The sequence below is a fragment of the Phasianus colchicus genome, chromosome 1, assembly GCF_987193195.1.
Source record: "Phasianus colchicus chromosome 1, bPhaCol1.hap1.1, whole genome shotgun sequence".
NCBI lineage: Eukaryota > Metazoa > Chordata > Aves > Galliformes > Phasianidae > Phasianus > Phasianus colchicus.
This window is the reverse complement of record NC_143436.1, coordinates 131,906,688-132,979,016: the sequence shown is the minus strand read 5'-3', so window position 1 is coordinate 132,979,016 and position 1,072,329 is coordinate 131,906,688. Positions and strand designations below refer to the sequence as shown.

General features: G+C 39.1%; 4 protein-coding genes and 4 long non-coding RNA genes across 19 annotated transcripts; 4 read left to right on the top strand and 4 right to left on the bottom strand.

Moving 5' to 3' along the window:
• Positions 1-219,058: 219,058 nt before the first annotated feature.
• Positions 219,059-328,166, bottom strand: GABRB3 (gamma-aminobutyric acid type A receptor subunit beta3). 6 transcript variants are annotated; one of them, XM_090126790.1, is made up of 9 exons: positions 327,982-328,166; positions 327,789-327,880; positions 327,646-327,713; positions 247,570-247,790; positions 242,311-242,393; positions 241,096-241,233; positions 234,317-234,469; positions 229,515-229,759; positions 219,059-219,484 (listed from the first exon to the last, which is right to left on the bottom strand). In XM_090126790.1, exons 1-9 carry the CDS (start codon positions 328,059-328,061, stop codon positions 219,134-219,136), a joined length of 1,431 nt encoding a protein of 476 aa, XP_089982916.1. In that variant the 5' UTR covers positions 328,062-328,166; the 3' UTR covers positions 219,059-219,133. The 6 variants fall into 6 exon arrangements, with proteins under 6 accessions (XP_089982916.1, XP_031461132.1, XP_089982957.1 ...); XM_031605272.2 differs by lacking the exons at positions 327,646-327,713; positions 327,789-327,880; positions 327,982-328,166 and adding exons at positions 253,012-253,119; positions 253,278-253,326; XM_090126831.1 differs by lacking the exons at positions 327,646-327,713; positions 327,789-327,880; positions 327,982-328,166 and adding an exon at positions 308,996-309,304.
• On the top strand, positions 253,489-263,219 carry LOC116236566 (uncharacterized). Its single transcript, XR_004168565.1, has 3 exons — positions 253,489-253,692; positions 259,964-260,090; positions 262,971-263,219. It is a non-coding gene; the product is annotated as an uncharacterized LOC116236566 (long non-coding RNA).
• Positions 328,167-328,341: 175 nt separating the features above from the next.
• On the top strand, positions 328,342-332,406 carry LOC149920038 (uncharacterized). Its single transcript, XR_016460441.1, has 3 exons — positions 328,342-328,566; positions 329,368-329,560; positions 332,283-332,406. It is a non-coding gene; the product is annotated as an uncharacterized LOC149920038 (long non-coding RNA).
• LOC149920037 (uncharacterized) lies at positions 332,289-356,045 on the bottom strand. The gene is made up of 4 exons (XR_016460442.1): positions 355,962-356,045; positions 355,138-355,212; positions 334,879-334,926; positions 332,289-332,396 (listed from the first exon to the last, which is right to left on the bottom strand). It is a non-coding gene; the product is annotated as an uncharacterized LOC149920037 (long non-coding RNA).
• A 1,797-nt stretch (positions 356,046-357,842) lies between these two features.
• Positions 357,843-411,716, top strand: GABRA5 (gamma-aminobutyric acid type A receptor subunit alpha5). Of its 6 annotated transcripts, none has more exons than XM_090126855.1 (11): positions 357,843-357,967; positions 358,363-358,417; positions 359,003-359,155; positions 366,721-366,842; positions 368,337-368,404; positions 368,518-368,738; positions 383,404-383,486; positions 401,972-402,115; positions 407,735-407,887; positions 409,582-409,793; positions 410,201-411,716. In XM_090126855.1, exons 3-11 carry the CDS (start codon positions 359,070-359,072, stop codon positions 410,504-410,506), a joined length of 1,395 nt encoding a protein of 464 aa, XP_089982981.1. In that variant the 5' UTR covers positions 357,843-357,967; positions 358,363-358,417; positions 359,003-359,069; the 3' UTR covers positions 410,507-411,716. The 6 variants fall into 6 exon arrangements, with proteins under 6 accessions (XP_089982981.1, XP_089982973.1, XP_089982969.1 ...); XM_090126847.1 differs by having other exon boundaries at positions 358,363-358,488; XM_090126843.1 differs by having other exon boundaries at positions 358,363-358,492; positions 410,201-411,715.
• Positions 411,717-416,687: 4,971 nt separating this feature from the next.
• GABRG3 (gamma-aminobutyric acid type A receptor subunit gamma3) lies at positions 416,688-713,822 on the top strand. 2 transcript variants are annotated; one of them, XM_031605274.2, is made up of 10 exons: positions 416,688-417,132; positions 419,740-419,888; positions 434,748-434,815; positions 575,970-576,190; positions 578,273-578,355; positions 670,623-670,760; positions 700,379-700,531; positions 707,529-707,725; positions 708,988-709,017; positions 711,637-713,822. In XM_031605274.2, the coding sequence occupies exons 1-10, from the start codon at positions 417,080-417,082 to the stop codon at positions 711,913-711,915; spliced, it is 1,371 nt and encodes a 456-aa protein (XP_031461134.1). In that variant the 5' UTR covers positions 416,688-417,079; the 3' UTR covers positions 711,916-713,822. The 2 variants fall into 2 exon arrangements, with proteins under 2 accessions (XP_031461134.1, XP_031461135.1); XM_031605275.2 differs by lacking the exon at positions 708,988-709,017.
• Positions 713,823-865,091: 151,269 nt separating this feature from the next.
• OCA2 (OCA2 melanosomal transmembrane protein) lies at positions 865,092-1,072,025 on the bottom strand. Its single transcript, XM_090126753.1, has 23 exons — positions 1,071,739-1,072,025; positions 1,049,671-1,049,769; positions 1,048,884-1,049,072; positions 1,045,387-1,045,444; positions 1,044,240-1,044,312; positions 1,036,203-1,036,360; positions 1,034,112-1,034,194; positions 1,033,624-1,033,777; positions 1,019,534-1,019,605; positions 1,018,750-1,018,815; positions 1,017,702-1,017,758; positions 1,016,580-1,016,704; positions 1,013,640-1,013,778; positions 1,006,361-1,006,493; positions 994,149-994,296; positions 992,342-992,399; positions 990,920-991,028; positions 978,240-978,367; positions 973,462-973,521; positions 972,791-972,895; positions 965,210-965,303; positions 951,905-951,998; positions 865,092-865,711 (listed from the first exon to the last, which is right to left on the bottom strand). The coding sequence occupies exons 1-23, from the start codon at positions 1,072,002-1,072,004 to the stop codon at positions 865,624-865,626; spliced, it is 2,556 nt and encodes an 851-aa protein (XP_089982879.1). The 5' UTR covers positions 1,072,005-1,072,025; the 3' UTR covers positions 865,092-865,623.
• Positions 879,217-883,770, bottom strand: LOC116236570 (uncharacterized). The gene is made up of 4 exons (XR_016460422.1): positions 883,470-883,770; positions 883,293-883,359; positions 883,033-883,129; positions 879,217-882,919 (listed from the first exon to the last, which is right to left on the bottom strand). It is a non-coding gene; the product is annotated as an uncharacterized LOC116236570 (long non-coding RNA).
• Positions 1,072,026-1,072,329: the final 304 nt, after the last annotated feature.

Sequence of the window (1,072,329 nt, the reverse complement as noted above, 5' to 3'; positions counted from 1 at the left end):
GATTTTTAGTCTCTGGTACTTTTTAACACTGAGGGCTTGGCAATGATTCTGCTCGTTACAGAAGCCGCCATAGGATTTCCTGTGCACATGCAGTCAAAACCTCACTTTCACATCACTTTAAGAAGATAATACAGGATATTGCTCCTCAATACTAAATTGAGTGTCATTTCAAATTAAGAGATATTTAATTACCCACTGCAGTTCCTTTTTGCTATGTCTAGATTTCTCAAAAGCCTTCTCCCCAAAAGGCCAATCAAAGCTGCTTCAGTGAGTTTTTGGAGGCAGTTTGTCTGTGGGAAGCGACATCTTCCCTGGAGAGGTAATGGGGAAGTTGGGGGCTCTTCTGCTCTCTGCTCGTTACTCAGGACTGCCAGAAGGGAAAGTTGTGCAAACCAATGTATTCTGACTAGTCACTGTGGTTAGAGAGTCCCCTCTGGATTTTGTAATGCTGCAGGGTGAAAACAAGGCTCCTATTGAGACCAGCTATGCTGGGCACATAGAGAGAAGAGGTGGCTGCAGGCTCCTTTTCCTCCTGGGAAAACAGTTTTTAGCCTGCTGCAGGTCCAGGCCGGCTTTGATTTATTGTCTTGTGCCCTAGTGCTGACTCAGAAGGGTCAGGCTTAGTGCAAAGTGGTGCAAATGGGCTGTAAAAAACAAGATTTGAAAAGAAAAGGAAGGAAAAAAAAAAACCCTAAATAGCAGGAGAACTAAAGGGTGACTTTCCTGCCTTTGGGGAATTCATCTTTAAGTAGAACTGATCAGAAAAAAAATTCTGGTTCATTGAGCCTGACTGCTGTGTCTGAAACTGAACAATCTGAAGGACTTCTGCTGCAAGGAAGACAGCAGTTCATGTGGGGTAGGCTGGGTTGTGGTGCTGTGTATGGGGAGGTTTCCCCACACATTCCGTTCTTCCACTCTCCTCGGGAGGCAGGGGTGTCCACAGGTCCCTGTCCCCAGCTCAGCAGTACTTCTGCCCCATAACTGAGGCCCTTCCAGCTATTCTGTCAGTTCCTTAGAGTCTTCTTAGAGTCTGCTCTGTCACATTCAGGATTTTGTTAACATGCATCCTGCAAAATACTCCCAAGAAAAGAAATGGTTTGGGACCAATTTAGACTATCTACGGAATGATAAACAACAAACTAGAATTTCCTTGTGATATTGGCAACTTGAACTCCTGACTTGTTCTCTTGATACCTGTGCCCAAATTCAGTGCTGGATGCTGAGGTCCATCCATACCAAAAGGCCATGTGCTAAAAGGCTGCATACCTTAAAAACACCACACTGTGGTATATGTTAAATTTATTGTCTGTGATTTTATTAGGTGCAACTGACCATAAGAAATAAATCCTCATGAACTTCAGCAGAGTTCTGCTTTTAATAGCAGTATCTAACCAAGTGTTTCTGCAATGTTAAGTAGAACAGGGATGGCCTCTGCTGAAGTTAAAGAGTTCTCATGAATTATCTAGAATTTCCCAATGATTTAAAAGCCTGTAAGGACTTGGGGACACTCATTATTTTTGGCTGGTGCAGTAGTGAAATTGGTGTTATCTATATACAGTGATTCATCTTAGTGTGCTTTCTAATTCAGCATTTACTAATACAATAAATAAAAGCTTGCACACCAATGAGTATATTAAAATGGGAGGGGAGGCTTTTTCTAATCAATCAGCTTTTCCTGGGTTTAGAAAACTTGAATGATGCCATCCTTCTGATGAGGAAGTAACTCTCAGTGGTGGAAAAGCTGGTTGCCTTCTTTTCCTCTGTTGTCTAGAAGACAAAATTTCCAGCCAACATATATACAATCTCTGCATAGTATAGAGAGATACAGAGATATGATACAGTGTATAGTAATATAATTGTAATCATTGAGGGATTTCATTTGATCATTGTTGCCTTAATTAAGTCAATCATATTCATTAAATCAAAGCAATAATTTCACACTGCAACTCAAGCTTCTGTATGCCTTGCAAGAAAAGCACTGGACCTGAAATAACTGATGTTTTAAATAAGTAATACATGGGAAACCAGAAGGAATGTCAGTGAAAGCATGGTGTAGTAACAGTAGATGAAAGAAATGTGTGGAACAGCCATTGTAATAAATTTAAAGGGTGGAGGAGAACTGCAGTGGCAAAACAATGTTCTGATCAAAATAAAGCAAATTTTACATATAATGAAGCACTGGCCCATGACTATTAAAGACTCATTTTCTGCCTGGGTACAACATGAAACAACTCCTCTCCTGCTCTCTGTCCCTCCTTGCCTGGGTCTGTGACTCTCTTAGAGCACAGACCTTGGCCAGATCAGCATGACAAACTGTTGCAAGGTATGTACATCAATCAGGAGGGTGATGAAGTGTGATCTGCAACCAGCGTAGCTGTGCCAGCAGAAACCCCTAGTATAGATTAAGAGGTATCAGCAAAAGTGCTCTTTTAGCAGGATGACTTTTTGTTTGTTTCTTGAGAGGGCTGCAACAAGCTATATCAGCAGAAGCAGAGTTTTCCTGGTCTAACCTGTAACTGGAATATGAACACTTAGCCAGAGCACAGCCTATCAATACTAACCTACCCCACACAGCACTACTAGCATAAATTTACCTTTTTCCACTCTGGAATCCAGTGTGAGTATCTCCTGGAGCCACGCCATGGCCTTGGGTCTCTTTCTGCCTCTTTCTTTGCTCATCATCCTACTTTGCCCTGTATCATTCCAACTCCGTATTTCACCTTAACACCATTTATTCTGTGTAGTTCAATCTCTACTGTAATCTTCTCCACACACTTTCTACTACTTCATGCCTGCCCTCAGAGAATTATCTTCCTGTTTCCTAGATATGAGCATTTTTGTATCAGACTGCTAATGCCAGGCATGTATAAATAATATTTTTTTTGTTCCCCAAGCTCCTCTAATGTGCAAAAGAAAAATAGTGCATTTGAGTCTTTTATTTGCCATCTGGTATACGAAATGTTGAGACTCACATTTTCAGGCAAAATTCCTCCTTTAGTTTTTATATTAAAACTGAGATTCTCAAATAATCACACAATCTGAGTACCTGGGGGTTTAAGGATTATTATTTTTTATCACTTGCTTTTTGCTGAACAAACTAGTTCAAGTCCTATTCAAGTCCTACTGTGTTTCTTTGTTCTCTGCCTAAAACTGGGAAAAGCAGCTTGTACCAGCAAGGGGAGAGGGTGCCAAAAGGAAGGACCTGTACCTGAGCTGCAGTTCTGCGGTGGGTGGCTGCTCACGTGGAAGCAATCAGCAAATTTGACAATGCCATTGAAGCCGAATAAGCATCCTTCAGCTTCAGTGCTAAGGGTCCAGTAACAACAAGGGAGCTGATTTTAGAAGATATTGCATCCTATCAAAGGAGTGGGGGAACTTATGGTTCCCCTGAGCATGAAGAATGACCTTTGGCAGATGGCACTTCAAAGAATCACAGAACCACAGGATGGCTGAGTCTGGCAGGGCCCTCTGGTTACAGCTGGCCCAATTCCTCTCCAACAGGGTCACCTAGAGCAGGGTGCCCAGGCCCACATCCAAGTGACTGCTGGAGATCTCTGAGGAGACTCCGAAACACCTTTAGGCACAGAAATGCTTTCTGATGTTCAGAGGGAACCCCTAGCATTCCAGTTTGTACCCGTTGCCTCTTGGCACTGGGCAGGTACCTCTTGTCCTAGCACTTGTGCTGGTATACCAAGGAATTAGCATTACTTTAGGGTGAATATCTAGAAATCCAGGAAGTAAGAGATGCTTCATGAAAGAAATCCAGATATTGCCATGATACAGAGATCACTGACTTCAAGGGGCTGAGATGACACCTTATAAAAAGCATGCATGATGCCTTAAGCATCTTCCTTCTGGGAGAAAGAAAACTTAGGAAGCCCTGGCTGATGTTCTGTCATGCAAACCAATTCTTGAATCACTTTGCAGATGGGATGTTCTTTGCAGCTCATTGACCATCATATGAAAAAGGCACTGCTATGCTTTCCTTTTACGTCATTGACAAGCTGATGGCACGGCTGGGAACTCTCATAATCCATCTTCTCTGGATATTTCTCTGTACTTTCTGCCCACTCTAAAACATCATATTTTTCTCCCCTAGTGGTGGTTTTAATCACATTATGTAAAATATCGGGAGGGATTTGTTAATTGCCCCACAAATTAAAGAGTCCAAAAGACCTCAGGAGAAGGGGAAAGCAATGCTTAGAGTTGGTATCCAATTAGCATTTATCAACAAACAGATTTGAAAGCTAATATTAGTACAAGCTTACTAATAAAAGGAAGTATTTGTGTAGTTTCTCTCCCACTCATTTTCACCTTGAAATGTTTTAGGAGATAATGACCTGGAAAAGTGAGCAAATGGTGAGTACAGCACAGACTGTGGGCAGTAGGAAAAATTGTTTGTCTAAATTCAGTGTTGTGACAACTCTGTGACAGAGACATCAGGCCCTGGCGTCCCTGGAGTGTAGGTGGGTGGGTGAGTCACTTATTGCTCTCCTTACGTGCCATAAGTAGGTGGTTATACTCAGTTGTCAGAGTAAGGCCCTTCCATTTTTATTCAGTGAGAGACACCACCATTTAAAAATGGATTTATTTTGGCTAGTACTAGAATATCCAGTGTCATTTTTTTTTTTTTTCATTCTGAGCAGTGAGCAGCTTAAAAACGATAAATTTAAACCTGTCCATGGCATTTACCAATCCCATAGACTCAAACCACCTTGATTTCTTTAACCTTCTTTAAGTTAAAGACTTTGAATGCAGAAGGTATGGCACAAAGTAAGAGGAGCAAAATTGCAGCCAAATTGTTCTGTGGATGTTTTTTATCACTGGTCATGCTACCTGTGACAGAAGCCATACGTAGAAAAAGGTGTAGGAAAAATGAGCAAGCAGCCCAACAGGCAACTCACTTATCTTATTCCAGACATCACTTCCTCAAAGGACTAAAAAAATGTGCCGATACAAAAAACTTGGTATTGCTGTTATCTAAATGGGAGTTTACCACTAGGTTCCCTGAGGATGATTTGGTTAACTGCAAAAATGTATCGGTATTATTAGCACACGATATTAAAGAGAAACTTCAGAGTTTCTCCAGAGGACACAGGGAGCAAACACTGCTGGCTAACAATGGCATGGCTGTGAGTATCATTCCAGGGCTATCCCAAAAGGGTTCATCTGCTGAAGGGCTTTGTTAGCATTACTAAAATTGAAACATTCATCCAAACCAGTCAGCTGCAGTTTGATAGTTAGAAGGGCCTGTGGTCAAGGTGAAAGATACTTGTTCGAAACTGTCATTCATTTTTCCAAGAGACCTCCCTCCTCGTTCTCTTATGGTCTTAGGAAACTGGGCTGAGACCCCCAAAGCAGCACCAATTCTGCAGTTCTAGCAAGCTTCAGGTTCAGAAACTGGTTAGCTGGGTTCAGGTTGATTTTTCTCCTCTTGGAGAAGGAAGAGCTTGTACTATATTTCCTTTTTCCTCTCTATTGTTTTCTGTAGAGAATTTTCCTTGGATATTCTGAGGCACAGACCCATTTTTGTACTTCACCCAACACAATCTTATTGGCCTTTATCCAAAAAGGAAGGGCCTTTTCTTGCTCTTTAGATATCCAGCTCCACTGTGTTGGTATCCTGACCCCCAACAGCTGCAGGCATGGCTGCTAGTTCTAAATGCCAAAGTGTCTTTTTTTTTTTTTCCTATTTATTTCAATTCTTCCTGACAGCTGTCTTGTTTAGCCTTCTACCACATTCACTTTACTCATCCTTATCAGTTCAACCCAATCCATGATTTGTTTGCTCCTTCCTGAAGGAACAAGTTGCCCAGACATGTGGTGGATGTCTCATTCTTGGAGACATGCCAGGTCAGACTGGCCGGAGCTCTGAGCAACCCAATCTAGCTAGAGGTATATCTGTTCATTGCAGGGCAATTGGACTAGATGGCCTTTAAGGGTTAATGATACTATGATATGAATCTCCTTCTCTCTCATGGTTGTTGTTTTTCTTGAACTCAGCGAGCTCGGTTGGTTCTCCCTGCCCTGATGAAAACATTCCCAACAGTTCGCATCTTTAAACATCTTCCTAACACAGCTATTTCAGATAAGAGTCTTCAAAGCCCCAGAACAAATGGTTCTGTCCTTAAAAGGTATGGACAAATTTGAGTTTGGAACAAGTAATCACAACACTACTAATGCTAATTGATTTATACCAGTGACAAAATTAGTCTGTTTTCTGCTTAAAGTAACTATTCAGAATAAAAGATGCATATTCTGTGCAGCTGTACAGTTCACTAATCCTCATTGGCTGTGTCTGTTGTGGTAGAGTGGCCAACTTTATTTTCTTTTTTAAGATTTTATCAATAAAAATCTTTCAATTTCTTCTAATATGCCTCTTTTTTTTTTTTTCAAGATTGGACAATTTAGCATATAACTTATAACTTTTTATAGGTTTTGGAGGATTAGCTCTTGTATACAGCATACTTATTTTAGTACAAGAAAGACTGGTCATGTATACTTGTAAAGTTACAGTCAAATTTACTGCTAGAAATAGATGCCTACAAATGCGAGTGAAAATGAATAGAGTTTGGAATGGAGTTAGCAAATGCTTTTGGACTAAGAAATGAATGTGCAGGTTCCTTATCTTTCTAGCAACCAGTTTGGCAGATGTCATAATAGAAATGCATCATTTTCTGAAGTTTCTTTTTCCATCATATCCTTCAGCTGAAAAATGCAGATGATTTTTAAAAGTCCATTTAGTGACCAGAGGTGAACTATATTCACATAATTAAAACAATTAAATCTATGCTTAATGTCAAGGAAAATTTTTGCAATCTGCGTGATTGCAAAGACAGGGGAATATAGCCTGGCTCTGGCCAAGAAATGGAGGCATTTGAGTCATGGTTGAACACCCATGGTCTACAAAGTTTCATGTAAGTCTGCTGTTAAGCTGTCCCCACTCTGTAGGTCAGATCCACGACAGTGGATGAGGATTTGTAGAACAGTTTACTAGAATGTTGTCTTTGCTTTCACCATGGGTAAATCCAAGGATGTATTTATTTATTCTGTCTCTAGCGACAAGGTCTAGCACAAGGCTGGATCGCCACCCACTGCCCACTTTACCAGGTTTCCTAATTAGCTCTTTAGGGATTGCCTGACATGGGAACCACCTCTCTCTGTGTGTCAGCATAACAGCGTTTTCTGCAAACGGCCCTTAATCTTCCTTGATCCTGCTGCAACAGTCAACACTTTCTAGTGCACTTGCTGATGGGGTGAAAATAGGAGAGTGCAGAAGCCTGCTGAGTACTCAGCAGAAGTCCACAGAGATTTGTAACACACATTGTGCTCCAGAGAAACAACTATAAATACTTTGGACAAAAAAGTTGGGTTTTTTTTCCCCCCTTTTTTTGCACCTCCTGCATGCCAGTGGACCACTGATTTCAAAGTGATATTGGTAGTAATGTAGTGGATTTGGGTTTAGTGAATAACAGTGACAAAAAAGAAAAGTGTGGCTGGGAAGGTCCAAGCAGAAACAGAGAGAAAGACATTCAGTAAGCTCCTTTGGTAGAGGAATACCACCAGAAGACATACAAATCTAATGAACTGGTGTGCGTGTACCCACAGAGCAAACAATTACACTGATGCATTGCCCAGGATCTGCCTTGGTAATAGAGGAATGTAGCAGGCTTTGTGCAAGATGTTGGCTGCAGCACAGAGGTATGCAAAAGACAATGAAGCATTTAAAATTCAACACTGTCTATGCAAGAAGCAATGAAGCAGGAATAGCCTCATTTGGAGCAGATTCCCTTTACAAGGTATGGGAGGACAAGCTGTCAGGCAGCTAATAACTACTTATAACCTTGCATTGACTTGAATTCATTGAGATTGGTATAAACAGCAGAATACTGACCATGCTGCTTTAAAAATAGGTCAGACGGGACATTATTAGAATTTCCCCTTCCTCCTACTGTTTTATACCTGCACCTGAAAAACTAAAGAGAAAAAAGTGCAATTCTGCTGAAATGACCTGCTGTAACTAAAAAGCCCTCAAGTCCTCATACTCTCACAGGGCATGGTAAGTGCAAATAGATCAGCATTTGCTTTTGTTTCTATAATTCCATCCTCCCCAACATACAGAAGCTACGGTGAAGCACACCTTTGTTTCTATCCAACACCTCTTCCAAAGTCAGTAAGTGCTTACACAGGCTATTTTGTTATCACTAAAGTCCACACAGCCTTGCCAGCTTGGCAATAGCCTGTGATTCAGTATGATAAGTAGGCCAAAGTGCCTTGATATTTCCAGCCTCAGCATAGTACCTATTTCCCTTTAATTACAAAATCGCTATGGCTACATTAAATCCCAGCTGCTTCTTGCTGTGTTCCAGTTCACTTCAGTGGGCACTTTGGCTAGGATGTCTTGATTGAAGCACTTTTTTCACTCTACCCTTTGTTTTCCAGCTCGGTACTTACTTGCAGCAGTCACACCTTTGTTATCTTTTAGCACTGTGGCTGTGATCTGCTGTGGAGCTGGCACTTGCTTCTCTCCATTCACAGCCTTGTCAAAAAGGGCACATCTGTGTGGGCCTTCGAGCAGCATGGTCAGTGAGCACAACATCCATGTCATGTCATGCAGTCATAGGAAGCTCAAGGGAAGACCAGCTGCTGTGTCCTTGTCCTTCTGCACGCCTTGGCTGGTTGATACTTAGTGTCAGGACAGATTACATGGATGTTTTCTGCCAAAAATACACAACCAAACAGCATGTTTTCCAAGTCAGTGCTAGCTAATGATAGCAACTTCGTGCTAGAAGTGTTGCAGTTCCTACAGGGAGCAGACACGGCTTCAGGGAGCAAGGACCTGTGGTGAGCATTTCCATCTCGCAGCTATTTCAGTTGCCCACAGTCCATAACTGTATTCTGAAGCCAGGAAAAATTTCTATCCTGTCTGTTTTTCACATTATGCGAATCTCGGTGGCAACCCAGAACTATCTTGATGGGTCCCTGGGGAGGTCAGGCTGACGAGGTCAGGAAATGATGAGCACTCATGTTTGTTGTTACTGTGATTTATTTCCCGTGCAAAATTCACTTACCTCCATAAAGATGTGCAGACTATTGTGGAGTCTACATAAACTGCTTCACATTCATCACTCAGATGCTTTTTTGGGGGCATGCTGAGGCTGTCGGTTCACTGGAACTAGCTCCATATTTAATTCCTGCTAATGTACACTATGAGATTGTGTCTAATTCAATTTGTAAAAACATAAAGTGCTGTTTAAGGGGAACTCATATGTGGTTATATGAATTTGTAACTCAGTTGCCTCTGTAATTCCTTTCGATGTCATTAATTTGATTTGCTGAATTACTATTTACAGACTCTAGTTCCATCTACAGCAGAATAAAACCTCAGCGATGGAACCACAGGAAGTGCTTTTTGGAATTTGCTGCTGTTCTGTGCAGTAACACGGGAGAATACAGATGGCTCTTCATATTTTATCTTCAGTCCCATAAATTCATTAATATCATGACATAGAAGCATCAAACATCCCAGCACTGGCAAATGAAAGATGAAACAACAAGAGGAATACTTTAAGAGCTTACTGATACTGCTTTTTTCTCTTAGGTACCACCACAGTCCAGCAAGTGTGGGAATCAGTAATAGTGAAGCCAAGGCAATTTAAGTCTCAATGTATCACAAGTATAACAGAAAACCACTACATCTATACTGTAGCTTGGCCTTCTGACAGCCTTTTTAGTTTAATTTTTTTTTTTTTTTTTTTTTTTTTTGGTAGCTGACCTCATGTGTAATCATCCAAGTTGCAGCAACCCGAAGCAGACAATAGAAACTATCTGCATTTTTTTGCAGTGAGTCAAACTGATGTACAGGAGGAGGGTCCTATACGCTTTGCATTTCCAAACATCAGAGATAACCTTGATTTTGAAAACTTTTTCTGGCATTTTGCTTTCTGTCAGAAGCAATGTCTCTGTAACCCTGCCAGCCTAACTAGTCCCATTCAGCTGGGTTATTCTCATATCTAACTGGTATTAGGAATCTTGAACTTGGAAAGCGACTTAGTCTCAAAAAAAGGGCTCAGGCAGAAGCACCCTCATGAGCAGCAAAGAAGTTGAATGAGCAGAGAAAAAAAAAAAAACTAAGAGTGCATTTATACTATTTAGAAACTCTGATGCAATAAAGAAACGCCTCTTGCAGATCTGGGGGCAATTTCTCCCCTCATGCTCAACAGTGCCCTGTTATCATTGAAAAAGGTGTTGAAGTGCATTTGATCCTAAGGAAGTGACGCTAATACAGAGCACATTCCTGGGAGTTTTTATGTTGGACTAATTTTAGCTTTGTCCCATGGTCTAAACGTCCATTAGGGGCCATAATGGTATTTCAGGAGAATCCTGACTGGTGAGGATGGCCGGGAGATTTGTTCCCAAAGCACACTTCTCTGAGCTGCAAGAATGGTGTGGGAGCAGCTGTGAGGCCCAGAAGCAAGATGCTGCCCAGACATTGAATCTTAGGCTGGGAGCTCAGCTGTAGCACTAGAGTTCCCCAGGGATTAAGAGCAGGGCAGATGCATCAGTTTGAAGTCTAGATATAAATATCAGACATGGCAAGCAGCTGGAGAACATGCAGGAGAACAGAAAAAGGCAGTAAAACAAGTCTTAGCTGAAAAGGGTGTAAATTACTCAGAAATAATTCAAAATGTGTGGGGAAAAGCTAAATGGAAAAGAAATATTTTCCTGAGCATTTAAATTTTCCCCTTCCAAAAAATGGTGCTGTTTTGTAAAAATCCTGCAGGAAGAAATTAAAAGGGAAAGGCTCCACCTATCTTTTATAAAGATATAACATTATTTTTTCTTTTCTCTTCCCCTTTCCCTCCCCCTCTTCCCCCTTGGATAGCTGAGTGCAGAATTCATAAACATAAATTACTTTGTACTTTTTTTTTTTTTTTTCTTTTTCTGGTTTGCCCCTCTTTAAAAGCTGTAAGTGCTGGGGAAAGAAATGAGCCTTATCTGGTTTCTGGTTTGCTACCTGCCTAACCATTATCAGCTGGCATCAGGTAAAGAAATGAGCCTGAAAGAGTGAGGGACAGGGTGCAGATGCTGGAAGCCAGAGAGGTCAAAGGAGTCACACTGATGAAAGAAATGAGAATTTTTCTTAATGCTTTGCTTTAAAATGAGCTTTTCCATCAGCGGGACAAGCACGAGTCCTACTTCACTCATGGATTTGCATCTCGTGGTTGGATTCTCAGGTGTCTAATAAAGGAGAGGTGATAATCAGAGGTGTACTGTGTTCAGTTTTGGGTCCCTTGCCACATGAAAGCCATTGAGGCCCTGAAGTGTGTCCAGAGAAGGGCAATGGAGTTATGAAGGGTCTGGAGCACAAGTTGTATGGGGAGCAGCTGAGGGTACTGGAATTATTCAGTCTAGAGAAGAGGAGGCTCAGGGGAAACCTTATCACTCTCTACTCTGAACTGAATGGAGGTTGTGGTGAGGATGGGGTCAGACTCTTTCTCTCAGGTAATGATGATAGGACGAGAGGAAATGGCCTTATGTTGCCCGAGAGGTTCAGTTTGGATATTAGAAAACATTTCTTCTCTGGAAGAATGGTGATGCAGTGGCACAGGCTGCCCAGGGAGGTGGTGCAGTCACCATCCCTGGAGGGGTTCAAGAGCCTTGTGGATGTGGCACTGAGGGACGTGGTCAGTGGGCATGGTGGGGGTGGGCTGATGGTTGGATTTGATGATCTGAGAGGTCTTTTCCAACCTTAATGATTCTATGACAGTGACTCTATCATGTGCAATTCTGTTGATTGAAGACGTGAGATAATGCTAGTGCCCTTCCCTCGGTGGGTGTATTTTTAATGATCTCTTTCAGTACTTGGTAGACTATTCTCATAAAGCTGCTTAGGTCTTAGTATCACAATGGTTTTGAACTTCATGTCAAATTTGATTGAAATTAAATAAATGATGCAAGAAATTTTGAAGAAGATGGGGACATGCAGGACCAAACTCTCAGGCACAGCAAGACTGCAGGAGTCTTGCATTCTGTCTGGAAAAACAAAATAAAAGAACAAGCTGTCACAGAACATTATTTCTATGTTCCTGACATTTTTTTCTCCTTCCTTTTGAGGTGTTTTTGTTTTTTTTTTTTTAGAGGTTGAATGAAGAATTAGGAGTACAGCCTAGGAAAAGTGCAGCTGCTGCGTGTCATCAGATTTGAGTGTTTTGCATCAAGCTGTTTATCCTGGAGTTTGATAAAGCAGCAGAGAATAAGTGCCTCCTCCTTAGGGTCCCCATAGAAATCTAAAGATACATCTTGTGAGGGTGTGTCTTAAACAAAAGAAAACAGAGGCGGCCACCATGGTGCTTGGAACCAAGGAAGAAAATAACTTGCTGGAGTGAGCTACCCTTTTCCTCCCGAGCAGGGTGAGACCAGTGCACTGAATCAAGCCCAGATGCCATGTGCAGTTGGAGATGGCTTCCTGCCAGTGAGTTTCCACAGCAAACAAGAAAAGGCAAACTTGTGGCGTGTGATGTGCAGCCACACAGAGAGGCAGTGAGCAGGGTGGTGCTTTCTAGTGTCGAGGAATTCTAAGGGCTGTAGTGCAATCCCATTTTAGCCTGAAAGAAAGGAGGCAATTTTCACAGAATCACAGAATTGCCAGGGTTGGAAGGGACCTCAAGGATCATGAATCTCCAACCCCCCTGCCACACGCAGGGCCACCAACCATCCCACCTAATGCTAGACCAGGCTGCCCAGGGCCCCATCCAATCTGGCCTTGAACACCTCCAGGGACGGGGCATCCACAACCTCCCTGGGCAGCCTGTTCCAGTACCTCACCACTCTCTCCGTAACTGTGATCTTAATTTTTGTGAACTTAACCAAGTCAGTAGCAGTAACATTTTGTCTGTTTTATGTAATTCCACGTTCATGCTTTTTTGTGAGCTATGTTTCCATGACTTAGGGAGGTTTCTAATCTTGCTAATCCAACACTGCAGTAGATCAGAAGCAATATCTATGAGGGTTGTTCTGAAAGTAGCAACTCTTATTTTTATCGTGTTGGCCCATGACATCAGAGACAGATGTTGGTGGGATGACAATAGAGGCTGGACCTTCCCACCAATATTCTGTTACATTTTGTTGTCATGCAACAGATGGCAGCAGAGGGGCATTCTGACAGAATGGCATCTGATATGAAAGTGTTTACGAAGCAAAGGTGTTGAATTCCTCCATGCAGAAAAAATGGCCTCCGTTGACATTCATGGATACTTGCTGAGTATTTATAGAGACCAAACAGTGTATTTGAGCACAGTGAGGTGGTGGGTGGTGTGTTTCAGCAGTGGCAACAGCGATGTGAAAGATAAGCCACATTCCAGACAGCCATGCAGATGTTTACGAGTACAGCATGCAGGCTCTTGTTCATTGCTGGCAAAAATGCATAGCTAATGGTGGCGGCTATATTGCAAAATAGTGTTTAATAGCTGAGAATAGTGTTATTGTGCTCTTTGTATCTGTTGTATTTTCCATGGAAATAGATAACAGAGATTACTTTTGGAGCAACCAACATAGATCAGACTTCAGTTGAGCCAAGCAGAGACAATTGCATTTGGCAATACATGACTAAATGTCTTTATCTGGCAATAACATTTGTCCTTATCACTTTCAGGAGTCTTTTAGAAACCTCAATAGTCATTCCAGATTTACTGCTTTTATTGGTTAGAGGAGAGCTGAATGCTCTTGTTCTGTTCTGGTTCCCACAGAAGCACCTGACCCCGAGTCCTTGGTTGGAAAGTTGCAGCCCTTGTTCATGGATGTACTGCTGGGGTTATAAGGAAAAACAAAGGAATGCATCAACCCTACAGCAATCCATCTGGGAAATTTCTACATGGGCTTGCATCTTCATAGGAATACTGTGGAGGATCACAGATTGAAAGCTATGGCTTCAGCTGGCTACAGCAGCACCCTGAGTAGCAGGAAACTTAGTATGGGATAACGGTTTGGATTTTGCATGTCATTCAGTCAGTGACCACAGCTGACTTCTTTACCCTGGCAAACAGTTGAGATAAAGAAATAATATAAAACATAGAAATGTAATGAGAAACAGATGCTGCTGCTGAGTTGGTGTGCAGTAGGAACTCAAATTATAGCAAATACTTCCATACTATTTCAGACACATTTTCTAAACAATAAATAATTATTAGTTCTCTGCTAGTCCAGAAGTTCAGGAACATAATCACAGGACTGAATGGTGCCCAAGGTGCAGATGTGAATGGCAAAGCATGCAATTAAAGCAACACCATGCTGCATATTTGACCTCAATTATTGCTGTGGAAAGGCTGTGTGCTACTTACTGCATATAGCAGCACTGCTCCTGCATATTGGGTACATATGGCTTTCCAGTGATTGTTCACCTTGACTGCATGGGAGAAGGGGCAACCCAGAGAGGTGCCATAAGAAACGTGGTCTGTTTCCCTGAGATAGGACCGAGATGCACAAGCTGAGTACCTGCGCATCTTCCAGAGGTGTGTGGGGTGAGTTGTGGGGATCAGAACACTACCACATTAAAGGAGGTTCCTCTTAAAGCCTCCAGCAAAGGGAACTGAGCAACGCAGTTCTGCAGAATGGTATTGGGGCATTTCACATTCTGTTGAGCCTCAACTTCCAGTTTGTGATTTTTTCCTTCCCTTAATCAGTGCCCAAAGAACGCTCCACTTCAAGTTAATGGCTTTTTGTTTGGACATTTGGTTTGTTTTTGCTAGATTTGATGTGTAGATTCTCATCATGTGCACAACAAAAACTGCCCGGTGTTTATTCATTCTTCCCACAAATTCTTCCCGGTGCATGTACATGAATACATATGCATTACCAGTACATATACAGACATAGCTACACTTTAAGCACTGTTTGAGAAACAGTTATTTCTGAAACCAAAAGTTGACACATCAGTTTGCCTCCAAATTACACATTTCACCTGCACGGCCATTGTTTCTTTACTTTGTTAAAATCAAAGAACAACACATAGATATTTTTGAACTACAGATGCTACTCATGTTTTTTGTTCCCACTTTTCTCCTAATGCCACATAGTACATAAAGTCTGAACTTGTGCACGTTGTTGCCACATGATCTCTGTATGGCTCATTTCTATATCTCTGTCTGCTTAGAGATTGCTTTTTTATGGTGCAGCACTTTAGAATGAGTTCTGTTACAATTCAAGATGAACTCATTTTAGACAGGGTACATATATATGGGAGTGTGTGTGTATTTGAAACAGCGTTGTCACTTTCCAGGAGTGGAAATATAGCCTGAGCACTGCAACTGTAGGCTCAGTGTATTTCTTTCAGCACAATTATCTGAAGATGCAGCGACCCGTTCTAGTCAAAAAGCAGCCACATAACATTTTAGGAGCCTAGTAGATTAAAGTATATTTCTGATTCATTTGTCACTTAAACAGCCCTGACTGCTCAGTGTGAACTGGGGATTTAACAGTGACTCCCAGCTGAAATGAATGGTGTTTGCTTGGCTGAGCATCTTAGTCAGCTTTGAAAATTTTAAACATGGATGTATCCCCAATGGCCTTTGGGGATCTCCAAGGAATAAACACAACTGTTCTCGCAAGACATTCCTGCTTGGGTGAAAGCAGACAGGTGATGGCACCTGGTGATCAAAGATGCTAATGTCATGAGGGAGCTCTATGGATACCACTTTGGTAGCTGATTCACAGACACAGCCAGGAGCAGATTGCAAGTCAGTGCCATCTGTGTAGTCTCAGAGATGTAAGCAGAGCTGAAGCCAACTAGATGAGAACATCTAGCTTTTATAATACATCACAGCCTTAACCACAATATGGAAGTTTGTGCAAGTCTGTCTTTGCCAGATTGTCAACCTCAAGTGACAGCTGTCCAAGCAAAGGCTTCCAGCACTGACTGACATGCTGCAAAGAATCCTATACTTCTCCATCCACTCACGTCAGCCAACAAAGAGGGAGGAGTCTAAACTCCAAATTTCTCTCTCAAAAAACATTCCTAGCACATTGAGAAACTCAGCAAACCTTTGCCTCATTTAGGCAAAGACTACTGGCAGAGTGGAGTAAGAGGAGGGAAAAAAAGGCCATCCCCCCTGCTCCTAAGTCCATCTCCTACATATAGCAGTCCCCACTCAGCTATCACTTGCCCTTCAGCAGCAGCTGGCTGACCTGCAATGAAGCTGGTATTGCCTCAGATAGGATATGGAATCATAGAATCACAGAATGGCTTGAATTGGATGTGGGCTCAAATTCCACCCAGCCCCAACTCCCTGCATGGGCAGGGCTGCCCCCCACCAGCTCAGGCTGCCCAGGGCCCCATCCAACCTGGCCTTGAGCACCTCCAGGGATGGGGCACCACAGCTTCTCTGGGCAGCTGTGCCAGTGCCTCACTGCCCTCTTAGTGAAGAAATTTTCTCTTAACATCTAACCTAAATCTCCCCTCTACCTACAAACCTTAAACTGAGCAGAACTGAGCAGTCTTTCCCTAAACCAGTGAGACTTTCTAGAGGGAGCATCAGAACAATCTCTCTCCCAGAACAGAGACACAGTAGGGCACAACAGAGACACAATAACATCTTGGCACAAGTAGATCTGAAAGAGTTTTGCTAAAAACAATGATCTTCCATATTTTGATGAAAGAAGAACGGAATTAGAGACAAGCTATGACTTGGCCAACATCTTGCAAGCTGATAAAACCAAGCAGAGCACCCAGACCCTTTCCATCAAGATGCAGTTATTCACTGAAGACCACATTGTCTCCATGAATCTTTGGTCCACTCTAAGCACTGAAGAATTGGTTATATTGGAAAACATCTGCATTTTTTAAATATTTCAAAGTTCTACTCACAAAAGAAAAAAAACAAAACCAAAAAGAATAGCACATGGTCTCCACAGTGGCCTCATAACAGCTCTGCAGGGTAAGTATAGCTGATACTATATGCATTTTGACACCCACAGTCTTTGTTCAGCTTCTTTGGATTCTGGGTGGTGAAGGAGCTGAGAGAAGGAACTTTGTGCAGCACGGAACTGTATAAAAATATCTGTTCTAGCCTGTAGTGAGAGCATCTGAGTTAGGCAGAAATGTGAGGGCATGTCTGACAGCAAGTGTACACTGTATAGTACCACAAGGAAAAGAGCAGTCCAAGTTTACCTCAAGTGATGTCTCTGACACAGCACAGGGCCGCACAAAAATCTTACTCTGTTCATGTTGGATGTGTTGTTCCTAAGGATCTCTGTTTTGGGCTGCACTGTGCAACAAAAGTGTACACAGAGCTACTAGCAGCCTCACGTACGCCTGTGGTGCCCATCTGTACACACATGCTCACCTGCAGCTGGGTCTCATCATTCATCATAGCCAAATCGTGTGACTTGCTCACACAATTGGTGAGGAGAAAGGCAGCCCTTGAAGTACATCTAGTCTGCCTCAGGAGAAGAGAAATTTCACTGGGCAGTTCACTAGAAAGAATTATCTTACAATGCTGGGAAGTAGGATGCAATTCCTTAAGTCTTAATAAGTCCATGGGCAAAGGAATCATCGGGTAGTTCTCTGAGAAAACTTGATGCTGAGAAAATCAGACCAAATTTCTTCTTTGTTTACAGCGATGGCACTGGTTTCTCATGAAGGGGCAGAGCGTTGATTTGAGGAGAACTTTGCTTTTGTGGGACAATAGGTCAGGATGTCACACAGCACTCTTCCTCTGCAGCCCAATGACAACAGCTGAGGAAGAGGAGATAGCTCTGCCTGTCAGCTCTCCAGCCCCCAAACAGTGAGATAGAAAGCGTGATTCCTTTTCAGCCTTTGAGTGGTTTGGAAGAGAAATTCCAACCTTTTCATTCTGTCCATAATTAATGTGAAGGATTGAAAAACAAGCAGTATTCTCCTGGGGAGTAGTTAAGGCAGCAAACAGGCAAAGTTATTGGGAAACTTTCAGGGAGTGAGCTCACACCATGGCTAAAGATGACCCAGGAAAGCTTTAAATATCCTACACCCATGGGCATGTTTTCTGTGCACACTGTTTGCTGTTAGTGGCATAATCAAACAGAGTTTTCCTGCTTCATTGAGGAACGTATGAGATACTTGCTGGGTATGTGCATCTGTAGGGTGCTGCTGGAGTTCGGTGTGTTCAGAGTGCTTTACCCTGCATTGAAATGCTTCTCAGCAGCCTCTACTTTCCCTGCCCAGAGCTTGGCCCAGCCTGTGTGTATGGGTGTAACGTAGATGGTGGTGGAGCCCTCATTTGGAACTAAACTTTGGAACCCTGTTGGGTTGTTACCATTTCTGAAGACACAGAAGTCCTTGCTGAGGTCACACCTCAGGCTCTTGGGTATCCATGGTTGGATTTAGTAGGGGTGGATTTGGCCAGAGCGTTTTAAATTGTTGCCCAGCAGATAGAGGAAGCTTATTTTTCCTTTAGAGAATGGTCTGAACCTTAGTTATGGATGCACGGGCCTCCAACACATAGTCAGAAGATGGCTTCTGTCCCTTTCATAGGGGCCTTGCAAACCTCACCATGACATACATAGCCAGTAAATGGGAGTCTCTATAACTGAAGAGAGGTGATAAACTTATCTGGCAGCCTGGGAAAGGAACAGGCAACACATTGCAGGCAAAAAAGCAATAATTTCTCTTTGGGTGACTGCATTGCTTCCTTTTCATCAGTTATGGGAACTCCATTTTGAACAAAGGAAATGCAAACTGGCAAAGAAACAAAGGGTATTTTGCTTTGCTCTTTGGCCTTTATAGTAGCAGCCATAAGATAATCCATGCCCTGTGCTGAACTTGCATGTATGAGAAAACCACAGCAGCTCACATGCCCATTGGCTTGCTTATCTCCTGAAGGAGGTTACTCGCCAAGTGACAGTTGTGATCTTTACGTGTACCAAGTGCAGTGCTGCTGCATGCTGTTGTAACGTCCATCTTTCCTTCTTATCCCTTCTTTCACTGCCCTCCAACATCATGCATCAGATTCTCTGGAAAGGGACCTCAGCCAACAGGACAAGAGTGAAGTGCCCAGCTCCATGTCCGCAGTCATACCCTAGGAAACCTAGAGCAAGTCAAATTGTCTGTGGGGAGAGACTAACACCTTTGGGAGTGGAGGATATTTCCACCAGTCTGAGACATCTGTCATAGAGGCATCTTTCTCCAGCAGTGCCTTATCTCTCCCTGCTGGCTGCAAAAGGGATGTCTGATTTAGAGAAGTCAGTAACTTTAAGAAGGATTCAAATAGAATCAATCTGCTCCTGAAAGTTCATGCTTGCATAGCTGTTGGCTGGCCCTTCTGTTTTAATCACTTCCTTCTCCCTTCTCTGGTTGAAGAGCACATGGCTCTCCCACTCCTTCTCAGTGGTTGCTCAGAGACTTTCCTCACACTGGGTGGCTGCTTGGGAAGTCATCAGCTGCCAGATGAGCAAAGAGGGAAGGTGACAGCTGCCTGGGGGAAGGAGCTGGCACATGGAGCAGAGCAAGGAAGTACAAGAGCCTTTCTTAAATGTTTATTTGTCTGAAGTCAGTGTACAAGCACAAGGCATGGCCATTGCCTTAAATTACAGACTATAATTAGGTAGTAATCTTCGTAATCTCTGAATGGAATATTTTACAACCATTTACTGTGGTTTATTCTTGTTGAGGATTTTTGAACTTTATTCTGGGGTAACCTGCTCAAGAAGCAATTAGCTTAATCACAAACATTGTCTTTATTTTAAACAAAACAATACCAGTGCAAGTATCCTACCAAGACAATTTTAGAGTTCCCAGAGTATTAATATACAAGTGCAAATGAAACCAGTAATCAGTACCAGGCAGAATTCATCTGGGTCTAGAGGCTGCACTTGCAGTAAGTAACAGCTGGATAAAATTATCAACAGTTCAAAGAACATTTTCAGTAGAAACCAAACAAAACCCCAATAAAATAATCAGTCCATACAGTGAGAAAGTATGAACTGCTTAATTGTCAAGGGTTTTAGTTAGGATATCAGGAGGGTGAACTGTTATGATAATCAGGTCCATTAGAGCTGCTGCTTTTAATATCCATTTTTTTTTAAAGCAATGAAGGAGTTGTTCTGCTCTGCCAGGCACCTGACATGAATCGCTTACGCAGAGCTGTGGATGCTTTGTTTAAAAGCATCTCCATGCATTCAAATAACAGGAAATAAAAGGCTCTGCAGAAGGGAGGACTCAGCTGAGCAGGGGCTGTGTTTTTGGAGAGAGGCCTTGCATCAGGATCTCAGCTGCTCTCAAGAAGCATTCCAACAGCTCCTTACAAGGCTGGAGTGACAGTGCTGTTCAGTAGTGCCATCCTCCATCCTCCCGTCATTACAGCTGCAGCCTGGTGTGGGTGAAGAACTGCTCTGCCTTCCCTACCCTGTTGTGTCTACATGCATTGCCCTGCTCAAGGGCAGTGCTGCTGTTGAGATTTCTTTATGAAACCTCTCTGACAAAAGTAAGGACAGTGCTGCGTGAAAAAGGCAGGCAAAAAGGAATTTTAAAGAGGAAATGGGACCCAATGCAGAATACAGAAGACAGGAGCAAATCTGTTGGCAAATGTTTCTTGGTACTGGCCAAGTTCTTTCAAACCTTGGCAAAATAAGCATATGCCAGCCTACTTATAGTCTGGTTTGTAAAAAGGTCTCTTCCACACATGCTCATGTATCTGAGAAACTTCATGCCTCTATGGAGCGCTCGTGAAACCACCTACCAACATAAGATGCCTTTAATGCCTTTAATGTGTATAGATTGGACCTTTTTATATTGCCAGTGTTATCTGCTGGGAAATCTTCATACCTTAGTTAGAGAAACTCAATCTCGCTTGCTCAATCAAGGCTTCATAGCAGCTGAAGCAATCTGCTGGCTTCACTCCAGCTCTTCTGTCCTGTTCTTTGTGCTAATGTGCTATAGAAGATTGTGATGTGGTCATAACTTACAAATGAAGTGCCCACTGCCTCTAAATTGACTAAGTGGTGACCAGGCAGAGAGGCACTGTTCAGACCCTGCTTCCAGCCCTGCTGATGAAATGGCTCCCACCTCACCATAGACATCCACCAAAATGATTGTGCCTGACCAGTCTGGTGGTCTCCTATGATGGAGTGACAACATCGGTGGACAAAGGAAGAGCAACTGATGTCATCTACATGGACCTGTGCAAGGCCTTTGACATAGTCCCATGCCACATCCTTATCTCTGAATTAGAGAGAGGTGGATTTGAAGGCTGGACTACTAGGTGGATAAGGAATTGGTTGGATAGTCATAGCCAGAGAACTATTGTCAATGGCTCTATGTCCAGGCACAGGCTGGTGACGAATGGTATTTCCCAGGGGTCCATCTTGGGACTGGTGCTTTTCAGCATCTTTATCAATGACATAGGCAGTATGTACCCTCAGCAGGTTTGCTGATGACACTAAGCTGAGCAGTGCAGTTGATACAACAGAAGGGAGGGACACCATCCAGAGGGACCTGGACATATTCTAAGAGTTGACACAAGTGAATCTAAAGAGATTTAACAAGACCGAGTGCAAGGTGTTGCAATTGGGTTGAGGCAATCCCGGATACTATGCGTATAGACTGGGAGAAGAACTCACTGAGAGCAGCCCTAAAGAGAAGGACTTGGGAAAAGCTGCATATGAACTAGCAGTGTGCTCTTGCAGCCCAGAAGGCAAACAGTATCCTGGGCTGCATCAAAAGAGGGGTGGCCAGCAGGGAGAGGGAGGTGATCGTCCCACTCTGCTCTCCCCTTGTGAGGCCCCATCTGGAGTATTGTGTCCAGACCTGGGGACCCCAGTACGAAAAGGATGTGGAGCTGTTGGAGTGGGTCCAGAGGAGGGCCACAAAGGTGATAAGAGGGCTGGAGCATTTCTCCTATGAGGAAAGGTTGAGCGAGCTGGGCTTGTTCAGTCTTGTCTAGGGGAGAGAAGGCTTCGGGGAGACCTCATTGTGGCCTTCCAGTACTTGAAGGGAGGCTTATATGTAGGAGGAGGACCAACATTTTCCATGGTCTGATTGTGACAGAACAAAGAATGGCTTTAAACTAAAAGAGGATAAAGAGGATAGGTCTGGGTTAGATGTTAGGATTTTTTTTTTTTTTACTCAGAGGGTGGTGAGGTGCTGGCACAGCTGCCCAGAGAAGCTGTGGTGCCCCATCCCTGGAGGCACTCAAGGCCAGGTTGGATGGGGCCCTGGGCAGCCTGAGGTGGTGGGGGGCAGCCCTGCCCATGGCAGGGGGTGGGGCTGGGTGGGCTGTGAGGTTCCTTCCAAACAAACCATTCTGTGATTCTATGATTCTAGGCACTCCTGTGGTGCTAACCTGAGACATTCAAGTCCTGATGCATGTCAAGTCATACAGATGCCCCAGGTATTAAGAATGAGCCCTAGAATTTACTTCAGGTGGTTGAATTAAATGAGTGGATAATTTCAGTGGAGTACTAAACCCTTATGGCAGTGAGTCATGCACAGCTTTATCCTGTAATACTTTTACAGCCAGTTTAGAGCTACTAAAAGCAGTTATGTAATTTCCATACCCCTCTAATAAATTTTCTGTCCCCCGTGGTTTTTATAGGGCAGAATACTCAGGTTTTCTTCCACGTTGATCTCTAGGTTTGTGTATTTCAGCAGGTTATTAAAAGGGGAAAATTTACCAAGAAAGCTGTTGTCTGGTGTGTGACCTGGGGTCCTCAGGTGAACAGGCCTGGGACTAAGAGTAACACTGCATCCTATGTGTAGCAAAGACTAAAACATCTGAGCAAATGGATTAAAGAAAAAAAGCCTAATCTGAAACACTATTCCATTATAAGGGTGACAGAGGGAGTTTCTGATGCAGTGTCCACCAGCTGCTTCATGTAGGTGGTTGCCCCTGTGATTGCTGTCTGTTCTAATGATCAAGCACTTATGGGCTAAGTGGTACAAATTTTATATTTTCAGATTTCTAATGCATCCAAAATGGTATTAGTAACATGGTATAATGCCATTTTTGGGGGTCGGAATGAAAAAAAATCTGTAATTAATTCTTAAACTATATATTTCTGGCTTAGCATAATTTAGATGAAACATTAATCTCTGACCATATTATGTAAAAGGCTTAGGCATCCCATAACAACTGAAATCCCTGGGCCCTGGCAATTCTTACATGATTAAGAAATACATTAAAGGGAGTATTTCAATGATGTTTGTGGCAGATGTACTTCTATACATGGAACTCCAGGTGTGTATGGTAGTTGGGTGCCACACTTTGGTGTGACTATTATCCAGTCACTAGCCTTACCCCTAGCGACCTTCAGTTGCTCCTCTCTTGTTAGGCAGAAAGAATACCATTTGTTTTTCCATATATTCTTTTCATGGCTGTAACTGTGGAAACTTATTTTTAGAAGAGTTTATTTCTTACAGCCAGAGACATGCATAGTGAGACTGTGTGAGATAACTACACATTTTGCTTGTTCAGAAACCTTAATTCAGTGAGAACCACGGACTCCTACATACTGACCTTTGCACTAAAAGTTGCATCATAACATTTAACTCAAGCAATGTCACTAAACAGAAAATGCCCTCAAGGCAGGGATATGGGCGACTTAGTCTATCTGATCTACAGATGAAAGGAATTTTGTTCAGGGAGATGTTATGTGCAGAGTCTTTTTTTTTTTTTTTTTTTTTAAACGTGATCTATGTTATTTCATTATCAATACATTAACAGTACATTCAGAACTGAAACAATTCTTTAAAAATGCAAAGGAGTCATTAAGAGTGATGAGGGTGTTTTATAGTGCTTTCCTATTTATTTCCAGCATCAGGCACGAACCCTGAACCTTGCTCAGAAATCTGCACATCTTTGTGCCCTATTACAACATAATGCCTAAGCATCAACGTTTCTAGAAATGTAAGAGAATGGCTGCCTCTTAGGGAGACACTTCCTTCATGTGTGCTCCCCAAGCATAGAGGATCAGGCAGGTTATTCCCCTCCCACAGTGAGGGCCAGGTTTTCCTTCTGAGTTGTCTGCTATTGCCTGGAGATGGGCTTTGGAGTTTTTTTAGTCAGAGGGAAGTTACTCCTTATATCAGATAAGAAAAGCATGCAGTTATGCATGCAGTAATTAAATATCCCTCTCACTGTGCAAGAGACAAACCATCACTTTAGATTAGTTTCCTGTTAGATGTTTTTCCACTTGCCATTAAAGTAATTTAACCTTATCTCTGCCTTAGAATTCTGTTGCACTCTATGCCAAGGGAGTAGTTATGTGTGTGCTTACTGAATATGTGTCATATGCCGTCCTGCCACAGAGCATTAGGTGAGCTATGCTTTTATAGAGACTCAGGCCCCATTTTGCTATTAAAAGGCAAAACGTGTGTACGTAGGATGAGGCAAAAAAGATATACGAATTATGAAAATCCCATATTTATGAAATGTGGTTTTACAGCTGTCAGAATACATGTAATGTTTGCAGTCTATTATTTCCATATACAAAATGCTTCCATAGCCTAAGGAAGAATAGACTTAAGCTACAGAAGAGCCCACATTAGTATTCATGCCCTTTCTACATCAGTGCTGCAGTTTAGAAAGTAGAGAGATTTCAGAGGATGAACACAGCTTCACAGAAAGTTGTCCAGGTGGGTGGTGCCAGTCAAATTAATCAAACCCAAACCAATTTACACTTGAGAAAAATGCCCAGATTTATCAGTCTGTATTTGGAAGGCCTTCTAGAGAAGACCAGATCCTGGTCCATTGGTGTTGTTGTGCATCCTGACAATAACAAACTTTGATTTTCACTTGTCTGACGTGAACATTAGAAGGTGAGACTGGAAAGAGGAGAAGGTATCAATTTCAAAATAAGGCTTTTTAATCCAGCAGCTCTGCTGATTAAATAACATGGTCATTGCCAAATGTCTTGATAGCAGCAACTCCTTCTTCTCAAGCATGCAGGGGGGGGAAAAAAGAAAAAGAGAAAAAAAGTGGAAGAAAGCATACAGTGAGATAGCCTTGTCAGGAATGTCAGGAACGACATTAACTTGGAAGTGATCTTAAAAAGCAGTTATTGACTCCTGAGAACATACAGCAATCAGTAAATGTAAACCACAAAGGTAATTAATTCTGATATGAAATGCTCCTTAACTGGATATAATCACATACTATTTCTCAGGCATCTTTCCTCTTTGTACCTGATACAATCCTACAGTCCTACAATCATTCAAACTCTACTGTGAGATTAAGCTCACCTCAAATAATACATTTCTATTTAGAATATTCTCATTAGCTGTTCACCTGTTGACACCCTTACATGTAAGATCCTAGTGAATTCTTGTTTCAGTAGTACAAAATTACTTTCTATTTTAAGTTACAATACATGAATCGTGCTTTTCAGCTTTTATACTTCCAGTTGTGATGATTTGTTACAAACTAGAGGTGGCCTCATCGATATTTTAGGCTTGGAAGTAATCTTTCTGCTTTGAGAACTCTTCTGGCAGAATGCTCTTGTTTGAGATGAAGCCAATGGTAAGCCTTAGGAAGTCTCTCTCAAACCAGTGGATGCTTTCTGCACAGGAGAAAGAAGAAACCCTCTAAGTTCAGCTGCTGTAATTCACTAAGTGCTAATCTCACACAACACATGTTGACAGTTCCTGACCACTTGTGAGTCCAGGTATCAATTGCTACAGAAAATTGTTGACAATTTAAGCTAATGAATAGATTTAAGGTCATGATCTTCTTAACTGCACTACTTGGAGAATGAATTTTCCTGAATACATAATTTTCTCAGCTTTACTGAAGAAGTGACATAGAAATTGAATTGCAATCCATCACCATAAGAGAAGAGAAACACAGGCTACTTAAAACCACAATCACTGAGGTCAGAGACCTGAAAAAGTTTCACCCCAGCCTCTCGCTAGATTTAAGATGAAAGATGTGAAACAGAAACTGGAACACAAGAGGTTCCACCTGATCATCAGGAAATACCTCTTTACTATGATATGGTGTGGATGATTGAGCACTGGCACAGGCTGCCCAGAAAGGCTGTGGAGTCTTCTTTCTTGGAGATCTCCAAAAGCTCCCTGGACTTGGCAATGAGCAACCTACTCTGAGTGGCCCTGCTTGAACAAGGGTTGGATCAGATGTTTCCAGCCTCAATCATTCTGTGATTCAGTAATGACAACATCAACCTTAAGAAAACAATTCTTGCTGAGAACCTCTATAGATTTCATTTTACTAATGAATCTAACCCAAACTCTAACCTGTGCACACACAGATGATCCTCCATTGGGTCAAATTATTCTTAAACCTACGTAGCATGCAAGCCTGTCAGGGAGAGCCGGTGATACTCATCTTTCAGTCCTGCAGCTAACCCATATGTCTTGCAGCTGAGCATTACGGTAACTTGAACTGGACTGAGTAAAGTGCATGGGCCCACCTGTCCTAGGTTATCCCAAACACCAAACCTATCCCACTTACATGTAATGAAGCTATACCGTAAAGCAGTTTTCTGTCTGTTATCTGTCTCAAAATCACAAACACATCTATGATGGGTCTGACCAGAAAAAGCCTATGTTGAAGTGAAACTGGTCTGGGTCTGTACTTCCTCACCAGTCATTCATCCAACCTTAATTTGTGTATTGTAGCTCACACACTTTAGTGTTGCTTAATAGATTGCGGTATTGCTCCCTGTAGTGGTCCTGAGATAGACAGGCTTTTTGTGGTGGAAGGGTCAGTCTGGAGTCCAGCCCTGTCCATGCTAGGAGCCAAACCATCCCGAAGCATCCAGAGTTAGCTGTGTCATCCCTGCATGTCTGAAACACATGCTTAGGTAGTGAATCAGAGGTTTGCTGCACTGGTGTGGAGCCTTTGCAGAAAAACTGTTGCTCACAGAATTAGCCAAGGCAGCAGAGAGATGCTAATGGCCATTTGTCCTGAAATAGCCTAAGGAAGGAACACAGCTGGGGAGATGTAGGTGACTGCTTTCATTCTCTTGCCTGAGGAGAACAGAAACCTGTGGTTGAAACCAGAGAACAAAGGCCAGGCCAGATGTGCACCTTGTGCTGCTGTCTGGATACTCTGTGGTAGGCTGACAGAAGGAATGCACTGGAGGAAGCAGGGCTCCCGGGTCAGCCATGGAGAACACAGACAGAGTTAACACAGTTCACAGCTGGGGACAGAGCTTACTGCTCTTGCTTCTGTAGGCCCTACCTTCAGTCAACCCCTACAGCCACATACATTTTCTAGACCAAAATAGTACTGCAGAACCCAGTCTGCCAAAGGCCAAATCTTGAATGAATGGATATGAGATGATGTAAGAAGCACTGTAGAGTCTACTTCTATTTGCTAACCCATCTCCCTTCCTTCTGTTCCATGGCTGTGTTCCTCATTTTTTCCAGGTATAAAATCCTTCCCTTTTTTCCTTTGGTTTGAACTTTCTTTTCATTAATATCTCATAATCTCTGCTTGCATTTGAACACTGCTAAGGTTATTTCTGAGAGTGGTAAATCAAGGACTGCAGAAAGCCCAGGACAGAAGAAGCTGCATCTGAATATAATAGGAAATGCAGGATACGCAATTAGTCTGTTATTGTTTGCTTTTCATTTCTGCACAGTTCAGTTATATCCATCAGCCACAACACAATAAATCAGTTAGCCAGGACTTCCTGAAACCTCAGTGGTACATGCTGGTACAGAGACAACCGGTCCCACTTGTTAGAATCCCACCTGCTGTTGTGGTTTAACACTAATACGTTGCCAAGCACCACCCAGCTGCAATCTCACTCCCCCCTCATCAGCACAAGATAGGAAATACTGTGAAAAAAGGTTGTGATAAGGAAAAACAGATCACTCACCAGTTACTGTCACGGGCAAAGCAGACTCAGCACAGGGAAGATTAATGTAATTTACTGTTTATTGCCAGCAGACCAGAGCAGTAAGAACTGAAAGTAAACTAAAGCCACCTTCCCCTATACACTCTCTTCTGCCTTGTTTTGGTTGTGCTGCTGCTTTATGGATGCAACCAGGTGAGATTCAAAGCTTCTGTTGCTACCCAGATGGAGGTTTTAATCTCACATTTTTTTCATTCTGCAGAAGTACGAGTGGTTAGTGAGCTTTGCCACCATTCAATGATGCTGTCTCTCAGGAAGTGTCTGACTCCTCAGAAAAGCTTTATTCCTAATTATAGCCCTTCCCATTCTACTCTCTGGTGTCAAATGTGTTTCTTATTAATTATTGAATGTAATGTTGCTGCTGTAATTTATCACTAATCCACATGAGTTTTCTGTAGTGGAGGCACAACTTTCCTATGTAGCTAACAGCACAGAGAACAGAAAATACTGGCTTTTTGGCACTGCTCACCTGTTTCCTCATCTTCTGCAGGATTCCTTATCACCACTATGTCTCTTCTGATCATGAGTTTCAACTCCCAGCCAAGTTCAAGGAAAACATAATGCAAAGTCATACATCTACTCACCACTGTCTACAGTAGCAATGGGTCCTGCTCCAGGAATGCCTGTTGTTTCTCTATTTCTCTGGAGATGTGTCATGTCCTAGACAGATTTGTCAGCTAAAGGGGTGGTGGGACACTGTCTTACAGGCACAGAAACCCTCTGTAGACATTGCCATCCTGCAGAAAAGGTGGGCAATCAGTTTCTTACAATTCATCTCCATATTCTCTTCCAATGCTCTCTTCCATCTAATTTCTCTTCATTCTTTGCCACTGTTACATAAATTTAAAGTAAATTCATCTCTTTTCTCTGCCAGGTGTAGACTAGGTACCATTTGCAGAAGATATCTTTGAAGTTATATCAGTGATCTATCATTTGTTCCACACCATTCAACACCCTATTGACCACAGCCTAAGAGTTCATATTGGAATGAATAGATAAGGGAACTTCTGGGATATATTATAGTGTCTTGTTCTTTCTGCGTTAATGTCCTCCTTCATCTTCCTCTGGTTTCAAATAAATGCTTATTTCTGCAGCTGTAGGAGCAGAAGATTCTTTTTTTCCTACTCAAAGTGTGATGAGAAGACCTAGGTTTTTTTAATCTTTTATCATTACAATATGCAGATAAACTGGAGCTTTTCTTTCCATCACTTGTCTTCCCCCTTTTTTTTTTTTTTTTTAATGGATAATAATGTCAAGGTTTTGAGATCTGCTTGCCCTCTATAGCAGTTTTTCTTTCAGATGGGATTGCAGTACTAAACAGATGGTTGGGGAAAAGGCTTACAGCTAATTGTAAAACAAGGATATTTGATGGGTCACACCAGTGTCTGAGGTAGAAAATCCAAATAATAGTGAGGTTACCTAGCAACAAAGGATGGTCATCACTGGCATACCCAATGTGGGTGAGAGTTATTATTATTATTAGGGGAACAGAGCCAGAGAAGGACCAGGTAGTGAGAGTGGGGATTGTTTAATAGGCACGTCAGCAGCCTTCCTGCCACAGCATCCCATTTTATAAAAGTAAAAAAAAAAATCCTAATGACCCTCTCCCATCTCTAGTGATAAACTCGAGAACATGGAAGATATTCTGGTAGTGTTCCTCTCCTCCTTCCATCTATGATCCAAAACCATAACAACATACTTCTAAGTATGGAATTCAGATAGTATGCAAAAATAATACAAGTAGAAAGGCAGAAGAAAGAGCTGAAAGAGCTGGTTATACAGTAGGATGATCTAAGTTGCCAAGACATGACAGAGATGTTCATTGGCATTTTATCTCTAATGACTTCTACCTTTTCTTGTCTTGGCTATAACTAATTGTTATCTGTGTGGAAATCTCTTCTTGGGATGTAGTTACATCATTATTTTTCTGCAAAAATACCCATATGATATGGGATGGGTATTCAAGAACTGTTTAGGTTATGGGAAAGTTTCTTCCAGCTGTTTGGAAATAGAGGAACTTACTATCTAACCATAGATACGAAGGACTTTTAACCATGGTAGCAAGGTTTTAATTGCCCATGCAAGAAATCAACATAAGGGATCTTATAGCAGTACAAGAGGTTTACATCAGTCATGTCGCTTTTTGAAGTTCTCTCTGTCACTCATTACAGAGGCAGTCCAGAGACTAGCTGTTTCTATTTCAGTGCCTAAAATTAGCTGGACTAAGCTCCCTTTGGATACTATCTGGATGATGCAATGCTGAATCAGTTTTTCTGAACTTTATTTGTTTTTCTCCTCCAGACCAATCTCATTGCTACTTCTCTTGCCCTTTTTTCCCTCTCTGTACTCTGCATGCAGGTAGATGTGCGTGTTTTATTCATATCCTGGTGCTACCCTTCTTCCAGAACCATTCTTCCCTTTTGTTTTTTTATTCCTGCCCTCAAATCAGTGTACAATACAAGTATGTTCGGTGTTTATTGATTTATGCGATGCTCAGAGCCCTCTCGACAGAAGCCTTTTACATGCAGGGAACACTTCATTTATAACTAAAATACTGGGACCTCTTGTCTGAAACACAACAGCCATATAATAGCACCAGTAACACAACTGAACAGCTTTCAGAGAGCAACTGAAGAACATCACATCTAATTGAAGCAACAAGGGATTTTTAACTACTGTGGGGAGGATGTAATTGCTTGTGCTGGAAGCTGGCCAGGATACTAGGGTTAACATTTCTTCTCTTACAAAACACATGCCGGAAATTTTAAAGGACTGCCACTAATTATAATTATCCCAAATAACATCGCTTAAACCACCTTTTACTATCACATAACACCGTCAACTTTATTATTATTAATGCATCCTTCAGACAGCTCTTTTTGCAGTCTGCTACACAACAAAGTGATTCACAGCATGCTAATAAAGCTACACCCAGATTGCTTTAAATTAGGCAGGAGAATGTCCAACATGAAGACAAGTTTCTGATTCAGGTAATTTTAATTTGTAATAAAGTATAAAACGATGAAATATTATAACTTGAAAAGAAAAATACACCTAGGGGGTAAGTGCATCTGGCTTGTGAATTCAGCTCTGCAGTGCTGAGTCTGTAAAGGAAGGAAGCAGAGACAAATCTCTCCCTTAATTTGTTGTACATAGGCTGAAAAGATTCTTGTAAGCCTTGGGCATGAGGCAGTGAACCTTCTATCCACCTGAGCTTTATCCATCAGTTCCCCAGGTCTTCCCACTGAGATCTGTGCTCTTCTTGGGAATGCAGATAACAAGAGAAGACTTTGCTCCTTAGCTTTTTGAGCCTCACAAATGCATTTAAACTTACATGGCCAATACAGCTGCAGTTTCATTAACCACCAGTCAGGTTCAGTTGAGGAAAATTTGACTCACTACATGTAAATTTGAAATGTAATTGCTAATGGCACACAGCAGATGCTTTTAAGTGCATTTTTTTTTCCCTATTTCTCCATTAAGCATCGTTTAATGGTATATTGCATAACTTTAGATTAAATTAAAAAAAAAAAAAATACAGCTCTGGAGGTCTAAAATCTCTCTCAGTTATTTTGAATAACAGCCCGTGTGGGGAATAGCTGCCCCGAAGCACAATCAATGCAGACAGACATGTCCAAGCACATAACATCACCACATTCAGTTCTACAACGTCCACGACTTTCCCTTAAAGCTTCAGTGGTCGATACATTTGGCTGTAGGCTCCAAGGAAGATGTCGTCGGGCTTCATCAAACCTGGGGAGGGAGGGCCAATGGTGGGTGCCTTGTGGGCTTCAGTGGTGCTGCTGACATACCTGAATTTCATGTTTCTGAAACCTGCTTAAGGAAGGAAGACGTAAGGGTGGTTTTTTTGTTTGTTTGTTTGTTTGTTTGTTTTAAGGATGTCTGTAAAGGCTTCTGCTAAACTATGGGGCTGAAAGTCAGGTGTTAGCAGCTCCTGTGGTGAACTCACCACAATACCTTTTTTACAAGTTGTTTCCCCCAGCCCAGTTCCTGTCCATAAGAGGAGTGCAGTAAGGCTCGCATTCCCTCACACGCTTGGATTTCCTAAGGATTTCCTAAGGATTCTGTGGGATCAAATCAGATAGTCTAAAAACAAGAGCTCTAACAAATTATATTCTCTCTTCATAGAATAGAATCATAGAATCAACTATCAAATTGGAAGGGACCCTTAAAGGCCATGTGGTTCAACTCCCTTTCAGTAGACAGAGACACACACAGCTCAGTTAGATTGCTCAGAGCCCCATCCAGCCTGACATTGGATGTTTCCAGGGACAGAACATCCATCACCTGTCTGGGGAACCTGTGCCACCATTATTATAAAAAACTTCTTCCTTATGACTTATCTAAATCTCCCTCTTTTGGTCTGAAAACATTTCCTCTTGTCCTGTCACAACAAACCCTGCTAAAGAGTATCTCCTTCCTTCTTTCTTTCTGGCTCCCTTTAGATTCTGAAAGGCTGCTCTCAGGTCTCCCTGAAGCCTTCTCCAGACTGAACAGCCCCTGCTTTCTAAGCCTGTCCTTGTAAGGGATGTGTTTCAATCCCTTGGATCATTTTTGTGGCCCTCCTCTGGACGTGTTTCAGTAGGTCTACATCTCTTCTGTACTGAAGACTCCACATCTTGACACAGTGCTCCAGATGAGGTCTCATTAGTACAGTATAAAAAGGCAGGATCACCTTCCTCCACCCACTGGCCATGCTTCATTTGATGCAGTCCAGAATACAGTTGGCTTTCTGGGCTGTGAGGGCACATTGCTGGCTCATGTCCAGCTTACCATCCACCAGTATCCCCAAGTCCTTTTCAGTAGGGTCGGTCCTTTCTCCCTACACAACTTGTCTCTCATGTCTTTAACTGGACATGGCTACAATACTGGAAATGCATCTCAAAAGTAATTTATACTTAGACTAAGGGAAATACAGACCTTCTCCCAGCTACATTAACAATATGCTAGCCAGAAGCATCAAGATGGGCAATTTGCATCTTTCCTGGTCAGGGCTCAGCCTGAGATCATAGAATTATAGAATCACAGAATGGCCTGGGTTGAAAAGGACCACAATGATCATCCAGTTTCAACCCCCCTGCTGTGTGCAGGGTCGCCAACCACCAGACCAGGCTGCCCAGAGCCACATCCAGCCTGGCCTTGAATGCCTCCAGGGATGGGGCATCCACAGCCTCCTTGAGCAACCTGTTCCAGTGTGTCACCACCTTCTGTGTGAAAAACTTCTTCCTAATATCTAACCTAAACCTCCCCTGTCTCAGTTTAAAACCATTCCCCCTTTCCTATCACTATCCGCCCTTGTAAACAGCCATTCCCCCTCCTGTTCATATGCTCCCTTCAAGTACTGGGAGGCCACAATGAGGTCTCCCCAGTCTTCTCTTTTCCAAGCTAAATAAGCCCAGTTCCCTCAACCTTTCCTCACGGGAGAAATGCTCCAGCCCTCTGATCATCTTTTGTGTCTCTCCTCTGGACCCATTCCAAGAGATCCATGTCTTTCTTGTGCTGGGGGCCCCAGGCCTGTACACAGTACTCCAAATGGGGCCTCACAATAATTGAGTAGAAGGGAACAATTACCTCCCTCTCCCTGCTGGCCACCCTTTTAATGCTGCCCAGAACACAGTTGACCTTCTGTGCTTCAAGAGCACACTGCTGGTTTATGTCCAGCTTCTCATCCACCAGGACCCCCAAGTCCTTCTGCACAGGGCTGCCTTCATGGAGATCTTCCTCCATTTTGTATAAATACCTGGGATTGCCCCAACCCAAGTGCAGCTCCCTGCACTTGGCCTTATTGAACCTCATGAGGTTAAAGGAGATTTTGCCTCATATACTCACAGACTTACTAAGATGTGGTCTTGCTTTCATGTGTGTGTTTTTGTAAATTATTTCCTTCATTTCTCCAGAGTTAAAGGAGCTCTATTTTGAATGATTGCACTGTATTTGCAGAATTTATATTACCAGCTTTTAGATCTGGGGTTCAGATGTTCCATTCTACTGAAGATTTTGAAATCTGATTTTCTTCTGAAGAAGAATGAACTTGAATGTTTTAAAGCTTCACAAAGTCTTTGTGAAAGAGGAACTTATGAATAAATGTTTTAGATAAATAGAGGGAATTCAACAGAGTGCAATATCTTATGTCAGTGCTTACTTGCTTTTCTGTATTAATATATATAAAAAAATATATATAAAAGGTAGACATAATTGGTGAAGAAATACATTTATGCATTTAATGAGGCATTTTTATTAATGAACGCAATAAACATGAATAAAATATAACATTGCCTAGTCCATGAATGTGTGGCCCCATCAGAGTTTCTTTATCCAAGTCTCTTAAGAAAGATATTTAAGCCAATAAGTAACTCAGCCTCAAATACACAGATATCCACCAGCCTGCCTCAGCTTGTGGAGCTGCGAGGTTGCTCAAAGCCTGGCCTTCTAGCTGCTGAGTTAAGCCTGACTTGGAATTCCCTGAGAGCCCGCAAATGTGGTGTCTCAGGGACATGGTGTCAAATGTGGCAGTCCCATCTTATCAGATTGTGTTTTGTATAATGAGGTGGTGGCTCTCCCGAAGCTGGCACAGCACTGGGTTGTGTAGTAGGAGCCATGGAGGTTGCTCTCCTGTCTACCACAAAACTCCTATCTTCTGTGACATGGGACCTTGTGGAGGATGCACATGAGAAGCCACGTAGCTTGTACTGTGTAATTCACCACCCCATCCCTGCATCCCAGAAAAGGGTGAGTTTTTTTGGCCACTGATCAGTACTGCTCCATGCGGTTCCAGTGCACATGCAGGGAGCTCAGCTCCAGTGCTGCAGTTACTCCAATGGCTCATTCACACTGCCTGGGCCGTTTGGACCTTATTTACCAATTGACACACTGATAATTTTATATTGAGTTTTGATCAGATTTGTTTGGCATTAGAAATTTATGCTAAAAATGCCTTTAAAAGCATGCTGCAAAGCTCCTACTGTACAACTAGGCTCATCCGGTATGCGAGGTAACCTGGTCTGGGTGCCTGAAGACTCTTGGAAGCAAGTTGTGGTCCTAGCAAACATCAGGCATTGCATGCTAAGTTAACACTGAGGTGTTAATTCCTCACTGTATGGTATAGATTTTATTTTGTCTGAATCTTTATCTAGAAAATATCAGAAATAACTTACGCCATAACAAAACCTTAGAAGGCATCAAGCAATTCCTACACACTAACACAATGAGAAAAAGGAAGAAGAAACACTGAAACTACCTATGTACTGTAAGTCACACAATGCAAAGCGTGTGATGTCTCTGTGTATTAACTAGGACGTTTAATTACAGACAGAGTAGCTTACACTCAACTACAAAAGTCATCAATACTTGTGCAGATAAATCCTGGCTTAGTTCAGTGCAATAACAGCTGTAGAAAAAAAGGAGATGAAACCCACCTGCATTATTAGATCTTTAAAAATTTTTCATCCAAGGTGGCTGTTTGTTATTCTAAATGAATCATTAACCTGACATCTTCACCAATACAAAATGTAAATGTGCAGAAGAACCTCATTTTTAAAAGCTATTTACAGCCTTAATTTCCTTTCAATTTCCAGGGGCTTTTGTCATCATTACAAAGTGCCGGACGGAGCGTGCATGCTCAAGAAGTGTGCAGAGCCAGGATGCTGTGCTGCAGGCACCGCTCCCCCTGGGGGATGCTTCTTCAAGCTGAGGAATCCCAGTAACTAGATTAATATAATCCAGCCATTCAGAAACCACAAGCTTTACCAGATTTTCCTCCCTTCCCCACCCCGTTTTTATATTTGAAGTTTTGCAGACAGGATATTTACTTTTCCAGCTGATTCCTGGTGTGGAGGTAATTTGGGCAGTGGGATAAATGATTACTCTGTCTGAAGAAATGTGTGCCTTAGAATGAGCCCACTATCTTCCCAGCAAAAGCCTACATGAAGGCAATTTCTTTACTGTGAGGAAAAACACATTTTGACCGGGCAGCTGTCTTGCTGTAAAACAGGAAGGGAACATATCACTGTGGGTCTGTATGATACGTGTAGTAGAAATCAGCCCCGCAAGTGAGGGCTGACTTTTTCTGACTGCACCTGGGCAGCCTGTCCCTGTGCCTCAGCATCACCATGATTTCATAATGGGACACCCAGCTTTGGTTAGCCCTCTCTGTATATGCTGTCATCTTTTCCGCTGGCCACGGTGTTGCACTGTAAATCTCTCATCCATAGCTTGTCTGTAGGCTTTCTTCTCTCACTTCTCCTTCATGGAAGAGTGATCTCCACGCTTTGCTGCTGCCTCCTGCACTCTGAAACTGGGCTGAGATTTTAAGGTTTTTTGGGTATGAGCTGTATTTCTTCCAGGCTTTCACTGGGAAGTCACCCAGCAAAGTTCTTTTTGCCAACCTACATTCAGCTGTTATTCATTCACCTTTTTGTTTTGCTGTTCCAAATAACACTGACGGTCAATACATATTTTGTAACACTGCCTCAGTGTCTGCGATTGGAGAATCAACAAAGGCTACAGACCACTTTAAAACAAATAGGTCCAGGAAACATTCTGCCAAAGGCACAGCAAGGAAAAATGCTCTGCAAAATTCTTTTGCTTACAACCCCACTGCCTGCAGACTATGCCAGCATTTGGGGTTGTCCAACCACCCAATGATCCAAGAGAGTCCAGAGATCTCCTTAGGTGCTTTGTGGGGATTTAGCAAGGAAGAGTACTCTTTGCAAGGAGCGTGGATGGACCCTGCAGTGACTCTGACAGATGTCTGGCTTTGGTGGTGTCCCTGAAGGGGAGTAGAAGTTATTGGGGCTGTGCAGAATATACCCACATGTCGCTGCTGACTTGAGACACAGAAGAGGTGTGGGCTCTTCCCTTTGCCATCATCACAGGGTGTCTCATTGCCATGGATAGGAGCTTGGAAAAGGACAACAAGGAGTGCTTGCAGCTTTATTCCCATAACTGTTCGAGAAAATGGGAAATGGTCATTGGGAACAAAAGGACTCCCCTGTTGTCTCACTTCACATTAGAGGAAAAACAGCCACTACACAGAACAAGGCTGGTAAGAAGCTCTGTTCCTCCAGTGAATTCCCCTCTGTGCCCTTGCTTCATGAATAAATTGATGTTGTAATGAAACCCATCTGTCTGTGTCATTGGTTCCTTATCCAAGCAGAAAACATATCACAAAGATCCAAATTCAGCTATTGTGTTTATACAGCAATAATGTGGCTGTATTTTTATATCCGAGGTTAGGCAGAGTGTGCCAATTAGCTCATGCTACATTTGGGTTGGGCTGGGATACACAAACATCTCTTGGGCAAAATTCCTGCAGAATTCCTTGGCAAGGATACTCCAGTGCTCTTAGTGAAAAGTGGGTGGCAGGCAACATGAATCTTGGTTTCTTTAGACAGCTAGAAAGGGCTGAGCTAACATACTGGTATCCATAAGACTAGGTAGTTTTAGCATAGCTATGTCAAAAATGACTTTATCTTTTCACAGCAGTTTTACTCTAGCTGGTGGCTGGAGTAAAAGGAACAGCTTTAAGGAACTGTAATTTCTGTCTAAATTGATCCTGTTTAATTACCTAGCTTGGACTACTAGTACACAAACATCTTTCCTACTCTTTCTTTCTCCTTCCTTCTTTCTTTCCTTCTTTCTTTCTTATTTTCCTTCTTTCTTTCAAGACCTATTAGGAAATCTACCCACTTATAATTAAGAAGTATTGACAGTATTTTTTTTCATCAGATCATAGATTCAGGATCTGAAAAGTACCAGTACTATTATCTAGCCTGGCTTTTAGTCATAGCACAAGTCAAAGTCAGATCCCTTTTTCTTATGAGACTCCAAGCATCTGTTGTATCCATAAGATGTTTTTTAGAAACAAATTAAAGATCACACATGATGAAGAATCCATCAGAGGACTTGTTAATTTGTTCTGTAGTTATTTTCCCTAATGCTTAATAATGTGCCTTATTTACAGCTTATCTAACTCCCATTTAAAGAGTTAGATATCAGCATCTTCTTTCCTCCTGCAGTATAGAGTAGTTGTCTACAGGAAATCTTGTAGATCATGAACAACATCTTTTTGGTCCCTTAAATAAACTTAATGAATAGAGCTCTCTGAACATCTCACTAAGCTTTATAGACAACAAATTACTTTAGCGGCCCTCTTCTGAGCCTTTTCCCATTTTTCAGCATTATCCTCCCAACACATATATCGAGTCCTGACATGTAGATTACAACTGTAGTAGTAAATTAAGCAGGAAATGCTCCTGGGCACTTGAACTTGGTTGTCCTACTGTCAGATTGTCAGTGCAGGCCCTGGTGTGATTATGGCCTGAGCCAATGAGGCAGATTGGCTTGGGCCACACATCTGAGTGTGGTTTAGGGCTAGTGCAAGCTAGCAGCCATTTCAAACAGGCAGCTTGTTGCAGCCATTATGGTGTAGAAATTAAGATAGATTACAGGTTTCTATATGGACCTTTTTGTAGTAGTCATTTTTGGTGCTAATGGGTATGCTCATGGTTTACGTGGTTTATGGTTTACTGGTAGAGACACAGACAGTCAGCCCTCTGTGTGACTCTGCTACACTGTATTTTGAGAGGGGGAATACCACCTTGCTGTTCTCCTTTGTTCATGCCTCCATATTTACCCTTTTTGCTATCCAGTCACCCTTGAAGCATGTGGTGATTTTGTTACCTACAACAGACTCCAAGTGATTCCACTGCCCAGGGATCTTAGGATATTGGATCTTACAATAGTATGTAGTGGGGATACATTTTGTATTTCTGAAGACATTGTTTTGGATTTGAATATGTATGATATTTCTGTGAACACCCTTTATGTGTGTGTTTTAAGTTTTCCTACACTGACATTCAGCTCTCATCACAATATATCACTTCACATTTTTAATGGGAAATTATTTTATAATTCCTTCCAGAAAGTAGTACTAATAAAAAAGATAATGAGAAACATTACACCAACAAATGATTATTCTGGTAACTCCTAGGAATCCTAAAATTTCTGTAGGGAATGGTTGCCCTTTGCAGTTAATGTTTGAGATGTACCAGATACCCTACTGTTAACCCATTCCTTTGGCTGCATCAGTGTTATATAAACTCTCAGTTTTAGATCCAAATATTCTCTTCTTCCACTACAAAGTCCTTGTCAAATTCTGTCTGATCAATCAAAATAGCAAAGCCTATGCTAGATGTGTCTACAAATTAACAGAGTCATAGAATATTCTGAGTTAGAAGGAACCCACAAGAATCACTGAGTCCAATTTGATCACTGGGACGAAGCTTTTAAAGAACGACTATCTGTTTTGGGAGGGTCATCTCACTCTCATGCATATCTAGTCTTAAGCAGAAGTATTTTTTTGGTAGTTTCAAGATTCAAGCTACATTTTTATCATTCATCATCGTCTGGAAAGTGCTAGTGTTGCAGCTTCGCACTATCCCATAACTAGTTCACTCAATGTATGTTTCACATAATCTCCTAAGAGTTTTCAAGCTGGGAGATAGGATCTTCTGAGGTTCTTAATGTCTGTAAGATTTGTTCACCTCAGCAATGAATTAGCTCAACAGTAGGTTATTACATCTCTGTTAATACTGGACCATAGAATGACCTGTGGGATCAAGATCAATGTGAGTATATCTAAGGACAAAACTGGCAGCTTAAATTAACCTATTTTTACTTCAAAGTTGTATTGCAGTAAGATTATGCAATTGACTAGCTGACAGGTAGCAGCTTTTAAAAATGTTAATCAATCACTGAATTGACTGCTTACAAACATATTATCGTACCAAAAAATATCTTTGTGCTATGTCTCAGTCTATATTTAATCTGAATTGCTGTTGACTTCAGAGGGTAAACATGTCTTAGTAAAGATTGCAGTGAAATTCCAATATAAAATATTTCTAGAACAGCACTGACACTATTGTTTTCATATGTTAGGTCACGACCAACTGAGGTGCATTTGGAGAGGTAAGTATTCAAAAAGCAAAGTTGCAAAGTGTAAAGAAGAGAATGATTTAGGTTGTATATCAGGGGAAGTTCCTTATAAAGAGGGTGGTGAGATTCTGGAATAGGATGCCCAGTGAGGCTGTGGATGCCCCATCCCTGGAGGTGTTCAACACCAGGTTAGATGGGGTCTGGGCAGCCTGATCTAGTATTAGAGTTTGGTGGCAGGGAGGTTGGAACTTGATGATCCTTGAGATCCCTTCCAACCCAAGCCATTCTATAATGCTATGATTTCCTATTCTGAAGACATGCAGCATCTGAAGTGCAAGAGATCACAGATCCTCACATTGCTCTTGCTGAGGGCAGAAGTCTTGTTTTTGCAGAATGGGGAAGGATTACACTGTTGATCAGAGAGATGGGATGGTCTGGATGGTCTGCTCTTAGAAGAGCTGAGCAAGTTGCAGGAAATGTCAAAAAGATCTTCAAAGTAGTGGAAGCCTAAGCTCACAAGGGTTTCAGAAGCCATGTCATAGATACCAAAGATGTATTTCTGCTTAGTAAATTATTTCTTCCACATATCCCAAAAAAAGAACGAATGAAACCATGTATGTAAATAAGTTTACAGATACTGGAAAACACCTGAAATTTTAGTACTTCATCAAAGCTCACCTGCAGGTTTCCTTTCTTCACCCTACAGGACTTCTCTATTCTCTTCCTTTTCTTCTGCTTCTTTCTTTTTCCCCCCTTGCAGGCTGGTAGGCTTTTGATTTTTTTATTTTATTTTATTTTTTTTTAATTATTATTTTTCTGTTCCTTCTCTTTCCCACCTATGCTTCCTACTCTCTCCTCCCTCTCCCTGAAGGAAAAACACAGAAGTAGATATGTGCCTTAGAGGCATGGGGCTTCATGGAAAGAAACTTGATGCTCTGACACTTCCAGGGACACGTGAAGTTCTGCTTTTCATGCCTGTGGTAGCTGAGGATTGTGCTCTGCAGCCGCCCAGGCTGGCGGCATCCCAAGGGCAAAATGAGGAGACCAGTGAGACTTCAGGAGATTGTTTTTGAGCTGATGGATCCCATGGAAGGAGCTGAAATGGGCAAGGTTTTCAAGCTACTTTGGGGGATTAAGGATTCAGGCACACACTAGAAGAACTGCAGAAGGAATTGAAATTGCCAGGTATATTTTCAAATCTGGAAGACCTATCTGAACTAGGCTCTTCCTCTTTTTTTGCTGACCTGCAATGCCTGATGGCGGCATATGAACAGTTAAATAGCACCATCTGCAGGCCCTGCACATCCCATGGACTACCCAGATGCAGCCAGGTGCAATGTGCTTCAGCTATGTGGACCCTGCAGGCCTGCAGAGAGGTTTGGGCAGCAGATAGGTGACAGAGAACTGGAATGAGCCAGAGGTGGCTTGCATTTTCTGTTGAGTGAGGGACAGCAATATCATGCTCAGTGCTGCAGTGCAGTCCTGGAGTCAAAAAATGGCCATTGGGGGGTGGGTGGATAAGCTCATGTCCATGTGGATCCATTAACCCATTCTGTTAATTGCCTTTTTTTATCCATTGTTTGAGGAACGGTCAGTTCTCTTGGTTTAAACCCTGGAAGCTTGCTCTGCTCTTCACACTGCTGTGTTGCATGAGCTTCTCCTTCCCAGAAAAATGCAGTACAGGGGGAAGAGGTGGGATTCGGCCCCTGGCTGGGAGCCTTCTCTCTCTCAGAATCGCTTTTCCATTAAAAGAAAAAAAAAAAAAAATCCTTCTTCAATTTGCAGGTGAGAGAGAACAAGAAAGAGAGAAAGCAAGTGAATGACAAACTGATGTTATAATGTTGATAACTTTCCCTTTAAATCACAAACTTCTTTTATTTTTAAGCCTTTTGCTGCTGGCACATTAAAATGTCTGCTATATCCCTGACTGCTCTTAAATCATCAGCACTACGTTGTGAACATTTTTCTGCTGATACTTTCCTTTTACTAATCTCTGCTGTCTTACAGGAATCCTGCTAAAAGAACCACAACTGTTTCCACTCCTTTTTTAATGCTGAAGGTCTACCTCTCTATTCTCCAAAGAGCATTTTCCTGAAATTCACTGTGGGAATTTTGACTGCTGCCCAGCTGCACCATTCTGACAAACAGGCAGAATGAAGGCAAGTTTAATGCGTCCTCCAGGAATAATGCTGATACTTACCTACAAAAAAATAAAAAAAATAAAAATCCCAAACCCAAGAAACATGAACGCTTTAAAAAAGTTGAGTGCTTGAGAAAAAACCTCTGCAGAAGAAGAGAAACACCTATGGCTGAAGGTTAAAGACACTCTGCTGCACCCTTGTCCCCTCCCTCTGCAGGGACACAGGACACCCACAGTGTCTTTGGTGGAAGTAATGCTTCTGCCTGCAGTGAGGCAGCTCCAGCTGAGCTCTCCAGACTCCTCATTGCCTCAGTGGCAGCAAACTTGTGACCAAAGTCATAACAGCCTGTGTCTTCCCTAGAAAGACAGCAGTAGTACGTGCCTCAAGGGTGGCATGGTGAACAGTGGGCAACTGAGTCTTGGCTGCTGTCTGGGCATTGCCTTGTATCTCAGGACCTCCTGGGATTTCTCTATTCTGTTATGCACAATTGCAGCCCTCCAATTCACATCAATACCTGAGCCACAGTTATCCTTCTCTGATACCCTGGGAGTTGTATGCTCCAAGGTTGCATTACAATTCAAATCTTCAACCTTGTACAGTCAGGCAAATCAGAATTATCATGGAATCATAGAATTGTAAAATGGCTTGGGTTGGAAGGGACCTTTAAGATCATTTAATTCCAACCCGCCCTGCTTTAGGACACCTCTCACTAGAGCAGGTTGCTCAAAGCCCCATCCAGCCTGGCCTTGAATGCCTCCTGGGAGAAGGCATCCATAACTTCCCTGGGCAACTTGTTCCAGTGTCTCACCACCCTCACAGTAAAAAATTTCTTTCTAATATCTTGTCTAAATTTACCCTCTTCCATTTTAAAACCATTTTGCCTTGTCCTGCCACTACCTGCCCTTCTAAAAAGACCCTGGGAACAGCCTTCCTGTAGGCCCACTTCAGGTACTGGAAGGCTGCTATTAGGTACCCTGAAACCTTCTCTTCTCTAGGCTGAAAAGCCTAAATCTCTCAGCCTGTCCTCATAGGAGAGGTACTCCAGCCCTCTGAATCATCTTTGTGGCCTTCCTCTGGACCCACTTCAACAGCTCCATGTCCTTCTTGTGTTGGGAGCTACAGAACTGCATTCAGAACTCCAGGTGGGGTCTCATGAGAGCAGAGTAGAGAGGCAGAATCACCTCCCTTGACCTGCTGGTAATGTTTTTCATGGATGCTTATGACTGTATATAATGAAAATATCTTAGAGAGAAAGCTCTGTCTCTGATGATCTTCTTTCATGAAATGCCTTGTAGAAAAAGCTGAAAAACGAGTTGCACACAATATTTGTATTCCAGTTTGGCTGGAGAGCAAAGGAAGTATTAATTCTATTGCAGAGGGCTCTGCTATGACCATCTGTGGGACATAGAATGCAACCACGGACATCGCAGCTCAATAAGGGAACTCCAGCAGAAATAAAAAGCCATGCGGGGGCTGACAGTGCTGCTGTGCTTGTGGGGAGGAAGCATGACCAGAGGAAAGCACAGTATCTGTGCTTTCACCATACAAAAAGGAAGAGGGAGGATAGGCTTGAAGACCATAAATAAATCAAGGCAGGTGAAAAGCTCTTGTTAAAACTAAAGGACAGTGTGTCATACAAACTAATGGGATTAAATTGGTCTTTATTAAGGTTTGAACTGGAAAAAATCAGCATGTTTCATCACAGGAGCAGTGGGATCCTTCTTGTCAGCAACCCAAAACCCTAGTTGCTCCTAAGGTGGTCCTAGGCAGCTGAGGGAGCAGCACAGGGGCTTTATACATGGTCTTTTGCAGCCCTGTATTCAGCCACCTCATAGAATCATTAAGGCTGGAAAAGGCCTCTCAGATCATCTAGTCCAACCATCAAACCATTCCCACCATCCCACTAACCATGTTCCTATGTGCCACATGTACACATTCCTTGAACACCTCCAGGGATGGTAATTCTACTACATCATCATCCAGGGCTGGGCAATCGCTTGCCTGCTAGCTCAGTGCTGACTCTAAGAGCCCTGTGGGGCTGAAGAAAATCCTCCTCAGCCGCCTGGGACTTCTGGCCATTAGTGTGACGACAGCTACAGATTGATGTGCTGTGCATGATCATGTGGTAGCATTCTCTTCCACAAGTTTTTTGTAGCCTAAATATACAAACTAAGAAGGAGTAAGTTTGATTTTACGTTGTTGAATGCAATGAAATTACACAGGGGATTCCAATGCTCCTTAGTGACTATCCGTCAGCTTTTGCAGGTCTGCAGCACTCCCCTGGTGGCTGTCTGCTTCTGCTGACAGGAGGGGATTCCTTCAGCCTCAGGATTCCCCACCATGCTGAGCTCAGTGCCTCTCCTGTTCAGAGCCCAGTCAGATTTCATCAGGGAACGTCCTTCTGGGACCAGCACTGGCTCTGGGGAGCAGCAAGCTCAGTGCAGGCAAGGCTGTTTGCCTGGGAAATTGCTGCTGCCTTCAGCCCTTCTTCTGGTTGCTGGCTTAGGCACAGACTGTGCAGACCAGACAAAGACAGCCTCAGTCTGCCTGCATCCATCCGTGCCTGTATCTAGCAGTCTCATACTTGTGTCACCCCTCTCCCCATAATGGATATGAGTTACAGAAAGGACTCACGCTGGAAAGTAGTCTCACTGGTGAAGCTAACCAACATTGCTAATGCAAGTCAGCAGAGTATGTTTTGTTCATCAAAAATTTGCACAAAACTTTGATGATTTCCTGTCAGGATCCTTCCCAATGTGCCCTAAACAGCTGAAAAGGAAAAGGTTTCCTCATCAGAAAGGAGTATTTTGTTGCTTGCAGCAACATTAAATGCTGCTGGAAAATACTGTCATCCATTTGGAGGTAAAAATATCATGACCAGAGTGTGATAGAAATGGAAATAGAAAGGTTGCAGAAGGGTTAAACCAAGATGAGGATTTTGCAATGTGCTGTTGCTGAAAACCAGCAAACTTTGCTTTTAGTTCTAGCACCCAAGATGATTAGAAGTGAAACAGAGCAGATATTTTTCAAGAGTGGACTGCAGTTTGTGCTGAATATTTAGAAAGCAAATCTGTGAAATTCAAGCACTTCCAAAGCATACGATCGGGTTCTGCCTTCAGAAATGCCAAATGGTGAATTCTTTTTCTTTTGCAGTTTACGGGCTGTGACAGTGTTTTAGAAATTGCCAAATCTAATATTGCAAGAGTGCAGAATCACATGTTCTATGACTTGAAAGACTGAAAAGGCTGAAAGCATTAGCATTTATTTCCTGTTGCACCTGAAGAAATACAAGCCTCTGCATTCATGGGGCTGGAACGGGAACAGGAAGAGACTCAAACCCCTGAACCCAACATGAGTTTTGGAAAAAAAAATACAAGAAGGCACAATTTCCATCCTTGATTTTTTCTCTTCTGCTCTTCAGAATTTCTCATTAGCTATGAATTAGATGGAAAAGAGAAGGCTGAAGTACTTGTAAAATGGTCAGTTTGCTGTAGGTCAGCCTCCACGCCTCAGCAGCCAAGGAGAGGTCTAAAGGTAATTACAGCTTTGGGTTTGCTTACACAGACATGGTGCAACCTGGGGCCCTTCACATGTCTCCTAATCTCCTGAAGAGCAGTACCTGGGGATGGAAGGGAAAGAGCTGTGAATTGCAGCTTCAGCTGCTGTATTTCCATTTCACATCAAATGAAAGGAAAACAGAAGCGTGGAAACATGGACCAACCCCAAGGCCTTCTCTTCCCACAGACATACTCTAGACAACTGAGAGATGGGTTGGCAGGGGCTGAAGAAGAGTCATGAGCCAGATTGCTCCTTCTTGGAGGGCTGTACCAGCCTCATTCTCCTCCCTCCTGGGCAGTCCTAAGGAGAATATGGTGAGCATGGTTTTGTTTGTATCTTGATTTTAAAGAAAATATGCTTATGCCTGCCCCAAGGCCTTGTTAAGCCCAAATCTCTCTGCAGCCTTCCTTCAGGAACCCAAGTCCCATAGAGAAGATGGCTTTTCAGATGCAGGTTCATGCTTGTATCATCTATTTGCAAGCTGAGCACATGGGATTTTGACTTGCTGGTTTCAGGTGCCTGCAAGCTTTAGTTCATGATGGTAACTGTGGGTCATCTCCACTGGTATGGATTATCACAAGTGTGGCACGCAGGCTCTTGTTCATTGCTGGTGAAAATGCATAGCTAATGGTGGTCACTACGTTGAAAAATAAGGTTTTGTACCTGAGAGTTTGTTCTATCAAATACTGTTATCGTGCTCTTTGCATTTGTTGTAGTTTCTATAGAAATAAACAGGAGTCATTACTTTTGGAGTAAGGTTACAAAAGGTGACATTGATAAATCCATTGTGGTAAGGTACATATGTATTGGAGAAGGGAAGACAGTGTTGCTGTCTGCCACAAAAGAAGCTCAGTAGGTAAGGTCTCAACGCACTGATGTATTTCAATTCATAACTATTTGAGTAATGTTGATTTTAACAGATGCAGGGGACTTTGCAGAAAGATGAAACTGATGTATTTCTAAGGATGTAGCCACAATCAGGATAAGTAATACACAAGCAAGAACAAAGACTGTATGTCACATGTAAGAGTGAAGAAAGATGTGATGCTTCACTAATGCAACACATGAGTCTGAAGCCCCACTGAATATATGCAGTTTTAAGCATATTTTGAAGGAGATGAAATTCAGGTACCTCTGAAGAAGCGAAGAAGTGACAGAGGTATCAGTTCCCACTTGACAGCTTTGCTTATGTGGGTGTACAGGGTCTTCTTTGCCTGCAGAACAAAGCCAGAAATCTGAAGGGGAGATTTGTTGTGGTTTTGTCAGTCTGTTAATAAGGGCTCTGGAGTGATTAAATACAGCTTCTACTGGCCTGCAAAGACTCTAGTACAAAAGTTCATGCTTTCATTAGAAGCGTAAAATGGAACTATTGCACTTGAAAGGCTCCAGCATGAAGTGCCATGAAATATGAGTGTGGTCTGTGCAGATAGATGCACTACTTCGGAGACAGGAGGTAAAATTAATGTATGCAGATGCTGCTCTGTGTTTCTAGCTATACCCTGAAGAAACACTGGCAGTGAGGGTGAAGGACAGTGAGCACGGTAAGGATACCAGAATCTGAGAGACACCATCTGGAAGCTGGCAAAACAGCAGCCACTGCTGAAAGGAGACTGTTAGGCAAGATGGACTGCCTATACGACAAAACACACACACACCCTCCTCCCCCTCCATAAAAAAAAAAGAAAGCAACAAAAAGGATCCCAAACATACCTATCAGTCAGGACAGTTCAACTCCCACGTAAGAAAGGCTCCTTTTCATTAGTTGCTACTGGCGACACAAAAAGCAGTCTCACTGGGAGAACAAGACAGGGGAGAGGGCTGCAGCTGGCTTCCTTGTGAATCCTGTCAGTACTGATTGCAAGGAAGGAACAAGAAGGACACTGAAAACAAACTTCTGGTGGAAGAAATGTCTCCTAGAAAGGCCTGAGGGGATGCAGAGAATGCAGGAAAGCAGGTGCCTGCACAAAGCTTGGTCTTTTTGGACCAATTTTGTGGGTCAGACACCTCCCGGACTGTTACTGATGAAAAGTTTTTCATCCGGTTTAGAAGTCATTCCTGTAAGTGTCTTCCAACCTAATAAATCAGGTTGCTTGTTCTTTTCAGCAAAGAATTCGGGGACTAGGATTTATGGATGGACATTTTATGCCAAGAGTAAGACACTCCATGGTCAGACCTCTGGCACGCTGTTAGATTCATACCAAGAGCATGGACTTCTGCAGCAGGGTCCTTGGATGGAATAATTCAATCTCTTTATCCTGGATTTTGTTTTTGTTGTTTTCAGAAGATTTGCTGAAAATCTGCATTTCTCAAATACAAAATTCTCTTCCACCAACATTTTTTAAGGTGCTGATGTCTGCCTTGCACAAGGGAGACTGCAAAATGCCTCATGGAAGGGCTGAGTCATAGAAATTCAAAACAGACCAAAATAAATCCTGTGTCTGTCTCCAAATCCCCTTAGTTCTTCAGAGAGGGTTCCTTCTGCTTCTCTAAATCATGTGGATGGGCCTTGGAAGACTAGCTCTTGCCCACAGGGCATTTCCCAGTCTGCTTTCCCAGCCAGGAGCCAATTCTGACACCATCCAAAAATTCAGGTATGATTGAGATGTTTAAAGCACAAATTTTCCCTGTCGGATGAAGTGTATTTAATCAGCACAAGGTCTTTCATCTTAGCTATGTTTCATAATGAAGCAGCGGTATGGGATGGCAGATTCTGGGGCACGTACATCAAACTAGGCTTGTTCTAGCTATGCTGTTGATATTGGCAAGCAGGGGAGGAACCATTAAAATATTTGGGTGGTGCAAGCATGCTGCTTTGAAGCTGTTTCTGTAGCATTTGTGGTACATTTAGTACAATTTGGGAAGCAGTGCGCTAAAAGAATGTTAAACAAAATTCTGTGCACAGCTAAGTCATGAATAGTTAATGCAGCTGGATGTAGAATGGCAATTCTGTCTCACGGAGGAGTTTGATATTTGTTTTTATTCACATTTGGAATCAAAATGAAACATCCTGCAATTCTCCACACAGTGTTAGAAGGAGGTTCTGGCTGCGCTGCACAACAAGCTGTTTGGGAAACATTGACCCTGATGGTCCTGCTGCCAGGAGATGCAAGATTTCCCATTCTGAGGACAGGCAATTTTCTTTTTGCCTGGCTGAAGTTCCAAGGCCTAGAAAAGGATGCCTTGTCCAAATAGCACCCAAGAGAGCCTCCACTTCTCTCTGGCATATCAGATCTTAAGATAGGCAGGGAATGTTATCCTGTTTATGATAAAGCTGATTTTCACTTCCACTGCGTGCTCTGTATTTTCAGAAGAAGCAAATACGCATTCCTTTGGCCCAGGAGTGCTCACTGAGCTCTACAAATCCTATTGGTTTCTTACCTGGTCCTATGCCAATGGGCAGCAAGAGTCTGTGCAGGGCTGTGCCTAGGCAAGAGTGGCTGCCATGATGCAGCCAGGATGCTGCTGAACCCTAGGCTGTGCGAGGGGGAGGCTCATGGAGGTCAGACATATGGGCATGCAGAAGCTGGCTTTTGGGCAGAGGGTGTGCATGACTCCAGAACAATGATGCTTAAACAGCTGATCTCCAAAAACGAGATGCTGAAGCTATTTCTAATCCCCACTGTGTGCTCTTTGGAGAAATACGATGAAGCAATTTTAACCACATGGACAACGAGCCAGCAAAGTCTCATTATGACTCAGAAATCTACATCAGAAGCAGCATAGATGTGCCAAAATCTTTACTGAGAATACAAAGAGAAAATGAGAAGTGATGCTCTATGGCTTTTTATCTTACCTCTTCACAACTGGTCCATTTTCCTACAACGGTTGGGTATACAAAAATAAAATTTGATTGTAGGAACAATCTGGCTGAAAGGAGAGAGGGGTTATTGAACTGCTTGTTAGTGCCTTTTTTCTTCTTGCCTGAACTGGATGTAAAAGTTAATCTGCGGCAGTAGGTCTCACAGCAGGAACACGTTTATGAAAATCAGTTGTACCAATTAATTACAGAAATTCTTGTTGCAACATAATTTTTCTGCTCTGAGTGAAAGAAGAAAAAGTGTTCCTACGTTCACCACAAACTCATACATATTTGGAAATGTGCTGGATTTTTCTGTTGTTTTTAAGTAAAACTATAATCAGCTTACTGCTATGAAATAAAGCAAATGCCATAAAAAAAGACAGCAATACAGGAAAGAGTATTCTGGACAATGAAATGGTATGCTTGCTAACAATTGTAAGGATCTATGACTAGGAAAAGTGTGTCAATAAAACAGTTCATTATTTTACCTCTGAGTTGACAGGGAAATCTTGATTAAATAACAATTCCCCATTTGAGCAAGCAAAAGAATGAATCAATACCATTGACAAATAATACCCTTTCTTTATCAGGAAGGAAAAAATGTGTCAGATGTTATCTCTAAGTACACTGCACAGTGCCCATACATCTGAAACAATAACCACAGCTGTAAAAGTAGACACATCTCTTTGGAAATGAGTTATTTTCCTGGGTGCCGACTGTTGTCTTTTTGAAGAGGCTAGATGGTTGCACACTGATTTAGGAGAGTTCATTAATGCACTGCCCTCATTCTTCTTCTTGTCAGCTTCTCCGCCACCATTGTTCTCTTTAAATTGAATGATACTCCAATGAATGTACCCTCTATGTGCAGTAGTATGCAATTGTACTTAAAGTACACAGCCAGGAGCAATATTTTGGTGGGCTAAAAGTCCTGCTGTATTTGCCTTTTGATGAATGTTTCAGTAGTGTTGGCTTAGGATATATACATGAAAGCATAATTCATTATTACTTGTAAAGCTGGGGAAAGTGATGGTTTCAGAAGTCCAAAGTGTGGGGGTTTCCTTTTGCTTTCTGTTGTTTTTCTGGGTATGGAAACCAATGGTGCCATTTTTCTTGTTTGTAACTGAATTTCTAGAAAAGATGGCTTAGCTACAATAAGTCTGATGCATAGACTGAAAGGAAGCTGGAAACTGGGGAGGACCCAGTTGGCAAATACCTGGGCCGGTGACCCAACTGGGGGGTTTCCAATTCCTTATCTTAACCAGGAAGACAGGAGATAGAGAGACAAGCAAAAAACTTGGCAGGACTCAGCACTAAGCTGGAAGGAAATGTCCCAGCAGAGTCTTTTCTGGGCGCTCAGTATTTAACCATCTCCCCACCTTCTTTGGAATGTATTTAGGAACCTCTGCTATTTCCTACACACAGAAAGAGTCTAGATTTCATACAGTGAAGTGAGATCAGCCCCCAGTGGCTCTTGAGATAGATAGAAAAGGAATGATGCAGCTGAGGAGGCATATATTAGAGACACATCAATGACATCATATACAATAAATCAGTGATGGAAAAAAATGATTTGCTGTATGTATTAGAAAAATTATAGAGACTGCATCTGAGATTTCAAGATAAAGTAATCTGAAAAGAAATCAATCTATATGTGATTTAATGGTGGCCTCTCACCTATAAAACTATAAATAGAAATATTAAAAAGGGAATGACAACAGAAGCCAGTGGAGCTTGCAGAAGCTCAAGGATCAGCAGTGTTGTGGGAGGGCGAAAACCCTTCAGTAATACCTCTGGGCACTATGGAAGACAATAGGATTTAGAAAATGTAAATGAGATTAAAAGAAAATGCTCAGCCACTTTCCTAGAAAAGAAGGCTCTCAAGGTTAAGTGTATACCTGCAAGGTTCTGTTCTTCTGAGGCTTTAAATCTCCCCCTCATGTGCTTCCCACTCCAGAGACTATAAACATTACAGATTGAGTGAGTTTTCACCATTTCCTTTAGGTGGTTTAACTCAGGCTAAACTTCAAGGCTGATCCTTCATGATGACACAGGGACCTCTAGAGACCCTTGATTGCTTACACTGCAGCAAATCAGCAGTGAGTACACTATTATTTTGTTTTGTCATTTCCTTTAAATTGATTAAAACAAAGCTCTTCCTTTTCTCCCCATTTCTTCCCCATTAGAATGATCCTCAAAGTCCCAGCCTTTTAAAAGAAAGACAGCTATTCTATCAATGGTTGTTCACCCTCTCTCTGAGTCTACATCTTAAACTCTTTTGTCTGTATTTTGTCTAAAACTCAGTATTTTATTGCAATAATAAAAATAATCATTAATAATACCAGTAATAATAATAATAAAAAAAAACAATACAGCAGTGAAATCATCACTAGCGCTATTTCTCAGAGCAGGGATACTTTAGGACAACGATGATCCTGCTTCCATCGAAACTGGTGGCAAGCCCACATCTTGTTGCTAATCTGGTCTGTGGAAACAAGATCTTACTTATTCATTCAGAAGAAGTAAGCGTGGCTACCGGGAAACCTCTGACAGCAGGAAAGGCTGTTTTACAGCACGTATTTTGTGGCAAATATTAACCAAGAAAGCAGGTAAATCTCCACTTTTAGTGATTTTTTAAATAATATCTGTTGCCAGAAGTAGTGACTGCGGAAAGTATTTGTCCCATCTCCTTTTGTTAAGTGTTCTCAGTGATTTTCAGTTCTTACAATAGATTAGCTGCTACGTGGACAAGACCAGACTGCTGTCTTTCACCCATTTGTTGAGGTGAGGTTGCAGAAAGTTTTCATTTCAATAGCAGAAACTGTCTAAAGTGGAAATGAAACTGAGGGATTCCTACACAGAGTGGCAGTGCACATCCATCCTTGTTAGATTCTTTCTAATTCATACTCCTTTCCTACTCCTTTGTCGTATGTTTCTCTTCTGATAAAAGAACTATGAAGGAGGAGCAGCAGAGTGACAAGGACTAGCTGTTCTATAAACTGAATGTATGTAAACTGAATTAGCAGAGGAGAAAAGAGGAAGATCATGCACTCTCCAGGTCTCAAAGCTGCACTCCATGTGGTGGCTTCATTTTGAAATGCATTTTTGTACACCTAATTGAAAGAGACATTCTATTAATTTCTGTCATTAGACGAAGATGCTATTGCTCCAGGATTACTAGGGAAAAAAGACATCTATAAGAGCTCAGAAAGGTATGGAATCATCGTAGAATCATAGAAACGTTTGGGTTGGAAGGGACCCCAAGGGTCATCAAGTTCCAACAACCCTCCCACTTCCAGATCTGGCACTAGAACAGGTTGCCTAGGGCCCCATCCAACCTGATCTTGAAGACTTCCAGAGACAGAGCATTCACAGCCTCTCAGAAGCAGCCTATTTCAGCACCTCACCACTCTCATAGTAAAGAACTTCCCCCTGACATCCAATCTAAACCTTCCCTCCTTGAGTTTAAAACCACTCCCCCTTGTCCTATCACTGTCTACCCTAGTAAAAAGTTGATTTGCCTCCTGTTTATAATCCCCTTTTAAACACTGGAAGGCCACAGTGAGGTGTCCTCACAGCCTTCTCTTCTCCAGGCTGAACGAGCCCAGCTCCTCAGCCTGTCTTTGTAGGGGAGGTGCTCCAGCCCTCTGATCATCTTTGTGGCTTTCTTATGGATCCTCTCCAACAGCTCCACATCTTTCCTGTACTGGGGCCCCAGACCTGGACACAGTACTCCAGATGGGGCCTCACGAGGGTACAGTGGAGAGGGGCAATCACCTCCCTGTCTCTGCAGACCACTCCTGTTCTGATGGAGCCCAGGATACCACTGGCCTTCTGAGTGCAAGAGCACACTGCTGGCTCATATTCAGTTTTATGTTCAGTTTTTCATACACCAGGACCCCAAGTCCTTCTCTGCAGGGCTGCTCTCAGGGAGTTCTTCTCCCAGTCTGTAGACATATCTGGGATTACTTTGACCCAAGTGTAAAACCTTGCACTTGGCTGTGCTGAACCTCATTAGGTTCACACAAGTCCACCTTTCAAGTTTGCCGAGGTTCCTCTGGATGGTATCTGTTCCTTCTAACGTGTCAACTGCACCGCTCAGGTGTTGTTGAGGGTGCATGTGAGTTTGTCATTGATGTCATTGATAAAGATGCTGAAGAGCACCAGTTCCAAGGCAAACCCCTGAGGGACACTGCTCATCACTGGCCTCCACCTGGACATAATGCCATTCACCAAAACCTGTCTGTGCCCTTCCAACCAATTTCTTATCCCCCAAATAGTTCACCCCTCAAATCCATATCTCTCCAATTTTGAGATAAGGATGTGGTGGGGGGGCATGTAAAAGGCCTTGCACAACTCCAGGTACATGACATCAGTCACCTTTCATTTGTCCAGTGATGTCATCATTCCATCATAGAAGGCCATCACATTGGTCAAGCCATGCTGGCTGTCTGAGATCACCTGCTTATCTCTCATATGCCTTCACATGTCTTCTAGGAGGATCTGTTCCATGATCTTCCCAGGCACAGAGGTGAGGCTCACTGGCAGGTACTTCCTCAGGCCTTCCTTCCTCCCTTCCTCGTAAATGGGAGTGACATTTCCTTTTCTCTAGTCCCTGGGGACTTTGCCTGACAGCCACAACTTTTCAAATATGATGGAGAGCAGTTCAATAACCACAGGAACAGCCAGCTCCTTTAGGACCCTGAGATGTATGTCATACGACCCTAGAGACTTATATACATTCAGTCTTATGAGGCAATCTTGAACTTGCTCTGCCCTTACAGTGGAGGGGACTTACTCCCCCAGTTCCCTCCCACCCAGAGGCCTGGGGATGTGAGCTTCAGGGATGTAAGAAATACGAGAATCCTGACTGCCAGTATACACCATATTCTTCAGAAATGTGGATTACAGAAATACTTATTCTCTTGGTTCTCCTTAATTATGATTTATATTTGTTATTCCTTGCTAGTACATGTGTACTATATATCTATACTAAGCTTAGTAATTACATCCTTGCACAAGAATATGTCAGCATTTATAGGAAAATCAATATCTGTTGCTGAAGAAAGAAAAAAGAAAACAGCAATTTTCTCAAATTTTCTAATAATATTGAGAAAAGAAATGACTCTGAAAGCAGCACACAGTGTCAACTTCCAAGTTTTCTTGAAGACTTATTTTTGTTTTAAAAGCAAATAAATTGTAAAATAACTTTGACAGAGCCTCTTCTTCAAAATCTTATTTTTCCAGAGGAGCTGATCAACTCCTTCATCTCTATAAACAAAATGAGGCCTCTCAGAAGCTTTTTTAGGCTTTTGCAATTCATTAGACACAGTTGCTTAACAGTACTGAAAAGCTACAAACCAGTGCTAAAGCAGATAACTTGAAAAGACATGAAAGGAGAAAAATAAAAGCAAGGGTAAAATAAATTAGAAATTAAAAAGCAAAACTCTAGAGAGGAACCTGTTACAGCACAGCCCTTGCAAGTTTTCCTTAGTGAGGGAACTTCAGGCCATAGGAAAGGGAAGTTGTGATCGATCATGTAACTTCACTCTGGCAGGGCTTTGCTAGTCCCCAGCTGCAATTGCACAGCCTGTGGACTGGTTCATTTACCTTAGCCTGGCTGTGGATGTAATGTCCATCATCCGGAGAGCCCTTGGAGAGCTGTGGTGGTGGAAGGCTGCAGGTGGAGGGCATGTGCGCATGCACTCTGCCTCACCCAGCATGTTTAGGCCCAGAGACATAGTAGCAAGGAGACTGTAGTTTATGATTCCCAGAGGCAGAAACCATAAACAGATCATGAGATGAGCATTCAGTTCAAACTAATTCCTGCACTTGGCCTCCCCTGAAATCAAAGGAAAGAAGCAAGCACCTTTGGAAGTATTCACACACCCCAGGAGAGGTGCCTAGCATAGGCCCAGGGGATCACTCTCTGAAAATGTCTGCTCTTCTGTGGCAAGATAAGATTTAGACTGGTGTGTAGGCATCAAAGAGAGATTAGATGTTTCTGCAGCTCTCCATGGATGGTCTTGTAGTCTGCCAGTGCTATTAAGTGAAAGAAAGATATGATCTAGATGAGCCATCACGCATCCTTGGCAAAGCTGGCCTGAAAACAGAGGTCTCAGCGTGGAGAACACTGGCTTCTTGCCACTGCCAAAACAGATACCAGGTACCCCAGCTGGGATCTGCTCTGGAACTGATTTCAATTACTGTTCCCCATAATACTTTAAAAGATGTGAGAAAAAGAAAGCAAGCTGGCAGACAACACCATATCAGGGGCTGCAGGGAGCGAGGAAGGGGGAATAGCAAACACGCCGGAGGTTTGAATCACACATCAGAGTGTTCTTGACAAACTGAACAATCGAACAAATTGGTCTGAAATAAATGAGATGCTGCTCAATAAGGAAAGGTGAAAAGTTCTGCACTTCAATAGGAATAATCAACTAACTGCCAAAATAGAAGACAAAGCACGACTGGCTACAGAAAAGGAAATGAGTTTTCATTGAAATGCTACCTGGGCGTGATTCTTACCGGAATTACACGCTGTGAAAAATGCAAACATTCTTCTGGCTATATAAGCAGACAATGTTATATGTAAAATAAGAGATGTGATTTTCCTTTGCTCCAGTCTTCCAGCTCTCTCAGAAAGTAGATTCTATCCAGCTTTTGTAGGGCTAAGAAAACTATGGATAAACAATTAAAAGAATTTGGAGGAAGATGAGGGATTAGGTTAAACAAGAGATAAATATGATGTTTGAAGAAGAAGGAATCTGAGTGTTTTTCACTCTGAGGAACTCTGATTGACTGGATATGTCAAAACTGCCTCCTCTCGTGGATGTAGCTGCAGAAAATGGAAGACATAGCTGTGGACTGCACAAAAAATAATTGGAGCTAAACATCAAGAAGGGACATTGATTTTAGAAATAAAACATATTCTAGTAATCATGCCAAAAAGTGTGCTTTTTAGGGAGATATAGATTGCCTGTCAAAGGGTATCTTAAAAAATAAATTAGATTAAGAACAGTCGGAAAAGATGCAGACAGCTCCAAATGTTAGTCAGGACAACTAATTGGAGCCTATTAATCCTCTACAAACTGTATAACAAACTGAGGGAGACTTGGCTCCTGTCCCAGGCACCTATGTTATGTGCTTAAACTTAGATACCAGAGTCCTTCCAATAACAGTAAAAACCTGAAAACCAGGAGAATTATGCAGGACAATGTTACATACTCAGTACTCTGCATTCTGAACAGAATGATTGTGTCAGAAATGTCTGCAGTGTTAGCTTTCTTCATTAATCTGGTGTAACAAGAACCAACCAAACAAACATACATAGAAGAGTGATGTGCAGGAAAGAGAATGCAAGCCTGAATCCACCAGCTGGAAAGCACTCTGGGTCTGGGAAGCAACTTGCACATGAAGCCAGAGTATCATGCCGTGCCTTTTCCCCAAGAGAGTCCAAGACTATCCCAGGTAATCCCAGGGATCACATTAAGTGGAACCCTCCAAGAAATAGTTCTATCACAATTTGTCTGCAGCCTTAAGTCACCTGATTCTATAATGATTTGCTTCTAGGCAAGCCTTTTGCTGCTATTTAGTCACTGAAGTTTTTCTACCCAGAGGATACCTATCAACTCCAGTAACTTGGCCACCATCACAGCTGTATCAGCACATAGTGTGGTGGATGATCAACCAGCAGTTTACATTAATGGAGCCCCTATCTCCTTGCTTGGATGGAAGAAATCATAGCAGCATAAAACAGACTTTCTCAGCATATTCCCTGATAAAATTTTCGCGAAGACAGCATGTGGTTCCTTGGTTCCAAGGATGTATTTGCTTTCATGGATCTGTGCCACGACCAAGTCATTAGTCAAAATAGGAAATGGTGGGAATGCATCTTAAATGCACTGCAGTGTGGACTGAGGGCTAAGCATCAGGTTTGCTCATCTCAGCTTGCCAGTCTTCATGTCTGGCTCTTGTATGCCTCAGCAGCTTCTCTGCACTATGTACAGTGTGGTGAACTTTAGCCAAATGATTCTCACCACAGCATTATTAGCACTCATCAAAAAACGAGTATTGTGATAAATCTTTCCTCCCTGGATAGCCTTTCTTCAGGTACTTTTGCTATTGATCCAGTCATACACAGGGGAGCTCAAAAAAGAGTGAAAGGGCATCCATTCCTTCTGTTTTTAGGAAACATTCAGGGTATTTTTGGCACGTTCAAAATGGATTTTATGAATCATCCATGGAATTTGGTGTGAAAGCATGTTCTCCCTCTTCTCTGCGACCTACACTTGCCTGAAAACTCTTGCTTTAAAATGAGAAAAGAGGGAAAAATATATTTCTCTTCGGGCATTTTATAAAATCCTTTCAAAAAAGTGCTTGCTGCAGGCATCCAGCCCTGATGGCAGCATCAGCTACAGCAGCCACCATGATTTCTGCTGGTGAGTGCAGCAAGCTGATGCTGCAGCAGTGTTTCATGATGATCCTGAGGTGTCACCTGGCCCCTCAGGCCAATGCATTGGTATTATTGGTGTTCATGGTACTGGGCACTGTGACATGCCGTGATTTGGTGTCTGTAGGATGGCCACTGTCTGTCCTCAGCTCTGCTTCAAGGTAGAAGTGCTGCATGGCTCCCAGTTCAGCCAGAAGGGCATGGACTTCACTCATGCCCTGGAGCCAATCCTCCTGATAGAACATTATTATATTGAAAAATAACCTCTAGCAGATTTTTACAGTCAGAATCATTCACTCTCGATGAGGCTTTGATTTGAACGATGTTTCCTCACAAACCTGGTGTGACATTACTAGGAGATAGTCACAGGACTTCCACCCAAGGAAGGCAGGACCATCGAGGTGATTTCTAATCTAAGAAGTGCTACAAATTTTGTCAGCATTGACATTCACTGCAGTATATTTACTGCTTTCTTGGGGGCAAAGACAATGGGAGATTACAAATATGAAAATTTAAAGATATGTTGTGGCGTATTTTTAGGATTGTCTGGAAAAACATCAATCTTTTCCCAGTGAATGTCTGCTGGGGAAATCTGCTGGCCTGGAACTGCAGCTGGGGACTGCCAGACCATGTGCTGCTCCATCCCTGGGCCAGTCCAGCTCTTTGTTGTACTACACTTACATTTCCAAGAGGTGCACTGTTTGTTTGAAGAGGGGCTGTTTTCAGTTTTCAGCAATGTGCCAGACCAGTGGAGCCTCAAGCCTGGTCTGCATGCCACCTGCATAGAAACATTTATGGTTGTTATCCTGGGATATGAAGATTTGTTGATGGTAGCCTATAAGTGCTCACACAAAAATGGCAATTTTCTTTCCCACCTACAGATAATATTTTAAAGTTATTTTACACAAATGATGCTAATTTGTTTATAAATGCACACTCTCTTTTATTTATAAAATGGGCATCAATTCCTCCAGAAGAGGTCTTCAAGTGTGGGCTGCTCCTGCTGTTTGTTGTTTCTGAATGATGAGAAAATGTGCAGTAATCTTATGCTTGCTTTTAAGAACTTCCATTTCGTTTCCATTTTAATTTTCTATTATTTTCTGCTATTTAATTCTGCTCCTGCTACTCAGAGCTGTCTAACAATGCGTAATGCAACAGTAGCTCACTAATATGCAGTAATGTTTAGAAAGTCTTTTGAAAATAATTAAATTTGCAAATTAACAAGTAGATAAACAAAAGGAAATGTGTAATCAGTCAAAAGGTGTGAGCAGATCATTTATGTTGTCATCCATGATTTGCTGTTTATGACAATGCTATGCATTCTAGCTGCTGTACTAAGGCAATTCTTCATGGTATATTCGCTAGTCCATGCGCTGTAGCTGGAAGAAATGATGCTATTAATAGAAGACTGCAGTACCTTCCATTAAATCTCAGCTGAGAGGTGGGGAGAGGCTGCCAACTTTTGTTGCAGATTATAAAGTGTGCAGTCTAGCAAGTGCGTATTAGCTAGATGCAAGTTCAAATATATTCCTAGCTACGCTGAGCCCATTAAAATGTACAGACATTTAATTTTTTTTGCTGCTTCTACTGCCATAACAGAGAAATAAACATGAGTCATTTGGTGAAGCCATAGCAATGGTTAAGACTTCAATCTGCACTGTCAACGTGATCTGCGGTAATAATTGTCACTAAACATACTCAGTTGAAGACTGCTGTCTTTGAGCAGCGGTAGCATTTTAAATATGCTTCAGCAAATGTTATAAATGAAGGCAGAGCATGACCAAATGGGCTCCTTTACAGAGCTAAATATCATGCAGGGGCAGGCTGCACTCCTGAGTCCCTGCACAGAGGTGGACAGGCCTGCCTGACACAGGTATCCTGGAGGTCACAGTGTGCTGCTGTAGGGCCACCACATGCCACCTCTCTGCCACCGGCCAGATGCTACTGCTTACAGGTGCCCTTGGCCATGCCTAGGGCTGTACCATAGGCTGGTCTCGTTTATCACCACTGTTCAGGGACTCAGTCATGCCATGGCAACTCACCTTGCAATCACCTCAAGAAGGTCTGAGCAAGATAAAGGCAGTTAAATGATTGCAAAACAGCCTTTCTCAGCTATTTTCTACCAAAACACAAAGACAAGAAAACCTTGGACAAACTATCTACAAAACCCCCAGATTTTATTAATGTATGTCTTTTGTTTTGCCATAAAATCTCATAGAAGACAAATAGCCTATTTTGCAAACAGCTTCTGTTTTCACGCATAAAAGTTGATTTAAGTAATCTGTAAAATACAGGTACACGTATATTCTTTTCCTGACTAAAATGCTAGATTTATTACTCGATATTGTTTTATGGGTTAATCCATTACCAGAATTGAAATGATTTGTTGTTTTAAATCCATCCTCTAGCAACGATTGTCACTTTGTTTTTACATGGGATATTCTACTCTTTCTGAAATAATGAAGCTGACAGCTGTCATCCTCTGTAGGTCTCAGCATTCAGGTCACTACTGTACAGTACCCCTCTCCTTCTCCCCGTGCACCAATCCCAGCCAGGCAATGATATCACGGATGCACCAGTCATTGGCAACTCTGAAGCAAGGCCACTCTGAAGTTGGCCCTGCTTTGAGCAGGGGTTGAATCAGATGACCTCCAGAAGCCCCTTGACTTGTGATCAATGGACTCCTATCTCCCTGGAAACAGTAAGCCTGTAATCATGGGCAGAGACCTCTAAGCTCTCACATTCACTACTGAGTTGACTTTTGCAGCTGTGCCTGTTGACTGCACTTATTTTTGACTGAGATCAGTCAGAAAGCTCACAGCACTGCTACTCATCCATCAGAAGTATCATCACCGATAAAGACAGGACTCTAGGAAACTTCCAGCTGGTATTTAAACATACAAAACAGCTCTACCCTTGGGACCAGCAAGGAGAGGACCTGGCTATCACCCACGCTAAGATGTTCAGTGACTGACTGTGGTAAGGGTCCCACTGAAACTCCTGGTGGAGGAGTATGCTGAAAAGCCCATTCAGAGGAATCTCCAGATGTATCTTCACTTTGTAGTCAGGGTATATACAAACACAAGTCAACAGATACAAAAAATCTTTTTTTTTTTTAAGGTTTTTTTTTTTTTTTTTTTTTTTTTTTTTTTTTTTCCAAAACTGCTGATTGCAACATTGTTTTAATACATGAACAGAATCTGTAAGGCTTTGGGCTTGATCACTTTGTGAAGCCTTTGAACCTCTGCCTCTGTGTGGAAGAATAAGAAAATTGTTGAGTACTCACAGCTCTGCAATTTTAAATAAGGTTCGTATTTTGCTAACTGCTTATTCCTAATCTTTGCATTCGAGAAAGGTTAATGGGATCATTGCAAGATCAAATGTTTATATGACTGTGGATTAACCTTTAGTACTAACTCAGTTTCTTGCAAATATAAACTGTTCAGTATGGATACCTGCTAACCATGCCGTAGCAATACGGACAACAGTTCAAGCATTCATTAACTGAGTGCTAAATTATAGTGATAATCATGTACTTTTCAATCATTTCAATCCCTCCTTATTGCTCATTACAACACAAGCATAAATGACGCATTCAACCTTCAAAAAACTTAAGTAAGAAATAAGAATTATCATTTAAACCCACTCTGTGAACTTGACCATGATATAATTTTATTCTGCTTTGTGCTAAGAGCATTATGACTATCTGGGGAGGCAAAGATTTTCAGCTTAAAAATATTATTTAGGTATGTCATCTTCATTTCTTATCTAGACTGGTCTTTTTCTTTAGATTGTCTTCTAAATATAAGCCTCAGGGCCAAGGATTGCTGGAGAATTTCCTACCTTTTTCCAGCTTCTGCCTAAATCTTAAGTATACTGTGGCAGCTTTATGTTTTCTCACTGCTGAAGTGTATTTCTTTAAAGGGACCAGCAAGCAAGATGTGGCTCATCTTATAGCTGAGGAGTACTCAGCATGGATGGAAAGCCCTTGGCAGGGCCACACCAGCAGAGAACTCAAATGTATTCAGCTCTCCTCTCTATTTCACAGAACTCCAATAGCAGCACTTGTCTTCTACAGTCATGGGGAACAAAGAAGCCTGAATGTGTTGATCTGGGCTTGAGGCTGCTCTCAGTTACGTTAGGCTTATGAGATTACAATCTTTTGATTCTTTGTCTATGTACTGCATGGTTATGGATTGTTCTTTTAGACAGTTCTGTTGGAAGATCAGCCCACTACTTTTCCCCATATTTTTGTTAAGATGTATACCTGGTTGAAAATTGAGGAGGAGAAGAAGAATAGGATTTAAAAGAGAAATATTTAAAGAATAATATTTTTTTCCACACTGCCACCTTCCAGTCTATATTTTGGACAGCCATGCTCAAAGTATTAACCCAGAACGTAGTCCCAGAGAGCAGATGTTGCTGTAGATGCAGTGGAATTAGACAGGAGGAATCTGTTTCCTTCGCTGTTTGAAAGGCATTTCTGGGGAGGCTAAACCAAAACACAGAAGTCACAAAATGGCTTGCATGCAGCATTGTCATTAATTGTTAAATAAAATGAAAATAAAATGATCCTGAGATGAAGGTGGACATGTTGGTCAGTGTCTGTTCATGGTCTTTTCATACTCCAGAAAAAAAGTATTTATTTCCTTCCTTTACATAAATAACATGAAGGAGAAAGAAAAAAAAAAGAATGTAGTTTTGTTTGCTTCTGAAAAAGTGGCCTGAGAAAGAAGACAATGGGGCAACATCAGTTGAAAAGTGATGCTCACCGCCATCAGAAATGCCATGTGGATTACCTCTTTGGCTAGAGCCTAGAAATAGAAAAGTAAGTACAAAACATGAAATTTTAAAACTGTTGTGCAACTTCAGTCAAGTACCATATTCTACAACTTCCAGTGTTATTCAAGAAGCCTTATTTCAGCTACATTTGTTCACTGCCAAGTGTTAAGACATATTTTTAGCAGATGAAAACTGTCACTGCATGAAGCACCTAGGGAACATGCCCAGGAGGATAAAGGGAAGAACCTGCATGCGTATTTAAGTAGTTCATCATTTTCGGCTCTGCATCTGATGTCAGGGCAAATATTTAGCTGTGGGTTGTAGTAACTGACAATACTGGGATTTCTCCAGAGGAAAAGTATTTCTTAGTGAAGATGCCAGAAACAGTTCATGAGTGAGCCTAGAGAAAACCTTGTCCTTGTGTCTCCTTAAAGTGCTTACAAGGCTGCATTTGCAAGAGACTTAGGGCTTAGGATCTTTTTTGGCTGCAGATTAGTTGCAACATTGAATAGGTTAAGTATCCACAGCAGAAGGCTAACTGAGGATTTTCCCAAGCTTTCCAGGGTTAACACATGGCCTCATTATCTCATAATAACCCAAGAAAATTTGCAGACACTCCAGAAATTATATTTTCAAAGAAATCTTTCAAGGAGAAGCTGATAAGAACGACCATGTTCCTTTGTTGCCCAAATTCTTTGTTTCCACTGTTTTGATCCCTGCAAAACTATTGTCTTTTGAGAGAATCCAGTCCATATTATTATTATGGTTGCTTTTAAGTCTTAAGAATGATCACAGATAATTCATTAGCCTTTCAGCTTGGATCTTCTCTACCATCTACTGAAACAGGTTTATAATCCTTCATTTAATATGGAATCTGTACTGGGAAGGCTATAAAGAAAATCTTCTTGAATGCTCTCCAAAGGATATTTGTGGGTACTTGACCACAGAACAAAGACTTTATCAGTAGATATTTCCTCACCTTAATTTTAGAAAACATAATGTCAAATATTACTTCAAATTTCATTAACTTTTGTAGACATTACATTACTCTGTATACAAGGGAATTTGCAGTGGGAAAAGTAATCTATTCTAGATGAATTTCTGCTTTTGGAATTTCTGATCCTAAAGCTCCTTCCTTCTTAACATGACCAAAAGAGAAAGATGGAAAACACTGAAAATACAAATATAGTAAAGAGACATAGTCTTAGCATATCTCTCTTCTATATATCTCCTTATTTACCAGTCTCTCTCCCACTTCTGATGGCATCCAGAGCAGAGACACACTGGACTTCCCTATCTGTCCCAGATGGATAAAATCTGTTTAAACCTGTTTTCTTCCATAATTCTTTTCATTCTTCTGATTTGGAAGAAGAAATTTGTGACCTGTTAGTTACCTGCCTTCTTGCAAGAGAAATATGAGGATTTTCAAACATTAAGATACCAGCCAAAAATTCCTTTTATCTGATTCTTTCACTTGGCCTTTTCTAGAGAAACAGCTGAATAAGTTTTTTCTTCAGTATTTCTTTCTGAGTGTTCCTTTTAAAAGTCCTTTTAAAGTTTTTTTTTTTTTTAATCATTATTATTTTTCACTTTTATTTTTGCAAAAATATTTCCTGATTGTTTTCCCCCCAAGATCTGCTTCAAACATTTTAAATGGACTTAGGTCAAGATGTAAAAGTATGAATTTTTAAAAGAGGCTAGAAACTTCCAGAATCTTCATAATTATGAATGGCTTGCTTCATAGCCCAGTGATGCTGAAACGTGCTGGACATCTCCCTCTCTGACTTGAAAACAAAGTGCCTCAAGTTGGAGCATTTCAGTTTTGATTGCACCCTCCTAGCCAGAGTACACATATGCATCCCTTCTGCTTACCCCCTAATGGGGAACCAAGCACTTGGCAGGGTGCAAGTTCCCCATGGAAGCTGGCATCGTACTGCACATCATGCACAGTCATTTCTTACTTTTTATATAAGGTACAGATATATGAAGATATTCCCCATTATATGAGTAAACCCCAGATGCTGTGCCCCAGCAACACTGGCTATAAGATTTCCTAACCACTGCAATTCCTTGTTTCTAGCTAGACTCGTAGAGAGTTGCTCATGCCTTGAGACAGTTCTGATACCTAAGAAACACAAAGTAGGATTTTCTTAGAGTTATAATGGAAGTCAGCGTTTAGCCTACAGGAATGAGATGTCAGTACATAAATTCCGTAAGTAACCAAAAATAGCCTGTGTTTGAGTTGCTTATAGAAGTGAGACCCATACAAAATGGATTCCTGACAGATAAGCACTTATATTGTTAACTCTCTACAAATGCACTGGTGGACTTTCTTGGCAAATTAGTTATCGATACAAAACTATTTTAGTTGAGGTCACACGCTTGCAGAGCTTCCCATGCTGCTTTGTATAATCCTTTTATCATAGTATATTACTGGGAAAATTAAAAAAAAAAGTGAGATGGCTGATGAAGTAAGCTTAATTGGCTCTATGAAAGATCTGCTGATTAAGTTCGTGTTGTTTTGCAGTTGACACGATTTGCCAGGATAGCAGCATTCTTGATTTTAATAGAAGCAACAGTAACTAATGGAAAGTGTTTAATATGATGGAAGTTTCAGGGCATGATAGTGAATAGGTTTGAAGTATCTCATTAGGAGAATAAGAATTCATGAGATAAAAGGAAGCCATTTCTTCACTAGAGATGGCCACAGAGAAGGGTTGAGGAAAACCGCCACTCACATGATTTTGGCAGTAGTCAGTAATTCCTGGGATCATAGAGTCATGTTGAAAATAACCTAGGGGAAAGCATCTGGTTTAGCCTCCTGCTCAAAGCAGGGTATGCTGTGGGATCATACCAGACTGCTCAGGGATTTGCCCAGCTGGGTTTTGAAAACCTCCAGGGAAGCAGACTGCACAGCCTTTCTGAACAGCCTGTCCCACTGCCTGAATAGCCTCACGGGAGAAAAGTTCTCCCTCATATCTGAAACTGCAGTTTCATTTATGCATATTTGTATCTTGTTCTCTCTCCCTGCGAGGAGATTGGTTCCACATTCTCAGTGATCCCTCACAGGCTCTATGGGAACTGTTAGTTGCACCTGAAGCCATCTCATCCCCAGGCTGACCCAACCCAACATCCCCAGCCTCTCAGCCTCTCCTCGTGAGCCCAGTGCCCCATCATTCTGGGGGCCCTCCAAGAGCTCCCTTCAGTTTGTAGTGTCTTTCCTGCATTGCAGTGCCTCAAATGGATGCAGTATCTAATGTCTGATGGTTGCCACAGAGAGAGTGAGACTCCTTTTCCTCCATCTAAGGATCATGCCCCTGTACTACACTCAGGAGCTGATGGCTGCTTTTTCTGCCATGGCAGATCATAGGATCATATTCCCCTTGCTGCCTGCCACCACTCCAGAGCCGTTTCTGCACAGCAGCTCCTCAGGCCCTCCATCTGCTTGGGGGACATGGCCTAGATGACTACCTTACATTAGACCCCTACCTTGCAGATGCTGATCTTCCCCATTGACTCGGATGAAACAGAAACTGTCATCCTAAGATGCACTCCTCATAAAGGTTAATTTAGTACCCTTGACTTCACTGGGATGACTCATGAGTCACGAGTTACTCATGTGCATAAATGTTTTCAAGATCACGCCTGGAGCATGTACCTGGGTTTGAAGGACTTTTGATTGACAAATTTATTCTGTTCTCTTTCCCTTAAATATTCATTTGTTAACTTAAAAATCTACTTATTCATACATTACTCATTAAAATATGAATAAAGTTAGTTATAAAAGGTCTAGCCTAAAAAAAACCCTACCCTCTTTTTTCTCAATTCCTTTGCAAGCTCTTAGGAAGAGTGTTACTCCCATTATGTTTAAGGGATGCTAATGATTAACAAGGTTCGTTATTAGTGGTGTGTGCTGATATTTTAGAACTTTGAAGATGAAAAATCTTGGCTTTTCATCAAAATGACTAAACTGTTATCTCTGTCCACTTAAAAATCCTTTACAAAAGATCATTTATTAGTAATAAGGAATTAAGCAGCCTGGGAAAGATGCAAGGACATCTTAATTTTGGTATTATTACAGCAAAGTGTGAATTCTCAGATTTCTATTTTTCACCTTGTTATTTTCTTATTCTTGAATTTCTATCAAGGTCTCTCTATAATTCATTTCAGCTTGTAGCTAATTCACCTCATTTTATTGCAACTTCACAAGTGCATCCTCCCCCTAAGCAGAGCAAAAGCTTAATATACTGGATCATCTTTGTGTGAACCTTTCAGAAGGTGATGATTTCTTGATTTATTGAAGCAAAATTTGCTGACAGAGAATGATTCCAGCTTTGAGATAAATTTACCCAGTGTATCTTTTCCAAAAGCAAAGAAAAATGATGGGACTTTCCTTTTTTTTCCTTTTTTTTTTTTTTTTCCAGATACTTACCTTTGGCTGGAGAAACATTTTACCTTTTAGAATGAAATGTAATTATAGGATGAGCTTCATTTTTGCTTGATATTTTACCTTCCCTTTTCTCTTCTCTTCCTCTTGTCGCAACTCAACTGAAAATGAGAAGATGCAGGAAATAAAGGGACTTGTACTGAATCCCTGAGCATGAAAACATGTCCAGTGGTAGCTCATCAGAGAAGTTAGCCAGAAGTAGGCAGTCTGCACAGTCTTCCTTCCCTTCCCTTCCCTTCCCTTCCCTTCCCTTCCCTTCCCTTCCCTTCCCTTCCCTTCCCTTCCCTTCCCTTCCCTTCCCTTCCCTTCCCTTCCCTTCCCTTCCCTTCCCTTCCCTTCCCTTCCCTTCCCTTCCCTTCCCTTCCCTTCCCTTCCCTTCCCTTCCCTTCCCTTCCCTTCCCTTCCCTTCCCTTCCCTTCCCTTCCCTTCCCTTCCCTTCCCTTCCCTTCCCTTCCCTTCCCATCCCATCCCATCCCATCCCATCCCTATGTATTGCTGTGCTATGCATGTTTCTTAGCCATGCACTGAACCAGTATCAGAGTTGGAATGGATCATTATTAAAAAAAAGAATGGAAAAAAATTATAGTTTCTATGTGTTTTACTGAAGAGATACAGAAGATGGTTTCCATGATTGCATGCCAATTAAATAATTGTATCTTACCCACCATTATCCAGTGAGAGATAATGTATAATCCATATTATAATTAAAATATAAATCTTTAGGACTTTTCTTATAGGTAGAGTGAAGTGCAGTGCAAAGAATGGTAGTGACAGAACCATGAAATCTATTTGCTTAGCTGGCTCTACAAACACCTGCCTGTCAGCAAAACTTCCACAGTGAGAACATAGATCACTAGCTGTGATGTCCTAGATGGGGTAGGTACAGCGTAGTTCACTAGAGCACTTAGATGTAAGGCATCTGATGTTTCTGTACATGGCAAAAATCAATTATTGACCTTCTCAGCCCTCTTCTGTTCGGGGAGGAGGGTGTGAGCAGAGAATTTTGCCTGTGAATCTGATACAGAGATACCTCATTGCACTTCATGTTTCTCCTCCACCTGTGTCTGGGCTGAAGAGTTGTGAAAGGCATCTCCTTTCCTGCTCTGCTCCTTTCCTAGCATTGCTTAGCATTTCCTTTTATCCACAGATATTTGGTTTTTTTGGATCAATCCCATTTCAACTACCTTGAGCCATCTACCTATAAAACCGAGGTTCCCACATCCCCTGTGGTGCTGCGGAAAGAAAGGTAAAATCTATATGGATTTTCACATGGGTTTTTCTGCTGTTGGAGGGCTTTTTGCTGGAATGAAAAACGCGGTCATTAAAATTTCATGATGCACTTCCAAGAAAAAATGTTCTCTGTTTAGTAAAATAATTAAAAGCCTGCATGGTCCCTGCAGTAACTGGCTATGGAGGGATGAATGGGAGTGCAGTAGAGGAAATGTGCTTGCTTTAATCAGCATTATATCAACAGAGTGGGATCCATGCAGGAGAAATGCTAGAAATCTATCATTCAATAGGGCTGCACCATTTTCAGACCCTTGGGGAAAGTTCAGTACTACTTTGCATTCCAGACACACTGTGATTGGGTCAGACCAGAGTAAATCTAAACCATATCCCTCCCCAGGGTGCTTATATCATTCTAAATAAATAAAAACTTCCTGCAACACAGCATAATACATCAGAATCTCCCCCACCTCCCCTTCCTTCAGCCTTCAAGGTATTTCTGTCACCCACTATGCTATTTTAAGCTCCTATATCGGTGACAATTGCTTGATTTGGCACTGAACCTCAGTGACACAAATGCAGCATTTTGGCAGCAATGCTGTAGAAAAGCAGCACATGCAGCTACAGCCCTCTATTCTTCCGTACAGAGAGAAGGATCTATTTTTAGAACATTTAGCCATCCTCCCCCTCTAGCTCTCCTGCTCCTTTGGATGCAAACAGGTTATAAGATTGTATGTAGTGAGAACAAAAATTATACTGACAGCCTTGAGAAAACTCATGATAGCAACAGGTGGAACCACAAATAATGCCTCAGAAGTGCCTAAAGGTGCACAAAACTGGAGGAAGGCTGTTGTCATCCAGATCCAAAGCTCCCAGAGGATTCTGGATATAGTTCTAGATATAGGGACATGAACCTATCTAGCTTTTGCTTTGACATACTGCAATCTTCAGCTGCCTGCTAGCTTTGCCTATTGCTATGTTCTAACTAATAACAGACAACATGTTCCAGAGCTTGTGTATCAAACTCTGCAATTACTCACCACATAAGCTGCTTCCAAATGTCTCATGGGTACTCTGTGATGGTATACAGCAGAATGAATTTTTCATACAAATCATGGTGCAACTTTAAAATGTGGATGTGGGGAAGGGAAACATAGAAGAAGCCAAAGTCCCAGCTGTGCCCTACTAGAAAAATAATCACTCCAGAAAACTGATCTGAGCTTCTATAAGAGGTGTTGCTTAACTTTCAGAAAATTTATGCCTTCTTTGTGCAGGATGGAAAATATTCTGCTCTTTTTGTAAGCACGCCCAGCCTGCCTGCAAATGGGACATGAACCTGCAAAGATTTTTGCTTCTGATCCAGTAATTGCTTTTAAGAAATCTAGTGCTTAAATTATAGTTCAACATAAGAGCACTCCTATTAAAGTACACATCCACATAAAGTAAAACTATTACTTAAGCATAACAGTGCTCAACACTTCTAATGCTACAGGCTTGGGACAGAGTGGCTGGAAAGCTGTGCACTGGAAAAGAATCTGGAAATGTTGGTGGATGCTTGGCTAAACATAGGCCAGCAGCGTGCCCAGGTGGCGAAGAAGGCCAGCAGTGTCCTGGCTTGTATCAGAAATAGTGCAGCCAGCAGGAGTAGGGAAGTGATTGTCCCTCTGTACTCAGCTCTGATGAGACTGCATCTTGAGTACTGTGTTCAGTTTTAGGCCCCTCACTGGAAGAAAGACATTGAGGCCCTGGAACATGTCCAGAGAAGGGCAACGAAGCTGTAAGGGGTCTGGAGCACAAGTCTTATGGGGAGTGGCTGAGGGAACTGGGATTGTTCAGTAGGGGAACAGGAGGCTCAGAGGAGACCTTATCACCCTCTACACTGAACTGAAAGGAGGTTGTAGTGAGGGGGGATCAGTCCGTTCTGCTAGGTAACTGCGATAAGACAAGAGGTGATGGCCTTAAGTTGCCCCAGAAGAGGTTCAGTTTGGATACTTAAAAAAAATTTATTCTCAGAAGAGTTGTGAGGCAGTAGCACAGGCTGCCCAGGGAGGTGGTGCAGTAACTGTCTCTGGAGGTGTTTTCAAGGACTGTGTGGATGTGGCACTGAGAGACATGGTCAGTGGGCATGTTGGGGGTGGGCTGGTGGCTGGATCTGAGAGATCTTTTCCAACCTTAATGATTCTATGATTCTATTATTGGGTTTCAGGCAGCTGATGGTTTGGCTTCCAGATAACAGGGTGGAAAAGGGTTTGGTATGTGTTTTTTTTGGGTGGAGGCATCTTTCTAGTTATGATTCTGAGTGCCAAGGCATGCTCTCTTCTGCATTTTCCTCAGTGCACTCTGCAAGGTTTACATTTCCTGAAAGAGCTTTTTTCCAGTCATGTTCTCCTGTCACATCCTACAATTTTTTTTTGTTCTGGGCTTAGGAGAAAAAAGCACAGTAATTGAACTGCAGCAGACAATGATGAAGATTTTAGGTCTGCTTAAACTCTCTGTCATGGAGAACTCTACCTAACCCAGCTTCAGCAATCTCAGTATCCCACACAGGTGCCTGGGCCTGTTGGAAGCTAATCACACATGCTGCTTTCCTGGCCCTCAGCAGGAGAGTCTAAAAAGGATCATCTATTCCAGCCATAGGCAGAGGCTGTGGGCGCTATATGGACTGCATAGTCACACCATTAATGCTTAAAGAAAGCTGCAGGGACAGACTCCAGGAGGAGATTTTTTCTTACAGGTTTTATAGCAAACTCTATAACTGCTGTGCGAATCTTGGTGTGCAGTGAACTGTTTGTCTGAAGGGAGAGGAAAATTTCCAGAAAATATGTTGGTATAGTATATGAGGCGCTTATTTATTATTAGCTATTGGGAACTTTACATTAGACAGCTATTTTCCATGCTGCCCCTGGCTATGTTCCCACTGCTGGCAGAAAAAACAGCTATAGCATAATGCCATCTCTCTTAGCGGTAGAGGAAAGTTAGTTGCTTGTATGCAGAGGAGAATTCAGCAGCTTTAGATGGAAAGTTCTTTTTCTTTCTTTTTCAAAAGTGCCACTTCTAATGGCTTTGCAGTACTTCAAGTAACTGGAGTGATAAGGCTCTTTTCTAATCTCAAGAACACACTTTTTCAAAACTTAGTTCTTAAGCAGAAGCTTTATGAATTCACAGGAATAACCTATTCATCCTAATAGTCTCATATGTGTGACCAAAGGTAACTGCATTTCTGTCTTCTCTGAAGCATCTCAAGACCAGGTACGAAGCCTGGTCAGAGACAGGAGAGCAGCTAGAAAGAGAATTTTAGATGATTACTGCATACGTGCTTCTAGAGAATTAATAAACATACAGAGATTTGGTAAATGTCAGTTGATTTTTGGACATACAAGCAGGTATCTTTCTTCACTCGCTTGCTCTGAACATTTCCCTTTACCTGAGATCCGTACAGAGCTATGGAGCTCCTTCAGCTACAAGAAATTCATAAAATTTCTTCCTTCTGGACAAACTATTATCGCAAGCTGTCTGTTGAGGAAGTAAAAAAATTTAAGTCCATGGCTAAAAAGACCTCAAACATTTGCTGGAGTTATGCTTTCCTCTGAGCCATCCTCCTTATCTCACTGCTTGATTCTCTTGACAGCCCTCTTGTACTCTTGCAGCGAACACTCTGTTATTTAGATCAAAATACAGTATTCATAAATTACTCCTGAGTAGCTTCAGTTCTGTATGTGTGTTTCTGCCTGATGCAGCCGAAAGCTCACAGATATACTCGAGACAGTGTTGTTCATGGCAGGAGCCTTGCTTATTATTCAGCCAACTCACGCTAGCCACGAGGTGTTATTTCAGTCAGTATTCCTAATCAGTGAGAAGTCTGAAATAAATTAACCAGTCTAAACTCATTAAAGACAGCAGTACCAGTCTTAGGAATATTTATGAATTCTTAAGATCTGCTTCTTTCCTCCAGATTTAATATCTGCTGTTTGCAAGTGCTCCCTGAAATTACCTTTGGCACAGGTATTTGGTTTGCTTTTGCTATGAAAACCATTATCTCATGCCACTAAAGGTAATTATGCAGGGAAGGGAGTACGTTCCTTAATCATCATTTGTTATTTCTTTTCCATTGTTCATCTTCATTTTTTTTAGCAATGGGGAGAGGTAATACAGCATTTATATCATGTAGTGCCCATTTAAGCATGTGAGCAATGAATAAAGTGTGCAGAAACATCAGGAGCCGATTGTTTTTACATAAACAATTTTGTATTTATAGAAATATTTGAATTGAATAGAAAAAATTAGCCTAATCTGCTATGTTTTATAAGTGCAATGTAAAGCTACGTGTTCCAGGAAAATGGTTGACAAAATTTCTTACTGCTTACGTTCTTTTTATCACTCTGAGACTTAAAATAGGTTTACATTTGAAGGGGACTGTGCTGGAAAGCAAATTGCTTCAGGTTCTTTACAGAAAATACAAAAGACTCATGTAACACTTGTGTAAGATTTATCACATTTTAGCTCTCCTGCCCAATCACTATGATACATCACAAACTTTAGGGGTTTTAGCTGGAATTTAATTTTAATAATTGCAAGTGACTCCAAAGGAAAAAGAGCACAAAGGCTGATAATTCTGTCTTCTTGTTGTGACCTTTCATTTTGTCTTAATTGCTTATCAGAAAGCAGTAAATATCCATAGTGTCTTCAAAGCATGACGTGCTAAAACATCTTTTTAGATCAAATAAGTCAATTCATGGATTAAAAAACAATATTTCTTTTTCTCTCTTTTTATGCCCATTGTGACCTCAGAATTATCCAGCTGAAAACTTCAAATTAAGGTCTTCCTATAAAAGTTTAAGTTCGGCTGAAACAGTATAAAGTCCTTTGTTAGAAATGTCCTATTATCTTTATTAAAACACCTGTGTGAGGAATATAACATCCTATGGTTTGTAGGTGATAAAGACAAAATGTTTGAAAGATGAAAATGAAAATTCAGAAGTCTGTGATTTTTCTTTCTGTAGCTTACTTAGAGACAGACAGTAATGGTATTTCTGATAGAATACATTTCTTCACAAGAATGATTAAAGGAAGCTAAAAAAATCTCTCTTTTGTCTTCATATTAGCCCTATCTTCCTCTTCTTTCCATTCATTGTTCGTATGTTGGACAAATTGAACCCTTTCTTTCCCCCCATCCCATCTAAAAATCCCCCTACTTCAGAAATTCATGGAGAATAGATAGTTTAAAGCTTATGAGATTATTATTAGTCAGATGATCTGAAACTTTCAGAGTATAGAGATATTTCCAGAGTATGAACAGTTTTACAAAAGTTTGCAAAAGCACTATGGAGAAGAATGAAAATTGTGCTTCATTTTCCTTTGGAATATAGATCATATGGAATGCTGCCATTTTTAAAAGACCAAAAAAAAAAAAAAAAAAAAAAAGTTATGTGAAAGTAAAGTAAGTGTATTGTCAGAGTCAAACAGTTCACTGATCTGGACATTAAAAATATCTATGTGCACATAAACTTGACAACTGATCAGGGGATATCACTGGCACACAACTCCCTGCATTTCAAGCACTATACAGCCATAGCTTTCTCTCACCTCCTGAAATGGCATTATTACGTAAATACATCATTACCTCTCAAGTGAAAGAACATTAGTGATGCACATCATTTCTGTCCTTCATTACTCATTCTGAACCTGGGTCATTGAGATGGGATGATTACAGAATATTATAGTTCCAGACTGACTTGACTGCCTGTTGTGGCTCTTATAAATTACTGGTCTAGTTTTTGTTTTTATCTGGCTTTTTGGGGGGTGGGGGTGGAGGGGGGGTGGAAGTGGAGTGTGGAGGTGGCAAGATAATTTTATTTCCAACCTTGTTTTATTTCAGATGATTGGTTTTATCTAATTTTGTCATCATGGCAACTGTAAGTGATGACAGAGACATACTGTATCGAAAAGACCAAGAAAAAAACCAAAAAACCACACTGTTAAAAAAGAACCACTTTCCCTTTGATCAGCAACCCATAGAAACCTGCCGACTTCTTTCAGACATTATAGCTCTTTTAATTAACTTACTACTGGCTTTGCTATTATACAGAGCTAAACCACTGCGAGAATGCTAAGGCGATAATAAACATCTCATTTAAATCCACTAAAGAGAGAAAAAAGTAATTTACAGCAAGGACTCCTGTCCTTAGTTTACCCTTTTGAGTCAGACGTTTGAGAACATTTGGGAACTGACACAGTTTTCCTTAGGACAGAAAGGATTCCCCCCGGAGGATGCAGGCTTGCTTATTGAGATGAGAAATCTCTGTTCTTTGCTGCCTAAAACCTTCTGCCTATCTAAGGAGATGGAATCAGTAGTAGTTTGCAACAGTTCATGACTTTTTTTGTGGTGTTCTTTCAGTAAAATCAAATCCCAGTTTTAGAATTACAGCAACATTTTACTGTTGTGGTTTAATTTCTCAGTTTTTTCATTATTTAAAACTCAACGCATCAATGTCTTTTAATGTGTGGATTAAAAAATAAATAAAGAAAAATGTGATATTGTCTCTATGGTACTGAGGAAAGAATAGTCTCATCACTCAAAGTTTAGTGTTTACCTTTTGGAAAAAAAAAGGGGAGGGGAGGGGAGTGTTAAGAGAAGGCATAAGAAAAAGCACTGAAAATAATCCAGAAATCTAGAAAGTCTTCTTGCCACAGAAAAGGAATTAAGAAATTATTATTTTCTGTTTTTTAAATAGTTTAAGTGATGACTGAAACCAGCTCAGTAAGTGCCCCCGCAAAGAAGCATTTATTAGTGTTGCAGAGATCTTTCATCTACCAAACCAATGGCAAAAAGCAGAAATGAATGAATAAGTGCTAAGAAATGTGAATTTCTGTAGCAAAATAGAAGCAGAGCTGATAAAATCCAGTTTGTATAATATGGATACAGTTCTCAAAAGTACACTCTTTGTCAGATTTTATAGCCATGATGCAGGCAGGTAAACTATTAGATGAGCCACTCACATTCTGACAATACCTCCCAACCACAGGACTGTCGCTCCAATTCAATTTTTCATTTCACATGTTAATATTTAAAATTAAACTGCATACTCAGAAGGAGCTTGATTGTCAAACATGACCTTCAAAGTGCAGTAGTTGATTTTTTTTTTCATAACTTCATTCTGATTTTTCAATGGTATTTCTATACTTTGGCAGGCTAAATTAAGGTTCATGTTCTATACTTAAACACTGGTTTGCAAGGGGGAGCTCAGAAACATCCTTAGATGCTCTAGTTAGGATGCAGTCATTGTGATTAGAGAACAGTACTGCAAGTACTGAAATGTGCTTACACAGTGTTTACTGTGTGACAGAAGCTGGTGACTTCCCTAAGAAGAAATGTTTTCCAGTGAATGGCAAAGGTTCTTTTGGGGCTGATGCTGCTAGATGGCTACAGAGACATAGCTCTTTGATTGCTTGAACACCTTCATGATTTTCTGTAAACCCTTCTCTTGATTATGACTCATGCTAATCCGCTGGGGAAACAAGAGCAATCCTACGTGATTTGGGACTTGTCTCAGCTAACCAAAGCAGTTTCAATTTCAGATTGAATCAGTCCAAAGAGGTCTGAAAAGACTTGCAACAAGATGTACCATGTAAATTCCAACAATGAATAAATCAGAAGTAATCGTGAGCTGTGTCTGGATATTCTGTGAAGAGGAAGAAGAAAAAATTAATCAAGTGCACTATTCATTGCAAAATTATTTTTTTCACTCTAATCATGAAGTATTGTATGGAGAGGAACTGTCTGCTTCTCAGCCTTTTGGTTCTTAATGCAAGTGGTTTTCCAAGAACAGGACAGGGTGTGGTTTCACCCTTAGCCCTCTGCTCCCATCCCAATAAACTAAGTGTACATCCACTGTGTTTCCCAGTGCTATCTTTGTAGACTTCACTGATACTAGCCTGAAAGGGAATGCTGTACTAAGTGCCTTCAGCTCTTCCATTTCACCTGTGATAGATCCTGACCACAAGCTACTTGCTTAGTGGAGAATTGACTGGGCTAATCCAGAATCTATGGCAAGACAAATACTTGGTTTCTACTGCTAAATATTTAGAATTCCTTCTTACGGTTTCAGAGAAAAATGAAACTTGATGTTGATAGTGGTTATGGGTTCTCGTCTGTTCAAGACTGTTGTTTTCCTGTCCAAAATTTAAAAGGAAGATTGTTGTTATCAAAACCTGATGAGGGTGTCTCATTATTTCAGTCCAATACTTTCATTCCATTGAAACAGTGATGAATATTTCAAAACATTGGCTCGTTGTCCTTCTTGCTTTAATACACGAACTCACAAATCATAAGAGTTTAATGCACCAGACAGTAAAGTGATTAATGAAGTGTCTTTGTGTCTGTAACCATTTACAATCATGAGAAAAATAGGAACAAAAAACCCAACAAAACAATTCAGTTGGAGCTTGGTAACATAATGGACCCCCATTAATGTCTCCAGTTCTGTCACTCTGGACAAACAAAACAGCTTCTAAATCCAAGTACCAACTGGTGCTTTCATCAGGCTGTCTTTCTCCTTTTCAGTGTATCATTTGCTTAGAATCATAGAATGGCTCAGATTGGAAGGAACCTCAAGGATCATCTAGCTCCAACACTCCTGGCAAACACTGGTTGCCAACCACTAAATCAGGCACTAGATCAGGTTGCCCAGGGCCTTATCCAGTCTGGCCTTGTGTGTCCCCATTCCACTCCAGGGATGGAGCAGCCTCAAACTCTCTGGGCAGCCTGTTCCAGTGCCTTACTACCACCTCAGGGAAAAAGTTTCCCTTTACAGATTCCCATCTAATCTGTATCTCCCCTCTTTTCATTTAAAGCCATTTCCCCTTGTCCTATCCCTAACTGCTCATGTAAAAAGTTGATTTCCCTTCTGTTTGTAAGCTTCCTTTAAGAACTGGAAGGCCACAATGGGGTCTCAGTGGAGCCTTCTCTTCTCCAAGCTAAACAGGCCCAGCTCCCTCAACCTGTCTTCACAGGAGAGGTGCTCTAGCCCGTTGATCATCCTCATGGCCTTCCTCTCAATCTTTTCCAACAGCTTCATATCATTCTCATGCAGGGCACAAGACCTTCCCAGACCTCGACGCAGGTCTGTACCCTTGTGAGATGGGGTCTCAAAGGGCAGATAGTGTCCCATAGAAAAAAGTTACGAAACCAAAAGTTTTAGTTTAGAAATTTGTTAGGAGAAAGTGGTACATGTTCTATTTCTGTGTAGGTAGCTTAATTTGTGCAGTATTCTAGCACTCCAATCCAGTTCATACTCCACTGAGTATGAAATAAAACGAGAAGAAAATAGGCATTTACTCTAACCTTTTCTGTTCAGAGGCCATTGGGGTATCCTGAATATCTCTGAGGACCCGGTAGTGCATTGAAAGGCCATTCATCACAGGCATGAAATCACTGAAGACTTCATACAGAACACTTCAGTACTATAGGAATTGTCTCTGCAGTATGTATTTCTTTGCTCTTCATGATTAAAGAGAGCACTGGAAAAACTGACTGTTGATTTTATGTGAGGGAAGCAAGAGCAGAAATGAGGAATATTAGGTTGCCTTTACTGCAACACGTTTGGTATTATTGGTCAGGATAAAGTCTGCAAGGAGACAGCCACAAGACATTTTCATGCAAAGAAAACCTCAGTTCTACAGGAGGGAGCCTTGTGTGCATAGAATAGAGCGTTTCCATTTCTCTTGGTTGGTTTCAATATTTTGTTTGGCTTGCTAAGGTGGAATATTTTTTCTTCAGATACTCTGGCAAAACAAATTGCAGGAGTCGCATCTGTGATGAACTGCCAGCCACTCCCCTGAAACAACCTGGATTAGTCTCACTGAGGGGGAGAGGATTTCAGCATTGGGATAGTTTTAGCATCCAGAGAGTAACAGAAATATCTGCTGGCAGTTAATATAGAATAAAAACAGGAGAGGAAGAACAAGAGCCATAACACAGAACATTCATCCAACAACAAGGAATCCATTTCTCTTCTATGCACCTTGTTATTTAGAACTTTGCATCCAGCTTGCTCATGGCAACTACAAAACACATAATAAAATTAATAACAGTTCATTGCCACCAGCTGCTCAAGAGAAACAGATGCAATTGTGGATCCATTTAGTCAGCATTTCTTCCTACCCAGTTATACCTCATCTTGAGCAGGATATATTTGAATAATGAATCGTGTATTGGACTATGAAGTAGGACAGATATAAATCAAATTGTTCTCCTTAATTATTATGGTTCACTAAGCACTAGGTCTACAGTTAAGCACAGGAAATTTGTAGGAACACATTCTGAGGAAAATTCAGTTTTAGCTTTCTTCATCTGGAGGTTTCCTCTCCATAGAATCCAGTGTGAGCTATGGGGTTGCATTTATTGGGTAGACAATCCTCTGCCCTGCTACAAAATAACTGCTTTGGCACTCTATTTTGGGGACTTTCCTAAATCTTTTGTTTGTCTTAACAGCAAGGAGATAACGGCACAACCAGTCCTGTGACCTCTCTGTCAGTGCTTCCCTCTTGAAATTTTCATTTGAAATATTGTGGATCCTCCTTTGCCTGAAATGTGATGTAACACTGGAATATTTTCTCTGCAGAAACATTTTCATGTTTCAGAATGAAAATGACATGGTTTTCTAAGTTTTTTAAAAGCATGATTTACAAGTCTCATTATGATTCAGATTTAAAAATGTCCCCTTGCCCAAAAAGCATACTGAGAAATGTAATGATGTCTGAATGCTGGAGTGGGTGAAGAAGGAATTTTTCCATTGGCCACTGACCTTCATGTAAGGATAATCAAGGCAGCTTAGTAGAGCAAGCTTTGGATAAACACTCAGAGACTTAAGGACTCATGTATGATGCAACTGACAGAAAATTGATAGTTTATTCAAATAGCGAATTAAATCTTAAATGAAAAACAAGTTGGAAACATTCATAATTTAAAAGAAACTCATAAATCCCATAAGAGAAGGGAGAAAATAGTTTAGTCACATTTTTTTTTATCTTCAAATTAGATAGTCATGTAGTGTCTAGAACTATGTCTGTAATATACATCTCAAAAATAAATAAATTATAAAATTAAAAAAATGGATGGTAATACTTTTGGACAGTCTTACTTAAAGAACCAGAGGCTTGGAAAAAAACAGTCAGAGATGAGCAAAGTCCAGGTAAAATATTATGGCAGTGAAGAAAAAGGAGACAGCAGGATAGGAGAGTTATAAGCACCAGTAGTGAAGGCTGCCCTTCTGCAAATCTCCATCCCATGGCCAGTCAAGGACATGCCTGAGAAAATATGAGGTTCAGCAGGTTGACGTCATGGCTCTCCCACAAAGGAATCCCCTTAAATTGAGTGTGGGGAAGGCCGTCCCCAACCCTGGTTCCTGCTGTCATTCTCTACATGAGGACCTCAGTGAATATCAGATGATGACCTGCTTTTGAGGCTTTTTGACCAGATCTATGTGAAATTGACCAAAAGGTTTAGACAATGTTCAGGAGGCAGGAGAGACAGGCACTCAGTCAGTGATCTAACATACCTAATTTCCTTAGGAATGCATGCAAAGAATGAATGCCCTAAGGAAGAATTTTGTTAATTTTTTTTTTTTTTAGTATGTACTCTGTAGTACTTTGAACTTCTCAATCTTGGTTAAGTTTCAAAGGGGAAGGAGGAGCAAAATATTACTCCTGTTCTCTGAAGTTTATTGAACTGAAAGGTTTCAGACTCCTGTATGCTGATGAAGGTGTTGAGCACTGCCACCTTTCATCACATTTCAATAATGAATTCCTGGGCATTAGAAGAATACTTTTGTGCAAAAATGTAGGCAGTAATTTATCTTTTTTTTTTTCATCTTTTCTTCATTCTTTTTTACATCCATTCTGGTTTCCTCAGGAAACAAAGATTATGCAGATGCATCGAAGCACATTTCCCTCATTCAAGAGAAAGATCCAGGTATCAAAAAGTTTCTACAGTTCTTATAAAAAGCTAGAGCCAAGAAAAACACATTTTTCCAAAATTTGCTAACTTCTGCTTTTGAAAAATTTCTGAGAATCTCACAGTTTACTGGGCAGGAGACACCCTACTCCACCTTGGAATAATGATTTCAGCAACTGGGAGAGAGTGACGTGGCAAGTCAGTGTTATATACTAGTCATGGCCAGATTTAGCATTAAGCTGAGAGATAAAGTGACTTGTTTATTTGGAAACACAAATTTGCAGCTATGGAATAATGGTGCAAGAAATACAGTGAAGTTACTAAATTTATTAGCATTAAGTAACTTGCTGCGCTGCTCCAACATTGCCACTGCTTTCTGGGTCAGCCCAAACCAGACTCTGTAACCTAGCCCAGGCTTGGCATGCTTTGAAGAGCGTCTGGAACCGGGTCCTGTCTGCTTCTGACTAAGGCTGAATGGTCAGGCCACAGTACACAAGATGCTGCACCTGGGATGGATTCTGGATGTGGGTACAGATCAGAGGCAAGTGGCTGGAGAGCAGCTCAGCAGGAAGGGACCTGGGGGTGCTGGTGACAGCAGCTCAGCATGAGCCAGCAGCATGCTCTGGCAGCCAAGGGGCAAACTGTATTTTGGGATGCATTAAGCACAGCAACACCAGCTGGACAAAAGAGGAGATTCTCTCTCTGTATTTAGTGTTGGCATGACCTCACCTTGATTATGGTGTGCAGTTCTGTGCTCCACAATATAAAAACAATGTTAAGCCCCTTGAAAGTACCCAGAGGAGGGCACCAAAGCTGGTAGCAGGGCTGAAGGCATGTCCTGTGAGGAAAGGCTGAGGGTACTGGGCTGTCCAATCTGAAGAGGATGACAAGAGGTGAGCTGACTGCTCCCTGCAGAGCCCTGAGGAGGAGAAGCAGAGGGAGGTGTGGGGCTTTGCTCCTAGGAGCTGATGGTGGGAGAGGAATGGCACAAAGCTGTGCTGGGGAGGGTCAGGCTGGGCCTGGAACATGGCCTTGGAACATGGGCCTTGGAAACATTTTGGGTGGTCAAACACTGGAACAGGCTTCTCAGAGAAGTGGTTAATGCCCCATGCCGGTCAGTGTTCAAGATGCATTTGGACAATGCCCTCAATAATATGCTTTAACTTTTGGCTAGCCCCGATGTGGTCAGGTGAACTTAACGATCTTTGAAGGTCCCTTCCAACTGAACTATTCAATTCTACGGGTTATTTGGATGGCACAGAATCCCCGTAGATTTTATGCAATATCATAGCACAGGTTAACCATTTGAAGCTACGTAGTTGTAGGTTTTTACTTAAAATGCAAATACACAGCACTGCTCTTCTGACTGATGAGAATACTTATGTACTTGTGGGCTTGGAGGGATGCAGACCCTTGGGTGTCTACATAACAGTATGTCTACTTGAGAAATGATTCTGCTCCTCGCTACAGTTTGAACAGGTCAGTATGACCAGGCTGATTCTCAATTGGATTTTAAGTGTATTTTTCAGGCATAGTAGCTGATAATTTGCTCCAAAACTGGCTAGAGAGGTTTAAACTGTAAAGCCTTTGAAAAATGTAGACGTTGCAAATTATAGTCTTATACAACCATATAAGTGGTAGCTATGAGTGTAGCTCATTACTAAATTCCTACAGGAAAACAAAATGAAACAACAACAAAACGATGACCACTGAATATATTTGTGCAAAATAGGGCATTTGGGGTGAAATTGTTTTCTAGGATAGGGGTATACTACAACACTGAGCATTAGCTGTTGACTCCCTTGGCTTATTATAACAGCTCTCATGTCATTGCTGGAATGCTGTGAAGGCGAAGATTTTAGGTACATGCACAGATAGGATATTATAGTGTAATTCATTTAAACAATCAATCGACTAGCTGACAGCTGAGTGATTATATATCAGAATTATAGAGAAACAGGTTTAGATTAACTCCTCTGCTAGCTGGTGTGCTCACTGGTTAGTGTAAGAGGTGAATGTCACGTTATCAGAATAGCTGAGTGTATATTTATATCTCTTGGAGTGAGCCTTTGAGGATATACAGGCATGTGGGTGCATATGTCTGTATCCCATGTATACTTCATTTTCAAGTAGGTGTTGAGATGCTCTGCCCAATCACAAGCACAGTATATCAAGCCATGCAAACCTTTGGTGTCCCTGGTCTTTCAAGTGTCTAAGCATACAAGCAGATTTTTCATGCATGCCAGTCTTAAATGTTGAGGGCATTTTTAGTCTCTATTTTTGCTAAACTTTTCATAATTAAATAAAAAAGTACAAGAAATTAAAGGTACAGTGTATGAATTCAAGCATTTCATCGAAATGAATGCAAGGATGTGCTTGAATGAGTGAACCTCCGTGAATATCCACTAATAGGATCTCAAAAAGAGTACAGTTAATTACTATCTGAATTAGCTATGTGAATGATGAATAATTATATCATTATAAATACCCACTGGCCAACATTAGCTTGGAGAATTGTCGCTGTGTGATGAAATGTGGATCAAACTCCTGCTGCTTGCAGCAACTTTGTGCATAGGCATATGGGGACACAGAATACAGCCTTCTTTGCTATGGAGCAAATCTATTTATTTATCATTAGGCTGATGGAAATGAAACCCTGGCAGATAGCTGGGCATCGCCTGTGCTGTGCTGTGAAAGGTGCAGCACTAAGTGAGTGCTTCCTCCTCATAGCACCTGTCCCTAGCACGACACCTGTCCCGAACAGCTCTGAGGCAGCACTGCAGAGCAGCACAGCTGCTAGCAGGCAGGCAGAGCTGACAGACCCAAACCAGCAGTTGTTTGATAAAAACGACCAATTCAACCCTCTTTTGAAGGACACCAGCCAAGTAAACTGTTGCTGTGAAATGCACTGGACCCATGCTTAGCACACACAGCACACTGCGGTGACTGTGTTGATTGGGCTTTCCAGCCCTGAGAACACAGGTGGGGTCTGGCAGTACAGTAACCATGCAGTTTTCATAAGTAGGCAAATAACAGTTTTATACACTTCACACAGTGGCATAGTGCATGCTTCCACTGAAAAAAAAAAAAAGAAAAGAGAAGTAGGAAATACAGATCTAGCACTACAGAAAAGCAGGAAGCCTAGTGAAACCGAAAACCAGTACTTTCTAAGCATTCCAAAATAACAAGATCCTATCACATGTCTTCTAGTGACATGCTGCAGGTCATTATAGTCTGCTAGGTGATCCTATGTGGCGTATCCATCTGTACTGGGCTCAGGTGGCAAGGTTTTCAGAGTGTGGGGCTGCCAGGGTGACCTCTGTGAGCAGAGCCCAGCAGTGCCCCATGTCAGAGCAGAGCTCTCCACAGAAGCAGATCTATCTTTCTTCAGCTGATTTGTTCGTTGGTGATTGTGTGGCAGAATAATTTACTTAGTTAAACTCAATCAAAGATGAAACAGCCCTTGAGAACTTGGTACAAATATAATTGTCTTCATATGTGTGCTTGCAGCCCAGAAGGCCAACTATGTTCTGGGCATTAAAAAAGGAGTGGCCAGCAGGGAGAGGGAGGTGATTGTTCCCCTCTACATGGCTCTTGTGAGGCCCCATCTGGAGTACATTGAGGCCTGGGGCTCCCAGTACTGGAAGGACGTGGAGCTCTTGGGCAGGTCCAGAGGAGGACCACTAAGATGATTAAAGGCTGGAGCACCTCTTCTATGAGGAAAGTGATTGTTTAGCTTGGAGAAGAGAAGGCTCTAGGGAGATCTCATTGCGGCTGTCCAGTACTTGAAGGAAGCATATGAACGGGAGGGGGAACGGCTGTTTATGAGGACGGATAGTGATAGGACAAGGGGAAATGGTCTTAAACTGAGACAGGGGAGGTTTAGGTTAGATATTAGGAGGAAGTTTTTCACACAGAAGGTGGTGACGCACTGGAACAGGTTGCCCAAGGAGGCTGTGGATGCTCCATCCTTGTTCCCTTTCATTTGCAGCTGCTCAGTGGATAGAGGACTGACTGGGCAGCTTGCTCAATGCTAGACATCAGTGCTGTTGCTTGGAGCAGTAATAGAGACCTTGAGAATTCCTATCCAGCACAGCCACTTCCTAGAAAACCAGCAGTATTGCACAGTTGTCAGTTGCAAACACGGCAGTGTGTGTGCATAGGCAGCACCAACATCCCTGGAGATACCAATGAGAAAATAGATTTAGAAAAAAATAAACCCCTTTGTTTTCATATTCTTCATTTTTATAAGACAGAGTTTATTTGTTTTCTTTTTTTTCTTGGTTTGTGTTTTCCCTGGAGTACCTTCTTTTTCTTTTGTCTTTGCAACAGAACATTTAGTTTTCAGTATTCTCCAGTATGTTTCTATGAATAGATGTTTTTACTCCCGATGACTGAAATATACCCAGCAACAAACCCATCAATTCTGCTTGTGCCTAACAAACTTCACGATACTGATTTCTCAGGGCATAAGTAGTTATTGTGAAAAGCAAATACTGCGTTTTTATTATTATTATTATTATTGTTATTATCTATGTCCAATTACAGCTTGTGGAAAAATGTTGGCATTTGTAGACTCATAACAATCCTGAGGAAACCAATCTTGAGAGAAGTTCAGAAAGAACATTGGTACAGCTCCTTCAGGCTTTGTTCTTGCACCCAGACTGTGGAAACACTGTAAAGGCTCAGCAGCTTTTGACTGCTTTCTGACACTGTCTTTACTATTCCTGTCAGGGAAGTACCTTTAGCATCCCTCTTCTCCTGCATGTTGTATGTATTTGCCAGCATTTTATCTATGCAAGTCTTGTTGGTACCTGCGAGAAGAGAGCAATTTGAAGACTGGTGCAGAAAGTACAGTTGTAAACGATGTTCATTCTTTCCATTAGGCTACTTTTACTTCTGTCAATAAACATCAGTTATGGAGGAAGGCAGCACACTTCCCAAAATTTACAAAAAGAGCTGTCTCAAGGTTACACCTTACTCTGCTGTTCCAGCAGGGAATGGTATGGGCAGTAGGGGCTTCTACCTGTGGCAGTGCATTGAGCTCTTCAGAAGAAACAAATTATTTTGCAAAACTGTAGGAGCACATGCTTCCTTCCTTTTTTTTTTTTTTTTTTTTTTTGTTTGTTTGTTTGTTTGTCTGTCTTGTTTTGTTTTGCTGTCTTGGGGTCTTTGCTCAGACTCAAAACTGGTTGTAATGATAAGTAACATGAATCCCAGGCTGTCTAATGGAAAAACAGAACGTCCCTTTGGCAGCCCCAGAGGGAATGGTACTGGAGGTGGCACTGATGAGGACAGTGCTGAACGCTGTGGAGCAGGGTGATTGTCTTCTCCCATTCCGATTCACATGGCAGCTGAACCCTGGGCACATCTTGTGCTGAAGATTTTCAGGGAATTGCTTCCAAAGGGCTGTGGACAGAAAAAGCACCTGTAGAGGTCTCTCTTCACTTGGTCTGAGGAGATATATGTGTTGCCAAGAGATTGCTCTGTGCTCTTCTCAAGTGAAGGAAAGCATAGCGATGAAGGTTTCGGAAATACCATTGTACAGATTTAGTTAATTCATCCAGAACCTTTACCATTCAATTTCTTCTGCCATTTTTGAAGTGATGAATTCAAAACATACAGCGCTAATTGTCAGGCAGCTACACCTAAACCCTGTAATAGCTAGATGCTCTACCGGGAATTGACGGCTGACACATATGGAAAGTATTACTTACCATGGCCTGAAATTGGGGGAATTATGTGACAAAATTAAATGCTTACACGCTTCCAGGCAGCAGCTCTTATTTTAGTGAAGAACCAAAAAAAAAATGCAGTTCCTGCACAAAGATTTACTGCAGATAAGTTTGAGCAGGATCTCATACCTACAATATACCACTTCAAATTATGTCACCAGGTATACACGGAAACTCATTCGCCTTGATGAATATCACAGCTTGCTTAATACAGCCAACAACACAATGCCTTACAGCAGTAGCATTTTGCAAAGAAACACAAACACCCACCTTTTGCATTCTTCTCACAGATAGCCATTTAAAAATACTTCTCTGTAAGATTAAGTTCAGTTAAGCCTACTGAATTCACTTAGCAGAACTTTTCTTCCATCATCGAGATTTTGAAAGATTTCATTACAATTATTTGTAATTCTTGATTATATCCTCTTTTTGCTTTTTTTTTTTTTCCTGTGAAAGTGTGAAAGTATTCAGTTTTTAGAGATTCTGCCTGACAGAATCTGCTGCACTGCTGTGCTCTGCTGAATAGCCAACATATTTTATAGGTAAAAAGGCCCGTTGCTTAAAAAGGGATTCCTGTGGGTGAACTCCACAGTAATTAAGCTGAGAAAGTGTAGGAATTCAGTATATATCAGTCTGGTTTGCTTTCCAAACTCTGGGTTAGTGAGGATTAGGTGCTGGCATGATGTTGTATGCATTCTCAAACTGTCTTTCCTGCAGGGGAATTACAGGAATTACAGGAATGATAGGACAATTATTTTCTGTTTTGTGTACAACAGAACAGTTCTATTTAACAAAAAACAAACACACACACACACACACACAAAAAACCCAAGCCCAAAAAACAACAACAATAAAAAAAGGCAAGAGGAAAAAGGCAAGCAAGCTGGTCTGAAGAGTTCCCATATCTGAGCAACTGTTAAATGGCTTTCCTGTTTGTAATCTGAATAAATGATGACTGTGAACACTTTTGAATTGCTTGCCAGATCACTGCCTGGGAAATGACTGGGGCAAGTATTCCTGAAACCATTCAGAGTAAATTATGGGTGAAAAAGTGAGACAGCATATGCATGATTTAGAAACTGGCCAGTGCTTGGCAGGCTGAAAACAATGCGAACAGTATCTGGAATTACTCTGGAGCATAGTTTTCCCTGAAGCAAATCAAGTCAAAAATAAGGTAACATGAAGCACAGCAATAAAAAAAAAGCTGCTGACTAAGCACCCTACAGCCTTTAAACAACAAATATAATTTCCCTTGTTAAAATAATTCACAGAATTATAGAAGTGTTGGGGTTGGAAGGGACCTCTGGAGATTGAGACCAACTCCCTGCTAAAGTAGGTTCTCTACAGTAGGTTGCACACGAAAGTGTCCAGGCTGGTCTTGAATTTCACATCCAGAAAAGGAGACTTAACCTCTCTGGGCAGCCTGTTTCTGTGCTCTTGTCACACTCACAGTAAAGAAGTTGTTCTTTGTATATGTGTGAAATTTTCTGTGTTCCAGTTTCTGCCTGTTGCCTCCATTGCTGCAAAAATAATCTGACCCCATTGACTTGACTCACCAGTCGTCAAGGGAAACCCAAAACCATATGCCCACTCCAAAGACATTTCTTGGAATTTTGAAAGGCAGATTGAACTTTCAGTCTCATCTAGACATTCAGAGCCTGCTCCCATGGGGCCAGCCTGGATCCCCTCTCTCCAAGGTGTCCCTAACATCACATCTTGCCTCCTGAGAAGCCTCAGCTGTGTAAGAGTGCTCTCCTACTTGTTTCTCTGAACTGAGGTAAGAGGTGAAGACTGGCTTGTCACTTAGGACAGAGAATCCATTGAATTCAGTCAGGAGATCTATCAGAGCTGTGCTATGGGATGTTCCTGCAAATGAGGAATGGGCAATCCTCACCTGCTGCCTGTGAAGGACATCTTCAGCTGATAGCAAGTGTCTTCCGGTCATGAACCTTGGTTTTTCCATCCCCAGCAGCTGCAAACCAGCAGCATTACTTTAAATCACATGGGCTTTAGCAAGTTGGCCTTTGCTCAGAGCAGGGGGGTGTAGGTGTAGCCTTTTGAATCCTTTCTGTTTGTCACCCAAGCCACAAACCTGGAAAATAAATAGGCTAATTCTTCTTGAAGTCCCAGATTCCAGCCTAAATTCATACTCCTCATGCACCTCTCTATTCAGTCCCTCATTTACCACAGTTCTTTCTTCACCCAGAGATTTCAGACTCATAGAAAGCAGTTTTTGCAGCATGCAAGCTGGAGTTCGTCCTTTTGCCCAAAGGCTGCTTTACCATTCCTATTATAAGTCAATTGAGGAGAGAAACATTTCCTATTTGATTGCAGAAAATTGCATTTAGAGATACAGAATCATTGTACAAAACAAAGTGCTGGTTAAGCCAATTAAAAGAGTCTAAATTAAAAGAAAGAAACAAGCTGTTGTCAATGTACCAATGTCAGTTCTCACCAGTGCTTTGAATTAACCAATAACCAGGCTTTTCAGGCAGTCCAGTCCCATATCCATTGAAGAAAATGGCAAAACTCCCAAAGATACTGTGGGAGCAAAATCTAGTAAATAATCTGCAAGCTGCTAGTTCAATAAAAGTCATAGTAATTATGCAGATGGCTATATAAAGAAGTTCAACTGAAAATCGTTTTTTGTTAAAACAAACAAACAAACAAACAAACAAAAAAAAAAACACAAAAAAAGAGAGACAAATATGGAAGAGAAATTCTGTTGTAGTAGAAAATTACCGAAGTCTTGGATTTCAGAGATAGCAAACAATAAATCACTTGACATTGTAAAGTGTGGTGGACAAACTGTAATAGATATCAAGATGGGATTGAAGGACAGGTCTATAAGAAGTTACACTTTTCTGAACTAAAATAGAATCTTGCAGATTTAGTTACATGCTGAGTTTTGCATCACTGGAAAAAACTGATACGCACTACTGTACTAGAGTATTAATTAGCATATTACTGATCTATTTAGATTTACATACCTTGAAATACGGCATTGGGTTCAAAAGAAAAGGAATAAAAAGAATGAAATATGTGTAGGTCTGTAGGCAAGGAGGAACCATTCTAAATTGCTACAGGGGAGTTTCAAGTTAAATGGAGAAACTGTTTCTGGAAGCTGCAAAAACTTTAGTAGTTGCAGTCTGTAAGGGTGGGTGTCAGATAAACATTCCCTTGGAATGCCAAAAGGAGAAACAGATTCTGACTTGGAAAGGAAAGGTGAACTAGAGAATCTCTTGAATCCTTTTTCTATGATTCTTTGGTTTTTATTTTTTTCAAAACGATGACTTTCTCGACTCTCAATTGGCTTCTGGTTTGGTTACAAAAGCATTATAAAATAAAGATTCCTTCACCACATTTATTACAGCAGTGCCTAATTTCTTACAAAAAAAGATTCCACTGCACTGAGTGTTACCGCAAGCAGGCACTAAAGGATCAGCCACTCTGTAGCTTTGGGACTAAAAATCTCTTAGTAGCTTGCTCAGGTGGGGAGCTGCCTTCGTACTGCATGCTGTATGCTATGTCTTTCTGCTTTATTTGGAGACTTCTGTTTCATTTCTTATTTTCTTCCTCTGAGAGTACTTACAGTACAGTAAAATCTGCACTTGCTGTGCTTTTGGTCATTGATGCAAGTGTGAGTCCATTCCATGATTATCTGCCACTGGAACTAAGATGCCTATACTGGAAGGGTCCATATTTCTTCTCTAGAGAGAGAGAAAAAGGGCAGGCAGTTTCAGGGGAAAGTTGAAATGTTATGTGGTCTGTGTTGCCTTGCAGAGGTGATTCCCTCTCTGCTGCCCAGTGGAGTAGGCAGGGAGCTTCAGATGTTGGAACAGTTAACAGTGTGGAGCTCTATCAAGGGAGGGTCAGGTTGGGGGTTAGGGAAAGGTTCTGCACCAGAGGGCAGTGGGTATGGAACAGGCTGCCCAGGTTAGTGGGCATGGCCCCAAGTGCTGGAGTTCAGGGAGCATTTAAACAATGCTCTCAGACACAGGGTTTGGATTTCTGGGTGGTTCTGTGTGGAGCCAGGGGTTGGATTTAATGATCCGTGTGCATTCCAGAAGATACTCTATGACTCAATCTAGTGTTCAACGTAGTATTATTTTTTTTAGCCTTTAATATTCCTCTTTACACTTTTTTTTTTTTTTTTCCTCCTTCAACATGTTCTCTGGCTTCTTTCTTCACAGGTAGTATTCTTACTGTCACTCTCAGCAGTGTCAACTGCACCTTTTGTTTGTACTGTGACTGTCACAAATACTCCACCAGCAGATGCTTCTGCAACAGCTACCTTGAATCATCACTTTTCCACTCACTGCCATTTACATTCACTCTTTGGGCAATCTTTTTTGGCCTGCAAAAATTATCAAGCTGGCAGGAGCACTGTACTTGAAACAGGACTCTGTACTGCCATGCACATGTAAAATGCCTAGAAGAGATTTTGCTGTCAGTGGGGCCTTACTCCCATGTTAATGCCAGCAGCGTACAATCAATTTGGAATTTTCTTAGACTATAAAAAAACTGTGATGATCTTCTGGCTTGGTTTTTGGTTTTTTTTTTCAATTATTCAGTTTTGATTTACTGTGGAAAATGATCCACTGATAACCCGGTATCTCTATCAAATTTGGTTGTGTACTTGGTTGTTTTCCTTTAACATTCATCCTCCAAAAAGAGGGTTCCCAGTCTAGGCTCACCTTTTCTGATGTTATCCATTTTCTCTCTTGTGTTCCAATACAGTGAAGCTCAATGTACAGTCTCACAGAAATTATTTTGCCATGAAACACAAGAGAACTACTTCATCTGCCATGAAGTAGTTGTCCATGACTCATGGACATCCTTCATGAGCCTTCAAAAATGCAAGCTGGTGGAAGAAGGATTGAACAGGGGCCATAGACAAGTAATAGCAGGTAAGGAATTGATTAGTGCATCCAACAGTTCACACATATATATATGTATATATTCATTTATTAACAGTTTCTGAAGATAACGATTTGGATAAAAACAGTAAAAATCTGGTGCTGCAAAATTTTATTTTCCTTGCTTCCAATTTATAAGTGCATTATGCATCACAGTACTGGTCAATCACTTGCAAATTGCTTGCAAATCAACCTGAGAAAATCAGGAGAAACATTTGGAAGCCAGAGTGCTCACAGTTTGCCACAACATTTGAAAAAACATTGTGGTCTCAAAGAAAATAAAATCAAGTCAAGAATGTTTTTTGTGGCGAAGTAGAGGTTGGCCTCTTCTCTCAAGAAACTAGCATTAGGACTAGAGGGAATGGCCTCATGTTGTGCTAGTTGGATATCAGGAAAAAAAAATTCTCTAAAATAATAGTCAGATACTGGAACAGACTGTGATGGTAGGTGGATAGTTGGACTGAATGATCTTGGAGGTCTTTTCCAACCTTGGTGATTCTATGATTCTATGAGAAGCAGTGGGAGCAAAATGGTCACAGCTAATCAGTTGTATTTAATAAATACCTGTATAACTGTAGTGAGCTTCTATTGCTAGTAATGTTCGTCTGGCCTAAACTTGGCTGATGTAGCATGTATTGATATGGTTTCACTGCTCTTAATTCCTGAGCTTGGAATAAACACATTGCAGTTATACCTATCCGTGCTGTAATTACACCCCCAAATGCACCGTAAAGCTTTCTAATGATAAAGATAACGAGCTGAAATAGAGCGGCTGGAAATTGTGATGCATCTTTTGTTGAAAGACTTTAAATGGAAGCTGAATAAAAAACTATCTGGAATGATGTAGTTACAGATGATCATGCCTTTGGGCAGATAGACGAAGTAATTGACCTCCTGACGTCCTGACCAGATGCATTTTTTTTTACTTTATAATCTTGATTTTCATTGGGCAACAAACTTCAATTTTTTGTGAGATTCTTATACTGCCTTACTGCAGTGTTGATACATCAGTCTTCAGAGTCACGTCTGAGCACTAGTAATGCCTACTATTAGGTTTGCTTGCAAAATTCATTTCTAAAATGACATTACTCTGAGATTGCTCTGAATGTAGCAAGTCACCTCACTTCTTGCTGCTGGGTTTTGTAGATCTGTGACTATACTTTGATCCAGAGAAAGCATTAAAATATGAAGAGCTATTGAAAATGATGACAGTTCTGTATTCTTCAAATTTAATGGAGGAAATGTATTTCTGCTGTATAGAACTTTGAAGACCAGTTAGGTGAGCAAACTGCATGCAGAGGATCTCTTGCTGTTTAAATTCTGCGTATCCCTCTCTCAAACCCACCTGTAGCATTTGCCTCAAAGCTTCATCTGGTTTTATAACAGGAGCAGAGGTTTAAGCTATCATTAGTGTATGAATCTAGCAGATTTAGCTTTACCAAGTTGTACAGTACTTTCTCAACTGGGTTTTTTAACAAAAAACTGTGTTTTTGGCTTGCAATCTGGAGAATACTTTCATAGGACAATTCAGACTAAATAAATCCATGGGATCTGCCTATACTGGGCTAAGCAACCAGTTTCTAGACCTTTACCTGGCAGTGAATTCCTGGAAAAGTGGCCAGCCTCAGATCACTGTGGGACAATGTTTTTAGAGCATCTTCCATAGCTCCAGAGAGAAAGGGATTGTCTGCATGGAATTTTACTCTTGGCAGTCAGACACAGGAGCCCCTCTGTGCATTTCTTTTCCTGTGAAGGTGTTCAACTAAACAGGTCTGAATTGAGGCTCAGTTTTATCTGCTTATTAGGCAAGGTATTTGTTAAACCATGCGTTTTAGATGTAGCCTTTGAATAGAGAAAATGTATTCCTATCTCAGACTTGCTCTTTCCTTGGGCATTTTAAATAACTGTTAATACACAGATTTTAAATTTAAGTTAATAGGGTATTTAGGATGTAACACTTCTTTGTGGTTTAACCTGTCATTATGTCTGATTATTCCACTACACTGTGAGCTTACTCAGAGTAGAAGAGAAAAACATCTTGTCTTCCTGACAAGGCAAAGAAGAAGAATATGATTACGTAAAGGAGAGAGTGGGTCCCGTTCTGCCTCTCTTGTACTGTATCTGCATCACTGCTATTCCAGGCATTTCAGCAAAGTTGTTCTGAATTTGCATCTGTGTCACTGAGGGCAGGATGTGGCCCACACTGTATAAAGGCTGCATCCTGTTGTCATGGCAATGAAAGTTCTAAAAATTGTAGAAGAACAGAACACTGGGTTGTTGTGATAAATGATGCATTAAAAGCTACTGCCTTCTTAAAGCTTCTTACTTTTAATTGATGCCTTTTTGTGTGGAATCTATTTTTATTGATGCATGCAATTAGCCAAGATGCTGCGGTAGTGGCTTTAATGTTCCAGTAGCCAAATATCATGTGGGAGATGACTGGGTTAGATTTTATAGTAAGATGAGTGATTGGTTTGCTTAAACTTATATGACAAACTTATGTTCTGTGCTTTCCAATTGATTTCTGCAATAGCTGTCACGCAGCAGCAGGAATCAACCTAAAGCTAATGTTACCACAGTGACAAGAAGGAAACCACATTTCTGACATCTGAATAATTCTGTATTCTGTAGCAGGTTTACAGGGAAAAGAAATGTTTCAGTGAATCCCATGCTTTTTTCCTTCAAAATTTTTTGCAGGGAGGCTATAACTTGCACAATGCTTTTTGATGATCTCTCTGGTCTGCACTGGGCTGAACTTTGTGGTCTATAAATCTATCCCCACCAGCCCTCTGAGTTTACAAATCATTGGGTTGGATGTGCTTGGTTAGCTCCATCAGCCCCTCCTTGACAAATGAGTCTGGCATCAGCCATGTCCTTGGAAGGAGAGACTTGACTCACTTCCTTCAGGAGAGCTACGGGTGTTGCTGATTAAGGAGTGAGCACAGAAAGGAAACACTGGGAAGCTAAAGGCAATAGTGAAAGAAAGGTGAATTCAAGTTTTAATGATGTATCACATCATGATGTATATAAAATGTGATGCATTCTTGTCCCAGTTTACAAGAACCTAATTTCATGTGTCTGCATATGGGTCTCCATGTGTCTAAGCTCCCAGCATAAACGCTGTTGTGGGATCTCTTTATCTAAATGGGGCACTTATTTCCATTTGAATATTCTGGGTTATCAAAGACATTTGGGATTTCAGAGAGGTCTGACCGCTTTTCAAGCAGTAGAACCATAGGTCTAAAATAGAGAGGAAGCTCTTTCTAGTTGCTAATTAGTGTGCATCACTCATATTTTGTATCTACAATACCGTTCTAGTGATTATAAGCAAAAGATATGATAGCTATGTGGGTGCCCCAGTAACACTAGTCTATAGATGAGTGGAAGTGGAAGGGAGATATGTCATCACAGATCAGCTCTGTGCTTACTGTCACCTGGAGAAACAACTGTAGAATGTTGACAGGAATTTCTATTAAAATCTTATAACACAAATATATAAATACAGAAATTAATAAACTAGATTTTCAGAGAAAGTCTCTGTCATGCTTTTGAGTACTAATGATTAGAAAAGGGACGCTAACATCCTGTGAGGTTGAGTGAAGTTTGGTGTTTGTGTCCTGCACGGAGTTTTATCAGCAAATTTCAGGATGCATACAGATCAGCAGGAAAGCAATACTCACTGAAGTTAAAATTCAATAGGATTCTTGAGCATACAAATTGTTTTTTACTGGAATTTCTCCTATACTAAAGTTTAGGCACTTGCTAAACAGCGGCTAGGTTCCTACAAACTGGAATTTGCAGCATGACCTATAATGTTGTTCTGCTTTTCAATTGCTCTACTTACTTCATTCCCTGGAATTCACAGTAAGAAATTGCTGATATAAAAGGGGTGTTAACTATAGCAGCTTTTTAATGAATCTTAGATGCCAACTATCTTGGTGGAAGTTTCTGCTTGGAGGTCAGGGTCTGAACATCCCTCAATAGGCTGTTGTGTTTGTGGCCACTCTCCAGGGACTCACATATGGAGCAGCCACCCCATCCGTGCCCTCATTGTCCTCCAGAAGTGAGTGCTGTGTTGGAGGAACTGCAGAAAGCGATGTATCCCAGCTCCTCAGCCCTGCAAGCTCCCAGCGTGGTCACTAAGACAGTGCTATCATGCTACCAGGGCAGATGGCTGGGAAAGACCATGGCAAGACCAGTGTGAGTGAGTAGAATCTGCAGTGGAGAGAGGAGAGCTGCAAAGAGGCTGCTAACAAATCCATCAGCCCCTTGGAGCTAAACTGTGTGATTTGCGCAGCTTTTCCCAGAGACAATGTGTGCATGCTCACATATTCAGCAAAATAACTCATGTCTTGGAAGGCAGCAAAATGAAAACTACACGGCAGTGAAAATAATAATGGCTGGGGGCTGCTATAGGATTATTATTTTTAGCTCTTAAATAGTGACAGTACTTTTCTATGCTGTATAGTGATGAAGGTAAAATGTAATTCCTGCTCAGATTAAGTTGCTGGGAAGAAAATATATAAATCCACAGCTTTAATGAAAAGAAACAGCAGAAGTGGGTGCAGTCAGAAAAGCACTTAAAGAGTCATTTTTATTTATTCAGGTCAAAATAGGATGTAGATTGCAGAAGGTAAATCTCACGGGAAGCAAGCACTGGCCTTTCCTACACTAAAGCTGCTTTCAGATTTGAAGAATAGGCCTGAGCTTATTTTTAACCCATGGAACTCCACAATGTACTAAAATTAAAACCCATAAAACACACACAAACTAGTGAAACAATCTGTTGTATGTTGCTCCCTCCTGCCCCCACACTAAGTTACACACATTCTGATAAATGTGAGGTAGCAAATTCACCTCTTGATATCTTAGTGAGAAGCAATTTAGTTTAGTACCTTAGTTTACTAGCTAAGGTGCCACAGGTGTAACTTGGGAAAGGAAACAGAGGAAAATGAGCAAGCCTGGACTTAGCTAAAACAGCATTCAGTGAGCCCCACGTCAGCAGCAGTTGTGCTGAAGTTTTGTTTTTCGAGAATCTTTGCTCTTAGGCAACAAGGAATCCCAGCAGTCTTGAGTGGTTAGAAAGGTCATAATGTTCCCTCCTCCTCTGGCAGACAGGCAGAGACGAGAGATGGACCTGGAATGAAGAGTGGACTTCAATGTTTCTTGTGTTTTCTGCATAATGGAAGGCACTGATCAGGGCAGCAGTGTGAAATACTACCTTTGGCACACAACACGAGCCTCTGAGCTGGTGAAGATCACTCTGCTGAGAGCACAGGGACAACTTCATTCATCAAATTGCATAGAAACGAATGAAGAGTATATATTATTTGCTTTTATGTTTGCAGAGCTGTTAAAAATTCATGGCCCTGTTCTCCAGGAAATTCATCAGGCATGAATGAAACTGAAAAGCGAGTTTTATGTTTCATATGTATATCTTGAGGAGAAGTAGAGAGTGGTTGTAACTCATGAACTAAAACTGAGTTTGATGTGGTCAGCACTCTATAACGCTGCGTACATTTCCACGGAAGTCTATGTGAAGATGAAACAAATAGATGGGCCTTTTTAAAAGCTCTTGTTTTTATGAAATCTCTGAGTATGTCACCAAGGAAGAGGTTTAGCAGACTTGTTGCTTCTCAGTTTGGGTTAGAGTTGCAGACCAGGCTGGGGGACTGAGGATGAAAGGTGGGGTGCACATTCGTTCTTTGCCTGTGGCTTATGGAGATGCACAAATGGGAAAGGAAACTAGAAGATTATTCAAAGGATCTACTAGAAGACCCTCAAAGGATGTCTGTGTACACTTACTGATGGGGACAGAAGCTGATATAATTTCCCTTGCGTTGCTAATATCTCATACTGTGGTACAGAAATCGGGGAATTAATTACAGCACATGATGTGGTGCTTTCCATAAGAAACCATGGTCATTTAGCAGTTAATCCCTGAAGCTATCAAAATACATAAAATCAGTCCATTATATATATTAAATGTGGCATTTCAAATTAGATTTATATTTCAAATAGACAAAATGGAACCTGTTTGCCTGAAAAACTAACATCTCCCCATGTCCTTCCCAAATAAGCCCAAAGAAATGCCACCGAGCAGAATGTCAGGTGTTACAAAAATAGCTGGAAATTGTATATTTTAGTTAGATATGTATTCTCCAGTAAATTTTGGTCAATGCAAATATTAAGAGCATTAAATATTAAAAATATTAAATATTAAAAATGTCAAGTCATATTAACGATGGATAGTTTTGCAAATAAATGTAGAAGCACAAATAATTTTGAAAATATGAGTAATGAGATGTAACTTCCAGTCATTTCAATGAAAACATTTAGGATAAGAATTTAATTTGCTTTATGCAGTGTTACCAACAACATAATCACATTTGAATGTGGCATATAGATGTTCCTTTGTTGAGTTTTGACTATTCTTTCTATTCATATTTTATTTATGAACTCTTTAGACTTTTCTGGTTGTGTTCTTTTCATTTGCAGTAAGATTTTTCTTGTTTTGTTTTGTTTTGTTTTGTTTTTTAATCAGAAACTGCTTCAGAATAGTTATTTTGCATAAATGTTCCTTAACTTTCTTTGTATTCCACATTAACTGCTTCTTCTTGATTTTCATAACCTACCTAGTGTCTGTTTTTCTAATATGGAAAGCATATCCTATCTCAGTATCCTCCAGTCTTCTGAAAAATGGACTTAAAATTCTTGAGGGAAGTGGGGTTTCACAGCAGCATGCCTGACTCTTCACTCGCAACTCATGTTTCTGAATGACTTTATTTGTAAGATGTTTGCCCCCAGGTCTCAAGATGAGGAACTTTTCCGCCTGACAGTCAGCATGCATCCCCCTGTTTGATGGGAAGAGAAACATGGCATTCCTCTGATCAGTTGTGTAGAAACAGAATGGCCATCCAGAGAGGAAGTATTCTGTATGACAACTATGTGTTACAGGAAATGTTAAGAAAGTCTCTGAATAACTTGATTACCAGTTAGCAATAAAGGCTATTTCCCTGGGATCTTCAATTTTAAGGATTTACTTGTTTGCTTAAGGTCTTGAAGACAGTGCTGTAGTAAGAGAGCCCAGCGTTTCCACCAAGAAGATCAATGTCCCTGTAGAGCAGCATCGTCTAGAATTTAAACTGGAAAGAGAGCAATGGAAGAGTGGCAATGAGATGTGATGTCACACAGGCAGAGGGGAGAAAAGGCTGAGGGAGCTCTGAAATCCACACCTGGCCCTACTTTAGCTGAATGTTGCTGCAGGGAGCTCCAAGCTGCCCCACGTACCCAGCTCTGCACCAGCAGGGACCCAGGCTGCCCTGTCACTGCTGTCTGAGGAGATAGGTGGTCCAAATGAGCACCCAAGAGTCTTTCTCTTACTTTTAGTCATTTTCAGGAGAAAAAAAAATGGGAATGCTGAAGGGAAAAATAGGCATGATGTGTTGTGGGGAGCTGAGTTCTCAAGAGGAGCCCTGGTGTAGATTGGGAAGCAGAAGTCTCTGGGTGGCTTTACCAAGAAGGTCCTCCAAAGATAAATTGCCTTCCACCTCCCGTTGCCATGGAGATGGGAAAAGCTCTTCTGCAGAGACTGCAGCATGCCGGAGACCGAGGGAGAAAGATGTGTGACGGCACCTCTTTCCCAGACACACCATACACTGCGTTAAAAGGGAGTGAGAAGTTTTGTTTCTGTGTATTCCTTAAACATGAGGTGAAAACGTTCTGAGAGCTGTTATGTTTCTCCTCCCGGATATCCATCCTGCTAATCAATAAATTCTACAGCTGGTGATGGGAGGATGATTTATGGCGTGGTGTGGTATCAGAGTTACGCCGCTTTGTTGATGTATTGATGCAATGCATTATGGAGGCAGTATCCTGCTGTGATACATTGATTCAAACCCTGCTTGTAACCAGCAGCAACACTATTGAACAGCCTTTTGTTCAGGAAAGCCTGTTTGCCTTTTATTCTTCCTTTTTTTTTTAAGCCTGTCAGATAAAAGCATTGGGGGTGCTGCCATTATGGCATTCCAGAAGAAAAGTTTCTCACTTTTTCAGCCGATGCACTGAAGGTGTTGGATGTGGAGCAACCAAATGGTGTAGAAGGGCTCTGGCCACCTCCTGCTTCCTGATGGCCCAGGCAGCATCTGCAGCCTGGTTAATGGAGGCTGCCTTAAAACAGTGGAAGCCACCTCAGCCATCCTGTTGTTTTGCCAGTGTGGTCTGTGTTTACTTGCTTCTCTCCCTGTCAGTGATCAGCGGTGTTTATTTTCAAGTGGTTTTGCTTTTGCCACATTCCCAGCGAGTGAAGCGCATTGCAGCCACTGGAGTATATTGAGCAGTAAGACTGCATTAAGAAAGCCTCCTAGGGAAGCTAGCGTACCGCGGTGTTGAAATTAGAAAACATATTGTACAACGCAGCCTTGGATATTCAGATGAACATTTTTCCTCGAGGTCCCGTAGGCATATCCAAGTTTGAGCAGTGAAGAGTACAAACAGCTGCAGCCCTCATGAGCCAGTGGGCACACTGCTGTCACCAGCTACTGAAGTGTAAGTCAGTGACATGGGCGCACCTTGAGGAAAAAACCCTGCTACCCAAACAAAACAGCAGTTCTCACCAGGGGGAGAGCGTGGTTGGAGGAGGTGCAGGGTCTGAATGCAGAGTGCCAAAAGGAGGTTTGCAGAAGGGAATTAAGCGTTCAGGTGTTTTACTTTAAATGCTTTTTTTTTTTTTTTTTTTCTTCTCACTATCCGCACAGATGTGCTGGCATGCTCTGGTGTCAACTACTGCCTGCTAAAAAAATTCTAACAACATTTTTTGGGGGGGAGAGAAAATAGCAATGAGTTATATGCAATAACTGTTCAAAGCTTGTCATAAATCCAGGGAGCCATCAAATAACTAGACTACACATACACCTAAATCCTCAGTGTGCCTCTCAGACACAGTGATTGCTTTGGAACAGATGGAAAACTGATGAGCCACCCAAAGCTAAAGGGAGCACCTGGCATCCTTTCCAGGTCCAACACAACCATGTGTCTTTGGACTGTATACTCATACCTTGCCAGAGAGCCTTACGAGGCACAGCTAATGGTGTTAATAAACTCCCTTCCTCATGAGGGCCTTCTTAAAAAGGAAGCCAAGAAAGCGGGTCTGCTAGAAATGTTGTTTACTGAGTAGGCCACAAAGCCCAAAATCAAAATGCAGTCCAGAGAAAACCCCATTCAGCCAGTTTACCAAGTGTGACTGGCAAGGGCTGCAAATCCTGTCATTCCCAGTGAGGACACTAAGAAATTTGTGCGACTCTAGGCTTTCAGGTCTCTAAAGCCCTAAGACTCCCACCTCAAAAAAGAGAAAGATCACCTGTTATCTTATTTTTTTCCACAAAATGAATCAAAGAACTCAATGCTTCCATCAAGGGTGATAAAAGTTCCTTAGTAGCCTGGATTGTTCAGGAAACACAGAAAAGAGATCAAAGTGGATGAATTAGATGTTATTAAGCACTTGAAATTCTCTTCACTCAGAAGTAGTTTACCATCCAGTTACCAAGCAGCAAACCATTTACAGTACTATTCAGTTGTTGGAGATTTTCAGAGTGGTTGAGAAATTCTGGTGCAGATGTCACTGTCTGTATCTATTTCTGGCTATGTTGCTGTGCAATTAAACTAGAACTTTTTCTCTGCTCATCTGAAGGGCAGAGAAGCAATAAAAGAACATAACTATCCAGTATTTACTTTTGTGTGGACATTAGCATTAGCAAAGCATTTCTTTGTTCAATCTATAATTTCATGTTAATTATTATCTTCTTAATTGGCACAAAGCTTAAATCAAGATTTTGATTTATGGCTAAAATTTCATATTATCACATTAAAAGCAGTGGCAGAATATGGCACATACCAGTGTATATCCTTCAAAATATGCCTTGATAGAAATTCCATATTGATTAGATACTTGGGCAAATGGCCAGTGCTTTCTGCTAAATGTAGGAGACAGAACATTCATTTTGTGATAGGCTTTTAAAAAGAATCCCGGCAACTTAAATTAGAAGATACTACTTGAGAGTTGGTCTGACTTGTGTTTTGGAAAAGAGAAACAAAGGAGGAACCAGTACTGATGCTTTAGATTCAGAAGACATGTATGTTCCGATACATTTTATTTTGATTTCTTCAGATTTCCAAACTAGAGAACAAGTAAGAATGTATTGCTTTTCTGAATGCTTCCATTCTCGGGAATGGTCCTTTGTGACAGAGCACAGAGAAGAAACATTGCTACAAATGTGTGCTGAAAACCATTTTTAACCAGACATGAAACCACTTAAAGGTTTCTTTTTATGCAGAGAAACTGTGTAACACTAAAGCTGCTGCTTATCTTGCCACATTTGTGTGAAGTAGATTTTTGTTTATACGCTTTTGCTTGTTTTGAATTATAATTCTCTGGGGCTCAATGTACTATGAATACTTTTTTCCACAGTAAATAATGCTTGAAGTGGAACAAGCAGATCCTCAGCTGCTAAAATTGAAGATTCTTGTTCATTCACTGCAGACTTTTTCTGGAGTCCTTGCTTCCTTTGAGCAAAGGCATGAAAAGCAGACTCTAAGTAACAAGGCTCACTGGTTAAACACTGATACAGCAAAATCTGCCCACACCTTCCACCAAATGGTGTGCCAGATCGTAGTGGTGAAGAGCAGCATCTTTTGCCAGGAAGGCAGTAGGCTGCTCACCAGGGAGGAATTCTGCCTTTATTACAGCTGTCTCCACCAAGATAGTCAACTAAAATAGACCATAAGACAATCCCAATTATGTCTCAGTCATCGACAGCCATAACAGCTTGTATATACTATTAAGTATTTTGTCACACATCACACTAGGCACTGAAAATATTGTGATAGATGCAGCTACTACTGTATATGGAGCTGTCAGAAAAATGGGAGATGTAGGGATTGTGCCTTCAAAAATAAGTTTCCAGAACTGTTACATCTAGGATGTGGGGTTTTTTTTTTCAGTCAAGAAGCAGCACAGTTCTTATGAAATTGTTTGGTATTCTTCTCCTTGTAGATATTTTCACTGTGTTTTTCCCCTGTCTTAAGAAGGTAAGAGTAATCTAGCTCAGCAAATTCACCTGTGTTTGTAAGAGCAAAAGTTCAGGTTTTCAGTAGTACGTAAATGGTTAAAGTAGGACCATGGGAAAGAAAGCTTCTTGAGTGGTGGACTACTGCAGAAGAGCACTGAGTTGTTGACTACAAGAAACGATATAGATTTAGGACAAAAGTTCTCTGCGGTAGAACTGTAGGATTTAACATTCCTAGGATGAACACTGGGGACTGATATAATCTATCCCCATTCTATCCCAAGATGGATCCCAAAAATGTATATACTGCTTCTGGTGGGTATTTGCTTAACTTACAAAAATAGAAAACGTACTGCCTCCACAGGTGTTCTATTCTACTGCTTTGCTGCTATCATGAGAAAATTGTTTCACAAGTCCGACTTGTATTACCACTTCTTAGCTCCCCAGACAAAGACCAAGGGGCCACTTAGCTAAGGAGACTCAAGCTTCTATGAAAGCCTGTGGATGAAAAAGTGAACATGAGCCAGCAGTGTGCTTTTGCAGCTCAGAAAGTCAATGATATCCTGGTCTCCATCAGAACAGAAGTGGCCAACAGGAAGAGGAACATGTTTGTCCCTCTCTACTCTGCCCTTGTGAGGCCCCATCTGGAGTACTGTGTTCAGGTCTGGGGCCCCAGTACAGGAAAGATGTGGAGCTGTTGAAGAGGGTCCAGAGGAGAGCCACAGAAATTATTAGGGGGCCGGAGCACCTCTCCTACAAAGACAGGCTGAGGGAGCTGGACTTGTTCAGCCTGGAGAAGAGAAGGCTGTGGGGTGGCCTCATTGCAGCCTTCCAGTATTTAAAAAGGGATTATAAACAGGAAGGGAATCAACTTTTTACAAGGGAAGATAGTGATAGGACAAGGGGGAGTGCTTTTAAGCTCATGGAGGGAAAGTTTAGATTGGATGTCAGGGGGAAGTTCTTTACTGTGAGACTGGCGAGGTGCTGGAACAGGTGCCCTAAGAGGTTGTGGGTACTCCATCCCTGTAGGCATTCAAGAGCAGGTTGGATGGGACCCTGGGCGTCCTGATCTATTACCAGATCTGGATACTGATGGCCCTGCCTGTGGCAGATTGGAACTTGATGATCCTTGGGGTCCCTTCCAACCCAAGCCATTCTATGATTCTATGATTCTATGATTCTATGATTCTATGATTCTATGATTCTATGATTCTATGATTCTATGAAAGCTCTGATTCTATGAAAACTCTGATTCAGGAGCACACAGCTGCTCCATAGTGGAGAAATGGTCTTGAGCACAGACAGCCCAAAGAAGTTACCCTGAGGATTCTGAGTGCCCAAATTTTTCCAGGTTATTATTTAGAAAACACAAATCTATTTAGCCAATAAAATGAAATTCATAATGCACTAATCAAAGAAATATAATTTTGAACATAGGAAGCTCCATACTAACACACAAAACTTCTTAATGGTAAGGGTGACAGAGCACTGGAACAGGCTGCCCAGAAAGGTTGTGGAGTCTCCTCTGGAGATATTCAAGACCCTTTTGGATGCCCCTTTCAACCCCTTCAATTCTGTGATTCTGTGATTTTGTATCTGACAGATTTCCTTGTATCTACGTTTTGGAAATTCATGGGCATTAGCCTTGGAAAGGTATGCATACTGATTATGCTTCTTCATATTTTACTTCTGAGAAGACCTGCCTCTTCTAGGCTGCCCTGTCCTGCTAAATGCTTACCATGTTGTAGGATGTGTGCATTTAACCCACAATTTCTCATTTTGGCAGAAGATAGATCAGTTCTTGAAGTACCATCTCTAAGTCTCAAGATATTTCCTCATTCCTTCCTCATTTAATTTCCTTTGTGAGTTCTTCCTTCATTGTACTGTGCTGCCTCCTCAAGCAATAAATTCATTTGTATGATGTCAGACTTATGTAGTATAAGATCATCTGGTGATCTTCAGAAGACACTAAACTATGCCTTCTCCAACAGACTAATGCCTTTGCAGCCGAATTTGGAAGAAGCATCAGTATTTCCAACTACTATCTTGTAGCATGAAAGATATTCTCAAACTTTCTACAAATACCTCATTCTTTAATTCAGAAAAATATTGTCTTGTGCTAAAATTATCCTTCATAAACTGCCTCTGAAAAAGCTCATCAATGATTCATTGCTATGCTCTTAACTGCAGTTATCCAGCTCCTCCATATGTAGTTGGTAGTGATTGGTGTCCAGAAAAGTTAGTGCTGAATCATACCCTTATTGATTGGAACCAGTACTATCAATTGACAGCCCCTTAACGGAATAATTTTGTGCTGTCATGTTTTGTGTCTGTAACTTAACAGAAACTGAAAAATACTCTGTCATTCAGAGGTAGATTACAAGAGTGAATCAAAATCTGGAAAAATGACCTGCAGTGAGACACTAAAAAAAGGCACTATGAGGCAGTATAACCACCTGCTGTAAATATCAGTGCTGGAACATAATATACTGCTGGTATATAATATACAACTCTTTAATCTAATAGAAAAGACATACTGAGAAAAAAAGACTTGTAGCTAATGCAATTCAAATGGATATGATTAAAAAGATGTACTACAATTAATAATAAAGCCATTTGCCAAGGGGTACAGTATATTCACTGTCTTTTGGAGATATTTTCTAATTCTAACTTGAGTTCCCTGGCTCTTTGTTGGACCTGTGAAACTGTATTTTCTAAGCAGTAAAAGACATCAGCTTTGGTGTCTTCTTCAACGGTTCTATTTTAGTCTGTTGGTCTTTAGCTTTTTTTTTTCCTTCAATGACAATATCTAAATTTTTGAGTACAGAGTAGTAACACTTCTGGATATTCATCCTTGCAGATTATTTTTTTCAATCAAGTGTCCATTTTACTTAAAAAAATAGGCAAGGTGATTTGTAACAGAGCTATTCTCACAGTAAAACCCTTTCACTACAGTCAGAAAATGATTGTGAAAAACACATGATGTATTTTAGACTTCTTCTAAGTCATAAGCAGAAGATAATTAGGTTATATATGGCTGCTAGCCCTCGTACTTTCCACAGCTGAAGTCAAATTAATTGCAACTATCAGTTGTTTCCATGCCTTTACATACCTATAAATTCAGTGTATATTAAGCCAAATTGCAGCAGAAATCTTTTAGAATCTTTTAGGAAAAAGCTCAGTAGTATCAATTTGTCCTTTCCTTGTATCTCTAAATTTTAGCCTACTTCCCAGTTCCTTCACATTATGCTAGACAGTTGCTATGTTTAATTAGGGACATTAATACGTTTCTCAGTGTGAATCACCCTTGTGACTTTTACATTAGACACAAATAAGTTGAATTTGATAGCAGGAAAAGGAAAACCCCAACCACTGACATCATTAAGGATTATAACCTAACCCAAGGTTTACAAAAGGAACTCCACACCTTAATTTGAATTGATTATCTAAATAGTTTCATTAAAGGATTTTAACTGAATCAAGCTCATTTTTTCGCAGTGACCCAGAGCAATGACTTTACTCCCATTTACAAAGGTAAAATGTCTGTACACTTTGAAACTGGCCTGTGAATTACATCACTTTGTTAGTTAATATTTGTTAGAGAAATGAGAAGCGTTGCTTGACTTGTGTTTAGTCTGAAAATTAAGTGGAGAGAAAATATAAACATACAAAATACTTAAAATTAAGATGCTAAAGAAAGAAAGAGTCCAAGGATATCAATATATCATCACAATGAAGAACAGAGCCTCAAGTCAATACATCTCTTCAAACGAATTCAATTTGATGTCAGTATACCACTCTTTGGCTTCAAAATTCCTGTAACTCTAGATTCAGTGCAGAATTCATTTTTGCAGTGGCAAGAAAAGGCAGGTACATGTAAAGATTCTTGAAACGTTGAGATCTTTTTACTCAAAAGTTAAAATAAATATTTCAAATGTCTTTATAATATAATTAATATTATTTTTCCTTTTTTTTTTTTTTTTTTTTCCTCAGTGAGGTGCACGCAGACATCTCCCACACACTTTTTGGTAAGGTCTGTCACAAGGGGAGGATAAAACTGTGGTTGGAACAGAGTACTCGTTGGATGCTCAGTTTATATCTCTGAACCCAGGATGAAGGTGTGGGAGCCTGGAAGGAGACGTAGGGCTCATGGTGTAAGAAGCTTCATGGTAGTAGTATGTGGTCCACCAGTATCCATAGGCTTCTGGGTTAATGCCCACGTACTCTGACACATCATAAGAAATTACTTAGCCACATGGATAAGACAGAAATTAAATTTACATGAGGAGAAGTCAGGTGAGGAGACATAGGTCTGGAGGAAGAAAGAGGGGAAAAGGTTATGGAAGTAATATGAGCTGAGAAGCAGGGTCACAGAAATCACTGACCATTCCTTGCATGAAGAAACCACTCCTTTTGTTGAGTATTTTTGAAAACCTGGGCAGGTCCTGTGCAATAGCTTGTTCAAGCTAGTGGGAAGGAGGGAGGTGTACAGGGGCAGGGAGGAAGTAATGGAGCATAAGGCAAAGTGATCCCCTGTGAGCATCGTGGCTGGTGCTGGAGATGCTGGGAGGAAGAGGGCTTGCTTTCTCTTTTCAGTGGCTTGTCCTTTCCTCAATGTATTTTGAGTACAGTCTTGAGACTCAAAACATTTGGAAATGTATAGGCACAAGTCAAAATTCAGTGGGTGTTGAAGGAAAATCACCATCAGAAAATCTCTAACGTTTTAGTTCTCAGGCTCTGAAATAGGAAGTTATATCGCTCCCTTAAAGCCATCCTCGTACAAAGAGTATCTAAATGATGCTCAACTCACTGGATTAAAAAAGATAAAAGCTTCTGATAGTCATTGCACTACATTGCAACAACTTCTTTCTTTTTGCAAAATTGAGACATGAAACCAAAAACACTTAAGAATCTACAGCAACCTCAGAACAACAGAATTTTTGTCTGCTTTAGATCATGTTAAACAATCTTCTTGAACTTATTTCCATTTGCGTCAAGAATACAACTGTCTGAAGAGTGACCTAGTCTGATTGCAATATTTGCTTTGCTTTTAATTATAGCAATTATATTGCCCCAATCACTGGCATAATACCCTGAATGTTGACTCTTTTTCTTAATTTTATTGTGATATAGATTACACATCCTGCCAGCACAGTGCCCTCTAATTATTCAGCTGAAGATGTTGCCTGTGCCACAGAGATTTTTGTGCAGAGGAACTCTGAAGATTTCTTGGGAGGCTGCTGTGCAGCAATGATCATGCATGGACTCCTTCAAGGGACAGGTTGAGGCACGTGTTTCTCCTAAAATATCCTCTTTTTTCTTATGTTGTTCTTTCCACCTTTTCCAAACTGCCTTCTTAACAAAGTGTAATGTATAATAAAGATAAAACAGCCTGGAAAGCAGAAAATAGTAGACAGCGTGTATAACACAGCATTTTTTTTTCCCCACTGTTTTAGACAGATGAGTTAGTAAGCTTTTTTTTTAAATTACAAGGTTATTGTATGTCTTTCTATTAACTACCTTGTTGACTAATTTCTGTCTTTATTAACTCATTCAACTTAGGGACTAATAAAGGATAATTATTATTATTTAATAACAGAACAATTTGTATGTGGTTGAAAAGATTAGGTAGGTAAACCAATCTGACTGTCATTAAAGTATGGTATGTAATACAAGAGAAAATAGCTGCATTATTCTTCTGCTCCACAAATTGATCCAATATTTCCTGTTTCACAGTAATGAGTATTTCGGCTTAGAAAGGCAGATAGCAGTAAACATTACTTTTGCCAAATCCATACTAAAGGTGGAAAAATATTCTTGCATTGCACCGCACAAATAAATCATGGGAGTGATTGCATGACTTGGTTGATGGCAAACTGTTTTAAGAATCTTCCTTTGGTTCAAAATGGTGTTATTATTGCATTTAAGTCCTTCCTTCATCTCTGTCTACAACTCGACTCTGTCCTGATTCCTTATTAGATCCTTAGAAGACTCATTCCAAAAACAGACCAAAGGCTATGTGCCTGGACGAGAACTATATCATGTACTGGTGTGGAAAGCCAGAGAGCTGCTGGCAAGGAATGGCACAGCCAGACACTTGTGATAGACTTGTTTTATTGTCCCTGTGCAAAGGAGACTTGATGTGACTGAAAAGTCTGTCTCTAGTTTAACAGAATTAGTGGATGAGAAATAGTTAATTGAGGATGCTTTTATATTCCAAAATGGAATTGAAGGATTGCTAAATGTATTATTGGAACTATATTGGAATTGCTGGTATCTCTACACTGTCTAATAATTACCATTACATGAACCAATACATAATTGCTCATGATGAAGAAATGTAAATTAGCTTACGGGATCTCTCTTTTGGAATAAACTGATGCATTCCCATTAATTAAACAAGCAAACAAACAAATCAGTTAACAAATGAAAGCGAAAAGCTGAGTTTGCTTCTGCAGGAAATCCAGCCCAGGGACATCTCCCAACAGGCAGGAAGTGTGGAAGGATCAGTCCCAGACTGGCTCCATCTGCATTTTTTCTTCAACACTACCATGGCAATTTTTGCACCTCCAAATACCCCCTGCCCTCATGCCAGATCTCAGGACATACACTGAGTACCCAGTATTTCATGCTGTAAAAATAAAATCCCAAAGGAATGAAGCACAGCTCATGTCACTTCAGAAATCTACATCTGAAATAAACTACACATGCACAAAAGTAATGGTAACTGATGGCTAAAAGTGCACCTCACACATCTGAGGGCTGTCGCAAAGCTTTGTGTTTTACAGGGTGGACCTGGATGCTATTACCTGGAGGGCACTCCAAGGCACTGTGCTCTGAATTGCTTCGCACTACTTGTCCAAGAGCTGGAGATTGTTTCTGAGAGACAACAAAATTTGCCATGCAGGCACAGCCATCAAGGAGTACCAGCTGTATTCCTGCCTTTGCGCCAGCTTTGATTCTTACACGAGATGAGCAGGATAATGCTTGCATAATGCTATTCTTGTTCTGGTCAACCCCTGAGACAGACCTCAGGTACACTAAAATACCTTGCTTGGGGACAGTGGTAGCCTAAAACTGCCAGGTCATGTCGTGCCCAATACGTCCTGATGCTCAATACCTGCAAGTGCTTCCTTAAAGGGATATCTGTGGCCTCCCTTACCCTTTTCCTACCTATGTCGAGGCTTTCAGAGGGAGGTGAAACGAGCAGTTCAGGTTAATATGAGTGTCTCACCAAGCCATCTGGTCTCATGTCTTGACAGACGTCTGCCCCCTCTCCGTTCCTTTCATTTTAGTTTGCTTTTATTGCTATAAATGAATGCATATTTGCCTACTTCAACATGCCTTGTGACATGTTTCCGTTCATCAGGGGAATGGCACAGCCAGTCCCTTGGTTTTTAAGTAGCAATGTTACATAATAAAGATTCAAATCCAATGAACATGACAGGAGGCTCATGACAGTTATAATTATATTCCACAAGGCACAAAGTTTTCATTGTGTTCTGTTCATGATAGTTTTTTAAACTGGAAAGGCAATTTATTCGGTTGATTTCATCCATTAAAAACTAAACAGATGTATTCCTTTGGGGGGGCTGTGAAAGTTTGACCATCTCTGCAGACATAAATAAGCTGTGGAAATTAATGGGGGATCGATTTTCTGTAAATAAAACAGTGCAAACACCTATTTAAAACAATGCTGTTCTTCACAAGGTGCCTATGTTGTGTCACAACACACCAGTACAAGATGGGGATAAAGTCTGTTTCTATTACAGCTTTCATTCCAGAAAGGAAAACAGAATCATTACAGATACAGGCCTCACAGTTACTTCTACATATTAAAAATCTTGTGAGGGTAATTGACTTAACAGAGCATCTTCCTGGTGTTAAATGTTAAAGTGTGCTGGAAAGCTAAATGATTGAATCTCTGTCTATACTCAAGAAATTGGTTTAGTTCAACAAGTGTCTGTGTGTGAATTATCTTTTGATTTAATGATGATTGCTCTTTCCTTTCTTAACCCATTTAAACATTATTGAAATAAACAATTCCCAGGACAGTACAAATATTTTATTTCAATTTCATTAATCCAGTCTAAATTTAGCTCATATCTGAATTATCACAGCTCTCATTTTGGACAATCCTTATATACTTAAGTGAGATAAGCCACTTTATTTATTTCCTTATTTATGTATATCATTTCATTTGCTATTAAAATTAAGTTATATTAGACAAGTACTGGTAGCCAAACATACTTGATAATATCATATAAGATGAGGGTATTTTGAAGAGAGTGGAATAGTTGTGATGCATTCAACTTGAACTATGGTTCAAATCTTTCACTCTAGGAACAGTGTTTTGTTGCAGATTTTGGTTTTTTTGCCCCTTTATGGGGAACATCACCACTGCTAGATTCTCTGTTCCTTGACTGTTTTTCTGCTTTGGGCTCACCTGGCTTTGATTTCTCTAAGTTCCTGTGGCTGGAAAACAAAGCAACTTTCTTCAAAACAATACATTATTTATTCAGGATCAGAGGAAGAAAAGAACAGTGTTGCTTTGCAATTCTTTGTAATACAGAGCATTCTGGGTTCAAACCCAATTTCCCCAACCCCAGTTAGGAATAGGTAAGAAACCCTGGAGCCTATGTCAATGTCTCTTCTTCGAAGATGCTACTTACTGCCCACACATGCATCTTCTATGGCAAAACTAGAAAATCTGACCCTCAGACGCTAGGCCTTGGCCTAGAGAGAGAAGACAACTTTGTTAGCCTTGGATGGACTAGTTTATCAGCTGACACTGAATGGCTATATTGTAAACAATAATTGATAACACCATCTCTGGTTTTACTTCATCTCTGATTTTATTTTACTTCCTTTTTTTCTCACTCTGCCAAGCTCTAAAAGGCTCCTTTTATTTCACTTTAAGCATCATACTTTTATAAAAGTAATAAGTCTCCCTCAGTTGGCTCAGGAGTTCTGACTGAACTGGTGAAAAAAAAAAAAAGAGGAAGGGATGAGAAATGGTACAGAGTCCTGAAAATCACTTGGGGACACTGGGCAACTTTAGCTTACCATGCAGTCAGAAAGAACAGCTCTTGATTGACATGACACCGAAAACCTAGAAAATAGTGAAGATTCTTAAGTGGTTTTCATAGGGAAAGTGGTACCTCCTGGAAATCTTTAGAGAGAGACAGCCCTAAAAATTGCTCTCCATATGTCTGTCTAACTTAATTTCAACAAGAGAACGGCCCAAGACAATTCAGAGAGGTTCAGAACATCTCTTTTCTTCCTCCTATTTTCTGAACTTTTAATGGATTCTCAAAAAAAGGAATTAAAATATGGGAAACTAGACAGGGAATGTTATTTTCCAAATGTATTAGAATGCTCTGTCTGTGTATTTCTTAGCTCTGGCTTGTTTTGTGACTGTGTTAGAGCAAACAGAATCATAGAATCATAGAATCATTAAGGTTGGAAAAGACCTCTAAGATCAACTGTCAACCTATCACCACCATGCCCATTAAACCATGTCCCTCAGTGCCATATCTCCACATTTCTTATACACCTCTAGGTTCTTGAACACCACTTCCCTGGCAGTACGTTCCAGTTTTTGACCACTCTTCCACTCTTTCAGACTTGGCATTTGTATATAAATATATATTCAAAAGTCATATAAATATTTTTCCAATATTTTTCCACATTCATTTCAGGTTACCAATTGATATGATGACCTTCTCCTTAGAAAAGAAACTGATGAAGAATTATGGCTTCCAGTAAGATTTGTGATAGAAATAAAGACTTAATTATGAGATTGCCATGAAAATGGCCCAGTCCACTGCAGGTTATTTGAAACTCATTATTTCTGTTTAGCTCTGTGCTGAAAACCATCCTCAAGTGTGCTTTGCAAACAGTATCAAAGATGAACCTTCTCTGTAGAACATTTCCATGAAGCGGTAAGTTTCATTTGGCATTTTATGGTCCTGCTATTCTTACTGTAAAGTGCAGCTGGAGAAAAGAGAGATAAAGATGTTTATCAGGGATGGCAATGATTTGAACCAAGTTCCTCAAGTTCCAGTGCTTCTTAAGAAAGCAAAGCACATATCCCAACAGGATGTTTATGAGCTGTCTCCCTAGTGCGTGCACTGATTTTCTACAGTCAGTAGCTGCTGGTAAAATATTGCTAAGTGAAGCACTATTCCTGTAATCCCACTTTTCCTAAAGCTCGGTGTTCGTAGATGGTTTGGAGAAATACAAATAATATGTAGCTAAAAAATCTATAATGGATATGGGTCGCTGTAAAATTTTTATTACAACTTTGAGATGCTTTCATTAGTCATTGCTGACATTTCTTACACCAGACAGTCTTTACAATCCTTCACATCACTATATAATGTTTACCCACAAAGATTTTCAGAACAGGCATTATAATCCACTAAAGCCAATTTTTCCTAATTCTTTTCTCTTTTTCATTTCTTACAGGCTTTGGAACTCTTACTGATACCAGTCAAGGGATGGCTACCACTATAGCATGAAGTTACTTCTGACAGTGATGAATGCAATGGCCATTTTCTGGGAAGAAAGGGCACTGTGCCTCTGATGGGAACGTACAGCGTAATGTAAATAACTCTTAACTAAAAATAAGAGCTTTTCTCTTTCTGGGTAGAGTTAGAAATAAGTCATGAAAAGTACATTTTTATGTGTGACTTTCTTCTCCCCATTCAAATTAATGGTATGTTTATTGAGATTGGTCAACTTTTACACTCTTCAAACCTCCTCATTACTTCTCATAGTAAATAAGGTGACAATATAACTGTTCGGGAAAATGTTAATTTTAAAGCTTTGAAGTACAGACACTGCAAAAGGAGGGGACTTCATCGTTAAACTGAAACAGGGGATTTAGATTAGATATTACGAGGAAGTTTTTCACACAGAGGCTGGTGACACACTGGAACAGGTTGCCCAAGGAGGTTGTGGATGCCCCATCCCTGAAGGCATTCAAGGCCAGGCTGGATGTGGCTCTGGGCAGCCTGGTCTGGTGGCTGGCGACCCTGCACATAGCAGGGGGTTGAAACCAGATGATCTTTGTGGTCCTTTTCAACCCAGGCCATTCTGTGATTCTATGGTGCTATGATTCTTTCTAGCAAAGTGATAAATACTAAGATTAGATTAGGAAGACAGAGTGATAGCTTTTCAGTTCACACCTCCTGCAGCCCACAACACTTGATCCAATTTGCTCTCATCACTAACTCTGTTTATAAATGAAGAAGCCTCACACCTTAATATTTATAGGTCAGAGCCGTGGGTCTATGTAGTGAACTATGAAGCAAATCAATTGTATAACAGTAGAACCAGAGATAACTTATTGTCAGGTAGCAAAGATCTCTTTTAGATTACTTTTATCTCTCATCTAAAATGGATTTGTTGAGAGGATGGGAAAAGTACTGTTGGCAGTCTCACGTGAAGGTTTTTGTGGGCCACCAGGAACTATGACATGAATTACTGTTGTGATTTTTTTTTTTTTTTCCTCTTTCTTTTCCTATCTGTCTAATATATCTGCCATGGAAATAAATTGTGCAATTTCATCCATTTTTGGTAGATTCAGAAAGAAAATGCAGCCCAAACAGCAGAAACATCAAGCACTCATGTTATGACAACTGCTTTTTGGACCAGTTTCTTGCAAGCTGCTTAACAGCTCCTGTTTTAGGCATACAGGTTTGCTCCAGCACTTTGCAGGTTCACCCAACAGCTACAGCAAAAGGAATAAAGTAATATTGATCTTCCTTTCCTCTGAACTGTGTGTACCCACTCACTCTGAGTTACAGAATCACTGGTAGTAGAATGAACTACCTGATTTGAAGGAAAGCTGGATTATCAAGCCGTTTTTTTTTCCTAGGATTCCTTTGAATTCAGCATTGCTCTTAACTCTGATTTCACATTTGTCTTCATGTGCCAGCATTCCCTGTCAGTAGCAGGGATAAAGCATTAACAGGAACAGCTATATGATACTTCATTCTGGGCATAGCATCGTCCCCAAAGCCTCTCACCACTTCACGAGCCTTCATGGATGGACACGTAGTAGCATACCTGTGTCTTGCTGGCAGGTGTTTGAAAGTGAGTACCTTGGAAAGGTCATCATTGTTTTTGCAGCAGCTGTATTGTATGTTTTAAGAACTGAGCTTGGTTCTATTTTTCTCTGTTCCCTTTAGAGCACTGCATTTAATTGTTCTGATCGAGGTAGTATTTATATCACCCTAGAGAGTAATAATTGTAGTTAGAAACCTATCATATCTGGAAAAGATAAAATGAGATAATTTGATTAAATGTTATTTATCCAAAAGACAATTAATTTTGGTGGATTTGGACACTACATTTTGGAATGCTAACAGCTGCTGGCCAGACTTTGTTTCAGAACATACTGAGGTCTGGGAACATTTGAACATCAGATTTGTTTATTGAATGGCAAAATCAAGCTGAAGGATGTCATGCTAATTGGTCACAGTGGATTCATGAGACATGATTTTCAAAAGGAAATTCAAAGTTGATTGAGTAGATGTAAGCCAGGAGGGCATGTACTGCCTTTGTTTAAATAAGCAATGTATAGAGCATTAAATATGAAGTACCGAATAGCCTTTAAGGAAAGGAGCCTTCTGTTTCAAAAGTGGAGCATGAATTTCACGATTAATTATATGTTAGTTATGGAAGAGACCCTTAAACTAAATTTCATGTCTGGCCAAAAACTGAAATTTGCTTATGTTCATTAAATACAGCATTAGAATAAGAGCAGCTGTATGGTTATAGCAGAACTTTGGTACACTCAGCTAGCACACTTGGAAGATCCTTGAACTTTTTTTTCAGGTCATGTCAGCAATGAGCCAGAAATATATCTTATGCTATTGAAGATCTTCATTCTTTATTCTTTGTATATTTCTACATCTCTTGGACACAGAGCAATATCTTGAATGCATTGGGATTTGAGTATCTATGTAAGTGAACATGGACTTGATGGTTAAAATAAAGGGAAAAATAAAATAATTAGAGTGATATATGAAGAAAGTCAGGAATACTTGCCTAATGAATAGGCAAGACAAAAAATATTCTAGCCTCGAGTTCTCCTAAACCACAGAACTTTCTCCAAATAAACCTGGAAAAGAACGACATTGCTGCAGGCATCCAGGCACCTAGGCTAGACTTCTGTATGTAAATGGCATAATGTCTCAAAGGTAGCTGTATATATTGTTAAGATACTTATACACACAGTGTTAATTCACATAGAAGGAACTATCTGACTATTAGACCTCTGAAAACAAAACTGGAAGATATCTGTGGCAGGAATTTAAAGCCAGTAAGTGCCTATTAACAGTAGTTAATGCTATGATTTCAAGAGTTGATAACCTCCATATGTGACTTATACTTTGGGAAGGAATGGAGTTAGTAAATGACACATCTCTGAGGGGAGAGTTTGATGTACTGGTGGGTAGAGTTGCCATTCACAGGAATCCCAACAGTCTGGAAGAGTGGTCTGAAGGAAGATATGAAATTCAACAAACTAAAATACAAAATCCTGCACTTGAGACAAGAAGAAATCTGTGTAAAAGTGAAGTAATTGTATACAGGATTATGGAGGTCTTTGATCAAAGAGATCCAGGGAATCTGAGTGTACAGCAGACTAAAAATAGGTCAGAATTATGACTACCACAGTCTGGGCTGTATTAGCAAGAATATAGCCAGCAAGTAAAAGTAAGAGTTTCTCTTTCCTACATGGCAGTTATGAAGGTGTGTCTAGGATATTGTCCAATTTTGGACACAAGAAAGACGTCAATAAGCAGAAGAGATTCTTTGGAGGAGCACTGTGGAAGTTCATGGGGATGAACAACGAACATGATGAATGGGATGAGAATGGGGAATCTGGTCTTGCTCAATCTAAAAAAAATGAGAAGAAAAAAGGTCTGACTGCTTACTGTTGAAAAGGGGGTGTATAGGAAGACAGACAGGCATTTTTCCAGGCACACAAGGACAAGAGGCAGTGGACACAAGCTGCGGTAAGGGAAAATACAATCAGATACGGGGAAAAAATTTCTTCCCATGGACATGAATCAACACTTCACAAGGTTGTCTCAGGATATTCTGGATCAGGTTGGAGACTTTCAGCACCTAAGAGGAGAAGGCCTTGCTCCATCTCACTTAACCTCGAAGCCAGTACACTTTGGAACAAGGGACTGGACAAAATGGCCTCCAGAACTTCCTTCCAACAGAAATTGCCCTGACTCTAGAAAAATCAGAATGACAAGTGATATTATTACAAGACAGATTGAGGATTCTGCAATAGTTAGAAATTAGCAGGTTTCTGCAAAAACGCTGGAATACTTAAAGAGACAGTGAGGAGAAATTGTAAATATGTACCAAATAATTATAGCCTAAGGAAAATGGATGAGGAGCTCATAACAAAAATAAAGACACTGAATGAAATATAGGGTGGTAAGCTCAAAACTGATAAAAGCTGAGTTTTCTGCATTACGAATTATTAGATAATGCCAAAGCTACAATTTTGAAAGACTGATACAGGTGTTTGGAGAGCATAGGGAAAAATAGATTAAGAAGGGCTTTATTAGCTAACAGTGCTAGAAAAGAGATTAGAAGACTGATAAAAGTCCACATTTTGGATTTTAAAAAGTTCTAACTGCAACTCACATGAGGCTTATGTCAGGAAAGCTAAGACCTCATTTTTCTGCTGTTGAGATTTGTCAACTGTCCCTGGCAAGAAATCCTATTTTAGGAAATTCAGAGTATTACTTCCCAAAGCAGTGGAAAGTCATGCAAGTTTTTGTAGAACATGAATGATCTCTTCCTGCAGAAGGAGATTATATTCAACTCTACAGAGTATATATTATCATAGACATCATCAAGGAAAAATCAGAGAAGTTTTTCTCTTATTGCTTTCCAACAGCTATGTTCAGAACTTTTCATTTTTTTTTTTTTTTAGTAAATAATTGATTTATCTGAATGACTGTAATCTTTCTGTTTCTCTTAATATGATGCTGAGACCTTTAAAATTTTCCCATGAAACATGAACCCAGGTGTTGCCAAACTACATCAAAATGTCATATGTAATGTTGTATTTCTTAGAAACATGGCTAGCAATGACACTCCAGCCTTTTGTCAGTGTGTGCTTTGCCTTTCCCCAAATGAGCTGAGTATCTTATCTGAGGAGAAACACTTCTACAGACTGCATCTGAGCTCTGGGGCCACTGGACACGAAAGGACGGGGGTTCTTGGCCACTGGACATGAAAGGTCTCAGATTCTGAGCTTGAACTTTCATTAGGTGGCATCTAGGTGTGTGGGCAAAGGACAGAGGCATTCTCCCATGGGTATTTCATTTTGCAGAACACTCCAAACCACCATCAAGGGATTGGTACCTGAAGCACATCTCCCTTGGAGTTAAGACCAGCCACTGTTAATGATTCCTTCCTCCAGTATAAAAAGTAGTGTTGTTTTTACTTAGTTTATCAGAGAATTTAAACATAGAAAAATTTACATTTGTGTTTAGAGCTGGAGGTAGCATGAGAACAATTTAAGTGCATAATAGAGCTATTCAGACAAGTGATTTACTATTGCATACGTGGCTATTTCTTCATTTGTTATACACAGAACTGTATGAAAACAATAGCAAAATAGAAACCAGTAACAAGCAAATAAATAAAAAATTACAGGCATATAAAAACTGGCAGGCAAATGTGCTGAATTCCAACTATATCTGGTGAAGAAGGCAGAGGGTTTTGTTCTTTTTATTTGCTACTACTATAAAAGGTGAACTGAAAAATGAAGTCATGCAGGCATTAGCCCCCCAGCACTGCTCTTCATAACTGGCTTTATAATGAGGCACCACAAACATCTTATTGAATTTCAAGTTATTTTCAAATATTCTACCATTATCTATTTATTGGTCTTACCTAAATCAACAGCCCTGGTCTGCTTAGCACACTTCTACTTCAGATGAAGTAAAAAATGAAATTATAGGAGCAGCAAATATCCAAATCAGTATAATAACTATGAGATTTAAAACTCACTAAGATACTGCAGTAAACTGTTTGCAGGATTCCTCATACTTGTTCTTTGAACTGGTGTCTGAAATAGTTAAGTAAAAAGTGATAGAGTTCAAAACTCCAATAATCTCACGTTTGTATGTAGACCTCTTGCTCTGATGGTTGGACATACTGTGCTGGTTTGATTAGCTATGTAGTAGTAATTTCCACACCTTTGGAAAAAAGAACCATTCACAAGAAACAGGTGAGAAGTTTACATATGCACTTACGAATTATTGTAAACGTGTCTAGAAATTAATCTGTGCACTTCCCATCTTGCCTACAAATAACTCTTCAGTCACACTATAATCTTGAGTGCTCTGTCATGAACCTTGCCACATACTTCACCTAAATAAATACATCTTTTCGTTAGTAGTATCTCATTAGAGAAAGTTTCCCACACATGCTGTTTTTAAATAGCAATTTCAGGGAAACACATAGCAGTACTTCAAGCAGAACAAAAATTTTCTGATTTTTTATTAGTTTTCCTCCTAGTACCAAAATATTTCTGGAAGAGAATGACTATAGCATCAACATTAGTTCTGCTGAAAGACAAGGCAGTACCTCAATTAATTTTATAGCAATTTTTTCAGCATTTTGCTTAACAGTCATGCAGAATCCCTTCTCTTCTAATTTCCCGTGCCCACCAAAACTAAAATCTGACATACGTTTGTTCCTTCTGTCATGTCCTCATTTGACTCTTCTCATTCTTTTTTGATTCTCATTGGCTCGTGAGACTTCTGATAAACTTCAAGATGCCAAAGGTTCCCAGTTTTTACTGAAGATGCTCTTACTTTTACAGTCTCTGCCCTTGTGGTGAGCATTCCCTGGAGAGAGATGTTTCGGGCAATTGGAAGGCTCAACGTTAGGACATGTAAATGTTTAAATTATGCCTTGCAGATCAATGACAAGAAATAGGACATCTATTTCTGGTAACATTGTGGATTTATAGTTATGAGTCAAGGCTAATGCAAGGTGAACTCCTCCCTTTATGATCACTGCCACAAATGCATTAGCTCATCCGTGAATTTAAAAATCGACCTCCAGACAGTTAGTTGGCAATTTGGCACCTTGCTTTGATTGTATACAATTTAACAAAAGAACATCCAGCACTAATTCAATAGTAATATTACTTCTGCCTTTCAGGAATGATTTATTCATTTGGATATGATATCCAAATCACATTTCCTTAAGGAGAGGGGTTTACTTTGTTTGTTTGCAGTTTATCATACTGCTTCTCAAGGACAAGAGTAAAATCGTTGCCACTGATATCAGGTTCAATGTAAGCATGCTATGAAGATGGTCCTCTGCACAGAAAATCCAGGTAGTAGATGGGTGGGAAGCAGGGTTCAAATACATAGTGGAGGGCATTTCAAAAAGAAATTGTTCTAGGAAGATTGTTACCTAATTTACTAAGGAATTCATGTAGCTAAAAGTCTAAGACATAAACATTTCTATAGCTGTGGATCTCTCATCTACTGAATATGTGTTCAGTTCTCCCAGCATCCCATGTTGGGAGATCTGGAACATATGGAACTGAAACAACCTCCTGTGGCTGAAGGTATACTTTAGGAGGAAGTATATTTTCTTGGATTTAGTTCTGTCCCTTCATTTCCAGGCCAGGCAGATAAGTAGCCCTATTAGTGAAACAAAACAAAACAAAACAAAACAAAAACAACAAACAAGATAACATGGCTATCTGACTCTACCAAATCAGCTGTCAGCATGGGGTGATATAAGGTGGCCAAGCAGGCATGTTGTCATTTACTCACAGAAAAGTGTTAAGGTTTTCCAGAATAGCTAACTGTGCTGCAGAGGTCTGCTGGGACTACCACTGTGATACATGAGTTGAGAGACCAAGCTATTCATAAATATGTCAACTAAACATATTTACACTCATTAAGTAAGCCTTGATCAATCAGAAATGGAGGTTAACAGACATCTGTGGCTGATGTCTTGTATTTTAGTGTCTGAAGAAGCTAAGGTTATCCAGCAATCACGTACATACAGTGTCAGTGATCTGAGGCTTTCCTTCCACTGACAGTCCACCTATGGGCTGCCTGTGCCAACCAGCATTTTTTTTTCTGGAGTCATGATGCATTTGATGGCAGGCTAGCTGGGAAGACAGTTCAGCTACCTACTTGGTGGGATAACTAGCCTAACAGTTGCAGACTGATGGGGGAAAATGTTTAACTGGAAATATGACAAAATGTCACTGCTCATACACGTGTGTTTGAATCTCAGCATGCTCAGTGATGCTCTTACTATGGGAAAAACTGAACACTGAAAGAATTTGAGTTTTGAGTTGGCTGGTATTTCTGATGTTCTCATAGGGCTGGTGCAGGTATCTGGTGAGAAGATATCTGAAAGGAAACTCCACCTGGGACAAGACAATTTCTGATTGGAAATTATACTGTTGCTGTACATATTCTCTTTTTCCAATGGTTGCGTGTGTGTAGAGAAAAACAAGAACATTTTAGCCAAGTAGTACTTTTGTTCCAGTGGTGCACTGATGAGCTCCTTTTCCACAAATGCTATTCATGTGACAACGTGGAGAATATCCCAGCAAGGAAAGTGATAATGTTTCATTTTGATCAGTTGAAGTCAAATTCAATTGTCTGATTTTAATCACAGGTAATAGTACCACTAACTGTCACCATATTCAATTATTCAGAGAAGGGTCATTACGACATTCTTTGGTTTGGTGCAAAGCTCTCTCCTTCCTTCTGTTTCTCTTGTTGTTTTTTTTTTTTTTGTTTTATTTATTTATTTATTTATTTATTTATTTATTTTCCCATTCAATTTTGTTCTTCACTTGCCTTTTCAGGAAATCAAAGGGATTTCCATCATGAAGCTAAGTAGCCCTGGGGATCCTTCTCTTGCCCCTTTCTGCTCCAAAGCATTTCTTGAAATATTTTCTTGCACTCTGTAAACTTCCAGTAAGATGGGAACTGAGATGCTTTGCCACAGAAGTGCATTTGTGAAGCCTTATCTTTGCCTTACAGTTCCACAGAAAATTAGCTGAAATGGGCAACAGTATTAGAGAATATACGATGAAATTAATGTCTTGATTCTCTCTTCGGCAGTTTTAAAGCTAGGACCAGAGTGAAAGAAAAATCGCCACTACAGCATTTCCATCTTTGCTTTTGCAGTAGATGTCTCTTCATTCCCACGCATTGTTCATATCAGGCTATGTCACTTCTCTATGTGTAGTATCAACTGCAAGTTTAAGAGTTTTTGCCTTCCTACAAACTCTTTAATAACAAGGCGATTGAAAGGGAGAACAGAGGAGCAACTGAAGTGGAAAATCCTCCTACTCTCAATTGAAGCAAATCTCATTTAAAAGCACATAGCAGCCTCCATAATAGGAAATAGATTAATTATAAGACTATAACATGAAACTACTGCAGTAAGAGCCCTTGTGCTAGGCACAAAGATAGCATTTCTATCCCGTCCACTCCCTAAACTGGAGACTTCTCTATGCTCCCTTTGGGTTCTGTCTTGAACAGGTATTAAGACCTGCCCAAAATTTCTCTGAGCTTCTTTCTGGCCTTTGGCCCACAGGACAACTGCTATGAATGCTGGTTGGTATCAGAAACTCATCTCAAAAGTATAAGAGGAGAGAGAATTGTGCAGAGAACTCTGTTTTTCAGAGAAAGGGAAGACAGGATGGTGAAATCGCAGACTTGACTTCGGACTTGAACTGCAAGTATGTGTTCATCAAGTTTATTATTGGCTTTGTGCCCTGAAGCTCAAATTAATGAAAAATTCCTTTGTCTGAAACTTGGAGAGGACCTTCAGCTGATTTCAAGAATAATAGCATATTATTCTCCAGAATAGCCTCACAACTAGGGATAATTCCACCTCCCAGATATTTGCTATGTGCCTACGATAATCTGAATTTCCTAGAATACAGCTTCTATTCTGAAAATTTGTTCATTTTTGTCTACTTGGCATGGATGTTAAATTTCCAGCCTCCATAATGAAGCATTTATTAGAATTGCAATTGAGTTATTTTAACTTCGAAAGGAATTTAGTAGACTGCAAAAATTGCCCTTCTCCTAAAGCAGGGCCAAAGATGGCACTGTCATTCATATTCAGGTATAATTCCTGCTGAAATTAAAGAGTGTTTTACTTGTGAAAGGACTAAAGTGTATGCACAGGCTCTGGCAAAATGACAGCATTGCAGGCTGTTGCTTTAAAAAAGTGAACTGCCTGAAAGGGAATTAAGAATAAAATCTCCATGCCCACACCTTACGTGGGATGCAAGTATGCTGTCCTGGTAACATTTTCTCCCCACAGTTTAGTTTTTATGGTCAGGTAACTCATCAAATAGCATTTTGTTATGAAATCACTTGACTTGTATTTCACTGAGGACTGCACTAATTATTAAATTGTAGTGGCTGCATTTTCACATTTGTCCAGATGCTACCAAGTCTTGTATTAGAAAAGCCTCTGGTGAAAATGATACCTATGTGTTGTTTTTTTCTAGAAACACTATGTTGACAAAACTTAACTTTCTATTTTGAAAAAAATCACGCTGAACAATTCAAACTCTCTCATTTCTTCAGAGTTCGTTCATGTGCTGCCATCAGTTCACTCTGAACATCACAGCTGCACTTGAAGATCCTGGCTGTCTTCTCAAGCATATTACATTTGGGAATCTCACTACTATTTATAAGTACTGGAGTAACATTAGAAGTTAAGTTGAATCTACTTCATGGATCAAATCGTTGCAATATGGAAAGTATTAGAATTATCTTTTTAATGACTTTTTTCTCTGTGGTGCTTGGATTGAGACTTCTTGTATAAGCAATACAAAGGGGTCAAGAACACAGAGCAATATGACCACTTCATATATACTGTCATGTGCTTTGTCATATTTTATAATTTTATCAGGTAATTTCATCATCTGTGCATAGTTTCATTTTTCTAACCTGCCATCTATAGTTATCACATGAGAACTGTAATGTATCACATGAGAAAGTAATGCCACCTGTTTTATTATGCTAGCTCACAATGACAGAGAAGCAGATGTTGGTAGGATGGCAGTAGAGGTTGAACCTTCCCACCAATATTGTTACATTTAGTTGCCATGTGACAGATGGCAGCAGAGGGACAATCTGATATAATGGCATCTGACATGGAAGAGTGTATGAAGCAAAGGTAAGGAATTGAATTCCTCCATGTAGAAAAAAATGGCACCCATTGACAATCATCAGGGCTTGTGAACATTTGTACATCAAACTGTAGATGTGAGCATAGAGATGTGATGGGGTGTACATTTCAGCACCAGTGACAGCAAGGACAATCCACATTCCAGACAACCATGCAGATTTTTACGTGTGGCATGCAGGCTTGTGTTCATTGCTGGTGAAAATACATAGCTAATGGTGGTGACAGTATTGAAAAATAGTATTTCATAGCTGGGAATTTGCTCTATCAAATAGTCAGGTGCTGGAATGGGCTGCACAGGGGGGTGGTGGAGTCACTGATCCTGGAGGTGTTCAAGGAATGTTTGGACGTTGTGTTGAGGGACATGGTTTAGTGAGAACTAGTGGTGATAGGTAGATGGTTGGACTGGATGATCTTGTAGATCTCTTCCTACCTTGGTGTTTCTATGATTCTATGATTATTTTGCTCTTTGTATCTGTTGTAGTTCCCACAGAAATAAGTAGGAAGCATTATTTTTGGAGCAACTTATGTACATAGATGGATATCAGAAAATATATATGGATATTATTGGCCTTTAATCCCAGCAGGTTGCACTCCTATTAAATCAAATGTCTTTTTAATCAGCTGACACTAATTAAACAATAGCTTTTAAAATCATATTGATTCAGCTTTACACTTCCTCCATCTTTACAAAAAGATGATGCTAAGCTTATTTTTTTTATATAACTACAGAAAAAAAAATCAACTACAAGAGCTACAATTAAATCAAAATAAGAAAATCCATGTAAGCCTTTTGTTCATTTTTGGAAGGCCACAGTTGTAATTACAGATGGAAAGGAACATTCACATTCTGTAATTCTTTACACTAATTGACTTTATGAACTTTTTTTTTCCCCAAAGGTGTTATATTCTGAATTAGCAAAAAAGAAAAGGGAAATGTCAAAGAGTATTTCTCCACAACCTTCAACTGTATAAATACAAATAACATATAAATGAACATTATATATGAAGCAATATGTAATCTACTGTACAGTATAACATAAAATATAAATATATAATTCATATTACAACTTATGTACTTAATGATGTACATCTTTTATCATATATCGTATGTCTTCTATCGTGTTCCATATGTTGTATGTTATACACATCCTACTGCTGTATCCTACATTTATATATGCTACAAGGAATCCTTCAGCAAGGCTTAGGACAAGACTCAACAAGACAAGAGCCATCATCTCAGTGTCCAAACAAGAGGAGGTGAATTTTTTTTCACTAGTATTTCCATTAAATGAAAAAGCTGGGAATAACTGATTTTGTTCTCAAAGAAAATATTGCAACAAGGATTAGCGAAATAAAGAATCAAACAAAGAAAACAAAACAGAAAATTATAGCAAGGAAAATATTGTAGCAAATTCATAAAATAAAGACACGGTGACATTCTGGTTAGGAGTGTTTAGGGTGAGGAGATCTTGTGAGTGTGTATTTTTGAGTCACACATGGAGCACCTGGACAGCAAGTCCCTTCATCTGCCTCAGGAGTGGAATCCTTCATCCGTGGAATATGGACACAAGTTGGTTTCCCTAAAGGTGAACCAAAGCAAGAGCTTGATATAGGTGATGTTTATTGCCCTCAGGAACAATGCCTGATTCTGCCCTCTGGAGGGGACTTACATGGGTTGTAGTCCATATGCAACCATATGCACCTGAAAACAAAGGAAGAGGGGATGAGCTTCCCATGTGTGCTTCACAAACTCCAGCTTGTGCCATGGCTCAACAGAGAGAGAGTTAGGTGCTTGAACCTAATGCACAGAAAATGCAATGCAGAGAGAGTCTATGAGTGGTGAAGAGAGGTGAGAAACACGTGTCATTCATGCTGAGCTGTGAGAACAGACTTGGCGCTGCTTGGAATAGACAATGTCAAGCCTCTTCCAAAGGTAGGTGCTTGTACTGACTGCCTTCCCTTGCACAAGAGCAGTCAGGCCTTTATTTTAAAAGCTGTGAAAATTTCCTTTGTACCTTTTTAAAGGAAATATTTCTTTTCACAGATTGCTTTTAAAATCAAAATTTACTGTATATTGGATATTTTAGTCCAAATTCAATTCATGCTTGAAGGCAGATGGATGTTTCAAGGAATATCCCAGTTTCCACTTACTAGCGTCTTGTAGAGTAAAAGGAACTCTCCTCCTTTTTTTAAATCTTTCTGATTAATACATTGTACTTACATGTTCATTAGATGAAGCCCAGAACACAAGCCCTCCCTTGTACAGAATTACTTTACCAATTAGCCTTCAAAGACCTCCTCTTGTTCTCACATGAGCATCATTCACTGGCAGGACACACACACTCACATGTATGCATCCATACCCGTTTGTCTCTGTCCCTTCCCTCCTTTAATGTATAATCCAAAATTTTCTTCCCCAGCATCCCATACTGAATCTTGTACTTGCATGCAGTCACCCTCCATCTATGTGTTGACCTTGGAACAGTCTTTCCCACTGACTCAACTTGATGTGTCTCACTCAGCCTATGAGGTCGTTGAATCTGATGGTATCCAGGAGCAGACTTCAGTGTGTCCCATAATCCCCCCCTGCCCCACCTCCAGATACACATCCGTGGGCATCCCTGCTCCTTTTCATGTCTAGAGATAAGTTTTTTATCACATAACTTGAAAAATTGATAGTGGAAACATACCATGGCCATGTCTATTTTTGGAGGTCTTCAAGGAGCTGCGTGCTTCACTGATACGCTCTCACTGGAAGCAGGCAAGCAGGGACATGGGAGCGGAGACCTCCTTCCCAGATTGGGAAACATTTTGTGTGTGCTAGTTACGTGTAGATATTTAAGTTAGACTTCAGCAGGTGCTTAGTTTGCTAAGGCTTCCATGCAAATTGGGGCTGGTTTGGGATCCTTCTGGGGGTGGGAATTGATGTAGCTCCATGGGGCCCAGGGCACCGCTTGGGATCAATTGAGGCTGTCAGTGGGAGAAAACAACTCTCCATAAGAAGGCAGTAAAAGCACTAAAAATAAGCATGCTTTTTTGTATAACCAAGAGGAAAAAAATTCCTTGGGCACTGCGAAAACCTGCTATCAGGAGACAGGCTTTGATAACCTTTCAGTATTGATTAATCTGTTGCTGCATTCATTTGAAACAAAGCCTACGGCTTGCTTAGGAAGTGGCAACACTGCAGCTTAGTAATGTCCAAAATACCATATCACTATCAAGGCTAATTTAACACTGATGAGATCAATAAGGTTCCCAGGGCTAGAAGTAGATGAGAAACATGGCTCATTACATGCTACTCTATTTCTCCACGGGAAAGAGAAAAATCACGCAGGAGGGCGAGAGGAGAGGGATGTAGAAACTTTACAGGAGACCACAAAACTAGGCAGGTACTTTTTGCTGCTTTACTGAATCACTTGAACTGACATCTCTCCAAAGCAGTGCAATGAAAATGGTTTCTTTCTGTCTCCGCTTACTTCGGTGTGTCCCTTGACTGGAACAGGATGAAAGGTAATGGCCTCAAATTTCACTATGGGAGGTTCAGACTGGATACTAAGAAAAAAATCTCAAAAGGAGTGATGAGGCACTGGAACAGTCTGCCTGGAGAAGTGGTAGAGTCACCGACCCTGGAGGTATTCAGGGATGGTGTGGATGTGGTACTGAGGGATGTGGCTAGTGGGCACAGTTAGAGTGGGCTGGTGGTTAGACTAGATAACCTGGGCACACTGATGGCTCATGTTCAGCTGAGTGTGGACCAGTATTCCCAGGTGTGTTCCTTCTACAGTCTTCCAGCCACTCTGCCCCAAGCCTATAGCATTGCCTGGGGTTGTTGTGGCCAAAGTGCAGGATCTGCACTTGGACTTGTTGAACTTCATTCCATTAGCCTCAGCCCAGTGATGCAGCCTGTCCAGATTCTTCTGTAGAGCCTTCCTACCCTTAGGCAGATCGATGCTTCTTCCTAACTTGATGTTATCTGCAAACTTACAGAGGGAGCACTCACTGCCCTCATCCAGGTCATCAAAAAAGATATTGATGAGGACAGGCCCCTGTACCAACCCCTGGGGAATGCCACTCATGACCGGTTGCCAGCTGGATTTAGCTCCATTCACCAACACTCTGGATCTGGCCCTCCAGCTAGTTCTTTACCCAGCAAAGAATGCCTGCCCAAGCCATGGGCTGCCAGCTTCTCCAGGAGAATACTGTGAGAGACAGTGTCAAAGGCTTGGTAAATGCAAAAAAAACCCCACACCTGCCCTCTTGAAAGTCAGATGTGATAATGCTTACCAACTGCAGTGCAATGCAGCCTCCCTGTCGGCATGCTGTTCTGTACCAGGGGAGAGACAGATTTTGGAAGATATAAAGGCAGCAAACTTCCTGCAGCTGACCTACAATCAACAAGACAAGTGGATAAGCAACAGGAAAATATGAGGAAAAAAATATGAAATCCTCATTCTCTCTGGGATGGAAAGGTCAGACACCTGAAGGCAGTGGCTATGTTTTCCTGTTCAAAGAACCAAACAAGGTTAAGGGAGAGTGCAAGGCTGATTCCTTTGGTTCTTCACAATTGAAAAAGGAAGGAGCCTCTGTTCATATACTAGTTTAACAACTGAACAAGCAATCTATATAGCAGCTGAATTCTCAGCTTGGGTGTGGGACTAATCAGAATCCTTTCTTCTGTGCTGAAAAGACGTCAGCATTATGTCCCAGCTGCCCAACACCACTGTGAGCATCACACTCCTGCATATTCTTTCTTCCTCCAACCTTGAATTCCTTCGTTGCAAGAGGCACTTCTGCAATAAGACAGATTGAGAATGATCTATACAGTCCGTACCCCATCTCACAATAGTGCATTATTGCAGGCCACTATCATCAGCTCTTTCTCTGGAGTGCGTTTTACTAGTGGAATCTGCTAATTTAATACATTTATCCTGGCACTCAGCTTCAATGGTTTTCATTTTGTAATAATAAAAATAATGATAGAAGTGATATTAAAATAATAAATAGATTTTAATAGGAAAGGAACAGTACAGTGACAAAGTCTGTATCTTTGTTGGACTCAGGTATGAACTAGGCATGAAACTGCTCAGACTTGTCAATGCATTTCTAAGACAAAGCAATTTAAACTTGAAGTGCTCATTTTTGGAAAGAAAAAGTAGATAGAATTCTAGCACTTTGTTGGTTAGATGAACAAAGATGACCAGAAGAACATCTTAGGGCTTCTAGTCCTTTTCAGAGGATGCAGGAAGTTTCTGCACATGTCCAAGTATATAAGTTGAAAAAAAGTTGAAAGAATATTCCCCTCTGAGTTGCAGGTTGACATCCAGCCTGTCATTGCAATGATGAAGAAGGAATTTCAGATGGTCACTGAGTGATTTATTTGGGAAGTGTTTATTTATACATTCCTATCTGGCACATACATCATTGCCACTCATATTTCATGGTGATGGGAAAGACACTGTGTGTAATTATCTCAGCCAGGCAGTCATTTCCTCCTTTTAGAGAAAAATGAAGCATTTTTAAATCAAAAGTATGGCATGTCCTCCTTTCCAGAAGTACTACTTCTTTCTATTGTAAAATTTTATGTAGTTCAGGTAAGAATCTTCCTGTCTGAGAAAGTTAGCTGAAAAATGCATTGTAGTCACAATTTGTTTTCATTGCCAAACACCCAAACACTCTAACAAGCAATGAGGAAATTCCAGGCAATAAAATATAATATGATATTTTTGTACCTTACTAGAGATTGTCTTTTTTTTTTTTTTTTCTTTTTTTTCCATCCATCCCATGTAATCAATCAGCAATATCACATTAGTACACTGGCCCAAAGACTAGGTGATCCCAGAGTAGTTCCAGCAAGTTAGATCTAACTGGCTGGAGATGTCAGCGGCACCAGAGCATTGCCTCCCCCATTAACCCTTGTCTCCTCACTTCTCCCAGAAGTTGTGGTGGTGGAGGTTGTGGAGGCTCTTTCACCAGCCTCATGCCAAAACAACCCCATGGTCTCTGAAATCTATGTCAGCACCTGAGAAGTTGCCCTTAGCTGAATTATACCTGCAAGCCAGCCCATACTTCCCATGATGCTGTGTCCCATTAGTGCCATCCTGTGGGATCCTTCGTTGCTTGTGACCCCTTGCTAAAAATGGGCTCAGCATCCCCATTCCCACCAGCTTGTGTACGTGACTGCTTTTTGCATTTTTCATCTTAAAAGCACAGACCACTTGCATAAATACAGTTTAGAAGAGAAGGGTCCTACAGACACCTGAGTCTTTCTGAACATTACAGCCATGGAATGATATCCTAAAAGAGAAAAAAATTCTCTGCAGAAGTCATCTCCAAATTGAATGCAGAGATGTATGTAGGAGCATAAGGTCTCATCCTCACAGTAATTTCCATGAGAGCTAACTTGCAGTCAAATAACACAGTCAAAGTTCAAGCCAGAGAAAATGAGCTCAAATAAAAAAATGAACAGAGCTCAGCTAAAACTAGAATCAATAAGGTAGCAAACTTAATGACCCGTTCATCTTACTATCAGGTAATTGAACCCAAATGATATTTAAGCAGAAAGAAAATTGGCCTTACTGTTTGTTAATAATTACTCATATTCCAGTAATAAGACTGGAGATAAGTAGAAGAATTCCCTTAAACACGTGATGTGGTAGCATTAGTAGCCAGCTCCAGGAAAGGGTATCTGATCAATGTCATCCATAAGAGAAGAACAAAATCTGAGTTAAATATTTAATAGTTTTAGCACATATGATGGAAGTAGACTTAGAAATTACAAAAAAAAAAAAAAAAAAAAAAAAAAAAAAGAATCTCCAAAATAAGGACAACTTAATTCATCAGCAACTTAGTTTACAGGTTTCCAGGGTCTCTTCATTTGGAGAGTTTCACAACAATGTTATATCCATTGGAGCATCTTGTCAGTCCACGTTTTTGAGCCAGTTTTCATGGAGCAAAAGTGTAGATAACATTAAATGAAGGTGCATTGTCCTTACACAGTACAGTTTGCATGCTTTCAGTCTGCTAATAATTTCATTTTAAGACTCGTGATAGCTTACTTGTAATTAGCTGGCAACACAGAATGATATAAAACACTTTATGAAGTTACAAAAGAGTATTTACTTTTTTTTAGTTGACAGTGATGAATGAATTCAGTGAAACTAAAATACTGTGTGAAATACATGGGACTGATTTGGAAAAGAAAAAAAAATATTTTTCAAGAAAACCTACACATCTGGCTGACATGACCTTTTTCTTGATGATGAGAAAGAAAAGAGAGCTTATTTCTCTCTTTGGAAGCTAGAAAGATAAAGCTGAATAAATATGCAGAGAATTAAGTTGGGGTGAGTTGAGACACGGACATATTTAGTTAGATTGTTAGGACCACAATGAAGCTTTCTGAGGTAAGCAATCCTTTGGATTGATTCCAAGGGGACATTTGCTAGAGTTTAATTCTGCAATTTCTTTGTGCCACTGATTGAGCTTTCTTTACCCTTTTGGAAGAGTAACCAAAGTCTTAGCATACTGAGATGTGCACAGTCTGAAGTAACCAAGATACCACCTCACATCTGGAAGACAATGTTCCTTAACTGAGATACAGTGCCCGGGCCTTCAAAACCCATTGGAAGATAATGTAAAATTAATTATTTAAATGAACAGTAGTCTTAATGGAACTGTTAGCGGAATATCAGTTTTTAGCCATCTGTGACATCCAATATTTTGCATTTTAAATCACATTAAAATTTCATAGCAAGAAAATAGATGTTGTGAGACTGTTTAAATCAACAGCAGAGGAAGCGAACTGTTTTTCTTTATACTGCTGAAGGTAAGGAAGATACCACATCCTAGCTGAGGAAAAAGGAATCTTCTTGCCAAAGAAGACAAGTTTTCCAGTAGTTTTAATTCAACTGTTTGAGCTCATGCAAAGATTCCCATATAAGAATATCAATATTTTCATTGCATTGTAGATCTCAACAATCAAACATTGCATTTGCAGTAAAACTTAGCTCTTTTAATCACACTTTCAAGGTCTCCTTTCTCTGTTTGCCATATAAATTAAATGTAATTAAATATAATTATAATTAAATATAATCAAAATATAATAAAATATAATAAAGCAAAACCAAGATGACTGCTGTTGTTTAAAACTGTTTTCATGAAACTCAGTGTATGAAGAACTGATTTAAAGGATATGCTATTATTTAACAGAGGAAGTATTATCAAATTTTCTGTTGCACATACCTTTTGGTATGCTGGAATTTTATACAGTGTCCATTTCAGAAGTCCTCACATTTCTGTAGATAATCTGACTCAAGCATGAGGAGAAGTTGTTTATTATATGAACAATTCTCCATCTAGAAGAAGCTTTGTTTATCTCTGCTGCATTTTATTATCCAGGATTTTATATCTCGTGTAAGAAGGGCAACATCCAACAAAAATATTTTACAGCATAGTTCTCAAATACAATCCTATCTCAATTGCGAGACTCTTCTGTTGTAACTTTGATTGTGGAAAATCAAAATAGGGGGGAAGTAGCGACGAACATTCGTACATGAAACCTAGAGGAAAAGCTACCAGCAAAATGGCTACTTTAATTTTTTTTTCTGACTGACTAGGTGGAAATGAATAAGAAACTACGAGGGCAGCTCCAAAGTAATGCTATTTTATTATATTGGTCCATGATATCAGAGGCAGAGGGCGGTGGTATGACATTCATCAGTGCTTGCTGAGAATTTATGGAGACCGAACAGTAGATGTGAGCACAGAGAAAGTTGGACTGTGTGGGCAAGATCTTCCTAGCAACAATGCCATTGTAAGAGCTGTGCATGATTTTCACTGGTGCTGATTTTTACTATCATGGTTCTTGTTCACTGTTGGTGAAAATGCATAGCTAATGGCTATGTTGTAGAATAGTGTTTTATAGCTGAGAATTTACTCTATCAAATAGTGTTTTCATGCTCTTTGTATCTGTTGTAGTTTATGTGGAAATAAGTAGGAGGCATTACTTTCAGAACAACGTAGGTATATGTGGTAGGCAATATAGCTAGACTGTGAGATGATGGATGTCATCACTGCCAGGAAAAGAACGTGTAAGGTCATTAGATAATGGTTAGAATAGTTCACACCTATTCTGAAGACATGCAGAGAATGGACTGTCAGATCGTGTATCTTTGATTTGTATCCTTGACAGAGGCTTTTCTTTCCTCTCTTGCCCAAAGACAGCAAAAGCATCTCCTTGTTTAAAGCTAGCTGCACTGGACTGAATAAAAAAAAAAAACAACAGTGTATTTTATTTGCATAATATGTTAGAAGTCTGCCATGGATTTTTTTTTTTCCAGTGGTGAGAATTTCTGGTGGGTAGTCTGATGATTAGGACTCTTCAGGAAATATATAAAATAATTGTTTTCAAGTTTTTCTTTTGTAATGGAATGAAATCTTTCAGTTTCTACACTGGGACTACTTTACTTTTTTAATCAAAATATTCCAGTGTTTTTTCATCATAAAGGACTCCAAAAAAACCTTTGACAACATTTTGTTCACTAACTGATATTTCTTTGAAAAGAATTTGTAAGTAAATCTATATTTGCTGGTGGAAAATATCTCATTTTTGAAAAATGTCCAGCTACAGCTATTGTCTGTAGACACTTCAGACATCTGCAATACCATCTGGAAATGGGCAGAAGCAGATTATTGTAGGGACTAGATCTTTCCCAAATGACCAGAACTTAATTTTAATATTTTTACTATGTAACCTACGTAGTTTCCAAATGCACAGGTGCTCCCATCAAGGATCCATGGTATGCAAAGGACAGAGCTTCCAAACAAAGTGTTTAAGCAAACTGACATGGTTTTAACCTCTAATTCTGTGTTGGAGCCTTGAATTGGCATTTACAAAATAAGCAACTGCAATGGGTTTATATATTACAGACATCTAAAAAAAGCTTCAGGGTGAACATTCTTTGGGCCATGTTGTGAAGAAGTTTGCTATATAAAAGTTACATGACATCAGAAATAAAATAATTGTGCTACGCAAACTCTTCCTGTGTTTCCAAGAATTGTTACCATAAAACTGATGCTTGTATAGATTGAAAGTCCACAGTCACCAAGACAGAAATTTCTGTTTTCTCCTGATGAGCTTAAGGTCCCCAGCCTCATCTATATAGGTCTGACCTATAAAATTTTCAGATTTCATTCTGTACTTTCTACATGAATTTGCTTTTTCAGAGACTGGATATAAATGCTGGATTTGTAACATAATCCAACCCAAATCATAAGAAATTTTGTCATAAACCAGGAAGGGTCCCATATTAGGAGCCCAAGGTTCATGTCACTGAATACCAAAATATTCAGCTATTTTATCTAGCTTAGTTTTTTAGTTGCACTGATCATCACAGTTTGTCACACTAACATTTCTCCAATGACTGGGAGGAATCGGACAAGTGGAAGACCGACAGAAGCTCTGTGTCTTGATAACCAGCATGCCTGTGGTTCTGAAAAATTCTAAAATTCTAATTTCCATCTAAATGGAAAAAATCTCTCCCATCTATGAACAAGAAGCAGGAAAATATTAAAAATGACAAAGGGAAGAACCAAAGATGCTTGGTCCTTGATTCGACAACTCATTTTTATTGAACAAATCATTGAGTCCAGTGGGACTAATGAATGCATTAGTGCTCTTTTGTGACCTGAATGAGATTGTTTTTGTACTTGAAAACAGAAGTAGGCTCTGCCAAGATGGAGTTGGATCTAGAGATCTGTCTCAGACTCAGCCCATAGCAAGGCAAGATATGCTTTTTTTTTTTTTTTTTTTCCTGCTTTTCTTCTGAAAATAGCAATGAAGTACTTTTGTTCATTTCCTCCATCATTTTTGTGGTTTTCACTTTCTGCAAGCTTTTCTCAGTTCTCTAATTGGTTGGGAATAAAGATATCAGTCTATTTTACTGATCAAAATAGAGTCATATTCTCCCTAGATTTCCATTTTTTCCTATCTAAACTGTCAAAGAAGTAGTCTATCTAATTAAATAGGAAAACATAGTACTATGGGTCAGAAGCCATCCCAAATTCCTTTGACAGAACCCAGAACGGTGAATTGTGGTCTGTGTCTTGGATTTTGAAATTGTCACATTGCAAACAGTGACAAAAAATTCCCTAAAACAAAAAAGGATGGATTTTGGAAAAACAAAGCAAAACAACATCGTCAATAACAAAACAAACAAAAAAAACCCTGCCACTCAACAGAATATCTAGTTTGTTCATAACACACACACAAATATTTCTATCCAGATCATTTACCACAGGCATAAATTAATGTCTAGCACTCTTGTCAGGGAGAGAAAACAAATTTACAGAAGCACTTTGATGTATTTGTTAACTGACCCCTTTCTTACTTCCTTTAATTAGAATTTCAGGTAAAATGTATCATTTGTTTCTGATTGCTACATCCTAACAGAGCAGGGAGCAAGTCATTTTAGAACAAGCTTTCACACTTGGTCCACATATAGTGGCACTACCTCATAGCAAGTTGGCAGAGTGGATTAAGGAAAAGATATATTACCGCACCATTTATTTGACTATAGCTAAAGCCTATATCCATAGTGGGATTGAATGAGAGAAATATAGGTCTAATTTATTTCTCATTCTGTTTTTTTTTCTTACATTGTTTCTCTAAAGATTTCTTGTCATCTTTACCCTATAAAGAAAATAGACAGGGAAATAGGATTCTTGTATACAGTCTTCTCTGGACACGGTTCTACAAAGGGACTGAACAGCCACATGAAAGGCATGGGCTCAACTTTGCTACTGCCTTAGTGAGAAAGTAAGTCAAAGAGATATTAATGTTGAAAGGCATCCTCCCTTTGTCCCACAGTGTTGTGCTCATATAAACCAGCTGCACAGGCCCCCCATAGCATCTGTCTTGCTTTTAAAGAGCTGAGGCACCCTCCTACCCATGCACTTCCTTTCAATAAAACCATTTAATAATGTATACTATTTCCTTTGGTTATTGATGTTTGCAGTCACATGCTACTTATGACCATAATGATTAGCCTCAGGTGTCTTACTCCTCACAAATGGCTGCTGCTTCTATTTTCCATAGTTTCCTGAATGCCCTGGGCTCTGCTTGTGGCAACTGAAACCCATCCCTCCTGGAAAAGGTGTAGAGAGGCTCAGAATACTTCAGCAGAGTATATATAAAGCCATTTCCTTATCACCTCCCATTATGCATAAAAAGCACAGCAGTGTCTCTGAAGGCTACTAGAAACCCAAGGAAAAAAGTTCAGGAGAACAGTTGCTATGAAGGGAACCATGCACTCACGGTGAGTACAGCAATGCAGGCTGTAAAAAACACAGTCCCAAACTATCTTACTGTCTCTTGTAAGTGAGTCAGCAAGGAAAAGATTAAGGATGACCTGTCAAAGACTTCATAAGTGCTCTTTACTACACACATTTCCTAAGAAATCTTTGCTGCCTTATCATTACCAGCTTTTACCACATCATAGTTGGATAATAAGGCCTACAGATTTCTGAGAACCTGTTCTAGAGCTTTTGTCAACAAAATGTGCCTCTCCACTTGAGGCACTCATTGTGTCTCTTTCTGGGTGCTGCTTGCATCACTTCACATTCCAACAAGCATTACTTAGATGTCATCAAAATATTTACTTAGAATGAATTGGACCATTCCAAGTACTGTGATATTTACCAGGGATGATGGCTCAGATGTACGAGACTCACTATCTGCATTTTCTAGGGAAAAAGGAATAGCTTGTGAATCATCTTCACAGTCTTCCTGCTCTGAGTTAAGAGAATGAATTTGTGAGGGGATACAGCAGAACTCTAAACCTCCTACAGAACACAGAGGGAAGGAGAAGAATTAATTTCACCTCTGAATAAATCTTCCCTCAGATTCTGGCACTTGACCAAGGAGCCAAAGTAACCAGACTCAGTGGAGGATACACCTCTGAAGGAGCTCATTTCATTGGAATGACTAAGGGCTTGGGATCATCACAGGTGAAACTAAATTAGATGTCCAACAGTAAGTGGATTGGGGAATCTGAGCCAAGGAGACTGAGAACAGAAATTTTATCATCAGTTGAGGGATGAAAAAGAAATATCATGTGAGAATTTGTAGAAAAGTCACCCTTATAAATTCATTAAAGGACAATGAATTTAGTTTGTAGATATGACAGTTTCTCTCTTTGAACCAATTCTCTGTTCGATATGGCATTTATGTGCCTCTTTGACCACCCTTAACACCTCAGTGTCCAGAAACTTCTATTCCAAGAGCTCAACTGATACAGATAAATTTCACAGTTTGATGATATCAGGAGAGTCATTATTTCTTATTGGTGAGTGCAAAAAGTACCTCAAGGAATGAAGCAACCCTGGAGACCACCCAATACCACCAAAAGGAAGTGGAGAAGCAAAACATTATAGTCTTCAATTCTCCCGTAAGGTACTGAGAAGATTTTGGAGGGGTCTGTCCTTCACTAACTTGAAATAAAGAAAAGGTTTTAGCCTAGGTAAAGAAAAGATAAATACCCCACTGAAACATCTTTATAGAAAGTCTATAAATGCTAGATAAGATATTCCACTTTTCAACCATGCACCTTCTCTGTCATATATTTTTTCCTTTCCATATTCCTTCTGTGGACTATTTCAAGCAAGCAATGCAATTAGATGCTGCAAAGACTTGTGTGAATGTGAATAGTACTGTATTCTCTACAGTACAAGGCATTTCCCAGAGCAGTTGAATTTAGTTATCAAGTGTCCCAGAAAGTACACCTACCATTTCTCACAGGAATACATGTCTCAGTCTAATAAACCTTCAGTAATAGGCAGGTTAACTTTTCTTGCTCTAGTGTTGTCCCCGTTTTTGGCTATAACCATTCATCACTTCACAAAATCCCTCTTCAGACTTGCTATCTATACACTGACTGTGATTACAACATAAAACATTGGTTTCTATGCATCTTCATATTTATGACAAGATTTTCTGAATAGTATCCATTAAGACTGGGTTTTGAAAGTGGAGACTAGTGCTCTTCTATGTGTTGAGTATGACATCAAGTGTTGTTTGGATCCCAGCACTTCGGTAGACACAGCATTCAGCCTTTGGTTATTAATTACTTTTAGGCAATCACATCACTTCAACTTACCCTCAACACATCTCACTGGACTGATACTCCAAAAGTGGACATAGGAGGTAAATCTTCTGCCAGGTGGAAACACAGGGTGAGAATGACTGTCATTTTAATGCTTTCGTGAATTTCTTTCTCTCTCCCACACTTATATCTCTCTATGGGAGAGAACTCAAATTTGAAATTATTACATACTTCTATCTGGAACAAAGTCTCTTGACCTGGTTGCTCTTTTTTTCTTTTCCAGAACTGACGTTTTCCATCTGGTAGAAGTTATTCATTACTTGAACACAGGTACAAAAAAGCCACTTCTCATTCATTTCCCATTTTCAAGTTCTGAGCATCAGAACTCTCACATATGTCTCTCCTGATTCTGTGATTTTTATACCAGAGTCAGAAAGGGAGAGTGCTTGAGATTATGACAGAAAAGGTGCTTAAGGCAACTTCAGATATACACACAAATGTAATGGACTCATCCATACTTGAATGCCCTTGAGAAAGAGAAAAGCTACAATTTTAACAGAAAATTTTCTTCTATAAAATCTTGGCAATTGAACAGTTAGAAGAAAAATATAGATGGGAAAATTAGAAGCTCTTAATACAAATAGATCTTTTTCTCTGTGAAAATCACTGTCTGGACAATCTCCTCCTGGGCTGAGGACAGGCAGAGTGAGGAAGGCAGAGAAAGGGACGAGACACTCAGTCAGAAGAGAGCTGTGAAATTCTCAGCATTGAGTATATTCAATTCCACCCTTGAATCAGTTCCACCAACTGGCACACTATTAAAGCATAATGTTAAAAAATAAGTTTGAAGAATGTAACTGAAAAGTTTTCTGCATTCTAGAAAAGAAAAAGGGAAGAAGGAAGGAAGGAAGGAAGGAAGGAAGGAAGGAAGGAAGGAAGGAAGGAAGGAAGGAAGGAAGGAAGGAAGGAAGGAAGGAAGGAAGGAAGGAAGGAAGGAAGGAAGGAAGGAAGGAAGGAAGGAAGGAAGGAAGTTTAGAAGCAATCTCAGTAGTTTTGCTCAAAATCATCTGCTGACATGAGATATTTTTAGGTCAGGAATCTGAAACTTCTAGTGAAAGTACTCTTCTATTCAAAGGTGATAGTCACAACTGGGAATGAGATATAGTGACAAAATCCTCTCTGCAACCACTAGCACCTTTTCTCTCTCTCTTTTTTTTTAAGCAGTCATTAGTGTATAAACAAGGATGAGATTGTTTTTCTCTGTGTCTAGAGATGAGATACTGTAAGGATCTATAGAATGAGTTTGGTAGATTGCTCAAGAAAGAGGAAAAATATGTCTATAAAAAGGCATTGGTGTCTTGCAAGTATCTGATCAATCTCCACAAAATTTCCCCCTCCCAGCCTTTAGGTGCCATAACAAGGAAACAACAAATTGCTTCACCCCTCTTCCCATCAGGTAGCTCAAGGGACCTGCTACTTGAAAGATGCCCTGCACACTCATGGACTTGGCTGCACCATGATGACAGCATCCTCCCACAAAGTGATGCCTTCGCCAGGCATTTGGCTTTTACATCTAGCTGGGGCCAACAGCCATTCTGACAGCATTGTCTGATATGGCCTTGATGGTTAATGGGCTGTGAAAGCCATCGGAGAGGTTTTAACCCAATCTTTGCAATTAGGCATCCCTTTTGCCATGTGCTCTGGGCCTTTTCTTTTCCTGTGACTTGTCAGGATGACATGTGATACTAACTGTCTGATACTACACAAATAAAGAAAGAGAACTGGGAGAGCATAATTTCCCAGGAAGCAGCCTGGGATGGCACTATTAACTTCCCATTATTAAACGCAAACAACAAGTACCTGTTGCCTAATAAAGCAGGGGCAAATATTCACAGCTGCTACAAGAAAAGGGCACTGCTTGCAATAAGAAAAAACAAGAGGCTGATGGGCTGTGTAATAGAATTACAAATCAGTACAGGAAAACAAGCCCTTACTCTGACAAGCTAGTGTAGGTACAGATGAGATAATTGTGACCAAATAAATACCACAACAATAAAAATTTACTGAGAGGGTAGTGATAGACAGAGGCAGGCCATGGTGCAGAACTAATGATCAAATCATAGCTAAAATTCTGCTCTCTCTAGCTCAAAATGGAGATTAATTTGCTTTGTTATAAGGTTATCAGCTATTAAAGGCCTCATGGACATACAAGTATATTGCAATGCAGAGATTGTGAAGAGAGATTTCTGTGTCAGATTTGTACTTCAATAATTATGCATGAGGCTTTTGTATATTATTTTTGAGAGGCTGAGATTATTAATGAGCAAGAATTATTTATGTATCTTTCAAAGTTACGTTCTCCCTTACAAAACTGATTAAGATGCACTTTCTGTCTTATTTTCTCCCTCTTTTCTCCTTCTGTCTCACTGTAGACATACCAATCAGTGGATAAATATTGTTTATTCCACTCATAAAGGTATCCAATTGCATTCTTAGAGAAGTGTAAAAATCATATCAATCTGCCAAACTTTTGAGATTGGCAAACCTCATTATCGGACCAGAACAAATCTATTTAGCTGTTATCAGGTGCTTAGAATCTTTTCAGAAACACTGAATGTATACTGTAGCAAGAAACTTGGCAATAAAGGATATGCCAAGTGGAATAGGAACATATTTCAACATCACATCACATCAAGATCACTTCACTTCCAAGAGCAAGGTCTTGCACTTGGGTTGGGCAATCCCAAGTGCAAATACACAGGTAGGTGAATGGCTGGAGAGCAGCCTGTGGGAACTGTTGGAGTGGGTCCAGAGGAGGGCCATGAGGATGGTCAGAGGGATGGAACACCTCTCCTACAAAGGCTGAGACAGTTGGGGTTGTTCAACCTGAAGAAGAGGACAAATGATAATGACTTTCATCTAAAAGAGGGTACTAGGCTGGCAGACCTGACCAGACAAGCGCTAAAATCACAAGAAAATTAAGTCTGGGAGGGAAACCTGAAGATGATCTACTCCAGCCACAAATCTGAGCAGGGCTCATTTCCATATTAGAGCAGGTATTTCAGCTAACAGTTATTTGCAGGACTTCCCAGATTAGCTGCAAGCCATCTGCCTCTGAATATTCTTTCCTGTCCAGCTAATCTTGAATACACAATTTGTTTAGCTTTCTTTCCTCACTCTTGATTTTATTTCACTGTACACCAGGGCTGAAGTCTCTTTTTGCTCTAGTAGGTCTAAGTCCACCTTGATGCCACCTCCTTCTTTCAAGACTTTCTCAGTATGCTGGCCACAGCTGCTGTGACCATTATTTCTCCTCCATTCCTTTGCTTTTCCTCTAGGCTCTTTTAGATAGGGAATAATTTGGGACATTGTCACATCCTAAAACCTCTGTAGACTGTCATAGAATATCATGGTACCATCCAACAACCCAGTAATAATGAGGATAATGACTTCTTTCATATCTGTCAAACTTACTTTGTCAAGAACTCCATTTTCAAAGACACAGAAAGTGAGATGTTTGTCTTGCCTTTCTGTCAAAAACATAAAATTTCAACTGAGTGTGAATTTCACTTATTATCATTATTTTCACTCATTTATGTAATAAATGTTCAAAAATGTTAGATATGCAAAAGCACATTAGATGACATGTCAGTTTATAACTGGATTCATACTGTTAAAAATAGTGATTTTTACAATGTCTAGATCTCATATTGTGGAGTCTTGCTAATACCTGCACTTACCCACATTAGCTTAATAGAAATGCCTGCTGTTTCATGACTTACCTGCTTTCTCTTTAAAAGATTTTTGTTCCTATCAATTTAAAAACAATGTGAAAAAATATTATGCTTCTTTTTTTTTTTTTTTCTGAAAGGGTTTTCTTTTCTTATCCATTCCAGGATAGTGTGTTGTCCCTAAGCCAATGTAGTTTTCTGGAGTGTTTAATCTTAGAAGTACGCTTGCAGAAATCTCTTTGGCTTCATGGATGTAATTTCATTGAACTTCATATGTTTTTTTCCATGTAAATGAGAAAATGATATGATCTGTAATACATATAAATAGAAAATAAGCTTGAAATAATGAGTAAGATAAAATGTTTACTACTCAAATAAGCTGGCAGTCCTCATAGCATTACTTTTAAAACTTGAAGAAAAAATTACAGCTGTAGTTCAAACATTTTATTTTATTTTTTAAGGACTATTTTGTAGAAAACAGGACGCAGTAACATCTGTCTGATAATTAAACATTCATCATTGTACAAAATACTAAGGAATAACTTCAGAAGTATATAAGCAATGGCTTGTTCCAGTAGATGAAAGTGGCTTTTGCTGTTTTCACATATCTGATTAGCCATAAAGCATCTTACATAAGAGGACGTAGATACATTTCATTCTTTCTTCTTCTATGATTAGACGCAGGATCATCTCATTATACAGCTGAGTGAAACCAGAAGAGGCTCTTCAGTTTGTTATACAACTCATAGTTGGAGCCTTTTTTTCCCCCCTCTTCTTTCCAAAAATAAGTGTAAGCTCATTGTAGAGACCTGGAAAAGCTCTCTGCAGTCCTCATACAGTAAAAATTGTAGAATCGTGGAATCACCAAGGTTGGAGAAGACCTCCAAGATCATCCAGTGCAGCCATTCACCTATCACCTCCTAAACCATGTACAGCATCTAAACTTTCCTTCAACACCTCCAGGGACAATCACTACACCCCCTCCCTGGACAGCCTGATCACTTTTTCAGAGACTAAATATTTCCTAACGTTCAACCTGAACCTTCCTTGGCGCAACTTGAGGCCATTCTCTCTAGCCCTGTCAATCACTAGTTATAAGAGAGAAGAGGCTGACCACCACCTCACTACAACCTCCCTTCAGGTCGTTGCAGAGAGCAATAAGGTCTCCTCTGAGCCTCCTCTTCTCCAGACTGGACAATCCCAGTTCCCTCAGCCGCTCCACATAAGAATTGTGCTTCAGGCCCTTCACAGCTTCATTGCCCTTCTCTGAACGCACTCCAGGGCCTCGATGTCTTTCTTGCAGTGAGGAGTTCAAAACTGAAAACAGTACTCAAGTTACATCAGAACCATCTGAAACAAATACTTGGCAAATCGCCAGTTTTTTTGCTCACGAGCAGTGTTAGAGTTGTATACATACAATGCGTTTGAAGTCCTTCAGCAATAAAAGTTGCAAGCAAACCTATTTTGGTATGACAAATTGAACATACTTATGGTCTCATCTGGCCTTAAATGTTTATTTTGTTTTCTTCATTGCTCAGGAATTGTGCTCATCATAATCCTTTTGCTTCATTAATTTGTGTGATTAGCCACATTAGTGAGCTTGGCTCAGTCCTCCCATGACGTTTAGGTGTCAGTTTCTAGGCAGGCTCCAAACCTCTGTGACTTCAGGAAAGTGAGGCTTCCAGATAAAGCTGGGGGTGGATGCTCTGATGCCTAATTTGGTGAGGGTCTGGAAATGGAAGTCATGACGTTTACTGGTGGAATGGAAAGAAGAGCACCCAAACACTTTACTGTCACTGGGCAACAAAGGTACATCTACATCAGCAGATTAACCAGTGCCAGAGACTATTGTCTGGTCCTGGAACAAGAATCCCTATGCTGTACTGCTCAGAGTTCTGGGCACAAATCACAGCATGCTAAGCAACCATTCCTTGAGGATGGTTTGCATGCAACCACAATGTTTGGGGCACAGAGTTACTAGTATATACTTGGGCTTTTCCATACCATTTGGACTCAGTGCTACATAGAGGTCTTTAAATCAGTATAGACACAGTCCAACAGGAATCTAATCAATTCATTTTGGCATCATTTCCTTCTCTTTAGCCTAGCTTCTTGATGGATTAACCAAAATTGAGTAATAACTTTCAACTTGCCTTTTCAACACTGGTTTCTTACCTGACTACCTAAATATTTTCTTTATGTTTTGCATGGCATAGTATATGAAGCATCAGTGCTTAAACCATAAACCAATCTAGAGCATCCTAACACCCTACTGTTTAAAAACGAAAAATGACCAAAGCTAGGCTGTGAACTCATCTCTCATAATTTTGTGAAATTGCTCACTGAAAGGTCCTCTTTGATTTCAGTGCAGAAAGTGATGGAGCAGTGACATATTAAAATAAAATTTTCAGACTTTGTATTCTTATCAAATATTTGTACATCTCCTGCATATTAATTAGAGCCTGTTCTAAACTAAAGATGAAATTGGCATTTTAATTAATAACAGTTATTTTGAAATGTGTATGGGTAGTATTATATATGACGTCTAGATACAAATGCTCTGTTCAAAAATTAAGAATTAAAGCCAGAAAAGTCAGACTTTTCCAGAAACGAAATAAAATCCTTTAATGAAAGAACACTTTGTATCTTTCAAAACCCCAGCACACTACTAGAGCTAGAATCTCCTGGGTGAAATTAAAAGCCCAGCAATCTCTACATACCAGGTTTGCAATTATTTTGTTTGCTGTGTGTCTAGAAAAGCTTCCACCACTTAGTTGCTAAGACTAATGATTTTTCAATATTCCACATCCTTTTGAAACTGAATTTCTGTGAGCTCCATCAGTCAACATGGACTGCTCTACCATTTATTGTGTTTACAAAAGCTGCTCTGGCAACTATCTCGTGTGGTAGCAGGAGGAGCAGCTTCTGCCTATAAATATCTTACTAGCTCACTTTTAAGATGTACATATTAATATATTATGATTTATGCTTCTGGATTGCACGGTGTAGTGCTCTTCAGTATGGAAAATAATTTATCAGCTTCAATAGCCACCTCCAGAATCTCAGCCCAGATGCGATCTGCACTATATTTACTTGTCATATAACTCACTTGTAACCACGCAATCAATCTGATCCAGCAGGAAAGCCTGAAGAAAAATCAAAGGCAATGCAAAGATTCTTCATATGATATTATATGCCCATTCTGTCCTAGAAGAGAACATGGAAAAAAAAAATTAAAAAAATTGCCCAGCCTTTCTTTGACTAGTTACTGTAGGACAGGCACTTTTGTCCTTAAAATGCCCTAAAATCTTGGGTGGTATAAATTTATAGCATTGTCTTCAGAAAGTTCTGGTCTGTGCTGCATCTTTAACTGCAGCAGATTAATTTTGCAAAAACTGTTAACTAATGTTTTACATTTCACCTCGATGGCCAAAAAGTTGAGCTTTGTGACTGCTTAAAAAAATTGATTTGTTTGGAGAAGTGCCTTTGTCTGCTCCAGTATTTCACCACCTCCTTCACCAAAGCCTTCATTCTGGATTTGCCTGGACTGTGGTTTCTTTGAAAACATTCTGTTACATAAACAAAATGTGTGTGGAAATTTGCCATTTTAAACCTAGGGTGTATATCCAACAATGGCTCCTGTGAATGCTTACCTCTAGTGAAGAAAAATCTAAGAAACAAACTTTTCAGTCCATTAGACCTTTTTTTCTTGCCATTGCTCTGGATACCACTCCTCCCTTACTGCTTTCTTACTGATTCTCAGTGCATTTGCGTTTTGCCGCTACTCACTAACAAAGAATTAGGCAATTTCAGTAAGTGTACAAGTTTTTCATCAGTACTGTAACATCAGTTTTCTAGAAAAGACACGTGCTTGAAAATAACTGCATGTAGTGTAAATTAATTGCATCTAGCTAGTGCCACGGCCCTGAATGGATGGCTGGATTAGTCCTGCTACTGATATCAACATGTGCTCACTTCTTTTCAGCATCCTGGAGAAGCAAGATAGTACCCACATTACAAAATGTCCTGCAATATCATACTGTAGATTGAACTCTCATCTTCTTTGTTCCTTCTGTGGTTACATTACTATAAATAAGAGTACTGGCAGATCTAGCGAGCAGGAATTTCCCAGTCTTTCTTAAACCTTAACATTTTTCCTTCCTATACAGATTGATCATTTGGATCAAATCTCTGATATATTTATCATTAAAAATATTTTCCATATTTCATAAGAAATACCTGAAAATTATAGAATATGTTGCACATATTTGGCTCATAGAATCATAGAATCACAGAGTGGCCAGGGTTGAAAAGGACAACAATGATCATCCAGTTTCAACTTCCCTGCTATGTGCAGGGTCGCCAACCACCAGACCAGGCTGCCCAGAGCCACATCCAGCCTGGCCTTGAATGCCTCCAGGGATGGGGCATCCACAGCCTCCTTGGGCGACCTGTTCCAGTGTGTCACAACCTCTTTGCCACTTCTTTAATTTAAGTTGGAAAATGCTCCTGGAAGTTACAAATCAGGAAACTAGAAAGTCACTTTATACATAATAGTGAGTTTTGAACTAATAATTCATCCATACATTGTATCCCAGAGATGCACCAGAAATTTTCTCTTATTATGATACAGGCCTCCTGGCAGAACAGCATAGTAGTTAGCTGAAAAATAATCTCTGCTTCATTTTGTTCAACCAAGGGAACTGCAGCAGAACCTCATTTAAGTATCGAGATCAGCCAGAAACCAAGTGTGCTTGACGTTCTTTCCATTCCCCTGAACAAAGTCACGACCAGCAGCACTGAAATGCCAGAAGAGTTCTTCACTTCCATTCAAAATAAAAGCTACAGTCAGAATTTTGTCAGCTGGATCAGTTTTCTTTTGTGGAGTTTGGTTGTAAGAGATAAAGATGATGGGCAACTCATTTGTATGTGTGTGAATTTAAGAGTATATAAATATAAAGAAAGAGCCACACTTGGCTGAATAGAATCAGTTTCCTCGGTCGTTGATCATGATGCTACACAGAAAATGCTATTCTCTTCTTTTAAAAGTGACAGGTGAATACTCACATACAATAAGACAATGGCCTAATACACATGATGTGTGTAAGTTGAAAGGATCCATAGACACTTACACTGCTCTCTACAGCTAGAGAAACGTTAATTTCCAGTATTAAAATTAATTTTTTTTTTCAATATAAATTTAAATTTAAATTTCTATTTCTGCTGGCAAGTAATAGTCTCTTCCCTTGAGACAAGGAACAATAATTCCTCTTTAGGATCAGCAAAATAGAAAAAAAAAAAAAGGATAATGGCACAGCACCATTTTGGTTTTAAGATTTAGAGTTTTTTTTTTGATTATTGAGCTACATATCTAGAAAGACGTTCACCTGATCTGTACACAGATTATGCCTTTTTAGCTCCCTTTTTCTTGTGTTGCCATATGGTTCCCTTGGGAATGCTGTGGTGACTGACACCAAGGAACTCAGAAATGGAACAGATGACAACTGGAGAAGTGGGAAATGTTGCAGTTAATTCTTGAGTCTCTGGGAGAGTTGTGCCTCTGTAATATTCCCTCCAACCTCTTTCATCTTCTAGAGAGAGTATAAATGAACAGCAACTATAAGGTTTATGAGAAAGAAGAATATTCAGGTTGCCTTAGTGTTGCTACATAAAGGGCAGTCTAGAAATAAATTACTGTTGAAACTGACTTTTAGTGTAATAAGATAAAAATATGATTTCATCAAATAGTGTACTTTGCATTTCTAGGGCTTGAACGTTCAGAGTTTACTCATACAGACTGTCTTTCACAAGTGTTATGGTGATCTGACAATTTTTATTTCAAGGTAGATGTTTGCTGAATTCAACTGGTAATTTTTATCATAGAATCATAGAATTGTAAAATCATTTGAGTTGAAAGGACATTTAAAGGCCATCTAATCAAAATGCCCACAGCTCTACTAGGCTGCTCAGAGCCCCATCCAGCCTGACCTTGAGTGTTTCCAGGGACGGGGTTCCACCACCTCTGTGGCAACTTATGCCAGTGCCTCACCATCCTTATTGCAAAAAACTTCTTCCTTATATTTGATCTAAATCTTGACAAGGAATCAAAGCGTATACAAGTAAGAGCGCAAGCATGATTCGGTGGCAGTACTGAAATATCTAAGTAAAATGGGTCTACCCTTAGCAAGAACTTCATAAAGAAATTAAAATCATCCTCACTTTTTATCTGCAGGTCTTGGGGAAGTGCACGAGGAGGTAATAATAGATCATCACACAGAATTTGTCTTGAGAAGGTCCTAACTGCTGCTGCCTTGAAGAAACAGGTAACTCAGGCAAGGACAGAGATGAGGTCATGAAGTCAAGCAAGGATATAGGGGTACAGCATCCTCTGGGAAACAACAGAAAGAGAATGATGAGAGAGTTGATTTAGATAAATGAAAGGCTTTCTTTTCTCTCATCAGTAGCTGGATAATTGTCTGTACTCATGATATATAGTGTATGAAATGTTCCCTGAGAATTAATTTTCTAAAACCGGATCATTACTGAGTGAGTAAATCCATGCAGGCAGTTCCAAGGGGACAAGGATTTTGCTATCACCCAAAAAAAAAAAGATGCTTGAAATGCAAGTAGTTTCTCAAGTCAGAGCCTACTGCACTTGTGAACCTTGTCGGCGCTGTTGGCAGATCCAGTCTCTCCCAGGGTGTTGCACTGCAACAGACAGCATCAGATAGATGTAGTAAAGCTTGAGGACAGAAAAAAGACAAATCAGTGCAGAGGAAGTTGCAGAACTACTACTGATGCACTAGCATTCTAAAAGGAAAACATGGATTCAGTGTAGTTTTTAATTGTGAGGAAGTACAGTTACTTTTTAATCATCTTTTAAAATACTGTAGAAGAAATATTGAGACTATAAAAACCTACAATAGACATACTACAGTATTTATGGCTACTCATGAATAACACTATAATGAATTTATCAGGCAAATGAGAAGGCCCAAAAAGCACAGCTTTAAAAGCTGAATGAGTTCAGTAATACATAGAGTAACAAATGTGCAAATTATATTCACAGTTGCTTCTGAGGCAATATTAGTTACGTGCTTTTGTTTTCACTGTGGGAAATCAGTGCCTGAAGATTTTATAATAACTAGACTGTAGCTGTAGGGTTTAATATTTTTCTCTGAATAGAATGGTGTTCTGGCATGCTCTGAAACACGTGAGGTGAGGTGTCATTGTCAATTTCGTGTTCTGTGTTTTGTTATTTTTTTCCTTGCAATGTCTGAGCTTTAAAGTCTATTGCAAAGCTTATCACTTTGCCTTTGGTTTGTAAAAATGATGAGATTTTCTTTTTTTTTTTTTTTCTTTTCTTTTCTCTCTTTTTTTTTTTTCGTCTCCAGAGCGTTTTAAAAGTGTATTTGAATGGATATTGCTATTTTATTTGTGCTGTTTCTTTGATCTGCCCGGAATAATAAATAGAAACTTTTTCAAACCAGTGTTCATCCAGATACTGAATAGATGTCTAAAGAGGGGATTAAAAAAAAAAAAAAAAACCCAAATTCTGCTTCACAGTCAACATGTGCTGGAAAAACTTTTGCTTAGAAGCAGTGGGAAGAGACACCACTCCATTCCATAAGCAATAACTTTGCCTTCTGACTGCTGAGGTGGCTGCAGAGGGCTGGGATGTGGGGCAGGGGAGGGGGGATATCTCTCCTGGAAGCTCTTGTCTCCTTATGGCAGCAAGGCTTCTGATCCTCACTTTCACTTCTTTGTTCAGTCTCCATCTTTGGTCACAGGTATCATAGCTTGTCATCTCTGGGACAGCAGTGCTCCATTTTTCTCACACTGTTGAGGCCTAGAGTTAGATCTGGATGAGGGACATCAATTTTAGTCCATTATCCACCTTTACCAAAACCTGCAGAGTAACAGCTCAACATCTGTTCTTACTGTAAAGCTCAGCTTATGAAGTTACTCTTATGAAAAAGAAAGCAAGATTTAAGCCAACAGTGATCTTATAGCTTCAGAACATGCTCAAAGGTGAAAGTCAGTGCAAACCATTACTGGGAAGAGACCATGAAAGAGAAGTAATGAAACAAAGATGTCCATTCTGCAGGAGAGTCGAACTGTGTGGTGGAACAGAGGATTCAGATGACATTAGAAAGCCAATTACAGGTATCCAGTCTCTGAAGCAAGCTGTGTGATTTTAATCAGATGGGGAAAGATGGGAAAGGGAAGGATATCATGCAGTCAAATAAAAGAAAAATTAAAAAGATTTATTTAAAAAAAGACACTAGGAAAAATATGCAGTGGGGCAGAATTACAATAGAACTGAATCACAAAAGACAGAAAATGAAAAGAGCTTTTTGAAAAAAGGTGTCTTAGCTGGTCTTTCTGAAGGGGGTGACCACAGAGAAGACAGAAAGAACTTTCCGCAGGGAAAACTTTGAAAAATACTTTAGAGCTCTTTGGTGTGCTTTATCTTAGAAATTGAACTGTTTATCTAGTGTACAGTTTAACGTAAGATATTCTCAGAGTTCATCTCATAGATTACTGTTTACTTGATGGAGTATTAAAACAACATACCAACAAGGACAGTGTCATAATCCGAATAGATGCACTCGATTTCAGCACCAGAAGTCTCTGTCCCTAATGTTACTCCAGGACAGAGGCATCTAAGCTGCTTCAGTGCTGGTGTCCCCACACCAGCCACATGCCACAGTCCCAGTTAGACATATTAGGGTAGGTGCTGGAAGCAGTGTATTTGTGCTTAAAGATAGTAATGCTAACTTACTTGATTAATTAATTGATCTTCTCAGCAGCATTAATCCTGCTTCCCAGCAGAGCTGTGGGTTTAGATTCTGAAGCTAACTTACTCAGGGTGCTGCAAGGTGCTGTGCCTACACATATGAGCAAGCACATTGGTCTCCTACTCCTCTGAACATTAATGTCTTCACTTCGAATTGTAAGTGTTAGAGAAGAGTCTTAGGACACCTGACACAAACATCTGGCCAGACTTGAGATTTCTAAACTCTAGATGTCTATTTTAGGGTAACTTTTTCTCAGAAGTGTAAAGAAGATTTCAGACAGTAAAGATGAGGAGGGAACTTCCTTTTCTACAGCAACCATATGAGACACGTAGGGCAAGAAGTTCAGTCATAGATCAACCATCAGATGCTTGAATTAGGACAGATGACTCATCACAACAAGTTCTTTCTATACTTAACAAGGAAAAGCTAGACATCTGCAGAAGGTAATTCACCCCACATCTCAGAAGGGTGTTTCTCTGTTCTAAAGATGAAAACAACAATGCAAAACTGCTCTAGAATATATATGTAAATTTCAGATAGCTAAAATTAGGTGACAAGAATCCTAAGGAAGTTAGACATATTCTTTTCTCCCTCTATGACTTCTATTTTGGGAATCTAAGATTTTTTTTTTGTGCGTGTTTCTCAGGATTGCTGATACAGCTTGAGTGCTGTGTTCAGTTTTGGACTCCTCACTGCAAGAAAGACATTGACCCTGGAGTGAGTCCAGAGAAGGCCAGTGAAGCTGAGAAGGGTCTGGAGCACAATTCTAATGGGGAACAGCTGAAGGAACAGGGATTATTCAGTCTGGAGGAGAGGAGGCTCTGGGGATACCTTACCTCTCTTTACAACTACCTGAATGGAGGCTGTGGTGAGGTGGGTTTGGCCTCTTCTCCCCAACAGTGATAGAATGAGAGGTAACGGCTTTAAATTGCACCAGAAGAGGTTCAGGTTGGATATTAGGAAGAATTTCTTCCCAGAAAGAGTGGTGAGGCATTGGAATAGGCTGTCCAGGAAGGTGGTGGGATCACCATCTTTGGAGGTTTTCAAGAAAAGGGTAGATGTTTCACTGTGTGACGTGTTCTTAGAGTGATCACGGACATTGGCTGATGGTTGGGTTGGATGATCTCAGCAGTCTTTTCAACCTTAATGATTCTATGATTTATAAAAATTGTGTGTTCAAACAAGCAGTTTTACAGTCTTATTACCAATGTGTAAGCTTTACCAAATATGAAGTGATTGTTACTTATTGCAGATGCTGACATGGTCATAAGCATTATGGCATAATATTACTCTCTGTTTTTACTTCATATCTTCTTATTCATCCACAATTTAAAATATAATTCTGAAATAGAGTGAGCAGTATAAACATAAGCTTCATCATAAATATTCTCTTTGTGAGTGTTCTAATGCTAAAAGATGGAATCTAGTAGTGGGCAGACATTTACATCCAGGTCTCTAATGCAATATGAGATAAATATCCTGTGTTTGGTGATGAGTATCCAGAGGATTCATGAAGCAAGGAAGAAACAGTCTTTTCATCTACTGAACCCTGACTGCTTTCTAACCAAATATCAAACTGCCGGAAAAGTGATGGCAAACTTGGGGGGTTTCAGAGAGGACTGGAAAGGGTGCTAAAGTGTTCAGTGCAGTGTGGTAGAACAACACAGGGAAGACAAAAGCAGTGATAAGATAAAGAAAGGAGTTGTAAATTGTATGATACCCATCTGGTCTATTATGAACAGACCTATCAAACACAGTTTTCCCTGTGGCCTTCTATTTGGAAAATGTAGCAGAACAAAAGTCTCTTTTAAGTATAGACAACCCTACCTGTGCTAATAACTACTGCTTTATCATTTACTGTCTAATATGATTTCTTCCTGTCAGTAAGGTAGCGGGTTTTATGGCTTTCTTATTTACTCTAGTGGAATTACTGGGTTGCATATACAACACAGGCATCCACAGCTGCATAACTCCTTGCTTGCTAGGAAATGGGTAGGATATGCCCATCTTTTAACAGTAACATGGTTAAAAATATACTCTTCTCTGTAAGGCATATATACAATCTGAATTATAAAGAACAGAGTAAAGCTTTTGGGATTTTTTTTCCAGTTGCCAGACTGAGTTCTCAAATTTCTCTTCAACAAAGACAAGAAACCTAAAATAACATGGGTATAAGTAAGTTGCACAGTTTAGTGATCTGAGGTCAATGCAGTGTATTCTAATTATCTGATTTGAAACTCTTGTTTTCATGGATAGACTACTGCTACTACAAGCATTCATTTTGGAATTTACAACCATTTTTTTCTAGAGTTGAAGAAGCTTGAGTGTCCTTCAGATTTAAAACCTGGGACTGACAATAGAAGAGGGGCTGGTAAGTACTAGGAGAAAAGTAAACAACCACTTTATGAGAAAAAAAAAAAAAAAGATGAGTTTCTAAGCACAGTCTCTCTCTCTCTCTCTCTTTTTTTTTTTTTTTTTTTTTTTTTGTTCAAATTAAACAAAATACTGGAAGCACTGAGTTTATTCACAAAAATGTATTTTAAAAAATTATATGAATCTAAGCAATCTGAAATCAATGGCTATTTTTTCAATATAGTGATATAGTATCCATGTAAGCATTTAAAATGCAGTGCATTAAGCTTTACATGTCACATCATTTATGCTGAGGTGTGAAACCAAGTCACATAAACCTAGGACCACAAAGTCAGTTTAAAAGTAGGAATAATGCAGAATTGATAAATTGCAGCAGTAAGAACAAGAAAAAGGAAAGAACTATCATAGAAACTTATGTACATAGATACTGATGAATATAATGGACCAAGAGAATCTGATTCATCATGATTAAATTTGCTGGCTGATTTTGAGCTGTCTTATTTCCTATTACTGCTGACAGAGATCTAGCAAACATAAGCATGAAGTATAAAGGTTTATTTACCTAATCAAAGCTTGGTGGCTATTTTAGGCTGCAGTAAGTTTCTTTCTACACTCTGTTGACTTATGTTGACTGGATCTCTTTTGATTAGAATAAAGCCCAGCAACTCATTCACATGAGGGTATTTGTACTGTAGCTAAAGAAGTCAAAGTGAGGTAAGCTTAGTCTCTAACCTGAGATACATTCTATGTTATATGTGGAATGAGTGCAGAGATAACACATAAATAAAATAAAATTATATATATATATATTTTTAAGGGAAAGGAAAAAGATGAGAATGTTCAATTATGAAAATTGGATGAGAGAATTAAAATCTGGGAAAAAATGCAGGAAATTAACTATACTGGTGGAAAATAAATACTGCTCTCAATTTGACACCTACCTGGAAAGCCATTTCCATTTTACCAGTTAAGTTTATTTCAATGGAGATGTGATTATACAACAATTTTTAAATTCAATTATACATTTATATAACATGCACAACTACATTTTATATTATTTTAATTATATATTTTTATGGTTTTTTATCATTGACCTTATTCTATTAAAATTGAAGTAGTACTACAGTTTCATAAGTCTCAGGAATTGTTTTTCTTTTTGATTTGTTTTTGCAGTAAGTATCACAACACATTAAGATATTATGGTTGTTTTTCTTTCTTTCTTTCTTTCTTTCTTTCTTTCTTTCTTTCTTTCTTTCTTTCTTTCTTTCTTTTTTTTTTTTTTTTTGGTATCTATTCAGAAAGGAAATAGAATCTTTGATGATTAATAAACTTAAATCAATCATAATTACACCATTAAGCTGCAAAGTAGACAAGTATCACAAAGCTATCTTCTAAAGTAATATTTACTTGGTATAGCTTGAAGTTTTGAAAAACAAATTCAAACATCCACAGGTAGCTGATTGATGAACAGTATTTTTTGCAAATTCTAAGGTTAAAACACATCTCTTATGCAATTAATGCATAATGTTTGATAACTTCGTCAGGAATTAGGAGGGAACACCTTTTGCCTTGGAAGGTGTTATGAGGGAGAGTGTTGGTGACTAATCTGTTACGTGGGTTTTGTACACAAGGGTTTTGTATACAAACACATAGAGCAAGGAGTGATTTTGCTGTTGAAAAGCATAACTGAACTCTCTGAAACTTTCTTTTGTTATTCGCAAGGAAATTAGAGCAGCCACAAGGCATGGATGTGAAAAGTGGTGAGGAGTGTTTCCTCCACTGTTGAACTCAAGCTGCATCTACATGCTGCAAGGATTTAAGGGGTGACTTCACTAAAATGTAAGAATCACTCAATGGGAAGATTGTGAGAATTGCTGAGAAACTCTCCAGCACTGGACTACCTGAAGTTTTTCCACTGAGATAAATAATATGAAAAACAAAAGCCTAGATCCTGAATGAAGGCTTAGGAATTAGCTAGTCTCAGCCACAATCAAATGTACAAATGTAGTACCATAAATAGTAGAGCATTTTTTACAACAAAGCTGCAAACTACTATAACTACTGTCCACCAGCTCTGTCTGCAGTAAAAATCAGGAATGTTTTGCCTGGAAAATGGGAAAATTTGTGTGACTGACAAAGCATGAGACCCATGCACACCATTTCCCAAATCTCCTTGCTGATAGGTTCACTGTTATATAAAATACATTATGCTTTTTTGAAAATGGTTTTATAGCTCTGTACTTCATATTTGCATCACCAACATCAGTGTCAGAATGTATTCTGTGTGTATATCAAACTGGGTATCATGGGATGACTTCAGGTAGCTGTTTACTTGGACAGTGCAAGAAGTGTATTGTCTTTTGGAAAGACAAAAATTTTGCCAGGGTTTAACTTATGCAAAACTAATTTCAAACTCACCTTTTCCCAAATGACTGTTTAATCTTATAAGATCCAAAGGCATACCATCTGGCCTTAGCAAATCATTACCGTGGTTTGATCAGCCTATGTCGGAGCTAGTGGTCAAAACTCATACTCAGGAATTGCTTCACAGATTCTATGAATAATGAAACATTTAGGAGAGCTCTCTTGCTGCTGCTATGTCAACAAGCAAGACTGAACTCCCTGAATTATCAAAGTTATATTCACAGATCTTATACGTAAAAAACTTAATTCTGCTGGAATTATTTCTCTTGCTAAGATATTTTTAAAGAAAAGTGCCCTTTACCCAGAGACTAATGCAGACAACCTCCCTGTTAATTTAATTTTACAATACTCATTTGCCAGGCTATCACTTGTTTTCATTTTCCTAGACAAGCAGCTACAGTTCACCAGCCCATGCACTTGAACTGCAGATTGTATCTGCATGAAACTCATAATTCATACCACAACAGCATGCAGGAGCCCATTTGGAAAATGATGCCCATCAGGAAGAGATTCATTTCTCTGCATGAATTTTTGGCAACACTCTATTCTTCATAATTTGTACTGCAACTGCTCGCACTTACTGGCACCACAGGTGTATCTTTGTGTGTTCATTTTTAACTGCAGGTGATTAAGGAAAGAATATCTGTCAATGATAAGTCATCTGCTTCATCTTTATCAAATTTCCTAGTACTTGACTTACAGCTTTTTCAGTCTGAATCAGTATGACTATGGTATTAATGAGAAAATCAAGCATCATCAACCCTAAATCTTGAACAGATCATCTGACTGACATTTGGATGAGGAATGAGTACTGTGAGTTACAACTAGATGTGACTAATCCAAGTACCACACCTTCACAGCACATATAATTCCTCCTATCTCCTCAGACAAGGCTTTTTAAAGAATTTTTGAAGGCTGATTTAGCCATACTTCATCACTGCTTTTACTCAGAGATTCCATATTTGAAAATGATAAACCATGAAATACCTTTTGTTTGCTTTTTATTCTGAGGAAAAATAATCCAAATGAAACCAAGTAAATAATCTTTACAATGGACTACCAGTCTCAAAAAGTAAAATTCAGAAGATGCACCAGTGTGCAAGAGGTCTGAGTTAGTCATAAGCACTGAGGTTAGGGTGTTGCACTGTTGAATTTGTTTCTATAGGCTCCAGCAAAGATAAGAGTCTTAAGTTGATAAAAATGTAGGCCGCTTCTTTCTCTGAAGGTCTTCTAATCATAAGATAGTCAAGTTTTTAGGCTTCTTTTGGTCCAGTTATTAGAAACACTTACAGTAAGGCAGCAAATAAGTCTTCGTGCATTCTCAGGACATGAATATACAAGTCTTGAGACCTACCATAGAATTATAGAATCATTTGAATTGGAGGGAACCATTAAAAGTCATCTGCCTTGCAATGAGCATGAACATCTACAGCCAGTTTGGCATGCTTAGAGCTCTGTTTAATCTGACCAGTACAATGAAAACTGGATATGGATGTAAAAGCGTTAACAAATGTGAATTAGTAAACAAATACTAGCACAGTTATACTGACTAGTTAAAGTTAGCATGGAAAAAAAATCACATCTTGCAAATAGATTATGTTCTTATGAATCCGAGGTACTTGCTGTTGAAAATCTTTGTTCACTTAATTGACTTCTCTCTTGAAAACTTCTGATGTTCTAGGTTAGTTCAGTAATACAAATGGGAGAACAAAACCCATAAAAGGAAGCCTGATTTTCAGAGAAGTGGAGGGTAGAAGAAAGTGGGAGAAAGATAATTTAGACCTGCATCCAAATTAAGATTTACCAGTCTTCTTTGGATTCCTCAGTTAAAGAAGAAGCTTCATTGCATCATATACTATTTGAATGTTCTCTTTAAATCTCATAAATTTTGTTTTTTGCATGTTAGAAAGGAAGTGGTAATCTTAGCATGAAATGGCTTTGATGGAAATAATGCATTGGAATGCCCTTCAGAAAAATAATTGTTATTTTGGTGAGATAAAGGGAAAAAGCATTTGTAAACAGTTGAATGCAATGATTTGTAATAGCTTAAAAGCATTTTAAGTCGGCACTCTTAAGGCTAAATCATAGGATATGTGAAGGAAGTTTGAGGGAAGCACCAGGAAATCTATCTGGATACATTTGGCTTGAAGAAGTCCCACTAAGTTGTTTTGAATCATAGTGGCACATGCTGATTTGAGGACCAGAGCTGACCTATCTGCATAACACTGCACTATGCATATTCCTTTTCTTGGAACAGCTCAAGAACTCCTGAAGAGATGCAGCACCAATACCACTTTCATATTTCCACAGCTATAATTCCTGATCAAGTTTTGAATGTGGTTAGATGCAGTGACAACAATAGAAGGTGGGATTAAGTTTCCTAGGTATTCATTCTACCTGCCTTATCATGCCAGGCCACCAGCAGGGCATTTGAGACACCCTGATGTGACTGTGACATCTGTGCTGGGCTGGCAGATCTAACACAGGAGATACTCAGCCTTTAGAATGGCAACTGGAGGTCAGAGGGTTATCCCACAGCAACAAAGCCACATTAAAGAACTATGGCAGTGTCCTGGAATCTTTCTCAAAGTGCAAAGTGCTCCTGTGCAGTGACTTGCTTTGAAATTTATCTAAGAACTAGTGGGAGAATGAGAGAAATAAAAGTACTATTAAGGTGCTCTTTTTATCTTGCAATTTTGTATTTCTGTCATTATTGTAAATTCTGGGAAATGACAATTTTTAAGAACATGTTGTTTTGTCCTTTTAAATTTGCCTTCTTAGGCAAAGACAGGTTTTATTTTAAAATACAAGACAGGTTTTATTTTAAAATATTGAGGAACAGAAAAAACAGCATTCATAAATTCAGGCTATGATTTGTGTTTTCTTTTACCACTCTTCCCTCATTAATCTTTTACTATTCCCTTCAAATAATCAGTGGAAGATAAGAGAAATCTCATTGTATGCTTTGGCCTCTTGCCCAATGGACGGGACAAGCCTGAGCGAAGCACTGCTCTTGTTTTTTCCACTTCATAATGAATTGCTCTAATGACTTGGCTATGGGAAGAAAGGGGATCTGTAGCCCCTGTAATTGAAAGCAGTGCAAGTCTCTCATGTCTTAAGAAAACTACTGGTAGCAGCCTGCTCTTAGGATGCAACTGGGGCTCCGGACTTTACATGAACAGTATCTAATAATCCTTATCAAGGATCCAAACTGTGAGATAGAGTTGTGCATGAAGGCTTTCCCTGAGAGTGCCAGCCTCAGGCATCAGTTCATCCCATGCACTCAGGTGGGAACATTAGCGTGCAGCACAGTCTGACAGCTGGAGCCTGAGCTAATGTGCAGTTGTACCTCCCTTTCATGTACTATACTGGACTGGCTCCAAATCTTCAGCAAAGGTTGGTCTTGTTCCCATTAAAATGAGTGAAAGTTTTCCCACTGAAATCAATATAATGAGAATCAGAGTCATTCTCATTAAGTACAATTCCCATAGATTTAAGAGCCTATCATTTTATACTGACTGTTGATCAGTCAGTATAAGAAATAGACTTCATTAAGAAAAAAAGCAAACCACAGCATTGAGCTTTGAATTTTCAAAGCATGGTTTAAGTATGAACGGATTAATTTCAAAGTTTTCACTTGATGCAGTAACAAATCATCACGGCAAACACATCAGTGCTAGTCATGAGTCTCACTAACTTGGTCCTTGTGCCTTAGAGTTAAGTCTATTAAAATATTTTAAAAGAACTGAACTTCTATAGTTACAGTTTACAAGGGAATGTGAATTGTTTGTGCAAACAAAAACAATGAAAGGATTTCATTCAGAAAGGTATTTACCGTTCTATACCTTGATGTTAAGCCCCAGAAAGTTTACATGCTTTATATGCTAAGAGAAATGAAGGGAATATGATAGTTTCTAAACAAATAAGCTCTTTTAAATTCTTCCATGACTACCAGCAATTTTTCTAACTGATATTTCATAGGGTGAAAAAAATGAAGGAATCTAGTTATCTCCAGACTTCAGAAGTTTTTTTTTTTTCTATTTGATTCTTCAACAATACTTCATGTTCTAAATGCCTTGCTTAGTGATTTCAAGAATGAAATTTCAGAATTTTTTGTGCATGTCTCCAAAATGTCACAGCCTTCTCTAATGTGGAATGAGCAGCCCTAGTCACTTCTTGCTTTTCTCAATGTTTTGGAAGCTGAATTAGCAAGAAATAACTCCAGTGAATTGAGAAAACCTAAGCGTAATAAACAAGAGCAAATATTTGAAAAGAAACATGTAACAATAAAAGTGAGCCAAGATTTTCATGGCTTTTCTTAAACTAAATTAAAATTGGTAGCCTATGTGGTGATTCCTGATGACTGGAAAAAATATCTGTCACAATCATCTTCGAGAAGAATGAGAAAGGTGGGGAAATGCACATCAGTCAGCCTCACCTCAGATCCTGGGAAGGTGATAGAGCAAATCCTCCTGGATGCCATTTGAAAGCCCTTGGAGGGTGAGGTGATAAAAAGAGCCAGGGCATATCATACTTGACCAACCTGGCTGAACTATGAGACACGGGCACTGGGAAAGCAGTAGATATAATTTCTGTTCTCTGTGGTGAGGTCTTTGACATGAACTCCCTCGGTATTTTTGTGGCCAAATTGGTGAGACGTGGCTTGGGTCCTGTGGACTATAAGATATGTGGAATATTGGACCACCGAGTTCAAAGGATTGCAATTAGCAGAACAAAACCCAACTGATTACTAGCTAATAATAGTGGCTGTCAAGAGTCAGCACTGTCCTGAGCAACATGGCACAACTGAACCTGTTTTGAGTGGAGTACTGGACTAGGTGACCACCAAGTTTTGCTGCTGTGAAAAAAGGACTGGAGCATGCCCTTTCTCTGACAACCATATTGGAGATAAACTCCAGTACCTAAGAGTTGAGCAGAACTAGATGTTAAGTTACAGTCTTAATAATTAATTTCCCTGACTTTTTGTGCTTGTTCTTGTTTGCTGACAATGAGGGTTCTTTTCTGAACAACATAGTTTGCAATCAAAAATATTTGTAGTTCTTCTGTGCCTCTAGCATCAGTTATTTCAGTTAGCTTTGTCCCTTTTTTTCTCTCCGTACATTCATTTTTTACTCTCCATAAGAATAAAAGATTTTCCCAAGATAAAATCTTCAGCTTTTGGTGTCTCTCTTTAGATCTTAAACTTCCAAATAATCTTCAAATTGGAAATGGACCTACCAAAGAAAGGTTTACATTTAACAAGGCATTTAACAAACACAGATGTTATTCCAGTGACAAGTTCTGAATGACACCCATGAAAGCAGGCTGACAGCCAGAAAGCATTCTTATTCCCCCAAAAAAGAATGATAATTCTATATTGAAGAGTAGAACAATCTGGAAAATGAGGGCTCCTTTATTTTACAGTTCAATATGGCTTTAAAAATGCTACAGAAAACCTGGAGCCACTTTTACTCTTTAAATTATAGCTTGCAAAGTCATTACTGTGAATATCTTAGTCTTTCTAAATAATATTCCCTCCTATGATATACCATCAAAATTGAAATTCAAGAGTAAATTTCTTAGCTGTGAAACATTTTCCTGCTGAATGTCATGATCTGCAGTCTGTATATGCACCATTTTCCTGCTTCTTTCTCTCTTGCAGATGTATAGGTGAACTGTTGTAAACTTTACTGTTCAAATAATGATGTTTCTACTTGCGAAACTTTTTTCTTTTTTTTGGTCCCCTCACACTTCCCAAAAGAATCTGGAAATAGTTTGTAAGTTTATAAAATTTGTCTGTGTCAGTTATTTATGAAACTTCAGAAATTTTGAAGTCTGGAGGTGCCACTACTCTTGCTCTGTCATCTTAGAGAGGCCGTTATATTCCATCCCATTTCCTGAGTAATGAATATAGTCTGCATTTTAACTAAATAATTTATTCCAAGAAGAAATGGATCTTTGCATTAAAAATAATAATAATAATTTTTGTTTTGAATGATTTTTTCCTCAATCTTTTCCAGTTCCTCATTTTCTTCGACACCAGAAGTAAAGGCTTGTTTCTTGTATTATTCACATTTGATGTTGAGACTACTTCTTCCATACTCTTGCTCATTTTTCCTTACGTATCTGTATGAAGATCACATTAATCCTTTATTCATATTTCACAGTAGCATTGCCTTTACTCTACCTGAAGATATTGAAGGATACCTGCTTTCTATATTATCATCCCCCCTTTCCTACACAGACTAATCTTTCACCTTAAATGCACACTCCAGGGGGACATTCACCTGACCAACTGCATTCTCCTGATCAAATCTTTATTTACAGTACAGATGCTCAAACCTGAAATACCACTTACAATACAAAGATACAGACATTTTGAATGCCCTGTTCTCATTTTAACTTATTTTGACAACAGCTAAAGTAAAAGTAAAATTGAATCAGGATTTCAAGGCATGCTTAGGAAAAGCTTTGCTGTAAATTTGTTGTTTAAGAGAAAGGAGAGCACAAGGGGTTTTTGTTATGAGTGCTCCTCCAAAAATAATGTCCCCCCGTTTATTATGTGGCCCCATGAAACCAGAGGTGAGTGGGTGGGTGTTGGTCGCGTGGCAATTGAAGTTGAAGCTTCCCTCCAATATGTCATTACAGGTTGTTTCCATGTGACAGATAGAAGTCAAGGAGCAGTCTGTCAAAATAGCATCTGACATGGAAGTGTAGATGAACCAGAGGTGTGTCATTGAATTCTTCCTTGAAAAAAAAAAAAAAAAAAAAAAGGCACTCACTGATATTCATTGATGCTTGATGAATATTGATGGAGACCAAACAATGGATATGAGCACAGTGAGGTGGTGTGTTTCAGTAATGTTACCATCACAGCAGCCATGAAACAGTGGATCACTTATGCTTGTGCAGATTTTTACAAGTATGGCATGCAGACTCTTGTTCATCACTGGAAAAATGTCTACCTAGTGAGGGTGACTATGTTAAGAACCAATTTTTATAGCTGGGAATCTGCTGTATCAAATAATATTATTATGCTCTTTGTATCTGTTGTAGTTACATGGAAATAAATAGGAGGCATTAAGTTGGAGTAATCTGTAATAATACTCAATTCATTAAAAGTCTATAGCAACAACAAAATCCATTAGTTGTGTTGCTATGCTTTCTTCCAGGTGAAGCATGAAGACATGAGTATATCAGTAATGTCATTGGGTCTTGACCATAGATATGTGGTAGCCACCAATTCATAGTGCAGCAGTGAATTTACCCCTCACCCTTCTCAAGCAAGTCTAGAAGAGTTACCTTATATCATGCTGAATATGTTTTGGACATGAAATTAAATCCACACCATCTAGAAATTCAAGCAAACTACTGTCTATATACAACTGTCAAGATGCATCTCCAAATAGATGCTACCAATGAATGCCACATATTATAATGGATTCGTTAGTCCCATCTCCTAATTATCCAACATCATTGCTGTACTCCATTACCCTCAAACTATGAAACAAGAATCTAGCAATTTGCAAGTCTACAATTCCTATATAAGCACAAAGAATAACTGATGTTATTTTAAATGGTGATTATTCTTTACATGTTTATGTTAGAGATTACTCTAAAACACACATCTTGTAAAGGACAGAGCTTAAGAAATCTGTCGTAGTAAATTTAGTGCTAGGAGAACAGGCTGTGTGTTTTTTAGTAAGTAATTGAGACTTCTATGACTGAGACTCTTATTTATGAGATACTGAGGGACAGTAGTGGATGTTTAGCTTGATGATTAGTTTGAATGTTTCTTACATTTTTCTGGTGTTCACATAGATCTCACTCAACTCTGGAGCGCCACTGGGACTTTTTTATTTGTTGAATCCTTCATGGTGATGATTTATATGAGCTGCAGTGAGTTGGATTCATTTCACTTAACTTTTTAAAGCCTTCAGTGTCAGTGTCCACACTTGGCTATGTCTTCCCAGGTCAGCTTAGAGTCACCGAGAGATAAAGACCTGATTCCCACAGTTTATTTAAAACATTCATATTAAGATGAATTAAGTCACACATCAAAAATTCTTCTCTCTGCTAATGACATGCGTTGGACATGAAAGGCTACAGCGCAGATCTGGGCATCTGGTCATGTGAGTCTCACACGACATGTGCCACGGCTATTGGAGCTGGCTGAAAGGCTTCTGTCAGTTCCCTGCCCTCAGTGGGATCTGGGATGGCAGGAAGAAAAATATAGGTTTTGCTTTGCTTTGAAATATTAACTAAATACAACAGCGAGTCAAAACAAACCAGCAAAGCCATTCTCAGTGAAAAATGTAAACTACTGAAATTCACAGCAAGTCTTCTCAGTTTCTTATAACGAAGGTTGCTCACTTTTCAGATTCAATGTAGAGGTAGTATTTTCAGCTAGAAGTTTTAATTCAGATAAGTCTACACTTATTTTTTGTTCAGAATAAATTTTTTCAACTGACTTATTTAGATGTTAACATTTAGAATCCAAATTCTTTAACTATGCAGGATGACTTCCATGTATTTCCAAAATAATCATTTTGGAATGATCTGAAAAACAGAACAGAGGAATTTTACAAGGTGGCAGTACAGCAGAAACAGGCTATTCAAGCATGAAGTATTTGTTTCAGTTCTAGGAGAAAAATATTTTTAAAACAATAAATATTAAATAAAAAAAAAATCACACAGTATTCACTAAAGTATAGTAGCTGAACCATCAAACATTTCTATTGCTTGGAAGCGAAAGATAATGTATGCCATTAGGCATGGTAGTGATCACATGGCTCCTGTTTCCCATGGCTAATGTCATAGACAACAATAGCAGGTAATAAGGAAATGTGACTGTAAATGATGCGTGTGTGTATGTGTGTGTGTGTCTAGCATCCTGATCACAGCAACATGGCAAAGAGAATCTAGCATAGGTTGCTGGAGTGAGTAGTAACGAGTCTCTGCTGCACAGAGTCTTTTGAAACAAAAGCATTGGTGTGAAAACAAGGGGAAAAAGCTTGGCACAAAGGGGAGAACCCCTGGATGTGATCAGTGACAAACTCAGCATCTCTGGGCAATGATGGACATGGAGTGCGGCCTACATCTGTGGTGGGGACTGTGTCAGTGCAGTGCTGGAGTTCCCAGGATCTCCTTATAGCAGGTCCTAAAGGGATTCTAAAGATTCCAAAGAGCATTTAGAAACTTGTGAATGATTATTAACATTTTGTAGCTGTTTAGTTTTGTGATTTATTTGTTACATTACCAATATCAATTCTGCATGTATGGTTCTTAGACTACAAGTCAGTGTTACGTCATTAATAAATCAATACACTGTTTGAATTGTGATCTAACCCAAACAGTTCAAAATGAGCAATCTTTCCTGGTGACATAAGAAGGTTTGTAAATAAACATCTTACCTTGTACTCTTATCTCTATAGTGTCTCTGTGAACTGTTCCAAAATACCCTCACTCTCAGCTCCACAGTAAATGAGATTTAAAAATAATAATAATAATTTATTTATTTTTTTTTTAATAAGACAAACAGTAGTGGGCTGCAGATCTTGGAAGAGTAAGCAAGCATGGGCATATTCAAGAGTAAATGGAAGAAGGTTGCTCTAATCTACTTTTCTGCCCTTTGCTTCTCTACTGGTTGGCAGGGAACACAATCAGTACAACCAACCAAACATAGTCCAGATTCCCAAGGACTCTAGGAGGTGTTTTCCCCAGGCACAACTGACAGCTCCTCGAGTAATTCCTTCAACCAAGGCTGGACTGCTACCGGAGAGCCTTTATGGTTATACTACCATTGCCCTTGTCTTCAATATGATTGTAGAATCATAGAATTGTTTGAGTCGGAAGGGACCATTAAAGGCCACCTAGTTCAATGCCCCTGCAATGAACAAGGACACCTACAGCTAGAACAGATTGCTCAGAGCCCTGTCCACCCTGTCCTTAAATGTCTTCTAAGATAGGGCATCCACCACCTCTCTGAGCAACCTTATAAAAAACAACTTCTTCCTTATATCCAATCTAAATCTTTCATCTTTTAGTTTGAAATCATTTCACCTTGTCCTATCAAACAAACGCTGCTAAAGAGTCTGTCCTTTTCTTTCTTGTTTCCCCTTCTGTATGATCTATGACCACAACAGAAAGTGGCTGATGGAAGCTTTATCTTACATCAGAAGAGCCTTGGAGGATACATGAGAATTTGGGGTGGTGAGGACCCAGACAGATAATGTTTCTGGTGTCTCTGTATAGCTGCAGCAGTCTAGTAGTGATGAGCATAGTCTCTTCCACTTTCAGCAAAACACCATTAACAGCCACAGTCACTCCTTTAATATCTTATTTATCAGTTTTTCTTTACACTCCAAGAATGGACATAGGTACCTAGCCAGCAGCCATTCCAGCATCTTGAGTCTACATTAACAGGTAGCAGTCTTTTGTATAAAATAGTTACTCTATTAAATCATCATCATCATCAGTGGAAATTTTATTTAATGATTTGTGGATTCCTTCCAACTCAGGACATTCTATGATTCTATGAAACTTAGGAAAATTTTAGCAGAAAATATAACTTAAACTTTGAGTCTTTTCTTGTATTTTCTGGTTAGATATGTCCTCTAAGACTATGTAAGTGCTGTTTTAGGAGATGTGATTTGGGACAATCAGTGCAATGGCCTCACATGGTAGCATTCTTGATCGAGTGTATCCCTGAAAGAAAACTTCAAATTCTCACAGCAGTATAGCTAGTGCACAGTCTCTCTGCATACACAATACTCATCAAAGAAGCAGTATAATCAGTAACTGGTCCCTGCATTTTGTCATCCAAATATAATCAGGAGTTTGCTTTTCAGTTCAGGTTACAATTCTTCCTCCTTCTCTCACATGCATTTTCATGTCTGTTGGAAGACCAAAGCTGCCCACTTCCTTTCACACATACAACCATCATGTCCCTATCCTCCCTTCTCCTGGAGATTTGTAGGTGAATGTAAATCAGGGTAGATTTCATTATAACGCAAGATTTTTTTAGTATCCTTCAGAATAAATGCATATATGTTTGATTCTGTATGTTCCCAGAGGAACAAGACTGTGTGTACAATGTGAAAGTCTGGGCAGCATATCATTTGCATGAACTCAGCAGGACCGATTCTGCTCTGACCAAAGCAAACAAACACTGCTGGTATCAGTGGCACAGACTGTCCTGACTAGGAATACATTGAATGACATAAGCACAGAATTTGTAGCAATGTTTGCTTTTGTGAATGCCTGGAGTTTCTATTTCAGGCAAATCTCGCAGACGATGAAATTCTGCTTTTCAAATCAGGGAGAATGACTTTGGGAAAGCTGATGGAGCTGCATTTCTACATCATGGAGAGCAGAAGGGCTAGGATGTGCAAAGTGGAGCACTGAAGTAAAGTAGGGCCCAGCTGCAGCCTGGCCATCCAGGACATGCCATGTTTAGTATTCAGATGCTATATTTCCAAGATGCCAGGCTCATCGGAAGAGATTAAGATGTCAAAGCCTGACAATCTAGACAATTGAAAGCTTCCAGTACTGGAGCCCATGAAGGAGAAAGGAGGTGTAGTTGAGGGGAGAAAAGGGAAGAGAAAGATTTAATGATTCCTTCAGGAAAACTAATTTCAATCATTAACTTTTGTATTTTTTTCCAATTTCCAGTTGACAAATGCATGCAGAAACCCCAGGAATTTTAGTAAGTGTTTATGACACCATTTTTTTGAATGAAGTTCATCTCATTAACCTCTCATGGGCCCTAGTAAAGGCTCTAAATCAGTAACCCTTTGTGAGTCTGTAAGGTAAAGTAGCAGCATGTGGAGGGGAAGAAAGAGCTTAATGCCTGATTTACATGACAGAAGTCACAGCACTGTGTAGCTTCTGCCAGCAGCTGTCCAACAAATATTTGCAAAACGCTTCCCCTTGAGATTCATATGCAGATATTCCAGTGCTGACTTAAAAAGAGGCAAGATATTACTAGATACTTCACCACATTCTAACCGTGAAAACTTTTTTCCTTCCTTGGTCAGTCTTTTCTTTGCCAACACAGATGTACTTTTGCTGTACTAATGTCAGGTTGGTGCTGCATTTGCTGAGTAAATTAATCTGAGTTTCACTGTTTGATGTATGAGGTTGCTGTTTCCCCCATGAAAGTCTGCAGTTCCTCTCTGGATGGCTCAGATCCTCCTCTCTGACCTCCTAGGAGAGCAAGCTCAGTGCCACAGTGCATTTTTTCCACCTCTGCTTGAGAATAATATAGAGAATAAGATAGAAAAGATAGAGAATAAAGCACTTGAACACCTCCAGGACCATTTACTTTTACTTATACCACGGCCAACCCCCAGCTGGCTGCCAAAGTCAACACTGTAGAGACAGACCCCCTCAGCCACACCATCTGAGCCCCTGAAAACTGCACATTTTGCATGTAGCTGAAGGGCTTCAGCAGAAGCAGAGAGCACGCTCCATGCTATGCTGTCTGAGAATAAGGATGGGATGTTAGCTTAGCAGGAAGGAAGGTTTATGCTTGGGAGGTTGAAGAATTCTAGCTGTGCTGAAGTTGTTCTCCTGGATCCCATTCCTCCTGGTGAATTACTTAACCTCTCAGACTGATGAAAAATTCACCACTTTGTTTTCAGGTAACTAACAAGGTGGTTTGGCTCCTCTGTTGCACTAATACTGACAAAGTCAAAAGTTGATTTGTTTTTTGCACATAATTTCAGCCTTTTTTTTTTTTTTTTCCCCCCACTACTCATTGCTAAGAAAACAGAAATAATAGAACAAGATCAAAATTCTCATCCAGTTTATAGTGAGAACCAACTCCCTGGGCAGCCTATTTCAGTGCCAAACCACTCGTTCAGAGAATAAATTTTCCTTACATCCAGCCTGAATCCCTGGCACAACTTGAGGCCATTCCCTATAGTCCAGACCACCAACTCCATTCAGGTATTTGTAGAGAGCTATAAGGTGTCCCTTGAGTCTTCTTCAGTCTGAACAATTCCAGTCATTTCAGCCTTCCAATACTTGAAGGATGCTTACAAGCAGGAAGAGGACTGACTTTTTACACAATCTGATAGTGATTGAACAAGGAGGAATAGCTTTATACTAAAAGAGGAGAGATTTAAGAAATTATTTACTCAGAGGCAGTGAGTCATTGGCACAGGCTGCTCAGAGAAGATGTGGTGCCCCATCCCTGGAGGCATTCCATGCCAGGTTGGATGGGATCCTGGGCAGCCTGATCTGGTGGTGGCAGTCCTGCTCATGGCAAGGAGTTGAAATTCAATGATCTCTAAGATCCTCTCCAACCTAAGCCAAATAAGATATAGCAGTAGAGTGAGAGAGTTTGTCATAGCAGAAAAATTTATATTGAATGATATTTTATAAAACTGTACTACTGATATGATAAGCAAAATAGTGGTAGCTGGCAGAGTTGAGCAAGGCTCTCATTTGAATTGCTGCAGTTGAGGGCAAATGTTACTCTGAAAACAAATGTTTATAAAATAAATTGAAAAAAAAAAGACATGGGTAAAAAAAACAGATTTAAATTTATCATCCTCCTACATGTGAACTTTGTGAAATGAAGCAAAACATAACTGCGAACTGTCAACAGTTAAATCCTAACAATCAAAGAAGTAGGTCACTGCGTTTTTATGTATGGACTCCTCCTACAATATATGAGTGGATTAGCTGATTTAAGAACAAGTATTACCCATTCATATAAGTCATAAGCCTGCAAGGGATCCATGTGTACTTGACTGATGCAGTGTCATAGCCATGTAAGACACATGCTTTGACTTTCACTGGCTCTGCTGAGGTACAGATGGAAAATAAGGGCTTGCAATATGTCAGACAGTGAGGCAACACACATTAGGAAGAAGGAAATGAAAATTTGGGTAGGTGGCTTGCAAGATTGCTTGTAGGAAGGCATCAGCTCTTAGGAATGCTCATGTCAGCATCATGAGAGCTCTAAAGCTAAGAAGAAATAAATAAAGAAAAAAATTATAAATAAATAAATAAATGAATAACCACAACATTATCCATTTTCAGTGCAAGAGCTGCTATTATTAGTATATTGCTAACGTTTCCAATTTACCTAAGTTATACGTGTAGCTCTTATTTTGAAACAGAAAGCTTTTTTTAAGACCCAGAAGTTTGGATTTTAAGTGTGACTGGGACTTCAGATCCCAGTGTATCATTTAATGTCTTCAACTAAGGATTAGGACCTTACCTAGGACCTAGGTAGTTTACAGAATCACATACTGCTTGAGATTTGAAGGGACCTCTGGTTCCTCCCCTGCTCAAGCATACTTACCTAATGCTGGTTGCCTAGGACCTTGTCCAGGTGGCTTCTGATTATGTCCAGGAATGGATTCCATAACCACTGTCAAACACTTAACTTTCACCTGAAACAAATCAAAATAATACAAACTGGAATCTCTGAGAACAATCACATCTAATCTGCATATATTATTAACTGTGAGACATTTTTTTTCCCCCAAATTGTTAAGATTCATTTGTTTTGTAAGTTGCCTTCAGTTGTTTGCCAAAGTCAACAGAAGTTGACAAGATGATGTGGGAGGTCAAAAATAAGACTAGAAATGTGAACATGCAGATCATTTTGGCTTCATACTGTCTCCATGGTATGTTTCATAATGTTGGAGTCTCTTTCTTTGGAGATATTCAAGACCCGTCTGGATGCCGACCCTGATGTAGAGAGCAACCTGATGTAGCCTGCTTTGGCAGGGGCTTTGGACTCAACGATCCCTGGAGATCCCTTCCAACCCTACAGTTCTGTGATTCTGAGATTCACATTTCTTCTCTAAGAAGTGAAATAGCAAATAAAACTTTCTTGAGACAGTTGTTAAAACTAGAGTATATATATTTATATAAAATTTATTTATAAACTCGTATATAAATAGAGCATGTGCTTTTGATTTAAGTTTTCTATATATAAATGTATAATACATATATATTTCTTTTTTTACATTGCAACATTGCTCATTGGATCTCATCATCAGCTTCTCTCAGTTCGACCTGAATGACAAGTTAAAGTCTCCTAACTGACTTCTAATGAAGAAGTTGATATTGTCAGACTAAAGACTGAATTTTTAATTGCAAAGAAATATCTTTAGTACTACACCACTTTGCTCGGTCAGTTTAGGTGCAGTTCCATTGGAGATGTCAAAGTCAGTTCTAATGATCATCAGGTATCCTTCAAAATCTTCCTTTTAAATTTCCATTTAGAAAAGGAAAGCACAGCAAAAAAATCATAGTCAGTGAGCAGCCTTCAGAAGGAGTGAAAGAAATGTGCTGACCTGTGCTGGCAGTCTGAACCTCTCACACTGTATCCTTCTGGCCAATCACCTTGGCTGAGCATTTTTGCCTCCTGATGAAGAAAGCCTCCTTCACAGCTTCTTTTTGAACACACAGCAAGGCTTATCATAGAATCATGGAATGGCCTGGGTTGAAAAGGAACCCAAAGATCATCTCATAGACCACTAGAACAGGCTGCCCAGAGCCACTTCCAGCCTGGTTTTGAATGCCTCCAGGGATGGGGCATCCACAACATCCTTGGGCAACCTGCTTCCTTCTTGCTTCCTTCTCTCCACTCTGGTGCTGTGTCTGCACAGTTGTCTGCACCTCCACAGCCCCTGGAAAGTCAGGCTTTTTTTTTTATTCTTCTTCTTTTTTTTTTTTTTTTTCTCATGATCAGAAAGCAGGAGGTAGAAACTGGAAGGCATGAAAATACCTTTGTAAAAACCTAAATTTCTTAACCCCCGAATTTACAAGAATGACGTGCAGTAGAGGCCATGTGGCCAGAATCTGATCTACTGTCATGTTAAAGCATATAGCTTTTACTCACTGTTTTTGTATTAATGAAGAGGGATTAACTTCACTGAAGAAAGTATTTAGTGATATTTAGAGACCTGTGGGAGCAGTCATGTACTGTTCTTGGCAGAATTCCTTCATAATCTAGTTAATAGCTTTAGTTTCCTACGCTGTTGACCCACAGATATCTTCAGAGGGAGATTGATGATGAAAATGTTTTTTTTTTAATATTTGATTAAACAGGACAATGACTTACTGGGACTGATACAGTTATAAAACCTGTTTGAGGAGAAGAGGCTGCAGGGAGGGACAGAGAATCTTTCAGTCACAAAGCTTTTTCTTATGTGTTGATAGTGAAACAGACTTCTCACTGTGGTAAATGGTTACCACAGGCTCTCCAGACTGAATGTCAGTTTCAAGACTGAGTTTAATCAATAAACTACTTTGTTCAAGAAGTACATCACAATTAATCTCGATAAGTAGATTCTAGCAGCTTTCTGGAGTTGATACAACCTTCTATAAGGAATTTCATGAAGTTTCATGGCAATATGACCATTTTCTATGTGCAATCTTCACTTTAGGTTGCCAGCTCTTAAGTTTGGAAGTGATGTAATTCTGCTCTAACTGAAATAGAAACAAAACCAAAAGCCACTGGACACATTTTTTGTGTTATAAATCCAAAAAATGTTCTTTGGAAAGTAATAAAAACAATGACACATTAGCATCTAGGATCATTTTACTTCTCTCTGTATAATATAAAAGTTCCTACACCACTGAGATATTAAATAGGGCACTATGCACAAACTCAGTGGTAGCAGTCCCATCCATTTCAAAGACTTTACTCTGAAAATTCATGTTAAATGAAGTGATTGTGTGCAGAGATCCAGGTGACTTTGATCTTGCCTTTGCTGTGTTCTAAAAAGCTGCTGAATGCAGAAACCTCTGCTTTGTATAGACAGTGTTGGCCTGTCGGGCATACTTAGGCAACAAATCTATCATAGAGAAGAGCTATAGGGGATCTTCTTGGAGAATTCTTGACCACTGATTTTTTTGTTTTGTTTTGAAATACTGAAGTTATTACATTTGCCCCCCTTCTCTTTGCAATATGAAGGAGAACTGAGAGGATGCTATAAAATGAATATTTATAATTTAAGTTTTCTAGGCCCAACCCTACAAATGTATATTCTTGATTACAGGATTTGTAATGCAGAAAAGCCCCACCAGATTGGAAGTAGTATAAATGATCAATTAGATTTTAATAACCCTCCAATTCTGCTTAGCACTAAAGATACCAATATTGATTCAGTTTCTGTGAGTCAGCACTTAAGTAAGCCACATAAAAATAGAGTATAAATCCTTCTCAAATACGCAGATCTTTCCAAAGCTAAAATGAAACAAATCTCAAAAATGTCGATGATTTCTGAAAGACTTGCAGTCTTCTATTAAAATTAGATTTATACAGTTGTTAGTCTCTGTAAACTTAAAAAAATGTAAAATAAAGGAAGATCTGTTTGAAAGTTATTGCAATTATTAGTATGTAGGTAATTTCTTATTTTATTTTGGCAATGGATTTCATCGTCACAACTATGTTCTCTTGTGCTCCTCAACGTATTTTCTAATTGAAAAGATCCAGATGAAATGTTTTGTATTATATCATCGTGCCTTTTCACTGCATTGTCTTACAGATAACATGAGGTTGGAACAAACTCTCTGTTAGTTTTATCAAGTGACAAGGATGTAAGCAAAGGATAAAATGAATTGCTTACGATTTCTTAAGAAGTCTCGTCTTTTTTACAAGTTTTCGGCCAAGACATCCTGAGATAGATGCATGGTATTCTTAAAACTGTCAAAATAACTTGTATGAGAAAACAATGGTCCATTTGCATGTATGATGTATGTCTTGTTTCATTTTGACCCTATTCTACTATTCTACCCTATTTTAAGGTTTTTAAAAGCAAAACAATGAACAGGGAATAACATCATTTGTTGGATTAACCCTGCATTAGCTATCTAAAAATATACAACTTCAAAAAATTTTGGGAAGCAATCTTGGATTTGTTCAGCAGACAACTGACCAGGTGTTTGAATGAAGCAGGGTAGCTGCTTATTTGAAAATTTTAAAACTGCATATTTTAATGTGTGACCAGCTATTAAAAATGAAACACAGAAGGTAGCTTGTGTAACGCAGAAATGTTTTAGGCATAGAGAAATGATGTGTGCCAATACTGTTAAACATTACACAGTCTCATTCACAGGGCTGAGCAACCCCCGTGTGATTCCAGACCTGGTCACTACCCTTAGGCATGGTCCTGGACACAGCACCATTGTCTGCTTGAGCACCTGTGGGCATACACTTGTTCCCACAACATCTGGCTTTGAGGGAACTCCTCAGGTAGCTTTTGTGTTCTTTTTATAATAGTGTAGAAGAGGATGTTTGGACAGCATAAGAATCTGCACCACATCAATGTGTATGCCCAACTTGCAGCAGAAAGTAGTTTAGGGAGAGGATAGATTGTAAGAGCTCCCACAGCACAACTCATTAATCAGTCTTTATGCGTGCTGCTCCACAGGTCACAGCATTTCTGCTGAGAAACTCAGGAAAGGGGCAAAACACACTGCTTGCTCCCTTTTCAAATAATGCACATTTTACACACAGCCCTTTCCCTTGCAAGCATTTCCTAGAAATCCTGTTAGCCAAAACAACATTCAATACATTTGTTCTTCTGTATGCTGCTCTTTGTTTTGCTGACAACCCTCACATTTTGTCAATGTTTGCAGCTCAGTACCTTAAAGAATACAGGTGACTTTGGCCATAGTTTTACAAGTCACATGGAACAACACTTGCATGTCCCTTGAATTGAGTAGGAGAGTTCTAAATGCTGTGTTGGATTTATTTTTTCATGAGTGCATTTTATTATATGTACCTATCCAGAAAAAGGCAACAATGGCAACAAATCTTACTTAAATTTCTTCTGAAAGTGTTTTACATCAGAGAATTGTCTGAAAATATTTTAAGCAAAATTGGCCAGAACATTTCCTTATGTTCAGAACCTTGCTCCTAGAATAAGTTCACAACTACAGAAAGAAAAGTTATTCCTCCTGAGACCATGGCAAGGAAATAATCATGCAAAAAGTCAGAGCATCATCTCAGTGTGCTGTTTGCTCACTTGCTTTCTTACAGAGTTTTGTGTTGTCACTTAAAGAACGTTACCAACATCAAAGTGAACAATGTCTATTTTCTTAGCTGATATTTGTAAGCTTTCTCATTCCCTGCTGTGTGTTCTTCTTAAATAGGCAGCATCATTGATATCAGCAGCTCCGAGGACAAGTTGTTTCATTTGAACACCGCAGGAAACTGAAGCTGGCAAGAAATGTTCCCTAGAACTAGGAAGCTATTCATCATCAATTAACAACATACTTTAATGGGTTTCTTAGGAACATCATTTAACATAAGCATACACCCCAAAGGGATGTTTTCTGTGTTGTCAGACAAGAAGAAAGTGAGAAAAACTATTGATCACTATCCTGTTGGGTTCCAAATTAGAACATATGAGACTAAGAGTGTCAAAATGACATTTGGACTCAAAACTCTAGGAGATTCCATTCAGAATGAAATATCCCTTCAGTTCCCCCAGTAAGATTAGCATCTAAGAGCATGATTCACTGAAGGGCTTCCAGTCACAAACTGTCAAAAATAAATCAAATCTCCAATCTTGAAGTTATAAAAACAAGATAAAACTGTAGTACCTGTTGGAGAAGAGAATGGAGACTCGAGTGGTTCTCAGAGCAAGGTAAAATCATTCAGAGTATTTTTAGGGAAAATACAGAAGTAATCTGTCAAGAGTCCATCTATTTCTAAAAGAAATTCAATTTTGGAGTACCTACAGTTCTGAGGAATAACTGTTTCCATGATGAAAAAATTTCTGTCAATGCTTTAATTAATTTTGCATCTAGTATTTGCCACCATATATTCCTTGTTAATCCACTTGGATGTGGGGCATCCCTAACTTCTCTGGGCAGCCTATGCAGTACCTCACTACTCTCTGAGTAAATAATTTCCTCTTAATATCACTCTGCCTATGTAAGAACTTAGTTTCTTGGAGTCCAGACGTCAATAGTTAGGCTCCTCACTTATTAAATTAATTTAGACTAATCTAGCTCTTGCAAACACAGTTCTTGAAAAGCATAACTATTTTCCAGTAGTTTTCGTCAATTCTCTATTTTCATCTTTTTTCTGAGATTCTGGAACAAGGTGTTAATGCAACATCCCTTCCATCCCTCTAACTCATCTATTCAAACAAGAATGTAGATGTCAAAAGCATGAAAAAAAAGTTTGAAGAAATGGAACAATCCATGAATCTGATTTCACTGAACATGCAGGTGTATCTACCCCTTACTTTGCCTTCAAGGAGTTGCATGGATAAATAAAACTGCAAATGCAAAATGAGATTGATCAGAAGAAAATCCTACATTGCATTTCCTTAATTAGATTCTCTATACTTTTATGTAGCCAGATCCTACTGCTCTTTTAAACAAATTGTAGCCAAATAGGAAGGGAGAAAGAATGACAGTTTGAAGAGTTCTTTTTATTCAGCACAAATGAAGGATAGTAACTGAAGGAGTAGACAGAATATCTTTACTGTGTCAGTCTCACCTCCTTCACTGACTCGACACATTAATAAATCTTGAAAATATGCAGCCATTTCATGTCATTTCTGTTAATGGGAAAAATAGTCATCAGCTACACTCACGGAACTCCACAGTGGAATCATTTGTTTTTCTCAGTATGGATGTCAATTTTATTTCATGTGACTAGCACAATTTTAGCAAATGTTGGTGAATAACTTATTTCACTCCTCAGTCTATTTGATAGTTACCATCTCAGTCCCTTCCCAGTGACCTTCCCTTTTCAATGGAGTCTCCCTGTTCCATTTTTCTGCAAGCTGAGATCCGTCCTAGAGCTTGCCACAAAGTTCCAGTTGCTCTTGTTAGTTTGTAGAATCTTAGAATCCTTAGATTTGGAAGGGACCTCTGAAGGCCATTTCTGGAGGCGTTCCAGCAGGTTGTCTCTCCTGTGCTGAGGACTCCACATCAGGACACAGTACTCCAGGTAAAGTCTCACCAGAGCAGGGCAGAGGGGTAGGGTCACCTCCCTCACCCTGCTGGTCACACATCATTTGATGCAGCCCAGGATATGGTTGGCTTTCTGGGCTGTGAGGGCACATTGTGTGAAGTCTTGATTTACCCAAATTCTGTCACTTTTAATGGATTATGGAGGGGAAAAAATCATGGTAAAAAATGCAAGATTCTTTTATTTTTGCATATTTTTTTACCTTCTTATTGCAGCTTAGCAAATCGTGTTTCAACATTTAAAAAAATTTAAAGAAAACTTCTTATGATTAAAATCTTCCAAATGTTGTTTTTCAAGAACATTTGTAGAGTTATTTTCCTTTTTTGAGGAGATTGGGTTATCCATCTCTCCACAAGTTCCATTATGAAATGGTTATATTTCCTAGGGAGAGAAAGAAAAACTTTCAACTGAGTCTGAAGAAAACTGGTCATATTCTTTCAGTTATGAATCATTCCAGAAAGTCATGAGGTTTTGAAATTTTGATTTCTGCCTCTTGTTTTGGATTTGTATTACTTCCAAAGTGAATCTATATTTCCCATTAGTAATCCAGAAGTCCCTGTAGCCCATGCATTTAAATTTTTAGAGGCTGTAGAGCAAGCACATCCCCAAGAGACAGAAGTCAGCATAGCTCCAGGAATGTGATTTAAGCCATATTGATTTATACCTGCTGAGGATACACCAGTGAATGAGACAGAAAAAGGAAATGTACTCCGTGACTGATAGAAAAATCCTGCTGTTTAAGAAGCTAGTTAAAGTTGCTAATTACCAACAAAGTGTTTTTCTATTCTATTAATAGGTAACAAGAATTTAAATCACAAAGTAAATACTACCCAGGGATATTAGAACTGTTTTCTCACTCTCGAGGTGTCGTATGTGCTTGCAAATATTTTAAATGATCCTTTGTGCTTATCTCTTGAGTATTGTTTTGCCTGATTAGAAAAGTCTTTAAGAGTCTATTTTCAGAAAGATAATTTCATAGCTTATATACCCCTAATCATTAAAAAAAATTAAAGATATTCAAAGGGCATCTCTAGACTCAAATTCTGCCTTCAGAAAATTGTAGCCATTCAGCTTTAATTGTGGACATAATCATCTTTCTCAGTGACACTGACAATGGGATTGAGTGTGCTTTCAGCAAGTTTGCAGTTGACACCAAGCTTTGTGGTGCAGTTGGCACACCAGAGGGATGGGATGCCATCCAGAGAGACCTAGACAGCTGAGGAGTGGGCCCAGGTGAACCTCATGAAGTTAAAACCAAGTGTAAGGTCTTGCAGCTGGGTTGTGGCAACTCCCACTATCAATACAAACTGAGGGATGTAAGAACAGAGCATAGTCCTGCCAAAAAGGACTTGCGGGTACTGGTGGATGGCAAGCTGGACGTGAGCCAGCAGTGTGCTCTCGCAGCCCAGAAAGTCAACTGTATCCTGGACTGCATCAAAAGAAGAATGGCCAGGGGGTGGAGGGAGGGGTCCTGCCTTTCTATTCTGTACTGATGAGACCTAACCTGGAATGCTGTGTCAAGATGTGGAGTTTTCAGAACCAGAGAGATGTGGACCTATTGAAACACATCCAGAGGAAGGCCACAAAAATGATTCAAGGCATGGAACACCTCCCTATGAGCACAGTCTGAGAGAGCTGGGGCTGTTCAGCCTGGAGAAGGCTCCAGAGAGAGCTAACAGTGGCTTTTCAGTATCTACAGGGGGGCTACGAGAAGGAAAGGACAGACTCTTTAGCAGTCTGCTGTGCCAGAAAAAGACAAAATGGTTTCAAAGATATAGAGGAAAGATTAAGAATGGATATAAGGAAGAAGTTTTTTACAATAAGGGTGGTGAGGCACTGGCAGAAGTTGCCCAGAGGGGTGGATGCCCTTTTCCTGGAGACATTCAAGATCAGGCTGGATAGGACTACAAATAGCCTGATCTAGCTGTGGGTGTCCCTGTTCATTGCAGATGAGTTGGACTAGGTGGCTTTTGAACATCCTTTCCAACTCAAACGAATCTATGATTCTGTGTTTCTAATAAGAGACTCTTAAGACCAAATTGCTGCTCCAAGAAGCTTCATGGAGAGAGAATGAAGACTGTGTCAATATGAAGGCATAGTAGAGCATACAAAGAGAAAACATAAGGCATTTCACAAGTTAAAAATGTGTGACAGAAAAAGCAGTACCACAAAAGGTTGAATTTAGCACTGAACCTCCCTCTCAGATGTCTACATTTCTTGAAGACAGTGAATATGAAGGTGAAGAGAACATGTCACAGCCTGCTCCTGATGGAAAGAAAAAGCTCACATCTGTTGCTGTAAATTGAATAGGGATTGAAGGAATTTAATTGATAATCAGCAAGCAATATAATCAAGATCAATATCAACACTAGAACAATTGAACTGTACTAGACAATTACAATTTTCTTATAAACACCTTCAAGCTTGTAAATGCCTTTCTGTAACTAATTCCTAGAAGTTTTAACACCCCATACATGTATACACAGCTCCATGCCCTCACCTCTCCACTCCTCGTAGTCATGTGGTCACCAGCACCGACTCCTCTGCCTTGGGCATTTGTTCCCTCTTTGCCCACTGCCCTGTAGCAGATGGGGATGCTCTGGTTCTCTGTGACACTCCACACCTCCCAGCAGCCCACAGAACCCTGCACTGGTGTGGAACAGGCACAGTGCGAAGTGTGGGTCCCTCCATGCTGTACCCACAGGGCCAACCCTCTTGGCTGCTAGGTGATAATGCGGACACAAGCCATGAGACTATCTTTCTGAAAATAAACCCTTTAACATGTTTCTAATCAGGCACAAATCTAAATAGGCTGGCTATATACTTCTTTTCAAGTCAAATTCTCCTTTTCTCTATAGTGTCTTTGTTGTCCTTTGGATACTGCTTATCCTGGCTGATGGCTGTCTTAAGGAAATCTGACACAAATTTAAGTAATTTCACCATGCCTGAAGCAGAGGGTTGGAGCAAGATGATCTTCGAGGTCTCTTCCAACCCGAGCCATTCTATGATTTTATCACACTCACTATTTGATTTCTCCTTAGTATTACTAGATTTGGAGCAAAATCCCTCTCAAACACCGTGGGGTATTATACTCACATGAGCTGTTTACATTCATGTGTGCATATTGTCAGCTGTTGTTCAACAAGACATGCTATCCAAAAGTAGGTGATTGTGGATTACCCCATACTTCCTTACCCAAAAATCTGTAATGTAGAGTTTTTAAGTCCAAACTGGGGAGAGCAACTGATGGGAATGCTCACAAAATGGTCTTGATCTTATGTATTAATTTCTATGAATCGGAAAATCAGAATCCCACATCCATTTAGCTATTTTTTACAGACTTTTTCATCAAATGTTTAACTGTTATCTTTTTCTCCAAAGCACACAGCAAACATTAAATATGAGAGAATAATACTGAAGACTTCTCTTAAAGTAAGGAATATGTACTGTCCTGCCAGATGTTTTCATGCACTAAACTTAAGTAGAGGCTCTTCATCCTTTATTGGAGGCAGCCAATAGATGGGAAGTTTTGTACTGTGTTGATTACTTTAAGCAGAGATTCTAATTTTCATATCCACTAAGTTATTCCTCTGACTTAATAGTTTCCTCATTTTTGCTAGTTATTGCCAAGCTCACACAATATGACATATGATAGTGTTTCCCTGCTATATATTTAAGTCAGATCTATATCCTCCCATATAAGATATGCCATATGATGATCAGTGCTGTCTGTCATGCATCAACCCAGGTAGAACAGCTGTGTTCATGGCCTGAAACACATCACTTGTTTACAAACAAGGGAAAGCCTCAGGGTACCCTGAAGCAATAACTCGCTGCCCAGTGCTTAGATTTCTTTCCACATGCTGTTCTCTGCTACATTTCTCCTGATAGCTTCACATTTTCCTCAGAAATATGGAAACAGCATCTGAAAGCTGCTCAGCATGTGAAAACAAAAGATGGTGGTGACAGGGTGAAAACTGGAGTACAGCTTCCTTGAAGTAGGTACCTGAGTGCTATTGAAATGTTTAAGGCTATCTGGCTGATGCTGTAGGATGCAAGAGTCTCCTCTAAGACAGATAATCTAGGAAGGCATAGTGTCCTGTCTGTCAGGTTTTTGTCCCTGTCTGGGATTTTATTCCCAAATGCCACAGGATTCCTTATGTCTCAGTGACAGCATCAAGCCCAAGTCAGTGCAGGCAGTGGAGTCTGGAGACCCATTCAGCTTCCACCGAAGTTAATGCTTACACCTAATTAGACACTTTGAGAAGTAACTCTAAGGTGAAGGCAGTGGGTTTACTCTGGTTTGAAAGAGCAAAAGACTTGAAGTATCATTAGATGTAAGAAGCAGTAAATACCTTATGATACTGAAAACACAATAAGTCTTTTTTAGACATTGTGTTGAGGGATATAATTTAATAGGAACTATTGATGACTGGTGGACAGTTGGACTGGATGATGTTGTAGGTCTTTTCCAACCTTGGTGATTCTATGATTCTATGATTTTGGGATTCAAATCATTCTGAGGAATAAAGAGAAATTTGTAAAACACATTCATTATTGCTGGAAGATCTATAGCTTCAGTGTGCCTTTCATTCCTTTTCATCTTGTTAAGTAAGCACTTCCGTTTGTTGGTGCACCTAAAATCTTGGTTCAGGAAGGAGTTGCATTTGATTACAACATACTTTATTTGCCCTAATTCAATATCCCTATTTCACATTGGAATATTTAATTCAAGTGGGCCAAATTCTCAGTGATGCAAACTGAGTTAATAAAAAAGTTGTTCTACATCAACTTTGACAGCCAAAAATCTAAGCTGGACACATATAATAAATACCTTTAGAGTTATTTCAAAGAAAAAAAAAAGAAAATCTCCTGCCAGAGATGACTCATCTTATCTTAAACTTGCTGTCCAAGACAGATCTAGTGCACCATCTCTGAAGGTGCCCATTTTTCTCTAATAACTGCAAAAGTATCCTGCTGTGTCTGGACCAGGTGCAGACATCTAACTTTGACACCTCTACAGTGGATGAAATCTTCTTGCCCTTGCTGAGCTTGTGGCATCTGATGGTGCCAATGTAGGTCAAAGAGGCAAAGCTGGAGAAATTGGGTTGCCAAGTAAGAAGAAATACCATGTTTGAATCCCTCATGCTGATTAACAGAATCGTGAGCCATACCACAGGTTCACAGCCGTTGTTTTGTCGGAGACACATCCGCTTTGGAAGCTGAATGTCTCTGAAATGTCACTCACTTCCACTCCAGTCTTCAGGTGTCTCACATAAAAGTTCCCTTCTAACTTTACAGGTTTACAGAACTGTGAGAGGAGAGGAAATTGTTGCCCAGGTTTCACCGTGGCTGGTATGTTAGTCCCAGACAGCAAGGACTGTCCAGTCTTGGCCTCTTGCTTTGTCAGTCCTGAAAAAAAGAATGCTTTAGTTTTGGGTATTTAGCTTTAGTTTTGGGTATTTAGCTCTGGTGTTCCAGCTTTCTATGTTGTCTTTATCTGTATGAAGTATTAACATTCCGGAAGTTTGCTTTGTTTACAAATACAAACAAGATTTATCTTAAATAAAAAGGAAGCCATAACTCTTCAATGAAATGTTTAAATCAATGAAGCATATTAAACGGAAAATATCATAGGATTTCGTTACAATTTCATAGGTTTTATTATTGCTTTGAAATTACTTAAGAATGGAAGCCTCAGTTAAGTTGTGAAGTCTCATTCAGTAAGAATCCCTTGCCAAATTACAGACGCTCAGAAGAGAGACTGCTGCCTCTATCTATTTAAGAGTAAATTTATACCTTAGTATCTAGATAAGCAGTTGTTTACAAAGCAAGCATTTACAGAGTCAAATGCCAGGATTTCATTCTACCTTCAGTGCACTGGAAGGAAACCCCTGTGAGACTGAGGAGGTAGCATGGGCTTGAAGAGCACACACACCTATTTCAGGATCTCCAGATTCATTTTCCCTTAGCAACAGGGTTCTACTCTTTTTTCAGGAGCTCTCCACATCTGTGTAGAAGGGCTAGATCCTCTCTGCAACATCTGGTCCCTTTGGAAGGAGAGCACAAGGAGAAAGCATTACAAGTTTGGACAAATGCTGAATATGTATCTCCACCAGTAAAAAACAGATACTCTACTATAGAGGACAGAGCACAGGGGAAAGCAGGAAGAAGTGCCTATAGCATGACTATTTTCTGAAGTTCAATGACAGCATAGTACTGAGCAGATCTTTTATTTATTTATATTGCATCTGGAAGAACACCTCACAAAGTGCTCTTATACGTGTCAGAGGGAGGCTTAGGCCTGAGGCAGGATGTACTCTAGGAAAGAGTGCTTAGTAGGTCATCTCAATTAGATTGTAAGAATTTTATAATCAATATTGAAATATACACAAATATATATATATACACACACAAAGGATGAAATAATTTATAAAAAAGATAGTTCTTTGTGTGGCAACTTGAAAGCTAATTTTGAAATGTCTCTTGATTGTTAGAAAGTTAACCTTAAATGGTAGTATTTACAGCTTTCACAACTGTAATTGTGTTAATAATGTGTAAGTTCAAGCCTACTATGACTGATATTTTAAATAAATTTTTTTGCTATTCACTAAATTATAGTATTCATTTTTTAAGACACTAACACTGAGGTAAGTTATTTTTCTAAACTTCAATGTACAATCGTATTAAAGTAAAATTTGAATGCTTTGATTCTCATCAGTGTTTAGTAAATACTTTGAGCCATTTTCTCTCTTTGGATTGGTTCTCTATGGAAATACCTTAGAGAAAGATGATGAGGAAAATCTTGGCCACTGTATTCAGCATTACCCCTCAGAAAATTTGGAGGTTCAGTGTAACTTCTTAGAAATACTATTATTTCAGAAAGATGGTAAAATGAAATGGAAATAACCATTTTCACCTCTTCTAGGATGAATAGAAGAAGAAAGAATCATAATATATTTGGAATTGTCTGGGGTCAACTGTTCTTGTTCTCCTCTATGTATATAATCCGTAAATGTCATTTTTAACTCCTCACCTCCTGCTCTGTGTCTTAATGGTCTCTTGGTGGCAGGGACTCTCTCAAGGGATCCCATGACCTCTTCAGATACATCACAAGAGAAGACTTATTTATTAAGTTCTCCTTCCAGGAGCAAATAAGGCACTATGCCCATACCTGTGTGGTCTTTTTTTTAGCCATGGCACAGCACAGCATGGAACTGAGCTTGCTGTGATATGTAGATTTCTCTAAATTATGGGTGCCTGTAGGAGCATGATCTGGATTAAGGTCCAGTTCTGCACATAAGCTTGTGCAGCATGTGGGTGGCTTGTGTCTCAGAATAAACTGAGAGCAATTGTCCAGGCTCTAAGGTGGATCACAAATCTTAGGCCTGAATTCTTGTCTAAACAATTCTTGTCTCAAAAAAAGACTCCATACACTTGCAGGCCTTCCTTCGACTAACATATCTAGCAATGGTGGTGTTGGTCAGGACTTCCAACCCTGTAAGGAGAAAGAGAAAGGATAAAAGTTGAGGCCTTTATCTGGAAGCTGTGGATCCACCCTTCTTTCTCCCATGTCAGCATTTCTCAGCTTCATTTTGGCCAACTCTACTGTCTAGCTTTTTTTTAAACTCGTCATTCAGTCATAGTGTTTCTTTTCTGGCTTCTCACATTCTGCCTATAGCTCAATACTTTTGATTCCTTCTGCCATGAGTTCCTTTACACATGATAACTCTCATCCAGGCTCCTGGTATCTAATATCTTTATTAGTACAAAATTGTTTTCATCTGCTTTGGCAAATCCATCCTGTTGCATATCCATTCAGAATGCTGCTGCAAAGTGCAGTTCTATGAGTCATTAATTTTGAGCATATTACTCTTGTCTGGGAAGCTTTTCACTGTCTTTTTTTTTACATACAGGCCACTTGTCATCTCTTCCAAGTATCTTCATATCTTTGCCTTTCCATTTCAGTTCTGTTCCCTATCAAAAAACTTCTTGAAAATTTTTCAGCCTGTAGCATCATTAGTATTTCCACGGTATTCCCTGGTCCCTCCTTCCCTTTCTCTATGAAGACAATATAGCCCTTGACAACATCTAGCTTGCTGATGCACCGGAGCCAACATATCCTATGTCTCCTGAGTACAGATGTTTACTTGATACGATAGCTGGTTTTTTTTTTTTTGCATGCAGTATATAAACTGTTTGGAAAAAAGTTTAGCTTCCAGTCTTGTGCTTATATTTGTCAGTCTTAGTCAATTTAGTCTTTTGTTACTGGACCTCCTACTCCCTGTGGATTACTGCCAGTTGGCCACATGGCTTTTTTAAAGCAACATATAGATAGATATGTTGACATAAGCCCAAATGAGAATACAACTACATTTGGTGTCAATGTGATTTGAACTAAAAAGCACTATTTTACTTTCTCTAACGGTATAAGCAATTCTGATATAAATACTTGACAGAGGTGAAATTGAGGCTTTTATTGCAGTTAATATCTCACAGATACAGAACTCCCTTATTTAGAAAACCTTTAGGTCTCTCTGCCTCATTTTGCTATCATATACCGTAAGGGTGGAAATGAAAATATACTGCTGTGAGATGCATCAATATTATGACAGTGAGGGCTAGAAAATATATAGATATTTTGTACACAAGATTATACAGGCAAGGTGTTGCATTTGGGTTGGGGCAATCCCAGGTATAAGTACAGTCTGAGAGAAGAACTCATTGAGAGCAGCTTTGTGGAGGACTTGAGGGAGTATGGCTTGTTGAGATGGGGAAAAGAGATGGCTTTGAGGAGACCTTGTTTATGCCTTTCAGTACTCGAAGGGAGCTTATAAACATTGTTTGGAGGGAAAGATAAAACCAACTGAGAGTCATGAGACTGCTCTCTTTGCTCTTTGCTCCCTGGCCATTTCACCTACAGCATTTGAGCAAAGACTTTGGTTTTGGAAACTCTCTCATTTTATTTAATTTATTAGTTTCAATTCCAATCAGGTATTATAGTGTATTATCTCACATCCTGCTATGATATTTAGTAAATTAAGTTTCTACTTATCTCGTTGCTGCTGTTATCTTTCATCCAGGCCCACCTCCTTACTTTTCCCCCCACCCCCTTTCCTGGGGCATGGATGTTTGGGTCACTTTACCCCTGTGTCACAGAACTAGACCAAACCAGGATGAACCATGATGGCCATTCTATGATATGATTCTATGATTCTGTGAACAAAGATGTTAAATTACTTGATAAGATTATTAATATTTTGAGGGAAACTCCAGAAATTTCACTGACCAAAACAAATAACCATTCATCTTGGTCAGTTGCCAAGTCTATGAAATCTTCTTTCTTACTTCCTCAGCACATGCATGGATTAATGACTCAGAGAAAAAAGAAAGTTAATACTTAGTCACATGAGCTCTTCTTCTTTTATGTTTTAATTATTTTTAGGGCTCTAACAGTTTTTCATCAATTCTCTCTCATCAGATTTTTCCCCCAAAGAAACATTCCCAACATGAATTCCTTAAGGCAACGTTACAGGTGCTCATGACACTTTGCTATGACAATGAAATGCTAAAACATTTTTCCTCGTAGTTACAGTAGGCTTAGGCTGCCAGGAATTAATTTAGTCTGTTTAATCATATGCCCATCCCTTAAAATTAATAAAATGGAATAACCCAATCAGACAGATCAGTTTAAAGAACTGGATTAAGTGTTGTGACTGGCAGGCTAGCAAAAGGAGGTACAACATTTTGATCTCCTCTAAACGCCCTAGTTGAAAATAGTGGAAACTTGACATGTCTGGGGATAAATCCCTTCACCATACATCAGTCTGTGAAACTGAACTGAGGCAGTAATAAGATTTCAAAAAAGTTCAGGTGAGGTGTAGAGCAAACGAAGGCAATGACAGAGCCTTCTTATTTGAGAAATAGGTGCTATAGGAAAAGATATCACAGAGGAATTAACTCACTCCTCCCGGTAATAGTTTGGGGAAGGGGATGAGCTGAGGAATGTGACCCTCTCCTGTTCGTACTGCCGTGCAGCAGCAGAGAAGGGTGGGGGAAGAAGGGGGACCCACACAGACTCAGATGGCATGGGAAGTATTGCGGAGACAGAAGGGGTGGCTCTAGACCCCCCCCACCCACTCAGGCACTCATGTACTCACATAGCTCACCCATTGTTTCAGGCTGTGACCTTGGAATTCCACAAGATGAGGGTACTCCTGTGAGTTTCTGCTTTCACCAGGAGATGTCTTCCCACACGTCCCTACACAGAAATATGGTGGGGACTATACACCCTTTGTATAACATAATGTAATCAAGAAGCTGAGGCCTTAATTGAGCAATTTCTCTCTGCTCCACTCAGCACATGTTCAAGTTACAGTCTTCTGTCTTTCTGTCTTTCTTTAGCCATGTCCTAATTAGTTACATGACAAGAAATAATATACAGCTGTGGTAAAGGAAGCTAAGAATTGTAGACTGTCATAGGCAGTGATTGATAAAACCCTCTGTAGGGGTTATGTCTGCCAGTGTAACGGAAAAATGATTGGAGTAAAATTCTATTTTCAGCAGCAGCTCCAAGCCCTCTAATTGCTCCAGCTCTAAAAGTGACATGCTTGCTAGAAAACTTGGACACATCACTGGAGAAGGAATTAAGCCTACAGAGGTGAATCCAGATCTTAGTTACATACTAGCCAGAGTACCACTTTCTCTGCATATGGGTATTGGCTGAGGCACACTGGCCCTGGATCCCAAGCCAGATTAGCATCTGTTTGGAGCATGGCATCATTTTTTTTCAGCCTAAGTAAGTATCTGGATTTCCTTTCCTTGGAAAAGTGACAAGCAGTTGGGCAGAAGGCTTGATGCACGCCAAGTCACACCTGCAGTGAATCCAGGACAAAAACACTGCTAAGATGCACAACTGCATAGAATTGAACCAACTTGAGCTCACCTCAGGCCAACATCATTCACTCTTCCTACTAGAAAGTAGGAAACACATGCCCCTGAATCTCACAGGGAGGGATGATGGAGTGATACCAACACATCAACCTATTCCAGACAGAAATATTATGATAGTCAAATAATGAATTACAACTGCCCACCCTTCTTTAATGTGGTAAAAAACGTGGGTTGTTTTTTTTTTTTTTTTTTTTTTTTTGACAACACTATATCATTTGTTGCCTTTTCAAAATACTGTCGCATAAATGCCACTTGCATTATGGCCATTCACAAGAAACGTCACTTCAGACAAGCAAGCTGATGGCTGTGGCTCTGTCATTTTCCATCCATTTTGCACAGTGAATCAGTGATAAAAGGAAACAGAAGGCAGACAAGTGAGGTAAGTGGGGAGGCAGTGTGCTGAGAAAGCTTGGCAGGATGGTTTTCTCTCAGCCTCAACCAAACTGTCAAATGCTAAGAGATTACCATTTACATGAACACCATACCATGATCAGCTTGCAAATAAAGATTTGGGATTCACGAACTGCCTCTGTCCATCAGCAACAATATTTATAAGGCTATGAAATATTGCGTTTTCGATGCAGCAACATTTCTGACACAACACATGGAGCTGACTGTGTTAAAAATGGTTGCCATTTCTACCAGCCAAAGGACACCAGAATTATTTTGTCACCAAAATTACATCCCTATTCAAGGCCACAGCCCCGACTCATCTCCTCCACACTGTCCACAGATCTTCCAGAGGGACTGGAGCTCCCAGAAATTACTGAACCCTGTTCTGGGAGCCAGATGTTCTGCTGAATGTGATGGAGATGTTTGGGTGCCAGCAAGATGAATCCAATACTGCCTTTCCAGGTGCCAGTAGCTAGTCTGAGTCTGGCTTCAGACCTAATTGATGAGCCCAACACAGGAGGGATTAGGCCCTATATGCAGCTAAATTAAAGGAATGAGAATTGAATGAAATAAAATGCACATCAAGTCTTCCCCAGCTTCCAGTAGCATAATTATAGTCTATATAAGAAATCTGAGAGAAACATGTATAGATAATTTTAGCTTATATGATACTCACCAAGACTGGTTAATCACTTGAGATTTCTTCAATGTTAGGAATTTGCTACCCATGTGGGTTAAGCAGACTTTCAGAGGCCATGTCAATCACACAACATCCAGTCAAACTTGCAGAATCCCCCCAGTTATATAAAACGTTACTGAATTTGTCCTTGCAGTTTCTTAATTCTCCAGATAAACTGGCTGGTGGATGGAATTTGGGGGCAGATGAATAATATATCATCAGTTTTAGCAAGAGTAGAAATTAAAATGCACGTTACATGAAATCCATTCTACCACCCCAACCCCTCACTGGATTGGTGTCTACAGGCAGATGGCTGATTCATCCTATAGGATGTTCCACTGAGTCACAGAGGCACAGTGATGCTGGAGATATTATATTAAACAGCCTGTCTCCCTTGTGGTAGGATAGGCTCAAAGACATCATTGGCACTGGTACACTCATCAGAATGGTAGAACATATCTAATGAACAGACTATTTCACCATCAGCAGCATCCTTGCACAACATGGCTTTCAGAAGGATGGGAACCTATACCTTCTTTCATACCAACAAACATATTCTGAGACTAATCAAGAGGGAAGTTTTACATTGCATCCTGCCTTCAAGGAACACAAGACATGCCTTCAAGGAACACAAGGCATACCTTCAGAAAATTGCATCTCTATGTGCATCAATATTATTTGTCGGCTTACTCCAGTCTTCACTAGGACTGCATCCATGCTACAGACTTCCCAGGCAATTTTTACAGACTTATTTAATCTCTTTTTTCTAACATTCCATTTGAAGACCGAGATTATGGTTTGTATTATTTTTATTATATTTATAATGGATGCTCTTCATAAAATAGTCTGTTGTTTTATTGCATATACTACCTGAAGTTAAACTGATAATAATATCATCAAAATTAATGCAATATGGTGTGCTATCACCATTTGTTTAAATTAAGTCATAAATTTATTCCCACTGGCAGTATCAACCTTGCTTTAATTATCTCTTGCATGAATAATTTGGGGGGGCAGCATCTGACCTCCACAACACTCAAAAATAAAATTTGAAACTAACAATTAATTGTGGCTTTTCTTCAAACTCATAAAAGCTACAAGATGTTGCAAGTTTAGAGTGGTGAATAAGATGCGGGCTTTGCCATGAGCATTCTCTGGGGGAACAGTACAGTAGCAGCCTATTACACTATTTGTTACCCAAGCAGAATTTATTCCAGGTGTGAGCATGATGACATTTCACTGGATGCACCCAACTTCACTGATCAGAAAATGAGGGCCCACAATAGTTAGGAAATAAGCCATGACAATTTTTGTTGCTGATGTAGAGATAATAGAGACCATCTGGAATTTGTAAGAAATATATGTTCTGTTTATCTCAGACTTTTAGCTTTCTCTATTAGAGATGGATATAAAAGAATGGTTTCACAAGTGGCTGTCATTCTGAAAAGTGTGCTTTATATCTCTGTAATAACTTTTCCTTATCTAAATTTAGAATCTAGCAGTATCTGCATGCTTAATTCAGTGAACTCTCCTAATCATGATATTTCCATGGGAGATTCAGCCTATTTAGGACATATATGATACACTCTGACCTTCAGGACATATACAGTACTACACAGCTTCTGAACAAATTAGGTACTCATCCAAAAGAACATTATTCCTAATGAAATCATGCCATTTTACCAAAATGGAGTAAGGGATATATTATCATGCAGTGTAGCTGAGTTCTGCCTGAAATACCATAAAAGTAAACAAAATATATATTGTTACTTTACAAAAAAAAAAAAAAAAAAAAAAAAAAAAAAAAAAAAAAAGGAAAGAAAGAAAGAAAGAAAGAAAGAAAGAAAGAAAGAAAAAAAGTGTGATTGCATTTGCTTTTACAGTTTAGTCAGTTTATTGTATAGCCTGTGTATCTTTAAGACAGGATGCAGCAAAGCTGGTTAATAAACATATTATGAAAATTTTCCTGAGTGTAGCTTACAAAACTACTTCATCTAAACAAAATACCTTAGGAGAAACTGATCACTGAATTTAGTTGGATTACTCATTATGAACAGCAAAATTAATGGTTGTGTAGGAATTTACTTTCAATGCCACAGAGTAGCTGCACCTTCACTGAAACTGCACACAACGTTGAGCCATTTTCAAAATAATTAAAACTTTCAATTTTTCATTCCTAAAGGAAAATGCCACTGTTGCAAACACAACCTTACATAAAGACCTCCACAAATGACTTGAAATAGCTCTCCTAAGGACAGACCCTGAACCCCACCAGGCCTTTCAGCTTGAATTGTGTTATAACAGGCATCTAGAGTTCATCCTAAACCTAGAAAGTCGAGTCCTAAAGTAAACTGCTAAGTAAATTCATGCCTTCTTGTAGCTGATTGAAGTGTTGTCACAAGAGGAAAACCATAGGCCAAAACCAGCTACAAGGTATTTTATAACTTCTTGGGGACAGGGAGGTATTCTTCATACTGTGTTTTGGAAGGATTTTCTAGTCTTGACTGGGAGCACAATAATGCAAGTTATCAGCAAAGGCAGGTGCTTAGTTTTGGCTTGGCTGTGTTTCTGCAGAGCCTACTTCCATAGCCTCTCTGTGCCTCACTGTCTGGCAAACCTTGCAGCAGAGAAATGCAAAATCAGGAAATCTGAATTTTCAGCTCTCAGTAAGAGACTGAAAAAGGGAAAAAGGGAAAAATGTGTGACATCAACTACGATATGTCCGTTAGACATTGAAGCAGAATTATTTTTGATCAGCGAGAGCGTAGGGGAACAGACATCAGAACATCAGGCTTACTTTGTGAGTATAAATACAACACATTATATTTTGGCCACGAGGCTCGTGAAAATAGCATGCAGTTATTATAGGCAAATAGCACTATGATGCGGCGCATCATGTTGGCCTGGGAAGATATGATAGCATGCACCAGTGTAACAAAGGCACATTTGACTCACAAATTAGCCTTCTGGTCCTCAACACAGAGAAGGCAGAACAAATTCCTATTTACGCTATAAAATAAAGTGACTGATTCTCTGCTCTGTAACCATAAATACCATGCTTTATTTACTCCTGTCTTTCTGCTCTCCCAAACCACTCACGCTTCTTTTTGTTAAAGTTGCAAATGTTGTGCTCACCAGAGAGTAAAGAGAGCCACAAGAAGACTGGTCTTGTGGATCTACAGCTCCATTGTGCAGTACTTTCTCCAAAAGTGAAGGGTTTTGAGGTGTGATCAAATGGACACATAATAACCTATTGGTCCTCAGGCTGCAGATATTCTACTGTAGCTCTGGCAAGAACAATTAAATGGCTGGTACTAGAAATAGTGCAGTCAGCAGGACAAGGGAGGGAGACTGCACCTCAAATGCTGTGTTCAGTTCTGGGTCCCTCATTAAAAGAAAGGTATCAGGGCCCTGTAGTATGTCCAGAGAAGGGCTGTGAAGCTGTGATGTGTCTGGAGCACAAGTCTTACCAGGGGCAGCTGAGGGAGATGGGATTGTTCAATATGGAGAAGAGGAGGCTCAGGGGAGACCTTATTGCTCTCTACAACTACCTGAAGGAAGGTTGTGGTGAGGTGGGTGTCAGCCCCTTCTCCCAGATAATAGAGATGATAGGGCAAGAGGTACTGGCCTGAAGTTGCCCCAGAGGAGGTTCAATTTGGATATTAGGAAAATATTCATTCTCAGTGAGAGCGATGAGACAGTGGCACAGGCTGCCCAGGGAGGTGGTGGAGTCCCTAGAGGTGTTCAAGAAATGTGTAAATGTGGCTCTGAGGGGTATAAATAGAAGGAATAAATAGTAGGAATGTGTTGATGACTGGACTACATGATCTTGAAGGACTTTTCCAACCTTAATGATTCTGGGATTCTATATACAAGACTCTCTTTAGGAGACAGATATAAACAATATCTCTACATACCTCAGCTCTCTCCTGCAGTCACACATTTATCATAGCATCAATTTGTACAAGTTATAAATAAATTCAAATGTGCAGTGCTTTAGAATGTTCTAATCCATTAAGCTCAAGCCCTTCAAATGTGGAAATGCTTCTAACAAATACTGAAACACTCCTGGAGGCTGCAGGATACACCACGGTATTTCAGTTAGTTCTGTCTCTGTGCTCTGAACAGCTTAAGCACAGGAATCCTGGAAAAGCAAATTTAGGGAAGACAGAACTAATTCCTAAATAATAAAAGATTATTTTGCTCCCCAAAGGAGATGGAAAACTTTATTAGTGAAAATCCTTGAGTTTGTTAGAGACACAGGCACCACTTCTTGCTCAGGATATCCCTTCACTCAGGGCTTTTTCAGAGCTGGTGGGGTCCTCTGGGGAGATACACCATCTCTACACCTTACTCTTTTGCCCTTGTCTACTCGTAGAGTAAACATCTTGGGCTTACTGGTGTTCGGGTTGAATCAGGATGTCTGTTTTTCCTTCAGTTTATGCTATGTCCATGATGACAAATATCTGCTGATGTTTGTGAGCAAAACAGTTTCATCCCTATGCTGTCTCCCCTCCAGACAGCAAGCACTGCTGTATATTAGCATTCCTTCTGCACTTCAATTTTCTAGGCCAAATTTAGTCCTGTCCTCTGGTGTCTGCCTAAGTTTTGCCATCATGAACACAACACCAGAAGTGCCACTCATGTCTGTTTTGTTTGGATGATGCAGTGAGCAGCAAGACAGCACAACATTCAGCAGATGGCTGGCCAGGCAGACACCATTACAAGCTAGCCGGGCAGATACTAGGATCCCAAGTTTCCCAGTCCTGCATGATTTGCATAAATACATATTCTGCCCCACTGCCTTACATGCTTACTAAGTAGATTCAAAGCATAGCTATGTATTTGGCATGCACACTCTCGCCAGTCTGTTTCTGACCATGAACCTCACATCCTTGTCATATTAGGAGATATTTTGACATATTATGACCCTGTGATTGAATCTGGAGGATACCTGAGCACTTTGGTGATGACAACAGGCTGCCTAGGGAGGAGGCGGAGTCACCATCCTTGGAGGTGTTTAAGAAATATATGGATGTGGCACTGACTGAAGTGGTTACTGGGTATGGTGGGGATATATTGGTGATTGGACTAGATGATCATCCTTAATGATCTTTTTGAAACATATTGACTCTATGATTATATGATTCTGTGATTCTAAGTATGCAAGAATTACTACATCTTTCTGCATTTACGACTTTTTTTCCACCTGTCTGTCCTCATAAGCATTCAATCAGTACAGCCACACCCATTCTAACCACATTGTTAGCATGCCTAAATTCTCTAAACAGGAAATCAGATAACGTACCTTAAGGTAAAAGACAGAAGCATGAGATCATGTGGTCTTTCTATTTTTCCTCAATATTCATCAATAGTTTACATGATAAAAATAATCATAAAAACTTATAACAACAAAAATCTTTCCCCATTAGTGGAGTTTTTAACAAGTGTTTTGGTACTAATGCATCACACCAAGGCTGCATTTCTTGAGAGAAGTATTCTTTACTGTTCTTCTTAGCCAAGGGAAGCTTGCTGGGAGTGGGGTCCACAGGTCTTTCTGTCTGGGCAAGTACAGGATATCATGGAAACAGTGATGGTGGAAACCCTTGTAAATCTCCTTGCAGCTCTCCAACAAAATTCTCAGTCAGTGCTTTGACCCCTTCACTTACAACTACGGTATACTTATGAGGCCTCAGGCATAAACTGAAGCACAAAGACTGACTCTCCCCCCCTCCCCCCCACTCAATTGCTAGAATTGCTTGACGTTAATCAGTCCCCCAGCAGACATGGTCCCAGGCAATTGCTACAGTTACCTGCCTCTAAACATGTCTCTCCTTCTGCCTCTTGACTTTTATTTTGTACCTTGCTGGCTCTTTGGCTTCCTCCAGACAAGATCTGAATGTGTTAGAAGCAATGGCAGAAAGTGCACCTGCTGCAACTGAACCAAAGTGTCACCTGTCATCTCCATTTCTACTTGTCAGTGTTCCCAGACAGCCACGGTAGCTATGAGTTCAACAATTAATGTTTCATGTTTCAAAAACAATTATGAGCAATTGGCAAGTTAATTCTTTATTCTCGACCCTACCTTCAAAGCTGTAGCAAAGCCTCTTCCAGGAGCTCAGTTGAGAATTGAAGTTGGATCATGGCGTATAAGTATTTCTGGCAAGGAGGAGATGCCTATGAAGATATGAAATGTTCAAGGTGTTTCTGCTTCATGATTTCAGATAAAACAATGTGTATCCCCAGTGCTCACACAGTTGCAGGCAGTGCTTTTGGCTGTTGTCCTAGCGTTGTCTAATTGCCTCGTGTCACATCAACATGTCAGGTACTATACCCCGTGCTCCCTGATGAGAAAGGCTGATTCAGTCAGTCAGAACAAACATGCCAGGGGACGTGTTTTTTGCTGGTTCAGAAGGGGCTCTGTTACTCTGGCTTTGGGCGTTTTGAGGGAAGGGGCAGATGTTGTACTACCCCCAGAGAATCAGGTATTTTGCTAGAAAAGGAGATCTAGGGTATGGAACCTTGTTTTCTTAATGTCAAAACAACACAGGACTCTTCTGGTCGTCAGTGCATGAACGTGCAAACTGGCATTCGGGGAGAAGGCAGTCAATTTAAATAAATATATTCTGAAGCTTTTGCTTAACTATTAGCTCATTCCCTAGCCCTGTTTTGACCTGCTTAGATTGGCTGTCTTCCAAATAAATTTTCTATAAGAGGAATATAAACTTCCCACTCAGTGATGGCACTAGCAGCCAGTCTTTGTCCAGAGCTTTGAAAGATCTACAGATGCAGCCAGAGCAAGCCAGGCTTTGATGCTACTTGCTCAGCACTACTTCCAGTAACAAGTGCAGGGAGCTCATAGAGACTGGTGGAGAGGAAAGAGAAGGAAGGGAGGCTGCTGTAGAGATAAAAGCACAGAGAACAGCACTTTGCATTGCACTTACAAGAGTGGCTGGGTCTCTGCATGCTACAGTGCTGCTAGTGGGTTGGAACAGATCACTGGCTGATTTTGCCACTCACAATAAGAAATGTTGGAAAAGTGAGACTTGTCATTCCTGGAAGTCAGATAGGAGGAGAATAAAGTCATTCTTAGAGGTAGATAATTTTTCCACATTTCCACAGATTTGTGGAAAAAAAAAAATACAACAGGCAAATAAACAAACAAACAAAAAAACCCACAAACTGAAAAAACAACTCTTTTAAACCTGATAGGAAACTGTAGTCTAACCTGGAACATAACTAAGAGAGAAGAGGTTAGGATCATAGATCCCTGATGAACAGAGTACAAGGTTGTTTGAAAAGAACTTTGCTGCATTCAGTAAGTTGGTGATGCTGTGAGGCATGTCCAGAGCTCTGCTGCAATTCAGGTTGCCTGTGAAACTCCCTGGTAGACCTTGCAGGTCAGCTTCAGACCAGCCACAGAAATTTCTGTGTGTCTCTGTGTACTCCAGAAACCACATAGATTTCTGAAAGATTTTCTTCAATCCTGACATGCTGTGAGGAAATCAGGAGTTAGTATAGATCTATAAACATGCTCAGAGGGAACAATTACTCCTAGCGTGTGAATGATAGGATCAATACATACACATTCTGAGTAGCCTGTGCTCCACCTGCTCGGTGTGAAGGGGAGATCATTTCTAGCAGTGTAAATTGTCTGCCAAGGTAGATTTTTCTACCTTTGCTACAGTTATGAGGACTGGGACAGGCCAGGGGAGAGACATCTGGTGGAGGGCAAAGCTTTCATTTAAGAGAGAAGGTTTGGACCAAGCTTGCAAAGCCAAAAGCTAGGTTAATTAAAATATTTCATCCTGTCATTCTGATGTTCACGGAAGCAAACCAAAATACTTAATAGTGCCCTTCAGGGTCAGACCACGCTTTGCTTCACTTCACTTTTAGTTGCCTCTCCCCGTCATTGTTAAGTGCAAGCCTCCAGTTCACAGGGTCGTCAATTTTATTAAGCAGAATTCACATGAGACCACACTATATGGCTCTGGGTCCAAGGCTCACCAGGTGGTTTCTGCTGAGCGCTAGCTCTGATACTTTAGTTTGATCATCCATTTTTGGGAATTCAGTGGAAACCTGTCATCTACAGTGATTTTGATAAGATGTCACCAAATGAGGTGCGTTACAAGCTAGATTTCATATTATCAGAAAGCATTTTTGGCTGAAAATCAAGTGCACTTGATTGGTGCACTGAGGAAGAAGAATGTTTTGAAACAAATCTTCCCAATGCCCTCAAGTGATCGTTAGGAGGTTGTGGTATGAATCTGTGCTAAGTTTCTGCAAAGCATTAATTCCTCTTAAGTAAGTCCTAAGAAAATTTCTGATTTAAAAAAAATTTATATCAAATCTTCCTAAAAAGTCAGACGTTAGAATGACAGAAGTTGAAGAATACATTTGTTGTGACTCAAGGCTGAAATCAGTACCACAGTTTCAGTGACATGAGAGAAGAGCAGAAAAGAAGCAAAAAAAAAGACTGACTCAAAAAAAAAAAAAAAAAAAGAGAGAAGGGAAAGAAAAAGAAAAAAATACATCATATTTGAGAAGGCAAGTATCTGAGAAAAAGACAAAAACAAGTCCTAAAACATTGTATATCACAGACACAGTGACTCGTTCAGGAATCCAGGTTGCTTCTCTGTGTTCCTCCTCAGGTTCTCCGTACTCTTCTGCCTTCATCCTGCTGCCATGGCATTGCTTCTCCTTAGGCCAGACAGTGCTATCAGCTGGAAACCCCCAGTACATTTGCTCACATTAAATGTGACCTCTGAGCCACTCTTGTTTTGATATTGCTGATAATGGGAAGTCTATTGTAGTTGGATACTCTCCAATTAGTGATAGTACCGGAGAGTCAGACACAGACGCATCAGTGAGCTGAGAAGTGTTTTACCATTCCCAAGTACCATCCCTGAAGAAAAATCATTAGAAGTGGATATATGTCACTCAAGGTTTATTTCTACAGTTTGAGGTGGAGATTACATCTTCCTGGAAAAATTTGAAGGATACATAGAAAAAAGAACTCCAAATGTCACAGATTAAAGAAGAGGTTAAAAACCCAAGGATAGATATAATCTCTAAAGGAGATGCTTCTTTGCTTCCTTTCTCTTCTGAGCCTCATGATTCTTGTTCTTTCATAGAGATCGACAGTAACTAGGTTAGTCCTGACCATATTCTGCCCTAAAATTCAAAATCCATCTCCGCTTATATCTGAAAGACGTAAGGAACCTCTGTCAGTGTCGACCTTATTCATCTTGATTCACTTCTTTGTCCTCTCCTACCTCAAAACCCTGTACTCCAGTGACTCTCTCCCAACCACCAACAATGTTAGGGCAGTACTTCAAGAAGGAACACCAGAACAGATCTTTTTTTTTTTAAAAGGAGGAAATGGGAATTTCAGAAACTTTGCTCCATTTGGTCCTCATCTCATTCTGTAATGACATGATGTAAATTCCTATTGTTCTCTTATTTTTGTCTTTGCTTACCCCCCTTGTAAAACTCAATTCTTCCTCAGAAAGTAATGGAGAAATGAAGCAACAGAGGGATGAGTTATAGTTCAGTTTCCTTAAGACTTCATGTCTTTCCAAGGAACAAAAGTCATCGTTACTCAGCTTTTCAGTGGGACAAACAACTGTCAGGGACACAACAAGTTCCTCCAAGACTTTGCAAATGCCACTGGAAATGAGATGGTAAGTTAATAAGATAAGATGTTGCTATTTTCTGATTTGGGGCTGGCATATGGAAAGACTCCTCCAAAGTCTGAGCATTCTCTACCTGTCAAGACAGAACTGTGAAATGCAACACAGAATGTGCTGCCTTACCAGATTTGGTGGATGGTCCCTGCAGAGGGGGACATGGCAATGCACGGCTGTGGGGGCCTCTGCCAGCCCCATGCAAAACAAGTAACAATTCCATCCCTGTGAGTAGCCCATATCCACGTTCGTAGGACAGTACCTAAAAGAGCCTTGAATTTTTCTGCTAAGTAGAACTGCTGTCATAAAGAGAAACACACCAAATGCAGAGAACACTGCTTGCAGTCTTAATGACACCAAAAGTAAGCTATGTCAGAAGAAGGTGCAAATCATGCTTAGATGACATACATACTCAGTGTTACCAGTGTTATCCGAAAAAGGACTTTCTCATAAGTAGAGGAGACATCTGGCAGTAGAGGAGGGCATTTAAATTCAAATTATATAGGCAAATTTTTAGTTTTCCCAGCTCTTGAATGCAATTTTTGGCAAAAATAGTGGTGTTATTTTAGCTCCATGTGCTCCGTATAAGCCAATGCCTAAGTTAATGAGAGACAGTAAACACTGAACTGCATAATGACATCTTTTTAACTGTAAGAGTTTGGAGCATTAATGCCCTTTAAAGAGTTTATAGATTTTGCTTACACTGGCGCTGTTTATTACTCAGTCTTGCATATGTTTGAATTTAAGCTCTACAAGTCTATGTATGTGGTGTGCATATTTATTCTAGTGTATGTGCCTAGATATATTGAGACATTGTTCCACCAGTTTACTCAGATGAACTAAAATGGAACAACATTTACTGTTCTGTATATAATATCTGTGAATGGGATATATATACCTATGCTAAAATATGCATATGCAGAGAGAAGGTATAGAGAAATTTCTCAAAAGATGTTGCTTTTGTATTCTGCTGATTGTATTGCTGTACACCAAGAATGCACGAATGTGCTCATGTTCTTTGTAACTAGGTAACTCACCCAATTTCCACAGCATTTTGACTTCTAGTAACCCTAATTGGTGTGCCATCAAGCACTGTGCTGGTTTCACTTCGAACAAACTCTTCCAGTATACATCATTAATGACTACATAGCACATAAAATCGTTCTGCACAAAGAAAGACAGATGGCTTCTTCATGTTTTTAATATTGGACCGCATTAAATCTTGCACATTCTTTTATTCAATAAAATCTTTTCTCTCCTCTGCACTAAGATGTATTCCACTCTTTATGGCCTCACAACTTATTAGATAAATAATTACTGAATTTCTATCTATCACAAAAAGCACAGATATGCTATGAATACAGATGGGACTGGAGTGTGTTTATGAAACTGATAGATCATGTTTAATCAGTGGTTTCCTGGAGTGATCTTCATAGGTAAAAACTGACACTGCCAGATGTCTGAGTCTGAAGCCTCCTGTGAAGATAACAGAGGTAGGAGGGGGCACATCCAGAGGGCAAATAAGTACAAAAATCATTAAGGCAATCAAAGTTGTTTTTTGAGGGGATTTGGTACGTTGCCTAGGTACTCACATCTAAATGGAGTCCCCATAAATACATGTTTTAACATCTGATAACATAACATAACATGTATCTTCTCCTGAACACAGGAAAGTATCAGAGGAGAGACTATCTTGGCAAGAACCTTGGTTATAAAAGATACACAGGGGATCCTGTGCTTCCCCTTCTGCTCAGGAGTTCAAGATCTCTCAAGCACTCCTTGAGTGTTTTTCTGTAGTCTGTAACATTAAGTAAACAAACAAACAAACAAACAAACAAACAAATAGTCTCAATGGGGAGGAGAGCAAAAACTCTGCTGTAAAATAGAGTGCTAGAATAAAATTCTAGGTGACTGGCTCCACACACATCTCTTGGAATTTTCATTTGGGCCTGCAACCCATGGCAGATATCACACAGAACGGTGTCTCCTTTCTTCGCAAAAGTATTTCATAAAAAATCTGCCATTTTGTGGTACTGAAATTGGAAGAGGCACATGTGCTTTTTCAACTCATGGTGACATTTTGAGATCAAGTAGACATTCGCTAGAGTGTTGAAGGTAGGACAGAACAAAGCATCACCTTCCCTCCCATCAATAAAAACACTAGCAAGAATGTAAAAGGTGGAACTTATTGGCACTGTGAGTGAGGAGTAGTTGAGGTAAATCACTGTTAGAAAATTCTGCTCCACCGAGAGCAGAAGAGCCCCCTTAGGGAACTGTTGTGCAGCCCCTCACTTGAGCAGTGGTTTTACTGTGGGACAAAGTCATTTATTCTTGAGGGAAAAATGCCTAAAAGACCAAATATTTTACATTGATATTTTCATCATGAATAGTCCAACGTTAGCCCTAACTAGTATTTGGGTTTTCTTGGTCACTGGGAATAAGGACGTCAAATGACTGGATCAAGGCTGGATGTGGCTCTGGGCAGCCTGGTCTGGTGGTTGGCAACCCTGCACACAGCAGGGGGGTTGAAACTAGATGATCTTTGAGGTCCTTTCCAACCCAGGCCTTCTATGATTCTGTGACATGATTCTATAATTTCCTCTAGATGCAAAAAACCTGTGATTCAAAACCAGGATCACTACTTTCTTTTGCAGTGGCATAACAAAGGCGTAAGACAGTTTTAAAATGTTGGAAAAGAGCATGAGAAATTCAAGCTGCTATTTTTGCAGTGGAGTCAGTTTTTATTTTTCTGTCATTTTTCAAATCCAGATGAAGAGGCAGCTCAGGCCATCTGTACGTTCAGGATAACCTGGACAACAGCTGTTTGTCTTACATCAGTGATGAACATTTTGTTCTCCTCTGTGATTTGTCATCTGTGTTTTGTTTGTCAGTTTCATGTTCTACTACTATATTCTTGCCCCAGTAGTGAGCCCAATGAAGTCAGTGGTGTTTTGCTGGCGTGGACATGTCATTTCCTCAGCGGAGAAGAAGACTTTGGGCATTGCTTCCCTATGCTGTCACACAGTCTTCTGTAACTGTGCAGAGATAAAGAAGATAGTGATTTTCTGAACCAGCAATTCTAATATTTACTTACAAAATATAGCCATATGGTTGTTTGCCTCTTAGTCCTAAGGGTCTATATAGCTTTGCATGTTTTCTCTCCAAGGTCACCACAGATGAAGAGCACTTTGGGGACAGAAAACAACAATAGCAACAGCAACATTCACTTCAGCTGGGTGGGAGCAGATTTGCTCTAATCTCACGGGACTGTTGGGATCTTCCGCTCACTGGGAGGTTTCTAATTTTTGAGTTATGTAAAAAGAAGAACATGTGTGTCAAAGGGAAAGAGATATACACAGGGGGAGAATTCTGTGCAATGCCTTTGTAAAATATGCATTAGCTGGAAACTGTGAAAAATGCTCTTTCACCTCAACTAGTATAAACTGTTTTGTCACCACCATTTTAAGCTGCATCTGTGTCTTTCTGTACAGCCGGGTAGAAGTGTAGGCATCATGGCTGCCGTTGATCAAGTGGACTACCTACATCCACCTTTATTTTTTTGGCTCATCCCATCTTTCTGTCATTCCTGGTTTACATTTGACTTTTCTTTAATTAAAGACATTCCTCTTTTTTAGATTTGACTTTTATTTAATTAGAGTACTTCTGGATTCCAGCAGGTTAAGGCAGGAGATCTGTGACTCTGCTACTTAAATCCAAACATTTTGGACTGCCTGTCAAATTGAAAATGAAGGTACGTAAAGATCTTAAAATTCAGGGAGGAAGATTAATGGTAGGTGGCATTCTGGATCATGCCTTCAAGTACTGCTGTGTGCATCTACAATCTTTATTATCTTTCAGTCACAAACAGAAGCTCACTATGCTGCTCCTATTCCTCACACCTACTTATAAAATGTATCTCAGGGCAATGCCTGATGGCTTTTCTCAGATACACAGCTAAAGAAATGGAACCTCTGGGGAAAAAAAAAAAAAAAAAAAAAAGCGCTTAACCATATTTAACCTTTTGAACTAGATACACAGAAGTCTTTGACCCGAAGGATGATCTCAGATAGATCCCAAATGAGATAAATATTCAGATAGGCTCTTGAAAATGTTGCTTTCCTGTAGCCCAGCCTCCTTGAATTTCCCTCCCAGCTCAGACTAGTTTGTGTCACATTTCATGCAAGCTATAATCTCCAAAGGGAAAAAAGCACTTAACCATGCTGTCAGGCTCTTACTTCAGGCTCTCAAAAATCTTCTGCTTCCTCTGAGCGCTAGTATATATGCATAAGACTTATAGATATTGTCTGACTAAACAAATCAAGCCACCAGCTGTCTCATGGGAACTCCTGTGGTGGCTTTACTCTCCCACTCTTCAGAATGTCAGCACATCTTTTAATATGATTGAAAGCTTGCTAGAAATGCCAACCAAAGTGTTGTAGTTTGCAAATAATCAAATTAATGTAGGTAAACAAATTTAATTCTTTTACCCTCATTACCCAGATTTTAGAAACAGTAAGTGGGAAAAGTCTCTATCTACATTTATGAAATAACATATGTAGACATATCTTGTGTAATATTGTATATTTATGAAATAGCATAGCAATGTTATATAATAACATGCATATAGTTTTCCTATTGCTATATAAGGAAAAGTTTTAGGAACCCTGAGAAATCTGGGAACTCTAAAGGAAGGCAAATATGGCCAAGAATATAATAAAGCTATCCAGAATCGTATTTGGAAAAACAGCAGTAAGATGCAATATCTCCTGCACTTTGGCCACAATAACCCCATGCAGTGCTATAGGTTTGAGGATGAGTGGCTGGATGACTGTGAAGAGGAAAGGGACCTGGGGGTGTTGGTTGATGCTCGGCTGAACATGAGCCAGCAGTGTGCCCAGGTGGCCAAGAGGGCCAACAGCATCCTGGCCTGCATTAGAAATAGTGTGGCCAGCAGAAGCAGGGAGGTAATCATCTCCCTGTATTCAGCATTGGTGAGGCTGCACCTTGAATACTGTGTTCAATTTTGGGCCCCTCACTACAAGAAACACATTGAGGCCCTGGAGTGTGTCCAGTGAAGAGCAACAAAACTGGTGAGGGGTCTGGAGCACAAGTTTTATGAGGAGCGGCTGAGGGAACTGGGATTGTTTAGTCTGGAGAAGAGGAGGCTCAAGGGAGCCCTTGTTGCACTCTACAACTTTCTGAAGGGAGGTTGTGATGAGAAGGGATTTGGCCTCTTCTCCCAGACAACAGGACCCAAGGAAATGGCAAGTTGTGCCAGAGGAGGTTTAGGTTAAACATGAGGAAGAACTTTTTCTCTCAGAGAGTAGTCAGGCACTGGAATGGCTGCCCAGGGAGGTGGTGGAGTTGGTGTCCCTGGCAGTGTTCAAGAGGAGTCTGGATGAGGAGCTAAGAGATATGGTTTGGTAGCTTGTGGTAGCAGTGGTAATGGGAGGACGGTTGGACTGGATGATCTTACAGGTCGTTTCCAACATTGTGATTCTATGATTCTATGATTCTATGATTCTATGATCTCAAAATAGTGTTAATCAGCATATGAATTAAAACATACCTTTCCACAAGAAAGCAGATTATCTGGAAAAGATGATTCACAGAATAGGTTATCTGAAAAACTGATGATACACTGATGGATGGTCCACAGCATGAATATGTTACCATATTAAAGAAAACAGGAATCTACTCTGAGAAGAACAATTAACCTTGTATGTAGACCACATAAATTAATCACATGAAGAGTCATCAAAGTAGACCATAGCTAATATCTTAGGTTGTGCGTACAAAACTCCACAGAGACACCACTGAGCCGTGTAGGTGTTGCTTTTCTACAGTTATGCAGAATGTCTACAGATTTGCAGAATTCCTTGCTCTTATATCCCATATGATAACACTGTTACACCAGATTTTGTTTAGTAATATTAAAAGAAACAGATTTCTATTGCTGGTGTTTTGTCCTGTGCACCACCTTTGAGATGTGTTAGCAATTTGGATGCAATAGCAGGATATCATAGAATCACAGAATGGCTTTTGTTGGAAAGGAACTCCAACTCCCTGCCATGGGCAGGGCTACCCCCCACCAGCTCAGGCTGCCCAGGGCCCCATCCAACCTGGCCTTGAGTGGATGGGCCCTGGCCTCCAGGGATGGGGCACCACAGCTTCTCTGGGCAGCTGTGCCAGCGCCTCACCAAGCTCTGAGTGAAGAATTTCCTCCTAACATCTAATCTAAATTTCTCGTCTTCTAGTTTAAGGCCACTCCCCCTTGTCCTATCACTACCAGACAATGTAAAAAGTCAGTCTCCCTCCTATTTATAAGCTCCCTTCAAGTACTGGAAGACTACAGTGAGGTCTTCCCAGAGCCTTCTGTTCCCCAGGTTGAATAAACCCAACTTCCTCAGCCACTCTTTGCTGGGGAGTTGCTCCAGCCCTCTGATCATCTTTATGGCCCTCCTCTGGGTGGCTCAAACAGCTCCACATCCTTCCTATGCAGGGGACCCCAGGCTTGGAGACAGTACTCCAGATGGGGCCTCATGAGGGCATAGCAGAGGGCGACAATCATCTCTCTCCCTGCTGGCTGGAGGGAGGTGATTGCCTCTGCATTCTTTCTGCAGTTTTTGCAGACCCTATGAAACCACACACAGTCCTACAGAAATATGAAATATTGATCTGTTACTGTTTCTTCCTTTCTTTTTTTTCACTTTCTTTGCTTCCACTCTTAGTTTTCTGGCCACTGCTGGGTTGCAGCTCACAGGAAGGCTCAGACAGCCTAACAGCTTGAGAACAAGCTCTTGATACAGTGCTCTTGTTCCAGACAACTCCACACTGGCAAACGTTTACAATTCCCCTTGGGTGTCTCTAATTATAATGTATGGTTCATTAAAAATGACAACAGAGTTCACCAAGCCTGCATTCTTCTGATTAATTGCGATGCTTTCCTAATCAGTTGTTGTTATTTATACCTCTGCCTTTATGCAACTGATTATACTGTACATTTGCACCATTCAGAGAGTAACGGAAGGGACGTGAGGGGCATGTTTACACGATGTAATGGAGCATGGTGTGGATCTGCCTGAACTAGAGGTGACCCAGGCTGTGTGCAGGCATGGCACCGAGCCTCACCGTGCTGGAGATACCACTCTGGGGCTCAACCTCAGAGCCACAGGGAAGTAATGCCAAGTGCATAAGCTCTGCCTTGCAGAAGGGTTTGTTTGGCTTTGTGAATAGCTTTTCGGCTTTCAGTTCCAGAGATGTCTCCAGTTGGTGAGCACTTGCAGGCAGCTCAAGGCAGGGATTTCTCAGAAGCTCTCTGTGAGTGTTTCTGCCTGAATCTGTCTGTACATATATATACAAGATATCAGATTTCAGGACCCAGAAGCTAAATCCTACTTTTAAGCTTCCTAAAAATATCTTTACAATTTCCTAGATCCGCTGAGAAAGCTCTGCTGAATATTGAAAAATCCATTGAACAAATTATAAAAAAAACCCTCTGAATATCAGCTCCTATCCAAAAGGAGGAACAAAAACAATGAGGGTGCCAAACTCCACCTTAAGTTGCCAGTGACCACCTTCAGTTTGTATTTGTGTGAATATAATTTATCATTTTTTTAATGATCTCAGCTAAGATGCTAAGAATTTGGGGGGCTTGATATTGAATATCACAAGCTAAGACAGACATCAGTAATCTAATTTTTTGAGAAACTGCAGAGCGGCTATCTCTGGGAGTAAGGTATTCCCTCTTTGGGAAAACTAGATGTGCATACAAAAATTGTGGCAGTGATGTGGCAACTCGTTTTTCAGGGGTTTTTTTGCAGGAAAGCTGCAGACTGCCGGTGTTCATGCGGACCTTTCCAATGTACTACTCTTCAGTTTGCTGTTTGCTACACATCTGCTCTGCAATTCTCCTTTTCCTCATTTTCAAGCTTTTGGTTGTAATCTAATGCTATTTACACAGCATTATCGCCTGGAGGCCCAAGTCAACTTTGGCAAGTCTCCTACTGGCATGTTATGCTAATAACTGATTGGTTTTGTTCTCTGCAAGAGCAATTTGTTCCAACAACTGGGATTCATCCAACTTGCTTAGCGAGCACACAGCTAAACTTGAGCACAAATATTAAAGACTAAGACCATTAGAAATAGAAAGGGAGGGAACATCAGCAGTACTACGTCCAATCCAATGGCTGCAGGCAACAACAGAGCAGCTGCTTATCCCAAACTGCACTTCCTCACCCAATCCTTACTAATCCAGTGAGTGGCAGCACTGCCCATGGCAGGGGGTTGGAACTGGATGGTCTTTGATGTCCCTTCCAACAAAAAACCGTTCTATGATTCCATGACCCCACAGTCATAGAGTCATTCGCAGATCCTAGGGGGAAATGTACATTTATTTAGGAATTTTAAGCTAAATAATTTTTAAAAGTTTGGCCCACAGTAGTATGTAAATGTTGAAGGAAATATCATACAAATGTGTGCCTGCAATTTGCTGTATGAATTCATATGCAGCAGTGGGAGCAAACATTGCAGAGAGAATGCTTCTCTGTGGTGTATTTGTTCTTCAGTATGTGCAAAGTATATCCCTAATGTTACAAGAATTTCTATTTGTCAATATGAGGATGCATGTCCAGAGTTTAAGCTAGGTATCTTAACTGCTTGATTTCCAAACTGGGAAGTTTTCAAAAGAACACCGCCAGTCAAACAAAAATCCTACTCACAGGCCATGAAAAATAGTTTGTGAGTTTCTCGTCACATGCAATTTGCATTTTTAAAATGTGTCTGTGAAATTTTACAGTCATTTGCATTTCAAGTCAGCAATTAGATTAAAAAAGCAAGCAACTGCAGCTGTGACAAGTACTGTTACGTGGAAAAACATAAACAATCCTCTTGTCCCCCGATAACGGCTCTGATGTGAATGAATTTTAGTGCAGCACTCAACTTTCGCCTCTTCAAGGTTGTTTTCATCCTCGATACAGTACAACTGGAAGCCCTAAAGGAATTGGAGTCTTGGAGAGACACGTATTTAATAAAACAAACTGCTCTTGGTCCTTTACTGAGCATCTTTACAGGGTGTTGTTGGAATCAGCTGTTGAGCAGCCTTAGAGTCACAGCAGGCACTTTCCCAGCACATATACCCAGAATTCTCCTTGGAGGGAGACAAAGGACAGATGATAGTCCCTGGGCACATAGTCCCATCACCACCCCAGAGCTAAGAGCTCCAGAGCAGGAAGGGTGATCAACACCAGACACTTTCTTCCCCATCATCCTTACCTGCCATGTTGATGGAAAGGGAGACTTAAAGGCTTTGTTTGGCAAAGAGAAACAAAACAGAACTTCAAATGAATATAATTCTTTTTTTTTCCAGCTTGCTCAGTTTCAAAACTGGCACTTTCTTTACTGACTTGCTTCTTACTCCTGACCAAGCGTTGTTGTCCCTCAAGCCCATGTGTAGCACTCATGGACTGACTGCAGAGCTGCTGCACAGCAAAGATCATCCCTGTCAAAATGCAAACTGCTGGGCCAGAAAGACCCAACCACGAGATGACTCCAGTGCAGATCTACACCATGGCTTGGAGCCAGAGGTGCTTCCTTCTTCCTGCAAATCATGAAGCAACAGGGGTGGCCCAGGTCTTTGCAGTCAGGGCAGACTCCTTTAAGAACTGGAAATTTGGTGTAGAGTGAACACTCACGTGATTACATGACATCAACAATCTAATTTTTCATAGATGCTCAAGGATTAGATCTCTATACTGAGACCTTTCTCTTCAGCTCTTCAGCTTCCCTCTGTCCCATCAAACCAAGTGTCTTCCCAGTTCATGTTGGAACCATCAGGTCATGACTGGCTGTAGGGTGGCAGCTTGTTCTGTGGCTTTAATTGCATATGACTTTTGACAGGGATGTTTGTGCAACATTGCAAGTGGAGTACCAAAAAGAAGAAAAGGGCAGTCAGTTTTAGTCATTTTAGAAAATGTCAGCTAGTATTTGATGGGTTTTAAAACATGTCTCTGCATCAGTGGGAAATCTTCTCTGGCACTCAGAAGCATGTCTGCTGCAGTGTGCTACCAGCTGTACCCACAGGGCATGACCTGCACAGGCAACTTGGTGGATGTGTAAGGCACAGATCCATGCAGTGCTGGGTTGCTGTCATCACCATTCTGCCCTTGGTGGATGTCAAGAACAATGTCTGTGAGCAGTTTTTTGCTTATCTGAGCTGGTGAGAATAGGTGTTTTGGTTCTAAGCCTCCTGGATACCATTTCCACAAGCACTGTGCTTCATGCATGGATGGTGGTCTTCGTTTCAGTAATTGGTTCCAAGGTAATTCAGTGTGCTGAGTCTCCCTGGCAGAGGAGGTACTGCCAGTGTGTGGAGTATAGCCCTGGCACAGCCTGCTGAAGAAGGGGAGAGGTCATGCACGACTGGAGGACAGGACACCAGTCCAGTAGCCATCCTCTGGTCAGTAACAGGATCTGCCTGTAGCTGTGCAGGCTGGATAAGGCCATAGCTATGCCTCTGACACCCCCTCACCTACCTATGTCTAACTGCGTGTGGCCTAGTACTCATGTCAAGGGCCTGAGCTCTGACTGGAAGATGTCAGGGAAAAGAGAAAATGCTGCCTTTGGCAAGAACACAGAGACCGTAAAATTGTGTGTTGATTAACGTATAAACAATCCCTCATGTTTTTGAGAACTGAAAACGAGGTCTTAAGGAACCAATGGAAGTTTCTCTGCTTTTTTGCAAAGTTGTGTTTTCTATATACCCTTGCGAGTATCTTAGTTTTTATACCTGGTAACAGTTAGTTCCCCTCCTCTCCCCCCTTGTTTATCACGACAAACCACATGTAAAAAGGCTATAAAATCAGGATGCTGGAAGACAGCTTTCAGAGCTCCCCTCAGCCAGCCTAAGACCCCCCAGCTTGCAGGCCTCCCTGTCTTTGGACCCCATCCCACAATGGATGTATCAAGACAGATCATATCACCTTTCCTATCCTGATTTGCCTTTCCTAGGAATTTGTATAACCTTACCCAATCAAATTTACCCTTGCCTACTCTAATTTACCTTCACCTCCTGGCCCCCAGAATACAGATTAGTCATAGGCTAATACATTGTTTGCTTAGAATACATGTGATTATAGATCATAAGTGCAAAAACTTGCTCAGAATACATTTAATATATTGTTTTGGTGCATCTGACCTGTGACAGTGAAGTGCGTCACAGTCATTCTCTTCCCACTGGACAAAACAAACCAGGGAATGGGGTGGGACACAATGTTAGTGCTCACACCATAAGATGTGTGTATTAGACCTGAGCCCTGGGACTCTGTGGGGAGAACATGGCCCCTTGGACAATACTTACCACCTGTAGACATCTGGATTTCTCTGCACTTCAAATCCTGTTCTCTTACCTCTCAGTGGAGCTCAATGAAAGATACAGAAGTCTTGGTCTCCGTTATTTACCAGTGAATAATACCCAAGAAGAAACAACCAGAAGGAATAAAGACGGTAGAAACGGTGCATAATAGTTTGGTCATTAGTGATCCAGAATTACTTTTTTTTCTTTAGTACATGAGAGACTAAGATAGGGATCAGAGGAGAGAAGAGCATGATATGTCTGAAAATAGCTGAACTTTTAGCCCAGCAAACTGGAGGTTAAGAAAGATGTGATTTTTACCTAGAAGGAGTAAATGCTAGATGGAGAATTGCTATTTGAGCTAAGGGGCAATTTTGGCACGAAAGCAAATGGGGGAAAATCAGCTGTAAATACACTCTGCCTGGAGGACTTTCTAACCATTAGAGCAGTAAGCACTCACAGAGTTGGTCAGTCTGGGTGATCTGCCTGGCTTGGGCAGCACAGTGGCTCTGTTCCTAATGCTAAGGTCTTGTTCTGGACAATGCCAACAAAATGAAAATGTGTGCAGGATATGGTGGCAGCCATTTAGTTAGCTAGGGCCACAAAGATGATCAGGGGACTGGAGCACCTCCCCTATGGAGACAGGCTGAGGGAGCTGGGCTTGTTCAGCCTGGAGAAAAGAAGGCTGCAGGGTGACCTCACTCCAGCATTTCAATACCTAAAGGGAGCCTACAGAGGCTCTTCAATCAACTCTCAATCAACTCTTTGAAAGGGTAGATAACTGCAGGATAAAGGGAAATGGTTTTAAGTTGAGGGAGGGGAGATTTAGGTTGGATGTCAGGGGAAAATTCTTTACAGAGAGAGTGGTGAGGGGCTGGAACAGGTTGCCCACATAGGCTGTGGATGCCCCATCCCTGGAAGTGTTCAAGGCCAGATTGGTTGGTGGCCCTGGGCAGCCTGGTCTAGCATTAAATGTGGAGGTTGGTGGCCCTGCATGTGGCAGGGGGGTTGGAGATTCATGATCCTTGAGGTCCCTTCCAACCCTGGCCATTCTGTGATTCTGTGAATAAAGTTAACTGCAGTGAAAATTTCCTATTTTTGTGGTTACACCCTTGGACTGTTGGGCCGAGTTAGTGGGCAGGAATAGCTCAGGACTCAGGCTGTGGTTTTACTTTTGTATACCTGAAAGCATTTTCTGGCCAAAAACTCTACTTTCTAGATCAGGACTATCTCATGCCCTATGCTACAGTTATCTGGTCACCTCTTTGATATGGCCCATGCATTTTTACATAATTATTAAATAACATAACAATTTTTACATAATTGTTAGATAATCATAGAATCATAGCATGATTTAGGTTGGAAGGGACCAGACCCATATAGTTCCAACCCCCCTGCTGTAGTCAGGGATAATATTCTAATACTATTAACACTATAATATCAACATTTCTATTATTAATGAATAATGATCTGTTACAAGGTAAAATTGCATTATCAGTGGAACAGTTGTGATTTCAGCTACAAACCTTCTACAAAGCCAGCACAGTTCCCAGCCAGAAACATAGCCACATTTTCCCTGAAAGCAGGTGCATGTCAGTGCTTTGCCCCTGACTGTTCCACTTTCAGTCAGGGAGAAAGTCGTTTGTTTTTTTTTTGTGTTTGTTTGTTTGTTTGAGGGCTTATCTTTTCTGTAAGGCCCTCTTTTGTGGACATCTGTAGAGAAAAACAATGCATCCTGGCCATTTGCCACTATAACAACTTCACTAAAATTTCAAAAATGTTTGTCCTTTCTGCCCATCAATTTCTGGTTTCAGACTCCTACCGTATCTTGAGCTTTCCCACAAATTCATTAATTTAATGAAGATCTGTTTTTTTTTTTTTTTAATTATCTTTAATATTTTGTAATCAATTAAGATGTAGTTTTTTCCATCATTCTAGCTAACATTAACTTCAGGTGGTATGCAAAGCCTGCTGAAACCTCTGAGAGCTTTTTGTTGACTATAATGGGCTTTGGATCGGGACTCTTAATAGCAGTCATTTGTTTGAATCTATTCTAGTTTAATGAGTGATTAGCAGATGTTTTTTCCACTCTTTATCCAACAGTTGATAAACCAGAGTCCATGAGGAGCTGTGTACTAAATAATAGTATGATTTTATAACCCTCAAATTGCTTTAGAAAATAGATTTATAAATCATGCACACATAAGTAAAGGATATTGACAAATTTCCTGCTATAAAAGAGGAGACTTGCTGTGCTTTATGTGAGTCTCTCAACAATAAAGTGTTACCTGCCTTGGGACACTGGGAAAAACTAGCAGATCTATCTTTGTGTCTTGGGTATCTATCTCTCTTTTCTGTTTTCTTTTATTTGAGACAATTTAAGATAGTTTACATGTCTTCAGTACTCCAGCTCAGATTCATGCATCTGTTAGGATGAGATGTTTAAACAAAGTCTCTCCATGCAAGAAGAGAGCTGTGCCAATAAAAAAGCCCTTGATTTCCCAATTACTTGTTATTCTTTAAGTCACCTTCCAATCCAAGCAGCATTTCTAGCACTGAAAGATACCGACTATCAGGATTTGTTCTACTCGACCTTTCATGATATTTAGGCATCTGGCTTTCCAGCTCAAGTAATCAAGATGATAATTAAACCTACATCTTTGTGAATGTCAAAACTGTCATCTGCATTCAGAATGTTACAGGTCTGCAAGAAATGATGATCAAGAGAAATTTAACATCAGTGAGGTCATTAGGAAATTGTTCTAGCACTGGCTTCACCAAAAACTGCCTTGTCAAAGCAAATGAGATACATGGATGTATGCTATATTCACTGCTTATATAGAATACCTAATCAGTGTCACTATTAACTAAGATTACTCTGTAAATGTAATTGCTAACAGTACTAGATAATGCTCAAACAATAGTAGTGAGTTATTGTTCTCCTTTAGATTGTTTCATTGTTAATACCATTATGTCCACTTCTATAAGCATTTATTACACAGATTAATTGCTTTCCTTTCCTGCTACAAATGGATATCACATCTTTAGTGAAAAAAAATAAAAAACTTCATTGCTTCACATTAGATAATGAGTTAATGATACAGTAGATTCCAACTTAGAATAAGGCAACATCAGGAGTGTGAAGTTCACATGAAAACATGCCTTGGAATTGTCCCCTTTTGCAAATGAAGTCATGCCAGTTTTCCAAATTCAATAAGCAATCAGAGGTTACTTCACAACAGCCAATACAGTCCTGAGCTTCCAAGCAAAACTGTAAGATTTGGGGGGAAGGTGAATGGGACAAAGTGTTGACCATGATATGGAATCACTCACATTGCAGGCTTTCTTTGTGAGCAACCTTTCAGCTTCAAGTGAAAGAGTTTAGTCTGAAATATTATTAACATAGGCAAGTGAAAGAATTACTTCCATCTCTTTGCCTTGCTTACATCTCTCTTGTGCGCCTGCCAGATGGAAGCATCAACCACAGCAACTCCAGCTGCAGAGCACTGTGCAGCAGTGCTGCCATGCACCCGGCTCCTTCTGTTGCTGCGTACAGTTTTCTCTGGAGGTTGGTTTTGCAGCTAATCAAAGAACTAATATTACAAATGTGCGCTTGGAACTCTGTGTGTGGGCTTTAAATAGCCCTCAGGTTGGCAGTTTTTCTTTCTGTTGGTTTTAGCCATGGTCTACAACAACTGAAGAAGCCTCAGATGAATGTGCCATATGAGATGGGACAAATTCAGCAGTGAGATGTCCTTTGCAGTGGCGGGGGAATGAGGCAGACAACTTTGAAGGGCAGAACAGAGCATCCGTTGTGGGACTGCCTAGGAAATACAACGCTTATGGAGAATCCAGCACCTTGGAGGCTACCTGGGATCTGAGGCCTTTCCATGATAGAAAATTCCCCTCCATCTCAGATGTAGTTGTATGCAGTGCTTTTGTTGGCTCTTTATGCCATAGGATGGTGCCTGAAGCATTTGCCTGAAGGATGTTCTCAGTATTGTCCTAGGGATTTCCATCCAAACTATCCTGCTGCTCAGCTATGAGGAGCCATTAGGAGCACAAGAGCTCTTGGGCTGCCTGCAGTGAAGATTCATAGAATCGCAAAATCATTAAAGTTGGAAGAGACCACTAAGATCACCTAGTCCCACTGTCAACCTCTCTTTCCTGTGTGCTGGTCCCTGCTTCCTCAATTGCTCATGTATTTTGCATCAGACATCCCCAGAAGAACAAATCCAGAAAGATTTCACCACTGACAATTTTAAATACTTTTGCACATACCTACATTACTGGTGTTTTGGACTGCAAATTTTTAAGAGTAGCCCTAGGCAGGAAGAATTCTGTACCAAATTAGTTCTGTCCCTGTGGATCAAATGTATAACCTGCAGCAAAATTCGATCCCAGTTGTGTGGAGGGAGATACTTAATTGCCTAACAGCCTGTGAATTCCCCTTTTTTATCTTATTTTTCAAAAGATGGGAAAATGGGGTCTCTAGTGGCAGTACTGGCATCTTAGACGGAGGGAGTGTGAAGCAGCAGTTAGTTGTTAGACTAATACAGCATCTTATCAGGGAAATAGTTTATAACAGGCAGAATGTGTTTCAGGTTTGTCTGTGGGTACAGATGAGCAAGTCATCACTTGGCAGCACACAGCTGTAGGTTGGAGCTCCTGGTACTCCAGCAGGTGCAGTCAGCCCAGTGCAAAGGCAATGCAAACCATGATCTCTGATACTGGTGAAGGAAGAGAAGATGCCCAGATGTTTTGAGCTCAACTGACTTAAAGTCTTTCAAAAAATCCCTATGCTCTGCCCCAGAATTCCAAGTATTATGCATATGGAAAGCATCAGCACCTGGAGAAAATAATGCAAACTCTAAGGTTAGAGTATAAACCGAAATGCATTTAAAAACCATATTAGAACAGATAACCTAAAGATTACTGTGATATATCACAGATTGAGTACACATGCTGTTTGCATCTGTGCCTCCTGCCAGCTAGGATAATAGCTATTTTATCTCCAGATATTTGCTGTGAGAGCAATAACGTCTGAAAGAAGCCAAGTGCTAGTGGTAAGTTGGGGGATAACTCACAGCATTTAGCCTAAGGCTCCCTCTGTAGTCAAAGGAGGAAGATCAGTGCCTCCAAAGGGGGACTCAAGGCAGAGACTTGAGCAGCTTTGAGGAAGTGTGTCAGGGGACACCAGGTGAAAACTTGCCCTGAGCAGTTGCTTTCTGTATTTTCCTGCTTTCAAGAGGGGAAAAAGTAATAAAAAATAAAAAATAAAATAAAAAAGGAAAACACTATACTGATTTAAATTAGTTTGCACTGGTGGGACAAATGTATTTAGCAGCAGTGCCTTGCAAAAGTTAGGTAAGCTCTCCAAACATATTATCCTTCAGAAATATTATGCTTGCTTAAGTATTACCTGAGTTTCAGTTACTATATGGCTGATTTTAGGGACTGTAGTTGTTCTTCTTGTATTGCTGCATATTCCACCTGTGTGGATTGAGTTTTCAAGCATAGCAAGTGATGTGGTGTGCAGGGTAAGCTGCTGAAGGACTTGACATGCATATGCCGGAGGAAGACATATGTCTGATTACACAGATCATGGCCTCACAGGTAGGAGAACCACAGAAATGAAACACTCAGAATCTGAAATCTTTTTGGAAAAGCTCAGACCCTGTATTTGCAGGACAGTTTGACACTACTTGTGAGAGTTTCTGCCTTTGTTATTAAAAAAAAAACCACAAATGAATCAGTGAAGCCTTGGGTTTCTCTCCACTTTCAGTTTAATTTTCAGCAGCCTGCCTCACTTCTTCCATCAGAAGGTAGTCCTTGCTGTTGTGACAGTTCTGCCTATGAAACCAACATCTTTGGAAGTAGTGTTATTAATGACCACATTAGTTCAGAGAAAACAGACTAACGTAACTAAGAAGTCCTTTAATAAAATAACTGGTACTTCATCAATCAGTACTGATATTAATTGGTAACATTTATCAGTACATCAGCTCTGAAATGCAGAATGAAGTATATCACTTCCCAGACAGCCCAATCACAAAGCTAAGGTCGGGACATCAGTAATTTTTTCTACTTTTATAGTATGTACCATAGTGAAATAGATGTTACTTGTGATCTGGGAAGAGTTGCTAGAACTGAGCAGGAAGTTGCTGAAGTCAGAGGGAGTTGACTTCGATGGCCTTGCAATCAAATTGGTAGTGTTGAATATTTCAGCTACTTCTTAAAAGCTGGGACATGTACCATTAGCTACTATGAAATTTAAGCAAGCTTTTGCTCCAATGCGAAGCATGGCAATCAGGTTTAAGAAAAATGTGCTTTCCAAATCTCCATTCATCCTCAGAGGGTTCTTCACAGAATTTTTGTTTTGAGGGAAGGGGTTGGTGAACTGCTAACAACATGACTCAAAAAAACCTTTTTGGAATCTGCCTGTTTCCTGACCCCTCTAAAATAGCTTACTAACAGCTAGCAATAACAAGTGTGAGGAACACAATTAACGTTCCTGATACAGTTCCCATAGCTGGAGATTTTTTTGGTTCCTTTTTGAAATATTAATGACTTGATTAATGAAGCAAATAAACAGGACACCAGTGTCTTCTTTTTTCTCCTGGACAGGTAGAGGTTACATGTAAAGCAGAGGACAAATTTTCTGCTCATACCAAGTAAACCTGAAGGTGGAAGAGAGGCTGGGTTGCCATTAAAGATCTTGCCAGGTCATGGCATTGGTTGTAGTTTTCCCCTCTTCCTTAATCTACCATAGAAAACACTAGGTGATGTCATAGTTAAAAGCACAGCAATTCTTTTTTTCTAATTGCATATGAATTTTTAAAAAATTTCATCTATTTTTTCTTTAAATTTGTGTAAGATTAACAGTTGCATGACATTTAAAACCTAATTAAACATTAAAATTTAGCCAAGCATAGTCATCAGACTCCCTCTATCCCCAGAAAAAAAAAAAAAAGTAAGCGATTAATCTTTAAATCCTTTTTAATAAATGAATATTCATTTATCAATATTTTCATAAAGCATCTCTTCATCATTCCATTTTACTATTCTTTTTTTTCCACTGCTGAAGAATACCAAAAATACATAGATGTGCCTTAAGCAAAAAAGACTGGATTTTAGTTTATCTTTACAATGGGATGAAATCAACTTAGAGTTAAATCACCATAATATTTCTGCTGCTTATTGACCCTTTGGACTACAACACAAATAGCTCCGGTTGTTTTTTTTTTTTTCCATTGCCTTTTACAAACAAATGATGTGTAAATGTTATTTATAATTAGTGTGAGTTAGAAATGAGTTCATTAGCTATGCAATGCATTTCTCTGGCGCAATTCGATTGGAATGATCATCTTTCAGTCTTAAAGCCACCTATGGTTAAAGTCATATACTGCAGCTAGCATAAAGTGACAACAGGCAGAAAATGTGAGGTCAAGGCAAACACTGTTCTTAACACACGGTTGTGTGTGTGTTTGTGTGTAAGAAGTGGTGCTGGGACTGGAAGAAGGGAATTGGCAAAAAAGGCACAAAAAATGTGTGTTAAGGATGAAGTGTTAACCTTAAGTGAGAATTTCCTGGCTTTTTTTTCAAGTCCAACCAAGACTTCAGTCCGTTCACAGTCCAAGCTGCTTGTGTCCCATGGAGCCTGGCTGGGCTGATGGATATGGAATCTCATGAAAACCTGAAATGTGCAACTGCTCACTTTTTGCAATGAGAGGGAAGGTGGGAAATACTGTTTCCTGAAGGGGGCTACAATTATACACTGCTCCCAGTTGTGCAAGGGGGAGGAGACTCAGAGACTCAGTTCTCTTGCCCATGTGGGGTGCTGAAAACACACATTTCCTCTTTTCTGAGACCAGTCATAATTTGTCCATCTACATAAAAATCCTGACTGAAGCCTCTGAAGCTTCTACAGAATGTGGAGCACATATTCACATCACAAATAAAAGCTCTTTTCTAGTTGTGATAGAGAGTGCCTGACCAGAGCCCTTCTAGGAGCTGGAGCTCAAAGAAAGGAGAGAACAGTGACTGAAAAACAGTGAGAGGGTGGGTCCACTCTCTTCTTGAATTCCATTTTTAAGAATAGTTGTTCAGGACTCTAACCAAAGGACTTGCTCAAAGATATTTCATTAGGGCAATTTTTCCAAAGCAGAGCCTATCATTTTTATGTTTTATTAATATCGTATTGTTTGTTTAATTATATTTTGCTATTAAGGTAAGAGCTTGGGAGATATTATCAATGAATTTACTAGATGTGTATTTGGGAAGGTGCTAATTGTTTTATTACTTTGACAATAAGGATGACAACACGCTTTACAATCCCTTCACAGTTGGAAGAAATATCAGACAGCTCATAATATGTTGCAGCTTACCAATGGGAACTCATACTGAGGAGCTGTTCAAAAACATGTTTTTCTACTCCGGCTACACGGTTTCCTTCAAAGCTTCTCATACCATACAGTTATTTGCAGCTGCAGTGCTTAAGAGCTGCAGTTACAGCCAGTTTGTGCTAGTGCCAAGGATGCAGCAGGGCTGCAGTGCAGTCCTGCAGGCAAGGGCAGGGCAATGGGGATCACACTGCGGCTCTACCTCAAGACAGCTGAAGGAGCCCGTTGCTGTTCAGTGAGCAGCAGCCCCCAGGATGAGACTGCAGCTCAGGCTTTGCACCCTGCCTATGCTGCAGTTCAGCCCAGAGCAAAGTTTCTCAGCTCAGTTGCAGAGTAAAGGGTGGAAACAGCAACAGAGTGTTGCTGCATGAGTGCTCTACTCATAGGTAATCCAAGTACCGGTGAGAACACTTGGCTAACAGAGCCAAGGCCTTCTCATCATCACCCCATCTTGGTGCTTTTATCTTGGTAGGTGCATATCCACATTTTTCTCCAATAGATGTCCCTAGCTAACATTCAAAGCTCTCTCTGACATAATTTCCTATTGATTTCCCCAGGAATTCTGCATATGGAGTACAGGCATGACTATGCCTAAATTCTTGTTTTAAATCTACTTATGCTACTGCACCGGTTGGTAGTTGTGAATGTACATGATAGAAACACTGCTTACAAAAAATATATCTTCTTTTCTTTAGAAAGGTTGCTCTGATAAGTAACAAATTAAGTTTACAGATCTGAAATCGGCATAACTTGGATGACTACAATCTACTAGACCGAAAAAGTTGGAAACCTGCTTAGGGAATGAATGTGAATGAAAACCAAAGTGCTCACATTTGCGTGAAAGGTGAGCCTGAACACAATCCTGAAACAAAACATACTTCTTGCTGTCTTTTGTGATCTGTGACTGCAGGACATGAGCTTCATAAGCGTACATGTATATACTTTAAGTATATAAATAAAATATGAAAATACTCCATTACTGAATCAAAGTATCAGAAGTGCTCTATTTGCTCAATTCTAAAGAATAAAAAGTTGTAACATCACAGAAACAAAAATATGACATAGCATGCAGTCACAATAGCAAGCACAGGAAAGAAAAACATTGAGAAAATATACTTATATGCATATTATGCAAATATATTTTACATTAACATACAATGTTATAAGAATGTTAAATAATGTGAATGCATATTTAAAAAATGCTACAGCTAGGTGGTTTCATGTTGAAGTAGCAAATAACCTGAGACATCTTCTATGCTTTCACTGGAATAACAATCTTTAAATCTACAGCAGATGTAGAACACGTTGACAGTAGTTGAAATCTCAGCTACTTTACACTAAAAATGTGCTGTTCTCTTTCAAAATGACATGGCAGCTGGAACCAGTCCAAGGGAAGGAAAATGTGCCGCACATTTACAGTACTTACAAAAGATTCTTTTCACTGTTGATGGACATTTAAAATGCTTGTTTGAAATATTATGAACATGTATACATCTCCAAAGACCTACAGCAATGCTCCTATGATCAGCTTGCTTACTGCAGAAGAGAAAGCAAGAGACCATTAAAAACAATGCCCATTAATGAGTGGGAAAAATGTGTTAGGTCATACAAAACCAAGAAATTTTAGCAAAGAGAAACAAGTTTGGCTTGATGAAATTGTTGTTCATGGTTCTGCAATACAAACGACTTACTTTAAACTTACCAGTGTAACTCTATCACTTTATGATTAGTGTGTATGGCAGCATTTACAAACAATGTTACTAAATACTGACTTTATACACCATTACAGCTGTTTGAAAATTTCTATGACCATCAAAGTTTTGAAGTGATAATATACAACACTTACGTTCCCAAGGCTTGCTTTGGACGACACCTGCCTTTCAAATTAAAAAGTTCCTCGGAAGTGCATTCTATGTTACATTGTCCATAACCTCAGAATGAATGCGTACACGTATGTGTGCATACATATACTTTTGCTCTTCAGCGTGTGCTCATACATACACACGATTCTTCGCTGTACGTATTCACACATACATGAGTATTCTCTACATTGTAAAAGTTCATATATATATATATTTTTACATATAAATATATATAAACTCTGCAGGCAAGTAGTACTTCACTTGTTATAATTGAAGTCCTTTAAAAAAGTTCAGTCACTCAGTTAACATAGTAGAGCCAGTAAATTAAGTTGAAAAGAGAAAATGTGAATGGAAACACCATTCTTGACCATCTGTCGATGGCATTCACATCTGTTAGATCAGGAATTTTTATCTTCAGTTGTGAAGACCTTCTTCGTAAATGGCCCCTCTTGCTGTGGGAGCCTGTTCTGTCTGATGAACGCCTTCCAAGGCTTTCGCGATGTGAGCTTTGTTTTCTGTACTGGATTCCTGAGTTATCAAAGGATATCGTTGAATTTCTGGCATCCGTAACGCTGGTTGTGACCTCGTTGCTTGCCACCTCGTTGTGAATTTCAAGAGATGTTAGCAGAATATTTCCATGGGTGTCCACCTACAGGACAAAAGTGGAAATTTACATTGTTTCAAAAGATTTTGACATATAAAGCAAAGTGTGGGTGTATTTACATCTCTAAAATCATAGATATTTTAAGAAAGCAATATTCATTTTAAGCATATGACAATATTAGAAAAAAAAGATCACAGAATCACAGAATCACAGAATGGCCAGGGTTGAAAGGGACCTCAAGGATCATGAATCTCCAACCCCCCTGCCATATGCAGGGCCACCAACCTCCTCATTTAATACTAGACCAGGCTGCCCAGGGCCACCAACTAATCTGGCCTTGAACACCTCCAGGGACAGGGCATCCACAACCTCTCTGGGCAACCTTTTTGCAGTACCTCACCACTGTCTCTGTAAAGAATTTTCCCCTGACGTCCAACCTAAATCTGCCCTCCCTCAACTCAAAACCATTTCCCCTTGTCCTGCAGTTATCTACCCTTTCAAAGAGTTGATTGAGAGTTGATTGAAGAGCCTCTGTAGGCTCCCTTTAGGTATTGAAATGCTGGAGTGAGGTCACCCTGCAGCCTTCTTTTCTCCAGGCTGAACAAGCCCAGCTCCCTCAGCCTGTCTCCATAGGGGAGGTGCTCCAGTCCCCTGATCATCTTCGTGGCCCCTCCTCTGGACCCTCTCCAACAGCTCCCTCTCTTTTTTGTACTGGGGGCTCCAGATCAGAAAGATCTGAATATTCAGTTGCTTAAACTGAGACAGGTACTTAGATACTGTTACAAACAGGGATATCATACTACCAACTTCTACTAGGCATATTTGGCAAAAGCAACCATTTTCCTATCCATTTAAATTAGCTGTGTTTTAAAGGATGAAGTATTTCAATGAAATCTCTGTATTACTGGCAGTGGGAAGAGAAGGTAAAGAAGGGAATCTCTCTCTGCGAGAGCAGAAATTAATTAAAACTAAAAAAGCTATTTTTTCATAGGAGCACCTCTCCAGTGAAGAAAGGTTGAAGGAACTGGGCTTGTTTAGCTTGGAGAAGTGAAGGCTACGGGGAGACCTCACTGGGGCCTTCCTGTACTTGAAGGGAGTGTATGAACAGGAAGGGGAATGGCTGTTTATGAGAGTGGATAGTGATAGGACAAAGGGCAATGGTCTTAAATTGAGACAGGGGAAGTTTAGGTTAGATATTAGGAAAAAGTTTTTCACACAGAGGGTGGTGACACCGTGGAACAGGTTGCCCAAGGAGGCTGTGGATGCCCCATCCCTGGAGGCATTCAAGGCCAGGCTGGATGCGGCTCTGTGCAGCCTGGTCTGGTGGTTGGCAACCCTGCACATAGCAGGGGGTTGAAACTGGATGATCGTTGTGGTCCTTTTCAACCCATTCTATGATTCTATGGTTCTATTCAGGCTTTAGAAAAAAAAGAATAAAGTGCAGGTGAAATCATAATATGCTCTGTCCTGCTGAATTCCTTGTATATTGGATTCACACACCTGTTTTACAGCTTTTCTCTTAAACTTTTCCTTCCACATACATTTTCCTGATTTTGTAATGATGGTAATGCATAATTATATATTTTTTCTAGTTGGATAAGTAAGTGATCTTAAATAGGAATAACGCTGTTAAACTGAGGAAACAAGTAGCACTCCTCCCTCTAGCCTCCATCTGCAGCAGGACGTGAGCACAGTGCTGAGCACAGCTGAGGAACGTGATGCCAATACAGGAAATGAGAAGAAGGTTCTGATCATTTTCTGGCCTTTGTAAACTCTGGACTTGATTCTGCAGCTCCCTCCAAGTAACAACAGAGTTGGGTATAGTTCCCTCTGTCCAGAAAACTTCAATTTCCCAGGAGTGGGACTGACAGAAAGTCCTGAGTGCCTGCCATCTCAGGCAGCATTTAGTTGCTTCAGTGGTGGGGCACTGCAACCTTTTGTGCCCCATGCCCTGCATGCTGGAGGATAGGCAGAGAACAAAGCTGCTGCAGGAGTCAGCTCCAACTTCCCACCAGCTTTTGGGAAAGGAAATAAGCTGCTCACTATAAGATAAATGCTCTGTGCTGGGTATTTTGAACTAGTTAACATTTGCGTGTCTGTTCAAATGAATGCAGTTTCCCTCCCATGTCAAGAAGAAATTGTTACACGTGGCATATACAGGATAATTTCCAAATCTATTTACACAATTTATTCAGCTACAATTCAGCCTGTGATTTCGTTCATTACTACCTTTTTCTAAATTGCCACCTGATTTAGCTAGATGAACTCTGTGGCACAGCTGAACATCTCATCCTGGAAACATAAGTAGCTGAGAAAACACAGTATGGTCATGACCTATTGAAGTTCATGCGGCCATCCGATACCAGGTCTGTTGGAAGCTTTGTGTGATGCAATAAAAGTATGCATTTGGTATGTGCCTGTCCCTGTGCATTTAGCTTCTTACAATCCTGTTCAATTTTTGGAAAATTGATATTTCTTTAATCAATTATAGATATACAGCTTATCTTTTCTCTGGGAAATATATTTATAGTCATATTTACATACAATAATACTTTGGCAAGCTTCTTGCAAATGGAAAAAAGAACACACAATACAATGAACGACACATAGGTAAGAAGAAAAAAAAATCTTAAGGAATCCAACACATCCTGCTGTTCTAGGCAACAGTACATAATGCTGATGAGTGCCTATAAATAAAAGTAAACAACGTGAAACAGAACTATGAAGTGCAAAAGCCTCAGTGGTGATTAAGAATTTATTTTTCCCCTGGCAGAAACCTGCTGGGTAGGAAAGTATGAGCTTGAGGTTTGTAGAAACGAGTACGTGCTATTGAGCAGCATCTGCAGCTGGGGAATATACACAGCTGTACAATACAACCATGGACACCATCACTGCTTAGAGTCTCTGAAAGTCACTGATTCAGTTTGCATTGCATTGTTTGTTTTTTTTTTTCCTATAGTCAGTACAAATTATGATCAGGATTTGTAATAGTGTTGTGCAAAACATCCCTACAATTTGTAACTTCCTTGTAAAGATTAAAATTACATCTCTCAGCCAAGCCCCCACTAAGTACATGTCACACCCTTTCCCATCTCCTCCCAGATTTTGAGAAATGTTACTTCAACTTCCTCAAAATGCCCCAGCAAGGAACATTTTACTGGGCCATACTCTGGATATACTGCTTTCTCTTTGCAGACTCTGTTCCCTTTTCTGTCTGCCACCTCCATATATGAAGACATTATCCAGTCCATAGGTACTTTGTCTTTCCATTGAGATCTGGACTGTTTTAAGTGAGGTGTCAGTTTGTACTCTGGAGGTTATATCTCCAGGCTTCTCCTACACAAGGAAAGTATTAATTTGATTCCACTTATTTCATTACACTTCATAGCCTGTTTCACCTTATCTGCCAATCCTGCATGAAACCCTAATGGAATTTCTGTCTCTGATCTCCCAGTGATACTGCCACTTTTCACTGTTAGTCACTGCATCTATAAATCAAACCAGAGAGGTGGTCAGGAAAGTAGCAATGCTGATGTAAAAGCTTTGTTTGAGTACACAGTTACACCCTACGAAGCTGCAGGACAACATATATTTTCTGAAAATGTCCAAAAAACATATTTGGAAACAGTTGTGAAGTGCATCTCTTTGTTAATAGACTGAGATTAGCAAGCCAAATTCAAGGAAGGAGCAAATGGAGAGGTTTGCAGAAACTGAAATCTGATATGCTTGAGACCTATTCCTGCAAACTGTATTGATTTCCTCTGAGGTTTTGGATAAACCTTCAAACTCTCAATAAAGTTACAGCACTATATCCTAATACTTTGCAACAATCTTAAGTGATCTCGCAAAGTAGGAACACGTAATATATGCAACACATTAAAAAGTATTTGCACACGAACATGACTTCTGAGTGATTTGAGTAATGATTTAAATGACTTTGACAAATGTACAGAAGCACTCTCAAGGAATTAAGAAGCACGGTGACAGGCTTATCCTGTGCAGGTTGACTCAGGTTTGTTCGAATTTACATGTAAGGAAAAGTCCCACGAGTTGCACAAGAGTATGGCACATTGGCTCAAAGAAAACCATTACTCTAGATACAGATACAGATTATGTAAAGCAGTTGAACTGATTACAGACAAGACTACTCATGACAAACAAGACTAACATCTTTCATGAAACCTCTGTTTTACTCCTTATGAGCCTTACTAGTTTTTATGGCCTGGCTCGGAACTGTCACAGCATGTGCACTGGAAATTCTCCTCGAAGTGTTTTCCGAAAAAGCCAAGCTTTGTTCTTGAATATTGTTACAAATTGGAGATGACAACATCTGGCCAATTTATCTTGCTTCGTATGATTCTATTTTAACCTAAACATTTCTCTTTCTTGTCCTCTCTGGAGTCCCTGGGTCTCCTGTGATCTCTTTTCTGCCTGAACCCACTCATTTCCCATTTCCCCATCTGCACTCCCGCATTCCCATCTCTTCCCTGACCGAACCCAGAGCTGGTTGTTCCCATTGTCTCTCAGTGAGCCCACAAAAGTAGACAAAAACAGCTGAGTGCCAAATCATTAATCAATTCCCTACTGAACAAGCATGGATCTAAGTACGCAAAACTGATGCTCTTATTAAACACCATTCCTCCCACCTTTGAACAATTACAGCTCCTGCACCAGAAGGTGAATGGCACTCACATGACTCCGTTTGGAAGCTGAGAAACTTGAAATGCAGTGAGACTTATCATATGCTGAAAAACAGATCATTTTTGTAGGTTCACCACTTCTTAGCAATGTGGCAGTAGGCCTCTTCACCCATGTAACCAGTGACAGGAAGGCAGGTAATGGTCTCAAGCTGCATCGGGGAAGGTTCAGGTTGGATATTAGGAAAAATTTATTCTCAGAAAGAGCAGCGATGCAGTAGCACAGGCTGCCCAGGAGGTGGTGCAGTCACCGTCCCTGGAGGTGTTCCAGAACCGTGTGGACGTGGCACTGAGGGATGTGGTCAGTGGGCATGGTGCAGATAGGCTGATGGCTGGACTGGGTGAGGTCTGAGAGGTCTTTTCCAATCTTAATGATTCTATGGTTCTGTGATTAAACTAAACAGATTACACGGCAGATTAAGAAAATCCAAAAAACTCTAACTGCCATATATCATCACAGAAGAATGAAGTAACTGAAGTTAAAAGAGGAAAATTAGCAGATGGCTCACAAAGAAACTGTGGTCTTACTCTTGCGTGAACTCTGCTTCACCAATAGACTCAACTAGGATAGCACATTGTAGATTTGAAACTTCTTTCATACCTGGAAACTCCACCATTTACTTCTTACCTCTAGGCAACAACATACTGGCTTGTTTAGATGTTAAATATTATGTTTTTAAATAGATGAATGAAAAGAGCTGCTATTAAATACCTTCCTCTAATTAAGATTCTTGGAAAACTTTAGTTTTAATGTCAGTTTGAAAACACTTGACTAGGGTCAGGAAACTACGAAACAGCTTGATTTACAGTAAGACAGTGTCTGAATTACTTTGGGTTCATTTAGTTCTCTGTTTAATATTCCATAAATTTTAAGGAGTACTTTACTCCTTCTGTTCTTCCTCATAAGTCTTTCACTCTACTATACAAAAATAAACAGTGGAAGCATTTTGCTTAAACCCATAGGTACATTTAGGAGTTCATCAATCCCAAATTTTTAAATGCTGTGTAAATATTTTCCACTATATGAAGTAATATAAATGCAAATAGCAGGTTTAAATAAGAGGAAGAAAAGCTGTCTCTTTATTAGTCTCGGGCTATTTTACATCAAAATTACTATTCAGTAACATTACCCCACACAATAGATCTCCTCTTATAACTATAAAATAGAAATTACTTTTGGTAGTAATTGTAATCTAGCTACCTGATTGTCACCTCGTCTGCCTGGTGAAAGCACAAGGGGTACACTACAGCTTTCAACTTCTTTAGTTATGTGTGAATGACTTTCTAACACGTCAGAGACCAGGCCTTGAGTGCTATCTGTTCTTCAAGCAACACTGATTGACTACCTTATGCCTGAGACATTTTAAAAATAATTTAAACTGCAAGCACAATAAAATTGATATTGTTGATTATTCTCACTGAGTCTAAAAGTTGATACCTTACTACTTTAATAAAATTGCTTATATTAATTAAGAGGATCAAAATAAATGAAAGAGACAGTTAAATTGCTGTCGACATAGTAGATGAAGCTAGGGTAGCCAGCAGAACTGGGAAGATGGAAAGATCTTGAAAATAAAAGAAAGTATGAAGAATAAGGAAAGCTAGAAAGTTGCAATCCAATATTACTGATAATCAAGTAAGGATGGAGTTTGACAGTCATCCTTGTTGTATCTGAACTAAGTTTGTACACACATGATCCCTCAGTGCACAATGAATGTCATAAACACTACAGAACTAGGGCTCTTCTCACAGGAACTGTGTTTCTCACCCTTGAGAGATATTTTTCAAAACTTGGCACCTACTCATCACACTCACGCTTCAGAAATATCCCACTCTTCAAAACAGCACCAAAAAAAAAACCATCCAGAAAAGATGAAGATGCACATGAGTATACTGCCAGTTTTGCTATTCTCATATTTCCCAATTTAGACAGAGTGATAATTCTACCATAGAAGCTAAGAAGCACTCATTCTAAGAAGAAAATCCCACTTGTGAGAACAGTTGCTACCATTCATGATGCTTTAAAAGCAATAAGTAGATGTAAAGTGGCCTCCATCCTCAGTAGTGGCTGGTGGGCAGCGTTGCCTTGGCCAACAATCAGAGTCTGAACTGGGAACCTCTGGAGCTAAAAAACCATGCAGCAACTGCTGGCTAGAAGGGCCTTTTTACAAAGGGTTTTGTATTATTTTGTTCAAAGGAAGCTATTCCCATATGTCTGAGAGCCACAGGGGGTTGAAGCTTGAATGAGCTTGTGTGATAGCTACCCTCTTGATTGATACCCAGAGGCTGAACTTTTGGACCCACCAAACTGAAAACATAAATTGCCACAGCATGAGCTAAGAAGAAGTATTTTTAGCAGGGGACTGTAACAAATCATAACCTCTATGGATTGGCCCAGAAGGAGCAATGTCCAAAACACATGCTCACCAGCTGATTATGCCAGTGGCCTCTATCACAAGAGAGAACAAAAAGTGAGAACTGGATTGCCTTAGAGCTATCTCATGCTGATTTAGTTGTAAATTAGGCTGTATTTGAGTCTTATTTAAAATAAACAACTTATGTAGTAAAACTGAAAATGCACAGACAGCTACAAATGAAGCCAGAATCTGCCAAAAGAAACAAGAGAAACAGAATTGATCCATAACAATAATGATCAATTTTCAAAGGAAAACAGGCTGCCTGTTTTTACAGGCCACCTATTCTTTGCTGTCAATTTTTCCACAAACAGAAGACTTTAATTTAGGCACTGATACCATAGGTAGAGGGAACTTTTAAGAAAAATCAAGACCCAGTTCTTCCCAGAGCTTGTTCTTATATATGAACCAACTGATTGAGGTTTCCAAGAAAGAGTTTTCAGAAGTCTACTACTAGACCATCATTTGTTTATTTCTGTGTTTGTTTGTTCGTTCGCTTTTTCCCAAGTGCCCTGAGCTAGGACTCTAAATCAATGGCAGAGAGCTCATGCATATGGTTCATTACAAGCAAATTCAATGACTAAACCAAAACAGAGAGGTCAACCCACAGTGGTAGTCTTAGAGACAAACTGAAAGTAATGTATTTTTCCAGTTTTATATCTAGAACCTTTTCAACCTCTGTTCACACATTTTTACAGTCACCAGATAGTAAGGGTTGTAACAAAAGTTGCTGACAGTCGAGCCCTTCCCAGGACATCCAGCCCAGCTATAAAGCAAGAAGCAAGTGCCAAGAAGCCATAATTTCCATCACACTCACCAATTTTCAAGACTCACTGAATTTGAAGTTTGCACTCAGTGCCTCTTCAGAGTCCCTTGAAGAGTTTGCAAAGCTTTCAGGTAGTCTTCCTTGGCAAACTCCAGCATGACCACCTGACTTGCCTACATTGTCGGATGCCTATACAGCATAGTATAGAGTGGGTGTAATCCAGAACTGTGGAGGGTGTGTTCCTGCTTCAGGGCTGTGATCTCTGACAATCCTGGTAATCTTTGTTCGATATATATTTTCCCTGAGCTGCACATCCCAAAAGCAATGGGATCTCTGATCTGCTCTGAGCAATCTCCTCTGCCTTGGATTTGCTAGTGTTTTATCAAATGAGAAATTAAGAGAAGACATTTGCTGAATGTGCATTTTCCATCTATTTCTTGTTCAAAAGGAAGACTTCTGATCAGATCTATTTCATGTAATTTCTGGTCATACATTGGCACTACATCTCTTAAGACACTGAATCCAGCAACTGCAGGAAAGCTTTGTGGACTTCACCAGCTGAAGCTGACCACACTTCATTATTTATCACTGATGTGTTTAAATAGCAAATATTCACAGACAGTATGAAGTAGAAGTATACAGATTTCCCTTTCACATCTGGAATTCCAAGTGACAAAGCAGCATTATGCTCTTTCAGTTCTGTCATACTGCTCATGTCTTATGTTCAGCTCATGCTTGACCAATATTAAACCAGCAGAACAGTGCACTGCATTTGCTTAGGATGGTCCAGAAAGAAAAGAAAAAAGTGAGGTAGAAAGGTTGATGTATAAGGTATAACCAGGTCTGGTATATAAAAATGATGCTATGTGGGTATTAAAATAACACCTTTTTATTCATTAAGGAACTTAGACTACTTCTGACAATACAGACTAATTGAACTCTTTATTGAAGAACAGTCAGGCATTGGATGGTATTGAGTAACTAATGAATTCTATAAATCATTTAAATGGATGAGATTCACTAGATGGTTTTCATTGGGAAAACAGAACCTTAGGGCATACATCTGCATTACCTGCTTGCAGCTAAAATCTTCTCTATTGCTTTCAGTTGTGATATTCTTTTTTTCTTCCATTTGCTTTCTTATTATTATCACTACTTATTTTTCCAGAAAAGGGAATTCAATCTTCCTGCTAGCTTAGTCCTAGGCAATGCTGCCAACTGTGATGAGATCTTGGTTCCATAATAGAATGGACAAAAATGAATTTATTGCTTCAAAAACTATTTCACATATATGACTGCCAATAATTATGTGGAGTTCTGCATTATAGTTATTATGGCAGACAGGATCACCGGAATAATAAAATACAGCTTGAAATGACTTTATGATACCAGTGTTTAATAAATAGGTAGTATTTTTGTCACAGCGAGCTCTTCTAATCTATAGCTAATAGAAAAAATAAACTACAGTCTTACTCAACTGAACTGAACGAAAAAGTCTCATTGGGAGCATTTTAGCCAAAATAATATGTTCTGTTGAAACTGACATAGTTTGCTAATATCATATAGCGTTGGATATCTTGACTTTTTATTTCAAATGAGCAAAAGGGATATTTTTTGCACAAAGTAATACTTAAGGGGAGGAAATAGGATGGAGTGCAATCAGCACTGACCATAGCAATGCTATGATTCAGAAAGCCATCTGAAAGTTTCTCTGGGAAGCATAATTTTCTGCTGGCCTTTGCTAGCAGTAGATGATTTTGCCACACACACAGCATTTCAGCTCTGCTGACCAATTAGTTAGCATGAGCAGATCTAATCCTTTATCTGGTTATTCCCATTCTAAATGCATCTGCTTGAAAGGAAGTGAGAAAAAGTATGCTCAGAAGCGGGATTCCCTTGCATGAATACAAATTAAACTGTACTTGATTTAAGCATATAAAGGCTTTTGTAGGTCTGGGCCTTTAGTTTCAAGCTAGCTGCATTAGTATTGTTTTCCTCTTACAGTTCCTTGTCATACAGATCATACTCACTTAGATTTCTGCATGCTTAACTATATATTCCTCTTTGCAGGTAATTGAATACAAAAATGCTGAAGAGATGTGGTTGGTGATGTTTTTACACAGATTTTTTTTTTGTTTATTCCATACAGTTAGCATTTGTAATAAAGGAAAGAAGAGACTATAAATAAAGAATCCTACCCGGCTGCCTTCGAACCTTGAGCGATCGTTGTTTGCCTTTGCTGTTTTTTCCGCAAGTTTCTTCTGCCTTTGAGGGCCTTTTCCGAAGAAAATGTAATTGACAAAGGCATATTCAAGTAAGGCCAAGAAGACGAATACAAAGCAGCCCATAAGATACATGTCAATGGCTTTAACATAGGGAATTTTAGGCAAAGTCTCTCGCAGATGTGTGTTGATTGTTGTCATAGTCAGCACAGTTGTAATTCCTAGACAAAGAAATAAAAGAGCACACGTCTTACATATCCTAAGTGGATAATGCTTCAATTTTGTTTTCCTTTTTGGCAAATTTCCCTTGTCAGTGCGAAGAAGCTTAAAAATTTGTGAAAGCAGTCTCTCAGGTGACAACACTACAAATAAAGGCAAAATTAAAGCTTGATGCATTACTCTTCTATTACAACATTTCCTTCTACAGCTAGGGGAAATAATCAACAAGGGTCCCTGTCGCCACCACAGTGAATTAATACAGCTTCAGAAAAGCCACTGTAGCTGTACTGAGAATATCTCTGGGATGAACAAATTGACCTGCAACAGGAGGGAAACATTCCGCAAAGCACTAAAATGTGTGCTCTTCCAGCTCTGCGTTAGCCACGAACACCACAGAGACAATTCTTTAAAGCAATAACAGAACTAATTAGGGATCTGGATAGACAAAACCATGTGAACAAATTAAGGCAGAGGGACTGTAAAGACATTTATCATCCAGAATTGAATTTCTAAGAGTTAAGCAGTTGGTTGAAGTCAGCCCTGTAGGGTCCCTTTGGAGTAGACAGAGAGAGAAAGGCACTGCCCTAGAGCAGTTCATCCTATCTACTTTAGACACCTATTTCAGTATCAGACAATGTAGTCAGCTCATGAAGAGGAATTTGAGAGCCCTAGTTTAGATCAGTAGTCTAATTTCTACCTGGCTAGACAGAAGTGAGATGAGCAGTGAGAGACAGACAGGTACATAGATTTGAGGAAAGAAAAAGTCAAGAAGGGAGAGAAGCATTTTTATAGTGATCTACTGGACATAAATGAAGTACCCAGAAGATCTATTAGGTATGTCAAATCCTCATTTATTTGAGGATGGACATAGCACCCAAAATATATTACCAGAGCACTGTTTTGAAAGCCTGGTAAGAACAGCAAATTTATTGTCAGCTCAAATTCACAAGAAATTGCAGGTTCTGTATCTGGAAATTTTATGGGAATCAAAAATCACAGAAGGCTGAAAACACTGATTTTTGGAATAAGTCTACATTGGTAAAAGAGGCAAACCATTTTAATAGGTCTCCCTCCTTTACTATTTTTTTTCTGATCTTATAATTATTCCTTTAGTTTGTAAGTAATCAATAAAATGCTGGCAGAAATAAACAACAACAAAGATACTGGCATATTACAAACCACAGTTTCTTTTAACAGAAGAGACAGAAATAAAGACAAATATAAACAAGACAAATATAACTCAAAATCAAGCTGCTGGTAAAAGCAGTGTTACCCCAAGGAATTGCAGTACCCTATGAGGTTCTATAACAGATATTTTTTATATTTAGTAGGTTAGCATCATGCACATTTTCCTCTAAACTGTGAAAAAAGTTTGTTTTGATGTATGATGTTTTGTTGCTTGAAATGCAGTGGATAAAGGGAGCTTACAAGCAGGATGAAGACTGACTTCTTATGTGGTCCAATAATGACAGGGCAAGGGGGTCAAGTTTTAAATTAAAAGGGGAGAGATTTAGTTTAGATATTAGGACAAAATTTTTCAGAGGGTGGTGAAGCACTGACAAAGGCTGCCCAGTGAGGTTGTGGATGCTTCATACCTGGAAGTGTTTAAGACCAGGCTGGATGGGCTTTGAGCAACCTGGTCTAGTGATACGTGTCCCTGCCCACAGCAGGGGTTGGAACTGGATAGGCATTGTGGTTCCTTCCAACCCAAACCATTCTATGATTCTATGATTGATTCTGTGATATGCAGCCCAGGCTTATTTAAAAATTGTATTGTGTGCAACACACCTAACTCACAGTAAAATGAAGACAGCATCTGATACATTGGGATTATTTTAGAAGAAATTTTACCAAGCTCTGTGGAAAAACCTCATTGCCAGCACATGGAATGGGTGAGAAGTCTAGAGGGTGGCTGCAAACACTATCGCATATTTGCAGCCCAAGGGATTGCTCTAGCCTGAATTACCTTCTTCCCTTGTAGGATTACATGCAATTGCTTCCCATAAGGATTCTGAAAATTACCTAAGACTGTATCTTATATCAGAAATCCCACAACTTCCTCTTTTAATACACTCTTGACATTGCACTGTCATCTCGCAAATGTTTACCAAAGCCTTGATCAACAAGCAACTCAGAAGCACACACAGATGAGTAATTAATACCCACATTTTTAGTGTCTGTTCCCAGCTGTTGTCTAGATTGCAGAAATAATTCCTTAACCACCGCATGGAGAGTTTTAGAAGCTCTTTGAGAGAGCCAGAAGATTAAGCGCACTGAATAGAAGGGTGATCACCACTAATTTAAAGGAAATACATCTCCCAGGATTACATCCTGGCACCCTGCAGGCAATACCAATAGTCATGTAGGATCAAAATCCCCCTTCTGAAGATCAACAATTTACTTTAAAACACAGCAGGAGGAGGAGCAGCTGAAAATCACCTACCCAAATAAGACAATCACGTGATTACAGCCTTTGTCAAGAGAGAACTCTTAAGATTACTTTGACTTCAATCAGAGGAATTAATTCAGGAACTTCTAAGGCTAAGTAGCAACAACTCAGAGTTTTGAGCACCAGTGCCCCAGATTTTATGGTTTTGAATATAGCTCTTGAGATCAGCTTGGGATCAGCCTCTATTTGCAGTGTCTATTGCCCATAGTCTGTGGAATGAACTATCCTTTCTTCTGTGCCTGGGTTTCTTTGTTGAGGAAATTTCTTGGTTCAGTACAGAACCAAGTTATGTATGTTCAAAGGTGCAAACACTGCCTTTAAACTTCAATATAATTTCTTCTCAGCTTCAAGCTCATAAAAATGGCTACACAAAAGAACAAAGGATTAGGCCCATGGTACTGAACTTTATTACTCAAATATCAGGTGATACAAGATATAATCATCAAGGCACTAATTGTGTTCTGAGAAAAATCTATTAGATGAATTGTCATTCTCTCAAAATTACTTTCTATCATTTGGAAATAGAACACCTGAGCTCTTGAGCTTGTTTTGAATGTATTCTCTGACTTTTGTTGAAATATTTCTGTTATCACAGTATATTACTTGATGAACCAGGGTCTCTTGTGCTACAGACAAATAGACCACATGAGACTGTCTTTTCCCTTATATGAGGAAAAAAAATGTGTAAACCTGTTATAGGAAAAAATGGAATGTCATTGGGTTTGGTAACTTCTGTCTAACCATTTGTTCATTGCAGTTCTGGCCAGCATTTAAAATCCAGATGCTGACTGATGTATTCAAGTGTTTTCCTAATTCTGTCATGATATCTCCAGGGTAAATCTTTGGTATCAGCAGTTCATTTATGAATACAACAGAGCTGTTTGGACCCTACACTACACCTCCCATGAAACTACTACTTAGCTGCAATATGCTGAACACGCATTGGCTCTTCAGTGGTAATGCCAGACTCTGTTGTGTATACTACACATGTATTCACCAACTAATCCACTTAATATGTAAAATTATTGTACCTATAGAGTAACTGCAGCTAGTATAATATATTTTCAGGCATAAAAGTTCAGATGCTAGGAAGTTATATGAGATACATATACATGGGTATAATTGCAGCTGCCCTCCTTCTGTATATTACATATTGGGTGATAAAGTATAGAGAGACAAGGTATCCTATGGATATGTCTTGGAGTATTGGTTTGCTGTGGTATATAAGAAAACAATGGAGCTAGGGAATATGCTCCAGTTTTAAGAAGAGAAGACAGTACAGGAGAAGTTATATAGCATGAGCTAAGAGTAAAGTTTTGAGTAAGAATGCATATGCCACTGGAAAACACAGTTGAAGACAGAATTTGGAGTGAGATAAGATGCAGGAGTTATCATAAGGATTATTTATGGATCCATTTTATCTTTCTTGTCTATAGTTATCTGTGAGTATGCTTCTGTAACAGATGAAATACTTCATGTGAAATATTTTGAAAATAGCCACTCTTATCTACAGGATACTTTGATCAGAAAAGGTCTTGGACTAGGATCATCACCCTGTGCTAAATCCATGTTTTTCTGCCATGAGGTAAATGGCACTATAAGCTGTCGTAAAAATGCACTCAGTGCACTATGCATTCTGAGGGTGAGACAGAACGTCATGGTCCATAGCTGATGTGTCCCTGTGCTCTGAACTAGCACATGGTTCTTGAGGTCCCTTCCTGCCACTATCAGTTAAAGCAGTCAGGACCTCAGGTGGAGGCTTGGAGCTACACTTGTCTTCCCACACTGGCCTGGACTAAAAGCCCACGCTGAAGCCCTTAGTGTATGATTCTGGAGCTGGTCCCCTTGATAAAGTTACTGACAACAACATTAAATTTGGTGAAAACAAGTCTGGGATCCATATGAACAGCTCATGTCAGAGAGTTAATGGTAGATACATTCTTGCATGCAGGGGAAAACTTATCACTTTTGAGGCAATACTGAATGACATGATTTTGACGTAAATGATTTTGGAATATCAAAACACTGACAACATGTTGCAGTCTTTAACAACTTCCAAAGGCTACATTCAGTCTGACATTTTAATATCCCACTCAATCTCAGCACATACCAAGGGCAACTCTTGCTGCTGATGCATCATAATTGATCCAGAATGACACCCATGATAAAATGGTAATCAGTATGGAGGGCATGTAGGTTTGAAGAATAAAGTATCCAATATTTCTCTTCAACCTGAAGCTTAGTGAGAGTCTTGGATAGGCACCTAAGAGAAAGGAAGGAAAAATAGTGTTATTTATGCTGAAGCAAAGACACTTGCAGATACTTCAGTTTCCGTAGAAACTAAAGCATTTTATGGGGTACTATGACATCTGCAGAACAGTAGGGAAAATGCCTTCACTGTATTACTGGTTGGTATTAAAAGAAAACTTGCAGAGAATATAGTGATACCCAAGCAATTTGTATTTGGGAAGAAAAGAGAGTAAGTTATTCTAAATTACTGAACAGATGGATAAGCACTGGTGAGTTTTCAAAGACAGATGCTTAGGTCGCCATGTAAAATGCTTATCTAACTGTACAATTTCAAGTCTTAAATGTGCATAGTTTGGTATTTATGTGGAAGAGTTGTTCTTGATATCATACCCCTTAATTACATCTGAACTATGAGAAACATGCTACCTGTAGTGTTGAAAATATAATGAATCCAAGTGAATGAAAACCTTTAGATCACCTCCAAAGGTCTCTCAAATCATTAAGGCTGAACAGAATTTTTCTTCAAAAAATATTTTAATAAAAAAATTGAAAAATGCATATGTATATGTACATAATATACACAGGATTTATGTATTATAGAATCAATGTATATTGTTTCAACCAGAACAAATGATGAAATAATGAATAATCTCAATGCCAGTTTTTAAAAAACAAACATTATATTATTTAAGCTTCAAATTTGTGCACTTTAAAATTAGTTGCAATCTAACTGAATACAGTTAATATACTTACAAAGACATTAAAAAAAACAGTGACTTCTTGTACCAAATGCAAACAGGATAAAAACTGAGTGCAGTTGTACAAGAAAAAGATATGTGAATGCACACAACACCAGTTCCACGTCTTCAGTGTTTCTGTTACTAGTCTTAAATATGATACTTCTAATAGCTCACCTAAAAGCTCTAGTTAAAACCAACAGTGCAGAAAAGCATTTCTGAACATACCCTGTTCTTATCCTTAGAACAAATTCCACCCATGCTGCTGCAAACGTATGCAAGATGTGACAGAAATAAATCAGAATTTACAAACATCTTAAAATTAATATTAGCTTAAAATTATGTTCATATTTTTGCATCTGGGAAACATTTGGCCATGTATACACAAATGGCCAGCAGGGCAAGGGAGATAATTGTCCCCCTCTACTCGGCCCTTGTGAGGCCCCATCTGGAGTACTGTGACCAGGTCTGTCAGCCCCAGTGCAAGGAGGATGTGGAACTGTTGGAGAGAGTCCAGAGGAGAGCCATGAAGATGATCAGAGGGCTGGAGCACCTCTTCTGTGAAGAAAGGTCGAAGGAGTTGCACTTGTTCAGGCTGCAGAAAACTGGGGAGACCTCACTGTGGAGTTTCAGTATTTAAATGCAGCTTATAATCAAGATGGAGACTGACTGATAATGATAGGACAAGGAGGAGTGGTTTTAAAGTAAAAGAACGGAGCTTTAATTTGGATGTTAAGAGGAAATTCTTGGAGGGTGCTGAGGCACTGGCAAAGGTTGCCCAGAGAAGTTGTGGTGCCCGACCCCTGGAGGTGTTCAAGGCCAGCTTGGATGGGACTTGGAGCAACCTTTTCTAGAGGGACATGTCCCTGCCATGGCAAGGTCTTTAAGGTCCCTTCCAACCCAAATCTTACTGTGAATATAAGAACTATGGATTTCTTGAGAAGGAAAGCAAAAGAAGGAATAGAAAACTTCAGATTTCTCTTCTCCACATTATTGATGGGTAAGCTTTGGGTCATGCAACAGAAAGAATACTATGGAGTTTCGAGGCAGTGGAAGCATTCAAAGAGTGTCAAACTTTGCATTTGGTGGATACAACATCGCCCCATCTTCTTGATCAGCAGGTAGGAATTAAGAAGGCTGCTCAGTTCTATTTCAAAAAACAGTTGATTAAGTAAATGATTTGAGCTGCATATATGTGAGCTAGGTGTCTAAGGTTCAATTACATTTACAGGAGAGCCAGTTCATCTAGTCAATCTAGTAAATGAAACCTAAAGAATTAGTTCACTGACTCCTGAAATAAGCTCCTACTGGGGGACTGATTTTGTCTCCAGAGTCTACAGACTGTATTCCCATTGATTAGATTCCCATCAACTGTAATAGAAGTTTAGACATCTAATTCAAATGCAGACACTGAAATTAATTATATTCACCTTAAACCATATCAAAAAGAATCCCGGTCTCGCAAGTTTCAGAGTAGGTTCAAGGCAGTTTGTGGCTCCTGGGTAGTCTAATCAACAGTCTTGCTGGCATCACAGTTACTTATTGGAGTTGACACTTTCCTCCATTTCCAGAGGTAAATAGAGCGTCATGCTGTTTTGTGATGCTTTTCCAGGCTCAAAATTTACTGTGAGGTCTGGATCTCAGGAACTTTCAGAATGATTTGATCTTTGTGTAGTTCAAGTTGAAACTGAAATATGAGCTGGTAGCCTAATTTTTAGATACCATGCAGGCAAGGTTCTCCATTATGTAGCCCTCCCAGAGACTATGGAAGTTTGTATTACTTTAATTTCTCTTACGCCTTCACAGATGATCTACTGGCCCTACCTCCAGACTGCCATCCCTAGTATCCTATCTCACTTCCAGCAAACAATCCACAGGAAAGGAGTCTGTGGAGAAACAAACAAACAAACAAAACCCTAAAAGAAGGAACACTGCTGTGAAGCTGTTTATTTACCCCTCTTTACAAGAAGGCTAAAGCTCACTGAACAGGATGGGTCATAACCTACATGAAACAAAAATTGCAAGCCAGATCTTTACCTATCTAAAAAGGAATCATCTGGTACATAGGTCACACCTGGAGTAATGTCTCCTATTTATTTCTATAGAAACTGCAACACATACAAAGAGCACAATAACACTATTTGACAGAGCAAATTCTCAGCTACGAAACATCATTTTTCATCATAGTCACCACCGCTAGCTATGCATCTTCATCAGCAATGAACAAAAGCCTGAAAGCCATGCTTGTAAAAATCTCCACCAGCAGAGGTGACAGCTCTGCATGGCCATCTGGAACGTCACTTATCTTTCGCATTGCTGCTGCCACTGCTGAAAGGCATTACCCACTGATTCACTGTGCTCACATCCACTGTTTGGTCTCCATAAACGTTCAGCAAGTGTCAGTGACTTCCATGTCAGATGTCATTGTGCCAGACTGCCCCTCTGCTGCTATCTGTTACACGGCAACAACATGTAATGGAATATTGGTGGGATGGTTCAACCTCTACTGTTATACCACCAACATCTGCCTCTGATTTTGTGGACCAACACAATAAAACAGGAAGCATTACTTTCAGAGCAGCCCTTGTATAGTCTATTTAATAAAAATGGATTTCTTGGTTGTAAGCTCAACAATTACACACTGATATCTGCCTGATTATGCTTGGATAATGATTTGTCAGTTAAGGCCCTGTACATGTAGAGATTAATTAACAGGAAATTCTAGTTGCCAACGCTGCACACTTTTTTTTTTTTTTTCCTCAAAAATGTTTTGCTGCTGTTCAGGGACAAGATTTTTACCTTTCTTTCCATCTCATGTAACTTGTTGCTGCCATGTGCTAATTTAAATATTAGAGAGATAACAGAATTTGGCCTAAAGTATTTAAATCTAAAAACCTACTGGAAACAAAGATGTGAAAACAAATACTTAATAACTGAAGTCAAAGGTTTCTCCTTCATACATTTGAGCACTTGGTAAAAAGTGATCACTTATTCCTATTTCAATTTCATTAAACACTAGTGAGCTGAAATATCTAGCTCCAGGACTAGATTAGCCCCCTGCTGTTTTATGCAGGTATGAAACAAGATAAGAGAGCTGGTCAGTTACAGAATTCTTATATTAATCTGCTCTTCCGAGAACGTTCTTCAGTTCACTGGAAATGTACTCTGCAGATTGATCCTTCAGAATATGCCAAATAATTAATTTTCAAACGTTTAAGACTACCTTCCTCCTAACAACAGGTTGCTCATCTGGCTTGGACTGCTATGCATTTTGAAGCTTTCAAGAGGCATGTTATATATCCCCATTCCTGTTTGGTTTCTTAGCATTCCTTGATAACATATATTTAGGAGGAGGATTCAGTCCACAGATTAGACACTACATTTCAGGTGCTTTCATGTGGATATCTACATACAGATGGTGCATAAACTCTTGGTATAAATCACACAGAAGTAGATGTAATAGCCATCAGATTCTAAGGGGATGGTTCATCAGCTTGCATAGAGATGTCTAATGTCATCTGAGATGTCTCCTATGACATTCAGCTCTATGACATGAGTCTCTATGGCATTCAGCAGATATTGGTCAAGCCAGACTTTTCTGCTTCACAGTAATTTAAATACTACTTCCTCTTAATTTCATCACGGATAAAGAGAATATGTTATTCCTTCTGTCTTCATAGGTGTTTTCTAGACACATAAAGACTTCAATTTCTATTATGTGTTCTCTTTCTTTTTTAAAATTCCTGACCATATCTGGATCTCCTGTAATCTCACATATTAGATTTTCTACACTTCTAGTCATTCTTATGAATCTCCCCCAGGCTTCTGTTGTACCACAGCTTTCTTGAAGAACTCTATCAAAAACAGTCAGCTCAAGCAATGCATGTCAGACACCACATAAGGATGTTTTTGGGTTTTTTTTCTCCGCCAAAAAGATCTTATTGGTTCATGTTCAGTCTGAGATCAGCAGTAGACCCTAGACTTCCAAGCAGATAACTCTAGTCTCACCAGGTATTTCCTAGCCTGAATTTGGATAGAAAGAATTAGTTGCACAGGTGTTGTATCTCAAAGCCAAAACATCCCAAGCCTAACAGATTTTCCACAAAAATATACAAATCAGAACATAGGAATTTTGGTCTTGAGAAGAAATTCAAAAGTGTGCTGACTTTATCGGTCAGATTCACTGGAATGTTTTAGATTTAGTATCAGATTTAGTATCAGAATTAGGGACGAGGTTCTGAGAAACAAATGTGCTCATTCCTTTCAATGGAAATATTTGACATGAAAGTTCATAAAAGTTCATGATCAATGAAGTTTTTTCATAATGTCCAAAACCAAAACAACAGTAGATGTAGTATTCTATCTCCATCAATGACAAAAATTTTATGCTTCAGAAGATGGTACAAGAAACGGAGTAATCTGTTCTTCTTGATTGTCTCTTTTTACTCCCTAATGTCAAGCTGTCTTAAATTCTGAGACACGAGTTTTTTTTTTTTTATCTCCTCCACAAACTTGTTGAAAAGAACTGTTACAAGTCTGAATAACTGGTCAGTTACACAAAAGCCTGCCCATAGTTTTCATTCTCTCACACATTTTTCTCACAGCTCTTCAGAATTCTCTTTTTCATGAATTTAACAAATCTCTTTAATCTCTGAATTACTTAGTCATGTCATTACTGAAACATATCACAATGAACTGAAAGGTGGCTTCAGACTGAAGATTATAAAAACTTCCCAGATATATATTTCTCTGTATACTCATTGTTGTCCAAAAGAGACATTCTAGAAAAGCATATCCAGTCCTGGGGAAGGGCAGATAAACCCTAGCTGCCAAAGGTGACACTGGTTGCAAAAAAGAGTGATTTATGATCAGAGTATCTGTTTACCTTAAAAAAAAAAAAAGAAAGAAAAGAAAAGAAAAAAAAAAGCCATCAAAAAACAGCCTCCCATACACAATGAGAAACAAAACGAGCAGCAGTTAGGAAAACCATCATAATAATTTCGATCCCAGCAATGTGTACATTTTGTATGGAAATATAACTCATGTTTCTGTGTACTCAGATGCTGTGACCATAGAGTGGGTGAAGTGATGCTTACAAACATCACAGAACTATGCTTCACTTGTTCTACTGCACTGGGACAGACAGAAGAACACATTTCTATGGTCTGAAGAGGACAGAAAATCTGGAGGTCCCAGTAGTGCTCCCAAACTTGCTGAAGGCTTTCTGTGTTGCTTTAATCTTGTCACACACACATAGCAACATTTTCTCTGCTGGTACCGAACATTAAATGTCTAAATCAGTGTTGTACTTTGTCACCTGAAAACATCCAGTGCTGTGAGTTACCAGCAAACTGTATTCCACCTTCAAGGAAAAAAGAAGCAGGAAACCTAGGAATGACATTTTAGCATCTTAACAGATACCACAAAAGCATCAGCTATGTACACATTACCATATACTGATCAGTGCAAACAATGATTAAAAAAACCATGAATGTAAATTCTCTATACGACAGCAAAACAAACATGCACAGAAAAGCTGTAGGAAGGCACTCATCAAAACTGTGTTTTTTAAATCTAATATGCCACAACATACTTTGGTACGATCAGTAAACTTGTAGGCTACATCTTTTAAACTGATGATTCAGAGGTGAATGACTTCATATTTATTTAGATCATACACATTTAGGCGTATGGTTAAGTATGACACACATGCACACAAAAGAAAAAGAAAAATGAAACAAGGAATGCTATTTCATGGGCTCCTGCCTCCAGGCTTTATTGAGTCATTTCTTCAGCCACTCACACAACACAGTTCTAAGACTATATACAACAATGATTAATAAAACAGTAATTGTCATACAGAAGAAAATTAAATACTGAGTAGGCAAATGATAATACTTGCCTGTGGCAAAGACAACATTCTTGGACACCAGTCTGTATTCCACAATGGAGAACTGAGGAAGCTCAATCCTTTCAACGCCGGTGACTGCATTATCTCCACCTCTCCAGTAGAACTCTATGTCATCAGTCGTGTAGCCATCTGCAGGCCAGGCAGGAGAGCAAGTGAGAAACAACAGCAGACAGGAGAAGAGCTTCAAACACAGTACACATGGTCTGTCCTTTGAGGCAATGGAAAGAATCAGAACAGTTGGACCAGTGTATGAATTTTTGTTCTAAATCTCTCCTGAAGATGTGCTTGCATTACAGTCTGCACAGGAGTTTGAGGCAAAATAATGTTGTTTTTTTTTTTCCTTTCTTTCTATCATTCTTATATAATTCACACTAGGATTAATGGCCCCTATAAGACAGAAAATACCACTCATTACCACTTCCAGGGATTGCAAAATCACAGATCAGTCTGATTTAAGACATCATACACATCTAGACTGATAACAAGTGCATATTTATATCAGTAATCACCAGAAAAAATGTGGATTATTCTATAAATACAAACATAGCTGGGGCAGATATTTTCCATTCACACTGAAGGGTGTGAGTCACACTGTTTCCATTAGCTTCTGCAGTGGAGGACCCCAGCTGAATATATAGAGCATGTACTAGCACAGTCTCCAGCCAGTAGCAGAGATGGAGTAGGAACCCTTGAAGCAGAAACATATATCTGAATATTGCAGTTCTAGGACATGACTAGGTGGAAAAGTGAGTCTCGTTCTGTGTGGAACAGACCTACAAACCATAAATGGAGCTGATTTAAGAGCCCAGGGGGTCCTGCAGCAAGACTATCCATGCATAAAAGAAAACACGCTGAAAGAAAACAATATCATAGTGATCTCCTTCTTTAAAATGAATCTGATTAAAATATGAATGTTCATTCTCTTGTGTTTACAATAAGCATCCAGTCAGTGGCTCTGCTAACTCAGGCTGGAACAACAAACTGCAGCATTCTGTCCTGGACCTGTTTTCCTAGGATGGATCCTTCCGTAGAAACGTATGAATCTTTCTGTTTAAAAGGTCAAATAAATGAACAAAAGTACAGATGATAATTACTTGATTCACACCGTGCTTACAGACACCAGTGCAAATATTCTATATTTGTATAAATAAAAAACTACCCAACATCTGTGCCAAGTTTTACATGCATCTTTTCTCATGTACGTACAGCTTTCTATTTCGAGAGTACAGTTCTGCTCATCTAGCGGGTATCTTCTCAAGTCCATCATACAAGCTGCAGTGGTTGTGATTCTGAAATACAAACACCAAATAGAATTGCTATACAGCTTTTAATCCTTTTTTTTTTTTTCTTTTTTTTTTTTTCTCACAGGAGGACTCTTTGAAGAATAGCTTTACCATAATCAAAAATCTGGTCCATACTTTTACAACGATCAGCAGCTTACAACAACAGCAGATACACTGACCTCAACAGAAATACAGACTTACACTCATGTGACTAGCCCCTTTGGGGCTCAATGAACCTATCTGCATATGCAAATATTTCAAAAACCTTTGCTGAGATTAAAGAATATGACTCTATATCAGAAAACATGAGGCGATAAAAGTCTGCTACAAATGTCAAAATTATAAGAGCTGTGTGAATAACCCATTTATTGGTTCTGTGGCAGCTGGAGAAAAAAAGCCTGAAATGTTGAAAAAACATTGCAAGTCCAGCAAAACGCTTTGGTTTAAAGTACAGTTTATTTCTCCAGTTTTCAAAAGTAAATTAAAAGAGATTTTGCAATGAAATGTTATATTTTATTTTCAGTTTTCCCCCAACTCAGAATACAGTTTTGTTTTTTTATTTCCAGTGCTGGCAATATAGCACACTAATGATGAATTTTTAAACCATTTCACTACTGATGAATCTGCATTTTTAATCTAACTCTTCTATACCAAGAGTGTCAGCAACACGCACACGCACGACCAAAACAACTTATTAAGAGATTCACACAGCATCTGGCCTTTCTTTTGGAATTAATGGATTTACTTAATTTTACTAAGTTTTAGAAAGATACAGCTATGTGCACTAACTTGTGATTAACCTCCAGTGTATTTCAGAATATTGCTGAGTCATAGTCATCATCATAAATTTATGGATTATCTCTTATCAATCTCTTTTTAGTGCCCTTATATAAATTTCACATTATTTTCTGGGCCTCATTAGGTCCATTCTTTACTGATCCTTTTCTAATTTAAACAGGGCATGGACCCTGTACACAGTTAATTTTTGAACAAATAATATTCTGGTGATAATTTATGCTAATGACACAGAAGGGAAAATGCATTAAATGCTCCTTGAAAAGATAGGATGCTCAATGTTAAGTTTTGTCCATGTGCTTTCTCTGTTCAGAACTTTCTGTTTCATCCCTCAGGCTTTTGAAATGACAGTTTGGTAAACTGGTTTAAAATTCATGGGCAGCATTTACAGATGAGAGTAGTAGTTAGTTGTTTTTATTCAACTCTCATGCACATAAAAATAATAAAAAGCCCTTAGCAAATAGCTTATTTCAGGTAGATAACTTCACATAATATCCAAGGGAAGGGAGTTGCAATATCCCCTACAACCATCTCACAGTACAGTAGAAGTCACACCTCTATGACTGTGGAAGATGATTTTGTAAGAATGCATTCTAATTTCTTTGTATGGGGAGAGACAGTCGTATGGGCAGAAAGGCAATGGGTAGGTCAAGCAACAAAAAAAAACCTCAAGGATATATTTTCATTTGTGTCCCTACCAGCAGACAGTGAGAAAGGCACACATCGGATCATTGTCCCTCTCAGCCTAGGGCAGGATTATGCCTCTGCCACTGCTGTCCATTCTATGTGCCCTCAGATTGCCCTTATATTAAGTCCCATAAGCTTTCAGGTATCAGGTATTGTATTACAGGATGACTTCAGGTCGACCCACCTCCAGCTGTCTGCTGGGAGATGCCCTGGTTCTACACAAGAATCTGCACACTCCCACTCAAGCATCTTTTTACACTATAGCAGTATGTAAGATTTTAATTTCATAAATAACCAGTAAGAAACATACAAACAAAAATATACAGTTAGAAGGGAATAGGTTTAGCACATTTACTCAAAGTAACTTGAGTGCTTAGAGGTCCCTTCTGAATGAACTTTCAAGCAACCAAATTTAACTTGCACAAATGCTCAACAAAAGCAAATGCTAATTGCTCAAACTTGTGCATGCTACCAAGAAGAAAAGGTTTATTATTTATGGGATGGGAAGCTTCCTTACACAGCAGGACAACAAGATTTCAAGAAGTCATCACTACAGCAGTGACAGGAAAACAATTACAAGCCAGATAAAGATAAAGCTGAACACAGATACACATATATTTTGTTTGGAAGATATAAACATAATATATCTTTATTTGTTAAAATTCTCCATTCTGACTATCTGTCCTCTGGATATAGCTTCTCTTATCTTCCCTGTTACTTTATCATAGAATGGCCTGGGTTGAAAAGGACCACAACGATCATCCAGTTTCAACCCCCCTGCTATGTGCAGGCTCACCAACCACCAGACCAGGCTGCCCAGAGCCACATCCAGCCTGGCCTTGAATGCCTCCAGGGATGGGGCATCCACAGCCTCCTTGGCAACCTCCAGTGCATCATCACCCTCTGTGTGAAAAACTTCCTCCTAATATCTAACCTAAACCTCCCCTGTCTCAGTTTAAAACCATTCCCCCTCGTCCTATCACTATCCGCTCTCATAAACAGCCATTTCCCCTCCTGTTTATACGCTCTCTTCAAGTACTGGAAGGCCCCAGTGAGGTCTTCCCAGTCTTCTCTAAGTTAAACAAACCCAGTTCCCTCAACCTTTCTTCACTGCAGAGGTACTCCTTCCCTCTTATCATCTTAGTGGCCCTGAACTGATCACCTTTAATATATTGGTAGTTTGTGCAGGGACACCATCTCTGATGTTCTAGGAGGTGCTGCATAAACAACAGAAGAATGCTCTCTGTACCCCAAAAGTTTACAATATAAATCAGTCTATGTGATACAAATACTAACAGATAATTTGATCCTCTCTTTATCTTAATTCAGAAGTATATTCATCCAAAAAAGAACAAAGTCCAGCTGCAACATCTGACCAATCACAACTAACTTTTCCATCTTGTGAACATCTATCATGTTTTATGCTTGGGTGATAACTATGTGATGCCTTCCATATAAAATAAATGCATTCCTCCACTCCATTTGTTTATTAACACTGTATTACCTGAGAACAAGAAGTCTACATATGACAAATGTACAAGCAGTGGAAAAGACTGCTTTTAATTGTCAGTCTATAATGCCATTGTTTCTATTTTGATCTATTATGGAAAAAGCCACTGTACAGTCCTAAGTTTGTCTATTGTTCTGAACAAGGTGGGAAAAAATTAGTATGATGCTCAAAGAAATTCCCCATAAACAAGTTATACTCCAAAAGGCTAGAGATCCATTCCCTCATCTTCATAGACTTTTGCAGTAGTAGCAAACTGTGTTTTTCTGAAGTAGACATAAAACTTGGATAACTGAAGGTCAAGCATTTCAAAAGTATGATAAATTCTGCATTATTCAGAAGAGAACACAGAGCCCTCGCAGCCTACGGATCACTTCTGCTACATTTCTTTTGAGGAACTGCTTTGCTCTGTGGATATTCTATGATTGTTTGCAACTCTCCAAAATTTCCCCTATTATTTTCAATGACCCTATATTTTGTGGCACATAAAACTCCAGGTTCTGGTCTCAGCCCACAGGATGAATCACTGTCTCCAGACTGCACCTTGAAACCCAAGGCCACCAGGATGCTCTCAAACCACAGTGCAAGAAGAAAAGCTAGTGGTAGAGCAACATAAAACTGAGCTCTTTGGATTAGGAGAGCTAAGGGTTAGATATTTTCTTCCATCTGATCGAAGTGTTCTTTATTTTGCCAAGATTTCAGACAGTAATTCTTCATTAAGTAAATCAGCTGCTTCACACTCAGCAAAATCTGACCACAAATGCTGCATGTTGTTTGAGAGTTTGTAAAGAACGTTGCCACACATGAGACACTGTTGAAATCCCTGTCAAGAGAGTACAATCAAGTCAAATGTTTGGATATTTCCATTTTGCAGAACTGGAAGCTAGCCTATTCAAATATAGCTTAACAGAAAATCCTTATCTGGATGACTCCAAATATTTTTAGAACGTGGCAGAGATACTTTTATACATTATTATGACCACAAGGATTCTAAACTCCATTATTTTTTATTACTTTGCTTTTGGGGATGATTCTTGAGATGCAGTAATAAAAACAACAATATCTTGCATCTTTTTTTGATATTTAACTACCTGTGAAAAGAATCCTATGCTTGCAGTGTTCAATATTGCATATAAAGTACACAAAATGAAAAGCTCATTTTGCTTAATTTTAAAGACATTTTCTGAACATACTGAGCTTATTTGAAACTTCCTACTAGGTTGAGACTGTTTTTATTTTGTCTTGTTTCAATGCTGTCTATAGATGTATGGGCTATAATATAAAAGGAGTTAGAGGTGATTGACCAAGACCCAAGTCAGATAAAGAGCTCACCCACTGATAAAAAAGACAAAACAAAATAGGTAAAATGCTGATACTGTAAATCTAATCCATCTGCAGCACATTTCAAATCTCATTCATTTTTATACTTTGTCCCACAATTAAAAATGCAAGAAACTTCCTGTGATGGAAACAAAGCTTACATTGCCAAAGACTTGTTTTGCTGGTATTGTGCAAATCACCAGAGCATACAGAATTGACCTGTCCAAAGAAAGGAATTTTTTTATACCACTGAGTGTTCCATCAAGCTTTTTTGCTTGTTTAATTATGTACATTTATTAAGGCAGGAATTTTCTGGCGCTTTTATTCATAAAAGTTATGATAGATAACAAAGAAAACGCAGACCAATCCTAAAACAGTTAGAACACAGGATAATGTAAGGATGCTTTGTTGCTCTGGTTTGAAATATAAAACACTGTAGTGCTGATCTCTGTTTCAAAAAATTGCTGAAGGTACACAGAGGCATGGTCTTAACAGTGACTGAATCCATTTAACCAGAACTGTTTGCAGCTTTCTTTTTCTCTATAGAGAACATATGCACACACATTCAAACCTACTGCCTCTATTTTGAACAAAATGTTCAGGTTTACAATTAATATTTGCCTTTCTGCTTCATGTAGCCACTGGGCTTTCCAGATATGGCAGCTCTACATAAACAGATAAAACCTGACTGAGGATGCTTCTGGCAAAATTAAGAAACATTGACTGTGTCATTTATTTTCTATGGGCATCTTTCAGAGTTGCAGGGAAGGTTACATAATACGCTGCACACTGTTTGTAATAACCTTGTACCAGGAAACAAATATCAACAATACATAACAATGGCTGTGAAATCTTCATCACGAAAGTACAGACCTGAGGCCATAAAGCACCGTTCCATCTGGATGAAGGCGAATCATGCGGTTCTTCACAGTAACACCATGCACAAATGATTTCTTGTCATTTAAGAAGTAGGTGTCAGGCACCCAGAGTTGATCTGCCACTCGATTATCAAGCGTCAGGTTGAGAGGTATGCCAGCATATGCCAGTCTCTTATCTCTCCAGTACTGTTGAAAATACATAGTCAAAGTGTAATCCTGGTAAGAAGAAACAGAATTACAATAAATAGTCAATAATTCATGGCACGACTAGAAGAAATATATATTTTTCTGTCACTTGTTTACTTCACTACTGCTTTATTTTTTTTTTTATATGTCTATATATATAAAAGCTTAATCAAAATATTAAATATTCCTATCAGCTATTAAATGATTCTAATAATTCAGGTATCTTTCTGGTCTAAGAAAGATTTCCAAAACCTTACGAAATGCAGCTCTTACTGTTATCTTTTATCTTTTTCCTCCTTTTCTTTCCCAAAAATTACCTAAAAATGATGATGTATGTGAAATGATAAACAGTGTAACAGAAAAAATACTGCATTTTTCCCCATTTTCAAAACCAATAGATGAACTGAAAAACACTAGAAGTATTTGAAAACAATATTCAAAATCATATTCTAAAAGCTGGTTGCCAAGATGTTGCTTATGTATGTGCCTTTGTGAGAGACTGCATCTGGCAGGCACATAGAGCTTTTCTCACCAACAGCCGACATCTAATACATACTAATGTCAGTGCTTGGTTTTCATAACTTTCATAGAGTAGAGCTCTATGAGGTCAGCTGTAAGCTGTGATCACTAAGCTAACTTAATATCCAAAACATGGATATAGAAACCTAAAAGATTCAGCCTGAAAATATCAGGTTTTTTTCAGAATATGCTAAGTTGCTTAGGTCATGTCATGATAACGCTCTAAAAGTCTTAGACAATATGCCTCACTCATGCTACTATCAAAACGTATAAAGATGCAAGGGAATGCTTCCAAGTTCAGTGTCAGCAAAGATGAAAATCACTTGAAACAGCAAGATTTCCCGTTTGAAATGAAAAATCTTTGTTTTCTTTCCCACATAGTTTTCAAGGTGTGGAAGAACATTTTCATTTTTACATAGCCTTGTTTAAGCAAGAAATAAAAGAAATACACAACTAAACATAATACACTGTATATGGAAATGAATGTTTAAAATCAAAGAAATCACTGCTCTTAAGTCTAATAATATTTCTGTATTTAACAACGATAGAAGCGGGACAGTAAGTACAGGTCATCAAAACTCTGATTTTCAAATTAGAGAAGTGCTTTAAATGAAAAAACTCTTCCCAAAACACTGAGAAATTTATGCCATCTCCAAACACATTTAAATATTTAGCAGCAGGTGTGCAAACCACAGGATACCTGCATTTGCATCTGGTTCTACAAGCTGGTGATACAAAAGCCCTCAGGCTTGCTGCTTGTTTGGGAAAAGGCTGCTTGGGGTTTTTAAGTACAACTGTTGGGAACAGACCATTCCTGTAATGGGTCTCATGTGGAGACAACCCAACTTTAGGCAGTGATCCGACTCTGTTTCCCTCAGCCCCTAAAGCCTCTTCTTCAAAGCAAATGAAACTCCAGCACACCTTTCACTCTCAGAGACTTTGCAGTGTTTATTCGGTGATTCATTCTCTCTAATAAGGTAGCTGCTATAGCTTTAAGAAATCAATTTTAATTGCTTGGCAAATAAATCATTATGGTTATCAAGGGCAAGCTGTTCCTATTTTAACAAACCTCTGAAAAGAAAGGACCAGCGATGGGAGAAAGCAGCCCACATGGAACTGTGTGAATAGGAGCTCATCCTTTAAAACGCAGATCTGAGATGACTGCCCAGAAGTACGTGTGGCAGTGCCTGTTGGAGGCTCTCTGTGGTGGGACTCACTGTCAGTGCCCATCAACCAAGCAGCACTCATTGCGCCTGCCCTGCTCCGTTAGGAGGAGCTCAGTTCCATGCAACCAGCTTGTTGATGCTGATGTACTGGAATGAGCATCCTTCACCAGTTTCATTTGGGCTTAATTAAAGCTTGTTTCTATTAACATTTTGAATTTGCTGTGTGTTTGAGTTTTGTAACGTTTGCAGTAGACATAAAGCTCACTATGTATAAATGTACAAAATGCAAGGCAGAAATAAAGAAATAAGGTGTCCCTGTATGTTATTGAAAGGAGTGAACCTAGATGGCACTAAAATGTAACAGAAGCAGTACATTTGTACACAGGAGAGTTTTAGGCTAAGTTCCTTTTTCCTTTGAAAAAAAAAACAGTACATGCTAACAGGTAATGAATGGATCAATTAACTAATTAAAATATGTGCAATAATATAAGCAATGATATTCCCTCATTTTATTTATTTAACCAAAGTTTACCATGTCAGGGAACAACAGAGAAAGGAGTTTATGAATTGAATAAGAGCCATGCTTGTTCACCATCATTGTTGTTCTGATAGCTTATAGCTACAAAATCATCAGCAGCAAACATAGTAGAACAGCACTGAAACTATCTGGTTACACAAGCAAATATAAGTGAGCAGGCTGGCCCAGTTCTTTAGGGCAGCTCTACCAAAGGTACTACTGGAATCTAAGCATATTAAAACCTACAAGGATATCATTCTTTGACTAGCCAATTTACAAGGTTCTGTACCCATAAAGGAAATTTTCTCCTTTTTCTGCACTCCAGATGAAAATGATGAAATGTTTGAACATGGACTGAAAAAAAATGCAGGTAACATTTTTTCAGGTAAAATGAGAAAATGGATTTTTACTCCTAGGTAAGTAGCCTAAAAAGTTTATTTAGGATCACCTTCCTTCAGGGATGCTTATGATGACTACCCTTGATATAGTGGTCAAGAAGGTAGATGTCTAAAGCCAGAAGAGATTAATCCCACCACAGCTTCTGTCAAAGATGATACAGACCTTCCAGCTTTAGGAAATTCTAACTACTGCACAGAGCAGCAGTCAATTTCCTCAACTGCAAAGACCTTCATAAATCATATTTTTTTCCCTACAATACCATAACACGTTCAAGGTCCACCTTTCCCCCTCTCCAGTTCTTCATACTAATAGATAAATCAGGTCAAGAATGATACAAACAAACAACAAAAACAACAAAATAACATTCAAAGCCCTGACAGAAGAATGAACACGATGCTTCTGAAGTACATGAAAGATTTTAGTTTAGTTATTAGCAAGAAATTCTTTACCAACAGGGCAGTGAGGTGCTGGCACATCTGCCCAGAGAAGCTGTGGTGCCCCATCCCTGGAGGCGCTCAAGGCCAGGTTGGATGGGGCCCTGGGCAGCCTGAGCTGGTGGGGGGCAGCCCTGCCCATGGCAGGAGGTTGGGGCTGGGTGGGCTTTAAAGTCTCTTCCAGCTCAAACCATTCTGTGATTCTATGAAATGTCTTCAAAATGGGTAAAGCTTGACTGCACAAGCAACAAGAGATTTATTTTATGTATTCAAAGACCATGGACCGTTCTACTGCAGTAATGTCACTAATGTAAGGAAATACAGATACATTGTTGTTTTTTCAACACACTTTCCTTTGGGAAAAACAAAAGAAAAAACTCAAATAGCAGATAATACTTGGAAAAAAATTAGGTAAAATAGTAAAAAAATAGTAAAAGAGGCATCCAGCGCAATTTAAATAGATCATAATATAGCTATTTTTCATAAGCATTATCTATGATTTCCAAATATCTTAAGCAAGAATTATATACTCACAAATGTTATAAAAGTTAACTATGTTCAAATAAACGTTTAAGTCTTTCCTACATTATATTTGTCAGATCGAACTTGATACAAGTACAACTATGTCTTAACTCACTTCAGACAGGCAGAAACATTGCACTGCACTCCAGAACAGCACCTTACTGCACTAACCACTAATTAACTGTCAATACTAATAGAAAGCAATATTAAAAACAAACCTGTTTGTGTACTATTACAGTGTTGCCTACCTTTAGCTCTCTGTCCTCCACTCAACAGAAAGGAAAGAAAAAATTTAAATGTAGTTTGCTCATCAAAATAAAATTAAAAACATTTTAACAGAAATTGGGATCTAAAATTGATGATCACTGTTTACAGTTTGCTATGTATTGAGAATGTAAAAGTTATCCATTAGCTATAAAAACGTTTCTTCAAAATGACTGCTCAATAGAACACTACGATTAATAATTATAATGGAATACTATAAATATGTCAGTTAATCAAAATAAATTATTCATTCAAAATAAATGTATTGAAAATTACTAGAAACATAAAAAAGAGTTATCCAAAGAAAGAGTTATTCTATTTCTTGAGAATACAGTCCTGCATACACTTGATAATGCAAATTCCTGTCTTAGATTTGCATCTGGATATAAATTCACATCGTTGTTCTCTTGACCACCAGACACCGTAATTATTAACATCAGCTAATAGACAATTTTTTTTGGCTGCCCTAAATAAATACTCATTCAATGGATAAAAAGATGTAAGAAAATCCATGCTTTAGCTTCCATGTAAGTAAAAAATACCTTCCTTTACATTCCATATAATTCCAAAAATTAGATATGGCCACTGCAGTATAAGGAGCTATTTTAGAAGCACTGATGATTGAGTTACTTTCTTTCCAATAAGTCCGAAGTGAATTGCAAAGCCAAACTCATGAATCCTATGCATGACAAGACAGCTGTAAATCTGTTCCCCCACTATACACAGAAAAGACCTGAGAAATAGTTCATGCACACATTAATTCAGTTACAGTTAAACATGAATAATAAAGACATTCAGAATGGCTAGCCTTAAGAAGTCAGAACTTACCAGCAATACTATTCAAGTGTCTGAGCTCCACTTAAACATTTTTTCTGAGAATTCAAAATGTTCTAAAAGGTTCAAAAATATTCACGCTATAGAAAAAACATTATCCATTATATTTTACCCATTGTCAATTTGATTAAGTTCTTTACTATGAGAGTGGTGAGGTGCTGGAACAGGCTGCCCACAGAGGTTGTGGATGCCCCGTTCCTGGAGGTGTTCAAGGCCAGATTGGATGGGGCCCTGGGCAGCCTGGTCTAGTATTAAATGTGGAGGTTGGTGGCCCTGCATGTGGCAGGGACATTGAAGATTCATGATCCTTGAGGTCCCTTCCAACCCTGGCCATTCTGTGATTCTGTGATTTTCCCAATACAAACTGTATATTACTTTGTCAGTTGTCAGTGAATGCCTATTGCTTTGCAAAGCCTTTTACAAGAGAACTTTCTGGTCAGAACCTTGCATGAGACTGGTGTTAGTAGTTCACAAGCACTCGAGTGAAGGAGATGGACACATGCACACAGACACACGCTCACACACATATACCCTCTGTCGCCAAAACATCTTCTAACATTTTGTAGTCTCCCTGTTATATTAAAGATTTATCTCACCTATGAGATCCTGATTCAGACTTCTGTCCAACACCATTTGGAAACTCTACAATAATGACAGGTTGAAAACATGGCACGTTTTCTCTACCGTGTGGATAAAATATCCTTCTGTTAAGAAAGTACAGTGTTAAGGTATCTCAGTTACACTAATTTCACTTTGATCCTCTGTATATCCATGTTATCTTCATATCCTTTATACCGAGTGACCATTATTTTTTCCTACTTCTACTGAAGCACAGGGAGTTATAGATAGGTAAAGGAAATACTTAGCCTTGAAGAGCCCATTTGATGCTTCAAAATGTAGTTTTCCAAATAAATAAGTGATAGTCCGCATCACTCTTGTCCTCTCCCAGCCTTTGGCACAGGAGTTTCCATCTCCAAGGAACCGGTTCCCCCACTGAGCATCTCTTGGCGCTCTGAGGAGGTTGCCATACCAACCAGCACTGGGCTTTCTGCACACATAGTTGACATAGCAACCAGCCCCAGCAGCATTCTCCCCAGCTTTCTGGGGAGAAGTGGTGGTCACTATCAGAGAGGAGAAGCTTCTGGGTAGGAAGAAAGGGAGTAATCAGGCAGCGTTCACCTATGGCTGCCTCACAGCACGTTCCTGCTGCAGCCATGAGAGCTTACCCTTCAAAAGCTGGACATTGGCTTCTCCCCTCATGTGCAGCTCTACACATAGTAAGTTTATGGTGATGCCATCCTAGTCTTGGGATGCTCTAGAGCACACTAGCTGCCATGAGAGCAAGCACTTGGCTAGAACTTTGGCAGGCAAATATGGAGACAGAAATAAGGCTCTTGCAAATATTTCAGTCCAAGGACATAAGTCAGGACAAGAAGACAGTCTAGGTTATCTAATTCTTCACAGGTAGGGGGAAGAGTGCTTAGAATATTCTTTCTCTGATTCAGAGTATTGTAGGTCTCGACACCAGAGACTTTTAAGTAACCAGGAGCTTCCATTCCCAAAGGGCTGATCAAAGGAAAGCTAACATAAACAAAAAATTCACACATGGGTGATATAATGCCTTCTGATATACTGGCAGAAAGCTAGCTAAAAGAAGCATGCTATACCCTTCCAGAGCTGCCCAAAATTGTGTGGAAAACTGCAATCAAAACCCACTTGATAATGGACAGATGAAACGTAAAAATCACCATCTGATGGAGTTCTCAAAAAAAAAAAAAAAAAAAAAACAGAGGAAAAGAATAAAAATTTTTGAATGCTTATGTTATACACTCAAAAGGTAACAAAAAATGAGATTAATAATACATATACACTCTAAAAAAAAAAAAAAAGTCACTTATCAGAAAGAAAAAATAAAACTAGGCTTAGTGGAACACTGAACCTGTTACATGCAGAGCCAATTTATTTATTTTAGAGCTGACAGGACCTCAAGAAAACAGGTACGTTTAATTACACTAATTGAAATCCTGCTAACAACCTACAGGGAGGAAAAAAATCAACCTCTATTAGCTGTCAGCTGGTTCCCACGATTGAAGCAGCTGACCTTACAAAGATGGGAACTGACAGGTAATGGAGTGTTCCTCCTACACAGTCACGGGATGTGCCACCACTGAGTTACAGAACTGAGCTAGTGCCCTAAAATCTTAAAGCTATGGGATTTCTTGCCAGCTATGAGATAGGAGCAGAGATTAAAAATTTGGGATCTATTTGGTACTCATTTCAGAGAATGTCACACTTCTATGTTATTCTTTCCAGAAATACGTTGCATTATAGCCCTCTTTGACATTACCTGAAATATCAGTAAAAATCTGAAGGAAAAGTGAAATAAAGAGAGCTCTACACATTGACGCTACTTGTCATATTTCTTCACTGCTTTCTGTTGTACATCTAATCCCTTTAGTGTCTGTAAGGTGTCCCAGGGCAGCAGTGATGGAATTAGCAACTACTTCCATAGTTGTATGTACACAATTGCATTCATGGTCACAGTATTCAAAGCACATAACTGTGCCATTCTTATTTGCTGTCACTGAACATGAAAACCATCTAAAACCATCTTCAGTGAAAGCCATATTTCAGGCTGAAAATTCTGCAGTCTTTTTTCCACTACGGAATTGTCAAAAGACCTTTTTAAAGAAACTTCAGAACTTGTGTAATATTTTTTTAATCACCCAAGCGTTAAAAAATAAAACAACACTATATTTAGGAGCCGAGGGCTAAGGAAAACATGCACTTGAATGAAAACTGAAATACATGTCTGTTCTCATCCACACTTTTTGTTTTAAAAAAGGAATATTTACTCCAAAACATCTTAAATTTTCTCACCTTCAAATCTATTTATTTTCTGACTTGGGAACCAGCCAGTCTCACTGGTGCTAAAGCATCAAGGCTGATGCCCAAATTCCTACTTGCTGTCTGCGATTATCTGAGCCACCAAATATTCTTAAAGGAAATCCTGTTCAGGAAAGGCAACAAAATGCCATTTGAGAAAGTGAGTGAGAACCTACTGGCCATCAAATGGTTTTACAATGCATAACTTGAAACATTCTCCACGTACATATCAATACTGCAGCACATGCTGTGTGGCTGTGGTGGGCTCAGAGGGCACACACAGACCTCACTGTACCCAGCCTGCCCAGACCTCCATGTTGACCCAGGGCCACCAGCCTCTGCCCCAGGAAGGCCACAACAGGGCTGGGCTGCAACTCCTGAAGGCCTGTCCTGCCTGACCATGGCCTCAATCAGGGACCAGCCATGGTCTCACGTCCCATCCTGACCTTGGCCTGACTCTGTCTCCAGGGGCTGCTCAGTGCTCAGTGCTGAAGCTGCCCTGCTGCATTCAACTATCTGTTCCTGCTCATGGGGGTTGTGGGACAGGTCTTGGCTGCCAGGGCAGACAAGGGGTGCTCAGTCTCTGTCCATTCTGTCAGACTAATTACTTGCAATTCCAGCTTCCCTGACTTCATTATTTCACCCTATCAGTAATGTTAAGTCCAATTTCACATTCTGCAGCGATAAAATTGGGATGCATGGGAAGTCAAAAGGAAAACGATGCTTTTTCTAAAATCTCATTACTGCAGGTAGAGTAAACAGATCATGTGACAGCAGTACTCTTAAAACTTGTTAAAAAAATGCAAAATAAATTAGTTTAAAAAAGACAAATGCTGCATCCAAAAAGAAATACTGCAAGCATACGTGATATTCAACCCCCACACAAACTTCTTGCTTGTGAAAGAAGTGGAAAAGAAAGCGTCCCCTGCCAGTGCCCTTTAAAAAATTAGGCTGAGAGATTTTAAAGGAAAATGGCTTGCTGAGGGGATGTTTCCCCTCTTGCATGTGATCTGAACACTCTGCAAAGAGCTGCTAATAGCTTTTGTAATTAGGGAAGCAAGATGTATCATTGCAGAAATAAGTAAGGAGGGTTTCAAGCTATGCTGTTGCCCAAGTTCTGAAGCCACAAACAGTACAGTCTAAGCGATCAGCATGCAACGCATATTTAACAACTGATCTTCCAAATTTCCAGTTTTAATACCATGGCTTTTTAAAGCAGAATTCTCTGATGACAGCTGACGCTCCCAGGGGTTTGCATCTACTTTGAACACTTAGAGCAAAACTGATCCTGCTGTGGATTCTATGTTGGTTACTTTTCTCTTCATCTATCTACGGTAAATGTATTTTTCACAAGACTATTTTCTAACACTAGCACATATGTGCAATACAGGACATCTGCACAAAGGAACATTTGTGAATGCATTCTGCAGTGTTTACTTCAAGTGATCAAACGCAGAAAGCACTAGATGTGTACTGCAGCTTTTCTCTTAACATAGTACCAACTGGAAGGGCAGAAGTAGATATTTCTATTTTCCTGGCATCTTTGTGAAAATATTGAGAACTTTGTACTTAGTCTCTATATTTCACTGACACAAACAGTTTTTCTCTCACTATACAATTAATCTGCTATTTGTTAACACTTTTCCTACAGAACAATTACTTGCATTCACTTGAGCTAAGTGGATGTGCTGATTTCAGTGACAATCATTAAATGCAAAATAAGTCCAGTTATCGAACAGCTGGATTCTTCCTACCACAGATACAGCCTACAAACACTGTTCAGTTACCTACCTAATTCATACGCCATTGTCAGATCCTCAGACACAGCAAAGCACATTTAGGAGGCAAGAAATCATGTTCCCCATTAGGCATTTGGGTGACCAAAAGAAGTATTAGTAGTGTACATTATATGATGTTGGTTTCAGCCTGAGATTAGTATTCTGCAGAGCACTTCTGTTAGAATAGTCAGATAGCCTCCTTGAATACGACAATTATATTCTTGATCATCTATCTCTGCTCTTGTTTCAGCAGTGCTTTTTCATGCTGGCAGTAGAATCAGTCTCTCAGACATCAGTGTGAGGATGAAAGGTTTAGACACAACTTTTGGAACACGCTAAGTCTGTATAGCTAAACAAAGTTCAGATCAAGCTGCTGGGACTGTAAAATCGGAAGTCAAGAGAAGGGGGCTGAATTAAAATGCAGAAAAAAATCTAGCTTTGAGTGATGAATCATAAAGGGCTGAAATGATAAAATATTTATGTCCTTGAGATAGAAAGGAGATGGTAAAACTCATATAGGACAAAAGTTGAGCTTATCTTAAACTCAAAAATACTATTTAAATATAGCATAGAAAAATAAGCAACCAGCAGCTACTGAAATGGTACAGTAAAATGAAGGAACTAGGATAACTGGTTGGAAGCGCGAATACTGATGTAATATGAACATCAGAGATTTAATAGAAGCAAGCAATTAATTAGAACACAACACAAAGCAAACTATATAGGCAAGAAAAAGAAAGATATATTGATAAAGAAAACTTTGCACATATGATTTGTATGGATTAAAACTCCAGGCCTACAAAAATAATAGAAATAAATTACTGCTGCCTAATCAAGATGACAACGGTGTCACTGAGGTGCCAAGAGAGATCTAAGAGGCAGTGAAAAAACAAATTAGTAATGAAAAACTTCAGTCACCATCACATAGACTGGATAAGTGTCAGGTTGGAGTGTGATACAATGCTAAATGATACCACTGATGACTGATTCGTTGAAGAGTTTTTGGTGAAACTTGAAACAAAACAAGACTTGGTTGTGAGCAATGCATAAGTAACGTGTCAAAAAGCTGCTGGAGACTACTAATACCATAACCCTGATGGAATTAGGAAATAATCTTTTAAAACCAAGAGAAGTCTAAAGTTTTGTGAAAATAATATTTAATTTCAAAAAGTAAATCATATAAAAATTAAGAAACTTGTTTCCAAATTGAAGAAAAGGCTGTTTACAGTCATCATAACATGGGCTTCTGTATATAAAAAATTACTTTTGAGTAAAAAACAAAGAATGATTGAAATTTCACAGCGTAGTTGAGATTCAAAAGAACCTCTGCAGATCATCTAGTCCAGCCTCCACTCTCCAGGAGGGCCCTCTAGGTCACATATTTCTGAAGTCCAGGTAGACAACATCTACTGCTCTCTTCTCATCTGTACAGCCAGTTGTCCCACCACAGAAGGCAATGAGGTTGGTTAAACACGATTTCCTTTTGAGAATCTATGCTGAGTACTCCTGACCCCCTTCTTGTTTCCCACATGCTTAGGGATGGCCTCCAGGATTACTTGTTCCATCACCTTTCCAGAGATTGAGATGAGGCTGACTGGGTCTTCCTTCTTGCCCTTTTTTGAAGACTGGGCTGACATTTGCCTTCTTCTAGTCCTTAGGCACTCATCCTGATTGCCATGACCTTTCAAAGATGAGAGCAGCCTAGCAATGATGTCCAGCAGCTCTCTCAACACTCATGGATACATCCCACAAGAGCCATGGTCCTGTGGGTGTCAAGTTTGCCTAAACGATCTCTAATGCAATCCTCCTCAACCAGGGAAAGTCTTTCTCTCTCCAGACTTTCTCCCTGGTCTCTGGGGACAGGTTTTCTGAGGGCTGTCTTAGTAGGTGAAGATTGAAGCAAATACAACATTCAATATCTCTACCTTCTGTGCATCTGCTGCCACCAGGGTCCTTGCTCCATTCAATAGTGGGCCCCCATTTTCCCTAGTTTTCCTCTTTATATTGATGTATTTGAAGAAACTTTTCTTGTTATCCTTGACATCCCTAGCTAGATTTAATTCTAAATAGGCCTTGGCCTTCCTCATCACTTTGTCCGTTCCTACATTCACCCAAGCAGCCTATCTTTGATTCTACCTCCAGTATTTCAGTTAAATAATTTTATTATAAGGGAGAAATGCATTTAAAAATATGAAGTCACATCTAAACAAGAAGAAACAAATAAAAAGATAAGTAAAAACCAAACAAAATCCAAAAACAAGCCAAAACTACAGTAATGATCTGCTAAGGGCTTATAAAAAAATCATCAAATGGTCCCTGTAGAACAACAAAGCCATGAATTAATGACCAGACAAAATAGAAGAAACAAACATCAGAACCTAATAGTCAGTTTTCACAACAGCAGAGGTCAGAAGCAGACCTGAATGAGGTTCTGTTCAGGGCTCCATTCCAGTCATTATCCTCATAAAAAGCACAGACAGGGGATGCACATTAAACTATTTATATTTGCTACGGTATTTCTCAGAACAGTAAAAATGAAACATGCAGAAGGATAGCAGCATTCTGAATGCTTGGTAATTATAAAGATAAAATTCAATACTGATGGAAAGTGAAGGAAATAGTGAAAAAAGTAATCCTAATTACAAAAGGAGTAGTAGTTTCTGAGCTAACCAAGATCACTCCAGAAAAAAAAAAGTTGTGTTATCAATCAGCAGTTTTGTGAAGAGATCAGTTCTATATTCTGTGAATTCTGAATAAGCAAACAGATTATCAAGGCTGTTTGGAAAAGAAATTAAAAAAAAAAAAAAAAAAAAATCATTGTACCACAACTTTTTTGTGAATTTACATACTAAATACTGAATGCAGTTATGGTTCTCATCCCCAGCAGGGCAGAGCATAACAGTGTCCCAAGAACTGCCAGAAAGGATAATGAAAGGTTCAGAACATGTCCTACATAAAGACAGGACAAAACACAGAGGGACTTTTCTGCATGGAAATGAAGCAGCCAAGAGGTATATTGTAGATGTCTGTACAAATATCAATGTTGTGGAAGAGAACTGCAGAATCGCAGAATCACAGAATCACAGAATTTCAGGGGTTGGAAAAGATCTCAAGAGATCACTGAGTCCAACTCTCCCAAAACTTCCACATTTGTAAAAAAAACAGAGAGAAGCAGAAGGAATTACCAGATGTCGAGTTCAAAACACATGAAAGAATACTCTTTCTTTTCATACATATGCATACGGTTGCATGTGTTTAAACTGGGCAGCTCTTACCCACTACTTGACATCAGAAATATGCAGAGGTCTCAGAAACCCTTGAGCTGTTGTATAGTTTGATGCTGAGCAAATATCAAACATATACCATGATTTATTCTAGTCCTATTCTTCTACTCTTCTTAAGCCTTCACCATTGGCAAGAGTTGGAAATAACATGCCAGGATGAACTTTTGGTCCAAATCAACAACATGGCTCCTATGTCCTTATCTTCCTGAAGTACTCTATTGAGTCAGTTAGGATTCTGCTGTTTGTGAGCTGGTGTGATTATCCCACGGTGTTAATAAGCACTGCTGTCAGGGCTGACAACTTGCTATTCCAGGGTGAATGGAAGTAGAAACTGTGACCTGGAACACTTACACAATTCATTTTTCATTCAGCTGCATATGAAGATAGTTTTGTACATGAGATTTTTGCAAATAGCATAAATATGCCAATGCAGAATATTTAACTGCCTGTCAAAATTCAGAAATTATTAGAGTTGCTTCTTTAATGATGTTGAGTGATAGTTATGTTCATCTTAATTTGTCTAACATCTGCTCCTGGCAAATGTAAGCAGATGCATCTAATTATTACCTTTCGATACCCGCATATGCATAGCATAAATACGATCATGAAAAAATTAGATTTTGTGAAGTAGAGGTAAAATGCCTTTGAAGCAAATGACACGGTAATGAATCAGATAGCTAAAATATCTATTTTACAGTTGGGAAGTTAGCAAATAAACACAAGAGATACATTATTCAAAGTGAAAATACTGTTTGAAGATGTAGATATATTTAGTCTATGTGAAATTTAAATTAGTTGGGAGCTTGAAGCCAGAACTGTGTTCTTCCCAATTTATGTTGATTGATAAGGCTAATATTCTTGACCTTATTTTCCTACTGCAACACCATTCACATTTTATTTGAGTGATTTTTTTTAATTGGCTAAGACCCCAGCTAAACTGCATTTTCCCTTTTCAATACAACAAAACGAATACAGACAGAATTCTGGTCTCCTTCAGGAGATGGCAGTTTAGCTACGAATCCGCTGTGGCTCCCTTCTCCACATCTGTCTCCTTAAACTCCTCCAACCTTACAGCCCCTCATACAGCCCCTCCGCCATCCTCACCCATGTGTGCAGCCCCTGATTTAAAGTTGGCTGTTAGCAGCACAGCTCTTGGACTTGGCTGCCTTGCCACAGGACAATGCAGCACCCAGCTGGCTGCTGCTACCATGCAACTGCCCTGCAAGCCTCCAGGCAGACCACACTGTTTGCCTGACATGTAGGGTCTTGTTTCTGTTCAAGGGAGAAGCTTCTGGCTGTGTGTCCCTATTTCTGACAGATCCCCGCCTGTCTGATCCTGGTGACACTGCTGGGTTCTATGGGGTTATAAAATCTACTGCAGAAAGAGGGTGTGATGGGTTTCTAGGGAGATGCAATCAGGACAAAATGAATGCCAACAACTGTTGCAGGAGGAACATCATCTGAAGCAGATGAGGAAGTTGCATTATTTACACCGAGTGTAAAGTTGGTTGGGTTCTGAGCTAGTTTTATATCATCTCTTTTATGAGATAACACACCAGATTATGTCCAGCTTCATTTCACACTTCTTCATATTTTCATATTTCTTCTTATTTGGCCAGCTTTTATACATTATCCCCAACCCAGCAGCTGGCCTTCAGTGTAAGAGCTGCTGGAGGATGTTGAGTACATTAAAGCATCGGATGCTACACTGGGAAATACATTTTTTACTCCGACCCTACAGAAAGAAATGGATCTATTTGAAAAATATGGCTGATTGGTCGTCTTTTACAACTAGCTGTAACAAACACATTTGCACTAATAAAAGAATTGACTTTCTACGAATTCAGACCCTGTTCTCCAGTAGAGTGATTTATTTTATGCTTAGAAAAGGCCATTAGTAAGAAATATCGATGTATGTGTTGTGATTAGAATAACATGACTTGGCAGAAATATTACAAGTGGATACATAAAGTGGGTGCCTGATAACATAACTACACACACATAAATATAAATGATTTATTTTTCTTACCAGATACATCGATGATACCTGCATTTGTACGTGCAGGCATGCAGGCTTTAAATCCTGACTCTGTGCTAATGCACATGAGAGAAACATTCAGCAGCTTCCTGTCACACTAACTCATGTTTCCAGTAACCTCACCTAAGAGTTGAAAAAATCACTGTTTTACAGTTAACGTTACCATTTCAGAAAAGTAATTTGTTGCTCATTTACGAGCCACCTGAAATACATGAAGACTCAGTGACTGGAGCAACTTTTTCAAGATCTTTACCCGAAGCCATGAATTCTAGAAAACTTACTTAAAGTTGATTTGAAAAATATCAGTAGGTAATATTGCTTTTTTGGAATGCAAGAATTTATTTTAGATACTTTATATTATCAGAATTGACTGACTTTCCTTTGATTACAAAAAAAAAAAAAAAAAGAGGACTATGAAATGTGAGGTCATGTGGTGTTTCTAGTTATGACAGATACAAATTATAGCAAGAACTGTGAAAAATTAACCGCTGCTTTTTGTAAGGTTAGAACTGCATCAACTGTCATACATTCACAACGTATTCCAGTTACTTAAATTCTCTTTTTGGCAGATATGAACTTCCTGAAGAGGGTGAAGCAGTCTGGAGCAGAGCAGTGTGGAAGTAGCAGTGCCACTACATAAGATAACAGTTAAAATTTCAACTAAAATAAGCTATGGATACCTTTGCTCAAAAACTTCAATCGGGAGAGGTACAGAGAAGGGCCAGTGAAAGTCCAGGGGAAGATAGCTTGCTGGATGGATAAAACACTGGCCTGTTAAGCTCAGTGAAATGAAAAATGCAATAAACCATGACTTTCTTCCTGCACATTCGCTGATTTCTTTCAAACTGGGTAGTATGAGGGAGCGGGGATGTGTGCACTTATGTCTTAGCTCAACAAGCAGTCAGGATGTGTCTGGACTGTTTATCCTGCTTCTAGGGAAGGAAATAGTAAGTCTGCATGTTTGGATGTATTCCAAGTCAGTTTACAAGTGACTGCCTGGGGAACCACTCAGCCATGCTGCCTCATCATTCTGCACTAACCTTTTCCATGCAGACTTAAAATGAACTCCAATTCATATAAAAACAGGCAATGGGTGGGTTTTTTTTTCCAAAGGTGTCAAGGTGAAGTTACGATGTGGGCTCCTACATTACCTATGATCTTAAGCATTTTCCAAAAATCTCATCAAATAAATGGTTCAAATTTTAATGGGGCTTAATCATAATAAATTAATCAGATTTTTTTTCTAATTTATGGGAAGAAAAATGTATCAATTGCATTTGGAAGTATCAGTTTCGTACTTAATTCTGGTCTGATTCAACGGTTGCTGTCATTGATCGTCATGGATGAAAGATTCAAGGAGTTTATTTTAGATAATTTATAGTGCTAAAAGTAGAAACTGAACTAAATCTGAAGTTGTGGAACCTGTCCAAGTACACTTAGGGCTAACGCCACCAACTAGTTTACGTATCTCAGTTCTATTGAAGTGCATACTTTGCAATGCACGCATACACCAGTGTGAGCCTGGAAATTGAAGATGCACCTCAAGAGCATGTGAAACAATATGCACTGTGTCCAGTGGTACTGGAGAGGTGATAGTGCCAAGCTACAACTGTATGGTGTGTGGAGATACATGATGCCATCTGCTGATGGGCTGCCTCACCAAAAAGAAGTATGGAAGCCCATGAAAAAACATGGAAGCCCTTTTGACAAAGAAAGCACTAGGAGAAGAAGTACTGAGAAGACCTTCAAAAACAGTGACAGTGTGCAGTTTACATGTATCTGCAGTTAGTTGTGAGCATTTTCAGGGGCTTAATGCACCAGATCTATGACATATCGATGCCTGGATAAGTGTTCTCTAGAATAGAACCATAGGACAAAAGCTGCACAATTTCTGTTGAGCATTTCAGATTCTGGACTGAATTCAGACAATTTATAAATAATGGGCCAGGGTCAGCGAACATTATGCTACTACATATTTTGATGAAGTTGCACTCATGTAAAGGAGATGTCATTTTCTCCCAGTAAACAATAAAGTAATGATTTGTGTAAAATGCTCTGATGCACGACCGAATACAACCCAGAATTGAACATGTACACTTCCCTCCTTTCAGAGTGAGACTTTTCTCTCAGATTCAGTCAGAGTGAGCCTGCAAGATATCACCTTTTCCTTCTGTAAACTGAGTTAGTTCTCAGGCAAAATCTTAATTTATTGTTCTTTTAGTATTCCACCTACAGTCAGATATTATATAGTTTATGCCACTGGAGCTTCATCCTCTTTGCTGTATTTTTGTTGTTGAGTATATCTGATTTGGTCTGTGCTCTTAAATGCTTCCCATCTTCTACAGAAATCATACTTCTTCCTCCAGATGTATTCTTCCTTACTCGCTTCTGCCCTTATGCACCATTTAGATTACGCTTGTTGCCACAATATCATCAAATCAGATCTATAGATTTCTGCTTATTTTTCTAATGTGAACTTAAGAGTTCACACGGATGTAACAGCGCAGAAACTGAAAAACAACATTTCAAGGTGCTAGAATCAGACTTTTTTTCTGCAAGCTAGCATTTATGTTTACGTGACTATGTTTTAATAAGTATTTCTTCTCCTTACAAAAGTGCTGGGAATAACAAACATTCCTGCAGTTCTGCAGGGCTGGTCTTCAGAAATTTGCTGGTTGCTGTGTGTTGCCTCTTGTCATACTGCTGTGCATCAACTTCATTTACTGTTAGATGCAAGCAGTTTACACCTCACTAGCCTAAATCACTCCAAACATCTAATTAGTAAATTTAACTCCCTGCCTTGGAAAAAAATACAGATCATTGAAACCACCTAACATCTAATGCTTTTATCGATATGAACACATTTTCATGTGCTATCTGTTTCATCTAGGCTCAAATCTACCAGCTCACGAATTCAGCGAGCAGAAACAGAAGGAAGAGGAAAGTTTCCAAAGTTCAGCTAGAAACATTCTGATTATCCTGATTTACACATATGACAAAATGGGAGACCATGGGTCCCTTTCTTGCTGGTACTTTCCACGGACTGATCTTGCTATATGTTTTAGCATTGTGTTACAGAACAAAAGATATTCATAGAAGAGAGAAGCAGTTCATTCATGTCTAACCACATGGTTACTTAAAAATTAAGGAAACGCCACTTAGCCATTTGGAATTTCTTTGAATTACATAGGTTTCAAATCAGTTCCTCAAAAGCATCTAAAAATAACTGTTGGCAGTAATTAAAGTTATTTATTAGCAAGGAATGAGTCACAGTAGATTTCAACCAAACTATCCTGATGCAGTCATTCTATTTCCTTACTTGCTTCTCTCATACGTGGCACACATTATGTTTCTTCCAGGCTGCTCAAATTTCCTTCAGTTGTTTTAACCAAATTCTTTTTAAGAAATTTCCAAAATTTACTTCTAAACATCATTTTCCTATTCTGAATATTTCATCTTCACTGATTTTTTTATTCATTCATTCTTTATAGGCAGAAAAAAACCCTGACACTCTTAACTCAAAATACTTATTACTCAAAATATTCATTAATATTTTGGGGTATAATCACTTCTTCTCACTGATCACTACAACTGCGAAGTTAGAAAAAAATTTTAAGCAGAAAATCCTCAGCAATCTTAGTTCAGCAATATTATTCTCATTCTTAATGTTTTTACACTTGACTGAGTTAATTACAGAGTGCTTCACTGTTTTCTCCTCAGAAGAAAACATGAACAATGCTATCATAATACTGTACAGTCCTGACAGGTTTAAAAATTTACAAATGGGAATGAAGTTGTTAGCAAGGCCTCCAACTATAATGATGAAACCATATTCATTTGAGGCAGCTGTCACTACACAAGAAGAAAGCACTTCACACAGAAACATTGCAAGTGAGTTTTTAACCATTTGTATGGGTACAATTTAGTTTAAGTATTGGAAGAATCCATGCAGTGGAGATGAAGATGATCTGAAATGTTCTGCTGTGATGAAGTCTAATAGTGGTTTTGGAATTGTAGAATTGTTTAGGTGAGAAAAAATCTTCAAGATCACCAAGCCCAACCATCTACCTGATCTACTGACTCCCAATACCAGACCACATCCCTTAATGCCACACTCAAATCTCTTAAATACCTCCAAGGATAGTTACTTTACCACCTCCAATGGCAGCTACATCCAATGCCTGGCCATCTTGTCCATGAAGAAATTCTTTCTGATAGACAGTCTAAACATCCCCTGGTACAACCTGAGGCCATTTCCTCATATCTTTTCATATCACCTAAGAAAAAAGTCATTCACCTGCCTCACTGAAGCCTCCTGTCAAGTGGCTGTAGAGAGCGATGAGATCTCCCCTGAGCCTTCTCTTCTCCAGACTGAAGAGCACCAGCTCCCTCAACCATTCCTCATATGTCTTGTTTTCTAGTAACTTCACCAGCTTTACTGTTCTTTGCACATGCTCCAGTGTCAATATTAATATTAGTGTTAATATTAATAATAGTGTTAATATTAATCTGTCATTTCCCTTCATTGAAAGTAGAGGGGAGAAGAAAAGCAAAAAACCCTAACCCTAATGCACTATCCTAAGAATCTTGACAAGTACTCTGATCTAAAGGAGATGCAGTATTTGCATAGGTACATTTTCACTAGAGAACCTATACTTCTAATGAAAGGATGGAAATATTTCCAAAGCCAGAAAGAAAAAAATATATATTAAACAGCCCCTGGGGAAGACCACTCATTACTGGTCACCAGTTGGATTTAAATCAGAAGCTAGACTTTAATCTCTTTCTAAAGATCATAGAATCACAGAATTGTAGGGGCTGGAAGGGACCTCCAGAGATCATTGAGTCCAACCCCCCTGCAAAGCAGGCTCTCTACAGCAGGCTGCACAGGTAGGCGTCCAGGTGAGTCTTGAATATATCCAAAAAAGGAGACCTCACTACCTCTCTGGGCAGCCCATTCCAGTGCTCCATCACCCTCACTGTTAAGAAAAGATACATATCAAAGGATGAAAGTACCATAGTAAAGAGAAGAACTCTGTTTCCCTGGGAAAAGCCAAGACTCATCTTTTTTTGGGGGGGTAGAGTCAGTGCAATGACCGACGTTCTGCTGGATGCAAGAGAGATTCCTGTAGGTTGTGCACAAGAAAACAAGATTTTACACAGAGCCTTGACAGCGTGCATTTCTTTTGTAAACAAACAAAACTGGACAAAACAACAACAAACTCATTAACTTTCCTTTGTCTGTAATAAAGGTAACAAGATGCTATGTGTTATCAAACTGCAGGAGCTGTGGCAAAATACCGTACACAGCAACATGTGCTGTTACAGCTGTAATGATTAATTAATTAATATTCATAAAATCAACCTAGTTAGTATTTACAAATTTGATTCTGTATGAAATAAACATTAAGTACCAGATGAGTGCAAAAGCTGAAAAGAAACATGCTCAAAGGCAGCTTTAATATTGATATATTTTTATTATGCACAGAAAATATGCTTTAGTAAAAACTCTGTGTTTATCTTTAACTTTTGAGATTTGAGCCAGTGTTAATGTAAAAGTAATTGACACTCTGTGGATGTAGAACAAGGAAAGATAATGTTATTTATACTTACAATATGAAAAAGAGTAAACAAACGAATTCCTAATTGCCTCTGTATTGAACTCAGGGGCTGAATCAGCTCATTCCTAGAGCTGCAATCCCATTTCAGTTTCCAATTCAGGAAAACATCAGTGCCTAACTGACTAGAGTCTGTGGTTAAAATCCCAGCTTTGCTCATTTCTTGTTCATACAAGTGCCAGCGTACGCTAAAAACGTGAATGTTTAAAGATTTTATTACTATTATTTTTAGAAACAAAATGAATCTAGAAAATAGTCTGCTCAGAAACAGCAAACCTCTTCAGCTTAATGCGTTTGCTGGGGGTAGCAGGTGAAAACACCTCTTTCTTTCAGAATCACTGACTGCCATTTCAGACTGCAAAAAATAGAAAGCAGTAAAATGTCAGCTGACACAATGAATATCTGTATAAAGGCAATGATACAACTTGGCTAAAGCCAGGGAGATGTATGAGATAGCTGAGGGCAGTAGAGCTGTCAGACTGCTATGCAGATTTTATTGTATTTCTCATAAAAAAATAGTAACATTGTTTATATTATGCACTATTGATGCAATATTTTTGCATTTTTAATGCTCACCTTCCTATCAGCACTTTCACTTTGCCACTGACAAACATCGGCAGTATAAAAGCTGCAGAATGCAACAGGACACAATGACTTTGTTAACTGGTGTCTGCTTGCCTACTCGTTTAATTAAAGCAGTTCAATGAAAGTATCGAAGTAAACTTGATTAAAAAAAATAACTTTATTTAGATGTAAAAAAATTACATTAATCAAAATGAAGTGTTTGCCAAATTTCTATCTTGTCAGTTTTAATGTAGAAGCAACCCAAGACTACATAGGCAGGCACTCTGATGCTTCTGAGGACATCTGACGTACACGAGTGCACATTATTTGCATCCTCATAAACGTGGGATAAGCACAATTCTTTCACGCATCTGGCCTTTTTGGTAGTTTTGGACTATTATGTGATCTCTGTCTACTAATATAATCTGGCTGGAACTAATTCAAAGAGTGCATTCCTGCCAAATAGTTTTCCTTATGACAAAAAAGCATCACATTTTCCCTTCTGTACTCCCACACATTTTTGCGTCCATCTTTGATAGCCTGTAGGCTGTTGGTCCCTAGAAAACACTCAGAAAGTTTGCAGAAAATGAACTATTTTAGCTCCAGAAAAACGATTTAAGAACATTTTTGTTGTCTTAGAAAATATTCAAATATTCACAACATCCTTGGCTCTCAGTTTGCTGATGCTACTCTTGTTGGAAGTATATGTAATCCCAGGATCTCACAAAAAGCAGATGAGGATAAAAAGAGCCCTCGGAAGTAAAATAGATTTTGTAAAATGGGGCTGCCAATGAACAGCACAGTGAAATCAAAATACATTTCACTGGTATACAATGGTGATCTGACAGCAGATATGAACACTGAAACCACAATAAATTATGCAAATCCTTTCAAACTGATGCCAGTACAAGCTCTCCCTTTGTCTTTCATGAAATAAATGACAACTGATATAAACAGAGCAGAAAAATTAGTAACAGTGATTTTATTTCCTTTATGACTTCTAATGAAGAAAAAAATGCAAATGGAAATAAAAATTCTATCCCAAAGACACTGTTTACTTACAGCCTGTGCAATTCAACATAATTTTAGCTAAGCCTATATTCTTTGCATTGTTGCTTTGATGCTTGTGAGTACACATCATTTGAGAGAATACATTCATAAAAATAAAAGATTCTTTGAAATCTCTGAAGAAATCATGAAAGCCTGTTTGTTCTGAAGTATAAATATTACAAATATGAGAAAGCCTTTTCAAATCTAGTAATATAAGTACTGGTGATAATGAGATAAATTAACATAGACAGTGGCTAAGTATTTTTTTTTCTAGAGCTAACAAAATAAATAGTACTTACTGTACAAAGATTTCTTAGGGTTTTTTCACTGGCTTTTTATAAAATAATTCTAGTCCACAATATAGTATCTTTCAACACGTTACTTATAGCTCATTTAGTGCTCAAGGTTTTGTTTTTTCAGAGCTCTCAAAATCTGGCACTCAAACACCAGCTTGCGACCTTGCAATGCAGTAACCAATCTCCCATCTTTCAAAAAAAAAGAACATTTTCACTCTACTGGAGTCCTGACACAAGATGACTCATGAATTGTACGCTTAGTAACCGTAGGCAACCAGATTTAAAAAAAAACAACAACAAAAAAAACCCAACAAAACAAAGCAGAAGCAAACTCTTCTCTGAATCTTCTAGAAGGTTGTTGACTATATAGTATGAATTAAAATTTTCCCACTCTAAACCACTGTTTCCTTTTCCTTTACTCTTTACACTTACTCTTTTCCTTCCCTTCCCCTTTCAAAGAAGAGAGGGTCCAAAATTTTAGCCATTAGACTGTACAAGCAGTGTAAAGACACTCAAATGGATGGTGGACAACATCTGACTTCCCAGGAATGGGACCCCATGACAGTTTGTCCAAGGCACTCTGCTGGATTGTAGTCCTAGTGTATTGCATTCATAATGGAGTATTCAAGCCCTGGACCCCTCCTGAGTACACATCAGTGATGACTTGTAATGCAGGAAGATTCCAAATGCAGTTACAGCTTCCAAATTCTGAATGTTTGTGAGATAACTGAAAAAATCCTTTATAGCCAAAAATAAAAAAATACTGTTGGATTTTGAAGAGGCTTCCATGGAAATAAATACCACACACTAAAATAAACATCTGAACCATAGCCAGCCTTGCATTTTGTTGCATGGATAATGACTCTAAGTATGTGTTGTACGACTACCACATTTTATTTTTCATGAATGACATGAAAAGGAAAACATCTATTACTTGTTTAGAGAGCAAAAGTCCTTAGTCCCAGACTCATCCTGTTGAATATTAGACACGTATATGAGCGAGACACATAATTGCCCTAGGCCAGTGGGGAAACACAAGATGCTCTATAGGACCATTTAGACCTTAGGCAAGCTGAATCCCCTGGAGGTGCACTTCTCTTTCCATTAACTGTATATTCAACGTAAGACAAATACACTCATAATTCAGGCACTTCATGTGAACCTCCTGATTCAGTTTCTACAGGCAAGTTACTCAACTTGGACTAATTAGGGCTGAAATAAAGTCACCTCTGAGATAAAAACCTCAGAATGTTAAATGTCTATTGCAAATGTATTGCTGCTATTCCAATGTTCACCAAGTAACTGTAAGCAACACTTGACAACCATTTCAGCCCTTCCATATATTCATACAGCTAAAAAGCTGATATTTGTTTATAATGGGTTTAGAAAAAGTGCTGTGTTTACATTCTTGCTGCCTCCAAATGATCTGTAAATAGGATCACCTATGATTTACTTACCACTCAAGAAAGTATCTAAAGAGATTACTAGCCTACTGTACAGACTACATGCCTGTACAACATCTTCACTCAACACATTTGTCTGTAGAAATAAAGTAGGAAATAACATACTTCAGCTAGAACTGTTTCCAACAGTTAAGGCTGCCAGACATACTTGCAGACTGCAGGACAAGCATTTGTGTGATTCTGTCATCTTACACTCAACATTTTCATCCCAAGGTGGTAAATAATTTTTTTGTACTAACAATCTATTAGCTTCAAAATGAGCTTCATTTTGTTAGACCATCTGAAGCTATATTTTTATATTTATTAGAAACTTTCTTTTTTAATTTACAGCAGGGGAAAAAAGAATAAGTGAACAAACAGGTCAGTGATGAAATAATTCACATTATAGAACAAATTAAGATTCACGAGCAGATCATATGCCCAATCCAGGTTTCTTTCTATTTCCAGAGATAAATTAAATCTCTATCTGAGGATTTACTAATTGAAAAGACAAGCAAGTATGTTCATACTAGAGGGATAATTTTGAAAACACACCAACAAAAATCCTTCCTAATAAGCTATTCATTACAATAGGCGTTAATATGTTCAGGTGAATTGATTTCTGACACTAAAATTCATTTTCTTGGAGCTAGCATGTTTCTGCAGTCTGGTGTCTGTGGTCAAACTTGATGGATCTAATCTTACACTTCACCACACCTTGCCATAGAGCTTTTGGCTGTCTGGCTATGTTCCTTTGGTGCCTGTGGGCAATATTCAGTTATTAAGATACAGAAACCTACTACTGTTCTAAATCAAAGGCTGCCAGATAAGGGACTGGACCATCAGATGACCCACTCTCTTCCTGGTACTGTACCTGGAGGCCAGATGGATACAGGCAGGATCTAAAGGGATGCTAGATGTCTGTAATTGAGCACAGGGCTCCAACCTGTCCATCTATTACAAAATTAACACAGACTAGAGGAAAAAAAAAAAAAAGAAGAAGAAGAAGAAATAAAAGAGAGAAGCAAAAGTTGCAGATATATTAGGCTGAAATAACTGACTGAGTCACAAGTAGCAGGCAAAAACAGAGGACACAAATTTTGATGTCAAACAAATTTTATGTGTAACTTCTCCCACTTTCTGTTACATTTTGCCTACTTAGTCATAGAAAAAGACCCTGCTGTTTCTCTATCAAAGTTTCATTTTTTTTTTCTTTAAAAATGAGTCAAAAGAGAAATGAGATGAAAGATACCAGAAATACTTAACTGATTTGACTCCTTTTCATTCTTTCTCTGATGTTCACTTGCAATTTTCCCACCTAGATACCCCCCAAACAAGTTATCAGAATGGGAAATTCAGCTCCCAAAGCTGTAAATTTCAGATAACCACTCTTGACAATACATGCACTGACAGATATCGTTCACTCTCCCAAATAGCTCATTGTCAAAGTCTTCAGAGAGGTCAGGATTTTGCCTTGATTAGGTAGACCTATCAGTTTCTAATATCTCTATGATGTACAGTAAATGACCAGCTATAAATAATATCTTCACGAAGAATGAATCCTGCTGGCACAGAATTTTTCTTTTAGAATTATATGTCTGGCCTCTGTGCTTGTGCAACTGTGGACTTTCTGTTCAAGCATTAGTTTTTTCCAAGTGTGAAGAGTAATCAAAACATAAACATTACCATACTGTCATTATGTCTGGTACTTACATTGTGACTTAAAACTGATCAAAGGTATGAGTTTAAGTATTCAAGTATATGTAGATCTGGAAAATACAGGACCATTCACCTCTTGCATACAGAGGTAATCTTTGAAAAGTCCAAACACAGAGACAAAAAGTACAGCAGGGAAAGATTCAGTCATTCTAGTTAACTGCATACAGAATTAATTAAGCAAATTAATATCAGAAATCTATCTGTCAGATCACTGGTTTTACATAGTCATTAAAACCTGATGTGAGAAATTGGATGGGTAGCAGAATAGCTTTTAAACAGAAGGGCAAAATTATACTCTGTGAAAATTATTGTTCAACTAAGGCATTTTTAAGTATGATTTTTTTTTTCTTACAATAATTATTGAAGAGCCATTGAATGAACTTAGTATAAGGCAATATGATTTAATTCTGGGGCAAAGTATGGCCAATATTCTATAATCTCTATACATCCTCATGAGGAAGTTTAGTGAGGAAAGATAAAAAGAAGCAATCCTATTGGGAGTGACCTTTAGAAAGGAGGAAAAGCCACTACAGCCAGCTGTTCCCGAGTATGTTAGCCTGAGGGCATTTGCTCAGGATAAACATACTGGAAGAACTTCTTGCCTCTGCTATACAAGGCCAGTGTGAGAGCAGCCATCTATAGGTAAAGCTGCAGTACAGACTTTTCATGAGATCCTGGCTTGCAACAGATTGAGCTGTGAGCTAACTTCTTTCTGCTAGCGGCTGCCAGGAGAGGGAGGGAAGGACAGAAGGAAGGCAGGAACTTCAGTAAGATTCAGGACATTGTAGCCAAGGAAATCAGAAACCCCACATAGATTATTCCAGTGCAGGAGCTTAGAAAGTTGTTAGTAATTCAACTAGTGGGGATGCAGACTAATTCAGGTAACAAACTGAAAATAATGCTGTCGGTCTGATACTGCAGTATGAGTACAATTATAGTTGAACAACAGCCACAAATAGTTGCTCCTGCACAACACTACATATGCTTAATGCAACTAAGGGGAGCTTTCACCAGTGCCCTGGAGAGAAGAAATGCTTAAAGCCAATAGCTTCAGCTGAAAACAAGTTATGAATGGGTGTGCACACAGCACATACATCCGAGTACAGAGTAGTTCTTGAGGAATACCCAAAGAGAAGTGCCCCTGACCATCCTGTGTTTCTGACACCTGGTACAAGGCTCCCATGTTGTCTGCAGTGTGCAGAGCATGCTGGCAGAGAAGTGCATAACCCAGAACATTGCTATAAGACATGCTTTGCAGCAGAGCACCTACAGGCAAGAAGGACAGCTAGAAAACCAGAATCTGAATTGTACCTTTGTTTCCAACCTCACAAGGAAAATGAGGACCAGCCTAAATATGAGGAGATGAAGATAGGAGCTAAGACAATTTCACCTCTCTCTGAAAACAGGTTAACACAGGAAGGCTTGCTGCATTGATGCCAAGTGGGTTTTTGAAAAATCTCTAGATAAAACTGAAGGCTTCAGGCAAACCAAAGAGACAAATGCATGGCACTGTTCATCACTGACTGGTACCTAGTCCCAGGGAAAACCTAACCAGCCAACCAAACAAAAGCAAACAAACCTGGAGGCAGGATTTGCTATGTTTTATGCATTAACTGTGATTGCTACAATTTCTTTGAGGTCAGATATTCCAGCAGGGATGTAAGATAGAAGTAATACAGCTAATCAACACATAGATAGAACTGTGCAAAGCCTACAATCACAAACAGTACATTTGTAAGTAAAAATATAAATTTACTTACACAAACGTGATTTATAGACATGACTAAAGAATTTCGTAAATTTCTAAGGGAACATTTTTGTGTTAAGATTAGCCATGCTAAATGTAAAACAGTTCTGCCCTTTCTCCTTACTTCCTCTTTCACAATACACAATATCTCTTAATTCAGAAAAAAATGTGTGAGAAAAAGTATCTCACTTCTGCTGGGGGATATAAAAAGACAGCAGTGGTATTGACTGTTATTTTTATCAATTCAGCAAGAAAACTAAGAAACACCAACGCTTTGGAAATGTCAAGATGATACTTCAGAGCTCCACTTTGCCTTTTTCCACTGTTTATGTATAGGGTTAGCCCAGACTTAATTAACATTCACAGAATGCCAGAATGGCTGAGGCTGGAAGGAACCTTTGGCCCACCTGCTCCAGCCCCAGCTCCAGCAGGGCCACCCAGAGCAGGGTGCCCACAGCCACGTCCAGGTAGCTGCTGAAGGTCTGCAAGGAAAGGATCCACAACCTCTGGGCAGCCTGCCACTGCTCAGTCACCCACACAGCACAGGATTGCTTGCGGTGTTCAGAGGGAGCACTGTGTGCCAGTTTGTGTCCATGGCCTCCTGTCCTGGCACTGGGCACCACTGACAAAAGCCTGGCTCTGACTTCTCTGCATCCTCCCTTCAGGTATTTGTAGACATTTCTAACCTCCTCTTATCCAGGCTTTACAGTCCCAGCTCTCTCAGGTTCTCTTCATAGGATGTTCCAGTCCTCTGATCATTTCAGTGCCCCTGTGCTGGACTCTTTCCACTATGTTCAGATCTCTTGTACTGGGGGACCCAGAACTGGATATGGTTCTGCCAGTGTGGCCACACCAATGCTGAGTAGAAGGGAAGGATCACCTCCCTTTACCTGCTGACAATACTTTGCCTAACGTGGCCTAGGATACCGTTTACTTGCACTGCAGCAAGGGCGCATTGCTGGCTTGTGTTCACCTTTGCATCCACAGCAGCCCGAGCCCAGGTCCATTTCTGCAGAGCTGCTTTCCAGCTGTTGGGACCACAGCATGTCCTGGTGCCTGGGACTGTTCCTCCCGAGCCACAAGACTTTAAATTTGTCCTTGTTGAACTTCCTGAAATTTGTCTCATTACATTTCTTCAGCCTGTGAAGGTCCCTCTGAATGGTAGCACAACCCTCTGGAGCCTTTCCTCCCAGGTTCATGTCATCAGCAAACTTGCTGAGGGTTCATTCTGCCCCGTCATCTAGATTATTTATGAAAATGTTAAACAATACTGGACCCAATATTGACCCCTGGAGTACTGCTAGTAAACTGGCCTACAAGTACGCTTTGCACCACTGACCACTACCCTCTGGGCCCAGCCATTCAGCCAGCATTCAATATCCACTATCCACTCATCCAGACCACACAACAACACTTTATCTAACAGGATATTATGGGATCAGATAGGTTCTTTGCTGTGTATCACCCCCAAATGAGAAGAACAGTGATTTTCAGCAACACATGCTCTTCTGCAGATAGCTGCTTCTTGCTGCTTTTTTTAGTCTCATGGAAATGTTGGAATTAAACTTTCAACCACTTCTTCTTCCCCACCCAAACTTGCACAGAAGAAAGAGCCATTCAAATCTTGCTCTGCCTCTACCTCTGTTCCAGTACCAATATGTATGGGAGTCTGCCCATGCTAGCAGTAAACCAACACCAACAAGTTGCTTCTCCTGAAATTCCAACCTGGATTACTCGAACTATAAACTCGCAATTAGAGAGGATGCTGATGAGCTAATGTCATCTGCTACTTCAAACATTTTAAATCCAATTTAAGTAACAGAAGTAGAAAGCAAGACCTTGAAATACTACCAGTACAGGAAAGAAGGAAAACAATAGGAAAGGTGTTCATTTTTTATCCATTAAGATATCCAACAGGGATGATAGCTGGCTTTAGTTGTAGAAGTCTGAATTAAGATCTCTTGGACAAGTATCCTGACAGTGGTAATCTGAAGGGTATTTTGAAATACCTTTAAGTTGCTCCTATATTTAAAGCTTCTTGTTCTTTTACTAGATTTAATATATTCAAATACTCGTGCATCCATCGGGAAGTAAACGTGAAGTTAATTCTGTCACCAGATAATCAGGACATTCACCTACAAAACAAGCTTTTAGTCCTGCTCCAAGGAATGCTCAAGTGTTACCCACAAAGTACATCATCATCAAGTAGGAGAAACCAGCAGGAACCCACATGAGTAAGCTCACAGACAGGTCTTTGAAAAGGTAAATCAATCACATCCTATTTCAACAGAGAAATATTGCCTGTTTTTTTTCCAATGACACAAAATCATAGTAAATCCCAAGTATGAATCTTGCATAATCCTGAAGCTCATTCTCCCTCGATAATTTAAGATATAAGAGAAAAAAATCACCCTATTTACACAATAAGTAACTGAATTTTACAGCGTGAATGTAGGCTGTTTAATTTGTTTTAAATCACATGCCAAACACTGCCCTTCTCTCTAGCACCGTGAACCCCTAGATGGTCCAGTTAAATAAAGGGAAATGGAAGTCACCTTTTCCTGATTGTTCAAACAACTCTGAAATTGCTTACCATTTCCTATCAACCTGCTATGCATACCTTCACCTTGTCTTCCTGCTTTTTTGGCCAAAAATAGCAGCAAAATGTAATATAAGTTATTTAATAGTGATAGGGAGGTGAGGGAGTTGATGTGACTTGTACTGGGCTTGGAAGCAAGGAACATATTGAACTACAATGAAGAACATCAGAATCTTCGTTGTCATTTATTGCTATGCTTGTCTGTTTCTTCCTCATGTACTCGATTGTGAAGAACTCACCAAAGTGGATCATTTGTAACCATTTTCTCTTTCCTGACAAGACTAATTACTATCTGGAAATTTCAAGGAAAGGGTGTTCTTTTTTTAACACTTTATATAAAAAAGGTTCATATGGGAAATATCCTCATTATAGATGAGTTTTTAACATTTACACGATCTACATTTGTAATCATTTTTTATAATTCATTAAGAAAATGGGGGAAAATTTGATAATACACCACAGGAAAACAAAACAAAGCAAAACAATAATTTTAACAATTTTTGTACCTTGAAAATAATTTAGAGAGATTTAAGAATATAGCTTATAAATAAATGCATTGTAACCATTCAAAGCAACACTGGCCTGGGGAAGGACCTACATCACCTTGACATATTATTATAGGGCATGCAGTAGGACACTGACGTATAAAGAATCAAAGCAACCTGTATAAACGTTCATGTCTTGGCGTGTGGCAAGCAGCATATGGCAATCTTTGGTTGACAGCATCAAACCTGTACATTTAGATACAGAAAGGGCAACATGATTTTATGACAACTACATTACTCAGATACAGCAAATCTAAGTTTCTAAAGCCTTCAGGGCTCTACAGTATGTCAAACATAGTTACATTCTCCTGTTTAGTGGCCCTCAAATGTGTATCCTAATTATGTAAAAACCTACATTTTACATAAAACTCCTCAAGGACTACTGGCAGGAAAGGGGAAACACCTTTTGTATATGCAAAACCACAGAATGGGTACCACTCTTTCAGATCTTTCTAACCCAGGATGAGCTGGAGGAAGAGATGTAGTGATTGAGTTGCCATGAGCAGAAAAAGGAACTTCCACTGATACTTTTCACTCACAAGTTCAAATAGGGTATACATGTAACTTCTTGCATGACCCAGGAATCCAAGATGTTGCTGAAATTGCATCCAGTTCAGCCTAGATATAAATTAGCCACTGTACATTCAGTTATGAAAATGACTAAGCCAGCTGAGTATTATTTATGGCTGTGAAACCTGCTCTCAGCATTCACAGCTGATAAGCATATAGTGCATGGCCTTTTGGCTGTCTATATTTGTACCACTCTGCTTAGAAGGCTTTGCGTTTGCCTAGCATTGGTCAGATCATTACATCAGGCATCAGTGCTTCCCTGTGAAACAGAATGACTGCCTGGAGCAGTTTTAATCAGTTTGTAACTGGAAATGTTCCATACAGGTCAATGGCTATCAGCTGTTGGAGTGTGCATAATGTAATTAGCATGGGCTACAATTGCTATTTTTAACTTAAATGAGGGGCCTTTTTGCTCAAGTCCGGAGATTTATCTGAAAAGATACTGAAATATCTCTTAGATCTAAGCTGTAGTAGTAGCATAGTCCATGGAGGCTTAATTCTACGAACCATGAAATTCGAACTGTTTAAAGAAATCCATTATGCATAAATATTACTGAAGGGGATGCAGGAAAGGTTGTTGGTTTTTCTTCAAGTCAATATCCTGCTGCTCTTCCTCTGCAGAATTTAGGAGTTGCCTTTCTCTTGTTAATCAATATGAAACATTTATTGATTGATACATGTTGGACAGCATGAAAGATGTTGTTACTGCTAGGACATGCCCTGTAAAGCCCTCCACAGACTGTTCCCTACTGTGCTATGCATTATTCATAGGATAGCAATTTTGGATTATGAGCCTTCTGGACTTGGTCATCTTCTTTCAGCAGTCTTGGAAAAGTAGTTCCCAGGTTCTTAGGTGTCTACATCCCTAAAAAACTGTTTTTCCTGAGAATTAAAAGGGCATTGCCCTTCCTACAGCTCCTTCTAAGCCTCCTGCAAGATGCCACCAGCAGCTCCTCCTCAGCTAAAACGCTGGCTGCTTTCTTCTGTTTCTAGGTAGCTTAGTAATTGAATGGTGCTGGCTTTGAGAGGCAGGTCATGCAATTATTCTGAAGCAAACAGGACAACTTCTCCAGGCTACTGATAGCAGCTGATTACATATTTAAAGCCCAACTGCTTCTATTGCAAGGTAAAATTAGCACTGAAGCAGATAATTTTTAAAGCATCAGTTCATAATGTTAAACAGAGCAACTTTGAATTTGCATGCTAACATCCATCCCTACAATCTGGGCATTACTTGTTTTAAATGACAATGGGTGGAGAAAAAAGCCAGGGAGACAAAATAGCAGCAAGCAATAACAGTGAATTGAAAGGGCTTTTAGTGCTACCAGTTAGAAACAGTCTTCTTTTATTATTATTACAGTTAAGGTAGTAGTTGAAAGTATTGCTTTAGATTAGGCTGTACTTGGTAGCTACTGTCCAGAACAGACATGAATAAAATCTTCACCATGTAGAGCTTATGCTCTAAAGCACTGACATGCAAAAGGATTCTGGGAAGAAATACATATTCAGCTGATTCTACTGATACAGTCATATCTTTTTGTATGGAAATAATCGCCAACTGTTCTTCGGCCATCATCTTGTCAGTCCATCAAGCTCATCATTCATCTCCCTTGAAAGCATGAAAACCAGAAGTTGTTTCACTGGCATCCCAGAAAAAGTGACTCATGCACGGACTTACCTTGACAGTCTTACTGGTAACAGAACTACATTAAAAAAGGTGTGGGCATTTTTGTTTAAGTAGCAGAAGGGTAAGGCAGACAAGGATAGCTTCCTTTCTGGAAAGGTAGAAAGCAAACTGATACATAATACAAAAGCAAACCAGCCAGAAAAGATATAGCTGTTTCCAGAGGACGAAAGCTAATGTCATGAAATAGGCATAAGGGACTGTGGAGGGATTCCCAGTGTGAGAGTTTGAATTCAAAGTCAGTGGTAAAAAAAGTTCAGAGCATTTCCACTGAAAAAGAAAAGAAGAAAAAAAAAAAAAGAAGAAGAAGAAGAAAAAGAAAGGGAAAAAAACAGATAATGTGAAGAAAACCAGAAAAGGAAAGGCAATGGCACTGAAGGACACCAAAGTAAGCTTGGATCACACAAGGACACATTTTGGAAACATATTCTGGAGATGTATTACCAGTTACAAGCAGAAAGAGAAGTAAAATGAGCTGTAACCTTAAATGAACACAGAATTTAAATGCAAAGGCAAGCCTGGGGCAATATATTTATCTAAGCATTGTTCAGTGCTGATCAATGCAACCAAAACCTCAGGATCCAAATGACAGCAAGAATACAATAAAAATGTACTCACTATAGTCAGTGCTTGTTCAGACCTAGAAAAGAAAAATCCTGAGAGGGTTTAACTACCACACACACACTAATGGAAATATTTGATTATAATTATTATGGAAAGACAGAAATTCAGCCATAGTACCTTGTCTTAGTAGTAGCCACTGCTGAATACATCTGTCCGGTCAACCACGTTCTGTATAATTGGAACTTAGGGTGTATTTGTTGTTTTATAACTGTTGGTTCTCTGACATAATTATCATTTATTCAGTGTAGGTCTCTGTTGCAGAGAACTCTCAAGTCTGTTTCAGATGATGAGCTGCTGGAATTACAGGCCATTGCTAATTTTTTGTTCACCCCACTTCACTGCAACCTTGATCTACTTCCTTTCCATGATCTCTGCAAGCTCTTTGTCCTATTCCCATCCTGTTCTTGGCAGAGAAGTGGGTGGATATTTTGAAGGCCAAGAATGAAAGGAATTGAAAAAAACATCTTTCCAGTCCTTTTTCCCCCATGCTAAGCTAGGGGGACAGTTTTATGGCTCCTACTATGACTTATCTACATGCAGCTTAGGATATACTCTCTCATTTCTGGGAGCAGAGGGAAGGTAGACTTTTGTGTTGGTACCTGGTGCCTATTCTCCTTGTCTGTTTATAGACAAGGCTATTTGTACCAGCACAGCGAACTTAGGAAACATCTGCACTTCACAGGTCTAATGTCTTAGAGGCAAAAAAAAAAAAAAAAAAAGAGGCAGGGGGTGGAATCTGAATAGCATTTCTACCAAAATATGCCTACAGACATTTTTTGCAAGCTTAGATCTAAATGTAAACTTAAAAAAAAAAAAAAAAATCTAAACAAGCAAAACTTCACAGCAGGGAGGCTTCACAGGAGTAAGGACTGCACTTCCAAATATTGTTTATAACCAAGACCAAAATGCAAAGTTTCATAGCTGAAGTCTGTTTTATAAATTAAGTAGTTCATGGCGGCTTAATTTGTATTGAAATTATCTCATTACTATGTATATTTCTCAAACAAAAGGAATTTTGTCTACAAGTGCAGGGTATATTTATGTGTATAATTAGTATAATTGTAATAGCTGCAAATTGAAAACCTGTAGAAACACTCTAGAATAAACATGGAGCAACTGATAACGATCACCATTCCTATAGATGCAGTGTGCTAACTGGCTGAAGAACTTCCTACTAGTAACTTTTTATTGTGTTTAGTGTTAGGAAAAGCCTGAAAAATGAGCATCTCAGATCTTTCACATCGTGTGTCCTTTCTTTATATCCAGTGCAGGTTATAAGATAGAGATTCTCAGTAAACATGTGTCCAACCTGATATCTGTATGTTTTTGTTGCCTTCTTTTATGCTTTAATAAATAAATAAATAAATAAATAAATAAATAAAAGCTTTGTTACTTACATGCATTATCTATATTACATATTTGATATATGGCCCAAAACAATTCCTCCTCAATCAATATGACCAAGGAAAGCCAAAGAAGGTTAGACACTCATGTGAGTAACATATAAAGTGTGGCTTGATATATCTCATACAAAATATTTTGTTTTCCTTAGAAGGGAACATGACAAACAGAGTTAAGGCACCAGTGCTGAAAGATGCTTAAAAGCACTTTTTTTTTTTTTCTTTACAAAACTGGCTAAATAAATTCATATTGTCCAAAATATTTCAGTACATTGTTACTCCTGGGCAGAGGTCACACTGCAGTAAAGGGGACAACGTGCACACTCCAAGCCAAACACACACCTAAGTGCTTTGTGGAATCATGCCTAAATTACACCCTTGTGAGGAAGCTCAGCTGGGGGGCCAAAACCAAGGAGAATAAATTACCACTTCACCCTGGGACATGGCTTCCTTCTGACACAAACAGAATTATATCAGCAGGGGCTGTGGCAAATTTTGCATTGGTGAGAGGATAGGTGCGATTTTCTACACCATCTACAGAGAGTGATAATACGGCAAGCCCCTCTAATACATCCATTGGCACCCCAGGGGTCCCGGGCTGCTGAAATTAGTTCCTGAGCAGGTCTCAGCCTGATTCTTCATGCTCTGTGTAATTATACTGCTTTTCAGGATGCTGACGGCATGGTCTTTGAGCAAATTAAAACTTGAAAATCCATAGACGAAATGCTGATTGTTTGTTTTATTCAGGATTTGAAGGGTTGTTTCCTGAAATTGGAGCAATTGAGGGAGATAGAAGCTCTCTTAGGCAAGAAGGATAACCTCTGCTACTAAGGCCTTTGAAAACAGCCAGCATACAGGACATCTGTCTCAAGGTACAATTCAATCACTTTTGCTTGAGAGTGATGTCCTTAGCTTTAAGGTACATGGGAGAATGGCATGAGTTTTTGAATCTACCTGTTTTGTTATGAAGTATTGAATCAATGATATGATACGATTCAGTGTTGATCACTGAATCAATGATCAACAAATTAATGGAGATCATTTATAAATAAACAAGTTTTGGCCACAAAGTATTCTCAACTAACAATATTATATCACATCAGCAGCTGCAAAAAATATAAATAAATAAATAAACCATATTATTTCCTCAGAGACACACTGGAAGAAACAAAGAAATATTCCAGCAGACTTTATTGATCACACATACACGAGTTTTCTAACAGTGCACTTTCTAATATCAAAGGCATGGGGAATTCCCAATTCCCACAGCACTCCCGTGTCTTCACTATCCTTCCTTCCTCCCTGCAGGCCAGCTTCAGCCATCTCCAACATCCCAACAGCTTCCTCCCTCTCCATGCTTCCTTCCATTTGAATTCCCTTAGCTTGTTAAGAACCCTTCTTTTTCACGTGTTGTCAGTGGTTAATAAGGCTGGGGAAGCTCCATCCACCCCAAGCACTGCCTTGCGTGTCTGTTTCCAGATCTTCCTCAACACCTCCCTGTCAGTTTTGGCAGGGAATGGAGATATGCATCCTGCTCCAGCTTGAAGCTCAACTGCAAGATGGCCAGTCACAGGAATGCGTGGTCCTTTAGCAGCCTGGGCTTTTGCTTTCCCTTGGAATCAGGCTGTGAGCATGTGAGAAGCTGGAACAATTTTTCACTCAGAGCTTGTTCAGCAGCACCCATCTGAGACATAACATGATCAGCAAGCTTTTGGGGTTAATGGTTACCATGATCACAGTGGCAAGAGAAACATATACTGCTGGGCAACCAGGAGAAACCGTTTTCTGCTGTTGCTCCTTTTGGGCATTCTAGGTGACTTATAGAGGTCATCTTGGAGGGGAGGACTACCATGCAGCCAATATGCATACCTAGCAGCCCACCATACGACAACCTCATGATTAAGTGCCAATTACCCAAAGGGAGGGGCATGTGCAACGGACGTGCTGTTGCCCCTGATGAAGAAAACATAAGTAGCCCTGACAACTAAAGCAAAACCTGATGAACCAAACAGAAGTGCCCCTGACAACCAACTGCTGTCCCAGCAATCAGGATAAAAACCTGAAGAGTTCTGAAGTAGAATGTGTAAGCCCCTCCACCGAACTGCAGCCATGCTGGTCAACGAGACACTGCTGCCAAACTTGCTGCCCCCTATGGACCAACAAGATGCTTCTGGATCCAAGATGGTGACTATCCCCACTATATAAACCGTTTGCTAGGATTTCTCTCTTTACTATCGCTAACTTCCCCAGCTTCCTTAGTTGCTAAGAATTTGTAATACGTCAACTGGACAGCATTTGGCCTTGTTTGCTGCCTTAGTTTCACTTCGGGTACATATATTTTGAACCATCTCCTCCAATAATTGGAGTAAGACAGAAGCCATGTCCCATCCTGCTCATCCTAACCAGTGGCACAGGATGGACTGCTGTTACCTATCCTGGGCACAAGGAGAGAATGCCTTCCTTTGGGACTTGGAGTCTGCATCCTTTACAAGCAACAAACGCTGTACTATAAAGTTATACATATACATTCAAAAAGAAGATGACTTTATATTACTGATCAGTAGCTCATAGGTCAGCCCATATCTTTGATATCTAAGATGACAATATTCATATTTCTTTTGTCTCTGAGAACCAGAGTACAGAGTTACCCTAAGGAGTTCTAAATAATTTTCTGCATATCATATTACTGGAGTTATATTCTAGTAGAAAACAAAAGTCATTCCTTTTCTGGCACACTCCAACTCACAAGAGATCAAGCCCATTGTGTGAACAAGAATCCAGAGAAAAAAAAAAAGGAAGTCTGTCTGTTTGATATTATAATTAATTGACCATAACAAACAGGAAGAAAAAAGATTTGACAGGTGGAGATGGACTGAGCTGTGCTGTTAGCAGATTTTAGTTTACTCTCAGTAAGAGCATGTTCACTGCCTAGTAACCTTGAGTTCACTTTGCCAAAAAAACAGTTGAGAAACAGTCTGCCAGCTGCAATAGATGGAGCTGGCTATCTCTGGTTGGCCTGAAGTGCTCACTTCAAAGTGGTGAGCTGGCAAAGCTGCTTCCCATTCAGGGGAACAGGACCAGGCACCACAGTTGATATATATGCCTCTAGTCTGTGGGTTGTCCTCGATTCTTTCCACTGGGCACATAAAATGCTAAGCAGTAATAATCTAATTTTATCTGAGCATTTATGTTTAATGAGGTCTGTGTTGTTTCTTCCTGTACACAGAGATGTGCCATTTGCCAAAAAAATAAAAATGAAAATAAAAACATTTAATTGAAAAAAGAAACAGGAAGTGAGGGCTTAAGAGGGGAAGGACAACAAAGTAAAAATTTAAAGGAAAAAAACAAACAAAACAAAAAATATTATTTGACCACCTAAAAGAATGCCCCACCTGAGAATGCTTAGGTTTCCTACAGGCAGAGTTGCTCCCTTGCAAGTATTTTGTAAATCACAATTCTGCTGGCAAACAGTATGTAACCTGTTAAGCTCCTACAGATGTTATATCTACATCAGTAAAGAATAGCTCTATTTTTAGCCACAAACATGCTCTGGTTAAAGAAGAGCAAAGTAGAGCAATGGCAATTAAGCTTAATAGCTGTGCAGCTCTGTCAGGCTGCCTCTCCACAGGTGAATGGAAAATGCAGAGGGACTAAAAGCTCTGTAGCTGGAAGGAAGCACACAACTGGGGTGCTTATACTGCTTCTTAGGAGAAGAAGTTCTATATTTGTGATTTTCTTCTAATGGAAAATATCTCAGTAGAATTTTTTTCCTTCAATACTATACCATATTTGAGGAACTGGAAATACAGAGAGTTTCCATTTCTTAGAGCATGTCCTGCTACAAAGCAAAGGAACAAAAAGATGCAGTCATCCCCCCTTTGGCTCTTTGCTTTCCTTCTAGTGTTCTCAACTCCGCCTCTAGTCTTTAGATTCTCCAAAAGAACCCACACAGATGAGAAAAACAAACAAACAAACAAAAAAAAAACAACTACAACAAAACAAGCAAAAAAACTCTAACACAAAATGCTCTTGTTTCCTTTTCAGATATTGCAGATATTTCTCATTAGCAGACCTTGGGCCCAAAATTGAGAGTCGTTGGTAAAGCCACTTATAAGATATGAAGCTCAGGATAAATAGGTGTTAATTAAGTTTTGAAGAGTCTCTTAGCACTTTTTGCCGTGTTGAAACTCCAAAAATTGTCTGTTCCAGAAACTTCAAATAAACCTCATCTGAAGTGAGATGTAGTTGAAAATGGCCATCAGAAGGAGCAGAAAGGCATTCTGGGACAGTGTTTGTTGGTAATTAGGAAAGTATGAAGGATGTGAGATGACTAAATAAGACTTGGAATCCTAATTGTTATGCTTAACTACAGGCTAATGCAGCTTCAGATAGCACCTGAGAGTAACAGGATTCCTAAAATGGTAGAAATTAGCTCTTTCCCACGCAGTTGAGAGACAAAACATTCTCAAAGCAATATGAGAAAAGTTTTCCAGCCAGCAGGGCCACAAGATGACAACTTCAGGAGGACACTAGTGCCTGGATCAGCTTTCTTTAAGTCAGCAGTGAAAAAAATGGAAGCCCACTGAACTGGAAGAGAACTGACATGAGAACTGAACTGTGCATGTTAAGTCACACAACTCGTGCAGTACTGGGATGTATCACATCTGCCTCTTTCTTACATCTGAACAGACAGACCCAAGAGCTCTTTCAGGTGTTGTTCTGAAGGTAAGAACATAATCACAGTGTCACCAACCAGGCCCCTTCACAGGGACCAACATTCACTATGTTGGAGTCTTTTCTCTGAGAATAAGATATTACATTACTTCTGCTCACGAGCTGTGATAATGATCATATGTGTATAGAAAGAAATGGCTGATTAATGGCAAATCCATCTGAAATTGGGGCCTCTGTGTAAGCTTTTCCTTTGGGGGAAAGGAGAAACAGAAGCCTTCTGCCAAAACCATCCTTATGTATGGTTATAGACATGCTGAAACCAGATACTTACAAAGAGTGGCAAAAAGATTTCAAACAACAACTAACATAAATATATAATGCATACACATCGATATAGATCAAGATACGCACATTACTATTCCCTCTTAAAATAAAGAACCAATCTCTGGTTCTTTACGATCTCTGAACAAGCCTAGACTCTCATTTAGGCCTTTGAGACTCTCTGTACATTCTCTTCTGTATGCAGTCATCCCATTCCTATGCTTCAGCAATGGTGAGCCTTGTGGAACAAAACACCATTTCATATGATATTCTGTCTTAGCCAAATAGTTTGCTTCAAGATCAGTATCAAAAAGATTTCAATTTTTGTTTCTTCAGAGTGCATGCACTGCTACCCAATCACACCTTGAAACGAAAGTATCTCTTCATCTATAATAAAGGCGTATCACAACAGTGACATGTACAGATGCTGTGTTAATGAACAGCGAGGACCATAGCCTTATCTCCAGCAGCTTTGTATTTCTGAAGGTCTGCAAGATGAGAAAGAAGAAATCAATGCATGCAGACCATGGGGACACTAAGAAACTGCAGACGTGGACAGGTGCAACTGTCCAAAGGCTCAGGGAGAGGCAGCAAAAATGGAACACTGTGAGGTAGTTCAGAGAACCCACAGACCCATGAGAACCCATCTTTTAGGTGTTTTGTCCCAGTGTCTGGCACAGAAGATACATAAAATAAATTCCAAGAGGAAAAGTCTTTATTAAGCTAAAATATGTTCAGAACCAGTCACATTCAAATCTGATTTCAGTGACTAAAGGTAGTGCAAAAGATCGTATTTCAGTAACTAAAGGTAGTACAAAATGTTTCCCTTAGAGTCACATAATCATTAAAAGAAGAGGAAATTGAGTGTTAAATACAACTGGAATTCACAGATGCAAAAGCACTGAAAAGTGCATTATCCACACATCTATAGGTCTGTCCAGAAGCTAGCCATGTGGAACAGCAACACAAGCAATAATAACAAAAGAAGACCTCAGTCAGTAACTCATGAGATTATCCTTTCTCATTAGAATAGAATGGGTTCATTTACATCAGTGACAAGGAAAAAATAAAATTACTTACATTCATCTTCTAAATTTTTTATACCGTTAACATCTTCTGGGATTCAGAAAAAGTTCCAACAAAACTTGTAACCCATATCAACCAGACTAAGGATAGAAGACGGAAGCAAGAGTTCCAAATCTTTTGTTCCAAATCTTTTTTACTTAGAACTCTTCCATTATGTTACAGAGTTCAGCATATACTATAAAGGCACAGAGGTTACATGAAAGAAGTCTTCAGGTTTCTATGAAGTAGCAAGAGTAGAAAGAACCTGACCTTAAACTGTTAATTTAACAAAAATACAATTGTGCTCTTCAGCCTGAAGCCAGTATCTGAGGGAAAGTGTGCTTACATAAGTGCAATAATAGAGAAAAATGGTTTCCATGCAACATAGCTAGATAGTATATCTGAATGCTATTTTTAGTTTTCAAGAAAAATGATTTTTTTCAGATGAAAGCATCACTTTCGCTGTACTCAAAAATTACTTCTCATCAAACAGTCATAAGTATAATGTATACCACCTATTTACACATTTCACGTAGGATTCATACTTCATCTATTTCTTCAAAATCAGATTTTATCAGAATACATATAATTTGATCTTCAAAGTAGAATATTTATATTTAGATCCTATTAACATGAATAAACAGAAGATTTTCCTGGAAGACAACTGTGTTGTTATACATTGTGAATAAAAACCAGTGATTTTTCTGTGATATTAAATATAATTTAAAGGCATTTGTGTAATCATCTTGTAAACCAATTTCTCACAGTGCTGTACAATAGCACAATTAAGATTTTTTTTTTCAGTTTATCCTTTAAGGGCCTCACTTTGTCCATTTAAAAACTCCTTTGATACACTGAATGCATGGCACTTAAATGCAGTTCTCACAAGAGAATTCACAAGATGCTGTTATTTTCACTGATTCGTATTAGGACTGCACTGTAGGATTAATTGAAAACAAGAACCCCCACCAGAAGTCTCTGAGTCAGTTTCTAAGTCCAAATAATTCCTACACCAAGAAGATTTAAAGAAAAAAATCAGAGTAAATCAAAGAATGGTTTGGGTTGGAAGGGACATGGAAGCCCACCCAGCCCCACCCCCTGCCACAGGCAGGGCTGCCCCCCTACCAGTTCAGGCTGCCCAGGGCCCCATCCAACCTGGCCTTGAGCACCTTCAGGGATGCGGCACAGCTTCTCTGGGCAGCTGTGCCAGTGCCTCACTGCCCTATGGGTAAAGAATTTCTTGCTAATATCTAACCCAAATCTCCCCTTTCTTAGTTTAAAAACATTCCTTGATTACAGCAAGGTGTTTGACACTGACTCCCACAACATCCTTGTTATGAAACTTAGAAAATGTGGGAAAGATGAGTGGACAGTGAGGTGGTTCAAGGACTGGCTGACTGGCAGAACTCACAGGGTTGGTTATCAGTGGTTCAGAGTCTGGCTGGAGGCCTGTAACTAGCAGTGTTACCCAGGGATTGGTTCTGGGTCCAGTCACCTTCAGCATCTTCATCGATGACCTGGATGAAGGGATAGATTCTACCTTCAGCAAGTTTGCTGATGATACAAAGTTGGGAGGATTGGCTGACACACCAGAAGGCTGTGCTACCATTAAAGAAGACCTGGACAGACTAGAGAGTTGGGAGGAGAGGAACCTGATAAGGTTTAACAAGTGCAAGTGTAGAGTTTTGCACCTGGGGAAGAATAACTGCATGCACCAGTATAGGTTAGGGGGTGACCTGTGGAGAAGGACCTGTGGTTCTTGATGGACAGACAGCATGTTGGTCATGCACCATAGAGTACCCTTGTGGCCAAGAAAGCCAGTGGTATCCTGGGGTGCATTAAAAAGAATGTGGCCAGCAGGTCAAGGGAAGTTATTTATCCTTGACTTGATGATCTTGAAGGTCTTTTTTAACCTGATTCTATGATCCTCACCCTCCACTCTGCCCTAGTGAGGCCACATTTGGATTACTGTGTCCAGCATTCTGGGCTCCCAAGTTCAAAAAAAGCAGGGATCTCCTAGAAGGAATCCAGAGGAGAGCCACAAAGGTGATTAAGGGTCTGGGGTATCTCCCATGTGGGGAAAGGTCAAGTAACCTGGATCTGTTCTGCTTGGAGAAAAGAAGACTGAGAGGAGATTTAATAAATATTTATAAATATCTAAAGGGACATGGGAGGTAAATGGAGGAGGCCATGTTCTTCTCGGTGGCGTGTAGCAATCGGATAAGGAGTAATGGCCTAAAACTTGAACACAGGAAAACTTGAACATAGGAAGTTCTGTACTAATGTGGGAGAATTTCTTTTCAGTAAGGATAACAGAGCACTGGAAAAGGTTGCCTAGAGGGGTTGTGGAGTCTCCTTCAGTGGAGATATTCAAGACCCATCTGGACGCCTACCTGTGCAACCTATTGTAGGATACCTGCTTTGGCAAGGAGGCTGGACTCGATGACCTCTTCAAGTCCTTTCCAACCCCTGTGATTCTGTGATTCCACTTTGTCCTACCAGTGAATAGCACGACAGCCACAGAACTCTTGTTAATGTTACAGAGATAGCATCTACATCTAACACACACAGCAGTATGACAAAAACAAATAAACAAAAAAAAACCCCACAAACAACAAAACAGAGGAAGTTGCAAATGGAAGAGGAAGAGCACAAATAAGACATCCACAGTAGTTGGCTTATGGGTACCACTGATGTATGAAAGCTGATCACAAGAGGTGAAATTCCAATGATTTCAGATGTTACTCAGTAACTCAACAACAACTGCTCTCAGTCCAAACCACGGTGAAGCAAAGTAGTATAGAACCTCAAACCAAGTGGCTTTACCAACAAAGCTTACCCTACAGACACACAAGTAGGACTGTAGTGCAGCCATTTCACAGTAAGGTGCTGTGCAGCTCCTCCATTACAGCTCAGCATCCTCAGCAAGTGCAGTATAATGCTGGTTGCGTGTGCTAAGCCCACACCACCCCAAGCTCTTTTGTGTACCCTGGTGTCTAGACTTCAGCAAGAGCTAGGGATTGCACAGCGATTGTTCAGGTTTATGCTTCTCAGTGATGATCAGTCTGCATGCGTACCTTAGGAAGATCAAGGACTTAATTCATACATCTTCAGAGATAATACTAGAATCCAACAGTACTACACAACTTCTGTCAGGAAAGGAAGTTATTAGTGTGAACATTTTTCTTGCAGCCCAAAACAAACAATTAAAAATGCTGACTAAAAATATTCCAAAAGTAAAGCCCCTTCAAAAAAAGACAAAAATGGGGGCAATAAACAAACAAAATCAATTGCCCTAACAACACTACAATTCCAATGGGATTCAAAAGTGGAAATACTTCTAAAGGGAAAGTTTGTGAGAAGTGCTTGGGGGCATATGAGGGAGAAAATGGCAAAGCCAACTGTGTTAGGAGAAAACAGGGCTGATACTACCTCTCCAGCTCCCCACAGAAGTGAGTCCACTTGTTACTGAAACAAAACGTGAAGGCATCATCCTCAGTTTTTAAACATTACCAGGAATCCTGGCATTTCTTCACTAAGAAATAGTATGTCCAGCAGAGCAATATATATTAAATGGCCAGACTTTGGTCTCTGTTGAGTGGATTTCTAAGATAAATTACTATTTTCAAGCATTTTGATATCAAATACACAAATGAGGATGTTTTCCTTCCCTTATATTCATAGAATCCTTGGAGTTGGAAGGGATCTTTAAAGGTCGTCTAGTCCAACTCCCCCGCAATGAACAGGGAGATCCACATCTAGATCAGGTTGGCAAGACCCTGGTCCAGCTTGACCCTGAAAGTCTCCAGGGACTATGTATGTTCCTATATATGTTACAAAAAATCCTACCAAAGAAAGTATCACTCATGTAACAAACCACCACAACACTTTTAATGGCAGTATAGAAAAAAATCCAAGATAGACAAATTTTGAAGGAAAAGGAAGAATCAAAGTTAACAAAAATACAATCCTACTCATGAACCAGTAGGGAAGAAAAGGATAAGGTCACTTTTTAGAAAATAAATTTTACAAGATATTATTTAGAAGAACATATAAAATGTAGATTAAGTATGTAGAATACACACATTATTTCACCTGAAAAATACTGTCTCCATGGTGTTAGTTTTAGTCATCACTCTGGATGAAAGACAAGCTCAAAAAAGATACATAGCTCTGTCAACAAAGAATAGTTTAACTGTCAGCAAAGAGAGCAAGAGCCTCTGAATAAGCTCTTTGTGCATGTATAGGGAAATCTGTTTTTATGAGTCATGGTGCATTCAGAAGAAATCTTTCAGTGCCCAGTGCCTTTCTGTTCCTGAATGTGTAGTAAGGGAACTAGTGAACTGGTCTCCATTAAGATATGGTAACCTGGAAAAAAAAAGGCATTATCTTTTGGGAACCATACCCTGAGAGTCATTTTTAGAATTCATAGCAAACCACTGAGTTGGTCACTATTGTCCACCAGGTCTTTATTTTAGGGGTTCCTCTTCTGTTTATTTCTGGTTTGGTTGTTGTTGAGTTCAATTGCTATCATTTAGCTGTATTTCCATTGGATTCAGCTTCAACACTGCTTCAGCACTGCTGGCATAGTTTTTGACCAAATGTATTTGGACTGATTCAACTTGGTCATTTAATTTAATTAAATTTGTCCTCTCTTCTCCCCTTTTCATCATGTATAATTTAAGATGTGTGTAGAATCTCAAATTAATGCAGAATGGGAAAGCAAATCTTTTTATTGGCAATTTCTTTAAGCAAGTTAATAAAGCAGTACAGGGACAGAATGACAACAATATTATGTTTAGTAGTTTTTAAAATGTTGCACATTTAAGGACTACTAATAAAATTTACAGCTTGTATGTCAGTGCTGCTACTTTTTACCATATACTCTTCAACTGGCAAAATCTTCGAGCATATTGCTGATAAAGCACAACAGCAGAAATCATTATGCCACTAACACGATGTTGGACTACGCAAGCTTATTTCTATTATTAGCATTTGCCTCTTGATGCAAAATAATTTACTGCAAGAGAAAAAAAAAAAGCTAAAGTTTAATCTGTGGCAAAATTCCAGTGAATGTACAGGAGGAAGACTTTGGACCAATGTAATTCATCAACTAAATCTGTTATATTATGTATGTTCACTTAAGCGACAAAGACTTGATGGTAAAGAGTGCTGAAGCAGCATGAAATAAGCAAAAAATCTCTATACAGCAGAAATTGCAATTACCTGAGGTACTTCTTGAAGTTCCTACCAAGTCAATCGTCTTTAATTGCTTAGAGAGATTATCATGGAGAATTTTCTGATATTTTGCTCTTTGTTAATCAAGGGCACTTTTTTTTGGTTCTGAAGAATCATATGTTCTAAGCTAATATAATTCTCCAGTGCTATAGAAGCCTTATTTGTTGTTTTGCTGTCCTTTTGGCTTCCTACTTCAGTCTTAGAATAAATACATTTTCACGTTACCACCTTCCTGGACTGCAATACTGAGACAGGATTAAGGGCAGGTATGCATACCCATGCATTCCAATAAGAAGGGTCAAAGTTGCCTCCTTGCCTCCCATTTCAAAGAGTGAGAGTAAGCAGCATTCTGGCAAAATTTCACTGGAAGCCTATTGACTTCCCTGACAACCTAGCAATCAGTAACAAAATAAGCAGGTAGCACAGCCAAGGCTAAAAGGTTGTTCTTACAATCCATTTAATCCTTGGGTTCACATATGGCTAAGCCCAATCTACCTCTTATAAATAAAAAAGAAGAAAAGGATTAGTCAAATACTCGCACATGTGTATAACAGAAAAATAGGGAATGAATGTTGTGAGCAGTGAACACTAATTCCTAAAACACCGCTGGAACACTAAAAGTGTTTAATTACTATTCTATGTGTTAAACAACATGTATTAAGCAGCATCAATACACTGTGGACATTTCACGTCCAAAAGAAGAGAAAAGCCCCAAACAAGAAGAGCAAAATCTGATCATCCATGGTATGTAACACCCACAAAATTTTGTAGTAATATATGAAACTCCATTGCTCTATTGCTTTCAACAGAAATTTAGAAGAAATTCTATCTACCAGAGAGAAGATAACAATAATTAAACTTATTAAAGTGTCAGAAGTTTTTTGCTTTTCATGCTATTGATTAACTGCTGGCAAAAATTAGTTTACATGTCTTGGATTTTTAGCAGTGATCTAAGTCTACTGCCCTCTGGACAGTCTGGGTCTCTTAAATTACATCTACTCACTAAGAATTTTAATAACCATTTCAGTGATTGATACTTTCTGAATCATTAGAGGCTGAATGCAGAAAAAGCAGTACTTAAAAGTGTTTACTGTGAAAAACTGCATTAAAGTAAATTAAACATAAAAAGTAAAAAGAAACTCTCTGGGCAAAGAATTTTATTTTTCTACAAAACAGAAGTTTTCTAATGGGTTTTGAAAGCAGTCTTCACAGAGGAATACAGTCAGAACTGTTTTTGTGTCCAAAGGTATATGTGTAGGAAGGGAAGATGGGAATCTTGGTGTCGCCAAACACAAAGACTTTGCCATTTGTGTTGCCAAATTGTGTCACAGAATGTTCATATTACATTACACAAACTTGCTAAAGTTACAAAAGACAGTTAGATGGAAGGCTAGATACCAGTGTCTTCACACTGTTACTGTAAGCCAATCACTAACATATAAGAACTCCAAATATAAAATGATTCTGATCGCTACAAATATAATTCCTGATCAGTAAGGATAGGAATATCAGAACCTGACCTTAGACTCTCTCCTTCCACTGTGAAATCTCGCACGTCTTGAAAAAAAATGGAAGGAAATGTAAGAAAGTCACAGAAAAATGTTTTTTGAAAAACATACCAAAACTATTTGCAATTATTTAGATGTTAAACAACAATTCTCTTCAAGTTTTCTTTGATTTGTTGGCTTTTTTTTTTTTCTTTCAAATAAAGAATAATTTAATAACATTTTTTTTTTTTTTGCTAGATTTTTTGTTTGTTTGTTTGTTTTGTTTGTTTTTTAAATCTGCATGAGATGCTCTAGTAAAGTATTAGAAACAAAAGCACTGTACTATAGTTCACTGACTACTAACCTGGCTTCTTGGCCCCTAAGAAGTTCTGTTAGGTTGTGAGGAAAGCTACAGTAGACAGTCAATAACATAATAGAAATCAGACCATTTCAGCCACAATAAGCAGTCAGGGGAAGAGAAATAAGATCAGAGAGACAAGTTTTAATAGAGACTTCAATCAACACAGAGGGGCATTGATGGCAATGGCCATGTCAGATCACATTTTGACTATATAAACATGCAATGGATGGCACAGAGAACAGGAATTTTCACATCATAATGAAGCTTGAGAGGAGGAAAATCTGTGATCTACCAGTTTTGCTAGCTGATGTACAGATTAGAAAGGCCATTATACAAGATGAGCCAACATAAATAACAAAATCACAAAGAAGCAATACAGAGAGGTAACAAAAAGAACAAAGAGAGAAAAGTGGTTCATCAACATCAGGTGTACTGATCAGCAAAATACCCAACACAAATTCCAACATTTGCTTAGGAATGAGGCACTGTCAAAACTTTTGTTTCTATTTTGTAAATCTGTCTTAAATCTTGCAGCTGCTGAACTGGCATCAACCTCATCATCCTAGCTGGAATGAGATGACTGCATTGCCAAAGAGAATGATCTAAAAATTCTACCTCTTTTCTAGATAAACAGAAAGGATCCCCAGTGGCAAGCATGTTCTTGAGCAGGAGCTGTGTGCGAGATGAAGGACACGGCAACACACATCAGCTCGTGCATAGACTGGCATCATGAAATGTTCTGTAAAAACTGTTTATTACACATAAACCTGTACAGGTGTCTGCACATCTCATCAGCTTCACTCATTTACTGCCACCTGGGTACTGTCAACAGCAAGCAGTCATTAAACAAACATCTTTGTTTACAGTTCACCTAGTATATTTCCATCTGTGGATTGGCTGCAAACATCTAATAAAAGCTTTTGCTACTGAAAATTTGTTACACAAGTATTACAGATTAGACTGATAAGTGAAACAATCTTAGGAGAATTGCTTCTAGAATGGAAAACCATAATCTGTCCGAGAGTAATGCTTTAAAAAAACAAAAACTGCAGTTTCTCTTTGTGGTTCTGTGCATTAGGATAAACAACACATAATCTTTGAAGAAACCCGGGCTTAGTTATTTGAAGTTTGATAGACCACAGTTGCAGCTGCAGGACTTTCTGTCTAGGTTAGTTTACTGACATTTTTCCGTGAAGATATTTTCAGCATTTTGGAGTTCTGAGTTTTACTGGGGAAGGGAACACCTTTCATGACACAAGGCAATTAAGTAAGATTAGCAAACATTCAGAGAATTTAAGCCTATGTGCTTGTGTTCACAGCACTGTCCCTGAAGGTTAGACTTACTATTTACCTCTTTAGTGACCACATCATGTCAACTGTATTGCAAAGAGTGCATGCTGGAGTTTTTTACTCTGTAATTGAGTACATTACATTGCATATAAGTAAATCCACTAAAAAGTTAGAATAGAATAGAATAGAATAGAATAGAATAGAATAGAATAGAATAGAATAGGTCAGTTAGAAAGCACTAACAGAAATGCCATCAAAGTTATTGACTCCTATTCCCTGCAATGACAGGATTAGATGTAGTCATGACTGTTTCTACTGAGAGAACTAAGAGTAAATTACTAACCAAAAGGATTAGAAGGGTGAAAGCAGGATCTCAAACTAAGGTTCAGCCTAAGACTGGTAGAGCCTTTGTTTTCCTACTCTACTACTAATCACTATGTAAAAGGCATGACTTCCAGTTTGCAAGCTCAATGTTCTTAACATCAACACGCATATCTATGGGCAAAACATAAATTGCTTCACTGCTCATAAAAGGCACACACAACGAGGTATAAATATAAGCAGTGCCTGCTCAGTGCAGTGCAGCAGTGCTCTCTCTCCAAAATTTCAGGAATTTCTATTCTAATTTTCTTATCCCAGCATACCATCATCTTATGGAGAGTTATTTATTTAAATGGTATAGAAATAAAAATGGACAAATTAGCCACTGTCATTTCCAGAATCTAAGGCCTTACATACAATTTGAAATGTATGACATATATTGGATAGAGACATCTTTATCATCTTCAGTGTTAAAACTGCCCCAGAATAATCTCCTGATCACACACAAGGAAACTATATCTTTAATATCCATGTGCATTATCAGTGAAAACTGACAGATTAAATTTGGCAAATCAAGATCTACTTAATAAGGTTATTTTAGTGTTTATATGCCATGTTGTGCATTCTTGCATACTCGAATTACAGGTGATACTTGACAAGGTCTGCCTCTGAAAGTAAACAGATGGACTGAAAGAGAGAAATTCTTCAGAGAGAAATTCTTCAGACATTGCAGGTCTTTCTCAGACACAAGAACTCAGTACATTCAACAAATAGACCTGGCCAATAAGAATGGATAGTTAAAAAGTCCCACAGGTAGCTCTTGTGCTTATGGTGCCTGAAAGCTGCAAGTTCAGACTGCATCATCCCACAGCAATACCAGCTAAGTCCTGAGTCCTGAAAAAACAGCTGTATCAGGGTGGTGACACAATCACACCAGTAAGCTCAGCCATTGCATGTTTCGGTATGCCCTTGGAGGTGAAGATCCTGCTGAGATTATATACTTCATGGAAGAGTAGAAACTTTTTCCAACCAGTTTTGACTTCCACAACTTGAGAAAGTTCCTGCACGAAATTGGATGGCTGTAAATGTAGCACAAATCATCCACATATCAACTTTGTGTTTGTAATCCAGTTTTTGTTCTCTGCAAAATAGAGGATATATTGTTCTAAAACTTACCTTCCCATATCTATACTATTACTGTGTTGTTCGTTTGGAATGTTCTCTAAGCTAAAAGACATTATAAGTCCAATACAAGAAACTACAGAACTAAGTAGCCATATTTCAGGTGTGGAGGAAATTACTGGACATTTTATGATTGCATAAAGTTCAGAAAGCTTTGATATGTCTGATATTTTAAGAGAGTGGCTTTCAGATGGCACTGAGCCAAGAACTTCCAAGTTCTACTACAAATTTTTGATGATGCATTCAATTTCAGCAGGCATATTGCTTTAGCCCACATCATCCTGAATGGGATATTTAGGGCTGGGCACTTTTTATTTTTAAGAATTCTATTTTATATATAGTTGAGAATATATATAAATTGTCGATGCCTATCATCTGCAGTTATACATTGAGGTAAGTAAGAATTGTTAACTAAACACCAAAACTTTACTAAAGATTTCGAGAAGAAAACATTCTGGAATGTGATACAGCAGAAAAATGGAATGTATCTGCACCATTCTACAGTCCACTGTCAGCATTCTCAAAAAAAAAGCAGCCCAGACTGAGCATTTATGAAGGCAATCATTCAAAAGCTAATTATATTTTATGAGAACGCAAATGATGGCACCATATCTCAACATTACTGAAAGGAGTACAAACATCATCTGTATGATTCAAAACACAGAATCCACAGAATCCTTATTTTAAACACTCTTCTATGGAGGCAAAATAGGCGGAGAAGACATTTTCATTTTAACCAATCCTCATGCCAGCCTGGCATAATCAGGATAATTGAAAGCATTCCTTTCATGCAGTCATTCAGTAAAAACCTTCTATATGTTACAGTGGTATGAGGAAAGGCAGAAGTAGTTCTGTGCTAAAGACTCAGGTGAAATCTCTGCCACATTTAATCAAACATCATTATTAAAATCGTAAGATGTGACTGGTGCTATCATTAGACAAATCTTAAAGACAAAAATAATATTTTTATCAGCATTAACTGTTTGAGAACTCTGTAAGCAATGAGATTTTTTTTCCTTTACCTTCTAAAATATTTACCATTTCCAAAGTAAACAATTTTAATTTGCATTTACATTATACGCCTATACCATATGTATCCCTCATGCCATGGACAACAGCATACTAAATGCTAACCTCCATGTTTCTGTTTATTAGGAACTTCCCCTCAGGATGTTTGCTTTGCAGAACTTCCATGTTTTGCAATTGTGAGCACCAGTAATTCAAGCTGATGTTCACTAAAGTAGGTTTACTCACCCTGCCACGTGAAAATATGAAGTGGGATCTGTGATCTCACACTTGGAAATGTGCAGTAACAGTGACAGGATTTGTGAAAGAAGAGATGTACCGTATTTTAAAACTGGAGCATCCATAATGTTCCATGTTCTCTTTCCTAACTCCAGAAGCAGCTTTAGTCCCGTTCTCTGATCATTAACATCAACTTTCAGCAGAATCTCACTTTAAAATAGCTTTTTCTTATTCTTCAAATCAAAAACTGTGTCTCAAGTACAATCAATTATGCAGATTAAATATGCCAGAATATGTCAGACTATGAAGGTAGCTGAAACCTCTGAAAACACCAAGCGCAGTCTTTTCAAACTTTCCAACAGCTATCATTCCATCCATTATTTTTCAAACAAGTGGAGATGATGTCAAGAAAATGGTATGAAACAGTCTTGCTAAACTGTACACAAGCTTAAACTACATGAATCACTCTGAAATTAATGCCTTCTATTTATTTCCATGGAAACTACAACAGATACAAAGTGCACAATGACGCTATTTGATAGAGCAAATTCTCAGCTACAAAACTCTCTTTTTCAACATAGTCACCACCATTAGTGGTGACCCACTGTCATGGTTGCCAATGCAGAAAAGCACCATCCATCATCTGACTGCGCTCACAACCACTGTTTGGTCTCCATAAATGTTCGGCAAGTGTTGATGAATGTCAGTGGGTGTCATTTTTTTCCAAATGGAGGAATTTAGTGACACACCTTTGCTTCATTCACACTTCCACATCAGACGTCATTGTGTCAGATTGCCCCTCTGCTGCCATCTTTTGCATGGCAACAAAATGTACTGGAATACTGCTGGGAAGGTTCAACCTCTACTGCCATGCCACCAACATCCGCCTTTGATGTATAAAATAGGAGTCATTATTTTCAGAGCAGACTTCATAGTTTATAACCCAGGTCATTTCTCTTAAACAATTAATTATACAGGGAAGCTAAAAGTGTCTTGCAACCCTGATTCAATTTAATTATTCTTCATCTGTTAGCTAAGTAAGTTAAAATGAGTATTTTTATGACTGAGAAATATAGTAAGATTTCAGCTTTCAACAGTATGCAGTTTCACTGCATATTGTATCATTTCATATCCATTCGGTAAGTGCATATTTAACTGGTTAAATGACCAGCAGTTCACTGAGTGGTCAAACATTGAAATGTAAACACTGAATCTAAGTATGTAACACATGTAGACACATGACATGGACATTTATCAGTTCTTAATCTGGTTTCATTGTCTGAAAATGAGGGAGACAAATGCCCGCATAGAAATAAAATACTGAGTTATAACAAAAGATGTCTTCAAATCAAATATTCCACATTGTAACCAGATTTCAGGTAATAGTGATGTGATGCTATACTGACTATATTTTTGATAAACAACATGCAGACTTTACAACTCCCTAATGAAATGTAAAAAAAATAGGACAATTATTCATTTTATTTTCTCAGTAATATAAGGGTCAATGGATTTCAATGCAATCTGCCCTGATGCCATTATCTGCAAAGTGACTGAAAATTCAAATAAAATGTTTGAGCTTTAGTGCCATATGGCCAATGAAGTCAATGAATTGGAAGGAGGAATAATGAATCATTACAACTTTCAGATAATTTAGACCTCTTTCTTCTCCAAAACTTTCAGAGATATTTATTGTTAACGTACAGCTAGAAATACCTACAAGAGGTCCAGACATGCGGCTGGTAAGTAAAACTACTATAAAATTAAAGACTATACCCTTTTATAACCAAATACTCCCACTTTCTCCTCCACCAGCAAATGAGCTTTCTATTACACACAAAGGCCTGACATCAGACTAAAGAAATTAAGCAAATATTTACTTTACAGAACTGGCGCTACTTGCTACCTTCATCCATTTATGAACTATCCACATTATCCCAAATTCATGTCAAGATGGACTTCAGAGGGGCCTACATAAAGATGTTCTAAAGGAACAACCTAATGAGTCAACTCAAAGATAATGCCTGCTTCAAGGAAAATAGATCCTATCAAACTCCTGTAACTTTTACTTTTTTTTTTTTTCTATGTCATGAAACTTCTAACTTCACCCCTGCAATACCATTTCTCAATGCTGACTACCTACTTGATTTACTACCCCAACTACACACATATGGATGCCTAGTGTTCTTAACTATATGAGCGCTGTTCAGAGACACATAACTTTTGACAGAAACTCAGAATAAAAAGGAAAGATACAGTGGAGTCGCATAAAGTTTTTTAGAATTTTCTAGTCTTTGCAATTGGAGAAAATGTGAACTTTCACTGCTCAAACTTAATAAAACAATAAAACGCCCTGCTAATTATTTTTATATCTAGCAAGCACTAATACAATTCAGCTTTGCAATCAGTTTCAACTTGCAGTAGCCATCATTAGACTTCATATTTGGCCCATGGCCTTAAAGCAAAGCACAACCACACCTGACTGCACTGCGCCTTCTGCCAGATGACTCCTGTCCAGCCCAACTCACAGCTCCAGCACTGGTTCAGAATTTATGGGTGAACTATAGATTTTGCAATGCCCCAGTTCCAAGCTGCATTCCTGGAGGTTAAGATCATATCACCAAAATGATTCAGATCTTAAGTCAAAAGTTTATTGAAGACAACAAATATTGGAACAGGCAATGAAGAAGAAATATTGGAAGTCAAACTTTTCCATATGGATAATGATAGTATTGTAGAAATATGCTTTATTCAAATGAGATATATACATCCTGAATTACTTTAAAAAACTTAAACAAACTTAAAATTACTTAAACAAACTTTAAAAAGTGAGTTGGAAGAAACAAAATACTGAATATCCCAAAGTATTGCCATATGTTAGCACAGACCCCAAAAATGCTGTACAAACTATTTTCCCCAGAGCTCCCATTTACCTGAGTTCTCTGGCCCTGACACACTGACACAGCTCAGGACTGACCATCTTAAAGCTTCAGATCCCTCCAGAAGTTTCTTTTAAGTTGTCCACTGCTATTCATTTGATCTCATTCTAAATCTGAATAAGCAAGTGAAATTTACTGATGTCTCAACCTTGGAGACAGAGCCTGTCAGTGGTGCAGAACATGATGCCTCCACAGCAGCCTGCATGCACAAATCAGTCAAAGAGGAAAGAACAAAATCAAAGGAAGGTGCACAGAAAAAAAAAGGGCATGAGGTAGATGGTATTATACAGGCTGAAAGAACAAAAAAAGCACATAAAAAATCCTGCAGAACTAAGGGAGAATTCTTCTTGTTGTTTGCATACATACTGCAGAAAAGGCAAAATATCTTGAGTAATCCCACTAATCTGGTCATTTAACATTTTAAAATTGCTTCTCCATAAGCATGCATGTTGGTACACAATTTACAAATGGAGATTTACACTGCTTAACTGTAAATCTGCTCCAAAGCCTCCCATTGACAGCCTCTCCCTCACATTTGTTCTAAACCATCACCATACAGATTACTTATATGACATATTTATCTGTTACGTCTCCTTGAATGACACTGGATTGCTCTTTATCTTTTCAATATCTGTACACTGCAAGAAGAGATCATCTCAGGATTAGGGTGTTAATTTACAGTGTATCAGGTGGTCAGAGAAACTATTCTTGTGCTTGATCTGATGTCAGCTGAACCTTAAGTCAATCTGGTGTCGCTTCACTGAGCAGTAAACAATTTCTAATTAATTATTAGCAATTATTTCAACTGTATTTCTCATCTTCCCAGAGCATATTCACTTCTGGTTTTAAAACTGTAAATGGAAAAACACTGCGTGACATAAAACAAAGTGCCAGCTAGCACTGTACACAAGAGTGATGTTGCTCTCAAATGAGCAAATCATGAAAACAATGTAAGGCAAAAATAAGGCTTTACTCTTAAAGCATATATCCCTTTATCCTGAAATATAAATTCATGTATTAAATTGTATTTTTGAATGGACTGTGAACCTTGAAAATGTATCCAGTAAACTTTTCCACAAATAAATGCTTTAAAAAGAACCTTTTCCCCAATTACACCAAGGCAGAAAAGCATGTTTATTTATTTGCGTTTAGCAAGTCACTTAATATTAATAATGTGTTTAACTCTGTTGACCTCAGTATGCCTCACAGCAGTGCAGAATTTACGCCTTAAAATATCACTACCAGTTTTAACAATTCTGGCAAAGCTCTCCCCTTATTTTCCATTGATTTCTGTATTGCTGTACCATAATATCACCACAGATAAAGTAGAAGTATCTCCCAGAAAACTGTAACTAGAATGGGGCAGAATGCTGCCGTTATCTAGGTGTTTTTCCACAGATAAATCTGAAGGAAGTTCTCTTTGAAGAAGGTAGGAAAGGCAGAGCTGGTAGAAGGGAAAGGCACTCAAGGACCACAAGTTCTGCAGGATCCCACAGCCCAGCGACATCTTGGTGCAGGACAGCGCTCCTTGGCATCCCTTATGCCCACATCCACCAGTGCCATCATCTCCCAAGCCAGTTCCCAAAAGCATTAACTGAGAGCCTCAGATAACCTCAGTTTCGTAGAACAGAATCATAGAATGGCCCGGATTGAAAAGGACCTCAAAGATCATTTGGTTTCAATCCCCCTCCTATGTGTACGGTCGCCAACCACTAGATCAGAGCCACATCCAGCCTGGCATTGAGTGCCTCCAGGGATGGGGCATCTACAACCTCCTTGGGCAACCTGCTTCAGTGTGTCACTACCCTCTGAGAGGGTCACCCTCAGTTTGATTTAATCTAGTGGTTCTGAGGGACAGAAGAGATTTCTATATAAAAGCAGTGAAATTAGGACAGAAGAAAGAATACAATTTCTCTTCCTGACTCTCCATTTCTCTGCTTCTCTCTGTTATAGAAAATACTAAAGATTGCAAGATAAATTTATCTTTTAAAATAGCTTCTATTCCCAAACAGTGATGCCACATTTGCTCATATTTCCATTTAAGAACACGATAAAGACACTTAGCCAAAATGAAGAATTCTAGTCAGAAATCATCCTCACTTCTAAAAGATGACAACGAAGGGATTAGGAATTTATGACTACAATCGAGGCAGGTACTCTACATTAAAGAAATCATTTTAATTAACAGAGCAGAAAATCTACATAGAGCCTCCAGAATCTTTGGGTTGCTGTGGGACTTTGAAAGTCAGTCACAGCATATTTAGATGTTTTTCCTTTAGTGGTTGCCCGGAGGCATTATCATATGCACTGTGTATTACCACAGTACCAAAACTTGTAACGAACCCCACTGACACTAGCATCAGATATTTTTGTTGAGCTCTCAAAGTATAAAAGAACATTTCAAATAACTGAGAGAAGGAAGAAGGTTAGAATTGCTGGAACTTTTATCAGGGTACAGTAAAAATAATGAAAACGCATACATTAGAAGTTTAACCACGACATGCTAGCAAGTAGAGATCTACTGCAGGTTTTGAAAACTTTTGATACAGTAGTGAAACTGCAGGAAAGAGAAGACAAAATTTTCTCACTCCTCTGAAATTTGCTTGCATTCATCTAAATTGCTATTAAAAATATCCAGAAACACTAGTGCAGGAAACAGAAATCAAAATAAACGCTGAAAAGACTTTTTAAAAATCTTATAATCGTATGCAAGTATTTAGAAAAATGCTCGTGGTGGGAATGAAAACAGGAGTTAGCTTTACCAGCACCACAGGTCTAAAAGAAGGATACTCCTTAGTAATATTTAGTGAAGGCTCATCTTACTCCTCTCTGAGAACACAGAATTATCCATGATTTTCCCTTCTAAAATTCTAACTGGATATGAAGAACACTGAGTGCAATACAGAACTGGACTTTGGAGGCAAATGTCTACCTTACAAGGAGATAGTGTTTAGACTCTACCAAAATGCATATGAGATGTTCAAGCAGAAACAGGATCTGAACAAAAAGCAAATGTCGTGTTTAAAAATTCAATGATAGCAGGACAGGACGCACTTCTGTAAATTGTTCAAAGTCTTTGTTTATTCCCAAAATTATGAGATATCTTAAAGGAGAATCAAATGAAAGCTCAGATGACTCATGTTCTATTAAGCAATCAACAAGTTATAAATAATGATGAGCTTGTTTGAACATTGTTACATGAATAATTTTTACATTTATTTTACCCTTACATACACAGACTACTGGTAGTCTACAACATTAGTTAAGATCAAAATTACAAAAAAAAATTTTTGCTGTTGATATATTTTTAGTAGTCATGACATTTTTGAAGTTGAAATTTTTGCTTGCCTATCTTCTGGTATTTTGTGAAACAATTCCAAAACTTACAATCTTGTAAAATATTGGTCCTAAAATTGTTTTGCAGTTGTCACAGAACCATGGAATCAATTAGGTGGGAAAGGATTCTTCAGATCAAGTCCAACCGTCAGCAAACGCCACCAAGTCCACTTACAAACCACATCCCTTAGTGACACAACCACCCATTTCTTAAATACTTCCAGGCATGGGGACTCAATGGGCAGCCACTTTCAATGCTTGACCACCCTCTACGTGAAGAAATTCTTCCTGATATCCAGCCTGACTTTCCCTGGTGCAACCTGATGTCATTTCCTCACATCCTATCACTTGTCACCTGGGAAAAGAGATGGACACTGTCTTTGCTGCAGCCTTTTGTCAGGCAGTTGTAGAGTGTGATGAGGTCTCCACTCAGCCTCTCCTCCTCCACACTAAACAGTCCCACATCCCTCAGCCACACCTCATCTGTCTTGTTTCCCAATGCCTTCATCAGCTTCAGTGCTCTTCTCTGAACATATTCCAGCAACTCCATGTCCTTCTTGTAGCGAGAGGCTCAAAACTGAATACAGTGCTCTAGGTGCAACCTCCCCAGTGCCCGGTATGGAAGGACAATCACATCCCTGGTCCTGCTGCCCATTCTATTTCTAATGAAGGCCCAGATGCCGTTGGCCCTCTTGGCTACTTGTTCACACTCCTGGCTTGTGCTCAGCCAGCTCTCAACTAACACCCCCAGATTCTTTTCCATCGGGCAATTTTCTAGCCCCTCTTCCCTTATAGCACTGCATGGTTGACTCCAGTCAATTTAAACTGAGGAATTTTCCGGTATATGTAACTAACATAGATTAAGTGATGCCACTTAGACACCTGGTTATTTCATATAGAAATGAAGAAAACACAAAACTTGCCGAAAAGAATAATCTGAACAAAACCTGGGTGTCAGAGGAAGGAGTGATTAACTAGATATATAACTTTGTTCTGTGGCATTGAATCTAAACTGAGCTAGTGAAATGTAGCATAGCAGAATATGATTTTTTAATGAAAAAAAAAATTATATATGGCATCTTCAAAATACTAATTCCCAAATAACATGAAATGTTATTTCAGAACTAAGATATTCTGGACAGATGCACACATGTTAGGTCATGGAATTATTTCACCTATGAAACTACATGAGGTGCATGACAGAGGAAGCAGGACAAAGCCTGGGATGCATGTCAAGTGTTGGCACCACCAAGATGAAAAGCTTTGCAGCAATTCATGAGGATCTTGCAAGAAGTCATCTCATTGCTGTGTTCCTCTCTGCTGCTATAAGAAGCAGTCAAATTGGAAATCTCCACTGAATATACTGCAAGTTCGAGAAAGGCTTTCAATTTCAGTTACAATATTTACTTTCCACCTCACGATAATTGACTATTACATACGGCTACTTATGGTACTGAAGATATAGCATATATATTATATGTGGTGGTTAAAGCATAAAAAATCTTATTAAATAAATCTCTGGGAAAAAGAAATTGACAAATTACATATGAAACAGAAGATTAAGTCTATATTTTATGAGTAATTTCTAATTCTGACCTGTTGCTGCAGCAGCCATTATTCTGATGCAATGACATGGTCTTTACAAATGCCACATTACAGTATGCACATGGAGTTATTTTCCTAAGCTTGAACTGTAAGCAGGGGAATCTCAAAGAGTATAAAATTATCCCAGTATGGTCTATCCTGAGAGTCTAGGGCATTCTGTGATCATTGTGATATCTGTGGTCTTACCTAGGAATAAACAGCACAACATAAGCATGCATCAGTCAACAACTTTCAAAATCCCAATGTAGAAAAACACAGTCTGTTTCTGTTCAGTCCCCTTGTTGTGTATTTAAGAGCTTACTGGTACAAACTGCATCCACACTGCTGGCTGATATAACCAGTTTCATCCTAGGCTTCACCAGGCAAAAGGTGCTAACAGCCCTCCACATCTACCCCTGTCCAATGTGAAAAGGACCAAACATTGTCCCACATATTCTTAATACACTAATTCAGCTAAATTAAAAGAACAGATAGCAGTTACAAATTAGTTGGCTTTTGTTGAGTGGGGTGTAACCTAGAAAAAATCATAAAGGTGTCTGTAATTGGATAATGGGAATGGACTGTAAGTATATTTCCTCAGAGAAATTTTTGATAAGTATGTATGGTTTAGTTCTCTCTAAACTGCAACTGGATCACACTGTGAGAGACTGAACTGTTCCACAGTAGCCTCTTGAGGAAAAAAGGTAACCAATAAACAAACAAATAAGTAAGTATATTTATGCAATAAGTTGGTTTCAAGCAGAAATTTGCAAGACCATGAGATGAAATATGGTGACAAAGCACAGCTGCGATCATTATATGCTAAATTTCTGATGTTACCTTTGCTGTAACAATAAAAATATTAACAATCAAGCTCAGGCTTCAATATGCTTCTGCAGGCATGGAACTAGCTCTGCCATTGCTACTACATGGTATTGAGTAAATAAAGGCTATTCTGAGTTTCTATTTTCCAATTTGTTCTAAACAGATTCAGCAGGAACACCTATGCCAGTTTTTTGTTACATGAGCAACATCAATTTGCTTGAAGCACTTAGCACCATAATAAGTAGACTGCAATAATACTGTAGTTTCCTGTGCATCGATGGAAGTACTATGGCATCAAAATGACACTTTTTTGACACAATGTATTGATTTTTTTCTGTCATTCAGAAAGAAAAAAAAATTAAATATTTGAAGAAAAGCGCTGTTTTATTCAAACATTAGTGTGAATATTTCAGTGTGATTTCATATAAAATTAATCCTACTTCAAACAAAAAAAATGCAATGATAAAATCCCTTCTGACTGATCCCAAGGAAGATTTTAAAAATATTCTGTTGAAAATATTTAATTACTTTTTTTTTTTTTTTTTTTTTGGCTGATTCTAGGAAAAAACAAATAAAAGTGCCTTTAAATGGCAGTCTGGTTTCCTCATAACTCAGTTCAGTTCGTGTCTGGAAGCAGCCTCAAGAAAAGACTTTGTATGCCTGTTGTCCTTTTCTACACTCCAGCCATCTTTTGGAAGGTTTCTACAGTGATTCTTCATACCATGCAAGAGTAGGGACTCTAATTCTTTGACAGAAACCTTGTCTGCACCTCCGATACCAGCAGGAATCTGCACTGCAGTCTGGCAACATGGGGAACATTCCCTGCACAACTCCATCAGCAACTTTTGGCAAACTAGTCTTGGAATACCTTGAAATAATCCACCAGAGAAGAAATGGAGCAGCTCACAGCATCACCACAGAAAGAGAAAACTGCTGTGAGGATTAGCTTCTCCCTTTGCCTGCCTGCTCTCCATTCTCCACTTGCTCTTCATCTTAGGCTGCACTGACTGACTTGTCTGAAGAAATCTATACTGTTTCCAGTGAAGAAGGTGATGAGGTGAAGAATGTGAGGAAGCACATGCTGAGAAGTTAAGACTGCGAGTCAGTGAACAGCCTGCACGAGTAGTGCACATCATAAATGGTGTCTATGACACCTGTGATACCTGGGAACTCATGGCCAGCCCTTGGATAAGGGCACAAGTGCTCAAGTGCCCTACCTCAAGAATGTCTCGGACACAGGAATTATATCCTGTCTTCCACCTTTTTATGTTGCAAATAAAAATTATATCGTCCATCTCAGGAGATGTGATATTTAATCCTGATCTCTAATCGATTTCCTGCCCTAGATTTCATGATGACTTAGTTCTGAACCTTTGTCTTTTGAAAAGGAAGCAGTCACAAGTTCTTGAAAGAATATCACATCTTCTCTCAGTTCCCATTCTGTATTAAAAATACAGATTCCAACAGCTTTCAAAATGTATTACAGTTTCTTTTTTTAAAGTTTATTGAAGTCATCAGAAACTCTCATCTCAGGACTTACACAAACCTATACTGTATATTCCAGAATCCAGTATTGTAGGCAAAAGGAGCTTGAAGAAAAGCAGTCTCAGACATAAATTAATCCATGACTGAATATCCAAAGACATTCGGATTTTCTCTTCTCGAATTCACAATAACGTAATTTAAACATTGCTTCAGAAAGAATTTTGAGCACTAGAAGCAGCAGTCCATTTGCTTTAAACTGCACAAGATTTCTGAACTGCTATGGTTTAAAGGAGAGCTTACATTACTTTGCCTTTAAAGTCATAGACACACACACAGTATTTTACACTATCTTTAAATTAAAGTCTTCTAGCATTCACAGGAAACAGTTGATGAGAGCAAGAAACTTCCAGAAATGTGACGCAGTGATAGGACGAGGATTTTATTGCAATGTCAGTGATTGATACTGGACAGCTTTAGGAATTTAATGACTGCTACCAGCAACTATGGCAACGTGCTTAAAACATTATATTGTAAAAAGTACCACCTATAAGGACAAATGTGACTAGAACCTATACAGATATATAGATACCTTCACCTAGGTAATATTCCGTAGCTTAAATATTAAGAAAATAACTGTTATATATTCCTGAACTTAATCATAGAGGCTGGGAGATTTCGCTAGGGAAGTATCAATTTTCATGCTATTTTTTAAACATCTGATACTAGCCTCAATCAGAGACATGATATAGGGCAGAGATATTGGGTGAAGAGATATTTGGTGTGAGTCAAAATAGCAATTCATACATCTATTTACTCCTGCTTCTCATCAACAGCAGAGAAATGAGAATAAAGATGAAGGTAATGCTTTGGAGCAAGTTGCTAATTAAGTGATGACTAAACCTCAGAATTCATTTCAAAAACAGAAGTCAATTGGGGTTTGAGTTACCTACATTAGTGCTGAAGTCCTAATTGTGATTATCTTTCTGAAGTGAATCTTCTAGCCACTCTATCTTACCTTCCTTGGCTCATGCTGCAAAACTCCTCGACAGCATGAAAACTCCACTCCTTTTGGATGGCCCCAAACAAGAGATGCCCTCTGTGAGCACATATTAAGTTCCCACTGTAACTTGCTGTGCAGTGCACTGAACCAAATCAGAACTTCTACAACCAGGTAAACTGCCAGCAAAGGCATTTAATGCGGTCATAGGGCAACCAGCCTTACTCTGCAGACCTGCGCCTGCTGGGATGCACTGTAGTAGCCTTTGGCCAAAAACTGACCGGACCTCAGGAGAACAGGGATTGTCACTCATCTGCTGAGTGATGCAAGACTTGCTTCTTCTCTTGTTGATGGCCCCACACCATGAGAGCATTCAATTCCTGCATACAAAGCTTTCAGACCTACAAATGAAAAGCGATTTCAATGTTTATTTCAATTCATAGAATCATAGAATGGCTTGGGTTAGAAGGGACCTCAAAGCCAACCCAGTTTTACAACCTCCTGCCAAGGGCAGGGTTGTCACTCACTACATCAAGCTGCCCAGGGCCCCATCCAACCTGACCCTGAACAAATCCATAGTTAGTATTACATTCTGGTAATCCATTCGCTAACAGATTCAGGGCCTTGCACCTGGCTTTTGCTAACTATCTTTCCCAAGCATACATATCCCCTGCTGGGTCTCTCCCTGCAAAGAGAAGCATTTGGGTACATCTCAAACTGCACCAATCCCTGTTAGCAGCCCTAAGGCCAACTTATGGAGTGTGCTGGCAGGCTCTGCTGACTCTGTGTGGAGAACGCATTTTGCAGTGGAGATCCTACAGATTGCTTCTATAAACAGATGTCTCAGGTGGCTTCGTTTTTCACCATCGTGTTGCTAAAACAGACGGCTTATGACTTTTGCTCCGGGGAGACCTCACTGAGGCCTTCCAGTACTTGAAGGGAGCTTATAAATGGGGGGGGACTAACTTTTTACATGGGCAGATACTAATAGAACAGAAGGGAATGGATTTTAACTAGAAGAGGGGAGATTTAGGTTAGATGTTAGGAGGAAATATTTTACTCAGAAGGTGGTGAGGCTCTGGCAGAGGCTGCCCAGAAAAACTGTGGATGCCCAATCCAAACCGTTCTGTGAGTCAATGATTCTGTGATTTTTTTAACATACATTCTGCAAAATAATTCTACAAGGATTTAAAACAAGCAAACAAAAAACACCTTAGCCTCATTAGTATTCCATAAGTAAACTTTTTCCTATGTTACTTTTCTCATTCTACAGTGAGGCTGTTGCAGTGCCAAGGACAAGCAGCATGCAGGTGACAGACCCACAGAGCCAGCTAGCCACTGCAATCATGCAAGGACAACAGGCCACACAGCAGCAGCTACGAGCTCATGGTCCTGCATTTGCTTCAGAAAGAAAATCTCCAGGAAAAGCTGACCTGCAAACATTACTGCAGCCTTTTGCACAGGAAACTGGGGGATTTTTACTAGCTCTTGATTTAATTCCAACTGAGAATTCACCTTACTTCAGAAGTTCAACTGGCATGACTTAGTGGGGTGTTCAATGAGGCTCCACACAGCTGATACAAAGTTAAAAAAAAAAAAAAAAAGGTGGAATTTATTAGGCCTACAGGTCTTGATATACATTCTCAAAGAGCCTCTATGGCCAGGTCTCTACTAGTGAATTAAACATGACCAGAATACGAACCATGTTCCCTGGCACCAAGGCCATCTGACAAGAACACCTTGAGCCTGTAACTCTCTCCCCCTCCACAGAAGTGATGTTGCATGCTGCCTGCGTGCCAGCAGCAGTCTCTGGCCAGCATTAGCTCCTGGGCACTGCCTGGGACATGCTCAGGAGACCAAAGTCAAGTTCAAAAGCCCTCCAGTGGTTTAATGGCAGAGATTATTTCGGTCTCAATATTCAGGAACCATTTCCAAAGCCACTCAGTGTACCTGCATGGAGCAGTCTGTTCATTTGATTATCTGCACTGGGCTGTCCCATGCTATGCTAAAGAAATTTGAGGGAAAAGGAGAAGAAACTTCAGTCCACAGTCCAGGAAATTTGGTTACAGAGGATAATTTCTGCAGTCTGACAATAACAATTCAGCTGTAAAGCCTTTAATAAATTCTTTGGGATGTGCACTAACTCTGAATGACTCTGAGCCTCTAGAATTAGTGAATAATTAATAAAATAGTTTTCACCCCTTTTATCAGTGTCTAAGGCTATGATTTGTTTATTCCTATGGAGGAAAACCAAGGGGAAAAGAAACCAAAACAATGTTAGACCTGCTGGTAGATAAGAGACACTGCGCTACTGAATTTTTCTAATTTAGTTTCAGTATTTTTCTCCGAAAGCTTTGCTTTAAAAGCATAAGAAAAAAAACATTTTGAAAATGTATTGATTGGATCTTCACCAGCTAGAGCTTCCAGTCAAAACAGCTCAAGGGAAAAACAAGAAAAGTTGTCTTAAATCAATTTCTTGTTCTTCATCCCGAAGTGACCAGCTGGACAGCTCCTGGCGTGAACTCCACCAGAGTAAAGACCACAGAAATACAATCCTTCCTAGCCTCCTCCAAGTCAAGTGCACCATGTGGCATGACTGCTGGTCCTCATAATTGCCTCTCCATACCCTACTAGAGGGAAACAAAAATAAGCCAGAGTCTGACTCATATAGAGGGCCAAATTTTAAAGACGTCTGCACTTCAGGACTTCAGCCAATATTCTTGCAAAGTTAAGAGTGAAACAACACAATCCTTATCTGTATGAAGATGCTGAATGGAATAGTCAGCATTATTCAGATAAGTGTTTCTCTGCTTTTAGAAAGAAGGAGAGAGCAGAACTAGACCTAAAATTCACACAGGTCATGAAACAATCATAGAATAATGAAGGTTGGAAAAGACCACTAAGATCATCCAGTCCAACCATCAACCCATCACCACCGTGCCCGGTAACAAAGTACCTCAGCATCACATCTACAGGTTTCTTGAAAACTTCCAGTGATAATGGCAACAACTGAAAACAGTTCGATTAAAATAAATGAAAATTCAAACCATATTCAGGATTTAAGCTTGCAATTACATATCATTCTTCTGCTTCTAACAAGTTCACCAGTACTCACAATGCTGTGAATGCAAAATCCTTGTTTTGTAGGGAACTTGCATAGGACAGATTGCACGGCAACTTCAGAATACCTAAAAAAATTCAGCCTATGATACCTAACTGATTAAAAATTCCAATCTTGATGTTAAGATCAGTGTATATGCAGCTTTTGTGCAATCATATGGAGATGCAGTGGAATAACTTGTGGTAAAGACATCATCAGCATTAGTGCTGCATTGCTTTACTTCTGCCTTTTTGTGTGATGGTTGATAGATGTGGGGTACTACTGAAATTGCAACACTGTGGAATAGCCAAGCTTGACACTGTATTTTCTCTGAAAAGTAAAATGTGTTCCTCAGAAGTATGATATGATCTAAGATGCAAAAATAGTATCCTCTGGAGTTTTTTTCAGTCAATCAGTAAAATAAGTGTTTTGGAGGAATACTTAATAAACGTTTCTCATTATGGAGACTGTAGATCCTTCTAAATAACTGCCTATTTACCACTGTCTTTTGTGAAAAACACTAAACATACCCTGTCCCCGCTGAGCAATGATAACCAAATAAAATGGAACTTCCACTCAACTATAATCTTACAGCAATCTAAAAATTTAACAATTCCCTCTGCCTTCATTCCCTGTGTTCTCTAACTCTGTATTAGAAATAGTCACAGCTGACAGCATGGCATAATTCAGGAATTGCACAGGCATAAGTAAAACAGGATTTGTTTCACAAAAGTCTGGTCACCGTGGGCTTTTAAAGATATTTGTCCCTTTTTGTACTTACTGATATGACACACAACAGTTCATCAAGTCAACAACAACAAAAAAAGAAAACAAAACAACAACAACAACAAAAAAAACCACACAACCCAAACAAACAAGTAAGACAGAGAAAAACAGTAGCATTAAAAATGAGCACTTTCAATTTTTTTCAAAGAACTGAACAAGCCTGTAGTGATAGTAATGGCACACTGGTAGATAAGGAGACACAGGGAGACACAGGAAATGATCAGCAGCTGAGAGCTGGGCGATGGGAAAGGGAAGCCTCTCTGTAGGGTTGGGCATCCTGAAGAATACGGAAAAGCCTAAGTGTCAATGGGCTGGCTTTGCTGCAAGAGCTGATGAAAAAATACCACCATTCTGACAGAAAGATAACTAGGCAGTAACAGATACGACAATTCAGCAAGGGACAACAGGTTGAAAAGCATATAAACACAGTAGTAATCTCAGCAGAAGCAAGAGAACAGGGAGAAGAAGATGGAAATACAGTAGTAATCTCAGAAGAAGCTAAGACAAAATATGTTTGCTATGATATATGACTCCAATTCAATGACAGATTGAAAAGTAACCCTGACACTTTCATCCTTTGAATGCCTTCATCAACACCACATCTAGTCAATTCTTCAAACCCATTACTTCCATACATCTGAAGATTTATCACTCATCTTTGAAAGACAGTATTTTATTTTGTGTCCCCTGGAAGCAATTAACTAAATCCATCTTCTAAATCTTCAGCATTGTTACTGCATTACTGCTGTGTTTTAATAGAATTTATCAGAAGTGATCTGCTGTTATGTATAGATTCATTATAACATTTAGTTTCAGGTTTGCTTTGATTTCATTATCATGAAGGAGGTTACAATAATGTATTGATGTGTAAAGAGATGCACGGAATTCAGCAATCTTACACAGCAGTGTGCAGATGATGTTCAACATCATTCTGTAGATGTTATAGTCATACAGTTAATAGTGTTGCAAAAAAAAAATTGTACAACACATTTATTATTATGCTATGCAGTAGCAAGCATCAGATATTGTCAAGCTCAGAATAACTTCCTAATTGTGTGCCAGAAAATAGCACACTACATCTGTAGTTAGCTTAATTCAGCAGTGTTTCCAGGGAGTGGGGGAGATTTGTTTTTTACCACAGCCATTGTTATTTTTGTTTTTAGATTGGACACCTTAGGAAAAGAACTAGAAAAGTAACAACCAGAAAAATGCAGCCTCCTGCTTTAAATCACAGTAGCTGCAGATAAGAGTTGGGAGGGAAGAGAAAGAAAAACTGCAAAAGATCTGTACAGGAATCACCTGAGATTTGATCACATTCTTGACCTATTAAAAAAAATCATTCAGGGTATTTTAGAGAAAAGTAGTAATAAATGACTATGACTTCTGTCTTCAAGACAGCTGTTCAGTTAGTATCAGCAGTCAAAGGAATCCGAGTAGAATAATTCTTTTTTTTTTTTTTTTCAGTCACTTTGCTCATATATAAACCTCTGTGCCAGAAAGTGACTTGACATGATATATTTTTTGTCTGTGGGTAATTAGAGAAATATAAGGCAAGATCATCTATGAGATCCTCTTAAATGTTAATAATGAAGGAAGGGTACAGCAGGAACAGCATCACAAATGTTAGGGTTAGACTTCATTAGGAAGAGTAAGTAAAAGATAGGGGCTGAAGATAACTTGTTTAATGTAAAGAAAAAGAAACACGTCACTAATGGACAACAAGATTACTTTAGGCACACTTCTGATTTCCCTTTCAAAATTACAGCATCTGCATGCAATTCCAAAGGCAGCTCACAGCACATGAGCAGGTATGCTGGGAAGGATGTACAGTTTCAACCTTGACGCAGTACTTTACAGTCAGGTTAATAATATATGAGCATATGACTAAAGTGGGTCTACTGGAAAGATAAGCTGATCAACTTTCTTAAATGCATTTTCTAATTCACTGCCCATTTTTTTTCTTCATCTTTTTTTTTTTTTTTTTTTTTCCTGACCATTTAAGGAGAAGGCTTTATAAAAAGAATAGTAGGTAGCTAATCAACTTTTTAAAATAGCTAATCTATTTCCAAAGTAGCTCAACCATTTTTATGGGGGAAAAAAAAATGGAAGAAATGCCAAGGGAGACACCATTTCTTGATTAAAAGGAAATGAAATATTCCCTCTTCAAAATTGATTTCTCTTAATCACCCTTGTTCACCATATGAACACTCAGGTGCTGAAAAGCCACATCTCATAAGTCTTTATTGTCCAAGGCCAAGATGCTTTCTCTGCCACAAAAAGCCCAGGTAAGGCCCAATCCACCTCTTCCAGTCCACTAACTTGCACCAACATCCCTGATGCAACCTCTGCATTTCCTTTAGTCTGTATGAATGAAGTTAGGGCTCTGGAGGCCCTCCACAGAAATCCTGTATCTACCTGAGCTGATGTGAACACAGAACGGCTTAGGCTGGAAGGGACCTTAAAGATTACCCAGTTCCAACCCAGTGCCATGGGCAGGGCTGCCCCCCACCAGCTCAGTCAGCCCACGGCCCCATCCAACCTGGCCTTGAACACATCCAGAGATGGGGCACCACAGCTTCTCTGGGCATCTGTACCAGCGCCTCACTGCTCTCTAAGGAAAAAATTTCCTCCTAACATCTAACCTAAATCTCCCCTTTTTTAGTTTAAGGCCATTCCCCCTTGTCCTATCACTATGTGCCCATGTAAAAAGTCAGAGTCTCTCCTGCTTACAAACTCCCTTCAAATACTTGAAGGCTATAATATGGTCTCCCCAGAGCCTTCTTTCTGCTAGACTGAACAAGCTCAACTCCCTCAGCCTTTCTTCATAAGAGAAAGCCCTCTGATCACCCTCACAGCTCTCTTCTGGACCTGCTCCAAAAGCTCTGCATCCTTCTTGTGCTCCAGGCCTCAGGCCCAGACACAGTACTCCAGATGGGGCTTCACAATGGCAGAGTATAGGGGGACAATCACTGCTTTTACCCTGTTGGTCACCCCTTGGCTTTAATTGTGTGGTAGCCGCCCAGCATAGCTGGCTCCAATCCTGTCTCAAACTCCTTCACATTACCATTGCTCATTTTGGCCACATGATGCAGCTGAACACATTGTATTCTCTGGAAAAAAAAACAAAAAACAAAAAACAAAACCAAAACACTATGAAGAGGCAAAACCGAAAGAGAGATCATCCCTGAGAAACAAGTTTGTGACAATGGTTTCCTAACATGCAGAGTGCATGTACACATATGTTTATGAACACAATCTACAGGAGAAACAAAAAGCTCAGACAGTGTGGAAGCAAGAAGACACGCAGGTGGCTTCCAGAAATGTAACACAGACATCTGGCCTAAACCACGCTGCCTGTACAAAGAATGGGAAGATACAAGCTCTCCACACTAAGTTACCTTCTGATATAGGCACTGCCAGACAGACAGGATATGACTCCCTCCAGAGAACTGCTTCTCTTTGACTTCATGGGATGACTGGATTGTTGCAATCATGCAAAATTAATTGCACTTTTTGGATGCGTGTATCATACAGAGCAAAGTCAGCCAGGGTCCAAAGGAGAAGTGGCACAGTGTTGCACATCTTCTGTCTAAATGGGCTGACTGATTCACAGAACAAGTAGCAGCATCTATGCTGCCAGCTGGGAAAGGACCCAGCCTGCACTGACCTTTGGAGAATACCCAAGTATCAGGTGGGAAAACACCTGAATACCAATAATATGCTAGTGTTTTAACATATCACGAATACATGCCTGACCTCAAGCACTGACAGTCTTGAAATTATCAGGAGAGCGGTGACTCTTAAATCTAGCAGATATGTAGCTTATAGGATTCTTCCAGAATGGAAATTGAGGTCATAGCTATTCTGCAAGTCCAGCAAACATTTTGCTATGCAAAATGCCAATTGGTTTGGGATATGCTTCTGTTATCCAAAAGAAAAGCATATTTTACATGTTCAGAAAATGCTTAGAAAGGCTGTGTGTCACTACCTGAATAGCCAACGAGGTCAAAAGCTAAAGCAAGACACTGGTGGTACGGAGAAACATAGCTGTGTCACTGTGTTATGGTACAGGAAATGGCTTAAGCTTATCTTCTGCATCTCTAATGAAGAACAAGGCTTACTTTATTACTCAGGTTTCTCATATTGAGTTGGTGTTTTTTAAAATTCAGAATTTATGTGCATTTTGTCTCCTATCTTCAATTTCAAAATTTAAGTGCATTTTAAAAGTGGCAAAGAAACCATGACAAGACAGCAATCTTCATACAAAATACTTAAGAGAAAATAACCTGTGATTAAACTGAAATAGTTTCCTCTAGTTTACATTCTAGTATCCTAATTAGATTTTGTTTCTTGCTTTTCCAGATTCATTTCCCACTAAAAAATACAAGAGGGACATAGCTCCTGAAAAGGCTCTGCACCAGCCCAGTCCTACAGAGCAAAGGGCCCAGCCCAACAGGGCTCACACAGCAGATGAACTGCACTATACCTACAACATCAGATGTAACCAAAGCAATGAGCTCACCTGCTCAGCCCATGATGGATAAGTAAGCAGCTAAATGGGGGACGTTAAAACATTCCTGATGCAATCAGCACATAGCAACATGTGACTCCAGAATAAAGCCCTTCCTTTAAGTACTGTGAGAATCTGGTAGTGGGGCTATCCTACATCTCAATTAAGAGATCAAGGGATGAGCTGTTTTTAATCACTTGGATTTGAGCTTGCTTTTAAAGGTTATTTTCCGTGTCCTACATGTATTTCAGTTCAGGACTTGCACAGAGTTTACCTGAACTACCCCTGGTACTTTGAATCAGACACAGAATTTTACCTGTGTCCTAACTTGCTGGCAGCATTCCCTGGTGCTGCTGAAGATCAGCTGTGAACCAGTTTGGTACATTTTCTCACTCACCTTTGAAAAGGTCTGTGAAAGAGGAACAAGAGGTGGAACTCATTTCAACATTAACTAAACAGTAAGCACCCATCCTTGGATAACCTGCTATCATCTCCCACCCCATCTCCTTGTTAGTACTTTCAGGCACCTCTGTAGGGCTGGTCACCCCAGCTGTCTTCCACCTTCACCTCAGAACATAAAGCATTGCCTTATGTCCCCTCTGCTACAGAAGTTCTGATGGCTGCTGGATAATCCCTACCCAGACGTGTAAAAAAAAGCCCTATTCATGGACCTCACTCCCCCTGACACTTCTGCTCTATGCTGATGTAACCTCACAGATTCCAGAAACTGTACAAGCTGCACAAGACATACCTCTCTCTGCATCCCTGCAGAACACTGTGTTGTGCCATGGAGACATATCCATGAACTAATGAAAATTCAACATTCTTATTAGTATAAAGAAAAAAGTCATTAACTGCTATTGAACTGCCAATTACCCAGCGTAACTGCAGACCTCCCAGCACAGCTGTTTTACCTCCCCTCTCTGCTGCATGCAATATTACATTCACATTGCAGGCTACATTATCACAGCAACCTGTAACCGGCTCCTAACTGCTGAGAGAACAAATTATTTTGCCAAAATTATTGGTTCGAATCCATAATAGTGAATAATGAATTAGACATGCCTAGGCTTAGGGATTTCTTTCATTGCAATTTCTGTAGTTATAAGAAACTGTGAAATTCAATTACAAATTTTAAATGAACTCTCCTATTGAAACGATTCCTCTTCCAGCTATTTTTTTATGAGTCTGTGTCACAGAAGAGAAACAAGAAAGTTTGTCCTGGACAAGTTAAAACCTCTAATGGTAACAGAACATTACTCAACCTCTTTCACCAAAAGTTTTTATTATCCTTCAATATTAATAAATTGCACTTGATAGGTAGAGTTCATTATATAATCAAATTTCTATTTAAATAAAAATTGTGGGGAAAAGTGCATTGTTATTATATGACCATAATTCTCTGGTTACACTTAAACAAGCAGTACTTTCTCTGACTCAGGAAGTCTCATGTTACAAACTGTATTACAGAGAAGACTAATGCTTATTTTCTTTGTCCTATGCGTCCCTTATCAGTCAGTATCATATTTGGAATACTTGGCCAGATGGACCTACAGTCAGACATATCATGGATGGTCTTACGTTTGCACCTTCTGCTGAGCATGAGATTGTCTGCAGTGCCTTTGTGCCATTGCTGAGCTTTCGGTACAACTACTGTCAATAAATTATTTGGATAAGCACCCAATGCATGAATAGAAATCTTCATAAAAATATTGCTCTTTCCTTTCTTTCCCATCTTCTGTCTTCACAGCAATGGGAAAAAATGTTAGACATAGTGGGTATACATCTAGACAGCACTGTATATTTTAGAGAATACACATTCAACACCTGCTGTCATCAGTGTAAGGATATTGAGAACATGATGAAGCTATACATACACTGGTAACTAATGACACCTTAGTGGCCTGATGCATCCTTACAGCAGTGGCATATTTTACAAGGGACCTGTGGGAGACTCCTGATCTTTTGGAGCATCAGCATAAGATAAGCAAGGGTATCTGAAACTACATAAAGACAAGCTTGTGTGTGCATCTCAGTGTTGCCCACCGTGACAGAAGTAATTAAACCAGAGCACAGATACAGAAACACAGCACTGGAAAAGATCTCAAACTATCAGCTATGCCAGTCTTTCCAGAGACAAGAGCACTGAAGAGGAATTTTTCTACGCCTTCTTAAAGACTTACAACAAAGAAGATGGTACAACAAATGCAGCTAGATGAGAACTGATCTGAAATGCAATAATTAATTTTTTTAGGCTTTACTCCTATTAGTTCCAAAGAGCATTTGGTCATCATTCTCTCACCACCAGCTTTCTGCATACTAGGAAATGCATACTCTCCATCCTTTTTTCAGTTCTAAACAAACTCACTTTTCACCATTGCCAGAAATATATTGTTTTCTAATTATTTTAATAAAAAACATTTGTTTTTCCTCTCTTATGCCTTCTGTTATGTCTCCCTGAAAGCCAGTGCAACAATTCTGGACAGAGCATTCTTGCTCAGACTCCACTAATAGTGATGTCTTCTGAATGACACTCCTATTCATATGCATGAGAGTAAGAGGAATCTTTTTTTCAGTGCTATCTCACTAGCAACTTGAATTCACTTTCTCCACTTACTTTAGATTCTGGTACAGCAAAGTCTCCATCTCCTTTTTCTGTCTTGCAGCCTGGCCAATTCTTTCTCATTTTAAGTACTGGATTCTTCTTTTCCTACAAAATCTAGCACTTGCTTGCCTCAACTAATACCTTCTTTATTTAGAGACATTCCTTTTCTTTCTAAAGATCATTTTGAATTCTCTTTCTCTCCCCTGAAATGTCTGCAAGTATTCCAGGTTGATGTCGACACAGACTGCATCTATTTCATCATCATCCAGGTCAAGATGATTCAACACTGGCATCTGGATTTAGATTCTAAGAAGCCCTTGCCGGCCTCCAGCAACATGAACTACTTGTCTTTCCAAAAGCAGTGATTTCTTGCCTTCACAGCCAGATCCCTGTATAGCACAGCAGCCACTTTCCTCTGTGAATAAGCTTATAGTCAATTCTCCTGGCCAGACAGGAGTTACACTTCTATTGCTCTACAAGCACTTTCCTCTCCCTCTCAGCAGGGGCTGGGAAACATCACAGGAGTGGAGAGATGCAGAGGCCAGCTGGGCAAGTCCACGGACACTCCTGAAAAAGCAAAATGGATCCAGCCAAGACAAAGGATTAGAAAGAAGAATGCTCTTGTTGCCAGCTGGCAACCAAAGGGCAGGTAACCTGCTGAGATAGATGGTCCTCTACCAGCCGCACCATTTGCTACTGTCTCCTAGCTGCCTCGTTGGTTGCTGGGTCATCACCAGCAGAATGACACTGCTCTCTGCAGGGCTATGTTAGCCTCAGATGATGCTTCCCTGTTATGACAGATTTTTTTCCTTCTTTTTCCTTTTTTTCATGTATTATCTATCAAAGACATACCTAGATATATATGTGCCAAAACAATACCTATATATGATCTACCATATCTACTCAGTATGATCCAGTAGTGTCCCTATGTACATCAAAACAAAAATTTTCAAAAGTATACACAATTATATATTCTATTTTATACTTTTGTGATTTGTTGTAAGTATTACATGCATGACTTTTCATGTAGCTAGAAAATTTGGTTATAATAAAATGATTATGTAATCACTCTATTATTGCAACCCATTTAATTTCTCCATCCGAATAATCAAAACAAAATATGTCACAATCATTATCTCTCACAGAAGGTAACTTTCACATTCCATTGGCAAAGTACTTGAAAGTAGATGTTTATGTCAGGAAACATAGGCTACATTTGTGACAGAAAACAGAAGTTATGTTTCACAGCACCTAGCACTGCAGTTGTCCAAAGATTCAGTGCCTGTCTCTGTCTCCTAAGTCTTGAGCAAACCTGGATGATAAGCTTAAGGTATCCAGCCTAAGGGCTGGAATTCTCTAGTAAGAAAGAATTAACTTACCTAAATATGAGTGCCTGTTGCTGTTTTGGATGCCCTGGATTATGTAAAACACCTGCACAGGACTGGCAAGCACAACACAACATCTATAAGAGTACCCTTTGGAAGAGACAGTCAGAGACAAAAGGGATACTTTGGGGCACCTAATAAGTGCTATTTAAATGTCATCCTTACTTACAATAAATAGCTTTCTGGACTCTCTAAGCTGCATTGATAAGACTTAATTGTTCAAACTGTAGCAGCATATGATATCCAACACACTTGTACGGAGCATGTAGCCATGATGCAGAACTTAAGGACTGGAAATTGGAGGCCAAGTATGACACAAGAGCCAAAATGACAACAGACACATTTGCCTAAGCAGACAAATTCTGTCCTGCATCTACATTAACAATGGTCATAGAGCTTAGAAATCCAGCCTGCATTTAGATATCTAATTGCATGCATCTCAATGTACATGAACTGAATCATATCCCATTTTTCAGGCATCTAAAGTAAGACAAGACAAATCTCGTCAGTGGAAGCATGAAGGTCCTATGTCTCCAGTACTTTAGGTGAGGTATTAATCGATTTACCTCAGAATAATTCCTGATGCCACCCAAGAAAAGCAGACAAAACTTGTCCTATGTGAGTAAGAACTTTGGTTGACCTTACAGCACCAACTAAAACACAGTTTGTCAGTAAGATGTCAAAATCACACTGAAAAAATCAGCAGGCACCCAATGGAATCCATATGCATACCTGAAGTTTTATATTGGAACATATGCAAAAATAAAATAAAATTAAAAAATACAGTGTTAGCGTAGAACAGATTACATCTTTTTCAGAAACAACAGCTCATAAGCTTTATGGTCTGACTTTATGTCAAACTAATTTTCTTAGTACAGTATTCTCAAGAACAGCAGGATGACTATATAGCCAGTGACGCCTCCTGGGTTTTCCTGGTTTAATTTTATTGAAATTAGAGCCTTTCAAAAACCGTGGATCAACAGCTCATAAGTCCCTGTAAGCACAAAGAGAATGCAGAGAGCAGTTTAGAAAGCAGTGCCGTAAGATTCCTTGCTTACAAGAGATCAGACTATTCTCTGTAAAACATGATCTCCAAGGAGAAAAAAGTGTTTTGGTTTTTTTTGCATGGACCGCCTTGTTTTCTCTATCCACTCTACGGCTTTATCTCCCCCAAACTATAAACCACATCCTCAAATGATGGAAAATGAAAGCACAGCACCTTATTCTTCCAGCTGCAATGATGAGTTTAAAGAGGGAGTTGTCTGGAGAATCAATGTATTGATTATTTAACTTCTTAAGGACAAAATGCTACAGGAGTCTTTGGATGCTTGGAAATTATATGTCTGGAATTAAAGCACTTAATTCATAGGCCAAATGTTAAACAAAAAAAATCAGACTGTGAAAATTCAGTAATTATGTATTCTGTCCAACAGGAAAGAGGCTGACAGATCAGTAAAAAGCAGAACTCTCTATTTCAGCCTGCACCATCTAAGCAAAGCATATCTCCAAAATACAGAATGCACAGAACATGAGCAACAAAAATCATGCAAAATGATTTATTATAAAGCTAATCTATTGTTATCTGGCAGCTACGGTCTTCAGTACTCTTTTGAAAAGGTTTTGTAGTGTTTTCTAAGTATTATCTCTAATATTATCAATTAGTATTATATTTGGAGATGTGTATTAGTGTACACTTTCCATGCTCGTGCAGAAGTTTTAAATGCAGTTATTGTAGAGGTGCACAAAATAACGATGGTTAAATACCCAATTAAAAGGAAAGTTTGTGGAACAGTCAAATGACCATGTGAAGGCATTCACAAGTACAGCAAGGAAGTAATGCACTCGTGCATTCATGTGTGCACAGCTGCATTAGACTGCAGCTATTTTTTGAAAAATGCACTTTGCAATTCAAGTTAATTAATCCATTGTTGTTACCATATATGCAAACTCAAAGTATAAACTTGAAGGTGTATTATTTTGACTTCATAAATAGTACAGCAGAGTGACAATTTCAATAACGCTACCCAATGCCTTCAAGATGTTATGAGATGAAATAGAAACTGCTGATTTAAAACTTTTCAGAAAAACAATCTGATGCTGCACAGTCCTGACATTTGCATCAGTTCTCTTGATCCGGCTTAGCATTATAACATCAAAAATAAGAAAAACGTTAGCTTTCCTGTGTAACCTAAAGAAGATGCGCATCACTATTCAGTAAGTCTCTTCCAAAAACAGCTACAGCTAATCTCGACTTACAGAGGGTGAAGGACTTCTAATGATTTTCAAAAGAAAAATCAAAAGCGCACACATTTCAGAAATGCTGGAATGTCAAATGAACACCTCGTAACTGAGGATGTGCTGAGGAAGAAGGCTGCAATTTGAGTAAGAATAGAAAAGCGTATGACACAAACTATAATTCTTGTTACAAAGGATTGTCAACGTATCATCAAAAGCTACATTACGGGCTGCCTAGAAGGCAGTATGATAAAACTTGCTGTAATAACTTTTTATTTATATTCGTAAAATTGAAGAATATTAATTCCCTGGTTATTTTATTTTTAACATAGAGATGAATTTTAACAGGCTAATTTATAAAAGGTTACACCATTGTCTAGTGTTAAATCAAAGGAATTAATGTCCATACTAATACGGTTCAGAGATAGAAATTTGTGTCAGAGATGTCAATAGTTAGTGAGGCAAAAGGTCAATGCTAACAATATCTGCTTGGCATTTAATGGAAGAATACATCAAAAATTAAAAGTTTGGTTAGTAAGAAGTGTGAAGTTCAGCAGAGATGCCTCAGGTGTTCAAACTAACTTTACTTTTTTTTTTTTTTCTTCTGAAATGCTACCTTCGATGGTACACTTTGTAATTTTGAAAAGCTGTTTCTTTTCTTCCTCATTCACTGTTTCTCAATATTTACACCAGAATCTTTGCAGATGAGTATAAAGTTACCTGAGTAACCGAAACAAAGCAACTTGGGCAGTGCTGGAATGCAGCTGGGCTTACTCAGAGAAGACTCCTTTCCCAGGCAGAAAAGACAGGACCAACTGCAAATCCCACTGCAGCACGGTGCTCACCAATTAGAAGCCCTTTCTGAAGTTCATTTTTTTTCACAGGTAAATTGACACTGCTTTTGCAAGGACCACACTTCAGCACTTCCTTTATAGAAACTGATACTTGTTTCTGTTGCTACATCAGTGTCACCATTTTTCAGACCTTATGTTGCTCCACGAGAGAGCACCAAAACAAAAAAACAGAAACAACAAAAAAAAAACAAACCTCAAAAAACATTCTTCACTTCCACAGAGCTCTGGCTCTCGGAAGCAGTGGGCATGGACTTGTAGCCCAGCAAGAGCTAAAGGAATCATAGGGCTGGCTCACCTGCCCAGGAAAACCAGAGGGCATCCATCTTCTTGAGGCACTCTGGCCTCCTGTAAGATCTAATTACCCAGGCTAGGAGCACTGCAAGCAGTGTATTTATTTACTCTTCCTCACAGCCCTGCTATAGCATGTTGGATGGGTAGTTATTTAAATCTGAGAGGCTTTTCCAAAATTAGATCAAGACAACGACAACAAGGCTCCATATATCCATAGTTTTCTTTCCTGATCTCTTTCTGACATTTATTATGATGTGGCACTTCACACATAGACAGTGTTACATACAAATTCAATCCCCAGTGCGCTGCTTCGCTAAGTACAGAGCACAGCCAAAGGTGGGAAGGTGGTGGTAGGAAGAGTGAATCCAGAACTCAGAATTACTCTTCAAAGATTCCGCTTTCACTTCTTTGAGGAGCAATGCGACAGGTACAGAACATTCCATGGGATAAATGAGGTCTCTACTGCCTGAATTTGCAAGAAACCCAAAGCAAACTCTCACAGATGTGAACTGCCCCATTCACCCCTTCTGGATGAGGAGAAGGGCAGCTGCCGGTGGCACTGTAAGCAGGTACTGAGTGCCAGCGAGAGCCATCTGTAAAAGATCAGGAGCACAGCAAAAAGTTTTTATCTCCGAATTTTGGAGACGGCAGGTGAAGGAAGGGGTAGAATGAAAGAAAATTGTGCAGCTCGTGCATGAAGCCGGGCTCTGTCAGCTCGCAACGCTGCAACAGAGCACTGAGGTAGAGCTGATGTTAGCGTCCTATTTACTGAGACAGAGCTCAGGTTTTAAATGCGTAGAATGATTTCAATGCCACAAACGCAACTACCTGTGCATCAAGACCGCAAAAGCAACGCTAGAAAGAAGAACCAAATTGAGGAGAACGAGGAATTCGCTCAGAAACACAAAGAAAAACCCACCTCCCATTCAGGAGCAGGACAAAAAGAAAACCAAAATAGCAATTCCATCTCCTATCGCCAAACTACCAAACTGCATCGACTGGGGCCGAACTGCAGCACGCACCAGAGCCGCTCCTGAACCCGCTGAGCCCGGCAGCCCCTCCACGGCCGCTCGGAGAAGCCGAGGGTTCCCTCATTCCTCCAGAGAACCCCCGCGGCCGCGCTCGCTCCAGACCCCAGAACCGCGCGCCCTCTTTCCGCGCAGAGCTACCGTGCTGCTCTCCGCCTCCTCCCGGGGAGCCGGGGGCGAGAAGCGACGCCGAACGGGGGAGCAAAGTTTGCAACACGCAGCGAGGGAGCTCCGCTACTCACCATGTTGACTTCAGAGACCATGTCGATGCTGGCGATGTCGATGTTCATCCCCACGCAGACGGGCGGACCTGCGGGCACAGCGCGGTGTCAGGGCGGCGGGGCCGGCGGGCAGCAGCCCCGGGGCAGGGGGAGCGGGCACTCACCTCCGAAATCCGGGCGGAGGCGGATGTCGTAGCCCTTCAGCAATTTATCCACCGTTTCCTTCACGAAGGACATGTTACCGGGATCGTTCACACTGTGGGGGCGAGAGAGACGGGGGAGGCAGAGGGAGGTTGGGGAACGGGGAGGGGGGCAGAGCCATCAGAGCGGTTCCCGGCTCGGCACGCCGGCTCCTACCTCTGGGCGCAGCACACCACGGCCACCAGGACGGGAGCGGAGAAGATCCCGAAGATCCTGCCTCCCCCAAAGCCCCACATCCCTCCGCCCCGGGCTCCCTCCGCGCAGCAGCAGCAGCAGCAGCTGCTGCCGCCGCGATCCGGCTGCCCTGGCTGCCGCTGAGGAAGAGGCGGAGGCGACAGTCCCTGTTCTCCCCCCCCACCCCGCCCTACCCACCCCCCCCAAAAAAAGCCCCCACCCCCGCCCCAACGCCGCAACCGCGGCGACCGCCCGCGCACCCGGCTGCGCCCACCCCGCGGCCGGCCGTCACCGAGCCCCGGAGGAAGCCGCCCTCCGCCGGTGCCCGGCCGCCCGCCCGCCTCCCCGCCGGCCGGGAGGGGGGAGCGGGGCTCCGCGGGGCCGAGGATCGACAGCAGCGGGGGCGGCGGCTCTCCGCGTGCTTCCTCGCGGCTCGTTCGGTCCCTGAGGCAGCGGGTGTTTGCCGGCCGCTGGTCCCGCTCCCCTCACTGTGTTGCCCAGCTGCATCGGGGTGACTGCACCCATCTGTTCCTCAGTTTGTCCCAGGGCAGGGAGCTAGGCTGGGAGGTGGGTACTGGGAGAAGATGGTCCCCAGCTATGCTTGGGTGTGCATGTGTGGGTACCCAGATACTGCCGTCAGGGACTTCCAGCGTTGTATTCTAGCTGTGCTATCTACTGATGGCAAAATCTCCACTGGCCTCAAAGAGTATGCAGCCTGAGCTGATGATTTCAGGTTGGATATCAGGAATTGTTCTTCACTAGAAGGCTGTGGGCATAGAATAAGCTTCCCAGGGAAGCGGTCACAGCCCCAGGCTGCTGGAGTTCAAGGTGTGTTTGGACATTGCTCTCAGAAACAGGGTTTGGGTCTTGGGTGGTACTGTGTGGAACCAGGGGTTGGACTTGATGATCCTTGTGAGTCCCATCCAACTTGGGATATCCTATGATTCTGTGATGAAGGAAAACAGCTTTAGTGCCTGTGGGCTCTCTGCTGCGTTGCCTGTGAGCTTCTGGGTGCTCTTTGCCTTGTATAAAATATTGATTGGGTTGCAAACAGCACAGTTGTTATTATTGTTAACCTCCTTCCAGGTTAATGAGTCCTTTCAGCAGGACTAATTGGCATGGAAACAGAAGCATGCTGACTTGGCTATATTGCCTTTGGCTCTAGAGACAGCTCTTTGTCAATGCCAATTCAGAGCACTCTTCATCGTGCCCTGCCAACAGTGTAAGCACACAGCTAGCTGGCTTCTTGTGCTGGTCATGCTGCAATTGGTGGCCACCAGTCTCTGCCAATGCACATTTCACAAGTCAAAGGATTGGAAAGCAATGCCTGGTTTTGCACTTTTCTTACCACCTTTCTATGTATCTTAGCAAAACTATAGGAAAAGCATACAATGGCTTGGGTTGGAAGGGACCTCAATGCCCACCCAGCTCAGGCAGCCCAGGACCTCATCCAACCTGGCCTTGAACACCTCCAGAGATTGGGGACCACAGCTTCTCTGGGCATCTGTGCCAGCACCTCACAAAAGGATGGACATTTGAGGAATGCTGCTTTTGTATAAGGGTAAGAAAGCTTTTTGTGTCTTTCCAACAAATTCAAAGTATTAACTCTCTTCTATTAAGAAATAATATTTCTTATGAAGAATTTAATGTGATTAAAAATGTATTTAAACACTAATAACTTTTCTTAATTAGGCTGTCAATATTGTAACAGAAATACAATGCTTTAGAAAATGCTACTTTGATTAATGCACTATTCTGGTATTTCGAAAACACATCTGAGGTAAGAATGAATCAACAGCGCAGTAAAGTCTGACATAGTTTATCACTTCATTTAAGTATTTATCTTCCTGACTTTTTAGAGCAACCATTTCCACATAATTGCCTGTAATGTAAAGAACCTCCCCAGGTTTGAGCCAATGGGACAAGGAAATAGCTGGGGGGTTGTGCAGCATTTGGTTTTTGGACACTGACTTCACTTAGGCCAAGCAGAAACTGAAAGATGTTGGAAAGGAGAAATATACAATGAATTTCATGAAAGGTAAAAATCATCACGACTTCTCAGTATATGTGACATTTACTGTGAAAATGGCACTTTGTGTTTTGTGCACAGCAAAGATTCAGAACACAGTTTCTGCAGCACCGGTCTGGAAGTTAGGCTCAGAAAAGCTCTGAGTATTTAAGGAAATATTGGAAGCAAAGACTTTAGGGAACTGTTTAATGTGGTCAATAGGAAAAAAAGGGACACAGATAGATTCCTTGTCTTGCCCCAAAATTCACCACCCTAATTCTGGATACTTACTCCTAAACTTCACTTTTTAAAAAGCAAGCAGGTTATTTCTAAACTCAGCAGGAAGCAGTCTGGGCACTTTATTAAGTAAAAGCAACAAAGCACTCAGTCAGAGCACACAGGTTCTGAGACTGTGTCTCCTGAGGTCAGCCCAGGCTGCAGAATACCAAGGGAGGGTTTTCATTGCTGTTTGAGATGTTTCACTTTTCAGCAAGTAGTTTAATAGATGAGAGAGGGAAGGAGTTGACCTTGTGGCCCACTGGTTTGATTCTTATCTACAGAGTATTGTTGCTTCATAAATAATCAAGGAATTAATGAATTAATTACTTGATAAAATCAATCAACTTTCAGTGGCACAAGGAACAGAAAGAACCTGTTTGCTTCCCAATCCTTGCTCTCTCTTTTTCCAACACGCAGTCTTTCTGTCCCAACAAAACTACTGCAAAAGATGAGACTGAATGTTGTGGTTCAAGAACTGAAATTCGGAAAGGTTTCTAGTACACTGCTGGGCCAGTGAATGATTAAGATCTATTACTAGTCCAAATCTGATCAATACCGCAAGGAGAATAATACTGTTTTCTTCCTTGCCTTACTGCCCATATTGGTAAAGGCCACTTCAAGAATGGATATCTAGTCTTCAAAGGTAAGCATTATGTGCAGAGGGACAAAAAAAGTTCCCCTAGGTTGATGTAGTTACATGTGGAAGAACACACCTGCCACCTCCAGACATGACTGAAGTCCTTGGGATGAGAAGGGTTGCAGTGAGTTCATTGGCTCTGTTGGCATTAGCAACAACTGAGGCTGTTTTGCAGAGCAGAACAGGTGGTGTTGACCTGACATTTGCACCATACATTTGGGGTGTGCTTTCTTAGACAAAAATTCTAAATGCTCATTAGCAGTTAGACTGCATTCAGTGTGCTGCTGGAGTGCATTTTCCACCATAGTTTCATAGAAAAGAAACCCAGTTTATGTACCCTGGGACTACTCTGTGAAATGAACCAAAGCACAGTGAGTGGGAATGATCAAATGATTCACTTCACAAGCACAGCCCTGATTTGCTCTGAAATGCAATGTGGATGCACCCATCATCTCCTTTCAGAAGGAGGTAGAACAAGGGATGCAGCCTTAGTAGAAATTGGTGAAGGCAGTGAGAGCAGAATGTGGAGCCACTCAACATTCTGGAATAACTTCTTGCTTTCTCCATCCCTGTCAGTATCAGTGGAGGTAGAGAAGAGGGGGCAATGACAGGAAGGCTCAGAGAAGGAGAGAGGTCTGCATTCACTGATGCATTGGCAGTACTGCTGCTATCAGTCACCAGAAAGAGACTTTCTCCAGTAGGAAAGAGTCTGGCCTGAGAATCAGGGAAGAAGGATTTGATCACAGCACACAATGCATCACCGAGCTCTTACACTGGAAAGTGGTACTGAGGCTTTACCTGACAAAATGAACATAACCTAACGTACACACTGAGGTCAGAATCACTTATCAGAACATTTTCTTTTTCATTTTCCTCGCTAGCTCCTCTGTCATTTAACTGATGTTGACAAAGATCCAGTCTTATCCTGAAGCAAACTGCAATCACAGAGGGTTCAGAGACACAAAACAGAGACAGGCAGAAACTAAAAAAATGTAGGAAGAATTGTCGCTACAGTTGAAGTGGTGTCTTTTGAGGAAAACAGGACATTAATCTTACTAGGCTGAGACTCATGCTGCTGCTTACCTATTCTGCCTTGCAGCAATTTTAATAGCCTGCTGGTTTAACCTGCTGAGAAGGTGTAATTAATAAAACAGGCTGGAAAAAAAAAATCCACATGAAAATTTTCAAGTCTTTTTTTATTTTTTCCCCAGGCCTGACTTCTTCCTTTATTTAATCAAAAGTTGATGGCCATTTTTGCCAAAACACTCTTCAACAGAAACACAGTAGGGTTTTTTTTTTGCTTGTTTGTTTGTTTTTTTCTTTGCAGAAAGCTCAACTTTCTTATTTTCCTCTCAACAGTATCTCAGCAGAAGCAGAAGACTGGAGTGACAGCAGGATGCTGGGCAGTGGATGCTCAGCATCAGGGCTAAGGGAATGCTCTGCGCTTGGACAGTTTCATATGCTGTGCTCTGCCTGTTGGAGCAATGATGCATGATCATTGGGTACACTGCATGAAGAAAACAGTAGTATATTTATCTCTGTATTTATCAGAAAATGTATATAATATTTGGTGATGTTGATTTTACACCGAGATTGTACTCACTGTACCTTTTTCTGTCAGGCAGACTGCAAACAGTGTTGCATATCCATTTCCTTTGGCTGTATAATTTGCTGGTTTCATTTAATTATACTGAAATATTTATGTTGTTATCTCAACATTTCTGAGGTAGTAGAGATCTTAGTGTTTCAGTGGGCCGCATAAGAGTGAGATATTAATCAATATGAGTAATGGGAACTAAAATCTGCCCTTAATAAGAAGCTTGACCCACATTGTTTTGAGACGCTGTTTAATTTTCAAATGGTTATTTTTCTTCATATTCAAGAAAATAGAATGAAAATTTGCATTATCTGAAAAAGTAATCTGAAGGAATATTAATCTGTTCCATTCCTTTTGAGGCAAAATCTCTGGATTATGCACGTTATGAATCAGACACATCAAAATAAAAATCCATTGACACTTTGGCAGAGGAAGAAATAATCAAGGCTCTTTAAAACTCAGATTGTTTCATCATAAAGATTAATGATTTTGCACCAAAATAACACACATACATTAGAGAAGCCTTGATGTTTTAGAAGTAGTATTCTTTAAGTCTCTGTCCTGATGAAAACACAGTTTAGGAAAACAGCGGTAACTGAGTTTTTGGGGTTTTTTTTTTTTCTGTGATTTATTTTATTTTATAAAGGACTTCCTTAAGTGTTTCTACTTGCATGTTTTCAATTAAATCCCTTTGTCAGATGCACATTCCTCTTAAAACATATGTATATGCAGCAGTTATCTTTTTTTTTCTTTAATACTGGATTCAAGAGAATGTTAAAGCCCAGTTCTTTGTGTTTACATATTTGATTTGCTGTAAGTATTGCTCATACATTTATTTATTTATTTTTACACGACAGTGGCCAAATTTCCAAGTCAAAACCCAAGCCTTATTGTTCAGAGTAAGGGAGATCAGTGTGAGCTGCTTATTATATATTGCTTATATCTAATATTATGTATATTTAAAAGGAAGATCAAGCCAGGATTCAAGCTGATATATCTGTATAAGGACTGGTTAAAAGACTTAGGACTGGCTAAAAGAGTAAGAAATATGAGTTCCTGACACTTGCAACCAAAATTCCCATTGAATTATTTTAACAATGGAAAATCTGAAAGACAAAAAGAAACACTGGGGGAAAAAAAGAAAAAAGACATTTATACATGCAAATGCTCCTACATAAAACAGGATAAGTAGGGAGAAGGAAGTGCAGTGAAATGATTTGGCATCAATCCCGATTTGCTAAGATTAGGAAGAGTACTGGAAGTGGTAACACAGGGATAGCAAAGAAGCTATGGGCTGCATAAAGTGAAAATCTGATTGATGTATGCCTTGCTCCTCTCTAGGTAGTTTGTTGTTTGTTTATTTTAACTTATGTTAAGAAGGGGAAAGGAAGTGCTTCAGAGTGCAGAGTGTGGAGGTGTGTTTATGTGGAAGCCGCATCCTTGGCCATGCTCTGCCAAGGCACAGCACTGTGCCTGTGGCAGTGCCTCATTCTCTTTTAAATGCACCCCTTCCTCCCCAGGCTGTGCCAGTGAGCCCTCTCTCAGTCACAAAGCACTGGGATCAGAAGTAGCCTCAGTTAAGCTCATAATGCACAGAGCATTATTAGAATCATAGAATAATAGAATCACAGAATCATAGAATGGCCTGGGTTGGAAGGAACCTTAAGGATCAAGCTTCCACCACCCCATCACATGCAGGGCCACCAACCTCCCCATTTAATGCTAGACCAGGCTGCCCAGGGCCCCATCCAACCTGGCCTTGAACACCTCCAGGGACGGGGCATCCACAACCTCTCTGGGCAGCCTGTGCCAGCACCTCACCACTCTCTTGGTAAAATATTTCCCCCTGATATCCAACCTAAATCTTCCCTCCTTCAACTTAAAACCATTTCCCTTGTCCTGCCATTATCTATCCTTGTAAAGAGTTGGCTCTCCTCCAGTTTACAGGCTCCCTTTAGGTAGTAGAAGGCTGCAGTGAGGTCACCCTACAGCCTTCTCTTCTCCAGGCTGAACAAGCCAAGCTCCTTCAGCCTGTCTTTGCAGGGGAGATGCTCCAGCCCCCTGATCTTAGTGGCCCTCCTCTGGACCCTCTCTAACAGCTCTCTGTCTTTCTTGTACTGGGGGCCCCAGACTTGGATGCAGGTAGAAATTAAGTAGAAATAGAATTTTGTGCATAAGAATATAAAATATTTACTATTTTAAAGCTTTTTGGTATAAATATAAAGATTTTGTTGTGGCCAAAAAAAAAAAAAAAAAAGATTTTAATATACATATTAATAATATTTGGTAATGCTTTAAAGGGTTAACATTCCATTTACAAGCAATAATGACATTTTAAAAGCACTTTTTTTTACTCACCTTGTATCATAAATTGCATACAGTTTTTTGTTTTCTTCAACTGCATTCCTAAAAAGAGAGAAAGAGAGAATATAGATCTGTGACTGTTGCAGAGAAATAAAAACAGAAAGAAATAGTCACTGCTTTTTGTGCAAAACACAATACAACAATATGATTCTGATAGAGCTATATGAATAATTTTCAGGAAAAAAAAATTGCACTTGATTCAAGTGAACATTATCCAATTCCATTATTTTTTTTATTTTGGCTAGCTGAGCTAAAAAAGTATATGGAAGTCAAATGCACTGTAAAGTGAAATCGTTTACCTCTGAGTTTTTGGATATTTGAATATACATTTAAACACATGTGGTTCAGCTAGAAAAGGGGAAAACTGAAGACTTGAAGCTTACTTCTATACTTCTTTTTTCAACTAAAATACATTTGACTTTGCAGAACAAATTGGTATTTTTTGGCTGGAGAAAAGATTTTCTTTTCTCTCGGTTTTTGTTACCACTTATTCTGAAACAGTCAAACAAACAGCGCCACTGGTTTAAGGGGGAACACAAGAAGATGTCAGATAGAATGCGTTGGCTTTGCTGGGATCAGCAATAAAATATAAGTTTTAGCTAAGTAGTTTCTGAGAAGGCGTGATGAATGTAAGGAGCACTCCATAATAAGTATTGATTTGTATCTTACAATCTGATTTATGTCTCTGTGCATTACTTTACCTGTCTACTTAGATGTTAAAGAGAAGAAACTAAAAGCATGGCGTAAGTGATCCTGAATCTGAATGCATTAAGGATAACTCTTGGGTTTGGTCCCTGTTCCTGGAGTGATTAGGCATTTCACATTAAATGTGAACTGGATAAGGAATGTTAACTAGGGAATACTGTGGACACACAATTCCCTTGTACACTGTGCAGAGACGTGAGGCCTCTCTCATGTCATGGATCCCACTGTAGTAGCCAGTCATCTAAAACTGAACTGGTGAAACCAGTTAGGTCTCTGGTTAGATGCCACCATCTAGTCCATTCAGGATGCCCTGAGTGACTTGAGACACTGCATAGCGGCAGTCAAACATAACACAGGGCCTATAGGAGACCTACACTCTGCTGAAGAGATCATTGAAGTCCAAAGGCAATACCTAGGAACATCTCAGTGGTACATGATTACTGTGTAAGGGAACTAAGCTGAGATTCTCAGGTCTGATTCTAGACAAAACACAGATCTCCAGCTTACTCTGCGTAGGCTCAATTAGCTGTGTTGACTGGATCTCTGTTGACACAATGGGAATATCAAGTTTTCACGAAGACACCTACATCTAATCTGCAGATGAGTCCTACTCTTTGATAGTTCTTCCAATAGCTCTAGGCTAGTAGTTTTCACAAGCCACATTGCTCTAGATTTAAAGATCACAGTGTTGCATGCCTGAACCCACACCTGCTTTGTGATTTGACTGACATTCTCAAGGACAGTTTTGTCTGGAGTCCACATTTCTTTGGTTCACCATGACTCAGTATATGCTTGTAGTAATTTCTTGAGTGCAGCAAAGGACAGAGCTGGAGAGGGAGAACAGAGAAGGGGCATCTCAAGCTCCAACACTGACCCAAATATACATGACAGTTGTCAGTAGGTATCTGATATCAGCAATCATATGGTCAGTGCTGGGATAAGGTCTAAGCTCTTTCCCGATGTGTGCACTTATAACCATTAAGGCTGAAAGAGACCTCCAAGAATCATTCAGTCCAACCATCCATCTACCACTAGTATTTCCCCACTAAACCATGTCCCTTAGTATAAATATCCGAACACTTCTTGAACACCTCCAGAGATGGTGACTCCACCACCTCCCTGGGCAGCCCCTTTCAGCACCTGACCACCCTTTAAGAGAATAAATGTTTCCTAACATCCAACGCGAACCTCCCCTGGGTGCAACCTGAGGCCACTCCCTCTAGTCCTATTGCTAGTTACACGGCAGAAGAGGCCAAAACCCACTTCATCACAACCTCCTTTCAGGTAGATGTAGAGGGCAATGAGGTCTCCCTTGAGCATCCTCTTCTCCAGATTGAACAATGCCAGTTCCCTCAGCTGTTCCCCACAAGACTTTGTGCTCCAGATCCCCCACCAGCTTTGTTGCCCTTCTCTGGACACACTCTGGAGCATCAGTATCTTTCTTGTAGTGAGAAGCCCAAAACTGAACACAGTACTCAAGCTGTGGCCTCACCAGTGCTGACTACAGGGGGACAATCACTTCCCTGCTCCTGCTGGCTGCACAATTTCTGATACAAGCCAGGATGCCTAGCATCCTGCATTAGGTGGAATGGTGGTGGCCCTGCATGTGGCAGGGGGGTTGGAGATTCATGATCCTTGAGGTCCCTTCCAACCCTGGCAATTCTGTGATTCTGTGATATGCCACTGGCCTTCTTGACTACCTGGGCACGCTGCTGGCTCATGTTCAGCCAAGCTTCGACCAATACCCTCAGGTCAGTTTCTTCCACACAGTCTTCCAGCCACTCTAGACCAAGCCTGTAGAGCTGCCTAGGAGTTTTGTTGTAGCCAAAGTGCAGGACCCAGCACTCGGTCTTGGTGAACTGTGTCCCGCTGGCCTCAGCTCAATCATCCAGCCTGTCCACCTTGCTGCAAGGTATTGGAATAAATACTCTTAAATTTGAAGAGGCTGGAGCATGAAAGAGTCATAGAGCATGGTCAGCCTTAGTTTTCCTTTAGGATAATACTCCCCAGCGTAGCCAAATTACAATTCCCCTATATATGTGAAATATTTTCTGTGGCCACCTTGCATTTATGACTTCTGACATCCATCAGCAAAAATGCCAATGGCAGGATAGAATTAACTTAGTTTCTTTTTTTTGGAAGAAAAATGATAACAGAAAAGGAGATCAGGAAAATGATTAGGCAAATGTAACAGGAAAGAATCAAATGTCATATTTTAAATGTTGAAGTTTCACAATGGGCTTTTATTCAGACTGATAATGCACTTCATTTTTTTTCTCCTTGTACAAAAATGTAGACACATCTTGATGTTGAAATTCTCTTATTCAGCAGAGTGGTAAAATCCTTTGGTCCCTGCATCGAAAAATGCCTTCTTGTGAATGATGAGTAAATTGAGTTCATCTCTTACAGAAGTTTCCTACTGCTGCCTGCCTGGCACCAATAGAAGATGTGCTTCTGAAAGTATTACAGAAGTAATTCCCCCATCACAAAAGCACCACATTAAAAGTACTTATATTAAAAGCACTTTGTTGTATATGAATATTGTTATATAATTGATTATTCCCATTAAAATGCTTTGCATCCTTATCACAACTTTAACAAAAGAAAAAACTGCTTTGAATATTATACATGCTCTTGCCTAGAGCCACTATTAGCAGAGAGGTTCTGTGTGCAGCCAGGCAGTCGTTGATGGTAAATCAAATGGAGGGCATATGGTTTTAGTGTTGCTGCTGGTGGAGTATTTGTTGCTAGAAAGAGCTAATGCTTTGCATTTAGGATTATTAAACTAACAAAAATAGTAACTCATCTTTCTCTCCTTTTTCCTCCAGCTCCCTTGAAGTTTTACCCATTACAGTACAGAGAAAGATACCATGAGCAACCCATAAGGGAAGTTCGGAGTCTCCTAAACTATAAATTAACAACTTTGTGTTCTTTTTTTAAAGCCTGCACAACTTCTGGATGATACCTCAATTCAGAATGTCTCTTATTGGGATTCCTGCTTACAGATGTAAACATCAAAAATTAAATGTCTTTAAGCCAGTTTGATAGGTTACAGTAATAATCAACGAGGCAAATAATAAAGCTGAAAAAACCTAAAGAAGGGTAGATAAGTATAAGTAAGTGTATCATAAGAACACAGTAACTTTGATCGGAGCCTAAGCATAGCTAGATGCATAACTTCTGGGTATGTAAAATTGCACGAGACAAATAACATTCATGGTGGGAAGGAACAACAGATCTGTTCCATTACATCAAGCACACTGCCCATCCAATAGCTTATCAGAACAAGAAGTTTTACATGTTTATGTTGGAGCTCCAGGAGGAAGATCTCTGCTAATGGAAGTAAGACAGGCAACTGGAAAGCTTTTACATTAGTATTCTATTTCTGGAATTGCTAGCATGCTTTAACTAAATGTAAGTTAAGTTTTACACATAAATAATCACTTCGTGTCACACCTTTAAATCCTACAAGGTCCTGTGAAAGCAGAAATTAAGTTAAATATCATATTCATTTGAAAATAATCTTTAGGAAAGTGAAATGTAATAGCCCCTTCTGGATTGAGGCCAGGTCACAAAGCAATGCTGGTGAATCACAGAATGCTTAACAAGTAGTCTTGATGTTACGTATCTAACAAAATGAGTCAGCATAAAAATATAGGTATGAAGGCTAATAATAGGTAACATTAACAATAAGAAAGAGCTATTTCAGCTTCAGATTCTGAAAGCATCTGAACATGGACACCACTATTAAGAACAATATTTTTCTATTCCAAAAAAACCCTGCACACCTTCCACAAGTCTCATAGAAAGAAAAACAAAAGGGATGCTGAACTCCCTCTCCACAGACTCATAGAATGCACACTTCATTCTATTTGAGTTTTTGTCATTCTGAAATGAAGAAAACACTTTACTTTTGTTAACTGGCCCAGTGTACACAATTGAGTCCAAATTAAGCCTCTACTACATGGCTGTGTTGCAATAACTACCAATTTTAACAGCCAGGTGCAAAGCTTCAAGGTAGATCCTCTTGAGAACAGCTACTTCTAGACTTCTCCCCAAAGACTGCCCAGCACACCATGCCAACCCTCTCTCCAGATATCCAGAAGCAGTGAGGCACTCACTCCAATGAGTCATCAAAATTCAATTTCTCTTTTCAGCCCATGCTAACCGGGATGAGTATTTCAAGGCATCACTGCCACCAAACGTGACAGGCACTAGGGCACTAGTAAATTATTTTCAATATGTAGGAGCATAACAAGAAAAGTAAGTAAGTACAGACTGAAATGCCAGATGCAAAATGGGAAACCATGTTTAAGAATCCCAGGATATTATAGACATATTTATTGAATTACCACTGTAGATCTGCTGAAGCTTCAGAAGATGGAGATTTCTGCTATAAATATAAGATTCACATAGCTATCTCTTATTTTTTTTTAAGTATAAATTAAGTGGATGCAAGCCAAGTTTTCATAAATAATGCCAAAAATGTTTATGTATGAGAAGCTTAAACTATGTGGCTCTAGCTGAAATAAATGTTTCAGTGAACATGATGATTTAAAACATGATTTATTCAAATGTTATGTTAAGTAAGCATTCAATATGCTTTTATGTAATGCTGATGCCCAAGTTACATGTAATTATGGTGACACTATAGCATCCCTGATCTTTCATAACCTCTCTAGAAATTCATTTTTCCCAGCATCAAGCTTCACAAATACTGTGGAAGTGACAATGTCACATAATATAAACAGTTACTGGAACAATGCTTTTCAGGTCCAGTTCTGTGAGGGAATTCTTGTTCCCTTTGACATCAGCCAGAGCTGGGAAGCTTAGCATTGCTTGGAAACATGTCAATGAATTAGCAAGCCTACAGACCTGTTCATTGGCATTTAAAAGTAAGGTAGGAGGGATGAAGTGAGAACACAAGATGTAGACTCCTATTTACTCACATTTTAAATCACTAGTGTTTTGAAGGTGTATATTTCTAGTTCTATAGTTCTATTCCAGTAGATTCTGTACCATTTAGTCCACCATTTCTTTTTTTTTAATGTATTCGACTTCAATTATAAAAATGATAAATACAGGGACAGCTATCAAACTTCAGGCAACTTCAGCAGTGCACAAATTTGCCCTTGTCCTTACAGTAAAGATCCCAGAGCAACTACAGATGCCTCAAAGTCCCAGCAAAATGTTCAGCAGATGTAAAAAATGTAAACAAGTGCTAAGAGAAATCAGAGAATTAATAGAACAAAACAGGACTGGTGCAGTATTTTATACATCTGTGGTCTACCCACATCCTGTAAGCTTTGTGCAGCACTCTTCAAAGAGATTGAGAGATACATAAAGGTACAGGAATGAGCAACAGGAATGATTAGTTGTATGAAATGGCATTAGTAGGAAGAACGAGACTTAGGCTGAGACTGGGATCTGAAAGCAAATGAAGGAGGGGAGCCACAATAGATATATCTGAAGTCATAGACTGCATAAATGATTATTTATTATTGCTCATACTATAAAAAACAAAGAAGCACTCTGATGACCAAGAAGTGGGTTTAAAGCAAGCAGTACAAAGTCCTTTTCACACAATGCATAATTAAATTGTGGAGCTTGTTGCCAGAGGAAGCTGTGGAGGCCAAAGTTATAAATGGGCTCAAAAATCCATTAGACAAATGCATGAAAGGGAGCTCCATCAATGGCTATTAAAATCAACATTCTGAGTGCACCCTCTGGCTGAGGAAGTCCGTAAACCTTGGACTGCTTGAAACTGGAAGGTTACACATAGGAAAGAATTACCTTCTATCTGTCCTACTTCTTATTGGTTTTTCCAGAGCTACAGCCTATTTTCAGATGCAGGAGTCTCAACTAGAGGCAGCTCTGGCTTGATTTAGTATAGGAATTTTTTATGTCCTGTGTGATTAGAAATACATGTTCTTGGTTTACTGTGACCTAGCCCTGGAATAATTTTCAGGTCTTTGACTGTCCTGCTGTTGGGATTGCTACAATCTCCACAAATCAACCACTGTTTTTGTTTCTCTTTCTTTCTGTTAGTGGTCCTTCACCTCAGAAATTCATTCAGATACATATTTCAGATTTTTCTTCTCCCATCTCCTGAAGCACTTGCGTACATGCCAGGATGATCAGAAGTTCGATGGTGTCCTTTCTAACCCTCCTGAGCTACTAAAGTGCTGTCGTAAGATACATTATTTTAATAAAGAAAAATTTGGATGCATTTAGTGCTCATAAAATCTGGTAGTCAGTAAATAAATAAATAAATAAATAAATCTCTCTACACATTCACAAACCAGCATTATGTATCTGGCAAGTGTATTCTTATTACAAGAGGCATAAGATCTACTTCTTGGTACAAGGATTGTGCACCTTTGATGTGCACTGAAGTGCATTTTAACTTCGGAGACAGGAGGAATTCTGACTTAGAAACCCACTCTCTCAGCCTCTTCAATTTCTTTCTATTCTTTTCAACATTTTTTTTTCGCATCTTCAGAATCTGCATTTGTAATGTGATTAACAAAAAATCACGAAGAATGGTCGATGCTACTTCATTGATCATTCCTCGGATTTTTGGTTATCTATGGGAAACAAAACATTCTTTCCTTTTCTGTTGTTTTGTTTTAAAAAATAAGTTTTCCACGAAGTACCAAAGTATTTTATTTATTTGAAAAAGAAGTATAATGAGGAAGAATAATTAGAATTCCATTCTAAACTGCATTGTGAATGTACAAATTGTTTTACAGAAATACTTGTAACAGAGTTAGGAGAGCCCTGACACACAAACATTTGCAAACAAAACTAAACTCCAAATTGTGCGTGGGAAAAAATAAAATAAAACAAAACAAAATAAAATAAAATAAAATAAAATAGAATAGAATAAAAGAAGTTGAATATGTGTACAATCAGATGACATAATCAGTTGGATATATGAGTGAAGATACTTCCTTACAGATTGCTGCTGTTTGATAAGTACAGATCAAAACAAGGACTCCAAGTGATCGTTAGCTCTTTTGGTTATTTAGGTAAAAAGTCTTTATAAATTCAAAGGCTGTCAGCCCACAGTGTGTCAGGAAACTTGAATTTAAGAGCCCAGCCCTAACATTTACATTCCTAGGTTATCTTTCAGAGCTGGTTGTAGCTGTTAAGAATATTTCCTTTGGGACCTTTAAGTGCATTGTATCATAGCCTCAAGCTATACTTTCTTTTATCCACAAATCTTCTTTAAACATCAGAAGTTTTGATTTAAAAGAGAAACAAGCTGGTAACAGAGTGTATGCATCTCTTCCCAGCTTCACGTAAAGAGTGAGGGTGAGATAACTGTAAAGCTTAGCTAAATAGCTGTGGCAGTCTACAAAAAACTGCAAATGTTCCATGAACTGAAAAACATGGAAATTTGCTTTAAAATTAATGAAAAGAACTAACACCATTTTTATTTTACAGATTTTTCAGGTGTGCTAAATACACTTAAACTGTTCTGAATATACAGGGTCATCCCACCATCTGTTGCAGGAGTGCTAATTTAGCGTTCTTAATAGGACTCAGTAGAACTTCAGCAGCTAAAACTTTTGTTTAAAATGCCAAATGAGCCTCCAGTGACAATGGAATACTCTCAGTGTCCTCTTGTCTTTGATGGGAAAACATCGACTTTTTAAGAAGTAAAAGGTTGAGATATTTTTATGCGAGTGATGTTTCTAAATTGCTTCTATCTGTATTTTAAAACATAGTGAAGTGGTGCCTTATATGTAAAAAAGTCTGCTGATATCCAAAACACATTTTTTTCAATACCTCAGCTAATCAAGAATTTTATAAACAGTTCAAGTCTGAAATACATTTTTAGGCAGTAAACAAATGACAATAATAATAAAAATAAAAATCCATTAATACTCCTTTACTTAGTCATATTCATTCAATGTTAATTCACAGGAGTCTCCAATTGCCTTGCTTTGTCCATCATCTTTAGCAATTGTACTATGCACCCAAAATGGCTAAAAGGATTTAATGTAGTTTTAAACTACATTTAGTGTTTCTCTTTCAGTGTTCTCAAATGTTGATATACATATGTTAGACAGCATAATCCTGAGGTGTGTGAAACCTCAAAGAACAAAGTAGGTATTTGTCTCCAGTCAAAAACCTCACTCAAGGAGTAAGAGGCAAACACCTTGGAATTAAACCATTTGTTGATGCCATGCCATGAGTCCAGGTTGTAAGGTTTCCTTGGCAGATAAGGTGGAGAATATGCATCTCCTCAAATCCACTACTTCATTTTATCATCCAGTAGACATTGGTGGTATTTACCCCCCATGAAAGCAGCTTTGCGTCCAAGAATGCTTTCACCAAAATAAATCAATCAGACATCCATTTCAGAGTACTTCAGACATTCTGATGCTCTTCCTTTTGGCACACATAACTCTTTTTCATAGATGATTAAATATAGATGAACTTTGAGCTGAGATTTAGGAGCTACAAAGGAACTGACTTTCTACTGATAGTTGGGTGACCATGAAGTGGTCATCAGGCAAAGAAGACACCAATTTCTCTGCCCCCAGAGGGGCTGTCATTACTCCCAAACTACTGACCTCCTTTTTTCCTTCCAGCACACCCTGAGCCCCTTTGGCATGTGGATCCCTGGCACTGCAGGTTAGTCACTGGATAGGATACAGAGTGTTCCTCTCTTACTCGATTATAGCTGTACAGAGATTTGCCATTTCACTGGGTGTCTGTACATTTAGCAGCAGCTTTAAATCTTATCCAAATCTCTCAGTAGGAATGTCCATAATGAAAATAAGGCATAGTTCACTGAACTTTAGATCCAATTTCTTTTTTGCTTTAGAAATCATTGTCATATTACGCTTTATAAATTTTCTTGATTTTCATTCAGAACATACAATCTAATAACTTTCAGAAAGTTTAAAATCTCATTCTTTAAAATGGTAGCAAATTGAACAAAACGTCAACGTTTATTCCTTCCTTAATATGATCCCTTCGATATTAAGTGAAATTGCTACAGGTCCATTGCAATTGATGCTAGACTGAAAGAGGAACCTGTGGAGCTGACAGTTTCTACATTCCATTGTGCCATGTTCTGGTGTCTTTTCCAGTTTCCTTTCTGGAAAGATTAATTTAGCTAGCAATATGAATCAATATTTTTTAGACATATTTTCTTCCTAATCTGCTTTCATTGGCTCTTTCACATACAATTCACTTAGAGCAATAATTACAAAGCAGTAACTCTAAGAAAAAGAAAACACTGTTATGAGTAACAACTTTCTCTCTATTTTTCTGTTAAGATGGTTAAGTGGAACTATATGCCATATTGTGCCTTGCCTGAACATGCCTGCTCTGAACTTTGTGGTAGGCTGTGCAGCCCATGGGAATTCTGGAGCTCTGTCTCTCCCAGCAGATACGTCCTGGATGCTGCACTGTCCTGGTCTTGTTTCCCTGGAGAGCAGGCCAGGAGTGTAAAGGTGATACAAACAAACACAGCCCTCAGCAAAACACATAACTCAGCCTTGGAAGAAAGTGGGAGGATACACACATTCCTGTTGGAACTATGGCATGGCTTCCCTGCTGAAACCTGAATCAGATCTGGCACTGAGCCCTGAATTGCTGCCTGATATTTCAGTGATTAGAAGAGTGTATAGTTGGGAAGATACAGAAAACTCATGGAGTGATTGAGCATTCTGGCCATTCTTGTATTGGGAACTGCAGTGAGACAGGACTGGGAACTAGTGATAACCCAAGAGAAAAGAATCTGTGCAGACAGAATGGTCCAAAAAAATCTGCATGGGCCAAGACTTCATCAGGGTCACCATGGGAGGAGAGTGCAATGCTGGCTTAAGATGGGTGCTGTGGCTTAACAAGGGCTATTCTGCTAACAAATTCAGTGTATGGACAGATTTACCATGTTTCTCCTCTGGAAAGGACCCCACCATACTGTGGTACTGGATAACAGCATTCACAATCTGGAGTTGGTTAGTATGAACTGTGGGGAATCCCAATGACCTTTGAGACCTTGATGCACCATCAACTAGGGGACGGAGTCATTTTCCTTAGAACTAAATAACAGGAAAACTTTGTAATATGGTCAGCAAGAGATATTTTAAGGCTTCTATTTCATATCTTCATTAGCAGAAGTCAAAAGATTTACAAAGAGAAGCATTTCTTTAACACCTAGGGCAACTTAAATTTTTGGCCCCATCAAAACACTTTGCTAATATTTATCTTCTATGATATAGAAAGAATTTGCCATATCATTGAGTGCACTGAGGATTAATCCATTCATTTTTGTAATGTATTTATGTATTTCCATCTGCAGATATGCACAATTCTGTACTTGAGTTTGCTTTTTCCTTCTTCTGCTGCTCTGCTGTCCCTGTTATCTTTGTAGTGGTAGTATTAAAGAACATTTTGTTCAGGATAACTGACATTTTTATTAGAAGGATCTTAAATAGGGATTCGATAATTCAATTTTCAGCTAAGAAAAATAATAATAAATAAAAAATGCTGCAGCCATCTTCTTGTTCCTTCCTAATTGGAGGTTAATCATTAATCTTTCAGCCACCAGGAAAATACATGTAAGGAAAGACTGAGAGGAAAATGGAAAATAAAATAAAAGATTGAACTGAAATGACCCACAATGGCAAGTGTCCAAGCCAAAGTGACCAACATACGAGAGTGTCTACATGCAACAGAGAATGGCAGGGAAGACTTCTATTATTAATACAGGCATCTGAAGGCCTAGAAGCCATGCTACAGCACCTATACCCGTACAGGAAATCTGAATGGTTCAACCTTCTAATTAGGCACTTTGCTCAGCTTTCCACACTGGCACCTGAGTGTGTCCAGTCAACCTCAACTCTCTCATGCATCTCAGCAAAAACACAAGATATACAGCTTCAGCTCCTTGCTACCGTAACATCCTTACCTTAACTGTAATGTGTGCAGCTGGGTTAAATGAGAATGTCACTATTGCATAGCCACTGCTTGCCACTGCAGACTAAGCTGGGTTTAGACGCCGTTTTTTATTATAAGCATGCTTGCAGTACTTGCTCACAGCTTGACACTGCAACCAGACCGGGAGTGGTGATTTATGGTCCATCATTCCTCCATTCAGGTGTTTCTCTGGTCTCACTGTGACCTTTTCAAAGTACATTCAGCAATATGAAAGATGGCAGTGATCCCTCTTTCCCCTTAATCTCTTTCCCTGACACCAAGAAACAGACATCAGTGTTTCAAATTGTTTTTGATTGCAAGCATCAGGGTGGTGTTCCAGGAAGACATGAGTTTTATGTTTAATTCCAACTACAGCCAGGTTGCAATCATTTTGATATATCCTAGCTCTGAATTCCTTTTGCTTAGCATGGCCTTTGCTGAAATTTTGCTTATTGCAATCATCTTTGTCCCTTACTTCACAACAGCAGCAGTATTCCAGTGGCTCTGTTTTTCCTGGAAGATCATGATAAGAGGCTTTTTCCATTGAGCATCATGAGTGACTAAAGGGAATGGACATTTTCTGCTGTCATGTCAGAATCCACATGAAAATTCAAATTTGGATGATTCCTACTCTACTTACATTCCTCTGTTTTCTAATATCTAAGCGTTGCTGAAGATGCAGACTTAGCCAACAGAAAACACTAAACAGAAGATATTAAAAGAAATGTAGGCCATCAGGTTCTGTCAGACAGCAAAGCAAAGGCATATGTACCTCTGGCAGTCTTTCAATGAGTGGCAAGGCTGCTGCGTTCAGAGCAAGCTAGAGATTTCTTCACTGAAATCTCTTCTACAGTCAATCTTTTCATATGCAAACTATTCTTAAAATGTTTTCAGTTTGAGACAGCAGATGTTTAATTCGTAAGTGACAAGAGGTAACAGCCATCCCTGACACTAATTTTGTACCTGTTGTTTGTATCCTGCACATCGCTGGTAGCACCATTTGTAAAGTGGAAAGTAGGAACGTGAAGGGCAGTGTCGTAAACATCTTTCTAGCGAGTTAATCATAGCACTAACTTTGCATATGGGATCAGATGCAACAAATTGACATGCCCAGAAAGAATCGTGTGCACAGTCCATAAGATCAGGGCAGGTGAAAAGAGACATTTATGGAAAATATTTGCTCTAGAATATTTGGTCATGAAGACTCTCAGTGTAAGTAAGAAAGAAGAAATCCTTTAAAGATATCATTTTAAAGTGTTCTTTGAGGTCATATATTGTTTTATTTTATGTAGTATATTCCTATTATCTCAAATAGCTCTCAGATATTGCAGATAAGAATATCAAATGAATGTCTAGAAATATGTGGAGTTAGAATTCAATAAAACATGCTCCTTTATTAGACGCATTGAAAGGCTGTAGGTATTATGCAGCAGATGATTCCCCTTTATGTCAAGACTATTTCAGATAGCACAGTTCTAATTTGATAAGACTAAATTTTAAATCTAGCATCACCAAATGGGGCAGAGATAAGCCCAACAAATCTGTGCGAGTTCTGTCTTGGCATAGCTCAGATCGCCTCATGTATAGAAAAGTAAGCACAATTCTGACTATGCTCAAATGAACCCTGTCAGGGGAATGCTGCAATGACACATCGTATACACAAACACAAAACAGAGAATGACAATTCAGATCTCTGAACGATGTAATTGTGAAGGGACATTTGGCAGCTTGTTTTGTGTATTGCACATGCTTTTCACAGATGTGATAGCAATGGTCTAATAAGCAGTTAAATTGAAGGATAAACATGCTGAGACTACTCTAATAAAGTTTGACTCGAAGTGTTAGCAAACCATTGGTACAGTAGATTTCACTGCTTTCCTTGCTATTTTTAATAGCAAAAAAAAAAAAAATCAGTTTGTCAGAAGAGGAGCCCTTTGTATTCAAAGACAGAGCCACTGTGAGAAGAAATTTAATAGGTCGTCTATCCTGCAAGTGATCTGAGAACTCAGAAAAATGCAATATCAGAACAGAAGTGTGATTGTGTTATCAGAACAGACATTAAGAAGAAAGAAAAAAAAGGCAAATTTGTTTTTCCTGTTTTTTAGACAAAGATAATGGCACATGAAAAATGGATACATGTGCATAGCTGAAAACCTATTTCTGACCAAAGCACTTATGGCAAGGTGCAAGTTACAGACCTAATCGCATGCCTGTACAGCAGACATTTGCCTTAGAAGTATGTTGTGATGGCTGCCAAAATCAAGTGTTTTAATGTCAGAGAACACTGTAATATGAATGGACGATGAAATCCTAATTGTGCTTTCCTGTACATCAGTATTCAATTTTTTTTTTCCAAATGTTTTGTCCCCTGTTTAGTTTTTTTTCTTTTTCTTTTTCCTTTTTCTTTTTTCCAGAGAAGGCTTTATCATTCATTACACAGGATAAGTAAGCACTGATTACACAGCACCTACTAAATAAGCAGCTACTTAGAAGAGTAATCTTCACCAGCCAGTTAGTAGTGCCTTATTTGCTGCATACCCAAAGCTTGCAATAAACACAGAATTATTCATATTTTCCTGGTCTTTTCTGGGCCACTCATCACTGTAGTATTTGCATGCCTCAAGAACACAGATGAGTTTATTGAAAGATAGGAGACCACTATTATTCCCATTTTACAGCTGAAGAGATAGGCACTTGCCTGAAGCTACATGGTGAATTAGTGGCAGAGCAAGGATTAAAATTCATGGCTTGCAACCCTGTGCACATTGTTGGAAACTGCACTGCCTTTTTGCAGGAGGTGCTGAGAAACTGCAGCTCTCACTGACTTCATCTACCACAGCAAGTGCTTAGCTTTGCTCTATAAGCCTTGGGCAGCCCAAGCTGGTCATCCATGAAATAGGACACACAGTTAATAGTCAGCTGCCAGTATAACTGCCTTATCATACAATCATAGAATTGTTTGAGTTGCAAGGGACCCTTAAGGGTCAGTCTAGTCCAACTCTCCTGCAGTGAACAGGGACACCCACAGATAGATCAAGTTGCTCAGAGCCCCGTCCAACTGGACCTTGAATGTCTCCAAGGAGAGTGCTTTCACCACATCTCTGGGTAACCTGTTCCAGTGCCTCAGCATCATCACTGTAAAAAAAAATTGTTATGTCCAAACTACATCTCCCCTCATTTAGTTTGAAGCCATTTCCTCTTGTCCTGGCACAACACTGCTAAAAAAAAAGTCTGTCTCCTTCATTTTCATAGCCCCCCTTTACTGAAAAACTTTCTCAGGTCACCTTGCAGCCTTTTCTTCTCCAGCCTGAACAGCCCCAGCTCTCTCAGTTTGTCCTCATAGCAGAGGTGTTCCATTCTGTGGACCACTTTTGTGGTCCTCCTCTGGACATGCCCAACAGTTCTATGTCTCTCCTGTGCTGAAGACTCCACATCTGGAAATAGTACTCTAGGTGAGCTCTGATCAGTTGTCATGGTTCTGGCCCAGTTCAGCCTGGTCCCATGACTGCTGGGGTGGGGTGACCCACAGATTCACACCCTGGAAAGGGGAAGGGGGTAGGGAAAATATAGAGATGGGCCCAGAGGAGGAAAACAACAGCAGTAACAAGCTAAGGCAGAAAACTAATTTACTAAATATGATAACAGGTTGCAAGATAACACATCATAATACAATATAATTGAAGCTAATAAATCAAATAAAATGAGAGAGAGAGAGAATCCAAGCCAAAAGGCCTTACTCTAATGCTGAAGGCAAGATGGCTAGGGAGCACACAACTCAGAGATGAGCAGAAAAAGAAAGGGATAGCAGCCTCATCATTCCCAAACAGTTTTATCTTTCCCTCTGAATGGAAAATGGAAATGCAACAGCAAAGTCTTCTGGGAGCTGTAGTACATCTCTTCTGAGACTCCTAGCACATACATGATGTTATGATGTAGAATACCGATAACAAAAATCATAAAACCATGACACCAGTGCAGAGCAGAGGGGCAGGATCACATTCCTCACCCTATGGCTGGCCATGCTTCTTTTGATGCAGTTCAGGATTCAGTTGGCTTTCGGGGCTATGAGGGCACGTTGCTGGCTCATGTCCAGCTTGCCATCCACCAGTACCTCCACGCGCTTTTCAGCAGGTCTGTATTCCATCCTTACATCCCCCAGCTTGTACTGATTGCAGGGGTTGTCATGACCCGAGTGCATGACCCTGCACTTGGCTTTGTTGAACCTCCTGAGGTTCACGTGGGTCCTCTGCGCAGCCTGTCTAGGTCTCTCTGGATGGAGTCCCATCCCTTGGGTGTGTCAACTGCTTTACACAGCTTGGTGTCATCCAAAACTTGCTGAGGGTGCACTTGATCCCACTGTCAGCATTGCTGATGAAGATACTAAAAAGCGTTGGTCCCACTGCTGACCCCTTTGGGACACCAGTCATCACTGATGTCCACCTAGACATTGAGCCACCGACCACCACTCTCTGGGTACAATCTCACAACCAGATCATCAACCACCAAGCAGTCTATACATCAAATCCACATCTTTCCAATTTGGAGAGAAGGATGTTGTGGGGGACTGTGTCAATCATCACATTAAGAAGCAAGTACTTTAGTACAGTGTTAACAGAAGACTCTTGAAAACCATGTCAGCCACCTCTGGGTGAAGGCATTAGCTACTGGGGTTCTGACAGTGGCAGAGTGATGATTCACCTTCTTTTAGCATAGATGTTGGACCTCAAAAAGCTGTGATAAAAGAACCATAACTTGATTTTAACAAAATGGCACTTTATGGTGAAATACATTTAGAGTGGAAAACCCACTGACAAGCTAGAGAACTCTTTTATTAGATCATTCACCTGAAACTCATTCCCTCCTGCTGTCTTGAGCATGCCCAGAATTCCACCCCAATACTCTCTACATCAAAATCATTGATTCATTTTTGATAGTTCTTGTTTTGTGTATTTTTAGCTAACTGGAAAAGTACCAGTAGATCAAACTGCAATCATTCCAGCAGTTGTATTTTATTTAATTCACCTTTTTTATCTTTGAAGCTATTTTTTTGATCCTCTCCTATGCACTTGAGATGATTTGCTCATTTGATCGTTCCCATGTTTTGGCTGCTGTCGTGTGTACATACAGCTGTTAAAATTAATGTGGGTGTTAGCTCTCTGAACCCACAAGTGACGCTATTTAGACATGTAGGTTGAGTTCCTTGTGGACAACTGACCCGCAGTCTGCCATCCATTCAAATATGTAGATGGAAATTTGAAACTAATCCACTAATTTTCAGTTGGTGAAGGTGTGAAAAGCATGGTGATAAATCCAGCTTATCTTGCTTATGCAAGTAGTCCTGTTTCTCTGAAATTTGCAGTCAATGGAGTTGGTGTGGGTTTCAAAGCAGGATCAGACTTACATATATATCTCAATGCAGGGCTGGTGGGATGTACTTTTTTATGATCCTGAGGCCTATTTGTGCAGCCCTGTCCCTGTGCCACACTGTTCCTCCAGTCCCCATGCCTCTTTGCTTCTTTCAAAAACTACAGCAGTGGTGTTCAAGGCAAACACTCTGCATGTGGGACTGCGTGTCAATCTTCGATGACCTCTCTATACAACTTGGAGGTCAGGTGCTTCCTTTTCCTCCAGGTCAAACTGTCCTTGCAAGGGCTGGTATGGCAGGTCTACATTTTCACCAGACAGATGAACCCTGAACACTTCACGACTTCTGTAAAAGTGGAACATTTGCCAGGAAAGACCAAGGAAATCCATGCAATGTTTCCTATACAGTTCCCCATATCAAAGGGTTAATAAGTATTTAAGCATGGGTTGTATGCCACTTCCTCATAGCTATTAATAACTGCTTTTGTGACAACATCCTCCTTTTCCATCCCAAACATCCACTGAAGAGGGGGGGGTGAAGAGGGGTTTGGCCTCTTCTCGCAGGCAACAAACAGGACCCGGGGAAATGGCCACAAATTGTACCAGAGGAGGTTTAAGTTAGACATGAGGAAAAACTTTTTCTCTCAGAGAGTGGTCAGGCACTGGAATGGCTGCCCAGGGAGGTGGTGGAGTTGCTGTCCCTGGCAGTGTTCAAGAGGAGTCTGGATGAGGAGCTAAGAGATATGGTTTGGTAGCTTGTGGTAGCAGTGGTAATGGCAGGACGGTTGGACTGAATGATCTTACAGGTCGTTTCCAACATTGTGATTCTATGATTCTATTGACTCTTTTAGAAATATCAAACCCAAATGCAAATAGTTCCAGTGTTTTACTCTACTTTTCTTTTGGCTAACTCCATTGCCAAATTTTAGCCTGCTCTGCAGTTGTTTCTGTTGTTTTGTGAGCATGCCACCTACATTTTTAATTGAATACACCATTTGCCAGGAGAAAAAAAAAAAGTCCCTACTTATTATTCATGCAAATCTCATTCTTCAGACTCCAACAAACACTCGTGGACTGACTCATAATTACTGGGTCACACTCAAGGCATAACCTTTGCTGATGCATGGGCATAGTTCCACTGCCCTTCACTTATGCCAATTTATAGTACATGAAGGTCCAGCTAAGTGACTGATACATATAATATATGCTATTAATTGTTTCTTTCTGAATTTTAGTGCACTGGAACTGAGGAAAGGTTTTCATATGAAGTTCTACGACTGACATCACCCGGTATGGTATATGCTTGATATAGTTCAATCATTAATATTTATCTTCTTGATGTCTTATAGTAGATCACTCTGAAATCCCCACCAAAAACTTTTCCAAAACAAGGCATTTGGAGGTTAATTTGTCTTCTTTTTTTTTTTTTTTTTTTTTTAGGAGCTCTTTCCATTTTCTGTAAATGTTAATTCTAGATCGAACCATTTAACAGCTATTTTTTTCTTGAAATTTTATTAATTAGAGCACTTGAATCTATATAACAGAAGTCAGCTTTAATGGGATTTGGAACTGCTGACAACATTTATTCCCACCAAACCCCTGCCAGCAATTTCAGTCTGAAAAGCAGTATACTGCAAATCCTAAAATAAATGTAAGTTGTGTCTACATCTTTCCAAATGGTATGCATTAATGTATTTTTTGTAGTGGCAGCTAATTATTACTGTGAGTCATTAAAGGGTAACTTGAAAGCATTTGTAAAATTTTACAAGTGTGCAAACTAATGTTTGCTGGCATCATTGACAGATACCTGTGTTGATCACAAACAGAGATAATGAGTTCTGTCAATTTGCCCAGCGCACTTTTAAGCAACCCAGAGAAATGCAGTAAATATGGTAACTATAGCAGCCAAAAGAGATGCGAGTTCATCAAAACAACTTAAAACATGCTAATCCAATCTTATCTGAGCATTTACATAGCCAAAACCCAGATGACAGGTAGACTTGTTATGTACAAATATGTATCAATAGGCATAAATATTTATAGCGTATAACCTAAATATGAGAGATGTACATACATATGTATGTATAATAACATTGGCCATATTTAACCAATTTCTAAACTTCACATACTCTATCCTTAACATCACTAAGTACATTAGGCTGTCCATGAGACATTTGAATATATGCTTAATGAAGAATTTATCAAGATCAATCCATCGGTCTTAGTTCAATGATTTTTATGTTGTTACTTCGAAGATTTGTTCTCTCCTTCCTGCTGTGAAGGAATTACATGTATAGTATCATATGCATAAACCCAGGAATACTGATGTACAACTTGTATCCTCTGGTTTAAGCTTCATTAATCTTTCTTTATGAATCATATGTATGAGAGCAAATCATTGTGGTTATTCTCCATCAATCGCTTTCTTAAATGCTTAAGAATAGAGAGTGAGTTGTTTTTTGCTTAATACAATTAAAGGTGTACTCTGTCCTTTCAAGAAATGAAAGAGGCAGTGAGATACTGAAAAGATGGACTTGAACCACGAGATAAGAGGCTTTAATGGTCATACATAATGCTGCCCTAATGCCACATTATTTCTCAAGAACAGGTATAACTGCTGCTCCAGCCAGCTGAAACACTTACCAGCAAATTTAGCCATTCTGAAGAAATTAACTAAACATATTTTATCTATTATTGCATCGTAAAGCCTCAGCTCAGAAGTTTTCTTATTTGATGCCCACTTGTGCGCAATAAAAAATGTGCTAAGTGTACACAGAAAGCTGTAACATTTTAGATGTAAGCATATGTCACCAGTGTTTAGCATAATCATCGAATCACAGAATCACAGAATGGCTTGGATTGGAAGGGACCTTACAGATCACCTAGTTCCAACCCACTGCTGCAGACAGAGCTCACCAGATCAGGCCGTCCAGGGGCAGCTGAGCACCTCTAGTTGAACACATTAGTTAGAAGCATCATAGCTTCTAACTAATAGAATATAGAAGAACAGTTTTATATATAATATAGAAGAACACTTTTGCATTATTGTTGCTCTGTATGCAAAATGGTTCACATATTTCATGGCTAAAAGTTAAATTTTAGAGCAGTGGGAGATCCACAGAAAATTGCCTGGGAACTTCAGGATACATGAACTGCCACTGCTCAGTAAGCAGCCACACCGAGAGAATGCAAAATTCATTTCTGTTTGCTCTCTATGCACTTACTTCAGGCTTTCGAACTCACCTGACTCCCATAAGGGCTGCGCAGAAGCTTAAGTACCTCTTAAGTACAGCCATGCCCATGCTGTTTGCATAACACCTATGGTTACAAAGCAGAGAACCTGTAACTGGTCCACTCAGAGGTGAGTAAAATGTGACCTTCATCTCTCTATCCAAAGAGCCACTGAAGGAACTGGGGCCGTTTAGCCTGGGGAAAAGGAGGCTGAGGGGAGACCTTATTGCTCTCTTTCGGTATCTGAATGGTGATTACAGCAAGAGAGGGGTTGGTCTGTTCTCACTGGTGACAGGTGACAGGACGAGGGGAAATGGCCTCAAGTTGCACCAGGGTAAGTTTAGGGTGGATATCAGGAAACACTTCTTTACGGAAAGGGCTGTTAAGCACTGGAATAGGCTCCCCAGGGAGGTGCTTGAGTCACCATCCCTGGATGTGTTTAAAATCCGTTTGGATGTGGTGCTCAGGGACATGATCTAGCGGAGGGCTGTTGGAGTTAGAGTAGTATGGTTAGGTTGTGGTTGGATTCGATGATCTTCAAGGTCTTTTCCAACCTGCACAGTTCTATGATCCTATAATTCTGTCAATCTGCCCAGGCCTGGGCATCAGAGCAAAGCAGCGCTCAGGGTAACCCATCTCCCGCACTGGCTGTGCTCGCAGCGCCAGCCCCACCCGTCCCTCACCTGAGCCCTCTTCACGTTTCACATCCACACCTGGCAAAAAGTAAGAACGCCGCCTCAGTCCTTCCGTGGCAAACCGTCTGTGAGCACTACTCTCATCTAAAGTGCTGCACGAACCTCTAACACAAAGTAGCTCTTACTTGCAAGAAAGCTTACCGTCTAAAAAACAAACTGCGTTCTTGCAGAAGTACGTGAGCTTTGCCGCTGCCTGCAGAGCCCCACAGCACGCGGCGGGGCGACCCATGCGAAGACGGGATCGGGCAACAGCGCGCGGGCGCCCCCTCGCGGCCGTCTCCCAGCGGCGCACCCGTGGCTGGGTGGAGCCGCGCTGCCCCCCGGCGGCGGCGCGGGGAGAGAACGGCGCTGGGGCGGCCCGGGCCGGGCGGGGCTGGAGCGCTGCCGCGCGGTAAACACGCGTGTAGCGAACCTGCTGCCTGTCGGGCAAATCCTGTCCGGAGCTTTTTTGATTTTGTTTTGTGTGAGGCCCCGAAGAGCTGCGGGAGCGCTGGACAGGGCACGGCTCCCTTAGCGGCAGGGAGACCCAGAGCAGGAGTTCCTAAGGCTCGTTCGTCGGGTTAGGGAGAGAGAACACCGTTCTCACAACGTCACCTGTGTGGAGGTGTGAATAGTTGGAGACGGAAAGCAACTCGCTGTAAGAAATCTGGTATTTAAACACTCCTATGCAGTAACAGCGGGAAAAGCTCCCGTCGCTCCATGCTGCCTCTTTTTGGGCTCTGACAGGGTTCATTCACAACTCTGTATCCACCCGTGTAGCCTGCTGTAGGGATTCTGTCTTAGCAGAGGGGTTGGACTCGATGATCTCCAGAGCTTCCTTCCAACCTGACAGTTCTGTGATGCTGTGGTCACCAAGGAAAGAGGAGGGGACCAACGTGTGGCATTGGCTCTGCACCCCGGGGACAACCACATGTCATTCATTGCCTGAGAACAGCATCGAGCCACAAATAGAGGATTTGAACCCCGGGGAGCATCTTGCAGGGTAGGGAGCTGCTCGTCCCATCCTGCCTTCAGCGGTGGGATCCTTTCCTCGGAGGTTTTTGATCCGATGGTACACTGAGCTGCAGGGCTACCTGAAGGAGGGACATCACCTCATTGGAGCATTATTTCCAAGCACAGCCATGGTGCTGAGGCAGTGGCACAGGCTGCCCAGGGAGGTGGTGCAGTCACCTGGAGGTGTTCAACCATGTGGACGTGGCACTGAAGAATGTGGTCAGTGGGCATGGTGGGGGTGGGCTGATGGTTTGACTGGGTGATCTTTTCCAACCTTAATGATTCTATGATTCTGTGATATTTATCACAGGTAATGCAAAATGCTGAGTACACATCAGGGAACTTAGAGGAGTGAGGACTGTGCTGTAGCCACGGCACCCATCCCATCATCATAGAATCATAAAGTGTCTTGGGTTGAAAAGGACCACAATGATCATCCAGTTTCAACCCCCTGCTATGTGCAGGGTCACCAGTCACCAGACCAGGCTGCCCAGAGCCACATCCAGCCTGGCCTTGAATGCCTCCAAGGATGGGGCATCCACAGCCTCCTTGGGCAACCTGTTCCAGCGCATCACCACCCTCTGTGTGTATCGCCTGGTCAGCTGAACATTCGGATAGCCCAAAGCACACCTCCTACCCACACCACACGTGTGCCTGGCACCACACTTGCTGCAGAGCCCCGTGCACAAAGCGTTGGAGCAGTAACCCCTCCTTGCCCCGTTCAGCCACCACCACATCCCCGCATTGTATCCTGAAACCTAACCCAACGCTGCCGTCACACCGGTGCTGTCAACAGGCCTAGAGCGGCGTAACCCAGGTGCACTGCCTACAGAAGTCGAATACACACACGGTGTCTATGCCCATCCACACGCCCATACGGCCGCATCCAGGTGTGCGCGGGCGAACGAGGAGTCCCGCCCCGCCCACGCCTCCACTGTCCGCAGCCCCCGGGCCGGGCCGTGCCGAGACCCCCGGGGTCGGGCGCGCCCCGCGCACCCACCGCGCTCCCGCTGCCGGGCTGCGCGCGGGGGCGGCGCGGGCGCGGCGCTGCGGCGGGGCCGCGCCTGGCAGCGGCGGGAGAGGCAGCGGCGCCGCTCCCGCTCCGCGCCGCAACTTTCGGGCCGACGCCACCCCCTCGCCCTCGACCCTCGCGGGTAAGCGGCGGGATCCGAGTCCTGACCGGGAGAGGCGGACGGACCCTCACATGGCGGCCGCAAACTTTGGGAACGTGGGGAAGGGGTGCGGGATGCGGGCAGGTGCGGGCGGTCCGGGGCTGAGCGGCTGCGGGGAGCGGCTGTCCGGGACGCCGGTGCGGTGCGGTGCGGTGCGGAGGCAGCGGGACGCGGCGCGGGGCAGCGGCGCGGGGGCGGCTGTGCGTTCGGGCCGGGGGAGCAAGTTGTAGAGAGGGGGTATGGTATGGTATGGTGTGGGGAGCGGGTGGCAATGACATGCGGTTCCCTCCGGGCTTTAGTGGGGAGTAGGGGGTCTTTGGGTTTGGTTTTTATTTGTGTCTTTTTTTTTTTTTTTTTTTTTTTTTTTTAAATCGTAGGGCACAGAGGAAAACGGTAGCACACGATGCTGAGATCGGTGGTGTGGTGGCTGAGGCAGGTACCCGAGGAGCAGCAGGCACTGGAGCAGCTTCGGTGATAGCGGGAGGTTCCCGTGCCTTTGCAAGGAAGGTCACTTTTGACACCCCCTACCCCCCCTTCCCACCCCCCATTTTTTTGCGAAGCCGTGCATCAGCAGCGTGGATTCCAAGAAGCAGTAGGTGTTTCTTGGCATTTTCACTGGGATTTTGGAAAGGGAAGCCGGGTAGTTAATGGGAAAAGATTGCGACGGAGCACGGGGATGCGGAGGCTGCATACAGCCCTGGGTTTGCAGACGTGGGGAAGTTGTCGAGATGGGGAAAGGGTCGGAAGCGGCGCATGGAAAATGGTGACTATGCCTTCGGTGACGAACGAATGGAAAGGAAAAGTGGGCCACCAAGAATTTTCCCTGTTTTGCAGTTTGCTGTCAGCAGAAGGTAAAGCACGTCCTTGCCAGTATAGAATTTTACATAAACAGCTGATGTTTACATAAGCCTCCATAAGTTTGTGAGAAACACAGGGAGCAGAAGACGTGGTGTTGGCTGAGCCCGGCCGTCCTGCTGCTCCGACCTGTGATAATTTTTTCTTTTTGCATTGTTGCAGAGTGAGACCAAAGTGAGCAGCTGCACCTTCCCCCAAGCAACCACCTGCGTTACGCATCTCCTCTGGAATGGACAATGGAACGGTCTCTGGCTTTATCATGATCAAAAACTTCTTCCTCTTCTGCGTCTCCATGAGTTTAGCCGGCCGCTTCGGGTAAGTTGCCAATTACGTTTGGATTTTTGCTGTGGCTTTTGGAAGGAAATGAAAAGCTTTGGCTCCATGCGGTGTGGAGCAGCAGAACAAAACAAGCAAGCTTTGCATTTGATCTGAATGTAGCAGTGTTGGGAGAAGGGGGGTGGGTTGCTTTCCTGCTCCACCTCAGCATCTCATACTACTGCTGTAGGAGGGCTTGGGGGGATTGTGGAGAGCTTGGACGGAGCCTGAGTGATCTGAGCAGGGCACAGCACAGGCAGTGCTGCACAGCAGGATGCAGGGTGTGCTCTTGGCTGGGGCAGACTCCAGCACTGGGACAGCTTGGAGGGACAGCTGAGTTGGAAACTTGCTAGGATAACCAGAAATTGCATTTCTCAGAAGCATGTAACAAGGAATTCCGTTTCCTGATTTTGCCGTAGATGCTGTCTTGACGGTGACATTCAGAAAACTATATTGTGAAATACTCCTACGACTGTTCTTCAATAAACAGAAAAGCAGAAACCCCCTAGCTATCAATTTCCCCTAAACCTAGAGATCCTATGGACTTTTCAAAATAAGGATGTGCCACTGAGAAGCATTTAGCAAGTGCCCTGGAAACGTAGGTTGGTTCTTTTTTTTTTTTTTTTTTTTTTTTTTTGTGGAGGAGAACAATTATTTATGATTTCACTAGAAGAAAGAAATGAATCCTCCCCGTGTGCTGATTCACAAGCATGCCCATCAGTGCCTTGCTAGAAGAAGGTACAAAATGGAGATGCAAATCAGCTTCTGGTTTCAATTAAAATGTTTTTTTCCAGATTGGAACTGGAAGAAAGACCAGACTTTGAAAGATGTCTGTCTGTACTGTAAACAGGACTGAACCCCCTCTTCAGCGTGTGCCTTGTGCAGTCCCACAGTGAACACGGTGCTATGTCTGAGCAGCTGCAGCCCTGCACACCGCAGGGAGGGCAAAGAGCTGCAGTCCACTGTGGGCATCTTGGAAAAGCTGAAGCCTTCTTTCACTGCAGCCTAGGGCAAAACTCCCACTTGGCTTTCTAGTAGAAATGGAGAGGGCTAAGATGGTGTGGGACTGGTTGTCCCTTGGGCATGGCAGGGATTTAACAAAGTATTCTCACACTGAGAAAATTATATGGGCTGTAACCCTTCCTGACCTTCCTTCATCCCAGCAGAAGGTTTCAACTGTAGTAGTTTGGCAAGACCTTTTGGTGTGGGGTTTGTCTACCTTGTAACTGCATTACTCCTCTAAGGGAAGAACAGATATTCAGTACTGCAGAACAGAGGGCCTAACTCTTCCTTTCAACTCCCAGGTAAACACTGAATCCCAGCCCCAAGTAGGTATCCTTGTGGCCCATAACTTGCCAGAGAAGGACAGCTAGGGGAATCTAGGACACTTGTTTTTGTGAGTTATCCAAAAGCTGCTGTGCACTAAAATGAGATCATCACGTAACTGCCCTCCCACCCCCCAATTTCTGATCTCGTAATTTTAGTCAGGGCCTGCAGAGATAAGCAGCTCCAATTCACTGCACCACTCACACGCTGCCTTAGGGCTGAATTTTGACCCTGCTCAAAAGACAGAGGATGCTCCAGCGCTTCTGTTTCGGAGGCAGAAGCAGTTTCAGAGTGTAATTTGCTAAGTGCTTTGGGACTGACTCTTCAGGACAGAGCGGTACAATTTGCATGTAGGCTGCTTTATTAACTGCTATGATCCAGAATCTAATACTGATAATACTTGCTGTTGTTATCAGATTGTTTTTTATTAGCTTCATCCACGTATGAATTGCCCTGCTACATTTCAGTGCTTTTAGCAGTGTGCTAAACAAAAGTGATTGGTCAAATGGCCACAAATTAGACACAAAATACAGTAGGGCATTACAGATGAGGCCAGAGATTTGTCTACCGTTCTCCGTAGTCATTCCATGATTATATTAAATCATAAATACAGTGTTTGCTGACATAGCCAAAGCCACCTTTGGGGATTCTGATGCACAATGCCTAGTAAAATAAATAGAAATTATGTATCTCAGTCTCCTAGGCTACTTCAGAAATCTCAGCAAAAGTCTGTGATTAATGGTTAACATAAATGTGGAATGACTATTGAGTGCTATCCCCATCAGTAGGCTGTAGAGAAAGAAAGACTGTAGGCATGGTCGTAGAAATTATTTGAAGAAAAGTCACTGAATCAAACTTTCAAGACATAGGTTAAAGGAGAAGAGTATGCAACCCCCCCATTCTTGTTGCCTAACAATTTTATGACCCCACTCTGCATAACGAGTCCAGCACAGGTTGAGACTTTTTCAGGCTTCTGTGATTTCAGCCTGGAGTTGCATAATGCTGTAAGGAACTAAGATATGCTACTGAAGTATTTCACGATAGTTGTCTTGAAGGTAAATATTTGGAATAGAGTAGACCAGACTAAACTAGAGTATAATAGAATAGCTCAGATGGAAAGGACCTACAAAGATCATCAAGTCCTGCTGCCTGACCACTTCAGGGCTAACCAAAAGTTAAAGCATATAGCACTTAGGCAGTAATTTGAATCATTAGAAGTAAATTATAATTGTGAAGAATGTTTTCAGATGAGATGAGAATCTGATTTCTTCCATCTGTTTGACATGAAGGTTTGCATTGAATTCAGTCGAGTTTCATGTCTGCAAGGTCTACGGGATCACGCTGCCAATAGCAAGCAGGGGGTGGGTGCTCTCCTGCCATCAGGTCAGAGAAAAAACAGAATATTTGGATTTGAGTTTCTGCAAGATTACCATGGTGATGTGGTGATCCGTGGTGAGGCAGAGCACCTTGGGTTGAGCACCCCATGGGTAGGATCCTGTCCTGGCAGAGGGGTGCAGTGACACTCGCTGAGCACCCTGCCCTGTGTGGGCTGTCAGGATGGGTGACTGCTGTGGATGAGCAGGAAGATGTCCCACATGCCTGGCCCTGTGCCGGCCCTCCCTGCTGCACACTGTCTCTTCGTTGCCAGCCCCAGGCTGCCCATGGACATCCCTCTTGACGTGCTGGCAGCACACGCTCCCTGCGCATGCTTGCATTTTGTCATGCAGTTTCAGGAATCTGTCCGAGAGCTGAACCAGCAGGGACGGATGTTGTTGGTGTAACCACAGATCAGCTACCATCTGCTAATAATATTTGCAATTGTAGAAACACGGGAAGCAGAAGATTGCAATTAAACGTAGCTGTAGCCAACGCAACACGTCTCTGCTCATGGTGAGACTCTTGCTGTGGCAGCTTGGTGGTTTCACGTAGTTTCCCACTAGCTCACTGCCCTTATCACTGAGAACATAATCCTGCTATTTAGGCTAAGCATACCTCCCCTTCAGCCCGTGGCATTTACTTCACATTGGTCTCTGCAGCACTGAGCAGCTAGTTCTGCTGGGTTACGCCTTGCTGAGTAGTCACAGATGCTAGGGAGCTCTTCCTCATATTTTTAAGACTAATTTTCTGTAAATTGTCATACGCTTACATGGTCGTGCTTATCCATTTATGTTTTGTATCCTGCTTTTTCTGTCTTCAGTGGCTCCAGATAACTTTATGAACCCATCAGCCCAATTCAACAAATGGAAAAACAGGTTTGCTAGAAATGCTGAGAGGAGGCAGGTGGAGGTTCACCCTTCTGCCCAGCAGAAAGCTCCCTGTGAGCCTGCATTTTGGCAGCCTGGAAGCACAGGGGGTGTTGGGAGGTGCTGAAATGGATGTTAAGGGGGTGAAGGTGATAAGATGTTACCCCATGGGAAACAGGCTTTCATCACAATGCTCACAGAAGGCTTGTACTTAGAAGGCTGTGAAGTACAGCTCTTGGTGAATAAAAAAAATGACATTATTCTTAAAGAATCTCTAAGGACCATTGAAGTTTCATTATTTTCAGTCAGCCCTATCCCATATTGTGATCTTTTGTGGAAGAATTGAGTTTTTGGTGCACAAATTCACAAAACAATATCGGCGTTTTCAGATCTCAAGAATCAGTAACAAAGGGATGGTGAGATGCTCACTTGGAGAAATGAATGTATTTCCTTTGATATCTGGCCAGCTGACAGTATCCAGAAGTGTGCAAATGGATTCTCCACCATCTTCTACATAAATTGCTGATTTGTCTTGAGGCCTGGTATAATTCCTAATCCTATTGAAGCAAGTTCTTGGAAACTTTATTCTTAGAGAGAAAAAAATGCAGCTTTCAATTGCAAAGTACTCCTCAGTTATTTCTTCAGTGTCTCTCACTTAAAAAAAAATATTTTTGGAAAATTGTGAAGTATTTATAATCTGTTTTCCTCTTATTACAACAGAAGTATGAATAGAACATGACACGATTTTGACTAGATGGCAAAAAAGACAATGATTAAAATGGTAAGCGATGAACTCATCAGAAGAGGTAGCTGAGCATTTTTAGAGAGTTAGTGGATTTTACTCTGATGGCTCTTTCTGTAGCGTCTGATATTTTCAGTCACCCTGAAACTGCAATATTAAATAAATGTAATGAGAAGTATTCCTAGTTGGTTTAGTTTAAGTTCAATAATGAGCTTTAAATTTAATTATCTTTGAATTTTCTTAGCATCTTCTAAGGCTCTTTCCTAGGTTTATTTTTACTCCATAAATGAAAGCATCCCCTTAAAAACATTTTTGTCACAACAAGAAGATAATGTGCTTAGCTGCCAAATTTTTTGATAAAACCTAGTCTTCATGCATGTGGATATAATTGGTTTAAGATATCACCTGTGTTCTTGCTACTCATAATGCTATAGAATGTAATGTAAAACAACGTATGTAACTTTGCCAGTACCGTCTTAAAGCTCTTACATTGTAAAAGACAACCTCAGCATTTACACCAAAATGGGAATTGATATTTCATCAGCAATCTCAGGAATACACACAAAATGCTAACTTTTCTGTGAAATAAAAAGCAACATTTGCATTAATGGCAAACAGTAATCCATCTACAGACAGTACTTCACACAATACTGACATTTCTCTGAAAGTCAGCATCAGATGCTGTCTTTTTCGGGTAAAGTGATCTGCCAAATCTAATTTGGATTGCTGTTTTGCAGATGAAGTGCTGACTTTTTATGAGTCTTCATCCTCGTCACTTCCCCAGCTTTTTTATCTATTAATTAGCTTTTCTTACGAACTATACAAAACTATGCACGTATTTCAGTATTTAGGGTATGTATAGTGTTGTGGTGAAATGTCTATAGCCAAGACAGAATGAAGCACCATCAATTACTTGTATTACAGGAGAGGTTATGAGAGCTGGTTGTATTTTGTCCCATCCCTACAAAAATAGTTCAGTGGAAATCTTCTCTCTGAGCTCAACTGGTGTTGAATTCAGATGTGAGCACTAAAAATAACAAGCTTTTTCAAGAGCAGAGAAACTAGTGAAGCTTTGTATGCTACGTGCCTGGCACCGTACCTTTACAATAATCCCTGCTCCATATTTGCCATCCCTTGTTCCCATCGCCCATTGCACCACCTGTCTTTTACCTCTGCAGTCCATTTCTCTCTGTATCTTTCCTAATTGCCTGCAAATCTCCTCCGTATCTCTTAATTAGCAGAGAGGAGGTGGGCTGGTTTTGCTGAGGCTGTTTTTGAGCTACATACGTGCTGACTGGCCGAGTCAGCAAGCCAGAGGGAATAGATGGCTGCTGACCTCACATTTTTACTTAATGAGGCATTAATTTAGATCGCTCTCCCCTTGTCTAGTCACTGCTTCTCATGAAACTTGTGGAAATGAAATGAAGTTTGATCTCTCTGCCTCTCTGTTATGTGCATTGGAAAGTGGGAATGGATTCCTACGTTGATGTGGTGGAGCAGTCAGACAGCATGATGCACGTCTCTTTCTCGTGAAAAAAAGGCTAAAAAGGAATGAGAAAATTTTTAAATAGTGCTTTTACCAAAGCGTTAATTATGATAGCTGAAGAATCTGTGAAAATTTCGTCTCCTGTCCTTTTTTGTTAGAGTGCCGCTTGTAACACTCAGTAGTGAGCTCATTCGATCATGATTGACAAACAGTATAGTATTTGTCTTGAATGGCTTGGCATACCAGGCAGGATGTCTAATGTCTCTTTAATCATAGAATGATAGAATCATTAAGGTTGGGAAAGACCATTAAGATCATCTACTCCAACCATCAACCCATCCGTACCATGCCCACTGACCACATCCCTCAGTGCCACATCCACACGGTTCTTCAACACCTCCAGGAACAGTGACCATCACCTCCCTGTGCAGCCTGTGCCACTGCCTCACCGCTCTCTCTGAGAAGAAATTTTTCCTTAATAACCAGCCTGAACTTCCCCTGGTGCAACTTAAAGCCATTACCTCAGTGCCAACATCCCCTGTGCTATGAGGATCACTTTTGTTCGAGTGTTTCCTCATTTGGTGTTTTTAGGAATCATCCTAGCTCCTTGCTCCCCTTTCCTGAGAGGCTTTGCAATCCTTTCTTTTTTCAGCAGAAGCACAGAAGATGTATTGGGGGACAGATTCACAACTGGGTCTGACTGGGAGGGGCTATGTGACCACCAGCATGAAGCAGACCTTGTGTCCTCAAACAGTCTGCACCAAAAGTGTCTTGCATGGGTGTCAGCAAGGTCCTGTTAGTGTAAGCCTTGTGGAGGGAAAACCAGGTTTATAAGTCCTTTATTTTTCTTCTTATAAATCCAGTTTTGCTAGGTAAGTATAATGCATATTTTACAAATGTTCTGCAAGGCAGTGTGTTCAGAGGAGTGCTTTGAGAGTCTCTACTTAATTATAGGTTTATTTTCCTGCTGACTATTAGTAAATAAACACAGATTTTATTTAATCTCTGGGTCAGTCGGTCACAGTGAGTTCAGATTGTTTGAGTGTAAGTAATCTCTGTCCCTTGACAGGGTGCATAAGATGGGGTGTGGTTATCAGCAGTGCCCTTTGTAGTGGATGAAACATTTGTTGGTAATTTCAGTAGAGGCTTAAACTTGAATCAAACACTGAGTCTGAGCAAGCTTTCCATCTGAAGAGGTACTCATTGCTTGCTGCAGTTGAAGCATTTTTTATTGATAAACTTGAGGTAAGCAAAACCATTAGTAGCCACAGGATTCTCTTGAATGAAAATAAAATGGTCTTAGAAGTGCAAGTTCCAGTTGTGCTGTGGGAATCCTTGTAGGTGCTTTTCTGTAAGCCAGCTTCAGATCTGAGGCATGTGCACTTGAGCAGACAAATTTTGAATTAAACATGGTAATATTTTTCTGGCTTGAAGGTCTATATCTGAAATACTTCTTTCCATAACTCACTGAAATGAAGAGTTCAGATCAAGAGCAGAAGAAAACAAACCTGGCCGAACCCTTATGGAATGAGGCCCACTACATGCCGTTGTTATTTGCATACTACAAGGAGGGAAACTAATTAATACAGAGGAGAGATGAGGAATGAGGAGCTGTGGGTTTTGTTCTGCAGTATTCCTTTCAGGAAAAAACAAGGAGCAGGTGAAATGAGAGGGGAGGGGGTAGGCTCTTGTCATGAAGTTTTCACGAATCTGACGCCCCATGATGCCAACAGCTTTTGATGAGTCTCTTTTCTTTTGCATGAAACAGCTTATCTCAAACACCGACAGCACCAGGAAAAGAGGACACCAATGATAACATTACCATCTTCACCAGGATCTTGGATGGCCTGCTGGATGGCTATGACAACCGGCTGCGCCCAGGACTAGGAGGTAGCAGAGCTGGGTGGCTGTGGCAGTGAATGTGCAGGTGGTAGTCAGTGACCCTCTGCCACCCTCACACAGAATCACAGAATCATGGAATCACTGAGGTTGGAAAAGACCTCTTAGATCATCTAGTCAACTATCCCTGTACCAACTGTATTGCCCACAAAACCATGTCTCTAAGCAGGGCACCTGCTGTCAGCAGAGCCTTGATAAGAGGGATGGGTTTCATTAAACAAACAGGGCCCAGAAAGTAGACTTGTCTTCTGGCAAGCAGGGCCCCGTACAAGAGTAACTGAAGGCTTTTTCTTTTGGTTGTGTGAGTCATTTAAGTTGAATGAGAAGAGCATGTATGATGCCTGCTTTCTGCGACTGAATACAGTTTGGGTTTCTTTTCTCTCTCTTTTAAGGTGAGCAAGACAGGGTGCTATCAGGTTGCTGCAGGGTTCCCTAGCTGGTCAGCATGTATAAAATTATGCCAGTGACAAGAACCTCTGTTAAAAACAGAACCCCAGACCACCTGTATTTAGACAGCTACAGCAAAGCTCTATTGATACATCATTTCAATAACCTCTACAGCAGCTATTTTAAAGCTGTAACATGTGAGTAGTTACTTGCCATCCTAACCCTGTTGAGCCCTCCCTCAGCTCTCTTTCCTCCAGATTTCTCTCATCTTCTACTCATGTGTAAACCATCTGTTATGTTTCTTCCTGGCCCTTTTTTAATCCGACTACCCCCACCCCTTCCTCTTATGAGACCAACACATTGCTTTCATTCCTTTCTCTCCTTTTCCTCTCACTTTACACAGAGATGCTTGAAAATAGGGCTCAGTTCTCCCATCTTATGTAATGAACTTCTGACATTTCTAGGAAGCTATGCCTATAATCCTCTAGGTCTCCTTTTGTGCCTCTGCCCTGAGGACTCTTAGGCTGTCTCTTGGCATTCCTCTAGCAGCATGCTTGGCCTCAGAACCTAAAGATTTCTGTGTCAGTCTTGTGACTAGTAGGCCTTTTGGCCTTTAGTTTAGGCCTCCCTCTAGATCTCTGAGGCTCCAGGCCAGCCTCTAGGTGTGTTGGCCTCGAAGCCTCAAGGCACTCCTCTGGGCTTCAGTCTTGAGTCTTCAGAATCTGGGCAGTAGAACTAATTTCACCTAACTTTGAACAACTGTAATACTGATGTCTGCCATCAAGCAAACCAGCCTGGTAAGTGGAGGGAAACAGGCCTTTCCAAGGCATACTCACCCTATGGCCAATGTTGAAAGTGAGGTCAGGGGAGCTGCAACCTTGAAGGACATGTTTCTTTCCAGTGATCATAGGGAAAGAACCTGGACTCTCAACGGTTGATTTGCATTTGATCAGGGATGGAATGTCTCTTTAAACATTTTCTTAATTTCAAGCTTTTGGGGATTTTGGAGTGATTCAGAAGTTGTTAAAAGAGAAATGCATCAGAAGCACGAACTGCATCTTAAAGCAATTACTGACTCAGAGTCTATATTTGTTGCAGAGAGAATAACTCAGGTGAAAACAGACATCTATGTTACCAGTTTTGGCCCTGTGTCAGACACAGAGATGGTAAGTTCTAGCACATGGCTTCCGACTCGCTTGTGTTTACTGGGCTCAAGTCATTTTCAGAATCATCACTGCTGCTCTGACCCTCTGGTAACCTGCCTGTTTCTTTGTGCAAGGAATACACCATAGATGTATTTTTCCGACAAAGCTGGAAGGACGAAAGGCTTCGATTCAAAGGACCTATGCAGCGTCTCCCTCTCAACAACCTGCTCGCCAGCAAAATCTGGACACCAGACACTTTTTTCCACAATGGCAAGAAGTCTATTGCTCACAACATGACGACACCAAACAAACTTCTGCGCCTTGAGGATGACGGCACTCTGCTGTACACAATGAGGTAATACCTTGGATTCATTTATTCTTATGCAGTTTCCCAGCTAGATCTGCAAATTCAGGAGGGGAGAGTGGCACTTGCCCCACCCCCAGCAGAGCCATGCAACCAGTCATTCACACATATTGATACGAATATCAAGAAAAGAGGAGAATCACGTAATCACTGCCTACAAGTACCAATTAATTTGTAGCTTCTGAATACTGCTGGTGCTTAGATATTTCCTTTGATTAAGTGAAAAACATATTCTCAACAGATTCGATGATTCTGTACAGCTTTTTTAGTGCAGATCTGTTCCCTCTTACTGTTTGTGTTTGTAGCTGCAGTGCTAATTGCAGAACTGTCCCAAAGGCCACACAGACTGGCATCTTGTTCTGGGGCACTACAGTTTGAACCCCTGAAGCTTTTGTTATTACTTTCTCTATTTCACTAATTGTTCTAAAAGGCAAATCATCACAGAGATAAATGAAGTATGCTAGCAGCACTGAGGAGCTGTTTTAGCAAGTATTTTCCTGAAAACAAAGCTGGCAGTGCCAGCTCCAGAGGAGCAAATTGGCATCTGAGTTCTTCAGGGTTGTGCTCCTCATCTGATTAGAGGATACTGTCAGGCTTCATCATTGCATAACCTAGATATTATATATAATATCAGTGACATTAGAGGATTGTCTGAAGTTCTTCTCAGGCCAAATCCCATGTCAGTATATGGCTATTTGCTCATTAAAAGTAATTAGGCTGTAGTAATTAAGACTTCCATGTATCTTCAGGAAGGTTTTCTCTGAGAGTGTAGTCATACGGACAAGACTTGAAAAGAGATGAAAGAAAAAGCCTACTCTAAGCTTGTCTGATAGGAGCCTGTAGTGATGCATGAGACCCAGCAGAGTGGCTGGGGACCTGGCATTGGCTGCCTTGAAATGAGGATTTTGAGCACTTGCCCCCTGGTGAAGTTAAGCACTCCTATCCTGCTGTGGGGCTGGCATTTTAGGGCTAGTAGACATTTGGGGGGCTTTGAGTGGTTAATGTTTGTTTGGCTCAGGAATAACACTTCTGTATGGAGGCACCTAGAGCTTCTTAAGGTTTATTTCAGGTGTTCTGGTCCTCATTATTTACTTATTTGTTATTTGACCCTATTGTTAAATTCCTTCCCTTGAATGGAACAGAGGAAAAGAGATTTAGGAGATGTGAGGTATCCTTAAGTACATCCTTACAGCTTTAGATAATCACATTTGTAACTGCTCAACTGCTGAAAAAGCTAAGAGATGGTACAGGTCATGTTAAAAAGAAGGTAAAAAAAGCTCACTTTATTTTCTGCTATACGTATTGCTGTTTTTTCTCATGCTTTTTGCTGAATTAGTGATTGCTGCAATAGAATCGTAGGACCACTAAAGTTGGAAAAAACCTCTCAGATCATCTAGTCCCGGCACCAGCCCACCCCCACCATGCCCACTGACCATGGCCCTCAGTGCCACATCCACATGGTTCTTCAACACCTTCAAGGACGGTGCACCACCTCCCTGGGCAGCCTGTGCTACTGCCTCACTGCTCTTTCTGAGAAGAAATTTTCCCTAATATCCAACCTGAACCTCCCCTGGCACAAGTTGAGGCCATTACCTCTTTTCCTATCACTGTTACCTGGGAGAAGAACCAATCCCCACCTAGCCACAACCTCCTCTCAGGTCGCTGTTGAGAGCAATAAACTCCCGAATCTATGTGAGGATATGCATACATGTTTGGATTAATGAAAGTCAAAGTAACTATAAGAGAAACCTGTTTTTTTAAAAAAGTTGGTAACTCTTGCCTTAAAAGCAGCCCCACTGCAGCCAGGGCTACCTTTGTGCACCCCCAAAGATTGCCACTGATGCATTTCCTGATGACTTTTATGCAAGTAATGGAGAAACCTTAAGAAACAGAACAAGACCCGGGCAAGCTGCCGTTGCCTCTCAGCTGATCTGTGAAAGTGGCTTTGTCAGGGAGTGGTGAAACCCCTGTACATACAGGCTGTGTATGTACCAGAGGGAAGATTGCCCTGCTCCAGGAACATTTGAGCTTGGTTCAGATGTTCATGTTGTCGTGCTACGTGTCTTTACCAGGCAACCTTGTTTTATTGGCTCATAACCCAAGTGGCAGCAGAAGGGATGAGGATGCCTCAGGCAGTCTTACCCCTCTTCTGTGAAGATCCTGGGGAGTTGTGTTGCTGACACACTCAAAATGTTAGGTTAGGACTTCTTGGGATTTGTGGCTTTTGTAGGCTACAGGGAGATGCAGAATACTTTTGTAGCCTAAAAAACATGAAACAATATTTTTTTTCTTTTTGTGTAGAGTATTCAGTGTGGGTGTGCATGTGTATGGAAATACATTCCCACTAACCATGCTGTATGTGATAAGAAATGGAGCGCAAAGCTTTTTAAATAGCTTCCCTTCCACTATTGCAAGTAATAACTTTTTAAAAATAAAAGAGAGTACATCCTATTCTGTTCAAACTCATGCTGGGAGGCTGCTGTGATAAGATGCAGGGAGCTGTGCTGCCTTCAGGATCACGATCTGTCTTGATGGGCAGTTCATCAGAAGTAGTGGTGCTGTGCCAGGAGGCAGTGGAAGAATCTGACCTCACTGTGCAGCATGGCTGTGACCTGTGCTTAGCCCCTCAAGCAGATCTTGAATGAGATATGGCTGTTCAGAGCTGCCAGAATGGCATTTCCTGAGAAATTAGGCTGCTGGGCACAGGGCTTCTTGTCTCAACAGCAGTGCGCTGGTGGAGGATGCTGGACCTCAGCTGGGGCATGAGCCTTGTGTTCTGCAGGTCCCACCCCACTCACTTGGCTCACGGGATCTGGAGATGTGGAGACAGCCCTCCCTTAGCTCTTCATCCCCCTCATTTCCAAGGAGGAATTGTGAGCTTCCCAGACTGTACGTAGGAGTAATCTGTGCTGGGAGGATTGGACCCTCTGTCATTGACAAAGATGCCGGAATTGCTTTTGCAACCTTGCATCTGGCTGCCTGAATGAAGAGGAGGAAAGCAGCTGAGCAGACGCTGACCCTCCTCTTATTTGACTTCCAAATATACCGAGTTTGATCAGCTGAGCAAACTTCCAGCTTTAGCACTTGGCAGTACATATATTTTCGTGATAAATATGTTTACTTATAAAGTGAACTGAATTTTTTGCATGTTGCATTCCATGATTTGTAGTCTAGGTCAGGAGTTGGTAGGATATATTTTGCTGTAGAACTGCAATAAATATGCTTCTGTGACGTACAGTATAAAAACCTTTCTGCCTGAACATAAGAACACAATGTTCTCTTTAGATAGATTTCATAAACAGCAATATTATCTGCGGGGAATAGCTTAATAATTCTGATTGTCTTTGATTTGGTAGGCCTTATCTCTTATATTTTGTTGACGTGGTTTACAAATGAAACGCTGCTGAAGTGAGCATTGCAAATTCTTTTTCTGCCCCTAGAGGGGAGTGTTGTCTGCAGCTCCATTTTCAATTATCTATTTATTTATTTATTTTCCTTCCATAAGAGCGCTGTGGTAAAGGGCCCATATTTCTCTCACCTGTATAGAAAATGGCTTTGAGAAGGCAGGCAAAAATTTTATTCTTCTGTCCCTTCAAATGCTTGAAAAATATTTAGATTATCTGAGTCGGGAAATAAATGCTATTAAAAGCATAAAGCTCATTTGTTCCTTAAAACTGCTGTGTTTCAAGGACAATGATTTAAGCAGCCCTTTCAAGCTAAGAGAACTCAACTGTCTCAGTGAGCAGCTTCTCTGTACTCAATGGGGGATGACTGTAGAAACTGCAGCTTTGATAAACTTTGCTGTAGAACACTGGCAGAATGCTGTTAGTTTGCCTTCTTTTTTTTTTTTTTTTTTGGCCAAAAATTGTGTGAAGCAGATGATGTTTGCATTTGGAACATAACTGAGCTTTTGGCCAGCAGTTGATAGACAACTGAAGTTGATTTTTTTCAGCTTTTAGATGCTGAACATTCTTTTCATCTCATGGCCAGGGCTAAGCTCCTTGGAGTCCCATTCTTACCCTCAGTTTGAACAGAACCCGGCCACCTTTGCTATCTCTAGGTATCTAAACATCTGCCATAATTTGTCAATTAACTGTCACGTGGTCATGTGTGCAATGTGTGTGCAAATAGATTTCCTCTTTATTATTACAGCAAAAGAAGAGATTCTGGCTGTGGCTACATTTAAATCACAGAATAATGGAAACACAGAATATAGCTTGGGTTGAGGGAGACCTTAAAGCCCACTTAACTCCAACCCTGCCCTGGGCAGGGCTGGTCCCCACCAACTCAGGCTGCCCAGGACAGCCTGGCCTTGAGTGCATCCAGGAATCTGTTGCATTAAGCTGCATCTGCATAATTTACTGGCTTGAGAGTGCAGACATTTGTCTGTATGGTTAAGAAATTACCAAAATCTTTCGTATGGCTCCAAAATACATTTATCTTTACTGTTTGTGGAAGTCATTTAAAATTCAGTGTTGTGTAGATGGGCCATCCGCTTGATGGCAGCATCAGCACGCTGCTGGGCATTCTGAGTGGATGCATAGTTCACCTAGCTGGAAATGCTAATTCCTGTATTAGCACTCTGCATTAAAATTGCATGTGCAAGTTTACACGTTTTTTGGATGCGTGTTAGCACACAGTCTGCTCTTCTATGAAACACTTCCATAGCAAGCTGGCAATTTCATACCGTAGAGCTGTTGACTATAAGACCAACTAGGGAAGATGCAGTGCTGTTTTCAAGGCTACCATTGGGAAAGTCAGGTTTTCTTTGCTTGTTTTTATTTTTTATTTTTAGGGAAAAATAGTTACGTGAGAAATGTGTGGGTTTGCAAGCACTGGTGGTGCCAGGAAGCACCCTTTCCCAGATGCAGATTTGCTTGCATGGTCCTGAGTGAGGAGTGACCAAAAAATCTGTACTTTAAAAAGTGAATCTTCAATCAGTCAGCTGTCTAGATGAGAACATTTCTGTTCAAATTGTGCGTGTTGTTCTTACTTCAGAAGGAAGGTCTCGTTTATGCATGCATTTATATTTACAGAAAAGGATCTAACAATGCTTTAGGCATTGTATAAATATTACTAAACTAATTGGGAGCTATCAAACTGTACAAATGCACATTTCCTTTCAACATATTAAAGTCCTGCTGCCTCTACTTTCCTATTCAAACTTCAAAAAGCCTGAAGCTAGAAGAAAAAAAATAATTCCTTCACTTTGGGCTGAAGCTTACAGAGTTCTGAAAAACAGCTATGATGCCACGGACTCTCAGCTGCTTATCATCAATTCGGATTTTGACGGAGGAAGACAAAATTGGGATAAACAAAGTGAAAGACCCTCCCCTGAGGACAGTGTATCAGCAGGATTCTTGTTCTAACACCACGCATATCAGTTCTAGTTTCTCTGTTTTCAATGCACATTGCCCCATTTCTCAAAAATTGTCCTTCAAGGAACTGAGATTTTTTTGTTGCTTCAAAAAATCCGGAGGTGAAATTACCCACAGGGAGGAAAAGGCACAGGAGGAGGCTGTGGTGTAACATATTAAAAATGAGCATTATTATCTGCTCAAATATAGTCCCTATGAAGAGTGTATGACAGTAGCCTATTCTGCTGGTAATAGAAGTGGGCAGAGCCTTTCTGAGACCTTCATCACAGAGACACAAACTCTCACAGCAAGGGTAACATTGATTAAAAGACAAAACCCAAACTGGAGCCAGTCCATCTTTGGATAAGGGAGATGTGTGGCTGGACTTTGAGGAGTTACAAAAGATCTAGCTTCAGTATTAGCTCTGTACTGAGCACAGGAGCCATTCTGTCTTTCTGTTGGGGGCGGCAGGTACAGTTTCTGTCCAATTTTTTAAGAAGGAACCAGGACAAATATCAACTGTTTCTGCAGACGGGGCAACCTGAAACTATGTCTATGTGTGGAAAGGAGGGGATGACCTAACAGAGGAAGGAGTGGAGTCATGCCCTGATGGCTATCCTCCAAGTATTCTCAGCTTCATTTGTGACCCTGTCTTTGCCCAAATCATTGGACAGGTCACAGGTTCTGTGGGCAGAGCTTTGGGAGTACCTGGTAGGTGCAGAAGAGCTGCTTTGGCTACTCTTGTCTTTTTTATTACCAAGAGAGCAAAACATTGCAGTGAACTCTCTCATCATTTCACTTAAAATGAAATTAAAATCTTCATCTGCCAAATTGGAAATACCATCCCCTGAAGTACAGTTATGTTTGCACTGAACCTGCCAGTGAGCAATCTGTAACACACAGTGGCAGTGCATGGTTGGGATCCTCCTTAGCTAATTTCATTCATCTGTAATGTTGATGGCTGCAGCTGAGCCTCTTGGCTCAGAATTGCTCCCAGCACTAAGAAGGGAAATTTTAAAGAAGTTGGTTGCCTCCACTTTTGTAGATATCTCTTTCAGTGTGAAAGATGCTTATTTCTCTTCACTCTTTGAGGGGGTTTCTATTTTTTTCGCAGCTTCAAAAAAAGGATCCTGGGAATGCTACTGTTGATATTTATGATTAGTCACATGAATCCTGTCTTATCTGCTTATTTCCATTGGTGTTTTCCACCCCCACACTCATGTAGTCTGGAGGTTGGCAGTGTGCAAGCTGAGAAAAGCTATGGAATGTTCTGGGCAGCAGCTGGTCCTCTAGCTGTGTTGTGAAGAACTTACAGTTTCCTCATCATGCAACATAAAGCCAAAGGCTGTGCAAGTGCAGAACATGTGAGCACACTTAAATTGGGTTCACTCCTCCACTTTTGTCTAGGTGGGTGTAGGAGAGAATATATTGTACCTTAGGAAGAATAAAAGAAATCCCCATAAATTCCAATCCTGCCTTTGGTAGTTTAGATGAAGGGAAAAGACTTTGTATACATGATGAGAGATGGTGAGGAGAAGGCTATCTAGCAAGGGATGCCAGAGGTCTGTGCCTTAGCTAAGAACTGGTGATCAGTAAGATGCATTTGAGAATCTGTGTGTTGTATGGCTTTGGAGAAAATGAGGGTTGAAGGATTTTGAAAACGAGGATATTTGGTATTGATAGTCACTCAAAATGAATAGGAAATATTGCAAATTGAGATGGAAGCTTCTTAGGTCTAACATGCTTCAGAATGTTTTAGCAGATGAATGTGTTAGGGTGGAGGAAGTAGTGATTCCTGAAGCAACACTATTACTATGTAGGAAATTGATGGTAATTTGCCCTTCTCTGAAGACTTCATCAAATTACTAACAAATATAGCAGAATAAAGTCATGCTGTAGGCTAATTCCTTGTGTAATGTTTTGGAGCTCTAGATGGTTTGTTTGAACCATGGAAGATAATCAAAGATTTCAGCTTTGTGTTCAGGGCTGCCAAATGATAATCCCTCCTACCTATTTTACCATATGCATATCGGTCTAGATGTAAGAGAGTCCAAACACACTGGTACTGCCCATCTGGTCTACCTCATCCTTTATTACTTTCTAAATCTGGCTCATTTGTCTATATAGAAAATAGTGCCTGTATTTTTGTGCCTGTCTGTATAAATACAAGGGCTGTTTGATCTAGTAGGAAAGAACATAATGGTTGTGCATCCAGATGACCCTGATCCAAGAGAGGAATGTGTGCCATACTTACAGACAGAAATAGAAGAAATAAAGCCCCTTTGGCCAGTTAGAAAATCTGCACTGATCAAATTGTTTAATTGCCAGTATCAAAATTGGGGGGTGGGTGCACTGTGCCATGTCCATCTTAGTCCTTAGCCTCCATCTCCTCTGGCATGTTCCAGAGTTTTTTGTGCTCCCTTCCTACTCATGTACTTGGATCTTCTACTGAAGGAAGGGCCAGACAATCCCATGTGCAAACCAGGCACTGCTGTCCTTTGCTAGTTCTGTCACCAAATGGGATGATTTTCTATTGAGAGCTAGTGAGAAGCCAATACACAACACTACAAGAACAGTTGTATTTCTCTCAGTTAGCATTGGGCCCAACATGCCACTAAAGGGCTGTGCTGCTTAGATGATTGTGACTGAAATGTGTAAGGTGGACATGGGGCAATGTGTGGCATATCAAAATGAAGTATGGGTTCGTTGAGGTCTTGTTTCCCACTCTACCCACATCAACAATTGCATCAGCTTTTTGACATTGCTAGTACTAGTTAGATTTTTTGGTTTTAATTCAAGAATTAAGTAGAAATAGAAGCTACTGCAGTAGTGGAGAGATTTGAAGTCCTTCTTCATGGTGTTTAAAGGAGTATTCATCATGTATAAGGAACCAGAAGGGAAAGAAAGCTTGGCTGGACCAGGCGCTGAGCAACCTGATCTAGCTGTAGGTGTCCCTAAGCACTGTTGGTTGTTTCATTGCCTTTCTAAGTACCTCTTATACATAGAGTGTGAACATCTAACTCTGCACCTGTTTAGAAAGTGTGCTCTGGGCATACAAAGGTAATCCACATGCAGGGAGTGGTATAGCTTTTGAGATCAATTCCATCCACCTCTGATCATCTCAGGATAACCTAGTCTTCCAATAGTTAATCTAGACAATTAAAGACTTGTTCCCTCACTTCCACATAAGCTATGCTAAGGATTTGGTACAGTTAAAATGAGAGTTCTGCCAGTCTCACCATGCCTCTGAATTACTTACAGACAGTTCACAAAAACTTCAGTGACTGGAGTACTTATTATTCCACAGACCCTTCTCTGTGGCATTTTCAAAGTACATTTCAATGTGATGTGAAGATAATACATTTAAGCATCACAGAAAAGTTGGAAAAGGGTAGTATCTTGACTAAGAAGGAGAAATAGGTAAGGATTGAAATTTTGTTTCACTCCAGCTCCAAATTTTGAATTCCTGGGAATAACTACTTTTCTCCCTCTGAACTATGTTGCAGATACATCACTGAGTGAGGGGTTAAACTCAGGGTGACTTCTACAGTTATCAGTACCAGAACTGAATTTGTATCCATGTCCTGATGCTTCTTTATTGCGTTAGGTAACCCAGCATCAATCACATCCACAGTATTCCAAAGGACTGTATGGAAAGTCCTTCAGAATCATGGCAGGTCTTAATATATATGCATATAGATTTTCATATTAGCATATGCATACACTTAGGGAAAATAAGGAGGCACTAGTTAACACACTTTTTCTGCAGGATTTGAAACAAATTATTCCTTAAAACCCTTTAGCAGTTATGGTTTGGTTATAGGAATAATGGTTTGGTTATGAAAGTGTTCCCATCACAATGGGAGAATGGAGTGAGTAGCTGCATCCTGAGTCAAGGCTAAATGAGTAACTTCACAAACCTAGCATTTGCAGTTTGAAAAAATACAAAGGACTCCATTATTCTGCTATCCACGTGTGTGTACGAGGACTTGTACTGAAAATGCTGGTGCAGTATGAATTGTTCTGCTGAGGTTCTCTTGGAGTGAGTACCTGATCTGACACAGCAGTGAAGTCTCTCAGTTTGGGGGTATGGCCTGGTTGAGGCTGAATAAACCTAACTCTTTTTTGTCATGACTGGGATATGTTGAGATAGTTTGGAGATGAGTTTCAAGTTAACGTTTTGCCTTTTCTAAGGAAAATGGTGGTAGCTGGCCTCATACTGGAAAGGGCACTTCGAATCTTCACACCCATTCTGGCCTGAGCCCTACAGTAGTTATAAGCTGCCAGCACAGACAGGGCCAGAGCACACTGTTAAAATGCTCCTTTAATCAGAACAATGGCACAGAAACGAGGAACTCAGAAGGCTCAGCTGTTCTGTGGTCTAGGGCAGGTGGGAGAGCTTCATAACTGAGGTACTGATCCCAGTACCTTAGAGCCAACAAAACCTCCCATGCATCAGCTTCATCAGTACCTCCTCAGTTATTCAGCGCTTGAGTTAACCTCTCCTGAAAGCCTCTGTGACTTTTCCTTTTTGCTTTCTCCTTCTAAAGCTCTCTCTTTTTTCTTTCCTTTGTTTGCATACTGGAACTAATATCTGATAAGAAAAAACAGGTTGCTGTGGCTGTCTGCTTGCTCTCCAGGCAGGTGACTGCCCTCACCTTCCATCTGGCAGCTGTAGATAATACTCCAGAAAGTGTTTTTTGCACTTCCAATGCACCAAAGAGGTGATAACTTTGTTCAATCTCTCAGCACTTTTCCCAAGAGTAGTAGTAGATGATACTCCTTGCATCGAGAGAAGTACATGGTGGCATCCCTGAACATTCCCTGTCTTTCTCCTCCTCATCCCTTAAGCATCTGCACTGTGCCTTTCAGCCCTTCTTAGGCAACCAGGGGAACAGTGAGAGGCTCCTTGCGGAGCCCTGCAAAAGGGTCTTGGGGGACTGCCGATGAGCTCCTGTCTCTCCTTGCAGTACTTTCACTGTGTGTGACTGGGTCTCAAATGTCTCAATTTTATTCCCTTGCTACATCTTAGACTGTAACAACTCCTTCTTCCCACATCTGTCAAAAAGCAACAGCCTAATGGAAGAATTAGCATGCTCAATTCTTCAGGAGAAATGTTTGAAGGTGACTTTTACAAACTGAGGAAGCCTTGCCGTGAAGTCTTGCTTTATTTCTTATATGGATATTCATTTCATGCATCTGAAGTGCACCTCGTTGAAACAGAACACTGATAATCACTTTATGTTCTTAAAGTAAAGGCTAGACATAATATAAGTTTGATGAAACTTTAATGTGCAATTATGGGTAATATGTGAAATAATTTGTAGACAACTTTTTTCTCAAGTAGTTAAAGTATGCTGGGGGTTTTTGCTGGATGAACAACTTTTGAATGGTGTAAGCGTTCAGAGCTTTATGAAAGTGGAATTTTGTAGATATTAATAAATCACTGGGTGGAACCAAGATTTCTTACATACTTTGGATGAAACTGGGCCCGTTGAAGTCAGGGAGAATTTTACCTTTAACTTCAGTAAAATCAGAGTTTCATCCTCCCATTGTAACAGACCTTTAACAGCTACTTATAATCTTGTCAAAAACTCTGTTTGAGTGAAACTGATCCCATAGGGCTTTTATTAAGACAGAATGAGAGTGGAGGAGGGAAGCTTTTAAATATTTCTACTTGAAAGAGCTCTAGTGTGAACAGTGCTGGTGCTCTGACAGTATAACCCTGATGTGGAGTTGGTCTGTAGCTCAGGCGACTGCTACAGTGAGCACAGTCAGATTATTCTGTAGTGACCATATTAAAAGGCTGGTTTATATTTAAATACCAAGGCCTCCTTTCTCATCCTGCAATAACAGCAATCCAGGAGAAGCTGTGTTGTAATCAGCTGTAAAAAATGGAGTATGCAAGCTTTGACACGGTGCTTAAAACCAATGTGTGCAAATACCACTCCAGCTGATGTTTGAATGAGCAGACCCAGATATCACAGACCTTGAGCAATACACCAAAGAGAAATCTGTATGCAACAACCCATACTTCCAGCCCCGCAATCATAGGGGGTGGCTGCTGTCTGCTTTTTATCCCGTGTATTGTAGGAAATCCAGTCTCTATGAACCAAGAGTCAGATTTGTGGTACTGTTTTTCAGGTCCGCACATATTAATGAAAAACAACTACTGTGGGGTGCAGAGCTCTCTGCAGAAATTCAGGGTGATAAACTCTGTGCAGTCTATCAGGATTCATGGCTGTGTTGTGTGTTAGAAGATGTTGCACCCACATCAGGAAATGCATACCTGGTAAGAGGTAGCCAGGAGAGTGTTCACTGAGCATTTTAAAATTACAGAAGGGCCTCAGCCGGGTGCTTCTAAAATTAGAGTATAACAAAAAGGCATAGCCAGCTCACTTGCTCAAGACGGCCAGGTTAGAAATGGCCCTAGGATTGGAAAGGTGAGAAGAAAATGAACATACCAGTATCAAGAGGCAACTTGCAAAAGGAACTTCTTTCAGAGAACCCGTGCAGTGAAGAGGAAGGCTGCAATCTGGGTGCACTTGCAGCTGCTAAACTCTGTTCTCTTTGCACCCAGACCCAGGAGATAGCACCTGCAGCATCCTAAGGGACATGCTGCCTATTGCAGGATGAGGAATTCAGGGAGGGCACAGGAGTAGCCCTGGTACCTGAGACAGACTGCAGCTTCTAAGGCAAGTCTTGGCTGCACAGGACTCTCCAGCTATGTATGTTATCCTTACATTTATTGCAGGCAAAAATAGTTCTGGGGGTGGACTTAATTCCATTAGGTCACATTTTCTGTGTATCTTGTCTTCATTTCTATTCAGTGTCAGCTCAGGAACATCAACAGCCTTCCTCATTACACATAAGATATTTTTCCAGAGGCATGTTACAATTCATAGGACATTCAAGTGAACCAGAAGGTCTTACTTGTGATTCTGCATTGAATCTTCCTTCACTTAGCTTCCCAGCTGTTCTGGGTATGAGAAGGAACACGAGGATTCCTTCCTTGAGATTTACAGATGACCCGTGTAGAGTATTAAAGTGTTGTAGAGCTGCAGCCTTTCAAAAATTTTTTTGAACCACTGGTATACAAACAGGAAATGGACTGCAGTATAACGTCAGCTTTATGATGGCACTTCAAGCAAAGTTTCTTAACTCAAGAAAATTAAATTTGCAGTACTTAGCACAGGAGATATAACAATGCACTATAAGGATGGCAGGCTGGCTTTCAAGTGCCCATTAGAGTGATTTTTATGAAAAGCATGCAGGTTCTGGACAGGATGCTGCTAGCACCAGATTGTTAAATTCATCCATGTAGCTCTCTGTGACTGTGGCTTCGCTGGCTCTGGTGCCCAAGGGCAGTCTTTTCTGCAGACAACTCCATATTTTAGTGATTTTGAAATTTCTTTTACAAAAATAATGTCCAAGAGCAGTTTTGCCTAGGGCAGATATCTCAGTCTTTAGTCATTTATTTTCTGTATTGTAGATTTTCTGTCTATTCTCATAAAATGATACATTATCTCTGTTCTGAGTTGGACTTCTTTTTTTCTTTTTATGGTTTCTGATCATTATATCTTATATTGCTGATTACTGTTTGCCTTTTTCCCTTCCTCCCTTCCTGCTTCCCAGATCATCCTCATAATACCATCTCTAGCCAGCATTGTTATTGCATTTCTGTGTCCTTATTTTGCCATTTCCACATATTGATAGAGCTCCAGAATTTCTGTATGTTGGCAGCAAGTGGAGCTGTTTCCCCCAGTTTATTGTCCATGTAGCTTCAGTGCCCCAGTAAGGCATCATCATGTTGTATTGAATTGCTGAATGCTGTGCCATCTGTACCCGGACAGATTGTTACACTTTATGATCCTTTTGGATAGAAGTTCTCATAGCAAGAATACTCACTTTGATGTGGTAATATGAAGCATGGAGTATCAAAAGTGGGCAGTCTGGCTACACAAGGCTGCTGCAGCAAGAGAGGATACTTTGGCATCCTGGTGGCAGAGCATTGAGGCTTTACTTGCAGAATTTTGTCCCTCAAGGGAAGTAGCTTAGTGAGGAACCAGAGCTCCTCTCCTGCAGTGTCCTGTAGTACCCCAGCACAGGGTAGCCTTTGGTGCTTTGTGTGTCTCCACTCAGTTGTCTCTAAGACAGTAAAGTGGGAAAGGCATATGTGTATTCTTCATATAAAATGAGATTTGCATCCTCACCATCCCGAGCAAACCATTTGAGACATGCAGGTAGCAAAAACGGCCCAATTAAAAATAGATTTTCATTGTGCTATGTGCTGCATGCAGCTAGTAAAGTCAGCTTTGGCTCTGTTGATGTATTTTATATCAATAAAACTAATATATCATAGTGCTCAGAAATGTGCCTCAGGCTTTTATTTGCATTCATCTCGATCTGCCAGTCACACAGAACCTCCATAAGATGTCTGTCTTTTCTAAGGCTTTTTCTAGCTCAGGGATTCCCCAACAGTGGGGCAGAACTGTTTCCCCAAGCGATATGCCAGGCACAATGTCCCAGCCCTCTTTTCCTGACAGTAATTCACAATACGTAGGACCAAACTGGTCTGCCTGATTTGTTCAGAAACTAACTGTAGCACTATATGCTTAGCTTGGTGGGAGTTCCCAGAATATTCATTTTGTTGTGGCAATACAAGGCAGTAAGCATGGAGGCAGGCAGATGGTTTTTTTTCATTAAAAAATTACCTATTTGGAGATGCTGTCATAGTCTGTCCTGCCTGCAAATGTAGCATTACTTAATTCATGTACTTTTTATTTGTTCAAAAGTTATTTGCAGAAGGCAAGCATTGTTCCCCCTTTTGTATGCAGGGAATTTGGGGTAAAAAGGGTGAATGATCCTGTTAGACCTTTTTCAATAGCTAAGATAGGAGAAATCAGTACTTCTTTGCATCTGTAACAATGCTTTACTCAGAAGTCAGATTCCAGGTTTGGTTGCAGTATCTACAGAAAGCAGATAAGAATGAGATTGCAGCAGGAGCACCAGCACAGGCCTTTCTGCACATACAAATAAGAAAGAATGATGTTGCTGAAACTGCTTGCCATTGTGAAAGCCGTTGGTGTGGCTGAGCAGTAGATAAGACACAAGCACAGCTCTCCAGCTGCTTTATCTCCCACTCGGGCAGGGGCTGCTGTGACTATGGCTATGGCTCAGCAAAAGCCAGGAGCTGCCAGGAAAAGCTTGCTTGTGTTGGTGCTCAGGTATTACAGCGATGGGCCTTAATAGAAAGGCATTGACAGAAACTGATGGGTTTTCTTTTTACTCCCCCACAGACTGACCATCTCTGCTGAGTGTCCCATGCAGCTTGAAGATTTCCCCATGGACGCACATGCCTGCCCATTAAAATTTGGAAGCTGTAAGTTATCTTCTCAAGTGAGATCCAGAAAGTTCCCTGTCTGGCTTTTTGTGTTCAGTGGTGCTTTGTACAAGCCTTTTTGCACTTCTCTTACTCCTCTCCTTTTAATACCACATGTATTCTGTGTCCTTCCTGGTCAGCTGAGAGCAGATGGGTGGTGTGCAGCCATACCAAGGGGTGAAGCCAGCCTACACATCCAGTATTGGATGTGGACAGATAAGTTGATGACTGCAGTTTTGCTTTTGAAGAAAAATGGAATTTTCATTGGAAAATATCAGATTGTGCTGTTGTAGTATTCACACAAATCAGACTGCGGTGCAGTATGTGCATTGTGTATATTAACAGAGAACTAGAACACTGAAAGAGGAAATCTCTCTCCATTTGGTTTTAATAAATCCAGTCCTGTATCTTGTTCCATGATTTAGTGTACACCTATATTTGTGTATATGCACACATTATTCTAAATTGTATGCAGAACGATGATTTTTCTTCAGTTGCAAGCCTCTAATCCACCATACTGGTCCCTTGCCAGAAGCTTACTTTAAAAATAACCTCAGGGGATCAGATGGTTATATTTAAATACAAAGCTCTTAATTAAAGTACAGATGAGGCTACTAGAGTAGGCATTTTTTATTTCAGTAATCAAATCAGAGGTTCCAGGTGCAATCAGTGTCTCTAAAGACTTTTGAAAATAACCAGGCAAGGCAATTTGCTTGTCCCTAAAGCCACCTAGCTTCAGCATTTTTCAGTGTTTTTTCAGTCATATCAATTTAGAGTCACTAATCCTACCAAGATTAAGCTTTGTCTTTATCTTCTGTATCTGCACTGGTTTAATACTGGCTATGCATTGTCTTCTTTTGATCATACTAAGAAGTAAAAACACTGCTTACAGTAATGATTACCAAATTACCTAACTTAGGATGAATTGCTTTCCCCTCCCTCTTGGAATCCATATAAACTCAGTGCTGTCTAAACAGCCACCAGTATTTTGCAAGGTCACTGTCAGTTCAGGTGTGTCTCTTTACCTCGGCAGTGTTAACTTATTGAAAGGCCAATACAGATCTGGAGGTATAATACTCCTTTACATTCAACTTAAAAAAAAAAAATACAGGCAAACCATGTATTGCATTCTGAACTTGAAAATGGGAAAGAATCTCACAGGAAAGTGTGATTATTTGTATATAGGGTTAAACCAAAGCTACTTGGGGAAAAAAAAAAAAAAAAAAGAGAAGATATCCTTCCTGCTGTTACATGTTATGTACTGTACTAGTAATATTAACACATAGGAAAGACTGAATTTTTTTTTATTAGACATATGAAGGTTGACTATGATTTCAGTTCGTGCTACTTTCTGCACTCAGTATACAATCCAAGTTTATTTTATAAGCTACTGCAAGTTATCACTATGGTCTCTGCAGTAAGTACATAGGAACAGGCTATTGGTAGTCTTTCAGCCTTGGGAATGTCTGTGTTATTGATCTGACAGCTCAAGAGTACTTTATTGTAATGTGATATGCAGATGTTTGCACAAGTATCAGCCAAGAAATTAGAGCTTATTTGAATTAGCCCAGCTGTATTTGAGGAGAGTACAGTACTAATTTCCTATTTCCATCATTGCAGGTTTGCATTAAGTCATGTACAAAATAAACATGCAGGGATTTATTATACACAAGCACAGACCCTTTCTTCTTCAGCTTTTCTCCTTATTTTTCCCCAAAGGATTTGTTTTCAATGGTTTTCTTTCCAAGGAGGATTTTGAAAAGCTTCAATGGCTAGCATCAAAGCAAATGTTAAACACACTGTTGGCGAAGCCAGGAAGATGAAGAGAAGAGGAATGCTCACTGGTCAGTGGGTGGGAGTGCAGGGCAGCAGAATAAAGTGGCCGAGATAGGATGGATACACAGGGAAAGGAGTTTAAGGGAGTGTCAGTGTGTCAGCACAGGTGGGAACAGTTGCTATAATTCTGCAAGCAAAAAGGAAAAAGCCCCGACATTTCCTTCAATATTAAAGAGTAGAAGCGTTAATCTTCCTCACAGAAATAAAGGTAAATGTTGATTTCTTATATCCCATTTCACTGGGGTTTGCTGTATTAAAATACAGGAGATTTTATGGTCTGAAGCAGCATTATATGTGATGAGAATATTTTGCAGAAATAATTTAAAGCAAGGTCAAATACAGAAAAGGAGATATAATGGTATGTATGTGCACATACCCCCAACCTAGATAGCTGCTGGGCAGTTCACATACCAACTACAGAAGTAATACTCTACATGCTGTTTCAACTTGATGATCTTCAAGGTCTTTCCAACCTAGATCATTATATGATTCTATTCCCTGTGGAGTGTCATGAAATGGTATGCTTGCCAGAGGCCAGAAGTTCAAGGACAGCTACTAATGAACTGAATGGAGAAGATTTTAGATGTCTTCTGCTTTCTGTAGATTTCCCCAGTGCTTGAAGGTGGCCAGCTCAAGCCTGCAGTGTGGTATATGAGTGCTATTCCTCCAGACTTGTGCCCCTTCTACCTGTAAAGCCACCCTGTGGAATCTCATTTAGAGCTGGGGAGCTGGGGATGGTGTGTGAGGGCCAGAACTCTGCAAGGAAACCCCTCTGGCCCCTAGTCAGGATTCTGATGTGATGGCCATGGCAGTCTCTGTGTCACAGCAGCTTGGCATGGGTGCTAGTTTCTTCAAAATAAACTTCCCATGGTAATTTTACCACTGACCTGCACTCTGAATAAATTTGCAGGCCAAACAGGATCTAGTGGCACTTCCTGGCACCAGCCATGTTTTCACAAGCTGTGTCTTAGCCTGAAGAAATTCCTCCTTACCCCCAAGCTATTTTTGGTGTGAGAAGGAGGAATTAGGTAAGACAGAAAGGGCATTAAAGCTAGGAAGCTTTACTGTTTCACTTCTTCCACTGAGAGGCCTTAAGAGTACATTAAAAGTATCGTTGAGTGTGGTCTCTGAATGCCCATGTGTCACTGGGAAGGTAAGCATCATTATCTCCAGGGCAGCTGAGGCAGAGAAGTTAATTGACTTTCCGTAAGGCCACACAGCAAATCAATGTCAGAAAAAGGATTAGACTCAACTTCTTTGGTTGGAGGGACAGATGTCTAATCCACCAGACCATGAAGGCCTCTGCCCAGGCAACTGACTTAACTCCTAAATCTCATTTTACTCATGCGTTAATTATATCAGTTTTACCTAGCTTTCAGGGTTCCCCTGAAGATGAATTAGTTATTTGCTATTAGTGAATATTAACTGGTGATTTGACAATGTCAGATATTGGAAAGGATAATCTATTTATGGAAACGATATTTTGAAGGCACCCTGCCTGAGTACATAGATCTTGTACTGAGGAATGGATATATGCATGAATCCATTGTCGACTAGTCACTCAGTGGGGAAAAAAAAAAAAGTAAAAATTGTATTCTTTTTAGAGTAAGTGGAAATTCTAATGAATATTCTGAAAATAATGAGATTCCCCCTAGCTCACGAGTAGTGCTGTGGAAAAACAGGCCTGGCTTTTATTCCTGATGAATTTCATTTGGCTATGCAGATGGAGAAGATTGATCACTGTAGATTGCACTGAGAGTTTGCAGACTGTGAGAAAACAGTGCTAAGTAAAATTTATGGCTTCTGAAGAAAGACGTTAACACGGTTTATGTACATCTTCCCTTCTAACAGCTCAAACTGAGTCATGTTGTCTTCTGCAGCTTTTGGTAGGGGAAGGAGCATCGGCTATTTCTGTGGCAGAAAACACTCAAACTGTTTTTCTCTGAGGTGGCTGAAGTTGGAGTAATGGACAGAAACTTCACCATTACCCCAGGATTTTATTGTAGCAGTGAACTAGTGCTGTGAACTGTTCACAATCAGTCCATGTACCTACAGACACTGAGAAATTTCTCCAAAAAAGTTTTTTAAGGAACTTCCACCAGTGCTGAAGTTTCTCCATGATGCTCATAATAGCTCTGAGGTGGAAGCACCTGCAGGAAGTTTCTTGATTTTATGCTTCCTCAGATTGAAACTGTGAGACGGCAGGAGAACTGCACATGTGGAGGGACAACTCCAAAACAGATTGCAGGAAACAGACTCAAATCCCTTTTTAGTAAAACGTGACAGCAATGTATTCAGCTTCACAAAATCTGTGAATAATTAAATGCAGCTTGCTCAGGTAAAATCTCAGGTAAAGAGATTTAATTTTGCTTGTTTAGCTAATAAATCACAGTAATCAAGCCTAAACTGATTTTTCATACATCCCATAGAATTGATGGAGAACTTGGAGACCACCTAATAGAAATGGCTATTATTTGCCTCTAGATTCCTTGAAACTGTGGACACGTGACTCTTTTGGGGGCTGTGTTTTAAAAAATCAGAACGTTTTGATACACAAACTCACAGCTGAAGCATACTCACAAAATCATAGGGTACCACAAGAGCCACCAGGCTTCCCCAAATCTGCTGTGGCTCTTACCTGTTGCAGGACATAGAAATGCACTGCTCCAGAATGAGCAGAGTAGTTGATCTTGTATTGAAAGCTGTACATTGATAGCAGAGCCTTGTAAAATGGATGGGGTGGGTCTGTGACAATTTTAGCTAGACAATGACATGGCAGTTAGTTGTCTAGACTCCTTTTATGGCCACTGAAAGGAAGTAAGTACTTTGGTAGTGCAGCTCATTAGAACTATTTTTGATGACTCCCTAAGGATGAGATGAATCATATTTTAGAATTTCCTATTTCTCTACAATACTATCTCAGGTATAGATAAGAGACTTAGAAATCCATTCTTCTCTGCATAGCTAGCTCAGAAATAGATACATCTGTTGCACATTGTTCTGAAGAACTAGTTCCTATAGATTAGTTAGGTGTGGCATAAGTTCATGGTGAGCTCTTCTCTCTATTCTAGGTATGGGATAGCATTTTATGTTGGAAGGCCTATTCTTTCAAGGGAGTTGAAAATCAAAATTCAAAACTAAAAGCTCTTCTGTATAAAGATAACTTCACTATTTCTGCAAGTATCTTATTTGAGCTTTGTGTTTCTCCTACATTGAGGAGGTAGGTTATACCAGCAATTACTTCTGTATCCTCACAGGTGCCGCAGCACGACCTGTACTCAATTTAAATGTGCATCTGTAGCAACACAGTCACGTCCTCAGTTGGCATTTTGAGCAGTCCGTGCTGCCACAGCTTCACCCTTGTGTTCTGTCCCAAACTGCGTGAAGCAGTGCGGCCTGAAGCTCCCAAAGGGAAGGAGACTGAGGGAGCACGGTAAAATGGAAACACTGTAATATTTGTGTATTTCAGAAATCTGAGAAGCTTTTCTCAAGAGAAATCGGTGGAGAATTTAAAAACCTGGGCCTGGGCTGCATGATTCATGTTTCTGTGGCAGTTATTATTATGGGACCCCATAATGGAGCAAAACTTAACCAATAAAGATGTCCCTAACTTCTTACTTTTTTGGTAGGTTTCTCATCATAGAATCATAGAATCACAAAATCACAGAATGGCCTGGGTTGAAAAGGACCACAGTGATCATCTAGTTTCAACTCCCCTGCAGGGTGCCAACCACCAGACCAGGCTGCCCAGAGCTACATCCGACCTGGCCTTGAATGCCTCCAGGGATGGGGCATCCACAGCCTCCTTGGGCAGCCTGTTCCAGTGTGTCACCACCCTCTGTGTGAAAAACTTCTTCCTAATATCTAACCTAAACCTCCCCTGTCTCAGTTTAAAACCATTCCCCCTTGTCCTATCACTATCCCCCTCATGAACAGCCGTTCCCGCTCCTGATTATATGCTCCCTTCAAGTACTGGGAGGCCACAATGAGGTCTCCCTGGAGCCTTCTCTTCTCCAAGCTAAACAAGCACAGCTCCCTCAACCTTTCTTCATAGGAGAGGTGCTCCAGCCCTCTGATCATCTTAGCGGTGCTGAGTCATCAAAGTCATACCTTTTAGAGTGACAAAAATGAAAAAGGCCCTTTCTATAAGCTCCCTAAAATTATCAAGTCAGTCAGTTTTCCTCCACCTGTAGGATAGAGACTTTGCAGAAAATGCTGGAGAGACTGTGCTAGTTTCCTCCTAAGCAATTGCAGTCACCGTCATTAATTTGTTTTTCAGAGCCTTTGTCATATATACTCAGGTCTGCGCTGGGAGAATTTTAAAAATACATTAAAAATTCAGCATTTGCCACCATCCCGTCCTCTGGGTGCGATTGCTTTCCTGTGAAATACTGCCTGGTTTTGGATCAGTGACTTCCTATTCTTTGTGATCATCTGTTCAGAAGCCGGTAGCTTTTCCCCTTAGGTTCATAATAGAGTTGAAAAGGGAGGTCAGAAAGAACAATTGTCTGAAAAACCTATGGTCTTCCCACAAACACTGAGCTGCAGCAGCCATGGACTCGGATCCCTTCCAGCCCAGAGGGCCAGTAGGATCATTGTTAATAAAACTGGTTTTTGTATTGGTAAGGTGTGCTTCCCTGGGGCTCCTTTTTAGGAGGAAAAAGCTTTAGCAGCATTGGCTTTGAGCTCAAGGAATAAAAACTTCAGGCAGGGAAGCAGCTGGTGTGGAGATACACAGCAGCATTTTTATCTTGCCTGAAAGAGGTCTAGACACTGTTGTGGCGGAGCAGCATGGAGATCCAGGTGCTTTGCTGTTGGTACAAACATCAGCATGTACTTCCCGCTCTGGAGATTTCAGGCTAAATTTAAAGGCTGTGCAACTGCCTGATTACGGGAAAGCCGTGATTCAAATTGAGTTGTCAGCAGTAGAAAATAACATGCAGATACTCTCTGCTTCATTGGCTTAAGGCATCTGTAGCTCACAAATGATCCTTGGGTGCAAACCTGCTAAGATATTACGTAGCCCGTAATGTCCCAGAAAGCACACTGAGGGCTTACAGTTGCCGACTATGGATCACGGGTTTATGCCACTGGCAAATGGGATATTATTTGTAAATGGAACAAATGGGTAAATACTGCACTACTGCTTTACAAGACAGATTTTTAATGCCAGTTACTTTCCAAGATGGCCATTTCCATGGCTTGTAAATATTTCATAAATGCTTCCAAAGTCATTCTCACGGTACTGATGTGAGGCAGGTTGGTCTCCACTGCCTGCGTTTTGCAGGTGGGGATGGAGTAGGCAAAGAGCAATTACAGTCTCTTCTGAGCAAAGATAGAGTGGTTCATTACCTGCTTTTATTGCCTCTGTCGTTATGGGTCCCTGGGTTCAATTAGAGCCTCCCAGTGCTAGTGCACTACACTAATGACAAAATGACTTGCATACAGTTTTGGGGAAAGAAAGAGAAAAAGCTGCAAGACACTGCTGAAAATTTGGTTTCTGGCAGCTCTTTTCTGACATCTTGGTCTCTCATCAACCATCAGTCCTCCCTCCAAATTGCCGAGTCCATGTCAGCCTCATCCCCTGTACTGAAAGCTAGGTTAGCCCAGCCTGCAGTGTAGTGCAAGCTGCAGTTCAAGCTCAGCAAGTTTCTTTAAAAGAAGTTGTTTGTGCTGTGGTTGGTGAAGAAATTAAAGAGGGAACGCCTGAAGGGTTGGCACTTTTTGCCCATTCCCACACCACGTCCACTGGAAGTCCGCTCACGTCCAGCCTGTGCTACCAGCTAACTGCTTTGCTGAAGGCATCCAGTATTAAATCTGTCAGCGGAGATGGGATTCTTCTCTTCTAAATTTATATTTCTGCAGAGTAAATATATACAGCTGAGCTAACCACTCTCACCCTCTTATGGTCAGGGGAGAGGGGCAGATATTTTTAAGCTCAGGTTAATCTCCTCCTAAAGCAGATGACTAAAATAGGTCAGCTGATGGCTGTAGATAAGGAAATGTGCACTTGTGTACAGGGAAGACAAATAGCTAAGTGCCTTTGGGCCCAGGTCTCTGTGGGCAAGAGGAAAAGGTTCCCAAAGAAGGGACATTTTAGTGCAGTGACAGACAAAATGCAAAATGGCAGTTCCTCTGATAAGGACAGGCACCTGATGAAAAGGGCTTTTTTTACCCCTTTTACCACTGAGGCAGCTTGAACTGGTGGCCTCGAGCAGTTCTGTGCTCATTAACAAAATGCTCCTTTTGTACTCCATAAGAAGGGAAATGAAAAAGCCTCGGTGATACACAAGTGAGAGGTGCAGGGACAGAGAAGAAGAGAGAGCTTGCAGCAACCCCCTTCTCCTAAATGCGAGGCTACTCTCTGACACCCCCCACAGCAGCCTATATTCACAGGCTGAAAAGGATAAAGTCTCTTACAGAAGGTCAACCTCCATCTTAGTGTTAGGCACAGAAATAGAAGCTGTACTGCTCCCTCTGCACACCAGCATCCATTTTTGGGACTGCAGATATTATGTATTCTGCGCTACTGCCCTGAAGAGCCCTGGAGCAAACGCTGCTTTTCAGAGTAGCTTCATATGCCTGATGTTTTCAATCATACTTGCAGCATGGGATGGTATATAGAATAGCAATACGCTTTCTAAAGGGTCAACTCTCAGGACTCAGGAAAACCCAGCTAAGCTTGAGTCTGCAGGCTAGCAGCAGAGGATGGGAATGGGAGGATCTCTTTTCTGACGTCAGGGACTTGGGAGTTTTCCCACTTCTGAGATTTACGTGACTGCAGCATGGGCATAGGGAATAAGTTCTGGTGACTGTGATCTCTGAGCAGTGTTAAAGTGACTAAATAATAATATATCAACCTACTGCCTCTGCCTGCCTATTGATTATACATGCACACAGTGTTATCAGTGTAGCAGTACTTCTGAGAGTTGTAAATGTCTTCATTAAGGCTTCAGAAAAAAAGGGCGTATATTTAGTTCTGCAGGTAGTTCCAATTTTTCATGGTTGGTCTCAGGTCATACTGATGCATAAATGGTGATGTTCTCAATAGTAGATCAGTAGATGTGCTGCTTATGATGGGAGAGTCCTTGGTACCACTGATGGCGGTGGGAAGAACTTTCATTCATTGTGGTGAAGTCATGGTTTCACTCTGTGAAGTTAGATTTGGCCAAAACCACCATGTTCTTGAAAGCACCCTTCAAAACAAGATCAAATTGAATCTTCTCTAAAATTCACTCCGCTTTTCTCAAAGGAAACTTTGGTGATGCTCCTGGAGAGCTGATTGCATTATCTTTGCTGATATTAAGTGTCAGCTTGCAGAATGAGTGGACCACTGCGATAGAGATTGCTTACAGAGTAAGATACTGTGCAATGTGAGTAATGGTGTCAGTCACACTTTGGAGAATACTTTTATTTGCTTAGCAAAAAATAAATTAAATATCTAGCATCTTCCTCATGACTGTGCTGTTTTATCTAATGAAGCAGTTAATACAACTGCCTAATACCACGACTGCAAATTGCAGAGTTCATTAAGTGTTACTACAGCACTCAGAGTGGTTGGCCAATTTGGAATTACCATATGCCTGGCATACAAATACCTGTGTAGGGTCAGGAAGGTCCCAGGATATTTTAAATGTTTAATTGTCATCCCAGCACATGTTGCTGATCTGTTGCTGTAGTCTTCTTGCAATAGGTTTTTATATCAGCCAGGAGAAAAATAAAAGAATGCATCAGGGCCTTCTTTTGACCCCTTCTATATGAATGAGAGTTGTGCAGCCACCATTACTTGTGGTACAGAATGAATTGTTGGACTAGTTCTAGACTGAGACAGCTGCCAATAAATTCAAAAATAAAGGAAGATATTGTAAGTACTGAGGACAGTGAGAAGAAGAAACAGGGGTTGGAAAGGAATAGGCAAAAAAAGGAAGACATCACCTGCTCCAGATGAGAGCAGCCGCTTTGGGAAGATAACCTGGTGCCTCAGAGCAGCTGAGTGTACAGCAGCCCCACAGCAGTTCCTGTGTAGTCACCCCATTCAGCCCACCTATGGCAGCATCCCACAGCAAAGGATGGCAAGTTCCATTGTCCTAACCTGCCTGTCTGCTGCCTTTTGAGGTGCTCCAGGGCATCCCACCAGGAAAACTCTCTGTTTGCTCCTTTCTTTCTCTGATTGGAGCTGGAGGGCTAGTTCTCCCAGGGCACACAGCTCTGGTTGTTATGCTGTGCATGGTTTTTAGCCCAGGTACCTCCATTGTCAGATTTCACTACAAGGCATCTGTTCGCTCTTGCAGTCTCTGCTTGAGGAACATCTGCACGCTCAGACTGCTGCCCCATTGCTGTGTGGGCACGCAGAATGGGCAGTGAATCATCAGAGTTGCCAGTGGTGGTGGCAAATGTGCGCATCTCTCAGAGGGGCAGTGCTCCAATGGCCAAATTGTGCCTCCACAATGATCCGGGAGGGAAATTGTGTGCTGCTCTGCACAGCTCCTAGCTCATAGCTATTCTTAAGCTGTGTAATAGCATCCTGTGAGGGTACTGTGCCTAGTGAATTATCACTGCAACTGTTTGTTAGTATTCATATTACATTCATAATTGGTATGCCTGTGATTTAGTGTACCAGCTTGCAAATAGCTAATTCATTGTATTAAGGCAGTCACTAGCCTTGCCTCTGCTAATCATGAATCACACCCCCAAAATTACAAAGTTTCTTCCAGGCCAAAGTCATGAGGAATTTTTTTTTTTTCCTTTGCTTTATGATTTTGAGCTCTAAATAGGGTCATTTAGAGTTTTCCCCTCTGAACTGGAACTTCTAGAATTAAACAGGACCTTCCACCTGTCACTTGCTTTGAAAAGCTGAAGGCACATCATAAAACCTTCTGTCTCAAAATGAATTTCACAGTCATCTTCAGTTCTGTATTTCTCACCACCTTGTGGGTACAGTCAGTGTTTCCATTTAATTTCCAAGCCATAGACACTTCTGTCACATTCCTATTCCCACCTTTTCTAGAGGTGACTTATAAATTACATTCTGAAATAAAGTCTTTTCGATCTAACTTAGGGTCTTATGTTTTTAGTAATGATCAGTAAAGGTGTATTACTGTTTCTCAGTAATGAAGTCCCTTGAGACCTGTCTAGCACATTTCTGAAGACATCCTATTCTATTCCCCGTGGAATGGGAAAAGAAAATCAAATTAAACTTTGTATTGGGAAAACATATAAAATACTGCCCATATTATCAAATTAGATTTTTATTGTAAGTTCAGGAAAGACAGAAACAGTAATCATTTTAGTAAGGCTGAACTTCTTACAGCTGATAGTGTCCTATTACCTTTTCTCACCAGTTTCATACAAGAATTGCTTTAAGTCCATGACAGTAATTTTCTCCTTGGAGGTCCTCCGTTGTCCCATCTAGATGATACTGTGTCATTCAAAAAATATTTCATTCTGAGTTTCTCAGTTCTTCTTACATTTGGAACAGCTGTTCTGAGCTCCTGCTCTTTGTGGAATGAGTCAGGTGCAAGACCACAAATAAAGGCTAGAGCATCTTTCATATGGGGAGAGGCTGAGAAAGATGGAACTGAGAAAGCTGAGAAAACCTAGAGAGGAGAAGGCTGAGGGTGTTTATTCCATCTATGTAAATACATGATGGGAGGAAATGAAGGAGCACGGCTCTTCTTGGTGGTGCCCAGAAACAAGACGAGACAATGAGCACAAATTAGAATAGGTGGAATTCTATCAGAACACAAGAAAACTTATTTTTACTGTGATCATGGTCAAACAGTAGAACAAGCCACTCAGGAGGTTGTTAAGTCTCCGTCCTTGGAGACAGTCAAAAGTTGTGTGAACGTGGTCCTGGACAGCTGGCTGGAGGTGGCACTACTTGAGCAGAGGCTGGAGTGGATGATCTTGAGGTTTCTTCCAACCTCAACCATTCAGGGGTTCTATGTGATTCCAATTTATAATCCTTTGTGTTTATATATGTTATGTTTCTTGTCTGTGACACAGATTCAGATCATTCATGCTGTTAAGATGCTCATGGTAGTTTAAATAGTCAGTCTTAATTTTGATGATTTCAGGTCCCTAACTTAATTTCTCTGACCCTCAAATTCCTGTAAGAACAGTGGAATTTATCACCACACTATGAAAAATTCTTGATTTTAGGCTCTTAATCATTGAATATTTGAATACATATTTCTTAGTATATAAATTTATCTCAATAGCTTACTTTTTTAAAAAAAACCTATTTCTCCCAGACCCAGACCATGCATATTTAGCACTGTCATGCTGTTTTTATATTTAAAATTACATTTTTACTAGGTTTCTTCCTATAGAGTGTATGAAGTCCTCATTTGTACATCAATTCATTCTTATCAACTTAATGTAAATGGAAATTCCAATTACAGAGTTCAAATCTAGCCTCAGTTGTATAGACACAAGCACTGACAGATGCTGTATAATAAAGTAAAAAGTGTTCATGCTCAAGCCAGAAGAAACCCAGCCTGAATCTTAGAATTCAAGCTGATACATTATGGCTTATCAGCAGCACTGTTTTACTCCCTGCAGAAGTCATTGTGAGACTGTAAATCTGAATCTCTACCAAGTTATCTAAGAGTCTCTAAGGGAGTCTAATACTTAGACAGATCATAGAATCATAGAATGTCCTGGGTTGAAAAGGACCACAATGATCATCCAGTTTCAACCCCCCTGCTATGTGCAGGGTCGCCAACCAGCAGCCCAGGCTGCCCAGAGCCACATCCAGCCTGGCCTTGAATGCCTTCAGGGATGGGGCATCCACAGCCTCCTTGGGCAACCTGTTCCAGTGCATCACCACCCTCTGAGTGAAAAAATTCCTCCTAATATCTAACCTAAACCTCCCCTGTATCAGTTTAAAACCATTCCCCCTTGTCCTATCACTATCCCCCTCATGAACAGCCGTTCCCGCTCCTGATTATATGCTCCCTTCAAGTACTGGAAGGCCACAATGAGGTTTCCCTGGAGCCTTCTCTTCTCCAAGCTAAACCATCCCAGCTCCCTCAACCTTTCCTCATAGGAGAGGTGCTCCAGCCCTCTGATCTTGGTCTTAGTGGCTCTCCTCTGGACCTGCCCCAAGACAGATATTTGTATGTATATTGAGGTCATAACTAGAGTTTCTAAAAAACAATGTACACGCAACTTTCACAATAGGCTTTAACAAGGATTAGCAGTACTTCTAAAATCTGGCAGTCTGATGATCCTGAGGCGTGTCATCTGATGATGAAGGCTAAGAATGTGACAATGCAGTTGTAATGAGTTAAATAAAAAACAGAAAGATAGTGAGGAGTGTTTTTAGATTTTTTTTTCCTGACATATTTTCTGTCCTGTCATATGGCTATGAAAACTTCCTGGCAGACATCAGTGTGGGTTTTGTTTTTTTTCATGAGTGATGATGTCTTGAAAAAATAATTGAATAATTGCATCTGGGTCTCATAGATCTCAATTTTGCACTCAGACATCCATATTTAAGATATTAGGGTTTATTTGCCTTAAGAAGCTAAGAAGTAGTGTCCTGCATGGAGGGCTGTGGCAGGAGAAGTCTCCCTGTTCATGGGTTGCTCATTTAATGTATGGGAGGGTTCTGCTTCATTCATAGGAATGGGCATTGAACATTTCCTTTTTGTCCTCTTAGAATCCTTTCTGTAGTGTTTTACCAAAACTGTAGCAGAAAGACCTTGAAAGGAAACAATGAATCAACATGAGTAGTTGTCCCAAAGTGGCTTTTCCAGTTCATATATAATTAATCCAAGTGAAAACAAGGCAGCCTGCATTGCCAAGACAAATGGCAGGATTCTTCTAGTTCTTCCCAACTGGCTGCTTTGCTTTGTTAGGCTGGTTCCTCCCTTTGGTTGTGGTTGCTCACCTGCCCTCTGTTCACAGGTGTAAGAAGGACCAATTGCTGTTTGCCTTGCCAGACATGTGAGAGTAGGAAGATAGCAGAGTGTGTGAGAGTACAGGAAAGTAGGGCTTTATGGGTCTTATATTTCTGTTGGGCATTAGAGTGGAGAAAAATAGATCCACTCGTGAGTAAACAGATATGAGAAGAAATGACTTCATTTCATCTTTCTGTTAGGTGATAAGTCTGCAGCCATTTATCAAATGCCCACTAGAAATAAATGTCTCCTGCCATTTTCTTGCTTCTAATTATATCACACCTCAGTATATTTTCAGTTGTTCATCTAAACTGGTTCATTTTTGTCTTTTGAAAGAGTGAGCTTAGGCAAGAAAGAAAAATTGAATGAGGCATCTGACTTTATTTGGCAAGCCAGCAAAATAATGGTAAGGAACGCCAAATTAATAATTGGATTTATAATAACAGAAGAAGCACACTTGCTTAAATTAGAATGAAAGTTAAACAGCCTCACTTGTATTTTCAGTGGCTTTGAACTTGGGTTTGCTTTTACAACAACACCAGCAGTGTTCTTCCAGTTTTCTAACCCAAAGCATTTACCACACTTTTCTGTTACTGTCTGGGTGTCTCCTTGTTTCCTTGTGTCCACTATGTAAAGGTGGTGAGGACCTTATTCCCTGCTCAGCAGTAAACCTTTCTTGTAACCCTAGAAATCAGGAGCTGAGATTTGTCATGCTTTAGAGATTGAAAACCTACCAGAGCTTTACTTAAACAGGGGGAGGTTTTTACACAATTTGGTATGACAGTGAATAATGCCATCTCTCCATTAGCAACAGCTCTATTCCAAAAGCAAAATGACATTATTCGAGACTACTCCCACACATTCAGCTTTCAGTATGACTGTGCCTAATTATACTGCATGGGTTACCAGAAGCAGAGCTGGAGCTTCTGGTAGGCAAGTTTAGGATAACTAGAGTTTGAGGGGAAAATGTGGCAGAAGGTTTGAGGTAGGAAGACACATACCTAGTACAAGGACACAGGTACCCAAAGATTTATATAGATGATCCGAAAAGATATGATCAAGGTTCAGCTGCCATACCAAAGGATTTAGGGTAGCCTATTCCTGTCAAATCTATAAGTTTCTCACAAGGGTACTTATGGGCTGAGGGGGTGGCTGCATCTTTTTACATTCACATTCTTCTTTTGGCATTTTCTCAATTCTTCTTCTCACAAGGAAGCTCAGATTCTCATAGCCTGGCCCAGAATGAGGAAAGGAGGCGTTAAGCCAAAAATCCTATACTACAGCCTTTTAAAACACAGACTTTGTTTTCTTTACAGTTGCAAAGAAGATAGATGGAGAGGTCATGTATATGATCTTGTCTAACAGATTATCTATAGACAGCTTCCCTTTCCTGCTGTGATTTCAGAAGAAGGCAGCCTCACAGAGCATTGTGCATGGGGTCAGGACTGTCTGCATGCATTTGGGTGCCTCCTGGCTTCTGAATTATATATATAATTAGATATATATATATATATTTTTAAAGGAGGAAGAGCTGAGCTGCTCCAGGGCAGAAGCCTCCAGACCTGCACTCAGACATATGTAGCACCCAGTAAAGGCTGCAGGTTGAAGCAGAGACGCTGTTTTAGGACAGTCAAAGATAGGCAGAGCTAAGAAATAAAGCATCTGAATACTTTTTAAGCCTCACAAGCAACGTGGTCTTACTTTCGATGGAATTTGGTTACAGGGCTTTCACCAGGAAGTGTCTCATTGAGCTTGTGTGTCATTGGCAGAAAACTGGACAAATTTTCCCTGAGACACAGTAGCGGTGAATTCCTGATGTGAGATACATATGGATGATACCAGCAAAAAGTCCAGCATCCTTTTTTGCATGGGAAGTGATATAGTAAAAATAAAATTCTCTGGGAATCCCTGTCTGTCTACACAAATCCAACGTTCACAGGGGCTATCAACATATGACCAACATATACCAGATAAGCACTTAAAAATAAAGTATTCTGCAGCAGTTTCTTGAAGTGACCCATCCACTTGTACATCTCCAAAGCAACCTTTGGAATTATTTACAGAATGCTATGAACTTGTAATCATCTCTCAGATGGGGAGGGTATCTCATCTCTTAAGGGAAAGGTGAAATTCCATCACTTCTTGTTATGCAAATATTTTGCAGTAGGGAGGAAATTCCTTTGTAGCCTTTCAAAGCAGATCATGAGATATAATTACAGTAATTTTACTGCACAGCTACAAATACAAGTACATGAAAGGCGTGTGGGCAGTCCTGCATGGCTGCATGGCTAATAAGGATGGAGTATTCATAGATGTTCAGCTACCAAAGGTTGGATCAACTCCAGTCACGAACACAGCAGCAACAAGCTACTGTCAGAGATACGATGAAAAAGATCTCATCCCATCTTTATATTTCTAGTGACAGTAATCTATAATCTTGGAAGGTTATCCACTGTTTAAATCCCCCATCCCTCCCCCACCAGGAAACTGTGTCCTATTCTTTCAATGCCTGAATTTTTCTTTTCCTTTTGTCAGTAGTATGAGTTTTCCCTGTTCTTGGTTTCTTTTATGTGTACAAGAATCTATACTTGGCGATTGAATCACATCTCAGCCTCTTGTCAGTGAGCTAAATAAGTTGAGCTCCTTAAGCTTCAAATCTTAAGACTTGTTCCCAGGCCCTGGAGATACTTGTAACCCTCTTTTGAACTCTTTTTTTTTTTTTTGATGTCCTTATTATTTCCATATCTTTTGGAGGTGTGGATGAGAACTTGAGGTTAGGTGTGAAAGGTCAGACCAAAGATGTATCCAGACTAGTGTCCTTCCTCTGCTAGCACTTCCTAAAGATTGCTAGGGAAGATTACCAAATGGAAAAAAATTACCACATGGAAAAAATGCTTTCCTCCTTGCTACCTACTCCAGTATCCAAGTGATCTGCAGCTCATCATGCTGCGAATGCTCTTAGCTTGATTCAGGATCACTTCCTGTTTTCTATTTCATGTTCATAGCATCAGAGAGTGACTTGGATTGGAAGGGACCTCAGAGATCATCTAGGGAGATCAACTCCTTGCCGTGGGCAGGGCTGCCACCACCAGATCAGGCAGTGCAGGGCCCCATCCAACCTGGACTTGAATGTTTCCGTGGATGGTACATCTACAGCCTCTCTGGGCAGCCTGTGCTGGGGCCTCACTGCCCTCTCAATGGAGGGCAACATCTCCCAAACATCTAATCTAAATCTTCGCTCTTCTAGTTTAAAACTGTTCCCCCTTGTCCTATCACTATCAGACCATGTACAAAGTTGATTTCCCTCCTGTTTATAAGCTCTGGAGTTAAGTACTGGAAGATTGTATGAATCCAGGGACTGCCTTAGCATGTTTTTATTCCCATTACAGTGCATCAGTAGCTTATGTTAAACTGCTCTCTGGGAAAATTTTTTAGACCTTAAGGGAGTCACAGCTTTCTATGACAGCTTACTGACTCCAGCAACCAAAACTCACAGTGCTGGAGATGGGACTTAGTACACAAGACCCTTTTAAATAGTCACTTGCCCATGCCTTTCAGGTTCTTATCTGAAAAGCCACTGTGTGTTGTCTCCTACACAGGTTGTGTTGAACATGAGTTTTTCTAGAAAAAACATTCTGCACTCCCAGCTTATATTTGTATTGGACTTGAACTCCTTCCAACCCTGTCTGCATTTCAACTCCTTCTGGGAAAAAGTAATCCTTGCTTTCCAGAGAGGTCCATGCAGTGGGCTCCAGCCTTCTGTAATATGTCTGCAGCAAAGTTACCCGAGAGCTTTCAGTGATTATGGTGCTCTGAAAAGTGCCAGATCTACTTAATTAAATATAAGTATGTACTCAGGTCCTGTTTTTGTTTTTTTTTTTGAAACATAATCTGCGGAGAAGGCTTAAAAAGGAAAATAAAACAAAAAAACAGTTGACAGTATTTCTGAAAGAAAGCTGAAATTCTTTCATAACACCATAATTACTCCAGGTGTTAGGTCTTTAAAAATAACAGCACTACTACTGAGGAAGGAATGAGTTGGCAGTCCTAACGCTGCCTTTATTTCCAAGGACTTCCAAGTGAGTGAAATCTTGTCATGTTTGCATTTCCAGGAATGCAGGTGTACCCCCCCCCCATCACCAATCTACTTCTGCTCTCCTCCATGCCATCCCACTTCTACGTACTTTCTCTGGATTGCAGACATGCATGTAAACACACAGGGACACAAGCATGCATCCTAGCTTTTTTCATTCATAGCCAGACCCTAAGCACAGGACGTAGCACCTCCTCTGTATGTCCTTATCCCAAGCCAGCACACACAGCAGACCCTGTGCTTGCCCTGTCATAAAGTTCCCCCTTGTCCAGACCCTTTAGGTGCATGAGTGCTTTGGAGGGACAGCTTCAGCAAATGCCTTCTGCTGGGGTTTAGGAGCAGACAGCTAGCTGAGAATGGGTCTGAGCTGCTCTGAGCTGCTGGAGTGTTTGTGATGGATTATATTTATACCTCTACTGGTTCAGCCTTTGACAAACCATCCTATGCATCTGTAATATTAGAAGGCTTCAATCTAATATTTTTTGAGCTGGGCATATGGAAACATGATTATGTCATCTTTATTTGTTTTTCTCCATTCAGTCTCACTCCTCCATTCTTCCCTCTCCCCATCATCTATCATTTAAATATCCACTAAAACATTACATGATGGGCTTTACTCATCACTGTCTATTTTTCCCCTGTGCCAACAGACGCTTACCCCAATTCTGAAGTGATCTATGTGTGGACCAACAGCACCACAACCTCTGTGGTTGTGGCTGAAGACGGTTCCCGACTTAACCAGTACCACCTGATGGGACAAACTGTGGGAACTGAAAACATCAGCACCAGTACAGGTGGGCAAGATATTTCCGAGTACAATGGGGATGTGTTTGTAGAACATAGGATGCTGGGGAGAGTAGGATAGGTTCCTGGCTTCCTGGCAGTGGTGTTACAATGGAGAGGGCTGCATGCTGACTGTGAGGCCCTTCACCAGGTCGGAGAGCCCTATAGCTCCTGCTGTTTATGAGGAACACTGGGAATGCTGTATGCAGCCAGTTGGCAGCTGCCTTTGCCCAGTCTTGCCAGCACTATCGCTGGAGTGCTTCCCTGGGGGAGGAACCACCCAGAGGCAAACACCACCCACGCACTTGATCCGTTTCAATCATCGCTTTAGAACGATTTGCCTGATGAGGCCAATGCGGGGGGGAGAGGGAATGGAGGGCAGGTGGTGGCGGTGGCGTGGCCATGCTGCGTGTCTGGGGACCCCGTGGCAGCAGGAGGGGAGAGCCAACCCCGAGGATTCCCATTCCCTGCCCAGCTGAGTGTGGAGGCGCCAGATGTGGCAGCATTAGAGAGGCAAAGAAGGCTTAATCCTGGCCTGGGCACCCACGTGAGCTGCCCCCCTGCTTTGTAAGGCTCCCACGCAAGGGCAGCCCTGGGCCTGCATTGGTGGGGGGAGTCCTGGGGGAGCCGAGGCTGGAACAGGCATCACGTGGGCCTTGCAAGACGGAGGCTTAAACAAGTTACACAATGCATTCGTCTACTGCAAGATCTGGGGGGAGCGGAGGGCACCATGCAGCCAAGAGAAGTGCAGTTAGCATTGGGAAAGCCAGGTGTCTTCTGGAGATGCATCTGATCTCTGGTGGAAAATGGTGAGCTCTGAGTGAGGACAGGACTGTAGAGGATGAAGTGTAAATTAGATTAGGAACCCGTTACTGTCCATGGGAAATTTAGTTGTGAAAACAGGCAGGACTACATTCACACACAAAGTTAGTGGAACCGAAGCATCAAGGTGCATAACACTTTCTGCTCATAATGTCCCAATGTGCCCAATAAAGAGAGAGCAGCCAAGCTTGCAGCTTGCTTTTTGAGCACAAGACAAAGCTGAGGGAAGCTTCTCTCAGGCAGTGTGAAACAGAACCACCACGAAACAGAACCAACACCTCCATCTTTTAGAGCTTATTCCTTCCCTTTTCCCATTCAGAAGGCACAGAGGTGTTGCTAAAGCAGATTCCTACAGCCAAGAGACACGTGTAAGCAAAGTCAGGGCAGGCACCGCTATAGAAAAAGGACAAATAAATAATGCTATCTCCCAATAAAGAGCAAAGAAATACACATTTTTCCTTACCAGTTTACCATCATGGCTGCGTTGTTCTCTGGAATGAATGGCAGCTCCCCTCTTGCCTTCATCATGGCCAAGAAAAAGATCCAGAGGACGTAGCGGGGCATCTCCTACAAGCTTGTCCTGCTCCTCAGAGCAAGAAAACAACCCAGCCCCAGCAGTGCCTGCTCCAGTGTGTCAGCTCCAGGACCCCGCCAGCGCGCAGCTTTGCCTGCAGGAGCTCCCAGTACTCCGCAGCCCACGGGTATAGGGCACTCTTCAGACAAAGCCCAAAGTTTCTGCCTGGTAGCCTGTTCCCTCCTGTATCCTAAGATTTAGGCTAATAAATGCTTGTTTTCCGACGTCAAGATTTTATATTAATGTCCTGGGTTGCATCTGGGCTGACTGGATTCTGATTGCAGGGTGGATCACAAAGAGCAGGACACAGATTGTAACCGGGGATTAGCAAAATACAAAAATCCGATTTTGCACAGGGAAAGCATCAGTCAGCGGTGGATTTTCTGGACTTCATCAAGCTCGCGGTAGGCCAGTAATCAGGGTTACTTGTGAAGGGCTATCTAAGACATTTCTTCCATCTATTGCATTGTTGAACTTAAAAAACAAAATAGTTGCTGCAGAAATCTCACTGCTGGGATCTTTTATGGTGTTTTTTTGTTTTTGTTTGTTTGTTTTTTGATACCCAAGTCATAGCCTTAGCAATTGCATAGGTGAAATGTTCGTGTGTGTCACAAGATGTTTATGCTTTTCTGTCTAAAAGATTTCTTTTTAAATGGAAATGCTGCCCCTGCACAAGTCTGTTAGGACTGTGCTGATTTTGTACCCAAGCTGTTAAGGTTAGCTGTCTCCTCAGAAAAATATCTTTGCACTCCCAATTCACCAGCCAGTTTGGAAATCACGACCACGTTAGCCATGCAACAGAAAATGGCTCTGACATGTTCCACCTGTGTGGTGGTTTGTTGAGCTATCATCCCCAAATATTATTCCCCCTGAAGAGGATATTTGTCGGCTCACACTGCTTCCAGCAGTCCCAACATCTGCTGTGTCCTGCTGTTGCAGTGCTGAAAACACTCAGATACGGGCTCTGGGTCCATGTGGATCCTGCTGGTGTCTGCAAATGATTGCCCAGTTCTGTTCCCCAGATCCAGAATTTCTCATCACTCACTTAGATTCTGCAGTGCCATAAAACAAAACAAAAACCCACTCCTTTCTTTTCTGCCAGCTGGAGCCCAGGCTATGAAATATCCAAAGCCTAAACAATAAAAGAAGCATTCAGCCCTTCATTCTGCGCTGAACAGTTTGATTTTTCCTTGAGATGGAGGTTTCATGTGCAGCACTATCAAAACAGCACAGGCATCTCTTGTGGACCAAAATGTTCTGGATGTCAGTGTGGACAGGGACTGCTATGTCACAGACCTGATGTTGGGGTCATGCCAGAACAGTTGTTGGTACACCTGAGCCCAGGCAGATAAGGTAAACAAACAAGCCTAAGGGCTGGCCTATTCTCATTAAAAAAACCCCATTGAATTGCAGCACAGTGATGTTGGGAGAATGCAGGAAAGATCCTGAACGTTTGTAAGCACCATCTCCAAAACTCCATTGCCTGGATACTGAAAAACCATTGCAGCAGCTTTTAAGGGCAGCACAGTAGCAGAGCTCTGGGAAGAAATGCTCCATTCTTGACTTTTCATCGGTGCTAGATTTGTCATTAGAGTTCTTTTGGCAGTGGTGAATGGACTCTATCAGGAGCAGTATTTTCATCTAAACATGCTGCACAAACCTATAATAAAAAATTAGCTCTTGCTCAAGAAAGCTTATGGTCTAAGAATAAACTGCGGCCTTACAGAAGTAAGAGGGAGCTTTGCCACTCCAACAGAGCCAGGATTTTATTCTCTATAAACAAAAGGCCAACTCAGGCAGCTTCTAGCATTGCTTTAAGCAGTGGTCCCAGGACATAAAAAAATAAGCTGTGGGGTTTTTGCCAGCCCCAGGTCTGCTGGAGGAGACATCCTTCATGCAGGCATTTTAGAAAGAGACAGCATGGAAAATAGGAGAAGATGGCAGTTGGGAGAAGAGGAAACACAAAATCAGGTGATATCATTATTTCAGTGGAGACAAGAGCTCTGGTAGGTTAGAGAAAATGATAAGGTGAGAATCAGCCACAGAAGATGGTCAAAATGCAAGCACTTCTTTTCTGCATTTTTAAAAAGGAAAATATGAATCCCATTGCTCTGCTGAAGCTGTGTAGATTTACTTTATTCCAGCTTGGAAAGCATGCTGTCAAAATCAATAACGCACATCGTCACTCCTTAGCGAGCAGGGAGAATGGGACTCACACACATCACGGCGCAGCAGCAGCTCAAAAGCAGATTACCAACACGTAGATCCCGCTGCTCCTGGTATATTTTTTTGGTAATCCACAAACTGAATGCTCTTAAATAAAGAGCAAGTGGGGTTTCTCCTGAGACTGAGGTATGTTCAGCATCCCCGGTTCAAAATTACACTAAATGAAAGGGAATTAGACATCACTTCACGAGGATTTTCTCCTCAGTTTCACAGCATCCCCTGTCCATCTCCACATCCCTCATCAGGAAAACATTTCGCCAGAAAATCAGACTTCAGAAGAAAGCCATAAAGACAGAGGCAGGCTGTCAGGTAAGGCAGTCCTGTGCTATTCCAGTCTTTCAGCCTAAAATCCTCAGCATGAATGAGTCTGTAAACTTCATACAGAACAGATCTGAGCACCTCAGGCAGCTCTACCTGCAGAAAACCTCTCACTGTAGACCTATTGTCCATTAATTAGCCATATTGTCACTTAGCAGTAATCTGCCAAATCTAACCACTTAGCAGTGCTGGCTGCAACAACTCACTGCAATTCACTCTGCAGAATCAGTCTGTTATTTATTTTCCTATAGGGGCTGATCTATGGAGGATAACAGCCCATTCTTGCAACAAGAGGTTATAGCCAATCATTTAGCTCAAGTAGTTAAGGTCTGCATTCAGCTCGTTCTTTAGAAAATATGAGATACACACCCCAGAATTTCCAGGATCTGAAAAATTGGTAAGTCAAAAGGTTTTTTTTTTTCTTTTTTTTGTTTTACTCTCAGAATACAACATACATTTCGGTGTGGACATTCCTCTGATTTGTCAGTATCCAGCTGAAAAATGCATGCTTTTAGATTAATTTGGTGTCAGTATGAGTGGAGATCTGCTAGGGCCTGGAGGAGTTTGATTGGCTTTTTTGATTGGCTTTTATTCTTATATTTGATTTTAACTCTCATTTTTCCCAGGAAAAAAAAAAAAAAAAAGAAATAGTATCCTGCTCTCAGATAGCAAGATTTTGGCTTTGGGGAGCTGTTACCAGCAATGAAAAGCCTTCAGTAACAAATATATGGTTTCACAGGAACAGTCTGAAAGAACTGCTTGAGTTGTTGGTTTTTTTTTTCCTGAACCATAAGGGAAGGTGACAGCTGGTCTATCTGTTTCAGAGTGCATTTTTTGAGGATTGTATTGAAATTCAAAGGGCCTGACAAAAGCCCGATTAAGGCAATGCTGTGAATTTGGCATATAAAAAAGACATGGAATTTAGCGCTGCCTTAGCAGCTTTTAGTGAATTCCCCCCTGCAGTCAGTATAATATTAATTTCACAAGAGAACAAGACATGGCACAACATCTGTCCAGAAAGAGATTATCTTTCCAAGAGCTAAGGCATACCAAATTCCAGGAAAACTTCATGCACACGAGGGTTGTTTTTGTTTTTGTTTTTTTTTCTGGAGGAGTAGTTTGATGGCTTTGAAAATTCCAAGCGACAGTATCAGTATCAGTGAGCGAAGCACAGATTCTTGCAGCACTGACATTAGGACAGTCACACAGGCAGTAAAGTATGGGGCACAGGGAGTGTCAGAACTGAAGCGATGGATTGGCATTAACAGTTCCTTAATGAGGTTAAGTCCTGCTGCTAAATCAGGTTTCTAAGAGTAGGAGGCCTTAATCGTTCTGACAGGACAGTTTGTGGGACCAAGTCAAAGCAAGGCAAGAATGAGGCACTGTCAGCAATCCAGATTTGGCATGCCTATCAACACCAAGGCATGCCAGGTACCTGAAAATATGGCAGGTTTTTGGTGCAATAGTCATTAGTTGCTGTCTTCTGCTTTTGGGAACTGAATGTGAAGAGCAGCGGTATGTAGCAGCATCTCTGTCTCTTGTTATGGCACAGGACTGAAATCCAGGCATTTTTCATGCAGTTAAGACTGGCTGAATGGTAGCCTCACACTGGGAGAGAGGGGGAGCTGCTGAAAACCTCAAATCAGTAAGCCTGCTTTATTTTAGCATACATGCATTTTTCTTCCCCTAGGCGAATACACCATAATGACAGCACATTTTCATCTGAAAAGAAAAATTGGTTATTTTGTCATCCAGACATACCTTCCCTGCATTATGACTGTGATCTTATCACAAGTGTCGTTTTGGCTAAACAGAGAATCTGTCCCTGCTCGGACTGTCTTTGGTGAGTACCTCACCTTCTTGTAGCATGGGTAAGAAAGGGGCTTGTTTGTGGAAGTGATCTTCTGTAACAAACCCACAGTGCTTATTTTTGCGTGCAGTGTTGTAGGTGTTCCCATGTTCTCTTCCAGTTTAAAGTCAAAATCAATTTTAAAAAAAGTGTGGGCTTTTTGGTAAAATTGTGACAGAAATCGCGCTGTAATCAGTTCTGTGAAGGTTAAGGATGGAAGACGGAAGAAACAGATTGTTGTGATTTGTGGGTTCTTCTTTCCTACTCAGATAAAATATGTGATGGTTTAGAACAAAAAGCCATACATATTATGATAGTGCATACTCTAGTCTGAACAGATTTCACTTCAAAACATTTTGTTTATCTGTGTTTCAAGATGTTTATCCGGGAAAAACATGTAGAGGTTAATTAGTGACAATTATCGCTATTACTGTCAAATTAATATGATTTTGCATTTAGAAAATGTATATTTACTACAGACACTGTCATGGAAGAATCCTTTGAGGTCTCTTCCTTACCACTAGAAGGTTGCAAAAAATGAACAGAATCCTAGCTGAAGGTTTGTGACATACAGGATTCCCACTGGATGAGAAATGAGGGGAGTGGGAGCTGCAATGTATGTAGATCTTTGATCAAGTGTTCCTAAAAGAGCCGTTCATCTGTAGGAGCCTACTGGAATCAGCCAGCACCTTTGATCAGAAATCGGTTCAGCAACCTGTATGGGGAGAATACTGGTGCCAGCAGCTCATTGCTGGCTAGCAGTGCTGATTTTACTTACCTTCAAAAAGGTGTAACCGAGAGCTCATTCTCATCCTGCTGAGACACCCCTCCCCACATGGAAGCAGTGGCAGCTCTGTCATCTGCTGACTTCTGTGGAAGAGGGAGCTGCAGTCAAGGGAATAAATAACAACTGACAATTACATCCATACAATCTCCACGTGGGAAAACAGAAGCCATAATCCCACTTCTGTTGTGGCAGTTACTGCTGAATGGGTCGATCGCTGATTTTATAACGTACCAGTTAACAAGCAATGCTAAGCATATATACTATGCGTTGACAAAATACCAGTGAGATTTTGGGTTGTGTAACATTTGGATTTCTATTATCCTTAAAATTATATTTTTAAGTACACTGTAACTAGAGCTAACCAGAACATCACACGAGTAAACAGCTGAGGACCAACACTTATTTTCATTTCACCTGCAAAGTATATCATTCTTTCTGACCAAAATATGCAAGCATTGATTTCCTTCATGTGGCCTTCCTAATTCTCCTGCTGAATTGAGGCCCTCTCATTACTTATTAGGAATCTTTTAAGGCCTGTAAGCTTATAAATAGAAGGGGGAAAGATTGTTTACAAGGGTGGATAGTAATAGGACAAGGGAGAATGGTTTTAAACTAAGACAGGGGAGGTTTAGGTTAGATATTAGGAGGAAGTTTTTCACGCAGAAGGTGGTGACACACTGGAACAGGCTGCCCAAGGAGGCTGTGGATGCCCCATCCCTGGAGGCATTCAAGGCCAGGCTGGATGTGGCTCTGGGCAGCCTGGTCTGGTGGTTGGAGACCCTGCACATAGCAGGGGGGTTGAAACCAGATGATCGTTGTGGTCCTTTTCAACCCAGGACATTCTATGATTCTCTGATTCTACCAAGCTGATCTCTGACTCCTTTTTTTTCTTCCTTTACAGGGGTGACAACAGTCCTCACCATGACCACCTTAAGTATCAGTGCCCGCAACTCTTTGCCAAAAGTGGCCTATGCTACTGCCATGGACTGGTTTATAGCTGTCTGCTATGCCTTCGTATTTTCTGCATTGATTGAGTTTGCAACAGTCAACTATTTCACCAAGAGGAGTTGGGCATGGGATGGCAAAAAGGCCCTGGAAGCTGCTAAAATCAAGGTGCTTATCTTACATGTCTTAAGTACCTAAAAGAAAAAGCAGTTGCACAGTGTCATTCGCATAACCTATAGCATGGTTGTCACCTTCTCTCTGACAAAGGCATTTTAGCTGGCACTAGGACACAACCTCCTCAGCTGCAGGGCCCCGACAAAAGCAGCTGCTAATGTGCATGCCCCATGGGTCCAGGTCCAGCTGGCCTCCCTTCATTACCTCCAATGTCAGGAAAGTTCAGCTTGAGTAAGGGCTATGACATTGAGACAGAATCAGCTGTTTGGGACTCAAAGGCAGAGTAGCCCACAGACATTTGTTTTAGCATGATGGATTACAGTGCTTAGGTTTGGAAGTTTGCATCTTGAGAATGTTTCCACTTTCTGTTCCTGCAGTCTAACATTTTGGTCTTTTCACAGAAGAAAAAAGAGCGCCAGTTGCTGGGAAATAAATCAACAAATACGTACAGCACTGGGAAGATGACCCCTGCTCCAAACATGCCAAAGGACTCGGCCCCCTCCGTCATCTCAAACGCTGCTCCTGCTCCAGTGAAGTCTGTGGAAGAAAAGCCTGCCGAAAGCAAAAAGACTTACAACAGCATCAGTAAGATTGACAAAATGTCCCGGATAATTTTTCCAGTGCTGTTTGGAACTTTTAACTTAGTCTACTGGGCCACATATTTGAATAGGGAGCCTGTTATTAAAGGTGCCAACTCTCCAAAATAAACTGAAGGACTCTAAAGCCACACGTGAGCCATACTTCAAAGCAGATGCTACCAAGGAAAATTTGAGATCCAGACCACTTTCTACATTTGGGCAATATTCTTCAGGAAGTTTTTTGCATGTTTAATAATATGTACAAATAATATTGCCTTGATTGTTTCTACATGTAACCTCAGATGTTTTGGAGACGATTATATTACTTACAGCAACAGATCTTTATAAAAGATCAGAAGACATTGAACATGGCTTCTTTGCTGCTAAGTATCTTGCATTGATAGTTTACAAATAAAATAAGTTATATTTTTTAACTGTTCAAGTGTACTACATATCGTGGTTTTTATACTTCAGATGTACAGTCATACAATTGTAGGCTTAACCTCTATTTTACAGAAGAGCTCCACTGTTGTCATCTGATAGGTTACTATGAATAATGCCAGTTGTAAATGTGCCAAATTATTAAATGTAGGGCTATGTTTGAGCACCTTTACTGGTGATAGGTAGTGCATTACCACAGGAAAAAAAAAAGAAAAAAACCCGCTCAGCCCTGTTTTCATTAATAGAAATTGATATGATGCATTAAATCCTAATGGGGCTATGCTGATTTTCACTGCTTTTGAGCCTCTAGCTTGCAGTGAGGGAGCAAGATGCTACTCTTGTAAATAAAGATGGTGGAATCTTGCCCTTAAAATAAAATAATGTTTGGTTTTTGCATTCCAAGGGAATCTTCTCAAATGGTTTTCAGTATTTATTCCAAAAAATAGAGATATATTGCATGAAATTAACATAGATTAGGAACATATTTGTGCAAATAAAACTTTTGACAATGGCAGTAGACGGTTTTATTAAGGTAAAGTAACTCATGTTTGGAGGTTTTCCCAAGAAGATTGTGTTATATTGGCAGAGACAAACAGTAAAGAATTACAGTAATTCTGAAATAATTAATTGGTTCCCACAGTGAAAACCAATCAGACGATACTAAGGAGTGTGATCAGGGAAAAAAAAAGAAAAAAAAATGAAAGAAAGGATGTTGTTTCACGACAGCAAGGTATTTCAGTGGCAATTCTGACAGGAAGGTGTTTGTACTGTCCATCTGAAAATTTTCTATAAAATGCCTTGCTGCTGCCAATGTGTTTTGCTTTCACAATGAATGAGAAAATGCAACTTGAATTTTCAGCTCTTTCCTCCTTGGCATATTTCTTTGTTCCAAAAGCTTTTGTAATTTAATCTTAATGTTTAAATAAAAAAGGCGTTCAACACTTGATTGCAAAGTGTCATTCTTTTACCGATTATCATTTTAGAAACCAAAAGAATCACCACTGAAGCTAGAAGAAGGAAGCTAGAAGAAGGAAAGCACATATATGTGTAGTGAAGCAATGTGTGTGTACAGTACATCCTCACTGTTACTTGGAAAGGTACGTGCTGAGTGAGGACAGTGAACCAGGATGTTTCAGAACTAGGTGCTGTTTTGCTATGGAGCATCAGCCTTGTGTTCTGTTTGGAACGGAGAGGAGAACTTGGTGCCCTGCAGCATTCCTTTTGCATGTCACAGACACACAAGGTCTCTTCTTAAGGGTTGAGTTACTGAGTTTCTATTCTTGGGAGGAATGTCATATATAGATGCCCTGTGCCTCTTAGTTATCATGAACAACCTCCTCTTGGCTGCTTTCATAGAAAGTAAACTGTCCTGGCCAGACCCTTGTCCCAGCCCTGGCAGCTACTCTGCATGTGCCCTTCTGGAAGAGCAGGCTGCTGTGCAGGGACACCCAAGCAGCCCTTTAGGCCACACAGTACTTGTGGCAGTGGCACCCAAGTGCTTCTGGGACAATACAGGGGCTGTACTTACTATGTGGTTGAAACCTATAAGCAACCTGTGAATCTGCGGAGGACACTTTTTCCAGAGCCATTTTGTCTGCCTTGGAGGTTTCTTGATGCTTCTTGTTTTTGTTCACGCCCAACTCTGACTCTGACCCCACATGTTTCAGCATCACTTTCTGGTTTCCTTTGCTGGAGCTCTGAATCCAGCCAGTTTCATGTCCACATGGAGTCTCCTTGCCTCCACTGGCTACAGAACGACCTGCGGAGCTGCATGGTTGCAGGATCAGGCCCTATGCTTTAGTAAGCAATGTATTGACATTTTCCTGATGTATAACAGGACTGACAGTTGCCCGCCAAAGTTATGACACCACATAACATTTTATCACTTCCAGGGATAGATATCACTTCCATTTATGTTGACTATTGCTTTCTGTATTTGAAGGTAAAAGCAGAGAATAGCGGTCAGGGCTTGTTCTGTTACTGTGGATATGCCAAACCATGTTGAAAATTCCTGTAGAAGCTGTCTGCCTTTCATTTCCCAGATAATCACATGCATTCTGGTCCTTGCTGAGAACTGAAGTGACAGCAGCAATGGTCTCCCAGCGAGTGCTGCTGCCTGAGCAGTAGGAAATACCCCATAGCTTGGGAGGTATTCCACTGAGCCCATCAATTCCAGGCTGAAAACCCACGGCCTCATGTTGCCTAACACCCCACAACTGCAATGGAACACCAGGGTGGACTCAGCAGCGTCAGGAATTGCATTGGCCTGCTGGGCTGCTCCTGCACGGAACCCAGTGCTTCGGGCATGGCTCCCTCCCAGCTCAGTTACAGCCAAAGGGATTAATGAGCAGGGATTGCTTTATCGATGGGTTTTTCCTGTAATGAGTTCATGAGAAAGGGTTGAAGAGTGATTTGTCACAACAATCCAGCGCTGGAGTGTAAGTGCATGCAATCCTACTGCCAAATTTTCTCACTTCTACCTATGAAGAGTGAAAGAATAAGTCAAATACAATGGAAAAGGTTTCTATTTCAAATATTTGAGCTGTGCCAGATGACTCTGAGGATGAATTCAGGCAACAATGTGTTTTCAAATCGTAACCCTCCTCGGTTACCTTGAATTGCTTTCTGGTTTTTGTAAACGGAATATGCCCTCTATGGAATAACTAAATGAATTTGTACAAAGCTAAGAAAGAAACGATTTTATGAAATAATCCTGCCTCTCAAAAATTCTTGCTTAACATATAAATTAAACCTTCAAGGAAACTGAATGAAAGTCCTTTGTTACTCAGGCAAGATGAAGGCAGCATTTGAACAGCTATTTGTTTTTTTAAATCTGGAGATAATGGCTTTCGCAATAAGGATATGTTTCCCCTAACACCCTTGCTCCTCAGATTGGAACTGGCATTGCAACGTTCAGAGGAACTTATATTGTTTGAAAGCAGCGCTTGATCAAATTGCTTGAATTCTTTCTGGCTTTCTCTGTGGTTTTGTTTCACTACAAACACTGAAATATGGCCACTGCGGTGTAATGGTGTCTCAGACTGCATCCTCACCTTACTACTTTTGCATCTTCTGCTATTTGAACATTCTTCTCTATATGGACATTCCTTCAATTCTAAGTAAAACAGAAAGAAAAGAGGTTAGATGTTACAAAGCCCAAACAACTTAGAATCATAGCATAGCCTGGGTTGAAAAGGACCACAATGATCATCCAGTTTCAACCCCCCTGCTATGTGCAGGGTCGCCAACCACCAGACCAGGCTGCCCAGAGCCACATCCAGCCTGGCCCTGAATGCCTGAGGGATGGGGCATCCAGAGCCTCCTTGGGCAACCTGTTCCAGTGCATCACCACCCTCTGTGTGAAAAACTTCTTCCTAATATCTAACCTAAACCTCCCCTGTCTTAGTTTAAAACCATTTCCCCTCGTCCTATCACTATCCGCCCTCGTAAACAGCCGTTCCCCCTCCTGTTTATACACTCCCTTCAAGTACTGGAAGGCCACAATGGGGTCTCCCTGGAGTCCTTCCAAGCTAAACAAGCCCAGTTTCCTCAACCTTTCCTCATAGGAGAGGTGCTCCAGCCATCTGATCATCTTAGTGGCCCTCCTCTGGATCTGCTCCAAGAACTGCACATCCTTCCTGAGTGGGGCCCCCAGGCCTGGACGCAGTACTGCAGATGAGGCCTCACAGGAGCTGAGCAGAGGGGGACAATCACCTCCCTCTCCCTGCTGGCCACCCCTTCTTTAATGCAGCCCAGAACACAGTTGGCCTTCTGGGCTGCGAGCACACACTGCTTGCTCAAATCTAGCTTCTCGTCCACCGGGATCCCCAAGTCCTTCTGCACAGGGCTGCTCTCAAGGTGTTCTTCTCCCATTCTGTAACGAAGCGAAACTCCAGCTGCTCACAGCAGCTTTGGTCTCACAGGACCCTTGCTTAGCTCCTCGCTCAGCACAGGCTGCTGCAGCCCAGCTCTGGCCAGGGAGTGCTCAACCTGTGAGCCCCGTTCCCTCCATTCGCATTTCCCCCTTGATTATGGGAACCAGCTCCCTGCACAGTTGCTGTTGCGACAAGAAATACCACAAAGGGTTTAGCCTTCAGCATCCCTCGGGGTGAAAATACACTCACACAATGAAAAGTAAATTAAAATACGGATCCACTTCATTGTGCCGGAGAATATAAACATTTTAGTCTCATTACAGTGTGTAATAAAGTGTTCTTTTATTAAAACGCGTGCTGGGTAATTATAATCCTTGAATACGTAAGTCGAAAAGGCAAGAGCAAGGTTTAAAGATAAAAGGATGCGAGTAGAAAGGAAACCTTGGTCACCAACACGGTGCACCGAGGACAAGAGAAAGAAAGTCTTAAGCATCGCCGCCGCTCAGGCGGGAGGACAGCGGGTGGAGGCCGGGGAAACCCAGCAGGCAGCCGCTTCCCTCCACCGCTCTTCCCAGCGCCGCCACCAGAGGACCCCGCTGCCGCCGGGGGACGCGGCGGGGGCGGGGGCAGAGGCGGAGCCGCTCCGGGGAAGCCGCCCCCGGCCGAGCGCTGCGGGGGCCCGGCCCGGGAGGTTCTGTTGGAGCCGGGGTGCGGTGCTTCTTCTTCACCTCTTCCTCCCGCAACACCGCTGCTCCTGCGGGCCGCTCACATCGGCAAGCCCGGGGTGTGTGTAATGGGGCTGCGGGTACCCGCGGTTAACCCCGGGCAGAGGGAATAGCTGCTGTATCATCTGATAAAAAGAAGTTTTAGCTGAAAAAACGCCCTAGGGTGTAGGTCTGGGAATTGCCTGGCTCGCAGCGGATTTTCCCTAAGCTATCTCGTTCCTTCAATAAATAACTGCGGGAACAGAGATCGCTCCCCAGCGAGCATTTCTAGGCATCGTGCGGAAGCTGTGCTAAAAGCAAATCGCCTCCATCCAGCAGAACTTTTTGTTTAATGTAATATCATAATTAAAAGCAAATCCCCCGGAACTTGTAAATAATGCCTGACGGGGGAGGAAGCAAAAGCTGATGCCCCTGAGATTTCGAGTCCCAGTGAGCCGCCTGCTCGCAGCGCCGTAGCGGGGCTGTTTGTTCCCAGATCGCTGTAACCAGGCTGGATGTGGCTCTGGGCAGCCTGGTCTGGTGGTTGGTGATCCTGCACATAGCAGGGGGGTTGAAACTAGATGATCATTGCGGTCCTTTTCAACCCAGGCTATTCTATGATTCTGTGAACCCCGGTGGCACTTTGTCATCTCCCAGTTTGACAGCGAAGGGGAATATCTCATATTACCCCACACCCAGAGAGCTCAAGTCGCCAAAAATCGCATCCTCGTTGTTCGGAGCAGAGCAGAAAGACACAACATGTCCAGAACCAAACTATTTTTTGCCCTGAACACACTTCGCTGCAATCACAGCAGAAAATCCTCATTTATCCCAACGATTCCAATACAAATCCGCGCAGTCCGCTCTCCCGCAAGTCCGAGTGTACGTTCTATCTTACAAATACACGTCTGCGTGCATCTGTATCTCTGCATCTCACGGTGCGCGCAAACTTCTCCATACACACGTCCACACGGAGCCTTACACCAACGCGCTGCGCTGCGGCTCTGCCTGGGGAAGGCTGTGCGGGAGCCGCACCGCCCGCACGTCCCCGCCCCGCCCGGCGCAGCGGGATGCCCGCGGGGCCGGCTCATCTCCCCACGGCTTCCCCGGCACCCCGGGGACCGAGTGAGAGCGGGGGCACCGCGCGTTGCCGGGGCCGGGGCGGGAGGCGGCCCCGCTGCCGAGGAGGCAGGTACCTGTTGGGCAGGGCGGGGCGGGCTGCGGCCGCCGCTCGGTGACGGGGTGGCTGCGCCCCTTCCCCGCCCCAGCCCCGCGGCCCGGCGGGGCCCGGGCTCGGCAGCCCGGGGGGTACGGCCAGCGGCAGCCGGGCAGCGCGAGAGGCCGCCCCGCCGCCGGCTGCGGGAAGCGGCTCTTGGCGGAGCGCGGAGCTGCACCTGGCCCGGAGGGTCCCCGCCGGGGTTTCCCCTCAGCCCGCTTCTTTGCCTTTTTTTTTGTCTTTTTTTTTTTTTTTTTTTTTTTTTTACCTTCCCCCTCTCCTCCCTCCCTCCCCTCCCCTCCCGGAGCATTGCGAACGGGGGTATTTTCTTCGGGGTATAAAGCTGAGAATAGACGGGAGGAGAGCCTCAGAGCTTCACCTCGTTGCCTCATCCCCGTTCGCATGCGAACCTCCTGCAACATCTCCTTCCTCCTGCTCCTCTCACCTGGCCGCCTCTGCCCAGATCATGTCCGCTAAGCTCCTGCTGGTTTTCTTCCTCCTCTCAGTGTTCCACGCCCGGTAAGTCCGCGCTCCCTTCTCCTCCCGCACCCCTCCGGCTCCTTCCCTCTCCGCGCCCGCGGCTCTCCGGAGTTCTCCGGGCTCTCCTCGCTCCGCTCCCCCCTGCACCGCGGGCCGCCCGCCAGCGCTCCGTCCCGATCCGGCCCGGCACAAAGTTTTCCCTCCTCGAGCCGCTGCTCCCCGCTCCTCAGCCCCGGGGCCGGGATGAGGCGGGCGAGCCCCGTTGCTGGCTGGCCATTACCCGCCGCTCTCGGGGTTTTCCAGCTGTGCATCTCTGCGGCTTGCACTTCGCGGCTGGTGTCTCCTTACAGCACCAGAATTAGTGGTCCCTGAAGAGGAGAGTGCAGCTCTTCTCCCTTCCCAGCTGGGAATTGGTTCCCCATCATCCCGCGCTTCTTGCTGTGGGCAGTGGGAATGTGCAGGGAGTTTGGAGGTGCCCGTATGGCTACAGGGGACTTGTCAGCCTCAGATGCCGTCCAAGGAGCCTCGTGGGATGGAGGCAAAAGCAAGGGAAGTGGAACTTTTAAGCAGGAGCACCAAACACCGTGAAAAAAGCCTGTCTGAGGTCTTAGTCTGACTCACTGTGAAACCTCTCCCACCTGCAGCCTTAATCTATAGAGGAGGCAGGTAGGAATTTGCATCATTTGGAGGTGCTCTCTAGGAAGCCCCAGCACGAGGGGGTTTAAAAGCCCTGTTAGATGTCGGCTGTACTGGTGACAGGTTTTAATGGAGCTGCTCCCAGAAATGGGAATCGTGATCCAATGTGAACTCGGTTCTCATTTTCACATGCAGCCTGAATGCTTCCAGCAAAGTTGTGATGGGTGCAGCAGGCAAAAACAGATGATCCTGAGCTCCTTTCCTATCAGTAATTCAGCACCGCTGCGGTGTTTCAGCTGAAGAATATCAACCGTGTGTGCTAGGAGATGATGCCTCCTCTGAGAATGGTTCTGTAATTGCACTATTAAAACATATGGTTTGTCTTGAACCTGGGGGAGAAAGGAAAAAAATAAATAAATAAAGTGTCCTTTAGGGTCTGTCCATTGGGTGAGCAAATAAATGAGTGCTCATCTACTTAAAAATGTCCTCAAGTTTTCTGTACTTCTGGAACTTGATTACACGAGCTCTCTCTATAGGAAGTCCCTAGGGGCTAGATTTCAAAAATTATTTTTATATAGAAATTATACTTAGACCACCCGCAGTTTATGAAGTCACATTAGGTGATTCATGGCTAATCCTGCAAGGCACGTTGGCTGTAGAGCAGTTTCAATTAAAAGTTTCGTTAAAGGCTCAAATATAGTGGTCTATAGTGGCAATGTTGCAGGTTGATGATGCTCTGTGGTGCATTTGTTGGTCTTTCTTCCATTATTATAGGATGTCTATCAAATCTTCTCGACCTGAAGTATTGTAAAAGACAGTGGTGTTATTAAGGGGAGAGACTGAGGGAGAGAGAGAGAGAGAAAAGAGGTTGCTTTGATGGACATAGCACATCCCATTAATAAACAGTGCTGATACCTCTGATTCTGTGCTGCTTTGCACCTTGCATAATTACTGACATTGGTGTGAAAATGCTGCAAAATGATATCACGTTGCCAGGGCAATTGCAGGTCCAAGCAGTGGATGATTACTGCTGTGGGTTCCACCACCAAGGTTATCTTTTCTCCTGATAACTTCATCTCAGTTTAACTGTCATGGATTTCCTCCAGCAAGAGAGAGATCAAACAGATTTGGTTTCTAAGATACCAAAAGATACATCTCCAAATCAACATTTTACTGTTCATGCACAAAGAGCTGCTCAATGAAATTAATCTCATGTGAAAATAGCTCTAGCTGTGATTTCTGGGCAACTGTACTTTTACCATGTTTGCACTGCCGTACTCTGAAAATAAAAATAATCCACCTGTGAAGGAAAGGAGAGTCTCAGTGTTTGGTGTAGTGCTGTTCTTTTTTTAAAAAATATCATTAAAATCACAGGGAGACTCTGGAATTCCAATTAATTTATGAAATGTATTTGTGCACTTGTGATAATCCATCTTATGTACAAGGAGAAAGCTCTTAATTCTAAGCCTTGTAATACATTAAACTGAGTTTCGGGCACTGAGAATATAATAATTTATTAATAGGATAAAATGATCAGGAAGTATTAAAAGATCTGAATTTTTAATACTCTTATTAGCCTATGTGCAAGAGATGGATCCGTTTTCTTGATGGATTCATGAAGTAATACTGTGGCTGTTTGCTCTTTGAAAGAATACATTGTAAATGTACTGGGTAAATACGCAGTCAGGATAGGTTGGTGTAAAATGCTAAGGTACAAAATGCTAGAGAGTAAAAAACTATTCTGATAGCTGCAGTAACTCACGGGTAACAACTTCTTTGGAGTCTGGCAGAAGACCACAGCTAAATAATTCTCAGTTCTGACCCATCCTCAGATAGCTAGCAGATGTTGATGGGAATGTCCTGCTGCAAAAACAGCTTAAGGTGAGTATATAGACACAGTCGAGGGAGAGATCAAAACTTCTTAAGAAGACTGTTTAGATTTCCTCAGAATGTAAATTTAGATTTTTAGTTATGTAAAATAACATCCGTTTATTTGATTTATTATTGCAGTTCCAGAAAGGTTGAAGAGGATGAATATGAAGATGGAACAACCAACCAAAAATGGGTTTTAGCTCCAAAAACACAAGACACAGATGTGACCTTGATACTAAACAAGCTGTTGAGAGAGTATGACAAAAAACTACGGCCGGATATTGGATGTAAGTACTCTCTTCTACACACAGAGGAAAAGTATCTATAGAAAAGACACTGTATTACAGTTTGGTTATATATTTGGAAAGTGGAGATTAATTGTCTTTGGCTCAAGTTCATTTCCAAGTCAGCATTTTCTAAATGCTAGTTCTCGTGGGAAGATGTGGAGGTAATTTGGCATGCTAAACTCTATTTTGCATGTATAGTTTGTGCAGCGATATGGAAAGACTAGTTCGAGGTCTTTGGCAGGACTGCAAACATACTTTACTCTTCTGTCATCCAATACAGGTGTATGGAAAACTCAAGCCACAGGTTCTGAGGAGTGATTAAAAAAAAAAAAAAGCGTATTAAAAACCAAAAAGTAGGACATGGCAAGAGAATAATGTGCATCTACTCCCTGTAAAGTGTGATCACAAAAGTTATGTTCCTCAGTGCTTATAGGAAGGCACTAGGACTTGCTTTTGTAAAGAAGGCAACTCTAGATTTTTTTTTTTACCCTCCCAAACCAGAAAACACTCTGTCTCCAAATAAACCTGACAGAATGAAGTGCCTCATGGGCAACACTAATACATACAGGGATATATTTAGATATGAGGTAGTAGATACCTGCATAGATCAGAATGGCTTAAGCACAACTGCTGTTCCGTTTGATCACATACAGTTTGTATGACAGAAACCAGAGATAATTTACAATTTACGCTAATTGCACCTTTTTGCATACATTTCAGAATAAATGGAGAACAGAGAGTGATGAAAACAGCCACCTCAGATAATTTGCCATTGCTAATTTTTTACAAAGAGATTAGAGAGAATTTCCGCCGCTGATTAAAAGTGAAACCACTATTTGGTGATTGCACGTGTATTGATACACTTTCTAAGTCATCCCTTTGGGGGAGTTTAGATGGAAGTAAGAGCCTTCTGTAGATATTCCCCATTTGAATTATTTTTGCAAAAATTCCAGACAAAGAAAAAAAAACAAACCCCAAAATATGCCACGCTGTGAAAGAAAAAGGCTTAAATTTTCTTTCATAGCTATTACTTTATTTTCCTGTAGTATTTAAAAAGATCATATCTGACAGGTGTCTCTATTTCCAGACTGACATATATGTTTTTCATACTGGATCTTGAATATCCAGTGGAGAAGTGGTTTAATGCAGTTCCCCCACCCACATCAACATCTGGAAGACGTTCTCAGATAATTTTTTTCATTTTATTTTATTTTGTACGTTGTGTCCTCATATCACTGTCTTCAGGCAGAGTAAATTATGTTATGCCTATGTGGGACAAAGTAATCATTCAAAGTCCCCATGTCAGTTGCCATAAAATTATAGAGGTCAGACATATCCTGCAGCACTGGAAAATCGTTGTCACTGAAATAATTCCTTTTGTCTCTCCACAAAATTTCATAAATTCTGTTGTAGTGAAAAGAGTTAAATTACATAGCTCTTCATATATAGTACCAAACAGACTTCACAGTTCTTTACTACTTCCTATCTGTTTCGATTAAGGTATCAGTCCTATGCCATTTTTCTCTTTGACAGCAATCTGGCTATTTCAGAACTTGGGCTGAGCATTGCTCAGATGCTAGAGAAGTTACTTCACCTCCTGTCTTCCTTCCCTAGTCCCTCTTCCCTCCTCCTACCTTTTGATGCAGATAAACAACGTTGCCCTTTTGAAGCTAAGGAGCTGCCTCATTTGTCAAGGAGAACACCATGGGAATGTTAGAGAATCAGGCTTTATTCCCTGAATTGCCAGCTGGTTGCTCACACACAATCACATCTTCCTTTCTGTCTGAGAGAAGTTGTCCTCCAGGTTAGATGATAGTCTTGTCTTGGCAACAGAACCATGTCCATGCTGCAAAGATCCCAGTATCAATATATTGTAAGTTAAGGGGATATTAACAGAAGTAATAGGCACAGAGCATATAGTAAGAAAATGCATGTTTTTTGAATTGATAAAAAGCATGGAATAGACCAGTGGAGGAAGAGAAAAGTAACTTTCAGAATCAAACAGAAATGCAGCCTATAAAGGACACTGAGGGTTAAATCTTGGTCTAACATGCAATCAGCTACTCATTACAGGCAGCACTTGCATTGCAATTTAAGTCCATAAACAAATCTGCTGTCCCACAGGATAGAGAACTCACCATTTCATGCCACATTACTCTTCCCTCAGTTATCTGAGTGCACTGTTTCTGATATCGGTTCACTTTAGCAGGTCTTCTTTCTGAACGTAGCCAGAAAACCCTAGGAAATTATGCACTTCTCTGGACTTTCACAGTTCAGAATTGCAATTTTTAAGTGACTTGGGAATGCCCTTTTGCAAACCAAAGGCCATGGGGAGAGAAAGACTGTGACAAATGAAAATGCATGCTGGCCATGGCAGTGACTTCTCTACAGTCTTCCATCCTTCCCAGGGAAACAAATGCTTTGGCTAGCTCGGTTAAATCCAGGCATTACCTATCACTGTTCAGGACTATTATGAGTGCCCACTTGCCATACCATGGGCACAGAGTACATCAGTGTTATATTACCTTCAGGCCATTAGTGAATGGACTCCTTTGAACAGTCCCTCAGCCATTCTCCTTCCTCCTGCCCAACCCAGCCCATTTAAACCACTGTAAAGAGTGTGTAGGTCAATGCTGAGAAGCCAGAATAGAGCTTGCTCTCTCCTTTTCAGAAAAGGAATATCTTCCAATACGCTTGGCCTTGGTTTTCATGTCAATGAGTGCTGGTCAGAATATATGCAGAGATCTATGTTCAGCTGGTAGCACTGGGCAGTACAGACATCATCTTCAAACTTCCAGCACAGGATTTTGAAGGAGAGATTGAACAGCCCAAGTATTAGGTGAAGTAGTTTCACTGTGAAGGATATCAGCAATCTGACACATTAAACATATCTAGGTAAAAGGAGTCTTCAGTCTTCAGAAATGAAATTAGTTTTCCACCAGTAGGGGAATGTCTAACTGCATCCACCTTGGGAACACACATGTCAGAGTTCTCATCTTCATAACTATCAGAACTTAGGAAGGTTTTCATTATAAGAATAGCATCTGGTGGTATACTAATAAAACACAGAATGTATGTGGCTTTTGGGACTGAGGGGAAGGAAAGGGAAAACACCTCACACTGAAGAGATTATACTGGTATACTAATTAAAAAGAAGTATTTTTTATGGAGACAAAGCATCTTAGCATGATTCTCACCCACTTTTTACCAGTTATAATAGGGCTGACAGTTGTGGCTTTGTTGCATGGTATAAAAGGAACCAGACCCAGATAGCAGGTAATCCATTCTGAACAGTGAAGGTATTACCATTGCTTCCTTATGAAGATAATATGCAACTTTTTTTTTTTTTTCCTTCATTTATTGTGAAACTCACTTAACCTATCAAAAAAGTTGGCAGATAAGAGATTCTGCAAGTGACACTAGTAGGAAAAAAACCCTCACTCCAAACCAGGCTTAAGATGCAGTATTCAACTGGAGCATAAAGAGCATTATGTCTCAAGAGTTGCCTTTCAGTGGCTAGTTTGCTTAGCTCAGGAGAATGATCTTATTTCATTTGGTTCGCTAAGAGGCTATAAATAATGTTGTACAAAATTTATGTTATGACAAGTCAATAGTAATATTAACAGTAATTCATAACCTGAACTAAACTTTGAGCTCCCACCTTAACCTCAACCTGCTACTTTCTAAAGAACACAACCATTCCATAAGCATCTTTAGCAAGGAGTCACTTACTTCAGCACATTAATTTCAGTGAAAAGGATATTCTTAAACTAACCTGCAGTCTGACCAAGTGCTCTTCAGCCTTCTGGCAATTACCTGTGCTTTTCCCCAGCTTCTGAAATACCTTTCTGTCTTAGTTTCAGCTGAGATGGAATTTTTTTCTTTAAAGTGTCTGATATGATGCTATGTTTTGGTTCTAGGAGAAAAACAAGGTTGATAACACACTGATATTTATAGTTGCTGCTAAGCAGTGTTGTATAGAGACAAGGCCATTTCAGAGTCTCAAGTCACACTAACAAAGGACTGGGAGGGGACAGAATTAGGATGGCTGACTTAGACTGGCCAACAGGATATTCCGTGCCATTTGACATCATGTAGAAGGAGAATTTTGAAGTGGGTGGAAGTTCATCTCACTCTCTTCTGCTTGCTGGGGGGTAGTTGGGCATTGGTCGGTACTGATCAATTGCCTGTGCATCACTTGCTATATACTTCCACTTATATATATGTCATAATTATTATCCTTTTCCTTTTCTCTATCTTAGTAAATAGTTTTATCTCAACCTACAAGTTTTGTTCTTTTTTTAATTCTCTCCCCTATCAGACTGAGAAAGGATTAAACCACAACAATCATTTTGGTGCACAAAGTGGGTCACAAAGGGTTGAGATAACAGCAGATCTGACTGGAATGTGTTAACATGGAGTGTTAAGGTGGTTTGATAATTGCTGGTCATTATGCTAGTTTTTTTCACTATTAAGGAGCTTTTTGAGACAGCGAAGGACATTGTCCAGCAGTTCCTCAGCCTCCCTTTTTCTTTCACATTTATGTCTTTCTCTATACTAGTTACAATAGCTCTTGAGAATTTTGAATATCCAGTGTGCTTCTACTGTTATGTATCACGAATGTATTCCAGGTTATGTTTAAGATTAAACAATTATTTAAGAATATCACCCAAAGATCTGTCTCGAGGCAGGAGAGTTATGAGTGGCAGGGGGTATGGGTGGTACAGGCAGGTGACTGCAGCAATGGGCACCCCCACTGGTTTGGAACTTCACCTCTGAATAATTGCAGAATCTTGAAAAACTAGTGGAATAGTTGAAAAAGGTCTGCTGTAGCCCTGGTAATTCTAGAGAGGCACAATCACTGCAACGTACTGGGGCCTAGTCTCTGCCTACCCAGCTCAGTTTAAAACTATTCAGCAACCTCAAGGGGAAGAGAACACTTCTGGATCTGATGTCAATGCAATGGACCTTCCAACTCCTGTGATATGAACTAGCCCAAAGGCAAAGATTTTGGAAAATCTCCAGAAGAGGAGGTGACACATGCTGAAGAGGCTCCTTTATATAATAAAATGTCAGTAAATGAGAAGAAATATGCCTTGTTCAGTGATGAGTTCTGTCATGTTGTGGGAAAGCTTTGGAGGTGGAAGGCTGCTGTGTGGAGTCCTAGATGATGAGTTGCGGAAGCTATTGAAGAAAAATGTAAATCGAGCCAATTTGCAGAAGTGAAAGCCATCTAGCTGACTTCAGGCATTGCTGCATGAGAGAAGTGACCAGTGCTCTATTTCTACACTGACTCCTGGATGATGGAAAATGTCCTAAGGGTATACTTACAGCAATGGAAGCAGATCAAGTGGCAGCATAGAGGCAAATCGATGTGGGCCGCGGCACTGTGGAAAGATATTGCTGCCTGGTTGTAAAGGAACATCACAAAGATTCTCACGTACCCAAGAGTTGTGCCACTGAAGAACATCAGAACAACCAGCAGGTGGATCAGGCCACTGGAATTGAAGTGACTCAGGTAGATCTGGACTGGCAACATAAGGATGAAGTATTTCTAGCTCAATGGGCCTATGATACTTCAAGTCACCAAGGAAGAGATGTAGCGTATGGATGGGATTGGGATCAAGGGCTGGGCTTTACTATGGATGCTATTGCACGGGTTATTTGTTAATGTAAAACTTGCTGTTGCACATTCTGCAAGCCAACCTGATAAAACCTCTTTGTTATGGCGGATGGCTGAAATATAAATACGAGGAGGCCTGGCATGTGGATTGTATCACAATCCCACAGACTTGCCATGGGAAACGCCACGTGCTCACAATAGGTAATATTTAAGCCACAGCACTTTCCCAGAGCACAACAAGACTAGAATGAGTTACAGACAGTTGCCAGGTACAAACAGCTAGAACTGCTGTCCATTATCTTTCCCCATGGTGTTCCTATTGAGAGAAGCATTGTTAGGAAATTGGTAATTTCTCTTTTAGAGTTTAAAAAGCCTAAAAAATCAGTATAGATGTTATTTTCGCTGAGTTTTAGGCTGCCCCAATGGTCTTTACTTTTACTTATGCCAACGAAACTTACGTACTTTCAATTAGCTTCTGTATCAGAGACTGAGGTAAAATAATGCTGCTAAGAAAAAAGCCAACTAGAGGGGAATACTATCAAGTGTACTCACACTTTTCATGGCAACTGAAAGTAGAGTGTGATCACAAGTATTGGTAATAAAGCTGAAATAAGACAAAAACCCCAAATCAAGGAATATAAAGTTGAAAGACAGAACTTCCCATCCCTCTGAGTCACTTAGATGACATCTAGTCAGACATGAGGTAGAAAGACAAATGGGTGACAAAACAATAATGAATGATACTGATATTCACTTAAAGGGCAGAAGAGAGTAGCTTGCTTTTCCCTCCTTTTTTTTTTTTTTTTTTTTTTTTTGTTATGCTGCAGTAACTAAGATTCCTATGGAATTCTTCATGTACAAAGGCTGCTCTGAAAGTAATGCCTCCTGTTCTATTATATTGGCCCACAACAATAGAAGTGGATGTTTGTGGCATGACAGTACAGGTTGAACCTTCCTGCCGTTATTCCATTACATTCTGTCGCTGTGTGACAGGTGGCAGCAGAGAGGCATTCTGTGGAAATGGGATAGTGGGGATAGTGGCCACCCTCAGCAAGTTTGCTGATGATATGAAGTTGGGAGGATTGGCTGACATGCCTGAAAGCTGTGCTGCCATTCAGCGAGACCTGGACAGGCTGGAGAGCTGGGCAGTAAAAAACCAGATGAGGTTTAGCAAAAGCAAGTGTAGAGTCTTGCATCTGGGGAGGAATAATTGCATGCACTTGTACAGGTTGGGGGATGACCTGCTGGAGAGGAGCTCTGTGGAGAGGGACCTGGGTGTCCTGGTGGACGACAGGTTGGCCATGAGCCAGCCGTGTGCCCTTGTGGCCAAAAAGGCCAATGGCATTCTGGGGTGCATTAAAAAGAACGTGGCCAGCAGGTCGAGGGAGGTGATCCTCCCCCTCTACTCTGCCCTGGTAAGGCCTCATCTGGAGTACTGTGTCCAGTTCTGGGCTTCCCAATACAAAAAAGACAGGGATCTCTTGGAAAGAGTCCAGCGGAGGGCCACAAAGATGGTGAAGGGCCTGGAGCGTCTCCTATGAAGAAAGGCTAAGTGACCTGGGTCTGTTTAGCCTTGAGAAGAGAAGACTGAGAGGGGACCTGATCCAGGTCTATAAATATCTGAGGTGTGGGGGGCAGAGTGGCGAGGCCAGACTGTTTTCAGCAGTGTGTGGAGACAGGGCAAGGGGAAACGGCTGAAAACTGGAGCATAGGAAGTTCCGCACCAATGTGTGCAAGAACTTCTTTACGGTGAGGGTGACGGAGCACTGGAACAGGCTGCCCAGGGGGGTTGTGGAGTCTCCTTCTCTGGAGATATTCAAGACCCACCTGGATGTCTACTTGTGCTTCCTGGTGTAGGGAACCTGCTTTGGCAGGGGGGTTGGACTCGATGATCTCTGGAGGTCCTTTCCAACCCCTACGATTCTGTGATTCTGTGTGAAAAAATGACATTCACTGACACGTACTAATGCTTGCTGAATGTTTATGGAGCCCAAGCAGTAGATGTGAGCTCATTGAGGTGCAGTGGGTGGTGTGTATCAGCAGAGGTGATGGCAAGAGTGGGTCACCTTCTCTGGTGCAGATTTTTACGAGTGCAGCATGCAGACTTTTGTTCATAGCTGGCAAAAACTGTATAACTAATGGTGGTGACTATTGAAAAACAGTTTAAAAATAGTGTTTTTGTAGCTGAGAATTTGCTCTATCAGTGTTATTATACTCTTCGTATCTGTTGTAGTTTCTGTGGAAATAAATAGGAGGCATTACTTTTGGAGTGACCTATTTCAACCCTACAGTCTCTACTGTATTTATTGTCTATTTACAAGTCCAAATAAATTCACTTTACAACATGTTGGTATATATATTTTGCACACTGATATACCCCTCCTAGTTTAATACCTTTATCTTCTCACTTCACACTAACTAGCTGTATTGAGGGCCAGGGTGGTTTTATTTGCTTCCAGACTGTCTTTATAACTCTTACCCAAGTTTTTCAAGACAAGAGTGTTCTCACAAACAGCTGTGCAACTCTCAATACCTTGAATAGGTTTGTACAATTGCAGCTAGCAGAAATATGTAGGCTCATTTATGTTGGCAAACATAGAAAGGTTTACTGTGCTAGCTGGGCAGAGTTTAATAGCAGTTCTCAAGCAGTGAAAAGCATGCAAGGAGCAAATCTGTTGAGCAAGTGAATGCATCTTTTATTCTGTTGCTATATAAAGGCATGCATTTTCAAGTGCACCCTAAGTGACAACCTTGAGTTCTGAAGCTGAGAACTTTTTTTTTTTTTTTTTTTTTCCTTTCTGACCTGCCTTCCTAGTAGGCCTTGCAGAAATGCACCCTAAAGAGCACCTCAGATTATTACCACTGTGGCTGTCAAGCTGTTTTTGTTAGCTGCTGATTGCTGCACCTGATACTCTTTAAATTAGCTCCAGCAGGGTTTCCCCATATGTGGTGACAGAGGGTTGCTTATTGCCTCCTGGATCAAAATATTTTCTAGATCATAGTGCAGAGAAAGCTGTGCATTGTCATGCGAGGTGAAATTGCCACTTTCTGGTGCAATTCTTCTTTATGAGAGTTTTTAGGAAGTAGTGAGAGAGAGAGTTGTTTCAGACAGCTATGCCTGCAGGGCTAAACAGTGTGTAAAGGTACTACAGAATGAAGGTGAGAGGAAGTAACTTATGCTTGTGTTATGTTACCTCTCAGGAAGGAAAAGCCATAGCCCTGGCTTCAAGTTCTTTACTTTGATCACCGCAGAAGATTGTGGAGGCTAGTCTAATTTAAGCTTATGTTGAAGAAAGAAACTTGAATAAACTGTTAGCTGGGAATGCTTTGATCAGGACTAAAGTAGTGGTAAGACTGCTGAATCTAGTGAGAGCTCATGAAGTGAAAAAGAGCATAAGCAGAAATTAGGAATGTCTTAATTCCTATTGATGCTTTCTTTTCTCTTGGGAAAGGGAAATGAATTATCTTGATTCAGGAAACTTGGTTCAGTCACCAATCTGGAAATCCATTAGCTGCCCGTTTCCATTGGGTATGGAGTAAATAGGAAAACTATTTTAGTGCCCATGCATTATGTAAAAGCACACCTATCTGAAGAGAGGAATGTTCCTGAGAAAAGTGTTGCTATTCAATGCAGACGAGAGCAATCTCTATTCTGTGTGGGAGGGTAGAAGGGATTTCTCACTTGCCTGCAGCAGTTTTTAGTTCTCTAGCATCTTTAGTAATTGATACTTTCTTCTGCAAATTTACCATTGATATTTCTTGAATACTAATAACAAGGCTTATAAATGATGCGCAAAATGCTCTACTGTAACTCCAAAGCCCAAGTTTTGGATCTTGAAGACTAAAATCTGTGTATGAGTTTTAACAGATGATGTAAAAAATAGGTTAGTTGCATCTTGAACACATAGTCCTCATCTGGTGCCAATACAATCATCAAACATAGGCTCTTACAAAATCTTGCACGGGAACATTTCTGATTAGGATATGCTGTTGACAATGAACTTTTTCCGTGCTTACGTTCTGCTTTTCTAATTTTTTAGTTATTGAGATGAGTAAAAGAGAATTTCTGAGCTTAGTTGCTCACCTTATGTGGCTTACAGCTTCTCTTCTGTTCAGGGAAAAACCATGCATTTCACATCTCCTCTTGGGTAAAACTCTTGTGAGATGTACTAAAAAGATATCTAGAGAAGTTTTATTTATTGTGGTGACCCTGAAGCCCTCAAATGTAGTGTTTCTACTTAAAAAGAAAAAGGAATGTGTTCTTATTTATTTACTTACGCTTGTTATTGAAAAGTGTTGTTCTGGTTTTCTGGCAGATTACTTACTGAAATGGTTTGAAGCAAACTAACAAACTCATACTGAGTATTTTTCTTAAGAGGCACTGTGAGTAGGAAAGTTTGGTTGATAGTTAATGTTTGCCAAATTCTTCAGCTAACTGTCAGACCAAAAAGTATTTATAGCAGCTGCTTGTTCTAATTTTCTTAAATTCATCTAAGAAATCTGAGATGAGATTGGGAGAGTGGTATAAAGTCTCAGGAAAGCATCAGGAAAAATCTGGGAATTGCTAGATGAGAAAGTCCATTTTCAATCTCTCCTTACTTCTGTGATTACTCTGACAGGTAATCTGCTGGCTCTTCCAGGTGCGGAAGTACAGTTTGAAATGGATTTCTGATTGTTTATTTTTGCTTATCAAAGAGGCTTTCTAAGCAAGCATTTGTAAATTTGGCAGATGTACAGGGCTGTAGTTCCTGCTTCAGTGTTGTAGCACAAAGCAATAAATTATTCTGTCATCTTTAAAGAAGAAAAAATTTCTGCTTATATTATTTCAAAACATTGTTGCTCCTTTGCAACTGTTCCGGTGACTGCTGTTGTTTATCCAAACCTTGCTTTCTAGATTTTGCAGGAACAAATTTCATTCTTATGTGGTCTTCTGGTTTCACATAGGAACTATTCCCTATGGATATAAATAAAACCATAATGGAAGATTCAGGGACTGATTGCAAAACCAGCCTAATCATCTAAGATCTACAGTTTTGATTCCTAAACACCACAATACTAGAGGAATCACAAGCTGTGTATTAGGGAAGGATAGGTAGAAGATGAAAGAGGTAGTGATTGATAGATGGTGATGCGAAGATATGAAGAATAAAAGTTATTTCTTACTGATGGAGAGATTCTTTCTAGTGTATGCTGTCATTCACACTTCTGGTCAGAAAGGCACCTTACATGTGAATATAATACTTCTCAAAAGACTGTTCCCATCCTGATATTGCACTCATGCGTGCATTCTTTGAAGTCTACACCTAATTTTTAATATTCCTTTTGATTTTTATTTGCATTTCTCTTTAGATCTTAAATCATAGGGATTACAGTTGTAACAGAATTTCACTGACTGTAACAGGTGAAGGTCTTTGAGTTCTATTTGTTGTTCAATTCTGTTTTCTCTATGCAGAAAGAATGTGTTTTTTTTTTTTTTCCATTTTTCTTTGTTTTATTTTGTTTTTCCCCTCATTGATACTTTCCCATTACTATATCTTTCTTGAAGTGTGGTAGTTTTTCTTAAAACACAGAAGTTTTAGCTGACCACAACTATTTATGAGAAATGACTTCTCTTACAGAAACAAACAAGTAATTAGATGTCACCTGTTATATCATGCAGGAAAATATTAATTGTTATCATCACTAATGCAACGCAAGCATTAACACTGTAATCACTACTACCACTGTTACCAATAACTGTGTAATTATTTATTGCTGCTTATCCCAGTATAACAATAGCAGTTTATGTGCCAATGAAATAATGTAAAATATCACTGTATTTTCAAGAAATATCTCATTATTGTAGAGCCAATCTTGTTATTTTTTTGCATTCAGAAGTTCTTGTATCTGTTAGATGGTCATGTTCCTTAAATTGCTTTGCTTCAAGAAATAAGTGTATATTGATCCATAACCTTTTTACTACCAGTGTTTTGGTAAGAGCAGAACAATTCAGAATTAAGAGTTACTTGAACAATGTAAGAAAGGTTAACTCCCAACAAATGCTGATTTTAACTTTATTTTAGAATTTATGCTAGTCCTATTCATACTTACCTAAGCTAGTCCTTTTCATACTTAAATGAACTTACAATGAAAATACATTAGGCATTAAACTTTTAAAAATAATTCAAAATATTTATGATTTGTGCAGGAGCATGAATGTTATTTGGACAGACTTCAAATGTATACATCCAAGTCAGGACTACATAGAGCCCTATTAGTTGCTATATTTCACAGTTGCACAGACGTGCTTGACCTAGCTTTAGGCTAACTGGCTAAGTGTTCACCTGGCTACTTAAGTGAGCTTTGCAGACAGCACTGAGCTCACCACTCCTGTGGCTAGGCATCTCTTGAACTGTTTGACATTTGAAGACAAATTTCACTTGGATGTCACTGCAATGTGATCGTCACAAGGCTGACTGGAATATAAACACATCTGCCTCAAAGACGTGGCATTTGGATCAGATGGGGACTACTAGCTAAATATTGGCAAGACCTTAGTTTTGTTTGCAGATATTTTGATTGGCTAGAAAAATCCCCTTCTCAGTTAAAATCAGTGTGTTTGAAAATGGAATGATTGTGATGAGCAGTTAGCTAACCTTAAATAGCACTGTTTAGCAGCTTTACAGTGCAGTTGTTTGTAAGTACTTTCATTGTCTTTCAGGGAAAGTTAACTACTATATATTAAAAACCAATTCAGAGAACTTTGAGAATGTCAGTGCATTTGTTGACAACCTTTAATTCTCTCCAGCATGTGATATACATATGGCTCTATTAGTAATTTTTCTGAGCTTCTGACAGTTCTCCAGAACTATTCTGGACTGAAGCCAATATCAAAATGGTCCTAGAGCAAGGGATCCATCTGCAATCTTGCTGTTGCTTTTGGTGAGGTATTAACACTGTGGTTTGTCAAGCAAGACTGTGAGAACTGAATCAGTGAAAGAAAAAAGGCTCCATCTGCAGCTCTGCTACTCTGCATAGCTCAGGGCTTAATCAGCCCCTGCACTGAATGTTCAAAACTATATGTAGAATATAGAAAAATAGGCCTTGAAATAATTGATCATGTAATTATTTCTTTATTCCCATACAATTCAGTTTATTTTTGAAGGCTAGTACAGGAAGAGTTCCTTCTAGGCATAAATATGATTACTCTTAGACTCAGTTATTTTCTTAGTATGTTTTGAGTGAAGTAATCCTAAAATCTTTGCCTCATTACTGTTAGTATTTTGAATTAAAATCCCATCTAAGTGTAATGCTTGCACCTGATGGTTCTTCAACTATCTGTTTATATCCATGAGAGACTGTGTGCAACAAGAACTGTACTTTTCTTTCTGTTTCAGAATCTGGAGATGTACTTAACATGCAGTTATACTACAATTTTATTTTTCTGACTGACTAGGAAAACAAAACATAATTTAAAGAAACTTGCAATTTTTTTCTTGTTGTGGGAATATAATTTGAGTTTTTCTGGGCATTTTTGAGACTAGATGCTGATTTTGTTTGGGATAGGAAGTGGTTGCAGTTTAGTTTTCTTTTGCTTAGAGATTAGATTTTACTATACGTAAGACCAAAATTCTCTTTAGCATCAATGAATACTTTTTTTTTTTCCACCATTAGGACAATTTGGCCCAGCACGTTCAGGAGAAATTATCATTTCATAATCTGTTTATGTATTTAACTCTAGTGATTGAACAAAGATGGACTCTAAGCACTGTGTTCTGGTCCTTTATCCCTGATCCTACCAAGATCCAGTTGCATGCAAGTGTGCATCACTGCATCTAGTCTCATTAGTGTTTGTCAGGACTTCTTGGTGTTGAACTTCCATCTGGATGTATTCCTAAGTCCTAACAAGATCAGAGCCTTTTATTCAGTGTGTGTTATCTTGGTAAAAGAGCGAGCTACAGTTCCCTGCTATTACCAGTTCCTATGTAATGACATTTATTACTGCATTTTGAGGCAAGTCTCATTACCAGAAGCTGCTAGACTCCTATTTAGTTATTAGCTGGGTACAATTAGAATTGCATTAATCAGTTGTGCTTGTTCAGCTGAGTAGCTGAGTTCAGATTTCTTTTGCTGAAGGGAAGATCTGAGTTTATAAGCCAGTATTGCAGACAATTTTAAACCATGACCTTAAAACAGGTCCCTAATATCCTGTCAACATGCAGTCCACGACTTGTGCTTCATGAATTACAGAGAATGGTTGTCATCTGTGATGACTGTTTGTGCCCATTTTAAGTTTCTTTAAATTTATTTATTTTTAAAACATTAGATGTAGTCTTCACGAGGAGGGGAATACATCTCCAAGTCTTAAATGACAAGCCAGCTTGCCCATATATATGTTTTTTTTCAGAATCATGGATCTTTCTGGATACTTAAAACTCCTCAGCATCTCATTATTAGTCTGAAATTTGAGGATAGAGGCAAAAATTACTCATTTTTATATGTGGAATTCCCATCTGCCTTCAGCTTTGTGTCCAAGGCTTCATAAGCTTTAGACAAAGCAACTGTTCTGTTGGTATTTTGACACTAAAGATGCGGAAGGGAATCTAAATTCTCAAGGCCTAAGGTAAAGAGAGCTTGTCCTGACCTTTGTCTTTGAATTAAACTCTGGAAGTCTGAAAACATGGAATGCCTTGTGAAAAACATGAGTTGATTAAACCAAATGAAATTCAAAGAGCATTAGATGAATGAGTGCAAAGGCTATGTGAGCTGGCGGGAAAGAGTCTAAACTGAAGGGAGGAAAGTTGCTGAGGTTTAGTGAAATGGATTTTATTCAGAGCTAATGAGATGAGAAAATCTAGAAAGATTTTCTGTTGTGGAACAAGCATGCCAAAGTATGTGAATATTGAGGAGATGGAAGATGATGCATGACTGATGTGAAACTAGAAATAGTGCAGCATCTTGAATTTTGAGTTTGAGCCTCTGTGTTTGGCAATTAAAATTTTCTTTAACAGATTGCCACTGAGGTAGATTGTGATCATGATGATAATGTGCTGTGAGCTGTAACTTGTGGCAGTTTTTATTGGGGAGGAGGAAAAGAATGTTGTCTTCATTAAAAATACATAACCTCACTTCTCAGTAGTTCCTGATTTTAGCTGAAGAATAAACCTTATGTTTAAAGTGACTGTGATTGGCATGATGTTTTCTGATAAATAAAAATAATATTAAATGATCCTTTTTTTTTTTTTTTTCCTTCACAGTAAAACCAACAGTTATTGATGTTGACATTTATGTCAACAGCATTGGTCCTGTATCATCAATAAATATGGTAAGTGCCTTGCTAACAAAGGTTTTTATCTGGACTGTTTGTCTCGGCATCAGTGCTAGCTTTTGAAAAAGATAATAAATACTACTGGGATAAGTTGCACTGATTGCTGATTTAGTTCTGTTTTCAGCTGTAGCACTGTTTTTTCAGATGACTCTTTTGTATTTCTTTAAGGGACAAATCCTCAAGTTATGTTGTGCTTTGTGTTGTCTACCATAACATGCTGGTAGATCTTGATTGGTGAAGTAGTAGTCACAGGGAAAAATAAGTATAAAAGAAAGTTACTGTCAAGAAAATTCTTGTGTTGCTTTTTCAAGAGTCAGTCAGATATACAGAGCATCACAGTACAGCATTAGAAGAGTCACCATGTGTTATCAGTGTATTGATTTTAAATTCATCATTTCTTCAGTTGTCACTTTCTGTTCACTGAATTATCAACAATATTTTGCCTTACACTATAATTTTGAAGGAATTATCCATAGCTGTACTGCATGTGTAGAGACTGGAAAAACTGAAAAGTTTGCATAATACTGTGATGATGGTTGATCAATTATTGTGGTCTTATTAACTCCAAGACATTCCTAGTTCTACAGCAACACATTCAGATTTAGAAAGAAAGCTGAATGTTTATCTAGCTGTAGGGGTATGAGTTACTGTGAGTTCTCAATGCAATTTCTACTCGGAATTCAGTGCAGAAGTCTTTGTAAACTAGTTTGATTTTTATTTTGATAGAATTTGGAAATGGAGAATCAGAAAATATGCTTGTTTATGTCTTTACTTATTAGTAAGGCTCTTATACCAACTCATCAAAGCAGTGGCTTAGTGATGTCTGTGTTGATACCCAAAGGCTGGTGGGTAAAATGGTGATAGATGAATCCAATACTTGTGCTGCATGTACGTCTTGTATTTCTGGAACAAATGCTTCTGAATTTGAAGTTTGACCACTAAGGCTGATTGTTATTGTCTATGTGTATAGGAGAATGCAAATTTTTGCAGCATATCATTGGCTGGGGTAAGACTCCTCTTGCCTCTGGAAATGGGAAATCTGGCAAGTAAAGACAGAACAAATTATGTGCTGAGAACAACCTGAGCATGTATGCAAAGAGTAAGAAATATATTAGCCATATTTCTTTATGTGAAGCACTGAATGCCAAGCAGTGGGAGTACCTGTTTCATTCTTGAATTGGTAAATAGGTAACTATCTTGCCTTTCCCCAGCTGTGTACCAAAGTGAGTCCTCAAAAGAAAGACTTATGTGAAGAACAATTGTGTTTATGGCTTCCATTTGCTTGGATACTCAGTTCAAAAGCAATAGGGACAATGGCGAAGATGCTTGCAGTTTCTCTTTTGCTTATTTGAATTATCTTTTACCTAGTATTTCGTGGTGCTAGAAGTGAATGTGAAATATTAATTAAAATGGCATTTGATAGGAATTGCTCCAGGTAGGAAGATGGAAAAAGTAATAGAAACAACCAGTTGTTCTTGGAGGATGATTATGATGGCACAGGCAAAACATGAGTAGATTTTATCCATTGGCACCAAGATGAAAAAATGCAACAAAAAGTCAATTAAAGGAATGCAAATTGTATCTCTTTGATAGTCAGTGTTCTTAATGGGATAGTCAGTAACACTATAATGTTGGAATATTTCTTGGTTAAAACTGAAAAATGATAGTATAGCTGTAAGGGAAAGACAGTAAATAGAATAACGATGAATGAAAATAAAAAGCATTTTATAGTTTTAAGAATTCAAGTCTGCTTAAAGCTTGTATTTAAATTGAATGGAAATGTATAGAACTGTAGAAGTGGTCCTAGTTTGTGGACAGTAGATCTCACTGGAAATGAACGTGAACTAGCTAAGCACTTTTGAACTTCACTTCAATTGTCAAATCTAATTATTGATGAAGGAGCTTAATGTTAGGCACATAAATAAAGCAAACTTTTGTCCACAGGCTCAACTTGTACTCATTTTCTTCAGAGTTTATTGAAACTTAGATGAGAGAAATGAGCTCTGAGTCTCAAACTTATCATGAATATGGGAAATTATGTTCATAGATCTACAAGTTATGGTACTGAAAGATGACTTGTCTCTTCAGTGACAGAACTGCTCTGTGGAGCTACTCATCCTTACTCATCCTACAATTTCAACTGCTTGACTACAGTATGCCCCATAGTGCTATACTGGGGGAGGAAAAAAAAAAGACAAAAAAAGCCCACATGGTATTTGGAACTAAAAATAAAAATTTTCATTTATTTTTATCTAAAGCACTGTTTCATATAGCCTGTGAAACAGTGGATCATGGATACGCAAACAGCTGAACAGAAACAGTAGCTGATAATTACCTGCATCAGCAGAAGAGGAAGGAAGTGACCATCTTCAGTCTGATTCTTATCATGTATCTGAACTCTCAAAGGGAGAGGAATTCTATACGGAATTTAGAACAGTATTCAGGGAATGGGAAAAAAAAAAAAAAAAGAGAAACTATGTATAGACCTTCCTCTATATTTCTCAGCAGGACAGGAACTTTTTGCTTTTCTCCCCTAAATTGTTATTAAAAGTTGAGCTATTCTGTCAGAGTAACTCAGCACGTTGGTAGTTGATTGAGCAAAAAAAAAAAAAAAAAAAGATGATTACATTGATTTCCATCTCCTCTATTTCAAGAGTGAGATCATCAACATGTACAAGGAGGACTTCCCTGCTGTGTATGTACTTCCAAACTTAGCCCTTGGCTCTATCACTTTTTTCTTAATCTGCAGTACTTCTGAGGGAAAATCATGGGGAGCTTCTCCAGAGGTCTAACTCTGCAGGTGTATTTTCTTATCAATTTTCATCAGTACTTTTAATCCTGTGGGTGAAACCTAGGAAGTAAAATCATTTTCCTTAAGGCTATCCATTCAGTGTATGTTTGATTGAATGTTCAAGTCAGTTTTGTAGAGCAGACCTTTAAAGTTGCCAGTTATTTTGCTGTAATAACAATTAGACTTGGGTATGGATATTAATATATCACTATTTCTTTAATTGTCAGGAAAAGGATAGTTGATCCCAGACACTTAACTACAGCAAAATCACAGATAAATTGTACCTGAATGCTTATGTCCCTGACATAAAAGAAATCTTAGAGTGAGATCAGAAGTGCCGCAAGGGGAATAAATGTTAGGGATCACTTTAAAAAGGCTTGCAATCAAGGTAATGTTCTCTGTGCCAATGATGACATGGTCTGCAGGAATATACAGCTGACTCTGCTTTCTGGGGACTCAAAAGAGTATTTGCTGAGGGTTTACTCTGTTTTTCACAAAGGCCTCAACAGTGAGCAATTCTCCAGTTGCTTTCAAAAATAGCTTTTTAGAATCTCAAGTTCTCCAGGGGAAAAAAAAAAAACAACACAGAAAAACCAACTGATTGTAGCAAGTTAATGCAAGTGCTCTTCTACTAGAAACTCATAGTTTTTAATGTCTTTATGATGACAAAAGAAACTGTTTTTCTGAACAGATAGTGGACACTCTTATTTTGCCTGTGGCATGAAAGATTCCTCTGAGATGTTTGAATGTCCATTATAATTTTCGAGGTGGGTTTCTAACAGATAAAAGCCATCCACTGTTTAAATATCCCAACACCTGTCCTTATATATATATAAAATGTATTATATTTTATATACTATATATAATATATATATTTTAATATATTTATTAAAGAGTTTGGGCTGATTTGAAAGAAGCATAAACTGTTGATTGTTGTGAATGACACATGAATGTTTAAAGCCAATTCAGTCCTTCCCATGTTCATATTTTATCCCTTTATTTTGGTTTTCATCTCTTTTTAAAGTGAGTTACAGAAATCTGCTAGTTGTCATTTTGTATTATAATGTTGTTAGAGACAGAGATTTGTAGGATGCAATATTCATATCTATTGCGATCATTTACACTTTTTGGTATTTAAAAATACATCTGTAAATATAATGAATGTACTTCCACTGGTAATATGGATTTTCTAAGTCATGTTTTTAAACTTGAAAATTCATCTGAAATCTCCGTTTTCTTTTTTTCTCTATGCTTTATATTTTGAAACAAATGTATGAATTCAAGGTCACTCTATTTTTATACTTAATATCATTTTATTTAACACAGTATTATTTGGCACAATTCAAAATTATGTCCAGGAAGCATACGCTTTTAGATTAAAATTCACGCTCCAGTTCTTGTCAACAATCCAATTTTTGTCAACAACAGGAAGTGTTTTGGAAGTTGTTTCATAAAACTTAGATAGTAGCATTGCTCCCTGCAACTTTTTTTTTTTTTTTTTTTTCCTACAGAAGTAGGAACTGTTTGTGTGTAAAAGAAAAAGGAGAGAGACCATGTCAGTATACAAAGTGGGAATCGAATGCAAATGATGGGGAAAAGTAGTCCCTCATGAGTAGTTTTGTAGAACAGAAATGTAAACAAGCTCAGATTACACAGAGTATTCAATTTCAATAGGATGAAAATGTGTGTGTGCATACCAGTATTTTGGTTTATGTTTTTAACTGAGTAGCTACAGGAATCTGAAGCTGAAGCACAAGCTGGTGGTGAGGGAAGAAGCTTGATTTTTAGCAACTGGAACCTCATTTTAATGCTGCTGTAGAGAAAGTATGTTGAAGAAACATTATGAGAAACAAACTTAGCAACTGTATGTAGCTGTTGATAAGACTGTTAATTGCTTATCTGCTGGATATATGCCCATCTCTTTGGTCTCAGGTAATCTGAAGATGTAATTCTTAGATTTTTTCTTGCTTGTGTTTCATTATTTCATTCTTATTTCATTCTTTTGTGTCTGCCCTCTTACCTATGTCAGATATCTTTATGGATGCTTCCTTTTGTTCAGTGCTGAAAAAAAAAAAAAAAAAAAAAAAAAAAAAAGTAGCTTTATTAAGTGCTGTAGAATAAAGACAGTCCTTACTCTCTTTTGTCCCCTAATGTGTTGATAGAATTCTTTGAACATCAGAGTTCTCATATGCTCATTTTATTTCTCCACTAGGCATGACAGGTATTTAAAAGAATGTTCTTGAAATGGAGACTAGTCTAAAATAATTTCCAGAGCTTATAATGAAGTCTGAATTTCTTGCACATTTTTAGACTCTATTTATATGAGAATTAAAAGTAATTATTAGAGCATCTACAACTATAGAAACTTTAACCTGGTGAATCTTTCCATACTAAGGCAAAGCTAATTTAAACCCAAATTTAATCAATTATTCACCATCTTGTGCATCTCCTTCTATATAATGTTATTCTTTTTGCCTCTCAAAGATTATGCTAAACAGTATTTGAGCGCAGGCATGATATCCTGGTGTTCATTATTAACCTAGGGTGTCATTTTCTAATGTATCCCTCTGTCTTGGCTGATCTGTTTGTACAGCACTTGTGTTTGGAGAAAATTCCTGTTACTTTTGAGAGGTAAGTTTCCTAGCTAGTGATTTCACGTAATCTCTAGAATAAAGGAATGCCTCAAGATGTTTGTATCTTTTCCTGCAGATTTAACAAGCCTGGTTTTTAAAGCAGAACTAAAGTTCTACTTTAAAGTTTAGTTTTAATGGTTTTGTTCACTTAGGAGAACTACAGTACTAATGGTAAACTTAAGTATTTTGCTAGATTATAATCGGGTTACTATACTTATTTCTTAAGCATATTCATATACTATCATCAAGCTTGGAGCACTGCAGTTAAAAGGATATGAATTATGGGAGACTATAAAGCTGCATGAATTTTTGCTGATAAATCAAAATCACAGACTCATTTTTGTTGATTTAAGCTCAGTCAATGCATGGATATGGAAATGGATGTGGAAGGTAGGTACAGTAAACTGAAATAAATCTGTTTATGCCTTACCTTCCATCATGGAGTTTGTTTGAGGCTAATCCAGTCTCAAAAATAATACTTAGAATGGAAAGGAGGAAGCTGAAGGGAAAAAATGAGCAATGGATATAAATATATGTTTGTTCTGTATTATTTTTATCTATCACCTTCTACTTTTGGTCTTCTCTAATGCCCTAAAGTGATGGAGCAGTGTCATTGGCTGCCCAGAAGCTGTGGAGTCTCCTCTGTGGAGATCCCTAGCAGCTGCCTGGATGTGGGCCTGGGCACCCTGCTCTGGGTGGCCCTATTTGTGCAGGGGTTGGACCAGATGGACACAGAGGGCCTTGCCAATTTAAGCTATTCTAGGATTCTTTCCACATAACTTACAATGAATAAAACTCAGAAGAGCCTATATTTTTTTCCTCCTGTATGAGAGCTTGTTATCTAATTAGATATAATTTCCTTTTTTGCCTCATTGCTGAGAAATAAGGCTTGGAGAATTATATATCATTTCCTTCCAAGTCCATTGACTCTTGAGTACTCAAAGACATGCCTTTTCTAGTACAAATAAGGTATTTCTGCTGAGTGACTGACTACACAGAACATAAAAATTTTAAAAAGTAAGTTTCTGCAATTAGGAAAGTCTACAGGGTTCTGAAGATGTTTGTATCCAAAGATCTCCACACTTTTGCTAACGTCATACATTTTTCTCCTTATAAATCACTGTAATCTTCATTCATTACTTTCTTGACATGGGGAAGAGACTTTAATGTGGCCAAAACTGGTGACAGTTACAAGGTTCTGTATATGTTTTCATAGTTTTTTCCTCAAAGGAGTTGTGAGATTTTTAAACCAAAGAAACTACTGCCTCCCTTTCTGACTGTTTCTCGTGCTCACCGAGAAGCTGTGTGTTTTGAACTTACCTAGGAAACTGTGTTCCTTGGAAGACTTGGGAACAGATTCTTGCTGGTTCTGAGTTGCATTTGGCATGTTTTGCAAGGATAATAGGATTTTCAAAAATGCTTTAGGAACTTAGTCATGTACCTTTACCTGGGAGGTGTTAAATACATAGCTAGAGTAATCCACTGTAATTCTCATACATGTGATTTGTGAAGGACTATGTTCACAAAGGTAGGAAGGTATCAAGCTCTTCCCTGCAGTGGCCAAATACCAAAAAATCTTGATGGTTCTTAAATACTTATATCAGCCTGAGTTCCACTGATATTTTCCTTACATAGATAATGCATACTCAATATAGGTAAGAATAGAAATTTGGATGAAATCTGGAGAATACTTCATATTTCATGTAAGAATTCTTCCACAGAAATGCTTGTCGTGAAAAATGATATTGTAGTAATAGGGTTGTTGCACCTGTTGTGATTTGAGGTTTAGTAAAACGTGATTTAAAGGAAGGAAATTAGGTCAGCTGTTAAAGAGAAAATATATTTAGTAAAATGGAAAAGCTCTTGGTCATGCAAGTGCTTTATCATGTTTGACATAAGTGCAGTGAATATCAAGCTGCCATCTAATCCACTTCTGAATTAATATCCTTCTATGAAGCCAAAACTTCTTGTGAAGACTGTTTGGGAGAATCAGAACAAATGTGATGCATCATAGTGAACTGTAACATGAGGAAAGAAAAAAATGGTTGGAAACTATTTTGAGAACATTTTATAAGACAGTCATGTAATTTCAGACTTCCTGATCCTTATCCTTGAGAGAGATTTCTAAATATCTTTAGAACAAGAAGTAGTTTGGAAATGAAATTTCATTAATTCTGTTGAAATAAATAAAGCATAGGCTCAATGTTGGCATTGGTGTTATGTCTCAGTGCTGCTTATGTTCCTGCTAATCTCTGCAAGTGGTGATTATCTGTCACTCTTGTGACAGATAATCTTGTCTGTTGCACCTTTTTCTGATTCTGTTGTAAATACCAGTTGGCAAAAACAATATGTTAGATATAAGTTCTTTTCAACGGGCTTGAAGTTTTCAGTGTCCTTCTCAGACTAAGAAAAGGGCATGAGTGCCCAGGATTTTGTGCTCTTTTCTTTTTCTTTTTTTTCTTTTCTTTTTTTTTTTTTTTTCCTTTAGCAGTGTTGGTTACTGAATAAGAATAAATTAACTCTGTTTTCAGACCTCACCTCTCAAAATTATTTTTGAAAATAGCAGCTAGTAGACTCGGGATAGTTCATGTTTGGTAAGGTAACTGAGGCAAAGAAATAATGGCCATCTGCTTACATAGACTCCATACATCAGACTTGAGAGTTCAGTGCTTGCAAATTCCGGGTGCATATTTCATCAAGGTGAAGAATGAAAAGAGGCTCAGTATGACTTCTTTGTTACTTGAAGGGCCTGTAGTCTGAGGGTGAATCGCAAGGCAATCAGGAGTGTGAACTATAGAAAGGTATGGCCTTATCATTTTGATTTACAGAGGTTATTGTACAGTAATAAGGCAACTTTTTCTCTAATGATGTCAGTTACTTAATTTTCCTGCTTTTGGTGGTTGACAAATTGAGATCACCCAGGTATTGTTTGGTCTTTCCCACTGTAAATGGAAATTAAAAATTTCCTCTTGTTTTACTTTTCTGCTTCAGTCAAGATCTTCATTTCTCTGGGTGAAATTGTCACTTGATCACATGCTCACTAAACATCTGGCGATCTTTAAGGCAAAGCAGTTCCAATTTTCCTAAATTGGGCTTCATGCATTATGCAAACATTACTTCATTAGACATTGAGATGAGCTATCAAGCTATATTGTTTGGTCAAAATGATGTAGGCTTCTCATCTTGATGCTGGTTTGAAATCAGACAAACAATTTTGGATAAATTCAGTTCATGCAATCATTTTTGCTTGTGATTCAATTAAGGTATATGTAAAGATCTAGGTAAACACAGTTAATGATTTTGTCTCTGTTCCTGACTTATGCTGATACCTATACATAACATTTGAAATGGCATTAACAATAAAAGAGCTAAATTAGTCTCTCAGGAAGTGAATGGAATTATGCCAAACATAAATTTAATCCAAGTTCTAAAATATTCCACGTGGAAAGGCTCATAATAATGAGGTCCAAAGTAAACCCAAGTTTATTTTGGTAGTAGAACATGTTGGATCCTCACTGACTTCTGTCTTTTCATTTAATTTGCACTATTGGAAAAGGCAAAGACAAACACCAATACATTTCTACAGGGAATTTCTACTCTGTTGGATGGGCTGAATAAACATGACATACACTGCAGAGAAGGATCTGCCTGGTGCCTGAAGCTGTGTGCTTAATTCCACAGGGATACAGATTCTCACCTGATGTAAATGGCAGACTGCATCAACACAAATGGAAATGGGTCCATAAATGCTAGTCCACAGGCTGAAGCTTCTAGAATTTTAATTCGTCTAGTTACTTTTAATTCCAATTAAGCCATTAGGCACTGACTTAGTTTTTCATGCATAACACTGAAGTCTTTAATAAAATTCTTTTGTAGACCCTATTTAATAAAAAGCAAAACAAAAATAATAATGAGGAAATTGTCCAGTTGCAGTCACCTGAAAGCTACTAAATTTACCTTCATTATTTTTTCCACAATGTGTTCTCTAATTCTCTGGTATCTGAAATTGTATCTATGCAAATATGCCTGAGTATTTCTTTGCTGTCTGGATGATACCGTAAAAGTGATATAAACAAAGTGAAAGTAGAATGTAGAAAACCCAGGAGAACTCCTTACAAACATGAATGTAGATCTGTATTTTGGAACTCACCTAACTGGATTGTGGCACAGCTAGATTAATAAATTGCAAAGGGAAGGTGATTAAGGAATTACTTAGGAGTTGTTCTGGATTTCAAAATGTCTGCCTGAACTGGTAGTATTTGAATATTCTAGCTAGTGAGGACAAAGAAGGCGATGCATTGACTGGTCAGTTCGTGAACATTTTTCAGTTTAGCCCAGATTTATGCTCAGAACTTTTGCTGACATAGCAGTGTTTGGGACTGAGACTTCTTTCAAAATACATCACCAGAACAGTCAGCAGCTAAAATATGGAGTCAGTGTGATCTGTTAATAAAGCTGACTATGCTTGGAGAATCAGCAGTGGGGGTCCAACTGTTGAGTAGAAGTACCGTTACTGGCAGTCACATTTGCTAGCATTGCGCTGTATCATCTGTATTAAACTGCATAAAAAACTTGAGAGGGTATCTGAGAGGGTGGTGAGGCACTGGAACAGCGTCCTCAAGGAAGTGATCACAGCCCCAATCCTGTTAGTGTTCAAGATGTGTTTGGACTTACTGCTCTTAGATGCTTGGTTTGCCCCATGTGGAATCAGGAGTTAGACTTGATTCTTGCAGGTCCCTTCCAACTCAGGATATTCTACTATTCTGTGAACCCTATCAAGTAGGAAAAAATAAAAATAAAAATAGAAAAACCTTTGATTTACTTTTCAGACAAAAAACCTCCCTATTTTCTTAGTTTCCAATCCAAACTTGGAAATGCCTTTTCTGCTAATATGCCTTGCTCTGTATATATATGGAGGCTCTGACAGCATAGATAAGCATCTCTGAAATTTCAAACACTCCACGGATATGGAGTTACTAAGAGTCTTCATAAAACTGTTTAAATAAAATGACATACAATTCAGTGATCAGAACCTTCATTAAATTAAAATGTGACACATGTAAAAAATGTGTCAGTCTCTAAGTAAGTGATCTGATTTAAACTGAATATTGCATGGAAGCCAAAGTCAGTAACTTGGTTTGAAAGTGCTCCTTCATTATTTTTGTGTCTAATTGAACTTTGCATACTGATTTCCATTTTCATTCACACTCTGAAACCCTTCCATGGGTTAATTCACCAATTGCTTTTGTTTTGTATTTTTTGGAACGTGACCAAAATAAAGTCATTTTTATTTAGAAAACTATAGGCAATATTACAGTAGCTAGTAATTTGTTTCAGTTGATCTATCCTGAATTATAAAATTACAAGAAAATTTATATTTGTAAAATAGATGAGGATTATGCTAGAACTTCATTGAATGTCTATGTGGTATTTTTCTCTCTAAATACCAGTTTTCAGGTGAATATTTTGAAGATTCGATGTATGCCCCTTCCTAGTGGATAATTATCACAAAGCTTGCAGTTGTCAAGAGTGGTTGAGACAAAGTAGTTTGGCCATTTCTGAAAGGAAACCAGGAAGAAACATTTGTTTTTTCTCACTGAAAAATGAGCAACCCTCTCCTTGAGCTGTACTACCTCACACTCCTTAGAAAGGACATAAAATGTCAAGGCTTTGGAAAGGAGGAGGGAGAGAAAGATGTGTTTCCTGTATGTTGGGGATGCCTTCTGCTGTCACTGTGAAAATCTGCCTGCAAGTCTGTTTGCACATGCACCACAGAGAGAAAAAACTATTTTAGTATCTTAAATCCCTTGATTCCACCTGTGTTGCATATGTTTCATTCTGAAAGTGGGCCTGGAGAGCTTACATTTGAGCTACTACATCTGTTTGGAAAGAATGGCATTCTGTGCTGCTAGTGATTCTGCTGCACCAAGGCAACATGGAGGAGGGAATTCCCTGATGGCAGTGTACGTGGGATTGGAGATAGAGTCAGGTGCTGAAATGCACAAAGTAAATTGATTAGAACTGTCTGAGATGTGGCTATTTTGAACAAGGTAGAAGCTAGAATGAGAGACTGGCTGAGCGTAATGAGTAGGAATGGTCCGAAGAGTATTGAGAAATCAAAACTGAGGATAAAAAGAAAGAGCGGAGCAGGGCTGGGGGTGGAAGAGGGATACAGTAGGGAGAATGGATAGGAAAATCCATCAGAAGAGTCTTCAGGTGTCTCTAACATCAAAGAGGATTCTTGTTCTTCCTGATAGAGACAGGATTTGAATGCAGGACTTTATACCTCCTGGCTGGAGTGCTACTGAAGCTGAGTAATTAGCATGTTTTAAATTATTATTGCTTTCTATTCCAGTTATTTCCATAAGTACTTGGTATCCTTCTTATGAGGTTTGTTGCATATTCTCATAGATAATGGAAAATACATCTACTGAATAGGCATGGTATAAGCAAATCACTGTGATCAGTAAATTGGATGAGGAAAGTAATACAATCTATGTTTTGAAGGGAGAGGCTTACAGACAATGTATAATAATATAATAAATATATTTCCAGGTAACATATTATATGCTGTGACTGTGGAGAGGCAAAGAGTAACAGAAATCTTTCTGCTTTCTTTCTCTCTAAATATTCTGTTAGCCAAGGAAAACTGATTTAATAGAAAGGGTACCAGTTTAGGTAAAGATTCAGTGTATTTTGCTTGAAGTCATATGGTAAATTCTACATCTTGTTAGGAGAATACAAATGTTGCAGGTAAAGCTTCACAGATTTTTCTGGGTAAATTTATTTCCTGCTCACATGTTTACTTAAAACTAGTGCATTATGACATCAGCTTGTACTCTTTAATGTTACTCTTGTAAATGGTCAAACTCAGCCTACGGGTGCAGTCCTAAACTATTTCAGTATGAGAAATCCTGTAAAAAAGATTATAACAATGATTGATTCTAATACTAGCCATTATTTCTTGTTCCACTTTGAGTGGAACAAAGAAAGTTTTCCATCCAAAATAGATTGCTTACTCAACCTGTAGCTGAAAAGCAGGACCTGGAACATGGTCTGCTGCTTTTCCGATTATACTTTATAAAGCTTTTCAGCTGATCAGTGTTGTTTTTCCCTGCATCTCAATTTTACCCAACCTATTTTATTTTTTTTTTTCCTCTCAAAAATTTTGTGTATTTTTAGAAAGCCTCTGAAGTAAATATGACAATGTTGATATTTTGGGGTCTTGGGTTTTGTTTTGTACCACAGAGATATCTGTGGTAAATTTGCAGTCTCCTTCACTCATGGTTCCCTCTTTTTTTTCGTCTTCTTCTTTTTTTTTATTTCTTTTTTTAGCATGTCTTGTTTCAGTCTAGTGTTATTCATTATATTTTTGAGCTATTACATGTAAGCAACTGTTTATTTCCTCCTTTGCATTGATGACATGTTTTATTTTGTTTTGTTTTCCTTTCCTTTCTAGTCTCTGCTAATGGCTTTGAAGGCATATTTGGCTCTAAATACACAGAAAAGGTTGATGCAAAGAAATTATTGTGGTTGAAGAAAAGTTTTTAGATATGATAGCTGTCCTAAATTTTCAAGCCAGTGATTTCTCTTGATAAATACCTTCCCACAGACAAAATCTGTTAACACCAAAAACACCGATCAGTTCCCAAATTACAACTTCATACGATAAATTAACCTATTTCTTTAACGAGGAACCCAAATTCAAAGTGAGAACAAATGTTTTTAGATTTTGTCCTTGGCTGGGGAGGGCAGTGAAAGAACAAATTTCTAAGGTGAGACCATTCACTCCTCAACAAAAATCAAAATGCTATTTGATCAGGCTATTATAATTTGTATGCCATGCTAAGCTTGCTAAACAGGTTAACTGCTGAAAGCAGGAAGAGGGATCTGGTCGCTCAGAGGAATAGCTCCTCCTTTGCTCTTGATGTAGAATTTGAAATATTTTCTGAAGTTTGCAGGTTCTTTTGCAACTTGAGTGTTTGTTTTTTTTTTCTGATATGTTTCAACTGTGCTATACAGATGAATGGCTTAGATCCATATATTAATGCATTAAATGCATGGCAGGACGGCCCTTTCTGCCCCTTTTATGCTATAATTCCGTAAAGAACACAGACTCCAAGAGAGCCCTGCTGAAAGGATTTGTTCATTTGCCTGTAGATTCTGGAAGGAAATGACAGAATCACTTTGCACCTGCAATCTTCCATCTCTTGTGTTGTGATAAGCAATTTAGTGTTGCCAGTTATTCCCTTTATGGGCTGTGGCCATAAAATTTTGTCAGACCTTTTCTTCAGCAAAGAACCAGTGGGCACATTTAGACTATTCTTTTGCCAGGTATGCAAGACACAGTGCAATCTTTATAAGTCATTCAAACGAGGAGGGATATCTGCTGTTGTCCTACATGTTATGCAGGTAATGCTTCATAATGGAGCGAATAAAAGATGTACTGCAAAGGGAAGTGTTTCCATTTTTGTGGTTTTGCTAGATATGCCTTCAAGTTAAGGAGGTGTTTGCTTGCCTTGGTTACTCTGACACTCCCAGCTGGCTTTGTGACAGAAGAATATTTTTACACCATGTTCTTATAAACACTTTAAAGTTGTATTTACTTTAATTTATAGCTCACAGAAGCTGTCCTGACACTTGTTTTGCAGGCTGCAAAAATTCCAGTTGTTTGTTATGGCTGTATATTGATTGGCTAGGTCTTTGTTAGTGAACACTGAGTTGAAAATGTCTGTGTTTTTTGCAGTGCTAGCTACACAGGGAATACAGTCCCTGGCTGAGATTTCTTTGTACAAAAAGAATAAAAATACTCTGTTATGGGCAAAGAATAATGTAGTGCCTGAGAGGGAATGGTGAGTATGTAATGGCAGCAGCCAAAGCAAAGCTAGCAAAGGGGGAAAAAAGTTACCTCAATAATTATTAATCTTGAAAATTTTCTTAGGGAGCTGAATTGTAGACCAGACAAATGAATGGGTTTTATACAAACCTTAAAGCTGTGCTTGAATACACTTTCTTTATCTGGAGTAATAAAAACAAAAGTTATCTTGTATGTCACTGAACTGATTCATGGTTGTACAGCACGTCATGTAAGCTAGTGCTGTTCATTTATTCTTCTTTGGGCTTCTTACACCTAAACTCATTTTCCAGTTTTGTGGATTAGTTGACCAGATTTTTCAGTTTAGATCAGTCAGATGAAGTGAATAGCTTGTTCTCTTGCAGGTCTAGGGGAGAATCACATCATACACAGTATTGAATGTACAACTGCTTTTCCATATTTCTTACATTTCTTACATTACAGGAGAGCGTGAAATCTAGGCTGCCAAATCCTTTGTGCTGGATACAATAAATGAACAGAGAAAGAGATTATCTTGGCACAAAACAAGAGGTGAAGGGAAGCTGGAGAGAGAATTGATCACTATACTGAACTTCCACTTATACAGTCTGCTACTGGTAGAGGTGGAAAAAAAGCCACTGTCTGGCTAGTTGTGTTTTCTGTTGAGGGTTACTACTGCAAGGTGTTGACACTGTGTGGCTAAATGGAAATACGATTATACTTAACATAAGAGAAACATATAATGAGAACATTGTGTGGTAAGTGAATGGAAGAGCTACTGAAATCTGTTAATTGTAGCACATTAGAAAGGAAGGATTCTGCTCTCTATTTCTCTGATTTCTTTTCCCTAGGCAATTTAATTAACCTTTGCTCCATTTATTTCTTAATTTTACTCAATTTCTTTCTTACTCCTCTTTCCATCTTTTCTTCCATTTTTATATAGTTTTTCTGGTCATTACTTACCTTACTCCTTCCAGCAGAAGTGTGGCCCAGCTGGCTATGCTTCCATACCTATGCAAGATTTTGTTTCTTCTTTCTGTCCTTGTTCTGTCCTACCTAACAGTTCTTTAGGATATGAAACATAGAATGGCATGTCCTGATTTTGTCTGCGATAGAGTTAATTTTCTTCCTGGTAGCTGTCATGGCACTGTATTTTGGATTTAGGATGGGAATAATATTGATATCACACTGATGTTTCAGTAGTTGCTTAGCAGTGAGTGCACAGAGCCACAGCTTCTCATACTGTCGTGTCAGTGAGGAGACTGGGGCTGCAGAAGGAGGTGGTAGGGGACAGATCCAGGACACGGTCCTGCTGACACAGGCTGATCAAAAAGATGTCTCATACCACATGGCATCTTGTGGAACTATAGTACAGGAGGGAGTTGGCTGAGAGGGCTGCCGCTTCTTTGGGCTGGCTGGGCATTGGCTGGCAGTAACAATTGCTGAACACATCTAGTGATTGTGTAAGCATAACTTGTTTTATTTTTTTTTTTATTCTTTTACCATTATTGCTTTCTTTTCTGTCCTGTTTTTTTTTTACCTCAGCCCATGAGTTCTACCTTTTTTCCAATTCTCTCAAGTGTCCCACAGTGAGGGGAGGGAGAGAACTGGCTGTGTCATGCTGAGCTGCCTTCCAGGTTAAACACAACAACAGCGTATAGTAGGATTGTAGTAGATTTTACCCTTCATATAATTGCCATCTAATAAATATGAATAACGTTAAATGCGTACTTCTTGCCTAATATGCAGTCTGCATTGAAATGAAAAATATGAGGGATACTTGAATAAATGTCAGCTCTTACAGTTGTAACATTTTAAGATTGCAAATGTCAATGTATGCTATGTAATGCTATTTGCCTGTTTGTGAAGTACATTATAATCACTGATGGATGAATCTTAAAATTTTTTAAAGTTCACACAACTTTTTCAGTGCAAAATTTAGATGCTTTTAAAAACTACTGCTATTTTTCAGTTGCAAATCAAAGTGGATCAAGATAACTAAGAAGATACGGAAGCATTCAGAATGAAAATTCAAGCTCTAAGGAATTTGGGTGGTAAAGCATTGCTGAAGGTGTATGGTTGAAAATTTTCATCATTTTAGATATTCCTGATCTTGGAAAGAACTATTAGCAGAAGAGGCTTCTCATTCATTAAACATGCAATTGCAAAAATGGCATGGGAAAGAGGTCACTAATCAGTGAGCCAGCTGAAAAAAACTGAAGAAATTCAAGTTTCTCATATTAACCTGCTCAGCTTCTTTCTTCTTAAATGGAAACCTTTACATGGTGATTGCAAGAGCAGGGAGCGATCCTTTCCACAGGCAGTGATTTTCATTTTTTAATGTTGGGCTTCTCAAGTGATAAATAAAATATAAGAAAAATAAAATGCATACATTACTGGTGTTTTGCTTTTTTAAATTCATACGGAGCTATTAATCTGAAAAAAAAAAAAAAAAAAAAAAAAAAGTATTGTGTTCACGCTTAAAATCATGGAATAATTTATGTTAGAAGGGAATTCTGGAATGCTTGTCTTCTGGTCATCTAGTCTAATCCATACTCAGAACAGGTGCCATTAGAATAGGTTGCTCAGGGACTCAGCTAATGCAGTTTTGAGTCTCTGTGGTCTGTATTCCACAGCTTCTCTGTACAGTCTGTTTCAGTGTGGTTCACTTCAATGGATTAAAAATGAACTTACATATAACTGGAAATTCCTGTATTCTATCTGTGTTCATTGCCTCTTGTCCTGTCTCTGTGTTCTTTATCTCCTCACTAGATAAGCAATGAATTCTCCTTAGCCCTTTCCTTAAGCTGGACATATTTAGTTCATATTTAGGGTTAGGGTTAGTAATCTTTTTTCACATGTTGTGTTTTCCAGTCTCCTAGTGCTCTTGATAGTCCTCTGCTGGATTTGCTCCAGTATGTCAATGTCTTCTACTGAGGAGCTCCAAGCTGGCACGATGCTCCACTTGCAGTTTCATGAATGCTGAACAGGGCAAAATGTTCCTGTCCTTCAAGTCCCACTGTCCTCTTATCAGTGCAGCTCCCTGTGTGGTTGGCTTTTATCTCTGTGACAACATCCTGATGATATATGGCTAACTTGTTCACCTGGTTCCTTGAGTCCTTTCAAGCAGAGCTGTTTCCTAGCCTGTCAGCAGCCAGCCTGCCCTGTTTCTTGGAGTTATTTCACCCCAGATGCAAAACTTTGCATTTGTCTATGTTGAATTTCATGAAATTTCTGTCAGCCCACTTCTCCAGCCTATTGAAGTATTTCTGAGTTGCAACACAGTCCTCCTGCATGTTGCTCACTTCTCCCAGTTTGATCCACACTTTCTGAGAGTGCAGCATGTCCCATCACTCAAGTCATTCCTAATGACGTGAAAGAATATTGGATTGAAATGTGTTGATCCCTTTGTAGACTGATGACATCCACATGATCACTGTGATCCAGCCATTTTCTGTCCAATTTATACTCTGTTTATTGAATTCTCCTCTCACCAACTCATCTATAGGCATAGTACAGAAAGCCCATTCACATACCATTTCTATCTCATGATGCATCTTGAGTTTTGTTTTTCCATTCTAGGTTTTTCAAATTACTCTTAATCAGTGTTTAACTCTTCCTTCTGATCTAAGCAAGACTGATGTTCTGTAGGAAGCATGCATTTTTAATATTATAGTTGACTATGCATGGGTCAGGCAAACTGGTGATGAATTAAATGGTACAGTAGCAATGTGTTACTTATTATGGGGCCAGATTGACCGTAAAATAATAAAGAATTGATAGGGAACTTCATGATTGTTTATTCTCAGGCTCCATATACAGAAGCAAACAAATTGATGGGTATCTCTTTCTTTCTTGATATTTAGGACAGTGGCTGGTTGCTGTCATGGAAAGATGCATGTTATAATCAATATCCTAGAAAAGTTAATATGAGGGTGGGAAAGAGGATTGGGAAAGGGCTGCACATCAGGCTGTCAAAATCTCTCTTACTAGAGATTATTCAGGTTTCTTTTCAGTGGGTTCCTAATGCAGTAACTGATTCTGCTTGATAAATTGACTGTAGCAAAAGTGAAATGTTAACTGTGCAATGCCTTTATTGGTTGAACTAATATATGGATGAAAGAACACTTTCCCATTGGGGAAATAATGGTGTAGCTACCTGTAATTGCAATATTCTCTCAACCCCAGTTGATTTAATTTAGCAATCAGACAGAACAGCAAGGAACCTTCTACCCAGCCCTTCTGAGCTTTGATTTATCTTCATTTGGCTGACTCAAAGAATGCTGACTATCTAATCCACATGTAGAAGTTGCTCTATTTTTAAAAGTCTGGGTCACTTTGTGTCCAAGGCAACCGTTTGAAGCTCGGGAAATCCTGGTGTCTACAGAACTTTCTCTCCATGTATGCGTGAGTCCTGCAACAGCAGGCTGTCTCTTGCAGGCTGACAGTTCATCAACAGAAATATATGGCAATGCAGATGTCATTGGTTCATCTCCATGGGATTAAAGCTCACAACAGTTATGGGGGTTTAATAACTGCAGATGTTTAAACACAGAGAGCTGTTCTTTCCTTTTGCAATTATTTTTCACTTCCTTAAGAAAGGAATTGTTTTTTGTTTCCTGGGGTTTAGTTTTTATTAATAGATTAGCCATATTAATCACAGAGCTATTCCAAGCTTTTACAAACCATTATTGAGCAAACTGCAAATGCTTATGCATGTGTTCAGTCTAATTAGGTAAATCAGTTCTTTTTTTCTGATAACCCTGTTTTCATGACCATGACAAGATGTCAGTGAAGTGTCCTGAAGACATTTTGATACCAGAAAATTAGGGCAAGATGCACTCCATGAACTATTTAACAAACTCATTAAGAGTACTGTGAAGTGTATGCTATGAGTGTGGCAAGTGATTCTCAGGCAAGATAGTGTAGCTACTTATTCCTGCATTTTTTTCTACTTTTCTTAAAAAAAAAAAAAAAAAAGTGCAGCTCTATATATATGTTAATTAGGTGGGCAGCAGTTTTTCATTCTTATTCTTCTTAGAGATATGTATGTGAGGTCACAGAAAAAAACCTTCATGGCAGCAGGATACAAGACCGTCCTTCCCAAATCAAAACAGGAACACCTAGGATATAGACTAACATTTCTTTCCACTAATCTTTGCAGGTAGTAGGTAATCTCTCATTTCTCATTTTCTTTCTCTTACTAGTTGCTCGAAAATGCTAAGGAGATGAAGAAAAAGATCAAACTGTACCTTACTTAAAGCAAACAGCTAATTCTTACTGTTACATGTATTCGTATTTGTAAAGACTTGCTTTAGGTTAAAACTGTGAGTGCATGTTGTAATTAATATATCAGGAGATAAATGATGAGAGATTTAATTGCAGAAAGAGTCATGCAATTTTTCTCTTGTATTCAGAAGAACAGTGCAAAGTAACCACGTGTTGGGATGAAAAAGAAAAAAAAACAACAAAACCATTTCCTCTGTTACTTTCTGGATTGCTAAGCCTCTTTTTCAGATATTGGTAGTGGTTTCCAAAAAGGTGATGGAGCTTTACCTCTTTCTGTGGAGTCAGATCTATTCTGGAAGTGTTGGAAACCTCTTTGGAAGAAAGTGAGTTGTTCTTGTGGAAAGACTGGGCAAATTAATTCTGTAAACAGGGGAAGTAGAAGATCAAGAAGTGATGTGCTCAGCCTGTTCTGCATTTTTTTGTTCACCTAGCAAGTTGTTGAAGTTGATTCTTATTTTACTTCCTCTTTTGGATAATCATTTTTTTTGCACTTCTGCAAAAAGAAAGCATAATCTGGCATTTCCTTTTTTCATCATTAATGATAGTTTAGTGAAGAAAATATGAAACAAATCCCATTAATTACATTTCTCTTGCGCTGAATCCATAGGAAAAACAGTGGTGTGTGGCGTATTTGTGTTCTGTTGCCTCCTCTGGATTCTTGAAATACTTTATTCACAAGTATTATGGGTTTAGTTTCATGAATTAGTAATAAAAATAACGTTTAATAATCATCCTGTTATCTTTTGTACCAACTAGCATTTTTATTTATCTATATGCATTTATTTGTTTATTGTTTGTTTGTTGGCTTTTGTCTGGAGTTATGCCACTGCATCCTATTACTTGTTAGATCATGTTAGACGTTTTTTGTGATTCTTACTGGGTAAGCTGAATTCCTGGTTGAATTTTATATATATATATATTTATATATATATATTTACATTTATATATTTATATATATACTTATATTTATATATATAACAGTACTTCAATTTCAGAAAGGCAGTGGCAAGAAGGACTGAATTTAGATAGTCCTTGAAGTTTAACTGCCAAATACCAACAACTTTCTAAAGATGTTGGGGTCAAGCCTAGAACAACAAATGTATTTTTATAATGTCAGCAGTGATGTTCAAGCCAATGCCATACCAAACTACTTCTTTTTGTTAATGAGAAATATTGAATAAGGTATTAATCAAATAAAAATGCTTGAATTTGGCAAACACATCTTGAATTTAGTAACTTCTGATAATTCATGAAGATCTGACTCTCATTACCATGCAGTGATAGAAATGATTTCTTGAAAGATTAATTTCAGAATAGGGCCTAACAAAGGAAGTTTTGAGTGTACAAGAGTAGCATGAAAGGCTGACAAGGACTTCTGGATTTTATCTAAAATTCTTGAAACTAGCTGAAAGAAAGGCTTTTTAAAGTTGCAGGAAGTCTATTGCTGTTATTTTAAATATATGCTCAGCTTATTTATGTAGAATTTTCTGGGCTGCATTCCATTTTTGTAGTTTCCAGTGCCTGAGTTTGTTCTTGCTTAATATTGTCTTGCTTTTCTTAAAGCAACTTATTTTACAATTGCTTTATCCATCTTTCTGGAAAAATTGGTCTTGCCAGCTTTAGAAAAATCTGCAGGTCTAGTAAATATTGCTGTGATGTCTACAAGAGAAATTTCTTTAAATTAACAGAACAGAAATAAATTGAGCAGCTAACAAGCCACAAGATACTAAAAGCCAAACTATTTTTGTTTTTGAAAGTGGATTTTTGAGCCAGCTCTGATTTAAACAGAGTCTAAAGTTTGCAGATTAGCTTGCAAGCATAACTGTAATGTTTTAGGAAATTAATTAAGCATCCTTTAATATAGTAATGTTGGCTCATCTTCATAAGAATTAAAAAAAAAGAAAAAAAAAAGAGGTACTTTGTAAAGCATGAAACAGCCAAAATAGACTTGCTAGTACTATGGTATTTATACTTTTTCCTTACCATTTGCAAGTATTGATTTCTCAAAGCTTTTGATTGTAATCTTGACATGATTTAGGGAAACCAAAGAATGTTAATTTTAGTTCAAATTTTATCACACCAAATTGTGATGTGAAGGAGAGCATAGAATGCTGGGAAGGGATCTGGACCATTTTGATTCTTTTCCAGACTTGTTACCAAATTCTGGCAAATTAATTGTCATTCTCTCTACTGTTATATGTATACGTATTTATCTTTCCTCACAGATAAGTGGAGACAGTAGAGTGCAGTTGGCAAACTAGTTTCCTGTATATTTACCCAAATGCCAAGTCTATGACCTTATTAAATAGTTATGAAATCCTGCCATGCCTTTCACAAGACATTGTAATCTACATACTAATGCATCTTGCCATATTACTGTCTGGAAAATCCAGAGGATATTTTGCAGAAAAATAGAACATTTACATGTATTTTAATACTCTGCATGACAAAATATTAGGATATGTATGCTATGGCAGTTAAAAAGATTCATCCACTAGCAGAAAAACCTTTCTTCTCCCTAACTTGATCTGATCAGCAGTATTTCCAATGTATAATAATAATAAATAGTATAGTAACCCAAATCTTTAGTAAATTGTCCATTTTGATGTTCCGCATGCCAGCAGGAATGTATGTATTTTCTTTGGAATATTATAGTGCTAACTACTTCTGTTAGTGGGGAAAAATGACTTAAACTGAGAAGAGAAATGGAAGAAATCAGCAGATAAAGGAATTTATTTTGGATGCTTTTTTTTTTTTTTTTTTTTTTTTTTTTTGAAGAAGTGTTGTCTTAAGTATTTGGATGTCCAAGCTGTAGGACCTTGCATTTGTACCTGATGAAAACTTTTTTTTTCCCCTTTTTTTCTTGACCGAAGAGAGAATCGAGACCTAAAATGCAACTGAGAAAGTTTTGGATACAACACAAATTTGTGCAGTTGTCTCTCTCCCCCCTCCACCCCTTCCCAACCAAACCAAACCAAGCCAAAAACAACGTGAAAGACAGAATTTTGGACAGAGAGTGTAATGTGGGGAAATACGTGACCGCGAGGACAATGTTGAAGTATAAACAGAGTGGAGGAAGATATGAATATATTGGAAACAGGAGGATAAGCTGTCAAAACAGAAGCTGAGGCGAGAAATAAAGGTAAAAGAAGATGCGTGAAGGATTTTTCCTTCTACGACAAACATAACTGTTATAGTTTTCACAGGAAACTGTTCTGACTGTTAAAATAGAGACTTGAGTGATACACAAAATCTGTGAGTCCTAAAGCTGGCAATGGATAGCATGACAGAAAGATTCTTGTTCCAGGCCTTTTACGCTGAAATCTTACTACCTTTCATGGAGAAGCATGCTGACTGGCATCAGTGTCTTTCTGCAACAGCACCCATATTATCCAGAGCTTCTGGAAACAGACATTTTACAGATGAGAGATAATAATTGCCTGATTGTTATGTCGTCCTACTAAGGAAAGGTAGGTCAAGTTGCAGTACTGTTCTTAGCTGGCTACGGGCTATGCCATAAGAAAATTAGGGATGGAACAGGCTTGTTTTGAATTCCCTGTTACTTTTGCAAATAATTGGTTTGGGGAAAACCTTAACAAGAAATCTCAGTAGGTTTATATATAGTATAATGTAATATAGATAATAATTTGAAGAAACAATTTGAGCACGTAATTAATGTTAATACTTTTCATTTATGTAAAGAGAAGAAATTATGATCATGTGATTTCTTTCTTGAAACTTAGTTGCCAATCTCAATAAATTAGTTAAGATTTTTGTCTGTAGAAGAAATATTACCACTGATGTTAGAAATAATAATTACTCTTGGCTTTAAATATTTATTTTCTGACTTGTTCTGTCTTCAGTTGACCATCTTTTGCACCACTTTCTTATCAGTGTAGCATGTCATATTTAGTATGGTGCTTTACCCTTGCTGACTTACTGTGTAATTAAGATGTTAGCTTAAAAGAATTTTACTTTTTTACTGAAAAAGCCTGGTCACTTCAGGGCTTGTAATTTTCTCAGCTAATGTGTGAGGGTCAAAATAAAGTTCACTTACTCTTGGATATGATTGTAGTCTGACTTCATTGCTAAATAACTTCTGGGCCAAAACCCAGCTTTTGTTGCTGGGTTTTGTAAGTATCAATTTTTTTTTTTTTTTTAAATTTTTAATTTTTTATTTTTTTTAAATTTTTTTTTTTTGTTGGATTATGGGGTCACATGGCTGATTTATTTTAAAAATAATATTTTGAGAAATTAAGGTGAATTCTTTAATGAAATCAGATTGATTGCACAACTCCAGAAATTTAATGTTAAAGAGGCTTGCAGTTAGTTCAAAGTTCTAAATTGACTTTTATCTCAAGCAAAAGGAGGAGTAGGATGGAGGTGGAAGGGATAATGAAGGAGAGGGCTCCAGAAATAGGCAAAATGGAACTAGAAGTCAGCAAGGAGCTTATTAAGAATGGAAAGTGGATTAATCAGTGAAATACAGCACCTTTATCAAAAAATCTACAGATAAAGTATGGAATTCAAAAGATAAAGCCTCTGTAAAGAATGTTAAAACTCCTGGTACTTTAGCTGCCAGGTACAAACAGAATATGGAAAACTCCTATTACACACTGAGGAAGTGCTGTGATCCCCAAATTAAATGAATACTTGCTAAATTGAATTACGATGTTGTGCAAAGAAAGAATAACTGAAAGGAATAAAGAAGTAAAGATAGTGGGTGCAATCAGGTCAGGGAACTAGCAGCTCCCACCAGCATAGGGCTAGTGATAGGAGTTAGGAGGACACTTCAGCTGAAACTCTAAGATGATGTCAAGATGGAAGAGGTATGGCAAAGAGCTACTCAAACTTTACTTTCTAGGGAAAAAAAAAATCCCAAATTTAGACAAGCCATTTTGGGGGCAGTTGAGTGGGGTATGTATCGTGTTTGTGTTATCTAATCTGTTTCTGTCAAAAACCCTGCTGTGGAAAAATGCTTTAAGATAATTCTGACAGAACTGGGAACTGATATATGGTTATGCTACTTCAGCTGAAGAGGTAGATGATCTGAGGAAGATGATCTGAAAGTTTATATTCTGATAGTCTAACTTAGCTCAGCTCCACCAGAATAGTACATATCAATCAATAGTTTGACTTGTTAAGTAAAATGACATTTGATTGCTGGTTATACAAGAGGCTGGACACAAGTGATGAAGAAGTTAAAAGTCAATAGAAATAAGTTATAGATGTGCAATAATCCATAGTGGGCTAAAGGTAATATTTTGAACCATTAAAGCAGTGAAACTAAAACAGTAAAGGAGAAGTATATGAGTTTTGAGAGTGTGTTAATATTTTATTCTGTTGTCATTAGTGACAGCATAGGACTTCATTTGATGATCCAATTCCATCATTCCAGTTGTAGCGGAAATGCTAGGTCAAGGCTTGAACCAATGATTGAGCACCTGGTGGACAGGCAGGGCCAACCCAGGGGAGCTCAAGTGCATGCAATGCCTGAGTGACTGGAAGGGGGTGGAGCCAGGATCCACCCTTTCCCAGATCTCATTTAAGGGTTGACAGTGGAGGTAAGGGTATTTTGCTGGAGATCCATGCCTGTTTGAGGCCTTCTGAAGCTGAGTAGGTTTTTTCCTTTGTTTCTGTGTGGATGGCTACTGTGTTTGAGGGTATTCTTATTTGCTGCAACTTAGGACTTTGTTACCGTGCTGTCACTGCTGCTCTTTCCATCACATTACGTCACTCTGCCAGGTGACAAAAAACAAGCATAGAATTGACGAATTAGTAATAATTTTTACTAATGTTTAATCCATTTGGTGCTTCACTTCACTTCTTTATTTGCTTGCTGTACAGTTCCATTGTTTATTTCTAGATTTACAATGTGGTAATGTTCAATATAATGAAAAAAGGGTCTTTTAACTTCTGGCTGTTTCCAATTGAAAGATACAGCACTTTTCCTAAATCCCTCAGCCTATATGTTTTTTTAAAGTAGGTCTACAGTCATCTGGTTATAGAAGTGTTTTGAACAGGGTCTTTAATCTGCTTTCAGGAAAACCTGAATTTTGTTAGATGCTTTACAGATTCTTTAGAACATTCAGAGGCCTTCATTAAGGCTTTAGATAACACTGTGTTCCTTAGAACTTCTTTGGGATTTAGTTATATTGTTTTGGGAGTATAGATAAGTCTAAATTGATGTGATGGATATGGAAAAAGGTTTTCAATTTCATGTTGATCTCTAGGAATTTGTAGTGTAAAATATTTCAAAATAGTATCAGAATGATGATTTGTTTCCTCTACGTTTGAAGCCAGCAGTGCTCCTTTGACCACAAATAAATAATTCAAGAATGTACATTATATATTAACATTAAGTGTGATCAGTGAGGCTTAATTGACTCTCTTTGTATAAACTGAACTTTGAATTTCCCACTGCTATTTTTAGGTTGAAATTATGGAGACTTGTCACACAAATGCTATATCATGCAATCACTGAAATGTATTTATTTTGTGTGGGCTAGGATACTCAGGACGAAGATATAATCTAACATTTTGCCGCAATCAGGAGTGTGTATGGTGGTGAAAGGGGGTGGGTCATGCATGCTTTTTGTTCTATGCATAGGTAACAGGATAGAAATCTTAAGTGAATTCCAGTTCCATACATTTTGTCTGAATTATCTGGAAGTAGTGGAGAGTACAGTGTAGCAGATCAGTGAATACACAGAAGCGTGTATACAAATCAGTGTTTCTCCAATGGAAGCAATAAAATAACCTGTGAAAGTTGAATTCAGGACTTCAGACTGACAGTTGTAGCTGCTTCTGTTTGTTCCAAGTTACTCAGTTGTGCTTAAGCACTTACCATTTTTAGTGGAGCTGTTAATAGTTATTCTGATTATGCAACTGCCTTCATGATGCATTGTAGATTGCATAATGTCCTATTAGAGCTCTGGTTAGCCAGCAGATCTATCTTGAAGCCAGCTGTAGGAAAACATTTTCAGAAAAGTGCACTCCCAGTGGAAGTTATTCAGATTTTAATGAGCAGGATGTTTTATGATCTTTGCTAATAAAAATGTAGCTGAAAGAGAGCATTCTTTTGCCAGAATGTGTTCTTTTCCATATTGCCAGATATTGCAGACTATGCATAAACTGTAGTAATTCCAAACATATTCTGTCAAAGCATGCATACATATTATTCAGTTAAGTGGTATAGTGTGACCATATAAATGGTAGTAATGTGAACTGAAATGGGAAATCCCGTATTTTATAATAATAATTCCAACAACAGAATAGAATGCTAATGGATCTTAAACATTCAGTGACAAGTAGTGTCCTCCTTGCTCAGGCTCTCTTCAGACAAAAGACCTAAAACTGTGTTAGATTCTCCGCCTCTCTTTCTCAGCCCTCAGATTCCCAAAGGAACAGCATATGTTAAGAACTAACTGCCTGCAGCTTATGGGCTTACAAAATATCACTTCATTTCTTTTTTCTTCATGACAAAAGCTATTTGAAAGCATTAATTCAGTTATAAATAGAAAATGCCTGAACAGTTAATACTTCTTTTAAAATGTATTCCTGAATACACAATCTTAAACCAAATGCTGACATGAAATTTACTCTGGCTATTGGAAACTATATACAGCTAATAAATTTGAAGGTCTTATGCTCTCAAAAAGATGTCCTTAAAGTACTGCCAGCTCCGTTCTGTTCCTATGTCCCTAAGGACAATTTACCAGGAGGTCCCATCCAATAAATCCTTAAGCAGCCAAAGGTCTGCTCTTTTGAAGTTCAGGGTCCTGATTGCTCTTTGCCAGGCCCATCTTCCTCAAGATCACAAACTCCACCAGGGCTTGATTGCTGCAGCCCAGACTGCCTCCAGTCTCAATCTTTGTAATGAGCTCATATCTTCACAGGTGAGCACCAGATCAAGTAATGCTTCAGCTCTGGTTACTTAGACCAGGTATTTGTCTTCAGTGTGCTCCAGGAGTCCATGGGATTGTTTGGAGCCTGCTGTGTTGCTTTCCCAGCAATCATTGTAGGTGGTTGAAATCCCTCATCAGGATTAGAGTCTGTAAGTGCCATGTTTCTTGTAGCTGAAGCAAGAAGGTGTCATCAGCACACTGTTAAACCTTTATTTACTCCTGTTAAACATAGCGTGATATCATTCCTAGAAAGAACTTCAAGCAGTTGCTATTGTTCTTATTTCAATAATATGTTGAGTTTATTTTCCAATCTTATTTGACTGATTTATGACCTTCTATTATTGCAAGGCTTTTTGTGAAGTTTGACTTACACCAAGATTTTAATCTTAAAATACAGCATTTTGTACGTTCTGTGTTTAGCTTAGAACAGTTATCTGATTTAGTTTCTTCTGACATTATTTAGGAGGTATCAGATGCTTTCTAATAAGAAGAGTAAGACGACTTGACACGGTGGTTGAAGGATAGGTATATTTATGATGAGGCTACTCAAATCAAGTCTAAGGTGCAGATCATTTACATTTGTAAGTAGTGGAGAAACGAGCAACTGCACTTGTAGATAATGAGTTATATATGTTTTCATGGAGAAACTAGTTGGTTGTTCTGTATCCATATATGATATGTTGATGACTGGATAGGTTCTTTACATATTTATAAAAATACAGTTGTTTTACTGTGAATTGATTTTTTTTTGGTGTATTTTTTCTTAGTGAGTAACTGATTTTATTTCAATAATCTGTGTTGTTTATAACACAATCTATATTGTGTGATCTGGTACTGTGTTAAGTATAAACCACTTTGTGTTATAGCATGACATAGGCAGAGCTGCTTACTGGGCTGCAGGCATAAGACATTTTTCCTGAGGGCACCAGTGGTGTGGTGTGTTAGGTTAAAAGAAGTAATAAATATATGTATTTCCCTATTATTGTGCCTAAACTTCAAAGTGAGAACTGAAGGAGTCTAGCTAGTTAGAGAACCATCATGGTGTTAGGGTTTACCTCCAACAGTGAAGTGAATCTAAAGTTCCAATTTATTTCTGGATTTACAGTTGGAGTTCAGTTGGAGAAATCCCCAGTACTTATGGATTTTTTTTTTCTGTAGCAGATACATAGCATGTTGTTTCAAGATTATATAAAAAGAAACTTATATTCTCGCCCACAGTTTGCTTCCAAGAAACCAGAACTAAAAATAATGACAGAATAAGCTGATCAATAGTGATATCAAACTTCTGTCAGAAACACATCTAACTTTATAGCTTCATCATGATGTCTCTGGGGACTTCATTTCTTTCAAATGATTTATTACAACCTTCCTGTAGCATTTAGTGTTAAACAAAACTTGTAATAAAAATTGGAATAGTAGTTTGGCCCACAGTAATTTTTCCCAGAGTCTGTTCGGAGTTAGAAATTGTGAGATAGAGTTGTGAATAGAATGTCTTATTTCATCTCTTGGTTTGTTTTTTCTTTTTTCTGTACAAAAAAAACACTCTGCTTTCTAGTTGGGAACTTGGTTCTTTTGTTTAGATGTCTTCTCCAGGTCATTCTCAGGTGAATAATTTCAGTTGACTACAAATGTGCTGCTGTCTGTTCTTCTGAAATGGTATTGATCAAATTTTCTCTTTCCAGGGAAGAAGCCATTTTCAGCTCTTTTGCTCAAAATGCTCAGTTTGCAGGAATGCATACATATATCTGCAAATCACTTCCAGTTAATAAAATGACGACATCTGAGTTTAACACTAAGAAACGAGGGATCAAAAACATTTCACTGTAGACTTGAATCCTGCAATGGCAATTCTTATGTGAACCATCTGTTAACATTTGGTCAGGGGGAAGTTTTTCACTGAGTAGGTGGTAAGGTGCTGGAACAGGTTTGCCAGAGAGGTTGTGGATGCCCCATTCCTGGAAGTCTTCAAGGCTAGGTTGGATGTGGACCTTGGGTAGCTTGATTTAGTGCTTTATCTAGTGGTTGGCAACCCTGCCTGCAGCAGAAGGATTAGAACTAGATTATCTTCAAGGTCCCTTCCAACCCAAGTCATTTCTATGATTTGGGGGTAAAAATGTGTAGTGTGTTCAGCAGTGGTACATAGATTATGTGAGAGATCTTCAGTGCGACATATTAAATACTGTCAGTCAGGAACTGTGAACAACACAAGAAATAAGTATACCTGCCACTTAATTACTTTAAATTGAAATTACCTTTCTAATGGAAGCCTTTTAACAAAAGGAGTTCCTGTATGTATGAGGATAGAGTAGAGAGGAAGATAAGGAAGACTGATTGAGGACAAGAACAGTGGTATTTCCTAGGAAAAGAAGACAGAAGACAATATTATAAAAATGCAAAAGTCATGAAATGATGGCGATAATGATCATGGGAACTGGACAGAAGAGAGGAACTTTTCATGTTGAAGAAAAATCCAGTATAACGTGGTGACTATGTAAGGAGAAAGGAAACTGATTGAACAGTAAATGGCCTAATTTTCAGCAATAATAGTTAAATGCCTCTTTGGAGAGGAAAAAAATAGTAACAACAAACTACTTGGAGGACTCCATGGTCAAGAATTACTTGGGAAATTTATGTATTTTTCACTTTGTCTAGAGTTCTTTAAGCTACAGCAATAAAAATGAACAGTAGTTTGTGTGGAAAGCTCCAGCTAAATTTCACCTTACTTATTATATCTACTTCAGGTTTAATAGCAGTTTTGAACAGTCTTTCTAGAATTAGATGTCATTTGACCAAACATTGCCATTTATTTGAGAATTGAGAATGAGATGAGTTGCACCCTACAACTCATGGCTGGCTTTCAAGAAAGACATACTTTCAGTTCTGTGTCTGTCACTTTTTAGCAATTGTATGTCCGTCTGTGAAGAGTGAATTGTAAGCCTAGAGTAAGAATAGTAGGGGAAAAACTACTGACCAGTATAAAGGGAGAGGAGGTACTGAGAAATGAGAGAAACTAGCAGTTGGCCTGCTGATTTAAAGACTCATGGTTCCACAAGCTCATTTTCATCAGTTGACAATAGAACTTAACTGTGCCCTGAAAGTATATCAATTTTAGTTTGGCTTGATGTAACCAAGGAAAATATGAGAGCAGGTGCATTTCTGTTCTCAGGTTCACATTTTAAATCCATGTGTGTGCACCCACATGCACATGTTTCTAATAGAGAAGAAATCTGCCAGGCATATGACAAATTTTTATGCCCTCTTCTGAAGACCTGGTGCCCTGCACACCTGACTGTCCAAGCCAAGGATTTTATCAGATCACTTTGTGGCTCTTTTTCAGTTCAGTCACATTGTCTGAACTGCAGAAGACCAAGGAGTTGAGAATTGGTTTGTATTTGAGTCCTGCCCCAGTATGGAATCAGAAATTGCACCTGGATGTGGAGTTCAGAGATGTTCTTAGTCACCGTGATTTGAATGGTTAACTGGGTGGGTCAGTGAACACCAAATGATCTTAAAAGAGATAAATTGCAAATGTCCTTTATTTATTTTTTTCCTCAGGCCAGAATAGAAACCCTCATGTAATATTTTAGCAAAACTTTATTTACTATAACTTACATTGGATAAACAGTGTTCATTCTATTGTTCTTTCTTAAACTTCTAGTATGTATTTCAAGTGTTATGGGCTTTTAGAACACAGGGTGGTATAAATGGTTTCCCAAAATGATTATTTGTAGGTTCTTTGCAAGCAAGTTTGACATTCCATAATAACTACACTGAAGCCAGGGCCTCAGTGTACAGATCCTACTGAGCCAAATGAGAGTCTCATTGAAGGAAAAACTGAATTGCTGATTTAAAATCTAGCTGAATAGGAAAAAGTCAGAGTCCTTAGCTGAAAACAAGAATGTAAATACAGCAAAGGAATGTTGAAACGAAACAACTAGTAAGACCTTTAAGATTTAAACACTTATCATTGTAACAGTGCTCTGCAGGTATAGCCATGGCATAAACAGGCAGCAGAAGCTCAAAAGCAACTGTAACAAGCTTTTATAATAAATGAATAAGTGGAAGAGGTTTTTTTCTGTTTAAGTACTACACAAATAAGTGTCCTCTATTCCAGGGCAACTGAATCTTTCAGAAAATGAAAAGATATTCAAAAAAGCTTTCTAAAAAAAACAGTAAGTACAACAACAAAAAAACCTCAAGGCTAATAAACCTGTGGATATGATTGAGGTCAGGAGATGATACCCAATGAGGATGGCATATTTGGCTTATTCTCAGTGTACTAATCCTGAGATCGTGGTCAGATAACTTAATTCATAACAATCGGTGACTGCTTTTCCTTTGTAGAACACTTTGTAACATTTTGGAGGTCTCAAAGTGATCATAGGACTCTCGTATGGTTTGTGGAGAATGACAATTTATTGACTTCTTGGATTATTCATAGTAACTGAGTGGTCACCAAGCAGTAAAGTTCTACAATCTTGCAACTACAGCTGATAGCCCACAAACAGGAGCCTGAGATGACACAGGAGGAAGGGTTTCAAGTTTGAACTAGTTCCAAGTCAGCAGTAATTGCTTCTGGATTCAGTATAGCTGCATTTGTTTTAAATAGAAATGATGATGTATAACTTTATCTGCTAAAAGTGAGGATGAAGTAACACAGGCACAACTGAATCCTTCCTCCTAGAAGTTCAGCTCCTTCTCTTTAAACACAGTATTCCTAGTAATTTTTCTTTCTTTTATTCCTTCTTGCTTTCTGCTCTTGACTCTTTTATTTGCCAGATTTACTTTCAAGCCTATTCTTGTCACTTCTGGAGTAACCTGAGGCCCAGCTCATCAGTCCCTGTACTGAAGAGTAGACATCACTCTTGTACTTCAGTCAGCACTAATGTATTTTCACTGAAGCTTTCCAAAGAATTTCTTACCTAGCATTGTGTGTCATGGCTATTCAAAGGAACTATAGAAAAGGAAAGGGTGTTGATGTAGTCTACCTAGACTTCAGCAAAACCTTTGACACGGGCTCCCACAGTATTTTCCTGGGGAAACTGGCTGCCTGTGGCCTGGACCGGTGTACCCTTCTTTGGGTAAGGAACTGGCTAGAGGGCTGTGCCCAATGGGTAGTGGTTAATGGAGTTAAGTTCAGCTGGCGACCTGTTTCAAGTGGTGTCCCCCAGGAGTTGATACTGGGGCCTATCTTGTTTAATATCTTTACTGATGACGTAGAGATGAGGGGATTGAGTGTACCCTCAGTAAGTTTGCAGGTGGCACCAAGCTGGGAGGTGGTGTCAGTATGCCTGAGGGTAGGGAGGCCCTTCAGAGGGATCTAGATGAGCTGGATCACTGGACTGAGGTGAATGGGATGAGGTTCAACAAGGCCAAGTGCTGGGTCCTGCACTTTGGCCTACACTAACCCCATGGAGTGCTATAGGCTTGGGGATGAGTGGCTGGATGACTGTGAAGAGGAAAGGGACCTGGGGGTGTTGGTTGATGCTTGGCTGAACATGAGCCAACAGTGTACCAATGTGGCCAATGGCATCCTGGCCTGCACTGACACCCTGTAGTGTGTCTTGAGAAGGGCAATGAAACTGGTGAGGGGTCTGGAGCACAAGTCTTATAAGGAGCGGCTGAGGGAGCTGGATTGTTTAGTCTGGAGAAGAGGAGGCTCAGGGGAGACCTCATTGCACTCTACAACTTCCTGAAGGGAGGTTGTGATGAGGAGGGATTTGGCCGCTTCTCCAAGGTGACAAAAAGGGACCTGAGGAAATGGTGCCAAGTTGCACCAGGGGAGATTTAGATTAGACATAAGGAAAAACTTTTTCTCTGAGTGGTCAGGCACTGGAATGGTCTGCCCAGGGAGGTGGTGGAGTCACTGTCCTTGGCAGTGTTCAAGAGGCATCTGGATGAGGAGCTACAAGATACTATTTAGTGGATTGTGGTAGCAATGGTAATGGGAGGATGGTTGGACTAGATGATCTTTGTAGGTCCTTTCCAACCTTATGATTCTGTAGATCACACTTGATCTTCTCCTGCAGATCTGTCTCTCTCCCTATTGGCACAATCCTGTCATAGGTACTGGCCAGCAGCTTTATAGAACATTTTGTCTTGACTGTATTCTAACAGGCACTCAAAAACCTTGTACTATTTTGGATTCTCTTCTTATTACCTGTAGAAGACCATTCATGTACCAATGGCTCTGGACATTCTTCCTATAGTAGGAAGCTTGGGATAAATAGAAGTCTGATGAACCTTGAAACATTAACTTTGACCTTCATTGTATATGGTTAATTGAATTTAAGGAAACATGGCAGGAGCCATGTAAAGAGATGTAGCAGACACTGCTTGTTCTGCTGGGTCTGTCCTTGGGCATCTCTCTCATGTACTGAAATATCACTGCTTGAGTCATTAAACCATTGACTTTATGAACGTGTTAAACTGTTGGACCTGGAAACACTTCTGAGCTTGCCAGGTCTGGGTACAGTCCTAGACAGATTCTTATACCATAGCGAGGTAAAAGCCTAATGCATGGTGCTCCCCTTACGCACACCTTTCCTTTCAATGGAAGGATAAATTACGATGAATAATAGCATGCTCCAATCAGGTCTGAGGTCTGTATGACTAATGACTAGGTCTATGGAGAATGCCATGGTCTGCACTACTTTGTCTAGCAGAGAAATCTTGTTAAAGATTTACAACATGTGTATGGTCAGCTGACTTCCAGAGAGGAGAGTAGCACAGCATTAAGCATTCATTACACATGTACTATATTTAGCTAACTCTTATTGCATCACAGAAGATAGGATAAAACATGGTAATATTTAGTCATAGAAAAAGAGATTTTGTACACAGATGTGTTTAATACTCCAAGGTTTCAGCTACAGATGAACCAACATCTTTATTTCTGCCAGATAGCTTGATTATTTTATTCTTGCAGTTTGCAAGATACTTTTGAGACTAATGAAGCTAAGATTTTCTTGGGAGAGAATTTCTTTCATCCTCCTATCAAGGGGAAAACTGCTGGCTGCAATAATTCTGCCAAAGAAATAGAACTTATGAACAGGGAACAAAAAAGCTAGGAAAGCAAATATATGTATTTATTCTAGTTTTTTTTTTTTGGGGGGGAAGAAAAATCTTTGAAAAAAAGCTTATCTACTTTCTGAACATTCACAGTATTTTTCTAATGATCATATGGAGTGATACTCAAGTATGACAAATAGGAATTTCCAAAGGTCATGTAAAATTTTGAATTTACTGCTATTAGAAAGATTATCAGCATTAAGCTCCTTTAGAGCAAAATCTTGCATGTCCTTAAGGACAGAGTCCCTGAAAAACAAATTCAGCAATACAAGTTGGAGTGGCTTTCAGAAGAGATTTGTGTATAATTATTTAAAGGCATAATGGGTCAAATAAATAACAAAGAATTCCTTGACATATTCCTAAAGCAAGAAGGTCATAATAAAGCAAGTTATTAAACAACTTTTTGAAAAATCTGTTAACAAATCATAGTTTCTTTAAGCAGTTGATGTAAAGATGCATAAGTTACAAGAGCATCTCAGCCTCCATTACTGCAACATAAAGAACTCGGGGAAAAATGAGCCCAGGAAAGGGTTGGCTGGGGTTGTGATTGAGGCTGCATGAAACTATACAGGTCTTGCATTGTTCTAGTGACTGATTGTTTAAGTGAAGGAAGCAAAAAAAAAAAAAGAAAGAGATTGCCTAAACATTTTAAGGTGTAAGACATGAAAAGTTTGGGATGTTTTTCAAAGTTAAAAAATGCTTAGTAATATATTTAGAGACAGATGAGCATGACACTAGATGCTTGGCCAGTAGGTATTTTAACTCGTACCTGTTCGTGTTAGCCAGAAGCAGTGATGCTGTGGCTTGAGATCAACAATTAGATCTTTACATTTGAATGGGTGTTTAATTATAAGATAACAGATAAGAATTTGCTTAACCTTAAACATTTAGACCATGAATGAAAACATCAGTAAATGGTAGAGTTAATCTAACTGATATCAACAGTAAGCTCTATGGTCATTGGAAAACTGTAAATCTAAATGAGTTAGATTGAAAGTGTGATATGAGAGTCAAGTTGAATTTCTGAAACTCCAAGGAAGAACGTGTAGAATCAGAGTAGTGTTTCTTCCTTAAAATAGATTGTTCTATTAATAGCTTAAAGTTATACTTCCACACTGAGATGCTTTGGCTTCACATCAAATGTAATTTTGTCTGATACTTGAAGATGCGTCTCCAAATGATGGTAATGTTTGGACTGAGGATGCATTAGAAATTCTTTTAACTAGGATGCTTCTGATGCATTTTTGCTCTTGTTATCTATGGATCCAAAGAAAGCATATTATGTATGAAAGCATGAATAATAAGCAATGTTCTATACTAATATTTGTACTGTTTTTCTAGTACCAAGGATATGAAAATATGTAATGAGACAGGAAACTTCTATAGAACATGATTAATTAACTTGTATACTTACATTCACCTGTATGTAACAGCAATATGTAATTTTACATCTGAAAGCAAAAACAGCTGCATCTGGGTCTTTCTAAAAAGGTTACTGAAGAATTCTGCTGTGCTCATGATGGATGGTTTCCTCCACGAACAAAAATATGCTTTTCACTTTTTTTCCTTTTGCATTGACCTCTTCTTAAAGAGCCTTGAAAATATTACATTCTGCTTAGAAGTTACTGAGCTCTTTCTGTTACACTGCTGAAGCATTTTACAATAAGTCTTAAAATTCCTCAGCTTTAAGTGATGTATGCTGTTCCTACATTTCCCCCATTACTATCTATAATGAGGATATTTGCACATCTGTAGATTTCACTTTTACAACAATTCTCTTGCTACTCACTTATTTTTTCTCAGCACTATCATAAACTAATGTTCCAGGCATGGTTTTTTTTTGCCTTTCTACCTTCTGAGGTTTTCAACTAAACCTTTTTCATGATCACTGTATTGTTATCAGTCTAGGGCATGGATTGGTAAAGGCATCATTCGAGATATTATGTTATTACTGCTGTCTTGCAGTTCAAATATCTAGAGAACATAAGTATTTTGCCACTGAGGACTTGATTAAGTGGAATAAATTGAGGATTTTGTTTATTTTGTAGTCTTAGCAGTCAATAGTGAGATGAGAGAGAGAATAGTGTCAGAGCTGAAGATTGCTTAAAGAATACAAATGGTATGGTTTGATTCATTTCACTTCCAGTTTGCTATCACAGTCATTCTAAGGCTACAAAATTAGAAATGTAACCTTCTGCATCTCCTTATCTCCTGTGCATACGACATCACTTGTAAGAGAAGATCTGGACTCTGGCAATATTCACGGTATGTTTTCTTGTGATGTCAATAGAATGCCTGGAAAATCCTCACAAAGAGATCCTAATTACTACTTGCACCATGATAACTAGATTGTCAGAGAAGTCTTCTCTTGCTGAAGTTTGATGCAAATTCACATAGACTTATTTTTGGGCATTACTGAGCTGCTTTAGGAAACATGAGGAAAACTTGGCACTACGCTGCCTTTTGGACCTGCAGGGAAAGTGCTGTAGATTACAGTTAGAGTGAGGGCTCAGGTTCTTTACTGAGATGCCTATTACTGCTTGCATTGTAATTTATCCGTAAGTCTAGAAGTATTCCTTTCATCATTTTCTCTTCCTCTAGGAAGACACAGAATCACAGTATGAGGAGAGGAAATCGTGGTAAATAAGAGCTTTGCAGAGATAATACTATGTTGCTGAGGGTAGCAGGAGACACTAAGGCATCTGTTTTGTTTTGAGGTAGTCTTGTTCTGTGTTTGCTAGGAGCATTACTCCTTTGGTCACTTTGGTTCTTTACATTTTGATTAGGCAGTGCAGGTCACTTTACCATAACAGTGTAAGAGAGAACAGGTTTATTGCTAATGAAAAAGAAAAGAGATGAGACTTTTAAACCTTATAATCGCTACTGAGTAATTATGAAGAGTAAAGAGAATATAATCTTAGATCATATTTCATACTGCCTTCTTTGTGCTTCTTCCAGAAATCTTCACTCTATCAAAGTCTCTAACAGTGGAATCAAGTGGATCAAAGCTATTTTCCATTAACACCAGTAAGCTTTCAATCTGACCATGTTTATGTATCCATACCGCACTTTATGTAATGTGTGAAAGCAGTGTTATGTTTCTTTCTTAAAGCAGTGTAGTGGGAAATACTAATTACAGTTTGTATTAGTTAAATCTAGTTTCAGTTTGGAGCTTCCATGCAAGGAAGAGTCTACTTTCTGTTAGATTCTTTGATTACCCAGGATTCTAGTTTTGCAAGACACTGTTACTAAGTTTCTTGTATTTTTTTCTTTTCAGATTCTAAATCTTGTTGAACCTAGGTCTGTTATACTTTAAATCCCTGTACATTTTTCTCTTTATTTGAAGCAACACCTATGAAAAACTGTCTAAAAATATAGCCTGTAAACTTCTGTATTGATTGCAAGGATAAAACCAGATTATCTCACTCTTGTTTTGTGAGTCAAGTTTTTAAATATTACTTTTTTTTTTTTTTTTTTGTCTTCGGTTCTTTTGTTCAGGTTTCTCCACTTTGAATTCCCCATTTTTGAAGTTGGGGGCAGATCATTGACTAATCAGGCATTCTGTTGTGCTTGTTTCCATCTTCCAGGAATTCATAAATTATAAAGTATAGATCCCTTGGAATACGCACATACATGCAGTTAGTTGTCAATTATTTATCATCTCATGTAACAGTTCCCAAAGTCCCTTTGGGTAATCTTAAAGCCTCAGAGAAACTAGTAGTAGGAAAATGATTGACATCTCATTTTGGAATATTCCCAATACTAAATAGTAGCACTTGATAATGTTATTTCCTGGGTCTGTAACCATTTTATTTGTAGCATTCCTAGCCAGCATCCTCAGCGTTCAGGAAAATCAAGGCAATTCTGTGAGTCTGAAATTCTGAGAAGACTGGAGAAAGATGGTGGCTTTTTGTTTTGTATTTTCCTAATACTGAAAGGGATAAATAAATGTAAGTGATCTTCTTTGAAATGAAAGTCAATGCCATAGACTATTAGTCTGCCAATGGATTAGTTACTCATATTTGGTATGGAGGGTTGAGTACTGGTCATTATTGACACATTATGACCAAAATAGTCTCTTGCAAAAATAACCAATAGCCATAATTTGGCTCTGAATTGTGTAGCTTGCGGTTGTGAGATCAAAAAGCCCAAAACTTCATTGATAAAAGCTAGAGGTGCCTTGAAAGACTGAAACAAATAGCTCTACTTTCTTTCCCTTTAAAAACAAAATGTGCAAGCACACTGTATTTTAATGAAATATTGATGTACTGCGTAAACTGTTTTATTTTTGACTTTGAAATCAAAACATTGAAAAGGATTGCACAATCAAAATGAAATTCTGTCTGTTGGAACATTAAACTATGTCAGCAATGCAAATGTAGAATATAATACACAGAGCCGTTTTCAAATTATTGTTTTCTCAAGCACTGTTTTCTTTAGCTCATAATAGTTCTCAGAAAATCATTATCAGGTTAGAATTGAGCTGATGTTTTTTTAATTGTATAGGAATATCATCTTTTCTACTAATTATTATTCTTTTACATCAAATAAGAGATATTCTGAAACTAATACCTCCTATTTTGTTATGTTGGCCCACAATGTCAGAGGGGGATATTGGTGATGTGGCAGTAGAGGTTGAACCTTCCTAACAGTGTTCCCTTGCATTTGTTGTGATGTGACAGATGGCAGCAGAGGGGCAGTCTGATGAAATGGTCTCCGACAAAGAAGTGTATATGAAGCAAAGTTGTGTCACTCTTTGCTGAATTTGGTTGACCAAACCATGGACATGAGCACAGTGAGGTAGTGAGTGGTGCATATCAGCAGTGGGTTTCTCTATCAAGTAGGGTTTTTGTGCTCTCTGTGTCTGTTGTATTTTCCATGGAAATGAATAGGAGGCATTACTTTTGGAGTAGCCTACATGTTTGGTGGGTCTGACTTTTTGATTGGACTACCAAGATGCATGTGAATGTGCAGAGAAGAATCTAGTTATATATTCTTTGAAGTCTGTGAGGACTCAAGGCCTTCACTTTTCTGACTCCAGTACCACACGGCTTAATAGCAATTTTCAGATTTATTATTAGTAGTGAGTCAATATCTTCCCAGGGATATAAGAAGGAAAGAATGAGCAATAATAAAACACACAAAATAGTGTAGGATTGTATTTCTTGCTGATGCATGAAGGACATTACTTATTGATCAGTTTCAGACTTTAAACTGAGAGTGGTTAAATTTTCAGCTGACACACTACAGCTAAATGAAGCAATGTTAGGGATAATTCCCATAAAAAAACTTGCAATTTTAGCAAATGTTTGCTGTATCCTTTTTTTTTCTAGTGGAAAATAAAACATATCTGATAGGAGTGTGATATAAGAAATAATGGCACTGGAAAAACTATTTGAGCAATTTACAGAAGGGAAAACATCAAACTTAAAGATTATTGTTTTTCTTATATTGCTTCCTTCACTGAATGAAACTCAGTTTTCATGGTTGATGGAATTATACTTCTGTTTCAGATTAACTTTTCAAAACAGACTTCTAGTGACTGTCTCCAGGCATCTCCTGAACACATTTCTCCTTTAACCACAAATTTCAGGATAACTTTTTTTTTTAACTTTGTTTAAATAATGAGATAGAATAGTTAAAAGTAGGAACAGCTCCTAGCCAAATACCTGATCATTTAGCATGATTTATAGGCCACATTTAGTCATATTTTTGTGAAATGAATTGTTTTTTGTTCCCCCCCAGGTCCGTCTGCTCTCTCTTCCCCCCTCCCCCCCCTCCCCCCCCTCCCTTAAAACACACACACACACACACACACACACACACACACACACGTGTCTTTCTTGAATATGATTATAGCAATTCATGACTCATAGCTTTCTAGGACAGCAGTGATGCATACTGGGAAAGTCTAATGAAGAAGAGAAGGGAATGGTTCTGATCAGCCTAGTTCTCACCAGCAGGTAAAAATAGACATTCAAAGTAGAACAATGAGTATGAAGATGGGAGGATGAGAAACTTAAAACAAAACTATGCTCAAAAAAAAAACAACCTATGGACTTTATTCCAAGAATCCTAGGAATGTTTGAATCTAGAATGTCAGAATGAAACCACTGGAGAATCTCTAATTCACCAATTGTTAATGGTTTTCCTACTATAAATTGCATCATAAAGAGGGTTAGTCCCCAACTTCTCTTGATCTGGTAATGATTTCTAGGCAGTATCCAGCTGTGATACATGCTTGGGAGAAGAAAATTCCCCAGCCAACAGCAAATCTTCTGTGTAGAAGCTGGAGAGTCTAGTTAAAAGGAGAGATTACCCAACCCCATGAGGACTAGGGGGTGTGGTTCTGCGCACAGTTTCTTCAGTTTAGGTATGTGAAAATATTGGATTTTTTTGCCTTTTAAAGTTGTGTTTATTTATTTATTTTAAGGCTAATTGCTACAGGATTACCATACTCAGTGGAGACTTTATATAGGCTATGGATATGTAAGCAAAATTTTCTTGTATGAAGGAGATGTTAAGAAGTCTTCCTGAATAACTGAGTGAGGAAATTGATTAAATCAATGTGTTATTTCTTATTTCTTCATTACTGTTTTTAGTCCTCCAGAAGGCTCATATTTTTCTTGTAGCATAATTTAAAGAAATGAATATTAACAATTCCAGTATAGAGATAATTTTTCCTGTAGCAACACAGAAGAGTCTGACGGAGCTGGGATTGTTCAGTCTGGAGAGAACTTATCAACATTTCTAAATGTCAGAATGGAGGGTTTAAAAAGATAAAGCCAGATTCTCCCCAGTGGCAACCAGAGAGAGGACAAGAGGCAACAGGCAGAATAATGCGGAGAAACACCTTTGCATTTTTCTTTGTATAAGTGTTAGACTCTGTCTCTTTGTGTGTAAAAATTGATGCGTTTCTTGTTGTAGATATAGAAATTAAGGTGGACAGGATATAGTAACTAAACAAACCCAAATAATATCTGAAATACCATGTTCAGCTGGAAGATAATTTTCACTGAATATTAATTACTTTTGATTTTCTAGCTGACAGCAATATGCAGTATTGCTGCAGTTAAAAATCAGAGGTAATTGATGGTGTTTGTAGCAATTATGTCTTTCTGTTCTCAGAATACAAGCTTTTAATACTTCTCATTCAGAACCTAAATAGCTGAAAAGAAGCTCAAAGAAAGCTTTGGAAAAGTGTTTATAAAAGCATCCATTACACTCTACAAATGGCTTATCAAACATCTGACTTAAAGAACCTGTTCCTTTCAGAGTCTACCTGGCAATGTGTGAAAGCAAAAAAAAAAAAAAAAAAAAAAAAAACCAAAAACTACAATAAACAGAACAATATTTAAAACAGCAAAACAAAAACCCTTACCACACCTGCCCATTTCCAATTTAGTATTTAAGTAGTACTCTTGGAAAGGATTTTGTGCTATCATTTTGGTTTTATTTCCTCCATCTTTTTCTGATCATTTCAAAGGAATCTAAATCTTCCACAACCAGAAACTGTTCCAGGGACCTGAGGACAGAGAAGGGCATCATGGATGCGAGTGTGCCTGGCTTGAAGAACTTTTAAAGCAGGTGGCCAGATTGCTTGAGGAAATTACCTGGCAGGATAGTAGTCAAGAACAGGAGAGAGGTTAATGCATGATACTGCACAATGACACCAACAGAATGATAGCTCTGACTAGGATCTGGGTAGGAGGAGAATGGGTTGATTAGACTAATTGGCTGCATGTATGCATCATGTTTACAGGCTCTAATTCTGATGAGGGATTTCAACCACCTACTATGTCTGCTGGGAAAGCAACACAGCATTAAAGATAAATACCTGGTCTAAGTAACCAGAGCTGAAGTGTTACTTGATCTGGTGCTCACCTGTAAAGATATGAGCTCATTACAAAGATTGAGACTGGAGGCAGTCTGGGCTGCAGTAATCAAGCCCTGGTAGAGTTTGTGATTTTGAGGAAGATGGGCCTGGCAAAGAGCAATCAGGACCCTGAACTTCAGAAGAGCAGACCTTTGGCTGCTTAAGGATTTATTGGATGGGACCTGCTGGTAAACTGTCCTTAGGGACATAGGAACAGAACAGAGCTGGCAGTACTTTAAGGACATCTTTTTGAGAGCATAAGACTTTTCCATTCCCCAGCATGTGAAGCCAAGCAGAGGAGGGAGGAAACGGACATAGCTAAGCAAGGACATCCTGGTCAGAATGAGAGATAAGAGAGACATGTTCAGGCAATGGTAGCAGGGATGTCATCTGGGCATGCAGACTGAGCTTGGCAAGATACATGAAGAATAACAAGAAGGGATTCTACAGGTACACTGGTCCAGAGAGACAGGCCAAGGAGAGTTAAACCTCTCTGAAAAATGAGAAAGGAGAAACAGCAAGAACAGATGTGGAAAAGGCTGAGATATCCAACTAGTTCTTTGCCTTGGTCTTCACAGTCTGGCTTCCCTGAACCTCTAGACAGGGGTTGGATGAGCAAAGTCTATCCCACTGTAAGCAAAGGGCAAATTTGAGACTACCTGAAGAGACTGTATAAGTCTATGGGACTGGACAATATGCATCCCAGTATCCTGAAGGAAATGGCTGATGTGGTTATTAAGCCACTCTCCATCATATTTGGAAAAGTCTTAGCTGTCAGGTGAGGTCCTTACCTGTAGAGTTGGTTGGAGAGGATCCATATGTGGTTCAGCTAGGGTAAATGCAGAGTCCTACACATGCGGAGGAATTACCACACCCATCACTACAGTGCTTCACATGCTTCAAAGGAGGTTTGTGGAGAAGGACCTCGGTGACCTGGTGGACAACAGTTGACCGTGAATCAACAGTGTGCCCATGTGACCAAGAAGACCAATAGTATCTTGAAAAAAATGGTATCTGTGAGAAATAGCAAGGCCAGCAAGTCAAAGAAGGTAATCCTCTCCCTCTACTCTGCCCCAGTGAGAGCACGTTTAGAGTGTTGCGTCCAGTTCTTGACTCTCAAATCCAAGAAAGGCAGGGAACTTTCAGCAGAGGAATGGCTGAAAGACCTGGGTCTGTTCAGACTAGAGAAGAGGAGACTGAGAGGTGATCTTATAAATGCATATAAATATTTCAAGGGTGGCAGTCAAATGGATGAGGTCAGGCTTTTTTTAGTGGTGCCCAGTACAGAACAATGGGAAATGGGAGCAAACCGAAACATAGGAAGTTTCACAGGAGCATGAGAAAAAACTTCTTTACTCTGAGGATGGCAGAGGTCTGGAACAGGCTGCCCAGAGAGACTATGAAATCTTATTCTCTGGAGATATTCAAAACCTGCCTGACTTCAAAAACTTTCCTGACTTCTTAGGAACCAGTTGCATCAAAAAGAGGGGTGGCCAGAGGGGAGAGGGTGGTGATTGTCCCCCTCTACTCTGCCCTTGTGAGACCCCATCTTGGGTACTGCGTCTGTACCTGGGACTTGATGATCTTTAAGGTCTTTTCCAACCTGCTTGTAAATTAATTGTGTAAATTATTCTTAGGAACTTGTTGCATCAAAAGAGGGGTGGCCAGAAGGGAGAGGGTGGTGATTGTCCCCCTCTACTCTGCCCTTGTGAGGTACCAATCTTGAGTACTGCGTCCATACCTGGGGCCCCAAGCAGAAGATGGATGTGGAGCTATTGGAGTGAGTAAGGCTATGAGTATGATCAAAGGGCTGGACACCTGTCTAAGAAGAAAGACTGAGAGAGCTGTACTTGTTCATATTGGAAAAGAGAAGGCTCCTGGGATCTCATTGCAGCTTTTTGATATTTGAGGAGAACTTGTAAACAGGAGGGAAATGGACTTTTTACAGATAGTGGAAGGACAAGGGGAATGGTTTTAAACTAAAAGAGGGGAGATTTAGATTAGGTATCAGGGGAAACCTGTTTACTCAGAGAGTCATGAGGTACTGGAACAGGCTGCCCAGAGAGGTCATGGGTGCCCTGGTAATGGAGGTATTCAAGTCCAGGTTGAATGGGTCCCTGGGCAGCGTGGTCTAGTGGGTGACAAGCCTTCCATTAGCAGAGTGTTGGAATTAGATTATCTTTATGGTCCCTTGCAACCTAAACCATTCTGTGGTTCTATGATTGTAAAAGAATGATTACTGATTATTTGAATTTCCCTTTCTAGCTGCAAATTCACATAAAATAAATCTAATGTAATTCTCTTTATGGGGGAATATGAAAAGGTCTACTAATGTCCCTCAGGTATATCTATTGGAGGGCATTGTATAGGTCAACTTTATAACATTTTTTTTGAGAAAAATCATTCTGCTTTCTTTGCTGTAGTTTGAATTCCTGTTGGTTCATCAGGAAGATAAACTGAACATCTGTGACAAGTGTCAGGTCCAAAGAATGGCGACAAGGCTTGTGAAGGTCTTGGAGAATATGCCCTGTGAGGAGCAACTAAAGGAACTGGGGCTGTTTAGTCTGGGGAAGAGAAGGCTGAGGGGAGACCTTATTGTTCTCTTCAAATATAGCAACGGTGCTTAAGAGACAAGCACACTACTACTATAGGATATCATTACCTTTTAAGTCACAGATCCTTGCTCTGATATTTGGTAGGAAAGAATGAGTCTGTCACCGAAGCATGGCTATGCTCTGCAGGTTATGAACTATGCTTGTTAATGCTGTTGAAAACTGTTCTGGGTGGCAAGCTTGACCCAGCAGTAGGCCCCTTCCTACATGAGGGGAAAGTCTCTGTGAAATCCTGTATGATACTGACCTGTTGGGCTCGTTCACATATGTGTAGATACTGTTTCTGATGCATAAAAATTTTAGGGATGCTTTTCACTTTCTTCCCATGGAGGTGTGAAGTGGGTTCAGAATGCCTAATGCAAATATATCAATTGCTGTGATCATCAAGATGCCTCAGTTTCACTTTCTTCACGATGGAGGAGAGTCAAGCTCTTTCAAATTTTGTTCCACCAACCTGCTTGCAGAGGCATATGATGACTTGCAGTGTGATGCTACTGCTTTTTAGCAAGGAGAGACAAAGTCTTGCTCCTTCCTCAAAGTGCTCTTACTGTGAGCTGGCAATGCTAGTAATCAGCTCTGCTCAGTGGGTGTTTATTCATTAACTTTTATCGCAGTCCTTTGCATAGGACAAAGGGATTTGTTCAGCCATAACAGGGCATGCAAAGAAAATAATAAAACATGGTACTGAAAAAAGTATTGATGTTATTAAAAATTAAAAATGAACTTTAAGTATCTTATGAAAATAAAAGTGCATCTTCTAACACCACTTGTTAAAAACTGGTCATAGAAAAATGTTAATATTCTTTCTTATACATTTTTTTTTTTTTAAATTAGTTTAATTTGGTTTCGTTTTAAAAAATAGCATTAAAATTTCCTTAACTTTTTTTCTTTAATCAAAATGTTCTCTTTCTGGATTTAGCCATATGATCCTGTTAAGAAAAATCCGTTGTAGATTCCTAGTAGGAGTTCTGATATTGTGGTAGACTGACAAATGTGTAGACATACTGTTCTTTAATTATGAAACTTGAAGAGTTTCTAATCCTCCCTGGATTATAATCAAGAGATGTTGCATCAATTTCTGTTGTTCTGGTAATGTTACATGGGATTGTAATTTAAATTGGTAACGTCCCTCCGATCCCTTGAAAAAGAAGCTGGCAGCATAGTGATTAAATTCAGATTTCTATAAATTATTTTTATTGCTCATCTTTCATTCAGTAGCACCTTGATTTACTCAGGCAATATCCTGCAAGGCTTTGGGGATGTAGTTTTTAATCACTGTGAGTAGCCAAGAAATTTAATGACTTAATGACAAGTCCACCCATTTTAATGGGAACTGTGTGCTAATTAATTAGTAGAGGTAGTCTGTCAGCTTTTTAAAAAACATTGATAACTTGGCTGCATTTGCCCTTTGAGACTGTGACTAATTGACTAAGTTTAGCTTCCCAATCAGTTGAATTGGGAGAAGTGGAATAATCAGTACAGTTTAATAAAATTCTATAATTTTTCTTTTTAAGAAGACAAGACCCCTCAGAGTGTCTTGCTGTCTTGGAAAAAAAAATAACACCTCCATTTAGTCCCATCCAGAATACTTTATTTCTGCTATTCACTTAAAAATAGAACTGAAATAATGGAAAGCAAAGGTCTAAGTTTACTGCTTTGTTGTTACGTTTGTCTAATAACCAGAGAGGGTGGAAGCAAGGCTTACAGCAAAACCTTTCCAAGATTTGATTTTATTTTTTTTTGCAGGGGTAAGTGGAAAGATCAACCAACTTATGAGATAAAGAAAACTCTGGTCTCTGAACCTCTCTCAGAGGATTTAGAATAGTGGTTTCCAACAGACAAAAACAAAGTTGTGTTCCATCTTTTCAGTAGAAAAAAAAAAAAAATTTACATTTGTGCCTGTCCCTTCTAATTACGGATGAATATGGATATCTATAGTTCTATTACCAGAAAACAGTCATTAATTTTTTATTTTTTAGCAGTGTATGTAATTCTAGAAGATCCCAGACTGGAATTCTTTATATTAGCTAAGGTACAATTATTTGTTTCTTGAGAACTTTTTTGTCCTTCCTTCAAATCTTTTCAACTTCAGTTCTTGAATCAACAAAAATTGCTTTCCTTAGGGATTGCATGGTGTTTACCTACTGGGAGGGAGCTCATGATTTAAAAACAGGGTCTTGTGGGAATAAGAGGGTCCCAGAACTTGTTAGTGTGATAGGATTCTTAAGTGAGAGATCTTTTAAATTCACATTTTTAGGTCCTGATAGATTTTTCCAAGATATACATACTTCTGAAATTGTTGCTGTGCTTTTGCAATACTGACTTTATTGAAATTGAAATCAGTAGAAGAAAGCTCTTACAATCTAGAAAGATGTTGTAAGAGCAATAATTATTTTCAGTATAATGTTTAGCAGGAGCCTGAGAAGTTATAACCCAAAGTCATTTGTGCTGCTAGCTGATCCTCGGATTCTTCTGTTGGTAGCTCAGCTTGCTGCAGAGAAGTGTTTGCATCACTTATAAGTTGTCTTTGTACTTCATGCAAATTACATGTAAGAATAAAAATATTCACTGCTAGGCTTGCTTTTATAATGGTTTGTCATTCGTCTCTGCAACCAATGAAGATAGCTGTGGTGTAGCAAAATATAATCTCAAGTAATTATTCTTGGAACCTTCTCCTACAGTATTTATTAAATATTTACAAATGGCAGCTAGCTTTGTGGGTTTTCTGCTTGTTTTTTTTTTTTTTTTTTTTTTTTTTAGCAGAATGGGAAAACAGAGGGGAAAAGAGTCTGAAGGTTTTGCCAGTATTGAATGTGCATAATGTTTTTGATGGGCAGATGAAGCATATGTTGTTGAGAAGAATCTCCCAGTATTTACTAACATTTAAACCCATGGGAAAAAAAAATAAAGATAGTGCTCTTATAAGCATGTATATGAACTATAATAAGGTTTAAATTTTTTTTCCCAAGCACCCATGATTGTGTTACTTAAACAAAACAAGGGAAAGAGACTTCATTGGTCCTTGAACAGTCCCAGATTTTCTGAGCTTGGAAGTGTAAAGGTTCTACTGCTGTGGAATTGCTTGGTCAAGAAAAAACAAACAGCAAGAAGCCCCAAGAAAATGCTTTCTCTTCTGGTTGAAGAACCCTAATGATCTGCTGAGTGAAAATCACCTCTGTCTTGCAAGTCAGTTCTTGAATGCTTCACTTTTATGTACATTTTAGCACTTTTCCATTTTTCTAAAGTGCTGCTGCCATTCGTGCTCTTTGATTCTATTGCTGTCATTATTTTATTTTTTTAAGATGCTATCCTTTAGTTCAATTACTGAAGTGAGTAACTTGTTATGAAGTCAAAACATTAAAAAAAAAACCCAAACAAACAGTATTTTAGTATTTTCTACAAGCAATAGATAAATGTAGTCCTGAGCAATATCAGCAGCTTTTTTTTGAAATCCTCTAAAAACAAAATAGTCCAAATCACTTCTAGGGAAAAATGTAGGTCTTAACACTTTTTAAAAAATGTGCTTGGAAATTTTATTATTAATAACAATAATAATAAGGAGCAAAACCAGGAAACAACCAATGGCTGATTATTGTAGTTATTATTTCTGTCCTTTACATTCTCACTACTTTATGTGATGTTGGAACAATGCAGCTACATCAGACCAAGTAAGATAGCAGATCTGGTTTGACAGGTAATTATAGTTAAATTATTTAAATTTGCATGCTTTGAATCCTTTAGCATACAGGCAAAACTAAGTAGTGAGCAGACAGAAACGTGAAATTTCAGTACAGAGACTGTCTTTAATGTGTGGTAATGGTTAGTGATCTTGAATCACAGCTGGAGTTGTTTTCTTCATGTTAATCCCATCTCTGATACTGTCTCCATATCTGAGGACAAACTATTTTCCATTGAAGTTCCTCCAGTCTGATAGTGCTTCCTCATCCAACTCATAGGGCTTCAAAGAGCTATTTAGGCTGTGTACAAGCTTTATAGCAAGAAAAGATTAAGAAATAAAATACTACCATGACTTTCCTAGATTGTATTTTTTCCAGTCTCTTGCAGTCTCAATTTAAAAAGCAGTTTTTGAACTGGAAAATGAATAGCAAAGCAGCTGTGGGGTTCAGAAAATGAAGATGGGAACAGTTCTTTCCATGCAGTTGAATTTTGCCTCAAAGATACTTCGGTAATAGATCTTGTCTTTCACCTCAACAAATCAAATGCATCTATAAAATGTGATGCATATCTGCATAGCCTAAGGAGTGAATGGCGACCAGAAAGCTTTTGGGAGTTGTCTTTTGATGTCTGTGATTGTGAACTGCATGCAAGAAGAAAGTGTCAGTACTATTGGAGGCTGTGAAGACAGTGATGTGACATAGGAAGCGCATGGTGAAAACCATTCATTTCTTTACAGATTTCCTGTGTCTTTACTCTTATCTTCTGTGCTCAGGAGGCTGGTAAACCCCTTCAGCACTCATCCATGCAGCAGCAAATTAGAGAATTGTAAGAATGGAAATCAGAGATCAAGTCCATCTTCCTGCTAACGATATCAATAGTTGTTCTATTAGTTTTAAAAGTATAAGAATGGAGATTCCTCAGACTTCACATTCCACTGCTTCATACTTCATGCTTTTAGGAACCCAAATACCTCTTGCTGCTTTGGGTGCTGTAAATATGGAAAAAAATGACTATATTAACCTTTTATGTATTTAAAGATTATGAATTTTGTTGTGTCTCTTACTTTTTAAATTAACTTTTCTCATTTCTCAATTCAGACATTACTAGAAATTATAGATCTTTGGTTTCGGTGATTGTAGTCTTCGTTGCTTTTCACAGAATCATAGAATCACCCAAGGTTAAAAAACCTCAAAGATCATCCTGTACAACCATCCACCTACCACCAATATTTTCCCACTAAACTATGTCCCTCAGTACTACATCTAAATGTTTCTTGTACACCTTCAGAGATGATTACTCCACCTCCTCCCTGCGCAAACCATTCCAGTGCCTGAACACTCTTTTGGGGAATGATTTTTTTCTTAATGTTCAACCTGAATCTTTGCTGGCACAACTTGTGGCCATTCCCTCTAGTCCTATTACTAGTTAACTGCTGGAAGAGCTGAACCTCCACCTTGCTACAACCTCTTTTCAGGTATTTATAGAGAGTGGTAAAGTCTCCCCTGAGCCTCCTCTTCTCTAGACTAAACATTGCCAGTTCCCTCAGACACGTCATGGCTTTTTTGCCCCCCTCTGAGCATGCTCCAGGGCCTCAATGTCTTTTTTGTAATGAGGAGCCCAAAACTGAACACAGTAGTCAAGGAGCTGCTAGAACTGAATACGGAGGGGTGTTTGCTTCCCTGCTCCTGCTGGCAGCACTATTTCTGATACAAGCCAGGGTGCCATTGGCCTTCTTGGCCACCTGGGCACACTGCTGGCTCATGGTTAGCTGAACATCAACCAACACCCCCAGGTCCATTTCTTCTTCACAGTCTTCCTGTCACTCTGCTCCCAGCCTGTAGCATTGCCTGGGGGGTTGTTGCAGCCAAAGTGCAGGACCCAACAATTGGCCTTGTTGAACTTCATCCCGTTGGCTTTAGCCCAGCTCTCCTGCCTGTCCAGATCTCCCTGTAGGGCCTTCCTACTCCCAGGCAGATTGACACTTCCTTCCAGCTTGGTGTCACTTGCAAATTTAGTGAGGATGCACTCAATGCTCTCACCCACAGGTTATCAGTGAAGAACTTTGAACTTTATGACAGCCTGTGCCAGTCTTGGTTTCCTGCTTGAAAGTAGGTCTCAGTCTCATTTTATATTTGAGATCTTACTACTGTCATGCAGAGCAAAAGGATTTTTTCATCTGTGGTGTCCATTACATACACATGGAAATTTACATATGTTCTATCAAATTTCATTAGATTTTCCTTCTGTACATTCTTCAGTTTTTATTTTGAATTCTCATTCTGTCCTGTAGCTGTTTACAGCCACTTCCATGTGACCTTAGTATATATGTATGCATGAATGTATTTATTTATTTATTGTGGTGGTGTCTTTTTTTTTTTTTTGTATGGTTAATAAAACTGTTAGTTAATTCTGGACCAAGATTAGTCTTCAGTGCAACCTTACTTGATTCAGCTTTCCAGTTTATTTTATTCACAATCTATAATGAAGAAGTTTTTCATTACATTATTTTTTTTTAAACCACATTTGTATACCTCATCATCTACCTCAGTAGAGGAACTGTACATGTTTGAGGGAAGGAGGAATGGGTATCCTTGATAAGCAGTCTATTTTCTTCTTAATTAAAACCTTCATTATTGCCCTTTTTTCCAGTCTCCTGTATCTAATGGAAGATGTTTAACAGCAAAGCACAGCACATTTGCACAATCTATTGAAAGACTAGAGAAGTAAACTGAGGAAAATATTTTTTTGCTCTTTTCAACATGTTAAATCTATCTGGGAATTTTTTTTCCTATGAATGAATTTTACAGAATTTAAAAAATAAGTGTGTAAATTTGTTTTGAGATTTACTGAAAGGAAACTGAGCAGCAAAAATATTTTAGTGCAATTTCTTTTCTTTGAAAAGGATTTTCAGTTGGCTAACACTTCCACTTAAGTGGAAAAGTCAATCCAGTTTGGGCAAAGATATTTGAATGCCTAACTCAACTCATTAACTGTTGCTAATGAACATGACTGTAAGAGTTCTCCCTATCAGCAAACATGCTGCTTGTATAATTTTCTGAACTGTGCTTGAATCATTTCTATTCATGTCATTGTAGTGTGCCTATTGCCAAAAAGTCTGAGCTCCTTCCAGGAAAGTGACAGCAATATGATCTGCCATATGATGATTTTCTTGTTTTCTTTCTTTAATTCACAAAGAGAAACTTGCATGTCAGATACTTCTAAGGAAAAAAGAAAATGTATGGTGTGCTAAGTGAAAGAGCTTTGTGTCCTCAACAGGATCTGCTAATGGAGTCTAATGCAGTTACTACCTAGCTCATCTTGGTATAAGTCTGTACAATGTGTGAGGTCATTGTTGAGTATCAGTTTATAAAAAGTATGGTGTTCGGGATGAACAGAATTTGACATGGAACCTTCAAATTTAATCATAAAAAATTCCTTTTTACTTAATGTTAATTTCATATATGCTTCTCAGGTGCCATAACCGAAATCAGTCTTGGAGAAGATTCTCAGCAAGAAATTTTGTTGCCAAGCTAGCCCCTTGACATTTCCAACACTCAGATTCTTGTAAAAATCTACTTGTAATACATTTATCTCCTGCAGCTATACAATCTGTTTAATTCATCTTTCAACATGCTTCTTCAGTTAGTCTAACTAGTTATTTTTATGTAAAGTTTCCCATTCTAGCTGCTCTCTGTTGATAGAGGGAAGTAGTATATTAAATTTGCTTTCCATTAACAGTTTACCTGAGACAATCGGTCTTCTAATAGCACAGTATGATAAACCAATTAAGCTAAACCTCAAAAACACAGAGATAACAAATGCTTTTTCCTAATGCTTCTGTAGAAAGATTTTAACCAAGAGTCATTCTTCTCCCACCCATTTGCTAGGAAACAATGTGAGTTGCAACCTCACCATAATCTATTTTTGAAGCTCTTGTTTAGTGCCTTCAGGCTGTGTTGTGATAATGGTTATGCCCAGATTTATAGGACAGTGAGATTTAAATTAAAAAAAGACATGCAATCTGCCCTCAGATCTGAACATACTACCAAACTATAACCTTGTCTTTAAAATGGAAATAAAATCATGATATCTCTGCTGACCTTAGATCTGTTAGAAGGAAATATTCAGCAATTTATCAATCTCTTTCAGCACCAGTGGTGCCAAAGAGAAAGTTCTCAATGTCCTCTCAGCTGTAGGCTGTTTCTTAACGTAGGAGCAGATTTTTACATTTTTTCTTTCTGGTTTTGGGGAAATATGTTCAAGTAGACGACAGTAGTGGTCTTCTGCTGGCATGGCCTGATATCTGCCTCAAAATCATAGAATTGCAGAATAGTTTGGGTTGTAAAGAACCTCAAAGATCTAGTTCCAACCTCCCCTACCATTAGAAGGCATCTTCCACTAGACTGGGTTACCCAAAACCCCATCCAGCCTGGTCTTGAACACTTTCACGGATGGGGAACGCATTGCTTTTCTGGGCAGTCACTCTTACAGTGAGGAATTTATTCTTAAAATCTAATCTATATCTACCCTCTTTTAGTTTAAAACCATTACCTATTGTCCTATTGCTATGCTTTTGATAAAGATTTCATCCCCACCACTGAAACCTGCATGAAGTTACTGCATCATGCAACTCAAAATAGGATGTGTTTATTTCAAGCTGTTCTAGTTAAAGGCGGATTGCTGCTTGTATTGAGTACGTTTTAGTTTAGGACTGATATAGACTAGTATATGAGTGTGTGAAAGTTGGCTTAAATTTGTTTCTATATATTATCAGTATAAACTGTTCTTAAACTGAAGTAGGCCTGTTCTTTTTTATCACTTATCCATCATTTCCAAGCAGCTCATTTGAACTGTCTATGGGGTTGCTATGTTCTGGAGTGCTGGGAAGAAATCTTTGCTGGAGATTTTTCCACATCTTCGTGACAGGGAGAAGACAACATAAGACAAGGCAGGCTGTTCTTGTGCTACTTCATTAACAAGGGTATTTTGCCTGTAGGAGGCTTGCTATTGGTATGAACAGTCATTTTTAATGAGTGGTGTCAGAATCTATAGATGGCTAAGAGTTTTGTATCTGCTGAAAAGCCAAGGATGGTTTGGAGAATAACTTGCACTACATTTATGAAGTAAAGCCTCCACAGTGAGTCTGAACCAGCAAAATGTGCATATAGCAGGTTCCTGTTTCTTGTTGCTGTTGTTCACACTTGTTGCATTCTTGCCTGTAAACAGACCTTGAGCCATCTGTGATAGCAGGCATCTCCCTCAGTACTTTCTTGGTAAGGTCAGAGTCCTGACACTTTGGGTAGGTTCTCCTCACACAGGTGAGAGGATGATTTAAGAGTCAGTTCTTAGCAGCTTGTTTTATAATTGAATGAGAACTAAAGCTCCTTTCTTAAAATCCAGGAGTTGCTGTTGTCTGCCTGCAGGGAAGCAAGGACAGCCATATGTGGCTGCTGCATTCCAAGGAAAGGATAAAAAATACTTTCAAAACGCCCACTGCAACTGATTATTCTTGTTCTCCTCATTACATTTATCATCATAATGTGATGCCTTTACTCTTGCTTCCAACTAATAATCCATACTTACTGACAGAGGTTAAATGTGATTGTTGAAAGAAATAGGTTAAAAAGTAGCAGCCAGTAAGGTCCATACTGATGTAATAAAAGCAATTACACTTAAGAGTTTAGAAGTACTGAAATGGCAGCTGAAACAGTTCCAGTCTCTGGGGCTGAGGAGGAAGTTCAAATGCCCTGTTTTTGTTTTCATTTTGGATGAATTTTTCAGAGAAGTGAATTATAAATGGCTTCTACTGGGAGGGCAATTAGAATTAACTGGTCAAATAAATTGGAAATAATGACATAAGTATAAAGCTGACAAATTTTGTTACTGAATGGTCAGGCAGGAGATGAACAGTGGTTGACTGTGTCTATGGAAATAAAAGCAAAAGTAAAGCTGAACAGAAGCAAGAAATTTTACTGAGGCTTGCAGGTTCAAATGAGCTGTGCTTCCAGACTGAATGGAAATCAGTTGGGAAGTTCAAATGGTTTTATTTTTTATGCACATTGTTTGGTGGAAAATAGTCACTGATTTAGGGCCAAATTTTAAAGGTCTATGAGTTCAGAAATGTAGAGAAGCACCAAAGTAAAGGATTGAAAATGCCAACAGATTTCCAGTTCCTAGTGTTTCACTGACAGTTAGAGAAGACATAGCTTCTGAAAATCTTAGTAGGAATCCACTTTCATTTTTCAAGATCAAACAAATAGCAACAGAGAGACACTAGATCGGGATTACTTTTGTGATCACGTTAAAAGTCAGTGTGTGTGTTACCAAAACTACCCTACATTCATATAAAAACATATCTCAAAGCTTTAGAAAAAGCTATGAATGTGATAATGGTGCTGCAAACAAGCACCAGACTATGATTTCCTTATTAGTTCTATCATATATAGTATTCACAGTGCTTTGAATAGATGAAGATAGAAGCCATAAGACAGCGTGTCTTGACTCAGATACTCATCAGAAATCTGCACGTAAGTGAAGCTACAAAGGCAATTCCAAATCCAGCTTGTAAGCCTGGCATTGCCCCAGCATGAGTTCTTTCCTTTTGCATACTTCTGCTTTTCCAGACAAAAGAGGTTTTCAGCAGTGAAGTTACCAAGAAGTGGAAAAGGTTATTGTAAAGTGAATCCAGTAGACCATCCAAAAATTAGCATCTTAACACTCCCCTCTACTTGGTTTGGCAAGCTCCAGTGATTTGTGGCTCAGGCTGTGGAACATCTAGTTTCAAACACTGCCAATTGCAGTATGAATGAACATCAGCTGTTTGCATGCAAGGGAGATGAGGGTACTGTCAGAATTTGCTTCTGTTGTAGATTGGTTCTAAGCCCTACTAACATGAGCTTTATCTCCTCAATTTACCTGGTATGTTTTCCATGTCTTCTCCTAATCTTGCAATTTTGGCATATACAATTTTTTCTTTTTTCTTTTTTCTTTTTCTTTTAAGTCTAGTCCCTGTCGGTATTTCTAACCAACTACTAACTCAGAAGATAACTGTTAGACAAAATGAGAAAAGATTCTCAAATTTCTTCCTAGTGAGAAGAGAAACATAAGCACCTTGGAGATGCAGTGTCTCATCAAAGGTGTGACTGGCATCATAAGTGTGACAGGTTAAGTAGAAATGAATTTGTACATACTCCTCAAGGATCATTACTAGATGAGTCTTACTGTAAAAAATGTCACATGTAACAACAATGTTCATTGGAAACATCAGTTTTGTTTCACTCCAAGTAGAAATGTTCATGCATAACCTTCTAGAAAGACATGTACCAAAACAGAAAAGTGAGGTTATTTATTGTTCCTGATGCACATAGTTACAATATGATACTGGCTAGATTTCTATATTAAAAAAAACACAAGTGTTAAAAGCCAGGCAATATTGGTTTTGATGATATTGTCATGTAGTGCCTGCCTGTTGTGGTTTAACTCTGCAGATGGCTGAGCACCACACAGAGTTGGCTCACTCCCCTTCTTCACAGTGGGATGGATGGGAGAATTGAGGAAAAAGTAGAAGTTGTGGATTGAGATAAAAATATTTACTAACATAGAGAAAGGAAAAAAGAGAATGGTTATGAATATATGTATATATGTATGTGTATAACAAGTGATGCACAAGGAATTGTTCACCACTCCCTGACCAATGCCTAGCTGCCCCCCTCCACGCTACAAAATAGAGAGATAAACTCCCACCTCCTTCAGAACTCCTTCCACATGATGTCATATGATATGGAATATTCTCTTGGCCTGTTCAAGTCAAGTGTCCTAATTCTGTTCCCTCCCAGCTCCTTGGGCCCTTTGCTGAGTGTGGCCTTGGTTCTGTACAACACTGCTTAGCAGCAACTATAAATGTAAGTGTGTTATCAACCTTGTTTTTCTCTTAGAACCAAAACATTGCACCATACCAGGCACTCTGAAGAAAACAATTCCGTCCCAGCTGAAACTAAGACACCACCCTGGCAGAGATTATAGAATGGCCTGGGTTGAAAAGGACCACAGTGATCATCTGGTTTCAAACCCCTGCTATGTGCAGCGTCTCCAACCACCAGACCAGGCTGCCCAGAACCACATCCAGCCTGGCCTTGATGTAGATGTGGCGATGCTGACAAAAAGCAAGCTTTTTCTGTAATAGTATTAGTTTGCAGGGAGCTGGTAAAAGCCTTTTTCTACAGATCAGTAGATCAACAAATCCTCCGTATAGCTTTTAGGATTGCTAAGAATACTTCTGTTAGGTGGTTGTTGTTGTTGTTGTTGTTTGCTTTTGTTTGTTTGTTTGTTTGTTTTTTAGTCCAGGCATATTTTTTTTCTCAGTTTACACTAGACCTGAAGTGTGAAAACTTGGGGTACTCCTACAGAGCAGAGACCAGTGCAGAGAAACTCAGGATTCTGTCAGTATATTTTTGTACATCAGGGTGCCACAGTGAAACATCTAGTCCTCTCTGGAAGTATTTTCCTCAACTCTATGACTTCAGGAAGAATAGCTATATTGAACTAAAAATAGATCTATGCTTGAACATGTGCAGAATTGAAACTTAATGCTAATGTTCTATACAAGTAAATGCATCCAGTGAAACACTGCCTCTTTCTTTTCAAATGCATTCAGTCATCTCAGTAGGAGTATCTTCACCTTTATCTTAGGCAGTCCATTTTTAGAATTACTTTATCTAGCAAGAGATTTTCATAATATGATCATTTCTAGAGAATATGTGCTGATTAGAAATCTGTAATACTGCTTTTGGACTCTATTTTAATATATCTGTAAATTTCACTGAACCAAATCTATCCTGAGGCTTTTAAGTAGCAGTGAGATAGTTTTGGCAATGTCATTTGTTCATAAAAGACAAGGGGCTAAAATGTAGAATTCAGATGGTGATATTAAAGTTCAAAACTTCATGTTCATTCATACAGGGGAAGAATTTTGACAGTTCCTATATGTATTCGGTGAAACAGCAGCAGTAGTTCTGATTATAAAATTTGCTATTTCTTTTGTCATTCAAATTCCTATTCAGTTCTGATTTTTGTGTCCTCAGAAATACTTTCAGTGTCTGGGGAGATGCTTCTGCTCTTCTCCCAGTATTCCACTGAAGTCAAGTTAACATTTAATCTAATTTTTAGGGTCTTTATTAAATTCATGAATGTATGTTTGTTGTATCTAGAGATCTCTTCCAACAAACATTTGGAAAGTTTTTTTGTGTAGAGATAGTCTTTTTATTTCTGAAGGGACCTCATGTTTCCATGGCATCATGTTTGTTCTGCCTGGTTCTTTTGAACTGCTTGTATGATGATTGGTAAGTCACATTCACCCATTCACCTCAATATAACAGTAGTATCCTGTTATCTTCTCCTGTACCTTTGTAAAATATGCCTTTGGGAGCAAGGTCTTTTCTGATGCATATATTTAAGGAGAAATGAATGTCTGACTCCAATATTTCCCCAAACTTTGCCATGGATTTAGCACAGCTTCAGCATAAGAATGACAACTAAATGTACATACATAATTACCTTATTTCAGTCCTGGTTATTTGTACCAATGTAGACAAATACAAGATCTTCTTTATTATTATTATACTCTTTAATTTAAACATATATGTTTACCTGCTGGGTCCACTGTCATTTTCAATTGCAAAGCTATAGTAATCTGTTGTATTCAAGTTTGATGGACTTTCCCACTTTCTACCACCATCAAATATGCACACTCTTAAATTTGCAAGTTTACAGTGCTAAATTCTTTTTGAACCTAACTCAAAACTTTCCAAGGATCTTTTGAAAGGAGAGAAGTTGTATTATTTAATGAAGCTGTGTTTTGCTTTCTTTGTTTTCTGGAAGCATTTAAGCAGGAGTTCTCTAGTCCAACCTAGTGTCAGCTATGGGAGCAGACTGTATTGCTCAGGCCTTTCCAGTCACCTCTTGAAACATCCAAGGATGGAGATGAAACAACTTGTTTCATCTCCATTTACTTCATGGATTAACTGTCCTCACTGCTCCTTATATCTGGTTGGAACCACTTCTCTTTCAGATTATGCCTATTGTCTCTCATCCTCCTACTACCCACTACTGAAAGGCATATGGATGGATCGGAAATGCTGATAATTTCTCATAGATCCCGTGTTAGGTTCCCCTGAAGACATCTTTTCTCCAGGCTGAATAAGCCCTGTTCTTTTCAACCTTTTCTCAGAAGTCAAGTGCTTCAGACTCCTAAGAGTCTTGGTGGTCTGTTGTCAAACTATGATTTTTGTGTTTGGGGATCCAAAACTGAACACAGTATTCTAGATGCAGTTTAATAAATGCAAACTGAAGGAAGGTAATTGCTTTCCTCAGTGTACTGTCTGTGCTTCTGTTAGTACAGTCCAGGTTACTGTTGGCCTTATATACTGCTAGTGTCCTGTTGGCTCATGTTCAACTTATCTACCAAGACTTCCAAGTCCTTTCCCAGATTTTTCCCTCAGTCAGTCAGCCCCCTGAGTTGCTGAATTTTGTGTGGTTTCTGTTTGCTCACTCTTCCAGCTCCCTCTGGATAACAGTCCTTCTCTTGGAAATATCAAACGTTCCTCTTAGTTTGATTACATCTGGAAATCTGGTGAGAATTAACCTTGTCACGTGACCAAGATCCTTGATAAAGATGTTAAACAGGTTCTAGGATGTGGTAATCTTGTTGCTCATCTCCAGGTAGAGTATGTCCCGTTGGCATTCACATTCTGAGCCTAATCATCCAGCCAACTTTTTACTAATATATTTGCCCGCTGAATCAGTTCATAACATTTAACTTAGATACGAGAATACTGTGGAAGACGATGGTAAAATCCTTGCTAAAGTCAAGGTGAGTAATATTCCACTGTTCATTCCTCACCCAGATGTCCCATCATTTAATAATAAAAGGAAATAAAAGGTTTGTTAGGCATGGTGTATCCACGATAAATCCATGCTCACTGTTCCCAGTCACCTTCTCTTTCTTGTACCCAGAAGCGAAATGTACTCCGAGAGGACTTGCTCCATCATTTTTCCAAGAACCAAAGTAAACATGATGGGACCATAATTTTCTGAAGTGGCCTTTTTTGAAAATGAATAACAATCTTTGCCTTTTCCAAATTTTCACATCTGCCTCTTTATTTCTAATAAGTTGATGTAATCTGTGATTGTCAAACAAATGAAAGAATCAATCATTCTGTTTCCTACAACTTGTCCACAAGTCTCCATCCAGGCCTTTTGTGTATTTGGAGAACTGATACTAATACGGAAGTTTTACAGAACAACAAGGATCTAATACTTTGTTCAGTAGCAGTCTGAGGAAAGAGGCCCAAAGATTCTGTTCCTTCTCTTTTTTTTTTTCCTCTGTCAAAACCATTTATAGCTTTTTTTTAAATCGAGACTGCTTTCTAGTGCTCTGTTTTGATGTAGGCCTCTGCTGGACACAAATTCTTCCTTTGATTATGCAAACAAAATGTGTTTGCTTGAAATATAGCAGGAAGAGAAATATGGGACCGAAGAAATGAGAAACTTGTTTAAGCAAATAAGACGCGTCTGGCATAGTAATTCATCAGAGACTCCTGGGTCCCACAGGCAAATGCTAGGACTTGAGTCTTTTTGTGGCTGACCTGTTACATGTATGTCTTGTTAAGACTGAGTGGGAGTAAACATAAATGTAGATCACACTTTGACCAACCATATTTTTTTCTTCCTTAAGAACAGTGTTGAACGTCACTTTAAAAATACCTCCTAGTAAACCTGTATTTTATAAAACGCATTCTTCTGCAGTGCTGGGAGGAGGATATAGTACTTAGGTGGTTCTCTTGAAGAAGCAATGTCTCTGATGTATTCATTCTATAACAGAATGCCTTTCAAATCTATGCATATACCGATATCAGATAATTGCAATGGTGTAAAAGCTTTAAAGATTTGTTAGCTCTTATAAATTCCATACAAAATAATGAGGTATGGAGATGTGAGAGTCATTTTTAGCAGGGTAACTGTAAGACAAGAACTTAGCTACATTATTAGACACAAAGGAGTCCATAATGCAAATCATCAAAAACTTTATAACATGATGATCTGACATAAGAATCCATCCATAGCACACGTAGTTGTATAGAAAACCAGCCTTCATTAATTAGAACTATACATTGAGCTTTTCCTTTGTTGGCAATAAGCTTCATGGGGTGAATATTTTTTTTAGTAAAAGCCCCGATAGTCTTTTAGTACCAGACATCACCCTTTAAATTAGTTGTATACAAACATTCTTCGGAATGATTTGCCCCTAAGGAGACTTTAGAAAAGCAAAGATCTCCAATTTTTTTAGTGTATTTGCTGAGAGAATGACAATAGTATCTTTTCTGGAAAGCATTTGATTTTTCCCACCTCCTCTTAGTTGTAGAAGTTAATATAACTAATTAGAGAGAAAAACTAATGTGATGCAGATGATTACACTCACAGATAGCCATGAAGTATTATTCTTTTGATTAAAACTTCCAGTGTCTTCTCTTTGGTGCAGAGGCTGACTTGAAGTCAATATTTTAGGAAGACCAGATGTAGAAATCTTAGTGTTTGGCAAACATCTTCAAATAAGAAAAACAAATGAAATAAAGCTGTTCTTAGAGGGGGAAAAAGCTAAACTAATTCAATAAATAAGATTACAGTAGCACATGAAAAATGGTAGGTGAAGGTTGTTATGCAATTGTTTTCTTCATCAGTAATTCTGAAAGCAAGTCTCCAGGGATAATTCGTAAGTCTAGGTGTTAGCAGTTATTTGAACTCACAGAGACAGTCTCAGTAAAATATACAAAAGATCAGTCTGAATTCCATATGATCTGATTAGTTTAAGAATTGTCCTAGGAAATAAGAATCTTGAGAAACAACATTTTTCTCTATTCAACATCAAAGACTGATGATTAAGATTATAGAGGAGTGTTATAAAATGTATTTTATTGTCTCAACTTAGCTCATGTCAATTTTAGAAGCTTTATGGAGTCATTGTGACATTTGACATCATGAAAGGCATTTGAAACATCATAGTTTTCACTTGAGCCAGAAGATGAAAAGATTTTATAATTTTGTAATTGGCTTTCAAACTGGCCTAGAAACTTTAGTTTCCTTTCCTGAAAGGGAAGCTTGAATATTAGAGAGAACTTTGTAATTCAAAGTGCAGTGAAATTCTGAAAGAAACTCTCTGGGGAGGTAGTGGATTAATTATGACCAGTGATTTTGAATACTTGACTAGAATCTGAATGCATTAAAATGGGTGTGCTTGATCAAAACGTCTGTGCTGGAAGAGGCATCTTGAGGTCCTTTCTGTAAGATTATACATTTCCCATTCCTCACTTGTTCCATACATGTGTTTGTAACAACCAATCACAGCGGTGTTTATCCTGTGAATTGCCAGTACTCTATGTTTTCTGAAGTAGTACAAGACTCTCATACTGATGACAACAAAGTGGTATTATTTCTGTTTTACTTTACATCTGATTTTCTGCTTGGAACGAGAGAGATGTTGATAGGAGTAAACCATGGATGACAGCCAAGATTTTCTTTCATTTCTAGACAATCAGCTACCAACTGCTAGTCTTCCCTCTATACTAACAGTAGAAGTATTGTCAATGCAGATGTGATTTTAGGAAGTTAAAACAGAAACATAGAATGGTTTGGGTTGGAAGGGACCTTGAACATCATCTGGTTCCAGCCCTTTGCAATGGGCAGAGACGCAGATCAAGTTGTCCAGCATCGTCTTGAAAGCTTCTGGCATGGGACATGAACAATAATAACGTTTCTTGGGAATGAAATGTCAACAGGAAAAAAGAAGTCTGGAAATGATTTCTTTTTTCTTCTGGAAAGTAAAGAAAGAAGAAAAAATTCTTTATCAAGGTAAAATTTTTTAAATCCCATATTGTTGGAGTTGCTGAAGTAGGAGTGAACTCTATAACTCTTTCTGTTCTTTCTGTCTTAATATGTTTTATGGTTCTGTTATGGTTTACTCTTGTTTTAATGGATAATTCTCTTTGACAGATAAATGACAATGCAAAGTTCTTTAGGGCTAAGTCTTGTCTACGGATCTCACAGTTAAAACAAGGCTAATAGAATGATCTAAAATTGAGAGAGGATAGATAGTGAATAACATAATGACTGAGCTTTCTGGGATCGTACATTAATCTAGGTCTATATTCTGCAAATACCTCTTTGCTCACTGTCATCACTTAGGTTTTTATTGAAAACAGTTAGCTCCAATAAAAGAACAAGGGCTGAACTTCAATAATAAAGACAAGCCATGAAGGACTATCTAGTGCATAGCACTGTGAACTAATAAGTTTTATGGAAAACACTAGTTTATATTTCTGTGGCTAATATTAAAAAAATGTGAGTATCATAAATGTGAATATGAAAAAATGTGCTCTGATTAAGATCACAAATTTTTTAAAAAATAAAGTAGCTTTCACAGTTTCCAAAATGCAGGTTATATTCAAGATATTTGATTATGTCTTTCTTATTTTTTTGTGCAGACCAGTCTGAAATACTGGCTGCAGCCATTCCTTTTGACCCCAGTATCTCAGGAATTCATCTATCAGATATAATGAGTATTCTCAAAATCTTTTTAGAAGAGCCCCTAGTTATAAAGTATCTGGGGTTATTAAAAAGAATAAACTCTGGAACCAGTTATATAAAAGTTGTTTTCAAAGTTAGATGTATGACAACTGTTTTTTTTTGTGTGTTGACAATATATTATGTATTTTTCCACTTTATTTTCAATGAAATACAAACATGTTCTGTCATATTTTGCTAGTGAAGCAGAAAGAAACTATTTGCATATAATTATCTGAATCTACAAAATCAAACCACAATGACAACCTTGGGTAAACATTTGTAAGGCAAAGAATCATGAAAGCAAGAGGAAGAAGCTGACTTCTGTTGTAACAAGCAAAATTAAACTGTCCAAAATGCCCTCCAAATACGTTGCTTATTTATGTACGCGTTTCTCATGCAGATTTCAAATTTAGTAAAAGCTGAAATTTCCATCTTCAGTATGATAATTCTTTGTCCTATCTGAGCTAGAAAATCAAATTATTTTTGGAGTTCTCCCTTACAACTTATAAACATAGTCTGGGGACTTTTAAAATACTTTTGATCTCTGAACTGTGTGCTTACCAATACTTCTTATGTAGTCCGGTAAACCTGAGAAAGATTGTTTAAATCTTATGGTAGACTGGAAGCACAAATAAAAGTCATGAAAATAGTCTGCATTAAAAGTGAAGTGTTTGAAAATTAGTTTGAAGTGAGGACATGTTTTTGTCGGTATCTTCTAAAAGAGGAGTAGAAAAGTGCCTCAGCTTCGCGTCGACAATATAAAATCCATTGATGTGGAAAGCAGAAAAGGCAGAAAATTGAATGTGTCATACATTGTAACAGAGCGAAGTTCAAACAGCCTGTTTGGATAATAGACTACCATAAATATATCTGTGACACAAAAAGCATGCCAGGTGAAATTGTAGAAGATTTCTGTAGTCTGAGGAATACACATTCCACATTGTTTCTGGTCTAATGCTTTCTATTCCAGGAAGACTTGGTGAATTAAAAATATATTTGTAGTTCCTTCACAACTTTGATGTAGAACAGTTAGCATGGGATACTTGCTCTTTTCATACCCTATCATATCCTTTCTGTCTTTCTGTTCTCTTTTCCTGTTTTTATGTTCAACTGGCTCACACCCTTTTTGTTGTTGTTGTTTGTTTGATTTTAATCTTAAATGCTTTGAATAGGCGAATTTTAGAAGAGTTCTTGCATAGATGAAATAGAGCTATGCCTGTTAGTCTAAATGTCATAACATTCAGACCTGAACCTTTAAGTTCATTTTTGTCTGTAAGTTCAAATTATTTGTATTTGTCTGCATACAAAGATTCTCTTCCAAAATCAAAGATTGTCACTGACTTCATCAGCCATCACTGCTTTTACAAATGAGCCTTTCTTGTACCAATGAGAAAGAAAATAGATACGTTGGCACATGTCCATACAGCCTCTAATCTCGACACATCTTGTTCATATCTTTGCTCTTTCAGTATCATATTTAAAACATGGGGTCCAGAATCCTTGCAAAGGCATAGGTAGAGTAATATCCCATTTTTCGTTTTGCAATTAAACAATGGTAACGTAAGTCCCTTCAGGCATCCTGGATGCCTGTCTATTGCTTGCCCACCATGACTCAACATTCTTGTCAGAGACACTGTTTCCTGGGATAATGTACAACCTCATCATAAGACGTCCTATAATGTGTGAATGTAGGACTTTGCATTTGGTTGTGTGGAAATGTGTTTGAATGATCATACTGCTTGGTAATGATTCGTACACTCATTAGTTATCAGTTTTAACTGTAATCTTGAAATCTAAAGGATAGGTTATTGTAAACGTGAATGCAAAACTACTCTGATTCACATGGCTTGATGGGAGTCTATAAGAGGTTGCTTCTGCAATGTTTAATCAGCTAAATCAAGTGATTGTTTTTATTTTGTTGAAGTAATAAATCTGAGATGGCAAATTGTGCACTTTTAACTGGCTATATTATGTATTTTCTGCCACAGTGACTTTCATACCCAATACTCTCCAGATGCTCAGATGGGGTAGCAACAATTAAATATGTCACATGGAGCCTACTGAAAGATATATTTGTGATTTCTAATGGAAAGGGTTGTTAGAAGTAAATAACACAGCAATCACGAGTATTTTATTTTCATCCTTTATGTTTAAAGTGACAGCTGTTAAATTAGTTGCCGGGTCTTTAAAACAGTGTACTTTTTTAATTTAAATTTAATTTGCCTCTTTACTATAATAACTGATTTCATATAGCACAGATATTAGTGGTAAGATTTATTAGATTCCTAGCTAATTGTATCTTTGAGAAGCACAGGTTCTGTCTGCAGATTGCCACACTTGCAGATGCAGTGATATGTCATCTTCAGAAAAATTTTTATTAGTTTATCCTTTCAACAGCACTTTAACTGGAGGATGAGTGTATGACAATACAATCAAAGTACAACACTGACCAAATGAGATACACTGTTTTGTGTGCATGCCAGTGTAGTTTTGAATTTCTGTTGTTCACTGCAGCTTGTCCGCTGCCAGAAAGTGTCATCCCATGCATCATGCAGAACTCATCTGATGACTGCCAAGTGCAGGATGGCTGCTTTGCTTGTGCTGCCCTAGACATGATATCCTTTGACTGATGCTGTGTTGCAGGGGATCTACATACCTGCTCCAAGTTATGGGGGCCTCCAAACTATAGTTGTGGCTAGAGCTACCTTTCTCACCTAGTGGATTAAGCAGTGACAAATTAAAAGAAGTTACCAAAGTGAATAGCAATTCATTTTACTTTGAATATCAGCCCGACACACTTTGACAACTTTGTCACAAATGATTTGGTGGTAATGATTTCTGTACGTGTAACACCTGTCATCCAGAAGCATCTCAGTGTGCTCTATCACCTAATTTACTGATTACTCAGAAATGGCTTCATTCACTACTAAACTGTTACTTTGGAGGAAAAGTAGCAACCGTGTGCTGCAGCTCAAGATCTATTTGCCAAAGAGAGACAAGAAATGAAAGTAATTCATAGCTGAGCCAAAGGTGTATGCTGTGGTCCCAATGAATGAGAAATTAGCTACAGCTAAGCTTGCAATCGACAAATCTTTTGATTTGTAAAAGGAAAGGGGGACCTTTAAGGGGGTTTGTAGAGAGGGAAGACAAAGTTAGAGAAGATAAATTTCTGCATATCTGCATTTTGGAGTAGACAGCCAGGTCAGAAGCTCTGCTTTCTAACAGAGAAACATCCTAACAGGAAACATGGTATTTTCTCATGGAGGAAGTCTTACACTGCATTGCTATGTAGATTACTACACAAATAAATTGCAAATTGTTAGTTTGATAATTCAAGATTCAAAGGTGAGAATTATGCAACTTCTGTTGAAGACAAATGTAATAAATGCTTAACTTTACAGTCTTATTCTTGAGAAAAGAGTTGGAATTCAGACTTCTGTCCATCAGATTATGAGAGTGGGAAACAGTGAAAACAAGAAAACCCTGTACACAATAATGAAAAGTTTATATTTCTTTATGGACTGCTGGTTTTGAGAAAGAACAGAGTAGATTAGAAAAAGGAAAGAACTCTACACTGCAATTTTTTCTTGATCTGTTTTTAAATCAGGCTCATATTAAAAACTATACCTTAGAAGGGATTTGTGTACAGAGAGAATATGATCTCCTGTAGAATGTATGATATTATCGATTGTATATGATATTATTGATGTTTTGACATTGTAAAATAGTTTAAAGATAAAGATAGGACACTAGTTGATAGTGAAGACATTGGTACTGTGGTTACATAGCATATAATTTAAGCCTGAGATCTCATTATTTGTTAGGTTTGCATGCATTTCAACAAATAGATGAAGTATTAACAAGGTGTTTCAAAAACAGCAGCTAACCAGTGATGGTTAGGAGAGGGTGAGATATAAATTAATGATAAATCTACTTAATATCAGAGTCAAGGGAATGATTACATCTGAAAATCCTATATCTGAATGAAATCTGAATGTCAGAATGATCACATTTCTTTTCTGTGTTCTTAGCGCTCTTTAAAACATAACTACCAGCAGTTGTGGCTATTTTGATTGCTACAGAAAACAAACAGTGTGACTGGAGGTTTTGAGCATTGTGACTATTATCCTTGAAGGTATTTTTTACTTATTATTCTTCCTGTTCAGCCTAATCAGTTCTGTAAACTGTTGCTACAACTCCTTGGACAAGTCCTTTACATGGGGTCTCATAACAGCTTATTTACTAATTTATTTAGTGTTGACCGAGGTTTTCAAACTATGACATAAAAGGTAGACTTACTTAAAGAGAACACCAAACCCCCACACTATCTGGATGGAAAGGAATTTGTCAATTTCACTCTTCTAGAAGAATTGTTTCATTTTTTGCTGGGTATAAAGCCTCTCAAAACTTTCCCAGGGAGAAAAAGATCTCTCTAGAGAAATCAGTAGACATCATTTAGATATTTTAGTAGTTCTTATTGTTAAAAATTATCTATAGAATATTAACCTTTCCATAACATACCCTAAACTGGCAGGCTCCTGGTTTAGAACAGCTGAAGTTAAGAAGATTAAACATTATGCTGTTTTTTCATTATCATATTTTATGTGTTTTTTCCCCATCAAGAAGTACAAGTATATACAATCTGAAATATAATACTTCTGCATACAAAGACTGCAAGGAGTGAAGGTCTTACTTTTATTGTTAAGTAAAATTCCTTTAGAATTATTATGTAATAAACACGCCTCCTGACTTTCAAAGCAAACTTTTCTAATGCAATTTTCAGTAACATTTAAAAACTGGTTCTTTTTCCAAACGATGTAATAAAGAAGCTCATGCTACATGTTCTAGAACATGAATTTTAATAGCTCTGCAAAGGTTTGATGTTGCAGATTTGGTTCACACTTTGAACACAGGTTTTTTTTTTACCTTGTCTCAGAGGATGTTGTTACTCTGATGGGGACTTTTAACAGAAGTAACAGAAAGAAAGAGTGTGTGTTCAAGAGGAGAAAAAAGTTTTTTTTCATAACAGTGGTTTGTGAGAATCCTTTGCCATCTCAGCTGTGAAGGTATAATCTTGTATTATTTATTCTTCCTGTGAAAATTTATTTCATGAGATTCCAAGCTAGCATGATGCATGCACATGAATGCAGTATAGATCAAACACAGGAGAATTCCACAACTAAACTAAACCTGTAGCTCTAAAGTAATAACAATAAAAAAAACTCTCAGTGTGCCTTCACAGAGCCTCTGGAATCCATTAGGCAGTGTAAGATCATTCTTGACAGAAATGTTTGTACTTTGCATCGTGAGGGTTTACACTAAAACTTCCATAGGAACTGAGAAAGGACAGTAGGAGAATGGGCTGAAGATGTTGTTTGAAGCTCCTAGGGATGATGCCCTACAGGTATTGCTTTAAAAGAATACTTCCCCCCGCTTTCTCCACTCTCCATCCCTAAGACAGGAGATGCAAGCTAAATGAAGAAGCATGCTCTGAAACAAAAAACAAGCCCAAACCCAAATTGTTTTTTGAATGAGCCACAAATGGCAATAAAAGCATATGCTGAATAACTACCATTTAGAAGTTGCAATGTGTATTGGTTCTAACCTGTTCTCCTCACCATGCTATCCAACTGCTGTTAGCAATGACTAACATCTGTCACATATTCATTCTTTCTCTATGCTCCATGGGAAGAAATGTGTACAGTGAAATATTTTGCTTTTTTTTTTTTTTTTTTTAAATCTATACTGTATATATGTAGTATAAATATGTTATATGAAGCAAGGCCAGAGAAATTTTCTTTAAATTTGCGAGTTCAAAATGTTATTTCTTTTGCCCTTTGGAAGATGTCTGCATGGACTTGAAACAACCCTGGAGAAAGCCCATCTTTATGAAGGACAAAACTTTACCCTCAGACTCAACTGAATGTTTAAATTAAAATATCTGTTTGTATAAAATATTGTAATATTCAGTGAAATGATCAATAACACAAATGTTGTAACCAAGAGGATTAAAAAGGAAATATCACATAATAACTGTTTTGTATAAATGCAATTCCTGGTTAATACAAATGCAATATTACTAGATTCCATTCTAGTCTAAAAGAAAATGGGAGAAGGAAGGGGAAAAAAAAGCTAATGATTGAAAGACAGTCCTCTAAACATATTTCAGTATAATATTTCTTTCAATACTCCATAAAACCAAGGTTTTTATGAAGTTTTTTTGAACAGTATTTGATATTTAAAAGAAATATTTGTGTATCTAACTGTAAAATTTTCAGTACATGAATCCCTAAGTAAATCTGTAAACACCACTTCTAAATACCTAATTTCAATGCATGAGAAAGTAGATAAAAATAAATCATTGTAATGAGATTAAAAGTCTTAACCACCAGGAATGCTGTTTATAATGCGTGCTAGAATGAAGAGGAGGATTTCCTTAAAAGATTAGCATGTATTGTAATTTCTGTGAAATAGGGATATAGTGCTGGTAAATGTGTAAAATTCTGAAAGAGATAACAGCCTCTAACAAAGCAGCTAAGCAGACTGAAAGAGAGTAACATTTATGTTTCTACAGGCTTCATCAAACAAGTATTAAAACCATCTTAGTCTGGCAGCAGTGAAAAATGGTTACTGTTCATCAAATTCAAATAACTGAAGTCACATCTTCACAAACCCTTAAGAAAATAAAAGTTATGAAACTAAAAGGAAGTTTTCTTTTCATGACAACTCAAGGTATGCACAGCAATGATAGTGGATTGGTAGTCATGAAGAAAAGAGGGAGATTCCATTTAAATGTGCATGAAGTAGGATTTCTTGCTTGAAAAGGAATAAAGATTACTGGCAAACTAAGGTAATTGTGCTGTCGGTTCTCACTGAAATCTCAGCTCACTTTCAATCAGCCAGATATTAAAGAAGGATTGAACCCAAGGAGTTTCGTACCCAGACTCTAGTCTCGTGAAAACCTCAGTGTCATTTGATAGTCTCTGGAAAGTATTTAGTATACATACTCCAACTTTCAATAACTTTTTAATAAAAGAAGTGTACCAGGGGGGAGGAAAGCAAGGATTCAAGAAGCAATAAAGTCCCTTCCAACCATTTCCTTTCCATATTCACACAAAATATCTTCATTGCTTTTGTGATGGTGGAAAAAAATGACAGACAAGATAAGAGAGATTTCTAAACCTCAGTAAATCCTGCATTCAAACATGCCTCTTGCTGTAAGAAATACTTAACCCAAGCCCAGTAGCACTTGTTCTAGTGCTCTCTGAATGGAATCAAAGATCCAATGGATCATAAGAATCACAGGGGCTGTGCTATTAGACTTCTTGCAACTTCTTTTGGTCAGCTGGAAGCAAATGTAATCTGTTCTTAATGCTGTACAAAGCCTGCATTATGATATGCAAGCATCAAAATCATGCAGTTGTGAGGATGATTTTTAAATCAAAACGTGAACAATCTATGATTTTACTTTGTGATCTCAAGCTTTCAGGCATCCTCAGGCAATAAACACGACAATGCTTTTGGAGCATCAGACCACCTTTAATGTGTGTTCTTATGCTGCTGGGATCTGAAATGCTTGCTAACGCAGTACTTCCTGAGATTGCTAATAGCCACACTAGCACCTAGAGAGCAAGCAGGATATGGACAGAAATGGGGCAGAGGACAAGGTGATATGATACCTTTGTGATTCGACAAGGATTTGGGATTATTTCCATGAGATTACTGGTTGCTTCATCCTTTATTTGAGTTCTGTGTATGAACACCACCGTAATGTTATTACTGATGTTGGGGATGAATTGCAGGTGAATGGGATGAGCTTGGACTGGCTTTACCAGAAACTCCCACTTCAACTGGATGCAGATAATGGTCAGACCATTTGCTTGTGAGGCAATCCCTTTGTAGCTAATGGAGAAAAATAGGCACTTCTAAGAACATAAAGCACTCTGCAGTTTTCAGTTTTTCTATCAAACCAGAGATTCAGTCACAATCTTATGTTTAAGTACATGAGTTCATCTCTTATTGCTAGTGTCAATGTGCTATTACAGTCATATTTGAAGTTCGCCTCCTATCTGGTTATATTAATTATTCCCTTTCCTGCCAGTACCCAATCTGCTTAATTTCCTACTCCTGTTTTGCTGAATACATTAAGAAGCAATTCAAAAAAGCTCTTTCTTTGCTTTCAAAGGATTATTTTGAAACTGTATGATGGGTATGCTTTTAAGTTGTATACTTTGCACTTAAAAACACAGTTATAGAGTACCTAATCTTTATCTTTGCACCATTCAAGCTATCTATTGTTGTGGCATGCAGAAATAAGGCTGTCTTGAATGTGATGTTGTCTTAAGTTGTTAACCTCTGCTGCTAAATCTGTCTGTTTCCATAGCATAATACATAGAAAGCTGTGTGTCACAGAAGAGCTGCTGCATTTATCCTTCAAAACTGAACTGGTTTATCTTTGGAAAGGCCTAAGGATTATTTTTTTTTCTGAAAGTTTTCATCAGAGTTCTCTTGAAAGATCCCATTTTTTAATTATAATCATTAGAAATACGTAATAATAAATTATAATGTTGTATGGGAACTGCTGAATCACGTCCTGAACCTCTGATTGACCACCTGAGGCAAGCAATGAGTCAGCTACAGGAGCACAGGTGAAGGTAGTTCACCTCTGCTGCCGGAAGGGATGGAGCCTGGCTCCACCTCTCCTAGATCCCATTTAAGTGTTGACTGCCAGCGAGGATGGATCTCTTCATGGAGGTCACTTCTTATGGAGAGTATTGTGAGCCCACAACATTGGTAAGCATTTTCCATTTATTATCTTACTTAGCCTGACTTTCCTGTATATTTCTTAATAATAACATCTATATATTTGTTGATTTTACGCACATTAATTCCTGTAGCGTTCTCATCAGTGAGGAGTCTGAATATGAGGTTTTCATGAAGACAGACCTGTATCAATATGATTTTTTTGGTGCATCATTTGAAATGCTACAGCATGTCAATGCAATAAGAAAAGTTGATAAATAGTGAAAAACTATTTATTTCCATTTGTCCCACCCCAAAGTATTTCAGCTGTGAACTTGCTTAACAAATGCACCACAATATTTCTTCATTTTCCTTATTTAAAGTGGAATGAAACAGAAGAAAACAAGAACAACTTCTTTAATGTGATGATTGTTTGGACTGAGTAAACTGTTCTGCTGTAATGGAATGTTCAAGTCCAGGATAGACAAAAGCAAGTAGGACTAGATTCTTAACACAGTAGTTCTTCAACTAATACATCACCGGAAGAGTTGTCAACAAGAATGAACTCAATTTGAGAGAGGAATGGATAGAGATGTTTTTTTTTTTTTTTTTTTCTGAGCTGTTTTTGCCTTACAACAAATGTCTTCCCTCTAGACTGGGATCTGTGTTATCTGAATTTATTGTTTTTGATCTTATCACTGTCTCTTGATAGGCCATCAAGGGGAGCACAGGTGCCTACTGGCTTTACTGTCTAAAGAGCTCTTCTTTCTACTTCCCATCTGCTGGACAAACACCTTGTAACTGAGTGGTCTCATAGCAAGTATACTGACAATATCACTTCTAATACAATACAGCCTTAGATACCAAATAATACCAATCTTTCTGGATCCTGTAACTGTTTCTGTGTCTCCTGCACTAACTTTGTGCACTTCCCTCTGCAATGCTTCCAGCCTGCCTGAGTTCCTCTGTCCTGCAGGAGGAAGTAGAAACAAGGCCAAGCTTCTCCTCTCTCCCGTGCTGAGGGGTGCTCCTTCAGCTACAAAGCTCTTGTGGAAGGCTACAGAGCTTTAGTGTCTCTGTGCTTTGATCTCTGCAGCAGCAGAGCTTCCAAGTGGAAGGATTTCAGGAAAACTAAGGAGGTTTTCTGCACAAGTCTCACTATTGGTTTGGAGTCTTATTGCTGTTTTATGTAAGGAAGGAATTTCAAAGTTATTACAATTCCATTTAAAAGAGCTAGAGGGAAACAATCAACTTAGGACCACATGGAAGAAAATAATAAACTCATATTATGTTTATAGCTATGCACGTATTGTTTAGGAATTAGGAAGAGCATGCATGTCCAACTAGGACAAATTACACCACACACTGTGCAACACAACTTTTCAAAGTATGTTTTGTTTCCTTGTTTTTTCTCAATTAAATGCTGCCTTGCTGCATAATGTCAGAAACTGTGTGAGAGGTATAGGTAGAACTCACTGAGAAGAGAAATTATAGAACTGCTTTTATCACTAACCTCTGTTTATAGAATGAGAGGAAAACCCAATGTTGCTTAATGTTCCTAGGCATAGAAATGGAAACTTGTGTGATTGTTAAGACACTAGTATTAAAAACACTGTTTAAAGGCAGCAGTTGTGAGAAATAAAAAGACTCAATCCTGGAGGAACTTTTCATTTTTATTTTTTATTCCAGTCACCCATGAGAGTTGTAATGAGCTCTGCTGTGCTGTATCTTTTGAAATTGTTTTTAGAAGGAGGTTGTAATTTAAAGAGAATAAAGCAGCCAACAATTCTGATCCTATAGTTGCTGAATGCTATCAGTTACAGAGTCCCCTGATGTCTCTAGGCAGCCGTCTGAATTGATTCTGTTTGTCCGTGCTCTTTTGAAAGTAATGTTGTTGTCTACCTATGAACTGCACAGGAATTCATAGTTCATATCACATAAAGCCTGAACAAATAAGACTGAAGATGAGTGAGTGACTTACAACCTGATTCTATGAAGATTAGTGCATGTTCTTGAACTTTCAACCACAGTCAAAGTACTGCAAATGACTGACTTGCCTTTCTTTTGAAGTCGCATATTATGTCATCTCAGATCCCAACCTCAGCAAGAGATAATGAGTTGCCTGTTCTGCAGTCTTAAGGTCAAAAAAGGTGTGAGGAAGCAGGCTGAATGCTTTAGTTCCTTTGGCTGAAGATAGCTGTAAGTAGGGCTGGTGGCAGGGTGCTGATTTGCACAGTTGAGGCCTTCCAAGCAAATTTTGTCCTGACACTTTAAATTATATCACTGCTACTTGAGAGTGGTGGTTTTATATGTCATGACTTCTAATTTGGTGATTTTTCTTTTCTGGAGGTTGTTTAGTGCAGCTCATGCTTGCACATTTGTAAGGAAGATCCTAATGTATTTAGCAAATTGTAAAAGCAGAAGAAAGGGAACAGCTTGCAGTGTAAGAACTGCCTCTCTAATTGCCTGCTGAAAGAATGCAGTACTTGCTAATGTTACTATACTTTTGATAACATATATTTGTACATTATATATTTGAAAATTCAAAGTAAAACGGTGAACACAAACATAATCTAGTTCAGAAATACAAAATTTTAATTCCGTAACCAGGTTTCAGAGCCTCTTAACAAAAACAGCTGTGGCAGAACTTAGCTCTGGAAAGAAACTGATTCAGAAATAACTGCTTGAGCATTTGAACTAAACTATTCAAAACTAGTCTGTGTTCTAACAAAGTCAAAAGACTTTCCAGTTGCTTGAAGTGATAATTAAATTAAACCATGAAGGAGTATTTTCTGTGTTTAATGACCCCATTCGAAGTTAATTGTGACTAGATGTCTGGCTTTGTGCTCTGACTACAGCATTGAGTAGGAACTGAAATAAAGCCTGTTTTTTGTCTTGACATATTTTTTTCTAGCCAACATTTTCTTTCCTTTTTTTTTTATAGCAATGGGATGTGTTCTATTCAACGACATTTTGCTAGTGGTAGCATTTTATGAATGTGATACCCTGTCAGGCATCTCACACTAAGTATACTCTGCATGTGCTATGCACTTGAACTTAGGATCCTATCCTTCCCCTAAGGAATAATAAAAACAGAAAACAAAGAAAAACAACAATAAAAATCCTGCAGCCCACCTCTTGTTCTGAAAAACTCTCTTCAGGAAACTTGAAAGGCTTTTAATTCTGCATGGTTTTTTTTTTTCCCTGCTTTCTTCTCTTTTTTCACAGCCATCAATAACCACAGTGCTCCAATAACTATTTCTAAAAATAAAATGTGCAAATTACAGGCCTTGGTTTGCCACAGTGTTGCAAACTGTCATTAACAAACAGTCTTCAAAAGCCAGTGGATATGCAAGCCATGAAGTAGCTCAAGTCCATAGAATTGCATTGTTCTTTTCCAACTCTCCTGGAAATACACTCAGTGTATTTTAACTGTTTAAAAGTACTTAGTTGTTTGTGAAGGTTTTTGTCAGTAATTAATTCTGCCATCTCCTGTCTATTACTCCAATCATTTTCCCAGAAATATGACTTAAAAGATGAATAATCTTCAGATGCTCTGATTATAACCTCAGTGGAGTTTGGAATCTTATGCCTGCTGAGATTTTGTGGTTGTTCTCATACAGATTAACACAGTAGTGGTGTGTTATACTCTGTGCCTCACACCATGAAATCCAGAACAGAGAGAGGTTTTTTGTGTGTGCACCCTTTTTTCCCCACTCTGTATGTGATTTGCGTGCATCTTATGTGTAGGCTATTTTTCAAGACTTATCTGTGAAGTTGGCTGACACAGCTAATGTTGCTTATCTACTGTTGCTTATCTACATAAAACTATTAGAGAGCACCCAAAGAAGGGCTACAAAGATGGTGAAAGGTCTAGAGAACAAGAGCTATGAGAAGGGCTCAGGCTCCTTGTGCTCAGCGCAGAGCAGAGGAGCTGAGGGGAGGCCTGATGGTGGCTGCAGCTCCTCACAGGGAGCGGAGGGGCAGCGCTGAGCTCTGCTCTGTGTGACAGCGACAGGGCCCGAGGGAACGGCATGGAGCTGTCAGGGGAGGGCAGCTGGGGGTCAGGGAAAGGGGCTGCACCACAGGGCGGTGGGCATGGAAGATGCTGACTGGGTCTGTGGGGATGGCCCTGAGTGCTGGAGTTCAAGGGACGTTTGGACAACAGTCTCAAACACAGGGTCTGGAGGGTGGTGCTGTGTGGAGCTGGGAATTGAACTCACAGAATTGCAGGATGGCCAGGGTTGGAGGGGACCTCAAGGATCATGAATCTCCAACCCCCCTTCCACATGCAGGGCCACCAACCATCCCACCTAATGCTAGACCAAACTGCCCAGAGCCCCATCCAATCTGGCCTTGAACACCTCCAGGGATGGGGCATCCATAACCTCTCTCAGTGACCCATGTGAGTCCTTTCCAACTGTGGATATTCTATAACTCTGTTATTCTAAGTAAATTGTCGTATGACTCTTGGTGTACTTGAAGGTGCTGTTGGTTACTTCCGGATAAAAATGACATTTCCAAATTGCTTTCTAGTTGGGGATTAAGATTACACAGTCTCTTTTGGCAGACAACCTGATGAACTAGTTCTTGGACAGTGTTGTTGAAAGGTTCAACATCTGGTTTCAGAGTACCTATAGGAGCCCTTTGAATTTGAGAACATTCACAAGGTTTGTTTTGAACCACTGTTTCCACACCAAGTTGTACAGGTTGAAATCATAGACTCAGAGATTTGTTGCCTTTACGTTTCATCTGCTGTAACTTGTTAAAGACTAACAGAATATTCTTAAGAGATCTGAAGACAGATGGTTGAATGCTACTAATTGTACTGACCAGTGAAATTGGACATGGTATTGACACTCCTGCCCTGAGGACCGCTATCCTCCACTCACATTAAGTCCTATGATTTGCATTCTTTAACACCTTCTTTAAACACTGTCTTTTTAAACTGGAACTGCATTTTCTTCTGAGTTAAATTTTACACTTCTGCAGTTCTAGTCATTCTCCTCTCTTGCACAGAGGAAAGCAGGTTGTCCAGATAAGTTGTGGAAGCCTCATTACTGAGTGTGTTCATGGCCAGGTTGGATGGAGCCTTGGGCAGTCTGATCTAGTGGTTGGTAGCACTGCACATTGTCGAAGTATTGGAACTTGGATGATCTTTGATATCCCTTTCAACCCTAGCCATTCTATTAAAGCACATGGTGAAGATGAGATTACCTTCAGAATTAAATAATGATTAATATATAAGGCATTTGAGTATTAGATATTTAAACTGAAAACTTGGAACCCCCAAACTGATATTCAGTTGCTGCAAATTTGATGTGTCACTATGGTAAAATAAGAGTATGTGCTTTTTTTCCCCTAAAAGTCAATTCTTTCATTGAAAATATGTGGCTTTCTGTGGTTTGAGACCAGTTCCCTTATCCAAATGACTGCCTTAACTCCCAAGCTAGCAGGTCTACCTTCCCTACAACTTTTTTATATTATTTTAATTTTGTATTGCATATAAAACCTAATAGGCTAAAGTAGCATAAAATACTAATATCTCCTGTCTAGATCATTGCTTTTTCTCCTGAGACTGTATTGAAGCTGTCCAAGGGAGATAAGGCAATTATCTCAAGTCTATTAGATAAAGCAAGCTTTGATTGCAGGTATATAGAATACATTTTATGAGTGATTTCTGTTTTCCTTTCTACCGTGTTTGAAAAGAAATTGTGACCCTCGTAACCTCCTCACTAACTCTTGTTAGTTTGTTTTTAAATGAAAGGCTTTCAGGAGAAATTCAAGTCCTGAATAATTGAATGTGCCATTACAACTATATGAAATATTTTTGTTGTCGTTGTTTTGTGAAGAGTGAGGTTTAAAAGCTAGCCCTTCTTCTAACCTTTTCCACAGGCAATTGTCAGACAGCTAACAAGCCTCTTCTTGTGTTATAGGGAATGTAGGTATCAAATATGACTATTAAGTTACTGTCTATCAACTTAGCCTCTATTCAGTATTTTATTGATGAAGTCCCTTTGTGCATTTAGGCTTTCATCTCTAATAGGTCACAGCCAGCAAAAAATTAAAGGCAAATAGACATAGATTTTAAAATGCAAACTCTAACTTATACTTTCTAAACTCATTTTTATTGAATTACAAAGTTATTGTTTAATGAATATCATTTATTAGATTCTTATGAATCTTTCCTAATAAGGAAGATAGGATGAGTGATTAAATGTTTGAGTAGAAGTAGTTTTATATCTATATTTGTGAACATGTACAGTTTTTATAGGTAGTAGCTACATGGGGTTCCATTGAAATAATTAAATTTATATGGGTAGAATAATCACGTAGTCTTTGAAAGTAATGAATATGTGGTTCAATTATGTATATTTTAGTTGGTGTACATCTAATTCTGTGACTAGAACACCAAAATATTTAAGTTAAGATGAATTTTATAGTACAGGAAGCAATTTAGTTTGAATTAACATCTCTTAATGTAATATTTTTCTTCCAGTGAATCAATAAATTGAATATTTACTTCTTTATCATGAATGATTCTTGGCAAATTGCAGGAAATTTCACACTGAAATAATTAACGAACTTCAAAGGCAATGCTGCGATAGGAAAGATGACTTGAGCACATTTCTGATTAGACTGAAAAGATGTCTGAATGTTGATGACAAGTTTCACAGTAATGTCAGGAATGCAAACAAAGTAATTTGATCTTTCTGATATATTAAGCACCGCTTATATGGCAGTTGGAAGAAATAGAAATTGTGAAGCTTGAAATATCTATTAATTGAGTCATTTAGAGTAAAAAATGCAATTAGTTGATGCTGGAAAAAAAAAAATGCTCAAGATATTTTGTGTGTAGCAAGGTGTTACTGTTTAGAATGATTATAACACAAATGTACTGCTGGTGAGGAATTCTTAAGTTGGAGCAGGAGGTGGTGGAGATCTCACAAGAAGCAAATTGACAAATATTTTCTGGCATAATATTTCAGATACAAGACGGGTTTAGAAGTACAGGGTAAGCAATATTCCTCTAGCCATATATTTCTATGGCTGGAGGAATATTTCTGTCTTTCACATACTTTTATCCAGATAAAAGAAAGATTAAAAAGTATACTAACAAGACACTTGCATGATAAGGCTGATGTGCTGTGTCATGACAACTGTCAGAGTAGATGCATTTCCTTCATAGTTATTCAGGTCTTTAGACCTTATGTTTATCAGAAACTGATAGATATTCGTGTTATTACAAAGATTCTGTATGTTTGCTGCTCAAGTTGAGTATTTGAATATTTCCATTTAAATCAACTGAATTACTCATGGCAGTGAAGTTGCAAACAGGTACGAATTAACAGAAAGTGGCTAAAGTTTGAACTGCCAGAAGAAAAAGCTGCTGATAAATATTTTGACTGAGTAGAGACCAGTAAAGAGAAGTTCATCTGAAAGGCAGCAGCTGTCATTAACATGTCAGTGTGGGAAGAGCTTTATCCACAGTGATCTGTAATACAGCTCTTATGAGCTAAGCAACTGCTGCAAATTCTGCATAAATGAGATATGCTACTTCTTTTGGGAGTACTTTTGGTTTTGAGATGAGTGGTTGACAAAAAAAGCTCCTCTACTTTAAAAGTCCTGCAGGACAAGGCATGCCTTTCCCTCATCAGTACCTTGTGTATAGTAAGAAGAATGGATATTCTTCAGGAACAAATGAATGGTGATTATAGATAGTTCAGGCTGAAGTTTTGTCTTGAAGTAGTATGCAAACATCTATGTCTGAAGATGCTTACATGTGCATATACATGTATACTCTGCCCTGACTGCTTTCTTTCTCGTGTCTCTGGCTGTCATTTTAGCTATGTGATTCACATTTAAGTAAATGTCATTTCATAGGCAAGATTTGAAGTAGAAATGGAGACCCCAGAACGTATTTTGTGTATTTTTCATTAATGCATTTTATAACTTCTGACAAATGAACTAATTTTGGTCCTTTAATTTCAGTGTTTTTTTTTTTTTTTTTTACTTACAATGCTGTAAAGCTTTTTCTTGTTTCTCTTTCTAGTTTCTATTCCTTGAAACTTCTTCTAGTTTCCTTCCCCTTATCTTTCTCCTTTTCTTTGCATGGATATAGTGAAGATGTGGAAACTTAATTTTAGGAAAACCAACTTCCAGCTCTTCAGGGAGTTAGTCAACAAAACCCCCAGGGAATCTGTCCTCAGGGACAGGGAAAAGAAGCAGAGCTGGAAGGAAACTTGCCTTAAGACACGAGCAATCTGTCTCCAGGTGTAGGAAGTCAGGAAAGGAATGCAAGAGCCTGTCATGGCTGAACCCAGAGCTGCCGGTCAAACTGGAGAACAGGAAGAAACTGCACAGGCAGTGGAAGCAGAGACAGTTAACCTGGAATGAGTATAGTGATGCTGCCAGGCTGTGTGGGATGGGGTAAGAGTTGCCAAGGCCTAACTCGGACTGGACTCAACAAAGGGCACAAAGAAGGATAAGACTTCTACAGGTACATAAACTGGAAAAGGAAAGTCCAGTAGGGCGTACCCTCCATAGTGAGCAATACAGGCAGGCTGGTAACAACAGAAAATGAGAAGTCTGAGGGACTGTACAACTTTTTTGCCTCAATCTTCACTGGTGACTGCTCTACACAGAGCCGTCAAGCAGGTGGATTGGAAGGTGGGAACTTAGGAAGCGATGCCGCTCCCGCATGAAGATCAGAGGAGATCAGGTTTGCAACTGCCTGAGGAACCTGAACATCTGTAAGTCTATGGGTCATGATGAGATGCATCCCAGAGTCCTGAGGGAATTGGCTGATGTAGTCGCCAAGCCACTCTCAATAATAAGGCAGTGTTACACCTATTTTGAAGAAGAATAGAAAGTGTGACCCAGAGAACTATCAACCAGTCAGCCTCAACTCTGTGCTGGGGAAGACAATGGAGCAGATACTCCTGAAAACCAGGCTAAGGCACATGGAAGATATGGGGATAACATGGGGTAACCAGCATGGCTTCACAAAGGACAGGTCCTGCCTGACCAACCTTGTTGCTGTTTATGATGGCCTAACTACATCTGTAAACAAAAGAAGAGCCACTCATGTCATCTATCTATACTTCAGTAAGGCCTTTGACATGGTCATCCACAACATCCTCTCTAAATTGAAAAAAAAATATGGATTTGACAGGTTAACTGTTCAGTCGATGAGGAACTGGTTATGAGATCGTATCCATAGACTGGTGATCAGTGTCTCAATGTCCATATGGGGACTGATGCAGAGTGGTGTCCCACAGCTGTCAGTACTGGGACCGATGCTCTTTGTCATCTTCATTAATGACATCAACAGTGGGATTAATTGCACTCCCAGGAAGTTTGTGTGGTGCAGTCAACGTGCCTGAGGGACAGGATGCCATTCAGAGAGACCTAAACAGGCTGAGCAGTGGGCCTAGGTGAACCTCATGAGGTTCAATGAATCCAATTGCAAGGTCTTGCACCTGGGTCATGACAACTACTTCTATCAGTACAAGCTGGAGGTTATAAGGGTAGAACACAGACATGCTGAGAATGACTTGAGAGTGCTGGCAGATGGCAAGCTGAGTGTGAGCCAGCAGTGTGCTCTCACAGCCCAGAAAGCCAACTGTATCCTGGGCTTCATCAAAAGAAGTGTAGCCAGCAGCGTGAGGGAGGTGATCTTGCTTCTCTGCTTGGGAGACATCATCTGGACTACAGATGTAGAGTTCCCACTGCAGGAGAGACATGGACCTGTTAGAGCAAATCCAGAGGAAGGCTACAACAATGATCCAAGGGATGAAACACCTCCCCTGTGATGTCAGGCAGAGTGAGCTGAGGCTGTTCAGCCTGAAGAGGAGAAGGCTCTGAGGAGACCAGAGAGTGGTCTTTAAGTATCTAAAGGGGGGCAATAAGAAGGAAGGGGACAGACTCTTTAGCAGGGTCTACTGTGACAGGACAAAGGGAAATGATTTCAAACTGAAAGAGGATATAAAGAAGTAGTATTTTACAATACTGGTAGTGAAGCACTGGAACAGGTTGCCCAGAGAGGTGGTGGATACCCCATTCCTGGAGACGTTCAAGGTCAGACTGTATGGGACTCTGAGCAATATGATAGAGCTGTAGGTTCCTGTTCACTGCAGGGGAACTGTACAACCTTTAATGGTCCCTTCCAACTCAAACGAGTCTGTGAGACTATGATTCTATTTTAGAGATCTGCAAAAGTTTTCAGAAATAGTAATGGCAATAGGAACTGTCATTCTTATGATAGAAATTAGCCATATTGTTCCCTGCAACTACTGAGAGAGTTATGCTGGCATTTTAAAGAATCAAAATAGTCTTTAACATTTCTGCATTCAATATTCTATATTAAATACATGAACTGTATTAATTTCTGATCATTACAAAGCAAGGCTTGTGGCATATTTTTTTTAAAGGTTGCTTTTTTGGCATTACTTTTTAAATGTGTTCTTAGGTTTCAAAGTTGTTTACATTAGGTATACTTAGTGGTTTTAGTATGATTTGTTAACAAAGTAGTTGCAAAAATCAGACTTGCTTCTGATACAACAGAGCTCTGCTGGCTCTGTGCTTATGAAAAATACAAAATTTTTATTGAAGTCCTGCAATATTTTAGATACTGAAGGGTCTTTTTCCTGTTTACTTTTTCCATACCTCTACATGTGACCCACAAAGTTGTTTAATGTTTTTTGACAATGAACAAAAATGCAAGTGGCATAAGACTCTCAAGGAGCTCTGTTCAGCCTTACTTTTCTAAGACACAAGCATCATGAATAAATCAGATCTGGGGAGCTAGCATATAGATGGTTACGACTCTGACAATCCTGTTCAGACTGAAGTTCTTAGGGATACTGTCAATTCATTCTTAAAAACTCTCTATTGCAAGAAGGGTCTGAGAGTCTCCTTTTCTTCCCCTCTGTCAGTTTTGTTTGTTGCCTGAAGAATGGATATGTGCATGCTTCTGAACTTTTTGTTCTTCTTCTCCTTTCTTTATCAGCCACTCTGTCCACCTTGGTACATCATAAGACGTTCCCCGATGATTGGATTTTGGTTTTGTTTTTCAATGCTGTAAAAGTTCAGAGTGTGAAATGCTCTTGTCGAACTTTCAGCATCTAATGTGCTCTAAAGCCTGGAAAAAGGTAAATCTGAAGGTGTGGAAAGGAGCTCCTATACATTTTGCAGTCTGTCTTCCCTCACATAATCTTACTGGGAGAAGAGAGATTGTCACTTTTTACAAGCTTAAAGCAAATATTGCTAAGCTGCTTTGGGATTGGGATTGTATTAGCACTGCACACTTCCTTGCAGCTTGGTATGACTAGATTGATGTCCATAAGTCTTTCAGTGAAGTATCTGTCTATGTTTAGGGTACTTTTTTTTCCTGTAGAAATTGTTCCTATTGTGTGAATGAGTATTTTCAGCAGTTAAATGGGAGTCCTGGAAGGTTAATGCAGGTGTATTTTTTTTACCCTTTCCCTCTTTCCACACACACACAGCTTTCTTTTGAGAATGCCTTCAAAGACTAGTTGAAAGCACAAAACCACTTTGCTATAATGATCCATGACAGTTGCATGCTGCTTTTCTCAGCATTGTAGATGACTTTATAAATCTATCCTGCCTAGTCCTAGAGCAATTTCTTCTCTTTCATACCAGAACAACTTTCCTGTGTAGCAAAATCTTTTTTTTTTCTGTTGTTTTAGCTTCTGATCAAGGACAAAACAAAAAAAATCCCAAACTGTTTGTAATAGTGTTTTATATTTTATTACATAAACTGGAAAGGGGAATTTGTCCCAAACACTTCATTAATATAAAATGGTACTCTGATTTTCATTAAATATGCTTTCATTTTATTTGCTATACCAGTCATGTTGTTCAACAAATGCCAGCTGCACATATATTTAGGGTCAATTTGTTTAAACCATTTGAAATAAAACAACAATAGTGAAGTGTGTTTTTGTCTTAGTCAGTATTCAGACAGCAAAGTGAAGTTAGCTGCTACACAAATTTCACGTCAAAAATAGGTGAATTGTAAGTCTCTGTTATTTTCTCCTCTGAATGGGAATAAAACAGCATTCTCTGCTTCAGTCCTCTAGTATACTTTTTATAAAGTATTGAGTAATTTTATAAATGCAAATGTAATGCTATTATTCTCTGATACTGCCAGTGTGGTTCTGTTTAGAATATGAAAGAAGATCATACTGACTGTGCTCTTAGCCAAAAATGGATGGAAAATAGGGGGTGTAACTATGAAGTATACAAATAAATATGAAAGACTAGAAGGAGCGTTTTTCTTTGCTCAGTTTTAGTTTTTATATTGTTCAAGGGTTGCAAATGGAACTTATCAGCACAATGTTTTAATCTGACTGAGATTATTAGTATGTAGCGCTTTTTAAGATTTTACAGTCTTTTCTTTAAAAACAAAAAACAGTCTCAGAGTGCTGGAAAACCTAACAGTGCTTTGAGGGAGTGATACATTTCTGTTGTGGTTTTTTTTTTTTTACTTGAATATACCTGAAGCACTTGTAAGAGATTGCATAGTTGCACTCAAAATGTAAAATTTATCTTTTTCCAGAAATGCTGCAAGGGTTGTGAAACAATGTGTCATTAATTAAAAAGCATTGACCAGTCAAAACCACCTAGCACTTATTTTCAGAGGAAATAAAGTGAGCCTGCTCTATAAACTAAAACTGTCTGGGGAAATACACCAGTGCAGTGGGCACGTGCTGTACAATTTAAAGAGGTGAATTTATGAAACAATCGTAGTGTGAGCAATAGAACAAATTATTTGGAAAAACAGAGCACATGCATACTTTATAAGATCTATAACATTAAGAATTGATAGTTACTATTGTGAGATTAGAAAAACAGATAAATGTATTACAGAGCTTATTATCAAGACACTAACGTACAAAGGCTGCATCGTAGAAGAATGATGCAAACATTGTCTGTACCATAGGGATGACTCATTCTCACTATCAGCTGGAGTTTTGGATCCTTCATATTGCGAAAAATTCCATGTTCTTTTTTTCATGCAGAAACAGTAATGTTAACAAATTAGATATATGCGTATTTTTCCATTTCCCTTACTGTTAGAAATTCATTTCTGATTCTTTGTTCATTTCCCGTTCAGATTCACGTGATATCCTTAGTGTTTGGAGTATCCTGCTGATACTTGTCCTATTCACCAACCAGATGTCTGGGAAATGGCCTACTTTTCCAATTCAACATAAGGACAAAACCTTTTTTCAGCAGAAACTTAAGTTTGGACCTTAGCATATTGGGTGAAATATGACCTAAACAGGACAAGAGGGAGTAGTTTTAAACTGAGACAGGGGAGGTTTAGATTAGATGTTAAGAGGAAGTTTTTCACTCAGAGGGCGGTGACGCACTGGAACAGGTTGCCCAAGGAGGCTGTGGATGCCCCATCCCTGGAGGCATTCAAGGCCAGGCTGGATGTGGCTCTGGGCAGCCTGGTCTGGTGGCTGGTGACCCTGCACATAGCAGGGGGGTTGAAACTGGATGATTGTTGTGGTCCTTTTCAACCCATTCTATGATTTTTAAGGGCCGTATTTATCATTGTTAAATGTTGCAAGGGTAGACCATCTCATTAGACACAAGTTGTTCCTTGTTTCTCTAGTTATACTGACAGAAAATCAAATTTCTGCAAGTTTAGAATGACCTCAAAAAAAAAAGTCTGTGAATCAAGTGCTTGACGATCAATTGACTAATGTAGTGAGTAAGTAGGCTACCTTGATTGTAGCAGAAGTTGCCCTCAAATTTTCCACCCTATTCTCTGAAGGCTAAAATACCTGAGAAAGCTCAAAGCATGTTTAAGAAAATGGTTTGTTTGGAATGTGGAAATGACCAAACCAAGTGTAAGAGTCTATAAGCCAGATGCAACAAAGTTTAAAGGCTATTGTAAGTCATTATCAATAAACTAATACAAATGCTCTGTAGCGTCAGTATCAGGAGCTACTAAAGTAGGTATTTTGACATCCCTAAGTTATGCAGCATGTCTATCTCAGAATATAATATAATAACCTGTTTTTCTCTGAGGAATCCTAGGACCAGCTGTTGGCACGTGGACAGATTTTATGAACATGGTATATTGAGGAAGATAAATTGTATCTAAAATCTTTGCCTTAATGAGGGATCATTCTTACTGTTCTTCAGCTTTAGATCTGCCATCCACTTCTACTTTAAATCACTACTGTGCTTTTTTCTTTTATGACTTTCATCAACCTTGTTCTCTTTGTGCTTTCCTACTCATCCCCTCCTTCTGTATTACTTCTGTTTAATTTATTCTCTGGTGGCAGAGTGGCTCTTCATGTTCTCTTCCCCTCATTGCAAGGAGCTCTCTGATCTAAACTTCTGTTTCTGTGGCCATCTGCACGGCTGTCAGCCATAGCAAAGGAAGAGCAACAGACCTGTTTGTAAAGGCAAACAGCATCGTAGGTCTGGTACTGTAAACTGAGAAGTAATCTGCCCAACACATACAGAATCACAGAATCACTAAGGTTGGAAAAGACCTATAAGATCTATAAGATACCTCTGCACACCCTTTGGATTCTCTTGGAAACTAACAAACTTTGTGCTGTTTTGATGTTTATCTATTTTGCGTAAGAACATATATTGATAAATCGGAGACCAAGTCTGGTTCACCAGGAGGACACCTTGGTGAAGCATTTTCAAGGGGTATGGTTTGATACATGGAACTTCTTTCAAAAGGTACATAGATACTTAGTAATGCTATGCATTGATGAGATGTAATTGCTTGGAATAAGATTCTGTCCCACTTGTGCAAGAGGTTTTGTTCAGAGGCACTTTTAAACCTCACTGTGGTTACATACTGATAGTGGCTTTCAGCTGTTATCTGTGATTAAGTGCTGCTTTGGCTACGAAGGTGCACTAAACTGCAATCAGAGATATATGCTTTCATTGCTAAGAAGCAAAAGGAGTGTGGTGCTCAGTAAAATTTGAAGTGGGCAGTTAATAGCTTATCAGCCATTGGAGAGACATCATATATACTTTCCCAGCATAAAATTCTCTTCTGAGAATTTCTAGATTGTCTTTTACAGGCAAATATCTCCTAAAGAGATTTTTCAGGTGTACAAGTTTTATTGCTTTGTGTATAAATCAGCCAAGTACTTTTGTCAGAAATTGACAAGACCTTCATAGTTCTGTCTCAAAATATTCCAGCACAGCAAAGTGATTTTAATCAGGGCCTTTCCTTTTGTTTTGCTTAACTTTATACTTAAGAATTATATATTTTGTCAGTGTTAAATGGAAGTAATGACATGACTTTGTACTGCAAAGATTGTCTGTCATAGATTGTATCCTACTTTCACAAATAGTTTTGGGAGGGAAGAGAAGGAATCCAGAGATTTTTGGTCATTCTTCTGTAAGTGGATGATGATATCTTAAGAGATCTTTTTAAAAATTACCTGAGTGTGATCTGGTTGTTTTTGGCAATTCAAAACGATTAGTAGGCAACTATAAAAGCACTGTAAAACTTACCATTCCATAGTTTAATTAGGAAGTTCTCATCCTTTTTACTAGCAAGCTTTTGGCATATAACAATAGCATCAGTGTCAGTAGGCAGTTTTCCTGATTTCTTTTATGATTTCTCCAAGTTACTGTTATCAAATCAGAATACTTAGATTTGATCTGCGTGTCCTTATTTGATACTATAATACCATAAAATACTCATTTTCCTTTTTGTACTCATGTCTTGTAATGGAACCTAATTATGTCTGTAGGACTCTTCGTAAATTAACAAAATGGGTTGAATATTATCGACTTCCCATTATTTTTGCAGTGAATTTTAAGCAAATAATGTTGCTCTAGATATACTTTTTTTGTTTCTTTTTCTTAGGTTCTAGGAAACACTGTCAGCTCTGCGTCCACTCTTCAGTTTGCTTTTGTACGGTATCCTCACTTGCATTAGAGAAGTCCAAAATGGTCTTAGCATCTACAGAAGCAAATGCCAGTGAAGCTTTTTGCATATGAAAATTGGTTTTTGTGTAGAGCACAACCATCTTCAGCATCAAATGATGCACTTGAAAGAAGAACCAATATGTATATATTTGCAATTCATTATATATTTCTCATTTTTCTTTCCAGTTTCAGCAGCTGAGACTTTTATTTCAATGTCTCATGAAGACATTTGCTTAGCTAGTAATTTAGTCTTTGGAGGAACTTGCACACTCTTCTGATATTCCTTGGAATATCAAGTACACAAGCCTGCCTTACATGTCCCAAACATTTTATTTACCATAAAATGTGATACAGTGTAATTAAAAATACTACAGATTATTTGCCTCTTCGTAGAAGTACTAGACATTGTATTGAAATGACTTATCTCATTTAGGTTGACTGCTGATCTATGCGTGCTTGGATGTCAGATTTCATAAGGGACAGAGATGTTGGATTAGGCTTCTCATTTATTTCTTATTTATGCTACCTTCCTAAAAAGAGATTTGAAGTCAGAGGACGTTGTGTGAATTTTTCTTCTACAAGATTTTTTTAAAATAAATAGATAAAAAATCTCAGTAGGAGTTTGAGTTTTCTTACTGTCTTGAAGTGGGTCTAATTTATATTGCCATGATTTTCAGCTAATCGTGTTGTGATATATCACCACAACTTCAATTGTAATAGCAGTGATTCAGTTGTACAGTAAATGTCAAATGCAAATCACCCACTGTTAATGTTTTTAAACTCTTTTCTATCAGAAGTTTCACTGAATTGCAGCTACCAACCACTTCATAATTGCTTATGGAAGTTGAATTAAGGTTTGGGAAACATGTTCAGAAATTGTTCTGCCCATGCTATCACTTCTGTATTTTATAATTACACCTCATAACAGTTTAGGAAATATTCTTATGAAGGTGAAGAAATGGGTTAGGTACAAATACAGAATTAGAATATATTTCAAAGATAGCACAGTTTCACAATGCTCTTCTGCATGGCACTCAGTTTTCCCATCTCTAAGTTACCAGTAAACCAGTGTAATAAGTTTTGCATTTTGCAAATTGTATATAAGTAGTTCAGTAATCACAATTTCAGAAGTAAGTAAGGAAAGGGCTAGTGGCAAATATGAGACTTACAAGAGAGAATACTTATAGGGTATTTTATGTTCTGCTATTAGTCTGTCTTTAGTCTGTTTAGATTTTTTTAATTGACATTTGAAGGCTGCTTTTTTATCACTGAGCTTCTTTTGTTTTCTGTTTGTTTTGCATATTTTGTTTGTTGCCCTGGTTGGATATTCTCAATCAAATATCTATGTCTGCATTGATAGATTACAAGGGGCAGGGGATTTAGAACTAGATGATCTTTAAAGTCCCATCCAACTCAAGCCATTCTGTAATTCTATTAGAATTTTTAGATTGTTCAGAGGACCTCATGTGTCTCTGACCACAGAATCAGTTCTCCTTCTCCCAGTACTTAATTTAAAGAATTCATGCAGAGCATGCTAATTAAAATCTATGATATACACACCACTGGGGTTCTGAAAACAGCTTTCTTCCCTTCATTGCTAGATTCTCAAACCAACTCACCTGGAATGCTGGTCATATAGAAAGCTACAATTTAATCCCTCAGGATTAAAGATGGACTTAGTAGAGTAGATGCTCATAAATTTTTTAATGTAACATTAAAGAGTGCATAAAATATTAGTACCTGGAGTACTATAACTCTGCATCGCCTTGCCGCACTTCTGTCTGTATTTACTTATTTTCACAGCAACTAGGTGTAAAAAAAACATTCAGAGACATCTGCAGCACTAAAAGCACAGTGACAGCCCAAGAGACTTCTCCTCAAAATACAAAATATTTTCTTATAAATATTAATCCATAGATTGTAAAAATTGCCAAAATATTTCCAGTCCAACAGCAGCTGCTTGGGGAATTCATTTTGTTTTTTAGCAAGCAAAATAAAAGAAATGCAAGATGTTTTTATCTGCATATTTTTATATCATTTTAATCATATTTAAATACTATGACATTTGAAATAATCTTTACTAAATTTAATTTTTGACTTCTCTGAACAGCAGGCAGTGGTTTTATTGTTACTAATAACAAAACTATAATTTAGTCATTTCCTTTTCTTACAATGTTATTTGAGTATTTTCATTTCCTTCACATTACAGAGGATGTAGATAGATAGATACTATTCTACTGGATGGGGAAATAGGAACATATGATTTATTTCCACTTTCTAAGGCAGTATTAAGCTTAGTTCTCAGTTTGGTAGTTTAAGGTGTCTCATTATATATGAAGTCTACAGCCCTACTCTATCTACATAATTTTAAGAGTAAAATGACTGAAATCATTTACATATTGCAAACTTGAGAGTTTTGTATTTTTTCCTATTGTGAATAAAGGATTCCATTGCTAGCCACTGAAATTTCTGGCAAGACAAAATGTTTTCTATCCTCAAATGTGCTGGTGTGATTTTAAGTGGCTTTGATTTCTTCCTTTTGGATCCATTGTGTGCAACAGGATTAGATGAACAAAACGTTTAGAGTAGAGATTTCTCAAATCTCGTTATCTACTTTCTTGATAGTCTTTGTGGGAATTTGTCATAGAGCAGTATGACTATAAAATGCCTTTTACACTTAGAAAGCTTCTCCTCTTCTTTGAAAATTATTTTTAATTCTTGCTTGTGTTTGTGATTTTTCAGTGTCTCTGAAAACTCTAATATGGTTTGGCTATATGCTTGGCACAATGTATATCTTTAATAATATCCAGCCTCCTCTCTTCCTTTCTTTTTTCTCTACTCCCAAACAGAATGTACGATACCTAATTTTGAGTAGCTTCTAATATTCTAATTTCTAATATTCTAGTATTCTAATATTTAACTATTTATCTGTGCATCTGTATACTCAAAATCATAGTCATAAAATTTAGGTTGGAAGGGAAAGCTAAAGGTTATAAGACCAATATAAGAATGTATTTTATGCACTGAGCAAGAAGTTTGTTTTTGTGGGTTCCTTTAACTGCACTGAATTAAGTTTTCTCTGGAACAAAAATGCTATAAATTGTGAATATCAAGAAGTGCTTTCTAAAAAATGAAGGAGCTTTTAAGATTAAGCAACAGCACAGATGTACTGATAAGGCTAGTTTTGTCCCTTGGGACTATCAGTGCTTCAGTTTCTGTAGCAGCTTTTGGCAATGCTGCATTTTTTTCCTCAAGCAGCAGAGCAGCAGAAATCCATCTATTTACAGCAAATAGTATTGAATGATGAAGCTAGCTTTATTTTCAATGTATGAATAGTCTACTGTCAGCCACTTATTTCTTCCATGGAGTTGTTGATTATTTTGTATCTGTATCCTTTAGTATAGAGCCTTTTCACCTTATGCCTTACTCTGTGTCTGCTCTTGTTACCCAGCTGAGCTATCCCAGCAAGAGTTGTTTAGTTTCCTAGCTGCGTGACTCCTAAACCAGTGAAGAGATTCTAACTTGGCAATATGAACAATTTTGTCTGAATATTAAGTACTGTATTAAATCTTCACGGCTGTTTAACACTTTCCCTGAATCACAGAATTGTTTGAGTTTTAAGGGACCCTTGAAGTCCATCTGGCCCAACTGCCCTGCAATGAACAAGGATAGCTACAGCTACGTCAGATCACTCAGAGCTCTGTCTAACCTGGCCTTGAGTGTCTCCAGGGTTGGGGCAACCACCACCTCTCTGGGTGACCTGTTCCAGTGCTTTACTATGCTTATTGTAAACTAAGCTTTTTCCTTAGAAAGAGGGGAGATTTAAACTGGATGTGTTTTGAAACCATTTTTTTGTGTCCTAATACAACAGACCCCACTGGAGTCTGTTCCCTTCTTTCTTATAGCACCCATTTAGATACTGTAAGGATCTATTTGTATAAAACCACTCCCTGCCTGCAAATGGTATGGGAGCATATCTGAGATTTATCAAAATTTGGATGCAGCCAGAATGAGACTTGAGTGATAGCTGTATGGTGGAACTTAGATGGCTTGTCATCTCTCCTGGAAGATGTAGCATACTAGGCAGTGTGGATGCTGAGGAGAATGCTTTGTCATCTTGTTAAATCTCTTCTGGGTCATCCTGAAGAACACTAAGGATACTCCTTCTTTTACTGCATTATTACACTACTTTTAAGGGAGATTCCCTCTTTCCATTCAGCCTTCAAGATACCTAAAATTCATGTCAGTTTTGATGTAGTGTACTTTGAGATACAGTGTACCTGAAGAGAACAGTATTATCATCATAATCCTATTCATTTTCCAATGTAGCTTCAATAAACTTAAGTTATTTAAAAAAAAAAAGTGTCTTTTTTTTTAATTTAAAGACTGGAGAATTCCATCTGTGAGAAATGTGGTTGCTAATTCATATTCATCATGTGAATTTCTCTCATGTATTTGCACAGTCTACTTTCAAAACTATCTTGCAAATTATACATCATATAAAATAGTATATATCTACTATGATGGGCACTTGGCTGTCATTTTAGATGTTTTTTAAGCAATTACTGTGGGGAAAAAAAACTGACATTGAAATGTCTGTATTTCAAAAACGAATGTATTTGCTTTCAAACTATATGAATTAATTTGTACCAATTTACAAATATGAGTGGGTGCATTGCGTAAATGGAAAAAAAAACCAACAAAAAACATTCTTCACAGCTTCAGAGTATGAGTCCAGAAGAGATGAGATTTTTATGCTAAGTTACAATGTCTGTTTACTTCAAAAGATAACATGTTCAAGCTACCTGGCAAGTTTCTTTCCAAGATGTTTTTCTTAAAATTTATTTAAGTTGAATTTTGACATCTTTTAGAATCCTAGCTGAGCCTGGCTGAAACATAAGAAGATGGTACGAAGTAAGCATTAATAGTAGTTTTGATTAACTCTGCTTATTTAAAGGTTGTCTTTTTTCTTTCATGTTATGAAAGCCTATGTCTTGTCATGATTGAGGGAAAAAAAGATATTAGAACCTGCTTTTATTTCTATGTGGCTTAATATATTTCATAAACGTATATTGCTCAATCTTGAAATTAGTTAAATGTTTTTCTCCAGGAAGTCCTACTTGTATTTGGTTCAGAACGCTTACTGACAGTAAAGTCTGTGGAGACAGAAGCATTTTCAAAATCATATGAACAATAAGTCCATTTATTAAGTGTGTACTGCAAGCTGATTATTATGAATGATAGTTAAATCATACGACTAACCAGGGCTATGACTATGCACTGAGTTGCTCAACCAGTCTTATAATTGCTGGAACATCTGCAAAATATATGATAAACTTTATATAAATACTATCCTTCAAAGTGGTATTGTAATACTGAGTGCCAGATTCAGCTCTTACTATTAAACTGAGCTGATACATTTAGGCCTTAGACCATGTGCTCAATAATTGGACTAGGTCTTAGAATTTCTGTTTTTCAAAACAACTTCTATTATTTTTATTATTTACCTTTCCATTACTAACATTTATTGAAGTCTTCCCTTTTGTTCTGATCACTTCTTGTGGTCTTGTCCCTGCCTAAGAAAAATGCTGCTTTGATTCTTTTTTGACTGAACATTCAGGACAACTACATGTCTTTTATATCAGCATTCCTTCTACCATGAGATGAGGCAGAAAAGCCAAAGCCTCCTTTATCTTCTTCAAAGAAGCTGCAGCTTAGAAAACCTGCAGAGTGTAGATGAAAAGCTGTTTTTCTAGACTACTTGCAGTAGGAACAACTTTGAATTTTTAGACCTAATTTTACCCATACTGGTGCCATGATGTTCCTCAAAGAAAATTTTGCAGATTGGCCTGTCGAGACATGTTATGAGCCTAAGATTCTCGATTATTGCCAAACGCTAATCTAAGTCAAGAACCAGTAATGAGCTCTTTGGCTCATGGCTGCCTCTGCATCAAATTCTTTAAGCTTATCAGTATGTATCGGGGTCTATGCTTTTCAAGTCTTGAAGCTTGAAGTAACATCCTTTCATTTATATTAGCGTGAATTGGCTTACATACATAGTTCCCTGGCTACTTGGTATGATGAGGTCCAGTGGCTGTAGAGGTTGCCTTTGTGCTTAGCTTAAGCTAGGCAGAGTTTTTCATTCAAACTGTATTGTATTTCAGTCCAGTGATACAATCAGTGTATTATGGATTGGTACTCTACTTCCTCTTCCAGAAGTTAAGATGAACGATCTACCAACTGATATCCACTTACCCATTTGTCCATTGCTGTGTCTACGTTTATGTTAATTTTCTTTTTTAATATGTGTTAAAAACAGGAGGTGAACATTACATGTCCCTCCCAGCATCTTCCCGCTACACTTAATATGTAAAATTCAAATGAATATTGTAGGTTCCCAGAGGAGGACATGGAGAAGAACTGAAATCTAGACTCTCATAGTACTTCCATTAATACAGATATCTTCTTTCTGCAAGCATTTGCCGCTTAAAAATTGGTTTGTTTTGTGGGGATGGGTAAAGAGAATAGACAAAAAGTGATCATTTTCAGGGGTTGTGTGTTTTACTCAGTGCTTGGTTTTCTTTGGAAAGGTAACAGTGAATACCAGCTGTCCCTCTAAACAACTCCACATATAAATTTAGAACTTTTAATGTTTCATATGTTTCATTTGTCAATGAAATGACACACAATTCCATATAGAATATGTTCATACTGCATTAAATCTCTCTCTTTTTTTCCTGAAAAAAGGCATTGATATTTTTTAGGAGGCAATTTTACATCAGGGAAGTATTACCCTGTCCTTGACAGGTTTGTGTTTTCTTAGAAAAGAAAGTGCAAGGTGTTTAAAAATAGCTTGAAGAACACAGTAAATTATCATATAGTTATCTTCTGGCAGTATCTTTGTTCTCGAAAAGTAAAGATGCATGACTAGGTGATGCGTTTCCATCAGAGACTTGAAAAATCATAGAATCATGGAATTGTAGAATGACTTGGCTGGAAAAGACCTCAAGGATCATCAAGTTCCAACCTCCATGCCACAGGCAGAGTTACTAGCTGCTGGATGAAGTAGATGAGTAGTAGATGAGATTGCTCAGAACCCCATCCACCCTGGCCTTGAACACCTCCAGGTGGTAAAGGGGCACCCACAACCTATTTGGGCAACCTGTTCCAGCATCTCATTGCTCTCTCAGTAAAAATCTTCCTCCTGATATCTTATCTAAATCTCCCTTCCTTTAGTTTAAAACCATTGCCCCTTGTCCTATCTACCCTTGTAGAATGTTGATTTCCCTCAAGTTTGTAAAATCCTTTAAATATTGAAAGGCCACAATGAGGTCTCCCCTTAGCCTTCTCTTTTCCAGGCTGAACAACTCAGTTCCTTCAGTGTATTTTCATAGGAGAGGTGCTCCAGCCCTTGAATCATCTTTGTGGCCCTCCTGGACCCTCTCCAAAAGCTCCACTTCTTTCCTGTGTTGGAGGCCCCAGACTTGCATGCAGTACTCCAGACAGGGCCTCACAAGAGCAGAATAGATGTGGGTAATTACCTCCCTGTCCCTGCTGGTTACCCCTCTTTTGCTGGAACCTGGGATACTGTTGGCTCTCTGGGTTGCAAGCGCACACTGCCAAAACAAATACTTTAATACTAGAACCATTCTGGTTTTTGCATTCATAGTCCAAAAACCTGAAGTATCTTCATTTTCTCAGGTACTTTGGCCCCATTCAAGTTTAGTGGGAAATTTTGATATGACTTCTGTATGAAGTTATAAGGGAAGTTATCCCACATTAGATTTACCATAGACTGGCATATGGAAATAAACTTTGCATACGTGAATGAATCTGAAGGTATATTAAATGTAGAAATTAGCAGATGTAATAGATACCTTTTCAAAATAATTATAGGTTAACAGTGTACTACCTAGATAGAAGGTTACCCAGCTGTTGTGGTAGACTACTTTTTACACCTTCAATGAAAAATGTTCACTGCTGTTCTTTGGATTCATTTAGACTGCATATCACCATTTTGAAGATGGGTGACTTGCTATGATTGAGTCTTTTTCAGTTCTTGGTTTAGAAACATCGTGTTATGATTTGCATTACTGCTCTCGTTAGTTTGTAGAGTGCCCTTTGTACTTCTTGCTTCTGAAGCTTTGAAGCGAAGATTCAGGAATCCTTCAAGCACAATCATCATAAGGGTGTCCTGAGTTAGCGTTAAAAGATGTGGTTCCAAATGAAGGTAAAGAAGTATGTATTGGCTTATAAGAAAGTTGTGAGGTGATACTTCAGTTTCTCCTACTACAGAGAACAGCATATGACCTTGCTTAGAAATAAAATCAACTTGCATTTTTTTTTAGCTTAGCACCAAAAGAACAGAGACTCAAAGGACCTTGCTAGTTGCCAGTACACCTTCAGCAAAAGAAACCGAGACCTCCAAAAGAAAACTACCTGTACCCAGTCCAAAACTTTTACATACCCTAAATTAAACTTTATCACATAAAACTGATACCAAATGTTTTTCACGAGTGTCTACAAAATGTCACCATAGAGTTTGAACGTTACCCAGTTGCTCTTACGCTGACTGCACTCATGATCAAATGGCTTAGTAAGAGTTCTTCCCTTTTTCACATCTAGCATCTCCCTCAGTTCCCTTTCTTGCTTCAGATGCTTCTAACCGTGATACATTTCTGATGTTCTTGAGACTTTTTTACCTATTTTTTCCTTCCCTCCTTTTCACTTCCTGATGTTGTTTCTTTCAGTTGCCTGCTATGGAAAACTCTCCTTGTGCCTCATTTCTGAGCGGCAGCCTTGCATTACTCGTCATGTCTCTTTTGACTTGACAGATTTAAACAACAAAACCACATATTAAATTCATGTTGAGAAGGTAGAGCTTAAAACTAATTTGTCCAATGCACTCCTTGAAGACAGAGCTTTCACATTATCAGATAAAATTTATAAAGCAGTCTGAAGTGTATTTTAAAGCATTTTCACTATGAAAAGAGAGATTTTATAGCATTATAGCATTCTTTCTGGTATCAAAAACAGCATTCAAATAGTAAATAAACTGATTAGGATATACATGAAAATACACTGGGGTGGGAAGGCAGCAGTAATGTGAACCAGAGGATCCTCTTAACCCCTGAGGCTCCAAATAATCATTAAAAACTCCATTTCTTTCACAGCAGACTTTCTGCAGGAAACAAAATAGATTTTTAAGGTACAGTGAGTGTTCTCTTTTGGATGAAAGGGACTAGACAGCTGCTTTGTTTTGTTTAAATTTGTCCTTTAATCTTTCAGCTGCTCATGGTGGGGACCATTCTGGTGAAAAACATTAATTCACCTCCTGTTGAGCTTTCCTTTGGTTTCCTAAATGGGTCCTTCATCTGTTTCTCCGTCACAGAGATCAGTGACACATCATTCCAAAGGAAAGGCAGTCATTAAATGCATGCAAAGATTTTAACTTTTTCTCTTTCAGCCATCTCATTTCTATCTCTGCTTTTGCTTTTTCCAAAAAAGGGCAACATAAGATGCAAAGTAAATAATTTGTGTACTTTCTTTACTCAGCCACTCTCTTAGCTCCTCTTTAGCTCTGGAAATGTACAGATAAAATCAGGAAAGCCCAAGTGCAGATGGAACTGAACTTGGCAAGGGATGTGAAAAATAATAAGAAGGGATTGTACAGGTACATTCCTCAGAGAAGAGGGACTGAGGAAGGTACATTTCCATTTGATAAATGAGAAGGAAGAACTGGCTTCAACATAGATGGTACTCAACAAGTTCTTTGCCTCAGCCTTCATTGGCAGTTAGGTCTCCCATGCCTTTCACATCCCTGTACTTCTAAGCATGGATCAGGGGAGAAAAATTCTTCCCCCTGTAATAGAAGGGCAAGTCAGAGACCACCTTATGAGGTAGAATGTGTACAAGTCTATGGGACCAGATTTTATGCATCCCAGGACCCTGAAAGAACTGGTTGATGTGATTGCCAAGCCACTCTCCATCATACTTGAAAATTATTGAGCAGTTCCTCCTGGAAGCTATGTTAAGGCATGTTTGAGGTGAGCCAGCATGGGCCTAACCAAGGGCAGATTGTGCCTGACCAGTTTGGTGGTTTTCTCTGTTGGAGTGATGGTGTCAGACAAGAAAGGAAAGTCAATTGAGTCATCTATTTGTATTGGATCTTTGGTGTGGTCCCTGACCATGTTCTTATCTCTAAATTGGAGAGATATGGATTTGATGGTTGGATTATTTGATGGATAAAGAACTGGTTGTATGGTCATAGCCAGAGGATTTGGTTAATGGTTCTATGTCTAGGCGGAAGCCAGAGATGAGTGGTGTCCCCCAGAAGCTAGTGCTCTTCAATATCTTTATCAATGACATAGACAACAGGATTGAGTGCAGCTTCAGCAAATTTGCTGACACCACCAACTTGAGTGGTGTAGTTGATAAACCAGAAGGAAGTAATGCTATCTAGAGGGATCTGGACAGGCTACAGCAATGGGACCACAGGAACCTTCAATAAGGCCAAGTGCAAGTGTTCCACTTGAATCAAGGCAATCCTAGATAGAAGTGCAGGCTGGGAGAAGAACTTGCAAACAGCCTTGTGGAAAAGGACTTGGGGGTTCTGGTGGATGAAAAGCTGAACATGAGCCAACAGCATATGCTTGCAGCCTGGGAGGCCAACTATTTTTGAGGCTGCATCAACGGAGCAGTGGTCAGCAGGCAGAGGGAGGTGATTATCCCTCTCTATTCTGACCTGATGAGGCCCCATCTGAAGTACTGTGTCCAGGCTTGGGGTCCCTAACACAAGAAGGATGTGAAGCAGGTCCATAAGAGACCACAAAGATAATCAGAGAACACATGTCATAACACTTGGAAGACGCCTATGGAGTGGAGGTATAGAATCATAGGATATCCTGAGTTGGAAGAGACCCACAAGGATCATTGAGTGGAATCAGGAATTGGACTCAGGACCATGCAACATTCAAACCTTATGTCTCAGAGCAGTGTCCAAACACTCCTTGAAATCAGACACTTGGGGCTTTGCCCGCTCCCTGGGGAACCTGTTCCATGCCCACTATTGTCTGATGAAGAACCTTTTCCTAACACCCACCCTAACCCTTCCCTGATGTAACTCTACGCCGTTCCCTTGAGTCCTGTCGCTTTCACCAGAGAGCAAAGCTCAGCTCTGCCCCACCACTCCCCACATGAGGAGCTGCAGTTGTCATGAAGCCTCCCCTCAGCCTCCACTTCTCTGGGCTGAGAAAACCAAGAGACCTCAGCCCTTCTAATATGTCTTGTCCTTCCAGTCTCTTCACCACCTTCTGTAATAGTTTTATGTCCTTCTTATGTTGAGATGCTCAAAATTTTTCCCAGTGTTCAAGGTGAGGCTGTGGCAGAGCAGAGCTGGACAATCCCTTCCCTCACTCACCTGGCTGCGTTAGGCATGATGCACTTCAAGGTGTCATCCAGGTTTCCTTCCAAATAAATAGGAAACCATGAGAATATGATGTATAACTAGATCTCACTTCACTGCGTGATTGATATATGGCTAATGTGCTTACTAGCGACCAGACTCAGAAATATGCAATGGGTTATAATAACCTTTGTTGCATAAACTTTGTTGCTCTTGGTGAGGCTTGGTGAGGTTTTCTCACTTATTTTGGGTGCACAGCACTTATGGCTTGCACAGCACCCATCGCAAGAAAAGACAGAGATTACTCACAAGACTCCAGTTACCATCATCAGGCATTTCTGTCTTCTGTATACATACTCATTATGATATTTAGAAAGTTCTTTAATACAGTCCAGCTGGCTAGGAAATATCTGTCAGCACAAAAGCACTCTGGAGAGTTGCAGAATGTAAGGACCGTTAGTATTTACCATAGTTTGGGAAGAAACTCACCTTGGATATTATTACTTCATCACACATGTAAAAATTTCTTCTGGATTAATTTATATGAGATAATCAGTTTCAATTAAAAAAAGTGCCATTTTCCAATTTTTTATGTCCTAAACTGGTACAGGGAATGAAAATGGGGAATATTGTTCCATAAAGCGTTGCAGTAATCTCTCTGTGAAGAACAGACTTCTTGTCTTTTGGGTAGCAACAAAAGAGGTGTGTCCATTACCAATTGAAAGACATTTTCCCAGATGGCTATCAGATACAGATAACATAGAGGATGGGTGATGTCCATGGATAACTTCAGCTAAAAATATGTTGTAATTCTGAAATGTTCGTACCCTTGATGTTTAGCCAAGATTGCATCACAGAATCATAGGGGTTGGAAGGGGCCTCCAGAGATCACCAAGTTAAACCCTCCTGCCAAAGCAGGGTCCCTACACCAGGAAGCACAAGTAGGTGCCCAGGCGGGTCTTGAATATCTCCAGAGAAGGAGACTCCACAACCGCCCTGGGCAGCCTGTTCCAGTGCTCCGTCGCCCTCACCGTAAAGAAGTTCTTGCGCACATTTGTGCAGAACTTCCTATGCTCCAGTTTCTTGCCGTTTCCCCTTGTTCTGTCTCCACACACTGCTGAAAACAGTCTGGCCTTGCCACTCTGCCCCCCACACCTTAGATATTTATAGACCTGGATCAGGTCTCCTCTCAGTCTTCTCAAGGCTAAACAGACCCAGGTCACTTAGCCTTTCTTCACAGGGGAGATGCTCCAGGCCCTTCACCATCTTTGTGGCTCTCCGCTGGACTCTTTCCAAGAGGTCCCTGTCTTTTTTGTACTGGGGAGCCCAGAACTGGACACAGTACTCCAGATGAGGCCTTACCAGGGCAGAGTAGAGGGGGAAAATCACCTCCCTCGACCTGCTGGCCACGCTCTTTTTAATGCACCCCAGAATGCCATTGGCCCTCCTGGCCACAAGTGCACACTGCTGGCTCATGGCCAACCTGTCGTCCACCAGGACGCCCAGGTACCTCTCTGCAGAGCTCCTCTCCAGCAGGTCATCCCCCAACCTGTACTGGTGCACGCAATTATTCCTCTCCAGATGCAAGACTCTACACTTGCTTTTGCTAAACCTCATCTGGTTTCTTACTGCCCGGCTCTCCAGCCTGTCCAGGTCTTGCTGAATGGCAGCACAGCCTTCAGGTGTGCCAGCCAATCCTCCCAACTTCATATCATCAGCAAACTTGCTGAGAGTGGCCACTATCTCCTCATCAGGGTCACTGATGAGGATAATTTCTTTCATCACTTAAAGCTTTTTTTGTTTTAACCCAGAAATGAAGTTGTATCAAGAGAAGCTGAAGTTTCTTCCCAGATGCCTTTTCCTCCTCCATTTCTTGGTTACTCTCCTCCTTTTTGAGCAGTGGACAAACACTACAAGGTCTCATCCTAGTCTGTGGCTAGACTTCCATGCTAATACTTTTCCCCTAACCATTTCACTCTCCTGTTGACTAGGAATACTGTGCATTGTGTATCTGATACAGCTCCACTTTCAAACCTGTCTGAGTTGTATGTTACCCTGTATTCTATAGTCAAACAAACAAAATCATCCCATTCTCAAAAGGCTCTTTTGCTTTCCATATTCACTGTGAAATATTGAAATTTAGCTGCTTAGGAAGCATGTCTTAGAAATCTCCACCAATTTCCACCGTTTTTTTTTTGTGTGTGTGTGATAAACTCTATTCCCTTTTTTTTATTTTCCTTTGTTATATTCTCTGTGGTAAGAGAAGCACTGCTCTTAGCATCTCATTGCTATCCATTTTTATTCCTAAACAAAAACATATGGTGACACACACACAAAAAAAAAAACCACACAAGAGCACTACAAATATAACTATGTGTATAAGAATAAAACCAAGGAGTCTTGGAGAAATTAAAAACTTCAGCAAATTTACAGAGAGACCATATCTAACCAGAAGATGGAGTGGATTGAGAGAAGATCTTGAGGATGATCAGAGGGCTGGAGCACCTCTCCTGTGAAGGAAGAAAAGTTCAGGGAGCTTGGCTAATTCAGCTTGAAAAGAAGGCTCTGGGGAGACCTCATTGTGGCCTTCAGTACTTGTAGAGAGCTTATAAACAGGAGGAAGACCAACTTTCTTACATGGTCTGATAGTGATAGGACAACAGGTGTGGTTTTAAACTAAAAAAGAGATGGTTTAGACAGGAAAAAATTCTTTACTCAGAAGATTGTGAGGTGCTGGCACAGCTGCCCAAGAAGGTGTGGTGCCCCATCCCTGGAGGCTCTCAGGGCCAGGCTGGATGGGACTCTGGGCAGCCTGAGCTGGTGGGGGGCAGCACTGCACATGGCAGAGGGTCGAAACTAGATAATCCTTAATGTTCTTTTCAACCCAAGCTATTCTGTGATTCTGTGATCACACTTCTAGAGAGCCTGTAGAATTTAGTGTCTCCAGCAAGCTGTTCTGAGTCAGTATTATCACTGACACTACTAAAAATATTTAAAGAATGAAAAGCATGACTGTGAATCACTATTTTGAGTGAAACAAACTAGATTTAGTGAGTCTAGCTAACTAGCATGCCTGTAAACCCAGCTGATTTTGTAATGGCTGGGATAACATTATCTATATTGTGATAAGACAAATCATTCACATAATATTCTAAGCATTTTCTGAGTCTGTGCATTTGGTTATCCATGTAGGCTTAACAGATATTATTTACATAACTTATGAAGTAATGTGTAGTTCCACTATCCAGATGCATCCTAGCTTATAATCATTATCTAGTATTTCATCTTGTTTCCTTAGCTGGTGGAATCTTTCCTAGGCATCTGAGATCTGTTAAACTGAGACAGAATAACAAGATTGTTGTGGACTCAATGTGCAGGATTCTGAAGGGGTGAGTTTCCTATCCACATACCTATTCTTAATTCAAACAACAAAGAAAACTTTAAAGCTGCTAGTGACCAATTTTAATGGTGCAGATAAAGAGATGATCTATTAAAGACAAGACATTAATTTCTAGAGAGAAACCTTGAGCTGTAAAATGTGAAAAGTCCAGGAAAGAAAATCTAACAAAATAAAGACTAAGAACTCATCTAACACTGTGACAGAATCGGAGAAGTAAGGCTTTAAATAAGTGAATGGAAACACCTCAGAGATAAAGAAGAGAGAGAGAAAAAAGACAAACTTAGGGTTAGGAGGAAAAAAAAAAACAAAGAGCACACAACTTATAATCTCAACAAACAGTAGACTCAAAGACAAGAATAATTACCCCTTTCATCAGAATGATGAGCCTGTTGGTGTAAATGTGACACTGTACCCGTCTAGAAGTTCAGCACTGCCATGAAGCTGCCAAGGCAGCCAACTACCAAAATAAGTGAGTAATTTGGATCTAAAATTCTTCTTGAAATTCTGATGCTTACTTACATTTAGAGTTAGAAAGATTGTTCTGAAGTGATTGTTGCTCTGAAGGGATGTCTGAATGTGCAGAGATGAGATCTCACCCTTTTGGGAGCTAATAATAGCTGTAGGGATGAATGCTTTTCTGGGACCATGTTGGTTTCTGTACATCACATTCTTGCATATTCCACAACATGGTTACCTCTGTGCACAAAGTCTGATGTACCTTTATTAGTTAACACAGAGAAGTGTGTATGTTGCTGTGATTACCTTCTGCTATTTCTTCTGCTGCCTTGTGTTAGCAGTATCATGGTACTGCTAAGCATAGTTTTACCACATTTCAAATCCCTGACTATATGTTGGGTATAGCTGCTTAGGAAATGGGAGGAAAAGGAATAAGAATGTCAAGTCTTCATAAGCCAAGTCATAAGTCAAGTGGGTCCCATATATTGTAGTGGGCTTGGCTTTGCTAATGTGTTTGTGTCCTTTGTATAATGCAGCAGGAATGATTGTGTCTCAGTGACAGAAAGGAACTGGCACTGACGCTATGCTGAAGCAAGATACGCATGCTTATCAAGACAAACAGCAGAGGTAGGAGTCCTCCCACTTCTTGTCTTCTGAGGGAAAGTCATGATTTCTGCTGTAGTCTTTTCTCATTGTTCATGTCTGAAATAAACAGATGGAGTCAGCTTTAGAAACAATGCTTGCTGCACAATTACCAGTCTGCATGCTATAACACCTGCAGTTGTATTTGTTTTATTCCTCACCTGTATAACTAACTACCCAAATCACTTGCTACAGTTTTTCTCCTTCTCAAGTCATTTTCATTTCAATAGTGATAGCTAGTGCAGATCTGACAAGTCTATAAATCAAAGTTGTCTACTCACAGAACAGAAGGAAATGACTTGAGAGACATTCAGATCTTCTTTTGAGGGATCTGTCTGACCACAGAATAACATTTGTGCCTGTACCTGCAATTGTGTAAGCTGGAGAACATTCTATAAGTTCCCTTAAAACAAAGATAGGTATAGACTGTTTTTGAAATTCTTGCCAGATAAGAGAGGAGTCTGGAAGGTCATTAGATGCTTTGCTTATCTTATTCTCCAGTATATTAATGAAAATAAATCTATTTGCTAAGTAAATGGCTAATGTGTGCTTTTACATTTAATTGGATTTTTTGTCTCACCATACTGTTGTGGTTTAACCTGTCAGGAGGCTGAGCATCACACAGTTGTTTGCTCACTTCTCCCATTCCCAGTGGGATGGGGAAGAGAGTCAGAAAAATCATTGAACTCATGGGTTGAGATAAAACTATTTATGAAGATAGAGAAAAGGATAATAATATAGTCATATTATTATTATATTTTCTTATATATGATTATATATATATATGAATGTATATAACAAGTGTTGCACAACCAATTGCTCACACACCCTGACCAGTGCCCAGATGGCCCCTCCTGCAGGAAAAGAGAGAGAGATGAACCCCCACCTCCTTCCAAACTTCTTCCACATTATGTTATATGGTATGGAATATCCCTTTGGCCAGTTTATGTCTGCTGTCCTAATTCTGTCCCCAGCTCATTGGGCTCTTCTCTGAGAACGGCCTTGGCTCTGTACAACACTGCTTAGCAGCAACTATAAACATTGGTGTGTTATCAACATTGTTTTTCTCCTAGAGCCAGAACATAGCATCATACCAGACCCTCTGAAAAAAACAATTTTAAGAGAGGGATTGTGGTTTTTTTGTTTGCCCTGCAGGCATTTGAGAAGCACCTGGTGTTTCTTGGAGGCATAGAAGGACAAAGAACAGGATTCACTAAATTAAATAAATATCCCCTGTTCCCATTTTCTGCTGTTCATTATTGGAGGAGGCTGGACTCTTATCTGTTTAACCTTGCATCTCATAGCTCAGTTATACTCTTACTGTGTTGTCTAGAGGCCTTCAGAAATCTCTCTGGTGTTCTATGATCCATAATAATTATGAAAGCAGTGATAAAGAAATAGGTGTATACATTCAACAGAACAAACTACTTTGCAGCGTTCCTTTCCCAGGCTGTAGGTTTTATTTCTCAAATGTCTGTCTGTCAAATTCCTGCTGATGGGAAAGTTCAAAAGTTACAGGACTGAATTGCAAGGGTCTGATTATTTCTTTGCCCAGAGAGCCTTGTAAGAGAATAACACATTAACAATAACAAAAACAAAGCAGAAATTTGCCATCTTATAGAAAAAGAGATGAGCAATCAAAGAATTGCTCACTAGAAGCAAAGTAGCAGGAGGACACAACAAAGAAAAAATCATATTTTCTCTTCTCATTTAAAGGTGAGAGAAACATCAAAAGAGCACTTGAGTAGAAAGATATCCACAGTCATCCTCAGTAGGCTTACCACAGCAGTTGAAAAAAAAAAGCATTTTAAAAATCCACCTCCGTCATCTTTTTTCCCCGTTTTTATTAACTAAGCAAGTGAACCAGAATTATCTTCAGCCACCTTCATTATTTTGTTATGAGTTCTGTAAGTGGTTTAAGACAAGACAGATAAACGAATAATAGATTTTATGTAAATACTGCTTGTTAATGATGCTATCAAGAGACTGGAAAGAGGAAAATGGGAGGAGTTGATGAACAGGAGAGGTTAATTGAAAATGCCATACAAAGCTGCTTTCAGACATGGCTGCTAGGTGAAGGGACTTGTGTTCCTGCCTTTCATCCAGGCAATGAATAGATCTGATTATTTCATTGAAAGCTAATGGACTGCAGTGAAACACGAGGAATAGAGCATGATGAGGAAATACACTGCAGAAACACTTCTATTAACTGTGATTGAGGAAATTAATGGCCAAGGTAAACATACCCAAAGAGAGCATCTCTCTTTGTGTCAACCAGGTGACACCTAGGCTTTCTAGATGGGAAATCTGTAATGTCTTGTTCTTCCTCCATAGGAGCTCTTCCATACCCTATCGTATTTTATCATTTTCTTCATGTTCTCATTCTCCTTTAGTACCTAAAACTATATAAACAGGAGGGTAGTCAACTCTTTGAAAGGGTAGATAAAAGTAGGACGAGGGGAACTGGTTTTAAGTTGAAGGAGGGAAGATTTATGTTGGATGTCAGGAGGAAGTTCTTTACTATGAGAGTGGTGAGCCCTGAAACAGGCTGCCCAGAGAGGTTGTGGATGCCCCATCCCTGGAGGTGTTCAAGGCCAGGTTGGATGGGGCCCTGAGCAGCCTGGTCTAGTACTAGATATGGAGGTTGATGCCCTGCCTGTGGCAGGGGGTTTGAAGATTCATGATCCTTGAGATCCCTTCCAACCTGGGTCATTCTGTGATTCTGTGATTTTTCACATGAATGTGGGTAACGTTCTCTGAAACCCCAAACAAGAGTAAGTCTGGAGCAGAAGAGCATCTGACTAGGGCATATGTTACTGGGAATTCTTAGCAAGACATGACACACATGATCTAAATAATAGAGATACAGGATTAAAAAATATTTCAGACTAGGAACATGCTGTCTAAAAGCTGAGCTAAGATTTGGGAAGTGTTATTAAGTGCCTACTGTTGTATTTCATTGGCAATATGTGCGTAAAACGACTCCGAATTATTTGGTTTCATACCATAAAATGAGACTTCATTTACCAAAAGTAAGATTTCCATAAATACTGATATGATGATTGAAATGTGAGAAATGAGGAAGCTGAAAGAGATTGGGAGTGTTTGTGCTCTTTCATAGATATTTCTGTATTGGTCATAGACATCATTGTATCGTAGCTTCTACTGAACAAATGAATTATCTGTCAGCTAAAACTGCAAGGATTTTTGTTCTTTTATAGATTTTGTTTGTTTGTTTAGTTTTTACTGTTTTATTACTTTACTAATATATAAAGAAGAAAAGACATTTAGATATCTCAAGCTCAACCAATGTAGTGTTATTTGTTACCCCAGTATGACTTGTCATTTTTGCATATCGCTTATATCAGTAACAGATGTTGTCCTGGTGTAAACCATAAACAAGTGGAAAGAAAGGTCAGATCTGAAGAGTCTGAAAGCAAATCAAAAGGTACCGAGATAAAAAAAGCTCAGTGGAAATGCCTTACGAGTAAGACAGGTAGATTGTGTATTTTTATATACATTGAATAAAGAACACTTTAACTTCAGTGACTGAGCTCATTAGAAATAACTGAGTCTGGGTACCTTCATAATACAATTAGATGACCAGAAAAGTAGTAATGCCACTGAAACCCATCCCATGTTGAAGAAAGTTGCAGCTGAATTTCTAGAAGAAATGATACTGTCATCAGGCAGAGGAAGGTATAAAAGCAGTGGCTGTACTTTGGATATATATGTTTTTTACACATGCTCTTGCCTTTGAGGTGCAGCCAGTACTGCTCAGCAGACTGTTAGTCCAAGATGTGTTGGAAAATGGTCTACAGATGGCATCTATACGTTTGACTATGTTAGAGGAAGTATTATCTCCTACACTATTATATTGACTCTGTTGGTAACCTAGATATTAGCGCTATGTCAAAATGAGGGAAGATGTATTGAATGACTCCATAGTAGAGATGGTGGTGGTATCTGGTTCTGGTATACCGTAAATGTGATTTGTATTCATGTACATATTGGTTCTGAAAATAGATGGTCAAATACTATTAATGTAATTTTTTACATTTTATGTCTGGTTTCTAGGAAGTAATTCAACTCCTGGAACTCAACTCCTGGAACAGAATCTGCTGATGCTTATTAACTCTATTCATAAGAAAAGCTCAGCCTGTGTTCCACATTTGCCTCAACAAGCTGCTTGTTTTTGTATCCACGTTAGTGCACAGTTAGCCTCTGCTATTTAGCAGAATGGTGGAGACTGATATTTTCAACTAACATATTTGATTTTGCTCTGAAATAGGCTAGCAAAGCTACAACAGAGGGGTGGAGTGAGGAGCAGTTCCTACTGAACCTGAAGTTTCTTGCTTTGCAAGTTACTGTTCTAGCTCGCTACCTCCTAGTTTGTATCTGTGCTTGCCCCCAGTAATTATGATCCCTTCTCACTATTGCCTCCCAGCAGATCCCAGTTTGTGACCTGGAAGGTGAAGTAGCCTAGCAGTCAGCTAGTAACTGAGTATGGTGACATGAGGATGTCACCCAAGAAGCTAAACCCATCCAACCACACAGCGTCCTCCCCAAGCCCAGCTTTTATTTGCACGTTAATACGGGTTTTGAGGCTATGAGAACAGTGCCACTTAGTGGCAACTGCCAGAACTATAGCTGCAGGAGCGTAGCCTGTGTTTGCTTAGTAAGTTTACATGTTGTGAAATTGTAACATATCTAGTTGGCTGGCTCTCTGCAATTATTCAGAAAGGTTAACAGTAGCCATTCAGTTTGATTTTCCCGTGGATTAATTCATGTACTATCTAAACTTTGTGACAAATGATGGAAAAAGAAACAAATAAACAAAAAACCCAACCCAAATTCTAATCACAGTCACATTAATTAATGTAAATGTTAAGTGATGATGTTTGCATGAGTAAATGCCTTTCTCCTCTATATACTGTGATGAAAATTATTTGGTTTTAGTATTTGAAAAGTCACAAAGCCCTCATAGAGAAACCAGATTTAATTAATTCTAGATCCTTTCAAGTTCTTTCTTTACTATGTACTATTCTCATTGTTCTGCACTGCTGGCCTTCACCTGCCCTTTTTGCTCTTTACAACAAAAGTTGCTTACTTTCTTTCTGGATAAGATAATAGTTGGACAAGTGTATTTGACTAACTTGCATTTATGAAAATGGGAGGACAGACTTAGTACATGCCATCTTCCATTAGTCCCCTGACGACTTACATTTTTCTTTTCTCCTTTTCTTTGTAATTTTTCCTATCCACTTTTTCTTTGTGTTGCTGTTTTTCTGCATGTCTTAAAGCAGTGCCACTGCTGAGCATTTCAATTGCTCTCCTTTTGTAGGAGAACTGTTACCTGAAATTGATGTCAGCTGTGTATCTCAAATAAAGTATGCAGCTGTCCTTGGAAAGCTAGAAATATCCTTACCGTTGAGCGCAGATCAACTGAAAAAAAAGGGGGAATTACTTTGCACAGTATATTGCACACAAGGCAGTGTGGTCTAATGTGGTCTGTGTCATGTGCATTTATGGAGCATTGTCTCTTGCAATTGATCCATACCTAGATGGCTGAGGTTATAATGATGTGAAGGACAAGCTGGATGAGAATAAGATAGAGACTTTCCATTTGGTAGATAGCATTGCTAGCTGACTATACCGATTCTTATATTTGGTTTCTGCCATGGATGAGATAGAGTGAACAACCATAGTGGGTCTGGTACTATTCAGAAATTGTAAATGCACCATCTCTGGAGGCATTCAAGGCCAGGTTGAATGGGATCCTGGGCAGCCTGATCTAGTGGCTGGCAAGCCTGCCATGGCAGGGTGGTGTGGAAGAAGATGACCAGAGGGCTGTAGCGCCTCCCCTAGACAAGCCAAGAGTGTTGGGGTTGTACAGCATGGAGAAGAGAAAGCTCCAGGAGGATCTTATAGTGGCCCTCCAGTACCTGAGGAGAACCTACAAGAAAGCTGGGGAGGAACTTTTTATAAGGGCATGTAGGGACAAGATGAGAGGAAATGGTTTTAAACTGGAAGAAGGTAGATTTAGACCAGATATAAAGAAGGAATTCTTCACAGTGAAGGTGGTGAGACAGTAGAACAGGTTGACCAGAGAGGATTATATCTGATTGTCCCAATCACTTGTTCCCCTCTCAACACTGCATTCAATAAGTCTCAGCTTAGCCTCCACAGCAGGGAGATTGCTGCCAGTCTAGATAGGTGGGACAGAATGTTGTGTGAGTTCATTGTGTGCAGCTGCTTACATTTATCTGTCTCAGCTGTTAGTGGGCAAGGACTCCAGGTGTCCCTGTTACTTGCTCCTACGCACCTCTTTTTTCTCTAGACTCTTCCCACACTTCAGGGACCTTTCTTTCATAAAGTATTTTCACCTTTTGGGTCCTCTTCTTCAAACTGCCAGCCCCCAGTTTTCCCAGGATCACAAGACATGATCAGCTACCTAACCAGTGGTACTGTTTCATGTCTTTTTATTAAGTGGAACATTCAGGTTTTGGCACTTCAGACCCAGCGTTATCAAAATTTACAAACAGCCCATACAAGTTTCAAGTAGAAAGTTGAACACTTGTACATGAGAGTTCAAAAGTTCAATTTTGGATTATTACTTTCCCTCATACATCCAATTATCTGCCACTAATAAGCATTCACAATTTATGATGTTTTTATTCTATTGTTTGATTTGTTTTGCCTACAACAGTCTCACAGCACAATTTTCATTTTACTTAGAGATACACTACCCACTTGTCCTTTAGCTGCAAGTAACTCATTTCTTGCTAGATCTTTTTCAACTTTTCAAGCCTGGCGTTTGTTAGGTTCACAAGAACTTTTCTATAAACTTCATTTTATAGTTAGTCTGTACTTTGGTACTATTGGTTTGCATACACTCCTATCTTTTTCCTACAAATAGCTATCTGCAACAAATTTAGTTTCTCTACTGAAATTTTTGTGGCAGAGTTTGTTCTTCAAGGAGATCTCTTTCTTCTAGCTCTGCTATGCCTGAATGCACAATACTATGTGCATTATCATCTATTGGACCAGGCTTCCCAGAGAGGCTATGAAATCTTCCTTAGAGATACTCAAAGATCCATATCCTTATTTACCTGATCTACCTGCAGCTGCATTGAGCAGAGGGTTAAACCAGTGATCCCAGGAGTTCTCTGACAACCTCCAATACTGCGTGATTTGTTGAAATTCAAAATACTTAAGTTATTTTTCCAATGGATATGCTGACCTTCTAAGTGATCATTAGACTTTCTCAAAAAATTAAGGTGAGCATGTTTTGTTTTGCCTGTAATCAAGCTCTGTGGTCTGCACAACCACACAAGGTTCAGACTGTTTATGTATTTGAGTTCTGCATTTATGTTAAGACCTAGTCTTTCAAACTGTGGGACTTTCTTAATGTAGGTTTGTATGTTAAGGTGGTTATATCTGATCTTACCACAGTCTGTTTTAGTCTAGCCTTTAGTCTAGTCTTTAGATACTGTTTTAGTCTAGCCAAAACACAAGCATCCAAGATGTTATTACCCGTCACTAAATCCCCTTGCACAAAACTTTCTCTCATCAGAAATGAGCAAAGTATTTCAGAGTTTGTTGAATGGAGTAAGAAGAATTATGTAATTGGAGGAAAAATGCATTAAAATCAATGGCATCTCTAGGTGCCTCTTCTCATTCCAGCTATTCTGTGATTTCATGATCTTAGTTAATCTGTACAGTATGTAATGATAATTTTAGTTTCAATTCTTCTAATGCCTACCACAGCACTGGCAAACTTCTTAGGAAAAAAGTACTTTGGCAAAGATGTATGGTTTATTCCATTTATAGTTCAGGTTTAAGAAATCTGGACAATTGATATAGTACATTCATAAATACCCCTTTTTTTGTTATAGCACAAAATTACAAATTACACCAGAATCAGTATTTTATCTATTTTTACATACATTGTTTTCTTTGGGGAAAAAAAAAATCAACCTATGTTTTCAGGTCAAATAGAGAGTGAATCTCAGAATTGTGATTATTCATTCCCATTGCATTATCTTCAGTGTTCAGATATGCTTGGATAAATTCTTAGCTAAAGCCTGAAGAGGCCCAGTCAAATCTGATTACATTGTTTGGATTTTGTGACTTGTAGGGAGCAAAACAAGAATTAATTAATTTATACAAATTACTCATTACCACAGTCAATATTTCTCCAACTAGAACTCCATATAACACATTTAATAGCAGAGTCAAGGAATACTGCAAGGCAGGAGGGAGGATAACCATGTTTCATAATCTGCTTGACCAGGATTTTTATTTAAAAAACTGGCCTAATTTTTAGGTGATGATTTTCTTCATCTTTTCAGAAAATCAAAGTCTGCATTATCATAAGAATTTCAGTCTGGATGTGGCACAAATCACTAGTTACTTTGAAAAATGGTAGCTTTTAAATGAAATTAATTATTGCCTCAAATGAGTAGCAATCAAAGCAGCAGAGCAAGCTAAATGAGTTTTGAAGAAAGAGAATTCCATGGTGTTACATGTTTTTGTTGTAATAAAAAATGGTACATTTACATGGAATTTGGTATGAATGGAAACTAAGAAACAAGTTCCACACTATAAAGTAATGTCTTTTATTCTCCTATTGCTTGCTTTAAAGGAAACATGTTTAATTCATTTGGTCTGAAGTCAGCTTCAGTTGCAGTTGCTTCTGGATTACATCTGAGAACCGCATATTGTAGAATCACAAAATTACATATATTTGCTATTTCAGAATATTTCAAAAAATTATGAGTCTTGGAGGTGTAAAAGTATTGTAGTAGGAAATTATTCTTCATGCATTTTTTCCTCTTGGCTTTGTATTTATTTTTACAGAAGAATGAATGCAGTTAAATGATTCATCACCCCCCCCATACTTTTGATGCTGAGCTGTTTTACAAGACAAAATCTGAGAGCCAGTAAATGTTTTGAGTACTTGACCACAGAAGGATCGGTGTTAACATTCTTGCTGTTCAACAAAATAGCTCTGTTTTTCAGCTACAAACTTGGTATCAGTATTTTCAGTCTGTATTCTTTCACACTGAACAACACATTGCTTTCATTTTCAGGTACACCTGTAATTGTGCTTCCCAAGTGCAGTGCTACAGTTTGATGTGATTGCCTGTTATGCTCTCTGATTATGATGGAAGTATGTTTTCAGCTACATCACTCCATCACTTCTCAGTCAAATTTGATTTCACTTGGAAGCACCTCTGCCATACCCTGCCCATCATTTACTATTGTCCTTTCTCACTGAGTTCAACCTGTAGACGTTCAGTTTGCTGAAGGCATATAATCTGATTTTGAAAAGCCTCCATCTTGGTGAACACCTTGGGATATTTGCATTTCTATTTAGATTTAGGCATTGGAGTTTTAAATTGCTACTTTGGTCTTTATTAAAACAATTTGCAAAAAGAAAATGTCAGCATGCACAAACAGGTAATCAAAAATAGCACTGCCCAAGAACAAACATTTTTCTAGCAGATTTCCTTTGTTTCCTTTGGTTTTGTTTAAAAGCTCAGCATTACTATTATGTTACAGTTGATTTTTTTTTTTTTTTTACATAGTACAAATGTTAATCATGCAGCTTGGGTAGCTGTATAACGGTTGTTAACATATCCATTTGTGTGAGAACAAATAATCTACAGGAATTGTGGTACACACAAGAAGGAAATCCCAGGCAGGCGCCCATTAACCTCAGGAGTGTAGTTCCCAATAACTTATGAATGTTCCTTATTATTTTTCACCATAACTCCTTTATTCATTCCGTGCATATTCAGGTAATAATAGTGCAGCTTGGTCTCTGAGTGGTAAAATGCTCAATATTCAGCATCCTGTAGTCATAAAATATATTTATCCTTGTGTTAACAAACATAAATTTTTCAACTCTGGGTAACTGTATGGACTGCACATCTACTTATCTCAGTGTTTTCAGCCTTCTGAAGTCATTTATACCAGTGCAAATAGTTATGCATTATTTTATTGACTTAGCCTCATTTTGCCTTCCTTTTGCACCTGTGTAAATTTTATACAGGTGCAAGACATTCATTTTGCTTTAGTAAATTATCTTCAGGGAGCAGTATAGACAAAGTTCACAGGGAGCTTGGTGAATTGTCTGTGATAATGTAGGCTACATTTTCTTTGACAAACGTTTTAGTGAAGTAATCAATATTTTCAGCTTATAAAGTTTATTTTATAAAAAAAAAGAAACTATTCCAAAACATTATTAAAAATATAATCAATTAGGAACTATTCAGTAGATTTCATCGCTAGTCACTCTCAGGCTAGCATTTTCTTACTCTAACTAAATACATAATTGGCAGAATGTTATTAGTGAATAAAGGAAGGATTTCTATCAAATTTTGGTAGGCCATTTAACTTCTTTTATAGGTGGATGCAGATCTCCTGTAAAGAACTGCAGACACTTAAAGAACTCTTTGTTTCAGCTGGTGCAGTTCAGTTTTCTGTATTGTATTGAATGTTCTAAATCCACAACCTTCTCTTCCTTTCTTTTGTTCAAGTAAAGTCCGTGTCTTTCACTCAGTGCAGATGTATTTGCAAATAGCAACCACTTTGGTAGCAACTGGTCCATAATCTTACCTCCTAAAATATGTAGATATAGGCTGTTGCTCACCTGGGGTTACAAAATTAGGAGGGAGACTCAGGGCACCTAGATATTACTGTACTATGCAAAGCAATATCATAATTTAAAATAAAATTTCTTCAATTTTATTCTGCTACTAAGCCATTACTCATCTTGACTGCCCTTTGTATTATGCATGGAGACAGATTTAAGTTTTATATAAAGAGCATTAGCTTGGATTTCTTGTGTCCAGAAGTCTATGTTGTTTAATGATGTGTTAAGTCAATACCAGCTTCCATCTAAAAGGGTTTCATGGGTTTCATGTTGCTTTTTGTTTATGGTGTCTGTTACACAGCTTCTTGTGACGTATGTAAGTAGAGGTGTGCACGCAAACATACTGAACATGCAGGGAAAAAAAGGAAACCCCAGTCTTAAGTGAAGGCATTGAAAGCTTTTACAAAGGCAATATTCTCAAATACAGAAGTGGTTAAAGAGGAGTAAGAGGACAATATTTAAATGCAAATATATCTATTTCTACCAGCTAATAAAGAGAGTATTTTGCTTGCTTTATCTAATGGGAAAATAGAGCAAAAGAATTTCCTTTCACACCAGTTTCTATAGTGACAGTATCCTCAAAATCATCTCTATGTGATCAAAAATAATTTCATGGTACAAGGTAGAAATGGGGCTTAATCAGAGTTTTCTATCCTGCAGAAAACTGTTAATGATATTTAAAATGACAATTTAAATTGGATAGAACATTACATTCTTCTAGTTTATTGACTGAGCATTTGTTTGTTCCTGCTAATGAAGTGAGAGGTTAAAAGACTGTGCCAACCAGCCTTATAACCTGTTGAGTCCCCAGCTTTTGTGTTTGAGTCCACAGGTCTACATTTACTACTTACTAATTTCTTCAGGTGTAACTGACTTTTGTTGTTGTCCATGAGGTCTGTGGCATTCCTTCTCAGCACAGACATTAGGGAGGTGAACCTGATTCTGGGATGGACTAGGAGCAGCACAGCTCCCTTCGGCTCACACAAACCAACCTTCATGCTCCCACTCAGGATGGCATGTGTCTGGAAGTCCAGCCCTAGTATCTCTTCTCCTGTACCCTGCTGAATCCTGTCCTTGAGGTCAGGGGAGCTACTTAGCTTCCCTGTTCCTGAACATTTCAGCCCCATTTCCAGAAGAGGCCTTCAGGATTGGCACGGATCATTTCTCAGGGATCAGTAGGGTCATAGTGAAACAGCAATAACTGATGGAGCCTCGGTCCCGAAGTTAATTGTGTCAATGTTTAGATGAAAGATTTCTTCAATGACAGGCACTAGCTGAAGCACAAAATTTGAGAATTTTCCTCTGTCCTTGACAGTCTAAGAGACAGCCAAATCTCAGCAAAACACTGACTAGTCCAGTTGCTCTTTTGTGTCTGAACTCCCTCATTCTTTGTGACTGTATCACACACTCCAGGACACCCTGAAGCCTCTTCTGCAACTACCATCTCCTGCCAGTCAGCACCCCTTTCTTTCTTTCTCCTTGCTGCATTTGGTTTCTCTCTGCTCAGCCGCTCTCAAAATCAAATCAGCAATGAAAGCATGCCCCTTTTCTCACTATCTTGCCCTCAAATACCTTCTGTTTCTTTTTGTCAGCTCCCGCTCTTTAATTTATACTCTGTTTTCTACTTCGGGAATTTTCTGCCTCCCAATCCCATTTCCAAACTAGGACCAAATTGGGCTTACGTATTTATTTATTTATTTTTGTTTGACTTGAGTTCATCCAAACCCTAAATATTTCAGTTAACTTCTGTCTTTCATTATCTGTGGATTCATCTTCCAGACAGAGTGGGCAGTAATTTGCAAAGGACTTAGTTCATGGCTGATTCATTATACACTGAGACATTAAATATTGAGGAATTTTACATAATTAACCAGAATTCCTAAATTACATGCAAGCACGTTCCTCAGACAGTTACAGCTGATATATATGCTTCAGTTACTGATGAAAAGGAGCACTACAAAACAACAACAACAACAACAACAACAAAACAGCTTCTTCCCAGGATTGTTTTTATGGACAAGTTTTTCTGTCATGATGTAACTATTCCAACAGCATGCTTATTTAGCTGCTTAACTGATTTTACCCTCAGAGAGCAAGATACTGTTGGATGAATAGTTCACCTGTTTCCCACAAAGTTTAATTAAAAAGAATGACACCATTATATTTCATGTGTATCTATTCTGGTGTCCTCTTGCATTTCAGGTTTCATTACTCTTCATGATTACTGTTATTTGTTTTACAAACATGCAAGTCAAGAAATAATTAGGAATAATACAGATCACCCACAAGATCTGAGGGGGAGAAATGATCATAGTGTGGTTCTGTTCCTAGAAAATCAGTGAGCAGTTCTGGAGTGGTGAAAGCCTGCAAGGTGACATATGCTCACTTCTCAAAATTTGTAGCATGCCACTTGATGTTCAAAGGTTATGCATCACAAAGAGACCTTTGATGCATGAGTAGCTCTGGGAGGTTTGTCATCCAGGTGCAGTGTCCTCTGTGGCTGGAATCTGTCAGTGCAGAGCTGGCAAGTGATGCTTCATCCCTTGGTCTTTGTAGCTGCAGTGCTTCGTTTTGGGTCCTGGATGTCAGTGTTGCTGTTGATGGGACGGTGTTGATGGTTGTACCTTGGGAGAGCAAGGGCCTTGCTGAGTCTATGCCTCCCACCCCTATAACAGCATTGCAGTTGTGCATGTAGGTCTGCACTGAGGAATGTAAAACCCATCTTAAAGCTTTAAAAAAAAAAAAACAAAAAAACCCTTGGTGATGAAATACTTTGCTTATCCTAAAAGCACTGCTTTACTTCTGGCACAGCAGCTGCAGGAGGCTTCCTTGTGTTTTCATGGAGGTGAACACTGCATTTTACTGCAACTCTTCACCTGCTGGTGAAGTGCTGGTCTCCTGGGCTGCTCTTTCCACCTGAAGCAGCAGTGTGTGCCATTCACAACTGCTGCCACTCTCTTGTCCTTCAGTGTTATTGAACACATGGTATTTGCTGAGGGAGCCATTGCGAGTTATGGAAAGCAATTTAATGAACTCTGTTAATTCCACAAATTAGCATGAAATGTAATCACCTGCATCTGGACCTAAATCTTGGATTAATATTTGTTAGTAAGAGTCTAAAACAGTTTTTGTCTAATATAGTATTAGTATTAGTCTGAAAATAGGTAGGACAGTTTGAATCTGGTTGCTCGGGTTGTTTCTTTTGAACTTTGCCAGCTTATTGTGTCTTTTCAGAAACGTTGAACTTTAGAGCCTATCCTGGTGCCTAGCATGATACTGGTGTATCTTAAAATCAGAGATAAGTCAGTGGGATAAAAATAAACCAAACTGTTTTCTTGCTTTGGATATTGTATTCTTTTATATAATATGATTCCCTTTTCTCTTCTAGAAGCCTGCATTACCTATGACCCAAAGGCTTTTTTATTCATTAAAATAATTGGTTTTACCTTTCTATTCTTCTAAGGCCAGTGAATTTAAAATTCTATAATTTTGCCTAAATGAAAACATATATTATGCAGTAGAGAAAAAGATGCATATGTGATTAGTCTATGATTATCTTGCTGTTAAAATAAATCTAAACAAATGGGATTTTTATTTTTCCAGTGCAGACTATCTGGATGGTAAATTATTCTTAATTGGTCATAAGCCATAGGCCACTCAAGTTTTTTTCAGGGAGCATAGGCAAACGTGTAGCTCTCATTAAATATAGTTGTGGTTTTCTTTATTCTTGATGGCCATCTCTGATTATAGGCTATTAAGTGCAGCTATGTATTACTGCTTTGTGTACCTATTTTGTCAGCATGATATTCTTTAAAGCACAAATGATACAATTTGGTTTGAATTTTTAATAACTGAGCATCTTACAAAAGCCACTATAAGTAAATGAATGTTAAAATTAGCTAGTCATGTAAAATGGACTCGCTGTCAATTTGTCTTTGAACTCCAGAAGCCTGCTGTGAGAGGCATCCTGTGCATGACCACAGGATGAGTAAATTGTGTATAAAGCTGTAATGATGGAGAAAGGCTAGTGTATTTATATTTATACAGAGAGAGATTCACTATTTTGTTCAGAAGTGCCCAAGATGACTGTAGAGAATGTTATCTGGGGAAAAGAAGGGGAAGCAATGGAGATAGAGAGAAAAGAATTTCAGCCACCTGAGAAGGATCTGACACTGCTGCTGTTCCTTCCATTTTCTGCCATGTTTAGGCCTCACAAGATTCAGCTGAATCATAGAATGGTATGGAAGGGACCTCATAGCCCATCCAGCCCCAAACCCCTGCCATGGGCAGGGCTGCCCCCCACCAGCTCAGACTGCCCAGGGCCCCATCCAACCTGGCCTTGAATGCCACCAGGGATGGGGCACCACAGCTTCTCTGGGCAAACATTTCCAGGGCCTGCTCTTGCCCTGTTCCAGGCAAGATTCATGCATGGTGTCTGAGACTCGATGAGTGTGTGCTGGCTTAGAGTGAAAAAGGTCTCTATTGTTCCACATTACATTGCAGAAGCAGCAACTACTCCTCTGACAAACAGCTGAACTCAATGGATCCCCTTTACTCAGTTGGAAGGATAGCAGAAAAAGAAAATAATATTCTCCCTTCTTAAAAAGTTGATCTGACTTGCTCTGTGGTTACACAAATATCTCAGAAAGAGAAACAGCGTATCTGAGGATGTATGGGAAGAGTTTGCTGAAGAAGACAAGCCCAGATCTTTCAGGCATTAAATAAATTAACAATGTTGTTTACTCTAGTAACCAGTGCTAACTACTAGTTAGTAATTACTTACTTTGCATTTCTCCAATGTTATGATGTTTTTATTATCTAATGAGAAAAATTTAAGTATTTGTTTTACCTCTTTTTTAAATTTAAAAAGTATCAGGGAAAACTGGAAAAGCAGCATGTAGTGCTTATGCAGTGTCACACTGGAAGGAACTGTCTTGTGCAGTCTAAGAAGTTTGTTCAGTAAGTGCCTTAACATGCTCCTCTGCTTTCAGAGGGATAAGAATAAAGCAAAATAGTTTTCCTGGCTAGTAGAAAGTAATAACTGATGTTTTGCTATAGGATTAAAAAACTGATTGTTCAATCCTAAACCACCAAGTTTTGGAGTTATAGCTTAGTCCACCTAACAATGAGTAGAGGTGTTATCTGCTATCCAGTACTAGCATCACCTTGTGTCAGTATTCAAGGCTGTCAGATTTGACATAGTGATTTTACTAGGCCATATGTAAAGAGAGGTGATATTTTGTGCCAATATATGGAAGATGTCAGTGTTATTCTGTTCCCAGTTTCACCTTGAGTAATATTGTTAGTTTTCATTTATTGAACAAATAATTTAATGGCATTGCCTTCCACGGTCAGGGAAAAATAAACATGATACAAATATACTGGAAAGTGTTGATTCAACTAATTCAAGACCTCAGGAGGGAATATAAATTTTTAAAGAGATTTCAGCAGAACACCATTGAGATTTTCAATATTTTCTTTAGATTTTTAATGTATCAAAGTTAACAGATAAACTAGTTCTGAAAAAGCAGTTTTGAATATTTCACTTTTTGAAGAATTCTGATATTTTCATTTTTCTTACTGATTCATGGTGAATATAGAGTTTAATACCTTAGAGCGTTAAAAAACAGGAACGGTAATTTTGACCTAGCCCAGTCAATTAAGCAATGATATTTGATAGCAGAGCCACTGACATACGCACATACCAAATATAATTCTGAATGAAAGAGCTGAGGCTACTCCTAGTCTCATTTCCTAATTTAATGCATTTCCTTCATGGAATGAAACTGTTTCAATATGGAAGCTTCCATAAAACTATCCCATGGGGACAAATCCCCTTCAGTTTACTAGCTCCATGAAGTGATGATTTGTACTTAAAAATATATTCTTTCAATCATAACTCAGAGTCTGGTAAATCCTTACCTCAGGCTAATCAGAGATCAACAGAAATTGCTTATATATATATAAAAGTAGGCTAGGAGGAAGAAATATGAGGAAGGAATATTAGACCAAGCAAATGTACTGCCAGGATATTGCTCTGGAAAGGTGCTGGTGACTTTTAAAATGTGGTATAGCAATTCAGACCTGTATTGCTGCATATTGCTGCAGTCCCAGCAAGCAGAGTGAAATACTGTGTTACTCTCTAGGGAAGGGTTTCATGTAGGATCTCCTTTCCTTTGCCTTGAGGACCGCTGTGAACTTGGAAAAATGTCAGACTAAGCAACAATATATGACTGATGTCTCTGGCTGATGTTTCTTTATTTCAAGGACACATACTGGGGACTTGTCATGTGTTTGAATACACATTTTTTACACAAGCCATACTATCCTTCTATAGTGGATGACTCAGATAACACAAGAATGATCTTTTTTGTCCCTCCTGTTGTCCTGCAACAGGGAGGCTTCCATGGTCTTCCTTCTGCAGTAAATGCTCCTACTAGCATTGAATCTAGCTAAGAGTCACAGCATTCATGACTGTGAGCAGGATTTCTCCTGCCGTAGGTCAGTGGCAGCTGTCTGGGGATTCTTCTGCTTACTGCTGCCGTTCCATACAGCCTGCAGTTCCTCAGAGAGCAGGGGAGCTACTTTCTGGTTCAGTTTTATTTTCCTTCATGGAGTTCCCTGTGGAAAAGTTTAGTGTTTTGTTATCTGGCATTTTTCATGTAATATATTGCTAACTGTAAAGTGTATAGAGTTCTTTGCTATTTGTCAGTCCAGCTAAGACCTGCTATACAGGTAATAAAATGGCTGGCTGTTTTCTAGACTTCTCTACCTGCCAATAATCCAAATGGAGTAAAAACACCCTGAAATATATGCTCCATATAAAAATTGAAATGTCAGTACATTAGTTCATTATTACACAGAGTAAAAAGGTGTAAACCTGGGCACCCAGATTTTGACACTGTTGGATGGGGCTCTGAGCAATCTGATTGACGTGTAGGAGTCCCTGTTCATTGTAGGGGACCCTACAATGCCTTTAAGGGACGCATCCAACTCAAACAATTCAATAATGCTATGATCTTGTGATGTTTTTGCAAGCAAATGCATAGTCTGGTCTTGAAAAGTCTGCATCACCTGCTTATCGAGTGACTGCCTGTCCCACCAGCTATCAGCTTTACAAATCTGACAATCCACCTTCTTACACAGAGCAAAGAAATTGCTACAGGATCTACAGAGAGGCCACAAATCTTGAAACAGTGATTACAAATTTATACTTGAACATTTTCCTGGAAGCTTATGGGAAACAACATGCTTACATCAAACAAATGTATTATTCTATAAACATAATGGGAGAATATATGCATGCATTTAGTTAAGCAATTGTGTAAGGAAATGAAAATATAAGAATTGCAGTTTCAGTAAGTGTAGTATTTCAACAGTGTAGTATAATCACCTCTTTTTGCAGCTTTCATGCTATTTCCTGCCAATATAAAATATCAGATGGCTCTGTAGTATGAGTAGTTTTAGTAACTTTTCTATTCCTACCATATCAGCAGAATTTTTAAATCTTTATGATTGGAGATATGGAGATATACATATATATATATATATATATAAATCTTCTGTGGGAATTTTAACACTCTGGAGAAGTGTATTAAAAAATTTCCCCAAAACAGTACATCCTTTTAGGAAAAACAGGCATGTATGAAACAAGTCTTCTGGAAGAATTTTGGAGAAGAGGTGATTTTGTATAATTTAATTGCCACCTGTATATGCAGTTGGGTTGATGGTGCACATGGAAATTTTCAGTGGTGATACTTTAATATTAATTTGCATCATATCTGAACAGGTGAAATTCATATATTATCATTAAAGTAGGGGAAACAAGAACAAGGAGACCTTTGTTTTTGAACATATGAGAGCCTGTGATCCTAAAAGCAGGGATATTGTTGCATGTGGGGAAAAAAAAAAACATTGGGTGTGGGTCACAAAAATATTTTTAAAAGTAATTCTCTTGAATGGTACTTTTTTTTGCTAGAGAAAAAAATAATATGCTTTTGTTGGACATCTCAGAATGTTCAGCCTGGGCCTCAACATCATCTGTCCTGAACATCTGGCAGGTGGGGTGCTCAGGCACTCAGTGCTGTGAGGTGCCCTTCACCTGCAAACTTTGCAAGCTTTCTGCTACTGTTGAAAATGTTAGTCATGTACCAGCTGATATTTCAAGGGCTCAAAACTGAAAAAGGAGAACTAATACCGACTGTGTCAGTCTTATCCATTGTGTTAATTATGGTATGAAGGGAGTGCTTACAATGTTTTCCCAAATCATTCTAGAGAGCTCTGTAATAAAAATTGTGCTCTTCTTTAAATCCACAGAGGACCCATAGCTGCTACTTTGGAAGGACATTCTGGAGACTAGAGGATAAGCAGGCCTTTTATGTAATTAATTGATCAGTCTGATAACAGTCTTTTTGTCTGAGCTGGCACTTCTGCAACAGAGCAGTTCCAATTTGTGGCACTGAAGTGAATGCTTGGACAAGTGGCATCAAGAAAATGTGTCCAACATGAACTGCTTTAGAGCTAAAAGAGCTTTTGCAAATGCAGAGGTAGGCACCGCTTCAAGAACATGGTGAATTTCTCACAAGGTGAATCAATTCAGAATTGAGTCATGGGTGAATAAAGGACAGTCCAGTTCAATTCTGAGATATTTATTTTATACTTTAAGATGTTATTTAAGGCCTACCATAGCAATTCATTTTTTTTTTTCAAATGTACTAAGTGAGATGAAGATTTTAATGCCAGAAGTCATTATAAAGTAATTCTTCAAAATATTTTTACTTGCTGCATCAAATACATACAATATAAAGAAAAATCAGAAAAATTGTGTTTTGCTCTTATTTTGTACTGAACTACCCTGTGAGAAGAACTCACATTTTAAGTCCTTTTTATCAACTTTTGGTTGTCAGGGTAAATTACAGCATTCTATCATGTGAAATGTTTCACTAAGTTGATATGGTTATATCTTGATGTAGAGGGTCATGCTGAGAATGCACAGAACGTCTTTAAATCAGAGATGTGATGTGGTTAAGTTTGTTGTTTGTTTGTTTGTTTTTGCACAGCCCTACTACAAATATCTGCTTAACAGATAGTAAAGAAGCTCTATGACTCACTGCTTCGTTCAGGTGACTTCTTATGTGAAGGCCCCACTGCTGAAGTTTTACATGACTTCCTGTGATTTGATCATCTGGCTTGTTATTACTTTTGTGATACTAATATTAATGAAAATGTGCTGTTAATCATTAATCATTGTTGTGATTCAGAATACAAATCTTTGAGTCTTTCTTCTCATATCTCTGTCAGCATCCTTTTGTACCCACTAGGGCTCTCTGTCCTGATGTTCTGTGTTATACTTGCTTTGGCAATCTCTGCTCTTCACACCTCTCCACAACAAGTAATGAAAACCAGTCTGCATGGTTTATGCAACTTTCAGCCTCACCAAATTCTAATGGTACTGTGCTCCCCTAGAATTTGGTGAGGCTGAAAGTTGCACAAACCCTTTTCATGGACAGACCCATAGAAGAACACTTAGTTATCACTGAGCCAAAGCTTGATCTTTGCACAGAGGTACAACCATTCAAAATACAACATACCAACTTCTTGGTCTTCAATTGATACATTAAAAATATCTGCTTTTCACTCTGTAGCTTAAGCTTTAGCACTTCAGAGCAATAATTATAAGGAAATTTAGTTGGCAAACATTTACCAAGAATATAAAAACTATGATATACTTCCTTTTGTTTGTTTGCTAGTTTCTTTTTTTTTTTTTTTTTAATTTAGTTTCATTTAGATCACATGTTAGTCATGTTTTTAGCATAGAAAAAAGATATTTTCTAGCACAAAGCTACCCTTCTTGCAAGTTCTGTGTTTTTAATCCAAGTCAGAAGGACTTATAGTTTTCAAGATTTTTTTTGTAACTTTAAATAAGATGTTGCTGTTATAACCTCATACACAGAAATGGCTATACTTCTTTGATTGAAATAATTATTATGAAGTCATTCTGAGTAGCTTATCATCAAATCATAGAATTGCTTGAGAATTGTTTGAGTTGGAACAGACCATTAAAGGGCATCTAGTCCAAATCCCCTGCAATGAACAGAGGCAGCTAGAACACATTGCTCAGAGCCCTGTTCATCCTGACCTTGGATATCTCCAGGGACAGGATATCCACCAAAAATCCGGGCAACCTGATCCAGCACTTCACTACCTTTATTGTAAAATACTTCTTTCTTATATCCAATATAAATGTCCCCTCTTTTAGTTTGAAACCGTTTCCTCTTGTCCTGTCACAGTAGACCCTGCTAAAGACCCTTCCTTCTTACTGCCCCCCTTTAGATACTTAAAACCACTCTCTGGTCTCCCCGGAGCCTTCTCCTCTTCAGGCTGAACAGCCCCAGCTCACTCTGCCTGACCTCATAGGGGAGGTGTTTCATCCGTTGGATCATTGTTGTAGCCTTCCTCTGAATTTGCTCTAACAGGTCCATGTCTCTCCTGCAGTGGGAACTCCACATCTGCTGTCCAGATGATGTCTCCCAAGCACAGAGCAGAGGGCAAGATCACCTCCCTCACACTGCTGGCTACACTTCTTTTGATGCAGCCCAGGATACAGTTGGCTTTCTGGGTGGCAAGGGCACACCGCTGGCTCATGTTCAGCTTGCCATCCACCAATATCCCCAAGAACTTCTCAGCAGGGCTGTGCTCTATACTCACATCCCCCAGCTTGTAATGATAGAAGTAGTTGTCATGACCCAGGTGTAAGACACGGAATCACAGAATGGCCAGGGTTGGAAGGGACCTCACAGCTCATGAATCTCCAACCGCCCTGCCACATGCAGGGCCACAAACCTCCACATTTAATGCTAGACCAGGCTGCCCAGGGACCCATCCAACCTGGCCTTGAACACTTCCAGGGATGGGGCATCCACAACCTCTCTGGGCAGCCTGTTCCAGTACCTCACCACTCTCTCTGTAAAGAATTTCCCCCTGACGTCCAACCTAAATCTCCCCTCCCTCAACATAAAACCACTTCCCCTCGTCCTGCAGTTATCTACCCTTTCAAAGAGTTGATTCCCCTCCTGTTTGTAGGCTCCCTTTAGGTATTGAAAGGCTGCAATGAGGTCACCCCGCAGCCTTCTTTTCTCCAGGCTGAACAAGCCCAGCTCCCTCAGCCTGTCCTCATAGGGGAGGTGCTCCAGTCCCCTGATCATCTTCGTAGCCCTCCTCTGGACCCTCTCCAACAGTTCCCTGTCTTTTTTGTACTGGGGGCTCCAGACTTGGATGCAGTACTCCAGATGGGGCCTCACAAGAGCAGAGTAGAGGGGAACAATCACCTCCCTGTCCCTGCTGGCCACCCCTCTTTTGATGGAGCCCAGGATACCATTTGCCTTCCGAGCCGCAAGGGCACACTGCTGGCTCATGTTAAGTTTTTCATCTATCAAGACCCCCAGGTCCTTCTCCACAGGGCTGCTCTCAAGGACCGCTCCTTCCAGTCTGTAGGGATGCCTGGGATTCCTCCGGCCCAAGTGCAAAACTCTGCACTTTGCCGTGTTGAATCTCATCAGGTTCACCCAGGCCCACATTTCTAGCTTCTCAAGGTCCCTCTGAATGGCATCCCTTCCTTCAACCGTGTCGACCGCACCACTCAGCTTGGTGTCATCAGCAAACTTGCTGAGGGTGCCCTTGATTCCGTCATCGATGTCATTGAGAAAGATGTTAAAGAGCACCGGTCCCAAGACCTTGCAATTGGATTTATTGAACCTCATGAGGTTCACCTGGGCCCACTGCTCAGTCTGTTTAGGTCTGTCTGGATGACGTCCTGTCCCTCAGACATGTTGACTGTACCACACAGCTTGGCATCATCTGCATACTTGCTGAGAGTGCACTTGACCCTTCTGTCAGTGTCATTGATGAAGTTGCTAAAGAGCACCCATCCCAGTACTGACCCATGAGATACACTACTTGTCATCCATAGGTTTTTAACTTGCTAGTGACCATTATTCAGGGACAATTTTCTTGACACTGAGCTTTTGGTATATATATTGAAAACAAACTTCTTTAATGTGACAAGTCAGATACTCCTTAGACTAACAGAGCGATGCTCTGTTGCCCATGAAATCCCAACTGTTATAAGCCTTTCTTTATCCATCAATGTGTGGATACAAATCACTTTAGTGAAAATATTTCTGACAGAAGTGAGGGCTTGTTTTTGATTAATAGATTTAATATTTAAATTCCTAACAGGTATGGAGATGGTGCTTCAGGGTATTAATATACTTCCAACATAGAGACTGTTTGTGGCAGCAGGTGTTACACTTGATCATCTATTTCCATTTACTAGCTATTCATCTTGATCAGTTTAGGCTCTTTGCCATTTGATTATCTTTTGATCAACTTAAGAATGTTCTCACCCACGTATAGATGGATTCTAATGTCACATTAGCTTTGTGTCTTTATTTCTAATGTCTTTACTTTCTATGTATGAAATTCGATTGGACTGTATCTAATACCAAGTTTTATTCAGCTGGTGTGAATGGCTTTTGTATTTCAATCTTTGTTATGAAAAATAATTGATTTCTAAAACATTATGGAAACTTTGAATGAGTGGTGGAAACATACCCTTTTTTTGCTACATTTCTTGGTCTATTGTAATGCCTGTCAAATTGAAATGAGAGGTCTTTAAGGCTGTGGCATTCATCCCAGTCTTAAGCATTCATCACCTGTCCTTTGGTCTGTAGTCCATGTGCTTGACTGCATCCCTGTGCACCCAGACACTGGGTAATTTCTGAGATTCATTCTCATTTTAACATTTATAATGGACAATAATCTGAGTTCTGAGATACCTACATTAAAAAAAAAAAAAAAAAAAAAAGTACCTTTAATGGAGAATGGATGCTTTGATTCACTGACTTTTGTTTGACCTTTAACACTTCCATGAAACTGAAGAAAAGGCCAGAAGGGCCAGAAAGAAGTTTTTTGAACTAGGTTGGAGAACTCAGATAGACAGAAAGACAAAGTTTTAGCATGTTATTTTTCTTTTACATCCAGTAATGGTCTAACATGAAGTGCTCACTTTCTGCATTTCAGTAGACACTGTGTGAAGCAGTAGCCTGTGGTCAGACTTGCTGTTGTTCTTGTTTTCCTACCTCTGTGAAACTTAGCTTTCTAGTGACCTCTTCAGTGGCAAGAGTGAAACGTGTTGCCACCTAGAACATCCTTCTCCCTCAGCATGTCCCTCAAAATATTCTGCTCTTGGATGTGGAGGCTTGGGATTCAAACCTCTTTGGCTGTGGCCTACTTCGCTGTCATCCCAGCTAGCAAAGACTCTGCTGAGTTTTCCACATAGCATATCTTTAGGTGTTTAAGATACATGAAGTATCTGAACAAATCTGATAAGAACTGCCCTGAGTTGTTCTCCTTAACTTAAACTTCTGGATCGAGAGCAGCTAGAAGCATGACTTATGTACTTAAATGCTTTTGTAAATGTCCACCCATCTTTGTAGACTCTCATCTAGATAAAGATTGTCATGTTTTAGAGAAAGCCTGTCTCTTTACCTGTTGCTATGGCTGCCATGCCATCATTAGCCTTCCCATCTATTGCCTTCAATTTTATATGCTTCCCACAGTATTGCAATGAAAACTGTTCCAAGTTTGTCCCCTAATAACTTCTCTTTTAGTTTAGTAGAACTTTAAGCTTTTTTTTTTTTTTTTTTTTTTTGAACAATTAGTGTTGGCTTACTTTCAAAGGACTGCAAAATCAGGTGTGACTATTCCCATCTTTCCAGTTGTGATTGCTCAATCTCATTCATCTCTGAAGCACTCCTAAACCTTTATGTTGTAATAAGAATAAGATGAAACGAAGCTGAAATAAGGGTCCAGATGAGAAATTTCTTTGATTTAATGTTTGATCACTCGTTTATCCCAATCTGGTAATGCCACTTTTATTATGCAGGTCACTAAATTGAAATGAGCAAAGTTGCAGCAGGTGGCTGTTCTACAACTCTGATGAGTGTTCGTATGGATTTCCAGAAAGAGATAAATTGCATTAAGCTTTGTTCATTCTAATGACAGCTGGCTGTATTAATCATCTAGACCAGAAGGTTGCTTTTTAAGAAATACATAATTAAATATTCAGTAGTTCAATAACTCCTTTCAAGAATTTTTTCATTTGTTAGTTCATTTTTCACACAATTATTGCCCTCAGAACAATTCAACCATCTTTCTCATGGCTTTCATTCTACATCTTAAGAATGAGAAGTATCTACTTAGAACAATTTGTGCCTTGGGCCCTTTGTTTTTATTCTTCTTGTTATCTAAGTAAATTAAAAAGTAAAGATTCATGCAGGGTTCCATTAGCAAAAAGAATGTCCACTTCTTTCATGTTGTTCACAATGTACTAGTTGTTGGTACTGAATAACTTATCCCTTTCATAGGCAATTGAAATGTATATTATGAATTGTTTCATGAGAAATGTCTTTTAAAGCAGTACTCCACAGCTGGGCATTATAAAATATGTTTTAGACAATAACAGTGAAATAGAAAATTGCCATAGATAACAGATCTATTTTTCTGTACTGGGTTAAGTTGTTGAATTCGGGCTGAGTTTTTAACTCCTGCTACATCAGCTTCAAGTTTGGGGTTGTTCAAGTGAGGAAAACAATGTGGATGTATGTTGATACCAGGTAAAAGTAGAAATCTTTCTTAGCCCTTAGTCCAGACATGCCCAACCTGTAGCCCAGGACAGCACAGCTTGCAATTTGTCCGACTCCTGCTCTGTACCATCATGCAGGGCAGGGCTGGCCCTGGGTGCACAAACATCACTCAGCACCAACTGAACATCAGTGAGCCATTTAACTCTATCTGGGCTGAAACATGGGCATGGAGAGAGTGCTGTGTGTGTTAAGTTATGGCAAATAAGTTTAAGTATTTTGATATGTTATCTAAACACAATCCTGTGAACAGCAGAAGATATGCAGCCATGCTTTCCATTTTGATAAAGGAATTTGAGAATAGGTTCCAAGATTGCTGAAGAATTTTTAATTTTTTTACTTATTTGCAACTTCATTTTCAGTTGACACAAATACACTACCTGAGAATTTTCAAATGGAATGTGTAGAGTTGCAATCCAAAATCTGTTCATCTCTCTCTAGCAGACTTTCATAAGCCCTGTCTTACCAGAAAGAAATATCTCGTGCTTCACAGTCACCCCTCACTCTTGTCATTGCTCTTTGGCAGTGCATACATTTGTGAACAACTGTTTTCAAGGATGAAGCTCAGAAAGAGTAAAATTTCATCAAAAATCTCTTATTTTTGAGAGCTCACTATGTATTGTTACCACTGCCATCAAGCAAGACCGATGTGTTAGTTTCACAAAAACAAGGTCACATATCCTACTAGTCTTATGGTTTAGTTGCTCTATTTTTTTAATATACGTTTTAATTTAAAAAGAATTAAAAATTAAAATAAGTTTTGCCACTTATGTACACTAAACACGTATTTTATGAGAGCTGCTCTGAAAGTCATGCCTTCTGTTTTATGATGTTGGCTTATGACATCAGAGGCAGATGTTTGTATGGCATTAGATGTTGAACCTTCCCACCAGTATTCCATTAAATTTTGTTGTCATGTGACAGATGACAGCAGAGGGGCAGTCTGATACAGTGGTGTCTGATGTGGAATTGTGTATGAAGCAAAGGTGCATCACTGAATCCTTGCAGAAAAAAATGGCACCCACTGACATTCAATGATACTTGCTCAGTGTTGATAGGGACCAAACAGTGGATGTGAGCACAACGAGGCAGTGGCTGGTACACTTCAGCAGTTGCAGCAGCAACAGTGGGTCACTGCTGCTGGTGCAGATGTTAATGAGCGCAGCATACAGGCTCTTGTTCACTGTTGGCAAAAATGCATATCTAATGGTGGTGATTATGTTGAAAAATAGTGTTTTGTAGCTGAGAAGTTGCTCTAACAAAAAGTGTTATTGTGCTCTTTGTATAAGTTGCTATTTCCATGGAAATAATTAGGAGTCATTACTTTTGGAGCAACCTTCATATATGTGACCCTAGATAATTTCTCCTCATTCAGTGTGACCCAGGCAAGCCAAAAGATTGATTACTCATGCCTTAAACTTCCAGTTGCCTTCTTTCAGTACTTAAGTTCTGTGCTTCTTATGGTTCAGCTGTGGGATAGGTCATCGAAGATTTAGTGTGTTCCTCCAGTGAAGGGAGATTTAATAACCTGGAAACGTTTAAAGTGGCTTAGAAAAATTCAGAAAACATTATGCCTGAATGGTTGCAGTGGAATATGTTTGGGGCAGGAGAACCTTTTGCAGTAACGAATCTGGTAAGGATTGAGCTTTGTTTTCATGTTCTGTTTGTTAGAATTGGGAAAAAGAGAACCAGAATACAAATGAAAGTAAAATCCTTATTAGTTTAAAAAGAATACTTAGCAATGAAGTAATTCTGACATTAGTAGACCACAGCCAAAATATACAGACTTAGAGAAATGTGGCTGTGTCAATATTATTATTTCTCTTCCATCATTAAAGTAAACCAGACAAAATAATACAGGCAAAGTGTTTGTGCTAGAATTAATTGCTGATGACATTCGCTGATGGGCAAAAGACTGTCCTGAGTCTGTCCACCACAGAAAGGGACATAGAAGCATGCTGTCAACTTCATGCCTTTCTCCTGTAGGGTATCCCAGGATAATCACATCTAAATGGAGCAAGCAGCACCTCTGCAGCCTCTTCTGTCTGAGAGGGTGCCCGTCTTCTGTCTCCCTGCTCTAACCTTCCAGCTGCACAGTGTTGGTGTGCAGAAGCCTGGGTGGGTGTGGGGAGATGCAGAGCTGGGAGACGGAGGGCATTGACAAGCAGTTGCTGTAGCAACAGTGAGGGGACCAGCTCTGGGGATGGGGGCAGAGGTGGGAGGGTTTCCATGGCAACAGATGGAGTGTGTTCCCCACTTTGGTGGCATGCCGCTGTCCTTACTTCTAGTTACCCCCCTAGTGCTGGGCACAGAGCATCAGGTGTGACTCTGTTATCACCTGTGTGTGCTGCCAACTTCATTTCTAGTCAGGCCACACTGAGATGAAGTTTTTTTTTTTTTTTTTCTCTATAAGAGATGCACCCCTATTAATCTCCTTTTATTGGTGAGAGTATAACTACTTCACAAGTAGTAGCAGAATTACTGATTATTCTTTCAAATATGCTGTACAATTGTACTCTAGTGCCAGTTATTAATCCCGCAGCGCAAGAACAGATGTTCAGGTGGGAAGCAGGTTTGAATTGTGGAAAGGAGTGAGTTTATTTTACACATCATTACATTACTATGTGTCATTTTCCCTAATAAGATTTGCAAGATAGATCTTAACATTTTTTTTTAGATTTAGATTTTTTCACATTTTTTTCTGATAATATCAGGTATTGAAAATTTCTAGTAAACCTTTTTTGAATTTCTCCAAGTGGCTATTGTTAGATCTGGTGAGTATAAAGGGAATGTGCTCCTGTAAAACTGATAGGAACAGTCTGGACTCCTGAAATTGCTGTCATTCAGTGGCACAGTGAATGGCAATCAGCCATCTGCTGTTTCATCTGGTGTCACTTTTCTTCCCCAGACAAGCGACAATGAAGAATTACCAATGTCAATAACTGGTTTAATATGAGTATCAGAAAAGAGTGGACTGAAATGTAGGGGGAGTTGGAATTTGATCAAATTTTGCTTGAAATTAGGAGCTTAAATGGAGATAGAGCTATTCTGAGTATCAAACCACCTAATACAAGAGGGCTTGAAAGGAAGCATGATGTTGCTGAGTGGAGTGGTACATAAGTTCTTCAGATATGACACAGCCTCAGGACATACTCTAAAAATGACTCTGGAAGGAGACTGTTGGAACATGACAACTGATTTTGACACCTCTCTCTTCACAAAGTGCTCCTTATAAGTTCTTCTCTCACTTGTGGTTCTGCAAGAGAACTTCTCTGTACCTGTTTCACCAAGATGGATGTCTTTACATCACTGCCCTATCTCCCGTTCCTTTGCAGAAGGAACAGTACACATAAAAACATGTGACGAACAGTACACATAAAAACATTATACTGCTTTTCTTACTTGCCAATGGCAATAAAAGATATTTCAAAATGCTCTCCCACTTTCTTGGTCAAAAGGCCCGCTCTCCATCATTAAAACAAACAGATTTTAACAGAGACTACTTGCATAAAGTATTGTTTGCAGTCTCCGAGAGTACATTTATTTTCATGAACAGGGATGTTTAGTTTCTGTTTTGAATAAATTAACACTTCAAATCATAAGACTGTAATGTTGATACATCTGTTGTTGTAATATTTGAAAAATATTGAATATCTTTATAATTTGCTTTATGATTTTTTGGATATCAATTATACTCAGGAGACTTTAATATTGTACTTTATTATTTTAAGAGCAGTCATTAATGTTTATTCACAGATTAATCTTTTTTTTCTTTGTTTATTCTATTCAGTGATGATTTATTTTTATTTCTTTACTGTGTGCAGAAGTCAAGCTAGTCCATGTGCATTTGTATTACTAAATTCTCATTAGTTCAAAAGAAACCTTGGTTTCTTTCCACATAGAATTAAGCTTTTAGAATCTCTCTCTCTGTCTCTCTGTCTGCTCTTTTTGTAAAGCCTTAAATTACAAGTCAGAGTAGGCACAGTACTTTGTGAAATTCAATGATACTGTTTCTTCCAACAGCAGTTTCCTTAGGAGTGACAATTTGAATTACACTGACCACACATACAGTGACCAAAAGTCTTCTCTTGCCATCTATTACCCCACCTTTATTTCCTCTCTGTCTTCCTTGTATCTTTTGGATAGCTGTTATTCTAAATTAACCAGGTTTAAGTACAGCTGGTTCAGTTATCAAAGACAGGGCTTATCATCAGATCCTGCCTGCAACAGGTTATGAACCCTAGCCCTCTTCACACCCTCTGTGTAAGTGCAGCTGTAGAGATCATAGCAACCAGGATACTTTGGAAATGCTCTGTGAGAAAAAGAGATGAGCAGAAGAGTCCCAGAATGAAATGATCAGCAAGAATATTCAGCAAGAGTGTTGGCTCTTCCACTAAAAGTGAGGTGAAAAGAAAAGACCTACAACTGTTTTTTCTAAAACAAGTAGTATTTGTTCTAATGTCATGCTGTGTTTGTGATTGTTGCATGGTTGGTTGAACCACAAGTGATAATCCATCAGTGAATGAGGAGGAGGTAGGGAGGAATTTATGGAAATGGACCATGACAAGCATCTCCGGGTCTTCCTTCTACTGGGTGTCAGAAGTTACCTATAATACAGAGGATTGGAGCTAGGCCCCAGTGAGCCAGAATAGGTGCAGTGACACAGATAAGTGTTTCCTCAAGGAAAGGAAATGCTACATGATTTTTCTTAATTGTATTTTTTTCTTTTTACTGTGAGGTTAGCTGTCTTTCATCCTGTAGAATAGCAAGAAATCAATGAAGTAATGCTCTAAACCAGAGGGCAACACTAGAGTGAGAAAGGTGAGCTTCCATCCTCCTTGCTCCACGATGCCTGCTGAGGCTGTGATTTTATTATTATTTTTTGTACTCAGAGTGTTCAGCTATGGAGACGATTGTAACCACTTTATGAAATATTCTTCCAATGTTAATCTGAATAGTCCTTATATCCCTGGTGACAATCTGAACATTGACTTTGCTCCTTTCACTGCATATTCTCCATGTAACAATCATGCTTATCGCTTTATGAAAGTGTCAAAGCAAATTCTCCCACAGGAGCAAGTTATTCAAAGTATTTCTAACACAACAACAAAAAACAAAGTTTGGAAAGTTCTCAGAAGTACATATTTTGTAAAGCTAATCATTTTGGGTTTTTTGTTTTCGTTGTTTATATATTTATTTTGGGCATCTCTAGAAGGTGCAGCCTCAAGGCCGCTAGTAAAGCTAAACTTAGATTAAGAGAAAAGCTTAGAAGTAGGGAAGCATTTCCTGAGCTCTTCCACCTCTCAGAGCCTGTTAATGGTAAGAGGAAGAGTTGGTGTTGGAGTAAAAATAAAGAATTGAAATAGTAGGATGGTGGAGAATAGGAAGGTGAAATATCAAAAAGATAAATAAGAATTTTTAATACATGCTACCAATGAAATGTGCTTTTTATTTTACCTTATACATTTTCTTTATTTCAGGGAATATTTCTTCTTTCACTCACTTGCCACACAACTAAAGAGAAGGCTGAATTAGTCACATGAACCTTTGCAGGGTAATATTTGCCAATTCAGTTTATCTTTCAGTAATCAAATGGGCCAGACAAAATATTCTTTAATTGAAAATGGACTTCAAACCATAGAAAGACTGCCTTCTCCCAACATTCTTCAAGTGGACTTGAAGACAAATAGCAGACTAAATAAACAGACAGCATGGGTGTCACTTGAATGTCTGGTACATTTCCTATAGAACAAAGTATCTCAAAGCCTTGTTTTTGTACTTTTGTGGCAAGGGCATATAAAAAAATTCTCAAAGTGTTTGGTTGTGTGCTGTTTCTGAGTAAAGAGAGAGGGAAGCTCCCACCTTTCAAAGGTTTTGCTCTGCTCTGAGGCTGGTGTGGTCTGCAGGGAGGACAGCAGAGCCATGTTGTTGAATGAAAAAGAAACAAATTTCTGCTAAGGACAAGGACTCAGTGAGGAGTTCAGAGAACTGAGGCAGAAAATGACCTCGAATTATACACTGAGGCTACAGCTGTGAATGATCCAACCAGGCTGATCTAAAGAAGTGGAAATGACTGACAAAAGTTACAAGCATTCCCTGTCACAGCAGACTGAATTTGGTTTGTTCTGTCTGCTGTTTCTGTATTTTTAAACTGCTCTGTTTGTTTGAACTGTGAAGCTTCATTTCTCTCCTGCTTCCCTGAATAAACCTGTCTGTAATTTTCTGTATTGTTGCTTGAACATAGTGCTCTACCACTTGAGGTTTTTTTTTTAAACATACTTCATACAGAATAGTTCAAAATTAAATGAAAAAAAAAAAAGCTCAATAATTTACAGAACAATTTAAGTCTAACAAATAGGATCAGCCACTTTGGTGAAGTCAACCTTTTTGGTAACTAAAGGTGATTTTATCTTTTATACAGTTTATTGGGCTAATTTCAAGCCAATGGAATAGTGTGTGCAGTGTTTTGATATATTATACAAAGGGGATGGAGGGTACAAAATGATCATAATCTAAATTGGACTCTAATTATTTAGGCATTTTTAGCTGATTGCATACCAGCCTTGTAGAAATCTCAGTAATAGCTTTAATCAGACGTAATCCTTCAGCAAACAAAATATAGCCTCAACAATAAAAAACAAACAAAGCAACAAAAAAGTTTTGGAGGAATTAGAGAAAATATTATGAAGGGATCCATAAAAAAAAGCAATAGCTATGAAGCCAGAAGCAAATGAAATAATAAGCAAATTTAGTCTTGTGATGGTGGTGCATTTTCTGTCAGGCAGTAGTAAGAACCTGGAAAGCATCATGCAGGAAATTTTTATATGTCTTCCAAGAACGAGGCTCTTGACACTGTTCTTGTTACTGTCGTTAGAATTGTGAAAATACAGAAAATGAGAAGGCTGCAGCAGAAGCAACAAAGGCATACCATACTATTATCCATAGCCATCCAAATAGATCATCTGACTGTGACAGCCAATTAAATACTATTTTCGAGGATTAACCCACAGCTAAAATAATACATTTTGGTCAGAGAAAAGCTTCATTTAATGCCAACATACATTAGCTCCTCTTTTGACTGTGAAAACAATTGACAACTTGGTTGAAAACAAAGTATTTTTCTCTGTGACTACAGGTACCTCAAACCACAACACTTTCAAGATGTTTCCAATCATTAATCATTCCTGCACAGTTGGAGAGCAAATAATTTACTGCTGGCTTGATTTTAAGGGACTAATTAAACCATGCTAAAAATATTTGAAAATGTGAAAAAAAATGATAAAAACAAATAGATTGAACCCCGACTGTGTGTCACTATTTATGGCTGGTAATACTGCTGTTGCTTTTGGGTTATGTCACGCTTTGTAGACAAATCAGTAGAAAGAAAGAAAGAAAAATTGTCTCTAGCTTACTGCTCTGTTCTCCACAAAGCCAGAAAAACATACTCTAAATCATCGTATGATTTGGAAAAAACTCAGACTCTCTTTCTAATTATCTCATTAAGTCGTCTTTCTCAACAAAAGTTTCAGACTGAGAGGAGAGCTTATAAAGGACAGAAGGAGCACTTGAAATGACACAAATGTTCTCCATGAAATGATTGCTTGTATGCAATAAAGGTGAAAGGATCGTGTTTTCTTGGTTTTAGAGGTTACTTATGGAAGTTAAGTGAGTGTTGTTAAACACCTATGTTCAAATTCCATTTTCAAAGATAATCTTGTTGGGTGATAAGAGATTTTCATGCCAACATACATTGCTTTTAGATTGTAGATGTAGAATGTTTCTAAATAAGAGGAAAATTTGAAATTTCTTAAAATTTCTTGAAAATTTAAATATTCTTAAAAGGTCTAAAGTTGTGTATGTAGCAATTTGGCTGAGTATTTCTGTGTATCACTAGTTTTCTATTGGGAAATATTGTTATATTCTAGTTTCACCTTCTTCCAGTTTCTCTAATGTACATTGTGAACACAGCACAGAAAAGAAAATGCTTTCTGTACACTTGGACAGTTTGCGAAACTCTGCTTCAAACATATTCCATTTTTATGAAGTTTGTAAGTGTAAAAAATTTAAATTACACATGTAATGTGCTCTGCAAATCTACTTTCGATAAGCCAAACATAATGAAATCTATAAAAGCTGATAATGTCTTTTTCTATCAATGCTTTTAAGTTTATTTTGCATCAGAGAAATTTTCTTATTTCAGAAATAAATAAGAAATAAGATTTCCATAAAATTTTCCCTCATGTTAACATGTAGGTCCATTTTTCACTATAGAGTTGCCTCTTTTCAAGGCGGATGTCAGAAGTGTGTTCAGAAGTGTGGCTGCTATGCAGCATAGCTAATTATTATATCCAGATAAGTATGAGTACAACAGGAAAAATCTTGAGTCTGTTCTGGTGGCACGACAGAGTGCTTGGAAGACAAGAAAACATGGTGGCAGAACACTTTCCTGTATTTGAACCTAGCATCATTTTTTTGAAGAATGCAATTTCGCCTTTCTGCAACTGAGAGGATGAAAATATTTAATTTCTTCTTCTGTACATTGTAATAATCAGAGATGGCTACCAAATAATAATAATAATAAAAAAAAAAAAGGTAAAGAAAGAATCGGATATTAGCAACAGTTCTGGTGTCTTGGTAGAACATAAAGAATGTTGTTAGAACTTTAGGATGTAGCTTCAACTGAGGCATCTTTCCATTGAAAACTTGGTGTCTTGCCTGGATACTCAGTGCAACCATTGACTTTCATGAAGAACTTCCATTGACCATAGGCATTCGTCTAAATGGCAGGTATTATACAGCAAAGGAAAAGCATTATTTTGTATGTTCTATTCTATCCTGTCTTGTTTTATTATTAAGTTGTGTGTGAGACCAACAAAGGAACCTTTGTTCTGTCAGTTTCTGTTGGGCTCTATGTGTTTGAGATCACTGTACTAGCTTTGTGCAAAGCAGCATATAGAAGCTTTTGACTTCACTGAGAATTGAGTATCTATTTTCAGTGAAGATAAAGGTAATTTTGCTGAAGTGTGCATAGAGCTAACTCCATTAGAAGTAAAGAACTGAGTTTCAGCCGAGAAACTATCCTCAGTCTCTTCCTTGTAGAGTGAATATATGAATAGCATATCCCACTGTTTGCTCAGTTGAAAACTGAAGCAACTGCAAAGACTAGTATAAAGGATGTACTGATCCAACATCTCCTAAAAAGGATTAATGGAGAGAATATAAAGGATGAAATTGAAATTCAGATATTAGATGGAAACATGGGCTCATTTTTACTGAAAAATATTGTTTTGTAGGGGCAAAATTTCTGTTCATTCTGATTCAATGTTGTAAATATTTAAAAAAATAAAGTGTTGAAAAATTAAATGCTTTACTTTCAAATTTTCATTGGCTTTCCTTTTTAAAGCATCACTTTGCTTTTCATGACCTATGTTTTCAAAAAGTAAAGTATATTTTTAACAGACTAACTCACTCAGAAGATCTGTGAATCTTTTAATTTGAGCTGTAACATTTTTATTACAGTGAACAAAACTACAGTAGTTCCTTGAGGAGATATGTGGAAGAAGGGTCATTTCTGAGGTGTTCTAACTGCGATAATAAATGATGGAAAAGCAAAGTGGGAGCTAAAAAGTGGTGTTAGAGCAGCCCTGCTTCTAGGCTAACGTAATCTGTTTCTCAGACTGAGTACTGTACTTGGAAGGAATCCACAGAGTGGTACCTGCACTGCTTCTGGTGCCCAATGTGCTCAGATCAGATCTAGCTGCAGTACCTTCTCAGGACACTTCTCAAGGGCTTTCTTTCCTTCAGAGGGTGTGAAATCCTGAATACCCTAAATCCTAAAATTCAAAATTCCATTAAATATGTACAACTTACCAGCAGGGAATTATGGCTTCTTCTATATTTAGTAAACATTTGACAGTCAAAATAAAGCATTCATATAAAATAATATGAATATTATGCAAAAGCTTGTCCTGTGAAAAGACAGCATCATCATTAGCCAGCTGTATACAAATGATAGTTGATTCTATAAATATTGATTCCCACATGTGAGCTAAGAAAAGCTGTTCTACTCACTCAGCATTTGGAGAAACCCACAGACACGTCTGGCGTATGCCTTTCTGTAAAAGCTGAATGTGGCAAAGTAACTCTTGTCACTGGTCTTTCAAGGATAAAATGATAGAGAGTTCAGTGTAATAAAACAAGATCAGAATTCTGGGTACCAATAAAGATGCGCTCTGTATAGTATATTGCATCCTTTAGGTGTGTGAAGATATCATCTCATTGAGATGAAAGAAGAGTCTCTTCAGATTTAAATCTGTCAGCTTCACCAAGAAAATAAAGCTAATACAATGAAAAATAGCAGTGAGATAGGCTATGAAGAAAACTGGTCCTTAATTCCTTTGATGCCTTGCCTTTAATTCCTAAGGTGATCGATGGATAGATGCTAGCACCACTTCTTCACCTATTGATCATTTGCCATTTAGAGATGAGAGGCCTCAAGCATGTTTAGGACCAGGATTACAGTGTCAGTGAATTAGGTTACCTGGCATTACAGCATCAGCTCTGGAAGAATGGCCTGCCAAAAATTTAATAGAGCAGGGGAACCAGATGCTTTTAGCAAAAATGCTCTCCACAGTTCAGACTATAGGTTCTTCTCTCTATAAAAAATGTAGAATGCTGTCGGTGTAGTAGCATTTATTTTTACAGTAGGGAATCTATTAAATGAGAAACCTGGGAAGTGAAAAATGAAAAAGCAATAAAAACAAGTTCAGAGTGATCAAAAGCAAAGACGTATTAGAGAGCATAAATTCTCCACTGTTTAGATGTACCAAGAGTGCACGTACCACGAGTGACCTAAGGAGTTTACTTCCTCCGATCTACTCAGCCCTGCATTCACCTGCATGGCAGAGCACACGCTTTGTGTCCTATGAGCAAATGCCATCCCTGTTGTGAATGCAGCCCCCCTGCAACACTGAGAGGGCCTTTTATGGCATGACCAGATGTTTCCACAGGATTCACAGGTAGAGCAATCTGGAAGCAGGACAAGGAACGTAAGACAGACAAATGCAAACATGAGCTTTCCTGGCTCCAGATCACCAGAGGTCATGGTCCAAAAGCTGTTTTTAACACAGCTTATTCTATGGGGTATTAAATGCATATATCAGTGTGTTTCTGTGTTCACCTATATAGCTTTGCCTATACGTCTGTCTGTATTTTAATTTCTGCATTGTTATACCTATTGTGCTTACTAGAGTAACAAAACAGGAAACATGGAGTGAGAGAAAAGATGAGATTAATGTAAACAGTGCAATTAGTATACTCAAGGCAGAAAGTTAGTGACTACACAGCTCTTAGCACTTGAAGTACATGAGGTGTCTTTAATGAAAAAAACAATTTTGAATTCTTCTGTAAAAGTGTGGCTGAATAGTTGGGAAGAAAGAAAATTATTAATTTATTGAATTTGCCCACAAAACTAACTAACAAAAATTGTATTGCAAAAGTCATGGGAACTTGCCATTCCTCAGCTACTTGTGTTGTTCTTTTTTCACACTTTTCACCATTCTGACCTATGACAGAGATGTCTCTACAAATTGTATCTTGCAGTTGTCTTTTCAGATACAAGGGAGAAGAATGTGCTAGTGCCAAAATTATTACTGCACAGGTTCAAAGTAAGGAAGGTGTTTAGCCTGTCTTCAGAAGTAACCAGAGAAAAAATAAATAAATAGTATGAATAAGTCAATTGTTTCAGGGGGGGAAAAAAAAAAGAAAGAGAACATAGTTCCATTGGCCTGAATGTATTCTGCTCCACATCCAGATAGACTTTATCAAAGACCAAATGTATTGAGATGTATAGAACTGATTTCAATTTGCATATCATGCTTTCATTGCAGGAATATCAAATTGATATATTTTTTGCTCAGACGTGGACAGACAGCCGTCTTCGCTTCAACAGCACCATGAAAATACTGACTCTGAACAGCAACATGGTTGGTTTGATCTGGATCCCAGACACAATATTTCGGAACTCCAAAACAGCAGAAGCACACTGGATCACCACCCCAAACCAGCTGCTCCGGATATGGAATGACGGCAAGATCCTGTACACCCTCAGGTGAGCATTCAGCATGCTTCTTGCACTTTTGGATCTGGAGTAATTTCCTTGTTCTCCTCTGCTACTTCATTCCTGATGTTTACCTGACATTGCTTGACAAATAGTGAAATATTCCAGTATAAGCACTGCAAAGTTTAAGCAAAGTCTCATCTTTCTGAAAAAGAAACTGCGAGTCTAGGAAACAAGTCTATCTAAATTGTGGAACTCAGGTTTTTATTTTAGGATTTTTAATAAAACTGGAGGCATGTAGTTCCATAAAACCTGCCAGAAACCTTTCTGATCAGAGTTAGGTGCAGAACTAGATAAAATATTTCCAGATTCATGATAATGTCAGTACTTGATTCTTCAAATAAGTCACACTGAAAGATAGTCTGTCACATCTCATCAAAGGGTGAATCGCTGGAGGAAAAGCTTTTAGAATTTTTCTTATCTTCATAATACCATCAACTACATGGTATTAGAAATAATGTATATATTTGCATAAAAAGAGCCTGTGGAAATCAAAATATGTTTATTTATTGAAGAGATGAATTACTCAGAAGGGAGTTCTACCATAAGCCAAACTCCACAGGGCAGTTTTTCAGAAACGTGGCTTTCACGCTACATTTTCTGCACTGATTGTTCTCAGCACTGTGTTTGTTCTTCTGATTGCAGTTGGGCTCCAGTAGCAAGTCCTTCAGAAACAGTAGTGAATAAATTGAACAATTGGAAATGCTACTGACATTTTTAGTGCCTTTCCCTTCATAGAATTGCTCCATGGTGACAGAGCTCTTGCTTATTTCTGTTGACAACTTTAATCACCTCTTCTGTTTTTTTTTTTCTTTTTTCTTTTCTGTAGTCTTATTTCAGTTCTTCAGAGCAAGTTCTGTCTCTTAAATGTTTGTTAGACTTACATATTTACGTAAAAAACTGTCATACAAGCTACAAAATTTCCCTAAATCAGATAAAAAATGAATAATGTTTGACCAAATGGGTTGTGAGATTAGGTATTTTTTCAAGTGAGAAATTGTTAGAAAGATTATTGATCACTCTGTAATTAAGAAACAAGTAATTTGTCTGACTTTGGTGATCACACAGAATCAGCGTGGCATGGGACCAGTAACTGCATGTCTAGGTTCTGTGGTGTTCTGAAAAATATTCTGCATTCAGGAGAAGGTGCCATTCTGTGTAAAAGGCTCAGACAGGCTTCTTTCCTTTTCCTCCTCTTGCCTGCCTACTTTCAGGTGTTAATCTTTCTGTAACACTCTGAATTTTATTGTACAATCAGTTTAAAAACAGAAGTTCCACATAAGTGACCTTTTCCAGCACAGAAGTTTTCTCTGGGCCACTCCAAATCTCATATGCAATTTTTCCAAATCCAGCTTGTTAGCTTTTGAATATTAAATAACATTAGAAAATAAAAACAAAGCACCAAGAACTGAAAAGACCTGTCTCTCACACATGCATAACTTCTGGCATGCATGTAATGTCTTTTTCCTGAAAAACACTCAACAGTAAACGAGCACTTAAAACAATATGCTTATGTAAATAGATCCACTTCACAGTGTTTAAGATTGAAGACCATCCAACAGTCAGTTTTAAATCAAGACCACACATAGTGTCCTTTGTGCTAGGATATCTCGTAAAAAAAGCTTTCAAGTGGGGCTGTACAGAGATTTGTAGGTTTTTGAGAAGTATTCCAAAACAACTCAACAGATTTTAACTTCACACTGTAAGCAGATGAAGAGAGGATTCCCTATAAGATTCTTTATTAAATTTTAATTTTGTGGAATTATGTACACACACATCAGCAGTTTTGTTGCCAGCTGATTCCATCCCATTTTGTTTAGTGATCATCTCAAGAAAAACATATGCACAGATTTCTTTAGATCAGAAAACTCTTAATCACATTTTTGAATTATTTATGTTTTTTGATAGTTGCTATTGTTTTGGATTCAGCCTAAGGAGCCTTTGGATGGTCTACATTTTAGCTTTTCAGGCTTTATAGGTATCAAAGCTCTTGCATGTCCACCTGAAGCTGCTCAGCAGCCTCCTCTGTTCATACTGTTGAGGTGCAGTGACAGACACCTGGTTTCTCAACAGGCTTACCATCAATGCTGAGTGCCAGCTGCAGCTACATAATTTCCCAATGGATGAACACTCATGTCCACTGATATTCTCAAGCTGTAAGTACTGTTTTAACATTTCATTTCATTGTTGTTTATGAGCAACATGTAGAGGTATGAGATTGTTTTTTATTTCTGACAGCTTTTCCTACCATTCTGCAACAGGTACAAGAAGCTTAGGTTTGCTTAAACACTCAAGGGATTTCTTTTTCTCCCTAGTATTCCTGGTAGAGAGATTTATGCCATGAAGTTATCTATGGATTTAGTCTATTATTCTTTGCCAGAACCAGCCTTAATCAGTTGATTCTACAGTCACACTTTAAACAAGAGCAGATATTCATTCCAGTCATTGCTATGTTAAGCTACAAAATCATGTGAGGTGTAAATAAGAAGACAAATGGCAGTTTTCTTGAGGAAGCTTGGGGACCAGCTCAGTTAGTTATGAACATCTGAGTTTATAGCAAGTAGCATGGTAATACATCTTTTTCATAATCTAAATTAAGAGGTGTAGATACTGTAAATTCCATTTCACTTTTGTTGCTTAGTTGTCCTTTAGTCCCACTATTGTACTGTATCTAGCATTGGTATATTTTAAACTCAAGTAACGAACAAAACAAATACATTATTGAAATGGATGGAAAACAGAAGTCAAGTGAGTTTATCCTGAGATCTCATATTTCTGTCAGAGAAAGTTCTTTCCATGCTGATTCATTTGAAAAAGTTCAAGAGCTCAAAGATACACCTGCACGGTTTTGTAATCCAAAGTTATACGATAGAAATGTTTTACAAACACTTTTTAAAGGGTCTCCACTAAAGTTTTTTTCCTTAGAAAAACTCCATGTTTCAGGATTTGTGTTCTCTGGAAATAAATGGAAAAGTATTGTCTTTCTATTTAGAAAAAAAGTATTTTCTTTGACATCTCTTAAACAGCAATTGAAGGCTAGCACTGCCTAGTGTTTTTATGATAGATATATTGCTTTGATAGAAGTGTATCAATTTCCTTTTATGGACAATATGCAAACAGTGACCCTTAGTTAGCAGCTGGATCTGGATTTCACTGATCCAGGATGTATTCTTGTTCTTGTTTTTCCCCAGGAAAGCGTTTACAGAAAATCTGCCAGTGTAAACATCATCTTTCCCCAAACCCTTATCACTGTTTTGCTGGTTTGTGATCTACACTGATAAGTGAGCCTGGGTAAAAATACACAGTTGTGTGCTTAGTTTGGATGTGTGGAATGTATGCATACTCAACTGGGCAGGAGGCAAATACCTCCTGAATGAGCCTTCCTGCTAATAAATATTTGTCACTGATCTATGCATGCTTCAACTATGCCTAGTTACTGCATAAAGTTGCTCTTGCCTTGTGGCAAACTACTGCTGATTTGTTGCAATACTGGCAGAGGAGTCCCAGTCCAGAGATACTAATTAAATCTACCACATAAAATTGATAGGTCCTGTGTTAGCAATATCCAAAGAAGGTGGACACTAGTAGTGAAGGAAACCACTTCAGACCTCCATTAATAGCTAGGCAGTACTGAATGCTGGTAAGCTATGCTCCATGCTGTTCATTTAAAGAGATGGAGTATCAGTGCCAACTTCAGAAGGTTCAACTCCTTGGCAGTTTCAAATCACATCCTGATTTGAAGAGATTCCTCCTACAGATCAGAGCCCTTCTACCTCTGAAAACATACATGTGTTGCAAACTAAGAGATGGAGATTACACAGGATCAAGCAGAATCTGAATGTGTCCCAGTTCTATGTGCATTCCTTAGTTTCTTGTCAGATGGAATAACATATGGAAGTATTTAAAAATAATAACTTACAGTTTTCTCTATCTTTTGGTCATGTCAATAACAACAGTTTATTTTTTTAAGTTCATACTAAGTTTTGTTCCTTTTCTTGAATAAGTTTAGCACTACTATGGTTGTAGGACATCTCCAGTCTGAGCTTTTTTTTTTCTTTCCCTAAATCTGTTGTATTTTCAGAGTTATGTACATTCATAGCAGTCTCAAGATACGTGGTATGCAGTGGGACTTATGAAGCGAATGACTGAGTGAGTGCCTGAATGATTTATTACTGCCTGCTCTGACAAGTTTCTGAGCAGAGAAGCTTATTATGGATTCCAAGACATATGTCCTTGGATGAGATAGAAATGGTGCATAGTACTCCTTTCCCCTGCATTCCTTTTGTTCTTTCTCTGCAAATATTTGCAGCTTCCACAGTAGGTAAGCACAAAAAATGTTTTGGAAAATATTTCCCATGTGTCTACACAAACAAAAGCAAAGTTAACATCTGAATTTTTTTACCTTTTATATGAATTTCCCTTGATGGTTCAGAAATGTGAACAGCTAAACCCAGATTGTTTCTAGAGAATTTTCTTCTAGTGCCAGATAATTCACTTCTTAACCCTCACATTGCTCTGGGAACTGCTGGTATTCCTCAGGTGGGAATACAGAGCTCTACGTGGTCCATTTACCAGGATGAATAAAAAGAAAACAGCAGTTTATCAACAGGAGACCATCTCAGTGTGCTGAGAGGGCTTACCAAAACCTATCTACCCCCTTCCTATTGAAAATCTTGTGAAAGAGGGTGGTTTGGAACATACTTGCTGGCCTACTCTGAAGTGATTTTTGAATGTGTGTTTTTGGCTACGACTAGGAAACACCACCTTGGAAGGAACACCTCTGGGACGGACAATAATAATTTGGAGAGCATCTTTGCAGTAACAGCTAACCTGATCAGCCAGTCTTGCTCAAGAGCCATTCGTGGAGCACTCCAATCTCTTTGCTTACAGGAATTAGAAAGTATTGAAATAGTCTGAAGACTTTCTGTCATTACAGTTTTGAACGTTTCAGGTCAGACTATGAGATGAATAATCTGGCCTATTCAGACATATGTTAGGTGAGCATATGTTATTGCAGTCCTTACGTAGATGTGTGCAGCAGTATTATTCAGAGCTACTGTGCAGCATGACAGCTCTTTCACAGACTGTGTGCTGGACTGAACTGAACAGCCACACGAAGGGCAGGTTTTCTTAGTACAGAGATGCTGTGACATTGGCATAAATGTCATTGTGTGACATTAATTGTGTCATTAACGTATGTGAATGGGAATTAAAAATAAATTATATGACTCGATACCAGTGTAGCAAACATGGTAGCATTGGATCTAGGTGCTCCAGCTACTACTGCTTAAAAAATGTTCTATCAGAGTGGTTCTCCATTCGGGTTAATTTATCTTTCTGAGCTGTGGGAGACTGCTGTGCTACATTGGATACTCAACTACCTTGTTAAACTGTGTTGGTTATCTATATTCAGCACTGATTGGGCATTGTGTAAATGACCTAATTTTAGTATTCTGACAGAAAAAGTTGTTTATTAAGGTAGGTAGGATTCACGTGAACATTGATAAGGGAGAAGAGGTATTCTGTCTGAAGGACAAAGCACAAGAATAAACGAGTAAGACACAAGAAGCAAAATGCAGGCTGGAAATGAGAATTGTAATTCATTGTGGAACTCCTGCCATAGGATAGCATAGATACTAAAACTTTATAAAGATTCAAAACTGTTTGGGTAAATCATTGGGAGCATTGGTAGCTATTGAGCATAAAGAGTATTAGCGTATTAGTGGCTTCTATTTTGTTGTTGTTGTTCTGAGGGAATTAGAGAATTTCAGATTAAGTACTAGGCAGAAGAAAAGCTGAGGAGTTGATTGCAAAGCAGTCCACTGTCTATTCATTAGCCACTCCAAGTTCACAAATGCCTCCCTGACTGTATAGTCAAGCTATTCAAAGGACATCTTTTCCATTAGAGTTGCAATGCAACTAGTTGGCATCTATGGTTTTGATTTATCAGCAATTGCTGGGACTGTTGGATCTTCTTGAATTTCTTCCTTTTACTAGGCCCATTGCAGAATATCATGAGCATATTTGCACCCACATGTGCTCAACAATTGTTTGCGCTGGTCATTTTTCAGCCCAGCAACAAATCTTCAGCTCTTATCCCCATCCATGTGCTCAAGATTATCCTAGATTCTTGACACTCCTTCAGAATACAGAATATGACAGCCATACCAGATGCAGTTATACTGAGCTGCAGTGCAAGATGCAAGAATAGAAATAATCATACTGAGTTAGTTAATTGGGTTCTGTTGCTTTCTTTTTCTTGCTTGCAGTTCTGACACCACTGTTTGTTCTAAAAAGCATCTCTTATTTAGGCAATAGAATTGGAACTATTGTAGCAAATTTTATCTTTTCCTAAGTGAGAAAATCCGCAGCTCCCAGGTTGATATAACTGAAGGATTGGGGCCAGACAGGAAAAGGTGGGCATCACTGGAATGCCATTTCTACTGCAACCACTTGCACACAAATGTTCATGAACAATCCAAGTATTTTCAGTTCAGTTGAAAATAAGGGGAAGTAAATTTGCCAGCTACAGATGGTTTACGTGCTCAGTCAGGCCTTAAAGCCTTCAGTACCTTCCGTCTCCTGAAAGTTCAAGAATTTTTTTAAGTGATTTACAAAAGCATGTAAAATATTGCAGCAAAAAAATAGGGAAATATGAAAAGCATTACAAAAAAATCTAACACGGTTCTTGAAAAAAATGGTCCTTATTTTCTAAATATAAACACGGTTCAATCAAATGTTACCCCTTTGAACATGAAACCTTTTATGGATATGCAATTTAGATGATCAGGAAGTACTTTCAGCCTCATGTTATTAATCTGCCAGAAGAACTAGCTGTCATCAATGCTTTTAATATGTTTCTTTATTATTCCTCCTAGCCTAGAAAAATGCTGGTTTTGTGGTATAAGCTGTGCTTTGTTTCATCTCATGTGTCATCAGTAGAATCATTAATATAGTCTGAAGGCAGAATTTTCCTCCTGAAGAACAGGCCAGAAGGAACGCAGCTTAATGTTCACGTCTCAAGGGTAGTAGCATTAAAGATGCTGGGAAGGACTTGCGTTGTGCAGAAGGAGCTTTAATCCAAATGCGAACTTCCCATCTGTGCTCTCTGTCATGGGCTAAACCAGGTCGTGGGGCATCAATGGAATTCTTGATTCAGGTTTTGTGACGAGCATATTTTAGCTGTTGCAGTTTTTTATCTTCTAGAACAACTCAGTACGTTTCTTAAGGCATCATAGACACTGCACTAGATTCTTCTTGCTTTTTATGAGCCTTTATTTCCTAGTCAAGCCAAGACTCATAAAAGTTTGCATGATATTTGGAGTTTCTGCTAATTTGCATCTGATTACTCCAATTGGTTGTACTATACATCAATGAAATTGGCCAAATTATTCTTGTACATTCACTGTAAAGTTAGACTTTCTAAATCTAATTTATGGTATATTCATGTCAGACTAGTGTGTATCATAAATATCAGTGACGCTAATCTTTCTTTTAGCTTTCTGTCTCACTGTATGAAGTATATCAGAGACACCTTTCTAAACATTTATATCTGCATGCTTCTACGCTGATTCCAAATTTATACAATACATTTTAGCACAAGCATATCAGACTTAAAACAATCTGATATTAGCTCTGTATTTAGTCACCAATACACACACAACTTCTACTTAATAGGAAAGGCAGTGCAACTTCCCTGAACTTGAGGGGTGACCAGTGTCTCATAGAACAGGGAGAGTTGGTGGCAAGTGGCAATTCATATATTGTCCCTTGCTCTTCTGCGATGCCCAGCTCTGAGTTACCTTTAAAAAAGGAAACTGCAAGTCCCAAAAATCCCAGTTACAGTATATCTTCCCAAACATCCAATCTTCTTTCTCTAATTTTTTTTCATGAGTAAGAAATAGTGTATTTTTTTTTGCTTGTTTTCATTGTTTTTTTTTTCTGTTTGTGTGTTTTGTTTGTTTTTATTTTAAATCAGTACTGAAGCAAGTTTATAATAGAAAAAAAAAAAAAAAAACAAAAAAAACCTGCCAATGAGCAATTTTTTGCAAAATAGAAATAGCTGACTATGTCATATTTACAGTGTCAGGAAAAAATAAGATAAAAAATCTGAAGCAAGGCCAGGTGGCTGTTTGCATGTCTGACAGCTGAATGCATCAACTGAGGCACTGAATCTCTGTCATGTGAGAGGCATTATTAATTCCAATGATTTTTGTCACTGTTCTTATTATATTCATTATTTACTTGAAGCCAAAATCATTTTATTTGCCAGTGTGATTTTCCTTTCTGTTTCAGCAAAAATTTGATAGTGTGATACAAATGCACAAAACAAGTGATACAAATAGTGTAATACAAATGCAGAATGAAGAAAATATCTTTCATCTGGAAATGTAATACAACACCTATTACATTCTACATGTTTATATGATTGTTATTTACTTGTTTAGGAGTGTGGTATGTAGTTTGCAAATGAATCTGATCTGTATGGAGAGGCTGATCCAACACTTGTAAACTCTTAGCAACCCTACATTTGTAACTTTAGTCACAGAGAGATCACCTCTGTAATATATACAGCATCAGGAAACAGTCACACTTCCTCATGTCACATTTTTTACATAAGAAAGAATGACTGTTTTGGGCAGTTTGTAAGAAACAGTTGCATCACAGGAAGATGAGAACAATGTGGGAACATTCTGGAACAGTGGTCTGATTTGTCTCAGTTACAAAGACATAACAACACATTCTGTAAAAAAAAAAAATTTCCATAAGCAAGAAAACCATTGTGGGGGGTTTTATTTCAACATGAGAATGCAGACTGAATGACTAGTGTGGATTTGCTTGTACAGGCAATATTCAGAAGTGGATCAATAGTGAGAAGAGCCCAAACTCTCAACGATGCTGTGCCTAGTTCCTTCTTGTTTAGGTTATGGACAAATTTTGATTGTTAGTGTTTAACTTGTTCCTTGAAGAAACTTCCTAAGGCATCTTCCAAGACGCATGCTCCTTTCTGTACGCACAGATATGCTCATATGAAATTCCTTCATTCTGTAGTGTTAGACTTTTACAAATGCTGATACAGCCACAAGTATCTAGTCCTTGTAAACTTCCTTGATGTAGCTGAAATTCATTTCAAAAAATAAAACATGAAAATACAAATCAAGGTAACCTACCAACAGGCAACTTAAAAAAACACAAATCATATCTGTCTGCAATATTTCCCTTCTCCCCTCTTCTACACATTTCCAAAGGCAAGAGATGGGCTTAGAAGCAACCCAGGAAGCTGAAGTTATTTGGGGTCTCTAGTAGAATGCATAGTGTATTTTTGAAGAAGTGAAAGAGCATGTCATTTTCTATTTAGTTATGGTAATGAATGGATTTTTTTTCTTAATTGGTTGCATTGTTATGTTCTGGGGGCACTTCAGGGTCCATACTGAAGGTCATAGTGATGCATCTCCTAACAGTGAGAACTGTCTGCTCGAGTTCATTAGTATCTTAAGGGAAATAAAGAACTAGCACAGAATTATTTCCGGGGGAAGCCATTTGGCACTTTGAGAGGCAAGAAGTACTGCACAAGTGTCAGGAGAAGGACAGATACCAAGCAAAATCATTGAGGAGGTGAAAAAGAATAAGGAGAAACCAGAATGGGCTCAGCCAGATAACTTTCACCTACATCACTTTGGTTTAAAAAAAAGTGGGGACTATTGACTCTCTGATTAGATGCACTTAGCCAGAATCCAGTCAGTGGTTTTACTTTTGCTAGGTTTGATGAACTAATGATAATGGGGTTAGTAGAGTCTGTAGTGGATTCAATAAACAGGATGAAAACATCAGGTTCTCATTGCAGTAGTTCTTGTCAGTTGTTTACCTTTAACACAGCCTGGCCAAACAAAACAGCCTGGAAACATGAAAGTATTAAAAGAAAAGGCCCTCCCTTTTCTTGTTTATTGCTTCTGCTTCTTCAAAATTAACAGAAAAAGAAAAATCTATCACCAGGGAACACAGAGCTAAGAGAGAGGAAGAATTAATGCAATAGTGCAGCTTTGAAAGTGGTTTTGTTATTAGTGCTAGAGGACAAAATGGGAAATGTCATTTGTATCTGCTCCCATTAGAAGGACGCTGAGGTCTGTCTGTCTGCATCTCTTGCTATGAGGGGCAGGTCTGTCTCCTTAGAAAGTAATTAACTTTATGTAATGGGCATGCTACAGTACAGATAATAAAACTTCAGTCTTTTTTCATAGTTGGTTAATACACTGGGATTATGTTTCTTACCATGAAAGAACCCTGAAGATAGGGAAACAATAAATAAGATTTAGATGGGAGAAAGAAGTAACACCAATTGAGACAGCACATTTAATGTTAACTTCATTTTAAAATATTTTTATATTCTCCAATATGATTTAGATTTTTGATTGATTCTTCTAATTTTTCATGAAATGCTGTACTTTTGTATATCTAAGTGCAGAGATTACTTCTGTGTAATGGGAATTGTTATGATTTAATTTTTGAATTTGTCATGAATAGTATAAATTTATTATTTTTTCATACTGAGATTTGGCAATTTTACCACTAGTCTGTTACAGCTCAGGAACTATTGACTTTCTCACAAAACCTTTGCTCTAGTCATAAGAAAGAATGCATTTGTAGGCATGTTGATTGAACTAAAAGTTCCTGAGGCAAATTGCCAGATCAGAGACCTTGCAGAAAACACTGAGACTGCATTCCATTGTCTTCTACATTATTTTCTTTCCTAGGGAAACCAAGTCTTTGTGGAGAGGGCTGGTTTGTGCATTTCTTAAGATCTGATGGAAGTTAAGAGGTGTCTAGGGTGTGCATTTGCATCTAGGAGGTCAGAAATTCTCCTAGCTCCATCAGCTGCTATGTAACTGCAAGCAGACTGTTTCTTTTCATCTTTTGCTTTTGTTGCACTTGCATCATTGTCTTTTTATGACCCCAGGTGATCTACCTTAGCTGCAGCTCTTCCTACTCATTTCAGTCAGCATCAGTTTGGGAACATTCTGGTTAATGTCTGTTCTTTTCACTCTGGCAGCCTGATGGGACATCTCTGATTCTTTTCTGTGGAAATATACCATCAGGGAAAAAACAAGATTAAAATAAATGTGATTATCATTAAAATAAATGTAATTATCAAAAAGTGGAATGAATTGAATTTCAGAGTATTTAGGTACCCTCATTAATATCTTTCTATTTTCACTGTTAGCAATACAGGTTACTAGAAAACCACATCAGAGCTGTTCTATGCCTTACACATCCGTCATACAAAGAAAAGATGAGCAAAGTTTCTGCCTGAGTCTGTTAGTTAAGGCATTTTACACCATGTCTCATGATACATTGAAGCCTTCTAAATTCGTAATTGAAGATATGACTTCACTGGAACAGAAGAAAATCATGTATGTGTGAAAGTAGTCCTTGATTTGTGGATGAACATCTTATAAAAGAACATTCATCCTGATCTCACCGTCTGCTTCAGCTTAGTCTTTAGTAAAAAGCAATATAAGAACAACAACCTATAGAAAGAATCTCTTAATTTCTCTCACAGGTATGAATGATAGAGGATGAGAAAACAGATATATGATAGCTTTCAATCTTTTCATTACTCGCAGGTACTCAGCTACTCTGCTTAGAATAAAACAGGATGAAACAAAATAAGGAACAAATCCTATTGCAAATCCTTTGGCACACAAACTGACAACACTATAGCTTTTCTTAAGGTAATATAAAGTAAATATTCACTTGTGGACTTGAGACACTTAGATGTTGCTTCCTTTTATACTAACTGATGTGACATTTGAAAGCAAATTTCATATAATGAAATCTTATAAAAAAATCTGGGAATACAGTCTTGATTGGTTACCATGGTATAATCTGAATTCTTACTGCCATTTGAACTGATGAAGACTGAATATCAGAGCTTAGGAGAAATTTTCTTAAAAGAGTGCTTTTTGTTTTTTTTTTTTTCCTTTGGGAAAAAGTTGTTACTGTGAAATACAAACTTTTCTTTTTGAGGACACTATATTTTACCTTTTTGAAATATTTTAGGAACTCTCGGTCCTCAGCAGAAGGAAATATCTACTCTGTGACATCCTGTGGCACCCTAATACTGAATGAGTGATGCTTAGTTGCAGATCTTTTCTGGAAAGAACAGTGGAAAAAATATCACTTTTTAAATTTTGTTTGTAAGTGGCCTGATCAGATACTGGCTATTTTACATTTTTTTATCATCTCTAATTCTGATTTTTTCACTGCAGAATGTTTTATGTAAAATATATATGTGTAATTTGTTTCAAAATATAAGACCTAAGGGTAATATAGTAGCTACTTTGCACTTACAGTGCTTCTTACGCATTTGTCTGAAATGAAACAGAAATGCCACCTCATTTAGGAAAAAAGATTGGGAACCATTTGGGGGCAAATAGTCAGTGCCGTCCACTTTTTGATTCAGTAAACTTGACCTTTTCAAGTTAAAAAGAAAAGAAAGTAGCAAGAAATGCATGTTTCTACCTCACAGCTATTTTCTTCCTGTATTGATTGACTTCCAGTGAAGGTACTGGACCAGATGAGCATGGAGAAGTTTGTCTGATAGCAGTGATTTTAAACAAAAGATAACTTTGTGATCTGAATGGTGTATTTGTTCACAGCAGTTGTCTAAAAATCAACATTACAATAAAACAACGTTACTTGCCTCTGGCAGCCGGAGAAGGCAGCCACAAACTCTTGGATAAAAGTGCTATGATTAAAAGGAAAGGGAGATACTCAACAATTTCATAACATAGTTTTTCCTTTATTTTTATTCTCAGCACATTCCACCAGCATCCAGACTTGAAATCTTTAAAGCTTTGCTTGTCCAATCCAACCTATACAAAACCGCAGAAAGGAAGATAAAAGGCTGTTCCCAGCAACTTGCAAACGTTAAAGTTGTTTGGGGGATTTATACTGTAGTTTTACATTGATTTATGTGCAAAATACAGCAGTATTTATTATGTCAAGGCTCAGCAGAATTGGCAGCCAAAATCCTGGTCTGTGGCACTATCAGATTTAAGAAGTTAAGCAAGCTGAGACTATTCATTACTTCTATAGGAGTTCCAGAAGGAAAACTCTGGTGTTTCTGTGATTCAAATGAGAGTTACACGTTTATTTATAATCCTGTTCACTGTGATTCATTACAGTCACAAATGTGTATCTTCCTTAACGGCATATACCTAAATAACACTGGATCTGAATTCAGTGTCAATCCTGTCTTGAGCAGGAGATTGAACAAAAGACTTCCCAACGTGTCCAATCTGTGATCCTTTATGATACATCTTTTTCATGTTCAGAACAAGATTTATTTTAAAATATTAAATCTTCTTTATAAAGCTTTTTTTTTTTTTTCATTTAAAGTTATAAATCTACATTTGTGAAAACCATCTTTCCCTGTCAAATTTTAAAGAGAACAATTTTCAGTGTTGGCTTTCTTATGGAATCAAATAAGAGGGGGAAAAAATTGCAAATTGTAGCAACTTGCTATAATCAGTTTGTTTTTCTCGATGACGGTGTGTGTGTCCTTTTAGAAATGGTAAGGTTGTTTTTGTATATTTTAACTGTATGATGGTTATCACCACCAGCAGTCACTGGTATATTATTTGTAAATGAAACTTTTTGTTGATCAGAGACAGGGATTCATCCATAGACTTAATATAATCAAATAATATTAAAAGTCAAGCAAGTTATAGAATTTCCTTCAAATTTTCTAAGGCTCACTCCATTCTGTACAGATTCTTGGAATTGATTTTAACATCCTGGGTATACTGTTCATTTTTCCACCCATCGTCTGTTAGCATTCACACCTCGACAATATGTACAACAACTGACACCAAATCCAGCAGCTGTTTTCTCTCTGCTCAAATTAGACACTAATTCAGATCTTTTTGTGTGTTGGGTATATGAAATATGTCGGTGATCTTTTTTGGCTCCTAGGCAGCCCCACAGAATCACTTCCCAGCTTTCATCACTTTGTACATCTTCTAGACGTTTCTACCTTCTACATTATTTTTCGTTTTTTTCTCCCATTTTTCCTTATTCCCTCTCCCTGATTCTTTCTTCTCTTTTGCCCTTGTTCCTCTCCCTCTCTGCTTTTATGCCTTCATCTCATAACCTTTCACCCATTACTATTTTATCTCTCCACTTTCCCAAACTTTCTGAGCATTCTTACATTGACTGGCTTTGGTCAGAATTCCCATAGTCAGGGCTGGCAAGGAAAAATGTTGCTTCCAGTTTCTTTTTTCTCTGGGGAGGAACAGAAAGGCACTGAGAGTCTGAGATCCATCTGTATCATATGGGTTGACCTCAGAGAGTCTCCTGTTTGGAAGATCAGGGTGGCCTCTACATAGGAGCAGCAAATCTCAAGTGACACTTAACTGGGCAATTACAATAAGAGAGGGGGAATGAAAGAGCTGGAAGAAACCAGAAGGAAAAGTTTTAAAGACTTTGGAAATTTCTCATAACACACATGTTAATAGAGGGGGAAATGGAAAACTATCATGTGTTTAAAAAAACAAGTCCAGAAAATAGAAAACCTGGAGAAAAGCAGAAAATCCAGTAGTTATGAATGAATTTCTGGAAAACCTGGAGAAAAGCAGAAAATCCAGTAGTTATGAGTGAATTTCTGGATAAGAATTTCACAGTAACAAGAAGCCTGGAATTGGGAAGTGCAGAGAGAAAGTAGAAAGGAGACTCAAACAAAAACAAAGGAAATAAAAGGAGAAATAAAATGTATAATTACATGATTGTTCAGGGATTAAACATAAACAGAAAAAGCATCTATCACAGAATTCATATTTTGTTTAAACTTTTTTCTAAATTCTATTTCATAAGAGACAGTTCAAAAAAGTTACTGAAACAAACGGACCAGCTTTTGCAGTTCAGTAAAAAGCCTCAGCACTTATCTTCCCTGTTATTTTCTTATCATATACTTTTGACTTTTTTTTTCTTCATTTTGGTTGGAACTTGGAGAGGAAGTGCTAAAATACACTAAAAGCATTCTCTTGGTATTACTTAGATAAAGAATACAGAGGACATCAGAAATTTATCACTGAAGCTTTTACATCTATACGATTTCTGGACAGTGGTGATAACTGAATGTAAGACAGAAATATTGTTCAGATAGACATATACTTCTCAGTGATTATCAAGACAAAACCTTTTGAAATTCTGGAAAGAACTCATAATACAGATGACAAAATACACGAATGACTGCATTTCCAAATCAGTTTTATCATTTTCCTCTTAAAGTATTTGTCTAATCCATTAAGTGTCATTATTTGCAAGGTTGGTTTTTTTTTTCTTTTCTTTTTTTTTCCAAGAAGCGTTCTCTCCTTAAAGCATGACTTTCATTTCCAGCCCTGGTGGATCTTAAGACAGTCAGTATCACACTTACAGCAATTTTGCAACAGTCAAACTTGGTACAGTTGCAAGAACAAATTTATACCATTGCTGAATCATTGAGTTTATAGGATATACTGCAGTGATATTTGTACAGTTACATATGAAATGGGTATTGCTGATATGTCTCAATCAAGTTGTTTCTCACAAATTCTTATATTTAATTTTAACGTAAAGAGAGACATTTATTTTGTATGTAAAACTAGAAATTGAACAGTTGTTGTGACTTTCCACACATAGACATTAAATTTTTCAGGTGATGTGAGATATAAGTTTTGACATAGACCAGAGTTTGGTATCACTTTTTGAGTCTTTTTGTTTTTTTTTTTTTCTTTCCTACTTTCTTAGATGTTTTCTGTTCTTATACTACTGTGAATGTCATGTAGTGTTAAAAGTGCACAGACTTATTTATAAATACTGAGCAGAAATCTAACAAAATGCATATGAATGAATTGAGCTTTTATATATGTTGTTATCTGCTTTTTTAGTTTTAGTAAAGATAACTACATAAGCATTAACCTCAGTACATTTAGCTTTAATGAATACTTTATATTCTCAGAGTTTGTGCTGAAGTAAATAAACACCTGATGTCTTTGCTGGTGTTATAACACATCAGTGTTTTAGCTTGGGCAGCTGTGTTGCACTCTGTTAGTGTAAGACATCTACAAGTATCTGTTAACACATTGATGCACATTGATTCAGAGTCTTGGAGGAGGTAAGACTTATGTATCATAGTATGTTGCCAACCAACCCCAAATTCACATGCTGTGAGGATGTAGAGATGGATCTGAGGATGTTTAAAGCTGTGGATATCGTTTTAGTGGATGGCATGGGAGATCTGAAGATCTTTGAATGCCAAGCTGCTTGATTCATTAATATATGCAGGAGTGTCACCAAATACCTAGTGCTCGTAATGCTCAATGCTGTAGACAGTGACTGATTACTTTGCTGTGCATTGCCAACACCAAATGCAATTAAGTTAACCAGAGTGCTCAAATTATCAGATGAGAGGGGACATTCCAGAGAATTTCTGTTCTCAGTAAGTCTTATTTTCAGTTATCTGTCTGCATTGTGAGACTTGGAAATTTCACTTTAAAATACTAGCCTAGAAATGTGTACATTTTTGTTGTTTACAGTAGTCTTTAATTAGAATAGCAGATCTAACAAGCAACTGTATATATAGCATGTAACTGGATAGTAAAGATAAAGGACAGGACTTCTTCCATCATTGACTTTGGTATTTTAATTTCCTTAGTATATTGAGTTTTCTTTTATTAGGAAAGGGATGCTGCAATTTAGTCAGAAGAAAAACATCTCACACAATTAATGTTTCTGTGTTGTCCCAACCTGAGAATTCCCCTCAATTTCACTTCTTTCCACATGATATCTAAACTATCAAGTCATTGCCATGTACGTATGTTCCTACAAAAGTAATACCTCTCATTTATTCCCATGGAAATTACAACAGATACAAAGAACACAAGAACGCTACTTGATAGAGCAAATTCTGGATTACAAAACAGTATGTTTCAACATAGTCACCACCGTTAGCTACATTCACCAATGATGAACAAGTGCCTGCATGCCATACTTGTAAAAATCTGCACCAGCAGTGGAGACTCCCTGCTTCACAGCTGCTACAACAGTGCCATTGCTAGGAAAATATTGCCCACTGATGTACTGTCCATCTTCCATCAGTACAAACAGATGGAAATCAGAAGGCTCCAAATCCAAATTGTATGGTAGGTGTGTAGGAAAGTCCAGACAAGATTGGCAATGCACTCCATAGTCTTCAAACTGGCATGGGCCGGACATTATCATGCTGCAAGGGAAAGGTTGTCTTCTTCTCCTGTCTGACTCGGGAAGTCCGAGCCTTCAGGCTAGTCAGCATCTCTATATAGAAGTCAGAGTTGATGGTTTATCTAGATTCCAGGAAATTCAGAAGGATCACCCCTTTCCTATGCCAAAAGACTTTGTGCATCACTTTATCCTCTGAGGGCTACATCTTGAAGTTTTTCTTCAATGGGGAATTCACATGTGGCCACTCTGTGGACTGCCATTTTGATTCTAGCTCATTGTGATGACACCACATCTCGTTACAGGTAATGATGCAATCCAGGAAATTGTATCCTTGAGCCTTGTACCAGTTCAATAGCTCCTGACAAACTTGCATATGATGTTCTTTCTGTTCCTGTGTGAACATTTGTGGGGATCCACTTTGTGCAAACTTTGTGATATTGAAGCATCACCACCATCGTTTCCAATACACTGAAGATGATATTCAGCACTATACAGTCTCCTGGTCTTAATACTTAGATTCTTACAGATGAACTGATCAAGATGCTCTTCATTTCATGGTATGACAGCCCTGCATGGCTGTCCAGAATGTGTCTTGTCTTTTGTGTCACTGTCACTACTGCTAAAATATATTACCCACTGCTTCACTGTGCTCATATCCACTGACTGGTCTCCATCAACATTCAGAAAGTGTCAATGGATGCCATTTTTCCACATGGAGGAATTCAGTGACACACCTTTGCTTCATATGCACTTCCACATCAGACACAATTCTGTTAGACTGCCCTTCTGCTGCCATCTGTCACACAAAAACAAAATGCAGTGGAATATTGTCGGGAAGGTTCAAACTCTACTGCTCTACCATCAACATCTGATCATCAACATCAACCTCTGATATCATGGGCCAACATAACCAAGTAGGAGGCATTACTTTCAGAGCAGGCCTTGTATAACTGTATAACTTGATGTGAATTGCTGGCCTATTCGTTAAGGAACTGTCATGGGCTTGGCTGGGATAGAAGTGGTTTTCTTTGTAGAGGCTTGTATGGTGCTATATTTTCAGTTTTTGATGAAGGTGGTGGTGATAACAGAGTGATGTTGTAGTTGTCGTAGAGCAGTGCTTGCATAGGGTCAAGCACTTTTCCACTTCTTGTACTGTTCTGCCAGTAGGAAATGAGATTGTACAGGTAGCTGAAGGGGGACGCAAATCAGCTGACCTAGACTGACCAAAGAGATATCCCATATCATATGGTGTCATGATCAGCAGTAAAACCTGTGAGAAAGAAGGAGGAATGGGGGACATTTGGAATAACAACGTTTGTCTTCTCAAGAAACTATTATGTGTGATGGACCTGGCTGTTCTGGGAGTAGCTAAACAACTGCCTGCTACTGAGAAGTAGCAAATGTATTCCTTGTTCTGCTTTCATTTGCTTTGCTTGTGTGAGCAGCTTTTTTGCTTTACCTGATAAACTGTGTTTATCTCAACCCATGAGATACTTTTACCTTTCTGATTCCCTCCCCCATCCCACCTGGGGAGCAGCTGTCTGATACTGACCTCCCTGCTCAAGTTAAACCACAATGGGAACAACATTTATAAACTTGCTATTAAACATTTGAATGCTGGCAGTGGCTTGAAATAAATCTGGGGTCCTGACTGTAGGTCAAACCACTTGTGAATTGCTAAGGTAGAATAATTTAAGTACCAGAATAAATACCTTCTGAGAGTAAAACTGATAATCTTGGTCACTGTAATTTTATTGGGATTACAGGGACAGGATGAAACATCTTGCATGAGTGGAGCTCTGCAATGAATAGATACAGTTCTTTCAGGAAAGAATCTAGAAAGGTGAGGAGGAGAGGTTGCACTTCATATAAAGGAAACGATTAAAACGCATTAAAGTCTGCTTGGGAATGAGAGAGTTAAAGACAGTGAGGTTGAACTGGCTGTTAGAATCCTAAGAGAAGTGAGCAAGACAAATCACAACTCTGGCATTTCGGAAAGCAGATTTCAACTTTTACATAGAACTACTTGGTATGATCCCATGAGAGGCTGTCCTGGATGTCAAATGGGCTTAAGGAAGTTTAGTGACCCCCAAGGACAGCCTCTGCAGAGGTGATCAGTCAGTAAACCCCTAGAATGGAAGTAGGCTCATAGGAGATGAGTGATGAGCTCAGGTTAGGATGTAAGGAATGAAAACCAATTATCACAGAGAAAGTTGAAGTTATATTGACACAAAGAGGATTAGAGAATGACCTTTGTTTTGTATACATGGCTGTACAAGTGGGTCAGCGGGATGCAGTTTTGTAAACAGCCTTCCCAAAGATAATTATTGGAGAACAATGTTTTCCTGAGTTAGTCAGACCAGCTCAGGGGGTGGAGAAGTACATATGTGATTCAGCTCAACATAAACACTGAACAACTAACAAAATGTACATTTAATAGAGTAAAGGGCATGAGCTGATTTTAACCCATGCATTCTTTCTTGGTGGCTGGGGAAGCTCAGGACCATTATGAGCATAGACAGACTGACAACAGGAATCACAGTTATATACTGACTTAACTGTATATTGCATCTGCTATCTTGTGTTTGCGTTGGCATTTCAGTACATTCTTGTAGCACTCCTAATAATAAAAAAGCCTGCACAACATCAAATGCCTACAAATAAGTAAATTTGATATTAAATGTTAAACCTTATCATATGTAGTATCAAAAAAACCATATCAGAGATAGTGGACTCTTACCTAAGTGCAAAAGAACAGACTGCAGGAAGTCAAAAAAATGGGGCAGAAAGCCTTTATGTGTGAACAGGAAACTCCCAACCGAGAAAAAATGAAAAAAAAAAAAAAAAAGATGCCTGGGAGAAGTGTAGAGATACTGCTGAAGCATATAGAAATTGAGTAAGGAAAGCCAAAGAGCAAATAAACATGAAATGAGGAAATGATACAGTAGTGATAGGAGAAGTTTCTACAAGTACACTGGCAGCAAAATAAAGGCTAAGACAAATGTAAGCCTCCTGCTCAACAGGGGAATGTTACCTAGTGATAAAAGGATGCTAAAAGAATTGAGGTACTTAGTGCATTTTTTCCTCGTTTGTTGCTAATAAGGACTGTTCCCAGATCCCCAGGACTATTGGCAGGGTCTGAACTGTGAAAGATAGCACTAGGAAGCACTTACACTTGCTGGACATATATAATTCTTTGAGAAGGTGGAGTGAGGAGGACTTAATTGCAGCTTTCCAGTACTTAAAGGGAGCTTACAAACAAGAGACACAGGCCAACTTTTCACATGATCAGATAGGACAACGGGGAATAGCTTTAAACTAAAATAGAGAACATTTATGTTTGATGTTAGGAAGAAGTTCTTAACTCAGAAGGTGGTGAAAAATTAGAGCAGACTGCCCAGAGAAGCTGTGGTGTCCCATCCCTGGAGGTGCTCAAGGCCAGATTGATGGGGTCCTGGGCAGCCTGAGCTGGTGGGAGGCAGCCCTGCCAATGGAAAGGAATTGGAACCTGGTGGCCTTTAAGGTCCCTTCCAACCCAATCCATTTTATGATTCTATGATCAAAAGAGCTGAGGGAGCTTGCCAATCTAATTGCAAAGAAACTTTATGTCACCTTTTAAAGATTATGATAATTAACTGATGACTGTTAAAAGGCAACGTCACGCATATTTTCAAGAAGAATAATCCAGGTAACTATAGGCCAGTAAGTATAGCCTCGGTCTCTTGGAAAGTTGCAGATTCTCCTTGAAGAAGTTTCAAGCACAGGAAGGACAAGATGATTGGCCATATTCAGCATGGATTTATCAAGGGCAAACCATGCTTGACTAACCTGATAGATTTTTGCTGCAATGTGATGATTGGCTTTATGGGTAAGGAGAGAATATTGGATGTTGTATGAAACTTTGGCATGGTCTCCCATAGTATTCTTGTAGCCAAATTAGTGGAATATGGATTGGATAAAAAAAAATTGAAGTAGATTACTTAGAATATTATCTGGACTGCTAGCTCAACTAATCAGTTGTACAAAACTGATTGTCAGTTACCAGTGGCAATCCTCGAGGATCAGTATTGCTTTCTTTATTTATGCCTTTATTAATAATCTGGAAGGTAGAACAGAATGACTTCTCAGCAAGTCTGAGGTCATCCTCAAGCTGGTGTTCCTCATTCCAAACTTGGAGGGACTAAGAGGAGTGGATAGAAGTACACAAAGGAACCTTAGACAATTTAGAGAAATTGAATGACAGAAACCTTATGAAGTTTAATACAGAGAAATACAAATTTTTGTATCAGGGATGGACTAACCCCTTGTGACAGGGGATTACTGCCTGCAGGTTAACTAGCTAAAAAGCAGCCTTACTGTAAAGTTCCCAGGTGTCCTAGGGCACTTTCTGCAGAGGAGGAACAGCTCTGTAAAAATGCCACTTCTCAGTAAGAACACAGAGATGAAATAATTTACAAAACATAGTGGGGAGAGGAAGAACATAGGTCTCAGATTTATCTTCGTCTAAGGAAAAATTTATTAATAAACTAAAATCAAGCAATGATATTGAAAGTGCCAGCATATGAATGAAATGTTTGACAAGTATACCAGTGAAACAGGAAGGAGTGGACAATGCAATATTTTATTTTTTTTAAGTGGCAAAAGTAAGTGTAAATAAGTGTCCAGATTTATGTTCCTTTGCAATCAAATACTCTTCATGAAAGCACTCAATATTCAAAAGAAGATTGGAAATCCAGAAATTACTTCTTGATGTCTCTTTGGCTAGCTTGAATAAAGTACATCAAAAGGTTACATCAACTATTATTTGTATGGTCTCTATTGAAATTAGATTCCCTATATCTATTCAACAAATTCAGTCAACTATGCAGTCTTCATCAGTTGTGTTATCTTCCACCTCATTAACCAAACAAGAGTAAAGGAGCAAGTAGGAAAGAATATCTTTAAAAATTCTTTTGTGATTTCTACAGCAAAAGATATTCTTCATTTTTTCACTATTTCAGTGATGATAGTATTGAAAGAAACACTGAGAAAAATACCTGATTTAGCAAATACACAGGTGTCCAATTATTGGAGGAGATGGTTCACAAATATAAACCTGGAGAGAGTCTACAGTAGTAGAAGAGGCCAAATGCTGTCCAATTGATTTATTATAAATTCTTAGAAGCTAAGAATGTGGGGAAGATGGGAAAGTTAGAGATAATAAAGAGAGAAATTCTAGCAAACGGTTTGTAAAGTGGTGATAATTACCACCAGAGATCCAGCAACGTTTCTTTGGTCCTTAGAGGGGGCAGCAAGTAGGTCAGTGACATGTCATTGACCATCATGGCTGCAGTTCAGTGGAAGGGGTACCTGTTCTACCTTGAAACTCTTCAGGTTTTTATCCTCTTCTCAATGTTGTTTTGGTTGCTTGGGCAGTAGTTGGTTGTCAGGGGCACTTCAGTTTGGTTTGTCAGGTCTTGCTTTAGTTGTCAGGGCTACTTGTGTTTTGTTCATCAGAGGCAACGGTAGTTGTCAGGGGTATTTATGTTTTGTTCATTAGGGGCAACAGCATGTCCATAGCTAATGACCCTCCTGTTAGCTAATCAGCAGTTGATCAAGCAATTGTCGCATGGTGGGCTGCTAAGTAGGACTAACTGCATGGTGGCCCTCTCCTCTGAGACAACCTCCATAAGTCAGCTGGAATGCCCAAAGAGGGCAACAGCCAAAAAGGGTGGTTGCCCAGCATCATATGTTTCTCTTACTGCTATGATCATAGTAACCAATAATTCCAAAAGCTTGCTGAGCATGTTACATCTTGAATGGGTGCTGCTGAAGGAGCCTTGAGCCAAAAATTATTCCAGCTTCTCACAAACGGAGGTTGTCAATATACAAAAAAGTTTTTGCTTTAAGTTTAACATAGATTATGTATAATGTATTTTTTACCTCTTTGCTAAAAAGAGCATTCCAAAATGGCATATAACACAGATAATTAACAGGTAGATAAAAAGATGGGAATTTTAGGAAACAAAACCTAAGAAAAACTTGACAAAAATTTGATGTCTCTGGAAAAGTAAGGTGGAAATTTTTCCCCACTTCTGTCACTGGGGACATACTTTTGCTATCACAGTCTTATTGTTTACTCGTTAGGATCACAGCAACACCTATTTTTTCCTCTTTCTCGTTTTCCATTTGTCCTTTGTAATGCATTTCTCACCCTCTTTGATTATTACTATTGCTTTTCTTCCCCTCCTTTTTATTTTCTGAGTTACCTCAAGGTCAATTTGATATTATAAGATATTGCCTTCAGGCTGCTGCCTAGATATTCTTTTGCTATGCCACTTCTGTTCTTTTTCTCTCTGTGAAACCCTCTGTATACAAAATCAAAGTCAGCATAGGAAGCAAATTTGGATTCATGGTCTCATTGGCCTCCATAGTAATTGCCACCTGTTACCATGGAAGGAAGCATCTTTTGCCTTCCTACTGAATATGGTGTCACACACTGAATATGGTGTCAGAAGTTTTCTGTGATGAGGCACACACTGGTGACTTAGGACTGTCTATGTGTGTGATAAATATAGGCTTACAGTGCTACTTGTCTTTCTATAACAAAATTCTTAGGTATCTTGCACAGGTTCTTGCCCTAGACTGTAGTTATTTGTCACTGTCTTGTTTTGGTTTGGTTTGTTTTTGTTTTTTTTTTTTCCCAGAGCATTTTTCAAAACATTGTGTGCCTGAGTTAATTTTAGAAAGAGATCTCACAAATTCCTAATGTACTGTTTCTGGCTCTGGCAGTGTTTCAGACAAATAACAGTAAAGGTTATTTAATCTTCTCTAAGCCAAAAGTCAACATATCACAAAGCAGATGGCCAGGTAGTACAAGTCACTCAAGCACTGTATTGCCTAATGTAATCCTTGACTTCTGGCATATGTCACTACTCAGTATCACTTTCAATCAATCATCTTCTTTTTTAAAAAAATATTTTTACTATTATTTTTTTTTAGTTATGTTTTCTCTATTTGCCTTAATCAAGAACCCTAAGTTAGAACTAATGACAGGTACAGTCTTTGATGTAGCCTCTCTTCACTCAAAGAGGATGACATAGGCAATAGTTCTTGGCATATATATACTCCCATTTGTACAGTGTTCTTTTGAATAGCAATTAGAGGCAAATCTCTTTAAAAAATTATATATATAGGCTGGAGGACACAAAATAGAACAAGAGTTGTGTATCCATGTGTGCTCAGGAAGTTTCTTTTCCTTCCTTAAAGAAACCTTAAGAAAGTAAGTCAGAAGTTTTACAGGGGCAAGATAATCTTCCTAAGCACACATCTGGAATTCCACTTTTGTTGTATTTATCCTTAAAGAATTGCCATTTTCCATGAATATTTTCTATGAAATACATTATTTAATGTACAAAATGAATGCTTACCAAGTTAAAAAACAAAACTGTTAGTTCATTTGACTTTTAGAAGGAACTACAATTGGACAAATGCCATTAAGCTAGTGTTCAATTGCAGTGTTTCAGTTACCCTTCAACTCTTAGAGTCAACAAGCCCATAATGAAATGGATGGCTGCAATGAGGAGGACTTGCTAAGATTAATCAGCCAGTTGATTAACTGAATCAGCGTGATATTGACGAGGATTCCATGTGTCTACACCATTCTTAACATAGAAACTTTTTAGTATTTTAGAGTAGTTTCAATCCATGGGTATCCGTAGTTTCTGAACTCCAATTCATTGCACTGATTGAGTATTTAGAAGAAGAAAATTCTATTTTGATCAGAGTCACTGAATCACAGAATAGTTGCAGCTGGAAGGAAGCTCTGGAGATCATCTTCTCTGGTCCCCCCTGCTCAAGCAGAGCTTACAGAGCTTACTGTATCTGAAGTATCAATCTGTAATTTTCATGTTCACTGTGAATACGCTATACAAAATCTTGAAGTACCAATATGCTTCTTAGTATTAGTTGCAGTTTTTTGAGAAAGTTAATTTTACCATTAACTGATAAGCAGTATACATGAGATGGCCCTAACTTGAGTGAAATCACCCTTGCTGTGGTGAGAAGAAAAATCAGAATGAAGAAATCTCTGTTTTCTCCTGACAGACTCATCAGACAGATCAGTAACAGAAACCTGCTTTCCTTTCTTCTTCATGGATGTAAATGTTTTTTCACTGAAAGTACACTTACAATTTATATTTATTTAATATATGTTACATTGCTATATATTATATATTTGCATAAATTATGCATATGTGTACTGATTTGTGCTCTTTTTATGTGTCTTAAAATTGTTAAAACGAGCTTCTAGGAAAGAATGCATATCTACACCAATAATGTTGAATTTTGTTTGCGCTTCTGCCACCTTGAACACTGAAACTAGCCTTCTCTGGTTTAAGTTTTGTTGCTTTCCCAATTCATGTGTCATAACCTATGACAATAGTACTAAATTTTGCAAATATTTTAGGGAAATTCTCTCCTAAAATGCTTGAATGTGGAAATTTCCAAATGTTTTAATTTTCTTATTATTACTTTTTTTTTTTTTTTTTGCAAGATCTTATTTTAGTAAGCAAATCTTTGATCTAGTTTTACTTAATTTGCTTTTAGCAGGCACATAGCTGTCATTTTAATTTGTTTAATGGGAGACAGTAATTGAAAGATTTGAGTAGTAGAACTTTGTGCGCATTGTTTTGTGTAAAACATATGTGGTAGACTAAGCTAACTCTGGAGATTACTTTGTCCTCACCTGTTGTAAAGGTGTTGCTTTTAGAAGAGCACCTTCCCCACACACTTCCGAAAGTATGAAGTATCTGTCTTTCTCTTCAGAAAGCTGTGAGGAGTGAAAGATAATATTTATTTGGCTACATCTACATTTGGTGATAACAACTTGTGACAAAGAGGGACAACTCAGCCTCAGTCTCATAAACCTCATTTTATGGCAGTTTGTAGGCAGATAAACTAAAATAAGGCAGCCTTACTTTAATAAGGCTATAAGAGTATCAGGAAACTGTATATCTAGGTGAGAAATAGAAAAAACTTGCCCTATAAAATAGCACTTTTTTATAAAAAAACAACGGCAAGAACTAATGTATGTAGATTGTATTAGAGGTATTTGACTAGTATTCAACTGTTCATTAATAAAACTATCTCAAAAAATTATGTTTTTTCTTTTTTCTATTAAAATTAAATAAGGATTCCAGTTAGATATATGTTAGATATCAGCTAGCTGATTGCATCCTGGACATTGAAGGTAGGATTATCCTCTATAACCAGGTGCAATTTATATCAGAAATGTATTTTTTAAATATGCTGGTGGCCAAAGGATGTTATTAAGCTATACAGTGTCATCCTACACAGCATTGACCTATTAAGATTTCAGCATGGGGAGAAATCAGAAAAATTTTGGTCTTGCTGTGTTCTAATTAAAGTAAAGTGAATTTATCAGGTAATAAACATGCTTCTACTTTACTTAATGTACAGAAAATTATATACTATCAGGGTTTTTTTTCTCCTGTGGCTTTGCTCATTTTCTGAAGTCTATATTTTACAGATTTAGCAACTTAAATAACAGGGTTCTTTTAGATTATTTTTAACCTTTCCTTGGTCTCTCACTGCATTGTCCTTCCTTTCTATCAGTGAGATGTAAGATTTTCTGTATTCTGCATTCATAGAAGGACTGGAGAATTACCGACCTTCTTGAACAAGATGAAGAAAGCTCTGGAGTGAGCATGGCTGTTAAAACTTTCTTCTGCTCGGTTTGACTGGTGAATTTTCTGGAGTGAACTGCAATTTTTTCCTCTTCCACATCTAAACTATTATGTACATGCTTTAGACAGGGAACTTCAATTTTTGTCTGAGAGTTGCATACCTTTTAATGTCTGTAGGTATTCTGAATGGCACTGTCTGTGTTTGATACAAAGATCAGGCAAATTTTCAGAATGAAAAAAAAAAAAAATGGAAAGGGATTTCAAGCTCTTTTGTGTCCTCAGTGCTGTGTCTGTGAACTTTGTATCAAACTTCTGAAACTGCCTGAGTAAGGTCAAACTTTGCCAGGCACAAAGTCACTTACTTCTTTAAAAGGTTATATCAATACATCAGCATGTGGATTTTGAAAAGCTAATACATAGGAGAAAGGTGGTCTTGCTACAAATCAAAACACTGTTAGTCTATTCCCATTTAGCCATATGTCAGTATAGTGGGTTTTTTTTCTTCTTTTTTTTTCTTTTTTTTCTGTCTGTGGCTCTGTTTGATATCACCTTTGTATTGGAGACAAATTAAAATGGTATTTGATACGCCTTGAGCAGATTTTTATAATATGAATCTTAAGATTATTTTTTTTCCCTTTGCTGGTGCTTCAACTTCCAGTTATTCAGATTGGACCACTTGTCATTTAAGTATTTATGATTGGATTTTAGAATTTGAAGAAAAATTAAAAAAAAACCCCACATTTTATGAACTGTGTTTTGAAGAACATTGCCTGATTTTCAAACTGTCAGATGGTAATATTTTAATGCTTTTCTTCAGTCAGGGTCTATCTTCTAAAACATTCTCTTCTCTTTTCCAAGACTGCTTACTGCTTTTAGTTTCCTTTAAAATATTATCTTAACGTTGTTGTATGCCACTGATGTTATTTGCAAGGCATGCATTTTCTTATGATGCTACCCTCCTAACTCCATTTTGCTTAGTTTATGTCCTGTATATGTAGTGATGTTGTCTTTGTTCTCAAGTCAGGAACGATCCATGGCAAGTTCGCAGTTGCAGTGATTCTTCAGATGACCCACACAGCTCAAAAAGATAAGCAATACCATCCAAATGAAATGATAAAGCTAACTCTTCTTTTGCTACTCACGTATACCTGTCATATCATGCTGTGCCTTAACCATAGGCAAGAGCATGTATGTCCTTTGATGACTTCACTATTGATGACACTACCTCTGTGTTTTGAACAGAGGGACTTTTTTGTTAAACTCAAGTCACAATTTGAATTCCTAGAAAAAAAAAAGCAAGTGTTTAGTTAAAACAGGTCATCAGGATATTCCCAGATTGCTATATTGTAAGCTTTTTAATTTTGAAAGAGAGAGAGAGAGAGGTGGGGGCGAGGGATATGAAAGTTCTAAACTGTGAAGACTGTTTAGTCTTAGGGCAGAGAATACTGGAAAAAAGAACAGGTATTTTCCAGATTTTGGACAACATTTTAATCCAAATCTACCAATACTAAAGCTTTTTAGCTTTATAAAGATTTTTATTATAAGTCTCAGAGGTACTTCAGACTGAAAGAGTTTGTGGAATTGCAACTGCAGTGTAATGTAAATTTATGGGGAATTGCTTACCTGGTCACATACTGGAAGAGCAGCTTTGCTAGCCTGGCATACAGGTGAGACATTTGAGGTAGGAAAGTGATCTGTAGTATCATTTTTGTGAAAATCCAGAGTTCAAGAATCCCCTTTCTTGACTCATGGGTTAGCTTAGCAGTCCACTGATTGTTTCTCCCTGCATGAGAGGTGGATTATGGATCACCCTCCTCATTCCTTTTCCCAGCACAGAGCTTAAACAAATAGAGTCTACACTATCTGCTTTACTAGTTGCATAAATGATGATTTCAACTGGAAACAAGGAGCAAAGATTAATATTGTTAAAATTTAGTGAGAATGGAAAAAGCCATTACAAGCTATATTAAACTTAAATCCCACAGCAGTCCTTTAATTAAATTATAGCTTTCTTTCCTGTGTATCAGTGTGCTATGTTTGTTGTCTAATATTGTGTCTGGAAATTTGGTGACATCTAGAGTGAAAGGGGACAGTGGTATGTTCATTGGCTGCCTGAATTAAAGTTGGTCTAATTCGTTCAAGGTGTGACATTTTCACTATGATTTGTACAAATGACAACTCAGAATCTCTGAGTTTATTTCTAAGTTAAAAAATAAATGAATAGAGAATATTTTTCCCTTATTTGGAGGAATGAAATAGGTGAAGGCAATGTGAGGTTGAATTAATAAATTCCCACTGCATGATAGACCACAGCGTGTGTGGTGCAATGAAAACATTGGCCGTATGTACCTGAGAAAAATAAAGTACATTCAGCAGTGCATGAGTACTTGTGACCTGTGTCAAGAGTATTGCCACCAGTAACAGAAGATCATCTACTAAAAGTGAAACCAAACTGTTCCTGTTCTCAAATCTCTAAGATAACATTTCAGTTTTATTTACTTTCATTCCAACATCCACAAACATATCAATTACTACTGTGGCATTTTATGTCTCTGATGATGCTGTTTACTCAAAATGTTCAGGAGGAACTACAGGATCATAGGATGGCTGAGGCTGGAAATGCCACTGAGGATTGTCCAGTCCCACTCCCTGCTCAGGGGGTTAGCAGCAGCAAATTGCTCCACTCTGTGTCCAGTTGGGTCATGAATATCCATGGATGGATGCTCCACAGTTTTTCTGGACAACTTACTCAACGATGCCCACAGTGAGAGAAGTGTTTTCTTGAATTTAAATTGAACTTCCCGTATTTCAACATGTGTTGGTCGCTTCTTGTCTTTTCACTGGGCACCACTAATTGAAGCCTGGCTACACTTTATTACTCTTCCCTTCAGAATATAATGGTAAGGCTCCCCTGAACCTTCCTTTCTGCAATATTAACAAGCTTTCTCAGCTTCTTAGAAGTTGAAAATGTTAGAAAGCTGGTATGTTGTGTGGACAGAAATGAATTAATGTCCTTAAATACATGAAGGGAGGGTGCAAAGAAGTTGGAGCCAGGCTCTTTTCAGTGATGCCCAGTGCCAGGACAAGGACCATGAGCACAAACTGGCACACAGGAGCTCCCTCTGAACACCACGAACACTCCTGTGCTGTGCAGGTGACAGAGCAGTGGCACAGGCTGCCCAGAGAGGCTGTGGGGTCTTCTTCTTGGGGATCTCCAGCAGCTGCCTGGAGGTGATCCTGGGCACCCTGCTCTGGAAGGCCCTGATGGAGCAGGGCTGGGCCTGAGGGACCCTGAGGTCCCTGCCCACCTCAGCTATTCTGGGATTCTGTGAATCATTGGGTTGGAAACAGTATCAATGCCTTCAAGGTAAATGCATCACTGCAGAGATAACCACTCATCCACTGAGTCTGAGACGTCTGAACCTGAATTTGTCTTCTTACTTTTCCCCTTCTGGAACTGGCGTTTTTTAATTTTTCTGGGCAAAACTATGACAAATCCTACTTGTCTGATGCGTTTGGTAAGTCGTTTCTTTCACCCAATTAGAATCTGTGTCATGAGGATAATTTCAAAATTAGTTCATCTATGCTGCTATACTGTAGTTCCTCCAAAAGGATCATGTATGAGAGACACAAGAATTTGCAGTTTCCACTTTTCACAAGAGCTGTAGTCTCTACTCATCAGAAGGCCTGATATCCTGACATCTTGGTGACTGAAGCAGAGAAACAGATGGATTTCTACGTTGCCCTTTGGCCAGCTGATGCTGACAGTGGAATGAATCCTCCTTTGTAATTTTGAATCCCTGTCATTGCAGCGGCATATATTTTGTGGGTGCAGAAGGCTAAGGGAGAACATCCCTGAACGTCCAGTGTACCTCCAGAATGCCTTTATTACAAAGGTGCTCTCTGTTCAAACTTGGAACTAACACGCTTTTGTAGCTGCATAAGTAATTTGGAAGTGAATATTACCATTCAGTATTTCAACAATGCAGTAATAAATTGAGGAGAAGGAAGGAAATATGTTGCAGGAAAGCCTCCTTCCAGATCATGTAATGTCCATCATTTTATGGTATGCACATGACTCAGACTACCACTTGTCCCTATCACACATGCTTAGCTCTTCATTCCTATCTATATTCTTGGAACAAGGACTGAGCTTGATAAAACATAGAAGCAGAATCCATGAAAACGTTCAATCACATAATTTGCTTCCTTCATTAACCATTCTCTCTAATGTATAGGTTAATAAAAGTAGATGTTTAAAATAAGAGAGCTGTTGGAGAGGGTCCAGAGGAAAGCCACAAAGATGATCAGGGGACTGAAGCACCTCCCTTGCAAAGACAGAGGGAGCTGGGCTTGTTCAGCCTGGAGAAAAGAAGGCTGTGGGGTGACCTCACTGCAGCCTTTCAGTACCTAAAGGGAGCCTACAAACAGGAGGGGAATCAACTCTTTGAAAGGGTAGATAACAGCAGGACAAGGGGAAATGGTTTTAAGTTGAGGCAGGGAAGATTTAAGTTGGATGTCAGGGGGAAGTTCTTTACAGAGAGAGTGGTGAGGTACTGGAACAGGCTGCCCAGAGAGGCTGTGGATGCCCTGTCCCTGGAGGTGTTCAAGGCCAGATTGGATGGGGCCCTGGGCAACCTGGTCTAGCATTAAATGAGGAGGTTGGTGGCCCTGCCTGTGGCAGGGGGGTTGGAGATTCATGAGCCTTGAGGTCCCTTCCAACCCTGGCCATTCTGTGATTCTGTGATTCTGTGAAAATAATTTTTTTCATCCCTCAAATTAGAGAACCATGTGGTTAGAACAGGTGTGCAGGAATCACATCAGTATATATGAAGATACACCCTGTGAAGTAGAGAGCAACTAACTTTTTTAAGGAGTAGTAGTGGCCCTAGTAGAGGAAGCAAAGGGTCTTCTTACTCATGACAAATCTGAAGAAAAATAGTTGCTATTCTGAAGGCAATGGTAAATGCCCTTTGACTTAACATGATAAAAGAAGATTCTCTTTCCTGAAGTTCTCTGACATTTAGTAATGATGGAGAAAGAAAAAACATTGTAGCTCCATCTTTGTCCATTATTTGGATAGCATAAAGTGCCAGTTGTGTTCAAATTAGGAAGTTGTAAAGGCCTAAATGCACTATAACATGTAATGAATGAAGAAAATACAATTTTATGTCCATCTGAATCCAAATATATATGTTACAGGTCAGTTGCAACATTTGGTAGAACTGCACAGGAGCCAACTTGTCCTTTGAAGGAAATTTATGACCTATTTTCAGTTCTTGTAGCTGTGGAAATTGTTGTTTCTGCAGAAGTTCAGTTTCCTTACACAGACTTTCCAGACAGAGAAAGGTTCAGGTGGAAAATTTTCAGTGAATTCATGTGTTACCACTCACAGAGAGTGTCTTTATGAGCAAGACAAATCTTATTTTAGTCTGAAATCAATATTTTAGCTGTGTCTCGATTCCAGGGTAGGTGCTTTCTGTAATTTGACTTCTAATTGCATCCAGTCTGAGGGTACTTATTTATTTCATTCTCTGTGCACACAGGCATACTTCTTCCGTCTAATAGGCACAGACAGAGGTGTTGTCATCTTTGCTAGGCTGTGCAGCAGCATGAGGAAAGGGAAAAGTGTAAGTGCCTAGTTTACCTAGTTTACATTTGAGATTTACCTGTACTTGAATTATCTTACTGCATGTTAACTTCTACCAAGAATAACCAGGCAATCTGACAGGTGTTGCACCTATTTTTTCTGTTTCTTCTTAAGGAAAGAATGCGTTGTTCACTGGAAGTAGAACCATCATGTGAAGAAGTATGAATAATGTTTGAAATTTGAAACTATTTTCTGTATAACAGAGGCCTGATGCACATTTTATAGCTGGATATTTTCAATCTCATTTACTGGTATGTTTGAAATGCTGAAATTGCCTGTGGAAATTGGTACTTAAAGCAGTGACACTGGATATGTGAAGGCATTGGTGGCTTGACTTCTTTGGGAAGTTAGCAATCAAGTTCAGTCACTGTAGACTTACAAAGTGAATTCTTTGCAAAGACTGATTAAAGAGAGGAATTATAAGAAGGGATTCTTTGGCAGTCACAAGTGCTGTCATCTTCCGCACCAATTTAAAGACTAGATTCTTGATTTGTAGTTCTCTGAAGAAAAGACCTTTTTCAAATGATAGACACTGAAATGGTACAATAAAAGTAATATAGAAATTGATGCTCTCAAATTAGAGGATAATTTGTAGGAGTCTTCGGAAAAGATCAAAAAGAAATGTCAATTTCTAATCCTACAAAATTTCTCATCCAATTTTTTATGGTTTTCTCTTTAAGAAAGTATCTTCTAAGCTGTTCTGCTGTATATCCCAGCTTTGTATCTCTCACTCTGATAATGTTTTCAGTGCAAAATTCTCAATATAATTCAGTCATGACACTTTTAGTGATAGTTGTTTTTGTCTCCTTTTCATTATAATTCTTTATGAACAATCAAAAATGTGCTGAAAAGGAAGAAACTTCATTTCTCTGCTACAGTTCTTGAGAGTGATGGAGCAAATAGTCTCCCACTGCAAAAGCAGAAAGAACTGCCTCTACATTCATCAGGACCTTGACTTTGTTTTCAAACAAAAGTATATGTGCCTCTATAATACTCTGAGTACAATTAAATGACTTTTTTTGCCTTGTAACTTTAACCTAAGTATGTGGTTTTGTTGGTTTAAGCTTTGTATTGCTCAGTGTAGTCTCAACTAACTGAAGAACTGAAGACTAAGCATGTACCTGTTGCTGTAGAGACAATTACGCTGTGAAATTCTCTCTATTCAAAGTATTCAGTAAGACAGCAGAAAGTACTGGGCTGCCTGTTAAATAATTTGCAGTGGAAAGCCATGTTAAATTAATTCAAAGACTGTCTCTGTTACAGAATTATTTCATTTAGACTAATGCAGTGGAGCGTAATAGATAAGATAATATTACATTCAATAAATATAAGGCTACTACAGGTATATGGAAAATATTAGCAAAGGACAGAACACACTATGAGTAAAATTATTACAGAGATTCAAATACTGTTCAGATGATCTTGTTAGCTTGCCTAATTTGAACACATCATAGCAGTGAGAGGTCACAAAATTGCTGCTAATTTTCAATGTATATTGGTAACCTGAAATTTCTATTTTTCTGCTTATTTGAACATCAAAATACATGGCTTAAAGGATTATTTCTGCAACACTCTTCCATCTCATAATGTGTATGATACATTACATTATGTTTGTCCAAAAGATACTAATGTATTTGAATTTTGGATATGCTGCAATTCTTCCATACAAAATTCTCATTGGAGTCTATGAATCATGATTTAAAAAATGACAGACTTTGTTATGCTGCACTGGAAGTTTAAGTTGGATAAATATATGTATATATACAGTCTTAAATATTTGAATGCTATTTTCTGTTCCTTTGCTATGATATTTTGTAAGAAAAGGTAAAAAATGAGGAATCTTCTGAATCACTCGAGTCTCAAGATACTACTTTCAAAAGAAAACAAAGTACACAGTTTTACAAACAAAATTAGATACAAAATTTGCTACTTGAATAATGAATTAGAAATGTTTTAGAAACAGAAATGTCAGCATACTACGTGTATTTAAAAACAATCTGTAATAATAAAATTTGGGACATAATTTGTTATATATATATGAGAAAGGTAAATATTTTGTCTTTTCCTGAAATTCTTGTCTACATGAGAAAGTGGTTGTCTTGGAAGATAAATGCTTCTATGGACATTTAATACATTCTGATGAGTTTATTATTAGTTCAGATGGTAATAATTGTTATTGCTTCAGCATACCTTGTTGTCATAAAGTCCTCAAATATTATAGTCCTGCAAGTCATGGAGGATTAATTCAACATTTTGTTCATTTTGTCAGCCTTTACTCATACAGGGCTATGGATCAAAGTCTGTGTATCCTCCAGTCCCCAGAGTCCTGAGGATCTTGGTTGTTGTTAAACGATCTTAATTTAGAGCAATCTATAATAAATCTTGCTTGGAATATTCCCAGTATTTTAGTCTGACATTGTACTTCAGTTTTACATTGTTTTTTTTTGTTGTTGTTTGTTTTTTTTATGCTCCAAGGGAGCATAAAATGGGTCCTGAAAAGTTTCTGAGGAAATTTCAGATATAATGAGTAGTGATCCTGACAGTGTTTAAACGAAAGACAAAGGCCAGAGCAAGAAGATACATGGAAATTAAGAGGGAAATTTCACTGTGAATTCCAGAGAAGATAATTACATACTTTGACATTATATACTAAGCAATTATCTAATAAAAATGATAAAATATTATTTTGACAAGCTAAATGTCATTAAAAAGGAGCCAAGGTGTGTAGGAACTGCTGAATCATGGCCTGAACTTCTGATTGACCACCTGAGGTGAGCAATGAGTCAGTCCGGGGAGTACAGGTGAAGACAATTCTTTTGTGCTACTGGAAGGAGTGGAGCCTGGCTCCACCTCTCCTAGACCCCATTTAAGAGCTGACTACCACAAGGGAAGGATCTCTTTTGGAGTTTGTTCCTTTTGGAGTTTTCTTAGTGAGCCTAGGACAAGGGTAAGCTTTCTGTCTATTCTTCTTTAGCATAATAGCCCATTCGGCCTAACTTTCCTGTGTATTTTTTAATTATAACATCTGTATATTTATTGATTACACACAAGGAACACATGTTCCAGTATTTTCAAGCAAAACAAAAGTAAAAACTTCTTAATATGAATTTCTTAAAGAAATCAACCACAGCACTATATGTAGTGATAGAAGCTGCTCTTCTGGTGATCTTGAAAGTCTTTCCAATGGAGATGATTCTATGAATACCTGCTCTTTTGGGCTTTAACTTCCTTGCAATGAAAGACAATTCTTATACTGAGAGGTTCTTAAAAAGAATGATTAGATAAGCTAAAATGAATCAGGTACAGATACTACATTGCATTTCAAGTTTTGATTTCTGACTTTGGATTATCTTGGCTGAACTACTACCTGATTGTATATGCAGCACTTGTTAGCAGTGGAAATTAAACTGAATTATTTGTAGCATACAATCATTTTTAGCTCTTTCTAAAATAAAATAGCAAAAAAAAAAAAAAAAATTAAAAAGAGAGAATTAAAAATATTTGTACAACACAAGAACATCATTGCTGTATTTCAGAGCTGTGGACACTTTTCCGCCAGGAGTTAGAGGTGGTCTGGTTAGATGCATTAAACTTTCAGCAACTTCAAAGCCAAGTTTTTTCTTATAGTAAGGCTTATGGCAAACTTCGTCATAATCAGATTTTTAAGATATTCTTTTGTGAGTAAAGCAAAATATTTAATAAGAAAAGAATTGTAACATTGCCCACCAATTCAACCATGTATTACAAGCTATTAAGTTAATTAAGAGGGAATTAAGGCATGCCTATTTATAAATAGACAAATAAGTATATTCCCTAAATTGTAAAATTTCATTGGAACTTGCCTACTCACAACCTAATATTTTGAAGATTAGAAAAAGCACTCTAAGCATAACTATATATAATAAACAAGGATAAATCTATCTGGCTTTCTTTGTAACTGAGTATTTCGTAGACAAAGATAATGTAACTTGGAACATGTTGTTATTCTTAAATACAAAACTTATAACAAACGTGCACTAACCATATTACTATTGACCATATTAGTTTTGTGTAAAACATTTCATTCCTGCATAATTTTAGAAAATTTGAGAAACAGACAGAATTACTCCTAACATTATTTTAAGCTTTCAATGAAATGCGATTGAAATGCATTGGTAAGGGTTTATGCAATATTTAAATAGATTTAAAAAAATAATATGCTAACTTCTCCACAGCAACAATTCGGAAGTTTTGATAAAGGGGCACTGCATTATTTGTTCCTCATTCAAGCAGAAGTTTCAAAAATATGTTTCAGCCAAATTATTTTTAGGTAACCTTTAAAAACTTCTTTTTTTGAATTCAATAACATGATCCTGTAATTACAAAGTATTAACTAGAGCTGTCAGTAGATTTCTTAGGCTGCAGAATTATATTACCAATGAGCTCATGATCCAGACCTGTTGTGAAACTATTCTGAGCATATCTAGTCTTAGACAAAAAAAATGTGGTTTGTAATTTTTCCATGTAGAGTAGAATCTTGTATTTAGCTATATGTCTCTTTGGCTAATGTTAGTCTAAGCTCAGTTCAAACCTTTCCATTTGTAGTGGACTAAGTGAATAGGAAGAAAAAAAAGAATAGATCAATCTGACCTTAACTTCTATCTTCCCATGAAGTTTCATTTACACAGGCAAAAAAAAAAAAAAAAAAAAAAAAACTTTCTTGGTTAAGCACTTATTTAAATAAATGTATTTCTGATTGTAAGGGTAAAGATCTTTTGTTCCTAATTACATGGAATGTGTCCCTGTGTTTATGTCTTTCTTTTTTTAATGTATTTTGAATAGTATCTGATAGGTATTTACTATCCTCTTAGTGAATTTTCCTACGGAGTACAATATCAGTGCAATCCAAACATCCTTTGATATTTTATCATCTGACTCAGAAAGAATTGACATTCTACTTCTGTGAAATCTAATGTATGTTTTTTAAAAGGAGATTTTGAACTTCATATCTTATTGCTAGACAAATTCTAAGTTTCTGAAGCACACACATTGTTACTGCAAAATACTTTAATCAGATCCTTGAGTATTCTAATCATCAATCCATGCTTAGTGTACAAATTAGCAGAAAGACAATTAGATAACTAATTTCAATTCCTTTGCAAAAAGATGAACTAAATAAGCCTGAAGCAAATATTAAATGGAAAAGATTAACTTCTCATGAAGCTGAGCCTTAAGCAATTAAAACTCAGTGTAAGATTGTTGAATTTATACCACTAGTCTAATCGCTTACTCAAAAGTATGTCATCACTGTGACAAGGTGGTAGAACAAGAGTAAGTGTTGGATTACTTTCTGCTGCCTTAGTTTAACATATGTTCTAAAGTGGAAGTGTCTCCTCCATTGTATGTGGGCTGAGAATTCAGTAATGTAAGTATTGGTTGCAGGGCATTCGTACTGTGCTTAGTGCTTCATGTTGTGATATAACATTGTTTGGAACTCTATTCCTAAATCTACATGAAGGTGTTCTCTGAATGCAAAATCATCTGCTCAAAATGATAGATTTAAAAAGACTATGTTTCAAAGGCTGGGAAATAAAGCTGTTAAAAAATAATATATTAAAAATATTTGACAACCAGAAATGTTATCATTTCTGAATAACTGCAGTGCATGAGAGAGGTGTAGATTCTACCATAAGATTTTTTTACTGTGAATTTTGGAGATTACATAAATGAAGAATTTCTGAATTCAGCTTTCACAGTGCAGTCAGAATGACTAACTGCTGGTTGAGGAAGAGTGAAAGATGGCATCTCATCAAAGGGCCTTTATTGATGGCAAATAATTAAAAGCGCGCACATGACTTCACCATGAGGGTGTCAATAGTTTATGGGCTGGTTTGGTCCAGTTCCATGACTAGAGGGGCAAAGGGATTTTGCAAAATCCATGCCTCTGGAAAAGGGAAACAGGGGACGCCAAAATAATTAAAAACAGTGTTAACGATATGAGAAGAAACCAACTAATTTACTGAATATGGTATCGGAATGCAAGATAATGCACTGTAATACAATATAATTAGAATTGAAGCTAATAAATCAAATACAATGAGAGAATGTCCGAAAGGTGGATAGGCCTCACTGTAATGCTGAGGTGAGATGTGCAGTCCAGTTGAGCAGCAGGGAGATGGGAGGAGAGTGGATGAAGAATAGCCCATGAGGTGACCTTGCCAGGAGTTATATCTCCTCTCTGACTGCAAAGCCCCCTAGGGAATGTAGTTGTTCTTCACTTCTGGACAGGTACCCAGAACTTGAGCATTAACACTTTAAGTCCCAGTGCACTACATGATGTTATCATATGGAATACCAGTAATCAAAAAAAATCACAAAACCATGACAGCCCTCTAGCTGACTTGTGCTTTATTTATGCATTTTTATAGGAATATTGTGAAAGGGCATTGTTATCTGTATCCTGGTTTCTAGGGTCCTTTTCTCAGAGAACATTGGCAAAGGAAAAGCTATAGGAAAACTGACGGAGCACCAAATAAAAAGCCGAGATACTAAAAAATACAGTACTATGAATATAGCCTTTTTCTACAGTTATGTCATTTCTGTTCTCGTTGCCTCCTAAGAAAATTAGGAATCAGTTGGGTCAAATTCTGCCTGTCAGCTTCCATATGGCTCCTCTTGACCTCATAAAAGCCTTGTTATCACAGAGAGCTATAGAATCACAGAGTGGTTTAGGCTGGAATAGACCTCCTAGAATACCTAGTTCCAATGCCCTGACATAGGCAGGGCTGCCATCCACCAGATCAAGCTGCCCAAGGTCCCATGCAGTTTGGCCTTGTACACCTCCAGGGATGGGATGTCCCCTGGTGCTGTAACTCAGTGAAAGGTTCCTCATCTCATATAGAATAACAGTAAGCCGTTTGAAGTGGGTATCACACATTGGTAACATATGTGTGTGTGCAAGAGCTAACTCTGCTGTTGAGTTTTCCACAGTACGATGGTGCCTGTGTGGTGCATGTCAGTGCCACCCAGACCACATGCCTGCATGTATCTTGGTGATGAGATAGGCAAAACTTTGTAAGACCTTGAAGAAACAACCAGGGTAAAAATGTTGACATACAATTGAACTAAATTTTCCTTTAAATACAGTTTGATACAAACCACAAGTAAAATATGAAGTGAGCCCAGTAAACTGTTTGCATGAGCTTTGTGTTTAGTGTGCAAGGTCATAGGATACAGCAAAAGGGAATCTCTGCCAATGTATTCAGATTCTTGAAGTCAGTGGGTCAGAGTCAAATTCAGACTGGCTCCTGCAAACAGTGAGCAGAGAACAGCATAAGGAAGGATCTTTTTTTTTTTCTTTGTCCCATGTCTGCTGAACAAAAATCCCATCCAGATCTGGATATCTTACATGGTGGAGAATGACTGCTGGTTGGTCTCAGCCAGTCTGAAGAGCTTTGTCTTCAGCCAGACTCCATCGCCCACCCAGGCACACTGCTGTGATGGCTTTGGTAAAAGCTGTAGTGCACCTGGTTGTAAGCAGCAGGGGCAGCTTCTCTTGGTGTGGATGCAAAGAAGCTGTCCTTATGAGATTCATTTGAATGACTCTTGGTTTTACTAATCTCTGGAGAGTCGTCTTCTTTGAACTATAGTCGCTTGGAGTCAAATGGCAATGAGGCATTTCATTCACAGAACATGAAGGCACTTTACAAATTACATTTCCATAGAAACAGTGTCGATGGTTATACTATACTTAAATACTGTCATTAAAAAGAAGGAAACTTTAAGCATTCAGTATTTTTGCTTTTTATATTTTAAGTCCTTAGCTTTAATATTTGTTGAAAAGCAATGTTTAGTCTCCCAAGTATTGATCTGAAAGGGATGTTAGCGATAAATCATGACTGGTGTGTGAGCTCTTATGACTTCGTGTTTTCAGCATGTAGGAAGAGTGTTATGTCTTGACTTCAAGGATGCTTCTTATGTCTCTAGATGGGTTGTTTTGCATTTAAGTCTCCCAGGTGTTTTGGGAAGTTGAGGTTCATAACATGATAGTGTTTAAATGCTTGTGTGTTGCTCCCTGCAGAGTTCAAGTTTAGGAGTAAGTCATCAATAGTGAAGGAGCTGGGTATGGTCCACAGCAGTACCCCGTTCCTTTGAGGCAGAAGGGAAGAAAAAAAGAGCTTTTTTTATCCGTTGTTTTGATGGAAGGAAAACAAGGCCTTGGGGCTGTGTCATGCCTCAGCAGATTGGCACGTCCAGATGGGTGACACCTGTGTGCCTCATATCCAACATTCAAATCCTGCTGTCTTCTTCATTGCCTTCTCCAGTACTCAACCCACATACAGGCCTCAGAAAGGGGGGTATTTCTCTCTGATGTGTGAGGAATCACTGGTAACATCTGAAAGATCGCAAGAATAGCACTGTGGAGGCTTCACAGTATACTGGAGTGTGAAGTACCAATTCATTTTCTGTTACTGTTGCTGTCTTAAACTTGTGCCTTTCAGCAAAGAAATGACAAGAACAATCCATCAGTTTCTTCTTCTCTTCCTTTTTATTATAACAAGTTTGGCTTTTCTTTTAAAAGTTGTGACTTTTTTCAAGTACTTAAACTTGTAGAACAGATAAAGGAGCAACCCATTTCCAGTAAGTGACTCACCATGGCCCTGAGCAAGAAACTGCCATCTCCCAAGAGCCTCCATGGAGTGGCCACACTTCCTTCTAGATAAGAAACAAAATGAGAGGTAGAAACCTATCACAACACCCAGTTACCATAGAAAATGGAGGTGGAGGGAGCCTGCAGGGTCCAAAGCAAAGACTGCTGAGGTTTGTGGTCCCCATGAATACATCCCATACTTGTTCTTCAATTTCCAGCTATGGAGACTGAAACCAGCCTATGATCTGTACCTGTGTTTCACTGTTCTTACTGCTAGATTTTTGTTTGATCTTTTTTTTTCGGTAGCTGAATGAATTCATTTAGTGAAATTTAAGCCATTACTTTTTGTTCTGCTCATATGGGAGAAGTTGAGAATCACCTAGGTTTTTTTTGTCTTCCATAATCTTCTCTAATCTAAACAGACTTTTTTAGTTCATATATCTAGATCAATGATAAGTTTGTTTCCCTTTTTCTAGTTACTTTTCTAATCAGCTCTGAGTGAAACACAAAACTTACAAGTCCAGTGCCAAGTTTTCTTCCTACTGAACTACACCCTGTTATCCTCAAGACATTTTCTTTGTTTTCCCAGTTTGTTTTGTATTTGACACCATCCAGAAATTTCTCTTCTACTAGGAAAAATACTGAGAAATACTGAATTCAGAGCAGACTCTTGTGGAAACCTTGTTTTGTCATCAACTCTCTGATAAGCACCATTAAAAGATACAACGTGCTTAGGACTTGCATTCATTTTTCTTTTTGGTTAATCACATCACAGTTATTGGTTAAAACTAAATCCCAGAGCAAGTATCTTTTACTGTAGTGTCTGCTATTGTACCAGCTGTCCCTTTTTCAGCTGGGATAGAGTTGATTTTCTTCATATTTCATCAATATTTTAGTTGTTGCTGAGCAGGGCTGCATGCTGCCAAAGATTCTCAGCTTCTCATGCTGCCCTGACAGCAAGAAGATTAAAGGAGGCACAAGGAGCTGAATGGGATCACAGTGAAGATAGCTGACCCAAACTGGCCAGAAGGATGACATCATGCTGAACAATAAAACTGAGAGGAAGTTGGCTGGGACATTGCCATTGCTTGGGGAGTGATTGAACATCAGTCAACTGGTGATAAGTAATTGCATTGTTCATCACTCGTTTAGTTTTGTTGTTGGTTGTTTGGTTCCTCTTTTTTTTGTCTTATTAAACTTTTTATCTCAACCAATGAGTTTACATTTTTTTTTTCCCAATTCTCTTCCCCATTCTACTGGGCAGGGAGGGTGCCAAGGAGTAGTGAGTGAACAGGTACGTGGTGCTTAGCTGCCTGTCAGGTTAAACTACAACACCAACTCAAACTCCTGTTTGTTTAGTGTTCAGACACAGGATTTTTTTTACTGAAAGTAGATCAGAAAGAAATTAGAGAATACTACTCTGCAAATTTTTTAACAAGAAAAATTCTGAGCAAGACTTGATTTTTTTCATGACTGCTATGATAGATGAAAACATGCATGAGCTAAGACTAGAATTAATGTACTCATAATTAAGCTACTCTCAAAGCCATTAGATATTCTAAGCTGTTGTGCCATTTTTCTAGCCCATTAACTTTATTTAGACATAATTGCGTTTTTTAACATCTTATACCAGATAAGATCTTGGTTGTGTTTATACATATGCTTAAGTGCAAAGAACATATGGCTCAATGCTGTATCTTTATTCTGACTTTATCTTATGGTCCCAGATAGCTGCTGGATATTTTTGAAGGAGTGTGGGCAATGGGAGAAAAGATGCTTTGAGGTGGTTTTATGTATTTCTTTCATTTGATGTTTGCATTTTTCTCAGGAGTTCCTATATTCTTCATAAGGCTGTGTTTGCTTCTCTGATTGTTGTTCCTTTTTCTTTCATTACCACTGTAATTACACCCTAGTTCTTGTTTCACAGTTGGTATCCTATTTGCTGTAGATGATGGTCTATGTGGAACCATTCTAGAATAAGGCGAATCTCTATTTTACTGAGTTTGTGGAATTCTGTGAAATGTAGAGCTTCTGTTACTACTTTGCTTCTGATGGCTTGAAAAGTATTAACCAAAAAGAAATAAATTGGCCATCAATTTCTCCCTGCATGGAGGTAGGCCTCAAACATTCAGCCAGGAATGTCCTTGTTTGATGGATGGAGATTGATTGGTGGCTTTGAAATATTAGCTTCATATTTTAAGGAAAAGGAACATAGTTTGTCCATTGAGAAGTAATTAGGAGATCTCTGCCTGTGAACAGCAGTCTTTAAGGAAGATTAAGATACTATGTTTGCGGAGTTCTGGGTGGGTGAGATTCAGGGACACTTTCATTAATTTCCTTTTGCTTTGTGAACACTTTTGTTTGGGACAAAGGAGCATTCCTTGTTCTGATATTGATGCTGTGTTCTGTTATGTGATTATCTACCCATTAGTTAACATCTCATCTCAAATCATGAAGTCTGCATTAGATTCAGTGGTGAGCTCATAAGTTTAAAATGAGGCAGTTTATCTTTGCAGAGGAATTCAAAGCAAGGCAAGCAGTCTGGTCCCCCTTGGAGGGGGAAGTTCAGCACAGGCTGCTGGGATCCCCGAAGGCTGGTACTCAGGGACTGAAGCTGTTCAGAGGTAAATGTTAGACAAAGTGAAGACAGGGCTGTTTATTGACTGTTTCTTTCTCCAGCCTTTAGGCATCTTAGCAAGGCCTTCAGAAAACTGTTACTGAGACTGCTCTTGAGTCTCTCTTGGGTCTAAAGCGTTTAATATAGGGTTTGTGAAAATTGTATAGAACATTAATGTTTTCATCCCTATTGTATAACAGCTTTTGCACTATACCTGAGAGAACTGTTCAGTGCCTTTATCATCATCAAGGACTTTAAATCTCCCCGCACCGTACATATAATGCTGACAGTGGGAAAATACAAAAATAGATGCGGGAACAAAGACTAAGACTGTGCTAACCATAGGTCACGATATTGATTGATCCAGTGAATCTTGAATTACATTTGGCCTGCTCTTACCAGATGGCATGAAATCCTACTTCATCCACCCCTGTCTACAGCATGAGACACTCCTGTAAATTAATGGATCGTGCAGATTTGGATCACTGAAGACTGAGGGAGAAATTCTTTTAAATGTCTTATTTTAGGCTAATTTTTAGTGAATATCACCTCTTTATAGTCTCATCTAAGTGCAGAATGAATTTGACTGGTTCAGCTGTTCTCTTCTAGGTGCCATCTGAAAACGTCCACTGAAATCAGCTTGAAGAGTGGAGGAGTTCCCTTGTAGAGGTTTTGAGCTCTAATCAGGGTTAGGTCTCCTCAGTCTGAACCACCTTTTGGTCACATCCTGCCTCAAACATAGATGAAAGTCAAGTCAAGAAGTACCTTGTGAATTCAGTTGCTTCTTGTATTACAGAAGGAGAAGTAAAAGCTTTGTCGGGTTTTGAATTGGAACTGGTTGCAGTTCCATTCCCTCTTAAGACTTAGGATTTTTTTATCACAAAAGTGAAACAAATCATCTCAATTATAAGGATGCATAAAGAGATGAAACTCACTGCCAAAAGGGGGGGTAAGCTACAGTATTCAATTAATGGGTTTAATTACTGCATCTAATCATTGTTTAATTAATTACTATGTCTAATTAAGATTAGTTATGAATAAGCTTTGTTATTCTGGATGGAAAACCATCTCTCCACTACCAATCTCCCAGAGACAATCTGCCGTTACATATGGAACTGCCATATTCTTCCTCCCATATGAAGCAGAATTGTTCTTGGAGGGTGACCTGGGGCTTTAACTGGTGTTATTTAAGGCTTGTAATGCTTCATACCTTTGGCTCTCTTGTTTGTGAATTATAAATTCACTCAGCTACGACGATTTCACTGTTGGAATTCAAAGGCAGCTACATGCCTTTCTCAGAAGTAGAGTCAGAATTAAGTACTTGAGAGCAGGGTATTGTACACAAGAAAAGTACTCTTCAAATTTCAGTCACTTCAGTAATGCACAATCTTTTGCATTTCTTTTTTTGATCTCTCATTTTCCACAATGCGCTGCTGTGCGTCTAAGTACAAATAATATTTTCTGAAGGATCCTTTCCTTCCATATCAGCACTGAATAGGTCTGTGTTGCAGACCATCACAATCATATTTGTAGAGATTACAGTAGAGGATTTATGTTCCTTTACCTGGCTATGCATAGGACTATTGGAGGATTGCCAGGATGGAGTTAGAAGTCTGAAATGTGGAAAGGGACAAATCTGGTTTACATTTATCCATACTATCTGTTAGGAGAAGTTTCTAAAATGAATAAAATCCAGAAGAGTCCTGAATCTTCACCTCAGAGGATACTAGTAGCTTTACTTCAAAGGCATGTTTTGAGGTAAATACTTTATTCTGTGATTCCATGGTTCTATGATAAGGACAGTTGTGGGTCCAGGGAACAGGGGCTAACCAGAGAGCTTAGTTAACTGCCAGCAGATGCACCCAGAAATTGTCTGAAACTTCTGCTAATCACAGCGACTTCTTACTGGATATGGGTTCAGTTTCTTGCTTTCACAGGTATGTGTCACCAAGCAGCCAGCTTGCAAATAATCCAGCTGCACAATACGAAAGGCAGCAGCTCATTGTAAATTTGAGGGCTTGGACATACTGCTTAGGGAACCTTGATTCTTGAGATTTGCTTCTTTTTTTTTTTTGTCTCTCCGATGACATTTTTTGTGACACCACTTGTGTTTGTTCTTAAAACTGTGTGGTTTGATTTTTAGAGATGGCTGTTTTACACGTTTACCTTCTTTGAACCTACTTTGTGCATAAACAGATTCACCTGTATAACACCTCTTCTAGGTAAAAGATATGAATATATTTGCAACTTCCATACTCCAGCATCTGTGGAAGTATGTCTCCTTTACTGCTACACCTATATTGTTATAATGCTCATCTCCCCTTTTGAATCTCCAGAAGCACTATGAGACTCATCTGTACATGGAGCTTGGGCAAAGATGAAAGCATACATCTTTGTATTTTTTGTAATAAATGGGTAAGCTATCCTTTGACTCATTTTTCTGTAAGACTCAATTATAAATTCAGCTTCAGAAGACAAGGTCATTATTTTTCCCTTTTGTTCCTAGAAAACAAAGATTATGTCCAGTAGCAAGAAATAATTAGCTTCCAGAGGAAATGATCTTTTTTTTTTTTCTAGAATTTCACAAAGTTTTAAATACTGCCATATATTTTCAGAAGTTTCTGAAGGGAAAAACAGCTGCCTGAAGGAACTGGGGGTTATTTCAGAAAATTCTGTAGCTTTTTCAGTAGATTCTCTTACTCTGTTACTTGTTGTGAATATACAGCTGAGTAAATAATGTGAAGAAACTGAATGCTCAAAACCTGAATTTCTCTCAAGGGGAGAATACTCCCAGAGGAATTTTATGCTTTGAATAGAGTAGGTATGAATACTAAAAATGCCCTGCTTTGTTTGCTCATTACACCTAGCTTGTTTTTGAACAAAGGAAAAAGTCTAATAACTTAGATTAATTAAATTGGTCTTTCACTTAATTTATAATGACTTAAGTTTATATTTACAACCCTGTAAATATAAAGCCACTCTTTCAGTTAATACTATTGATTATAGTGTTTTATTTCTTTTCTAAATAGCAAAAGGATTTCTTATATTGAATCCTTAGGGAAATAAATGAACGGTGCCACTGATATACTACTCAGCTTTTCTTGGATTATTTGCATCCCAAACAAATGCAGAACTTCTTTCTGAAAGTGATTTGTAGGAACACCACGCACAAAGCATTCATTAAGAGTCACAGTAGTGACAGGAACCAAATTAGAACAAGAACATTGCCATTACAATGCATGTCCAAACTTGATGGGCAATGAGAATAAACACAAATGCAGATTCAGGAATACCTTTACTTGCAGAAAAACAGCTAAACTGCAGAAAACACATTTTATTCCCTTGTATTTACAGTCAGAGGGAATATTCCCTGTCTCTCAGCCTTTAAAGTCAATTGTGCTTTAAGGTGAATAGCCACAGATACCAGCTGCAACATAAGGTCAAGATATAGGTAAGGTTTTTCTCTTTCAAATGGACAGGAAGGATAAGAAGTGGCTTCTGGGGCACCCTCATTTGCTGGTTGTTGGAGGTGAGGGAGACAAAGAGCAGGCAAAGAACATAACCACCCAATCAGTACCACCACAGAAGGATCAGATAATCTCAGATGTGTATTTGGAGCTTGTGTCTTGTGCTTCTTCTCAGATCAACTGAATTTTCAGCTGAAGGCTTTGTTCATCATCAAGGCTGTGCAGAGACATGCCTAAGGATCTGGTCAATTAGATTTCAGGAAGATGTCCTAGAAATCTTGATGCAGAAATTAGATATGCATTCCTTTAAAATTTCCTTTTATTTACATTCTTTTGCAACTGGAAATTGCATGCAGTCTTCCTGTGACACCATGCTGGGCAGCTGAACTGCCCAAAACTCCTTCTCCCTCCTCCTCCTCAAGGGAAATGGGGAGAGAATACAATGGGATAAGGTAAGTGGTTGAGATAATGAGAAGGAGATCACTTGCCAATTACTTTCACAGGAAAAACAGACTTAATGTAGAGAGATTAGTATAATTTATTGCCAATTAATAAGAGATTTGAAAAATAAGAACTAAATACAATCTAAGAACACGTCTCACCCGTGGGAGCCCCCCCATCACGAGCCCATCTCCAAAGGTTGCAGCTCCAGACCTGGGTACCCACGGGCTGTGCCTTCTCCAGGCACCATCCACCGCTGCCCTGTGGGCTCCCCCATGGCCACCAAGGGAGATCTGCTCTATGTGGTGCCCATAGGCTGCAGGGGGACAGCCTGCTGCTCCATGAGCTTCCCCTGGGCTGCAGGGAGCCACTCCAGCCTGGAGCACCTCCTACCCTCCTTCTGCACCGACATCAGCAGCCTTTGTGTGATGTCTTATGTGTGAAAAACTATCTATTCTTTATTTGTTAGACAGAATAAATGGGTGCAGTTAGCATTTCTATTATATGCTGTTACTTGAAATCAGTTAATAATTATGGTTTAATTTATTTCAAGTAGAGATGTTCTGTTTTCAATTATTTTCTGTTACTTTCCAAAGGAAAGCTCTGTTTTGGTATTTATCCTTCAGCTGAAAGTTATGGTTACCATCCTTGGATCATTTATTGGCTGATGATGGTTCTTGCTGACTTGATGTAGAGATTGCCATGGAAAACTAATGTACTAGTCTTCCTGCTGTATTGAGGACTTCAAGTTATTTTTAATGGATGTAAGGGAGAGCAGGTTTTTTTATTGTTATTTCAGAATTTAGCAGAAATCAAAATGGAATCATTTGTTTTCTCCTGAAATTGGAAGCAACAACTCTTATAGAAAGTTAACGTAGAAAACAAAGCACAAAAATGTGCTGCATCCTGTTTCCCATTCTTGCTCCAAAAAAAATCAGACTAAATCCAATCTTCATTCACATACCAGCTGTGTAAGAAAGGTTATCTGAATATACCTAACTGAGATTTTATCTGCCACGTTTCATTATTGGGGGTACTGCCAGTCAAATAATGAGATATTATTTGATTGCTACATCAGCCTGGTGAATATATTGTTGCTTATTGGTTAATCTGTATAGTGAAGGAAACATGGAATACTTGAGCCATTTTGAGATGAAAATAAGTTAGAAAGGTAATTCCCATCATTTTTGCAAATTTGCATATAGTGGTTTTTTTTGTTTATTTCATTTTTCTGGACCTTATGTACTTTATACAGTAGTTTGATGTAATTATATACTGAACTGTTGCTTCCAGAATAGGTATCTATTCATCCAATTATCAGCATCACATATATGTGCATAGGGATATCCCTTTATCTTTTTGCAGTCCTATTTATATTGTTCTTAAATGACATTTCACATGAAAGCTTCAGAGCAGGCTGTGCCTAGCAGTTGCAGTGGATGAACCCTTCCCTTCTCGTTCAGTTCCACCTGCTATTTTTACCACTTTCCTCTCTGTATGCATTTGAGTGCATTAGTATTTTATTCAAAAAAAGAAAAATAAAAAGGTAACCTACCAGGAAAGAGATCGTTGGCTTTTAAATGGGGCCATTTTTCTCTTTTTTTTTTTTTTTTTTGGACACTTTCTCCATATTTGTTCTAATGGCTGCTAGGTAATTATGAGTGGATAACTTTTACATAATTTGACTTTTAGATTCCATTTTACAGAGCTGTGTGTTCTGCCTTCTCACTGCCAGAATTTCGGTGGTAGGGCTGTTACTGCTGGCTGGCACAGATTTTTCAATACAGCCCTGACAGCCTGACTGGTCTCAAATTCAGAGTCACAAGAGGAGCTGCCTAAAAGATATCGAGTGTTTAAATGGACTGCCAAAGAAACTCCTCATTTTTTCCATTCCATAGAACTGAAAGCATAAATAGTAAAGCTTTCTCTGTAGGATTTTCTTCATTTAGAAGTACTTGGCAATCACACAATCTGATGTAGACATCATGCAGGGGTAGAATTTGCAGATTAGTGATTCTTTTTTTTTTTTAACACTAAAACCATTTTTAAATACAAATATAATAATATATGTCTATACATGTGTCTGTTCTGGGGGTACCATCTGCCCCGGACATACCCTTGCTAGGTGGCTTTTTATGGGAATTAAAATAATATCTATCGTTATGTACACACCCCAGCTGCAAAGGCATCCGCTAGCTGATTCTAGAGCTTCTGAATACACGTAGTCTCTGTCTCCTTCATAATACATTAATCTTTTAGGTATAATTTAATGAAAGGCAATTGCTTGATTGCTGTTTGTCTCTATAGAATTCCTCAAGGATGTTAATCTGCAGTGTGATAATGAGCAAATATTTTTTAATGTCTGATATTAGTGTTCCACAGGGTAATACCACAAGAGGTGATTTCCAAGTAATATATTCCTGCTGAGCAACCAAAGTAGCAAGAGCCATAGAATTCACCAAATAGCTATGTTAAACTGATTTAAGGTTTTGTGTTATTGTTATGTTGTAGGGTTTTTGTTTATTTTCTTTTTTTCCTCTGAGCTAGAACTATACGCTATACCATTTTGCATTTTTGAAAAGCAAGGCTGACTTAGTACATATATTTGTGATATAGAATAGCTGTGGATGACTGCACTAGAAGCAGAGAGCATTTATTACTAGATTAGGTAAAGCATTAAAAAGCACTGATTCACTACTTATGTGGACAAGATCATACAGCAGTCCTGCTCGACTTCCCCCAGAAAGAATTACAGTCAATCAGGAGGGCTATGGGATCTTGCAGTGTCAAATGAGCATGTCTTCTCTAAGCCACTCTTTCAGTATGACTAATTCACTGACAAAAATGACTGCCATTTTTTTTTATGCCAAGTTACTTTTAGCTGGAACAGAAAATGTGTATCTAAATCCCTAGAGTTGCTTCTACTCTTAGAGAAATTGTATTGTGGTCCATGAAGTCCTATCCTGAAGTTAAGGGGAAATTAGAAAAAAAAAAAAAAGAAAAAAAAAATCATTTTAAACAGCAATCTATCATTCCCCTTAACAAATGTACTTGGGTTGCTAGTTATATTTAAGCAAGTGCCCATGCTGTTGAATTGCAGCCTGTTCTGACAGCTATGATAACAAATTGTTCCAATGAGACATAGAGCTAATAAAATCCTATTTCCAACACACTTTTCCCCAGCTGATGCTCCAAATCCTAGGTCATGCTTATCAGACAACAGGGAACACAGTCTTATTTTGTCTGTGTGCACAGGGCTCAGCCAACCACATAGCTGTAGCTGCTGCTGCTTCAAGAAGCCCCTGAAAACTTCCTATCTTTGAGATTTCTTCTCCGTTTTTTATATTTGATTGAAACTGGCCCATTGGTTCATATATCAGCAGGGAAGGAAATGACATGCAAACAGACAGTAGAATTGCTGATTTCTTTGGAAATCAAACTAAGAGAAGCCCCATAAAGGTCTCACATATTTTATTTCTCAGTAATGCCATACTCCTCATCCATAATTTTTAAGTAGAAAGACTGAGTTCTCCAATGCATTTTGTCATGTTTTGTGCTGCATTTGTTTCTCATTACAGTGCAGACATGAACACTGTTCTGCTGATTCTCATTCCAGCTTAATTGAAGTTCTGACCTGATATAGATTGCTTATCCACAAGTTTGGAAACTTCATCAAGGTGATTTGCTTTTTTTTAAACAACTGAGTAGCCCTGCCGACTCCAGTTGCAGATACTTTAGGAGCTTTTTGAAGAGGACCTTGCTGAAGGGATGAGCTGAAAATGATAGAAAATAAAAACAAAGAAAAGGAAAAAAAGACTGATGTGTGATGAAAAGGGGAGTTCTGCTGTGAAGGCAGCAGGGAATAATTACCTGCATGTTAGCTTCTTGGCTGATCTCAGATGAATTCTGAGGGTTTTGCCAAAGTGTGACATTTAAAATCAGAGTGTGGAAACCCTTACCAGCCACCCTGCTCCTCTGATGCCCAACTTTGGGAAACCCAATCCACTTGTGAATTGGCTCATGCACCACTGAACTTTTCAGCCGCATACACTAAGATTAATCTAAATCAGAGACAGGAGCAGCAACAGGAACATCAGAATGATTCAGATCTATGAGTTTTATTTTCTTTTTTATAACTGATGACTGCCACTCTTAGACTGCGATGGATTGGGCTTTCACTGCTAAACATATATCCCACTGCCTTTCATTTAAGTGCCTTGAAAGCCTAGCTGTCTTCAGTGGGTCTTCTTTTTTGAAACCAGCAGCAACATTAATCTCAGAGGAATGATTCACGGAGCAAAACACTACTCAGCATGAACAAGGTTGAGCATTAAGGGAAAGCTGATCCTACAAGGGAGTTAAACTTAGTTCCTTCTGTGATTAATCATCTGCCTCCCAGCTGCTGCTCTGATTCCTTTCAATGTTTTCCAAATGCAAACAAAGGCACAAATACACCTGGACTTCAAACCATCTCACTGCTTTCAAATATGTTGGTCCTTCTGGACCATCTTATTGCAACACTTACACATCTAAAATTAGAGGAGGAAAAAAGAGAGTTAAGTCAATGAAAAATAAAATAGTACTCTTATTTCAAGTTCCCACTCCCATTTTCTCTTCTATTTGTAGTATATGTTAGAAGAAAACTTCATGGATATTTTTAGATAAAAGAATCCAGTAGTGTTTCCTGGAAATCATTCCAGGGTTAAATCATTCCAGGGTTAAAGTATGGAGGAGAAACTAGATGCAGACAGAAATGTGGCCATTACTGAAGGCTAAGAAGTAGGAAATAAAATATTCTGTGAGGTCTCACAACAAGTGAGACAGGGTCTCACAAGCAGTTCCACTGCTCAACATACTCATAAATGACCTGGAAAAGTAGATGAAATGAGGTGAAAAAATTGTGTGTGCTACTAAATTATTTAAGCTTGAAGAAGAAAAAAATAGTGCAAAGTTCTAAAAAGATAGCATGACAGACTTGGATGGATAATGTAGTGTGTATTAAAGTATCAGTTACCCAGAGGAGGAGAAAAAAGAATGATTTATTTGTGTTTCTTAAAACATGAGAACTGAGGAACATCAGGTGAAGTGATTGGAAGTTTTCAATAAACAAATAGCTTTACTTTCCCTACATGCAATTTAATTTTTAAAGTTCCTTTCACAGGGGCTGAGGAGACAGAAAATATAAATGGTTCAAAAGATACTTAGCCATGCTTCTAAACACTAAGGAAAAACAAAAACAAACAAAGAAACAAAAAAAAAAAAACAGAAGTTATTAAACATCAAAATAAAAACAGAAAAATTGCTAGATGTAGTGAACTTATTCTGAATACAGAATTTGCCATACTGAATGAAGCTGCCCAAACTCAATGTTTAGGAAGTACAATTTATTAACACTCTTGTGTTTGAAGGACAAAAGCATTTCTTTAGTCTCTCAAATACCTAAAACTTGTAGCAAATATTTCAACCTTATCAAGTGCATTGTATTAGAGGTTCCACCAAGTATGAAATAAACCTGTCCTTTGTTACGGTCTGCAAAGCAAGCACTTTTCACATCAGCATTCACAGTAACTTCCTTGTCATAATTCAGCCAGATGAGAGGCCTTTGTTGTGCAGGGATGTATTGTATGCCTCCATTTCTAAACAAAATGCTTCTGTAGGGAGCATTACACACTTTCTGTTAAATGGTATAGCAGTTTTGGAAAAGATCACAGAATCACAGAATCGTAGGGGTTGGAAGGGACCTCCAGAGATCATCGAGTCCAACCCCCCTGCCAAAGCAGGTTCCCTACACCAGGTCGCACAAGTAGGCATCCAGGCGGGTCTTGAATATCTCCAGAGAAGGAGACTCCACAACCTCCCTGGGCAGCCTGTTCCAGTGCTCCGTCACCCTCACCGTAAAGAAGTTCTTGCGCACATTGGTGCGGAACTTCCTATGCTCCAGCTTCTGGCCATTTCCCCTTGTCCTGTCTCCACACACTGCTGAAAACAGTCTGGCCTCGCCACTCTGCCCCTCACACCTTAGATATTTATAGACCTGGATCAGGTCCCCTCTCAGTCTTCTCTTCTCAAGGCTAAACAGACCCAGGTCACTTAGCCTTTCTTCATAGGGGAGATGCTCCAGGCCCTTCACCATCATAGTCTTTCTAAGTCTAGAGAAACATCTTTGCTCACAGGGTTGCTTCTCCTCATTCTGGTAAGACCTCAGCCCTCAAACAAAGTGTTTTTCTTATATCAGAGAAAGCTGCCTAGTTTCAGAAGGACAAGACTGTAAATGCTTGTCTTCTTTGCAGGTTCTCTTGCTGTTTGACCTCTGTGATTCTCCACTCACTCTTACTTGATACTTCTGTCATTCTGCAACAGGAGCTAGGGCTGAATCCCCAGAGGTCCTCATGGAATATGGTTCTTATTACATTGACAAACATTTCTTTGTCAACTCAGGGCCTTTTTTTTTGTCTTGGTGGAAAGACTTTGAGACATTGAGGAAAAGTTTTTTCTCTCATCCCGTGGCTCTAAGTGAACCAAAACAAAATGCAGCCATTAGAGACTTATGGCAGAGAATTATTACAAAATCCAGGAGCCTTTTGAAACTCACCAGGTAATTGTTGTTTGAAAGTCTTCATACTAATGTGCTTGTGAAGATCATAGTGTCAGAAAGATCAACATACAGATTTTATTACTCATGTACAGCAAAAGTGTTAGCTTTTTAGATATTATTTGCATACAAAACAGAAAGACAATAATGGTTTTTTTTGTTTTTTTTTTTTTTAGATGGAGGGGCTTGAAGGCTTACTTTTAACTAAAATAGGCATATTTAGATATTGATATAGTTAAGAGGCTTATTAGAGTTCAGTAGAGAACCAAAGCATTTCCAAAAATATGCCTATATCTGTTCTAGGATACACTTTAAATACAAAGGACAGCCTATAGAAGAGAAGTTAAAAAGGCCAGATAGAGAGCTGAACACACAGTATCTTGTTAAAGGGTAAATATAAATTTGTTCAATATAATATGGAAGACAACAGTTCAGCATATAATACATTGTGATGATAAGTCTTTTCAGAAATACTGGTCTTACTGTTGGCACTCACTGAATTCTGTTCATTTTTGGTAACCTATAGCACAAGTGTGATTCAACACTAAAATCAGTTGCTGAGTGTAGTGTTATAGGAGGAAATCCAATAAATAGTACACAAAGTTTCAGTTGTAAATGAACTGTGTAACCAACAAGATCTACGCTCTTTTGGCATTGCAATGACATCCCTCAGACTTGTGGTAAAATTTCCTGCTGACTTGCAGCAAGTGGCTAGAGACACTGCTCCCCATTTTTCAAAAGAAGCTTTTTTATTGTATGTATTATTATCCAATTTATTGTATGACTTTTGTGACCCCATTTGAGGCCTGGAGTTGTTGATTTTGGTGCTCTTAAGATGCTGCATCTTCTGTGTTTAATCACTGTGGTAAGCACTTTTATCTTTCAGCTTAATTGCTCTGTTAGCTTTAAAAAAAAATGATTGCAGTGATTACTAGTTTCATCTGCATGCAATGACAGAACATTTTGTTTTAGTCTTTCAAACTGCAGATGACTTCCCCTCCAATATCTGGCTTAGCCTTTAAAATTTTCCTGCAAAAAAATGCAGTGCACACTCTGCATATGTGGGTCCTAGACTTCAAAACTTCCAAAAACTTCCTGTGAATTGTTAGCCTATTGTCATAGTTAATTCTCATCTTTCCAATATGTTTGATCACCAGTGACACTTTATCATTGATAAAGTATGTGTACTCCTGCTGTCTTGAATTTCTATTGCAAGGAGAACTGAGGGAATGTAGCTTGGAGAGATGAGGGAATGGTGCAGAGAGACAGACCAGCTCAAACATTGCAAGAGTAGAAATAATGAGATACAAACATGACAATGCTTTCAGAACATCCTTGAGAGTATGGTGACTTGCTGCAAGATCTTATAACTACAGTGGGAAGGTGAAATTCATTCACTAATTTGCTATTAATTATTCACTGAGTTCTCATCTTCACCTATGAAGAAACTGAGCTAAACTTAGTGACCTTTGGAACAATTTCATTAATGACTAACTGCTTTGCAAAATAGTTTCAGACCTGATTTACTGAAGTAATATTCTCTGTTTGTTTAAAGAGCGTCTCTGAGGTCTCTTTTTAATAAAAGGGTTACAGAGCTCTTGAAGATAAAACCAGAATGTTCAGTGTGTGAAGAACCTTCAAAGGGAGTACTTAGGGTAATAGCGTCATACAATTGCATTTATAGGATGCTGTCAGACAACTGCAGTGGTTTTCACAAGACTTTCATTTAGGATCTTTCTTGGGAAAGAGGAAAACCTGTCATTCATAGGTATGGGATTAGTCCACAGAGTTGGAAGTTCCTCTTCAAAGAGTATATGCAGTTGTAGTGGGTGCATTTCCATGAATTGCTTCCCCTATGTTATGGATTAGATATGTTTTGAAATAAATGTGCCCCACAAATTCAAATACAAAAGATAACAAGTGAATCTGGTACTTAACAAAACAGTTACAAGGCATAAAGGTGCATTTTGTCATCTCTATTACCACCCTGCAAAGTTAAATTGACAAGTAGATTAAGACTGTTATTTATAAGAATCAGCAAAATCCTAGATTTGTGCATCATACCCAACTGAGGCCTCTCTGCTTTGTCTTATTCCGGTTTTGTGTTGCTGTAAGGTAATTAAAATTAGCAGGGGTAAATTGGCCTTAAAGTTGAAACATCAGAATAGCTGTATGAATGTGGCCCCGAACAGATTTCTGGGAGTAAAATTTCTGTACTTATCCATATTTGTTCCGAAATTGTACAGCCTAAGTCTGCTTAATAATGACACTAAAGCTCAGCTAGACACCTCGCAGACAGTAACATCAACATGTTTACAAGACATGAAATACTTAACAAATGAGACCACTGTACCACTAAATACTGAAGATAACAAGGTAAATAGTTCCTGAGTTATTATTAGAGCTTTTGTTTATGTAGCTGGTGTTTTGCCACCAAGTTTTTCTGTTACCATGGCAACAGTGCCCAACTGTGAGAGCAGTATAAGGTATTGTTACTTCAGCAAACACAAAATCTGGTCAGCTGGTGGCATGGCGACTGGCACACCAGGGCACTCCATTGAGTGGCACAGCCTGAACATCCCTCCAGGAATTAGCCACTGGGAGTGGCACAAACCAACAGTCCTCGCCTTTGCTGCAATTACATCATGTCTCTTATGAAGCTGGAATCATCCCCCAGATGTTTTCTTCATGATAGAAAGGTTTCACTGCAAGGGATAGAGAGGAAAAAATTACTTCTTTAAAAAGTCATAACTTTCCGGAGCTTTGCCTATTGCAAATTTTTGTCATTTTAGTACTCAAGCAGTGAATGCCTCCCAAGAGCAGAAAAAAATATTAAAAACAAAAAGGCAGTGGTCTGGGTACTTATGAAAGGCAGAGAGATATTTACTTAACCTCAGTAATGAAGCTGATACAAATGCCCAAGATTTGCTGGCAGAAGAGAACTGCTGTGTTTCATGTCTATCTGCAGCAAACTGCATTGTCAGAACAGACTGATGCAGAAAAAATAGAGTAGGACATTCTAGCAGGTTATGGTTTTTATTTTTATTTTTTCCTGAATTGCCTGACAAAAGGATAGGCTTATACAAGAAGTTCCTAATTTACATCTAGCCAAGTCATCCTACTTTACAGAATGGAAGCAAAGAGCAGCTAAATCCCAGCGTGAGTGAGAAGTTCAGAAGTACTTTGGCAGACTAGTTGAATCCATTGGATTGAGATTCTTGATCCTGCATAATTTGGGTGCTCACATCACTAAACCATGGGATATTTCTCTTTAGAAAGCACTTTTATTTGTCATAAATAAAATAAAATACAGAGGGAATGCTAATGCTTTATGAAGTTCCTACACACACCCACCAAGATAGGATGTTAAGGCTAGTATGTAATAAGGATTTACATAATAAATAATACATAAGTGGTTAGTCTATCAGCAGTTATGTATTAAATAGGGTTTTCTGAAGTCAGTAGGAGGCTTAAAAGCAAAGTTTTGAATGAAGCAGATAAAATAACAAATCTGACCTGAGAAAAGGTTACACAATTTCAAAGATATAATCCCCAGGAGCAGAACAAATGTTCTGTTATTCTTGTAAAATAAGGCTAATTTTAAATGTAAAATTGACGAAGGCTTAAGGAATTTTTGATTCTTTAGTAAACATATAATACTAGGAGGGATTGTCATGTAATCCTCTAAACATTTGCAAACATAAATCAACTTACGTTTTTTTCAGAAAATCTTTGCTACTTCCAGCTCGCACTTCCTAAAACCAAACAAATCAATTCATTTTTCCACACTGAGTATTTATTTCTTTTGTGACTCTGTAATAGTAGATACTACATTTTTGTCAGAATTTTTCCTTAAGAATCTTTTCTTCATAAGCTTCATGACAGAAATAAGCATATACTAAAACAAGTAAATGATAATTGCACCCTGTTCAACAGGGAGAGGTACTACAGTGCTCTTCTTTGGTAACTCTGTTGTCCAGTAGTATGAATGGCTGTTTGAAGTAGGTGATTGACTCCCTAAAGGTGGAAGAAGATTCAGAGCAGAATATTCTATGCAGAATCTTAAGTCTCACAGATTTACTGTTTATGACATATAGATGATATTATATAGGATTGGCCATAAAATATGATGTACAAAGGCTTTGGACTATCTTTCTGAATAGTTTGTGCTCTATGATTACAGCTTTGTTTTTCCTATTCTCAATGCTGTGCTGTATTTAGCAACTCATATGTGGACAAACATAAGAGTGTACAGTCTACTATTCTAGCTCTGCAGCCCATTTCTAGCAGTAGCCAAGTGCAAATGCACAGAAAAGAACAAAAAAAGGAAATTTTATAATATTCTCCCTCTGTGCATTCTCCTGTCCTCTGTCTTCTGCACTAGAACATCTTGAGCTAAAGATGATATCTTTGTATTTAATAGCTTCAATGTATTTTACTTCCATACTTTTTCTTGTTGCTTTTTAAACTGTATATAACCTTTTTAGCATCTACAACATCCCATGCCAATGGATTTCATCATTAAACTGTATTTTGTGGAACAAATACCACCTTCTGTTGTTTTTTTGTTGTTTTTTTTTTTTTGTGGAACTGTCAATTACTAGTTCAATTTAAGAGCTCCTCATATATGTGTGTGAGATCTATGTGTGGGATGGCAATCAGATAAACAATCAGCAGTCACTCCAGCTGCTCTTAGAAGATACTTTGAAACCTTGCTGAATCTCATTGATGACTGAGTGCTTGAAGATGCTGTTGAAAAAGGGCATCTTGATTCTGTCAACACGTGTAAAGGAGCCTTTACCTACAATTTAGGGAAAAATGAGTCATGATGCAAAAGCAATGCTGCCCTGGTTCTTCCTGAAACAGAACTATTATAAGACAGCACAGACAGTTAACTGGTGAAGATAACTGCATTCAGACAATTCAGAAATACAATGGTTTAGACAAATATTTCTTGTGAATATTGTTGATGTTTTTTTAATCTGAGCCCTTCTAATTGCATATTTAAGCTAATAAATCCGACTTCCTTATGCTTCCCTGTTTCAGGTCTGGTAATAAACAGGAGAGAGTGGTATGGGCAGATGTGTGTAGGATTGTCTTCAGCTCCATCAGTATGATTCTCCATTAGATATCTCAGTATCTTTGGAGATCAGAGTTACAAGTTGACAAGATATTTCATGAAGAATGTCATTACTCAACCTATATAACCTATATAATATAACCATATTCCTATGGTCTTGGTTATCACTGGCTCTGTAAGATTCAGGGCTGTTCCCATTTTGGCTGGAACAGACTTAATTTTCTTCATAGTGGCTGGAATGGTGCCATGTATGGATTTAGGAAAATATAATTTTGGTAATACACTGATGTTTCAGTTGTTGCTCAGCAACAAAGTCAAGGACTTTATTCAATGGGATATTCCATAGCATATGACATTGTGTGGAACTATAAAACTGAGGGGGCAGTTGCTCCTCAGGGACTGACTGAGCATTGGTCAGCAGGTGGTGAGCAATTGTATTGTGCATCATTTGTTTTCTTTATTATTTTATTATAATAATTATTATTATGATTTATCCCTTCATTTTCTTTCCTATTATACTGTCTTTATCTCAGCCAATGTACCCTACCATTTTTCCAGTTTTCTCCCCTGTCCTGCAGTGAGAGAATGAGCGAACGGCTGTGTGGTGCTGAGCTGTCTTCTGAGTTAAACTATGATAAGGCTCCACAGTACATCTTACAGGACTTGCTTGCAGTTTAATTCCAGTTCAGTGCCTTGCACAGGAAGCACATTATTTAAACCTATTCTGAATCTGATGCTACATTGCAAGCTTAAGGGATTAGATCCATAGGTTGGGTACAGACTGATTCAGTTGCAGCTCTGCAGAGAAGGGCCTGGGTATCTTTGTGGACAGTAAATTGAACAAGTTCTCATTGCACTCTTCTGTTAACTTCACGCTGATCTGTATTAAGAAAAGCACAGACAACAGATTTTTTAAAAGTCATTATTCCCTCATCTTCCTTACTGGTGAGGCCAGTTCTGAGCGCCTCTGTACAAGGCAGATGTCAGCAAACTGGAACAGTCCAGCTGAGGGTCATTCGGCTGGTTGGTGAGAGACTGAGAGAGCCATGTTCATTCAGCGGGGAGAAGGGAAGGGTAAGGGGGAATGCAGCAGAAGGACGGAAAGCAATGCTTACAGGTTACAGCAGAGGAAATCCTGGGTAGGCATAAGTTAAAAAATAAAATACATCAGAGTAGCTAAATTTGGGAACAAGTGCCCAGAGAGGATGTGGAATCACCATCCTTGGAGATTTTAAAAACTCAGCTGGACGTAGCCTGATCTGGCTTTGAAGTTGTCCCAGCTTTGAATGGGAGCTTGAACTGAAAGACTTCCAGAGGTCCCTTCTAATATTAATTTTGTATGTTTCTATGAATATCAATTCTTTGAAGTCACAATTTCTTCTCACCATTGTATGGCCTGCGGTCAGGTTGCTCTATTAATATTTAAAGAAGTGAAATAAAAGAGAAGTAGTCATTAACACTTAAAGTATTCCACTGCAGTTAATGTGAGCTGAGGGAAAATTTCAGGATATCCTAGGTAAGGAATCGCACCAACAATATGGAAGACTTTTCAATATAAATACGGTACTCCTTTTAGTAAAAGTTTTGTGTTTGTTCATTGGCACGGTTTTTATTTGGTGGTGGTGATGGTTTTTTGTTAATTGGCTTCCAGTATTCTATAATGATATGACAAAGGAGAAAAGCAGTTGCAAGTAGAGCTCAAGTGAAAAGCAAGTAGCATATTCATTTTCTCTGTGTCTTTCTCTGAAATAAAGTCCTACTATCTCAAGAAGTTTTACTTTTTTTTCTTGGCAACCATTCTGAATACAAGTGTAAGAGAAAATAAGGTCTCTTCACAAGCAGTGTGCCTTCACTATGGCTTTCAATTATGTGAAGAAATACAGGAATCCATAATAAAAATGACATCTCTGTTATCAAATAAATGTTGGGAGTATGGTATAGCTCCTCAAAGGTATAAAGCTCGAAGAAAAATCTGTCTTCTTGTTTGTAGTTCATGTTAAAAGTGTTATTAACATACAGGTATGAGTGCCCTGAAACTATTGAGCAATTTCTGGCAGGATTGCTAGATTAGCAATGTACTGGATTCTTCACACCACTGATGTAATGGACTTGTAGCGGGATTTTGGCTTGAGAAATGTTCAAATAAATACAGTGCAAGAGGCTGTCAAATGTACTACAATGGAAATAGCACACAACTTTCAAATTAAGATATATTTTCTTTCTCTTTCAGAGCTTGCAATTTCATCTTGGCATCAGAGCCAAAATATTTCTTTCCTGCCTTCCTTATTCTCTCTATAAATGCTTATTCTCCAAAAATTCTGTTTTTCAGTATGATTGAGAAATGGAGCTGGAAACTGCCACACTATTCTGCTGCTCATGGTAGAAAATCCAGTTCTGTCTTTCCTTTCTGTGTGAGCTTTTCTATGCTCACACAGAACATGAATTATTAAAAAGCTATTTTTCAGCAAAGCCAATAGAAATGAGTTTGAATTCTCATGAGGACCATACCTGTTAAAGCAATACAGGGCTTTCCTCATCTGAGGATAATTGTGTATTTTTACACAACAGCATCCGACACTGAAACTAGTGAAAAGTGCTTCTTGCTTCCTTTTTAACATATGATAGTGCTGTCAGAGGTTACCACATACTCCATGCAGGTAGAAATTCAGATTTAGCCTTAGATTAAGTTCATTTATGAGCAAAGGACTCTGCAGCTTGTTATATAATGAGTTCAGATGTTTTGAAGACTATTGCTTCTTAAAATCAGTGTACTGACCCACATCCAAACCTCCACAGTCTTTGGAGTGACTGTTCAAGCTTCCATTTTCATTTTGAACTCATATTTTCACCGAAGAAGCTCACTTCATGTGAAAGAGCAAGGTTTCTTTCAACTCGTATCTTCCCTTTTCAAAGCACAGCTGAGGGAGCATGTTTTCCATCTGACTGCTACGAAAAAACACTGCCATGACAACATTGCTGCACCATGACTTTCCCTTCTCCCACCAAGAACACACATTTCAACAAATACCTGAATGTTCTTAAAGAACATTAAACTAGGATGTAAGTCATTAATGGAGGTGGCTTGTCACCTGAAACAGTTGCCGAGAGATGACAGACAATAATTGAAAACTGCTGGAAATTGGTTGAGTGGACTGACCCAAAAATTCTGCAGAAGCAAAATATCCAGTCTTTTATAAATTTTATGAAGAAAGTTTGAGCTGTTGTTATCTGTAAGACACTTCATCTGAGGTTTTTATTTCTCTCAGTATAACAGTCTAAAATAGTGAAGTAGTAACAGTCTAAAATAGTGAAGTAATAGATGCAGTCATAGATCTCACAACATAGATCTTTTGTGCAACTTATTGGTAGATTTCATAAAATTCAGCTCAGGTTCAGCTTGGATGTTGATGTAAGATGATGATTTAGCATGAATGCATTTAACTTAGCATGTATTTATGTTTTGTATGTGAATTTCCTGTTCTCCATCATTTGGGCTTATAACAAAAATGATTGCATGTTATCGGGTAGCACTTTGCTTAATATTTTGTCAACCTAGGTCATGTTCACCAAGAAAGGCAACGCAAGCAGGAAATTACTACTTTTAATCTTTCTTTGACAGCTTGTTTACCAAAATAGGGGCATTTAGAATTGTGACTGATTAGTAGCTTAGCATAAGCTCAGTTGATTCCAGTGCTAAATTTGGGTGAATGTTTATAATGATCAAAGAGCAATTATTCCGATCAGTTTAACTTTCCTAGATGTCAGTTCATCGCTATGCCCCAATAAAATGTGATCTGTGAAGTAATGTTCATCAGATACATATCATAGTTCAGCAGTTTTAATATACGTGATACTTCTAAGCTCTAGATGCCTGATAGTACTCAATAATTTGAACGATTGTACTATCTATGATTTAAGTCTAATTTAAAATCAAATTGTCTTTCATCAGTGTGAACATCCAACCACATTTTTCTTTCCCTAACGCTTCTTACTCCTTTTTATTCTCTGCAAACTAAAATATGATGTTCTGCTTCTTGGCAGTAAAGGTGATGAATGTTTCTCTAGCTTAACATTCCAGTTCTGACACTGTAACAGAGTATTTAACCGTAACAGATTGGATATTATGCAAACATCAGTTAATTAGTTTTGAGAGAAATTACAGGTATTTCTGATCAAAAGGTAGGCTAATTGTCTTAAAGAAAAAATATAATGCAGTACTGAAACTGTATATAATACTATATCTATATAGTAGTAAATGGATGGATGGATGGTTGGAAGGATGGATGGCAGAATAGATGGATGAACTTCATTGGGTGACCCAAATGAAGTAATACCCTCCACACTGCAAATGTCATTTCTTCCTAATCTTTGCATAGTAATACTGCTACTCTCTTTGTGATGGCTATGATATGTAAAGACAAGTGATTGTAAACAGGATTACTGAAATAGAGCATTAAATGATACACTGCAGAGCTGAAAGGATTTGTACAATATACAGATCATTCTTCTTTGACTTTTCTATTAAAATCGGACATAGTGGTAACTGAAAGAAGTAGTTGCAGGCAGATTGTTTGTTAACAAAATAAACAGTGAGGGAATAAGGACAGCAGGAACAGAGATAACAGAAAATCAACTGCAAAGGTGAAAAAGAACATGCAGCTTCTGTACCTTCTGTTTGCCTGCTAATTAAAAACAGAAACAGGAAACACGTTAAATGTACCACTAGAATTCCACTCTTGTACATGGAATTCTCAGACCAGAAAAGGCAAAAAATAAATATGATGGTTAACATCTGATGGGACTTTAGGTCTTTCATCCCATTGCTATTGGACTGTCTGGCAATGCAATACTGAACTAGTAGATGTGTATATACTGTTAGCTTGTTTTGCTCCTTGTTTTGCTCCATAGCCCTCATTTTTCCACCAGCCTATATTTGCAAACATCATCCTTGCCTTTGGGATTCTGTCTGGAGTAGATAAAGTTGCTATAGAGGTGCAAGAAATCCAACAAAAATCCTAGGTGATTATTTGCTCTAGGGTCTTTTATCCCTGCCAGCAATACTGAACATCAGGAAGTCCATACTGTAGGACAGACTCCACTCCCTGACACCAAAACAAGATCTTTTTACCAGCATTTATGTACGTAAATGTTCTGAATTGCTTCATATTCAGAGTCATGTCCCATTACAAGAGTTCAAAGCACAGTTAGATCTAGCATGAAAGTAAAATGACTAAAATATTTTAAACATGCAATTTTTTTTACCATCATTGAATTTTTGGACTCTGAGAATCCATTACACCTACTCATAGGCATTCCCGTGATGTCTCATAAGTGGAGGAAGTGCACCTCCAGAATGTGATTCACTTGATGCACATAAGAAAACTAAGGATGTGCTGAATCACTTTCTAAAGGTACACACAAGAAGACTGTCTCAGCTGACTAGCTGAAAAATTTCTCTTGGATACCTAAACAGGGGAAGATTAATCTGAATAATACTATATTGTGGGTGATCCTAGAATTTGCACTGTCATATGTTTTCTTACCCTTTTTTTTTAAAAAAAAAGCAGGAGTAGCTAATTGTGTATAAGCTAGTGCAAACCTTTCTGAAGATCATTTTCTGATAGCAGACCCATCGACCAACATCAGAGTTATTTTCTATCCTCTCTGCAATGTATATATTGTCTAAACATGACCTACCTAGTGTACATTTCTATTTCTTTCTGAAAAGATGAGCTTGCAATGAATGGCTATCAGCAGAGAGGCTAAGATGCCTCCAGTTTTAGTAAAACTGTGTAAACACAAAAAAATAGAAAATGCTTTTGGTGACTTTTTTTTTTTTTCCCTACATTATAGTAAAACTATGCAAAAAAAAATGAAGTTTTGCTTGAAAATATTCTTTTAAAGTCTGATTTGAAATCTCATTTTAATAAAATTGAAAAACATTCTGGTTATAACAATTGACCATTATAACCAACTCCCATATTGTCTGACACTACCAGCTACATGAGATGACCAAAGCTGGCAATGTAAGGATCTGCCCCTCATACTTTACCCTGCTTTGGGCTGGAGGAAGTTGTTGTTGCCTTTGGCTATTGACACTTTGGTAAACTCTGTACCACTGAGGACTTTTAGCATAGGCAGGTTCCAGGTTACATGTACAATCATTGTGTTATTAAAAAATATTTTTCTATGATATAGAAAAGTTCAGTATCTACATTAAAATAGCTATGTTACTTGCTTTTAGTTAGAGATTCTAAATATCTTCCTAGGGCTTCCCAAAAAGAAATGCATCCACATACTCTGAATCATCCATGATATTCTCATTATATTCTGCAGCATACTATGAAAATACGTATCTTCTTAGATTAAAACATGCTCGTTTCTCCTACTCTCCAGTGAGATTAGAAGGTGAAATCCATAATCCTTAAATATGAAATTTAATACTCCTTTCTTTTTATTTTGATTGATACTTAGCTTTAAAAGATTAGCACATTTTAATGAGTAAAAGCTGAGATTTCTTTTCAGTTTTCACCCAGACCAATTTCAGATGAGTTCCAGAAAAAACTGTAGATCGCCAAATGAAAGGTCAGAAAGCTTTGGTATATCCTGAAGGCTAGATCTTATCAGTCCTTCTGCGAGTGAAAGAGCCTGCCACATTAGAGCAGACCATGTCAGGGCAAAGTAAAGAAGCTCTCACTTCTCTAACTGCCACATGCCACAATGTGCAAGTACTGAACTCAAAGAGGGGAGAAGAGCAGAACTCTGAAGAGTGTTGAAAGAGGTTGTCTGATACTAGTGATACAGGCAGACCACATCTTTCAGTGATGTGGAAAGCTCATATCTACACATGCTTGGAAGACACTGTCTGCAGTTAGAGAAGTCCCTTAATATGGGCCAGGCATCTATGGTATAATTGACTCACCTAGTATATAGCCTGCAATACAATAAACTTCAGGCTTACATATGAAGCATGTTAATCTATAGTTAATGTATATGTTAACCTATATCCTCTCTGTCTTTCCAGTTGTTCTTTAAAGTTGCAAATGCAAATGAATTACATAACACATAATTCTCTGAATGTCTATAGTCATGATAATCTCGCCGTCTAGTGGTGTGTGTATCTTTCATGGTCTCCTGAAGTCCAGTACAACAAACAATTCATCAGTTGACCTCTATCATTATCACAGTACCACTGATGGAGCTTTTGTAGCTTACAACATTCTGGAAGGAAGAAACCATTGCTCTGTAATAACAGTGAAAAAGGAACCTCATCTGCACAAGAGTGTTAATGTCCAGGATGCACACATGGAAACTGGGGCCAGTCCCAAGAACTGGTGAAACTAAAAGCTGTAGAAAACTTGGAAACTTTGTGTGCCTGGCATGCATTTGATGAAGTACTTCTGTCCTTGGTTAAATACTGAATAAAATATGAAGCTAAAGGTGCTCATAGTTTGAAGGAAGCAGTTTCATAGCCTTACAATGAATGACAGCTCGTTTTTTACTTGCTGTTTTCAGGCTTCTTTTAGGGATGTCATTGCATGTCAGAAAAGTATGAGAGTGTAAATCCTTGGGTAATTCTTTCTGTTGTGGTGTGGCTTATTATCAGTCTTCAGGATATTTAGCCCTGGAAATGATTTGAAGCAATTGCAAAGCAAGAAATATTCTAGATACGCCTCTGGGAACATTTGGTTTTAGGTGAAAAATGGAAAGATACATAAACTAGCATACTTTTGAATCTAATACTCTGTAGTTGGTTTTTGCATAAAAAAAAAGAAAAGTTTATAGTTGCAAAATTATCTTGTCGGAATATTTGGGGGTCAGAACTCGGAAGATTTGCAGAACATTGGACTGGAAATTTGCAGAAGTCCTCAGCTCCCTTTAAAGTGCATTGTTCATTGTACTACATAACTGATTTTTGTGATTTGGTGAGACCAAATTATATACATATTTAAATAAAAAGAAATGGTATATGTCTCGTTATGGCATAGGGTTACAGTCCTACCACAGAAAGCCTGCCAGGCTGAGAGGTGTGTACCTAAGTACATGCAACTGCTCAGCTCTCCTATTCAAGTTGTTATGTCTGCTCCAAATATTGCCATCTGATTTTATTTTGGAGTTCACCTGGGATCCAAAGGATCCCCTTTCAGTGCTAATCTGAAACTTGAAGAAGAGATTCCAAGAAGTTTGAGTAATCATTTTGGTATTGCTGCTTTTCTCTTGGTATAAAGTCCTCTGTACCTGAGTTTCTCAAGCCGCCTAGAAAGCTACTTGATATGGATTCTGGAGTGTCAATTTGGAAGTGCCCTTTCATAATTACTTATTTCGTGCTAACAATTGATTCCCCGCATTTTTTCTCCTGTAGCAGGTGTCATCTTACAAAAGCCTCTGCAGCAGTTTGTGAAAAAAAGTGGAATATTCTGGGAGTTGTAGTCTTTCAAACAGAGCTTTGCAAGGACATACCTGTATTGGAACACTACAGCTCCCTGAACTTCCTCGCAGCACTGCCTGGGAAGCGTCCTGCAACGCCACTAGTTGGGGTAGCACTCAAGGACTTCCAGCACCTTGCGTCTGTGTATGGGAGCAGCTGGGAGCCGGGACGGACACCTGTGAACCAGTACATGTTTAGGGTGGGGGACAGATAAAGAACATAAGTTTGGTATGAGGCAACTTTGTCATTAGAAACATTTCATTACTGAAAAGCGTTCATCCTGATTTAATCCTATGCCACAGAGGTCTGCAGGAGCATAACCACTTGAACGCCCTCCAAACACCTATATTTTAGTCAAATCATGTTGCCCTTAGCCACTTTTAGAATTTTCTTTGATCTCAGTAGATACTGGTTCTGGAAACAGGCTGTCTCTCTGCAGTTCCTGAAGAGAAGAAAGACTCTGTGGTGACTGCTGCACTCTCATGCCCAACAGTTCTACTGCTTAAAAACTTTCTAACTCTCCGAGCACTCTGTTTCTTTCTTTCTTTCTTTTTTCCTACAGTTTCAACCTTGATGCTAGTTCATTCAGACAGACACAGGCTTCAGAGAAATTACAGAAGCTATCACTCTTCCTAGCTGAAGATACATAAAGATATAAATAAGAGTACTGAAACTTGGACATATTTGTTACCTCTCTTCCTTTGGCAGTTCCTTGGACTTATGTCTAGCTTACTTAATGAGCAGATTTAATCAGACCCACATTATTCCTGATTTGAGAAGTTAGGTACATGATGCATTATCCTTGACAGCATGTGGCTGACTCCAGCTATAGATTATATTCTCTGACGGAGCAACTGGAGAGCTTTACTAGAACTTTTTAAGATATAATAAAACTAGAGCCCTCAAAACATTATGCTTATCAGCACGTGAACCTGTGCTGAAACTCCTACAGCAGCAGCTGTGAGCATTGTTAGTTTCTGCTTCTGAGCAGGTGGCATTAGAATAGCCTCTTTCATTGCCTTTCTTTGTGTTTGTGATCCTGGTTGGAGATGAGAAGGTGGGAAAAACCATAAAAGTGTAAAAGAAGGAGGTAGAGATAACAATATTTTCTTGCTCCCCGAGGGTTCAATTTTATTTCAACTTTTGAGCAGTAGTTCTGGGAAATCTTATTGTATCCAACTGGTTTGGTTCTCCATCTCAGTCACAGTTTTCATCTGTCTGTACTGAAACACAAACTTCCAGTGGCTCTGCTGTAGAAAACCTCATATTCAAATCATAATATTCATTCAGACTGTTATATAATTTAAATTTTATGAAATAACTATATGGGTGCATCTATACAAGCAAATAAATATTTGGAAGAAACATTGGATTTTAACTTGCAAAAGAATTATGGAAACCCTGAGGAGAGAGGGAAGGAAGATGATTGCTGAAGGAATGAGCTTCTACAGAGATCATTCATCTCATAAAATCAAACTTTAAGTAATTGAAAAATGTTAGGAAATATACGTGTGAAAAGCACATACTCTTCACGTTAATGACTAGTTTTATGCTTTACAGTCTTTGCCCTATGTGCATAAATAAATTCCATAAAAATCCAATACTTAGATCTGGCAGAAGATGTATTTATAATTAATGTCTTGTTGGACTGAGTGATGCTTTCTTACAGATGTCAGTAATAAATAGCATAGCTAACACATTCCTAAAGAATGCCAAGAAATTAATGGGAGGTAAAAATTTAACTGCACCCTGTCTGATTTAGGAAAATTCCAAACACAAAATATTCTTGGAGAATCTCTTTTAATAGAAAAAAATCTTTCTGATTTGGAGTGTACGCTATTACCTGCTCCATAACGGTGAAAAAGAACAAGTGGGTTGTTTGGGGGTTCGATCACATAAAAAAAAAAAAACAAACAGAAAACAGACAGACAAACAAATAGAACAGGGAGGAGGGCAAATATGTCCTATTATTTATGTTTTAAAATTATTTCTTAACGTTTTGTGGTTTCTTTTTTAATCAAAAAGTAACAATCTGTTATATAATCCCCAACAAAAAAACAGGAAAGATAGATGCATTTTGTCTTCAATCAAAATGTAATTCTTTTAAAATCTTCTGCAATAAGAAGCACTTGGATGAGCCCGGATACTTCTGAAGACAAATATACATGTTAAACACAAGTTTATTCATTCAGTTAATTAATTCAATTAATACAATTATTTATTCCATTAATTTATCCAATGAATAATTAATTACTTTTTGTTTACTTAAGAAGTTCAAGACATCCTTGTGCAATTCATGGAACAATACATCAATATAATTAACTGTAGGATTGACTAGAAATATAGTGAACATTTTTAATTTGTTACTTATAGTGGATGAAGTTGCTGGTCCCTTATAGACTGTAACAGACCTCTTGGAGAGTGCTGCTGTCACTCCATAATGCCTGTGATTGAAACTCACAAAGCAGGAAATGTGTAGTGCCAAACCCTCCAATACCGACAAATGAACCTGCAATACTGAAAAATGAAAAATGAATACCACAATTGAGACTGTCAGGACACTACAGGCTACATATTCTCAATGTGTCCTTGGTCCTAACCAAGGGAGCAACTTTCAGTGTCAAGGGGAATTCACCAGGATCAGTTCTAGGTGATGGAAACTGAACGTGCCTTTTAAATAGTCAGTGTTCCAGGAGTACTAGGAGCCAAATTTGTCTTGATTCAAATCTGTGTGGAGTTCAGGAGCAAATTTAGCCATCCATGTGGAAAAAGGCATATATTTACTCAGTAATATTCAGTGACAACCTAAAGACATTATTCAGACTAATTCAGTATTAGCACACATGGTACACAACTGATATCAGTTGGTATCTGTTTCTGCTGCTGTCTGTGTATCCTGAATTTACACAGCAAATTTGCCACAGAGCTTGGGTCAGTAATGGAATATCTATTTGCATTCATTCTATTTTTTCATAGGAAACTAGGAAAAATATCACTAGTGCTGTTTGCTGTTTGGGCAGCAAATCAGGAAAATGGATGTTCATCAACAAAATCATCTGAAAGTATTTAATAGGAGATACAGGGTAAACAAAAATTCTAAATTGTTGAACTTTTGAAGTTATTGAGATTTTTTTTTTAATTTTTGACTGCATGAAAAAAGAACTGCATGAATGATGATTAATTTAAAAGCCATTTAAATATAGCTTTTGCTTTTAAAAATAATTAATGCATATTTTCTTCATTTTCATCAGAATGCTGCTTGCAATAGATAATTAATCCTTTGTGCTAACATACATAAAAGCAAACTTTGGCTTGGGGAGAAATAACTGCACACACATATATAATATATATATATATATATTTGTACAAAGCAGTCATACCATTACTTTTTACTTCTGACTGGATTCCTGAAAATCAAATAAGCAAGAGATTGAATGTCTTAGCTGCAGCCCTTCCAGTTTGCATGTGGACCCACATTAAGCTTTTATTTACATATAAACAGTGCTTGAATATAAAGAAGTAACTCATGTTGGTATCTATGGGAACAAAACAGATTTTGTTAGAACAAAACAGATTTGGTTAGAACAATCACAGAAGCAAATCTTAAAGTAAATCTCCAAACCTGTTTTGTGTGTTATTTTGAAGTGCCAGTTAAATGTACTGGTTCTTGTCATTAGGTGATGAAAGTGTGCTGATAAGCAAGAATAAATTATTAATTGTAACACCTAAAAACATTTAAAGGTATTTTTGAGGAGTTCTGTCGATTTGCATAGTCATTATTTATTCATATATAAGTGAATTTGCAATTAGTGCTATGGTGGAAGCAGTGCAAGGATCAGTGATTCCATTGTGGTCTGTGTGGTTGGGAAAAGACAACATCCTGCTGGTCTTTCCCTGTCCGAGGAAAAGTTCCAGCTTTAATTATTCCACAGATGTACGTTTGCAGATCTCCTCCATTTGAATTTTGCTTTTTGACCAAGACCAAGAAATTGTTCATTTCCAGAAATATTTTAACGGGTGTTTTTACTATTTCCTTTGCATTAAGATAGACAAATGCCCTAAAGCTATACGTAGTTGCTGTGAAATTCATTTTTACTTTATATTTCCTACAAAATAATAGGCAATTATCTGTAGACTGTAGTAGTAGGTTTCCAAGTATTCTTCATTGACCAACCTTTTCCTACTGGAACAAGATAGGATACTTGATCTCTATAACTTGAACTCTATAACTGTATAACAATATCTGTAACATTGGTGAAAATATTTTTGTTAAATGTTGTGGTATAGTTTCCCACATAAAATTGAGCTTGAAATAAAATAAAATTGATCTCCAGAGAGATACTAAATTGTCTTTAAAACTTTTTCTGCCTAAACAGTGAGGATTTCATATTCAGATACAGTAAATGAAGTAGAAAATTGTAATGTTGCTGTGTTTCAAGCAATTCCACTTGCCAAAGCTAGTTTTAATGTTGTGGTAGCTGATGTATCTTGCCAATAAGATAACGAACGCAGACTGAAATACTGATGTGATCCAAAAGCAGCAGAAAGCTAATTATTGATTTAGCCGGTGTTTCTGGCAACCGTAAGTTTAGATCACAGCAATGTGATTTTGACTTCATGTTGATCTATGCAAAGCTGTAATACCACCCAGGGCTATAGTTTGGTGTTCTTGTAGGTAGGACGTGAAAAATGTATGAAATAGTAAAAACCTCCCACACCAATATGTTTTTCATACATTCTGTGATTTGGCAGCTGTGGGCAGCAGGCTCTGAGGGATGGCAGATTGAACTCAAGGTGGGAGAAGTCATCTTTCCTCTACTTTTTCCTTTTCTTGCAGAGTTGAATCTCATTTTGCCTCCTTTAGAAGATGCACAGAAAAAAATTCAAAGTCCTAAATACCTTTCATGAATACCAGATCATCTGCAGACCCTCTCACTCTGCAGTTCTTGCGCCTTTAATGTGGCTTTGTTCCGCTGTATAAAAACATAAACCTATTGCCTTCACAAAGGTCAGGGTGTTTCATACTGATAGCAGCACAGATGAGAAAGTGTTCTTAACATCATATCCTCCTTTTGAAGGTTTCGGGCAGAAAGTACTACGAAAGCATTAACAGACTCTGCTCTTCTTAGGAAAGACATTATCTGCTCTCCTGTCTTCTCCATGGACAAATGTAATTATCACTCCAGATAATATTTGAGCTCCATAACAGCATGGTAGCAATAACTTCCATGGAAGAACTTTCACTAAGTTTCATTTAATTTCTGGGAAATGCACAATTTCAGTGCCTTTTCTTTTCTTTTGTCACACAGATTGTATGCCAGAATGATAAGTGCCTTTTGATTTTAAAAGAATAGATTTATTTTTCCCCACCCACATGTGGCTGTTACTCCATAGTCTACAATTCAATGAAATGATTGACAGTCATTCAAAGACCAGCTCACATACAGGGAGGTGGAGGTTCTTTTAGTCACTTATGTGAATATACACTGTATTGTGTGAGGGGGAAGGGGAAATTGATTTAAAATTAATTTTAAGTCTTCCTGAAAGCTCTTGGGATTAAAACACGTGAGAATTAAATTCTCTGCCAGATATAAAAATAGTCCAAGATGAGCAGTTAATCTTTATCATGCTGTCAAATAAAAAATTTCCACCTTGATCAGAAGAAGGCCAGAAATTCAGCAGTGACAAAGAAGTCATTGACCTCCCCACCACTACCACTGCCCCCATAGCCCAGCAGTAATTGGCAGATAAAATAATTCAGACTGTGTCAGAATGTGAAGACACAGAAAGTAGATGGGGAGAAGTAATTCACGTCACAGACCATGTACCCAAACTGCCATCAAAGGGGAGCCAAGATCGGTCACAGTTTGACCTTTACTTGAACCAGTAACTTACAAAGGCGAAAAGCTCTATGTGCCACTATCAGCTCCCAGAGTCATCCAGTCCTCTTGTGAAAATTAAATTTTATCTTTAAGATGGTATTTCTGAGCCCCAGTCAAGAGGCTAGCAGAAAGCATGACTGCGTGCAAGCCTGTCTTTAAATTTATGTGTCTCCTGGAATCTGAAGGAAGCCATTTATCACCAGGGTTTAAAAACAGAAATAGAATTTGATTTTTTTCTTTCCAGCTGCTTTATATGTTTGTGCATATGAAATATTTTATTGAAAAATAATTTAATAGTCTTGTAATAACCCTGTTTCTTAAGAAATGCGACATTGCTATCCCAGAGTCCCTGCTGTGTTCTGTAAACTTTGAATTCATTACCAAAGAAAGGCCATCAATACTTTTTCATTATTACAGAATTCTTTTGATCTGAAATTATCACAGAGAGAAGCCATTTTGCTTTCACTGTCCATTGCATCCAGAAGTCTTGTGAAATTTTCAGAGGAGCTCTTACCAAAACCCCTTTAGTTCCTTCTCAGCTAAAATGTAGAATTTGCTTAGTTTTCCCAGGAAACATAGAGGGTGAAGGATCTATTGTTTACCCTGCAAATAAAGCATCAGCAGTAATGACTGTTTCCTTAAACTACTGTAGGAGGAAATGCACTGTAAACCACCAACTCCCAGTTGGTAAGCAATACCAATGCTACGAGCAGTCTGTGGTGGAACCCAAGGGCTGTGTCCTAAGATATTTACCCACTCTGGAGTAAATTAAGACATTTAGCTGGGTGACCAGAAACAGCACCTTTGATGGAGGCTGGAGGTGCCTGTATCTGCTCAAGAGTTGTTGTCTTCTTGTGCTCCCAGCACAAGCTAGGAGGAGAATGTGAAATGCTCGTCGTTTCTATGACGGACTCACCACAAGGTCTAGTGGAATTTGGCTTCTGGTTTTGGTTAATAATTTCTTAAATAATCAAGTGAACTGTTAGAAAGTGTAATGATAGGCAATCAAACTGACATATCCAAAGCTAAGAGCTAGAATGTCAAGAAACCAGCATAGTGTATGGAACTTAAAACACACTCATCCTAACAACAGGACTTTGGAACATTTTGCACGATCATCTCTAACATGCAGCAGGACACTGGGAAACCAGTGACACACAGGGGCAAGCAGTGCAAAGTATGATATGGCTAGAGACTACAGAGTCTTTTCCTGTCTATTGTTGGTCTTCCAGAATTATCCATGGCTGACACTTCTCCTCTGCATTGCTTCCCTGCTGGTTACTGGTCAAAATGGGGAAGCGGTTCTAAGCATGTTTCCCATGCCACTTTTACTGATGCTCATCTGCTCTGCTTCCCTGCTCTCCAAGACTTAGAATAATGGTAGGCATTACCAGAATGGGAACAGTTGTCTGTTGAGAAACAGATGATACCATATGACATTTTATTATGAGGAAATCTTATTCCTCTACTTTGTGAAAATTTGTATTTTCAAATTATTTAGAGTAAAAATCAGACTCCATTCTTCTGCAGCAGATAATTTAATAATAAAAGGAATTTTAGCTATGTACATGAAAATGTGCAGAAAGTTGACTTTCATTTAGATTGTCCAAAAAGAAGTAAATTTATGTGCCAGGATGTCTGTAAAAGCTTTAATTTTGAAGGTTTTTTCTGGATACATTTTTGTTTAATGTTAAAGTCACAGGACAACTATTCATTTTTTCCTTTCTGGGACCATACATAGAGTGAGTATTACACTCGTTTGTCTGGTGCAGAAAATGGGATGGTAGCCACCTCCTACAGTCAGTGTTCAAGGGCACTGTGATTGTCAGCCTCTTTGTACACTGCATCTTCATAGTAATCATCATTTCAACAGCAATTGACCTTGCAAATATAAGGTCCTGAGGCAAAGAAATGATTTACGACATTACTGGTGGAATGGTGTCCAGGGTGGAGAGCTCAGCAGAAGTGTATCAGGATCCAAGACTGATGACAAAAGGGAGTATATTTGCTTCCCAGACATAAACAATAAATGCATTATCAGCAAAGTGTGAAGAACACTAAAATAATGAGTGTGTCTCCAAGCTATTTTGGAAGAGGACATCCTTTTCGCTCTGCTCAGTATTGCAAGGAAGAAAATTTTCTTGGCTCACATCTCATGAGTGTGCAAGGACAGCAGAATCTGAGCATTTTATTAACATAAGTACTCTGTTGTTAAAAACACAAAAACTGCTACATCAAAACAAACCTTTACATATATTCCCACATTGTGTTCTAGCTGCAGATAATATCTGAAATTTTTGAGAAACTGCAGAAGAAAATTAAACTATTTTGTTAATTTGAGAATCTGCCCATGTTAAGTTGGTGGATTCTGCGTAGATCTGAGTCAGGCCTACAGTGAATATCTGTGCTTCCAACAGACTCATCAATCAGCCAGTAGCCAGAAACCTGTCACAGGCAACAGGTGACAAAAGGATAAGATGGGCACTTTATCCACTACTATACTATTTTACACAAGTCAGGCTGGAAGTCACCCCCAAAGCAGTCAATCAGATGAGGAAGGGAAGATGTTTCATCTATCAATGCTGGTAGGTATCTGGGCAGAAGCTATCTTAGCCCTTCCTCTCCCCATGGGGGAACCCATCACCTGCCTCAAGAGGAAAGTTTTCCTGCTGCTCTACAGGCTGAGATGTGTCCTGAAAAGATTTCTCTCTTTCATTTCATTTTTTAATATGAACACATACATCCTGATCTCTTCATTAACTGTATACTTGTTTAGAGTCTTTGGAGATTTTTAATGATGGCTTTGATAATAACCATCAGTGGACAATAAACTTCATTGGTTGATTGTGTACTTCATTGGAAAATAATTATAAATTTATTTTTAATTTTCTGCACTGTGAATTTAATAGCATGCTCTCTCCTTTCTGTGTTCCGTGGGGAAATGTCTAGAAGCACTCGTGCCACCTTTTCAATGTCATCCATTATTTTGAAAGCTGTTCTCAACACTTCCTAGGTTTTTTTTGTTTTTTTTTTTTGTTTGTTTTTTTGTTTTAATTTATTTTAATTAATTCCCCCAAACTTTCTAATCTCTTTTCACACAAAGCTGGCTTCTCTATCTAGCCATTCCCACATTATTCTCTCAGCCAATCTGTTCTCAGTTTTTATAAATTGGACAGCTGGAGATAAGCACCATGTTCCAGGTGACAGTACTTTGTAATGGAATTGTTATATTTTCAGTTCAATTTTCTTTTTCTTCTTGGTTTTTATATTTGATCTGTGTTTATTTTCTGGCAAGGTTTTCTGGTCTTTTCCAAGAGTTTGTTGTTACAGCTTTATTTTAGGCCTCTTGAAGCTGTCTAGGCAACTTAGTGTTTTCCACCCAGTGTATATTGTGCTAGTCCACACCAAAGAAGTGAAAGGGATCCACAAGCCTTTTATTAGAGGTGTTGCAAGCAATCACAGATACCAAACAAGTTCATGTTGAAATGTTTTGGTTGTCACCCTTGAGTAGCAGAGTAGGTGTGAGATGGATAAAGGAATAATGATGCCTAGCAACAGGGATTTCAACATCTTGTAGTTCTGCTGCACAAACTGAATCTCCTACGGGAGAAGGTCTTCAGTATCTGCATAGTTCCCTGTGGCAGAACAGCACCACTCACACTGGAGAGATCTGTCCTTTGGGGGACGGATGTAAGAATGTAAACCTTTGTGAAAACTTGGAGAGATGCACTGCAGCTGAATGGGATTGGTAGTGCCTTTGCAGAAAAGCTGTTCTGTCCCAAGGACAACTGTCATCAGCCTGCCTTGAAAGGCATTCTGCTGTGACACTCCCGGGCTCAGATGTATCTTAATGTCCTGTCAAACATGAAAAAACAGGCCTTGAGCCACACTGATGTAAAATATCTGCGTCTCCATTACAGAAACCTGCTTTCATCTTAAAAAGTGGTTAACTTGGCAGTACACTGCAAGGGGGATACAAGAAATCTCTTTGAGATCACGTCGAAATGTGCATGTCTTGGAGTCATACCTTGCTGTAATGCCAGGCTATGCATTTAAAATAGTGACATCCAATTGAAACAAGTTGTTATGCAAGCAGTGATTATCCTTTCACATTTAGTTTCTAGATTTAGTACCATGCTTCTGCACTGACCCTTCTTTTTTTTCTTTTTTTCCTCAAAAGCAAAGATTGACAAAAAATACAGAAAAGAAGACTTTTTGATCCATAATATTAATCTTTAAGTTCCCATCTGTTTGAGTAAAGCACAAATTTTTCAAGGTTTATAGAAGTGCTTTATTATTATTATTATTATTTAAAACACAGCAGTCCAGAATGACACATAGTAATATCCAGATTAAAGAATTATGTATAGTGAAGGATATAAGGACATATAAAAATATAAAAGCAGCCTGTCATGTGCAGTCTTTGCACTTTTTTTTGATATATTGATTTGCTTGCATGCTTACTTCAGTGTCACTGCTCTACTAATGTTCATCTTAAAATCCCATGGAAGGAACTTCGTAAGTCTGAACTCATGCTGTGGATGTTATGAATAGCAGCTACCATAGCATCTAGCTTCAGCTGCATTTTTCATATTTCAGCAATTGTAAGGATCTGGATGGTCCAGTTTCACATTTCCTGCACATCAAGCATCTGTGTGTATGTGTGGAACCTATTGTAGCCTCTGGAAATGGAGGCTGAGCATCTGATTTGCATGGTAATTCAAAATGAGATTGAATTCAGGCTCCCCATGCCCTTGGGTGAGTTGACAGTACAAGCAGGAAAGAAAGGAGGAAGTAAACTCAGCACAGCCACCACATTTCTGCATTCCATCCCAGGGACACAGAGCAGGTGAGGGTTTTGCCTTCTCATTCACCAACAGAGCTGATGTGGCAGAAACTGCACTCTCAATCAGAAACACGTGTGCCTCCTCAACTAAAACAACCTGGGACAGGATCATTATGGTTTCCTGGTGTTTGCTCTGGAATAGCAGAACCTGGTGCTTCCTTCCATGTATCTCACAGCAAATCCATAGGTCAGTCTTAAAAATCTCTGGAGGATGAGCTCAGTCATCACTGCCGGAGTCCTGATTCTGCTATTAAGTACCCTGCACTCCAGCCACAGGACTGTTTTGGCCCTGCAGATGCACTGTACTGAATTAGTTCTGATTATCCTCTTGGGGTTAAAAAGAATGTAAGAAAGCACAAGGGATGCATTTCCTGTGATATTTAAAAACAGGCAGTTAAGTCAGCCATTGCTTTTAAATTAGGTTTTTGTTCTGTTTGTTTGCTTTTGTGTTTATGTTTCTTTTGTTGTTTTGTATTTTTTTTAGTAAAAACTATGTCTGTACATTTTGAATCAAAACAAAACAAAACAAAAACAGCTGGCAGTAGCTGACTGACTAGGAGAAATTTATCCCTTCTATCCTTATCTCATTGTGGTTTATACAAACCCTGCATTAGTGGCTAGACTTTGAGGTCCCTTTGATCATTAAAATGTATTTCATGTTACAGTAGCACCTTTTGGAAGGAATCTGCTTGGCAGCCTTTGCAGCAGCATCAACATCTACCTCTACATACAACATCACTTGCTTTCAAAATGTAGCCATTTTTAAAGGGTTTGGCTTGGCTTCATAATAGTGTAGATGAGCAGCAGGTGCCATCTCATTACGAGATGCTGAGTCTGAAAAAGTGACTTTTCAGTCTGAAATTCTCCTGAATTCTGTGCATTTGTAGAGGAAATGTCTCATGAAATGATCTCTTCAAAGCATCTGCAGCCATAATAACCTCCTATAAATAACTCTCACCCATATCTTAATCTCATCAAAAAATAAGGAGAAATATAGTCTTAGAGTAAATGCTTAGAAACTGGATGATGTTCTTTAAAGAGAAGCAGGCCAAGGGGTCTTCATGCACCATAAGACTCTGCACTACCAGGAAAAAAGCTGTGCCTGACTTTTCATGTAGAGGACATTTGCATACTGACCTCTCATGTATGTCGTTCTGGTGCTGTGAAGTGAGGAGCACTTCAGCTAATTAGTGTATGTGACATGCAAATTAGCACCTCTGAAGACAAGAGAAATATATACTTTTAATAATACAATGGCTTCGAGGCTCAAAATAGTTGAATATCACAATAGGAAGCTCTGTGGAGCAAATGGCAGTGTATGTGATCAGGAGGAGAGAAGGATGCTGAAGTGTTACTGAGTTGCCAGTAAACACTGGGTGCCAGTTTCCTGTTAGCACCAAGGTAAATGAAGCACAGAGTGAAGCTCATCTCCTCTCTGCCACTGGAAAGCAGAAATAACAGGTGATTTCTCTCTCTCGTCTAGCTGCTCACTATGCCATTTCTTTGATTCTTTGCACCCAGATATGTGGGTGGAGAACTAAAGGTCAAGCTTTTATCCTAGTCCACTTTAGGAAAAAAAACTGTCCTCCTGAGTCACAGCACCCGGTTTTATATGCTGGTCAATTTGCCGAATTGTGCTGCAGGTGATGGGCTGCATTCAACTACATTTTCACTCCTTGCCTAACACGAGGTTGTGGAAGTCTACTGCATGGTTTTCATTATTACTCATCAATTATGTTAAAGGTTCCTTGAATGCTGGGAGGGCTGCTGAACTGCCTTGCAGTGTGATAACATTATGGTTACTGTTGTTTTCTTTGAAAATTTCTTGAGGCAATCCAGCTGAAAAGCCAGGACACTTATTATTCTGTGCATGTGTTTACTTAGGTTGCCAAGTTTGCAGACATGGGAGACTTTTCACAGAAAAGAGCAGGATTTGTCATGTAGAGACAGATGGTTTCATTACAGATGATCTAATTTCTGTGAAAGGTGTGAGGACTGCATGACTCTGTGAGCAGCCCTGGGCTTTTGTGACCCCTTTCAAAGGAAACAGGAAACTGTTGACAATTAAGAGAGGGAATGTTGTATAGCTAGCAGTGCTGTTGTAATGAGTGGGTGGTTCTCCTTCCTTTAACTGAGAAATGTAGTTTTTGTTGTTACTAGGGTTGAGCCTGAATAACAGTTTTTGGCCTATCATTCAAGAAATAGAGCTCTTATGTTTACAAAATTTTACCCTTTCTTTATCTGGGAATCTTGTAACAGATTATCTCAAGATATTCAGACTGCACTTTATCCATTTCATTTCTCAGTGGGATTCAGCTCCAGAGAAAAAACAAATCCTGTCTCCAGTGCCTGTCTCATAAAAAATTCTTTTTTTTTTTCTTTTTTTTTTTTTTTCCTGGCACACAAGTACAAGTCAAGGAGCATATTTGGGGCTGCAGGGCTCTCACTGCTCTCCACTTTCACTCATGCATCAATTCTTGCCATTGTGATTTCCTTGCTTTAGAAGCCTGTTCTTGGCAAGTGAGAAGAGGCAGCTCGAGCACAGGCAAAGTCAGCAGCCGTTTGCTCTCTTGGGGCAGCAGTGTGCATGTTTCTGCTGACTTTTGCCCATGCCAGAGCCTTGGAAAACTTGTACAAGATTTAAAGGCTTATGCCATCCACCTGAGCCCATTGCATCCAAACTGCTTTACCTCATGTTTCTGTGAAGCCTTTCCCCCACAGGACATGCTGTGTTAGTCAGAACTGAGTTTCCCATCCTGGCAACATTTCAAACAATTGCTGCCTCTAGCATCTCCAGCAATCTGTCCTCAGTGAGCAGACCAACAGAATGAAGATTGCTTGCTCTGGATTTTAAATAACCAGAAAAAGTAGTAGACAGCTGGGGAAAAAAAAAAGGAGATAATTAAAACATATGCTTCTTCCGGAACACTTTCAAGGAAAGGCATGATCCGGTATTTGATCTAGTGGTTGGCAATGCTGCCTGTGGCAGGGGTATTGCAATTTGATGATCCTTGAGGTCCCTTCCAACCCAAGCCATTCTATCATTCTTTGAAAGGTAATGCAATAGACTGGGAAAAAAAAATCCAGGACTAAAATTTGAGGTTAAGACAGAAGGTGAAAGGAGTGAAGTTAATGTAAAAGGAGAAGACTTTATGTCAGCAGTGATCTGAATAGGCCACATTTTGAATAGGACACAAATAATTGTATGTAGCATGGAACAATAATACTTTATGGCAAAGTCAACAGTTAAAGCAGAAAACCTATTAGTGCTGAGCAGCTGAAGGCAGTGTCCAAGAAGCTGCCTTGATTTTGTCCTGCTAATATGCAGAAGGATGTGATCCCTACTACTTTCTCAGTGTCCTCAGGCAAGCCACTTGAGCAAGCTAAGGTTGAATAATACGGCATCTGCCCAATCACTGGGTTAAAATAGGGAAAGATCTTGTGGGAAGGATGTTGAAAGATGTAGAGCTGCTGGAGAAATCTGTGGTGGAGGCAACGCAAAGGAACTGATATACTACAGACACTGTCAAGAGATGTGTAGAAACTGAAAGTTGAGACTTTGAATTCTGCAATCTATGGGGCATTAGGGCTGGATGAGTCCACATGTGAATCCGCAGGAGCAGGCACTCTGTTCCCCTCCCCTTCTTTGCAGGACCAGTCCTCTCAACCCATTGGCGTAGCACGGTGTTCCCAGCATCAGCACTGAGACTGAAGGAGCAGTGAAGATAATGAAGGCTGGTTATCTCAGGGACTTGCAGGTTGAGGATGAGTACCTGTGGCCTATCTTTGATCCTTAATAAGGCTGCAGCCTTTTCCTCCTTTGGGGGCATTATTAAGAAATGTCTCCTCTGTGATCTTCTTACAGAATATATCAACTGTGAGGCTTACCTTCTTCATCTTCAGTAACACTGGTCAATGGGTGCCAAAGTTATTGAAGCAAGGACAGATGGCACGCACATAAACATATACGAGGAATATAATTACATAAGCCAAATTTCCTAAGCAAACCAGGCTAAAAAAGATTTAATTACTGTAACTTGGCCCAGGGACACATGAAGCAAAAACTGCTGAGGTTCTGATTTTCTGACAGGGTTGGTTGTTGTGGGGTTGTTTTTCGGTTTTTTTTTTTTTGTCTTTTAATAGTTGTCAGTATGATTTATACTGGGTCTGAAATAGCCATGAAATGACAGCTGTGCACTTTTCCAGAGAATGGTGTTCAGATTGGTGTCAGGATATGAGGGTTAACAAGAATGAAGAACAGTGGGGAGCTTGCAGAGAAACTGAGATTCAACCTATCCCAAAAATTCCCAAAAAGAAAGGAATTTTCACATACATGATCATACACAAAGAATCTACAATTCTATGATGAGATTTTTGTTTTGTTTTTCCAAATATAAATACACAAAACCTGCATTTCTCATAAAAAGGTTTCCCATAAACTGGAAGTACAGGTAATTCCTTTCAGAAACATGGGCACATATTTTCCTAAAACAAGTGATTGACAGAACCTGGCCAGTGCTTTGTGAAACCAGCGTTAATTGCCATTTTAAATGCTGCAAGAAGGGTAGTTTCACTGTAAATTTTCTAGGGGTCAGTAAGCATCTTTTTCTGAAACAGGGCTGCCAGGCTCTCAGTGCTGCAGTGGGCAAGGTGAGGAGCTCTGGCATAGAATCATAGAATCATAGAATGGCTTTGGTTGGAAAGGACCTAAAGGATCATCAAGTTCCAACCCCCTGCCGCAGGCAGGGCTGCCAGCCTCCACATTTAATACTAGACTGGGCTGCCCAGGGCCCCATCCAACCTGGCCTTAAACACCTCCGTGAACGGGGCATCCACAACTTCTCTGAGCAGCCCGTGCCAGCACCTCACTGCTCTCTCGGGGCATTCTTGTAGCCACAACATTTTGAGTTTTATGAGCTGATCCCGGTGTCTGATGTCGTGGAAGGACTTGGAGGACCTCACCATCTGAAGGACTCAGAGCCATGGGAGTCAGTTGTCCCTTCCTTAAATCCGCTCTCCCATAGTACACTTGGCGTTGCTCATGGCTCAGCTCTGGCAGTGTGGGTTCCTTTGGAGCAGCTAGAGTTGCTCTGCTCTGAAATGGGGCTCTACTGGGCTCTGCTTACTGAGGACACCTCTGCAACCCCTCACTACCAAAACCTTGCTATGTAAACTCAATACACATGTGCTTGAAATAACAAACCTGACAGGACATTATGGTATTGAGACGCAAGGCATGACACTGTAAAGTCTGTGTGATGAATAAGAGTACCTTAAGTGTGAGAAAAGTTCATGAAGAATACTTGGAATAGCTTGCTATATAAATACATTATCTAATTTCTGTCAGTACTATCCTGAGAGTCAATGAGATATAAATATTAATTTCTGGGGGGAGAAGAGGCATTAGATATAGAAGCAACAACCCTGAGGCATTTGGAAAGTAAATTTCCAAACCAAGACACTCATAAATACTTCCAGAGAAGACACAGACCAAATTTAGTGCTTTTAAAATTAATGTATTTATCAGTTCATCATAACGCTGTTGCTGTTGTCTAAAGAATAATGGTGTAATGCTCTTCCTAATTTAATTGAGTGTGACCTTAAATATATCAGACTCAATAAACTGTCCTGTTGGTGTGAAACTTCATTTAATCAGATAATTTCTATTGAGCTGCTATTATTATTATTATTATTATTATTATTATTAAGAACAGAGAAATTACATCTTAGCCATAGTCTTTTCAGGAATTTCTGATTTTGTAAGCATTTCAGGATTCAAAAAAGTGTGTTAACACTCATAATCGGTTGCCTAGACTTGCATGCTGTGCCAGTAAGATGAAGACAAGTCCCACCAAGCTAAAATTGAAAACTAGCAAAATAATAACAATAATAATAAAAATCTCTTTGTTGCCTTAATTTAGACTGCAATAAAAGCTGTGCTTGTATGAATGCTGGCTTGTGTGTAAATGATAATATATATAGAGAGAGAGATATAAATATTTGTAATTTTGTTTTCTTTTTCCAACAGCACCAAAAGTATTTCAGAAATCTTTTAAGACATAACCTTGCTTGATCTTAGGCCAAACAGATTTTTATTTTATTTTCAGTTTATACTGCAAATTGTTATTTTGTTCTATGAAATGACAGTATTGGAAAAAGACGCTGTGTTTTCAGTTTTGAGCATTCTAGTGTTTTACCTTTTATTAACCATTCACAATGCATACTAAGAATATTTATAAAAAACTCATAATAATCTTGCATGGAAATCTGCTTCCATTAATATTATGTTGACTGAGCAGAGCACATTTCTGAAGGCTTCTGGATGCCCGTAGACTTTGCTGGTATATCTCTTATGAAGCTTGAAATTGGTTTAATAGCAATTCAGAGAAAGTATTATTGGTACCCAAGTTTTCCCGGGTGTGAAAATATACTTTTCAGGCTAGTAAAAAAAACTATGGACTGTGTAAATTTAAAATATAACCGCAGTGACTTTTGTAATTGAATTTGGATAGAAAAATTATGTACAGTGGAAAATGTGCATAGGTTGCAGTGTATTTCTAGCTTAAAAACTAAATGGTATATAGGCAACTGTGGATACTATTGCTATTTCATTCTAACAGCAACCTTCAAACAGTGAATGTCATTTGTTTTTAAGCATGTACCCACCTACTACTATTATTTTGTACAGGAAGGCAGTCTTATAGCCTTTCCTTAGAAGCACAGGTTATTGCTTTTTCTACCTGGTATAATTTGTATGATGATTATATTTACACATTGAGAAAGCATGTTTCTAAACATATTCCATTACTGTACTGCTAATGGATACCCCTCTTCTAGCTACTCTCATGCTTGACATAAACATACTAATTATTAAGTAGTAGTTGAATGTAAAGATAAAGCATGTTTGTGTAATCTTTAAATGTTCCATGTGAGAAGCATGAAATGAGTGCATAGCATTAAGAAATCCCTATATCATAGTTTGAATTAAAAAGCTGAGGTAGTTTACTTGTCAGTGAAAGGAAGAAACTTGTAAGTAAATTCTCTTATTTCGTCCCCATTTATGTGCAATGAGAAACTTTACAGTATATTTCCTTTCATTTTGTGAGCTATTTATGACCATGCTGTTTACATTACTAAAGCTCTGAGACCTCATCAGAATATTTTCTTATTCATTATATGATTTCAGATGAGCCCAAACACATTTTCTCAGCACTTTGTCTAACAAACACATGGATAAATTCTTTGGGAAATCTTAGTAGTACTGTACTGAAAGTACTCTTAATTGTCATTAAAATGGGTAAAGAGAAGACTATGTTTACCTTATAATACCCAAAGCAGTTGAAGATGAAAATGAGCTTTTAATGTCAATGCGTAATGCACAATTTCTTATGTTAAAAATCATTGATGGAATCCTTTTGATTTACACTGTTATTCTGCTCTTACACCTCAAATTTAGAAAACAGCATATTTATATAATTATCTAGAGGATTGTACTTCACTTGAACTCTTTCTGCAGCACTTCTGTCTATCATAGTCTTAAAGAGTTTAGGCACTTGATAGAAATAGAAGTAGAAGTAGAAGAGCCTGAACGCTAACCAAAAAATAGAGCATCTTATCCAAATGCCCCTCAAAACATTGACAGGCATGGGATATTAACCATATAGGAAGCCTGTTCCAGTTTTTGACCACTGTCACAGTAAATAAATATTTACTAATATTTAGTCTGAACCTACCCTGGAAAAATATGAATATCCTGAATACAGCATAATATTCTCTGATAGTCACAAACTGTACAGATCAGTGATTTTTTTTTCTTCCTGTTTGAGTTCATGTATTCACCCAAACTCAAAATTTTAGCTATTAAAATATTCATTTTGCACTGTTTGTTTTCTATTAGGGAACTCAGTGTATATTTAGCATGATAATGAGGCTGATCTCTCAGCGTTGGCATACAGCTCTTGAGTTCTCAGCATCGCTTAGTCAATACTGTAGGCCGCATTAAGTCTAAGTGAGGGAGGGGAGAAGAGTCAAAGACTATGAAATAGCCATGCTAGCAAGAAAAAAGCAGAGCAAAGAGTTAGAAAATGAAATTCTGTCTCTTTCTGGCACCTTCTTTTAAAAGCAGGAAATATTTAAATTACATGGAGCATAGAAAATGCACATATTCCAGAAACATCCAGATGCAGAGGAAAACTGAACTAGGAAAAAAAAAAAGGACTGTTGTTTTTCTCTGCAAGGCAGTGTCATTGAAGAAAACCAAGGGTAAAATCTTCACATTTTTCTGTACGCAACAGTATACTAGGTTGGGATGAAGCATCTATTCTGTAAAATCCATGAACAAGACTGCATATGACTAAGCAAGGTTTCAGTATGTGCCCTTAGAACACTGATCTATGCAGGAATGCTCCTTAGAGAAGGTACAATTTATATCCAGTAAGCTAGGAGCAAGATGAGACTATTTGCCATTAACGATGCTGAGAATGAGGATGCAATATAGCTAAATCAGAAGAATCTGAACATTTAGCAGGTGTTCTAATTACCAGTGGAATAATTTGTGGGATAATCAGCTAGCCAGAGCAATGCAAGGAGATAGGAAAAAACAATTGCTGTATGCGAGGCTTCTGAATATTGTCTTTCAAATAAAAGCAAGCAGTAAAAATAAGTACATTAATAAAAGTGCATAGCAAAACACTAAGATAAGATGAATGACGAAACTTTTGTTGCTTTGGTGGCTTGGGTTTGGTTTTTTTTTTTCAGAAAAGGTGAAGTCATTTGCAAGACAATAGAAAATTGTGATTATATCAATATGTGATAAAAACAACGATTTTCTAAGAACAAGTCACTGTTGTTACCCATTGCAAATGAATCAAAAGGAAAACTGATCGATGGGCATAAGGACAGAGTGCAAAGGTATGATGCAACAAAACTGCCTTAGTTTCTGAATATGATCTCAAGCCATTCCACCTATATTTTAGGAAATTATACTTGGGGTAAGGGTTTCTCTCTACTTAGGCAGTTTGTGACCAAATCTTAGTAACCCATACATGAGAGGTAGCTGTTAGATTTTAAAAAATCGCAACAATAACAACAAAACAGATTATTTCAGAAAGGGAGCCTGCAGAAAAGCCACATCTCTAAATGTCTTCAGTGAAAAGCTTGTCTGTCTTCTCAGTCCAGTCTTGTTTGTTCTTCTTTCTTCATTCTCTTCTAATTTACACCTTTTTATTAGCTTTGTTGTTTTCTCTGAGGCAAGATTAAAATTGGTCTATGAGTAGCAAAAAGAAAAAAAAAAAAAAAGAAGGAAAGTGTTTATCTTCTGCAAGATCTGCTTATCAGAAAATCCTTCTTATGAGACTTCTCTAGCCGATAGCAGCACTCTTCTTTTCCTCTTCTATTTTGAATGCTCAAAAGATGCATTGATGCCATCCATTCCTCTCAAAAGCTAAGCCACGTGGTGTACCAGTAAATTGTACCTGCATCTAGCACTCCTCTCAAAAATCAAGATTAGTCCAGAGTAAAAAAGATAATTAAGCATTAATTACTAACCACTTTGATGACGGGGTCTGCATTCTCTTGTTCGTAGCCAAAGTAGTTTTACAATCATATTAAAATACATTTTTAGGTAGAAAAATTCTTCATAGAAGATGCATCCTTTACATTTGGGGCAGTTCCATTATTCTGCAGTTATGGTTATGTTGGTCGACATCTTTCATGGGCTAATGTACAGTTAATAAGGTGTCAGTTGCTAATGCAAGCAGACAGGGCAAAAGACTAACATCTGTGATTGCTGTAGTTATCACCTAAGTGTAATTATCTACAACTGCTGAAATAAATCACTTCAGTTTTTAAAGCTATCTTCACAGCATTCTCATCTATCTTTATTATTATAGCTGTCTTTTAAAATATCTCTGCTTTTTTCTTTTCTCTTTCTAAATCAGTGAGCAAGAAAAAAAGGTAATCACCTTCATTTGTGAGCAGAGAAAACACAATCTGCATTAAATTAAGAGTTTGTTTTTTCTTTTTTTTTCTTTTTTATGTAGGTCTTCAGTATACACAGTGAAATGTCTCAGAACTGTTTCCATTACTTCTGCTTCAGTCTACCCCAATGGGTTCCTCCTGAAAAGGCATAACAAAGTTTCTGTATCACCTCTTTTTTATTTTATTCTATTTTAAACAAGTTGAACTGGACCTTTGTTCTTTCTGCCATCTGCCTATTACGTGTATGCAATCATGAGATCTAAGCAAGCAGAACCTTCGGGGAAATTTCCAAGATTCTTTTAGTTTAAAGCATGCCCACCTTTTAAGAACAAACATCAGACAGGTACAGGATTAGATTACTGAGAAGCCTCTTCCCCCAAAACGCTGACAATTCTGGATTTAAAAATGCAATTTTGCTTGCCAATGAAGGAGTGTTTATAAAGATGCTAGCAAGAAAAAGAGCTCAGGCAGCTTTTGTGAACGCTTCTGATTTGTCATCCTTAGCATGGCACCACAGAAAAATGCATTCCTGGACTTCACAATCCACTTTGGTTGAGGCTGTATTGACTGAGGTCTCCCAGTTAGCCAGAAGAGTTTACTGGGTAGCATCGAAGGAAGAAAAGTATGACTGGAAGCTGCCGGCTGCCAGGTGTAAAGGGCTGCCTCTAGTGGCCTACCTCTAATTGTGTCAGGACATCCTCTCTGCAGCATTCTTATCAGCAGCAGTTGAATCTGCCATCCACTCTCCATGTCTATGGTGTAAGCTGAGCAAAAGCAGATGGTGACAGCTTATCTGCCAGCTCATGCTCTTTTCTGATTTTGAATATATCAAACATTCATGGAAAAGCAGAACCTTCCTAGAATCCAGCTATGTCTTTCAGATATATACTCCAGTCACAAGCATCAGCCTCTTGGCAGATACTTAACTGAACTGATCCTTCCTTTTGTGCTTCCCCGTATTTTCACTTTTGCTGCTGCTTTCATTAGCTCATCATTACATGCTCTGGGCTAGGAAGGAGAGATGAGTTTCATTTTTGCATTATTTTTCCTGCTACAAGCATGTTCTGCCTGTGTAATATTTTTATACAAAGTTTGAGGAACCAGCAGTAAAATTATGTCTGAAAAGTTGGGAGACATGCTTCTCCTTCTCTCTCACTTTTACTGTTTTTTAGTAAAAATAATGTAAAGTAGTATGTTTCCATGTAAAACTTCTAGTAGTCCCAGTCTCTGTCCTTGTCGGTACGACCCCCTTTCCAGTACCTTTCTCCCATCTCTATGACCTTACTGAGGTAGGACCATTAAAAGAGAAGTGACATGTAGAAATCAACCGCTCTTCTGAGATGCCCAGAGAACAAACAGCACTGAGGAAATCAAGGTTAGAGGCGTGTGCACTAATAGCATGGATACGTCAATGCTTCTATTACGGAAGTTGCTGATTTTCCATCAGGGCTGACTCCTACAGCAGATGTGCTTCAAGTGCCACTTCACACCATTTTTCTCCACTACCTTGTGACTGCATACGCCTCGCATCCAGCCTGGAGATGTTTCTGGCCTTGGCCATTTCTCCAGTGGTTTGGTGGAGAGTTCTGCAAAACCACCTAGTCTCCATAGGAAGTGAATCCATATGAGCAGGGAGAATGACTATTTCTAACTGTCCATTATTCTTAACCTATCCATTATAAATGATGTGGTGATGTGAGAAGCTATGGTAACGTTTGTTCAATTATTCCAATAACAGAAGGGAAATAAAATAAAATTCACAGAATCTCGCAGGTTGTCATAACAATTTGGCATTCTGTTATTATAGGTTCACCTCCAAAACAGTAGAAAGTGCATTTATTACTTATCAATGTTTGTTTTACTGGGGTTAAAATTGGTGGTACATTTCAAAAAATGTATATGTTTAAGCCTTTGAGTAAAGCTTCAAGGTACCAATCCTTTGTATTCATGAATAGCAATTATATGGATACTTCCCGGAGTGTTCTTAAAAATTAACTGCAGCAAAATATGTTCTTCACTCCATTTTAAATTACTCAAAATGCATGTAATGCCAATCTTATAAAAATCCAAATGGTCAAGGTGCTTTCTAAAATTCTTACGTAGTAGCATATAAATCTAAAACCTTTGGAAGAATAGCTGCAACAGAGCATACAGAACAACAATCAGACAAAAATAAAAAAAAAAAAAAGAAAAGAAAGAGAGAGAGAGAACAGAGACACTCAAATAAATTAATGTCTGAGAAATGGAAGGTCGTGGGTTGAGAAGTTCCAGAGTTGCATATTATCAGAAGCTTAACAGCTGTAACACAGTGTCAATCTGTTGTTAGCGTCATCTGCTTTCCCAGCTGTTTCCCTTGCCAACTGACTAGCAACCACTGAAAAGTCTTCTTGCCCTCCTGAAGCATTGCTCCACCACAGTATGGATATTCTCACATATCCTAAAGCAATCTCCTATGTTAAATGCACTTGATAGCAATTTGTTCAGCATGGATGGCTTGATGCCGTAAGGTCAAGAATTTAAGGTAATTTACTGTCATTTGTCAAGCTGGTGAAGTGCAAGAAAACAGATATTTCTATAGATAATACACTCTTAGTTGTGTTGCAGGCTGAATAGCAGAAGTTACATTTTCTTCTAGAAGCACTGAGGTCTCCAGGTCTTATAATGTTGTAAAATGAAGCATTCAGAGGGCTAGAAGCAATTAGGCTATCTACAAGAAATACTGCATACCATCATCACCATACCAACAGCCATTCTCCATAGCCTATTCTGTAAGTTAGATGAATCTTAGTTGTGATATATTGTCCAAGCAGATGTCATTATTCCATAGGAAATATTATACCCTTCAAATGAGTGCAGAGGTGAAGTTACTGAGCACAGGAGCAGAACACAATAACAGTTACAGGCTGAAACAGGCTGAAACAACTCTCATTGCATCAGTAATAACTCTCTTCTTTGATGTAACACAGCTATTCTAAGAGCAGATGTCAGTATCTGTGGATTAAAGGGCATGCTCATCTCCTGGAGTCAGTTCCTTACTATTTAGTGATGATAAGTAATACTAAAAGTAGACATTCCCAAATTGAAGCTGTCTCTGTTTAGTCAAAACTACAGTAGGAATACTGAAGGAACTTGCACTTGACTACATGCTACTCATACAGGAACAAACAGCTATGCATTGGATCATGCAACAGAAAGTTTCCGATATTACTGACACTGTAATTGATTTTTGGTGGGCTGGCCATAAGATGAAAAAGAAAGGCCAAAAATCTCCCTATACTGTTTTTTCCTCTCAAAATATTATTGAACTCAGTGTGTCGCCAAATAAAATCTCATCTTCTCTGGTGTTCTATCATGCTGATCAAACTTATCCTGACATATTGCAAATGCAATCTCAGGTTTTAAGATCCTAATATTTTCATGTAGTCAGTGTGATTTTAATGAAGGAATGTTTTAGAATTCGTTTGAGAAAAGGGTCCCCATCAACTATCTACTAGAAAATCTGCACATTCACAATTTGGGCAACAAGTTCTGCATCAAGCTGGTTTATTGATTGCAAGAGAGCAGTGATTTCCTTTCTTCTGTATCAGGACATAAATCCATGCTAGGAGATAGGATTAGGACCCAGAACGCATTGGTGTGCACCCTTGTGGTTCCATAACTGCTTTACAGGGAAGGAGCAATTCTGCCTCTGCCTCTTAGCATGAGGGCACAGCAGCCACAACATGACAGGAGGAATTTGATACCTCTTTCTTCCTGAACTGTGGAAATGAAAGTATCAAAATAAAGCCAATTTGGGAAGGCTCCTGAGGCTTTCAGTTACACATTGTTTAGCAGGTAATCAGAGGCTCTCTCAAATAGGAGCCAGGCTTAATGGGCTGCATTAAAAAAGAGGTGGCCAGCAGGGAGAGTGAGGTGATTTTAACCCTCAACTCAGCTCTTGTGAGGCCCCATCTGGAGTACTGTGTCCAGGCCTGGGGCCCCCAGCACAGGAGGCATATGGAGCTCTTGGAGAAGGTCCAAAGGAGGGCCACTAAGATGATCAGAGGGTTGGAGCACCTCTCCTATGAAGATAGGTTGAGGAAACTGGGATTATTTAGGTTGGAGAAGAGAAGGCTCTTGGAAGACCTCGTTGTGGCCTTCCAGTACTTGAAGGAAGTGTATAAACAAGAAGGGGAACAACTGTTTATATGGGTGGATAGTGATAGGGCCAGAGGGATTGGTTTTAAACTAAGGCAGGGGAGATTTAGGTTAGATATTAGGAGGAAGTTTTTCATTCAGAGGGTGGTGACACACTGGAACAGGTTGCCCAAGGAGGCTGTGGATGCCCCATCCCTGGAGGCATTCAAGGCCAGGCTGGATGTGGGTCTGGGCAGCCTGGTCTGGTGGCTGGTGACCCTGCACATAGCAGGGGGGTTGAAAGTAGATGATCACTGAGGTCCTTTTCAACACAGGACATTGTATGATTCTATGATTAAAAAAAAAATTAGGGGATTCACGGTTAAGGCTTGGAGATCCTGCAAAGCTTTCTGTTCTTTCACTGTACCTCTGCATCTTCTGCCATAATCTGCCAGCCAAAAAAAAAAATTAACCTTTGAATCGGTCTCACAGCCTGGCACAATAAAATTGGCAGTGAAAATTGCTTGGCAACAAGAGTTCTTGTGGAGAATGGCAGGGCTTGTTTTTGTTGTTTACTTAGGTTCTTCATGTGTTGTTTCTTTATTCTCATTCATGGAAAATATGTGGATATTACATTTGAATTAACACATAGTTATTTTCTGCAGGTTAGAATTGAGGGACTTGTAGGTATTTTTCATGCTGTGTAAAGAAGAAGGATAAATGAAGTCATGCACACCTTACAACAGTGCCCAGCAGGGTGGAATTTTAAACGAGACAAAGAAGACACATATGGGAAAATGTCAAGAAAAAGCACCATGACCAGAGTAGCAGTTTTGCAACACAAAAACCAAGTGTATTAGTATCCAAAATACTGATTAGATATTTATATTAACCGTCTTTGTTGTTGTTAGGCTTTTAATTTGCTTTGTAATCTACATCTACTACATTAATTATTAGATGAATAGAAGTATACTGGATTATGCATTAGAGAACAATCTAGTCTTAACTGGCATGGGCAAACCATTGTTTTCTAGATTGTCTTTTATTATGATTAGTACTGGTTGACGAATTGTTTTTGGACTTCTATTGGAAAATGCCAGTCTAACAAAAAAGGAAATTAAATATTGGCATGAGAATTAACTGTGGCTTCTGAGTACTAAATTGATAAAGAAAGACATTCAGAAGCTATTTCAGCTGTGTAGGTCAGGTGAGGCCTCATTAATTATTATGGCCTTTAGAATAAGATGATAACATAATCACTTTAAAAATCTCAAGCTAATTAAAAATGTGTTGCTTTTTTTTTTTTTTTTGGACTGTTTTTGAGTTAATTTCAAAAGTATAGTAGCACACACTGCATTATGACTATCTTCACTTTTTAAACTTTCAGCTTTTTTCAACTATTTTTTTAATAATATAATTTGCCCTACTTATTCAGTGTGTATATGAAGCAGTAAATGTACTGTGTCCAGATCACTAATTAGTATAACCAATGGCATCTCTGAAGAGATTTACTTCTGATAGAATGAATCAGAATTTTTCTCCATTGAGGAAAAAAAAAAAAAAAAAAAAAAAAAACATTTGTGGAAATTCATAGTTTTCCTGGAATTACATCTCTATTTTTGTGTGCCTTATTACTCTTCAGCTGAACAGTCAGATCAGAAATTTAGTTATTCTCAAATATCTCTGAATCAGGAAACAGATACTGTTGTACATCACCTTTTTCTTTCTTTTTTTTTTTTTTTAATGAAATGATACTTATTTAATTATTTTCAGATGGCTATCCTAAAGAAGAAATGATTTACAGATGGAGAAAAAACTCAGTGGAAGCTGCTGACCAGAAGTCTTGGAGACTCTATCAGTTTGACTTTATGGGTCTCAGAAATACTTCAGAAATTGTGAACACCTCTGCAGGTAAGAATAGCAAAACTTATAAAACTTATAAAATTCAAAGAGTGTATACTTTATGTATGACTGAAGTAAGCTTCATGGTTACTCAGACTCTGCAGTAAGCTCCATAATCATCAGTTGGTTAAATCTTCTTTGAGACATAGAATGAACCTACTGGAAGTAAACATCTGTTTAACTGATGGCAATTTTTAAAAAATCCTATTGTTACTATTATTAACTATTCTAATTTAGGCAGTACTATGTTACTGTTTTGGAAACACTGTGACCAATAAAAAAAAAGGATTAGTCTCTGAAATCACTGCTGGTAGGTCATGTCCTACCAACTAACATTAGTAATTTATTCTCAGGACCGGATACTTTTTGTAATGAAGCATCACTAAAGCTTTAGTGAGTATTTGGGGTTTGTTATTTAGCAGAGCAAAATATAGCAAACATAAGCGTTTTCTTCTGTTATTGATATAAATCTCTATAGCCTGCATTTTTCTCGGGAATGCTAATTCAGGTGAATGAGCCACATGTTGGACCAGGAGTTGGTGGATCATTAAAGTATCTGTACATAGAAGCATATTAGTTGGAGAAGTCTTTCAAGATTATCAAATCCACTCATCAACCTGACTGACTGAGTCACTAAACCTATGTCCCTTAGTGATACAAAGTCAAGCATGTACCTGGTGCCACAGTATGCAAGTAGTGCTGGTCATCAGAAGGAATAGGAAAGGTCTACTATTCCTGCTTTGCTCACATCTGGAGTGATGCGTGAAGAACTGCTAAATTCACTTTCAGGAAGAATTACACAGCTGGCCATATTAAGATGTTGATAGTGTCTTGGTAAGTAAATAGACCTATCAACCTCTTGATTTGCACAGGACAAAACCATTTTTAGGTTTCTTTCAAGGGAGTAAATTGTTAACTTAGAACAACAACAAAAAAAGTTTTTCCCACGCTCTTTTTTTGTATGGATCTAGTTCCTTTAAGATGAATGAAATGACAGTGTGCTTCTCCATTATTGCTATTGCTGCTTCAATTCACTCATTTTTTTGAGTGCATTGTTGAACTGTATCTGTTGGGGCCATCATGACATTTCTGTTCTCCTGAAGTTATTAGAACAGGAAAATAGTGGCTGAAACTTTTTAGCAACCTGGAGTTTATTCAAACACTGTAAACAAAACTAAAACAAACCTGTCAGGAGGCTGTGGGAACTAAGCTGGGAGAAACTGTGTAAAATACATGGGTCAGATAATCTACTGGTACTATTAGGTAGAAAAAAATATATATTTGTTCATATTTGTTCATATTCTTATTCAAAAAATATATTGTTCATATTCTGGCCAGCAGATGACTGAAAAGGGGCTCTCAATCAATAAATATATGAAAAACAGGATGTTGAGTTTGCACATGGACTTGATTATTTTAAATTATTTCTTATAATAAACTCTCCAGGGGTATTTTCATTGCTTTCCAAAGTATTTTCAAGGCCAGATTTACTGAATATTAACATTATTTACTGTCAGGAACAATCCAGAGCCAGGACTAGGGAAAACTAAATGGTACATTGGAAAACCTTGAGTATGCCTTGTGCTACAGCATAACGATTCTCAAAATGGAGCGTGGGACACAAAGCCCACCTGGACCTATGGAATATGTCTCAGAGGCAAAATTTAAAATAACTCTACAACTATCTATTCTGAGCACAGAAGTAAATGTATGAAAAGGAGGCTGCACTGCAACACTGCAGGTATAGAACACTCTTGGTTTTGGGCTGCTTCCCAGAGACTAGTTCCCATGGGTTACCCTCTGGGAACCTGTAGATGTCCCACTAGCTCCCATCTCACTGCAGAGCTGGGGTAAAAAGAGCAGCATTATTTATAATGTTATTCAGGTAATTGTTAGGAGTAACAAGACGGAGCTGGGAAAATGAAAGCGGGCAACATACCAACAGCAGCTTCCTGACAGGGAGAGGTACTAAAGTGTCATCTGTTCCTCCTAAGGGAAATTATTAAATTTACTATTATGCAGGGCATTAACAAGCAGGCTAGACAAAATATGAGAAAATGTACTTCAGGGAATGGTCCTCCAGTAGCAGGAGATGGATTCAAAAGCCTTACATCTTTTTTTTTCACATCTAACTCACACCCTTCTGCTGTTTTATGACACTATTATTTCTCACTAAAGTGTGTGTTCATCTACAATATGGAAACTACCACAGTGTTACCTGCCTATATCCAGTTCAGATATGCCTTTTTTAGTTCCTTTTCAGCAGTTACATGATAATGAAGACGGACCACACTGACTGCACAGCAACATGCTGCTTTTCTTCCATTTTTTGTGTAAGCCAGTTCATTTTGGCCACAAAACGACTAGATTCTGTACTCAGCAGAGTTCTGCTAATTGATGTTCTTTCAGTCTTTCCAAACTTTTTTTTTTTTTTTTTTCCCTCCACACATCTGTGTAACCTTTATGGTAATCCTAGGCAATTTAGGAATTCTGCAAGTAGGAAATCAGCCATAGCAAAGACTGTTTCTGATGTCTGAGAAAGATAAGAAGCTCTATCACCTCTTGCTGTATGCCAGCAGGGCAAAGCATTAACATAGTGGCGTGTTTTACTCTTGCAAGAGGACTGTTCTCTCTTACAATAATCCAGCAACCAGGGAAAGTCCTCACTGCCATCTAGAATTGATATTCAACATTTTTTCTTGAGGATGATTACTGCATTTTATGCTAAGGTACAAACATAATCTACACAACAGAGCTCACTGTGCTGGTGCTGTGGCTATGCACCTTTGTCTTACACTCTAAGTAAGCTCTCACTGTCAGGTCATATCAAACTAATTCACAAATATGGGAGAATTCCCACACTGTTGCCATCTGGCAAGGTACTCAAATACCGTAACAAGAGCACTTCTCCTACTACAATGTCAAATAAGGTTGACAAAGATAATTAATGTAGGGGGAATATTAAGCCACCTGGCACTGAGCTGTGACAGGAGAAAAAAAAAAAAAAAAAAAAAAAGGAAGGAAATGTATATAAGAAAAAAAACCTGAAATTTTAAAATTGCTGATCAGCCAATGGAAGGGTGATCAGGAAAATAGGAGTGAGAAAGAGAGCATCGTGCTTAAAAGCACACTGTGTATTTGCAGTATATCTTAGAATCATAGAATTTGGGAGAAGAAAAGCAAACCAAACCAAAAAAAAAAAAAAAAAGCAAAAAAACCCCCACAACATTCTCAGAATTGTGAAGGAATCTACAAGTAAATGTAATGGAGTGAGCTGTAGCGTTGCTTGTGCTTTTCTGCTAAAATCTCCCCCAGGGAAAGCCTATTCATTCTCTTTAAGCCACTCAATTTTTTACACTCCTAGATAAACACAAAAACCTTGTAGCTACTGAATCTCACTTTCATTTACTTGAAAACTTCTTTGCACCATACTAGTTCTATTTATGTTCTTCAGATGCCTTTAGCCTGAGAGATTTTTGCTGTCTAAAGGAGCCTTTGCATAAATATGTTCAAGCTAATAGAACAGAAATAGAAAACAACATTGTGCTCAGTTTAAAATTGCTAGTAGCAGATCATTAGAAAATAAATACAGAGAACCAGGCAGACAGTATTACTGCACCTCCTGAACAATCCCCATCATCAAAATCCAGGTTCAATAAATAGCCATAACTGCTGCCATAAATAGGTATACCTTTGCAAATAGCAGATGGATGATGATGAGTGGAGTCTTCCTGTCATACAACTTCTAAATTGTGTTGTATATTTTGAAATATTTTGAAGTTGTTGCTTCAGTGTGGATCTCAGTTTAGATGATTTTCTCAGCCCTATGTCAGAGTGCCACAAAGCAAGGTCAGTATCTGTTTTCACACATTTATGTGAAGCTGTATGGGAAAATGCTAGTAACAAAACAATTTAAAGTGCACAGTCTGTTTAAGGAGATGTTAAATGGCAAGTAAAATGCTATCCTGGAATAAAAATAAGAAAGCAAACAGTGCTTGTGTTTTAAGAAAATTCAAGTACCTACTTAAACAGATTTTTGTAGGAAAGAAAAGGAATTTATGTGTTCTTGTGGCAAAGCCAAATTTCGCTGTGGGAGCCCCCATCAGGTTAAGGCGTGGGTCACATGGAGACAAGCATTAGCTGATACTCTCCAGGTTTTTCTGAAGACTATCACATTCCCAGAGTCATTTGTGTATTCTTCTCAAGACAAATGTTTATTTGTTTCTTTCTTTCTCAAACACCCAATTTAGTGGGATTTGCCTCAGATGGCCATTTTGCACAGACTGCTGTTAATCTGATAACATTCTGAAGCAGACAAATGCCTCAGGTAATTTGAAAAGAGTGCATATCTTTACCTACATAGCATTGCAAGGACCTGGCCCCTTTCTGCTAGGGTATCACATAAACTCAAATGCTTTACTTGTTAGGCAATAGCTTCAAGACCTCATCAGGCTGTGTTGTCATTATTCCAGGTAGAGTTCTTTCCTTCCTGACTGATGTGAGCACTGAAGGAGAGAGAAAGATGATTGAGGTTTTTGGTTTTGGTTTTAAATCTGAATGCCTGAGTGTATGTACAGCTGGATTCTAGCAGCTCAGAACTTGCTTTCACCCATTCCTCTGTCTGTCACCCATCTGTGCGTGGAAAGAATCAATCTCAAGTTAGTTTCACACTCTACAAAGAAATAGAACCAAAAATGCTTTTGGTGGTATAATTCTTTGTTCCTCTGCTCTTCATTCTTTGGTCCTGACACACCTACCTCCCCTGGCCTGTTTAGACTTCAAGTATAACCCAGTGTCACAATTGCAGGGTCTTCTTTTGTATCTGATAGGTACGATTATTGCTGTAGCTGTCCTTAGGCTCTTGAACATTGGGGTCTGAATTGATGTCTGACATTTAGATTCGTAGCTTCTTGAGAATGCAGCAAGAGATGAAGTGAGAAAGATGTGCAAACTTTAAGGCTTTAAGAAATACATGAAATGTCTAGCCTGCCTGGAGAGCAAAATGGACATGCTGTGCTCAAATGTTGTGTTTACAGCAATAAATGGAACATGCCTGGCAACTATCCTGGGCATTGATGTCAACTGTATGCTGAACGCAAAGAAGCTATCTTACTTTCCAAGCAGTTTGCCTACACACCAACTGCATGCGTGGTGCGGACGGTCCCTGGCACGTGCTCACTCCTAAACCATGCCTGGGAATCAGTTATATGGCACAGACTGATTTGGGCCTGAACTGTCCCATTTTTCACAAAGACATTTGCCGTGTTAGATGCACGAGAAGATCGGTGAAGACGATGGGTCAGCTCAGACTTTACCTCACCTGGCAGCCAAGGTACAAAGCTTTGACTCAGAGACCCCACTTAAATCTGTCACATTTATTTTATGATGTGGACAGACCATATGTTCCTTGGATTTCAATTTTCATTTTAAAAACAATTTTGGTGCTCAGCTGCCTAGAACATTCAAAAAGTCAGCAGAGTTTAGGTTACAAAGCACTCAGCCTGCAAAGGCTGCTCTGTGCCTTCCATGCTCAGCTGCAGCCAGGGCAGTGCTACAGCTCAGCCACACAGGACCACACCTGCACCCATCCTGCTCAGGGGGGGGCTCACTGTGTTGACCCCCAGCTTAGCCATCCTCTCTGGAATGAGTGAATACCATAAGATTTTTTTCTGACAGTTAACATCTATTCACGAGAAAACAGAAAGCTAGTCTGCTTATAAGACGATTTAGCAATAATCTGTTCACTGACTTTTTATCTCTGATACAATATTTGTGGTACATCAAATCTCAATTTAGCAGAGATAATCAACTGTGTCTGTATTGACTTTTAAAATATATTGACACATCAAATGATAGTAAATCAGAACAAATATTTTGGATAAGCTGTAGTGTTTCTAAGTGAAATTTGAACTTTTATTTTTTTACAGCACTTCATCTTGCTCTGATATTGTACACTTTGTTTGTGTACAATTCTGGTAAGTTTGTCATCAGCTTCTCAGGTTGGAAATACAGTAATGAAATGGATGATTGCTAATAATACTTCTATTCTAGTAAAGTGTAACTGATGCTTATAAGAATCAAAACTTTTATATTGCCCTGAAAATCTAGCACTTGTCTGTCTCATTACAAAAACATCTCCCAAAGCTGATAGTAAGATAAATTTTGAAGAGAGTGGTTGATAATTTGATCCACAGCCTATTGCAGTTAATGAAACTTTTCACTGTTGCTGGCCTTAGATCAAGCTTTGCCATGCGGAAGTCTGAAATTGGGTATTTAATGCACTGCTCCAAGTAATTGTTCGGTCACTCACTAAGAAAACTCAGCTTAACAGTAAGGTGACATCAGGGTAAGTACATCATGCTCTAGAAACACTTTCCATCTTCCGTTTAGGAACAATACAAATGATTATTAAAGCTGGTTGAGTGGGTTTTATTCTTTTTCATATTTTATGAGTGGCAGAACTGCATACATAACTGGCTTCGTTTTTATTCTTTGTCTTGTGGAGACAATATTGCAGTGTTTCATGTATAGGCAAGTGAGGAGAGAGATTAGAAATAAAAGATCTTTATTTTTTGGTGAAAGCAAAAGGAAAAAAGGTAGACAGTGGAAACATCAGAGGCAGGTCTTTGCCCATGTTTATTTCTTTAGGGAAAATTTCGGTAGGAAGTGATTTTTCCCTAAAAAATCCCGAGTTGCTCTTGATAAGGATCTCAACTTGTCATTCTTAAAGATTTTCACATTATGTGGAAAATTATGTAATGTTTTCCCATTAGCTTTTTCTTCAGCAGGGTTTTTACCTCGTAGCTTTGGAAGTTTCTTATGTGTCTAACTTTATAATGTTCTTGAATTAATGTTCTCATTCACTCCTCTATTGAAAATGTTTTATCTGTTGCTCTCCTGGCTTTATTCCTACTTCAGTGCCATTAGACTGCTGTATTGATGATTTAGGATTAACTCAATCAAAAGTTTTATATTAACTCAAACTGTGAAGGTTTGGCCTTTTCCTGAGGTTGCTACAATGTTATCTAAAAGTCTTTCAGAAGCAATTGCATTTAATTTAGACCCCATAGTATTGTGCAGGATATTGTCTGTTTTATTCGCTGCTTAATCTACAGTCATAATGAGAATTTTAAGATACCAAGTGGGATGATTATTCACATGTAGCAGAAAGATGCTAGGTGACTTTTTAGAATTTAGTTTGTCATACCTTGAAGAATTGTAGCACATACTGGTTACATTTTGGCAAGTTTTCCCTAAAATTAGCTTTTACTCTTTCACATCAGAGTCATGTTTCCTGATTCCTACCCTATGATGATGGTAGCTCTTTGCTTCTAGGATCCTTTTCTGCAGGTAGTATTCACAACATTCAAGTCTTGTTCATTTCAACTCCATTTCAGTCAACACCTCTTTCTCCCTAATTACACTGTCAAGAACCAAAATCCTCTCTATGATTAGTTGCCCAATTCTGGATTTATCTAACACCTATTGAAGGCAATGTGTATCGTTACATTACCTGCCGCAGGTTGGCAGGAAAGAGCTGTGCTATCAGCTAACTAAGGGGATAGTACACACTAGGAAAAAAGTTTTTGGAAGTTTCCAAAGTTCCTTCCAGTGAATACAATCAAAATATTGATGTGGGGTTACCTGAGGCAGCACTTCTGAAATGTGAGGAAGCCCATCATAACCAGGGCTACCACAGCATATCACAGCAAACAAGAGGTGAATCCTTGCCACTTGCATCACATTTGGCAGCGACAGAAATCCGGGCTGGCATCAGTCATAATTCATTGTGGTGTTTATAAAATAAACGTGGCAGAAGACACCAAAATAGATTATCAGCCATTACATCAGAGAAAGTTCATTATAGTCAGCTTGAGAAAAACTGAAGGTGAGGGCTAGAGTTTCATTGCTTCCAGGGGGGAAAACACATGGTCTCAAGTGTTTCAATACGTAGCCAAAGATCTCAGAAAAGCCAGTGACTTCTACAGAGTTCTGCCAGTCCCTATGCTTCTGAGCAGATGAACCTTCTTGAATACATTGCCTACTTGAATGCACCTTGCAATTAAGTCTGTTTAGTCTTATTACATTTTGTCATTCTAACCATTGGTAAAACTATAATAGTAGACAATATCCTTATGTAGAAAAATTCTGCATGATAATGGAGTAGATTTTTGTCAGCCTTTCTTAGAAAATCTCCCAGTTTTTCATAAAATTATAATCTTGCACTTATCCCCAGTATATCCTGGACCTTGGGATCTGCTGCCCTGAACAAAATCATGTATAGTTCTGTATATAAGGAAAACAACTTATTTTTAGTTAAGTACGTGCTTAAGATTTTCATCTGAGAAGTACAGAACCACCACCCACATTCTAATTCAATTCAGCATTGCACTTAATTGCAGGCCTCCTACAAGTAGGAGCAGTTAGAGTGGAAAAAGCATCTAAAGAGTTTCCTGCTCTTCATGTTCACAGCTTCAGGCATGTCTTTTGCATACAGTAAACACTGTGCCAAATTATTCCTTCAGTACTACTGGTTCAAAACCTAAGTTTTCTTAGAGTAATGAAGTAGAAGAATCACCAAAGAATTATAAAGCAGCTTGAAGAGAAAAAAAAATGCATCATTCACTAGTTGCATGCTGCTATGAAACATGTAAGAATGTTAAAAATGTTCTTAATTAATCCATCTTCATATAGTAGTTGTTTACTTCTCAGAATTATGAAAAACTTCAGGCAAAGTTGAAGTCAAATTTGTTGATCATAGTTTTAATCTTTGTCTTGGTCCACTCTAATTTGAAATCCTTACCATCTAGTCATGTTTTTTGTTTTTTGTTTTTTTAAATAAGGATAACTCCTAGGAAATACTGTTAATATTATATTAATTAATACAGCACATCTATTAGCACAAAACATTAGTTCAAATGTCTTTTGTAGTAATCTCACCTTATAACTCCCAGCCCATGCTCTTTATTTTATCCTTATTCTTCAGTTTTTCCTCTGAAACAAAAAGCATCAATTGATTTTCCTAACTGCTTCCTTCAAAAAGATGAAAACTTGGTAAATGTTACCTGTGTTAACACAAAAAGGAATGAAAAGAGAAGCACGTTCAAATGTGAAGAAAACTTTGTTGTAACTTCTTTTTATTTATGTGAATAAAAAGGTTAATTCTTAAGGCCACATCTTTAAGAGCCCTTCTGGAAAAACTGAATCCTTGAATAGTTCTCCACAGTGCTTAAAGCATATCCTCAGCAGGCTCTGGACTTCACGTTTTACACACTTGGAATTTATTTAATTATTTGTCACTCAGTCGCCTCCAGGTTGTTCTGCTCTTGGGCCAGGACTCATCAGAAACCTTCAAGGAGCAATCCTGAGCTATTTTTCTGTTTGAAGCCACCAGAGACATTGAAGCAGGGAGGCTACGTTGTGCAGCAGGACTAAGCTTTCTGCATGAAGTGTATCCCTGAAGAGTGCTGTCAATACTGAGTTGATGACATTTCCCTCCATCACCCCCAGAGAACTTTAGCAAGGATGTAGATCTGACCTTAAGCTTCCTCTAGCAGCATTTAAAGTAGCTGACAACTGATTTGGTCTTGCCACTCTACACTGCACTTTAGGTGTAGAAGCTTTGGTTTCAGACGTGTCACTAGAGATTGCAGTAGCTCCTTTTGCACAGACGCATTCTCATTACTCACTTCAGAGCACAGGCTTAATCCCATTCTTTAATGTCATGCATTTAAAAATCAGATCCATTGTGGAATTTGTAGAGAAAAGATTATAAGATGCCAATAAATATTCTATCATTTATGAATGGAGGATTTCTTACAACATAATGAAATGTGAAATGTTCTTCTGTTAAACTTAAAATAAAACTGCATTTCATATAGGTTTAATCGCTCTATGCAAAACAGCAACAACACCACAACAAACATCTTAAAACAGGAAAAATTTTAAGAAGTTCAGAAAACATAGCAAAAAATATATTTTCCATTGCTCCTGTTTTCCATAATATGTGATTTTCTCTGAAATTGGGCTGGCAACATATCCTTTTTATGCCCTTTACTCAAACAATTTCTGAAATGTAAGTGATTAGTCTAAGCCTGGTTCTCAGTCCTCCTGAGGAAAGAGGAAATTACTCCTATATATTCATCTGAGATTAAAAGAACAAAATTTCCTAAAACTGTTTCAAGCATGCTGATACCTTATTAAGCATTGCATTGTAAATTAAATTCTGCATAACTGATTTCCTGAAGATGAACCGCTTTTGTGAGTCTCCAAATTCATGAATACATGTGCATCTTCTCCATTGCTCCCTGAACTACTTACCTAACTGACAAGAAACAAAACAGTTTCTCAAGTGCTGCAACCTATGGATGTAATAGTTTCTTGATGGATATTGGCATTGCAAACTCATTGACATTCAAAAGCCCATGTTTCCAATGCTGGAAAAACAAAACAAAACAAAACAAAAGAATACTTTTGAAACCTACATTTCAACTGAGGTTTCAAAACTGAGGTACTATCTCTTTGACAGTAAGATTTTTGTAAAACCCTATAATTAGTATTTAATGTATTTTTATAATTGGTAATGACTCAGAAGAATATTGAATTGATTGTCTGGCTATTGTAAGCTCAAAGCTGATCTCAGAAGATCACTGAAAGATGCTGTTATCACTTTTAGTTATCCTCAGCTATTCTGAAATACAACGACATGATACGATGTAATTTTAGAGTTATGTTCTTCAGAAATTGTTTCATTTGAATTTCTCTAAGTAAAGAAGGCCATAAGTCATTCCAGAGTAGAATGGAATAAGAAAAAAGAAAGAATGTTAAATATTTTTTATAGAACTCATCATTTTGATTCATGTAGTTCATAAATCTTTGTGCACATTAGCACAGGGTTTGCCATTGTTGCTGCTTCATGTTTGCTTTGTTCTTAAAGTCATTTGTTACTCTCCCATTTAGGAAAGCTGTCATCCAGTTAAGGCACAGATAATGAAGTTTTGGTCTACAAATCATAAAGGACTTAATAATGGTGTAGTTAAATTGTTCATTGAAGCTATTTAGCAAATACTAAACAAATAACAGTACATCCATTTGCAATAGTCAAGGTGAATTTGAGAATGATATGCTAACCACAAAGGGGATGAAATATTTAGCCTATCTTATTTCTTAATTACAATCTTAAAATTTTAAACATGGGATGGGATGTGTTTCATCAAAAGTAGCTTATGGCTCCTGATATTGGATCAAATCAGCAAAGACACATCATAAATAGTGGAGATCACTAATAATCTCACTGTGCCTGTTCAGATGTGATCAAAATGCAAGGTTATCTCTGCATTGGCCAGTTTTCTGCTGGTTCCACTCTGACACCTCAAAGGCAACTCTGCTTTCCGCACCTACCCTTTAGGCCTCTCTTTTTTTCTCTCCTTTCCACTTCTTCATTGTTTTTCCCATTACTCACCACTTCATATCATCAGACATGCAGTTGTCAACACTGGATAATTATATCACCATTAATAAGAGAAAATCAAACTTATTTTTAAATGGTTAAATAAGAAAGTGAACTTTTAAAGATTTTCATGCCTCCACTGCTTTATCTCTTTAAGAAATAATTAATCTTTTGGCAGCTTCAGATTTTCGTGCTGCAAAATCAATTCAGTAAGCTTAAAGATGTAGACTTCCTTTTATTTTCATCCTACTTCTAGGGACCCTTAGGGAACATGATTTACAAGTAGGTATATATTATAAGAAGACCTCTAAAATCAGGAAAACATGGAGAAATAAAGGAAGTAAGGTACTGGGTTCTCTCAACCTTGAATACAGTGCAGTAACTTACACCAGGCTGAGGCAAATGTAAAAGTAACAGTCAATCAGAATGTAGTATCTAAAAACATTTTACTTAAATTCATCTGCTTCATAAAAAGACAGAAAAAACATATTTTCAGCCTCAGCATTTTTACTATATGTAGTTAAAAATGTACTTATTTCCCACTGTAGGCGTATTTATGTCTTTTTTTTCACTAAAAAAAATGGAAAATGGTTTACAGAATCAGAGGCTGAAGGAATCAAATGGAAGAGAGAAAGATTATTTTGTTCTGCTGCAAGGTAGAAATTTTGAGATTTGCATCTAGTAGCAGTTAAATATACTTAAGGAAAATAAAACAAAAAAAAATTAAAGTGATGGAAGAATCAACCAGAGATAAAACAAAACTGGAATGTCTTTTTATAACAGTGTCTGTGGAATTAAACACGTACTGTTTTTATTGATGAAAGAACAAAATTTTCTCCCTCTGCAGTTCCATGTAAACGCAGCCTCAAGCATTAGTATTACAGGATCTCTGATGATTTCTAGCTTTGATTTTCCAGTTCAGATTTTCACTAAGTTGACAACCTTAGCATTAATAATGAAAAATGGCAGTGCTATTAATCAAACATATTCAACCACCCAAACATCATTAAAGTCTGATATAATCTTATTCAATGAATACTTAAGCACCTGGAAATGTTTAGCCCTCTTCTCACTCACTTTTTCCTGAAACTGGTAATCCAACAATGTCAATCATAAGCAGACAAACTCCAATGTTTCCAAGGCTATGGTTTCATGTTCTACCTCTGTGTTAAATATCTAAGATTTTAAAAGTTTTGGTTGGTGGGGAATTCTGTTTAATGCTTAGTTTCTTCCTATTCAAAGCACATGAGCAACCAAAGAAATCATGCTTCCAAAATATTAAAGAAGGAAAGAAGGAATGAATTGAAATAGTACAAAATAGTGAAAATAAACGTATATTGAAATAAACCATTTTGAGAAAGAAAGCTAGAAAAGTTTTAAATGTCTTCACTCTGCCTGTGTGAGGTCACCCTGTGAATTAAGGCATGCAGGGAAGAGCTTGTACCTTAGAGTTACTAAATACAAAGGTTCATCTCTACAGGGAAAATCCTTCACCTTCTTCTGTGTTTGGGGAGTTTGTGGGCCCAGTCCACAAGGGTGTCAAATGTCAAGAGATCACAGAAAAAGAAACATTAAAATGCCCTGTATGTCCAGGAAGAAGTGAATATTTTCCAGTTTTCTCTAACAGTAATTAGCCAGAAAGTGTGCCTCATTTGGTGATTTTGCCTCATTGCTGTTCACGGTTCATTAATAAATTAATTAAACAATCTTAAAAGATCAGAAAGCTGTGGGTGGTTGGGCACTAATGCCATTGCATCAGTGCAATATTTGAATGACTAGGGCATAGTGCAAGAATGAGGAGGCTTGGAGGGGTTAAGAAACTGGTGACCTGATGTTGGACCTCTTTGTGTAGAACGATTAGGAAGTAAGCTCTGAGAAAAGGAAAGAGGCAGAATATAATAAGCTTGGTGGAAACACTACAGTGCTGTTGAAAGCCTAGAAGGGAGTGCAAGACACTCAGATATCAGTAATTCTGTGCTGTCAAGAAAATACCTCTGAGCCCCACGGCAAAGTTTCTTATTTTTTTCACAGCATTTGGTGCTAACTGATCACACTCAGTACTGATCACTGAGCTCAAATACCAATAGGACTGTAGGATGGTAGGAATGAAAAGAGATTGTATTAAGGTGTCACGGAGTTAACTAGATTAATCTATGCCCATGACGGGGGCAGTAGGCCCCTGTTCCCCTCCCTCCCCCCGAGACCAACAAAATGGGAAGGGAAAGGGACAAGAGATAGGGGGATGGGAGCTGGGCTCAAGGAAGGAAAAAAAAATGGCATTTAGTGGTCATGGTGGTGAGCAGTTGATGGTTGGACTAGATGATCTTAGTGTTGTTTTCCAGCCTTAATGATTCTATGATTCTATGGTCTGCAAATAAAATATGGGAAAAAAATGCCCTGGGGAACCTTTTTTCTAAATCAGGAAGTGGATAAATTCAAAACAGGCCATTGAGTCTAGTAAAACTTTGGATGAAAATCAAGAAAGGAGGATTCTTGTTTTATCACATACAAACAAACAACCTCCTAAATGCAACAACCACAAAGCTTTTACCATTTCAACTTTTGTCATTCACTGTTATCTGAAGGGAACTGCCAAAAGTATGTTATTCTGTGTTGGCAGAGCTTCAGGCATTGTGAGACTTGATAGGCTCCTGCAGGGAAAATCAAGGCAATCTGCATTAACAGTGCACCACTCTGTGCTGAAAGACTCCTTACTCAACACAGAGAACTCAGAACAAAAAGGAAAGTTCTGCTCTTAACATTGTATTCTACTGGTTTTGATATGAACCTGTTTAAAGAATTACCCTAGACAATCACTGAGAGAGCCTCATTTAGCAGGCCAGGCTAAAAAGACTTTTCTCTTCCAGAAAAGTCTGACAAGGGAAAATAAGTACAATTGACAACTAAAAACAGAACATACCTGATTTAGAACTACAGATATAGATTTAGAAATAGAATTGTTCTTGTTTATATCCATCCAAGTCTTATTGTAGATACTAGAAATATTGTAGACAAATTAAAAGCTTCAGATCCTGGACAAACCTTCCAGGGCAAGGAATAATCCTGGCTGACTTGACCTCCACCTCTTGTTTTCTTTTTCAATCTGAACTATTGTGCATCTGTGTAGATATTCAAGGATGGAATAGATATATAGCTGTGAATGTCAACAGGAATACCAGTTATTACTGAAGTTCGTTATTGTAATATTAATGGGGTGGGATGGTAAGGAACAACATATAAATCAGCTTTAGTCAAAACCTATTCTTTTTAGTCCTAAGAGTTTTTTTCATGTTCATGTATTTTCATAGCTATAGAATTCTATCAGAAGGGTTTTTATAATGCAGTTTACTACATTAAATCCTCCAGGTCTTGATTAAAACCACTTAAAATTAATAATTTATGAATAGTAGTATAAAAAATACCACAAGTATGGAAAAATACTTCTGAGTACTCATGGGAACTAATTATGTGTGCTATTTCTGATGGAGACATGTATGTTATCTTGCAAGTGTACAGATCACTTTGGCTAGTATTTAGAAGATAGCATTATTCATCAGTTATTCTCCAAAAACCTGTTTAATGATCATTTAAAATTGCATTTTCTGACGTTGAAATTCAATGTATAGGAAACTCTTATAATAATAATATCCAACTAATTCACAGAGTCAAAGGTGCTAGACGGAACAAAAAAAAGGTGATCTGTTGAAATGCAATTAAGTTGGATATCTCTTTGCTTAAAGCAGAAAAGGAGTCATACGAAGGAAACAGTGAAACAGAAATGAAGACAGCCTGAGAATCGATACCTCCAGCTGGAATAAACCAGATAGAAGGTTGATTCAAAAAGAAACGCAGGGAGGAAGTGGTTAGAAATTTCATAATTTCTAAAAATTGATTTGAAAAATTTCACAGAATAAAAAGAGGTTTTATTTTCTTTGGAGTTTTGTTGTTGTTGTTTTTTATTTTTATTATTATTATTACCATTTTTTTCAGTATTGTGGCTATTCAAATCTTCTATTTGCAGAACAGCCAAAGCAATTATCCTATCATCACTTACAACATTTGCCAAAAATAACAGTTTAAATCAAACCAGCTTATGAATGGTACTAAGAATTCTTTAACATTCTTCTTTAGAGTTATCTTTCTGTAAGCTCTGAAACTAAAAAGCTCCAAGAATGCAGTATTATTTACTAAATATCAGTTCCAAATGCATTTTTACAGGTAACCAATGTATTCTTAAAAATTCAGGGAAGTGCTGACCAAATGTAGCTATGCACAGGAAAAACAAAAGTTGCTCATAGGTGATCTGTCATTTTCAGTTTGGTATTTATCAGTATAGTTGTCTTTGCCCTAAAAATACACTTAAATATTAATGGAAAAGCAACCTACTTGCATCACAAGTAATTCTTCAGGCCCTTCCACGCACTTTAGTTTTAACAGTCTCTCCTATTCATTTTCTGAGAGCGTAATGAGGCTACGCCTGATATTAGCATCTCATTAATATTTTATATATGTACAATGATCCAAAGTTTTCCATAACTGATTGATAGGGCCATAGAAACCAAATTACAGGGACTAAACCATTGCTTAGCACAGTTGCCTTTTACCTAAGTGGTGCACAAGTGTATTCATTCCCATTATTCTTGTCATAAAATTACTGTTTAATCACAAAACTATTGGTAGTCAAGGCTCTAATTATGTAGTCCAATAAAAAAAAAAAAAAAACATGAGGGAAAACTAACCGTGGTATCAAAGAACTCAAACTGTTTGCTTAAATTATTGAATCTCATGTGGAGCATCTTGACATAATCAAACCCATCTATAACTGCAAGACTAACTGATTTGCAGTAACTCAGTTCCAGAAGGCAATTCTCATTTTTAAGTTATTCTCTGACACAATAATTGACATTCTTTGTTAAAAGCAATAACAGGGGAAAAAAAGAAATGTAGGCACAATGCCTTGGTCCTTCCTCAGCTTATTTTCTAAAGCACTTTTTATTGAAATAAAAGTACACTGCAATCTTTATTTGTTATTGACAGAAATTCTTGGAATACCTATTTAAACAATGCCAACATGTACTATGGGCTAATCTAATGCCACTCTTAAATATTGCATAAATTGTTCATCATTGAATTTTCAATGTGTTCAGTGTTCAGCAAACCAGTGCTGTCAGCACAGACCAAGGCACAGTGCTTTTTTACTGCATCCTTCACAGAAGATTCAAGGGACTGAACCCTAGAACTACTCTTCTTCCTTAAGCCAGCTCTTCCAATCAGATCGATGCCCACTAAGCATCATGGCTATTAATTGTTCTGCTAAGACTTGTGACCAACCTATGTACATAAGATACTTCATTTCCATGTCTACCTCAGGTTTTCTAACAATAGGACCATTACAGGGGAGAAATATAGAAAACTTGCTTATGCTTCTTTCTCAGAATTGACTCTTCCTGTGTATATATTTCCCAAGTTTCCTGCTTGCAGGGCTAAATCAAATTTCCCTAGCTGGTTATTTCTAACTTCTTACTGTTTTGTGCATGCAGTTTGCGTATTGCATATGCATATGCATATGCAGATTTGTCTGTGGAAGCAAAGCATAGGGCAAAGAGAGTGTTGGCTGGCTGTAAAAAAGAAACAGTATTGCTTGAGGCTTAAATTAACACTGCCAGTGAAATATTTTTGGCCGTCTCATTGGTGCTCATTAAACACTTAATCTTTGAGTTTCTAAGTCTCTCAGATATGGAAACGTTGCTAGTTTTTATTCTTTGGAAGATTAATTTGGGTGAACTGTGGAATATATCAGGCCTCTACACTTGTTATTAGACCACCAGTGCTGACAAATTCTATGTGCAGATATAAAATTAATGCTTGGAAGAAAACTCTCTAAAGTGCCTCTTGGTCAATCTGTGGTGTGCATGTAATCACAGGAGACCTTGTATATTTGATTGCCCACCAGCAGTGGCCTCTAGTGACCCCACTGAGTTAGGTTGCACACCAGTATTAGTAAGGCCTTCAAGCAGCTGGTCTGGTGCCAGACAGTACTGTGCATAGAGCCTCTCTCATGTTCATCCAGTTACACTGTAAAGAAATGATATTCATAGAATCATAGAATCCTTAGAGTTGGAAGGCACCTCTAGAAGGCCATGTAGTCCAACTCCCCTGCAATGAGCAGAGACCTCACAGTTAGATCAGGTTGCCCAGGGCTTTATCTAGCCTTGCCTTGAAAGTCTCCAGGAATGGGGCACCTGTTCCAATGCTCCGCCACCCTCACTGTAAAAGATTTTTTCCTTATATCTAACCTAAATCTACCCTCCCTGAGCTTGAAGCCATTTCCCTTGATATTACTGACTTAGAAACCTGTACCTCATCAGTTTTCTATAGAGTGAAATGCTTTTGAAAGCATTACCACTAATTTTTAGGCTGCAGCCTGCAGAAGACACGCCCGTGCTTGAGTTTGCACTTAGTTTTTTAATGAAAGTAGTGCATGGTGACAATTCCCAGTCATGTAAGGACCAGAAACAAAGACTGTTCATTCAGAAAACAAGTGATGTACACAACAAGTACTAACTATCAACTTCTGGCTTTTCCAGTTATTCTGTTTCACCAGTTTAGCTTGTCTTTTTTGATGAGTCTTTTTTTCTTGAATGAAACAGACTTGGCCCTTTCAATTGACTATACATGAAAATTTAATGTTTTACAGACATTTGGGAAAAAGCTTTGAATTACACTCTACGATTTATTTCTGTGGTACAGACTGGAGTGCCAACTCCAATTGCACAGTCTTTAAATAGTTAAAAAAAAGAAATGATTATCCCATATTTAGCCATTCTCAAATTGTCCTTCTATAATTTTCTGAATTTTCAATGACTTTGTAATGTTACAATTAGAATTCATCTTGTGTGCTTTTAATTTCACATACCTGACTTACAGTCCTCCCCAGATTCCTTTGAAAGGACAATTCAAGGTGATTCATGGATCAAAGCATGGCAAGTCATTCCACTCCCCCCGTCCCGAGAACTCATACAATGTTAGATAATTGCATTAGTATTTGTGATTGAAGAAAACCAGAATCTATAAAGCAATAATCAAAGATGTTACTCTTGCTGTTCAGAATTTATCATGGTTAAAAAATAAATCCATAGTTCAATCTGGCTTCCTTACACAGAACTGGGTTTCTTTGTTTGCCAAAAACTAATTAATTTCTGGCATTGATGGATGTAGACATGTTCCTCCAGTATAGTTTCTTCACTCTATAATCAACTGTGAATTGTGAATGAAACATTACTCCAATGTCCTTGAACACTTATACTGCTCATCCCTTTCTTCAGAACATTATGAGTAACATTATTCTCTGCAGTTGTTTATGGTCATGCTTCCTTTTCTGGATCAACAGCGAAGATGCAGAAAGAATTGTAGGCTATTGCCCAAGAGTAAGGAGAATTATTATAAGGTGTTGCTGAAAAGTACTCAGGGAAAACAACCCTAGTTTTTCATTTGCAATGGGGATAGGCACTGGTAGCTTTTCTGACAGTGTGAACGTGTAAGATGAGTGCTTTAAAAAGTCAGTGCATGTTATGCTACTGTAACTTAAATGTTTCACATTGCAGAATATCAGATAAAGAGAATTCATCAATAAGCAAAAGAAGTCTGCTAGAGAGAGCAAGGAAATTAATATCAACAGATGGACTAAATCTCTGATTTTATGTCTTTAAGAATTCTAAGCTAACATGATTAGCATGTTAAATCTGAGTTTATTGCCAATTGAATTAAAAGAAGAAAATTATTCTGATGAAAACCAGTGAAAGTTTGTGAATTTGGAGTACGGACATAAAAATATTGCTCATAAATAGAGACAGATGAGAAGTATTTGGGTTTAGGATAGACTTAGGCTGGCTTCTCCCTCCCTCACAGAGGAACTAGGAAGTACTAAACAGACTGACTAATCAGAGAAGGCAGTATACTATACAAAATCTTATTAGGAACAGGAAAAAAAGAGAGCTATTACCACAAAATTAATTTGTTAAAAGCACGTCACAATGAAGGAATTAGGGGATATGAAGGAGAAAATACTACATAAATACCAGAGATACAAGCCAGGGAAATTAATAAAGGTAAGAGGGATTGCTTACTTATGAATATACAATAATTTAAAAAGTGATATTGTTGAAATGTGAAGAGACGAAACAGTCATTGTTGGGAATAAGAAAGACTGATGGTAATCTAGTAAGAAATGCTTGAGTTGACAAAGAAAGAGCTAAAATAACACTCAAACAGAAGTTGCATTACCTTTTTCCAACTGTCATGTATCTTGGAAACAAGTAATTGGGAATGCATATGGATCAATACTTTTCTTTATTCTACCTGATAAAACAGCAAACACAATGCAAACTTACATGTGCTACCGAATACCAAATAGGTCTGTAGAAAAACATAACACATCTACCTATCATGTTAGGTGAAAAATAGCTGTATATGACAGCATCAGCCAGAAAATGTCTACTGCAAATGTGTCCCCTGGAATTTCTTGACATTATCTTTTACATTTTCTTAACTCAAAAATCACTGCCCCTACATGCATGGATTCTGTGTGAGATAGACAGGATGTATAAGATAAACTAAGCACAGATTTTTTGGAGTGCAGGCAATCCCTGAATCACTTTTGTATGTGGAAAACAGAGAATACTTGTTACCAGCCACTTCTCCAGCACAAGTACTTTGATTATATATTTTGATAACTTGTTAACAATTGTTTAAAGATTTGACAAGAGATCATTGCTGCCCATTTCAGTAAGTCTTCATGGAAGTTTTGGTGGAGTTAGAAGAAATAAAACAGGCTAAGCTTTATTTTACCAAAGTAATTACACGCCTTTCATCCTAGCATTGATCTGAAGCAAAATAAAGCAACAGCAATAGGAATGGATTAATATGAACATAAAGAATAATGTAATTAACACCAATATAAGAAAAAATATAATTAACAACAATAAATATTGATTTGTAGAAACTAACTCCTGTCAGACTAACTCAGTATCATTTTCTGAGTTTATACTTTTGTGCTGATATAATGTAAATTCATAAGACATCTCACTTGATGCAAGATGACATTTTGATTAAGATGCTACAGTGATAAGAAAATCATTGTGGCATATATGAAAGGATTGCATTTTGACTACCTGATAGGATTGAAGTCATAGCTAGAAAAATGGTCATTATTCAGGACCCTTTGTTGAGATGCTGTCTTCTGGGTTTGTGTTATTTAATACTTCTTATTAATGATGGAGAAGTGAACATAGCATTTAAACTCATTTACTTTGTACTTGACACAAAGACTTGGGGAGCGGTCAATAATGACAAGGATAGGTGAGGGTGGAAAGTAGTTCAGATAGCTTTGTAGCCTGGATTTAAGTCCAGCAGGCATTTCAGTACTTCAGTAGATCTACTTGGGAGTGAAGCCTAGGGGTTTTGCTTTCCTGAAATTAGAGCTGTCATTGTGGGTCCTGCAGGTCTAAAGACACTGGGATCTTTCTTGTCAATTAAAAATCAATTTAAAATACACTGCTTGTGTGAAGGTATGGCCAAAATACTGAGCACAGATATTGGATTCATAATCTATATTATGTAATTGTGCAGCTGCTATTACAGACCTAACTCTGATGGCTGCAATTCAGGAGTTATTTTGAGAATTTGCAGAGTGCGTGAAAGAGCAAGCAGATTTATTAGAGACTGGAAATCCTTCCCGGTGTTAAGAGACCATAAGTGTTTATCTTGAAGGATAAACGGTAGTTGATTACCATCTCTAAATACCTGCATGAGAAACAGACGATTTATGAAAGAGAGTCCTTCAATTTAGCAAAGATACTTTAAAGTTCAAGGTCTGAAATGATGCTAAACAACTGCAGATTAAGAAAAAAGCACCTGGTTTTACAGTGGAAATAACTAAGCATTGAAAGAACTTAAAGGGCTGCAGTACACCTCCTATTAGTAGATACTTTTTATATGGACATAGTATGCTTTTCTAGAAGTTTTTCTATTTCATCTATAATTACTGTGTTTACAACAGTGATTAGTTCAGAGAAATTTGATATGATGTTGGTGATGTGTTGATGGTTGGACTAGATGGTCTTAAAGATCTTTTCCAAGCTTAAAGATTCAAAGCTTCTATGATTCTGTATTCTTTTCCAGAGTCTGCCACTTGCAGAACTGGATTGGTCTTCCAGTGATTTAGGTGCAGTGTTGCATTTTCATCATTAAAGAAAAGAAACATAAAATTAGATTCTGTAGAAGAAAAATAGGTAATTTTATTTGGAAAAGTTGAATTTTTTATTTTTTTTTTTGATAAAATGAAAACTATTTCAACTGGTTTTAGAAGTACAGGCTCACAAAATCCAGTCTTGTGGAACTTTATAGGAAACCAGTACAAAGGTTACACAAAGAACAGCCCTCATGAGAAATTCAGTCCTAAAAATTAAGAAGTGGTCAGCACTGATAGATGACATAAAACTTCTGGTTTCCTGTCATGATTTTTTTTTTTTTTTTAACAGCAAAGTGAATGCAGAAGTTCTTAACATTGTATCTTCTCAGACTTCCTACAGTATTTGATACTCTGCAAAGCATGAAAAATATTTTGTTCTAAAAGAACTGCACAATTCCCAGTCTGTAAACACTCTTCAATAATGATTCCTATGTAAATGATATTCATTTTCACTCCAATACTATGTCTGCTTTTACTGATGTGGATAGCTATGGTAATTCATTATTGTTTTTACTTCATCTGCTTTCTGCTTTTCTTTGCCTTTGGTCTCTTAGAAAAGGAAACCTAGGTATGGTAAATAGCAATATCTTCTTATGAATAATGATTAAGGGTTCATGCATGATACATCATAGTTTTTTGTACTGATTTTTTCTCAGCTTGATGCATGAATGCAAGTAGAGGTTATGTGTGTAGCTTTTACTATTGTTAAGCAAAGAATCAGACTGGACTTGTGATCATGGATGAAATGATTGTGGCGGTACATTTTCATTCTCATTATATGACTTGTTGTAATTGCATTTTTTAAGGATTTTCCAATATTATTTGTAAATTATAAATTAAAGATATATTGTTTTTATTAGTACTCTATTTAAAAGAACATACAAAATGATATTTTATGTTCTAAAATAAAAATATCATTATATCCAAAGATAATAGAAATGAACAGTCTGAACACAATTCTGATGCTTATAATGTTGTTTTAACCTCACATAGCCTTCTTTGAAGAAGAGTATTATGTGCAGTAGTAGGGCCGAGATGAATGAATGGGTGAATTTGTTGTAACAGGCTATATACGTATAAAAGCACATAAATATGCAAGTATTACATATAAGCAAAACATTATTAATCATGCAATCAAACACTGTAATCGTTCATACTTTTTGTTACAAAGTTCATAATCTCAGAATTCATTTTGGAAGTCAGTTATAATAATGGAAGTTAATTAATCTCCCAGTTACCTTCAGAGCATTCCATACACTTAACAGAGGATATGGGCTACAGCTAAATACAGTGAAATGATAACAGCTCAATCAAAATTAACTGCTTTTGAAAGTGCTGTTACAACATATAATGAATTGGTTAGGGCACAAGAAATAAAAGGATCTTTTATTTACTTTTCAGTTCAGTTCTTTATTAGGAGTTCAATTTTACTACCTATCCATGTGCTAATAACTATGAAAAGAATAACAGTATGAAGAAATTAGAGCTTTAAATGATTTAATTGGTTCTCCGGTTTTAATACTAAATGCCAGAATCAGAGGATGAAGGAACTGGAAATATAGGCATAACTTTTAAAAGCAGACAATAATTCATTTAATAGTACATTTTACAAAAAATCTTTTGAAAATTCTACTCGAGTCAAAGGAAATGAACCGTCACTGTGTAAGGAAGAACAAATATCAGAAATGCAATTTTTGATAGTGATATATATCTATTAAAAAAACATAGCCTCGAGTAGAAATATGTTCCTCAATGTTATATTGTTCATGTTCTTAGACACACACAAAACCAAACTAAACCAGGCCATAATTTTTTTCAGTTCTGATAATTTAAGACATAGTATTTCCTGAGTTAGAAAAAACCTCTCATCTTTGTACTATCCAGGATCAGGGCTTTGCTCTTCACACTCAAGAGGAAGTTGTCAACATTTGATTATTATGCCTACTTATGAAAATATACCTATATATAACTGCATATGATGTCTACAAGCATATACAATATAGTTAATGTTAGGTTTCTTTTTATTTTTCTGGTATACTAATTTGTCTTTGATAGCAATAATGAATTAGCACTTGTGACATGCATGTATTTCTGGAAAGTCTACATTTCAATTATAAGTGATGAAAACCACCTCTGAGTTAAATTTGCACACATACGCTTATTGATGAGGCCAAAGGCAATTATAAATTCATAAAGATCTTTGGACGAAAAGCTTTTTTCTTCTCTATTGGTACAGTGGCTATTATATAAGGTTTTTAGCAGTGGCAGGGTATCTTGTAACAACGCAACATGAGAATGCAACAAATACCACATCTGAAGACCTGTATACTTTTCTTGTGTATTTAACCATGCAGCTTATACAGAAAATATGTATGTAATGAGCTTGCGACCACTACAAGAACATTCAGTATTGAGGATGAGGTGCAAAGGTGGGTTTTTTTTGCTGTATTATGCTCCCATCCAAGTGCATGACATCACCAGCAAGACAAGACCTTAACAGAATTACCTAGGTATTTTATTCTTCTTTCTGGCTTGGAAGCATTTGTCCTAGAGTGCTCTGGATCAAAGATTGTACCTGACGGTAAAAGCATTTGATGTGCACTGACTGACACATTTTTAAGAAGTCACAAAAAAACGTACAAGAAGTCCTCAGTTTCTCAATTGCTTACACAGTTGTTCAAAAAGATAGATACTTTTAATGACAGTTTCATGACTTTTCTTCTTATTATTATTATTTTTTTTTTTCATTCTAAGAGAACCATAAAATTGAATTTTCACTTTTTTTTGTTTTCTCTTGTAAGAATATATCCTTTTTGGTGAGGCAGTCCACCTGTTTCCTCTGCAATTTTACTAGATCTTTGGAACTTCGAACTTAAACCTACTCCAAACCTGGGCTTGAGAGATCTGGGAAAATCAGCTTAGAATGGGATATTGACTCTGTAGGCAGACCAGCTGCTGAACCGTTAGTGATAGACAGTGTACTTCAAGAAATCCTGATCCATCTCTTTTCATTTGAACAATGCTAGCAAGAAGACTGCTGCTCAGGGATTGGCTGAGTGTTGGTTGGTTTGGTTCATCAGTTTTGGTGCATCAGTCAGTGAGCAGGGTGTCAGGTGCCCAGTAGTTGCATAGTGGATTGAGATAGAGCTAGGTGTAGGTATAGATGATATAGCTAGATATAGTTGATTCAGATATAGATATAGATATATAAATATTTTCTGCCATACAACATTTGTGGGAAGTGAGCAAACCACTGCCTGATGGGTTAAACCACAACTGTATTTGTACTTCAAATGAGTCTGTTTCTGAGGGTTTGGCTTGATGGCCTGGAATATTAAAAAGCCTAGTTTGCATGACTGTTTTGTCTGAGTTGGAGGAAAAATTCTATTGTTAATTAGGCAGCACTGCATTTTTTATGACAGTCTCTGTTTCATGCTTACTCTATGCTGAAATATTATTTCCAGAATGTGCAAAAACTCTGTATCCCTTGAACCTGAAGCATGCATACCTAAAATCTACACAGCCCCACCTGAAACCTGCACTAACACAAGAGCATGAGTCTTTTACGAAAACAAAAACCAAAACTCTATGGTGAACATTTCACAAAATCTACTCTAACTGCTGACTTAGATTAAAATTTGTTTTCCACTGCTTTTACTTTTTATCTGTCTGACCACAGGAGTGGTCCTTAGCTTTAGCTAATAGTTTTCAAATCACCTATATTACAAAGAAATTAACTGTACATGTAACTCAAGGACACTATACTGTAGGCATGATAGGCAGTGGCCAAACAGTTAGAAAACTTTCGGCTGGTTAAGAAATCATATAAACCTAGTTCATGAAACAAAACTAGGGGGCTTGGGGAAGTAAAAACCAAAAAGTAAATTGAAAGGATGTACATATTAAATAGCAGGATTAAACATTGCCTTCTCTTGCTTTCAAATAAAAACAAAATGAAGAAAAGATGAAGCGCCGAATCTTAGAAAATTAAGTTGCTCACTATTAGATAAATGTGATTTGTTAAGATAATAGGGAAGGTGCCTCAATGTATACTATGCTCTCACTGCTAAAGAAATACTCGTGACATACTGTGTGAGTCTTTCTAGTGACTATGCTTCTTTTTTTTTTTTTTCTGTAATTAAACTCTTATAACAACATAGGTAAACTCTGCCAATCTTCATTATTCTCCAGTTCTAGTGATGGACAATTAGATTGTGAGCTTCCACTTACCTGCTGAAATTGTTCTATGTATACATTGTATTTTCATATTGCAGTCTTTGTAAAGTCATTCATCCTTTAACTTTTTTTTCTGAGATAATTGGGACTGCAGTACTCGTTAACTTCAGAGTATAATGGGAGGATGACTGAAAGCATGTGGTAAGATAGTATAATGTGGTTTGAGTAAATACATATTTTTAAAATATTTTCTTGAAATACTTCACCCTTAAAGGGAACTGTCCTTGGAACAATGCAGATAAAATTCCGGCAGTTCTGTCAAGCATGTCCTTAATGTTCAATAAAAAAATGGAAATAGACTATAGTTTAGCACTGTTCATTAAAATCCACAGTGATTATTCCTTATAAAATCATTATTGCTCCAAATGGTGTCCTATTTTCATACTAAAATGTTAAACTAATACAAGTTCTATGGGTTACAGACAGCAGTCATTTTGGTTTCATGGGAAGCCTTGCTGCATTTCTCCTGCCTCAAGATGCATCTTTTGTTCTTGTTATAGAAAATTATCATGGAATATTTTGCCTTAAGGTACTTACTATTATTATAGTGAATTGGTCTGATAGTTCGGTTAAAAGTTAGTTTGCCTTCCTGAGAAATTCCTTAAGCTGTTAAAAAGTAAAATTCCTCTCTGAATTTCAGAGTTTCCTGATACTTGCTATCACAGTGGTTCCTGGGCAGGCAATCATTCTGTGATTGCTTGTAAATCAAGAACACTGATTTAATGATATGCAGTTTGGAGTGTTTTCCCGTCTTGTCTGCAGGGTTTTGTCGCATAATGAGCCCTAGCTCCTGTCCTAACAGTCGCAGTAATGGCTGGTGGGGTTGTGGAGGCTGGTAAAGAAGCAAGGAGAAAGAATGCAGAGTCTTTGAAAGCTTTTTCTGTCCTTTGGGTTGCTCATGCCTGCAGGACATACAGAATGGGTTTTAGGTAAGGTCTTTTAGAAGAGGGGAATGTTTCTTTGTTCTGAAAGTTAGTTTTCCATGAGTGTTTAGTACCTGTAAAATTATTTTGTGTGTATAGAGAAATTCTGAAATATATGTAGCACAGTTGCTTTTCTTTAAGCTGCAGCCAAGTGCTTTTAGATATAGAGAGAATAATGCATGTTTCTGGAAGGAGTAATTTAGACTTTGATAACAATAATGCATTCTGAAGCAGTACATTAAGGAAAGTAGCCACAGCACACACAGGCCTGCTCTTCTGTATGCAGAAACTATTCAGGTGTCCCAATACTAGCTGAAGATAGAACTGAAGTGGTAACTTAGTTGTAAATCAAAATTTACAAAAACTATTAAAAAATGCACTCAGTACATGTAGTACAGAAAAGGGTTTATCTTTAAAAGCACCCCCAACATTTTTATGTTTGGTCACCATTTCAGCAGTGATTTCCTTCTCCTTTTCCTATGCATTACCATCAATACTGTTATTCTCCAAGCTGTGTCCTCTCCATGTTCTGCAAGATTCTTGTAGGAGAACCAGATAATTCTTATCTTACTCCACTGTGTGCCAATAATTCTACTGAACAAAATTATTCTCCCAATGTTTTTTTATATTGCCTATCAGTACGTAAGTTAGAGAACATCACAGAAGGTACAGTATATAAGATCATATGCACAGCTGCTGCCTATATGACTGTGTCTCCCTTCTTCATGTGAGAATTTTTTGTGTGAATTTCAGGTAAGAAAAGAAATTGATGGTTAAATGAATTGACCCAATAATTATCCTAGGATTTCATATTCCTTAAGTGCTTCTATGGGTCTTTGTTGGATACTTGGGAATTTGCAGTTCTTTGTAAAATTCAGATAAGTCACATTGGGTAGTTGGGTTTGTTCTTATTAGTTGAAGATTAGAATGCTGATACAGTTTAATAGTAAGTCAGAAGGACCAGCGGATACTTACCCATGTCAGTTCCCTGCTGCCATTCCCTGTACAGAGAAAAGTGATGGGGATTAGTGGAATGAAAGTAACCAGTCTGTGAAAACCCACAAGGCTCACTACATCATGATGTATTGCAGTGCTCTCTGCTTGTAACAGCACTGGGCTCTAGTTTAAAGCTCTGTCTTTGTATGTTAAATGCATGAGGAATTTTGGAATGAATGTCCAACTTCTTGGGGTGATAAGGTTTGTACTTGCACAGTACTCATGAAAATCCATCCATTCATCTAACAGAGGCATGATGGAAGTACCCGTGAGCATATCAAACCTCTTCCAATTTATAGCTATCTTAAAATAATGTACTAACACATAGAACATTTCTTATTGACTCATTGTTCTAAGTTTCTCTTCCCAAATGCCACCCTCAGATTTTTATTTACCTTTGACTTTTTAACTTATGGAAGTTCACTCATTTTATAGTGGTCTTCAGAGTTTCTTTGGGTGGAAATTATTTTTACTGAATTAATGTATTTTCTGTGTCATATTTTGCTATCGTCAAAATATCCATTGTATTCATTGCTTTTGTTTATACACTCTCAGTTACCAATCTGTTGGGAAGTAATTCCTCTGTTCTATCAATTTCTTTTGGAATTTTGCTGTAAGAGGACATATTTATCTACCTGTAGTAAATTACGTCTTCTGCAAATATCTTATTCTAGAAAAGCAAGCCTTGTAACAAGAAGCTTGTATAATTTATTAGTCAAGTGACATAGTCAGACAAAAAAAAAAAAAAAAAAAAAAACACCATAAAAGTTCTCTGGCATATAAACTCTTCTTCACATCTAAAATTGAATCAACATACTCCAAGCAAAGTACAGAAATTGGTCTCAGTTCAATTTCATTATTGTTAATCACTGTGGCTGTCTGAGAGAAAAGGATAGTTAACAGCTGTGAAACTGAGGGAGCTGCTACTGAGGATAGAGGTGATAAGGTCTCTACTATGTAGAGAGAGGGACAGATTGTTATCCCCTATGGAGTTGTGAAGATTAGCAGAAGAGATAGTGTGAAGAAAATCATATAATGTGAGATAAAATAGGCTTCTTACTGAGCTCTTGATCTTATGATTTTTAGTATCCTGCAGAATAACAAGCATTATGTCCAGGGTCATCTTCTGAAGGTTTACAGTACCACAAGTGACCATTACTACTTTTAGATGGAGGAATGCTGATAAAAACAGATTCTTGATTTATAGTGATGTGACCTTTAAAAATATGTATTCTGACCTCTTTCACCAGCATCAAGGCTCTAGTGTCTATAAATAACTTATTATATAAAGGCATACTGCTGTGCATGCTACACTTTGCCATACACACCCCTACCACCTGATTCACATGTTAGAAAAAGGCAACAGAAGTCATTCAGATCTGCAAGAAGGACAGCACAGTCTGCTGAAGGAGAGATTTTGCGTGGGCTGCTTCCACATCTAGTGAATGAAGGTAGATTCATGTTTGTGGCCACTTACCCATCCAGAAATACCAAGTCTGGAAAGCCAAGATGCTTTTCAAAAGATTACTCATCATGAAGAATTCCCAAGATCCTCTGCCTGTTCAAATAGGTCAACATTTTCAGAGACCTAAACGATAGGAAATTAAAATGGACAAGTTTATTTCAAGTCTTGTCTTTATTATTGCTCAGATTCTCTCAAAACATTGAGAAACATTTCACATGCTGTATTTTACGGAGCTTAAAAACACAGCACAATGAAGAACTACCTGTATCTCACCACAATGTCAATTTATTTTCTGTGCTATTATTGCAGGTGATTATGTAGTCATGACTATATACTTCGACTTAAGTAGAAGAATGGGATACTTCACTATTCAAACATACATTCCCTGTATATTAACTGTTGTTCTTTCCTGGGTGTCCTTTTGGATTAAAAAAGATGCCACACCAGCAAGAACAGCATTAGGTAAGTTGTTAATGATTTCTTTCTCTGCTCTCTTCATGTAGTTTCTATACTGTCATTCGAAAATGTCAGCTTCTTTTCAAAAAGATCACAAGATATATGCTTTATATTAATGCTACTATGTCTATTTATCAATGAAGCCTTTTGTTTTCTGCCTTTTAAATAGTAATTAAAAGTAAACTACCCTGGCCCTTTGGAATGACACTGCCACATATTTTGCATAATATTCTAGAACTAATGGCTCTCCCCTTGTTCTCAGTATGGTATTTCAGTGACATTTTTAAAGAATAAATTAATTGCACTGCTGGCTTCTTTTTCTTCTGAAACTCTTTCCCTATAGGAAATGATATCCTATATACACTAAAAAACTGTGGGATATAATAGTATTAGTTCATTCAAAATGTTTTATGCTTGTGAGTTTGAAGTTAAGTCCCATTCTAGATGTATAGATATTTTTCATAGGTTGTGCTGAAAAAGATTTTTCAGCACGTCATTTGTGTCAGGACCATCGTGTGCTATTTGGCACTGTGCTTTAGGATATGCCAAGAAACTGGCCATTTTTTCTTATGTCTATATGAAAACCTTCAGGTTTTGCACCTATAGGGCCGTTTGACAACAGCCTTATAGGTGTACATCAGAATGAAGGAAAAACATTTTGGTCCAGACTGAGGTTGCGCTGCAGATCACTAATTTATTCAGTCAGGAACATTTTATACCAGTATAGGAAAAAGGGGAGGTGTTTCATGTTTTACATGCCTATTTTCAAGAGTAGATGTTACCATTCTCAGCTATTCATTGCTTCCTCCTGCTAGAGCTTCTCACATCTCTGTGCCCTCTAAATCATTCCAACACAAGACAACAGATTATTGAAAACCAGCTCACTTGATTTTTTGAACAGAAAACATTTTTTTGGACAGGAAACATTTGTAAAAGCAACTGAATCCCCTGGCTTGAGGTGGAGGCACTGCTGCAGGGAAGTACTAGGACAAAGGATACAGATGGGCTGTTTTCCCTGAGACTGCATGAAGGTGGCAGGCATGGGGTTCTTGAGGCCTTCTGTGAGACGACGGGCCTTTATTCAAACCACATGATAGGAAAGGCCATTTGAATGAACCTTCACTCTCCTAAACTTCTGATCAAGTATTTCTCATCCCATTCCACCAAAATAAGTAAGCATCTACCAGAAATGGTTGTTACTTTTTGTGCAAATTCATCTCTGTCTGCTCTCTTCCAAACACCAAAGCACAGGTGCTGTACTTGATGTCAGGAGGAGGACATCTTGTTCAACGGTGCTGCCTTTATATATTACTTCAAAATGACTTATCCTGTTTCTCTCTGTCCCTCTCCTGCACTAATAATTTTGAGAAGCAACCAGTTTTAAGAGTGTTCTAGTTTCCAGCTTACACCCCCTGATGGATCTGAAGGGAAAAATAATAAGGAGGTGCTACAGAGACTTTGAAGCCCATTCACTTTGAATGAGATTTTAGCTGCAAAGTCGCTTGAACTCTTCCAGAATTCTAATCCCACTTTCTAAGTCCTTAACTTACACGAAAAGCATATTGTCATCTGTTCAAGGTGTACTAACACCTGGTATGAAAGCCATCTTTCTAAATCATCTATGTTTCCATAGTTCATTAACCTTCTGCTGAATGACAGAAGAATTATATTATCAAAAATACTCTCTAAGAATGAGTCCCTCACTAGCCACAGCTTTATTTAAGCAAAAAAAAACTATATGCCAACTATGCCTCTCTCAATCCTTAGACATCTTTCTAGGGAGAGGTTGTATCAGCTTTAGTGAATGACAAGGGGCATCTTTCAAGCCAAGAGCAGCTCAGTGGATGGTAGCAGGATCAATAGTAAGGAAAACCTAAAAGAATCTTTAATAGGACAAGTACAAGCAGACAACACTAGTTCATATTTTACAGATAATTCTGTATTAAAACCCTTTTTGTATGAGGTGAGCTCAAGACTGAAATCTGCAAGATTTGCTACAGGAGTCTGTAAAACTGACAAATGTAGCCATGTGGCATCTTGTGGGTCCAGCTAACATTTTCTGAGTGCCAGAGTGCTCTGGCAACACGGAAGATCCTAAGAGTCTAATCTGTGACCCCTTCTATCTCCAAGGCAGTGTGAAGACAGACTAAAAGTGAGGACAGAGCACCTGTGTGATTACCTGCTCCTGGCTCTGTTTCCTTTGGTAGCCAGAAAATTGAATAGGCCTTTAGCATACTTTTCTGTGGAACAACTTTCTTCTGAAATTGAATGGCTCAGTGGACAAGAAAAGATTGACCGTGCTCTGTCGTTTTCAACTAGGAGTACAAAGCCCCATGTGTGTGCAGAGCATCCATTTGACTTATCTTCCATAATGCTTATTTTTACCAGAAAAGTAAAAAGGTAGAAAAGATGTCTAACAATCTGCATTAGTAATTTTCTGGAGGCAGACTTCATACCCTGTCTCTGAGTTCTCCACACCACACAGCTCAGATTTAAATTAATTAGAATCAAAAGTAGGGTACTGATCATAACAGTGTGGCTCTCCCTGCCTCACCCCCATTACCAGCATGAAGTTCAGAGAAAAAATGTATTCTTATATTAAGGTTGTGAATATCTCACCATGAAAGTGCGATATTCCAAGGCTGTATCCAGTGGCTGTGATTGCTAACTCATAAAACTCTGATAGAAAATTAAAATAAAACTTTCTTATAAATAAAGCAAAGTGACTAGAAAATAATAGGTATGTGGGTCACCTCTTTTTGTACATGACCAGAGACCCATTACTCCCAAATTGCAAATGGCCTTTTGACTCTTGGGATGCAAGATGCAAATGTTCCCAGCTTACTGTAGGTCTGCCTGTATAACAGAAGCTATAAATCTATCAGAGCAACAGACTTCCACATTTTGAGAGTGGCACATGGTAAAATCTGAGTAATACAGCCAAAGGCAAACCACTGAAATTATCCTGCTAATTAGTTGAAATGAATTGCATACTCAGTGCACCAAAACTGCCCTGAGTATAACTGCATTAATGTGAAGGACTAGCATCAGGGAAACATTTCACTCTCTGAAATTAATGAGTAATTTTCTAAGCTATTGGCAACTACTCAGGGTTATATGAAGGACGGGTTTTACCCCTTTCTGAATAACAGTAAGTAATAAGTAATTTTTGTGCTGGAAAACTAAATGCAGTCAGGGGTATTTTGCTGAGGGAAAAAGTGGGACTATAATCATCCTTTCAGCAGCACTGTCTAAAGGCATCTAAGTGGTTTCTAAAAACTTGGTATCACAGCCCCTTTTTAACACACTCTTTGAGGGGCTGAGGCCAAGAGTGTTAGTGTGATTCACTCCAGGACACCAGAAGAGTCAGTGGGAAAATGGAAATAGAATTCAGCTGTTGGATGAGAACTGTGTTTTGTGATCTCCAGTTATACTTTTCTTCATTCAGAGGGGAAAAAATAGCTCTCTGCTGTTTTTACCTGTCTCTGGTAATCAAAATGATCTTCTCCCAGTGTTCACAGTCAAGAAGAGCCAGCAAGTATGTGAAGAAAAGTTATGATCTGAAAAATAGGAGGTTGTTTTTCTTGAGGATGAAGGGAATTAAGTTAAACCAAAGCTTTCATCTGAGCTCCCCCCCGCTTTTTAAAAAATGGCTGTAATGTTGAATACAAAAAGGCAGTTACTATACAGCAACTTCAGATGGTAGCTTAAAAAAACGTAGCGGGTATCAAGGCCTGCGATGCTTTGGTATAAAAGAAATTAGAGATGACGTTTAAGAAAAAGTGAACGTTGCTCTCCTTGTCATTTTGCCTTAAGTTCCTTCCCTAGAAAAATAAAGCAAATGCTCAAAACAGGTGCCAGACCAGAAAGGTGAAGAAATGAAGTTTATAAACAAGTGATACCTTGGGTAAAGCAATATACTTTTTCCTACAGGAAAATAAGAAAAATTGAGCCTCCCTGACCACAGTTTCTAATACTCCTGTTACTTCACTTGACATGCCACTGCACAGTAAGCAGCTTTCTGACAACCGTTATGTTAAATAACTATTTATGCCAGTGATCTAAAGGTTAAAGTGTTCTCAAGCATTTTGTATACCTACACTGATCTACTGGAAAATCCTTTTTGATTTATCAAATATTCATTCTATCTTTGGTATGGAATTTGCTCAGAGAATATAAATGTCACAAAAGTGGTATTTATACACAAGCATGTGCTCCTTCTCACACCTACCTACCAGAAATTTTTGAAGCTAGTTTACTTCAAAGCTGTTCCTGGCTGATGTTAGAATTCTGCTGAAATAGTTCCAAAGCACTGCAAATTTCAATAACAGATTCAAAGCTCACTTCACAGTACTGATGTCTCCTAGGTGAGAGACTTAACAATTTCATCTGTCAAAGTTTATTGCATTTAAAACCACTCACCAAACTGAGTTTTCTTAACATGATAGATAAAATGAACAAAGGGTAAGGAATCTAGATATTGTATTCGGCAGTAGTGGGTTTTTCATTTTATTCTTATGTGTATACTGGCATATTCTGACTTACAATTGCATAGGAATGTAAAACTATATCATCTTGTACATTTCTTTCTCTTTGCTCTCTGCATGTGTCCTCATAGGACTCATTTTAGTATTTCAAAACTTGTGTTAATGTGTCAGGTTTAAAGTTGATACACTAGAGTGAATTTTTGTTATTTTAAAAGCTCATTTTTTTGTCTAAGGTCTGAGCTGGACCAAGTCTAATCCTCAGCTTAAATGAAGAATGATTCTTCTATAATGGTTGTCATATTGTGAAAATATTTTATATAAATAATGGACGTAATAATCTGATTGTTCCATCTTTGAATGTTTCCAGCTCTGCACATGGCACTCATATGTCATGCCCTTGACATAATTTGAAATGTGACACATAATCTGGAAACTGTAATGGTTTGTGATATTCTCAAACTTTCTGTTCCCTAAGGTTTTATATTTTGATAGCAAAACATGATTCATTGTCAAAACAATTGAGGTTGAATGCTATTAGTCTCTTTAAAAAAAAAAAACAACAAAAAAAACAAAGAGTGCCACCCAAGACCTGAAACATGGTCATACAGGAAGAAAAATGTATTTATAGCTAACAAGGACCAAATCAAGGCTAATGAGACAACATTTGTTGCAACTGAAATCTTTGCAGTTGACCACTCCGATGAATGCATAGGGTTTGTGTCTGGAGCTGTTAAAAGGTTCATTAGCTACAGAGCTGTTGTTGGGGGTCTGGAGATGTTACTGGACCACGGCAGCCACCTACATTGTGATACAATTGAGAAGAAGCAAATATTTTTGTAGTATCTTTTAGATGTTGAAGATATGTAGAAAGTCTAAAACCGTGTATGTGCAGAAGTTCAAAAATGTAATTGCAATTCGTATGTAGACTAATGTTAGCAGCAGTAGAAAATTAGCGAAAACCACAACCTGAGAAAAATCTGCAAAGCATTCAGTCATACTGGGATAACTCTTTTGTACTATTTGTGTTGTTGAATATATACGATTAGATGAATCAGTTAGCTTAAAGTTTGAATGAACTACAGTGCAAGACAGTGCAAATATTGAAGTGATGTGCACTGAATATGGCTGTTTCCCATGGAAGGAAAATTTTCCACATTTCCCACTTTCTACCAGCATTGCTTTGATCTTGACTATTGGGTTGCTATTTGTTTTTGTTTGTTTGTTTGTTTGTTTGTTTGTTTGTTTTTCCAGCAACATTTTTTTTCCTGTTTCTATTTGTTATTTGTTGTAAGAGAAAATCCAGGCCCATGCAATAATCATCATTTTGGCTCTTCCAGAGACTTTTTTATGGTTTGAATGAGGCAGGTTATTCTTGTGAATTGCTGTAGTTTCAAGTGCTAAAAATCAGAGGTGGGCATACTTTAGTAAAGAGAAAGTAGTCAGAAGTAATCCACTGGTACTTTTTACTCTCCACAGTTCCATTTGTGGAAAGTAATTTTACTATAAGGTATAATTTAAATTATCTGCTGCCATTTCAAACACTATGTACCACTGCAAAATACCACTTTAACTATAAAAAGAAAGATTACCTTACAGTTATGTTTTTAGAGCAGGCTCTCTTTTGAGACTTATTTGAGTGAGAGCTTTATTTTTCCTTCCAAGTCATTGAGGAGTTTAGTTTTTCCTATCTGAAGACTTGTGGTTCATAACAAATGATTAAAAACATCAGTCCAAAGTGAGAATGAAAAGCCATCTTCTGCTGAGGAATTAACACAAATGATATGAATTACCTAACAGCCAAATAACTGACACCCCATAGACTTCATTCTAATATTGGTTTTATTGTTTCAGGGTATTTCACTCTAAGTAATCCCGATTATATTCATTATTACTATATCAATCTAAGATGTGATGCTTTGTACAAATTGAAAAAGCTATTTCCATTAAGGTTGCATCTGAAGCTTGTATGAGATTCTGTTTTCCCTTACCCAGAAAGAAAACAGCAGTGGAGCACTCCCAAGGAAGCAGGAGTGTGAAAATGTATTTTCAGAATTCATAATCAGCAGGAAAAGTTCTTTTATTTTCTTTTTTCTTTCTTCTTTTCTTTTTTTTTTATTTTGAGCACAAGATTTTTCACGAAAGGAGTATTGCTGTGAAAAAAAAAAAAAATCATGTTTTCATTTATGTTTTCTAGGGATTTTGCTTTGTTTCTTTGTACTAATGGTTCTGGGTTCCGTATCTGTTGGGCTTTCTTTTACTTTTCTTAACAAAGTTTAAGGAGATTAGGAAAAGTATACTGAGGGGCAAAGACAAATATGAACAGCTGAGGAAAGCTTTCTTTAGTAAATACTTCTCACTCTACAGTTGTTTTTTATTATTTTTATACCAGACAAAACAATGAATTTCTTCTGAAAATTTGTATTCTTTGGCATTCTGTTGTGCGTAGAGTTTTCCGAAGATTCTTTTAAGCCTGCAGAAATTATGTTACATAAAATAAATCCAGTTTTTCTCTTCAGGTATTACAACAGTATTGACCATGACAACTTTGAGCACCATTGCAAGAAAGTCATTACCCCGTGTCTCCTATGTCACCGCTATGGATTTGTTTGTGACTGTATGCTTTCTATTTGTATTTGCTGCTCTGATGGAGTATGCAACACTCAACTACTACTCCAGCTGCAGGAAACCAAACTGTACTAAGAAGAAAAAGTCGGTAAGACAGGAGTGTTTTATTTTCAAGACTGTTGCTCAGAGGGTTGAGAATCATTCAGTAACATCCTGTAATCTCATTACACTCCATTCCTTCTAGCTTTTTCCACTTCAAGGTATTATTCACTCTGAAAGCTGGTGGAAAGTAATTACCTAGAGTTCTGTTCTTAACAGAAGGAACCTGCTGACCATGAAGCAGCAGCTCTGCCCATGTGTCCTTTTCCCCCTCATTACTCTTCTAGTAGTCATAAAGGGCTTCACTGAAACAGGTATCACAGCTCGTTATGCAATCGTATGTACATCAGTGTATATTCAAATGCATCAGCTATCTTGTGCCTTAACAGGTTTAAGAATATTTATGAATTTTAAAAATGGGATCTTGTTCTTCATATTGGGAACCAGCACTTATTTTTAGTCCTGTGCTCAATTGTTCCTATGTACAAGAACAAAGGAAGGCACTTACAAAGTCTTTGAAAAAAAAGTTGCATTTTTAGACAAAAAGACCATTGCAATAACAATACACCAGCTCTTTACATATAATCATTTAAAACAGCAGTACAAAGTCAAATAGGAAAACTATGAAGGAGGAAACTAAAGAAAGAAAGGTAAATACTGGGAATAATAGGAAGTAGAAGTGGACTGAAACAAGCTATAGAAAGTGATTGAATGAAGAAATAACAGAGGAAAAGATTAAAATAATACAGAATTAGAGAAAACATGGAAACCAATAAACTTAGTTAATGAAAACTCCATTAAACCTCTAATAGCTATTTGTAAAAATGCATTACATGGGAAAGGCAGAAGAGTGTTATCGAAAGAAATTTATGGGACAATCAAAGTGAACTTGCTAATGATCAAACTCAAATTGCTATCCTTTAGAGAGGTTGAATGAAAGAGTCTTTAGTATCCTTGTGGGCAAGACATATTTCCAGACATAAAAGAAGATGAGAGAACATGCAACATTGATGGTGTATAAGTTAATTTGTGAGGAAATCCTTTCTTAGCTATTGTTTGCTAAATTAAAAATAAAAATAAAAATAAAAAAGGTTGAATAAAGACTTAAAGTGGTTGGAAACTAGGTGCATGTTCTCCTGAGATTTCATGCAGTTTCAAAGTGTGCAGAATATAATTCAAAGGCTCAGTGTGAAGAGTTTCAGGGAGAAATGCATTTAAAGATTTGTTTTAAGAAATGGTATTTAGTATTAGGTGCATATGAAACAGTGCTTATATTTCCTCTGAATAGTTTTTTTCTTATCTTTATTTAAGCTACCTGATGTCAGTTTTGGTCATGTGATGGTAAGTACCCTGTTTAGTTCTGTGACAGCAATGGTGGCATGAATGTATGGTTGACATTTATTTGCAATAATTCCTAAGAAAGCTGTAATGCTGTGTTATACTTCACCCTGACTTCACTATAAATACTGTTTTTGCTTTGTTGTTAAAAGGTCAGTTTGTTTTTGACTGTGGTAGAGGAACATACCTGCCTCTTTCTATAAAGACTTATCAAATGATTTGGGAGAGAGAAGGGTCAAGTGTAAATATTCTGTGCTATTCTTAGCCAAGATTTCTGTTCCTCTGCTGTACATAGTACTGCACTTCTACATTACATTTTAGTAAAAATTAATAAGCACAAGTCCAACAAAAATGTATATGAAGTTTTAGTTAATGAGTTTTATAGAAAATAATTTGTCCGTGTATATCTGTAAAATCTTTAGCAAACTTTCAGACGGATTTTCAAATATTTTGGGTTTAAAAGTTTAACATAGTTAGGAGTGTATTAGAACCATATCTAAGAATAGAATTAATTATATTCTTCAAATTTCCAGATAATACTTGGTTAAGTAGAGCTGAAGTAAAGTTTAAGCTGAGCACCCAATTGAAGTCTAAAACTGTAATACATACTATAATATACATATATGTAAATGATAGAGAAGGTCAGTTTAGCAGCTAGATGAATGGTCTGCTTCCAGATATCTGATGCAAACACAAACAAGGATCGATCTTAACTACCTCTTTCATATTTCTTGATTTTTATATGCCAAAGTGTATCGTTTACAATTCCTAGCTCCATGTTACTAGTTTACCTTTCACAATTATGTTATAGACATAATTTAAAACAAGTTTTTAAAAAGGTTTTCTGTTGCATTTGAAGAGTTTATAGCACAGAAAGTCTGCATATTGACAATGAATACCTTATAAATGGAATTGCATTTATACACTTACTACTGCTGTCATCCCTTGGAAAGAATTTTCTGAAAGCTTTGGTCAATAAGGCACATTGAATGGTTAGTTTCCTTTTTTTGCAATTGAACAAGAAAAAGAAATACAATTAAAATACTAGGGTTGGTAGTCTCATCTGCTTGATAGTTTACCTGCAGATTTTTGAAGTTTTTTACCCATTCTTCCTAATGTTAAGATGTGAGAAATGTTCTGACATTTCCTAACATTGAAGTGGGGCTTACTCTAAGTGTCACAAATTTGCATGCAAACTGCTGCTGAAGCTGAACAACATAAGTCAATTACTCCCAGGATACTTGAGTTTTTGCCAACCTTGAAGTGATGCAACTTAAAAGGTTAAATTTCAGTAATCTTAGTCAACCTATGTACAGGCAATCCCACCCCTCATTTTTTTTCCTCCTGGAGAACATACATATACTATATCTGAAATAATTTTATTAACCTTGTTTCATCACTGCATCTGAAATGTTTTGCCCAAGGCACCTGAGTAGTGCCTTACCTTGGCAGATCTCTCAGGTGGTACCGAGATGGTGTCTGTTGTATGAATACTGCTCTCCTCCCAGCCCCAGCTAAGTAGGCTGGAGAAAAAGGCTCATGAAATTCAACAAGGAGAAGTATAAACTCCTGGGGAAGAACAACTCCAGGCACCTGTACACTGTGGGGTCCATTCAGTTAGAAAGTAACTTTGCAGAAAAGGACCTTGGAGTCCTGGTGGACACCAAGAAGAGCATAGAATCATAGAATCATTTAGGTTGGAAAAAATCCTTAAGGCCATCAGGTCCAACCATCAACCTAACACCATGAAGTCCAACACTGAACCATATCCCTAACTGCCCCTTGCACGCATCTCTTAAACATAACTGACAGAGGTACCAACACTTCCCTTGGCAGCCTATTCCAATGTCTGACCACCCTTTCTGTGAATAAATTTCCTGATATCTAACTGAAAGCTCATCTGTGTAACTTGAGGCCATTTCTTTATGTTTTGTCACCTGAGAAAAGAGACTAACACCACCTCACTACAACCTCAGTTGAGGTACATGTTGAGACTGATGCAGTTCCCCCTCAGCCCCTTCTTTGCCAGACTTAACAACCTTAGTTCCCTCAGCCACTCCTCATGTGTTTGTTTTTTTTATGCAGTCTCTTTAGCAGCTTAGCTGCTTTTCTCTGTATGTGTTTGAGCAGCTCAGTATCTTTCTGGTAATGAGGAATTCTCAGCTAAATACAATACCAGGGTCCAGTCTCACCAGTGCTGAGTACAGAGGAACATCCTGTTGACCAGACTATTTGTGCTGCAGGCCAGAATGTGCTGTTTGCCTTGTTGGCCACCTGGGCACACTGCTGGTTCCTGTTCAGACAGCTGTCAAACAGCATTTTAAAATCCTGTACTGAAATCATAGCTATTTGTTGCAAACTATATGTGTTTTTATAAATCATGGTAAGTTTAAGAGGTAGTGAATGCAGCTTATTTAACTTAGCATTCCACAAACTTTCTGGAAATTCATCTGATAAGGCATACTTTGATGGAAAGAAAGATGGTCCCTGAATCTAGATTTCTGTGGTTTTGACAGTTTACTCCCAGCTTATCTTTCATGTCTCGTGACTTCTCGTATGATTATTAATTTTGCATCATCCGTAAGAGTTCATCACATTGTTTGTTTCTTTTTCTCTCCTCAGAATTATTCTGTACTTGATATGAGACCACCAACTACAGTCATCACATTGAACAATGCCATGTATTGGCAAGAATTTGAAGAGGCATGTGTCTATGAATGTCTGGATGGGAAAGACTGCCAGAGTTTTTTCTGTTGTTATGAAGAATGTAAATCAGGCTCGTGGAGGAGAGGACGGATTCACATAGACATCTTAGAATTGGACTCTTACTCTAGGGTCTTTTTTCCTACATCCTTCCTGCTCTTTAACCTGGTCTACTGGGTTGGATACCTCTATCTTTAAAAGTTGCCTGTAGTGGTGAAGACTGCTGTGTTTTCACACTGAGGAGAGATGGTAAAAGTGCAGCAAAAGTGAAGGACATGGTCAGTTTCATCTCAAATTACAAAGGCCACATTAACCTTCACCGTCACAGAGTGTGATGAAGAATTTTAATTCCCTAAAAAAGAAAAAATGGAAGAATTATCTCCTTACTGCTATTCATTTTAAGGGAAAGATTCTTAAAAATTCAGCTGAATTTGTAGTGTAAGCGATGTTTATGAATAATTATTGTATATTAGAATTCTTACTATTCTCCCTTGACATAGAAGCTATACACAATTCTGTCAAAGGTTAAGTATGTCATTTTGTTCTTCATTCCCATAGTTTCTTCAAAATAATGCCATATCCCTGGGGCTCAGAGCAACACACACTGGCATTAGCAAATAAGCTAAGGCCAATGAAACTACTCATTTGTATTTAAACTTACTTGAGCTATGTCCCATAAGTTCTGGGAAATATTTTCTTGATTATCTCCTTGCTATAGAGAAACCATCAAAAGACACTAATATATGTCTCTGGTGAGATCAAAATAGAGAAGTTACTTTCTGCACAGGTCTGGGAATCATGGAATTAGATGCCTACTTACATGTATTTGTTTTAATTTGAGGTGAAAATAACACTAATATTTTGATAAAAATAAATGACTTGCCTATCTCTGCACACAGGCAGCTGTAGGCATAACTTCTACAGTTTTTCAAGATTTTAACTGTCTTTTTTATGACTGGTTAAACACAGGATGGTCATTGAATTCTAAAGTACTTCTACTTGAAGCAGGACAAGATCCTTCTTGTGTCATTGTAGCAGATCACAGTTGATAGGCCAGGAGTAAAAATCACTATAGTAGCACTAGTAATATGTGACTTTCTTCAGATTGAAGTGTACTAAAAAGTGCCCTCATTCTTATGCATTCTTATTTTTTTTTCTCAATGTTATTTTACAAAATTAAAACAAACAAACAAACAAACAAACAAAAAAACACCTAGTTGCCAAAGGACATTTTTATTTCTTCCATAGAATTAAATATTGCAGACCTTATCTACGTTCCCTGGATCTGACCAGAAGATTGAATACATTTTTGAAAATTAAACTGTCACCCTTGGATTAAAGTTGGAGTAGTTGCCACATGTAGCAAAGGTTGAAAGGATTTTTCCTGAACTACCAACTGTATTTTAGTCTAGAAACTTATTTTGTAGTTTTCAAACTTTTGACCATTAAATTCTTAAAATACACATTTTTTACAAACAATTTGGTTTTCGTTGTCAAACTGAATTGCTTCTTTTACAGACTGTCTCAATAATTGTACTTAAGCAAAGAAAGTATTCAAAAATCAGTAAAAAGGTCTTTCAGTGGCAAATAGTTACAAATCGTTGATGATAAACCATACCTAAAAACTACATTGTATTTTTTTCTCTTCTGAAAGACTTGATTATTTTTTTTCTCACCTCAAAAGAAAAGAAAGAAAAGAAGTAGATTTGATTGAAAAGCAGTTCCTTTTCTCCTTGAGAGAAAAACAGAAATGCTGTCATGTTCTTTGGAACATCACTGCCTGTCAATGCTGTTTCCCTATGTTTCCAGTGAATTTTAGTGGTGAACAATCGCAAATAAGAAAGATAAATGCAGTTTATCTTCTGTTTTTCACTTGTCCAAAATATAAGAAACTGGGGATAGGTTTAGATGGGGGAAGGAAACCACATCTCCAAAGACTAAAAGTAAAAGAAGCAAAGAGAAGAAATGTTTGTGGGCAATATCAAAACCTTACTCTTTACAAAACCTCTGATGATCTGATTTCAAAATACATCTTGAAATTTTGATAGCTGTCAGTAGCAAATTACTCTGTAAACCTATTATCCAGTAAATCTCTGTGTCCTGCATTGTAAGTGTGGCTTTCATTGAAGGAGAGTTCCATTTTCAGTAGTGCTAGGAGAAAATTAAACTGAATTTGAATATCTTGGTCTTTAATTACAATGTGATCAATGACAGCCGCCTTTGGCTATATTTTACAAGAATACCAGGAGTACCTCAAGCCTAAATAAGAGTTTGGAAACAGTTATGCTTTGGGGGCCAGATCCTGCAAAACCTCTCCACAGCCATTTCATTTTGGTGGGAGTGTTTAGATGAATGAGATGCATGAAGGTAGGTTCTACCACTCAGTCTTGGATAGGTAAAGTGAGGTTTATTTAGCAGTTGTATGTCTGAGTGACTGTCCCAGGAGTAAGTGTAGAAGTGATATGTTCTCATTTTTGTTTGTACTTCTGCTCATAGCTGTCTACTCCAGCTAAAAGGACACAGTCCCATCAAAGCCTTACTTGAAAGACTATGACTTAGTCCATTTATATCGCCTCCACTTTCTGACCACTTTCATAACTTGGAACTTGGAAGCTTATCACTCCACTCTTTTCCATACTCGTACCCAAGAAAGAATCTGCAGCAACTTTTGATTTCCACTGCTACACAGGCAGCAAAGGTCATCTTCTACTTTGCAATATATTTTCCTCTGTGGTTAGGTACAAAAACAAACAAACAAACAAACAAAAAAAAACGATTGGTGGACATAAGCTGACAGGTTCCAGAATACGTATGTCTGCTTACTCCTTCTTGCTTGATTTACTCTCTCTGCTTCACTGCTTTGTGCTTTGGCAGCCACTGAGAAAAGATAAGTTTTCTAGGTTCTGCATCTTTCAAAATACAATTATTCTAGACATCTAGATAATGTAGTCTGCATACATCTGTGTGCCATGCCCTTCTGTAATAGTAAGGAATACCCTCATTAACCTCCAGATATTCTTTTGCTTCCTTTGCAGATTGAAAAAGATTAATGCTTCTGTGCACTGTCCCATGGGAAATATACAAAATACCTTTTAGCCTTTTAGAATGCTTTCTTATCAGATGATTTCATATTCAAGACTTGCATTTATTCAGATGCTTCTTTTTTGTTATTTAGTTCTTTTTACTCTTCCACAGTGAGAAAGGAAACTTGTTTGGATAGTGTGTAAAACCACACTGCATTCTTTCCAAGTTACAGAAAAGACTGTGAGGGTTTTTTAGTCTTGTCTCACTGGGTGAAAACCAGCTTTTCCCAGCAAGGTGAGTAGAAGTAAAATCAAGCTTCTTATTTCTCTCCCTTCAATCAGAAGTTGATGGACATTCATTTCCTGCATTAAAAGCTGCATTTTCAAGATAATTGAGAGTGTATAAAATTAGTGTTCTGCTTAACTCAGTTTTATCATTTCTTCTGGCCAGGGTGTCTATCATGCTGAAATCACTTTCTTTTACAGACATTCTGACAAGAATAAGTGTATAACAGCTTGCAGCCAGTTTATGCTGTCTCTGTGTACAGCAATACTGTGGAACTGAAATACTGTATACAATTTTAGCGTAACTTTCTAATCAAGTACTACACTGTAGATTAAAACACATTAAGCACTTTATCAACCTTTTGTTCTCTTTCAGATGCTTCTGCCCTCCATCATCAACACTCGCTTGTATGTTGGGTCAATAAAAATGATTAAAACTACAGCTGGAGGAATCCAAAAGTTCAGGAATGTCCGCAGAGACTGGGACAATTAGCAAAGCAAAAACAGGAGGAAGAGATTGTTTTTCATTGGTGTGCAGTTATCTATCCCATTCCTCTTATTCAGTCCTTTACACCACCTGCCACCAACCTGGTGGATTGCATATTCATCAGCTAGAATAGTAGTGATACAATGAGCCTTTAGCTGATTATATTTATGGTAGTGTAAGCATCTTACCACGCATCTAAGATAACTATCTCAAACACTTCTACAGCTCTAATGTGACTCAAAGCCTAAAACCTCATGTTGCATTTATCACATTTCGCCTTTCCCAATCCCTTCGTGATCTAGGGAAGGATGTTCACTGCCTTTTTACACCCAATTTCACCCATTCTTCAAATGCAAGATGGCTGTACTGCTAACTGGGAGAAATTAAGATTATAAATGTTTTAACATATTTTTTTTTGATCTTCACAGTCTGGACAGTTGCTGTTACCTTCTAAACTGTAAAACAAAGCACTCACTTCAATTCATAGAGGCTGTCCGTAATTCACAGTGCTTTTCCCACTGGCTGCTCTTTCTGGATCTCCCTACAGAAAAGGCAAGCTGTGTCTGATGATCTTAGCTGCTTACTCAAGTGCTTTTTTCAAGGTATATTGTTCTCCTTGCTTACAGTGAAATCTTTGTGCCTCTCACATCAGTGCCTTTAGCATTCCTCAGTTTTGAAGTATATACTATTCCTGGCCTGTGAAACAGAAAGAGAGCCAATGACCTTACTGGAGTTCTGCCTGAGCACCACTAAGTGGTGTGACCGTTGTTTTAGATGCCATCAACTTACACACTGAACATTTGGCTGATATTTTTTATATTTCTTAAGCAATCTGTAGGTTTCTTAATTCCTAAGTAGCAGGAAAACTGCATTGGGATTCAGCAATTTAACAGAATGCTTCATTCTTCACTCGGCAGCTTCAGTCCACCTGAGAGGTGCTGAGCATAAGTTCAGGGTTGATGTTCAACTCATCTAGGTCACTTCCTATATAACTATCTAAAACAGACAAAAACCAAAGCATCCACTGGAGAGGTATTCCCTGGCTAAAGGTGAGGGTGTTGGTGATTTTTTTTTCTCTCTTTCTCTTTTTTTTTTTTTTCTTTTATTCTTTCTTTGTTTCTTTTCTTTATTGATTTATTTTCAATCCTTCCTTCCTTCCTCCCTCTCTCTCCTCTCTCCCCTTCTTCATCATCAAGAAGCTCAAAATTGGCTAAATTCCTTTGCTATTGAGTCCAGAAGCTGCAAACTATTGTTTCAGCATCTCCACACCTTGCTTTTGGGTATTCTTATGTACCAGTAGTGAAGATGTGAGGAGAGAACCAGCTGCCTAAGACACAAACCTTCCGCCAGCTAATGCTATGCAAATGTAGTGATTTTTGTCAATAGATGTGAGAGGACTCAGCGCGATTCTTGTGCTAACCTTCTTTTTGTAGACTTCAGTACTTTTCTGCCAACAAATGAAATAATTAGTATGCATTTCTAGATTTAATGCTGCTGAAGAAAAACAAGCATCAAACTGAAGTGTTTTTAAGGAGCTATAGCCATGGTCTATGACACTGGTTGGATGGTCACTCTCCTTTATTAGGACAGAACTCTATAACTCTACTTGATGATACTAACCTACTCCAGCTCTCCAGTTAACATCTGATTGCTAGTTCAATTACCACTTCTCAGAAGACCGAGATTGTGCTAATTTAGAATTTTATTGTGATAAATTTAGTAAATTTCAAGGACAACACTATAAAAATATGACTAATGCCAACACTTTCTCATCCTCTTTTATTTTCTTTAAATGTCTAAGTCTTATTTTTCTTCACTGCTAGTAGTGAGTGCTGCTAACAGCATTCACATCTAATTACTCAGAGCGGGACGCAAAGAACAGTGTTCTTGTAAGGCACTGATTATCAACTTCCATAAAATATTTACTGTGGATTTCTAGAAGGTATCTGAGGAAGAGCCAGAAGAGTGAAACATTGATTCATGCACAGTGGTCAACCCTATGATGCTCCTTCACTAATGACTTAACACATTGCTGTGGTGGCTCATCACAAGAGAAAACACAAAGGAACACAAAACAAACAATCTGAGAAGAGCCTTTGTCATCTGCTTTCATACAGGGTCTGCTGAAAGCAGTGGGAAATAGAGTCACTGATTCACCAACAGAATCTATCACATCGCAGCAGAAACATTCTGATTTCTGTCTTATTCTGTGGGGGGGGTTGAAACTTTTACTTTCAAATGAAAAAGCATAGTGCCATCAGTCTTATGGCATATTTATATAAGATTTTCAGCCTATTTGTCTTCTTCAGGGGTTCTAGTACATAAGACAAAAATAAAGGCCTTCCTTCAAAACTCAGTGACCTTAATACTTTTGCCTTTTCTCTTGGAATTCATGTGTGGGTTTTTTTCTGGAAAACAGAGATTCTACTTACTGACAATTGTTTCAGATGCTAAAAACAAAGCAATGTTTTTATGTTTTTTTATCTAAAACAAAATGATGCTTTAACAGAAAAAAAAAAAAAAAGTCTCCACTTGAACTACATTGCTTTGACAAATTTAACAGTGAATTTTTGTACTCTGTACCTGTGGTGGTGTACTAAAAGAAAGATACTTCTCTGTGTTATTGTCTAGGACTAAGACCTAAATAAGGGATAAACATTGTTCTAATCAATCCAATTTACCTAGCAGCTGTTCCTTTGGATTGTGACTGACTTGCAACGCTTGGATAGTGTTTTTTCACACTCCTCAAGAGAGATATCCAAGTTCTGTGATCATGCATTCCTTTCAACAAACTTTATTTTCTTTAGTTTTTTCTTTTTTGCTGTTGTTGTGAGTCCTCAAGTCGGTGTCTGAATGCATCTGGAGTCCTCAAGGGTTTTCCCAGAATATATGTGAAATTAGACAATAACATTCATCCAACTCTGTGCTTCAGAGTTGGACACATGAGAATACCCTACTTTCTGCCAAAGCAAGTATTCTGATCTTCTAATCATTTGCTGCTTGAAGGACAAAGTAAGACAGCAGAAGAGCTGTGCTTATGTTTATTCATACACCTGGAACAGTTTTTCTCAAGGACTGAGACAGGCAGACCAGGCAGTGACACAGTTATTTCCCAGATATTCTTTTATCCAAGTAACGAAAGCACTAGCCAGATGAGCCACAACAGCCTCCTTGGTGTCATCAAACACTCAACTTTACTTGGAGGCCTAGGTCAGCCTGTAGATCTTCTTATAGGGGAATTCATGTACTCCCCTAATGGCACTTAATATTCTATTAATGTTGCTTTACCTCCTTGCAGCTTATGGTACTGCCTGGGAGGGATGAAGCTGTACTGACACAGTACAAAGGATAAAATACCCACAGTGAGTCTGGTCACTGCTTGTTATTGATAATATAAAAGGGAATGCTTCTAGGCTCAAGTCAAAAACTGCCTCATCAATCAAGCCACTTGACCAGGGGAGAGCTTTAAGTTAAAATATTCTTCGAAGCAAACAAGAAAAGCTTTGAATCATGTTCTGGATGGGTTGACAACCCATTGATTGTTATAAAAGCTTAGGGAGGGCAGATTTTTAACATACGTACTTAAAATGAGAGGCCAAAATTTCTAAATTTTAAGTGGATAAAAAAGGCTTATATTGACAACATATGTGAAAAGTATTGCTGACAAAGGAATGTGAAAGATCATGCTAGAGAGATCCTTCCATTGCATATGGACAGACCATATGGGATCTTTAAAATGTGAGTTCCTGTGAAATTCATGGAAAGCTGATAAAATAATTGCATGCAGTAGAGTTACATAGGCAGACTAGGGAAGTAGGACACTGTCAGAGTGCTTCAAAGGGAACAATAACTCTCCACAAAGCAACATTCCTCTGAACAAGAGTGCAAATTTTGTGCAGAAGGATTGCAGTATCAGTCCCCCATATTCTCTTCTGTAGTTTTTAAAGAGTCCTGTGATTTATCCGTGCTTATGTGCAGCCAACATGGTTGTCACAAGTAGAAACACACGACTGGAAGGAATGAGTCCAGTCTACTGCTATTACAGGTAATCACCAACCACTTAATTCAGTCCAACTTTGAACTCTCAATTACTCTTCAAAACATTTTTTCCAACTTGACTACACATGGATATTTTTCATTTTCAAGTGAGTTCAATTTTACAAATCACATAAACTCTGCCAACTATGTGCCAAATTGAACTTTCTTACAGAACAAAAATAAAATTTTAGATTTCTAATCTTCCTACCTAAGTTTTTCTTAGGGGTGTGTGATTTCTTTGCTAGCAGTGCAGCTTGTGATGTCATAGTGAAATGAAAGTACGATTCTGTGCCCAATGTGCCTTGAATAATACAGGTAGCACTAGTACCAGTTTGTCATTCTAAGTTAGATAGCCATCCTAGTGATCCCTCAGATTGACTTAACCAGAAAAGTCAAACACCCGTGTGCTTCATCTCAAGTTCTCAATGACTTTGCCCTATCACATCCGTTCCACTTTTCTTTGTGTTAAGGAGTAGGGCTGTGCATCTAGAATACTATTTATATTCGTATTTTGATCCCAATATTTGTATTTCTGGATACAAATAAATACACATTGTCAGAAAACGCAAGTATTGTGTGCATATATTGGTGACTGTATTTTCTTATGAGAGTTGAGAACTTAAAGCAATAGAAACAGACATCTGAAAATCTTTGTAAGAGTAGACACACAGAATAATTGTAGACTTCTTCTTATGGGGTTTTACTGAAATGAATATCAGAAGATTGTTTAAAAATATTTTCTATAGTCAGTATGAGCAGCCAGTAAACTAAAAGATTTGAAACCAAGGTTTACTCATGGGGCTCATGTAAAGTGGGAAGAATATCCTATAAATTTTAAAGAGAAAATCAGAAATAATCCGTGTCTGTAATACAAACTGCTTAAATATAAATATTTCATTATTTAAAAGCTGTGAGTAAACTTGTTTTCGAAACTTTCCCATCCATCTTTTTCATTAAACTGAAAGCTAGTTCTATGGATTTGCTTACACAATTAAATTTACTGACAAAATTATACTCTGTGTTTTTACAAATATAATTTTTTTGCCAGTCACTTACTGTTAAACATGAATGTGTTCTTGGCTTATCATCTTGGAATGCAACTTAATTTCTGTTTCTGAAAATTCATTGCAACAGAAGTACCAGTTCTCAACCAACTCAGACTGCGAAATCCTTACTCCTTTTCAGGACTCAAGTCCACAGTAAAACCGAAGTTGACAGCTGAGCCACAGATAAAACAGAAACTACCTGGATTTCTGTGGAAGTGCACTAGGGATTTCCCTGTCAGAGCTTTTCATATTTTATTTATGGTCCTAACACAGTTTATTCCAAAAGACATTTTATTTCACAAAGTGTGTACTTAATTCTTCCATCATCTTTCACTAAACTTTCAGTAAGATATCTCTCTTTTCCCTTTAGTAACTCCACTGTTTTCAGATATTAGTTTGTTATGCAATTCACATTTTGTGTTTTGTTATGACTAGAACTGATCTACCTGCTCAGAAACAAGCACAGATTCTGTGCTTCTCTAATGATGGCCAGCACTTATTCTGACAGTGTTTGACGTGCAGTAACCAAGTACATATGGTTATGGCCAAATTCCCTGAACAACAGGTAGGTGTAATTGTTATCATGATTATATGTCTTCTACACATTAGCCCTTAAAGCATACTGTGGTTGGAGTGTGAGCATAATACCAGCTGTTACCCTTAGCAGAGCATTACCTGAACCACAACCTGAATTCTTGCAGTCAGACAGAGAGGCTGACAAAATGTAAGTTGAGCACATCAGCCCGTCTAAAGATTTAAGGTGCTCATCATGCCAAATTCAGAAGAATCTGATACATCTTCCAATTTAATAACATTTCCTGCCCAGTAGGCTTGAGTGTGCAATAAACTAGTATGATGAATCATGCCAATAAGTTCTGCCTTTTTATATTACCCTCTGTATCACCACCACAAATCTAGTTAAGACCTGAATTACTGCTTGGCATTTTCAGTTACAGTAAAACCAGTATGTGAAATGGAAAATGAGCAAAGCTGAATATCAGAGAGCTATCCAGAAAGTCAGGAACAAACAGAATAGACATTTTCCTCCTGACTGGCATTTAGAAGACCACTGACAGTTAATAGTTATAGTCACATAACTTAAATTTTTAAAGTTGGATTATAAATGGAAGGCATTAGCAATGCAAAATAAGAGGCACGTGCTAAAGTTTCACATACCAGCAGCTTGTGCCAGTGAAGTCTTTTATTTATTAATTTGCATGTTTGCTTATTCTTACATATTTATTATACGTTCCTCCAAACTGCAAGAAGCAGTTTCTCATGTAGGTGAAGTATGGGCCAGTAGGCCATCCTCTAGCATTGTATAACCAATGCTCATCATAGATACACATTTTCATATACTCGTGGAGAGATTCTATGCCAGCTTTAGTTTCTACATTATGTGAAATTGGATTATTTTTATAGAGCAAGTCTTAGTGTAACAGCATCACAAATCACAGTAGAGGTGGAAAGGTACCCTTTACTAAGGTGCAGTGTTGGGTCTTGTAATTGTCAGCCAAAGGTCCTCCAATGCCACAAAAATAAGAAGACCACTCAAGAAAAAAAGCAAACTTTCCTTCCTAGAAAAATGCTGAAATCTGTGCTATTCTGTGCAATTTTCTGCCTCTAGAATCGATTTTATTTCCCTCCACACCTCAATATCCCTGCTGAGTCTGATAGGGCTAAGCACTGCTGATGAGTGTCTTCACAGCAGTGAGGGTAGCGCAGCCTGTGCCAGTCCAGGCATCACAGTCAGAGTGATATAATGGCCAGGGAAAACAATGCTGAATCCTACAGTGCTATGGTTACCTGAAATTCAGGAAGGAGTAGATCTTACACACAAATGGAAGCTGTTACATCACATCCATAAGGCATCTTCAATTCCAGCCACCATTAACATATTAACAAAAGCTTACATTTTGTCAGAAAAAGTTAGATCTTGTACATTTGAGTGTTGATCAGAGCAGTACAGAACCATTTCTACTTTCAGTAGAAACTGAATTGGCAAAGTTCATATTCAGAGTTCTTCAAAGCCCTGAGATGTTCTGTTTTCATATATTTTTTACTATGAAATACTATTGATTTAAAGTTACTCATGCATTTTCATGACACTTGCAAATGTCAGGTCCAGTGTTTTGACCAATAGAATTCTCCACAATGACAGCTGTAGAAATTAAAAACAAAACTCCCACTGGCTCACCCACTTTCTAGTATTCGTGCTAGTTGAAATATTAATGACAGACGTGAAACTTCTTGTGTGACTTTTCACAGCATTTGATTCAGAATTTTCCCAAACTTCATAGCATTCATAACACATGTGCTGCCACCATTATAAATTGACATTGCAGTTAACAACATATCTCTGTAACTTGTCATCTTTGAAAACCACTGAATTGTTCAATGACCCATTCCTGGGACTTAATCTGATGTTCATGGAGTTCAGTAAGGGCAGGGATGATAAAGTCTATGCATCAATACCGGTTTGTAGCCAGCAAGCTGAGCAGTATGAAAAACTAGTGAAGATTACTGCAATTGGAAGGCTGAGGATAAGTTAATGGTGTGCTCTCAACAGAGCTCATGCAGCTCTAAAATGGGCTGTGCTATGACTGTGTCCAGCAGATCAAATGAATCTGTCATTGCCCTGTATGCAGCACTGCTGAGGCCATGTATGAAATAATAATGTACTGAGTTGGCATGTCCTTCTCCATCATGTACTGAGGGATACTGAGAAAACAGAGGGATTTGTTAGGTAACTGCTAGAATGGTCAGAGACTCAGGACAGGTGAATGGTAAGACGTTGAGGAAATGTGTTCATTTGGACTGATAAAAAACAGACTAAGGGATGTGGTATTCACAAGCTACAACTACTTGAATGGCAGTTAAAAAAAAAAAAAAAAACAACATAAGAGCCATAAATATTTAACCAGATATGTGGTGAAAAAAAAAATGACATAACTAAAACCAACAAACAAGCTGAGGTTGTTCATTCTCTGAGCAATTTCTGTTTTTATGTAGCACATAAGCCATGTCAAGAATAACATTATGCTTTCCTAGTGAGACCTCTCAATACCATCTGGAGAAATGTATTTTTTTAAGATTATGCAAAGTCCCAGTCTGAACATGCCATTTATGTCAGTGACTTTTTTTTTTAATATGTATGGCTGCCCCAGTTCTTTCAAATTAAAGAAATTTGTTTATTATACAACTTCTTAAAATAACCATTTGATACCATCCAATCTTATTTTCCCATTGCAAATTGGTAAATTATACCATTTACATACTGTAGCAAATGAAGGAAAATCCCTAGCTGCTTTAGTGGACACTGTGTATTCTACATTTCTACATAAATGCAGGCTGCAATAAGCAGAAGTATTAACTTTGAATAATGAAGTGTGTGATTGAGTAATAGGTTCACTATTAGAGAGCAGTTATATTGTGATTCAGCTGTGTGTGTAAATATAGGAAGATACTTTGGTGTAAGAAAAAAAAATAACCAAACACAAGAAAACCTTTTAACAAATTTCCATTTCTAGCTCTTATTGTAACTTAATGTGTACTAAATGTTCCAAATGCCTAACCACAATCATTTCAGTAACTAGTGGATACCAGTTTTTTATATTTTTTTTACTCTTCTTATCTGTTACATGTACAAATAAAATAAATTCTATCTGTTTGTGTTTTGTATCTACTGTGCAGTGGATAGTTATCTCCAAAAGGGTGAAAAAAAATGGGTTCCCTTCAAGGTTCTTCCTGTAAGTAGTTCCTCTTTGGCCTTGTACAATGCAAGTTCACAAATAGAGACTGTATGGATCGGAAGGCTAAGCAACTAAGATAGTAAGCACAATTCTACCTACTAGTTTTGACTCCAGGGTAGCTACTGTATCTGTGTTATGTGCCTACATCCATTTGCTTAATAGAAGTGTGGCACTCATTAGTTCTGCATGCGTGAAACAAAACTAAGCTAAAACTGACTATAACATTTAAGATCTTTCCAGTACAGGAGTTAACTTTACACATCTGTGGAGAAAATTACCATTACAGAGAATTTAAGCTTTGTGTAAATCAAATCAAGTAGCATTTGGTAAGCAGCTATTTCTAGGAAGTGGGTGATTTAGAGTTCATTCAAGGGAAGAGAAAACCTGGTATTCCAGGAAGTAGCAGAGTGGAAGGCTTTTGTCAATGCCCTCATCACATGGCACTAAGTCTCAGATGACGCAGTGACAAGTGGCATCTACCGAAATTAGCTGGTGTAGGATGTATCCTAAGGTGAGCTGAGTTCACAGCCTAAGCTCATTTACACAGTGTCTTTGAAACTTACTGAAATGTAGTGAACAGTCACAGAGAGGATTACAGCACTTGCAGAGAGACAACTACCCCAAAAATTGCAAAAGCCACAAAGATCTTAAACTCTTTGACTCACAGGTAATTTATGAAGTGCTACCAGCCTGCTTGTGTCAGCATGTAGCATAGCAGAGAGCTGCCTATGACAGCTCTGTGTAAGCAACAGGGAGTGCAATTCTCCCATGACCCAGAATGCTGGGTGATAGAAAGCAATACACCTGAGACAGAAAAAGGAGCCTTCAGGTTTTAAGAGTGTTGAATGTCTGCAGCATTAATAATCCTGGAAGTAATCTGAATATTCAGAAGATTTGCTCCCTGTGCTGTAGGCCCACAGGTATCGCCACCACTTCTGCCTTCCCCCATCTCCCAAAACTGACATCCCACAGCTGTTTCCATGGCATGAGAGTAACATATCCATGAGATCCATGAAAATAGGACCCTTCCAAGGAATCTATTGCTTGAGGGGCTATCAGGTAAACATAAATCTCTATACTGCAAAAGTCCAGTCAGATCAAATTTCAATGAAGAAAAGAAAAAAGAAAAGCAGTAATAGACACAAAGCAAAGTTCATCTGAGTAAATTCAGATATAAATCTTGTAGACACTTGTAGACGCTGTCACTGGAGATAACCATCCAAATTCCCTTTACAGCTGAAAGGCACAGACACTTCTGGAATACAGCTCTTTAAGCAGACATCTGAAATTGGAGTCAAATAAAACATACTCTAAAAGAATTCTTTTATTTTTCAGCAGCTATAAAAGAATCTTAGACTAAGCCTAGTTCTACCATAAACATTTACAGTTATGGAAGATTATTCCCACCCACATTATCTATAACGAGCGGAAGCAGAGATGCTATACTGAGGAATGCAGCACAATAACACTCTAAGATCTAAAAGCAATAATGCAGTCATGAGGAAAAGGGGTGGATGTAGGATTTTCTCTTTTCTTTCTAGGACTGAAAAAAGATACTAACATGAATATGTCTACAATACCCACGGTATTATCCTGTGTACATTGTGTGCCTGCAGTATCAGAGAGAAGGCTGCTCACATTAGCACAGATACAAGGAGTCTTTGATAACTTGGAGCTGTGTGAGATCACTCACTCTGCTGCACCAGGAGCTCTGGGCTAAAGGAACTGGACTTCTCCATGTCAAGTCAACTGAACAAAATCAGATCAGACATTTCTGTATTTCACCACAATATGCAGCAATTACTCATGCAAATGTGCCTGTATTAAGAATTAGATGGGACAGTAATCTCAGCAAGTCATGGTCAGCTCGGCAGTACAGCAGCCAAGTGTCCCAACTAACTTTCTGGTTAGGTTCTGAATGAGCTTTTCTAATCAGTGTGAGAATGAAAAGACAGTAAGAACTAGGAAAACATGATGAAATAGGAAATTATTTTCTTCTGGAGAAAATGCAGAGTCCCGTGTTTTTAATGTTAGAGCTATCAGACTTACAATGAACTCTTTTGTATAAGGAAGACTAAAGTGGGGTGAGGTGCTGCCTGTAGCATAGCTCCCTGAGTTATGTGTCAGACCTCAGGTGAATGACTTCACAGTGCCTGTCACTTTTCTTTGTTTATTTTGGAGGCCCATCATGAATCATTTCACAATGTCTCTGCTAAATACTGCCATAGCTGTTCTTTCTTCCAACAAAACTGCCCTGAGCAATCCAGTCATATGATATTGGACCTGCAAAACACCTGTTTGTGTTAAAGTTACTGCTGAGAATACAGATACAGCAGTCTGCGATGGGGTATTTAAAATATTTCACTCATATTTATTTGTGTTATCTGATGAACGCTGGCAGAAATGCGCTGGTATGCAGCTATGCAGAAACATACCCCTTGACTTTGTTCTTCACTCTTGCCACAGATATTTTGCAGTTTTCAGTATTCCCCGTGAATCTCTCTGATCCCTGTACACAGGCTCCCCCTCATGTTACACTTTGCAGAAACATTGCCCCAGTGGATAGCAGGGGTATGTCTTTCTGCTTTAAGTATACCATTGTATACAACAAAATTCTTGCCAATGAAGTATGGCAGTAAAATGATCAGCATGCACAACTACAGAGCATACAGATTCTCACGTCCATATGGTTTGGTGCAAGAGGTAAGCAGTCCTTCCTTTTTGACTTGCATTTCATCCTGTACTTGGCACAATGCAAAGAATAGCTCAGAGCTGGCAGAACCTCATGAATGTGAATCCTGGCTGCAGTGGTATTTCATACTTTTCTTATATACAATAGTCTTTTGACAGAGATTGGCCTCTGTTCACAAACAGGGATGTGGCCATTGTTATCGGCATAACAGGGAGTAGGGCCACACTTCTGTCTGGCCATAATTGCTGCAGATATTGTATGAAACAGGCAATGGCCATTGCTGTCTAAATGCTGCTTCAGTCTGACTCACCATAGGCTGTTTCAATTTATCCCATGAAAGCCTGCCTGACAAAAGAGTGGCCCTGCTGAGCCTGCTCTCCAGCTCCAATGCAACTGCTTCCGTTCATTCTATTGCCATCCAGCTGCAGCAGGGCTGTGCTCTGCTTCTGTTCTCCTCCTTTTCGTAGTGTGTGGAGACCACAGCAGTTAGCCTGAGAGTCACCAGCTGTTCATAGCATAGGAGTCTATGGGAATCTACATAGTATGCCCCTCTCTTTTGGAAAATAGCGGCACTGTTTACTTAAGTAGAATTCCTCCCAGATAAATGGAAAACAGCTTACAAGAACTTCCCTGTAAACTCTTTTTCTCACCATTTTTTTTCCCACTCTTCTCATGAAATTACCTGATAGACAAAGGTAAGAGGTAAGTACCTGTTTCTGCAAGCTGACAGATAGCAGCACTGTTTCTGAGATAACCAGGGATCTTACCCATCAGCTTAAGTTCTTCAAGAAATACTTGAGGCACATATAGCCATATGGAGCATTTGCACTGTTGCTCTCCAGCTCAGATCCTATTAATGGTTAAGTGAGCAGTCCAACACTTCTGGTAATTGATTTTGAAAGAATATACTTAAAGACACAGTAGGTACTTTCCACACAAACCTTACAAAAATTCCAAGTGCTTAGAAGCATTTTCCAAAGCAGCACACACACGTTTCAGTGAGAGTGTTCATGGATGTTTTGTAAACATGTTGAAACTGCTTCTCCACTCTCTTTGGTAATTTCATATTTGTCAGACAATAGTGTAATTTCATCATTCTGTAAAGTACTGGACCAATTTTCGCATGAATTGCTGTATTGAAAATTGTTTCTTATTCCCACTGTAACCTAAGACTAGGCTATTTTTAATTGATGCATTGCAACCAGAAATATTTATTCTAGCCTTGTCATTAATCCCCTATAACATTTTTATTATTTATGCATTTTGCATATTAACAAGTATTACAGAAGGTTTCTGATGCTATAAACATCATTACAGATTTAGTCATATACTTCATATCCATGTTACTTTAATATGTAAACAAAGAAATAAAAGAATGTTTAACAAAGATGTGTATTACCCCCAGTAGCACATCACAGCTAATGACAGCAATAATGCATGTAAAGCTTATTGGTAAACTTCTACAGGTTTCTGTTCATTTTAAGCATTTCTTTTTCCTACTACTATGTAGTAATCTTAACTTGTAAAGTAAATTTTCTCTTTGGTATTCTTGGCACAGAAAACATTTTCAAAAGTAATCTGATACTTTTTAAAAATCATTAATCTATTATAAAAAACTCTCATTCTCAGATTGGAAATGATCTCAATTCCAGATGGCTAAATCTAATCTAGACATCTAGATCCCGTTTGTTGTTAACAAAAATACGTAGATAAGAATAAAGCCTCTTTGCTTTTTTTTACTGTTTTTCTCAGACATAGCATACGAACCCTTTTTCAGACATGCATTTTGCGTCATTTTTGACTCTTTTGTTGCCCAGCATTGCCTCCAGCTGCCTCCAGATGAGCACAGGTCTCACACTGAAGCTTTATCATATCTACCAGAACCCAGAAGACTCTAGATAACAACAGCAATCTCATGTGGTGCAAAATGTGTAAACAACAATATCTGAATCAGTCCCTAGATTTTCACCTTTGAATGCAATGCCCTAGAAATACCTTCTTCTCTCATCTCACTTTAATGAAATCAGGACAACTACAAGCAGCTTCAGTACCCGGATCATCTGCATGGATGACAGACATGGCACAGAACATAAATGAAAGCTACAGCAAGCCATGATATTTATAAAGACTGGAAGGAGCAGACCTTAAGAATAACCCTGCAGAGAAGGACCTGGGGGTCCTGATGGATGAAAAACTTAACACGAACCAGCAAGTGTACTCTTGCAACTCAGAAAGCAAATGGTATCCTGGGCTCCAGGATGGCCAGCAGGGACAGGGAGGTGATTGTCTAGGGCATTGCATTCAAAGGTGAAATTCTAGGGGCTGATTCAGATGTTGTATACATATTTTACACCACATGAGATTGCTGCTGTTATCTAGCAACTTCTGGGTTCTGGTAGATATGACAAAGCTTCAGTGTGAGATCTGTGCTCATCCCTCTCTACTCTGCTCTTGTGAGGCCCCATCTGGAGTACTGTGTCCAGGTCTGGAGCTCCCAGTACAAGAAAGACTGCTTGAAAGAGAGCTGTTGAAGAGGGTCCAGAGGAGATCCACAAAGATGATCAGGGGGCTGGAGCACCTCCCCTACGAAGACAGGCTGAGGGAGATGGGCTTGTTCAGCCTGGAGAAAAGAAGGCTGTGGGGTGACCTCGTTGCTGCATTTCAGTACCTAAAGGGAGCCTAAAAACAGGAGGGGAGTCAGCTCTTTGAAAGGGTAGATAACAGCAGGACAAGGGGAAATGGCTTTAAAGTTTAAGAGGGAGGGAAGATTTAGGTTGGATTTGGGAGGGGAAGTTCTTCACTATGAGAGTGGTAAGGTGCTGGAACAGGCTGCCCAGAGAGGTTGTGGATGCCCCATCCCTGGAGGTGTCCAAGGCCAGATTGGATGGGGACCTGGGCAGCCTTGTCTAGTATTAAATGCGGAGATTGGTGGCCCTGCCAGTTGCAGGGGGGTTGGAGATTCATGATCCTTGAGGTCCCTTCCAACCCGGGCCATTCTGTGATTCTGTGATTCTGTGATTCTGTGATTCTGTGAAAGATTTGTTTAGGCTACTTGACTGAGACCATCAAGAGAAAACAGTGAGTTGAGCACTTGGACACGGGGAGGACTTTTCTTTAACATTTCTCATAGACTAACCCATACCATCACAAAGAACAGTTAAGGTGCGAAACCCTTTCCTATTTATTAGATAAGGACTTCTGTCACCCAAGTCACTGTGTGAATAATACTTCCAGAATCAAGCTTTTAAATGTGTCATTCAATTGTTTGCTCAACTGCATCTATCAGTTTGCAAATCTATGTATTTAGCCAACTGCCTTAAATCTTTGTTTGCAAAATGAAAATAATGACATTTCCTTAACTCAGGAGCATTGTAAGAAACTGCAATAAAAGGGGCAAAGAAATATGGTAGCAAGGCTCTTTTAAGTAGCACAGACGAAACCTTCTGGGTGCAAAAGATGTCGATGCCACCATACAAGCATTCTCATAGGAATAATTACAAAGTATTTTGATGACTACTATTAACAATCAAGGGGAAAAAAAGAAAAAAAGAAAAAAAAAAAGAAGGGAGTAAAGAGTTAAATGTAGCATTATTTTTTCAGGGCTGAAGAATCTGTGAACACAATATTGTTATTTGCAAAAAGCAATTTATGTATGGGAATTGGTAGCTATTTAAACATAAATGAATTTCAGACTGGAGTTGTGTGGGTTTTGCACTGTCGTTCATTTAACAGAAAATGTCCTATAATATATATGGGGAATGAATAAATGCACTGTGAGTATCCTGAGACACACTTCAAACAATCTCTCAGCACTTCTTCCTTTGAAGAGTTTGGGTACCATGGAGATTAATATCAGAGAAATACCTATAAGAATATCAATCCAGCTTCTTAGACAAGATGAATTGTGAACATTTATTGTGATGTGAATTTGAGTAATGGTGTCAGTATTTGTTCTTAGAAATGTCATCCTTAGTGTACAAAATCTGTTGACTAATGAACGTTCATCTATTTATGATTTCATTTTTCATGCTCTTAATTTTCCATAACTGCCCATAATTGTTGCATAATTTTGCAACCTTTCTACTCAATGGCTCAGGGATCAAAACTACTTACTTATCTACTGAAATGTGGTCAGAAGGCTAATAAAATCTTGGGATGTCTCAGTAGGGGAGAAATGGGTAGAGAAGATATAGCAGTGTTACATGTGTCAGAGGAAAGATGTTATTGAAATAAAACACAAGAGAGAGAGTGATCTTCTTGATCATGGTCAAATTTATTACATGTGGCATGTCATTCTCATCCATCTCAGAAGCCAGCCATGATCCATCTTAAAAAATAGATATGCATTTTTTCCTCTGTAGTGTTGGAAGATGTTTCTAGGATATCTCTAACTGGATGTTTTCTTGCAGTATACTCTCCACTTAAGACCACTCCATAGCTTGTTCTGAAAAACCTGTATGAAATTCTATTACTCACAATTCAAGAGAAAACATAAAAATTGCAGGGCAAGAAAAAAAGAGGTTAGCCAAAGAACTGAAATATTCTTTGGAGTGCCAGGGTGGAACTGACTGTAAAATATGCTTTTTGTCCAGATTGCCTGTGGACAACAATTTCAAAGAGACTCAAGTTTCACTAGGTGAATAATAGACAAGAGTCTATTTAAGAGGCCAATGAGAAATGAAGAGAGGACTGTTTAGGAATGAAAGTTTGTATATTCTACCCTGCTCATCCTGACTTTCACCCAGCAAGACAGAGAGGGACGCTTTCCCAAAGAGATGCTGAGTAGTTGTGACATTTGCTCCCCTGCCCCAGCCAGCCAGACCCAGCACGGGTGTTCGTGGGCCAAAATGGTAAGAAAATTCCAAGTTTTTCTACTGGCTCCAGGCAACACTTCCTCTGAAGGCAACACTTCCTCTGAGGCTCCAGCATAAGCAGGATCCTCAAGCACAGAGGTGGATCTGCAGCATCTGGGCCAGAAATGCCCTGGTGCCTACCTCCCTCCTGAAGGTTAGGAGTGGTCTTGGGTGTGTTGGTCACATCTCTGAAAGTGGGGAGCTGCTGTGCTTTTTCCACTGTTCTCCTCCTTCCAGTACTGTTAAAGAAGAGGAACCTGTTTGCTCTTCACTGCAGTGACTCCTTTAAGTGCCCTTCCAGAACCAGGAAATGGAAGGCTCATTTATGCCATCTTTTCCCTTTCGTGGGTACTGGACAGAAGCCAAGTGCTTTACCAACAGTAAAACTCTCAGAATCCCATGTTCTTGGCCTTTGAGGAGCTTGTGATGCATTCCTGAATCAGGTCAGGAAAACACTTGTGTTTGTCAGGCCTTCCCCCTGCAGTAATGATCCCCAGATGGTCATGAAAGCACCAAAAGTCACCTGGAGGGAGGACAACAGCCTTGCCTCAGCCAGATCCCTTGGATGAGATCTGTGAAGTGCTGAGAGGATCTCATATGCTGCCTGGGGAGCAGTCAGCCTTTGATTTGTCCAGAATGGTGAAAGGACTCAGCATTTCCTAGCCTTCCCAGCTATTCTATCATCACCTTCTGCTGAGAATATGCCAACCTCAGGAGTGCAGAGAGTACAGGACAGGGGAATCTTGTGTGTTGTTTCCCTGGGAGCCTTGGAGATAAAAACACACTATCAGAAACAGTGTGTCCTATGTGCTTGCATGTCTGACTAAGTCAAGCTAAGAGGTCCTTCCCAGACCCATTCAGCGTATTCAGTAACAAGCAGCAGTACCCAGTTCACCTGATTCGTGGACCCATTAGCCAGTCCATCTGCTGGTTTTCTCTGGGAATCTCTCTGGGGCTTCTTTACTGTCCCCCCACACAATTTTTTTCTGAAGCTAGCTTTTTTTTTTTTTGGTTTTCCATTCTCACAATGTTGCCTGTGCCCCCTGGGCATGTTGCTATTTATCAGTACCACCTTGCCACAACCACCATTCTGGCATCCCCACATCTTTGGACAGACAATCAGAGGGTGCTCTGAGTTCATGTGTGTATGATAAGTTCAAATATTATCAAAAACCTACCTCCCTACTGCTGGGGTAGCATGGCACCTGATATCCTCACCCTGGGGTGGTGGCTGTGGCCTCAATCCCTGTGGCCAGGTTGTGACTCTAGGCCATGCCAGCCCAGCTCCAATGTCTACTCCTGTTCCATGGCCAAAGCTGTGTGGCTGAAGGCTCCTGAAGCTCCTAGTCTTCAGGCAAAAATTTAATGCTGGTTTCCCAATATATGGCTCTGCTTTTTCTTCTGTTAGATTTCATCCTGCCTCTGTCAGACCATCTGGTGAAGTCACAGAAATACAGAATGGCTTGGGTTGGGAGAGATCTTAAAAACTACCTAGTTTCAACTCCTGCCATAGGCAGGGCTGCCCCCCACCAGCTCAGGCTGCCCAGGGCCCCCATCCAACCTGGCCTTGAGTGCCTCCAGAGATGGGGCACAACAGCTCTGGACAGCTGTGCCAGCACCTCACCGCCCTCTGAGTAAAAAATTTCCCCCTAACAACTAATCTAAATCTCCCTTCTTTTGGTTTAAAACCATTTCCCCTTGTCCTATCTCTATCATTTTATACAGCTACTTCTGTGTCGTGGTCAAGTCCTCTTCAGCTTCAGTAATATCTCTCTAAGTTTGAGTTGTTCATCTTCAGCTTTTGCCTTAAATGTCAAAAATTGCTGTATGTGGCAGGAACAATTTCAAGTCTGATCTATAAGTAATACACTGGTGATCTTTTTTAATCCTATTAATTCTGCTTTAGTTGATCTTAGATTTTCTTCTATTGCCACCAACTATTTCCTTTGAGCACTGCATAAAATATTTAAGTATAAACAGATTAACCCACTGCATTACCTATCTTTGAAAAACTGATTAGCAATAAAAAAGATTCTGAGCAGACTAGAAGCTCAGCCTTTGGTATTCAGCTTCTCATTAGACATCATGCCTGCATCTATGCTGTGTGGGTTTTTTTGCCATCTTTTCCAGGAGTTTATAAAATACTGATGTCAAATAATGTCTACTTCCTTGAATAGTGTACTTCATTCCTACAGTTTTACTTCTACTTGCAACTGTTCTCCAAGTATCAAAATAGTTCTGAAATAACAGATTGAGAGGAAAAAAATCATGTTGCTGGCATTGCAGTTTCCTGTGCCCGCTCTCTTCAGAGTCTAAAACTGTCTAGTACTATGTTTTGTAATGTTAACTGAAGTGTTACTGTTAATCTCAGATGTGGCCATTTGAACTATTGTTCTATTCTTTTTTTTTTTTTTTTTCCACAACTTGGAAGGGTTTTAAAAGAGAGCACCCTTTCTTTTACTTTCTAAGAAGATTTCACAAGGATTATTTTTGTGAGGCTTGGAAAATTAAATTCTTCCTCATGAGTCTAAATTCTATAATTATATTCATCCTCTTTTCATACATGTAGCTTCTGCATCTGTGTCTTTAATTATCTGGCTCAATCTTTCCTTTTTTTCTGCCTCCCTTGCAGACTCAGTCTATTTTCTCTCCAAACTTCTGGGCATATGTTAACAATACTTTTTAAATGGTCACAATCTGAGAGGAACTATTCTGAAATGCAATTCAGTTGATTGTTAATAGTAGTCATCAAAATACTTTGTAATTATTCCCGTGAGAATGCTTGTATAGATTACATGAAAGGATGATTGCAGAGGAAAATAATGGCTGTCTTGAGTGCCTGTTATTTATCTGGAAAGCATTTTTTTAATAAAGGAAAAGTTTCTGGCATACATTACATAAATGTTGCATTGTTTCAAGTCCTTGTTCTTAGCTCCTCTCCTATCCAATTTTCTCAAACACTTGTCTTTGTAGAAGGCCTGCTTCTAGACATGGAGAACTCTAGAAACTGCTGACAATTAGTGCTGCTGAAGAAGGTAAGAAGGTGCAGCCATGTAGCCATGTAGCAAGTCTATTACCATATCGTCGTTCAAATCAAGTGTGTCTGCAAATTTTGTTTGTTATCAGAATCACAGAATCACAGAATCACAGAATCACTAAGGTTGGAAAAGACCTATAAGATCATCCAGTCCAACCATCCACCTATCACCAATGGTTCTCGCTAAACCATATCCCTCAACACAACATCCAAACGTTCCTTGAACACCTCCAGGGTTGGTGACTCCACCACCTCCCTGGGCAGCCCATTCCAGTGCCTGACCACCCTTTCAGAGAAGTAGTATTTCCTCATATCCAGCCTGAATCTTCCCTTGACTAACCTGGTTTGTGAGATTGCCAGGGAGGTGCATACTTGGGTGACAGAATTTACTGCTGTGACTAATACTTACAGGGTAAGTATTAGTTGCTTGGGGTTGCTGTGGCCAAAGTGAAGGACCCGGCATTTGGTCTTATTAAACCTCATCCCATTGGCTTCAGCCCAGCTATCCAGCCTGTCCAGATCCCTCTGTAGGGCCTTGCTACCCCCAGGCAGATCGACACTTCCAGCCAACTTGGTGTCATCTGCAAACTTACTGAGGGTGCACTCAATGCCCTCATCCAGGTCATCAATAAAGATATTGAAAAGGACAGGCCCCAGCACCGACCCCTGGGGAACACCACTAGTGACCGGTCGCCAGCCGGATTTAGCTCCATAAGGAACGATGTGAAGCATCCTATGACACTGAGTGCAATATTCTCTCCAAGCTGACATACTGAAGTTATCTAAATGCAAACTGTTACCAAGAGAGTGCTTTGTATAACTGGGACTGGGAGGGAAAGCAGCAGAAACTGGTCACAAAGGTCTGTGATTAACAGAATCCCTCCATATAAAGTCGGATGTAGAACAGACCTTTCTCTCCCCTTAAAGAAATATTTAATTTCCATCAAGAAGGAAAGCTCTTATTTAAATGAGCAAAAAATGTCAACACTGTTCTGTGGTTTTTTTTTGTTTGTTTGTTTTGTTTGTTTGTTTGTTTTAAATTGTGGGAAGAAAAATAACGTACTTAAATTCCTCAAAGTGCATGACTAACCTGGTTTGTGAGATTGCCAGGGAGGTGCATACTTGGGTGACAGAATTTACTGCTGTGACTAATACTTACAGGGTAGTAAAGTCAAAGTCTGATGGTAAGAAGTTGCTGGAAGACCTGGAGACCAAATACACAGTGGGGGGCATGAGGAAGGAAGGCAAATAAAACTGAATCTTGGCAAATTAGCATTACTGCAAAAGGGACAAATGAATCTTGGCTTCACATTTACAGTGGCGGATTCTCAGCACACCATTACTATCTAGTAGATTAACACAAGATGTTTGTTTAAAAATGTCATGAATTATGCAGTTCAACAGAATGACTACAGCTGATCCTGTGGCTAATTATTCTCAGAATTTTTACACTTGCTTTCTACACAGATTGCTCTCTATAACTACCTGAAGGGAGGTTGTAGCAAGCTGGGGGTCGGCCTCTTCTCCAGTATAACCGGTGATAGGACTAGAGGGAATGGTTTCAAGCTGCGCCAGGGAAGATTCAGGCTGGATATGAGGAAATACTACTTCTCTGAAAGGGTGGTCAGGCACTGGAATGGGCTGCCCAGGGAGGTGGTGGAGTCACCAGCCCTGGAGGTGTTCAAGGAACGTTTGGATGTTGTGTTGAGGGATATGGTTTAGCGAGAACCATTGGTGATAGGTGGATGGTTGGACTGGATGATCTTATAGGTCTTTTCCAACCTTAGTGATTCTGTGATTCTGTGATTCTGTGATACACAGATGGAGAAAGCACACCTGTTTCAGATCCTAAGCAGTGGCAGAGATGAGACACAGGAGGAGAAACAACCAGAGAGTGGAAGAACACAAGTTATATTTTTTCCCTCTAACTCTTCTGTACCCACTGCACTCATTCTGCCTTCGTCCAAGCCTGGTTGGGTATGGGAAGAGATTTGGCACCCTTTCTGTCTTCTCCATCCTCAGTCAAACAGAGATTTTTGAAAATTTCCAGAAGACCATCTTTGTCTCAAGCATAAGGGCACACAAGATACATGGACCTATCAACCAATTCTTCTGGTTCATGTGGTGTTTTCTGGGAATCGTATGGGTCTTTTTCTTACTGTTGATGTGTACAATTTTTTTTCTAATGATGGCGTTATGTTCCAGTTTCTGTTTATTTGCTGTGCAGCTTTCTGCTGTGTGCTGGAGCTGTTGCTTGTGGAGGAGAAAGTGGCTTAGACTAGCAAAAGTCTTGCACATGGAAACACACGGAAAGAATTGAGAGATCCTGAGAAACAGAATGAAATCTGCTTTAACATGTGTACATTTATTTCCCATTTTCATCTGTTATTTTCCAAACTGATAATATCTGAACCCATGAACCTGGTTGCTATATATACCTCCTGGAATGATGAGGTAACTGCAGAGCAGAAATCTGGGAATGAATCATGTACTGAATGTCTAGAACATTTCTGTGATGACTGTTTAATGATTTGACAGATCTGATATTCATGTGCTAGTGAATAGTAAGAAACAACTGTAGGATCAAGACAGTTCCGAACTGGCAATATGTTGTGTACTTCATGAAGGGTGCAATCATCTTTGAGTTTGTACACAACCTGTGATATGAGGCATGCACATTGTTTCCTGTCTGTACCGCATCTTGAAAATCAGCCAAGAAAAGATTTAAATAGACTGAATCTAAATGGCCTTTTTTTTTTTCTTATGGGTCAAAACAGTTTGTCTAGCAGTTTTCTGCTTGAGATCTCAAAATAACAAGACACAGGAAGGAGAAAAATAATAAAAGAAAAAGCGATTTTCCCTTGCAATTCAAAGATTCTTTATGTAAGGAAGGTTACCTTTTTGTTTGCTTTTTATTTTGATTTTGATTCATGCGTTTAATCTGTCTAAAGAAGTGGATGCTGCAATCAAGCATCAATTCTGATCAGCGTTACACTTTGAGGAGGTTGAGATCCAAATCCAGATTGGCATCCCATGTCTATTTCAAGGCTGTTATCAGTGGCATTCAGGTGCATTACAATGTTGGCCTTTGTCAGCCTTGGCAGTGAAACGGGCCAGTGCCACGTAGTCAGTAATCACCAGATGGATACGAGAATTTACAGTCCAAGTAAATCATACAACAGGAATAAAGAGGTGAAAAGAAGATAAAAAGGCAAAAGGCATAAGGAGTTTGCCTAATCATAGTGGCTGTGAATTGCTGATGTCTGTCCTAAAGAGCACATAGCAGTGCTGCAAAGTGGTTGGCAAGACAGCAAAGGCAGATAAAAATAAATGAGATTTAAAATAGATAAATGTGAAGTAGTATATTAAAGGAGAAAAAAAAATAATTGGCAGAAATAGAAAACTGGAATTTGCTTTTTAGAGAAGCAGTAATACAGAAAACAAAACCAAGAGCTATAATAAATATATTAAAAAGGAGCTCACAGTGAATTGCCATCTCAGTGTAAATAAATGCCAATCTGTGCGGCAAATAAGTGAAAAGGATTCCTTCTAAGACAAAAGAGCTAATCAAAATTCTGCTGTCTGTCTCTGACTGGAAGCTACTTATAATATAGATTTACTTTATGCATTTATCAGGCCCTGGAGTGTAGCATATAAACTAATGACACTATCATGCTTTTTTAAAGAGCAATTACTGTCATATATATATTTATATCTTTATACATGTATATACCCTTAATATGACAGGAAAATAATGACACTGTTAGAATGGCAACTACTTCTTAAGAGACATTCATAGACAATTTTTGTGCAACAAACTAATTTTGAGGGACAGAGATATTTCTTTTCTGCATACATTCAACCATAACCAGTAGATTATATTCTTATTTAACACAAAAACCTGTGACACAGACAAGAAACTAGTAATGTTAGGCTTTATCTAACAGTCCTGTTTCAGTGTCCAGAAAAAATGAGTGGAATAAGTCAATCAAAGACACGGTTAGCAAAACATATTGTTCTTCACAGCTACCCAACTATGATACAGAAAAGAGATAAATAATGACAGTGGGATGCTGAGATTTCATGTCTTCAGTGTGGGATGCAAGATAGGACTGACAATCTTCTTTATAATCATGATGCGTAGTCCTGCCAAAAAATATTTTTCAGATGGATACCAAAAACTACAACTGTCACAAGTTGTTAGACCTTGGAAGAGGATCAGTGAAAGTGCAGACTTTTGTGGATGGGGGCTCATACTCTCTTCTCTCTGTATTTTCCTCCTTAGCCAGTCTGATCTTCAGAAGCGTTTGGGATCTATTCTTGGGGGATTTATTCTCAAGGAAGATCATCTTTGCCCTAAAGAAGAGAACTGCCATCCCCAATATTGGCCTTTTCCTGGGTTCTTTACACACAGTTGCTCATCACTGATGCTTTATGAGAAAGAGAGAAGAAGAGTATCACCAGGGGAAGGAGAAAAGAAAAGGGAAAATTCTACTTTTCCTCCCTTTTGTAAGGGAAGATCTCATGTTGGAAATACCAGTTTAAGAGATGAGCGTGGGGAGAAGAGAGGAAAGAGGGAGGTATGCAATGCACGGTGGAGCTCTGTCAGGTTGTGTATCATAAATATGGCAATGGTAATACTGCCAGTACATGGATCAGCATGACTGCTTCATGCATTTATAAACACCAGTGGAGATGGCCATTCAAAAGCCAACGTCAGGAAAGCACAAATTTATTTAAACAAACAAACAAACAAACAATATGCATTGGCATAGACAACTAGATCCACCATATCCAACTGAACATAGGTGTTCAGGCCAGGTTTAATTCACCAGGTTTTGAATGCTTTTATTCTCTAGTCTCAAGTGCTCACATAATGATTCAGGTCATTCCACTCACAACTTTCTCCTCTCAAAATAGGCCAGATGCTATCTTTGACTGTTACAACCTGTGTGAGAAACTTTCTACTCTCTGAAAGCAGTGACAGTGGAATCCTCTCCGAAGGGCTTTCCAAAAGCTACATTAACTATACCAAACACTCTAAAACTTGAGCATTTTGGAAAAAGACATCTTTAAGAAGAAAGAAGCATATGGTATAAGTAGCCCTAGATAACTTCATGCCTTGACCCCATCCCACTGATCTTACCTCTAAAAACATAATTTCTAAGCTTTAGTTGACCCAGTCAGTATCTAGAGGTGGAGACACTTTACATGTAGAGCAGATGAAACATGCAGCTTAACAGAGAGGACATGAAATATATTGAACTAGTATTTGTTCCATTATTGTTGAAATATACATATTTCTGGATGATTTATGTACGACTTATCAGTTCTACCAAAAAAAAAAAAAATCTATTCAGTGAAGTAAAACAGGCATAGAATAAATTATTTTCTAAATGTAATTTGATTATATAGCGCACCTTCATAAAAGGATGAAGTATTAATGCAGTGTTAATGTAACTATGATAGCCATCACATATTCATTGCCTCCAAGGTCACTTAATTTTCCAACCAGTGTTAATCATTTTCTACTATTATTTAATACATGAAGTCACAAATTTACTCCTCTATGATATCTTAAGTTTGAGCTTCTGTTTTTTCCAGTGTTTGAGCTCTGTTCTCTTTGCGTTATTTTTTTTTTAACACAATTGGATTGCAGTGACAGTCAGAAAAAGCAAGGGAGTACCATGAACTCTTTGTCCAGTGAGGGTTTTCACACTACAGGTTCAGATATTCTCTCATCTTCTGTGCATCTTCTATTCTCTGTTGCACATTGCCTCCATCTGAACACAAATTGTTTCTCATCTTCCTTGCAAACATTTGTAGCAGTGTTTTAGCGTACACATAAGTAGGCAAAAGCACAATACTCTTGATATCAAGATACCAAAGAGGCTGATGATCTCAGCTCAATGGCTTCAAAGGAAGTGCAGGCAAGGATTTAAGCAAGGTGCAGAGGTCTGACTACAAGTAGATATAAAAAACCACTTTTTTACAAGGCCTCAACCATCAAGTGCATTTGAACTCCAGGAAGTTCAGATGTGTCTCAGTCATTCATTGAGAGGGCATTTCATACAGTCTTTTTGAGGTAGATGCCTTTTGCACACTTTGTCCTTGGTGAGTAGACTTTTGTCATCTTGTTTTAGGCTCCAATTTTCATTCTGGATGCCAATAAATCCACATTGAGGCACTGTAATGTGTAACGCCAAAGCAATTAAATTGCCCATGAAGATGCAGGCGCACAGGAAAAATAACCATCACTGACAATGTATCTTTGCTACTTTTTTGCTTTTAGAGGTGCTGCTTCCAAAACATCCTTTTAAAGTACTTTCTTTTCTTGTCTATGCTTATGCAGTTGTAATGTCAGGAATGAGCTGACTACAGATACCCAATCTGCAGTGATACCCACATCTGAGGTTGCTCTCATGTCCCTTTATAGTCAGCGCTGTGAAAAAGGCCCTGCTGTGGCATAATTCACCTACCTTGTTCTACATGGCTACTTTGAAAGGAATAGAATGGTGGTCCAGAAACACCTGTTTCTCCCTGTTGCCTTTACCATGAGTCTAGATGCCTAGCTTCCCTGGAGACATATATATTAGATGAATCATATTTCACAGCACGATGCTGGATACTTCATACAGATACAAATACAACTGCATGACTGATGCTTTATAAATTGAGGCTCAGACAAAAAACAATATTTTGTTTTTTCCTAAGAGAATGTGCACTTAGGATTTACTCACATGGCTCCAAAGGACTGAATTATGCCACTCAATGTAAGGGAAGTCATTTTCAGTGGCAGCAGAACGCCCATATCAGATGAAAAATGATAAGCTGCTAATCTGCAATGACTCAAGACTTGTGATTGTGTGAACTTACTCTTTGTTAAACAGAACTTGCAGAACTGCTTTAACAATGCCATATGTCAACTACTAAAATTAGAACGTATGTTTTATTTCTTCTGCTTTCCTCTTCTATTTTATATCCTATCTGGAACAGTATATTCAATGTTCATTCCTTCTTAGAGTGCAGTGGATATATTATTTTATCGGAGATTGATTTTTAAATTTTCCCATTTTCTCAGACAACAGTATTTTTGCAGACCACAGCAGAACTGCCATGAGCAAATCCTTTCCTGTATCTATGAGTACCAGAAAGGTAAAACATTATACATCAACTAAATAATTTTATGAATGAAAAATATACCTCTTTCTTTTAGAACAGAGGAATATGATCATGCTCAAAAGGAAGAAGTGTGTAGAAGGAGGCCTTGTAATCTGCACAGGGAAAATGTCAATCTCATTTGTAATCTTATATTCAACTTCTGGTTAAGGTTTCATCATTAAGCATTTCACACCTGTAAGATTGTTTTTTGCAAAGTGTAATTCTCTTCTTGCTAATTTGAGTATCAACCAGTTATTTCTGTTATGTATGAGTCCAAGTTCCACTTTGAAAGTAAAATATAAAACAGCAAACTGATATTTCAATCCGATCACTTAGATTTTAATACTTCAGAAACTCTGGCTGTTTTATCAAAAACCAACAATACTGTGCTATATCCATTGGTATTTCCTTTTTGCAATATAGAATAATGAAAGCAATAGTTTAATTACATGGTAACTGACTTCCCACTGTAGCTGGTTATATTGGAGTCAGCTGAGTTCCTCAGGAGTTTCTGGCCTAAATCTAAATTGGTCAGCTTTTCAAATTGTCAATCTATGTCCCATTTTACTACACTGAAAAATCTGTTTCTTCTGAGTAAAGTATGACAAAATAATAAAGAAATAATTATTTCTTTCTAGATACACCATTAATTCTTTCATCCTTCAACCTTCTTAGCTGGTTTGTGAAACACACTGGCCTGGGGGATTCCAGTGATGTGACAGGGATGTATGAGAAAAAGTGCTGATGAAGTGAGGTGTTTTGGTTTGGTGTGAGGTTTTTTGTGTGTGGATGTTTTCTTTTTTTTTGTTGTTGTTGTTGTTTTCTCTTGCAGAAATTGCAAAGCCAGGAGATGTCATTAAATGTGATTACCTTCAGCTTTTGTTGTTACGGAACAGTTGGCCTCTATAAGTGTGTGACACCTGGTCATAGAATATATTTGATATAAATGTCAAATAGAAAAAGTATATGCATCTGTTAAGAAAATATACCCTCAGCATATTACTTACAATGAAGATAATATGTAACCTTAAAAAGACAATAGACCAGGACTTATGTAATTGCAAATTTTTTTAATATCTTCCCAGGGCCATTTGTTTTAATCATTCACGTCTTTAAAGCTGCAAACTTTTGCTAGCAGATCCTGTCATTTTCCATGCTTTCATGTGATATGAAAAACTGATCTTGCCTCTTATCTCCACAGAGAATATTCACTTCACCTAACATTAATCATCCAAGAGCTGCTTGTTCACTTATACCATTTTCTCAGAGCCTTTGTGTGATCAATGGGGAGAGCTGGTTCCCTCAGGACTGAGTGCCCCCAGGATATCCTCAATATCTGTTTCACTCTGTGAGGCACTGCCTCCTGAAGGTGTCTCCAATGATTGGAAAGCAGTGCAGTAGAACACACATAGGAGATCACTGCAATTTTAAAGCAAGACAGAGCGGTGAATGAGAGCAAAATCAAGCATACAAAATATTTTTTGATCCACCAATATCTCTTTTTCAATTCCCTACTGGGCATATCTATACTGCAAGATGTGGACACAAGAGCAGGCTTCCAGGACCCCAAGATGACCAATGTCACTGATTATTACCCATTTACATTGCATCTACTTTTTTTGTAGTAAAAATATATGTATATATATTAAGCTACTCCACTGATGTGGAGTTTCATTAATTTACAATGAAGCGGTTCAGGATAGTTCTAACCACATTTTAAAACACTGTTTTTCACAGTAATCTGTTCTCAATTAGAATATTTGTTATTCCACCTCTGCAAGACCAGTACTGTCCACAGCAATCATTAATCTGAAGTCGTAATCCTCATTAATTTTTTGCTTTACTTCACTAGGAAAAGCAGAAAAAAACAGAGTTGGTGCTGTATTCATCAGTGTGCTCTCTCTTTCCCACTTGCCTATGGTGTTCCTTGCAGTCACAGTGTTTCCTCGGGGTCTTCTCATTACCTGGAGCCCAGAGCAGTTGCTCTTGCTGTTGACTCCCAGAAGAGCACTGCAGAGAGCTCGGGTTGCCCTATTAATAAACATTGATTTCTGTTCCCCTTTGAGGACAGTTTTGTAATTGTCTAACAGTAGTTGGCATGAGGAACAGTTACCATACATAAGCATGACTGGACTCAGAAAGCAATGTTTGCCAGCATCAGCCTGAAAACACACAGAGCTGAAGAGAAAAAACTGAACATGGATGAGGATGAAGAAACTGCTGAGGTTAAAAAATGCATGATCAGACTTGGAGAAAGAATTGGGAAATTTCTGAGAGTCGTCGAAAGCAAAATGCCCATGGCCACACTGGACTTTTGCACACTTCAAACTTATAGAAGCAGAATCTGCTGGAGCCTTTATGTACATCAGGTAGGTGGGAGCCCCAGGCTATCTGGTGAGATCTTGTCTGTGAGGGCTACACATCACTGCTTTGTTCCACACAGATGTATACATATGCAGTGGAGCTTTCCTATTAGAGAACAGACTGTCTTTGTCTCAACTGCTGACTGCTCAACTGCACGCTGCCCAGATTTATCACTTTGGCAACAGTGTGTGTGCTGAAGAGTGATCAAGCATTGGATATATGCTCATGGTTCCTATTTTACTTTCCCCCATTTCATTTACAAGAACCACTTGAAATAACTTAGCTCAGCTGGATCATGGTGATTTTTTCTGTCTTTTGGTGTGATGCATGGCCTTGGTCTACTCTTGAACATTTTCACAACAAGCACTGGCAGTGCCCCAAATGCTATTTCATATTCAGCTATTTCCTATTTAGGTCTTGGGATTTAGCTTGTTTCTCCCCAAACTTTCACATCAGCAAGACAAAGTGTGTGAGTTATGGTTCAGCTATCTGTAGTTTGACTCTCTCCCAAGCAGGATGAGCAGCACAGAGGGAGAGTGGTATGCATAAAGAATTTATGGGCCCTCATGACCTGCATAAATTTAAAGCATCATACAGATCTATTCACTTTGCTAAAGTGGTTTGCAGTGTTTGATTAAAGAAGTATTGTAAGCAGGCAAATCACAATGGGAAGACAATTTTCATATATTGTGGAGGTGGTTTCTGATAAGGTTGAAATAATTTCAGATTCATGAAAAAGCTTCAAGCCAATTAGAGCGTACATGCTCTGAAAATCGTAGGTTTTTTTCCTAATAATTTTCTGAACTTTTTCATATATCTGAATTAATTTCACATGCACATTTTTTCTGTTGTATCCTTGAAGCATATTCCAACTTTAAGCTTATAAGGAGCTTACTTCAATTTTAATAAACTTTTAATTTTTCCTGAAAAAGAATCCACGAAGTAAACTAGAAATAATGTAAGCAAGTAGCAACTAATACTTGAACGTATTCTGCATACTAGACTTTGCTGACTTAGTGTCTGAGTAATAATCTGGTGAGAATTTAAAAAAACATTAATTTATATAAAGAAAAAATACACTTACTCTCTTATCATAGAGATCAATATGGAGGAAGATGGAATTTTTATTTATCTTTATTTAGACCACTTTATATTTTTTGTTGTATGCTTTAGTTTTATCTTGGTGGGGTTTGGTTTGGGGTTTTTTTGTTTGTTTGTTTTGAATGAAAGAGAAATTTCACAGCTCAACTAAAGATGACATGCTAGTTTTTTTTCTGTGCTTCCCTGAATCTATGTAAATTTTGATTGAAAATATATTACTATTGACTTTTCGGATTTCTCCTGTTTAAGAAAAAGGAAATTGCAGGTCAGTGTGATCATGATTTAAGAACATCTTTTTTCCAAGAACTTCACTCCATACTGTGAGGTTGCAAACAGTCTGCAACTAAATTTAGGGCCCTTTGCATTTGGCCTCACATTCACAGCTGCATTTCCACAAGCAGCATGACCCATGCCTGTCTGATAGCTGGTTGCTCAGCAGACCTGCAGCTATGATGAATAAACGTTATATAGGTGGCAAATAGTCTCAATCCAGACACATATCTGTTTTACTGTTTTAAGTTTTTAATTCACGGGCTCGCAATCTGCTAAAATATTCACCCGAACAATTTCTTACGTCTTACAGGTTTACAGACCTGGTTTTGCATCTGTGCATTTGTTTCTGAGCTGAGGGGTTTCACTTTGTGCTCCTTGCCTGGTCTCTACCTCATGGAGGTATTTCACAAAAGCTAAGATGTATGAGTTGGAAGGGAACCTTGGTGATGATCTAGTCCCACCCTTGGCCAAACAGAAGGGATTAGTGCATCCCTACTCCTACCACAAAAGGGAGAGCCTTTGTTTGATGCATTGGTAAATCCCAGGTGATAAGGACAGAAATAAGTTAGAATAGAAAGAAAAATCTGTAAATACGTATAACTTCAAGATACAGCACAAACTTTTGAAAGCTCATAGTATTAGCAGCTGGGAGAAAAAACAGAGACAGCAATTTCTTCATCTTTTGAAGTCTTCACATCAAGGCTGGTGATATTTCTACTTAGCTAAATGCAAGCTATTAGTCTCAGAACAGAGGCAAATAGATGAAGCATAATGCTGGTTTTTCAAAAGTCAGACTAGGTGATCTAATTACACTGTGTGTCTTTAAATATCTGTACCTGACACTGAGAGCCCTTGTCAATTTGGAGCCATAAGTATTGTCAGTGCCCCAGAATCCAGGTTAAGGTTAGATAATAGGAGGAAGTTTTTCACTCAGAGGGCGGTGACACACTGGAACAAGCTGCCCAAGGAGGCTGTGGATGCCCCATCCCTGGAGGCATTCAAGGCCAGGCTGGATGTGGCTCTGGGCAGCCTGGTCTGGTGGTTGGTGACCCTGCACGTAGCAGGGGGGTTGAAACTGGATGATCATTGTGGTCCTTTTCAACCCAGGACATTCTGTGATTCTGTGATTCTATGAATTCTCCTCGGTGACAAAGTGCATCATCCACCCTTAGCTCTTCTTCCTCCTCACCTTTCTGGAGGAGGGGAAATAAACAATATTTTATTGGGCAAAAGAAATCATGAGTATGAACACCTGAGCACAGTGAAGTGCTCCCTTAATTCAAAAGAAAAAAAAAGTGATTCTATATCAGTTAGAATCTCATAATAAAGATACTTTCATTTTAACAGTGTATATATATGACAATAGTACTACAAAGGGAAAAGCAGTAATGACATGATGAGGGGGTAAATGAGAAATTATATATATATATTTTTTTCCCAAGATTTGTTCTAAATTCTACACTTAGTTATACTATGCAAATACTGATAATTCCAACCAGCTGTCTTGCTTCTGATTTAAGGTACTGAAATGAAAGCAAATCCTGATTTTATGTATTCCATATACAGCACATACTCCTATAAAAATCTGGTCCACACTGAGTTGCTAATGCTTGCTTTATATTTCCTAATACGCCTCTAGAGTTTTCTAATTCTTATCTTCCGTTGTTTCTGAGAATTACGACCTGTCCTATCCTGGCATTCCATCAAGTATGTAACAAATTCACTAATGCAAATTATCTTTTGCCAACAGCAATATGATTAGCAGCCTGCTGCTTTCACATCCACACACACACACACACACAAAGTTTTTATTTAGTAAGGAAAGCAATTATAATAGTGGAAGTTGTTTTGTTTCTTTTTACTCTTGCGGAGCTCTGTCTGCAGTATTTACTAGAGTTTGTTAGCTGCAGCGCTTGAATGCAAAATGTTTATAGTTGTTGTTTGAATGAATGAGCACTTTCTGTGCCAGATTTATCACTAAATGATGCAGTGCATACGTACACCTCTGGTCAAGTTCTTATTTGCTGTTAATAACAGTGTCTGAAAATCAAGAATAGAGAGATGGAAGTTCTGTTATAGATAACTGACAGCATCTACCACGATTCTCTATTCCAAGTTTGTTTTTAGGAGAAATTCTGCTTACCTGGTGTGTGCATGCGAATTATTTGGTGAAATTCACCATCTAACTGCTTAATACTGAAGTGGTGCAAAATGTTAATAACCAGCATGTGGTCAGGTGCTGAAATTTCCACAGTGTAATCAACTTTAGTGATAAGAGTCTAAGCTTATAGCAGTCTAATCTTTTGCCAGAGGCTGGAGGAACACAATCAAGCTTCCAAGAAAGCATTTATTGACATTTATTTAAGACTAAATAATAGGTATGCTACAAAGCACAATTTGAATTCAATGGGCAATTCATTTGTTCCAAGAAGGGTGTGAATAGAGAGCTCCTAAAAATGCAATGACAATGGCAGAAATCCTCTGAGGTATAGAAGAGTTAATTAATTACCCGTTCAAATAATGTATGCAAGCTATGACTGGGTATGACTGAACAAAAAATCAAGGGCTTGATAAAATCGATGTTAACAACAAACTAGTTGCATATTTTCCCCATTTCTTATTATTATTGCTGTTGCCGTTATTGTTATTGATTCCAATTGATTTTCCAAAGGCATGTGTTGGACAGAAAAAGCCAAATGTGAACAGCTGTTCCCAGAATGGATTTTCTGGTCCAAGGGCGTAGAGCCCCTGCTGCCCTCTACGTGCGCTGGGGCTGGGGACCAAGCTGGGACAAAGCAAGACATAGCCAGCATCAAGTACAATTCATGCAGTTCTCAGTTTCATTACTACTCAGCATTGACCCAACAAAAAGCAAGTGTCATTTATTCTGTGGTTTTAGATTGTAGAACTCTCCAACTCATAACATTTGTGCTTAAGAGAAGAACAAGGCAAAATGTGTTCAAAGCATCAGAACACTTAAAGAAAAAGAAGACAAATCCTTTTCTTTTTTTTTTCCCTCCAGAATTTCTCACATCACTTTGTTCTTGATTAAGCCACTGAAGCTGCCAGTCAAAGAAAACTTGAGGCAGTACAACTTTCTAGCTCCATAATGATGAAAATGAGTGTCTTCTTGGGAAAAACCTGCAGTGTGAAATATTGATTTCAATATTTACCTCTTTGCCAACGAAATAGGTGCTCTCGGCAACATGTAAGTTTTCCTCTGTCATTTAATATAAGTCATACAAGGGCTTATAAATAAGGTGTCTGGTTTTTAATTTCTAACAGGCATAGAAAATGTTAATGTTCATTTAAATGTCCATATCTACAACTTGAGTGATCTAATCTTAAATGGGTAATCTGTGCTTCCCAAAAATGAACTTTATGGGAGGCCTATGTTGTCTTTCACAGATGGAAAAAACCATAGAAGGATTTGCTGGAGCTCTGATGTAGCACAGTCTGTAAGATTTTTTTCCTAACCTGTTTAATGCATCATACATAATTGCAAATAGTATTTTAACATCTTGTGGATCTGAGGTATTAGAGAGGAAAGCTAATTTCTGTTGCACAATAATCCAACACCTTCCTAATGAGGAAACAAAGGGGGGAGAAAAAGAAGTCTACCCAGACATAGTATTTTTTCTTTCTAACAAAATAATCTACCTAAATCAAATCTCTCTCTCTCCATCTTAAAATGTTGACTTTTCTACCAAAATTTATGGCACAGATTAAAGAATCAGTATATGAGATCTTTGGGGGAAAAAAAAAAGAAACAAACAAAAAAAAGAAACAAAAAAACAAAAAAGCCTTTATTTGACAAAAAAAAAAAAACACAAATTCAAAGAGGTAATTTTCTCAGCACACATAAAGAAAGACAAAACAGAAGGTCTGCCTCATTCTCTTGCCCTATGAAATCATCAGGACTGTACAGTCCCACCAGTGACTCACTTCCACTGCTTTGTGCAGGTGTGGTATGTACTGGACCATACACCTCCTGAGCACCGGTGTTATCTGCAGACAGATTCAAAATATGAGGCCCTGTTAGTTAGTTAAAGAAACTCTATGAGAAAAAAAAAAATGCAGAATGAACAGACCATTGCCACAAACAAAATTTTTAGGATGTGTGGAAATCAAATGGGCTTGGAATAGGACAATATCGTTTTGGTGTTTTGACTCTGTTGCTTGAAGCTGCTAGGAATATTTGGGTGATGCCATTCCTGTCTGAGACCTCCCTGCCAGCCCTTCTTTTTTCCAACAGCAGAAATCTTCGATTTTTTTTTTTGTTGTTATTTCCTCTTAGCAAGAGATCCTTCTAAATCCTTTAAATCCTTCTAAAATTATATAATATTGTACAGTATCCTTTGTGTGTAAAGGAAGTCTGCACAAAGTGCCACAGATGCTCTTAAGTTGGCCCAGATGGTCTTAAACTGCCCACTGATATTTTTATTCTCTTCAAATACATATTATGCCTTCTCTTTTGATGTTTCTAGGCTAAATGATTAAGAGCAGTCACTTCTCAGCCCCAAAGGCTCAAAGCAATATTTTGGGTATTGTGCAGTTAATGTTTTCTTTCTCAATTCATTGACTGTTTTTGAGGGTTGCTTGTACTGTTAACACTCCTCCTGCCACAACAGACCATGTTGAGTAAGTCTGTGGGCAAATTCTATTTCTTCTATCTAGAAGACAGTGAAAAAATGCAGACATCCTTTCTGTTGGTTCCTTTCTGGAACAAATTTCTCTTAGCCAGAATTCTTAACCCAGACTGAGAAATCTCAGGGAAGTTCTGTTTTCTGAAAGATGATGCTTGACACTTTCTCAGACTCAGAAAAATTGTCAGTTCGTTGTTTTAAAAAATCTTGTATTTTGAAACTGAAATTAAGAAATACCTTGGGGAAAAAAAAAAAAAAAGACTTCCTTGTTAACACTGAGACTATTTCATATTCCTCAAACCTTCTGAAAAGATATGATATCTGCAAAAAAACAAACTTCAGTGTTCTATTGTATACTTGCTGTGATACACAATTCCTTTCTCAGTTCTGGTTAGCATTTACTGTAAGCGCTATAGGAAAGAAAAAGACCACGCACTTCTCGGTTGGGCTTTTTGACTGACTTAGTTACTGCAGTTTTAATTTTCAACAGGCAATCTCCTCAATGATTCCTTAGAAGACATAAGAAGTCCAAGCATTGAAACTCAGTAGAAAACAGACATAGGTAAACTAGAAGAGCGTACGCTGTTTTAGTCATGTAACTTTTAGTTAAATTACAATAACTGTAATTTATGATTGTATTTGAAAGTGGTTATTTTTTTCCAAAGAGTGTTTCTCTAGGGAGCTTTCCAGAAACATCTACTTTACAAGGACATGAAACATTAAAAAAGAGGAATATCATGTCAAGAATCAAAATCAGGGTCAACTTCTCCGTCAACAGTACTCAGCATGTCAGCCTCCAGCATATCAGTCACACTTCAAGCATATTTCTTAGCATAAAGCAGCTTACAGGAAGAAAAAAGGCTTTTACTAAACTTCACCTGCTGTTCTGCAGGGCTGAGGCTTAGATAGATTTTTTTGGTGCCTGTCAATCTGTCATTTCAGTGCATGAAAGAAATTTCCTTGCAACCGGTCCATATTTCATTAGCATTTTAAGTGCTACAAGAAAATAATTAGCTTCTAATACACTATATAACTAAATCACTAGAGCAGAAGTGATCAATAAAAAAGTAAACAGCAAATCATCCAGTCTCATTTTATCAGGGCTGTTTGATTTCAAGTACCTTCCAAACTGGAGTTTATCTGTACATCTTGAGAAGTATTTCATGTCCTGATACAAATTTGATCACAATTACGCAGATCACAGATCAATGCAGTATAGCTGAAAAAGCTGTCTTAATCAGTAGGAGTCTGGGAAATCAGAAAATTTTGATAGATGTAGAATTTAATCACTACTTGTTATGAGAATCTTCACTAACAGATCTGGTCAGATGGAAATCAAATGGGGGAAGGGAGACAAGTCAAAACCAGGTCCCAGAGGTCGTATCAGATATAACAGAATAAATGGCATATCTCAGGATTACTATGAGGCATGAAGGTTCTGCAATCAGCAGTCCTGAGGCATCCAGAATTACTGCATCCACATTTCATTTGCTGGCACTGTAGAGGTCAGATTTGCTGGTGACCCTTTTTTCTATAAGATTAATGGCCCAGTGTTCATGATTTTCGTCCAACAGAATCACTCTGATTGGAACTGCAGCAAATAAGATTTCTCGTGGAAGTTTACACATAGCCTCTGACTGCATACATTTGCATTTACATCTTTTTTTTTTTTTTTTTCATGATGCAGCTGTAATATTTTCAGAGCCTGGATGCAGTGATTGAACATCTGTCAGTACCAGATTGTTTTAGATTTTTCAAAATCCTAAGGAACTGATTAGTACATTAACTAATTAAATACTGTCATGTTTATTTGTAATTCTAGCACTTCCTCTTCTTCTTGTTGAGCCATCATTTCACATCAGGATTGAAGTCCTAATTTTGTATTTACATGCAATACACTGACTTACACTATTAGGGCATTATGATTTACCTATTCTTTGGTGATTAAGAGAAAGAATTAGTGTAATTCAAATAAAAAATACTGGGTGCTAACACCAAGAAAAACTATGCTGAAGCAAGCAGGAGACATGTTTGAAACAGCTACTGAGTGGTTCTACTGAGCTTAGGGAAAGAACATAGAAAAGTGAGTCTGTGTAAAGAATTGCTGTCATTTCACGCCACAGTGTCAGAAGAAGATTCAGTCTTACTCTGAAAGGATAACCCTTAAAAACTCTTACTATTTAGTCTGGTTTTACACACACACACACAAACAAACAAACAAAAAGAAAGGAATAAGGAAAAAATAATTCTTGCTATAACTGGAAACTAAACCAGACAAAGTCGTAGAAGATAAACTACTAAGGACCAAAGAGTTTAACAGATAATCAAAATAACTTTTCTTGTCCTCTCTCTTCCAGATTGAAATAAGTAAAAAAGGTTCTCTAGTATATACTTTCCAGACTGATGTTTATTTAAAAAGAGGTACAACCAACACATGACACATCTTGCCTGTGCTTGAAGACTAAAATTATCTAGAAAAATAATACAATTTTTAAACTATTCCACAGTAAACAACTTTAAGCTTTGCCATATCATTACCAAGGGCTTTCTGAAGGTAGTTGCTATCTAGAAATCTTGATTTCTATTCATTTCAAATGAAAATATCCCTCTTCATTTCAGTTCATGCCAGGAACAACATCATATTTTTAATTGCAAAACAGTCTGAGAAACAAAAGGAGATTTAACATATTGGACTTACTGGTAACAAATTCAGAGCTCAACAAAATGTTAATACACCAAATGTTGTCTCAACAGAATAATAGCTTGCAATTCTGAAATTATTTAACATATTTATATATCATTGTCATTACTTATCTGCATCTTGATTTATCAGTATTATGTACAGCTTCAAATCATTAATTACTGCTTCACATTGCAAAGTGTGCTGCAGCCTGCTCATCACCGTCCTAAGCAACAGACCTTTGGGAGGTACTACTACACCTCTGTGCTTCCCATTGCCTTGCCCAGAAGGAGGTCATTGCCAGACTGGGGGAATAGCACAGCCCCAACTCCATACCTCCTTATTGACACTTCACCCTCTTCTCCCAGTCTTGATTTTTCACATTAAAGAAAAAGAGTGGCTGACATAGGGACACTTCGGCCAAGCGTAAGACAAGTCATCTGAAGTCAAGAGACAAGACAAGACAATGAATCTTCTCACTCAGCAGCAGTCTTTGACCCAAGAAGGACCCAAAGAAGAGCTGTCCCCTTTACATTTCAAACCTCATTATGCAATCTTCTCCCATAGCTTCATTGAAGATATCTCTGAAGATCTATAAGCTAGTATCCACAATACTTTTCTGTAATCTTTAGTTTAGCCACGTAATGACTGAAGAGTTCCATCTTTTTCACCATTTTGAATGCTTCTCCTACAAGCTAATAATGGCTAAAGGCTATCTAATTCTCTCCTTGTCCATAGCAATGTCTTCAATGTAATGTAGTAACTCTGTGACATGTCTCTTCCCTTTACAACATCTGTGTTGAGTCTTCCTCAGTAATAAATATTTATCAGTGTATTTCTGTTTTTCAAATAGGCCTATTGCACAGTATGTAATTGAACCTAACCTGAAATCCTTTCAAAAAAAATTGCGCCACAGTAGGCTAGTACTGTAATATAAAATCAATTGTAATCCTAAAGCCAAAAGCCTAAAGTATTGGATGAATTGCAAGAAAAAGCAGTGAAATTTATAAAAATTATTTTCTTGTCCCTTACCTCTTCTACCAAGGCTTTATTCAGAGCCTTCACTTTGTTTCCCAAATAGTTCTGATTTAGGAGCCTTCCCAAATTCAAATCAATGCAAACATAAAAAAATAATTCCCTTTTTTTTGTTGTTGTTTTTTGCTTTTTGTTTTTTGTTTTTGGTACTCTACTTAGTCCATTGAAATTATTTGGTTAAAGAGAGGCTTCTGATTGTCCTGGTCATTAGTTTACAAGTGTATGAGGAGCGCACAACAATGTCACAGGAATGACATACAAGAACTCCATGAAGCCAGGTCTGCAGTCCAGACATGTATGTAGTCTACATGTGCTTCCTGGCCAATTGATGTTTTTTAATATGAATCTCCATACCATACAAATAAAATATAAATACTTTGGTTTCCAAAATAGCTAAAACCTACTTCCTCAATTATATCAAAATCTTTTCTTGTCTTTGACAGATATAAAGGTACATATGTCAACTCAGAGTATGTTCCTAAACTTTAAAGTAGTTTCCCACTTCAGAACAAAGGTTAAGGGCTAATCTAGCTCAGTCATTAATTTCTATATCAATATGTTATAATACATATATCTCTAAATAGCAATTGGATAGTAACTGTCAAAATGATAACCAGCATCACGGTGGCTGCAAAATTCATTGGGGAGCTACTAATCCAGCAATCCATTATCAAGATTGGATTTTATAGCTACTTTTCTGTTTTATCTCCACAGGAAACTCACTTAAAGACAATTTAAAGGCTAGAGGCTTCCTTATAGTTCTGTAGCTGAGAGCTATATTTTGTTGAAAGAGAACTATGTCTTAAAATGACTGAGCAATACTAACTGAACATTTTCTACCTGTCTTTCTGCAGAAAACTATGTCCAAGTGTTTCTTTAACGCTGATTGAAATATCAATGGCAGCTTATAGAAGCTATTCATTCCTCCGTATTATAATATCTTGTCCTGTAGGAGTAACACTTTCAAAATGAACTTAACTGGTAGTCCTTTCTTATTACTGTCATTGATGCAATAACTGTGCTTTCTTTCTAACCTAGGAAAAAGATTGCACTATTTAGTTTTATTTCCACACCCAAATCCTATGACTAAATACAGCATGGCACATGATCTCAGCAATGACACCATTTACAGGCAATGGTTATATTAACATGAAGAACATTACTTACCAGTAATTGTAGTTTTTAATTAATAAAATTTTAAATCCTAGGACAATCAGTCCATTAAACATGGAAGTAAAACTGATCAGAATGCATGCCTTCTACTCAGACCATACCTGTAATCATTGTGCTAAGTTTTCCTAGTCTCTCTATTAGATCTGACAAATGTAAATTGCTTTGCCACAGTTGGCAAAAAAATAAATGTTTATTTTCAAGCATGTGGTAATCTTTTGAGAACTTTTGTATCACCTTCTTGGTTCAGCTGGTAGCTGCAAAGGCCATTAGCCTTTGGGAGACTTGCCTCATAAGCATCAAATGTCACCCACTGGGATATATTGCACTTTGTCATTTAGAGCAATCCAAACAGCGGGAACATCTCGATGTGGCCCAATTTGGCTGAAGAATAAAGAATAGTACCTTGGCAAGTGTCTGCCAGTGAACACTGCAGCTCCCCTGGTGACTCATAAATGTCCCAAGCTGGGGCTTTACCTTGATGACAGACCAAGACAGTGTGCGTACAGAGGAAAGGTAACTTGCAGCAGCACTGGTGTGGGATTGTGCCAGGTCCTGGCACACCGCTCTGTGAGCCAAAAACTAGAAGCTGTTAAACAACACCTATAGCTGAAGAGCATTTACTTGGAAAGCCAAAGGCATTGCAGTTGCCTCTGCCCATCTGTGCAAGCACGTTCTTAAGCTCATGTGATGGGGAAGAGTCTTACCTTCATCAGAGCATTTCCATTTTTTTCTGTCAGTGCAGCAGAGATATCTGTCCTTTCTTTCTTCTGCTACAAATCACTGTAATTTGAGAGTAGCACTCTGTCATTGAGGACCAATAGTTGTGATTGGATAAGTAGTAGAAGTCAGGCCTCTAATGAAGGTCCAGCTAGACGGAGAAGTCTTTATGGTCTAAAAGATCTGCCTATCACTACCAGAACTGTTTCTTTTTCTTGTCAGTTTCCACTAGAAATCTTTTTGCTGTTCACGGTTAAGACAAATCTTAACCTTTAAAGTAAATGATAGGTGTTTTTCTTTACCTACTTGACTACTGGTGCTTTTTAAAAAGTCAGGAACAAACAATCATGTTTAATTGAACATCCAGTCAGTGCAACCTCATGTTCCATCATCCGTGTAGGCCGATATGACAGAACGACATTTTTTCCTTTGTCTGTATTATTCAAAAGGATGGGAAACACTGAATTTATAGCACTCTATTTTCTTTACTGCACTGCAGTATAAATTTTGCACCTGAACCCATTCATTCTGTTCTCAGTTCAAGTAATTTCTGTCAAGGACTGAGAGTCTTGGCAGTTTCAGCTGAAATTTGGTGAGGGAAAGCTTGATTGAAATATTACAGAGGGAAAATTTCACTTTAATTTTGACTTAGTTCCTTTAAAATGTAAAATATATTCTCATGCAATTGTCTGGATACAACTGAGTTTCCTGTATTGCTTGAGAGCTCTTTTCATTAGTGATACTTGGGTAAATTTTTCATTCCAATTGATACTCACCTTGGACCAGATCCAGTAAAACTTTGGTGCTTTTGCATTATGGCATTTATGTTTTCACATGTCTGAGTCTGAGCTGTAGCACAAAGGCTCTAGAGCTCCTAGTAAGTGCTTGAAGGGTACAGTAGGGTAGATTTGCTCCAAAATTTTTTGTGGCAATCAGGAAAATACCTGTGTTAAATTCTGATGTAGAAGAAAAGTAAGTAAGTAGAGTAAGATTTCTGTCCTCATCTCTGGAGATTAGATATGAGAATTGGATCTGCTAGGCACTCTCTTTGTGTCATTCAAAACCCAGAACTGAGAACCCACTCCTGAATGTTATTGGGCAGGATGAGCAGGTGTTGTTTTCCCCTTGTCCATAGTAGCTCACCTCTTAAAGTCTAAAATTTCCACATCTTCCATGTGCAAAGAAGGGACCCACATCCACTCACTTCCATTATCAAAATGGAAAGAAGTTTTAAAGAAGGTTTGATGAAGAAACCCCACTGACCTCATTTGATGGTGGATGGCCTTCAGACAATTAAAAATATTAGGATTCCCTACTTATAGAGGGATTCCCTAACAATGATAGAACTTAGAGGATAGTAAACACAACGGAGCTGTGGATAGGGCACACAGCAATGGAAAGAGAACAGAAAATGCTGAACTCTAACAGCAGAGCTTGCTTATATTCCTGTATTATTCATTCCTTAATTAGAAATTATGTACTGTAAAGTCAGGGTAGCTAAACCCAATCTGGACCAGCTGTGCTTTCAGAAATCATACAGTATCAGTGAAAAGTATGAATTTGGACATGAGCTCCTGCTTCTGGCACATCATTTCAATTCTGTTAGCAACACTTGTTTATAGTACTGCAATTTCTTTGCAGGCCACAGTAGCACAGCTTCAAAGCTGTGGATTTCACAAAGCACTAAGCATATAGATTTTAAATATAAAAACCAAATGAATTTTGAATACCCCAAATTCCTCCCTTCAGGACATTATGAAACACATAAAAGGGAAAAAAAAAAAAAAAAAAAGAGAGAGAGAGACAAAAGAAGAAAGAGAAAGGAATAAAAGGAATACAACCCAGGCCATTTTATGATTCTGTGATTCTATGATAGTGTGTAACAAACTGTTTAGGATAAATGAAAAGAATGGTCCTTAGACAAATGTAGACATAAATTTCAATGACTTTAGTTTAATTACCATTTTAAAATTGTCCTGTGATTCTAGAGGGCAGAAAAGGTTGTGCCCTTTAAAGTAAGAGATGTTTTCTTAACATCTAGTCAGCCCGCTCTAATTTTTTCTTATGAAGGAAGATATTTTTGACAGCTGTCAATAGGTGTATTCAGATTTATTCTGAGATGTATGCAGATGTTTGACAGAGGTGAAGTTAGTGAAAGGGTTTATTGGACTGCTCTCTGGAGGGCTCCTTGAGTGCTTTGCTGGACAACCACGTGAAGAGTCTGCTGAAGTGGAACTTGATTCCTTTCTCCAAAATGTACCTGATGTTTTTATTTTGTTTGTGAAAGAAAGTCAGGAGATGTGAAAGAGATGGATGGTTTCAAAAGACAGTTCTGCAACTAGCAACAGAGTGCAATGCAGTCACTATATTGACATCAGATCCTGCTATCTAACATATGTGACATCCATATTGCAAAGAAGACCAAGGAAGTTATTACAAGATGGTGAAAGGATGATCCACTCATCCACCACAGAGTAAGTTCATCTGTAGTGGCAGTTCCCTATACCAAGCATGGCCAAAGACTAAACAAAGATGAGCTGAAATGTTTGAATATCTTTTTATAATATCTTTTTACCTTTTTTTTTTGATTGGCGGGGGGGCTGGGGTGGATTCAGAACAATATTTGAAATCATTATAGCATTGTCTAAAATAGAATTATAGTTATATATGAAGTCACCAGAGAATATTTCTTCAATAAATCCAAATGTGCTCCTTTCCAGTCAAATACTGTCATTTTCCTAGATTTTTGTAAGTGGGGATCAGTGAGAGAACTGCTAATATATTTGCTCATCAAAATACCTTGCAATATTCCCTGAGAGGGAAGGGAGAAAGACCAGGCTGATCAGCATCTGTACTTGATGGTGAACTTCCAAGAAGAAAATATTAATTAGCTTCTGAAATGGTAATGTAGAGTCATGCTCGTTTGCTTTTTATTCTGAAATATTTACCCAGCAAAAGATTTAAGCCATGGCTGTATGTCGATTGTGTTTTGGAACTAAATGAGTGTTTGCCTCCTTGAACTTTAGGACTTAGGAGTGATTATTTGCAGCATTCATTTGACGGTTTTGACTAATCTGAGGATTTACTGCTAGTGATGCTGATAAATTGTTACGTGATTTTATTTCAACTGTAATTTGATATTTGCATGGATTAAATCCTAACTGATCTGGAAGATTTTGTAGTAGGATTAGTTAACTATTGTGTCCTTTTTTGAGTTGATTCATGTTTATTTACTACTTCTAATGAAATAAATGCGAAGCATATTTAGTCACTTTTCCTTCAATATGTGGCTTTACATGAGATACTGAGAGTGAACCAATTATTTTCGTGTACCTTAGGCTGGCTTTGGGTGATTTAATAAGATGAACAGGAGGGTTTTACCGACGAGTGAATGCATACTGCTCCTAAGTGCTTGATAACTGCAGACACGGCTTAGTGAAAGCAGAGACATTATTAATTTCTGTTATAATCAGACCTCCTTTTTCCAGCATGATTTTCTATCTCAGTGTGGCCAATAAAACAAAAGTTCCAGTGTACAAAGAAGTTTTTGACACATGATCTGAATTCAAATCAGATTAAAACCAACTTTTATAAAAATATCCAATAAAGCAGAGACTCACCAGAACCAGTAATGGCTCTGTGAATAAGACATTCTTGTCAGTTTGACTAAAAATAGCAGTTACATTGATTTATGAAAGGAGTTTCAGGGGGTTTCAATATTCCCCTGCCCACATCTGATCAGATCATGGGATGCCAAGATCTATAGCTCTGAGATAGGCACAAATCCTCCAGAGGAACTATGCTAAATCTGAAATGCTTTGAATGAAGTATTGCAGGCTCGTTGATTTAGTGGTTACAAGCAGAAGTTTTTCTTTTCACAAAATTTCTGAAACTCCTGAAAACAGTTTTGAGTTGCTAAAATGTCCTGATCTGTCTTGCAATGAACTGAAGCAGCACCGTTTTTAATAACTCTCAGTTGCATATTTCACTTCCTGGGATCACCTGATTGCATTGCAGCCTAGCCTTCATTTGGAAAAAAGAAGTTTTTAAACGTTCCCTAATTTCCTTCAAAGATCTTTTTTTTTTTTTCCCCATTCAAGCCTGTGAAGGCACTGGAACTACAGCTTTTGGAGCTGAAGTCACCATTCTGGTCTCTTTAACAGGGTTAACTAGAAGAGAATGATGTTCACCAAGCCAAGTGTTCAATGTACCCCCCCACAATTTCAGCAGAGAACTTCCTGCAAGAATAGAAAAAAAAAGCAGCAGGACCAACTTGACCCTTTGGTTGTAGCTGTCTTGGTACCTTGGGAAAAAAACACGCTTCCAGATACTACTTCCTATGTGATGGTTCAGTATATGTTGTAATGTACTACTTACCCAAATCCAAAGCAATGAAAATTACATCTTGCTTCTTGCTGCACTCTGCAGTTAACCCTCTGTGTCTGTGGAGGAGAGAGAACAGAGAAATAGAGAAAACAGCACTTGGCTTCCATACCAAAACCACACAGGGGGGATCACCCTTCCTGAGAAATTATCAATACCTGTGCTCTCATCATTAGATGAAAATATGGGATTGAATTTAAAATTCAGACCACTACATTTGAGTTTTGGTCATATTAGCCTAGCATATGAGCAAGGATCACAGTTCAGCTGCTAAAACATACTAGAGCTATGTGGAATGCCTTTGAGCACTGGAAATGTCTGTATGCAGGTGATAAATGTGACAAAGGGCTCAAGCCATTGTGGCAGATTTGGAGGCTCAGTGAGATTTCTTTGTAAAAAGAAGTTCCATGACTGTCCAGTGTTAGACAACTGATTTACACCCTGATTGTTTAAGCTTCTGTGATGGTCAATGGAGAATTTGAGTCATTTGCCCACATTTGGTGTCATCCGAGATGCTCTGGAGTGAAAATGTGGAGACTTGAGACTCTTGCAAGGCAGGAGCAGGTATCACACAGGACCCCTGGAAGGACTTCTGAATACCAGGCCAGATGCCTCAGTATAGCCCAAATGGCTCTGGACACCTAGAAGCAAGCACCCAGTTTGAACTGGGAAGTAAATCTCAATTCACTGAAGTATAGCGATCTGTCCAACCCATTCAAAAGTTAAAGTTACATCTGCTGAACCTAATATCTCTTTCTGCCTATAATCTCAAAAAAGATTGTTTTATCCAGGGACACTCTGTCCTCCTGTCTTGCACGGTCCTGGATACTCCAGAAGGATGTGGCTGCTTCTAGAATAACTGGCATCTGAAATGGGCTCCACAATGATGCTCCAGTGCCCTATGATGGATCTGAATGTCTTTATGCATTTAAGGTTCTAAGAAGCTTTGTAATTTCTTCCCTGATGTATTTAAAAGAATAGACAAAAGATAAGACTGAGTTTCACTTTTCCCAAATTGTGTAAGCCACAGATGCTTTGCATTTAATAAAAGGTACCACTTGATGTTGGCTTCCTGTGGTCCTTTTTATTAAGTGTTACTTTTCAATGCACCCTATGAGAGAATAATAATAAGCTCTGCCACACTTGCTGCACAGAACCCATTAAAAGCATAATCTGTCCTTGCCCTGTGAAAATGTGCCCCTTGAGAGGTAGTATGAACATTGATTTTCAGAAAACAAAGAAAATCACTGGTCAAAGAAACTTCATATTTTGCCCTAGTTTTTTTGTTGTTGTTGTTGTTGTTTTTCTTAAAAAAAAAAAGAGCAAGGGTAAATTTCAGAGGTCACATGCACTGTTGAACCACAGTGGTGCTTCAGCTATCGTATTTCAAAGTTTGGTGATAACTGAAGTAACCTGGCTGATAGTTGTTCATATGTCTAAATAAGTGTTCTCTGATTTCATAAAATTGAACCCAAAGTTGTCCTCCCTTATGTTTTGACCAGAAACAATTCAGAATCATCTCAACAGCGTCTGGACCAGAGCACAGCAAATGTCACCTTCTAGTGACTCCTTTGATTCATTCAAAGCATTGATTCAAAAAGTCACATAAATTTAAAGTGAAAAGGATTTTTTAGTCAAAACTTTGCAAAACCGTGGAAATAGGGACAATAATACTATAAATATGCTAAATACATGTATTACATTTACATCCATTTTAAAATTTCTGTGAATGTCTGCAAGCAATTCATAAGTAGGCATCATGATCCAGAATTAAGATTCTGAACTGGCTTTGGGGAAATGTGGAAGTCTGTCCTTGTTTCTGTGATGGATACATTGAGTAACACTGGGAAAATCCACCGTGCTTATGATGCTCTGCCCCTGGCTTTAGCAAGCTGTGTTGTGTGCAACTGCAGAGCACTCTGAGAGCTGCAGGCAAAGACTCAGCTCCAGCAATTGGAATTGTTTGTGTTGTAGTATTTTACTTTCAGCAGAACCTATTGGAACCAGCATCATAATAACGTTTACAAGATAACTAGACATAGCAGCAAGCAGGTAAAAGTGGTTCAGGGTGTTGAACTGTGGTTTTGGTCTTTGTTCCATGGTAACGACTGCCATTAAAAATTCTTGAGAAGTTGTATAAGCAGGAAAGGAAGAAAATGAAAACCGTAAAGGCCATGTTGATATAAGGCATTAAGGAAGGCTTTTACTTTAATGATGTCTTCAACCTTTTTCACTGAGAAGTTTTATAAGAAAAGCTCCCATATGATTATGTTTTAGACTGTATTGAAAAGACTAATTCCAGGGGAAAAAATATCCAAGACAGAGCAGGGCTCCAGTTGCTGCTGCTAATCCTAACTTCCTGGAAACAAGCAAGATCAACACAGGGCATAAGAAGAAAAAGCAGAGCTGCAGTGCTTGCCTCTGGTGAGGGCCCTACTTCCATCCCTAGTGAAGCCTGCTGTATACAAAGCTGTTGCTGGAGATAGCTCATGCTCTGAGCAGCTCCTACAGTAGTGCTGCCCCTGCACCAACACCAGCTCAGCACAGGGCCATGATCCCATTACTTTTCCTGATACACTGACGACTTCAATACACTGCTGCCTGTGACCTTGCCACTCTGTAGGACCATGCTGACTGAGTCCTCATTGATCTGGTGGCACTGAAGAAGGTCAGAGAAAGGCATTAGGTTACTATCTTTTGAAGGATATAATGGTGCTTGATGCAATAACCCCAGAACAGTCTCTTAATAAGTTTCTTCCAGGACTGGAGGCACCACCTGTCAAGCATCCAGTTTATAGTTTTGTTAATAAACTCACATGAGGCTAATCAGAACAGCACCACACTGCCATGGCCATGCCACTTCAGTACCTGTAAGTACTTTTTTTCCAGCCTCAAACCCCATGGTACTGTCACACTACAGCTCCACGCTGAAGCTTGAAGCTCTCTCCCTGCTTTGCAGAGGCCACTGGGACCCTCTCCTGTATCCACCCCAGACACATTCAATGTATGTTACATCCAGCTTGCCTCTTGCAACCATGAAATTGTAGAATTCTCTATTCTTGGTGATGTCAGAAGGGTGACTAGCAAAACTGCTATCTTGAACTTCCAGAGGGTGGACTTTGACCTTTTCAGGACACTTGTTGCAGGGGTCCCTTGGGAGTCACTCCTGAAGGGTAAAGGGGTCCAGGAAGTCTGTTCCTGAGTGCCATGAGGTGAGCCAAAGGGAAATAAGACCAATGTAGATGAACTGGGAATTTTTGTTGAGACTCTGGAAGAAAAAGAGAGTCTATGTCCTCTGGAAGAAGGGACAGGCAACGTGGGGAGTCTACAAGGAAGTTGCTAAGGTGTGCAGGGAGGAAGCTAGGAAGGCAAAAGCCCAACTTGAACTCAGATTGGCCACTGCAGTAAAACAGAACAAGAAATCCTTTTACAAATATGTCAACAGTAGGAGAAGAACCAAGGAAAATTTTCGTCCTTTACTTGATGCAGTGGGGAATGTGACCACTGAGGAGGATAAGGAGAAGGCTGATGTCCTCAACGCCTTCTTTACATTTGCCTTTAATAAGTAGATCAGTTATCCTCAGGGCATTTTACGTACTGATCCCGAAGTCTGGGATGCTACACAGAATATATCCCTGGTGATTCAGGTGGAGACAGTTACAGAACTCCTCCTCCATCTGGACTGTCACAAGTCCATGGGACCGGACGGGCTTCATCCTTGGGTGCTGTGGGGGTGATTGCTGAGCCACTCTCCATCATCTACCAGTGCTCCTGGTTATCTGGAGAGGATTGGAGGCTTGCCAATGCGACTCCTATCTACAAGAAGGGCCATAAGGAGGATCCAGGGAACTACAGGCCTGTCAGTCTGACCTTGGTACCAGGAAAAGTTATGGAGCAAATCATCTTGGGTGAGATCACATGGCACGTGCCCAAATTCATGAAAGGCAGGTGGTGCTTGACCATCTTCATCTCCTTTTATGACTGGGTGACCAGCCTGGTAGATGAGGGAAAAGCTGTTGATGTAGTCTACCTAGACTTCAGCAAAGCCTTTGACATGGTCTCCCACAGTATTTTCCTGGGGAAACTGGCTGCCTGTAGCCTGGACAGGTATACCCTTCTTTGGGTAAGGAACTGGCTAGAGGGCAATGCCCAACAGGTACCATTGTTAATGGAGTTCAGTCCAGCTGGCGACCTGTTACAAGTGGTGTACCCCAGGGTTTGGTACTGGGGTCCATCTTGTTTAATATCTTTATTGACGACCTAGATGAAGACATTGAGGCCCTGAAACATGTCCAGAGAAGGGCAACGAAACTGGGATGGGGTCTGGAGCACAGATCTTATGAGGAGCAGCTGAGGGAGCTGGCATTGTTTAGTCTGGAAAAGAGGAGGCTCGAGGAGACCTTATTGCACTCTACAACTTCCTGAAGGGAGGTTGTGATGAGGAGGGATTTGGCCTCTTCTCCCAGGCAACAAACAGGATGTGAGGAAATGGCCACAAGTTGAGGGAGATTTAGATTAGATATAAGGAAAAATGTTTTTTCTCAGAGAGTGGTCAGGCACTGTAATGCTCTGCCCAGGGATGTGGTGGACTCATTGTCCCTGGCAGCGTTCAAGAGGCATCTGGATGAGGAGCTACAAGATATGGTTTGGTAGCTTGTGGTGGCAATGCTAATGGGAGGACAGTTGGACTAAATGATCTTGTAGGTTCTTTCCAACTTTGTGATTCTGTGATTCTATGATCCAGTTCAGTGAAAAAGGCTGAGAAGTATTTTTCTGCCTTGAAGCATTCTAAGCAGAGGCCATTCACAGATGAGCTTAGATAGATCAATTTTCCCTCTTATGCACAAAGATGGAGATCAATACACACAGGTTGTGTTATACCAGGTTGAAGGAGTTCACTGCTTTTCGGCTGATTCTAGCATCTCCATTTATGGGTAGAAGTTTATGTTTACCTAGGTTGTCAGACAGTGTGTCATTCCTGTATTAGTCACAATTTAGTTATACATTCCTGCATAATTTTAACGTATGTCAAAAATGATTCATCTTGGATGCCACTTCTATCACACAGCACTTAACCAACTGATATTTTAGAATACTGCAAATCTTGGGAGATCCCTAGAATAGGAAATATGTGAAAGCATGAGAAGAAAAAAAAAGGTGGAAAATAGTCACCTGTGAAGGTTAAGGCTATTATCTAAAAAAAGACAAAAAGGTGTAAATGAACAGGTGGTGTATGTGCAGCTCAAGCACTTTAGCCAACAAAGGCAGTCACTGGGGGTCTCACTATATTAATCTTCACGGAGAGAATCATTGCAACCTCTTGACAGGAGTTCAGAATAAATAAGAAAAAGATACCCTCTTGAGATACCCTTTTTGTCTCTTTCTGCAATGAAGTGAGTCTCAGCAACTAGTTACATTTTCAGAAGTCAGAGGTGCAGAACGTGAAACCCCACTCAAACTAACTCAAAATGGAAAGAGCAAAGATGTAGGTCACATCCAATTCTTAGCAAAGGCTTCTTGAATGTTTAGAAACCATGCACAAATAAATAAACCTTCTCTGTTGGCCTTTGCTTCTCCCATAAACCCATGTACCAAGTGGGAGGACCAGGACAGTCACAACTGGAACCACTGCTAGTGACATTATAAATGAACAACCCAAGCCCAGGTCCTCCAAGGGCTGCCAAGCTCCCAGTCCCCTGCCTTGGTGATACACAGCCAATTTCAGAGAGACACCAGGAATTCCCTGCTTCACCAGCGGAACAAGCCATCACTAATCATCTCAAACCATTGCTATGCATCTAAGAACAACAGTTGGCAGTTATATTATGCAGCACATTCTTCAGTTACTGCCATTTGGCGTGTACAAAGCTGCCAGAAGGCAAATACTGGTCAAGACTTAAATACACAAGGTTTTTGGAAACAAAACACAGTCACAGCTCCTAAATTCTTTGGGAATATTAAGCCTTCCTCAGCCTGTATTGCTACAGAGAATGCTCAGAGCATGCCTTAGTCAGGGATATTCTACCCACAGTGAGAAAGACAGCTTTGTGTCCATGCAAAGAGCAGAAAAGCAAAATAAATGCCTAATGGATAAGTTAGCAGATAAAATTAATATCTCTCTCCTCTAGGTCGTGAGAAGCTTCAAAATTAGTTCAACTCCATTCAAAACTTTGCTTTTTTGACTCAGTGGAAAGGCTTTGTGTTCCTGCACAGGTCCCCCTCTCTCTTCATGACCAAGGAAATATTGCATTCCTGATGCAAAGAGTCACGTTCCTGAAATAGCAGCACCTGAAAAAGCCCCACTCCAAATATTCAATACCCAAACGTAGAAGCACCGTGAATTCATGTTCCTGCTTTGACTCAGAAAACAGAGAAATTTTGCACCCTCAATCTGGGACACTCCAGCAAGGCACAATGTGGTGTGTAGTGGTGAGAATCTAGACACAAGCACTCAAAATGGATGGTAACACAGATCTGTGTTAGTGGGAAGCTTTGGGAGGGAAATACATGTGGAAATGTTAAGAGTTACTACTAATTTCTTTCTTGGTGGGTCAGCATCGCCCATTTGTTCTCAGAAATAAAGCCCAACGGGCCTCTTTAAAAATGGACTGACTGTGACAATTCTACTGAAAAACTGTACCATTATTAGAGCCATTAATCACAGTGTGACTGTAATGCCTTAAAATGAAATCAATCCAAAATAATTGAAGCTTTTCTAGAGTTCTGAGTCAGGTTCTTACATTGATTCTGGTCATGTCCTGCTGAGATCAGACATGGAAATGATGACTTATTCAATTTATATAGTTATTCTCTAAGTTAGCTCTAAAAAAGCATGCTGCAGATTACTTATTGTGGAAAATCTTGTTTTTAAATAAAGCAATTTAAAAATTGCACCATCAATAATAAATTAATATCTCAGTTTTACTTAATATAGATGCAGGGATAGAGTTCATGAACCATGGGACTAGAAAGCGCTAAGATTACCCATCCCTTGCCCCTTCCAAGGCACGCTCAGCTATAATTATGTCAGTCTTGGCATATGTTTAAAGACTTTCAATTTCATTTTTCATTTTCACATAAAACGTGAGATTATATTCCTTTTGTCTTTATACTTTTTGAAACACCACCTCATCTTTGTTTTAAGATATTGCTGTCCTAAAACAAAGGACACCAAGCTTTTATTTAACTTTTCCTCATTCATAATATTTTCTAAATTATACTTGCAATTCACTTTTCTTAATGTGTGCTTTTTTAAAAAACTATATAATAAACAGTCCTCCAAGATCCACTCACATGTAACCAGGAACAAATAGGAAGAGTTATTTCAAGTTTCTTGCACATAACAAGCTTGTTTGCACATGCAAGGGCAAGCCTTCATTCAGTGTTGATGCCTGGCCAATTGTTCTCCACTCTGCCTTTGTGCAAACCACAGCTTTTGCCTTCAGGTTTCACTTGGTCCTTGTTCTTGTTGAAATGCTATGTGAGTTGCACTATTTCTTCAACCGGCCTGGAATATCTGGAGGTCTGATCTTACTTTCCTAGGTCCACTCATCTATTTGTTGTTAAACATTCTTCTAGCTTGCCTTAAAAAAAAAAAAAAAAAAAAAAAAAGTGAGATAGATATAAGAACCTTTGTAACATAAGGCTTTTACTGGATTCCATTAGACTGACATGATATGCTTGACAAATTATATTTGCTGATAGTTTTCTTATCTTCTAGGTGCTTACATAAGATTTCCTTTATTATATTTACCACATGCATCAGTAGAGGTTAGGGGTCAAGCTGCTGGTGAGGAGCTCTTTGGAGAAGAACCTGGATGTCCTGGTGGGCAACAGATTGGCCATGAGCCAACAGTGTGCCCTTGTAGCCAAGAAGGCCAACAGTCAAGCAAAGTAAACCTCCCCTTCTACTCTGCTCTGGTTAGGTCACAGCTGGAGTACTGTGTCCAGTTCTGGGCTCCCTAGTTCAAAAAAGACAGGGATGTCCTAGAAAGAGTCCAGCAGAAGGCTACAAAGGTAATAAGGGCCTGGAACATCTCCAATTTGAGGAAAGGCCCAGAGACCTGAAACTGTTCAACCTGGAGAAGAGAAAGTTGAGAGGTTATCTTATCACTATTTATAAATATCTATGTGTAGAAGTCAAGTTAATGGGGTGTCTTGTTCCAGTTCATAGGAAGGAGAGGAGGTTCTTTTAATATATGTATACCCAACGTCAAGATTAAGACACAAAGGGTCAAATGTTAGCCCAACTAGTTTATTACAAGTCCCAGTTGCTTAAGGAGATGGGGAACGGAAGGTGGGCAATGGAAAAGAGATAGAAAATAAAAGCAAGGAGTCTCTGTGGGAAACAAGAAGGAGATAGTCACCACCATGGGTCGTCGGGGTTGTTGTGCAGTTGACAACAACTGTACAAACTTATTTATAAGTGCAGAGTGGTCCAGTCAGCTCTCTTTAGAGTGGCAGCTTCTGGCTTTGGGATCTCAGCAGAAATTCCTTTGCTCCAATCTTCTGGGCAGAGGGGTGCCCACCTGCATCCTGTTTTTCACAGGATATTATGGTATCATTCCCCAGTCTCCCATAGCAAGCTGGAGTTCTTGGTCACAGGCCAGGTCTTCTGCCAGTAAACACTTCTCAGCACTCTCTTTCAAAGGCAAACAGCTCCAGTGGAATGCTTTCAATTGTAAAATTGTCCACAAAGTCATGCCAACTGCCACATGATAACACCCACCTCTCATCTCCTAGATAAATCAGAGTCTTATCGCATGAAACACCTCAGAAAGCAAACTTTGTGCCAAAAACAAAGAAGAGCTCAGACTTGGGGGGAAACCCTTTTTGATGGTGTGCAGCAATAGAACAATGAACAATGGGCAGAAACTGGAACACAGGAACTTCCATATAAAAACAAGGAAGATCTTCTTTACTGTGAGGGTGACACAACACTGGAACAGGCTGCCTGGAGAGGTTGTGGAGTCTTCTAGCCTGGAGATGTTCAAGACCCACCTGGATGTTTTCCTGTGCAGCCTACTGTAGGAAACTGCTTTGGCAGAGGGATTGGACTTGGTGATCTCCAGAAATCCCTTCCAACCCCTACTATTCTGTGATTCTGTGATATTTCAGTACATTTTCTGTAAATTGGAAGTATCAAGTATCTAATCTCGTAATTCCTTTTTTTTTTTTTTTTCCATTCTTTTTTCTTTTTTCTTTTGGCTTTCCATTTGAAAAAGACAGGCATTTTTATTGTCTTTTTGCAGTATCATGGATGTTTAATTCAACTCCATCTCCTTCACACTTTTAAAAGTAACTACAAGAGCTAAATGGCAATTTTTAAAGTTTTTCAGTCACTCAGATGATGTGGGATAACTTTTCACATTCTCTAACTTGTATTTTTTAAGCTTGCCACCTGATTACTATTGACCTTTTTAGTGAAGACTGATGCCAAAATAGACAGTGAAGACTCTGACCTTCTTTCTAACAACCCTACTAGCCATCTGCTAATAGCTTTCCATTTCTATTGAGCAACAGTCTGGTGCTTTTCTTGCATTTTTTCTCCTCAGCTAACTCACCTTCAGAAACTATTTGATGCTATTTTGCATTTTTCCCCTTTATCTCATGCTCATCTATTCAGACTTTATTAAGTTTCATTTGTTTGGCAGGTGATGAGAGAGTGAGGGACAAAAGGTACACCCTGCTGCATAACATTAACTGATGCTTTTTTGCTTTTCCTTTTATCGCTAGACAAAAGAACAATTCTGCAACACTGTGTGTATGCAACCAAAACCTGCACCAAGATTATCTATGGGATAAAATGACACGGAGGAATAAAAAACAGTAAGTACAAGGAAGGAATGCCATTACAGACAGCACAGGTGAAATGGATGACTAGCCTGAGATATCCAAGCAAGTGCCAAGTTGCACAAAATCCCACTGCTAAAACCCAGGGAGAATAATGCCATCCAAATTGACTACAGCCTTCTAAAATATTTGAATTCCAGACCCTATCCCCCTCTCTGCCTTCTCCCTCCCTGCCTCCCCCCTAATTCCCCCCCTAAAAAAGCTGGCTGAATATTGGACATAGAAACTGTAGAAGATGCTATTAAAGCCTTAAAAGTTGTGGTGAAGGTAAAAACTGTGCTTGAACAAGAACTGCTCTGTAACTATGACAAAATTCATCCAGAAATACTTCCTTTGCAGATAAAACAAGGGCTAGGTTCCCACAAGGCTTGAATTCTTGAGTATGCTCATGGGGATAGCAGAGTGTTCATGGAGTATCACTGAAACAAAAACAAAAAGAGCTATTTCTCTCTGCAAGTACTGCAGATTTGCATTTAAGCCTAGAAAGCAAGCAGATTTTCAATATTAGTCTATACTTGAGAGTGTTTTTATTTTGTCATTTTATGGACACCTTCTGTATAAGTTTGACAAGGTCCAAAACTATCTGCAAGCCAAGAAGCTTCTTTGCTAAGCAAAGTTGTCTGGGAAGATAAAAGAAGGTTAACAAGTGATATTGAGCAGCACATCCCAGCATGTCCACACTCCTTAGCTGTCAGATGCATTGCAAAGCATTAATGAGAACAGTAAGAAGAATCTGTCCCAGGGGAGACTCCAGTGGAGTAAATGTACTCAGTACATCTTTCCCAATTAACTGTGATTGCTAGGAGTGCATTTTACCGTGAATGGTCTATGCCTCTGCATGGGTTTTTTTTTTTTGTATTTATAGAAAGATGACAGTGTGTACATGTGGATGGGATAGACAAATGCTTCTCCACCTATGTTTGTTCTGAGATGGCCAGACACAAATCAACTCTGACACAGAAGTAAAGGCTGCTGCACATGGTGTCATGCATGATCTGTGTCAGCAAGACACATCAATTTGGCCTAAAAACATCTAGATTGGAGCTGACTCATTCCTAGAAAGCTCGGAGACTGGCAGGGATAGCTACCCTCAGGTTAGACTGAACTGTACATCATCCTACTGTATTTGAAGACCAAGGGGTGTAATTTCAATAGTGCAGGATTTCTTCATGTCGATGCCAGCCTTACCTGTATGGGTAATCTGGCACAAGCAGGAAAGCCACACACACTGGTATCCAGCAAATTCACAGCCTCCTGGAATCTCATTCTGCAAGAGTGGATTCCTAATATTCTTCACTTTGCACAAACAGTAAAGTTGCAGGTACTGCATAAATTAATGGAAGCAGTATTGTTTCTATCCATAATAATAAATTTAGCTTTTGTTGGTGCCATGCCCCCTGTCAACCTCTTTCAAACAGAGGCAAACAGATGGGAAGAGGGCTTCAATTTTGATTTTTGTTTCTAACATCTGTTTGCACATTCATCATTGCCACACAATAGTTGCCAAGTAAAACAAACAAAAAAAAATTGTTGCTTCTATTTGTTTTTTTGAGCATAATGACACAGTTCCATGGCCTCATACAGCTATTTAGTTATTTTGAATAAACACAATAAGAATGAAAATTATTGAGAAAAAAAAAAAAAGTTGATCATGGTGTATAATTTTCACCCTCTTCATTACTGAATTAATAGTAGATCAGCCAGGATTCACTGGTTATACCAGATAAGTTTCATATAATATACACTTAAAATACACTTAATGATAATATAAAATACTCTTAATAATAATATACACTTGCATGCTTTACCATGCTAAGACAGACATGCTCTGACAGATGCAGGACAGAAAGAGCACACCAAATACATTCACTTATAATATCTGTGAATTGCCTGCACTATTCAAATAATGGTAACTGGAAGGCCAATCTGTAATTGAGACTCCTCCTATGATACACTACATGTCAGAAGAGGTGATCTGAGAATCCTCATGGATTTAAGTTTAGGGGAAAAAAAATCAGTATCACATAGTACTAATACTCTGTTTATGTTCTGTACTGCCATGAATTTCAAATTATGATGCCTACTTTAATTAACACAGGACAATTAATAAATAGTCATCTTTAAAAGCATAGAACACAAAATTATCTGACAGCAAAAAGCTATTTTCTTTCCAAAATGTACTCTGTGTTCTCATTACTTGCTAATAAAACATACCCCAAATGACATAAATCTCAGTTAGCTAAAGGTTGGAATTCCGAAGGAAATCAAGGATACCTAAACTACGTCAACAGTCCATAGGTTAAGAATATGCCCTTTTCTAAATACAGCTACTGTTGAGGGAAGCCTATGTTTTGACTCAAAACTTAAGTCTTTCCATTGCCTGTTGCTGATATGTAACCTAAATGCTCAAGATTTGTGAAGCAAATTTAATTTTTATTAACAATAAAACAATAGAAAGGGATTGTCTTCTGAACTATTTTCCTTTTACATTATTAATATCTTATTCTATCATGACTGCTTATAGTTCTACATCTTATCTGCTGTAGGGAACCTGGTTTAGCAGGGGGTTGGACTAGGTGATCTCCAGAAGTCCCTTCCAACCTCAATAGTTCCATGATTCTATGATTCTCTGATGAAAGCTACAGTTAAGGCATAGATGCAGGAGCTGGTTTCCCACACTGCATTTTTTGCTTCAGTGTATATCAGAGAAATCATTGTGTGGAGATGTTCTCATAATTCATGTTTCTAGGCTGTAAGGTTTGAATTTTGAATGAATTGAGTTAGCCTGTAAAAACAGTAACTGCTTTTATTGCAATGTCTTCCATATAGTAAGTTGTTTTTTTTTTTTACACTGATAGTTTTGCAGATGAGTATGTTTTGTATGTTATTTGCTAGATAGTGATTACTGATTCCCTAGAAGAAGCAAGTCTGTAAAGTGACAATTTTCTTTCTGAAAATTGGATTTTTAAATAGTCTACATAAAGTTTTTGGTTCAGTTGGGGAAATTATTTACCTCTGTAATCATTTTAATTCTAGTGAGGAAAAATATATATATATAGTAAAAAGCTAGTATATTTTGTTTTATTCTTTAAGATTGTATATGATTTTCCATTCTTTCTTTAATGCTGAACAAATTAAAGAACATGTCTATAAATTTTTTGAAGATTTAGAAGCCATCTGGGTATCTATCCATTGTGAAACATCTAAACTGAGTCTGGTTAATATTTTCAAAGTGGCATTCCTTGCACAAGACATATAAAACAGTTTCTTTGAAATCTCTCTAACTGGCTCTTACAAAATGAGTTATTTAACATTTTAGAGATCTTGAACTATATACTCTTCTACCCATTAAGGAAAAGTAGTAGTTTTATGCTTTGAGGAAAGATGTGATGACTGATCTTGCAAATTCTTCTGCACATAATTAGCATTAACCCTTGCTACAGCATGTACATTATTGAGATTGGAGTTGCACCTGTGCACAAGATAAATCAGAATTTTTTCCTTCTCTCAACAGAGAACCAGTATTATTCTAGAATAAATGATGAGAGTGATGAGTAATAGGGTAGTAAGTAGTGACTCATCTGCACTTTTAGAGATCACATTTGTGCACTTGACCTATAGAGCTAAACAAGCCATACAATTCAACCTAACAATTTTAAGTTCAGCATAATTTTCCTGAGCATTTTCTCTGCAAAAATTATAGAATTAGTCATGCAAAGTGAGTAACAACTTCAAAAATATAAACAATTAAATATGATGTACAGAAGTATGGTGCAGTTAAGCAAAAATATACAGGCGGTGAAGTCTCTCATGGGAGAAGGAAGGATAGTACAGATGTGGTGAGCTAATGCCTGAAAGGAGTTCACAGCATTTTAAGGGTTTAGTCTTAAAAAGACTCATGCCCATAGCCATTAGCAAGCATACCACTTAAGTCCGTGGAATTCAATATGCACATTCATTCACATATAGTTAAGTCCCTACACTTTTTCTCCATATGAGTTTAGGGAGAAAACAGTTTTGTTACAAGGTTGGTTATCTGTATGAGACTTGGGGTTAAATTCCTATCCTACCTTTGCCACCAGTTTCCTTGTGACTTTCCTCTGTACGTAAGATTGCTGTGGCAAAATAAAGACTATAAATAGCTACTTGCAGCAGTAAAAGCTAAAATGCATTTTAAAAGCAACTAATACAGGAATCTATTAATTAGAAAGTGACTGAATTCTAGCCTTCTTAAACTTATCCTTCAATGATAATAGTCTTCAAAACTTGATTTAATTTTACAATAACATAATTTAAGAGAAGAGCCTTAACATTTGTAATATACTTCTTTGAAATAAGCCTTGTCTCAAATATAGTCATAGAGAGTTTTAAATACATCTCATTTTTTGTTGTAAATGTGCCCTATTTCTGCAGAACTTTTGAGGATATTCTTAATAATTTTGTGGGAATAATTCTATTGACTTCATTTTCCAGATAACAGTCCTTATAGAAATTCACATTAAATGAACTATATAGAGACTATGACAATATTTGGAATAAGTGGCTGAAATAGCTTAGTATACATGTAACTGTTACACATGCCGTCTACATATGTCATGCTGGAACCAGAGAGAGGAATGTCGTCATTTCTCCCCCTATGGGTAATCTGGCTGCCACGTCATACTAGGATAACTTTTTTCCTTTGGGAGAACTTCCATGTAATATCCTAGTACTTCTAAAGCCCTCCTTCATTTGCTAATGAGACAATAGTTAACTCTGGTGGAATTTTCTCCGATGGAGAAACTTAGTCACGCACATTTCTTGCAAGGAAGAAAGCATATAATCTTCAAAACGAATGAATTTTCTTATCTATTTACTTGTGCTTTTTCACTGTAACTATAGAAACCCAGTGGTTTCTTTTAACTATAGAAACCCACTCTCAGATGCATATCTACTTTCTAGTTCAAAGTAAGAACACCAGCTAACTTACCCCCACTCTCTGTTAAGATTACAAAGATCAAAGATTTAATCTACAAAAACAGTTTGCATAACATTTGGTATACCAAACTTCTCCTTATTTATCTCTGAAATATTTTGTTGTTTTTTGCTTTGTTTTGTTGTTTTTTCCTCAGCAACTCACAGGACACATTCATGTTGTCATTAGTTGAATTTCCACTATACTGAAGAGCCATGCACCACTGGCTGCTTAGACACTCTTGCGTGTGCAGCACTGAGCATTTCCCAGAGCTCACTGATCTTTACTTGAAAGTAATTAATATCAAATAAACATCATGTTTTTCTAAGCATCTTATTATATAATTATAAATGAGAGGAGTAAGGGAAAGAAAAAAAGCTATCAAAGTAAATTAATTTTACAGATGTCCAGAGGATTAAACAGCAACATTTTATAGTTTGCTCAAGAATATATGAGGTTTTATTTTCTCTCCCAAGAGGAAAAGAACACAGAAATTAATTAAAAGGTAGGAGGGCTTGACAGATTCCAAAGGAAGCCAGTGGATTCCAAAGCAGTTTGTGAAGTAGCATACCAAAAGAAAAGCTTCTTCACTTCTGAAGGAATGTGGAAAGCAGAGGATAATATAATGTTTTGCTACTTCTCACTGCTATCAATAGTAAATTTGAATTCTTAAATTGATGAATATGTCGGGTCAGACTGTTCGACATTGCTATTTTCCTGGTCCAGTGAAATATAAGCATTGGCTCTGGCATTAACATCAAAGAGTTCTTGGGAGGTCTTCCCACATGCATGGGAAAAAAAAAACAAACAAACAGCCCCATTATGCCTTCCCTTTCACTGTTGATGCCTAGAAAAATTTTATGTGCAAAAAAAAAAGGCAAGATATTTACATACAAGATATACAAAATGTACAGACAATAGACAATTTCTTATAAATCATGAATGTCCTCTTGTGGTAACTGGATGATATTTTAGAACTCACCAGATTCAACTTGGAATGGAGAAGGACATTAAGGAGAAAGCATCAGCATTTCACTAAATGTAAATTCTGTAGACAGTTAGGATTTTAATAATTTTGTGAGGAAGGCTGAACATAGCATCAAGCATCACTTGACTTTTAAGCTAGAGTGCTCGGCTGGAGAAAGGGATGCTGATTATAAATAGAAACAGTTACTCGCATTGTCCTGGATGTCTTTCCTTGGAGGCTAAAAATAATTGTCCCGGAAGAAGTCATCCCTGGATGCCTTGTGTCCTACTCTTATCTAGCCATCAGTCATCACACAGAAAGAGACCAGAAGGACACTGCAGAGAAAAATATATTTGTACTGCAGGACTTGTAAGGTTTTAACTGATTAAAATGAATCTTCCATGAGAGAAGGATATCTATACAGTGGGTTGATCTCTTTGAGCCTGGGCATGGGAAGGTGTTAACTATCCCCACAGCAGCCAATCAAGTGCTGTGCTCTGACCTTGTAGCTAGAACAGCATTGATATCACAACAATTGCTGAGCAGTGCTGGCACAACATCAAGGCTCTCTCCAGCACCCTCAAAGCTAGTATGCTGGGAGTGGGCAAGAGGTGGGGAGGGTGCATCTCCAGGGTAGCTGACCTAAATTGGCCAAAAGAATATTGCATGCCATATGAAATCACACCCAGCAATAAAAGCTAGGAAATGGGAAGGAGAAGGGATGGGCTCTCATTGTGAAAACATTGTTTGTCCTGAACAACAGCTACATGTATTGAGGCCTGGATACCAAGACATAGACAACCATCATGTTCTAATGGGAGTAGAAAAAATTTGTTTTCTTCTTTCTCTTTGCTTCCATGTGGCCTTCACATGTTTGTTTTTTCTCTTTTTTTTTTTAATTTAACCATCCTTAATTCAACATGTAAGCCCTTTTTCCATCACGTATTCTCCCTCACCACTTCCTTTGAAGACAGAGAGTGGTTGTGGTGGACTTCAGTTGCCCATGGGGGTGAAACTACCACATCCAGCCTTTTTCTTTTAAGCAGGCATTTTTCAAAAATTTCTCCAAACTGTGCAAGAAGAGAGTTCCTCTTTCCCCAGTGTCACTTATGGTGTGAAAAATAGTCAGAGGAAAAAGCTCTCTAATTAGAAGCAGTGGAAGCTTTAGTGCTTAGCACATTTAAAGTAAGGTATAAACCACAGTAGATCTGAAATAATGAACAATGCTTCAGAATTAAAAATCATAGGAGAAATTTTCCATCTCTAAAGGAATGATTTTCTTCTCAGAATGCTAATCATTACTGACTTTAAGTTAAATTTAAAAAATCAACAAATTTGTTTGACAGAAGTAGAATTTCTCATGGGAAATTTTTCCTCTGCATTATTGACAAAACAAAATGATCAAAAGTAACAAAAGTAGTTACAGAAATTGTAATTTCTTTTAAAAAAATAGCTTGAGATTTTGAGGTTAGTTTAACTTCTCCCCATATAAAAGAAAAAAAAAATTACAAAAAAAAAAAAAAAAAAAGGAAAAAAATGTAGAGAAAGCGTTCCAGGAAAGCAGTGCATTTACCTTGAAATTCCATCCCTTAAAACTTTTGTATGACATTGAGGTCACGATTTGAGGTTAGTTTTGAAGGTGATTATTTCATTCAGTCTTGGAATTTCATCAGAACTGTCCAGGGGCTTCCCACGGTGAAAATAAGACAAATGTCCTACCTACCTGCAAAGAAGAAAAACATATTCAAATACCTACTTGCATTGAAAGCTCCATGTAGCCCATTCCTAATGTACATAGAATAGAAATATTAAAATAAGCTGGTAATAATGCTACATTCTGCTGGAGTAAGGACACATGTAGTATGGAAGCAACAACAGCTTGAGTCAACTGATCCACGTCCCCAACCATACTCATAGAAGTAAATGATATTAACTTTTAATTTTCATTTCTTTACTATATATGTTATTACATTGATTTTTAACTTCAATGATTTTGAGAATTATTAATGGTACAATAAATTATAAAGGCAAATTTATACAATGTCTGAAAAGACCTAGAGGAATCAACTTAGCATACAACAAAAAATACTAGGAAACAGGGATTGATTCTGAGAGGAGCACTCTACTAGAAAACCTTTCCCTGTACAAATAATACCATATTTCCAAGCTGTATTTTGTGTAACAATATGATAATTTTCCTAATGTAGGTAAATTATACCAACGTTCTCCAAGATAACTTATTCTGAAGATAATTGAACCATTTCCCTTCTCTGAAAGGAGTATTGAACCAAACTTTAGAAGTCAAAACCAGTATACTGTGACCCACAAAGGTCACAAAAAATTGAACTAAAAGTCAAAAACTACAGTATGAAATACAATAGGGTCAAGTCTAAAGTATTCCACGACTGAAGGATGAACGACTGAGTAAGCAGCAGTTCTGCAAAAGAGGATCTGATGACAATAGGGATTGCAGTGTAAGTTTCAGTAGTAACTTACTGATAACTGACTTAGTAAATTTTATGTTATCATGGACAAATCTGGTCATGTTTTCTCTTAGGAGCTGAGTTGTCCATCCTATAGTATTATGTAATCCTTCACAATTTCAGTTCTACATGAACTCCTGGTTCAGATGCTGTCCAGTTTGCGTCATATGCTCACAGTACATAAAGCTTTCACAGAAGAAGTCAACCTTGCACAACTCTGCATTTGTCTGGTGAAGCTGCTAAAAGATGCATAGGTGTTACTACCAAAGGCTTACTGGATTCTTCTCTGTTTCATGCAGTGCTGCAAGATACTTCACATATTTTAAATTAAAGGTCAACCCAGTCTGCATGGGTTAACGAATGGTAGATCCTGTCTGACAAACCTGATTTCATTCTATGACAAGGTGACCCGCTTAGTGGATGAGGGTCTATCTGGCTTCTATCAGGAATGGTGTAGTGAGCAAGACTAGGGAAGTAATCCTGCCCCTGTACTCGGCATTGGTGAGGCCTCACCTCAAGTACTGTGTTCAGTTTTGGGCACCTCAGTACAGAAAGGACATTGACGTAGTGGAGCAGGTTCAAAGAAGGGCAACAAGGCTTGTGAAGGGCTTGGAGAATATGCCCTATGAGGAGAGACTGAAGGAACTGGGGATGTTCAGTCTGGGGAAAAGGAGGCTGAGGGGAGACCTTATTGCTCTCTTCCAATATCTGAGAGGTACTTACAGCGAGAGTGGGATTGGTCTCTTCTCACACATAACAAGGGGGAATGGCCTCAAGTTGCGCCAGGGTAAGTTTAGGTTGGATATTAGGAAACACTTCCTTACAGAAAGGGTTGTGAAGCTCTGGAATAGGCTCCCCAAGGAGGTGGTTGAGTCACCATCCTTGGATGTGTTTAAAAACCGTTTGGATGTGGTGCTCAGGGACATGATTTAGTGGAGGGTTGTTAGTTAGGGTAGTATGGTTAGGTTGTGGTTAGACTTGATGATCTTGAAGGTCTTTTCCAACCTGAGTGATACTATTTTATCTAGAGAATGAAAATATATTATTACATTTTGCTGTTCCAAGGAGCATTCTCCTTGTGGATTCTAGTCCATCTTTGACAAAAGTAATATAAAAAAATAGTTTTAGTAGTTTTCTTACCTTTGATTCTCTGTGCCCATTTCTGTGATGTTGCAAACATATTTTCTAACTTAGAAAATATTTTTTTTTCTCCAATCTCATGTGAAATATAAAGCTGACAAGGAAAATTGACTTCAGGTCTATTTCTGCAAACACAACAATGAAAACTAATGCACAAACAAGTTTATAAAGCAATCTTTTTCCTGTACTCCCATTTATAGTAATGCTTTACATGTTTTTGCTTTTAACAAAAATAATTTCCACACATAAAAATGAGAAAAAAAAAAGTGTAAGTATGAATTAACAATACCTCTGTATCAACCAAAACTGAATATATAAGAGCTTTACAAAATGATAAAAGGTTTTAAAATTTAACCTTTCCCATGCAAAGTACTTCAGATTCAGATATTTGAGTATCTAAAACAGACCACACTTTTTGCTATTTCCAATTAAATTACTTCATTCTTGATTTTTGTCAGCTCACAGAAGAGCTGCAGCTATATAGATATAATTCTGCAGATGATTTCTCTGTGTGTGCATGTAGTACGGCTTTTTTTAACATACAGACAGCAGGAAGTTCTAACATGCATTCTCCAAGTGGGAAATCTTTGCTCCTTTTTGGCTCCTCCTTTTCTGAGTTAGTTCCTATTGGTCAGAAAGAAAAAGGAATATCTTTGTCCAATCTTAAAACAAAGAGTCCAAAGAAAGCACAGAAATATAGACTGGCTTCGGATGGAGAGGAGAATTCCATAGCAGAGCTTAGTTTAGAGTAGTCCCTTTCACCTCTATGTTGCTGATGAGTAGCCATGCCTGCCCTGTAAGCGTCGTAAACTAGGATATACCTTCATCTTCTCTTTTTCTGCACATCATAGTATGAATTCATTGCATGTTTCAGTTGAATGGTTATAGGTACATCTGTGTCACATTCTGGGGTAAAATATGCTTTCATACAAGTTCAATATATATTGTCTATTAGCTAAGGTCAAGTGAACCAGCAGTTCAGTTCTCAGTAGTCATTCTTGTTTGGGCTTTTGATTATTGCATTCCAGTCTTCCTTTACAATTTGCAGAATTTAGAATTAAGAAAGTGATTTTTCTCTCAAATAGTACCTATCTAAAACTTTGAGTAAACGTTGCTTGTGTTAGATGACAATGGAGAGAGAGTAAAAAATATTATCTTCAGTAGGGCTGTGTGAATAATTTATTTTTCTAATTAATGGTAACACTGGAGAGGGAAAAAAAAAAACAGTTTGAATCAAAATTCATTTTAAACTTTTCAATTTTAATTTCACTCAAAAATGAAATATTTCATTAATAACCAAGAATACTCAATCATTTAGCTGTACATCACCGCAGCAAGACAATGTGCTCCAAGCAGCACAGTTTTTTAACATGATGCCAAATGCTGGGTCGACATTAATGCTTGGAAAGATTACTTACTGCTCTACTGAATTACTGAATTATACCTTTCCCTGAGGGACCCAAACATCCTTTGGAAATCATTCCTCCAAGTAAAACAGACACTTACTGTTGGACAACTGGAGATCACAGCACCAGCTGAAAGGGTCTGGTATTTGCAAAAATCTCAGAAGTGAGAGACTAAGTACAGCAGTAGCAAATGGTGGTGACAAAGAAAGCCAGGTGAACAAAGTAGCAGCTGCCTGGGAGAACTCCCAGCTGAATAAGTTAGTGAGGAGTATTGAAAGAACAAATAATTACTTTTCCACCTCTGAAAAGGCATGTTGCCAAAAGTCATGATAGAGCCATTTTCTTAGAGTGAATGGAATTTATGTGCAGCATATCATTGGCTTTCTGGGCTGCAAGCACATACTGCTGGTCCTAATGAGTTCTTATCCCATTTTGTATATATATCTGGGATTACTCTGACCCAAGTACAAAAACATTGCATTTTGCTTTGTCGAACCTTGTTTGGTTCACCAGAGCCCATTAGCATGCAGTCCCTCCGATTGTGGCATGCCATTACATAGTTCATAACCAGCAGACAAACTGTTTGTTTGTTTATTTTGGGTTTGTTTGTTTGTTTTCCCATTCCCCCTTCAAATCTAATTTAACAGCCTATCAATCAGACCTGCCAACTCCTGCACAAAAATCCCTTTCCTCATGTGAGAAAGGTGCATTCCATCAGATTCCGGCAGGCCCTATGCTATGTCGACTTTCCCATGGTCAAGAAATCCAAAAATACATCAGTGGCACCAGCCTTGGAGCTCCGTATTAATCTATTGGGTGTATCTGTGCCTTTCAATATTGAACCTTGGTACTGGAAAGATGGAGGAAAAAATCACCTGTGCGCATGATCTGGGGTAAAAATAAGAGAGCTATAATCAGGTGAGTGACTTTTCTAGTGATATCTGTTACCTAGGCCCCACGGAAGCAGCAGATTTTCTTATGGGTTGGGTCTGGGTGGCATACTGGGTGCTTGGTTCCTCTCAGAAGAGCATTCCCTATTACAAAAGACTTTCTTTTTTTCTTCATGGAGGTTGTTCTGATATGATATGTGGGATGACTTGTCCTAGGTGATCCCTCCAACCTCGATGGACCTTCAACCACACTGTCATTTGCCTGCTCCTTGAGTTCCAGTGTCTCATACCTCTGATGTAAAAAACACCTAGGAAACTAAGATAGATAGGCAAACAGGGGGCTTGTCTGCTGCCTTGAGAAGAAACTTGCTTCTATTCCTACTGGACTCTTAGATCTTCGCCTTTTTTCTTGTGGTGACAGGGTAGGGGAACCCATGTTTCTTGTGCTCTGGGTTGCTGACAAGTCTGTCTCCAGCATGGCAGACTATGATTCCTCTATAAATCTCCTTCTGTAACTCCCTAATGCTTCTCATCCTGCTCACCTCCTCCTGAAGCTCCATTACCAGCCTGAGCAGGTCTTCAACCTGGGCTCAACCTCTCACAGGTGTATTCACTGCTGCCATTAGGAGTTGACTGAAGGCTCAGGCACCAGTGAGACCTCAGTGGCTGCATGTTCCCTCAGAAGCCCCATCTGGGTGACTGAATCGCTTCCTGTGGCTGGAGAGGCCACATGGGACACAGAAGATCATTCTGCTGGCTGGATTCTGTAGTGGAGTTCCTCATTATTTTACAACTACCACTGGAAACCACAGCGATCTCCCTGCATTTCCTGCATGCAAACTGCTGCACCATGCTTTACTGACATGTTCACCATACTCCATTTACTTTCTTTGACATTGTAAGGAAACGTATTTGCTACTGGCTGCACACAATTCAAGATTTCTCAAGCAGTCTGTGCTTCTCACTGATGGGGACAGGACTGTCAGAGTAGTTCTGTCTCTTCTAGTGTATTACTCTGATTCAAACTTCCAGGGCACTGCTTTGACACATCTAGGTGCCTCTGGCAGACCTGCTGTCAGAAAAGGTTGGCTGCATCCTGTATCCTGGCACGCTACAGTAAGCAAGTAGGATGTGTCAGTGCAGTTATGGTGGAGCCCTCAGTCCACATGCAATTGATGTGAATGCATAAAGATCAAAGCCTCAGCTCCATCTCATCTTGCTCTCCTCAGCCTTTCAACTCTTTACCTGCACTTGGCAGAGACAGCATCAGCAGTTAATTTTAGCATAGCAGTGGTCTGTTTTAAAGGGATGTTGAACCTGCTCTTTGCCATGCTGCCGGGAAGGATTAGTGATTAAAAAGATTGGACAAAACAGGATGTACCCTGAGACCTTTCATGGGGAGCTGCGGCATTCAGTGCCACGGTTGCTAGGGAGATTATGTTCAAGGAGTCTTTATTCCAGGTAGAACAATGGGTCCTTTAAGCACAGAACACTAATTAAGTTTATTCTTTGCAGTTTTCATGAATAGGTGTTTATCCAGAGGCAATTTTATTTCTTCTTTTCTATCAGCATGAGTAGTTGTCACTGTGCGCAGCAGGATTTGGAAATATCCAACAGATTCTAGAAGCCCTGCACAGCAAGCCCTGGCCTGGGGAGTGTGGGATGGGAGGAGGGAGCTTGGCACTGCTGGAGTACTGCCTGCACTGAATAGATCGTTATGTTTGATAGACAGTAAATTTCTAGGGATGGATTTCATGAACTCAAAGACATGTACCCCCAGTACTCACTGACAGTTTGATTCTTACTCCAGGGAGTCCAGAGCATTATGGACTAAATTTATCAGGAGACTACAGGAAAGGACCTTTTAAAACTAACAAATTAATGGGCTCCCTATCCATATTAATCCTTCTATTTCCCTTGAAAGGGAGACTTCTAACAATTACTGTATTTTTCTTTGTGTGTGTGTGTGTATGTACAGAACTGTCTTGATGTGATAACACCACAGCCTCATTATCTGAAAATTCAAATTTTGTTTAAAAAATGAGTCATTGTGACTAGAGAAAATTTTTTTTAAAAAAAGAGAATACACAGAACTGTTAATTAAAAAGTATCATTTACCTCATTAGGAATAATAGGAAGTTCTTTACAAACACACAGAAGAACTTCTTTACGCTAACAGTGATGGAGTACTGGATCAGGTTGCCCAGAGAGGTTGTGGAATCTCTGTCTATGGAGATGCTCAAGACCCACCTGGACACCTGCCTGTGCAACCTACTGTAGGATACCTGTTTTAGCAAGGATTCTGGACTCGATGATCTCCGAACATCCCTTCCAACACATTCAGTTCTGTGATTTTGTGATATAACTTCCACAGACATAAATATTTTAACATATTTGTACAGCTACTACTACAGGTTTTGGTAAATAAGAAGATTGTTGGAATTACCATTGTCAACACTGCCAACATGTATGTTATGCTTATTGGTTTAAGGACTAGGTTTTTCCTCTACTGCCACTGCTTAGAGATGGTAAAAGATAATGCTTTTGGATATTTGCATTTGGCTGAAGAGTTACCTAACATAGTAGCCAAATCATGTGTTAGACATGGTTGTTCCAATTCATCAACTACAAGGAAAATGAACAACAGAATTAATAGCACAGAGGAAAATATGTGGTGTCAAAGCACAATAATTTCTGTGATCCTTTATGCTTACAGCTGTTGATTATTAATCTATTTTTCTCTATCTTACAGAGAACAATGTTATTCCTTGTGTTATTAAGCACACAATAGTATGTTATGATGATATTGGTCTCTACAGAGGTATCTGATATGGGTAGAGCCAGAGATCAGAAAAAATCTTTGAGGAATGTATCACTTTACAGGATCAAACATCAAAAACTTTTTCAAAAAAAAAGAGAAGGGATGAAAAATGAGTTCCAGGTCTTCTGCTTAAGAAAATTCCTGGTTTAACTTGTTTTCAAATTTAAATGAAAACCATTTTTTAATTCAACTTTATATTTACTTACAGAGGTCAGAAGCTTGTTTCAGGTAAAGTCAATTATTTCATTTTTTAGGAGTGGTGTTTGAATGGGAGGACAAACTGAAACTCCTGTCCCTTCTACTGATCTCTTCAGTGCCAATTTACTACCAAAGATCAACAACTCTTCTCTGAATGTACAGAAGTGGTAATTTCTTGGTAGTATTAAACACTAGCTTTGTTGTGGTTTAATCTGCAGAAGGAAGCTCTGTACCACACAGTCACTAGATCACTCTCCCCAACTGGCATGGGGGAGCAGGAAAAGCAGAAGTGCAAGAATTTGTAGGTTGAGATTAAGACAGTTTAGTATGGCAAAAGCCATGCACAAAAGTAAAACAAAAAGAGGAATTCATTCACTATTTCTCATGTGCAGGCAGGTGTTCATCCAGTTCTAGGAAAGAAGGTTTCTTGGAAATACAAATACCAGCATGTTAAATGCCCCCTCACTTCCTCATTCTTTTCTCAGCTTTTATTGCTAAGCATGATGACATATGGTATGGGATATCTCTTTGGTCTATTAAGGTCAACTGCCCTTGTGGTGTCTCCTCCCACCTCCAGCTCTTTGCTGGCAGGGTAGCACAAGAAGCTGAAAAGTCCTTGACTCCATGCAGTGCTGCTCCACAACATTTAAAACTGGTTTGTTATCGCCACTGTTTTCGTCACAAATTCAAAACACTACAACATAAGATCTTCTGCAAAGGAAATACTGTCCCAGATAAAACCAGGACAAACTTTTGCATATATCAATAAAAAGATCTTTCTATTCCTCTGTACCAAATCAATAGTTTGCAACCACGTGTTTTTGAACTACTATCATGATACGCTCTATAAAACAAAGACAATCAGAGCCCCAGTCAACATTTCTTCTGTAGAAATTCCTATGAAACTTGAGTAAATCCAGTGAGAATTCCATGGAGGATATCATACTTCAGGTATACCTTGAATATCCACAGGGTACACCAGTTGATCTTTTGTCATCCAAAAGCAGAAAAAAAGGAGAATTATATGGGACACATGCAAACATACAATGAGAGGAGCTGCATGGAGTCAGACTGAAGTCCCATCTATCCCAGTATCAAGCATCTAGTGAAGAGTAAAAGGAAAGAATAAACCTTTATAAGAACAAAGACATCTCCCCTTAACAGTCACATCATCACAAGTTATTTGTGGCTCATGAACATAATGAGGTAGAGTTAATCTCAATGCACCCTTCTACTCATTTCATCAGATCTTCTACCCAGATTTTTGAATCCATCTACAATTCAGAATCTACTTTTCCAAGGCAAGAAGTTCCTCAGTAGTTTATAAATGAGTATCATGAATTGTGAAAAGGATGCCTTTTTGCCTGTTTTAACCTCACGTGTTCTCTCTTAATTTTAGTTAGAATGATACTATATGGAAAGAAGGACCTTTATTCTGCCACAAATCCTCTTTTTGCCAACAACCTCTCCCCAGAATAAAACTTTTCCTTTCTTTTTCTTTTGAATATTCTTAAGCCAGAAAACCCAAGTCAACTATTTTCAGTAGTTACAAGTCATTTCTGAGGGCTTTTCAGCATCCTTCAATGTAAAGAGAAGCATAAGACTCTTTCTCTGAAACTCACCATTGCAATCATTGCAAGTGTCAGTTATTTATTATCAGGTTTGCAGTCCATAGAACTGCACACATAACCCACTTGTGTGCAGGTACAAAATTACTGCATTTTACACCTCTTGCTCTTCTGATTTAATTAACTTTCAGTTTCTGTCATTCTTCCTTTTTTTGTTGTTGTTGTTGCAAATTTGTTAAAATTTGTCTCTTTCATTAGAAATATTGAATTCAGTTCTGTTTAGTAATCCTCAACCCTAACTTTATAAACCACAATTTCAAATATTCTTTCATAATGCACTTCTACATCCACAAAACTGTGCAGAAATCAATGGCATTTGCAATACAGTACATTTGCACACACTGACAAAAAAGGAGTTCAAACTTGTAGGACTCCAATGTATGCTGTCCATATTTATATTTCCTTTGACTTGAAAGTTTTAAAGAACTCACATGAAAATATTCCAGTGAGATCAATGACAAATATATTCCTAATCAATATAATCAGAACAAAATATATATACCTCCTATTTTTATTATATTTGTGTACAGTTAGTTTCTGTAAATTTGATACAGAAATATATCTCCTCTTCCTATTCTCTCTGTGTACAATTAATTTGCTTTGAATGCAATGAAAAATACATTTCAATTATACCGATATCAAGCCAGAAACCATGATGTAAGGTTATATTCCTTCATTTGCATGGAGAAAAAAGAGTTTTAAATCACAAAAATTCTTTCAGGTCCTCCTTATCATCTCTAAATTTCTACTTGTTTCAGGCATGTGTCTTGCTTACACAGTGATATCTTTAGAGATATTTTCTCTCAGGTGCACTTCATTCTGACTTTCACATGATCATCCTATCAAAAAGGAGAAAGAATTCCAAACAGCCTTGGCCAGAATAAATCTACTTCCAAATACTGTGGCTTCATTATCTGCCACAAACCATTCACAGAAAATCACACAGTGGGGAGAGTTGAGGTGGTGACAGGAAAATATTGCCAGGTAATAAAAAAAAAGTAAATTTATGAGTCACAAATTACTTGCTGAAAGGAACATAAAGAGCAAAACTGTTTTTAGCCATTGACTTAATGGGATCAGGACCAAAAGTATTAAATTTTTCGTTTTGACTCACAGGATTGAATCTATTTATGAAAAGCTCCTATGTAGAAAATGGAAGTTGTAAGTTTTTTTAGCAAATTCAAAAATGAGGTTTCTTCTAAGCCCTTTTTCTTCTTATGAAGTAAATTAACACAGCACTATCATTACAAAGTTGAGACTTCTGCTACAATATGACTGTGTATAACTGATGTCACTTGCCTAAATTGATCAGATTAATATGCTGGTGCTTTGAGATATGAAAGGTCTCTGCACATTAATCACTGTAACTGTCAGCTGGGGATAGCATGATTAATTTCCCACAACCTAGGTATCTTGAAGCCTCGTTTGTATATCTCCATATAAGAGATTTAAAATATCATTCAGATCTCAGTCTTAAAATTGCATCCCTCTTCTCCTCCTGAAAACTTTCAGCTACAGTCAGACTAACTGGCATACAGTTCCTTCATAAACCTAAAGGGCTCAGAGGTACAGTGCACAATCCTAATGAATAAAATCTAGAATCATGGAAGGTCTTGGGTTGGAAGGCACCTTAAGGATCATAAAGTCACAGCCCCCTTGCCACAGGCAGGGTTGCCAGCCACTAGATCAAGTAAAGTACTGGATCAGATTGCACAGGACCCCATCAAACCTGGCCTTAAACACCTCCAGGGATGGGGCAACCACATCTCTCTGGGCAACTTGTTCCAGCTACTCACCACTTTCTCAGTGAAAAAGTTCTGCCTGATGTCTCATCTAAATCTCCCTTCCTTTAGTTTAAAACCATCCCCCCTTGTCCTATCTCTAGTTTATTTCCCTCATGTTTATAAACTCCCTTTAAATACTAGATGGCCACAATGAGGTTTCCCCACAACCTTCTGTTTCCAGGCTGAACAAGCCTAGTTTCTTCAGCCTATCTTCACTGGAGAGTAGAAAAAGCTCCTGATACTTCTATGAGAAAAAGAAGTAATTTCTCCTCAGTTATTTCAACATGTGCCCATTGTTTGTCGCTTTCTTAGTGAGAGAAGTCTATTTCCACCTCCACATACCTCATAGGTATTGGATAGAAGAACTGTTGCCATTCCTTCTGCAGTCTGAACAAGGCCTATCTCCCCAGTTTCCATTCATGGTACAAGTACTGCAACCCTACCACCTTTTGGGCCCTTCACTAAGTTCTTTCTAGTTTGCCATGTCTTTCCTATATTATGGGCCCAAAATAGGACACAGAATCTAGATAGGATCTTTGTGGATGTGTTAAATTTTATGAGGTTTCTGTTGGCCCACTCCTCCAGCCTGTTTGGGTTTGTCAGGATGGCATTAAGCATATTGGCTGCTCTCCAATTTGGTGTCATCTGCAAACTTGACTAGAGTCCACTCTATCATCACTTCAAAGTCACTGATAAAATTGCAGTACTCATCACAGGCACCTGCATATTCCCACCCATCCAGACCATTAAGTCCTAACTGGATGCACATTTGCTCCTTTATGTTACTGCTACTGACACATTATCTGATCATCCCAGAGTCCCATTTGGGTGACAACCCTGTCATCAGTACTCTACCCTCACTGGATGTGAAGGTTGAATCGAACCTTCCTCTGAATCTGTGGGCCAAATGCCATATAATTAATTGCTTTGTATGAAAGAGAAGGTGGCAGTGACAGAGGAAATCAGAGGGAAGTAGGCTTTTAGCAAACTGTACACTATTATTTCCAATGCTGCTCTTCAAACTTTAGTTGTCAGGAGCTCCCCTCAAGGTTTACAGAGAGGTTCCACACTCCCAGAATCAAGAAACATCTCTGGGTAGGCCTGAAAAAAGTCCTTTGCGGGCTTTCTGTCACTATACATTTCCCCGGATGATGGAATACAGATAAGATGCATGTGTGGTATATATATGAATGTAACCCATTAGCAAATGTCACTGCCATTTATAGTCATCTTCAAGAAGAAAAAGGCCTTCCAGTTTCTGATCTCATATGACTCGAACTTTAGGCCTTGAGAAAGCAGAGGGGATTTTGCTAAACTGAGGGTTTAGAGGAGGTTGTGTCTTGTCCCATACTGATTGCTGTTTATATCCTCACTTTTCCTTATCAAGGGAGGATGCCGAAACTTAGTTCTGGCCTTACAGAAAAACTGGGAAGTGGGAGTTTGAGCAAAGGATCTGACCTTTACAGTTATTTCATATAATCTCCTCCAGGATCCTTCTAGTTTGCAGAGATATACATTTTTTACAGGAGTGACAGCTACTAATATGACAATTGAGATTCCCATGGAGGACAGATTTGCTCAGCTGTACATCATGAATCACTTACTCTGGTTAATTTAGCACCTTCCCATTAATCGGCAAAGCAAGTGCAGCACCAATAAGTGATTGTACTGTGGAAATAATCACCACTTCCAACTCAATGACCAGTTACACCAGGGCTGATGTAAAGCCCATGGAATTGCAAACTAAACATGTAGGTGAGTTTTATGACAAACACTTTCAAGGCAGTCCCTGTCACAAAATTATGCAATATCCTTGTGAAGGAAGAAAAAATACAAAAAGAAAAAAAGAGCAACGCGCAATAAGCAGAATGAAAAAGAATATACGAAAAACACAGTTTAGCAAAGCCGATGATTAAATGAGTAATAAAAGTAAATATTTTTCCTATTTTCCACTGATGTGAAAAAACACCACCACTTGAGATGTTCCTAATTATAAACAACTATTGGAAACCATCCCAGGCATCCCAAGACATTCAGCCAATTTCACATGGAATAACAGAATGCTAGTACATTCACCACAAAGAGAAGCTTCAGACACAAACTGGAAACCCAAGCTGACCCAAGTAAAAAAAAAAAAAAAAAAGCCAAAAACGTGGACTTGCAAACACTACACAGACAGCTTCACAAAGCTAAGTCTTTCTCCAGCTCTTGCTGGTATAAGGAAACAGTAAAATGTTGACATACACAGCATTACCCAGACTCTTTACTCTCCAGGCTTCCTTGTCAAGGTTTTCATCTCAGAGTAAATCTATCAGTGTAACCACAGTCTGAATCATGGAACATAATATGCGATAAGTTTTCTGGAGAACATGACTCCATCAAGAAGCATGGGAGGATTGGATACTTGATTTGATTTGTGGGGGATCATGGGAACACTTACATAAAAGGAGATGTATTCATTTTCTTACAGGAAGAGGTTACAAAAGAAGAAGTTGTACATCATATAGTAACTTTCCCCTAAATATAACGTAACATTTTTCCACTGAAATGTTTGAGTTTATACACTTTCAAATTTTTTCAAATATATATTCATTATAATATGCTTGTGTACCCATAAGAAGCAAGCAAATAAAAAAAACCCTCAACAGATTAAATGATGAAGTCTTTAACTTAATAACTTGAGTGACATTGATAGCATATCTAGTTTTTTTTTCTGTCAAAAATGTAGGAAAATCAACATCACATACTTCTAGCTTTAGTATAGGTTAAAGGTGTTCCCTGTACATATGAGAAATACCCTCTATTTTAAATTCTTCCTGTACACCTCATCCAAAACATGAAATATGAGAAGCATTCCATTATTTAGTACTTCTGCACTATAAATATAATTTAATTAACATGTCACATGTTCCTATTGAACTTACAGATGAGCACTTCTTCAAGAGTATCAGTTCCTTTTCCTCTTCACTATTACAATCAATAGATACACATTTTGCAGATGCCTAATTTTACACTCAGGTTCAAGCAGTAATTGCTAGGAAAGAGCTAGACTCAAAAATCAAGTACCAGATAATCCCTGCTAAACAAGCTAGGAAGTCACTCTTTGGAGATTTTGGATGTGCAAGCAAACTTCTAAAAGTAGATTCATTTCAATTTTTTTCTAACAGTGCTTCAGACATCTAAAAGAAAATAAGCCTTGCAGAATCTTTTAATATAGCACTGTCCTTTATTAAAACCAGGAGGGAACAGGGTTTCTTGTTTCACTTCAAATTTCAAAAAATGAACAGTCTAGGCATTTTAAGATAATACTTAACAAAAAGTCACCTTCTGTGAAAGTTTTTCTCCATTAAGAGTGCTCTTACTTCACAGCATGTTTCTATAACAGAATTGCACATTGATGCACCTACTGTATTTTAATGTTCAACTAAATTAGAACAAGGCTTACTGTAAATTAAGTACAAAAGATGTATTAATCTGTTTTAATATTGACACTGCATACCAATGAATGTCTGTATTCTCTCTTCATAGTCTGTGGAATCATTCCTGTTTTTAACTTCACCACATCCTAAATTTAGCTCTATCGTTTATTCAAATTACTTTTGCTCTAAAAGTAACCATTGCTTTCCAAGGAGTCCACAGCATATTAGCTATGTACTCTGAAAACACCTAACATTCAGTAAAGAAAATCTTAGTCAGATAAGCTGCAAAATATTCAGGTTGATTTGTCTGCCCCAAAAACTCATCAGTTTGGTAAAATCCTGCTAGCAGATTGTCTGCATCTGATATCTATATTCCACCATAGAGAGTTCAAAGTCTTTTCTTCTTTCTCTTTCTCTTTCTCTTTTTCTTTTTCTTTTTCTTTTTCTTTCTCTTTTTCTTTTTCTTTTTCTTTTTCTTTTTCTTTTTCTTTTTCTTTTTCTTTTTCTTTTTCTTTTTCTTTTTCTTTTTCTTTTTCTTTTTCTTTTTCTTTTTCTTTTTCTTTTTCTTTTTCTTTTTCTTTTTCTTTTTCTTTTTCTTTTTCTTTTTCTTTCTCTTCCTCTTCCTCTTTCTCTTTTTGTTTTTCTTCTTTCTCTTTCTCTTTCTCTTTCTCTTTCTCTTTTCCTTTTCTGTTTTGTTGGGTTTTTTTTTTTTCTTTTTCTCTTTCTTGTTTTCATTCCCTTTCACTTTTCCTTTCCTTTCCTATATGCTCTCAGGAAACAATAAAACTTTTTCTGTTCTCCTGTGAATGCTGAGATAGCCTCATGTTTGAGGTGGGCTGTGGAACCTCTCATTATCCACGGAAAAAAACAGACTACTGCATCAGACATCTCTGAGATAATGAAGCCTGAGAACAAACTAAAAAGGTTAGGCATACGTCATTGCTGTCCTTCTGTACCTGGATTCTGGGTAAAGAGCAATTTGGTAATTTGGCTTTTGGCTGTTTTTTTGAGCTCAGCTCCAGCCAGAGTGTGTAGGTATAACCCACTTCAACACTTCAGAGTGCTGCAAAACTGATTCACCCTGAGTGACTCACCCTGTAAATGATTTCCCTTAGTTGTAGGCTGACCAGAAGTACCACTTTATAAACATTTATAAACAATTCAAATAACTGAAAACTGAACTGCTCAGAACTTAGAAACTTTTAATTTTGTCAAGAGACACAGCCCCTCATTTCTGCTGGCACATCTGCTCTTGGAGCCATCAAAACGACTCAGAACAGCTCATGCATCTGAACAGTGCTGTAAGAGGGACAGGGAGGAAGAACAGCAGGAGTGGAGCACTTTGACAGGACTGCATTAGAGGGGACTGTTTATGCAACAAACATGCAGGAAATCTTGATTTTATACTTTCTGTCCACTGGGAGTGGTGAAGAGGAGTGGGGATGCGGAGAATGACAACCTTTTAATCTCGCTGATGTTCAGCCAGAACACAGGCACACAGATCACCTGCCTTGCTGAGTGATTCATTCACAGCACAAAATCTGTACAAAGTGCTAAGGGACCGTTTTATCATGCAATTATCTCAGTTGCTGGAAGGCTAGATGTTTTTTTCTCCCCTCTTTCTTGAGATAGATTTTATAAGTTTTAAATTCTTCTATGAACTTTAATGAAACTCTCTTTAGGTCTAAAAAGTTAAAGAGCTCTTCAACTTGATATTTCCGTAACTTAGTTGCTTTTTTTTTGTCTTGGAGAAATCACTACAATGCAGAGAGATATAGAACAGAGATTGTTAGCATTCAGATCATATATTTTGCAGAAAAAAACATCACAGCAAATATTCCTTGATAGGAAAAGATTTTTCAACAAATAAATGTGTGTTTTTGTTTTTGTTTTTGTTTTTTATTTTGAATCCTCTATGTAACATGAACTGGACATTTCAGGTAACAGTATGCTGGAATCTATTTCAATAATTCGGACAATGAAAAGAAGAGAAAGAATAGTAATATCTGGCTACAAAACTGATTTTCAAAATCAAAATCTTACATTTTAAGAAAAGCAATTTAGAACTAATTTGGGGTATTCATCACTTTTAAATGGGATTGAAAAGAAAAGAGGGAAAACTCAAAAGAGACAAAAAAAAATAACACCTAGCACAATCCAGTAATTTACTTATAAATAAAAGTCTGAATGTGATTTCTTCTTTATAAGAACCACCTTTGTTTTCTACTAGTAGCATATGTATTGTACAGTTTTTAGCACCAATGACATTAACAAAATCTTAAAAGTCATAAAGCTTCTGTTCTGCCTGCTGTTGCTTGTCTATTGTTCTGTCAGAGAGAAGAATGTATTACCCACTTCCCTCTGAAGGAACAGCAGTTGTTTGCACATAGAAGATTAGTGTTGCATGGGAAGCTTCCCTGCTGGAGTGTAGAAGGTGTTAATAATCTGAAGAGTATGAACAGCTGTTATCTCTACAGTAATTAGCATAATATTTCCTGATTGACTACACTACGTATTCTCTTTCTCTCAGTTTAATTGAAAATGCAATCAGAGTAATCCATTTATTCATTTTCTGGGATTATTTCCAATTTATAGACTGAGAAACTTCATAAAATGAATATAAAGATCAGAAAACAGATGTAATGACTCATGAGTTCTGTCTTCTAAGGATCGTATGTATTGTCTTAATATGAATAGTAAGAATAACCACATTACAGTACATAGGGCTACATTCACAGAAGGTTTCATATAACAGTGAAAACTGAGTGAGCCAATCTTTGACCCTTACACTTGTGGAAACATAACTTCCAAGTTTAGAAGCTCACACTCCCTAGACAGTGCCAGAAGAGCCATCTCCTCAGATGTCCATGTCACCTAGTAAAAGAAAAGACTAAAAAGACAAGTAGATTCGTTCAAGAAGTAGTTGATCTCATGTTCCAAGCCCAAGGGGCCCACTTCTGTGGGTCTTATTCTTACAAGGGATCCTGACTTTAAACCACTCCAGAGCCTCAAATAATAAATGTCAAAATAAATGACTTTGGAAAAAAAAATAAATCTGCTTTCCATTTATTCTCATAAAATGGTTCAGAAAATGAAGAATTCATCCAAACTTTAATCAGTTAGATAAGGTGCATCTGCAGTAAATTTGAGTTAAGGGAGTAATTTTTAAGAAAATCTGGCCTAGTCAAAGAGCTTCAGGTAGACTTTGGCAAATTAGAAAGGGAAAAAGAAAATTATCATGGAAAAAAACAAAATTATTATGGGTTATCTGAAGGAGATTTGGGAACTCGTAAAATTCATTATCTGATATGTAGGAGAAGAGCCAAAGATGGGGAAAAGTGTAAGAAAATGGAGGGGAGGGGACAAAAAAACAAACAAACAAACAAACAAACAAACAAACAAACAAAAAACAGAGAGAGAGAGAGAGAGAGAAATTAGAACTTACTCCCTGGATGGACATATTCAGAAAGCTGTCAGGATGGTAGTGGAGCTCCTGTGCAACATCCAGGCTCAAGGTTCCTTCTGGTAAGACTGAGGAAAGGCAGGGAAGAAGTTGATTTATATTACTATGCTGCAAAACACAGATTACATTAGACTCTGTGATATGGCTGTAGGTATCCAGAGTGCCCACCTGAATCTAAGATCCAGAATATGAGCCTGGTTGTTATTGCTTGAATGCACCTTTCCACAAAATATCTTTCAATCAAAATGGGTAATTTGTTAAAAGAAATCAATGTGTATGTGTTTTGAGGAACACTTCCTACTTTTGAGAAAGTAATTGAGCCCACCTTTTTGAGTAAGCATGATGAGTTAGCCGACAATGAAATGATGAAATAATATGCACACAAAATTCTAGTGGATAGGTTGTAAGTCCCAAGCCACATACATTTTTGCAATGAATTAAAATTCATTGCTGAATTAATATTGCATAATTGTGGTAGGATAGAAGGTTGTAATTACTGTATCTCTCATAGTGATTCACATTACTGTTCTTTATATATTTTAGATGATAATTTGCAATGTTCTCTCTTCCTTCTATGCAGTCTTTGAATCTTATTGTCCTGAAAACATTTTCTTTTTAGTATCTAATTCAACAAAGCACTAAGCATCAAGCTAGGTTTGCAAACCTGAGAATAAAGCCACTGATTCCATGTCGAACTCATTAGATGACAAACATACAGTGTGCATTTTAAGTGTTGTACTGGAACTTGCAATCAGTAGGTTCATTATTTAAAGATGAGCATATATTATCCATTTTTCTTAACATTTCCCTAACCTCTAGCATAATATATCTCCACTGTAATTCTTTCTTTGATTTCAATGCATCTCCTTAATTTCAGAAAAAAATGAACTTACTTCTTAGCCTACACTCAGTTCTGTTTTCTCCCTTCAGTACCTGTGTCTTGAATTATACTAAGAGGCACTATAGATTTTGTTCTATCGAATTATTTTTTTTCCCTCTGGCATCTCACCCATGGTACCTACTTCAGTTGAGAGGCTGAGCATGGAGGAATGAGTACGATTGCTTTGGTGAGACTTTGGATTGCACAGCATGGAAGATGACAGCAAAACTCAGCACTTACGAATCAGCCAGCTCTAAAGTAACAAGAGAGGAAGATTTATTCTATTCCAGAGGCTCACTTGTATTATAAAGCTGCAGCTTGACAACAGGAGCCTTTCCTTTGATTCCAATATGAGCTGGATCAGTATGGGGAGTGAAAGGAGAGAGATAATTCCTCACAGCTATAGCCTTCTTTCTCTTGCAAAGATAAATGGTCCGGCTTTCAGGCTCACTGTGGACCCTCAGCATTTTCACTAGCTTGAATTGCATCTGTTTCCATTAAATGTTGTGTATCTGGAAGGGCCATTTGATTTTTCATTACCAGTAGCAGTAGCAGTATAAAAATACAACCAGCCTTCAAGTTGGTGGCAGGCATATGCTTCAAAGAAAGTAATATATTGAATTCAAATTTACTTACATGGATATAATGTGAAGACAAAAGACATAACTTGCTCTGAAAGCAATGCCTCCTATTTATTTCTGTGGAAACTACAACAGATACAAGGAGTGCAGTAACACTATTTGGTAGAACAAGTTTTCAGTTATAAAACACTAATTTTCAATGCAGTCACCACCATAGGCTATGCATTTTCAACAGAGATGAAAGAGTCTTCATGTCATGTTTGTAAAAAATCTACATGGACATCCAAAATGTGGCTGTCAACACTGCTGAAATACACCACCAACCAACATCCACTTTCTGGTCTCCATAAATAAATGAATGTCACTGGGTGCCATTTTTTCCATATGGAGAAATACAGTGACACACCTTTGCTTCATATGTACAACCATGTCAGGCACTGTTTTCTCAGACTGCCTCTCTGCTGCCATGTGTTACATTACAACAAAATGTAACAGACTATTGGTGGAAGGTTCAGCCTCTACTGCTGTACCACCACCATCTTCATCTGACATCACAGGCCAACGCAATCGAATAGGAGGCATTACTTTTGGTGCAACACTCATACGTTAAAGTCAGACTTAAGCTAATAAAGATATATTTCACAAATTAGGTATAACCGACTTCATAATATTTATCTTAGAATTAACTTTACATTGGTATTTGCTAAGATTATTGCCTATTTATTCAAATAATCATGTTTTAACTAAGCTTTGAATCATACTTCCACTGCAGCTTTGGAATACATTTACATAACCCCATCAGTGATAGGTGTCAAAGGATATTTTCTTTACTAGCTAACTGTGCAGTGCTGCAATACATGAAAAGCATGAAAGTTTGAAATATGAAGTGTTACAGGATAAATTGCCATGATCCTTTCACTGACCCTAATGAAACAAAGTATAATGTAAACTTTAAAAAACAATTTATTGTACTTTATCATACTTCAGAGGAAAAAAAAAAATGTATTGCAGAAAAAAAAAGAGTGAAAAAAAAAGTTAATATCCTCTACAAATTAAATCAGTTTTTTCATCCACTGTCATTATTGCTCATCTTTATATCTTAACTGAATATCACAGAATCACAGAATTGTAGGATTTGGAAGAGAGCTCTGGAGATCATTGAGTCCAACCCCCTGTTAAAACAGCTTCCCTACAGCAAGTCACACAGGAAAGCATCTAGGCAGGTTTTGATTATCTCCAGAGAAGGGGACTCCACAACCTCTCTGGGCAGCCTGCTATGTCAACTTCATAGTAAATAAATTGCTTCTCATGTTCAGATGGAACCTCCTGTGTTCCAGTCTGTACTCATTCCCCTTCTCCTATTGCTGCACATCACTGAAAAGAGCCTGGCCCCATCCGCCTAGACAAGATAAGCCCACATTACAGGAAAGAAATGAGACACTGTCTGCACCTTCCCCTTGACTTCTCAATTCATAGTATGTTTACTATACAGCCACCTATGACTATTAAAAGGACTAAATTATTTTCTTCCATCACCTCAGCCACTCACTGATAGCTACTGACTTGCATGGTCTTGCAGACATGTGGAAAAATGCCCATTAAAAAATTGGAGTGCACAGTGCTAGTAAACATAATTAACAAAGACAACATGCCATCAGAACTCTCTCAGTGCAGTGTTTTAATAGAAGTGTAGCAAAAGAGTGATTATTTTCTTAAATAACTGTTAGTTAATGTTGATTTTTAAAAAATACAAAAAGGAAATGAAAAGCTACCAGCAAAAATGCGTGCTGAGTCACGGTCATTGAAGCTCATGAGGCACACATTTATGAGTCCCCACAATACTCCATACTCACCTGAACAAATGATTATCACTAAGTGACTTTGATTATCATTAAATGACCTTTCCATTTTAAATGGGTTGTACGTACTAATGTTATACAATTCCATATAACACATTTTCATTATTCACTGTCAGTCAATTCAGTAAGTACAGAGTATGAATAAGACAGCTACATATTCAAGGGAGTGGAAAATACTGACAAATTTTAGGTTCACAGAAATTTCAGTTCAGTAGAGTGTTTAAAGATGGGATTAACTGTCAACATGCAAATAGACTGCCTCTAGATTTACAATCACACAGCCAAATGAAGACATTTGCATCTGAAATAATGCAAATTATTTGTTTTGCCACTAAAAAATTGACAGACTATATGAAGAAACATAATAAAAGAGCAGGGAATCTTAGGACTCTCCTGCTGTGATTTCATTGGCTACATCACCGTATTTGATGCTTTAGTTGAAGATTTGGCTAAAAACCAATAGTTTGACTTACTGTATGGGTATTTAAGTACATGTCCTTATGACCTTGTGAACTCCAAGTAGTAAAACATCAAAATAACACAGACTATTTTTATTAGTGTTTTTTGTTTGTTTGTTTGCTTGCTTGCTTTTAAGTACACAGAGACAACAAGCTCTTCATATAACTTCTATCTCAACAAAGCCCCATTTTGAAGAGCTGATAAATTTCAAAAGTGTTGAGTCCTTGGTCAATTTAGGATGAATTTAATTCAGAATAAGCGAGTATGGACAAAGTGTGATTATTCAGGATTTCTGTATATCTCTAAGGATTTAACCCATTGCCAGAACTGTGGATATTGAGTATTGTTATTATAGGCATTATATCTACTTTTTTTCCTCAGGATAATTGTATCAACCCAAACATATAGTGACTGCATGTACTGCTAGTAAGAGTTGTTCACATTGATCAAAACAAACAAAAAAACTTATTAGATGAGGAAGAAAAGCATTTAAAGGTATGCCTATGCTACATGTACAAGGTAAATGGTATGTATCTTCAAACAACTGAATCTTGGTGGAAGGAGAACACGATCATAAGACTAAAAATGAAAAAAAAAATATTAAATTCATTTAGCTAGTGTGAGCAGTGAAAGTAAAAAGATTCATTTTCCATAGCAGAGGAAAAAGTAGAGAAAGCAGATATGGGAGAAATAATGTGGAATATGTTAAAGACTTTCAATAGATTGAGTTTTTTCTTCAATAATTCAATCAACATGAAATACAAATATTTTGCATTTTATATATTCTGGACATTCAAGCAAACAGTTTACTCAGTCACACACATCTATCATTTCATTGGCTTTCTGTAAACTGAAGAATTTTTTCAAAGTATCGATCCTATTTCATGTTGTTGCGCATAGTCTTAGCATACAGCTGCTGTTTCTAATGGAATCATAACCTATTAACACACGTAGTATATAGATGATTTCTATTTAGTAGTTTCATCTCATTTGGTAAGTGAAGCCATCTGGGCTTGCATTTTACCTCATCACATTGCCAAAAGGAGTTTTGCACTCGTAATTTGCAGAAATATTGGCCCAGTTCTGCTGAATGCTGTCATTCCATTACAACATTATTAAACATACACATAGCCTTCATGTAATTCAAATAGTCTAGATCAAGGCTAAGTTCTTTTAGGGTTTTTCTTGATTTCTAGTCCAGCTATATGATTGAGTTAAAGGCCAAACCCACCACTTTAAGTACTGTTTACCAAACAAGACTTGGAATTTCAAAGGTTCATTGTTGTTGTTGTTGCTTGTTTGTTTGTCTGTTTGTTTGTTTTATCTCTAGTTAATATCCACAAGCCTTGAAACAATGGCAACATTTAAATTCAGATGTTTTCTTTCAAGGTTCTCTTTTAACTTGCAGTAAAAAACTGCCCACTGGGGGTTATTTACTGTTCTGAACCCAGTATAAGCAACAGCTTAAAGAAAGCAAATTCACAGTCAACCCAAAGCAAACAGGCAGCCTAGATCATGCAGGACTACATAGCTGCAGATAAATTTGATAGTCCAAACCAATTTGTCCAAAGCAATACAGACATGGTCTCAAGAAGTCACACACATGCGGGGTCAATCTATGATTCTATTATTTTAAATCTGGCTACTGCAGTACCCTGATTAACTCATTGAATACAAGTCTGGCAAACTTGCCCAAACAAGATATCTTCCTGTGTAAGTGGGCAGCAAAGACATTACCAAACTGAATTTCATGTCACCCAGCAGCACAAAGAGGAGGCAAATAGCCCTCTTCATTTTTATATCTTTTATCCTAACCTAATTGAACACATCCTAGGAGTGAATTCTAGCAAACTCAGAGACATAAAGATGTCCTTATTGATGAAGATAGTGTAGTGAATCCAACTCATGTATACTTATGCAAGGACTGAAAAACAAGTGTCATGAAAAAAAACACACTAGAGTAAATCTTTGAGCAGATGATACAGCAAAAAATGTATTGATTATCTAATGAGGTAAATCAAGGATGTGAGGGTGTTTTTTAGCCTTTCTTCCATTAATTAAAAAAAAAAAAAAAAAAAGACAAACAAAAAAACCCTGTAGTCTCTCTATTCTCCACTTGACTTCCTGTTTTCATAACTTAGAAACTCTCCTGCTCTGTCAGTTTGACTGATTTTTTTCTGTTCAGATCACACATAGATAGATACTCACTATAATTTTATCTATGCTTCTTTACAAAATGAGACTAGAATTTGAGAATTACAGAATTAGCTAAAAAAAGCAGAATTTCTGCTTTGAACAGCACTGAAAATCTCATTTTAGACCCATTTCTGCTCTGAATGAAGTGAGTGGAAACATATGAAGTATTTCAAATTTGTGTTACAATTTCACTGACGTCAGAAAAATATATGCAATGTGTGTGGTTTAGGAACTGATTTCACAATGTCATTTGTTCCTGAATGAAGAGAAAAACATTTGTCTAAAAAAAGCTGAAACCATAGTTTTTGTTATGATGAGTTTCCTGTCAGCTTATTCAAGTGGGACACAGTGGCTGGCTGAACCCAGAATTTCTCGAGTTTTGACACTTCCCTGATGTTCTATCATCTGTCTGTTTCTCCTCCTCCTGCATAAGGATATTAATTCAGATTTACTTACATTATTGGGGAACTGGAATTTTTGAAGCAATAATAATGCTAATGTGTTTCAGGCAAGAATTATTAAATTTTCCTTACAAAATCCTTAAGATATTCCCCAATTGTGTTTGAAAGGGTTAAAGGAAAAATCTATGCTCAAGCTGTTTTTCTTTCTGTTCTCCTATTTGTCCATAAAGATAGCTTTAATTAGTACTTGCCTGGAAACAATTTTTGTATATATTAACTAAAAAGTGTAATCAGTATGAAGAGAAGCTGATGAATAGCTATAAAAATAGCATGCAAACATCAAAGTCCCTTTCATAGGAAAAATATTTTTAATCTTTATATGAGATAGTATAGAAGTGTTGCCATGTTGCTAGGAAGTGCTCTATTTGTGTGTCGCATTAATATGACAACTGGAGCAGTGGTCATTTCATATTCAAGGTGTGTGTTCAGGATGTACACAAGGCACAGAGAAACAGGCCTGCGTTTTATACATCAGTAAGAAATTTCTCTCCATTTAAATTCTGTGAGCTATTTAAATTATGTTCACCACATTTCCCCTCCACCCCCCAAAAAATGATAAAAAACCAAACAAGTGGTTACATTTGTTCAATACTTCAGCTACACTGCTGAAGATTTCAAAATCTTATCATCATTTTTACAGTAGTGAGCATTAAATGAAATGCTCATGTCTACGCTTGCTTTCTCTTTCTAACAGCACATTTTCTTGCCTTCAGTAGGGAAAATATTTGAATACACAAAGTTACATTCCAGAAAATATTTGTGTGCGTGTGCACATAAAATCTTTTGTGTACTTAAATGTTTGTTATAGGAATAGTCTGTGTGTGTTTTTAGTAATATTATTTCATGACTTTAAGCACAATGGGTTGCTGGTCTAATGGACTGAAGAAACTTTGTCACCAAACTATACTCTCAAGGTATTAAATTACCTAATACATCTTCTAAGTCCACAGCCATTTTGCCTTCCTCACAAAAACTCTTTTTTATTAAATGGGAAGGCATATCAAGCAACCAGGAGTGACGGGGTAGTGAATAAGGAAGTGAACAGAAATGACTGTAGGTAAGCAGAGGGGCTGAGCAAGAAGAAAATGGAAAGAAGGAATGGTGCAGAAAGAAGCAGGAATATGGTGGGCAAAAGGAGATGGGGAAAACTGTGCCTGGTTATTGGAAATAAGGGAAAGGCATGGTAGTAACAACAGATATGGTATGGAGGACTACAAGACTCTGTGATGTGTACCAATGCTTAAATCTTTCAAAATTGATGGCATAAAGCTTGGACTAGAAATCTGTGACTTGACTTAGATCATCATATACAGCTGATATATGCCAGAGTGCCAGGTAGGATCCCAACCCTTTCAACTAGATAAAGAGCTAAAATGCACAGAGCTAATTGTGGCAGGAGAGTCACAAACTCCATTGCTGGTGCAGAACAAAGACCTTTATTGCATGTGCTTACAACCTTTTATACCCGCGCAACAACCCTTTGGTCACATGTACCAAACAGGTGTCTCGTGCATGTTTACATCTGGTGCAAGTAGCTACCAAGCTTGTTTACTCATTTGCAAAGTGATTACTTTCTTTGTCCCAGAGCCAATACTTTTTATCTCGGCTTATAAAATATTAAATATACATTAGCCACACAAAATAGTGTATGGATTATTAGAATTTTCTTTTGGAGATGTGGGGAGGAGGTTGAAGGAAAATGAAAATGGTACTGGAAGATCAAGATATCATTGAATTATATCCTGCCTTTCTTCAGCATAACTCAGTACAAATTTACATAGCTATGAAGATAAGTTAAAAAAAAAAAAAAGACACACATAATAAGATAGAAAACACCGATTTATGTTTATTGTTCTAAGTCTGACACTACTGAAGGGAAACATAAGTCCTATGGGGTAGACACATCTGTCTCTTTCCATAGACAATCTGGATTCTTGTAATGGTTCAAACTTTGCCCTGGGAAAACAGTAGAGAATCTAAATGACCAATATCCAGCTACGGACTACTTTTTGCAAGATGAGTCTTTCAAGGAGATAGATAAAGTATGATGCTGGTTCTGACATTGTTAATGCCATGCTGAGCTAGTAGCCTACAGAGAGGGTATATAGTTAATTCTTAATTCAGGTCCAAAGTTAACCATTGCATTTATATTCAAAAGATGCTAAAAACAAGTTGGCTGTGAACAGACAACTTGAGTGCTTATGCACCATACTCCCCAAAGCCTACTGGAGTGCCTGCATTATCTCACAGTAGCAAACCTTAAAGAGAAATCAGTTTTTAAAGTAGAAGCCTAAAATAATACACTGAAATTGTCCGTTCTTCTAACAAGCTACAGAGAAAATCTGGGATAACAAGGCCATAAGTAAATGTGAGAAGAAACTCACTTTTCTCTACACATAGCTAGCAATAAACAAACTGCTAAACTGATTTCCCAACACAGACCCCATATGTTATTTGTCATTTTTGTCAGTTCTTCCAGATTTTGCTAAAATTCAGTGTAAATATGATGAGTAAACAATCTTGCCAGCATTTGTCTGACCTACCTCTGACATAGCTCTTGTTTTGCCAAATTATAGAGGTATTTTTTTGAACCCATAAAGTCCCATATGAAAGCAGACTTCTGATTAGTCTTGTCTTTAATTTAAACACTCTGAAATATTTTGGGTTTGTAAGGATAAAAAGTACCTTCATTTTTCCTAAACATCAGACACAGCTGAGGACCAGGTACTAGCCACTGCCTCATTCACCTCAAGCTCTCACTGCTTCACCCTTTAAAACAGCATTTTAAAAGTTTTTGCTGATTTTTAAGGAAGCCCCAAGGGCAAGAATCCTACTGTAACATCCATACCTATACCCATTTTTATTTCCTGGCGATTTTTGACTCTATATGTTTGGCAAAGATTATGTAATTTTTCTTAGGTCGAACAAATGCCACCTGACAGATCTTTTGCTATATCTGCAAAACCTCCAATGGTTGCTTATTTTTCTTCTTTCTCAGCCTTGACCATTCCTTGACAAGATCTGTGACTGACTTCATCAGCAGGTGATGTGCTGCAGTAGGATACCTGTAGAGCAGCAGTTGATACCAAGTATTTGATATCTCTGTTATATCCCTTTCAGAAGGGATTCCTTCACTGTTCCTTTGAGCTGATGACACCTTAACAATTATCAATTAGGCAACTGCTACTTGAAGCTTCACTTAAAAAAAATCCAATTTGTACACTTGTATTTTTTCGAGGTTGTGAATCAAACTGAGGTAAATGGACAATCTAGAGATTTTCTTGTAAAGCATGTTCTTATTCAACAAATATCACTAATGTAAATGCTTCTTAGTTAGCTTTTGCCCACTAAATAGATATAATGGGCAAACCCATTGAGTTTTTTTCCTTTCTGTGCAACTTAAAGACAGTATCATCTCATTTTCATCTCTTGTTCTTTTACTTTCCAGGAGTTAACCAAGTAGCTATAACAACACTGCTGAAATTTGCAAGTGAACAACATCTAGTAGAGCATATTTTAGTAACTTTTTCCTGGCAAGATCATAACACACTAAAATAATGAAGTCATTATACATGTCCTTCTCATCACATTATTTCTTTTGATGAATTTGTTTTGTTTTGAATATGAGTTCTGCAGAGAAGCAGAACTGTAGGCAGAAGTTTTTCTGGATGCAGTATTGTGTGGTCAAACAGGGGAAAAGTATATTTTGTTTATGAAACAGCTGATAAAGGGTACTGCAGTGCAAGGTGCATTAAGGTGCATTAAGATGAACCAATTGGATAGGCAACATATGTTTGACCTGCTCTTCTGAGACACCAATTTTGAAGTGGCCTTGTGCTCTTATTAGAAAACAGCCACTGAGAAGAAGTAAAAGTTAGAAAAATTGTAAGAAATTATGTGAAGGTGGAAATTCTCCTGGATTCCACACTGATTAAATTATACAGTCCCTTTAGCTGATCCATAGGTTTTCACCAGTTTAATTTGAATTCATTTTACAACCATGTTTCAGGGGTGATAGGCAAAGATAAGAATGAAACAACTGTTTCAAAATTTTAAACAAGCTGGAATTGTAAGCCAAAATGAACAGCACCCTCGTGGTCTGGAGTAACTTATCATTCCCAGCACGAGTCCACATCTACTTAGTCCTTGAGAGCATACAAGCTGTAGTTTCACACAAAAGTACGAAATCATTTTAACTTTCATCCTAGAAGACGAAGTATGAACAGTGATCAGCTAAAACAGCTTCCTAATTACAGTTCATTTGATTTGGTAGGGAAGCTTGAAATACAAATCAATGCATGCTACAGACTGCAATTTGTGATATTCTAAGCAAACTTTGTCAAAGCTAGCACATAGTGTGCATCGATACTGATTAACACTGCCAGTGCTGAACTGATCCTTTGACTTGTAGAATTATTCCCTACCCTTGCCCTGGTGTTAACTACTTGCAAGCATTAGTGCTGTCATCATAGAATCATAGAATCATACAAGTTGAAAGGGAGCTTTAGAGACCATCCAGTCCAACAGGCAGGGACACCTACAGCTAAATCAGGTGCTTCAAGCCTGACCTTGAATGTCTCCAGGGATGTGGGACCCATCACCTCTCTGGGCAACCTGTTCCAGTACTTCACCACCCTTACCATAAAAAACATTTTCCTTGTATCCAGTCTAAAAATCCCTTCTTTGTTAAGTTGCTCAATATGTGTTTTATTAACACAAGAACAATCTTTCCTAGTTTTTGAGCCAAGGAACTCTCTCCTTACTTTGCATAGCTTCTTTATTTACAGTTAAGTAAGAACAAACTTTGAATTCTTACTCATTGTTTGCAGTTTTCTCCATTTTCCTTGTCTATTTGTGGACACTGGAGCATATGTATAGAGCAATTTTAGAGGAATGAGATTTCCAGTGCTTCTGTAGGATATATTTCATTGTCTTCTGATTCACTATTGTTGGAGGTTGTGCGACACATCTCCAGAATCCCAAGAGAACCATTGTCATAATCAGCACTTAGTAAGCAGCTGCAGCATTTCCAACCAGGCTACTTATCTTTTACCCAAAACACTTTCATGTTTTTCACTGTTTCCAAAATTTCTATCACTCCTGCACAGTTAATTTTCCCACAGGCCAAACCTTCAAATGCATCAAAGGCTTTTGCTGTTTTTAAGCCTTGAATAGTTATTCTTATTAGCCATGTTTTTACTTTGGTTTGCAGCCTATTCTGCTGCCCTGAAGAGTTATGTGCATACAGGTAGTTTTTTTCTCGGAAAGGTACTGGGCACGCACACAGATTTCTCTCTGAATTTAAGGGAAATTTTGTCTACAGAAGAAAGCAGCAGAACCTACTTTTTGGTGACAGCTTCTTCATCTCAGCTCTGTAGGAGGCAGCACTTCACTTAAGAAACCATTCAAATTGGATGCAGTTTAATTACACAGGCTTTTCAACTCTTGAGCATAATCATTACATTCTTTCCAGTGGCAAAAGAAAGATGTTTGCTTTTCTAAAGAGAAATGCTGCAAAATGCTTCAAAATATACATATAAATTATCTTCCTTAGACTTGATATGTTCTAGACAGTTCTGCTTACTCTCCACAAATGGATGAAAAAATACTGAGTTCTTGGTTCTTGTTTTCCCTTTTCATTAATGGATATCACAAAAGAATTTCAAAGCTTGCAATAGCATAGAAGCAGGCCATACAATTTAACAGACAGAAAGGAAAGTAGCCACTTAATCAAATTAAATAGAAATTCTATCAGCCATCTTGAATGATTGATAAAAGTCTGAAGGGCTCTTGTGTTGGTAGCAATGTGTAGATGCCAGAAGTCTGAAATACAGATTTTGCATTCTTTCCCTGAATTTAATATTTAGACCAAGTATACTCAGAACAAATACCTGGAAAAGGTTTTTTTTCACAAAATTTTCTCTACACCACAGCTGTGGGACGCTAGATTTTTCAAAGACAGAACAGAAAATATAATTAATGGCATAATACTTTTTTAGCAATCTCTTTTTCTGGATCTAACAATACCAGACCCAGAACAGTCTTAGCGAAAACTGTCCCCTTTTCCACCAACACATATTTTAATAAATGATCATGTTTATATGTGGGAAAATATCCCCCAAATACTCATATTTTGGATGTAAACCTTTTTAAGTCAGTGGCATTGAACTCACTTGTTCCAACATTCTCTCCAAGCCAGGAGGTTGCATGACATGTGCAATGTAGCTAGCAGACTGTAGTTAATGTCTTAACAGCAAAACCAAGGTTTGTGTCTTTCTGCCCTTGCTTCTCTATTTTTCGCTTTTGAAAACTGGTATGTTCTCAAAAAGAGCACTAGGTTGAGCAGAAATACAGCTGTTGATACAAAACTATGCTAAAAGAACATCAGTATATCTCCCGAAAGAGGCAGACGGGTGTTAGAAATGTCTTCAGATTTCCTTTAACTGGACAGAGCTTTAATTTCAGGAAAATGCTACTTGGTTATATACAGAAGCATTGCCCAGCATTCCTTGAGATAAACACACAAATTACAATATCTCTATGAACACTAGTGCATTTTTTCTTCAGAAAGGCTTAGAGTGTAAATGCAATTTGATTTTATATATACAGCTAGCAAAAAAAAATCTGTAGCTTCTTCCTCTTCTGTTTAAAGCATTTCACCTTATGTCTGAGCAGGCCTAAAGCATACAGACAGTTAGAATAGCTCAGCTGATGAAGCTGTTAAAAGTTCTATAATTGGCTTAATTGGCCAATACTCTGATAGGACAAACTAAGCTCCAGTGTCATGTAGAGAGTCTATTTCTGCTGATGAAGAACACTTCCACTAATAAGAGAAAGTATATATTTTTGATCAAATTTTCTTTTGCTTTTGCTACTGGTAGTCTTGTCTGAAATATCCTTTTTTCCACTCTTTGAGAAGGAAAGATTTGGGGTGTGATTTTTGGGTTAGGCACAACCAAGGGACAGGACAGACTTTGGAATGGAACAGATTTGTTGCAGTGAGTCACTGGACATTAGCAGACATCAACATCCGTGAGGTATTTCTCTTCTTGCAAGTTCACCATTCTGTGTGTTTTTATTTTTCAAGGCTATCTTGTCTTCTTTTCTTACCTTCACAGAACCTTCAGCTCCTGATACTGCCACTGACCTCTTCACTTTTTGCCCATGCTTCCCCTCACTACCCCCAGCAATCTTTTTTAATCTTCTTTTGATTTGTTTTTCAAGCATAAAAGGTGTGATCTGTTGGGAATTCAATAATTCCTTGTTATAATACTGTCCCCCCTGCCAATATCCTCTGCTGCTGTTTTGGATAGCCTAACCTTTCTGCTTCATCTCTCTCTGTGTGAATTATGAGTAATAATATTTACTTTTTTTGTACCTCAAAAGGATACCAAGGGTGTGATTAGAACAATGTTTTTACAGCAGCATAAAGTGGAATGGTATCAAACAAAGGAAATCCTCTTTTGTCTTGTTAGTGTTTTAGTTACATATTATTTCCCTACTGTTGTTTTCAACATTAGTTATATATATTATGATTTTTCCTACTATGTAGTGGCAAATGACAGGTTCCTGTGTGTTCTTTCATGCTGCCTGCTTTCCAGTGTGTTTCATTCATATTGATGTCTCCACCACCTGGCAGAGATCCCTATATGCTAAACTGCATAAAGCTATGCTACAGACCCTAGTCCTCTTCCAGCAAGTTTGCGTTGACAGCATCGCTGTAGTATGTCCACAAGAAAGTACACATGGAAATTCCTTTTCCCTCAGCAAATCTACAATAACCTCTTTCTCCTCTAAGTATTCAACAGCAACTGTCTCGTAAGAGGTTTAAGATCTGTGGTACTATCTTTTAAAAACACTACAATGTAGTGTTAATCCTGATTCACAGCTTTGGCTTTTCATTTTTGCACTAGGAAGTCAAAATCACCTTTGCAAACCGAGGGATGGCATGAATACAGCCAGAGAATTTGTGTCTCCTTCTCACAGTCTGCAGAAGTGACTGCCATATTTATACCTATTACTGAACAGCCTAAACCAGAGAAGACAAGTCTTGGACTGGTGCTGACTTTTGTCAGAGAGATACAAAATAAAACAAGGTAACAGAAGAAAACTGCAAGTTTCTTTTTTAATAAAAATAAACAAAACAACTGTCAAAAACATCCATATATTTAAAATTAAGACTTATGAAAGCCAAAAGAAAAATAAAGAACAAACAAACAAAAAAGGCTACAGTACTTGGAAGAAGTAATTGGAGAAGACAAGTGATCTTTAGGCTTCATGTTTCTGTAAGATTAATCAACGGGAGTTATGGTGAAAAAGGGGAAACTTTGGGTATGCTGTTTTTCCTAAGTCAGCAGAACAGTCTATCCACTGTTTATAGGTTAAAAACAGTTCATAAGCTCTATCTGGAAAGGAGCAGTTACTTTCCATGCTTCTAATGTTTAGTCAAGACAGTGACAATACCTAGGCTGTTTATTATTATACCTAAGCTGTTTATTAAGGTGGCATTTGCAAATGTCAGACACTCCTATTATCTCTACTGGGCACCCAAATGTTTCATTAAAGCCATGAAGTCAAGATAAGACAATGATAAAAAATAGGAACATATAAATAAAATATAAGGGAGCTGTCCTTCTGTGGACAGTTCTAAATAAGATGCAGTGACATTAATTAAGACTCAGGGTCCCATCTAATTCAAGGAATGTAGTACATTTCATAAATCAGGCTCAGAAGACATTTCAAATAAGTTTTAAGAGAATCAATCATATGTATCCGTACTATTTTTTATTTTTTTTTTACATTATACGTGTGTAAATAATTATGACCATTATTTGAATCATTCTAACCTTCTGAAGGCTTTCTTTATAACATTTTCTTTATTACAAGAAAATTGTTCAAGCCCAAACAGCATAGCAGAAGTATTACAGTTGCTTTCAGATACCAATCCTCGGAATCAGCACAAGTCAGATCTGTACTTGAGCACAATCCTGAGCAGCTGTAGCTGACCCTGTTTTGAGTAGGGAGTTCAATGGGATGATCTCCAAAGGTGCCTTCCAGCCTCAGCCACCCTGTGATCTTGTGGTTTGCCAAAGAGAGTAACTCTCCTGTAAAAACTTACTGGTTCCTTGCAGAAGAAAATAGACCATTAAAGACAGAAATCAGTCAAGAGTGATGATTGAAAATATTCTCATTTTTTCACATCTCACACAAACACACACAGACACACCCAAAGAAAAACAAACAAACAAACAAAAAAACAACCAAGAGATTTTTATGTTGTCATTGAATAGAAGATTTCTCAGAAATATCATTATCAACATATCCTACATTAACTACACTGCAATAGAACCTTTCAAATTTAGGGACACTTGTTGTTTTTGTTTTTGTTTTAGGACTCTATTCCCATCTGAGATGCCTCTGCTCTTTCCCTTTTAGATAATAATACAGGAAACAGAATATGATGATGATCTTCAGTTTATAATCAGAAAAAGCCACGGAAGTCCCATGTATACTTTAATCACTTTTGGCAAGGTAGAGATATTCTATTTAGTTTCACACATTAAGAAAGGGGTTAACCTCAGATGACTTTCTGTAGAAAGAGAAAAAGAGAAGAGTTTCTGGAGAAAACTGACAGATGAAGTGAAAAATTACTGCAGAATGTCACTTCCACTCATACAGTTATGACTGTGTGGTCTGTACCTGAAGAATGTTTCTTTGTTTTGCTTATGGGAAAGAGCAATTATCTTTAATTTACATTGTTTTGTTGTTTGTTTATTTAGGTTTTTTTTCAGTTTTAAAAGTACTACTAAGAACTTGTGATCACAAGCCGCACAAAAATGGAGTATCTTTTCACTTCTGGAAATCCTGCCATCTGCTATATAGTGCTTTCACAGTAATTGACACCTCACTAATTAACCTTCCTTAAACATCATCGCAGGAGCAAACTTTAGATGAATTAGATCAGAAATAATTTTCACCTTTACTAAGCAGTGCAAGCAGCACAGTAGATCAGAGAGCATGACATAATGTCAGCATAAGAAATGTCACTCTATCTTAGACTATTAAATTTCATTAGCTTACTGCTTTGGAGGTTGTTAACCTCTCCAAAGAATATTCAGCACAACAGTAATGCTTATATAGTTATGAAAACTATAGGTGAATCTTGTGCTATCACCTCTTCACACATCTTTTTTCCTTTTTAGTGAAGTAAATACCTTTACATTTGCATTCAAAATGCAAGCTTTTAGTCTGTAATTTGCACGAACCAAAACTGTTTACAAAATCTTTGCATGGAATTCTACCCATTTTGAACAAGTTTCAGGTATTGGTAGCATCAAAAGAATAGACTCTCTATACATATGTATTTATTTTTCTTAAGAAGCTAAAAATTAAAGAAAAAATGCAGTTAAGATATAATTAATTGGGAAACTCCTTCCATGTTTATCTTGCTTAACTGCAGACAATTGCAATGTTAGACTGTTAGAATGGGATTCAGTTACCTAAACACTGGTACTTTTTGCTGTTTTAAATCCATCAAGTGAGCCTACCTCATTTCCAGACCAGTCGTCCTATAGGTCCACTATAACACCTACCAGGCCTATGCAGAATGTTCAGATAATACTGTGTGTTTGAAATGGCCCTAGCCAGGTATGCTTAGCAACAGAAACCTGCTGCCATACTTCTAGCTTCTGATGAGATTCTGAGATGAATCTCAATTTTTGCTTTACAGTTGCACTAGTCAGATCCTCAGAAAACTGGTAGCAGGCTTCTCTGCAAGAGGAGAAATATTTTGATGCCAGGGGGTCTTCCACCTAAACAAAAACATCCAGGACCATTTTAGATGTCATGCAAGGTACAAAACGTGAGGGTGAAATGAAGTGGCAGGAGAATGGAGGACTGTATCCTTCAAGAATGATATCTAGCAGCTAGATGGATATCTGCAAAGGTATGGAATGGGAGTAGGTACTATTGTTCATACAACGGAATTCTGTGCCATGGGGAACATTAATCCTAACATTCAGATATCATCAAGTCTGTGTGACTTAGTCTCTGAGCTACTGTCTAGGTGCTAATTGTCATGAAAGGTGACCTAGATCTAGCCACCTATTTTTAGACAATTGAGCTGTAAAGACCAGGGAGCCTAAAGACATGTGTTCAGTTGACCAAACATTGGCGTCTAATCCATCCTTTGAGTAAGAGATGGATAATTCATTAAAATGCATCTCCTCTATTGGCTCCATCTCAGGAGCTTAGCTATCTATCTCACCTGTGGAAACCCTCAATTCATATCTGAATCTAGCCTTTTGAGTTTTTTGATTTTCTGAGGTCTCTTTTTAGTTTCATGTCTCAAAGAATGAACCAAAATTGAGCTCCTATATCTCAGATTTCTCCCAGTGCACTCTCAGTATTCTGAAAATAAGAAGACAAGAAATTTTGAATACCTTATTTCTCTCTTTGAGACCTAGAGGAGTAAATATGTCATAGAATCATAGAATCATAGAATCACTAAAGTTGGAAAAGACCTACAGGATCATCCAGTCCAACCATTCACCCATCACCAATGCTTCTCCCTAAACCAGTCCCTCAGCACAACATCCAAACGTTCCTTGAACATCTCCAGGGTCGGTGACTCCACTACCTCTCTGGGCAGCCCATTCCAGTTCCCAACCCCCTTTCAGAGAAGTAGTATTTCCTAACGTCCAGCCTGAACCTTCCCTGGCGCAGCTTGAAGCCATTCCCTCTAGTCCTATCACTAGTCACACGAGAGAAGAGGCCGACCCCCAGCTCACTACAACCTCCCTTCAGGTAGTTATCAAGAGCAATAAGGTCTCCCCTGAGCCTCCTCTTCTCTCTCTCATATAACCTTTTGGGGGAAACCTGCAAGTCAATGGCTCTCATTCATGGAAAGGTACTATAGAAAGGTAGCAAAGGAGTATACTGTAGCCCCCTTTTCTGGGAATCCCTAAGAGAGATTCCTACTGCATCTCTCAGCTCCATATCCAAGCTTTCACTCTGCAGAGTTCTACATTCTCTTTGATTAAGCTGAAAATGGAAGAGCCTTCTCCTTATAGTCTAATTTTCCTGTGTATTATGAGGCTTCTCACTAGTTTATAAATTCACATTCTTCACCCAGAGACTTTGCTAGTCATTTTCTTTGGGTAATACTGTGGAGGAAATATTTGTCTGCAATGTGGCTGTTGTTTTATGATGACATGTTTTATTTTTCACGAGGGTCATCATCTGCATTTGTCCTTTCTTTGTTAGCCACCCATTATCATCAGCTTCATCCCAGGCCAATATGAGATAGATAGTAGAAAGAGAAGTGTGCTCACAAAGAACAGTGTAGCAAGAAAAGATTTATAATTTGATTTTGATAAATCTATACAGAAATGCTAGTATGCTACACCTAATACACATACTTGCTCAAATGTTACTGCAGTGTCCACAATAAATAAATTTTTGTGCTACTGAATAAGAAATTTCATAAATTATTCAACTACACAAGGAATAAGTAACTCTGCAAAGTTCCAGTTTTTTATTTCTAGGGCTTGTGTGTTCCCTCCATTCCAAACCCATTGCTCTGTGAAATATGAGAGGAACTCATTTTAATTTTAAGAAAGCAGGGTGGTGTTGCTTGGCAACACCACAGTTAATAGCTGGTTGCTGTCTGGCCTGGAGCTTGCCTCTTCAGAAACACTTTATGTAGATATATCCCTTTATTACCAAGGTTATTGAGATTTTTTTTTTTTCCCCTGGCCATTTAATTGCATAAGCGTTCTCTCAAAAACAACATGATTAGAGGAATCTTTTTCCTTTATTTTTAGGAAGTAGTGTGTTCATACTTCACAGAAAAACAAACGGGAAAAAATTCCTTATAACTCCCCAGTGTACAGGTCTTAGAACGATCATCACAGCACCAAAAGTTTCCCCAGCCAGGAGGCTTTGCACCATTATGCACTCTAACTTCTAAGACTTCTAAATGTGTATTTTATGTATTTTACATGTATTTTTCACATATTACTACTAGTTACCAAAGCTATATTTTCTCTACAAAACAGAGGATCCACCACCTATCTGGGCAACCTATTCCAGTCCCTCACACCCATATTGTGAAAGCTTTTGCCTTATATCCAGTCTAAACATACCTTGTTTTAGTTTGAAGCACTTCCCCTTGTTTTATCACAACAGACCCTGCTAAAGAGGATCTCCACTGATAACAGAACCATTCTTCCATTCTTCGACAATCTGTTAAAAAAAGGAAACTGGCCTAGGCGATGTCTGAGAAAAAAATCAACACATTCAGTTTATATTAAATTAAGTGTACGTAAATTTCAGACAGGAGTTTTGTAGGGTAATTTTTAAAATTATTAACCTTGCAGAATAGCTCAAGCTGTGAAAGATAATAGAGAGTAGGTAGACTGGGGCTTTAGAGAAAAGCTCTTGAGAAAAGTATTAACAGGAAGGTGTTTTCTTCTACAGCTATTTAAGACATTTTAGATTTAACCAGTTGAAGTAGGTGAGCCCTGAGAGAGCATATATTCACACAGTATAATGTGTCATGTGTGTAGAAGAAGCTGGTCTGCAAATTTGAGTCTGCCCTTTTAGTACAGAAGGAGGTTGAACTAAACAAGCAGTAGTACAAATACTGGAGATAATAGCTTGAGGGAGAGATTTATACTTCTAAAATCTACTGCCACTAAATTCAAAAACAGTAAAGATCAATGGTCTGAACCTGTTTTCAGCAAACAGTTACTTTGCAGCCCAAGTCCTTTATTCATGGGCTGTCTTCTTAAGACTAATTGGATAATGACTTTGCCTTACTGAGACTTTCCTTAGCCTATTAAAAATCCCAGCCATCGGGTCATATCTGACTGAGGAAGTTAGCAGGAAGTTAAGCAGAGAACTGGTCAAAGTTTAGAGGTATTTCCACAAGGCTTATAGCCTGAAACTTTACTTTCTTCTTCTTATGCATCCCCTTGTTGATTCCATTTTCAGTTCATCACTTTCACAAGACCACATATGGGTTCCCACCTCTCTTGCAGAAGATAAACTGGGCCTAGAAAAACTTCATGATACGCACTTTGTTCTCACCGAAATTTTCCTAGTCTTCTCACATCTGAAACAAAAAAGAAACAGTTCCATTCCTAACACAAAGTTTTGTTTGTGTATTGATTTACCACTCAGAAAGGAATGTATTTACTTGACTATGATCATTTTAAAACTTCGTTATGGAATCTCTTCTGCTGAATATAGTTGCAGTAATGCATTCTCCACCATACAAACCACACACAGTTGGAAACAGGGGACTCTGAGTACATTAGAATATCATTCTAAAGATGAGGCTGGATTTAAATATCAGATTTGCATCAGGCTCTGTTAAAATATTCTTAATGTGGCTACATGGCACTGCAGGTTGCATTTATTCTGCACAGTTTTGAATAAAATATAATGCTTATCATCTCATTCAAAAACAGCTCTACTTTTTCTACTCCTCATCTATTTCACATGGAGCCCATGAAACTCAACCATAATATTACTCATGAGTATAGGTCAGAATATAACTAGTTAAGTTGGCATTATCTATTTATAGGTAGCTAGTGGCACAGTTTTCATTGTACTACACACGACTATCCACATATTAGACAAGAAATAAAATGTATAAAACTCTTCTAACAGAAAGACATTTTAATAGATAGCAAAGAATTCAAACATTGCTAATGTTAAACCCTACTAAAAATAGCAATAAAAGAAAATGCTGGTCTTCTTAGCTATTATGATACACAATGAGTGGTGATTAACACAGAGGAATATACACAGGGTCAATTAGCCAGTGGGACGAGTAACCAGAATTAGCAAGTGATCATTATACCATTTTAATGCATCTTCTTTTTCCCACTTCTTTTCCCTGCAATTATTATTCAAGTTTCTTTAAAGTGTTTGTCTGATTTTTAGAAGCTATTAGTTTCCATTTTTTCCAACTAGAATTTTCATTACTTTTATTGCCATTACTTTTTAACTGTGTTTGCCAGGAAAATTGTAAGCACTGTTCTCTTTAATCTTTTACTCCTTTATTTGCAAAATGTAAGACAGTTTCACCACTCTTCGTAAGAGATGGACTCTGGAGGAGGAAAGGAGCCAGGGGCAGAGGTCTGGAAAGTCTAGCCACTGACACCATAATTATGTGAAATCAACACAAGGTTACATTTTAAAAAAGAGAAATTATATCTTAAGATGTTTAGGAGACAGGGAAATATGAGCATTATTGCAGAATTACAAGTTACACCATACATGGAATGCATATTTTTTTTGTCAGCTGTGATTAGAAAAGATCAATTGGATTTTGAAAAAGTGTAGAAGGATATGTTAAAACAGTGGGAGAGAGAAGCTCGTAGTATAAGAGAAGACAAAAAAAAAGGTCTGATATGAAGAAGTCTAGGCCAGGAGATATTATGAAGAAAAAGTACCAGAGAGACAGAAGAATGTGAAAGGAAGACTGAAGGACAACACTGGCACAAGGAGTTGATGGGTTTTACCGACCACGAGCAGTGTGAGGATGTGAGTTAGGAGAACGATCCTACATACCTGAGCAGCAGTACTCTGAAGCAAAGTCTGAGGAGGACCAGAGGTAAAAAACAGGAGGAAGAGGTGGGGAAACACACAGAAGGTGCCACCTCTGAGGATCATAGCAAGGAGTAAAGTAATATGAGGGCTGTATGGGCGAGGACTCCTGCATCAGGAGCCAACTAGGAGGGTTAGTTTTTCATCACCCAGATAAACAATCTTTTAAGTACAAAATTGAATTGATTTGAAATTTTGTGCAAACAAAAAAGGTCAGGCAGTAATATATTTTCTTTGGCTTCATTGGGCTGTGTAAAGTGAGTTTATATAAAGCAGTGAGTATATTATTATCATCTTAAAAAGAAGAAAGACTATTCCTCTTCAGCTGACCTCACTCAAGTGGCAAGTTCAGCCACCAGAATCAGAGTTATTTAAATACAGAAAAGGTTTTTTTTTATGGCTACAGATATGAATATAATAGAAGTATACAAAAAATGAGTATAGCACACAGATATCAGTGTAGCTGTTTGCAGGGTCTTGGACATATTCAAACCTACTCAAAATGGTAATGTAATTAGAAAAATTCCCTGTGAGACTGACAAACTGTTATATGTCTTAGAAACAGCATATATACATGTGTGCTGCACTGATGTGGAGCAGACACATATAGAGAACATACACTAAGTATATGCTATAGATTACATTCACATTATTTATTTATTTATTATGTTTATTTTCATTCCAATTTGAAGTACAGTTCTCATCTAGATACAGTGCTTGGATAATAATTACCCTTACATACTTGTACACTCTAAACAAACTTGAACTATTAAGTCATTCCACAGCATTAGATATGAAATGGATAGATGGCTTTGCCTGCCTTCATTTGATAAAACTCTATCATCAAAAGCCACATTAAGAATCACAGAATCATAGAATGGCTTGGGTTGGAAGGGACCTCAAAGATCATCAAGTTCCAACTCCCCTGCTACAGGCAGGACTGCCAACCCCCACATTCAATACTAGATCAGGCTGCCCAGGGCCCCATACAATCTGGCCTTGAACACCTTCAGGGATGGGGCATCCACAACATCACTGAACAGCCTGTTCCAGCTGTTGTTGTTGTTCCAGCCTCACCACTCTCTCTGTAAAGAACTTCCTCCTGATATCCAACCTAAATCTTCCCTCCTTTAACTTAAAACCATTTCCCATTGTCCTGCTGTTATCTACCCTTTCAAAGAGTTGGCTCCCCTCTTGTTGATAGGCTCCCTTTAGGTAATGGAAGGCTGCAATGAGGTCATCCAACAGCCTTTTCTTCTCCAGGCTGAACAAGAGCAGCTCTCTCAGCCTGTCTTCATAGGGGGCTCCAGCCCCCTGATCATCTTTGTGGCCCTCCTCTGGATCCTCCATAACAGCTCCCAAGCTGTGCTCCTAAGCATCCATGAATATGGAGGGATTTTTTCTGAAGGGATGCTAGGAGGGAATAAGGGTCCATTGCAAAAGAACACTCAGAGGAAAGAAGATTAAAACCTTGTATTAGGTGTCATATATACTTTACTGAAAGGTTAAGTTAAACTATGAATTTATTCTTAGCTATTAATATTATTCTTGTTCTAAGAAAACTATTATTTATCAAAGAAGACTAATTTCACTGAGTTGTATATGAAATAAGAAACTTAAAACTTAATTTCTGGAATGAATTCTTAATGCGTTTTAACAAAGCTTTATCTGTCCTCAGCAGAAATCCTCCCTTCTGATGGCTAAAGTCCAGAACAAGATCTGCATGCTGATTCAGATTTCCAAAGAGGGATCATATTTCAGTTTAAGGGTCACATTACCAAGTAGGTAGCTTCACCATACGAATAGAGCCTGACATCTTATTGGCAAGTTAAAATAAAGAATGTATTTATTTCCATATTTAATTCATGATAGTCTTTTATTGGTTATTAACCTCTACACATAGCTGTGTCTAAGGGTGTTTAAGAACTTCTCCCTGAAGTTACCTGAAGTACACGACCATTTTTTTCTGCATGATTCCTCATGTGCCTTGCAGTGGTTGTAATGTCAGGTTTTGTCAGAATTTTTCTAAAAAGAAAAAGTTATCAAGAGTAACTCAGTTTGCCATGAAGTTTTTGAGAGGAATACACCTTGCCTCCACTTCCAGCTATGACCAAAAGTGCATTTTATTTTAGTTCTTTCTTTTTGTTAATACCTTCTATTTATAAATTATTTAACCATGGGGTCCTGAAATTGTATCTTCACAAGTCACCAGTGATTATTCATTGTAGACTTATCAAATATTTACACCCCAGCCCTCACTCTTTCAGGCTTTTTCAGAAAAGAGCTGATGGAAGATTTTAGAAAACCCTGTCTTTCTAGTACAATTGGTGGCTAATTCAGTGTAGAACTAATTTCATAGTTCTTATTGCCATCTCACATCTGAGCTTGGTGCAGGATGCACAGAAATGCCAACATTTGCCTCATAATATGCATCTCCTCAAGCTTATGTGAGCAGGTCCAGAATAAATATGAGACACAATCTCTTCACCTTTGTCACACCTAATATAGTTTCTGTAACAGACTTTGCACAGGGCATGCTAAAAAATACTCTTTTCTCTTTGTTTAATGAATCAGTTTCTGAAATACAATTCCGTAATAGCAGGTGTCTCCACCGACCATTGCGAAAAACCTGATGCAGCACAGAATTTGTCAATGAAGTAATAATCCAGAGAGAAAGAGTCAGCATGAACTGCGTTAGCTTCTAGAAGTACATGAAAAGAACAAATCATCAGTCTAGTGATTTCACTGCTGTTCTCTCTGTAACAGTCCATTGACTTAAGAACAAAGAAATACAGGAAAGCTGAGGGTAGACTTTTTATAAGGGCAGGTAGCAACAGGACAAAGGGAAGTGGCTTTGAACTGGAAGAGGATAGATTTAGACTACATATTAGGAAGAAATTCTTTCCTGGACACTGGAACAGGTTGCCCAGTGAGGTTGTGGATGCATCCTCCCTAGAAGCATTCAAGGCCAGGCTGGATGGGCTTTGAGCAACCTAGTCTAGAGGGAGGTGTCTCTGCCCCTGTCTCTGCAGGGATTGGAATTAGATGATCTTAAAGGTCCCTTCCAACCTAAACCTTTCTATGATTCTATGATTTAATGAAATGAGAAAGTACTTTCTGTATTGGCATAGCACACTTTTGTTCACTGGAAGTTTATATTTCTTTCAGTGAGTTCTTTGAAGATTTTACCTCTTTCCACTTTCTGTGAACAGCACTGAGTGTTTTGGCCATATTAAACAGAAAATATCAGGAGTCAGATTCTTCACTGCCTTATATCATCTTTAGAAAAATAGATGCAAACAACCACAGGTTTTTTTGGTAGCATTTTTTTTACTTTTTCAAAGAGCATGAGCATCTTTAAAAAGCGTCATGGAACCTATCTGTACTCTTATGTCACAAACCAGAAACTAAGTAGCAAAGATGTTAATTACATGCCTGTCTGTGTCAAGACTAAGCTTTCTCTGAAAAGATGAGCTAGAATTCATTTAGCAGTCCATGGGAACACTTGACCTAGAAAGTCATTGTAATGCTGCCAGTACTATAGCTTTCTTTTTCAGAGATGGGCTTAACAACCTTAATTATTTACTGTTTTCCATGTCTCCATTGAGCATGTCTTCACTGAAAATAACTATTTATAATTATTCATTTTTTAAAAATGTTTGTGAGGTCATTACTATTATAGTGGTGGGACAATATATAGAGACAGATGTTATAATAAATGGTAGGCTATAAAGCTAAAACATACAAGGCTATTTAAAGAGCATCTAATTCACATTTATTTCATATGCTATTGCTTCACACATTTACTTTATAGTTTAGACTAGACTAGAAGTCTGCCTTCTTCAGGGATAACCAAAAAAAGTCACTATAGTTCAGCTCTGACCTATTTTCCTTCACTCCTCCTTTTTTCCTTCTTTTTCTTTCTTTCTTTCTTTCTTTCTTTCTTTCTTTCTTTCTTTCTTTCTTTCTTTCTTTCTTTCTTTCTTTCTTTCTTTCTTTCTTTCTTTTTCTTTTTCTTTTTCTTTTTCTTTTTCTTTTTCTTTTTCTTTTTCTTTTTCTTTTTCTTTTTCTTTTTCTTTTTCTTTTTCTTTTTCTTTTGTCTGGACCAGATGTCCACCAAAACACAGTGCAAACACTGACAACAAACAAAGGGAAGAAACAGAACTTGCTCAAGTGTGCAGAGAAAGGTCTTAGAAGCACGAGCAGTGAATCCTGGCAGCACTCTTCTGAGCTTGCTGCCCTGATTTCCAGCATTTTAATGAAGTAAAGCAAGTACAACTTAGTCATAAAATAATTCTGAAAAAGGTAAAGCAAGAATAACAGAGGCAATGATGCAACTTTAAAAATTTGTGCTCAATCGTGTAAAGGAAAATCCCTTTCCTGCAAGATGCTGAATCTATTGTCCTTATGTGAATACTGCATACTGTTAATATTATAGAAAGCTACATTACTTTTGTAGGAGATAAGGAAACTTAAAAATCTGACTCACTTATTGTGAATTATATCTCTTTTTAGTGTCAGTACTTGAATATCCAAAGAAAAGCAATTGGGAGATTTTCTCTACAAGGAAGATGACAAATCTAAGATATTTCACATAGTTTCTAAGCATCTTTAATCCACTGTAAATAAAGCCACTTGGAAGGAAGTAACCAAATCTGTAATGTTATTTTGTTGAATAGCTGTGCAGATTTCCAGGAGCAGTATTTTATTTGGTCAGCTTGTTCAGAACTTGTTTATAACACATAGAAGTTGTAGGATAACCAATGCCTTTTTTTTCAGATTTTCATTCTACACTTTAAAACTCAAGAGAAAAGAAGTGCTGGTTTTTGTCCTCTCTTTTCCTGACAAATTTTGTTTCCTTTTGCTTCATCTTTCTAATTTAACTCATACAAATTTCAAGAAAACTGTTACACAGAAGATCACAATAGGTCATTCAGTTCATTCATTTCTATCCACTGTTGAACTTGTTAAACCTGTGGATGTTTCTAGCAGAGGCTCTGAAATTAAGGAGATTTTGGTATCCCCCTAAGCAATCTCCTTCGGTGATTACTTGCAAAAAGTACCCAGCAGTGAGTTTAGTCCCTTAAAAAGATGACATATAAGTGGTAGGCTGACATCCTGAAAAAATGACCTCACTATTTTTATCACAAGGAAGTTTTAAAACCTCAGGTAATAAAGAATGTATTAGAAAGAAAACCAAAAGCAGCTGGAATATAAATACTTTCTAACCTGCCTTTTCTATATCTTTGTTTCTGTTTTCTTCACTTCAGCACAGCACAAGAAATAACGGGACAAGAATAAATAGGAATAACAAACCTTCTGTTTAAGCTATATCCTTTTAAAGGACAAAATAGGGGTAGAATTGAAAGAAAATGACTTTGTTACACATACAAGCTCTCACAGTCTGGATATAATTCTTAGGTTTCCTCACTGATTTTAAAGCTGGCCAACATCTGTCAACTCAAGTTCAACACAACTGACCTGAACACTATAGAAGGTAGCATCTTCAGCACCACAGCAGTTACTCTTAACACAGCCACAGGTGCTACAGATACTCAAGAGTTAAAATGTCACTTGCAATAGACAGATGAACATAATTTATTAAAGTGCGGTGAGTATGCCCCAAAAGAATATAATATGAATGAAAAATGTGAAGGGAGAAGAAATGTGCCGTCAGTTGGACTTTCATTGTGCAGATAATTAAGAGGAGCTCCCAGCATTCCCTGAGGATTTAACATGTTCCGTTATCAGGATACAGCTGTCATAAGCCTGCATCTCTAGGTTTTTCTTGAAACTTGTCTTCAAATCCTTTGAAACATGTGGCAGAAAAAACAATTATGCTCTGAAGTGCTGGAAGACAATGATAAATGAATGATGTACCAGAGACTTTTAATAGCCAGCAGCAAAATACTCAGTCTCAAAAATGTGACATTCCTCAAAAAAATGAAAGATCTGAGTGACTTTTTCCTGATTTTTAGGGGCTTGCACTTCGATCTTTTCTATCATCTAATGAATCTGGTTCAAAGCTCTCTGAAAGAAATAAGGTAACTATTGTAACACATACACTGTTTGCTACCACACTCTTAGCCTTAGTAACTTAGGCTAAAAGTTACCTGCACGTGATCATTACTTTTTCAAAAATTCAAGTGTTTACTTGGAAGCAAGTAGGAGAAAGGTAGGAGCATCTTTTTGTTCTTCAAGGTAAGATATGGTGGATGTGGCTTTCAGGCATACGTACAACAAATCTTTCTCTTATTAAATATTTTTAATCTATTTAAAAGTTCACATTTGTTTTGCAACCAGCTCCAGCAGTTATTACTTAAACAAGTCGAACTGCTGGTAGGCAAAATCACCGTATTTAAGATTTTTCTGCGTGGTGTGAGTCATTCATCAGTCAGGACTCTTCCTTCTGACTCAAGCTCTAACACTTCTCATTGTTCAGTGAACTAAAATCTAGTGTGTGAAGATGGTGTTGCTGTTTTCCAGTGGAAAATCAAGAACAGGTGCCCTAGTTGTTTATCATTATTAGGGTTGCATTCATGAGTAATACGAAGTGAGCACTCTCAACATCCTAGATATGTCCATAAAGCTATTACTTCAAGTACTATTCTTCATCTCCTTTCCTGAGCTAGTTTTTGAAGTGAGTATTCTGAGAGGTGTTTAATGTACCAAGGCATACTATTGCTGAACTGAAGGTCTGCATAGAGAGTCTGCTCTGGAACAGAGTGGTCATAGAATCATAGAATTATAGAATCATAGAATGGCTTGGGTTAGAAGGGACCCCAAAGATTACCTGTCTCTAACCCTCTGCTGTTGGCAGGGCTGCCACCTACCAGCTCAGGCTGGCCAGACCCCATCCAGCCTGTCCTTGAGTTCCTCCAGGAACAGGTCCAGATGTGGTCCTGTGCAGCTGAGCTGTGACACTGCCCCTGGATGCAACTGTATTTGGGAGCCACAGAGCAGTCTTCACAGATGAAGCTGAGTGGTTTGTGACCTAAACTCTGCTAATTTTCTGGAAGTTTGAGGCAGCTGAACACCCAAACGATTTTTAAAAATAAGATTGAAATCTAAGGAACATACGGGTCTGTCAACAAAATAAAATGGATGTGATCTAAGCTAGATAGGAGTGACAACAACAACAACAAGGGTGGGAGATCTTCATTATTAACATATGCTGTAAGATGGACATATATATGAAGTGGGGTCCCTGTGTAAAAGCTTTGTACCTCAGCTGCCAACTGAGGTAAAGCCTGAACTGACCCATCATCTTCACTGCTCTTCTCATGCTTCTAGCATAGCAAATGTCTGTGTGAAAACTGTACGGATAGTTTATACCAGTGTAGCCTTCTCTACTGGTAGACAGGTGGACTGTCTCTGGGGCAGTTCAGGCCCAAATCAGTCTGCTCCATATAACTGATTCCCAGGCATGAATCAGCAGTGAGCACATGCAAGGGACCATCACCACCATGCATGCAGTTGGTGTGTAGGCAAAATGCTTAGGGGAGTAAGATAGCCTCTTTACATTCAGTATCCAATTGACATCAATGCCCAGGATAGTTGCCAGGCATGTTTTATGGACTGCTGTAAACAGCCTTTGAGTACAGCATGTTCATTTTGCTCTCCAGGCATGCTAGACATTTTGGGTATTTCTTAAAGCCTTAAAGCTTCTCAGCTTTCTCTTGCTACAGCTTTCCTCCACCCTGAAGAGGCAGCTGTGATCAGCAGATCTGTACATGTAATTGCTATTACATACTGAGCAGACAAGTCAGTAACACACCTTATGCACACCCAACACGATGCTTTTCCACGGAAGGAGTACTTGTATGCTATGAAATTTGAGAGTGCTTCCCAGTGTTTCCTTGACACTCCCAGCAGTATACCAAAACAAGACCTGAATACATGTCCAATGCCGTGTATTCTTTCTAGGTGTCAGTCAGGATAAGCTGCAGATTGATATTTCAGGTCTTGGAGAAGCAAGTATAGAAATAACTAGCAATAAAACTGAATAAATAGTCAAAGAGGATGTACTTTTTTGTTGTTGTTGTTTCAGAGCCAGAAGAAATGTCTCTTGGTGTGAGCAGGTTTAAAAGGAAATAAAAACTGAAACATAATAATCATGAAGCTCATGAAAAGCAAATTATACTGCCTAGAATTGTTAAAACCACGTCCTTCTATTTTATATGAAAGCATGGGCATAAAAATGGAAATAATCCCCTCAGGATACAATCCAGGGAGAAACAAGAGCATGACCTCGAGTTATAAACAGGAAGAGATTTTCAGTGTACTACAGGGGATTTAGAGAAGGGATCCCCACTAATGTTTATAGGAGGTGGAGGGATGAAGCCCACGCATTGAAGTGGAAATTTAGCCCTTTCTATCAAATGTTCTGAAAATGAGACAGCTTCATTCTGACTGCATTCAGCCAGAAGCAAGGATGAAAATGGTTAATTGCTTTCTGACATTTGAGTTTAAATGAGGACACAATATAAGCATAAGGCATCTGGAAATAATGTTGCTTTTAAGAATTCTGTTAGATAAGTGCCTCCTTCACTGCACAGACATGGCATCTCTTGCTCAGAAGCTCTCTCATCTAGATTAGATAAGATTAAACTAAAATTCTTATTGCCTATGCAAACATGGCCACCTAAGTACACTAAACATGTATGCTGACCATTTTTATCAAAACATAAATGCTTCCCTCTGCAGGACTTTAGGCAAATTAGAAGTCAAAATGAATATAAAGTGCAAAATGTGCTGTTCTGTTGCAAAGGTCTTGTGTATTCATATAACTTTTGAAGCTTTTTATGGCTTTGTTATGTTTAGCAATGTAAACTATAAAATATTCTGGTGTGTTCTTCATTCACTATATTCTCTCAGCTGAAGTCATTCTTTTTACAGCGGGGAAGCTGAAATACTGAAGAGGATGCTGATCTACTGACGTAAAGGGTGATTTTCCCACTGTTTTGGGAGAACTTTGGATTTCATTCACTTCTCTCCTTTTCAACCAAAAGAAAGGGGAGAAAAACAATGAGAAAGAAAATTAAAGGCAATGTGGAGAATAATGGCAACACATAACAACTGAAAATCAGGCCCAATACACAAGTGAATGAACACAATATAAAGTTTTTCCCAAGTTTCAAATCTGCTTTTTCTAGGTTGTAAGTAAGAAGTACTGCTGTATTCCTACTGACATAATTTTAGGAAAGAATACAATGAAAAATATTTGCAAATTGTGCAAGTTTATAAACTATTTTTTGTAATTATAAACTACAACTGATAAAATGGAGTACAGATCTACCACCCAGAGGGACCTCTACAGAGTGGGAGCATCAGGTGGGAAGTTCAAAGACAAATGCAAAATACTGCAACTGCATTTGAGAACATGCTAGTAGCTAACAGGAAAGTCCAGATGTCCCAGAGGATATCAAACTGAGCATAGGGCAACAGTGTGACCAAAGATGAACTGTATTCTGGGCAGTATGTGCAGCATCACAGTCAGAAGATCAAAGGAAGTAGTTGTTCCCCTTGCTGATCACATGTGGGGCCACTTCTAGAGCACTGTCTCTAGCCTGGGCTAAAATTTGACTCAGACTGCTGAGGAAATTGCTGAGTTTTGGAAAAGAATGGTGAAAAGTCTGTAGAACTGAAAAAGGATGATAAAATTGAAGACAGAGATAAGATGGCTGAGACAGCATCTCTAGAAGCTCCAGAATTCAGGAAGGAATGCACTGACACGGAAGTGGATAAAATTCTAAAGGGAAAAAAAATAACAGAGCTGTTAGAGGATTACAACTCATAAACATCTTCTATACCATACAACAGAGGAGTTCAGTCATTGTCCTTCCAATTAATGTCTGCCAGCCTGCAACGACTCTTTCAATATCTTATTGGAGTTTGAAGTATAATAAGTTATGTAGCATATAAAATATGGGCTATATTTTGTATGTACTGGTCAAGATGTAATTTTCATATCCTTCAAAACTGTGTACTACCTGCTTGCAGGGTCTCTGTAAATGGCTAAAAAATTCAGTACAAATGCCCCAAAAAGGTGCTGTAACAGGAGTATAGATTTGAGAACTGCAACAATGTGTTTTTTTTGGAATTTTAGGGTTAAAATAAAGAACATTTTAAACTATCATCTTATTAATTAACTTGAATTGGTGCAAAAGCAAGCAAGTTTTGCAAAGAAGAAAACCGTTAGGAGAAGTCATGCTATTATCACCAACAGTTTTCCGTGTGGTTACTATGCCTGGGCATTCAGTAATTAATGACATTCATAAACAGACAATTCAGACTGGCATTTCTCAAGGGTTTTCAGTGTAGAACCACTCTCCTTTTTACAAACTTTGAGCACTGAACCATGAAACTAAGAGTAGCATCATGGTTTTAGGCACCGTACACATAGCTGATTGCAGTTTTTAAATTACTACTCTTAAACAAAATTGCCCGCTATCAGTTTGTAGCAGCAGAACGCCTATAACTTGAAAATATTTACAAAAAAAGAAGTATCAACAATGTCATTTCAATCACCTGAGCCTGAACAATCCACCAGTACCTACAGCACCCTATCAGTGGCCACCACAGTCTGTTCACCAAGGGGAATGTTTTGGTCTCCAGAAGAAACCACTTTCCGTATTTACCAGGAAGTCCCCATTTTGCTAGAAATCCCTGTGAGGCACTTGATTTTTATCAAGGCAGCAACATTTCTTGCTTGTTAGCTTTCACTCTACCTTCTTTAGCTTTCCAGACGTTTGACTTCAATATCCATTAGAGCTGTTACTCTTAAGTAACTAGGCAGAGTTTTCTTGAGATAAAGTTCATAAAACTTGGACAGGTTAAGCAAGGATGCTCTGTCTTGTTAAGTTCTCCTGGCAATACTTCCCATTTTTGATGTGCACCAGATGGCCAAAATGATGGAGATTTCACAAAGACTGGCCTGGCAGTTAGAACTTTGGCTGACCAAGCAGCTGGGATACTCACTCACTCAGTGTCAGTTTGCATGACAGCAGACAATGATCATGAAATTATCTCAGGCTCAGCAAGACCTAAAAAGCACGGAATTATTTTGATTCTAAATATCCTCAGAGAGGCTACATTTCCACATCCTTCAACAACAGTGGTTGACATATTTGCCATTCACCTAATATTTCCTCCCTTTACTGCAGCATTTCTTGCAGCCCCTGGGAGAGTTCTTAGTTCAAAACCAAATTCCTGTGAAGCTGTCAAGCTGACTTCTTGTCACTGGTATATAGAGCCAGGAATTATTATTGCTCTGAAAGATGCAAAGGGAGGAAACAGAGCGATTAAGGGAACTTGTAAAACCTTGTCAAGTTACAAGTGGTCTATCTATTTTTCTATTGATCATGTCTGTCTCTCTTTGAGGAACAATGTATGTCCCATGAAACAACTGAAGTTCCCTGCTGCTCTGTGCCTTAACCTTTGTGATGCTAAAGATTCAGATTTGCAACCGTACATTTATCTTTCACTTACTGCTCTGTAACCTTTTGCCTAAATTTCTGTGAGGTTTTGTTTTTTTTCTTTCTATGTCATTCTCCTACTGTCATCCTTGTAATTCTCATGCCTTTATACCTCTAACAGTGTCACGTTAGGTTTCTCATAGTAAGTGATTGCCCTGGCATGACAATTACCCCTTCTTCCCCACTTTTTCCTATGCATTGTTGTTTAAAATTCAGCTTATACTAGAAGCAAAAAAGACTTAATAAATAACATTTTGCGTAATAGTTGTTTATATATCTAATAAGTATTACTCACTGATACGTGTGTATGGTGCTCAGCCAATACTTCCTCTTCTGTGAAGATATCCCAGAAACTAGCTGTAAGTCACTGATCACATTATAGGCTTCTAAAGAAAAAGGTGCTTGAAATTTATTTGGCATACGTTGCTGGCATTTTTAATTTAAAATTTAATCTTTAAACTACTGAAAAGCACTGTGAACATCTTGAAATGAGAATGGTGTTATACCACAAGCTCATTCCACATCAAACATCACTACAGTGCTAGGGTGCCAATCTCAGCATTATTAGCTACATATCCTCTACGCTAAAGGTATTATTTTACTTTTATATCTTTAGTTTTACAAATACTGAGCAATTTTGAAGCATCTGAAGTTGTTTCTGCAGATAGTCTTTGTGATGAACAGCCCCTTGCTGTTACCCTGTGGGCTGGCTCTGGGGACTCAGGTGATGGAGGTGCTGCAGCTCGCTCACTCATCTTCACTCCTGTGCTGTAGGAAATCTTTGCACACAAAGACTCTGCTTTCCCAGGGTGGCATAGTTCAATCATCTACCTGGAGTACTTACTTCTACTGAATATTTGGTGTGTACAGATCACCAGGAGAAAAAAAATGAAACCTGCTGAGGACCTTTTGTCACGGTATATAAATCAAAAAGTAAGTTGAATGAAAAAGCTAACCTAGTTACTTACAGTCCTTAAAATGTTCCAGACCAGATGTTGAAAAATGTCACACTGACCAGCTCAGCACTGCAGGATACTAAGCTTTGCCTCGGGGCTACTGGAGCTTGAGTCAAATGCATTTAAAGGATGCCCACGGTTTGCAAATTCAAAGATGCAGAGACAGGCACAAACAGAAGAGAATCTCACTGGGAGGCACAGAGGTCTGAAAGCTCAGCTACTCTTTCCCTAGGTCAGATCAGTCCAGATGGTGTAATTCCTGACCAATATCTTTGCAACACCATGGATCAAGCTTTGATACAAGTAAATATCAAAAGTTGAACTGCAGTACAACTTGGGAGAGAATGTGTCTAAATTCCTTTAAAGTATTAAAGAAAGAAATTGTTACTTTTATTTAGTCTCACACTTTTTTTTTATTTGTTACTCATCCACTAGAACGAAAAATCTATTAGTCATCCAGTTAAACTTCTGAGTAAAAAAATTATACTCTGAGAAAGGACATCAGCCCAGAGCAGTTAGTTCTAAAATGATGTCAATGATGAATAGTATTGCACCAGAAATTTTGTTTGCTTTACTGATTTTTTCCTGAAAACTTACTTGTCTTACAGCCTTCTGTGGATCAAGACAGAGCTATGCTATCATAGCCAAACTTTTTGCAAGTCTACATAATGAGTGAGAGTTAAAACAATAACACTTCCTTCCTTTCATTTGCACACATCCATTAAATGACAGATTTACCATCGTAATATGCAGAATTTCCAACCCCCACACAAAATGGTCCAGATTCTCCGAAATGATATTGTTGCTTTTTGCTACACGGCAAACATAACCCAGACCTAAAGCCTTGTTAGTTGCCATAGTGAGGATTTTCCTATTGCAAAGATAATCTCTTTGGGCACAGACCAAGCTCTAGAGCTCTCCAGAGCTTCCTTCCTGTGCTATGAGTATAGAAGAAAAAAAAAAGAAAAAAAAGGGGGATGTTTCTAAACAGCATGAAAAAATAATTAGCATCCTACCACCTCACACCAGGCAAGCTGTTGTGACAGTCTGTAGGCTGGCTATAACAGGATTGTCACCCCTAGAAATGTGTATGCAAAGAGGTGTACAGGATTGTGTTAGGCACTGTAAACCTTCTCAGCTGAGCAATTCGTTGTCTGAGGGAAACATGTTGAACTTCACTTTGAGTCTCACCCAAGTCCTCATAACAGGTCCATGAGTTAATAATATGGTAATGCACTAAGAACACAGCATACAGAAAGGACTTCAGATTTCACATGCTCTGAGGCATCTCAGTATTTGTAAATCCAAAGCAATGAATATGTATCAGAAGAGAAAATAAGTAGAAATACAATACAAAGATTGCACATTCAAAAATATCTAAAAAGTTTTGCCAGTTTGCCAGTTCAGGAGACTAAAACAGATGAAGAAAGGGCTATCAGAATAACTAGATACAATATACTGAATTAAGAATAAAAAGAAAGGGTAATGAGAAATCCCCCAAAACACGAGGCAGTGTTCTCACACCCTGTCAGAAGGCCTGTAAAGGAGCAGGGGCAGCCCAGGCTGGGTCAGCACCTCCCAGTGACTCCTGACTGCAGTCACTGGGGCTGGCGTAATAGAGGAGACCCTGGAAAATGATTCCCTCTTTCTCAAAATGCAGGCAGAGTGCTGCCCCTGAGCTTCTACCTGAGTGGATAGCAGCAGGAAGACTGGAATTTAATTTAGCTATTATTTACATCCACCACCTCTCTGGGCAACCTCTTCTACCCTTACTGTAAAAAAACTTCATCCATATATCCAGTCCAAATCTTTCCCCTACTAGTTTGAAACCGTTTCCCCTTGTCCTATCATCACAGACACTCCTAAAGAGTCTGTCCTCTTCTTTCTTATAGCCCCCCCTTAGATACTGACAGAACACCTTCAGGTCTCCCCAGAGCCTTCTCCATGCTGTACAGCCCCAGCTCTCTCAGCCTGTCCTAGTTGAACAACCTAGCCTGTTACCTAGGGAAAGCAGCTTGCAAGCGGGTGTCTGGTCTCCTTGACTACACAGAATACATGAATGACTATGTGGAACTTATGAGATTTCTTTACACTTGCATAAAACTCATGAGGTTGTCCTCTTAAAATGCACCTGAATAATGTTCACGTGGATATGAGCTCATCATAACCTTGAGTAAAGCTGTGGATTTAGTCAGCTGCATATCTACCAGCTGATAACTAATGTCTACTCTGGGCATATATCACTGCTAAGCACAGTCTCTTTCTTGAGGATATTTTTAAAGTAGTATGCACAGGTGATGCTGTTCAGACAGCCCATGTAAGGACAGCAATGGTGCTTGACATGCAGCACCTGAGAACACAGCCAGTAGGCACTTCATCAGAGCCCTGCAAAATAAACCTGCTTACTGTGTGGAAATCACAATGCTCCCTCTGTAACTGCAACTTAATTCATTAAATGAACTTTTAAATATTAAAATTGCTGATGATCTATCACTTTTTCATGTAACTACAGCTGGCTGTCTTTGAACTGCAAAATTTGAAAGCACTTAGACAATGTTTTCAGGGTTTAAGTGACAGTCTGAGCTGCAGTGTGCACTGAAGCAAATGTCTGAGTCGAGAAAACCTGAAACACTGTTATATAAATTCCATATTTTACACGACCTGTGCTGACAAAAAAAGTCCCCCTTCTCAGATGTGATTTTGTGCCATCTCCAAAAGCTTGGCTGGGAGAGCCCAGTGCAGTACACAATGCAAAGCCATTGCTGGTGCTGGATCATTCTGGTTCCTACAGAAATGTTTCTTCCAGTTAAACGAGGAACGTGTTGCCCTGAGCTACCATCTCATTTTCTCTAGACACTTAACACTTCATAATGTCAGCCTGCTTGTACCATCCTAAGAATTTCTGCTCCTGTGTTTCCTGGAGAAAAATCTGTGAGTGAAACAGTGCACTGAAATACCTCATTTGCTCTTCACAGACAACAATGGCATGGTCCTTGTTAAACTATTCTTCATTATCATGTGAGTAAGTACCTGCTGTTAGACAAATAGGGAGATTACTGGGGAATGTATTTTGTTTGATAAGCACTCATCTTTGGCCATATGAGAGAAAGTAAAAATCATTAGCTTCTTTTTGCTTTTCAATGTCTGAGGCTCAGCCACCAGATACAGGTGCCTAAAGCCACTTGAAATGCCTTTGAATATCACCTTTGGCTTCAGCTGTAGAGCAGCCTGGGACCTAATCTCCAGTGCTGCATAAACAGTTCAGCTATCTTAAGACAGATCCAATGATATTGACATCCCATCCTCAATGTTCTGATTTTTAATAACCTTTGAGTAGCCTGTGAGGCTATCCACAAAAATAAGGGGAACACAACATCATTGACCTCTCCTCTGTCCAAAACAGCCCCAGAACCTTTTCTGATAACTCCACTGCTGAGGAGCACTGGATACCCCAGTTCAAATCCCCATTCTGCCTTGTTCAGAACTAGCATTTCAGCCCTCCCAGAAGATGCTTAAACTATCAGTAAGTACAGTGCCTCCTGTTATACTTTGTGTAAGTTGAATATTCATGCAAACAGGGATTCAAACCTACATTTTTCAGCAAGGCCCTTAATTAACTTACCACTGAGATATTCTTCCTCTTCCTAGCTTGAAGAATGTTTAGCAATGTGAAGTGAAACAGCAATAAGTGAAGAGCCTTATCACATAACAGCTTATAAATGTTTGCAAATGTTTCACTTTAGCAGACAAAATAGAATTTTGATCAGTTGTGCAACTCAGATGTTATTGTGATCTCTGTTCTATTGTGGTGATCTAAGGAAAAGCAATGGGTGACTATGGAAAAGCCCTGCAAATAGCATTCAGAGAGCAGGAAGTGTACTCAGCACCTCTATAGAATTATGATGCATATAGTTCAAAATAAAACAATTTTCTGCATCTGTATATTTATTCAGGTTTTAATATTCTCTTGCAAAAGCAAGGTCAATAAACCTTTTTGTTCTGTTATATGTCCTTTCTCAAATGACTTTTTCATTGCAGTTTTTGGCACAAGTGGTGTTACTAACGCTGTGTCAGTGGAAGATGTCACCCTGAGGAAATATCTCTCTATATTCAACGGGATTAGCACAGCCTGTGTTTGTCTTTCAAAATACACAAAACAGAGGGCCTGAACTAGCAAAAGGATGGATACTCAAGGGCTTGTGGACCACACTTAACAACCAGATCAAGGGTATCACATTCTCTACTTTAAAGTCTTCTGTGTTTCTTTGAGTGAGTGAATTGGTGTTTGACCAACAGCACATTTCTGAAGCATATTTCCCTCTCATGCTTCCTATTGTGTGAATTTGGTTCACGTTGCTAAAGTGACATCAGACTGTACAAATTAAGTCGCTCTTAGATGAAAGCTAACCAGAAAACTCACATCAGGAGAACACCTAAGGCACTCCAGCTCCTAACAGGCCTGCTGTCAGCAAGAGCAAGCCAAACATGGTCCAAAATAAATTTCCCTGAAAAGCAGCTCTCAAGTCTTCATAGACTTATGCTTTGGTCTACAGATCTGCTCCTATTCATTTGTCGTACTTACTGTACTGGTATATTTTCTGGTCCTCACCTACTGAAAAGCATTTTCTTACTCTGGCAGGAACAGTTATTGGGGCAAGGATAGGGAAGACACATCTTTGAGCAAAGGGCAATCAGTGACACAGAGTAGGAAAAGAGGACAGCTCCCTTGCGTCCCTAGGAGGAAAGGCAGGACACCTTGCACACTAGGCATATGCTTCCACAACTGCCAAAACAGTCTGCATTCAAGACACAGCCAGGCATGGTTCAGTCATTCAGTCATAGCTTCGAGGCCTTTAAAGAAGGTATGGTAGGAAGAATTTCCCATCTTTCTGACAGGGATGGCTTAAGGAGAGTAAGAAAGGCTATTACACATGGGGTCAGGCTCAGCAAACAGCTTCTCATCTCAGCTCTGCACATTAAAAGAGCTGGATACCCTAGGTGGGCATCCAGGTGGTTGAGTGTGTTGGGGGTGAATGGCTTGAACAGTAGTGATGTTCAGTCAAGATGTTGTGAGACCTCTACAGAGGTCTCAGAGCAACATCAGCCCTGCAAGGGCCGGAGGACAGTGCTGGATGGCTTCAAATTGGTCCTGCTGATGTCCTGTCTTGATGGCACTGGTCTTCTCCCACATCTCCCACACCAACCTCCCAACCCACCCACCTGAATGACTCTATTTCCACAGCAGGCACTGATCTTTTGAGCCCTCATCCAGCACAACCCCACACTGATGTCTAAACACATCACTACTCATGAAATCTGAGCCTTAAGCCTATTGGATATTGTAGGAGATATAAGTATCCTATATTTTATAAGTTTCAGTATCTTCTGTTTCAAGAGAAGTGTGAGCATGAAGTTCCCACAGCTTAAACCAGTCCAGGGCAAACCAAACACTCTTAGAAACACAGTGAATTGTCTTCTGCATTTCTGCTTTCTAAATAACATGAATTCCTTAATTTGAGGCTAGAATGAAAGACTGGCTCAGCATTCTTTTTTCTGTGCTAACCTACTGTGGCAGGTATAGCTGGTCAGCCCAGAGTAGACCCTTCTCAAAAGCAACCTGCTCTGCATACAGTCATTAGCATGAATTAAATACTGAAGGAGACAAGCTCTCTTTGAAACACTTCCCCTATTTGCTGCCTTCTTTTTGGAGCAAGGGATGAAGCAGAAATTCACAAGCATGCTGCAAAATTAAACTACATTGCAGGTTTTCCTCTTTCTTCCTCCACAAATGAGGATGGTATCCCAGAGGTACCTATAGCTTCTCTTGTAAAGAAAATAATGTATTTAATTTTTGCATAGCACACTTTAACTTGGTACAGATGCCTCATCTTTGCCAGCTATATAAAAAAAAATTGAACATCTTTATCACTTCTGTTCATAAGGACTGCTTTTCTCAGCTGAAGGGAGCACTCTTCCCTAGTGTGGTTTTTTTTCTCTCGTTATGTTACTAGTCTGCTAAATAGCAAATGCTCGTTGATGATGCCTACTACAATGGGCAGAATTAGATGTAGGAGAAATCTTTATTTGAATCTAGGGAAGCCTCAAAGTAAAAGGATAGTAGATAACTACCCAAACACTTAAGCTAAATAGAAGACCTCTGAAATATCTGGCATCTGATACATTTCACTGTTAACGGGAATTCAGGCGGTCGAAAAATGTGTCCAGCAATAAATTTCTGCTATAAACTAAAGAGTAATCTTGCAAAGAGCTGTTGGGGAATAAAAAAATATTTTGCCTAATCGCTTTCTTCTGCTATTCTGGGAAATCGCAGCAGACACCTACAGAAAAACAGGCAAAAGATATTCAGAATCATTACAGAATTTTCTGACCCAACCTGGATAAGTTACATGTATTTTTTTAGTGTATTTTTTTAAATGTAATGTACACATTAATTAATTTACAAACAAAAGGACGGGACTAAGCAGCACAATCTCCTCACTCTTCCTAATCAGTCTCCATCTGCACAGTGCCAATGGCATGGTGTTAGCTGCAATCTGCTGTTGACAGATGTAGGCAGGTTTGGAAGCTGTTACTTAACCCAGAGGCAGCGACAGTGTCTGGATAATTCTGATGTTATCCTGAGAGGATTAGGATACAAACACAAATTTAAACTCTCTTCTCTGGTGCATATTTGAAGATGATGTACATTTGCAGGGGACCGGCTGTCACAAAACTAATTTGGCCTATGTTTTTTATTTGAACATATGTGGCTTCTCAAAGGAAGTGGATTGTAGGCAGAGATGAAAGCAATTCGGTGCCTCTGATCTCTACAATGTTATTTCCAAATGAGATCACCTTCATTGCACATTTTCTTTTTCTGGCACCCATCTGGGGAAATGTAGAGAACTACAGACACACTCTTTATTTTCAGAGTTGTAAAAAATTAGACCAGATACTCTCATTCATTTCCTTTTCTTCTGCATATAATGCATGTCAAAGAAACAATCTGGGGCTTTGTTGTTTTCGGGTTAATGTAGTTTCTTGAGAAGTGAAATAAATGATATTTTCTGAAGACAGACACAATGATCCAACCAAAAAGCCTCTCTGTTTCTCCTTCAAATCCTCAAAATGCACCCAGAAGCCTTTTGAACTACCTTTATTCTCCCCAGAAAAAAAGTAGCAATGCAAGGAAATGGTATTTTAAATGGTAAGAGCACACCCTTCTTCAGAAGTCAAATATAAAAGCCAGATTTGTAATTGTATACAGAGTATATCATGAAATCCTTTTACACTGAAAACCCTGAATCTGGGAATAAGTTTTTTCCACATCAAAACAGCCAAAAGACCTACTGCTGCTCTCACTAGAGATATGACAAAAATGCAGCTTTCTATTTCATTGTACATCTGTTGACACATTTTAAAAAGAAACAGTGCAGTAAGATCCACCTATAAAAAGGCAAATTGGGTTTGCAAGCATCATCTCTGTTGCCATATTGGCATAGATATCCTAATTGTTAAGTGCTAGAATTCTTACATCCAGCAAATGTAATGTGATAGATGTTCATACATCTTATCTTCCAGATCACTAAGGGGGAGGGGAGACGTGGGTTTTTAAAAGAGAACAACAACAAAAAATAGAATATGGTATCAAGCTTCTTTGGTGGAGCATAAAGTTGGTAATCACTTAAATATCTGGCTTGTAAAAATCAAAGTCTATTACTTATAGACATATAGCACACTAAAACTTTTAGTTTAACACTAGGCATTTCCACACTTGCGGATCATGGATAAAATTTTAGAAAACAGTAGAGCTTACTAGAATGACAGCTTTTTCTTGGTGATGTCATAGAATCATAGAACGACTTGTGTTAAAAGGAATCTCAAGAGTCATTGAGTTCCAAACGCCCACCACAGGCAGGGCCACTGACCTCCAGATCTGGCACTAGACCAGGTTGCCCAGGGCCCAATCCAACCTGGTCTTGAACACCTCCATTCTCAACCTCTCTGGACAGCCTGTTCCAGCACCTCACCACTCTAAAAAGAACTTACTCCTAACATCCAATTTAAACCTTCCCTCCTCACTTAAATGATTCCCTCTTGTCCTATCACTCACTGCCCATGAAAAAAGTTGATTCCCCTGCTGTTTATAATCCCTTTTAAATACTGGAAGGCTACAATGAGTTCTCCTTGCAGCATTCTCATCTCCAGACTGAACAAACCCTGCTCCTTTAGTCTGTCTTCATAGGGCAGGTGCTCCAGTCCTTGGATCATATTCACAGTCCTCCTCTGCACCCTCTCCAACAGCTCCACATCTTTCCTGTTCTGTGGGCCCCAGACCTGGACACAGTACTACAGCCTCACAAGAGCAGAGTAGAGGGAGACAGTCACCTCCCTGTCCCTGATCGCCATCTCTCTTCTGATGGAGCTGAGGATACCACTGGCTTTCTGAGCTGCAAGAACACACTGCTGGGTCATGTTCAGTTTTTCATCCACCAGAATCTTCAAGTCCTTCTCTGCAGGGTTACTCTCAAGGAGTTCTTCTTTCACTCTGTAAACATACCTGAGATCACTCTGACTCAAGCACAGAACCTTACACTTTGATACGTTGAACCTCATTAGGTTCACATGGGCCCACCTCTTGAGTTTGTCGAGGTTCCTCTGGACAGCATCTCTTCCCTCTAATGTGTCAACTGCACCACTCAGCTTTATGTCAATGGCAAACTTGCTGAGGGTGCACTTGAGCCTGTCATTGATGTCAGTGATGAAGATGTTGAAAAGCACCAGTCCCAAGACAGACCCCTGGCAGACACCACTCGTTACGATCCTCCACCCAGACATAATGCCATTCAGCACAGCCCTCTGTCTATGGCCTTCCAAACTATTCCTTACCCACTGAATAGTCCACTCCTCAATTCCATATTTCTCCCATTTAGAGGTAAGGATGTGATGGGGGGCCATCCTTATTTCTAAAGGGCTCACACAACTTCAGGAAATGACATTGGTCTCCTTCTCTTTGTCCGCTGATGTCATCACTCCACCATAGAAGGCCACTGGATTGGTCAGGCATGACCTTCCCTTGGTAAAGCCATGCTTCCTGTCTCAAATCACCCTCTCATCCCTCATATGACTTAATGTGTTCTAAGAGGAACTGTTCCATGATCTTCCTGGGCACAGAGGTGATTCTCACCAGTATGTAGTTTCCTGGGTCCTCCTTCCTCCCTTTCTTATAAATGGAAGTGATGTTTCCTTTTTTCCAACCTTAGGGGATTTCATCTGACAGCCACACGTTCACATAGATCTATATGATTTTCAAATTTTTTTAAATAAGTTACTCATTTTCAGGATAAAACAGTAAGATTTCTGTCATAAATATTTGCTATAAAACAACAGGTTTTATAAAAAGAAAAGTAGTAGAACACAGCATCAAAACTACATGATGTGCCTCCAAGTGCAATCACTGAGGGTACAGCCACAAGTTGTGCTAGAGGAGGCTCAAGTTGGATATTAGAAAAAACTTCTCAGAAAGAGCAGTGAGGCAGTGGCACAGGCTGCTCAGGAAGGTGGTGCAGTCACCATCCCTGGAGGTGTTCAAGAACCGTGTGGATGTGGCAATGAGGCGCATGGTCAGTGGCATGGTGGGTCTGGGCTGCTGGTTGGACTAGACGATCTTAGAGGTCTTTTTCAATCTTAATAATTTCTGAGTGAAAAAAAAAAAAAGTACATTCCTGCACATTTGCAGAAACACAAACAGTTTGAATGATAGAAGATGCTAGGGGTTTGCTGAGGTTTGAAAGTACTCTGTGATCTGCCTTCAAACGTTATTTCTGTATGTTGGGCACAAATACTGTTTATGTAGTTCCACTGAGGACTGTAAGTACAAACTGCCACCTTGGAAGTGTGAGAGTTTTAGGACTTAGGCGTACATGATCTTAAATGAATTATGAGAGCAGCTACTTTTTTTCCTTCCTCAGCACTCTCACTTTACTTTCAGATGAAATAAACTGTTATTTTTACACCTCGACGTAAGTTTGTTTTCATAGCTTTAGAATTGCTTGTCCTTGGAGTCTACTGCAATTTTTAATAATAATTCACGTTAGAATGTGCTACATTGCCTCTCTACAATACTCCTGTGGCTATGCAGATTTCATGCAGTATGCTGTGGAAAAACAATGAGATACACGAAAGGAATAACATTTTTAAAAAATCTTTATTTTTATTCATTTTATTCATCTTCAAGTTGTCACAGGTTTGTCATTTTCAAGTTTCTATCTGCAGTGCTGAAAATTACAAAAAAAAAAAAAAAAAAAGAAAACCAAGATTCTGAGGCTTTGAAACAAACCCCAAATCGCAAGAAAGTTAGCAACATTGCTTACAAGGACAGACAGAGAAAGGAATTCACATGGAGGACCTTTTGCTTTATGCAGTTTACTTTTGAATTTACAAGGACTTTGTTACACCTGTGCAGTCCAGTGGAGCTGATAGGCTCTGACTGAAATAGAAAACTTTAGTCTTATATATCATTTGCAGAATCACATTCATATTGTCATTATGAATCTGTAGGACACTGCAGAAGGAATATTTCTACTGGAATACGGAGATCAAAGCATGAACCAGAAAACACTGATAAACTTCGTTATTGTAAAGCTGACTTTCAGAAGGTTTATAGTTAAAGTTACTCTGCTATAAATGTGCTTCTATGTTGCCTGAAGAAAAAAATTACATTTTCAAAGTCAAATCTGCAGAGGAGCAGTTTTAATTTAAAGTTGGTGCAATAGTAAGAACATACAAATTGAAGACTTAATTAAAGGAAGAGGCAGCTCATCTGGGCCGTTCTTAAGGCTGACCCAAGACAACCTCAGCCCCACGATCCCAGCATGAAACTCATTGTGTGAAAGATGAATGAACCTAGTGAGACAACAATGAAGAATCTTAGGACTGAGGGGCTCTGTATAGGGAACACCTTACAGAATGCAGAAGGAGAGTATATGGGGATTGCACAGAACTTATTATGAGATATTTAGGAAGGATGCTAAGGCCTTTGACATGGCACTTCACCACATCTTTTTCTCTAAAGTGAAGAGATATGGATTTGAAGACTGGAATATTTGGTGGGCTTGGAATTGATTGGAAGGTTGTAGCCAGAGTGTGGTGGTAAATGGCTCAATGTCCAGGGGAGGCCAGTTACAATTGGTGTCCCTGAGCTGTCTGCTTTTAATATCTTTACTGATGACAGATAAGTACACTTTAATAGAGATGTTGAGACTGAGTGCACCCTCAGCAAGATTGCTGATGACACCAAGCTGAGCAGTGCAGTTGATAAGCAGAAGAAAGGTATGTCATCCAGAGGGACCTTGATAAACTCTAAAAGTGGGCTGTTGAGAACCTTATGAGGCTCAACAAAGCAAAGTGCAGGGTGTTGCACTTGGGTCAGAGTAATCCACATAGTAAACAATCTGAGAGAAGAACTCCTTGAGAGTAGCCCTGCAAAGAAGGGCTTAGGGATCCTGGTTGATGAAAAACTGAACATGACCCAGCAGAGTGCACTTGCATCCTAGAAAGACAATGGTATCCTGGGTTCCATCAAAAAAGAGGTGTCCATCAGGGACAGGGAAGTGACTGTGCCTCTCTAGTCTGCCCTCATGAGGCCCCATCTGGAATATCACATCTGAGTCTGGGGTCCCCAAGACGAGGTTGATTTGGAGCTGTTAGAGAGGGTCCAGAGGAGGGCTGTGAAGATGATCCAAGGGCTGGAGCATCTCCCCTATGACGACAGACTGAGGGAGCAAGGTTTGTTCAGCCTGGAGATAAGAATGCTGAGAGGACACCTCATTGTGGTCTTCCAACATTTAAAGGGACTTTATATACAGGAGGGAAATCAACTTTTTACATGGGTAGATAGTGATAGGACAAGAGGAAATGGTTTTAAATGGTAGGAAGAGAGATTTAGATTAGATGTCAGGAAGAGAGATGTCAGATTAGACGTTAGAAATATTTTACTGAGAGAGTGGTGAGGTGCTGGATTATGTTGCCCAGAGTGGTTGCAGATGCCCCTTCCAAGGAGGTGTTCAGTGTCGGGTTGGATGGGGCCTTGGGCAATCTGATCTAGTACTGGATAATGTGGCTGGCAACCCTGCCTGTGTCCAGGGAGTTGGAACTTGATCCTTGAGATGCCTTCCAACCCAAGACGTTATATGATCCTATGATATTTTACATATTTTATTAGGGAAGGAAACAAAAGCAGAGAAAGGAATGAATTTAGACCCCTTGGGAAGGAATAAGTGTGATAAAAGTCAGAAACAAGAGACAGAAGTATCTGGTCAAGTAAATAGTTGACTGGTTGGTACTCTTTTTCATCAATGCTGCTTACCTATGTGAGTCTTGAGTGTAGCAGCCAGAGCAAGCATAAGTATGGAATGAGCACTCATGTCTAGTGAGGATCAAGTCCAACTAGCTAGAAGCCATCTGTATCTCTAAGGGATGGATGAGAGGGAATTTTTACAGCAGAGACCAAGCAGGTCCCAGCCAGTTGCCAGAGGTTCCATAAGGTCAAAGGTCTTTAGGGGTAAGACTCTGTGTGTGTGTGTGTATGTGTGTGTGTGCATAATGGTCTATACCAGCAAATGGAGGGGGTCTGTAGCTTGAAAGACTGCTACGTCCAGGAACCATCAATTGAGAAAACTGGGATCCAGGGATAGCTACTGATCAGAGGAGTGTCTGAACCCATCTGCTGGAGGGATCCATATTGTTCATGTGTGTATATAAACACCCATTGATAGAACTCCATCCTGCTTGAGCACAGGTAGAATCATGACAAGGCCACTGATGCTGTTTGTGCTCATGTGAATGCTGTCTCTCTGTGATCTATGTGGCCACCCATGTATACACACATATATGCACTTACGTATACATGCAGTGTATAAATCTACTCTAGGAGCCTACTGGGAATGCATTTTCAGTCCCATGCTGTTTGGACCTGGAACATAGAGGTGCCACAGCCTCACCTCTTCCAGGTTCTCAGATGCAGTGTTTTTTTCCTACTATTTGTGTATGACTGCATACAGATGCAAAACTCAAAATAAAAAATCCTTCCTTACTAAACAGACAAAAATTAAACTATTTGAAAAATGGAAACAAAAACTTAATTTTTAATTGTGTTTTGATCTACCCATGAATTTGTTGATTAATTAACTCCAACAAAGCATTTACATTTCACCTGTGAAAAAATAAATATAATACCAGTAAACAGATACAATCAATCTTCACTGAAAACATATCCAGAACCTCTGTGGCACATATTGGGGCTGCAGCCTCAGTGCATCATTCTTCTCCCTGTTTTTTCTGCAGCCAGATGGCCGGTGGCATCATGAAGATCTCCTGCTCACATGTTTCAAAAATTCTTGTGTAGCCAACATGATTTCTCAAGCCTTTTTCAGCTCAAGTCCTGCAAGTCTTCCCCACCTTTATTTTAGCTCAGATCTCTGTAGCACTGAAGAATAAAGAGTATTTCTCTACTATCATACAGTGTCTGCCAGAAGTAGCTGAAGGAAGGATTTTCTGAGGCTCAACCCAGCAGCATTTCACACAATCACAGAATTGCCAGGGTTGGAAGGGACCTCAAGGATCATGAATCTCCAACCCCCCTGCCACACGCAGGGCCACCAACCATTCCACCTAATGCTAGACCAGGCTGCCCAGGGCCCCATCCAATCTGGCCTTGAACACCTCCAGGGATGGGGCATCCACAACCTCTCTGGGCAGCCTGTTCCAGTACCTCACCACTCTCTCTGTAAAGAACTTCCCCCAGTTAAACCATTTAATGGTTTAATTCCAGCTGCCCAAGGAGGTTTCATCAAAGAGAAAAGGGAATAGAAAAAAAAGGAAAAGATGGTAGTAGTTTTCATGGTGGTAGATAAGAGATATCTGTATTAGCAGAAACTTACTCCAAAGCCTAAATTATCACTTGATAAACTCAGGAATTATTCACAATTCTCTATTCAGAAGCTAGAAAAATAACATTTGCATGGAAGTTCTTCCCAGCACAAGAGAGATATGGACATACTGAAAAGAATGCAACATAGAACCATTTCAGACAAGACTCATTTCCAGAAAGTCCTTCCTTGAAACATAAGGTATGAGTATCCTGTTTCTCCATGGAGCTGAACAGCAGCCAGAAAAATCCAGTTTCAAAATACCAATTTCAAAATTTTGGGCTCACAGCTATAACATGGTGGCGGATTGCAGGAATGATAGTTTGGTAGAATATCAGAAAGTGTATGTTTCAGATCTTAATGTTCTCCTTGTCACTGGGACAATACTTTAACAAATACAGAGATTTTATAACAGTTTCAAAATTTTTACTGAGTTTGGTTCTGCTTTTATCTGCCTGCTAGTGTGACAAGATCTGTTGTTTCATCTGCCATCTTCCAGAAGTCTGAGAAATATCAGTCGTCACTTCAAAAGCTGTGATCTCCAACATGAACTTGTCTCCACAATTTTTCAGCAACTTTGAAATATCAGGATCATAATCTGCTCAGATTTAAAAGCAGCTGAAAAAATATGCAACTAATCTTTCTAGTTACTTTCAGTGTATTTCTTGTGATGGTCTTGGAGTGAAACCCTGTTCAGCAAATTATCAACCATTATTTAGCAATTATAATAAGGATCAAGCTTCTTTCTTCAGGAGGTTACTGGAAATTTACATTATTTGTGTTCTATTCAAGAAGATCATCTTATTAAGATTCTAGGTGTTTAGACCATGTCTCAAACAATAATTTTGTTATTTTTTAATAAGGGAATCCAGTCTGAATGAAAACTTTTAGATACATTCCCAGTCAAACACATCTCACCCATAAATGCTGTGTAACACTAGAATCACTCATTATCACCGAAAACAGCACAATGGAGCCACAGTAACTACTGAACTTGGGTGAGCAGAAGGGACATACCCACTTTCACAGTGACTTGCACAAGAAAGAATCACATGCTTGGTGAAAGAGTGGGAGCCAGAGAACTCAACCCACTAAAGTTGTTGTTGATGATGATGATTATTATTGCTATTATTTTTTTTCTTTTTCTTTCCCAGATCTTTAAAGAGCATAATATTAAGGAATAGTCTACATTTAATCACTGGGAGGAGATGGAGGAGCATAAATATAATGCAGTGATTATTCAGGATAACCCATGTTGTCATTATTCCCCTAGGGAAATCCACAGTCAAAAGATTCTGTAACTAAGAAAAGATGCTGTAAGAAAGAAATGATTGAAGTTTGACTAGTAGGCATGACAAGTGAGTCAGTGAAATCCCAGGATCCAGGTCTCCAATAGTGCTTGGCTTCTCTTCCCTTTGTGGAAGAACATCCCAGAGCAAGATGGGCATGGAAGGAAGGAATAGTGTTTAAAAGCCAGTGGGGACACTTGAAGACAGTCTCATAGAAATGGCAAGGCAATCTCAGATGTTCTCCAATAGGAGAGCTCAGCCACACAGAGTGTTGAAAAAAAAAAAAAAAAAAAAAAGCAAACTTTGGATTTTCGAATCACTTTTGCCTTTCAAAATTATAATCTGGCAATAGAGGAATTTCAGGACAACAAACAAAATAGAGAGAAAAGATTCTGACTTTCTTTCTTTGTAGTGAGGGACACTGGAAGGCAGAGGAGAATGACTCCGATCCATGAAAACTTCAAGGGAGATGTTGCTGAAGAAGAAGAGATATTTCTTTGAAAAAAAAAAAAAAATACAAAAACAAATACTCATGTACAGAATATATCTGTAAGATCCACTCAAGGCCCAGCTCTGTTGCTAATATTTAGAATTCTCTCAGGACAATTATGTTCTGAGGAAACCAAAAAGGAAAAAACAAATTAGCATGAGGAAATACAGAAAACAAGGAGAACACCCAAGAACAGTAATGTCAGCAATGGCTAGGTGCAATTAAAAATGAGATAAATATCTTGAAGTCATTGATAAATGCAAACTGGATTTGAAGCTTTCCAGACTCAAGTCTGGTTTCTCCTTCACCCCTTTTCTCACTTTCTTCTCTTTATTAGACTTAAGAACCACATTCTGGCACAAAGACCAAGGAGTGCCTGCTTAGAAGATGTCCATTTGCTGTTGTTAAAATGTAGTCGCACTCATGAGAAGCTCAATGGCTCATATACCAAAACCTGCATTCCTCTCAGGCAGACCTAGGATTGCCCCATAAAGGTAGTGGAAAGCTTCATAAGTGGGGTTACGGATGGTTCCATGAACTTTCCTGCTCTTATCCCAGAATTATTCCCCAAATCTTTGCTTAATACGAGGTTCAGTGTACTACTGAAATATGTAAAAGGAAAATAACTTTTCCTCTCACGATGCCCAGTTACACAAAGCATATTAATAACTAAAGAGCACTCAGGTAGATACATGGCTGTAAAGCAAGAGCTGAAAAGATCTATCGACCCTGCCTGACACGCTTTGCAAAGCACAATTCCAGCTGAGCAGAGTGGTGCCATTCAAAGGCAGCAGATAAGAGGTAGCACAGTGTCCTGAGGGGACCACACTTGGTGAACACAGACAGTGATTATGCTGAAATAATTAACACCTCTAATCAAGCAGAGAACATCCAAGGTTCAAAACACTGGTTTTGTTCCTTTTATTTAAGAAAAAAAAGCTGCTCTTTTATCCTAAACACTGTATCAGCCCTATCTTCATACTGCTACAAGTTGCAAAGCTCTTAGTTTTTTACAATCTGCTCTGAACATCCCAAACTGTGCACAGCATGAGCTGATAAAGCTTGACTTGAACATTTTTTTTTTTTTTTCTGAATGTAAATTGCTGTAGGCTTTAAAGGATTCCAGATCTCCCTGGGGTAAGTAGAAACTATTTTTAAAATGGATTCGATACGACGTCTGTTTTAAAAGTCAATTTGGAACAGAATATGTCTGTGTGCTAATGGGAGTAAATGGGGTTGAGAAACATATGCTGCAGGCCTTTTTGTTTTTGTGAAGAATGCAAGAATGTAAGAACACAAATAAGAAAAATAATAACGGTAATTACATACAGTGCATTTCATTTGATCTCCTTACAGATACAAGTGTACCAACATCAGGACAGTGAATTCTGCATGGCACAGAAACTGCAGCTGAAGTGTACACTGGTAACAGCCAGTGCAAGTCTTGGTGAACGTGGGGGTAGAGAAGCTTTCTGCATGGAAAAAAAGATTTAAAAGACATTTTATATACAGATATATGATTGCGTAGAGATATAGAATCACAGAATTGTTAAGGTTGGAAAAGACTTCCCAGATCACCCAGTCCAACCATCAGCCCACTCCCACCATGCCCACTGACCACGTTCCTCAGTGCCACATCCACACGGTTCTGGAACACCCCCAGGGACGGTGACTCCACCAGCTCCCTGGGCAGCCTGTGCCACTGCATCACCACTCCTTTGGAGACAAAATTTTTCCTAATATCCAACCTGAACTTCCCATGGCACAACTTGAAGCCATTACCTCTTGTCCTATTGCTAATTACCTGGGATACTGCATATATAAGTGTATGAAAATGTATACATACGTACATGTACATACACACAAGTTTTGGCATGATTTCCTTGTATAACCCCATTTCTTCTCTCACCTATAGTCCCAGATGGCACGTGGCATGCCCTGAGGTAAACAATTATCTAGCAGTCAGGTGCAATAGCACCTCACCCCTATGGGAGGCAGCAACTGTCTGAGGGAACCCTCTCTACAGGGAGAAGAATAATTGAAGGCCACCAAACTGTCAGCCTTAGGAAATAATGTAGCAATATTGATTTACAAGATAAATACTCAGGAAAAAAAAAAAAAAAAAAAAAAGAAAGAAAGAAAGAAAGAAAGAAAGAAAGAAAGAAAGAAAGAAAGAAAGAAAGAAAGAAAGAAAGAAAGAAAGAAAGAAAGAAAGAAAGAAAGAAAATGAAAAGAAAACAGATCTAAACATTTTAAAACCCAGAGGTAAAACTTCCATTATTTTTAATGGAGACAACCATTTACTATATTTTTTAAAAAAGCAGTGTGTCTAAAGTACTCTCCCACTGACTCTCTCAGCACAGTGGTGGATGAAGGAGCAGCAATGTCTTGCCTATATGAGCTCTCTGCCCTCCCTTCAGGAACTGTGATGTCTGGAGGTTTCAGTCTGGTTGATGACTACCTCTGCCTCAGATAACATCCACGTGTCTTTTTGCTACCAACATCTGCAATTGCGGTCTGCCAAACTCAATTATCTCTCTAAAGAAGTATTAAACAAATAAAGATAAAAAAATCTACCTTTATTTAATAGAAAAAAAAAAAAAGAGGTAAGTCAATAATAAAGAGGAAAAGGTCACTTTGGAACATCTTAGATAATTAAATTTTCACGTTTACTCTGAATCATTTGTTTCAGAGAAGAGATCTGCCTGTACTCAACATTTGTTCTTTATTTTTTACACCTCTTTTGCTACTGGACAGTGGGTTTTTTCAGTCACGTTTTACAAAACTAAGTGAAGCAGTCAGTCTACCTTCACAAATCCCTGTGTCAAAAAAAAAAAAAAAAAAAAAAGAAAGAAAAAGAAAAAAAAAAAAGACAACATTCCACTTTCTCTGAAGAGAAAGCAATACAGCAAAACAAAGTTATATATACATACATATATATATATATATATATTTTTTTTTTTTTTTCCTAACGAAATTCTTTAGAAGTCCAATATGTGTAAGACTGACAAATGTTATTTCTCTCCTCAGTCTGGATTCTTGGCACTGTAAACTCTGCAACTCATTTACTCGCTTCCCCATTTGGCTGGATAATTCCTGGAGAGCTTATTTTGACTGACTTCCTTAGAGTATCCACTGTGTGGACATGGGCAACTATACCACCTTTGTAGTGTATGCTTAGATGATTATGGACCTGAATGTCATCCAGGCCTTTCACCAAAGCATCATAAGTGGTCAGAGCTACAACTCTTCCAGTAGCAGTGGCAGCATTTGTAAATAGTATCAGGAGTAATTAATAAGTAAACTTCATAGTTGTCTTCTTCCCTGATAAAGACTTTGAACCAAAACTTTGGTACTATAAAATCAGTGTCATGGTATCTGAACAAGTCTGGGCTACATCACAGAGCATCACTGGTAAGGTAATAAAAAGTCCCTAAAATTTCTCCACTCTGAAACATAAGGGAGTCTTCAGATGAACAGCATCCCAGAATGTAGACTAGTACCACAAGTAACCTATCCCTGTCAATAAAGGAGAAATTCTAAGGTATCTGATCCCAACAGAACAGCTGAACAGTTGTGAAACTGTACGGTAAAACAAAAAAACATCCCTGTAGGCAAAGCTGTCAAGATTACAAAAATCTGAAAGTAAAATTGGTATAAATAATTATCTAAAACCAATGAGGCAAGAAAGAAAGACAAATACTGTCAAGAGAGAATAAGACACAAAATTAAAATCTAAGTTGTAGCAAGTGAAGCACATGAAAGCCAACCATTGCTATGAAGTAAAAGATAAGAGAAATGGTGACAAGGTGATTCTGTTCCAGTAGAAAAATGGCACTATTAAAAACCATTAATTAAACACAGAATATTCATACATTGTTAGCTAAACTAACTTTACTCATCCAATGTTCTTGTTTTCTATTTTGAACACAACTGACTAAGATGAATATGTAGATTAGTTTAATCCTGGAATTAATTTTCATCATAACTGCTGAATATTTGTACACAAATACTGAATTTCTGACATGTATTCTACATTTTTAATTTAATACTCAATGTCTCTTTGGACTAAATTAGCTAACATTTAACAGGGGAAATGTTAGAGAAAATTACGCTTCACAATTTATGTGTTTAAGAAAAGGCATTATACTGGAAGTGGAAAGTTTTAAAGGGGTTGTACTCTGTCTTTGGGAGTTGCACATAACTGTTTCCAAAGGGAACACAAGAACCACCAAACTGAGGTCACCAGCGCTGTACATACTTATTTTTACTGGATTGTAAAGTCTTTGCTGCCACACAAGCCTTTCAGGCTGTGGTTGACCACAGTCAGATTAAACTGTGTTGAAAATATTAGAAGTCACCAGTCAGCTGAATATCAAACACAGACACTCAGCTTCATTGCTACTCTCAAAACTGCCTGCTCTGATAGTTATGGAAAGGAAATACTCATGGGTTAGGGGACAAGGGTTTTTAGAATCATAGATTCATAGAATAGCCTGGGTTGAAAAGGACCATAACAATAATCTAGTTTCAACTCCCCTACTGTGAGCAGGGTAGCCAACCACAAGACCAGGCTGCCACATCCAGCCTGGCCTTGAATGCTTCCAGAGATGGGGCATCCACGGCTTTCTGGGCAAGCTGTTCCAATGCATCACCACCCTCTGAGTGAAAATAGAATGATAGAGTGGCCTTTTAGCATCCATTCACATGAAATTCAGCAAATGGAGAACAAAAAACACTTTTCTTCCTTGCTAAGACCTCCCACATGGTACAGGCAAATAGAGTCAAAGAGTCAGAGAATGATTTAGGTTGGAATGGACCTTCAAGATCATCAAGTCCAACCACCAACCTAACACTGTCAAGTCCATCCTTAAGCTGGGTACCTAAATGCCATAATCTCTCAAATAATCTCCAAGGATGGTGACTGCCACCTCCCTGGCAATCTGCTCCAACACCCAATCTCACTCTTGCTATGAAGAAATGATTCCCAGTGTCCAAACTAAACCTCTACTTGTACAACATGAGGCTGTTTTCTCATATCTTATCACTTGTCACCTGAGAAAGTCATGAGCATTTGGTCCTCTCTGTACCTCTGCAGGATGTTGCTGAAGGGATTTTATTTTGCTTCTGAGAATAACCAAACTTTGAGGAACAAGAAGATGCTAGAGATCACAGAGGTATTTCTCATCTCTCTGGGTACATCAGCTTTTTGAAAGGAGATCAAGTCTTGCCCTCAGCTAGGAGGGCCAGTGTCAGCATAACAGCGTACCTCCTGGTGCTTGCATCAGCCCCAGCTTTGAGGCACAAAAGTTTCTTGGTGTGTTGTGTTGCACTGCATTGCAGATAGGTGTATGCACAAATCCCAGGCATCCCTACAGACTGGAAGGAGAGGTCCTTGAGAGCAGCCCTGTCGAGAAGGACCTGGGGGTCTTGGTAGACGAAAAACTTAACATGAGCCAGCAGTGTGCCCTTGCGGCTCGGAAGGCAAATGGGATCCTGGGCTCCATCAGAAGAGGGGTGGCCAGCAGGGACAGAGAGGTGATTGTTCCCCTCTACTCTGCTCTTGTGAGGCCCCATCTGGAATACTGCGTCCAGGTCTGGAGCCCCCAGTACAAGAAAGACAGGGAGCTGTTGGAGAGGGTCCAGAGGAGGGCCACAAAGATGATCAGGGGACTGGAGCACCTCCCCTATGAGGACAGGCTGAGGGAGCTGGGCTTGTTCAGCCTGGAGAAAAGAAGGCTGCGGGGTGACCTCATTGCAGCCTTTCAGTACATAAAGGGAGCCTACAAAGAGGAGGGGAATCAACTCTTTGAAAGGGTGAGTGACAGCAGGACAAGGGGAAATGGTTTTAAGCTGAGGGAAGGGAGATATAGGTTGGATGTCAGGGGGAAATTCTTTACGGAGAGAGTGGTGAGGTACTGGAACAGGCTGCCCAGGGAGGTTGTGGATGCCCCGTCCCTGGAGGTGTTCAAAGCCAGATTGGATGGGGCCCTGGGCAGTCTGGTCTAGCATTAGGTGGAATGGTGGTGGCCCTGCATGTGGCAGGGGGGTTGGAGATTCATGATCCTTGAGGTCCCTTCCAACCCTGGCAATTCTGTGATTCTGTGATTCTGTGATTAGGTTGCTATGACAGAAAAGGTTAAGAGATTGAAAAACTGGGCCAGAATTAAATTTTAAAGCAAACCACAATCAAATTTCATAGAATCATAGAATAACAGAATGGTTTGGTTTGGAAGGGACTTTATAGCCTATCCAGCCCCAAAACCTGCCATGGGCAGGGCTGCCTACCACCAGCTCAGGCTGCCCAGGGTCTCATCCAACCCGACCTTGAGCTCCTCCAGGGATGGAGCACCACAGCTTCTTGGGGCAGTCACCACATTTTCAGTGAAAAATTTCCTTCTAACATCTAATCTATATTTCCCCTCTTTTAGTTTAAAACCATCTCCCCTTGTCCTATCACTATCTACCCATGTAAAAATTTGATTTCCCTCCTGTTTATTATCTTTTTTCAATAGCAGAAAGCTATAATGAATCTCTCCAGCCTCAAATTTACTAATTAACTTGTTCCCACTAATGCTATTTTGCCTAAAGTTTGTCAGTTTGGGTTCTTATTTATGTTTTCTCATACCTGCAGCTACACAAACCTTTCATTATCCCTTTGGCTATACTGCTCACTCAACTTTGTAAAATTCTTAACCACAGCATGGTAGCACTGGCCACAACAGTGCTACTAAATATTTACATGCTGCTGCTGTATATGTCATTGTTGTTTTTTTTTTTACATTGCATTCGTTTGGGTTCAAAGGAAGACAGATAATACTGATTATATTCTAAGTAATGCATTTGTAACTTACTGATGTCACAGGTCACTTCTGGGGCTGCAGCTGAATTGTTAGAATATTCTCAAGATTGTTTTTTGCCAACAGGTCTTTGATTTTGTCCTATTGACATGCACAATAGTGTACAATTAGGGTTATTTCTAGCTTAAAAAATATTTCTGCTTTACACCACATAAACTTTGCCACCAGCATTTTCTGTCTTTTTTAAGCCTCTCTTCGTAGAAAGGTTGTACTTATATGAAAATAACAGTGTGAGAAACCTACTTTTATAGAGATTGAGAGGATTGTGATCAATGGTACTATAAATACACCTGCCGCCATTCAACAGTCCAAATGTGGCACCCTGGCTAGTGAGCTGTAACAGCCTCATTTTTCTACCTTGGACTTCTTGGGCAGAGATATGTGCAATATGTCATGCATACAACCTAATGTTGAACAGACCATCACAAGTTAGTGTCCAAAATTTTCTTTAATCACACTTTAGGAGAGAAATATATAAACTGATAGAGTGATAGAGGTCTTGGAAAGGTAGTAGCATCTTTTTCCTTCCTTTACCCAAAGGGAAACAGAGACATCAAATATACATATATTTTATAAAATTAATCTTTGGTAGATATCTGAAGTATTAGAAAGTTGAAGAATGAGTAAATGACAAAAAAAGGTCCAATTTCCACTCTCAAGAAGTCTGTAAATATTTGGAAGAAGAAAATAACTGCCAGAAAGCAACAGAAAGAAAAAGAATGGAACTAGGTGGAATTAAGCAAAAACAGAAACCTAGCAGATTAAATGAAGGGGAAAAAAAGGAAGACAGAAATGTTTAATGCATACATCTTAAAAGGGAAAATAAAACAGAGCTATAAGAGGAAGAAAAGTAGATGAATTCTAGTGATACTGAATGATAGTGTATCTGAGGCAGAACAGCCACGGGGAAAGAATAAGGACACAAAAAGTCATATTGCTTTATTCATGCCATGTAGTTACACTAGTAATACCTCCTGAGGATAGACTCAGGAGTACAAATCTAAATGTGTTTGTATCAGTGCAGCATATTCATAAAAGAAATGGAAAACCTGCAAGGCAGGAATTAAGTTAATAGCAGCAAAGACAAAGAGATGGTCAAGTTGGAAGGAGAGAGAAAAAATTGTGCATTCTACTCAACAACGGAGCAGCATTTTAATGGTACCTTTTAAGTTTTATAGCAGAAAGGTTTCCCTTATGCAATCAAACAAAAAAGTCAGCTCCAAACAAAGGGTTCAAAACACAATTCCCACTCTTGCCTGTATACCTCAGACACAGACCTGGACTGAACACTTTCTGATATATTTTGTTGTCAAAAAGCATTCTCTTCGGCTTAAGCAATTGCATTTTTTCCCTCTCAAACAGATTTGAGGTTCTAAGGGCAGACTTGGAGGTCTGGACTTCTGTCTTCAGCTCTCTTCTGCGTTTAAACTCAATACCAAAGGTAGGTGGTGGGAATATCCACACACCCTGAGGGATCACACTCAGTCAATACAGGAATCTGGGGATGTAGCCTGATGCTTACATATTTTGAACACATTTTCAAATGCATTTATGAATCACATAGAAGGTTGTCATACAGACTAATCCCCTTTTCTCTAGAGTTTCAGAGCAATTACACTGCATTTGAAGCAGTGTGGATTTCAGCTGATCGAACTAGTGCCTGGGTAACAAGGGTATCTTAGTAGATCTGATAAACCAGATAATTCAAGCACAGTTGATCAGCATTTACTGCTATGCTTGCCCCTTTCTACAGCTAACATTTTTGCTGTTGGCTTGCTTTCTTAAGAAATAATAAAGATTCATCTGATACAGATGAGACTTCCTATTATCAGTATACAAGAGGAACTTTCATCATTATCTACTGCCAACACAACTGCTTATGTGATTCAGTCTGGTGCCCTTTAGTCACAGCCACTGGAGGGTTAAGGCTTTCTATGTATATAGCAGCAGGGACCACTTCATTGAACAGTGATGTTCAGTTAATCCAAGTTCTAATTAATTGATTTTCTTTTACTGTGTATTCATGTCTAAAAGGGATTTTGTATCAATTTAACACATTTAATAAACCAGAACAAAGCAGAGTTGGAGTTGCTGTAATTAATGCATTCAGCTTCATACCAAGTGAATGTAGATCATCCATTTTAATTCTGTGAGCAAGTGCATCACCACAGAGCAGATCTTGATGCACACATCTAGGTGAGAGGCTGGGTTGGTCAGTCTTAAAGGCAACACGGCTCCACCTCAATACATTATCTATTAATAAAACCAGTCCAACAGAACCAGAGGCCTACTAACATTACAGAAATTTCCATAATGATATATAAACAGTGGAGTTAAACTCATTAATAACATAGCTAAGTGGATGTTAACACAATAATAGGTAAGATAATCATTATTAGAGAACAAAGATACTCATGGAGGGGCAGCTTTGTGTCTCCATGTCTCCATTAGGCTATTGCACATCAGCTGCTTCAGATATATTAATTCTTCTTCCTTCAGAAAAACAGATACGATACTTTGTAATACAGGTACACTGGATTTTCCAGACAGGGTTTCTCTGGGCAGAAAACACAAGCTTCTGCATTCAGTCACAAAAGTGTTGCCACCAGGTACAACAGAAAGTAACCTCTAGGCAGATCTTTGAGTGTTGGTTTTCTGTAGCCTCTCATTCTAGTTGCCTCTATATGTATATGCAGTCTGTCACTTTATGTCAATGTCCTGACCTGTGTATCTCATTGTAAGAGCTAGTAGGTTTGCAGAAAGTAAATTAAATTTCAATTCCTCTTGCTGGCTTAGATTTCTAGTACAGTTTCCTTCAACACTGTCGCAAATCTACATTTCCAAACCTATTTGTTTACAAGAAAAGGTCATTAAAGAAGCACTCTTCTATACTAGAGAGGTGAATAATTGTTGGAAGATTTGGGAGGGCTGCTTCTCCTCAGAAATAAACAAGAGGAGTCAAAAACTTCTTGCTACATGGGGAGAAAATGAGTATTTAGCTGAAGTTTTCCACAGGACCACTTTAGAGCCTCAGGTACTTAACTGAAAAAGGTTTAAAAGGTCATGACATAAAGTTATACTGAGAAAAAAAGCTCTATTATGGTCAGAAGAGTCAGAATTAGAATTAATAGAGAGCAAAACACCTACTAAACAGTGAGTCACTGCGGTGCTCATATGGATAGAACTATACACATCAATCATCAGAGAGAAGCAGCAATATATTTATTGATATAAATAAGGATGAAGTCTCTCTTACAGTTTCTGTGACTACACCAGAAACAAAGAGCAAATCTTTCCAGCAGGCCAAGGGATTGAAAACATTTCTTCCTAGAAGGGCAATTGTGCAGGCAAGGATATTTTTGGTGCTTTTCTTGCATCATTCTTCTCTGGGGAGCTTTTTGCATGTTTGCTGTTTTTTGCTTTTGGTTCTGTGATGATCCCCTTGTCTGTACTGAGCAGTTATTTTGAGCTGTCACTGGAGGAAATGACAAACCATACAGTCACCACAAAACTCAGTGTAAAATTAAGCTGCTATCAGAAGGCACTGGGATCTGTGACCCTCAGGATAGTTCGGGGTGGAGACATTAAAGGGTTATTTTCATGTTAGAACTTGTTCCTGAGCACATCAGCAGCAAAATCTTACTTCTTGCTGCAGTGCAGCCTGGAAGAATCCACTGCAGAGTTCCAAACTAGACGTCATGAGCAGGGGAGTTGCAAAGCCCACCAAGATGAGGATCCAAACATTTCTGATGTCTGAATCAGCAGCTCCAGCCCAAGGACTTGTTTGGTTCATAATTAAGGCTGAGGATGTCCTCTCTCCTTTCATTGCCACCCCTGAACTCAGTCATCCCCCAGTTATTTAAGCAAATGTCTCACCTGTGTTGTTTGAAGCAGTTCTGATTAATTAGCCTCCCTGTTATAATGATGGTAAAACCAACAGAAGTGAAAAGCTCATAACTAGCCACTAAGCACAGGCTAACTAGAATTGTTGAGAAGAGAACAGCACTGACTCCAGCTATCCTGTTAAATCACACAGAGACTTCAAATTGAATATAAATTTCCCATTTGCTGAATCAAACATTTTGCCATCATTTTCCTCTATCATTCTCTGAATTGGAATGAGACACAATGCCTTTAGTATTCTTTACCTCCTGCAATTATGAAATGTTTTCCTCTTAAACACATTGAAGAACTAAATGGTATGCAAGATATTTTGTTCAGTTCTATAGAGAAGAAATCTGTATGAATTCCTTTATCTTCTGTCACTGGGACATGTTTATCGTTCCACAATCAAATGTAATGCAAGTTGTCATCAATTTTACTAAGAATAATAAGACAAAATGTAATGTGAATACATAAAGTGTTGTTGATAGCTTGTTTACAAAATTCAGGACTTTAATGCATATTCTTTTTTAGTGCAAAACCTATTAACATAATAAGAATACTGTCAGTCTCAAACAACCTGTTCTTTTCAGCTGTGCTTTTCTGAAGAAATCATACTTTCTGTGATGCCTGAATTTTTTCTCACACACAGTGTTCACTGTCCCTAGGTCCATGGATTTCTGAAGAATTTTGAAGGGCCCTCTACAAAGAAAATAAGGATGCTGTCCCTATTTCTTGTGTCAGATAGGTTTATTTGATTAAAGGCTTGTAATTTGGGGACACATTATTTCATGATCCTCAACATTCAGATTTGCATTTACAAACAGGGTAATTAGATGCCATACATTTACAGTGACAAACTCATTCCCATTTTCCAAGTGCTGAGGGTCAAAATAACAGCATCAAGATAATCTTAAATATTCAGTCTAAGCCCCGCTTCAGGAAAGTAATTAAGCAAGTGATCTTGACCACACTTATTTAGTTCATTAGAGTATAAGAAAACACTTCCAGGAAATTAGATATGAAAACTATTACAATTTACTAAATGAAATGCATATCTTTGTAAAAAGGCACAAAAATATGTCCAAATTAAGTTGAAATTGTAGAGTATTAATTTCGCAGAACATTCATTGTAGAAAATTAACTTTATTTCCTTGTTTTAAAGCAAATTTCCAAATCTTACCAGCACTGTGTCAAATCTGAAAGTCTGCCCCATGGGAAGCATTTTTTTAGCATAAAGTAGCATGAAATAATTATCAAATACTGTGAATGGAGTATATTCTGAATCAAAAGTTTTACATTTAAGACAGCTCATTTGTTCACTTTCTTTGTCACACAGTTTTCACTTCCAGTATGACATGATTTTTTCACAAAAACACAGTCATTTTTATTTGATAAGTGTTAGGAATCTCTCTTTGCCGTGCTGTTTTACATCAGCTGCCAGTGTAGTCACACATTAATCACATTCACTGAATGCCATTCAGAGCTCTTTTTTTCAAACCAGAATTACAGATTTCCTCACCGACATCCTCGGAGCGTCCTATAAGCGTCACTCAACTTATTATCACAAGAACCCTTCAGCAGGATAGATGGCAAGACAGTGTTTAAGAGTAAAGCTGTTTGTTAATTTGGAGTTTCCAATTTATGACTGAAGCTAATCAGCACTTCAGAAAGATCAGGTAGTGAATTCTCAGGTGAGAAGCTTCCTCAGCCTTCAGTAGCTCCTGGATGCAGCATATGCATCCCTCTTAGGGACTTTAGTTGCCAGGATAAAAGATGGTAAGATTTTTCAAAGGCTTATGATGCATCAGCTTAGATTTTTTGTATAGGACACCTTAAGCTCTGTCCATGACAACATGTCAGTCTCTGACAAATCTGTCTCTGACACATGAGAACGCAAGAGCTTTTCAACTGACAGGATTGTATAATTAAGTGTTAATATTCCTCTCCCCTCAATCATGTTCCTAATTAAAAAAAAAAAAAACAAAAAAACAAAAAAACAAAAAAAAAGTGTTAAATGGCCTTAATTACTGTAAACACTGAAAACTGTGCCTATAATGCCAATGTTTATTACTTGCAATGGATTGTGTTGAACTGTTGCTGGCAATCACTGTGCACACATTTTATAGTATACAGTAGTTAACAGAGGCCTTTGAGCTCAACAAAATAACAATCAGGCAACACACTGACTTCAGCTGGTAAAATCAAATATCTCAATATGTTATTCATATTTGTCTTCAGTTTCATATTCATATTTTTTCTCATGTTCACACAGTGAAGATTTAGAAAAATATATTCGTGTCATATATTTTGACCAGTCAAATCGCACTGTTTGGATCCAGAGCTGCTGGAATTAAAAGCAAAGGAGAATCAGAACACCATTTAGCTCAGATGTCAGATTTTGTGCCTACACTAATCCCAGAATGGATTTTCCAACCAGATCTTAAATTAGTCATACACTGTGCCCTGGGACCACAGACTGATCTTTGCCCACAGAAATGCACATATCTCTAAGACAGTGCATGTATGAAATAGATTACACTTATCCACAGCTTTAACCACTACTAAACATCCTGTTCTGAATCAAATTACCTATATGTTATAATCAAACTAATAGCACAGATCTTGATACATTTTCAAGCAGCAAGTAAGTTACTCTGTATGTATAAAACAAACCCCAAATAGATATTACTTAGCAGATTTTCTTTTCTTGGGAATTCTGGGAACCTAATTGAATTCAGGAGTTATAATTTGTAGCTGCCTGAGCTCAAAAGTGAATGCAGGAAAAACAAAGAAAAAAAAAAAAAAAACAACATCATGGAGCATTAAGACTCTTGAGTCAATCTGAGGCTTTTCCATTTATCTTCATCAGCTGCAGCACTGTTGCACTTGCTGGGGTTTTTAGTTTTTAATTTTGAATGAGAGTTTCACATTCTTTTTGTGACCAACACATAAAATGTACATGAGAGATTATAAGTGAGAAAGTACAATGGATCAATATATGAAATAGCAGGATTAAGTTAAACAAAGGAGACTAAGGAAGATCTAAACTTGTTCCATGTTATCTTCTCATTGTTTGTTAAATAACAATTATTTTCCTTTCTCAACATCATTGAGCAAGAGTAGGCACAGATCATCTGGAGAAAAGAGCTGGAGACAAAGCAAACAAGTTGGGGCTTTGTTTTCAGCTGCTGTACTAGAGGAACAGCAAGAAATGAAGACTGCAGATTTAAAACAGCAGATGTCTATCAGGAGGAAAATATCTGGCAGACAATTAATTGGAGAGGAAATGGGAAGACCTGGGAAGAAAGAAAAAAGAGAAAGATACGTGTATCCTCACTGATTGTACTTTTTTCTCGTTTACACACTCTGCATCTCCCTTCTTCATATTGTCTTGTACAATTAGGGCAGCCCTTACATTATGGACAAGCCAAAGTGAGTTGATTTTCATAAAAATATCAGTGGGCCTTTTACTTCAACTAGGATAACAGTAGTGCTGGCAAAGACCAGATCTTGAGCAGGCTTTCTTTCCATTACTGATTCATTAGGCAAAGCACTAACTGAAAAAACAGCTAATAAATCACTGCTGCCTGTCAAGTGGCAATAGAAACCTGAAAAAAGAAAAACATCATGCAATCAACTTTAAACATGGTATAAAAACCCTTTTCTGCTTGTCACTTTAAGTAGCACTAGGATATTGCCAATCCTATAACATTTTCCACTAATAAGCAATACGCGAAAAAAGATTTCTTCTCACAGTCCTCTCTCTAGAGCATCTACAGAGAAAGATTTAAATCCTTCCCTCAGTAAAACTCCAACACTTGTTGATTTCCTGTTGCCCTTAATAAATCACTCAGATTTTCATATGCTGCCTTTGTATGAGGTGGTTAGCACTTACTCAGAATTGCTAGAATTTCCTATTGTGAATTCAGAAGTATTAATTTAATGCTTGAGCTATTTCATTTTATTTTCTGGCTTGTTTCCCAATCATTTTCTTAGCACCCCATTACAACAAACATGGAAGCTCATGCTTAGCATTTTTAATTTGTGCCTATTTCAGGTTGCATTGATTTTTTGTCATTTGAAACCTATGAATTCTTTTTAATGGGGGTTAACATAGGACGTAAGCATCGATAGCTGTTATGCTGATATTTTTCCATATTTTTTATTAGTGCCTTTAAAATAAAAGATGATGTTTGCAGAGAACTCTAATGCTCTCCTATTTGATCAACAAAGCCTACAGCCCACAGCATCCCTACAGAAATGTACATTTTTAAAGCACATCAGAATGCTGGGTAAAATCAAGAAACAAATATAGAAACAAATCAAATGGCTATGAAAAGTTACAGAGAAATCTAGCAACAAAACAGGAAATTGAAGCCTTTTCTTTTTGTATCTATTCCTGTATATATAAATATTTTTTATATATATATATATATATATATATATAAATTCCTTATATATAAATATAAAATTATTCTGGTTTTCTGAATAAAGTATGCAGTACAAATTGTCCGAAGAGCTGTTAAAAAATATTTTGCAAGTAATATTTGAGTTCTCAAATGGGACCCTTCCTTTTCTGAGTGATCACACAATTTTAATTTCCAATTGTACCTTCAAATTTTGGCTTCTTAGAAATTACACAGTTTATTTTAACTTTCGCTAAGAAAACCGTATCTTCTTTAATGGACCAAAACATGGTACAAGAAGATTTAGTATGGGCTAAAATAAGCTCTTATGAGCAGCCTGTTCAACAAGGCAAATCTCCTTTTATGGGTATAAAAGAGTTCCCTGAACAATAAATTATTACATTTGTTTTTCAAGGCAAATGCTTTTTTCTAAATCATTACATAAATGAGTGATATTTTTTCAGTCACCCCACAGCAATATCCACTAGCAAGATAGCCTCAAAACTCACTCTGCAAATTGGAAAATATTTTCAATTTTTAAACAAATTTTGATTTGATCTATAAGACAAAGGTTAGCTATATTAAGTCCAATAGCTCGTAAGTAAATTGACCTACTGTGTAATAAGGGGTACGATTCATTCATGTAGTTCTAGAGGGAGTTGGACTAGCTTTGAGATTATTAACATACCTGTAAATGACCTAGCTCTTGAGGTAAAAGGTTAAACATGAAAGTTTGTGAGTTATTCAGGGTAACAAAGATGATATAATGGTGGAGAATTATAGAAAAGCCTTAAAGAGCAGGTGACTGAAAAAAAAAAAATGGCTAATGACATTCAGTCTGGACAGTTGTAGTGTAAGAGCAGGAACAAAAAAAATAACCTTGATTTTACACATTAAACAATGAGAGCTAGTAATTATTACTCAGGAAATGAAGCTTGTAATTATAAGAAACTCTTCTATAAAAATATATCCTTGATTTACTTGTCAGCAACAGTCCAATTACTGAGTCAGATCTCAACAATTCTTAGGAAATAATAGAAAAACAGAGTAAATCAGCAGGCATTTTTATCTTGCTGATGCTTACATCTGATCCCTTAGACTCGAAGCTACAGTGACGCAAGAAGCCATAAACAAAGACAGGAGAATGTTTCCAAGTAAGAAACAAGCAAACAGACTGTGATTTCCAGACTGGAAATCAATCCATATAATTGTGATTTGGAAAAAGGTAGAAGGGGCTGACTCTTCCCAAACAAAAGATCCAGGAAAGGAGTTGGGAGAGAAGTGGCTTAGAAATTAGATTAGCACAGGGCAAATTCAAAAGAAACAGCTGGAATATTTTCCCCACAATGTATCTATGAAACTCTTTGAGGTAGATGTTGAATTTACACAGGTTCAGCAATGTGCTGGTAAAGTTTGTACTAGGACAATCCATTAGTTGCAATTCAATACAGATATGCTACCGCTCATTCAAGAAGCCTCTCAGTCACAGAAACCTCTGAAATCTGGGGACTGTATTTGGGGAAAGCAGCATTTTATGTTCACCTTACTCCTGGGATCTTCACAGGCATATACTATGTGTCTGTTGGAGACATGCTGGATTGCAAAGACCTTGGATCACTCTTACACTCCTCTTTACTAGTACATTCCTGCTTCTTTCCTTGCTTTCAGTATTTGCCCTTCTTAAGATGAGATAGTTCTTTTAACAGGCTTTGCTTACATTCCCATGTAATGATATAATTCACATATCTCTGTCTTGCTGCATTTTATACCATTCACCATTTATACCATTCATTCAAGGAGAAATACATCTCAAGTAGGCTTACATTTGTATTTACTCCATAGCTTACAACAAACACCACAAAGTAAGCCTAAAAGGATGTTGATGACAATTATCATAGAATCATAGAATCACAAGGTTGGAAACGACCTATAAGATCATCAGTCCAATCGTTTTCACACTACCACTGCTACCACAAGCTATTAAACCAGATCTCGCAGCTCCTCGTCCAGATGCCTCTTGAACGCTGAATTCAGTCTTCTGAAATCAGCCCCAAAGCTGCTAAATTTGATAGGCTTTTACATAATTTATTATTTAACTAATATTTTACTCAACCCTTTAGAGAGATTTTCACTGCAAGAATTAATTCCACCCACTCTTCAAATTCACTCAACTTCTACAGGATCCTATACACTATTTCTTACAGGGATGTAGTCACTCTAACTTGTGCCTTTCTAACATGCAGATTACACTGATAACGATAATGGAGACAGTGAAAAACATACTTCATTACCCTGAAGTGATCTGAAGTACCTGGATAATTTTCATTTTAGCAGATTGTCAGCTAATGTGAGAAACAACAACAAGAGGCCACAAAAACATGTTTATCACTGTTATTTCTCTGGTAATTGAACATTAGATTACAGTCACATAAAGCCTTGTGCAAACAACTTTATCTTCTTATTACCATTTCTTTTGCCATATGAGCTCTTCAAGAGGTCTTTGCTGTGCAAAGGAGGGTGTTTAGGGAAGGAAAGCCAATTCATCTGAAGGAAATCCTCAGGAAAACATTATACCATAATAGAAAATTTCTAGAAGCAGAATGCATTTAGCCTTACATTCAGTTGACTAAAAGCATGATCAGTGTGATTTTGTACTCCCTATACACTACTTGCCTTTTCTTGACAGGACAAGTAATAAAACAGAAAGGAAATCTCCTTTGAATCCTGTTGATGTATCATTTCTAAAGCCAGCAAGATCTCCCTTCCACTGAAGTGTTTCAGAGCATTGGCTAAGAAGAGTGAGTGGAAATGAATTGCTACACTTACATCTTTCTCCTTCCAGCAAACTGTAAATGCAGATGTGCATTTTCAAGTCGACAAATGTGATCACTTTATTAGCGTGATCCAGCTTAAGGTTGGCAAGAGGGTTTCAAAGCTCTAGGAGAAGGATTAGGGTTTGGAAGGGTGTTGTTTTGTGGGCTTTTGTTACCCTTTAAAAAGAACAATATAACAAATCTGTAAGTTGTGCTGTGGAACCACAGCCTCATTTTTATACTCCTACATGCTGAGAGTTTCACTAGAATAGAAAAAGAAATAGAGCTTTAAATCTGGTGAGTGGGAAAAAAAGCAAAATAAAATTAAAAAGGCAGATAAGAACAAACATGTTTCAGCAGAGTCCTGATTTTGCATTCTTCAGGGCCTAGCAGTTCATGCACAAACAGTGCCTGCACCAAGATTGCTCCAAAGTGAAAGAGTTGAAAGCTATAGAATTTTTGTAATTATTTTTAACCAGGAATCAATGTTAAGCTGATTAGCATTAATGTTTCTTTAGTTGCAGCAGAACACTAATTATTGAAGACTAACCCACTCTCACAAAGGAAAAAAAAAAACCCACAACATATAAACAGGACAAATTCAATTTCAGATGTTGTCTGAAGGAACGATCTTTAGGGTCTTTTATTATTTTTCATTTTGATTTGGATGTTTTTTAGGATTTTTTTTCTGGTTTAGGGTTGTTCAGTTGTTATGCTTTCTTAATACACAGGTGTGGGAGCCAGTCGTTCTTTGAATGGCATCATGGAGCCTTTTGCTCACTGTCTTAAAACTGTATTGCAGTTTTACAGAAATTATCTAGGTAAGGTATAAAATCTGGATATGAGTGAAATGGGATGATTACCTTCACATCCTCTGTGGGAGAGAGAGACCATTTCTCTCACTTAGCAAGTTATATCAAAGACTAAACACAAGTAAAAGCTGCATTTACTCATTCCAACTGGCTTCTTCTAATTCAGCCCTGTTCACCTGAGTTGCACTCATCAAGTTGCCAATTTCTCTGACTCAAGATAAAGCACAACTGCCACTAACTAAGGCCAATCCCACAAAAGTATTGGAAGCTGGACTGAAACCTTGAATCCCTCACAGGACTTAATATTCATAATGAGAAATTTGACCTGTTCTGGCATCCAATTATACAAAACAATATATATAGTTTAATAAGTTATCAGAGAGAAGGAAATCAACGCCAAGTATGATCTCATTCTTCCATAGTGTATTAACCTATCTAAAGACTTAGAGTACTCTGTCACTGAAGCAACTTAATAATTAAATGGAAGATGTCCAGTGCTTTATCACCCTTTATGTCTGTACTTTGCTAAGGAGAGGAGCATTTGATAACTTTAAGGAAAAAAAAATAAAATAATGCAGCTTAACACTGATTAGGAGCTTTAATACAAAAGAAAAAAAAAAAACAAAAACTTCCATAGCATGCAATCCCAGATCCAAAAGAATAATTTCTTCCATAGCACGTTTTCAGGAGTTGAGTTTATTTTTAAACATAGATAATGATACATCTTCCATAGTGTACAGACTGTCTGCTTAACTGTCTACTATTGTAGCTTGAATATTAGTTACTTGAATACAAACAGCTAAATACATTGACAAAGATAAATGAAACTCTAAAAGAAATTAATGAACATCTCCCATTGCGAATGAGTTTTTCATCTGTGACTACACTCAGATTGTGTTAACATAAACTTCCAGGCACAATATATTCCTTCACAGTGATGCTTTTTCATTTGCATAATTATTTTTTACATATTTATATATACGGATTCTTTAATTTGGAATGTCTTGTTCTGCAAATTGTTCACAGAACAGAAGGTTAGAATGACCAAACCTGACACGATCATTTTGGTTGATACCTTATGTGGGAGTTTCACACAACTTTCTCCTTTTATTTATCTTCTTAGTGTTCTGTTATACAAATCAAATGAAACAGAAAAGCTTCCTTGAGTCTTGAATGTATAAATTATTATGAATTCCAACCTACTACAACATGAGCAACAAGAAGATAGCACATCCCGATGGTACAGGACACGATCATCATGGGGAAACCTAACCTGAAACAACAATAAAAGAAAGATCAATAATAATAATGATATTAATAATATAGCAGTGACAAAAGCATGGACATATTGTGAGATTATGACAGGGAGTCTAGTACTCAACCTTACTTTTCTATTTCTAGCCTATTTAAGAGATTTGTGGTTGAAATCAACATAATTTCATTGATTTCAATGCGTCACTTTCAATTTACTTTGTCTTACAGGTAAAATAACAATTCTTAGAAGTTACTGGATGATCTATCCCAATGTTGTGTATCACCTAAGATTAGACAGCAATTATAGGATATCTACTAGGGTAGAAATTCTAATTTCTAACTTAATCTATGGCTCAAACTCTTTAAATTGTTTTCCTTCTGAGCTGCAGTCACATAAAGATAGTATTTCTTTTCTGTACTTCTCAATAAGTTTTGAATCAAGAGCTGAACATCAACGAATTGTTGGAAATAAACCCCAGACAGTTGCAAAAGCACTAAAACTGTGCTGTTCTGTTAAAAAACAGCTCTTTGCTTTACATCACAGATTAAGCTGTTCAGACCACACCCATTATATTTTACAGCTTTCTTTAGACTGACAAACACAGGCAGCAGAGATGGACAACTAGAAGGGATGTTATGGAATTCACCAATTCTTACTCTGTTAGTTTTGTAGGTCTTCCACATCTGTGAAAAGAAGGGAGTTAGTTTTCTGAAACTTAAACAATGTTGTTTTGTGGCACTGAAGGACTATAAAGAACCACTGCTGTGATCACACCAATTTGTTCTATGTGACTAAAATCATAAGGAAAACTTTGGTGAGAAATGATCATGTGACAAATGAGACTCCTTATGTAATTTCTTTTGTCAAGTCTAGCCAAGATCTTCCATAAACCTCTTCAAAGCATGGTAGTGTTTTCTGAAGTGCAGCCTTTGATTTATTCTCTTTCTTGAAGTAAGACCTACTTATTACATATGGGTATATTAGTTGTGCTTTTGCTTGCTAGGAGCCTTTGAGAAGGTTCTAGGAGCCCATATATTGATGATAGGAGAACACCATTTTCTGAGCTTGAGTGCATGAATAACACCTTATTTTAGGAAAGTACAGCTAAAAGAGGCCTCTTGGGACATTTAATCTCTTCAACACTTCCTGAATATAGGAGAAAATTACATAAAATGAAAATTAAATACCTCAGTGTCTCATTGTAGTCTGCCCCCTCCACCTCCTCCTACCTGCAGCTGCAGTGTTGCTCTAAGCATTGTGATATTCAAAAGCCACATTTATTTTGTTGCTGTTTTGCTGAAAAACTGACTGAAGGAGGTATAGATGTGACCAACAGAACAAAGGAACTCATGATCATAGGTTTAGTTTACTGATAACTGAATTCATCTCAGGAACTCAGATCGCATCCTACCCCCAGCCAGATACACACACACAAAAAAATCAGTCCTAGCCTACAAAGCTGACTGACCAATTAGGAAACCAGTACAATTCAAACATTCTGAAGCAAATGTTGGAATTATTTAGTGAAGAACAAGCTTTCCCATAATGCTAGCTGTTCTTGACTTACTATCAAAATGAAACTGAAATGTACTGTTAGAGGCAAGCCAAGGAAAAAAAAGGAAAAAAAGAAACACCAGCAAGGTTGAAAATCTTTAAGGGACAAGACTGTCAGGACTAAGAGATCATCTCATTTCTGATTCCTTGACATCCCTCTGAAAAGGCTGTCATTATCCTGTATTCATGAACATGCATTTCATGTCCCAGAAGGACAGTTCCAATGCCCAGCTCAAGTGGATTTCTCCTCCATTTCTCTGGGATTTAGGACGTGGTGTGCCAAAGTCTCCTGACATTCTGGAGAGAGATATTCACAGCATTCAAATATTTCCTCAGAAGTCTGAAATATATTTGGAAGTGCTCATTTCTTTCTTTTTTTTTTTTTTTTCCAGATGAGCATGTGTAATTACATTGCAAGCGTTCTTTTAAAAGTTTGACTGTTTAGATCCTTGCTTTTGAGCAACTACTTGAAGAAAAAAAGTGAGTCATTATTCATCTTTAACATTGTTGTTTTTATTCAGTACGGACTAAACTATGATCAAGCTGGTAACATTGCAAAACAGAAAAGCTAAAGCTATTTACATTGGAATTATTTAGAAAAAAAAAAACAAAAAACAAAAAACCAAAAATAAATAAATTAATTTGATGGCTAGCCAACTGCTCCGAATCTTTCCTTCTTCATCTAAGTGTGTTTGATTTCCAGTCCTCCCTAATCTCATTTACATAAATATGTCAGATAAGGCAAAAACAAACGAAAAGACAGCAATGGCTATAGAAATAAAATAGCATGGTCATAAAATCCTCCTACATCCTTCAGTATATTTCATGGATGTTCCCTGCAGCCGAATCCATATGACAGGCTGGTGAAGCGGAGACTGCTACAATTCTCTCAAGAAAACAGGTTGTTATTTGACAGAAAGCAGAACTTTATTGACCTCACAGTTAGCAAGCAAAGAACTGGTACTGAGAGAAGCGAGGATAGCACAGATCTTAATCTGTACTAATACAACCTAACAAACCTCCCTGGGGAACACACAGCAGCACAGCATTGAATGGCAACGTAACACCTTTGTGAAGATTTGTGAGGGGATGGAAGAATCCAAACAGACTTAACTGTTCCTCAATCACTAAAAAGAGAAGAGAAAGAGACTGGGCATGAAGGGTGCCCATGCAGGAAAATGGATGGATTACACAGGATCTCATACAGACATGCAGGAGTTGTAATCATGCCCATACTCACAGAGGGAGCCAAACTTGCAGCTGGAGCCACACACAGCCTGGATAGTTGTGATTGCCATCATTTAGCATGGATGGTTGCATAGAGCCCAGCTATGAAACCATTACTCTCGCAACACGGACAATTTCCTCTCAACTTCTGGCCTGAATCTCAGGACCACTAGCCTGAGCACAAATGTAATTGGATCAAGTTCTATGTGGAATTTGTGCCAGGGAGAAAGGAGATGAAGATCACTTCATGAATATTAGTTACTGCAGAGACAGTCAATTACCCACGTCAGATCAGTGCCCACTCATGCTATTGCTCTACCTCAGGGGAAGACACAGCTCCTGTCTCAGGCTACATACAACATAACGTTTAGGTACCTACATTTTCTTAAGTTACGCCAAACATAAGAGCACATTTTAAACAATGTAAAACTTTCCACCAATGCTCATTTTCAGCATTCACCTTAAAGTGATAAAGTAACACGTCAGTTGTTGTTCCTGCCCAGGAGAAATGATCAGTAATGCTTGGCAGTTCTAAAATCTCCTTCTCAACTAATACTTCATGTTAGTAAGTATATAATCAATAAATGTACAGATGTTATAATAATGGAATACATCAGAGAGTTTGACTAAGCAGGTTACTATACAAAAGAGGATAGAACGCTTACCCACATCCTGGGCTCACTACAAAACTCCAGAGGAGGGATCTCCAGAAGACATCCTTTCCCCCTGGTACTCAGCTCTTAAATGGGTCTAGGAGAGGTGGAGCCAGGCTCCACTGCTTCCAGCAGCACAGGTGAATTGCCTTCACCTGTGCTCCTGTGGGTGACTCATTGCTTGCCTCAGATGACCGATCAGAGGTTCAGGCCATGATTCAGTAGTTCCCATACAGTAAGAAACACTAATCAGCATCTTCATCATGAAAATACATTTTTACAAGATCTTGTAAAGGCATCTGGTGTGACATTTCTATACATCATCTAAGGGAAGAGGGCAAAGACATCCCACACTGGGCAGTTTTTCCATCTCTTGTGGCCGTTGCAGACAGGGAGATTCACAGGTCCTGAATAACACAAAAGGTTTCACCCTAACTCTCTGTAGCCAGTTCAGGGAAAATGCGCTTTTCACTGCTGCAGAGAGGAAGGGATGGGTAAAGGACCTGGCATTTCCCCCACTTTCTCCTCCTCCTCTTTCTACCAGAATTTTACATGCAAACTTGCAATCTAAACAAAAATCACACCGCTTAAATATACACAAGCAGATGTTAGTTCAGTGTGAGATACTAGAAACATTTCAAGCAGCAGCCCCAGGGAGTTGTCTTGGACAAAGTTTTGCTTATTAATAACTTCAGTGATCCAGTAGTGAAAAGCTTGCAAATCACCCCAGTGCAGGAGAGATGTCAGACTCTGTGGAGAGCAGAATTCAGCATGTTCTTGACTAATTAAAATGAGAATTTGGAATGTACAAGGTGAAACTCTGTGAAGAAAAGTGTGAGGTACGCATTAGGAGAAATCAAACACAGGCACACAAACCAGCCAGGAAAATGAACATTTTTCATGGGTAATGATCTAGTTATTTTTGATCCAGCCTCACTGCAAGTTTTCTGACCCTGTATTTAGAATAAAAGGAAACTGGTGGATGATTATTCTGGGAATAAATCCCATTTGTAATTAGTACCCACAGAGGTGAATATTGCAGTTTTCTTAGGTTAGAAGTTTATCCAACATAATTTCTAAATAACAACAGAGAATCCTTTGGGGTCAAAGTTGCATTTTCCTGAACAAACTGATCTCTTGCCATATCATGCAGCTCTAGTTTGTGGCGCTTTGAGAGCCAGCAGGGCCTAGGATGTACAAGACCAAAGTTGATCATCTTGTACTGCCTAATTTGGGGCATGAAACATTCTTACCCATAAAAACACCACCTACAGGCACCACCACCCTGACAGTTCTAACTGCAGACACAGCTAACAACTTACACAGTCTGTATATCCTCTGAGGTACCAGTGCAAAACCATGCCTGCAAGGAAGTGGGGAACATTCAGTCATTACTGATTGGGAAAGCAAAAGCAAAAATCTCCTAGGACCAAACATTTGGCAGTGAAAGAATTCTGGAGGCAGCCAGACGTAAGAGTTAAAGCTAACTTCTATTCTGGCTTGCACACACAGTTTAACACACAATTCAAATTATACTGATGAGGTTTACATCAGGCTTAACATTTTGTTCTTCTCACTTCATATCAGTTCCATATTGTATGTTCTACAGAAAATACAACATTCTCACCCACCTACTTCCTCCCTTTATTCAACACAGTACAGCACACCTGAAGCTTGCCTTGTCATCTGAAAATATTTCACACAGAACAAATGATGGATAAATCTCATAATTCTTGAAAATTCTCTAATCACATGCAATGCCTTGCTCTAGAAGTTTGCTATCATAAGCTCATTTTTGAAAGCACATATACACCTATGAAAGCAGCCTCAAAAATGAGACTCAGATGTGGGCATGCTGAGAAGATATGTAAGGTTATTTCCAAATGACAGGGAAGTTACACCTTTTAATGAAGCTTCACAATTTTATTTGCAAAGTAACTTGTATTTCTTTCCAACAGTAAGGTAAAACTACAAAATTCATGTATCTTAATGAAAATATCATAACCCTCAAGAGTCAAACAAAAATCAGCTAGCTAACAAAGGTCTTCAAAAGTTGTAGCCTAACACAGTACAGCTCAATAAGCAAATCCGTTTTCTGTATTTCAGCTAAGATCACACAACATAGTGAAATACTTTTGGGGAAAAAAAAAAAAACAAAACCAAGAGACAAAATTACCTTTATAAATTTAAGACATGCTTGTGAATATGGTTATTTCCTAATTTATTCAGTATTTTAGATTTATACAGCATTATCTACAAATTATTTCAACTAACAATCCTAGATATAAAGTGAATTTTATAGTGATTTTTTGCTGTCACATTCTCCTATGGAGATATTTTCTAAAAAGATTATGTTGATTTTTCATCCTGATTTTTAAAAAATGCTCAGGATTTCTTGAAAAACAATTCATTTTTACCAACTCTGTTTATTAATTCTTAAGCTTTTTTTCTTTGGCTTCTGGAAGGAGTAGAAATTTAAAGGAAATTTTTTTAATTTCTTGACTTAGTCTCAAATCCACTAGGAATTCTGCTCTTTGTTAATTTCTCTGTTTTTATCATATCTGTGGTCACTTTACTGTCATCCTATTTCTTCTTTCCCTTCCTTGCAGTGCAGACTGCCTTATGCCCTTCCCATCATTTTTGTTGTCAACCTTTCCATTATTTCAAGTCTTTGACATACTGATCCACTCCACCTGAAACCACTCCACCTGAAAGTATAGGCTTTCCTGTTATTTTCTATGCTTAAAAAAAAAAAAAAGCTAAAAATATTTCTTTCATGCCCATGACCACTTCAAATCTGACACATGTTGTCGCTCAAAAAACAGGTGGCTAAAACTGCCAGTAAGAATTAATGCAACATTAAATTGCTGTGAAATTCACATAGTCTAGAATTACATAAAAATTACAGTGTTCTTACCTACTAGTTACCACACACAGGTGTTACTGTGTAATTGAAATCACAGAACAAAACCTATAATCCTGTTTTCTTCTGATTGCTAAAATTATTATAATTTCTTGTGATATTTTATCTGTTCTGAGCCTATGCCAAGATTATCCATAGAGTCACTGAAAGAAGTTAAACTGAAATAAGGAAAATCAAATTCCGAATAAGAAAACCTAAAGGTATTAAGTTTTGCCTCCTACAGCCTAGAAGATCTAGAAGCAACATTTGCTGTAACCCTGACTACTAGGTGCAGAACAAATATTAGTCCTCTCTTCCTTGACCTTCCAAACTTTTGATTACCTAAATTGAAAGCTGCATTCATTGCAAAAATAAAATTAACTGGTCTGCCAGCTCCACCTGGAAGATTCAAATCACTGTTAATAGAATATTTGCTGCAGAATCTGTTTAGATCTCTGTGTTACAAATAGGATAAAATGCAGGGCTGTTAGAACAAGAGACTATGGTAACTATCCAAAAGCTATTCGTACATGGAAAGCTAGCAACCCCTATGAGATATAATGAAAGAAAATGGAAAACATGTTAATTCAAGCTAAAACTAATAATAATTAAAAAAATTAATTGAATGTTTAAAGAAAGAGAGAGAGACATTAGCTGTTAAAAGACAAAACCATCTAGATCTTCTATTAGAACCTAACATAAAACTCCAAAAGGAACTGGTGAAACTGCAAAGACCTATGAAAGATTATAAGCTCCAATGCAGAAACAAACCTGAAAACACAGAACAGTGACATTTTACAAAGGAAAAGCAACACAGCCCTCACAAAACTGCTCAAGTTAATTTTCTAACTTTTCTACTATTCCTTTAGATTAACAAATACAATTTAGCAGTGTATGCAAAGTGCTCGAAACCTCATGTCTAGGAGACAACAGGAATGAAACACGAACTTTTTGCATTTATCTTTAAGGACTCAATGGCCAGCAGAAATACCCCACATTTAAAAGAGAAAAAAAATGACTTCGGCAAGCTCATTAGTACCACAATATGTAAAGGAAGCTAGACTCAGACATGTGTGCACATTGAGATGAGTTTTACTAATCCACAGAGCACATATAACCTGGTTACCTTGCTCTATAAATCAGGCCTTAGAATAATTATATTACAGACAGAAGCATATACAAGCCAACATTTGAAAAGTCTCTTAACTTTAAATCACTTGTCTAAGAATAGGAATAATCTCATTATTAATTTAGAAAATGTAAATAAGTGCTGTTCTGGATTAGGAGTCAAATAGGTAAAACAAGTGATCCCCACTCCACAGATACAGACTCTCCTCTGGAAGAAATCCAAAAGCCAACATAACAGTAGGATGGTATGGATTCTCAGGTTTGTTAAACTTCATAGTACCCATGCAAGTTTGGGCTTTTTTCTACTGATGTGCCCTATGACATGAAACACTTGTCAGGGTCCCCAGCAGAAAAGCTGCAGCTTCAAGTAAAAGTTTAGTAACTCTTAATATGATAGAATTACCCAAAGCAACTAGCAAGATTTTCCCAAGTTTACTACCACTTGCTTCCTACTTGACTATCAATATCCAGGCCAAACCAACCACGTTTAAACATCTCTGGCATATTCTTTCTTCAAGAAGGCTTGCATTAGCCTCCTGACAAGATAAGGGCCAGGATCACAGAGAACAGAAAATATTCCTGCTCTGAGGAGGGCCAATTGACATTTTCCTTCAGTAAGGAAGGAAATTATACCAGTAATTCCTTAAAAGAATGTATAAGGTGATCATGACAGCCTAACATATCCAATTTATGCAGCTGAAATTCTTTATCACATACTAGTCTAATTTTACATCAAGTGGGCTGATATTTCCTTAGTGTCCAGAAGAAAACACATTAGTACAACGTGCTGGCATGCAGAGGGGCTGATCAAATCCACACTTTTGTAAACAGAAAGAAGCCTTTACAAAATCAAGACTATGACCACCAGACTTCATTCATACAAGGAAATTTTAGATTCTGACCTCCAGTACCATTAAATCTTTAAACAAATAATTAGAGTAGTTGAGTTTCAGTGTTGCTAGATCTCTCAAACTATATTAAGAAATTCTATTGTTTTGCTTTGCTCTTTAAAAAAAAAGGACAAGAACTTTCGTGTGCTAGTAACTTCAACAATATCTCTATATAACTTTGACCATCAGTACTATATCACAACATCAAGAAATAATCAATATCCTGAGAAAACAAATGTAGCCAATACAACTGACTTACGTTACACTAGTTGCTTTTCTATTTCCAGTAAATTAAATTAATAGAGTGAAATTATTTGGACATGTCTTTCCATTTTTTAATTCGCATTTTTCCATTCAAGGAAAAATTAGTTTAATTCACTGCTGTTTTACCTTGTTTTACCACAGAAAACAGAAGAAAGATACAGCAGAGTAAAATAAAAACATTTGCAATTACTGTGTTAGTCATCCTACTCTTTATCATACATAAGGCCTACATCATACAAAGGTCCTTCAAGCACTTTTGCTAGACATCTCTGTATGTAAGCAGCTTTCCTGAAGTTTTAATTCAGCTAAAATCTACATACCTCTTTAAAACCTAAATTGATTTATACCTACTACTGTATCAATAATTCTATCTGTATATTCCATAAAGAGTGTATTTTCTCTTTTTCATCAATAGATGTTCTCAAAAATACCACAGTACACAAGGTTAAATCTCCAGTGCAAGCTATCAAAACTATGAAAGTTTACATTCAAAGTAACAACTCCATTCTTTGTCAGGTAGTGTTGTTATGACTATATATGATGAGTGATATTATATGCTGCATCTTGGCAAAAACAGTATGCCATTGACTGGGTTTTTGTTAATCTTTCATCTGAGGAATTTTTTCTCATTTTTTCTTATTTTTCTCAATGTGACATACTTACTCTTGTTTCTAAACTTCGTGCTCCAAAGAGACCAAACTTATTTTTACTGGCTGCAAGGGTGCAGCTAGACAAATGTTTACCAGTACACTAAACTGAGCTGAAATAAATTTTGCAAATTTAAATTTGCACACATTCTTGAAAATTCTACTGTTAAATTTTAATAGTTTCAGTTCACATGAGTTCATGGTCCACTAATGTTGAAATTAAAGAGAAAAACTGTCAAGAACATTTGAGTACCTAAATAGTCCCTAGGGGTCCATACATTGGTGCTTTAACTTGAAATGTCCTACAGGCAGACAAGTCTTTCTATTCATTAAGTGTATTCTGGGAACACATTCTATATAGACAGAGTGGTTCCCTTCTTGCTTGCTAAGAACTACGACACAAGATTAACTGTGGTGTAAAGATTCATGATGCTCTATTAGTAACTTCTTGAATTTATCACAGCTTCATGTCACCCTCAGATGGACCATCGTCTTTTAGAAATGCATTTTTTCTCTACATCTGCCAGATTGACCCCAAAACAAGTTCGATCCTTAATTCATTGCTTTTGAATCTGGTATGAAAGCTCCACATCATTCTAAAGCTTAAGGAACAGAACTATATGAAATTGACTCAGCTCATTACAAAACCCATACTTATTCCTCTACTATAAATCTATCCAGTGAAGCATAGCTGTGAGTTTGAAGGTAAGAAGATTAATATCACCACAGACAACTAGAAGAGAAAAAAAATCAATGAACTACATCTTCTACAACAGTACTTTAAGAGACTCGGGTACAGATTATAGTACAAATAGAAAACCTTTATGTTGCTGGCAGTGAATTGTTTTCATGAAATGTTTGAAAGGTTCTGATACGCACATTCAACTAATGAAATGGACTAATACAAAACAAGCGAGATTCACAGTGCAAAAATGAATATGTCAGGGCTGCTAAAATAGGTTTTGCAATATTTAGTTGTTGCTTCTGTGTTTTTTGAGACGTTCAGTGTAACAGAAAATCACTTTGACAATTAGATGGTTCTGAGAAAGTAAATAAGAGGCTTACCTAAATTTATGATAGAGCAACTGTGTATATTCCAGACTTCTCTGATACAGACATTTCTCACAAAACAGTGTTTTGTCTATTACTGAAATAGTAAACCTACCACAAGATGTATATATTACTTTATTTTTATTTTCCCAAAAAGTAGGTCTTAGTCACTATCAGTTTCAAATTAATATTGTTAAATAACCATTGCCATTTTAGCCTATCTAACTGCTACATATAAGCATAAAATTTCACTGTTCCTATTTAAGTAACCTCTTCCACTGAAGCTAAACAACTGCAAATATTGACCAGGAAATTATTATTCAATTGACATATAGAAATGTAACGTTGCTTAGATTAATGTATGCCGTGCTCAATGCCCCTGAGTGCAGGCATCATAATAATTTTAGGTTACCAAAAACGACTACTAAGTTAAAGTAATAAAAAAAATAAAAGATATAGTTAATACAACCACATTTTTTTATGTAAGAAACAATGGCTTTCGCAAGAAAATAAAGCTATATTTACTATCCTGAGAATAGTAAATATACTATACAACTACTTTGAGTTGTTCTTATTTCAAATGCATTATAATGAAGATAATACAAATATTACATCTTCCTTTCATCTGACCATCTTGCTATACACAAGGGGAGATTGACCTCTTATTTAGTAACAGAGGGAAGCCCATCTTCTTATTTCTATTAAAATATGAAGTTTTCTGAAAAAAAATGAAATGTCATGTAAAAGTATGACTCTGATGTAATTCTGAATTTCTGTATGATGCTTTGTCATCAAGCAAACATGAAACAAGGGTAAAGTGAGATTAGCTGAGGTGAATTAATATAATTTCTCTCAAGAAGGCCTATTAGTCAAAGTTCATAGGCAAATATAAGTAATGTTCAAACCACCAGTGTTCTCGGGATTTCCAAGTCTTTGTGTCCCTTTCTGCCATTTAAGTGACCCTTGTGTTTGCAACTCATATAAATTGTTTTGTAAAATAATGTTTAAAGATACAAGATTTCTCCGAGTAAATATTTTCAATAAAGCACTTCCTTATTAATTCTGTTGATTATCAAAGTACTCTATTTACGTACAAAATCACTTTATAATTTTTATATTCTCTGAATAAGTCCCTTGTTCAGTAATGATACTGTCTAATCAAATTTAGCATGTTGTAATCAACTGCACGCTAGGCACTTGATGTAATAACTATGTGAAGCTGCAAAAAGTAGTGACTCTTTGGATAACAAAAAACTATTAATACCAGCAGAATGACATGTAAGAGTTCAGATATGCTTTGCTCAATAACAAAAACTACATACAAATTTTATGAAATAAAACCGAGAAACTGTCTCAAGACAGTTTGGCTTTGCATCTCTCTGAATCAAATGACAAAATGTATGAAAGTGAACAGTTATTTCACAAATACTCTTCTTACAATCACTTTCATATTAGGCTGCACTTGCTCCCTTCTCCAATTCCCCTTTTCCACTAATTCACTTATCTTTAGCTTAAGACAGTTTGGCAGAACATGACTTTTTTTCGCCCTGCTTTTTATGAGCTCAAACCCCATTCCTGGACATACAGCTCATATGCTCTGCTGGGGACAATGTTGGCCTCACACCAACCCATAAAACCCTTAGTCTGACAGTAGTCAGAAAAGCCAGGAGTGGCGATAATCAGCCAAAAACACTCAAGAGGATTTGAAGATTTGCTTCTCCGGATAGGGAAACTCAGAATCAGATAAGAAAGGAGATTTTAAGTCCAGTCTCAAAACCATGCTGTTTTGAGTGCTCTCATTTCAGGGAGTAGTAGGGTGACTGATCAGCTACTTGTTTCTTTAAAATCCAAAGATGCAAGCAATCAATTTACGCTTAATTCTAATGAACTATAAGCAGATGAACAAAACACTCTAGCCAAACCATCTTACTCCTATTACTACAGCATCTGTTCCTTATACAGAAGTTCTTGGCTGCAGTCCCTCCTCATTAAACATTCCTCTCTGCATCTTCCTGAATTTGAGTGCTGCCTCTGCTTTTCATTACCCAATATGTTTGTTTTGTCTAATGATCCTATCTTTAACACTACACACTCCTTCATGCCCTTAACCACAGTTATCCTTAAAAAGTTAATATGTGGTAAAAAGTTATGCGTTGTGGGACACATTTGTACAAGCCTAAATCTGAGCTACCAATCTTTCTAGAACACAGTTTGCCTTCCATTACATTTTTATATTAGGATGAAATGAATTAGCCTCCAAAACTTATTTCTCTCTACTGAATCTTATGAGAGCTAGAAGCAATTAGTTGAAATAAAGATCTCAATGCTGTAGAATGGAAAGGTGAGGTGAGATCAGTCTCACCCTTACTGACAAGCAGGTCTGTGAACACTGGGAAGTAATGAAGCCTAATTTCCTACCAATTTGTGTCTAACAAATTTGCATTAACTTTGATTGACTTTCCATCTAAGAAGTGGAAAGCTCTAAGCGAAGCTTTCTTCCATAAGTTAATATGTTCTCCTACACGTTTTTTGGTGTTGTTTTTTTTTTTTTTTTTTTTTTTCAGTGTGTAAATTGTGGGCTCTGACTAAACTTTTCCTCAGTGGAATACTAATAAAGTTTATTTTTGTCTTCCCAGCCACCAACTTTGATGGCATTTCAGGGATGTTAATTATATTTTAGAAATTAAGCTTCCTTTCCCCACAGTTCTCTCCCCTGTCAAATCTGTTTGAAGTTGATAAGCACATTCAGAAGTTACTAGGTGGGAGACACACAGACACATTCACAGCAGTACGGTTATACAGGAAAGACTATGAAAAGTTAGGGTGTGATGAAAAGGAACAAAAGGCTTTTCAAATGTTGTTGTTTTTTTTTTTTATACGAGACATAACAAGTAACTAACTGATCATGAGATGTGCCAAATTGTTTCTATGATATAATTCAAGAATGGTTAGAGAATCTACCTTTAGGTGTGCATATATTACATAGTTCTAGTCTCCAACTTATCAGAATGCTTATAGACATGGGAACATAATGGTGAAGAGAAAGAATCATTAAGTTAAAAGTGAGCATGAATTAGAATGCATTTTTATTTGAAATTTCATGCAGTCCCCAAGGAAATAATTTAAACATAAAGTCTAAAATAGTAGTTAAGCTACAAAAAAAGAAAAATGATCACAGATCAATCACAAATTTCAAAGCAGTTGATACTCGCAGAAAATATAGCTCAGAATTTAATAATAGAAAAGTGAAGTTTCACTTACCAAAATTTTCTAAAGTAACTGTATGAATTAATTAACAAACTCTAATAAACAATCTCTAATGAAATTCGTATACAAGGAGCATTTTAACCAGTATACTGCTGAGGCATATACCTGCTGAACGTGAAAACATTACCAGAATAGGGGATAGTTTGTCATTATTATTCCAAGGGATAGTACTTCTTCTTCATGCAGTTTGTATTCAGAAGTTACACATTCTAAAAAGCGAATGCTGCTCAGAAATCTCACAAATCCCAAAATTAATATTCCAGCAGTGTACCTCATCTATGAAAAGTCTAGGTATTCTCACAATGAAAAATAATATCTGCCAAAAAAAAACAAAAACAAAAACAAAAACCAAACAACAACAACAACAAAAACTGCTTGTATGCCTTGGTTGAAATCATTAAAATAAGAAAAATGAGTTTTTACTTTTTTTTCCAAATGCAACTATATCATTAGTTTGCACCAAACATAGCATGCCCTGGTAGTTAAAATGGAAACAAACTTGCACCAGTGTCACTGAAGTAATTTAGTTAATGATAAGCTTCAGCATGTATTTAGTATTTCAAATTCTTCTGTGCACTGACACACTAATTGCTAGTACTTCAGAATATACACTGATTAAATACACTTTGTGCCCAAAGAATACACTCACTAGATTTTTCTGTACAATATTCAAAACATGATCATCTTAGAAACCATTGAAGTGAGGAGAAGTTGTACAATGCCAGAAAACAAAATTTGGTGTAAATATATGAAGTGACTTTGCAGATTTTGTGACAAGCAGATACTGAATGTTGGTGTATCAGGGATAAAACTTTTTCTTGACATGCATGGATATGCATTTTTGGCAGGAAAAGGAAATGAGTTTACCCTGTAAGCCAAAAGGCCTTGCAAAGGCAATGTGGAAGATATATATTACTTGCTTCCTATTTCTCTTTGTGAAGAGCATAAATTTTGTGAATTATTCACAGCATTTGTTTGTGTCAGCTCCACATTCTAAAGCAAATCATGTAGATCTCTTCTATGCTTGTATATATAAGTGTTTCTAAAAATAGGATTTTCCTCAACTAAGCTATGATGCAAACTACTATAGTCAAGTACAGATTTAATTTTAGGCATCAACTTGACCCTCAACCTGTTTCCTTTTTCTCTTCCATCAGAGACATAAACTTTACAAATACTTTATATAACTAAAGCATTTCATTCTACTGCCAAGAAAATAATTCTCATCAAAACACACTCAACCAACTTCTTATGAGAAGCCAGAAGCAGTGTTTCTTACTTGTTCTCCTATTTCTTCTTCTTGACTTGGTTACTTGTACTATTCCAGATTTGGATGTTGATGAGAGCTTCATCTAGTTCCCCAGAAATCTCTCTTCTTATATGTTTTAAAAGGTACTTCATAGTATTGTCTTTTGCTAAGGAGATGCTGTCCTTGATCCTCTTGTTCCTCTTTCACTGCCTCTCATCTCTGATAAATTTCACCACAGACTACACAGAACTCAGCAGTGTTCCTTATGCTAAAAATTCACTGATCTCAATCCTTCTAATTAAACTAACTGTAATTTTTTTCAAATTAGTTTAGTGCAGTCCTCTGCCAGGCAGTTATTGATCTCCAGGAGGAGTTTACTCTGAATGGTAGCCCAGCACAAGCCTCATTTTCTCCCTGTAAATCTTCTCCTTCATTTCCTTTCTTCATAACACTTCAATTGTACACTTTACCTTCACCTATCATTTTAGCTGGTTTGGATTCCCATACCTTTTCTCACATCCAACCTATACCTAAACTCCTTGCAGATTACCTCTGCATAAGTAACTATTTGCATAACTAACATGCTCACCTAGGGCTCTCTCATGTCAATTTCTCCACATCTTTTCATCTGGCCTCAAGAATAGAAGAAACAGTTCAATGATTTCAAAGTTCCCAATAGTTTTCTTTTGCATAAAACAGAAGCTTTTCCAATTTTCATAGACTATCAAGGCCTACTCCTCCTCATTAATTATCTGTTTATTAAAAGGAAAATGTTTCCATCTGTATCCTGTTGTCAGCCCTCATCACCACTGGTCATATTTTCTATTTATTACTCCTGTAGTCCTTCGCAGCACTGGTAGGAATCCTCTACAATTCTTTGTAAGGTTACTTTACCAGTATGCCTCATTCCATTTTGCCCTGACACAATGCTATTACTTACCCACATTAAATAGGTTTTTTCCTTGATTTTATCAATTCACAGTCCACAGTATCACATATTATGGTAGTCTTTGGGACTGACAGATAACTCATAGAATCTAGAGAACTGAAGCTCTGTTATGTTAATTTATATACCTGCATCTTCTTATGGAATGCATTTCTCCCTGAATTACATTTAAAATAAACACAAATAGAATGAGGGGGAAAAAAAGAGGAAAAAAAAAAAAAAAGCAATCAACAGGTATTAAAATGACCAAATGATTTCTGTCCCAAAGCTAGACAAATATCCCTAGATTAATTTAGTCTTTCATAATCAGACTTGAAAATATCTGCAAGTAAGGCACAACTCCATCTGCCAGAAGACAATCTCTTGCATTATGTTTCTTGTATTGCCTCCAGGGTCATGTCACATTACTGAAACATCTCATAAACTCTACATATAGTCCAAAAGCATCTTCAAAGAGAGCATCCTGACTAAATATTTCTGAAGTGCAGACTGAAAGTTTGTTTTTGCTGCTGTTTGGCTCCAGGTAGTTTCTGCTGGATATACAATAGATAAAACATGTGCCACAACATAAGATGATGCAAATCATTCATTTGGCAAGAAAACACAGCGTTACTGGTTTTCCACATTTTACAATAGTTATCATTAAAGAGAGCTTTTTGAATTTATAATATTAAGACAGTTTCCTTTTGCCGTATGTCATAATAGCAGCAAAAATTTCAACACAAAAAGGACTGACTTGCAAACACAAGTACCACTAGTAGATTATTCCCAGCAACATGATATCCAGCACATTGTGATTTTCAGGTACTTCTGCAGCTGGATTTTGAATACAAAGCTACAGATTATTAGATCCTGAACATCAGCATTAGACTCATTAAGTGACATGACTTATTCAGCAGAATGGAACTGAGCTTCACATTAAGCGAACAAAATGAATGTGCCTCATGTGTAGCAATCTGCGTGGGAGACGGAAGAATGCAGCAGAGGACAGGAGGTAACAGAGTCTGGTCATGTTGAAACCTAGGAATCTGGCTCTCCAAGACAAAGGATGAGGACACAAAATAAGATGCATCACAAACACTCCGTTCATCCTGTCGATTTAAAGAGCAACCCTGCAGTGCCCTCTGACCTGACCTCGTACCTCTACCTCAGCACACCATCCTCCTTGCCCTGAACCAGTCTGGCATAGGGCTGCAGCACTTTCTATCATCTCCCTATGCAGACCATCTCACCAATACCTATGTGACACATGGATCTGTCAGCATTCCAGCCACTGTGACATGCTCATGGCATCACAGTGGCAGTTGCCAGTTGCTGGAAACCACATTGCAGCAATAATGCTGTTAGTTTGATTAAACTGCTCTGTACTGATGTCCATGTTGAAAAAGGAACATCTCTCCAGCATAGGTCAGGAGGATCCATGGTCAGGACGTGTTCTCCACTGGGCCTCTGCATTTCCAAGACAAAGGAGGAGGACATAAATCAGTTGCATCACAACCACTCATTCCATCCTCTCATTTCAAACAGCCAATGCTGCCATGCCCTCTGCCCTGCCCTCTTACCACAGCTCTGTACACGATCCTGCTCTCCATTACCATTGGCTGGCACAGGGCTGCAGCTCTTTCTGTGCTCTCCCTAGGCAGGCCGTGCCAACAGAACCTGTATGACACATGGATCTGTCAGAATTCTAGCCATTGTGACATGCCAATGGCATCACAATGGCAGTTGCCAGTAGCTCATTCCCACATTGCAGCAATAATGCTCTTCTTTTGATAACATATATCTGTACTGTTGTCCATGTCGAAAATGGAACACCTCTCACCTCCCAAGCTGTGCAGCACCAGGCAGGAGCATCCATCGTGTGCTTGTGTTCTCATCTGGACCTCTGTCTTTCCAAGACAAAGGAGGAGGACAGAAAATCAGTAGCATCACAACCATTCCTTCCATCCTGTCATTTCAAACAGCAAACGCTGCGGTGTGCTCTATCCTGCACTCTTACCTCAGCTCTGCACAACATCCTGCTCTCCTCTACCATTGGCTGGCACAGGGCTGCAGCACTTTCTATGATCTCCCTATGCAGCCCATCTCACCAGTTCCTGTGTGACCACATGGATCTGTGAGCATTCTAGCTACTGTGACACGCCCATGGCATCACAATGGCAGATGCCAGTAGCTGGTGCAACATTGCAGCAATGCTGCTCTTCTTTTGCTTACATATCTTTGTACAGATGTGCATGTCGAAACTGAACATCTCTCCAGCAACGCAGCACAGGACACGAGGTGCCATGGTCTGGTCCTGTTCTCCTCTGGGCCTCTGGCTTTCCAAGACAAAGGAGGCGGACACAAAATCAGTTGCATCACAACCACTCCTATCATTCTGGCGTTTCAAACAGCCAACGCTGCCATGCCCTCTGTCCTGCCCTCTTACCTCAGCTCTGCGCACCATCCTGCTCTCCTCTACCAGTGGCTGGCACAGGGCTGCAGCTCTTTCTATCATCTCCCTATGCAGACCATCTCACCAATACCTATGTGACACATGGATCTGTCAGCATTCCAGCCACTGTGACATGCTCATGGCATCACAGTGGCAGTTGCCAGTTGCTGGAAACCACATTGCAGCAATAATGCTGTTAGTTTGATTAAACTGCTCTGTACTGATGTCCATGTTGAAAAAGGAACATCTCTCCAGCATAGGTCAGGAGGATCCATGGTCAGAACGTGTTCTCCTCTGGGCCTCTGGCTTTCCAAGACTAAGGAGGAGGACACAAAATCAGTTGCATCACAACCACTCCTTCCATCCTCTCGTTTCAAACAGCCAACGCTGCCATGCCCTCTGCCCTGCCCTCTTACCACAGCTCTGTACACCATCCTGCTCTCCTCTACCAGTGGCTGGCACAGGGCTGCAGCTCTTTCTGTGCTCTCCCTAGGCAGGCCGTGCCACTAGAACCTGTGTGACACATGAGTCTGTCAGCATTCTAGCTACTGTGACATGCCCACAGCATCACAATGGCAGTTGCCAGTAGCTCGTTCCCACATTGCAGCAATAATGCTCTTAATTTGACTGCATATCTTTGTACTGATGTCCATGGGCAAAATGGAGCATCTCTCCAGCAGTGTAGCACAGGTCAGGAGGATCCACGCTCAGGACGTGTTCGCCTCTGGGCCGCTGGCTTTCCATCACAAAGGAGTAGGACACAAAATCAGTTACAGCACACCCACTCCTTTCATCCAGTCATTTCCAGCAGCCAACGCTGCCATGTACTCTGTCCTGCCCTCTTACCTCAGCCTCTGCACACCAACCTCTTTTGCCCTCAACTGTTCCCGCACAGGGCTGCAGCTCTTTCTATGATCTCCCTATGCAGCCCATCTCACCAGTTCCTGTGTGACCACATGGATCTGTGAGCATTCTAGCTACTGTGACACGCCCATGGCATCACAATGGCAGATGCCAGTAGCTGGTGCAACATTGCAGCAATGCTGCTCTTCTTTTGCTTACATATCTTTGTACAGATGTGCATGTCGAAACTGAACATCTCTCCAGCAACGCAGCACAGGACACGAGGTGCCATGGTCTGGTCCTGTTCTCCTCTGGGCCTCTGGCTTTCCAAGACAAAGGAGGCGGACACAAAATCAGTTGCATCACAACCACTCCTATCATTCTGGCGTTTCAAACAGCCAACGCTGCCATGCCCTCTGTCCTGCCCTCTTACCTCAGCTCTGCGCACCATCCTGCTCTCCTCTACCAGTGGCTGGCACAGGGCTGCAGCTCTTTCTATCATCTCCCTATGCAGACCATCTCACCAATACCTATGTGACACATGGATCTGTCAGCATTCCAGCCACTGTGACATGCTCATGGCATCACAGTGGCAGTTGCCAGTTGCTGGAAACCACATTGCAGCAATAATGCTGTTAGTTTGATTAAACTGCTCTGTACTGATGTCCATGTTGAAAAAGGAACATCTCTCCAGCATAGGTCAGGAGGATCCATGGTCAGAACGTGTTCTCCTCTGGGCCTCTGGCTTTCCAAGACTAAGGAGGAGGACACAAAATCAGTTGCATCACAACCACTCCTTCCATCCTCTCGTTTCAAACAGCCAACGCTGCCATGCCCTCTGCCCTGCCCTCTTACCACAGCTCTGTACACCATCCTGCTCTCCTCTACCAGTGGCTGGCACAGGGCTGCAGCTCTTTCTGTGCTCTCCCTAGGCAGGCCGTGCCACTAGAACCTGTGTGACACATGAGTCTGTCAGCATTCTAGCTACTGTGACATGCCCACAGCATCACAATGGCAGTTGCCAGTAGCTCGTTCCCACATTGCAGCAATAATGCTCTTAATTTGACTGCATATCTTTGTACTGATGTCCATGGGCAAAATGGAGCATCTCTCCAGCAGTGTAGCACAGGTCAGGAGGATCCACGCTCAGGACGTGTTCGCCTCTGGGCCGCTGGCTTTCCATCACAAAGGAGTAGGACACAAAATCAGTTACAGCACACCCACTCCTTTCATCCAGTCATTTCCAGCAGCCAACGCTGCCATGTACTCTGTCCTGCCCTCTTACCTCAGCCTCTGCACACCAACCTCTTTTGCCCTCAACTGTTCCCGCACAGGGCTGCAGCTCTTTCTATGATCTCCCTATGCAGCCCATCTCACCAGTTCCTGTGTGACCACATGGATCTGTGAGCATTCTAGCCACTGTGACACGCCCATGGCATCACAATGGCAGATGCCAGTAGCTGGTGCAACATTGCAGCAATGCTGCTCTTCTTTTGCTTACATATCTTTGTACAGATGTGCATGTCGAAACTGAACATCTCTCCAGCAACGCAGCACAGGACACGAGGTGCCATGGTCTGGTCCTGTTCTCCTCTGGGCCTCTGGCTTTCCAAGACAAAGGAGGCGGACACAAAATCAGTTGCATCACAACCACTCCTATCATTCTGGCGTTTCAAACAGCCAACGCTGCCATGCCCTCTGTCCTGCCCTCTTACCTCAGCTCTGCGCACCATCCTGCTCTCCTCTACCAGTGGCTGGCACAGGGCTGCAGCTCTTTCTATCATCTCCCTATGCAGACCATCTCACCAATACCTATGTGACACATGGATCTGTCAGCATTCCAGCCACTGTGACATGCTCATGGCATCACAGTGGCAGTTGCCAGTTGCTGGAAACCACATTGCAGCAATAATGCTGTTAGTTTGATTAAACTGCTCTGTACTGATGTCCATGTTGAAAAAGGAACATCTCTCCAGCATAGGTCAGGAGGATCCATGGTCAGGACGTGTTCTCCTCTGGGCCTCTGGCTTTCCAAGACTAAGGAGGAGGACACAAAATCAGTTGCATCACAACCACTCCTTCCATCCTCTCGTTTCAAACAGCCAACGCTGCCATGCCCTCTGCCCTGCCCTCTTACCACAGCTCTGTACACCATCCTGCTCTCCTCTACCAGGGGCTGGCACAGGGCTGCAGCTCTTTCTGTGCTCTCCCTAGGCAGGCCGTGCCACTAGAACCTGTGTGACACATGAGTCTGTCAGCATTCTAGCTACTGTGACATGCCCACAGCATCACAATGGCAGTTGCCAGTAGCTCGTTCCCACATTGCAGCAATAATGCTCTTAATTTGACTGCATATCTTTGTACTGATGTCCATGGGCAAAATGGAGCATCTCTCCAGCAGTGTAGCACAGGTCAGGAGGATCCACGCTCAGGACGTGTTCGCCTCTGGGCCGCTGGCTTTCCATCACAAAGGAGTAGGACACAAAATCAGTTACAGCACACCCACTCCTTTCATCCAGTCATTTCCAGCAGCCAACGCTGCCATGTACTCTGTCCTGCCCTCTTACCTCAGCCTCTGCACACCAACCTCTTTTGCCCTCAACTGTTCCCGCACAGGGCTGCAGCTCTTTCTATGATCTCCCTATGCAGCCCATCTCACCAGTTCCTGTGTGACCACATGGATCTGTGAGCATTCCAGCCACTGTGACACGCCCATGGCATCACAATGGCAGATGCCAGTAGCTGGTGCAACATTGCAGCAATGCTGCTCTTCTTTTGCTTACATATCTTTGTACAGATGTGCATGTCGAAACTGAACATCTCTCCAGCAACGCAGCACAGGACACGAGGTGCCATGGTCTGGTCCTGTTCTCCTCTGGGCCTCTGGCTTTCCAAGACAAAGGAGGCGGACACAAAATCAGTTGCATCACAACCACTCCTATCATTCTGGCGTTTCAAACAGCCAACGCTGCCATGCCCTCTGTCCTGCCCTCTTACCTCAGCTCTGCGCACCATCCTGCTCTCCTCTACCAGTGGCTGGCACAGGGCTGCAGCTCTTTCTATCATCTCCCTATGCAGACCATCTCACCAATACCTATGTGACACATGGATCTGTCAGCATTCCAGCCACTGTGACATGCTCATGGCATCACAGTGGCAGTTGCCAGTTGCTGGAAACCACATTGCAGCAATAATGCTGTTAGTTTGATTAAACTGCTCTGTACTGATGTCCATGTTGAAAAAGGAACATCTCTCCAGCATAGGTCAGGAGGATCCATGGTCAGGACGTGTTCTCCTCTGGGCCTCTGGCTTTCCAAGACTAAGGAGGAGGACACAAAATCAGTTGCATCACAACCACTCCTTCCATCCTCTCGTTTCAAACAGCCAACGCTGCCATGCCCTCTGCCCTGCCCTCTTACCACAGCTCTGTACACCATCCTGCTCTCCTCTACCAGGGGCTGGCACAGGGCTGCAGCTCTTTCTGCGCTCTCCCTAGGCAGGCCGAACCACCAGAACCTGTGTGACACATGAGTCTGTCAGCATTCTAGCTACTGTGACATGCCCACAGCATCACAATGGCAGTTGCCAGTAGCTCGTTCCCACATTGCAGCAATAATGCTCTTAATTTGACTACATATCTTTGTACTGATGTCCAAGGGCAAAATGGAGCATCTCTCCAGCAGTGTAGCACAGGTCAGGAGGATCCACGCTCAGGACGTGTTCGCCTCTGGGCCTCTGGCTTTCCATGACAAAGGAGTAGGACACAAAATCAGTTACAGCACACCCACTCCTTTCATCCAGTCATTTCCAGCAGCCAACGCTGCCATGTACTCTGTCCTGCCCTCTTACCTCAGCCTCTGCACACCAACCTCTTTTGCCCTCAACTGTTCCCGCACAGGGCTGCAGCTCTTTCTATGATCTCCCTATGCAGCCCATCTCACCAGTTCCTGTGTGACCACATGGATCTGTGAGCATTCTAGCTACTGTGACACGCCCATGGCATCACAATGGCAGATGCCAGTAGCTGGTGCAACATTGCAGCAATGCTGCTCTTCTTTTGCTTACATATCTTTGTACAGATGTGCATGTCGAAACTGAACATCTCTCCAGCAACGCAGCACAGGACACGAGGTGCCATGGTCTGGTCCTGTTCTCCTCTGGGCCTCTGGCTTTCCAAGACAAAGGAGGCGGACACAAAATCAGTTGCATCACAACCACTCCTATCATTCTGGCGTTTCAAACAGCCAACGCTGCCATGCCCTCTGTCCTGCCCTCTTACCTCAGCTCTGCGCACCATCCTGCTCTCCTCTACCAGTGGCTGGCACAGGGCTGCAGCTCTTTCTATCATCTCCCTATGCAGACCATCTCACCAATACCTATGTGACACATGGATCTGTCAGCATTCCAGCCACTGTGACATGCTCATGGCATCACAGTGGCAGTTGCCAGTTGCTGGAAACCACATTGCAGCAATAATGCTGTTAGTTTGATTAAACTGCTCTGTACTGATGTCCATGTTGAAAAAGGAACATCTCTCCAGCATAGGTCAGGAGGATCCATGGTCAGGACGTGTTCTCCTCTGGGCCTCTGGCTTTCCAAGACTAAGGAGGAGGACACAAAATCAGTTGCATCACAACCACTCCTTCCATCCTCTCTTTTCAAACAGCCAACGCTGCCATGCCCTCTGCCCTGCCCTCTTACCACAGCTCTGTACACCATCCTGCTCTCCTCTACCAGTGGCTGGCACAGGGCTGCAGCTCTTTCTATCATCTCCCTATGCAGACCATCTCACCAATACCTATGTGACACATGGATCTGTCAGCATTCTAGCTACTGTGACATGCCCACAGCATCACAATGGCAGTTGCCAGTAGCTCGTTCCCACATTGCAGCAATAATGCTCTTAATTTGACTACATATCTTTGTACTGATGTCCATGGGCAAAATGGAGCATCTCTCCAGCAGTGTAGCACAGGTCAGGAGGATCCACGCTCAGGACGTGTTCGCCTCTGGGCCGCTGGCTTTCCATGACAAAGGAGTAGGACACAAAATCAGTTACAGCACACCCACTCCTTTCATCCAGTCATTTCCAGTAGCCAACGCTGCCATGTACTCTGTCCTGCCCTCTTACCTCAGCCTCTGCACACCAACCTCTTTTGCCCTCAACTGTTCCCGCACAGGGCTGCAGCTCTTTCTATGATCTCCCTATGCAGCCCATCTCACCAGTTCCTGTGTGACCACATGGATCTGTGAGCATTCTAGCTACTGTGACACGCCCATGGCATCACAATGGCAGATGCCAGTAGCTGGTGCAACATTGCAGCAATGCTGCTCTTCTTTTGCTTACATATCTTTGTACAGATGTGCATGTCGAAACTGAACATCTCTCCAGCAACGCAGCACAGGACACGAGGTGCCATGGTCTGGTCCTGTTCTCCTCTGGGCCTCTGGCTTTCCAAGACAAAGGAGGCGGACACAAAATCAGTTGCATCACAACCACTCCTATCATTCTGGCGTTTCAAACAGCCAACGCTGCCATGCCCTCTGTCCTGCCCTCTTACCTCAGCTCTGCGCACCATCCTGCTCTCCTCTACCAGTGGCTGGCACAGGGCTGCAGCTCTTTCTATCATCTCCCTATGCAGACCATCTCACCAATACCTATGTGACACATGGATCTGTCAGCATTCCAGCCACTGTGACATGCTCATGGCATCACAGTGGCAGTTGCCAGTTGCTGGAAACCACATTGCAGCAATAATGCTGTTAGTTTGATTAAACTGCTCTGTACTGATGTCCATGTTGAAAAAGGAACATCTCTCCAGCATAGGTCAGGAGGATCCATGGTCAGGACGTGTTCTCCTCTGGGCCTCTGGCTTTCCAAGACTAAGGAGGAGGACACAAAATCAGTTGCATCACAACCACTCCTTCCATCCTCTCGTTTCAAACAGCCAACGCTGCCATGCCCTCTGCCCTGCCCTCTTACCACAGCTCTGTACACCATCCTGCTCTCCTCTACCAGTGGCTGGCACAGGGCTGCAGCTCTTTCTGCGCTCTCCCTAGGCAGGCCGAACCACCAGAACCTGTGTGACACATGAGTCTGTCAGCATTCTAGCTACTGTGACATGCCCACAGCATCACAATGGCAGTTGCCAGTAGCTCATTCCCACATTGCAGCAATAATGCTCTTAATTTGACTACATATCTTTGTACTGATGTCCAAGGGCAAAATGGAGCATCTCTCCAGCAGTGTAGCACAGGTCAGGAGGATCCACGCTCAGGACGTGTTCGCCTCTGGGCCGCTGGCTTTCCATGACAAAGGAGTAGGACACAAAATCAGTTACAGCACACCCACTCCTTTCATCCAGTCATTTCCAGCAGCCATCGCTGCCATGTACTCTGTCCTGCCCTCTTACCTCAGCCTCTGCACACCAACCTCTTTTGCCCTCAACTGTTCCCGCACAGGGCTGCAGCTCTTTCTATGATCTCCCTATGCAGCCCATCTCACCAGTTCCTGTGTGACCACATGGATCTGTGAGCATTCTAGCTACTGTGACACGCCCATGGCATCACAATGGCAGATGCCAGTAGCTGGTGCAACATTGCAGCAATGCTGCTCTTCTTTTGCTTACATATCTTTGTACAGATGTGCATGTCGAAACTGAACATCTCTCCAGCAACGCAGCACAGGACACGAGGTGCCATGGTCTGGTCCTGTTCTCCTCTGGGCCTCTGGCTTTCCAAGACAAAGGAGGCGGACACAAAATCAGTTGCATCACAACCACTCCTATCATTCTGGCGTTTCAAACAGCCAACGCTGCCATGCCCTCTGTCCTGCCCTCTTACCTCAGCTCTGCGCACCATCCTGCTCTCCTCTACCAGTGGCTGGCACAGGGCTGCAGCTCTTTCTATCATCTCCCTATGCAGACCATCTCACCAATACCTATGTGACACATGGATCTGTCAGCATTCCAGCCACTGTGACATGCTCATGGCATCACAGTGGCAGTTGCCAGTTGCTGGAAACCACATTGCAGCAATAATGCTGTTAGTTTGATTAAACTGCTCTGTACTGATGTCCATGTTGAAAAAGGAACATCTCTCCAGCATAGGTCAGGAGGATCCATGGTCAGGACGTGTTCTCCTCTGGGCCTCTGGCTTTCCAAGACTAAGGAGGAGGACACAAAATCAGTTGCATCACAACCACTCCTTCCATCCTCTCGTTTCAAACAGCCAACGCTGCCATGCCCTCTGCCCTGCCCTCTTACCACAGCTCTGTACACCATCCTGCTCTCCTCTACCAGGGGCTGGCACAGGGCTGCAGCTCTTTCTGCGCTCTCCCTAGGCAGGCCGAACCACCAGAACCTGTGTGACACATGAGTCTGTCAGCATTCTAGCTACTGTGACATGCCCACAGCATCACAATGGCAGTTGCCAGTAGCTCGTTCCCACATTGCAGCAATAATGCTCTTAATTTGACTACATATCTTTGTACTGATGTCCAAGGGCAAAATGGAGCATCTCTCCAGCAGTGTAGCACAGGTCAGGAGGATCCACGCTCAGGACGTGTTCGCCTCTGGGCCGCTGGCTTTCCATGACAAAGGAGTAGGACACAAAATCAGTTACAGCACACCCACTCCTTTCATCCAGTCATTTCCAGCAGCCAACGCTGCCATGTACTCTGTCCTGCCCTCTTACCTCAGCCTCTGCACACCAACCTCTTTTGCCCTCAACTGTTCCCGCACAGGGCTGCAGCTCTTTCTATGATCTCCCTATGCAGCCCATCTCACCAGTTCCTGTGTGACCACATGGATCTGTGAGCATTCTAGCTACTGTGACACGCCCATGGCATCACAATGGCAGATGCCAGTAGCTGGTGCAACATTGCAGCAATGCTGCTCTTCTTTTGCTTACATATCTTTGTACAGATGTGCATGTCGAAACTGAACATCTCTCCAGCAACGCAGCACAGGACACGAGGTGCCATGGTCTGGTCCTGTTCTCCTCTGGGCCTCTGGCTTTCCAAGACAAAGGAGGCGGACACAAAATCAGTTGCATCACAACCACTCCTATCATTCTGGCGTTTCAAACAGCCAACGCTGCCATGCCCTCTGTCCTGCCCTCTTACCTCAGCTCTGCGCACCATCCTGCTCTCCTCTACCAGTGGCTGGCACAGGGCTGCAGCTCTTTCTATCATCTCCCTATGCAGACCATCTCACCAATACCTATGTGACACATGGATCTGTCAGCATTCCAGCCACTGTGACATGCTCATGGCATCACAGTGGCAGTTGCCAGTTGCTGGAAACCACATTGCAGCAATAATGCTGTTAGTTTGATTAAACTGCTCTGTACTGATGTCCATGTTGAAAAAGGAACATCTCTCCAGCATAGGTCAGGAGGATCCATGGTCAGGACGTGTTCTCCTCTGGGCCTCTGGCTTTCCAAGACTAAGGAGGAGGACACAAAATCAGTTGCATCACAACCACTCCTTCCATCCTCTCGTTTCAAACAGCCAACGCTGCCATGCCCTCTGCCCTGCCCTCTTACCACAGCTCTGTACACCATCCTGCTCTCCTCTACCAGGGGCTGGCACAGGGCTGCAGCTCTTTCTGCGCTCTCCCTAGGCAGGCCGAGCCACCAGAACCTGTGTGACACATGAGTCTGTCAGCATTCTAGCTACTGTGACATGCCCACAGCATCACAATGGCAGTTGCCAGTAGCTCGTTCCCACATTGCAGCAATAATGCTCTTAATTTGACTACATATCTTTGTACTGATGTCCATGGGCAAAATGGAGCATCTCTCCAGCAGTGTAGCACAGGTCAGGAGGATCCACGCTCAGGACGTGTTCGCCTCTGGGCCGCTGGCTTTCCATGACAAAGGAGTAGGACACAAAATCAGTTACAGCACACCCACTCCTTTCATCCAGTCATTTCCAGTAGCCATCGCTGCCATGTACTCTGTCCTGCCCTCTTACCTCAGCCTCTGCACACCAACCTCTTTTGCCCTCAACTGTTCCCGCACAGGGCTGCAGCTCTTTCTATGATCTCCCTATGCAGCCCATCTCACCAGTTCCTGTGTGACCACATGGATCTGTGAGCATTCTAGCTACTGTGACACGCCCATGGCATCACAATGGCAGATGCCAGTAGCTGGTGCAACATTGCAGCAATGCTGCTCTTCTTTTGCTTACATATCTTTGTACAGATGTGCATGTCGAAACTGAACATCTCTCCAGCAACGCAGCACAGGACACGAGGTGCCATGGTCTGGTCCTGTTCTCCTCTGGGCCTCTGGCTTTCCAAGACAAAGGAGGCGGACACAAAATCAGTTGCATCACAACCACTCCTATCATTCTGGCGTTTCAAACAGCCAACGCTGCCATGCCCTCTGTCCTGCCCTCTTACCTCAGCTCTGCGCACCATCCTGCTCTCCTCTACCAGTGGCTGGCACAGGGCTGCAGCTCTTTCTATCATCTCCCTATGCAGACCATCTCACCAATACCTATGTGACACATGGATCTGTCAGCATTCCAGCCACTGTGACATGCTCATGGCATCACAGTGGCAGTTGCCAGTTGCTGGAAACCACATTGCAGCAATAATGCTGTTAGTTTGATTAAACTGCTCTGTACTGATGTCCATGTTGAAAAAGGAACATCTCTCCAGCATAGGTCAGGAGGATCCATGGTCAGGACGTGTTCTCCTCTGGGCCTCTGGCTTTCCAAGACTAAGGAGGAGGACACAAAATCAGTTGCATCACAACCACTCCTTCCATCCTCTCGTTTCAAACAGCCAACGCTGCCATGCCCTCTGCCCTGTCCTCTTACCACAGCTCTGTACACCATCCTGCTCTCCTCTACCAGGGGCTGGCACAGGGCTGCAGCTCTTTCTGCGCTCTCCCTAGGCAGGCCGAACCACCAGAACCTGTGTGACACATGAGTCTGTCAGCATTCTAGCTACTGTGACATGCCCACAGCATCACAATGGCAGTTGCCAGTAGCTCGTTCCCACATTGCAGCAATAATGCTCTTAATTTGACTACATATCTTTGTACTGATGTCCAAGGGCAAAATGGAGCATCTCTCCAGCAGTGTAGCACAGGTCAGGAGGATCCACGCTCAGGACGTGTTCGCCTCTGGGCCGCTGGCTTTCCATGACAAAGGAGTAGGACACAAAATCAGTTACAGCACACCCACTCCTTTCATCCAGTCATTTCCAGCAGCCAACGCTGCCATGTACTCTGTCCTGCCCTCTTACCTCAGCCTCTGCACACCAACCTCTTTTGCCCTCAACTGTTCCCGCACAGGGCTGCAGCTCTTTCTATGATCTCCCTATGCAGCCCATCTCACCAGTTCCTGTGTGACCACATGGATCTGTGAGCATTCTAGCTACTGTGACACGCCCATGGCATCACAATGGCAGATGCCAGTAGCTGGTGCAACATTGCAGCAATGCTGCTCTTCTTTTGCTTACATATCTTTGTACAGATGTGCATGTCGAAACTGAACATCTCTCCAGCAACGCAGCACAGGACACGAGGTGCCATGGTCTGGCCTTTCTCCTCTGGGCCTCTGGCTTTCCAAGACAAAGGAGGCGGACACAAAATCAGTTGCATCACAACCACTCCTATCATTCTGGCGTTTCAAACAGCCAACGCTGCCATGCCCTCTGTCCTGCCCTCTTACCTCAGCTCTGCGCACCATCCTGCTCTCCTCTACCAGTGGCTGGCACAGGGCTGCAGCTCTTTCTATCATCTCCCTATGCAGACCATCTCACCAATACCTATGTGACACATGGATCTGTCAGCATTCCAGCCACTGTGACATGCTCATGGCATCACAGTGGCAGTTGCCAGTTGCTGGAAACCACATTGCAGCAATAATGCTGTTAGTTTGATTAAACTGCTCTGTACTGATGTCCATGTTGAAAAAGGAACATCTCTCCAGCATAGGTCAGGAGGATCCATGGTCAGGACGTGTTCTCCTCTGGGCCTCTGGCTTTCCAAGACTAAGGAGGAGGACACAAAATCAGTTGCATCACAACCACTCCTTCCATCCTCTCGTTTCAAACAGCCAACGCTGCCATGCCCTCTGCCCTGCCCTCTTACCACAGCTCTGTACACCATCCTGCTCTCCTCTACCAGGGGCTGGCACAGGGCTGCAGCTCTTTCTGCGCTCTCCCTAGGCAGGCCGAACCACCAGAACCTGTGTGACACATGAGTCTGTCAGCATTCTAGCTACTGTGACATGCCCACAGCATCACAATGGCAGTTGCCAGTAGCTCGTTCCCACATTGCAGCAATAATGCTCTTAATTTGACTACATATCTTTGTACTGATGTCCATGGGCAAAATGGAGCATCTCTCCAGCAGTGTAGCACAGGTCAGGAGGATCCACGCTCAGGACGTGTTCGCCTCTGGGCCGCTGGCTTTCCATGACAAAGGAGTAGGACACAAAATCAGTTACAGCACACCCACTCCTTTCATCCAGTCATTTCCAGTAGCCATCGCTGCCATGTACTCTGTCCTGCCCTCTTACCTCAGCCTCTGCACACCAACCTCTTTTGCCCTCAACTGTTCCCGCACAGGGCTGCAGCTCTTTCTATGATCTCCCTATGCAGCCCATCTCACCAGTTCCTGTGTGACCACATGGATCTGTGAGCATTCTAGCTACTGTGACACGCCCATGGCATCACAATGGCAGATGCCAGTAGCTGGTGCAACATTGCAGCAATGCTGCTCTTCTTTTGCTTACATATCTTTGTACAGATGTGCATGTCGAAACTGAACATCTCTCCAGCAACGCAGCACAGGACACGAGGTGCCATGGTCTGGCCTTTCTCCTCTGGGCCTCTGGCTTTCCAAGACAAAGGAGGCGGACACAAAATCAGTTGCATCACAACCACTCCTATCATTCTGGCGTTTCAAACAGCCAACGCTGCCATGCCCTCTGTCCTGCCCTCTTACCTCAGCTCTGCGCACCATCCTGCTCTCCTCTACCAGTGGCTGGCACAGGGCTGCAGCTCTTTCTATCATCTCCCTATGCAGACCATCTCACCAATACCTATGTGACACATGGATCTGTCAGCATTCCAGCCACTGTGACATGCTCATGGCATCACAGTGGCAGTTGCCAGTTGCTGGAAACCACATTGCAGCAATAATGCTGTTAGTTTGATTAAACTGCTCTGTACTGATGTCCATGTTGAAAAAGGAACATCTCTCCAGCATAGGTCAGGAGGATCCATGGTCAGGACGTGTTCTCCTCTGGGCCTCTGGCTTTCCAAGACTAAGGAGGAGGACACAAAATCAGTTGCATCACAACCACTCCTTCCATCCTCTCGTTTCAAACAGCCAACGCTGCCATGCCCTCTGCCCTGCCCTCTTACCACAGCTCTGTACACCATCCTGCTCTCCTCTACCAGGGGCTGGCACAGGGCTGCAGCTCTTTCTGCGCTCTCCCTAGGCAGGCCGAACCACCAGAACCTGTGTGACACATGAGTCTGTCAGCATTCTAGCTACTGTGACATGCCCACAGCATCACAATGGCAGTTGCCAGTAGCTCGTTCCCACATTGCAGCAATAATGCTCTTAATTTGACTACATATCTTTGTACTGATGTCCAAGGGCAAAATGGAGCATCTCTCCAGCAGTGTAGCACAGGTCAGGAGGATCCACGCTCAGGACGTGTTCGCCTCTGGGCCGCTGGCTTTCCATGACAAAGGAGTAGGACACAAAATCAGTTACAGCACACCCACTCCTTTCATCCAGTCATTTCCAGCAGCCAACGCTGCCATGTACTCTGTCCTGCCCTCTTACCTCAGCCTCTGCACACCAACCTCTTTTGCCCTCAACTGTTCCCGCACAGGGCTGCAGCTCTTTCTATGATCTCCCTCTGCAGCCCATCTCACCAGTTCCTGTGTGACCACATGGATCTGTGAGCATTCTAGCTACTGTGACACGCCCATGGCATCACAATGGCAGATGCCAGTAGCTGGTGCAACATTGCAGCAATGCTGCTCTTCTTTTGCTTACATATCTTTGTACAGATGTGCATGTCGAAACTGAACATCTCTCCAGCAACGCAGCACAGGACACGAGGTGCCATGGTCTGGTCCTGTTCTCCTCTGGGCCTCTGGCTTTCCAAGACAAAGGAGGCGGACACAAAATCAGTTGCATCACAACCACTCCTATCATTCTGGCGTTTCAAACAGCCAACGCTGCCATGCCCTCTGTCCTGCCCTCTTACCTCAGCTCTGCGCACCATCCTGCTCTCCTCTACCAGTGGCTGGCACAGGGCTGCAGCTCTTTCTATCATCTCCCTATGCAGACCATCTCACCAATACCTATGTGACACATGGATCTGTCAGCATTCCAGCCACTGTGACATGCTCATGGCATCACAGTGGCAGTTGCCAGTTGCTGGAAACCACATTGCAGCAATAATGCTGTTAGTTTGATTAAACTGCTCTGTACTGATGTCCATGTTGAAAAAGGAACATCTCTCCAGCATAGGTCAGGAGGATCCATGGTCAGGACGTGTTCTCCTCTGGGCCTCTGGCTTTCCAAGACTAAGGAGGAGGACACAAAATCAGTTGCATCACAACCACTCCTTCCATCCTCTCGTTTCAAACAGCCAACGCTGCCATGCCCTCTGCCCTGCCCTCTTACCACAGCTCTGTACACCATCCTGCTCTCCTCTACCAGGGGCTGGCACAGGGCTGCAGCTCTTTCTGCGCTCTCCCTAGGCAGGCCGAACCACCAGAACCTGTGTGACACATGAGTCTGTCAGCATTCTAGCTACTGTGACATGCCCACAGCATCACAATGGCAGTTGCCAGTAGCTCGTTCCCACATTGCAGCAATAATGCTCTTAATTTGACTACATATCTTTGTACTGATGTCCAAGGGCAAAATGGAGCATCTCTCCAGCAGTGTAGCACAGGTCAGGAGGATCCACGCTCAGGACGTGTTCGCCTCTGGGCCGCTGGCTTTCCATGACAAAGGAGTAGGACACAAAATCAGTTACAGCACACCCACTCCTTTCATCCAGTCATTTCCAGCAGCCAACGCTGCCATGTACTCTGTCCTGCCCTCTTACCTCAGCCTCTGCACACCAACCTCTTTTGCCCTCAACTGTTCCCGCACAGGGCTGCAGCTCTTTCTATGATCTCCCTCTGCAGCCCATCTCACCAGTTCCTGTGTGACCACATGGATCTGTGAGCATTCTAGCTACTGTGACACGCCCATGGCATCACAATGGCAGATGCCAGTAGCTGGTGCAACATTGCAGCAATGCTGCTCTTCTTTTGCTTACATATCTTTGTACAGATGTGCATGTCGAAACTGAACATCTCTCCAGCAACGCAGCACAGGACACGAGGTGCCATGGTCTGGTCCTGTTCTCCTCTGGGCCTCTGGCTTTCCAAGACAAAGGAGGCGGACACAAAATCAGTTGCATCACAACCACTCCTATCATTCTGGCGTTTCAAACAGCCAACGCTGCCATGCCCTCTGTCCTGCCCTCTTACCTCAGCTCTGCGCACCATCCTGCTCTCCTCTACCAGTGGCTGGCACAGGGCTGCAGCTCTTTCTATCATCTCCCTATGCAGACCATCTCACCAATACCTATGTGACACATGGATCTGTCAGCATTCCAGCCACTGTGACATGCTCATGGCATCACAGTGGCAGTTGCCAGTTGCTGGAAACCACATTGCAGCAATAATGCTGTTAGTTTGATTAAACTGCTCTGTACTGATGTCCATGTTGAAAAAGGAACATCTCTCCAGCATAGGTCAGGAGGATCCATGGTCAGGACGTGTTCTCCTCTGGGCCTCTGGCTTTCCAAGACTAAGGAGGAGGACACAAAATCAGTTGCATCACAACCACTCCTTCCATCCTCTCGTTTCAAACAGCCAACGCTGCCATGCCCTCTGCCCTGCCCTCTTACCACAGCTCTGTACACCATCCTGCTCTCCTCTACCAGGGGCTGGCACAGGGCTGCAGCTCTTTCTGCGCTCTCCCTAGGCAGGCCGAACCACCAGAACCTGTGTGACACATGAGTCTGTCAGCATTCTAGCTACTGTGACATGCCCACAGCATCACAATGGCAGTTGCCAGTAGCTCGTTCCCACATTGCAGCAATAATGCTCTTAATTTGACTACATATCTTTGTACTGATGTCCAAGGGCAAAATGGAGCATCTCTCCAGCAGTGTAGCACAGGTCAGGAGGATCCACGCTCAGGACGTGTTCGCCTCTGGGCCGCTGGCTTTCCATGACAAAGGAGTAGGACACAAAATCAGTTACAGCACACCCACTCCTTTCATCCAGTCATTTCCAGCAGCCAACGCTGCCATGTACTCTGTCCTGCCCTCTTACCTCAGCCTCTGCACACCAACCTCTTTTGCCCTCAACTGTTCCCGCACAGGGCTGCAGCTCTTTCTATGATCTCCCTCTGCAGCCCATCTCACCAGTTCCTGTGTGACCACATGGATCTGTGAGCATTCTAGCTACTGTGACACGCCCATGGCATCACAATGGCAGATGCCAGTAGCTGGTGCAACATTGCAGCAATGCTGCTCTTCTTTTGCTTACATATCTTTGTACAGATGTGCATGTCGAAACTGAACATCTCTCCAGCAACGCAGCACAGGACACGAGGTGCCATGGTCTGGTCCTGTTCTCCTCTGGGCCTCTGGCTTTCCAAGACAAAGGAGGCGGACACAAAATCAGTTGCATCACAACCACTCCTATCATTCTGGCGTTTCAAACAGCCAACGCTGCCATGCCCTCTGTCCTGCCCTCTTACCTCAGCTCTGCGCACCATCCTGCTCTCCTCTACCAGTGGCTGGCACAGGGCTGCAGCTCTTTCTATCATCTCCCTATGCAGACCATCTCACCAATACCTATGTGACACATGGATCTGTCAGCATTCCAGCCACTGTGACATGCTCATGGCATCACAGTGGCAGTTGCCAGTTGCTGGAAACCACATTGCAGCAATAATGCTGTTAGTTTGATTAAACTGCTCTGTACTGATGTCCATGTTGAAAAAGGAACATCTCTCCAGCATAGGTCAGGAGGATCCATGGTCAGGACGTGTTCTCCTCTGGGCCTCTGGCTTTCCAAGACTAAGGAGGAGGACACAAAATCAGTTGCATCACAACCACTCCTTCCATCCTCTCGTTTCAAACAGCCAACGCTGCCATGCCCTCTGCCCTGCCCTCTTACCACAGCTCTGTACACCATCCTGCTCTCCTCTACCAGGGGCTGGCACAGGGCTGCAGCTCTTTCTGCGCTCTCCCTAGGCAGGCCGAACCACCAGAACCTGTGTGACACATGAGTCTGTCAGCATTCTAGCTACTGTGACATGCCCACAGCATCACAATGGCAGTTGCCAGTAGCTCGTTCCCACATTGCAGCAATAATGCTCTTAATTTGACTACATATCTTTGTACTGATGTCCAAGGGCAAAATGGAGCATCTCTCCAGCAGTGTAGCACAGGTCAGGAGGATCCACGCTCAGGACGTGTTCGCCTCTGGGCCGCTGGCTTTCCATGACAAAGGAGTAGGACACAAAATCAGTTACAGCACACCCACTCCTTTCATCCAGTCATTTCCAGCAGCCAACGCTGCCATGTACTCTGTCCTGCCCTCTTACCTCAGCCTCTGCACACCAACCTCTTTTGCCCTCAACTGTTCCCGCACAGGGCTGCAGCTCTTTCTATGATCTCCCTCTGCAGCCCATCTCACCAGTTCCTGTGTGACCACATGGATCTGTGAGCATTCTAGCTACTGTGACACGCCCATGGCATCACAATGGCAGATGCCAGTAGCTGGTGCAACATTGCAGCAATGCTGCTCTTCTTTTGCTTACATATCTTTGTACAGATGTGCATGTCGAAACTGAACATCTCTCCAGCAACGCAGCACAGGACACGAGGTGCCATGGTCTGGTCCTGTTCTCCTCTGGGCCTCTGGCTTTCCAAGACAAAGGAGGCGGACACAAAATCAGTTGCATCACAACCACTCCTATCATTCTGGCGTTTCAAACAGCCAACGCTGCCATGCCCTCTGTCCTGCCCTCTTACCTCAGCTCTGCGCACCATCCTGCTCTCCTCTACCAGTGGCTGGCACAGGGCTGCAGCTCTTTCTATCATCTCCCTATGCAGACCATCTCACCAATACCTATGTGACACATGGATCTGTCAGCATTCCAGCCACTGTGACATGCTCATGGCATCACAGTGGCAGTTGCCAGTTGCTGGAAACCACATTGCAGCAATAATGCTGTTAGTTTGATTAAACTGCTCTGTACTGATGTCCATGTTGAAAAAGGAACATCACTCCAGCATAGGTCAGGAGGATCCATGGTCAGGACGTGTTCTCCTCTGGGCCTCTGGCTTTCCAAGACTAAGGAGGAGGACACAAAATCAGTTGCATCACAACCACTCCTTCCATCCTCTCGTTTCAAACAGCCAACGCTGCCATGCCCTCTGCCCTGCCCTCTTACCACAGCTCTGTACACCATCCTGCTCTCCTCTACCAGGGGCTGGCACAGGGCTGCAGCTCTTTCTGCGCTCTCCCTAGGCAGGCCGAACCACCAGAACCTGTGTGACACATGAGTCTGTCAGCATTCTAGCTACTGTGACATGCCCACAGCATCACAATGGCAGTTGGCAGTAGCTCGTTCCTACATTGCAGCAATAATGCTCTTAATTTGACTACATATCTTTGTACTGATGTCCAAGGGCAAAATGGAGCATCTCTCCAGCAGTGTAGCACAGGTCAGGAGGATCCACGCTCAGGACGTGTTCGCCTCTGGGCCGCTGGCTTTCCATGACAAAGGAGTAGGACACAAAATCAGTTACAGCACACCCACTCCTTTCATCCAGTCATTTCCAGCAGCCAACGCTGCCATGTACTCTGTCCTGCCCTCTTACCTCAGCCTCTGCACACCAACCTCTTTTGCCCTCAACTGTTCCCGCACAGGGCTGCAGCTCTTTCTATGATCTCCCTATGCAGCCCATCTCACCAGTTCCTGTGTGACCACATGGATCTGTGAGCATTCTAGCTACTGTGACACGCCCATGGCATCACAATGGCAGATGCCAGTAGCTGGTGCAACATTGCAGCAATGCTGCTCTTCTTTTGCTTACATATCTTTGTACAGATGTGCATGTCGAAACTGAACATCTCTCCAGCAACGCAGCACAGGACACGAGGTGCCATGGTCTGGTCCTGTTCTCCTCTGGGCCTCTGGCTTTCCAAGACAAAGGAGGCGGACACAAAATCAGTTGCATCACAACCACTCCTATCATTCTGGCGTTTCAAACAGCCAACGCTGCCATGCCCTCTGTCCTGCCCTCTTACCTCAGCTCTGCGCACCATCCTGCTCTCCTCTACCAGTGGCTGGCACAGGGCTGCAGCTCTTTCTATCATCTCCCTATGCAGACCATCTCACCAATACCTATGTGACACATGGATCTGCCAGCATTCCAGCCACTGTGACATGCTCATGGCATCACAGTGGCAGTTGCCAGTTGCTGGAAACCACATTGCAGCAATAATGCTGTTAGTTTGATTAAACTGCTCTGTACTGATGTCCATGTTGAAAAAGGAACATCTCTCCAGCATAGGTCAGGAGGATCCATGGTCAGGACGTGTTCTCCTCTGGGCCTCTGGCTTTCCAAGACTAAGGAGGAGGACACAAAATCAGTTGCATCACAACCACTCCTTCCATCCTCTCGTTTCAAACAGCCAACGCTGCCATGCCCTCTGCCCTGCCCTCTTACCACAGCTCTGTACACCATCCTGCTCTCCTCTACCAGGGGCTGGCACAGGGCTGCAGCTCTTTCTGCGCTCTCCCTAGGCAGGCCGAACCACCAGAACCTGTGTGACACATGAGTCTGTCAGCATTCTAGCTACTGTGACATGCCCACAGCATCACAATGGCAGTTGCCAGTAGCTCGTTCCCACATTGCAGCAATAATGCTCTTAATTTGACTACATATCTTTGTACTGATGTCCAAGGGCAAAATGGAGCATCTCTCCAGCAGTGTAGCACAGGTCAGGAGGATCCACGCATGGGACGTGTTCGCCTCTGGGCTGCTGGCTTTCCATGACAAAGGAGTAGGACACAAAATCAGTTACAGCACACCCACTCCTTTCATCCAGTCATTTCCAGCAGCCAACGCTGCCATGTACTCTGTCCTGCCCTCTTACCTCAGCCTCTGCACACCAACCTCTTTTGCCCTCAACTGTTCCCGCACAGGGCTGCAGCTCTTTCTATGATCTCCCTATGCAGCCCATCTCACCAGTTCCTGTGTGACCACATGGATCTGTGAGCATTCTAGCTACTGTGACACGCCCATGGCATCACAATGGCAGATGCCAGTAGCTGGTGCAACATTGCAGCAATGCTGCTCTTCTTTTGCTTACATATCTTTGTACAGATGTGCATGTCGAAACTGAACATCTCTCCAGCAACGCAGCACAGGACACGAGGTGCCATGGTCTGGTCCTGTTCTCCTCTGGGCCTCTGGCTTTCCAAGACAAAGGAGGCGGACACAAAATCAGTTGCATCACAACCACTCCTATCATTCTGGCGTTTCAAACAGCCAACGCTGCCATGCCCTCTGTCCTGCCCTCTTACCTCAGCTCTGCGCACCATCCTGCTCTCCTCTACCAGTGGCTGGCACAGGGCTGCAGCTCTTTCTATCATCTCCCTATGCAGACCATCTCACCAATACCTATGTGACACATGGATCTGTCAGCATTCCAGCCACTGTGACATGCTCATGGCATCACAGTGGCAGTTGCCAGTTGCTGGAAACCACATTGCAGCAATAATGCTGTTAGTTTGATTAAACTGCTCTGTACTGATGTCCATGTTGAAAAAGGAACATCTCTCCAGCATAGGTCAGGAGGATCCATGGTCAGGACGTGTTCTCCTCTGGGCCTCTGGCTTTCCAAGACTAAGGAGGAGGACACAAAATCAGTTGCATCACAACCACTCCTTCCATCCTCTCGTTTCAAACAGCCAACGCTGCCATGCCCTCTGCCCTGCCCTCTTACCACAGCTCTGTACACCATCCTGCTCTCCTCTACCAGGGGCTGGCACAGGGCTGCAGCTCTTTCTGCGCTCTCCCTAGGTAGGCCGAGCCACCAGAACCTGTGTGACACATGAGTCTGTCAGCATTCTAGCTACTGTGACATGCCCACAGCATCACAATGGCAGTTGCCAGTAGCTCGTTCCCACATTGCAGCAATAATGCTCTTAATTTGACTACATATCTTTGTACTGATGTCCATGGGCAAAATGGAGCATCTCTCCAGCAGTGTAGCACAGGTCAGGAGGATCCACGCTCAGGACGTGTTCGCCTCTGGGCCGCTGGCTTTCCATGACAAAGGAGTAGGACACAAAATCAGTTACAGCACACCCACTCCTTTCATCCAGTCATTTCCAGCAGCCAACGCTGCCATGTACTCTGTCCTGCCCTCTTACCTCAGCCTCTGCACACCAACCTCTTTTGCCCTCAACTGTTCCCGCACAGGGCTGCAGCTCTTTCTATGATCTCCCTATGCAGCCCATCTCACCAGTTCCTGTGTGACCACATGGATCTGTGAGCATTCTAGCTACTGTGACACGCCCATGGCATCACAATGGCAGATGCCAGTAGCTGGTGCAACATTGCAGCAATGCTGCTCTTCTTTTGCTTACATATCTTTGTACAGATGTGCATGTCGAAACTGAACATCTCTCCAGCAACGCAGCACAGGACACGAGGTGCCATGGTCTGGTCCTGTTCTCCTCTGGGCCTCTGGCTTTCCAAGACAAAGGAGGCGGACACAAAATCAGTTGCATCACAACCACTCCTATCATTCTGGCGTTTCAAACAGCCAACGCTGCCATGCCCTCTGTCCTGCCCTCTTACCTCAGCTCTGCGCACCATCCTGCTCTCCTCTACCAGTGGCTGGCACAGGGCTGCAGCTCTTTCTATCATCTCCCTATGCAGACCATCTCACCAATACCTATGTGACACATGGATCTGTCAGCATTCCAGCCACTGTGACATGCTCATGGCATCACAGTGGCAGTTGCCAGTTGCTGGAAACCACATTGCAGCAATAATGCTGTTAGTTTGATTAAACTGCTCTGTACTGATGTCCATGTTGAAAAAGGAACATCTCTCCAGCATAGGTCAGGAGGATCCATGGTCAGGACGTGTTCTCCTCTGGGCCTCTGGCTTTCCAAGACTAAGGAGGAGGACACAAAATCAGTTGCATCACAACCACTCCTTCCATCCTCTCGTTTCAAACAGCCAACGCTGCCATGCCCTCTGCCCTGCCCTCTTACCACAGCTCTGTACACCATCCTGCTCTCCTCTACCAGGGGCTGGCACAGGGCTGCAGCTCTTTCTGCGCTCTCCCTAGGCAGGCCGTGCCACCAGAACCTGTGTGACACATGAGTCTGTCAGCATTCTAGCTACTGTGACATGCCCACAGCATCACAATGGCAGTTGCCAGTAGCTCGTTCCCACATTGCAGCAATAATGCTCTTAATTTGACTGCATATCTTTGTACTGATGTCCAAGGGCAAAATGGAGCATCTCTCCAGCAGTGTAGCACAGGTCAGGAGGATCCGCTCAGGACGTGTTCGCCTCTGGGCCTCTGGCTTTCCATGACAAAGGAGAAGGACACAAAATCAGTTACAGCACACCCACTCCTTTCATCCAGTCATTTCCAGCAGCCAACGCTGCCATGTACTCTGTCCTGCCCTCTTACCTCAGCCTCTGCACACCAACCTCTTTTGCCCTCAACTGTTCCCGCACAGGGCTGCAGCTCTTTCTATGATCTCCCTATGCAGCCCATCTCACCAGTTCCTGTGTGACCACATGGATCTGTGAGCATTCTAGCTACTGTGACACGCCCATGGCATCACAATGGCAGATGCCAGTAGCTGGTGCAACATTGCAGCAATGCTGCTCTTCTTTTGCTTACATATCTTTGTACAGATGTGCATGTCGAAACTGAACATCTCTCCAGCAACGCAGCACAGGACACGAGGTGCCATGGTCTGGTCCTGTTCTCCTCTGGGCCTCTGGCTTTCCAAGACAAAGGAGGCGGACACAAAATCAGTTGCATCACAACCACTCCTATCATTCTGGCGTTTCAAACAGCCAACGCTGCCATGCCCTCTGTCCTGCCCTCTTACCTCAGCTCTGCGCACCATCCTGCTCTCCTCTACCAGTGGCTGGCACAGGGCTGCAGCTCTTTCTATCATCTCCCTATGCAGACCATCTCACCAATACCTATGTGACACATGGATCTGTCAGCATTCCAGCCACTGTGACATGCTCATGGCATCACAGTGGCAGTTGCCAGTTGCTGGAAACCACATTGCAGCAATAATGCTGTTAGTTTGATTAAACTGCTCTGTACTGATGTCCATGTTGAAAAAGGAACATCTCTCCAGCATAGGTCAGGAGGATCCATGGTCAGGACGTGTTCTCCTCTGGGCCTCTGGCTTTCCAAGACTAAGGAGGAGGACACAAAATCAGTTGCATCACAACCACTCCTTCCATCCTCTCGTTTCAAACAGCCAACGCTGCCATGCCCTCTGCCCTGCCCTCTTACCACAGCTCTGTACACCATCCTGCTCTCCTCTACCAGGGGCTGGCACAGGGCTGCAGCTCTTTCTGCGCTCTCCCTAGGTAGGCCGAGCCACCAGAACCTGTGTGACACATGAGTCTGTCAGCATTCTAGCTACTGTGACATGCCCACAGCATCACAATGGCAGTTGCCAGTAGCTCGTTCCCACATTGCAGCAATAATGCTCTTAATTTGACTACATATCTTTGTACTGATGTCCATGGGCAAAATGGAGCATCTCTCCAGCAGTGTAGCACAGGTCAGGAGGATCCACGCTCAGGACGTGTTCGCCTCTGGGCCGCTGGCTTTCCATGACAAAGGAGTAGGACACAAAATCAGTTACAGCACACCCACTCCTTTCATCCAGTCATTTCCAGCAGCCAACGCTGCCATGTACTCTGTCCTGCCCTCTTACCTCAGCCTCTGCACACCAACCTCTTTTGCCCTCAACTGTTCCCGCACAGGGCTGCAGCTCTTTCTATGATCTCCCTCTGCAGCCCATCTCACCAGTTCCTGTGTGACCACATGGATCTGTGAGCATTCTAGCTACTGTGACACGCCCATGGCATCACAATGGCAGATGCCAGTAGCTGGTGCAACATTGCAGCAATGCTGCTCTTCTTTTGCTTACATATCTTTGTACAGATGTGCATGTCGAAACTGAACATCTCTCCAGCAACGCAGCACAGGACACGAGGTGCCATGGTCTGGTCCTGTTCTCCTCTGGGCCTCTGGCTTTCCAAGACAAAGGAGGCGGACACAAAATCAGTTGCATCACAACCACTCCTATCATTCTGGCGTTTCAAACAGCCAACGCTGCCATGCCCTCTGTCCTGCCCTCTTACCTCAGCTCTGCGCACCATCCTGCTCTCCTCTACCAGTGGCTGGCACAGGGCTGCAGCTCTTTCTATCATCTCCCTATGCAGACCATCTCACCAATACCTATGTGACACATGGATCTGTCAGCATTCCAGCCACTGTGACATGCTCATGGCATCACAGTGGCAGTTGCCAGTTGCTGGAAACCACATTGCAGCAATAATGCTGTTAGTTTGATTAAACTGCTCTGTACTGATGTCCATGTTGAAAAAGGAACATCTCTCCAGCATAGGTCAGGAGGATCCATGGTCAGGACGTGTTCTCCTCTGGGCCTCTGGCTTTCCAAGACTAAGGAGGAGGACACAAAATCAGTTGCATCACAACCACTCCTTCCATCCTCTCGTTTCAAACAGCCAACGCTGCCATGCCCTCTGCCCTGCCCTCTTACCACAGCTCTGTACACCATCCTGCTCTCCTCTACCAGGGGCTGGCACAGGGCTGCAGCTCTTTCTGCGCTCTCCCTAGGCAGGCCGTGCCACCAGAACCTGTGTGACACATGAGTCTGTCAGCATTCTAGCTACTGTGACATGCCCACAGCATCACAATGGCAGTTGCCAGTAGCTCGTTCCCACATTGCAGCAATAATGCTCTTAATTTGACTGCATATCTTTGTACTGATGTCCAAGGGCAAAATGGAGCATCTCTCCAGCAGTGTAGCACAGGTCAGGAGGATCCGCTCAGGACGTGTTCGCCTCTGGGCCTCTGGCTTTCCATGACAAAGGAGAAGGACACAAAATCAGTTACAGCACACCCACTCCTTTCATCCAGTCATTTCCAGCAGCCAACGCTGCCATGTACTCTGTCCTGCCCTCTTACCTCAGCCTCTGCACACCAACCTCTTTTGCCCTCAACTGTTCCCGCACAGGGCTGCAGCTCTTTCTATGATCTCCCTCTGCAGCCCATCTCACCAGTTCCTGTGTGACCACATGGATCTGTGAGCATTCTAGCTACTGTGACACGCCCATGGCATCACAATGGCAGATGCCAGTAGCTGGTGCAACATTGCAGCAATGCTGCTCTTCTTTTGCTTACATATCTTTGTACAGATGTGCATGTCGAAACTGAACATCTCTCCAGCAACGCAGCACAGGACACGAGGTGCCATGGTCTGGTCCTGTTCTCCTCTGGGCCTCTGGCTTTCCAAGACAAAGGAGGCGGACACAAAATCAGTTGCATCACAACCACTCCTATCATTCTGGCGTTTCAAACAGCCAACGCTGCCATGCCCTCTGTCCTGCCCTCTTACCTCAGCTCTGCGCACCATCCTGCTCTCCTCTACCAGTGGCTGGCACAGGGCTGCAGCTCTTTCTATCATCTCCCTATGCAGACCATCTCACCAATACCTATGTGACACATGGATCTGTCAGCATTCCAGCCACTGTGACATGCTCATGGCATCACAGTGGCAGTTGCCAGTTGCTGGAAACCACATTGCAGCAATAATGCTGTTAGTTTGATTAAACTGCTCTGTACTGATGTCCATGTTGAAAAAGGAACATCTCTCCAGCATAGGTCAGGAGGATCCATGGTCAGGACGTGTTCTCCTCTGGGCCTCTGGCTTTCCAAGACTAAGGAGGAGGACACAAAATCAGTTGCATCACAACCACTCCTTCCATCCTCTCGTTTCAAACAGCCAACGCTGCCATGCCCTCTGCCCTGCCCTCTTACCACAGCTCTGTACACCATCCTGCTCTCCTCTACCAGGGGCTGGCACAGGGCTGCAGCTCTTTCTGCGCTCTCCATAGGCAGGCCGTGCCACCAGAACCTGTGTGACACATGAGTCTGTCAGCATTCTAGCTACTGTGACATGCCCACAGCATCACAATGGCAGTTGCCAGTAGCTCGTTCCCACATTGCAGCAATAATGCTCTTAATTTGACTGCATATCTTTGTACTGATGTCCAAGGGCAAAATGGAGCATCTCTCCAGCAGTGTAGCACAGGTCAGGAGGATCCGCTCAGGACGTGTTCGCCTCTGGGCCTCTGGCTTTCCATGACAAAGGAGAAGGACACAAAATCAGTTACAGCACACCCACTCCTTTCATCCAGTCATTTCCAGCAGCCAACGCTGCCATGTACTCTGTCCTGCCCTCTTACCTCAGCCTCTGCACACCAACCTCTTTTGCCCTCAACTGTTCCCGCACAGGGCTGCAGCTCTTTCTATGATCTCCCTCTGCAGCCCATCTCACCAGTTCCTGTGTGACCACATGGATCTGTGAGCATTCTAGCTACTGTGACACGCCCATGGCATCACAATGGCAGATGCCAGTAGCTGGTGCAACATTGCAGCAATGCTGCTCTTCTTTTGCTTACATATCTTTGTACAGATGTGCATGTCGAAACTGAACATCTCTCCAGCAACGCAGCACAGGACACGAGGTGCCATGGTCTGGTCCTGTTCTCCTCTGGGCCTCTGGCTTTCCAAGACAAAGGAGGCGGACACAAAATCAGTTGCATCACAACCACTCCTATCATTCTGGCGTTTCAAACAGCCAACGCTGCCATGCCCTCTGTCCTGCCCTCTTACCTCAGCTCTGCGCACCATCCTGCTCTCCTCTACCAGTGGCTGGCACAGGGCTGCAGCTCTTTCTATCATCTCCCTATGCAGACCATCTCACCAATACCTATGTGACACATGGATCTGTCAGCATTCCAGCCACTGTGACATGCTCATGGCATCACAGTGGCAGTTGCCAGTTGCTGGAAACCACATTGCAGCAATAATGCTGTTAGTTTGATTAAACTGCTCTGTACTGATGTCCATGTTGAAAAAGGAACATCTCTCCAGCATAGGTCAGGAGGATCCATGGTCAGGACGTGTTCTCCTCTGGGCCTCTGGCTTTCCAAGACTAAACAGGAGGACACAAAATCAGTTGCATCACAACCACTCCTTCCATCCTCTCGTTTCAAACAGCCAACGCTGCCATGCCCTCTGCCCTGCCCTCTTACCACAGCTCTGTACACCATCCTGCTATCCTCTACCAGTGGCTGGCACAGGGCTGCAGCTCTTTCTGTGCTCTCCCTAGGCAGGCCGTGCCACCAGAACCTGTGTGACACATGAGTCTGTCAGCATTCTAGCTACTGTGACATGCCCACAGCATCACAATGGCAGTTGCCAGTAGCTCGTTCCCACATTGCAGCAATAATGCTCTTAATTTGACTGCATATCTTTGTACTGATGTCCATGGGCAAAATGGAGCATCTCTCCAGCAATGTAGCACAGGTCAGGAGGATCCGCTCAGGACGTGTTCGCCTCTGGGCCTCTGGCTTTCCATGACAAAGGAGTAGGACACAAAATCAGTTACAGCACACCCACTCCTTTCATCCAGTCATTTCCAGCAGCCAACGCTGCCATGTACTCTGTCCTGCCCTCTTACCTCAGCCTCTGCACACCAACCTCTTTTGCCCTCAACTGTTCCCGCACAGGGCTGCAGCTCTTTCTATGATCTCCCTCTGCAGCCCATCTCACCAGTTCCTGTGTGACCACATGGATCTGTGAGCATTCTAGCTACTGTGACACGCCCATGGCATCACAATGGCAGATGCCAGTAGCTGGTGCAACATTGCAGCAATGCTGCTCTTCTTTTGCTTACATATCTTTGTACAGATGTGCATGTCGAAACTGAACATCTCTCCAGCAACGCAGCACAGGACACGAGGTGCCATGGTCTGGTCCTGTTCTCCTCTGGGCCTCTGGCTTTCCAAGACAAAGGAGGCGGACACAAAATCAGTTGCATCACAACCACTCCTATCATTCTGGCGTTTCAAACAGCCAACGCTGCCATGCCCTCTGTCCTGCCCTCTTACCTCAGCTCTGCGCACCATCCTGCTCTCCTCTACCAGTGGCTGGCACAGGGCTGCAGCTCTTTCTATCATCTCCCTATGCAGACCATCTCACCAATACCTATGTGACACATGGATCTGTCAGCATTCCAGCCACTGTGACATGCTCATGGCATCACAGTGGCAGTTGCCAGTTGCTGGAAACCACATTGCAGCAATAATGCTGTTAGTTTGATTAAACTGCTCTGTACTGATGTCCATGTTGAAAAAGGAACATCTCTCCAGCATAGGTCAGGAGGATCCATGGTCAGGACGTGTTCTCCTCTGGGCCTCTGGCTTTCCAACTAAGGAGGAGGACACAAAATCAGTTGCATCACAACCACTCCTTCCATCCTCTCGTTTCAAACAGCCAACGCTGCCATGCCCTCTGCCCTGCCCTCTTACCACAGCTCTGTACACCATCCTGCTCTCCTCTACCAGGGGCTGGCACAGGGCTGCAGCTCTTTCTGCGCTCTCCCTAGGCAGGCCGAACCACCAGAACCTGTGTGACACATGAGTCTGTCAGCATTCTAGCTACTGTGACATGCCCACAGCATCACAATGGCAGTTGCCAGTAGCTCGTTCCCACATTGCAGCAATAATGCTCTTAATTTGACTACATATCTTTGTACTGATGTCCAAGGGCAAAATGGAGCATCTCTCCAGCAGTGTAGCACAGGTCAGGAGGATCCACGCTCAGGACGTGTTCGCCTCTGGGCCGCTGGCTTTCCATGACAAAGGAGTAGGACACAAAATCAGTTACAGCACACCCACTCCTTTCATCCAGTCATTTCCAGCAGCCAACGCTGCCATGTACTCTGTCCTGCCCTCTTACCTCAGCCTCTGCACACCAACCTCTTTTGCCCTCAACTGTTCCCGCACAGGGCTGCAGCTCTTTCTATGATCTCCCTATGCAGCCCATCTCACCAGTTCCTGTGTGACCACATGGATCTGTGAGCATTCTAGCTACTGTGACACGCCCATGGCATCACAATGGCAGATGCCAGTAGCTGGTGCAACATTGCAGCAATGCTGCTCTTCTTTTGCTTACATATCTTTGTACAGATGTGCATGTCGAAACTGAACATCTCTCCAGCAACGCAGCACAGGACACGAGGTGCCATGGTCTGGTCCTGTTCTCCTCTGGGCCTCTGGCTTTCCAAGACAAAGGAGGCGGACACAAAATCAGTTGCATCACAACCACTCCTATCATTCTGGCGTTTCAAACAGCCAACGCTGCCATGCCCTCTGTCCTGCCCTCTTACCTCAGCTCTGCGCACCATCCTGCTCTCCTCTACCAGTGGCTTGCACAGGGCTGCAGCTCTTTCTATCATCTCCCTATGCAGACCATCTCACCAATACCTATGTGACACATGGATCTGTCAGCATTCCAGCCACTGTGACATGCTCATGGCATCACAGTGGCAGTTGCCAGTTGCTGGAAACCACATTGCAGCAATAATGCTGTTAGTTTGATTAAACTGCTCTGTACTGATGTCCATGTTGAAAAAGGAACATCTCTCCAGCATAGGTCAGGAGGATCCATGGTCAGGACGTGTTCTCCTCTGGGCCTCTGGCTTTCCAAGACTAAGGAGGAGGACACAAAATCAGTTGCATCACAACCACTCCTTCCATCCTCTCGTTTCAAACAGCCAACGCTGCCATGCCCTCTGCCCTGCCCTCTTACCACAGCTCTGTACACCATCCTGCTCTCCTCTACCACGGGCTGGCACAGGGCTGCAGCTCTTTCTGCGCTCTCCCTAGGCAGGCCGTGCCACCAGAACCTGTGTGACACATGAGTCTGTCAGCATTCTAGCTACTGTGACATGCCCACAGCATCACAATGGCAGTTGCCAGTAGCTCGTTCCCACATTGCAGCAATAATGCTCTTAATTTGACTGCATATCTTTGTACTGATGTCCAAGGGCAAAATGGAGCATCTCTCCAGCAGTGTAGCACAGGTCAGGAGGATCCGCTCAGGACGTGTTCGCCTCTGGGCCTCTGGCTTTCCATGACAAAGGAGTAGGACACAAAATCAGTTACAGCACACCCACTCCTTTCATCCAGTCATTTCCAGCAGCCAACGCTGCCATGTACTCTGTCCTGCCCTCTTACCTCAGCCTCTGCACACCAACCTCTTTTGCCCTCAACTGTTCCCGCACAGGGCTGCAGCTCTTTCTATGATCTCCCTATGCAGCCCATCTCACCAGTTCCTGTGTGACCACATGGATCTGTGAGCATTCTAGCTACTGTGACACGCCCATGGCATCACAATGGCAGATGCCAGTAGCTGGTGCAACATTGCAGCAATGCTGCTCTTCTTTTGCTTACATATCTTTGTACAGATGTGCATGTCGAAACTGAACATCTCTCCAGCAACGCAGCACAGGACACGAGGTGCCATGGTCTGGTCCTGTTCTCCTCTGGGCCTCTGGCTTTCCAAGACAAAGGAGGCGGACACAAAATCAGTTGCATCACAACCACTCCTATCATTCTGGCGTTTCAAACAGCCAACGCTGCCATGCCCTCTGTCCTGCCCTCTTACCTCAGCTCTGCGCACCATCCTGCTCTCCTCTACCAGTGGCTGGCACAGGGCTGCAGCTCTTTCTATCATCTCCCTATGCAGACCATCTCACCAATACCTATGTGACACATGGATCTGTCAGCATTCCAGCCACTGTGACATGCTCATGGCATCACAGTGGCAGTTGCCAGTTGCTGGAAACCACATTGCAGCAATAATGCTGTTAGTTTGATTAAACTGCTCTGTACTGATGTCCATGTTGAAAAAGGAACATCTCTCCAGCATAGGTCAGGAGGATCCATGGTCAGGACGTGTTCTCCTCTGGGCCTCTGGCTTTCCAAGACTAAGGAGGAGGACACAAAATCAGTTGCATCACAACCACTCCTTCCATCCTCTCGTTTCAAACAACCAACGCTGCCATGCCCTCTGCCCTGCCCTCTTACCACAGCTCTGTACACCATCCTGCTCTCCTCTACCAGGGGCTGGCACAGGGCTGCAGCTCTTTCTGCGCTCTCCCTAGGCAGGCCGAACCACCAGAACCTGTGTGACACATGAGTCTGTCAGCATTCTAGCTACTGTGACATGCCCACAGCATCACAATGGCAGTTGCCAGTAGCTCGTTCCCACATTGCAGCAATAATGCTCTTAATTTGACTACATATCTTTGTACTGATGTCCAAGGGCAAAATGGAGCATCTCTCCAGCAGTGTAGCACAGGTCAGGAGGATCCACGCTCAGGACGTGTTCGCCTCTGGGCCGCTGGCTTTCCATGACAAAGGAGTAGGACACAAAATCAGTTACAGCATACCCACTCCTTTCATCCAGTCATTTCCAGCAGCCAACGCTGCCATGTACTCTGTCCTGCCCTCTTACCTCAGCCTCTGCACACCAACCTCTTTTGCCCTCAACTGTTCCCGCACAGGGCTGCAGCTCTTTCTATGATCTCCCTATGCAGCCCATCTCACCAGTTCCTGTGTGACCACATGGATCTGTGAGCATTCTAGCTACTGTGACACGCCCATGGCATCACAATGGCAGATGCCAGTAGCTGGTGCAACATTGCAGCAATGCTGCTCTTCTTTTGCTTACATATCTTTGTACAGATGTGCATGTCGAAACTGAACATCTCTCCAGCAACGCAGCACAGGACACGAGGTGCCATGGTCTGGCCTTTCTCCTCTGGGCCTCTGGCTTTCCAAGACAAAGGAGGCGGACACAAAATCAGTTGCATCACAACCACTCCTATCATTCTGGCGTTTCAAACAGCCAACGCTGCCATGCCCTCTGTCCTGCCCTCTTACCTCAGCTCTGCGCACCATCCTGCTCTCCTCTACCAGTGGCTGGCACAGGGCTGCAGCTCTTTCTATCATCTCCCTATGCAGACCATCTCACCAATACCTATGTGACACATGGATCTGTCAGCATTCCAGCCACTGTGACATGCTCATGGCATCACAGTGGCAGTTGCCAGTTGCTGGAAACCACATTGCAGCAATAATGCTGTTAGTTTGATTAAACTGCTCTGTACTGATGTCCATGTTGAAAAAGGAACATCTCTCCAGCATAGGTCAGGAGGATCCATGGTCAGGACGTGTTCTCCTCTGGGCCTCTGGCTTTCCAAGACTAAGGAGGAGGACACAAAATCAGTTGCATCACAACCACTCCTTCCATCCTCTCGTTTCAAACAGCCAACGCTGCCATGCCCTCTGCCCTGCCCTCTTACCACAGCTCTGTACACCATCCTGCTCTCCTCTACCAGGGGCTGGCACAGGGCTGCAGCTCTTTCTGCGCTCTCCCTAGGCAGGCCGAACCACCAGAACCTGTGTGACACATGAGTCTGTCAGCATTCTAGCTACTGTGACATGCCCACAGCATCACAATGGCAGTTGCCAGTAGCTCGTTCCCACATTGCAGCAATAATGCTCTTAATTTGACTACATATCTTTGTACTGATGTCCAAGGGCAAAATGGAGCATCTCTCCAGCAGTGTAGCACAGGTCAGGAGGATCCACGCATGGGACGTGTTCGCCTCTGGGCCGCTGGCTTTCCATGACAAAGGAGTAGGACACAAAATCAGTTACAGCACACCCACTCCTTTCATCCAGTCATTTCCAGCAGCCAACGCTGCCATGTACTCTGTCCTGCCCTCTTACCTCAGCCTCTGCACACCAACCTCTTTTGCCCTCAACTGTTCCCGCACAGGGCTGCAGCTCTTTCTATGATCTCCCTATGCAGCCCATCTCACCAGTTCCTGTGTGACCACATGGATCTGTGAGCATTCTAGCTACTGTGACACGCCCATGGCATCACAATGGCAGATGCCAGTAGCTGGTGCAACATTGCAGCAATGCTGCTCTTCTTTTGCTTACATATCTTTGTACAGATGTGCATGTCGAAACTGAACATCTCTCCAGCAACGCAGCACAGGACACGAGGTGCCATGGTCTGGCCTTTCTCCTCTGGGCCTCTGGCTTTCCAAGACAAAGGAGGCGGACACAAAATCAGTTGCATCACAACCACTCCTATCATTCTGGCGTTTCAAACAGCCAACGCTGCCATGCCCTCTGTCCTGCCCTCTTACCTCAGCTCTGCGCACCATCCTGCTCTCCTCTACCAGTGGCTGGCACAGGGCTGCAGCTCTTTCTATCATCTCCCTATGCAGACCATCTCACCAATACCTATGTGACACATGGATCTGTCAGCATTCCAGCCACTGTGACATGCTCATGGCATCACAGTGGCAGTTGCCAGTTGCTGGAAACCACATTGCAGCAATAATGCTGTTAGTTTGATTAAACTGCTCTGTACTGATGTCCATGTTGAAAAAGGAACATCTCTCCAGCATAGGTCAGGAGGATCCATGGTCAGGACGTGTTCTCCTCTGGGCCTCTGGCTTTCCAAGACTAAGGAGGAGGACACAAAATCAGTTGCATCACAACCACTCCTTCCATCCTCTCGTTTCAAACAGCCAACGCTGCCATGCCCTCTGCCCTGCCCTCTTACCACAGCTCTGTACACCATCCTGCTCTCCTCTACCAGGGGCTGGCACAGGGCTGCAGCTCTTTCTGCGCTCTCCCTAGGCAGGCCGAACCACCAGAACCTGTGTGACACATGAGTCTGTCAGCATTCTAGCTACTGTGACATGCCCACAGCATCACAATGGCAGTTGCCAGTAGCTCGTTCCCACATTGCAGCAATAATGCTCTTAATTTGACTACATATCTTTGTACTGATGTCCAAGGGCAAAATGGAGCATCTCTCCAGCAGTGTAGCACAGGTCAGGAGGATCCACGCTCAGGACGTGTTCGCCTCTGGGCCTCTGGCTTTCCATGACAAAGGAGTAGGACACAAAATCAGTTACAGCACACCCACTCCTTTCATCCAGTCATTTCCAGCAGCCAACGCTGCCATGTACTCTGTCCTGCCCTCTTACCTCAGCCTCTGCACACCAACCTCTTTTGCCCTCAACTGTTCCCGCACAGGGCTGCAGCTCTTTCTATGATCTCCCTATGCAGCCCATCTCACCAGTTCCTGTGTGACCACATGGATCTGTGAGCATTCTAGCTACTGTGACACGCCCATGGCATCACAATGGCAGATGCCAGTAGCTGGTGCAACATTGCAGCAATGCTGCTCTTCTTTTGCTTACATATCTTTGTACAGATGTGCATGTCGAAACTGAACATCTCTCCAGCAACGCAGCACAGGACACGAGGTGCCATGGTCTGGTCCTGTTCTCCTCTGGGCCTCTGGCTTTCCAAGACAAAGGAGGCGGACACAAAATCAGTTGCATCACAACCACTCCTATCATTCTGGCGTTTCAAACAGCCAACGCTGCCATGCCCTCTGTCCTGCCCTCTTACCTCAGCTCTGCGCACCATCCTGCTCTCCTCTACCAGTGGCTGGCACAGGGCTGCAGCTCTTTCTATCATCTCCCTATGCAGACCATCTCACCAATACCTATGTGACACATGGATCTGTCAGCATTCCAGCCACTGTGACATGCTCATGGCATCACAGTGGCAGTTGCCAGTTGCTGGAAACCACATTGCAGCAATAATGCTGTTAGTTTGATTAAACTGCTCTGTACTGATGTCCATGTTGAAAAAGGAACATCTCTCCAGCATAGGTCAGGAGGATCCATGGTCAGGACGTGTTCTCCTCTGGGCCTCTGGCTTTCCAAGACTAAGGAGGAGGACACAAAATCAGTTGCATCACAACCACTCCTTCCATCCTCTCGTTTCAAACAACCAACGCTGCCATGCCCTCTGCCCTGCCCTCTTACCACAGCTCTGTACACCATCCTGCTCTCCTCTACCAGTGGCTGGCACAGGGCTGCAGCTCTTTCTGCGCTCTCCCTAGGCAGGCCGAACCACCAGAACCTGTGTGACACATGAGTCTGTCAGCATTCTAGCTACTGTGACATGCCCACAGCATCACAATGGCAGTTGCCAGTAGCTCGTTCCCACATTGCAGCAATAATGCTCTTAATTTGACTACATATCTTTGTACTGATGTCCAAGGGCAAAATGGAGCATCTCTCCAGCAGTGTAGCACAGGTCAGGAGGATCCACGCTCAGGACGTGTTCGCCTCTGGGCCTCTGGCTTTCCATGACAAAGGAGTAGGACACAAAATCAGTTACAGCACACCCACTCCTTTCATCCAGTCATTTCCAGCAGCCAACGCTGCCATGTACTCTGTCCTGCCCTCTTACCTCAGCCTCTGCACACCAACCTCTTTTGCCCTCAACTGTTCCCGCACAGGGCTGCAGCTCTTTCTATGATCTCCCTCTGCAGCCCATCTCACCAGTTCCTGTGTGACCACATGGATCTGTGAGCATTCTAGCTACTGTGACACGCCCATGGCATCACAATGGCAGATGCCAGTAGCTGGTGCAACATTGCAGCAATGCTGCTCTTCTTTTGCTTACATATCTTTGTACAGATGTGCATGTCGAAACTGAACATCTCTCCAGCAACGCAGCACAGGACACGAGGTGCCATGGTCTGGTCCTGTTCTCCTCTGGGCCTCTGGCTTTCCAAGACAAAGGAGGCGGACACAAAATCAGTTGCATCACAACCACTCCTATCATTCTGGCGTTTCAAACAGCCAACGCTGCCATGCCCTCTGTCCTGCCCTCTTACCTCAGCTCTGCGCACCATCCTGCTCTCCTCTACCAGTGGCTGGCATAGGGCTGCAGCTCTTTCTATCATCTCCCTATGCAGACCATCTCACCAATACCTATGTGACACATGGATCTGTCAGCATTCCAGCCACTGTGACATGCTCATGGCATCACAGTGGCAGTTGCCAGTTGCTGGAAACCACATTGCAGCAATAATGCTGTTAGTTTGATTAAACTGCTCTGTACTGATGTCCATGTTGAAAAAGGAACATCACTCCAGCATAGGTCAGGAGGATCCATGGTCAGGACGTGTTCTCCTCTGGGCCTCTGGCTTTCCAAGACTAAGGAGGAGGACACAAAATCAGTTGCATCACAACCACTCCTTCCATCCTCTCGTTTCAAACAGCCAAAGCTGCCATGCCCTCTGCCCTGCCCTCTTACCACAGCTCTGTACACCATCCTGCTCTCCTCTACCAGTGGCTGGCACAGGGCTGCAGCTCTTTCTGCGCTCTCCCTAGGCAGGCCGAACCACCAGAACCTGTGTGACACATGAGTCTGTCAGCATTCTAGCTACTGTGACATGCCCACAGCATCACAATGGCAGTTGGCAGTAGCTCATTCCTACATTGCAGCAATAATGCTCTTAATTTGACTACATATCTTTGTACTGATGTCCAAGGGCAAAATGGAGCATCTCTCCAGCAGTGTAGCACAGGTCAGGAGGATCCACGCTCAGGACGTGTTCGCCTCTGGGCCTCTGGCTTTCCATGACAAAGGAGTAGGACACAAAATCAGTTACAGCACACCCACTCCTTTCATCCAGTCATTTCCAGCAGCCAACGCTGCCATGTACTCTGTCCTGCCCTCTTACCTCAGCCTCTGCACACCAACCTCTTTTGCCCTCAACTGTTCCCGCACAGGGCTGCAGCTCTTTCTATGATCTCCCTATGCAGCCCATCTCACCAGTTCCTGTGTGACCACATGGATCTGTGAGCATTCTAGCTACTGTGACACGCCCATGGCATCACAATGGCAGATGCCAGTAGCTGGTGCAACATTGCAGCAATGCTGCTCTTCTTTTGCTTACATATCTTTGTACAGATGTGCATGTCGAAACTGAACATCTCTCCAGCAACGCAGCACAGGACACGAGGTGCCATGGTCTGGTCCTGTTCTCCTCTGGGCCTCTGGCTTTCCAAGACAAAGGAGGCGGACACAAAATCAGTTGCATCACAACCACTCCTATCATTCTGGCGTTTCAAACAGCCAACGCTGCCATGCCCTCTGTCCTGCCCTCTTACCTCAGCTCTGCGCACCATCCTGCTCTCCTCTACCAGTGGCTGGCACAGGGCTGCAGCTCTTTCTATCATCTCCCTATGCAGACCATCTCACCAATACCTATGTGACACATGGATCTGTCAGCATTCCAGCCACTGTGACATGCTCATGGCATCACAGTGGCAGTTGCCAGTTGCTGGAAACCACATTGCAGCAATAATGCTGTTAGTTTGATTAAACTGCTCTGTACTGATGTCCATGTTGAAAAAGGAACATCTCTCCAGCATAGGTCAGGAGGATCCATGGTCAGGACGTGTTCTCCTCTGGGCCTCTGGCTTTCCAAGACTAAGGAGGAGGACACAAAATCAGTTGCATCACAACCACTCCTTCCATCCTCTCGTTTCAAACAGCCAACGCTGCCATGCCCTCTGCCCTGCCCTCTTACCACAGCTCTGTACACCATCCTGCTCTCCTCTACCAGGGGCTGGCACAGGGCTGCAGCTCTTTCTGCGCTCTCCCTAGGCAGGCCGAACCACCAGAACCTGTGTGACACATGAGTCTGTCAGCATTCTAGCTACTGTGACATGCCCACAGCATCACAATGGCAGTTGCCAGTAGCTCGTTCCCACATTGCAGCAATAATGCTCTTAATTTGACTACATATCTTTGTACTGATGTCCAAGGGCAAAATGGAGCATCTCTCCAGCAGTGTAGCACAGGTCAGGAGGATCCACGCTCAGGACGTGTTCGCCTCTGGGCCGCTGGCTTTCCATGACAAAGGAGTAGGACACAAAATCAGTTACAGCACACCCACTCCTTTCATCCAGTCATTTCCAGCAGCCAACGCTGCCATGTACTCTGTCCTGCCCTCTTACCTCAGCCTCTGCACACCAACCTCTTTTGCCCTCAACTGTTCCCGCACAGGGCTGCAGCTCTTTCTATGATCTCCCTATGCAGCCCATCTCACCAGTTCCTGTGTGACCACATGGATCTGTGAGCATTCTAGCTACTGTGACACGCCCATGGCATCACAATGGCAGATGCCAGTAGCTGGTGCAACATTGCAGCAATGCTGCTCTTCTTTTGCTTACATATCTTTGTACAGATGTGCATGTCGAAACTGAACATCTCTCCAGCAACGCAGCACAGGACACGAGGTGCCATGGTCTGGTCCTGTTCTCCTCTGGGCCTCTGGCTTTCCAAGACAAAGGAGGCGGACACAAAATCAGTTGCATCACAACCACTCCTATCATTCTGGCGTTTCAAACAGCCAACGCTGCCATGCCCTCTGTCCTGCCCTCTTACCTCAGCTCTGCGCACCATCCTGCTCTCCTCTACCAGTGGCTGGCACAGGGCTGCAGCTCTTTCTATCATCTCCCTATGCAGACCATCTCACCAATACCTATGTGACACATGGATCTGTCAGCATTCCAGCCACTGTGACATGCTCATGGCATCACAGTGGCAGTTGCCAGTTGCTGGAAACCACATTGCAGCAATAATGCTGTTAGTTTGATTAAACTGCTCTGTACTGATGTCCATGTTGAAAAAGGAACATCTCTCCAGCATAGGTCAGGAGGATCCATGGTCAGGACGTGTTCTCCTCTGGGCCTCTGGCTTTCCAAGACTAAGGAGGAGGACACAAAATCAGTTGCATCACAACCACTCCTTCCATCCTCTCGTTTCAAACAGCCAACGCTGCCATGCCCTCTGCCCTGCCCTCTTACCACAGCTCTGTACACCATCCTGCTCTCCTCTACCAGGGGCTGGCACAGGGCTGCAGCTCTTTCTGCGCTCTCCCTAGGCAGGCCGAACCACCAGAACCTGTGTGACACATGAGTCTGTCAGCATTCTAGCTACTGTGACATGCCCACAGCATCACAATGGCAGTTGCCAGTAGCTCGTTCCCACATTGCAGCAATAATGCTCTTAATTTGACTACATATCTTTGTACTGATGTCCAAGGGCAAAATGGAGCATCTCTCCAGCAGTGTAGCACAGGTCAGGAGGATCCACGCATGGGACGTGTTCGCCTCTGGGCTGCTGGCTTTCCATGACAAAGGAGTAGGACACAAAATCAGTTACAGCACACCCACTCCTTTCATCCAGTCATTTCCAGCAGCCAACGCTGCCATGTACTCTGTCCTGCCCTCTTACCTCAGCCTCTGCACACCAACCTCTTTTGCCCTCAACTGTTCCCGCACAGGGCTGCAGCTCTTTCTATGATCTCCCTATGCAGCCCATCTCACCAGTTCCTGTGTGACCACATGGATCTGTGAGCATTCTAGCTACTGTGACACGCCCATGGCATCACAATGGCAGATGCCAGTAGCTGGTGCAACATTGCAGCAATGCTGCTCTTCTTTTGCTTACATATCTTTGTACAGATGTGCATGTCGAAACTGAACATCTCTCCAGCAACGCAGCACAGGACACGAGGTGCCATGGTCTGGTCCTGTTCTCCTCTGGGCCTCTGGCTTTCCAAGACAAAGGAGGCGGACACAAAATCAGTTGCATCACAACCACTCCTATCATTCTGGCGTTTCAAACAGCCAACGCTGCCATGCCCTCTGTCCTGCCCTCTTACCTCAGCTCTGCGCACCATCCTGCTCTCCTCTACCAGTGGCTGGCACAGGGCTGCAGCTCTTTCTATCATCTCCCTATGCAGACCATCTCACCAATACCTATGTGACACATGGATCTGTCAGCATTCCAGCCACTGTGACATGCTCATGGCATCACAGTGGCAGTTGCCAGTTGCTGGAAACCACATTGCAGCAATAATGCTGTTAGTTTGATTAAACTGCTCTGTACTGATGTCCATGTTGAAAAAGGAACATCTCTCCAGCATAGGTCAGGAGGATCCATGGTCAGGACGTGTTCTCCTCTGGGCCTCTGGCTTTCCAAGACTAAGGAGGAGGACACAAAATCAGTTGCATCACAACCACTCCTTCCATCCTCTCGTTTCAAACAGCCAACGCTGCCATGCCCTCTGCCCTGCCCTCTTACCACAGCTCTGTACACCATCCTGCTCTCCTCTACCAGGGGCTGGCACAGGGCTGCAGCTCTTTCTGCGCTCTCCCTAGGTAGGCCGAGCCACCAGAACCTGTGTGACACATGAGTCTGTCAGCATTCTAGCTACTGTGACATGCCCACAGCATCACAATGGCAGTTGCCAGTAGCTCGTTCCCACATTGCAGCAATAATGCTCTTAATTTGACTACATATCTTTGTACTGATGTCCATGGGCAAAATGGAGCATCTCTCCAGCAGTGTAGCACAGGTCAGGAGGATCCACGCTCAGGACGTGTTCGCCTCTGGGCCGCTGGCTTTCCATGACAAAGGAGTAGGACACAAAATCAGTTACAGCACACCCACTCCTTTCATCCAGTCATTTCCAGCAGCCAACGCTGCCATGTACTCTGTCCTGCCCTCTTACCTCAGCCTCTGCACACCAACCTCTTTTGCCCTCAACTGTTCCCGCACAGGGCTGCAGCTCTTTCTATGATCTCCCTATGCAGCCCATCTCACCAGTTCCTGTGTGACCACATGGATCTGTGAGCATTCTAGCTACTGTGACACGCCCATGGCATCACAATGGCAGATGCCAGTAGCTGGTGCAACATTGCAGCAATGCTGCTCTTCTTTTGCTTACATATCTTTGTACAGATGTGCATGTCGAAACTGAACATCTCTCCAGCAACGCAGCACAGGACACGAGGTGCCATGGTCTGGTCCTGTTCTCCTCTGGGCCTCTGGCTTTCCAAGACAAAGGAGGCGGACACAAAATCAGTTGCATCACAACCACTCCTATCATTCTGGCGTTTCAAACAGCCAACGCTGCCATGCCCTCTGTCCTGCCCTCTTACCTCAGCTCTGCGCACCATCCTGCTCTCCTCTACCAGTGGCTGGCACAGGGCTGCAGCTCTTTCTATCATCTCCCTATGCAGACCATCTCACCAATACCTATGTGACACATGGATCTGTCAGCATTCCAGCCACTGTGACATGCTCATGGCATCACAGTGGCAGTTGCCAGTTGCTGGAAACCACATTGCAGCAATAATGCTGTTAGTTTGATTAAACTGCTCTGTACTGATGTCCATGTTGAAAAAGGAACATCTCTCCAGCATAGGTCAGGAGGATCCATGGTCAGGACGTGTTCTCCTCTGGGCCTCTGGCTTTCCAAGACTAAGGAGGAGGACACAAAATCAGTTGCATCACAACCACTCCTTCCATCCTCTCGTTTCAAACAGCCAACGCTGCCATGCCCTCTGCCCTGCCCTCTTACCACAGCTCTGTACACCATCCTGCTCTCCTCTACCAGGGGCTGGCACAGGGCTGCAGCTCTTTCTGCGCTCTCCCTAGGTAGGCCGAGCCACCAGAACCTGTGTGACACATGAGTCTGTCAGCATTCTAGCTACTGTGACATGCCCACAGCATCACAATGGCAGTTGCCAGTAGCTCGTTCCCACATTGCAGCAATAATGCTCTTAATTTGACTACATATCTTTGTACTGATGTCCAAGGGCAAAATGGAGCATCTCTCCAGCAGTGTAGCACAGGTCAGGAGGATCCACGCATGGGACGTGTTCGCCTCTGGGCTGCTGGCTTTCCATGACAAAGGAGTAGGACACAAAATCAGTTACAGCACACCCACTCCTTTCATCCAGTCATTTCCAGCAGCCAACGCTGCCATGTACTCTGTCCTGCCCTCTTACCTCAGCCTCTGCACACCAACCTCTTTTGCCCTCAACTGTTCCCGCACAGGGCTGCAGCTCTTTCTATGATCTCCCTATGCAGCCCATCTCACCAGTTCCTGTGTGACCACATGGATCTGTGAGCATTCTAGCTACTGTGACACGCCCATGGCATCACAATGGCAGATGCCAGTAGCTGGTGCAACATTGCAGCAATGCTGCTCTTCTTTTGCTTACATATCTTTGTACAGATGTGCATGTCGAAACTGAACATCTCTCCAGCAACGCAGCACAGGACACGAGGTGCCATGGTCTGGTCCTGTTCTCCTCTGGGCCTCTGGCTTTCCAAGACAAAGGAGGCGGACACAAAATCAGTTGCATCACAACCACTCCTATCATTCTGGCGTTTCAAACAGCCAACGCTGCCATGCCCTCTGTCCTGCCCTCTTACCTCAGCTCTGCGCACCATCCTGCTCTCCTCTACCAGTGGCTGGCACAGGGCTGCAGCTCTTTCTATCATCTCCCTATGCAGACCATCTCACCAATACCTATGTGACACATGGATCTGTCAGCATTCCAGCCACTGTGACATGCTCATGGCATCACAGTGGCAGTTGCCAGTTGCTGGAAACCACATTGCAGCAATAATGCTGTTAGTTTGATTAAACTGCTCTGTACTGATGTCCATGTTGAAAAAGGAACATCTCTCCAGCATAGGTCAGGAGGATCCATGGTCAGGACGTGTTCTCCTCTGGGCCTCTGGCTTTCCAAGACTAAGGAGGAGGACACAAAATCAGTTGCATCACAACCACTCCTTCCATCCTCTCGTTTCAAACAGCCAACGCTGCCATGCCCTCTGCCCTGCCCTCTTACCACAGCTCTGTACACCATCCTGCTCTCCTCTACCAGGGGCTGGCACAGGGCTGCAGCTCTTTCTGCGCTCTCCCTAGGTAGGCCGAGCCACCAGAACCTGTGTGACACATGAGTCTGTCAGCATTCTAGCTACTGTGACATGCCCACAGCATCACAATGGCAGTTGCCAGTAGCTCGTTCCCACATTGCAGCAATAATGCTCTTAATTTGACTACATATCTTTGTACTGATGTCCATGGGCAAAATGGAGCATCTCTCCAGCAGTGTAGCACAGGTCAGGAGGATCCACGCTCAGGACGTGTTCGCCTCTGGGCCGCTGGCTTTCCATGACAAAGGAGTAGGACACAAAATCAGTTACAGCACACCCACTCCTTTCATCCAGTCATTTCCAGCAGCCAACGCTGCCATGTACTCTGTCCTGCCCTCTTACCTCAGCCTCTGCACACCAACCTCTTTTGCCCTCAACTGTTCCCGCACAGGGCTGCAGCTCTTTCTATGATCTCCCTATGCAGCCCATCTCACCAGTTCCTGTGTGACCACATGGATCTGTGAGCATTCTAGCTACTGTGACACGCCCATGGCATCACAATGGCAGATGCCAGTAGCTGGTGCAACATTGCAGCAATGCTGCTCTTCTTTTGCTTACATATCTTTGTACAGATGTGCATGTCGAAACTGAACATCTCTCCAGCAACGCAGCACAGGACACGAGGTGCCATGGTCTGGTCCTGTTCTCCTCTGGGCCTCTGGCTTTCCAAGACAAAGGAGGCGGACACAAAATCAGTTGCATCACAACCACTCCTATCATTCTGGCGTTTCAAACAGCCAACGCTGCCATGCCCTCTGTCCTGCCCTCTTACCTCAGCTCTGCGCACCATCCTGCTCTCCTCTACCAGTGGCTGGCACAGGGCTGCAGCTCTTTCTATCATCTCCCTATGCAGACCATCTCACCAATACCTATGTGACACATGGATCTGTCAGCATTCCAGCCACTGTGACATGCTCATGGCATCACAGTGGCAGTTGCCAGTTGCTGGAAACCACATTGCAGCAATAATGCTGTTAGTTTGATTAAACTGCTCTGTACTGATGTCCATGTTGAAAAAGGAACATCTCTCCAGCATAGGTCAGGAGGATCCATGGTCAGGACGTGTTCTCCTCTGGGCCTCTGGCTTTCCAAGACTAAGGAGGAGGACACAAAATCAGTTGCATCACAACCACTCCTTCCATCCTCTCGTTTCAAACAGCCAACGCTGCCATGCCCTCTGCCCTGCCCTCTTACCACAGCTCTGTACACCATCCTGCTCTCCTCTACCAGGGGCTGGCACAGGGCTGCAGCTCTTTCTGCGCTCTCCCTAGGCAGGCCGTGCCACCAGAACCTGTGTGACACATGAGTCTGTCAGCATTCTAGCTACTGTGACATGCCCACAGCATCACAATGGCAGTTGCCAGTAGCTCGTTCCCACATTGCAGCAATAATGCTCTTAATTTGACTACATATCTTTGTACTGATGTCCAAGGGCAAAATGGAGCATCTCTCCAGCAGTGTAGCACAGGTCAGGAGGATCCACGCTCAGGACGTGTTCGCCTCTGGGCCGCTGGCTTTCCATGACAAAGGAGTAGGACACAAAATCAGTTACAGCACACCCACTCCTTTCATCCAGTCATTTCCAGCAGCCAACGCTGCCATGTACTCTGTCCTGCCCTCTTACCTCAGCCTCTGCACACCAACCTCTTTTGCCCTCAACTGTTCCCGCACAGGGCTGCAGCTCTTTCTATGATCTCCCTATGCAGCCCATCTCACCAGTTCCTGTGTGACCACATGGATCTGTGAGCATTCTAGCTACTGTGACACGCCCATGGCATCACAATGGCAGATGCCAGTAGCTGGTGCAACATTGCAGCAATGCTGCTCTTCTTTTGCTTACATATCTTTGTACAGATGTGCATGTCGAAACTGAACATCTCTCCAGCAACGCAGCACAGGACACGAGGTGCCATGGTCTGGTCCTGTTCTCCTCTGGGCCTCTGGCTTTCCAAGACAAAGGAGGCGGACACAAAATCAGTTGCATCACAACCACTCCTATCATTCTGGCGTTTCAAACAGCCAACGCTGCCATGCCCTCTGTCCTGCCCTCTTACCTCAGCTCTGCGCACCATCCTGCTCTCCTCTACCAGTGGCTGGCACAGGGCTGCAGCTCTTTCTATCATCTCCCTATGCAGACCATCTCACCAATACCTATGTGACACATGGATCTGTCAGCATTCCAGCCACTGTGACATGCTCATGGCATCACAGTGGCAGTTGCCAGTTGCTGGAAACCACATTGCAGCAATAATGCTGTTAGTTTGATTAAACTGCTCTGTACTGATGTCCATGTTGAAAAAGGAACATCTCTCCAGCATAGGTCAGGAGGATCCATGGTCAGGACGTGTTCTCCTCTGGGCCTCTGGCTTTCCAAGACTAAGGAGGAGGACACAAAATCAGTTGCATCACAACCACTCCTTCCATCCTCTCGTTTCAAACAGCCAACGCTGCCATGCCCTCTGCCCTGCCCTCTTACCACAGCTCTGTACACCATCCTGCTCTCCTCTACCAGGGGCTGGCACAGGGCTGCAGCTCTTTCTGCGCTCTCCCTAGGCAGGCCGAACCACCAGAACCTGTGTGACACATGAGTCTGTCAGCATTCTAGCTACTGTGACATGCCCACAGCATCACAATGGCAGTTGCCAGTAGCTCGTTCCCACATTGCAGCAATAATGCTCTTAATTTGACTACATATCTTTGTACTGATGTCCAAGGGCAAAATGGAGCATCTCTCCAGCAGTGTAGCACAGGTCAGGAGGATCCACGCTCAGGACGTGTTCGCCTCTGGGCCGCTGGCTTTCCATGACAAAGGAGTAGGACACAAAATCAGTTACAGCACACCCACTCCTTTCATCCAGTCATTTCCAGCAGCCAACGCTGCCATGTACTCTGTCCTGCCCTCTTACCTCAGCCTCTGCACACCAACCTCTTTTGCCCTCAACTGTTCCCGCACAGGGCTGCAGCTCTTTCTATGATCTCCCTATGCAGCCCATCTCACCAGTTCCTGTGTGACCACATGGATCTGTGAGCATTCTAGCTACTGTGACACGCCCATGGCATCACAATGGCAGATGCCAGTAGCTGGTGCAACATTGCAGCAATGCTGCTCTTCTTTTGCTTACATATCTTTGTACAGATGTGCATGTCGAAACTGAACATCTCTCCAGCAACGCAGCACAGGACACGAGGTGCCATGGTCTGGTCCTGTTCTCCTCTGGGCCTCTGGCTTTCCAAGACAAAGGAGGCGGACACAAAATCAGTTGCATCACAACCACTCCTATCATTCTGGCGTTTCAAACAGCCAACGCTGCCATGCCCTCTGTCCTGCCCTCTTACCTCAGCTCTGCGCACCATCCTGCTCTCCTCTACCAGTGGCTGGCACAGGGCTGCAGATCTTTCTATCATCTCCCTATGCAGACCATCTCACCAATACCTATGTGACACATGGATCTGTCAGCATTCCAGCCACTGTGACATACTCATGGCATCACAGTGGCAGTTGCCAGTTGCTGGAAACCACATTGCAGCAATAATGCTGTTAGTTTGATTAAACTGCTCTGTACTGATGTCCATGTTGAAAAAGGAACATCTCTCCAGCATAGGTCAGGAGGATCCATGGTCAGGACGTGTTCTCCTCTGGGCCTCTGGCTTTCCAAGACTAAGGAGGAGGACACAAAATCAGTTGCATCACAACCACTCCTTCCATCCTCTCGTTTCAAACAGCCAACGCTGCCATGCCCTCTGCCCTGCCCTCTTACCACAGCTCTGTACACCATCCTGCTCTCCTCTACCAGGGGCTGGCACAGGGCTGCAGCTCTTTCTGCGCTCTCCCTAGGCAGGCCGTGCCACCAGAACCTGTGTGACACATGAGTCTGTCAGCATTCTAGCTACTGTGACATGCCCACAGCATCACAATGGCAGTTGCCAGTAGCTCGTTCCCACATTGCAGCAATAATGCTCTTAATTTGACTACATATCTTTGTACTGATGTCCAAGGGCAAAATGGAGCATCTCTCCAGCAGTGTAGCACAGGTCAGGAGGATCCACGCTCAGGACGTGTTCGCCTCTGGGCCGCTGGCTTTCCATGACAAAGGAGTAGGACACAAAATCAGTTACAGCACACCCACTCCTTTCATCCAGTCATTTCCAGCAGCCAACGCTGCCATGTACTCTGTCCTGCCCTCTTACCTCAGCCTCTGCACACCAACCTCTTTTGCCCTCAACTGTTCCCGCACAGGGCTGCAGCTCTTTCTATGATCTCCCTATGCAGCCCATCTCACCAGTTCCTGTGTGACCACATGGATCTGTGAGCATTCTAGCTACTGTGACACGCCCATGGCATCACAATGGCAGATGCCAGTAGCTGGTGCAACATTGCAGCAATGCTGCTCTTCTTTTGCTTACATATCTTTGTACAGATGTGCATGTCGAAACTGAACATCTCTCCAGCAACGCAGCACAGGACACGAGGTGCCATGGTCTGGTCCTGTTCTCCTCTGGGCCTCTGGCTTTCCAAGACAAAGGAGGCGGACACAAAATCAGTTGCATCACAACCACTCCTATCATTCTGGCGTTTCAAACAGCCAACGCTGCCATGCCCTCTGTCCTGCCCTCTTACCTCAGCTCTGCGCACCATCCTGCTCTCCTCTACCAGTGGCTGGCACAGGGCTGCAGCTCTTTCTATCATCTCCCTATGCAGACCATCTCACCAATACCTATGTGACACATGGATCTGTCAGCATTCCAGCCACTGTGACATGCTCATGGCATCACAGTGGCAGTTGCCAGTTGCTGGAAACCACATTGCAGCAATAATGCTGTTAGTTTGATTAAACTGCTCTGTACTGATGTCCATGTTGAAAAAGGAACATCTCTCCAGCATAGGTCAGGAGGATCCATGGTCAGGACGTGTTCTCCTCTGGGCCTCTGGCTTTCCAAGACTAAGGAGGAGGACACAAAATCAGTTGCATCACAACCACTCCTTCCATCCTCTCGTTTCAAACAACCAACGCTGCCATGCCCTCTGCCCTGCCCTCTTACCACAGCTCTGTACACCATCCTGCTCTCCTCTACCAGGGGCTGGCACAGGGCTGCAGCTCTTTCTGCGCTCTCCCTAGGTAGGCCGAGCCACCAGAACCTGTGTGACACATGAGTCTGTCAGCATTCTAGCTACTGTGACATGCCCACAGCATCACAATGGCAGTTGCCAGTAGCTCGTTCCCACATTGCAGCAATAATGCTCTTAATTTGACTGCATATCTTAGTACTGATGTCCATGGGCAAAATGGAGCATCTCTCCAGCAATGTAGCACAGGTCAGGAGGATCCGCTCAGGACGTGTTCGCCTCTGGGCCGCTGGCTTTCCATGACAAAGGAGTAGGACACAAAATCAGTTACAGCACACCCACTCCTTTCATCCAGTCATTTCCAGCAGCCAACGCTGCCATGTACTCTGTCCTGCCCTCTTACCTCAGCCTCTGCACACCAACCTCTTTTGCCCTCAACTGTTCCCGCACAGGGCTGCAGCTCTTTCTATGATCTCCCTATGCAGCCCATCTCACCAGTTCCTGTGTGACCACATGGATCTGTGAGCATTCTAGCTACTGTGACACGCCCATGGCATCACAATGGCAGATGCCAGTAGCTGGTGCAACATTGCAGCAATGCTGCTCTTCTTTTGCTTACATATCTTTGTACAGATGTGCATGTCGAAACTGAACATCTCTCCAGCAACGCAGCACAGGACACGAGGTGCCATGGTCTGGTCCTGTTCTCCTCTGGGCCTCTGGCTTTCCAAGACAAAGGAGGCGGACACAAAATCAGTTGCATCACAACCACTCCTATCATTCTGGCGTTTCAAACAGCCAACGCTGCCATGCCCTCTGTCCTGCCCTCTTACCTCAGCTCTGCGCACCATCCTGCTCTCCTCTACCAGTGGCTGGCACAGGGCTGCAGCTCTTTCTATCATCTCCCTATGCAGACCATCTCACCAATACCTATGTGACACATGGATCTGTCAGCATTCCAGCCACTGTGACATGCTCATGGCATCACAGTGGCAGTTGCCAGTTGCTGGAAACCACATTGCAGCAATAATGCTGTTAGTTTGATTAAACTGCTCTGTACTGATGTCCATGTTGAAAAAGGAACATCTCTCCAGCATAGGTCAGGAGGATCCATGGTCAGGACGTGTTCTCCTCTGGGCCTCTGGCTTTCCAAGACTAAGGAGGAGGACACAAAATCAGTTGCATCACAACCACTCCTTCCATCCTCTCGTTTCAAACAGCCAACGCTGCCATGCCCTCTGCCCTGCCCTCTTACCACAGCTCTGTACACCATCCTGCTCTCCTCTACCAGTGGCTGGCACAGGGCTGCAGCTCTTTCTGCGCTCTCCCTAGGTAGGCCGAGCCACCAGAACCTGTGTGACACATGAGTCTGTCAGCATTCTAGCTACTGTGACATGCCCACAGCATCACAATGGCAGTTGCCAGTAGCTCGTTCCCACATTGCAGCAATAATGCTCTTAATTTGACTGCATATCTTAGTACTGATGTCCATGGGCAAAATGGAGCATCTCTCCAGCAATGTAGCACAGGTCAGGAGGATCCGCTCAGGACGTGTTCGCCTCTGGGCCGCTGGCTTTCCATGACAAAGGAGTAGGACACAAAATCAGTTACAGCACACCCACTCCTTTCATCCAGTCATTTCCAGCAGCCAACGCTGCCATGTACTCTGTCCTGCCCTCTTACCTCAGCCTCTGCACACCAACCTCTTTTGCCCTCAACTGTTCCCGCACAGGGCTGCAGCTCTTTCTATGATCTCCCTATGCAGCCCATCTCACCAGTTCCTGTGTGACCACATGGATCTGTGAGCATTCTAGCTACTGTGACACGCCCATGGCATCACAATGGCAGATGCCAGTAGCTGGTGCAACATTGCAGCAATGCTGCTCTTCTTTTGCTTACATATCTTTGTACAGATGTGCATGTCGAAACTGAACATCTCTCCAGCAACGCAGCACAGGACACGAGGTGCCATGGTCTGGTCCTGTTCTCCTCTGGGCCTCTGGCTTTCCAAGACAAAGGAGGCGGACACAAAATCAGTTGCATCACAACCACTCCTATCATTCTGGCGTTTCAAACAGCCAACGCTGCCATGCCCTCTGTCCTGCCCTCTTACCTCAGCTCTGCGCACCATCCTGCTCTCCTCTACCAGTGGCTGGCACAGGGCTGCAGCTCTTTCTATCATCTCCCTATGCAGACCATCTCACCAATACCTATGTGACACATGGATCTGTCAGCATTCCAGCCACTGTGACATGCTCATGGCATCACAGTGGCAGTTGCCAGTTGCTGGAAACCACATTGCAGCAATAATGCTGTTAGTTTGATTAAACTGCTCTGTACTGATGTCCATGTTGAAAAAGGAACATCTCTCCAGCATAGGTCAGGAGGATCCATGGTCAGGACGTGTTCTCCTCTGGGCCTCTGGCTTTCCAAGACTAAGGAGGAGGACACAAAATCAGTTGCATCACAACCACTCCTTCCATCCTCTCGTTTCAAACAACCAACGCTGCCATGCCCTCTGCCCTGCCCTCTTACCACAGCTCTGTACACCATCCTGCTCTCCTCTACCAGTGGCTGGCACAGGGCTGCAGCTCTTTCTGCGCTCTCCCTAGGTAGGCCGAGCCACCAGAACCTGTGTGACACATGAGTCTGTCAGCATTCTAGCTACTGTGACATGCCCACAGCATCACAATGGCAGTTGCCAGTAGCTCGTTCCCACATTGCAGCAATAATGCTCTTAATTTGACTGCATATCTTAGTACTGATGTCCATGGGCAAAATGGAGCATCTCTCCAGCAATGTAGCACAGGTCAGGAGGATCCGCTCAGGACGTGTTCGCCTCTGGGCCGCTGGCTTTCCATGACAAAGGAGTAGGACACAAAATCAGTTACAGCACACCCACTCCTTTCATCCAGTCATTTCCAGCAGCCAACGCTGCCATGTACTCTGTCCTGCCCTCTTACCTCAGCCTCTGCACACCAACCTCTTTTGCCCTCAACTGTTCCCGCACAGGGCTGCAGCTCTTTCTATGATCTCCCTATGCAGCCCATCTCACCAGTTCCTGTGTGACCACATGGATCTGTGAGCATTCTAGCTACTGTGACACGCCCATGGCATCACAATGGCAGATGCCAGTAGCTGGTGCAACATTGCAGCAATGCTGCTCTTCTTTTGCTTACATATCTTTGTACAGATGTGCATGTCGAAACTGAACATCTCTCCAGCAACGCAGCACAGGACACGAGGTGCCATGGTCTGGTCCTGTTCTCCTCTGGGCCTCTGGCTTTCCAAGACAAAGGAGGCGGACACAAAATCAGTTGCATCACAACCACTCCTATCATTCTGGCGTTTCAAACAGCCAACGCTGCCATGCCCTCTGTCCTGCCCTCTTACCTCAGCTCTGCGCACCATCCTGCTCTCCTCTACCAGTGGCTGGCACAGGGCTGCAGCTCTTTCTATCATCTCCCTATGCAGACCATCTCACCAATACCTATGTGACACATGGATCTGTCAGCATTCCAGCCACTGTGACATGCTCATGGCATCACAGTGGCAGTTGCCAGTTGCTGGAAACCACATTGCAGCAATAATGCTGTTAGTTTGATTAAACTGCTCTGTACTGATGTCCATGTTGAAAAAGGAACATCTCTCCAGCATAGGTCAGGAGGATCCATGGTCAGGACGTGTTCTCCTCTGGGCCTCTGGCTTTCCAAGACTAAGGAGGAGGACACAAAATCAGTTGCATCACAACCACTCCTTCCATCCTCTCGTTTCAAACAGCCAACGCTGCCATGCCCTCTGCCCTGCCCTCTACCCTCAGCCTCTGTACACGAAACTCTTTTTCCCCGAAATGTAGGGCTGCAGCTCTTTCTGTGCTCTCCCTAGGCAGGCCGTGCCACCAGAACCTGTGTGACACATGAGTCTGTCAGCATTCTAGCTACTGTGACATGCCCACAGCATCATTCTGTAGTTATGCTTACAGAAGTGCTCTAATATTGTTTGAAATTATAAGATCCCAAATTTCCCATAATCCTAAGTTCTCTAAGTTCTATACACCCTCATTTTCTGATATGTAAATACTGGGCACTTAATGCACAAGATAATCAAAGGCTTTCCAGCAGATTTTCACTGGCTTGCTATATAGTCGCATAAAGGATCAGGTTCTTGGCCAATTCAAATATACATGTTAGGACAGCTTTTAAAAAATCAGCCAGTAAATGGAAATCCAGTTCTTATCTCAGTTGCTTTGTCATCACACTTTCTTGATCAAATATTTCTGAATGACAGAAACAATCCTTTTTTATTATGAACTCTGACCCATGCTATTAAAGTTATGCTTTACAATAGGCATTAATTATTTGGTAGAAAAATAGTGCTGTTTTATTTCTAGCTAATGAATTTTAAATATGTCCAATAGTCTTGTTTTTGAATAGATAAAATGCTTTGAGAAATGAGTTGATAAGCTGAAAAAAATCAGACAATTTATCTAGAAATATATTAACATCTCCATTAGATTATCTAAGAGTACATCCTTCTTCAGTGCTGGTGAAGTAAACACAGGTTATTATTAGGCATTCAAGGAACAATGTATGCTTGCATATCAGATCATCATTTTTATGACAGCACCTAGATAGCAAAATATACATTGTGGATACCAGCAAGGAACCTTTTCAACTGCATCCACTAAATTAAAAAATATATATATAATACCAGAATTCGCTGAATAGATGTAAATTATAAATTATACATGCTAAATCACAAATTCAATATTTATTAAGTTGGCATTAGCAACTGCAACAATGATATAGAAGGAAACAAGCAGATAAGAAAAGGAAAGAACAGAAATTTCATTGTTCTTGTACTAAAATTTAGGAGGTTATTCAATGTGGTCACAGAGCTAAATGTTACTGAATGAATCACTAAATTTTTATGCAGAAGCCACAAAGAAAAATATTTCAATCATTTAGCTAGAGCACCATGTAAGCAACAAAAATTAATAAAACTCCACATCATTTCCAATGTATGTTTTTGCCCCTGGTCCAGCAAAGTACTTTTAAAAAGTACCACCTATAACCTTCTGATTTTACTAGAATCATAGAATAGAAAGGATCTTAACAATTACCTAGTTCCAGTTTCTTGCTATGGGTAAGTACACCTCCCACTAAACCAGGTTGCTCAAAACCCCATCCAACCTCACCCTGAATAGTTCTAGGGATAAGGCATCCACAACCTCTCTGGGCAACCTGTTCCACTGCCTTATCATCCTCATAGTGAAGAAATTCTTTCTTTTATCTAGTCTTATGGTTTAAGGCTACCACTCTTCTCTTTTGCTACATGACCTCTCAAGCTTTCTTGTAGGCCCTTCATGTGGAACACCACTATAAGGTCTCCCTGGAGCTTTGTCTTCTCCAGGATGAACAATCCAAATTGTCTCAGACTCTACTCATAGGAGAGGTGCTTTAGCCCTCCAAACATTCTCATGGTCTACCTCTAGGCTCTCTTCAACAGCTCCATACCTTTCTTATGTTGGGGGCTCCAGAGCTGAAGGCAGTACTCCAAGTGGGTCTCACAAGAGAGAAGCAGAGTGGGATAACCACCTCCTTCAACCTACCAGACATGCTTCTTCTCATGCACCCAGGATACAGTTGGATTTTTGAGCTGCAAATGCACACTGCTGGACCACTGAGCTTCTCCTCAGGGCTGCTTTCAATTCGTTCTCCTCCCAGCCTGTATTTGTGCTTGGTATTACCCCATCCCTGATGCAGGACCTTGGAAAACCTACTTGAACTCAGTGAGTTCCCATCGGCCCACCTTTCAAGCCCTTCAAGTGTCACTGAATTCCTCTATGCAGAAAAAAGGGCACCATGGATATTTGTCAACACTTGCTGAATGTTAATGGAGACCAAACAGCAGACGTGTGCAAAGAGGCTGTGGATGATGCATTTCAGCAGTGGCAACAGCAACAGTGGGTCACTTCCACTGGTGCAGATTTTTACAAAGCATGGAATGCAGGCTCTTGTTCATCATTGGTGAAAATGCACAACTAACAGTGGTCGCTAAAAATAGTGTTTTGTTTCTGAGAATTTGCTCTATTAACTGGTGTTATTGAGCTGTTTGCATCTGCTGTAGTTTCTATTATTTTAGGGGCAATCAATACACACTCAAAATTTTCACTGGGATGAGAGCTTTTGAACGTATGTATGCCTAACTAGCAAAGAATTGCATGCTGTTAGCTAAATATAGTTTAGAAGCTGGAAACACAAAAACAAGTCAGTTTTCCTGTATTTTTACCTTCAAAATACTCTGAACAAATGATGCTTGCTTGCTGCATGCATTATTTCTTATGGTGAAATACAACTATTTTGACTAGCACCCATATACAATCTTCAAAAAGACAAGGATGCTCAGGGAAAGCCACTCAAGATTTTTCCTAGGATAAAATTCAATATATTATCCATATGCTTCATTAGTAAGACAGTTTGGCCACATAAGCTGAATTCATATCACATGAAAATAACAATATGATCATTGCAAGGAATGTCTACCTGGAAAAAAAAAGCAATACATGGAGAGGAGAGCTGCCCAGTCCTGTTTTTAATCCCACACCCTATGCTGACCTAAGTTTGTAGTATCAGGGAGAGTACCTTCACTTGTGTCCTCAAGTTCTTTTCCCTGTCAACAGCCTCAGAAAGCAAGCGTTTGACTAAAGAATATGATTATCATTTAACCTCTCACTATTTATTTAGCAAGATGAATTATAGATTTGAACCCTTCTCAGCCTATTCCTGCTGAAAAGTCCTGACCATTTAATCTGATAGTTGTTCAGAAGCTTGTGAAGTATTTGGTCTTTATCTCTGCTTTTCTCATTATTCTCGCACATCTTTATGGGTGAAGAAAATCCTACATAATACTGACCAGGAAATAACAAGGGAAGAGATGAATACATAGGAAACGCAGACCAGCATTGAGGATGAGAAGAAGAAAGAGTAGTGAGTAGAGTAGTGAGTTAGAACTCAAAATGAACACAGATGAATGTGTTACATATGTTCTATATAAATATGTTTTTGTCTTAGATATTGCTTATTTTTCTCTTCTGTATTTCTATTTGAAGAATTTTTATAGAATGCCAGTGTATGCAGAATGAGAGTTTTATGCTGGGATTCAGCTTCAGATTCAGGTGTGTGCATATATGAGGTTTGGGGTGTTTTATTTTTGTCTAAGTTCCCACCATGGACAGTGGAAAATCAGTCAGTACAATAAGTGGTATTTAGAACATGCATGTTTACTGCAATTAGATTAGATTTCACTGAGTCTGTTGTGAGACAGTCAAACCAGCCTTAACAAAGGCATGAAGTGCTGTTGGAGATGTGAGATTGTCCCATCCAGCTTACATCTGTCACTTAAGAATGGTCCCACGTGGCAGCCCAACAAAAATGTGTTAGATACAGGGCTAGATAAATATTTCTTTAGGCAAGTGAATCAAGGGTTTACATCCCCACTGAAAGTTCCAGTGGGAGCTTAGGAAGTTAGCTTATATCACAACAGGTACTATAATTGAAGGTGAATCCCCCTCCTCATTTTTATCATTGCATTTAGATTTGAGATATTTTTGTTATATGAAGATAACCAGAATATTAATTGTTAAAATAGTACATTCATTCATTTTTTGTTGTACATTCGTCTGGGGTAAAACTAATTCGGAAAATTTAGAGCTTGCATTGGTCAATAATATCTGAAGACTGCTTTAGAATGGTTTGAAATTTACATTATTTTAAAGTTAGCGTGATCTTAATTTACTGCTTTTTCAATATAAGTATTAATTAAAATTTTGAAATCTTAACTTTTCATTAACTGTATCATATTAATGTATGGTTAATTGCTCTCTGTTACTATGTTTTTCACATACATATTCACATACCAGTGTAATTTCCACTAAAAGAGATTAATTAATAGTTTCAACATTTAGGTCTGAAAGCAGTTAGAGTTATGTGTCACGTATCAATATTTCTTTGTATGACTGTAGTTTTTTACCTAAAAGTTGGTAATAAATTAACTGTACATATGGCTTATCAAAGGTACAATTTGTATTACTTAGGTTTTGGCCATGGCAGTATCTGGCTACTATTAGTTTGCTAAGAGAATGGAACTTCCATAAAGTAATTAGTCCCTTAGGATATTGCTTAAAGATGTTAGGACAAGTCTTCACTTTTCCTCTCCACTGACTATACAGGTGTGATGGGGCATATTTCAAGACAAACATTACAGAACCACAGAATTGTAGGGTTTGGAAGGGACCTCTGGAGATCATGCAGTCCAGTCCCCTCTTAAATCAGGTTCCCTGTACTAGGTTGCACGGGAAAGCATACAGATGGGTCACAGAACCATAGAATGGTTTGGGTTGGAAGGGATCTTTAAGACCATCTAGTTCCAAAACCCCTGCTATAGGCAGGGACACCTCCCAGCAGATCAGGTTGCTCAAAGTCCCATCCAGCCTGGCCTTGAATGGAGGCATCCACAACCTCTCTGGGTAACCCTGTGCCACTGTCTCACCACTCTCGCAGCAAAGAATTTCTTCCTAATATCTATTCTTAATCTACCATTTCCCCTCAGGTCTTGAATATTTTCAGAGAAGGAAAGACTCCACAGCCTCTCTGGGCAGCCTGTTCCAGTGCTCTGTCACTCTCACATTAAAAAATTCTTCCTCATGTTCAGATGGAACTTCCTGTGTTGCAATTTGTGTCTGTTCACCCTTGTCCTGTCACTGCACACCAGTGAAAAGCATCTGGCCTCATCCAGTCCACTCTTTAGCTGTTTATAAGCAATGATAAGATCTCTCAGACTTCTCTCATACAGGAGATGTTCCAAGGCCCTAATAATCTTTTCTGCCCTCTGATAGACCCATTCTAGGAAATCATTTCTGAACTGGGAAGCCCAGAATTAGACACATTCTTGCTGAATGGCAGCACAGCCTTCTGGTGTGTCAGCTGCTTCATATTATCAGCAAAGTTGATGAGATCAGACTCTATCCCTTCATTCAGGTCCTTGATGAAGATGTTGAATGAGACTAGGGGGATGGTGAAGATATTCTAATGACTCCTGGGGAACTGCTACCTACATGCCTCCAATAAGACTGTGTCACTGATCACAACCCTCTGAGCTCTGCTAGTCAGCCAGTTCCCAACTCACCACTCATCTATCCCACACCTACAAAGCTTCAATATAAGGATGGTATGAGAAACAGTATCAAAACACTTACTGAAGTCAAGGTATACAATATATACTGCTCTTTCTCCATCTACTCAGCAAGTAATGACTTCATAGAAAGCTATCACGTTGGCCGGAAATGATTTTCCCTTGTTGAAAAATATTCTATCTTTTTCTTCTTGTTTACAAAAAATAAAATAAAAAAGTAGAAAATCCTGGATTAACGTGGCCATGGAGAAAATCTCCTATCTCCATGAGGTAAGGGTTGACCCAAAATGTTATGAACCACGCTAAATTCCTTTTAAAATAATATTATATGAAATCATATAGGCTCACACTCATTGATGCACAGTTTTTTGATTGTGTCTTACTGCTAAATATACATCAGGTAGAACAGCATGAAGACAATGTTCATGTTGGTCAAGCTACACTTCATAGCAGGCTCCTGCTGTTCCTCCTCTGCTTCCATTTACAGCTGCCTTCAAGGATTGCTTTCTTCTGGATCTGGATTCTAACATGAAAGGAGCTTGAGCATGGGCAGGCTCTGGAGCAGGCTTGCCCTACAAAACAATTTGTTTCCACCTCATGCTCAACAGTAGCCAAACTTCTGTTTAGCTGTGCTTTAGACTTATTTAAAATCTCTCTCCTCTGCAGCACTGATCAAGAACTTTTAGAGCAAGTCAGAGCTTACAACCCAGAGGAAAACAGCAGCAGCCTGAATAAAATCCAGGGAGGCAGTTCACAGAAAATCTGTACATCTTCACACACCTCCTTCTTCAGGTTAAGAAAGAGGCTGACAAACTCAGGAACTCTAATATGGAAGAAAAGAGGAAGTTTTTCACACAGCCTGCTCTGGCGCTTGGTGAGCCTGCACATAGTGGGGGGTTGAAACTAGATGATCATTGTGGTCCTTTTCAACCCAGGACATTCTATGATTCATGAATTATACTGCAAAGCTGCCACAGCCCCAAGGGTACTCGGTGACCATAACTATTCTGCCCGTCTCCATTCCCCTACCCAAGTTCCTCTTCACCCAGCTCATGGTCCAGGACCCAATTTCAGTCCTCTCTGGGGTTTTCCACCCAAACATTCTTAATGTGAGAAAACCATGCTCTACCACAGATAGAAGTGTGTTTTAATAAATGTCAGATTTTTTAATAGCCACCTGCAGTAAAATAAATAAATAAATAAATCAAAATATAAATGAAATAGCTGGCCATTTATTTTGAATTTGCCTCTATCTAATTGTCAAGGAATTAATATTTTTATGGCAGTTCATTCTGCATATATGAAAGTGGCAATTATTTTTAACCTCTCAACTCAGAGAAGGCAAATCATCTGTCACTGAACTTCAGAGTTTGACATCAATTAAAGTTCTCCCATTAAAAAGAACTTATTAGAGCAACACGGAGCTATACACAATCAATCTGTCAAAAACGATATTCCTGTGAAACCTTCAAAAAGAAAACCTTTCTGTGCCTAAAAGGCACAGTTTTTTGGTGGCAGATTTCAACTTTAAAACTAAAGCCTGAGGATCCCAAAATCCCTCCTTCATTCCCATGACAGATATGAGTAATTTTTTTTTTTTTTAAATAACAATATATTAAAGTAATAAAATGTCATAGACTACACATTGTGTAGGAATACTGCTAAGAATCACATAATATTACCTACAAGGCCAAATAATCGATGTAGTAGTAGTGGCAAATCTAAAAACGAGGCAAACTAGGCTGTTTTTATTCTCACAGTTTATATATATATAAATACATAAAATATTATACTTCTATGCTACCTGCAAGTTGATGGAAATGATTCATAGGAATAGCACAATCAATTACTTAACCCACAGGCTTCAGAATTTAACTGACAGACCATGGATTTCAGTGAGTTCTCACTGAAGCAGCAAAAGCAAAGGCCACCGTAAGTCACAAGCTTGTCTTTGGCTCTTCTCCCAGTCACTGTAAATAGCCCTTACTGTAAGTAGCCTTCACTGATATATATATATATAAGAAATACAACAATTTTGGGGGGTAGGTTTTTTTTTTTTTTGTTAGTTTGATTGTTTTTTGTTTTTTGTTTTTTTTTTTTTAATTTTGCTGATTTCAACTTCTGCTCTTTTGCAACAATTTTGTTCTCTTCCTTCCCATTTTTTATATTCATATCTGTACTCCTCACCTTCTTTCTTTTAACATTCAGTTTACCACTATTACTAGATGTAGATCTCCTAGCTCTTGCTGAGATAACACTTTTCAGATTTAAAAGCTCCTCATTATGCTCAGAGAAGAATGTAATTCAGTCTGTTTTGGAGTGAATTCTCTTCAAGGCATACATATGAAGCTTCAGTCACAATGAAATAAAACAGTAAAGAAAGTCCACATTAATAGTTTGTATAGCATTGGTGGAGAAATCAAATTAATTTTTTTCAAGCAATCTGGCCAGTCCCTGGGTAAGGCAAATAATCACAGTTTCTGAATTTGCTTTTCAAAAAGCAAAGACTTAGGCAAAAGGCAATATTTTAGAACATTCTCAGAAGACATACTGTGAGAATAAAAAATTTTGCAAGATCAAGAAAAGCATATGCAGTAGCAGTAGTCACTGTCTTTCTGGCAGAAAAAAAAAAAAAAAAAACAACATGGGAACAGAGATGAAAAAACTTAAACATAAAATAATGAAAAATATTTCAAAAAATTCATGTTCCATATGCAAGACTATACACAAAGATCTTGGAATATTATCAGGATCATTGTTATTAGCTCACTTCTTTACATCTAAGCTATTTGCACTCTCCCAAAGGAACACAGTAAAAACAGCTAATCAAAGGCAGGACTTCATCTGATCACCTGAATGACAGAAAACCCAGCTGAGCAGGGCAAGTCAGAGAGACTTTTAAAATAATCTGCCCATTCCAGAAAATGTACCCAAATCAAATTAACTAAGATTAACATTTTGTATTATTTGATTTATCACCTTGTATAACAAACAGCTTTATCAACAGTAGACAGTACACAGCCTAACTGGGAACCATATCTAACAAAAGCAAACCCTTAACTTTTCCATGTGTTACATAACCTGAGATGGTAACAAGAAATTCAGTGCAGCTTCTAGTTTCTAGACACAGTGAGGGAAAATATCAAAGGCTTTGTAAGTTCTACTCTTTGTCAGAAATAGCTAGCAAAACAAGTCGGCAACATGAGGCTAGGCAGGATCATCAGCGGAATAACTAGAAAGAGACTGTAGATACTCTCTTCTCACATGGGGACCTAATCACAGCACTGAAGTCTCCAGCAAACCATTAATTTAGTGATCAGCAACTAAATATGAGGTTGACCATGAGCCAGAACACAGTGGCAGCAGAGACACTGAGACGTAGCCCACATCCTCCTTAACACTACTGACATTGATTAGTTATCCAGGAAAACAATGCGCTGACCTTTTAATTACAGAAAATCTCCCTGATTTAACAGTCTCCAACTTTTGGATTTTCTTTATTATTATTCTTAGCTACAGTCACAAACAGCTTAACAGCATAATTAAGTTTTTTACAGAGTGGTAAGCTGCTGGAACAGACTGCCCAGAGAGGTTGTGGATGTCCTGTCCTTGGAGGTGTTCAAGGCCAGGTTGGATGGGGCCTTGGGCTGCCTGATCTAGTATCAGATATGGAGATTGGTGGTTCTGCATGTGACAGGGGGGTTGGAGCTTGATGATCCTTGAGGTCCCTTCCAATCCAAGCTATTCTATGATTCTATGATAATGGTTGCAATGAGAGCAGGGTTGCTCTCTTCTCACTGGCGACAGGACAAGGGGAGATGGCCTCAGGTTGTGCCAGGGAAGATTTAGGTTAGATATTAGAAAAAATTCTTTACACAAAGGGTTGGTAAGCACTGGAATAGGTTCCCCAGGGAAATGGTTGAACCACCATCCCTGGATGTGTTTAAAAACCATTTGGATGTGGTGCTCAGGGACATGATTTGGTGGAGGGTAGTATGGTTTGGTTACAATTGGACTTGATGATATTGAAGGCCTTTTCCAACCTGAGAAATTCTATGATTCTATGATATGCATGACCTTCATTTTGTGTATTTTATCACTTCACAAAAGTACAGTTACCTCAACACAAAAGCAAAAATCACATCATGCGGCTCCAAATTAATTCCTGCCTTAATGTTGTAGAAGTTTAATCAAATAGAGAGCCTTCCTGTTTTCATTCCACGTGAACCTAAAGCTGGATAACACATTTTAATTACAAGAACCATGAAATTCTGAACATTCAGATAGAGTACCACTCAAAACAGTTCTAGAGTATTTGGTAGAAATCAAATTCAGTGAAATGAAAAAGGAGGTAATTTACTTGCCTTATAAAAGCTTGCTGGAAAGGTGAATATTTTCATCTGATCTCAGACTATATTAGTAGGAATAAAATATAAACCCTCATGATCAGACATATTAGAACAAGGAGTTTTATTTAAACTCCACCTAACAATGAAAAAATATTCCCTGCAGATTTTTCTAACATTTTCATTCAAGTTTTTCTTTGATTTCTATTTAAAGAGACGCAGAAGAAGCACTACACTCTTCTTTGGAACAGACACGCTGATTTCCAAATCAACTTTTTAGCACAAATCATAATTTGCAAATAAAATCCTGTGTTTTGAAGGTGGTTTTTACAGAAAGTCTCCTGAATTATGATGCTATTCATTAAAAAAGACTGGTTTGGGGAAGAGCTTTAGGAAACTTTAACACCCAACTAAGTGCAACAAGATTTTTCTTCTCTTCAGCTTTCTTTGCAGATTAACAAAAAATATAAATGTAAAAAATATAACTGTTAAGCAAAACAAATCAGTCCATATTATTCTTACTGCAGTGTTTACTTATGTTATACCAATCATAGCTCTGTAAGTTGAAGGAGTAATTAATTAAAAATATCATATGCAATTGTCATATGCAAAAAAAATCATCTACAAAGACAACAGCATAAAGGTTGAAGCATAAAGAAAAAGGCAATAGTGAACTTTTCCTCCATAGATTTTGTTTATAATCACCATTCTAGAAGGGATCATTTTTTATTTTGGACTGCTAGGACAAAAAAGTAAAAAAAAAAAGTGGTTTCTTATATGTAAATTGAAATACAAAACCACATACGAAGCTAACTGTAGATTAGCTACAGGAATCACTCTATCCTGATGCACATCTGATTTCACTCCTGTTTCACCATTCATCTGTATGTCAACACTTAGTAAATTTCACAACTTAAAAGTAGAAGAGGCAGATATTACTTCTGTGATTATACCCTGTGGCAATAAAATAGTATGCATTTGCCTGGAGAATGAGTGACCAATAAGAAATTAAATCATTTCAATTGCTTTCTTAAAATCTTTGTAAAAATCTTAGAGAATGATACAATCACATTTCAGAAACCATAGAAGAAAAACACTATTTAAAAAAGTAACAACAATAATATCTCAGTAACATCGTGTTTACATCACTAAAAATAAGGTGAAGTATTTAAATTTCATTTCTTTTATGGAAGCTAGTTTGCAAACTCAACAACTTCACAGCAGAGAAGCAAAACCACTATTTGTATGTTCACAGAGCAAAGAATTCAAAGACATTGACTCTCATTAGAAGGTACACAATTACATTTAGTTCTGTTCAAAAATTCATTATGCAGATAAATCCTATTTCGATTTGGGAAAGAAAATATTCTCCTATATAAGGGTTCAAAATCCTATGTTTTCCATATTTTTTTCCTAAAAGATAAACATACCTAAGCACAAATCAAAAGATATATTTAAACAAACAAACAAACAAAAAAAAAAAAAACTAATAACTCAGGAATTATTCTTAAAATTATTTGTACCACACTAATGCAAGAATACTTTCTTACATGGAGTATGCAGCTATTTAAAATTAGCAACATTCGTCTTCATAATTGCCTTGTGTGCGGATGTCAATGTTGCATTTGCTTGTTTGAGAGTACTTGTTTGGCCAATGCTGACAATTCCTAGCACAGTACTGAATGTTAAAATCTAAATAATATTTGTTAAACTCAATTCCCTAGGCCTAGTAATAAACAAAGCATTTTCACGTGCAATAGGATTTTAAGTATATGTTTTCCGTATTTCAAAGAAAGCTTCTAATATGTTCCATATACACCTAAAGAAAACAAGATAAAGATGATAAAATGTGATGTAATAAACCTTAAATACATGGATTCTTTTAGAGAAAGAAGTATTACGAGTCATAAGTTGTAAAATATTAGAAGTTACACAAGTTGAAATTGTTCATTAACATGTTTGTTGAGAGGGACTGGCTCATGTGTAGCATCTGCACTTAAGAGAATTCTGTTGTAATATCAAATATCAGCATTTATCTCATTACCCATTTAACCCATTACTCTTCCTTACTGAAACGGGACTGAGCTAACCTGTGTGTATTTATCATTAATCTTTGCTCAGCAGTTCACTGAATTTTGGTTGGATACTTTGAGCATCCTGAAATCCCATTTCCTGGTGCTGCACAGCTGGTCAGAAAGCCCGCAGGTGAACTGTGTACAGGTATTTGAATATCATATTGCTTGACTGAAGTCTCAACCATCAAAATTTACACTTAAGGTAACAGAACTGGTTTTATTCTGATCAAAATCAGTTTTGAAACAGCAACAGTGCTTGGCATGGAGTGGTATTAATAACAATTAAGGGGAAAATAACACTAGATGAATTGGAATGCAGAAAACTAATGCTATCTAATACATAATTGAGTAAAGACATTTGTACGACTTTACAGACCCCAATGGTTTCTTTAAAAATGCTATTTTAAATAAGTTGCATAAATAGGCTACACAGGGGGTAGCAAAGAACACCAAATTTGCCCTCCCACGTGCATGAATGATAGTTCTCAAAAGCACTGTTTCACAGTCTTTATGGGTGAATGCTCTCAAGCAGGGATAAATGAGATATCCTACAGTAAATATTTTTGCTGTGAATATCTCCCAACACAAATCCTATGATGAAAACAAATTTGTTAGGAAGCTATTATAAGAAACCAATATCTTTTGACACTTTCAAATTATTGTTACTCCCAGTGAAGACAGAGAATAATAATTCAGCTCCTCAGATACCATATAAAGAGAGAGCAATGACAGAAAAATGAAAAACCTAAAAATATGCACAATGTTTTCAGGATCATGTCCAGCTTACCTTAACATTATAATCTCAAGTAGGCCCCCCAGGCTCATACCCTCTTCCTCAGGGTAGACTGATTTCCTCATGTATCAAATAATCTCTCCCATATACTCACTGCATTACATGGTTATCCAATCCATTTTTCCTTTGCCTATATATTCTACACCATGATACATTCACAGTCAGACAAAATCTGCTTTAAATAAAATTAAAGCATTTAACATAACTCTCACTTTCTTTTCCTGTCATATAGCTTGAGCATTTATCTATTCTGGTTTTTTAAATCACGTTATGTATCACAGACACACAGTGGTGATCTGTATTGCATTGCAGTAAGATGAGGGAACATGACTTATATTGTGTTTGAAATACTATGCAAATGTACAAGGTTATAAATGCACTTCTTAAAGAGAATATTAAAAATCAAGCTGGTATTTTATCAGCATGTAGAAACAGATAATTAAAGGTCCCACAGCAATAAGTACTTCTTATCTAATGAAGTTGGAAACAAAGTTTTTATTAGTAATAGAAATAATTCTATGGGTCATTTTCAAATTCCATTGGGTAGATTGGCCAAGTGTAATGCTATGTCACAAACTCAGAGATATATCATTAAAAATGAAATGCTAACATGAAACATAGCATCTTGATTAGAAGACATATCTTCAATGTTCTTTCTCTTCTGTTGTGTCTGAACATGAAGAAAATTTCTCTCTACCATATTCTTAATAGATGCAAAATCCTAATGATAACCTCTGAAAATTGTCCAGGCAGGAAGTCTATGCTGTCCTGATCTGACTGTTTGTTAAGACAAATCGTACCATTCTACATTTGGTGCTTTTCTTTATGTTAAATTGTCTTTTTTATGATTGTGTGTTTCTTTGATAACCAGACTAAAAATCACACTATGCATATTATTTTTCTTTGCCTTCTGCTTACTGTTCTTGCTGTCAGTGAGCAATTACCTAATAACAAATTTGATGTTTTCTACAGGATCAAGACTGCCATTCAAAATCATTTCTCTCCAGAGGCACATCACTCATTTGTTTGCTCTGACATCTAGCCTTGACTAAGCAGATGACCCACCACTCTCTACCACGTTTTCCAAACCTTACTATTATTTTTATTTTTACACTTAATATTTTTCTTTGTGTTGATCTTCTAATTCACTTAATAAATCATATATCACATAATTCCCCTTTTATTTCTGCCTTCTGATGATATAATGGCTAGAAACTCAACATGGAGGAAAAAAAGAACTGAAGGAGTCAGAGCAGAGGGAGAAGAGATACACACTCTGTGATGGGAAGTAACATGAAAGCTGAATGAATCTTCAGTTTAACGGTGAACAATAAATTAAGCAAGAATTTGAAATGGCACAGATAAACAGCAACAACATAACAGTAAATTATGTACAGTTAAAAAAAAACAAAAACAAAAAAAGCAAATAGCTCTGTACTTCATATTTCATCTTATCTTTGCAGTACAGGAAAACAGAATAAGGGGACTGTGTCTGAACAACTGAGCTCAGACCCGTCTTCCAAATTACTAAAATGATAACGAAAATTTCAAGTACAAATAAGATTTTTCAAGAGGAAAGAATAAAGAACATGAATATAGTTTTATGAAGCACTTTCCAAGGTGGAAGAGGAGAGTAATTTAGTTGAATTGATAGAAGTACAACAGGGGGGCCTGAACATGGGGTGTGAAATCTGGGGAAAAAAAAAAGAAATGCAGAAAATAATCATTCTGTGCTTTGAGGATACCTTCATGAATAACAGGAAGATCAAAATCCTCAAGGGATAAATGTAACATGTCTTAGTGCCAGGACTCCAAATAGACTGAATTGGGGCACATTTGACAAATACTTTCCTAAGGCAAATTATGAAGAAACACATGAACTACCTGCTCAGTGACTGAGAAGCCAGCAAAAGTGGGGTTTTGCTTTCTTTTTGCTAATTCCACTACGACATTCATGTGACCACTCTAGATTCAATTCTCGCATCCTTCCTCACAATCATAGAATCACCAAAGTTAGAAAAGTCCTATAAGATCATATAGTCCAACTGTCCACCTATCTCCAATATTTTCCACTAAACCATGTCCCTCAGTACAACATCAAAACATTTCTTGAATACCTCTAGGGACAGTGAGTCCACCACATCTTTGGGCAGCCCGTTACAGTGCCTAACCACTTCCTTGGAGCAGTATTTCCTAATGTCCAACCTGAACCTCCCCTGGAGCAACTTGAGGCCATTCCCTCTGGTTCTATTGCTAGTCACATGCAAGAAGAGGCTGACCTTCATCTCACCACAACCTCCTTTCAGGTAGTTGTAGAGGGTGATAAGGTCCCCTCTGAACCTCCTCTTTTTTAGACTAAGCAATCCCAGTTCCCTCAGCTCTCCTCAATAGACCTGTACTCCAGACCCATCACAGCTTTGTTGCCTTTCTCTGGACATGCTCCAGGGCCACGTCTTTCCTGTGGTGAGAAGCTCAAAACTGAACACAGTACTTCAGCTGCAGTCCCACCAGAGCTGAGTACAAGAGGACAATCACCTCCCTGCTCCTGCTGGCAACACTATTTCTGATACAAATCAGGATGCCATTGGCCTTCTTGGACACAGTGGGCACACTGCTGGCTCATTTTCAGCCAAGCGTCAAACAGTGCTCCCAGGTTTATTTCCTCTACACAGTCTTCCAGCAAGTGTGCCTCAAGCCTGCAGTGTTGCCTGGGATTGTCGTGGCCAAAGTGAAGGACCCAGCACTTGATCTTGTTGAATTTTATTTCATTGGCCTTGGCCCAGCTATGCAGCCTGTCCAGATCCCTCTGTAGGGAATGACTACAGCCTTTCCCAGTAATTATTTCCACTGAAAATACGCATGAAAGACGATTTCAGAACATCTGTGAATCATCTTCAGTCTTCCCAAAGAGTAAATTTCAGTAAATACTACTAAAAGGACTGGTTGGACGTTAAACATCTTTGTTTATGCTTAGATACTCAATCAGTGTCACAGAAGCCATAAGAACATTTCTCTACAAAATCCACACAAAATGCATATTGTTAATATTAAAAACAAGTTACATCCTAAAATGACAGGTTGAATATCTGTGAAATATGAGCAGAACAGCCCCAAACAAGACCATTATTGTTATTATCACCATCTTCTGTTGTTTATAAATCCAAGTCTCTTATTTATCAGTTTGTATTATGTAAGACTGTAATGCAATCTCAAAGGTCCTGAAAACCGAGCATTTGATTTGATGGGTATTCTGTCTTTCTAAAATGTATTACCAGAAGGCTATGGGAAGAGAGTTAAAGTGTGCTGTAAGCATTGTCTTATCACTGGCTCTTTTCCAGACGCTCCCATATGATTAATCACATTTGTCAAAAAGGTTTGAAGGCTTTGAGATAAACAATAGAAAGGAAAGCTAATAGAGAAGATAAACTAAAATAAAGAAAACTGTAAAGAAAAACTAGAATGTTGAAGGTAAGATTGAGGATGATCAAAGCAGGGATTTCTGAAGTTTAGTCTCTCTCCTGAAGTTTCCACCACATGTAATCACAACATCTTTAGACATTCTATCCACATTACACAAAAACTATGTGATCAGACTCCTGCTCACAATTCAGTGGCCAAAACCTATTAGAAAAGCAGGTCTATTTAACAGACTTTTCCCACTGATTTTCTCACTGGAGACTCAATTGTTTGCATAAAGAAAGTAAAAGACAGATTTAAAGAGAAAAGTTTAAAATTTTACCTGAAGAATTCCATGAAAGAGAAGCCATAGCCATGCTGTTCAGCAATTCCTGCACAAACAACGTTTGCAGATGCTCCAATCAGTGTTCCATTGCCTGCCGTTCAGAAGACAGATAGTGGTTTAAAGTTATGCTCTGTTTTTTATACTGTTTATTCTGCACTAAAGTCCCTAAATGTACTAGCTGGAAAAGAAAAATCAATTTCTGTTGGATAGACTTGAAAAGAAACATACAAACAACATCTCTACATCCTAGAAATAGCTTCAGCCTGGTGCCATTCTCATGTACATAAAATAGGAAAAATAGAGAAGGAAGATAATACCAATCTAACACTTGTCAAAGTAACTCTAGGGACTTGGATTCAGATAAACCTGCTGATTTTTGTTGTTGTTGTTTTATATATGAAAAGATTCCATCAGATGAGCTGAAAACAAAGGATGAGATAATATAGGAAAGAAAACAGAATTTTGCAACAATATCTTCAACAAACATTTGAGGATTTTATGAAAAATGGATACCTTCTTCCCCCACATAATATTGACACTTACAGATGAGTCTTTTATATATATGTAATTAGGATAATTAGTTGCTGGTTGGATTGTGTAGCTTTTTTTTCTCATAAGTAAAAAAGTGGAGACTGGAAGACACACACCTATCCGCTGAATTAAAAAAAAATCATATAAAGTTTATTTGCCAAGCTACAGCAGTTCTTTCTAACATAGAAGGAAATAACTTTACCCACTGAACTTCAACAAATTACATTATATAGGCCCTCTTATGAGACGTGCATGCAAAAGGAAAATAATATCATGTTTATAAAGTGCATCTATCTTCTTGAAAGAACTACATACCTCTTTTTTTTAATTCTAAGCTGTTTCCAGTAACTAATTTACTCCTGTGTTTTCTCTAAACTTTCAACAAAGTTACAACATAAAGTTAGGCATTCAAGGCTCAGAAGGACTGACTCATTTTCTTTAGCTTTCCCATGAGTCATACCTTAGACTTAAGAAAAGTTGTACACTTCACTTCCACAGATCAGATGTCTTCATCAAATAATTCTGCTCTAAATCATGAATTGGGAAGTAACAATGACTCCTATATTCTGTTGTTTCATTAAAATTTTGAAAAAAGAGAAAACTATTTAAAAGATTTTTTTCTTTTATACTGTAGCAAGTCACCTCTTTTGTTATACATCTATACATAAACTATCCTTTATTCTAAGCACAAGTCTTCATGTGCTGTCAATGGCTTACAGTTACTCTTCTCATTTTGGCCCTTTTAAATATTATTGCTCAGTGGAGATTCTTCTAGTTTGAGAAAAAATTTCTCAGAAGGTAATTAATGCTACAGTTAATTGTTTTGACCTAGTAAGCGTTTCAGGTCACCCAGATCTCAGTTTACCAAAGAATCCATCAAATTAAGGTAAAAGTAAGATTCCCCTAAGTAGTCACACATGGTACAAATACATTTCCTGGAGATAAGGAAAATTTCCTCCAAACAGATATTTTATTTCTGTGTCTTCTTTTTTTTTCCCTATTCCTATTTTTTCTTCTCTACTGGGAACAATGCTAGGTGAAGAGCTTCCTACTTGCTGTTTTTAAGGTTTTAACTCTGCAAAGAAACTGAGTGCAACGGTCCTTTCTGTCTCTAAGGAGCTCTCCTGACATTAGTGGGACTGCTTGTCAGAAGAAGAGTATATCCCTACAGATCATAAAAACATTGTAGAGCGCTCTTGTAAGACATGAGGGGCTACTTGTGACCTAATTTTCATTTTCATCTCACAAAATGATTCACCACATGTCATTCAAGTGTGGTGATAAGAAATGATCTACCTTCCTATTGGCCAGAAACTTTGAAAAACAGTGCCTAGAGTAGTACTGGTCATAAGCAACAAAACAGCTTATTTACTTTGTCCTGTCTGACTCAAAGCATATTTTAGTTAATATATGCTCAGAGATATGAAATAGAACTTAATCAGAATTCTTGTTAGGCTCTCACATAATAAAGGCAAAACACAAAGCATGTGGCTTAATACACAACCAGAGCAAATAAATACAGCAGAAGTTATTAGAAGAGTAAAAAAGAAATACTTCAAGAATTTTTAGTTCCAATACTAATTATTAGTCTACATTCTCCCAACATTTCATAAGACTTTGCTCTACATGTAGCAAAATCAGACATCACCATCAGAATAATTTTACTGTAGACAAGGAATATACCTCTGGCTTTAAATTAAAGGAGCAGGACTGAAATTATACTTTTGCCATGGCTGGGACTAGAGACAGCCAGGATTTCCAAACACACAGTCTTCCATACTGTACATGTGCTACTGTAGTGCCTTCAGATAATGAGGTATCATGGAAAGATCTTCTGCATCAGCACTGCATTGATTTCCCTGAGTAGAATTCACTCGAGGAGAAATCATCACTTTAAGGTTATCTGAAAAAGTAGTATTTCTTTTTCATTTGTTCAGACTGTGTGTGCAGTTTAATTAGGTATTGGCTACTCATGCTTCAAAGTACTGCACAGAAATTAACAACCAAGACAAACTTTTGTTTCTCTTCCAGGAACATCCATCTTAGTGACAGGCATTTAACTCAGCAGTGAAACAGTGACACTGTGTCCTCCGAAGCACAGAAAAGTCAAGACTAGATAGATGTAAATGGGATCCTATGTACATTAAATTCGTTCAAATTGACACAAATGAAGAGCAAGCATTTTCTAGGATTTCACAGAATTTTTACTTCATTAACATATCATCTTCAGCCTTAAGAATAGTTAACATTAAAACACATAGTGAAGGCTCTTATTTGATTATTTGTATGCTCAAGCTATAATTGCACACCAGTGAATTTAGCAAAGAACACCAGTTTTGATGACTCCTACTGTAACTCATCCTTTACCACAACACATATACTTATCAAGAGTTTATATTCCTTACAGTTAAATAAATGCAATATTTCTAATATGAATAGCAGATGATATATTTGAGGTAAGCCATACATAGTATCTTTCATACCTATTCTACCTTTTTTTTCTTGGTACACCGCAGGCATTCTTTTCAGTGTTAATTATGCTTAACAATTCATAACCATGAAATCAAGAGAATCTTTCTTCTTAATGCGAAAGAAAAAAGAAACATTTTTGATATGTGATCTCAGAAGTATTCAGACATGTTTTTAAAGTGAGGATGCTATCTACACAACAGAGAATAAAATGTCAGAGGAATCCTTATGGATCATGCTAATTTTTACAAGTATCTGCCCTAGCTTTGCACAATCACTGCAGAAGCATAGTAGAAGGTCTTCTACTACTTCTGCCCAGAAGCAGTGATAAAAAAAATTTATTTTCTCACAGGAAATTACTCTGAATATCTTACAGGAATGCAAAATTAACTTCAAGTATAAGAAAGTATTCAACAGTTTTAGTTAAATATAAATTCATCAAGAAATATTCAAAAGCAAAGCCCACATATAAAAATGTGATCTTCCATATTCATCCAACTTAGAGATACAAGCAGAATGCTCTTGAGAAGGTTACATAAGTCTGATTTGATATCTGCCATATCCAAAAGCCCTGCTTTTTCCAGACTTCTTCTCCACTCAATATTATTATTTATTATTGCCCTCTACTACATCACTACTTTTAAGACTGCTAAATTCAAGCCCCAGAACAGCATACCACACCTAGTGCACCTCCCTGAGCTCAGTCAGCCTCTGCCTCAGCAGAGTTCATCTACATGATTATACTCTGCAATGCACTGAAAATCACTGTTGGGAGAGTTTAATAGTCTTTTCAAAAGTTGGGGCTGGGAAGCTGGAAAAGAATCATAACAAGAAAAGGGAGACAGTTTACTCCAATAATGTTTCCTCTTACTTTAAATCTTTTTCTCATTGTGTTACTTGGCAGCAATACATATGTTATAACTAAATACCACTGGTTCTTAGAAGCATCTTTGGTATTACCCTCTCTAGAGCAAACCTAACCCTTTTGTCTGCTGCATTCCTAATATGTTTGCCTGGAGAATCACTTTTAAAGTGTCTAGCAGGATCAGTGTTTATTACTCAAAGGACTGAGAAATCCAAGGGAAGATATTGTCATGAACAAAGCTATTTTGCCTGCCATGGCAAAAAGAAAAAAAAAAAAAGAAAAGAAAAAGGCATCATAACGATGGGTTCTCAAAATATAAATGAGATAGGATCTTGTGCAACAGCAAGTTTTAAAGGGGATTGATTATGGGGAATTTTTGCTTTGTTCTGAGTATTACACACAACTTCTCAACCTGAACTAGCCAATAAACTTTCTGCATTTTCTCTTTCCTGTATCTCCGGTTGCCTATTGCCAAAGAAAAAGACTACACAATTTTCATATCAAGTACTGAACAAAGGCTGTTATTTAGCAATGTACCAGTAGAGAAAAGTGTTTGTTATTTTTCTGAAATCCAATTATTTCAACAGCAAACATGAAACTCAGTATCCTGCAGCCACAATAACAGACAGACAAGCCACAGAGTACGTTTGCCCCAGCTCTGGGAAACCATCTGTGTAAGCCACAGCTTTACATGAGGATATCTCTTTATGCAGCTTTGTTCCAGACAAGTGTTCTCACTTCAAAACCAAGAGTTAACTACAGAATCATTAATAATTTTTTCTCATCCCTGTTTTTTGATGTAATCAATCTCTACTATTAAAGGCGTCTATCCATAACTTATTTAGGAAAGCCAGCTCTTTTCTTCCTATCAATTTTCAAAAGAAAATGCTGTGCACTCTCCTATGTGCTTTATATAGTTCAGCATAGGTAGACTGATCTGTGTGGCTTCCCTCCCATAGAATATGTCACTTCTCTACTGGAAGCTTAACTCAAACAAATATAATAAATCTGTCTACAGAAGTGAACACTGAACAGTTATGGTTTTTATTAGCCTTGCAAGAAGCAACCCTCACAGCTTTCACAAATTTTGTGTTTCACGCTAATCTGATCCAGATTTGCCTCACTAGACAGAGACATTTATGTTCATCCCTTAAGTGCATACAACTCTTGAGTATCTTCTAATATTTTTAATGTGTAAAAATTTACAAGCTCTGGATAATCAAGCTTTGCAGTCAAAAAAGAATTACAGAATTCTTTAATTAGCCTTGGCTAATTAAACCACAGCCAGTCCTCACAATAACCAGGAACCTCAGCTCAAAGCAATAAGAAGGAAAAGGTTTGCATGAACTCATCAAACAGTCTTCAATCATAAGATAGTAACTTTTTTTTTAATTTTACTTATTTGGAAATATTTTGAAAGGGATATTTCTGTTGAAATGTCTACATAAAAAAATCATAGGGTAAACATTGAAGGTGCATCAAAGTCTTAACTTATCCAAAGAGTTCACTGACCTGATCATTCAATTCAACACCTTAAATAAAGTAAACCTTACCCTCTTCTACTACCGCTATTTTACCACCAGCAGAAAAGTTACTGTAAGTATTCGTGAGTGCTATTCAACTTTCATTGCTTTATTTTTGAAAGAAAGGAAAAGGTGAAACTTAAATTTTCCGTCTTCTACCAGAACTGTGAAATAAGCAAGACAGGTTGCTGAACATCCTGCACTTGTTCTGTTAATTAGCTACATAAATCTATAGTCTTCTTTCAAATTAAGACATCTGCAGAACAGACATAAAATACAAGATCACCGTAGTCATTTCTCTCCTCAAAGTCAGCTTAACTCACATAAGGTAAATATTTTAGACTTAAATATTTTAAGTCTAAGCTCTGCTACTCAATTCCTTCACGCCCTGAAAAATATATTCATTTAGGTTAAATTTAAAACCTTTAATGCTGCATACAAACCCCAGTTTACTCATTTTTTTTCTCTGATTTTTACATTCAGAAGTTAACTGTTCCATTCCACAGCTTCTTCACATGTGTCACTACTAGGGACCGAATACTGAAAAACAGTTTTCTGAATAGTCCTCTGGAATAAAAGGAAATTATTCAACTTTATGACTTATTTTTGAGCTGAGCAGAACAAGATAATATTACTCAAAATTAAATGAATGTCTCTCCATTAAGTTATTTTAATGTTCAGCCACTTAAAATTCAGGTTTTTACTTAACATAAATTGACTTTCAACTGAAGCCTAGCTTTTATGTTTTGCTATCACAGAATCACAGAATGGTTAAGGTTAGAAGGGACCACTTGGTATCATCTCATAAGGCCCCATTGCTTCAAGCAGTGTCATCTAGAGCACACTGCTATGGATCAAGTACCTTGTTTAAAATACTTTGACAACTCCTGTTGAGTGCCTCTCTTCACTTTAGGTGCGTTAACAGCAATTGTGCTGCAGATATTTTATAATATGTGTTTAAGTAATATATATCCAGGACACAATTACAGTTTTCTTAGTGTCATAGAGAGTGTTTGATGGAGCAATTTGATTCATCATTTTGAATTAATTATATTGCAGACTCAGATTTCTTTTCCTCTTCTCTTTTGGATTACCAAACACAGTTGCAAGCAGCATCATTTTGTTCATTTTCCAAAAAAGGATTTACTATCTGGAAAGTGTCTGTTGTGGTAGGAAAGTAGATAGACCAGTATTATCTTCTGCACCTAGAGTTTCAGAGCTTGCTGTAGCTTTCTTGTCTTGTTCTGTGTGATAGCCTGAATGCTATCCTCCAACTGAATACCTCTTCTGATAGCACTGCACAGTCTGTATTATTATATTGTAGTGACTCACCAATACAACATAATGAGTTAAAATACTCTATATTATTCTGAAAATAAAAAAGGCCAAGGTTTCCAAGAAGGATGCTCTGTAGTTTTCAGGTTTTTTATAAACAAGTGCACAAGGCAAATAAATAAAATTAAACAGAACTCTACATGTTCTTTGTAGGAGTCTCCAATGTCACCACTGATCATTATCCTTCCTCTAATTTGCAGAACTCTATACAAACAATCACTTTACAAAGATTACAAAGACAAATAAAAGAATTTCAAATTTATCAGTATCAATTGAATTCTGCATATTATACAGATTCTCATCCTTTCCATTTTAGAATCCAAGATTTACCATCTAAACTATAAATCTCATCAGTATAGGTGATATAAAACAATCTTTTACCCCATATACTTCATATTTTACTCTTAATAACATACATCCATCTACATGTATATATGTCTGCCAAGAGTTATCTTTTCAAACTTGGAAAAATGGCCATGCTAAGAAAAATTGATGGGTTCAATATGGTTTTGATTCTTTATTAGCTCAGTGTCATAAACCTAAGCAGGTCTCTGATATTTTCTTAATGCAGACAATGATATGCTTGCCAAGTGTATTCATAGAGTTTTAGCTGTTTTTCTATTTTACATTCACAACTTTATTTTCTATGTCTTTCAAGTCAATGAGGATTATCTTCAGTAATCTTAAAAGATTAGAGGATCTCCTTTAGCTCTGATAATGAGCATGGTTTTCACATCAAGGACTTTATGGTACCGCTGAGCTTTAAAGCAGGACTTCATATTGAAAAAGTATGAAAATGTCCCAGAGTTTGAATGTTGTGGGAAAAAAAAAAAAAAAAAAAAAAAAAAGGAAAAGTGTGCTTGGATTTTTATAGAAAGTTGCAGATTTTTGCTGTTCTAGAAAACAGCATGAGGTCAGTTTGGACACGTGAATATCAATGTAGAGAAAATACTCCTTGCTGTCATAATGGATTATATTGTTCTAAGAGCTACAACTGAAAATGAAACATTCAGTTAATATCCAAAGAAAGTTTTTTATAAATAAAAGGCAACCAGTCCTGTAATTTACTGGAGTTGTAGTTTAAAGTCCTATGTTACTCCTTTCCATCACTGTAAACATCACAGAAACAATGGCAAGTATAGTCAGAAAGAAAACTGGATATTAGTAACAGAACACAAAATACCTGCTGTGCTTTGCTTCCAGATATGTGTCATTTAAATATGTAATACTTATTTGCTTTGCCTGCCTTTTAAAGTACAGAGAAGCAACCTTTCTCTTCAGAAAGATCCAAGATCAATTTCATATCCTATGAACTTATTTTTTATTTGGATTATGAGTTATCTAATCGTAGATAAAAAACAACTAAGTCGGGCTGTCTCACTCAGACATAGAACTGAGAGTCAGGATTTCACATCATCAAAAGACTCCAGTGACCTTTAGAAACAACAGGAAATTGTAATATCCATTCCTGGTTAAATTCCAGCTCAGGTAAGGATATTCTCTCAATCAAATTTTTTCCTCTAGTTTCAATTACACGTTGTATACAATTAATTTTGTAAATAAGCTGAGTAGTGCTCCCCTTGAACAACTGTTGTATTTTTACTACGTAATTTGTTTCTTGATAAACTTTTTAAACATTTCTAATTGAAAGGTGTTAAATAACTTTGTTGCAACTATATCTGAACTTAAAGGATCCACAACGGTACTTTTTTCCATAATATTAAGTATTTTATTTTTTCATGTTGTATAGAAGGCTGTCACTTTTCCCTCATCATGCAAAGAAGCAGGGTTGCTTTAGTAATATAAACAATATTTCTAGATTTGTACCTTCACTCTGTCTAAAGATTACAGCTAGCTTGGGATTTTACTGATCAGAATCAGCAGGAATAATAGATGAGCAATTCTCCACTGTGCTTGGCCCCACTTGCATCAGGAATTTAAGAAGGCTTGCCAAGAGACAGAATAAACATAGTGTTGGACAACCAAGAGAAATCCAAGTATTTATCTACAGCATAGGTTACTCTCCTTTAACAGTTGTCATTAGTACAAAATCCAGTGAATAATGGATATTATTTGCATCTGTTTTTGACCTAGGAAAGTTAGAAGTAAAGTTCTGGCAGTACCCTCTATCCAGCCCCTGTCAAAGAAGAACTGAGCTTGCATGGCTAGAACAACACAGCCGAATGCATCCTAGAGATTGCCTCTGTCTGCAGAATTATGACAATGGCAACTTTCATGCATTGTCTTTCAGGAAATACACAGAGAAGAAAAATAGTGCAATACTGTAAACCACAAAAAATACCCCCTTTGGACCAAAAGAGAACTCACTGCAGCAAAGTACTGTTTGTACTTTCTTACTCGAAGCAACGAGTGAGAACTCATATGCTAGTCACTTTTAAGCATTTCAGACAATTTTTAATAAAAGCCTTTTTCATAGAATTGTAGAATTTTTTGAGTTGGAATGGGCCCTCCTGCAATGAACAGGGACACCTACAGCTACATCAGGCTGCCTTGTCCAGCCTGAGCTTGGGTGTCTCCATGGACTGGCAATCGCCACTTCTCTGAGCAACCACTTCCAGTGCTTCACTACTTTATTGTAAAAAACTTTTTCCTTATATCCAGTCTGAATCTCCCCCCTTTTAGTTTGAAGCCTTTTTTTGTTTGTTTGTTTCACTTTTACAAATATATTTTTAATATCTCATGAAAGAACGAAATAGATTAGAAGGCAAACAAATGCCACCTCTTCATATATCAAATGTACAAAAGTCCTTCAAACAGTATCTTAGCTATAACTTCTTCAAGTCAGAAAATAATTTTGTTCTACACAATTGAATAGTATGAATAGATATATTTCTGACCATGCACTTACACAAACTGAGTTGAATCCATATTTCTTGTTATTTTAAAACTTATAAGTCAATAGAAGCAATGTGATTAAAGCTCCTCTCACTCTGAAATTGCTGGAACTAGCAATTTTCATTTATCCTCCAGAATTTCAGGGCAGCATTCCCTACACATTATTGGAAAGATCACATACAGTTCAGTCTCAAGAGATGCCGTAATTTCATCATATACTGGAATAGGAAGCATTAATGAATAAAGCTTTATTCAATGTCCTCTCCTGTGAAATAAATATGAATGCAGATTTGTCAGAGCACCACAGAAAATAATTCAAGTTATTTCCTTGTTTCCTTCAGTTTCTTTTAAATTTCTTGTTTTCTTTTCCCTTTGTTCTCTTCAAAGTATAATTGAAATACTAACAGATAATGCAGAAAAAGCCATGTGAGCAATACAATTTTTCCAGCTATTAGTTAGTCACCCTGACCGTTAATGTCCAGATGGACATGAGCTAATAGGGTCAATCAACATTCAGAAGAATTGACAAATCAGAAGACCCCAAACTCTGAATTAATTTGCTCTAATTTTGGACATCCCTCTCAGCTCTTGAAGTTCTGCATGTTAAGGATTCCTATCTATTCTGCAAAGAGCATCTGACATTTTCAGTGGATGGGTAAACATCTGCTCCTGGAAATGCCAGACTCCCCAGCACTAAATGGGAGCCTGGGGAAACCAAACTCTTAATTCACAACTTCATCTAAGTTCCTAAAGATAGCTGGAACAAATATAAGTGTAAATTTCCAGAACTAGATTTCCTGATGGCTTACCAGGTTTTTATTTCAGGTGCATAAAGCTAACCCCACCTGACAGAAAACCTCTGCCAGTATGGAACTACAAACTCTGAGGAAGACCCAGAAATTTCAAAATTCTGATCACCTCCCCAGGAACTACCAATGGCTGCCATTGTTCTTGGCTTTCTTGATTAAAAAACAGAATTTTTCATTCCTTCTCACTTCCAGATACAGATTTTACAAGAGCAAAGAGCATCTTTGTTATCTATGTTATTTTTGGTTACACCTTGTGTCTGAACCCCATGCCATAAAAGGCAGAAATTTAATAGAAGCAGCTTTCTTTTGGGAGACAGTGTTGAAAGATCACAACAGCATGGCAGTTATATTGGCAAAGGTCTCACCATCTTGCTTGAGACTGATTCAGTCCTTTCATTTCCAGGACAAGAGCTATAGCAATGAAAGAAAATTACAGTCTTTTCTCATCCCATCATCTTCTAAACCAGCAGCTGGCTGTGCGCTTTAAGGCAGTAGAAGAAAGTAACTGCACCTACTGGAAATTTTTCAGTTTCACGGCATTTTCTCATAGAGGCACAAATGATGATGTTCTCTTCATGGACACATAAGCAAGCATAGTGCAGTGCCCACCCTGAACCTCAGAAACACTATCCAATTACCAGTACTGAAGCTCTGCATTATGTAGCAAACAACTACTCACAAAATCTGTACTTTTAATGTATTATTTAATCAGATTCTTCTACAGAAAGTCTTGCTTGCTACATTCCTTTGGGTGCATAAGGAATAATAAGGTCCAATCTTTTGCCTTAAGCACCAGAGTATAATGATATAATTTGCATCTCTGCTTACAAATGAGATTATCCTACCTTGAGAATTCCTTCACAACACTTAGGTGTTGATAAGATTGTTTTTTGAAACAGTTTTAAAGGCCATTCAAACTTCCTCTTTTTTTTTTTTTTTTTTTTTTTTTCAAGCCCCTTCTGTTCCATTTTCTGAATATTTGCTTATGGATCTTTTTTATCCATTCCATTCCCTACCAATAAGCTGCTATCCATTAGCCTCTGGTTTTGACGTGGGGACTAGTTAGTTGGGACTAATTCCACGGACTTACACTCCCATGAGATCTTTGCTAGTATCAGCATTCACACAGCTTTATCTTAATAGAGCACTGTTTGGAGAGTTTAAATTTTTGCAGATAATGATGATGTTCTTGCCTCTTATCACAGTATTTATATGCAGTCTATTTTCAAAAATGAACATTCCTTGAGTAGTACCCTTAAATCAGACAATTTCTATATTAATTCAATTTGTATAGTTGTGTTATATGGCAAACATATAAGTCTGTGTTAAACCCCAGCAATGCTTCAAGAAATCAAGGTTTAAGGAATTTGGGTTAACACAGTAACTGATACTGTAGGAGTATCAGTTGATATACGTAAAGACTCCAAAGCAGGTAAAGTGTCTCTTGCTTAGAATAAGTCAGTGAAATCTCATCAGTTTTAGCTCCTTATGAGGTTTGTTGTTTTTTTTTTTTAAAAAAAATCTGAAATTTTAATGAAATCAGAGTATCTTTGGTGATTAGCAAATGGAGAAGAGAGATGATATTTTATGGCAAACATCTATATAAAGACATGCTGAATATTCAGATCACTAGTTCCAAAAGGGAGCAGATTTGCAGATTAACGTCACAATGTAATGAGTAATAATGAGTACAAAAAAAACATTCCTAAAATGAATAAGTGTTGTTTAGTATAAATTGTCCTGTCTTTGCAACATGCTCTTAAAATTCAATCTGCAAATTGCATCATTGTAATATTTGTTTGGTATTAAGGTCACTTGTACTAGCAATCACTTAACTAAATTAACAAATCCAAACTTGTATTAGTCACAAAATTGTTTCTGGCTTTAATTTCCATAAATAAAGGAAACTATTTCAAGGATCTGGGGAGGAGAAAGGGTTGGATTCATTGCTGAAAATTATGTTATCCATTTTAACTTTATTTAACTTAACTGCCTAAATATTTATGGATCAGAACACAGTTCAGTACAATGTAATTAGCATTAACATTCTTGGTAGTAAAAAACAATACTAACTCTATTTCCCATTAAAATTTTACACATTTTAATTGTACTTAGTATACTTGTTACTGTGTCATAGAAGCTTCATAAGCCATTTGCAGAACATATAGAAGAGTAATCAAGTATAAACATTAATTTAAAAATTATTTGAAGGCTATTCTCCTTTGTTATTATAACAAATAGAGAGGAAATCTTGAGTCTACAATAGATACAGGGTACATTTTTAATTTAAGAAAAAATATAAAGTAATGAAGCCATCTGCTTGTTTTACACTAATGAACTGACAATGCAAGAAATCCCAGTTAATATCAAGATGGGTATTAGAAGAATGGCTATTAGCTTTCATTATTTCAGGTACATTTCCCTTAGATTTTCCTTAGAGAAAGGAGGACTAAATAGGTCAGCAAATGGATACTCAACCCATTTCTGTAAGCCAGCCAGAAAACCTCCTAGCAACTTCATTAGGCTTTGAATCAAGCTTTCAGGTCTCACCTATTATGCATTTTCTGCATCTTTTCAGTGAGCAATGATGGATGTCTTTTCTGGAAACTAAATATATTTTTAAATTTTCTCTCAGAAAAGATCAGAACTCCATAAGCACCATCTGCACTTCTTTGTGCATTTGTATTTTATTCAGATATAGTCTTCAAGGAGAAATGGCAAAAATACAATTCTGGTGTATGCAGCACACACTGACTGGCATCCTCATCCAGGAGTCCTTTGAAGTCAAGAAGAGCTGCACCAGGCCCTCACTATGCTTTGCATAATGAAATAATTAAACATATTTGAAACTGTTTATACCTAACATAATTTCAAAGTTATTGCCTTATGCCAGCTTTCTCACATAAACACTTACCTCCAAGGCACGCACCCATGGCTAATGAGAATATTAATGGTTTCAAAGGCAAGTTAACGTCAGGATCTTTACTCAGATTGAGAAGAACAGGAATCTGTGATTTAAGAAGAAAAGAGAGTAAGATTCAGGAGACGACGCTTAAGCATACAAGCAAATCCAAATTACTTTTTTTCCTTTTTTTTTTAATGAGCATCTTTGCATAACACTCTTGGTTTGTGCTCAGTTTTGCCACTGACTCTTATAGTTACTTATTATGTCAGGCCAATCCTGTCACAGGTTGACTGCTGAAAAAACTGGAGATCCCTTAAGGTTATGAGTGCATCCAATTGGAGCCTTCTATTTCAACAGAGAACTGGCAATGATTATATGCAGTTCCTCCTCCAGTCCTTGAAACTTGAAGGACAGAGCTATTATCCCTCTTCTACCTGGAAATTGCTGAGATGCCTAGACCCAACCACATAGAATGCATCAATAACTAAAATATTCTTAAATTCTTGTTATAACCAAAGGTGTCTGATCTGTTACAGAAAAAAAACTGACAGACATCAATGTGACAGACCTCTGAATTCATAAGAAGAGATGAGCTATTTTATTATTTAGTCTAATATTACATTTACCAGAAGATGTATGTTATCCTAGGAAATATTTGCAACTTTTATGAATTTCATTTAATATTTTTGTAGCAAATAAAAATAAATCATTATAGAAAAAAATACTTGTAAATCAAATTAGGTTCGTAGCCAAACACTACTGACTTCATTAGGCAATTGGCATAGCGACCAAACATGCAGCAGGCAAGATTTCCATTAGCACCAGATATCAGTCACTACCAACCTTCAAACCTAAGAAACTTCAGCTTTAGTTGGGGAAAAACTGTTTAAATTTCTACTTCATCGAGTAACTGATTGGTTTGAAAGAAAGGCATAATCAGTGCCTGTAGAAAGATGGTCATTAGCAAAGGGAGAGGTGATAGTATTTTTGACCTGTTTCTCAGATGTGCAGAAATTTATTGGACCAAAGGAGAGACTAAGAATAACAAAAATGAAACAGTGAAAAACTAAGCAGGAAGTGATATATGGAAATAACTGATTTGTCTTAAAATTAATGCTTTCTCAGAATCCAGAATTTACACTAGTGGTTACAGTTATCACTTTTAATCCTCCAATTTGTTCTTCGGATACATTACACAAGTCTGATCTCAGAGATGGAGCTGCTGCTTCCTGAAAAATGTTCTCTGCTTTAATGGCTGCATGAGGCTCACCATTTTTTGAATGCATGTGTTCTTTTGGTGAGAAACAATTACAGGTTTTATGAAATCCCTTACTTCCCCCTCCCTAATGCCATTGATGCTAATCATCACTCCTAAATTCTTTTATTGGTTAACCAAGATAAGGTAATGTCTAAACAGTTTTTCCTGAATTGTACACTGCCTGAAGATAGGTAGTTCTGTTTAATTACTTAATTAATTAACTTTTTCTGAAGAAAAGAGCACGCCAGATATCTTGCCTGTTTGGTTTTTTTTTTCCATGATAAAGTCATGCAAGATTTCAACCTCTGTTTCTCTCAAACCACCAGTTCCAGAGCACAATATGCAGTTCTAATTGTTGTTGCATTTATTTCAGTATGGTGTTTTGTTTCAACATGAAATGAAATAACTTCAAACACAAGTAACAAATCCCAGAATTAAGACATCTAGCTCAATTTAAATACAGCATTTCTTCCTGCTATGTTATTTTGACCCAAGAACCAGAGACAATTATTTACTTCCTTGGAATTATTCGCAAGTATCTCGATGTACTACAGATGCATGACACAATCCTGAACTGTGCAGGCTAGCAACACTTTTTAAATTAGATGACTCCTTCTGTCATGCTCTGCCCTGCTGACATGGAGAAGGTAGGTATGTAGAAGGCATTAAAATGACAATCCTATTTTCTTGCTTTTGAGTTCAATCCTAAAGCTGTTGCCAGTGAGATCTCAAGTGCAGAGCAAGTAATGCCATCTTCACACCCCATCGTTGAGAACTGTGTGCCAAGCAGAGGCTTACAGTCCTCCAGGGGCCCCTCTCTAATTACAGCACTATGAAGGACATGAGAAGAAGCAGTGCAGAGATTCCTGGCAGAAAGTCAGTTGGGTGATTCTCTGCTAGGTATTTGCACTAGAAATGCACAGTGCTCCCATCAGAAAGTTTAGTCTTCTGTTTACTGAAGGAGCTCAGCTCCATGAGTTCTCCTTGACCAATAAATCCCTATTGACTGAAGACACAAAAACAACTTAGAAGAAAGTCTGTGATCAAAGGTTTCAAACTTTATCATCTTTTCAGCACAAATATTCATTGCAACATAACAAGAGAAAGTGCAGTTTTGTAATGTGCTTGCATCTGCACTTCTTAATTTTTAAGTATTTTGCAAATATACGCTTGACCCTACTGGTTTTATTGATACCTCCTTGACATAACATTGCTTCTTTTCCACTTAGGAATATTGTGCATTATTTTTAAAAGCCTGCACAGTAATTAATCGCGAATGTTAAAATTATCATTAGAGATGTTATGCTTATAGGTACATTATTAGGCAATGGACTAGATCAGCAATCTCAGCTCCCACAAATGTCTGCTTTTGCAGCAAGAAATAAACATAAATCATGCTTTATCAATACCACATACTCACATAAACTTAAATTGGGTGTTTTCCCTATTGAAAGAAGTTCATCTCTACCAAAGAATAATAGTTAAGGAAATAAAAGTTGTATAGATCTCCACCATGTGTCTGAAGTAAGATTTAGCATGCATGTAACTTCTGTGAAGAAACTTTCTAAAATGTTTCAATTTTGAATTATCACATGAAAGATGAATGCAAAACATTCAGTTAAATTTCTAGTGTTTCAGACAGAAATATGTAGTTGATCCATAGAACACACAAACTTTTTACAAACAATATGGAAGATGCTGCGTTGCAACTATATACCACAAAATCTCAAAAAGTCACTAGCATCTAATTTTTTTTAATCAAAAATTAAGTGTAATACCAACATTTCCATCCAAATAATTTTAATGATACAAAATGAATGAAGAATTAGGAAATTTGGTCACTAGCAAGAGGTCCTGAATAGATATTGCAAAGCAATTCATGCCAATGGACATATCCTCTTTCTTGACTCTTTTAAATACATAAGGAACATGCAGAGGATCAAATGCTTCTCTTTTCCAACAAAATCACCTTAATGTATTTTTTGTCACACTCACTCCTTCATGCAATTATGTGATGGACAACATTTTCACAAAATCAGTGCTTCAAACCTCAGCTTCATTTATTGCTATATTTTACCTGAGCACTGAAAAAAGAAATGCAGAATACAAAAGTATTTGTAGGAAATATTCCACTGTGGTTTCAATGTTTTTGAAAATCTGAATTGGTCCTACAGGGCTTTCAGATTCAAGCTGAAGGCATTTACAAAAGCATCAAAAGCAGATGAAGTTGGAATATTTTGTAAACTGGGATATAGTTTGCTGCAATATATATCATACAATTACATTATATTGATTTAAATTAGTTAGACTGCAGATTTTGTCAGTTTCACGAAGTGCTACCATTCAACAGAGAAAAGTAAAAATTAAAATTTATGAAACCTCACGTTTCCTTCATTTATTCCATCTTCAGACTACATAAGCAGCAACTATAACAATATTAGAAGGAAAATAATACTGTCTTCTCAGGAAGATAACATCCATATTTTATAGTCCTTATTTCAACATGCTTACCAGATGAAGTCTCTATATTTGACTAGTTTCTAAAAACTTTCTAACTAGGAAAGTTTGGTATTCAACTATTCCACATTACAGTTTGATTGGCAGAATCTAAATAAAATGTTGATACAGCTCACAAAGGAAAGCCTAATCACTTTCACACATTCTATATGACTATCCATCTCCAAGTAAACAGAAAAAAAAAAAAAAAAACCAAAAAAAAACCAAATCATAACTATCAGAAATAATGAATGTACTTGGAAAAAGTAGAATGTTCTCAAACACTCAACACAGAAAGGTGTCAGTCATTAATCTTAATTCTATATAGGGTGCTATATTTATTATATATATAGATAAACTGATACACAAAAGAACAACATGAGTGTCTAATGAAAATGTTTAATGATGCTGGCATATTTGTCTATATAGCTGTCCTAATCAAAATCAACTTTTGTGTAGAAAATGCTTACTTATACCATAGACTTCAGAAGTACATAGGATGTGTTACAAATATAAAAGAGACCAAGAATGGAGAAATATGAATGCTCGTATTTCATACTTTAAATCTTGAATCAATGTTGAGAACTTTTAAAAATGGAGCAAGGTTTCTTTGCTCTTATATATTAACCATCTTTCCTAGCAAATTGCATCTTTTAACAATTAATAATGCTATAAATTGTTTCAAATTTTAGAACTACATTTTCAGTGTATTTCTTATGATTCCTTTTAGCTCTTTAGCATCCTGAAAATTTAACCAAGATGAAACAAAGAAAAGAAAGGAAGCTCAATTTTTACTTTAAATTAAGACTTTGGAGAACAGAAAACTGGAAGATTCTAGATTAGGATTGCATATGCCACTACTAAGTTACTAAACTGCTGAACTACTAAACTAAATTTTATCCCTCTCAAATTTAATCTTTGTACAAGTAATCTCGAACTCCCATCATGCAAAAATGGCAACTTAAACATTCATTCATGTTTATGGCATATATGTGCAGCACAGTACAAGGCATCAAGTTATACTGCCCATCTTGTCTACTTATGCAACGTGATGGTGAAACAGCAATATACATCTTTATTTTAAGGAGTCATTGGTGTTCTACAACTTGAAGTTTCACAGCACACATTTTGCTAAGAACTAAATGTGTAAAAGACATCTTCTCTGTTCAAACTGCAGAGAATGTGCATTAATAGAAAAAAAAAAGCTATTTCTAGTTTCTCGAGTTGTTGATGTTCCGTCTGTCTACAGTCTGCTAGGATTCAGTCTTACACATTTATTGAGGATTGAAATGCAGAACATACATAGAAATCTCCAGCAGGGCAGAAGGAAAGAAGATCCAAAAATAAAAGGCACTAAGTATATGAGAGTCTGATGAAATTTTCAGCAGTGCAAATGAAAAGATTCAGATACTTTAGAGGTAACAAGTAGTTGTCCCAAAATTACCTGCTTTCTAACAAAGACCTATCAGTGACCAAGTCACCTTGCAGCCAGGTGATTAATTGAAATTGCTCGTTACATTGTATTGAGGAAACAGTATTTAAGCTCAGCTAAGAGAAGGATTTACTACGGCTATATTTTTAGTTCTGGTAATAAAATAAAAATATAAACAGATGGCTCCAGCATATGCAGCTGATAAAACATGTCAATTAAATTAAAGAGCGTGTTGGTAATTAAATCACATCACCTAACATTCTAAGGGCAGAAATCTGTGGCTATTTAAATGACAATACTAGGAAAATACAGACTTTAAAAATGAATGAATCTTCTTGTTAAGGAATGTCACTGCGAGTTTAGCCTTTTCAAAAAGGAAAAAAAAATCAGAGGGTTAATAGAATGACACATAGAGCATCAGTACATGATTCATCACATTTGTTATTCAGACAAAGGCTAGACATACAATATGGAAAGAAAAAAAAAAACAACCTTGCCATTCTAGAATTAAAATGCTGAAGACTTGGCAGATAAGGTTTTGGTTTATTAATTTTTTATGCACAGAACATGTTGTGGGTTGCTTAATGCAGCTTCCAGATATATTTATATATATTAAATTTGTCACTGCAACACAGTTCTTTGCATACAGAATTCATACAGTTTCCCACAAGGGCTATGACTAACTCAAAATTTGCTACAGTAGAATTTATTCATATTAAAAAAAAAAAAAAGAAGAAGATTGATTTTTCTATAATGTGTGGACAGCTATCACAATTGCTAGGCATGTTTATGCAATTAAGTGTAATAAACAATCATTCAAATATGCTTAATTAGAAAGCTGTATTTTCACTATCCAGTGCTTGAAAGGAATGTAAAAATCTTGGGATTACAGTAGAGCAACTAAATTCCAATCTCTTCATCTTTCTGGGGGGCAGTTTGTGACTTTTGCATTCATGACATGGTATGTGAAACAAAAAAAGGGGATATGCTCTGAAAAATGTTTTGTCGTTGTGTAGATTCAATGTTTATTTTAGTTTAATACATAGTTTTACCAAGACAGGAACAGTAAGAGTAAACAATTTATAATGACCTAATTCACTTCAGCAACTCAGTGCACTGTTTCAAGTAATGCTTTCTAAAGCATCCTCTGTAGATTAAAATTCTTGTTCAGTTCTGAGATCTTCGCAGAGAATCCAGTTTAACTGCCTCTATACACAAATTCCATACTGTACTGACACTTTTGATAGTGATGTTGTGCCATGTTTACTCTTGTCCAGAGCAAAGAATAATCCACCAATTTTGCACTGTTGCACTGAAAAGGTGAGGTAAGATGTACAGGGATGAGAGGCTTCAAATAATAAACTAATCTGGTTTCTACCATTTAGGAATTTTTAGTATACCCATACTCTCTTTAAAAGAAGTTTCTTTTCTTTCCTTTCAGAATACATAAAAGTCATGTTGGTCTCTGTGCATGCAGCTGTTTCGTCCTTTTCATTACTCCAAACCAACTTTCACAGACTAGCTGGAGATGAGGCAGAACCTTTTAAGCTAAGATTTTTGCATTAATGCTTAATAGTCCTTAAGTGTTTGCTTGGAGGTGACTCATCCTGAACCAGTGTTCCTCTTCACGCCTATTGTTTGCAGTCTGTTGTTACAGTTCCACTGGAAACACACAGTAATAAAACCAAAATACCATAGTAGCAAATAATTACAGAGCAGTTGCAAATTTATCCAAACTGTTCTGTGTCCTGTATGAAGTGTCTTAAACCTTGACTCAAAGTGTGTACATGGACACACAGTGACAATGGAACAGAACAGGCACAGAACGTGGTGTACAATTAATAATTCCTATGGTATAATGAAGGAGTTACTCCACTTTAAACAGAGATCTTGATTGAATAATTCTATCTGATCACGCCCTAATTTGTTACAATACTGACTTGCTACTTTTCTGATGTTAAGACTCAGCTGCTGAAAAACTTATTATGTTTAATATGATTTGCTGTTTAATGAACTAATTACATAAGTTAGTAACAGAAGGTTCAAGTATTAGGAAACATTAGCGTAACTACGCGGCAGTTAGAGGGAAAACATTGACAGAAGCAGATGGATAATGAAAGTGTCCATCAAAAACACAATTCTACTTTTCAGATATGTATGTTTATATAGCAGGGGAGGAGAGAAAATGCAGAAACACAACTCAAACAGTGGAACCAGTTCCACAGCCAACTACAGCTGCTAGTAGCAATGGTGAGGTAGATGCCTAAACAGCATGAATGAGCTTGTAATAATGATGAAATCCCAGAGAATAAAGAAAATTACAACATAGCACATCATAACCAGCAAACTTAGCTTCCTTCTCAGCACCAGGAGGAAGAAATATCAAACCTGCAAGGACTCTTACCATTGTAGCTGTAAATGGGATATTGTCAATCACAGACGAGGCCAAAGCAGATACCCAGAGCACTAAAATGATGGCCACTGCCAAGCGCTGGTCCTCAGGAACCACCTGGAATTAAAATAGGTTAATTTATGACTTTGCGAGATCAGTATTGCTGCGTTTCCCTAATGGCACAATCACACAGGTGGTTACAGTTTAATTTACCAACACCTAATATTCCTTCAGGCTCTGAGATAGGATAAGCATTTTAAAGAAAATAACCTGTCATTTAATAGCACAATTACTAAGCTTTTAACAAGGAAATTAAGACCAATAGAAATAAAAGGACTGATATTTCTGATACTTTTTTCAGACAAAAAAAAAAAAACAAAAAAAAAAAAAAAAAAAAACCTGCACAACCGTGAATTTTCCTCTTTCACTGTTTACATTTGGTTGCATCTCAGCATTTTTTTTGTTGTTGTTCATTAACCTGCAGAAAAGATTTTTCTTTTTCATTTATAGTGACATTTCTTCTAGCTGTGCACAGACATACACACCCCAAAGTACAACATCCCTTCTAGATATTGCTGACGCAGGAGTACAAAATTCAAAATGAAAATATTTTTCAGAATTATTCTATTGGAGTAAAGCTATTTTCCTTACCTAATAAACTACTGTAAATATTTTAAACATACCTTTATTAGCAAAGCTGTCTGTTCTCCTATGTAGTCTATTAAATGCAGATGAGCCAAAGCCTAAAAAAAGACAATGACACCAACTGATGAGGTATCTGCTGCGGACACATTTTTCCAATGAACATAAGCAAACACAAGTCATTTTCATTCACAAGATGTTGGCATTCATCTCAAGTAGCTTTTACAGCAACTTTGCAGTTTGAGAAAGGAACAGACACGACAGAAATTGTAGCTGTATTTGTAGAAGTGGGTTGCACCAGAAAGAGCAGTGAGATTGCTTAAAGAGCATGGGGCACAGGCATTAGAGAACAGCTGAAGTGTTGAGATTACATTCTTCAATGAACATGCTTTCTGAGGATAACTGATTTTTTATCCAGTGGTCCCAAAACCTTGGACATAGTTGTAACCATAATATAGACAGCAATGTATTGTGTTTAAAAGGTCCAATGGCATCAGGCATCTTGTGTTCAGACTCAGGTGAAAAGAGAAAGCAAAATATATTTTTCCATTAAACAGCTGCATCAGACCAGTTAAAAAAAAAACAGCGTTACCCATCTGCTGAAACCAAGCAAGAGACGCAAGAGACCTTAGATGGATGGAAATTGGCAGAGAGACAGCAGCACTTAGGAGACAGGAAAGGCAGCTTTGTGATGGCACACAACCTGAGGAGGCTGTCCCTAAATCCACTGGTCCGGGGGATAGCCAGCTCCAGCATGCTGTCCTCCCTGGGGGAGCAATTCCCATTTGCACAGAATGCCTGTATAATATCTCATGCAGCCCTGGTTACTATCATGCATGAAAATACTCCAGTTCGATAGCTATGGCTTTGGATTCTTGTTGGGCAAACAGGAGAATGCAAACTGAATCCTTACACTGCAGGAGAATGATCTATTCCTTCAAAAAACAAAGTGAAAGGGAAAATTTAACTCACGAGAGAGAGCCCTTAATTCACTTTGGTTGTATTTTTCTTACAAGTGTGCAGAGTGAAGCACTATTTTCAGGTTGAATGGGATACATCTATCTCTTGACCTTTCTGTTTTTCAGGAAAGAAAATCACATTATTTTTTATTCAGGCTGGACCTAGGTGGCTGACTTGCTTTCTGTTTTCCTGCCACGACAGAAAATCAGATAGCTGAGACATTCTGCTGACTGAGAGCACTGCTACGCAGAGCTGCAGAGGTCAGCATTCACATGTCATGATGCCAGACACAACAGGCAGTCAGACAGAGCCCTTCGGAGTCGTCACTGGGAAAAATGAATAAATAAATAAAAACCATTGAACTCACATGCTGTCAAATCTCATGACAGAGATGGATGAAGGCCCTAACTGGTACCGAGTGGTGCGGTGTAAGGCACAGTAACATCAGAATGACAGCAGAGCTGTCATCCAGACCAGCAATTTCTGCACCTGTATCTCAGCTGGGCAGGAGTGTGCAACTATCTGGGTACCACCAGCAACACAGGGCACCAGCACCCATCTGCTGAAGGAGCAGAGTGGGCAGGTTGATAGTTTTCAGCTTGCAAAGAGAGTGGAGATGTAGAGGTAAAGGCAAGGAAGCTCTGATGCATACAATTCAGGACAACTCACTGAGAAGATCTGAGGGAGCACTCTCCCATTGAGAAACATAGGCTAGAGAGCAGCCAGCAACGCTGGCACAGAGGTTGCATTAATTTTTAACAATGCATTGCACAGGAAAAACTACATCTACATTTAAACACGCAGCATAGAGAAAATAAGTGATAAGGCTTTTAATAACATATGCATTCACCTTACATTAAAAATAATGATATTTTTTCATTCCTTTAACTTTTCAGGATAAAGTTTTTTAACAAACACTTTTTTGTAATCTTAAGTTATGGCATTGATTTGATGCTATTGGGGTTGCTATACGAGCTCATTAACTCAATGTTTATCAAAGTCATTTTTAAAACCTATGCGAAAGAAATAACAAAAATGAGCTGTCATATTTTTTCTGAGTGCTTTGTGTTCAGACTTAAAAACAAACTTCTTAACACATAGTTGTCAGTAAGCAGAGCTCAGAGTTATATCTGGTTAACACTGCTGCCTTATTATTTAACTATCTATCAACACAACATATTTCTTTTCAGTAAAACTCAACATTTCTTTTGGAATCCAGACATGGCACTACAAAAGAGATATTCAGGAAAGAGGGAAGCGAGGGAAGGATGTGCACATTGCTCCTGCAACAGTCAGTCTGCAGGTAGCCCATCACATTAGAGATGTGACAGCACTAATCACACAACCAACTTTAAGATGCCTACAATATCCAGGCTAATTGCCTGTGAGCACCTAGCCGAAAGGCAGCAATTAGCACCCTGCCACCGGATTCCCAAGGATGTAAACTGCACACAGGGTCTCCAGGATCTTCCTGTGCACTCTGAGAGGAAGAGATATTACTGCACTAATTGGTGCCTTCCAGCAGACGAGTTCCCGAGTGACAGCTCAAAATTAGAGCCTTACTGCAGAAAACATCGGGTAACATTTTAGATCAAAGTTTATACAGAAAAATTTGCATGAATCACTTTTATGGGGAGGATGTCATGATGACTGATGTAAATAAACTCTGCCTGAAGGGACTGAAGGTAATGTGACCATTTTTGACTGAACAAAACAGTGTATCCTGAGAGGCACAGGAATGTATGTCACAGAAAGAAGCAGAAAGATGTTATAATATGCAACAGCCAGTTGTGAACAAGTACTAAAAAGACAGTTGTAAAAACAAATTACCTGAGGATACAGTTGAAAACAAGAGAGATTCAAAGGATATACATCTTTTTCATTGCAAAACATCTACCAGACTGAACTGACAAGCACCCAAAGGCAGAGCCTCCAAGAGCTCCTGTGTCTAGGAAGCTCGTTAAATTTTCCAAAGCGTATTGCAGTCGAGGTCCCACACTGGTTTTTAAATGTACATTCTAATAGTAAAGAAAACATTTCTAGCAGTAAGAAATAATTTGAGAGTGGGAAACATCTGAGATGAAGGTTCCCAAGAATATGAACTGAAAAGTGCAGAGAGCCTGAACCATGGAACAATTCTCTATACTTCACTGCGTATATTTACTTTGACTTCTTTTCTTGACATAGTTAATCTTAAGAAAAGAAAAATGCCTTGGCAAAGAGTGTCAGCTCCTGCTAATCTGAAGCATAAGGGATGATACATCCATTTTTCTTATTTTTCTGAGTATTTCTCTCATTCATTCGTGGGATATAAATGAATATCTCCCACTTTTTTTTTTCTTGACTATCTGTAAGAGTTTCTTTCATGACCTTAAATTGCTGTTACTCTAAAGAGCCAGGAAAAAGAATTTTTTCATTAGCAAACTATTCACTCGTGATCTGAGAAACCGTAAGAGTGAAGCTCAGTGAATTATAACAGTCATATCTGAAGTCTAACAGCAAATGGCAAGTAAGTTCCTGTGTGCTTTACTGTTATTGTACAGTCACACAGCACTCAAATCAAAACTGTTCAATTCAAGCTAAAACAATAAATACATCAGGGAATGTAACTAATACACTGTCACAGCAGCAATAAAACAAAGTAAAAATGGCTGCAAAATCCCCCTATGAGAGCCAGAAAACAGACAGACTGATAACATAACGAACTGAATTGCCTGTCCTAATAAATGTGCTGTAAATCAACATTTCCTGATGAGCTGTAGACTTTCTAGCTCTCAAACAAGCTTCTTAATGTTAATCAGTGTTTCTTTTCATCTTCTCAGAGGTTACCAGATTTTGACTTCCAGTTTGGAATTAATTAGAGCTAGCTGAATTATTCACTATTTGTATTGAATTCAAATTTAGTTGTTTTTTGTTTTGTTTTTGTTTTCCGTCCTGTTTTTATAGATCCAATTTAGAAATTCTTGGGTTCTTTGCAATTACTGAGGGGTATATGAGGGCATCATATGTTACATTCCAGGCTTTTCCCAGACTACTTATACAGACATTTCACTACCTATGGCAGTGCCAGTGGTCGGAGTTTCATCAGCCACCTTTGCAAAACTTGACAACATCACTAAATGGAACAAGCAACAACTAAAAAATCCAAAGCGTTCTAGGGAATGTACAGACACCTTATTGACATGTAAATGTGAGTATTCATACAAAGATACTCTAAGTATCTTGAGGTAAAAATAAATCCATTCAATCTATACGAAAGCACCAAATTGTAAACAGGTAAAATGTGCCTGGGTAAAGCAAGCCATCAGACACAAAGAAACTACACAGTAAGATGTCCACACATCTCGAGTACTGAACATTTTTTTCAATTACAATTGCAAACTGAAATTCAGTGATGTTACCCTTTCAAACCATTCTCCTATATCTGTCAAGCCAATTGATAGCCTGCATGTAGCAGACAGTATTAGAAGCAGTTTTCAACTATGGTTTGTGTTCTTTTATTTCTTCTGTTGCTTGTCTAAATAATTTCAGAGTAAACAGACACATATATATAAACTATCTGAACACAGGGATCACAGACTACCAGGAACAAAAAATCAAGTTATTGGAAATGACTGTATTGAACGGACACAGTAAATGCAGCAGAACGAAAGTGGGACCAGGCACACAGTGAAAATTACTCAGAATCAGCTTCCAGCATCCACCATTTCACTCTATACAACTCTGTCTGCATTCAATCTTCACTGTGCCTATGGGACTGAATATGCAGGATGCTTCTGCTCTGCAACAGATATGCTCTCATAACTCACATTTTAAGTCGGTTCTAACTGCTCGGGCTTCAGAAATCACAAAATCTTACCTCCATGAGAACAAATAATGCTGCAAAGAAAAGAAGGGTTGCCCATTCCACTCTGCTTAATATCATCTCAAAATCATGGATGTCTGCTAGCACTAGCAGCCAAATGGCTCCCAGAATGGCAATCCAGCCTGCATAGGCAAAAGAGAGAACATCAGGAAAAGAGAGAACAATGCTTCACAATTCACTTGCTATTTACAGCAATGTAAAAGTTATAGTATTGCATTTTTCAGTTAAAGGTTTTTTCGTCTCTAGTGCTGCAACAGGTGAAGTTCAAACATAATCATAGAATCACAGAATTGTTTGAGTTGGAAGGGACTATTGAAGGTCACCTGGTTCAAATCACCTGCAGTGAACAGAGACACCTACTCAATCAGGTTGCTCAGAGCTCCATCTAGCCTGACCTTGAATGCCTCCAGAAATGGAGTACCCACCAAAAATCTGGGCAACCCGTTCTGGTGTTTCTGCCATTGCTACCTGTAAAAAACTTGTTCCTCAAATGCAATCCAAATCTCCCCTTTTTTAGTTTGAAACCATTTCCCTTTGTCCTGTCACAGCAGATCCAGCTAAAGAGTCTGTCCCCTTCCTTCTTAGAGCTCACTGAGCTCTAAGAAGCTTTACATACTGATGAGATGAGAGCTTTACATACTGATAGTCACTCTCAGGTCTCCTTGGAGCCTTTTCTTCTCCAGGCTGAACAGCCCCAGCTCTCTCAGCCTGTCATCTCAGAAGAGGCATTCTAAACCTTGGATCATTTTTGTGGCCCTCCTCTGTACTTGCTCTATTAGGTCAGTGTCTTTCCTGTACTGAGGACTCCACATTTGGATGCGGTACTCCAGGTAAGGTCTCATCAGTGCAGAGTAGAGGGGCAGGATCACCTCCCTTGACCTGCTGACCACACTTAATTTGATACAGCCCAGTTAAAAGATAGATGGAAAGGCTCTGCAGCCTTCTGAAAGGCTCGCTGCAGCCCCAGGACATTGAAGAATCAAGGGCTACATGCTGTAGAAGACAATCTCAGGAAGTAAAAAACTCTTTGAAGCAGCAGAGAGATCAGCTTTAAACAGCACAGGAGACTCTCTCCAGACAGGATCTCTCTCTACATCCTCACGTGTTAAGACACATTTTGGTAACTGAGAAAAAATGCAGAAGAAATGTGCAATCAGACAAAGAACACAATTCACGAATCTCCTAGCAATACTCACTCTCTCTCTGCACAGCTGAAATGCATTCTGGAGCTATTTCATTCCTCCTGAACATTTATCTTGAACAGTAGAATGAGACTTCAAACAAGAAATAGACAAGTTCTTCCCTTTTTTTTTTTTTCTCCTTGGGATGATGATCTTTTTTTCTGCCTTTCTTTTCCTCTTCTTTAACTTAAATAGTAGTTTTTTTCTTTAATGAGTAAAACCAAGATACATAATTTGAGGCTTTTTAATGGCATGGAAACAAAGCATCCCACCTCTTCAATCATTTCTCCCTTTGTTGTGACTCTTTCAGATACCTGGTGCTATTTCATATAGTCACTGTTGAAAAGTGATGAATTCAAAAAACTGCAGACAAAGTAAGGAGGAAAGAATAACAACCGCTGCTGTCAAAATCTTTTAAATCACAAACTTAAAATCAAATTTCAAGTGTGACTTAGGGAGAATAGGTCTCTGGTACATAGCACATAGATGAATAAAGTGAGCTGTCTACAGCAGTCCTCAAGAACAGCGGGATTGTTCCTCTGTTAGGTTAAAGAAATAGAGATCCAAAACCATCCAAGAGCTTAAAATCAAAAGCAAGCTCTATTCCATTTTAACCTCATGTAAATTTCAGAAGAAATAAAGAAACCAAAGTTTCTACCTGTTCATGAAGTAAATGTTAATTTTAATATATTTGTTTTTCAAAATGCTAAGTGAGTAAATTCTGATCTTGGTGCCCCATTGGAACCAAAATCCAAGTTCTCATAGCCAGCTTTGCTCATCACCAACAACTGAAACATTATCATGCAGCAAGCTGAGCAAGTTTGGTCCCTACTTTCTCACAGTGATATAATTAGTGCTTGATCAAAAGTATCTCATGCATGAACATTACACTGCAAGAGAGGAGGAGAGCTAAAGCCACCACAAAAGAGAGAACCAGGTGGGAAAACCCATCTGGTCCCTCTCAAAAGTGTCATAAGAAACTGTTATGTCAACTTGCCCTTCCTTCATTCAAGGCAGGCAGGCTCCAAAACCAAACTTTTGCCCTACTGGTTATGAAATGTGGCACAGACAGGATCAGTCCACCCTATATCACTTGCAGGCAGAAGGATGTCAAGTAGTAGAAAAGGTCTGGTTCAGCTGTATCAAGAGGAAAGCTGGATGTTTGCACTGGAATAAAAGATGTATATATTTTGCACTTCATTGAGTCTTTCTCTTTACAAAAGCTGGTGAGTTGCTTTGTCAGGTGTCCTTTTATTTTTTAGGAAACGAGAGGAGAGCTGGGTCATAACTGTCTCAGCCTTCCTACTTCTGCAAAGATCTGGAGCAGTTGCCTGTTTCTATTAAAGGCCATTTTTCTTAGCAGTCATTTGTGCAGAAGACTCCCTTCTGTATCTTCAGGTACCCACAATCTTACAATCTTGCTTTTTTTTTTTTTTCTTCTCTGTATGTGTGCTGTGCTCTGTTAAGTAGATGCCAGATATTCCTGCGAAGAATTGGTATTTCTACCACCCATTGAGAACAGACTCCAGGGCTGACCTCAGAGTGACAATACTCTGCACTCCTCGAGTTGAATGCTGGATCATGGCATAAACTGATAATGGGTGCAGATTTTTTGTGCACCTGGTGCTGGGTATGCATATAGCTTAAATGTAGCAATGGCAAAGTTCATACAGAAGTTCTTCCAGGAAACTTTTAAAAGTATTCAATAGTCTCATTCATATCAAAGGCATTTGCAGACTGCAGGATCAGTTACAAATCACAGGGACAGGAGTACAATAGGAGTCTCCATAATAGCAAAAGAAAGTGAGGAGGAAATTGTCAATTCATAGAACCATGAAGGTTGGAAAAGACTTCTAAGATCATCAAATCCAATCATCCACTTACCACCAATTATGCCCACTAAACCACATCCCTCGGTGCCACATCTATGCAGTTCTTGAACAGGGACAGCGATTCCCTGGGAAAAACCACTAGTAACTGTTTGCCAGATGGATTTAACTCCATTTACTACCACTCTCTGGGCTCAGCCCAGTTCTTTACCCAGCAAAGAGTGTACCTGTCCAAGACTGGGCTGCCTGCTTCCCCAGAATAGTGTGGGAGACAGAGTTGAAGGCTTTATTAAAGTCCAGATTGACTAAATCCGGAGCCTTTCCCTCATCCACCAAAATTCCTGACACCTACTACATTTTTTGCAATCGTCATTGATACTTTCTACCTCACCCCAGAGTAAAATGAATCTGTCCATTTAAATTAAATAGCTCTTTTCACTAAACACAAAGAAAGCAGCATGGACATGCACTGGCTAATTTCAACTCTTAGGTGTCCTCCAAATTCCAGTAAAATAGAGTAGGACCAAATCTTCCTTAAGAATAGATGGCAGCAATTCCTGTAAGAGGGAAACTACAAGAGGAAATAGGTCCAGATTGGGAGCTCAGCAGCAGAATTTTACTGCTATTTTGCACAGACATAAGTGACAGCATTAGGTAAATGGGAGTGAAGGAATAAAGAACAGGAATTTCTCAGTAGTTCTGGAACGATTTGTGATGAAATATGGGCATTATTTCTAACTTCCTATCTCAATTTGAACATGTTATATGGAGATAATTATTCATTAAAGCTAATGAAATACAAATGCACTAGGAATTGATAGAGTCAGCATTTTCTTGCACCATGGGCTTTAGCAATATGCATTAGCTCCATGCACACCGCTTAGAGTGAGAGAACAGTAGCCTGTTCCTGAGGAATACAGATGGGTAAGGAACATGTCTTTTCCTGAAGTACTCCAGCGAGCAGAGATATCTGGAGAATTAAAGATGTCAGCTGCCAGTTTGAGCTGTACATAGCTTTTTGCAGTCTACATGCACAGGCTTTTCTGAATTTGCTATCTTTGTAGTAACTGCAAAGAGGAGATATAGGTACCCATCCTCTGGGAGAAATAAGACAGTACAGAAACAAAGAGGAGAGAGGAAGGATGGAGTCTCTCAAGGAGTTTTGGAGGATTTTCTGTAAGATCTCCATTTATGACATGGTTTGACTTCAAGCATCCTTGCACCTGGACAAGAATAACATCTTCCAATACCTGAAGGCCACAGTTGTCAGTGCAGGCTGTAACTACTTGATTGACTTCTCTCTGTCAAACTGTTTGTCAAAGTGAGCTACGGAGCCTGTACAGACATTATGTGGCAATCTGCCTCTCAAAGTGGACTGGTGTCCAGAAGCTTTTTTAAGTAATATTCTTTTAAGTATGTTCAAGATAGCAAAGAATATCATTGTTATATACGTTTGAGTGTCTCTGTGTTTGCTCTGGATTCAATTTGAAAGATTCCTCCATTTTCAAAGAACTGAAAGTACCAGGATGCATTACAGACTGGCATGACTGTTCCTTTATTTTTTAACTTACTGGGCCACAAGAGAGAGCCAGGTAGAAGAGAAAGAGTGAATTTTAAAAAGAATAACTTCTCATTACTACAATGAAAGCACAGCCCATTTATAGTTCCACAAACTACTTCTTTTACTGTCTTTCAGTGCCTCTGTTTCACAACAATTGGTGTTCTGGAAATATAATGCAGTGAGAAACTGAATCTAAATTCCATTTCTGCACTGACACAGCACCTGCTAAAGACAGCGACTGTTTATTTTAGGAAAAATAAAATGATATTTTATTGTAAAATGCACCTTGAAAAATCATAATGCATTCTTCCTAGAAAACATTCTTGTGTCTTCTGTCAGAAACCAGAAAAATGGTACAGCAGAAATAGCTTGAGTGCTTTTCTTTTCTCATTCACTTTACCCAGTAGGGAAAATCACATTTGGAACAGTAAATAACTCATGATGAGAAGAATGCAATTGCAATCTTGCTAAATAAAAATAAAAATCCTATTTTGAAATAATCAAGCATAAGAACTAGAAAATACAAAACAATCTAATATTATCAAATAGAAGTACAGAATATGTGGGAAGAAGGTAGGTGAAAGGGAAATAAATGAAAGGAAGAAAATACTGTGTAATCTGCAGGCCTTTCAAATGCTCATTAAGAAAAATCTGTATTCCTTAGTAAAAGTAATTCCATCTGGCCCAGTAGCAGCTGAAACGTATAATAAGTTTCCTCCTAACAATGTGAACTTGCAGGTACTGTATGTTCCCTTTACGTGTGCAGAATTTGAAATAATGTCTTTCTATATGAATACTGAGAGCGCATTTATAATTCACGCTTCTGGAAATTCAAGTGGTTCTTGAGATATTTGCAATGAAAACTGAAGCCAGAATAACACCGTGCCACCTCAGTGCTGGCCTGGGCAAAACAGAGTGCTGTTCAGGTTAGACAGGTGCAGGATTCTACATTTAGGCAGGACTAGGTGTAACAGCACAGCTCCAGGATGGGAAGCACCTGGATACTTAACAGTCCTGCATGGAAGACAAGTAACACAGAAAGCAGCCTCTGCTCTCTTAATCCCCAGTAAACCCAGGGAAGATGCATTATGCTTAACCATCAGAAAATTCAGGGCAAAGAAATATGATAGACAATCTGAAAACTTGGTTTCTGAGGAAAAAAAATTTAAAGACTCTGGGATGCTTAGCTCAAAGATAGGACTAAATTGCAAGTCTTCAGGTAAGCACCAGCCTGCTACAGAGGGCAGAGAGCAATCTTTGCAGTGGCAGTAAAGGATAAAACAAAAAGAGTTAGGAGACATAATAGCAGATAGGAAGAATCAGGCTACACAGTGTTCAAAATCACATACAGAATAGGTGAGAAATGAGCAGAGATCTTTAAAAATCAGCTTCTGATAGATGAAAATGTAATACTCCTACCTGGTAACAAAATGATGGACACAGATTTTTTTAGACTTTTGCAGTTGAGCAAAATGAGTATACTTTTTCTCTGATCTTAGCAATTCTGTGTTTCCCATTTTGTTTTCCCATTTTGAAAAACAGAGACCCCTCATGCCTACAACATCCATAACAAGCTATATCTTTTGGTGCTAACCTTTGAATCATGGCTTACATGGCATATTATTGAATATAAGAGGAATTAAATCCAACAATGTGTCCCATAAGTTTAATCAGAAGTACAGTTACCTCCATAAACCCTCACAAATTAAGCTAAGTTAGTCCTTCATACACCAAAGTGCAGATATGATGTTACGTATAAGGACACGTTTGATTATACTATTATGCATAGATATAGAAATATTTGCATCAAACAACAAAATCAAAGACATATTTCCTGTAGTCCTGAATATGAATTAAAATCACAGAATCATAGAATGGTTTGTGTTGGAAGGGACCTCAAGCATCATCAAGTTTCTACCCCTCTGCCACAGGCAGGGTTGCCAACCACTAGATCAAATACTAGATCAGATTGCCCAGAGCCCAATCCTACCTGGCCTTGAACACCTTCAGGGAAGAGAGAAAGATCTTCCAAAGAGAAGTACCTAAAATTATAGCTCAAAGATATCTTGCTACAATAGGCTGAGTACTCTCATCAGATTCTACAATTTATTGTTCTGTTTAACATTACAAGGTCAAAAAACCCAAACATTAGTAATGAAAAGCAGTGACATAGCTTCACATACGTGGACTCTTAATGGAAAATAATATGAGAAAAAAATTACACAGACAAGAGGGCACAGAATGAGTAATTGCAGCAAAAAAAATGCATTTTTGTGGATGGCAGCCAAATCTCTGACAATGGACAGAAGCAAAGAAAAATAATTAACTATCCTATCAGTATAAAGTGATACAAAAGATGGTGCAAAATATATCCAAAACTAAAAAATAGAAGACATACCTGATTTTTGTTTTGCTTATTTTTGCATAATTGGGTGGCTTAGTACATTCTGTTACCAGTTCTTACATAGCTAGGAATAGCTAGATGCTGTGTGTAATGAACTACTTTTGACATGAACCTAATTATACAGTGTAAAGGAATACAGATGTGGAGTGATAGGAAAAGCTTTGAAGGTGAGGGTATAAGATATCAACTGCCCTGCTACTATCAACAACTCAGCGGTTGCTAATAGTGCAAACTGTGATGTGAGTCAAAACCCATTTCTGAGGTAACAAAAAAGACAGGGACCAAGTCTGTAATATTTATATAGTACTATATATGACAAAATTGCAAGGCATAAAGTTAAAAAAAAAAAATTGATAATATTGAGCTCAAGTGGACTCAAGCACAAGAAGGAAGAAGCCATCAACATCAGCATTATACACTTCCCAGTAAACAGGAGGAAGAAATCCCTGTAATAGTTCTCCGAGTAAATTTCTCAAGGTATCAACAATTCATCACACTCTACTCAGCCTTGTGAAGCTTTACACCCTGCAAAGCATCAAAGGGTAGATACAAGGAATGTGTGCTTTCTTTCTTTCTTTAATTATTTTGTATCATTTGTTGTTTACAACAGATTTAATTCTATTTTGTTAGTGGATTTTCTTTTGCATTGATTGGGTAATATAATGTGTTGGTGTTGTCATAAGCATATGACCAATAAACGTTGTGTTTTGCTTCCATGGATAAAACCTTTAATTAGACTAACAATAAGTTCTCAATTTTGCCCACAATACCATGTACATCACAACACCACCAATACTCTGAAAGCAGAGCCTACTGCTGTATACAAAGAATGCATCCCCAGTCCAATTGTTTAGAGGACCAAAACAATCTAGCTCACACTACTGGGAACTGTGTGAAGGAGTTTCCAGGCAACCACAGATTATTCAGATATAATTTATAGCTGTTAAGAAAAGGTCCATAAAACTTGGATCCCAGGCTGTGTATCCAGCTTCTTAATTCATCAAACCACATTGAAAAGGTTTGCAAAAGTACAGGGGAAAATACTGAGTTTAACAGAGTTAAATAGCTGATCATTCAGTATCATTTGAGCAGTTAGGCCTATAAGCTTTCCTCAGTTAAAACTGATTAACATCACAGCCTGGGGATAAATGTTAGATTCAGTGACAAAATAAAGAGCAACTTTTTACACTGAGGATATACTGGTGTAAAATGTTCTAAACTTAACACTGTGATTTTTGGCATTAAGTCTACGCTTTCTTAAATCTATGTCATTCACTATTTTTTATAGCTTAATAGTTATTTGTCTCACCAGGATTTCTGGTGTTCTTCAGCAATAAATTATACACTGGCTTATCAAACTGATCCATTTTCTGATTTTTTTTATCCCAAACATTTCATGAAATAACCCCTCAATAAGATGAATAGTTCCATAATGGACATTTCACAAGGATTGCATATATTCACCTGAAAGCAATCATTTCCAAAATATAACCATGTTGTTTTCTTTTCTATGAGTACAAACACAATTTCATAACCTAGTTTATTTCCTTTTGTCTATATGATTTCATTGTTTGTAAGCAGTGGTAGATTTATATAACTCCACTATCATATACGATAGTAGGATAAGATGGTTTTATTTGTTTACCACCTCTAGTACAGAAAAATGTTCCAGAATAACAGTTTGAAGAACAGTTCAAAGTTCTTAGAGTTTTCCTTAGGCACCTGTGTTGCACATTCTGAAGAAAAATATGCAGACTACATTTTTTTCACTTGTGAAATATTATGTGTGGTTTTGTTTGTTTGTTTGTTTTTTAGCTCATGGAAAGATCTCTAAGCTTAAGGCTTCTGGTATTGGTTAGAGAATGGCTAATTCTAACATGTACAGGTAATCTATCTCAAAGTTGTCAAGGAAGAATCAGTGCTACAGCAAAGTCGTTGTACCACTTATTGAAAAATGTTGCAGAAAAGAAAATGGAGGGAGTTGTTAAAATCTCAGCAGGATGCAGCAGAGGAAAACCTGATTTGGTGGTTGTAAGCCAAGTACTTATTGGTGCAGAACGTCTGACAGTCAGTGAAATTTAAGCAAGTTTAAGAAGCTCTTTAGGGCAATGAAGGGCTTTCCTCCACTGTCACTCAGCGCCTGTAAATTTCAACAAATTTTCAGTAAATTACAGAAATTAGTCAGAAAATATGACGACTGGCATCCAAAGGAGTGACAAGACAGCAGGAGTCTTTTGAATCTATAGAGATTGAAAACATTTCTTCTTGAATGCACTGATAATAAAATCAAAAAGGGCTCTGCAAAATGTGGCCTTCCAAACAAAAACCAGTCAGCTTAAATGAAGACAATGATTTCCCTCCTTTTCCACCATTTCAGTCACAGATTTTAAATGTTTCAACAACGTAAGATACAGTTGTACAAATTAGGCAAACATACAGTTATATTTCTCCTGATGTGACTTCCCATCTTCCAACAGTCTGCAGCAGAGTCAGTAACAGTATCTCTATACTGTGAAACCATCAATATCTGATTTGTTTGCTCTTGAGTTTACACTTTGTTTCTTGAAGAAGAAAGCAAAATCTTCTGTTGCAGCTCTCTAAAAGCAGGAGAGGAGCTTTCCCTGACTCAGAAATGACTGACATGACCCTGAAAGGAGAGGATCCAGAGGCAGAAGGAAGCAAGATTCCTCAGATGCTTTATCAATGCTTTATCAATGAAGTAATATCCTATAGTGTCTGAATGAAAGCACTCTAGAAGTCTGAAGTTTGCCATATCTGTTTGTTTGAAGTCTCATTATTAGCTTTTCATTAACATAGGAATTTCATAGAATTAGGCTACAGATGAACAGGTACAAGAGAACTGAATAGGAAAGTGCATTTTAAGACAGTTAAGTATGCAAATTTATTAGTTAAATTAAAATGTCAATTTCCTCAAATTATATCAATGATTCCAAGTTCATAATGGAAAAACTGTATCAAGGCTGGGGACTGATAAAGAATTCTATAATCTTTCTAATTCACTCTACCAAATGCAATTAAAAGTTATTAGATTTCTAACACTTAAGCCTCTGTATAAAACATTATTCTAGTAGGAAATTAAACACTGAATTACAATCTACTTTCATTTTTATGCAAAAACTTACTGAACAAATATAACCAAACCACCAGAGTACAAGATGTGCTGTATTTTAGGAAATTTATTTCCATCCACTGGAGGACTCAAATCCATAGCAACTCACAGCAGTACTACTTCAGTAATGATAAGTAAGTGACAGCAAGCATCAAGACCATGGAATTCAGGAGTCATCAGTGAGATCTCAGTAGAAGTCTGCAGGTTCCATTAAGTGCGAATAGAGTTATGTATATGATTTAATAACATTTATTTAGTAATCTGATGGATTTACTATGAATACAGAACAGAGAGAAACTAAATAACACATACAGCCCATGTTTACTTTCAAGACTGCAGCAGAAGATTGGATGGCGAATTACAAAAACCTGCACTGCCAACCATGTCACTATCTTGCACTTATTTTACTGACATGAAGTAGAACAAAAAAACACTCTTCACTAGATTTCTTCCAGTACTCCAATTACTTTACAGTCTTGAAAGAATGTCTTACTAGCAGCACATGCAATCAATGCTATGTGGTCTTTACTGACTGCATGTGGGTTTTCAAAAACACTTCGATTTTGGGTTTATTCACAAAATCTTATATGGTTCAGTGCTCACTCATCTGAGGCAGAAAAGTAAGAGTGAAAATTGATTTCTTAAATTGCTGGCAGGAACTCTTCAGTTACGCTCTTAGCTACAGTGACTTCAAATGCCTGCAAGTGTCTCCAATTTCTGTTTCTTCCTATGCGATAGTAATAACATTGCACCTTTGTGGCTATAATGCATCAGTATACCTTTTAACTTCTTAACAACCAGTATTCTTTACTGAATTATCCATTTCTATCACAGCAAATACTCTGGAAAAGGAAAGCTGTCATCATAGCAGTGTCACTGGTGCCACTGGCTGAAACCATGTCCCAACTCCTAAGATATACTGCTCCACGGCACCACACTTCTGCTGCACAGAAGCATGGTCAGGAAACCTCATAGCCCAAGTCCACAGTGAGGTCCCAGTTTCCCAGAATCCCCCTTGTGTAAGTATTGCTTCGAACTCAGACCCCTGTCTTGGACTGACCCAGCTTGTTTCATCTCAGACAAAAATAAGTACTTCTGAAGACAATTTGTTTCAGGAATCACACTCAAACAGAAACAAGGGTGAGTCACTCTGCTCTGTGCAGTTACTGCAACATTAACTCAGACAAGTTTATGCACTGAAACCCCATAACAAACACAGGGTAATACACCATATGTCCTCAGTATTATGAACTTAGAACAATTTTATTAGGCGACAAAACTGCCCTCAAAGTGAACTGACAACTTAATAATCCCACGCACGCAAAACTATTTACAATGTCACAAGGAAACACAGGGCCGGTTCTGTGCCAGACTGCTTTGCAGAGATCTGAGCAGCATGGACACAGACATCCTGCAGCCTAGGTCTGAGGGCAGTAGCTCAGTCCTTGGAACAAATGTGTTTAGCAGCATAGATGTACTTATTTAAAAACACATTTCTCCAGACACAGTAGCTCACATCTTTCCACTGATACCAGTAACACCAACACAGGTGTTTCTCTAGGTCCAAGCAGATAGAAGAGACACCTTTGGCTACTGGTAGCTTACTAAGCCAGTTAATATAGCTGAAGTAGTGGCAACAGGGGCAGAAGGTCTTGTTTCCAACCTAATCACCACTCTACAGTTAGAACTAGCTCTATCTTGTGCATAACCAAAATGCAGATTATAAATCAGCCAATGACTTATTCTTTATGAGTTATTCATCCTTAAATCTGTTGCATCTTTTTGTCACTGGACATACACAGTGAAGGGATTCAGATGACAAGAAAAAACATAAATTTGAAATTCCATAATTTCCAAACACTCCACAGCCAAAAAAAAAAATATCATTAACTTTTCATAGGCCCATGTACAGGCAGGTTTTACAACTTCTCTTCAGTTAAACATGAGTTCTAATTTTGTTCTATTTTTGGGACATTTCAAGAATGTCCTTATAGGGATTTAGACACATAACTGTATAAAAACCTGCACAGATAGGTCTAGGCACAGAATGTAGTTATTTTTATTTCAACCATATGCAGTGTCTTCTTGGTTTTATTTTGGGAAATGATTTATTTTCATGATAACATAATGGTAACTTGAAGTTATACGAAGAGCTATCTATACTTATGAAATAATGCCAGATTACTTAAATGTTCTTACACAGAGTAATTACTTTCTGATCTCCATAATGAATCTTGGTCATTTATTCAAGCCTACAGTGAAATTACGGTAAGGTCAAATTTGCTCACTCTGTAATGTTCATCCACCTAGCTAATATTGGGAAGTCAGAAAAAAAGGAAGTTAAGAGCTCTACCTACTTTTCCTCCTGGGGTGACTGAGACGTGACTGCATTTCAAAAGCCTGCTCTGAGAAACTGCTGTTCTGATTAACCTGGTGAAATTGTAAGGTCAGGGACTTACAAAAACATGAGTTTTCTGAATAGACTCAGAAAAATCTTACAGTTTAGTTAGCTGTTTTTTTTTTTATTTTTTTACTTTTTAATTAAATAGAATAAAACTGTGAAACTTACCAAGATCTAAGTAGACACCTGGAACAAATGAGTTGATAAAAAACATGAGAATAACACATCCCAGCACAGTCAGGCATTTGATGAGAAGGATTTTGTCTGTTATTCTGTGCTGCAGAGGGGAAAAAAAATTGGATAATTGTGTTAAAGAAGGAACTATTTATTGTGCACAGAGTTGGAAAAAGAAAAAAAAAAAAAAGTGTGAAGTAGAAAAAGCTGCTCCTGTATTGTATATTATTCTTCAGCATAAAATACATAAATATTTAAATTGAAGTATTTCATGTTTACCTATAGGAAACATGATCATGCAGTAAGAGAGACCCAACATGAAGACAGGAGATAAAACATACTTGTGTAAATATAGTTGAAAGGCAATTTTTACTACAGAGCGAACTTCAGGTTTGCTAAGTTTGGACAAAAATCACACTTTATTGCAATTATACTCTGAAAACCTATAACCTAACCTAACGACCAGATTCTTCATACATCACGTACATCTTTCAAGGACATGCCATGCCCCTAATCTTTATGGAGCTCCTGTACCACAGACCAGCTTCTCATGCTCTCATTCTCATACCTAAATTCTTTCCATTGTGCTGTTGCTTCTCTGCTCTGAAGTCACCTTCACCAGCAACCTAAGGAATACTTCTATCTCAGTCTGAGTACCTCTCTCATTTCCAGTCTTTTCCACACAGTTTAGAGCTCTACTAAAGTATAATCAAATCTCACTTCTTTTAAAAGGTCATCATTTATACAATGCTTTAGAAGAGGTCTAAAACCAGACAGAAAATCCAGTTGGTTTTGTTCTGTTTTGGTATGACACATAGAAAAGAGAGGTCCCAGCCAAGGATTTGAGCTCCCAATTACAGGCCTGTACTCATTAGTGCCAGTGATGTGGAAAGAATGTGATGATTAGACTGATGAAGATGAAATTAATCCTACTATACAGTATACATCCTGTCAGGTTCAGCTTCAGCATATAGACTTAGGCAGTGTTAATATGTGCACAGCAAAGAAAACAGGATTTATGCAAGTGGTTTATCCCTAGTTAACTAACATAGCAGATGTGTTACAGATAGTGTAGTAAATTAGAGTTGGTATTACTCTATCATCATGCATTGTGGTTATAAACAACCTATTGACACCTTCTGAGACTTTCTGGCCATGGTGGATTAAAATTCTAAGAGAACACCGCTGAATCATTTATTGATCCTTTAAACAACTCTTTTCTAAAGCACACGTATAAAACCTAACTCATAAAATGTAGTTCAGTATATCCATCCTGCTGAGAAGCCAGCCAGCCTGCCTGCCAGCTTTTCTTCTACCATGAGACTTATTACATTTTCACTGGATTAAAAGGATTTTCCTCATAAAAAGGCATAGGTCTACTTACACTGATACTGAGAAGAACTGCCATCTACTTACTTTTTTCTGGAGTTCCTGAATATTTGTTTCCCAGTTTTTATCTTCTTGTGAAATTTGCCTGAAAGAAAATGACACCTGCTTTTTTTTCCAGAATGAAATGAGAGTCCTGCCAAACAGTATTGGACTAAATCCCTCTCATCACAATCAGATCATTCTATACCCATTAAGGAGTAACTCATACTACAGAGGAACCATGGTTGCCTTATGTTCAGTAGCAAAATTTCCATGACAATTCACTTAAGACCCACTTTCCTAATACACACCACCAGTACACAGTTTGGTTCATGAGGATTGCCACAGGCTTGGAAGGAGCAAGCATCCAGAGTATGAACCTGGATATAGGAGCTGGCTGTATGTTCCATTCGTAGTTTCAGGAGGTAATGTGTGCCATTCTGTGATAAAGCAAGGGCCATGTGCTAACACCAAGAAGTCAGAACACGTGTTACATTTGCATTTTATAATGAAGTCTTAAGATTCAAATAAGTTACTTCTTTCTGTTATCAGCATAGTCAGCCCTGAAGCAAAAAAAGCCTTGGGGTTTGCAGTTCAGGAGCTCTGTTGTTAATGTTATTGAATTTCCACATCACTGTCAGTGTACTTGTGCTGAAGGAATCCTCATATTCAAAACTGAACATACAATTTTTGTATATACTTCAGAATTCTTTTCTTTAAAGTGTTGTGAACACTAATAATGTCACAATCTTTTAAAAAGACTTTTTTTGTCACTCTTTTTAAAGTGCACAATATCAGGAAAAAATTATAAGAGTTTGTACTTGTACTGTTTATTGAATTAAGATGTTTATTTGCGAAAATAAGACAATTCACTGTCAGAGAATTTATCACTGTTATTCTCAGACATCAAATTTTATACATTAACAGCTGGTTTCACTGGAACCTAAACAAAATAAGGTTAATATTTTGTTAGTTTATAAAAACTTCTCCTTTTCTATACATACCTGGCTAATTATGAATATGCTCATATCACCACTGAAGATTTGATTACTTTAAAAAGCAGTAAATTGCTGTTTTGAAAAATTCAGTAGTCCGCTGAAGAACATTTGAATTTTTCATCAGGGAAAAATTTACAGCATTTTATTACATTGAAGCTATTAGTGCAGGAAAAAGACTAATGTTGTATTTGTGATCTTTTAAAACAAAAGCTACCTGGAATTTCTGGGCCGTTAAATTTTCATTTATTCACATACATTTTTCAGACCTTACACATTAGTTGTGTCCTAAAGTACTTGGTTTATCACTGAAGCTGAGCTTCTGTGGTTCTTCATATCTGTCGTAACACCCAATCTCATCAACTCTTTGAAAGGGTAGATAATGGCAGGACAAGGGGAAATGGTTTTAAGTTGAGGGAGGGATGATTTAGGTTGGATGTCAGGGGGAAGTTCTTTACAGAGAGAGTGGTGAGGTACTGGAACAGGCTGCCCAGAGAGGTTGTGGATGCCCCGTTCCTGGAGGTGTTTAAGGCCAGGTTGGATGGGGCCCTGGGCAGCCTGGTCTAGCATTAAATGGGGAGGTTGGTGGCTCTGCCTGTAGCAGGGGGGTTGGAGAGTTATGATCCTTGAAATCCCTTCCAATCCTGGCCATTCTGTGATACTGTAATTCTGTGATCAAGAAATAGCTGAGAATTGACATCTTCTCATGTCAGTGAAGACAGTAGCAAAACTAGAATATCATTCCAACTGTAGAATGGGATGAGCAAGAGCTCCATGTCAGTTCAACAAACTGCCTGTGCCTGCAGCTCATCCTACCAAGGGTGGGAGGAAGGGAGGTGGCACATGCCAGCACCACTCACTTGTGGAATGTCCTGAGCTTCTTCCTCAGGAGCATCTCCAGGGTCAGCACCTTCTGCATCAAGAGGCATTTCACGGCAGTTTCTTCCCTGCTGGCGGGATTAATGCGCTGAGCAGTCAACCTCCAAACATAGATCTCATGTTTCAGTTCTAAAACAAAGCAAGATAGTTTATCTTATAGCAGATGTAGTAGGTGTGAAACCAAAGACCCACAAAGTATGTGTAATGTGTCCTAGACTGAAAGCTGTGATCAGAGTGGTTTCCAAAGAGTTTGCCAGTTTCAGAGTTCTTTTTACCATTTATTTTTCAGAGCTGAAGGGAATGAAAAATTAATAGAAACATTTCAACTTTTTTAACTAAATTGATCTCAAATTCATTTCCCAATTAATAAAAGGTACTGTCTTCAAATATTTGCTTAAGACAACCACAATCTTTACTGCTAAAAACGTAGCATATTTGCTTTTCATCAGATCATAACCTGCCAACACACATTAATGTACTGCTAAAATGCAGATCTGAGTGATATCTGATCCTGTGTAAGTTTAAACAGACTAATTAATACTTCAAATCAGTCTCCGGAGTGTTGTTAGGATTTTGAGCATGTTTTGATTTATCTTTTTGAATACTATCAAGGTCTTGAAGAATAAACGAAAAGCATTCACTCCTGTTGACAACAGACGTTAGAATGGTCATGACAAAAAATATGCTTTGGATTTTACAGAAGATTCCTAAGGATATGAAAGCTGATTATTCATTCAGAAAATATCTGAACATATACTTCCAAATTAACTAATGGGACATATACTCCCATTAACTAATGGGACACTTCCAGAACTTCCTTTTATTTCTTTCCTCTCAAATTTCATGTCACTAAAGAAAAAAAGTCAAGAATTCATGGCTTTATATCTGAAGATCCATATTTAGTGTGCAAATGACACTTATCTCAAGAAATTGATATGGAAGTTTTTGCACCACATATACAATCTGTAAGCATTATTTATAAAAAAAAAAAATAGAGTAAATAATGAGAAATATTTAAGCACATTTTGATGTAAGCAGTGATATTAATATTTACTATTGCAAATCCCCAGTTGTTCGTGCTATTTAATAACAAAATGAGCGTTAAATGTGTTTAACATGCTCTCTACCTTTGTTACCAAGTATTTATAGTGATAATACAGAGCATATCATCTAATAATTAACCATGAGAGGAAAGTAGACATGACAGAACTCAAACATTTGAAGTCAGGATGTTCAGTGCCATCATAACCTTCCTGAGAAGCTGATGAACAGCAGTTGACTAAGATTTTGTACAGTTCACATCCACAGATGAGCACACAGCTTGCAAGCCAACAAAATGGTATTCTTTGCCTTGGCTTTATAACTCAGGGCTGAAATTGTAAACTCATGTAAAGCTAAATGACTGTTCCAGGTTATTAAACAGCCTGTGTTCACCTAAAACATTTCTTATTACCTAAACCATAGGTATCAGAGCTACAAGATCTACGATTTTCCTTTGTAATATATTTGGTGATTCTTGCCAGGAGCATAATCTGATGCTACTTCATGTTAAAACATGGATATGTCCTGCTTATCCATATGAGATTGTGCAGACACCCTGTCCCCAACATCATTTACTTTTTCAGCAACAGCTTGTGACATCCACAAATAAATAAGCAGTGATTTTCTATTCCCTTCCAGGACATAAACAAGAAAGTGACAGAGCTGTAAACCACAACCTATCTGTTCCAGAAAAAAAAAAAAAAAAATCATTTTTGATAATTAAGCTGAATGTGAACTGTGCAAAAAACATATTTGAAACCTCAGAAATGGTGGAAATTATTCTTTAATAAAATTCAAGAGTAAATTTTAAGTCTCAGAATTTGTAAGCACTCTAAATACCTATTTCTGACAGGAGCAAGTGGCAAAATATCAGCTGCTCTTTCCTACAGACTGGCAAGTCTAAATGGAGAAATGCTGGAACATGGCTTTATTGCACAATCTCCTGTGCAACTCCACTAGAAAAAACTTTTTTTAATTGAAAAGATTTCCTGAACCCTTCATGGTGAAAGAAATACTGAAATACCCTACATGCTACCCTGCACTAGATAAGATAGAATCTTCCGTATGTAATTCAAGCAGAGAAAAGGGGGAAAATACCCTCAACAGCTGTATGGTCCTTTCATTCTGTTCTCACATGCAATTTTCAAGTCAAATGGACAGTGGCTTTGAACCTGTTTCTCATCATCAGTTCAAGAGAAAGAGTGTGATTTTATCTTTTTCTCTGGAAAACATGCACAAAGAATAATTATTCAGTTTGCTATTTTGCAACACCTTTTCTGGTTATGAAATCACAGAATAGTTTGGGTTGGAAGTGACCTTAAAGACCTTTGAGTTCCAGCCCCTTGCCTGCCCCCTGCCAATGGGCAGGGCTGCCCCCCACCAGCTCAGCTGCCCAGGGCCCCATCCAACCTGGCCTTGAGCACCTCCAGGGATGGGGCACCACAGCTTCTCTAGGCAGATGTGCCAGAGCCTCACTACCTTCTGACTGAAAAATTTCTTCCTAACATCTAATCTAAATCTCCTGTCTTCCAGTTTAAAACTGTTATCGCTCGTCCTATTTCTGCATACCCTTGTAAAAAGTCTCTCTCTGTTTTTGTTCATGACGATGTATGTTTATCCTGCCGTAACATTTCCTTCATCCTTTTCAAGTGAAACGTGACCAAGGATTTTGCTAATGAAAGAAAGTTGAAGTTTTCATCCTCTAAGTGAAATGCAGATCCCCACTGGGTATTTTCATGCAGAGAATCTCCGCTCATTTGAAAAGGAATGACTATCATCACATATATCTGTGCCACAAAAACAGAGCAGAATGCAGCTTGACGGGTTTCACACTCCTGCTCCCAGTCTGAAGTGCTGTGGGGTTAATATCCAGTTTCAGCAAGGTCGAGCTAATACTTTCTCATCTGTGTTAAAAATGTGTGTGTTTTCATGTGGCTTTGATCTTGCCTTTATGTGCAGCAAGTGCATGCTTGCTTGCTCAGACATTAGTTTTCTAAACATCCCAAGGATGTGACCATCTGACCTGCTGTGAAATTTACTTCAGAGCAACATGACCTTCGAAAATCAGAACAGAGGATACATTTTTTTACAGTACTGACCCTGTTTCAGTAATTATTTCTAAGGAGGTTTTCTAGGTCATCCCACAGAAAGTTTATCCTATTTCAGTTTCAGGAACACTTTTATTGTAATAGCCTTCTATGGCTACAGGTGATACATATGTGTTAGCAGTAGTTTTTGTTTTGAATGAAATACAATGTAAAATCCTTGAGGTCACTGAGAACAATGAACCTTTTCAAAAAACTGTGCTTTTATCTAGCCCTCCATCTTGGATCTGCAAAACTGTTTAGGTAGCAACTCATATAGTTTGGGACTTCTGACCGTTTATGACATATTGTTTTAGACATGATGGTGTAATACAACTGCAGGGTTTTATCAACCACTTTGAAACTAAGGCTAAGGCAGTACAAGGGCAGCATTTGGCTGCTACTGAGTGAGAAAGCCTTGCATCACATTTCCACATCTTGGTAAGCCCCATCCCTTCAGCAGATGGGATGTGACAATCATACTATGCCAGGGCACACTGATTTGGCTCACTCATCCAAGAAAACTCAGTCTTCAGGATTTTTTGCAGGGTTATCTTTACTGGGGATCAGTCGACTAACCAATTTATTATTCCATTATAATACCAAAAGCTTCATGTGGTACATTCATAGAGCCCACAAGGTGCTATATATATTTAGAATTAGTTTTCAGACTTGCTCTTTTTTTCTTTTTCTTTTTCTTCTCCTTTTTTTTTTTTTTTTTTTTTCTAGAAAGTACATTTCCAACAAGAGAAGAATATTTTGAGGGATTTTTTGTCATTTAGGATATTTCACCATGGAAAGCACAGACTTGAAGCCCTGGACTGGTTGAATTTAATTAAATATCCGCTACAGACCTGAGCTATGAAATAGATAATATTTTCTGCATATTAGAAAACACTGTTTCATCAAAATGTGTATTCTTTCTGCATTGCACCAACTAATAGTCAGACTGATTTTCACTTAATCACACATTCCTTCCCACCTGACTGCCAATAACAAAGAAGACATCCTCCAAACTGAGTGTAATTAATTCCCAGTCTCAGAATCTGCAGAGGACAGAGTTATTAATTGAAGATACTCAGAAGAGCATGACCAAACTTGTCGAGATGATAAGAATTATCATAAAATTGCAATTTTTAACTGGCAAGTGCACTAAATATATTATCTGCCTTTTTGAAAGCAAGACAAGTTTGGGCTGTGACTAACAAAATGCAAAGCATGTTCCTCTGAATATGGGTTTTTTTCTCCAGATACTCTTCTTGCTTAATATATTTTCAGCAAAGGAATTATTTTTCTTACCTAAATTCTTACAACAGGGATACTTCTGTTTAAACATTAATTGAAAAGGAAATTAAGTACCAGGAATTATAGCTTAATCTAGTAATAGTAATATCTATAACTTAAGGTAAAATTTTTAAATCCCTGATACAGTGTAATTAATCCTTCCAGCATTATTAGAAAGTAAGCAACCGTCAACTCCATTTTAAAAGCACAGGAACTAAGTTAGATAGGTGAAGCCTGTGTGTACAAAGAATTTGCCTCAGGAGACATTCCAGCTCAACAATTGATGCCTCTTTCCTAGAGGCAGTGTCTCTTTATGGGAGACAAGCATATGCTCAAATTCTGAAAATAAAAAGTCCAAAATGTCCTTGTCTTTATTTCTTTGAGTTGGCCAGTTTACTGGTCATGTGGATATAGGTAAGCAGAGCCACAAATGTTGCAGTGTCTTCAAAACTGCAACAAAATACACTTTGTCTGATTCAGCTAAATAATTGCAAAGGAATGCAAGAAATCTGTACAGTGCTGCATAAAGCAACACGGAGCATTTATATCCATCAGCTGTTGGATTGCTGGGGCCCCATTTGGTCACCAAGACACCTAGGGCATGTTCAGATGCTCTGCACAGCGCCACAGCTGTGGCAGGGGAAATACAGGAGACCCTCATTCCTGCAGCAAAGCAGCATAAGCCCAGGCAGAAAACTGCAGGGCATCTTAGATGGTGCCACACACAAAAGTCACCTCCCAGGGGTTTACTTCTGGGCAAGGTGCAGACAGAATCAGCCATGGGATTTAGACTACTCAGAAAGCTGAAAAAAAAGCAAGTATCCTTTTCATTAAAAATTTAACCAGAAACTTTTCTCATTAGTCTTTGGACTGCATCAAAAGAGGGCTGACCAGTGGGGTAAGGGAAGTGATTGCTCCCCTCTGCTCTGCTCTCATGAGGCCCCATCTGCAGTACTGTATTCAGGCCTGGGACCCCCAGCACAAGAAGGACATGGAGCTGCTGGAGCGGGTCTACAGGAGGGCCACAAAGGTGATCAGAGGGCTGGATCACCTCTCCTATGAAAAAGGCTGAGGGAGCTGGGCATGTTCAGCTTGGAGAAGAAAAAGCTCTGGGATGACCTCATTGCCGTCTTCCAGTTCTTCAGGAGAGCTTACAAACAAAAGGGACACAGATTTTTTACACATGTTGATAGCAGTAGGACAAGGAGGAATTACTTGAAACTAAATGAGGGGAGATTTAGATTAGGTGTTAGGATGAAATTCTTTGCATTTCCAACCTAATCCATTCCATTCTATGACTCTCTGATTAGCCAATGTTTTCCATTAAGGTACACGCACAAAACTCTATTTAACTAACTCCTCTGCTTGGAAGTGAATAGATACACTCCAATCATAAAATGAATTGCAGCAAACCAAACAGCTACTGAGGTTATTTCAATAGCAGGGCTGGTGAAAAAGAGATGTAAAAAAGGAAAAAAAAAAAAGAGTTCTACAAGCAAAGACTGAAAGATGAGTTTCCCATTGTCCTGAAAAGACAAAGCCTCAAGAGGACACCTCTGAAAACCCAAAAGTTAGAAAAAACAGTGCTTCACCAAAGGGCAAAATGAAGAGAAAAATAAGCTCACTTCAGATTTACTGTACCCTTTAGCAACTGGTTGAACGTAAAAAAAAGTGGCTAATAAGTCCAGCTCATTTTGAGAAATAAAACTGATAAGAACAATTTAAAAATGTCATTGCACTTTTTAATGAAAAATCATCAGAATGAAACTCTTTGCAGCAAACAGATATGGAGCATGTGTTAAATTAACCTAAACTGGTCCCTTAATATGTGTGTACCGGGAAGATCTGAGGACTAAAGTGAAAACTGCCACTGCTCTGCCAAAACACTGCTAAAGATTGCCCAGTGTATATCTCTACAATTGTTCCACAGTTGCAGTATGAGCACACAAAGACCCAGGGAAACAAATGCTGCAAAAAAACCTGAAGGTTCCTAAAAATGTACCTCCCATTTGTAACTTGACTTTACTGACTCCATCTATGAAGAATGTATATAATAAAATTGTAAAGTGCTTCTCTATTGTTTCCAAATATCACTGTACTATACTTTCTTTCTGAATAAGGCAGGTATAGTCATATTACAGCAGCCTTTTTATGCTGGCAGCATTATCAATGCATTCAGAAAATAATATGCATTTGTCATATTTTCCTTACTCTGTAATGTCAGAATATTTGATATATCACTTTGAAACAGGGAAAGAGAGATCAACAGTTTCCTCTTTCTGAGAGGGATAATCCATCAATTCTAAAGCAGCAGAAAGGACATATACAGAGATTTTAAATATAAAATGTTTGTAAATGTTTAAAAAATTGGGATCCACGTAAAGTAAATAACTATAATTATTTTTATTCCTGATTATTAGTGGACGTATTAAAGATGAAAGTAATAAAAGACCAATATTTTTTCAACATTTTCAAATATAAAGCCATGACTCTCATGTATTCAGCTACATTAACCAAAAAGGAGCATGCAGGTCCACAGGGAGCATAAGACTATGTAGTTTCTTCAAAGCTTAAAGTCCTACTGTTGTTTAAAATGAAAGTATAAGAAAGTTATGATCTTAGATTCCAAGACAGTATCTCAGCAAGCAACAATTTTTACTCATGCCATACACTATTAACTATTCATTTTCAGTGTACAAACTGGATTGCAGAGAAGAAATTAAACAAGTTTTCCCATTTTACGTTGTTAAAGATTTAGAAATGCTTTCCGTCACTGGGATCTGAGAAAGCAATTTGAGATCAAAATATATGTGTTGCCTATAACATCAAATAGGGCAAAGTTTAGAGTATTCATGTATCCTTCACATCAAATCACTCCTTTTCTGTTCTGAAACTCAAAGGTATATATCAATATGCACAAAGACATGCTGATCTCTCTCTTCTGTGATGTGCTTTTTTAGCAGAAAACTCAATTCTAGGCATGAGAAACATTTCCCAATATGAGTTTAATCATAACTGATTGTAAAAGAAGTTTACAAGAAGTTGTGATGAATTTAGCATTTTGGGTGAGGACAGCTAATTGCAATGTGCACTGCTCAACTGCCAACTAGATTTAGCTTGGCGCTAAAAGCTTGAAAACATTTTGAAATATTCCTTTCATTGGACATTATTCTCTGCATAATTTGCCTGTTGGATCTGTCACCTGAACCTCCATAACCTGTATTTATTTATTTTTGATTTCAAGTCAGGCGAACCCACTGCTTTCAACAGCTCTGTTAAACACCAGTAATGCTTTACTAGCAGTTAGTAAAGCACCTGCATTACACAGGACAGAGACATACTGATGTATTTCATCCAGCTACATACATGACTTGCCTCTCACTGATTCTAGCATGCAACAGTTCCTACTGTTACCAAATAAATTAATAACATTATTAACTAAAACAGGACTAAATTCTGAAGCAAAGTGGCACACAAAGCTGTACTGATGCTCCATGACACCTTATACTCTGGGTCAGTGCTTGCCTTCTTGCCTTGTCCTTGAGACCCCTGGACATATTTATTACTCTATGCAGGCTTTTTTTTTTTTTTTCCAATTGAAAATATCTGAAATAGTAGTGGGTTGGTCCGACAGATTATCATCATAGTAGTTCATCACTAATGTTAATCCCAAAGGTTGTACAGTATGGTGTAGGCCCAGCATGAAGGTATGTGACAGTGTAGAGGATGCAGAGCTAGCTAGCGTAGCATTGGAGGGACATGCAGCATTCAGGAATCTAAACCTTTGGTAATCTTCTAAAAGCTGTCCAGTTCACTCTAGGGGCCACTCCCTAGAGTGAACCCTAGAGTGAACTGGAACTTTGCCTGAGAGAGAGAACATATACGAACACTCCAAAGCCAAGTAAAATATTAAATTTTAACCTACATCAATTTGACGCAAATGATGCAACTAAATCATTTTTAAAATTTCGGGTTTTTTCAGCACTTTTAGGTGCCTACTGACAAACCATGACTGATAAACTATGCCTCCAGGCCATAAACTATGAAACTATTTGAAAGATCATCTCAATGGTATTATAGCTTGAGGGTGTTCAGCTGGCGTAGGACCAACCCATATCTGGATGGAAACCCAGGCAAGCCTCATAGCACAGAGAGGAAGGGAAACTTTCTCCAGCAGCAAGCAAGACTCTTATGCCACAAGAATGTAACAAAGCTTCTAACCCTTAACCCACACCACCTGTCCTGGGGTTCACTCCCCAGGGCATCTCAGAACTCCAAAAAGCAGGGGCATTCACATCAACAGAACAATAATCACAGTTTTATACCCGTTTTTTTCTCCTCTTACTCTTCCCTTTTTTCCCCTAGCTGCTAGAGAAGCAGCTGCAAAGCTCCACATGGAAGAAGAAACAGATTTGCTCATTCATCTGTTTAGCAAATTTCATGTAGAGGAAAACAGTATCATTGGTTTTTTGTTTTTTTTTCCCCACACACGAAGCACTTTACATGACTGTGATTAATTAGAAAATTTCTTCTCTTGTAGGCATTACATACAATCCTACTACCATAGCACTATTTTCCCAGACAGATGTAGCTGATGCTATATTTGAAGGATAACGTGCTCCCTACTCTGTCATCAACCCTCCTGCTTCAACAACTGCATTTATTTCAGCAAGCAAAATGGTCAGGAACACAAGCAAGCAACACAGTAGAAATGGAGAACTGGTGCCAAATCAGTCACTGCACTAAGAGAAAGCTTATATTCTTTAGTAAAAACGGTGATGATAATACTGTCATCAGATTACATGTCACCCACTGCCCTGGGGAAAAGGACCTTCCCAGACACTGTAGTCCACAGCTCCGCATTATGATATCTGAAACAGAGCAGTGTATTATCATGCTTCCAAGGGACTAAGTAGCGCACAGTTAACACGTAAGGAATGTAAAAACTTCAACTAAAAGTAAGAAAACGTTTTGGGGATTGGAGGAAGGGGCAGAACAGCAACGTTAGTTCCTCTATCACTCATGTATTTTTATTTTGTTTTGTATATTCTATTGGGAAACAGTATATATACCTCCTTTTAAATTTCAGCTTACTACCCTAATTCTAGCTTCTCTTCCAATATCATAGAACAAGATGCAGTTCTATGTACTGAAAGTCGCACTCAAAAAAGTCCCCACAGTAGCTCAGAATTCGCTTATGCCTTTCATGGCTGAGTTCCTCAGACCTTTTTTTTCTTTCATAATATGCTATGCTTCAAGCCACTGCAGGTAAATGGTATCACTGGGGAAGAAATGTATGCTTTTTCCTCTCTACAAGTGCTAAAGCTCAGTTTAAAAGCCACTAATTTAAAGACACTGGTAACCTACAGTACTGAAATCAATATATCACTTTATCAACAGAATAACATATTATTTGTTCTTAAAATTAGTGCTTATCTGACCTTAATAGGCTACATAGCCTAGAAACATCAGAAAAAGCCTAAGGAACATAGAAGGCTGAAACAATCTTGGGACAGTAATATGCCAGATAAGTCTCACATATCTTGCTTAATTGCTAATCAGGGACAGGATGAGGGAAGGCAGATATTTAGCTGATTAGAACAGCTGTTTCAAACAAGCCATTTTGAGTTATCACAGAATCGTTACCACCTGAGATGGAAGAACCCCTGAAAGCATCTTGGAACACATTATGCTCCTTCTGAAAATCCAAATTGCTCCAGCTACCTCCTAATGAAGTCTGGGTTTGTCGCTTTCTCTTTCCTTCACATAAAATTTCAATAGAAAGAGTATTGCTTTAGCATTTACTCTAATTGAGCAGCTACTGATTAGCTTTGCAGCAAAAACTTGGGAGTTGCTGATTATGGGAAAGGACACATGGTACACCAATTATAAGACTGCTATATCTGAACATACTAAGATGCAAGTAACAATGATTACCAGGAGATTAATTGAGGGAAATATTATAGTCTCTAAAAAGTGTACAATGTTTCACTTGCAAAAATATGCTAGTGAAAAAATTGTACTACTCAAGGTAATCCAACAGCGATTTTGCATATTTGATTTCTTAAAATACTTTTTTTTAAAAAAAAGCTTAAAATTTTATGGATTAAAGAAAATATGCATCTATTTTCTAAAATGTATGTCCACAAAATAATGCTGCTGCGTCCAAAGAAAATAGTTTATATTTGACAAAATGAATTTTCTGACTGTGTAGATATTACTTATCTCAGGACACCTTGCAAGCTTTGTATTTAAAGATAACCGAGATATATAACAACTCCAGTTATTCAAGGAAATGCCCATGAAGCTATCACTTTTATAAGAAAACGAGAGATGAATAAAAGTAAATTGATTCTTTTTTAATAAAAAATTGGGGGAGTTACAAAAAAAATACACTGAGTACTGAAGATTTTCATAAAAAGCTTCCAAGCAAGAAAGAAAAGTAAGAATTTTTTATAATGATGCATGATTACAAGCAGATTTATTAGGGTGTTGCAAAGGTTCCTTTCATCTCCAGGAAAAAAAGATTATTCCTTTCCCAGATCTCTATTTCCTCTCTTCTCTGCTCTCATGAGACAACACCTGGAGTACTGCATCCAATTCTGGGGCCCTCAACACAAGATGGACATGGAGCTGTTGGAGCAGACTGTCATTTTTATCTTTTTAATAAAATCTTACTTCTAAAGCTAGTTTACTCTGAGACAAGGCAACTTGCTGTAAGTGGTACTCATCTTGCCTAAATTAGGTACCTATCATGAAGCTCTCTACCTTAGACTCTCTTTATATTCAAAAGAGAGAATTAAAGTTTCAGGGGATGTAATATATCTGTTCTATTGTAGATAGCTTCATTATGCTTTAGAAGGGATTGCCTTCTTCCATAGGTTACAAATGGAGCCAAGTTATACCAGTGAAAGCCAACAGTCCTGCAAAAGGAGCAGCTATATTCAGCTATCTTTGTATAAACCCACTAGGAAATCATACTTTGTGAATTATCTTTCACCACATAAAGAAACTGTGGACATTTGGGGATTATTATTAAGTTTCACTTTTCAAACTCAAGCCTGAGATTAATGGCAAAAAACTTAAAGATCACCAAATAGAAAGGCATGAAAGCACAGACATAAGGGACTGACATCCTCAACGGCTACTGAAAATGTCAGTGAAATCAGATTGATCAAGACTTCTTGAAACAACTTAAGTGAGCAATATAAAGAAGAGATACATTTAATCATTCTAAATTACAGAGATGATAGAGCAGATAAAGTTAAGGTAGGGAAAAGTTGAAAAAATTATTCTACTCTTGAAGAAACAACCTTCACTGACCCCAGAGCAGGAAAAGATTGATGAAAAAATCAAGTGGGAGAAAACCAACAGTGAAGGGATGGCATCAGTGCACTATGCCTATCATAAGGGAAACTTGGCATATTTCTGAAGTTAAGCTGTAAACTCAGCACCTTGAGCATATGGTACTTATTGTGAAAAAGAACACCTGGGTGTTCAAGCTTTTGGTTTTAAATGATGAAAGATATCCCCTAAATTTTGGAATATATTTAATAATTTGTGTCAACACCTCAAACTTAGTACAAGAAAAAGAAATCCATTTCTAGAAGCCAGAAAATATCATGATTAAAATTACAATTATTAGTAAAAGTAGATATTGAGAGTTTGAAGGAAAATGGGCACTTCCCTCTGAAAACACCGTAGAAGACTGTGGTCAGTTCCTGTTTGAAACATATTCTTATTCAAAGTAATGCTTATAAATACATTTTAATGCTCACACTTACCAACGATTTCACTCGGCTCCTTATTATATAGTTTTTTGTTCCAGTAAAGAAGTCCAAGAAAAGGAAAGGAGACCAGAACAACAAGGCAGATTCCAATAAACATATGTCCTGTGAAGGCTGCAAAATCCAATCCCTGGGAATAAAAATGAAAACCCAAATTAAAAATCAGTTACTTTCCTAGAATACCTACAGGGAAAAGTATTCAACTGTATGCACTTTAGAAATCAACAATAAATAGAAGGCAATAAAGCTCATTGTATCGTACACACTGCATTTCATCTGTTTCAAGGAAACTAGCTACATAACAATTTAATTCAGACAGCTCAAAAATAACAGTACAAGTTATTCTGATGTACATTTAGGCTACGTAAAACAGATGAAAAAAAATCACTATCATCACTTAAATCACTCTATATTCATTTTAAATCATATTGAATCATAGGAATAGTTAAATTTTAATGGCCAACTTTTTGTCCTAAACAGATAACAATATGTATTTTACAATAACCCTACTAGAACCAGGATTTCACACAAAGTCCCTAATATTCTTTCGCAATAAAATTAGTGCATCTCAACAGCATGGTTATATTTCTTCAGGCATAATAAATAAATATGTTTATTTAAATTTTGCAGAATAAATCCCTTTAATTATGAGTTTCTCAAAAAAGTAAACATATAATACATTAAAAAGTTCTGTTTTAAACTATAAAAATCAATATTAACCACTTCCCTTAATATTTTGAAGTTAGCCACATTTTGAGTAGGACATTGGACTAGATGACTTCTTGGCCCTTTCAACTGAGTTATTCCACAATTTTGTAATACACGCACTGAAGCCTAGTACTAAGGTTAGCTTTTGGGCCGGATTTTTTTTACCTAGTCAGGACTGGCCTCCCAAAGACAAGTTACTCATGAAGCTCGAAGAGAGATCATGTCCAAGTACAGGTAGAAAGGGACTGTCTTATTTTCGCAGCACATTTGTCTGAAATGATGACCCTGTCAGGGCATCTCATTGACACTTGAAAGGAAGCATGACCCCAGACAACTCAGACTGTCCAAACTGAATTTTCAGAACATTTACTGATTTCCTAGGGCGTCTAGAAATTAATGGGATCTGTTTCCTATCCCTATGTTTGTACGAGTGGCTTGTATTGTATCAAATACTTGTGTACTACATATAGACTCTTCTGTCTGCCAATACAAATCAAAAACAGCTTCCCATGTGGCACAACTTAATATTACCTCCTGTGTGTTAAGACAACTAGGGGACTTACTCTCTTAAATCTTGGTTCTGTATTGCTTCCTAGTGAAATAATGCACGGAAATATTCCAGCATAAATATTTCCAGTTTAAAAATTGAAAAAATCATTGTTTTCCCATTCCACCTGATTGGAGTCATAAAGAATTTTCATAGCCAGATAGTGTTTTTTTGTTTAAAACAAAAGCATAGTTTTCAGGCAAGCACAATTAAATAAATTTCAAGCACAAATACGAACACCTGGGACATAAGATTTAAAAACATTTTAAAAAGTACAAAACAGTTATACCTAAATCTGACTGGAAAAAAAAAAAATGTTATCTTCTGAGTAACAAAATGACCAGAAAAAAGCTGACTGAGGACCAATACAGTAAGATGAGATGGTCAGAATATTCCCAACCTACAGTTACCAAAACCTGGAAAATTACATTTGCACCTGACCTACTGTCAATAACCAACACAAATCTTCCTTAATCTGGAAGCAACGTGTTCACATTGTGAAAGAGAACACCTATTTCCAGAGATACTGCAAGTCTCTGCAGACCATGCAGAGATACTCAGGTATGAATCTAATTGCTACTATTGGAAAGAAGAAAAGAAACAGGAACCTGAAGAATCCTTGGAAACTCGAGTTTAAGCTGGTTACATTCCCATGATAGGTAATGGAATTTAAGTTCAATGTCAATTCTATTAACGCAGTCTCTAAGATTTACAAAGTCACTTGCTTGGAAGTTCTGAATATTAAAAAATAATTTTAAAGCAAAACAATTGTGCTTTGCTATTAAAGTGCTGCAATGCAGAAGCTTCTCAAACAAAAGATACAGCACAACAAACGTGCTGCTTAAAACCCACAAAAATAATTTGTCTATGGAAAGGAGAATCACATCAATCTCAAAGACAAACAGAAACAATGAGGTTAATAAGAAGGTTTGACTTATAGTTGAAAGGAACTGAAATGTGATAGAGGTCACAAACTCTTAAAAGTCAGAATTAACGCAGTTGATGACATAAAAGCTGAAACAAAGGAGTCTTTAAAAGTGATTTGCAGACACGAACACAAGAGAAAAAAATGACAACAGGAGCTTTTAACTTTTTAAAGAGAATCTGCTCTGAGATTCAGAATTTTGTTGAATTTCATAATATCACCACATTGATTTTTCTTGTATCTGAGGCCTTTGAGAAACAAGAAAAAATGATGCTCTGCTTTGACTGCAAAACAGCCTTCCAATTCAGCTGAAACAAATCATTTTGTGACATGGAAAACATGTATTTCAGGAAAGAGTTTACACAGAGATATTGCTCATGATAGCACAAGGCTGGATCCAATTCTCTTCCTGTACCTCATTCCCAGCTTTCCTCCTCATTTCCTACTTCCAATGATCCTCAGGAGTCTGTGTATGAAAATGAAACCTGATAGTCACTAGCAACTTGAAAAACTTGTACCCTGTACGTGAGGAGGAATGCCACCAAGTATAATCCTTTTTGCCCCTCATGTCAAAAAGGCACATGGTGGAAACCAGTTTTCTGCACATTCTGATGCTTGGGGCTGGGTGCTTAGCACGAGTACATAGTATATGTTTCCAGTACACAGAATATGTTTTCATGACCAGAGCAGGTAGATTTCACACATTGCCAAATAATTAGCAGTTAACTGGCAGCTTCTTGGAGATCATTTCTATCTTCTGAAAAGGAAAATAGAGAATAGGAAAGGGAATGGGATTGAAGAGGAAGGAGATTATCAAAACCACATTCTTGGAATGGAGTGGTGCATTGCTGTGTTATTCTGACAGAGAAACCATAACAACAGAGATCCCTGGGCTCCCTGCTGCCCTGTTACAAAGGATTTATGTTGTATTTCAGATAGAAAGGACATAGAAAAGGATCCCAAGATTGTGGCACACTTCATCAGTGGCTCTTGCTCCCTTGCCCACTCTCTAGTAAGGGCATGCAACATCTACACAGAGCAAATATTCACGCTCCATGTGTTTTTTGTACCGCCCGAGTTATCTGCACAGCTGGGGCTAGGGTTCAGCATTTATAAAAATACTTTAAAGTGCTCCACATTTGCTGCATACAACAAAATGTCATATTCATAAAGATTTTCTGCACAATAGACTGAAATAGAATTGACATGCACAATAGGCAAGAAATACTTTCTTCTAGGGGATTTCTATCCATCAGATAAATGCAGTGCATGCCTCAAATGTCCCTTACTTGAGGCTGTGCTGATTGTGTTAAATTTCTCCTGTTCTCCAGACGACAATGAAAATCTAAAGATTTCATTTTAACAAAACAACAACCTAAAGGTTCCATTGCCTGCAGACTCAAAGCTGAAATACTGGGCATCTTTCTAAGCTTTATGGTTTTAAATACAAATTCAAATATATCAATTTCGCTCTAGGAGGAAGCATCATTCTGTTTTCCTTAAACACTGGCTTTCTTTCATCCTGGTCTATTGTGGTTGTTTGTCCAAGGGTGTGTGGGAGGTTGGGGGTTGACTGTTTTTGGAGATGTGAAATCAACTTCTAGTAATTCAGACACTGCCAGAACAATGAAGCCATTTCAGAGCAAAGAGAAAACAAAAATTATTGCTAGGTGCAGTAATTCAGAGGTCAGCAAATGCTGGGCTTCTACTCAGAGTGCCCTTCATTAAATTTTTTAAAGCCAATAAAATGAGGAAGAGTGAGAGTGATTTATTATTTCTACACCAGCTTAAACATTCTTTCCAGCCGAGATTTATGTTGTCACAGGAGGAGCTGCTCATGATGTTGCTGAGACAGAAATCACTGATAGTCTAACACAATTACATAAAGGTAATGCTTATCTGAGATACTGATGAGCACCCTTTTTTGTCTTACATTGTACTCTTTAATAATCACTACATGCAGAGATGGGGAAAAAAATCCGAAATCTGCCATAAAGCCATACCTTTTATTTCATGTACCTTAATTAGGGTTTCATCTTTCTTGAGAAGAGGAATCAATGAAACATTAACAGAAAGAACAGACAATTTACAAAATGATTAAAAGTTTTACCAAGTTTATATCCAGCAAGCTCAATCAGAATAGCCTAATAAGCTATGCGAATCTATTTCACAATCTGTCAGTGCCTGAAATACATTAACAGAGTCATACATAGGATTTTCTCTCTTCTATTCGTCAGAATTATCTACTTCTATTCATAGATTTTTGGCACCACAATTTCCCTCGAAATACAACCAACTAATATTGCAGCATGCACAAAGACTAAAAATTTCTTTAATGCAGGACAGGTGATCCTGTGGCTGCCCATTTTCTGGGGAATTCATGTCAAATGTGAAGAATAACTTTGAGTATTATGCTGAATGTCCAAAATCTTTTGAAAACATCAGATAAACAGCACAAGCTTTATCACACTTCATACCAACACTATAAATAGCCAGAGTCCTGTAAGAGAATATAATCCAGTGGTTAGCATAAGTTAAATTGTCCTCGTACTTATCATTATTACTTTTAGATATATTAAAGCTTGATAGACTAGTAGACACCATTTTCCTCTGGAAACCTCTTCACCGTTCATTCTCTTAAGATTCTGTAATCACATCCTAAACTTAGAGCCCAAGTAATTTCCAACTCCAAAGGTATGATTGCAGATACTCAGGAAATTCCCAAAGACAGGACCTTTCTGAAAGCAATGAATGGTTCGAACCGATCTGTACCATGATATGTGCATAAAATGGAGTTCCCAAAGTTTGAAGCACATATCTCTTCAAGATAAAAGTAGAATTTTTGTTCATAAAGTCCGAAAGAGGAAAAAACAATTGCAATTTTCTGCAGGAAACAGGAATAGACCCTTCAAACAATACTGCATGAAGTATTTCCAAAATGTCACTAAAATAAACAGTTGCATTCAAGAATTTTTACCTCTGAAACACCTCAAAAAAAAAAAAATTTTACTCTATATAAATATGGGAGGTATTCCATACATTTTAAATGCAGGCTGGAGTTTGATCCTGTATCACATCCTCACAGCACCTTTTATTAGAACTAATTTCCTAAACAAGACAACATCTACATTTTATCTACTGAATAAAAGGAAGCTTGATAATGAGGATGGACAAAATCAGGAACTGAGAAATCAGTCCAATAGCAGAGACTGTAGGAATCTAGATGATCCTTCCCTGTCATCACTCTTGCTTTAGCACTCTACCAGGCAGATGTCCTCATCCATAAGCAATGGGGACAAAAATAGTGAAGAAAGATGATATACCACCTTAGAGCCAAGGATATGTCTTTGGCCTTCTCTCATTTAGATATGGAGATGTAACATATGAGAACATAGAAAAGAAGAAGAACTAGTCTCATTGTCCTGTCTATTTTCTGACGCCTTTTTTTCTGTGGTCCAACTCAGATCTGAAAATACTCCAGAGTTAAAATGCTTGCAAAGTTTTTCTGCTTGTTTCAAATACAGAATTTGGAGCTCAGTACTTGTCATGTTTGCTATAGTATTTGTACATCTGAGTCCTCCTAAAATTATCAATATCACGTTCAAGTAAAATAAAAAATTGTTTCCTTTTGATGTGATGGCTTAATTGCTTCCTGTGTTTGTGGCCCCTGCTAAAGTTTCTATGGAAATGATGAGTTCCTGAGTATTTTGGAAAATGACCTTTGTGGCAGGTGCTAATTATTTTCTTTTAGAATAGACAAGCTGAAAAAATTGCACTGATTTTATGTTTAAAAATGTACAAATTAGTAATCAGATCTTTAGTGAGGAATATTACAGTCTCCAAAGTCACAGTTCAACAAAACTAATTGAAGTACCTTTTAAATATTTTGAGAGTAAACATTTAATTAATTCAACACTGTTAACTTTCAAAGACATTTTCCAACCTGGACAGTATTTAAATGATTTGAGTGTATGCAGTTAATTAGAAAATAATATTTTTAACACAACAGAAACATAACTGACTCCAAACAAAATAAAGGAAAAAAAAAAGAATAATTTTATAGTAAAAATCCCTCATTCCTCTATTTCCATACTAGATATTTCCATACTAGCCCATATGCTAGCATCAAATTCCTTTGAATTTATGTATGGCATTAGTGACAAAGTTATTTGGCGTTTATGAAACCTGTATAAAATAGAAGATACATGCTTGGTGGCTTGGTGTCCCTACAGGATGGAGAGGGCCATATAGGTGGGAGAGGGCCATATAGGTGGGAGGAGAGAGTGGGACCAACACATTTCCATTGGCAGGTGTCTGGAGTGCTTCTGAGGCCCCTAGCACCTGGCACTGTAACCTTCCCTTTGGCACCAGTCACCCAGTAAAATGAAGAAACAATTTTATCCATAAATAGAAGAGGCAAGAAGGAAGTTAGAATCTCCCATTGTACCTGGGGATACCACTGGGAGGCAGAAGGTGGGAGACAGCTGAGCCCACACTGCACAGCATAAGCCCCACTCAGCTCACCATATGCCAAAAGACCGTGGCTGGAGGACAAAGACACCACCTGCAGCTGGACTGCATGCGACAAATCTACAGGGGTAGTTAGGGGTAGACAGGGGTAATGACACCTCTCGGTGTGGGGGTGGTGTGCATGGACAGTTATGCCTGGTTTTAAAGTCCTAAGAAGGAACTGAGTGATTTCAATATATTTAAATTTTGAGAGAAATTCTGTACAAAAGGTTTAGATTTTCATCTTCCTTCTTGTATCCATTTCTTATTTTTCTAAACTTTCTGCATTTACAGCCTTCCATTGTTTTGATTCCCTCTTCACTTTGTCACTGACAAGGAAAATCCCCCAAAATAAAGAAAGGAAACCAGTATTCTCAGCCCATATCAAAAAGTCTATTCTTCATCACAGTTTTGCCCCCCAGAAGATCACTCTTCTCTGTCTGATCGTCCTAATAAGAAAGAAATAGTGTGGCAGAACAAATGGTTTGTGTTCTGTTCATATGGCTGTCTGGGGAATAAAAGGTTCATCACAGCATAAATCAGCATCAGAACTTAATTTTAGCAGAAAAGCAGCTTGCAGTACCCACCTGCCTCCTCAGCTCCTGCTTGGAAACAATAATCACATTTGGAGGATCCCCAACAGCTGTGGCAGCTCCCCCAATATTTGTAAAGATTACTTCTGCAATCAGGACATGCCTTGGATCAAGATTTAGTACTTCACAGAGCCTGCAGTGTAAAGAAAATGAAATTAACATCTTACCCTATGATCAAGTTCCCTTAAATCTTAAAATCTATACAATTTACAAGAAAAGTTCTTCCAATGGAAAAACCACAAGATGTTAAAATCAATACGTGTGCATGTTTGTGTTTGTTGTGTATGACTGAACTTTTAATTTTTATAAGCATTTCAGTAATTATAGAACTATCAATGTAAAATATGCATATATTTTACATTTACAATGCAATAGTCAATGCCAATGAAATTGATGTGCTTAAAAAAGCATTTAATTAGAAGTAATTAATTATCCCAAGAGTTGGACTCTACAGAAAGTTGCATTTCAAATTTAAAGCCATGTTCACAGTATTACACACTTTCTCAGCCATGGTCCCCAGGTGACACCAACATATGGGTAACTACAAGCTCTGCACTCATCCTCAGTTGTTGATTGTCATATGGGAAGCTGAAGCAGAGGACAGGATATCAGCCATGATTCATACATCAGAGACCTGTTTTCAGCCTAGGTTTACCCGGTTAATTCTTCTCCCAATTTTCCCCCTTCCCTAAAGCCTGGTGGTAAGGTGTGAGGCCGTGAGGCCAGGGTGATTTGGGAGTACATGTCCTGTACTCACTCCTGACCACAGTGCAGGAAGGAAAATCCACTCTGCTTTTCAAGGGCTTAAATTATTGCCCCCTCCAACTTAATATGGGATATGGAAAAGGCTGGACAGTGAGCTCTCATCCTAAGGATCTCATTCCTTGTAGCACTGCCAGTCATTTCCCTGAAGGAAGAGTTGAGCTTTATGGCTCTAAGTCTATATTATTAAAACTATATTTCAAAGAGAGAAGTGTTGCACAGAAGCTTAACTTGATACACTTACCTGTCACCAGGAGTATCAATTTAAAAATTGGAAAAAGCACTGTCAGCCAATACAGATGTCAGTACATAAAAAGTTCAGAACAAAATAACTGTACAAAAATGCATTTATTTCCCCTAGCAGCGTAAAATTATGCAGTTGAAGTGTGCTCTACAGTAGAGCTAGCCCAGTTGTAACTGTTTTGGCACTATACCACAACCAGACTTGTATGCTGATCTTCCTCACTCCTTCTTTTCCAGTGTTTCTAAAGTTAACTTTCCTTTAGTGTTTGGTTTGTACGTTTTTTGTTGATGTTGTTGTTCTTTATTTGGTTGTCCTGTTGTTGTTAGTGGTAACATGAAGAATTAATCTCTGATGTACTCCAAGAAAGGCCAATCCTGAAGTACAGCACAATCCCAGTATGTGAGCTGTAGCAGTCTACTGAACTTCCTCAGCACACTTACCCCAGTTATATAACTTCACATGTGAATAACTATAGCCTCTCCCAGTTTCCAACAACAAAGTATCTTGAAAATAAACAATAGCTGAGAATGTTAGCTATTAATTATCAGGCTACTGCAAAATGCGGAGAGAAACAAGCATCATGTTTTACATCTTATTAATGACAGTCTAAATCCTTATATGCACAGAATGAGTAGCATTTTATGCAGGCTTTTATTTCCATGGCAATGACAGCACAGTGTGATGGATCAAAGCTTTAGACTGAAGACAATGGCAGTGAGATAAGAACAGAAAAAAATGACCTCTATCATGAAGTTTCAGAAATAGGCAATTATTGGCTTAGAAGAGAGAAAAAATTATTTTTGCTTTGGTAATAATTTGCAACTTCTTTGGTGTTACAAATGCATTTGGCATAAAATAGAATAAATGCTACAGTAGCTCTACATGTGAAAAGTAGTTCACAATGCATTGGCATTTGGCTTTCAATTCATTCCCAATTGCATTTAATACAAAATATCCTGCAACAGAGATGATAAATAAAACTTAGTGTTTAATAATTGCTTACTGTTGTAGGTGAAATCGTTAATCAGAGTAAGGCAAAGTGATCTCTTCAAAATATAACCAGACAGAAAACAAATGGAGCTTTCATTTACCAACTGTTTCCCAATTCAGAATAAATTGCACTTGCAATTTTATGTTTGTTTTTTTTTTTTACTGTTTTATACTACCTCATAAAATGGGACCATATCCTAATAGAATTTTGTGTACTTTAATGTGACAATAACTGCAAGTATTACATCACTTGGGATTATCTTAAAAAGCCCTAGATCTTTCAGAAACTAAACCGGGTTAACTGGACACAGGTTAAATTCATGTTAAGCAGTACTTATAATTACACACTCATATAATGTAGTTGCAAATCTGGTGTTATTAATTTACATAATCCTGAAGTAATTAAGTTACTGTTCCAAATATCTAATCTTAAATCATGAAATTGGTCTGCAACGGTACCAATGTCATAATCACCAGTAGGGAGAAAATTGTTTCATATTCAGAAAGAAGTATTGCAACCACTACTAGAAGGGCTAAACTTCAGTAAAACATAAATTACTAGACAAAATTGTATATAACCAGTAAAGAACAAGGTAGCTTTAATTAGAAATATTCTCCTTCCTTACAAGATGAAAAAAGGAAGTAGAGGTACAATATGCTATTGCAGTTCAGATATGGAGACAAACCACAGTGATTAGCTGCCAAGGCAGCTGCCAATGGAACAGGCTTCAGATATATACTCATCACCAACACTAAAGGAAAATGGCAACTCATCACTTTGAAAACATCAGCTCTTCACCCTACTAAAATAGGCGTATTTGAAGTTTTGATTTCCATTTAGATGACCAAGAAAAGTCCAAACAAGCATGTTTGCACATACATTTACTACTGATCGCTGGCTGTAAAATAGTAAGTCCAAAACCATAACAATAAAGTACCTTATGGTTACTGGAGTAAAGAGCAACATCGTGGTAACATTGTCCAAAAATGCAGAAAGAATTGCAGCAATAAGGCACAGAAGCGTAATCATGGCCCACACCTTGCCTCTAGAGAATCGATAAGCCTAATAAAAACAAACAAATAGCAACAAAATCAAAGGACTGGAACGTTCCATCTGACTTTAGAAAAAAATGACAGATAAACAACCTCACCAAAGGTGAAACAACAGTAAGCTCAGAGAAGTTCATGCACCTCCAGCAGTGCCCTCTCCAATATCAATTAATTTAGCAGTAAAACAATTCTCAGAAGTATGCAAATATCTCCACCTTGCAGAGGAAGAAGCAAATGTGAAGAAACCCCATGCTCCACTGCCAGGCACGAAGGGGGTCTGTGGTAGGAGTAGGGCTGAGTTTCCACTTCCTGCCTTTGGGGCTGAGTGGATTAGTATGGTTCAGCCCTCCCATCACCTCCACACACTGGGACACCTTCCCTGTCCTCAGAGCAACACTGACAGGGCTATACAGCTTGGGCACCTATCCACCCACATTTTCTTTAGGTGTTTTTTGCTCAAAGCAGTCTTCTTTATTGCTTTTGTTTTATTTCTCTCCACAGTTCTCAAGAAAATTAAGTTTTCCAGCATGTGAAGGAGTTCCTCAATATAGGTAATACTTGCTTTACAGCCAATCCATCAGAATTACCCTTTTCATGCAATCCTTGGTTCTACTGCTGTGCAAAGGTCTGTGGTCATTTATCATCTGTGATTGTAAAACTAATGATTGTTTCCATATTTCCTCTCTCCTACTGCCAGAGATAAATAAAGATTTTAGCTACAGAGGAACTACAGTCTTGGGGAAGTTAGTGGGATAATTCAGCTCTATATTGTTTATATACTTGTGTACCCTACTGGGGGCCTTTGCCTTTTCCAGAAAAAACTGAATTGCCTTAAGGGCTTCCTTTCATTCCTGAGAGATTTTTCCAAATTACAAGATGACCACTGTCACTTGTAGTGTGATAGATGTAAACTGCCCAAAGAAAGTTTCTATCACACCAAGCCCTATCACAGATCTTACTAAATCTAACAATTAATTTAATAATAATTAAGAGTACTAAAACAAACCTACCTTTACCGCACAGTAATCAAAGAATCCAGTCTCTGAAAATATGGCCACCAAAACCATCTACCAAAAAATGAAGAAAAAAAAAAAAAGCTTGCAAATGATTATTACACAAAAACAATGTGATGTACTTTGCGTCCCTAAAAAAATGTCTTTCATATTTGACAAAGTTTTGAGCATCTAATCACCATCATATCGGGATATCCAGTACAGCTGTCAGATACCTCAGATATCATCATATGGTGAAATTTTGTTCTCAGTACAGTCTCTAAATTAGTCTGGTTTAATTTTATTTGTTATGCTTAAGTAAGCATCATACATGAAAGACTCAAAGTATCTCCCTTATGTCACTAACCAAGATAAGTCAATAACTGTGGGTATTCAGCAATAATGCACTACAGAGTACAGAAGATACCAGCTTCTGCACTTTCGCACATTTCCAGGAGTTTGCCAGTCCCAATAGATTTTATGGGTTTTTTTGCTTTCTTTTTCTGTCAGCAGGACAGGAGGGTGGGGAGTATTGTCAGGAAATAAAAAAAAAAGCTCAGATTGTCAACAGATAGCAGCAATTTTGTCTGCATACACTGTGTATTTCGTGTTAGAGTTAAATCACACTTCTGACAATAAATAGCTCTGGTCAAAAGTGATTAAAATAATTTATCATCATAATCTGATCAAATATTTGTCCTCCATTTCAGGTTTTCTCTTTTTGGTTCCAAACATAGCACTAAGGCAACAAAAGACCTTTTTTCCAGCTAAGTGTGTTTGGGGAAGGTTTTGAGTAAACAAAATTAGCAAGATAAGTGATAATACTTGGCACTTAAACAGGTCTTTCCTATTATGAACCTCAATTATATTTTTGGTATGTTATCACGATTTTACAGAAGAAAAAAGAACTTGAAAAGAATCCAAATTTTCAAAGGTTCTTTCAGAGGTCTGTTCATAATCCTTTTGATAAACACCTTAAGGAACAAATTTTCATCAGAACAAAACCACCTAGATATTGAATGTAAGAATTTCAACACATTTAGAGCAAGAGATACATCTTAATTACCATTCCAAACAGTAGTGCCAGTGTCTCATAATCAATCCACTCTACCACTTTGACCATACTTGGCCTCTGCAATCAAAAAATATAATTACCAGTGAATACCATGGAGCAGCTAACTTGTGATTAGCTATGAAATATAAACTCCGTTTAATTGGTGAGTCATTTAAATAAGCCACGAATGAAATTAATAAGCTCCTTAAAGGCACACCAAAAATCTCTTATTATTTTATTACTATTTTTACTTCTACTACCACTAATTCAAAGTATTGCAACATCCGAAGTGAGTCATTATCAAAAGTCTACATTAAGTTCTTGGTTTATTTATCTATTTCCTCATCATACAACATTACAAAAATAAATGATAACAGAATTATATCGTACAACCTGCTTTTCTTTTTCCTGAGAGAACAAAAGCATATAGTTTTATGTGCGAACAAGCTGGGGAGAGTTTAAAGAAACACAGCTTGATTGGTATATTAACATTACTGAAAATAACAGTGTTAAAGTAAGTCTGAATTAAACTGAAAATATCTGTAATCAGCTCCCTACAAATCAGAACAAAATGACAAATCAGAACAAAATCAGAACAAAAAGACTGACTTTTCTCCTCTCCCCGTCCATACCCTAAGCTCTTCTGTTTTCCCCATGATGTTTTTTCAACCCAATATCTTCCCTACCATCTCACTCTCTTTAAAAAGACTACCGCGTCCATTTGCAACATAACACTCTCTGGAATTTTTATATTATAGACAGAAACAAAACGAGCACTTACAGTTCAATAACTTACCTCCCCAATAGCAGCCAATGCAGCTAAAGCTGCCAAAGAGCCCAGCATCGCTGCAAGAGTCCTATGAACAATCTGCAAGAAAGGGTAAGAAGCGATCAAAGAATCCTTTTAACATCTTCTTATTACCGACAGAATAAAATTTCTTATAGTTGATTCTTTTCTCTTTCCTCCTTTCTTTTTTCCTTTTTTTTTTTTTTCCTTATTTTACCCCACTGTCCTCTCAAAAAAGTAGGAAGAGGAAGAGGAAGAGAAAAAAAAAAACACATCTGAGGGAGTGGCTGAAAACTTTGTCTCATTGTGGGATAAAGAAAGGGGTTTAAGCATGAGTTTCTTTTATTTTACATCCAGTCACCTGAGAAGGAAAGGAATCCATATTCTCAGCTTAAGGATAAAAATACTGGGCAACCCAGGCTGAGCTAGTCTTCCTGCTTTCCCTTCACAGCCCATAGGAAGAAGACATGCCCAGGAGGTGATCCACCTCAATCTTTCTAGGTGCTTTTTTGTCTCCAAATGAACTACAGTGACTTACAAAGCAAGACCAAAGCAAAACTCTCAGACCTGGGGCAAACAAATCCTGCAGAGACACACTAGATTTAGTTTCCAGGTCTACTTTGTAGTCTGGGGTGCAGACAGATCTCATAAGCTTGTGCACTCGTTTTTTTCATACATGCAGAGCAGTCTTCTGTCATGCAGTGGCTTTCTACATTAGCATTTTCTCTACAAAAAGCTTTCACTTCAAGGACATATACTTCATACCTCATCTATATACCCTTTTAACACTTCAACTGTTCATACAATATACAATACATGGACAACTTTTGTCCATGCCTATATATCCAGTGAATAAATTGCACTTAAAATTCTCAAGGAGAATGTACGAAAGCAGACATGCCCTGAAAAAAATAGCTTTTTCTCCTAGTGCTCATCTGTAATTATTTAATCCACCATGTCTGGAAGATCACAGATTGTGTAAAATAAGTCAATTAAAGTTAGAATGTAATTAATAAAATTCGCACTACAAAAGACCGAATCTAATCAACAGCATTTATTATTAATGTGTCTAAATATTCAGACATAAGCCAGAATTATAGCTGAGCCAGAAATAAGACAGTCTGGAAATACTTCCTTTTCATTAGAAATATTTTGCTGATAAGAAACAACAGGATGCGAACATCTCAAGGCTCTCCTGCCTACTTGTGAAGGAAAGAAAAAAGGAGACGTTTGGCTTTGATTTTTTCCTTGAACTGAAATTTTTTACAGTAATGATAAACAACAAAGCAACTTGGCAAATGAATAGAAAAATAAACAATTTAATTGGCTAATTTTAGGATTCAATTGAAAAAATTGTCCTATCTTCAAAATGCACAGAAGAATAATTTGGTATAGTAGCAAAGGAGGGTTTCTATGTTCTAATGGTATAATAGTACATAGCACAGATTACACCTCCAACAAGCTTCCACAAAAAATGTGTGGTAACTCATGATTATATCTACAATTTCTAGGTACAGAGTGTTGATAGGAATGCATTTCTATGACGTTTATGAGACTACAGTATTGAAGGGCATTCAATATACTCAACATTTAATGTCTGGCAATGGCATATTGCAATTATGCCACACAGTTCTCTCCAATGAAAGGCGTTAACCAGGGAAGATCAGCTTCTTATCAAGACAAAGTAAATGGTAAGATACTGGGCAATCCTCTGTGTTCCTCAGACTAGAGGCTTTCTCCTCATCTAATCATCACTCTCACCAATTAGCTCTTCTACAATTCTCAGAAAAATGTCATGGGTTTTCCAAGATTTGATTGGTCTTAAGTATTTTATATTGTTGCTTTTGATTTTTTCACATAAGACCTCTGTCTTTGTATTCTTGACTATTTTGACTATATATAATTGACTATACTGGGTTGACTACGTTTTCAGTTTCCATGAGTTTGCTGTGGCCTTCCAGTACTTCAGGGGAGCATATAAACAGAAGGGAGATTTACAAGGGTGGATAGTGATAGAACAAGAGGGAATGAGACAAACTGAGACAGGGGAGATTTAGGTTAGATATTAGGAGGAAGTTTTTCACTCAGAGGGTGGTGACACACTGGAACAGGTTGCCCAAGGAGGTTGTGGATGCCCTGGAGGGGCAGACTGGATGTGGCTCTGGGCAGCCTGGTCTGGTGGTTGGTGACCCTGCACATAGCAGGGGAGTTGAAACCAGATGATCATTGTGGTCCTTTTCAACCCAGGCCATTCTGTGATTCTATTATATGATCTATGGGTAAAACATGCTTTAATTTCTGTAGAAGGATGAGGGGAAGTATATAAATGGAGTAATCCATCAGTTCCTTTATCCTAGTGATTTTTCAAGGGGCCCATACAAAATATATCCTGAAGAACAAATCAAGACTATTCAGATACGAAGTTGTACTGGAAAAAAATATTGTCAAGTGTGCAACTCTTCATTTCAGCAAACTACCAAGTGGAAATTTCATAGCAAAATTAAAACTGGAAAGCACTGACACATACAATTATTCAAAAGATGAGCTTTGGAGGAGGCTTCAGAAAAAGTGGATGACTCTTTGCTTTTCTTTCACATAAAGCAAACCGTAAACAAGCCATTTATTTGTATGTGCATTACAGCTTACAAAAGGAGAAAATAAAATATACCATTTATAAGCTATGCCACACTGAACCACAGTTCCATCTAATGCCTGTACTATTTTTATCTTTGGAAATCTCACATTCAGAGAGCATCATGTTAGGCAAAAAAATCATTATTGTTGTTTTGGAAAATAGCATGAACCCAATCCAAACCCTTGGGAAGTCTGAAAAGAAGATAAACATCATTTCAGAATGAATTTCAGAATCCACAAACAAAAAATCAGGTACAGAATTGAAAGAGCTCAGAAATTAATTGGCACAGACATTTACCCTCAGGAAAGCTGAGAGATTTGATGGACTTTTGAAAGCAAAGAAATTTTGAAAGTGAAATCATACATATACATTTGATCCTTCTCATCCTTGAGAAAATATATCTTCATTCTACTTCGTAAGCAAAGACAAGCTGAAAGAACTGTGATTCATAAGGATTTCCCCTTTCAAGTTGGAATTGTCTATAAAATCACAGATATTGGTTGGCCCAAGCATGATTAGTTTGAATCTCAGTTACTGCCTGAGATACACAGGTTCTGGGTAACTGAGAGGCATAGTTTTGGTTGCTTGGACTGTAATACATTTGAGCTCAAGACTCTGTACAATGTATCCTCATCAAATACATGATGTCATCAATAATTCTTATATATCTTTCTTTGATACCTAAATCTTCCTCCCTATTTCATCTCTCCTTTTCGAAACCCATCTCCAGTGCTGACAACTTCTTGTCTGGGCTACTGTTCAGCTACACCTCATTCCTTTGACAGAAACCACCACCAAAATTCTTTCCATCCTGCAGACATCATACCAGCACCTCTTTTTCATTCTCTCACCAACATGCCTCTTATCCAAATGTCCTTTTCCGTTCCTCCTCATTCTGTCAAAGCCAAATGCCAAAGGAATACCTTATTTTCATCTCACCCATTTCTCCCATCCTGCAAATGGATCCCCATATTGTGAAGATTTTAGACCATTCTATAAAATGCATTTCCTGTAAGATATAATTTCCTGAAAAGATTTCTTTAAAAAATCAAGTAACAGTCATTGAGAAGAAAAATCAGAATAGACAAGGAGGATGAAAGTTTGCATGCTAGAGCTTCCCACCTCACAGCCTGACTAACAGATTTACTATCTCTTCATAGAAGGGAAATGTTCACCATCATCCCTGTTTTTGTCTGCATAACAGAACACCTAGAATTGCTTACCTGAACAGTGAAACAGCAAAGGATAGCACTTGTCTTTTACAAAGCAATTGTTAATTCAATACAAACTGCTACTGAAAAAAAGGCAGCACAGATTTTAATCTTTTCAATGCACAAATCAGGCCCAGAGCTCGCTGATACAGGATATCATTTATGTTGAGAGTTGAGAAACAGTGCAAATTTACACAATTTTATATAAGCAATTAAAACACTCAAAAATGCAAAAATGGAGTCTGTTAAAAGTAGTATCAGCAATGTAGGCATCATGACAGCAATACTAGAGAGTCATGCTATAAGGTAAAATCATAATAAGGAGAGATCAGAAACAGTCTTATAAGAATTTTATTCTTAATTATCTATCGAAAGCTTGTCTCGTGATTGCCTGCTGTGTGATAGTGTGCCAAATGCTGATTTTGTATGATAGTTTCCATACTCTAAATTGATAATTTAAGTCTAACATAAGAAATCAAAACAATCCAAATCAATTATGCAATAAGTTTGCTGTGTTTGAAGTTATTTAAAAATATGCGTTTCCACAGCCTTAATGCAAACTGGACTTACACAGTCAAGAGCTTTGTCATGTTTAAATTTCTTTATCAACCTGAAAGTGCTTTAAAAGTTTTGTACAAAGTTCATCAGATTTCTTGGTAGACTACAATAACACCATTATAAAAATGATCCAAAATTCTACCACTTTATCTTGTAAAGTGCTCCAGGAGGCAAATGGAAATTATTTAGGAGCCGAGCAAATGGTGACCTGTATGCTATTTCAGAGCATACATTTCCTAGCTGAAATCTAGGGCATGCATATCTAAAATGTGCTGCTGAAGATATTTGATAAATCATACATCACACCCAACATTTTATTTCCACAAATCTTTCTTTATAAGTGATAAATGGCAGTTGAAAGATGACTGTCAGTGATTTTAATGTAAAGCTTCAAATGCAGCCTCAGTTCATTTCTTATCCTTCTATTTTTTTTCTCCACTGAAACCTGTTGCATTTAAATACTTCTTTTCCTGAAAAATTCATTTTCATATGATAGACTGGCAGCACTGCTTCATTGCAACAGGAGGTGGTTATTCACAAACCTTTATTTACATATGAGCTTTATACATTTTCCACCCACCTCCAGAGCAGCTGAGACCTTTACTATAAAATCCACAGTCAAATCCCTGTTAGACTTCACAAAGTCTATAGTTCAACGGTTTATTCTCAGGGGACAGTGACAAAGAGAAGGGAAATAAAATTTGCTCTAGGAAAGCTTTTTTTTTCTGACTTAATATTTTATATCATTTCCTTTTTCTGTTTTAGCAAGGGTTTATTGTGTTAAAAATATCCTTAGCAGCGGAAGGATTTTTCTCAAAGAGGAAGAGTTTGTTTTTCCTACATACAGTCATACAGTCAAGACAGTATTAGCTTAATTGCTATAGTACATATATTCAGAACCCTGCCGTGGAGATCACTTTACCATTTGCTACCATATACTTCATAAATTTTGGTACTCTGCATTACCTTGAACTAATCCAACAGTTTTAGTAAGGTACAGATAAAACTTCAGTCTTTCATGTCACGAGGATTTGATCCACTTTTCATTTGGAAAATGAACAACAAAACCTAAAACTGCCATCAAAAGCTGAAATCCAAACTGACATTTGCAAAAAAAAAAAAAAAAAAAAAAAGGTAATTTTGCTAACTAACTTAGGTATTTGTTCCTTACTCTATCATATAACATAACTGAAAATCTGGGCTTATGTTAGAGAAAAAACAAAGGTCGAAAAAGCCTTCCAATACTTTGAACTCTGCTTCGCAGCAAATCTATTTCAAAGCTAATTGGCATCAAATGCTCAGTTTATGGAATGTGCTCCACTTCTGACAAATTGTACAATCTGAGCAATCTGAGCAGAATATAAGCGAGTAGACTAGAAATGCAGGATGTAGTCAGGTTTGGGTGAGATTGGAGCAGAAAAAAAGGAAAGTCAGTGGAGCCAGTCATATTTGATTTCCTTCATGCTCACGTACATTAACGAGCCCATCTAACCAGTACCAGTGATAAAGGCAAAGCAGCATACCTCCCCCCAAGCTGGTGATGGCACCTAAAGCTTTACATCCTCACCCTCACCCTACATGAGCTCTGCAGAAGCAGTTCTGCTGCTCCTTCAGCCACACAGCATTCCTTGTTGTGCCTGGGAACCCCTTACAGGGGACTTGTCTCAAGAGCTAGTGCAAAATGGACAACCGAAAATTAGTTGCCTCAGAATTACTTAGGTAAGTAGGAGCAAGTAAATTCTGCAGGGATTTAATGAACCAGAAGAGTGTTGCTCAACTCAGTTTAGAAAGTATACCTTACACTGATGAAGAATTCAGGGATAGTTCTTGGGGCAAGCACATCACAGAATCACAGAATCACAGAATAGCCAGGGTTGGCGGGGACCTCAAGGATCATGAATCTCCAACCCCCCTGCCACATGCAGGGCCACCAGTCTCCTCATTTAATGCTAGACCAGGCTGCCCAGGGCCCCATCCAATCTGGCCTTGAACACTTCCAGGGACGGGGCATCCACAACCTCTCTGGGCAGCCTGTTCCAGCACCTCACCACTCTCTCTGTAAAGAATTTCCCCCTGACGTCCAACCTAAATCTCCTGTCCCTCAACTTAAAACCATTTCCCCTCGTCCTGCAGTTATCTACCCTTTCAAAGAGTTGATTCCACATGGGGAACAGACGTTGAAAGACTCTGTACCTCTAGGATTTCAAAGGGACTAAAAGCATTGGAAAAGTCACTAAGAGCAAGGACAGTTATTTATATCTTAGTCTGAAAATTAGGATATTATCTATATGTAGTACCTACACACAGCAAGCAAATCATAAAATTAGACTTTCCACAAGAATTAACTCTTAGAAAATCTTAGTAACAGGCTCGTTTTTGTAAGTCAATATGTATCAAAAACACATCACTGTACCTAAGTATGCCTTGCTTGGAAAAAAAAAAATAGATTATTCATTTTCAAAAAAATTCAGTGGTAATTCAATATGATAGTACTACCATAAGCATGAAATGTGTGCTTAGGATCACCATGTACCATCCATCATACCTATTTCTAAGAGATTCATATAAAATAAATAAATTAGTTAAATATAAAAAAAAACAGGAGTCTGTCATATCTTGTAGTTATTCCATTGGAGTCATTAGTGATTGTTTTCCAGCCTTTATCTACTGGGATGGCTCTGATATAAGAAAACTATACCCCTTCAGGAGATACTGGATAGAAAAATCCAGTAATATCTGATAGTCTGAGAGTCTTGCAGACTCAAATGTTAAAAGTGTGTATTTTTATTTGCTCTGTATTTGGGGATTTTGTCTTAATGTAAAAATGGACAGAGATAGACTGAGATGAACGAATCACAGAATCACAGAATTATATTGTTTGGAAGGGACCTCTGGACATGTGTAAATCAGGTTAGATGAATAAAAAGTATAATCCTGTGAATAGACAGGACAGTGATCATTTTTATGTTTCAAAGCGTATCAATCCTGCAATATTTTATCTACAAAAAATATTTGCTATATGACTAAAGTAGAGATATCAGGTCCTGAGCCAGAAAAGAATGTGATGGTGCTACCTCGATGTTGATAAACCAGACTGCTACCGTAGGCAGACATGACCAAAGCTATTGTATATTGACAGGTTGGCCTGGCAACAAGTTTTCAGTCTTGCAAAACCTTTGCTGTTATGGAATGCTTTCCTGAAACCAAAGAAGATGAAATCATATGTATTCCCCCAGTTATCACAGCATCCTAAAGTCTAACTACATTAGAATTTCTAATGTAAAGAAATTAAATTGAGAAAGTCACAAAACTTCAAGTCTGTTCCCTACATTCTCCCATGTTATTTTTGTCTTTGCTGAAGGAAGACATCATTTGCAATCCCAGAGCAGACTCATCCATGATTGTGTGCATTAGAAGTGTATGTCAGTTTTAATACCTTGTTAAAATTTTACAACTTCATGGCCCTCTAAAACTGTTTGCTGTAGGCAGGGTAGAAGTTGTACAGCAACATTCAATTAAGCTAATTTAATGTTCTATTGCCTGTCTCAAACAGAAAACAAAACAAACAGAAAAAATCAACACATATAGTCAGTGAAGAAAGACAAGACGTTTGTGTTTGATAGTCTTTCAAAAATGGAACATATAGCATTTAAAAATTAGTTTTAAAAGACAATGCAGAATAGAAAATGGACATTTAGAAATTAGTTTTTACACTTAGTATTGGAAATATGACTCCTATTATTACAGAAAAGCATAACATTCTGTGCAAAGTGGAGCCTGGGTGCTAGCACCTTTTAAAGCTAGCAATGCCATCTACTTCCCAGAATAGCAAGCAGCACCATCCAGTGGTAATTTTTTTCTATGACGTTCCTAATTAAGGTCAATTTACACACTACAGAAGTGCTGCCTAAGAAGCACCACATCTTATCTATCATTTTTCTTTAAAGTGCACGCTTGTATGTACACACACACATACAGAGGAAAGACAGATTTTCACAGAGATAGATCTAAAAAATCAGACAATTGTGGTTGTAAACTCGGATTAATAATATAAAATTGTTCTTAGAGCAAATTGGGATCAAACTGAGGATTTTGCTTGATAATACAGTATTTTTATGTTAACTTTTCCTATCCTTGCCCTAAAGCACTCCATGCTTCGTTTACACTTCTTTTTTGCAGTTTTCACAGTTACAGTTCTAACTGTAGTTTATCTAACTGGTGCTAGCTCTGTCCTATTGGAGTAAGCTCATCCAGAGTTTCTATCACTCTGCTCATCTGAAAAAAAAAATCTCCCTTAAGATTAGCTTTTCACGGTCTCTTCATATTATGTTTCATATGCTAGCGAATATTTCTTCAGTTTTCTTATTCCCCCTCTAAGACATAATTTCCTGTGTTCAAATAGCCACCTTATTGGAAATAAGGATATTTATTATTATTATTATTATTATTATTATTATTTAAAAAAAGGACTCTGTGAGCATGGATAGTATTAAAAAAAACACCTTATTTCATTTGTATAAGTGATTTCTGACATTGGTTCAACCAGCCCACAATGCTGGAAAAATGGTTGTACCAAACTGCATACTAAATTGTGTAGTAATGTTGATGTCTGCAGCTAATTTCTGCTGGTTAGATGCTATTAAAAATCACTCTATTTTGTATTAAAGTAATTGAGCTTAAGAGATGCTTATTCATAATTTAAACTAGTTAATAATAGAAAAGAAATATGGAAAAAAACTGATATTCTCCATTTCCATAAATTAATAAAATTGTGATTATAAGTCCATGCTTCAAAAAATTAGAAGCTAGACCTTCTAAGGGCAGATTTTGCACTTTCACATATTTGCATTTTAAAAGGTAATACAGACCTGTAAACATCATTCAAGATGTCAGGTCACTAAAATGCTGTTTGGAAGATCCCAGCAAGATCTTCCTTAGGGTTAGCTACATAAGGGAATATGAATGATAGTTCTTGTGATAAAACAATTTCAGTGGAGGCTCTCACAGAATTTCAAATTCCTGAAAGTATCACTTTTATTCCATATATCACGATAGTGGTAACTTTTCATTATTTAATAATGTCACTAAAATATTTTTTAAAGATCATTTCCTTCATACTTTCTGGTTTGCTTAAATATCATAGACAGCTAACACTCCATTTTAACCCACAACATGAACTATACTATTAATGGGAAATATTGAACAAGAGTACACAATTAATAATTTATTAAAATTAGTGATCTCTATGCAGTAATAATAAATGGATTCCTCCGCACATATTCCTAATTAATGCAGTTCCAACATAACTACAAATATGCAATTACTAATTACAAATAAGAGCTTTATCGACTCAAGATTTTTTGTCTAAATACTAATATAACTTCATAGCATTAACAAATATTTTAATATAAGAATAGGCAGATTTCTTTAAAAGGTAACCAGTATATTATCTCACAACCTGTATACACTAATACACACAAAAAGGGAGAAGTCAAAGGTATCTCACTGTATTGCACAGGAAAAAATGAGATTTTTAACCATCTCACTTTTACTTGGTTATGCTGTACCACTAGAAAAAAAGATTCTACATGACTGCTTATCAAATCTGAGCAAATAGAGTGTAAGAAATAATATATACAAATATAAAAGGGCTGTGGTGGAAAATCAATTTTAATTAATGAAAGCAATAGAGAGCATACGCTTTTCTGCTTCACACATTTTTTTTCAGATAAGAAAACAAAAAGTAAATTTTCTAAAATTTTTGGTTAGAACTTTTTTCTGAAAAATTCTCAATCAAAGAGGGCTGCATGTTTTGAGGATCAAAATTAGGAAGAGTCTTTCTTGAAATACACTGTGAACTAATTTAGTACAGCAACATCAACATAAAACTCTAGACATCTGCTCTTTACACCAGCTCCCCCCATAGACCTGAGTGAAAGCATACTTACAATCCATTTCTTCCTCAGGAACCCTGTTGTATTATTTTGCATTCCGATATCATAGTTAGTAAAAGTTTACCTCCATAGATTGTTGCCGCTGTTTTTTTCTTTTCCCCCTTCCTTCCCATTTTGTGGGACCAGGCGGGGGGTGGGGAGGGCAGGGTCCTACTGCCCCCTGTCACGGGCATAAACTGATCTAGTTAATTCCGTGACAGATTTAAAAAAGAGCTGAGATCAAAGCAGGTAAACATGAACCACCTTTTTATTTTTTTATTCTATTTTGTTTGTTGTTGGTTTTTTGGTTGTTTTTTTATTATTATTATTTTAATTTAATATACCCTTGCTTTAATTTCCTGTGCAGTATAGGCTTCCAAGAACAAAATGAAATACTGCATTGTTTTCTACAAGTCTATAAAATGGTATGGATTAGATTATTTCAGAAATACCATGAGAAATATATATTTTTCTCCTTTCTCCTCTGGGAGAAGGGGAGGGCAGTGAAGACTGAAATGCAATGATGTGACTGTTCAATATATGAAGAAAAATCAATTTCAAGAGGAAAGGATGATTATGTGGAAAATAAAAGAAAAAGAAAGAAAAAAGGGAACACACATGTCTTACTAAGAAAATGTAAGTAAGAGATATCCAGAGTTAAAGGCAATATACCCAAACATCAAGGAGTAGAGTAGGATGGGAAAGTACAAAAGTATTCACATTTCTGCTAAGTATATAAAAGAAACCACTAGAAACTGGAGAGGCAAAATTAGATTCTTCTTAACCATAAAGGTGTTTCAAATTTTTATGATTAAATAACATGTAAACAGTTTTAGAAGAAACAACACTAAAAAAAAATACATGAAGAATCCAGGTTCCACAGTGTAACAACTCTCAGTACAAAAAGGATGCGGAACTGTTGGAGTGGGTCCAGAAGAGGGCCCCGAAGATAATTAGAAGCCTAGAGAACTTTTCCTATGAAGAAAGGTTGAGGGAGTTGGGCTTGTTCAGCCTGGAGAAGGCTCTGGAGAGACCTCATTTGGCCCTTACCACAAGGGGGAACCAACATTTTACATTCTGATAGTGATAGCACAAGGGGGAAATTAATGGCTTTAAACTGAAAGAGAGTAGATTTAGGTTAGATGTTAGGAAGAAATTCTTTACTCAGAGGGCACTGAGGTAGTGGCGCAGGCTGCCCAGAGAAGCTGTGGTGCCCCATCTCTGGAGGTGCTCAAGGATAGGTTGGATGGGGCCCTGGGCAGCCTGAGCTGGTGGGGGGCAGCCCTGCCCACAGCAGGGGGTTGAAACTAGATGATATTTAAGATCTCTTCCAACCTAAGCCATTCTATGATTCTATCAGTCGTTCTTCAGAAGACACTGAGACTTTCCTACTGAACAAGGAATGGTACTTGACGTATGTCCTACAGATTTGGTGCCAATAAAGATGAAAACAACTGCTTCAGAGCAGAATTTTCCAGTGTCTTTGAAATGGTGTAAGATTGGAGAAAATGACAGTTTACAGTAAATGAAGTTCATCTTTCAATCATAACATGTTCCTTCAACAGAGTTCTTCCCATCATCTGTATCTGTGGGAGGCAAAAGCTCTTGCAGCCTGTTCTGCTGTGCATTCCCTGGTGACTAACAAAAAGATGAGGAGTGTGGAGTTCAGGAATGTGGAAGCACAAGATGTGATTTCCTGTGTTGGGAAAAGTGCTGTGCAAAAGAAGCTAGATGCACACCTTCAGATAGTTCTTGTGCATTGTAACAGATAAAATGTCAACTATTTCTTCACAGATATAAGAAAATATGTGAAAATATAAGTTCTAAAATGCACTTGGGTGTACACGCTGCCTGAAGTTGAACCTATATTGGCAATGACAATAAGACACAGGAAACTGCAATAAAGACAGATAAAAGAAGGAGAGCAACAACACAGAAAATGAAAATCCATGAGAGATCACTCCTGCAGCAACACCAATTGATTTCTCTAACATTGATAACAGCTAATGGAATAGAGTGCAATTTGTTGAGAAAGCACAACTTCAAGCAATAAAGTTATAAATAGCAAATATGAGGTAATATAAGCCGGTGTTACGTATACTAAAAATATTAACATCCATCTCTTGGAAGAGATCCATGGGGGAACTGAAAAACTGTGAAGTTCTATTTCTATCTCAGTTATTGCTAGCTATATATTTATAGTTTAAAATTTACTCTAGTTGTAGCATTTGTCATTCCTATAGCTACTCTGGAGAAAGCTAAAACCATGATTCAATAGGCGAATTCCCACATCTTAAATTCAAAATTTACAGGTAAAGATCTATTTCTGTCTCTGAATGTGATGAAATAATTTTTCTGCCAAGAACAGAAATTTTTCCTTGATCATTTCACAGAAACAATAAAAAAATTAGTGGTTTTAGAGCTTTTTTTTATAAACAACAGGAAAATTAAAGTTTTTCTGGGTTTTGCTCTTCAGTTTCAAACCTTTATTTTCTTTGACCCATGAATTGTTCCAAAGTGGTTTTCTAGAATGAAAACTTCAGATGTAACCTCAGATACTACAGATATTTAAAAAACAATATTTTGCAATTGCTATGGGATTACATAGCTTTTTCAAAAGTAGAAGCTTCATTAAAAAGCATTACGATTGTTTTGATGTTGCATTGCATGCTTTCATATATTTATATCAATATCTTGCCCAAGTCCCTCTCTAAATATTAAATCTCTTTTTTCATGTATAAAATACATAGAAATAAATTGCTATTCCTGAATGACCAAATCTAAATGTCTAAAATGTCTGTCACATTGCATGTGTCATTAATATTTGATAAGAAGCTGTTCATCTATCTTATCATTTCAGCAGGTAACAGGATGAGAAGTTTTAAGTTACAGAAGAGATATGGTAAGCATGCTAGACATTACTAAATGCCTTATAGACATGATTCATGTTTCATACAAGTGGACATCTGGTGTGATTCAACTTGAGAATTCATGGAGATTGTTAACACTCACATGAACTAATAGAAGGGGGAGAGATAGGGGAAATGTAGGCTCCTGTATCTGTACTTTATTTCAAGATAATCAGAAAGTAGGTGTTTTCAGTTCAAAGATATCTGTCAGAGCTTGAGCTATTTCTTACATATTTTTCATCCTTGGTGCTGATTTAAGGCATTTTCTTTGAGTTTGGTAGCTCAAGACTTTCAAATCAAGTTTCAGTAAATGTTTAAAGTTCCTGCATCCTTTGACTTCCTCATGTTAATTCAGATTCTAGTTCCACTTTAAGTGGTACAGTAAGAGCATTTCTAAATGTCACTCATACTAAAAAGTGTGCTCAGTTTAACCTTTTAAAAGCACACCAAATTATTGTTTGAGGCTCCTTAGAAAAAGGAATAACCAAAGCTTTTTTCTTAACCTGTTTTAATTGGTTTTTAACCAAGGATTTTCCACACTTTTTACAAATCAAAATCATTTTTACTCTCGCAGCCAAATTATAATGCTTTAAAAAGTATTAAAACATTAAGAGATAGTAATAGAAAAATATGCAAGAACCACTGCATTGTTTGTATAACTTGCCAGAATTGGTTATAATTCAGAACAATTTCCTCACAAATATCTTATTTATTTCATTAACAACAATAAAGATACAGCACGGATTCAGATACAGATTTTAGAAGTGTGTTAAATGCCAAGAACAAAACTCTTCCTCATGTTCCATTTGCAGTGAAGGGCAAAAATAAAATTACAACACAAAACACGACTTACTTCCAGTATGATCAGCACATAGACGCCTACTAAGATGATGGATGCAATTGTTACTTGTGCCTCTATATTTGCATGAAGGTACTGATGCTTCATGGAGAGAGGAACGCTTCCAGGTTGCTGCAGGAAAGCTTGAATATTTAAGAAGATGGTGCCTCTGGGGAAAAGAAGAGAAGTTCTGTTTTCTTCTTGAGTGAAAATGCTCTTGTTTTATAATGAATATCTATAAATATATCTATGTGCTTGTTTTTTTATTTATTTTTTTACAATTGTGAGACTTTTCAAATATTTTCACTCTATCCCTCTAGATATTTGTGTTTGGAAAACAACCCAACTTCGAAAATTCACTTAAAAATAAAGGGGGTTCACACTTCCCTGCCCCTTTGAAACAGGGAGTGACAAATTATTTCTAAAATGCTGTCTTATTATTTTACCATCAAGTCTGTGTAAACTACTACTTCAATGGCTCATATCCCAGTCTCTTAGCCAACCTGTTTGGTATCTGAAAGGTTCTGGTTGTGATGATTTGATGATTTCTTCTTGAACTTAAGGGTAAAGACCAGTTGTATACCACCTGCAAAAGAGTCAGATATGGTAATATTATTAACATCAGTTAAAGTGGTAAGTCTCTATTCTGAGGTTTTATACCTCTTCATTCTATCTCCTTTAATGTTTGGAGAACTTATTATGGAGAACACATGCACCAGGCTACATTCATAACACTTCATTAGGTATATTAACAGCCCCCAGTTTGGGGCAAACTCATCCTCTCATTCAGTGAAGCCTGAGACACTCCAGGATGTTCTCCAGATATAGGAAGCATCCAGGTCAGCTAAGCACCTCACCTAAGTGTCTCAGCTTGGAGAGACAACACCTGGCTATGGTGGGTATTTCTACACTGCAAATGGCATGAATTTCAGGGAGCAATCCCAAAACTCCAGACAGATACGTACAGAGTCTCTGGCGTTTGCATAGCTCTCTTTGACCTGCCACACAAACTGCAAAGCACTCAGTCCCAGTGTCCTCCAGGCTCTGTGTGGTGCCCCTGTGGCCCAGGGTATTTTTTCTTAAATGCAAATATCTTGGGGTGGGGGGGAAGGAATTAAAGACTACCACAGTAGTGCTTTTACAGCATGATGTTACCATGCTCTTTCTTGCCTTGGTATGTTTAAGGAAGACCTCCTAAGAGAGCATTACAGTACTACATAAGAGAAAGCAGCCAAAGCTGATGAAGTGTCCAGAGTCCTCCCACAGGCAGCAGTCCCTGGAGTGACCTGTCATCTACAGCACAAGGAGACTGACTCCCAGAGGAGAAAATATGGTTCACTTCCAAAGTCTGCCTGGGAATAAAACTAAAAGGCATGAGATACATGTGATGAAAGGCCCATTAACAAAATCCTTTCCCAAGGCATCATGAAGAGCACATGCTAGAGTTCAGCAAACAGAACTCCTCTCTTGTTCTGATCCTCTCGGAATAAAAAGATAAATAAAATAAAATAAAATAATCACTTTTCTGAAAATTTACCCAATGAAATAATAGCCTGATATGTGGCAAGTTTACTCAAATATGGTCCTTAAGTGTGGATACATAGATCATCTCCTTTTTAAAATAAGAAAGGTAAAGAAACTTGAATTCAGTTAATTAAGCCTGAATTCTGAGTCCATCCAGACTTTATGTGCTAAAAAAAAAAAAAAAAACTTAGCCAACTTGGAACATCTGACATAGATAAATGCCTGAGGAGTGTGCAAGCATAGAAGGTTATTCTGATTAGCTTGATCTGACCGTGCCAGCACCATCCCTGGAGTGCCAGCTGGAAGTGATATTCTGCAGCAGTGTGGAGGATCCTTGGGGATCATGGCCAACAGCATGGGTTAACCTCCACATCACAGGCCTGGGACTTTTGAGAGAGTAACTGTCATTGCAGTCTTGTTCAGCACACTGAGGTAGTGGGACTATTCTTTTGATGTAGACTGTGAGATTGGCTGTATGTGGGAATACTGTTGACATTACAGGCTAAGTTGTTATTGGTAGAGACTGGACTTTCACCTCATATGAAATGAGAGGCTGCTGTTTATATGTCAATGCTGTTTATTAAATGATGAAGCTGTTTTCCATTGTTCAGTGATACACAGTGACACATCATAAAATTCACTGAGTTCTCAAGAAGGGAGCAGCAGGACATTGTTATAAACAAAATCAAAGCCTGAAAAGAATTAAAGACAATACAGGTGACAGCGTGTGTGAGAAAATAATTTCAACAAAATGTGAAAATATATTTCAGTGAGTGTGAAAAGGCACTTTACACTTGTTTCTTCCTTCTAAGACAACTCTTGAAATGTTGCTAAACGCATGAACTTTAAAGGGACATATGTTTTACAGATTTTTGATAAGTATTGAAAGCTAGAGGAAATCTCACAATGACAGAGAAAAATGTAACTTCGCTCTTCTAATTATTTTTCTAATGCTGATGTTGACACGAATTTTACCACAGGGAAAAGCACAACCAACTCAAACACCGTGATGTAACACAAAAGATTTAACACAACTCAGAAAAAGTAAAAGAAAATACAAAGACCATCACCTGCTGTTGGCGTCTCCTCCTTGATCCAGTTTCTTCAGTCTGGCTGACTTGTACTAAAATGTATTCTTGTGTTTGTTCATCAGCTACATCTGCTGCAAATGGGCCTCCTATGTCTAACTTCAACAGAGCAGAGTCATGAAAATCTGTCAAATTCATAGCTGTCAATAAACTTGTTAAGGTGTAAATTTCCAGTGAAAGTGAGTTTAAGATATTCCAATTAAAAAAAAAAAAAAAAAAATGAGTCAATTTATATTGAAAACACATGGTTCACCTAAAATCCTAAAATGCATAAGGAACAATGAAAGGAAGAAAACAGATGTTTACCTCTTCACCAAGTAGCACAGTTTTGGCCTGGTTTCCTAAGGAAAAAGAACTTAAAGAATCAAAACAAATCCTTCTGTCCTTTTCTTGCAAATCTTGAGATTGGTCTCTCAAAGAGCCTGAGAAATAAGTCTCTTTAAGTGCTTGTATAGAAGAAAGTCTGCATCATTAACTGGACTATTTAAACATACCTGAAATTATACTGGGGGAAATACTGTGCAAGCTGTAACCATGTGGAAAATTAAAGCAGAATCAATTCTCCATTTTTGGTGTAGAATTTGGGTTTCTGGTCAAAATTTAATTCATAAGTTTTCTAACATCTAGAAATACATAATCAAGCTCCTCTGAGAATGCTAATTGTCTCTTTCTCCTCCAGCTCCTTTTCTATCTTTTCTTTCTTTTTCTTTTGAGCATCTAGCATGAGATGTGGTCAAATTACATTCCTAGACTAATATAATTAAGAAAGCAGCCAACCATGACAGACAAACATATTAGAAGCTTGGCTCATCTAGTCTCAGAACATCTAGGGCTGTTTAAACACAGTATTGCTAGAAGTCCACTTTTGGCATGGTTGAGAAAGAATCATCCCTGTGGGCTTGGGGAGAAAGGAAAGCTTAGTGATAGGACAAGGGGAATGGCTTTAAACTAAAAGAGGGGAGATTTAGATTAAATGTTAGGAAGAAATTCTTCATTCAGAGGGCAGTGAGGCGCTGGCACAGCTGCCCAGAGAAGCTGTGGTGCCCCATTCCTAGAGCGCCCAGGGCCAGGTTGGATGGAGCCCTGAGCAGCTGACCTGGTGGGGGTCAGCCCTGCCCATGGCAAGGGTTGGGGCTGGGTGGGATTTAAGATCTGTTCCAAACCAAACCATTCTGTGATTCTATCATCCAGTGGCAGGTGAGGAGCCAGTACTTTACAAAGTAATATAAATCCCTCCCTGTTTAGCTTGGCAAGCCATCACCATCATCATTCACATATTGTTCATTAAGAATGAACATAGATGAACAAACACAAGCATCTATTTGCTTAAAGAAATTTCACAGGAAACTATAAAAAAATTAACTCCAGAAGTAATGAATAAGGAGACCAACTCCAGTTGTTACACGGCATCATTGTTTTTTGGTGTCCTAATACATAATATTATTCTCCACTGGAACTGTAAATATATCTCTAACTTGAGACATTAATTATACCTTCTATAAGCCTACTGACCTAAAGTTATTGACCCAACGATTTGGGACACTTTTTGACAGTCTGCTTTTTATCAGAATTGTAGCAAGTAATTTATGTCTCAGAAAGCTTCAGGTGCATATAGTTCCGGACACTTCCTTTTAAGAAACACTTTTAAAATAAATCTTATAATTACTCAGATGTCACATTCAGAAGCTGTTATACAGGATGTTTAAAATTAAATGGGGAAAATGAAACCTTATTTTCAAGAAAAGTGGTTCTTACCTTATTTTCCTCTAAATAGGGGCATACTTAAGAACCTTTTTCCATTCTCTTCAGAACATTTACAAAACCATCAGAAAGATTCCTAGCATAAAAACATTCTCCTTTGAGTTCAGGTGGAACTGAACATCATTCTCTGGTCTGCTGAAGTTCCAACAGTTATCTTTCTCCAAACTCTATTTAGCAACTGTCATAATTCCATTGTTACACAGCAGCAGATCGCAGCCTTTATGAAAGGTAGACTCAGGCCAAATTAGGCGAAAACTTCAGCTACACCTAGATAAACCAAAAGGTGGGTTTTTTACCAGCGAGTTTTCTCGGTTTGCTCCTCAGCATACTTCTGTCATGCCTTACCTTGGCTTTATATTTCCCTTAAATTACCTGAATGTGGTCTCTTTTCCATTTTGACCATTCATGTATGACTTCAACTTTTAGAAACTGTCTTTTTATTTCCAATATTCTCTTTAACTCTGCAATTTAACCGTGATACTTGTTTTCTTTTTTCTCTTTTCTGAACATTTGTGAAACATAGATTCCAGTATGTGCCTTTAAAGCAAGAAATCTCCTTGACAAGATTTAAAGCTGGAGCTGTTATTTTTATTCCACTTTGGCTAAGCTGCCTCATTTTTATGTAGTTCCATTCTTGAAATTATATTACTGTTGTGAATTATCCTGTCAAGGGATTTGGGGTTGCATACGCTTTGTGCACCACTACAGAGTGGCTCTATGTAATTACATCTGGCACCAGACTAGGTCCATCACTTAGCACTAAACCATGAGCTGTATTTTCTGCTCCTAGAAGGTATTTCAGAGCACATGAGAGTGACCTCATATCATTTTACTTTTTTGTAGCTTACATAAACCACAAGATGGAACAGGATACAGTGGCTAAATTATATTGTTTAATTTATAACAATTTATATTGTTATTTATGCACCAGTTTCTGTTCCTGTGCCACGGACATCTGTTTTTGAGTTGTTTGCTTTAATTTGTTTTAAATCATTGAAAAAGGGGAGATGGAATTCATTGTCTCATTTTGCACCATCATATTAGAAGCACCAACTCTCTATGAACTATATAAATAGAGCCTGGAATGACTAACTCAGGTAGCTGGGATGAGTCACACCCTAAGTACTTCATCCGTGCTTTACTCTCCATCCAGCCATTCATGCATTATGTACAGAACCATCTGAAAAGCCATGACTGACAGAGACTCTCTATTTGCATACTGACTTTATGCTTTCTTTAACATCTAGTTGTATCACATACTCTGCCTCCTGTAAAATGTACCTTGAGATTATTACATGTAACGATTTTCTTTCACGGAGCTTCCAATGTGCATGTATACTAATGATCCTGATTTATGATCAGGCTGCTCATGCTGGTTTCTTAGGTTTTTCACATTTTTTCCCCACTCCTGGGCTTTAGAATCTATTTTTATATATTGTTCTTAACTACGGTTACTTCTACATCTCTCTGCAATTTTGTCTTTTGATCACCTCTTCAAATTATACAAAGTGGAAATTCATGCTCTTCTATAACTCTTGGTTTCCCCATTTGAAGAATTCACTGTAATTCCTCCTCCTCTTTTCCCTTTTTGGAGAATTTGGTTCCATTTTTCTCTACTTTGGTTCCACCCTTTCTCTCTATGCTCTATCAGTTTCAGAAGTTTCATTAGTTTTCTCAAATACGCTTTGATATTCTGCTTTTTTGCCTGACAATGAACATGGTCTGGTCTTCATCTATCTTCTTAGAAGCTTGAATACTGCCTACAGACCAAAATGCTTAGTTCATTTCCAGCAACAAAGAATTTTTAAATGTCTTCTTCAAAGCAAAAAATGACTGTAGATTGTCTGACAATGGAGGGCGAAAACAACAACATAGTATAAATTAGAAGAGGAAAAATAACCAAAGCAATCTAAAGAGTTTGTTTCTTTGCTTTGTTGTTGGTGGTGTTTTGTTTTGGTTGTGGGTTTTTTTGTTTGTTTTGTTTTTCATTAGTTAGTTATCTTATACTGCCTGGGAGAAGAACCCATTTTTTAAGTTCTTCTTGGAAGCTGAAAAGCTTTCAACACCCCAACTGTATTCTTTTCCTCACAGTCTTTCTTTCTATAAATATCTCTGTCTCAGGGAGCAGAAAAGGTGATTTTCAGTCTCACTAATGGTCATGGCATGATTACAAGTTTTTCTAGTGACCTTTTCTTGCTCTATGATTAACACATTTGCACCAATCATTCAAACTCATTCTACCTCAGCAAGGAATTTGATAATAAGGTCAGCATATTTTGTTTCCTCTGTCTAATGTCTCCCCTATCAACTTCCATACAAGTTTTTTTTCCAAATAGTTCCACTAAATCCAACTAAAATAAGAAATCTAGCCTATTATGTAAATTTCAATATTTTATTACTGCTAAGATATATTTTCTGCTTTCTGATTCTGATATTTTAAGCTTGGCTAGGGCATGATGAAATCTCTCAGAGCTACCAAGGAGAGAGAGAAACCAGTGAAAATGGCCACTAGTTAGTCAATTTGACTCTGGCTTTTTAGGGTGGCCAAAGACCTGTTCAGTCATGACATTAGATGATGTATTTTCCCTAAGTTCTGTTTTGTGGTGACAGTGCTCAGAGAGCAAGTGAGTAAGGAACTTTTTACAGGTGCTGTGTAAATTTAAATAACATGCAAAATGTCAGTCCTCACTACAAAGAATTAAAATGAGGAGATATCAAACATACAAAGGAAACAATCAGATCAGGTCTGAAAGGATTTAAAATATATTTTAAAATTGTAGAATTCTTGACCAGACACAAAAAAAAAAAATCAAAATCCACTCCCTGGTTATTATTAGGTTTCAGGTCCACAAGAAGTACGTTCTGACAAGTAGTCTGAAAAAGGAAAACAAAATTGCTGCCCTAACTTTCCCTCATTGTATGGTAGTAACTGGCAAAAGTACAGAGGCTCTTGAGAGGGAAGCAAACAAGACTCAGTGAAACACCTGTCAGGGACAGAGATGATGTGAGACCCATTGACCCAGGACTGCACTAGAAGAAGATCTACCTTTTCTTTTAAAATACCAATATTACTACCAATGAAATGTTGAAGTAGCAAAAAATAACCAGGGGCAGGGAAAGAAAAGAAGTTACTCTACTAGGGAGACAGACACTTCTTTAAATTATAATGAATGAATGTACAGTTTGATTGTGTAATTCCTCAATAATGTCCACAAGTTCCCATTATTTCTGAATTTCATTAAGCCTAGTTCGATTGTAAGGGTTACCGCAGGTTTCTGTTACAGCTGCCTGCTTCCTGTAGCTTAAGAAACAATTAAAATTTTGCTTAGGTCAGGGCAGAAATTTTTAGAAATGAAGGAACAAACAGGATCCATCAAGTATTTCAGAACATTCTTCAAGACGGAAAACTTCTGTGTTTAATTAATAAGAGCAATGAATAATTATCATTCTTTCTGTGACTAACCAGCTAATGGACTGTGGTTACTTGAAAGTTTGAACGATTAAGGATTTACAGAAAATAAATATGTTCATGTCTTAGAATAGATACCTGGCCCAACATTGGAAATGCTGTAATATTTCAGACTCCATATCTCCTCTTCTATTTTTATAACCCACTTTCCAAAAGCATATCATCCCATTAATTATTGATGCTTCCCATTTAACATAAGGCCTTTCAGCAAAAGGTTTGAAAATGCTTCACAGATTTACACTAACAAGAGCTATGAATATTGCTTCCTACAGAAAAGCATCCTTTATGTTCGCCTTATCATAAACTTATTTCTGTCAGGTATTAAACAGTTGATTGTTTGAATTTAAAAGCAAATAAATCCTAAGGTTCCTGTCAAAAAGGAACAATAACACCACTACTTCGAAAAAATCATACTAAATCCATTTAATTTCGGTCTTGTGCCAATAGGCAAATTAGAGTTAAAAAACATCTTACATACTCAGAAAGCTTCTACTAATCACAGGAGGAAAGGTTCAATTTTCAGAAACTACAGCCAGCAGAGTTCAGCGCTATGTGTCTGCTTAGAATCCATGGGGATAGATAAAGCAAAGGGAGATAAACGTGAGATACTAAGAAGTACACAGAAGTTAGTGGGGAAAAATCAACTAAAGTAAATTCAAGCAATAAACAAAGGTATGGAAACATCAAACAGGAGTTAGAGAAAATGGAAAAGTGCTAAAGATGCACTATATTAGAAGCAGCAGCCAGAGACAGTCACAGCTGCAAACAAGTCTGACACTTCGCGTGCATGACAGAAAAAAAAACATAAATATCTAAGTAACACCAGAATGACGAAGTCCAGTGGGGATGACTCCATTTGATTTTTTAATTATTTAAATTTCCACCTTTGGTTTATTATTTTTCAGATTTTTCTAGTGTATGCAGATGTATTCATAAGAGTGTATATACTCAATACACAATTCAAAGTGCACGAGCTTTTCTGGAAAAGCATTGAAATGAGATGAAGGATTTAAAAAAAAAATAAAACAAGTGAATGATACTTAGTACCTATTCAACACATTTCAACTGCTCTTGAGACACAAGCAAGAAGGAAAGAGCATTCATTAGCATAATTCAGTATCACATGAGTTTCCACCCAAAGCAGTCTCATATACAACCTCTACGGGCTTGGTGACAAGAACTATCACAGCACACCTGTCTGCCTACCATGAAATTCTTGTAGACATTCAAGAATAGCTCTTAATGTCCACTGAGAATACTGCAATCTTCAGCCAGCATAAATCACATCTTTGACACTGCTGACTGAATGGTTAGCGTTATTCAAGCCTAGCCAAAAGGTTTTTCACCATGCAACAAAGCAACACAAACACATGAGCTTATGTCTGCATGAGCAAAGACCTAGTAGCAGTGGTGAGATTACATTCAGAATTGCTCACACCTTTTCCAAATCTCATTTAGAAACAAATTTCTCTCCTTGACCTTTCTGCTTGAATTATTCTGTCGCCTTGAAAACGAAGCAGGACTTTTCTGGATTGCTTACTCCCAGCTCAGTGAGTAAGAATGCAAGGACAGAACATCTAGCGTTTGACACATATGACACAAGCTTCAGCTCCAGGTTTGTCAGATAAAGAATGAGAATGCTATATTCTGTCTGACAGCTATTTGGCTAAAGCATCTTGACATTACATATAAAACAGGAAATAAAGAAATACTTGATTGTATTCATATCCCAGTCTGAACTCCCTGAAACAAGAAAAAAGAATAACCAGTTGCAGAATCGATGCTCACAGTGCAGTAACTATGGTTCCAACGCAAAATCTGTGGAAAGAGATCCAGTCAAGTTATGCTATGATAGTTGACTAAAACTTGGACTCAAAGATTTCATGCCACTACACCCTGACTCAGCAGAATGAGCTACAACAGCCATGGTGTGATGGGAGCTAACTGTTGAGGTTTCATTTGTCCTACTAAAGTTCTCTTGCTCCCTTCCAAAAAGCAATCTCTGCTTCTCACTGTAAATTGCCCCCAAGCACTAACCTTTTCTTCCTCATCTACCCTACTAATAGCTGTGTAATATTGTGCCATTATTTGCAATAATGAGAATGCTAACAAATCTGTTTAAAATGGACTCTGCCTATTTAAAGCTATGGACCTGTCTAATTAAATAGAAAAAAATGAATCTTTCAAGAATTAACTCTTACTGCACCTTTTCAAAAGATTACACTCCCTTGATGCTCATAAAATATATCCATAGCTGAATCATCTTCTAATATTAGTAAAAGAAATTGCAGATCAAACTGATGAAATTAGAAATATATTGGAAACAAGAAATGTAGCAAAAGTTTTTGATTGCTTACTAACTGAATGCTCATCCCTCAAAGGCCTTTCAAACAGGTTTGCATTCACCTGCAATGAATTATGCATCATGATCCTTAAAACATGCTACAGGTGATAGAAAGCCACTGGCCCAGGGAGTAGTTGCTACAGCTATGGGAATGTACTGGTCACAGTCATGGCTATTTTCTAGAAGCTGATCCCATCTTCAAACTTTAAGTTTCATGCAGAAACTCAACATAAGAACTGGATGGGAACCACAAAGCGCCACAGAGAGGCACTATTCATCACGGCCAGCTTGGATGTGGTGCACAACTGCAGTATGCATCAAAGAATAAATCTAAGGGCAGCCCATGCTCTGAGGAGACTAAATCCACTCTGAGTATAAGAGAGAAAACAGTAATTCAACCATTTCATTAACAAAGTTTAAGTTTTCTTTGGTGAAGGAAGGATACAGAAGCTTTCCAGAGGCGAGACAGCCAACATCTGCCAGGACACACGTTGATCTGGGTAAATGCCAAACAAAATCTAGGGGAAAAAAAAAATCTTAAGCTTATATCAGAAACTTAAAGACTTTCAAACAATACATTAAATCTTAAGATTGCTTTCAGTATTTTAGGTAAGTTTCCCCCAAAGCTGAAAAGCAGCCCAGGTACACATGTCAAGGACAAATAATTTTCCCTCAGTGAACTTACTACCGAAGTCACATTTTCAATATATTTTATCCCCATGTTTCTACAGACACCATGGATAGGTGAATTTAAGAGCCAAAAATGATGATGGACTTGTATGGTTAGAGAGGTACAATGAAGAGCAAGAGCAGCTCTAGTGGGAAGGGCAGAAGGAGAGGAAAGAGGATTGTGAAAGACAGGACAGGAAAATAAAAAACTTGCCTGGAGTCTTCAGCAAAAGAAGCGAAGGACAGAATAATTCTCAGAGAAAGACAAGGTCAACAAAGGAAGAAAAAAGTATCATAGAGCAGTGAAAGAGAATGAAGAATGCAACAAAACAGAACGAAAGATTTTGCAAAGATGCCCTGGGTCTATCATCTTCCTAGAAATCACCACTCTTCACCTGTCTTTTTTCTAGAGTTTCCTTTCAGTCCTCAGTTTCAGGGAAGACCTGCCTACTCTCATTTACTGTAAATACTCACTAGTAGGAACTGCTCCTGACCGCCCATTTTCAGCAGCCACACTGGAAACAGAGTGCCTCAAAAAATGTTTACATTTTAGTATCTTCCACAAAAGAATTGCTGCTCAAAAGTCTGTACATGAGGAGATACACACTTTGCCAAGGGGGAAAACATACCAATATTTCCCAGGCTTTAAGCAGTATCTGAAGAGTCATCCTAAATGCAAGATTGATGACACACAAATTTCAATTCTCTCCTCAAACTCAATTGCCTGCCACATTGTCCAGGGTGGAGGGCAGTGCACTGAGCAGTTGTCTGATTAGGCATAAGGACCAGAACACTATTTCTAGTTTTTACCATCTTGTTCCCATCCATGAGACTTTTTTATCACCTAAAACCAAATATCATTTTCAACTAATTGTAAGAAATGTAATAGGAGAAGGAGGAAAAGGTAGAAATTCAATACTTACAGAGCAGACTACTACAAAGATAAAAAGGACTGAAATTTTCAGGAATTTTAGACAGCGTCTGAAATATAAGAAACATGTATTTAGTGCACAGTTATTTTAAAACAAATCTTTTCTATATTTTTAATAGTTCTGCCATTTCAGATGTTGAGAACTTAAGAATAATAACATACCATGTCAGAGCATGGACAATATCACACTACATCAGGGCATGGGAAGCCTTGGTGACTAGAAGGACTCTCTGTCCTCACTTTGCTGCCAGCCTTCTCTCACTGAATGAGAGGGAGGTTATGCCCCTTAGAAAAGCTGAATGAAGGCTGCAGAATGTGCTAGTGTTGAGACTTGGAGCAATCTTCCTGCTGGTGGTTCCCAACAGAACCTTTGCCACTCTTTGACCTCTTCTTGGGCTTTAAAGAAGCACAGCCCTTTGCAGGAAGGTAGAACACAGGAAGATGGCACGACTGAATGGAACGGACAAACTGCTGCATAGAGGGGTGCTTTCATGAATAAATTCCTGAAACCAGTTTTCCAGTAGACATTCACTTTGAAGGCAAGAACAGGCTTTAAGGATATCCTGGTCTTAAATACTCTTCAAATCAGATATACTTTGTGAGCAACTCTAGGTAAATGTTCTAGCAAATCTAGACTTTTTTTTTTTTCCATAGTACATATATGCCAGGAAATGGCCAGTTCTGGAGGTACAATGCCATCAAATCTTCTGAAATGTCAGAGCTTACTGCTGAGTGGCCTAAACAAGAACAATTCTAAACTGAAATGTTGAAACTTTATGTTTTCAAGTAAGAAATCTTAAGATTAATCATTTTTTAATCACCTTGTTGTTTTTTTAAAATCTTACCATAAAAGGCAATTCTTTAATTATTTTCTTGTTGCCCAGATGTCTTAATTTACAGAACTCTTTTTGCTTATTTGCCCTTATCACACGTCTTCACTAATGAAGACATTGATGTTCTCACCCCATTTATTCCAAAAGTAAACATTCAAACATTGCTTTTCTGAGAGAATGACAAATGCAAGGTTTGATTTAAGCCTGATGACAAGCAAGAAGAAAAATATTTCACGTTACTGGGATAATTAGTTGAGAAAGAAGCAGTGCAATAAATAACTCAATTGACAGATGCTTTAGAACAAAATATTAAAGTGAAGTAATCTGAAGACAGTCAGAAATAACTTTTAATCACAGTGGAAGTAAGTCCCTAAATCAAAATCACTGAAAAAAAACAACATCCCTTCCTCACTAGACTTCTCCAAAAAAAAAAAGAAAAAAAAAAATACAGCAGAAAAAAATACAGTAGCTGATGAAAATATGATACCACAGTCAAACTGCAACAAAGGGGCTACAACACCCTAGGAGATGTGAGTGGTAGCAATTATATGCAAACATTGCACTGGGATAAACATCCATAGAGGGTGGAGGATGATAAAAAGTCAGTGAGGTAGCTTCCAGAAGCACCAGATAGCCTTTCTCTACTGGAAAACAAGTTGAGGTGGGAGAGAAGATAATAAAGTTTTAAAAATGAGGAATGACTACAAAAGCCATTATCAGCACCCCACGGCTGATAACTTCTTTCATTACTGTATGATTTATGGAAAACATTGCCATCTTATTCATGCATCATCTATTCTATCTGTCTACTCTCCCTATCTTCACATCACAGTTGTTTCAGTATTTTTGGGAGCTCGTTATGTTATGAATTACTAAAGCCCAGTCCACATTGCTTTAGTTTTAATGTGTTCGACATTTTCTGTTTGCACTTCCAAATTATCATTTCAAATAATAATAATTCAAATTACTATTGAAAAAAGAAACAGCAATAACTCATTTTAAACATAAAGGAGAAAACAAGAAGCATTAATTAAAACATAAATTCATAACCACTTGTCTGTGAATAACAGAAACTCATCTCAAGGAGTTGACAAGATGTGATAAAAAAAGCTTTTGGAAGTGGTTATTTTATTAAACATAGAATTTAGAAGCCTCTTTTCCTCCCTTCTGTTTGTTTTCATGGCATTTTTGTATTAAGGAAGCAGCACTTTCAACATCTTATATTTGAGAAGTGATGAGCCTTTGACTCGTCTGTGTTTTGCAATCTGTCTCTTTCTGCTGCATTAATCTGGCACAGTGATGGAAGTACAAACTGTGCCAAACTCTCCACTGATATATGCCTCCAGCACAATCCTACCTGACTTTAGTTGCAAATGCGTGAAATATAAATCTACAAAGGACTTTACTCCTTGTTTTAAACCAAATGAATTTTAGTCTGATCTGCACGTCAGGCATTTTAGCTCCATTTATTATCTCTGTAGACTTATGCTGATTTGCAACATCTAAGGAACTGGCCCCGGATGTACAACCAGCACTATAGCAATGAAAACATTTCACAGGAAGTTCTGCCAGAGAAATACACTAGCCCTATAAACGTATACTATACTGGAAACAATTGATTCTACTCTCCTGCTCAATGCTTTTGTTCCATCAAATACCAGGGAAAGCTACAGAGAGCTTGAAGAAAGACATCTGCCAAACTTCTTCACATCTGCTCATATTGCACTAATTGCAGCCATTGAAATTCTCCTGCGCCATTTGTTCAGCAGCGTACAGGATCGTGGCACTCCACACAATACCATATGCACAATGAAAGAAGGAAAAAAATTGTGAAATGATGAGCTAAGACAACATACAGACTGGGAAAAGAGTCATAAACTTCTTGTCAGAAAAGGCTCCATGGATCAACATGTAGACAGGGGCATGAAGTGCATGGGCTCCGTGCAAACTGCAGAGTTATCAGCAATTCAAACCAGAACAAGAAGAAATGTTGAAAATCTAGAAGTGGCAGAGAGAGTTTGTACCTGAGACTAAAGGCTTTGCTAGTCCTGAGAACATTTGAATTTAAGCTCTTATTATATTCGTACTTTTCAGCACGTTAAAAGATTTTAACTTCACCCCTGCTTAAATGAGGTAAAAGACTACTTTGAGATAAAGAGTGAAATATATTAATGTACTTAAAGACAGAAAAGTTCTTGGCTACATTTTGCATTGCATATTCATGAAAAGCTACTATGATGATTCCAGAAACATTGTTAGGTAAGTAGAAGACTGCGTATCTATCATTCCATATAAAGAGAGATATACATTTCAATTAAAGATAAACATTTCTTCAAAGAAACCGAAAACTGAAAAACAAAACTGTGGAAAAGCCAAAAGGCTTTTAAAATATTGAAAGCAATAGAAACATTATTTAAATTCAGATTTAAAATAGGTGTCTTGATTAATGCTTTTAAGAGCAAAGAGCTATTGATCATTGGGTAGAGGCTGTAATCTGTTTCATCAGGATTTATTTATAAACTATCAATGATAAAATATACCCTAAATATGGCGTGTTACATTATTCATTTGCAGAAAATATATCATTTTCTAGCCATCTATACTTTAAAACTGCTGAAACTTCAAAAAGTAAATAAAATAATGTTTGAATTCAGACCTCATCTTTGATAAATTGAACTTGACATGAAGGTTGTCCAAGATTTCATATTTCTCAGAAGAAGCAGATCTAGACAAACTGGTCATTTCACTTCCCAGATGAAATCTCTGTTCAAATTCAGCAGAGCTGTTGTCCCATGAATCATCATCTGTGATAAAATCTGGATTATGAAGATCCATGCATGGCAACCTGTCACATATTTTCAGTAAAGAGAAAACAAAAAAATAGTTTATTTCAACAGATATGAGATGCAACTGACCTTACATATGCTTAGCTTCTCTGTAATAGATTTTAATGGAAAAAAATCATAGAAAGATACTTATTCAGTACAGACTGAGCTCCTCTTGATGGCACAACTGGGTAGATAGAGAAGCAAAAGCCTTGTGATGTTTAGGTGCACCTGGAAGAACCAGCATTTTGAAGCACCAGACAGACATGCCTCTGAATTTGATGTGTAATCCACAAGAATAAGAATCCATCTTATAGCTCTACTGTGTCTTTCAATGCACCTAATACAACACAATATGAAGAAAATGAGAGCAACCTGCAGTTGCTTATCCCAAGGTCTCTCTAATCAACCTGACCTGTGACCTTACATCATTCCCTATCTCTTTTATAGCCCCTTCTTTCCACTCAAACTACTTCAGACTAATTCTCTGCTCACAACTGCTGACATCCACTTTATTTCCCATTAGGTTTGATGTCAGAATATAAGAAAGAACCATACACAATTAAATAGAAGAGAGCTTAGGAAAAATGTATTTTGAGTAAAATGAAAGTAACTCACCCATTTTCCTCTGAGGAAACCTTCAGCAGTGGTGTCTTCTCTGTAAAGCAAGTGGTTCTTGACCTTGAGCTGAACAGTTTGGAAAAATTGAAGTGGTATCTTTGGAGAGGGGAAAAAAGAACTGTAAGTCTGTAGTACAGTGATTCACTATGGTTCTACAAATAATTTGCTACACACGCATCTAACTAGTTAAATATTATTTAGGAATGGTGTTCTCTTAGCTTGAGGTTTTCGCAAAGTTTGAACTAGTCATTATAGCTACTCCCTTGTAGTCATGGTTGACTGCATGAGCGAAATTTACCTCATCCTAAAAGTGATGTCAAAAATAGTTATTGAAATTCTCTCCAAATGCCAGATGAGCAATAGATAAATAATTCACATTTAGATGCTTACATTTTACAAACCTAACTTCACAGTGGAACATTAAAACTAAAATATATTCCAACCAAAGCCATTCGATTATTCTATATAACTTTGTGTGTGCATACTACATACAAACATAAAATAAAGTATAATTTCTGCCATTTGGAACACAGACCAGAGAAACATACAATCTCTCCAGCAACCATATCACCCCCCTGCATTAGGGAAGAAAGCTTTATCTGGTGCACATTTGTTTCCAAAAGATTCAGTCAAGTCTTTGCCCTGGTGCTGCAGATAATTAAGTAAGATACGGAGATTAATATCTGGCCATATTGCAGCTTAGCATATTTAATAAGTCTTTTGCTAATATATAAATCCAAAAGCTTAAGAAACAGTTGAAGAGAACCAAGAATGACAAAGGGGGTCTAACTTTGGGGCAAACTTCTGAGAGAGATGAAATAATTGAGACATTTAGAGCAGTTTCCAAGACCTGGCTTTTCCAGGGACATTTCCTATTAAAACAAACATTATTTAGACGAACATAAATTCATTCAATTCATAACTGCAGGCCCTCACCACCAGAAAGTCCCAAAGAAATTTTCTAGACATACAGCGAATAAACAGATCTCATTACTCCTGGAGAGCCTAGATGCAATGGTCACAAGAGCTTCAAGGAAACATAAAATGTCTTTTGCTATTGCTGGATGTGACCAGTCCAGAATAGGGCCACAGAAATTATCAGGGAACTGAAGCATCTCTCTTATGAGAGATGGCTAAGAGACCTGGGACTGTTCAGCCTGGAGGAGAGGAAGCTCAGGAGAGATCTCATTAATGTCTATAAATACCTGACAGGAAGATGCAAAGAGGATTGAGCCAAGCACTTCTATGTGGTACCCAGGTTCAGGACAAGAAGCACTGGACAAATACTGGGACACAGGAGGATCCATCTGAACATCAGGAAGAGTGACTTCTGTGCTGTGTGGGTAACAGAGCAGTGGCACAGGCTGCCCAGAGGCTGTGGGGTCTCCTCCATGGGGATCTCCAGCAGCCACCTGCACATGGCCCTGGGCACCCTGCTCCGGGTGGCCCTGCTGGAGCAGAGGCTGGGCCAAATGGTCAGGTTCAGCCATTCTGTGATCCTATTAACCTCCTGTTAATGAATCTGCTTGCTTGTTTAATCATGTTACCAGTTCAGAAGTCATGCTAGGTGTGGAGAAGATGAATGTGGTTATTTCAGCCAGGAGTGGCCACAGTCCTCAAACAAGCTCTGCTTTAGGTACTGTATTTGCAGTCTCAATGAAAGAGAACATAGTGTTAGAGAGAGACTGAACTATCCAGTACCTCAGGTGAAATGCAAAACAGATTAGAATTCAGGTGCTACACTGCACTGACACTTCATCTGTGAAGAGATGATTGCATACTCCAAAGTTATTGAAGTGCTTCCTTTTTTAAGTAGGAGAGCATAATTCACACAAAATGTCTAAGTGGACAAACTCTGATACTTTAAAGCAAGCACTATTCTAGTCTTATTGTAGCCTTAGATGTGAAAGATTACTTAGAGCTTTCACAGAATGAAATCCACAAAGATAGTAAAAACACTATCATGACTTCAAGCATGTGTTCACTGAATAGTACCTGTATGTTTCTGTCTAATCCTGGCAATCTGTTACCTTTGAAATCTGCATTCAAAGGTGGCACAGTTAATAAAAATTCTGATGATGGACCTTGAACTCGCACATTCAGAAATTTAACTGATGCAAAGACTGATTATCTGATTGTGCTGCTAGACACACACAAACACACACACACACACAATAATAATGGTTCCAAAAAGTATAAATTATATACAGTTCTGATGTAAACTTGCATTATTCACCTCATTAAACATTACAAGCTTATTTTTCTTCCTTTCCTCCTAGAATGTGTGCAAAATCTAAGAGCAGTAACCAGAAAACTTTTCATAAAAGTTTCCATTTTCTGCTTCATTGTTGGAGGGTGATACCAACACTGCCTTGTGTTATCTATGTATATATGCATAAACATACACATACACATACATAGGACAATCCTTATCCTCAAGAAACAGGGAGGGCCAAGGACAGTGTTCTGCCACCACAAACCCACTATATCCACTGCAGTGTTGAGGTATGTTAGGAGTGCAGAGCAGAGACTCCTCACACACAGATTCTCACATGGATGAAAAGGAAAGCAGAAGGTGAAACAGCAGATCATGCTGTCTCTGTGTGCACAGTTGCTTGGTAGTCACATATGAATTTGGAAAAAAAAATTCTGAAACTGCTTTTAACCCAGTAGGTTTCTACTACTTCTGAGTAGTTTGTACTCTTCTACTACTTCTCAGTAGTTTCTACTACTGAGAAGAAGTGCTGATAGCAGAATGGTTGGAGTAGCACAGAGAAAAATTGGTAAATTCAGAATTGGCAGTTTTTGTTTAGAAAAACTTGAGTGAACATACTTTCAGTTTCAAGAGAGACACATGAGAGCTGATATATTCTGCTCCTTGCCTGAGAGTTCACGGAAAGTATTCACTGCTACCATGGCTGAGCAACCACCAGGCAAACAGTGCTGAAGGGCAAAACAGCTACAACAGTGGCAACCAGGAGACAACCAAGGCTTGGTGGAAGATAGTTGAAACAATTTAATCTGAAGTCAATCTTAGAATCATTAAGGCTGGAAAAGACCTCCAAGATTATCTAGTCCAACTGTTCACCCACCATCAATATTGCCCACTAAATCATATTCTTAAGTACTACATCTACCCTTTCCTTAAACACCTGCAGGGACAGTGATGCCACCTCCCTGGAAAGCTTGTTCCAATACATCACCACTCTTTCTGAGAATAAATTCTTCCTAATACACAATCTGAAGAATTCATAAACATAGCTAAAAACATCACCTTCTTTCTTCTGCACATCTGTTATTCCCACTGACTAGTGCGTTCCCTGCAATTAATTCTCAAATGGGACTATAGGTCTTCACAGTCTGACAAGAATGGCCAATACAGTAAAACGTGGAAGGTTCTTCAGATAAAGTGAAAACCATTAGTACAGGACAACATCAATTTGCAGAAAGTAAAAACGCATGGACAAGAATAAGCAGCAGGAAACAGCCAGGCTTGACAAAGCAAAAACAATTAGAGGAAAAGGAAGAGAGCTTCAAGACCCCCATGATTTGATTACTCTAATTAGAGTATGAGAATAATATAAACAATAAAGCTAATTAGTTATAAAAGACTCTTGAAGGCTGAAAGCTCTAGGAAGAAAAGTTAAAAAAAATATCATGGAAGAGTAGCACAGACTACAATAGTGAGAGTCATCCCTGAATGAAAAGCCTAATGTGAGCACCCCTGTGTATCTCCCACATGTTCACGAAGACACTGTGGCAGGATTTTGTCATCAGCTTCAGATCTTTTGCAAGCAAAACCTAGGAATGCCCAGAGACACTTTACTATCACAGAAGCAAGTCTGCAGTGCCTAAAAAGCTGTCAGCATCATTCTCAGGGCTCCTCTGTCCTGCAAGCAGCTTTCAGTCATGGCACTGTGTAAATAAGGAAAAGAAATCAGCATGATGTATTTCAAAAGCTGTGATCAGTCTACACTGATCAAAACAGCCGGAAACTTTGTTCATGCTTACTTACTAGTACAATCTATCTCTACCAATCAATTCAGCAACTTTACCGAGAAACTAATTACTAAGTCTAGTAAATGGCTAGTATATTATGGATTGGTCTGCTTTTAGGATTAAAAGACTGGTCTAAATTTATACTACATGCAAGTGATGAGATGGTAAGCAGGATACTAATTTTTATCTCACGATTCAGGGTCAGCAGTCATTAGTATTTTAAACATCACATGAAAAGGTATGAAATAATTGAATTTTTCACGTGTTTTTATATGCAAATACAGATAAACCTTCACACAAAAAATACACGTTTACAGCTCACTTTCCTTCCAATAGGATGGGAAAAAATTGAAAACGATAATTCTACAGAAACACTTTCATTCTTCTGAATCACCATTCCATAAAAATAGAAAGCATTCAACCAACCAAAGTCTTGGAAAATGTATTTGATAAGGATTCTTTCAAAGACTCATAAAGCACCACTCATATGGAAAGATACAGGTAGAACTGATATTAGAAAAACAAGACGTCCTGCTCCCCTCCCTGTAGCCACAGGTACGGCCATATTCCTTCTCACATTTTTTCAGCTGGGCATGGTTTTTCTTTTTTAAATTAGATTTTTCAAACAGAAGATTGTTTTTAACCACTTAGCTACTGCTGTGACAGTCTTGTATACAGATTTTGGTTCTCTACACAGGAACGTGAGTTTCTTCTGTGTTTTCTACACTTCTTACTTGCAGTCAAAGTCATACCACTGCTAATCTTTCAAGCAAGTACAATTTTTTCTGTCTCCATAGTAACCCAGCAGAGAAATTAGCATCACATGAGGGCTGTCTATAACAGAGAAGATAGAGCAGGTTCTGCCAAGTCAGGAAAGTGTCTGTAGATGAAGTTACAGCTGTCTGACAGCAGCTGGAAAAGGATCTCATTTATACATTACGAAACATATGGGTCTGAATACAAACCAAGTGCATTGTAGAAGCCCCCACAATCTGAGGACATGCCACTGCTCCCAGGCATGAGCAAAGCTCACACTTTTTGGTGGTAATTTGTACTTCATTACAGCTTCTCATCAGAGATGTGACCAATCTCCTACACTCATTTGGGAAGTTTAGGGAAAAGCAGGTTCCCCCAACATCCTGGACAAGCAGAAAGACACATGGAGAGCAGAAGAGGAAATGAAGGGAAGAGGGAGTCTCCAACTGTTCCCACTGATGGGATGACAACTCTTCAGACATTATGCAGAATCAGTGGCATATAAGTGCTACAAGATCCACCAACAACCAGCTATCATTAACTGCAGATTATTGCTTCCAGTGTCTGCAGTGGACTCTGGATGAAGTCCACACCAAGAATTCCATTCCTGCCCTTGAGCATCAGACCTGACCTTGACTATACAGACACTGACTTTTCAGGTTTTTCCTAACATGATTGTGCGTGCCATTCTGAATAAAAGAAAAAGGAAGATTTTGTATTAGGAACTATCATTCAGCAATAAGCAACCTTTTAATCCCAAGTACACCAGAAGAAGCAAGCATCTTACAGGAATCTTTGGGAAAAAAAAAGATCACACTCATCCTAGTTAGCTGGCAAAGACTTAAAATAATCGGTAGGTTTTGCTGGAGCCTATTATTTAGCCTCAAATTGAAAAGATTAATCATGCCAACACAATGCATTAAGTTTTCACTCTCTATAATAAAAAGCATACATTTTAAACACTGGAAAATATGATGCCTCATCTGCCATATGCTAAGTTGTACATTCAAGTGTTGATAAAGGAGTTATTTCTATGACAACAGAAAACAAAATTCTCACTTATTAATTCTACAGAAAGGATTGGGTCAGAATTGAAGAACTACACATGGAAGCATAAGTATTGTCCAACGACATCAAGAGTTTGGAATGTAAGTTATTGAAATATTAATTATATAAAACATTAAAAAAAGAATTACATCAGGAAAAAAATAGTGTTAGCATACTTCCCTGAATTAGTAGTCACTAAAAGCTTTATAAGTGTGAAATTCCCTCTTAAACAAAAGTTCAGTAGTACCATAAAGCCAAGAGATTATAACAAAGCTAAGCCAAGTTTCCTACAGGAGGAGACCTGAATAAGAATATGAGAGACAATTAATCATGTAGGAGGCTAGTAACAATCGTAAGGCATTAATTTATCATTTCTGTATTGTTATAGGCTAAAGACTAATTTGAGAAGCACTGTCTTCTCTGATTAGAGAACATTTATCCTCACACCAAGTCATACGTACTGAACTAATTACTTTTATTTTAACTGTAAACAAACATATCACAGAAATAAATAGACTCTTTTTGTGTGTGTGTGTGTGTGAAAACAAAACAAAACCGAAAAACCAAAAAAGAAAAATACATACAAGCAACCTCATACCAGCACTTGACCACATTTAAAACATTCTTCCAAAATATTTGGGAGTTGTTAATACCAAATGAAATCCACTTTTGGACAGTATTTATGTGGTACAAGCTATGCAGACCAAAACCATAGCATTCAGCTTCTAAACATTACCTGTGAACTAAACAGCTTTATACAAACATCCATCGATATCATTATATACACACATAATATACACATCCACATGTAGACACAGCCCTCCGTCGTGATTTGTCCTCAGTGGCAGTACATCATGGGGAAACTGTTACGAGTATCCATCACAGATGAGGTATGGTCAAATGAGATTCTAATTGTCAAGGGAAGGATCAAAGACTCCACTTCTCTAAACAGGCTCCAAACATCTTCTGATGACTGTTTTATGAAGCTTCAACTAAATCAACAAATAACCTCTCAACCTTTTAAAAGCATGTACCATTAAGATGCCATAGAAATTTAGCAATGAAAGCATTACTTAATGCAGACTCATTTTCTCTTTGAATTTCCTAATTTTCTATAAAACAGGACTGTACAGGATTCCCCAGGGGACTGTGGCAGTGGCACTGCCTGACAGAATATCAGTGCAAGGGGCACAGCCAGCAGACAGGTCTCACGCTGAGAAGAAACTGCCATGCCAGGTCCCCAGGCAAATAAACAACACACTTAAAAAACATGTAATAAAATCTATGCTGAACTAGACCCAGATATAAGTGGATCCCCTGTAGAGGGCATAAGCAGTGCACTGACTTCATACCCTTCTGCTGGATCTTGAGACGTGGACATGTTCCACAAGAGGATGTGACGGAGGTGTCTTCTCCTTTATTTGTTCAATATTCAGCTATTTGAAGAATTAAGACAATTTTAGTTCAGAAATAGCTTGGAAAACAGAATGTTTCCTATGTTTCTTTTCTTTCTTTTTTTTTTTTTTAATCAAATCAGGCTTTGTAGAGTTATTGTACTTCCCTGTAAAATGAAATTTTTAGATACCTCCAGGACTTGACAGTTCCTTTTCCTCAAGGATCTTTGCTGCCTTTGCCAGGGGAAATCTCCATCAAGACTTCAGGAGAGATTGACTGGGACCTCATTGCACTGAACAAAGCTAAAAGAAAATACTTAATCCTTAAGCTGCTCTGAAGCTCCTCTGATTCTACCTAAGAGGAGGACTAAGCTCTTTTCTGCTGCAATGCTATGGTGCCACAATGACTGTCTGCCTTACCAGAAGATAGCTGATGAGCTATCAGGGCTGTGACCTCCCTAACCAAGTCCCACCCCACAGCAACAGATCAGGGAGCAGGTGTCCCAGGTGTCTCTGGGACAGAGACAAGAGCCTGCCCAGAGCTTCATGATCACCTAGCAGGGACACAGTGATGGGACAGATTCAAAAAGGCCTCCCTTTAAAGGACTGAGGGGTTGTGCTTTTTCTCTATTTTCTGCTTCAGCAAACAAAATTGGAAAGAGGTAGCATGCAAAAACTGTGGATAGTCTGAAGAAAATACATTGCAGGAGCAGGTGCTGCCAAAACAGCTTAACTGTTAGAGACTGCCAGCAAACTGCAAATTTGAAATAGGCAGCTGTAGCCAGGATTGGTAGTGGTCCAAATTCCAAAAACTCTATTCCTTTACAGATTACACAGATAACCTGTTAAGGGGTATTATTCTCAAGTAGTGCGGGACATGCAGAAAAATGAATCCATTACAATTGATCAGCATCTCTTCAAGCATGGCTGCACTTGTAATACTTCAGCATGTTCTGTCAGACTGGCTTTTAAATGCCAGCTTTTCTCTTTGGCATTCACCACAGGATTTTAGCTTAGCCAACTTTGATGCTAACAGAATTTATGGCAAATAAAGCACAGGGGGTAGAAGGGCACTGTTTTTCATAGTCCATGAAGCAATTCCAAGACTCTGGAAAATTAAGAAAGTGGTCTCAAATTTATGTTTTAACTTTCTATCTGACCAGAGCCTCCTAAAGATGCAATCTGGGGAATTGGGATGACAGAAACCTGAGCAGAAAGACAGGTCAGAGAAGAACCTGGATGATGTGATCAGCTCTAGAGAAGGTTATTCTCTAAGCACAGCAGCAATATGATGTTGTACACTCAGAGGTCTGGAAAAAGTATATTCAAGAATGAAGACTCTCTGCAAGATTGGATTAATTTAAGGACGATACAAGAAAAGGATGTACTTACAAGAGGAAGACCACTGAGTACTCAAAATGAGGGAACACTTTCCTACAGAATGATGAAACAGGATTATTTTGATATGATTTTAATTAACCGAAGCCATACACTGACAAACTGCCACATGTAATGAACATTTTTTCCTTGCATACTTTAAATTTTGATTAATAAGTTATTCACACCCCAGCTTTGGAGATTGAAAAGAGTAATTAGTAAGTTATATTTAAAGATGAAATCAAAAAGAGGCTATTGTTCTTCTTTTATAAAACTTTTCTTTACAAATTACTGCTCCACATGTTTTATTTCAGGAACTTGGAGTAACATTATTCATACCTGCAACCTTTAAAGAAAAAAAAAAGGTAATTTGTCATGAAAAACAAACTACTCTCATTGTTTAGAGTGGGAAAAAAATAAAAATAAAAATAAATAAATTACAGATGCAGGAAAAAAACTCATTAACAACATGAAAGAAACTGTGTTTAGCTTCTTTTCCTGGAGAGCTGTTAGAGAGGAGGCAAATGCAAGCAGCACAACACCCTTCAGCTTAAAAAATTCAAGCTCTCCTCAAATTATGCTTTGTTTTCCATGCTGAATCTCAACTATTGTAAGCTTGCTGGGAATTTTGTCTTTTGGCAAATATACAAGAGTAGCTCTGAAAGTAACGCCTCCTATTTTATGATGTTGGCCCACAACATCAAAGGTGGTTTGGTAGTAGAGGATGAGCCTTCCCACCAATATTTCATTATGTTTTGTTGCCATGCAACAGATGGCAGCAGAGGAGCAGTGTGACAGAATGGTGTTTGATGAGGAAGTGTGGATGAAAGAAAGGTGTGTCACTGAATTTCTCCATGATTAAAAAAATGGCACCTATTGACATCTGTTGATGCTTGCTGAAAATTAAGAGACCAAACAGTGGATATGAGCACAGTGAGGAGGAAGGTGGTGAAACTCTGAAAGACTGGGTCACCTCCACTTGTGCAGACTTTTTACAAGCATGGCACACAGGCTCTTGTTCATCACTGGCAAAAATACATAGCTAATGGGGATGATTACTTTGAAAATAGTGTTTTGTAGCTGAGAATTTGCTCTATCAGTGCTAGTGCTCTCTTTGTATCTATTGCAGTTTTCATCGAAATAAATAGGAAACATTACTAACAGAGAGACCTACATAAAATGAAAGGAGGCAAGTTCAAGAACTTAGCCTCATATCTGGTAAATAATCAGGTTCTCATAATGCCTTGCACCATAACTAGGACAACTAATTTGGACTTTACCTAGATTCTGATCTCTGATTCTGGATCCACAAAAAATGCTGAAGTTCTCTCCACAGCTATGCCACAAGAGACAATATTCAGAGGAGGCAGAGAAAAAAAAAAACAGCAGGAAAATCTAAAGATTAAAAAATAATTTGTAGGAGTGATATAGTTATTATATATTGAAATAGCACTAGTAAGTTGATTAGATAATGGGATTTTTTTCAGTATAATTTAAGTCCTTCAATTATATTTTTTCATTATTTTAGTTATAATGAAAGTATTAAAATTTCCTTTTTAGACTATGGCTAAGCGTAAAACAGTGAAGGTATTCACATAACTTTGGCCATCTAAAGGTCTTCTCTACGACAGCTGCAGTCACTGTCAGGAGACAGAGCTCTTCAAATCATTTTCCTCTCATCTCAAATGTTGTTTTCATGCTTCTTTTTAATGTACTTTTAATTTGCTCTTAGATTACAACTCTTTTTGATACAAAAGATTTTTCACCAGAAATGTTACTCTGTATTTATTAGGAACATAAAGACCTATGAAAAAGTCCCACCAAACATGATTTTCTCTTTCCTAACAAGAGTAAATCCGTATCATTAGTTATTGTATTCATCTTCAAGTTGAAGTAGAGATCATTTTTATTTAAGAACTGGAAATCCTCAAAGAATAAGTTAAAGAGACCAGGCAGAAGAAACAGGCTGCTGATAACAATATGCCATTTGCTGTCAACATTTGGAAAATATTTTTTAAATAATCCAAAAAGAAATGCAGTTTTCTCACAAAGATGATGCTTTTCCCTATAACAGTCCTTCACTAAAAGCATTGTAACCTATTAACACATACAGTTTCCACGCTTCAGGAAGTTTATTCCACAGTGTCGTGTCCAGTTTTGCTACCATCCTTCTTTCTTCTTTATAGGCTTGGTAGGAAACTCAGGCTACAGTGTCGTAAAGGAGCTATCTGATTTATGTTAACAAGGAACTTTAAAACACAGATTTTTAATCCTGTACCAATGGAAGACAACTTTGAAACATAAGATTCAACAAACACTCAACCAATGAGAATTATATATGATGAATTCTAAAGAAATTCTGAGAATGTCCTTGTCTCACCTAAAAGGAGAATAAAGAATAGCAATACCATTTCAGCTTCCTTTTCTCCTGGTTCAAGTTGTAATCATTCTCCACAAAAGAACATAATACTGTGCAATGAAAAAGTCAACAACTACAAAAAAAAGTAGCCTTTTAGAGCTCAGAAGGAAGTTCATTTTCTACTTGGCAGATATGTTTGTTCCAGCAACATGTATATCATATTTATGGATAGCAATGTGGTTCTTATAATCACATAAATGCCACGTTCTCTCCTCTCAGACATTGCATTCCTTTTGGACCTATATATAGTGACACTTTTCTTACTTTGTAACCTCACAGAGGCAATTTTTTTCCATCTTTCTCCTGACCTTACATATTCTTACATAACATTTCCTATGCATATTCTAAAAATCTTCACCCTCCCAAAGCTCAATAAGACCTGAACATGGCCCACCATTAAAAAAAAAAAAAAAAAAAAGATAGGATTCTGCTCTGTAGACAGATTTTGCATCCACGTGAAAATTTCTGGCTATCCAGACATGAGATTACATAAATATAACCTCATTCTGTGCTCCCAAAGAAGAACAAAAGAGAAAAGAGAGAGCAAGTCCATTTTGCTGGATACAGAAATACAATTCTCCAGGAAGATAGTATCTGCAGAAAATGGGAAACCCCATGCTGACACAGCTGCCCATTGCTATCAGCTTCTTTCTGTATTTTCCCTCTCATTAAGGTAGAAGGCTCTAAGCTGCTAAACAGACAGGTGAAAAAACAGCAGATCATTACAAATGAATTGCACTAAAGAAGAAAGACCAATGTGACTGTCTCCAAGAGCAAAATAATTGAGACAAAGAATCTCTGTAACTGGTCCCATCCTGGTAGAGGTGTCATGGAACACAGCAAATTTGAACTGTTAAGAATAGAATAAAGTTTACTGTGCTTCATTTCTTCAAGAAGGATTCTGCCTGAATAATTTTTGAAAATCACATAAATGACAGGCTTTTCAACAGGAAAAAAGCAATGCCTGTCCTTTGCTATGTGTTGGACCAGTTACACAACTGTTTGATTGTAAGTATTAAAAAGGTTTAGTGTTCCTAAGGTAAAGGCATCTCCAAATAATAGAAGACTGAAACATAGATCACATGCATGAAAGATGGATATAGTGTTAACAAAACACTGCTTCTCACAAATATTTTTTTAATAAAACAGAAAAAGACTGTTGCCAAGATAAACAGCCACTGAACTAACAAAAGTCTTTTTAATAAGGTCTGTACATGTAGTTTGCAGAAAGAAATTATCAGTACAGTATGACATAGCAGGAAATGTGAAGGGTACTCCAACAATATGGAAACACAAAGAAAAAGAAGGGTAAGTATGTGCTCTAGGCAGAGGAATAATGAAGAGTTGTGTTTGTTGTTTTGTTGGTTTTGTTTTTTTTTTTTAATAGAGAGAACAGGAGAAATGCAATAAGATGAGCAGCAACAGCCATTATTCTTTAGAGTTATAACACGTAAGTAGCTCTGCTGCTCATCAAGAACCAACATGGAAAGATGTTTGCTCCTCTACACAAAAATAACAACTTTAAAGCCCAAATGATGACCTTACACCTTACTCCTGGCACTTATATGTAGATTACAATTGGTAAAAAATTTTGTTTTTTAAAGTCTATGAGAAGTAGAAATATATTTTATGTTAAGGTCATGCAATGTGAAAGTTAAATCAGAATAGTGTAAGAACTAAAACTACAGGAATTAATTCATCTAGAAGCATTATGTAGAAGTGCAAGCTGGAGAAGGAAAATATCAAAAGGCACAGTAGAGCTAAAAGACTAAACTTGAACTTAAGACAAAAATGGATAGACATTTTTTCTTTTTTTAAAGGCTACTGATTTAGAAAGGCAGGATAGGCACCATCAACATTTCTTCTTCATTGCAGTAGATGTGGTCAGAGTCTCAACCCTGTGGGGTTATTGCAATGCAATTTATATATTAATTTAACTTCGGTCAATAACTAAACACTGTAACCTCAACAGGACAAGTTAAGCTATCACTAAGAGCATCCTTCTTGTTAACGAAGACCAAATGTGATGTAGGCAATGACACTAAGACCTAGTTTCCAAATAAATATGCAGTCTCAGTAGGCACCTGGTGCCTGATTCTATATACAAGTAAAAGGATACTGTTAAATATAAGGAACTTGATGTCAATACTTTCTGATATCAAGGCATTTGTATGACCTAAATCTCCCTAGATTCATACAGTGCTTGACAAGTATGAAGAGCCAAAATTAACTTTTTTCTATCCTACCTAAAACATTTGTTGAATTGACATGAGAAAAATTATATGATCAGTCCTCCTCTAAATTGTACATATATTAGTACATTCATTAATTGCCTGTGATGTGGAGCTCTTGTGTGTTCTGCCTCACAAATATTGTACTTCCAGCAGAAGATAAGTATGACAGGTCCAGTGACATTAATGGAGCTCTTTCAACTTCAGTTGTCACAGCAATGGGTTCAAAATTGCGACTGGCATCCTACCCATACACACAAATATTTCTGAAAACCTATCATTCTTTTCTGCTAAGGATAGTCTGTCTTCTGAAAAAAAATAGTCTAGTTGGAATATTTCTGGCCCTATAATCCTCTTCAATACTGTTATACAACTAGGAACAGATTTGTAATGAGTGTATGTTGATATTTAATTTATGGTTAAAATCAATAGCTTTCCACAGGCTGATGATCAAAATTTTTACTCTCTATTCTTTACAGTTTCCGGCTTAGCTCATTTTTGGAGACAATTTATTGCAACACTTCTGCATTGAGAATTTGGTTGTATTGGCCGAGACTAAAAAGCAGTGGGGGCCACCCCATAGAGTACGCAGGGCAACTTGTCAAAGAAGCCACATGCTGCTAGATGTTACAGAATTCCTTATTTACATAATACTGTGGCATAGCCCTGCTGTTTAGATTACACAATTAAAGACACATCAGACAAAACAGAAATGGGTTCTTTGTTACAATCCTTTCCAGGTTTACCATTCCTTTTATCAGACAGATCCACTAAATTCAGGTTCTTGCTTTTCACTCTAAGAGGGTTACATGATGTACCAGCTGTCAATAAACTCCTAAAGAGGATTGCAGCTCACATGTCATTGACATGGCTGAGGAGGCAGAGTTGCTTCTATCACTCCTAGAATGATTAGAGACAAAAGAATATTTCAAGCCGCTTTTACTTCTTTATTTTATAAGCAGCAGAGAAAATTAATTGCATAAGCCCACAAGGGTTGGTAGAAAAGTCACTAGAAATATTTACCTACTCAAGGAAGCTCTGCATTTTATTAAGGATCAGACTTCTTACAATAAGTTCATCAATAACATAGCGCTTTCTCCTCAAAGAGCAAAGGCAGTTCCCCGCCACACACAGCAGCTCAGTGTGACTGTCAGCGTGGCTGAGTCAAAAGCTTTCATACTCTGTCATTGCCAGAGCTTCACTTCAGGCAAAAGAGCTCTTACAAAAACATTCCTGGATCACTGGCAGATGGACTGTGTTTACTGTCCCTACTGACTCGCACAGAAAAGGGAATAGCTCAGAAGGTGTGAGCAAAACCTACAGCCTTTCACAGCTGCTTCTGAATGATGCTAATTCACAGGCTGCACTGAGTCAGTATCTTCTGCTGCATTTCTGAAAACTGTGAGTTTCTCTAACTGCCAATCTGTTTTCCATTTCACCCTGGCTGAAAGAAATCATAAAAAGTGCAAAGCAAAAAAAACAACAGCAAAAAAAAAAATCAAGTGCATTAATTCTTTTTGATAGGACCTGGCTCCAGCTCAGTGTGTTGTCCTTGACTTAGCTCTGACCTGCTGTGGACAGAGCTCTGTGTGGTCTCACTTCTGCTGGTCCATTAGCACAATTATTCCAGTTTGCCCCTTACGTCTCATTAGTACTTATCAAGCAGAGAATTGCTTGCTTGGTCACTGTCAGTAAGCATTTTGGTGACTCATTTATCAGCTTTTGCTGTATTTCAGAGAGTAAAACACTTGAGCTCCTTACGAATAGCAGTTTTTGAAAAAAACATTTGATTTGCCAGTCTACAGTCTGTGACCCTATTTTTTTTTTAAACTCACTGGCTAATTTTTTCCATTTACACTTATCTATTTTGCCGTCAGCTACATTCAATTTAGCATGAACTTGAGTTTTTAAATGTATGACCACTGCTACCCTGGAAATTTTTGCTCTGGCTGAGGAATGACTTCCAGTGCTTCTAATGAAAGAGGACACTCTGATGTCCTCTTAATTAGCACTCTGATGCTAATTAATTCTAACAGGAGAGACATTTAAAGTGTTGGGCATACAGAAGCACATCTCTATTAATAAGCAGAATTGTGTACTAAAACAGTAAGACAGAGAAGAAAAGAGAGGAGAGGGGAGAAACAAAAGGTTTATTTTTGTACTTGGGAGTGGGACTGCTTGAGGTCTTTTTTAGAGGGATAAGGGCATTAAATGGATTTATCTCACTAACATCCTATTTTTTGTTGGAAAACAGAGTTGTAAGTACTGACTAGTGCAAGGCTTTCAGGGGAAACAAGGAGTGCCATTAACTCTGTTGGAACTGACCTTCATAGTCTTTTGTTAACTGCAGTGCTGGAGGAGTTAGGATGTTTTATCATAACCAGGGACCAATCGCATTAAAGTCTGGCTTACAACCACAGCACTAACTTACTTTTATCTAATTCATTCCACAGATCACCACATGCTGGTCTCATTCTATTTCATACTGTATTGCAGCTTTTCCCAGGGTCTCTTTGTAGCCCTATGCAAGGGCTTGCATTCTTCTTTCTCAATATTTCTACTGCTTCTGCAATTTCTTGATATCTCTCTTTCCAGATACTTTTCTATCCCTCTTTGTCTTAGAGCTCTCTCTTCCCCCTCTATGCTCAGCAGCAGCTCTCCAAGAGCCAATCCTGGGCAGAGGCTGTGGCAGTATTTTTTGGCTTACACCCAGTATGAACTAAGACACCCCAGCTCTCACCTGGCTACCCTAACTACTAGGAACAACAGTATCCTATAAATCCTTCCTTTCTCCCTTGAGACCCATATATTTACAATAGAATAATCACTGGAAGAAGAAGCATGGGAAGATATAAAGCAACATTGATTATCAGGAAATTTACTTTGAAACAAAGATATCTGGCTTCCATCTCCTCTTTCAATGGATGTTTCATGATTCATAGATTCAGAGATGTATTGAAAGGGAAAAAACATAAATAAGAATACCTTGGAGCTTGGTGAACCTTAAGAATTAGAAGGGTGGGAAATGTACGTCCATCTCCTACACCTTGTGTCAACTACATAAACAGAGCATGTTTAATTAATTAATTAAACAAGCATGAGTAAAACAGTCACATAGGCATTACTTCTTCCTTGACTGGACTGTGAGGCCAAACTACCCCTGTCCTGGGCTCTTCCCTCTTCTTATTCTCTGCTAAGCTGTTGGGTTCTGTCCACCTCAGACTCACTGATGTTCAATCAAGCTCTGCAAGGAGTCTTAGAGCAAGTAATCCCAAGTTTCTGCTTAGCATCAGTCTTCATGACACCCTTTCATAACTGTTTTCACTGTCAGCTTTTTCTAGCTCAGTTCTTCCACTTCAGTAGTTGGGCCAATGGAAGAGTTGCCATGTTTTCATGCATAGCATTTACTGAAGAACAGCAGCAACATAGCCTCTGCCTACTCACATGTTCACACAACACAGCCACACAGGTGCAGGCTATAGATTTAGTGTGTTTAGTTTTCCTTTCCCCCTCATTATTAGAAAATACTCATCTGTAAATTTTTTGCTCTTCCACATGGCAGAAAATTGAGGACAAAACTGAATTCTTAGTAAATAATATCATTTGACCACCTGCTGTAGCAAAGTTCTCTTTTCCACAAATAGCTTAGCATGTCAGAGCTACCTCTCTCACATAAGCACATGGGCCAGGAACAAAGCATACAGAACAGTTTCTTAAAGAAAGGCTCGAGTGAATGAGTTATTTGCTTCATCTTACATTGTCAGCTCCTCACATGGGCTTTTTAAGCCCCGTGCATGGCCTCCTGCTCAGCTGTGATTGCCTCTATGCAACACGTTTCTTTTCAAAGTCTGGCTCTCTGGTTGGCTTCACATTTGAACATTATAAGACCAAAAAAAAAAAAAATCATTGCTGACAAAACCTTCTCCCATTTAAAAAGAGCTTTACATGGGAAAACATCTGTCACACCCTAAAGAGGATTGAAGCTTGTAGTCTACTGGCATTTTTCCACAATTGGCCTAAGAGGGATGTCTAACTAGAAGAACCCAAAACAACCATATTATTAACTGTTAGAAAGAGAACAGCTGCTTCCAAAATTCAATAATGTTTTTTTTTAATTTGTTTGTTTGACATTTACAATCTCACAGGAATTCAAAAGTAATAGTTGTGTATTGGTACTTTGCAAATTTTTTACTTAGTGCTGAGTATAGTTTTTAGCTTGACAGTGGAAATAGACAATTAGTATGCCCTAATTCTTTCAACTGAACACTTCAAAACAAAAATTGATATTGGTGCATTTTTGTTTAAGAAAGCATCCGGTCAGAATAAAAAAACAGTTGAGCAGCTTGGGTTCTAGTCTGCTAATGATAGAACAGAAATGGTAGTATATTATCAATTTGAGACACTGTGAGTCTTTATAATATCTAAGCACTGAGTGCTCAACAGTACATGACAATAGAAAATTAAATAACTTTGAACACACATGTGTATATCAGGAGTGAGGTCTCAGTATGTTTTATTAGTAGAGAAAACTAAATGAAAGCTTTCTGCTGAACAGGCATCCTTTGCTCAAGTGAAGCCCAATAGCTCTCTTATGCCACACAACCACATTTCTGCTTTCCTTCCACTATCACTCTAGGGGCAGACTTACAATCCTTTTCACTGCAAACCAATAATTTCCCTACTGATCCCATGAACACAGATTTTGTTGATTATTTTCATTTTTTCTTACAGAAGTGAGGATTATGTAAATGAAACTGAGAGACCAGAGAAACACTGAAATAAATAGGTTTGCTTGATGAAACACAAATTCAAGCAGATTCAATAAATAAATAAGGGATTATTTTTTGTTACTCCAGAGATTAATCTTTTTAACGAGACATAAAAGTTAAAGAAAAAAACTTCCAATGGCTATAACATAAAATGAACAAGAAATTCCAGTGCCAAATTCATCTAAACATAACCTCAGAGGAGTAATTCTACATCTTGGTTTGATCACTTTTTTTCCCCACTGTAATTTCTCATTTAAAGTTCACAACAGAATCAATGAAGAACTGCCAATTTTTTTGGTTTCTTTTTCTCCCTACTTGTGAGAAGTTAGTGTTATTACCTGACTACCTGAAAGAGGTATAGCCAGAAATTAAATCAAAGAGAGAAAGGGACCAGAAGGGCAACGTGAAATGAATGCCACAGGGTATAGTTACTCAATTATCCACTCTTCCATCACTTTTATATTCCAAAGAAGGCCTTTCTTTTTTCATTAATATAGTTTTAAATGGCATCATAAAGCAATTGGCTACATGGGATTACTATACATCTTATTTCTTTAGAAATATATTTTTCTATGGTGGCCTTTGAGGCTCACTAACTCCTAAGTTGAAAGCAGCTGATATCACTCCCTTACTGTGGATCATAAAGGAATTTCAGATTTGGTTGACACAAAGCCATGTCATTTGGTTTCTCCCGTGGAATCAGCACTAATGATGAGAAGTTCAAGGTGACCAAGGAACCTTCCTTTGTGGCCACAACCTGAACACGCAGAGACACGATGGAAGGAAGTAAGCTGTGCTTTTGAATATGTCAGGGCAGACATAAAGAACATTGTCCATGCTGTCACAGAGCAATGTGAAATCTTCCTGCAGTGTAAGGGACTTAAGAAGGTCCTGGATCAATGCCTATAGACTGCAAAAGCAACTTTCGTTAATAAGATGTTAAAAATAGCCAGATTGATCCTTTTCATAAAGGCTAAGGAGAATGAACAAAGTTCAAAATCAAAAATAAGTCTGCACTGGTGTTTTGTACTATGTTAAAACCTGTATTTCCAATAGAGAACACTATAGCACATAGTGCAGTTCAGTGTAAACATACACCTCAGTCAGCTGCATTCCCACTGGTAAACTCTGGAGCTCATTTACATCCAGTTCAGAAGAAAATGCCTGCATTTCCTACGGTAAACAACACCGGAGGATGTATGGTCTTAACAAGAAGGCTGGCTTCTTTCAGCTTGAAGGATGCTCCAGGACCAGCACTGATGGTCCAAACCTTTTTCACACAGAGCCTGAGCAGCCTAATGCAATGCAGTAAAACCTGAAGGGAACCATTCTTCAATACATGATGGAAACAAGAAGGTATTTTGATGGGCAGATAGCTCACGACCATACGCAAACTAGCCACAAAATACCCGCAGGATTATGCTGCAAACAAATGGAAATGTTCAGACCAGAACAGGGTGACTATCTAATCTGCTCAGAAAAGAAGGACCCCAGATAACTCAAGAACATTTTCTTAAAGGTAATTTTAGTGACTGAGATAAATCCTGTGTTCTCTTGGATAGATTCTTTAGACAGTCTTGTGTCAGCGTACATTTGAACAATTTAGAGAGCCTGGCAATCTTATCCTTGAAAGATAATTCAGCAATTTAAGTTAAATAGATGCATTAAAACAAACCATACAGACATGCCAATTTAGTCAACCCTTTTAAAGAAAAAAAGGATTAGGTCTCCTCTTTTTTTAATAGTAGTTTTCCAAGTCAAAGAACAGTTTACATTAAAAGTTAATTATTATTCTGCTGAAACTAATCAAACAACTTGGGAACTTGCAAAGGTTTATCCATGTTTTTATCTGCATTCTGTTGAGTGTTCCCAATGATTTAAGGGTAATTACTCATATTAGAGGAGTCATACAGATCACACTGGTGTTTTAATTGCCCCTAGCATACATTTGCTAAAATACACACTAAGAGACAGATAAGATTCATCTCCACATGGAAAAAAAAAAAAAAAAAAAAAATCAGTTATATTGCAGAAGCAAGAGAGGTAAAAATCAAACAAGAAGAAACTTTAGGAGATCCTTTCTCAGTCCCTAATTTATTACTATAAAAAGGAGATCTGTATTTGCCTGTAAGACAGCATGGAAATGGCTCTTTAATCGTACATCTACCCCTAAATCACACAATGACTACATTTTACTCAATAGAAAAACAGAGTTATCAAAAGACCTGGAGCTACTGCCTGCCCTTGCAGGAAGGTGGGCTCCTCCATAGTTTAGAAAGTATTTTTCATCTCTAGCACCTGTGATCATGATTTCCAAACATGATTCATAGTAAGTTACATGCAGTCAGTACAAAAATTCCTGTAAACAACAGGAAGAAATACAGTCAGCAGATTGACAGCTAGTCTATAAGAATATGACAGTATTTTCAATTCCTGTATCAGAATAGTTAACAGGAGAGTACACAGTACTTGTAAACACATCAGTAGTTAGACATATATGAGAATTCACAAATGAAAATCCTTGTTTACAGATGCATTTTTCCTGCCTTCCTCCTGACACTGCATACAACTTGTACTTATTATACTCTTTTAAAACCAGATGACATTAGCTCAACACTACCATATGCTGAACTAAGGAACTTTTACAAGATTTTATTCTGTTCACAAAATTCTTAGTCAACACAACAAATCCTCAAATACCCCAAAAATCATTTCTAAAGGATTTATAGGGCTTTTGTGGTCAAGATGTCAATTTGATTATTTTTTAATATTTCAAAAGCACAGCCATAACGATTTCCAATTCTCATTCTGAAATAAATACCTTCACATGCTCATAAAACCTTGACTTTGTTTGATGTCGATTTACAGAGTACATGTATACTTTAGGTAAGCAAGGTGAGCAGCAAAGCTCATCTGGCTAACCTGACTCTGCTTTGATCAGAGAACTTACAAAATGCCCCAAACCTCCTTTTCTCCCAATACAAGTAGAATTCCTTCTAAATTACATGTAGCAGTACAGGACACAGCTTGCCCCTTTCCAGCAATGTAGGGATGTAACCAGCATGCCCAGAGCTATGCAAAGCCCTTGAGTCTGCAACTCCTAACTTACACAGAAGCAGCAGAGAACCGTGTGAAGAGGAATGAAATGCTACTTTTTGGTTGAAAAGCCTATTTAACTAAAGGTGAGACTTCATCAAGATTCTGGTTACACTCCTGATCTGCAATATGGTTCTATTTATTTAATTTTAATTAATTGATTTTTAAAAATCTTATTTGAACGTTAACCTGCTTTGAAATCTACCGTGTTTTTCCTGACCTACAACAGGAGTCTCCAGCATCAGGATCTGGAAATTGTGCTGATACTCCACTTAATCACTGCAATTTAAGCCATCTTGCTCAAAACTTAAGCCCCCATGCAGCCTGTGTTCTTCAGGAGCTCAGATAGATACATCTCTCTCACTTTATATATATATATACTCTATATATTTCTGAATACCTATAAGTAGTATTGTTAATCTTTTTCACCAGCAAAGACTGGACAACCACTCCCCATACCTACACTCTTCCTGATTCATGAAAGGATACACAAGGAGTGTATTCCTTTTACACTCAATATGTGATGTGGCAACATCGCAACCATTATCAGTTATCAGTGCCATTTTTATATTTTCTGTCTTAGCCATAGTAATTCAGTTTATGGTCTTATGATGCAGTTTGGAAGTTCACATGCAACTTTACTAAAGAGACGGGGGCTGGGGCCTGAAAGCATTCTTATTTCTGCATGGTTTGTGACACCAATTAGAGAAGAAACAGGATCTTGAAAAACCAAATTGGTCCATGGCTGCTATTAAAACTGAGATTGGTTTGGAAATCTAGTGATCTACCACTAGGCACAGTCAATTAGCCTAGGCACACTACCACAAGCAATTAAAACTGCTTTGATGTCCCCATTAAGCTTCCTGTTCTCTTTAGGGGAGAAACAACAATTGCTTATTGAAAATACATATCTTCTCTGCAAGAAGGTAAAAATAAATCTGAACTGGGAGAAAAACTGTGTTTGTCCTTATTCTTACCTTCCCTGCATGGGGACTTGACTGAAATCGTTCCCCAGAGCAATGCAGCCATCCTCTTCAATTGCTGCTTTTTCACAGGGGGTGTGTGGCTCTCCAAGACTTGTTACCATGCCATGATACTCTTTTAAGAGCCACAGCTCATTGCAACTTCTGGTCCCCGGTTTGCTTGCCACTGTTGCAGATAAACTGGTTTGATGGGAAGGGGTCCGATTCAGCTCCATTTCTTGTTTAGAAACCATACTGTCATCCTTGTTATCCAAGTACATCTGTTCCTGGGGGCAGTTCTCCTAAAGCAAAAACAAATATATTAGGACTAAACTGAACTGACTCAATATTTACTCCAATATAAGCATATTAAAAATGCCAAGCAGTAGACTTTTTTTTTTTTTTTTTTTTTTTTTTTTTGCACCTTTAGCTATTTCCTTTGTAGATTTATTTCAACCAGGAATAATTTCAACGTTTTAAACATCTTTGTAACTTCAAAATTTGCCATTATAAAGAACACAGAAATATGTAAAGAGACCTTTTCCATGTCTGCCATAATTTTCTCCCACAAATTCACCCAGAACTTGCACACTCTTGTCCCACACA

What these genes read in the sequence shown, in the direction of transcription:
- GABRG3 (XM_031605274.2), top strand. Translation starts at nt 417,080, where the DNA reads ATGTCCGCTAAGCTCCTGCTGGTTTTCTTCCTCCTCTCAGTGTTCCAC. An exon ending in CTCTCAGTGTTCCACGCCCG is followed by an intron (nt 417,133 to 419,739) that starts GTAAGTCCGCGC and finishes TTATTATTGCAG; the next exon opens with TTCCAGAAAGGTTGAAGAGG. An exon ending in GTACTAAGAAGAAAAAGTCG is followed by an intron (nt 707,726 to 708,987) that starts GTAAGACAGGAG and finishes TCTTTATTTAAG; the next exon opens with CTACCTGATGTCAGTTTTGG.
- OCA2 (XM_090126753.1), bottom strand. Translation starts at nt 1,072,004, where the DNA reads ATGTACTTGGATAACAAGGATGACAGTATGGTTTCTAAACAAGAAATG. An exon ending in GGAGGAGACGCCAACAGCAG is followed by an intron (nt 1,034,195 to 1,036,202) that starts GTGATGGTCTTT and finishes ACTCTTTTGCAG; the next exon opens with GTGGTATACAACTGGTCTTT. An exon ending in TTTACTCCAGTAACCATAAG is followed by an intron (nt 1,013,779 to 1,016,579) that starts GTACTTTATTGT and finishes TTTACACTGCAG; the next exon opens with GCTCTGTGAAGTACTAAATC.
- GABRA5 (XM_090126855.1), top strand. Translation starts at nt 359,070, where the DNA reads ATGGACAATGGAACGGTCTCTGGCTTTATCATGATCAAAAACTTCTTC. An exon ending in CTGTGTCAGACACAGAGATG is followed by an intron (nt 368,405 to 368,517) that starts GTAAGTTCTAGC and finishes TCTTTGTGCAAG; the next exon opens with GAATACACCATAGATGTATT. An exon ending in CCCATTAAAATTTGGAAGCT is followed by an intron (nt 383,487 to 401,971) that starts GTAAGTTATCTT and finishes CTGTGCCAACAG; the next exon opens with ACGCTTACCCCAATTCTGAA.
- GABRB3 (XM_090126790.1), bottom strand. Translation starts at nt 328,061, where the DNA reads ATGTGGGGCTTTGGGGGAGGCAGGATCTTCGGGATCTTCTCCGCTCCC. An exon ending in TACTCTCGAAATAGAAAGCT is followed by an intron (nt 241,234 to 242,310) that starts GTACGTACATGA and finishes CCTGGCCTGCAG; the next exon opens with ATGGCTACACGACTGATGAC. An exon ending in CAAGGTTCGAAGGCAGCCGG is followed by an intron (nt 219,485 to 229,514) that starts GTAGGATTCTTT and finishes TTTGTCCTGTAG; the next exon opens with GTGGACACCCATGGAAATAT.